The following is a 965,019-nucleotide window of genomic DNA, read 5'->3' as shown; positions in this document are numbered from 1 at the left end:
ACGGCTCCACTCACGTGCCATACCCTACGCCTTAAGCACAGTCACATGCCATCAGTGTTCCATTTCTTCAGCACGACGAAAACTATCAGAAAGTAAAAAAAAAACCTCAATAAATATATTATATATACTGTATGAAAAGGAAATCTAGAGTATTTTATTAATTTACAGTTTTTTTTTTCTTTGTGTCAACTACTATAATTTACCGATTACTAATTTTTTTTTCATATTTTTCCCTAACCGACCTATTTTTTGAATTTCGTAATTTAAAAGTTGACTTTTGATTAAGATTGTGAAATAAATACACTCTAGATAATCGTGTATGACTTTTGCCCATAACTCTATTACACTAGCGACGTAGATCCTAAAATGTCTGAAATCAATAGTACTAAACACTAATTCATCTACACTACTAATTCACTTTTGTACTTTGTAGAATCGATTAATATATTATACTGGTTTACAATTATTCCTTTAAATTATGGACCAAAACTTAAAAACTGAAAATTATGGGCAAGAATGTAAAAGAGTTATTTATTTATTTAATGTAACAACATATTTAGTTGAAATTAAATACAACCACAATAATAGCCTTACTTTTATATATATCACATATCTTTCATGTCCCAAAGTCACCAAGTTATAAATGCTATATATCACACAAGAAAACCAGTTTGAACCGATCTAAACCAACAGGTTTAATAACAGCTTCAAAATCCACAGATTTGGCTCGTTATGAACATTTCAATCGAGTAGATACCGGTTCTACCAATTCGTAGTAGTAGCTGCATTAAATTGATTCCGGTTTTCTAATTAGAGAAAAATCCGGTTAGGATACCGTTTCGGGTTTAATTTCCGGTTATTAAAATCCGGAGAGAGAGAGAGAGGAAAAGGTGGGGAGGGAATTAAATGGGGGGTGGGAGGAGTAAATAATAAATGCTCTCAAGCGCTCTCTTCGCTTTCTCTCTTCTCTCTTTGCTTCTTTCACAACAGACTGTGTTCATTGCTTGTGGGGTCTTCTCTCTCTCTCTCTCTCTCTCTATTTCTCTGTGAAGACGAAGAAGAAAGACAGCTGTTTCTAATTAAGGTTCCCACTTTGTTTTTGTGTTTATCTTCTTCTTCTCTCAACCCAAGTTTTTTTCTTTTTTTTTTTTGGGTGTGTCCAAAAATTGTTCTGTTTCTCGGACTTTCTCAATAGTGGGAAAAAGACAGAATCTCAAAGTAAAGTCTTTCATTTGTCCAAAATCCAAAGCTTTTTGAAAGAGACCATAAGAGACAGTGCCTTGTGATCTCTCTGTCTCTCTCTTTTGGGGGCTCGAGGAAGAAGGGAGTAAATAATGAAGAGAAGGGCTGAGTTTGAGATGGGTTTGTTCGTGGTTCTTCTTCAATCCATGCTTCTCTTCTCTCTATGTGAGTTTTGATTTCTCTTTGCTTTTTATTTCTTTCAATTTGTGGTTTTATGAAAGGGTTTCTTATTATGTTTCTGTTTGATAGATAAAGTTTGAATCTTTACCTGAAAATCAAGCTGATTCGAAAGATGTAGAAATTGATTGAATTTGTGGTGAAAATGTTGAACTTAGCTGGGGTTTAGAAGCTTCACACTTCACAGTGTTTTGGTTAGGTTACTTAGATTAGGGTTTATAGATGCTCTAATTCTTCAGGGGTTTTGATCTAGTTTAGGTTAAACACAAATTTAGTAGAAGAAGTGTGATGATTTGATTACCTTTTTATTGGTTTAGGTTCATCTCAGAAACCTGAGGAGTTTTTACCTGAGATATCGCCAGATACTTCTCCTCAACCGTTTCTTCCTTTCATTGCACCTTCTCCAATGGTTCCATACATAAACAGTACCATGCCAAAACTATCAGGTTTGTTATTGTTTTATAACCTGATCACATTCCTCTATTGAGATTTGCCTTTGGTATCTATGTGTAGAGCTCTTTACTAACCGGTCTGGTTTGGATATTTTTCAGGGCTTTGCTCGCTGAATTTCACTGCTTCCGAGAGTTTGATTCAGACAACTTCACACAACTGTTGGACTGTGTTTGCTCCGTTGTTAGCCAATGTGATGTGTTGTCCTCAGCTTGATGCTACACTCACCATAATCCTTGGTAAAGCGAGCAAAGAAACTGGTCTGCTTGCTCTAAACAGAACCCAGTCTAAGTACTGTATATCTGATTTAGAGCAAATCTTGGTGGGCAAAGGCGGTTCAAGTCAGCTTAATAAGATCTGTTCTGTTCACTCGTCGAATCTCACTTCTTCTTCTTGCCCTGTAATCAGTGTTGATGAGTTTGAAAGCACAGTGGATACAGCAAAGCTTCTTTTGGCTTGTGAAAAAATCGATCCTGTGAAAGAATGTTGTGAAGAGGTTTGCCAAAATGCGATACTCGATGCTGCTACGAATATATCTATTAAAGCATCTGAACCTTTAACCGATAACTCAGATAGGATCAATGATTGCAAGAGCATAGTACACCGCTGGCTTGCTACTAAAATTGACCCTTCTCGGACTAAGGAAACTCTCAGAGGATTAGCAAACTGCAAAATCAATAAAGGTAAAAAAGCAATCTGATTTTACTTTTTTAACTTTTTGATTTTGGGTGAACATTTTTACATTGTTGTGTATTTTTGGTTTCAGTTTGTCCACTTGTGTTTCCTCACATGAGGCATATTGGCGGTAACTGCAGTAACGAATTGAGTAATCAAACGGGTTGTTGTCGTGCAATGGAGAGTTATGTGTCTCACTTGCAAAAGCAAACACTTATGACTAATTTGCAAGCTTTAGATTGTGCAACCAGCCTTGGGACTAAGCTACAGAAGCTTAACATAACTAAAAATATATTCAGCGTTTGTCATATCAGTCTCAAGGACTTCTCTCTTCAAGGTTTTTACTTTATTCCCTCAGCTTCTCTCTTTTTTGTTACATTCCTTAAAGTTCAAGATACATCTTTAACCCGTGTGTTTATCTTAACGTGCTTGATGATGCATTGTGGTTGGATTACAAACAGTTGGAAACCAAGGTGAGAATTGATTTCTTGGATTTTTATTTTCTTGTTCATCATCTCAAAAAACCTGAAAACCATTTTTTTTTAACTTGAATATTTTTGTTCTTTTTTTGGTTTAAAGAATCTGGATGTTTGTTACCAAGCTTACCATCGGATGCAATATATGATCAAGACACTGGGATAAGCTTTACCTGTGATCTTAATGACAACATTCCTGCTCCGTGGCCTTCATCTTCTCAATCCTCAGCCTCTACCTGTAAAAAACGTGCGTAGTTATCATATTTAGCTTCTTGATTTTCCGACATTTCGCTCTCTTTTTCTAAGGTTGCATTCAATGTTGTTTGGTTCTTTTTACAGCTGTTAGAATCCCGGCTCTTCCTGCTGCTGCATCCTCGCAACCCCGTAAGTTTTTTTCCATCTTACATACTGCATAAAGAGAAGAACTTTGTCGGTTCTTTCGAGTAATCTGAGATGTGTATTCTCTTTTTTTTTTATCTCTCTCAGGTCTCTATGAGGAGGGAGTGAAACGTTTGGTGATCTCTGTATTGTGTATGGTTATTGTGATGTTTCTGTCATAGTACCAGAACTAAACCGGATCAAGTCCTATATCAGACCGGTTTACTAGTCAATAGCTGTTCTTTTGTAGATCAAACCGGTACAGTGTCAATGCGGAAGTCGTATGTTGACATGATCGGTTCAAGTGTTTGGGTTGTTGAGGTATAAGTTTCGGAAGTTTTTATCTTTAATTGATTCATGATTCTTGAAAAATCCTTTTTAATGTAAAGAAAAAGGTCGTGTAGGGTTTATCGTAAGCTTTATTATATATTTATTTTCTCTACATTGTAATTTTTATTTATATATTAGACTTGAATAATTTGTTTACTAAATTCATTGTTCTGAGAATTTGTCTATGCAGTAATTTTGTGGAAATAATCTCACTCTTAGGAGTACGACCATTCATGTTTGTTAGCATCTCTTTTAAGACCCACAATTCAAATGTTTTTGTGTAAATTCAAAGGGTACGGTGAATAGTTTAACAAAGATGGGTTGGTGATAGTTTAACAAATATGGACCCAAAAACATTTGTACTCTTTGATTAAACGGTTCAGATCTCACATCGAATTTTTGGTAACCACCAATCACTCATCCTAGTGCCTGGGAAAGCACCATAATTCACAACCGGACAATCCCATCGATGTACATACCGTTAGTTTCGGGACGGTGAGTCGGTGATGAATGTTACATCCATTAGGACACGGTACCAACTCTTGGTGTGAATACTTTATGTTTAAAAGATGAAGCATGCCACGATGCCAGTAATCATACACGGTTTCGACAGGCCCAATTACTTTATACTAGTCATCGACTAGATCGTGTACGAAAAAGCTTTCAGTGACATTGTTTTTGGTTTTTTACTTTGGGTAAATTGTGGACTCACTTGTGCCAGGGATAATTTATATAAGTATGATTTGTTGTCGTCCATACTCCATAGCCAAGACTTTTTAAGTTTTAACTTTTAACCATTGGCTTAATTCTCATTAAATAGAATAGCAAAAATATGTATGTGGTGGCATTGGTCAAAAAGCCCATAATTGGATGCCTTAGTCTAGACTCTAATATGGGGCTATGTTCGGCTATGTGGGCCTCTTTTTGTCTTTGATTTTTTTGGCATGCAAATTATTGGTTTTTTTTTTTATCACAAACAAATTTATTGGTTTAGCCATGTTTTTTTTTTAAGTTTGTTTTTGACAGTGTTTTAGTCGTGTTTTTTAATGGTTAGATCATTAGAGGATAAGTGGGCTCTTCTTTTCCCCTTTAATTAAAGGACTTCACACATTTTGGATGACTTTTACAAGTTTCTTTGTTAAAATGTCATGACATATAACACTACAATTTGTTATGTGGTAAAATAGCATGCATGTGGTTGTTTTTTTTCAATAATATTCCAAATTGGGTGTACAGAAAAAAAAAATGATGTGATATAAGATTATATTATGCAAGTTGTTGCAGAAAATGTCTTAATATATTACATAATACAAAAGTATAAGTTAATTTATTATTTTTTGTTAAAAATCATACAAGTTAATTTTAAAAAATATACTCCCTCCGTTTCAAAATATAAAATATTTTAGAGAAGCTTTTTGTTTCATATAATATAGGATGTTTTCAAGTTTCTATGCAATTTTTAAATTAGTTTAATATTTTATATTATGCAGTATTGTTTTTAATTGGTTGAACTTATTAAAAGTAAAGACTTCTTAATCTGCGTGATTTAGTTAAAACATCCTATATTTTGAAACGGATAGAGTATATATCATATAAAATTAATTAGAAATTCAATGTTTCCTTTAGCATCAGAAATCTATCGCCTTTCTCTATAACATTTTTTAAATAATTTTAAAATGAAATTTACTTTTCATAAATATTATGAATAATCTCATCAAAACAAGTACATATTCTTATCTTTAAGAAATTGTACTAATGGGTTTGTTGTTTTTTTCCTGTGTTTTGGACACTTGGATTATATAATATAAGCCTGGTGAGGTGGCAAAAAGAAAAACCTCAACCACTTCTTACAAAACGATACAAAGTTTCAATTTTCTACTCGAGACTTATCCACAATTGTGCAATAAAACAACTCCATTACTTATTTTATAGACGATAAAAAGTTCCAATTTTCTACTCAAAAAACTTATCCATATTCATTGTTATTCAATACAACGTGGACACAACAACGCCACAAGATTCTCGAGTTCTTGGTCTCACATGAATAGATATGAGTACAGTTTACATAATTCCAAGTCCGCATATGTATGCATTAATTACAACGTAGGCTACTAAATATAGCAACCTACAATCATAATGTTATGGTTTATCTATGGCAAAAGTATAGTATTTGGTAGATGCATTGGCTAGAAAACAGTTCAGCTATATCGATCTGTCAATTCACTATAAATTTATAACGCTGACGGATCCAAGATTCTGATTTAAATCTGATGATTAATAATTGAAATTATGGTTTAATCATTGTTTTACTTGTAGTGACAACTCATTAGCAAATTCTATATCTTTTCCTTTAACTGGACAAAGTTTGACTAGAGTCACTAGACTCTTGGTAAGATATAAAGTTAATCTTATCTAAAATTTATGCTTTCTTAATTTGTTTATACAGTAAAACCACATTTTAAAAATCTTTTATCTAGGCGAGAATCGTATAGTTATAAATCTTCATTGCTAAAAATAATCTAGAATTAAGTAGGACATTGGATAATTCCATCATTCCGTATTGGACTGAAATTATTATTTAATTAGAGACAAAGTGATGTTAAGTTGTTAACTATGTGATATCATCGTGATGTATTTGGATAATATGCAACTTTAGTAGTAATAAGAATTTAATTAGTAAGTATTTGATTAAGAAAGACGTACAGTTAATATAATGTGAGAGTATAAAAGCTCCCCATGTGGCATGTCAGATAGAATTAACTTCTCGTCTTTGATCTTTCATTTTTGCATCAAACACCTGTTCTGTCTCCAAACTCAAGATTGAATTTGAGTGTGCACAATAAAATATCTAGATTCTTATGTAATTGGAGAGTTTCGATGCGTCCAAAGTCCAAAGTTATTTATTCTCTTTTGTTTTAAATTAAGTTTTATAATACTTCTTAAAATTATTTATTTCATATTCAAAACGACTTTGTTTTGGTTCCAAATGGCATCGTATTGAATCAGTCATGTGTATGTCATCCATCTTATGGCAGTTTAGTCATCATAAATTAATGGTTGACTAACACATATAGATCAATGTTAGTTTTCACATAATACATTGTATAAAATTTGATCTTCACAAAAGTTGGGGTTGAAAAATGCATTCGATTGAAATACATGTATAAAAAGTGCATTTGTCTTAATATGAGAGGCTAAATTTTAATTATTAGTTAAAATTTAATAAATAACAAAATATATTAGTGTAATACTCATAAGATACCGTTGGATATGCTTTAACTACATTGAACGTTGATATGATAGAAGAATCTTAACATTGTGGTTGATATGATAGACGAATCTTAGTATTGTGGTCCAGTAAAATTGAGAGAGATCCTGACAAAGAAACACTAATATAGTTCATATAAACGCCGAACTAATGCAACAAAGATAAATACCAAAGTTCCATACATATTAGAAATGGACCATGATGATGATCTTCGCGATAAAGATCTCGGCGACAATGATCATGAAGAATAACCAATGGTTAACGATGGTTAGGCAATAATAAAATCACTATTTTAGTAAATGATGCAGAGAAGAAGAGTGACATTGATCCACAAGAAGCTCAGCAAACTCTTGAAAAAAAAAATATTTTCATTCTAAAAATATATATATATATATATATTTAGATGTACTTATTTAAAATATATTTTATATTTAAAATAACACTGTTTTGAGTCTATATATATAGTCAAAACTGCGTTGTACTGGATTAACCATTTGTCATTTCAACTGTCTTATGACGGTTTAGTCGGCGAAAATTAATATTTAATTGATATGTCAATGTTAATTTTCACAACATTATAGAAATTTTAAATTTTACAAAGATCCGGATTGAAAAATCCATTGTAGTGAAGTATATGTATAAAAGCGTGTATGTCAAAACGTTCGGATTGATATTAGTCGTTTTTCCACGGTCCATTTAAGTTGGAGATACTATGCATGTATTCCCCATGATGGAATTGGCATTAGACTTTCTATTAGCCAAAAGATATATTTATCATTTAGATGAGACATAACAAGAATGCAAAGCTGTCCTGAACAATATTTTTTGAAAATCAAAATTTAAGCTAAAGCGTTGATATATGTATATATTTGAATATATTTGTAAGCATATTATATTATTTCAGATGTATAAAACACGTCTAGATTGACGCTATCAATTAAATACTTTTATCAATTTGTAAGAAATCCTCTAATCTAACAAATAAAAAATACATATGCAAAATGTACGTACCGTACGGTCTCCTAGTGATCAGTAATTAACGAACCAATATCATTGACGCCTTGACGGACACAAAAGTAAGAAGTAATGTTATTTGTCTTTTGAAGAATCTCTCCCAGACCAAAAAGTTGATTGGACGAACACAAACACCAAGTGGGTCTGGGTTAGGTTTGCTTTTGTTTTCCCACAATTGAATCGTTTACCTCCGCTGACTGCTAAATTGGTATATACGAATACGATGTTCTCTAACAAACAAAAGAAAGATATTAGTCAAATTTAATTTATAAATATATCCTTTAATCCGGCCTTGATCTCTAAATCTCTTCTTTACGACTTAACCCATGAAGACGAACGAAGAAAGCAATAGTTCATGTGCCCTAAACTCAATCATGAAAGCTGGAGAAATACACATAAAGTCAATAAAGTAATGCATATACTGTACATAGTAGTAGACTAGTACTTACTAGTAGTCAAAATTGTGGACTTTCGTGAGACTACATTTATTTTGTAGCTTAGGCAATCATTGTGGACGGAAATTAATAATCTGAAATGTCCAAACTCTTAGGGCATCTTTAATGGGAGAACTTTTTTTTGTGTTCTTAGATTAAATATATAGTGAAAATAATCTAAGATCAGTTGTTAAGATCATAGGTAAAAATAATGGGGGAACTAATTTTGATGTTCTTAGAATAAAGATATAGTGAAATTTTTATGAAACAAAACATATATTTCATACATAAAGCTTCAAGAATCTGATTTTATTTCATACATAAATTCAAAATACAATATAACTAGCAACTGTCTAGAAGACTCCAAACTAAAAGACACCTGAGAGTAAGGTTTCTATAACTAGCTGAGGAGTAGAACAACCCACCTCCATGCACAATTGCATTCTGCTCAATGTGCGATCAGTCAAAGACTCTCTGCTGCTTGGATTCTCATGGTGAAAAATCTCACGAGAAGAAGAAGCTTTCCCCATATGACGGAAGAAGAAGTTTCTCATGGTGAAACTTAGTAGACAGTGTTCCAGTATGACGGAAGAGCCATAACTGCTAATTTGTAAGCAAACATTGTAAAGACAGTGAGATTCCATAAACTTAAAAAGAAAAAAAGTTTAAACCTATTCAGAACAGTGGAACTTGCAACAAAACAGATGTTCACGTAGTGAAAGAGTTCTAGTTAAAATGAGAAGGCATTATCTGTATCATACAAATCCAGCTCCCCAAAAGAAGCAAATGCATCCTGAAGCTTTTCATTTGTTGTGAGTCTAGATAGACCTATTCACCAAAGATACAAGAGTACATGTAATGAGAACATTTTTGATCTTCAGGCCTAGAGGAGTCTAATAAAGCAAACAAATACATTTCAAGGTAATCTTCTGAAAATCATAGTTAAGAGATACAAACTGCAGAATCAGTTTATAGCAATCTGCAGGAACAACTAAGTGTAGTACAGAAACTAAAGTTGGCTTGTGGTCATTCCCTTTAAAGCGCATATACCAACCAAGTATAGCTTTAGAAAGGAAACAAGATTGCAATAGCACTATTAGCTAGATCAATTCCCGTCTCTATTCTGCCATTATCAAACTTAAAAGTAACAAACTACGCTAATACTATATAAAAAATGTCTTGATGATTCTGTTCAAGTTTCAAACAAGTTAGTAATAAACCAAAAAAATGCAATTCCAAGCTACAACTACAATCTATATAAATAGTAAAGGAGGATATCTTCTCTTGCAAGATGGCTCAGTGGAGACACAAATCAAATTCGGATCATCACTCACTGCTAATACTATCAATCGACTTCTCATCTTATAAACTCAAATTATCCATTTCCCATTGCAAAGTCAAGGATTGAGACAGAGAGAGACGAACCGTCAAACGAAGAGGGACCTTGAAGGAGCAGGAAATGAAACCCGGGTCGACCCGGTTGACTCGGATTCCTCTGAGACTAAAAACCTCGTAGAAGCTTTTTCCTTCCCGTGAAAACTCTTCTTCCAGCAGCCGCGGTGCCTCGCCGCCATCTTCTTCAACCTCATCGCTCAGTTGCAAAATAGCGTAAGGAGAAATCAGAGATAGCCTAAGAGAGAACAACAGACTCATCACCTAAATGCGATATCGAACAGAAGGAGAAATCGCCGGAATACTAGCTTTCGCCGTTTTGGAGAGAACGAAGAGAAGAAACGATTTCGATCAGAAGAGAAATGAAATTTTTTTTTTCTTTGCAAAAAATCTCGACCAATCACGTGAAGCCACGTCGAACGAGAACTGGGCTTAAATCAGTTCTTATTTAAGATCAAAAAAATTGATCTAAGCCCACTTTTGCTTATTTTTATTAATTTTTTGCTTAAAAACACCAAAAGTGTTGTGCCGTTAATGATGGCCTTAGCGAAAAACAATTTCATGAAGATACTATACAAAATTAATACTAATAAAACTTTTTGATATTTTCTCACACACACACACCATAAATATGATATTTTCTTGAACGAGTATCGAAAACGAAGTTTGTTTTAAACTTGTGATAAAAAAAAAAATACGTACAGACTTCACTACTTAAGGTACTCTACTTGATTGGGTTTTTAATATTGTCACAAACATTGAAAAATCAAGGTGTTCACTTATATTTTACTGCAACAGACAAAATTGATCAATTTATAACTTTTGTCGTCGTTTTCAAAGTTCCAAGTAAGTGGTAAGTGATACTATTGAACTGTGGATTCGAAAGTATCACTTATGATAAATAATTGGCGTTTATGAGATCACCGCGTTTGCGGTTATAAGTAACGGGGTTGACCAAATGTGTCTCTCTACGTGATTTTGATATGAAGCACGAGTTTGGCGTGTTTTTTTTATTTTATTGGCTTATTATTATTGTCCGACGTGGCATTCTCTCGTAAAGTAGTTTTAACTAACTACTGTACACAACTCTCATCTTCTTTACGTTTTTTTCCAAGTAATTCCTCGAAGCTGTCCCCAATTTTTGTTATTGTCGATAATGCCCTTTCTTTCTGTAAAATTTGTAACACATTCTTTCGTAGCTTGTAGTTTTTTTTTTTTTTTGTAAAACTCAATATTTAATGCCGATTTTAAAATTATTCATGCTTTAACCTATACTTCCAAAGGTTAATTTTGATTTTGCTCGATTTAAGCCATGTTTTGTGACCACTTTTTCTAGAAATGTAACTCCCAATTTCATTGATTATTCATAGAATAAAAATTAAATCTATAATTAAACTAACTAAAATAGTAAACTTACGTAATATTTTGTGTATAGGAAATATGGATAGGAAAGAAAAATAATTATCAGCATCTTATAAACTTTTATGAAACGACTAGCTGTTTGGTTTGCAGCAGAATTTTACTCACTTCTCTCTTCTCTGCAAATAATGGAAGCAGATTCCGTGTTGAATCATACTTTTTCATATTTTGGACTAATCTGCAATAATACAAACAAAATTTTTTTCCATATAATACGAAAATTAAAATTCATTTTTTTGCTTTAACATGAAAACTCAGATCTTTCACATCTCTGCTTGGTCTAAGAGCCGGTTCTGGTTACACATATTGAACTTGATATACATTATTAGATACTGCCATACTGGTTAGGTTGGACATATATCGATATTGTCGATCAAGAAGAGTTAGGCACAAGTTCAGTTTATTACTTTATTAGGTGTCATGCACTAGACCATAAACAAGTTTATAATTTGGTTGATTTAGACGATAAGTTCGATAAACTTTTGGCATTTATATGCATAATACGCCAACACTTATATATACAAATACTAAACATGTCTCTGGATACGAAAATCTATATGCAACTCAATGATCAAAGATCCAATGATACTGTGACAGACACGTATCAGTTATTACTACCTCAACTTTTCGTAACAACTAAATTGATAAATTAAAGTTCTTTAGCTTACCAAAATAGTTTGTCATTTTCCCCTTTTCTGGTATTTCCTTTGAGGCATTTGTGGTTGGGGAGATACAAAAATATATATATTAGGAATGTTCATATATGTAAAGGAAGATTTGATTGATACAAATCTCTCCTATGATTTATTCTCATTAACTGTTCAAATATTCTCTTACCATTCATGTGAATATGTCTGTGTATAAAGTGTATCCTTCACGATCAATAACAATTCATTCAGTCTCATATTATCATATGGTATCAGAGCAATTAGCGATACCGCACAACTCAACTCTCAAAATTTTCTTTTTTCTCATTCTCTTCATTTTCGCCATGGCTGCTAAAACCATCGCCGTTCCTGACACTCCCACCCTTCTCAGTGTCAACATGACGAACGTTACTCGTCTTACCGCCACCAACTTCCTTATGTGGAGCCGTCAAGTCCATGCACTGCTTAATGGCTACTCTCTTGCTGGATACCTTGATGGATCCACTGCTGCGCCGTCTCTCACCATCACCACTGACGATGGTGTCGTTAAACCAAACCCCAACTATCTGCTCTGGCAACGCCAAGATCAGCTCATCTACAGTGCGCTGTTGGGAGCCATTTCTGTCTCCATTCAGCCTATTCTCTCCACCACGGTGACCTCTGCCCAGATCTGGTCGAAGCTCTCTCTCACCTACGCAAATCCTAGCCGTGGTCATGTTCAACAGATCCGTCAACAAATTCGTCAATGGAAGAAGGGATCCAAAACAATTGACGAATATGTCCAGGGTTTTATGACCCGCTTTGACCAGCTGGCTCTCCTTGGCAAGCCTATCGACATTGAAGATCAAGTGGACTATCTCATTGATGGTCTCCCTGAAGATTACAAGCAGGTAATTGACCAGATTCAGGCCCGTGATGTGTCTCCCTCTCTCACGGAGGTTCATGAGAAGTTACTAAACTATGAGGTTAAGCTCCTTGCCTTGACCTCCAACTCCGCTGATCTCCCTATCTCTGCCAATATGGTCCGTCATCACGCTCCTAACAACAACGGCAGTCGATCCACCTATCCTCGCGGTCAGTCTCGTCACTACCGTGGCTCATCCCATCACCACGCCTCTCATTCCCGACAAGACGCATCTTCCTCCCGTGGCTACCAAGGAACATGTCAGATCTGTGGCATCTTTGGCCACAGTGCTCGACGATGCCCACAACTTGGCATGACCACTCCCTCCATACCTCGTGCCAACTTTGCTGGTGTCCCATCGTCCGCCAACTCCTGGGTTCTTGATTCTGGCTCCACTCACCACATTGCCTCTGACCTTGCTAACCTCTCCTTACATCAGCCTTACAACAGTGGTGAAGAAGTTGTTGTTGGCAATGGTGCTGGGTTACCGATAACCCATACTGGTTCCACTCTCTTACCCTCCACTATCAAACCCTTGAATATTCGCAATGTCTTATATGTTCCGCAAATCCAGAAAAATCTCATCTCTGTTTATAAACTTTGCAATGGCAACTAAGTAACGGTGCAATTCTTCCCTTCATGTTTTCAGGTGAGGGATCTCAAAACGGGGACCCTGTTATTCCAAGGGAGCGTCAAGAATGAGCTCTATGAGTGGCCTCTCTCGTTGCCTTTCGCTTCTACTTTCACCACTGTCATCTCCAATATCAAAACCACACCCACAGATTGGCATTCAAGATTAGGCCACCCATCCTATCCAATACTCAAAAATATTATGTCATGTTTTTCTTTACCACATTCTGGCTCAGTCTCGCAATTACTCACTTGTAGTGATTGCTCTATTAATAAAAGCCACAAACTATCTTTTTCACAAACATCTATTTCCTCAACTCGCCCTCTAGAATACTTATTTAGTGATGTTTGGACATCTCCAGTCCCTTCCATTGACAATTATAAGTATTACCTTCTCATTGTTGATCACTTCTCTCGCTACACCTGGCTCTATCCCCTCAAACTCAAATCTCAAGTTCGGGAAACCTTCATTCGCTACACTGCTCTTGCTGAAAACAAATTCCAAACAAAAATTGGTACCTTATTTTCTGATAATGGTGGTGAATTCATAGCACCACGCGAATTCTTGGCCTCTAAAGGTATAACTCACCTTACTTCTCCCCCTCACACCCCTGAGCACAATGGCCTTGCTGAACGTCGACATCGACATATTGTCGAAACTGGTCTAACTCTTCTCACCAAAGCTAAACTTCCTCCTTCGTTTTGGACTTACGCCTTCGCCACAGCTGTATACCTTATCAACCGAATGCCTACACCAAACTTATCTCTCAAATCGCCATTCCAGCTCCTTTTCAAATCCGACCCCAACTATACAAAATTAAAAATTTTCGGCTGTCTTTGCTTCCCCTGGCTTCGTCCTTATACCACAAATAAGCTTCAGCCCCGCTCTCTCCCATGTATCTTCCTTGGCTACTCCTTTACACAGAGTGCTTACCTCTGTTTTGATCCCATCGCATCTCGCCTTTATGTCTCTCGTCACGTACACTTTGACGAAACACGGTTTCCCTATGCTCATATGCTCACTCCCTCTTCTACCTCTGAAGTACTATCCACCCCTACACCCATCTCTCCCACTTCCGCTATCCTAATTCCGACAACGACGTCGCCACTTGTACCGGCTCCTTCTGCTCTGTTGGGAACCCCACAGGTATCTTCGAACTCCGATTCCTCTCCTGATGCATCACCTCTGGGTTTGTCACCTCCGCCGTCGCTATCTCCTGCGACATCGTCAGTTCCCGACAACGGTACTCCTTCCTCTCATTCACCCTCGTCGGATCCATCATCGCCTCGCTCTCCGTCTCCACGACTTGATATTTCCCCACCACAAGAGCACAGCCCAACTACGTCAGGCCCAACAACACCAATTAATTCTTCTGAGGCCCAGTCAAGCCCAACAAGCTCCTCCATCGACAACTCGACTTCTTCCTCTACCTCGTCCCTCGTCGCTCCTGTAATTCCACCTCCACTCGAGAATCTCCATCCGATGAAAACGAGTGCCAAGAACAACATCGTCAAACCAAATCGGCGGTTTGGTCTCACTGCTATTGTCTCCACCGACAACATTGAACCTCGGACTGTCACACAGGCTCTTAAAAATCGGTGGTGGCGAGGATCGATGTCGACTGATTTTGATGCTCAGGTGCGAAACCACACTTGGGATCTCGTACCACCTCCCAAGAATGCCAACATTATCGACTGCAAATGGATCTTTCGACTCAAGTATTTCCCTGATGGCTCCCTCGACAAATATAAATCACGACTGGTCGCTAAAGGTTTCACTCAACAACCGGGCATTGATTATTTTGAAACCTTCAGCCCTGTCATCAAAGCCACGACAATTCGCATTGTCCTTGATACAGCTGTGAGCCGTGACTGGAGCATCCGACAAATTGATGTCAACAATGCATTCTTACAAGGCAACCTAGACGAAGAAGTCTATATGCATCAGCCTGAAGGCTTTGTTGATCCTGACAGTCCCAACCACGTTTGCCGACTCCGCAAAGCCCTCTATGGCCTTAAACAGGCGCCGCGAGCTTGGTACTTGGAGGTAAAGCAATATCTTCTCACAGTTGGTTTCACAAACTCACTCTCGGACACGGCTCTGTTTGTTTTACACCAAGGTGATCTTTTTCTCTATCTCTTGGTGTATGTCGATGATATTATTGTTACAGGCAACAACACTGCAGCTGTGGAACACACCATACGCACACTTGCTGATCGCTTCTCACTCAAGGATATGGGCAATCTCTCGTATTTTCTTGGCCTTGAAGCAATTCGTACATCACAAGGGCTGCATCTCAATCAACGCAAGTACACCATTGACCTGCTCCATCGCATGAAGATGCAAGATGCAAAGCCTGTAGCTACTCCAATGGCCTCTTCGCCAAAACTCACGATCAATGGCGAGTTATACAATGACCCGAAAGCTTGCAGAACTCTTGTGGGAAGTCTGCAATATTTGTCTTTCACCCGTCCTGACATTGCGTTTGCTGTCAACAAACTCTCTCAATTCATGCACTCTCCTACCATGGATCATTGGCACGCAGCTAAACGGGTTCTACGTTATCTTACCGGCACAACAACATACGGCATCATGTTTCGCAAATCTAATCCTCTTCGCCTCCATGCCTTCTCCGATGCAGACTGGGCTGGCGATGCTGACAATTATGCTTCCACAAATGGTTATATTCTCTATCTAGGTACACACCCGATATCCTGGTCATCTAAGAAACAGAAAAGCATTGTACGCTCCTCTACAGAAGCTGAATATCGAGCAGTAGCAAACACCGCATCTGAATTTGTTTGGGTCTGTTCTTTGCTTCATGAACTGGGTATTCGTCAATCACAACCACCGGTTATTTACTGTGACAATATTGGTGCTACTTATTTATGTGCCAATCCTGTTTTTCATTCACGGATGAAACATGTGGCTATTGCTTATCATTTTATCCGTGACCTTGTCCAAAAGGGAACTCTACGTGTTGCTCATGTCTCAACCAAAGACCAACTTGCTGACTGTCTCACCAAACCTCTCAGTCGTCCTCAGTTCTTACTTTTGCGCGACAAGATTGGTGTCTCCAAAGGTCCACCATCTTGAGGGAGGATATTAGGAATGTTCATATATGTAAAGGAAGATTTGATTGATACAAATCTCTCCTATGATTTATTCTCATTAACTGTTCAAATATTCTCTTACCATTCATGTGAATATGTCTGTGTATAAAGTGTATCCTTCACGATCAATAACAATTCATTCAGTCTCATATTATCATAATATATTCCAGGGCTAAGAATAAAAGTAAGAGTATTCAATATTTCTATCTAAGTGACCAGATTCAGTATCTTTGTTAATTGTTCCATGCGAATAAAGTAGTTAACGGTACGTTTTCTAGAATCTTGTATAGTATATTCCAAAACCTTGTCATCGATTAGACTCGAATTACAATATGTGGTGGTGGTATTCCAAAAATTATCTTGGAGTCTCTCGTGCAAATAATGTGATTTCATTAGTTTTACATGTGTAGGTGTGAATCAATATCGACCATAAATAATAACAACTTTTAAATATCAAGTAACAGTTCTTGAGTATTGATGGGTTAGTATACAAAACGAATTTTGTGATTTGTTGTAATATTGTAATCACTTTCGAATCTTTTATGTGGGGATCCTATATTTTTATTTCGTACTACAAAAACAAAAAAAAATTGCAAGTTGATTTTTTTTTTCTCTCTTGTGTTATCTAAGTTGAATATTATACTATCTTAAAAGTTAAAACCTGATATACGAATGTTTTAACTTTCATTATTAATCGAAGTGCAATATAATGGAGGACAAGTATTTTTACTTTTAGTTGCAACACCACTAATTAAAATTATAATTTTCCGTCTAGTTTTTTAGAAACTTTATCATAGAAAAAATACTTTCTGATTATACTATAAATTTTACTAAATAAAGAATGATAAGATTATTTACTTTATAATTAGAGTTATTATATTTTACACTGCACTTCTTTTTTTTTTCCGTTACACTCCGATAAAATTGGAACGATACACTATACTCCTTAGAAAAAAACAGAACGAAATATTAGAGTAAAAAATTGATCTATTTTGAAATTACTTAGTAAAAAATTAATGAATGTATTGGAGAGATGGTCTTATATTAATGATAAGAATTTAATACTTATTAAATTGACAAAAGATATATTTTAGTGATGTTATCCTCACTTTGTGTGTTCCCCATAAGTTTCAAAAAAATGGAAAATTAACAAACTATTTTTTTTTTTAAGTATTTGTATCATGCAGTATATTTCATTGTTAGTGAAATTTTTATGTAAAAAAGACTATGATATATTTTGAGACAAAAGGAAGCAAAATAAATTAATGTTTGGCTGGAGATATCACCTTTTCTTTTTGTCTAGTATAATTTTTTGCAGCTCTTTATAAATTCCTAGCCTAAATTTCTAAGCACCATGGTCCATAATAATAATAAGGTCAGAGATACAGTTGGATGGTTTGAACGTTCTATAAATGGTCCCTCGTGTCGTGTGTCTTGTTTACTACTCACTGTCTCACTCACTCACACAATTATATTTTGCTTTTCGGATAATCTGCTTAAAAGGAGTAACACAGCTGCTTGATAATATGAATTCTAAAGAAAATCCAAAATTGTCACTGTTTACGACGATGCGACTTGGATGGTTTGCTTACTTTAATTCAGTACTACTTTAATTGTTGAGAACTCAACACTTAATTAAACTAGTACTAGTAGATCTTATGTAATTAATGGTCATAATAAATATTGAGTGGGATGAGTCAATGATGTATTGTCGCATTGTAGCAATTAGCATAAACGCAACCGGTCTATTATTTCCACGTCTTTACGGATTCTCAAATGCATGCACTATTCATGATACTTTACTGTAATAATATGTTAATTTGAATCTTGTTTAAAAAGAAGTGGATATGTTTTTCCTTTCTATAAATTTATATTATAATTTTTTAAATAGAAGAATAAGAAATGGATATTCATAGATCTTTTATCCAAAACAAAAAAAAATGGATATTCATAGTATGTTTTCATTAAGAGATCAACGCGAGAAATCACGAGGCCAAAATAAATAAGCATACACATCCCCCATGTTATATGTCATTTTCGTATATATTTTGTATTACCTAATTTTCCTTTTTCATAAATACATAATATGAATAGTAGAAATTAAAGTTGCACTCACTGACCATTCAAATTGTTCCAACCATAATTTGTGTCATCTTTAATACTCTTCTTTATCAAAATGATAATAAAAAATATTACACAGATTATTTTAAATTTTACTATCAATCTATCTATAAAAAGTTCAACCAATAATAAACCAAACTGTAGAATAAAAAAAATCTACAACATATAAATATTAATTAATTAGTTTGGTATGAAATATAAAAATTACTCTTTTGCCTAAAACACATCACTTAATAGTTAAGACCATTCCCAATATATATTTTTATTTTTTTACTCTAAAATAAAACATGGTTTTTGTGTAATGTATCATTCTATTTTTTATTCTAATATAGAGATAGTGTGAAAAAGTAGAGTTAAGAATAGAGTTACTCTAAATATCGAATAATTCGATCATTTTGTCTTTTAGAGTAAAATATAGAGTAGGATTAAAACAAATATTACTCTATAATAAAGTTTTGTCTCTAAAATCAAATAGGCTAGGAGATGTCATAATATGATACAATGAAATTTACGTAACTAAATCTACCATTCAATATCTAAAATCCTTATTTTACATGATTATTTCAACCCCACACAATTGTTATCAACACATATATTTAAGTTGTCGTGTACCAATCTCATTTCTTTCAATTACGCACCAATATTATAAGTGTTACTAGTATTACGATCACCACTCACTCACACCCCGATCTAATCTTTCAGTGTTTAGAATATTTTAGATAATTATTTCAATTAATTATTTATGAAAGGTGCCCACTACCTTTCCACATATAGAACTCCGGTCCTGTATGTAGCTAGAGTACAAGGACAATTTTAATGATGTAGTGGCCTCAAAAATAAATAGTCCCTCTCGTTTTTATTACTTGCTAGAGATATTTTTTTCGTTTTATATTACTTGCCATTCTTATTTTTAATGTAACTTTTACAATGAAATTCTAAATATAATCTTATTAAACTAACACAATAAATTATTTGTGAGGTTAAATTTATTAATTTACACAATTTCTTAATCTACGTAAAATTCTTTCAAATGATAATTAAAAAAAAACAGAGGGAGTATATATGAAATAAAGCTCCAAGCCCAAGCAATCTTTACTTGGATTTTGGCCGGCTCTCGTTCCAACCACTTGGTTGTTTGTAAATTATAAGCACATGAAGACAATGTGATTTTTCAATTACTTTCCCAAATTAGTCTTATCTTAAAGTATGACATTGTCATATTCGATTTAACATACAGAGTAGTTAGAGGTTCATATGAGGTCATTAAAAAGTTATCAATGTACTCTCGTTCTTTGTATTAATCATTAGGTTACACATATGGATTTTTTCCCCCTCTGGTTTACACATGAATTAACTTATTTTATTGGAGTTTAGTCGTACGTAATTGGCAAAACCATAAATTTACAATATTTTTTTTTTTGTAATTGATGTAAATGAAACAGATATTCATTTTAATTTTAATCGAAACAAATATATACATTGACAAAATGTAAATCATTTATTAAGTAATACAAATTATTTTTACATTACTTAACAATAATACAAATATATAAAATTAATTATGTAAAACATTTTTTTTTTTGGTAGTGTGTGGGAATGAAACAACGAGGACATCATGAAGTATCCTTGTTAGATCCAAACTTTTCAACTAGGTTGGGCCAAAGAATATGAACTGAAAACCTAAATTAAAACAATCCGATAAAGAAGGATTAAACGAAACTAAGATCCCAGCAAAATAGTTGGTTAGAACTTGAGGCTTATACCTGGAGAACCAAATCGAATCCAAATCCAGTTACCTATATTACAATTATAAACTTGAAGATATTAGTTATTTATAGACCAAAATAACAAAAATACTCAAAATAACTAAATATATGAAGTCCTTAATCATATTTGTTAAAATTTAACCAAGTTTTATTTAGATTTAGTCATTTATATAACTTTCTAATATTTTTAATATGCAGAACTAAATCGACTATGAATAATAATCAGTAGTTTTTTGTATTGAGTTTCCCTTGGACCTTATGTTTGATACAACTGAATAATAATGAGTAGTTGAAGTGTTAATCTAGATTCAAATGGTGTGAGTTACCAAAATCCCAATTCTTGTGAAGTTGTGACCAATCTTCTGTGTGCTCAGTTTTATTTATCATTAAACTTTTTAAAAATTGTCAAAATGTCACATAAAAGTAGTTATATATATATAGTTTGTAACAGAATATTAATAAAATAAAAAGAATCTTAATTTAATTACAGATAACGATTTTTTTACAGCAGTGATTTTGAATATGTTTTTTTTATCATTAAATAAGATATTGATAGAAGGAGTTAATTTATCCTTTCTTTGATTTAAGAAAGTTATTGTCAATATGAATATATGATTAATTTAGAATCATAGAATTAATCATTAAATAAGATATTATTAGGAGGAGTTAATTTTTTCTTCTTTTTTTTTTTGTCAACAAAGTTGTTAATTTATTTTTTATTTGATTTAAGAAAGTTATTGTCAATATGAATATATGATTAATTTTGGAAGTTTACTAATTATATATTAAACTAATGATTTCATTTGATTTGTAATTTAATTAACAGATCTAAAAAGTAATTATAGATTTAATTAAAAATGTCAAAATACAAGTAATAAATATAACAAAAATCTTCATATATCTCTCAATTATATATTCACACAAAGAAAATTTAGTACACATTTTTTTTTTTGTTATTCTTAATTTATCTCTTTCTTTTTTTTTTTTATAAAAAGGTTCTATATACAATAAAATACTTTTACGAAAAAAAAAATTATGGCAAAGTGACAATATAACAACTGTAACCGATGCGACTAGCAATGACAAACCAAAAAAAAAAAAAAAAAATTAATGGTAAATTATACAACACTCCAATAGTTAGATTATTGGGTCGTGACATCAATATCAAGCGTAATTTGGCCTCGTTCAAATACAACATAGTACGATTGTAACAAATAATTCCAAAAGAAAATCTAACAGGGTTAAAACTGGTAAAACTCTCTTTCCTCGTTACTTCATTTCCATATATATTAACATAATAATTGGTGTAGTAAAAAAAAAATAATAATAATTATTATTATTTATTTCCGTCAGCACAACACGGCAAAAGCTCTCACATTATATAACTCTGCCATAGTTGCAGAGACTCTCACACAAACAACACACAGAAACCCAAAAAAAAAAAAAAAAAAAAGTTAAAGAGAGAGAGAAACACTATAATCGATCGTTCTTCAGATTTATTTTCGATACTCCCAATAATAATATTTTTTTCTTTTTTTTTTCTCGAAGGCAAAGATGAATTCAGAATCGTTAGAAAACCTCCACCGTCCACTGATCGAATCGTCTAAATCGTTCATTGATTATCGTCTCGAGACAGTGTTGACGGATCAAGAGTTACCGTATTTTCGAAAGATTTATCTGGCGATGATGATCGAGATGAAGTTTCTCTTTCATTTGGCTGCTCCGGCGATCTTTGTTTACGTTATCAACAACGGTATGTCGATTCTCACACGTATCTTTGCCGGTCACGTTGGTAGCTTCGAACTCGCCGCCGCTTCGCTTGGTAACAGCGGATTCAATATGTTTACGTACGGTCTTTTGGTAATATATCTCTTTATCTCCTTTTTCTTTTTTTGCTCTACATTTATAATTTTAAGCTAAAAATATATACTGCAAAAATAATAATAAATCTAAAAATTAAAAATGATTACAGTTGTATATTATTGAAAAGCCTTCAAAATTTCTTGAAATTTGACTAAATTCTAACAATCATTTTTTTTTTTCTAGGCCTATTGAAAATTTCTTGAAATTTAAATAAAATCTAATCTATTTTTTTTTCTTGAATTGTTTTATTTTATTTTGGGGAGATAGCTTGGAATGGGAAGTGCAGTAGAGACGTTATGTGGTCAAGCACATGGAGCACATAGATACGAAATGCTTGGAGTTTACCTTCAAAGATCAACGCTGGTTCTAATCATAACATGTCTACCAATGTCACTTCTCTTCCTCTTCTCAAATCCAATCCTCACTTCACTTGGAGAGCCGGAACAAGTCGCAACATTAGCTTCAGTGTTCGTCTACGGTATGATCCCAGTGATCTTTGCTTACGCAGTCAACTTCCCGATCCAGAAGTTTCTCCAAGCGCAGAGTATCGTCACTCCGAGCGCTTACATCTCAGCCGCAACGCTCGTGATCCATCTCGTTCTCTCGTGGATAGCTGTGTACCGTCTTGGTTATGGTCTCTTGGCTTTGTCCTTGATTCATAGCTTGTCGTGGTGGATCATTGTGGTGGCACAGATTGTTTATATTAAGATGAGTCCGAGATGTCGTCGGACTTGGGAAGGTTTTAGTTGGAAAGCTTTTGAAGGTCTTTGGGATTTTTTCCGGTTATCGGCAGCTTCTGCGGTCATGCTTTGTCTTGAATCTTGGTACTCACAGATTCTTGTTTTGCTCGCCGGACTTCTCAAGGACCCTGAGCTTGCTTTGGATTCTCTAGCTATCTGGTAAATGTTTCTAACTTTTTTTTTTTTAATTTAGATTTTTGTTTTTTTATCAAGAACTTTATGCTTTTATTAAAAACAATTATATTTCTCACTTTTTTGAGACGTAACCAACGTAGGAAATAAATTGCCAAAAGTAGAAAATTAATTTGAGTAACGTCTAGAATCTATTAAAAGTGTCCACGAATTTTTAGCATTAATATTTGCTGTAATAAAGTTTTAAAGTTGATATTTTGCGATTTCTTTCCACCTTTAGTTCAATTTTTTTTAAAATTCTAATGTTTGCACTTAAAAAAAAAATGTCTTACTTTTTCAGACCTAACAACATGCAGGCATATAACTTGCTTTAGCAAAAAAAATAAAAATAAAAGAGGAAATTATTTTTTGAATAAAGTCGAGAATCTAGTAAAATTGTCCACGAAATTTAGCAATAATTATTGCTGTTAAAGTCGTAAAGTGGATAATTAATTATTCCCAGTTTCATATAATTAACGATAAAGACAAATAATTTGTTGTAGCTTTAACCAAAAAATAATACTATACTATAATTTGTCGTATTAATGTGAAAAATTAATTATTGTAGTGGTTAATTATTTAAAGTATCTCTGTTTAAAATTTAGTATTTTAATTGACTATTTTTAACTAAAATAATTTGATTTCTTTCTTTGTTTGTTTTAACATTTTTATTGTTACCTTCTGATACTTAACAACACGGTTTGGAAGAAGAGAGAATGAATATGTCTAAAATCTAGTAAAATATTTTCCATGAAAATTAGCTGTTAATTTATTTATTTCCATGTTTGATATACTGTGAACATGGGACATATATAACTTGTCGCGTTATGGTCTGACATTAAACTGTAATAATTGTAGTGGTTAAATAATTAAAGTTCTTTATGATTTCTTTCTTTCTGAAGAGTTGAAAATGACGACTCCTACCTAAGTCCTATTCCTCAACCTCGTCATGTCTCTTTCTTATTCAGTAGAAGATCACTAAATTTTTTTGTTTTGTTTTGTTTTGTTTTGTCTTCATTGTGTCGTTTTCAATTAGCAAAAACGGCACACATTTGCAGATACCAAAGATCAAACACTTATATTTTTCTTACTTGTTCTGTTTTTGCAGCATGTCAATTTCTGCAATATCGTTCATGGTATCCGTTGGATTCAATGCAGCTGCAAGGTTGGTACCAACATTAATTTTATTTAGAATTCCAAGATAAAACGATACTTTATTTGTTTTTGTATCCGTTACTAATTATAATTGCCTCAATTTATGTATAGTGTGAGAGTAAGCAATGAATTAGGAGCCGGAAACCCGAGAGCAGCTGCGTTTTCCACAGTCGTGACGACGGGAGTATCTTTCTTACTAGCGATATTCGAAGCCATCGTGGTCTTATCGTGGCGAAATGTCATCAGCTATGCGTTTACTGATAGTCCCGCGGTGGCCGAGGCCGTTGCGGATTTATCTCCCTTTCTAGCCATCACAATTGTCCTCAACGGGATTCAGCCTGTTTTGTCAGGTAAAAAAAAGAAACCTCACATTTCACATCAAATCTTCATTCATAATAAAGATTTGGAGTAGTACTCTTAATTATCAAAATTCAATTTAATGTTTTTTTGTACAAATAATTAGGTGTTGCGGTTGGATGTGGATGGCAAGCATTTGTGGCGTACGTTAACATTGGATGTTACTACGTTGTGGGGATACCAATAGGCTTCGTTCTTGGATTCACTTATGATATGGGAGCTAAGGTGAATTAATAAATACTGTATTAAATTTGGTTTACAATAATGGTTACATGCTGTATTTAATGATAAAGATTTGTAATATTTAATATGTATGTATGATATGATGCAGGGTATATGGACAGGGATGATTGGTGGTACATTAATGCAGACGATAATCTTAGTTATTGTCACTTTCCGAACTGACTGGGACAAAGAGGTAAACACTTTATGTTTTATAATGAAAAGCGTCAAGCACAAATTAATGGAAGGATTCATTGAATAGTTAGTATTAATAATTTGATTAATTTTATATGTTTAGGTTGCGAAAGCTTCGAGCAGATTGGACCAGTGGGAAGAGAGCCGTGAGCCGCTTTTGAAGCAATAAATTAAAAATATGATTTTATTTGTTGTATTTTGTTTTGGGAGTTTTGAGGTCAAAATGAAATCAAAATTTTTGTTCTCCCCCAAAATTTGGCGATAGAGGAACACATGAAAGATGCAGACTCAATTGTTAAACTCTCGTTTTTCAATCGAAAAATGTATGTCGCTTTGTTCATTATATATATGATTTGGAAAATTGAGTTTTTGCGAGTGTTGTGATTGTGTGGAGTTTCAAAAGTGAAAAGAATTTGGGTTGGTTTTTGTTTGGAACGGTGGATATAGATAAGAAAGCAAAGTTGTGTAATTCAGTGTAAGAGTGAATATATTTTATATCAAAGAGAATTGAGTTCTTAATTTTTCTTTACAAGCAAAATAGAGTCGACAAATATGTCTCGTGGACATATAGAGTCACAAGCATTATTTGTCTCGACGACAATTAATATGTAACTATCAGCAGTTAGGACCAACAGTGGTCCAGTCAATCTACAAACCGATAATTTGATTAAAAATTAAACTTCAAACTTTTATGAAAACTAAGAATTATATTCAAACAAGAAGGAAATACAAAATAACAAAAAAAATTGATGTCAACATATCCACCAAATGTAGGTTCAATTAGTGATAAATTGAAGATATAATTCAACAAAAGAAACAAAAACAAATAAAATAAAAACATGATTTCGGAAACTTTTTTGAGTGACCGCATCTAGCACATATTAGCCGGGCCGGAGATCTTTTTGCAAAACCGACGACACTTGATCATTCAAAAGTTCCAAACCACTTCATCACAAGAATTTTTTTTTTTGACAAAAACCTGGCAGCCAATGCCTAGGACGAGACTCAGGTCTAAACAAACTTTGTGCTTTCCACACAACATCTAAAAAACTATAGATACTAATTCTAATAATCATGATTAAGCCCTTAGCAACAAAAGCTTGGAACTTGTGAACAAAGATCTCAATACAAGGTAAGCTGAAATCACCAAATTCAAACACCCATCCAAAACAAAAGGCAAATTAAATGGCAAGTTATCTGATAAACTTTAATTGTGAAACATTTATAAAGCAATTTTTTTTTCCAATTTGGTGATGATATATACCTTTGATTATGCAAAAAATTGTTTGGTGATGAATGTCTTTGATTGCTTTTTATAGAGATTTTCATTGCGAATATAAACAGGTTTTAGTGAGTATTGTTCACCGGATCCGTGGCGCAATGGTAGCGCGTCTGACTCCAGATCAGAAGGTTGCGTGTTCGATTCACGTCGGGTTCAATCCCCCGGTTTAGTCGGATCCTACATTTTTTAATTTTTATTTCCATCACCAACTCATCTCAACCGTCCATTACGACGACTTTTCTAAAAAAAAAATCAACGACTACGATTAGATTAACACATACCAAAAACCCTAAATCTTCAATCTCTCCGTCTTCGTCTTCTCCATTTCACTCACTCTTCTTCTTCTTCAACATCTGAAAACCCTAAAACAACAACAACAATGGCGTTACTCTCTCGAATCCGTTCATCAACTTCTCTCTTCCGTCACCTCAACGCATCTCCTCAAATCCGATCACTCTCCTCCTCGGCCTCCGCTTCATCAATCCTCTCACCAGATTCGAAAACTCCTCTCACAAGCAGAGAAAAAAGCAAAGCAGCTCTCTCCCTTCTCAAATCCGAGAAAGATCCAGATCGTATCCTCGAGATCTGCCGTGCTGCTTCCTTGACACCAGATTGCCACATTGATCGTATCGCTTTCTCCGCCGCCGTCGAGAATCTCGCCGAGAAGAAACACTTCACCGCCGTTTCGAATCTTCTCGACGGGTTCATCGAGAACAGACCCGATCTCAAATCGGAGCGTTTCGCTGCTCACGCCATTGTTTTGTATGCTCAAGCTAACATGCTTGATCACTCTTTAAGGGTCTTTAGCGATCTTGAGAAACTTGGAATCTCTCGTACGGTTAAGTCTTTGAACGCTCTTCTCTTTGCTTGTTTAGTAGCTAAGGATTACAAAGAAGCGAAACGTGTTTATATTGAGATGCCTAAGATGTATGGGATTGAGCCTGATCTTGAGACTTATAACCGTATGATCAAAGTGTTCTGTGAATCCGGTTCAGCTAGTTCTGCTTACTCCATTGTTGCCGAGATGGAGAGGAAAGGGATAAAGCCGAACAGTTCTAGCTTTGGTTTGATGATTTCAGGGTTTTATGCAGAGGATAAGAATGATGAAGTTGGGAAAGTGTTGGCCATGATGAAAGATCGTGGTGTTAACACTGGTGTTTCGACTTACAACGTTAGGATTCAGAGTTTGTGTAAGAGGAAGAAAGCTAAAGAAGCAAAGGCTTTGCTTGATGGGATGTTGTCTGCAGGGATGAAGCCTAATACGGTTACTTATAGCCATTTGATTCGTGGGTTTTGTAACGAAGATGATTTGGAAGAGGCCAAGAAGTTGTTTAAGGTTATGGTGAACAGAGGATGTAAGCCTGATAGTGAGTGTTACTTTACTCTGATATATTACTTGTGCAAAGGAGGTGACTTTGAGACGGCTTTGAGTCTTTGTAAAGAGAGTATGGAGAAGAATTGGGTTCCTAGTTTCAGTATCATGAAGTCGCTTGTTAACGGACTTGCTAAAGATTCTAAAGTCGATGAAGCTAAGGAGCTCATTGGGCAAGTTAAAGAGAAGTTCACTAGAAATGTTGAGTTGTGGAATGAAGTCGAAGCTGCATTGCCTCAATGAATCGTTCTGAAATTGGTACTTTCGATGTTTTATTAATTTTCTCTTATCTTTATCTGTCAGCAATGAAATAAAGGTCATAGCTTCTTAGACGATAGTAATCTGTGTTGATCATCTTGGTAGCTATTAGATAAATTCTGTTTTCTTATTTTTGTTGACCCCTGTTTGATTATCAGACATAATCAAGTCAAGAACTTGGTCAATTAGGTTTATCCTGTAAGTTTTGGTGTTGGAATCAGAGAGATCTTAAACATTTTTATCTGTAAGATTGGTCAATGCATTGAAGTTATTGTAGTCTGTGTTAAATGGTCAAAACTCAAACCGTATATCTCTATTTATGTATATTTTTAGTGTCGTCCTATGTTTATTTATACTATATAGTATGATGACTATGTATAATTGTATACAAAGTTTAATTATCTCTACATGCTTACCACGAACTAGTAAAGATATGATTGGAAGTTTGTTAAAAAAGTAAGAGAAGAGACAGACGCGTTGGCTTATTCCAAATAAACGAACAGAGAAGAAAGAAACCCTCTAAAAATAAGAGAGAAGAAGAATAATCCTTTTTATCCAAATTTTGAGAGACATCCAAATTAACATGGGAAACATTTATATATAACAACAACAAGAGACAGCAAAACTTTGTGAACCTCCTGTCATGCGACATCATTTTCCTAGGAAAGATCTGATCTTTCTTTCAGATTCTTATTGCCCTGACAGGGTTTGGATCTGAAAGGATCGGTATAGAGAGACAAGATCGAATCTTTCCTTGGGGGGATTTCATTTCAAAGGATTTGTTTTTGTCTGAAGAGATCAAGAACACAAAAGAAAAGAAAAAAAAGAAAGAAAAGGAGAAAATGATGAAGCTTTGTCCTTGTTTCATCAATCCACAACATCTTGGACCTAATTCACCTAGAGATTCATTTGATGAAGGTCTTACAGCTTATAGAGGCCACAACCGAAAACTTTTCGCCCTCTTCACATTTCGTTCACGCCGAAAAGGTACTCATCATAAACGTTTGTCTCTTCTCAATCTTCTCAAAATTTGATAGTTTCTGAAAATGGAAACGTTGATAAATGCAGGAAGCTGCAGGCAGAAGTATATAACGGACGAGATAAAGAAGTATGGGAACGTCAAGAACTGTGGTCGAATCTTCAAGTTCAAGGAACTAATAGCTGCAACGGATAATTTCAGTATGGATTGTATGATTGGAGAAGGCGGGTTCGGAAGAGTTTACAAAGGATTCCTTAGCAGCCTCAATCAGGTCATTTCTCTATCTATCAAATTATCTTACGTATGTATGCTGATTTGGCGAAAACGTTTCCTAATTTTTGTTTAATTTGGATGATGAGAAGTTTAGGTGGTGGCTGTAAAGAGGCTTGACAGGAATGGTTTGCAAGGAACAAGGGAGTTCTTTGCCGAGGTGATGGTATTGAGTCTGGCTCAACATCCAAACCTTGTCAATCTCATTGGCTATTGTGTAGAAGACGAGCAACGAGTCCTCGTTTATGAATTCATGCCCAACGGATCTTTGGAAGATCATTTGTTTGGTATATACGCTGTGACCTTTTCATTGTTATATCATCAAGCTATTTGCATTGTAATCCTAATGTTTTAAATCTTTCTTCACTATAAAGACTTACCAGAAGGAGCACCAAGTCTAGACTGGTTCACGAGAATGCGGATAGTGCACGGTGCAGCTAAAGGGCTAGAGTATTTGCACGACTACGCAGATCCTCCTGTGATCTACCGCGATTTCAAAGCTTCAAACATATTGTTACAATCTGATTTTAACTCAAAGCTATCGGATTTTGGGTTAGCTAGGCTTGGACCAACTGAAGGCAAAGATCATGTGTCCACTAGAGTCATGGGAACATACGGATACTGTGCTCCTGAATATGCAATGACGGGTCAACTCACGGCTAAATCCGATGTCTACAGCTTCGGCGTTGTCCTCCTTGAGATCATTTCCGGAAGACGAGCTATTGATGGCGATAGACCAACCGAGGAACAAAACTTGATCTCTTGGGTACTTCATCAAACGAGAGTCTTGTTACCATGTTTAAGTTGTTGCTTGAGAAGGAAGGAACTGATTTAAGTCCTTTTTTTTTTTGTTGCAGGCGGAACCGTTGTTGAAAGATAGAAGGATGTTTGCACATATTGTGGATCCAAATCTAGAAGGGAATTACCCAGTAAAAGGGTTGCATCAAGCTTTAGCGATTGCAGCAATGTGTTTGCAAGAAGAAGCAGAGACTAGGCCATTGATGGGAGATGTGGTCACAGCACTTGAGTTCTTAGCTAAGCCTATAGAGGTCATTGATAACACTAATACTGATCCTGCTCCTGCCTCTGCTACTCAGACATCATCATCTGATTCATAAAAAATACATTTTCCAATCCTTGAAACCATTAATTTTTCTTTTCATTTTTTCTTTTCTTTTAACGTAAAACCCAAGAAAGTAATTAGGGTTAGAGTTCGAAGTCAATCAGATGCAAACAATTCTTTGTAATGTGGTGTAATTTGGCATTGTGGGGAGATCGCATCATCTGTGAATCACAGTGTTAATCTCATACTAAACTTTTTTTGTTTGTATGTTTGATTAATGTGAAATCGTTATCTTTTTGATTTACATTCCAAAAAGACAACCTACAAAAATAAGTTTGGAGTAACAAAGTTACTACCAGAATCTATGTCCCAAGTGCAATTCCGTGGTGTTCATTCACTTATGGAGCTTCTGTCTGATTTGGTAGAGGAGATACTGTCATGGGTTCCAGCTAGATCTCTTTTACGATTAAGACACTTGCAAGCAGTGGGAAACCATAATCCCAGAGCCTAGATTCGTCTTTAAGCACTTGTCTCACATGCGTTGCCGTGATCAACAATCCACCGTCTTCAGCATAGATTCCACAGTTTCTGTTATGATACATGATTTTTTTTTTTTAATCTAAGGTTTCTCAATTTTTGTAATTGGGATGTTTATTTTGTCTGACTTTCAAATTCTAGAAACAGAGTAGTATAATAACACTAAATAAGTTTGAATCTATATTTCCTTGAAAAAGTAGTAACAGTATCTTTCTCATACCTCTTAAATGCTTCAAAAGCAATAAACTTATTTGATACTCTTATTTGCAGAAGAAACGAACAAAACTTTGATACTGTTGTTTTTTTTCTCTCTCAAGTTTTCTTTTCCCCCCGGGTCAAAAAAGGTATATAGTTAATAGAAATTTGTACTTTTTTTCTATACATTAGGAAGATGACAAGTGTACCTGAGCTTTCGATGAGAGGCAAGAGCTTTTTGAAGAGCAACATCAACTCTTGAATTCTCTCTGAACAATTGATCATATAACTGGCAAACAAACTCAGACACTTCCTCTTCATCATCTTCCCAAAGACCACAACACTTATCGTCTCTGTTCGTTTTATCGTGGTCGCTATCTTCCCAGTCACTTGTTGGTGTTGGTGGTCCGATCTCTTCCCTTTCTGTTACTGCGTTTTCTTCTTCTTCTTCGTCTTCTTCTTCTCCAATCTCAAATTTTCCGTTTTGGTCTCCAATGTTGTACTCAGATGAGCCTTGGGATGTGATTAGTGGCGTCTCTTGTGGCTCGTTCGATGGACCAATCACAGCTTTGGCACCAGAGTCCAAAAAGGCTTTAACTACAGCTTGTGTTGGTCCAAATGTTCCTGAGAAGACTATTATCCTATCTCTCCACGCTCCTACCTGTTTCAGATAACATGTTCAAAACATAAGACAAAATTTGGCTTACAAGCTAGCTTAACGTGAAAAGAGAACATGTGGCCATCTTCTTATCAGCCTTGTGCTTATCACTAGCTTTTACAGTTTGAGTTTTGTACCCGTCAACCAAACTGAGCATAAGCATATGGACAATAATATTCGCATAAACCTTTTCAGATATGCAAAAAATGAAAATATGTGAACATGAAACTAGCAGGAGATAATGAATGTACAAAAGTCAAGTGACATTACCATCCAACGAATATCATCAGGAGTCAAGTGTGCCGAAGGGACAGTTCTGCGGAACATAAATGATGCGATTTCTTGATCATCTTCCATCACCTTTACAATAAGAAGTAACATCAAAAACTTATAAACCTTCCAAAGCTATAAGACTAACACCACAAAGAGTCAATATGAAAACATATCCTTACTTGAGTTTGACGTCCAATATAACGATGGATTATATTTCCAACCTGGAAGCATTTCTTGATACGCACCAAATCCGAGATTGAACAGATGTTGGAAAGAACCGATGCAGCCTTTCGGCGATTACTTTGCATGACTGACAATATACTGACTTTGACGCTTTGGAGAAACTTATCAGCGAGATCTCCAGGTTCAGCAACCACAAATACATCATTTTGCCAACTACATTAAACCAGAAAGCAAATGTCATCAATTAACTAGAATCACTTTATTTAGACTTGAGTGTGATGTGATGGAAATGGAAAAGTTTGGACTGACCTCAGTATCGAACCATTAGAATCATTTTGAAGTGAGAGATGTATGATTCCCACTTGGGGTAAATTCTGTAACTTTTCATGCATCTGTCGTAATGGAAGATAGAGTTGTCTTTGTCTTGGAGGAGATGATGGAGGCGACATAACCGTCTTTCCAGCATGACCTCCGTCCAAGCTAAGTGGTGGAACCATATCAATCAACCTATTGAACTTTTGTGGGCCATGATCAGGAGTGAATAGAAGGGGACTCGGAGGCAAGCTTCCAGTTATAAGAGGAGAGGAAAATGGTGTGGGAAAAGCAGTTCCTGGAGATGGTTTCTGGCATCCAGGAGTAGCAGTAGCATGTAATGATGATAACTTTATTCCATTATTCGAACAAAATGACTCAAGCGCACGAGCATGATACTTTACTCTCCCTGAGTCAGGACTATGCTGAGCCTCCACAAGCAAAACATTGCGTCTCCATCCTAGAGAAGGACTGCTCTCTACTGTTTAGGAATGAAAGAAAAATGTTACTAAGTTACAACGCAAACAGTTAGAGAAGGTTTTTCTAAAAAGCAAATAAATTTTGAATTAGATACCTCTGCTATTTGGTAGCTTTCCATTCATAAACCGTGGTTTCAAATTCTCACACCACTTCTCGTCGTTTAGGAAGGGGAGTGTTAATCTCTCGCAGACGTTTTTAAGTACTTGGGAATTGCTTTGTATGTATTCTTCAATCGCAGCTTCCAATTTTAGCCAGATCGCTGGATCAGTCTCATCCAACTCCATTCCACAGCGATCATCAACTGCATAGACCAGATATGTAAAGACTTAACTATATTCGACATCAAACACTTATGCATTATGATAATTGACATAGATTATAAAACTGAGATTTCTTAGGTGTTCAAGAGGATAGCGTGTTCTTGTATGTTGTAAAATGCTGTGTGTTACCTGGGTTGAACCGAAAATATTGTATTTCTGGCAAAAAAGGAAGCAATGTGCTTAGAGCTTCTTCGACTCGTTCCACAGAGCATGCACTCTCAATCAGTACTTGCCCAGTATCTAAATAACGCCATCCACCTTTCCGTACCTACAAGGAGTTAGATCAACATTGAAAAATAATTACTTAAACATTACAAACAAAGCTTTTATTCGCACTATGTATTTCAGCGGTTTTTCTCATACAAACAAAGTTTATTTCCACAATTTGACCATGTATAATTGTCATTTGGGGCCACAATTTCATCAATTAAGTTCCACAGATAAGAGAAAGAACGGGAATTACCCTTGTTGGTACAGAGCCAGAGCCAATCGAAACCAAGCAGTCAATTTTTGTGTCAGGCCATAGAAGCTGTGCTTCTCTGATGGCAAAGATTGTAGGATTGTTTGCCACTATTGCACCATCTTGCCAGCGGTACGAGTCTTCAGTGATTTGGAAAAGAAGAAAAAATATTTTTTTACAATATCAGTGTAAAAAACTTACTATAAAGTATCGAGGATAAGGATTGACAAGGGAGATAGTTGACTTGTACCGACTGAAAAATCATCAAGATAATATGGGGCAGCTGATGATGCTCGTATCGCTTGCCAAACCTGATGCTTACAACTTCCCATAAAAGCGCTTTGCCTGTAGTAACCAGCTTGATCACTGGCAGTTGATGAAGTTAATGTACTGCCGCCTGAGTGATCTGAAAATGCATATGACATTTCCGGTGTTCCAACAGAATACTGCAAATAGAAAAGAGAGCTAAATGGGCCAAAATAGAGGGAGATCATGATAGGCGAATGTGAAATGGTTAACACTTCGTAGCCAGTTAACAGAGAATCAAGAATAAACCAAAAGAAAAAGGGTGAAGTTTTGTACCTGGTAGTTTCGAAATATAAATGGCTGCGCAGGCATCACACTAACAAGAGTAGATACCACAAAGACTTTTGGAACATTCTTCACAGCTGACTCTATTAGTAGATCTCCATCCTCATCAGCACACATTTCCTTTAACAGTCTCTCGAACTCGTTTGCACTGTGCTGCAAGACAGTATATTTAAAAACCACATTCCAAGTTATGTCGGAACCAAGAAGATTCGGTTTTATCAAGCATATCTATTTACAACCTTAGTGGACATAATTTGTTTAGTCTCTATGCGGCTTCAGCAGCACCGGTTAAGAATTACATTAAATCCAAGACGATAAATAAAATCAAAAATGATAATTCCTTAAAACCATAATCAGAAAGTTTAGCTCTTTGATTTTATGTCGCTAGAGAAGAACCAACAGAGTTGTATATACCTTAGATCCATGGATAACAACTCTGAAACTTTGTGATGAACTTTTATATAGCTGATCCAACTTTTCCCGCCAACTTGCAGCTTCATTGTCCTTTGGGACAGATTCAGCAAAAACAAGCTTTCCTAAAGAAAAATCATTCAAAGTAAAGTCCAGAACCAATAAATCAACGAAGCTGTAGAGCTCAAAGGGAATTCTACACACCTAGATTCTTGTAAATTTCTTCACATTGTTCCAGTGTCATAAGCTTGACACCAAGGGCAATAGCTAGCATTCCTCCTGTCGATGTGCCACATATTAGGTCGAATAGTTCATGTATAGGCTTGCCACTTCCCTTCTCAATCTCCTTAAGAATCTGCACCGTTGCAAGACCTTTCATTCCACCTCCATCCATGGTGAGTATGCGCAGTCCCTGTTTTGGTACTTGCCTGCCTTTTATGGAACGTCGTAGAATTTCATTTTCTCCTGTCATCAGAAGAAAAACGTTTTATGTAATGCCCAATTAGAGTATCTAGCAAAAATGACGATTTGATACACAAAAAACACACCAAGAATTGCCAAAGCTCGAGCCGCAGCTTTGTTGACTCGTGGTTCAGGTGTAACAGTTAACCGCATCAATAACTCCCTCAAACTCTCTGAAGTAATCAGAATTCGACGATTTTCCAAACAGAAGGCCAAGTTCCCAACTGCTAATAAGGCTTGTCTTTGAACCTAAGAGAAAGGAAACTCAGTCGAAGAAACCATATAATTTTCTTATTAGGAAGGCAAAATTGCAGCTATCTTACTTCAGGATTCTTATGGGCACACAAGGACTTTAAGGCTTTCAGCATATCCTTGGTGAGCATCTTCTGAGAAACGGAATCAGATACAAAAGCTAAGGTGACCACCACTTGTAAAACGGATATAACTTCATCTGGGGTCGAAGATTTCAGAACAGTTTCAGTTGGCTTCATGATATCACACTTCATCAGCTGCATTGCTACGCCAACATCTCGAGCAAGAGATGATAGAGCAACACAAGCTTGCTCAACCTATCAAACCAGTAGTTACAGTGATTGTTCCCATAAAAAAGTAGACTTTTTCTCAACCCATAGCATAGAAGAGAAAAACCAACATACCACGTGGCGATTGTCACTTGTTATCATACTTATAAGCTGCCTCACCGCATTTTCATCTTTACCAATGACAGAACGATTTCCTTCATCTTGCATTATCTTCACCAATGTAGATGCTAGAAGAGGATGGTGACAAGACGAGGAACGGAATATAAGGGGAGAGAAGGCACTTAGCTTGTGCCTAGATGCTCCAAAATAGGAAGTGTTTTCAGTCTGGCATCATGGAAAGTCACCCTTAGCTTGAAACTTAATGATCTAGAGAATGAACGTATTGTGTGATGAGTTTTCTTTTTACCTCAATCTGTACATTTACTGATCTTAGATTCTCATCAGACACAATTCTGATATTTACAAGAGACAAGTGACGAAGCTGATGCAAGGGTAAAATTTCTGGAAGGAATTCAAGGGGATTACCAAAAAGCCGTAGTATTCGTAGCCCAGACATTGCTCTGCATTCCAATAGAATAAGTAATCAGTCTACTAAAAAATTCAAGAAATAAACAAAACAGTAATACCAGCTCTCTGCCACAATAACCTGAAATCAAGAAGAGGCCGGATGAGTTTATTGTGCTCCAACGACAGTTCAACAAGACCCACACATTGCCTTAGCTCCACTGCACAAGAGTTTCAACCAACATCAGCTGACAAATCTAAGTTAATAGTATAAATGTTCCACCAACATGTATTTCTGTTACCATTATAATGCGAATAACAAGTATAAGGAATTGACAGGTGACACTCACCTGGAACCGATATAAGCATGTTATTGTCGACTCTAAGAATCTTAAGGTTTTTCAGCTTCCCTATCTCAGGTGGCAAAACTGACAGTTTATTGTACTCAAGGCATAGCTTCTCAAGGAGAGGTAACTCAGTCACTTCAACTGGCATTACCTGCCCAACATTGCAACACATTTTAAAACCGATCAGCATAATCCAATTTGAAAAGCATCTATCCATATAAGCAGAGAATCCAGAATTCTAAAAAATTTAAGAAACGTACCAATAAACCACAACCAGATAGACTCAACGAGGTAACAGTCTTCCAATGCACCCCACAAGAAGAAGCAACGTCGATAGACGGTGCAGGAATAGCTGCAGGCATCATATCAGAACGCATCAGCCTAGTCAAGATACCTACACCGTCGTATTGCTGACCCGAACCAGCAGCTTTCATCAATGTAACTGCTCGCAAAGGCTCTCTACGTTTCTCAACTCTCATCTCTAATCCAACATTCCCTATAATACCATCATCGCCGTCTCCGTATCCTTTCAATTCAACCACAACTGTATCATGCGGCGCAGGCAAAGCCACCATTAACTGCGATTCCAATCTCAACGCTACCTGATCCTCCGAATCGCCCGCGGTCCAATCTAAATCAATCCGGAACCCTAATTCAGGATCCTCCACCGCGGATGGAGAAGAACATGACGAAGTTGGAGATCCGAACGGAGACCCCGACGGTGATTGAATCGGATCGTCGTTTAGATCATCGGCGCCGTAGCTGAGACTCAGACGGAAACTCTCCGATGATCGCTTCCATCCTAATCCCCACGACATGGCTAAATTCTCCGATCACCGCTGGGAGGGTGAAATCAAAATCGGAGAAACTCGAATCAGAATCGGTAAACGTGGATTTGAAAATTCGATTGTGAGAAGAGAAACAAAATGTGATCAGATCAATGAGTGATGACGATGAAGTGATGATCAGAGGAGAATACTCATTCATCACTTTCTCTGATCTCTCTCTCGCCTAAGTTTGGTTAACTTCTTGATGATACAAAATAATCTATGAGACGCTACGAAACGTCGTCGTTCCTTGGAAAGGTGAATTTAAGATTATGGAAATTAAAATGATTTTTTTTTTTTTTGACAGAAAAACTGGTTTGAAAAAAAAAAAAATACATTACAGATTTCATAATTTACATTAACATGTACTTCCGAAATATTTCAATTTTCTTAAAGTAATTTTAAATAATACAAATATATTTATTGTGTTGATGCTTTCAACTTCTGAACTTTTGGATTGCAAATTTTGACAGACTAGACTCCCAACGATGGCATAGCTTACAAGTCTCGGAAATCTGCTGTCTTTGCTCTGTAGTTGTAGAGACACAAGACCATATCTTCTTACATTGCCCCTTCACTCAAGTTATTTGGGCTAAGGGCTTACAAAGACTAAGACAGCAGAGATCAGCTTTCACAAGTTGGTCTTCTTTGTTATCATGGGTAAAGCGTAAAGGGAAGTAATGCTACCTCTTCATCTACTCTTCGGCTTTTATTAACTCAGACACTAGTTTATAGTAGTATTTTGAGATAGAGAAACAACCTCATACACAACCATGTCATCATTCGGCGGCTCAAATATCTTCAAAGCCGGGAGGGGGAGGAAGAAATTCAGGAACCTCTTCACAGTTTGGTTCAGTTAAGTTGGATATATGAATGAAAGTAGAAACAAATTACATCTTTAATAACCGAAAAAAAAAAAAAAATTACATTAATAACAGAGATAGAACTATATAATTAACTTACTGGATTCTTCAGTGAAAATATAACGAACACATTTCATAGAACACGCTTTGTTGTTGTCTGTCGTAATAAGCACTCTGCCCTGGCAAGGATACTTGCAAAAATCACAAAGTGGTCGAGAAAGATTTCTCTTGGCAAGAACCTTGATCTCCTCATTCCCTTCTATTATCAAAATTTGACCAGGTTTCGCATATAGGTCGTCATCAAATAAGCAAGCAATGTGAAGAGTAGTGCAGCAGTCGTTGCACCAATAGAATAACTTAGTGCTTGTATCTTTTAGATTCCGTTCGCATACCTCGCACCAATCTTTTTCACACACCTCTTTCCCCCATAATAATGTAAGAAAGTGTTTGTCGTGTTTATACCTTGCTTTGTATGGTAAGGTAGCACACTTGATACAAACAATAAAATCTCATTCGATGCAATTAAATTGTTTATAACATTCTAATTTGCAGACCTCACATACAGGCTTGACGTCGGGGTGTAACGCCAGAAATAAAGAATGTTCGTGACCTTCGAAATCAAACGGCTCCGAAATTGATGCACATCGTATATCTAGATCGAATTCGCATTCTCCTATGCGACACTCATAGACAAATCCAGCACAAACACGAACACACGCATCGCAACGAAAGTAATTCATATCATATCTACATCCAATCTTCAATATAAGTGGATGAGGATGTAATGGATGTTGCATCCTGCGGGGAGAATTTGCGCATGATTTATGGAGGATGAACTCACACACCATACAAGAATAGAAGTTACCTTCAGAGATAGGCATAACACATGCTTCACAAAGCTTTTCTTCGTTGTAAAGTATGTCGACCTCGAGTCGGAGATGATGGTCATGAAGAAAATGGAGTATCACTCCTTCCGATATCATCTTGTAAGGCTTAGCATCTTGTGTTATATCATCTTCTTCTGGTACACCTTCGAGTTCAACTCCATCCCACACATCTTTCCGTAGAGCACATCTTACGTGAACAACATAGTCATCACATTTTTCACAAGTATATGCACCGTAATCATTGTCGATGCTTTTACGACAAACTCCACAAGAGTATTCTTCAGATTCGAGAGAAGAAATGTAGGAGGTGCGATGGTGGTGACGTGAAATCTTGATGATGGATGGAGAATACATACAATCGTTATGAGCAACAAATCTGCATCTTAGACAAACGTAGGTGGGATAGTTTTTTCTGATTAGACCACAAATGTTGCAAGTTAAGGAAGCCTGTTCAGGAAAAAAAGTGAGGGGATGATCATGACGTTTTGGTTGGTCTACAACGAAGGGTATCGACTTCATCGCACAAATTGTGTGCATTACAGCATCACATATGGTACACTGATATACCATATCTTCTGCTATTCTTCCACAACAAAAACACTCTATATTGGCAGCAGTTGGATGACGAAAGTAAAGCCGGAGATAATGCTCGGGATGATAAGGGTGTTTGATTTGAAGTGGACACTCGACGCATTCTTTGTGGAAAATTTTATCACATATGACACAAAAATAAGATTTGAGCCGCTGCATATGTCGCACCCACCATCAGCATCAAATTCTTTATTGTTACACCAAAACAAAGGGATTATTGAATGATCTACATACGGATCATCACTGCTTATTGTAGAGCCGACGTATTCTGAAGAACGACTAACCGGACTAGTGAGAGGATCAGAGGATTTTATTAAATTCCGTGGAATAGGACACAAGAAACGTTGTTGAAAAGGGAGGTCCTGGCTAGCTGCTTCACCAGAGGAAGAGTTTGGGCTTTGTGTTTGTGGTAAGGAGTGGTATTTCGGGTGATGATATACTAGCTGAGATAGTTTACCATCGTTTTCCACCTCATGAAATCCACCAATGGGCATCGACTTCATCGCACATATTGTATGCATTACAACATCACACATGGTACAATAATATACCAGATCTGTTGCTATTCTTCGACAACATAAACACTTCATAAGCGAAGCACTAACCCGACGATAGGAAAGTTTGAGAGAATGCTCCGAATGGTAAGGGTGTATGATTGCAACCGGAGATTGGACGCATTCACTGTGGAATATTCTGTTACAGAGTTCACAAAAATAATAGTCTGTGCCAAAATTTGAGCCTCTGCATATCTGGCACCCATCATTGGAATCGAATTCTTTATTCTTGCACCAAAACAAAGGAAGTACTGAATGATCTTCATCGCTTCTTGTTGTAGAACCGACGTATTCGGGGTAACTACTGATGGGAAAAGTGAGAGAATCAGATACTTCTTCTTTTATAATTCGTGGAAGAGGACACAAAAAAAGGTGTTGAAAAGAGTGGTCGTGGCTGGAGGCTGCTTTATCGGAGGAGGTTGGTTTTCGTGTTTTTGGTTTGGGTTGGTATTTTGGGTGATGATATATCAGCTGAGATTCCAACTCATAAAATCTACCGATGGAATCCATCGTTGCGTTTTTGTGTGATTTTGATAGTTTTTTTTTTTGTTCTCTCTTCTCTCTCTTTTCTTTTGGGTGGAATATTTATTTTTGGTGTTATGATGTTCGTTTCCTGCTTCTCCCACATATACACACACAAAGTTCAACTTGTCTTGCACATGTTTTTTCTTTCGTTTCTAAACTTAAGGGTCTTCTTCAGAAAAATTAAAAATTAAAAATTAATATGAAATGAATTCTACTCGCGGTTTATTACATCTCGATGGAGTCTTTTGTTTATTTATTTTCTTATAACTAATGTTCACTGATGAGTTACGCTTCTGGTCTCTCTTTATTACATTTCTGTCAAGATCTGTTAAATTATGTGTTCTCCACAATTTATTAAGATCAATAACTACTTCGACTTGGTCGGGGTTTCAACGTCAATTTTGCTCCGTATTCCCAATTGTTTGGCAGCTACTCCAAATTTGACCTGTTACAAGCTAATCTTTTGTACCACTTCATGAAATCCACCGATGGAATCCATCGTTTTGGGTACTATTTTTGATAGTTTTTCTGTCTCTTTTTTTCTTTCTTTCTTTCTTTTGTTTTTGTTTTCGGTGAAAGAGTTGCTGGTTCTAAATGTCATTGGAATTTGGTTTTGTAATATTAATATAGTTGATTTCCATCCACCACTTACTGTAATTTGTTTCTTTTTCACATTTAACAAACTTTGATGTAAAATACACTTACCACAACTGTATGTATATTATCTTGCATAGTCTTCAGGTTACTAAACATATTTGAGATATTCTTTTTCAAAAATGGTTCAGTATTTTTTTTCCATATGATTCAGTTTTATCCACTTTTTTTCCATATGATCCAATTTTTTTCATATTTTTCCCATGGAATCCATCGTTTTGGGTAATTTTGATAGTTTTTTTCTTTCTCTTTTCTTTTTCATTGAAAGATTAGTAGGTTGTGATGATATGCTCGGTTTCTGCAATTCTGCTTCGACCACATGGTTTTCGTCAAACTAGTCTTTGCACATGGTTTTCTCGCTTCCCAAAAATTATCTTATCGATTAGGTTATTTAATTATTTATTTATTTTGTGATTAACAATTGAGTCGGTGGAGATTATTTTCCTTTTTATTTCTATCAGCTTTGTTAAAAAATGGTTTCAGTCGCTGTTCACACAATTCGATGCAGTCTTTCTTTATTACTTCGATCGGAGTGGTCTTTTAAGATAGTTTCGTGTGAGCATGAAATACGCTGAATCCATCCTTTTTGTTGGGACATGTATGGGGGAGGAGAAACAAAATGTGATTCTCATCGTATCTAGGGTATGCATGTTTGCCTTCGCACATGTTTGTTTGTCCTTTATAAAGTTAACGGTCGTCTTTCAAATTAAACCATTGAGCAAGTTGCAACATAAATTCTTGATATAGTCTTGATCACGTGTATAGATAGCGTGGTTTAGAGTGTGATTTGGTGATTTTTGTTTTTTTGTTTTTTTTTAACAAGTACGATTATTATGTCTATATATTATTAAACTTTAGGGATATAGTTATCAAAAATTGATTATTTATAAGATGATGAATTAATTACGAAGGTTACATTTAAAACATAAATACATTAAGGGAATTACAATTTTTGTAGAATTAGTAGGGAAACTACGTAAATTATAAATTATAGTCAATATGATTTCAGTTAAATAGTAAAAATATTTTTGTGGGGATGCGTGATACTTTTCTAATTATTTAGTAAGAGTTTCTAACTTTGGTTTTAAGTTTATAGGAGCTCGACATAAATTAAAGTGTATGTTAATTATAGATACATATTATGTTATAGAACTATTAATTAAAAATACTAAGAAGAGACTCAAACTTAGAAATACTTTTTTTTTGGTAGATACCTTTTTTTAAAAAATAGCATTTTTGGGCATTTTCATTTTGATTATCTTTTACTCATGAATTACAATATATTAAATTAATTTTAAAAATTTCTTTCAGCTTTCGTCACCTCAATTCCCCTCAATTCGACAACAACTGTCTCATGCGGCGCAGGCAAAGCCACCATTAACTGCGATTCCAATCTCAACGCTACCTGATCCTCCGAGTTACCAGCGGTCCAATCTAAATCAATCTGGAACCCTAATTCAGGATCCTCCACATCGGATGGAGAAGAACATGACGAAGTCGGAGATCCGAGCGGAGACGCCGACGGTGATTGAATCGGATCGTCGTTTAGATAATCGGCGATCCGATGATCTCTTCCATCCTAATCCCCATCGCTGGGGTGGTGATTGAAAAATATGGTTGAGAGAAGAGAAACAAAATGTGATCAAGGGAGAGTACTCATTCATCACTTTTTCTGATCTCTCCTCCCTATGTCAATAGAGATTAATCAAAAATAAAAAATAAAATCGCATTGTTGAAAATTAAAAAACAACAAAGTCTAAAATTTGAATTACAGAAGATACGAATTACATCTTTAATAACAAAAGAAAACAAAAATACAAAATAACATTGATATATCGATTGAAAGATAAATTTATATAATATCACGAGCACATTTCATAGAACATGTTGTGAGGTTGTCTATCGTAAATAGTCTGCCTTGGCAAGGGTACTTACAAGAATCACAAAGTGGTCGAGAAAGATTTCTTCTGGCAACAACTTTGACCTGTTTTAACTCCTTCCCATATACATTCCAGATTTGACCAGGTTTCAGATAAAGTTCATCATCAAACAAGCAGGCAGTGTGAAGAGTAGTGCAGCAAACGTTGCACCAATAGAAGGATTTTGTGTTTGTGTCTCTCAAATTACGCTCGCAGACTTCACACCAATCTTTTTCACACACCTCTTTCCCCCATAAAAGTTTAAGAAAGTGTTCGTCGTGCTTATACCTTGCTTTGTATGGTAAGGTAGCACACTTGATACAAACAATAAAATCGCATTTGATGCAATTAAATTGTTTATAACATTCTGATTTACAAACCTCACATATTGGCTTGACGTCTGGGTGTAAAGCTAGGAACAAGGGATGTTCATGACCTTGAAAATCAAATGGCTCAGATATTGCAGCACACCGTACATCTACACCAAACTCGCATTCCACTATGGGACAACAATACATAAAGTCGCCACAATAACGATAACAAGCATCGCACAAGAAGTTCTCCTTATCATATATACTACTACTCATTCGGATCAATTTAAGTGGATGAGGATGTAACACATGTTGTATTCTGCGGGGAGATTTTGCGCATGTTTCATGGAGGATGAATTCACACTCCATACAAGAATAGAAGTTAACTTCAAAGATAGGCATAACACACACTTGGCAAAACTTGTTCTCATCACAAATTATGCTAACCTCGAGCTGAAGATAGTGGTCATGAAGAAAATGAAGTATCACTCCTTCAGATATAATTTCAAACGGCCCAACATCTTGTGTTATATCATCTTCTTCCGATAAACCTTCGAGTTCAACTCCATCCCACACATCTTTTCGTAGAGAACATCTTACGTGAACAGCATAATCATCACATTTGTCACAAGTATATGCACCATAATCACCGTCAATACTTTTACGACAAACTCCACAAGACCATTCTTCGGATTGGAGAGAAGAAGTGTAGGAGATGCGATGGTGGTGACGTGAAATCTTGATGATGGATGGAGAATACATACAATCGTTATGAGCAACAAATCTGCATCTGAGACAAACGTATGTGGGATAGTTTTTTCTGATTATACCACAAATGTTGCAAGTTAAGAGCGCCTGTTCGGGAAAAAGAGTGAGGGGATGGTCATGACGTTTCGGTTGGTCTACAACGAAGGGTATCGACTTCATCACACAGATTGTATGCATTACAACATCACATATGATACAATAATATACCAAATCTTTTGCTATTCTTCCACAACAAAAACACTCTATAATGGCAGCATTGGGATGACGATAGTAAAGCCGAAGATAATGCTCGGGATGATAAGGGTGTTTGATATGGAGTGGAGACTTTACGCATTCTTTGTGGAAAGATTTATCACATATGACACATAAATAATATTCTGTACCAAGATTTGAGCCGCTGCATATGTCACACCCACCATCAGCATCAAATTCTTTATTGTTGCACCCAAACAAAGGCATTATTGAATGGTCTTCATACGGATCATCACTGCTTATTGTAGAGCCGACATATTCGGGAGAATAACAAATCGGATAAGTGAGAGGATCAGAGGGTTTTCTTAAAGTTCGTGGAAGAGGACACAAGAAACGTTGTTGAAAAGGGAAGTCGTGGCTAGTTGGTTCACCGGAGGAAGAGGTTTGGCTTTGTGTTTGTAGTATGGGTTGGTATTTCGGGTGATGGTATACCAACTGGGATAGTTTACCATTGTTTTCCACTTCATAAAATCCTCCCAAAGGTATCAACTTCATGGCACAGACTGTATGCATAACAACATCACATATGATACAATAATATACCAGGTATGTTGCTATTCTTCGACAACATAAACACTTTATATCAGGAGCACTTGGAAGACGGCAGAAAAGTTGGAGAAAATGCTCAGAATGGTAAGTGTGCTTGATTTTAAATGGAGATTGGACACATTCTTTGTGGAAAACTTTATCACATTTGACACAGAAATAATAGTCTGTGCCAAACTTTGAGCCGCTGCATATGTCACACCCACCATCGACATCAAATTCTTTATTGTTGCACCAAAACAGAGGGAGTAGTGGATCTTCATAAGACTTATCACTTCTTGTTGTAGAGCCAACGTATTCCGGGGAATAACTAACTTTATAAGTGTGAGAATCGGAGTTATCTTTTGATATTCGTAGAAGAGGACATAAGAAAAGGGGTTGATGAGAAGGGTGGTCGCAGCTTGCTGCTTTATTGAACAAGGTTGGTTTTTTTGTTTTTGGTATGGGTTGGTATTTTGGGTGATAATATACCAGCTGAAATAGCCTATCATCGTTTTGCACCTCGTGAAATCCACCGATGGAATCCATGGCTTTTTCCTAGTAATTTTGATAGCTTTTTCCTCTTTTTTCTTTTAGGTACGGTGAAAGACTTTTTTGGTTGTGATGATGTTCGTCTCCTGCTTCTAGCTCCCACATATACACAAACAAATAAAAGTCAACTTGTCTTGCACATGGTTTCTTTTCTAAAATTGCTTTCGATCAGGATTTAATTGTTAATTTATCGTGATAAATATCATTGTCTTAATTTCTAGTTGCCAACTTGCCATACATACGTATATACAATTTTAGTGAAATAATTGAGCTATTTGAGATTTAAATATCATTGGCATTTTGGTTAATTTTAGCTAATTTTTATATCAATCTGACTTTGAACCAGAGAAAATTATTATTTTATAGTGTTTATTAATTTATAAAGTATTAATTTACAGAGGTTTTTTACTTTACTTATAATTTCTATATATACAATCAAATTAAATTTAATTAATTAAATCATACTCCAACCTAATCAATTTTTAGCAAAATAATAAAGAAGTCTCTTACTTTGAAAGCTTGACTTGAAAGTAGTGCTGAATCACGGCATTAAGTTTGTCCACAATGAAAAACCACGGTATTAAGTTAATTTCTAACTTGTTAAGTTTTCTAACGTGTGAGAGGAGGTGTGAGTGACTGTGTTAATTATAAGATTTGAAGAAATGTTTTTAGTCAATTGGTTACAGCATCACTTCTGCGACTGATCTTATCGGAATTCGATTCCATTTAATCGCGTTATTCCGTATTATACGAATTGGTTATGAATCATGATAAAAAAAAAAGTATATAAGATTCTACAATATATTTTTTTTAACGTCGTGCAAAATTATAATATATCCAAATATTTTAACAAAAGATGCGATGATAAAGAATGCATTTTAGATTTGTTCGCTGTCTAGTAACGCTGTATCAATTGATTAATTAATTATAGTAAAGAAGTGCGCAGGTCAATGATTAACTGAGAATAATAAGCTGCATCACGCAAGTTACAGCTGGAAGATTAGAACCAATCAACCTATTGGTCTCTACTCTAGGGATTAAATATTTACAAGATAATTGACTTTAGCTTAAAAGGACGTTCATGATTTATGACTAACAAACTACATTTGAATTTTATAAAGAAGACGATCGATCCACTCTAACAGTAATTTATGTTATTGTACTAAGCTTCGATATCTCAAACTGGTAAAGACTTTCTAGCTCTATAAGTCGTCAGTTCGAAGGATGCTGCTTGAAAGAAGACCATATATCTTAACTAATTATTTCAAGGTGGTAAGGAGATAGTAAGGAGATTATTATCTGCTCTATATTTATCACAAGAGATGGTAAGGAGATAATGTTATATAGACAAATATAGTCATATGTTTATATCTAATCATATCTTCTTCTAATGTTCTCTCCAATGTAGTTTCTGTACCATGAAGCTGAACGTTTCGGTGTCCTTTTGAGAGTTACAGGATCCACGTGATATAGGCCAAATCGAAGCTTGTATCCATACAACCACTCAAAATTATCTAATAGCGACCATGCGAAATAGCCCTTCACATTTGCTCCATCCCTACACGAAAAAGTCACAAAATATTTACTCTACTAATAGATTATGCAAAATATATCGATGGAAATATCACTGTGATATATATAAATTTGTTCGAGGGTTAAATGTATGCAATTAAAATCCCCAAGTTGGCTCACTGCACAATTCACAGTCTCTTTACCTCATTGCTGACTGCAAAGCATCCAAGTATCCACTCATGTATTGTATCCTTTTTGCATCATTTAAAAGTTCTTTTACGGTTGTCTCGGGTTTTTGCAGGTCTCCGAAACCTGTAAACACCAATTTGCATCGGTCAAATGTACATTCCAAATACATAAAAATCATGACTTGATCATTAATTGAGAACGTGAGGTCTTGTACCGTTTTCAGTTATGAACATTGGTATGTTATGGTATCTATCTTTTAGGTAATTCAACATTTTCCGGAATCCTTCAGGATGAATGTGCTGCCAATTTACATCGGTCTATCATAAAAAGAAAAATACATTTCAAGTGTAATGTTAAAGTGGTAATACTATTATCGCGTGTGTGAAAAGAATTTAGAAAAAGATAATGGAAATGTACTTACAAGTTCTCCAATGGTAAGATTGCCCTTTCGGTCTAACTTGAGTGCATATCCTTCCACTTTCGAAGCTCCGAATCCAATATTACAAGATGATAGCAAACAATCTTGAATGAAGTAACTTGTATAGTGATTAATGCCCACAAAATCTGATTGCGACTCCTTTAAGTACTCGACTTCCTTTTTTGAAAATCTCGGCAAGGCCGACCCAAGTATATTCACCATTTCTTTTGGATACTTTCCATATATAACCGGATCTAGAATCCTGGTATACAAACAATTATATATTTAGTATGTGATTGTTAAATCTTAGTAATCATTATGGAACATACCAGTTCGAATAAAAAGCTTGAGCTCTCTCAGCAGCTGCTTTATCTGCAGTGGAATCACTGATGGGTTCAAACCATGATGTTTGCACTACAATGCCGATTATTCCCTTTTGTTCTTCCTAAAACACATCATATTTCAGTCAATATTTAGACCGAAATAACTAATAAGTTTATAGACATATTATATCGACTGGTTTCTTAGTTTACCTTATATTTAGTTCGATATAATTGAACTGCCTTTGCGTGAGCGAGGATTGCATTATGCGCGGCTATGAAAGGCTCGGTTTCAGAGTTCCCTTGACTACAGTTTCCATACGGTAAGGAGCATCGAGATGGTGGAAATGTGCCTTTTAGATGGCTCAAAATTATTTGGTTGTTTGGTTCATTTAACGTGGTCCAGAGTTTAACTCGGTCACCAAAATGTTTAAAACATATATTAGTCAAGTACAGGAAATCTTTCCTTCAAAAGTCGAAAAATGAAATTAGAGATTAATTAGTTAATTTTGATATATTGGTCTTAATTTTTTTTGTCGACTTCAAATGAAGGATTGATTGACTGATATAAGAGTTTTTATTTGCACTCACTGCATCTCGGGGCTTAGCCAACTTTGAAACCGGTATTCCAGTTCTTGAGGATAGTCCAAATGGTTCAACGTCACAAATGGTTTGATGCCTGGATACATTTACTAGTTAGTTAAGCTTCAGAATATATTTGCTAGGTTTATTGGTTCAAAACTTCAAATAGAAATTACGAGTAAGAATAGCTAAAAATACAAAAACAATTTACCTCTACTAATGAGAGCGTCGATTAATCTGTTGTAATACGTTATTCCCGAATAATTAATACTTCCAAATCTTCCTCCTGTCACCCAAATAATTATTTTTTTAATTGAATAACCGATTCGGTATTTTAAACATATAAAAATCTTAGATAAATTGGTTCATATATCGTGTTTGTATCTAATAAATATCAAGCTATTTATATGATATCACATTATATTTTTAATCACTAGAAGAAAAAATAGTAATAATCCTGTTCTCATGATATTAAAAAAAAGAAATAGTAATAATAACTTCGTACTTGGTAAAACTCTAGACCAAGAAATCGAGAATCTATAACTGTTGACCCCAAGCGAAGTCATTAATTGGATGTCCTCCTGTAAACCATATAGACAATTAAATTAAGGGAAAATTATAAATAAAGGATCTTTTTCCAAAAATTTGGCCATCTACATTTTTTTTTCAAAAGTTTGGTTAAATAGGTTTTATGATATAAAATTAGCCAATTATGCCCTTAATTGTTTTTTCAGATAAATTTTGTTGATTTTTTGTCCCCTGAAATTAAGAAAACATCAATTAATCGGTTTTTGGGGCTTCATCGAGTGGGCCTAAATTGTTGTTTTGGGTTTTGACAAAGTAAGGGAAATTGATCGATTGGAAACCAATTAAGGTTAAATTTTTTTCCCAAAAGGGCTAATCGATCACGTTAAGGTATAATGTCGATTTTTCTTAATTTGTTTATCTTCTAAATAATTTAGAATACGCATTCTAAAATGTATTAGAACAAATCTAAACAATAATTACGAAATCTTAACCATAAATTAAGAATATTTAAAAAATATTTAAAATTATTCATTTTCCTTATTTAATTTATTTTCTTTCTATTTTAGGGTATTCTAAGGTTTACAGATTACAAATTCTAAAAATTTCTATGATATATCTTCTACTTCTTTTAGTATATAGGGTAAAACGTAGAAAACGAATTCTGAATTGATGTAGAATGAAGAAAAATGTAGAATACATATTCTTAATTTTGTAGAACATACAAAATTCAAGTTCTGAAATTTTAGAACAAATTTTCCGTCTAAACTTCTTAGAACATGTACAAACTGTAGAATGAACAATCTAAATGTTTCAGAAAGAGAAAAAATCGTAGAAAGTCTATTCTAAACAATTTAGACTAGAAATCAGCAATTTACAAACTGATTTTTGACACCCAAAATATTTTTTTTTCAAATTTTTTTTTTAACAGTTGTATACTAACATGGGTTTTCTGTTTGTTTATTGGTTCAAATTTTTCAAAACTTCACTATTTCTATTAGTAGGGGCATTTTCGTCACAATTGACAATCTTGAAAAAAAAGTGTAGATGGCCAAATTTTTGGAAAAACTTCTTTATTTATAATTTTCCCTTAAATTAAAACAAATTAATTACGTTTTCTAAGTAGAAAACTAAAAATAAACATTTATTATTTATAAAATTGTTTGACCATAAATCGATGATATTGATCCACAGCCATGTCTCCGTTGTTCTCGTCACGTATTTTACCTAAAATATAAATTTCGTCAACAGAATTTAACGAAAATTTTAATTAAGTACCTAATTGCTATAATATTCACACATCTATACATATATGAGTAGCTAGCTACTTTAGTACTTTTTTCAACAAGATACATGAACACTAGTTGTGCTGAGGACCTGATCTAATATGAACAACTTTGTATACACATATATATTAGATACTATAGCCAAACAAACCAAATTCGAATACAAAACATAATAAACATTAACTTCTTGTTAGGAAATGGATAATAACATTGATAAAGCTAATCCAAGTACCACTATGCCAGACCAATTTAATTTAGATTTGTTGTATTTTTGCATTTGCTCATGATTTTCTTCAAACTCAACCATCTTAATTAAACCAGAAATCAATACATACCAGGATATTCATGCGTAAATATGTCCCAATTGTTCAATCCTTTTCCTTCAGTCAGGAATGCACCTTCATACTATTTACGTCAAATGTACCCAAATTCAAAAAAGCAAAACAAATCATGAAGTTTTGTAATAAGATGAACAAACGAACACAAACATACGAAAAGAGATAAAAGGAAGTACCTGATAAGCAGAAGAAGCCGTGCCAAAGAGGAAATCAGAAGGAAATGAAAAAGAATCTTCTAAAATGTTCTCTGAAAGACTTTGATTAAGACATGAACAATATACATTACACATTAAGCTTTGTAATAAGATGATCAATACGAAGATTGCTAAATTCCCCATTTTGTCTGGCTCTCTCGTGTTTTTGTTTGCCTTCTGACTTTCGGTGTTGTCTTTTTCTGTGTACATGCACTATATATATTAGCAAAATATTAATCAAAACTAGATATATTTTGATAGGTTATATCTTCTTCTAGTGGAGATTTACATATTTTTGACTTGTTATTGCTTTGGGTTATAAATTTTTGTAGGTTCTTCTTTCATTAATAAAGATATTACTTTAAATTTGATTATTTTGGCTTTAAAATATTTTTCTTATTTTGTGACCATAAAAAATAGGTTCGACCCCAATATTAAGATAACGTGGCTATGTAAACTATGAATATACAATATATATAAATAACTCACGCCACAAAGAGAAATAATCAAAGGATGCATGCCATCAACTGTAAATGCATAACATAGGAAATGCTCAACCACTAAGCTTCGTTATTCTGGAAAAACATATTGATATTCTCGATCGATTTGAATGAGTTCTGTCTATTGATGAATAATCTAAAAAAAATGAATTGAATACTATCACCTTTATAAAAAACGAAAAAAAAACAAGTTTTAATGCTTTATTTTTTATAATGCTCATTTTATTCAGTAACAGTCGATATCGATATGATTAGCGACAACGATAGTGACAGCAACAACGATAAGCTATAAGCGGCACAGTTTACTTCTACAGCCATCGATCAACGACTAGTGGTTATTAACGTTATATTAAAAAAAAAAATAAGGCGTTTTAAATTTTGAAAGTTAGAGGTAACATACAAAAACATGTCGATGTTGCTAGCGACTACAAATCAAACATGATTTAATCGCTGCATCTTATTTTCGAAATTTGCAAAACAAACATAATTCAGTAGATGTACTTTACATGTTTTTAGTTTTTTCCTCACCTTTTCATAATAAATTGCACTAATTTTTTCTTCTCTACAATATGTATATAAGAGGTAAGCCATGATAAAAATTTATTGGCTAAAAAAAAAAGTTAATCGGCCTCAGAATGAGAAACTAAAAGTATTCCTTTCATATTTCATTTGTTAAAACAATTCATCAGCTAAACAATAGTGATCAATAGACCTTTGTATTTTTTATTCTTGATGGCGACCTATTCCACTATATACAATATTTATATGTTTGTGTTTAATTCCTTTTGCTTAGTTTAGATTAAATCGATGATGGTGTTGCCTCGTCTATAATTTACTAACTAGCTCATTGTTTGTGCAATATCTAAATGGCATTGCTTCTTTTAATTTATCCACTCGTGTCTTTCATTTTGGTTTTTCAGTATCAGTTCGCTATGAAACTTCTTGATGATCATGATGTCTATAGCTATGTAGATATAGACAAAGTGACCACTAATAAGAGATGAATATTGTTTTGAATTCATGGCCATATGTGGCCTAACATTTTTTGACCACCAAGTTGATGACTATTTCGTTTCCATTAAGTCTCTACTATAGTACCTAATTATTATTACCATAAAATATCTTAATAGATGTCTACCCCAAATTTTTCATAAACAGGAATTTGTATAAAAATTCTTGTTCAAGATTAGCGGAATAGATATGTATAAGATACACAATATACACATTCAAAATAAAACAACAATACGAAGATTATTAATGATGGCTTCCTAGTTCTGACTTCTTTTGTTCATCAAGAACACTAATTAAGTCTTAATTAATTTTCATTTTATTTTTTTATATCGATGTGATTTTCTATATTCACGTGTTGTTCAATGAAGTTCTTGTACCATGAAGCGGATTGCTTTGGCGTTCTTTTCAGAGTTGCATAATCAACGTGGAATAGCCCAAATCGAACCTTGTATCCGTACAACCATTCGAAATTATCTAATAATGACCACGCAAAATATCCCTTCACATTTGCTCCATCCCTACATAAGAATTTACAATTAACTTATAAGGAACTAGTAATTGCCTAATTGGTTATATCCTACACTCAACATCTCTATCCGTATGAGATCCATTGTATGTGTGTATTGGTTTTATAATCTAACTAAATATACAATTCACGTACCTCATTGCTGCTTTCAAAGCATCCAAATATTCACTCAAGTATTGTATCCTTTTTGTATCATGCATAAGTTCTTTAACTGTCGTCTCGGGTTTCTGCAATTGTCCGAAACCTGCAAAAACCATCGTCAATAATTTTGTTCAAATCCATTTTAACAAAAAACTGGAGATAACCCAAAAACATGAGGTAACTGTACCATTTTCGGTGATGTACATTGGTATGTTGTGGTACCTATTTTTTAGGTAATTCAACATCTTTTTGAATCCGTCAGGGTCAATATGTTGCCAATCTACGTCGGTCTATAATGTGCAAAAGAAAAACAAGCAATGCAAAAATTTATGTTAGAAACACTATAAATACACAAGGAATCCAATAGAAGCTTATATATACAAATATACTTACTAGTTCTCCGATTGAGACATTGCCTTTCCGATCTAATTTTAGGGCGAAGCCTTCGCTTTTAGAAGCTCCATCACCAGAATTACAAGCAGTGATCAAACAATCTTGGATGAAGTAACTTGTATAATGATTAATACCCAAAAAATCTGATTTATAGTTCTTGAGGTTATTCATTTCATTGCTCGAAAATTCCGGTAATGCTGATCCAAGTATTTTCACCATTTCTTCCGGATATTTCCCAAATACAACGGGATCTAGAATCCTGACATATTTTAGAACAGATCATATCATAAAAAATTGAGTATGTTAACTAGACGTATAACTCATATATGAATTTTTCATGTTCTGCATAAATGTAACATAACATACCAGTTCGAATAAAAGGATTGAGCTCTCTCTGCCGCTTTTTTATCCGCAATGGAATCACTTACTGGTTCGAACCATGAAGTTTGTACCACAATGCCTATACTCCCTCTTTGTTCTTTCTACAAACCAGCGTATATATGAACAAAATGGTTCAAATTACGTCATATGGATATTATATTGGTTTGTTACCTGATATTTGGTTCGGTATATTTGAACCGCCTTAGAGTGTGCAAGGATCATGTTATGTGCGGCTATAAATGGCTCAGTTTCCGAGTTCCCTTCACTACAATTTCCGTATGGCATAGAGCACCGGGCTGGTGGAAATAAACCCTTTCGATAGGCTAAGGTGATTTGTTGGTTTGGTTCGTTTAATGTCATCCAGTGTTTAACACGGTCTCCAAAATGTTTAAAACATATATCAGCTAAGTACCCGAAATCTTTCCTGATAAAAAAAAATAACTAAGTACATTAGTTTTAGACTTTTAGTTAGTTATGGTTAATTTAGTTAGAGGCAATTTAACAACTCACACCATCTCGGAGCTTAACCAACTTTTGAACCGGTTTTCGAGTTCTTGAGGATAGTCGAAGTGATTCAACGTCACAAATGGTGTAATCCCTGGAAACATTTACATGAAATAATTTAATATCTCGAAGTTAAATTTCTTTATATGCATTAAACCAAGAATTAAAAAGTAAAAAAAAAAAAAAAAAAGTAAAAATTTACCTTTTCCAATGAGAGCTTTAATCAAATTGTCGTAATACCTTATTCCCTTATAATTAATACCTCCAAATCTCCCTTCTGTTTTCCCCAAATACAAAAGGTACATACATTTGTATTTTGTAAGATAAGATAAACAATTTGTTTTAACTTTCAACCAAGCAAAGAGATCGGTTTAGAACTTTAGATAATCGATCGATTTGATGGTAGAATATTAAGTTTAAACTGAAATTAATTATTATAATCATGACTAAGAAACTTAAGACTTACTAGGTAAGACTCGAGACCAAGAAATTGATAATCTGTAACTGTTGACTCCAAGAAAGGACATTGATTGGATATCTTCCTGATCATATAAAGTAGCTAGGTGTCAAAACGTATAAAGTAGATGATCTAAAATAATAATAAAAATGAACAACGGTTTTTTAGTATATATATTTAAGATAAAGGCACAAAAATATTATAATGAAATTCTTTTTAACCATATATCGATGATATTGATCCGCAGCTATGTCTCCATTGCTCCCATCAACTATTTTCTCTGCATATTTCAATATAATAGTGTCAATAAAATCAACATGCATGATAGCATTTACAAGATTAATTAAAACTTTGCCGACAAAATATAAAACAAAAGCAAAAACTATAACTAAATGAAAATATGCATGAATACATAAATAATTACAAATTAACATAGAAACACACAAGCTTACTTCGAACCCAGAACTAAACAACAAGATTCATTCAAAACATAAATATCATATTGGATGAAAAGAAAAAGAAAAATATATATCAAAAGAATCCAATACAAAATACATACCAGGGTTTTCATGGGCAAAGACATCCCAATTGTTCAGACCTTTTCCATCGGTTAAGTACGCACCTTCATACTAAATACACCAAATAAGAACCACAAAGATTAGAAAACTAAAAGTATGAACTGACTCCAAAATATGATTACAGAAGAATATAAAAAAAAAAAAAAAAGAGAAAAAAAAAAAGTACTTGGAAAGCAGAAGAAGCTGTGCCAAAGAAGAAATCAGAAGGAAATGGAGATGAATCATCTGAAGTTTGCTGAAGACATGAACTGTAAAAAGGAAACAATAAGCTTTGTAATAAAAATATAATTGCAAAGTTGGCAGAAATTTTCATATTTTTTCTTCTCGTGTTTATTTCTGTGGTTTGGTGCGTAGCTACTCCTATCTATACGTGTCTATATTTATATGAAAATTGCAGAATATCTTTAATGCATTATTGTACATTTGGGGCAGTCTTTGTCTACTTATTTAAAATTCCCCAATTTCTACCTACTGAATATTTTCAAACTATTAAATATCATAAACTATACATCAATTTGGTTACAAATAGTAAAATAAAGATAAAGCATACCGTATTCTACAGTATTTATAATCAAAAGGTATTTTTACATGCATTATCATAAAGTTCCATAGAGGATCATTAAAATTTAAGATAAGAACTCGTGCCTACCAACTCCATCTAGTTTCGTACGTTAATATTTACGGATTTTATTTTCCACAAATATTATTACTTTAGATATACTAATATTTTCCACAAATATTAACACTTCTTCTTTTTTACAAAACGTGTCATTATTAAATACTTCCTCTCTTTCACAAAATTCATATTATAATTTTTTTTTTTAAATTTGATTTTGTGGGATAAAGTAGATTTTAAAATTTGTAACTTTAGAACGTGAAAATATGATTTATAGCTTAGTAGTTTGTAATAAATGCTGACACTGTTCACGGTTTGAGATTAAAAACCCAATATTTCATGTTATATCAATTAATGTTATCCAACTTGTTAACAACAAACGTGTTCATTAAAAAAATCTTATAATATTACTCGCGTGTTAAATATTTTAACATCCGTCGCCATAATTTACGATTCTATGACACGACTAATTCAAAACTTAACCTTTTTCTACAATTAATCAATTCCTTTGCAACATACTAAGAATTGGGAGATCTAAATGCAAGTAAAAAAAAAAAACAAACTTACGGTTTCGAACAAGAAGTGGTGGTGCGGCTGAGAAGGTTGACCAGTTTGGTTGAGGAGTTGGTGGTCCGGCGGCTGTGGATAGGATCAGTTACGTGGCTTCCCTTAGCTTCATAGCTATCATCGGACGTTTCGTATCTCAACTTACTTCTTTTGAAGTTTCCAGTATCTGAAATTTTTTCACAGAACAAGGTACCGTATACTGCAAGAAATACGAAAAATAGGAGAGAAAAAATGATAATCTTGATAGATTTATAAATTGACATTTTCTTCTTCTTATTCAACTCTTTAGCTATGTTTCTGTTGAATTTAGATATATATATATATATATATATATATATCTATAAAATTTGAAGATATCAACCATGGGGACCATACGATTAACTCAACCACGCAAACATTTTAAATTTTTAATTCTCCATTAAAATGTTGCAAATAAACTTATAATTTTTACTAATTTTTATTTTTAAAATTGATTATTAAACCTGATTTGTCATGAATACCTTATAACTGTTATACAGTTTATATGGCAGCTAAGTTGACTTCTATGTACCTAGAAACGATCTTGTCGTAAAAAGACCAGAGGAATACATCAACCACGCAACCATATTAATATATGTTGCTAAATCATTTGTTCGTGTGTCTTTTTCATTAGTTTGTTTAACTAAATCGATAGTCTATCTGTAATTTACTAACTTTTTATCTTTAAGCAATACCTCACAGTTAGACATTACGTCGATGATTTATATTTCAAAATAGAAATGTTCAATAGTTTTCTTTCCAACCAATAAACGCGTATGGGTACTTTTGTAAATTAAAAAAAATTTGAGAGTGAAATGAATTGGAATTAGTGTTGACCCAAAGTAATAGTATATTATTTCCTTAACGTGTTCTTCAATATGTACAAAGAAGAAATTTTCAATTATTAAATTGTATAGTTCTCTTCTATTCACGTGTTCTTCAGTTATCGTACAAGATTAGACAAATAATCATGTAACACATCAAACATTTTACTTTTCGAAGAAAAAAACAAACTTCAATCATTCAGACAATGAATACGAATAAATAAATATTAATGTATTTGTTAAGTATCAACGAGTTCTCTTCTATTCACGTGTTCTTCGATAAAGTTTTTGTACCATGAAGCTGATTCTTTTGGTGTCCTTTTAAGAGTTGTATAATCAACGTGGAATAGACCAAACCGAAGCTTGTATCCGTCCAACCACTCAAAATTATCTAATAGTGACCACACAAAATAACCCTTCACATTTGCTCCATCCCTACCAAAAAAACAAAAATCACAACTTATATAGAATTAGTAGGCATTAGATCGAATGGTTCAAAGACTAACTAAATGCATTGATCAAAATTCAGAACTGGATGAACTTTACGTAAATTATTTACCTCATTGCTGCTTGTAAAGCTTCCAAGTATCCACTGATGTATTGGATCCTTTTTGTATCATGTAGAAGTTCTTTATCCGTTGTTTCAGGTTTTTGCAAGTCTCCAAAACCTTCAAGCCATTAATAATAGTTATTCATGTTGTTTAAAAAAATAAATCATGACTTGATCATTGATTAAATCTTGAGGTCCCGTACCGTTTTCAGTTATGAACATCGGTATGTTTGGGTACCTATCTGTTAAATAATTCAACATCTTGTGGAATCCTTCGGGATCAATATGTTGCCAATCTACATCGGTCTATATAACATACAATAAAAATTGTTACTCAACAATAAAACTTAATTGCTAAAGGAGTTAGAATACAGTCGCGAATATTGAATATAAGAAACTACGAATGAATGTACTTACAAGTTCTCCAATAGAAACGTTGCCTATCCGGTCTAATTTGAGAGCAAATCCTTCGGCCTTAAAAGCTCCATATCCGGCATTACAAGAAGAGGTCAAACAATCTTGAATGAAGTAACTTGTGTAGTGATTAATACCCATGAAATCTACTCTTGAGTTGTTTAAGTTCTTCACTTCATTGCTTGAAAATTGCGGCAAGGCTGTTCCAAGAATATTTACCATTTCTTTTGGATATTTCCCATATATGACGGGATCTAAAATCCTAGTATGTTAGAATACAAATAGATAAGACAATATATATGAGTGAACTATACTTAATATCTAGAAATAAGATCTCATATTTAGTAATATTAACATACCAATTCGAGTAAAATGACTGAGCTCTCTCAGCAGCTTCTTTATCCGCAATGGAATCACTAATGGGTTCAAACCATGATGTTTGTACCACAATGCCAATGCTTCCCTTTTGTTCTTTCTACAAAAAAAACATTCTATTTATATCGATAACTCACGAAAGTCAAGTTTTATGTCTATATATATACATAAGTGTCTTACCTGATATTTGGTCTTGTATATGTTAACCGCTTTTGCGTGTGCGAGGATCATGTTATGCGCGGCTATGAAAGGTTCGGTTTCTGAATTCCCCCGGCTACAGTTTCCGTACGGTGAGGAGCAACGAGACGGTGGAAATCTACCCGTTATATAGCCTAAGATTACTTGTTGATTTGGTTCATTTAACGTGGTCCAGTATTTAACTCGGTTCCCAAAATGCTTGAAACATATATCAGCTAAATAACCAAATTCATTCCTATTAAAATCACAGGCAAAAGATAAAAAATTTGTTCATAGTCCATTGCAGTTTTAAGTAATTAGAGTTAATAATTAGTTAGTAATTCTATTTAGCCACTCACTGCATCTTAGGGTTTAACCAACTCTGAAACCGGTTCTCGAGCTCTTGAGGATAGTCCATATGGTTCAACGTCACGAATGGTTTGATCCCTGTATTCATTAGTGGAAACAATAAAAAAAAAAAAAAAAAAAAAAAAAAGTTAAACTATATGTACGGAGAATAATTAATTAATCTCTGAGATCATGTTTTAATTTATTAATTTTCATTAAAAACACACAAAAATACATGTTTTATAAAATAAATATATAATACGGATTCAGTAATTAATTATAAAAAGACAAAAGAGACAAATACTACCTCTACTAATAAGAGAGTCGATCAATACGTTGTAATACTTTATTCCCGAATAGTTGACCCCTCCAAGTTTCCCTCCTGTCTCACAAATAATAAACTTTGGTTACTTTATTCCCGAATAGTTAGATTCAGTTTCGATCTTTAAATCTATCATCTCTTGATACTTCGAATATCTTTATTATTATTACCAAGCAAATGCAATGTAATATTAAGTACTGGTTAAGTCAAATAGGACTTACTAGGTAATACTCTACTCCACGAAATTGAAAACCTGTAACTGTTCACGCCAAGGAAAGTCATCAACTGGATGTCCTCCTAAGCATATTACAGTAGATAATATAAAATAATAACCATCAACGATCATGTCATCATATAAAAAGATAAAAAGAAGTTGACAAGAAGGAAAAAAAAATATATTCATAAGAGAAATAACCATAAATCGATGATATTGATCCACAGCTATATCTCCATTGTTCTCGTCACGTATTTTCCCTGCAATTCCCATATATATAAAAAAAAAAAATCCAAAACTCTTTTAAACGAAAGATAAATCAAATGGAAACCAAAATAAAATACATACTTGTCAATCGAATAAGTGAATAACCAAAGTTCTAAGCTTATGATTTTTGAAACTAAATTGTAAGCTAACGTTTTTTATAAAAAAAAAACGAAATGGATACCAAAATAAAATACGTACCAGGGTTTTCATGGGTAAAGAAATCCCAATTGTTCAAACTTTTTCCATCGGTCGAGAACGCACCTTCATACTATTACATCAAATTACATATAACAAAAATAAATTGAATTTACAAAAATGTTTTAAAAATTAATTAAATTTTTTTTTTTTTTTTGACCAAAGGGGAAGATAAAGAAGTACCTGGTAAGCGGAAGAAGATGTACCAAAGAGAAAATCTGAAGGAAAAATGGAAGATGAATCTTGTAAAATGCCATTTGAAGAAGTTTGATGAAGACCAAAAATATGAAATGATAAGCTTTGTAGGAAGATGATAACTACGAAGCTGGTTAAAGTTTTCATTGTTCTTGGTTCTCGTGTGCGTCTTCAGATATGGTTTACTATTATTATATATACGTACGTACATGTAAGAAACGTGTAATATTTTGGTCTACCGTTTGAGAAATTGTCAAAACTGTCTACTATATCTATCTATATATATAAAGTTAACTTTACTCACTCCTGGTGCTGCCACATCAGCAACTCCCTTAATTGAATAAGCCTATTTTTTTGATACAACCCACTAAGCAATTCATATTCATTTGTTTCATATTTCTTTAAAAGCCCAGTTTTATATATTTCTTTAAAAGTTCAATCCATTAGTAATATTTTATATGCTGTAGAAATAAAACTCTTCCCCAGGAATCTTCACTCCGTCGTCCGCCGGTGTGCGACCTGAAGCGTCTCTCCCCTTCTTAATTCTTTCATCTCAGAACACCTAAAAGATATCTTTCAAATTAATCTTTTAGCTTAAGAAGAAACAGTAAGATTCACCAATGTTATCATCCTCTAAAAATTTTCAAAATTCAAAATAAAAGTATTTGTTTTCCTCATTCATAAACATTACCTACGCTTTCAAAAGAATTTAAACAAGAGAACGAGAGAACATAACTGAAAGTATAGCAAGAATACAAACGATGGGGAAAAAAAAAAGTCCACCACTTATCATGCATGACAACAAAAATAAAACATACAAGATCAACATATATTGAAGAAACTTCCCACAAACAATCTCAAAAATAGGTCTAACAGTATTACGACCACCAGGAGATAGACATATGCAAAGAGGTCTTTAGCTTCAGGCACACCTAGATCATAAAAATTGTCAGCTTCGAAAAACATGACTAATTAAAAATCAAAAGAAAAAACAACTCAAACGAAAAAATAAGATAAGCACTTACAGAGGATCAGGGAAACACAACTAAAATTCAATTAACATTAGTCGCTCAGAAATTGACAAAACTATCACCAAACAGAAGAAAATGTAAGAGATACATACACCGTTAGTTGAGGGAAAAGATGTTGAAATTCGAGTTCCAGATTGTGTTCACATTAGACTTAAATTGAATGACTTACTAAACCGGCCACAAAAATATACACCCCAAAATGTTTTTCTAAAAAGCATCATAGAAGCAAAAATTAAATTTTACAACACACAATTCACATCCAATCGAAAACCACACTCTGGGGCCAACCGCAACAAAACGTAAAACTAAGATCTCAAAAACAATGGATAAATTATATATAAAATGAAAGGAAGAAAATAATTAAAAACAACAGATTTGCACACACCAATTAACACTTAACTGGAACAAAAACATTAGGGGAGAACCAATTACCCCCTACAGATACGAAGCAAAGAGGAAAACACCCAAATACACCCAAAAAAAAATGTGTGCATCGATGAAAGGGATGAATGAAGAAGGATAACAAGCATCAAATAAATAGTTTCAAAACTCTTATTGTCCTGTAGATCGCAAAAATGACTTCTCTACTATCTGTTCATGAGACATCACATTTTCTAAGGGAACAAAGCCATTCCAACCTCAATAACATACCACTAAAGACCCAATAGACCAACACAATTTTAAGGCTTACAGAAAATAAGGCCCAATGGCAGAAGCACAAAAAAAAAATTAATAAAAACAAGGAAAACAAAATTGTAAGTAACTGAGATTTTTAAACATTTTTAATCAAAAGCCACTAACTAATCACTACAAACACAAAAGTATTGACAAAAGAACTACTTGCACAGGTTACTAATTAAATAATAAAATAATTAAAAAATTACCTACAATTACATATAAAATACCAAATAACAATCCAACGACAAAATAACAATTTTTTAATTAAAGTAACGACTAAAGCGGGACAACAACTAATACTATACAAACTTAACTTCTAATTCTATATTTTTTTTTAAACGAAAAAGAGATCATGATGATTTAAATTAATTAAAAATCAAAAAATTGACTACATTATACTAACTGAAAAAACATACAGAAAAAAATAAATTAACAAAAGAGCAAAGAAAAATATACGGACAAACTAACCAGACGAAAAGAGGAAAAATACATACCAAAAAAACAAATTAACAAAATAACCAAAGTACACATTTATCTAACTTCCGCGCGTAGCGCGGGTCAAATGCTAGTATATATATATATATAATATTTAACAAGCAACGGGAAAAGTCGCAAAGTTTAATAGAGAAAACAATAAAGGTACTTTATATAAAAGGAGCAACGTCAAAAGTGGAGCCCATGAGGGTCTTAACTCGATAAATGTGGATTATAAAGTTTGGTCTTAGCAACAAAATTTAATTTGGGATCAAATTAGCTGAGAGAGTGTCCAGAAACCAATTTAAAGTTACATAACGATATAAATGGTGGTCCATGAAAAAAATGAAAGCTTATGGGACCATTTTTGCTTCTTCTTTATTATTTTCCTTCATGGCTTAGGGGGTAGGTGATGACGATGGCCTAGAATGGTATCATGATTAGGTATTTTTATTCGTGATTATCCTACCCATGATTAACCAATGAATGCTAAACCGATTTATCAAAAAATCGTGCTTGGTGAATGACATATTGCTATACCGCGTAAACCGATTAGACAATGATGTGATTCAGTGATTCACCAACTAAGATATAATCAGGTCCCAAAGCCTCTCTTGAGGTTAGTTTTTACTTTCTAGTATCCACCTAATAAAACAAAGACTAAAAGAAGTCATTTCAGTCGATGGTATTAGTAGGTATTGGAAAAGGAGTAAAGACTGAAAGACGACCTCTCGTACGTTGTCTAGTTCAACTAGACTAGTTGGTTGTTTGCCCTTCGTTACCAAACCGAGAAAGAATAAGATTCCGTGAGTTAAGTAAGTTTGTCTTGCTATATATCTGATATATCATGGTTTTTATGGTTTTTAACCATGATATAAGTATGCTTTTTGAGTCTTTTGATTTGTTTCTAGGTTATTTTAGAGTCTTAACAGGTTATTTAGGAATTTGGCACGGATGGGGCAATATGGAACAATCTGGATCATTTTGGAGCACTTTACCGAAGGAAATCAAGTTGGAGTCGGAGCAGAGACCAAGCATCGATCGACACCACTTAAGGAGTATCGATCGACACTCGTGTTTACCCGACGAGAGAACAACAAATTTGGAAGTTTTACAAATCTGCCCAAAGTCTTCTATAATTGCAACATAAGCCCCTGGACGTATTTTAGGATGTATATATATGGTTTTTGGGTTTTAGAAACCCTTAAGTTATTTTCTAGCAGTTTTTGAGAGAAGGATATTGAGAGTTTTTGGGAGAGAGAGATCTGCTTTGTAGAGAAGAATTCTTGAACTCCCTCTTCTACTTTTTAATATCTATTGCATGTTATTCAGAATTATGATTTGTTCTTCATTAAACATGTCTGAGTAATTTGCTTGTTAGGTTTAGGGTTTTTCATAGGGTTTTTATGATTTATTAGATCTGAGATTTTTAGGGTTCTTAATCTTTTATGATCTTCATCCTTGGTTGTTCTTCACAATAATTCTTGATTGATCACCTAGAATTGTTATCTTAGGGAAATAATTTGATATGAGAATATAATTGCTTTCCTGATTAAACCATTGATGAGCAGAATTGTTTATTACAAAGAGATTTGAATTAATAATTCTGTGAACTTATCTAAACCTGTTCTTAAACCTGATTTATTACTTGGAATTTTACAAAGATATTTGGATTTTCTGGTTTTAAATTTAGATTATAATTGCAGTGAGAACTGATTATTTTACCAAAAGTTTAGAGTTCTAGATCTGATTTTTATTGCTTGAACCTTAATTAATTTATCCGATTTAATATTTCATAATTTCCTGAGAAATTCCCTAGGCTTAGCTCTTTTGATTTTCTGAATTCACAACACTTTTATTTAAATATTTGTATTGTTTTATTTTAATTCAATTTAACTTGTTTAGCGTAATTTACAAAACTTTACAATCTATTGTGTTTGATCTTGAATCTCTGTGGATTTGACCCCTAAGTACTGCAGTGATCTCTTGTTTGAGAGAGTAGCTCTAGGGATTAATTTGAGCTTATCAATATCTTCGATAGATAACGAATTAACGATTGTAACGAGGCGAGACGAGACAGGTGTGAGATCTCCCCATCACGTCCAATCAAGTGATCGACATAGCACTCAGCCGGCTTAAACATATTAGTCTGGACAAACTTAAAAAGAACGTCTCTTAACACATCATAAAACTTATACATTTTTTCTTTTGGATCTCTTTGATTAACTTTTTTCCTTTGTGTCTTTTTTAGTTTACAATTATTTTTTGTGTTTTAATTTAAAAATTTTGTTTTTTTTAATCCCTTTATCTTATATTTATGTACCCTTTTAATCTATGTACATGGAGTCGCCACACTGTCTGCCCCTATAGTTAAGCCGACACTTTTAGTACTTGGGCCTTAGGTTTTATAGTGTGTTTGAATATATTTTATGATTATTGTTATTTATCTTCCTTTCTAAAATAGATATTTTATAGTAATTTTAGATGGTTATCTAAAAAATTATAAAGATTATTTGATTTAATTATCCGAAAATTTTGTGAAATTTAAATTACTTTTGTTTTTCATGCAAGATTTTCAATTAGTTTTACATTATTTTCAACAACAAAAAAAAGCCAAAAAAAAAAAACTGAAACTTGTTACATTTTCTGATAAATCGAAAATTTGGTCCAAACTCAAAACCTTAAATAATTTATCTAGAAATTGACCAACAACAGTTTCCAAAACTTCTCGGATATGATATGTATAAATGTCTCCATCTCGTCCGCCGACAAGATTAGCACAAAATAATTGGAATCGCAAGTTGGAATTGAATTACGTTTTTTCTTTCGGTGGGTGTCGTCTCACCAACTTCACAGAAAATCAGATCACAATCTACTAAAATAGTAATTTCATACTATTATTATTCGTCTAATCATTGCTAAATCAAACGCTCACATGACCCCACAAGGTCCACAACAACACATACATCATTTTATTGGAATTGTCTTTAAAACACCCGACGAAATACCCGAACCGCAGATGACATATATGTAATGGGCTCTCCCGTCATAACAATCAGAACATTCATAACAAGTCCAAAATTATCAGTTTATGTCATTGGAAAAATCCAATAGAAGCCCATCTAATTTGGTTATCTAAGCAAAATAGTATATAGTCACGTAATGAGACGAATGAGACTACCCTTGTTTACACTCCATTAGAGGAGGATGATACATATAAAAGAGCCGGAACTGAGAACTCAACGACGACTACAACAACGACATTAAGAGGAAAAAAACTAAAGAGATAGGAGATAAGGTCAAAGGAAAACTTGACCTTCCAACAACGCTATCTACAACACAATAGTCGCCAAAGCTTAAAAAATGGGACCAAGCCCTTACCCATAGAAAAAGTTAGAACAAGTCTAACAAAACCCTCAGTACAAGGGAAAACGGAAAGACCATCAAATTGATCCGAGAGATAATATGATCCATACAATCTCACACGCCAAGCCAGGCAAAATAAACTCCGAAAATGCATTCCGTTAAGAGTCATATAGTCATTCTAGCAAAGCTAAGCAGATGTTGACATTGAAACCACCATCTTACTAACTCTCTCTGGAGCCGCAGACCCCTGATGAACGGAATATAAATACAACAAGAAATCCAAAAGACAATTTATGCAAATGTACCTCAAAAGGATTTTTCACATATTCGGTGTCAAATGCACTTAGAAGTGTTGGTTTGATAAGAAACTCTAAAAAAATTTCGTATACCCGTTATAATTACAATTACGAAAATATCCTTAGATTTCAAATTGTACAACTTATTACCCGTTTACCGGACAGAAAGAAACATAACGTAAACATTTTTTAATTTAACGTATACGTAGATTGAATTTTTGGATAGAAAAAAAAGATATAGAAAAATAGTAATCTACCGAGTGTAGAGAACAAACATATACATTTGAGCAATGGCGTCATAGTATCTTACTATCTTACAGAAAAAAAGAATTTTTTTTTTTTTTAACTCAGGGTAATCCCAAGCCCATATAGGCTCAGACTAATCCCCTGGGGAAAAGGCAACCTATGGATAGGCCCCCTTCCGAGTTTTCAAATGGATCGTAAGCAAGGATTCATACTCATGTGGGTGTCCGAAAATTCGTGAGATAGTTCCCTCCAGCAGAGTTCGAACCCATATTGTGTTTGCAACCAGAGCCCATCCTTACCATTAGGCCACGAAGACCCAGACAAAAAAAGAAAATTTTCGTTACCTTCTAATTTGATCCCTTCCTTTTTTATTTGTTTTCTCAAGTCTTAGATCAATTTCTATTATTTGTATAGTAATATGAAAATAATATTTAACATTTTTATTTGATTTACATTATGAGATGAAGACTTTTTTACTTCGACCAAAAAGCTAAATTTGTATAGGATAAATTCTTCAAAATACTATACTTCTTGTCAAAAATAAACATGTTCCAAAAAACCTATGAAAAGTATAGATTTTTAAGGATTTTAAAATTTAATTTTAAAGGTTTTGGTTAACTAATTTAAATTTAGAATATATTTTTTAAAAGTAAGGTTTAATGATTTTTTTTGTTTTGGACAAAAAGTTAAAATTTAGTGATTAATTATCTTTTTTTTTTTCCTTTTTATTGAAAAGAAAAAATAAACATGCTGAAACTGGAAGGTGGAAGCCACAATGAACAAAAAGACTCGTGTTGACTCGGCAACACGAAAAACAGTGGCAGTGCAGCCGCCAAAGATCAGTCAAAACTCAAAAGCTTCGTCAATCGAAGATTTTGGTTCAGTTCTCTTATCGTTTCGGTTTATTCTAAATATCGATTTGATCCGGTTTATTTCCAATTAATTTCCGGTTTAATTCCCCACAATTCATGGGATTTTGTTTTTTTTTTCAAAAATAAAAAGAAACGTTCAAACGAAGCGAAACGAGCAAAATTCAAAATTAGAAAATACACCAAATTACACATATCGTGGTTAAACAGCAACCTAATTACACCATTACACGTGTCATATGGGATACGTTGGGCTTATAAATATAGACAAACACCTTTGGAGAAAACCTAGAAATCAAAAAAACAAATTCAGATCTAGAAAAAAAGAAGAGCGTCTTCATAAACGCCCTTCTTCTTCCTTCCTTCTTCGTCTTCTTCTCTGTAAAAAAATCTCAAAAGTTTCTAAATCTTACCCTTCCCCGAAACGAAGATGAGAGAGTGCATCTCGATCCACATTGGTCAAGCTGGTATCCAGGTCGGAAATGCTTGCTGGGAGCTTTACTGCCTTGAACATGGCATTCAGGTTCGTCTCTTCCTCTTCCCTCTAATCTACATTTAGATCTGTAGATTTGTAGATCAGATCTGAGATATTTGTCCCTGAGTTCTTCGGATTCATCATTTAAAATGGCAGATCTATAGTACCTAACTGTTTAGATTGATGAACGAGACCTCTTGTAGATGTTAGATCTGTGTTTGATTGCGACGCCTTCGTTGATTCGTAGATTCGAGATCCGATTCTTTTGTTTTTCAAAATGTAGGTTCGATTTGATTCTATGTCTAAGATCTTTGGATACTCTTATTGATTGTGGTGTTTTTGTTTTTGTATGGTGGATTGTACACAGCCTGATGGCCAGATGCCGAGTGACAAGACCGTTGGCGGAGGTGACGATGCTTTCAACACCTTCTTCAGTGAAACCGGTGCAGGGAAACACGTTCCACGTGCTGTTTTCGTTGATCTTGAGCCAACTGTGATCGATGAGGTCAGAACCGGTACTTACCGTCAGCTTTTCCACCCTGAGCAACTCATCAGCGGTAAAGAAGACGCAGCTAACAACTTCGCCCGTGGTCATTACACCAGTATGATACTCACTCACTCAATCCCTTCTTTATATATATCTCCGTGATATGATTGTGTATTATTAAAACTGATTTGATTTTTGTAATCTTATTATCTCAGTTGGGAAAGAGATTGTTGATCTGTGCTTGGACCGTATCAGAAAGCTCGCTGATAACTGTACTGGTCTCCAAGGATTCCTTGTTTTCAACGCTGTTGGTGGAGGGACTGGATCTGGTCTTGGATCTCTCCTTCTTGAGAGACTCTCTGTTGACTATGGTAAAAAGTCCAAGTTGGGTTTCACAGTTTACCCATCTCCACAGGTCTCTACCTCTGTTGTTGAGCCTTACAACAGTGTCCTCTCCACTCACTCACTCTTGGAACACACCGATGTCTCTATTCTCCTCGACAATGAAGCTATCTATGACATCTGCAGACGTTCCCTAAGCATTGAGAGACCAACCTACACTAACCTTAACCGTCTTGTCTCTCAGGTATAGAACCAGCCTGCAACAATTATAAACACTAACGTTTCTGCTGCTTTGTTTCTTGTGTTTACTCTCTTTGTTTATTTGGTTTCAGGTTATCTCTTCGTTGACTGCTTCTCTGAGGTTTGATGGTGCTTTGAACGTTGATGTCACTGAATTCCAAACCAACTTGGTCCCATACCCAAGAATCCATTTCATGCTTTCCTCCTACGCACCAGTCATCTCTGCAGAGAAGGCCTTCCACGAGCAACTCTCAGTTGCTGAGATCACAAACAGTGCTTTTGAGCCTTCTTCCATGATGGCCAAGTGTGACCCACGTCACGGGAAATACATGGCTTGCTGTTTGATGTACCGTGGTGATGTTGTTCCCAAGGACGTGAATGCAGCAGTTGGTACCATCAAGACCAAGCGCACAATCCAGTTTGTTGACTGGTGTCCTACTGGTTTCAAGTGTGGTATCAACTACCAGCCACCAACTGTTGTTCCAGGAGGTGATCTTGCTAAGGTGCAGAGAGCTGTTTGTATGATCTCCAACTCCACAAGTGTTGCTGAGGTGTTCTCCCGTATTGATCACAAGTTTGATCTTATGTACGCAAAACGTGCTTTCGTTCACTGGTATGTGGGTGAGGGTATGGAAGAAGGAGAATTCTCTGAGGCTCGTGAGGATCTTGCTGCATTGGAAAAGGATTATGAAGAGGTCGGTGCTGAAGGTGGTGACGATGAGGATGATGAAGGAGAGGAATACTAAGAAACATACATGTTTCTAAAAACTCTTGGATTTTGTGTGGGTTACTGTTATCTCGTGTTGTGTGAATGGGCTCGAAACTCTTACGAGTCTTAGTTGTGTGTGTTTTCCAAAACTTACATTTCTATCTCTATGATCATTGTCTACCTCTGTGTGTTGTTGTTGACTCGTCTCTTGCTCTTTGGTAATACACTTGTCTCTATGATCAAGTCAACCTTAACATATGCTGGGAATTTGGTAAAGGAAAAAAACAAAATCGAAATGATATTGTTTGATTCCAGCATTTTTTTCCAAATCCACCTTTAATATAATATTAGAACTCTGATATGAAAATAATCTGAGTTTCTGTTACAATTGAAATTATTTTCAAGAGCTTATTATATAGATGGTGTAGTGTACTGATTGACAGAAATTAGTAGTAAGCAACTAATTCGATTAAATATGGAAAAAAACTAACAAAACTAATTCTTCGTTATGTGAATTTTACACAAGCAATCAATGATGTTAAATTATATATTGCCTGGCAGTAGCTCAATGTAACTAATTGAGTTCAAAATTTAAAACTGATAATAATGTTGGGTCGATCCGAAGACCGATCCCTCCAAAAATAGGCGTATGCCACTTAGCGTGGAGAACACACGGTATTCTTTAGTAAAAGGCGAAAGAATAGTTCGCTTTGTGCTCACCACATGGCTGCGTGATTTTCAGCGAAAGACCAAGACCCTTATTTTATATGCAGCTTTCACTACTAACAAACCCTCAGCTACCCGATGTGGGACTTTCTCCCAAACTACTTCCTTTTATTCTTACGCCGTCGTTTCACAGTATGCGGGACTCTCTCCCAAACTGTACTTCTTTTTACTCGTACGCTGTCGTTTCACTATTGTTTTATTATAATTTTTACATGTTTTACTAAACTTCTAAAATGATGTAAACCCTTATAGAAACTTATAAAACACCAATTTTTATGAAATAAAAAACTAAAAGCCGAAACACATTTTCTTAGAAAATTATAAGAAATAGATTGAAGAGACAAAAATGAATTTCTGCAATATATTATAATTAGTCTAATATGAGATACATACAATGTAAAATAAAATAAAACAAAAACTAAAAGCAAACACTCATAACATGGTCATGAACTTCAAGCTCCACTTTCTTCACATTCATTGACGAGAAAAGCACTTTCCGATGTTGATCTCACCGGAATATTCTTTCCTCTCTGGCTATTCTCTTGTTAGTATTTTTTTTTATTTTTTCTTTTCAAGATCAACCAAAGAAATTGCCTCCTAAACCATCCTCACTGCTTCGCCTGCTCAAGGAAGGAACAGGGGAATAACGTTAATGAAAAGTTCATTAGAACTATAAATTCGTCACTCAAAAACCAATTTGAGTAACCGAAAAAGAAAAACTTTGGCTATTTGATTATTTCATTAAAGAACTATTCCATCAAGTGATTCGGCGGCTATTGTTTGTTTACCTGTGAGTAGAGGAAAGTTCCAAGAATCGCAATGGCAGCACCAAGTGCATTAACCAGTTGAATCGGGGTATGGAAAATGATGATCGATGCAACAATGACGGAGATACGTTTCATCGTATTACCGATACTGAAAGTCAACGGCGAAATCTGGTCTAAGGACATGTATGAGACCTGATTGTACAAATGGTAGAACACACTTTGTGCCACTACCCACCTGTTGATTTCAAACATGAAACACAAAACATTAAGTTTCTTGCCAAAAAAAAAAAAAAGTTTCTTGCAATTTATAATACCCCAATTTGATATCAAAACATGTTAGAATCTTAATAGAGACATTGACCAATCAACTGAAGTCTATAAATTCTAACAAAATACAAAAGAAAAGAGTATTCGTTTGGTTTTAGTTCTTACCAGACAAAGTTTGGTCCGACTTGAGAAACAGCATTTTGCCAACCAGCAGCCCACATTTGAGGACCTTCGACGGCAATAGCAAATGGAGTGAGGATCAAAAGAGACATCATCGATAAGCAAGCGTAGTAGTTCATTCCGCTCACTGAATTCCCTTTCATCCCTTTCTTCGAAAATATATTCCGAAACACAAATGCCAAATTCGATATCATTGCCCCCATAAACCCTGCCAAAGTTTTTTACATAAGACCATAATATATCAAACAACTGTCACAATGTGAAATTCCTTTTGGTTACAAAAAAAAAACCAATCTTATAGGATTGTGAGTATTTACCAGTGATGTTGAAGTTAAGCTCTGTAACAGCAGCGAGTGCACAGCCTCCAATGATTGGTAAAAGAGAGAGATAGACAGGAAGAGGGAAAGTCTCGCCCATGAATAATCTTGAGACCAATACAGTGAACGCTGGTTCACCACTTTTAATGATGTGTGTGAAAGAAACTGCTACTTTTGACATACTCACTGTTGCCGCCACATGTCCTATCGTATGTGCTACAGCGACCTTGAAGAAAAAAAAAGAAGCAAAACATAAATCAAAAACATTCACTATCAGACAATAAACAAGTTGAAGTTCCACCATGTTCTAGTGTTTTAGTTTACAACTAGCTCGAGCTCTGAATTATAATAAAACAAATAATAAATCCCTTCTAGCAACAACATCATGACAAAATCTAAACTATCACCGGAAAACAAAGCTCAAAATCAGTTTCATGCCGGAAAATTAGCAACAAAACCCTAAAATTTAAACCGGAAAACAGAGTAAATCTTAAATTCTTACCGGGAACAGAGTTTTCCAGAAATCAAGATCAGTTTTAGGAGCATCTGCGATTCTAGTAGCCCAAGAGACAAGCATCATCAGAGAGCCACAAGCGAGAGACAAAGTCGAAGTAAGCCACGGGTAAGGAAAAGCATTGAGGACTTTCTTGTTGTAGATGTTGAAAACAACGTTAAGTGCCCACCAAGTCGCGAAGTAGATTCCGATTTTAAGCTTCTGCGCCGACTGTTCGTTGGGAAGCTCGATGTTGATGTCGAGTGGACGAGATCGATCCGCCTCGTAAGCTTGAACTCTGACCTCACGCTTGAAATTGGAAGCTGATGAAATGTGTAGAGGCTTTTGATGTGAGATAGCATTGGAGCTGAAGCTTTGGTTATGGCAGTTTTTGATTATGTTTAAAGGAGAAAACTGAAGCTTCGTTGGAATTGACCGCCTAACCCCGCCGGAGAAGACGGTGGAGAAGGAAGATGAAGTAGGTTTAACTGAAGAGATCATTGTGTGTTTCTTTCTTCTTGAGTGGGTTATTGAAGAAGACGATGGTCTCGAGGTAGGTTTAAGATTATATCAGAGAGGGAGAAGGAGAGAGAGAGAAGAGACGTTTGTTTATTTGTTAAAGTGGAAGAGGGAGAAGAAGAGAATTTATAGGAAGAGATTGAGAACAGAGGAGGGAAATTAAGGTTTCGTTTTGGACTGTAACGACAAGTTAGGGTTATTCAGACTTTTTTGGAATATACGAAAATACCCTTTGTAGTTAGGTTTTGTGGTTTAAATTGTATGGGTACATTCGTCAAACTAAGGGAGAGGCGGTGCATTAGATCCGGTTTAAGAATTTGATAAATTATTTCTTCTCAGAATTTGATATTTATGACCATGAAGAAACCAAGTGTTTAGAAATAGTCTACACGTTACAATTACTTTAAAGAAGCAAAGATCAATTTTGGAAATAGTCTACACGTACTCAACTATTTTCGTGATATTTATCAAATTTTTAAGACTAAACTGAATATATAAATATCTGAAACCTTCATGTTTTGATATATATATATATATATATATATATATATTTGCTTATAATTAAATTTTCTATATTACAGAAAAGAATTTTCAATATTCAAGATTTGTATTTTCTCCTCCTTTGTGGACTTAAATAATTCCAATTTTGGTTTTATATTCTTGCCGTCAATAGTTATCAAGAGTCAATGAGTAATTTACATGTGACAAAGTTTAGTTTGTAAGTTAAGCTATAATTCAATGAGAATTATGTCGTTGGATTACCAATATCATCATTGAAATAGATAGTTGTAAAATGTAAACCAACGGCAGTATAATTAACTTATATACATCATCGTTTTGGCAACAATGACACGAACAACGCGATGTATCATTTGTCATTTTCATTCGTCATCGATGCTAACGACAATAAAAAGGTACAGGATCTAGAGTATTAGATTTATTATATATATGTGTAACGTTAATGTAATATTATTTTGGACCGTTGAAATCAAAGAAGGTCTAGTCACATGTTGGCCGTACAAAGGGCGCTTGGCCAATGATGCGACCTCGCAAATGGAATTCTCACCGTAGAAAATATCCCAAAAGGAAAATTACAAAACATAACAAAGTTGTTGAACACATGCAACTCTCATTACACGACAAGCTCTCTCTTCACCAAACACTGATTCATACAACACATGTGTCCATTTGCTCTGTGTGTTTATAGGTTGGGTAATCAATTGGTTCATGTTCGACGGCTAGGAAAATTTTGCAGGAAAGTTCGTAAGACTGGGGAAATCAACGAATCATCAGAAACATCGCTGTCCAAATTGTTCAGTTGATGGATTTTTCTGCATGCGCGATTTGCTCCGTGAAATATGAGTCGTTGATTCATTTAACTATTAGATATTGAAATGACCATGAATTGGTAATACACAATAGAGTTGTTATGATGTTCATGGTTTAGACGTTCAATTAAAATTGTAAAAACAACACAATGGGGTTTTGAAAATAATAATAATACACTTTCAAGAAACAAAGCATTCTAAAACAATCCCATTTGCAGAGGTTTTCTCTTACTTACAAGTAACAGTAACTTTTACTGTTAAAATTGTGTATAAATTTTTTTAAAAAGTTTTAAGTTCTCAAAATTTATTACCGCATTGACATTGAGCAATTGGACAGCACCAACGAATGATATCGATTCTCAAGTCGTTTTCATCAGGCCCGGCTCATACCTAGGGTGAGAGGGGCGGTGACCATGGGACAAATTTTCTTTTTTCAAAAAACCTTAAGCAAATGAGGTAAAAAAATGGAAAAAGAAATTATGTTGGAAAGGGTCTAAAAAAAATTATATGCCTAGGGACCAAAAAATTGTATGCTCTGTTATCATTTTTTTTTGGGTTAAAACTTAAAATGCATGTCTTGCTACTATTCTCTTTTTATTCAACAGTGAAATATAAATAATTAAAAAAGGTATGGGCTAGATATAAGACTTTTCTTACATAAGTTTTTGCATTTTATGGTCACTGAACAATATCGTTTCAGTTCCTTCTTTGCCACTACTTTATCTACAAATCGATTCTTCCTATAGAAATATATAGACATATATGGGCTGGATCATATCTGCCAGAAAAAATGTTTGGTCCAGACTTTAAAGTGTGTCCATTACTATATCCGCTTAAGCCAATGATCCTACGAATACATGTATGACTTTATTGACCATTTCGTTTATTTTTTTGGGTTTCTGTAACGAATGGTGATTCGGACTTTGATAACCGACTAAATCTCTATAGAATGGTATAACGGTGGAGTAGCTTATTTCTCGAATTTTTAATGAGCGTGTAAACATAATAGTATAAATTTGACTGGTCACTGAACGAAATGTCATTTATAGCTATCCACGAGCCCATCAATAACAAGTAGTATATAATGACCATATTCATATGCAATCTCCAATGAGTTGGAATGATGAATTACTCCATCGTTTAGAACCTACACCTGAGCATTTGGATGTAAGGAGATGACAAGTGAAAAACGTAACGCTTGTTACTTGGAGGACTTTTCTCAAGATGAAGAGTTTAGCGCTGATGTATTCGAGGATCCCTTCAAAATTGCGTAAAAATCACCAAGGCGGATTCCCATGTGTTATAGTTATAATATGTTACCAGCCTTCAATGACATTAATGTAACTCGAACCAAAATAAACCTAAAACGAAAGAGATTTGACTGATATGACTCGAAGTTGGTCACTTGGTCTAGTTGAGCTGACATGAATTCGATCATGTGACGTACTTGTGTTTCCAAGGTGAGTAAATATGAGTGTTATTTTTATTTGTGGGAGTGTTAAATTTTCTATACTCGAAATGATATATTGTATTTTGTTTAAGGGAGGTTAGTGCAATTGCAAAAAGTTATACTCATGTACATATAAAATGTTTAAAACTATTTGTGTTTGGTCTATTTTGTTAGATTTTCTCAAGTTTTTATGCATAAGCTTATAAGTTATGAGTATTTGAATTCTGCAATATTTTTCTTCTTCTATTAGTTAAGTTCTTATTAATGACAATATATATATTGTTTCTTAATATTTGTGTTTTAGCCAAAAAAAAAAAACTATTAAAACGTGAAAGAGGGAGTAAATTTTTAGTGGTTGTAAACTTATAGAGATAAGTCATCTATATTGTTGAAAAATAAGATGGAAAAGAAATTCAGAAGCTTCTAAATTTTACGAAAATCACTTTATGAAAAATGAGCAGACAAAAACAACAAAGGATATAGACTTGTGAAGTCACATAAATAGTTTTTAACAAACAAAAAAAAAGTCACATAAATAGTAAATAAACAGAGGTAGTGAAACTGTGAAATAAGTAGATTTTCTTCCAAACTTACTTTTTTTTTCTTTCCCATCACATTCACATCACAACCATATTAATAGTAAAACCATTCCAATATCATTGCAAAGACAATATGAGTATTAATTTGTACACACTTGATATATCTTGAACGGAAGCATTAAGATTGATATCTCACCTATATTCTCTATATATATATTATTATATAAACAATGACATGGGAAATTAGAAACGAAAAATAATTAAGCAAGGACCTTGCTTGATCTTGAGAATCTTGGTGACCATGAATTACACAATAGAGAAGCTTTTGAAGAGAGTTTCTTCTTCAGGTTTTGTTTTGTTGTTTCTCTTTCCATCTCTTTGCTGCTTTGAACTTCTCCAAATGCCTCCATCGCTGATTTCAAATCTATATTTTTTTAAAAAATACATTTCATTAGAATCTATGTTGTCAAACATATATATATATATTAGTGTTTTATGTATTCATCAATTAAGTAATGATACATTAGCTTATTTATTGACAGAACGTTAAACAATAATAGAAAGAACTTGCCTTGAAATGGCCATGATGAGTTTGGCTCTAAAACATTGTTGCTCGTCTTGAATTCATGTAGCTGCAAAATTCGATTAACCGGTTAAACTAAACCGAAAATCGATCAACATTGTAATTTTTTCTTTTTTCCATTTGCTATTACTAAAACAAATAATGAAATCCACATAAAAAAACAGAGACATCATCAACGTTGGAAAAAAAAAAAAACATGATTTCTAAAAATTGTTGCAAGAAAATGTCTTACCCAACTAGGTGCACTACTCGATGAACTATCCCAACCAATATGTGACACGTGTCGAACATCTGTTGGATATCCAATTTCCATCTCTTCCTCCTTCTCATCTACAAAACAATATCCACATTTAATCCATATTCTTGTTATCATTCTAATGATCATTCGTTACCATTCCATAAAACTAAACAAGATTAGATTTCTAGTCCATTTACCAAAAATGTCGGAGAAACACTTGAAGCTCTTGTGATAAAGCCCTTTGAATCTTGTAGTCATGCTCGAATCCAACACAACAATAAATGTTATAGCCTACTACTTATAAAGATCCCAAACACTTCTTACATTAATGATTATGGTATAGAAAAGCAATGAATCGAACAGAGAAAAAAAGAACAGAAATGAGAGGATGATGAAGATGAAGAAGAAAGAGAAAAGAGAAAAGAGACAAAACAACCTTTCGTTTGAGATTGGAATAGTTTATAAAGACAAATAAGAAATGGAAGGAGACATGAAAGAGTAGTGGTAATAATTATATATCCCTATAAATTAAATACAAAGTATATTCTTGATCAATTATTGGAGAATATAAAATTTGTATAGTTTTTTTTTTTTTTTTTTTGTATAACGGAAAACAGAAAAACGAATATGTTACCCGATAAAGACAAGGAGAATAGTGTTTTCGGTTTTTGTATACCAATGATGTTATGTAGTAAGACAATAAGCAAAATTAGTTAAAGGGTTTAGGTGATCCATTCCATGAGTTTTAGTTCAACTACCAATTCCATCCGTTTACTCTTTCATTATCCACTCCGATACAAACAGTTCAAAAAGTGGGTTACGCTGCGTTTAACGCATATTAAGACTGAAATCTACAATGGTCCATTTCTTGTCTTTCCAATCTGACGTTTATATGAACGCTTTGGTTGATTAGCGGATCATTGTCTAAATGGCATGTAAGTGGTCTAAGGACTATAAACTTTTTATATATATATAAGTGTTGCGTACGCCTAATTCTTCAAAGTTTAAATTACCTATTATAATACTGGATTTTGACAGCATAACAACTAGAATTTGGAGTTGAAAAAGTATGATGTAATATATACTAATAAGCATAACAACTAGAATTTGGAGTAAACTGAGGTAAATATGTAATATACGACTTATATATTTACCTCAGTTAACTAAACAATTTTTCTTTATAAAATGCAACTATTCATTGTTTTTCTTAGAACTTAAAAATATAATTTAGTGATTATATTATCTATAAATTATGTTATTTCATATATTTTATATCCATAGTATATACAACATTTAAACTATTCATATAAATTGTTTTGGTTCCTATTAAACGCTTAGTGTGTGAATTACAATGAGTGTGAATTTTTGATGTGTTTGCTAGATTATTTCATATATATAATGAAGAAGGCTCTAATAATTTGACTCAATACATTGATAACCTCTATTATATTTTGTATCTGTTATGTTTTTCAAAAAGTGGTTTGATTTAGGCTCACAAAGAGGGGTCATATACATATAGTAAACGAAAAAAAATAGGACGGTCTATATCCTCATATGGTATAATTAATCCCATGAAAAAGATAGGATCGAATCTTAGCCCTTCGAGGAAATTAACCACCATAGTATTATTAGTGGTCAACAACTAGTGTAAAGGTCTGTAGTTTTTCTTATAAGAGTTGGTTCAGCTATATCATATGCTAGCGTTTAAATTATTTGTTTCATCCATCAACTAAACCAATATGGCAAGTGTAATCAAAGATTTGGTCCAACAACTTGAAAAACTAGTATAATCTGAAAAAGTTGTTAAATTATGAACTGATTTTAATATTTATATTATCAAAGTATTCGAAAGGAACTTAATCTACAGTAGTAACTGCATATTAGATGATCATATAAAAATAAAACTATTACCGAGTAAGGTAAATTAATATATAAGTCGTACTGTATAATACTTTATAACATGGTTATTGATATTTTGTGGATTTTTTCATATGATTTGTTAACATCATAAGAAAATAAGATCTACAGATCTAAAACAGACAAATAAAGTTTGGAAGTTCACGGGTAAAGCAGTCGAAGCATTAAAAATATATAGATTGCACCATATCATATAGTTTTTGTATTATACACTCGATCCAACAATTTTCATATACATGCCTCTCAAGTTTCAAACACAATTTCATTTCTAAACATACTTTATTTTTGCTAATTACCAAACGACTTTTGCTTTAATAATCAATAAGAAAGCTGTCGTTTATTTTTATACTAATTAATGACTAATATATACAAGGCGCAACAAAAAAAAATTATATTGCTGTCATATCAAATGATTAGCCTTAATCTTTTATTTATAGATTTGGAAAGCTACACATTTTTGAGATATATGAGTTGAGGCCTTCACGTTTTCTGGTTCTCTATAAATGCATAACGACATACGATTATATATGTGTATATACATTTGTAAGTATGTATATGCAATCGTCATTGTCTTAAATTGTAATAACATACAATGTGACTGTATGAGACAGGCTGTGTGTGTGGTTTTGTATAATAGGTTGAAATATGTGCTTAGTCACTAGTCACTTTCAAAACACCTCGTGCCTTTGGGTTATAAAATCCATTATCCCCGTCGAAAAATGATTTTGATTTTTAAGTTTTATTTACCCAATTTTTATTAATCAAGTATCTTCCAAAAATTATGGTAAACTAGTGTATATTAATATGGGTCAATCTATGTAATTCCATTTTAACTTGATGTCAAAACCCCTACATGCGTCAATCCAACTCAAATCAAAATCAATTTGATTGTGATGAATGGCTAAAACTAAAAGGTTCTCGTCTCAAACGAGAGAGACCAAAAGTAATATATAAGAAACGTTTAGGGGTGGTCAACTAAAACTCAAAGGCCCAATATTTTGTGTGGGCTTGAAATGGATCGAATAAGCTAAGTCAAGATTATACAAGCAAATCCAAAGAAGAAAGAAGATATTCATCAACCATTTGATTCGACAAAAACCAAATCAAAGGTCATTTTGATCTCATCTCGTATGGGATGGTTGTGCTTCATAGTTGAGGAAGTTCCCTTGCTGGACATTTTTTTTGCTAACTGCTCTATGTATCACCGCTGCAGTAGGTGTTCTCTCGAAGACTACACTGGATGGATGCTATGAAAATAAAGGTTTCAAGAAGTCCTACTTTGGACATGTGCTCGGTCGGGCTCATAAGGCTTCCATCACTTGAATGTCTTGTCTGGCTGGACTCATAAGGCTTCCATCATTTGAAGGTCAAGCTAATCACGACTCTGTTTCGCGAGCTTTTGTGCACTCAACTCTTATTGGTGAGACTTTTGATTTGTGTTTAAAGGCCAAGGAAGATGCTTTAAATGTTTTATTGCTATAAATGTTTTGTTGCTGATGATCAATTCCTTCGTTGGTGGAGGCTAACTTGTTTTCAGTTTATAAAATATAGTTTGCCCAAACAAAAAAAAAAGGTTATTTTGATCATACAACATAAACCCTCAACTGGTTTCAAACTTCAGTTTCTACGTGTATTTTAAAAGCAAACAAATAATCAACGTCAAGATGATGTATCTGAGAGGCGTGATTCACAATTATCAAGTTTAAATGATCTCAGAAAAGTTTGAACAGCTGATGATATGCCAATGCAATGCCTAACAAGAGGAAACATGGTTCCCACCCTGGCAAGCCTGTGTCATGTCAAGTGGCTAAAACCTAACAACGGTGTGTAAACCAAAAACTCCCATCTCTATCATATTATAGATGGTAATTAAAAAACTCATACTTGCAAACCAATCTTTTCTGACTCGGTTCTCAAACAGAGAGTAACATGAGATGGTAATACTCACACAATAAGTAAAAGGTTCCATAATGCTTACACAGTTACTATACTCTACTCTCTAAGACAACATCCTTTTTCGGAGTAGATGATGTAAGCAAGACTAAAGGGAAGATATAAACTCGTGGTACAGTATCTGAATTTCCAAATATTGTTCCTACACAGAGATCAAACAGAACAGTATGATAGATTTCATTAACTAAAAGACCTTGGTTCTATATGTTACTCATTCAGATAAATAACTTAACAAGATACTAATGTAGCAGTAAAGAGTTTAAACCATCTGAAATTATAGTACTACACCGATTCAAAAGTATATCAAACCGAAACACAAAACGTCCGAAAACATCATTACTCAATTCTCAGAAATGTTTTACAAAATCTAAAGCCATTACCTTGTTGTAACCACACCACACTCCTCAAGAATGTGATGAAATCAACGCCAGCTCGATGGCCAATACGGATGAATACCGTATCCAGTCTTCCAATTATCCAAGTAAACAACTTTCTTCACAGCCCAGAACGATATGAACAAAGCCAAAAGCATAACCAATCTCTGTGCATTAAGATTCTTCACTCGAACAAGCACATTAGTAACAAAAGCCAAAAGCAATCCAACAACAGTATACAAGAATCCAACAGCGAATCCTTCAGCTCCAAGCTGCATACCAGATCCTTGGTAAAAGAAGACAAGCTTATTCGGATCGTTACGATCTTGAAGAAACATAGGCATTTTCCTGATAATGTTGTGCATTGTACCAGCAACGCTAAAGAAGTAAACAAAGATAGCACCAGCTAACCAAAGTCTATGATCATGAAGAAGAGTTTCTCCTCTCAGGATCCGTTTGATAACGAACGGAGTAGCGATAACGATCAAGGCAACGATAACTCCGATCTGAGACTTGGAAAGAAACGGCGGACGTTGAATAGGACCGACCTTGAGTTTAGTTCGTTGTTCGACGAACTCAGCCATTGATTCAGCTAACCTAGAGTAATCAGATTGATCCATCTGACCAGATTCATCGCGGAGGTTCGATATAAAAGGACTTACGAGACGAATGTGAGGTAAAGCGTTAACGCCGAAGAGCTGAAACGAAGACTGAGATTTCGAGAACTCGATCTCGCAGAAGAAGAGCTTGGTTCCTTCAGATCCGTTGTTGTTAGTGAGGTAGGAAGCGGAGACGACGCCGAACTCGCGACGGAGCTCTTGTAAACGAAGCTCGGTTTTGCTGTGGAGTTGAGTAGCGTCGAAGAAGACGAGTAACGAGTAAGGACGAGGAGTGGAAGCAGAGGTGAGGAATTTAGAGATCCCGTGGTCGTCGAGATGGATTACGCCTGATTCCGTGGCTGATCTGAGTGAAACAAGTTCGTTGACGAGATCTGAATCGGAATCCGAATCGGAAAACGAAGCTGCGAAGGCTGATGAGAGTGTTGCTACGAGGAATAGAAGAGAGACGAGTTTTGATTTGACCGCCATTGTTGATTTTGATCTCATCTCTCTCTCTCTCTCTCTTTTCAGATTCGAGAAGAAGACGAGGAAAAGTGAAAGAAAAAGGGTATTTTGCCGTTTACCAGAAAGCCTCTAGTTGAAGAAGAAGGTCTTTTGAAGTTTTTTGATTATCTCGCTGGTTGTCCCATGTGGGAGGTTTTGATTGGTTGATATATCCACGTGGATAGTTTCGATTCGAGGAATAAAATTACATAAGGCCTATGGAGGGAGGGGCCTCAATTCGTCTTAACTCTTTAAGGATCTAAAGCAGAATCTAACCTAAGAGAATTTTGAAATCACATAACTCTTGTTGGAACAAGAATCGTCGGCTTGTTGAAATAAGTTTGGGGATTGCTTGGTTGGTTTATGCTGTCTTGGCTTGTGGAGTAAATATCAAAAAATAACTTGCATTTTTTTGATGACATGTGTGAATAATATATTCTTGTTATATTATTCATTTTATTTAGATGACGATAATTTCTTTTTATATATCTAAGCTTAATTCTAGAGTGACATATATCTTAGATGTATGAGTCTATCAAATGTGTGCTGTTAGGGTTAGCCGGAAATAGAAAAAGACTAACGAATTGCTTTTTGTGGTTTTGTAGGTAAGTAGAGTACTCGAGTTGTGAACTTCTTACGATCAGTTGGCACAAGAGGAAGAGCTGAAGAGATAAAACTTAAAAGTAATTGAAAAGTTGTAACAAAACTGTATAAGAGTGTGTTTTCTTATTAAAAGTAGAGTTTAGTTAATTAAACATTAAAGGATAATTTAGTTTATATATTAGTTTGAAACATTACACAAGTATTAAATTAAAGGACTAAATTATCCAGAAATTTATTGGAAGGAAAAATATATTTTTTTTTTCTCCAGAAATCATATCATACAAATTCAATTAAAATATTATCTGCAAAATCTTAAACTAAAATATTAAAGAAGACAAAACAATTTATTATTTATAAAACCTTATAAGTTTATAACATGAATATAAAAGTTTTTTTGAAAAATTAAGAAAAAAGTGTGGTCCACAAAAAAAAAGAGTTAAATTTAAGTTATTTATAAAACCTTAAACAAAAATATTAAAGAAGACAAAATAATTTATTATTTATCCTTAAAAACTTAAAAAGTTCAAATAACATGAATATAAAAGTCTTTTGAAAAATTAAGAAAATAGCGTGGTTCACACAAAAAAAAGTTATGTATAAAACCTTAAACAAAAATATTAAAGAAGACAATACAATTTATTATCTATAAAACCTTAAAAACTTAAAACCTTAAAAATTTTTTAAAAAATATGAATATAAAAGTTTTTTAAAAAATTAAGAAAAAGTGTACTTCACAAAAAATAAGTGTTAAATTTAAGTTATGTGTAAGGCATGTTGGACCTAGAACACCTCTTACAGACCACAAAGAATATGGACTGGATGTTGTATCCCGTTTGCTTACCCAAATTTAAAATTCAACACTTAAAAACTAAAACAAAATAAAAAGAAAGTAAAAAAATCCGTACAAAAAAGAAAAGTTTAAAAAGTCGAAGAAAAATATTGGTACTTTCCAACAGTCGGGCCTTCAAGAAAGCCCACTACTGAGTGGATGATTTGTAAGCAAAAGTGGATTAGCTTTTATTTATAGGGGTTATGGGTTAGTATCCGTTTATTATATATCCGATGTGGGACTTGGTTAATTTTTAAAACGTATTGGGCTTTTATTCGATCAAAGAGGCTTATGGCGGCGATAAAGATATGGCGGCAGACTGTGTGGAATACGGTGGATAATTTGTAGCCGAAATGCATTAGTTTGATGTGAGAGACAACGACTACGGAAGAGCATTGAAATTAAAGTTGGTGTCACTTGAAGAACTTACAAAAATTACAGAACACAGAGAAAGACACTCTGCATCATATGCTCTGTGTTAACACAACACATATAAAACCCATTTTGATCAATTTTTAACACAGCCATCATCAATTGGCGAACAAGTCAGTGCAGATCTCTCCATAGAATCTAGTAACAAGATCAAGGAAGATAGGGTTATTCAGATTATTCCAATAATAGAGAAGCTCTTCCATGTCCATCAAGTCATCAATTTTCCCATCTTCAACGATCATATAGTTCTCGAAGCTTCTACAAGCCTCTTTCACACCATCTTCCTTTGACATGTTACATCGAGTCTAGTAAACTAATTGATACTTTAAAATGTGCGATTTTTGAAAGATATAGTACTACGAAGAAACAAGATTATTTGGAAAAAAAAACTTGCAACTGTTGGGATCATTAATAATTTTAAACCCTTATATGTGATAATAGAAGTAATCTCATCCGTTGGATTAAAGTTAACACAAAAAAGTGGGTTTGCTATTATATATAGATTCATAGTTTTTTATCCAAAAAAAAGTTTGTTTTTGATATAGTTTTATTTACCTTTCCTATTTTATTACATAATTTCATTTTAATGTTAGTTTAAAATATATACTTTCAAACTATTTCATAATATATAATGTAACATTATTCTAAATGTTATTATTTTCTTAAATTTTAAATTATTTAAAAGGTTTTGGAATATTTTCTACCCAAAAATTCTTGTTATCCAAGTAACACAAAATTTTAACAGCTAAATAAAATATAAATATTAACTATATAGAAAGTGATCCACAATAATTGACTTATATAGTGTCAGTAAAGAATAATTTCACACGAAAATATATCTTCCACTACAAAACATAAACAATCTTAACTTTGCCACCCCAAAGACAAAGATTTCTCGTATGTATGTGCAGTAGTTTGTGGTCTAGCCAGTGACTCATGAGCTTGAAAGAGAGGGTGGTCCAGCCAATGACTCATGAGCTTGAAAGAGAGGGTGGTCCTCACAGCATGAGATAAATGTGTAGAATGAAGTTTGTGGTGCCGAACAATTCGTATTTATCAGTATTTATTTTGTTAGCAACCTATATTATTATTCTTAGTGTTAAAGACTGATGATAATATGTAATCTCCAATTCTGGTTAATGAAGATAATGTATGTTAAACTGTTCCGGCTGCTGCCGATGGGTGGCTACGAAGTCAGAGACTATATTAATCAAGTTCATCAGCACGACGTAATTGAAACATACACGTTCTCAATTATACTTTATAGTGTATATATATAATATAAAGTATATACACTATAAAGTATAATTGAGAACTATACACTATAAAGTATAAACTATAAAATGTACTTACTCAATATATATTCATGTATGTTTTGGAGTAGCTTTTCTTGTTTCTTTAACGGATTGTTCTACTTCAAAGTATCATGTTCTCGGAATAGCTATGTATCATGTTGATGTCCTTTTTTTGCTTTGATTATGAAACGATAAAAGTATCTTACTATTACAAAAATTTCGATATACAACATGTCCCCCAGTTACATACAAAATAATTTTGCACAACAGAATCTAATCGACAATTTTTTTTTTGTAAATCCATCTAAATATGAATATAAATAATAATGAGAAGATTTGTACAGTAATTACCAAAAGCTTGTAAATCTATACACTATCTTTAAAAAAAAAATTAAATAAATAAAAGTAAGGCATGCAGTATACGGACATGTGAGATAATACATACCCACTTCATTTTTCCTCGGTATTACCTTCCCGATTCTCCCGAACCTTACTTCGTCTTGAGGAGGCGTGCATGTTAGGATACTATGCATTGTCTGTATCTCCCTTCTTTTCTTTTTACCTTTTAGATATATTACGTTACCTGTAGATTATATTTTAACTTTCCAAAATTTAAATTAAAATTAGTAAAAACAAACATAATTAAGAAGTAAGTTTTGTTAGCTATTGCGATAGGGTGGTCCAACCAGTGTGTGGATTCTATTGAGCATGATAGAAAGGTGTGGAATACATTTTGTGGTGAAAACTGTAGCAAAACTAGTATATAAGAATGTCTAGTTTCATCACCATTTTATCAACACAAGCATTAAATACAAAAGGTTTCTCTAGATTAAATATATACTGTGTGATCAAACAAGTTATCAGTCGAAAGATGGAAGGCAAAACTCTGATTCTAAGTGTGCTCATGATGAGTCTGTTCATGGCACAAATTCAAGTTGAAGCAAGGAGCTGCTGCCCTTCTTTGGATGCTAGAGATTTCTACAAATATTGTCGTTCTGAAGGAGGCTCCCGAATAGAATGTGCAACAACCAGTAAATGCATACTCTTTGACGGACAACATTTGGGGCCATGCCCGAATGGATTTCCCTATGACTCACGTAATTTATTTCTGCTATTATAAGCTTTATCATGTCAGTTTTTACCAGTTCCATCAAGATTAATTTTTTTTTTTTTTTGAAATTTGACTCTAGTTGATGATGGTGTGAATGAGTATTGCAAGTTAGGGTGTGTATCATATCTGTGCGGTGCCATTAAATCTCTCACAAACTCTGGTAAAAAGGACCATCTAAACTCATTATACTATTATTATTGAATATTTTGGAATGATCAATAAGATAATATTTTAATCCATTCTACTATATTGTTCGGTGAGTAGATGCAAGTGAAATTGGGAATGGATCGGTAGATAATTGCGCAAAGCGATGTTCTACTCTATGCACCAAAGGCTCTACGACTGGAGTTGAAACTGCCTAGACTAAACTGCATATCCACGAAGATACCATATCCAAGTTTGAGTGTTGTTTTTCCTTGCTTTCAATAATTGTCGTGTGTGTGACAAAAATGAAAATACTAGACTTTGATGCTAGTTTTGACCAAAAAAAAAAAAAAAAAAGACTTTGATGCTAGTAAATGAATAAGTTGTTTTATGTTTGTGCATGTGTCGTAGAAGGATGTCAATCCTAGATTGTACATGACTTCTACTTGCTATTATCTAAATAAAAGAATTATGTAACCTTCTCTTCCATTTAAATTTATCGTTCCATTGTTCCATATACACACAACATAATTCTTGCATTGAACGTAACATCTTATAAGCAATCATATCATTAAAAGTTTGAAAAGATGTTAAAGTTTGTTTTGATACGAAGTGATTATAGGAAGCTATATTATCATAACATTTGATATATTTATTTTTCCAACACTTTCTTTACAAATCAATTGTCACATTAAATCTTCAAATGTTTTTTTTTTAATAACTCATCCATATCAAATTAGTTGTCTTTTAAGATTTTTCACACATATTAAAAAATGTTTAGTTTTTCTGTTTTACCATTAGTTAATATATTGTTTTATTTGATAACATCAATTAATAAGCTAAAAATAATTAAGTGAAAATTAGATAATTTGTCAAAAAAAATTATATTAAAAAACATAAAACGACAATTAATTTGAAACAAAAATTAACTTTTAAAACGACAATTAAATTAAAATGGAGAGAATATGATATATGAATATAAGAAGATGCAAGGAGATAAGTCTTTTTGAACCAAAAAAATAAGAAGATCAATTATTTAAAATAGAAAAATAAGAAGATCAATCATATAAAATAGGAAACCTATTCTGTCCCTTCCGCTGCAATCTCCTTGCAATGTTAATCCAGTGGATCAAGCCAAAGACAAAAATCTTACTATCAATTTTTAATGAAGCCAACCACAAGAATCTTATCAATATTCAATGAATCTGTAAAATTTTTAACCCATTTTTCACCGTACGAGCAAAACTCACACAATTAAACCGGTAAACAAAGAGAGAGTTCAAGAAAGTAGTTTTCTTATTGAATGTTAGAATAGAACTAGGGGATTTTAAAATAATATCGAGCCTAGAGTTTCTCAGAGTAAACCTATATAGAATAGAACTATTTATATATTTGATGCTATCTTGTTTTTTTTTTAATTCTCACAGGTCGATGCCGACCTAGTTGGGCTCATGTCATTGGGTCGAGCTCTCGGGAATTTTAGGGTATTCTCTGTTCAACTAGGATAACTAAAAAGTAACCCACTCTCGTACAATTACGATAATTGTTTTAAAGTATATGCGTTGTTTTTTATATAAGGTTTTCTGCAAATAAAAACCTTCCAAATGGATTTTTTTTCGCAAGAAAACTTTCCACCTCATATAAATGCAGGTCAATTCTATCATCTCAAAAGCTTATTTTTTCTGTATTGATAACGTGACAATTTAAAATTTTTGCTGTTTTATATACTATCTTTTATTTTACTACATAATTTCAATTTTATTTTTAGTTTATATTCTATACTTCAAAATTTTACAAATTATATAATATAACATTACTCTGAAACTTGTTATTTCTTCTAGAATTCTTAATTAATTATTTAAAAAATTTTGAAATTTTTTTTCCGCCAATAATTCCTTTCATCCAAGTAACACTAAATTTTACCATACAGAAAGGGATCCACAATAATTGACAAATACAGTAAAGAATCTTTTCACAAGAATAAAATATCTTCACTACAAACAAAGAAAAAATCAATCTTGACGACCCCAAAGACAAAATAACATTAAAAAAATAATTTTAATCTTATCTAATAATTTCATAGCATCATCTTTGCGCTTTGAGTCACAATATTTATCTCACATACACCAAAAAGTGGAGAATGTTTAGATCGGACTAAGCCGGAAAAATAATTCGTATGAAGACAGAAATATAACTTAAAGCTTAGAGGAGAACTTTAATTTTAGGCAAAAAAATTTTTAATTAGTTTACAAATGATTTTTAGTTTAACGTTTAAGGTGTTTGATTCTTTTATATATTATTCGTAACTCAGTGAAATCAATATTATGAAATTTCCTTTTTATCCGGTTAAACAAATAATTTATATCGCTAATTTTAGTAAAATAACCATTAAGCAACTTAAGGGCTTCTTGGACATGTTGTTTACAACTATTAATATCAATTAAGTTCGTTTTGCTTTGGTGGTCGAGCCAGTGACTTATGAGTTGAGAGAGGGTGGTCCAGCCAGTGTGGACAGACTCTAGTGAGATAAATGTGGTGAATGAATTTAGTGGTGCCGACAGTTCATATTTACGAACATTTCAATTTTGTTGGCAACCGATAATACTACGTAGTACTAATTAATATGTGTAGGTCCCCGTAATTCAAGTGAGATTGTGCGGAATGCTGCCAATGGGTGGCTACGAAGCCAGAGACTATATTAATCTAGTTCATCAGCACAACGTACCTGAAACATATATATATATATATATATACACCAAAAAGTATAATTGAGACGTCGTTTAACCAATATTAGTAGCGGAAGCTAAGGTCATCTCCATTGAAGTATCTTAACACAAATTTCTTAGAGTAGAGAGAAAAAATTATTAATAAAAAATTGTTTGAGTTTCTTAAATATGCTTTAAAGTTTCTTAAATAAGAGGTTTTAGAAACTTTGGAGCTAGAGAATTATTACACTATCTAAGAAACTCATCAAATTAAATAATAATATTTGTATGATTTTCATTTGTAAGAAGCTTATATTAAGATACACTATCTAAGAATGTCTAGTTTCATCACCAATAAGATCTTTGTATTATCTTAGCTATTAATAGAAAACACAACTTGTCAAAGAAAAAAAAAAAAAAAACACAACGACAATTTGTATTATCTTAGCTATTAATGGCTTGTAATAGAAAATGCGACGACAATTTGGTCCCAACAAAACATTCAAAATTGAACCTCAAAGCTATTACCTACCACAAGAGTAATTAGTGAAAATTAAAGAGGACACGTAAAACACGTTGTATTAAACCTATTTTGGTCCCCAAACACAAAAATCTTTTATGAATCCATAAACGAATTTAATTGTTTTATCAATTTTTTTTAATAGCTAGTTTTATTATTACTTATTTTATTACATAATTTCATTTCTATTGTTAGTTTATGGTCTATACTTCAAACTATTTCATAACATATTGGGAATTTCTCTAACCTCATTGTGAAATTTTGTTATTATTCTAAGGTTTTTAATTATTTAAAAGATTTTGGAATATGTTCCCCCAAAAATTCTTGTCATCTAAGTAACACAAAATTTTAACAGCTAAATAGTACTCCCTCTGATTTTTTAACTTGTCGTTTATGTTTTTTTCACACAAATTAAGAAAACTATTAAATTTTATGTTTTATCATTTATATAATAGGATTTTATAATTTTTTCATTGGCCAAAAAATTAAAACAATAGAGATAAAACTGGAATATTCACGAAACATCTACATTGAAAATATAAAACAATAACTCTTATGAAACAAAATTTAAGCCCTAAAACGATAACTAACTTAAAACGGAATAAATTTTGATTTTCCTGAACAGAAATTATAATGTAAAACTAATTTAGATCAGGTTTCCCCAAAGGTGGAGTATTTTGTGGTAGACATATTGCCACAGTGTAGACTCTATTGAGCATGTGGGAAAGCTGTGAAACGAAGTTTGTGGTGGAAAATTGTAGACCAACTAGTATATAAGCAAGTCTGGTTTCATCACCATTTCATCAACACAAGCATATATAGTCTGATATTCAAACAAGTAATAATAAAACAAAACAGTGATTTTGACTGTACTCATGATGACTCTGGTCATGGCCCAAACTCAAGTCGAATCAAAGATCTGCTGCCCCTCTACGATTGCTTGAAATATTTATAATACTGGCTGCTAGACATTCTTCCCGGTGTCCAAAAAGACAAAGTGTTATAAATATTTCTAGCAATCGTAGATGGTACTGTCTTCTACACATTCTTCCCGGTGTACACCCCTAGGTAGGAGAGGTTTTGTAAGAAACTGGCAGAGTGATTTTGTAGGAAAGTGGTAGGAGAGGTATGGTAGGAAGATGGTAAGAAATATTTTGGTAAAAATATAATCAAAGTATCAAACACTCCCTTGCACTTTCCTACAAGGTGATTTCATAGAAAAACTATAGAAAATGTCTCGTTTTCCTACGATTTTCCTACACCTCTAACCGTATGATTATTAGGTTTTTCTTGTAGTATATTTTACAAATAGTTTATTCTTGTTATAAATAAATAAAGTATTATTGATAATTAATTGTTCGTTTAATTTACTAAGTGGCTGAATTTAGTTATTAGAATCGTAATTGGTGAAAAATATATAAGCAAAAATATAATCATAATTAATTATATAAATATGTCTCCAACATTTCTTATACAATTATCATTTGCGAGATATAACGAGAACAAGCGCTACCACACCAACGATCAAGTCTAGATGAAATGACAAAAATTTATTTGAAAAAAAAAAATTTAATCCAGAGTTAATTAATTTTATTTTAACAATTTGTGACAATTTTACATTACAAATGAATTGAGATGTATTCTTATTAGAGATGAATATAATTCATATATTGTTCTGTTTTTTTTTGTCTCAATTTATCCTTTACACGTTCTCAAATTCTAGTTCCATACAGAATTGCATTGGATAAATTTTGAATTCCAATTGAAAACATGAATAAATGGAATCACAAATTCCTAGAATTTTTTTGAGACAAATACAAATATCTATATAAATTTTATAAACATATATATATACATGTATATATTTGACATCATATAATATGAAAAAATAAATGACTTCTTTATTCAGATTACTTTTGGTTTATCTAAGTTGAATTATTTTCTTTATTAATTAAATTTTAAATATTATAAAACATTATTTAACATTCTTTTATGCTAGAGAAAACATCTTAAAAATACATAATCGCAAGTCTTGTTTTTATTTCATTTGTAAAATGTTTTCAGATTCACGTTCGTGCAGGATTGTACAGTAAAACTTCTATAAATTAATACTCTATAAATTAATAAACACTATAAATTAATAAATTTTGCTGGTCCCGAGTCGGGACAGTGTAAGAAATAACAAAATTCGATAAGATAATAAGATAATAATTTTTTTGAAATCTCCATGTAAAATATAGTCCCAATAAAATCATAAATTAATAATCATGTAAATTTATAATATATATATATATATATATATAATAATAATAATAATGTATATTTTTCCTAAAGCTCATATCTGTAAAATAATTGTTATGTTGTATTTTCAAACTATAATGATATAAAATATATAGCATGTCATAAAATAGCTAAGTTTTTAAGAAATATTCAACTTCTATATATACAACATTTACATTTTGATAGTTTGATAGACTATTAAAATACGATAATTGATATTATTCATAAATTTGAATTTATGTATGTGTATAAGTGAATTTGTCTATGATATTTATAATTTATTGTCAATAATAGTTTCTAAATATTACAAATTTAATTCCAAAACTATAAAATTTACAACATTCGAAAGTCTAATCTTATTTCGTTTAAATTATTTTAATTCATAATATTAAAATAATTTAAAAAAATAAAAATATATGTGTAAATTAATAATTATTAATTTACACTATAAAATAAAAATTATTAATTTATAGATAAATTAATATCACTATAAATTAATAAAATGTAATGGTCCCAACATTATTAATTTATGAGAATTTGTTAAAAATGCCCTTTTTGATTTACCCCTTTTCAAAAATACCCTCTTTTCTGGCCATTTTTATTTATGCCCTCTTTTAATTTTTAGTGACCAATTTTACCCTTAGATGAAAATTATTTTATTCAATAAAAAGAAAAACAAAATTTTCCCGCCAAAAAATTTCCGACATATTTTCCCGCCAAAAATTTTTCGAAAAAATTTTGTCAAAACAATTTTGATAAAAAATTTCGAAAAAAAAATTTCCCGCCAAAAAAAATTTACAAGGTGTTTATAAGGCTTTTATAAGGTAGAAAACCTTATAAAAGCCTTATAAACACCTTGTAAAGGCTTTACAAGATTTTTTAAAGAGTTTTAAAATGTTTTTTAAACAACTTGTAAACGCTTTTACAAGATTTTTAAAAAGTTTTTAAAAGGTTTTAAAAGGTTTTTAAAAGGTTTTCAAATGGTTTTTAAAAGGATTTTTAAAAGGTTTTTAAACACCTTCTAAACGCTTTTACAATGTTTTTAAAAACCTTGTAAAAGTTTTTATAAGATTTTTAAAAGGGTTTTAAAAGGTTTTTAAACACCTTGTAAATGCTTTTAAAAAGTTTTTAAAAGCGTTTACAAGGTGTTTAAAAACCTTTTAAAGTATTTACAAGGTTTTTAAAAGCGTTTACAAGGTTTTTAAAAGGTTTTTAAAAACCTTGTAAACGCTTTTAAAAGTTTTTTAAAAGCATTTACAAGATTTTTAAAAGGTATAAATTTCAATATTTTTGGCGGGAAAATTTTTCGATTTTGGTGGGAAAATTTTTTTTTGGCGGGAAAAAATAATTTTTTCGGGAAAATTTTTCGATTTTGGCGGGAGAAAAATTTTGGCGGGAATTTTTTTTGGCGGGAAAATATTTTCGATTTTGATGACTGTACATTCTTGTTGTCACTCAAAAAAAGATAATTTAGTCATTTTGTATATAAAAAGGGATAGTTTTAAAAATGGTCAACATGAAAGTGTATTTTTAAAAAGAGATATGGAAAAAGGGGCATTTTTGAGAATGCCCCTTAATTTATAGAGGTTTTACTGTATTATGTTTGTAAACGTATTTATTTGGTAATTTAATATAGACAAACAAATTTAGTAGAATTATCTGTTGTAATCTTTAACATGGACAAATATACAGACAATTATACCATAAACGACATGAATATAAAAAGTCTAACATAAAAGCAAATCATTACAAAGCTGGAGATGAAATAGTTTTGGTAAAGATTTTTGATACTTCTCTCTACTATCAGATAACATCGATGGACATGACATTATCATACCTTTTCTTTTATTTTAGTCAAACTTTTAAACATAACAAAACATCCAATAAAATAAAATAATATTTTTTTTTAATTTGAAATAAGTTTAGAGATTACAAAACCTTGGCTTGTAGGAGAAAAAAATTAAGTTTTGTGTATTCGTTGTTAATTTTTGGAATATTTGACGAAAATGGCAACTACTGTAATTAGTTAATAATTTTGCGGTTTTGGTGAACCGCTTAACCTAAACGCGGTTCCATCTCTAGTCGCGCGTTTTAACCTAAACGCGTTCACCGACTTTCCAAATCCACTTTGAAGAAAAGGAAAAAGAAAAAACAAAATTATTTAATAAAACTCATTCGAATCGATTTAGGGTTTCTTCATCTATCTCTCAAGGAAGAAGACGATGGTGTGCGATAAGTGTAAGCCTTATTATCAATAAATTTCATCCTTTTTTCTCAATTCAGATCTCTGATTTCGCCAATTCGTAGTGATTTTCGTGTTATAATTGAATCAATCTATGCTTTAATCGGTTTCAGTTTGCTCGATATCATTGTGTTGGGTTGTGAATTCATCGCCCTAATGATTTTATGATTCAATTTTGGATTCTTAGATCAAAACCACCCTAATATGAGTTTTTGGATCTGTGATTTAAGTTCAAAGTAAGAACCTTTTTGACTCAATTTTGATGTTTACTTGTGTTTTTAGGTGAGAAGAAGTTATCTAAAGTGATTGTTCCAGATAAGTGGAAGGATGGTGCTCGTAATGTAACTGAAGGTGGTGGTCGTAAGGTCAATGAGAACAAGCTTCTCTCCAAGAAGAATAGGTAATGGTGTTTCTCTTTTGGTTTTATTAACATCTCACAATTTTACTCTTGTTCTTCAATCGAATGCAAAACATGTGGAAGTAGCAATAAATTTGTATATTTGCCTATTTGGTGATGTTTGTGTTGTTAGGTACGTATTGGTTTGGTTCCTGTAGTCTCATGGAAACAGTGATAAATTTGTAAGTTTTTGGGATGTTTGTATTGTCTTTTTTTGAGTTGAGTATTGGTTTTTGTTTCGTCTAGGTTCTTCTAAGAATCATTAGTAATTCTAGAACTTCTCATGGAAATAGATTTGTAAGTTTTGGGGTGTTTATATTTTCTTTTTTGAGTTGGTGTTGGTTTGTTCCTGTAGGTTCTTGTAAGAATCATTAGTAAATGACTAAATGTAGAACTTCTCATGGAAATAGCGATTTTTGTCACTTTGGGATGTTTGTGTTGTCTTTTCTGAGTCAGAGTATTGGTTTGTTTACTCTAGGTTTTTGTAAGAATCATTAGTGAATGTAGAACAGTAGAAGTTCTTATGAGCTTAGCGATGAATTTATAAGTTGTGGGATGTTTATACGGTCTTTTTGAGTTGTGTATTGGTTTGTTTTCCTCTAGGGTCTTCTAAGAATCATTAGTAATTGTAGAACTTCTCATGGAGATAGTGATATTTAATTTGGGATGTTTGTAGTGTCTCTTTTTAGTCGAGTTATTGGTTTGTTTCCTTTAGGCTCTTCTAAGAATCATCAGTAAAATGTTCAGTAGTATTTGTTGTCAAAGAACTTGTTAGAATAAACCGTTTAAGACTTGGTGCTCTTGTTGTTATCTTTTCTTTGCTGCTTCTGATTTTGCCTTGTGATGTTTGTTTGATGTGTAGATGGACACCTTATGGTACCTGTACCACGAAGTGCATGATCTGCAAGCAGCAAGTGCATCAAGATGGTAAATACTGTCACACATGTGCTTATAGCAAAGGTAAATTAGTGAATACATATCTTTAGCTGAACCAAATTCTTACCTCTGATTAGATAGTGATATTATAATAGAGTAACTCAATAAGTGATGGAATTGGCTCTTCATTGTGGTGCAGGAGTGTGCGCAATGTGCGGGAAGCAAGTGCTGGACACCAAGATGTATAAGCAAAGCAATGTATAAACAACTCCACAAGCGTTCACATTTTGGTTTCAATCCCTTTGATGTCAACTTTGTATAACTGGGACAAATTATCTTTGTGTTATCATCACACTTACGTAAACTTTGTAACGATTTTCTTCGTTTTTAATATAACAAAACAAAATCTTGTTTCTTTCACTGTGTTTCACTGATCAGAAAGTCGTAATGCTTTCGCTTTAGAACTCAAATTCAAGTATCAAAGATAGATTTGTACTGAGCAAAATTGGTTTAAACAAAATTGAGAGTCAAAACCGAACCATGTCCATTGTCAGACATGATTCAACTTGTATATGCCAAATTGAGATTTGGTTCCTGGTACAATTATACTACTGTCTCTTCTCGTAACTAGTTCGTTGATCAGATCTCTTATAACATTATAGTAGAGTGATAATGGTAACAAAAGTGTCTATGAAACTTGAATTTGTGTCCTGTGTATCCTTCCATGGTTAAAGTGATAATGATCTATCTTCTCCGCTTGGATTCTTTACGCATTTCCGCAAAGTAATTCTCAAGATTCTGCTTTTCCCACAGCCTTTTCTCCACCAGATCTTCCTTCCTATATTCATCTGAAAATTATCGCATTTGCACAACTCCTTTTAGACATGTTGTATTACACACAAAACAATCTTAATCCATATGGAGGTTCAGGTTTGGGAAGTAGAGAACAGAGAGGATACCGAGATTAGTCCATGCGTCGGCAGACACACTGAGTGATCTTCGGGTTAGGTATGATGCATCTTCCCATGAATAAGGAGCTTTCTTTACCTTATATCTCCATACCCAGCTGCTGTACCATACTAGCAGCTACAAGGAGAACATACAAATGTAAATCAGTGATCTCGAGAAAGAGAATACGGGAATATGTGAAATGTAGCAATTTTAAAAAACATGAAACCTTGATGATAGTGTACGGTAGGAGAATGAATCTAACACCGAGAAGATCCCAGACCGACGGCTTTTCAGCTCCTTTAATTTGTAGGTCGAGTTCGTTGCTTAGCTCTTCCTGTAGTTTTCTGCCAAACCAAAAAATTTGCATATGATATAGTCAGCGATATGGCACATTCTCAGCTAAGTAAGAAGGCAATTTAAATAAATAGAACAGCATACTTGTCAATCTGCTTTGAACCCTTCTTCCTGTTAGTTACTCCACCTGTGCGTTCGAGTTCTAAAGCCTTGAGCTTATTTTTGTAAGCAGGAGTTCGCTTAACCGTCGCTATAGCCTGCATCATAACAAAGACGGAGGGCCTCATCAAGAAAACAAGCCCAAAGTTTGTAAAAGTACAATACAGTATCTTGTATGGTTTTCTAATGATACGCTTTAAGAGTTTAAGCTATATTTACAAGCACAAAAGTGTATGAATCACATTCAAAGAGTTCATATGTCCAAAAAATTCTACGATTCATGAGATGCTATAATACATGTAATGAGTTACGCATACCCCCAATAATTCTTGATTGTTTAGTCAGGGTTATGTAGATGATTACTTCTGCTCCTTAGTGAGGCTTAAAATATAACGAGATACGTTTCGCATGCATAAGAAGAAAAAAACTGCTACAGAGCAGAGACTTAGACGACTGAACAAGGTGAGAGAGAATCACTGTCTCTAATACATACCTCATTATACCTTGCCACGTTGTTCAGATATTGAAATGCAGATAAAACCACCAATAGACCAACAAGAACAGCACGAGGATCCTATACACACATCAGGCAGTTGTATCAGTCAAAAAAAGATCCAACGTCAGAAAAAGTCAACAGAATCATCCCAATACAAAAATCTTACCGACTTATGTCCATACTTTGCCCGGTAGTACTGAGCCGTGTTGTAAAACACCTAAACACAAAAAATCAAAGATCTTTGATCTAAGCAAATCACACAAAACAAGAAATGACATGTTGACATATTTATATAGTCAGATAAATTTCTTCAACTGACCTCCTCTGGATGTTCAATCGCATAATCATATTGCGCCCGAGTCTCATTATCTTTCAAAATCTACAAAGAAAGATAAACAAAACAAACAAATTTGAGAACTTTCATGTTCCATCATTCTCAGCTTTCAGCTATATACAAAAACCATACTCCAGCAAATCTCTATCCCCCATTCGCTAAAAACTAGATCATCTCTAACCCTAAGAACTATACAAGCAGATGTATTATAATGTGATGGGGACTAAGTAAGTAAGTAACCTCGTAAGCAGTGGCGATTTTGACAAAGAGCTTCTTGGATTCAGGATCTGGATTCTTATCTGGATGACTAAAACCAATTCATCAAAATCAGCAAATTACAACAATCAAAGATCCAAGATCACAAATCAAATACAACAATGTCTAAACACAAAAAAAAATCCTTACTGTTGAAGAGAGAGCTTATAATAGGATCTCTTGATATCAGATGCGTTCGCATCTTGAGCGACACTGAAATCGAGAGGAATGCGAAAGGGTTAAGATAATAATGAAATCGAAATCTGAATTTGGGAAACGGAGATCGGGAAGATGAATTAAAAAAAAAAAACAAACCCGAGGAGAGCATAGCAATCTTCAGCACCGCAGTAAATAGCCGTCGAAGATTGGACGAACAAGGAGAGAAAGAGAAGAATCAAAGCCCAGCACCACCGCTTCGTCACCGGCGGCGCCATTCCTGGATTAGTCGTCGTCGTCGGCGAATTGGGAGGAGGAGAAAGTTACTCTTTGGGCCTTTTGTTTTTGTATTTTGTTGTTTTATAAGAAAACAGAAATTGAGATTTTTTTTTTTTTTTTTTTTTTTTTTTGTGAATGGTCCAAACAATACAAGTAGTGTAATGTAAGGTTACGTTAATATATTATTATGGTTCTTAAATAATTGAGTATTATCGTGCGAAAGAATAGGATTAAAATAATAAAACTTGTATTTGTTTTTGTACAGATTTAATAAGTTTTTTGGTCCATAAACGTTTTAATATGTAACTAGGCAATATTAATTTTTAGTCTAACAATATATATGTAGTTCCTCAAATGAAGAAAAATATGTACTTGATTGAGACTTGAAGATGATTTTTGAAAGAAAAAAGAAATATTAGAAGATGATTCAATTTTGGGCTTATGGGTAAAAATTTCAAATAGGGTAGGCCCATATATGTATCTAATTTGACCTCTTTACACATTGTTCTTGATTTATTTATTTTGTTGGTCGCAATGCTCCTCTCCAACACTTCCTTCACATCACATGTTGTTAGCAAAGGAGAACAAGAACAAGAACAACATATCTATAACTATTAATTATAACCTCTTATATAACTCATAATATAAAAAAAAAACTAAACAAAATAAGTTGAAAATACAAAAAAAAAAAGGAAAATACCATAAGATTTCAACTTTTGTTTGGTGGGAAATATGACATCCGAAGAATCTGATTTCAAGAGTCAAAAATTAAATGAGAGAAGAAAAAGAAAAAGAGTGAAAAAAGTAGTAACATTAGTACTATGAGAGGAGGAGGGGAGCTACTATTTGATTTTTTCTAGCCAATCACAAGGCTTTATTTCTTACCTACACGCACAAAACGCGCGCGAGTGCAGCAAATTCCTGTGGGTTCTAACCTCCCAAATCATGCCTATTTTATTCGACGTTCTTCTTCTTAAAATTGACGTCGCGTGGCGTTGCGTGACGGAGCCAAAATTAATTGTAATTTCAAAACCAATAAAATCAAACCAAAGTCAATTGTAATGGTTTCACATAACAAGACATCCATGTCTATAACTCTTAGTACCATATATGTACTTTTTGCAGGAGATCATGTCCCTCCAACAAGAAACCTCAAATCCTCCAAAACCAAAATAAATTACTCGATTTTTTAGAGAATCAAATTACTTGTAAACATTCCAAGTTAAAATAAAGATATATAGTACTAAGGAATGTCTATTCAAACAATTATGGGTACCGCCTGCATCAGACATGTTTATAGCAAAACATATAATAAAAAAACAAAATACGCAGTTACTTAGATACTTTAGTTGTCCTTTAACTTTTTTTAGTAGTACACATTCTTGGTAGATACTTAGTTTTCCTTTATAAATTTTGTTAAAGATTTAGATACATAGTTGTCAAATTCTTTTCTTCACAAAGTGTAATACCTATAGTATTTTCCAAGGTATCTTTTGCTTTCTTCTTAGCTATCACTGTCTTAAAATATATATAACTATATAACCCATCCATTTCATTTCATTTCACTTCCCATGACCCACCAACATTAAATCTATAAAAAGATGCACAACAAGGTCGACTCCTTACCGGTCAGAAGATCAAACCCACCAACCCCACCCGTATCCCGTCACCACTCGGCCAGCGACATCGTTCATCGTGTCAAAGAAAGCCTCACAACAAGAGTCTCTAAACTCATATGTGGCATTTTCTTATCTCTTTTACTATGTTTAGGCATTGTCACTTTCATCTTGTGGATCAGTCTACGACCACACCGACCACGCGTTCATATCAGCGGGTTCTCGATCTCTGGTTTGAGTCAATCCAACGGGTACGAGACGTCACATATAAGCTTCAAGATAACAGCTCGTAACCCGAACCAAAACGTCCGCGTTTACTACGACTCCATGAATGGATCCGTTTACTACAAAGAGAAACGGGTCGGCTCGACTAAACTCACTAACCCGTTTTACCAAGACCCGAAGAACACAAGCTTGATCGAAGGAGCCTTACGTGGACCTACAATGGCTGTAAATAAGGACCGTTGGTTGGAGATGGAACGAGACAGGAATCAAGGGAAGATAGTGTTCCGTTTGGAGGTAAGGTCCGTGATACGGTTTAAGGTGTACACATGGCACAGTAAAAGCCATAAGATGATCGCAAACTGTTATGTTGAGGTCGGTTGGGATGGAATGTTGTTGAGTGGGACTAAAGACAAAAAATGTCCGGTATATTTCACTTGAACAAAGAGTGTATATGTTTCTTCCACAATAATATGAATCTTTGTTTAACATATTAATAACATTTTTGTTTGAATGATTAGAAAATTATTCAAAGAATATTTGTTTTCATGTGTATTTCTGGCTGTAACATTCGCCCCATGATGACCTGTATGATTCTTTTTAGTTAACCAAGAGACCTAATCATTTACATAATTTACGCTTAATTTATACTTTTGCAAAAAACAATTATGCTTATGTTGTCACGTATTAGAACTTGACATTTTGGATTATTGTGTTTAATTTGAGAGATTGAACTAGGTAATATGAAAAGAACTGGTAAATTTATATTGAACCTTAATTAATACGCAACCTGTAAAAGCAACTTGCAATTTAATATATAATCATAATTCTTTGTATAATCATATAATTGCAACATACATAATTATTTTCATCCTCATAGTATTTATATACTCATAGCTAAATATGAGTAAGTTCCCACATTAAATAGCGAAGCTCTCTTCTCTTATACTCAAATTATATTGGATCTTTCATTATAACTCTAAAAATATATATCCCCTCCTCTAAAGAGAAAACATAAGGTTGTACTTCACTATTTCAGATATTTAAAGAGTATATGTGAATGGAAGCCTTACTTGATCTGAGTGGTTGTCGAAATTTTTAAAATGAATTCGATTTCTGAAGAATATACAATTTATGCTGATTAATGGAAATAATAGTATCGAAAATATCCAGTTTGGTATGATAACATGCATTACACTTACGATAAATTTGTTTCTCTGACGATGAATGGTACAATATAATATATATCAGTAATTGAAATTATCATTTCATATATTAAACATTCTATAGAGTAATTCATTAAATGAAACAAATCACTCATGTTGTTAATTCATCACGTAAACCAAACGTAACGATCTATCAATGATCTGATCTTGAAAACTATCCTATGTTTGATCATGAGAATGTAATATTGATGACTTTAAGAGCCGGCACGTATACTAATCATTGTTTATATATCGTATATGTAGCTTGTAAGCTGAATGTTTATATAAAGTTGGATCATAGTACAAGCATGACTATGAGGACTTTCCAAAAGCCAAAAAGTATATCAAAACAAATCGATTACGACTTTAACCATAAAGTACACAACACTTTTGGTTAACATAATAAATTGCATGGAAAAATATTATGCACTAGGTTGTTCTAGATAATGTAAAGAACATACCTGATCATGATTGTTTAAAAATAGGAAGATAACACATACAGTTTTTAAGTCTCCTTTCAGGTTTTAACGAAATATCTATTTCTCCATATTGGCCTGGTATAATAAATTTGTACAAATACAACATGTATATAATTTTTTTGTTCAAAAGTTAACTTGTGTAGTTGTACAAACAATAATTGGAATATTCATGTTCCTAGATTCAGTATCAGACCCGTATATGTTAATGTATATGTGGAATGCGTGTATAGTTTTATATTCTCCAGTTTAATTGATATCAATCTCGTATTTAAACAATATACTAGATATCCATCAGCTAACTATACTAATAACTTAAAAAAAATTATATAAAATGTTATCTTTTTGGATAGTTAAGAATTTATAGCACGATTAAAGGATATCTTTTTGGTAGGTATAAAGCTTTAAGATCAACATAGTGTTATAACATAAGTATCAGATACTATACAGATAATAAGATTGTGGATCACGTATATACGAATGATTTCTTTTTAATTGTGTAGCGTAATATCGCCTGCTTTATTATAAACTTTCGTCCAAGAAACCTATAACACCACAGAATTGAGTTATCATCATTTTACATACAAATTAACATCTTTTTATAAAAAAAAGTTCAGAGCAAGAAACGTATAGATCACAGAACAAATAATTCCATTCCATCAGAAAAGGTGTTTAAAACTTTGGAAACATTTATGATAAATTTTAGAACGGTTATTAGCTAGATCAAATTAGACGGCGTATAAGTGAGGGGTCGACAGACATATATACATAGACAATCATAGATATTCTATATTATTATTAGAGATATTTGGTCGTATATGTGAGCTGCAAGTTGATCGACATATACGAAACATTATAATATCTTTTTTTTTTCAGCCAACTCATGACTTTAAGGATAAGTATTCCATTAAATAAATAAAACTTTCACATAAATTATTGTACACTGATTTGACAATTACCTGTTTACTTGAATTAGATTAAATATTTAGGGGGAAAAAAAAGCATGGGAATGTCTCAATATCGTTCGACTAAACATTATTTACACATTTATTCATTATAAAAATAAAATAAAAACTCCTATTTTTTTTTGGTTAAAGTCAACAAGATTACCATGCATGTGGATTTTATTCTGGTATAATATTTTGCTAGTTGGTACTTTGACATATTAAAAACAAACTGTTTCCATGTGGTCGGACGGAACATGGGGGTTTCAAAACTATAGAAAATTTTAAATTTGGCTTGTGGGTATATCTATATTATATGGGTTTCAGTAGATCAAAATTAAAACATTGTAATATTTCAAAATTTTATATTATCTCTTAGAAAGGTGTTTTATGTCTGGATTTGTAAAACAACAAATTATGGTTACCCTTTTTGTTTATTTTGGTTTTCCAAGTTAAAAGGTGACTTTTTAATTAGTATTGGGCAGTTCGTGATTTCAGGTATATATCATACAGAGAATTCGGAATCATCTATTCGTCATTGCTAGCTAAAATGAAGAAGGTTAATTAATACTATTTCAAATAAATAAAAGTTTAACAATAAAAAATACTTGGTGGAGTAAAATATTGATTTTATTCGTAATTTAATATCATCAATCATAAAAGTGATACAAACTATATTATTCTTTTTCTTTTGCACTAAAAAAAACAAATTATTAGACTAATATTATTACAAAAAATCAGCCTAATTAATTACTCAAATTAAATTGAACCAAATGAAATCTAGTGTTACTTGTTAAACTAACAAAATTATTTGTTGAAAAAAATGTAATTATTTTGACAAACTTTGAAAATTTGATATATCTCTCACTTTTTTGAATTAGTGGATCCTATGAATAACAAAGTCCCCCTCCATAATTTGTATGGTTTAGATACATTACTTTTACATTTGAACGAAAATAAAAAAATGGTGGGAACAAAGTAACATAATGCCCACAAGATCTAATAATGTGTGTATATTTTAATTTCTCACCACTTGCCAAAGAGTTGATTTGTCCCTTTTATCTTTCTATTTCTATTTTTATTTTTCTTCCACTTTCTACTTAACAAATGAAAACATCACTCTCTCTCGTCTCTCCAATTCTTCTATATATAAAGTTATAAAGAGAAATCAAACACACACACAAAAATCCCAAAATCTCCTTAGAAACCCCAAAACTTTCAGAAACTTAACCAAAACTCCCCATTTATAAAAATGAGAAACAATTTCGTCCCTGTGATTCTCTCTTTCACCACCTTCTTCATCTTCTTAACTCCATCACTCGCAGAACAAGAACCTTCAATTCTCACCCCTGTCGATCAATTCCTCAACCAAACAAGTTCATACCTAAATTTCACAGAAAAATTCAACCAACCAAGAATCGAGTTCACAACATCAACAATCATCGCAGCTTTACTCTCTTTCCTCGCTTCATCGATCTCAAGCGCCGGTGGAATAGGCGGTGGAGGTTTATACGTTCCGATAATGACAATAGTCGCAGGTCTTGATCTAAAAACAGCTTCAAGCTTCTCAGCTTTTATGGTCACGGGTGGATCTATAGCTAACGTGGGATGCAATCTATTCGTTAGAAACCCTAAATCTGGTGGCAAAACCCTAATCGATTTCGATTTGGCTCTTTTGTTGGAACCATGTATGCTTCTTGGTGTTAGTATTGGAGTGATCTGTAATCTTGTGTTTCCGAACTGGTTGATTACGATTCTCTTTGCCGTGTTTCTTGCGTGGTCCACGTTGAAGACTTTTGGAAATGGGATTTATTATTGGAGATTGGAATCAGCGATGGTGAAGATTAGAGAATCATCAAGTCAAGAGGATGATGGTGAAGATGATGATGAGGAGGAGAAGATTGAGAGTTTGAAATTGCCACTTTTGGATTATGAGAGACCAAAGAGGTTTCCATGGATTAAGCTTGGAGTTTTGGTGATTATTTGGTTATCTTACTTTGCGGTTTATCTTCTTCGTGGAAACAAATATGGCGAGGTAATTAAAAGTTTTCATTTATTTCAATTATTAGTTTTGGTTTTGCCTTTAATGAACCGTATTTAATGACTTGTTAGATCTGCTTAAAAGTTCAAAATTTGGAATTGACAAAATAGACTAGAGACAGACAACAAAACACAGTATTTTTAAGGAAAGAAAAAGCCAAAAAAAAGGTTTGAAACTTTATCAAGAAATAACAATAAATTTGGTTCTCATGATTATCTCAATATACATGAAATTTCATTTTTTCTCTCTCGTTGTGTTGAATTTTTTACAAGTTACCATCACTTTCTTTGTTTACAATTTTTTTGTTGATTGGATAATTTGTAGATTTCATTTCACTGATATGTACCTCTTCCAACCAAAACTTCTAAAACTGTTTCTTGAAAAGAATTTTCTTACCATTAAAGGAAAAAAATAATACAGTATGTCATAATGATTCTGTAAGATAATCGTGTATATTAATAAGTAATTTTTTTTGCTTAAACTAGGATATATCAAAAACACGTTAATGGAGTAATTAGGTGAACTTTACGATTAAGATTGAGGAGTAAATGAAACACGTTTGAATTGTTCTCATCTACCTCCATGACATATATCTTTAAGATGCGTTTGGAAATTGATAGTAGGGTACTTCTTTTTTTATATATATAAAAGCGATAGCGAACTTGTTCACGTGAAAGACAGACAGGCCATCATCAATAATGTTCGGTTTTGAGATCGGTCGTAAGTGAAACAACAAATACTTACGTGTCTTTTTCTTCCTACGATCTTTTTATAGGAGTTGCACTTTTTTAGATTCCTTACCCTTTCAAAGATGCTTTGGGCTACTGTTTTATTTTATTTTCCCTAGTGACATTTATATGTGGCTAGATAATATATATATGAAAAGCAAATTCTAGGTTACAAAATAGATATCTACGTTATTTTTAGAATTTTGTAAAAGTTTATGTTCATTTCTATTTTATTATTATTATTATGGGTAGGGTAGATTCTCTTTTTGAAAATCTAGATACAAACAATCTCTTTTGAACCGTCCAGATTTCTTTTTGTCACTTTCGTTTGGATTCGACTTCATTTTTTTGTCTCATAAACCAATTTTGGGTAATAGAAAACCATAACCAAAAAAAACTAAACCGGATCAAACTATGCTGTTTAAACCAAACTCAAACCGCCATGATTATAAATAAACCGACTGATTACATTAGAACCAAAACCATATCAAACATGTTTTAGTGTAACCCATAAACCAAAATAAGATTAACTAGAGTTCTTTTTTTTTTTGACAAAGATTAACTAGAGTTATTATGTTAGTGTATTAACAGTTCATACTTTGCAAATTCAGGGAATCATATCGATCGAGCCATGTGGAATCACTTACTGGCTCCTCTCATCGACTCAAATACCACTCACTCTCTTCTTTACTCTTTGGATTTGCTTCAGTGACAATGTTCAAAGCCAACAATCATCCGATTACCAAGTCTCAATAAAGGTTCGATTGCACACAACTCCAACAAACACTTGATTAATTTCCAAAAAGACAGAGAATTGATGAATGTCCAAAAACAATTTTGTGATTGCAGGATGTAGAAGATATGAGATCAAATGATGGAGCAAGATCAAACAAGTGTATGTTTCCTATAATGGCTCTTTTAGCTGGAGTTTTGGGTGGTGTTTTTGGTATTGGAGGTGGAATGCTCATTAGTCCTCTTCTTCTTCAAGTCGGTATCGCTCCCGAGGTAATTCAAGTTCTTGGCTCGATCCAAAAATACTTTGCTTGTTTTCTTAGGCTTCAAGTTAAAATCACTCTGTTCTTTTTGTTGTTGTTTGGTATATAGGTAACTGCAGCGACATGTTCTTTCATGGTTCTGTTTTCATCAACAATGTCTGCGATTCAATACTTGTTACTAGGCATGGAACATACTGGAACCGCGAGTATATTCGCGGTTATATGTTTTGTGGCGTCACTCGTGGGACTAAAGGTGGTTCAAAAAGTTATAACCGAGTACGGAAGGGCTTCGATCATTGTGTTCTCGGTTGGTATCGTCATGGCATTGAGCATTGTGTTGATGACAAGCTACGGAGCTCTTGATGTTTGGAATGATTATGTCTCTGGTCGTTACATGGGTTTCAAGTTACCATGTTGAGACCAAAGTTTTGGTTTCTTTGGTTAACTATTATTTCACAATAGATGTGTATATCATCATATCATCCTGTTTTTGCTCTTTCATTCATATTGTCATTTAGAAGTTAAGAAAGCTCTCTATTTCTTTCTTTTGTATGATTTTAAATTCATTATTCAGAATGCACATCTCGTGCATTCGAATATATTTGATCAAAATAAGTTATGTTGTGGACCTAAACTCAGATTTTAATATCAAATTATATAAGTTATAATTGTCATAATGCTATCCACAATTGCCGCTTTTGTAATCTGGCAACTACATTTTCACCAGAAGGAGATTTGGACTACAGTTTTGAGTTACTCATAAATAAACAAGTTCTTGAATTAAAAGTTTTAAAACACTTGAGGACACTCTTCTCAACAAAGATCAACTCTCACAATCGGTTCCTTTTGACCCAAGAATCACAACAACATAAGCTAAACTGGTTTCTTGGATCTAAAGCGAATTATAAACATAAGATGAAAAGAGACCTGTAATAAGTACTATATATAGCTCATCAGATGTTTACGCCAGAAACACTACCAAAGAGAAGACAAACACCGGCCTAATGTTGCTTTCGGAGAAGATGTTGGAGTGTACTTGGACTATTGGAGTATCTCCAACAACAACAATCCGGATGAGTTTCAGTTGACGAGGTTTAGGATTTTTAGGGTTCTGGTGGAAGTGGAGACTTTGAGGTGGGTTTGAAGAAACTAAGCTCGAGAAGAAAAAAAATGGTTTTGGTGCCACTCGGAAACAGAAACACAAACATAACCAAAAACAGAGCAAAAACAGAGGAACAAGTCGATGCTAACGCGTTCGAGCTCAGAGAGTGTAATGAACATCTAAGGTAGCCTTGGAGTGTCAGTTTTGTAGGCAAACAAAGACTCAGGTTAAAGCCATAACCATCAACAGAACCCTAAAATCCTGGAAAATCCTAGACGATGATCTTGTCTAGGTCATCGTCTAGGTCATCCCATGATTTTAAGACTCTGGTGAGGTCGTGTCTATAATCCCAACTAAATTTCATCTCCGGGAGTTGAAAGTCATAACTCTAACACAAGAATCCAAATATCTCCAACAACAACAACTCAGTTGGATTTTTGGTGAACAAGGTTTGTGTTGGAGATGTTTAGGGTTGGTTCCGATTGAATTGTATAAGAGGTGGTCTCTGTACTGTATGAATCGTAGAACGAAAACACAAGAGAAACCAAAACCAAAAGCAACAGAAAAGAAGAAGAGAGGTATTAGCTAGAATGATGGTAATGCGGTAAATTCAAACACACTCTATGGCTCTTGTTTGTTTTTTGGTTTACAATATTGTTGAACAATTTTGGTATCATATATTGAATGTACTTGAGAGCACCAGAGTATGGCGTTTTGTGGGACAAGACAAGGATCATGCATTGAACCATATTTCTTCAACTTCACATGTTATGTGTTGGCCCTGTGAAAAAATCAATCACACGAGTAGATTTGTTACTAAAGTTATTGACCCATAACAAAGTGATAAAAATTTGTTGAAATGACAGTGATAAAAAAATTAAACCAACATTGATCGTATGGTTCCAAATTGTTTTCTATTTACTTTATTCAAAACAATCAAAACCATGGACGCATTTAATATAAAACTATTTTTTTGGTATAGAAATTCTTACCAAAAACACAAAAACAACCAACAGTCACGGACCATGGTGTTCCTACCAAAAAAAAAAAAATCATGGACACGATTCACGAGTCTCATGTTTTTTGTTGTTGTGAGCAGATTGTGTCTGGGAAAAAATGGGCTCTAGGCCTGTTAGTAATTCATGTGCATTCTACACAACTTGGACTTACTTTAGATAAAAGAAGAATAGAAGTTAGGCATGTACAAAGCTAATGCCCAAATATTTTTACACACACCTTAATCTGCTACAAAAGAGTAATATTAACTAATGTTTAATCTTTATCGCCGGTGTAAACGATTATGTTAATCTTTCTTAATGATTTGGAGGTAATAACTAAATTCCAAAAAATCATATTCCATTGAAACAAAATATATTTTCCGAAGCGACGAAACTATTTAATTTCCTAGTTTCTTTCACCCAAAAATAAAAAGTAAAGTACCCAATAAATAATTATATAAAAACCCTAAAATAAAAAATAAAAGATGTATTGGAAGACAGCAAACACTTGTTGTCAAAAAAAAAAAAAAAAAGACAGCAAACACTTAAAACTTAAAACTTAAAGCTCACACCTTTTTATATTCCTCCTTCACCCTTCTCTTGCCGTCTGTCTCCTCCTCACGCTCTCACAAACCCTAAAAAACTTCTCTTTCTCTCGATTTCGATATTTTCACATCTCCAATGACGAAAAAGCTCAATCCTTTGGAAGACCCACCATCCGCTTCTTCAAGCGACGACGACGACATCGAGACTTCAGAAGCTGGTGACCCTTCAGACGACTCTTCTTCATCTGAAGACGACGAATCCTCCAAAACTCCAATCAAATCCCTCGCCTCCGTCGCCGCCGCCGCTGCCGCAGCCGCTTCATCTAAATCCACCGTCGTCGCAGAATCGGATTCTGGATCGGAGACTGAAACAGATTCGGACTCTGAATCAACGAACCCTCCCAATTCTGGATCTGGCAAAACAATCTCAGTGAATCTCAAGAAGAAAGAGGATCCGACTTCGTCTACTGCTTTAGCTTTACCAGCTGCTAAATCAGGAGGAACCAAACGGCCAGCGAGTGAAGCTGCTGCGGCGGTGACAGCTTCAGCTAATAAGCGAGTCAAGAAGGGAGGAGGAGAAGAAGAGAGTGTAAAGAAACCAGGAGGTTTTCACAGACTATGGACTGAAGAGGATGAGATTGCTGTGTTACAGGGGATGATAGATTTCAAAGCTGATACTGGTAAGTCTCCTTATGAAGACTCAAATGGGTATTACGATTTCATCAAGAAAGATATAAGCTTTGAGGTAAGTAAGAATCAATTCATGGATAAGCTTAGGAGTTTGAGGAAGAAGTATATGGGTAAAGAAGTTAAGAATGGTGTTGAACCTAGTTTTGCTAAACCTCATGATCAGAAAGCTTATGAATTGGCAAAGACTATTTGGGGTCCTGATGGGATTGCTGCTACTGAGTCTAATGTTAAGTCTAACGGTGTGTCTAAAAGGAGTAAAGCTAAGAAGAAGCTTGATTCTGTTAAGCAAGAGTTGGTGTATGCTGGTGATGATGATGGTGATGATGATGATGATGATGATATGGATGTGGTTGTTCATGGAAGGAAATCTGATTTGTTTGTGAGTTCGTCTCTTGTTCGAATGATTGCTGGTTGCGGTGTTGATGAGTATTATGTGAAGCGACAATGGAGTTTATTGCCTGTTGAGACGAAGAAGGTTGTTGAAGAGAAGTTGAAGTTGTTGCAAGCTAAGGAGTTGGAGTTTGTGGTGGAGAAGTCTGAGTTTTTGCATGAGGTTTCCTCTATGATTGTTGAAGCTTCTAAGAACAAGAAGAGCCATTAGAGATATATAGATTTAATCGGTTTTTTTTTGAACTAAAATTGAATTGCAATGTCTTCCTTTTGGTTTCGAATTTTAGGATTTACTCAACTTCTTCTTCTTCTTCTTCCCTTTGAGATATTTTCTATGTAACTTTTCTGGTTTTTTTTTCCATGTGGTTTCATCTTTTGTTAATCTCTCTATTTTGGATTTGTAGCTTAAATATTATAAATACCATGGAAGTTAATTCTGCCAAAGCTTGAGGCGTCTTAATGTGATACTTGAACAAGAAGATAGCAGACGGACAAGTTTGGTAGGATTGAGTAAAATACATTATGTGTTCTCTTGTTAAGTAAATATAATTGCAAAGATGTTGAAAGCTACACTTCAACACAAAGATTAAACTGGTGATGGAGACTTTTAACTCTTTTTTTTTTTTTTTTTATAACTTAGCACAGAGTAAAACTTAAGAATCACAACCTTTCTTTAAAGCATTCTTTTCTTAAGAACTTTGTAACACTGCTTTGTGACAATCGTCAAAATTCAAAATCGTGAGAATTGGTCGATGATAACGAAGTAGCAAGTTAATAAAGTTTTTGAGTCTGTTTTGAATCTTAGGTGTAGAAGTTGTTATCACAAAGCACACCTTGTACAACATAAGATGAAGTGATCTCCCGCATTCCATTTCAACAGTACGTCTCCGTTCGTTAGTCGATTCCGCGTCGCAAGCCATGTGATGAACGTACGAGAGTACGTATTCTGGCTTGTGAGAACAAGATTCCCTTGTACAACTCTATCTGTGGACCTGATACACGCGTAGCTTCCCACGTCTCCTTCGTGTTTCAGCTTCCGCCAGAGATGTGTGTTTTTACTTGCTTTTAACCAGATTGCAGCAGAGCTTAATTAATTTTCTTCTTTTGACTCTTCAGAGGTAAGTGATCTCCAAATTGATAATGTTGAGATATGGTCTGATTGTGCAGCTGATGTTGAGGCAGTTAAATTGGCCTCGTTACCACACATATCCAGAGAAAACCCATCGGCTTTTTATCTTGTTTTGAAAGACTTAAAGCTTTCACCTTGCTGTACCAAAAGCTAAAATTCTGTGGCTAGAGATATGTTCATGTGTGTAACTCATGATGGCCGCTTCAATTCTTATCTCTCAATGGGTGGACCATCTTAGTTAAGGATTGAAGATGAACGATGTACTGTCAGAGAACGACGTGGTTTGAGTCGTTGTTATATTTGTTGGTTCTTTATTAGATTTGGTTCTTGTTCTTTATTACGTTTTCGCATTTGAATTATTTTAATAGACGGAAGAAATAACCCTGCCGACAAAATAGTAAATCTTTTACTTCTTATATAGAAGTCTCAAGACTCTAAAACTCATAACAACCAAATCTCAATCTCCCTGTTTTATAAACATTAAAAAAATCAGAATACAGTCGACATGGCACAGACTCTTACACCCACCGGAACGAAGAAGGCTTGTGTTATCGGTGGCACAGGAAACTTGGCCTCAATTCTCATCAAACATTTGCTTCAAAAAGTGGCTACAAAGTTAACACCACAGTTAGAGATCCAGGTTCTTCACTTTCTTCTTTCTTCTTCTCTTTGCGTACTTTGAATGTTTAGTGACTCTTTAATGATACATAACGTTGCAGAAAATGAGAAGAAAATGGCTCACCTTAGGCTACTTCAAGAACTTGGAGACCTCAAGATCTTCAAGGCGGATTTGACCCATGAAGAGAGTTTCGACTCCTCATTCTCGGGCTGTGAATACATCTTCCATGTCGCAACGCCGATCAACTTTAAATCCGATGATCCTGAGGTCTATCTTTAACAGAATGTGCATGCTTTTTTTTTTTTACTCTAAATAGAAACATCTTCAAGCTATTCTTTTTTTTTTGTTTCAATGTACAGAAAGACATGATTAATCCCGCGATACAAGGAGTGATCAATGTGTTGAAATCTTGCGTAAAATCAAAATCAATCAAGCGTGTGATCTACACTTCTTCAGCTGCTGTGGTTAGCATCAACAATCTTTCTGGACCTGGACTTGTGATTAACGAGAATAACTGGAGTGACATTGATTTTCTCACAAAGGAGAAGCCATTTAGCTGGGTAAGGGTAACTACAATTTCTTGTGACACAAGCTAGGAGTTTTCCTATTGTAAACCAGCTTAACTTACTTCTCTGATTTTTTTTTTAGGGTTACACAATCTCTAAGATGTTAGCAGAGAAGACAGCTTGGAAATTTGCGGAAGAGAATAACATCGATCTCGTTACCGTGATTCCGCCACTTATAGCCGGGCACACTCTCCTCTCCGATCCTCCAAGCTGTTTATCTCTCTCTATGTCTTTAATCACAGGTAAACAAGAAATTTACCGTTTTATGTCTTATTCACGACAAGAAATTGATTAAGATGGTCTGGTGTTGTTGTTAGGGGAAAAAATGCATCTGACCGGTCTCAAGGAAATGCAGAAGCTATCTGGCTTAATCTCACTCATTCACGTAGACGATTTAGCTCGTGCTCATTTGTTTCTTGCGGAGAAAGAAAGTGCTTCTGGTCGTTACATTTGCTGTGCTTACAACACAAGTGTTCCAGAGACTGCGGCTTTTCTCAGACAGAGATATCCTAAGTACAATGTGTTGTCAGAGTAAGCATCTCTTTCAATAGAAATTACATTTTTTCTCAATAGAAATTACAAATTTTTGATGGAAAATTTAGTTTTTCTTTCTTTCTTTCAAATTTCTCATCAATTTTTGTTGTGAAATCTGGCAGATTCGAAGAGTGCTTGTCGATTCCGAAATTGATGCTTTCTTCGGAAAAAATCATCAATGAAGGCTTTCGATTCGAATATGGGATCAGTGAGATGTATGATCAGATGATAGAATACTTCGAGTCAAAAGGATTGATCAAAGCTGAAGACTCTTGATTCTCATTTTATAATGGCTTTAAATAATATGCTGGTAGACTTTATATGTCTTCTGATACATAAAAACTACATACCTTTAAAATGAACTTTAAACAAGATTGTTCAAGCACGGTTGAGATACATATTAAATTCTATTACTCTAAGAAAGCTGGTTTGTAAATTTACTCTGCAAGCTAAAACACTTGAAAGACAACTTAAATACAATACCATATTCAAGGAAGATCATAATCTATTATAAAAATAACGTGTAGAAATTATTATTTTGTTTGTCCATTAACCACCGAACCATATACGTATCCTAGTAAAATAATTAAATTTTACTAATCAGTATGACAGTGGAAGATCTTTACTAATCAAAACAATTAATATGACAGACTTGAAAATATTTTGGAAATATGTCGTACTTTGAACTAATTGTGACAAACAAATATGTCGTACATATCTAATGGTGAATCGAGGAAATCTGATTGGTTCGATAACTCTCTAGTTCGAATGATTGCTGGTTTCGGTGTTTACGAGTATTATGTGAAGCAACAGTGGAGTTTGGTTCCTCGTGACACCAAGAAGATGAAGTTGTTGCAAGCTAAGGAGTTGGAGTTTGTGTTGAAGAAGACTGAGTTTTTGCATGAGGTGACATCTATGAATATGATTGTTGAAGCTCTTAAGAACAAGAGCCATTATATATATAGATTTAATCAGTTTTTTTTTTTTCTAAAATCGAATTGGCAATGCCAATGCCTTATTCTTTTCATGTGTTTTTTTTTTTTTTTGTTGAACAAATTTTCATCAGGTTTTATCTTTTGTTAATCTCTCTATTTTGGGTTTGTAGCTTATACATTATTAAATACCATGGAAGTTAATTCTGCCAAAGCTTGAGGCCTTAATGTGACACTTGAACAAGAACATAGGAAATTATGTTAAATCAAACGTTCAACTTTGGTAGTATTGAGTCAGAAACATTCGGTGTTCTCTTAGTAACTGCAAAAATGTTGAAAGCTACATTTCAACACAAAGATCAAACTGGTGAAATTTTTTTTCACTCTTTTTATATAACTCATTTTAAGATCGGCAAGGTAAAACCCGAAGAAAAACAACCTTTTTATAAAGCATACTTTACTTTTAATCTCCGTTACTTATTGCTTTGTGACAATCGTCAAAACTCAAAGTATTGAGACAACTTGGTAGATGATAACAAAGCAGCAAGTCAATAAAGTTATTGAGTTTTTTTTAAATTATTAGGTGTAAGAGAAGTTGTTATCTAAAAGCACACGTGCTTACCTTCTAAAATAGCCTTATTGATCAATGGTTGTACCAAATGATTGTATTTGCAATTTCTTTTACTGCTTATATAGAAGTGTCAAGACCCTGAAACTCATAACAACCAAGTCTCAATCTCTCTGTTTTAAACAGTAAAAATCAAAATATAATCATGGAACAGAATTCAACACCCACTGGAACGAAGAAGGCTTGTGTTATTGGTGGCACAGGAAACTTGGCTTCAATTCTCATCAAGCATTTGCTTCAAAGTGGCTACAAAGTTAACACCACAGTTAGAGATCCAGGTTCTTCACTTTCTTCTTTCTTCTTCTCTTTGAGTATTTTGAATGTTTAGTGACTCTTTCATCATACATTGCAGAAAATGAGAAGAAAATGGCTCCCCTTAGGCTACTTCAAGAACTTGGCGACCTCAAGATCTTCAAGGCGGATTTGACCGATGAAGGGAGTTTCGATTCCGCATTCTCGGGCTGTGAATACATCTTCCATGTCGCAACGCCGATCAACTTTAAATCTGAAGATCCTGAGGTCTATCTTAAACAGAATGTGCATGCTTTTTTTTTTTTTACTCTAATAGAAATATTTTCAAGCTATTCTTTGTTTCAATGTACAGAAAGACATGATCAAGCCGGCGATAGAAGGAGTGATCAATGTGTTGAAATCTTGCGTTAAATCGAAATCCGTCAAACGTGTGATCTACACTTCTTCAGCTGCTGCGGTTTCCATCAACAATCTTTCTGGATCTGGACTTGTGATGAACGAGAAAAACTGGACTGACATTGATTTCCTCAGAAAGGAAAAACCGTTTAACTGGGTAATTACACTTTCTTGTGACACACGCTAGGTTCTTCTTTAATAAACTTGCTTCTCTGTTTTTTTTTCTAGGGTTACCCGGTCTCTAAGATGTTAGCAGAGAAGACAGCTTGGGAATTTGCGAAAGAGAATAACATCGATCTCGTTACTGTGATTCCAGCACTGATAGCCGGAAACTCTCTACTCTCCGATCCTCCGAGCAGTTTATCTCTCTCCATGTCTTTAATCACCGGTAAGCACGAATTTTACTATTTTATCATCTTCTGTTTCACGACAAGAAATGAACATGATCTGGTGTTGTTATTAGGGAAAGAAATGCATCTGACCGCTCTCAAGGAGATGCAAAAGCTATCAGGCTCGATCTCGTTTATTCACGTAGACGACTTAGCTCGTGCCCATTTGTTTCTTGCGGAGAAAGAAACTGCTTCTGGTCGCTACATTTGCTGTGGTTACAACACAAGTGTTCCAGCGACTGCGGGTTTTCTCAGACAGAGATACCCTAAGTACAAGGTGGTTTCAGAGTAAGCATCTCTTCCAACATAAACTACAAATCTTAACGGAAATTTTCGTTTTTGTTTCTCATCAATGTTTTGTTGTGAAATTTGGCAGATTTGAAGAGTGCTTGTCGATTCCAAAAGTGATGCTTTCTTCGGTAAAACTCATCATGAAGGAAGGCTTTCAGTTCGAGTATGGGATCAAGGATATGTATGATCAGATGATAGAATACTTCGAGTCAAAAGGATTGATCAAAGCTGAAGACTCTTGAATTTTATAATGTAACAATGGAATTGATGAGGATATGAGATCTGTGATCTCATTCTCATTCTATAATAATGGCTTTTAAATAATTATGTTGGTTGACTTTATATATCTTTTGATACATAAAAAACTACATACCTTTTAAAATGAACTTTAACAACAAGATGGTTTGAGCACGGCTGACATAGGAATGGTAGGTACATGTTAAAATTTCATTACTCTTAAGAATTGGTTTGTAAGGTAGATCCTAATCTATTATAAAAATAACGTGTAGAAATTATTATTTTGTTTGTCCATTAACCTGAATTTGAAAAGATGTTTACTGGTATGAAAGTGGAAGGGGAAAACGTGAATTTTGTATATCTTTGCGATTCCAAGCTTTCGCAAGTTAAAGAAGATTAAGAGAATGGGATCTGACTGAGTTATATTTGGAATTCGAGCAAGATTAGTAGGAATCGGGGTTCGACTAAGAAGTGATATCAAAGCCTCTTGGTAGTAAAGCAGAGGCTTCTTTGCGCATATAGAGTTATTGGAACTCAATGATGTAGTAGATAAGAAAAGTCATTGAGAATTATGGGAAAATGGATTGATGTGTATAAAATAAAACATCAGTGAAACGACAGCGTTTAGATAAAAAAGAAGTAGGTTGGTAGAGAGTCCCACATCGGAGAGCTGAGAGTTTGATAGTAGTGAAAGATGCATATAAAAGAAGGGTCTTGGTCTTTGGTTAAAAATCACGCAGCCATGTGGTGAGCACAAAGCGAACTATTCTTTCGCCTTTTACTAAAGAATACCGTGTGCTCTCCACGCTTAAGTGGCATACGCCTATTTTTGGAGGGATCGATCTTCGGGTCGACCCAACATTTTATTCAGTTTTAAGATTTTGTACTCAATTTAATTACATTTTGTTCCTGCCTTCGTCGGATATATTTAACCATCCTCTGTTTCTTGTGTGTTTTTTACTTAACAACAAATTTGTTGTATTATAGCTTTTTCCATACTTTAATCGAACTCTAGATTAAATAAAACATGCTTACTACTAATTTCTGTAAATCACTACACCATCAATATAATAAACTCTTGAAGATAAGATCAGCTCTTTCACTAACCAATGATATTACAGTAATCTGTTCCAGGTGCATGAACTCCTCGAAGTTCATATATCTACAGGCACAACATTCAGTTGAAATTTTCTTTTCAGTTATTCTAAAATTAGAGAAAAAAAACAACAACAAAACATTTTTTTTCCTTATCCCAAGAAGAGCATTACAGAACTCCAGCCTGGTGCATGTACGCCTCTAAGTTCATCTAATCTAAGTGAGGGATCAAACTTGTCCTTCCTCAAGTACCAATCAAACAATAATACTGGAATTCCACAAACTGATTTTGTATTGTTTATTTTTTGGTAAGAAAATTTATAAGTACTTTGGTCACCACCACCGTACAGTGATCTTGTGTAAATTAGCAGCAACAAAATTGTTCTTTGTGCTCTATATTAATTTAAAGAATCTTTGACATGGATGACGAATGAGTCCTTCAAAAAATGAAAAAAAAAAAACCGAAAAACTCACTAAAAATACTTACCTTTCAAGGTTTTATTATTCTCTGCAAAATTTGATCCTATTGTTACTTCTAAAACCTTGAGACAGTCACAAAAATTCAATAGATGACAGAGAATCTAGTATAGCTTTGAGCTTTATTTGTGGCTCAAAAGGTTGTTTACATTTCTAAAACCCCACAAGAACATGAGAAAACTCAACAAAATTTTGAAACATTGAGGTTTATTATTGAGAGAGAGAGAGAGAGAGAGAGTCAAGATAAGGCTTTTCATATGGATGAGCATGAGACCGATGCATCACTCCTTCACTTTTGTAGTGCATCTTTTTTAGTTGTGGTCAGACTTTTCCATAGCTGCAAGGAAAACAGAATTTAAAATAAATTAAGCAACCTTACATAAAAACAAAGACAGAGAGGGAGAGAGGATAACTTAGAGCGTGCAAGGCAAAAGAACTAGGTGTAGAGAGAATATAGATATTACTGTTGTAGTTTAGAAGCTTCTCGATTAGATCGACGTGAGTCATAAGCATACGCCTGCAACAGTAACGGACTAACCCAAGCGCATCTAGAGCATCCCTACATATTCCAAAACCGAAAATCAAATTTACAGTTAAAAAAAGAACTCAATTTGAGAAGACAAACTATGCATGCCAAATCATGGATGGCTAAAGATTACACTAGAGATAAAAAAAAAAAAAATAAGAGTTTGAAAAATCTCAGTGACATGATTTCATGCTTTTAGTAACAGAGATAACATCTATGATTTCATGCCTAGCTAACACCTAAAACAAAAACTAGAGAGGAAAACAAGAGAATCAAATACTTTCAGTGACCAATCTTCATGCTTCAAAACAAGATGATCATACAAAACAAGATTCAATCTATTCGACTATACAAGAACATGCTTTTAGATATATAAAACCATCAAATCATTCCCACCATCATATTCCTCTATTCTTCATCTTTTAGAGGACTATACGAACACGAGTTTCATACTCTCGTTTTTTAACATAATCCTCAGAAACATGAACATTAATAAATATAAAACTATCACTATTCGTCTATACAAAGACAAGATGATAACTCTTCGAGTATATGAACAATCAGAATCTCATGTTCATCCAAACAATTTCTCACAAATTATGACAAAATTTAATAAGCATAATTAAAAGATCGGTATATACATACCCTTCGGCGTAATCAGCCTGGAGAAGCTCAAGGTATGTATCCCATTTATTCCCAATCACCTAAAACACCATAGACAAACAGAAAAGCTTCGTAATTGAAAATCTCAATTCTAAAAACCCTAGATATATAGATTTGTCACACATATAACCCCAATCGAGATCGTAAGAACAAAAGAGAAGAAACAATCAAAACCTTTCCACAAGTAAAGCAACGAACTGGGACAATCATCGTGAACAAATCGAGTTTTTAAAGACTTTTTTTATCGTCTCTAAGCGATTCTTCTTAGGGTTTTATGGTCGGTCTCTCTCTCACTTTCGTATCGTCGTCTCAGAAGCAAATTTAGTTTTCGTGTCTAGTATTTGCTTAATTTTACCTTAAATAAAAGTCTTCTTACCTAAACGACACCGTATTTGATTTAAGTACATTTAACTAAACGTCATCGTATTAGGTTTTTAGTTAGAAGAAAAAACATTTATTATTATTTTATTCCTGGGAAAAATAAAGAGAAAAAGTTGTCTTCTTCTTCTTCGTCTGCTCGATCTTTTTGCTTTTTCCGGTGAATACAAAATCAAAATCAAATTCGTCTCGCGGCGGAGGTGAGTGAATTAATCAGACGAGAAAATGTTGGAGAAGATCGGATTACCTCCGAAGCCATCTCTAAGAGGAAACAGTTGGGTCGTTGATGCTTCTCATTGTCAAGGATGTTCTTCTCAATTCACTTTCATCAATCGCAAGGTTTTTTTTTCATCTCTTACTCTTTCGTCTTTGTCAATTGATACTTGCTTATCGTTTAGAGTTTCTTCGTCGAGTAGTCTTCTGGATCTAATTTTTGAATCCCCCGTTTATCGGAATACTTCATTTAAATCTGTTTCTGGCAATAGTCTCATTCGATTGATGCGATTTAATGATAGAGATAAGGTTTATGAGTGACTTTTATGTAATTTTATGTGTTTTGGTTTGGTAGCATCATTGCCGGAGATGTGGGGGATTGTTCTGTGGAAGCTGCACTCAGCAAAGGATGTCACTACGTGGACAAGGTGACTCACCTGTGCGTATATGTGAACCATGTAAAAAACTTGAAGAAGCTGCACGGTTTGAGTTGCGTCATGGTTACAAAAACAGAGCTGCTAAAGGTATAAAACATACTCTATGTTTTAGGTTTTCACTACTGATCTTATCGATGAGACTACTAGTTTTTGGGATTTATAGAGGTTGTCGATTTGTTCAGCAGGTAGTTCTAAGAAGAATTTAAAGAATGAGGATGATGTTCTAAGTGAGATTTTAGGATCTGATGTTGATGTATCTTCTTCTTCGGAATCAATGTCTAGTAAAGAAATGGGAAGTAGTAGTAGTAACAAAGATATGGAGTTGGATGTTGACTCAGCTAGTCCTGAAGATTTGCGTAAACAAGCAGTAGAAGAGAAGAATAAGTACAGAGTTCTTAAAGGAGAAGGGAAATCTGATGAAGCTTTGAAAGCTTTTAAGAGAGGGAGGGAACTTGAGAGACAGGCTGATGCATTAGAGATATCTTTAAGAAGGAACCGGAAAAGGGCACTCTCTATGCAAAATTTTTCCGAGACGAAGAACAAGGCTGCGACGAAAGAGTCTAGCAAATCGCAAAAGCCTCCACGTCAAGGGGGTAAAGGAAACGATGATTTGGCAGCTGAGCTGAAGGAGCTCGGGTGGTCTGACGATGAAGAAAAAAAACCAGCAGCTGTAAGTTTGGAGGGAGAATTTTCGTCTCTTCTCCGTGAAATTCCACTAAGGACTAACCCTCAGAAGAGTGGTGGAATTGACAAGAGTCAGGTTATTGCCCTTAAGAAAAATGCCCTTGCGCTGAAACGTGAAGGGAAGCTTACGGAAGCTAAAGAGGAACTGAAAAGGGCTAAAATTTTGGAAAGGGAACTTGAAGAGCAGGAACTTTTGGGTGGGGATGATGAATCAGACGATGAGCTATCTGCTCTTATTAATAGTATGGATGACGACAAAGAAGATGATCTGTTAGCTCAATATGAGGGGAGCCATGATTTCGACATTAGTAATCTTGTGGGAAATGTAGATGATATTGGAGTTCATGGTGAATATGATGTCACAGACGAAGATATGGACGACCCAGCAATCGCCGCTGCATTGAAATCTTTGGGTTGGTCGGAGGATCCTGGACACCGTGAGAATGTCCACACTCCAAAAAACAGAGATGAAAGTTTAGCTGAAATTCAGACATTGAAAAGAGAGGCCCTTAATCTAAAACGAGCTGGAAATGTCGCAGAGGCCATGGCTTCACTAAAGAAGGCAAAATTACTTGAGAAGGAACTAGAGGCTGCTGATACGTCTTCACGTACTGTTGAAACAACTGGGACTGAGAGGGACACGAGTCCAAAACTTCCTCCCAGAAGCAGGCTAGCGATTCAGAAAGAACTTCTTGCAGTGAAAAAGAAAGCGCTTACTCTGAGAAGGGAAGGAAAGTTTAACGAAGCAGAAGAAGAATTGAAGAATGGAGCAGTTCTCCAAAATCAGCTTGATGAACTGGACAATTCGTCAAAGTTAGCTGCCGCGGGGAAGGCCACTCGTGAAAAAGTAAATCTTGGAAATGATCTGCCTGATATTAATTCTCTGGATGATGATGGAGAGGTGGATGTAAAAGATGAGGAGTTAAATGATCCGAGTTACTTGTCGATGCTAAAGAGCTTAGGTTGGAAGGAGGAAGATAATAATCTTGAAAAACCTGATCCAGTTAGTTCTCGACCAGGGAAAACAACAGAAACTCAAGTTGCATATGAAGTTCGTGTTACTAAACCAAGAAGAAGTAAAGCTGAAATACAACGAGAACTCTTAGGGCTGAAAAGAAAGGCTTTAACTTTGCGAAGACAGGGTAACGTTGATGAAGCCGAGGAAGTTCTGAACCAGACAAAAATATTGGAAGCTCAGATAATGGAGATTGATTCAGGCAATGATCAGCTGAAAAAACAATCTAATGATATTGCTGCCGCTAGTGGGATCAATGAAGGAGATGATAGTGTTACAGAAAATGATATGAAGGACCCAGCATTATTGTCGACTCTTAAGAATTTGGGATGGGAGGATGAAGAACCCCAAAAAAATGAAGCTGCCTCAAGTTCTATGCAATCAACGGGTCCACGGGTAGCAGCCAAAAGCAAGGGACAAATACAAAGAGAACTTCTAGACTTGAAAAGGAAAGCACTTGCCTTCAAGCGTCAAGGGAAAACTGGAGAGGCTGATGAATTATACAGTAAGGCCAGTGTTTTGCAGGCACAACTAGCAGAGTTAGAAACCCCCATAATGGAGACGAAAGACTCAGCTTCTGCAAAAAAACCTGAGAACTGTATGGACGTTGATTTATTAGTTGGATTGCAAATGGAAGACAAAGCAGTAAACTCTGCTAATGTTTCTCATACTGCTCAAGATAGCTATGACTTGTTAGGAGACTTTATCTCCCCTGCTAAATCCGGTTCCTCTAGCGTTTCTTCTCAACCAGGCCAGCAGCAGTCAAGTATGATGGATTTGCTGACTGGTGAGCACTCTGAGAGGTCTCAAATTCATGCAGAAAAAGGAAATGCTGAGACTAAGTCAGACTTTGGCTCAGGAAACAATAAAGGTACTGTACAAAAAGTGGCACGTGAAGAATCAGAGCCCAGTAATATTCAATCAGCTGCGGTTCAAAATACATCTCCTCAGAGCAACCTTAAACAAGAAATTCTGGCTCATAAGATAAAGGCACTTGCGTTTAAGAGAGAAGGAAACATGAGTGAAGCCAAAAAGGAATTGCAACAAGCAAAATTGTTGGAGAGGAGACTACAAGAAGGAGAAGATCCCTCTCCTGAAAAAATGGGACGAGATAATATGGTTTCTACAACGCAGGATCCTCCTCCTGCTCGAGAGAAAGAGAATAGTCCTTCAAGTTCAGCTCCAAAGGCATTGTCTAGTCGTGACCGTTTTAAGCTGCAGCAAGAATCACTAAGCCACAAACGTCAGGCCATGAAGCTTCGGAGGGAAGGTAAAATGCAAGAAGCTGAAGCTGAGTTTGAAATTGCCAAAACTCTTGAAGCTCAATTGGAAGATTCAACATCCTCTAAACCAGAACCAGTGGACGATGTAGCAGTGGAAGATTTTCTCGATCCTCAACTCTTATCTGCCCTTAAAGCTATCGGATTAGACAATCCTATAAATCCCCCATCGGTGAGCAAATCAGGCACAACACAAGCTGCTGTGAAACCAAACCCAGTGAAGGAGAGTAATAATAATAGTAATAATAATCAAGAGAGAAGTCAATTGGTGGAACGCATCAAAGCGGAGAAGGTAAAAGCTGTGACACTGAAACGTGAAGGGAAACAAGCTGAGGCATTAGATGCTCTTCGACGGGCAAAACTTTATGAAAAGAAACTAAACGCTCTTGCTTGATTTGATTCTTTCTTTAATTAGGAATTTGTAACATAACCGTAAAATCTTGCTGTGAGTGTTTTTCAGATTGGTATACTGGTCAGAAACAAGTTACATTTCAAGAACCGTATTTGTTGATGGAAACTACAGAGAAGACTCTTATTCCTATACATTTGAAATCAGACTCTTATTACTTCCATTTCCATCCATAGAAGCTTATCTCTCCCTAGGGTAAGATCCCATCATTTCATCATTTATGATTCTCGATTCATTTTCATAATGGTCTATCTCTAAACTTGGTCATCATCATGGTGACTATTTGAAAGCTGCAACATAGCTCTTGTTTTGATTTTGTAAGACTTGTTACTAATTGTAAATTAAAATTGGCAAATAGTGTGACCGTCCATTGATTTTGTATCAGGTCTTCGATTTCAACTATTTATTTACCAATAGTGTGACCTTGGAAAATCAACGGTCTTGTTTTGTAACTATGACCGTCCATAGTTAGACCTTCGTTCGATTTTTTCTCGAATAAAATAATTGAAGACTTGTTACTAATGGTAAATAAAAATTGGCAAATACCAAATAATTAGTTGCTTTTTTAAAAAGATTTTAGGCAAGTGACATTTTTAAAAAGATATCTCAAGATATTGGCATTTCTGAATTTCCCAACTTTAATATTAAATTTAAAACAACATATAAAATAACTAACATATATATATATAGGTATATATATACGTTATACAACTATAAATATCATATTACCCCTGGTCAAGCTTAACAAGATGAAAAACAAAAATATTTAATGTATTTTCTTTTCAATTTAATTCTATTAAAGAAATAAGGAATTTTCTTTTGACTATAAAAATCTATAGAATATAAATAGAAAGGTTATATTATTTTCCAACTTTGACAAAGAAAAATACCCTCTACGTATATTTGTGTTATTATATATTAATCAATCTATGTAAAGAAGAGCTCACTAACAAACACAAAAAAGAATATAAAAAAATGGCTATCACCATAAAAACTTTAATCGCAATTGTGTTCAGTATCATTTTCATCATATTTTATGTGCATTGTCAAAAAATAACAGCTAGTGCTCCAGATAGCAGTGGACGCGCAATAGGTAAACTATACCAACCATTTAGTAATCTTGAGCTAGACTTCATAAATGCGTATATCAATGTTTTTATTTGCATCGTCTTTCACTTTCACTTTCATTTCACTTGAAGATTAAAAAAAAAACAAAATTTGTTTCTTTTCTTATATATCTTTATTAAAAAATTTAATATTTAATATAAAACGAGCAAATAAATTCTATTTTTATTTGGCTCCTGACAATTGGCTCACTTTTTTCATCTTTTCTAAGACTTCAAAACTCGTCGAATTGTTTTCCCTCACTTCTTTTTGTCCAAAATTTCATGCTCATCGAATTTCAAAGCGGATTGTTTTGCTCAGTATTCTAAAACTTTAATTTCAACAATTTCATTTGTACAATTTGGACTAACAATTTTGGAGTTAGTTCTAATTAGTGTTTGGTTGACAAATTTTTTTTTTTTCATTTTTATATATTTTATATTTTTTAGATGAATTGGTCATTGGTATATCTTTATAACCCATTTTTTAGTTATGAACATGATTTTTTCCTATCGAAAATAAATACTCATATGTTGGTGTACTCTTTTGTATTAATAAATAGGTTACGAACCTCCGAAGGATGATTATTGCTTCGATTCAGTGGCGTGTAAGTCCTCACAGCAAATAGGTTGCCTTGTGTTTTGTAGTGAAGCAAAATATGATCATGGCGAGTGTTTATCGAGCGGAGTATGTTGTTGTTACGATAATGGTAGCATAATATGACTAAATGTTATTTTATCTGCCTGAGAAATAACAATTTTCATATGTTTTTAATTAATATATACATATATATATATATATATTTATGTTGGAATTCTCATTTATAATCTCCAAAAACATATTTATCGGAAATTTCTTAGCTGAAGACCGTTTATTAAAAAACAACAAACAAAAGAAAAAACAAAAGAGAGACTTCGCTAGAAAGAGAGACGTTTCAAGCTTTCTTGGTTGTCGTGACTATTTCTATTTGAAAGCTGCTAAGGTCTTTTGTGTCTACTAGATTTGGCCATTTCCACGGAACTTGAGTTATTGTTATCAATTGGATTCCTAGAAACCAAGGGAAACTGAGAAAGATTGGTAACTAAAGCGCTAATAAAAAGTGGCCCAAATCCAATTATCCTTTGTCTCCTTCCTCTAATATGATTTCTTCTTCTTTCCTTGTGACGATCTCTTTATTAAAGGCTCAACTCTCCACTTTGTTCTCTCAAACACAGATTCCTATTTCCAAATTCTAACACATATATCCTCCAATTTAATTTATAGCTCTATCTAGGCAAATTGAAGTTTCACTCCATTCGCGTGAAAAGCTTAATTAAATGAGATAAATTAAATGAGAATTTTATGTTTTTTTAGTATATATGTAAAAAAACTTTAAACATCACTTAAAATGAAGCATAGAGATCATATAATCATTAAAAAATTATAAAACAAAAGTTTAAATAATGATAGAGCAAAATTTTTGTTTAAAAAAACATATATAACTATGTATAAAATAATAGATATCATATTCAGTGTTCAAACCTAATTAGGTAAAAAATAATTGAAAGATTTTTTTCATTTACAACTTTGACTACAATTCTATAAAGATATACTTTTGGATATAAATCTATAAGAAATAAATTGAAAGATTGTTTTTCATTTACAACTCTGACTAGGAAAAAATACCAGTTACGTATATTTGTATTATTATTTATAATCAATCTAAGTAAAAGAAAAACTCATTGAGAAAAACATAAGAATAAAAAAAAAATGGCTATCACCACAAAAACTCTAATCACGTTGGTTTGCAGTGTCATTTTCATTGTATCTTATGTTCATTGTCATACCACAACTGCTAGTGCCCCAGGCAGGAGCATAACGGGATACGCAATAGGTAAACTATATATATCGGCATATGGGTTTTTTGCATCCTCTTTTATTCTATGTTCCATTTTTATGTATTTAATTTTGTATGTATTGGTCTATTCTTATTTCTTATACCCTATTTAATGACTAGATCATGTAATCGAGAAGAAGCCTGAGTATTGCATCAGATTAAGAGCGTGTGCATCGAAAGGGACAGGCGATTATTCCTTAGGTTGCATTGTGTATTGTAATAACAACCAGTATGCTTATGCTGTTTGCATAGCAGGAGAGCGATGTTGTTGTTATCATCCCAATGAAGTATCTGCTTAAAAAATACCGTCGACACTTTTTTGTTTTTTTTATGACATCATATCAACGTGCACTTTTCATATGTTCTCAATAAAACTAAAGCAAAGTAACGGTTTATTTAAAGGTATTTGATTCTATTTTTTGTTTTGCAATTGAACAAATTCTAAAATGAAATCGAAATACAACATAATGAATATTAGACCGTCCAATACGGTTTCACATGTTGTAGATCTTGGAGCAAAAATTAATGCAAAACTAATAAGAACGTAAATTTTGAAGAGACAGACATGAACCTTGAGGAATAAGATGGATCAAAGTTAACAGAAAAATAAAGAATATAGAAAAAAAAATCTTTGATGCCTTTGAGGGGAAGGAAGCCAAGCTTTTGCTCCCTATTAGCATTCCTTGATTCCACCCAGCAGATGAATAGGGTATAATAGTAATGATATTGTTGAGTGGCTTATAAAGTGACTCCGGACCAAAAGCTAAAGAGTAGAATTGGAAGGCACCACAACAAAGCCAAGCGTTTTTTATATCATCGTCCTTTCTCCTTTTCTTCAATCCTTTCCAACCGTTCATTTGATCCCGAAGCATTCGTGTCTTGAGAGTATCTTCGTCCATAGATGATAGACCTTCGTTCGAGTTTTCTCAAATAGAAAAATTGAAGAGTTGTTACTATTGGTAAAACTGGCAAATACCAAATAATTAGGTGCAAAAGCATATTTATCGAAGCATTCGTGTCTCCAGACTTGAGAGTATCTTCGTCCATAGACCTTCGTTCGAGTTCCCTCAAATAGAAAAATTGAAGACTTGTTAGTAATGGTAAAATTGGAAAATACCAAATAATTAGGTGCATTAAAAAAAAAAGATTTTAGGCTAGTGACATTTTTGAAAAGATATCTCAATGTTATTTCTTATTCCCAACTTAATATTTAATTATAAATAAATATAAAATTAATTACACAATATATAACTATGTATAAAACTATTAATATGGTATTATTACCCGTGTGTTCAAACATAATTTAGGTGAAAATCAAAAACATTCAATGTATTTTCTCTTTAATATAATTATATAAAGAAATAATCTATTTTCTTTAGATATTCTGAATCTATAGAAAATATAAATAGAAAGATTATGATATTTTCACACTTTGACCAGGAAAATTACCATTTATGTATGTTTGTGTTATTATATATAATCAAACCTATGTAAAGAGGAGCTCATTAACAAACACAAAAAAAAAACAATATAAAACAAATGGCTATCACCATAAAAACTCTAATTGCATTTGTTTTCACAATCATTTTCATCGTATCTAATGTTCATGGTCAAATAATTACTGCTACTGCCCCAAATAGCGGTGGATACGCAATAGGTAAACTATACCAACCATTTAGTAATTTTGAGCTAGACTTAATAAATTACATATTTCAATTTTTTTTATTTACATCTTCTTTCTGAGCAAACAAATTCCAGGTTTATATATTTATCTTTTGTATGAATTTCTCATTGGTGTAGTTTTATAACCCATTTTCTAGTTATGAACATGATTTTGTCCTTCCGAAAATGAATATTCATATTGGTGTACTCTTTTGTACTAATAAATAGGTAAGGAAATTACGGAGAATAGGTTTTGCATCCAATTAATGGCGTGTCATTCCTCCGGGCAAGTAGGTTGCCTTGTGTATTGTAATGAAATTCATTATAGTCATGGCACGTGTTACTTCGGAAAATCTTGTTGTTGTTATAATGATGATAAGAATGTGTCCAGTCCAGAGTAACATAATATAACCAAATGTAATTTTATCTGCCTGAGAAATAAGATCAACAGTTTTCATATGTTTTTTAAATATCTATATATACATTTTTGGAGACAATTATGAAATAAATCCTCAAGTTCAGTACTATTTACAGGGAATGCCACTGACATTAAATATTTACTTAAATTTATTTTTTTAATAAAAGCTAATTGTTATACATAGTAATTGTTAGAGAAGCATATGCCATCAATTTTGGTTTAATTGTTATAAATAAATTCGAAATGTATTTATAGAAACTAATTAGTTCTACCTAAATTATTAAATAAAATAAATATACCTTTTATATTTTAACACCATTTAAAAAAATGATTATTTCTATGTTAAACTTAATAAAAATTAAAATATTATGAATCTTTAGATTTATAAATATTAAAAATCTCATAAAACAAGGTTTATTTCAAATCGGGTTATAGCAACATTAGCATAAATTTTAAATTTTATTAATCAAATGCTAGAACATAGGTTAAATTTTAATTAATGTATAAATATAAGGGATAAAGATTTAAAATATACAAAACATTAGTCATATACTCATATATATATATAGTTAGTCTATTAATTAAATTATATTTTTCTTTTCTAAAATAAAATATAGCTCCGCGGTGTACTGCGGGATAAAATCTAGTATATACTATAATGCTTGCTACCTGAAATTTACTCACGTTTGCCCTCTTCGACTTTAAGTTTGAGTATATATGAAAGGATCAAACGATGAGGAACCTGCCTCCAAGGCTCCAACGTACCAAAATTTGCAAGAATCGTGGTTTGTTTTTGTACTTGCAGTAGAGCTTGCTTTTACTAATGGCAATAGATATTTTATCTCTATCTCTGTTTGCAGCTGAGAATATATAATCAACAAGACATGTTCGTTTGTTTAAATTTTCTGCTATTTTTATTTGTATTTCCAAATTTGTGGATTAATCAATGATTGAATTCCAACTTTAATTTATCTGAGCTCTATATAGGCAAATTGAAGTTTAACTCCATTCGCGTGAAGAGCTTAATTTCATACATATCATGGCTTAACCCACAATAACGTTAACTTTTTTGTTTTGCTTAGTAAAAATAAAAATATTCCTCGCTTGCTCCAACGTTTCTAATCTCGAAATTTCTCAATACCGTTGCTTCTTCGTATGCAAACACCGCTAAAAGAACTCTCTTGACCAGCTGTCTACTTTCCCTTTTCTAGCCAATTTAAGCAATTTGATCACAAGACATCCATAGTATCTAGGGCATATATATGTTCTGCACTTCTGCTTCGCACTTGTTTTGTAAATTTCACACTATTTTCCAAGAGAAGTGTTTTTGTTCTTGCTTGTAGACAAAATTACACATATTGAACATACTATAGTTTTAAAAAAAAAGACCTAATGCAGTTAAACGTCAATTCTCCCTTTGATGTGTCACTTTGTACGTCCAAGCTCTCAAATTTGGCCATTTCCAGGGAACTTGAGTTATTGTTGTCAATTGGATTCCCAGAAACCAAGAGAAACTGAGAAAGATTGGTAACTAAAGCGCTCATATTTGTTTCAACATGATTGTGACCACTAATGGGCTAATAAAAACTGGCCCAAATCCAATTACCCTTTGTCTCCTTCCTCTAATCTGATTTCTTCTTCTTTCCTTGTGACGATTTCTTTCTTAAGGGCTCAACTCTCCACTTTATTCTCTCAAACACAGATTCATATTTCCAAATTTGAGAATTAATCAATGATTGAATTCCAACACATATATCCTCCAATTTAATTTATAGTTCTATCTAGGCAAATTGTAGTTGAACTCCATTCGCGTGAAAAGCTTAACTAAATGAGAAATTTATGTTTTTTTAGTATGTATGTAAAAAAACTTTAAACATCACTTAAAATGAAGCATAGAGATCATATAATCATTAAAAATTTGCAAATTCTAAAACCAAAGTTTAAATACTGATAGAGCAATTTAAAAAAAAAAACATATATAACTATGTGTAAAATAATAAATATCATATTCAGTGTTCAAACCTAATTAGGTAAAAAAATAATTCCTTGTATTTTCTTTTGACTACAATTCTATAAAGATATACATTTGGATATAAATCTATAAGAAATAAATTGAAAGATTTTTTTCATTTACAACTTTGACTAGGAAAAATTACCAGTTACGTATATTTGTATTATTATATATAATCAATCTAAGTAAAGAAGAACTCATTGAGAAAAGCATAAGAACAAAAAAAATGGCTATCACCACAAAAACTCTAATCACGTTAGTTTTCAGTGTCATTTTCTTTGTATCTTATGTTCATTGTCATACCACAACTGCTAGTGCCCCAGGCAAGAGCATACCAGAATACACAATAGGTAAATACCGGCATATGCGTTTTTTGCATCTTCTTTTATTCTATGTTCCATTTTTATGTATTTAATTTTGTATGTATTGGTCTATTCTTATTTCTTATACCCCATTTCATATGGGTTTACTAATTTTTATTAATAACTAGATCATGTACTCGCGAAGAAGCCTGAGACTGATTGAATCTTAGAGATTAAATCCAGAAAGATGTGAAAAAGGGTTTAGTGGATTAAGGTTGATGTATTAGTATAAAAGAGTTGTAATATGTTGTAAAAGAATATTATCCAAGATTAACAATGTCGAAGATTAAGGAAAACGCCTCTTGTTGTCTCTCTATCTAGACTTAATAAACAAAATCTGAGTGAGAGATAGTGAGGAAGACATCTAACCTAAAAGAGGTTAGAAGTGAAGATTCCAACACATAACAGTAAAATTTCTAGTTTCCGCAAAGATTCATTAGCAAATAAAAACATATATGGGAAGTAGATAAGTAACCTGCATTTAGGGATGTTAGTAATGGGTCACTCTGTGTTACACGAGTTTGAAAAGACAGTGAGAAAGTGAACGAGACATGTAACATGACGAGCTTCTTGGTTTTCTTTCTTTGCCATTATTGGTTACAAATCGCAGCGATAGAGTTATTTTATAACTAGTGTTTGGTTGCAAAACAACAAAGCCTAGCGTCTTTCATGATCGTCCTTTTTCCTTCTCTTTAGTAGTTTTCAACCGTTCATTCGATTCCCAAGCATTTTTGTTATGAGAGCGTCTCCTTCCATAGGCTGACCTTCGTTCAAGTTTCCCCAAATTGAAATCAAAGACTACATAGTTAATGGCATTTTTGAAACGATTTTAGGGCAATGATATTTTTGAAATTAAGTTATATGCCATTTCTCAAAATTTCCTAATTATAATACAAAATTGTAAATAAATATAAAAACAAATATATAACTATGTACAAATAATAAATATCATATTACCAATGTTCAACATAATTAAGTAGAGAAACAAATTAAAATGCATTTTTTGAATATATTTCTGGAAAGAAATACATTAATGTCTTTTGACTAGATCTTTAAAAATAAATAAATTGAAAGATATATTTTTTGCCAACTTTGACCAGTAAAATACCATTTACAGTATTTGTGTTATTATATATAATCAACATATAAGTAACGAAGACCTCGTTAAGAAAAGAAAATAAAAATACAAAATAAATGACTATCACCATAAAAACTCTAGTTGTATTTATTTTCATCATATCTTTTGTTCAGTGTCATAGAATAACTAGTAGCTTCACTGGTAGTGGCGGTCCTGCATACCCAATAGGTAAACTAATATCACTATAAATTGATAACTTTATTTGAGTTCTAAGTTGGGTCAATGTAATAATTTATATAATTCGATAAAAATGATAAAATAAGTATTTCTACAAAAAGATAGGTGTAAATATATGATTTCATCAGTACTAGAAATTAGTAGTTGTATAAACTTATATATATATATTATGTGTAAGAAATTGTTTAGAAATATGACTCAACTGTTGTTTGTGTTTTCTTAAATTTGCATTACTTTTTAATAAAAGTCATTTCTAGTATTTTTAGTGCATCAATATTTTTTGTGTTATATTGCGCTCTTACTTTTAATTATTTATAGATATTGATTGTAATGGAAAACTTATTTTTAAAAGAATACAAAATTAGGCAAGTCTATCTATAAACTAATAAATGATGAAGTAATAAAATATTATAGATCTATAGAGGTTTTACTATAGTAATTTTGACCCAAAACCTTTTTGAATGACCTATGTTAATTTTGCTGTTTACATCCTCGTTCCCTCTAGTTTCACTTACAGACACAACTTTCACTCTTTGGTTGCTTTCTTATTTATCTTTATTTACAATTATAAAATTTAATAAATGAGCAAATAAATCAGACCGAAGAATCACAATACCATTTTTATATATTAATTTTGTATGAATTGGTGTATTCTTATAACCCATATTTTATTAATAAATAGGTCACGGAACTCCAAAGAATGGGTATTGCTTCGAAACACAAGCATGCCTTACCTCATGGAGTACCCCTAGGTTGCACTGTGTTTTGTCAAGAAGCCCGTTATTCTAATGGCTTATGCATCATCAATGAATTATGTTGTTGTTATAATTAATAAAATTAATAATGCGTCCAAAATGAAATAATCCAACTAAATGTATCTACCTGAGAGATTTTGTTTTTTTGTTTTGCATTTCAACAAAATCAATATAAAAAAATCGAAATTCAACATACTGAAAATATTAGATGGTCTAATACGTGTACACATGCTCTATGCGGTCTATTTGGTAAATCTACTGTGTTTCAGAATATACTCATATACTTATAACTTTTTCTATTATTATCTCTTACCGCTACTTTGTATCATTTTTAACTATTTTGTTATGTATTAGTATTACCAATTAAATCGTTTATCTAAAAATAATTTGGGCGGCTGAATTAACACAATAATGAATTAATATTTTACTTATGTAACAAAAACTATTGTTTACTAATATTTATATAACACATACACACTCAGCATATTTTTGTCACAGTATACACCCGCGTTTACATATTAGAAAATACATAATGGTGTTTTATACTTGTATAATTAGTTTAAAGTAAATATATGTAATTTATATAGCTTGTACTAGTAATAAAATACATGTAAATTTAGATTTGTTTTTGACATATCTGAATTTATTATTTACTAGTATTCCAACCCGTACTACGTATGGGCAAAATCCAGTTCATTGTTGTATATGAACATAGAAAAGCCATCCCAAGTCTTATGAAACCTAGCTTTAACACAAAACCTCAAAAAAACAAAAAACAAAAAACCCAAAAATGCAAAAAGCTAACTATTAAAATTTGTTGCTTTAAAATAGTCAAAAAAAAAAAAAAAAAGAGAATCAATATAGAGAGGAAGAAATAATGAATACCAGTCGTTTAATCTAGGAAGAGATCAAGTTTTTTGAACCGAGCCGTTGTGACGTTGTGTTGTCCTTATCGTCAAACTTAATTACTTTGATATGCTCGCTAGTTGATTTGCACACCAATTCAACCATATTTAGTATGAACTCATTCCAAAAACAGAATTTATCTATGGAACATAGAAATTTTTAAAAATAATGAAATAATACCATGAACTGGAGTGAAAGAAACCTCGTGACACCAAATAGACAAATGTGATATTTCCAAATAAACCAAACCTCGTGTTTGTAGAATCGATGAAAACCAGAGACGAATAGAGAGCGAGAGGTTGAAAACAAATAGAGATAAACTGAGTTAATAATGGTTGTGGCAAAAAAAAAAACTGAGTTAATAATGGTTAGTTAAAATAGAAGATATATATAGTTTGTGAAATGGTTTTATTGTGAACGTGGGTTCACAAATCGTGTGAACAAATTTTGAAAAATCAGAACTGCCTTATTTCGAGGAGGTTGCTATTAATTTTGAAAAATCAAACTGTTTTACCGAATGCATTTTTCATTATATATATATATATATATATATATTTAAAAAAAAAATATAAAACAAAAGCTATGTGGCATAATATGATTGGTCAGGTAACTTGTGAATTATAAAATAAAGGATTACAAATTATGAGAACTGTTATAAAGACGATTTTACCATGGATAATTTCTTCCCATTCTATTAAACTCATGACAAACATCTTCTTTCCTAAATGATCTACGACTGATGACACTTGCTTTTGTACGTAGAATCACGGTGAACTGGTAATTGCGCATTACTAGAAATCTCTTGTAAACTTGATTCTCTATTAATCTGCAAAACTACTAATAAATCATATTATTGATACTTGAACTTGAGACATCTTAATCTGAAAACATTAATTAATCATTGGTCAACCATTAGGTCAAAGGAGCTTCAACCATAAATAGTTTATATTTGTGATGAAGTTTTAAAAACACAAAATATATAAAACAAAATAATTAAAAACTCTGTTCCTCCCAAGTTTTATTTTAATGAATGTATGGTTGACAAAAAACAAAAAAAAAAATTGTCAACAGCTTAAATAGATTAGATATATTGTACATACATAGTTTGATTGAAAAAAAAACATTCTATGTGTTTTGTTTTGACTACAATTCTATAAAGAAATAAATTGAAAGAATCAATTATTTTCGTTGACTATAATTTTGTTAGAAAATAAATTGAAAGATCATGGGTATCATAAGTTATTTACAACTTTGACCAGGAAAGTTACCATTTGCGTATATATTTGGACTATTATATAAAGTTAATCTAAGTAAAAAGAACTCATTGACTAGAAAAAATGGCTATTACTACGAAAACGCTAACCGCATTTGTTTTCAGTATCATTTGTATTATATCTTATGTTGATTGTCATACAACAATTGCTAGTGCCCCAGCCCCAGGCATGTACGGAACGGAATCTTCACCAGGTAAATTCTATCTATATAAAACGTTTATTTTTGTATACTTCATTTTGTATGGTCTTATACCCCATTTTTCAATTATTAATATGATTTTGTCCTTTTGAAAATGAACATCCATATTAATGTACTGATTTTTATTAATAAATAGGTAATGATCCTGTCAAGTATGGAGGTTGCTTTATAACACCAGCGTGTTTTGCCCCAGGCCAATATACCATTGGTTGCATTGTGTATTGTAAAACATCTCATTATGCTATTGGCAAGTGTGAGGGACCAAAATGTTGTTGTTATCAACATATTGATAATGCGTCTGAGGTGAAACAATCCAACCAAATGTAATTGTATCACTTGAAACATAACATCAACACTTTTATTATGTTCTCAATATTTATACAAAAGGACTAAAGCAAAATAAATAAAATTTCCACCTGTTTTTTTTTTTAATACATTTTTCATATGTTCTCAACACTTTTGAGCGAATAATTTTTTTTTTGCAACAAAATCTAAAATGAAATTGAAAATACAACACAATGAATATTAGACTGTCCAATATGTTCTACACATTTTATACGTGGTCCAAAGATTTGGTAGAGGAAGATAAAAGAAATGAATACTTTTCTAAGTAAATAAATTTAAAAGATTAAACTTCAATTAATATAAAGTACATGTGTCACAAAAATAGAACACCTAATGTCGCAATCGATAGGCAAAGTTAAAAAAAAACTTGTCATATTATATAATTGCTATGAAATAATACTAAATAATACATACCCAAAATAATTATAGATTTGGTAGAAAATGATAAAAGAAATGAATATTTTCTAAGTAAATAAATTTAAAAGATCAAACTTTAATTAATGTAAATTACACGTGTTGTTAAAGTAGAACGCCAAATGTCGCATCGATATGCAAAGTTAAAAAAAAACTTGTCATATTATATAATTGCTATGAAATAATACTAAATAATACATACCCAAAATAATTAGAGATTTGGTAGAGGAAGATAAAAGAGATGAATACTTTTCTAAGTAAATAAATTTAAAAATTCAGACTTCAAAAATGTAAAGTACATGTGTCACAAAAATAGAGCACCAAATGTTGTATTGATAAACAAAGTTAAAAAAAAAAATCTTATCATATATTATATAAGATATCATTATATATAGAAACAAATTAGTTTCTTTTGACTATAAATCTATATAAAAAAAATACCATTTACGTATATTTGTGTTATTATATATAATCATAAGTAACTAAGAGCTCATTACCAGAAAATAAAAATTATGGCTATCACCATAAAATATAGAGTGGCATTTGTTTTCACTATCATTTTCGTCGTATCTTATGTTCGTTGTCAAACAAAAACTGCTAGCGCCGAAGCCCCTACTTGGAGCGGACATGCAGACCCAATAGGTAAGCTATACCAGTCTGTTCACAAAAAAAAAAAAAAAAGGTAAGCTATACCAACTATTTACATTAAGTTTTTTCATAAATTAATACTTGATTAAAGTAATATTCACTAGGAATTAGTTTTAAAAAAAACTTGTCCCAACTTGGATTAGTGTAGTATTTGATACAATTCGGTAAAAATAATAAAATAATGTTTTTGAATATACAATGAAATATGATTTTTGCGTTATTTTTTTTTTCTTAAATTTTTATTATTTCTTGCTAGAACTCATTTTAAATATTATAACTGCATTTGTGTTTTAAGACATGATAAAAAATTCCTTGTAATTTCTAATGGAATATTGATTGTAACAAAAATATCTTATTTTTTAAATAGATTTTTCCCAGAAAAATATGAAATTAGGCAAATCTCGCTATGAAATAATAAATATTAATTTATTTGCTAAATCAGTACCTCTAAAAATTAATAAAAGATCTTAGTTCCGAATTATAAAGTTTATAGAGGTTTTACTATAGTAATTTTGACCCAAACTTTTTAAATAACCTATGTTTATTTTTCTGTTTGCATCCTCTTAATCTCTTTTACTCTACTTTCACCTTCGATACAACTTTCATTCTTTTTTTCCTTTCTTATTTTTCTTTATTTAAAAAAAATAACATTTAATACAAAACGAGCAGACAAATCAGACCAAAGAATCATATTTCCATTTTTTATATTTAATTTTGTACTTGGCGTCTCTCTTAACTCATTTTTTAATTATGAACGTGACTTTGTCTTTTGAAAATGAATATTCATATATTGGTGTACTGATTTTTATTAATAATTAGGTCATGAAATTCCAAAGAAGGGGGATTGCTTCAAAGCACCAGCGTGTTCTTCGCCATGGAGCGTAGGTTGCATTGTGTATTGTAAAGAAGCTCGTTATTCTGATGGCATGTGCGTCAAAGAAGCATGTTGTTGTTATAATAGATATTAGAATGTATCCAAGATGAAATGATCCAACCACATGTAATTGTATCTGTCTGAGAAATAACATCAGCAATTTTCGTATGTTCTCAATTTAACAAGGTACAAAAAAATCGGCCTAGGCGGCCAGGGTCTAGGCACTCACGAGCTTTTAAGTGCCCGATTTTTAGAAAAATCGGTGAATTAAATTGGTTAAATGGTTCAGGTGTTCATAAAATCAGTATTAATTGGTCAAATCGTTGAGCGATTGGTTTTAACAAAAAAAAAAAAACACACACACACACATTGTTTTAGATCGTTTAGTCGGAACCTAGACGTTATAAAATGTTTGAATAGGAAGTGACAGTTTCGATCTTTAACACCTGAACGAGTACAAGGGGGATTAACTTTTGATGAAGCAAAAACACATATTTTCCTCAAGATATTTAAAGCATGGAAATGTTTGACCGGAAAGTGTCTGAATCCAAGTCCATTCTCACGATCATTCTCAAAAGCTTTTCTCAACATTGTAAGAACAGTTCCTTTTTTCTGTACAGGTACGATAGTGATCAACAAATTCCTGGTCTAGGCGAATATATCAAGTCTCTAATGTAATAAAAGATCCTTTGACGCTCTTGAAATGGGCAATTTGTAACTCTCTAAGATCCTCAATGGAACTTTTAATAACCGTAAACAAATAAGACTACAAGAACTTTGATCGGAGTAAATAAGTCCTTAAAAAGATCAGAAAACAACCTACTCAGGTACGTACAAAGGATAGATTTACATAAAAGTTTACATACCGTGAATGCAAGACATACACTAAAAACTACTCAGCGAGGTATAGACTATCTAATGCTTGCTACCTGGAGCTTACTCGCGTTTGCCCTCTTCAACATCATCTGGAAGCCCAAATAGAAGTTCATTCCTTTCAACATCTTCTGTACTCTTTACTCCACTACCCGTCAATGAGACACCTTCCTCTTCAAACTCGTCCCCTGCTTCCGCTAAGTATGAGTACCTGCAAGGATGAAATCAATGAGACATAAGCTGAGTGCAAAATGTAGTCTCTCGGTGAAGACGAAATAAGAGCCATTGGGACCATCGAACTCGAAGACATTTGAGTATATATTAATGGAAAGTCTTAAAACCTTGTAGGATTATTGGATGGAGCCCAAAGGATGCATATGACAACTAACAGACCATAAGAGAGTAGGTTCCAAAAAGCTGGAATGATCCACGCCATTCGCCAGAGTTCGATTAGAGGGTCAGTTCCATTAAAGTATAGCTGATACAGAGACAAAGAAGAGTGAGATTTCAGTTACACTCCTCTGACTGGGGGGTTTCAAGTAGAGACAGGAGAAACAGTCACTAGATTAGCGGTTTGTTACCTCGAAACCAATCCAAGCAATAGAGAGCAGAACAGCGATTGCAAGTGCATTGGTGAAGTTCCTATAAAGCTCAAGCTTAGCCATGTTTCTCTTAATCTGCATTAAAAATTAGACAGATCAGCAGCTTAAAAAACAGTAAAAAGAACTGGATCGTCGTAGATGGCTTAAGCAGCTACTGTATCTTATTTGCCCTAGAATGGGCTGCATAATGAGCAGCCACAGATTGCAATCTGAATAAGCTAACATGGTTAAAACTATAAACCCTTGAAAGTCTATGTTTTATATGCATCCTTCAGATATATTCAATATTCGTACCTGCTAATGATGATTAAAGAAATCAATTCGATATAAGTGTTGTATCTTACCTGAAGTTTCTCAAGTGTTCTTGCCAGTGATGAGAAAATCCACAGAATAAAGCAAGCATCCAGTAGTGCCACAGGAATCACCAAAAATATCATAGTCTTTCCCGAAAAGTCATTGATGTTTCCCAAATGCTCAACCAACTCAAGAGCCTCTGTTGCGACAAAATATATGACACCAAGAAGAAGTACCCTCGAGGTTATGCCACCAAGGGTAGGCTTTACCACCCCATAACCCATAGAGACAACAAGAAGCAGAAGCCTAGAAAGCGTTTTTTTGATGGACGAAAAGGTCACAGCCCACAGAGTAACATCCATAGGCCTCATCCCAGTCGAATTGAAATTAGCATATTCAAAGTATCGAACAGCCATTTCACACATGCCAAGAGCAATAACCAAAGTGATATGATAATGCAACTGAATTATATCTTTCCAAAACTGAACAAACCTCACAAACCAAACTAGGCCAAGCAAAAGATAAGCTAACGACATGAAGCCAGAAACTTTCATCAAAGGAGCTACCTTTCCAGGTAAATAACCATCAGGGTTCTTCCAAACTGTTCTTCCTCTGATTTTAGTGCCATCCAACTCCGGATCACATATCATGAAATAAAGATAGTACATCCCAGTCTTATTGATAAACACAGTTTCAGGGGACATATTAACTTCAGTCTTATTCCCTTTAAAAAAGGTCTTGATCTGTCTTGGCCACTCAAGATCATTAGAACTTCTGTTAATAATAACTTCCCCTAGACTACAAGATCCAGTATCAGCAAGATCTGGCGTGCAACAAATCGCATCGGATTTGAGAAAAGCTCCACCAATCCTATCACGGTCTTTCACCTCAAGTATTATAGCTTCCACCAATCCTGCTGTTGACTGCATTGCGTTCTGTTTGCTAGCTGATTCCTTTGTCCTCACAAAGGTTACATCATCAAACCTATACACAAAGTCACAAACCAATCAAAACCAAGAAAAGCTCAAAACTTTGAATTATATCAAAGAAGTGAAACTGACCTAATAAAGGACTTGCCTTTAAAAGGCTTATCATCATTATCAGGAGAAGAAGCATTTAGATCTTGAAATTGAGAAGCGTAGAGACCTTCGCTACCGCCATGGAAGAAGCGGGCATTGAATTTTACAATGAATTTTTCGTTCTTGTACTCATGAATCGAGCTATTCGCAGCTCCGATCAAGCTTCCGAGGAGCAAAACCCAAATCGCCCATAACCCTAACGGACGATCGCACATCGTAATCTCCGATCAGATCCTTCCAAAACTCAATAAAATTGATCCGATTTGAGGATCACGCAGCTATAAAATTGATCATTCAGAGATGAAACAAACGAGAGAGAAGGTGTTGGCCTTGGGTTAACACTGTGTCACAGAGACACCATTACTTAAAATCGAGCCTAGATCATTAATTTGTTTTTAATTATACAGTATAATTAATTAAAAAATATTTATTTTTAATTATTAATAAATAATAAACAATTATTGTTTATAAATATATATTAAACTAAATTTGTTTTCCAAAATACCACATTTTCAAGTTTTGTTGTCAAAATATCATATGTTTCAAAAATACCACCAACTTTAATTAACATTATATATAATTATTGATTTTTTGGTAATAATATCATTTGATAATTCAACTTTAAGATATATATAAAATAATAATCTAAATTGAAAAATCTACTATAAAAATTTACTAAAAGTTTGAGACATATGTATGCTACGTAACTGTATTTAATGTAAGGCCATCCGCAATGGGGGAACACTTGGTGTTTTCTTAACCCATTAAAATTATAAATATAATGAATAGTGGCATAAGAACATGTTGTCCAGTTCTTGATGTAGAACTGATCTAGGTTCAGTTCTAAGCTGATGTGGCAAGGTGTGATTGAATACAATTTTTTGCAAACAATTTTTCACAAATTAAAAGAGGATTTGATTTAAACTATGTATTAATTAAATAAAATATTTGTTTGTTTTAATTAAGTAATATGTTTGTTTGTTTTTTTTTAATTTTTAATGTTTTTTTGTTTCATAAAAATTTGGTATTGTATTTTGAATTTTAGTACAAGTTTTATAAGTTTGCAATTTAAATGTTATTTTTACAGTTTTTATAAATGTAATATGTTTAAGAATATTATATTATTAAATCTTATGATCTTAAACATGTTCTCCCAATAATTAACTTTTTAACAAAAGATCTTAACTACTGATCTTAGATTATTTTCATAATATTTTTACTCTAAGAACATTCTAAAGTGTTCCCCCATTGCGGATGCCCTAAGAGATATTTCTACTCTAACACATTTTTTTAAAAAAGGGTTATCATGTTAACACACTTTTTATATGTGTATTTTCTATATTATCTTTAGTTTTCTTTTGTTTATTTTTCATCAATCGTTTTTTCTTTTTCTCCTAGCTCCTCTGTTTTTTTTTTTTTTGAATCGCATGTAAAATTTATTTAAACCCAAAGAAAAAAATATTGTCATAAATGTGATCTTTAATCTATATTTGTTTATAGGGAGATCAATTTAGGGTGTTCTTAGAGTATAAATATTGTGAGAATAATGTAAGATCAGTAGTTAAGAACTTTTGTTAAAAAGTTAGTTATTGGGAGAACATGTTTAAGATCTTAATATTTAATAATATAATATTCTTATAAAAATTTAAGAATGTTTAATAAATACATAGATTAATGTTTAATAAAAAATTTAAGAATGTTTAATACTATTTAATAATATAATGTTTATTAATATTCTTAAACATATTACAATTATAAAAATTTATAAAATAACATTTTAATTGCAAACTTATAAAATTTTTACCAAAATTCAAAATACAATGCCATATTTTTATGAAACAAAAAAAAACATTGTAAATAAATTTTTTTTGAAAAACAAACAAACATATTACTTAATTAATTAAACAAGACAAACATTTTATTTAATTAATACATGGATTAATGTCCAAATTTATTCCATATATTCTCAACTAATCCGAGAGAGACACGTCATGCAAAATCAGACCCAAGAACAGTTATAGAATAAGATCAATGAGCCTGATCTTAAGTCCACTATTTAATTATTTTCATTTTTAAATGGCCTAAGAACACCCCATATGATCTCCCTATAAACATGGTTTTACTGAGTTTAGAGAGCAAGAAAAAAAAAAAAAAAAAAGCTATAGGATTTTTGGAACATGAGTGCCAAACCATAGGTCGAGGCCATCATCATAGGAGTGATCAGCTTGGTTGTTGATGGAGCTAAACCGCTTTAGAAAGAAAACAAATATTAGGTTGTCTAATTTCAACTACCATTTTATTATTTAAGAAGTTTAAAGTTATATAATATCTAGAATCAATTAGTGAAATAACCATAGAGTCAAATAAAACTGGTGAAATCATGTTGACTTAGAAATTTATTCTACCCAAATTATCTACTCGATATAAAGTTAATGAAAGTTTTGAACAGTTACTGTAATATCTAGAATTTTGTCATAAGTCTGTTGTCTTTTAGGTTAACAGCTGTGTTCGCCTGTTTGGTATAAAATGCAGCTTCCATTCAAAGCGTAATTCTATGTCAATGATTATGCTAGACGATAATGATTAAAATGCAAAACATCATTTTCCAGAATTAAAGCAAAAGTATAATAAACAACTAAAGTACTCTATATTCCCTCCATATAAAGAAAAAAAATACTATAAAGGACAAGTGACAAAATTGATTACTTTATAGACCCCATAGTTTATACAAAGTTCCAAAATTTTCCTCCTTTCTTTCCAGATTTTACACATATTTCCCAACACTTTCCACATTTCCACAAACAACCCCAAAGGAAAAGGTAAAAGAAATTTTAAAAAAAAACACATTTTTTTGTTCAAGTTTCAAAGAGACAAGTTTGAGTTTTGAATCTTACACACCCCAAAAAAAAAAAAACTCATTCATCTCTTTAGCTGAATATCCATCTTGCTTTTCTCTAACTTCTCCATTATAGATCCTACAAACAAAAATATGATTTAATGGAGTTTATTTAGTATGAGCTTCGTTACCAATAAATAAATAAAGCACTTAGCATAAAACATGACAACGTTTTGAGAAAACCAATTTAACTCACCAGGAGGATAACAAACAGGAGGATCTTCAAAAAGAGAACGAGAGATTTGTTTATGAGCAACACCGATATCGAACAGAACAAGTCCAGAAGAAGGATCATTCACTGCAATGCCTTTTACTGGTAACCAAAGAAAAAGCTCTTCTTGTTTTAAACCTTTAAGTCCAACAAGCCCACCATAGCTTAGGTTTGCTTTAATCACACTATCAAAGAAAACCCTGTTTTCGAACCGAGCGAAACAAGGATTCTGTAGCTGAACTTCGAGCTCCCCTGTCTTCTCATCTAGACTATAACTCTCCACGTTGTCTGGAAACAAACCACCTGGTAAACCACGAGCTTCGAGGAGGTTTCGGATCGAAGACTGTGAAGATGGAGTAATGAATCGGACAAGAAGAAGAAGAATAAGAAGCACAGACATCTTTTTTTTTTTTTTTGGTTGGATGGTGAGATTTGTGTGTTATGAAGGGTTTAATGTTTGGTGTTCTGTTTTTGTCAAAAGAGTGGAGATGTGAGTTGTCTTTTTTAGCTTATGAGCTGGTTAGCAATGAGTTGTGATTTGTGAAAATTTGTGATTATTTCGTATATTTAAATATATATATATTTTGGTACCATGTTATGATTTTAAACCAATCCACTTAATTTTGAATAATATTATTATCTGTATAGTCTCACTATTTGAAATTATAGTCTTTTGCCTTAAGTAAAGCCATGTTGAACTAATTGACGTTGTAACCTCCGCAAATCACGGTTTGTTTCCGGGAAACACTATAATGGAACACTATCATTTTCTTAAAACATAAATTAATAGATTTTTAAGTACCAATCATGGTTAAGTGTATCACACACATTAGTCTTTTTTTTTCCTCTTTTTTTTTTTCCCTACGTTGTTTTATATCAGTAGTTATTTTGCAATTAAAATTTCTAAAAGAAAACCAAAATTGGTTCTTTTCTTTTAGAAAGGTTTCGTTAAGTCAGTCTTCAATAAGACATTATTCTTTGTCTTGTCTGAATAATGGTACAAGAAACGTGGGCTGTGGGACCAAAAAAGAAATCCAAACGGAACCGAAAATGAAACGGTTTCTATCAAATTGCAATATGAATTAACTACAAAAATTACATTAAAAATATTTAATATCAATTTAAAATTTGAACTTTTAGTATATAAGTAGCTAGGCAGATGAAATGATCTGACACTACATATAGACGTATGTATATGTGAATTTCACTAGCGGAATTCTTATTTTCCGTAACGCCAACACTAATAAACGAGTAAACAAAACAGAATTAAATCAGGAGGTATAAAACGTCAAAGGCTCCAATAAAACGACGTCGCAAATCACCTATACTGATTACCGAGTAAATAATACTTAAGAGCTCAATTAAACGACGAAGTCAAATATTTTTGGGCTTCTTGTTTTATAATGGGCCGAAAGTTTTAAAAAGAAGTGAAAATTGTTTATACATACTTTATAGACCAGTCCACTCGAGGTATGAGGTTTTTTTTTTTTTTTTTTTTTTTTTTTTTTTTTTTTTTTTTTTTTTTGTAAACCTGAGTTTTCTTACCATAGAATCTGAACTAAACCTGAATTTGAAGTGTAATAAAAATAAATTGAACACAATTAAGATGAAAATGGTATGATAATTGTTAGCGTCAGTTGCAGATAGTAATAGAAAGAAGTCAGTGAATTGCTCACTGACATAATAGCTAAAAATTGGAAATAGAAAGAAGTATACAAAGTAATAGCTATAATGAGATGCTTCTATTGAGAATATTAAAACATCTCAGTATCTCACGAACAATATTATAAATGTTTGAATATATGGAGAAACTTGAAAGAATTGTTTTGTTTCATCCAAGTACATGAATTCCGTAAGTCCCTTATGGCCCTCATAATTTCAAGATATGAATATATTTCCCATTGATGGGAGAGTAATATTAATCTTATTTATAAAATCTAATTAGACCAAATATATATATATATATATATATATTTGACAGTTTCATAGTTAAATGTGATTAATTAATAATAGTTTCAACTTTCAAGCTAGTTTATATATTGTACAGTTATTTGTATGGACAAGTAATATTATTTCAAACTTATAAAAGTATAAACCAGCCGTTAATAGTCCACAAATAGATAACCAATAGAGACATGAAAACCGGCAAACAAAAATGATATAAGCAATATAATTGTGAGAGGAAATATATTTGTTAGCGTGATATACAAACCTTTTTCCGTTGAATAAATCCAACTAATTCAGCGGTCAATCACTTGCAAATAACTAGTTAAAATTTTTAATTATAGCAGAACCAGAAAAAACTTAAGGGTCTGAATGGTAATTGCAGTACATGCGGTGAAATCTATTTATGGTTAATTTGGACCGTTTTATTTTTAAGGCGGACAATAGATCGCTGCGAACCAACTATATTTGTATATAAAAGTGGTATGCAGTTGGTCCACTGCAATTTTATTTCTGTTTTCTTTATATCGCACTATAACGAACTACGTCTGATAAATAGATAATAAAGAGCGATCTAATCCGCAGACAGATTTATCTGCTCCAACCGCTGTAACCATTCACGTCCTTATAATGAAAAAGTCTTTTAAGGGTTCTCAGTTATCAAATTACATAGATCCGAACAGTTAGTCTCAAACAAAGCACACTTTTAACGTAAACGTCCACATGCATATATTGTCCAAATCAGGTTCTTATAGAAGCACCGAGAGACTCCAGAGATGGTAGCCCTTCACTGGTTCGCGAATCCAGGTCATTCCTGATGTCATTTCACACAATGTAACGTATGTCTTCAACGTAATATACAAACTTAAACATCATAATTAATATGTTAAATCATACTATATATTATTTGTAAAAACAAAATCAAAAATAGACCGAGTCAAATTTTATTATGTTTTGGCAACTTATACCGGAATTGAGTTTGGGACCAATAGAGACGAGTCGATCACATCACATCTCAAGGACTCTAAAAAATTAATTGATGTTTTTTATTAATTTCTTCTCTCGAACCCTTCTTAGAAGTCTGCGAAAATAATGATGATTGCTTTGTCTATTTAAAACGAAAATTACGGAGAAAAATCTATAACAAAACTAAAAGTAATTTAGAATCTTAAGTGTACAGTACCGAATTCTGGGTGAAACGTACTTTTCACATTTTTATCTTTTTATGTCCTTCACATCTCATTAAAGAATGTATTTGTTTTTAGTTCTAGACTTCAAGTGATTATGTAAAGGAGATAAAAATGTTAAAAGGAGTAAAAACAAATACAATTTTCAGGAAAAAGGTATATTTGATATTTGACTTTAGTTAAAAAAAACACAATTTTCAGGAAAAAGTTATTATGTAAAGAATTATTTGATATTGTGTTTTTTTAACTAACGTAAATTTAACTATTTTGTTAACATTTTCATTTAATGTATGTAATTTAATTTCAATAACATGCTCTATTATAAAACAACAATATTTATAATTAAACGAAGTTGAAATGTTATTGTTTTTTAGTTGCAAATGTTTTATCCAAAAATAGCAAGAGAGACTTTTCTCTAGCTTTATCTCAACTAGCTACTACTACTACTAGAGCCGGCCCAAGCCACAAGCTGATGAAGCATGTGCTTGCGACCTGGTTTTATTTATAATTTTTTCGACCCTATTTTTCAAAATTCTCTTGCAATTCTACCAATAAAGTATTGGCTATAGGAACAATAGGTAACAGGTTCGAATCCCCCAACATAACAAAGTGTTAAATACTGTACTTTTTCGATTTGGGCTTGTGGCCCTATTAATGTCAGCGACGGCTCTGACAACTACTACAAAGGTTATATATGGGCATAATCTTACATTTGAAATTAATCATGTTGATCTTTCAAAGATTCTTTTTCTCATTGTAATTTACTATAAACTTTGAGTTTTATTTCTGTTTATTAAATAATCTCGAAAACAACTGAATAGGACAAAACTAGAGTCGAAGCGTGGGGCGGCTCTTGTCGTGTTCTTGGCACGATATCTAGAAGAGTCGTACTGATCTTGAGTTCTGCGTTGACCTTCAATTGTAATTAAGAAAATAAATAAAAAGAGATAAATTAGGAGTCAACTTTACCTAAACCTTATAATTAAGAAAATAGAAAAAAAAAGATAAATTAGGAGTCAACTTACCTAAAAAAAGGTGAAACTTATAAGAAGAGTAGAAGACCAATACTAGTCAACCACTAATCGGCAGCCACATAACCAAAGAGATGTTTTGATTGCGCTTTGTGCATTATAGCGTGCCAAATGGTTACAAGTACTTTTTAAAAAACTTGTTACCAGTTTCACACCTTTTAGCCAAATAAAACATGATTACAAGTTTATAAGTTCTTGAATCATTAACGATACTGTTATATAATATATACTATACAAATAATGGTTGCTAAAAGATGTTGTGGGAAGAAACCCTTGCACTGAAATATCTTATTATATATGTATAATTCCATATTTTCTCCATCTTCTAAAATTTCAGATTTTCTCCAAGAGTACGAGTATATAGTTCTGTTGGTGTAATATGAGTTTTTTTCAAAAGTAGCGCGCTTCAAATTCACATATTCACATATTGATATAGAAAAAATGATTAATTTACATATTTTGTTTTTCTGGTTTTTTTTTGTTAATTAACATTACATATTTATGTTTTTTACACATATAAAGTTATAAACTTTTGAATACTTATACTCATGAGTTTTTAGTGTAAGGGATTCTTAGTGTAATACATTTCGATCCCGAAAATATAAACTACTATCATGTTTGGAGACTTTCTGGGTGATCAAATATATAGAAATGTGTTAACGCGTTACAGTAGTTCGATTTGTTCAGTTTTTCGTTTTTTTAATAATATGAAATTTAAGAAGTTGCAAATCCTATACAATCCTTTTTACTAAAATATTTGAATTTGAGGTTTATGGCCATAAAGAAAAATGCAAATTACACATGTACACACCTTATAACTATGTCATTGTCATGTCATTAAACACTATACAAATGGTGCGTGATATTGCATCTGCGACATCTATTGTGAGAATGAATGGCACGTAATAACTTTGATAAATAATTACCCAAGGAAACGTTAGAAACATGGTATTCATGTTTTGTCATACAGACACTGTAATTAATTAAGAAAATAAATGAACTGTCCGTAATTAATCCTAATCAAAGTATAAAATAAGGAGTATATAGGACTAATCAAAGTGCTATTCTTTTGACCGTCATTGCTAAATATTTATTTGTCTAGAAGACTTAAATTATTTCTTTTCTTTACTCATGGAGCATTGGAGCTCACTACCCCACGTGTCTGTCACAGCCATGATGGTTTTTCCGATCGTGCAAAAAATAAACTTTCGTTTTTGTAGTCTTCTGCATTTCATCCTAACGTCATCATGACATCATGCATAGGAGATATATAATATTACAATACAAAAATAAAATTTTGTTTGATAAATAAATGAAAATATCAATACAACAGATATCGGATGCAGAACATGACATGTCATGAGAGAATTATGCGTTATTCTCAGTGGCTTTCATTTTATCTCGAAAAATAAAACAAATATTATCTGTGTTGTAAAAAGACTCATAGATAAATATTATTTATTTTATGTATGAGATTAACAAATGAACTATGATATCGACAATTGTTGGAAGTTTTTATCCGCACAATCAATGAATTCTTACGTAATTATATAAGTTTTTGCACATTATATATACATTCTGCCATTTCGATACAGTATCAAATATATTGTTTTTCTGAGTATTCCATTGGGGTTTTGGCTTATAAAATCTACTCACTCTACCTAATTAACTCGAATATTTGAATATTTTTAATGGTTATTTCGTATTTTGAGTGTTACAAATCAAAATTAATATGCGGTATTCCTAAAATTAGTTACGTTTATTTTGTTCTACAGTGAAGTTTTTGCATGTTTGCGAAGAGATTATTATATATCTTGTATACATTTTGTTATGTGGAACATTTAGATCATTTTGATTCATATTATAGTAGCTAGGGTCTAGGGACTCTTTTTAGATTAGTATACATGTTCACAAAGGAGATTGTTATGTGAATTTGTACATGGAAATAAAAATTATACTTATAGCTCTCGTGAGTCCCAAAAACAGCGTTACATTACTTACGTGTAAAAAGAATGTTATCATGTACTAAGAAACAAAGAAACAAAGAAACATTTGCTTTTCCAAAACATATACAAAAACAAGAAAAACAATTCTTTTGCAAACGTATGATGATGATGATTTGGGGTTTTGAAGAAAAGAATGAGTCGCTGACACTTATCCGACTATCTGCGCCAAACAAAGTCTCCACTCATATTTGCCGCGTGGGTCCTTTTTTTTGACTACTTGTCGTTGTCCTTCACCTACTTTAAAATTTCATTCATGTTTCTCAAATTGCTTCTATACATATATACGTATCTATATCATTTGTATATACGTATATAGCAATATCACATAAGTATTTTGGAGCAATTCATCGTCAACTAGGAACTTCTTAAAACGAGTGCATGAATCTCATTGTTCGTGATCAAGTTTTACTCCTACATCCGGAAAGTGTACACACGCATTATCGCATTATTATGAAAGATATTAAAGTGCGGTACATTTTAAAACTAGTAGTTTTGATTCAACCCTGATTCTTTTTCTTTTAGTTTTTTTTTTGTATTAATCTGATTACCACCAAGAGGTTTAGGCTTTTGGCCTATAATCCATGTAGAATGGGGATCCGAACATGTACATTGTTATTTCTCTTTCCAATATCGAAACTCTTGAGGTGGACTAAAAGAAATATGGACATCATGTATATGCTTAATAAACATTTTGCTTAAATCTGAGCATGATTTTTATTTGATTGCATACAAATTTTTGATGTTTTTGCAAGAAAAACAAATATTCGAAAACAAAAAAATTGGTGATGATTATTATAAAAAAATGTGATATTGATAAGCAAACTATGTCCGCCTTAAATATCTAAAAATGTGTTTGCATTTGACAGCGAAAAAAAGATGATAATGATATCTTTTGACATAATGAAAAAAAAAAGAAAAGGAAGAAGAAAGTTTCATAAAAATGGAAGCTATTTTGCATATGTTCGATGATGAAAAGAAAATCCAAACGTCGACCGACAAAGAGTTTAGAGGAGTGTCGGTCTACATATCGATGGGATCTATAGACCAGACCGTTAGAGAAAATAACCGATGGGCTGACAAAGATTCTTCGGATCTAGTTTATGTTGTCATACGATGGCTGTGACACATTCTTTTTAACGTTTCATTCAATAAATTTTATTTTATCCAATATCAACCTAAACTAGACAAGTGTGTTCATAGAAAATTTAAAATTAAGTTAGTCACGTTGCTTTGACAAAAAAAAAAAAAAAAGTTAGTCACGTCGCGTCTAGCTACTTTTTGGATTAACTATTAACCTATCAGTTAACGAGAGATTTTTTTTTTTTGTTGGACTGATGGGCTTAAGCAAGTTGATCAAATTGCTTTTGACACTTTCTTAGGTTATATAAAATTAATTTTAATTGCACGACGAAAACTTACCAGTCGCATGGATCTGACCTAACTGTCTCTGTATTTCAGCGCTTCAAAACTCTTTAAGTCAATGCATTGTGTCGCACAGAGAGACCCATTAAGCAATTTTGAATTAATTCTTTTAGAAATGATTAGATTATTTGGGTCCTTTAAGTTTTAATTTTTCCACAATAGCCAATAATTATCCAATAAAAATGTATTACCATTTACTAGTACGTTAGTCTTATTTTTTCCACAATAGCTATATTATCCAATAATGTATTACCAGTTTCGTTTGATTTTTCTTTTTATATGACTAATCATTAGAGTTTTTAAAGTGTCAAATCTATTTTTGTCTATCAAAGATATCCATTCTGACTAAACGTAAGATAATTTTTTCATCCATTGGACCATAAATTGATTACTTTCATTTTTTTTTTCATCAGTTTTATTTTTTATTATAAAATAAAATAACAACGAATATAATAACTTAAAACGATTGTAAAATGTATATATAGATTAGATTTTTTTTCCTTTTTTCACATCTAATATTGTTGAAATACCATACTTAAAATATTTTGTGTGTGTTAATAATATGCATTATATCATATTAAAATTTAGATAGTGATACATCGACCGTACCACACCACAAAATCACCACCACTAGAACTTACATTTCATAGTCCTCTATGCTAAAAACATTCATAACAAAAATATATATTAGTTCTAATTGGTAACACAAAATAATATAAGCTTTATGAAGGATAAAGAAAAACGTTAGCGACACTAAAATAATTAAAAGAAGTGATTAGTAACCAAAACTTTTTTTTTCGAAAAATCTCTTCGTTTTTAAAACGATGACGTAGGGTACAGCGTACATGATTACCCGTTAAACCTATTTTGTCAATGACATATACGAGTTTGATTGAATTTAGGTGGTTATGTAATAAGAGTACTAAAATGTATTTGAAGATAAATGATTGGGAATTACTATACTTTACTTGTCTGGAAGATCGGGTGGGACTCAAATTTTCTACGAAATTGTGTTTATATGGCTATGTCTTTCCATATATATAAAACGTGATTACTTTCTGGACGGTGACACAGCCCGGTTCACTGTGATTCGAGCGGGTAAAATGCCCATAAAGATCAGATAGGGTTACACTATTATAAGGTAAGTTTAACAAGTCCAATTTTAAATTTGTGTGGCTGTCGCATAAAATGGAAATTAAAAAACTAAGAAAAAGGAGAAAAAAACAAAACAATGACTTGTAATTAGTAAAGTGCAATAATTGATTGACTTATCAAATTTATTTGAAGAATAAAATATTTACGGAATTTAGAAAAAGCTAGTTGAAAAGAATAAGGACCGTTTGGTATAAAGAGATTGTGAGAAAAAAGTCACAAACACAATAGGTCCAGAAACGGTGACGTGACACACAGATCGAAACTCAGCATCGATCGACGATCGTCATCATATACCATTTATCCCTTTAGTCTCAAGCCACAAGAACAAATCTTATTTTATACTACTATTTCTAACCAAAAGAATCTGATCGACAATGAAATAAATATAGTAAGTGTCGTAGTGATCGATCAATATGTGTGCAATGTAAGAAAAAATCATTGAATAGTGCAAATTAAAAATCGTATTATTTCCTGGATATTTTATTTGTGATTATATTCGTAGGTGTTTAAAATTACACTCCCTCTGTTTCACTATACATATAACTAAAATATTATGTTATATACTTTGCCTAAACTAAATAATTAGCCGTATTTTATCTTTTGAAGCAATTACTAAACTGGTCTGATTTTAAAAATCGCGTATGGAAGCATGAAATAATTTATAAGAAATATCATTGTAAAAAAAAAGAAAAAAAAAAGAAATATCATTGTTCAAAATCTTAGTCTTTATATTTAACTACAGTTTTTTATAATGTATGTTATATATATACGCATGCGTAGACTATAATCAGTCGTAAAAAGTTTTCTATTTCTGACCACTTAATAAACGATCGATTTTCAGAATTTTTTTGTGTCAACCAATCATATAGGTTACCGTTAGATAAAATGTCTAAATATAAATATTATCCCTCTTTTGGCATCTTGCATAATACCAAACACCTATCTAATCTCAAATTAAATATTTCATTAATTAAAATAAGAAGATAATTATCGTTTCTTGAAAAAGCTAAGCAGCAAAGAAACAAATCTCACTTACAGTTGTTCTTAGAATAATAGAAGAAAATTTAGGGATTAGGAACACTATTATTACAACATGTTTTCTTTCAAATAAAATATTTAGCCTAAGGAATAAATAAAAAATCAAGATTAGTTTATATAAATAAATAAAAATTCACTCGGGAATGTTAGCTGATATATTTTTTGTCTTCAAATGTCAACTAATTCCGGTAATTTCCACACACTTGTCCGTACTTGCCTATATAAACATACACACCCTCATAAACATATACCAAAATTTCACCTTAACGCTCTTCATATCACATACCACACACTCATACATATAAGCTTTGACCTTCCTATAGAAACGATCTAGAAGAAAACATATATCAAAACTTTTTGATCAGTTCTCTTTATATGGCGGAGGAGTTTCAAGCTACAGCGGCGATTTGTGGTGGCGGTGGCGGCGCGTGGTGGAACTCGCCAAGGAGCGTTATGTCTCCTTCGGATCATTTCTTGTCACCTTGTTTCGGAGCTGCTATCACTTCCGATGATTTTGGCTCCCAAGAGAATATCAAATCTAGGATGACTTGTACCGACAACAATATCGTTTTTGGGCAGCGAGAGGCGGATTCCGATAGTGGAGGAAGCACCGTGACGATTGACTCGACGTTGCAGATGATGGGTCTAGGGTTTTCCTCAAACTCTTCTACAGATTGGAACCAAACCATTTTGTAAATTCCTATAAGAAACCCTATTTTTTTTTTTTTTTTTTTTTTTCACTTTCTTGGTAAACAAGATCTATAATATTCATGAGATATGTTTTGTTCTTGTTTTGTGTTTTTCAGACAAGAAGACTTAAACTCAAACTTCATAAGGAGCTCACAAGATCAAGATCATGGCCAAGGATTCTTATCCACAACTACTTCACCTTATATACTTAATCCAGCTTGTTCTTCATCTCCATCAACTTCTTCGTCCTCAAGCTTGTTACGAACCTTTTACGAACCCGAACCAAGTCCATACAACTTTATTTCCACCTCAAGTGGTTTAATCAACGATCCTCAACTCTCTTGGGCTAATAAGACAAATCCTCATCATCAAACTGCTTATGGACTAATTAACAACTTCTCTAACAACCCAAACTCTCGACCCTTTTGGAGTTCTTCATCAACAACTAACGTAAACAACACGACGCCGACCAATTTTGTAACTACTCCGCAGATAATCTCTACTCGTATCGATGACAAAACCAAGGTAAATAATCTCATACATGTCTGAAATAATTTTGCTGATATATATAAGTTTTGTAGCTAAATTATTATTATTATTATTTTGGTTGAGAAGAATCTGAAGACAAGAGCTCAGAGTGAGTCTTTGAAGAAAGCAAAGGATAATGAATCTGCGGCGAAGAAACCAAGAGTCACCACGCCTTCACCGTTGCCAACTTTTAAGGTACATGATCATATTTCAAGTTTTGTTTCTAACCTTTTACTTTAATTCAATTTCTTGGTGGATAAAATGGATTGTAAATGTAACAGGTGAGAAAAGAGAATCTAAGGGACCAGATTACTTCATTACAACAACTAGTGTCACCTTTCGGAAAGGTAAATGATTTGTGTTTATTTTATTAAAAACCAAATATATACAACCAAAAATATATATTTTTTCCTTGGTTTGATTTATGTATTGAGCTAGGTTCTTAATGTTCTTATTTTTTAATATCTTTGTGTTAAACTTCAGACAGATACTGCATCTGTTCTCCAAGAAGCTATAGAGTACATCAAGTTTCTTCACGACCAAGTCACTGTACGTTTCTTGTGATTTCTCTACTAAATCATTGTATTCAAGAAACCCTATAAATTAGCAAATCTCAAGCATAGTAATGTTTTAAAATACAGGTTCTAAGCACTCCATACATGAAACAAGGTGCCTCGACCCAACAACAACAACAACAACAGGTTTATTACTCGATCTAGTGCTATATTTTTGTTTATCTTGGACTCTATAGTCATGGAAATATAAGTAATTACTAATTGATATGGATTCGTGTAGATATCTGGTAAATCGAAGAATCAAGATAATAATGAGAATCACGAGCTAAGAGCACACGGTCTATGTCTCGTCCCGATATCAAGTACGTTTCCGGTGGCTAACGAAACAACAGCAGATTTTTGGACACCAACGTTTGGGGGCAACAATTTCAGGTAGAGAAGATAAACGTATACCATACGGTTCTTAATTAGCATCAAGATATTTTTAAATATTTTTAGCATAAAAATAAAAGAAAATCAAAATTTACAAGTCATGATCAAAGATTGAATCATTACTTGGAGAAAAAGTAGAGATGGGAGAAGGAGAAGTGACTCTTCAAAGGTGGGCAGAGGCAACAATGGTGTTGGAGGGGACCAACTACAAAAGCAAGAATGATTTAGGGCTTAGAAAATATGGGATAATCTATTATAAACTAATAGGGTTTATTAAAATAACTAAAAAGAAACATATATACTAATCATGTTATATACGTAATAATTAAGCTAATTTCTTTTTTTTATTATATATATAGGTGATTAAAGAGATAGCGTTGTGGTTGTCAAGACGGATGGGAACATATGCTAAATTCAGCTTGGAGACTCTAAAGCATGGCAATAATTTTAATGTATTTTCGTCTTCTTTTTAAAAATATTTTATGGGGGTTTCATTGCTGAATTTAGCAGATATGGGTTGTTTTTTATGTTGAAGAACCTTTTGTTCCTGTCATTGTTCTTGAATTTATATATACCTACTTTTGCCGTTGGTGCCGTCATTAATTGTGGTTTCTCGTATGAAGTTCTTTAAAAACAAAATGTATCTATTGTATAACGTTCCATAAACTAGTTTCTATGGCGAAAAATAACAAGAGTTTATAGGGGAAAATCTATTTAAAAAATCCATAAACTAGTTTATCGTTATATATAATTTTTTTTGTAGCAATATATATGCCCTGAGAGTAAAAAAATACATGTTAGTATGTTACCGAAGTACTACGAAAAAATAAGTTAAAAAAAAAAAGATTTAAGTTCTTTTCAACATTTTGTTTTTGTATTTATTTCATAATTATTTATAAATTATGCATACGTATATATATATTTATATCATTTTTTCATCAGATATTAAATATATTATTATACAGAAAATCAAAATATATTATTTCCTATTAAATTTACATTTTAAAAATACTCTAAAACCATTAAAAATTTCAAACAAATTATAATAAACCAGATTTTGTGGGATACAAATCAGATCGATTTTTAATCTTCAAAGCCTGGTTCAAAAGTATTTATGTTCGTTCATATCCATGTTTTTTTTTGGGCAAATCCATGTATAAATTGTATTCCCATGGATTGAACTTTTTGTTCCTTCGATTAGAAATATATATCATGAAAATTTGGTAGTGGAAGCCAGTAGAGAGAAGCGGTCCACCGCTCCCTACTTTATGATTTGAATATACATATATGGTTTAGTACAGATACTGATAAATATATACCAATTTGACATTCAACATCATTCATGTTTACACAGAAGACAAAGATTATTCATATCTTAATATAAAAACATGTATGTGTGTATAATCCCATCTGTCAATTATGTCACTTAAAATATATGCAGAATTTCATTCTTACTAAGATCTCAGTCTTGATAAAATACTCAAGAAGCCCCATGCATAATAAGCCGATTTTTTAAACTTAGATAAAATTTTGCATGTGTAAATCTTTTGTAGTATGTTTTCACTATGGTTTTTTTTCTTTGTTTTCTCGGATTGTGCCCTATTGAAAAATGTTATTTTTCTCCCAAGTCCAAACCAAAGAACATAGCTTGGAGAGCCAGCCAGTATTCTAGATTCTAAGAAGTAAATACGGTGAAAACATACTACAAAAGATGTTGTCATGCTGTGGGCACAGTAGTATGTTTTTACTGTAATTGCATGCAAACAATTCGTGCTCGACTAGATCCTTTGTCTCGAGCTTAAAAAAACGGTCTGCGTTCATCTGTAGATTTCTGTGGTTATATATAGGAATAAACTCACATAGTCTTGGGATAATCTGTGGTTTTGGAATTTCAATAAAAACTAAAACGTAACTTAATTAGATTTATATATGTAGGTTAAGTCGCTAAGTTTGTGAATCTAGTGACATTCGATCCCTCTTCTTAACCAATAAAGAGACAATAGTACTCGACTACAAATAGATAGCTAGTTGGTGGCTCATTATTGTACCAAACAATTAAAAATCATTGAGCATAAACTACAGAACTAGTTCGGAATTTTGGATATTAATTAGATGTGAAAGATAGCATCAACTCGAATATGTTTCAAATCTAATTATATCCTAGTCCTATCTGAAAACAAAAAAAAATGACATTTAACCGTAGATCGTTTAGAATCAATATTGTAATAGAGTTTGACAATATATGCCATACGCCAAAAGAAATGAGGATCATACATAATGTAAAATGAATATAAAAGGCAAAAGAAAACATTATGGGCATAATATGAGTCTTTTAGATGTACAATAAAGGACGAACAAGTTTCATCCTTTATTGCTTTATGTGATAACAAGTTCTTATTATCTTCAGCTATAAGCTTTTGTTTGATTGAAGCTTAAAAGCCTTATTCCTTTTATCTGTAAAAAGATGATAAATAAAAATCTTTGATTCTAATATATTGTTAAGCTTTCGAGGAGAATCACAAAGACACACGGCTTATTTTCCTCCAAAGGGTTTATTTATTTATTCGTCTACTTTCATGAATCAAAATATATCCATTTTATATTCATATCCTTTGTATATTATTAGAAAATCAATAGAAAGATATTTATTTGGTTGAAAATATCATTGGAATGAAAATATACTCATGTAGTTTGTAGAGAAGTAACCTTACGATCATCAACCTTACCTATTGGAATAAAGATGAATATGTGAGGACATGCAACATACATAACCAAGAAGAACGTACAAAGCATTAATTATGGGATGCTTTACTCACTCACTAAATCTGATCGTATATTATATGAAACACAGGCCATTTGGTCGTTTGTGGTGGGATGAGATTGTTAACACGGTCGTGACAAGAGCACAACCTCACAAGTCACAACCAGATTATGTTTTGTCTTCTTCTATATGCACATTTTTAATCTATTCTTGGTTTCTCTCTACCTCGGTGTATTAATTAAAAACCGGTTATCTACAGCGTGTACTTCACTCGAACCAAACCGAGTTCTCTCGGTCCGCGAAATTGCAAGACTACAAGGATTTCCTGGTTGCTATAGGCTACATGGCCCTGTTAAACAAAAGTAAGTCCTCAAGATTTTTTTTTTTTTTTGCCTCCATAAGTTGTTCATTCTAACAATGAACATTATTATAATGTTGTAACAGGCACATTCAGGTTGGGAATGCGGTTGCTGTTCCAATCGGGGTTGCCTTAGGATATGCGTATGGAATTGAGAGTCAAACGCTGTGTGATGATAAGCCTGTCATAGACTACCCTTTCATTTATCCTGAATGACTCAAAAGAAAGAAAGATTCTGATAGGTTGAGGATGCCAGTTCTATTCATGAGGAAGAAATGAGGACAAAAGGAAGAAGAGCCAGAATCTGGGAGAAGAAGAAGGAAGAAAAAAGTGGCTAAAGTGTCGATTTGGGGAAGAAGGAACAAGTCTCTGCTTGAGAAAGAGAGTCCTAGCTCTCCGCTAAGTTTTTTTATTTTATCAAACTCTCTCCGCTAAGTTATGTCGTTTTATTTCATTAGTAATTTAATATATTTTAATTACAAAAATAAAAGAACTCAAATATTTTGAGAATTTTTAAAAATGTGTGAAATGTGGGACTAATAATGTGTTAAATGACACGATAATAAACTAAAGGTAATTATTTTTTTCCATTCATTTAGGACATTTATAAAGAAAATTATATTCTCAAAATATTTTTTTCAATTAGTACAATAATTATATTAAAAACGAATTTGAAATTACACCACAAACATTACAGTAAAAGGACAAAACCTCATCAAATTTTAGAAAAAAATAGAAAATATATTTTTCAAAGAAGATTTTTTCTTTTTCTTTTTGGAACACCAAAAGAAGATTTTTTTTTTTAATTATAAATTAGGAAATTAGAAATTTACAATTCTTATTTTAGTATAAAAATAAAATAAGCCGACAAATAAAAAATTTAGCGTGAAGCCCACGAGGGTTTTTTTTTGTGGGGCCCACTCTTCTCCGCCCCAAAATCAGTGACTTTCTCAACTCTCTCAATCTTTTCTTCAGCTTCTAAAACCCAGAACCTTCTTTTTCCGGCGAGGCGAAGGAAGACCTTGCTCTGCCCTAAATCCCAACTCAAAAAAATCGATGATATAATGCTCCCAACGTTCAACGGTTTTAAAATCATACGAAAAAACCAACCTTTCCCTTGTCTTCTCTCGCCATGACCTTATTCTCAAGGTTCGTCTCTATTCTCATATTCAGAGTCTTCTTCGTGGTTTCTAAATCCGACTACCCTTTTAGCCGGAGATTGCTTAGATTGATTCATAGGTTTTAAAAATCGAGTCTTTGTACATAAAGTTGTGAACTTTTCTCTATTAAAGTCTTCGTTTGATTAGATCCTTCTTTGGGTGGGTTTTGGTTTTATTTTGCAGATTTGTGATCACTAGAGTTGTGAAGAGAACTCTATTCTCGAATCAGAGTAATAGAACAGCTATTAGGGTTTCTGTAAGGTTGCCACAGTTCAGAATTCAGAGTCATGGACATCACAGTCACACATTGGGTCTTCTTCATAATGTTAAAGGAAGCTTTTTAGGTAATCATCATAATCTCGCAAGGAGGAGCTATTCGGTTTTATCTGCGAGCAATGTAGTTAAGCTCAAGCCTCTTGGGAAAGGTTTCTTTATAGAGTAGCTATGAATCGTTCTTGGAACTTGTCTCGGATAACTCAGATTGCTCAAGCCCGTTCTCACTTTTTGTTACCTGGTGTCTTGGCTCTTACTTTGAGACAAGTGGCATATTATGCTCAAAGGGTGACTCCAAGTCCTGTGGTTTATTCTCCTTCAAGCATTTCTCCTTATAGGAGTTTGTTAAACTTCCCTATCGTTATCTCGTCTATATTGATTTCTGCGGTCGAAGGTGTTGTTCGGTTTTGGAGAGCTCTCTTTTTAGCTGTTTGGTTTTCTCCAAATGTTACAATGGCGTTGTTAGATTTTGCGTGTGGTCCTCGTTTTAGAAGCGAGAGTATGAGTTTATCAAACTCAAATTCATTATTATTTATCTTTTAGATAATTAATTATATATTTTATATCAAAAATGTATATGATTGATACTATTCCAAAATTAGAAGAGAAACGCGAAATGAAATGCTTGCTTCTTTTCTCTCTTCTCTTCCTTGTGTGTCAAAGGTTTGAATCATATTAGATATATCAATATTTAATCAAGTTCTCTCGGTCCGTGAAAATGCAAGAGTACAAGGATTTTCCGATTTCTATAGGCTACATCAGGTCCGGCTCAATTTACTAATGGACCATAAGTTGGAAACCTTTTTGGGGTTTTTTCACCGTGTAAAAAAAAAATTGGACCCTAATGATAATGGACAAAAATGCAAAATTCAATTGGACTCTGTGCATATGCACACCCAGCGCATGCACTATTGAGGTTTTCCAATCCCGTGAGCCTTAACCCACAAACTCTAGCAGAGAAATGCCTTTTTAATTTTGAGTTTGGTACAAGCTTTCTGATTGATGAGAGTTTTATTTCATTAATAATTTAGTATTTTTTGAAAATAAACAGTTTAGTTACAAAAATAAAAGACTATAATATTTTGAGAATCCATTTTTTTATAAAAATGTGGGACTAATGTGTTAAATGACACGACAATAGTTAAAAGATTAATATACTAATAAGAACCTCATCAAATTTTACAAAAATTTGTAGAAAATAAATTTGTCAGCATATTTATTTTTTCGAAGAAATATTTTTTTGTTCCAAAAACAAAGAAATTATTTAAATATAATTTCTTTTAGAAATTTACAAAAAGTTTTCTATCAACCAACTCGATCTTTTTATTACAAATCTAGTCAATCGAGAGTCGTTCAACAACTATTGGAGTTTTCCAGCCCCATGAGCATTAATCCTCATACTTTAGCAAAGAGCAATGCATCTGAATTTTGAGTTCGGTACAAGCTTTCCGATTGATGAGAGTATTATTTCATTAATAATTTAGTATCTTTTGAAAATAAACATTTTAGTTACAAAAATAAAAGGACTATAATATTTTGAAAATCCAATTTTTTATAAAAATGTGTGAAATGTGGGACTAATGTGTTAAATGACATGACAATAGTTAAAAGGATTAATATACTAAATGGAAAAATATTTTGAGAAATGAATTTGAAATTACACCGTAAACATTATAGTAGAAGGACTAACAAGAACCTCATCAAATTTTACAAAAAACTGTAGAAAATAAATTTGTTAGTATATCCATTTTCTCTAAAAAATTTTATTTCTAAAAAACAAGAATTTTTTTAATAAAAATTATGTAAAAATTTACAAAATAGTTTTCTAACAACTACCTTGGTCTTTTCGTTACAAATCAAGTCAATGGAGAGTTGTTCAGCAACACTATTAGGGTTTTTCAACTCCATGAGCGTTAACCCTCAAACTCCATTAGAGAGCAACACCTTCTGAATTTTGAATTTGGTACAAGCTTTCCAATTGATGAGAGTTTTATTTCATTAATTAGTTTATATCTTTTGAAAATAAATATTTTAGTTATAAAAATAAAAGGACTATAATATTTGTAAATCCAATTTTTTAAAAAAATCTGTGAAATATGGGACTAATGTGTTAAATGACATGACAATAGTTAAAAGGATTAATATACTAAATGGAAAAATATTTTACGAAATTACACCATAAACACTACAGTAAAAGGACTAATAAGAACCTCATCAAATTTTACAAAATATTTGTAGAAAATAACTTTGTCGACATATTTTTTTCTTAGAAGAATTTTTTTTTTTTCTAAAAAGAAGAAGTTTTTTAAATATAAAATTTTGTTGGTACTCCCTTTGTCCCATTATTTAAGAGCTTTTAGACTTTTTTTCTTGTTTGATTTTTTTTTTTTTCATATTTCTATGCTCAATTTATAATGATTTCATAATATATGATTATTTAAATTCTGTAAATTTTCTGTTGGTTGAAATTTACTAAATAAGAAAATATTTATTGTTTCTTAATGTTTAATCAGTTAAAAATTGGACAACAGAATAAAAATAAAATAAGCCGACAAATAAAAAATTTAGCGTGAAGCCCACGAGGGATTTTTTGTGGGGCCCACTCTTCTCCGCCCCAAATCACGAGATCTCTCATCTCTCCGAATCTTTTCTTCAGCTTCTAAAACCCAGAACCTTCTTTTGCCGGCGAGGCGAAGGAAGAGTTTGCTCTGCCCTAAATCCAACTCAGAAATCGATGATATAATGCTCCCAACGTTCAACGGTTCAAAAATCATACGAAAAACCCAACCTTTCCCTTGTCTTCTCTCGCAATGACCTTATTCTCAAGGTTCGTCTCTATTCTCATATTCAGAGTCCTCTTCGTGGTTTCTTAATCCGATTAGTTTTCGACTATTAGCCGGAGATTGCATAGATTGATTCGTAGGTTTTAAAAATCGAGTCTTTGTACATAAAGTTGTGAACTTTTCTCTATAAAAGTCTTCGTTTGATTAGATCCTTCTTTGGGTGGGTTTTGGTTTTGGTCTTTTTGCAGATTTTTGATCACTGGAGTGGTGAAGAGAACTCTGTTCTCGAATCAGAATAATAGAACAGCTATTAGGGTTTCTGTAAGGTTGCCACAGTTCAGAATTCAGAGTCATGGACATCATTCATTGGGTCTTCTTCATAATGTTAAAGGAAGCTGTTTAGGTAATTATCATAATCTCGCAAGGAGGAGCTATTCGGTTTTATCTGCGAGCAATGTAGTTAAGCAACATGCTCAAGCCTCTTGGGAAAGGTTTCTTTATAGAGTAGCTATGAATCGTACTTGGAACTTGTCTCGGATAACTCAGATTGCTCAAGTGGTTAGCTTGTCTTTAGCCCGTTCTCACTTTTTGTTACCTGGTTTCTTGGCTCTTACTTTGAGAAAAGTGGCGTATGCGCAAAGGGTGGCTCCAAGTCCTGTGGTGTATTCTCCTTCAGCAAGCATTTCTCCTTTTAGGAGTTCGTTAAACTTCCCTATCGTTATCTCGTCTTTAATGATTTCTGCGGTCAAAGGTGTTGTTCTGTTTGGGAGAGCTCTCTATTTAGCTGTTTTTTTCTCTCCAAATGTTATAATGGCGTTGTTAGAATTTGCGTGTGGTCCTCGTTTTAGAAAGCTACAGTATGAGATCCTCCATCGAACTCTGGAAAGAGCAGGTCCTGCTTTTATCAAATTTGGTCAATGGATTGCCACACGACCTGATCGGTTTAACAAGGATCTTTGTTTGCAGCTTTCAAAGCTTCACAGTAATGCTCCTGAGCACAGTTTCGCGTTCACCAAAAAATCTATTGAAAATGCATTTGGCCGTAAACTCTCTGAGATATTTGAGGAATTTGATGAGGCGCCTGTGGCGTCTGGGAGTATAGCTCAAGTACACCGAGCTTCCTTGAAGTTTCAGTATCCAGGACAAAAGGTGAAGTCCTCAGAAGTTGCTGTTAAAGTTAGACATCCTAGTGTTGAGCAAACGATGAAGCGAGATTTTGTGATCATCAATTTTGTGGCAAAGCTAACTACTTTTATTCCGGGGTTGAATTGGCTTAGATTGGACGAGTGTGTGCAACAGTTTAGTGTCTACATGTTGTCCCAAGTTGATCTCTCAAGGGAAGCTTCTCATTTGAGTCGGTTTATATATAACTTCCGTGGATGGAAAGATGTCTCTTTCCCTAAGCCCATCTATCCACTTGTACATCCCGCTGTGTTGGTTGAGACATATGAGCACGGAGAGAGTGTGGCTCGTTATGTAGATGGCTCAGAAGGACATGCACGGCTCAAGGCTAAAGTAGCTCATATCGGAACTCATGCTCTCTTGAAGATGCTCCTGGTTCTACCTCTTTCTTCACTTGTATCTTTTTCTTCATTTCGGCCACTTACAACTTAAAAGTTGCTTTGATTCTTGTTTTTCAGGTTGACAACTTCATTCACGCTGATATGCATTCAGGGAATATTCTTGTCCGGCCAAACAATACTCCAAGAGGTCTTTTCAGATCGAGGAAGCCACACATCATTTTCCTAGATGTAGGCATGACTGCAGAACTCTCAAAAGTTGACCGAGATAACCTACTAGGTTTTTTCAAGGCAGTTGCACGTAGAGACGGAAAGACTGCTGCTGAACGAACACTAAAATTATCTAAACAACAGAACTGTCCTGATCCACAGGCCTTTATCCAGGTGAGATCTCTTGCTCTGTGTGTCTTCTCTTACATCATTCAAAGTTTCTTCATATTTCGTAGTGTTTATATACAATACACATTTTGACAGGAAGTAGAAGAAGCATTTACATTTTGGGGAACAGAGGAAGGAGATTTAGTCCATCCAGCTGATTGTATGCACGAACTATTCGAGAAAATGAGGCGTCATAGAGTTAATATCGACGGCAATGTGTCCACTGTGATGTTTACAACATTAGTTCTCGAGGTGATTACATCAGCGCTTTACAGTCTCTTAGATGTTTTCAAGTTTGCTTCAAATCTAACAACACTGAGGTTTCGGCTTAATTCTCTTTCGTTTTTTTTTCAGGGTTGGCAACGAAAACTCGATCCAGGATACGATGTGATGCGTACGCTACAAAAAATGCTGCTGAAAAGCGATTGGATGAAATCACTTTCTTACACAATCGATGGACTGATGGCTCCTTAGTCTGAAAAAAGGTTTCAATCTTTATTCTTTTTACACCATTTTAACATTGAGTGCCAGATTTTGTTTTCTTTGTCTTAGGATGTGAAGAACTGAAACATATATTTAAAGAGTAATACAAAAGAACATTGAGTTCCTTTTTTTTTTTGGTGTTTTTTTCTTCTTCATTTCTTTTGCTTATTCTTTCATGTTCTTCATCATTCTAAAAACAGAGAATTTGTTGTATTTTGTGCGGTACATATCGGCTAAAAATCTGATTGATTTCAGAATGATGCTCGACACTTTGCAGTTATTACGCAATAAACAACACTTTGAATGCTCAGTGCCACATATTAGTTGAAATGAATCCAACAGAACATAACTTGTTACACCCACTAGTTACATTTGAAATAAATAAAAAAATGTAAAATTTTAAACAAAAGCTGAGAAATCAATTTCTTGAAAACACACTAGTAACAAAATGAGATGAATTGAATAATTTTGTGCGCTTTGGCACAGAAAAATAAAATACAAATAGTACTACAAAATACTACATTCGGCCTTAGTTATATCCCTAAAACGAATCGTTGCCAATGAGCCAAAGCCAACCCAAACAAACACCAGCAAAGATCCCTCCCAATAGAAACACGCACATCAAATTCCCTAACGCATTTGCTTCAGGTCCCTATACAAAATTTGATCGAACCAATTTAACATAACCGGTATTAAACCAAATCAAACCGAGATTGATTTATTTTGTAAGGGGGAGAGAAGTGAGCCAAGTGACTTACATTGTAACCCTTTGGTGCAGTGCTGAAGATACAAACGGTTAAATAACCGTTAGTCAACCCCAAGAAAGAGGTGAGGAAAAGCATCCATCCTTGATCAGCGTATTTAGCCGTAAAGTAAAAGGCCGGGACGAGCAAGAAACGTGCCACAACGCAAACAGTGATCCATTTCCTCGACTCTATTGTTAACCCTTTGATCGAGGGAATGAACCTAGCGATTGCATCCCATCCATTGTACATGGCTACTAGAACTGGTGCATACCTTTTTCAACACATCAAAACATATAAATGGTTTTTTTTTTTTTAATTTATGTAACCACACTATCAGCATGGAATAATTTGTTTTTATGTTAATGATGCATACCAATCGCCTAATCGATGTTCTCCTGTGTTCTCGTATAGAAATCCCGGGAAAATCGATAGTGTCACGACGTAAATCAAGAATAGATTGATTTCAAGATCTATGTTTTCCCGTAATAACTGCTTCTTGGTTAGTTTTTGGATCTTGGACTCGTCCATTTGTTGAACCTTTTACAAGAGAGCTAGCTAAATCAGCCGAATAAAGAGCATAGTATATCAGATTAAAATAAAACCGAAAGATAACCTGTTGAGCTTGGTCTTGGAGGCCAGCTGCGGCCAGATCCGCAGAAACGGTTTTGGCCCCTTCTTTACCAGCCTTGGCACGGTAGTATTTCACGATAGGGAGCTTAGCAAAGACTAATGTATATAGAAAAACACAGGCTAACTGGATCAATGTCGCGATTCCTATGAACAGCACTGTGGAATAAAACACATGATATGAGTATAATTAATATTAGCTTAATTTGTATAATATGTGACAAACTAAATTTTGAAATAAAAAAGATTTGTAGGAGAAAACATTACAAGGTCCTTTTCGAAGACCATCATGAGACTTGTCGAAGATTGCTTTTGTAATAAGCCTTAATCCGGAAGTTAGAACTCCAGCTATGCCTAAACCGCCCATGAAGGCCTGGATGAACTCGGGGCACATGTAGGACAAATCTCCAACCATTGCACCTTGTACAACAGCATCAGCGAGCCCAAAAACAGCAACAATCAAACACAAGACAACATATGCTGCTACGCTTCCACTGCCATGCGAAGCAAGATCCAACTTCACCAAACCGAATCAAATCAAAATCACTTTATATTTTTATAAAACCCGACATTGCAAAAGAAAGAATCAAATACTAGACAAATGAGAGTGTACTTACAATGATGAGACAAAAGGTACCAGCGGTATAAAGGCTGTACCCGAGAATGTTACGAAAGCGAGTATTGAGCTTAGCTTCTTTATAGGCAAGTGTTATTATAAACACATTCGCAAACAATTGGTAAACTATTGTTAACACCCTCGAAGGATGGTATTTCTGTTGTTAACCAAGAAATCAAACAAAACCAAAACATACAGAATCAAACGACTGAATCGTAATGTCTTGATACCGAAAAAGTGCTTAGATTCATACCGGAAAAATTTGATAATAGTAATCAGTGATGGTCAGCATTGCATTCCATGCCACGAGAGACCCTATACCTAGGATACAACACACAAGTCGTGCTACATTCTTACCCTGTTCATCAACAAATTTATTTCAGAAGTTGCACAAACACTATACATGATATTTAATATGTAATATATATTATATATATGAATGAATGATTGATTAATATGAAAGTGTTCACACTAACCTCGAGCCTGCTAGGGATATCCTCTGGATTACTCATCGGTGGCAATCACAAATCCTGTAAATTTTCAGAATCTTTAAAACAATACTTCATATATAAATTTTATTAGCAAATAAATGTAATAGAGAGGAGACAATTGAACGTCTTCTTAGGGTTTGTAATTCATATACAATCCCTAATACACATATGAAGCATTAGTTCAAAAGATAAGACGATGTTCTCTAAGAGACATAAGTACGTACTCGAATCGAGTGGGTTAATTAATTGTTGATTACGGCACTGTAACAAATGATACTTAAAACAAGACCTTGAAGTTTAATTGTTGATTTACGAAAGAAAAGGCAAAGAATATCAGAAAAAAATGGCACTGACCTGAAGGAAAACTTATTCAAAGTTGGCAGCAAACGATGATGTACCCAAACCCAAAAGATTCGTAACAATTTTTATCCGGAGAAGATTCGTTGACAGGTAAAAGCAGAAGTAAAATGTCTGTAATTTGAGAAATCTCGGCTAAAGTATAAAATAGATCTGATAAAAAAGGGAATATATATTTTACTTTAATAATAGAAGATTCTGTGTTATTCACTTATTCCACTGAATGCGTGTTAAAAGATATTAGAAGTTAATATTGTTTTATGGTTGAGATTGCTCTTATTTTAGGATTTGACCAAAATCATCCTTTACAGTTAATTGTTCCCTTCTCATAGAACATGTGTTTTTTTTTTTGTTTTTTTGTATTTTGTGTAGCAATATATATAAATAAGTGGATTCTCGAGTCAGATTCAGATCACATCCTAATTTTTTTAGTCTTCTTGAGGTAAAAAAATCAAAGAGATCCATGCATATTTTGATCAACAAGTAAAAATGAAAAAAAAAAAAAAAAAAAAGAGAATATATATTTTACTTTAATAATAGAAGATTCTGTGTTATTCACTTATTCCACTGAATGCGTGTTAAAAGATATTAGAAGTTAATATTGTTTTATGGTTGAGATTGCTCTTATTTTAGGATTTGACCAAAATCATCCTTTACAGTTAATTGTTCCCTTCTCATAGAACATGTGTTTTTTTTTTTGTTTTTTTGTATTTTGTGTAGCAATATATATAAATAAGTGGATTCTCGAGTCAGATTCAGATCACATCCTAATTTTTTTAGTCTTCTTGAGGTAAAAAAATCAAAGAGATCCATGCATATTTTGATCAACAAGTAAAAATGAAAAAAAAAAAAAAAAGAGAAGTCTTACAGATTGACGAAGGTTGTTAGGGAGATAACTATCCAAACACTTTAATACAAGAATGTTCAATTTCTGAAAAAGTTGTAAAACAAAATATTCGATGATGAATTCAAACGCAAATTTCAAATTTAAAATCTTATTATTTTAGTTATTGAGAAAAAGCATACTATAAGTTTAAGCAGAGCAGAAATTTTTTTCTTTTTAAGTGTATATATATAATCCTAGAAATTAGAACGGAACGACAACAAGATATTATTAGAACGGATCAACTAATAGTTTAACACAAACCCAAACCCTAAAAAATAGTAATCGTAATGAGAACAAAGTAACAAACAATAATCGCCGCACCATCCGACCATCGGGACAAAACAATTAAAACAGATTAACCTAAATCAATTTTTTACTAGAATATTTGTCGCATAGCTTGATTCGTGAGTAGGGTTCGTAACAAATGTAAATCTTCTTCTTTTTTGTTCAACAAATCTTCTTCTATTTTGTTCAACAAAGAAAATAACGATAACAGTTAAGAGAATCATCAAAATTAAAATTAATAATTAAGATATATATATATATATATATATATATATTGGTAATGATCAAGATTTAAAAGTAAATTGAAAGAAATCAACCCCAAAAAATATACCTTAATCAAAAAAAAAAAAAAAAAAAAAGCGAAACCTAAAAAAAAAGAGAAATCATCATGATGAGAAGTTGAGAACAAACAACAGTCGCCGCATCACCACGAAAATAACCGAAGCAAATAGAAGAAATGAAGCTAAAAATCAATACACTAATTTATTTATTTAGATAAATATCGTTTATGTAACATGAGAATCGTTAGAAGTCGACGCTGCTGCCTAAGAGCTTCCCTCTTCGTCACACGACTCTTTTTATCACACTTACGTTTCACAGAGGATAATGCTTTCGACATCGATGTTAGATCGAATGATGTATCTTTCTTCTTACTAGTCGGAACAACAATCTTGGTTGGCTTCTCGCTTGCATTGTTGATAGCCTCTTTAAGCAAACTTAGATCAAACCGAGAATCACAATCATCGTTGATCTCAATATTTTTTTTTCTCTAAAGTTTTCTTTGATTGTGGCTTCATCTTTTTTTTTTTTTTTTTGGTAGAGAATCAAAAGTAAATGATGGTATAGATTACGAGAGAGCTAATGTGTGTTACATTATTTATATAAAACATGTAAAATGGGCCATATTGGACCTTACAAGTGTTTTTATTAACAAAGGCTTAACTAATAACTAGGCACGAAAATGCATGAATTCTATTTTCATTTTATTTTTCAATTTATAGCTTTGGATGATTTTGGTTTATTATAAAAGAATATCATCAATAGTTCTACCAAAAAAAAAAAGAAGATCATCAATAAAATAGTATTTGGATACCCTACTTCAAAAAAAATGGGAAAAAGATAAACTGGATTCTCTAGATTTTAGGAAAACGAATTATTTATCATTTTACATTAATATTATTCTCATATAAACATAATGCGTCAATATTGAAAGTTAGGTATTGATATTTCGTCGTCGTTGAGAATGTTTTCTCGTTCAAAGATATTGTTTATTACATAAACATATTATTTTGTAAATACTGAATCTCTCTAAAAGGAACTATTGGTTCCTAGTAGCCAAAGCCAACCGAGGCAAACACCTGCAAAAATCCCTCCTAACATAAAACCTACCAGCAAATTTCCCAAAGCATTCGTCTCCAAAACCTGTCAATAGTATAAAGTATAATGTCAATAAGAAATTTTTTTGTTGTCAATAAGAAATTGAATTCACCTAAATAAATTGGATTGCAACTTAGTAGATTATAATCATAAATCAATATTACTAGACTCATGCACTTGTGCGAAGTAGAATCTTTAAAACAAAAAACAGGAATATCTTGATAGAGCTAACTTACATTGTAGTTGCTTTTAGGTGTAACTGCCATAACGCACACGGTTAGATAGCCGTTAGTAAATCCCAAAAAAGATGTTAGCGATATCATCCAACCTTGATCCGCATTTTTTGCAGTGAAGTAAAAAGCCGGGACAAACAAGAACCGCATAAGCACTCACGCAGTGATCCATTGTTCCGATTTGAGTTTTAGGTGTTCAATAAGAGGAATATATCTTGAGAAAGCATCCCACCCATTATACGAAGCAACAAGTACAAGAGGGTACCTATATGTTAAGAAACAGAAAGAACATAACCAAATATGAATTCATGGATAATGAAACCAACTGATGAGAAAAATATAGGAAGTATATACTACTACGAATCAATTATGAGAAAATGATTTTTTTAGTGACATTTGTAGAATTTGCGAATTTTTTTAACTCTTTCAAATTTGCCATTTTATTATATCTAAAACACAATTTTACACATATATTTTGGTTAATTTGGTTATATCTTCTTGTAGGGTATATAGCATTTCTTATTAAGTGTATTTTATGGAAAAAAAATCCCAAATGATTAGTTTTTTAAGTAAAAAAATGGTTAATTTCAAATTTTTTTTTGGGAAAATGGCAAATTTTAAAAATGGTGTGCCAAAATGGTATATTGGACAAAAATCCCTACTACTATTAATGTTTTACTTTTTTCATACCACCTAAAAATCGAACAAAAAAATCTAATAATAATATTTGTCAAAAAAAAAAAAATTTGCCAAAAACATACCATGAACCGAGCTTATGTTCTCCAGTATTCTCATACAAAAATCCAGGAAATATCGACAATGTTAAGGTGTAGATGAGGAAAAGATTGATTGCAAGGTTCCTGTTTTGATAGAGCAACTCTTTGTTGCTTAGCCGACTGGTTTGTTTTTCTTCCGCTTCTCGATGGATTGATTCAGCCTTCGCATAGTAATACTTTACTAGTGATAGCTTTGGAAAAATGTGTACGTAGAGAACAATGCAAATGAACTCGATCAAGGTCGAAAATGCCAAAAACAACACTGCAAATCATGATCTGAAATTAGTTTATATAAAATTATTAATTTTAAAAAGTTTTTATGTGAACATGTACTTAGCATTGACAAAGAAATAAGTCAAGTACATAGAGTTACATACAAGCGCCTTTTCGAAGACCGTTGGGAGATCTATCGAATACTGCTTTGGTAAGAAGCCTCAAAGCAGATGTTATAGCCCCTGCTATGCCAAGACCCGCGATGAATGACTAAAGAGAACATTATAAATCTTAGTTTTAAAAATTATAAATGAAATTTTGTGGCTTTATCAAAATTTATTATAACAACAGAAAAACACCTGAATAAATTCGGGGCACATGAAAGATAGCTCTCCGACCATGGCACCTTCAACATGAGCATTAGCTATTCCAAAACATGCAACAATCGAACACAAAACTATGTACACAAATAAATCTCCTGCTCCTTTGGTTACCAAGTCCAACTACACAAATTATAGGTGAAAATTAAAAAGAGTGATGTTGCTGTATAAAAAATTATCTAAGAAAGGTCTTTCGAACGAATTGCATACATGTAGAAAATTACTCACAATAATCAAAAGAAGAGTGCCGATAAAGAAAATAGTATAGCCGATTGTAATCCTCTTTTGATTTTTGTTCGTTTTTCCCATGAAAACCAAGATGCATATAGTTCCAAGGACAAATGGCTGGTAAACCAAAGTAAGAACCCTCGAAGGATGATACTCCTTTAATCAATTAAATCATGACGAAAAGAAAAGAACATAAAAAGAAAATGTTAGATCACTAAACAATGGCAGATGTAGAACATCAAATAAAAGATTAATAATATAATTAGTAATATAATGAAAGTTTAATAGCTTCGTAATGTTATCTACATATTGTACGATGACATGATTAAAACTAAAGATATATATATATATATATATATATATATATTTTTTTTAATATAAACTTTAGTTTTCAAAGTTAGTAATTCATATAATTGCGACATGTGTCAAGTATATCGATAATATTTTGACATGCGTGAAAATAATTTTTATTTAATAATTATAGGAAAATTAAAAAATCCTTAAAAAAATAATTACAATTAATATTTTTGAAAAGTATATAAAACCAAAAGTAATCTATTATATCACTAAATCTAATAGGAAAATTATCTATTAAATTACAAATTTCAATAGGAAAATATGTGCAATTAATAAGGAAAATATTTGCAATTAATAAGGAAAATATTTGCAATTTAGTTGCAACTATTATTTATTATTTATTGTAATCATATAGTAAAAAGAAATCTATACAGAAAGTGATTAAAGTATAAAAAGGTTTAATGTGTTAAAATTATTGATTAACATAATATAAAAAAAAAATCAAAATAAGAAATTAATGACAGAAAAAAAGAAATTAATGTATTTTCTTAAGTTTTTCAATCAGTGAATGATTTGATAGCGTATTCAATCTTATGTTATTATATAAACATTGGTTTTCAAAGTTAGTAACTCATGTGATCGCGACAAGTGTCAATTTTAACAATCAAAGTTTTTGTCATGTGTTATACAAAAACTTTGTTTTAACATATTTGTAAATTATAAGAAATTAAAAATTGAAACAATTTAATAATTATAAAAGATAGTTCATATATGTATATAAAAATAATACTAATTCTAATTTTAAATTACTAATTCTCTAAGAAAAAGAATTAAGAAATTATACAATTAATTACTATAATACCACAATTAACTAAAGAGATTATACTGTCAATTATTAATCATAAAAGAAAAAGGATTGTAGATACTCACCTTTAAATAAAGAGATTATACTGTCATTTAAAATTTCACATATTTTCGAATGTATGAATTTTAATTTGGTTAAGTTATGTATGTAAGAAATCCTAAATCATCAAGAAGACATACTTACCGGGAAGACTTGGTAGTAATAATCGGAAATGGTGAGGATCGTGTTCCATGCCACAAGTTGTCCAACTCCTAGGATACAACATACTGCCATTGCTTCAAACTTAGCCTAGTCCATATATTCATCCATCATAATCCAAAACAATTTTGAAACATACCTTGATGAAAACTAAGCACATAATGTAAATTTAATAACCTCAAGCTTCCTTGGGATGTTCTCAGCTTCAATGTCCATGTTTTGTTTACTTTCTTTTAATTACAAGACAAATTGAAAGAAAAACAAAAAATGTGAGCAAAGAAATTAAAAAGAACAAAGGAAGAGAAAAGAATTAAGAGTGATGAATTGATGATGATGATGATGATGATGATGTGAAAACTCGAAGAATATGTAATGAGAGATATTAAACCAATTGACTTGTTAAAAATGCTTCATACGTGCATAAAAATAATTTATAAATTACAATATGTACATGTTTTTCGCAATTCTTTCACTAAATACCATAAAAGAAAGAAGAAAAAAAAGATAACCATAAGTCCATAAACTGTGATATCGTGTTAGACGTCTCAGCCACGTACCACTTAAATAAAAACAAGTACTAACACATGAATACACGCTGACATTATAAAATGAGATCGTTATAAGCTGTCTAGTGTTTGAGATAATTCATTGGCCAACATTTTGGACAGCTCACAGAGTATGTATTTGTATCTTTCCCACAACTTAGCATTTAAATTCATGGAAGACCACGAACTAATTCAAAAGATTTAGGAGAAAGTTTCATCTAACAAAACCGAGAAACCGACTCTCATCTAACAAAAGAGAGAGGTTCATAGCCTAAAAAAGAATATTTAAATTGATAGATCAATTAGAACTTAAAAGCACTTAACCTTAATGTTACATTTCCATTTGATCTGCCTATGGAAGAAACCCAAATTGGATCAACTCAAATGGACGAAAGCAAGGGCCAAAATAGAAAAAGTAGTGTCTCTTAGTTGTAGCAAAGGGTACATGCCATAAGAATTGTAATGTACTCCCTCATGTTTTAGTAATTTTTACCAGGATTAAGAAAACAATTAATGGTGAATTGTTGTTAACTCATCCTAATAAATGATGTACTCTTCGTATATGTGTTTTTTTTTTTATGCCATTTGACTTTTTCCAATAATTGTAACCACTAATATATTAAATGATTCATAATTATGTTTAGGGTCTTTTAACATTTCTTCTACACAATACTATTCTTCAAAAACATTTAAATTAAACTTATGCTTATTCTATAGTTTTAATCTAAATTTACCACCTCAAAATAATGAAAGAGAATTTTATTTGATTTGAATCAAAGTTCAGCCATAGAACACGAACAAGAAAATGATCATCATATGAATTCTGGTAATTTTATTACTTATTAATTTTTGTATATTATTTTATTCTGTAATGTTTGTTTATATACGTGTTTGATAGAACATGTATTTGAAATATTTTAGAACATGCAAGTGTAAAAGCAAAATCATTAAATAGTTATTTGATTTTGTATGTATACATTTAATAAATTATGTATTGTAAAAGCAAAATCATTAAATAGTTATTTGATTTTCAAAATAAAAATGCATTAAATACTCTCAGAAAATCATACAAAATAAAATCCTAAAACATCAGTATTTTGATACAGAATCAAGGATATTTTCTGCAATTGAAAATTTGAAACTCAACATCCGATACGGTTTCATCATGTCTTAACCGGCCTCACAAGCCCCAAACCAGAGCCGCTACCCAAATGCTTGTACTCCTTAGCCTCAAGATGATCATCGTGCTCAGCAAAGCCAGTGCCTCCTTTCTTTAGCCCAACCAAGTTCCTGTCCTTGCAAGGTTTGTCACACACAAGACATACTTTGTCCACAGGCATGAACTTTTCACCACACTTTTTGCAGAAAACATGCCCGCATGAGCTGAGTGCCACAAGAGACATTGTGTTGGTGAGAGTGACTTTGCAGCTGGGGCAAATGTAGGCTTTGTCATAAGAGCTTGAGGATGCTGATTTCGTCTTGTTCTCTTCCTCTTCGCTGTTGTCTTCTGTGAAACGAATTGCAAAGAGGTTCTTAAGCTTGAGTTTCTCTTTGCCCTCTGGACAGACCGTGTGAGTTTCTGGAGCATCTACTCTGACTGAAGCTGCTGGTGTAGCTGATGGGAGCCAGAAGGCTTTCATCGTCCTAAGCGCTTCTTCTTCAAAGGAAGTTGTCTTCACACTGTTTGCCCCATGAAAACCACTCTTGTCTTGGTTGTGGTTCTTTTCACTGTTTCGAGGCATTGCACTATGGTTCTGCTGATCAAAATCGTCAAGCTCTCTCGCCTTTTGTAACATTAGCCTCTCTTCTTCTTCGTCCTTGTCTTGCTTCTTTTGAGAAGTATGTGCAGCAACCCTCCTACAGACATATTAGTACCACAGATCAGTATCTTAACATACAGAGCGAAGCTAAATCAGACACAACAATATTCAAAAAAAGCTCTCTTCAAAGTCCCAACAGGTCGTAACAAGTTAGGAAAGTCGGCTCCAACAGTTTCTACTCCAATCTCTATTTATATACAAGCTCAAACAAATACAACCGTAGGCTAACCCTGAGACCCGTACTTACTTAACCCAAAATGAAAGCATCAAAATCAAACCTCACATTACATTAGATATCACTCCATAGGGTTTTTAAAAATATCAGCTTCTCCTTCTCAATAACAGTGGGGCTAGTAGTAACAAAACCAGTACTCCTTACGGTACACTCAAAAGTCTAACTCTTACTATACAAACCCTACTTACGCATTAACTTAAAAAGCAAATCTTTGAAGGACGACAACATGTTATCAGGGTAATGCTTCAGACGTCCTTTCAAACAATGACTAAACTGGTATCAATCAAATCGAAAAATAACCAAGTAGAGACTTGATCTAATCCATGTCTTAATCTAAACACCAGAATGTCCCAATTCACACCAGATACGTGAGGAATTCAACAACCCTATCTATATATCCTAAAGCTAGAAACTTCAATCAAGCTCAATCACAACACATATAATCAAAAAAGGAACTTAAAGTTCGAAACTTTGAAAAGAGAACTCCAAAAAGTTTATACCTTTGGATATCTTTCTTCTGAGCAAGGAAGCATTCGAGGATACACTCTTTGCAAAAGACATGACCTTTATGACAACACATCGGATCGATGAAAGGCTTCAAGCAGAGAGAACAAGCATCGAAAGGCTTAATCGAGTCTTTACCCAATCTCTCTCTCTGAGTTCCATACCCTAACTTCTTCTTCTCGTCGTAAGTGAAATAAGCAAGATCATTGTTGTTCTTCGAGTGTCTTTGCGGCATATTGGCGAGGAAGATTGAATTGGGTTGAAGAGAAGAGGATCGGAATCTGAAGAAACCCTAGAGAGATCTATTGGTAAAGGATTTGTCTTTTTTCTAATTTCAGATTGGAGAAATTGGGAAATTGAGTTTTCCAGTGTTTCGCTCTCATGTTAGTCGGTTCTTTTACCACAGCATATACCGTCCGATATGAATCTAATCTAACGATTCCTAATTATTACCACTTTTTGTTAAATATAAAAGAAAATAAAATATTTGTAATTATAAATAATATATCTATATATGTAGCGATCCAACTAAGAGATTTATGTGAGTTTTAGGGACATTATCCAAGTTTTGAAGTTTTCCTTAAAGTTTTTTTTTTTACACCAATACTTGAGAATTATATTTGTTACGAAAATATGAGGTTTGAAGTTTCATTTAAATCATACAACAATTCTAATATTAGTGAGGTGGGCAAAAACCAAAATCTTAGAATTATAAATAAATAGATGAGATCAGTCCTAAGAATCTTAGAAAATTAAACTCTCTCTATATCATAAAAAATGGTTTTTAAATAATTTTCACATAAATTAAGAAAAACATTTAATATTTAACTATAAATGCATAAACTTACACGGCAATTTCGAGATGTGTCTCAGAACCTGGAAAATGTCAAGTTAGAGGTTAAGTCGGTGATTAAGGAGAATGAGAAGACTCTGCACTCAGATCCAGATCCAGAGACAAAAGAGCCACCATTGGACTGGTCAGCCATTACTCTATGCATTAGTTGGTCATAATGAAGTAAAAAATTCCCCAATGACCATTTAGCCAACAACCATCTCAAATAGTGTAATCAACTTATAAATCTTCAAGGATTATTGTGGTTTAACTGTCTTGTTTCACTCACTGCTTGTCTAATGAACAACATTTTGGGGAGAGATGAAGAAGCAATTCATCAGTGTAACGATCCAACTAAGAGATTTATCTGGTGAGTTTTAGGGGTATTATCCAAGTTTTGAAGATTTCCTTAGAGTTTTTTTTTAAGAAAAAATGAGATTGAAGCTTCAGCTAAATCAAAAACAATTCTAATATTAGTGAGGTGGGAAAAAACCAAAATCTTGCGTGATTTATAATTTTATAAAATTATAAATAAATAGATGAGATCAGTCATAAGAATATTAGAAAATTAAACTCTCTCTATATCACAAAGAATCGTTTTTTAAGAATTTTCACATAAATTAAGAAAAATATTTAGTGTTTAATTATAAATGCATCATTTATTTATTATAACATTTTTTCATAACTATTAACCAATAGTAATTCATCAAACTTTAAAATTCTCATTTAATGATTATTACATTTACAATTTCCTAGTTTACTATAATGTTCATAGAATAATACAATACAAGCGGTCAAGCGCTTTAGGGTAAAAACTAAAGAGCTTCAAATCGTCGTTAAAAAAAAACTAAAGAGCTTCAATGATTAGACAATTTAAAAAAAAATTATAATTGACTAAGATACATATTCTAAGCAATCAAAATATCAAATACATATTACTTATAAGAAAAAAATCATTAAAAAAAAAACAAACAACTACTAGAACATTCACAATAATGGTTAGCTACAAAAGTAAACCATAGAACAAACTTCTATTACATGCATCATAAAAACCCAAGATAATATGTCATGAGAAGTCCATTAGATCATATAACTAAAGGTTAGTAGCAAGTTGGTGATTCATATTAGAACATTAATGTAAAAGTAATTTGAAGGTAAAATAACTTCATTACCATGGATACTCTCAAATAACTTCATACATATAACAAAAAGACTTGCACTAGTCTTTCCATTACTTGGATACTCTCAAATCTTCAACGACCAAGTCCTCCTTTTAGATGTTAATCCAACATCTCCAATTTATGTTCGAACAACAACGCTTTTTCTTTCACTAATCAGTATGTAGTTGACCCAAACAAAAAGAACAACAAGTGTTACAAATCCGAGTTGTTGTTTTTTTTTTTAAAAAATATTTCTCCTCAATGTACATATCCAATTACATTGAGGAGATCCAATTACATTAAAAATGACTATTTTTAACAAACAAACATTTTTAATTATGTACAAAAGTTGAAATCTATGGGGAAAACACGACGAATAGTCAAAGGTGCGTAGGGGAAGACTAATATATGGTCAATGAGAGTCATCTACCAACAATTGTGGTGAAAGTAACATCGTTGACCGTGGCAACATCTTGACCATCCAAGTTTAGTTCATCAATCTCACCGGAGTACAAGAACGAATGGAAGGTAGGCTGTCTCGGACGTGGAAGTTGACCTGTTCGACTCTCCAACATCAACAATACCGAACCCATGTTTGGTCTGTGGATGACTGAGTCTTGTGTACACAACATCCCCACGTGAATGCATCTCATCGCTTCCGCTACGTCTCGACTGTCCTCCACAGTTGGATCTATCATCTCTCTTGTCTTTCCTTGGCTCCATAAATACCACGCCTGATTTTGTTTTCCGTTTAGAACATTTAGTAACCAAAAAAAATTTCTAAGCGAACCAAACCGAACTATAAACTAAACCTGAAAAGAATAGAAACTTACATAACCGATGAGACTTCCATGTTCAGATCCTCGAAAGCTAATGTTTTTTCTTCCACTCACAATCTCCAATATCAACACTCCAAAGCTATACACATCAGATTTCTCTGAAAAGATCCCCTCCATTGCATACTCCGGAGCCATATAACCACTTCACATTTTGAACATTAAAAAAAAAATATTAGAAATTAATACAGTTTTATGTTGATTAACGAAGATAAAGATGTTTGTTTAGTTACTATGTGCCGACGACTCGGATCGTGTTGGCATGGTCTTGTCGGTAGTTAAAGATCCTAGCCATACCGAAATCCGAAATCTTTGGATTCATTTCCGTGTCTAGCAAGATATTGCTAGCTTTTAGGTCACGGTGAATGATCTTTAGTCTTGAGTCTCTATGCAAGTAAAGCAATCCTCTAGCAATTCCTCCAATGATCTCCCATCGTTTTCTCCAGTCCAAACTTCCTCGTTTACTCTCATCTGTCCAGAGACATCGATATCATATACTCAAATCCACAAAAGTTTCATAACATTTTTATTGACATTGTTTAGCAAAAAAAAAAAAAAAACATACCAAAAAGGAAGCGATCTAAACTCTTGTTTGGCATGTATTCATAGAGAAGCATCTTCTCGTTGTCTTCAATGCAACATCCTAGTAATCTAACAAGATTCCGATGCTGGAGTTTCGCGATTAGTAAGATCTCGTTCTTGAATTCCTCTAGTCCTTGCTTAGATTTCCCTGATAGTCTCTTCACCGCAATCTCTCTTCCTTCTGAAAAGTTCCCCTGTACAAACATATATACAACACAGAAGTTCTTTTTTACATAGCAAAATTTTATTATTCAACATTATTTTCAGGACATTTTCGTTTGTTTCACCTTATATACAGTACCGAATCCGCCCTGTCCAAGTTTGTTTTCTTCAGCAAAATCTCTTGTTGCTGAGGCTACGCTGTCGAAACTGAATATTGGCAAATCCGGTGTGTCAACTTGATCCCCTACTAGAACACTGATCGGTGAGCTTTTGAAGTTAACCGAGTTATCTCTGGTATCGGAAACTGGAAGATCTTTCTTCTTCCACAAGAAAGCTACAGATCATAAAATATTTGACCGTCTTAGCAGTTAATTTTTTTAAAACAAGACTATGTGCGAGTAGAGGTGTTACCTTTAAACCTTTTCCATAAGATCCAAATGCATAATCCTAGCAAGAATGCACCTATAACACTGACAATCATTATCCAAATTTTCGATTTCTCCGTTCCACCTCCTGTATACACAACAAAAGAAACCAAAAAAATAATTCAGGAAGTCATGTTTAAATCTTTCAAAATGTTATCTGAGAGTTTAGACATTTTTACAAACCTAGTTCAGAAGCTGCCAGCCGGATATTGATATAGTTTCCACCAAGCTTAAAACTCTCTATATCGATCAACTCACGGTTCCAAATCATACATCCGATCCCTCCTACAACCGCATAAGCATTACACGAGCAGTCCCTCACGCATACATCTTTACAAGTTACTAAGCTGTTAAGTGGAACAACTGATCCAAAATCAGGCAACTTCATTCCCTTCAGTACCTTAAAACCATCTCTTTTATCCGCAACCAAACTCTGACTACAGTTCAATGCAACTCTTCTCTTGCAGCCACCGGAAAAATTCATGTTGTTCCATTGATCCCAATAAACCGGCTCAAACCCATCAATGCAGCTGCAATTACCAGAATCAAACTCTTTGCTGTCATCACATACACTGTAATTACCGCAACGGTTATAGTTCTCGCATTCCGTGTCCGGTTTCTTTTGAAGCAAAGTCCAGTTCTTGGCATCCTTATTCCATCTAAACTGCTCTTGTACGCCATCAAACCTAATCCGAAACCTCAAGAAATCAGAACTGTTTATGGTAACATAAGTGAAATACACGATACCATCTCGATCAGGAGGAGAGAGCTTAAACCCTCTAATATAGTTTGTGACTCGGTGCATATCCGGTATACCGGTAAATATAGCCGAGTTCCACGGTCCGCTACGCCATTTCCTCTTCTCCCCTTCCCAAATCACAATCTCTGGTGCTCCATTAGGATCAATCCCCATCGAATACCTTCCTGGTGAAGGATCATTTTCGGATTTCCATGGGACAAAACCGCGGTTTTCTCCCAGTGAAGGATCCACCCGAACCCTCATACTCGGCAAGAAAGTATCTGTTGGATTGTCAAAACTCTCCCAATATCATTTGTTTCTGTCTGAATCTGAAGACAGAACCAAATCCCCTGTTCTCAACAGAGCAGCAACGGTGTTGTTTGACTCGGGCTTAGCACTTGTGGACCAAACTGCTGCGTTTTGACCATTCACGACCACCAAGTTCCCGTCATCTGCGATCTTCAAAGCTCCGTTGTGATCCAACAATGGCTTCTCACGATTCGCGACCCAGACAACTGTTTGAGGCTCGATGTTCTTGTACCATATTCCAACGTACCTTACGGTTGAATTTTTGGGACTAAAGAATCCAGCCTCGAAGCTTCCATCATTGCTGACTAGTGAGTCTCCGTCTCGTATCGTCTGGTTTCTGGTGATTGAGTTGCTTGTGGAGCAAGATACGATGCTACATAGTTGAAAGTAAACAACATCAAAAGGTTCATCACCAAAGTAAGGATTCTGTAGTAAAATCCTGCCATACTTTTGAGATCTTTAAACCACGATTTAAAAAAAAAAAATAGAAAAAAAAAATGACTATGTGCGACCGATTTAAACGTCGGTATACGGCTATAAATTTCCTACCAATTAACGACCACTTTATTTTTTTCTTCTTTAAAAAGAAAGATACACTTATAATCGTCATAATTATGCTCTTCCTCCTTAGAACAAAACCTAATTTTTCTCATTTTTCTTGGCCACACCTAATTTCGATCTCTTCCTCCTCTACAAAATCTTTCATGAGAACTATCTGTCGCCTACTCTTCCTCAGTCTCCTCCTCTACCTGATGTTCCCAGACCCTAAATGGTGTTGATGGTTTTGATCTAGAGATGAAGCTTCGGATTCGACAAAAAAAACAAAAAAAAAAAACCAATGGTGGCTGTCGGGTGAGGAAAGAAACGAAGAAGAAGATTGAGAGAGCAAGGGCATAACTATCATCTCTTTCAAAAAAAAAAAAAAAAAAAAAGGGCATAACTATCATTCTCCTATCACCCAAAAGCACCTAAAATCGAGAATCTGGACAATAGTTCCTATTTCCTAATCTGAAAGATTTGGGCCAGTAAAGTCCTATTTCAATAAATATCCCATATATATTTTCATATGCAAAACTTCCATATAAGAAAATAAGATAGATACTAGTCTCTCCTAACGTCATCACCAAAAAGGCAAAAAATCTTCGTGTTGGTATATATATAAGTTAAAAGAAAGGGTCAAATAATAAGAATATAGAAAGGGAAATATTAGAAAGAAAACAAAAAAGGAAAAAAGAATTAAGTAAAATATGTTACAAAGAGAGAAGGAAAAGTAAAATTTGTTTTTACTTCAACAGGAACGAGGTCTATAAAACCGTAATTCAACTACAACAGAATAGAAAAAGAGAGCTGAAGCGATGGATCCGCATCAAAGGGAAGTTTCACTTGAAGAGAAAAAGAGAGCTGAATCGATGAATCCGCAGCAAAGGGAAGTTTCAACTCTTCAGGCAGCTGCTCAGGAGTTGACAATTGCAAGTAAGTTTTCTGATTTCTAGGAATTCTTGTAAATAGAAGTTTCACTGATTTGTTCTGTGTTCTTTAGTTAGTTTTGTCTGTCTAACCGCTTCTATTTACTTACAACTATAGCTGAAGCATCTCAGCCTTGTGATGAAGAGAAAAAGAGAGCTGAAAAAGCGATGGATCCACAACAAAGGGAAGTTTCACCGCCTGTCACCATAAAGGAAGATTTGGAAACATTTTTGCGGCTGCAATTTGAGCTTTTAAGACTCCACACTACATTAATGGAGGCCGTTCGGGGTGAAGAAAAAGTTGCATATATGGCTGGCTTGCAAAAAATGAGAGTGACTGTGAATGATTTCGTAAAAAGGGCTTCAGAAGATTTTAAAGAAGATGAGAAGAAACTTGAGACTGTGGCAATAATCAAGACTCGGATAAGCACTGTCAGGACAGAAATCAGGAAACTCAAGAATCAACACGGTGAATGAAATTGAAGAGGCTAAGATAAGCTCTTGTTACCGTCAGTTGCTCTAAGTCTTTGTTCGGTTCGAAAACTATCTATCTTTTTGGGATTCTGTTTGTTTAATTATAAGACTTGCTCTATTTTGAGATTATCTGTTTCCAACTATCTTTTAGGGATTTTGTTCTGTTTTGAGATTTTTGGTGTTACGTTTAGTTCGGATGTTTACAAGCTTATTTCTATTATCAATCAAATATAACTAAGAGAGAGAGAGAGAGAGAGATCTTAGTTCGCATGCATGATGGCTCCATCTTAAATTAAGATGAGAAATACATTGCAAGCGCTGGTGAAGACTGTGTTGTCCGAGTTTGGAGTATATCCGAGCAACATATATAGAACAGACAACAAGTATCAAGTAGCCGAGAGGTTGATTCTGGTGTTTACTTTGCCATGAACCAACACTCTGTGATTGAGCCCTTGAAGATCAATACTGACATAACTGGAAAGAAGACAACAACAAGTTTTTTGAGGACTCAACTTGCGTTGCGTTGTGTTACCTCCTGATATCTTCACTAATATCGTTGACGCCTCTGCATTATATATCTTTTCAAACTCTTTCCTTGCATTTATATATGTAGTCTTTTAATTTGTTTGTGCACATCCTCTTACGTTTACTACTCTTTGCTGCCTGCAGTATCTCTCTTTCCCACTTTCTTGTTGAGTCGTGAGAGGCCATAAGTCTCCCCAAAAGGACTTCTTGGCTTGCAAATGAAGGCCCGGGTTCTTGCTTTTATTTGTTGTTACTTGGAAGTAAAATATGTATACACATTACACAATAGAAAACGTTATTGGCAATTAGAAGGACGGTGTGATTATGTGTTCTTGTGCCCTAGGCCAGAAAGTGTTATTACTGTTTCTCCAAAATCATTATAATTGTAACTACAGATCTTCAGTGTCTCTCCATGGAAAATTATTTTACCACTTGCCCAACTCAGAATTGTACATGGATGATGATGAATCCTAAACACTTACGCTAAGGCTATATATAGCTAAGGCCAGGCTCCCCATTTCTGGTCTTGATCTGGGCGACACCACTCAGCATCTACTTGCTTTCTCTTTCCCACTTTCTTGTTGAGTCGTGAGAGGCCATAAGTCTCCCCAAAAGGACTTCTTGGCTTGCAAATGAAGGTCCGGGTTCTTGCTTTTTGTTACCACTCTCCTTTCAAACGCCCCCTCTGAACCGTCCTCTTTGGTTGGCACACACATATCCAACGTCACTTGTTTCCCTTTGCGCGAAAATGATTCTTCCCCATCCGCCTCCCACACTCGCTCTCTCACTCCCCTCTTCCTCTTCAATTGTCTCTTCCACATCCTCATCAGTACCGTCTTCTTGTTCTTCCTCCTCATCCATGTGGTGTCAGAGTCATATGCTCTTGGGTCAATGTAAGGCACTTCAACCACCTGTTATTTGATAAAGTCCTCTGCACACAATATCGAATGGGCATAAAACTTAGAAGAGTCAGATCAAAAGCTAGATGTGCGCATGGTTTTCATAGGTTAGCCAACACACTTACCATAGTCAATCTCTAGATCCTCAGGTTTCTTATTTGCGCGTCTCTCCTTTAATGTCTCCAACTTCATACCATCAAGAGGCCACAACTCCCTAAATAGAGGTCATAACCAAAAAAACTCTATTCTTAACAACATTCCTCTAAAAGTCACAAAAAGTCACAACTCTCAAACATCACAAAAAGTACCAACCGTGGGGGCTGACTTCTCCTGAAAACTTCTCATCCTCGAACCCGCGTAGGGGGACACCTTTTGTACGCTGCAAAGGTAAATGTAAGGATCTGGAGTCATCTGCAAGCATAGAGCTGACTAAAATCTATATATTTGCTGAAGACAAGATTAAGCATTGGAACCTTGTAGGAACGCTGAGATGAATTTCTCTGCAACCGCTGAACAAAATGGCAGTACTTTCCAATGTTTTCCAGCGGGCACTTTCCATCATGAGGGCACTGCATTTGCAACCCCCTCCTTTTGTGTTACAATACATTCATGTAATCGTTTTCATAAAAACTGTAACATCAAGTTCTTGACTTAGCGTTTGACAGATGGAGGAGAGTTTTTCAGGAGGGATATTGACACTTACTGAGCAACAATATGCGCACCAGATTTGAGATCGAGCACTGCCTTCTCAGCTCCAGCTTTCTTCATTTTATTTTCCAGTTTACGCAGTTTCTAAGAAAAAATGAATACATTGAAAATAAGCAGAAGAGGGATAAGTAACTTTTGACAACAGAGACAGCTCATTATAAATGTGTATGCAAATGAAATTACCCTCTTCTCCATCCACAGTATATGTGACGTTCCTGGTTCAACCACAATTTACGAGAAGAGTTAGTAACAAATCAAAATGCAAGAGCACACGAAGTACATGTTCTAGTACAAACAAAGTTACTGAGGAGACTGAAGGATGAATAAACTCAAAAACCGTACCAAGAGATCATCTGTAAGGTCCCAGAGCTGGCGAACCACAGTAATCCTGTCTTTGAGAGATGGTATCTCCCCTCCTAACACATAGGACTTAACCACCCACAGGAAAACATAAGGAAATTTACTCAGTAAGAAAAACAAATTTGTAAAGAAGAATCACAGCTGATGCGACTGAATAAAGGAAATAACCCACAGCAATAACAAGATCGTGTTTCCTCTGGGACTTTTCGTTGATCTCTTTACACAGTTTGTTGATCTCTTTACTAAGCGCTAGTAGGCTAGTATACCCATGGATCAGAGGCAAATCCTTGAGGCCGTTCATATTCACAATAATGGTAAGATCAGAACCCAAACAATGCAGTTACTGTTAGTACAAATAGCTCTGTAAGACGCTAACAAAGTGAATTACCCTGAATCAAGTTCCGTCCTGCACGCTGCATTGACTGAGATGGTTCCACTATGTTTACTCTCTCCACAGACATTGGCCAAACCTCTTGAACCGCCCTACAAGATGTTAAAACGAATCAAGAACGGAATAAAAAGTATCATAACTAATAGGGAAGTATCTATCTCCTCACCAGAGACCTGAACCAGTGCCAGCACCAAAATCCAGCACTTTTGTAGGCCTAAAATCCGGTATTCTTCGACGAATCTATATAAGAAGGTTAAAAAAAACCGGTCACTATATGATCAGAAGATGGAAGGTTAACGGGAGGTAAATCAGGGGCTAGTCTCACAACACTTCTGTTGCATAGTTGTCAATGCTCCTGAGGCGCCGGGTACTGTACCAGATGTGTGGTGGTACAGAGGAACGAAAGAAGGTGCAAGCCTCTGCGTACATGTCAGAATTTGGGCGCCACAAAGATCAGGTTTTGTAGATCCTTCAACGGTACATGTTTGTATTGACTCATGTCGATCAACGGGAACATCCTTTGCCTTGTCAAAGGAGTGCATAGGTGCCTAATAAAAGATAGTTGGCATGCCAGGCCTCCAATCTGCTAAAAGACCTTCATGTAGGGTATGCCAATGAGTTTTTGTAGTCAGATTTCTTTTATGTGCATGATAGAACTCATAAATATGTAGAGGTTTCACAGTGCTTATTTGTTAACAAACAAGTTCAGGCTACTGAATTTATGGAGCCGATAGGCAGACAGATAAGTATACAAATAAAAAGGTGAGAAACAAAATCAAGCATATAACAGACCTTAATTGGATTCTCTGGGGCTTTAGATGATCTCCGGTTTTTTTGCCTGACATAAATCTGAAACAAATACAAGTCGAACGTATTAAAAGAGACAAAAAGCCTTTTATTTCTTGATCACCAGCCAGGCTGATAAACACATGGACATGAAAGTAGAAGAATGACAGAACTAGATCATTTGCAACCGGAATTGTGTCGAGGTGAAGTTTTTGTATCTTCATATGTTTATCTAAATACTTTAAAGGTTGTGGTCAGAATAGCACTTATGAGAACTAAGCTAATGAGAGCGACCTAATGAAAATACCAACAGATAACTTCGTAACCCAAAAACCAATCCTAATTCTGCAAAAGTTCAGTGATGATTACCTGATGCTCGCCTTTACATGAAAGAAAGCGCTGCTTTTTGTTGTCTTCCAGTCTGAGTTATATTCCATTATTCCAAAAGCCAGTAATCTGCGTTCAAACAGCACACGGAATAAATTTTTGACTACACTAGCAGACTGGACAAAGAAAAAAAAGGAAAGTAACTTACTTTGAAAAACGGCAAAAAATCTTTTAGCTAACTTGGCGAGGACCAAGGCAACACAGATTGCTTCTGGGCTGACTCAACAAGAGTAGCAGCTAACGTCTTCTTAGATTGCTGCCGACCTGACGGCGGCTTACTTGAACTAGGGAATGAAAGAGGACTGTTTACAACTTCTTGGTGAGGAAGTGTAAATAATGGCACTCTTTGAGATGAAGCATCCAAACCGGATTCCACTTGAGACCGTCGATAGTCTTGAACAGCTACAATGGTTCAATAATCAAAAGAATTATATTGCGTAAACAGATAAGAATACATAGAGATTATAGCACCCGAATTTTTAACCAAAATAACATACCTATCAGAAACTATCAACTAGATATCTTCCAGCTAGATCGCAGTGACAAGAGGATGACTTGGGCGCGAAATATATCCTTGGTGTTGTTTGAGCATCTCAGATAGAAGTCTTTGGACTAGGGTTCCAATGTGCTGGCGTGAATGATCAAGTGCACAAAGAGAGAGTACACTTGGATAAGAAGTTGAAGATGATCATGAATCAAACAATGCAGTTCTCCCATTTGGGCGTGACTGAAGCCATTCGTCGCTTAGTGCTTTTCTTGTTGTCAACTGCGGTGACCTTTTCCGGTAAAATATCCTCGTCATCAGTCTCCAGAGCTTCCTCAAGTTCAATCTCGAAGTCTAAATCGTGTATCCTCATCATCATCATCATTAGTTAGTTCCACCCTGTGCCAAGGGAACCTCAGTAATATCGCCACTATGTAAAACAGCAGAGCGAGAAACTTGCGGTATTCTTCCTCATCATCGACATTAGGAATATCATCCTCATCATCGGTCTCCTGGAGAAAAGCCTCAAGATCATCAAGGGTGAAACTGGCAAGCGAATAGCGAGCTCTAGTACGCTTGCAGATGGCACATCCTCCTCCTCCTCCTCCTCAGTTGATGTAAAACCTTGCTTCTTCTGAGTTTGGATCATGTCACACAAATGATCTCCTCCGGTTTTCATTCGCATCTACAGTCCTGTCATCAGCCGAACTAGCCTCTTCTCTAACAAAGCTACCCAATATCAGAGTATCCTACTGCAGCAATTTTATCCAATATCAGAGTATAGCATGATTCCTAATTTCAACTGAAAGTGATTTAGTATATATATAAGATGGGTTCCTTACTCAGAATCATTAATAACTTGATCCACATGAGCCAATCGGTCCAATGCCTGAATCATGGACACAATAATATTAGAGCACCGCTGATGGCCCAAAAATTTAATCACATAAATAGTTGTCACTGTTGACACCTGTTTGCATTGTAACGGACTTTATCAAGGAACGCCTGTAGCAGAAAACAAGATATCAAGCATCAAACTGAAATCCCCATGTTGGAATACTGTTAAACAAACTAGAAACGAGTTGAAAACAGAAATTCATGACTTCATTTTTCAGAAATAGAAAAGAAACCTGCATATGAGACCGTGATCGTTCACTTGATTCAAAAGCTTTTTGCTGATTTTTCACTTGTTCTTCCCGTGTTCTTTCGAAAATATCATACTTTCCCTTATAGGTACTTAGTTTTTGGTTCTGCAAATGGATGATGTCCGTGACCACCTGTAGCCAAAAACAAGTATTAAGCATGTCCAGAGATATTGGAGAAATAATAACAGTATGGAGATCAATAGAGAAAAAGTACCGTGTTCAAGAATTCCCTAGCATGGGAAACGACTATAAATGTTTTTGGCCACTTGGTTAGATATGTTTCTAACCATAAGACAGCATGGAGATCAAGATGGTTCTACCAAGAGAGAGGAAAATTATCTCAGAACCCTTCAAATATGAAGGATAGATTGATCCAAGAAGGGAAGGAAACTTTATAAAGAAAACACACCGTAGGTTCATCAAGCAACAACAAATCAGGCTCTATGAATAGAGCACGAGCAAGTGCAATTCGCATTCTCCATCCTCCTGAAAAAGTATTCGTAGCTTTCTTCTGCATTTCTGGAGTGAAACTTAGACCCTGAAAATGACGTGGAGAGCAACATCTGCAAGTTAGCTAACAGTACTCAGAAGTTGAAGGCAACAAAAGCACAAGCAAAGATGTCAACAGAAGATGGCACAAAAATCTAGCAATTTATATGCATTATGAGGTGATGGGTCACGACTTGCATCCAGATATGCATACCCTCTTGTTTCTATCTATGCTACCAAACGAAAAACTCTAAAGGAATTGCATCCAGATATGCATACCATCTTGTTTCTATCTATGCTGCCAAACGAAAAACTCTAAAGGACTTGCATCCAGATATGCATACCCTCTTGTTTCTATCAATGCTGCCAAACGAAAAACTCTAAAGGACTTGCATCCAGATATGCATACCCTCTTGTTTCTATCTATGCTACCAAACGAAAAACTCTAAAGGGCTGCAGAAAATTTATAATGGTAAAGAGCAACTTACAGCAAGGAGACTAGCTGCCCGAGCCTCAGCAGTATAAGCATAAATTGCATCAAGTCTTTTTGTATATTTCTTCAAGCCTTTGAGACATAGATGTCCTTCAATTGTGTCTTTAGGCATTCCATCCTTAGCTGTGGGTTCTTCCATTTCTCTCTTCAGATAACAAAAACAAGAGTCAACATTACCAGCAAAGACGGATGATAGGAAAAGAGAAAACACCTGAATGAGGAAATGGTAATACTAATTAGTAAACAAGCTTGATCTAACCTGCTTTGCGAGTATATGAATCTCTTCTTCCTAACAGCTTGGTTCTTTCAACATCAGTGTTAAGAAGGCATTGTAAAGCTGTCGTCTTGTCACCAACCACTTCTTGTTCGACATGCTACAAGGCCTGTAGAGTAATACAAAAAGAGAACAAGTTCCCCTATGTAAGCTAGATTTATCTTCCCGTCTATTCCTTGGATTAAAAAGAGAGCTAGAATAAATAATAAAACCCACCGTAATGGCGTCCAAAAGAGAGGGTGATAGATCCATCGACAATGAGATCACGGCCTCCAACAGAAACATTAAAGTTATCCATATGAATGTCTCTGATAGGACCAGTGTCATGATTGACACTGACAGTAGGCATCCCTGCTTTAGCGGCTTCCATTTCAGCAACATGCTGTTGATATTGTAGCTGCGAAAACAAAGAAACAAGTAAATCTCACAGTAGAAACAAAATCGAACAGAAGGTCAACTACTAGAATATGTCATTATTATTGAATACCTCTCTCTTTGGCGATCATCCTTTTTCTTTCTCCTCTCAATCTTAGCTAAGTCACGTTCCGTGAGCAAAGGCCCATCCACAGGCTCTGGCTTCCTTCTTCTTAACCGGACCATCATCCATTCCATCGTTCATCCGCACAGGCATAGTAAGACTCCGTACAGTTGGTGTAGGCTTCACCAATCCATGCTTTCCAAACTTATCCGACAATTTGCTACAAAACCTACACACCACAACCAGTTACAAAACTAAGCATTTCTTTTATATGACAATCTCAAAAAGCGAAACCTACTCTTGAAACCATTTCAACACAGATTTAATTAAATTCCCACTCACATAACATTAGTTAACACTCCATAGGGTTTGCATTGTAGCTTCCGCGTTACAACTCAAGTTAAAAAAAAACTGCTTCTCCTTCTCAATAACAGTGGGGCTACTAGTAACAAAACCAGTACCCACTTCACACCAGATACATGAGGAATTCAACAATCCTATCTATAGATCCTAAGGCTAGAAACTTCAATCAAGCTCATTCACAATCCAAAGTGGAAAACATATTTTGTTCACAAATACACAACATATAATCAAAAAAGGAACTCAAAGTTCGAAACTTTGAAAGAAAAAAACTCCAAAAGTTTATACCTTTAAGGTATACACAATAGTCTAAAGTCTAAAACTCTTACTATACAAACCCTACTTACAGGTTAGAGGTACGTGTAAGTAAACAAATACAACCGTAGGCTAACCCTGAGACCCGTACTTACTTAACCCAAAATGAAAGCATCGAAATCAATTCTCACATTATTACACTAGATATCACTCCATAGGGTTTTTATTGTCGCTTCCGCATTACAACTCAAGTTAAAAATATCAGCTTCTCCTTCTCAACAACAGTGGGACTAGTAGTTACAAAACCAATACTACTTACGCCATTAACTAAAAAAACAGATCTTTAAAGGACGAAAACATGTTATCAGGGTAATGCTTAAGACGTCCTTTCAAAGGATGACTAAATTGATATCTAAACACCTGAATGACCCACTTCACACCAGATACATGAGGAAGTCAACAATCCTATCTATAGATCCTAAAGCTAGAAACTTCAATCAAGCTCATTCACAATCCAAAGTGAAAAACATATTTCTTTTTCACAAATACACAACATATAATCAAAAAAGGAACTAAAATCCAAAGTTTATACCTTTAAGGTATACACAATAGTCTAAAGTCTAAACTCTTACTATACAAACCCTACTTACGCATTAACTTAAAAAGCAAATATTTGAAGGACGACAACATGTTATCAGGGTAATGCTTAAGACGTCCTTTCAAACAATGACTAATCGAAAAATAACCAAGTAGAGACTTGATCTAATCCATGTCTAAATCTAAACACCAGAATGTCCCAATTCACACCAGATACATGAGGAATTCAACAACCCTATCTATAGATCCTAAATCTAGAAACTTCAATCAAGCTCAATCACAACACATATAATCAAAACAGGAACTTAAAGTCCGAAACTTTGAAAAGAGAACTCCAAAAAGTTTATACCTTTGGATATCTTTCTTCTGAGCAAGGAAGCATTCGAGGATACACTCTTTGCAAAAGACATGACCTTTATGACAACACATCGGATCGATGAAAGGCTTCAAGCAGAGAGAACAAGCATCGAAAGGCTTAATCGAGTCTTTCCCCAATCTCTCTCTCTGAGTTCCATAACCTAACTTCTTCTTCTCGTCGTAAGTGAAATACGCAAGATCATTGTTGTTCTTCGAGTGTCTTTGAGGCATATTGGCGAGGAAGATTGAATTGGATTGAAGAGAAGAGGATCGGATTAGTTTTTCAATTTCAGACTGGAGAAATTGGGAAATTGAGTTTTCCAGTGTTTTGCTTTCATGTTAGTCGGTTCTATTACCACAGCATTTACCGTTCGATATGAATCTAATCTAACGGTTCCTAATTTTTACCACTTTTTGTTAAATATAAAAGAAAAGGAAAAATATCTGTAATTATAAATAATATATCTTATTATATATATGTAACTATCCAACTAAGAGATTTATGTGAGTTTTAGGGGCATTATCCAAGTTTTGAAGTTTTTCTTAAAGTTTTTTTTTTACATTAATATTGGTTGAAGTTTTTGCTAAATTAGACAACAATTCTAATATTAGTGAGGTGGGCAAAAACCAAAATCTTGAGTGATTTATAATTATAAATAAATAGATGAGATCAGTCATAAGAATTTTAGAAAATTAAACTCTCTCTATATCACTAACAATTCTCATCACAACACAAGCTTAATATCAAGGTATAATCAAAAGCAAAGAAAAAAGATAGACTCTGAATTGTTGGAGAAGATAAAGAAAGCTGAGTTAGACAAACAAAACAGACTTACAGCTATGAAGTCAGGAAAGTAGAAGCACCTAAGATTAAAGCTAGAACAACTATGAATAAGCAATTTCCAACTAAGAGATTTATCTAGTGAGTTTTATGAGCATTAATTATCCAAGTTCCTTATCGTTTTTTTTTTTTTTTTACATTTATACTTGAGAATTATATTTGTTAAGAAAATATGAGGTTGAAGATAACAATTCTAATATTAGTGAGGTGGGCAAAAACTAAAATCTTGTGTGATTTATAATTTTACAAAATTATAAATAGATAGATGAGATCAGAGTCACAAGAATCTTAGAAAATCAAACTCTCTATATATCAGAAAGAATGGTTTTTTAAAAAATTTCACATAAATTAAGAAAAATATTTAGTTTTTAATTATAAATGCATCATTTATATTCATAATTATTAACCAATAGTAATTCTTCAAACTTTAAAATTCTCATTTAATGATTCTTACATTTACAATTCCCTAGTTTACTATAATGTTCATAAAATAATATAATACAAGCAGTCAAGCGCTTTAGGGTAAAAACTAAAGAGCTTTAATAATGATTAGACAATTTTTTAAAAAAAAAACATAATTGACTAAGATATATATTCTAAGCAATCAAAATATCAAATACATATTTACTTATAAGGAAAAAAATCATTTAAAAAAAAAAAAAAAAAAAACAAACAAACAACTACTACAACATTCACAATAATGGTTAGCTACAAAAGTAAACCATAGAACAAACTTCTATCTCATGAGAAGTCCATTAGACCATATAACTAAAGGTTAGTAGCAAGTTGGTGATTCATATTAGAACATTAATATAAAAATAATTTGAAGGTAAAATAACTTCATTACCAATGGATACTCTCAAATAACTTCATACATATAACAAAAAGACTTGCACTAGTCTTTACATTACTTGAATACTCTCAAATCTTCAACGACCAAGTCCTCCTTTTAGATGTTAATCCAACATCTCCAATTTATGTTTGAACAACAACGCTTTTTCTTTCACAAATCAGTATGTAGTTGACCCAAACAAAAAGAACAACAAGTGTTACAAAATCCGATCGAGTTGTTGTTTTTTAAAAAAATATATATATATTTCTCCTCAATGTACAGATCCAATTACGTATGCTCTCACCAAAAAAAAAAAAGATCCAATTACGTATGCTATTTTTAACAAACAAACATTTTAATTATGTACAAAAGTTTAAATCTATGGGGAAAACATGACGAATAAGAAAAAGTCGAGCGAGTGAGAGTCACGCGCGGCGATTTTTTCTCTCCTCTAGATCCTTCTTCTTCTGACCACAAGCTCGTGCTCCGATCTGGGTCCTCCGTTAATTCCGGTGACAGCGAGGACCCCTCGGCCCATGGTTTTTCATTCGTGACTCTTTGCATGTTACCGGCGAGGCTGATGGACGAAATCAAGGGAGCAGTGGAGAGGAGAAGAATCCGCGAGACGCCGCCGGTAAGAGCTCTACCGGAGGAGTTGCTACGCGGAGCGGAAGAGGGAGATTCACGGCGACGAACGAGAGAAGAAGTTAGATAGATCGGAGGACTGGAGATTCTGGAGGCTTCACGGGATCGGTTATGATAGGGGAGGTAGTCTCCGATTCGGCGGAGCTAAGCCACCGTCGAAGGTCCGCTCATCTACTCCCTGCTGCCTCTTTTCTCTCACGACTGAGCGTGAAAACCTCCTCGACAAAGGGCAGATCGGATCTCTTCCTCCTTCCCAAAACGGCTCTACGGTGGCAGGATGCAAACGGATCTTGGATCACCATCTCTGTTCGGCTACCGTCGTCCAGGCTCACCGGAGGTCCTGTTCCGGCTGAGTATCCGCAAGTATGGGCGGCGGCTGCAAACGAGTTTTTCGTTTTGCAAATTAGGGTTTCACGGTCCATGGTTAAGTTCGGTTTGTGAACCCGGCCGGTTTTGTTCCATCGGTTTAGTTTTTGTTAACTGTAAATGAGTTGGACCCTTGGGATAATTGCAAATGGGCCTACTCCGGAAATAGCCCATTGGGCATTATATTTTATAAATTGAATACTCTTTAACAAAAAAAAAAAAAAAACACGACGAATAGTCAAAGGAGCGTAGGGGAAGACTAATTTATGGTCAATGAGAGTCATCTACCAACAATTGTGGTGAAAGTAACATCGTTGACCGTGGCAACATCTTGACCATCCAAGTTTAGTTCATCAATCTCACCGGAGTACAAGAACGAATGGAAGGTAGGCTGTCTCGGACGTGGAAGTTGACCCGTTCGACTCTCCAACATCAACAATACCGAACCCATGTTTGGTCTGTGGATGACTGAATCTTGTGTACACAACATCCCCACGTGAATGCATCTCATCGCTTCCGCTACGTCTCGACTGTCCAACGTTGGATCTATCATCTCTTTTGTCTTTCCTTGGCTCCATAAATACCACGCCTGATTTTGTTTTTCCGTTTAGAACATTTTAGTAACCAAAAAAAATATCTAAGCGAACCAAACCGAACTATAAACTAAACCTGAAAAGAATAGAAATTTACATAACCGATGAGACTTCCATGTTCAGATCCTCGAAAGCTAATGTTTTTTCTTCCACTCACAATCTCCAATATCAACACTCCAAAGCTATACACATCAGATTTCTCTGAAAAGATCCCCTCCATTGCATACTCCGGCGCCATATAACCACTTCACATCAAAACTATATCAAAAGTTATATCACATCAAAAGCATAACATATACGGAGGATGAAAGAACACATGGAAATCATAGTTCAATTTTAAGTAAGTTTACGACATTACCAAAGTGTGATTGTTGAAATGTGTGGTGGTGTAAAAATTCATATGGGAATCTAAGCATCAAATATGAGATCAGTCATAAGAATTTTAGAAAATTAAACTCTCCCTATATCACTAACAATTCTCATCACAACACAAGCTTAATATCAAGGTATAATCAAAAGCAAAGAAAAAAGATAGACTCTGAATTGTTGGAGAAGATAAAAAAAGCTGAGTTAGACAAACAAAACAGACTTACAGCTATGAAGTCAGGAAAGTAGAAGCACCTAAGATTAAAGCTAGAACAACTATGAATAAGCAATTTCCAACTAAGAGATTTATCTAGTGAGTTTTATGAGCATTAATTATCCAAGTTCCTTATCGTTTTTTTTTTTTTTTACATTTATACTTGAGAATTATATTTGTTAAGAAAATATGAGGTTGAAGATAACAATTCTAATATTAGTGAGGTGGGCCAAAACTAAAATCTTGTGTGATTTATAATTTTACAAAATTATAAATAAATAGATGAGATCAGAGTCACAAGAATCTTAGAAAATCAAACTCTCTATATATCAGAAAGAATGGTTTTTTAAAAAATTTCACATAAATTAAGAAAAATATTTAGTTTTTAATTATAAATGCATCATTTATATTCATAATTATTAACCAATAGTAATTCTTCAAACTTTAAAATTCTCATTTAATGATTCTTACATTTACAATTCTCTAGTTTACTATAATGTTCATAAAATAATATAATACAAGCAGTCAAGCGCTTTAGGGTAAAAACTAAAGAGCTTTAATAATGATTAGACAATTTTTTTTTAAAAAAAACATAATTGACTAAGATATATATTCTAAGCAATCAAAATATCAAATACATATTTACTTATAAGGAAAAAAATCATTTAAAAAAAAAAAAAAAAAAAAAAAACAAACAACTACTACAACATTCACAATAATGGTAAGCTACAAAAGTAAACCATAGAACAAACTTCTATCTCATGAGAAGTCCATTAGACCATATAACTAAAGGTTAGTAGCAAGTTGGTGATTCATATTAGAACATTAATATAAAAATAATTTGAAGGTAAAATAACTTCATTACCAATGGATACTCTCAAATAACTTCATACATATAACAAAAAGACTTGCACTAGTCTTTACATTACTTGAATACTCTCAAATCTTCAACGACCAAGTCCTCCTTTTAGATGTTAATCCAACATCTCCAATTTATGTTTGAACAACAACGCTTTTTCTTTCACAAATCAGTATGTAGTTGACCCAAACAAAAAGAATAACAAGTGTTACAAAATCCGATCGAGTTGTTGTTTTTAAAAAAAAAATATATATATATATATTTCTCCTCAATGTACAGATCCAATTACGTATGCTCTCACCAAAAAAAAAAAAGATCCAATTACGTATGCTATTTTTAACAAACAAACATTTTAATTATGTACAAAAGTTTAAATCTATGGGGAAAACACGACGAATAGTCAAAGGAGCGTAGGGGAAGACTAATTTATGGTCAATGAGAGTCATCTACCAACAATTGTGGTGAAAGTAACATCGTTGACCGTGGCAACATCTTGACCATCCAAGTTTAGTTCATCAATCTCACCGGAGTACAAGAACGAATGGAAGGTAGGCTGTCTCGGACGTGGAAGTTGACCTGTTCGACTCTCCAACATCAACAATACCGAACCCATGTTTGGTCTGTGGATGACTGAGTCTTGTGTACACAACATCCCCACGTGAATGCATCTCATCGCTTCCGCTACGTCTCGACTGTCCTCCACAGTTGGATCTATCATCTCTCTTGTCTTTCCTTGGCTCCATAAATACCACGCCTGATTTTGTTTTCCGTTTAGAACATTTAGTAACCAAAAAAAATTTCTAAGCGAACCAAACCGAACTATAAACTAAACCTGAAAAGAATAGAAACTTACATAACCGATGAGACTTCCATGTTCAGATCCTCGAAAGCTAATGTTTTTTCTTCCACTCACAATCTCCAATATCAACACTCCAAAGCTATACACATCAGATTTCTCTGAAAAGATCCCCTCCATTGCATACTCCGGAGCCATATAACCACTTCACATTTTGAACATTAAAAAAAAAATATTAGAAATTAATACAGTTTTATGTTGATTAACGAAGATAAAGATGTTTGTTTAGTTACTATGTGCCGACGACTCGGATCGTGTTGGCATGGTCTTGTCGGTAGTTAAAGATCCTAGCCATACCGAAATCCGAAATCTTTGGATTCATTTCCGTGTCTAGCAAGATATTGCTAGCTTTTAGGTCACGGTGAATGATCTTTAGTCTTGAGTCTCTATGCAAGTAAAGCAATCCTCTAGCAATTCCTCCAATGATCTCCCATCGTTTTCTCCAGTCCAAACTTCCTCGTTTACTCTCATCTGTCCAGAGACATCGATATCATATACTCAAATCCACAAAAGCTTCTGAACCTTATTATTGACATTGTTTAGAAAAAAGAAAACATACCAAAAAGGAAGCGATCTAAACTCTTGTTTGGCATGTATTCATAAAGAAGCATCTTCTCGTTATCTTCAATGCAACATCCTAGTAATCTAACAAGATTCCGATGTTGGAGTTTCGCAATTAGTAAGATCTCGTTCTTGAATTCCTCTAGTCCTTGCTTAGACTTCCCTGATAGTCTCTTCACCGCGATCTCTCTTCCTTCTGAAAAGTTTCCCTGTACAAACATATATAACACATAAGTTCTTTTTTACATAGCAAAATTTTATTATCCAACATTATTTTCAGGACATTTTCGATTGTTTCACCTTATATACAGTACCGAATCCGCCCTGTCCAAGTTTGTTTTCTTCAGCGAAATCTCCTGTTGCTGAGGCTACGCTGTCGAAACTGAAAACTGGCAAATCAGGTGTGTCAACTTGATCCCCAACTAGAACATTGATCGGTGAGCTTTTGAAGTTAACCGAGTTATCTCTTGTATCAGAAACTGGAAGATCTTTCTTCTTCCACAAGAAAGCTGCAGATCATGAAATATTTGACAGTCTTAGGCTTAGCAGTTAAATTTTTTTAAACAAGACTATGTGCGAGTAGAGGCTTTACCTTTAAGCCTTTTACATGAGATCCAAATGCATAATCCTAGCAAGAATGCACCTATAACACTGACAATAATTATCCAAATTTTCGGTTTCTCCTTTCCACCTGTATACACAACCAAAGAAACCAACTTACTTCAGGATACAGATTTCAGTTAGTCATGGTTAAATCTTTTAAAATCTTTTTTTATATTCACCTTAAACCCAAAAAAAAAAAAAAAAAATCTTTTAAAATGTTATCTGAGAGCTTAAACATTTTTACAAACCTAGTTCAGAACCTGCCAGCCGGATGTTGATATAGTTTCCACCAAGCTTAAAACGCTCTATATCGATCAACTCACGGGTCCAAATCATACATCCGATCCCTCCTACAACCGCATAAGCATTACACGAGCAGTCCCTCACGCATACATCTTTACAAGTTACTAAGCTGTTAAGTGGAACAACTGATCCAAAATCAGGCAACTTCATTCGCTTTAGCACCTTAAACCCATCTCTTTTATCCGCAACCAGATTCTGACTACAATTCAATGCAACTCTTCTCTTGCACCCACCCGAAAAATTCATGTTGTTCCATTGATCCTGATAAACCGGCTCAAACCCATCAATGCAGCTGCATTTACCGGAACCAAACTCTTTGCTATCATCACATACACTGTAATTACCGCAACGGTTATAGTTCTCGCATTCCGTGTCCGGTTTCTTTTGAAGCAAAGTCCAGTTCTTGGCATCCTTATTCCATCTAAACTGCTCTTGTACGCCATCAAACCTAATCCGAAACCTCAAGAAATCAGAACTGTTTATGGTAACATAAGTGAAATACACGATACCATCTCGATCAGGAGGAGAGAGCTTAAACCCTCTAATATAGTTTGTGACTCGGTGCATATCCGGTATACCGGTAAATATAGCCGAGTTCCACGGTCCGCTACGCCATTTCCTCTTCTCCCCTTCCCAAATCACAATCTCTGGTGCTCCATTAGGATCAATCCCCATTGAATACCTTCCTGGTGAAGGATCATTTTCGGATTTCCACGGAACAAAACCGTGATTTTCTCCCAGTGAAGGATCCACCCGAACCCTCATACTCGGCAAGAAAGTATCTGTTGGATTGTCAAAACTCTCCCAATACCATTTGTTTCTGTCTGAATCTGAAGACAGAACCAAATCCCCTGTTCTCAACAGAGCAGCAACGGTGTTGTTTGACTCGGGCTTAGCACTTGTGGACCAAACTGTTACGTTTTGACCATTAACGACCACCAAGTTCCCGTCATCTGCGATCTTCAAAGCTCCGTTGTGATCCAACAATGGCTTCTCTCGATTCGCTACCCAGACAACTGTTTGAGGCTCGATGTTCTTGTACCATATTCCAACATACCTTAAGGTTGAATTTTTGGGACTAAAGAATCCAACCTCGAAGCTTCCATCATTGCTGACCAGTGAGTCTCCGTCTCGTATCGTCTGGTTTCTGGTGATTGAGTTGCTTGTGGAGCAAGATACGATGCTACATAGTTGGAACAACATCAAAAGGTTCATCACCAAAGTAAGGATTCTGTAAAATCCTGCCATACTTTTGAGATCTTTAAACCACGATTTAAAAAAAAAATAGAACAAAAATAATGACTCTTGATATTTCGTAGTTGGTCTTTCTCCACTTAATGACTTGTATATACCTTTTTTTTTAACATAAAAGGAGAAAAGTCATCAATATATTCATTTTAGTTGAGGAAACTAGTGGAAATAATAATTCCAAAAGAAATTCAAACGACTGAAAAGGACAACAGGTGAATCGTGTTGACCAAATATGACAAGAATATGAATATTTCACGTTTTATATAGACTTTGAAATATATAATGCAAAAAATATAGACTTTGAAATATATAATGCAAAACTGTGACTTTAAAGGCCAGAAATTTGTATATCAGTCCGTTTTTCATCGTTATTGAAATGCGACCTTTCCTTATTTGGGCGGTTGAGACTTGAGATTGAGAACATCCAAGATTTTGTTTTTTCTATCTTTTTATATTTTTTTGGAAGTCTTAATAGTAACATGATACAATTGGGATAGACACTTATCGACACCTCAAAAGTTCATTGTATTTGGATTAGTATAGTGACTGATAAATGCACGAATGCATATCCTGGATCTGTCCACAGATGATATATTCGAAGGTTTTTGATGCGTGTATCCGGATCTGTCCAAGTATGTTTTTGACCGGATGTTGAAGTATAAAGCTCAATAATATGTATGATGTCGAAAAAAAAAATTTTAATTTATTAATTTTATATGAAAACTAAATGGCGTTTTACAAACCCCCACTATGGCATTATGCATAATTCAAAATTTTATGTTGAATCTCACTTTCATTACAAAGCACAATTTCCATTTACGCAGATCACACGCGTGAAAGCAAACAACATTTTTCTGACAGCTACATGATCACATTGGCAAACGCATGCATGATGACTTCCGGAGAATCTCCCCACCACTACTGACTCTTCTTTCAGCCTAGTTTGGTACAAACCCTTTAAAACATGGCATAATTTGCTTAGATATTTTTTTTAGTTTTTAGTTTTACAGATTACAAATTTAATATACTTACTTCTTTTCTTCTGGGATGTAAAATAAAAACAAGATAATGATTTTTTTTTAGCAAATCGGTAAAAACAAAATTATGTAGGGGTTAACAGTAATTATATGATGAGTTTTAAATCAATTCTTGGAATGTGAAAGACTTCATATCGAAACTTCTTGCTCAAATAGAGGTGCTAACCTCATCGCTCAAAGCCTCACGAATGATCTAAAGACTACTTCCTATATAGCCTCAACTCATCCGATGGTTTAATAGAATTTTTCATGATGACTGATGAGAGAGTGTCTTTGCCTCTGTTTGTTGAATAGTGTGGGGTGTCCTTGTATTGTATGGCTCCTTGTGTTGAGTAATTTGAGTTCATTCTTATGCCCTTTAAAATGTTCAAAGTGGCTAGAGATTGGGGTTGTGGTAGAGGACTTCTTCTTTCTCCGGCAGGTTTAGTAATGGTTTGCTTTTTGTAACCTCTGTAACCATCCTTGCCTGTTTAGAGTCTTCTTTATAATTATAAAGTAAAGATATAAATTGTTGGCCGAGTTTATTTTTTGTTGCCATTATCAAACTTTATATATACTGTATATATCGTACTTGTATACAAAACAGTACATAAACAGATTTAGGAAACCTGCGGTACTAATATTTTTCATAAAACATAACCATAAGCATGCAGGTCCAATGCTTAGGGATTTTGGTAATACTGTATAAGTATAATTTATTGCATGCATAAAGGAAGAGTTACTCCCACTTACATCTCAATCTATTAGTATGTCTAAATACACATTTAACCAACAAAACCCCATCTGCTCTTCTCAGCCCAAAACTCTCCACCAACACATAACACCCAAATCTCCTCCAATCTCTATCGTTGTTACCATTCAGATTCCTACAATCTCTTCTAGAAACCTTAATTGGTTCATCCCTCTCCACTCTCACCACTTTCCTTCCTCCTCCCACCCACCCTCCTTCCTCCATTACCCTTCTCATCCTTTCTACTACCACAAAACTCAGCCCCACCGGAGACCCTGTACCCGTCTTCCTCCTCCTCTCCCCCGGTCCTCGTGAACCTTGAACCTGCCTATACCAATAAAACCCTCCATGCGCTTCTTTCTCCCCCTTAACTGCCTCCATACCCTTCACATAGTTGGCTTCTCTCACGACGTTTGCCTCTACTCTCACCACTTCTTCTTCGTTTTCATCACTGTTCTCGTCAAGATCGTTGCTTGCTTCATTGTTTTCACAATGGTAGATACGTTCCCAGTATTGGGAAAGTGTGATCCTATAAAACATTGACTTCCTCATTTGGTGACTTACGCTACAATTCTCCCTTACGAACATAAACGGGCAATACCATTCTCCTACTATCACGCTCCCTGACCTAATCGTAGAGACTGGAAATCCGAATGCAGGAAGACGAGCTCGTAGCTCATCGTCTAAGCCTAGAGCTTCTCTAGGTCTCCTCGGATGTAGGCTCCTCGAGGTTCGTAGCTCCCATCCTTTCTTCTTGAGAAATGAAGGAGGTGTACCGTCTGGTGCCACAGATTTGGCAAAGAACGTCCGATCGTGATGCCGATTGATCTTAACCGTCTGATATATATTTCTTGGATCCAAAGGTTTAGGTTTCTTGTCATGCAAGACATCTGGAAAACAACATAACCCTCTCTCTATCTCTCTAGAACACACAGAAACTTTCCTGAAATAAAAAACGAGAAGAGTTCACAAGACTAGTTTTTTCCTTTTTAATCACCGAAAGACTAAACACAGCACTAAAATCTGAAATTAAGCCTTAGAACATTGATATTCTCGTGTGTTTTTTTGGATCTTACCCTTTGTGTCTGCCTCTAGCGTGAACAACGTAATACCGATTCGAAGACAAGGGTTGATCGAGAGCCGGTATGAACAAGACCTTCTTAACGGAAGTCTCTCTGTTACCAGAACTGTCTAAGTGAACAACTGATAAGATCTTGTCTTGAGGTAACGGGAGCTTCTCGATTTTTGTCCTCGTACACATCCCGAAACAGAACGTGTCCTCTGTTTCGGCTTCTTCGTCTGTAATAACCAGAACCCCAGAGAACGGACCTTCCGGTGACTCCTCCGAGAGCGTCTTGTGATATTTTCTGTACTGCGATAATGTCCTCGTCACATACATTTTTGTTCTTGAAGCTTTAAGGGAATTTAGTGAGTTATGATTGTCAGGTTTTAATATTAATCTGAGGGGTTTAATTTATATTTTGATAACAATTTTGGGGGTGAAAACGACGATTTTATAGAGTAGTGGGGTGGCTCGATATAACTTTTGATAGTGGAGGGTAAAGTTGTGTAATCAAGTAATTTCTGATTGGCAAGTCTTTTAACTTTGTTTTCATAAAGAAGACATAAAAAGATAAAGCTAATTTATAAGAGTCACATTCCACTCTTAAGTTATCAGCTCTCAGTAAATTAATTTTATTATTAAAATTTCAAAATTAGAGATTTTCTTTTCCTTTCAAAAAATTTAGATTTTTGTCTCTAAATTTGTATGGTTTATATTTCGTAAATTTGGTTAAATTATCGGTTAAAGTAAATTATTTGAGTAAAACTATACTAAAGAAATGAAAATCATAGAGATACCTGTAGCCTGGAGCCACTCATATGAATAGCTTTTTGACTTAGTGGATGACTAAAGAGATGCTAAAAAGAGGGAAAAAAAAAGGAATAAAGATAAATCTAGAAAAGAAAATTGTGTTAATAAATCTAAAGTTCTTATGAAAGCATATAAGATTGTAGATTTAAAATATTTTGAATAAGACAAACCAATTTCCCTATGATATCCTTAGCGTAAAGTTAAAGTACACAGATGGAAATTTTGATGGTTAGTACTTAGTAGTATGAACGTCTAATTTGGTCGAACCTCATTGAATTCCGATCCTATTTAAGAACTAGTTTAATAATCAAAACCGTGCTCATTCACATATTAAATTCTCCCAAGCTAGCCAAGAGATGAGAAGGGGACAATTACAAGACTTAGTGGACGTTCCGGGTTCATCCATGTCCAAATTAAACTCCAAAAATAACGGTTTACTGAACGTTTTATCTCATGTGTTTTCTTGTTACCTCTCGGCGGCCGGCACTCAAGGAACCACAAGGCACTCCATACAGAGCAAGCAAATCCTATCGATGTAAGGACCTCAAGTCTCATCAGGAGGGCTAACCAAAGACCCATGTCAACCAAAGACCGATCAATATCCGTTTGCTTTGTTACTTTGTTATACTTCACTTTCTTACCAGATAACCATACTATATCCATGCATGAACCATAACCAAGTCCATAGAGACATTGTCATGAACTATAACCATATATGAAAATATGGAGATATATATGTTAAGGAACTTTTAGAATATTAGCTTTTCGATAAATTTATACATTTATAGTGTTTTATACCAACATTATAATATAGACTTTTAGCTAGTGCAGATCAGTCAGAAATTATTTATCCAATATCTGATTTGTTTTTTTTAATAGGATGGAATTGAATAAGCCAATAATTTTGAAACAGTGGAGCAGGAAGAAACGTAATAGAAATGCTTTTTTATTATTATTATAATTTAGTAGACATTATCCATTTTTTCATACATCATCCATTATCTCATTTTAACTGCTCCTATGATTTTTCACAAGAAAGAATTATCAGAAATCAATTAATAAGTAAATAAAACTGAAAAACAAAAAGTATCCGTTGAGGAAATTTCTTGTTCAGATTATAAACCCACAACCATAACCATAACTCCATAATAAATACTTTACTACGAATTTTTTTGGTAAAAGGTTAAGTTAACTAGTACGAATTATATCGACATGTATGCTTGTATTTTTGTGTTAATCAGGTCGATGACCAAACTCTGGATCTTACTTAATGAATCTACCCCAATGTCTTTAGTAAATATATAATTCAAATGAGTTAATTGAAAGATTTTGTGAGTTATTTAATTTATTTCATCTATTAGCGTTTTGGCGTGCTATACTTATAAAAGTTAAGGTTAAACAACATCTTTAATTACGAATTTACGATTGTATACTTTCTTGTAATCGCTCTTTCTCTTTTAATTTAACTGGATCTTCAGAGCAAAAACTTAGTTTAGCTTTTAATTTAACCATTAGGTGAATTATGTAGTGACGAAAGCTTACAATAAAATCGATCGCCGACTTGTTGACTAATATAACAAATCCATTACACTTATTTATTATGCTATAACTCCAGACTCGTCCGTGATTTTAAATAGGTTATTCTAACAATATCAATTCTTAAATGTGACACACACATCTACATATCTTTACAATGAGTTAAAAGAGAAGACATCATGACGCAAAACCCCAAGTTTGAGTAGAGTGGTTAGGGCAGTTGAAGAAAGAACGTCTCTACTCTTGCCTCTTCATCTTTTTTTTATAAGCTTATCCTTAATGGAAAGCTACAAAACAAAACCGCTATATTCACATTTTCTTTCATATCATTATACTTTTCAAATAATATATTTGTGTGAGTGTACAAGATAGCTAGCAAACCGGTTGAAATTACATTTTCCTTGTTTTTAGGGAAATGAAATTAATTAAATACATGTAAAGCAAAAGTTGAATCTTTGATGATTATTGGACGTCTTAGGTTTAATGAGCATTCTATATACTTGTAATGTTCTATAACCAAGAAAATATCATTAGATCAGAGTATCCAAATTCAAATATACGGATTGATCCTGTAATATGCATTTTTAAATGTCATAAAACTAACCAATAAACCTATACATACAATGATTTATATTATATTTACACTTCTTTGTTATATTTCTCATATGTATAAATAAGACCCAACCCATCCATCATCGTTTTGACTCCTACTTCAAAACGTACAACACAAAAAAAAACATTGAGTTAAACCCTCTTTTCCGATGAGAGACTCGTCAACAACAGCATCCACCAAATCATCACCGTTATGGAAACCCTTTGCCTCAAACTGCTGCTCGGTCGATGACCAAACCGTCTTCGGCAATCTCAGCCGTTGCCGACCTTCGAGATCAGAGTTCTCTAAGAACCATCTCGGACCACTTCCTTCCTTCCGGCGACTCTCTTTCGCTGATCTAAGCCGTTCTTCATCGGCTAGGATCAACGAAGATCTTGCACAGACTCTCGGAGCCGATTTAGTGGATTTTCAAATGTGTGAACTCAAGATGATCACTCAGAGTTTCTCCGCGAACTATCTTCTTGGAGAAGGTGGGTTCGGTAAAGTGTATAAAGGTTATATGGATGAAAATCTCCGACAAAGCCTAAAGGCTCAGCCGGTTGCTGTCAAGTTATTGGACATTGAAGGACTTCAAGGACATCGTGAATGGCTTGTAAGAACGTTTACCAATAATTGCATGCCTGATTGATTATTGAGTTTTTTTTTTTCACTTGTTACTATTTTATAGTTTTTAATTATGGCATATTTGATTAGTGATTACGCATATATAGTTTAAACTATGGGGCATCCAAAAAATAGAATTCTTATAGAACAAAACCACTCCTCATGATTTATATATATCGAAGTCAAAGATCCTTTGGACTCATGTCTTTATCTTTAAATACTTAAGGGTATAAAACTATACTGAAAAATGTATTTGGTTATAATAATATGGATTAAGTACGTATATGATAATCTTGTCGTTTCTTTTTTGGTGTCACGTACATCGTAACAGAATATTTTTCTTGTTGGTATGATATAATAGTTGGTGAGACCACTTTGTTATACACTTATACACGTATCTTCTTAGTTTAGTCTCTAAGAATATAATTAATTTAGATTTGTTTATGGTTCATTTGCAGTCTGAAGTCATACTTCTTGGACAATTAAAGCACCCGAATTTAGTCAAACTCATAGGATACTGCTGCGAGGAGGAGGAACGAGTCCTCATCTACGAGTTCATGCCACGTGGTAGCCTAGAAAATCACCTCTTCAAACGTATGAACATTTTTAATAATTATATATATATAGTATGCGGTCGCATTCGCATATATATTTATTTAAGTGATCAGTATTTCATTTAGTTTTCTAATTGTGTAAATGAGTCCTCATCTATCGTACAGGGATTTCACTATCACTACCGTGGGCGACGAGGCTGAAGATCGCTGTCGCAGCCGCTAAGGGTTTGGCGTTTTTGCATGATTTGGAGAGTCCAATCATTTATCGCGATTTCAAGACTTCTAATATCCTACTTGATTCGGTAATTTTAATTATTTTTCAGCTTGAAAATTAATAACTAGTAGTATATAATTAAATTTTTAATTAGGAAAATTATTTATTAATTTGATGTGCTTTTTTTAAAAAAAAAATCAAGGATTTTACGGCGAAGTTATCAGATTTTGGTTTGGCGAAAATGGGACCAGAAGGATCCAAATCTCATGTCACAACTCGAGTCATGGGCACTTATGGTTATGCTGCTCCTGAATATGTTTCAACAGGTACACAACACTTGTCTTTTCCTTGCATGGTTATCAATAAATTTCCTTCGATCAATTTTATCTAACGCATGGGAGCGCAATATTTTCAGGGCATTTAACGACAAAGAGTGATGTGTACAGTTACGGTGTAGTTTTACTCGAGCTCCTAACAGGAAGAAGAGCCACCGAAAAGTCAAGACCAAAAAACCAACAGAACATCATCGACTGGTCAAAGCCTTACCTAACGAGCAGCCGCCGTCTCCGATGCGTTATGGACCCGAGGCTCGCGGGACAATACTCAGTCAAGGCGGCTAAAGATACGGCTCTTCTTGCATTACAATGTGTGAGCCCTAACCCTAAAGACAGGCCCAAGATGCTTGCCGTTGTGGAAACTCTAGAGAGTCTCATACATCACAAGGACATGGCGGTTTCTTCTGGTCATTGGCCTTTGTCTCCTAAATCTCATGGAGGGAAGGTTTCGCCGAAGGTTCGAGGGGATAGGGATAACCGGAGTGGTAGGAAATCAGCTCCGGGTTCGTTAAGATCTTGAACTTAGGGTTTAATGACCCTAAAGAAACAAATAACATGTCGTGTGTGTGTGTTGTGTGCATATTATATATGGTCATACGTATATCAAAGTGTGACATAATCAATGAGAGTACTATGACTTCCATTAAGAACGATGCAATTAAATATAAATGTAATCGATTTGTGATCCCACAGGTTTTATATAAAAATATTGAATCAAATTAGCTATGAGATTTACCTCCAAAATGTTTAGATCATAATTATTTTGGTATGGTTGTACTATGTAGATCAAACTGGAACATCTAGTACTAATTAATATCATATCATTTAATGGGCCGGGCTATTTGAACGAACTTAACCACAATCCAAGCCCATAATTATTTCGGATTCGAGCCCATCACAATTCAGAAACCCTAGGTTAAGCCAAGAGAGTATAAAAACCCTAGTCCGTTGTACATTTTAAACAGTAAACCTAAATTTCTCTCTTCATAACGCCGCCTAGTTAAGTTTTTAAGGTACACAAAGCTTCTCTTTCGATCTAAGCTTCGTGAACTTGGTTTGTCTCGTACCCATGATTTGTATACGTTGATCTCTTTGTTTCTCATTTCTCTAGCTGCTTAAGTCTTGGTGTATGATGTAAATATGTTTGTTTTGGTTATGTTCTCAAGTTGTTCTGGTTTATGAACGGAATGATAACCCTCGGAAACCATTATAAAATCAAGGCCGGAGTCTCTGATCTGCTCTTTTGATAGAAACCATTTTTTTTGGTTTCTGGTTAGAAACACTCTAATGAGCTTGAGATTTGGCTATCTTAATGATGCCATAGGCCTTTGATCGAGGGAACATTTCGTTTCATATTTCCAGATTTCTTGAGAGTGTATCTTCTGTTGTTGTTCTAGCTATCTATAAAGTTCTGTTTTTTTATTTGGTACGTTAGCTGATTTGATTGCTGTTATGTAGTTTTGTATCCAACTTTTAAATCTGGTGGTACTTAATTGTCATTGCTGTTATGTTGTTATTGTTTCTCCGATCTTGTTGTTTATTTCTTAATCTGTTTTGCGCATCACTGTTTAGCTTGCTATAGAGTTTTTGTCTATTGGTACAACGCTGTAATTTCGTAATACGTTGTGTTCATTGTTATGAGTTTTTTTTGCTTTATGTATATTGGACTCATTGCATCTTTCTTGTTACTCTTATGTTGAGATTGCTATGATTATATCATAGGATTGGGTTTGTTGTTATCTCTGTGTGTTTATAATTCATCTTATTTTCTAGTGTTTGTTTTGTTTCTGGTTTAAAGAATGTCTCACAGAAAGTTTGAGCATCCAAGACATGGTTCTTTGGGTTTCCTTCCTAGGAAAAGGGCTTCCCGACATCGTGGAAAAGGTAACTTATAAAAGCCTATTTGCATCTGTTAACCAATTTCTTGCAGCTTCTGTTTACTTAGTGTATGACATTTAATGTTTTTGAGTATCTAGAGTTATGTGTAAGCTTCTGTTTTATGTCCTGAGCTTTGTTTTGAGAGTTATCTTAATTTAGCAATATCTTGTGGTTCTGATCTGGTATTTCTTGATTATGTTTTTCAGTGAAGGCCTTCCCTAAGGATGACCCAAGAAAGCCTTGTAGGCTCACCTCCTTCTTGGGTTACAAAGCTGGGATGACTCACATTGTCAGAGAGGTCGAGAAGCCTGGATCAAGTGCGTTCTCACTCTCTTTTCTTTAATGAGTCACAGCACTACATAAATTATTTCATCTGGTTTTGTGCTTATCTTTTTTAATGTTCTTCTTGCCAGAGCTACACAAGAAGGAAACATGTGAAGCTGTGACTATCGTTGAGACACCTCCAATGGTGGTTGTTGGTGTGGTAGGGTATGTGAAGACACCCCGTGGTCTGCGTTCTCTATGCACTGTGTGGGCTCAGCATTTGAGCGAAGAAGTGAGGAGGAGGTTCTACAAGAACTGGGCCAAGTCAAAGAAGAAGGCTTTCACCAGATACTCAAAGAAACATGAAACTGAAGAAGGCAAAAAAGACATTCAAAGTCAGTTGGAGAAGATGAAGAAGTACTGCACTGTCATCAGAGTTCTTGCTCACACCCAGGTGCTTCATCTTTCTCATTTGCTATATTATGGTGGATCATAACATCTCTAAATTTATGGTTAATTCGTATTCTGATTAAATTTTGATATGCTTCAGATAAGGAAAATGAAAGGGCTGAAGCAGAAGAAGGCACATCTGAGTGAGATTCAGATTAATGGTGGGGATATAGCGAAGAAGGTTGACTATGCCTGCAGCTTATTCGAGAAGCAAGTCCCTGTTGATGCTATCTTTCAGAAAGATGAGATGATTGACATAATCGGTGTTACAAAAGGAAAAGGTTACGAAGGTGTGGTTACAAGATGGGGTGTGACCCGTCTTCCAAGGAAGACTCATCGTGGGCTTCGTAAGGTGGCTTGTATTGGAGCTTGGCATCCAGCTAGAGTCTCCTACACTGTGGCTAGAGCTGGTCAGAATGGGTACCACCACCGTACTGAGATGAACAAGAAAATTTATCGTGTTGGCAAGGTTGGCCAAGAGACTCACTTAGCCATGACTGAGTTCGACAGGTAATTAAACACACAATCTTGGTATGTTTCGGTCATATGTGTAGTAGTGAACTGGACTTGTGCTCATGTGCTGTTTTCCTTTTGACAGAACCGTGAAGGGTATCACACCGATGGGAGGATTTCCACACTATGGCATAGTGAAGGAAGATTATTTGATGATCAAGGGAGGTTGCGTTGGGCCTAAGAAACGTGTGGTGACATTGAGACAAACTATGTTGAAGCAGACGTCTAGGGTTGCTACAGAGGTGATCAGTCTTAAGTTCATTGACGGGTCTTCCAATCAAGGACACGGTCGCTTCCAGACTTCTGAAGAGAAAGCCAAGTTTTATGGAAGAGCCATTAAAGCTTAGATTTTTTAATTTCAAAAAATTTGTTTTGTTTTCAAATATTATCTGGCTTTTCGAGTTTTGACGGTTGGATTGTTCCCTTATTTTGGATATTATTAAAGTTTTTTTTATCTAATACTATCTCTCTTTTCTTACGGTTTATAACAAAGGGTTATATTCAAGATTAGAACTTAGAAGAATAGGAAAATTTTATTGGTTTAGTAGTTGAAGATTTGCAACTATCATCTTGAAACATGTTTAAATGACTTGGGGGTCTTGTTGTGTATCTTTGACATTTGAGGTCTGAGGCATGAACTTAGTGGAAGCGTCATCATAATCTTGGCTCTATGAACAGTATGATCCTTTCATGATCCTTAAGTCTATTTGGTTTGTGTCTACAAGCATTTTGCGACAATGTACAAAACCCTAACCTGACTAGATATTGTTTGCTCATCTTATTTTTTGATATCTTGTTTTGGCACACGGCCATGGTCTTTTTCGAGAATGGTTACTCCGTTGATTCGGTCTTATCTCAGTATTCTGGTAACAACATCATAATACTGAGATAATGAAATGAACAAATAGGTCAGGATACGAATGAAGGAAGGCCCATTAATGAATTGAACAAAAAGGGCTTTAAGGCCCAATATACCAAAACCTAGTCCGATGATGATGTTCTTTAAGCTATTTTTGTAGCTGGAGCCTTAAGGGGTTTTAGTTTTAGGGTTTCTCATTCATCAATCGAAGCTTGTGAGACTTCAGAGAGACAAAAGAAAAAAGAAAAAGATGGATTCGTACTCTGCGCCGCCGATGGGAGGTGTTTCGCCATCGCCTGAAGCAATGATGGAACAAGTCAAGACACAACTCGCTCAAGCTTACGCCGAAGAGTTCATCGAGGTCAGTCTCCTTTTTCTTCTAATCTTCGAAATCGTCAATCAAATTTGAGGGCTTTTGTTTTTTAGTACACAAAAGTTGAAATTTTTTTCCGACCAAACTGATCTGATCTTTTATTTATCCGACAAAAGTAGACACTTGTTGTTGTAATTAAAAGTTTTGAGTTTTTGTTTTTGTTGGTTGTGGTTGTGTTGCAGACTCTGAGGGGAAAATGTTTCGAAAAGTGTATAACGAAGCCAGGATCAAGCCTAGGAGGGAGTGAGAGTAGCTGTGTTTCTAGATGCGTTGATCGTTACATTGAAGCTACTGGAATCATAAGTCGATCTCTTTTCTCCAAACAACACTGATGATCAAATAGTTTACTATCTCTTCTTTTCTTATGATTTTATTTATATCAAAAAACAAAATGTTTTATTCAAGATTAGAAGAAGACAGCAAAATTTACATTGGTTTAATAGTTGAGAGAGATTTGCAACTATCAACTTGTTTTTATTCGAGAATGGTTTCTGTGTTGTTGTCGTTAAGTGGTTAATTTAAAAACATGTTTCAGTGACTTGGGGTCATGTTGTGTCTCTGCTCTGTGTATGCTTCTAGGAGTAGTAGCATCGGAATCTATACTCTTTTGGAATGTTGTTGGGTTGGTGTATACTTAGTTTGATGTTATTGTCCAATTTTGCTTAGAGGTCAGTTCCAAGTTTAGAATCCACTGTGTTAATTTTTCTTTGGCGTTTGAAGTTTGTGGCAATAACCTTAGTGAAAACGTTTCTATGAATAGTATGATCCTTACGTCTCTTGCTTTGTGTCTCTACAAACATTCTGCAACAATGTACAAAATCATAACCTCACACGAGACATTGATGCTGATCCTGTTTTTGACTTTGTTGTTTTGGCACACATGTATGAGTTATTGATTAGTATCCATCCAATCACCATCTATAGATCTCTCTCTTTGGACTTATTGAACATGATGATCACAAGTAGCATGATTAGCTTAGCTGTGGGTTGGTTTACATCACAACTGATTCAATAAAACTTCATTACCACAATCCAAGTCAAGACTGTATTATTACAATTTTAGCTTCTACTAAAAAGAGATAATATTCGAGTTCCGGAATGGTAAATTTGACCACGGGTTTTTAGCCTTAATTAAAACCTTCATTCTTCGAGGGTAAGAAGCTAATTATAGAGTCACTGCCAGAGATAACATTTTGGATTATTTTACCGAGTCTTAATTTTAAGGAAAAATGACTAAAAACTATGTGGTAACAAATCATCATCCAAATATAGCAACATTTGAAATCCATCTCTTCTCTACTATAAAAACCACCAATAAGCGTTTCTTCATAATCCATCAGAGCCAACTCCAAATACAATTAAATAGATAAATAAAATAAACTGAGCTCCTAATCGGGGTTTCTTTAAAAAATTATTTATTTATTTAATATATTTGGAAAATAACAAAATAATACTAAAAAATAAAATGGGGATGTCTAAAAGTGTCAAGGTTATTCTATCTCTCGCCCTTGTAGTGTTCTTAGCTCTTGCAGCAACCACGACTGAGGCAAAATACATAGATTATGGCGACATGAATCGTGGAGATCATGCTAGAAACTGTGACAGAGCGCGCCCTGAATCCTGCAAGAAGGTAGAAGCTAATCCTTATAAGAGAGGATGCGAAATGGGCACACGTTGCCGTCGCGCTCCAGGTGGTGCAAAAAACTGAATCAACCAACCAATCCAAGAGCATACAGTATACTAGTTTCCTATCAATTAAGAATATGTTGACAGGCTTCTGAGTTGGAGTACCACTTTTGGCTATCTGTAAAACACATATTACATCCTCATATTCATTTGTTAATGAGATTCTTTTATTGCCTATTTTTTGGCTTTGTGATAGATTGTAACCAGATAATGTTATGATCAATCATATATAATATATATTTCAGTTATTATTCGATATATAAACAATCTTTCGAGCTATTTTCACTTTCTTATGTTTTTGATTCAGTTTGATATATGCTTTTTGACACAATAACATGTCAAGAATTGTGGGAAAATATGCAACAGTACTATTATTCATCCCTAGGTTTTATAGATTTCAACAAAGAAAAGCGAAAACTAAAACACAATCTAAATATGTTTTAGGCTCACTTAGAAACATAGATTCTCATACAAATTAAATACGAACTCTGAAGTAGAACATATTGAAAACTAGTGGCATTGAAAATAAACGGCTGCCTAGACGTTAGACTTAGACATCATCAACTCTGTTTTCTTAGACCGTTACATTACGCAAAATAATCAATTATGCAGACAGTGTAGGTAGATTAGATAGTATATTAGACGATTAGTTGTATTCAGCTTAGTCGACTTTTTCAAAACTATTTTATACATATATTACTTATGATGACATATTTAATTTGAAGTATAAGATTAAACTGTAAAAGCAACATAAAGTAAGTGTATAATTAACTATATATCCTTTTTAAAAAGATGAAAAGGCTTGCCATCTTTAAATACTCCTTAATATAAAAAATAAAATAAAAACTCCCTATTGTTTAATATATAGGTAAATGTTAATATAAATTTTTAATTTGAATTCTAGAAAACTATTTTTTGTTTTTCAGTTTTTAAATAGACGGTATTAACTAACGTCAAGATAAATATTGTATGGAACACATTCATTTACTAAAATCTTTGTGGTTACTAACCATCATCTAAATATAACCAACTTGGAAATCCATCTGATTACTACTATATAAACACCAATTACCGCTTGTTCATAACCACAGAGCCAATTTCCGAAACAAACAAATATATAATTAAATAACATAAAAGTGAACTCCTAATCGGAGTTTACTTTTGTTATTTATTTATATATTTGTTTGTGAGGAAATAAAATAAAACAAAGGTAATATGGGGATGTCTAAAAGTGTCATGGTCATTGTATCTCTCGTTCTGGTAGTGTTCTTGGCTCTTGCAGCCACGAAGACTGAGGCATCAGTAAAAAAATACATAGATTACGGTGCTTTTACAAATGATGAAATAAATTGTGACAAAGCGCACAAAGCTAACTGCAAGAAGAAGGAAGTAAAAAATCCTTACACGAGAGGATGCTACAAGACCCATCGTTGCCGCCCCGAGAGCATATATATATAATATAACATCAAATTTGTTTCCCTAATCATAAAGAATGTTTTGACAGCCTTCTGATTGGTTAGTGGTTATCTATCTTTATATATGTACACATGACATCCTCATATTACCCTTGTTAACTGCAATTATTTGCAGTCTATTTTCTTGGTTCTGTAATTAATTGTAACTCAGATGATGTTATAATTAATCACTTATTTTACAATATCTAACAAAATATATTTTTCCGCTCACTTACGTACATGCATCTGAGCGAGTTCTAATTATTTTTATTCAGCTTAATTATTATTTATTCAGTTTGTTTGAAACATGTCAATAAGTTTCTATTTGAAAAATGGAGTTATTCATTCTTAAGATGAAAACTATATGTTTGCCAAAAAAAAAAAAAAATGAAAACTATTCTATTAGCACGCATCCGATTAGATAGGTGTAGTGATATTCTCAGTACCTTCTCGGTTGGAAGTGAATCAGAATATGATGCATACCATCATATATATATATATATACATGGTGCCGTGTGCTCGTTCGTTCTGTATGTACTCGATGAATTTCAAAATTTGATTGATATGTTTGCTTTCTTTTGAGCTTCAGAACATATTGTATGCATCAACCACCAACCTCTTTGTACTAAAGTTCCCACGAAAAGCTTTAGCAGTACGTCATCTGTTACGAAACAAACAAAAAAGGTAAGTTGGTTCATTATTTCGACAAAGATAACAAGCACATGTTTTAGTTACAATTGAGCATGTTTACACCTTTCAAGGAAGAAATATTGTATGCAGCAAATTTCTTCCAAGCACGTTTAATTTGCGATAGTTCTGTTCATATATGATATATCATACAACTACTCTTGTAATTTGTAAGAATGACAATGAGATCACAGGGACTAGTGAGATTAAAACCTGTTAGATTTGTGTACGTAAGGTAAGTAATTAAGACCGGGTAATACACATATTGAATTATTGCTATTCGTCACTAATAAATGTTATATATTAGTATCATTTATAATAGACATGTACATTGTCGTTTGTATAACGATATTCTTGACTAGATTAGTATTCATAATAAACGTTAATACATGAAATTATAGATGTGCCAACATATAGTACCATGTGCATTGTTATATCAATATTGGTTTTGGTATGCTATACAATGCAAACTATTTGTTGTACAGAGTCCACATTGCATTGAAAAAACTGCAATGCTATAACATAGATTTACATGACATGTTATGACTAGGGTTTGCCAAAATGTATAAGATACTTGGTTTGATTAGTTATATGTCCAAAACCATATTGAATTTTGCTACCTAAAAAGAAAACTCCATATTTAATTTTAGTTTTTTTTTTATAGCAAAAAGTTCTGTATTTGAATATATGAAAATGGTTGATATATAGATGTGAATGCGGATACTAGTACGGCAAATATATAATTTGGGTTTGGATTATGTGCACTCGATCGATTTGATAAATTTTCATGATTTCTCATATTATATATATATTAGTATTTTGTGTTTCTGTTTTGCTATATGTGAAAATAAATCACAACATTAATCAAATTCAATATTTTTTTGTTTAAATTGAAATTGTGAAATAGCGTTTGAGTTGGGTAAAGATCCCTTGTAGTCTTGTACACAAAATGGGTTGTTCTCATCATCTTTATTCTGAGAACCTTCGCATTAGCACAAAGATTCGTTTCAATCAAAATATTCCAAAAATTTGTCAAAATACATGTTCAATTGTTCATATTTTACTAATTTTTTATACGTGTTATGATATTAAAATAACATAAAGTAGCGATTCAAGTAGAGCCGGTATCTTATTTTTTTTTTTTTAGAAGTTATATGATACACCAATTACAAAATGTTTACCATTATTTACAAACTTCACTACTAATTTACCATATTTATAATAAATCCAAAAACTTAGCTAAATCGTCCCACAGTTTTCTCATAGATATTTTACCTCTTTTTATATTAAAGTTCTTGAAATGTAGTAATAAAAAATGCTGGTTTCTTGATCATGTGAAGAGTGATGACTTTTTCATAGCTTTAGAAGTAGTTAACTACCTCATATAACTCCTGTAAATAAACTAATTAATTTCCCAAATGATATTTGTAAGCTAAACCTTCACCGGATGCATTACCAAAATAGTCAAATAACAATATGTAATCCAACTCGATGTAGCTATCGATCTCTTTAAGACACCCAACCAATATTCAACAATTTTGTTTTTATTTTCATATGTTTATTTAATCACCTCGACTTTTTTGGCATCGATCACATCTGCATATAACTGTGTAGAATTATGACATTATGTAGAATTATTAATCTGAATATATATATATATATATATATATATATATATATATATATATATTTTGATATCCTTTGCAAATATGTTTTAAAATATTTATTGTGTGGAGCTTGCGGCTCAGTCAAATATAAAAACAAAGGGGGTGATTGACAAAACGACTTTAAAACATATGTTAGGCTTTTAGCCAATCATATAAATTTGCGGGATGCAAAAATATTTCTACAAAATAATTAGTCGCTAGGCTAAACGAATTTTGTATTGAACTGACAACATAATTACTATTAATTTTTGCAAACATTATAAACGTTATTAAAATTGCTTTTTACCTATGATATTAATTGATAAGACTTGTATTGTATCTTCTTGGACTTAATATCGTTGACGTACGATCGATCTTGACAAAGCTGGCAGTTCATTGCTTTTCGTATTTATAACAAGAAAAGATATGTGGGATCCGAAACTGGATATATATGTAGGATTCGCTTTACTGTAACTATATCAACCAATATTTTAAAATAATTATTTTTTAAAAAAATATAAGTAGGATTCGCTTTACTGTAATTTTCAGATTCTCAGAGAATAATTTCTGTAAATTATAATGTGAATGCAAAGAGATTTTCACGTTTAGAAATAATAGACGTTCTTTGAATGTAACAGTATTCATCATTTTCAGATTTTAAAAAAAAAATTCTGTAAATTATAATGTGAATGTAAAGAGCTTTTTTTTGCGTTTAGAATAATAGACTTTCTTTGATTTTGGAAACCTAGTCTCAAGTCTCAAACTATCTTCCGACAGTCATTTTTGTTTTTTACCATTAAAAATCTCACTAAAACAACAGGAAACGTCCCATGGTTGTTCACTGGTCCCCAAAAAATAGCTTTTTAAGTTTAAACGACTCAGATTCGAACGTGTCTATCCAATTGGCCTTTGGAGCTCATGCATCCATAAAAAAATGGAATGTAAAACTTTGCTGGTTTTGTAGGTTATTATTAGTTGTTGTGTGTTTTTGTAAAAATTTCGTATTTTCTGTAACTGTCTGTCAAAAATTCGAGAATATGGCATATAACAACTTAGCGTCCATAGAAGAAAACTTTTATACGTAAACACTAATTAAAACGTTGATGTAACAAAGAAAGAACATTAAATATGCTTTTTCAAAAAAAAAAATATATAAATAAATAAATCAAAAGAAAATCACAAAAATACATAACAGTACACACAGCATGTTTTGTAGAAGAAAAAAAAATCATCATTATATAATAATAGTTTCAAAGTTCTTGACTTTGAAGATTGAACTTTTCAAGCTATGCCTACTCTCCGGTCGGCTTCTTTCATCTTCGTCTCCGTGTGTTTATATAAAGACACGCATACGTGTTTTGATGATTGCAAAAATCAACTTCTTTTATCTTTTTCATATTCTTTTTTTTTTTCCATTATTATTATTTAAAAAAGCTCTTTGCTTGGAATTATTCTGTGAGCTTTTAATGGCGGATGATCAAGTAAAAGAAAAAACATTAGAGGAAACTTCTACATGGGCGGTCGCCGTGGTTTGCTTCGTCTTGCTTCTGATTTCGATCGTAATCGAGAAACTTATTCATAAAATTGGATCCGTACGCCTCTTGACTTCTTCTCCTTGGTTCTCCTTGATTCTCTGTTTCTTGCTCTGTTTCTGTGTTTGTTTAGTTCTTCTAAAGACTGCTAAAACCCAAAAGGGTTTATTACAAGTTTTTGTATTTGTGTCGGTTTCATAGTTTGCTCTGTTTCTGATAACTAAAAACATATATGCTCTGTTTTGAAACTTCTTCCGACAGTGGTTTAAGAACAAGAACAAAAAAGCTTTATATGAAGCTCTTGAAAAGGTGAAAGCAGGTAAATTTATTAGTATTAATTTTAAACTTTAAAAAAAAAAAAAATTAAACTATATTATAAAAAAAAATTTAAAAATAAAGATTCATTTAATATTCTTTAATTTCGGTTAATTAAATGTTGTTTTTTGTAGAGCTTATGTTGATGGGATTCATATCACTACTGCTTACAATTGGACAAGGCTACATCTCAAATATTTGCATCCCTAAGAACATCGCAGCGTCCATGCACCCTTGTAGTGCATCCGAAGAGGCGAGAAAGTACGGTAATAAAGATGTCCCAAAAGAGGAAGACGGAGATAACGACGATGAAAACTCGCGTCGAAAGCTTCTCCAATTAGTCGACTCTTTCATTCCTCGAAGGAGTTTAGCTACTAAAGGTTATGATAAGTGTGCAGAGAAGGTAACAACTCTTAAATTCTTTTTAGAAATCTTTCTTTGCAAGTAAAAGCCACTAATGTAGACTGCTTTTTCGTTTTTGATAGTCTTGAGTTTTCTAATGTTTCTTTTTTTCTTTCCAGGGAAAAGTCGCTTTTGTATCGGCTTATGGCATGCATCAGCTTCATATATTCATCTTTGTACTTGCGGTTTGTCATGTGATCTACTGCATTGTTACTTATGCTTTGGGCAAGACCAAGGTAAATTTTTTCTTACATCAATCCTGACGTTTGAGATATATTGTTTGGTTTCGCTAAAAGATTGAATCGTTTATTGTAGATGAGAAGGTGGAAGAGGTGGGAAGAGGAGACGAAGACAATCGAGTATCAGTATTCGCACGGTAAACTTACATAAACTTGGAATGACAAAATCGATAAATTTGAGATTGAGTGTGAAGTTTGAACGAGGAACTTTTCGAATAATGTAGATCCCGAGAGGTTTAGGTTCGCGAGGGATACATCTTTCGGGCGTAGACATCTAAGTTTCTGGAGCAGAACAACTATTACTCTATGGATTGTATGTTTCTTCAGACAGTTCTTTAGATCTGTAACCAAAGTTGATTACTTAACACTTAGACATGGTTTCATCATGGTAAGTATCAATCTTTTGATCTTAAAACGTTTCCATCGGGTTTAAAAACTAACCTCTCAAGACAAAGATCATAATGCTTCTTCTTCTTTCATCTATTTCAGGCTCATTTGGCTCCTGGGAGTGATGCAAGATTCGATTTCCGGAAGTACATTCAGAGATCATTAGAGGAAGACTTCAAAACCATTGTCGAGATAAAGTATGGAACTAACAACGATTAATACAAACTCCATCAGTTCCACTAACTAATTACGACTAATCTGATGTTTCAACTGCTTTATATCTTCAGTCCTGTGATCTGGTTCGTCGCCGTGCTATTCCTCTTGACCAACACAAACGGTACACTCATTTTTCAAAACCTCACTCCATCAATATCTCTCTAAAGGCCTTCAACAATCCAAAACTAATATATTTCCTCTGCTTTTTCATACGAACAGGATTGAATTCTTACCTCTGGTTACCATTCATTCCCTTCGTCGTAAGCAACAAACAAAAACCTTTGAAAGAAACCTATTTCTTTTGTTTCTGTTGTAACAAGAATGAAACGTATGAACAAACTGCAGGTGATTCTTGTTGTTGGGACAAAACTTCAAGTGATAATAACAAAACTGGGACTTAGAATCCAAGAGAAAGGTGACGTAGTGAAAGGCACACCGCTAGTTCAGCCTGGTGATCATTTCTTCTGGTTCGGTCGTCCACGTTTCATTCTCTTCCTCATTCACTTAGTTCTCTTCACGGTAAAATACTTTCTGATTCTTCTCCTAATTACAACAAAAAAATGTCTGAAAATAACCATACCTTATCAACGCCATTTGCAGAACGCGTTTCAACTAGCTTTCTTTGTCTGGAGTACGGTAAGCAAGCAGAACTGCATTCTCCACAAACTTAACAAGTAATATACCAATTCAATCAATCAATCATTTCATCCAAAAAAAAACTATTTTGCTTATCTATTCAGTATGAATTCAAACTCAAGAACTGTTTCCATGAAAGCAGTGTAGATGTCATCATCAGAATCTCAATCGGGTAAGTAAAAAAAACATAAAGCTTTATAGAGAAACCATCCCTTCAAAAGGTATCAAAGTCCCCAACCTTAATCTTGATCTTGCAGACTTATTGTCCAGATTCTTTGCAGCTACGTTACTCTTCCTCTTTACGCCCTAGTCACTCAGGTAAAAAACACACACCTACACATAAAAGATTCTAACTTTCAATTTCAAAGATGACACACACATACATACATAAAAATTGTTACTTTGGTGAAGATGGGTTCAAAGATGACATACACACACACACATAAAGATACTAACTTTCAATTTCAAAATCTAATATTTTTTGAATTTGAGGAATCTTTGGTGAAGATGGGTTCAAAGATGACACACACACACACATAAAAATTGTAACTTTGCAATTTCAAAATCTGATTTTTATATGATTATTTGGGTGAAGATGGGATCAAAGATGAAACCAACAGTGTTCAACGAGAGAGTAGCAACAGCGTTAAAGAGTTGGCACCACACAGCAAAGAAACAGATGAAACACGGAAGGAGTTCAGAATCAACCACACCTTTCTCTAGCAGACCAACAACACCAACGCATGGCTCTTCTCCGATTCATCTCCTTCGCAACGTCCCTCATAAAAGAAGCAGAAGCTTCGACGACGGCTTCGCGAACTCCATGTCTCCGAGGAGAAACTCAGATTTCGATTCGTGGGATCCTGAGTCTCAATCTCCACACCACGAAACTGCTGAGGCTTCGATGAATTCGATTTCGAATCATCGTTCTAGGTTTGGAGAAGAAGATTCTGAGAAAAAGCTTGTAATTGCTTCTTCATCTATTGAACTACCTCCTGGACCTGGTCACATACGGACACAGCAGCATGAGATTAGTAATATAAGTTTGAGGGATTTTTCGTTTAAGCGATGAAATTAAAAATTGAATTATTATTGTTATTATTAGTGATTGGCTAATTACATGTTTAAATGTAAACAGTTACTTGTAGATCTTCATCATTTATACAACTTTATATATTTTGGGATTATGGAGATTCATGGGAAGTTGGTGAAAAGTGGATTCTTAGCTAATCTTATGAGTAGCCCATTTAATCAAACAACAACAGAAACAACATCGGCAAATAGCAAGGAACCAGACGAGTGGACACTAAGCACATGATCAAACCATTCAACCTTCCCCCAAATCTCATCTCCATCGCGTGTTTCAAGGCTAATCTCAGCACACCAAATCCTATTAATCTTCTTACCGGTCACACACTCGTCCCACAAAACAGCAATCTTTCCACCAAGATCCACCATTTTACAATACTCACGGTCGCGTAAATCATCAGGCAACTTCCCTTCTAAACCGTTCAACTCCTTCCATAGTTTTACCTTAAAGTCAAACCATTTGAACAACCCCTTCTCCCAAATGAACAAGACCTTGTCTACCACGCAAGAGCTACAGGTAAAGCGAGTCCAATTGTCTATTGCACGTTTCAGACCCCTATCCACTCCTATACCGTACCATCTATCTTCCTCCAAATTGTAAACCACAGACACAGACGGATGCCCAAACATGTATAATTTTCCATCAAGGCCTAAGATTTTGACTACACGTCCAGGTCCAACAACTTCAAAAAATCGATACTCGATGCGTTGCGTGGGTTCATTAAAGTGCCCCAAGTTTGCGTCTTTGGATCAAACACTTCGATCCAGTCCGACCAGTTTTCGTCTTCACAGCCTCCTGCTACATAAATCTTCCCATCACCTAAGCATACGGTGGACGAAGAGATACGGTTCCCTCGCATTCCTGGAGCCTGACGCCACCTGTGACTCCTACAATCAAGGACAGCGACAGAAGAAGAATAGCGTGTCTTCTTCCGGAATTTGTCTTTATGAAAATTAGCGCCGCCGATTTTGTAGATATTAGAACCAACGGCTATGATACTCGAGAATGACGCAGGAAGCAAACCAATATTGGGAGATGGAACTTTGACAAGTTCATAGCCACTTGACTTGTCGGCTACGTTTTTATTAGGTTTCCGGCAGAGAGTGAACCAATGAGTGATAGGGTCGGAAGGAAAGTTTATGCAAAGATAGAGACACTTCTCGGTAAGGTTTAAGCGTGATCTGATCTCGTAAAGCTCCGATGAAGCAACAATGGATCGGAAAGTTTTGCAAACGAGGGAGAGCGTTGGATAGTACGATCTAGAGACGCGTGCGAAGCAGTTGAACAGCAAGTCATTAGGAAGTGACAGGATCGAGGTCTGTTCTTCTGTCACCGGAGACGGAGACGGAGACGGAGACGGCATCTTCTTCTTTCTTTTACGGAGTGGTTTCTCGCCCTTCTGAAGTTTTAGGGTTTCCCTTAATTCCAAAATTGTCGGACACGTGAGCTCTACGTTGTCAGAAAAACCAACCACTACTTAGGCCTTTTGGCCCAAACGTAGAGTGTTAACAATGGGCCCAATGGATTTAATTTGAATTATAGTGTACAATATATTATCTGGGGCTGAAACAAAAAAGAAAACGTGTGGGGTTAATATCGAATATTAAAATTCCTTTGGGGGGTTAATATGAAAAACTATCTACCAGAGTATCACCGGAGTTACTTGTGTCGCTCTGAGAGACAGTGAAAAAACCGGATCACCGCAAACACTCTGTTCTAGACCAAACATTCTCTAAATGCCAAATGGTTGAATCACTCAATCTACAGTCCTAAAACAATTGAATTTTCGGTTATTGATTGATACTTACATCGAGATATGTATAGAACTTATCAAACCAAAATACTTAATACTACAAAATTCTAAATTACTTAAGAATAAAGTAATACGAATATGTCACATATATAGTTAATAAAATATGTGTGTTTGACGTCGATTCTTTTTTAGAACCCTAAAAATTAATTCAAACAACATCAAATCAAGATCTTGCGACATTGATTTTTTTTATTCATATCCAAAAATAAAATTGTACCGATGGCTCGAAATACAAATAAAAAAATTATGATCGGGACTTTAGGTTGTTTTATATTTTTGTTAAATTTCTTTTTTGTTGGAAAATAAGAAGATTAACAACTTAAAAATGAAAACGTCAGTTTCATATATTCCATATATTGTTTTCAAAAATTTACATTTTTCTTTTTTTTATATGTTGATTTTCCTTTTTATTAATATATCTGTATAGAAAATAATATAATTTTAAAATATTAATTAATAAAATTGTAAAAAAATGTTAACAAATAAAATGTCGAATCTCTATTGATTGTTTAAAATCCTATGTGGACAGATTTAGGAGATTTTACTTCTTTTTTTAGTATAATTTACAATTACTTAAGAATTGACCGGTACATCAACTTAAAAATATATTTCCTTTTCTTTCTTGGTTTATACAACGGTCGAAGCGTAGAAAAAAGGTAAATCTTTACTACTTGGCAAAAAAGAAAGGAAAAATTTCGTCGAAGAAAAATGGAAAATTCTTTCGTATATATAACACACGATCGATGACCATTTCTATATTCATTCTTCTTTATTCATTTTAAAAGTGTGAAACTCTCTTACTCTGCTCTAAAACTTTGTTTGTTTTTTGCTTTACTAAAGAGTAAAGAATGAATGATTAGATTTCGCAAATCATTCCTCTCACGTATTCTCAGGCGTCGTCAACCTATGTCTTTTCTATCACCACCACCACCTACTGCTACTTCCACCATTGGCAACACTACAACTAGGGGAATGCTTCGATCTCGATCAGAAGATAACATGAAGAAACTTGGGGACTGTATGGACAACATGGACGAAGACGTGTCCACATTATTCATAGAATGTCAAGAGACCGATCTACGTGAAGATCCGGAGTTGTTCCATCTTCTCAACAAATACTTTAGCACTAGCAAATCTGTGTCTCATCTCTGCGAGTCTCTCAAGACATGCTTAGAGAGAGCAGAGAAGAAGGATTATAACTTGATTGATGAAGCTCTAAGTGATTTTCATGAAGAACAATTGAGTTATGGAGGATAATTAATGGAAGCTAGCTTCAGAAAAACATTCAGGGATCTGAGGAACTTCAACGACTTTGATAATGACCACGATTTGGAATATTGTGAGTTTCTCAGCAAATTACAGAGCTGTCACGAAGAACTAGCGAAGATGATTGTGGAACTAGAGAAGACGATGAAAGGAATTGATAAAAAGTTGAGACGTGTTAGAGGTCGAAGAGCTATAGGAGCTATTGTTACTGCCGCTTTATTAGCTCCTGTAATCGTTGCTATATTCATTAGCAAGATGGTGGTGGGGAGTTTTGGATTGGTTCCATTGGAGGAGTTGAGTTCGTTTGTAGCTTCGAGGTGGAAGAGATCAACCGAAGCTTTGAAACGACAAAAGACCGCGATGAGCTCGATGGAAAGAGGAACAACGGTTGCTCTTAAACAAGTAGAGAAGATTACCAAATTGGTGAGTCGACTTGAAAGTGTTGAGAAATCGATTCGAGTAGCGACCGAGTTTGCTGTTAAGAAACGGTATTTGATGGCTGTCGCTATGAGAGAGGTGGAGGAGGAGCGGAAGAGTTTGAAGTTAACTTTCTTGGAGCTTGACAAAGAGACCGGACAGTGCGACGGTTTTGCCCAGTTTGGACGCACGGTGGCTTTGGAGAAGATTACTGAGTTTTTGTCTCGTGGCTAGAAGAGCTTTTGACCAAATAGTTTATTGTTTTGTTTCTTACTTTTTCTTAATTTGTAGTTACTAGTTAGTACTGATACTGTATGTTGAGTCTGTTGTTTACCTCGTCTACAAGTAACCAATAAAGATTTACAACTTAAAACAATGAAAATTTGCATTCTGCTAAAAACATGAAACAATCGTTCATCAGTCATATAATAGAAAGGAAACACCAAAACAAAAAAAACGCAAATATTCAAAACAAAATGAAACCAACCGCACAAAGCCTTTCAAACGTAATCTCATGAGTAGTCAATTCATCAAACAACAGCAGAAACAGCATCGGCATAGAGCAAGGAACCAGAAAAGTCGACACTAAGCACATGATCAAACCACTCAACCTTCCCCCAAATCTCATCTCCATCACACCTTGCAAGACTAATCTCAGCACACCAAATCCTATTAATCTGCTGATAGGGCAGACACTCTTCCCACAAAACCGCTATCTTTCCACCAAGATCAACCATTTTGCAATATTCACGGTCACGTAAACCAGGCAACGTCCCTTCTAAACCGTTCAACTCCTTCCATAATTTTACCTTAGAGTCAAACCATTTGAACACTGCCCTATCCCAAATGAACAAGACGTTGTCTACCACACAAGAACTAGAGGTTATGCAAGACCTAGAGTCTATTGCACGAGACATGAGCCTATCCTCTCCCATATCGTTCCATGTACCTTCCTTAGGATTGTAAACCCTATACTGTTCCCCAAACATGTATAGTTTTCCTTCAAGACCTAAGCTTTTGACTACACGTCTAATTTGATGTTCATCGAATATGTCCATGATGCGAGGGTTCTTCACAGATCCCCAAGTTTTGGTCACTGGATCATACACTTCAATCCAGTTCGAGGAATTGGAGTCTTCGAAGCCTCCTGCTACATATATCTTACCATCAACTACGCTCACGGTGGAGGAAGAGCTCCGGGCCACTTGCATTAGTGAAGTGGAACGCCACCTGTGACTCCGACAATCCAGGACAGAGACAAAAGAAGAATGGCGTGTCTTGCCGATTTTGAATTTATAAGATTTAGTGCCGCCGATTTTGTAGATATTAGGACCAACGGCTATGACACTCGACGATCCCCCAGGAAGCAAACCATTGGGATATGGAACTTGGACAAAATGATAGCCACTTGACTTGTCGGCTACGTTTTTATTAGGTTTCCGGTAGAGAGTGAGCCATTGTGTGGTAAGGCCGTAAGTGAAGTTTATGCCAAGATAGAGACACTTCTCAGTGCGGTTTAAGCGTGATCGGTCTCGTAAAGCTCCGTTGAAGCAACAATGGATCGGAAAGTTTTGCAAACTACGGAGAGGATTGGATAGTACAACCTAGAGATGCGTGCAAAGCAGTTGAACAACAAGTCATTTGGAAGTGACATGATCGAGGTCTGTTCTTTTGTCACCGGAGACGGAGACGGAGACGGCATCTTCTTCTTTCTTTTACGGAGTGGTTTTTCGCCCTTCATGGCGGCTGAAGATCTGGCTTTGGACGACATTAGGGCAAAACTTCGTGAGAACAACAAATTCACAGGAGAAGACTAAAATGAAATTTTAGGGTTTCCATTGATTCCAAAGTTATCGGACACGTGAGCTTTACGTTCTCAGAAAAACCAACCACTACTTAGGCCTTTAAGCCCAAACGTAGAGTTAAAAGTGGCCCAATGGGCGTTATTTTGAATTGAAGTTTAGGTTTTTCCTTTAGAGTCCTACTTTTTATATCGATCTAAAAAGCACGTCCCTTTTTAAAATCTGTGGCTGAAAAATCAAAGGTTTGGGGTTAATATCGAATACTAAAATTTATTTAGGGGTTAATATGAAAAACTATCTACCAGAGTATCACCGGAGTTACTTGTGTCGCTCTGAGAGATAGTGACAAAACCCGATCACCGGAAACACTCTGTTCTAGACCGAACGTTCCCGTTGAAAAGTTCCGTCAGCTTCCTCTAAATGCCGAATGGGTTGAATCACTCAATCTACAGTCCTGAAACAGTAAAATTTTGTACTCTTATCGCTTGTGGTTTATGCACTGGAGATGTTCGATGAAATGCCTGAATGAGAGTTACGGTTCCAAAGAGTTGGGGTGATGTTCTGTTAGGTGTTTGGCTCTTGTTAATGCCTCCAGGGAGTTGATAGAAGGGCTTCAGGAATTGAGCTTTGAGGCTCCAGTGAACTCATGTGCTTGTTATGATGTATGTGCCTATGTGGACCTATTGGGTTGTGTGTGACGCAAGTTCCTCCAAAATGTAAATAATTTGAAGGGTTATATACAATAGTATACTGAGAGATTGACAAAAGGAAATTGGACTGGTGGTTATGTAAGGCGTACCACAACTACATTGTCATTTGTCAGAGAAACTCTACTCGAAAAGATGCAAAAACGTCTTCCATGCTGTGGAACCAGGATCTAATGGACGCAGTGAAATTTTCTGCAGGAGAAGAACTTCTTTTCAGTCGTCTTGCACAATCTGCACTAGGACTAGGTACAGCTTAAATAACTCCAAAGAGCTTCTTTGTCATTTACAAATCTTCAACTCCATTGGTACTATTATTTTCTGTAGCGGACTAGCGGTATGATAATGTTGTAAAGTTTGTAGGTTCATAAATTTCAGGTGTAATAAGTTCAAGAAAACCATTGCTGCTGGTATTGTGAGCCTTTCTCTATCTGTTCTACTGGGTTCTGCTGTGTTTGGTTTCATGAGATTCTGAATGAAACATAATGGTAACACACTGATGACCTTATTATTCATTTCTTTGCTATAACGTAACAAGTACTAGATGTTAAGCACTAAGTTTTGATTTCTTTGAGATGAGACCAATTTTAAGCATCAGAAGTAAACAATTCCATAACAGTGTTTAAATATCCTAACCAGTTTGCTTAATTCTTGCAAATACCAACCATTAATCCTAAAAAGTTTTTCTTTTGGCCATTGACACTGTCATTTCTTACAAAACACGAATATGTTTACATAGGGTGTTACAATACGAAGAAGCCAATGGTAACAAGAGACAGGAAGATTTTAAGATACAAGAGACATACAACACATAGGATGATGATCACCTCAGTGGAACTTGAGGCTGGTCAAGACGTTGTTGTTGACGGGATCCGCCAAGTGATCAAGCAGGTTCTGGTAAGGCCCCACTCCGGTCACTAGTCCTTGGATAAAGTAACCGAGGATAGCGAGCATAGCTAGTCTACCGTTCTTGACCTCCTTGAGTTTCAACTCCTTCATTGACTTCTCATCTTTCCCAAACCCAAGAGGGTTGAAGAAAGGTCCACCGGGGTAAGATGGGTCACCTGAACCGGCCAAACCCTTCTCTAACCCCAAGAAGTACTGTTTCCCCATAGATCCTGGGTTGTACCAGTCCTGTAGCCTCCGGTGCTCAGCAAAGCCCATCAAAGCCATCTCGAGAACAAAGAGTGTGTAATTGTCTGCCCAGTAGTTGTATGTCCCTGCAGGTGGAATCACACCGGTTTGGAACCAGGGAAGAGCAGTCTCTGCTGGAATCAGACCGGCCTTTCCTAGAATCTCAGGAGCAATAGCTCCAGCTGCACCCAACATGGCGAACCGTCCGTTGATGATCTCTCCGTACGCTAGCCATCTCGGCTCAATGAATCCTCCGGTACCCTCTGGGTCTGAAAGACCAAGTGGGTCGAATCCATAGTCACCAGGTAAGCTGCAAGAATCACAACATCCCCAATTTTAAACATCGATCCTGAAGTTCGTAAACAAATGAAATACAACAGTTTCTTTAAGAATTACCTGCCATCCAAGTAAGTGAGACTCTGCGATGATGCAAACCACAATGGTCTGTTTGCTCCTTGCTGAGAAACCAAGAACACACAGAATCAGGATCAGATTATTCAATGCATAGAGAGAGATCTGTGAAAGAGTAGAGACTGTCATGTACCTTGACAGGTGGAGTTGAAGCAGCCTTAACAACAAAGGAGCTCTTCTTCTGTGAGGCAGATGCAGCTGGTTTGGAGCCAAAGATCTGTCTAGCAGTCTGAACAGAGGAGGTAAGTGAAGAAGACACAAGTGCTTGTGCTGCCATTTTTTTCTCTGTTCCTCAACACTTCTCTTCTGTCACCAAGAGATGATAATGATGATGATGGTTCAGTTATGGTCTGAGGCAGGAGCTATTGTTAGGGTAGAAGAAACAAAGGTTTGAGTACTTGTGGCTTTGAAATAGCACAACTGGTTTTGCTCAGATTAGATTAGTATCTGCTTCACCAACTATATCTGTCCACGTGGCAATCTAAGTTGGATAAGAGATTATGTTGTTGTGTTTTTTTGCTTATCCGCCACACGAACCAAAAAATCTTTACATGGAATCCTATTGGATACGAAAAATGCACATATCATATGTTTTATTGACTGGAAATTGCAATGGATATGTATTTACTGTATGTGGTAAAAATATCAAATTACCTCACGTTGGATTTGTCGAATAAATAACCAAGTGATCCTTGGGCATTAAGAAACTTTTTTTTTTTTTTTCACGAAGAAACTATTTATTATTATAATTGTAGAATTGAAAGATTGGTCTACTCTGTGTTCAACACCAACCTGCCGATACATGGCCCCAGTAACAACCCACAACATCAGATCTTCCATTACCAAAACAACCCACATTTGCATTGCACACAAGAGATGAAGAAACACCGGCGGGGGATTTGATCACCGTCAATGAGATGACACAATCTGTGATCCTTGGGCGTTAAGAAACCTGAGTGATGGAAATTATACAATTGAAGTGTGTTAAATTATTCCCTCATTTTTCGGTGCAAATAATTCTTTTTAATTAATTATATAAACGTAATTTTTATTTCATGATAGATCACAAAACTTTTATTTCATGTTTATGTTCTTACATTATAATTTTTGTTTTTGGACTCTTTAAAAGTATTAATATTGAATCTTTAGGGATAAAGCGTTTTCACACAAATGCAAAATCATGAAACTTATATAAGTTTGTGTTTGCGTTTATATAGAGTACGTGAATCTTTAAAACGTTGTGGTCTTAAGTGGTGGCATTGTCCATTGGAGATTGTTCGTGTTGAGTCTGTCCCGAGACTCTCTTCAACATCTCTCCCTGAGAGATTGATTCCTCTCTACGTCTCAGCCTCTCTCTCATCACATTGCCCCAACCTCTCGTTCAGAAGTTGGACTCTCTCGATTTCGCTCTTCACATGCTCAATGTTTTGCTCATCCTCTTGTCTTTCTCCAGAGCTAGAGCTGATCCGGAGCTCTCTGGCCTGCTTCCTCAAGTTTGTTCTTCTAGCCAATAAAGCGAATTCACCATCAAATATCTTCTCGTCGCCCCATACTATCCCCGTATAGTCTGGATCTGCTTCCTCTTTGGCTATCAACTCAAGCTCCGCCTTACCCGTTTGGTGTTCCACGGTGACCATGGCCTACGCCAACTGTCTTTCAAGGGACCACAGCTCCGGGTAACTCAGACCATCGAAACACTCACCGTTCAATCTCTCGTTCAAAAGCTGTAGACTCTCGAGCTCGCCCTTCAGAGTCTCAGCGGTTGGTGGCGGCAGGCAGTGCTTTACGATCTTGTTCTTGTACAGAGCTGGAGGAATTGGACAACATCTTCGTCGTTCGCTTTTAACCTTAGATTCTCTCTCTCTCTCTTTCACTTGTTCTTTTCTCTTTTTTTATTTACTCATAATTAAAAACCCAAACACAAAGCAATATTTATAGGTATGATTCTAACACACAAATAGTAAATTTGCTAAACTTCCATAACTTTGCTGAAGAACAAAAGATATATAACAGCAATCACAAGGGGCAAGAGAATACAGACACCAACAATCCAAAGCAATAACATGCCACCAGAGATGCTACATCTATGTCTAAAAGAAACTGAGGAAGAGCAATGCCCATTTGAAATCCCTGCATCACATGGCTTACTTGTCTGCCATCAGGATGACCATACTTCTCAAAGTTTTCACGGGATACAGGATCAGTCAAAGCCTGGTACGCTTTAGATGTGAACTCCACAAAATATTTATTGGCCTCTGTAGATTTCATCATCAATACACAGAACAATCAACAATATGCACATAGAAGGAAACACTATCAGGAGTAAGAGCTGCAACCATAATGCCGTAATGAAGAAAAGAAAAATTGACCTGGATCGGGATTTTTGTCAGGATGGTATTGAATGGAGAGCCTTCGATATGCTTTCTTAATTTCAGAATCGGTAAATTAAAAAAAAAAAAAGAAAACAAAAGAAGATCGAGAAGAGAAGCTCACCTGATCGAAATCGGCAGAGCTTAGAAGAAGAGATCGGGCAAATTAAGAGCAACAAACACAAACGGCGTTGCGGTTTTTTGCTTCTCTTATTCCTTTTTGTGATTTGGATTTTTGAGCTGCTCTTCTTTTACTTTATTCTTATTGTTATATATATACCTTCTCGATTCTTTATATATAATTCTTTGTTTGCCTTTTGATTTTCCTTTTGTCACTTGATTTTCTTGAGTTTCCTTTTTTTTATAAACGTAATTTTCGCGTTATAATTTTTGTTTAAATTATATATTTTTGAAATTAAAGTAGTAGTATTATGCTTTTTTAAGCCCATGATAAGTAAAGCCCATCTTGCTTGGATATCTTAACCAATAGCAACCTCTTTTTTAAGCCCATGATTTGTCTTTTTTTTTAAGTTTTTTCAAACCTAGTATTTAAATACAATTTAAATACAATTAACAATTAACAAACCTAGTATTTAAATACAATTTACACTAGGTATCAGTTAACACACAACAATTAACACATCCACAATTAACTTATAGCTAGTATTTAAATACAATTGTTGTGTGTTAAATGATGAGTGATGGACACTTTTCAATGTTAATAAACTTCAACATTGTTTAAAGAGTCTATGGGTTCTTCAACCTATATGTTACCTATTTCATTGGTTCTCATCTATCGACTCTTCTGAGTTTTTCTTCCACCGGTTCCAATGTGTGTCTCACAGTTTATGACCTCGCTGGTGGTGACACTGACTCACCAAGTGTTAAATTTGGGGGAGAAGCACTGAAGCCCAAGAGTTGGAATCGGCTCGATTTGGGGCATCAGGTGCCAACGTCATTAGCGAAGGTCTGAATGTTTCAATTCTGCACTGCAACTGTTCGGTAAAATGCGTGAACGAGATTTATCATAGTCTACAATTCAAGAATTTGTTACGGTAAACATTTTAAACTTTTTTGTAAGATTCAAAATTAACCTGAGTATGGATGTTTATCTTTTACAGGTTCTGGACTCAAAGAGCTGGCAAGGACATGGAAACTACACAATGTTTCAATCTGAGGTCAATGACATGAAAATGTTGCTATGTGAGGTCACATGTTGATTGGGTGAAAAGGTTTGGATTTCTTCGTGGAAATTACACAATGGTTGAAATGTATTTGGTATTATTAGATAAGGTTTAACAAAGTTTCATGGAAATAACTCAAAACGCCTAGTGAGGAACCTATCTAGACCAGCCTTTCAGGTTCCTTAGAGAATCTTATCGGTTCTTATGCAACTGTTCAATGGTTTGTTTCTAAATTTCCATGAAAGACTGGTCTATATTGGTATTTTGAGTTAGTTCCATGAATCCACAGTTTTGCAAAGCAATTGCAGCTTTGAATCAGTCAACATGTAAAGACTCTATATTGCTGACCTTATGCCCATACCTTGTGCCTTGTGGTCAACATTGCTTATAGGTCTCAGAAAACAATTCCCACAAGTCCCTGAGGTTTGCTTTTCCTGGCTTACTTTCTCACTTCGCTTCTTAAATTAACGTTGAAAAATCTGATTGATTCATATTCTCACCGCAGAGTGTAGATGTCTATCTTTAATTGGTTGTAAGGTCAACTTAAATGGTTGACTGGTTAAAAGGTTAGACTTCTCCGTTGAAAACTGGCAATTAATATTATTATTAGAAAAGGTATAAGTTAATTGTGGATGAAGTAGTGGAGAATTTTGCAACATAACTGTGGTGTCGTCAGCGTTATTTCTAGGTGCTTGAGTATAGTTCTCACAAGCCCCTGACTTTGTTTTCGTGACTTACTTTCTTGTTAACCAAAGAGTATTTTGTTTGTTAAATTATCTGAAGAAGATAGTTCTTGGAGACACATGGGGAAGAAGAGGACCGTGTTCTTTGCTTGTTTACTCTTCTTTACCATCCTTTTAAGTCTTACCAATGCAGGAATAACGACAGAAAGTCCTTTGTCAGTAGGACAAACTCTCAGCTCCTCTAATGGAGTTTATGAATTGGGGTTCTTCAGTCCTAATAACTCTGTGAATCAGTATGTCGGAATCTGGTTCAAAGGTATCATTCCGCAGGTGGTTGTGTGGGTGGCAAATAGAGAAAAGCCTGTTACAGACTCCACTGCAAATCTCGCTATCAGCAGCAATGGAAGCCTTCTGTTATCTAATGGCAAACATGGCGTTGTGTGGTCAACGGGAGAAGTTTTTGCATCGAACGGCTGTCGTGCAGAGCTTACAGACAACGGAAATCTAGTTGTCATAGAAAATGTTTCAGGAAAAACTGTATGGGAAAGCTTTGAGCATCTTGGTGATACTATGCTCCCTTTCTCAGCCCTCATGTATAATCTCGCCAGCGGTGAGAAGCGGGTGTTGAGTTCTTGGAAAAGTTCCACCAATCCATCGCCTGGTGAATTTGTAGGTCAGATTACACCACAAGTGCCATCACAGTTGCTTATTACGAGAGGCTTGACACCTTACTATAGAACCGGTCCATGGGCTAAAACAAGGTTCACAGGGATACCGCTAATGGATGACACATATACAAGTCCATTCAACCTTCAGCATGATGCAAATGGGTCAGGATCCTTTACTTATGTTGATAGAAACTTCAAACTTTCACGTATAGTCTTAACATCAGAGGGATCAATGAAGAGGTTTCGGCATAACGGAACAGATTGGGAATTAAGTTACAAGGCTCCAGCCAATTCATGCGATATTTACGGTGTATGTGGACCATTTGGGTTGTGTGTTATGTCAGTACCTTTAAAGTGTGAATGCTTTAAAGGGTTTGTTCCTCATTCCATTGAGGAGTGGGAAAGAGGAAACTGGACTGGTGGTTGTGTGAGGCGTACTGAACTATATTGTCGAGAAAGCTTTACTGGAAAAGATGTAAACATTTTCCATCCTGTTGCCAACATAAAGCTTCCAGACTTTTACGAATACGCAAGTTCTGTAGATGCAGAAGAATGCTACCAAAGTTGCCTGCACAATTGTTCTTGCTTGGCCTTTGCTTATATCCATGGAATAGGGTGCTTATTGTGGAACCAGGATCTTATGGACGCAGTGAAATTTTCTGCAGGAGGTGAAATTCTTTCCATTCGCCTTGCACGTTCAGAACTAGGTATGGCTTAAAAGATACTACTTAATCAATTTTACAACTTTATTTTCAACTCCATTGATAGTGTTCTATTTGGTAGCAGCATGGCTTATTCTTTAATTTGTTTTTGTTATTTTGTATCAGGTGTAAATAAGTTCAAGAAAACCATTGTTGCTAGTGTTTTGAGCTTTTTTCTTTTTGTGATATTGGCTTCTACTGCGTTTGGTTTCTGGAGATGTAGAATGAAACATAATGGTACACGTTGATGATCCCTCTATCCCTCCATCGGTTTGTTGTTTTTGTTTCCTTATTCATTTGCTTGCCAACAAAACGATTGTAGGGTCTAATGTTACAAATTATCGACACCTAAAATAGAAAAACAGAGTTTTTCCACAATGAAAACGTACACTAAACCGAGTTTAAATTCAGCATGTGTTCTTTGGCTTGTTTCAAAATATCTGAATATGCTTCAAAAGATGTTCAGCACTAACACACGAATTCTTGCTCATATTTCAGCTCATATATCAAAGCATGCATGGAGGAATGATCTGACACTACAGGATGTCTCAGGTCTAGTGTTCTTTGACATGAATACCATTCAAAATGCCACCAATAATTTCAGTCTATCAAACAAACTTGGACAAGGTGGATTTGGTTCCGTTTACAAGGTCAGAAACCTTTAAATCGACTTTTTTTCTTCTACTCAATTCTCTATTTTCTTAAGATGACATTTGCAACATGTTTCAGGGAAAAATGCAAGATGGGAAAGAAATCGCAGTAAAACGGCTTTCAAGCAGCTCTGGACAGGGCAAGGAGGAATTCATGAATGAAATAGTACTCATCTCAAAACTCCAACATAGAAACTTAGTCCGGATTTTGGGATGCTGCATCGAAGGAGAAGAGAAGCTATTGATTTATGAGTTTATGTTGAATAAAAGCCTTGATACTTTTGTCTTTGGTGGGTCACTTCTGCACGACTTTCTCTTTCAATTAGCAGCTTCTTCTCCCATTGTGGAAATTCTTAACTGAGTTGTTTTATTCTGTATTGTTGCTTAGATACAAGAAAAAGGCTCGAGCTTGATTGGCCAAAGAGATTTGAAATCATTCAAGGTATTGCTCGTGGACTTCTCTATCTCCATCGTGACTCACGCCTTAAGGTAATTCACCGAGATCTGAAGGTCAGCAACATTCTTCTGGACGAGAGAATGAACCCAAAAATATCAGATTTTGGATTGGCTCGGGTGTATCAGGGAACCCAATATCAGGACAATACTCGCAGGGTTGTAGGAACTCTGTAAGAACCTGTCTTTAATAACATGCTTGACAAGATTCATTGTCATGTTAGTCAAATATTAATGTGGGTGATATGATACTATTTTGATTTTTAAACAGAGGATACATGTCTCCTGAGTATGCATGGAGTGGAGTATTCTCTGAGAAATCAGACATCTATAGCTTTGGAGTTCTACTGTTAGAAATCATCAGCGGGGAGAAGATCTCACGGTTCAGCTATGGCGAAGAAGGAAAAACACTTCTTGCATATGTAAGTTAATTCTTAAGGTTTTGGTACAATTGCAGAGGATTTTCAAAATAGGTTCTTGCTCTGATACTCTTAAGATATGAAACTAAACAACAGGCATGGGAATCTTGGTGTCAAACCAAAGGAGTTGATCTTTTGGACCAAGCTCTTGCTGATTCTTGTCAACCATCTGAAGTTGGAAGGTGTGCCCAGATTGGGCTGCTCTGTGTTCAACACCAACCTTCAGAGAGACCCAACACACTTGAGTTGCTGACTATGCTCACCACAACATCAGTTCTTCCATCACCAAAACAACCCACATTTGCATTGCACCCCAGAGATAATGAATCCATGTCTAAGGATTTGACCACTGTCAATGACATGACCCAATCTGTGATTCTTGGGCGTTAAGAAACGATGCAATAATCATTTATTTGTTGAAGTGATCAACTTTTTATTTATTCATTATTCAATACATGTTATTAAATTAGTCTTATCTGTATTGATGAGAGTTTAGGTGCTACTCTTTAGAGTTTGGGGACTCCCATAGTATTGGGTTTGCAAACATTCGTCTTCTCTCTGGTGACAGTGAGACACGCCAATGTTGTTTGAGTTGGATTTGGGGACATTAGGGTCGAACAGCATAAGCGAACCTCTGAACGTTTTGGGTATGCATTGGAATTGTTCGGTGAAATGTCTGAACGAGATTTAAAATGAGACTATTCATAGTCTGCAGTTTAAGAAATTTAAAGCGTGTTGACATATGATCTAAGTTGTTTATCTTTCGCAGGTTCTGGACTGAAAGAGCTGGGCAAAGACATGGAAACTACACAATCTGAGGTCAACTGACATGTGATTAATTGGGTAACGTATTGGATTCTTTAACAGTCTGAATTAAATTCTCATCTTCTTGATTGATGTTGAGTATTATAGGTGCTTATCTTTGACTTGTTCTGGGCCAAAAGATAACAGGAACATGAAAATTACAATGTTACTATGTGAGATTAAATGTTGATTGGACATCTTCGTTGAAAATACACAAAGTATTGAGCTTTTTTTTTTTTATTGGCTTACTTTCTATTGTTTGTTTTCTTAAAAGTCATGTTGAAAATTCTGATTGATTCATATTCTCATCATTTGACTGATCGCAGAGTGTAGATTTGTTTTTGTGACTTAGGTTCTTGTTAACTTAAGAATAGTTTTTTCTTCTTAGATTAGTCCAAAGAAGATATAGTTCTTGGAGAGACAAAAAAAAACACTTGGGGAGAAGAGGATCATGTTCTTCTTTGCTTGTTTGTTCTTGTTCACCAGACTTTTAAATTTTAGCTATGCAGGGATTACGAACGAGAGTCCTTTGTCAATAGGACAAACTCTCAGCTCCTCTAATGGAGTTTATGTACGTTTATGTACCTTTTCACAGGTTCTGGAGCTGGGCAAGGACACGTTAACAACACATCATTTTAAGCACAGGTCAAGCTGAAAAAATCTCATCTTTTGTATTGATGCAGAATATAGATGCCTACCTTTGACTGGTTCTTGGTGAAAATGACAATTCTTTTAAGTGTTAAATATTCAACGTTGGTATGTGAGGCCAAGAAAAAAGTTTGGACTTTTATTTTTCATTATTGTCAACAAGAAGGTTTGACTTCTACGTGATAATTACACAAGTATCGAAATTTGTTATGTATTACTAAGTTTTCTGGAACATCAATGCAGTCTGGTCAACATTGTCTATAGGTTGCTTGAGAATAGTTTAACAAGTCTCGTGTTCACATGTTCGTTCCTTAAATTGATTGCAAGAAAATATTTCTTGTGGATACAAACACATATGGGGGCTAAGAAGATCATGTTCTTTGTTTCTATGCTCTTGTTTACAATCTTTTTAAGTTTTAGCTATGCAGAGATAACCAAAGAGAGTCCTTTGTCAATAGGACAAACTCTCAGCTCCCCTAATGGAGTCTATGAATTGGGGTTCTTCAGTCCTAATGACTCTCAGAATCAGTTTGTTGGCATCTGGTTCAAGGGCATCACTCCCCAAGTGGTTGTGTGGGTGGCTAATAGAGAAAAGCCTGTTACAGACTCCACTGCAAATCTCTCTGTCAGCAGCAATGGAAGTCTTCTCTTACTTAGCGGCAAACATGGCGTTGTGTGGTCCATGGGAGAAATTTCTGCAACTAATGGGTCTCGTGCCGAGCTTACAGACAACGGAAACCTAGTTGTCATAGACAATGTTTCTGGAAGAACTCTATGGGGAAGCTTTGAGCATCTTGGTGATACTATGCTCCCTTTCTCAACCTTGATGTATAATCTCACCACAGGTGAGAAACGGGTATTAACTTCTTGGAAAAGTGACAACGATCCTTCGCCTGGTGAATTTATGGTTCAGATTACAACGCAAGTACCATCACAAGTGTTTATTATGAGAGGCTCAAATCCTTATTGGAGAAGCGGTCCATGGGCTAAAACAAGGTTCACCGGGATACCGCTAATGGATAATTCATATACAAGTCCATTCGCCGTTCAGCAGGATACAAACGGGTCTGCATCCTTCACTTATTTAGAAACAAACTCCAGACGTTCACGAATAATGATAACAACAGAGGGCGTACTGAAGATTTATCAGCAGAGTGAGACTAACTGGGAGTTAGATTTTGAGGCTCCAGACGATCATTGTGAAAGGTACGGTGTGTGTGGACCTTTTGGTTTTTGTGTTGAGTCAGTACCTCCGAAGTGTAAATGCTTCAAAGGGTTTGTACCAAAATCCTCTGAGGAGTGGAAAAGAGGAAATTGGACTAATGGTTGTAAGAGGCGTACGGAACTACATTGTCAAGGAAACTCTACCGGCAAAGATTCAAACGGTTTCCATACTGTTCCCAACATAAAGCTTCCAGACTTATATGAATTTGAAACTTTTTTGGACGCTGAAGAATGCCACCAAAGTTGCCTCCAGAATTGTTCTTGCTTGGCTTTTGCTTATATCAATGGAATAGGGTGCTTAATGTGGAACCAAGACCTAATAGACACTGTGCAGTTATCTCCAGGAGGAGAAATTCTTTCCATTCGTCTTGCACGTTCTGAACTAGGTATGGCTTAAATGATAACAGGAAAGAGCTATTCCATCACTTACAGCTCTATCTTCCACTCCAATGATAGTGTTCTCTTAAGTAACAGCATGGCGTACTGATTATTTTTCTTTCTTCTTATTAATCTCAGATGGGAATGAGCGTAACAAGATCATTACTGCTAGTATTGTGAGCCTTTCTCTTTTTGTGATAATGACTTCTGCTGCGTTTGGTTTCTGGAGATACAGAGTGAAACATAATGGTAACATACTGATGACTTCGCTATCTCTATATTGATCTCTTGTTGTTTATTTACAGTATTCATTCTCTTGATACTCTTGTTTCAGTTAATATAACAAAGGATTCTGCTTCCCAAGATACATGGAGGAATGATCTGAAACCACAAGATGTCCCAGGTTTAAATTTCTTTGAGATAAATACCATTCAAACTGCCACCAATGATTTCAGTCTCACAAATAAACTCGGACAAGGTGGATTCGGCCCAGTTTATAAGGTCAGAGAATTTTTAACCTCTGTGCTCTTTTCTATTTTTTTATTTATATTCTCTCCATATGACCTTCTGCAATCTGTTGTTTCAGGGAAAGCTGCAAGATGGGAAAGAAATTGCTGTAAAACGGCTTTCTAGCAGCTCGGGGCAGGGGAAAGAAGAGTTCATGAATGAAATAGTACTCATCTCAAAACTTCAACATAAAAACTTAGCTCGGATTTTGGGATGTTGCATTGAAGGAGAAGAGAAGCTATTAATTTATGAGTTTATGTTGAACAAAAGCCTTGATACTTTTCTCTTTGGTGAGTCCTTTCTTGCCTTATTCCTTACTGTCAGCAGCTTTTTTATCTACATGGAACTGTCTTATCTGATTGTTTTTAACGCTGTATTGTTTGCTTAGATTCAAGAAAAAAGCTTGAGATTGACTGGCCAAAGAGATTTGATATCATTCAAGGCATTGCGCGTGGAATTCACTATCTCCATCGTGACTCACACCTCAAGGTAATTCACCGAGATCTGAAGGTTAGCAATATTCTTCTTGACGAGAAGATGAATCCAAAGATATCAGATTTTGGATTGGCTCGGATGTATCAGGGAACTGAATATCAGGACAATACTCGCAGGGTTGTAGGAACTCTGTAAGACTCTATTTTCAAAAACATGCTTAACAAGATTCATAGTCGTAATCTTGTATTAATCTTGGTTGAAACTATTTGATGTTTGCACAGAGGATATATGGCTCCAGAGTATGCATGGACTGGGATGTTCTCTGAGAAGTCTGACATCTACAGCTTCGGAGTTTTGCTATTAGAAATCATCAGCGGAGAGAAGATCTCAAGGTTCAGCTATGGTGAAGAAGGAAAAAATCTTATTGCATATGTAAGTTAGACTTGAGGTTTTCATTTTTCACACACTTGCGGTTTCTTGCTTTTATATTCTTAAGATCTGAAACTGAACAACAGGCGTGGGAATCTTGGTATGAAACTGGAGGAGTGGATCTTCTTGATCAAGCACTTGCTCATTCATGTCACCCCGTAGAAGTTGAGAGATGTGTTCAGATAGGATTACTCTGTGTCCAACACCAAACTGCAGACAGACCAAACACACTTGAGTTGCTGTCTATGCTCACCACAACATCAGATCTTCCACCACCAAAACAACCCACATTTGTAGTGAACACAATGGATGAAGAATCACCATCTAAGAGGTTGATCACTGTCAATGAGATGACACAGTCTGTAATCCTAGGGCGATGAGAAATCACCTTTCAGGCTTTTTTGTAAAAGACTATTTCATTAAGTAAATAGAGAAAATTACTATGGCTAACACTTTCATCATTCTAGAAGCACTAATCAGATAATAGATTTCTCATTTCATCTTCCATGTAAGCCAAAATCGAGTTTTTCACATCCATGTTCTTCTCCTCCAACATCCGAACTTCGTTTTCTAGAAACTCCTTCTCTGACACTAAACTCTTGAATTCACTGTCTTCAATATCACTCTGGAATCCAAAACACATCTTCACAAACTCTTCCCTGTTGTACAAAAACTCCCATATCAATGCTTCTCTTAATCTTAAGATTATAAAATATCAGGAAACAATGCAGTCAATGTTCACCGCTTCTCTGTTAGCCTTGTAATCAGCTCACTGTGCTCAGTTCTCAGGCGACAAATCTCATCCTCCAATAGCTTCACATGGTTTCTTGAATCAGCTATTAAGGAAACAAAACATAGTCATTCGAATTGAGAATTAAAAAAAAAAAAAAAAAAAAAAAAAAAAACACGAAATCATAGGAACAAATTCAGAAACCTGTAACGGAGATTAAACCGCTGATTTCGAACTGAGAAGCGAGGAAAGATCTAGTAAGCTCAGCTTCCTTGAGAGAAAGATTCGATTCTATCTCAGAACAAGCTCCGATCTGCGATTCGATCTCTCTCGTCACCTGAATGTTTGCTTCGATTTCACGATTGACCTGTTTCATTAGGTCACAGCTCAAACTAAGCTAAAAGGCGAGAAAACAAACCAGTGAAGAAGAAGATAAAGGAGAAGAGTGAAACCTGATCAAGCATGTCCTTGAAAATAGAGATCTGACATAGAATCGCACCTGAATCCTCCATCTCAGCTCTCAGCTCTCAGCTCTGTATCGCTTCCGCTTCTTTTCAAATTTCAAAATCAAAGTCAGTTAGAGAGTTAGGGGAAGATAATATCTTACTGGGTTTTTGGGCTTTTAATTAAAATCGGCCCAGTGAGACCCAAGATATAGTCAGAGTTGGATTTTACTGGATCTTTCGCATTAATACGAACCGATTCAGATTCAGTTTGGTTCGGTTTGTACTTTCCGGTTCAGATTCTAGTCTTGTAGAAGAATTTGACTGTTGAAGTAGTCTTCTCTTCTCTCTACTGGCACACAGTCACACGCCAATGTTGACTGTTGAATTTTTCGGTTATTTTGTAACAATCAAAAACAGTTGAACTCAGATGTTTGGAGTTGCAAATTGGCCAATTATGTAGATCGGGGCATCAAGATCCAGCGGCGTTACGGGAGCTCTGAACGTTTTGATTATGCACTACAACTGTTCGATGAAATGCCTCAGTGAACTTTATAATAGTATCCTCCAGTTCAAGAAAGCTGTTCCGATGAATATACCAGTAACATTTAATGTGTTTTAAGGGTTAAAAAACAATTCTTTAAGAAGCCAACAAGAACATATATCATATCCTCGTCATCTGATGCAAGGGTGTTGATGTTTATCATTTGCAGATTCTGGATACTACGAGCTAGCAAGCAAGAACATGGGGAAAACAGGAAATTTTCAGTCTGTAGTCAGTCAATCAGTGAAAATTTTTCCTTTTTCGAAATTGGTGCATACTGTGTAAGTGCCAATCTTTCACTGGTTCTCTGCCCAATGTGCTAATAAGGACATAAAAATGAGTAAATGACTATGTTTGCGTATTTGAATGGGTAAAAAGTTAGACTTTGTTTGTTTAAATTACGTAATCATTTGAACAAATTAGTATTGTAGAATTTTGGAACATAAGTGCGGTTGATTTGAGTCATCATTGTTTATTGTTGCGGTTGATTTGAATCATCATTGATAATAGTTTCCACAAGTCCCTGAGTTTTTTTTCTATGTTTTTTCTTTTTCTTGACTTTCTTGCTCGTGTTATATGTTTGCTTCTTAATCTTACCTGAAGAAGATAGTTATTGTCTTATTGGAGAGAAAGAAACATATGGGGAAGAAGAGGATCATGTTCTTTGCTTATTTGCTCTTATTTGCCATCTTTATAAGTTTTAGCTTTGCAGGGATAACGGAAGAGAGTCCTTTGTCAATAGGAAAAACTCTTAGCTCCTCTAATGGTGTTTATGAGTTGGGGTTCTTCAGTTTTAATAACTCCCAAAATCAGTATGTTGGAATTTGGTTCAAGGGTATCATTCCTCAGGTGGTTGTGTGGGTGGCAAATAGAGAGAAGCCTGTTACAGACCCCACTGCAAATCTCGGTATCAGCAGCAACGGAAGTCTTCTGTTATCTAATGGAAACAATGGTGTTGTGTGGTGGTCTACCGGAGTTATTTTTGCATCCAAAGGGTCTCGTGCAGAGCTTACAGACAGTGGGAATTTTGTTTTCATAGATAAAGTTTCGGGAATCACTCTATGGCAAAGCTTTGAGCATCTTGGTAATACTCTGCTCCCTACATCAACTATGATGTATAATCTCGTCACCGGTGAGAAGAGAGGGTTGACTTCTTGGAAAAGTTCCACTGATCCATCGCCTGGTGACTTTATGGTTAAGATTACACCGCAAGTTCCATCACAGGGGTTTGTTATGAGAGGCTCTGCCCCTTATTATAGAACCGGTCCATGGGCTAAAACAAGGTTCACCGGGTTACCGCTAATGGATGATTCATACACAAGTCCATTCAGCATACACCAGGATGTAAATGGATCAGGGTACTTTTTATATTTTGATAGATACTACAAACTTTCACGTATACTGTTAACATCAGAGGGATCAATGAAGGTGTTACAGCATAATGGAATGGACTGGGAATCAAGCTACGAGGGTCCAGTTAATTCTTGTGATATTTACGGTGCGTGTGGACCTTTTGGGTTATGTATTGTATCAGTACCTCCAAAGTGTAAATGCTTCAAAGGTTTCGTTCCTAAATCCATTGAGGAGTGGAAAAGAGGAAACTGGACTAGTGGCTGTGTGAGGCGTACCGAACTACATTGTCACGGAAACTCTACTGGAAAAGATGCAAACGTCTTCCATACAGTTCTCAACGTAAAGCCTCCAGACTTTTACGAATATGCAAATTCTGTGGATGCTGAAGAATGTTACCAAAACTGCCTCCACAATTGTTCTTGTGTGGCCTTCGCGAACATTCCTGGAATAGGGTGCTTAATGTGGAGCAAGGACTTAATGGACACAGTGCAATTTTCTGCAGGAGGAGAAGTTCTTTCCATTCGTCTTGCACATTCTGAGCTAGGTATGGCTTATAAGATAATTCAAAGACCTTCTTCTTTTGCAATTATATCCTTCTACTTCACTGATATTGATATTTTCGATAGAAGTATGACTTATTGTTTAATTCTTGTCCTAAATTCCGCAGATGTAAATAACGACAAGAAGTCCATTGTTGCTATTACAGTGAGCCTTTCCCTTTTTGTGATCTTGGGCGTTGCTGCATTTGGTATTTGGAGATTGAGAGCAGGTAACACACTGATGGCTTTACTATGAACAATCTCATATTTTTGTCATCTATTCATTTGGTTGTCAAGAAAAGGATTCTAGGCTCTTTTACATTTGTTACGAATTATCGTTATATAAAAAGGTGTAGTTTCCACTACATCAAACCTACACTAAATTGACAGACTCATATATGCACTTTTTGTTACATTGGTTTCGTCTTGTTTTAAAAAATCTGAATATGCTCAGTTGGTAACGACACAAATTCTTAACCAAATTTCAGCTCATATATCAAAGGATGCATGGAGAAATGATCTGAAAACACAAGACGTCCCAGGTTTAGAATTTTTTGAGATGAATACCATACAAACTGCTACAGATAGTTTCAGTCTATCAAACAAACTTGGATATGGTGGATTTGGTTCCGTTTACAAGGTGAGAAATGTTTTATACTCTTTGCTCTTTTTCTATTCTGTCTTTTCTTGAGATGACATTTGCAACTTATCTCAGGGAAAACTGCAAGATGGAAGAGAAATTGCGGTAAAACGCCTTTCTAGCAGCTCTGAGCAAGGCAAACAGGAGTTCATGAATGAAATAGTACTGATATCAAAACTCCAACACAGGAACTTAGTCCGGGTTTTGGGATGCTGCGTCGAAGGAAAAGAGAAGCTATTGATTTATGAGTTTATGAAAAACAAAAGCCTTGATACTTTTGTCTTTGGTCAGTCACATCATACCTCTTTCCTCTAGCTTTACTCTCTCTATGTTGAACTGCTTATCTTACAGTTTTTACATGGTATTATCGCTTAGATTCAAGAAAAAGGCTCGAGATAGATTGGCCAAAGAGATTTGATATCATTCAAGGTATTGCGCGTGGACTTCTCTATCTCCACCGTGACTCACGCCTCAGAGTTATTCACCGAGACCTGAAGGTCAGTAACATTCTTCTGGACGAGAAAATGAACCCGAAGATATCAGATTTTGGATTGGCTCGGATGTTTCAGGGAACCCAATATCAGGACAAAACTCGCAGGGTTGTCGGAACTCTGTAAGTACCATTCTTTGGTTACATATTAAACTAGATAACCATATATTAAAGTGGGTGAAACTACTTGGTTTTTAAACAGAGGATATATGGCTCCTGAGTATGCATGGACTGGAGTTTTCTCTGAGAAATCAGACATCTACAGCTTCGGAGTTCTACTGTTAGAAATCATCAGCGGAGAGAAGATCTCGAGGTTCAGCTATGGCCAGGAAGGAAAAGCACTTCTTGCATATGTAAGTCAGAGACTTCATATTTTCATGAACTTGTAGAGGTTGCGAAAGGTTTGTTTCTCTTGTATGCTTAAGATCTTATAATTGTAACTAACACAGGTATGGGAATCTTGGTGTGAAACCCGTGGAGTTAATCTTTTGGACCAAGCTCTTGCTGATTCTTGTCACCCATCTGAAATTGGAAGGTGTGTACAGATTGGTTTGCTTTGTGTTCAACACAAACCTGCAGACAGACCAAACACACTTGAGTTGCTGTCTATGCTCACCACAACCTCAGATCTTCCTCTGCCTAAACAACCCACATTTGCAGTGCACACTAGAGATGAAGAATCACCGTCTAATGATTCGATGATCACTGTCAATGAGGTGACAGAGTCTGTGATCCAAGGACGTTGAGCTACAATATGTGATGGAAACTGTACAATTGTGACTAATTCTCTAATGTTGTTGATAACTTCAACTTATTACACTATTTTCTTATTTTATTTCATCATGTAAAAAGTGAAAATTACATTCAAAAATTATATATACATTATATGCAAAAAGGCATGTTCAAAGAGTTGGTAATTTCCTAACCGAACTGTTCGGTGAAATATCTAACTGAACAGTAAGTCTTCGAAGCTGGCCACAAGGAGTTGTGGCTGACGCATGCTTAAACCCGTGCAGTGTTTCAGGTAAGCTTCTTCTATGTTTTTAGACTTCACTATTGCAACCAGTTTGCAATTTCCTCAATGAATCTAGTTAGGCCGTATTGGTGGTTTTGTTTCAGTTAAAGCTTTTAAAGTCGGCATTCTCTGGGATACCTGGAATTGATGCATCATATGTAAGTCCATTCACTGTTGCCCAAGATGTAGCAAAGGGCACAGCATCTTTTTCTTATTCCATGTTACGAAACTATAAATTATCGTATGTAACGCTTACATCAGAGGGAAAAATGAAGATCCTTTGGAATGATGGGAAACATTGGATGCTTCACTTTGAGGCTCCAACAAGCTCATGTGATCTGTATGGAGCTTGCGGGCCTTTTGGTTTGTGTGTGAGATCTAGAAACCCAAAGTGCATATGCTTGAAAGGGTTTGTACCAAAGTCAGATGAGGAGTGGAGAAAAGGGAATTGGACAAGTGGGTGTGTGAGACATACGCACTTAACTTGCCATACGAATTCTTCTTCAAAAACACATGGCAAAAAGACAGATGGCTTCTACCATATGACCAATGTAAAGACTCCAGATCTGTACCAATTGGCGGGCTTTCTCAGTGCAGAACAGTGCTACCAAGATTGTCTTGGCAACTGTTCCTGCACAGCCTTTGCTTATATTAGTGGAATTGGATGCTTGGTATGGAACCGAGAGCTGGTAGACACAGTTCAATTTTTGTCTGATGGGGAATCTCTCTCCCTTCGTCTTGCAAGTTCGGAATTGGGTAGGAATGAAAGGCATTTTTTTATAGTGACTATTGTTCACTTACTATATTTGACGTTTAACTTTCTCTATCTCTCTCGAGCAGCATGGTTTAATGTTTTTGGTTTTTGGTGATTATATCAGCTGGAAGTAGTCGAACGAAGATTATTGTAGGTACTACTGCGAGCCTTTCCGTTTTCGTGATCTTGGTCTTTGCCGCAAATAAGTTCTGGAGATACAGAATAAAACAAAATGGTGAGACACTCTCTTTGCTTGTCATTTTTTTTTCATTTTAACTCTGTAACCAAATCCGAAGGAAATGAATATCTTCCTCTTCATCCATATACACTAATTTCTAGAATTCTAAAGTTGTGTCCCAAGGGACAGTCTCAGGTAGACAGTTACTTTTGGGAAGTTAATGTATGTTCTGTTAAAGCTAGATGTCCTAAGAGTTAATATGTTCAATTCTATTGAAAGTCAATACTTGGATGCTAAACTGCTACAAGTTAAGCACTAACAGATGAACACTTCTTACTCATAGAAACAAATCCTATGTTCATCAACACTTCACAAGATGCTTGGAAGAAGGATATGGAACCACAAGATGTCACAGGTGTAAATTTCTTTCCGATGCATACCATACGTACTGCCACCAATGACTTCAATTCCTCAAATAAACTTGGTCAAGGTGGATTTGGTCCAGTATATAAGGTATCTATCATTCTGTTCTTCTATTTACTTTCTTTTTTTTTGTTCTTGTTCTGTATTTTCCTTTACTGTGTGCAATTATTCTTCCAGGGAAATTTAGAAGACGGAAAAGAAATAGCCGTTAAACGTCTTTCTAGCAGCTCTGGACAGGGTGCAGACGAGTTCATGAATGAAATAAGATTAATCTCCAAACTGCAACATAAAAACTTGGTTCGGCTTTTGGGATGCAGCATCGAAGGAGAAGAGAAACTATTGGTTTATGAGTTTTTGGTGAACAAAAGCCTCGACGTTTTCCTCTTTGGTCAGTCCTCTATTCCATTAACTTCTTGGTTCTTCCATCATATGAGAATTATAAAATATGTCATTGTCACTACTATCACTAATATGTTCTATCTCATTGGCTAGATTCAACTCTAAAGCTTGTGATTGATTGGCCAAAGAGGTTCAACATCATTCAAGGTATTGCGCGTGGACTTCTCTATCTCCACCGTGATTCACGCCTCAGGGTAATTCACCGAGACCTGAAGGTCAGCAACATTCTTCTGGACGAGAAAATGATCCCAAAAATATCAGATTTCGGATTGGCTCGGATGTACCAGGGAACCCAATGTCAGGAAAACACTCGCAGGGTTGTAGGAACTCTGTAAGAACCATTCTTCTCGAAAACATTCTTCACAAGATTCTTCATACTCATAATTAATAACCAATCTTGATGTTTGCACAGAGGATACATGGCTCCTGAGTATGCATGGACTGGAGTGTTCTCTGAGAAATCAGACATCTATAGTTTCGGAGTTCTACTATTAGAGATCATCACTGGAGAGAAGATCTCAAGATTCAACGAAGAAGGGAAAACTCTACTTGTATATGTAAGTTAACACTTTTACATTTACAGAGGATTTTCAAAACAGGTTCTTGCTCTGATACTTTGAAGATATCAAACTAAACAACAGGCATGGGAATCTTGGTGTGAGACCAAAGGAGTTGATCTTCTTGATCAAGATCTTGCTGATTCTTCTCGTCCAGCCGAAGTTGGGAGATCTGTTCAGATTGGTCTGCTCTGTATCCAACACCAACCTTCAGAAAGACCCAACACACTCGAGTTGCTGTCTATGCTCACCACAACATCAGATCTTCCATTACCAAAACAACCCATGTTTACAGTGAACAATGAAGCATTATCTCCGTCTAATGATTTGATCACCGTCAACGAGATGACACAATCTGTGATCCAAGGGCGTTAAAGAAACTACGAGTGGATTCAAAAAGTGTGGTTTGTTTGTTTCTCTTGTAAAATAAAGTAACCAACTTTTTTTATATTTGTTTCCTTCCTTCGTTTCTTCAAATTAAAGGTTTTTAAAAATACTTCCTTTTTTTTTTTTCTTTTGGGTTTGAACCCTAAAAAAATATATTCTACGGTTGAAGTCGACGATGACGTCGTCATCATGACGATATGTTTCGATCAGGACTATATTTATATCATATATATCGCCGGCGACACTAACGAAGCTATGGAGCGGCGTGTTTCCGAACGTTTTGGATTATGCACAGCAACTGTTCGGTGAAATGCCTGAACGAGATTAAGTAAAGTTTCGTTGACTCAAAAAACAAACAGGTCATGATATTCCCTTAATTAGTTTTTTTAGATCTGTTTAACTCATCAACTTGCACGTTATCTCTGTTATTTGTATTTCTCGAAGAATGCAAAATAACAAGTTCTAAACTTGTTTACTTTGTAGAAAGGTTGACTTAAAGACTTATGAGTAGTTTATGTGTAATAAACACGGTATTTAGATTTATGTGGACAGTATAAGATGGGAGATTTCTTTGTCCATTAATTCTTCTTTTTTTGTTTCCATTCTCGTACATTGAGTCAACGGTCTATTTTAGAGCTTGTTTATATTCAAAGAAGCAGTCTGAACATCTTAAGAGGTTTTAGTTTATTTTTTTCTCTTAGTCTCTCTCAATGCTGAGTTCATCCACATGAAGTTTTGAAGAGATCTTTGTAGGAGGAAGAGGAATATACAAGAAAAAGATGGGTATGGTTTTATTTGCTTGCTTTCTCTTACTAATCATATTCCCAACTTGTGGTTATGCAGCTATAAACACAACAAGTCCTTTGTCAATAGGACAAACTCTGATTTCCCCTAGTGGGTTTTATGAGCTAGGCTTCTTCAGTCCTAATAATACTCGGAATCAGTATATTGGGATCTGGTTTAAGAAGATTGTTCCTCGGGTTGTCGTGTGGGTGGCTAACAGAGATACGCCAGTTACAAGCTCTGCAGCAAGTCTCACTATCAGCATCAATGGGAGCCTGATCTTGCGTGAGGGGAAACGAGATGTTATTTGGTCAACAGGAGAAGGTTTCACTTCCAACAAATGTCATGCGGAGCTGTTAGATACTGGAAATCTTGTTGTGATTGACGATGTTTCAGGGGAAAAACTATGGCAAAGTTTTGAGAATCTTGGTAATACTATGCTGCCTCAGTCATCGTTGATGTATGATATTCCTAATGGCAAGAAGCGTGTGTTGACTACATGGAAAAGTAACAGCGATCCGTCTCCTGGGGAGTTCTCACTGGAGATTACACCACAAATCCCAACACAGGGACTTATAAGAAGAGGCTCAGTACCTTACTGGAGATGTGGTCCGTGGGCGAAAACAAGATTCTCTGGGATATCTGGAATTGATGCATCATATGTAAGTCCATTCAGCGTTGTCCAGGATATAGGAGCTGGCACAGGAACTTTCTCTTATTCCACGTTAAGAAACTATAATCTTTCATATGTTAAATTAACACCAGACGGGCATATGAAGATCCTCTGGGATGATGGAAAAACTTGGATGCTTCACTTGTCTCTCCCAGACAACCCATGTGATCTATATGGTAGATGCGGGCCTAATGGTTTGTGTGTGAGATCTAATCCCCCAAAGTGTGAGTGCGTGAAAGGGTTTGTACCAAAGTCTGATGAGGAGTGGCGAAAAGGAAACTGGACAAGTGGGTGTGTTAGACGTACTCTACTGTCTTGCCAGGCAGACTCTTCTTTGAAAACAAAAGGAAAGGACACAGATATCTTCTATCGTATGACCGATGTAAAGACTCCGGATCTGCATCAATTTGCAAGCTTTCTCAATGCAGAACAGTGCTACCAGGGTTGTCTAGGCAACTGTTCTTGCACAGCCTTTGCCTATATTAGTGGAATTGGATGCTTGGTTTGGAATGGGGAGCTTGTAGACACAGTACAGTTTTTGACTAGTGGAGAGACTCTCTTCATTCGTCTTGCAAGTTCAGAATTGGGTAAGGATGAAACACATTTCTTCTGATTCGTACATTTAAAATTCAACTTTTGTTTATAATGTTCTGTAGCAGCATGGTTTATTGTTTTATTTTTTTGGTTAATATCTCAGCTGGAAGCAGTCGAAGGAAAGTTATTGTAGGTACTACTGTCAGCCTTTCCATTTTCGTGATCTTGGTCGTTGCCGCATTTCTGTTGTGGAGATACAGAGCGAAACAAAATGGTGAGACACTGATAAACTTAGCAGCTTTATCTCTCTCTATGTCATTCACTTTTCTTGTCCCTGTTTTTCATCTATCTTAGTAATCCAACCGTAGCAAAAGTGCTATTCTATATATTTTCCTCTGAATCAGTTTTAGGTTCATTAGTATATATTGTGTCAAACTTCACGTCTTCCTAATGTCTAATCTGCTCACTTCTATTGGAAGTTAAGCCTTTGCTACAAATCAACCACTAATACATGCACATATCTTACTCGTAGTCGTAGAACTAACTTCTGTTTTTCGTTGATACTTTACAAGATGCACGGAGGAAAGGTTTTGAACCACAAGATGTCTCAGGCGTCAATTTTTTTGAGATGCATACAATACGAACTGCCACCAATAACTTCAGTTCCTCAAATAAACTTGGTCAAGGTGGATTTGGTCCAGTTTACAAGGTATGTGAAATTCTGTTTTCGTACCTCAAATAATTATTTTCTTTGTTCTGTAGTTAACTATCAGCAACTTTTCTTCCAGGGAAAGTTGGTAGATGGGAAGGAAATAGCTGTTAAACGTCTTGCTAGTAGCTCTGGTCAGGGTACAGAGGAGTTCATGAATGAAATAACACTGATCTCAAAATTACAACATAGAAACTTGGTTCGGCTTTTGGGATACTGCATCGAAGGAGAAGAGAAGCTATTGATTTATGAGTTCATGGTTAACAAAAGTCTCGATATTTTTATATTTGGTTTGTCTCTTTCCATATACCTTTTCCTTTTTTCCTTCCATCTTATGAGATTCTTTTAATGTTTCACTGTAACTAATCTATCGTGTCTTTTTGGCTAGATTCATCTCTAAAGTTCGAGCTTGATTGGCCAAAGAGATTCAATATCATTCAAGGTATTGCTCGTGGACTCCTCTATCTCCACCGTGACTCACGCCTCAGAGTTATTCACCGTGACCTGAAGGTCAGCAATATTCTTCTTGACGACAAAATGAACCCAAAAATATCGGATTTTGGACTGGCTCGGATGTTTCAGGGAACTCAATATCAAGACAACACTCGCAGAGTTGTAGGAACTCTGTAAGAATCTTGTCTTCATTAACATGCTTAACACAGATTCATAGTTATACTCATATTCATATATTAACTTTGCACAATCTATTTTTGATATTTGAACAGAGGATATATGTCTCCTGAGTATGCATGGGCAGGGTTGTTCTCTGAGAAGTCCGACATCTATAGTTTCGGAGTTCTGTTGTTAGAAATCATCAGCGGGAAGAAAATTTCACGGTTCATATATGGTGATGAGAGCAAAGGCCTTCTTGCATATGTAAGTGACACATTTTATTGATCCCATTCAAACTTTGACATTTTGCTATCACCTTTTCGAAACACTAACTTTTCTTAAAATTCAGACATGGGATGCTTGGCTTGAAACCGGGGGATCAAATCTTCTGGACAGAGATCTTACTGACACATGCCAAGCATATGAAGTAGCGAGATGTGTTCAGATTGGTCTGCTCTGTGTTCAACACGAAGCCGTTGACAGACCAAACACCCTTCAAGTACTATCCATGTTTACTTCTACAACAGATCTTCCGATACCAAAGCAGCCAATATTTGCAGTGCATACTCTTAACGATTTGCCAATGTTAGAGGCTCAGTCTCATGAGTTCTTCTCTGCAAATGAGATAACACAATCTATGATCCAAGGACGATAAGCCTAAGATCTTGTTTTCTCACTAGCTACATAAGTAGTATATACTTGTAAATTTCATGAGCATTTCGTTGACCTAAGACAGGTCATAGTATCGTTAAAATATTGTTATTCACCATCGTAATGATAAAAAAATGTATTTTTGAGGCATTGTGACTTGAGAGTGTCGTCCTCTTCTCTTGCATTTTTATACTTATTTCGATGAAAGTCTTCGACTTTGGTTACAAGCGTCGATACCCAGCTGGATTAATCCAATATACTTATCTGGGTAGTAGCTGACTCTTTCTGTAAAGTTACTGTTTTGTACTTTTGGAACTTGTGGGTTATGCACTGAATGTGTTCGATGAAATGCGTGAACGAGATTTTGTGACCTTTTCAGCTGGAAGCAAGCGAGTCAAGATTATCACTATTAGCACTCTCAGCTTCTCTGTTTGCTTGGTTTTGGTGCTTGTTGCATATGGTTGTTGGAGATACAGAGTAAAACTATACGGTAAGATCCCAAACAGCTGATCTTTCTACATATTATCCTTTTATGGTTCAATGTTTACTTGTGAATTGGCTTGTTTCTGTTTAGCTTTTGGACATCTATTTGAGCTTAAGCTCAATGCATCAACTTTTAGAAATTCTGTACTAACACATAAATACTTGTAACTCGTAGGTTCAATTGTTGTATCTTAAAAATGTAAGTGTTTAAGATATGTTCTTACATATGAAAGAAGGTTTTTGCTATCTTTGCCATAGCTGAAGCTTGAAATCTCCTTGCCGATGATGATTTCGAGCATCAAAACTCTGAAGCTGTAAATGTCAGACTTGCATGGGTCTATAGATTGATTCTTAACTCTTACATTTTTGCACGGGTTGTTAACTTGTTGTAACAGGCATGGGACTCTTGGAGCGAAACCGGGGGAGTGAACCTACTGGATGAAGATCTTGCTGATTCTGATTCAGTTAATTCAGTTGAAGCAGGAAGATGTGTTCATATTGTTCTGCTCTGTATTCAGCATCAAGCTATTGATAGACCAAACATCAAACAAGTTATGTCAATGCTGACTTCAACAACGGATCTACCTAAGCCAACACAACCAATGTTAAAAAAAAAAAACCTTCTAGGGAGCTAAATGCTTCCTCGTGAATGTTCATATTTTAATCTGATTCTTCCACATGGACTGGCATGTGTTATTTAACATATTGGAACATATCAAGGATGTAAATTAGATTTAACCTGTGAATTTTACATTTACCCACCTGTTACTTTTTAAAAATGTTAGTTTGACAAATGAAAGATGAAAAATTGCCATATTGCCAACAAAACTCCAAAACAGAAGAGAAGGTTTTGACCAAACACAAACACACAAGAAGACACTGGTCCATGGATTTGTCTTCTTCTTCTAACAGATTTGACGTTATTTGATGAAGAAGGATAAGTTCTAAATATGACTGGTTGCACAAAAGCAGACGAAATCCTTTTCAAACTCGTACGTACACCAAAAGAGCTTTTCCAATTGTCTATTGTCGTCTATGTAACAGAGCTTCAGATGGTGAAAAGTTTTTAACTTTTTTAAGATAAAAGTTATATTTCAAGTTCTATGTTTAATCCAATTAGTAGCGTTTTAATGTTTCATACAACTTTTTTTAATTAAATTTCTTGGTTCTAAATTTGCCTGGGTTTAAATAATAAATCAATACGATAATAAACCAAATATTTTTAAAAAAAAATGTAAGTAAACGGCTTTTCTTTTGCAACTTGAGGATTTTTTTTTTTGTTGAGTCATACTAATAAATTATTTTAAGTTATTGTTGCAATAAAACCTAAAAAAAATTGTTAATAGGATGATAGAAAATCATGAGGTGGCTGAAAAGTTTATCTAAATGGAACTACACCAAATCTGACCAACATTGAAAACTGAACTAGTTGACAATAAATAAATCAAACCCATTAAAAATTAACCAAACAAACTAAAGCCAACATAACCAGATATTGAGCAACAAATTATAAGAGAAAAGAAAATGATATATACCAGTTTGGTTGTATCAAAGTAATTAATTTCTCAAACCAAACTGAAGAACTTTCCCACTTTCTCCAAATTAAATAGACTACACTATAAAGTATAAACAGAACCGGCCACCTCTGTTTTGGACGATCGTTTCTAGGAGTTACGAAGCTGTCCTTAGCAAAACTAGAGTTAGCACAAGCATATTTGTTTGTCACCAAACGCACATGGCCCCCAAAATCTTACTCACAACACTAAAAGTTCTGAGTAACAAAAAGACACAATTTTTAATTCTCATTTGATCCATCACTCTCACTTATCTCTCTCCATATAATTAAATTGTGGTAGATGGAAGATATCACTCTATCTCTATACAACCTCACATGCTTCTTTATCACTTGATTCCATGTGCCTCCCCATTCTCCCATATACTTCCAAGAATACATGCATTTATACAAAACTATTTCCCATACTTAGTTTCCATTTATCTAATCAAATCCTTAAACTTTGGATCTTAATGTATGTCTTATAATCTAATTTAGAAGTTTTGCCATTGAAGATTGACTTCAATCTAATATTTATTCTGCAAACAAAAAGAAGCTGTAAAAGGCACAATGTTTGATTTAATCATCGAACTCCATTAAATTATGTTTATAGCAATTTGATTATATATTCTAAAAGTTCAAAACATTGCAGCTTCTAAGAAGAATCTCTTTAGTTAAAAAGAACTTATAAAGAAAACTTTTTTTTTAAGATACCCACTCAAGAAAAAAAACCTCTTTTTGTTTGCATTTCACTAAATTAAAAGAGAGAACAATATAAAGAAAAGAACCAAGAAAAAGAAAGGTTCTAAAGCTATATTAATATTCGTGTAGTCGAATTTGGGGGGTCACATGGGATTGGAGTTGTGATTAGTGGAAAGAAAACTAACAAAAACACTTTGTAAAACATATACACTCAAGAAAAATTCACAAAAACTATAAAGAAGAAAAAAAAGATTAGGTATGCCAAATACCACTGAGTATGCTGCGGAATCTGTTCATAGATAGCTTCTTCACAAGTTTCTTAGCATCTGAACCTTCAGTTTCTGCTAACTTCTCAATGCTTTTCAAATACCCTGAAGTCGCAATCTTTCTTCTCGCGCTATTACAGCTCGTTAAAGACATCAATATCGATATCAAAAACTTCGTGTTACCTGAATCACTGCTCACATTGCTCCCATCTTCATGGTCTAGTAACTGTAAAATGTGGCTAATGTTAAAGTCATCTTGTGCAAACTTCTTCCTGTTCCTTGGAACCGAGATCAAACAATAGAGCGCAACACTCGCCATTTCTCTTACATCTAAAGATTTGGCGTCAAGAAACTTAACTAGCTCGGGCATGAAACCAGCGTCTCCCATTATTCTCTTAACCTCTTCTTGCAAACTACATAGCCTAGATGTGACCTTCAATGCTGATTCTTGAACAGAGATCTCCCCATTTCGTAACAGATTCAGCAAATGATCCAAGAATTTGCAACTCATCAATGCATTCAAACAACCAACAGATCCAAAACATAAGTTATCAATTGCCCTTAATGCCACCTCCTTAGATTTCGAAGAAGACGACGAATTTGGATCTGACAACACACTCACTAGCTCCTGAATTCCTCCTTCTCTAACCAAGATCTCTCTAGTTTGTTCGTCTTTACAACACATACTTAACAAAAGATCAATAGAATTTACCTGAACGATTTCTTCCTTAGATCCAATAAGCTTGATGAAAGTGGCAACAGTATCATCTTCTTCAGTCATATACCTCTTGATCTCTTCAACACCAACGAGATTCCTCAACACACCACACGAAGCACCAATCAATTCACCACCAAACTCACTGCAAGAACATATCTTTAACAACGCTGAAACACCTCCATGAGCAGAGACAGACCAAGCATTCTCAGAATTCTCCGTTAATCTCATCAAACACCTTGCAGACGCTTCTTTAGCAACACCATTCCCATTCTCAAGAACCCTAACCAAAGGACCAATCACACCCGATCTAATCAAAACATCCCTATAAGAACCAAACCCAGAAATAAAAAACACAGCTTTAGCAGACTCTTCTTGAACCCCAAACTCAGAATCAAGAAACCCAACAAGGGTAATAACCATATCACTAATCTCAATCACAATCTTAACATATCTATCATCTTCTTCCATAGCTTCATTAAGCTTAACCAAAGCTTGTTTCTTCATCTCCAGATCCCCAATCTTCATCCTCGTCAACAAATCCCTAATGTAAAACCTCATATCATCTTTACAAGCGTTACCACCATTAGGCTTAGACACAACGATCGCGAAGCCATGACTTAGAATCCCAGCTGAGTAAATCCGAGAAAGGTTCCTCGTGTGTCGATCGAACTTACCAGCCATGACATCTAAATCACTCTGCATCAGAAGCTTACCACTGTAGGAAACGTTGACGCAACGAGTAGCGAGATCGTAAGTGTCTTTGAGAGAGATTAGAATAGCTGAGATTAAGATAGAGAGAGATGGGTCGAATCCGGAATTGAGATTTGATAAAGAAGCGAGACCAGAGTAAAGCTCTTCGAGCTTTGTTCTTATGAGTTGCCATTTGATGTTGAAAGATTTGATTGAGTGAGAGAGTGAAATTAATGAAGAGATTGCTTCGATTGCTTTCTCTATGCTTGCTTTTGATTCTTCACTTGTTTCTTCTCCCATTTTGGTTGATAAAGTCTTCTCCTTTTCTTCTTCTTCTTCTTCTTCTTCTTCTTCTTCTTCTCGGAGTTGTTTTAAGCCATGGTGATAAAGATGAAGACTTTCACAGGTAATCTCGTTGGGTTATGAGTAATGGTTAATGGGTTTTTGAGGAGAGAGAGAGAGAGAGAGAGAGAGAGAGAGTTTGGTAAAATATTTGACGGAGCTGGCGTTCTCGGTGGGGTTGGAGGCAGTAGTGACATGTCGAGGGAGGAAGATGAAGTTGAGGGGTATTATGGTCATTTTGTTGTTTTTTTTGGGAGGGGGTTAGACGAAAAAGCGTATTTGGGAAAGGTAAGTTCTCTTCTTTAAAATGGTTTTGGTGACTAGCACGAGACGAGACGAGAGGACCTCCAGAATTCGATTCTTTTTTTTGTTTTCTCTTTCATTTTTCCAATTTCACATTTGTCGTTTCTTCTTTTCCTATTTTTATTCTTTCCACAAAAAAAAGAAAGGTTCTGTTTATTTCAAACAAAATTATAGTGCGGATAGTTGCAACTGAAAAGAGTTTATAAATAATAAATTATAACAACACTTGAGAAAATAGTGGTAGTATAATTTTATGACATTTTATAATGCTTTGTGTGTTGTGTTATGTGTATTCTTCTTTTTTGGATAGTTCGATTACAAATGTTATGAACTTTCTGCAGAGTTTTTGGGTTTTAACTATTATATTTGTTTTACGTGATAAGATTACAAGAAGAGAACTTAAGTATCACTCATCACTCATATTACAATCATCATTATTTTATAGTCTTTTTATTGTCATAATATTAGTCAGAAGCTTAACTCTAAAGGACCAACCCAATATCTGCACGAACACGAGAAACCCGGAATTAGAAATAGTTATGGACGGTGAAGCTGGTGGTACACGTATTAATAGAAATATAATTTCATTATAATACACATAAAAATACAAGTTCTTGTTGTAAGAAAAAATTGATGTAGTTATTGTCAATTAAGAATTACTTTACTAGAGAAAAGAAAAAAAATCACAAGGAGTTGGGATATTTATGGAATATAATTACTGTTTAAAAATGTCATAATTACTTATTTTAATAATTGTTTTATAAATATTTTTCCATTCTTGTTTTCTTTCTTCTGGAAAAAATCAAACTAAAAGTAATTCAAATTGTATTGTTTTACGTACCTGGCTCAAATACGTAACTGTATATATGGCTATATTCTCCTTAAACACGGGATAAATACTCATTAAATTGAATAAGATGTACAAGCTTTTTCATTCATCTACTTTGGTATTAAATTACGGGATATACGTATTATGATATGGGTAAAAAGACTATAAATGTCAAACAGTTGAACTTTATAATATACATGTATAACAACAGGTCATCATCGACTCAACGTATGTGTATATTAAAGGAAAACAAAAGATGGTCCGTGACGAAACATGAAGAGCCAAAAAAAAAATGGCAAAATTGAATGTAAAGCAAAAGGATTGGCTACCTATCACATGATTCCAATTTTATATCGTATTTGATATATACGAACTTCTTCTCCATGTAAATTGAAACTTTCAAATTTGGTTTTATTTTTTTGTTCAACCTTTTCTTTTACAAAAAGCACACACATATCTTAGGTTATACTACTTTGTTTGGTACCATCCATGTGTGTATGTGTCAGTGTGTGCGTTCTCTGTATTAACTGACTTCGATCCGATATGTACCATCCACCGAAGACGAAATAGTTTTTGACTATTGATACTAATAGATATCTTCATTAATGCCATCACATGAAATTTTATTGACTTCATGAGTTTTTAAATTTAATGCGACTCGTAGATTGAAACAACACCTACACTGCTACACACATACGACATTGGAATTTTTAGCATTTTCATAGTTGTTTTAAATTTGATATATATGTTCGAAGATAGACGTTTCAGCTACCTACACTACATAAAAATATGTGAAATTATTTGGATCAAGAAACTACAAATTTATATAGTAAATTAGTATATATTAAGAGAGAATTTTGTATTTTGAGCAAGAAGATGCGAAATTAATAATAATTACATTTTTTAATAGATACTAACAAGAGGCCCTAATTAGTGTAGTTTTATATACACGGTAGATTATGCAATTAAAGAGCCGTAATTAGAAACATGTGGTGTAATGCCAAAAAACCAAAAGTTAGGTGTGGAAAGACAAAAAACAAGCAAAGAAAGTGAACCATGATATCGACGTTTGAGTAGTTGAGAAGGGAGATATATTCATTCATATATATATGTGCAAACGCATTACAACATATTCCTTAGTTTCCACGAAAAATATAATAATCAGAATATCTAATTATTATTCAATAACAAAAAGCTAATATATTTTGTTTTTGTCAATCGGAAAATATAATATTTAAAAAACCTAACCTTTGTTACTTTATATCATCAAGTGATAATAGTTAGATCGAAACTAATAAACAAAATTTTATTATTAGTTTCAAGACCCAAGCATATATATATATATATAATTAGATTGAATTTTGTTCGAATCTACTTTTCATTTCAAATATGTTTTGTGGGAGTAAATTTGACTTTTTTGGTGGTTATATATTTTTCGTTTTTTTCTGTAAACATATTAATTTGTTTGTTTAAAGCTTTTTTTTTTTTTTTAAACACACTCTACGTAACATTTACATTTATAATCTGCAAAGAAGTTGTAACTGACAAGAAAATTGAAATATTATATTTTCTGCATTTTTGTTCCTTAACAAAAAGAAAAATGTTATTTTACTAACTAGAGAAACACAAGCATGAAGACAATCAAATCGTAAATATTCTTACGACGATATTATCGAGGAAACAGAGATCCCGTGAAGACATATATTGTTCTGTGCAATAGAGATTAGAGAATTCACTTGATGAAGCATATTAGACTATATATTACTGTAGTATTTAGTCATAATTATCTTTTACTGACTTTTTCGGACTGTTACACAAACTTCTTCTGGATTTTATACCCGGATCGAATCATTGTTCCCAATATCACCGAAAAAACTAAAATAGTTCTAGATTATATGCGTCAGAAAAAGGAGATAGTAATTATTTATAAACTCGTGAACCAAAAGTGATTATAACTTGAGATCGCTTGACGAAGACATGTTGTGTAATTTAGTGGCACGACATAAAAAGGTCCACATGGGAGTCATCTTTGGTCCAAGCTAGGCTAATAGGGCTTGATAACAACCAAAGGAGAAGCGTTGTCTTAATCTTCAACACATATAAACTTCAACGTTATTTGTATTGATCTATTTATGCATTCTGATCCACTTTTTTAATATTCAAACAATTGATTTGGTAAATAGATTGACTGATTGAGTTGAAGATGATGCAATGTTGTTTATATGAAAACAATATTTTGTTATAAATCAGTACTATGTTTAACTCAATATTATATAGTTAATAGTGAATGGATGATCTCAATCTCGTCTTAGTTAGGGTTAGGATTCCTAAGACTTTGAAACAATTTTGTAAATGAGAAAAATAAATCTTATAGTAATAATACCTAAACAGTAAGTTTGATTTTTTTTTTAAAGCCAAAACTATAGATGAACATAAATTATAATGTGAGAGCTAAGTTGTAAAAATTATTTATTCGAGAACAAGTCGTAAACTATACTAGTTTTGATAAACTTTTTTTTTCAAATTTGTGATAACATCTGGTTACAGAGTCGTTTTAGTAGCTAGCTAAAAATATCTTTTGACATGTGGTTTTGCTCCCACCAAGGACAAACATTTTTTTTTTTTTTGGAATTATCTTGCTGCACTGAACATACTATATAATGAATTATAGTTTTTGTTGGATAGTTTACAATCACACATATAGGTTAGTACATCATCTAAACTAATCAATATCTATTAAGTAAATCTCGCCTTTAACATATGTTTTATGTTGGCGAAAAGAGAAAATTAACTCTAAATATCCAGACTCCACTTCCATAGTCTAAGATCACACCAGAAATGAAATACTCTCTTTAAGCACATGGTTGTAGCACCACTACAATATATGTTCTTATAATGTGTGAAATTTTAACCCAATTTGTCTTGGGTTTTAGTTATGGTTTAAATGCGATACAGGCTAGTCAACACATACAAAATTGAAAATTGACGAGTTCCTCCTTGAATTGGAGGGTACATCTCGTGCAACATCTAACAAAATAGATCAAATAACAGGTTCCTAGACCCCCCTTAGTTACATTATTGTATTTGTTATCAAAGGAAAAAAAAAATATGAAGCAGGGCTTCGGCCCAATACATCCAAGCCCATTTATACCCAAATGGTATGATTCTTCTGCCTCTTAGAATGATGGCATTTGCTGGTTTAAGGGGTGTAATGTGTGATTCTTCTGCCTCTTAGAATGATGGCATTTGCTGGTTTCAGGGGTGTAATGTGTAATCAATAGAATAAACACTTTGAAATGTAACCAAGAGACTAAAAATATAAATGAAACAAACATTCATTTCTTATTATAAATTCACTTTGTAAAGACCAAATAAACTCTATATTCACACTGCACAAACACATACAAAAAGATTTAGAACCCTCCCAAAGAGTTTCTTGTGACCTTTCTAAACAACTAGCTAAGCCTTTCCAAAACCCTATCTCTCTCTTTGTATCTAGACAACAATTTACAGAGACCTATCCAAACCAAAAAGAACAAAAAAAAAAAAAAAAAACATAACTTAAAACCCTCTTCTTCAATTAAGGATCTTGAAGAAACAAAGTTGATAGTATAAATAAGCCTCAAACAAAGTTGTTTGACTCAGTTGAACAGAGCCACCGAGACTCCAGAATCGTCCTCGTTACGGTTTATCCTCGAAAGGCGGTACCTTTTCTGCAGTGGAGCTCCTGGAGCTTCAATCTCTTCATCATCATTCTCTGCATCAAACCGTTTGTCCCAACCGAATCCACCAAGGTTGAAAGACGAGGCTTTTCGAGGTGTACTATACGCGAAATGTAACTCCTTTGCGATTGATGTCTGCAAACACACAAATAATGAACTGTCAGATCCAATATCAACTAACAACGGAGAATCAAAATCAAACAATGATGGCTATATTATTACTTACAGCTTCTTTGATTGTCTTGGAAACCTGAAACAGTTGTTTCAAGTCTTCATGCTCAACCCCACAGATAATCCTCACCTGTAAACAACAACCCATATGGTCTATCAATGAAAATGTCTTTCCGAATCTCTAAGAACAAAAATGTTTCAACTTTGAGCTCAATCTGATTAATTAACATGAAATGTCAACTGAATGAACAAACCCAGAAAACAGAGAAGGACAAACAGAGAGAAAAAACAGAGAAGGATAAATATGAGTTTACGATTTCAAATCTCAAATCAGGAAAAGAAATGAAATTTCAGCTAAATCTGTTTAGTAATCCATAAAATTAACATTGAATCTCAACTAATTAACAAAACCCAGAAATCAAAAGCGGATAAAATCAATATCGAAAACTTTATCATTTCAAATAAGATTTTGAATCTCAGAGAACAAACAAAAAAAGGTTTTAACTTTTAGCTCAAATCTGATTCAAACTTGACAAATTAACAAGAAACCTCAACTAATGAACAAAACCCAGAACCCAGAAAGAGATTTCAAAAAAGGGTTAAGTGAAGAAACGAACCAGAATATCTTGTGGAAGATCTTCAAGTTCTCGAATTTGACAATCTCCAACAGAAGAAGCTTTATCACAGAGCTTCTTAAACGAGCTTCTCCCAACAGGTGAAGTAAAAACCGAATCGCCAACAATCTCATCATCATCACCCGACGATATCAGAATCCTCTTTCTCCCAAATCCTCTCTTGTACTGTACGAACTCTAACTCTAACCCTAACCCTCCTCCATCACCAACATCTCGACGGTGCTTCAAATTCGACTTCTGGGTGACGATTCTCTTCTTCCCCAATGCCATTTTCGTCGATCTGTATCACCAGAAAGCCCAAAAAAAATCAGATCTTTACAAAAATTTCAGAGACTCTGTAAACGAAACAGAGGATTTGATGAAGCAGGAGACAAACCTATAAGTTAATAAGATTATCCCCAAAAGATTTGTTTGATATGTAAGTTTTGCGCGAAATGAACAAAAAAGCTGAGAGAAAAATGAGTAATTTTTCCTTTTTGTTTGTTTTGGTTTTAAATTTATGACTAAAGAAGATGAACTTACTATACTTTCTCTCTACTTATAGTAGATAAATTATTAATTTTGATTTTTCTTTTAAAGTCAAGTTAATTATTTTTTTATTATAAAAACGAGTAAAGTAGAAAACACTGGAAATTTCCTCACGGCACAAAAAAAAATATCTTAAAATTTTTAAAATTTTGTTATTCTCCCTCCCTGGTAAGCAAAAGACGGCTTAAAGGAAAAAAAAAAAAAAAAAAAAAAAAAAACTAGCCGTTGGGGAAGGACACGTGGCGAACTATGAGCCGGAGAAGGAACCAACGTGGGTGGTTCAAGGGATGAGGTGGCGGCAAGTTGTTCGTTTGACGGTTTTTTACTTAGTCGTCGTCTCGTCTCACACGGTTTTGTTTTTCTTAGGATTCCCAAAAAGCATAGACAAGAAAAAATCTTTGGAGTCTCTGACACAAGACAACACAACAACAGTACTGTCTTTTAAGTTATCACCGACCAAAAGATTAGATTTTTATTGATTATTCTTTGTTCTAATCTCAAAGATCATTTTATTTATATATTTCTGGGGATCCTTTTATTTATGCAATTTAGTTATTGCATTATCAATATCCAAAGATATGATATTGCATTATTGTTATATTTTTCTATTGTTGTGTTCCAAAATCTTATTGAAAAATATGATATGCATGCCATTTGTTATATGAATTTATCTAACATATTAATTAGTTCTATGTACATCTCTTTCAGTATATGAAGTTTTTAACATTTCAAAAAAAAAAGAAAACTTTTTTTGGAACTATTGAAAAATCTTAATTGGCAAAGAACTGATTGGACAATTTAATGTCAATGCTTTATTTCTGCTAAAATAGTATACTATATAGATATAGATTGTGTCTAGTTTGGGTATATATATGCAATCTGGTCTGTTATATATATATAATAGTATAAAATCAATATTAAAATCTCTACCTTATCCCTCAATCTTATTCAACAGGCAAAAAGTATGCATGCCATTAGTTGAGTTAACTAATTATTATCAGTACATCTCTTTAATTAAGGATTTTTTCGTGGGCTTTAAAATGGAGTTTTCGTGGGCTTTAATGGGCCTAAACGACATTATCGGTCCATGAGCTCCCTATGAGTGTTTGCCAGAAAATTTACTCGATGGTGGTGAGATATTTGATTTTGGTGGCTTGCCGCCGAGTGATGAGAACGGCGAAGCGTTTAGGGATCGAGACCGACCGTTGCTGTTTACAGAAGATGCTGATAGAGATTTGCCCGCCCTCGGCTCGACTCGGCTCAGCCACCTTAGTGGTGCGGCTATCAAGGAGGCAGAAGGTGTGAGATTCTGGTTAGTCTATTGTTTAGTTTCTGGTCATTGGTACTATATGAGCATAGTTAAGCGGATTAGGTTAGGATCAACACAAATGAGCATAATCAATTGGTTAATTTAGTGACTAAGATTATAATTAGCTTGGAGTATACTTGTATATATAGTTAACACTATTACATTGAGATCATTAATGAGAAAATAACAAACTTTTCTTATCTCTTGATGACTCACTCTCTCTCTCTCTCTCTCTCTCTCTCTCTAAGCTCAACTTCTTCTTCTCTGATTAGCTCAGTCTTGATACAATCAATGAACAAATGATATATGGTCTCGATAGAGACAGAGCAAAGGTTGCAACTTGTAGAAACTTGAAGACCCCAAGAAGATAGACATGACACATATTGAATGCACGTCCCTTAAACTAGACCAAAGGTGTCCATTGTCCAATCTTTTGTTGTGTCCCTTGGCCTAAGTTTCTCCCATGTTTTGTAAGAGGAGTATCCCTTGTAAGATTTTCCATCAATAACCCACTCAAAAGATACTGCATCTGCTGAATTTGAATAGTGGACAAAAGAACTTGGGGGGGGGGGGGGGGGGGGGGGGGGGGGGGGCAGAGCTTGTCCTGACTTAGGGGAGGCAATGATCTAGACAGATGCCTTGCACGTCCATTTCTCACGCCAAAAGCTGGTCTTTGCACCATTCCTTACTTTGCATTTGATGAAGACTTGCATAATTTCTCAGCTTTCAGCAAACACTTTCAAAGCCAAGAATCCTTAATTTTTGCTTTTATCTCCCAGAAACGTGTTTTTAAGAGTATAATGCAAAAATTGCTCACATTAATAAAAGTTATGATACATAAATATGTTAATATAGAGAACAGCTCTCACAGTAATCGTATCGATCCAGTTTCAAAGATACATAAATGAGATAATCTATAAAATATTGTGCAAGTGTATTCTTAATCAGGCAGAGTAAGAGCAGACGTCAGCAACTTTTTTTTAAACTTCATTAAATCGGAAGTATAAACTTTAATAATAGATAGATCAACTGTTTTTCCGACATTTCATATATGATGGATATGGCCACTTTTTAGTGCATGAGTATAAAAATATGTTAGCATAATATTAGTCTAAAAGCAATGATACCAATATATATAATCCCAAATAAATTCAAATCTTAAATAAAAGAAAGAGAAACAAGAATTCATAATAGAAGATAAACAATAAAGAAACAAAGCCAGTTCAAATCAGAGAGAAGACCATAAGAAAAGAAAAACAAATTGTATCTGAGAACTGTGATGTTTCAAACACATCAAAAGAGCTACGATAGTTTGTTCCGGAACAACCTGAGTTCAAGCTTCAGTAACTCTGATCCCAGGAAATATGCTATTGATAAAATTTAATCTTGCATAATCTGGTACGCAAGCATTGATCTTCTCTTTTTTAGCTATCACCAACTTGAACTTCACTAGAGATGGTGCGTTCTTGGCAAAGAACTCCATGATATCAAGCTCATGCGGGTAGCCTTTATATCCGAAAATCTTGACTTTCTTGAGAAACCCCAAACGGTACTTGTTGTTCAAGTTACTCTGGATTTCATCCTTATGATCCATCTCCCAGAAAGGCAAATGAGGTGCGAAGGTGAAATTGTGAATCTGCATATATTAAACACAGCTCATTGGTGAGAGAGAGATATATATATATATATAGAGAGAGAGAGAAAAAAAGAGAGACGTACATCGATCACAACTCCTTCGAGTCTAGGGCATTCTTTGAGGAATTCAGCAATGTCGAAAAGAGTGCAAAACGTAGGAGCTTTAAAGGTTATCTTTAATTTTGTTAAGTTCTCAAACCTGAAAGGCAGCTTTTTCAGTTTTCCTCCTCCTACGTGTTTATAGGTGAGAGCCTACATACAATAGGTGAAAAAACACCATCAAAACTCGCTCTAAACAAAAAATAAAAATAATGATTATGTTCTGTTAGTATAAAACTATGACTCATTTTAAGTATATCTTATGTAGTGAAGGAAATCTCATTATACAAAAACAATATATCAAAAACTAATTATGAATCTAATAAATGTGCGAATATAAAAAACTTGAAAGGAAAAAGATATATACGTATTAGATTGAGAAAGAATATTAATTTACCTCAAGAAAGATTGTTGTTGCTGCGAGGACAGAAACGTTTATAAAGAACCTCATGTTAATAACCACAAAGAAACTTCTATCGTAATAACTCGGACTAAAGTTCCGATTGTAATGGAGGTTTACGTCTTTAAGTGCATATGTTCTCTCAAAGTTAAATGGAATGACATATCCATTGTATTTGTAGATTTCTAAAGAGGGTGCATCCAAATGGATGTTCCAAAGCCCTCGCATAGAAGACAAAACAAGCGACTTGAATTTCTTGTGATCCTTAGCCTGGATGCTCAACATACCATCCATCCGGCATTCGGTTAGTTCCAACGACTCGAGGTGGAAGCAGTTGCTGAAAATTGCAACTATCGTCTCTTTCTTCACCTCACACCGCATAAGTGAGAGCATCCTCAAGAGCCTTAAACCTTTTGGAGTGTTGTCAGGTATCTCAAATTTACATGAGCGCAGCTTCAAATCTTGTAGACTCTCCAAATCCGAGAAGTTGATCGGGATCTCCATAACTTTTTTGGATTTGGAGAAATCTAGGGCGATATCTTTGATGTTTTTATCAAGACATGTATTGATCCACGAGATGACTTTATCTTCTACACCAAGATGATTGATAACCAAAACTAACCTGTCAATCTCCGATCCTTTGTATTCATTGAATACTTTCTCGATGATGCTCACAACCTCTGACTGACTACGACGACGTCTTCTAGAATATATTCCACTGAAGTCGAAGTCACGAGATTGTATAGCTGTATTCACAAATCTTTTGGACAGAGTACGATTTCGTAAAAGAGATTGCACTGGAAGATACATGGAGATGATGTGCTCCACCAGATCGTCAGGAATTGTCTGAGTAAGTTTTGTGATCTTATTTGAGGATCCTTCCATTTCTCTTATCTTTTGGAAGTAGAAGCTATGGATTTGAGATTTCACTAGTAATAAGATATGATATATATAGATTATATTATGGGAAAGAAATATTGATTATCATTTGCTTTTGTTTTAGTCAATTCTAGATTTCTTTCCTTTTGTCATTTAAGAAATATAATAATTGACAATATATTTATTTCTATATATTAATTAATTAATGTTTACAAAAAACTTTAGAGCTATTTATTGCCAATAAAATTAATATTTTCTATAGAAATTGTCTACATGTTAGCTGTATGAAACTTTTTTCCATATTTTGTTAGTTTTATTGCTAACTTGATTCCAATATGTGTCAAATGAAATTATGATTTTGACAGATAAGAATTTGTTACTTTGTATTTTGAGCTAATTAATTAGAAATTTAACTTTTTATAAAAAAGACTGGATTATCTTTAGAACAAACTTAACAGTGTGTGTTTATGTTAATTAATAAATATATACAGATATATTTTAGAGCTATTTCTTACCAATAAAATTAATATTGTTCTATAAAAATTGTCTACATTTAGCTATATAAAATGTTTTCCATATATTAAAGGTTTTATTACTAAGTTGATTCAAATATGTGTCAAAAAAGAAATTATGATTTTGACAGATTATAATTGGAACTAATACATTGTAAATTTGACTTTTTTTGAAAAAAAAAAGACTGGTTTATATTTAGAAGATACTTAACAACACGCTTACTTATGATAATTAATAAATACAGAAATATTTTAGAGCTATTTCCTACCAATAAATATTTGGGGGGGGGGGGGCAGAGCTTGTCCTGACTTAGGGGAGGCAATGATCTAGACAGATGCCTTGCACGTCCATTTCTCACGCCAAAAGCTGGTCTTTGCACCATTCCTTACTTTGCATTTGATGAAGACTTGCATAATTTCTCAGCTTTCAGCAAACACTTTCAAAGCCAAGAATCCTTAATTTTTGCTTTTATCTCCCAGAAACGTGTTTTTAAGAGTATAATGCAAAAATTGCTCACATTAATAAAAGTTATGATACATAAATATGTTAATATAGAGAACAGCTCTCACAGTAATCGTATCGATCCAGTTTCAAAGATACATAAATGAGATAATCTATAAAATATTGTGCAAGTGTATTCTTAATCAGGCAGAGTAAGAGCAGACGTCAGCAACTTTTTTTTAAACTTCATTAAATCGGAAGTATAAACTTTAATAATAGATAGATCAACTGTTTTTCCGACATTTCATATATGATGGATATGGCCACTTTTTAGTGCATGAGTATAAAAATATGTTAGCATAATATTAGTCTAAAAGCAATGATACCAATATATATAATCCCAAATAAATTCAAATCTTAAATAAAAGAAAGAGAAACAAGAATTCATAATAGAAGATAAACAATAAAGAAACAAAGCCAGTTCAAATCAGAGAGAAGACCATAAGAAAAGAAAAACAAATTGTATCTGAGAACTGTGATGTTTCAAACACATCAAAAGAGCTACGATAGTTTGTTCCGGAACAATCTGAGTTCAAGCTTCAGTAACTCTGATCCCAGGAAATATGCTATTGATAAAATTTAATCTTGCATAATCTGGTACGCAAGCATTGATCTTCTCTTTTTTAGCTATCACCAACTTGAACTTCACTAGAGATGGTGCGTTCTTGGCAAAGAACTCCATGATATCAAGCTCATGCGGGTAGCCTTTATATCCGAAAATCTTGACTTTCTTGAGAAACCCCAAACGGTACTTGTTGTTCAAGTTACTCTGGATTTCATCCTTATGATCCATCTCCCAGAAAGGCAAATGAGGTGCGAAGGTGAAATTGTGAATCTGCATATATTAAACACAGCTCATTGGTGAGAGAGAGATATATATATATATATAGAGAGAGAGAGAAAAAAAGAGAGACGTACATCGATCACAACTCCTTCGAGTCTAGGGCATTCTTTGAGGAATTCAGCAATGTCGAAAAGAGTGCAAAACGTAGGAGCTTTAAAGGTTATCTTTAATTTTGTTAAGTTCTCAAACCTGAAAGGCAGCTTTTTCAGTTTTCCTCCTCCTACGTGTTTATAGGTGAGAGCCTACATACAATAGGTGAAAAAACACCATCAAAACTCGCTCTAAACAAAAAATAAAAATAATGATTATGTTCTGTTAGTATAAAACTATGACTCATTTTAAGTATATCTTATGTAGTGAAGGAAATCTCATTATACAAAAACAATATATCAAAAACTAATTATGAATCTAATAAATGTGCGAATATAAAAAACTTGAAAGGAAAAAGATATATACGTATTAGATTGAGAAAGAATATTAATTTACCTCAAGAAAGATTGTTGTTGCTGCGAGGACAGAAACGTTTATAAAGAACCTCATGTTAATAACCACAAAGAAACTTCTATCGTAATAACTCGGACTAAAGTTCCGATTGTAATGGAGGTTTACGTCTTTAAGTGCATATGTTCTCTCAAAGTTAAATGGAATGACATATCCATTGTATTTGTAGATTTCTAAAGAGGGTGCATCCAAATGGATGTTCCAAAGCCCTCGCATAGAAGACAAAACAAGCGACTTGAATTTCTTGTGATCCTTAGCCTGGATGCTCAACATACCATCCATCCGGCATTCGGTTAGTTCCAACGACTCGAGGTGGAAGCAGTTGCTGAAAATTGCAACTATCGTCTCTTTCTTCACCTCACACCGCATAAGTGAGAGCATCCTCAAGAGCCTTAAACCTTTTGGAGTGTTGTCAGGTATCTCAAATTTACATGAGCGCAGCTTCAAATCTTGTAGACTCTCCAAATCCGAGAAGTTGATCGGGATCTCCATAACTTTTTTGGATTTGGAGAAATCTAGGGCGATATCTTTGATGTTTTTATCAAGACATGTATTGATCCACGAGATGACTTTATCTTCTACACCAAGATGATTGATAACCAAAACTAACCTGTCAATCTCCGATCCTTTGTATTCATTGAATACTTTCTCGATGATGCTCACAACCTCTGACTGACTACGACGACGTCTTCTAGAATATATTCCACTGAAGTCGAAGTCACGAGATTGTATAGCTGTATTCACAAATCTTTTGGACAGAGTACGATTTCGTAAAAGAGATTGCACTGGAAGATACATGGAGATGATGTGCTCCACCAGATCGTCAGGAATTGTCTGAGTAAGTTTTGTGATCTTATTTGAGGATCCTTCCATTTCTCTTATCTTTTGGAAGTAGAAGCTATGGATTTGAGATTTCACTAGTAATAAGATATGATATATATAGATTATATTATGGGAAAGAAATATTGATTATCATTTGCTTTTGTTTTAGTCAATTCTAGATTTCTTTCCTTTTGTCATTTAAGAAATATAATAATTGACAATATATTTATTTCTATATATTAATTAATTAATGTTTACAAAAAACTTTAGAGCTATTTATTGCCAATAAAATTAATATTTTCTATAGAAATTGTCTACATGTTAGCTGTATGAAACTTTTTTCCATATTTTGTTAGTTTTATTGCTAACTTGATTCCAATATGTGTCAAATGAAATTATGATTTTGACAGATAAGAATTTGTTACTTTGTATTTTGAGCTAATTAATTAGAAATTTAACTTTTTATAAAAAAGACTGGATTATCTTTAGAACAAACTTAACAGTGTGTGTTTATGTTAATTAATAAATATATACAGATATATTTTAGAGCTATTTCTTACCAATAAAATTAATATTGTTCTATAAAAATTGTCTACATTTAGCTATATAAAATGTTTTCCATATATTAAAGGTTTTATTACTAAGTTGATTCAAATATGTGTCAAAAAAGAAATTATGATTTTGACAGATTATAATTGGAACTAATACATTGTAAATTTGACTTTTTTTGAAAAAAAAAAGACTGGTTTATATTTAGAAGATACTTAACAACACGCTTACTTATGATAATTAATAAATACAGAAATATTTTAGAGCTATTTCCTACCAATAAATATTTGGGGGGGGGGGGGGGGGGGGGGGGGGGGGGGGGGGGGCAGAGCTTGTCCTGACTTAGGGGAGGCAATGATCTAGACAGATGCCTTGCACGTCCATTTCTCACGCCAAAAGCTGGTCTTTGCACCATTCCTTACTTTGCATTTGATGAAGACTTGCATAATTTCTCAGCTTTCAGCAAACACTTTCAAAGCCAAGAATCCTTAATTTTTGCTTTTATCTCCCAGAAACGTGTTTTTAAGAGTATAATGCAAAAATTGCTCACATTAATAAAAGTTATGATACATAAATATGTTAATATAGAGAACAGCTCTCACAGTAATCGTATCGATCCAGTTTCAAAGATACATAAATGAGATAATCTATAAAATATTGTGCAAGTGTATTCTTAATCAGGCAGAGTAAGAGCAGACGTCAGCAACTTTTTTTTAAACTTCATTAAATCGGAAGTATAAACTTTAATAATAGATAGATCAACTGTTTTTCCGACATTTCATATATGATGGATATGGCCACTTTTTAGTGCATGAGTATAAAAATATGTTAGCATAATATTAGTCTAAAAGCAATGATACCAATATATATAATCCCAAATAAATTCAAATCTTAAATAAAAGAAAGAGAAACAAGAATTCATAATAGAAGATAAACAATAAAGAAACAAAGCCAGTTCAAATCAGAGAGAAGACCATAAGAAAAGAAAAACAAATTGTATCTGAGAACTGTGATGTTTCAAACACATCAAAAGAGCTACGATAGTTTGTTCCGGAACAACCTGAGTTCAAGCTTCAGTAACTCTGATCCCAGGAAATATGCTATTGATAAAATTTAATCTTGCATAATCTGGTACGCAAGCATTGATCTTCTCTTTTTTAGCTATCACCAACTTGAACTTCACTAGAGATGGTGCGTTCTTGGCAAAGAACTCCATGATATCAAGCTCATGCGGGTAGCCTTTATATCCGAAAATCTTGACTTTCTTGAGAAACCCCAAACGGTACTTGTTGTTCAAGTTACTCTGGATTTCATCCTTATGATCCATCTCCCAGAAAGGCAAATGAGGTGCGAAGGTGAAATTGTGAATCTGCATATATTAAACACAGCTCATTGGTGAGAGAGAGATATATATATATATATATAGAGAGAGAGAGAAAAAAAGAGAGACGTACATCGATCACAACTCCTTCGAGTCTAGGGCATTCTTTGAGGAATTCAGCAATGTCGAAAAGAGTGCAAAACGTAGGAGCTTTAAAGGTTATCTTTAATTTTGTTAAGTTCTCAAACCTGAAAGGCAGCTTTTTCAGTTTTCCTCCTCCTACGTGTTTATAGGTGAGAGCCTACATACAATAGGTGAAAAAACACCATCAAAACTCGCTCTAAACAAAAAATAAAAATAATGATTATGTTCTGTTAGTATAAAACTATGACTCATTTTAAGTATATCTTATGTAGTGAAGGAAATCTCATTATACAAAAACAATATATCAAAAACTAATTATGAATCTAATAAATGTGCGAATATAAAAAACTTGAAAGGAAAAAGATATATACGTATTAGATTGAGAAAGAATATTAATTTACCTCAAGAAAGATTGTTGTTGCTGCGAGGACAGAAACGTTTATAAAGAACCTCATGTTAATAACCACAAAGAAACTTCTATCGTAATAACTCGGACTAAAGTTCCGATTGTAATGGAGGTTTACGTCTTTAAGTGCATATGTTCTCTCAAAGTTAAATGGAATGACATATCCATTGTATTTGTAGATTTCTAAAGAGGGTGCATCCAAATGGATGTTCCAAAGCCCTCGCATAGAAGACAAAACAAGCGACTTGAATTTCTTGTGATCCTTAGCCTGGATGCTCAACATACCATCCATCCGGCATTCGGTTAGTTCCAACGACTCGAGGTGGAAGCAGTTGCTGAAAATTGCAACTATCGTCTCTTTCTTCACCTCACACCGCATAAGTGAGAGCATCCTCAAGAGCCTTAAACCTTTTGGAGTGTTGTCAGGTATCTCAAATTTACATGAGCGCAGCTTCAAATCTTGTAGACTCTCCAAATCCGAGAAGTTGATCGGGATCTCCATAACTTTTTTGGATTTGGAGAAATCTAGGGCGATATCTTTGATGTTTTTATCAAGACATGTATTGATCCACGAGATGACTTTATCTTCTACACCAAGATGATTGATAACCAAAACTAACCTGTCAATCTCCGATCCTTTGTATTCATTGAATACTTTCTCGATGATGCTCACAACCTCTGACTGACTACGACGACGTCTTCTAGAATATATTCCACTGAAGTCGAAGTCACGAGATTGTATAGCTGTATTCACAAATCTTTTGGACAGAGTACGATTTCGTAAAAGAGATTGCACTGGAAGATACATGGAGATGATGTGCTCCACCAGATCGTCAGGAATTGTCTGAGTAAGTTTTGTGATCTTATTTGAGGATCCTTCCATTTCTCTTATCTTTTGGAAGTAGAAGCTATGGATTTGAGATTTCACTAGTAATAAGATATGATATATATAGATTATATTATGGGAAAGAAATATTGATTATCATTTGCTTTTGTTTTAGTCAATTCTAGATTTCTTTCCTTTTGTCATTTAAGAAATATAATAATTGACAATATATTTATTTCTATATATTAATTAATTAATGTTTACAAAAAACTTTAGAGCTATTTATTGCCAATAAAATTAATATTTTCTATAGAAATTGTCTACATGTTAGCTGTATGAAACTTTTTTCCATATTTTGTTAGTTTTATTGCTAACTTGATTCCAATATGTGTCAAATGAAATTATGATTTTGACAGATAAGAATTTGTTACTTTGTATTTTGAGCTAATTAATTAGAAATTTAACTTTTTATAAAAAAGACTGGATTATCTTTAGAACAAACTTAACAGTGTGTGTTTATGTTAATTAATAAATATATACAGATATATTTTAGAGCTATTTCTTACCAATAAAATTAATATTGTTCTATAAAAATTGTCTACATTTAGCTATATAAAATGTTTTCCATATATTAAAGGTTTTATTACTAAGTTGATTCAAATATGTGTCAAAAAAGAAATTATGATTTTGACAGATTATAATTGGAACTAATACATTGTAAATTTGACTTTTTTGAAAAAAAAAAGACTGGTTTATATTTAGAAGATACTTAACAACACGCTTACTTATGATAATTAATAAATACAGAAATATTTTAGAGCTATTTCCTACCAATAATGTTAATATTTTCTATAGAAATTGTTTGCATGTTAGCTATATAAAAGTTTTTCCATATATTGTAGGTTTTGTTACTAACTAACTTTCAATATGTGTCAAAAAAAAATTTATGATTTTGACAGATCTGTAACTACTTAGTCATTTGAACTAATAAATTATATAAATTTGACATTCAATTTCCTCTAATGACATTATTTAGAAAAATAGCATAAAATTTCTATCGCAAAGTTAGATTTGACTTCGTGGATTTGATAAGCATTTTTTCCAAGTTTACTACGAAATTCAAAACCCATCTTATCGCTTCAAATTCACAAATCACTACAAAAATTTGCTTATTTTCAAATAATACTTATGAAGATTTATTTCTTCTTTTTTTTTTTGTTCAGATTAATGAAGATTTTAGAATAAATAGCCCACTCTCAAAAAGGTACAAAAAAAAAACTAAAAATTACCATTGAAATTAAGATGAGACAAATAATTATAGACAAGATTCTCTATCCAAAAAAATCACTTCAGCATGAGCATAATATGAGGTAAGAATGGTATGAGAAGCAAAGCGAAAACAACGATGAAAAGAATAATGGCATAACAAGTCCATTTCCTCGAGCTCTTTTGGTACTCTCTTGCATCTTGAAGCTGGTCTGTCCCTCTTCTCACAAACGAGCTAGCCTTCGACACGTGGCTTTCAATGTCATTTAGTTGCTGACCTTGTGCTTCAACCAAAGCCGCCATGTCTAAAAACACTTGGTGAAGCTCTAAAAGATTCTTCTCTATCTCTTTCACCGCGTCATGTCTCTCTTGAATCTCTGATATGGTGTCTAATATTTGGCCTCTCCCTTGTTCTTGTATCGCTTTCTGGAGAAAATTCTCGCTTTCACCGCTCGAAATCAAGTTCTCAATCGTTTGTTCGTCTGCCTTTTCTCCGGTTATTGTGAAATATCTGCAACAATTCCAATGTTTTTGTACGTCAACACATCAAACTTCTATTTTAAGTACAAGAAGCTTTTTACCTGCGTTCTACGGTTTCTTTATACTCAGCGTTCATCCGTGCGCGCAGACCTTGAAAACTATCCATCAAGTCCTTAAGCTTTTTCCCTAGTCCACTAACAACAGACGTCCTGGTCCTATCGGTGGAAGAGCCAGGGCCACAACCAGGGACATTACGGCTATTAGCATTTGCCTTTTCAAGCGCCTCCAGCTTTTGTTTGATGATCTTGACTCTCTTGAGGACCTGAGCAACATCTCCATCCATCTTTGCTCGAAGTTCCTTAACTTTGTTGGCATTGTGTACCGTTTTGCACTCTTCGTTCGAATCTTGAAGCTTCTTGTAAAGAGTCTCTATGCCTTTCATGTCATCTTTGACATTTTCGACATCCTCGAAGAACTTATCGAGGTTCATCGTCTCTTTACCTGCTTCGATATCGTCCATTTGGGCCTGTTGCTTCAGGTCCGTGTACTTCTTAAACGAACTGGAGAATAAATCATTCATTTTTTTTCTATTTGATTTAAGAAAATTTCACCAAGTGTATGCAAATTATATACAAGAAACAAGTTCTATTTGATATATTATTTTGGGTTCAAGGGACAATGATCTTGATGAAGATCATCATCCCTCTGCTTGGGTACGAGGAAGAAGATGGGGAAGATTTGTTTTCCTATTTTGGAAGAGGTTCGCAACTAGTTTTGTTAGAGATGGTTTGTTTTGTTTTGTTTGGAGAAGAGACGCACGACCAGTTTTGGAAACTATCCAAAAATAGCCAATGACAGAGCTTCCTGTTAAACCAAATTAGCCCGATGAAAACCTCCAAAAGCTCTCTTCTTTTGGATGAGTCTCACAAACGAGCTCTCATCCCTATTTATGGAAACAAAGCACTCTATTTAGTATATTCAGTGACTAGGCATGGTTTAATTTAGGGGATTTGAGTATTTGACATAAGAGAATCTTCATGATTTTGCAAAATAAAATATTTTTGGATCCAATTGAACAACACAGACACATTGCAGAAATGTTTAAAATAGGAAAATGTAAAGCGTACGTATATTCAAAGTGAACAACACAGCACACTCGAGAAAGATCTGAATGCAGATCAAAGGAAATTATACAATCAAAATGAACCACACATAAGATGATAAGAATCTCAATCCATGAATGAAGGATCTTTGGACCTAAACGAACAGCTGCTAAAGAAGAAAAACAAATACTCTGATTGAGAGAGCCACTTGGAATTTAGATAAGACTTAACAAAAATAACCATAGCCAAACCAAATGAATAAACACAAACACGCTGCAAGATGAAATAGAAATGCAAAAGATAGAAGCTTGGCATTTTGATCTAAATAAAGCAAAACCCAAACGTTAAATCCAATAAGAAACACAAAAAGACAATGAATAACATTAAATCCAAATGAACAACACAAACACACACATACTAGAGGAAGAAGAAAGAGAAAGCAATAGTAAGACGAAGCGATGATTCTGATTTCCAACTTGAAGAATCCCAATCCTGAGTAATGGATCTTTAGACAGTGAACCGATTTGGCTAAGGAAGAAGAAAAAAAATTAAAGAATGTGTTAGTAACACTTTTTTGTGGAAAGCATTGAAATTGAGAGGCACAACAAATTCTCTCTATTATGCGATCCAATTTTACATAAATTTTTTTGCAGAGGATCATATATCTCTCTCGTGTAAGAAATAAAAATAACTCAGTTTAATTAAAAGAAATGGTTACCCGATCAAATGAACCAAACTTCACTAGTAACAAAGAACGTTATATAACTCAAGCATAAGAGAATGAGAGTAAAGATTACCCGATTTATTGAAGGCAAGAATCGATTTTTGGTATCTTCGTCCTCCCACTCAAGGTCAGTTTCCACGGTAAATATTGCAAATTCATCAAGTCGTGGGATACTTGTAGCATTTAAGGGAAGCTTTCTCAGCTTTGGACACTTCGATACATATATGCGCATCAAAAATGGAAAGGGGAGAGGACTCCAGTAGATACTCTCCAGCTTCGGCAAATTCTCCAACCATAAGAATTCTAGTTTCAGAAATGGGGTAATAGTAATACCTGTAAGATCGGTTGCTTTCTCTTTCTTTATTATTTCTTCCACTTCTCTTGAATCTTTAATATGTAGGTAGACAAGATTTGGTGCGAACAATATCCAAGAGAGATCCTTCATGCTATGGCACTCACTTATTGACACTGTTGAGATGTTGGTAAAGCATGATTGAATTGTCGGATTATTAATATCCGAGACATGGCTACTTGTCACCCATAGCCTACAAAGATTCTCAATACTATCCAAGGATGATAAATCGAGTGGCTTTTCTTGATCAAAATCGATAATCTCCAGATAAGTTATGCAGTTTGCCAACCTTTGATTCCCTAATATATGCTCCAAACTTAACTCAGCCGATACCGTTATCATTAGAACTTGTAGTTCCTCCAAGAGCTGCAGCTCCTTTAATACACTAACATCTCCATGAACATTAGATCTAAACAGACTCAACACTCTTAAACTCACCAACCTTGATATCCCACTGATACTACTAAGTCTCTCTGTAGAATATAAAATCAGGTGAGTTAGCTTTTTCAACTCTTGGAGACCAACTGGCAGTTGCTCTATACTTGTCACCGACAAGTCAAGATACTGCAAGGAGACCAGCTCTGATATCTGCTCTGGAAGTTTACTCAAGTTGTAATTCTTCGACAAATCCAAAACAACTAGCTTTTTCATAGACTGAAGGAATTCACCCGAGAGATTCTCCAATTGATTTTTTTGGAGGAAGAGAGTTGTAAGTTCACAACACTTGGAACTGCTGCATGGTATCTCTACAATCTTATTCTTCATTAATGACATCCTTCTCACAGCTCCCCAATCCTTGACTTGTGGTATTTCAACTAATCCGACGTTTGCTTGCACAACAAAATTCTCTTTTTGTTTTCCAAAATCGGATGCAATCCACAGAGCCATTTCCCGAACCACGTCATGCATCCCAACAAATTCTGTGCCCATCTCTGTCAGCAAATTTGCACGTATAAGGGTACGAAGCATAGCATAGCCCTTATTATACACTTCTTTTATAACTTGGTATGCCCCCAGGAATCCCTCGCATATCCATAAGTGTATCAAATCCTCAACAGGTACCGTTTCATCTTCTGGAAACAGAGCACAATACAAGAAACAAGACTGGATTTGTTCATCCCCCAAGCTATCATAGCTGAACTTCAGAACGGGAAGAATTTCATTTTTTATGTCATAAAACTCTGCAGCAGATCTAGTTAGAACATCGACGGCATGCTCCCATTCTCGTACCATTGTTTTAGATGACATTGCCTTACCAATGACTTTAAGCGCTAGTGGCAGACCACGACACTTATCAGCAACCCTTCTTGCTAGCTTGACAATGCCTGGATCTCTTCTTAATGTATTGTCTCCGACTTTGCTTTTAAACAATTCCCATGCTTCATCTCGTTCCAAACATTTGATTTCCATTGCGTCATGATCCCCCATCCGCCCACATACTTCCTGAGAACGAGTGGTGAATGCTACTTTGCATCCACTTTCTCTGGGAACACCAATGGCATCTAAATCCACCTCCTCCCATATGTCATCCAGCATCAAAACAAATCTCTTCCTCTTTAAATCGTCGTATATATCAGCGGCCTTATCACTTTCATCTTTTTTCTTCCACTCGTCGTTACAAAGTTGTAGGTTTGTTGCAATGCCTTCTTGAAGCTTTGAAATCGTTGCGCCTTGAGACACTACGAGCCAAATCACTACGTCAAACCTACCAGCTATTTCAGCAAACTTATTGTAGATTTTCTTGAAAAGGGTAGTTTTGCCTACACCACCCATACCGTGCAGACCCATGATTCCGACTTGGTCTTCCATAAGGCGTTTCCATGCCTTCTCCAGCATTCTATCTTGACCAATCGTAGGCTGAGTAGGCATCTCCTCTACTACAGCTCTCGGAGTAGGCTCAACAACCTCTTCAAAATTACCCGCTAATTTAAGTTCCTTAATGTCTTCCAGCAACAAGAATACGCTTTTCCCATAATTGTAGCTCGAAAATACATTTTTTGAACATAAACCACAGAAACACAACTTTTGAAGCTGAACGGGACTATCACTAAACACATTATTAAATTCTGTGTCGATGTTATCCACACGGGTAAGCCATACCTGGACAGCTTTACGCTTTTGTTTATGGCGTGTCTCCTCTCTCACTACCTTGTTCTGCACCTCATCTTTTTTTGCTCTGAGATCTTCCATTTCCCTCTCCAGATCCCTGAGATTCTCCTTGAGGGTTCGAATATAACCTTTATCACATAAACATCCAATGATTCGATCCAGTACTTCAACACTAGAACATTGGAAAGACACAATATTCCCCATGGTGAGAGAAATTTTCAGTAAGCAAACAACGAAGCTAAAAGCTGAAGCTCATCAAGAAGTGTTTCAGGTGAAAAATATTGGAGATAGAAAAAGACCACTGGAGGACTTTGATTATTCTTATCTTTTTTGGTCAGCTAGAGTCCACACAAATAAAATAGATTCTGGCAATAATATTAGTATCGAATGACTTTTCAAAATGACAACTGTATGTCATTTTAGTATAGACTATTATAGAGTAAAAAAAATTAATTGAATCTTTCTTTCTGAACCCACAGTAGAGTGATGATTCAATGTATTAACACTTTTTGAACGCATTTGAATTGAAAGGCACAGCATTATTCTATTATGTGACCCATTATTGAAGAAAGATCAATATCAGTTTTGGAAAAAATGGTGCATATCTCATGTTAAACTAGGGTAAACTTTGGGAAAAATCAAATTATAACTCAAAGCAGAAGAGAATGAGAGTGATGATAAATCGAATGGCTTTTGAAGAAAGGCATATGGTTTTTTTACTTACCTCAATGAAATTTGAACAAAGGCCAATCACTTGGCATGACTTGAATCATCAGAGATTTGAACAATTGGCATGTCTTCTCTTTCTGTCATCAGATGAACAAAATCTCCATCTTCTCTGCTGTACTCATCTGTCATAACCAGCAAAAACAAAAAAAAATAGCCAAAGAATGTCATCACCACCACAACCAACCTCCGAAGATTTAAAACATTGCTAGCTTAGCTATTACAATTTCAAGAATTATATTGCAGTAGACATGAAGTTGAGAGACCTAAATAAAACCGCAAAATTAACGACAGAGTCGCTATCAAATACAACGGCATCGCCAAAGGCCCTGTTTGGCTAGTAACCAATGCCTATGGACTCGTAAGAACATATCTGGTGCATACATACCCCAAAATCAACAAGATCACAGTGGCAACAACAATCCAAATGGATCCTACAAAAACCATAAACCTTACAATGTTTACTAATCTCTGAATCCTGCAATTTTTTTTTTATGAGAAATCACAGCAAAATCGTCGAGGGTCAGAAGCAAAACACAAAAAAAATAGTGAGGCGGATTTTCCAATAAATTACAGTACCAATTCCAAATTGCAAATACTCGGGGAACAGATCCAAGACCCGAGAAAACTCTAGAAGAATCCACTATATGCTTAATCAAAATTAACCTTTTCGCTTTAATTGGCTTTATATTTTCCCAAAAAAAAAATTTTAACTTGTCGACAATATTAAGCATCGTCATCACAAATCACAAATCGAGTCAAGATTTGGGAACTAAAAGATTAGGGGATGGGTGTAGGGAGGCCCGCACGAGGTGAGTTCTGCAAAAGTAAGCAGCGTCAACACATCGGCCAGCCTATAACCCCTCCATAAATTCTTGCGCAACTTTTATGTTTTACGTTAGCGCTGCGACCGGTTCTCACCGACCGCTTTGTTTTCCTTACTCATTAGTTTAAGGCAAGTTTTAACAGTTGTTCTCCATCACTATCTTATAGTAGCTTAGCTAGGTCTTTAATAGCTTATGGTTCCGATGTGGGACAAAAAATTACTCTTAATAGCCTGCTATGAACAAATAGGCCCAATGTTAAAAGAGAAGCCCACTTTTTGTTGAAGCAAAGGAGCCTTAAAAATATCAAACTATAAATAAAAACGTTTGTCGAGCTTTTATGGGCTTTTGTGATTCGACTGGACACTGTTATGGTACGGACGCTTGTGTGGTTCAACTTTGCATTAGGTTAGCTATACGCTTGTGTGGTTTCCCTTCAAACGTTTGTGACTTTAGACCATTTCGATCAAACGGTTGTAGTACATCCGATGAAATTTTTGTGACCTCACTAATTAGTCTACAGGGCTTTTGTGGTAAACACTTGAAAAAAACTCACCTAGACTATAACAATCGTAGATCTTGCATCTATTTACATATTGAAATCAAATGAATTCAATAACACAAAAGCCATACTTTTGAGCAAAGTACTAAAGTACTGATTAAACTACCTCGTACGCGTATTTGACTATACCAAACACACGTTTAGGATATTTAGTTGGTAAGTCATTCTATCTACCGAATATATTGTCGTATACTTTGCTTAATTTATTTATCATTTCCTTCAATATTTTTTAAATAATATAAACAGTCAAAGATTAGTATGTATCAAACATTTATTATATTTTGTCTCCTTACATACCTATTTTATCCATTCACATTATCTCCTCAGTTGAACCAAAAAAAAAACCTAAAAGAAGAACCGAGAAGATCATATCTACAACGTCCATATTATTCAACGTCTTCTGAAACGACACGTTTCGTATCTTGTAAGCTCTGGCCGGTGCACAAGTAACTTATCTTCATATAGATTCTCCTTAAAACCGTTGTGATACTCGAGAAATTACCGGAACTAGATGGCACCATCCATATCCGCAGACTATAGCGCGTGACGCCTAGGCAGAGGCCTGTTGAACGACACATGAAGTTTTGTTCTCCTGGATAACCCAACTCGCGAATGGTTGGCGCGTTAATGTGAGTGAAACCCGGGGGTTGAAGAAACGCACAGTCTAACTCTATACCGTTGGACGAAAATGACGGTTACCCATCACTAGAAAACAGTTGATAAACGTTGTCGTTTTCTTCTTTCGCAGTTTCTACGAAAATCCTAGGCGAAGACTCTGATTCAATGATGTCTGAGCTTTGTGGAGCAACCATTTGCAGCTTTTTCAGACTAAAACCAACCCAAGTTTTATGCTGTGGTTTTACGATCAATTGGGTCTATAATATTTTATTTTATAAGGTTGCGCGTTATGCATGCACGTACATATACGGATATACAAGGTAAACCAGGTTTTAGTTTGTGGTTTACTAGATGAGTGCTAACAAAGATCGTTTCATTTTTGTCGTCGTTGTGACACATTAGAGAACATGAGTGGAAGTATTGTATTAAACCAAAATAAGAAATTTCGCCTCATACTCTATTAGATTATCATACAAGCGAGTTAACACTAGCTAAGCTTGGTAAGACGTACCCTTTTTAATTATATTACGAAAGAAAATAAAACATATATATGGAAAAAAGCCCTGTCTCAAGCTGATTTGGTTGACCGACCAACAATTTTATCTTTTTAACCAAACAAATAAAAAACTTTATGGTGACAGAATCACAGAAAATAGGATATATAGTAAAAGCAACAAAATCTAAAAAAACAAATAGAAAAAGAGCGTTACAGTCGAGTTTTTCACGCGTTTGCACTTTCTAATTTTCATGTCACTTAAAAAAACACAAGAACTCCAAAACATTGATAACATGAAGAAAAAAATGGATCTACAAAAAAAAAAATTGTGGATGGAGAATCAAGTTAGCTTAGATTAAATCATTTTTCTTTTCATCATTAAAGAAAATACTCACAAAAATAATTATGTATACTTTTACATAAATAGCCTATATATATTGTCAAAAAAAACCTATATATAAATTTATAAATCAGGACTTTCCACGTTTTTCTATTGTTGATTAAAAAAGTAATGGTTAATAAAGTACCTGTTGAATGATTTAGAAAGAAAAAATGGTATGTCAACAATAAGATTATAAATAAATATTTCAATTATTAAATTAATTTTTATTTGTTGAGAAAGCTTAAACTAATCACCAAAGTACAAATATAATATGGTTTCTCCCTTTTTCTAATTTAGTATTATTTAAATGGAGAATCTTTAAAAGTAAGAAATTCTCCATGAAACCGCTTAAGCCACTTTCAAGGACACTTGACTGAATTAAAAATACTTATATTTAAACTGCGTGCATAATGTTATACATATATTCTCAACATGCATAATGCATATTATTTGTTTTTCGTTGCATAATGTATTCTAATTTGTAGAAAATTGGTGAATATTGGTAATAGATATCAATCAGAAAGAAAAGAAAAAAACTGAAAGCAGTGGTGCCACTTGCGAAGTTAACTTTGGAGATGGAGCACTGAGGACTACAGCTGGACACGAGCACGAGCAGTGGGGCTGCAGCTGCTAAGTGCTGGCTGGCCCAAATGGGTCAAAACCTTTCCTCATATAACGGTCCAATATATGACCGTTACATGTAATATAGTAATTATTTATTTTTTCATCTAAAAAATATACTTTTCGAAAGCTCCTTTTGATTTACCAAATATTCGAACTTTTGTGGTTTGCACATACACGAAATTCGATTTTGAGAACCTTCAATATTCGTAATAGAACTCTAGAACGTTGTTACGACGCTCCATGAGTTTTTTTTTTTTTTTTTTGCAATTACATTAATTTTGTATAGTATATGAACAATTTATTGGGCTATTCCGCAATTCAATAAAAAAATTTGGATAGATTTGGATGTAATCATCAGTTAAATAATAAAGTAAAAAAAAAAAAAAAAAAGTCGTTATATGGTCAAAATAATTTAATTGGAAAACAAAAAAATGATGTAAGCAAACTTAGTCCATAAGCTACATTTGCACTTTACCTCGACAATACTTTAGTCCCTTGAATCAAGTGTGTTGGTTAATTTTATACTGTATTGAATAAGTGAATACTGAATACTATATCCTTTGCCCCCACACTCATGTCACTAATACACACCACTTTATTGGTCTTTAGTCTCTAGACTAATCTGGTTATATGTGCCCATCAATTATTCTAATTCAATAACTTACGTAAGAAATATCACCCTACAAATCAACATTAATATCTGAAATTTGTATAAGTGTATAAGTAACTATTGCTAAAACCATTCCTTTGCTATATAGGAAATAAGAACAAAAAACAATTTTTTAAGACAAAAAACAATTTCGCTTAAAATATCAATGGCTCTGATCTGACCTCTGACTCTGAGTATAGATGCTTTGGTATTGTTTTTTTTTTTCTGGTAAATCAAGTGGCCATTACTCGAGTCCAGAATCTACGTTCCTATGATGGTCAGTCAAGTGGCCGCTACTTGAATTCAGGATCTACGTTCCTATAATGGTTAAAGATATCGTAATGGATATCGTACTTTCTTATATTACATAAAGTATTTTGATATGATTGATTAGGTTTGGAGATTTTTTTTTAATTTTCTATTTAGTATCTACAGCCATATTGAAAATAATTATCAAACTAGAATTTAAGTTTTAAGAGGTACGTAGCCTTGCAAGTAGATTGTCGAAAACTCAAATTGGTTCACAATCATATTTTACATGTCGGAAACAAATATTATAAATAAATAAAAAACATAATTCGACAACCTTATATAGAAAACTCAAAACTACAAAGAAAGGTTTTGTAAATCACATCACTAAGAAATTTTCATGACATTTTTTTTAACGTCATTCATACAAAAAAACAAGGACGACAAATTACAATTTTTATTAGTGATGTGAATTACAAAAACGTAAGCGAAAACACGTCACATGAAATAACTAAAAATATCTACATATTATATATGGTATGTGATTGTAAATGATATGTGTAAGATTATCGGGACAAGTTCGTGGAAAGTACTGTAAACAATTAGATATGTCATTAACAAAATGTAATCTAGAATTCTTCATTGACTTTCGTAGCTTAAAACAATCATTCCTTACTAATTTGATATTTATATTCTCATACTTAAAATTAGACCAGTAACTTTCAAAACTTATCAAACATTAAAAAAACCCTAAAAAAAAAAAAGAGTAATAAAACATGATACATCAAGTATTTATTACACACATATTTTTACACGTAACAGATAATTTAGTTCCATGGTCATCGTTAAATTATGTGACGATAATGTAAATTAAAAAAAATCGAGTGGATTAAACCGGACCCATATCGCCATCACTCTCCATAAATCCTTACCGTCCATCTAAGTTAGCGTAAATCTAACGGTGGATATCGAATCATACGCTACTTCCCTCCCTATATAAATTGAGAACAATGATGGTGAAGCGTGTACCGTACACACATACCCATACGAACCACTCACAATCCTTTAAAAGAGAGAAGAGAGAGTAATTAAAAAAGCTTTTAGTTCGGATCGGAAAAAAATGGTTTCGTGGATGATGACGATCAAGGCGGTGCTACTCTCTAGCGGCGTCGCCTCCGTTGTTACGTTACTTAAAGTCTCTGTACCTGTAGCTGTTGATTTCTCCGTCTCACAAGCTCCGATCTTATGGAGCTCTTTGTTGTCGTGGCTGAAACCGCCGTATCTCTACGTTGTAACCAACGGAATCATCATCACTATCGTTGCTTCTTCAAAGTATTACCGAAGCCACCATGACCGTCATGAAGAAGAAGAAGATGAGATTGTTGTATACGGTGGAGGTGGTGGTGGTGGTTATAAGATCCAGACGGAGGAGGAGCTGAGTGTGACTCAACATCAAGCTCCTCCGCGGATGTTGGAGGTTAAGGATTTGGATACCGGTGCGCATTTCGGTTTCGTTGTGACGAATCCGGAGGTGGAGGAGCTGGAATTGAAGGCGGTTACGGCGGTTGAGGAGGAGAAGGAGGAGATTACAGATGCGGCGGAGACGGCGACGGCGGAGGAAGATGAAATTAAAGAGGAGCTTAAGAATGTGATTATGGTGGAGAATTCAGATCTCGTTGAGTCCGATTTCGTTCCGCCGCCGAATGTTAATCAGAATCGTCTTCCGCCGAGGATGATCGAATCGGAGAATCTTCCTCCGACAATTGAGAAGCCTCTGGTTGCTTCAAGGATCGGTCATCGGAAATTGATGAAAGCAAGCCAAGAAGGTATACTGATTTGATTCTTTCACTTTAAATTTTTTTTTTTAAAAAAAAACAGAGGAAGAAGATGATGACGTCATGTTAAAAAAACGGTTAGGTAGATTGAAAATTCAAAACTGGCGTCGAGAACACGCGTCGGTGGACCAAAGGGTAAATTCGTAATTTAAACCTTTTTTTTTGTTGTTGGTTTAATTCAGGTGGGAGAGCTTTGAGAGTGACGAAGCCGAAGAAGGGGAACGAGACGTTGGAGAACACGTGGAAGATGATAACGGAAGAGAAGAGAAAGTTATACCGGAGATCTGATACGTTTGGCCGTGGAGATTCCGGCGGTGGAGGTGGTGTTGACGGCGAGGCGAAACCGGTTTATAAGAAATCGGAGACGTTTAGGGACAGGACTAATTATTACCAGTCGTTAGAGACGGCGAAGATGAGGAAAGAGCCGTCGTTGAGTCAGGACGAGTTGAATCGGCGAGTGGAAGCGTTTATAAAGAAGATTAATGAGGAGATGAAGTTGCAGAGAATGGAGTCGCTCAGACAGTACAAAGAGATAACTAGCCGTGGGGTTTAAGCTTCTTCTTCTTCTTCTTTTTTTTACTGCTTTTTTTTTTCTTTAACTTCGTTTGAATTTTTTTATTGGCTCTTTTTTATACACAGTAAAATTAGGACAAAAAATAGAAAAAGAAGATTAGTTAGGTGTCAAAAAAAAAAAATTACAGTGAAAGAAAAAAATCTGTTGATTAAATTTGTGAAGCTTGAGGTTTTTTATAGTCAATGCTTTGAAGGGTTTTTTTTTTTTCTTTTTTTGGGGGTGCATGTGTGTATAATTTTACTAAGCTGTAAATTTGGTTTGTAAATATTAATGTGTTGGTTGGTTTTACAAGGAAAAAAAAATATACTAATTGAATATATACACTTGGTTGTTATAGTATTGCTAATTTGCTATGATTGTTCTACAGAATTTGTCCATATGAACGGGAACATTAGTCATTTCTCTTAATTATTTATAGACATGAGAACATTTTCAATTTATATTTAACGTGGAAATATAAATCTTTGGACAAACTTAAAAGTTCAATTTGGATTTAATTAATTGGTTGTATTGCAGTACCGCGCACGTAAATTGTGGTAAGGTTTCTTGTAAATTAGTAGTTTTTGAAGAAGAGTTTGTTAAAGTGTAAACACTTTAATTCATTAACTTCAAACTATATATGTTGTCACGATCGCGCATATCTAAACTAATAAACCGACTAACTTCCGTCTCTAACTAACTTTCATGATTACTTACTCAGTTACTTGATCTATACTACTATATCTATATCTATATGTATGCACACTCGATCGTATAGAGATTTTAGTTAAGATGTAAGCAATTTGTAACTGTTGTGACATGAAAGAGTTTCAAAGAACCATTTACAAGTTTTTTGGACAATTTATTTTTCAGGCAATGTGATCATCCATCTATTTTAAAAAAAATATTTACGTAAAAGATGTGTAGATCTGATGAAAGATTGTGTAACCACATTGTCGTCTCACGTATTAGCCATATTTGAATATATATATATATGAATTTTGGGCTTACAAGAAACAATGGAAGAACCAATAATATAACTTTCCATCGTCTTATGTTTGATTGACAAATGGATTGTCCAATTATTGGATTTGTAGGAAACAATGAAAGTACCCATAAACATTAGCATGTAAGCCATCGACTTGCGGTTAATCTAAGAGATGATTACTTTTTACTCTCCTTGTTATCCATTTATTGTTTTCTATCTTTTTTCATTTGAATATCCAATAATTCACCATATTTTTCTTTAATATGATAAAAACTAATTGTGTAAGCAATGCTATTGATCAATCCTAATAATACTTTGCAAAGCATAAAGATAAGTCTAACAAATACATATATCCGGCAATATAATGAACCCCCATACACATTGATTTTAGTTAGGTAGATCTCGTATACTCATGTATTTGAATATATGAATTCTTTTCCATTATATTATAGCATCATAACTATCATTTGAATTGATGTATTTGTTCAGTGAATCTCCTCTAGCATTATGATAGAGAACATCTTTCTAACAATTAACTATGATATAAATATGTATAGGATAATGTTATTTTTGTTGTCACAACCATTCGACATTTTTCTAAACAAATATACAATGAATTTTCAAAGATTTGAACTTGTTTATAATTTGGACAGTCTTCTTAGAAAAAAATACAGAAATATACAAGCATTTAAACAACCAAAAATTAAAGAAAAATACTAGAGGTGCATACGAAAAATCATTTTCATGGAATACGGTGGGTGAACCAAATACACTTTGTAGACAAGTGGGGTTTGTTTGTGAATGAATTTTCTTTCTCAATTAGACTTTTCATAGAATAAAAACACAAAACAAAGGTCCCAAAGAAGTTTTTATATCGTTGAAAACAAAATTCAACTCACATCAACTATAATTTCGAAAACAATATGATAAAAGATAATACGACAATTAGTGGTGTATCATGCATGTACAAGAACACCAACCACTAAACTACTCAAATATGGAAAATTAGTTGGAATGATTCTAACATAAGTTAAATGGTTTTAATTATATATAATATAAAATTTGGAAAATTAGTTGGATTGAAAATTCAAATACTTATAAATAGAAAACAAAGTTTGTTTAAGAAAAACTAAAAGTAAGTAGATGATAGTTGAGGAACTTAATGGCACTTTCTGTTATGTCTACGTGAAGTGGGAAAATTATCTATCGACACACACATCTGTTGTCTGCAATAAAGTCATTTTTGGGTTTGTATTTGCCAAATTGCAGTAAGACCATCATGAGAATGGACCGACCAGATTCGGGTTATTTCTAAGAGAGTATGACTTTGAGATAGAGACATGAGTCATTTATTCCTTTTCCCTGTTTAATATTTTTTATTTTAAAATTATTCTATCTTTTTTTTTCCAACAAATTTTTTTTTTTCAAGTATATGTTTATTTTTCCTTATTGGTTACTTTAAATTCTGAAATGGTATCATGAATTCATGTATCTCCATATTCTCTCTCACATACATTTCTTGTTCTTGTAATTTTAGAGCAGAATATCTAGCTTGTTCATCGAGATTGTTGTTTTCTATTTTGTTTTTTTTTGTAAATTCTATTCCCGTTGCTAGGGCTACCAATCATAAATTAATGTCCACTGAACCAATAAAACCATAAACCTATACCAAACTAATAAAAAAAAATTATACAAAACCAATTAAAAACCGAACCATTACCAAACCATAAACCCGAGTGTCCACCGCTAATCAAAACTCAAAACAATAGTATTTTCTAGTGCAAAAAGTCAAGTTCGTCTATACATATAATGTGACTTTATTTCAACTATCACCCAACTCCTCCTCGAAACCAATTAATGCTTTGTAGCTATTAGGCTATATAATTAATTCCCTTATAAACAAACAACTACAAAATCCTTTACATATAACAAAACATATAAAACATTTTTCTCTATAAATAAACATTTCTCTTTACTTCACGAACCACTGAATCAAGAAAACCAAATCCAACTCCTACACAAAAGAATGATTACAAAACTCAGTCTCCTCTTCATGATTTTGCTTCTCACACTTACACTCTCCCACTCACGCCCCACTCGACCCGAATCATCAACAGGATCCTACTCGGATCAGCTCAAGAAAAACTCCAAAGGTAATAATAACAAGAATGACAAGGGCTATGGATCATCTGGGGGATACTTTGGACCTGGAACCGAACCAGGAACCGGTTTTGGTTTACCGGGTTTCAGTGGCAAAGATTGGGGAAACATTGGTGGAGGATACGGCGGTGGTTACGGGGGACCTAGTGGCGGATATAACAAAGGAGGTGTGGTGAGACCAACGGTGATTTGTAAAGAGAAAGGTCACTGTCACATGAAGAAGCTGACTTGTCCCGCGAAGTGTTTCAAGTCTTTTAGCCGTTCCGGAAAAGGATACGGTGGTGGTGGGGGAGGCGGTGGTTGCACCATTGATTGTAAGAAGTGTGTGGCTTATTGTTAAAAATGTGAATGTCGTGGTAAAATGTTTATTTATTTAAATATATTATGTTATATAGTCTTTTCAATCTTTCTCGATTTGGTAAGTTTTCATTTATCTTACAATAAATGATACTATATCATATGGTTGGTTACTTTAACCAAAAATGTTCCTCAAAGGCCTCAGAAAGACAGAAACTACTACTAGTACTACATATAGCTTTCTTTTTTTACCCGTAGTAAAACATCAGTGGATACAAAACGTTATTTTCAGACTAATCTCTATGACATGTTTAAAAACTAATTCAAGATTATATGTGTTAAATAGCCACTGATGTTATATAGAAAGACAAACGCAACACAAAACTTAAGTGTGGATGTAAGATGGGTTCTCATAAATTCCAACTAATAATCCCAAAATGGTATGAATCTGAACTCTCACTTTTGAACAAACAAATTTACATGAGATAAAGGTACAAGGAAAAATTGAATCTTTTTTTTTGGTTTACAAGCAGAGAGAGGGATAACGAGAGAGAAAGGCAGAATCTGAAAATTGAAAGTAACAGTGAAGATTAGGTACACAAACCAAGAATTTTACAAGGAGAGCTCTCAAACAGCGGCTCTTAAAGCTCCTCTTGCCGCTTCCCTTCTCATTTGATCTTGTTTCCCGCTGCCTCGGAAGTACATATACACTTGCTGCTCAAACAATACAAATCCATCCCAAAATCAAAATGTTAAGAAAACGATTACAGATGTATAAAACCATGTTCAAAGACTGATATATTAGTGATGGGAGGTGAAGAGAGACCTGAATAACCCATATGCTAACCACTGATTCGAGGCAGAAAAATCCAAATCCAATGAAGTAGAAAATCTGTAAACAGAACACATATCAGATAATTGATCCATATGATCAGCTCATGCTTCACGCTTTTTTAATATCTTAGAACTCTTTTTAAGATCCTCGAAGACCAGTAAAGGGTGAGAGAGCTTACCCCAACAATTGCTTGACCGCTTAAGACATCTATTGCAGGTAAGATCCCACTGATACAAGAAAGAAAAGTCGATTACAAAAAAAAGGTTAGAGAATTTTCCAAGAACAATGGATAACAACTACTTGTACAGCTATTATTTAGTGGAGTATGCTAGTTACAGGTACCAGAATGGTTATCAAGATTCGAACAAATTTTTTTTTGTTGTTTGCTTTGGTAAATGAGGTTTCTCCACTCTCAGATTACCAAACACAGTGACAAGATCAATCTTGAATCGTTTAGAGAGTTCTGTAAAAAAAGGAACTTACGCAAGAGATTTTCCTTTGAAGACGACAGGTGGGGCAACAGCAGCAAAGACGCAGAAAGCAATGTGGAGCTGCACCAAGAACAAGGTGTCAGAAGTAATTTTTTATATCAAGCATAAATGTAAGAAAAACCATAGAAGTTATAATCGTTGCGCACCATGTAGAACAAGAAAAACCATCCAAAGCTCAATGCACTATCGGTTCTGCAAACATTCAACAGAAACGTGATAAACTCAGTAACATAATATTCTGAACAACAAATCCAGACTTTGAAAGTAGAAGAATCCAAGTAAGAACCTGAAGGCACGGTAGAGTGGCCGATACCATAACACATAGCCTCCTGGGACACCCGCTATGAAGTAAATAACAGCAAGAAGCCATATCGTCACTCCTGCAAGACATAAAACCAAACTCTTGTTAAAACCAAGACATATCAGTTAAGAAATCCTAGAGGAGAACGAGCAAACTTTGAAATAGACTAAAAAACAAACCTTCTCCTTTGATCCAAGCTGTAGTAACGGCAATGATATTCCAGAAAAGACAAAGAACCAAACCTGCCAAACATGAATTACATGTGTGTCAAATAAATGAATAAAGAAGCAACGAGTATAGAAGGAAAAAAATGTAATCCTTTAGATTTGAATATAAATGCAGGAAAGATGAAGTATTTGCATCAAATGGAAATTGTTAACTTGGGACAACAAAATATGTACCCAAATACGTCGCAAAAGTAACATATTGTAGTCTTTGGAGATGAACCGGAATTTCATTTGCAATGTCATGGTGTATAATAGGGAAGAAAGGCGGCCAGTTTTTCACTTCGATAACAATTCCAGCTGCATAGAGAGAACCGCAAAATTCATAACTTTGATAGCAGAAAAAACATATCTAAGTTAAAACAGTTAACAACAAGTTCAAATCTCAAGGACACAGCTAGGAAACAAAGAAAGGCTTGAAAAGAGTATATTGTAGTACCTCGTGCAGCAGCATCTTCTTTCCGTTTGAGGTCCTACATAGAACCACAAAATAAAACATTCAAATGAATAACAACAACACCGTTGCTAGGTAATGCGAATTTCAAAAGGTTTGAAAATGTATACAAGGAAACAATCATGTCTGCACACATAGAACCATTGCAAAGAGCTATCTAAAGATTACAATTCTTTAAAACAAGAGTCAAAGTCTCCAGTACACTTAACTCATAGATCTTTAAAAAGAACAAAAACTGAGAAAAAGATCAAATGAAGGAGAAGGCTCATAGTGGATAAGTCAAAGCTTTTATCTTTTAACTAATTATAGCAGTCAATATACCTGCTCCCGTCTTCTTAGCTCAGCTTCTTTGGCTTGAAGTTCCTTCTCTTTCTTCTTCAAATCCTAGATTCCCAAACAAGACACAAAACGTTAATCACTACTAACTCCAAGATCCACCACCTAATCACCCAAAAAAAACACATATAATATAATTAAAATCTCTAATCTCTAACCAACCTGTGTACCACCAGGTCTGTCAAGAGGAATGTCTACTGTACGACCATAATCGAAACCAACAGGCTCCGGAGGCAAAGGCGAAAGTCTCGAATTCGATGCAGGTGGAACACCTTTAGGATTCTAAAACAACATAATTGGATTCACAAGCATCACACAAATCAGTTCAGAGAAAAGCATAACAAACCTCAAGAACAACACTTGATCAATCAATCAACCAAAAAGTATAGATTTCGATACAAAGGTAGAAACTTTATCAAATCTTTCATTACAAAATCTCTTAAAAACCTCAATTTCATTGAACCCAGTTCCAGATTTTATCAAATCAACAGCAGAAACTTAAACCCTAAGTAAAAAAACCCGATAAATTTTTACAAGATTCAAATCCGAAAACCCCATAGATTGAAGAGCCATTAAAAGTTGTAGTTTTTACGAGTTAAAATCCCAAAAGTCAAAAAAAGCTTACAGCGAAAGGATTGACTTCTTCTTCCTCAGCGAAAGGATTTGGATCATAACGATTAGCCATGGCTATGGAAGATTAAAGCTTCAGACGATTCAACGTGCTTGATAGATAGATAACTGAAGAAGAAGGAGAAGAAGACTTTAGAAATCGATCTAAGATCTTGAGCACGGACCGAGGAATAGCCCGAACGTTGAAGTCAAGCTCTATATCTAATATGCAGACATATACTTAATTACACAAAAGCGTGTCTTATTAAATTAGTAAATAATATATTTTGGGTTTATTCTTGTTAAATGTTAATCATCTCTAATCTGATCTGATTTTATTTTTTAATCTTCCTTAGTACTTTTTTTTTTTGACAGCAATCTTCCTTAGTACTTTACACTTAATATTTCAATATTTTATTAGTTGTAAAATTAATTTATTTTATTAATTAATGTCAATCAGAAACGTAAGGAAAAATTAAGTATTAGCCTCTTATATATATATATATAAATAAATTATTCAACGACTCAAGTAGTTTCAAATAATTTGAATTTTCTAATGAGTACATAGGAAGAATTGAAATTGTCCTTCTTTTGGTCAAATGATCTTGTCTGCTTCTAAGAACGTTTGAAAAGTCCATCACAAAATGTTTTTAAAAAACGATATTAGTTGTCCTTTTAATTAATAGAGAAAATATAGCTCAAGTTTTAATAAGAAATTTGGAATTATATTACAAAACCATTAAATTTTGCTGCCTTTGCCTTATATTTGTTTTTTTCCAACATGAAAATGATGGAGGAAAACCTTTAACGTGATATTATCTTTACTTTTTATATCTACAAAGAAAAAGAGAGTTTATTGAGAAAAAAAAAAAATTAACTTTATCCCTAAATTTATTAGTATTTTTTAAAAAACCGATTTTAATATGAACCTTTTTTTTAAAGAAAAACATACTAAAATAATTGGAATTAAGCAAAGATGGAGAGAGACCAAACCACATCTAAAGAAGAAGACCATGAAAACTACACTAATCAAAGAGAGTAAAATGATCAAACTATTGACTTATATATATAACAATGAGAACCCCAAAGAACAAAAACTTTTCTATATTTGATCTGAGTAAAAACTGTATGTGTTTTCTTTTTTTTTATGTTGTAGTCTCTTCAGCTTTCCTCTGCACTAAACTTGGAATCACACTACTTCTTTTTAATCTCCGGTTGTTACCATTTCGATTCCGAGTCGATGAAGACCGGTCGACCCAATTCTTGTCTTCTGCAACCGCTTGGTTCCACCTTTCTTTAAAAGTTCGAAGCTCCCATGTTGATTGTCTCCGTATCTGTTCATGAAAACACATACAGAAATTACACTCCTCACTCCTGGCTCTACGGATAAAATCAGTTTCGTCATGGGGAAATAAACTCACCTCTGTCCTTGAATCAAAAGTCGGAGAACCTCGTTTCTGTTTACAAAAAAAAAAGGTGACAAAAGTTGTGAAATTGTCTGTTTATTTTACAGGCAAGGAAATGAGGAACTGGATGTTAAAGATAGTGCTTACCCGAGTCACTCCGCTGCGAGCTGAGTTCTGTAATAATTAGGAAGAGAGATTATTCAGTATTTAGTATTTAACAAGGAGAATATGGAGGGGGGAAGTAGAGTGAGTAACTGACCTTCTTATCAGGATCACCACTTCCACCTAGTGTTTGAATACCTTGATGGAAGATATATTCGCTATCGACAATGCCTACTTTCTTGCTACGGTCACCCTATAACAACGTTTAAAACCGATTCATCTAGAGAATGCAATCAGGCCACAATGCTAATAATGAATGCTAGCGCTGTTGTGGACTTTACCTGAGCACAGTACCCAAGTTTCATATCCATTCCCCAACCATGAACCAGATCATTCTGCAAACCGCAAAAAATCAATAATAGTTGGATGCAATTGCATTAAAAAAGTAAACAGATTATCTTGTTATAAATGTTCATCTTGTAAAATTTACTTGTATTAGATTCCAAGTGCAAAACCAGGCAGATCTTGAAAACACTGGAGCCATTCCTTCAACAAATCTGGAAATAGAGAAACAATGACATTAATGTCTGTGTCTTGGTATATAAAGAAGTATTATATTGTTATGTTACTTGAGAAATTTTACCCGGTGCAGGGAGGCCCTTCGCTAGCATTTGAGCACTTCATATTGCCCCTACTGTCGTAAACTCGTCTGCAGTTTTGTAACCATTTGATATAAGTACCTAAAACACACAAATAATCAAGAGAAGTCCTTAAACAAATGGTTCATAGGAACTCACCTATGAAATGTTTTCGTTCTAGACCGGACTGTAAGTCTATGGTGAACTTCAGTTGAATTTGGGTGCAAGGCTGGTTGAGATATCTCCAGTCCTGCTGATTTAACTATCCTCAGGTACCTGCAGAGAGACTTGTTTAGGAAAGGCCCTCCAAGATTATACCTTTATGGGTTGTCTATATACAAGTGAAGGGGAAATTGAAAATAAACCTTTGTGGGTTGAAATTCTCCACTCCAAGATCTTCGTCCCAAAGAAAAACATAATCATATGTGGAGACGATATCAGGATGGAGAAATCGTTTTGCGAACCACCTGAGTAAAATCAAAGTTTTTGAACAAAACCATTGTTACAAAGCTATACAAAGTACAAACTATGGCTATAGTTGATCTTAATAGATTTTATATCAAATACATGTTAATACCAGTTTGTATTTTATATCAAATACATGTTAATACCATTTTGTCTGGTTATGTGCAACTATGTGTATGGCTTTTGAGCTCCACTCTAGATCCCACCATTGATCCATGTTTCCATCATAATGAAATAGAATTACAGTGAAATTTGCCGGAAGGAACTGAATACAACAAACAAACTAACTAACATTAGAACAGAAACTAATCACATACCAGCCTCGTTTATTTCACTGACATATATAGACAAAGCATGATTATTACCTTCTTTACAACAGCGTCAACATTATCCTTTTGCTTAAGTCCTACTGGCATTGCCAACAAGTTACGGTTGGTCAATTCGCCACTCTATTTGTAAGATAACAACAGAGATCAGAGAATTCCTCCACATAACTGATTCCTCTATCTTATTTAACCTTACATAAAAAAATCTAACCTTTGACCTCAAACTACTACTTGACCAAAGTGGCTTTAACTCCAAATCTGATCTAGGTTGCATGATACCAAAAGGCAAACCTTTCAACTTTTCACTGACCGGTTCAGATTCCTGAACAAGATCGCATACCCACACATCAACTTTAGACCAGCAACATGCATCAAACATTAGAAAACAAAGAGATTCAAAATGTTACCTTAGCCATCTCAAATGGATAATCTGTTTCTTCTATCTAAGTAAAGCATATACCAAACAAAAGAGTTATACATCAAAACATTCAAAAGTCTCTGAAAGAAATCAAAACGAGCTGTTCCACAATACCTCTGTCTGTTCATATTGGATATTAGTAGTCTTATACCAAAAGATCAAAAGTACTGTACACATGACTGCCATAACCGGCTTCATCTTCCACGACGATTTACCCTGCAAATTTCCACCATTCCCACATCAAAATCAAAAGCCTCACTAACCGGGATATCACAATGTGAAGTAACCGAGATCTATAGAGCAAAAAAAAGAAAAGCTTTTACCCCATCTTGAGCATTGTTTCTTCTCTTAACAAGTGACTTCCATGATTTAATAGACGGTAAATCATGTTCCATAATCTATTTACCGAGCTACATGAACATCAAAATTCATCAAATTCCATACAAAAACAAAAAGACAATTTTAAAATCTTTAAGCAATCAGAAAAAAACTCACCAAAGCCACCGTCTTTTGTGTTCTTCCCTTCACAAGAACAGAGAATCAAAGAAACCAATTCAAACCTTCACCCAAAATCTCAGTTTCTCTATATAAACCTGATCTACGCGCATGCAACAAGAATGTGTCTTTCTGAGAAATCTAAACGAGAAACACAAGAATCAGACGTCCATATTGCAAAATAAAAATTGAAACTTTATAATCTAATACCAAAAAAAAATGATAGATTAGAAGAAGATAATAAAAAAGCTTGAAAGAAACACACAAAGATGGCTCCTTTCAGAGTATACATACTCACACTCCCAGATACAGACGAACACAATCTGGGCCACTGTGAAAGCGAAACGGCTAAGGAAGGATTCGTATTAATAAAAAGACAAAGCGTTTTTAAAACTGGAATTATAAATTTTCTTGGATTTTTTTTTTTGTTTTGCTTCTCCAGATCTAGGGAAAGTAAATACAACTCTAAATACTAGTTAATGATATGAAATTAAAAAAAGTTAGATTTGGTTACACATTAATTACCAAATTAATAAGGTTATATTTAGGAAGCAATCTGGTCACACGAACTGTTCAACAATTTTAAATGGCGGTGTAATAACTTTCAAAGATGGGATCTTTTAATTAAGCCATGAGACAACACAACAAAGAAACAGAGTAAAGAAGAAAGAAAACACAAACCTTTAAAAGCTTAAAGAGAAGTAATCTGAAACTTGAAGTCACTGTAATGAAGCAAAACCCAGTTGGTAAATGGAAACCAAGAAGATACGTTTATAGAGAGAGAGAGAGAGAGTAAAGTGTGTTCACTTTAAAAGCTGAGATTTTTTTACCAAAACCAGTTTCTAGAAATCGATCGAAACCAAACCCAACAACAATGTTTTCTCTCTACTACTACGCGGAATCGAAAGAGAACAAAAAAAAAGCTATGGTGGAGTGATTCGTGTCATCTGCTGAATCTCTCTCTCTCTCTCTCTTCCTAAAAAAATAATAATTTATTTTAATTTTTTTATTAAGTTGGATTCTGCGACCAAATACGAGAATTAGAGGAATAATATTTTTATTATTTATAACGAAAAAAATGTATTTTTCCATGTTTTGCGATTTATCCTCAATTATTAGTTTACAACAACTTTCAATAAGAAAACAGAACACAAGTGTGTGAGTGTGTGTGTCTGTGGTTTGCGACTAAAGCAACTCCAAATCCAAAGCAAACCAATAAAGTTTTCTACTTCCTCGGGTTGTTCAACTAGAACATGACTTATTATTACTTATAGACTAGCTCCATTCCGATTGGCTTTTGTTTTTTCACGTTCGACTATTTTGGGTTTGGTAGCTAATTCTCCATTAGAATTCTTTATTATTTTACAAATATACTCTTAACCTAAAGCTACATTCGTAGATAGACATGTCAGTCTTCGCCTATATAGTGTTTTCACGCACATGGTTTGGAGATATGGTTCTGCGACTCCACCAAGATCAAAGACGATAAAATAAAAGCGGTTGCCAAGTTGTATTCACTCGATCCGTCTCCGCCGGATATCGATTTCCATTATCCGTATCCGGAACCGTTAGTAACCTATACTTAGGAAATTTAAAAACATGAAATACAAAACCAAATTTCAAAATAAACACAACTAATTACTAACAAATTTGTAAAACTTCTCACTATAATCTACTTAATGCACAAAAACACCAAATAAAAAAACAAAACCACATTATTAAAAGGGGAATTGGGTTGTATGACCAAAAAAAATTCTATAATTTAATAACTAACTATACTAACTATGTATTGATTATATACTCTATATTATATGTATAATACCAATTTTTACCCCTTCACTATCTTTCATCACCACCACCATCTTCTGACCACCTGCCATCGCCACCACCTCCGGCGTCACCACCTCCGGCGTCACCACCTCCGGCGGTTCTTCGGCGGCCACCACCTCTTTACCATTATTACCACTAGGGTTCTCAATTTACTATCCCTTAGGGTTTAGATTTCCTCCAACCACTACCGCCGGGCCACCGCCGGAGACCGCCGGAGAACCGCCAAAAAACCGTCGGAGAACCGCCGGACCACGGCCGGACCACCGCCGGAGAACCGCCGGGCCACCGCCGGACCGCCAACAAACGACGTTGCCTCAACGCTTGATTCTTCAATTTAGGGTTTTAGGGTTTAAGGTTTTGGTTTTAGAGTAGGGTTTTAGGGTTTAAGGATTAAGGTTTAGGGTTTAGGGTTTGAGTTTAGGGTTTAGGGTTGTGGTTTTTAAATTTAGGGTTTAGAGTTGTGGTTTTTGAGTTTAGGGGTTAGGGTTTAGGGTTTAGTGTTTAGGGTTTAGGGTTTAGGGTTTATCGTTTAGGGTTTATGGTTTAGGGTTTAGGGTTAGGGTTGTAGTTTTTGGGTATAGGGTTTATGGTTGTGGGTTTTGGGTTTAGGGTTTAGGGTTTATGGTTTAGGGTTTAGGGTTGTAGTTTTTGGGTTTAGGGTTTAAGGGTTTAGGGTTGTGGTGTTTGGGTTTAGGGTTATGGTTTTTGGGTTGAGGGTTGTGTTTTTTGAGTTTAGGGTTTTGAGTTTAGGGGTTAGGGTTTAGGGTTTAGGGTTGTGGTATTTGAGTTTAGGTGTTAGGGTTTAGGGTTGTGGTTTTTGAGTTTAGGGTTTAGGGGTTTAGGGATTTAGGGTTTAGGGTATTTGAGTTTAGGGTTTAGGGTTATGGTTTTTGAGTTTAGGGTTTAGGGGTTAGGTTTTAGGGTTGTGGTTTTTGAGTTTAGGGTTTAGGGTTATGGTATTATATTTTAGGGTTTTGGTTTGTGGTTGTGGTTTTAGGGTTTAGGGTTGTGGTATTTGAGTTTAGGGTTTAGGTTTGGGTTGTGGTTTTTGAGTTTTGGGGTTCGGGTTTAAATTTTTTTATAAGGTAGAAATTTTAAAAATTTTGGTAGGAAAATCCAATTTCGTAATTTTGGCGGGAAATTTTTTCAATTTTGGCGGGAAATTTAGGGTTTAGGGTTTTCGGTTAGGGTTGTGGTTTTTAAGTTTAGGGGTTAGGGATTAGGGTAGGGGTTTAGGGTTTAGAGGTTAGGGGTTAGGGTTTAGGGTTTTTAAAATTAAAAGGTTGGAAACCTTTTTACAATAATAAGGCTTTTTTTTGCGGGAAAATTTTAATTTTTTACATTAAGAAATAGTTTTTAAAATAGGTGGAGTAAAAAAGGGACATGGAAAAAGGGTCTTTTTGAAGTAATTTGTTAAGAGTAAAATGGTAAGAATTTGTTAAAAATTTGTTAAGAGTAAAATGGTTTTGAATCGGAGAATTGTTAAGAATTTGTTAAGAATTCGTTAAGAATTTGTTAACAAATTTGTTAAGAGTTTTAATAGAGTTTTATAAGGTTTTCATAATTTTTAAAGGTTTTTATAAGGTTTTTAAAAGGTTTACAAATAATTTTTAAAAGCGTTTACATGATTTACAAGGTTTTTAAAAGCGTTTACAATGTTTTTCTAAGGTATAAATTTCAAAAAATTTGGCGGGAAAATTTTCTGATTTTGGCTGGAAATTTTTTTGATTTTCGCGAGAAATTTTTCATTTTTTGGCGGAAAATGTTTTTCGATTTTGATGACTGTACATTCTTGCCATCACTCAAAGAAAGGGTAATATGGTCATTTCGTACATTAAAGTTTTTAAAATGGTATTAATAGATATTTTTAAAAGGAGGTATGAATGGACAATTTTGAAAATGCCCCTTTTTGAAAATGTGGAATAGTCTCCAAAGATAAAGTGCGGTTCTACCATTTTTGGCCTCCAAAGCGTCTACATTTTTTGCCTCCAAAGAGTCTCCATTTTTGGCCTCCAAAACGTCTCTATTTTTAGCTTCCAAAAAACATAATAGTTGCTTACATTTTTTTCTCTCTAAAAGTCTTCATTTTTGGCCTCCAAAACGTCTCTATTGTTTTCCTTCAATGCGTCTCCATGGCCTCCAAATCATCTCCATTTTTGGTCCCCAAATCGTCTCCATTTTTTGCCTCCAAAGCGTCTACATTTTTAGCCTCCAAAGCATCACCATTTTTAACCTCAACAAGTCTTCATTTTTTGCCTCCAAAATTTATCATAGTTGGCCTCGAAAGCGTCTCTATTTTTGGCCTCCGAGAGTCTCCATTTTTGCCCTCCAAAAGTCTTCATATTTGGCCTCCAAAGCGTCTCCATTTTGCCTCCAAAAGTCATCATATTTGGCCTCCAAAGCGACTTTACTTTTGACCTCCAAAGCGTCTCCATTTTTGGCCTCCAAGGGTCTCCATTTTTGGCCTCCAAAAGTCTTCATTTTTGGCCTCCAAAAGTCATCATATTTGGCCTCCAAAGCGACTCCACTTTTGGCCTCCAAAGCGTCTCCATTTTTGGCCTCCAAGGGTCTCCATTTTTGGCCTCCAAAAGTCTTTATTATTGGCGTCCAAAAGTCTTCATTTTTGGCCTCCAAAAGTTTTCATTTTTGGCCTCCAAAAGTCATCATATTTGGCCTCCAAAGGATCTCCACTTTTGGCCTCCAAAGCGTCTCCATTATTTGCCTCCAAGAGTCTCCATTTTTAGCCTCAAAAAGTCTTTATTTTTGGTCTCCAAAGCGTCTTCATTTTTGGCCTCCAAGAGTCTCCATTTTTGGCCTCCAAAAGTCATCATATTTGACCTCCACAGCGTCTCCACTTTTGGCCTCCAAAGCGTCTCCACTTTTGGCCTCCAAAGCGTCTCCATTTTTCGCCTCCAAGAGTCTCCATTTTTGGCTTTCGAAAGTCTTCATTTTTAGCCTCCAAAAGTCATCATATTTGGCCTCCAAAGCGTCTTCACTTTTGGCCTCCAAAGCGTCCATTTTTTGCCTCCAAGAGTCTCCATTTTTGGCCTCAAAGAATCTTTATTTTTGGCCTCCAAAAGTCATCCGTTTTGGCCTCCAAGAATCTTCATTTTTGGCCTCCAAGAGTCTCCATTATTGGCCTCCAAAAGTCTTCATTTTTGGCCTCCAAAAGTCTTCATTTTCGGCCTCCAAGAGTCTCATTTTTGGCCTCCAAAAGTCATCATATTTGGCCTCCAAAGCGTCTCCACTTTTGGCCTCCAAGAGTCTCCATTTTTGGCCTCCAAAAGTCATCATATTTGGCCTCCAAAAGTCATTATATTTGGCCTCCAAAGCGTCTCCACTTTTGGCCTCCAAAGCGTCTCTATTTTTGGCCTCCAAGAGTCTCCATTTTTAGCTTCCAAAATTCTTCATTTTTTTCCTCCAAAATTCATCATAGTTGGCATCCAAAAATCTTCATTTTTGGCCTCCAAGAGTCTCCATTTTTGGCCTCCAAGAGTCTCTATTTTTGGCCTCCAAAATTCTTCATTTTTGGCCTCCAAAAGTCTTCATTTTTTGGCCTCCAAAATTCTTCACTTTTGGCCTCTAAAGCGTCTCCATTTTTTGCCTTCAAAGGTCTCCATTTTTGGCCTCCAAAAGTCATCATATTTGGCCTCCAAAAGTCATCATATTTGGCCTCCAAAAGCGTCTCCACTTTTGGCCTCCAAAAGCGTCTCCATTTTTGGTCTCCAAAGCGTTTCCATTTTTTGCCTCCAAAAATTTTCATTTTTGGCCTCAAAAAGTCATTATTTTTGGCCTCCAAAACTCATCCTTTTTAGCCTCCAAAATTCATCCTTTTTTGCCTCCAAATATTCTCCATTTTTGGCCTCCAAGAGTCTCCATTTTTTGCCTCCAAGAGTCTCCATTTTTTGCCTCCAAAGCGTTTCCATTTTTGGCCTCCAAGAGTCTCCATTTTTGACGGACAAAAGTCTTCATTTTTGGCCTCCAAAAGTTTTCATATTTGGCCTCCAAAAGTCATGAGTTTTTTACCTCCAAAGCGTCTCTATTTTTGGTCTCCAAGAGTCTTCATTTTTGGCCTCCAAGAGTCTCCATTTTTTGCCTCCAAAAGTCTTCATTTTTTTCCTCCAAAAGTCATCATATTTGGCCTCCAAAGCGTCTCCATTTTTGGTCTCCAAGAGTCTCCATTATTTAGCCTCCAAAGCATCTCTACTTTTGGCCTCCAAAGCGTCTCCACTTTTGGACTCCAAAGCGTCTCCATTTTTGGCCTCCAAAAGTCATCATATTTGGCCTCCAAAGGATCTCCACTTTTGGCCTCCAAAGCGTCTCCATTATTTGCCTCCAAGAGTCTCCATTTTTAGCCTCCAAAAGTCTTTATTTTTGGTCTCCAAAGCGTCTTCATTTTTGGCCTCCAAGAGTCTCCATTTTTGGCCTCCAAAAGTCATCATATTTGACCTCCACAGCGTCTCCACTTTTGGCCTCCAAAGCGTCTCCACTTTTGGCCTCCAAAGCGTCTCCACTTTTGGCCTCCAAAGCGTCTCCATTTTTGGCCTCCAAGATTCTCCATTTTTGGCCTTCGAAAGTCTTCATTTTTAGCCTCCAAAAGTCATCATATTTGGCCTCCAAAGCGTCTTCACTTTTGGCCTCCAAAGCGTCCATTTTTTGCCTCCAAGAGTCTCCATTTTTGGCCTCAAAGAATCTTTATTTTTGGCCTCCAAAAGTCATCCGTTTTGGCCTCCAAGAATCTTCATTTTTGGCCTCCAAGAGTCTCCATTTTTGGCCTCCAAAAGTCTTCATTTTTGGCCTCCAAAAGTCTTCATTTTCGGCCTCCAAGAGTCTCATTTTTGGCCTCTAAAAGTCATCATATTTGGCCTCCAAAGCGTCTCCACTTTTGGCCTCCAAGAGTCTCCATTTTTGGCCTCCAAAAGTCATCATATTTGGCCTCCAAAAGTCATTATATTTGGCCTCCAAAGCGTCTCCACTTTTGGCCTCCAAAGCGTCTCTATTTTTGGCCTCCAAGAGTCTCCATTTTTAGCTTCCAAAATTCTTCATTTTTTTCCTCCAAAATTCATCATAGTTGGCCTCCAAAAATCTTCATTTTTGGCCTCCAAGAGTCTCCATTTTTGGCCTCCAAGAGTCTCTATTTTTGGCCTCCAAAATTCTTCATTTTTGGCCTCCAAAATTCTTCATTTTTGGCCTCCAAAATTCTTCACTTTTGGCCTCTAAAGCGTCTCCATTTTTGGCCTTCAAAGGTCTCCATTTTTGGCCTCCAAAAGTCATCATATTTGGCCTCCAAAAGTCATCATATTTGGCCTCCAAAGCGTCTCCACTTTTGGCCTCCAAAAGCGTCTCCATTTTTGGCCTCCAAAGCGTTTCCATTTTTTGCCTCCAAAAATTTTCATTTTTGGCCTCCAAAACTCATCCTTTTTAGCCTCCAAAATTCATCCTTTTTTGCCTCCAAATATTCTCCATTTTTGGCCTCCAAGAGTCTCCATTTTTTGCCTCCAAGAGTCTCCATTTTTTGCCTCCAAAGCGTTTCCATTTTTGGCCTCCAAGAGTCTCCATTTTTGACGGACAAAAGTCTTCATTTTTGGCCTCCAAAAGTTTTCATATTTGGCCTCCAAAAGTCATGAGTTTTTTACCTTCAAAGCGTCTCTATTTTTGGTCTCCAAGAGTCTTCATTTTTGGCCTCCAAGAGTCTCCATTTTTTGCCTCCAAAAGTCTTCATTTTTTTCCTCCAAAAGTCATCATATTTGGCCTCCAAAGCGTCTCCATTTTTGGTCTCCAAGAGTCTCCATTATTTAGCCTCCAAAGCATCTCTACTTTTGGCCTCCAAAGCGTCTCCACTTTTGGACTCCAAAGCGTCTCCACTTTTGGACTCCAAAGCGTCTCCATTTTTGGCCTCCAAAAGTCATCATATTTGGCCTCCAAAAGTCATCATATTTGGCTTCCAAAACGTCATCATTTTTGGCCTCCAAAGCTTCTCCATTTTTGGCCTCCACACTTTTTGGAGGCCACAAATATGATGACTTTTGGAGGCAAAAAATAAGACTTTTGGAGGCCAAAAATGGAGACTCTTGGAGGCTAAAAATGGAGACGCTTTGGAGGCAAAAAATGATGAATTTTGGAGGCCAAATATGATGACTTTTGGAAGCCAAAAATGAAGATTCTTGGAGGCCAAAAATGGAGACTCTTGGAGGCAAAAAATGTAGACTCTTGGAGGCAAAAAATGTAGACGCTTTGGAGGGCAAAAATGGTAGAACCGCACTTTATCTTTGGAGACTATTCTGCATTTTCAAAAAGGGGCATTTTCAAAAATGTCCATCCATACCTCTTTTTAAAACTTTTACGTACAAAATGACCATATTACCCTTTCTTTGAATGATGGCAAGAATGTACAGTCATCAAAATCGAAAAACATTTCCCGCCAAAAAATGAAAAATTTTCCCGCCAAAATCAAAAAAAATTCCCGCCAAAAAAAAAAATTCCGCCAAAAAAAATTTCCCGCCAATATCAAAAAAATTTCCCGCCAATATCAAAAAAATTTCCCGCCAAAATCAAATAAATTTCCTGCCAAAATTACGAAATTGGATTTTCCTACCAAATTTTTTTAAATTTCTACCTTATAAAAAACATTTTATTTAAAAAGTTTACAAGGTTTTTAAATGGTTGGAAACCTTTTAATTTTAAAAACCCTAAATCCTAACCCCTAAACTTTTTCGGTTGTTTTGTTAATTTGTTTTTTTTGTTATGTATTTTCTTCTTTTCGTCAGGTTACGTTGTTAGTATGTTTTCTTTTCCTCTTTTGTTAATTTATTTTGCTCTTTTGTTCGTTTATTTTTTCGACTATGTTTTTTCAGCTAATTTAGTCTAATTTTTTTCTCTTGTAGTTAGATTATGGTTTGTGTTTTTTAACAATTTTTTGGTATTTTAAATTTTCGTCTGTATCTGGTACTCACTTTCTTTTCTTTGTTTATGTTGTTTTTAATAAGGGTGAATTAGCTGAGTAGCCAAAAAAACAAAACTATAGAATAATATAACCATTTATTCAAAAAAATTAGAAAAGTAGGATCAAGGGTAGGGTAAATTACTATTTTGGGTTTTTTGGTTTAAGGGTAGGGGTTAAGGTGATGGCCGGCAGTGGTGGTTGACGGTGATCCGGTTGAACACTAAAAATACTGACGATATGGATTCTTGTGTGTTACAACGGATAAAAGAAAGAGAGAAAATTATTGAAAGGGTTACCGAGAGCTCCAACCATCGATTCAGATTCAAAAAATTGGAAGATTCTGCGAATCGTTCGATCTGTACTTGGAAGCGCAACCTTCTTCTTCTTCTTCAAGACTCAATTTTTTTAGGTTTTTTGGGAAGATGATGAACGAAAAGAGAGAGAGAGAAGAGAAGTTGCAGAAGATATTTCCAAGGAGAAGATATCCAAAGGAAAACATGGTTTTTGGGTCAAATTTTGGGTTCTATAAGTTTTTTTTTTCTTTTGTGGGTTATTTTCTTCCTTTTTTTTAGTTTTCCAATGATTGTTTTTTTTTCTTTTGTGGGTTATTTTCTTCCTTTTTTTAGTTTTCCAATGATTGTGCTTGTATTCTGAACACGATGTAAAACATTTGCTCTCTCCATTTTTTGCCTCCAAAAGTCTTCATAAGTCATTTTCGGAATTTCTTTTTAATTTTGTTTTGTAATAGGTTCAATTTAAGGTTCAATTTTGTTTTGTCATAAATATAATCTATTGCGCTGGATAATTTGTGGATCATCATTGGGCTGAATGCCAAGCTTAGTGATCTTTCAAATGTAGACAAACCAAAGGACAACTTATGACAGCTAGCGGAAAAAAATAATCAAAATATTGAAGTCTTGTTTTGTCTTGCTTTGTCAAGATCTGGAGTAGATGCAACAGCATGGTGAAATCGTGGGTTTTAAATGTTGTGAGTCCAAGGAGATCTATCTGGAGTAGATGCAACAGCATGGTGAAATCGTGGATTTTAAATGTTGTGATTTCACATGTCAGAATTCTGTCTTGATGGCACAAGGAAACTTTCAAAAGCCTAAGTGTTCTCACTGCTCGCTTGTTGGACATATTGCGGATAAATGCTACAAACTACATGGATCTATCCTCCACGACATCCAAGGGCAAAGAAGAATAACTATGTTGGAAGTACTAACTTTGCTAGCACACCAGTCATGTTGAAGATATTAAGGATAACACCTAAGGAGAACTTCAATGAGGACATGTCTAATGAACAACTCCAACAGATGATATCTTATCTTAGCACTAAGCTTCAATCTTCGAGTAACACTTCATGCTCTGATAAAACCATAGCTTCGACTTCAAATTTTGTACTAACTATCTGGTACATTTCTTACAGATCTGAACTGGTCTGGTCTAACTAAAGAGAAAAACCACCACCTACAATATTCTGTTATCTTTAAAATATTATTTGCGATTGTTGTACCTCAGCATATCTTTCTGTTTAAGAGGCCTAATTTCAAAAGTCATCCAAGTTAATTTTTCTTCTATTTTTGGGCCTAATCTTTTAAAGGCTCATTTTTTGTTTCCCCTGAAAGTCTAACCCCTCGCTATCCTCCATTCCGCTGTTCTCTGAATTGCGACCTCAACCGTCTCTCTCCTTCTAGATTAAGTTTATCATCAAGTAAGAATCTTCTGTGTAACTTTTCAATTTTCAGTGGAATAGTATTGTTAGAGGCTCATTGGAGGTAAACTATCTCTTCCGCAGGGTTTGAAAGAGCTGAGAGAATCAACAATCCAAGCAACGACATTCACAGGAAATCTCGATGCTCCAGTTGATGAAACTCTGTTTGATATTGAGAAAGAGATCGATGATTTATTGCCAATTAAAGTCAAAGAACAGAGAGTGAGCAACTTGCTTCAAGCAATAATGGTTGGAGGATGTGTTGCAGCTATGGCTCTCCTTAAAATGATCCCTACATCAGTCCTTTGGGGATACTTCGCCTTCATGGCAATTGAAAACCTACCCGGAAACCAGTTCTGGGAAAGAATCTTGCTTCTCTTCACAGCCCCAAGCCGTAGATTCAAGTAAAAATCTCAATCTTTTTTTTTTTATCGCCTTTTACTTTTCAAGAATGGTTTACTGAACTATTTACCAAAATTGCAGGGTTCTTGAAGATAACAACGCAACATTTGTGGAAACTGTTCCATTCAAAACGATTGCAATGTTCACTATTTTCCAAACAACTTATCTTTTAACCTGCTTTGGTCTCACGTGGATCCCAATAGCTGGAGTTATGTTCCCTCTAATGATCATGTTTATAATACCCGTAAGGCAATATATCCTCCCAAGATTCTTCAAAAGTGCTCATCTTCAGGACTTAGACGCAGCAGAGTATGAAGAAGCACCCGCTTTGCCATTCAATCTTGCAGTATCGGTAAAGGACACCATCATCCCAGTAACGGCCACCAATACCACCGTGCAAGACTGATTTACTAACAGAAACAACGGCGAAATATGCTCCAAGAGAAATGAGGTTCTTCTCAACATGTCCATGAAACCCAATGATTTTCTTTCCCTTGTTTGCAAGAGTGAAAACTTCTTACCCTTATTATTATAGCCTAGCAGCTCAGAAGTTTTTGTGTTAGTTTTAAATTGAAGTGCTTGAATGACATTAGATTTGTCGTCGTAGTAACCCTCAACAGATTCAAGATATTCATTGTTAAGACTGTCAATCTCGATCTGCATTCAAATGAAATTAGAAACAAATATTACTTAAAGTTAGTCAATTATTATTGTTCACATAAAATGATTAGGCTGTATAAAAGCGGATCGGAGGAAACCTAAAAACCAAACATTCCAATTCCAAATATGCATTGTTAAACCGTCACCATTAATATATTGTAAGACATACCGTATGTGTGAAACCTCTATCCCAAACACCAAAGAGTTTTCCCCTTTTCAGTTGTCCACTCTTCACATATTCCAAATGGATGGTCTGAATGCCCTCTGAACCAACTCGTACATATATCTTGGAAACACCATCATGGTCCGATCCATCATCCCACTTATTGCCTCCGGGTCTGCCTATCGCTTCCATCATTTCGGCCATTTCCAATACGTTTAGAGTTGAAGGAAAATCAACTACCTCTTAAATAAATTTTTGCAGACAGAGGTGAACAAAAGGTGGTTACTTCAGTAATACTTGGGAGTTTTTGTTACACAAGCTAGTATTAAAGTGTATGATCATTAATTACATTTACATATCACAGAACTAGTTAAGATTTTATAAGTATATCAATAAATCAAGTATGCATTGGGAGGGGGAGAGAGAAAGAGAGAGATGACCTCTGGTGGCTGAGGAGAGAAGAAGACTTGTGATGAGCGAGCGGAGGACTTATCACCCATAAACGAGACATGGTCTTGTCTTAACAAATTTTATATACATGTATTATGTATGTCTTCTTCTACATAGGAATCTTTCTTATAATATGAAAATGGTGAAAATAAAGAAATCATTTAGAAGAGTGCCGGCCAAGAAGAGAGAGCCGTTGACAAAGCGAATGAAGAAGACCAAGGGAGAGAGAGAGAGAGAGAGAGAGAGAGAGAGAGAGAGACTCAAATCATATTTGTAATTAGAAATTAACGAAAAAAATCTCTTACTATTTCTTCCATCCATACGGAAGCCAAGTAGCCAACTAGAGCAGAACCTTTGCTCCATTTGATTACTACCTTTCTATCTGGTGTCCTTCAAGGAATTCAATTCAAAACTAACATCAAGAATTTCGACCTGATGGGATATGATAAAATTAAGAAGTTTTCACTTGCAGACCACTATCCCCTCTGCTTGACTCCATGAAACCGGATATATGCAGCATCATCGTGACGTGATCATCAACCTCGTTGAGATTCAAGATGTTTGTTGTTGATCCCAAGATCGATCGAAGAAACCCTAAGGTCTCACTGTTGTGTGTGTCGACGAAGAAAGGATCTGCATCGGGAACGTCGCGAGTCCAATAAAGGAAAACAAGCAGTGCTTTCGTCTGTGTCATTAAAAACGACGTAGTTGCCTTATACATATTATGGGCTGGATTGGGCTTTGTGAAGATGTTTCTAGAACGAAACTGGAATTTTGGAGACGAAGGAAGATGGGAAAAGAAAAACGGTGGCGTTTTCTTAAAAATTAAATAAATTATCAAAAATAATGGAATATGAAGCCCAGTAGCCCATATAATGCGGGATTTGTCCATTAAAACTCAGCCCAGAAAAGGAAAAATAAATAAAGTAAGTTAGAAAAGGAAAAAGGAAACCTATTTGTGAGATCGTAACCGACATAATAAAACATTTAGGGATCTATAAATAAATGCCTCTACTGTTTCTTTCTTACTTGGACTCTCCACTCTTTCTTCGTATCTGTTTCTTCGGCGAGTCTCGCTCTCTCTCTCTCTCTCTCTGAATTTGCGATGATTATCTAGGGTTTCGTTCCTACGCGGTTTGTAATTTAGTGTTCTAGGGTTTGGTCTGTAGGTTTCTTTTTTCTAATCTCTTCGCTTTGTTAACTAACGCGTCTCTGATCTGATTTATTTGTTTCTTCGTCTCTTGCAGGTTTGTTTTGAAAGCAAGTTTATAATCTGATCATCGCTCCCCCCGGTATCTCTCTTCTCTCTCTCGATCCAATTGCATCGAAGCTTTTAGGGTTTGGTATATCTCTCTCTCTCTCTCTCTATTCAATTGCATCGTTATTCGCTTTTAGGGTTTTATTCTCTTGGCTCTGTTATTCTTCTTCTTAACGCTTTCGCTGATTTTTGTTTATTCGTCTTGCAGGTTGTAATAGAAGCGAGTTTATAATCTGCATTCCTCCCTACTTGTGGAATTCTCTCCTTCTTCTTCTAGGGTTTGTTCTCTCCCTCTCTCTCTCTCTCTCTCAATTCATGCCTCCTACTTGTGGAATTCTCCTTCTAGGGTTTGATAAGTGAAACTTTTACTCTTCGCTCTGTTTATTTTTATTGTTCGCCCCACGCTTGTGATTTTTCACTCCCAAGTCCTACGCTTTGATTTCTCAATCTTCTTTTTTTAAAAATCCTGTCTCTTCTGTCTGTTGTTAGTAGCTATGTGGTGGATGGTGCTATCGTTTTCAAGTTTTGAATTGATGGTTTATATCTTCTCTGTGTGTGTGTGTGTGTGTTTTCAGGTGGAATTGGATCATTGTCTCTTGTTGCTAAAGATGGAATTAAATTGTCTATTATGGTAACGTCATATAATTTGATAAAGATGCAGCAGAGGACCGATAGAGAGAGAGAGAGATTCATGTAAGTCTTTTATTTATAAATTAAAAAAAGAAAAACTATATTACAATGTAGTATAATACTTCATTCTACATGTACTGTGTAGTATAGTATTCTTTATACGACTCTAGAAGGTTCCATTAGTTTCTGAATTTGTTGGGATAGTTTTACATGTTTACTTGCTAATTTTCACTTTTGGTTCCGTGGTTTTTTTGCTTCTTCTAATTACATGTTGATATTTACTTGTCCTTTTTCTTATTTTCAGGTTTTGGACGATGCTTTTATATCATCCTCACTCCTCAGGTGTTCTCATGGGTTCTTTTCTCTTAACACATCTCTTTTATTTGTTTCTGAATTTTCAATTTGGTTATGTGTTTTTTTTTCTTCTTCTAATTACGTGTATTCTGATGATGATTTCATTTGCAGCTTGCTTATGGAGCGACGTGGTTCTGGAGAAAGGTACATTTGATCATTAACATGATGACAAAGTAATGTCTTCTCTCTTATCTTCGAACAATTCTACTTACTTACGATATTTTTGTTTGTAACATAGCTCTGCTTTGATTTGTCTTTGCATGTCTCAGTCTGATTTTGGAAACGAACGATTTGTTTTAAGGTGCAGAGCATACTTCAGATCTTTGGTTGAAACTTTATCTTAAGATATGTCTTGTGAATAATGTTTTTAAGTATTCTGATGATTTCAATTTGCAGCTTGCTTATGGAGCGACGTGGTTCTGGGGAAAGGTACATTTGATCATTACAACATGATGACAAAGTATAATTTCTTCTCTCTTATCTTCGAAGGAATTTACTTACTTTCGGTATTTTTGTTTGTAACATAACCCTGCTTTGTTTTGTCTTTGCAGGTCTCCATCTCATATTGGAAACCAATTAAGGTGCCGAGCATACAACAGATCTTTGATTTCAAACTTTTTCTTAAGGTATGTAGTATTCTTTATACAACTCTAGAAGGTTTATTTAGCTGTGAAATTGTTGGAAACAAACTTACATGTTCACTTCTGAGATTCCACTTTCAGGTTAAAATATGGCTTGGAGACGAGGCAGGAGATCGCTACTACTATGTTCTCTCTCGGTTCCAAGTTTGCCGAATGCTAACTGTTACTAAGGTTTGTTCAATTTTGACACCCACAACATTTTGTACTTGAATGATTCTCACATTGGTTACAAAGATTTTGATCATTTTTTATTCAGATCCTAAATCATAAGAGGCTATAAAGATTTCTCTTAACCTCCACAAGCTTCTTATCGACAACAGTCTTCCCGATGTGTATGCCACAACTCATCTTATGTCTTATCATCGATTCAATTTTACTTACTCTCGATATGTTTAATTTGTTTGTAACATAACTCTGCTTTGTTTTGTCTTTGCAGGTCTCAAGTCTGATTTTGGAAACCAATTATTTGTTAAAGGTGCATCATACTTCAGATCATTGATATAAACTTTACCCTAAGGTCTTCCGAATAATGTTTTTAAGTCTTCTGATGATGATTTCAGTTTGCAGCTTGCTTATGGACCGACGTGGTTATGTGGAAGAGTACATTAAATCATTACAACTGTTGATGCAAATGATGCTGGTAAAGTAAAATGTCGTGGTGGACCAGAACGTGATTGTTTTTATCTTTGATACATGATTGTGTTCCACTTTATCTTTGTTTTATCTTTGATTCTCTCCCTCTCTCAATTCATGCCTCCTACTTGTGGAATTCTCCTTCTAGGGTTTGATAATTAATGATGTGAAACTTTTACTCTTCGCTCTGTTTGTTTTTTATTTTTTGCTTTGGTTCCCTAAGTTTCTTCTTCGTCTTGCAGGTGTGTTTTTGGTAGCAAATTTATGATTCCAATCATTATCGCTCGCCCACGCTTCTGAATTTTCACTCCTAAGTCCTACGGTTTGATTTATCACTTTGGGTTTCTATAATTGAATTACGTGTCATTTATTTAATTGTCGTGTTTGTTTTGTTGATTTAAATTTGTGGACTATATGCTATGATTGATCTCTGATTTGCTTTGATTGATCGTTTTCAAGCTTTGAATTGATGGTTTTTAGGGTTTATATCTTCTGTTTGTGTGTGTGTATTCTTTATACGACTCTAGAAGGTTTCATTAGTTTGTGAAATTGTTAGAACAGTGTTGCATGTTCACTTCCTAATTTTCACTTTTGGTTCTGTGGTTTTTTCCTTCTTCTAATTTACATGTTGATATTTACTTGTCCTTTTTTTATTTCAGCTTTTGGACGATGCTTTTATATCATCCTCACTCCTCAGGCGTTCTCATGGGTTCCTTTCTCTTAACACATCTCTTTTATCTGTTTCTGAATTTTCACTTTGGTTATGTGGTTTTTTTTTCTTCTGATTGCATGTTGATATATTTCAGGTTAAAATATGGCTTGGAGACAACGCAGCATCTCTTTTATCTGTTTCTCGGATCCTAGTTTTAAGAATGCTAACTGTTACTAAGGTTTGTTCAATTTTGACACCCAAAACCTTTTGTACTTGAATGAATATGTTTGTTTGTAACATAACTCTGCTGTTTTGTATTTGCAGGGTCTCAGTCTGATTTTGGAAACCAATTATTTGTTTTAAGGTGCAGAGCATACTTCAGATCTTTGATTGAAACTTTATCTTAAGATATGTCTTGTGAATAATGTTTTCAAGTATTCTGATGATGATTTCATTTGCAGCTTGCTTATGGAGCGACGTGCTTCTGGAGAAAGGTACATTTGATCATTACAACATGATGACAAAGTATAATGTCTTCTCTCTTATCTTCGAAGGAATTTACTTACTTTCGGTATTTTTGTTTGTAACATAACTCTGCTTTATTTTGTCTTTGCAGGTCTCCATCTCATTTTGGAACCAAATTATTTGTTTTAAGGTGCAGAGCATACTTCAGATCTTTGATTTGAAACTTTATCTTAAGGTATGTCTCGTGAATACTTCATTCGACATGTACTCTAGGGTAGTATTCTTTATACAACTCTAGAAGACAAACTTACATGTTCACTTTTGAATTTCCACTTTCAGGTTAAAATATGGCTTGGAGACGAGGCCGGAGATCACTACTACTATGTTCTCTCTCGGTTCCAAGTTTGCAGAATGCTAACTGTTACTAAGGTTTGTTCAATTTTGACACCCACAACCTTTGTACTTGAATGATTCTCACATTGGTTACAAAGATTTTGATCATTTTTTATTCAGATCCTAAATCATAAGAGGCTATAAAGATTTCTCTTAACCTCCACAAGCTTCTTATCGACAACAGTCTTCCCGATGTGTATGCCACAACTCATCTTATGTCTTATCATCGATTCAATTTTACTTACTTTCGATTGTTTAATTTGTTTGTAACATAACTCTGCTTTGTTTTGTCTTTGCAGGTCTCAAGTCTGATTTTGGAAACCAATTATTTGTTAAAGGTGCATCATACTTCAGATCTTTGATATAAACTTTATGCTAAGGTCTTCTGAGTAATGTTTTTAAGTTTTTTGATGATGATTTCAGTTTGCAGCTTGCTTGCTTATGGACCGACGTGGTTATGGGGGAGAGTACATTAAATCATTACAACTGTTGATGCTGGTAAAGTAAAATGTCTTGGTGGACCAGAACGTAATGGAAGTGTTACAGTTGTTGACGTTCACCTGCAGGAGGAGACTTTTCAGATCCTGTTACTTCTGCACCCTTATTATTTTGCAGGTAATTATGTCGTTCTTGGCTGCTTCCCTATCTTCCATTGTACATGTACTCGATTGATTGCGTGTGGTTTTAGAACTGTCGCAGACTCCTATTTTAGCACCGTTTATGTTTTCTTTTTCTTCTGCAGGTCTTCTGGGTTTTGGACAAAAAGCGAGAAAACATTTTCCCTCTGTGAATTGGTTGATTTCCTACTAAAAAGTATTCAACGGTATGCTTACATATTCTCAGTTTAAACCTGTCTTGGTTTACTATCTCCAATTCTTGTATATAAGAAGTTGCTTTTTTTTCTTCTTCAGGCATTGGGATCTTTCTATGAGAAGTTAGGTCCAGATATCATCAACATCAGGAAAAAAGGCCAGAGAGGTGTTGCAGAGGGAAGACGATCTTAATGAAATTGGCCAGGTACGTGTCACTTATCCTTGTATTGGTATCAATGTCGTGACTAATGACCTCTTGTCTCAGCTATATACAGGTTTTGAACAATAGTCTTGGCATCTAAACTTGTCTTGAGTTATAGAAGATAATCAGTCTTAGCACATATTTCTTTCTTAAAGGAATTTGTTTGACCTGCACATTGAGTTTTGTATGCACCTTGTAGGAAAAGATGCGCAAGCAGAAGGTGACAAAATCATCTTGGAAACAGGTTACTAATTGGTCTCTTTCCCCTTTTTCCTATGTATCTATCATGCTGCACCTATTTCTAGTGTTTGATCATATTCTTATGTTCATTTGATTTTTACCTCTTGGATCTGTTATATTAGATTGTGGAGGATGCTTTGCTCGGTCAGTGATGGTTCTGATGGATCGTTGTCTTCTTCTCTGCGCTATATTTAGGTAGTGTTCTTCCTCTTAACCGATTTATTTCTTTCTTTCTATATAAGTGAAATTAAATACCTCTGTCTCTTTGATGCAGACCGTCCAGGCACTGGGATTAATGTGTGGGAGGGTTCGAAATGAGAAACATCAGGTTACTAACTGGTCTCTTGCCCTATATCTCTGTTGGTTTCTCATGTTACATCATGCTAGTGATGGTGCATTTTTGCCATGTTTTTGGAATTTTGCAGGTTAACAGTAATGTCCCTGATCTTCCTAGTGAGCTAGCATCTACGTTTCAAGCCTAATATCTTGTTGTTTCTTTTAGTCGAGGTTCTAAAAGAGAGAAGTGTAAGGTAACTATCTGGTCTCTTGCCCTATATCTCTGTTGGTTTCTCATGTTACATCAGGCTTGTGATGGTGGTTTTTTTTCTTCTGTGAAGTGCTCCCTTCTTTACCTCTGTTCTATTTTTCAAATGACTTCCATGTTACAACCACAATTACCTATGTTCTCTGTCTTATTGTGTTTTTCAGATTCTCTTGATGTGTTTTATTATGTGTTTCCAGATTCTCTTGCTTGGACAATTATTTTTCCGCCCAAGAGGAGGGTAACCAAGCCATGGCTGCCTGTCTCGTTTCTGCTAGGCTATTGCCAGGGTAATCATGTTACTCTTGTTTTCTTTAAAACGAGCGACTGTAAATCTGTAACCTTCTAGTGGTTTGATTCATCCTTTTCACTCGTTTCCTCTGTTGGATTTTTAAAATTTATTGGTCTTCCCAATCAGTGATATCCTCTCTCTCTCTCTCTCTTTGATGCAGGTCTTCTTTTGGAATTACTCCTCAACAGCTTCTCAAAGGATCTCAACAAGCAGCAATATGGATGGGGTAAGTTTGCACTCATGTGACATGCTTATCTCTGGTTATTTCTATCACTTGTCTCTAGTTTATTGGTAATTTTCCCCCACTTCTTATTTACTAACACAAATTTTTATTTTTGGTCTTCTTTGCTTTTCTCTCAGGAGGTGGTGCAAAAACCAACAGCTTGTCATAATGTGAATGGATCACAACAATTGTTCTCAGCAGCAATATGGAGTGGGTAAGTTTTGCAGTTATACGAGGCGGGTTTATTATATATGTATGCTTATTTCGTTATCTCTTGTCTCTAGTTAACTTTGGTATGCTTGTTTTCTTGTTGCACCAGCCTCAAGGATTGTCAAATACGCTCTAGACTAGCTTGTCATAATGTCACAACTCACAACAATGGCTCCCTGCAGCAATATGGAGGGGTAAGTTTGCCTGAACTTAGTATTCGCTTCTGAATTTTTCAATTTTATTCTCCATGTTATTCACTTCTCCTTCTTTTATTGTTTCAGATTGTGGAGGATAATGCTATGATGATTGATTGGTGATTGAGGAGGATGCTTCTAATATATGTCGGTGATGGTTGATTCATCCTTGTCACTCTCGTTATCTCTGTTTGATTTTTGTCCTTTTTCCCCGTCTTCTTATTTACTAACACGAATTTTTGTTTTTGGTCTTCTTTGTTTTTCTCTCAGGAGGTGGTGCAAAAACCAACAGCTTGTCATGATGTGAATGGATCACAACCATTGTTCCCTGCAGCAATATGGAGAAATATGGAGGGGTAAGTTTGCAGTTATATGAGACGTTCTTGTTATATATGTCTACTTATTTCTTGATCTCTTGTCTCTAGTTAACTTTGGTATGCATGATTATTTGTTGCATCAGCCTCAAGGATTTTCAAATACGCTCTAGACTAGCTTGTCATAATGTCCCAACAATGGGTTCCCTGCTGCAAGATGGAGGGGTAAGTTTGCCTGAACTTACTATTCGATTGATTTTTGGTTTACATAATTTTTTGTTGTTGCATCAGCCTCAAGGATTTTCATATTTTCTCAGGAATACTAGGAAAGGCATCAGTGGAGATGATGATGATGACTTGCTATAGCGCAAGACCTTTTTGGTTTCTGGTATGAAGATTTGTTATTTGTTCAGTGTTGCTTAGGTTTTCCCTGCTCACTTTCTCATATGGTGTGTTCGTTTTTCTTTGTTTTTCATCAAGGTTGCTTGCCATGATCTCACTTTGATGGTTGCTGCAGTAGCACTTGGGATCAAAACAAACAGAGTTGTCACAGGTATTTTTGCACTTAATATGAGATATGTTTTGGTAATGACTCTTTAGTGTTATTCTGTTGTTGTGACTTGTTGTCACCGGAGATGGGACAAATGATGCATCACACGAGGTATAGAAATACTCAAAATGTGGGAAATTTTTATTGAATTAACTGTTTATGTTGGAATCGAAAAGTATCTCTTTCCCAAGTATTTCATCAGACAGCCGATCCTTTTCTCATTGGTGTAAAACTTTTTGAGTGGATTTGCATGCAGGGATTGGTCTAGCTATGGGAATAGCAGGAACAGAAGTGGCTAAGGAGAGTTCGGACATCATCATCTTGGATGAAAACTTTGCTTCAGTTTTCAAGGTTTGCTCAAATTCACCTTTTTCCTCATTATAGTTTCCTTCCTTGTCTCACATAAATCACATAATACAGAATGTATTACTAAAATTAATTAATCTACAGAATAAACATAATCACATAAATACAGAATCACATAATCACATAAGACAGAATCACATAATCTACTTCATTACCAAAATTACTGGTTCCATGTAGATATTGGGCATAAATACAGAAAATGTTTCTTGCAATTAAATTTGGGTGGATTTTTATATGTAGATTGTTCGCTGGGGACGCTTAGTCTATGCCAACAATCTGAAATTCATCCAATTTCAGTTCACAGTCAATGCTATTTCAAGTGGTTCCACTTACAGCTGTGCAGGTTTGAATTTCTGTTGCATGTAACTCTATTTTACTCTCTCGTTCTCTATATATCTAGTTTTATTCATACATTTGGGGTTTTCTTTTATTTAAAGCTTCTTTGGGTTAATCTGATAATGAACATTTTTGGAGCATTGGTTTTTGCCACTGAACCACCCACTGATCACCTGATGAGTAAGCCTCTGGTTGGCAGAAAGTACTGTTTTTGCAGCTTTTAGTTTCTCGAATTCAAACTTGATAAGACATTTGGTTTTGTATCCCCAGATAAGACATTTTTAGTTTTTGCAGCCTTTCTCTGCTAAAGCAAATATGACAGTGGTGTCAATCATATTTACCTTTGTTCTATTTCTCAAATGACTTCCATGTGTGTAATTATTTTGGATAGGTTTTGGTAATTATTTTGCCGCCCAAGAGGAGAGGGTGACGCTGCGGGGTAATCATGTTACTCTTGTTTTCTTTAAAACTAGTGACTGTAAATCTGTAACCTTGTGTCCTAAATGATACATTCTTAGCCCTAAAACATTGTAGAAGTCATCTGATAAAGTTGACAAAATGTGTTTTTGCAGGTTGAATCTTGATATTATCTTGTTCCAGGTGTCAGTTGCCAACTCTGTACGTTGGAATGGAGTATATGCAAATTCATGTTTCAGATATACCCTTAGAACTCTTAGAACCAGCCCCCAGGAATTGAACTATTGATCGTAACAAATTACAATACATACCCGAAATATTAAACCATGCTTAATCAGACGTAAATTATGGAAGCATGAGGGATCATTTCTGCAAAATTGCAAATTAAACCTATGCTAGTTGATTGGGGTCATACACGAACAACAAAATTGTGACTAAAATCTACATTGAGTTATATATGTTGTGAGTCTTTTAAGCTGTTTCGTTACTCAGATGTTCCGTTAAACAATGTTGGTTTACAATTTAGAAAAAAACAAAAAAAATGAATCAGATGCAAACTCTCGTTTTTAGTTATGTTTTAGATATTTTCGATTTCAGATTTCTACAGCACTGAAATCCAAACAAGAAAAAAGTAAAGTTTAATACCAACAAAAAAAAATTAATCATGCGATTGTTAGTATTACTAGATTGCATAATTATAACAACAATGGAGATTAGAAGATTATTATCACTCGGTGAAGGGCACAACATGGACACCAAGTTGATTAATCATGTCACTTGCTTTTCCATGGAATCCAACAATTTTGTATCCTACTTTGTAGAGGAGAAAGCTTGAGCTCGATTCAAATCCAACCGATATAGATGTTCGTTTGTTCGTCCTAAACCTAAGCATAGTTATAACTTCGACTTCACTTCCAATTACTTTGTCATAACAACCATCCACCGCCGTAATGTACTCACTTGGATATTCTACGTCAAACTGCCAAAAAAAATAAAAAAAATCTTCATGTAAAATGTAAACTGCCAAAAAATAATAAAAATATGTGAAGCAGTAATAGTTAATCACCTCTTTGATATCAAGTGGTGTTTTGTTTCCATGATCGTCTCCAATAACCATCCGAGTGTCCTTATCGTACACAAACTTGAGGAATGCGATACCATTTTCGCATTTTCCGACATATATCTTTCTTACATTATCGTAAACACCATCGTCCCATGAACCTCCTCGACAACCACCTTGTGGTCTTAGTTTCTCTGCTGTAGGAGGAGGTATCTGACTATAGTACGCTCCAATAGCAACGAGATCACGATCACTATGTCGTCCATGGAACCCAACGATAACACATCCTTTGTTCTCCAACACAAATTTGGTACCAGACACGGTTCCAAATGTTGGAGAGGTTCTCCCTTCGGATGATTTGAAAATCAATGACGTGACCCTAATCTCGCCATCCCCAAAGATTTTTAAAGTCCCCTCCACATATGTGAGCAGTTCATTTGGATAGTCGAGCTCAAACTGCAATAAAATCATGCTTACAATAAGAGACTACTCAAGGTTTTATAGTCAATGAATAATATATTTTGTGTTTTTTTAGAATCAATAACCTCTTCTTCTTCTCCTTCGTCTTGTATACTCTGCCAACCATGTTGACGCTCTACAACTGTACGGTTGTGGTAGTGAAATGTGATACATTTTATGTTAGTGGTATTATAACTAACATACACCGTTCTAATGCTTTCAAAGACACCATCATCCCAAGGTAGGCCTCCAATACCACCGTGGCATTCTGATTTGGTAATGGGAACCGTTGTGAAGTATGCTCCAAGAGAGTTGAGATTCTTGTTAGCATATCCATGGAAGCCAACGATTCTTTTACCTTTCTCTCCAAGTAAAAACTTCTTACCCTTTTCATACCCAAACATCTCTGAAGCCCTGAAGTTGGTTGTAAATCGAAGTGACTGAATAACACCAGATGTGTAATCATAGTAACCCTCTACATAGACTAAATGTTCATTGTAAAGATAGTTGATCTCAAACTGCAAGAAAAAAAAATAAAAAAAATTGGTGAACACAAAAGGGTATTAGAAATTTAGTCAAATAACAAAAGTTGGAACATCTTTTTGTGTATACCGTTTGCGTGAAACCGCTACCCGAGTAACCGTGGGTTGTTCCTTCTTCAGGTTTTCCACTATTGACGTAATCGAATTTGATGTACTGAATGCCTTCAAAACCACCTCCTACGTAAATTTTTGCTATACCGTCGTGGTCAGCTCCATCATCCCACTTATAGCCTCCCTTGCTACCTTTTGCTTTCAATTTATTCGGATAATTCCAAGTGAAATATGCTCCAAGGGAGATGATGTTTCTGTTCCTCATATGTCCATGAAAACCAGTTATATTTTTTCCCTCGACTTCAAGTGTAAACTTGTTACCCTTGTCATATCCGATCAGTTCCGAAATCCTGAAATTGGTTTTGAATTGAAGTCCTTGAATGTAACCAGATTCGTGGTCGTAGTAACCCTCTACTGATTCGAGGTATTCATTATTAAGATGGTTAATCTCAAACTAAACAAACAAAAAAGATTATGAGAAAAGGATGAAAAAATTGATTAGTACTATTCACATATATAAAACCGAGTAATATATGTTTAGTTTAGTATAACACCAAAGACATACCGTCTCAATGAAGCCTCTATGTCGACGACCAACGAGTGTACCAAATTTTAGCAGTCCATTCTTTACATATTCAAACTCCATGTAGTTAATGCCTTGACGACCACCTCCAACAAAAATCTTGGCGATACCGTCATGGTCAGATCCATCATCGAATGTAAAGCCTTTTGTGCTACCTACCGCTTCCAATCTTTGTGCCATCGCCAAACAGATTGGAATCTAATTCATAAATGGAGGAATTACATTATTTCCCACATATGTATCTTTTACTTATATTTGAGTTTTTAATACTCTTTCAGGACGACAAGGATCTAACAAGTTCAAAATTGTAGGACGGAGATCACATATGAAAGAGAGCTTCAATTCATGTTGTATAAGTTCTTGAAAATATGGTCATGATGTTTACGTAAAAACAATTTGAACCAGATATTCAGAATATATAAGATTTTAAGAGCTAAATTAATATACAAAGATCTCTGCATTGGGGAAGGATAGAGAAATTAATATAACCTTGGGTGGCTGATCAGGAGAAGAAGACTTGATAGTCGGAGATTACTTTGGTGAACAATCGATCGAACATGGTTATCCATAAAAGGGGTGTATTTATAAATAATGGGAGAATTATTCTTGATTAATTCTATACAGTTGGATCACAACTCTATATTATACCAACAACGACCAAGTAGCGATTCCTAGGGGAAATATTATACAGACACACTTTCAAAACATGAATTAATTCTTATGACTGGTTTGAGAAGTCATATTTTGTTCGATCAAAAGGTCCAAAACAATAGAATCCCATACGAATTAAAAAAATATAAAACATTTAAATACATTATAAGAAATGTATTGTAATGAATTCATCATAAATCCGTTGGAAACACTTGATATTTCATCAACTGAAAAGAGGCATGAAGGCGTCGTTGTCTTCAAAAGGATTTGACTAGTGTATTTTTTTTTTTTTTTCGGACGGCTGGAGTGGACCTGGTTCCTCAAACACTATTATATAACAAACAATGTCAAAAAAAAAATATATATATATTTATATACAATCAAATTGCATGTCGTGGACCTCTTCGTAGTCTTTTTGTTTTATAGCTAAAGTTAGATTTGGAGCAAGACTTTTCATCAACGTTTATGTATTACATTAATCGTAAGATTTGAATTATACATTGAAAGCTATAAACCGTACGGGTTAGACTTGATTGAACAAAAATACCTGAGCCATATAAAAAGAGGATTGTTGTGGTCAATGTGATGATATAGTTCTGTCTCGAGATGGTTATCGAACTCGTTGTTTTTGTGTCGATTTTGATATTCAAGAAAGAAGCACACAACCAAACTCATTAGCTCTCTGTTTTTTATATTGGTTTGATCGATGATCGATTTTCTATATGATTAGTAAATAAATCAAAAGGTGACAATAAGATTAATATACATTTTTTTATAACAATTAGTTTTACCAATGATCATGATTCATCACTGTCTACGCCTGCAGATCAGATTGACCAAAACATGAACTTCTAACATCAAATAAGCCTTCTCTACCTAACTACAAACAACATATCAATCAAACAAACCCTTCACTACAATCATCTAACCCTGTTCCGCTTTCTCCCCATCAATGCAGGAGAATCGACTCCTTGATTTCCTTGTCTACCGTCTTTTCTTCTCTCTACCGTTGTTCCCTTCTTACCAGCTGCTGATGATTTCACAGAAACTGGTATATCCGTAACAGACCTTTTCTTACCCCTGCTTGAAGTCTTTGCCATATCTTTCACAACAGTCTTAAGAGGGTGCGGCCCGGTTCTTGGTTTTTTAGCTGCTTGGCTCATTCTGACAGTAGGAGATGTAGATTTCTGAGGAAGAACCGGAACCTTTGTTGTGCTTGTTGTAGTAATGCTGCTACGATGAGGAAGATGATCTTCTGTCAAATAGTGTCTCAGAGACTTGGTAACAATGTCTCTAAGGGACACCGCTGATTTGTATTCACGAGTGTTCTTAGAATAAAATATAGCTGCGTTATTCGCCACCAAAAGAAAGTCCCTAAAGAGCTCTTTCGCTGAAGATATCGAACAACCGTTGATCCTTGATTGTATTGTGTCTAAATCCATATGCCTCTGTACCAGTTTCTTGTATCTTCCCCTTTTCTGTTCAGTACCAAAAAGAAAAACATAGAGGAAATAAGCGAAAAAGGCAGTTTCAAGGTAAGACTAAAAAGCTCACCATATTATTAAGATCATCACCTGGCTATCAAGCCGTCTACGGAAGACAAGTGCACATTCGTTCTGTGAAATAGTGTTGTATATCTTCATAAGATCCTTTGGTAAAGCCAAACCATGACCTCGGCTTTGACTGTTGTTGCTAGTAGAAGCAGCTTCTTTACACCTAGAAACGCTAGCAATATCCGCAGAAGTATCAACCAAATCGCTTTCTTCTACAGCGCTAACTTCTGTCACTTCTTTACCAACGCTGCAATCTTTACGTTTTCTTTTCCCTCGTTTCTTCCTCATACTCGGAAGCACTTGTCCTCCTCCGTACACTGATTCGAAAATGTCACTGTGTAATATGTTTTTCGTCTTCTCTTGCTCTACTACTAGTACTACTGGTGGTTCTGACTTGGCTTCCGGCGACCAGTTTGTTGTGATCAGTTCTTGCTGTGTGAAACTACCGACTGATGACAAGTCTTTGGATGTATCTTTGCTCGTGCATTCTCCTCCACCCTCGGATTTCGGGGAGGGTTCGAGTGATAACGTTCGGCTAGAATCATAATTGTTTTGTTGACATTCATCGTTACTTTCTGACTTCAAACTCTGAAGCTTTGATTCCAAAGACCTAAAAACACAATATCACAGAACATTCAAAATCTGTTTTTTCCTTTGAATCCAAGACAAGAAAACGTTTTAAGTCATTAGAAAGAAATATAAAAACAAATGCTAACCCAATGGAGTCTTCAGATTTTAGTAGAGCTGCCTTAAGCTCAGCTACTCGTTTCTTCTTAAGCTCTTCAAACCAAGCTCTACAAGAACATAAACATATGAAAACTATGGTTAATCGTAGGCCATACATGTCCAGTATCGACAAGAAGAAACAAATCTTTACTTGCATCCCAAATAACGTTTCCGCAAGTCCTTGTACTTAGCCTTGCATATCTGCAAATAAAAGAATAGGAATTAGTAGATTCAAAGGAAAAGACAATATCAAGAATTGACCAAACTCAGCCTGCAATATCACAACAACCACAAAGACATTTTTCTAATTTCTTGCATTATTCAATGTGGTTAAGTTTCCAATTCAAGAAGATACACATAATTGTAGTCTAAACAAGAACAAAATCTTTATTTTACTTTGACCCTAAAAGCTTTCTTGACACACAAGTGATGAATCTATGCTTCTTAATCCACCGACAACAACACTGTTGTTCTGTATCTTTTTTTTTTTTTTTTTATTATCTTTCAATTATTAAAATTAATTTCACAATACATAAAATTTTGATTAAATAACCTAACCTAATTATGTTTTTTGGATTCGGACATTAATCTTATCGAAAACTTCAGAAATTATATTAGAAATTTTAGGGAAATGAGGAGATTGAGAGAGACCCCCAAACCTCAGGTGTGAAAATCTCAGGAAGAGAATGAGAACGGAGCTCATCGGCGACAACGGTCCAATCACCGGTTCCGTGACGTAGAACAGCACCGCCGAGAAGAAGCTCCTCCCATGTTCCCCAATCACTCTCCATCATCGTCGTCGTCATCATCATCATCATCACCATAAAGAAAAAAAAAAATCAATCACGCGTGTCCCTTACGCGCTTCTCGGTTTTAAAAATAAAAAACCCAAAATTAGACTACGCACCCCTAGCGCACGTTAGCGTATTCCACCTAATCTATTTTCTCTCTCCGACCACTCAATTCTCAAAACAGAGAGACAGAGACAACAAACCAAAAAAAAAAAAGTTTAATTTTTATTTTTGGTAATCTGGTATGATAAGACAAGAAGCTAGGTAAAAGCCGTTTGGAGTGGGTTTGTGTCGGAGGTTATTACACGAAAAGCTGTATTCCGACAAGAAATGGGGGATGGAAAATTAAATTTTAAAAATTCAAAATTAGTAAGAAAGGAAAAAAAAAAAAAAATCTGAGGTGGGAGAGAAAGGGTTGACGAAGGGTCTACCTTAAGCTCGACGGTTTGTGAGAAATGGAAGAAAATTGAAATTGATGGTTGTGGTTTGTTTTATTTTTCTTGTTTTGTTCAAAAGCCAAATAAGAAGAAGGAAGATTGGTTTGTTTTTGAACGAAAGACTTATGACTAGATTTGTGTGCCTTTGTTTTTTTGTCCCTAAATAAAGTAAATTTATTTCAACAGAATTTTTCTATCTTTTTCTTTTTATTTATTATTCGTCATTACCACAACTTGTTAGAATATTTATCTCCAATACTGGGGAGCTAATTTGTTTTTATTTTTAGACATTAGTGTTTTGTTATACAGTATCAAAATCCAAAACTGATTTTAGAATTGATTGTTTCACGGAGAATAATATAATTAATGATGTTGACAAAAACAAATTATATAATATGACGAGTAATAAACAAGACATATCAATACATCATTCCATTTAATTCTGTGTTGAATAACACTAATTTAAGATTTAAAAAGTTAAATATATACCCTTTATTAAAAATGTTAACTTAAATATATACTATAATAAATCTCTAATTGTGAAGTGACTTTAGTGCAATGGCCAAAGTTAAATACCCTTTATATGATGTATTTATTTTCTTAAACCATTTTTAGAAGTACTAATTGGAATGAATCCAAATCAACAAACGAGAAGTTTCTTCGTTAATCTATTTCCTGATTTTGGGATAGATGAACAACATATATTCAATAACAAATACTCTAATCATGAAGACTAACCAGTGATTAGTAACCACTATCGGAAATGTATGTCATTATCACATTTGGTAGATGAAAAAACAATCTTTGACAAGTCTATTTTCTTAACCTCCAAACGACACATGACCAATTCCAAATATTAGATATAAGTCAGGGGACAAAAGTACTAGATTGCCAAATGATATTCATATACTGATGGTGTCTTCTCATTAAGATTGCATATTACATTCACATGAAGAGAGAGACGTTTGTAATTGCCATTTTCGCTAAACATTTGAGATTCACTGAATCACGAATCTAAAGAAGGACAACAACTTTAAACCCACACATAGATTGATTTACAGCATATACCGATTTTTCGCAGTGTTCTTCCCAGGCGCAAAATCCGCCACAAGAAACTGTGACTGTTCGGCGAGTCTTCAACGCAACAGATGCAAAATCGCCTGAAGGAACATGAAGACAGTTTCTTCATAATGTACAAAATGGAGAAGTCACAGAGAGGCCTGAATCTGAGAATCTGAATCTGGAGCTAAGGTGTTTGAAGAACTAGGTTTAGTTCTTGAGCCTTTCTTGCTATGAGACCACCTCGCCTATTTTCAGATGAAAGAGAGCGAAAAAAGATAATTAGACGACCTAAAGCAAATACTGATCAACAAGAGTTGGAATGGTTCAGAACTTGACATTGATGATTCAGAACTAATGTTTTACAACTATTCTTTTACCTTGTGAGTAGTGGAAGAATCTTGTGAACCTTTTGCAATTCCGCAGAACAACTTTGGCAGATTTGTAACCTGCATTTTTCCCGAATTTATCTTTACTAATAGTGTAGCAAAAGGTGTGTGGCATGAATATACAAGAGAAGCAGAAATTACAAGTACCTTTCTTCGGCATGAAGATCAACGCCAACGACTCGTCGTGCTGAAACAGTTGATTGTATAACTGTACCAAACACTGCCACAAGCTTCAAGAGCATTTCCAAGGAGACATTTACAGGCCTATACAAATTTGAAATCACATGTTAAGTTTGCTGATAAGACATCCTCCGTTTCATCAAAAGCTCATCATTTTCTTTCCATGCCCTTATTCTCAAGCCAAATCATGGAGATGACTTTATATCTTAAACTCAAATCAAACAAAAATCTAAGGTTGAGGAAATGTATAATAAGATAATTTACCTCTCAGTCCTGCTGCCCAACAAACCTGTGAGGACGGGTGCTAACTGAGAAAACAGATCCAATGTTAAAATCTCTGTTTTGTCAGTTAGTATACTGATCACATCTGCTTGAACCTGTTCCAGTTTAAGCGAGTCAGCTTTTTCCATACATCTAAGCATATAAAAAACATAGGCAAAAGTATATCAGCTGGGATACTTACAGAGTGATCTGACAGCTTTCTCAAGGCCATGATCGCACCTTTAATATCACTTCGTTCCCAAAAATGTCTTACAATCTGCATGTTTATGATAAATCAACCATTTTCATTTATCCTCAAAACCAAAAAAAAAAAAAAAAAACGAACAGAAAAAGGACAAGAGAACAAGAGAAAACGATGAAAAAAGAATAGCAGAGACAAAATTTACCTGCAATTTTGTTAACCTTGATTGAAGAGTGTTTAAAACTTCATTATGAGTTTCCATTAAAGTCTCCCAAATGTCACCATCATTTTCCCTCCCAGATATCTGAGGCTCTTCCTCCTGCATAAGCCAAACAAATCAAATACTTATTTATGTATTCAGAGCTGTTCCAACTTTGTATTCCTTGCAATTTCATTTTTTTCCTCTATCATCGGCGACGACCAGAATCAATTATAGAACGAGCTACATTTCAAAGATGGAGAAAGTATGATGTCTATTAGTTTCTCAAACTTATGACTAGAAGATTACCTGGCTTAAAATATCACAAGCTGGTTGAGTTTCCGTTAAATATGCCTCATCCAGTGTCATATCAGTCACCTGATCAAGTACTGCAGGTGTTGCCAGCGTTTGAGTTGGGCTATATCGCTGCCTTGATCTTATATGAGATGCATTAGATGCCAAGTTACTTGCTTGGTTGTTTCTCCCAGGAATTACACGGGCATGGTTCCTAGCTGATCGTGTTAATGCAACTTGGGGCTCATAAGACGTCATATTTTCTGCTTGATTGAGTTTCATAGGCATTACACGGGCTGGAGAATTTCTAGCTGATCGTGAAGCTGATACAGGACGCTCATCATACGAGTTAGATGCTTGATTGAGTATCACAGGCATTACTCGCGCTGAAGAGGTCCTAAGTGGTCTTCTTGATATTACAGGAGGCTCATCAGATTTCATGTTAGTTTTTTGACGCTGACTGAGTATCACAGGCGTAACTAGGGCTGGAGAAGTCTTAGCTTGTCGTGTTGATGTTACAGGAGACTCATCAGATATCAAATCAGTAGATGCAGGCCTATCAGGTCGAGTTGATGTTACAGGAGGCTCATCAGATTTTATTTTTGATGTCTCATTGGGTATCATAGGCATGACTGGAGCTGGAGAAGTCCTAGCTTGTCGTGTTGATGTTACAACAGACTCATCAGATGCCAAACTAGTAGACGAAGGCCTATCAGGTCGTGTTGATATTACAGCAGGCTCATCAGATTTCATTTTTGATGTCTGATTGAGTATCATAGGCATGACTGGAGCTGGAGAAGTCCTATCTTGTCGTGTTGATGTTACACCAGGCTCATCAGATGTCAAATTAGTAGAGGAAGGCCTATCAGGTCGTGTCGATGTTACACGAGGCTCGTCAGATTTCAATTTTGATGTCTGATTGAGTATCATAGGCATGACTGGAGCTGGAGAAGTCATAGCTTGTCGTGTTGATGTTACACAAGACACATCAGATATCAAATTAGTAGAAGAAGTCCTATCAGGTCGTGTTGTTGTTACAGGAGGCGCATCAGTTGCCATATTAGTGTCTCGACCGAGTACCACAGGCATTACTCTGACTGGAGTACTTCTAGTTCGTCGTGTTGATAACACAGGAGCTTCAACTGGCGTTGAGTTAGTTGCCTGATCAAGTTTAACTGGCATTACCTGGGTGGGCGTCGTGCTAACTGCCTGTACAGATGCTGTCTGGGACTCTTCCTCTACAGCATCAGAGCTCTGAACTATTGTTGCACTGGCTGCTTTGTCTTCAGAGTGAGTAGTTTTTTCCCCTCTTTCAAACCTCTCAACCAATGACCGCGTCCTTCCCGAAACAACTTTTACTGTAAACACATCAGTTTTTAAAAAATCAATAACCAGATGACGTATATGCTACCAAAGAAAAACTTTGAATGGCTAACCTCCTCTAACAACCTTCACAGAGTTTGATCCTTTGCTACCTCCTGGGTATTCAAGGCCTACATGACACAATATTAACAACCAATTGTAAACTGATTGTTGCCTGAAGACCTAGTAACTTGACCACAAGCGACATGAAAACTGTAAAAGAAAATCCTAAAAGCAGAAATAGGAGCTAAATATTTAGATGTAGGAACCTAAAAGCTAATGCTACTAAATTTCTGCCGGATCATTCTTCTAGATTGATTTTTGTTGTCGACTGTCGTTTATACAATAAACGACTCCTTAAGCCAAACACATAAACGCTGCACTAGTTTTACTGTTTAAGCATTGACTTTAGAAGCAAAAAATCCCCATTAACTACTCCGCGATAATTTTAAATCAAAACTTACTTTTTAGTTCACCACCAGCTTTCTCTGGTGATAGAACTCTTTCTGGCCTGCTTGAAATGCTCTTGTTATCGATATCGTCCTCACACGGATTACTACCTCTGTCATCCTTAAGCCCTGTTGGCAAGTCTATGTCTTTTGGGGACTCTAACCCACTCAATTTACTGTCTAAAGCTCCAGAATCAACGGATGCCGCACATCTTGCCTCATTGAATTTAGTACTTGGTGATCTCTGTAGACGAGGTGGTTTGAGCAGCATACCTGAGTGAAAGATGGAAAGAGATATCAAAAGGATAGGATTAGATGATCTAAAAGCTAAAATCTGATGAAACTAAAGTATGAACTGCGAGAACCTACCAGTTGGTGATTCTGGTAATAAAGCTTGTTCAAACTTGTTGGTTATACTCTTGATGATAGAATCGTCAACATCAAATGGTTTCCTGACACTTCTTTCTGAATCAAATGCTGTCTCAGTATCTAGCTTCTTCTCATCGTCCGATGCACTCTTCTTTGGAATCTCAGATTGAACGGCCACTGACTGCTTGGTCTCATCATACTTTGTTGGCGTCTTTCTTACATGAGCCGGTCTCAGTAGCATGCCTGGTTTTGTTTTTGCGAAAGTGATAGATTCCTTTCCTGAATCAGAAGAGTCTTTCCCAATATCACAATCCCATGGTACAACACTTTGCAATATGAGAGATTTATTGTCCACTTCTTGTCCAGTAGAAGTTGCCTTGACTTTCGGAGTAATTAGAGATACTGACTTATGTGCAACAGCTGAATTTCCACCTGCAGCTTTGAAGAGGAGAGAATATTAGATTAGATATAAACAATAGGCATACAAAAGTGAGAGACAAACGAAAATTACATTTTTACAGAGAAACTGACATTAAAGACTCAAAATCACAGTCCAGGTCACAATGGTTATGGTTTAATTCATTCAGAAAAGAAGACCACCATTTCAGACTCAATTCATTATCAATATCTACAAAATTTCGGAATAAACACAAACACATGTACAAAATATGTTTAGAGCAGACCCAAAACAAAAGTTAGCTTTCCTACCACTAGCACAAGCACACCAAAGTTGGTGATCTCCGTTAATAGTCTATAGCAACCAATCATATTGTGTTGACTCAATTACTATATATAGTTGGCATGACAGTAACTAATAAGCTACCGTCCAGAGACTTCATAAAACCTAACCAAAACCCGCCATACCCCACTTGATTGCCCGCCGTCAATGAGTACACGGTAGAGAATGAATCCACAAACATCGAAACAAAATTAACATTTACTCACAGTCGATGTATATATTTTTTATCTCTTTTGTCTCGTAATCTGGGGATGAGCTGCGCCTTGGGCTACTCCTTATTCTATCAGAGGACTGATCGTCCAGAGCACTGAGTATTTTCTCCACGCATTCTTTTTTATCCGCAGATCCAATGCCATATGGCTCGATTTGCTGTTTTAATAAAGGATTAAAGAAAAACAATGAACTCTCGAAAAAAAAGGATTAAATTGACATACCGATATATCTGACACCCAAATCCCTACGGAATTTTGGTAGTATGAACAACCCAAGAGCTTCCCTTCGCTGATGCATAAGTCACCAAGCGTTGACCATCCCATATCAACACCATCATGGCTAACTATTGGTTCCCATGAATAAACCTAATTATGAGTATCAAATTATGATATCAATGTTTCTGTCACTGAGAATCCTCAATATTGTAAAGCTCATCACAAAGACAAATCAAAACCTTTAAGCTATCATCCAAACCACAAAAAAGGGTTCGCCCATCCGGATGAAATTTGATTGAACGAACTCCAGTAGCCTGTGAAACAAGGAAATACACATGCCGTGGAAAGTATGTGACTAAGAAGTTTTAAGACAATACTACAAAGACAGCTCAAGAAAAACTTATCTCATGATTCTCATCAGATGCTACTTTTTGGAAAAATAATTATATTTACACCTTTTTAAGAATAACTAAATTGTCACTTGGCATTTGTCTAACACGCTCTTCAGAGCAAGACCGAGAATAAGCATATTTCTGATATTGGTATTATGTGATGTTTCCCTCAAGGTGATTACGCTAAAAGGAATTATTGGTAAAAACACTTGTGATAGATTCTCCTGGAAAATCAGTATCTAGTGACACAACAGGCTAGTACCTCTGGTCGGGTAGATCCAATTAATTCAAACGTTTCCAAATCCCAGAACTTTACAGTCCTGTCTGCAGAACCTGAACAATGAATAGAGAGAGTGTGAAATCAGAAGATCTTATAAAACGTGTGACTAAAGAGAGGATAATTAATCTACCTATTGAAAAATTGCCATCAAATTACCCCTAAAACGCCTGAAAAACAAAGAATCACAGACTAACCTGTGGCTAGGAGGAACTCGAGTGGGTGGAAGTCTAGCGAACTGATAGGTCCTTCATGAAACTTAAATTCATGCAAAAGCTTTCCAGCAGTCAAATCCCATACCTATTGGAAATTATATGCAGTACATTGTTCTAAGATCATAAGTTGAAAAACAAAAATGATGCACAAGTTTCATTTGTTGAAAAATGCTGTTCTTACCTTTACAACATTGTCAAGTCCTCCCGACACTACCCAACGACCATCAGGAGTAAATCTGATAGTGTTGATGCCACGAGTATGACCCTTGTACGTCTGTATACATCCCTTCTTTCTGATGTCCCAAATCTTTAGATTGGCATCACTTGACCCCGATGCCAAAAATTCACCAAAGGGATGAAATTCAACAGCAGAACAATTGGATCTATGTCCAGTAAAAGCTCGAACCACTACACTTCAAGAGAAAGAGTGAAAATGTTAGACCTCATAATTCTTAACTGAACGATAGATATATTCTGATAAACTGCTCAAATAAATGGACCCAAATGGTATATAATCTGTTCCCCATTAGATGAGACTAGCTCTGCATACAAGGGAGCAACAAATATTCTAAAGGAAAGCAAAAAAAAAATTCAATCAACTAACTCTTTGCTTCTTCTACATCCCAGAGCTTGATCACACCCGAAGAAGCTCCAGCAAGCACCAAAACTTCTGCGGAGTCAAAAGCTACTGAATCCACTGCACTAGTATGTCCACATAGACTCTGCCAGCAATACAGGAAAAGAATTTAACACCATTCTTGTAAAAAAACATACTGAAGAGAGGAAATGTGAAACAAACCATTAAAGAAGTAGGCTTGCCGATAGCCCAAAGGTTGACTTTATAATCATCACCACCAGTTATAAAGAGCCGTGACGTCTTCTTTCCGATACTTAAACAATTCACATTTGCAGAATGTGCTAAAAACTCCTCTAAGTTCCCAAAATCAAGTTAAGTTATAAAACAATCATCCACAAGACAAAGAACATATCAACGAAAAAAATGATAAACACACAGAGAGAAAAAAAACATATTAATTGCAGTGTCTTTTTCTACCATTTTTGCTTCTCAGTTTGATTAATAAGGAGACAATAATAGAAACATTTTGATCCCAAAATTTAATTATCTGCTTAAGAAAATGCAGATTAAAAACTGAACCTAATCAATATAGCTAAAGAAGCTAATAAACCAAAGTTATGTTCACAAGATTAAAAAAAAACCCTAACGAGTCAGTGACGAAGAAACTGCTGAAAGCTAAGAATCAAACAAAATCGCCAGAAAAATTGTAAGGATACGGAGTTTATATCCACGCTTCGCCATTTTCTACTCGAATTCGTTGAAAAAATCCAGAATCGAATCTGCTGAATCGATCGGGAAAAAAAAAATCGGTGAATCGGAGCTGAAGAAAATCCCCAATTGTCACTAAACGACAGAGCTCGAGATTTTTGGGAGATTCAAATTGAGAAACATGAAGAAATAGAGGTTGCTTCCCGTTGAGATTTGAAATCCAAAAAAAAAAGAATCGGATTCGGGGAAGAAGATAGAGAAAGAAACGAGGAGACAAAAATCAGATTCAAATAGTGACGACGACGACGACGACACGAAAGCAGAAACCAAGAAAAAGAAGAAACACAGAAGAAGAAGAAGAAGAAAAAAAGTTTTTATTTCTCTGAGAATTTTATTTATTTAATTTGATTTAATAATCCGGTCGGTCGGTTTTTATTTTTATTTTTTATTAAAGCATTTTTCTTGGACAGTGAACCTCTCTCTCTCTATAGTTTCTGCCTTTGTCTCGGGACTGACGAAAATACCCTTTTGTCCGGGCATTGAATTGGAGTTGGGGAAATATTACGAAAACAACCTTGCTTCAAATTGACTTGACTTGTCTATTGGTTCAGATTTTATTTTCTCCAACTCCCATCATCATACATTTTTTGTTTAACTATTTTTATTTGATAGGTGAGTCAATCCAAATTATTATTATTTGATTGGTGAAGCAACACGTCATCCTCTCTTGGTTTTTTGTTTGTTTCTTGAAGATACTATCAACCTTATAAATAATATTTAAAGTAATTTTGGAAAATATATTTTTGAAGTACTTTTGCAAGACAAATCCATAGATTGATAGATGTATGGACAATATAATGTCTTTTTAACTTTTTAAGATAATCATGAAGTTTTTGTTGTTGTCTCATGTTAGATTTTACGACAGATATTTCGTTTCATAAGTAAACTATGTCAATGTGTAAGTAATTAGGAGAATCCACGAAAGAGATTAGTTAACACGTCTAAATAAATGACTCAAACGTTTCGACAACTAGTACTCTTTTTTTTTTTTTCCTTACACGTATTTTATCTCCGTAAGACTCTCTCTCTCTCTCTCTCTCTAGATTATTTTCTCCATTGGTAATTGGTTTGGGGCTGAGATAATTATGTTTCTTGAAATCACTTTCAAAAGAAATAGCAATGAGACAATCCAAATGAACAACACAAACACACTACAAGAAGAAAGAAACATAAAGCAAAAGAAAAAATCACGTGTAGATTCTGATGATAGACAGTGACGAATCCCAATCCACAGCAAAGAATTGAATGTTTAGATCTAAGTTAGTGACACTTGTAGAACACACTGAAATTGAGAGGCACATGATGTATTGGTAGTTACGTTGGCTATTGATCTTAAGAACCTTGGTTTCTGTTACATTTTCAAAGAGATAGAGAAAATGACACAAAGAAGCCAAAAAACAACAAACAACAACACAAGTTTCAAAGGTTACAAGTTCTAACCTTGGCTTGCAAACGCAAAGCTTGTATAAATGAGCTCCCATTTTCCATTGGTTAAATCAGACTTCAGAGGCTCCTTTGTTGGGTTTACTGCTTCCACCTTACGTGCTAACTGTCACAATTAATCAGATTAGTCTCTCAGTCACATTCTGTAGACTCTAAATGTACCAAAAGTATATTCAGTTCAACAAGACTGCACGCTAATGGTTCCTACAGGAAGAGAGAGAAATCAAGAACCTGATCAATCCGAAGCTGAACATCAGGCGTGGCAGTGGCACCACGTTCAAGAGGCTCATCGACGGAGATCCCATACCCACCACCGGGTTGATTCAAAGGCTATGCCGCGAACATGATTCTGTCCTCACCGGGTTAGTCAAGTAGATTTAGGTTTAGTTAAACAAACCATTACAACTGATTTCGGTTTGGTTTTATTGGTTTTGAAATTACAATTGATTTTGGTTCGGTTTACAATTGGTTTAGAAAAGAAGAAAGAAACCAAATAAAAAAGTCACGTGACGCGTCGAATTCACATATTTTGGCATGATTTGGGAGGTCATATATATGATGGAGATTGAGTTGAGTTGAGATCGGTTCAATTAATTTAAACCGAGAAATAACTGGTTCAATTACAAATGATTCAAATAGAGTTGTTGAAATTTGCAGGTGTTTAAGATTTTGTTAGAACCAATAATGGTACAAGAAAATAGTAAACGTTTCTGTTTTCAAGGATTTTGCCTAGGGTGGTTGATTTACGGTAAGAGTCAATTTATATTAATAACCTTTTCTATCGTTTTGAATGTTGAGAGAGCTTTTAAACTGGGTCTTGAATGGTTTCGTGAGACTGCGCATAGATATTCCTAGACTTATCCGAGAACAAGGAGATACATTTTCAAATCATCGATTTGAGGACTTGAGGAATAGCGAAGAAAACGAACCGAGTCTTAAATCTAGTTGAACTGTTTAAGATAAAAAAAGACAGAGGAATCCTTTAGGGGATTGACATTAGAGACTCTGAGTACAAGATCTAAAGCACATATATGTGGCTAGATCTATAAGTTAAAGTACGAGAACGTTTGAGTACGTGTATGTACGAGCATAAAAGTAAACAAGACACAAGCTTTGTTAACGGGGTTCGGATAACCTACATCCCCGGGACCAAGTCCAGAATTCATTAACTAGAAATAGAACTTTCAACAATACCATCAGCAGAGGGCGACGCCACACACCTTGTGTGCATCTCTCAAGAATACCCTAAGACGCGCACCTCTTCATGAAACATCTCTTGGTATTTATAACAATTGTTCAACCCTAGAGTTGACAACTTTTCTATTCTAAACGGGTAAACTAACATATTTAGATAACTCCTAAATATAATTAATCCTAATTCCATAACTCGGTAGGATTGGTATAACTTGTACCTAAAGCTATCTTCAAGCTTATGCCAACATTCTCCCTCTTAAACTTGAACTCATTTTCTTCCAAATCTCTCGTACCAATGAGATCCCTATGATCCAACGACACAATAATATATATGTGTACATGAGCTCTTCTCTTAATGTCAATTTTTGTCTAGCCCAACAATGCCCAGTAAGTGTGATTTTGCCAAACCCAACAACAAACAACACGAAGAGAAAAATCACACAATGACGTGAGCACATTGACATCATCTCTTTCTCCCTTTCCGTGAAGCAGAACACCACCGGTTCGCCACCATCTCCGGCGATCCCCTGCAACAACGTCGGTGTCTTTCTCCATCATTTCCGACGAAACGTCTTTACCGAAGAATTTGAGACATCAACTTCGTCTCCTCCAATGGATCAAACGCAGCTCCTTCGTCTTCTCCGACGAAATGTCTTCGGTGAAACACGACCACTGTTGTCATCGTTTATCTCAGGTACCTTCTAATCTCTTCCTTTCTCATGTTGTTGCAACAATTAGAGATTAGATTCTTCTAATTTCCCAGAGAATTGGAAACACAAATTTTCAACTTTGAAGCCAATTCAGGTGACAATCTCCATCATTTTTCCGACGTGATTCCCAGCTTCTACGGCCACATACTCCTATGTAAATCCCATTTACATCTAATCTCACTCTCTCTCTTTTGTCTCTTCTTGAATCTTAGAGATTAGGATAGTCTTAGATTTTCCAGAACTTTTGAAGCTTATTAAATTTCCAATTCTGAAACTAATTCAGGTGATCAACTCTGTTAACTTCTCCGACAATCCCCACTGCTTCTCCGGTTAACTCCGCAACTTCTCTGTCAAGATCCATGCAATCTCTTCTCACTGAATCTCCTTTTGTCGTTGTCAAACCTTTTGTAATTCAGTTTTTAACCGAGAGATTTAACTCATCTACTCTGTTAACAATTGAATCTCCACTCTCAACGACCACATATGCTGCTCAGACATGAACACCTTCTGGTAACACGTCAATTGCTTACCTCTTTCTCTTGACTTGTTGAGATTTAGGATATGTTAACCATGAATTCTAAACATGTCTGTCAATTGCGACTCCACCTGAAACCTTGTTTCAGAAACCTTCACGACGGATCACGACCTTGAATCACTTCTGCTTGACCAATTACTACAATATCAAGGTCTTTCGTGATTCTCTGCCAAGTTCTCTTTGGAACATTCATAAGCTGCTCCACCTGGAACCAGTCACCCTTATCATGGCTCCACAACCTTCCAGGTAAATTCTTCACAACCCTTTGTGACAACTCATCCAATGACTTATGATCTTCAATCTTTTACAGAGACTAACCACCCTTTGTCTTTGTCAAATCTATCCTGAAATGTCACAAACACTATGACTGCTTCTGTAACAAGCACTGCAGCCTTCACCTGTTAAGACGATTTCTGGTAAGCCTTCTCTCCCTAGATCATCTTCTTTTAATTTTTAGGGACTCCATGAAACTCTAACTTCAGTTTTATGTCTACTACCATAGCAACTCCATTGTTGAACAACTTGTGTTCTTCTTTCTCCTTGATGACTTCAGGTTCCCTCCTGACCATGAATCATCCTCCACTATTTAGCTTCTGGAGTTTTCTCCCTTTTGAGCCACCAAAAATCCTAACTTGGATTTCCTGAATTTTCATCACAAAACCTCCACCTGGAATCAGAATCAACACCTCACTAAACTGATTCTCCACAGGTTACCATCTTCTCTTATCTTGAGTCACCCTATCATGACTCATTCATCCAAGAAAAATAACTGTCTTTTTCTTGAATTCTCCCAACATCTCCACCTGGAATTTAATTCTCTTCACATTAATTCCAGGTGCCTACAACTACAGGGAACTCCCTAAATCTCCTCACTTAACTCTATCGACATACTATTTTTTTTTTCAACGCTGACTTGTTTCCTTTTTTTTTTCTTCCTGCCAGCCTACAATGTCGATAGTGGAAATACGGAGCTGTCCTCCTTCAGACGATGTTGAGTTGATCATAGCAGACCTGAAGATCCTGTCCAGGTACTGCTTGAGTCATAACATCTGTTGGATTTATAATTGTGAGTATATTGTGTAGGACCACCTCTCCTTTAGATACCAAATCTGTGATGAACTGAAATCTTGTGTCCATAACTTTGGTTCCCGATGCCTTCTCTGGAGTTAAGCTGCTTCTTTGAAATGAGATGTAATTGTCGTTACCACTGCTTTAGCTTCTAATTTTTCGAAAGTCTCAACTTCCTTTTCATGTGAGAGAGCTAGACCTTCCTTTGCTCCATCTCTTTTGATCTCCATTCCCTGAATCCTTGAAGCTTTTCCCAAATCTTTCATTTCAACTTTGTCGCTTAAACTCTCCTGAACCAAACTAATTTCTGAGAGCTCTGCTTCTCCATTGACACTTTCTGGTTTATCCTCCAAAACCCTTTCATCATTCATGTCACTATCACAGTGTGTCCACTCTTTACTGTGATTTCTCAATGGTGGCTGGTCATCAGATCTTTAGTCATTCTCTTCAGACTTAACCTCATCTGAAGTTTCTGATTCTTTTGTTGAGGATGAATCATTACCTTGAGCTGATGATTCTCTTCTCTCAAAACCATATGGAGTAGGCCCTTGAAATAAATTCACACTGAAAGTCATCTTCTTTGACTTCTTCTTTCTCACTCCATCTTCAGCCTTAGTAATACCTTTTCCATCGATTTCAGCATGTGACAAAATTTCTTAAACACATGTGGGATATTAACACGCCTCCTCGAGATGATAACTCCATCTCGAACCGATCCCACTTAGACCGACAATAAATCCCTTCTTGGGCCCCCATTACTCGGGTTAACAAGAGGCATGTTCGTATCCACTTTTCTAGGTCCACCAGAATTTTAACCTTGGGCTCTTAAACACATGTTTCTATTTTTTTCTTACTCATTGTGAATCACCATTGATGCTGGAGATGAAGACTCAAATCTTTAATTTTGCAATAATATCCCAAACGTTGTTGTGGAGTAGAGGATCGACTTTGTCAACACCAATTTCACCATCGTTGATTTAACATCTTGATAGCCATTGAAACCCAAAAATCCAAGCCCATGCTATCTTCTTCTCTTAATAAACATAGCTCTTGGTTCAGTAAGCCAGCCATAACAAACCATTCTCTTGTATCTTCTAAGTCTTAGAGCAGACAAACTAACAACAACAACAAAACCCCACGAACACAAATGATTTCTATTGTTTCAAATTACACAATCCATGAGTCTTTGTTCCTATCTGTCACGTTCACAATTTCATTCTCCTCTTACACACGTTCATGAACACAGTAATTCTCATCCAGTTAACCTTTCTTTTCAAGCCCATGTCAGTAAAACTCTTTTCTTCTCAATCGTGTCCTGACGTCGGTAATAGAAACAATCAAATTAGTTGCGCTCTTCATACAACTCTGATAGAACAAACCCTTTATGAGAGTTTGTGATTTATTCTGCCCCTTCATAAATACTCTCTACCTTAATCTTGCTAAACTTCTTTCTTCATCAATGACTTCTTTTCAGCGAAGAGGAACAAGGCTAAAAACTTCTGACAAACTCAACATCTATTCCGTCTTAACGATAGTCTGAGATATTCATTAAACCATAACTCTGCAGCGACTTCTCTTCTCTCCAACAAGTTCTTTGTGTCTTTCTTCGTGATTGTAATATCTCACGGCTCTCGTCACCAACCTTAACGCTTCACAGCCACAAATCCAGGATCACACCCGAACAATAAATCAAGAACATATTTATATTGAACCTTGATTAGTCAAGCTCTGATACCAAATAAAGCACATATATGTGGCTAGATCTATAAGTTAAAGTACGAGAACGTTTGAGTACGTGTATGTAAGAGTATAAAAGTAAACAAGACACAAGCTTTGTTAACGGGGTTCGGATAACCTACATCCTCGGGACCAAGTCCAGAATTCGTTAACTAGAAATAGAACTTTCAACAATACCATCAACAGAGGGCGACGCCACACACCTTGTGTGCATCTCTCAAGAATACCCTAAGACGCGCACCTCTTCATGAAACGTCTCTTGGTATTTATAACACCTCAATTCTAGAGTTGACAACTTTCCTATTCTAAACGGGTAAACTAGCATATTTAAATAACTCCTAAATATAACTAATCATAATTCCATAACTCGGTAGAATTAGTATAACTTGTACCTCAAGCTATCTTTAAGCTTATGCCAACAAGATCTTCATGCATTTAGCAATATCAAAACTTTTTCATCTGTTAGTATTTATTATCACCTAATCGAACACACTGCAAGATGAAAGAGAAACCAACAGATTGAAGCTTGGATATTTTACCTAATAGCATAAACTGTACGTTGATTGTGTAAAAAATAATAGTCTGAAACAATTGGAAAATGAAAACCGTAATCCAAGTGAACAACCACAGGTCCACTACACACTCCACAAATATAATCCAAATGCAAAGAAAAATCAATTATACAATCCAAATGCACAACACACACTACAAGAAAAAAGAGAAAGTACTAAGAAGAAGAAGAGCGTGGATTCTGATTTCAGAAAGTGAGGAATCCCAATCCTGAGTAATGTGGTTTTTACCCGACGTACTGGAAAGAAAAAATAGTACTGTAATGAGAAAAAAAAAATTGTAACTCTAGCAGAAGAGAATGACGAGTAATGATTTACCCGACGGATTGTAGGCAAGAAACGATTTTTTGTATCTTCGTCCTCCCATTCTAGGTCATATCCCTGTTCATCCGGAGGATCCATAAGTATGTCAAATCCCTCAAGTAGTGGGACACTTGTACCATTTAAGGGAAGCTTTCTCAGGTTTGGACACCCGAATACAACTATGCCCTCCAAAAATGGAAAGGGGAGAGGACTCCGGTAGATACTCTCCAGCTTCGGCAAATGATCCAATTGTAAGACTTTTAGTTTCAGAAATGGGGTAAGATCCGTTGCTTTCTCTTTATTTATAATTTCTTCCACTCCTCTTGAAGCTGAAATCATTAGGTGGGAAAGATTTGGAGCAAACAATAGCCAAGTGAGATCCTTAATGCTATGGCACTCACTTATAAACACTGTTGAGATGTTGGTAAAGCATGAAATTTTCGGATTGCGTAAGTGAGACGAGTCTGTCTCGCTTTCTCTGCATTTTATATCTGTATTACTCTCCACGACATGACTACTGCCCACAAAGAGAAAATTAAGATTCTCCATACTCGGCAAGGATGATATATCGAATGGCTTTTCTAGAACCCCTTCAATACACAAATCAGTGATGCAGTTAGCCAACCTTTGATCGCCTAATATTAGCTCCAAAGCCATTGCCGTAGATACCGTCATGGTTAGAACTTGTAGATGCTCCAAGAGCTGCAGCTCCTTCACTAAGCTTACATCTCCATGAACTTTAGAATCTAAGAGTTTCAAAACTCTTAGGTTCAACAACTTTGATATCCCACTGAAACTGCAAAGTCGCTCTGTAGAAGTCAAATCCAGATGATTTAGCTTTTTCAACTCTTGGAGACCAACCGGCAGTTGCTCTATACTTGTATATGACAAGTCAAGATACTGCAAGGAGGCCAGCTTTGATATCTGCTCTGGAAGTTTATTGAAGTTTCGATTGCCTGATAGATCCAAAACAACTAGCTTTTGCATACACTGAATGAATTCAGCTGATAGATTCTTCAGATTTCTATTATGCTGGAGGAACAGAGTTGTAAGTTGACAACACTTAGAACTGCTGCATGTTATCTCTTTAATCTTATTCTTCATTAATGACATCCTTCTCACAGCTCCCCAATCCTTGACTTTTGGTATTTCAACTAATCCGACGTTTGCTTGCACAACAAAATTCTCTTTTTGTTTCCCAAAATCGGATGCAATCCACAGAGCCATTTCCCGAACCACGTCATGCATCACAACAGATTCTGTGCCACTCTCTGCGAGCAAATTTGCACGGATAAGGGTACGAAGCATTGCATAACCCTTATTATACACTTCTTTTATAACTTGGTATTCCCCCAGGAATCCCTCACATATCCAGTAGTGTATCAACTTCTCAACCTCTATCAATTCATCTTCTGGAAACAGAGCACAATACAAGAAACAAGACTGGATTTGTTCATCCCCCAAGCTATCATAGCTGAACTTCAGAACTGGAAGAATTTCATTTTTTATGTCATAAAACTCTGCAGCAGATCTAGTTAGAACATCGACGGCATGCTCCCATTCTCGTACTGTAGTTTTAGATGACATTGCCTTACCAATGACTTTAAGCGCTAGTGGCAGACCACGACACTTATCAGCAACCCTTCTTGCTAGCTTGACAATGCCTGGATCTCTTCTTAATGTATTGTCTCCGACTTTGCTTTTAAACAATTCCCATGCTTCATCTCGTTCCAAACATTTGATTTCCATTGCGTCATGATCCCCCATCCGCCCACATACTTCCTGAGAACGAGTGGTGAATGATACTTTGCATTTATTCTCTTCTGTCGGAAAGGGAACACCAATGGCATCTAAATCCACCTCCTCCCATATATCATCTAGCATTAAAACATATCTCTTTCCCTTTAAAACTCTGCGTATATCAGAAGCCTTGTCACTTTCATTTTTGTTCTTCCACTCGTCGCTATAAAGGTGTAGTTTATCAGCAATATCTTCTTGCAGCTTCGAAATCGTTGCACCTTGAGACACCACGATCCAGATCACAACATCAAACGTACCAGCTATTTCAGCAAACTTATTGTGTATTTTCTTGAAAAGGGTAGTTTTCCCAACACCTCCCATACCGTGCAGACCCATGATTCCAACTCCATCTTCCATAAAACGATTCCATGCCTTTTGCAGCATTTCTTCATGACCAACCATAGGCGGAGTAGGCATCTCCTCTACTACAGCTCTCGGAGTAGGTTCAGCAACCACTTCAAAATTACCCTCCAATCTAAGTTTCTTAACCTCTTCGAGCAACAAGAATACGGTTTTCCCATAATTGTAGCTCGAACATACATTTTTAGAACATAAACCACAGAAACACAACTTTTGAAGCTGAACGGGACTATCACTAAGCACATTATTAAATTCTGTGTCGATGCTCTCAACACGGGTAAGCCATACCTGGACAGCTTTACGCTTTTGTTGATGGCGTGCCTCTTCTCTCGCTACTTTGTTCTGCACCTCATCTTTTATTGCTCTGAGATCTTCCATTTCCCTCTCTAGAGCCCTGAGATTCTCCTTGAGGCTTCGAATATAACCTTTATCACATAACCATCTAATGATACGATCCAACACAGCATCACCAGAACATTGGCAAGACACAATATTCCCCATGGTGAGAGAAATTTTCAGTGAGCAAACAACGAAGCTAAAAGCTGAAGCTCATCAAGAAGTGTTTCAGCAGAAAAATATTGGAGATAACAGCTTGAGACATTGATTGTTCACATTAATACGAATTGGTTAAAAGATAGAAAAAGACATTGATTTCCACGTGGAGGACATTGATTATTCTTTATATTTTTTGGTCAGCTAGAGCCCACACGAATAAATTAGATTCTGGCAATAATATTGACATCCAATGACTTTTCAAAAACGACAACTGTATGTCATTTTAGTATAGACTATAGAGTAAAAAAAAATTAATTGAATCTTTCTTTCTGGACCCACAGTAGAGTGATGGTTTGTCAACTGTATGTGACCCATACAGTATGTGACCCATTTTTGCAGATAGATCAATATCAGTTTTTGGAAAAAATGGTGCATATCTCATGTTAAACTAGAGCAAACTTGAGAAAAATAAAATTATAACTCAAAACAGAAGAGAATGAGAGTGATGCTAAATCGAATGGCTTTTGAAGAAAGGCATGGTTTTTTTACTTACCTCAATGAAATTTGAACAAAGGCCATCACTTGGCATGACTTGAATCGAACATAACAAAAACGTTTAACTCTTGTAATATCAGAGATTTGATCAATTGGCTTTGTCTATCATCAGATGAACAAAATCTCCATCTTCTCTGCCGTAGTCATCTGTCAAAACCAGGGAAAAAAAAAAAATAGCCAAAGAATGTCAATGTCATCACCACCACAACCAACCTCCGAAGATTTAAATCATTGCTAGCTTAGCTATTACAATTTCAAGAAACATATTGAAGTAGACATGAAGTTGAAAGACCTAAATAAAACCCCAAAACTAACGACAGAGTCACTATCAAATACAAACGGCATCGCCAAGGCCCAGTACTTGTTTGGGTATATAGACTCTTAAGAACATATCTGGTGCATGCATACCCCCAAATCAACAAGATCACAGTGGAAACAACAATCGAAATGGATCCTACAAAACCATAAACCTCGTAAGGTTTACTAATCTCTGAATCCTGCAATTTTTTTTTTATGAGAAATCACAGCAAAATCAATTCCAATCAAAATAGTGAGGCGGATTCTCCAATAAATTACCAATTCGGAGGACGAAAACTGCAAATATTCGGGGAACAGATCCAAGAACTGAGAAAACTCTAGAAGAATCCACAATAAGCTTAATCAAAATTAACCTTATCGCTTTAATTGGCTTAAATTTGCAAAAAATTGAAACTTGCCGACAAATATTAAGCATCGTCATCATAATCACAAATCGAGTCAAAATTTGGAAACTAAATCTAAAGATCATCAACAGAGGGAACACTGGGGAAGAAAAGAAGATTGAGTTTTACGATAACACTTTAACAAGTTTGGAATTATACACAGCCAATTAGTATTATTAGGAAGAGGATTCACATCAGACCATCATAATTTAGCAAAATCATAACTTTTAAAATGTATGTAAAAGGATCATATCAGTCTAATAATAACGGTGCATACCTCATGCTACCTAGAGCTAACAAGAAACTCAGTGAGAAGAGAAAATAAAAAATGATTACCTGATGATGGAATGAAGGCAAGAAACGATTTTTGGTATCTTGGTACTCCCATTCGATGTCCTCAACGTTCCATTGTTACCGAAAACTCAGCCAACTCAGAGGGACACCTGCAGCATTTAAGAGAAGCTTTCTCAGTTTGGAATGAAACAAGAAGAACATGGGAACTAGAAGAAAAAGAAACCAAGTTAAAGAAGGACGTGGAACTAGAACAAAAGTCAAAGTGTGGCAAAGACAGCAAGAGAACTCATCTTATCTTATTGACTGTAACAGAGAGTCATATCTTTTGGTAAGTTATTCTTCCTCTCCCAAGTTGTAAGTTGAGAAAACTTTGGAACCACAAGTTATCTCTCTTCAATGCTATTAACTCAGTAATGACAACCTATGAGATGGGTCTGGATTCTAAAGAGTATAAAACAGGAAAAAGAGTGGTTGAGTAAGTAACTGGACGAGCTTTGAAAAGACTTAATAAAAGGCAAAAACAATCGTATGAGAGAGTTTTTAAATCACCTTGTGATTCTGAATCAAAGATGTTACAAACTTTGTTGCGTTCCATGGATTGTTTGCTCCTGAACAAACAAAAAAAAAATGTTCATGGAGCGTAAATAAGATGACTATGGAAAATCTGAAACTTTGCAAAAGAGAAACAATGCAGCTAATTGTGTATGTCAATGTTACAATGGTGAAGAAGAAGACTCTGTCTGTCTTGCATCTCTTTCTTCCTGAAGAAGGCTCGATTGAGCCACTTCGATTTAGACATGGTGGTCTGTATGTGATTTTCACTTGGTAGATTCATGCCTGTTTCTTTTTAAGCACTCTGCTGGGTTTTGAGGATTTATGATCTTCTTTCTATTTGGGGACAAATCTATGTTTTGAGTTTCTTCAATTCAATTGTTTCATTCTAATACAGTTAAACCACAAATCTATCGATTAAGAACAGAATCAAACAATATATTTGAATTGGCGTTCATAAAACGCAGATTCAACTTCTCATGTTAGAATCCATAGAAGGATCTCAATCTAACAATGAGGAACACACACCAGCAAAACTAGAAAGAAGAAGAATTACAATTCTTAGATTTTCACATATTCTTCACAAACGAACTCTTCCTACTCTTTATTCTTCAGTTTCGTCAATTGCCAACGAACACCACGTCATTTACTCTTTTTCCTCCAATCAAATCTTCTTAAATCTCCACGTCAGCTTCACTCTCCTTTTCCTATATCAAATCTCCCCCTTTCAAACAACCATGCCCACATGGTTGAGAGAATGGATATCCCTCCAGGATCCCAAACTCGGTTGTCAAGACTCAATCTCAAGGCTCTGCTTTTGAAGTCTCCAAACAGAGAGCTTATGGTCCTTATTGTCTTGAATTTAAACCTCCAATCTTTGCCTAATTTGGTTCTTCCCAAAGTTGAATCACAACTGTCGCTACCCAACAAATGCATATATGAGTGCATCTTCATCGGCAAGCTCTGAAATATTCTGCTATTTTTTGTAACATGGCTCCTATGATCGATTTTTGCCATTATCATGATCCGAGATATTGAGTGTTTCAACACTTCCTGTTGCAGCAGATCAATGAGACGACTCAAGCACATTCCAAACTTCATTCTCCAACACCGATGGGACCACTCTCTCCATACTTCCCAGCCTTTGCACTTAAATTTCCACTTGTGCTTAATTTGGAACTGCTCATCACCAAATGTAAACTGTTGCAGGTCTTGTAGAGTTTGCTTCTGCAGTTCATATCTCCCTTGTACAATAGATCCTTGTTTTGGCCAGCCCCACTTATTTGCTTCTGGTTCCCATACATGCTCAGCCTGATGTGAATGAGTGAAGTATTTCTCTTCACTTATCTCGTCCCTCACTGATATATCTAGTTCTGGCTGCAGTTTGTTTACAAACTCTTCTCTAACAAACCATTCAACTTGACAAACAGTAAGTTCACTACCATATCCAGCCATGACACTAAGATCAGATGATAAATCATCAACAACAACCATTTCTGCCTTGTGACAGCTACTGCTTGGTTCCAAGATTGAATAAGTGAAATGATTCTCAGCTTGTTCTTGAACCAATGGATTCTGTTGAATCAATAAATCCATTTCACACTCTGCTACGTTGAATCCAGAAACTTTCTCAACATCAGAAAATCGATCATCATCACTCGACCTCACAAAATCACTGTCTACCAAATCTTCCTTATCATCATTCTCCACCAATTCATTAAGTTCACTATCGCTCCCAAAACCAAGGCTAGGTTCCGAGTTTGGAATTGATACCTGAAATTGTGGAGTTGATTCTTCCTCCATGATTGCTCCTTGTACCAAACTGTCTTCTAAGCCAATCGATCCTATTGCAACCTCACACACTTCTTCTTCTTTATCCTCCTTAGCTTTTAGCTCACTATCAATCTTAAGAGGACTCTTATCAATGTTGCTTCTAGGGTGCGCATACTCATATAACCTTCCAATTGAGAAACATTGTTGAATCGTTTGAGGCTGAAACATTCGAACGTTTTCTTGAGTATCCGTTTGTAGACCATCCAAATATACTCTAACCAAGCAATCTTCGGTCAAATCCACTCTCGTTCTAAGCAACTCAAACTCCTTATGATACTCAACAATATCGTTCGTCTCTTTCAACTCCTTTAAATCAGCAATTGGATCATCAACAACTCTCTCAAACCTGTTTAATCGAATCATCTTGAGCATCGCAGCAAAATACATCTCCATCTCCGAATATTGTTTCACGAGTGTATCTTCCAGCTTGTCTAAGCGCCACTTCAACGCCGTTTCACGATCCACAGCTTCGGTCACCTTCATCGCAGCTCTCGTTTCCTCCATAGATTCCGAGAATCGTAGAGCTCTGATACCTTTAATACAGTTAAACCACAAATCTATCGATTAAGAACAGAATCAAACAATATATTTGAATTGGCGTTCATAAAACGCAGATTCAACTTCTCATGTTAGAATCCATAGAAGGATCTCAATCTAACAATGAGGAACACACACCAGCAAAACTAGAAAGAAGAAGAATTACAATTCTTAGATTTTCACATATTCTTCACAAACGAACTCTTCCTACTCTTTATTCTTCAGTTTCGTCAATTGCCAACGAACACCACGTCATTTACTCTTTTTCCTCCAATCAAATCTTCTTAAATCTCCACGTCAGCTTCACTCTCCTTTTCCTATATCAAATCTCCCCCTTTCAAACAACCATGCCCACATGGTTGAGAGAATGGATATCCCTCCAGGATCCCAAACTCGGTTGTCAAGACTCAATCTCAAGGCTCTGCTTTTGAAGTCTCCAAACAGAGAGCTTATGGTCCTTATTGTCTTGAATTTAAACCTCCAATCTTTGCCTAATTTGGTTCTTCCCAAAGTTGAATCACAACTGTCGCTACCCAACAAATGCATATATGAGTGCATCTTCATCGGCAAGCTCTGAAATATTCTGCTATTTTTTGTAACATGGCTCCTATGATCGATTTTTGCCATTATCATGATCCGAGATATTGAGTGTTTCAACACTTCCTGTTGCAGCAGATCAATGAGACGACTCAAGCACATTCCAAACTTCATTCTCCAACACCGATGGGACCACTCTCTCCATACTTCCCAGCCTTTGCACTTAAATTTCCACTTGTGCTTAATTTGGAACTGCTCATCACCAAATGTAAACTGTTGCAGGTCTTGTAGAGTTTGCTTCTGCAGTTCATATCTCCCTTGTACAATAGATCCTTGTTTTGGCCAGCCCCACTTATTTGCTTCTGGTTCCCATACATGCTCAGCCTGATGTGAATGAGTGAAGTATTTCTCTTCACTTATCTCGTCCCTCACTGATATATCTAGTTCTGGCTGCAGTTTGTTTACAAACTCTTCTCTAACAAACCATTCAACTTGACAAACAGTAAGTTCACTACCATATCCAGCCATGACACTAAGATCAGATGATAAATCATCAACAACAACCATTTCTGCCTTGTGACAGCTACTGCTTGGTTCCAAGATTGAATAAGTGAAATGATTCTCAGCTTGTTCTTGAACCAATGGATTCTGTTGAATCAATAAATCCATTTCACACTCTGCTACGTTGAATCCAGAAACTTTCTCAACATCAGAAAATCGATCATCATCACTCGACCTCACAAAATCACTGTCTACCAAATCTTCCTTATCATCATTCTCCACCAATTCATTAAGTTCACTATCGCTCCCAAAACCAAGGCTAGGTTCCGAGTTTGGAATTGATACCTGAAATTGTGGAGTTGATTCTTCCTCCATGATTGCTCCTTGTACCAAACTGTCTTCTAAGCCAATCGATCCTATTGCAACCTCACACACTTCTTCTTCTTTATCCTCCTTAGCTTTTAGCTCACTATCAATCTTAAGAGGACTCTTATCAATGTTGCTTCTAGGGTGCGCATACTCATATAACCTTCCAATTGAGAAACATTGTTGAATCGTTTGAGGCTGAAACATTCGAACGTTTTCTTGAGTATCCGTTTGTAGACCATCCAAATATACTCTAACCAAGCAATCTTCGGTCAAATCCACTCTCGTTCTAAGCAACTCAAACTCCTTATGATACTCAACAATATCGTTCGTCTCTTTCAACTCCTTTAAATCAGCAATTGGATCATCAACAACTCTCTCAAACCTGTTTAATCGAATCATCTTGAGCATCGCAGCAAAATACATCTCCATCTCCGAATATTGTTTCACGAGTGTATCTTCCAGCTTGTCTAAGCGCCACTTCAACGCCGTTTCACGATCCACAGCTTCGGTCACCTTCATCGCAGCTCTCGTTTCCTCCATAGATTCCGAGAATCGTAGAGCTCTGATACCTTTAATACAGTTAAACCACAAATCTATCGATTAAGAACAGAATCAAACAATATATTTGAATTGGCGTTCATAAAACGCAGATTCAACTTCTCATGTTAGAATCCATAGAAGGATCTCAATCTAACAATGAGGAACACACACCAGCAAAACTAGAAAGAAGAAGAATTACAATTCTTAGATTTTCACATATTCTTCACAAACGAACTCTTCCTACTCTTTATTCTTCAGTTTCGTCAATTGCCAACGAACACCACGTCATTTACTCTTTTTTCTCCAATCAAATCTTCTTAAATCTCCACGTCAGCTTCACTCTCCTTTTCCTATATCAAATCTCCCCCTTTCAAACAACCATGCCCACATGGTTGAGAGAATGGATATCCCTCCAGGATCCCAAAGATAACCGGTTCACTTAATTTAGTCTGGTTCACTTAATTTAGACCGTAAGATAACCGGTTTGATTGCAAAGTAACCCATCTACCTTTGTTCATTTTGTATGTTCGAAAAGATCAAAACCAAATGGCAAAAACATTTAAAAGCTCACTATTGTATGAAATACCATTTTGCTTGTAATTGTGGCTTGCATCTCTTTCTGAAGAAGACTCTGATTGAGTCACTTGGTGGGATTTAGACGTTGTCTGGTTGTGATTATCACATGGAGGATGGACTCATGTTTCTTTTTTTTAGCACTCTTGCTGGGTTTTGAGTTCTTCAATTGCTCGTACATGGATGGAGTGTTGGGCGAATTTTAGGGATTTCGTGTTCTTTTTAGCACTCTTGCTGGGTTGTACAAGATCTTCATGCATTTAGCAAAATCAAAACTTTTTCATCTGGATCTTCATGCATTTAGTATTTATCATCACCTAATCGAACACACTGCAAGATGAAAGAGAAACCAACAGATTGAAGCTTTGGATTTTACCTAATAGCATAAACTGTACGTTGATTGTGTAAAAAATATAGTCTGAAAACAATTGGAAAATGAAAACCGTAATCCAAGTGAACAACCCACAGGTCTACAACTCACTCCACAAATATAATCCAAATGCAAAGCAAAATTCAATTATACAATCCAAATGCACAACACACACACCACAAGAAAAGAGAAAGTACTAAGAAGAAGAAGAAGAGGAAGAACGTGGATTCTGATTTCAGAAAGTGAGGAATCCCCAATCCTGAGTAATGTGGTTTTTAGTCCCTCCGCGGCTAAAGAAGAAAAATAAAATGAAACAATGAGCCACGAAAAAAGAAATAGGGGAAAAAAAAAATTGTAACTCTCGCAGAAGAGAATGACGAGTAATGATTACCCCACGGATTGAAGGCAAGAAACGATTTTTTGTATCTTCGTCCTCCCATTCAAAGTCATGTTTTATATACATCAATATTTCAAATCGCTCAAGTCGTGGGGCACTTGTAGCATTTAAGGGAAACTTTCTCAGCTTTGGACAGTAACTTATAGCTATGTCAATCAAAACCGGAAAGGGGAGAGAACTCCAGTAGATACTCTCCAGCTTCGGCAATTTCAACAAATCTAAGCGTTCTAGCTTCAGAAATGGGGTAATAGTAATACCTGTAAGATCCGTTGCTTTCTCTTTATTTATAATTTCTTCCACTCCTCTTGAATCTGAAATCTTTAGGTAGACAAGATTTGGAGCAAACAATAGCCAAGTCAGATCCTTAATGCTATGGCACTTACTTATAATCAGTTTCGAGATGTTGGTAAAGCATGGAGGAATTTTCGGATTGCGTAAGTGAGACGAGTCTGTCTCGCTTTCTCTGCATTTTATATCGGTATTACTCTCCACGACATGACTTCTGTCCACAGAGAGCACATTAAGATTCTCCATACTCGGCAAGGATGATAAATCGAATGGCTTTTCTAGAAACCCGTCAATACCCAAATCAGTGATGCAGTTGGCCCACCTTTGATCATCTGATATTTGCTCCAAAGCCATTTCCGATATCACTATAGTTAAAACTTGTAGATGCTCCAATAGCTGCAGCTCCTTCACTAGGCTTACATCTCCATGAACTTTAGAACCTAGTAGTTTCAAAATTCTTAAACTCAGCAACCTTGATATCCCACTGATACTACAAAGTTTCTTTGTAGAATATAAATCCAGGTGAGTTAGCTTTCTTAACTCTTGGAGACCAACCGGCAGTTTCTCTATACTCGTATAAGACAAGTCAAGATACTGCAAGGAGACCAGCTCTGATATCTGCTCTGGAAGTTCACTCAAGTTGGAATTCTTCGATAAATCCAAAACAACTAGCTTTTGCATAGACTGAAGGAATTCACCCGAGAGATTCTCCAATTGATTTTTTTGGAGGAAGAGAGTTGTAAGTTCACAACACTTGGAACTGCTGCATGTTATCTCTACAATCTTATTCTTCATTAATGACATCCTTCTCACAGCTCCCCAATCCTTGACTTGTGGTACTTCATGTAATCCGACTCCTGCTCGCACAACAAAATTCTCTTTCTGTTTCCCAAAATCGGATGCTATCCATAGAGCCATTTCACGAACCACGTCATGCATCGTAACGTATCTTGTACCAACAGTGTCTGTACCAACCTCCGTTAGTAAGTTTGCACGGATAAGGGTGCCGAGCGTCGTGTAACCCTTATTCGTAGCTCTTTTTACAACATGGTAGTCTCCAATGAATCTTTCGCATATCCAGTAGTCTATCAACTTTTCTTTATCTATCTCATCATCTTCTGGAAACAGAGCACAATATAGGAAACATGATTTGACATTTTCATCCACCAAGCTATCGTAGCTGTACTTGAGAATTGGAAGAATTTTATTTTCCATGTCATCAAACTCTGCAGCGGATCTAGTCAAAACATCAAGTGCATACTCCCATTCTTGTACCATAGTTTGAGATGCCATTGTCTCGCCAATGATACTGAGCGCCAGTGGCAGACCACGGCATTCTTCAGCTATTTTTTTAGCTAGCTCGACAATTCTGGGATCTCTTCTTAATGTGAAGTCTCCGACCTTGTTTTTGAACAATTCCCATGCTTCCCCTGGTTTCAAACATTTGATTTCCATTGGCTCATGATCCCCCATCCGCCCACATACTTCTCTGGAACGAGTGGTGAACGCTACTTTGCGTCCAATATCTCTGGTTGGATCAGGAACTCCGATAGCCTCTAAATCCACTTTCTCCCATATGTCATCTAGCATTAAAACAAATCTCTTCCTTTTTAAAACTTTGTGAATATCAGCAGCCTTATCATTTGTATTTTTGTTCTTCCACTCGTCGCTACAAAGGTGTAGCTTTTGAGCAATATCTTCTTGAAGCTTCGAAATCGTTGCACCTTGAGACACCACGATCCAGATCACTACATCAAACGTACCAGCTATTTCAGTGAACTTATTGTGGATTTTCTTGAAAAAGGTAGTTTTCCCAACACCTCCCATACCGTGCAAACCCATGATTCTAACTCCATCTTCCATAATGCGATTCCATGCCTTTTGCAGCATTTCTTCATGACCAATCGTAGGCTGAGTAGGCATCTCCTCTAGTAAAGATCTCGGAATTGGCTCAGAAACCACTTCAAAATCACCCTCCAATCTAAGTTTCTTAACCTCTTCGAGCAACAAGAATACGCTTTTCCCATAATTGTAGCTCGAACATACATTTTTTGAACATAAACCACAGAAACACAACTTTTGAAGCTGAACGGGACTATCACTAAGCACATTATTAAACCGTGTATCGATGCTCTCGACACGGGTAAGCCATACCTGGACAACTTCTAGCCTTTGTTGATGGCGTGCCTCTTCTCTCGCTACCTTGTTCTGTACTTCATCTTTTATTGCTCTGAGATCTTCCATTTCCCTCTCCAAAGCCCTGAGATTCTCCTTAAGGGTTTGAATATAACCTTTATCACATAAAGTTCTAATGATACGATCCAACACTGCATCACCAGAACATTGGCAAGACACAATATTCCCCATGGTGAGAGAGAAAAGAGAGAAATTTTCAGTAAGCAACAACGAAGCTAAATCTGAAGCTCAACAAGTGTTTTGGGTGAACAATATTTGGAGATAACATCATACGGACGGGTGGTTGGAGATTATCAAAGAAAGATAGAAGAAGATTTAAAAAAAAGTCATTGGCGTCGTTGGTTTTCAGACCGCATACGAACGACTTTGACTATTCTAATTTCAGACTGATGAATGTTATTTACAATCTGTCTATTTCTTGAAAAAATATCTATGACAAAATTGTATATAACATTTAATTACCGTCATATTTTTTTAGTAAGAACATAAATTTCACATGTTGAGCTATACAGTTTATTTGCAAGATGTTCAGATGTGATTATTTCGAATAAGTTCAAGCACAAATGCGGGCAACAAAACCTTTGAGATCAAAATCATGCTGTATCAAAAATTAAAAAAGGAGTCATAAAATTAGAGAAAAAAAGTTATACTATAAATGAAGCAACGTTCTTATGCATTAGGAAAAGCAAAAACTTTTGAATCTATTTATAATTTTCTCTTGAAAACAAAAAAAAAAAAAGCTTTGAAATTCCAATACGATCGATCGTTAAAGTGATTCCACTTTCGTGCAACAGAAAAAAGTATTCCACTTTCACTGCTGGTGACCTAAATGAAGATCTTAAATAAAATGAGGAAATTCAACTTTATAACGTTTAACTAATTATTTAAATGATACCGTTTGAGAGGATTAATCATTCGAATTTAAGCAAAAACAAAAAAAAAAAAATTACTCAATAGCAACGGTTATATATCCATTAAAGATTTATAACAAACATTACTAACATCTAACATCTTAAAAACTCTCATACCCTAAGATATAACGAAAAAAAAAAAAGGATAGAACAAAAAAAAACATATAACCATATTCATCATTCAACCGAAATTACAATTTTTTTTTTAATCAGCAGAAAAAGAAAGTAGAACACACAAATGAAGAATTACAGAGGTAACGTAATTTTAGTAGCTTTTACCAATTTTACAAATCCAAAATGTCAAAATGAGAATAAATTATTCCCCGGAATATTCGTTTTTCGTTTTTTCAGAGAAATATGAAACACTCTAACGAAACAAGCGGGTTCTCTAACAATTCCTCAGTGGTATAACCGTAATTTTGGTGCTGCTCTTGGTCCAACCCGTTTTTATTCGGATCTTGTCTAACCCGACCCGGAGACTGATTGTTCTTCCTAGTCCTCGCCCCACCCACCCGACTATTCAGATTCGGATCCATCACCGATCTATTCGTCGCCGGCGATCTCGACCTTCTTCCGGATCTCTCACCCGGGTCTCTTACACCCGACCCGTATCTCGCTCCATTACACGTACCGTTGTTTCTCTTACGTGGAGATTGATCGGTTCTCCGGGTCGGGTAATTATTATTATCCGTGACCCGAGTCCGAGTCTTCGCCGGAGATCTCTGAGACTTCCTCTGTTTCATCATCACGTCCTCCTCATCGTAACCATTCGTCACAACCGTCGAAGACACACTCTCACTCAAGCTCAAGCTACAAATCTCCGAAACCTCCGAGCCTTCTTCATGATCAATCGAACCGGGTCGGATCATAACCGGGTCTGAACCAGTTTTCAAGAACCCGGGTTTTTTCTTCTCATCATCTTCTCGGATCTTGGTCTTCACCGGATCTTTGATCGTCGAAGCGTGGAAACTAGAGGAAGGAGTTAACAAAGTTGTCTCAGACAAGACTTCTTTGACTACTGTCTCTTCTTCGACAATGGTTGTGTTCTTGTCGGCAACATTCTCGTTTTCCTCATCGGTGGTGCCGGAGCTGACGCAGCAATTACCCATTAGTGACAAAGAGAAGAGACGACGTGGTTTGATCGGAGATTAGAGAAAGTAGTAGTAACTCTTTTGGCTGTGTTGTTGTGTTGTGTGGTGACAGCAGATGATGATTGTGATGAAGTGAGAGTATTTATTGTTAATAATTTTGGTACAGTTGATAATAATGGGTAAAAAGATAATAATACAACTACCCTTTAAAAGTGGCTTTAATTTATAATGATTTCGAATAGTAATTGTGTTTGTTAATAAACTTAAACCCTCCATGCAAATTTCAATTTTCTTGATATAATGACGTTAGTAAAGTTATAACAACTTTTTAGACAAGAAAATTAAAAAAACAAAACTTTACACAAGATGATGTGTTATGTACTTACGACAAATAAATAAGTAATGTAGTTTTTTTTTTTACCTCAAATAAGTAATGTAGTTAACCTTTTCCATAGATCAATTACTTATTTTTAGCTGAGATTCCTTTACAGTTTACTACATCCTTTTAAATATGATATTGGATCCAAAATCTATAGAAAAATATTATAGATGTCGTTTTAAAACGGTCTAAATTTATTTTCTTGTCACATGACTCACATGCATAAAAAAATGGCCTATAGATCTAAAACAAGCCCCTCTCAAAGAGTTCATTTCCTTTACAAAAATCATTGCACTTAATATTTTGTTTTGTCAACATCCTTGAGCTACCAGACAATAAATTTATTAGTTATTGATGAATGATGATGATGATACGTATGGTCTCTAAAACACATTGATCACAAAAATAAAGCTCTGCAAAAAGGAGATGATAGTTTAGTTCTGCAACAAAATATATAATTCATACAAAACAGCTGACAAACCAATTTGGAGTTTTTGAAGGACCTGATTATAAAAAGAGAATGTTTTGTTTTTTCTTAAGCAATTATAATTAAAAAAGGTTATGTCAGAGATCTGAAATCGTATCACACAGCATAAGACGAATCTTTTGACCAAAATAAAACATGAGACGAATCTAACAACTAGATCTAGTTTTCTTTGGGAACGTCAAAACCCTGCGTATACTGACTATAAATATAAAAAGATGAGTACGTTGCATACACTGACTATAATTATAAAAGACGAGTATCTTACAAGTAATTGAACTTTACGAAAACTATAAAAGACTTTAGTTCTTAAAGCAGAGAACATCATCCGTATAGTTTACAGAGCGTGGTGTAATTCTTCAGTGAACTTTAACTCATGTTACAAGTGACAACCATATTGTACTAATACTTAAATAAACAATTTATTGCATTTTGGGTCGGGCTTAAAGATTAGGCAGTCCGACAGTTGCATATTCATGAGCGCTAACAGTTCCTGACAGCTGAACACATTCTTATCAACTCATTTTCTTGTAATAAGAAATATGAAATTCAATAAAATGAAAATCTGGTAAATCTTGAATACACATATACTTAAGCTAGGGATTGTGCAGTTGAGAAGGGTCAACCGCAGAAGCAGAAAAGCATGGAATTATGCATTCAACTTTTAACATTCTTCAATGGTGGAGTTTGGATTTGAACTTCGACTATTGGAAACACAGAGTACTGGTGCGGGTACCGGGTAGCCGATGAATGTAGGTATATGGTCTCCTGGCATCAACACCGAGACCCCTTTTGAGTACACACCTATCTGCAAATCGATATAATCGCCACAATATCAGTCTCCAAATCCAATCAAAGAAATTGATATCCAAACAGTTTTACTGAGAGAACATATCTAAACCTCTATTTGTGTTGGACAAATGAAATGTGTTTTAAGTTCCCCAAAACAGAATTCGATGTTAGCACAAAGTCGCATGAAGTTGATCTAAACCTTTTAATTTGAAAGAGGACTCATTGTATGGGGTCCTCCCATGGTTGAATGATTCTAGTTATGTTCACATGGTAGGTTCTTAGTGTATATGTCACATGCCAATTAATTTCTAACCCCTAAATGACAATTCCTAACCAAAGACAAAATCATTTCCAATCGATAATCAAGACAATGAGACATCCAACAAAACCTACTTTCAAGATCAAACTGATCAAGTTCATATAATTTACTGAGATTTGACATTCCAATCACCAAATCCTCTCTTAATCATGTTAATCCAGATTCATTCGAATTTCGTGACTGTAACCGATATTATCAAATCCTAATCACCTTATTCAGTTAAAGCTAATGCTCAGAATCAAAACTTGAAGAGAAGAGAGACAAAAGGGAATCTATAATCTCTATGAAAAAGATGAGGACACTCTCTGATCTCAATTAAACAAAGGGACAAAATGTCTATCTCCACACGCATAGGGTTCGTACTACTTACAAATCAATCAATCTCCAATACAAAATCACATTTCTATTATACCCTTTTCCCCCCTCCTCTTTCATCATTTAATGGAAAGAAATAAACAACAGATATGATAGACTAATGTTATCAATGAATGCATCACCACAAGTCTCCCTGTGACAAAGCGTATAAGAAAGTTTTAACAGTGATGATGCAAAAGCATGTGTGTGGGGGTCAGTTTCAATACCAATGAGTACACGAACCCTATGATGTTTTCTTTGTTTTTTGCTTTTAGGACAAAAGGAAAGTGTACAAATCAATTACAAAGAACTATTTGGAACACATCACTACTATCACATAAAGAGATCAAATATGCATCATTCAACACAAAGATTAAAACTTCTGATACCAAAAATGTGATATTTTTGTTAGTTCCACAAAGTTTAATACTTTTGATACCAAATATGGAATCATTCAACACAAAGATCCAAACTTTCAACTAAAATAACTCCAATTTTATATATTTTGCACGAATTAAGGAAGTGAGAATAAAGATACTAACTTAGGGAGATTGGTAACCAAGTTTAGAAGAAGCAGAGAGCCATTGAACCCGAGTTGACTCATTCCCGCCTGCTTAGAAGCTTCGACATCAAATTTGGGTAAGAGTAGAGATATTTAACCAATGATTCATTCACAGCCAAAACCAAACCGGTTCAGAAAGCTTACTCTCATCTCATGTGCTTGTGATTGTGACTCTCTCTCTTGTGGTCTACATCATCTTCACTCGAGAGAGAGAGAGATGGTTCTGGTTGAACCCGACCCGAAAGGACCTGACCCGGAGAAGAATCTGAGTTAGTAACTTAGTACTAGTGTTGGTGGTTCTGGTTCGAATCAGTCTTTCGAAAATGGCCATGGATCAATAATGTCGTTTAGGCCCATTAAAGCCCACGAAAAATCCATTTCATTGTAGATCTCACCGATCATTAAATCGAATACTGGTAACTAAAATAATCAGTTTAAATAAATTCAATGGTTAAGACATTTTCTTGCTTAACCGGGCCGGTTGTTATACGTTGGAATTAATAAAAATGTCGGTTACGAGAAACTAAAAAAAAGCAAAAATAGAAACAGGTGCGTTGAGTCAAAAATGCATGATTTGATTATTTGGTGGGTTATTTGCGTACAGAAAATGCACTCACTCTTTGTTCGAGTGAGAGTGGAATAACATATTGTGATTGGCTGAGAAAATATAAATAGTAGTGATCAACAGATAGTGTATGGTTTGCGGAAGTTTCGAGATATGTATGGTTTACGCAATGGCAGGAATCAGAATCAGAATGGTATGGTTTTCAACATATAATAGTATGGTTTACGCAATGGCAGGAATCAGAATGACATCAACATCTGCTTGTTCCGAGATATGTTCATCGGCTGCTCGGTATTTTGCTATGATACGAGAAGTTCTTGTCAACATGTAGTTTTATATTTCATTTAATATTTTCTTTTAACATAAAATAGAATTATACATATTAGTATTATATATTTTTATTTTATTATTAATTTAATAAAATAACTCTGAAACTAGTTTTTGATTAATTTTTTCATTATTTTATAGCAATTTATAACCTGTATTTTTTTATTTACAAAACTATACAATATTTTTACTAATATCGGTTATTAGGATTTATAAATATGATTTTCTGGTATTTTTGAAATGGACAAAAAAAAAGCCAATGGTGTTTTGAAAATTTAATATCATTATAATGATATCTTTGAAATTCTCCTATCCATAAATGATGAATCCTTCAGGATATCTAATGGTTTACAATTTCTTTTTCACTAATAAATTTATGTATACAAAATATCTATTATTAGTGATTTCTTTTGTTATCTTATCTCCATGTTGAGAAAAAAATATAATTGCAATAGGCCAGTTAAGAACCTACTTTTCTATTATTCAAGACTTTTATATTATTAACTAAATCTAGATGCATTTATGAAAAGAGAATCTGTAAATTGTTAATCGCTAATTAAAATAAATTTATGGAAATGTTTATAGACTTTAAATAGTCAAAAATTGTATTAATTTTGTTATATAACAAAATTTTAAATTTATTTTATTTCCATATTTATTTTTTTATAACTTGTGTCACACGCATAATTTTTGAATTTACGCGCGAAAATCTTATGCAAGTTTATATAAGATACATGAAACAAGTTAACTAAAAAAGAAGAGTATAAAGCAATGGTATCTCATCTTGAGAATTGACCAAAGTCATACATAATTGGTGAGACACAATCTAAGATTTGCAGTCTCATTTTTTCTTATTGGTTCATTCTTCTCTATGGCTGATGGAAGACGTAATCTCAATCTGTAAGTTATTAAAGATTTTCATTTTTCTATTATATATTTTACAGTATCTAATGATGATTTTGAGAAAACAAAATAAGAAATACATACTATTCTCAATAGTTTAGTTTTTAGATTAGTAGTTTAGGATTTACTTTTACTTTGTAAAAGCATGATATTTTGTAGAATATCATGATCAAAATCCATAGATTTGATATTCATATTAACCGGCCGATCACACTTGTAAACCTCATAACCCAAATAATATTTTAGAGCGGCTATGTATTAAAAACCATGAAACCAATCAACATCCTGTTTTATTTATAAAAACAAAAATTCTGTTTTTGTTTATAACAAATAAAATTCAATCAAAAACAATTTTAGACAGATCTTTTTTTTTTTGACTTTACGATTGATTAATGATATTTGTTCCATTTTGAGTCATCCTTATATACATAAGTTTCATTCATGTAATTTATGAGTTCATAAAATTTAGTTTGATTTTTTAGTTGAATTACGATACAAAATTATCAGCTAAAAGCCTAAAACAAATTTGTAATCTGACTAAATTTATATTATTCTATCAAATTTCGATCTCCTCATATTTTAAACTCCATTATATTTTATAAATTCTTTGAATTTTATATTTAAAAAAACTCTTTGAATTAAGGTGTGAATCTGATAGATTTAGTCAATTCGAAGCTACTTAAAATTTAATTAATAAGAGTATTAACTAAAATTGACTCGCAGACAGATAGGATCGACTAAGAACTCTGGTTACCAAGAAAAGTTCCCGCGCCAGAATTGGCCAGTAGGTCTCATAAGGCGCCGAGAGCACGGAGAAGCTTCTCAGAAGGCAGACGTCGACGGGTCTAAGCTGGTGGACGTGAAGCAAGGAACCAAGACAGTGAGTGAGTACCATGAAGAGTTCATTCAGAAGAGCAGGACTCTTGAAGGAGAGTGTCACGAAGAGGAGCTGGCTTGGCTGTTCCAGAAAGGGCTACGCCAGGAGTTGCAGGAAGGGGTTTGTGCAGCGAACTGGGGATGGATCCTCTGTTATGTGTCAGATGTAGCAAATGAAGCTGAGAAGATAGAGGCCAAACTTAATAGCTCCAAGGGAAAGCTGCCTCCCATATTTGAAGAGTCTACAAATGTCGATGGGGGCCAATCCGAGGACGAGGTGGAGAGCAAACTTGCCGAGCCCTATGATTCGGAAGACGATGTCAAGCAAAATCGAAGTGGCTAGAGTCAGCATTAAGTATTGAGTTGCGTGGATTATGATTTGTGTTTTCCTTTTCGTTGGTTTGATTTGATTTTGCTGTTTTCATGTGTTTTGGTGTTTAATAAAACTGGTTATGTTATAATTCTGAAGTTGCTCAAAACGAACACACAAAGATCCAAACAAGAGCAATAACTTCATTAAATAAAATCAAATGCACATATGCAATGAGTCATGGAACATGTTGATGACAATAAGAACATTTGACTAAGAGTAATTCATTGCCTAGAAACAGCTTACGTTCCCCCATTCCACATATCCTAACGATTGCAGGTCCAACAAATCCCGTTGATGCAGAAGAAAAGGGAAACCAGAAAGCATATGAATCTTAGTTATTGAGATTGAAGGGAAGTGACTGGCACCATTCACTGTTCCTTTTCGCATCTGTTTTTCAACTGCTGAAAGGAGTCCAGAATCATACTGACGGGTCTTCGAGCTGACCAGTAGACAAATCATTTATGTGCGGATACACTGCTTTCTCATCCAGTTGATTTTGAGCCCAAATCAGCATCTTCAACAAGCTTGGAAGTTTGGGATCTGTTTGTTCATAAACATTGAGTTGGTATATCAAACCATTGAGGAAGAAACTGGAAAGTACCATTTTAGTGGTTATACAACCACTAAAACATCAAAACTTACCTTTTTCATGGCTCTGGCTAGTAAGAATTGCTGCATTTACTTCACTTGCTGTCTTAAGGCGGTGGGAAATGTCAAGAAGCTCTTTAACAGGGCAAGTAGAGGCGTCTTCAAAAACAAGTAAGGCTACAGTTTTTTCCAATTCCTCCAGAAACGCTTGCTACAGAAAAGAATCAACACATTGTGTATAAACGGTGATTCAGCACCAACCAGAAGACTTAACAAACAGGTAATTTTGTGCAGTCAATGAGCAATATATAGATGTTTCACATGGAAAACACAATCTTCAACGAGAGAAATCCAATTAAAATACCGACACAAAGTGAAGTACAAAGACTTACGTTTTCTTCACCGCGTGGTGCAAGTTCCTCCTGAGCAAACTCCAAGGCCTCTTCTGTCCTCCCTTGTCGAATAAGTTCTATCAACCTTTGCTGCTGAAGATGAAAAAACAGCTCGGGGTTCGTGTCTAGTATCTGCAATCACGGGTTCAAACAAGACTCAGATTTTGACTCTTTAATATATCGGAAAAGTGAATGGCAACTGTTTAGTGTTCACATAGATATGAAGAGAAGCATTGTATGCACCTCAGGATTCAAATCATTAACTTTCTCAATCGCATCCTCGACATTTCCGTTTTGCACAGCCTTTTTAACAGCCATTCGATCTGTGATGGTCGCAAGATCTATCTCTGCTGTTTCCTCCATAAGGAAATTCAAAAGGAGTGAGTAGACAAACCTAAAACATCTAACACACCAATTCCACACAAAAAAAAAAATCAAAACGGAATCAAAAAAAGGATACGTTTGGTTCCAGACTCTCTTTGGAACTTCTCAGCAGCTTCTACATAACCTTCAGTCACAAGAAAATTCATCACAAGAGTGTTCATATCTTCTTTCCTTAGCTTTACAGCATTTAGTTTCTTCTCCCATTCTTCACGTGTGATCACTTTCTTCGAAGTAGCCTGTGACTAACCACAGTTAAATTAAACCCCCCAACATATCACATCAAGATTCAATTTTTCCAAAAACCCATCTTCAAATTAGATCAAACAACACAAGAACAGACTCATAAGGAATCTAAAATTTACCATATCTTCGTCGTCTTCTTCAAGCTGATTAACAAAAATCCGAAACAATGACATTAGCACGCCAGTTTGACTCCCATCTTAAAAATCTAACTCAATACAAAGTATTACCTGCTCCAAGTGAACAAAAAAAAAAGAACACTCTCGGATCAAAGTTATTTCAAAAGGAATCGACTTTGCGGTCAGATTATTTAAGGGTTTATTAAAAGTTTGGAGCTTTGATCCCAAAAACAGCACAGGAACCGTAGTTGTAAGAAAGATAGAGAGAGTATGCGGCGGCTATTTTTCCTTGGGAAAATCTAATAGAATTATCCGGGAAAGATGTACCTGGAGAAGTGGAGAATCTGGTGAAGATGATTCTGGCAAAGAAGACGGAGATTTGAAGATCGAGTTTGCTGCTTCTAGATTGCTTGCGAAAGTCTCTTCCCTAATTTCTACAATCTCTCATCAAAAGCTAAAATAAAAATAAAAATCGAGGTTTTTGATAGAGAGGAGATCGGGTTTACAAACTGTCGATGAACCGATCCGGTTTACAATATTATGGAACGCGGTTTGTTTATTTGGATTTGGTTATTTCTTAACCGGATAATATGGTTCGGTAGTAGGTAAATTGTACTCATGGAATTAATTTCCAAATGATTTAATAATACACACAGAGTTTTAGAACTATTTTAAACTTTGTATAGAACAACGGTTTCTTAAAATCTTAATTAAATAAAACTGAAGTTAAATATTCTTTAAAGCATGATTAGATCCAATAACATAGAATTTAATGCTAATTTAATACTTGGATTTATAATTTTATTGAAATCATTTGTTAAGTTACACTTCTTAAACGATTTTGTTATATGTGCATTGTGCAATATATATCTTCCGATCTTACAGTGTGTTTAGTTTAATCAATTGCATCTGAAAACTATGTCATAATTCCTAAAACATGTTTTTTTCTTGGCACATGCCTTGTGTGTGTGGAACCGCAATACGACAAATGATCGATTGGACAATTTGAGATCTTCTAGTTGACCAACAAAGCATCAACGGACCACTTTATCTTTTAAATACTTTTATTTTCTCAGTTGATTTGGAAGAACTTAGTGCAGAAGCTAGACAAGAATTCTTGGGTCTCAATCTTTATTTGGTTTCTTTAGGTGACTCCAAATTTTGCATAATCAAAAGCATTATTTTATTATAAGGTTTTTTATATCACATGACAAGGTACCATTTTGAGACATGACAAGATTGGAATTGTGGATCATATCATCAAACTATCTACAAATCGTAGACTTATGTGTGCTCGCCCAGCAGTCATCAAAGATATATCTCTACAAAGCAAGGGATCAAAGACAAGCCATATTTTAGGGCAAACAAATGTTTGGAGAATACAAGTGGCATTGCTCTTACCTCCCACATAAATTAATTTTAACTTGGGGTTTATTATCTTTTATTGGTTCATATTTAGTTTTTTTCAGTTACATTTTTTTTTCAACCTTTGTGGGAAAATGGAGTCGAACTCTAGTGCTCGAAGATAACAACGCACCCTATGTTATTAGATCCGAGATAAGTAAATTTAAGTGTAAATTTAGAAAATATATCGTTTAAGAAACTATTAATATTTGATATAAAAATATGACCATAAAGATGGTAAAGCGGACAAGCTGACACGTCGTGCTCGTGTAGTTTTGCATATAATTACCTATGTAAATGATTTTTCTTCCAATTAGCTCGTTTGAGCTGATATTGTACTTTGTTGAAAAAAAAAACCTTAATAATTATGTATATCTAACCTCCTCATAGTGTATGACTTAGGATAAAAATCACATATTATTTTTCATTGATGAGATGAATTATATGATAAGTCATCCATATATCACATTTCGATTTGCTCATTTATAACTTGGATTCGTTTAAGAGATGATCAACTTTCTTCTTAAAAAAGTCAACAAATTCTTATTTTCTTAGTTAGAATTTTGAATTTTTTTGGGTCAGAAGTATCCTCCTATTTTCCTCTTTTTATCATATCTATAAACTTTAACAACACATATTTCATACTTTATTTATTTCACACAAATAATTAATAAAAACCACATAACTTAATATATTTCCACTATAAAATACATTGGATTATGATTAACAAACACATCCAAAAAAACAAAAGGAATCTCCATTACTTGGAAACTCTGAATTTTTCTTCAAATTTCAAAGTGGTTACCTTTTGGTTTAATTGTGATTTGCTTTTAATAAAGATGACGGCGCATATAATATGCATTATTAAAATAATAATAAACAATGAAAAACGTTTAAAAAACAAAAAAAAGGAAAAAATGACAAAAATTTCTTCGACCGTTCCTTATTTAAGCCCGAAGTCTCTTCCCCTATTGTGTGTGTTTTGTTTACCTTTTCCAATTCGGAGAAAGCCAAAAGAGAAAGAAAGAGAGAGAGAGAGAGAAGGGAGACGAAGAAGAAGGCAATCAAAAGAAGCCACCGTCGCTCCAAAAAGTCGCGTTTTTTTTTTTTAATTAGCGATACCCCAACTGCTCTCTCTACTTTTCCTGGAAAATTCCGTGATCTCAAAACCCAATTTCCCAATCCCAATTTCAAACCCAAATCCCTGGATCTACGCTAGCTTCCGTGATTTCTCCAACTACTCAATTCGATTGATTTGGGTTTTTTTTTTCTTCCGTCAAGCAAATTTTGCGACTTTTTGGGTTTTCCGATTTAGGGTTTGTTTTTCCCCTTCGATCGTCTTTCTTCGGGTTAGGGTTCTGTTTTTTGTGTGGATTCGTCGTGATGGGTGAGGAAGGTTCATTATTTGGCGTTGGAGATGAATTACCTGGTGATGATTGTGACGGTGCTTTTGAGTTTGAAGATGATGACGAGACTATTGATATCGAAACGATTTATCGGATTCTAGATGAGAAGCCTGATTTTGCTGAGGTAGCTTTCCGATTTCACACGCTTCGTATAACTTGATTTGGCTTCAGTTTTGTTTACAATTGTTAGAACATTGATTTGAATCCTCCTGCTAATGATATTTAGATTTGTTTCTTTTGTGTGTGTGATTCACAATTCTGTTGCTATACTAACCTTGAGAGTTACCACTTTTAGGCTAGCCAAGATAATTCATCACCAGCTGGTTCATCTGCTGACGAGCTCAAGAATTCACATTTGCAAAATGGTTAGTAGTTTTTGTAGTATAATCATTTAGCTGTTTGAGGTATATCGTATTAACAGTCGCTTACTTGAATTTATATGGTTATGTATGTTTCTTGATTAGGTTCTCAGATGGTTGATTGGATGCCTTCTGGGGACTCATATAGCTTGGGAGCCTCGCAACCAGGAGGTTCATTTGATGACCACATGAAAATGGAACCTGTGCTAAGTCCTTCACCTGCTCATACTTGTTCTGCAAGTCTTAAAGATTGGTTTTCGTTAAGCCAGGGTGAGCAGCCTGTGGAAACATGTGGAGTATCTCAATCTGAGATGACTAGTTGTATATCGTCTAGTTTCTCTGATCATGATGGTAATGTGGCCTTCAATCCAGTGAATTGTGACGTTGACACTGTCTCTAAGCTGGATGACAAGATAATTGATTCCAAATGTATGCACCTTATCTACTAAATGTCAGGTTATTATTATTTTTTTTTGTAAAGTTTGACACTACTCATCTGTCTGTTGCTAATTTCCATATTCCTCATTTTTTGTTACATCAAATTGCAGGCAGCCCCACAATGGTGACCCCATATTTCGATGATGTGCCTGGATATGGAGCGGGTTTGGGAGCCGATCATACTTCTTCCGTCATGTCTGGATTTATCAATAACTCCAATTCTCTCAGTGATAGTGCGGATAACTATGTCTCTTCTGCACAAAACTGCTACAATACAAATGGTGCACCTTTATTAGAACATACCCCCAATTTTGTCCAGAATTTTTCGTTTCAGTTCTTTCCTAATAAAGAAGAAGCTGTAAATGATGTTGAGAGTGGAGTAAGTGAGTCTCAGTCGGATGGTGTCAGCCGGATGATTTTTGATAGACACGGGAGAGTAGACAATGGATCTTTAGAAAGGAAACCTGCTATTGATTCTTCTAGTGCAAGAGGGATCAGTTTCAAGTGTGAAAGTTATCCTTCAGTTTCTCCTGCCTGTGGCAGACTGTACAACAGTTTCAACAGTCATTTATCTGATAATGATCTTGACCGGCCTGATAATTGTTCAAGCAGTTTTCAGGAAAACAAAGCTGTTCATGTGACTGCTAAACCAGAGGCTGAGTCAGAGAAAGTGGTATACAGTTCATTTCCAGGGGAATACAGTGTCAGGGACGATTCATATGCACCTGGAGAAACCAATCATTGGTGGTCTGGTGCATCAAGCTGTGCAGTCTCCTATCAAACAGATATTGAGAAGGGATACTCATTTATGGCACCACAAACTGCTTTTCCTGGCCAAGACAGTGGCAACAGAAGCTCCAGTAATTTTTATGATCCTAATGCATGTATGCAATATGTGGCAGAAGATCTCAGCCCAGTGACACAAAGCAATGAGCATTTAGATTTTCAAATACATCAAGGAGACGGTGAACATATTCAACCAAGGAGCATTGATTCTAATTTCTCAAATTCTAGCTTCGAATCAGTTCAAAGCCATTCTTCAGAATGTATATCCGATAGTGATGATGATTCTGACGTATGCATAATAGAAACTAATGGTCCATCTGCAATCCCACCTCAACCTGTAGCTATGAAAAAGCCAGTTGTTACGTCAGAATATTCTACAATTGGTCATAATTTTAATCAACCTGGAGGCCTGAAGCTTCATACAAATAAAGAAAATATGATCTTCCAAGCTGCATTGCAGGTTAGTAGCTCTTAGCTTTATAAAGGAGTAGGCGTTTTCCCAATTTCCATTGTATCCCCCCAGGCACCATTACCAACAGTGCAACATCTTAGCTTTTGCTGATATGCGGATATATATTTGTCTGTATCGAATATCTGATTTGTAACCCTATGCATGATTAAGTTGAGAATGTTGCATGGGGCTTTAATGGGACTTAAAGGTTCCTGACGGTCCCTGTTATCAGATGTGTCATGAGTTAGTGCAGTTGATGATAGTTCCGTAGTAACCTTTATTATTGGTTTTATTTCAGACTCTTTAGGTCTAATTTTGTCTGATTTGACAGGATCTCTCTCAGCCTAATTCTGAAGCAAGTCCGCCTGATGGTGTCTTGACAGTCCCACTTCTCAGACATCAGGTATGTATGTAATAATTAAAATTAAAATAAAATAAAAAACATTCCCTGTTGACCTTCAAAACAATAGGTGTAGAAATTACACGGGCGGTGTACTTTATTGAGGTATTATATGCCTAACAAAGATGATTTGGCCCCGAAATGAGAAATGGAATTCTTTCAGTTGATATGATTTTCCAACTTGAGAGTTAAACGTTTTTGGCTAATGTGAATAGATATAATTATCATTGTTTCAACTTGACTGTATCTTACTCATGAACAGCGAATTGCATTGTCATGGATGGCCCAGAAGGAAACAAGTGGCTTCCCCTGTTCGGGAGGAATTCTTGCGGATGATCAGGTTAATTTTGTATTCTGCTGTAATCTTTTGTCAATAATTAAGAAACATCTACGCTTAAATAGTCGAAAATTTCCTGATAATTATCTTTTGCAGGGACTTGGGAAGACGGTTTCCACTATAGCTCTTATATTGAAGGAACGGTCTAAACCTGCCCAAGCATGTGAAGAAAGTACGAAGAAAGAATTTTTTGACCTTGAAAGCGAGAGTGGAGAATGTGCGCCTTTAAAACCCAGTGGAAAAAGCGAGCATTTTGAACACTCTCAATTGCTTTCCAATGAAAACAAAGTTGGTGGAGATAGTGTGGGTAAAGTGAGGGGAAGGCCAGCTGCTGGAACTCTTGTTGTCTGTCCCACTAGTGTTATGCGGCAGTGGGCTGATGAATTACATAAGAAGGTGACTAGTGAAGCGAATCTCTCTGTTCTGGTGTACCATGGGTCTAGCAGGACAAAGGATCCTCATGAGCTGGCTAAATATGATGTTGTTGTTACCACATTTTCTATCGTAAGTATGGAAGTGCCGAAGCAGCCTCTTGTAGACAATGATGACGAAGAGAAGGGTGGGGTACATGATGGTGAATCTGCAACTAATGGCTTTTGCTCAAACAAGAAAAGAAAATATCCTCCTGATTCTAAGAAGAAAGGCTCAAAGAAGAAGAAACAAGTTGAATTTGTGTCTGGTCCTCTTGCGAAAGTTTCATGGTTTAGAGTTGTTCTTGATGAAGCACAGAGCATTAAGAATTACAAAACCCAAGTTGCAAGAGCATGTTGGGGCCTTCGTGCTAAACGGAGGTGGTGTTTGTCTGGCACTCCAATCCAGAATTCAATCGATGACCTCTACAGCTACTTTCGGTTCCTCAAATATGATCCTTATTCTTCTTACGTATTGTTCTGTAGCACGATTAAGAACCCTATTTCTAGGAACCCAGTGAAAGGATATCAGAAGCTGCAGGCTATCCTTAAAACAGTGATGCTTCGCCGAACTAAAGGTGAGTCTACTGATAATGAATATAAATTTCTTGGAATGTTTATTTGATGATTTCATGGTTTCTAACTGGTAAAACACATTAGGTTCATTTCTTGATGGGAAACCCATCATCTCTTTACCTCCGAAGTCCATTGAATTGAGAAAAGTGGATTTCACTATGGAGGAACGTGATTTCTACTCCAAATTAGAGGCCGAATCTCGTAGTCAATTCAGGGTATGAATAAATTGGTTGTAGGTATGCTTTTGGTTTTGTATGTATTTACAAAAAAATATATCTTTTTCTTTTATATCAGGAATATGAAGAAGCCGGAACAGTGAAGCAAAATTATGTCAATATCTTGTTGATGCTGTTGCGCCTTCGCCAAGCTTGTGATCACCCTCTTCTCGTGAATGGTGATTACAGTTTTACCTGGGAATCCTCCGTTGGATTATCTAAGAAGCAGATTTTCTCAGAAGCTTCACTGGCAATTTGTGGTATCTGCAATGTAAGATTCATTTCTCTTAAATTATTGATCACATGTTTTCTTTTTCTTTTTCTTTTTGGTCGTGACAAACGTAAAGAGGAGTTCTGAAACATTAGCATTGTGTGGATGTTGAATATCATATTATTATGCATATCTTTGAGTTATCTTTTTTCATATTGCCTTTTGTTTTCAAACCATCATATAGTTTTCTTGACTAGTAGTTCTTAATCTATATCACTTCTATTTCCACAGGATGCACCTGAAGATGCTGTTGTTTCAGTCTGTGGTCATGTTTTCTGTAAACAGTGCATTTATGAGCGCCTTACAGGTGATAATAATCACTGCCCCTTTGCAAACTGCAATGTCAGACTCACCATCTCATCATTGTCTTCCAAAACAAGATTGGACGATCCTAAGTCTGGTATACAGGATCTTGCCACTTCGAATCACGTTGAGAGCCTTGACCCTTGCAATGATGAAGATCTTCCATATGGTTCATCTAAAATCAAGGCTGCTCTAGAGATCTTACAATCACTGCCTAAACCGCAGGATTTGACAGATACGAATCAGATCTCTCAAAACAGAGAGGACTCCTGTCTTCCTGTAATTAAGAGTGAGGGCATGAGGATTGATAATCCGATTAAAGTAGCTGGAGAAAAAGCGATTGTGTTTTCCCAATGGACAAAGATGCTGGACCTACTTGAAGCTTCTCTTGTTAGTTCGCGTATTCAGTATAGAAGGCTTGATGGAACAATGTCAGTTGCTGCTCGAGATAAAGCAGTGCAGGATTTTAATACTCTTCCTGAGGTACATATATGGCCACTAATTAAATTTTAAGGACTTGGGTTGACTTGCCGTCTGTGATAACAAAATGATGGTATCCTTTTTTGGCAATTTTTTTTACCTTTTAGGTTACTGTAATGATTATGTCTCTCAAGGCTGCTAGTCTCGGACTAAACATGGTGGCTGCTTGTCATGTTCTGATGCTGGACTTATGGTGGAACCCAACAACCGAGGATCAAGCAATTGATAGAGCACATCGTATAGGACAGACACGACCAGTAACAGTGGTTCGCTTCACAGTAAAGGATACAGTCGAAGATCGGATATTGGCCCTTCAGGTATGTGAATTGGTTGACTTGATTCTCATTTGCTTCTCTCTACAAGCTTCAAGCAATTTCAAAATTTTAATCTCTTAACACGTTTGTGGAAGCAGCAAAAGAAGAGAATGATGGTAGCCTCTGCGTTTGGAGAAGATGAAAAAGGAAGCCGACAGTCTCACCTCACTGTAGAGGACTTGAGCTATCTGTTTATGGCAGATTCATGAGAAGCGAGCTTCAAGCTCTCTTTTTTGCCAATGCAGACGGGTATATATGATAGGATTTTCTTCGGTTTTTGTGCAGTTTTAGGAGGAAGAGACTCTTCGTTTAAACTGACTACAGGGTTTGTGCAAAAGAAAGAATAGAAAAGACTTTTGGGGGTTTGGGATATAAAAATAGAAAGCTGATCGTATTTGACTATTGGTTCCATTTAGACTTTAGGTATTTACAATTAATGGAAGAAGACAATATAGGAGCATCTGCTATTGAATTTCTCCTATTAAGATCACAATGTGATTGGTCCGGCGAGTTATAATAGCTTACTTCTTCAAGATCCTATCTCTTCTGTAAGTGATATGAAATGGTAAGAACGAGCCGTCGAACAACTCTCAAGTCATCTTGCCTTTTTTTTTGCTTCATATTAGTAAAAATAGCCCACAAAAATGGCAAATTACGCTACCACAACTCACAACGTTCACACAAAATAAATTCAATCTTCCCAAATATTTATCGATGACGCAACTATGATTTCTATGTTTTGGAACGGAATATTTTTACTCACAAGTCTTATCAACACCTTGAATTTGATATGTCATTGAAAATATTCTATCTATCGGCTTCGAGTCTCTCGCTTGTGGACACTTATAACGTCAATTTTTTCCAGACATAGCGATACGTCACATGTGAAATGTGAACTTGTACTACATAGAATAATAGAACATATGTCAGATAGAGAATCCGAGTTATGTCACATCTATGGGTTATATAACGCAAACACAATACCGAATAAATTCTAAACCGGTCAAATCGATTGATGGGAACGAAACCTTCGTAGAACAATTTTAGATATTCTCGGTCAAACAGCTTCCACCTCTGTAACATTTAAAATTAACATTATTTGTGATACGGAGAGAATAATATATTTGCGTTTAGTTATGCCAATAAGATGATTACAAATACAAATGCACAAATTTTAATATGTTAGTACAAAACTGAGTCTTGTATAGAAACAATAGGTGGGCCTCCATGCAAAAATAGAACCATGACTAACAGAAGAGGTCCCTATCATTTGCTATTTTTCTCAATATATTCAATTCGCGTTAAAGTAATGCTAATGACAATAAAGTCTTTAGCATTATAACCAACCATATGAAGATTATTAAAAATGTTCTTGGAGAAAAACAAGATTAAAAAGGTATCCACGCGTGTGTTCTCAGATGTTAGGAGAATTATTATATTCACGCATTCTAAATATAGACCAAATATAACCTATAAGTTACAATCTAGTGGCAATTCACTAACTAAAGAGTTCTATGAAAAGGTTAGTATATAAGACTGCATAAGTCTTTTTCTATTATAAACCAAATGATGTCATCGAACTGTTTAAACCATTTTTCTATTACAAAAAAGAGCAATTATACATCTAACTTTTCCATAAAATATAAAAATATATTAGTAACAGAGAAAATTCCGAATGTCACACGGAAGATTTAGTGCGAATAAATTTCCCCTCTAATTCCTTAATATGGTAAGTTGAATTCCATGTCATAATTCATAACCATTCAAATAAACACCATATATAAATATATATATATATAATATTTGAAAAAGAAAACAGTACTATTTATAGTTTGTTCTCTTTTTTATATATTTTAGCATATACCACATAATTTATTATTTTTATCTGATTAGAAGATTGAACAAAATAAAATAAAAAATACAAAAAAATACGCACTAGCTAAACCAATTTTTTTAAAGTGAAAGCAGCATCAATTTTAATTTAGAATCTATACCTCAAATTCCTTTCGCAAAGACCATACGTTCAAATACATTTCAACATGCCATGTTTTTTTCTTTTCTCAGAAATTTTCCGAGCTCATTGGTTATGTAAAATTTTACTACCAAAATTATATTTTACTTCTATCAGTCGTTGTGTTTCATTTATCTAAATTATGTATGTTGACTCTCGTTTACCACATCGTAACTGCAATTTGTTGTTACTTACTATATATACAATTTGTTGATACTTTACTAGCTTGAATGGTCAAGCTAACATACTAACTATTCATACTGCTGTGTTATATTTTTTTAATACTGGTATTACCGCTTAAGCAAGACGGTTAAATTCTTTTAGTTGTCGCAAAAAAAAGTGATTAAATAAAAGATGGTCAGAAAAGATATAACAAAATTTTGATTGAATTAAAATTAGCGTTTAAAAAATAGTCATAATTGGTAACAAGCAGTTGAATAATAAAAATATTATTGTATAAAAACAATAAAAATAAGTTAAATTTTAAATATTTTTTTTTTAAATTAAGTTTTATTTTTAAAACTCTTTTAGTAAATAATATAAATATACAACATTTTTCAAAAAATAAAAATATTAGATAATTAAAAAATTTCAACTGCCTGTTTTGTAAACAAGGCGGTTGCATACATACCTATTTTTAGGCAGTTACCAACTACCTCGTTTAAGCTTCTAATTACCTCTTAACCACTTATTCCAACCACTCGTTTTATCTACTTATTATAATCGCTCATCTGATTGGTAATCAAACGAACTGTTGAATTTCCAATCAACCTTAATGTGTTATATGCTCTTATGCTATTGTGGGAACCGGGTCTCGTATTTTCACATGTTTGATACGACAATAAAGTTGCATCACTTTTTGCAATTTCATAGATTAAAGATTTAAAACCCATCAAAGAGAAAGTGCTTCATCCGCTCCATAAAGTCATGCCATTATATTCAAAGAGATTCGTAATTATATTAGAAAAATAGTTAGAATAATTTGACCTAAGAATTATCTGTTATGTGGTAATGGATCACAATAGAATAAACATAGTATTATTAAATTAAATATTAGTATGAACTATCTTAAGGTTAAAAGTACATCATAATTTCTTATTACTGAAATATTACGTTGCTTGTAGTTGTAGAATTTTACGATGACTTTCTGATGAAATACCTGTAATATAATATTTATGGTTATTAGTTGTTAATTTTGGGAAGAGTTTGGGAAAAAGTAGATAAACTCTTTTTTCTGAAATTATTTGTAAACTTTTGGAATCAAGTAGTCGACATAAATCCATATTATATCATGTTAAACTTCAATGTGCGCACTATGAAAATCATAAGATACTACAAATACAATGCCACATTAACTAAATAAAGGTAGTTGTTGATAAAATTAATGGGCTGATACATTAATGTAATGTTGGTTTAGGTCCCAATCACCTAATTACAGCTAATTACCAGCTTCTCATTAACTGTGTGAGGATATTTCCTTATAAATAGTGGATACATTAAAGCCTCTATGTCTCATACATTCTCATATCTTAAAACAATCCCTTGTAGTTCATTATTCATCCTTGTTTTATCTCTTAGAGAGACACCATTTCACACCTCGTTACTTCTCACTATCTCCACTAAAAATCTGAATCATCGAACTATGAACATTTTCAGTGTATCCATTGCTTTGTGTCTTTGCACTTTTTTCGCTTTTGTTTCATCTGATACTTCAGAAGCAATGAGAGATCTCGTGACAAATTTTCCTGGCCAACCAAAAGTTAGCTTCAGACATTACGCCGGTTATGTCACTGTCGATGAACCCAGTGGGAGGGCTTTGTTTTATTGGTTCTTCGAAGCTATGACTTATCCCAACGTAAAGCCTTTATTACTATGGCTTAATGGAGGTAATCAAACTCAATTTTGACTTGCATGGAAAACACATTATATTTATGCTATTTCACATATTTTCAGTTATAAATATGTTTGGATTGGACGTATGGGGGGACACATTTGGATTTGTCATTGTTTATAATTAATAATAGGTCCTGGCTGTTCTTCTGTGGGATACGGAGCAACACAAGAGATTGGTCCATTTCTCGTGGATAACAAAGGAAACAGTGTTAAGTCTAACCCCTACGCATGGAATAAAGGTATGCTATTGTATTTTATTTTATTTTATATTATGTCCATCGTATCATTATCATCATTATCAATTTATCATCATCATCATTCATCATAAACAACACAGACACTAATTGAGTTAAATTTGGTATACTGGGGCAGAGGCCAACGTATTGTTTCTTGAATCTCCGGCTGGTGTTGGGTTTTCGTATTCAAACACAAGTAGTGATTATAGAAAACTCGGCGATGACTTTACAGGTAATTTTTTTTAAAAATATTTATTTATATGAAATTATATTTTATGTACGTATAAAGTTATATATATATATTTGTTGTTACTTGTTAGAAGTCTCAATTGATTGTTTTTATGCACAATCAACAGCGAGAGACACATACGCTTTTCTCCAAAAGTGGTTCGTGAGATTCCCAGCTTACAAAGAAAACTTGTTCTATATCGCAGGAGAGAGCTATGCAGGTTTTAAATTTCATAGAAAAATCGAAATTATATAATACATCATCTAAGATTGTTTTATATATCCATGGTTTTTAGTTATATAAAGAATTTACGTATATGGACAGGGAAATACGTACCCGAGCTTGCAGAGGTTATTTACGACAAGAACAAGGAACACAACGACAACTTATCACTTCACATTAATTTAAAGGGCATTTTGGTAATTTACCTCATTTGGTTCTCATAGGACACAAAAGAAAAAAAAAACATCGTACAATTCCGTATGTTTGATTCGCATGCATGACACTAAACAATTTGATGAAATTGATTTATTATAGACCTCATAATTGAACTTTAAGGACATTTAAGTATATTTTTAAATTTTCCTAAACCACTAAACAAGTGTACATATTCGTACATTGTTTAAAATATGACCAATCTTTGTATATATTCTAGAGTTGATGATTGAAGGTTGAGGACATTTTAATAATACGTCTAATTCTGATAAACGCTAAAACAAACACATCGTACATTGTCCAATGTTCCATTCAAGACATGATATTTGTTTTTTACTTACTTATTATTGACGCACAGCTTGGAAATCCGTTGACATCATACGTGGAAGATTGGACAGGATGGGTGGATTATGCGTGGAGCCACGCAGTGATATCAGACGAGACATATAGAGTCATAAAAAGAAGTTGCAATTTTAATAGTAACACTACTTGGGACGTTAAAGATTGCAAAGAAGGCGTAGACGAAATACTCAAACAATACAAAGAGATTGATCAATTCAGCCTCTACACTCCTACCTGCATTCACCATTCATCAAAGCTTTATTCCTACGCCAATTCCAAGACGGTAAACTAATTAAGTTTACAATACATTCATTAAATATGTGTGCTATATAGTTTGCTACAAGAACTTAGCTGAAACTCTTAAACAGATACCGAGGCTGTTCGATGGCTTTGACCCGTGTTTGGATGATTACGCAAAAGTATTCTACAACCGAGCTGATGTTCAGAAAGCTCTTCACGCCACTGATGGTGTACATCCCAAGAACTGGACCATTTGCAAGTATGTATTACTCCTATTATATTTTTTCTTTCTTTCTGCGAATGATATCTTATAGAGAATATGAATATCTAAATGAATCTCTTTTTCTTATGTTTTTTGGTCGAGAAACAGTGCTGATATTCTAAATAATTGGAACTGGACTGATTCAAAGCCTTCGGTTTTGCCTATATATAAGAAACTCATCGCTGGAGGATTTAGAGTTTGGGTTTACAGGTAAATTTTAGGTTATATTTTTGGAAAAAAAAACAATTAAAAGAAACAATTATATTTAAGTTTTCTACATTGATACTTCGAAACCCAATAAGAACATATGTGCAATGGAGTGAAACACATGTTGTCAACTTAGTTTCTTGCCACCCAAGCAAAATGAATTTTCATCTAGTTTCCATTATCTTATTGGTTCCAAAGAAAAATAAATTATATTGTACTATGATAACTGGCTGAACTATTAAATTTTTTGTGATGATTCAGCGGTGATACTGACGGAAGAGTTCCGGTACTCTCAACAAGGTACTGCATAAATAAACTGGAATTACCAATCAAGACAGCTTGGAGGCCATGGTACCATGAGAAACAGGTAACATGCAGTTAATAATCACAACCATATTATTACTAGTCAATGTTATTTTATACCGCGATTTGTTTCTGAAGCGTGATTTTTTTTTTTTAATGATTTATAGGTAAGTGGATGGTTTCAAGAATACGAAGGTCTAACGTTTGCAACGTTCAGAGGAGCAGGGCATGATGTGCCTTCCTTTAAACCCTGTGAATCCCTCGCGTTTTTCTCTGCCTTCCTCAACGGAGTTCCTCCTCCTTCATCGCGATAGAGTTACAAAGAAATTTAAAATTGTGGCTAATTTAAAATAGAAAAAGAGATAAATTTTCTCAGAAAGTGATCATTTAGACACTATTCAAGTTTATGTTTACCTTTTCGTGTTCACGGTAGAGTAAGTTATAAACGAATGAATGTAATGCTAGTATACCTTAGCTTACTTGTGCCAGACTCATTGCAACCACGTTTATAACTGTAATAAACATAACTCTTTATTTTATACAATTTGACTTTATGAAATACAAAAAGATAGTATGAAATAGTGGTTAAATTTTGATAAACATACAATATATCGATAAAATCAGTAATTCATGCTTGAGCAGTGAAGTAGACGATAAGATGAATTCAACAACTTTTTTTGTTAGTTTCACCACTTAGATTTGTCCGCGGTATGTTAGTAAACGTTTTTTTTTCCTTGTCAACAGCTTTCAATCTTGATTCACAAATCAACAACACTTTCACAAATTATTAACTACACATATTAATTCATATTAATTATTATCTTGATTTATATTAATGAAAAGTTCGTTCAGAAATTTTTTGTTTCTTAATAATCAAGATAGTTGACTAACATTATGACATTAAATCTATTCATTGCCCAAAAGGACTATTCTTTCATATCTACCTAATTTGTTTATTTCCTTCTTAAAAATAAAAGGCAAAAGAAAAATTCAATTCACACAATCTTTCCGTATAAATTAGATGAAATCCATATAAATTATATGAAAATCCAAGCCTTATCTGTCAACCACCTCATTACTTCTTGTTCATCAAAAACATGAACATTTACAGTTTCTTGAGTGCGCTATGTCTTTGCACTCTTTCCATGTTTGTTTCATCTGATAACCAAGAAGCGATGCGAGATCTCGTTACGGATTTGCCTGGTCAATCTGGTGTGAGCTTCAAACATTATGCAGGTTATGTCCCAGTTGATAAAAAGAATGGCAGGGCTATGTTTTATTGGTTTTTCGAGGCTATGAGACTCCCAAACACTACAAGAAAACATACTTTTTCCGACTACAAATGGCGACGACATATGTAGTCGCCATTTTTAACCACTATTTAGCGACTATTTGGCGACAATTTTACGACTACAAAAATTTAGTCGTATAATAGTCACTATTTTGCTACTACTTACCGTAGTCGGTAATTTAGTCGTAATTTAATGACTATTTTATGACTATATTGTATAACAGAACATATAGTTGTTAAATAGTCGCTAATTTAGCGACTAAGATGCAACTCATGGTATAGGTCGCCAATAAGTCGTATATCAGTCACTATTTAAGAAAATATAAATTTTCAAAATTTAACTGCAAAACCTTAACCAAACTCCAAAACCTAAATTATAAACTTAAAGTTTAAATCCTGAATATTTAATTCTTAATATTAGAAATTATTTCTTAAACCATAAAACTAAAACATAGCCATTCTTATATATACATAAAACCAAGCTTTAATGCTTAAAAGAAAATCTAATTTTTCAAAACTTAACCCCAAATCTTAAATCTTAACCCTAAACCCTATACCCCCAAACCCTTAACCAAACTTCAAAACCTAGATCATCAAATCTAAATTTTGAAGTTTAAATTCTTAATCTTATAAATTAATTCAAAAACCATAAAACCAAACCATAACCATTATATATATGTATATAACTAATTTTTCCAAACTTAACCCCAAAAAACTATAGTTTTCCAAATCCTATATTTTTATCAACACACTTAACCATAAACCCAAAACTTATGCTCAAAAACCCTTAACCTTAAATTTAAAACCTTTATAATTCATGTATAGAAATTAAATCATAGATAATTCACCCAAAATATAGCCATTGAATATCTATAAAACCAAGATGTAAAACTATTTAGTATTTACATATAAATCAGTCTTTCCAAAAACTATATACTTACAAAATTTATTAAACTTAGTCATTTTAAAACCTAAAAAAAAATATTTTTAAATCTAAATCAAGTCTAATATTCTTCTAAATTTCAAAACCCCAAGTCCCAAATCATAAATTTCAAATGTCATTTCCTGAATTATGAACCCAGAATTGCAAAGTATATATGTTTTGATCCAACAAATTACTCTTTAAATAATGAAAGCTTTTTATTGGATGATATGTAAACACATGGATTACACTATCAACCGTTGATTAATTTAATCCAACGGACAAGGTTTTTTCCAGCTCTTGTTTCTCTTTCGTCTCCTTCACGAGGGATTGATTAACTTTCTCCCCTTCTCTTCTTTAGCCGATTAACTTTCTCTCCTCCGCCCGCTGTTTCATTCTATTCGATCTTCATCTTGTCGTTGTTTTCATCCTCTCAAGTTTTTAGATCTGGTACCAGAGCATTTTTGCGGATCTCAGATCTCGTAATTACTCACGCTCTGGAGTAGCCTTCATTCACTGTCGAATCCCTGAACATGAGGAACCTACCCGTAAAGACTACTTCCGAGAACGAACCAAATTACTTGATGCTGACCGCTCTGAATACAACACACCGTCGAAGGTAAGTGTGTGTGTGGTTGCTTTCGTATTGAAATTGATAAAACTCAGAATTTTTTTTCCACTTAGTTGCTCTATACACTTCCTTTGTACCGAGTATGAAGCCAGTCCGGCTTAATTTTGATCGAATTCGTGTGCTTTAAGCGTTTTCGATTCTCTGTGGTGTTTACTTTTGGAGAAGAAGAGTTTGTTTCATTTTCAAATTTGTGTGTTCTTAGTGACTCAGGGTTTGGTGGGGCTTCATCATACGGAAGCTCATGTAGTCATACATCAAGCATGAAAAAGGATAGTGATGGCAATGACTCTCCAAGGAAGCTAGATTTGGATGGTTTGACTCCTTTCGAGAAGAATTTCTATGTCGAATCGCAGGCTGTGGCGGCTATGACTGAGGCAGAAGTTGAAGAGTATCGTAAGCTGAGGGAAATTACTGTTGTTGAGATATTACCAAACCTGTCAAGAGTTTTCGTGATGTTGGCTTTCCTGGTAAGCTGATTTCATATCCAAAAGAACTACTACTGGATTTGACTTCTGTTTCATTTGATTTAGACTGTGATCAGTTTCACTTACATGTCTATGTAAGTTCTTTTGTATATATCTACTGATAAGAGTTTTTTGATTGGCCTAGATTATGTTTTGGAAGAGATTAAGAAGGCTGGTTTAACTGAACCTACTACGCCTATACAATCTCAGGGCTAGCCAATGGCAATGAAGGGACGTGATCTTATTAGCATTGCTGAAACTGGCTCTGGAAAGACTCTTTCCTACTTATTACCTTCAATCGTCCATGTCAATGCCCAACCAATTATAGGTAACGCTTGAGTTCTGCTCGTGAAGTTCTTGTTCCTGGTTCTTGTTCGCTGTTAAGTTCTTTTTCCTGGTTCTTGTTCGATGTTACAGATTAAAATGGACACTATTGAAGTCAGTAACCTGAATAGGCAATATCTATTTCGTCCTTCTCATGTTGGGCGCTCCAGGGCTAAGGTATATTTGCTTGAGCTAAGTCCAAGGGAATCCAGTTCATAAGAGAATTCATGTGACCATATAGACTCACAGTTGTTAACCAAAGTTGTTTGGGTTTATTAAATCGAGTTTAGGAGGTATATGTGAGCAACCTGAGCTCATTCTCCCTCGCTTCAAGGTATGTAAGCAGCCTGAGCTCATTCTCCCTCGTTTGTGTTTGTTAAATCCAGTTTATGTATATTTAAGCAAACTTATTTCTTCTCCAGCTCAGCTAATTTCTCTCTGATGGTGTCATTAGGCAATCTGAGCTCATTCTCCCTCGCCTTAAGTTCCTTAAGAAATGCTTCCATCAGCTCAGCTTCCTTTCTCCTTGTCCCGGTCTTTGCAGTTTGCTTCAGGTCAAAATCTTCAACATTCATCTCAAAAGCAAAAGACTTCTTGGGAAAGCAAAGCAACCTCCTTCTCCGTCGCTTCAAACATTAACCCTTGATGTTTGTGCATTTCCAATATTTACTTTCTTTTTTTAGTAGTATGATGTATTCTTTGTATTCTTATTTTTAACTATGTTTTTAGTTTTATTTTGTAATACAGTTTTTTTTTATATTATGGTTTCATAATAATAAATATAGTATTTTTTATTTTTAATATCAATTCATTCCAATAACTTATATATATTTAAAAATAATTAATAAAATATATATATTATCAAAATAGTATATATATATAATGCTGTATAAATACAATATTGTTTAAATACATAATCATAAATTAGTCCTCAATTAGTCACTAAATTTGGTGACTACATTATGACTATTTAGAATAGTCGTAAAATAGTCGTAGTGTAGTCGTTAAATTTAGTGACTATATTACGACTACATTTACGACTACGCAAAATAGTCGTAATGTAGTCGCTATTTGGCGACTAATTTTACGACTATTTATTTTAGCGACTCTCGATTTACGACTACTGGTTTTAGTCGCTATTTAGTCGTAACACACTGTTTAGCGACTAAATAGTGACTAATAGTGCAGTCGCTATTTGCTTGTTTTCTTGTAGTGAAAACAGAAGCCTTTAGTACTGTGGCTTAATGGAGGTAATCAACATTTGACTTCTAAGGAAACATTGTTAATTTGCACATATATGTTTTTATTTATTTATTTAGTGGGAGACTTATATTTCCTTTTTCTGATATTATATATCTACACTCTTATAAGTATAGGCCCTGGATGTTCTTCCGTGGGATACGGAGCAATACAAGAAATTGGTCCATTTCTTGTGGATAACAAAGGAAACAGTCTTAAATTTAATCCCTACGCATGGAATCATGGTATACACAATTTTTTTTTGTTACATTAACAATATATATATATATATATAACTTGTACTACATATATACCAAAGTTTATGGACTTTTCATCTCAAATGGCAGTGAATATAATGATTTTTGTTTATAGTCATGTTCTTTTACAGTTAGGGATTTTTAATTATATATAAAGGTTAATGGTTGTGTTTAAATTTGCTGATGCAGAGGCCAACATATTGTTTCTAGAATCTCCCGTTGGTGTTGGGTTTTCGTATTCGAACACAACTACTGACTACAAAAAAATTGGCGATGATTTTACAGGTAAGTATGTACATATATTTTTGTTAAGTGTATATATTAGATTATGTGTGACCATGTAATGGATATCCGAATTTTTATGACATTTGTGATCCATTAAAAGAGCATAGCTTATACTCATGTTTACACATTTTTGCTAACGGTTGAATTATTTATTTCTTAGTTGACATTTTCAGTCAATAGATAAATTTCTTCATGTTATTAATAAAATTTGACTTGTTTGAATTGTTGACCTACATTCTGTGTTGGTCAACTGAAAATTTAATTAAAGTTCATGTTTTGAAACAAATGTTTTTATATTCTAAATTCTAATTGATTGATTTTTTAAAACCGACGACTTATTTACACTGTCAACTTATATTTCATGTTCCTCGACTCACATTTTTATTTTCCTCGATTTATTTATCCCCATTAGATTTTTATTGTTTTGAATTGATAAATATCTTCAAAGCAAATTATTTTGTCGGTCGGCTTATATTTTATTTTGGTTGAATTGTATATTGGCAACACAATAGACTCGTTTTTATTGCCTTAATAATAAGTATACTTAAATACGTTGTCGATTTATATTTTAAGATGGTTGGTTTATTATCTACTAAGACAATAAACTTATTTAACATATAGTCGAAAGTCAACTATAATGTTTATTTTGATTATCACATTTCTATCTCTGGATTAATGAAGAAGCACGTTTCATGATGATGATAACAATGTTATCCGTGTTATTTTTTTTTTCATTATAAGTGTTGAGGGGTACTTTTCATCAAAACAAAATAGAATTTTCAAGTTAACAAAGTGTATGTTTCAATTTTTGCTTAATTTTTCGGGTATTCAAATACAATATTAGTCACATATTATTATGGCATGTACTTTACGAACGTGACGACTGACGACTTTGTGTAACATGATCAACAGCAAGAGACACATACGCCTTTATCCAAAAGTGGTTAGAGAGATTCCCAGCTTACAGAGAAAACGGTTTCTATATAGCAGGAGAGAGCTATGCAGGTTTGGACTAATTTGTACTAAAACATTATATGTATTATCGTCTATGGTTTTGATTTATATAAACAAACGCATGCAGGAAAGTACATACCCGAGCTTGCAGAGGTCGTTTATGACAAGAACATTGATAACTCATCACGTCACATTAAGCTTAAGGGCATTTTGGTATGTTTATTTTATTTCTTACACTACATACATAAACATCGATTCAAGTTTCACTGATGTTTATGGACATTTGACATTTCAATACGTTTCACTTTTAATAAAACTAAAAGAAGCTACACTTTATATAATTCAGTTTATTAACAAAATAAATCAGAACTCAAGAGTTCAGTATTTTGATACTTTTAATTCTCATAAAAAAAAAACAACATAAAATGTTCGAAACACGTCTATTTATTGACATGTTATCTTCCTACAAATGTGAGATTCTTATTAATAATATTCAATATTTATGTGTTTATTAATTGATAAAATTCTCTAAAGTTTGATGATATTTCCTTATTTTGACTTCGCTCATTGGTTAGCTTGGAAATCCTGAAACATCGGAAGCTGAAGATTGGAAAGGATATGTGGATTACGCATGGAGTCATGCCGTGATATCAGACGAGACATATGGAGTCATAAGCAGGACTTGCGATTTCAGTAGTAACACTACTTGGGATGTTAAAGAATGCAAAGAAGGCGTAGACGAAATACTAAAACAATATCACCAAATTGATCAGTACAGTCTCTATACTCCTACATGCATTAAAAATTCTACGCTTAATTCTTCCGTTTATTCGACCCGGTTCAAGACTAATCTCGCCAACTCCAAAATGGTAATTAATTAAGACTTGTCTCTGCGTTTGAATATATGTCACAATACTGTGTGTTACGAAGAAAGCTTACTTGAAACTCTCAATAGATGCCAAGGCTGATGGGTGGATACGACCCGTGTTTGGATGATTACTCAAGAGTATTCTTCAACAGAGCAGATGTTCAGAAAGCTCTTCATGCAAGTGATGGTGTTCATCTTAAGAATTGGAGCATTTGCAAGTACTACTTCTCAAATTTATTTAAATTACTTTCACATTATATAAGTCACTCAAAATAATCTCCGTTCGTTTCATGAAACAGCGATGATATTTTTAATAATTGGGTTGATTCAAAGCCCTCGGTTTTGCCCATATATAAGAAACTAATCGCTGGAGGAATGAGAATATGGGTTTACAGGTAAACTTGCTTCTAAAATTTCCCATTTTCAAGTTTAAGAGTTAACCAAGAAAATAGAAAAGATGAGTGCATGGGACCAAACCGTATATTCTAAACTTTATTGGATCTCCGATATTGTGTTTTTTTTTTTTTTTTTTTTTTGTATTTTCTGATAAAGATAGGATCATTCTCTTATGTTTTTATATCTTCTCCTTGGTGTTGGCTCAGTGGAGATACCGACGGTAGAGTTCCCGTACTTGGGACAAGGTACTGCATAAATAAATTAGAATTACCCATCAAGACGACTTGGAGGCCGTGGTATCACGAGAAACAGGTGAAAATTAAATGATCGCATTCAAAAATGTTATTAATTGATATCTCATCATATAGTACGAGTTAATGGAAGTGTGATCAGATATGTTTTGTTTTATGATTGTTAGGTAAGTGGATGGTTTCAAGAATATGAAGGTCTAACGTTTGCAACGTTCAAAGGAGCAGGACATGATGTACCTTCGTTCAAACCCAGCGAATCCCTTGCGTTTTTCTCGGCCTTTCTCAACGGAGTTAATCCTCCTTCATCGCGATAGAGATCGAGAAAACTTATTAGACGGAAAATTATATTGATAATAATAAAAAAGGAAATATTCCACCTGATCATCCAAGATTTTTTACTATTTTAGGAGTCATACTTCCAAATCTAAACTAACTGGAAATGAGAAGAAACATCAATGCCATTTTATATATTAAAATATATCGTATAACAAATTACATTTTTCTAATATATATAGATCCATTTCACTTTGAATATGAGATACTTACATTTTTTTAAAAATCCATATAGCTATCATAAATAAATTTGAAAACAACATAGTTTTAAATCTTTCACACTCACATCTATCTTAACAATTTGCACAAACACATACAAATACACACTCTTTAACATGTAACAGAGTAAAGATTATTTACCAATCTATAAAAAATAGTATAATGATAAGAGATTAGTTAGTAGAAGCATGGTGAGAATATTGGTTGGATCATTGGTGCCGGATTCCGCTGCGAGGCGACAATCTTGAGAGGCTTACGATGATCATCAAGCTGTGAGACCATAAAGCGTTTTTGAACACGATAACTTCTTCTCAAGCACATAGATGTTTTCATGGCTCCGTATTCGTCCTTCTTATATTCAAGAATATTTGGCATGCTGTTCAAAAGCAAAGGAAGAATCATAAAGTCATCACCATGTGACATCAGTGGCAAAGGCTCGATCTCTGATTGTTCATAAACATTCACAGGATCGTAGAGAGCCTTTTTGATATCTTGAAGCATCTCCGTGTCCGAATCATAACGGTTCTTCTTGTTAAAAAACATCTCGAAGACTTTACAACAAGACAGGTGAATCTCTTTGCATGGTTTTGGTAAATCACTTAGTCCATCTACTAGTACATGCTCCAGTAACTCTTTCCTTTTCGAATCGATTATCTTTTCGATATGAGCGATCGATTCCTCAATCTCGAGGTCTGGATGATTCTTCAAGTGGAGCAGCACGGAATTGATCTTCCCTTGTTCTCGTTCCTTCTGCAAATTAACGTTGCATGACAAGTTTGATCTTTTAAGTACAAGAGTGAGAATGAAAAATTAGAAATTTATTCTTTTAACCTTACACTATCCAAGTCACAGGATTAACCCCCCTTAATTTAATTTCAATTGACTAGACCCCAAAAAAAAAAAAAACGTTGAATCACCTGATAACTTTGTAGATCATTTAAGAGTCGAGGTATGATCATGAGCAATGTTGTCATATAATCGTAATTTCCGGGTTTGAGTTTATCTTGGGGAAAAGAAGGTTCTATGAGATATGACATGGAAAGAGCAACGGTGTGTGCTGCGATTGAGATCATTCCGTTTCGAATATATTCTTCCATGGGCGGTGTGTGTCCCTTCTTACTCCATTCAGCTTCACGTAGCCATGACTCAAATGTTTCACCCCACTACATATATAATTATAACAGAGACCATTATATTAATCCTTAGTTGACTCTTAATAAATTGAGTTTTTCTTTTTCTCTTTTTAATACGTGAACCTAACTTTTTCGAAATATGTCATTTTCTTCAAAAATGTTTTTTTTTATAATGGTCGAGTAAAGAGACATACGATGTTGCGAAGATAGACGATTATGTCGGTCCCGTGATGCTTACGACAAGTATCTGCAGTTTCACTTACAATGTCATCAAGTGCTTTAAAAATGATCTTGCCGTAACCTTTAAGCTGCTCTCCTTCCCATCTATCATATATACGTAAACAGTAATTGAATCAATTAGAATCAACAAAATAATAAAATGCTTATGCAACGTAAAATTATGATAATTATCCATTGTTTATACTACATTATTACCCTTTATTTTACTATTAGTTATCCCATCCCATGTACGGTTTTCTAGAGTTTTTTCATCAAAATAAATAAATATATAGCCAATATGGTTTTTAATTTGATCAAGTTACTGTTTTGATGACTAATAGAATAGCTTAAAAGATAGTATTTTTCTATCATTCTTTTTTGTTTTTAGAATGAATTTCTCTATCATTCTTTTCTCAACCAGTTCAAGCTAGAAATTTGGTTTCTTATTATTATTTTTTTATAAATTAATTAAATAGTAAATTGGGATTATTGTAGTGTACTACTTAATATTCTCAGAATCAACGGATCAATAGCTTATCTTCAAGTACATATGTTTTTTTTTTTTTTTTTTTTTCAGGTACATATGTTCTAAAACTTCTAATCACACCAGCTAGCATAACCGAATTTTAAATAAATTTACCTTAAGACTGCTTTCGTTAGAGCTTCCAAATCATTTAAAGAACCTTCTTCATCAAAGAAATCATCGGCAACTGTGATGAGGATGGCACTCTTTGCTGCAAGCTTACTAAGTTTGATGGCATATTCATAGGGCAACGAAGTGACAGTTGCAAAGTAACAATATGTTGTCTTCTCTCTACCGAAACCAATATCACTAAGTCCCCATTTCTTTACCCACCTGTCTCAAATCGCTATTGTTAGGCTATATATATTCACTTCATGGAATGTAGTTTGTATAAGGCTAGTTTCCTATACTGAAATGTTTTTTGTTATTTCAATTACTATGCAGTGTAAACTAATTAAAGTCTACTTACATTGTCAATTCCTCCAGCTCGCCTCGATATTTGGCTTGTTGAAACTCGAAATTTCTTGCAGCAAGATAAATTACTTTGTTGCTATATGAACTATGTAGTCTGTTGCCAACAACACAAAAAAAAATCCCCCATAAATTATTTTATTTTCATGGGATCTAAATTATAGATAGATTGTGGGGTGACGTGTTATTTATCCCCAGAACTATCATATCAAGCTAGATAAAACTCAAAATTTGATCATGATCTATATGTCCCCGAGAAAAAAGTTCGAAACCTATTCCCCCTCCCCAAATCAAAAATTCAAAACCTATATCTTCCCATGTCCGGACCTTGATAGATTACATATAATATACCTTAGAAAGGAAGCTTTTCCGCTTGAGAGAAGATTTGAGTTCTTGTCCTCAATCCACATTCTATGATCAAGGTGTCTGAGTCGAGCTATCCATGGAGTACTTAATTCATGCATAATCTAGAGATCAATCATTATTTAGTATAATTATTAAGAAATGTGTTTTTAATCATTAAAATTAAAAATACTTCATATTATTAAGAAATATTAGTCCTGCACCATTCTTTCGTCGATAGACCGACGTTTCTCGAGTAAACTCCGAGTATACTCTCTTGCTTCTTCAAGCTCATACTCTCCCGGAAACATGAGATCCGTAGCTCTGTAAACACTTAGGATTACTGGCAAGAAAGAATCTATGTTTCTTTCTAAATTACATCGGATTTCTTGATCCTTCATGAACCAGCAAAACCTTCCTGCAATGTATATATACTAAGGCTTTTAAACTCCAAAAAAAAAAAAACAGAAAAACAAAAAACTTAGTATCGGAAAGGATAAAGAATTATTTTTGATCAACTTGGACAGGACAATTTAGAGAATGGTTTTTTTTTTTTTTGGTAAAACATTTCAATAATAAAAAAAAAAAAAACAGAACACAATGTTTATGTAGAAAACTAGAAGGCCTTTACCAACGAATAAGAAACTTTTAGAACTATAAACGTAGTGTTTTTGCCACGAAAGGACTACCGTTTGATATTTGCCATCGATTTACAAAAATAAGTGAGAAACTGATATGCATGGAGTTGTAACGAGAATGCAATCAATTAATGAAGACATACAAATGGAAAATTCTTACTAGGTGAGATGTGTCGACCATGCATCCTTAGCATCCGAAATGCAAGAGAGTCTTTGTGCAATTGATCTGCTACGTAACTCATGGGCTTGGTCTTGACATCTTCTTCCTCGTCGTGGCGCCTTAAAATCACATGGAAAAGATAAGCTTTTCTTACATATTATATAGTTATAGAAAAGTGAAAAAGTTGACTATAATTGTTTCCTCACCTGTAAACTTGTTGAATAACATGTTCAATCTCTCTACCGAAGAACTCTCCTAAACCAGTACTCTCGATTAGATTAACCATGGAGAGTTTTATGAGATCTTCATTGAGAGGGTACTTTTGTGGCACTGAGACAAAAAAAAAATTACACATAGCTTGTTACTTAACTATTAAATATGCAATTAAATATTAATAATATACAAATTATCGATAGCTTTGGGATAACTAGAATTTAATTATATTTAACCTCCATTAGGGCATCTTTGAACGAGATTTTGAAGATAAGCTAAACATTTTGCGTTGCGAGTGATCATAAACGCTGATGCAGTTGCTGAAGGCGACTGAAACAAAGAGCCGTCGATATTGTCGAGGCTCTTAACAATGGTGTCTTCATGATTTTCAACATATAATTTCAATGCCAATGCCTCTAGATAGGCTAGTAGAGGTTTATGGTTACAATCACCCACCAATTTTTCTCTGGAAAACAGAAACAAAAATAAAAAATAAAAATATATATGTTTATGGTGAAATTTTTGGAGGAGTTGTGTAAATTTACCTTTTGAGAATCTCTTGGCGTTGATAAAACATTTGTTTGATCATTTTGACGCAGCGACTAGAGAAGACAAAGTGTAAGCCAAGTTGTTGAGCAAGCTCTAGGATTCCAGTGAATTTGATAACGAACCAACGAGGATAAGATCCATTTTCGTGGATCTGTTTCCCAATTATCATCTCCGTACTTCGTTCGATAAATCTTCTCCCTAGTAAAAAAATTAAAATATTTTTTTTTTGTAAAGTACTTAGTAAAAAATTGTTTCATTTACAAGATGACGATGCAACATGCAAGTGAACTGAAATAAGTAAGATTCTATTTAGTTATGACCCACATGTATAAGTATAAGATAACCTTAACCACTTTTAATCATAAAGTCGTTAATTAACACTGTAAAATTAATGTTGATGTAAACACCATGCATACGGCTGAAAAGAAATGACAGTTCGTTAGCGTGTGTTTACAACTCTTTCTATAAATGGAGGGCTAAGATGAGTACTCGTGTATGTTCACTATCAGGTTCACAAAAGGACACGAAACAAAAAAAAGAAACACGTGATAAACCACAAGTATGTGCTTTTCGCTAGAACAAAAAACCAAAGACGTATTTTGTAATTGACAAAAAAGAAAAAAGACGTATTTTGTATATATTAGCACGTGAATAACGCATGGGCCATGCATGCGATGCTTACGTAATGAGATTTTTTCATATATGCTTACGCAGTAGACCAACCTTGTCGGAGTCTGCTTACGTAGTGAGCTACGTTTTACATGTACAAACGTTTGTCAAAGAGCCACAAAAATACAAAGTCAAAAAGCTAATTACGCACCTTTGTGGAGATGAAAATACCCAATATTCCATTTGTGAAGTGCTACAACACAAGCAAGAGTAGAGGTGAGAATGTACATGTCCTCTTCGCCGTCTTCGGCTTCGGCATCAGCCATTTGAGTATAACCACCGGAGTTTCCCCAGAAACCTTCTCTTGCGTTTTGATTGCACATAATCCAGTCTAGACAATTTTGGAACATCGGTTTAAGCTCATCATCACCTACGTTGTTGTCTTCTTCGATCATGGATAACCAAGCCGTGTCGTAGGCGGAAGGAGAGACAAATGAGTAAGGATCAAGATTAATGTTGGACAACTGTATTTCTCTCTTGATCTCACTGACCAAAGCGTGGAGATCATCAGAGGAAGAACCGTAAGAGGACTTCATTGTTTTTGTACCTTTTTTTTTTTTTTTTTTTGTCTAGGAGGATAGCCTTTTAGATTGTGTGTGTTATAATGTATGGGTCACTAATGTGGTTTTGTTTATATAGAGGAAGCGAGTATGCCTATTGAGTTTAAATGTAAGAATGTGAAAAGTGTGGTAGAACAGTTTGAATATTTTAATGATCTACTCCTCTATCATACGAAGGGTCCACTCCTCGCCTGGTCTTCCAATTAATAAATGAATACAAGGAATTATACTACATCCCCATGTGATCACAGATATCACGTAAAAATGTGTCGTTATGCGTATATCTCTTTCTCACCTCACAAAAATTGTAAAAAAACAAATCAGAAAACAATACTGAAACTTAAAATATATATATATATATATATTGAGATAGATATGTGTCGTCAAAAAATTGTCCAGTATCTTTACCGATATCTTTGTTTTAATTTCCATATATATATTATTAGTTAATTGTAAAACATTAAAAAATAAATTCGTAGTGTAGTAATCTACAGTATCCGAACAAAAAAAAATATCAACGAATAAAATTTGATTAGGTTTTTTTACGTTGAATTGAGTTTTGTATATACAGTATGTTTTAATTTCCAAATTTTATTTGTTGATATTTTTTGTTGTTCCAGAAATATTTAGGTCTCCTCCATACATTTTCTTCAATTGTGTCTCATCCTCCGCCGCTTCTGGTTAGAACGACCGGCCCTCTCATCTCTACGAGGAAGTCATTTTCAAAGCCATCCTCAAAAGCGCTTCATTGGGATGCTCTCTGAAGTGACCTATATATTGGAATCGGTCATTTCTAAAACACCCTGACCCGGCGGTTCCGGGTCGTTACAACTTGCACCTTTGTACTTCTCAGAAGAATCATTTTTCTCCCATAATATTTTGGTTTGATCTGGAGATTAATGATGATGTAATTATTTTTTGTTTCATGCAAATTGTAGTTGAAACAAGATTTACTGTATAATTTAGCATAAAATTGCCATGTTTTAGTTGTTACAATAAATGGTGGGTGGATCACAAAACAAAACCTTCGTGTTCGTCCATCTTTGGAAAATCTAATAACTATATAACTGCTTAGAAAGTGATATAGTCTGTTTGGTTGTTTTCGGATCTCTTTTCTGTTTCAAATGGCAGAAAAGAAGAGATACTAAAAAAAAAAAGCAACAAATAAAATATAAAAAAGACACTAGATTAGTTGGTCGTGACTGTGAGGTAGGAGGATTGATCTGTAAGTAGAAGTAAATAAATCGTTATCGAGAAACATAGAAAACTGTTGGAAAAATTTTGTTTATTCAAACTTTTTATTTTGATAACAGGTTTTGGACATATGACCCAACATCTCTTCGGATCCGAGACCATAGCAAGTTATATGGTGTGGTGTTAAGAACAATTCAAACCAATGACGTCTAGATTTTCGCCTGAAATCTTTACTAGTTAAGTTATTGACTCTTGGTAATTTTTCGTTTTTAATCAACGAATAAAGAGAGTAGTTTTAAGTTTTAAAAGTGTTATTGCTTCATTCACTTTCATAACTGCAAGTTTAAGTGATTCTTATATAATTGGCGAACAAATTAAAAAGAATTATATTTAATTTTTAAATGAGAAAGTATGATAATCTAGTGATAAAATACATGTAAGCAAAAATTGTTAGAGATAGTATCAAAAGTATTCCCAACTCAACTGAATCGCCATAAATTGTATCATGTGAGATATAATTTTAAAACTTAACAATATAATTTTCTTGATTTAATCGTATCCCTTATATATTAAAAGAGAAACATTCTCGCACAAAATGCTGACGTGTCGTACTCACAGAGCTCAAGACACTATTTCCTTTATTTGTCATTAACTTTTAATAATATTTATATCAGTTTTCCAAAAATATAATTAACATCTAAATTTAAATTCTTATATTCTTTTTTTAACTTAATTATACAGTATCCTTTAATTATATTTTCATAAAATCTTTTAAATAAATTTTAAGAACTTTTTGTTCATATGATATGATAATATAATTGATATTGTAATAATTCTCACAGGTTAAATTTTATTTATTAAACAGAAAATTTTATATATTTTTTTAAATATATATATATATATATATATATATATATATACTACACAATCGAATTTTAGATTCCAATTACCGATAAATATTATAGATTTTGTAAATAAAAATTACATTAAAAACATTTAATAATTATTTTATACCGCACATAGTGCGGCTTGTTACATTTAATCGTATTTGATTTAAATGAAGAAGATATTGTTAAACAGTTTTCTTGATTAATTTAAAGCTAAATAATATTAACGGAAAGAGTCTTGCTCTCTATGCTCACCTTCAGTTGTGTATAGAATCATGGCGAACGGCGATAATTGCGCATCATTGGAGATTGTCTGTAAATTTGCCTCTATTAATCTGCACAATTAATAAATCGTATTATCCAGAACTTGAATCCCAGACCTCATGTTGTAGAAGTATTAGTGAACCCTAGGCCAATCACTGGCCAAGGGGCTTCCACGATTCATATTGTTTTAATATATTAATTTTTAAAAATAGTTTGATATACCTTTAAATTCGAAAAAAGATTGAACATATGGAAGGATCCGAAGGAATTATGCTTTCATTTCTCCCGTATAGAGCAAAGACTGTTAACTTTAACTGTCAAATAGTTTCCAAAATAAACACCTTATCTATCAAAATCTTCAAGATTAGCAATACGTTCGTCCGACCATCGAGTTATCGTGTTCATATTGCATGTCTTTTAAGGATGCATTAACCGAAAATCCAATAGCGTTCTAGTTGCGGGATAGTCAAAAGTCAAATCAAAGGACGAAAAAAAGAATAGGGAATTGGCGTTATATGCGTGAGACACAGAATACAAGTTCAAAAGAAGATCTATAACATTGAAAGAGGAAATATCTATTGACTTTTCTATAAAATTAAATATGTATCGACTCTTTAAATGCCAAATCCCAGAAGATTTTTAACATTATACGTTCTTTAATTTGCGTATAGCACCAATGAATAGACTGATCAAGCTCGAATAAGATGTGTCTCTATGGTGTGGACCGTAGAAAACGTGAAACATGCAAAATTCATCATGAAATACGTACTAGTACGACTGAAAATATTTAGTTTGTCTTGCCTTTAATTCTAGCGGTATGGGATAGACAAAAAGGGTGGCCATATATATACACTAGTACTATAAGTTGACCGTGTAACCTCGGGAGAATACTTGTCCACACTGTAGCGTACAATTTTAATTAGCATAGTTGACCGTGTAACCTCGGAAAAATATTTAAAACATGTTAATTAATTAGCATAGTTTTACCGAACTATACATTCTAAAACCCCCGTAGAAGTATATCATACCTTTTTTTTTTTATCATGATTTCGGTTTCTAAATGGAAAAAAAAAGATAGAAGAGGATAGTCAAACCATACAATTGTCTTCGGATCTAGTAGGATTTTTCCTTTTTTTTGTTGTTGTTGTTGTGCAGATGATTGTTTTCATTTATCAGAAAAAATAATTACAAGATTTGGGAGTTTCGGTAAACTCAAAAGTTTAATACAAATTGCTAAATCTATTGGAAAAGTTAACATAAGGATAGATAGGATAATTCGACGGAAGCACCACGAGATGTCGGAGACAAGAGTTGTATGACAACTTGCCACATGGGAGCCAAAGGTAAATCGGAGCTACATCCACGAGCACATAGCGAAATGAGAGAATAGTCATTGTCGATAGACGTTTTGACATTGTAGACGGGTCCATAACCTCTAGTCTAGCCGGCTTATGACAACCTACACAAAGTAGTAAGACAGTTGTGCAGTAGGGGACAAAAGTTTTCTTCAAATAAGAGGAGGGTTGCACCAAGCATCTCTTTATGAAGCCAGATGGGAGTCTGCACAAATCGATGATGTGAATACTGAGTTAAGTTTTTTTCCACAGCGCTAGTTCTGTATTATTCTTGAAAAAAACAAAAAGAGATCGAGTGGATCGGATGATAGCAACAAATTCATTCATTTACTTAAACACAATTTTTTATCGCACACTTATGTGTCATGTTTTTACCGATACTAGTTTGTTTCTAGTATTACGGTAATTGCGAATACAGAAACATTGCTTTCAGGAATCATTTTAATTAAATAAACAAAGCAAAATAGAAGATAATACTTGAAACATATTAAACTTAAAACAAAAATGCTATGGTTCTCAATAAGTTGAGGACGATTGTCTCCCGGAGTTAGTAATACGACAATTATTGTTTTGTACTACGTACCTTCCTTTAACAGAGAAAGAAAAAAAGAAAAAAATCTAATCGAAAATAGTTGTGTGGGTACTAATTTTTTATCTTCTGAAAATATTATATTTTACGTGATTGTGAAGGAGTGATAGATCATAGATAGATGATTAAAGCGATAATATATATTATATAATAGTGATAGATCCAAAAATGATCTAATTAATTTACTGTAGACGAATTAATAACTCGTTGAACACTATACAGTATTTATGGAAGAATGACCAGTCATGCAAAAATGCCAGTAAGCATAATACATGCTAGTTATTCATATTCAAATTGGAAAAATCAAACACGCTAATTTCATTTTCACGTGGAACCAGTCAAAGTGGGATTTGATTTGGCCACTGTGACCAGCATCAGAGGCTATTAATCAAATTCAAATCTGTATACTATCGAAAGAAAGAAAAAAGAAGACAATGATCCAACAAAAAATAAGAGAACCTCCAATTGTTTTATGGGAGACAATACATAACCAATATGAAATCATTCTGTTCAGATGATATTAACTAAGCCTTTTCCTTTCCAAGTTGTCCAGATCATGAAGAATATATAACTCCACTCATGTACCGACGATTAGCATTGCGCAACTGAAAGAAATTAGTTTTCAGTTCAATATCTAACATTTTGTTACTTATTGTTTTTCATATAATTTTATTCCATATAATTTTTCTAATTGTTTTTACTTATTTTACGTATGTAATTTGGGGTTACGTACGCAGTTTTACCAAAACCCTACTGAAAACTCGATATGAGTGTTTAGTCTGGCCAAAATGGTTTTAATATTTTTAAATCACCACCAATTATGTGAGATTCAATATCTTCTGAATGTTAACGTACATTTGTTGATTAAGACTGGAACGTACGGATACCAAAAATTTTCACACCAAATTTAGAATATATTTTCTTTTAGGTTACTCTATTTATATGTTTTTTTTTAAATAGAAAAACCATACACCAGTGACAGATATACTATACTGTATAGAGGAAATAAATTACATGATGCATATATCACATAGCGATTCATAAAATTTAGATTAATTAAGAAATTCGCTTAAACGTTGGATAAATCTCGGAGAGTACTAATTAATTATTTCCAAGTTTATGGGATCGTAAAGAGCCTTCTTAATGTCTTCAAGCATCTCCGTGTCCGAATCATAGCGATTCTTTTTGTTGAAGAACATCTCAAAAACTTTGCATAAAGACATGTGAATATCTTTGCATGGTTTAGACAAATCACTGAATTTATCCCTTAGGACATGCTCCATAAATTCTTTCCTCTTCGAATCAATTATCTTTTCAATATAAGCAATCGAATCCTCTATCTTCAAACCGCAGTGACTTTTCATGTGGAGCAGAACAGAGTTGATCTTGCGTTGTTCTTGTTCCTTCTGCAAATTTTAATATTACAAGAAGTCAAGTACAAGACGAGCACCTCATATGCCTTAGATAAAGATCACATAGCTTTCAATTTTCGTCCAAAATTTGATAACAGCTAACTAGAAAAGAACTAGTATAATAACCCTATACTATTTTTGAATTCGATAGATATACCCAATTACATTTATAATATCTTCTCACCTTATAAAGTAGATATAGACTTAAACTTCAAACTGGTAAACTCAGCCTGGTTAGATTTTTCTGGCTGTCCCGCAAGCTGGTTGACATTATCCATTTTTTTTTTGATCAACCAGTTGACATGCCTCATAAGCTATATAACATGGTATTCTAATTGGAATGTCTAATAAACAATAATACATGGTAACCCTATGTAAAATGTATCCATGTATGATAGATTACTTCAGGTATTATAGAAATTGACATTACCTGGTAACTCTGTAGATCGTTAAGGAGTCGGGTAATGGTCATGAGCAATGCTGTTATGTCATCATAATTTCCGGGTTTGAGTTTGTGCTGGGGAAAACAAGATTCAATGAGACACAAAGTAGGAAGAACAATGGTGTGTACTGCAATTGAGATCATTCCATTTTGAAGATATTCTTCTATCGACGGTATGTGTCCCTTCTTACTCCAATTGGCTTCACGTAGCCACGACTCAAATGTTTCACTCCACTGCATAGTCATTATTTAGTTCACTAATTCATCTATTTTGAAAATTTAGTTATTAGTATATAAATTGGTCTTGGCGCACACAAAAAAAAAGTATATAATTTGGTCTTGCTTTTATTTAGTTAGTATTTTGGATCAAAGTTAAGAATCTTTTCCATAAAACTAGCGGTGTAAATACCCCTATAATAATTTCAAAGTAAGAAGCCGGTAAAATTTTGAATTATTTAGATTTGTTATATTGACGAAAACATTTAGTACGTACGAGAACGGTAAATATAATTTAGTACGAGAACGGTAAGTATGTAGTTGTTTGAACAAGAAATTACATATCGATTATTTGGCTATATAGTTACTTCAAGAATCAAGGTTAATCCACACATATAAAACATGATTAAAACTAACAATATCTTGAATTAGAAAGACTTACAATGTTGCGTAGATGGTCTGTTATGTCAGTTCCGTGACCTTTAAGGCAAGTTTCTGCAGTCTCTTTTACGAGATCATCAAGTGCTTTGAATATGATCTTGCCGTAACCTTTAAGCTCTTCTCCTTCCCATCTATATCATTTAGTAGTAGACAATATTTCAGTTTACAAGTAATTGATTCCCAGACGGATAGATAATTTATAATAACCACACGTGCATGACATTTTTTTTTTTAACCAATGTACCTTATAACAGCTTTAGTAAGTGCTCCCAATTCATCAAAAGATCCTTCTTCGTCAAAGAAATCATCAGCAACTGTAATAAGGATCCCACTCTTTGCCATTAGCTTACGAATATTAGTTGCGGTTTCAATAGGTAATGAAGTGCTTGATGAAGCTGCAAAATAGCAATATGTTGTCTTCTCTCTTCCGAATCCGATATCGTTAAGTCCTGATTTCTTTACCCACCTGGCTCAAATCAAAAGATCAACTTTAAGTTCCATGATTATTATATAGCTTGTATAGAGAGTTTTATCTCAATACTTACGTAATCAGGTCCTCCATCTCATGTCTATATACAGCTTGTCGAAGTTCAAAATTTCTCAGAGCAAGATGAGTAAGTTTGTCGCTATATATACTGTGTAATAAGGTTCCAGTGATAAGAAAGAAAAAAACCCTAGTATGAGTAAGTTTGTCGCTAGACATACAAAGTAATATTCAATTGCAAGCATATTTATCATATTGCTTAAATACCGGATTAGAGAGGCTTTTCCAACTGAGAACGCATTTGAGTCCTTGTCCTCAATCCACATCCTATGATCAAGATGTTTGAGTCGAGCCCTCCATGGAGAACTTATTTCATGTTTAATGTGACAAGTAGGCACAATTTGTTCATCAATAAATTGACTTTTGTTGAGTAATTTCCGAGAAAATTCTCTTGATTCTTCCAGTTCACACTCTCCTGGAAACATGAGATCAGTTGCTCTGTAAACACTTAACATCACAAAGAATAAACATTCAGTGTTCGTCTCTAGATGATCTCGGATTTCTTCATCACTCAGGAACCAACAAAAGCTCCCTAAAACAAGTTTGTGTGAACAAAAATAAAAAAATAAAAAAATATATCAAATTTGGAATTGATGGAATACATATATAAGCTATATATATATATATATAATATTGAGAATTAGTTATTTTACTAGGCAAAACATAGTATCCGTTCATTCTCAGCATTCGAAACTCCAGAGAGGCTTTGTGCAACTGATCTACTTTTGAACTTATGGGCATTGTCTCGACATTCTCCTTCTCGTAGTTCCTAAGGAGAAAAAAAAAAGATAATTTAAATTTGTGTGTATATATATATATAAAGGTAATTACTTAATTATAAAGTATCGATGATCGTAAGAGTGTTTGTAATTATCCCTCACTTGTAAATTTGAAGAAGAAAACGATCAATCTCTTCACCAAAGTACTCTGCTAAACCAAAGTTATCCATTATATTGACCATAGTGAGCTTGATGAGTTCTTCACTCAGGGGGTAAACTTGTGGCACTGTATTTAATAAATAACCATAAAGAATACCAAAAACGATTATCAAGCTGTTAAAGATTTGAAAAAAAAAACTTAAATTAATTAACCTCCATGGGGGCATCTTTGTACGAGAGATTTCAGATAAGCCAGACACTTGGTATTTTTTGAGAGCATATACGCTGCTGCAGTTGCTGAGGGTGATTGAAACAAAGAGCCATCTGAATCACCAAGTTTCTGAATGATGTATTTTTTCTTTTTGGCGTATAACGTAGATGGCAATACTTCTAAATATGCGAGCAGGGACTGCTGACTGTGACGATCATCCACAAGTTTTTCTCTAAACAAATGTTGGTTAGTAATTAAGTGTTAGGAATCTCATATCCAAAAAGGTACAAGAATAATCAATTGATTTTTATGCTGGAAATTTATTTGCAATTATTTGAGTTAGAAGCCAAATGATTGCATATAAGACATCTTCTTGATATATAGGGAATCATGATTCCTCACATTAGTTTCATTCATGTATATATCATTTACTTTTAGGCATGACTAGATAATTTTATGCCGTTAAGATTGTTAATTTGTAAGTTTGTATTTCTTCTGTTTCATTTTAAATGATGTTTTAGCCAAAAAAAAAATTATTATTAATGATGTTTTCAATTTTCTATGGAAAAAAATAAATGTATTTATTTTTTTTACCAATCATATTTTACAAAATATATTTTTTATCGGTTTAATATGTTTTGCTTAATGATGTTTTTATTAAAATTTATGTGTAAAAGTCTTAAACATCACTTAAGTTAAACAGAAGGAGTATTAGATTTTGGCACGTACCGTTGGAGAATATCTTTGCGCTGGAGTAACAAGTTATTTATCATTCGTTTCGCTCGAGTAGAGAAAAGAAATCGTAGGCCAAGTTGTTCAGCAATCTCGAGGAGTCCAGTGAACATGAGAACCAGCCAACGAGGACAAGATCCCTTCATGTTAGGGTTGGTATATTTCCCAATAATACTCCCCAAACGTCTTTCTATGTATCTCTTCCCTATTTAATTTATGATGTATAAAATATATACCCCAAATTAATCTCTAAAATTATTACTATAAAATTTATTTGGGGATTTGATAAATATATTTAATATTTTCTCTATACTCAAATCAACCACGTGCAAACCAAAAAGATAACTAAGAGTCTAAGACCATGGCGAGACAAGTCAGCGTGACGATTACCTTTGTGGACATGAAGCATTCCAATGTTCCATTTGCGAAGTGCTACAACACATGCAAGTGTAGAAGTGAGTGTTTCGTCTCCATTGTCATCTCCGGGCCTCCCCCATAATCCTTCTACAACGTTCTGATTGTTCAGAATCCAATCTACATAACCTTGAAACATTGGCTGTAGAGTACCGTCATCTTCAATCATGGCTAGCCAAGCTGTGTCATAAGCTGAGGGCGAGACAAACGAGTAAGGATTCATATTAAAGTTATCCAATTCAAATGTACCTCTCTTGATCTCCTCAGCTATAAAGTAGAGATCAGAAGTAAAAGGATTCTTGAATTTCATTGTTTCTATCAAAAACAAAAATAGATTCTTTCTTTCTTGAAATGTTTTAGCTTTTATCAAAAACAAATCTTTTTAGCTTCGTATATTATTGTTCACAAAATTTTGGGTATTTATAGTGAGTCTAGAGGGCTTCGATGGGCTTTCATAAAAACCATAATTAATAATGTGAAAATGATATTAAAAAGCCTCACGAAAAAATAAAATAGAAACCCCCATATATTGACAAAAACATATGTCCTTCTCGATAGTGTTTCCTCCCAATGTTTATGTCATATCTTAGTACGAGTACTAATTAAGAAAAAAGTTTGTTCAGATTTTGAGAACCACATACATTTTAATGATATAAACGTACGGATGATTCGATGATTGCAAGATTATTCGTTAAGCTCGAAAATCTCCGAATAAACAAAGTTTTCTTATTCATTGAAATATCTTTAGTTAGACCTACCAAAACCAAGAAAAAACACAAAAGCTTCTTGACCAAAAAAAGTAAGAACAACACACACAACACAAAGCCTGAAGTTTGTTAAGCGCTAAAATATAAATATAGAAAGAAAAATAAATTAAAGAGAAATTATCTGAAATTTAAGATGTATCAGGTGTCCTAATCCTTGGTCAGAAAATTCGTCTTTAAACCTTTGATGGATTGACGTTCAGAATTTTCCACATCAATGCATTATTTCTCACAAACTGTAGTTCTTAATAATTTCAGAACTCTTATTTTGGATATATATGATGAAAATATGTTTATGTTCATTTTGCTTATCTTGAAGAATCATTGGTGAAATGAAATTCTACTCAATTCACCATTATTAATTAATTATCAATAAACCATATATATCTCTGTCGATACCATGGTCACTCTTTTCTCTCCACAAATAGACCTTTCACTATGAAAGGGCAGATCTTGCCATAATCATGACATTCATAATCGGTTTTTAGTAGGAAAATAAACTCCAAAATAGAATAAGCATTAGACAAAAATATAAATAAACGATAAATAACAAATAATTATCCTAGATATGCTGCATCAATTTGCAAGCTCTAGCTAAATTACATAACAATTTACACATTGTTACCAACTTACCATAATGACATAAAATCAATCATGTGAAAAACGCGAAAGATATAGAGAACTCATAAACTACAAATATAGACAAACACATGTCCTTCTGAGACTCTGGCCTGAATATCTTTACGCCTCATGTTTTTCTTTCATGTCTTAATGTTCAATCTATATCACTGATGATATACAAAATATCAAAGTTCGTACAACTTGCGAAGAAGCAGAACCATACATACATTAGGAGTTTACGGCCTTTCCTAAAATTTTTGAGGACCATGTAATTTAATGCATGGGTTTAATTTGTGATTGGTACAGATGTCCCGAAACTAAGAACATCTCCACATGGAATGAAAGTAATAGTACAAATAGATTCTTCCTTTTTTCTATTGGTTTTCGGGGAATATATACAAATCTCATACCTTAATGATCATTGAGAACACGTGATTAGTTTTTCTTTCATGCTAAGCTGTGTTTTGATCCACGTACGTACGCAAAAAACAAAAAAAAAAGACTGATAATAAAATCTATACTAGTATTTTTGCAGCCAATTTTTACTTAAAAATACTAATAAGGAAATTTTTTACAATTAATGCTACTAAGGCAATTAATTCTGTCGACTTCTAGCAATTTTATATGGACCTCTTAGTATTTTATGGGCCTCTTGATAATTCATAATTTAAGAGTCTCCATTTTTTAGGTTGTAGATAAAACGATGCCCAAAATTTCATAGGACCCGTGAAAATATACTCTTTTGCTAATAATCTAGACAAAATTTTCGGAAAATGAATTTGTAGACAAAATTTCCGGAAAATTATATTGCAATAACTACGACACTAATGATATTCTCAATTTTCAAAATGATTCTTAATATAAATGAGTAGACCCTTGATTTATCAGACATTCAAACTTTAAAAACTTTTATTTGGTTTATTATGGTTCTTTATTTTAAAGATTTTTAAAAGATTAAATATGAAAAATATTTAAAACTTTTAAAAAGTTAAATACGATAAATATTATACCGTAGATACACAACAAATATTAAATGTTAAGATGATATAGTGTGAGTTAAAATATTCCGGGACGGGATTATATAGCAGAACGAGTTTTATCGATATTTATATAAATTGAAAAATATCAGTAATTCGGTGTTACACGGATAAAACATCATTTCATTATTTTATTAATACTGTTAGTATTAGAGAATAGACATATCTAATTAAATTTAAACAAATATTATATTAAAAAATAAATTATATTGTGGCATTATATGGTTTATTTAACAATTATTATATAATTATAACATATTTAACCAATAAATACAAGAGAACAATTTATAATTTTAATATTTTAATTATAAATAATTTTGTCCCGCGGTGTACCGCGGGTCCTAATCTAGTAGATAGTATAATACTAGTTTTTTTTTGGTAATTAAGAACACGTGATTGGTTTTTAATTCATGCTAAGCTGTATTTAATTAATTTGTTATTTGATCCACTCAAAAATAATTGGTTGACAAAAAAAAAATGAACTGATAATATTAGATAAATATAGTTTTTGTAATTAAAAAGTTATGAACCTAAAATATATTGTCATTGGGGCAGAGTGCCAAAGCAGATTAATGAGTTCTCCTCCAACAACTGGTCCTCAAAATCAAGACCTGGTCTGAGTTAGTAAATTAAGGAAATTTAGTTAGTATTTATTTTTGTAATAAAATTGAAAATTCTAAAAATAAATAATTATTAAAAAACAGTTTAAAGTCACACCTTCTCTTATAATTTTTGTTATAAAACTATAATTTTAATTAAACAAATAATTTTTGTTATAAAATTGAAAAACGTAACCTTCTCTTAGGTTTCAGTTAAAAGGTAATTGTTCTTCGTTTTTTGACAAGTGAATTTGGATTATATCTTGTGTCTATGCTAAGCCAATTAAGCTGATTTGCAACAAATGCAACATGCATTGCTTTCCTCCTGCACTTGTCATTATTAGTTGACACTTCTTAACAAATTCTGTCAAAATTGGTTTGAAATTCTTCAGGAAGTTTGATTTTCTAATATTAAACAATTAACAACCAACAGTTTTGAAAAAAAAAAATCATAAATAATAAACGGGCCTAAAAGGGCCACCATAAAATCGAAGACTCATATGGACAGTGTTTAAACGGATCGATAAATAAATGAGCCTAAATGGATTAGTCTATTAGTATTTGATAGACAGGGCTTGGAAGGACCAGGGATAAAATATATATAATTATTTGGGTCTTTGAAATATCAACTTTGTTCTCTTCTCTCTTGGGGAAATTAAACTGTTACATGCTGTAGAATTTTTTTTTTTTTTTTTCATCAAACATTTTCTTCATTCCATCTTTCCTAATTTTTTTGACGTGATAGATATATTGCGTAAAATAAAAAGAGAATATTTTGAACCAAGTTGCATTAAAGGAAGAACAGATTGATGTACCTCCGTACATAAACGTGTAGCATATTTAATTTAGGTAACTTAGCTATAGGGAAAAGTATACTATCAGTATTAGCTTCTGTTATTAGTATACATCTTGCAACTATGGAGTTAAAAGAAACGTATACACCTTTCTTACGTAAACTGTAAACAGATACGTATACATATGTGATATGTGAGATCGTGTGTGTGTGTATGTGTGTATATATATATTCCCAGAGATGATATATATCTATGTAAACTATATTATGTGTGCATTAATACATACATACATACATATCTATATAGATTACGAGTGCCAATTCATGTTAGGAAGCTGAAACGCCTGTCTTAAAACCCCATGATCACCTAGTGACGACGTCGTATCCATAACTCCATTTGCATGAAACCCCGAACTCTGAGGAATCTCACTAAGCATTGAAACAAAAGAGACATTGTAGTTGTCATTGTTGAGATCACCTGTGTGATGAAACCTCTTGCTCGACAGGAAAGATCCGAATGAAGATGATCCCGAGGCCTCGTGACCCATCCGGTACTGACCACACAGCGAACGTTTGTCTGAAGAGACGACCATGCCGTCGAAAAAGTGTTCCTCGTTGTTGTTGTTATTATTGTTATTGTTGTTGTCGTTGTTGTCTAGGACTGATGTGGAAGAAGAATTAGCAGATGATTTTGAGAGCATTCCTTCCATTAGATCTTCTCTTAGTAATACTCTCTCCATAGTTGGTCGTTGTGAACTATTCTTCTTATAGATCCTACATAGAACCCAATCGTCTAGCTGCAAAGTTTCGATTTGTGGTACATTAATCAACACACCAAACTATGTATATTGTATGTATAAGAATAACGTCAGCTGGCATTGATTTAACCAGTAAAGTATATATCCTAGTTTTCCCAAAATAGATTTCGATATAAATTTCCCACGTGAAACAATATTGTAGACTAAAATTCAATTAAAATTGTGGAAAATATCACATATTTTAACTGATGAACTACACATATTTTAGGCTACTGAAACAATGTGCTAATATATTTAGGGTTATTTTAGATTTTTTTTTTTTTTTTTGTTATTTTAGATTCCTTATGAGGTTTTTTGCATAGTAGCTAAACATTTCATTACTCAGAACAATATACATTTTTCATGTGGTGAATGGTATCTTAGAATCTATATACGGAGAGTCAAATTTGATAACCCAAAATTTTTTAGTGGATGTTAAGATCGTTGTGCATACCCGTAGTGAGTTTTTTCTCGTCGTGGCTATGTCAGGTGGCTTAGCCGTGGTGCTAAGGTTACCATCGGTGAGGCGATATTCATGCATGATCCAATCTGTTTTTATCCCTTTAGGAGGTTTTCCACCGTAAAAAACAAGCGCTTTCTTGACGCCAACCTTGTGACTATTGCACGTAAATATCGGTTTATCTGTTCCAGTGGCTTTCCAATAACCGGAAGTTGCTGCTCGATTCGGCCTAACCCCATTCGGATACTTCCGGTCCCGAGGACTAAAGAAGTACCACTCGTGCTCTCCAAAACTCGCCTTGCCTAGAATCAATCATTCGCAAGTTAAATACTATTTGCCAAGTGGACATAGTTATTTATATCAAATTCAAATAATAGTAGTAAGATATTTTTAGTGGTAATAGTAAAATTAGTTAGTACATTTTAATCAAAACAATCAAGCATAATTAAATTAGGAAATATATAATAGCATATATATACTTGGAAGCTCCCAAGGATCGAACTTGTAAAGATCAATCTCAGCGATGATTGAGACCGGAAGTGGAACAGAAGTAGCTTTCTTCTTAAGGTAATGAACCACTAGTTCCTCATCAGTCGGGTGAAACCGAAACCCAGGAGGGAGATGCGGATGGCCCGGCCCTATGCTCGAATCCCCCATGTTTTCCATCAACTCAATTCACGAAATCAGTCTATCATGATCCGCGAGAGATTAATAAGTTGGAAGAGATCAGTATAAATCTATCGTAAGAAGAGGCGAGAAGAAATATTATAGTAGGTGTTAGGTTTGTGTGAGCGCATATGAGTACCAAACTGGGGTGGGTCCCTTGACGAGAAAATGACACGTGGCTAATCGTGGGGCCCATAATCAGCGGCCAATGGGCATTAAATTTTGGAGAAAAGGCAGGTTTTTTTCGAACTGCCTCATGTCATGCCTTTCTTATGCTACACATCACGCACATACCTCATTTTGGTATTTTCTTGTGTAAGGTTTTATAAAAATTTATAAATTGCAGAATTATTTCTTATATATATTTTTAGTCCAATTGATCATATATATGATCTATTTAGGCAATTATGATTATATATATATAGCATAAGTTTCAAAACGTTTTTAATATATAACTACAGTAATCCAAAACTTACAAACTATTTCTCGTTCCAAAGATAATGGCGAGTTGCCCTAAGCTATACAAGTCTAAATTGTCTAAGCTGTTTAACAAATGGATTCGCCATGTGTACAAATAATTTTAAAACATTTATCAGCATGTGAGTTCTAATGCAGGACAGCGAATGAGTGGTATTTTGATGATATAGGGTTAAGTTGTCGTCGGGAGGTACGGACTACGGTGGCCACTGGAATCGGCTCGTTGCATGCAGCCATTACACGAGGTTTATGTACTAATATTCTTCGTCGAAGAAGAAGGACGTTAATTGTTCAGGAGATTATTGTCCTGGGTTTGCTAGGATGTTTTCTTACATTTCGGTGGACGTCACTAGGACGTGGTAATATAAAAAGATCACATGAGTTCACATTGAGGTATGCCTATAATCTTAACTAATGGGCGTCATGCTGAAGTGGTAGGGTAGGCCATTTGGCATGCCCAAAACCAAAAAATGCTAGGACCTCAAATGAATTTTAATGAAAGGATCATGGGCCTGCCTTTTGAGTCAACGGTGCTATATACGTATACCAGCCTACCTAAGAGTTTGGGTTGATTGAATTGAGGTTTTGCTTCTGAGATATGGGTAACATTAGGCTAGGGTTTTTGGCCTAGGGTTTCGAACAACTTCTGGCTGAGAACGGGAGCGGTGAGTTCCATGGTAAAGATGGTGGTGGATGAGGTGATGACTAATACTTCTAAGGATGAAGAAACCGAGCTGCCTCACGTTTTCACACGAGAGACGGAATATCAATGATCAATCTATATATAGTTTTTTTTTTTTTTTTTTTTGTTATGGTTTCACTGTTTTCGCCAGTAACCAATTGTTTAAATATTATTTAGTACGGACGATCACAAATCTGATGTGTGGAAAGCAACGACGTGAACGATGCATAAAAGTTTGTATCATGTCAACAAATGATTTTCTATCTTTTATTTACCAATTTTCTGCTTTTGCTATAAATGTATGATTTATTTTAGGAATCCAATATTGTCCTCTAATTCGAGTATTAGATTCTAGATACAGTTGATCATTTCTCTTAGTACATTACTATCTATTTCTTTGGGAGATGATGACCGTCTCATAGGATGTTTTACACTTTTACTTCCTTCTTCAACGGGTTTAGTATTAAAAAGAACCGAAGGAAAGGTATAAACTAGCTACTAAATAGTTTTTTCATATAATTAAAGTATATGTGCGTCTTTGAAGGGTTTTCTCTAATCTTTCCTTCAACCTACACGACAAAAGACGAAAAAATGCTAGCAAGTCAAAGATAAGAATAGATATTACTCGTTTCTTGAGGTATATTTTCTTGAAGTCCATATGTTAGAAAAAGAACGTTGAATTCTTCCTTCAGTATTAGCGTGACAAGAATCACAATTTGACGATTTTTAAAATTAGCGTGATTCAGAGTATACCTGTTTTTATCCACGATTCAAAGAAAAATGTATATATAATAAATAGAAGAAATGAGATTTTTTTTAAAGATAGCCTTTATATGTTTGTTTTAATTGAAGAAGTATGGTATATTTATGAAAATCAAATTAATTTTAGACCTTTTTACATACGAAATTCAAAATTTAAACAATTTGTTTTATAAACTATCTTAGTTTTATAAAAAAAATAAAATAACCACAAATAAGTTTTAGAGCGACGCGTATTTAAATGGTTTCTCTTTGGTTCAATTCACAAACCACAGCTAAAAAAGCCTATAACCATCATATATATAGCAAGACACATATCTATTTATTACCAATCTAAAACCAGTTCTTCTTACACAATTATCAAAAAGATATTAAAACCAGTCTTTATCTCTAACTCACTCTTTCACTTGGCACAATCATTTTGTTTCTTCTTTGTCAATTCAAAACTGTTCGATGCAACGTTTGTTAGCACCATCCTCAAAACTCGCACACACAACAAGATGTATAGCAAATCCAACCCTACTTTTCCCAAACCCATGTGATATTTTCATCAATCATCGTGGGATCGATACCAAGAAGAGTATTTCAGGCCTACTATATGATCATTTCACTAGCCTACGTTTGAATACTTTCTTGGATAGTAAGAGCTTAAAGCCTGGGGACAAGATTTTCGTGGAGATCGATGCGGCGATCAAAACTTGCGAGGTTGGTATTGCGGTTTTCTCTCCTCGTTACTGCGATTCGTACTTCTGTCTCCATGAACTTACATTGCTCATGGAGAACAAGAAAAGAGTCATCCCTATATTTTGGGATGTCAAGCCATCGGAACTCTGCGTTAAAGACGACGGGACACGTCCAGCTTCTGAGATCCGGAGGTTTCAATTGGCTCTTAAGGAAGCAAGATATACCGTAGGGCTCACGTTTGATACATCTACTGGGTATGCTCTTGTTAATATTTATTTATGATTTCTCAAATAAATACAGTTCATTTTACTTACATATTAATATATGTTTTTAGCTTAAAAGAAAACATAGGAACTTCTTATATGAAAAATTCGAATATGCATATTGGTTTATCTTTGATCACAAGTTTTTTTAAGCATTCGTTAGAAATCGTAAACGCAATAAAAAATATATATGAATGAAAAATTACGTTGACATTTCGTATCTGCATATAATATTTGCAATCCTTTTCTATAAAAGCACTTGAAAGATGCTCTCATTGAAACGTTAAGTAGACCAATACAAAAACACTTGAAACAGTCAAACACAGATTTTAACTGAGTAAATTAACTAACTAACAAGAAAAGGAATTTGTAACTCATAAAATAACATTTTTTTCTTTGCAATCAAAGAGTGGATTTTTATTCGATTTTACACATGACACGTTTTCTTTACTTGAATAAACCCATTCGCAGCGGAAATCTCATAGATTTTTATTTGGTAAAAATGTAAATGTGATTAATTGTTTTTACTATTTTTTTTTTTTAATTCTATTGAGTAGAGACTGGTCAAAGCTCTTGGCGATGGCATCGGATGCAGTCATGAAGAACCTCTTAGAAGTTGAAGAGAAGAAACTAATGAGCATTAACCCCACGTACAAGCACATAATTAGTTAGGTCAATTCAATTGCTCAATAACATATAAAGCGTGTTATTTTCTCCTTCATTCTAATTTTAATTTAATTTGATATATATAGTAAATAAACTAAAAAGCACTTTGTATATTTTTACATACTCGTTTTTTCCCAGTTAACTTCATTCTTGTAAGAAGTTAATTAAATGTGTTGATTTTTTTTTTCCATAAACTGGAATTTTTTTTTGTAACTTATGATCGATCATACATAAATAAGAAAGAATTTATTGAATCCTTCCAATATTCAAATGTCCTTGGTTCTTTATGAAATGTTTGTTTCATAACAACCAAAACAAAACAAAACAAAAAATATCTCTTTGTATAAAAGTGCACAATGCTTGAATACTAATTCAAAAGTAGAAATTATTCAACTAATTAAACACTCACATATGTCCAACTAAAAGTGAACAATTTGTGTAGGGCATCCAAACTCGTGTATGAATCATTATGAATTAATGTCTCGCCCAAAAGTACCCTTATTGCATGCAGCAAGTACCCTGTTTGGCAGAAGATCAATAAGGCGATCACTAAACTAGTTCAAATTTGAGCCTCAGAACAACAACCCATAGGTTTATCAAAATCTTCGTATTTTTTCATAACGAAACGATCCTCCAATCCGAATCGGTAATTTCCTAATCGCCTTCGTCGCCGTCGCCATCGCCATTCTAGTTTTTTTTGTTTTTGTAAATCGGACCTACTTTTAACCCCAATAAGGAAAAAAAACTTGTATAGTGAAACTCCTAACCTGTTGAAGTGGGGCTTTTAATTAAAGTATTAAACACCACTTGCCTTTACTATGTTTGCTTAACAGCTGCAAATGCATGCTTTTTTACATGTTGACTCTCTTTTTTTTTTTTGGGTTGTCTATGAATTATCTTTAGCCGACAAGGAAAAAGAAACAAGATAAATCAATTAACAATTAATTATGAGAAGATGGATTAATTAGGAAAAAGAAAAAAAAATGGAGGAAGACGAGGAGGAGCATAAAATAAACAAGATAATTGAAAGGGACCACAAAACAAATAATGTAATTGGTCAGTCACTACTCTCCTCTCCTCCACTAATGACAAGGAAGGAAGGAACCATGTGCCCCACAAAACTCTTAACTCATCCTTTGCTGTCACCGAAAGCTTCGAATCCCCCAAATCCAAACTATATAAACTCTCTCTCTCTCTCAAGTCAACATGTCTCCTTCACGTCTCTCCCCTTTTTGTCTTCTTCGTCGAAGAAGAAGGAGAAGAACAAGAAGACTTCACTGTTGTTCTCTCTTTCTCTCTCCGTAGCCAGCTACCACCGCCATGGATTCTCGAGCTATCCTCGATTCCGCTTTGTTTCAACTCACTCCTACTCGCACCAGGTCTCTCTCTCTCTCTCTCTCTCTCTCATTCGATTTGCTTCGTTTGATTGATCTTCCTTAGTTGAATTGTGGTTTGAATTTTGTGTTTGGATTTTTGGTTTTGGAAGATTCGATCTGGTGCTCTTCTGTGGGAGTAAGAAGGAGAAGCTAGCTTCTGGAATCTTCGAACCTTTCATCTCTCATCTCAAATTCGCTAGAGATCAGATCTCTAAAGGCGGTTACTCCATCTCCCTTTCTCCTCCTTCTTCTCACTCTCCTTGGTTCACCAAATCCACTTTTGATCGGTACTATTTTCAATTCCCCTGAAATCCCGATTCTTCGATTTTTTCTTTTGTTAGACAATTTCCAAATTCAGATTTGATTTATGATTAATCGAATTATGTCAATTTTGTTTTCCTTAATGGTCTGTGTGTGTGTGTGTGGAAGAAGATAACAATTTTGAGCTTGTTGCTGATTTTGTAGGTTTGTGAGATTTGTAAACACGCCTGCGATCATCGAGAGATTTGCTACTCTGGAGAAAGAGATCTTGCAGATTGAACATTCTATTCAAGCTAACGAAATCGCCAATGCTGCTGCTGATGCTGAGCAGTTACAAACTCAAGATGGTAAAGCTAATTCCATAAGGAAGTCGAACGATTCATCCAAGGTAAACTAATGGTTTCACTGTGTTATTCAGTTACTGGTTTTGGTAAATTGAGGTGTTTATTTTTATTACTACAGAAGGGATCTGAGAATGGCAATGAGGTTGCAGGAGAGGAAACCTCAAAGTAACTTTCCTAACTATTGAACTTAATACAATTTCTTTTTGACGCATTCTGTCACAATTGGATAAGTTTTGGTTTACTAATCTGTGTTTTTTGTTTGTGTCATTTATCAGGATTCAGCTTCAACGTCTTCTTGAAACACGAAGAACATTGCTTCGGAGAGAGCAAGCGATGGCTTATGCACGAGGGGTTGTTGCTGGTTATGAAATTGATAGTATTGATGATCTTATTTTATTTGCTGATGCTTTTGGGGCATCAAGGTTAAGGTATGTAGATACTACTTCAACCAATGGCATCGTTTCTTAACCTCCTTCATTTTGATTTCCTGTGAGATCAGTTTGAAATATTTTTGTACTTTTTCATCATTATGCAGGGAAGCTTGTGTAAAGTACAAGGAACTATGGAAGAAGAAGCATGGTGATGGGCTTTGGATGGCGGAATTAGCAGCTGTAAAAGCGTGTACTCCTGTGGATATGTCACTGTTGGGTTCCTCAGGGATCATACTCGCCAATGAAGGTTCTGCGCTATCACTAAATGGGACAGACTCTGAAAATAAAGGTACCTTGTCTTAGTTGATCAGACATCCTAATTACTGTTAGATGGCTAAAAATGTCCATATCTAATATGAAGAAGTGCTGATTTGTAGATGACAAGTCAGTTAGTTTAGAGCAACATCCTTCCGGTGTTCCAAACTTTCAAGCACCAATGGGATGGCCGAGCCATATGCCTCAGTACTTCTACCCTCCTCCATACCAAGGCTATCCATACCCTCCTATGCAACCTATGCCAAATCAACACCAAGGAAACATGCCATGGCCTTCAAGGGGTAAAACTTCTAAGAAAAAAGGGAAAGGGGATTCTGATGAAGATGGGTCTAGTGGATCAAGTGAATCTAGTGACTCTGACTCGGCCAGCGATGATTCTGCTTCATCTTTGGAAGATCAAGGTAAAAGACACTCTCGTACGAGTAAAAACTCTCGTCGATCAAAGAAAAACCGGAAGAAGTCATCTAAAACTGTTATCATCCGTAATATTAACTACATAACCCCCGAGGGACGAAACGGAGAAATAGAGGGAAATGAGTTTACGGACAATGGTTCCATCAAAGAGACTGTAGATGCTGCTGTTGGACTGCTTAAGGAAAAAATAGCTCATGAGGGAGATGTCTCTGGTGAAGAAAAACGAAGCAATGAGAATTGGGATTCTTTCCAGAATATCCTGATGAGGCACGACGATGGCTCAGATGTGCATTCGATGGATGTCCTCAGTGAGGATCATTTTACCCATAGAGGCGCTAGTCTGGGTGCAAATTCTAATGGCTTGCAAACAAAGAACACTGCCTCTGGTGATTCCATCATCACAACTCAGAAATACATAGAAAATGGAGGAGGAGGGACCTTTGATCATTTTGAAAGTGAGGATAGTGCTCGTAGGCTTCCAAGAACGAGGGACTCGACTGAAGAATGTATGTTAATGTTAAAGAGATCAGACATGTTTGGAGATGAAAGCAAAGACATGTATAATGCTAGGGGTGAATCGTTGGTGAAGAAGTCAGGGAGTGGAGAGGATTGGTTTACTTCTTCCAATAGGAAACCAGAAAGCAACCACGGGAGAATGTCATTTGATGACAGCATTTTGACATCTCAAGTTTCTGAGAAAAGCAAGAACCAAGAATTCGTTGACGATTCTTTCATGGTCCATTCATCATCGCTAGCTGCTGATGATCTATATGACTCTCGGTGGAGACCAGACATGGCTGCAGATATTGCTTTAGCCTCGGACATTGACAACGGTCATACAAATGAAAAGCGTGATTCATGGGAACCAAGTGATCTTTGTATGATTCCTGAACGCAATTCAGGAGACTCGTTGGCTAATGATTACTCGATCGACTTCTCTGCTGAAGCGAATGCAAGGCTATCCAGTAACGGAACAGCTCAGGAGAAAGAAGATAAGATCGTCTCAAGCGGTGAGAAGAAACCAAATGTGAAGAACCCAGAAGCTCGTAAGTCTAGAACTCCAAGTAGAACCAGAGCTGAAACCATGTCCAAGACTGCAAAGAAACCGACATTAGTTAGCAGAACAATGGCTCAAAAGAACAAGTTTGAAAAGGTAAGAAAACATTCTAACATTGCATTTTTTTTATCCGATCCGATCGAATTATGCTAGTTTCTTACCTAGATTTTTGCCGGCGGTTAAATTTTGGGATTGTAGGAAGAAGAGATGCGGATGAGAATAGAGAACCTTGTTATGGAAAGGCAGAAAAGAATCGCTGAGAGATCAGCCATGACTGCATCTCGAAAAGGTTCGATCCGGACTCCTTCGCCTCGTGAAAGGGCAACATAAGTGAGTAAAGAAAAACGGTTAATTCAGTTAAAAGTTAAAACCATTGGAAACAGAATGCATTGTTTTGGTCGCTTCAAAAATTCTTTTGATACATTCATAAATAAGTCAGGTGGTGGTGATACGATTATTTTATTTATTATTTTCTCAAACTGTTTCTGAATAGTGATTTGTAATTTATTTGGGTAAAACAATGAGATTTATATATTTGTAATTTTTTTGATTATATAAACCAAAGATAAGTGTACTCAATCTCTTATTGCACATTGACAAAACCTAATAACCTATAGTATTTTGAGCATTTTTTTGATTGTTTCGTGTCTTTATCTCATAGTCCAAATGCAATCAACCAAATCAATAGAGTGGTTTATTATTATTAATGGCTTTTAATGTTTGAAATAATCATATTAACACATAATAACTAGTCAAAATAGATGTATCTTGCGGATTAGCTAGTGAGATGGATGCGTGATAATTCTGTAAAAGCATTAAAATAATTCTGATGGACAGATTAATGGGTTTTTTGTTGGGCCTATGATAAAAGATAAAATGTACTCAATATATTAGTGCACATTAAAATCGGGTTGTAAAGATTACCCACAAGTCCACAACGCGTTTAACTATATTTATTAGTTGACAAAGCTAATGTTTGATGCATGAATATTTAGATAAGTTGGATGCATGAATATAATTCCGTTTGTATTTGTAAACTTTGACTAGTATGAAGCAAAACAGCTCCCACCAAAAAAAAGTATGAAGCAAAACAGCTTATAATATTTTTCCATGTAAAATCATATTAAAAAAATTGTTAACTTGTAAAGTTGACATATGATTTGCTTTTTCACAATATATAATATAAATATACCCGGAAATTTGGATTTACGCAAACCACATGTTATAAAGATGCAACCAACAAAAATAACATAGACTATGTCTTAACACGTGCATTTTACAAAAAAGAGAATGGTATACAACAGAGGGTTGAACAAAAGTAAAAGTATTAAGAATACAGATTTTTATAATTAAAAATTGCAAAACCGTAGTTGAACAATTGCGTCATTTTATAATCAGTAGGAACTATATATATATATATATATATATATATATATATATATATATATTTTTTAAACTTAAATGTCGTTTTTGGTGGAAACAATAACATTCTACAAGAATGTACAACAAATTAATATTCCCTGGTTAAAATTTATTTTGCATTCAAGTTTGTTTCACTACAATCTTTTTTTAGGCATTGTGTAGTATAGTACCCGCAGATTTGTGTAGGTTCTAAAACTATAAAGCTTGGTTTGTTTTTTTTGTCTGTGTTTATCATTGAACAAGATAAGATGTTTTATTTTTCTGTTACCAAATTAATCAAAATAGAAAAAGGTTTGATCCTTCAAGTAAAACAGAATGGGTGTAACAATAAACCAAGATGAGATAATTAGTAACTTACACAGGTAATTAACTAAAAAAAGGAAAGATAGGTTTTAGGAAAGGGGTTACAGAGATTTGCCCATAAAAAAGAGAGATTCAACATTTTTTTTCCTTTGGCTCTCTCTCTTGAGAAAGTTCCATAAGTCTCATCAGCACAAAAAGGCCTCAAACCCTAACTAATTAGATTTGCTCTGCACGATTCTGAAATTTTTATGATTGTGATGTTTATTCTTTATTAATATCTTCTGCTGTAAGGCTTTGAACACGTCTGTAAATATTCATTTTTTATTTTGAATTTTTCAACAGAAACACCAAAAAAAAAATTAGTATTATATTTTTTTTGACATTATAAAGCCGGAGTCGCCGGCAACCCATGACAGCCGGAGGTTGTTTTGGTATCCAAACGACAATGTTGTTCGGTCGTAAATCATCAAGCAAGTTGCAGGTAAAACTTCTTCTTATTTCTTGATTGATTATATTGATTATTCACATATATCCTTGATTATATGCTATAATTTTCTTGATTGATTTTGATTATTCACATGTATATATATCCACAAAATCATTTCACATATTTGGAAAATTATTCATATGACCATATAAACTCTATTACTTTCTTGTTCTAGGAGTTATGATTATCTGAACAAGTTCCAAAAACCCACATACCAAATTCTCATGTAGTCTTATATTTGTTCATGTTAGATCTTTCTTGCTCATATATACCATCATAAAAGCTGCATCTTATCTAATGGTTTCTTGTTTGTTATGATGGTTCTTGAAACTTGAGTTAACTCTAATATATAACTCTAACACTCTACATATATGAAACATAAAAGAACTAACAAAGTTTTCATTATAACGTTTCCAAATTGCAAAATATTTGATTCTAAATTTCTTTCTTTATTTTGTTTTTAGCAGCCTGTAAAAGGGCAAGCATCGCCTAAAGTTAGCAAGAATAGCAAGCAGGATGTTAAAACTTCTTCTTCTTCACCTAAACCTTCCTCTTCTTCACCCATATCGATTAGATCATCTAAGTCAATATTATCCTCAAGCAGCCTAACATCATCAAGACGTGTTTCTTCGCCTATAGGCATGCTCAAGAATGTTTCCAACAAAGAAGCTAAGAGCCCCAAGGCAAGCAGCTCACCTAAATGGACTGGTAACTTCATCCTTATGGTGGAGCTTCGCAGGAAGATTTTTACCTTTAGAGACATCATTGATCTTTCTACTCTTGACGGTTCACCTTCCATAACCGATGTGCGTAAACCACAAAGTCTTTCTCCTTATTAATTGCATCAAGATGCTTTATATGTTATGACTCACTTGCTTGTTATATGTTTTGGGTAGATGGTGATGCATACAATGAAAGATCTCCAGAAACTTTGTCCTGAGATCATCCACAGCTCACATATCTCGGAAATTAGACGTGCAAATGTCGATAAGGTATTCAAAACATGATCCAAAATATATATTTTCCTCTGTCCTGATGTTTCACATTCCTTTGAACCTAATCAAATGTGTCTCCCACAGGTTCTTGACCATTTCTTCAAAGCTTTGAAATCCATTGGAGATTCCTGGATTGATAACCCTGAATGGATAGCTAAATCTAAGTATTGGAGTAGCAGCGTCGGAAAGAACCAGTCTGATCGACTAGGTAACAAGAAAAAATGTTTAAAAATGTTTGAATTGCAAAACTCTTTAAATGTTCTGTTTCCTCTGCAGTGGAAAAGGTGTTAGCTGCATTAGATGGACTGATCAAGATGTCGAAAGAAAGGTTTGATATGATGGAGATTGATGAAGAAGAAGAGAAGAAAGAAGCCACTAGTCCACGGACAGCTAAATCCTCGAGCAGTCGAGTTTTATCGCCATCTGATTCATTCTCCGATAGCAAATCATCTTTCGATAGTAGAAACTCGTTTTGTGGGTCACCAATCACGCCAAGATCAGTTCTACCAGAACCAATGATGGGTTCACCGGGAAGAGTTGGAGACTTTGCAAACTCTGCATCACATCTTCTGTGGAATATGAGAGTTCAAGCACTTGAGAAGCTTAGTCCTATTGATGTTAAGCGACTTGCTATACACATTTTGTCACAGAAAGAAGCTCAAGAACCAAACCAAAGCAATGAAGAAGCTGAGATTAGTGTTGTTGAAGAGATCAAGCAAAAAACAGATGAAATAGAGAGCATTGATGTGAAGATGGAGACAGAAGAATCTGTTGTTCTTGATGAAGAAAAAGATATTGTCATGAAGATAGCTTCACTGGATTCAACATCTGAAACCAAACTCAATCAATCAGAAGAATCTGTAGTTGCTCCGGAACCTTTGCCACTATTGCCTCCTCCTCCACTATCTATTATTAAAACTGCATCTTTACCTTCACAGCCACCACCTCCTCCCCCTCCCCCTCCGTCACCACCGCGTATTTCTGACACGGCAATACCAACGCCACCTCCTCCGCCACCAGCAGTTATGCCTTTAAAAGGCGCTGCTCCACCCCCTCCCCCTCCACCGCCTCAACCTCCAAGAACTGCAGTAGCCCCACCGCCTCCAGGAACTGCAGCGGCACCAACACCGCCTCCTCCTCCACCAATGCAGAACAGAGCACCACCGCCACCACCAATGCCTATGACAAACAATGGAAGATGTGGAGAACCGCCGCCACCACCTCCTATGCCTCTAGCTAATGGAGCAGGACCCCCACCGCCACCACCTCCTATGGCTAAGTCAACTGGACCAGCAGGGCCGCCTCCGCCACCCCCTCGAATGGGTATGACGAACGGAGCAGCCGGTCCACCGCCCCCACCAGGAGCAGCAGGTCCACCGCTCCCTCCAGGAGCAGCAAGAAGCTTGCGTCCCAAGAAAGCAGCTACAAAACTGAAAAGGTCAACCCAATTAGGAAACCTTTACAGAATCCTTAAAGGGAAAGTAGAAGGGCGTGATCCTGCAGCGAAAACCGGTGGCGGAGGCGGGAGAAAAGCTGGAGCTGGAAGCGCTCCAGCTGGTGGAAAACAAGGAATGGCTGATGCACTTGCTGAGATCACAAAGAAATCTGCATATTTCCTGCAAATACAAGATGATATTGCAAAGTACATGAAGTCAATCAATGAGCTGAAGATTGAGATCACTAAGTTTCAGACTAAAGACATGACTGAGCTTCTTAGCTTCCACAGTCGCGTAGAATCAGTTCTTGAAAACCTAACTGATGAGTCACAGGTCAGCAACATTCATACATTTTATTATCTTCACTTCTATATCCTCTGTTTTTGTGATTCTTGATTAGTAAAAATGTTTTTAAAAATTTTAGGTTCTTGCACGATGTGAAGGGTTTCCTCAGAAGAAACTCGAAGCAATGAGAATGGCAGCTGCATTGTACAAGAAGCTGCATGGTATGATCACCGAGCTACAGAACTGGAAGATAGAAGCTCCTTTAAATCAGCTTCTAGATAAAGTTGAACGTTACTTCACAAAGGTAAATACCTAATTTTGAACCATTTGAATATCACTATGTAACATAAAGATCCAAAACTGATTTATTGATTAATTAAATAGATCAAAGGAGACATTGACACTCTTGATCGAACCAAAGATGAAGAAGCCAAGAAGTTTCAGAGCCACAACATCCATTTCGACTTCAATATACTTATTCAGATCAAGGAGACGATGGTTGATATCTCATCAAGTTGTATGGAACTTGCATTGAAGGTAACTAAAAGCTAGCAATATTAAAACACATTCTTCATTTGTAGCCCTGCCCTTTTCTTACCGTAGTCATAAATTCAAATTTACAGGAAAAGAGAGAAGAAAAGCTTGTGTCGCCTGATGCGAAACCAAGCTTGAAGAAGACAGTAGGTAGTGCTAAAATGCTTTGGAGGGCATTTCAGTTTGCATTCAAAGTCTATACATTCGCTGGAGGACACGACGATCGCGCTGATTCCTTAACCAGAGAGTTGGCTCATGAGATCCAAACTGATCCTGAGAACCCATGATGATTCCATCGTTCATATCATCATCTGCACTACCAACTACTATACTCCTTTTTGCCATTTTCAAAAACATAAAATATATCCAATACATTCGATACCAAATGATAAAGAGTTTATGTATATGTATAAAACTTTAACTGTTGTTTTGACTTTTGAGTTTGTAATTCCGAAGCCCCCTAAAAAAACTTAGGATTTAGAAGTTTCATGGGAGCTTGGAGATGCAGAGTCTTTTGATAGAAAGGCTCTCTATAAACCTTTGTGTTTGCCACAATATGTAATATTGTTTTTTTGCTGTTATAAACATTTTCTTTCTTAACTTCTTTTTTTGTAAACTAAATGTCTCAGTCTATTTAGATGACGGCACTAGCACTTGAAGGCTTAACTCTGTTTTTTCCAGACTAGACATAACATCATTAGCTATTTCAAAAATTAATTATATGTATATAAGTTTTACATCTTTACTTAGTTAACTTGTGGACAGGTCAAATTTTGTTTCATTTAATTACCAAATTTGATATTTCTGTTCACAACCAAACCAAAGAAACGTGATGAAAGCATGATCCAAAGAAACGGCAATATCGTGGTTAAACAACCACTCTCTATCTTAGAACAAGACGTCCGAGATGATGAATTAATATATAATGTATTCAAAATACATATATAGCCCTATCTTATTCATCTTTAGTCCCATTCCCATATATATAAGTTTCCATCTTGTTGCCTATTAGCTCTACAAAACATAATTCTCAATCTCTTCCTCTCTCTCTTAAATAATGAAGGTCTCACCTCGTTTGATCTCAGCCGTTCTCCTTTTGTTTATGCTCCTTGCCACAGGTTCATAAATCATATCATAATGATACATGTACATAAAAACTCATGTCAACGTGACATATTTGAGTAATCAACATATTCGATGTCACATAATATATGCTTGTAAATGTGGATATGCCCATTTGTTATTTATGTATACATATTACTTGTTCGAATAATCTATAACGTTAACACATGTCTTGTAGGGATGATCAGTCCAGTCACGGTGGAGGCACGGACGTGTGAAACGAGTAGCCAGTTGTTCAATGGACTGTGTCTGAGCGCAAGCAATTGCGCCAATGTTTGCCACACTGAAGGTTTTTCAGATGGTGACTGCCGTGGTCTCCGTCGTCGTTGTATGTGCAACATACCCTGCTGAGTGTTGATTGATGATCTATTTAGATATGATCATGAATTATTCTCAAAAAATAATCAATACTAATCTTTTCTATCTCTTCCATCATCTTTTTTAAAACAAAAAAAATTAAATCTCCCTGTTGTTGTTTGATTAATAGTGGCATTGTTATTCCGTAAAGAAAACCTTAGTAAAGTTGTAAAAAGAAAAAAAAAAAATAATAATTAGTGAAAGAAACAAGAACAAACTAAACATTGCTTAAAAATCGAAGCATGCTGGGTGTTTCCCAAACATAGTAGCCTTCATCTCGGATTCAGGTTGGAACCGCAAGGTGGCTTCTTCATGGCACCTAAAGCCCATAAATTCTGCTCCATACTTTCTGCAATCCGTAAGAAAAACCCGCAACCCGAAACGCACTTCCTTCTTCTCTTTGACATCTTCCGTTAAGTCTTTCCCAATCAATCCACTGATATCTTTTTCAGAAACAACCGCTGAAACCCTAAGAAGCTGAGCCGATCGATATCGGAGACCGCTGTATCTGATTTTACGGAGGTAACAGTTAGTTCTAAAACATGAATACATTGGTTATACTAAAAGAAAAAAAAAAATCGTAGAATGAAAAAAGGAAAAAAGGGTAGTTTGCTTACTTTTGTCGGGATGACGTAGCAATAGTAAAACTCTTGTAAAACAAGGAAGCTTCAACATCTCCATTAAGACATATATATCTATCAGGAAGATTGTAAGGGATCCTTATCGACAAGTCCCAATTTGCACTAAGACGTGTTTGTGTAATATTAAGCACCGTGAAATCCATAGAAGCTAATTCTATTTCGGGTCGCACCGGCGGCGACGGCGGCGACGGCGGCAATGGGTCAAAAAGTCCGGGACCGGGGGGATGTTTTTTTAGATAAACTATAAGACCAGCAAGTCCACCGGAGAGCAAGGCTACTAACACAAAAAGACAGCAATAATCCTTAGCTGTTAAAGTGCGCAGTTCTTTGTCGTGTTCCATTGTATGCTCGATCATTCGAAGAAAAATGAGGATATATGTTTTGGAGTGCACGAAAAATATGAGAGAGCTTGGTAATGTTAAAGATCCTAACTAATGACTTCTATACACGCAATACTAATACATCTCCCGAGTATATATGATTAGGAAATATCTAAAGAAAAAAAAAAAGGGATTAATCATAAGATTTTGTTTTGGTCAAAGGATTAATTTAACTAATTGTAAGACCTATCCATCTCTAGTATCAAATATTTGTTAAAGATACATTTGAAGTATTAAATATTTAATGAATATTTGTTTATTCGAAGAATTCAGTTTAAAATATGGGATAAATGGTGGATCCCTATCTTATTATATAAAGCTTTAGTTTTCAAAAGAAAAAAAATTAGTAACTCATACGAAAGAAATTATATTAATTTAAATATATAAGAACTATTTATAAGATATTTCATACATATAAATATAGTTTGTATATGCTTTTATAAAATTACACACTTATATCCTTATCTCAAATTTTTTTTAAGGGGCATTTTTTAAAGGCAATTTAGATTTAAAAAGATCATTTTTGAAATTCCATCTTATTTTTACCACTAAAGTATAAAAAACTTGGTCCACAAAAAAAAAATATATATATATTTGTTCAAAAAAAAAAACAATTAAAATAAGTAACACGTGTCCCCTACGTTCACAAGTTTCCTCTTTCCTTAGCACAGTGTGTTTCTGACTTCTTCGCCTCGGCGTTAGTATCCAGAAAGAGTCTTGACTGGAGGAAGAAGAAAGAAGAGATTTTGAGTTTAGGGTTTTGTTAGTGTTGATTGATTCGACTTAAGCTGGTATCAATGGCTTCCGTGTTGCTACTGCTTCTGGTGTTCGTGTTTGATCTCTTAGCTTTTGGTCTTGCTGTTGCTGCAGAGCAGCGTAGAACCACCGTCAGTTTCTCTCTCTCTCTCTACTTCTTCGAACATTGATTTGCTTTTGGGTTTTGTTAAATTCAATTAGTTTCATAGAAAGCTCAAAACTTTGGGAGGGATTTGACGAGATTAGAGATCAAATCAATCGAAACCATTTCTTGATTTTGTCCTGTTTTGTGTTCATTGTGTTGATTTTTGTTTTTGCTGCAGTGGCAAGTTTCTAGAGAGTCAAGAGATTTAAGCTACTGTGTGTATGACAAGGATATAGCAACAAGTCTAGGAGTTGGTTCTTTCTTGATCTTATTGGGGAGTCAGCTCTTAATCATGGTGGCTAGCAGATGTTTATGCTGTGGAAGAGCCTTAACACCAAGTAGGTCTAGATCTTGGGCAGTGTTTCTCTTCATCACCACCTGGTAAATATGCTCTTCGATCTCTTCCCTGCTGAATCTTTCTTGTGTTGTTGTCATAATATGAATGTCATGGATTGGGATGATATGGTTGTTGCAGGGTTTTCTTCTTCATAGCAGAAGTGTGTTTACTTGCTGGCTCTGTAAGAAACGCTTACCATACAAAGTACCGTGTCTACTTTGGGAACACTTCTCCTTCTTGTCGATCACTTAGGAAAGGTGTGTTTGGGGCTGGAGCAGCATTTATAGTGCTCACGGGGATTGTCTCTGAGCTTTACTATGTGACTCTTTCGAGGGCCAAAGACTTTCAGCCTAGTAGAGATCCTGGTATCCGAATGAGTAGCCTGTAGAACTTACCACCTGCTTTAGAATTAGAATGCTTTTTAGTTATGATCATTGTTGTTAGACCATTGTTTTGTTATGATTGTAGAATTAGAAATTTGGTTGATTTAGAATTAGGCTATTGCTGTTGTGATGTTATTGTTTGAATCAGTGTGTTCTTGTTTTGTATATGAGAAATAGATTCAAGTTCTACGCTAATGTAATTTATGTCTCTTTAGTCTTTATTTGTTAGCCTCTGGTCACAAATCACAATGACTCAATTCTAGTGCCTGCAAATTAGCCTGGTCAATTACGCTTTTACTATTGGTCTTTGTGACAAAAAAAAACTAAAAAACCAAACTTTTCATCCGCATGATGCAAAACTGAACACATAATAAAAGAAGAAAAATATAAATATATATGTATGCTACAATGGCTTTGCTGCGTGTCTAGTAAACAACAACAAAAAAAAACCAGACTTTTGATCAGCTACGTGTCTAGTAAACAACTTACACAGTACACATTGCCTATTTGTACGTCTCCTAAGAGTGGCAGATAGATCAGCAAATCTGTATGTCCTTTTTTCTCTCTCTCTCTCTCTCTCTCTCTCTCTCTCTCTGTTTGTGAAAAATTTACTTTACATGTTTTTTAACTTGAATGTAAAGAAGAAGAGTTACAAAAGATGCAAGAATGAGACATGAGTTGATGAATAATACTTCCTTCTTCAATCCTAAGTTTCTTACTCTCTCTGTTCCAAAGATGAACAGCAAAGGTATTTTTACGTAAATGCGTAAGCCTCTTCCGCAACCAATCAGCCTCGGTCTCATTCGTGGGCGCTCTGTAGAATCCTTTGATTCTAGTCCAATCCACCGGATAAAAAGCAGATGGTGGAAGAACAGAGAATCCCAAATCTAAAGATGGAGAAGTGTTGATTCTTGCAATGACTCTCGAGACTAAGTATGGACCGTTGTGACCCCATTTGTTACCGTTGAAGGTTCTTGAGAACTCGTCGATGAATCTCTTAAGCAAAGGATGGTTTTTGTCAAAGATGAGTACCGCGTTGTTGAGTCTGCTCCACTTTCTCGTGACTGCATCGACTGCTTGTGCTCCGATTACGTTGTGGAGATCGGTAAGAGGTTTGAGGATTATAACATCTGTGTCTAAGTAGATTCCGCCGTATTTGTAGAGCAAGACTAATCTTAGGAGGTTGGAGAGGTTTTGCTCTAATGGAATTACTCCTGGACTCAATCTTCCTTTCTTCAATCTTTCAAACCATTTCTCTGCTGATGTATCTTTGAAGATGTAAGCAAAGTCAGGTTTAATTGGAAGCATTTTAAACCCTTCATCTATAAAGGGTTTCAAGATTAGGGTTCCTCTGTCACAGTCAAATGAGTTTGAGACCAAGATCAAACAGCTGTTTGGATGAAATTTGAAGAGGCTCTCTATGGTGAATCGCTCTCGATCACCGAAAGAATCGATGGAGGAGATCCAGGTCATGAAGAAGAGTGACTCGCAAGAAGATTTGGACAAGAAAGACTTGACCCTCGTCTTGAATCTCTGTCTTGGTTTGACTTGTAAACGCTGTGTTATCGCAGAAGTTGAATCGATTCTTCTCTTAACTCTCTTCGTCCTTCTCTCTGTCCTCGTCGACGAATCATTCTGTTTCGGTACGAACCCTAAAGAGTTTTCTTTCACCACAAGCAACAATGAAGAGTCTGACTCAGATAATGATGTTGATGCATGATGATGAAGAATCTGGTATTGAGTTGGTGAGAGAGTTGATTGAACAGGTGGGATTGTATCAATATGAAAAGAGAAGACAGAGAAGCTGTTGTAGAGTAAGAGAAGCATGAGAAGGAGACCGAGAAGAGACATGGGAAGACAACAAACAAAGGAGACGATGAATCTTTTTAATCTCTGCGATAACACAACTTGTTCTGTTCTTTTGCTGTGTTCCATCTTTTGATTTCTTCAGACAATGTTTGCAAAAGACAGACTTGTTCTGTAAGAGATAGTTTTTTTTTGTTGGGCAAGAGGGTGTGTGAATAAATGTGATGATGTGTTTGTTTAGTAAGAAAATTTATTAAATTTATATTGTTTTTGGCATACAGATACATACATGTATCAATATTTTGAATTTATGAATGTAATTGTTTATTCAAAAATGGCGAAAGAGAAAGATCACCAATACAAAATAATATATAATAAGTGCAAAGACTTACTAAACTATCATTTAAAGAGTGTGGTTAGAGTTTTAGTTTTGATTGATGATCAAAGTTCTTGAAATAAAATAGAAGTTTTGTGTTATGTTTTTTAGATAATATAATAAGATAACTAGCTAACAATTTAATACTTTAGTACAAGTAAAATTGTAAATTAGGACTACCTACAAAAAATAAATAGATTTACATAAACATTGCTATTATTAATCTGATTCCAAGACTTTGAGGGCCAAATATCACCAAATTTTATTCAATTCGTTTATATAACTAGTTATTGGCTTATTATTTTTCCCTTTTAAGATTTTACTAACGAACCATACATAAGGTGACTACTATTTTAGAAAAATGTCTGATTGTTTCTTATGAGCTATGACATATGCAAGATAGTTTCCAAGCATAACCATGACTTTAATCGGTTTCTTGAGCAATTGAAACACTAATTATTGACTGACCATATGCAATAATAAGTTTGGTGCTTGAAATGCATTTTAAAACTTGACGAATATTTTATATTATATATATATGCATTAAAATGACAGATATTGGATACATTGATATAAGTCAACACTTCTCGATTTGTGTTTGAGTAATTTGTTTTAATCGTCCACGATCCATACACGTACATTATCCAATATGAGCGTCAATTAGGATATTGCATAATCAATCACTTACAAAAATTAATGTTACATATTCTAAATATTTGTTACATTTTATTAAAATTGTACAAAGCAGAACTATAAATTTATAGTTCCATGCAGTCATACACTAATCTGGGGAGTTCACACAAAGGACGAGTACAAAAATATTTCAAGGAAATTAAAAAAAAAAACAAATTGATCTAAACATGTAGAAGAGAGTACAAAAGAAAAAAAAAAAGTATGCATTCAAGAAACAGTCTCCAGAAGGTAATGAAACACTGAGACTTGAAAAAAAATCCATAAATCAGAGAAGACCTCTCCTTCTCTTGTAATCACTAACAGTTAAAGTAAGGCCATGTCTCTTGCCATCATTCTCAGCAACTCTGCATCCCACAGTTGCTTCAGTCAACTGTTTCCTCGCCATGAACGCTTTCTGTACTCCTTGAGGTCCTCCGTACTTCTGTAACGCCGTTAGGGATACAGACAATTCAAAGTTATGAAGCTGATTGTGTTCTGTTCCTTGACCGATTGGAGCTCTTGTGTCTATTAGCTTTCCTGCCTCTGCAGCCGCTTCTAAAGCTGCTTCTATCGCTTCAGCACCTGCTCCTGCATCTGCTCCATTGGTCTCAACAGCTGTTGCAACCGCTGCCTCGTTCTCTGCTCCGTCTTTTCCCTTGTTTTTCCCGTTGTAGTAGTTCGATGATCGGGTCCATCTCCTTGAAAAAGGATCATATCCAGCTTCACCGGCTTTGAGACTAGCTGTTATTGATTTTACCTCGGATGCATTCTTGAAATTCTCGGCTCTGTTCTTCTTGTTCATCTCGGCAAGTTTGAGTGCTTTTTTATCTACCTCTTTCTTATTCCGTGATGCGTCAAGCTGTTTGATTTTCGTTTTGATCCTCTCTACACCTGCTTCATCATTTTTGCTCTCTGCAATATCCAACTCTTTTCTAAGCCGATCTTTCTCGGCCGCAACATTCATTGGCCTGATCGAGGCGGATTTTTTCTCCTGCAACATCTGTTTGACGGTTTCTGCAGAGTAAACGAAACTGTTTATTCTTTGGATCGCCTCTTTCTTCTCCGCTATATCTTGCTTTGTGGGCATGCGACCATTTGTTCGCTCGACCTCTCTAATCCACTGCCTGTACTCTTCCTCCAGCGGATGGCCATCTGAGACCATTGCCATCTGCCATCGAGCTGCCGAGGTTTCATTTCCCCAAATGACGTTAAGGTACTTATGCGTACTTTTGTTCTCTAGCTTGTAAGTCTTGTCTGGATCAGTTGCATCTACATTCCTCACCATGCACAGTCTGTAGATTGGACCACTTTTTGACCTTCCGATCCCAACTCTAACAAAGCAGCCAACGATAACCTCTTCAAAGAAAGGCTCCATCAGCCATTTGGCAAGCTTAGACCGTCTGATGGTAATATCCCTAATATCCTCAAACGTAGGCATATCTGACCTGTCATCGTCACTATCCATTCCAGCATTCGAGCCTTCATCATCACTCTGCGACCTACTATCACTGTCACTTTGGCTGGAGTTACTCAAGTTGGAGGAAGCTAATGGTTTCCTCTTCAGTGATGAGAAATCTCGACTACCTGAACCACCTTTTGATGCATCTCTCAGATTCCTGAGAGCTGCAGGGTCCTGCTGCTTCTTACGCTTAGCTCTCAATTCGTTCAGGGCATCATCCTTTGCAGCCGCTCTGTCTGCAGATCTAGCAGATGAACGCACACCACGAGAGGCAGGAAGAGGCTGAGTCTCCTTTTTTGAAACAGGGGTCTTTTCGTTCTCCCTCTTCGATCGAAGTTTCTCAGTGAAGTTCTTATCACCTTTTTTATCAGCACGTTCAGCCAAAATCATCTCTCTCTGAAACTCTGTCATTCCAGCAAGCTTCTGCCGGTCTTCCTCGTTCTTGTAAAGGTCATCCCCAAAATCAGATTCCTCGCTACTGTCACCTTCGTGATCAGATGGTCCATCACCATAACCACCTTCATTTCGAGCAGCTCGATCTTCTCTCTCTGCCTCTAATCTCTTCTTTAAAGGAACTTGAGACCCAGACGGTTTCCTACTCGCAAAGCCACGATCTTCTTCATCAGAATCATCCCTCGAATCACTACTACCATCTGAATAAGAACCCTCACGTCTCCTTGATGAAGGAGGATGAGAATGACGGCTCCTCCCAGCTGAATTCGTTCTCCCAGCAGCTTCCAAAAGCAAGTTCTCTAAATCACCCATAGCTTCTTAAAGAGGCTTCACTATCACCTGAAAATTATTAGAAGTTGACAGTTAGAGCAGCAAAAAGACCTCACCACAAGGAGAAAGTGAGAAAGTGTGTTGAGTAACCATCCCTTATATGGACTAACTTAAACTCTTTTTCTTGAAAAAAACCATACTTTAGGTTATAACCCTAGAGAAGCCATTAAAAGGGTTAAGCTTCGTTGTATAAAACTTCAATAGATAAAAGCTGCAGATAGGATTCATGTTCTACTTGCTCATGTCGCAATTAGAGAGGATTTGGAGTAATGAACAAAAGATCTTGAATCAGGTTAACGGTAAGGTCAAACGCCAAATCAATGATTTTGCGAAACCTAGTCCGAGTTTCTGAGCTCAAATCTATCGAATTCAGAGCCTGAGAATGATTAAATCATTCGTATGGATCTCAAATTCGATTGGTTATGACCTAACCCGAGAAACTAGAAGCCGTCACTCTTGATTTCGCGACGGAGAAAAGAAAAGGGAAAAAAAAGGGGGAAAAGAGAGAAATCAAAGAAGGAAGAGGGAAAAGTTGAAGGAGGACTCACTTTTGGGATGAGACGGAGAAATCGCCGGAAAAGTGTTGCAGAGATCGACGACGGGGGCGGCGAAAGCAGACGGGGAAGGGTTAAAAAAAGAAAACAAAAAGGGACGAGTTTTTATTATTATTTATCAGATTGTCGAAGAAGCATATGAAATCTAGAAGAAGAGAGAGAGAGCTTAACAAGAAAAAAAGGAAACAATATTATAGTATAACTTCTACATATATTTTTATTGAATAAGTTAATTTTTTTCTTAAGACTTTTTTTAGCTAATTTAAAATGAAAAATTTAAATGAAAGAATCTAACTTTTAAATATTTTTATTGATTCTTTTCCGATATTTTCTTCAATTTAATCAATCTAATTCACTATTATTAAACTAAAAATGATGTAACTTAGATTTATAAGACGAAATCTAGAAGAAGAGAGCTTAACAAAAAAAAAGAAACAATACTCCCTCCATTTCAAAATATAGGATGTTTTGGAGAAGTTTTTTGTTTCATAATATAAGATGCTTTCAAATTTCAATGCAACTTTTAGATTACTTTAGTATTTTATATTATGCAGTATTGTATCTGATTGGTTGAACTTGTTAAAAGTAAAAACTTCTTAATCTGCGTGTTTTGCTTAAAACATACTATATTTTGAAACGGAGGAAGTATTATTTTTATTTTTATTTTTATTGGTATAACTTCTACATATATTTTTATTTTTATTGAATAAGTTAATTTTTTTTGTCTTAAGACTTCTTTAGCTAATTTAAAAATCATCTATATAAAAGTAGAGTTCTGATTTCTCCTTATTGGTCAATTTGATATTTAATGTTTTAAAATATAATATTTATTTTTAATCATATATGATTAAAAATAAATATTATATTTTAAAACATTAAATATCAAAGACCAATAAAGATAAATCAGAACTCTACTTTTATATATATGATTGTGAGGGAATCAATCTAAAGAAATCATCTTCATACATGTATATATATTTTATTTTTAAAAGTATACAATGTATGAAGAGAATATAACTTTTAAATATTTTTATTGGTTCTTGTCCGATATTTTCTTCAATTTAATCACTATTAATAAAATAGTGAAAACGAAATCAAAAATCAAAAGCAAGTTCTCTAAATCAGTATTTTCTAAAACTATATATTTTAAAGCAAGTCATGTAACAGTAATATTCTAAAACAGTATTTTTCTTATATTTTCAAGAGAGGGGAAAAGACCTAAATATTACATGTACTATGAAATTAGTCTTGTACAAGTTACATCAAACCACTTATTGACGAAACTGATTTGATGATTTGATTAATAAAATTAGATGATGAAAAAAAAGTAAAAGTAAACTAATAAAAAAAGTCACATGCCAATCTCTTTGGTTGTTCTTCAAAACATCTCACACACTATTTCAATATTTCCTCTTTCTTGAGACCCGTTTGAAATTGCAAGTACCAGATTGATTAGTTTCCCTTCTGTCGGAAAAGCAAGAACTGGTGAGGTCGGCTGGGCTTCCAAATTTCATGTACAACAGTTCTATAAGCTTCTACCTCTAAAGTTTTATGAGCTATATGCATACATATCAATTCGACCTAGATAAGAAGCCTCTTGTTCCAATATTTGATTATCTTGATTTTTGAATATCAAAGAAATGTGATGAGATAAAACTCTCATGAAGCATATTACTTTTATATATCTTTTTCTTCTTTCTTTGTATGACAAAAAAGTACAAAAGAATGGGACGTGCATTACAAATCTAAGCCGAACCAGAAGAAGCTAAAACCTCTAAAGAAATCTCTAAGATACTCTATTTGTACTATCTATATTATACATGGAACACTATCATTTGTGTGATCACTAACTATAAGTGTGGAGCAAAACCAATGTGTTGCACAAGCTGTACAGTGAAAGGAACACGAAGATATCGCCTGTTTTTTTTTTTCTTTTCTTTTTGTTCGTCCTATGGCAATTTGCACAACTCGATAACTTCCATAACTGCATTATGCGTTTCCGGAGGAATCATGTCCAGTGTTGTATGAAACGCCTAACATGGACAAGTACGTGGTCGCATCAAAAGGTTTTAGTCTGCATACCACATCGATTTCTAAGACTGATAAAGAAAGGGTTTAGAGACACGTACCACAAATCTATCCAACACCGGTACCAGAATTGCCAGGTTGCGCTTTGGGAGATAATCTCTGATTGCATTGCGTATACTTCTACTGCTAACAATAAGAGATTATGTTACAACTTTTTCTGAGAACTAGATTACTTGAAAGGCAAAAAAAAAGATATAAATTAATAACCTTGCTGTGGATAGAAATGCGAGTAAAAGGGCAGAATAAGCCTCCACGATCATCTTTTCCGCTTCCTTTTCGCTTTCTAAGACAGCTTCTTCATCGTCCTGATATATTACGACTGTTTAACACATACTTTCTTTTAAGGGCCTTTCAAAATCGATAAGCATACAATGATTAGATACTAACCAAAGTGAAAGTAGTTGTTTCTTCTATGGTGTCGGCGGATCCTTGATTGGTGAGAAAGATTGAGCATAAAAGAGGAATCATGTCTTGTTCACTCTCTTGCAACCCTTCTGGATTGGTGATCGGAACACTAGCTGCCGCAAGTCTAGACCTACAAAACAAGTAATAAATGGTTAGCCAAGAATTTTGAAGACTTAAGGTATGAGTCAGATCATATATAGAATGATGAAATCAAGAGTTTTCCACTGTGCATAGAACTATAAAAGACAACCAGTGACTATGTTTTCCCCTTCTAAGGATTTTAATGTCAATACTGACTGTACACACTTTATGTTCCCAAAAGAGAAGAGAGTTTGGTACCTGTTTATTCCGTCTTTCTCCACCAAGTTGACCAGTAACCCCAAGATGGCAACAAGGAAATCTAACTCCTGGTCTGTGAGATGCGTATCTTTCTGGTGGCATGACCCTGGTATTTCCAACTGACTCAAAAGGGGAGATCTGGTGAAGGAAGGAAAATGTCCAGCAATTAATTCAGCCATACTCTCCAATCCTCTGCAGGCAGCAACTTGCCGACAACCAACGGAGTTATCATTTGTTAAGTTCATTAACACCTGCGAATATGATTATAGTATCAGAAAGTAGCAAGGGATCTCATATATAAACAGATTAGCATAAAAGGTGAGATTTTTCATTATGTTCCATTATTCCAGCTGCAGAACTTTGTTACAGAACAGAAATTTTTTGTTAAGAAGACTCTACATTACCTTCACGGCTGTTAAAAGGCAATCAGATAAAAGACAGAGACATCCTTTATCAATGTCATATGTTGAAGAAGGTTGTTCTGTTACATGGCGATCTCTATCACTTGATTCTTCCTGAGAATTGAACCCATGGTTTGATTCCTCCTGGCTCGAGAAAAGCTGATGAGAGCGTTCATCCTTCTTATCTCTATAGCGTCCTTTCCTCTTCTGAGCTTTAGATTTCTTTTGTTTTTCGGAAGGTCCTGAATCTTCCAAATCAAATGAAAAAGGATCTTGACTATCCTCCAAGGATGTAAAGTTTTCAACTTTTTTACAATTGGGTACTCCAATTTGACAATTCCTCGCATTGCTTCTGGAAATGCCACTACCCAATGAGGCTAATCTGCTTGAGAACGACCCAGCGTTGGAACCAGTTCTTGTCGTTAGCCTGCAGGGATCATTTATTGATATTACACTTAATTGAGACCCCGACTTTGGTGTCGCTGAGCAACCTAACAGGAATGCAGAGTGAGGTCTCTCAGATACGCTTGCACTTCTTATGGAACTACAGCTAGTGGCAGAGCAAGTATCTGAACTAATTCTGGTAACCTCCATGTTAACTGCAGAAAAAGATGTGGTTGGACAGAGAATAATATACAAAGAAACATAGAATAGATAGAGAGACAAAAGTAACAAGAGGTGGAGATGCGTTTGTGGCCATCAGAATGGGATACCTTTACAATCTGCTCTTGAAATAGACTCACGATTAACACCATTTAAACCGTGAGGGCGAGGATGGTTTTTGTTCCTAAGAGCACGTAACTGAAGATCTGGTGTAAACAGTTGAACCAGCCATCAGAAATAAATTGTATAATAGATGATAACATGGGAGGAAGTCATGGTATGTTGTAACAATATAACATATCCAAAACAAAGCATTGCGTACCTGAAAGTATCTTGATGACACTTATCATTAGCTCCGTGAAAGACAGTCGGAGTCCATGAGAACCCATATTTTTATTATATCCGAGTAAATGATTCTGACAGAAATAATATATACAGTTACTTTTCCAGGTGCAGAGCTAATCAATACAAGCTAACTTGAGGCTAGGAATCCAAAATACATTAAAGCTACCTGGTTCCCTGTGCTGAGGAACGTAGCATTTTCCATGATTTTTAGACATTTTAGCAGCAACATCAGACTCTGCTTATTCAAGTCATCTTTTATATCCTCGACAGAGAGTATATCCTGTTCTAACCAGCTCTGCAAACAAAATATGCATTAGAAACTCTTATTAAATACAGTTACAAAGGTCCAGTAACCATTGACAACTTAAGTACACAGTCTTTGCCACCACTAAGGATCTTTCTTGTCCCCCAACAAAAGTATTCTGAGTAGTGACAGTAACATTAAACTGTTTTGCAACAAATACGAATTTTCTTTAGATATATTTAGCAGGGTACATGTAAAGAACCTTGACTAGCAACGATTTTCAGCAAAAAATTGGATTTAAATAAAATATCCTGAAGATAACCTACGACACTTTATAGAAGTTATTGACGTCCTAGCCAAACAAAGATAGTCGTTCTTATCGTATAAAAAGATACTAATGATAAAAATGAAACAAACAGGTACGCACCTCCATTACAGCGTGACAATCCATAACAACATCAAAGACTGCATCAAGCCCTCCAAGTTCTCGCAGTTTCTCTTTGAACATTCCTCCAGGCTTTTTCACAGTACCAGAGGTATCTGGATGGGGAAGAACAGTATAAATTATTAGCAAGAAAAAAATAGATCAAATATAATCTTGTCGTAGGATCTACAACTGGCTACACATCTGTTAAACTGAATCACTGGAAGCAAATAAATCACAGCAGAAAACATGGCTTTTCAATTTCTATAACCCTATATAATACACCAGATGCCTTTAAAAAGTCAGTCAATGTTTACAAAACAGACAAGACGTTCAAGTACCTTCAAAAGACATTTTGGACAAGCACGCCTTCTCCATCATCGACAAAGCTAGACATTTTGTACTTAGCTCAGGCCTCATTCTTTCAATTTTATAGCTATCAATCAATCTCAACTCCTTGCAATTAACAAGAATGTCCTGGGCACTAGACAGTACATCACAGGAGCTTGAATCATGCATATTGGCTGCATCACACACTGCATCAACATCCTTGACTATTGATAAGATCCTAGATCCTATATTTCGAGGCTTCCCATTAGTACTGACGGGAACCACAGGTCTCAACAGCTTTATCAAGAACTTGATGGATTCAGGTGACTCCATAGAGTGGCCATCTTGACCCTAGAAACATGAAAGTAAAACGGTAAACAAGCTAAAAATTGCACTGCCGAAAGAGAAAAGAACATCACACAATGCAAGTAATGTGCAAGTCACTTACATCAGCAGTTAGCACAAAGAAAAGGGTAGCTGCAGCAAGATTGCTTGGTACGTCATCAAGGCTGAGACCCAAAATCGCATCAATTATGGATTTTGAGATCCTGAAACAACCAACTCCCAGGTTAAGGAGCTTTCTCATCTAATGTGCCAAAACAAATCGACTAGCCAATGATAAATTCTAGTCCTTTTGACAAATTTTACAGGTTCCAAAATCAGCTTCTACCTATTCATACCCTAATAACCTTCATCAATCTAGACGATCATTACTACCCAAAACGCAGAAAGCTCAACCAAATCTCTAAACACGAAACCCACAACCAAATTCAGAAACTTTCAAAGAAACAAACCCTACAAAAGTAAATAGATAAAGCTTACGTACCCTAAAGCTCTCAAAGACCGTCGCTGATGTTTAAATTCACAAATCGAGAGAAGAGACGACAGAGCAGCTCTTCTGGTCCTAACTTGATGTGCTTTCTTTAACCCATCAAGGGCGAACTTAACCTCGTCTTCATTCTCCATTAACTCGCCAAACTCTTGCGCTGGCTCCATCAGACTCGAAGTCAAACCAAACCCACCACCACCACCGTTCCTCCTGGGTCTCTTGACTATCTTCTGAGTAAAATCATCGTCCGAAAAATTGGATCTTGAAGAATAATTCCAGAGACAGGACGACTCTTGAGTTGGGAATTCAAGTGGCTCCGTATCTGGAGACGAAGACGAAGAAAGATACTCCGCCTGCGACGTTACGGCGTCGTTTAAAGAGTCGGAGTAGGTCCTTAACATCCCCGGTTTGCGTCGTCTGTACGTTCGCTCCGTCATCGCCGAGAAAGTTTCGAACTTTTCTCTCCTTGGCGCAGACTTTAGGTGACAAAACCAACACGAGGGTATTTTCGGTATTAACCACTACTTGTATATAAATGTAAAAATTCTAAGTTGTTACGTACTGACCGCATAGCGCAGTGGATTAGCGCGTCTGACTTCGGATCAGAAGGTCGTGGGTTCGACTCCCACTGTGGTCGTTTTCTAATTTCCTTTTTTTTTTAGGGTTTGAGAGAAGATAATAAAAATTGAAACTTTTTTGTTTTTGGGTTTCTTCTTCTTCTTCTTCTCTTTCGAGAAGGAATCGAGAAAACGAGAGACATGGCTTCTTCTTCTACTTCACTGAAAAGAAGAGAGCAACCAACTACGCGAGATGGAGATCAGCTTATCGTTACTCCTTTGGGAGCTGGAAGCGAAGTGGGTCGTTCCTGTGTTTACATGTCCTTCAGAGGCAAAAACATTCTGGTGTGTGTTTCGTTTCTTTCTCTCTCTCCGTTTTGTCTTCTGATGTGTGTTTGATTTTGGTGTTGAGGGCAGGGCAGGGGCATGTCTTATTGTTGTATTGTTGTTTTCTTGGTTGTGTTTTTGTGCAGTTTGATTGTGGGATTCATCCTGCCTACTCGGGCATGGCTGCGTTGCCTTACTTTGATGAGATTGATCCTTCCACCATTGATGTCCTCTTGATTACTCAGTATGTTTACTTCTTCCTCTTCTTGCTCTTTTGGGTAATAACCATTTAATCAATTGAAAAGTTTAGTTTCTTGGTTTGAGTAGATTGAGAAATTGATGTAGATTTGGGACTGTTTATATGATTGTTTCCCATCTAAAGAGATAAAATTGGGAGGCTACTAGAGCAAATCTTCAAACTTTTAAGGTTTTTAAGGCAAAAAACAGAAGCTTTGATGTGTAGTCGAAACCTTTCTTGGATTAGTTTAAAGCTTTTAGAATGTGTTTTTTTGTCTACTTGAACAAATTTGTAATTCTTTTCTTGTGTTGATGCTTTTGGTTGCAGCTTTCATATAGATCATGCAGCATCGCTACCTTATTTTCTGGAGAAGGTTTGTTTCTCTGTCCGAATGATTTTGTTGTGTTGATGTGTTAAAACATAGCTGGGAACTAATATAGGTTATTGATGTTTGATTAGACGACATTCAATGGGAGGGTTTTCATGACACATGCAACAAAGGCCATCTACAAGCTGTTGCTTACAGATTATGTGAAAGTGAGCAAAGTGTCAGTTGAAGATATGTTGTTCGATGAACAAGACATCAACAAGTCCATGGACAAAATTGAGGTTAGTCCTGCATTGTATCATATGACTATGCTTATACTTTAATCACTCCATTGGGTTTGGGATCATTCATTGTTGAGTTAAATTTTATGTTTGATTCCTCTCTAGGTAATTGATTTCCATCAAACGGTTGAAGTAAATGGCATAAAGTTCTGGTGTTACACGGCAGGCCATGTTTTGGGTGCAGCCATGTTTATGGTGGATATAGCTGGTGTCCGGATCCTCTACACAGGTGATTATTCACGTGAGGAAGACCGTCATCTGAGAGCAGCTGAGCTTCCTCAGTTCTCCCCTGACATATGCATCATTGAATCCACATCTGGTGTCCAGCTTCATCAATCTCGTCATATTCGTGAGAAACGATTCACTGATGTAATCCATTCAACGGTGGCTCAGGGAGGACGTGTACTGATCCCGGCTTTTGCACTGGGCCGTGCTCAGGAACTTCTCTTGATTTTAGATGAATACTGGGCGAACCACCCAGATCTAGAGAATATCCCAATCTACTATGCATCACCACTCGCCAAAAAGTGTATGGCAGTTTACCAAACCTACATATTATCTATGAACGACAGGATCCGCAACCAGTTTGCAAATTCTAATCCGTTTGTGTTCAAGCATATCTCTCCATTAAACAGCATCGATGAGTTTAGCGATGTCGGTCCATGTGTGGTTATGGCTACTCCTGGAGGTCTTCAAAGTGGTCTCTCAAGGCAACTCTTTGACCGCTGGTGTTCAGATAAGAAAAATGCTTGTATTATACCTGGTTATATGGTGGAAGGTACACTGGCGAAGACGATAATTAATGAACCGAAGGAGGTGACTCTTATGAATGGTCTTACTGCTCCTCTCAACATGCAAGTGCACTATATCTCATTCTCTGCTCACGCAGATTACGCGCAGACGAGCACGTTCTTGAAAGAGCTCATGCCTCCTAACATCATCCTTGTTCACGGTGAAGCTAATGAGATGATGAGGCTGAAACAGAAGCTCTTCACGGAGTTTCCTGATGGAAACACAAGGATCATGACCCCGAAGAACTGTGAGTCTGTTGAAATGTACTTTAACTCTGACAAACTGGCGAAAACCATTGGGATGTTGGCTGAAAAGACACCTGATGTTGGCGATTCAGTAAGTGGAATTCTGGTGAAGAAAGGGTTCACTTATCAGATAATGGCACCTGATGAACTCCATGTTTTCTCACAGCTATCAACAGCAACTGTGACTCAGCGGATAACAATCCCGTTTGCAGGAGCTTTTGGTGTTATAAAACATCGCCTCGAGAAGATTTTCGAGAGCGTGGAATCTTCAACGGATGAGGAGTCGGGGCTTCCGGCGCTTAAAGTACATGAAAGAGTAACGGTTAAGCAAGAGTCAGAGAAGCACATATCGCTTCAGTGGTCATCAGATCCGATAAGTGACATGGTTTCAGACTCCATTGTAGCACTGGTTCTCAACATCAGCCGCGAAGTCCCCAAGATCGTTGTGGAAGAAGAAGATGCTGTGAAATCCGAGGAAGAGAATGGGAAGAAAGTTGAGAAAGTGATATACGCGCTTCTCGTGTCGCTCTTCGGGGATGTGAAACTAGGAGAGAACGGGAAACTGGTGATCAGGGTCGATGGCAATGTGGCGCAGCTAGATAAAGAGAGTGGAGAGGTAGAGAGTGAGCATTCAGGTCTTAAGGAAAGAGTTAGGGTAGCTTTTGAGCGGATTCGGAGCGCTGTGAAACCAATCCCTCTCTCAGCTTCTTAGTTGTTTTTTTTTATATAAAGTCATCGTTGAGGTTTCTTTAATCATCTAATGATGTTTATGTTTTAAAGTTTACTAATGATGATGATTAAGTGTAATGGATGTTGTTAAGAATGTGTTTTATAAAACTTTTCTGCTTCTCTGAGTTTAATGTGATGATGATTTAACTCTAAATGGATGTTATCAAGTAAGGAGTTTTTATGAAACTTTGTTGCTTCTAAATAGGATAAACATCTCTGAAATCTTGTATTAAGAGTGGTGGACTGGTGTCTCCATAAGATTTAAATAACTATAAAATTTTATAGAATCTCATAGAATCACATTTCATTTTCTAAAAAAATAAATAAAAAAAATCTAAAACACAATCAAATCTCTAAAACCTCTCATAAATCTTCCAAAATCCTAAAATGTTAAAATACTACCAAATCCTTTAAAATATAAGTTGAATACCCCCTCTAAAATAAACAAACAACAAAATGATACCAAAAAAAATCCAAAAACAATAGGATCAATTGTCGTCTCTACTCTCTAGGCGGAAAAAAAAAATCTTAATTTAGTTTCTGTTTAAATCCATTACAAAACACAGCCGAAATAAATATTCCTTGCTATTTATTCATTACATCTAGATTTTTGTATTTTATTCTGTATATTTTTTATTTGTTTAGATGATTAGGTATAAGAAAATAATTTGATTAGAGATTTGTTAAGATATGATGTGTATATATTTATAATATTACAAATAATAACTTTAAGTTGTGGTATTTATTAAAATGGTAAGAATTTATTATGTGAATTTTACAACAATTAGTATTATATTAGGAAATGTGTTTTAATAAAAGGGGATATTGGATAGCATCTATATCACATTCGATTCAATTAACAGATATCTAAGAATATGATAAAGTGTATGATAAAAGATTAGGAAACAAATCCACAAACCACAATACTTTGAACTGGCAACGCGTATGGAATCCAATGCCATAGCAATCCGTAAAACCATAGTAAAATCTCGGCATAATCCACTCCAACTGCTTCATAATGGGATTCCACAAACACAGCCTCAAACTCATAACTTGCTTGTCGTTGGGTTGACATAAGAAAATGTCGTCGCAGTGAACAACACAACTTACCATAATTCCATGTTGAAACGGTTCTGGAACTTGCCAGGATCTAACCACACCGCTCTTGGGGTTGATAACCCTAACCTTCCCATCAATTCCTAGAAATCGCTTTCTTGACTTATCCAAGTGTTTGAAGATGAAATTAGGTTCAGTCAAGTGTTTGTTCCATTCCTTGCAACCAGTTTTGAATGCCATCAAAGATTCCAGCGGAAGTCTCATAAGGATCTCGTCCGTTATCACTGTCGAAGGTAGAAATGCGCGATCCATCTCTAAAAGCGAGTGAAGCCATTTATTCTTTTATGTCATTTGCCTCTCGACATTTTGATTGTGTATTTTTTTCATTTGTACAAATTAAATAACTTTCCAAAATGTGGAGTATTTCTGGTACACAATTTTCAACTAACTAACATAAAATCTATATATACATTTTTGGAGATATTTAGCAAATAAATTTTAGACTTGCTACTTATTTACATTGAGTGCCATTATCATTAAATTTTAAAAATCAATATTTTGGACTAAACAAAAATTCCTAAAATATCTCCTTAATCAATCAGTGACTAATTATAATATCTAATTAAATTAATTACAATATCTTCAATTAATTATTTACTATCCTTATAACCAAACACAATTAAAAGATTTTGTTTGAAATATAAAATGATAATTTTTAATTAAAATTATGATTTTCCTATCATCTTTGTTTGATTTATTTAGTTTACTTGCTTTAAAACATCATAAAATATATAAAATTAATGTAACTATATTTTTTGCATTTTTCGTTATTTAGATTTTGAAAAACATGCATGTTTTACTGAAGCAAGGAAGAAAAATTGTGTTTGGTTATGTAGTGGGATGAGTTTACGTATTAATAAAAATTGAAAATTATATCATTAATTGTAAGTAAATCATCAGTTTATTATCTAATTGAGTGTATTAAATTACGATTATATAAAATAAACAAGCAGTACCATGTTATATCACATGTTATATTCTGAATTTAACAATTTAAACGGGTAAACCTAAATTTTTAAACCGATAAACTTAAATAATATATATATAGATATAAGGGATATACATTTAAAATTTATAAAACATTAGTCATATATTTATATATTTAACAATTAGACCACAATTTATTCACTGTCGGTTTTTCCCCTTTCTCTTACGCTCCCTTCGTCAGTCACTGCGACCTTCCTTTGTAGCTCTTTTCACTTTCATTCGAAATAATCGAATCCATCCATTATTACACACAACAACAACAAAATAAAAGAAGAAGAAGAAGAAGAAGCAGAAATCGAAACTGCATTATGTCAGTGTACGAGTATCCGAGGTTATCTGTTCCCGAAATCATCACTGCCCTCAAGGAAGCTCAGATCGCTAGCATTACGGACGCCGATTTCAAAAACCCTACTCTCGACTTTGTCTCTGAGCTTTACACTAAACTTCTTGTCTATCTCGACGACATGAAAGAGTAAGCCACCTCCAAACCCCTTTTTTTAGTTCCTCTTTACAAATCCCTAATTTTTTTTTTAATAATTTGGGAATTTTCTAGATGAATTTTTTCAAAATATCCGTGTTGTAGAGAAGAGAAAGGGCAAGTCGATTTTGAGGCATTGCAGCAATTGGAGAATCCAGATCATCATCTCTTCTCACTGCAATATTCGGATCTCTATTGCAGAGTGAAAGACATACTAGATAGTGTTGCTTGTCCATTACAAATGAATTACAAGGATCTGATTCGCCCCGAACCATCCCGTACCGAGTTTTTCATCAGTTCACTTATGAACTTTGCTCTTCACAAGTATGTCAGTTCACTTATACCTCTACAAAGTTGAAGTTAGAGCTGAGTTCTCTCTCTAGTTTTCTACTAGTGATTCAAAAATTGATGCTCTCATGATTATTTTTATGTACCAGAGATTCAAAGATGAGTAAAATAAAAGAAATGGCTGAGGAGTTGACTCTCCTTGATGAGCAGCGGAAGCAGTCGGATGCAGAGATTGCTCAGGTAATGCAACGAAAAAAAACTATATCTATCACATTAAATATCCATTTTTCTCTTCTTTCTGATGGCTCTCTCAATGCAGTTGAATGCAGAGATTGGAGAATTTGATGAAGCCGCTGAAAGGGATTTACCTTTTGTCCAAGAGCTAGAAGCGAAGATTGATGAACTCAATCAGACTATATTAGGACTGAATAATCAGCAGATGTCACTGCGGGCTACCTTCCAACAAATGAGAGAGAAGAGTACACAGATGGATAACGAGGTAAGAAACATCATGATGTACAGTTGAGAGCTCCTTTATTGTGTTATTCTGAAATGTGTATTTCTCTCTACAGATTTCCAAAGCAGAGTTTGACCTTGTGCAAACAGTCCAAGAAAATGCAAACCTCCGCTCACAAATTGTTCAATCTCCAGACAAATTGCAGGTGTGTATTTTTGTTCCTACGAGCACTTGTCCTAAGATAAAAGATAAAACTTAAGTGTACACTGGCTTTAATGATTGATATTGAGACAGGGGGCTTTAGAAGAGAAGAAGCTAATACTTGGGGAAACAAAGAAAGCTGAGCAATCGGCAATGGAAACTTTCCAGGAAAAGGCTGCCATTCTTGAGGTTTATGAAAAGGTATCTAATGAAAACTCTAGACTATTACTAACTCTAATTGATCAGCACGTAGCTAAATTCATTTAGGACATCTCCTATGCAACTTTATGGTTAACTAATGGAAACTACCATTTGGTTTGAGCAAGAGGATTCAAGTCTCTATCACTTTTGTTCATACTTCACAAACTTCTGTCCAGGAGCTTTTGGAAGAACTTCATTTATTTATATTGAGACCTTATTCTAAATGTTGTTACTTTGGAGCGTAATACGTTTACCATCAAAGTTTTCTTTAATAATGAGGTAACAAAGTACATTTAACTATGGGTGCCTTTTGCAGGCATTCAAGAAAATTTCAAAGTCATCTTCGCAACTGCAGTTAATTAACGAACAGGTGACCAGGCAAAAAAAACTCCTTTCCTCTTTCATTTCTTGTAGATTGTGAATCATGTATTGTATATGTGGAAACACTTAGACCCTTCCAATTCTTGGAATACAATGTATTGTGTCTTTGGATATATCTTTCATTTTTACGTGTGTTTAATGATGTTACAGGTAACCAATGCGAAAGCTGTTGAGAAAGAATTCAAAGCACTTAAATCTAAGCTGAGCGAGGATGGAGTAGCGTACAAATCACTTGAGGCGAAAGTGGCTGAGCGGGAAAGAATAGGCGAGTCATTGTTTATTTCTTTCCTCTTAAGATATTGTTTCATAATGTAATTCTCTATTTCTCTCAACAGTGGAACAGTTGAACAAATCATTGAAACAACTAGAGAAGGAAAAAGCTGTCATGTCTGATGATTGGACAAATCAACTGAATAACCTAAAAGTGGAGGTTGAATCCAGAAGACGTGAACTTGAAGCTAGGCAAACTGATGTGGAATCAGTAGTAGCTGTGGTAATGCTCCCTTTCTTTTAAACATCTAACAATATGAATCTGTTGTTGTGCACGATGCTTTATCATCGCCTTATAAGTTTTTCTTTGTTCATATATATCAACAGGTTGATGACAATAATGCCAAGATTAAGCAGGTGAGACAGTCAGGAGAAGCTAAAGTGAAACAGTTAGCCGCTAAATATGAAGAGATCGTGAAGCAGGTTTCTTTCGTTACCAAACCATTATTATTGTTATTTCAGTGAATTTCGTCAAGATAAGACAGATCTATTATATACTGAAGATCATGAAACTTAGGCGGTTAAAATATGTCGATTCCCTGATCTGAACTTTGGAGTAAACAGTTTAAATATTTAACCATGAATACAAAAAAGCTTTATGTTGCAGCGTATTAAGAGATTTCCAAAAGTTAAAAACCCGTACTAAGAGAAGCTTCTTCGTAAGACTTATACTGAGCCTTGTTTTTGATCTTTTGCAGTTTCGTGAATACAAGGTGTCCTTTGATGCGGTTCTACTAAGCCTCCAAAAAGGTCACGGCAGTTCTGACTGAAGCTAAATGAAGCATAATGAGAGAGGGATTCTCCTCTTCGTGTCTTAAGACTTCTTTGATCTGCTGATTATTTTTACCTTCCAACCGTCACAGGCTTTACGGTCCTAAGTGGTCCTCGATCAAAAGTGATTGAGATAAATTAAGGTAGAGAGCGATAGAGAGCTTGTAAATGACCACATTTCCTCTTCGAATGGTTAAAAGAGTCGATTAGGCATTATTTGCTAAAAGACGAAAAGACATTACTAATGTGATTACTGATTGTATTAAACTTGGAAAATGTTGTAATTTTTTATGTTGACGAGGGAGAATCGAACTCATGACCTCAAACACAAACAATAACATAAAAGCACCACTGGACTATCGAACTTCTTAGGAATTAAAGTACAAAGATGTAACAAAACACACAAAAAAATGTGGATAAAATATCATTCGCGGTGCTTTTTGCAATCTTCTTCTTTATAATATCTGTGGATTTCTTCGGGTATTGATGATGTCTCTGTAAAAATTCCCAGAAGAAGGAGAAGAAATCGCACAAATTCGAAATCGATGTCGACGCAATCTTTCAGTATAATAATAATAAGGAGGTAGATAGTTTCGTACGAAAGAAAGTGCATCGGAGAGGAGATCAGAAAAATCATGGATCCGGAGCAGACGTTCATTAGGGTTCAGGAGAGGTTTTCGCAGATCTTAACGCCTAGGATTAGAGGTTTCTTAGAGTATACTTATCTCTTCGTCGCGATCACTTTGTTCTGTATCCTCGTTGTTATGCACGCCAATTATGTTCAACAGGTGAAATTTTGACTCTCTGTCGATTATGTATGTGCAGAACGATTCAAATATCTAGCCGATCTGGGTCTTAAATATCTTGATTTAGGTTAAATGTGGTTTTACCGAAGAGGTTTAGGTCCTGTATACTGTTGAAAAAGATGATGTATCAGTTTTACATTGGATTTTCTGTGTTTATGTTATGTTACTCCATTAATGTGAAAAATCTGGAGCTGAGGCTATAGAAGATGTTGGAATCATCCTTAGTTATCATTCTACTGTTTATATCTGTTGAAATCAAATATGAGTAGCCCTAAATCCTAATGATATATCCATGAAGATTTTATGTTGGTTTAGTTGTTTTTGATTTCAAGATTTTCGTGTAGCTTTCCTAAGATTTTTTTCATGCTAGTCTCTCCTAAGGTTCTCTTATCTGACCTTTATTGTTTCTCTCTAACTTATTTTGTTAATCTTTTTTTCCTTTGGAAGCCGGGTTGTTCAAGCGAGCTGACTGGAGTTGAGTTAACTGAAGCAGAGCTTATGCAAATTAAGGTATGTAGCTTATCCCTTTTGAAGCTAGCTTGTGTAACTAGTGAAAATATCTAGATTTTCCAGGCCCATAAGCTTGTTTCTCCCTCATTGCAAGTTTTAGGCTACTCATGTTTTGAAAGTCTCTTTCTTGAATTCAGTGGACCATGAATAAAGAAATTTCATCCTTGATTGTCTAATTTACTGATTTCTGTGGTATAGATAACAAGTGCAGGGTTGTGGTCACGTAATGATGAAAGTACTGCTGCCGTTGTTCCTCAAGTTGTGGCTACAACTGATAGTTTAGAAGTCTCAAAGACTGATCAAGGTGATTTGTTTATGTTTAGGAGTAGGCTGTGGTTGAATTTTGATTTGGATAGACTGCATGTAGGAGCGCAATAACTTTGAAGTTTGCAGGGACTGATACTGCCGTTTTTGCAATCATGCAGAAAGCTCTACCAATGAAGAGAACGCTGATGAGATATTTGTAAAACTTGATAAGGAAGAGCCCCGCAGTAGTTTCACAGTGTCTGCAAAAGAGACTGTCAAAGCAGTTATTCTTCGCTTTCTCAAAAAGTGTTATAGGCGCATTTCTTTTGTTTTACAGCATACAGCACGGATCCTCAGAGGTTTTCGAAAAATATGGGTGAGGTGTCTTTTAAATGACTTAGAATATGTTACAATGCCTCTTTGTTTCATTTCATCCCGTTTCTCAAATTCTGACTTAGATAGTGCTTATGGCTGTCATATATATATAGATGTTGTACCTCCTACGCGAGATTTCTATTGGATGTTTTTGGTATATCCCTTAGAAAGCATGGTTCTTAAGCTGCATTCTTTTGATCGGAAATATATGTTACTGAAAAATTGAAGTGGCATGTGTGACTCAATCGTTAGGGTGTGTAAATTTTTCAGTAGTTTCTCACTTTATTTTGTGAGGAAAATGGACTTAGGTCTAGCTACTAATTTAGCTTTTAATAATATAAATATATTGGTGCCACAGTACTTAGATCATCTGATGGGTTACAATCCTGATTATTTGTATTTTTACTAAAACAAATTATTTTGCTCTTCAAATTTAAATGCAGAACATCATCGCCGTACCGTTGAATCTTGATGTACCCAAATTGTTGCATATACTGTATATGGATAGATTCAACTACTATGCAGGTAAAAGCCACTCTAATTTGTATTTACTTTGGTAGTGTTCTTCATCATCTGAATGAACCTATCATTATCAGGCTATGTTGACCGTTTACACAGATGTAAAATTGAATCTGAATACATACCTTTCCTTGTGAAAAGCATTTCTTGTTTTAGATACGCAAGCTACTATGTAAAAACTCTGTCATGGGCCCCTTCTTAATAAGCTTTCTACAATTTTTCATTTAAGAAGGTTTAGTTATTAGATGAGTAAAATCACACAGGTCTAGCTTTTCGCTCTGTTTTGAGTAGGGAGATGTCTGCATGAACTTCTATGTTTCAATTTGTTTGTTGATTTTTTTTCCAGTTCAATGGCTTGAGGAAAGAACCCAAGAGTTTGAGCCAACATATCTATATACCATGGAAAAGGTAAACATTATGCTCTCTCAAGAATTTAAAGATGACTAATGGAAAATGCTTGAGCATCTTAATAATGATGATGTGAAAAATGAGGAATTCGTCAGTTGAATTTCTGGTTCGGTCTTAGAATTGTTTTGGTCTATTTCCATATAGGGTTACTTTTTGCTGCCTGATGAAGCAAAGTCACGGCATAACATTCGCACTGCAAATGTCAGCATATCGGCACGCCATCCTTGCTTTGGCAACAGGTAATATTCATGTTATTGGCCCTCAGTTTTGAAACAATTAATTGAATTGTAGGGCTGTATCCTAATGATAAGGTTCTTAAAATTGGATTACTTTTGCAGGTGGCAGCAACTTCTTATAAATAGAGTTGTAGGATATGATACTATTATAATGAATAGCTTACAGAACTCTGCTGGTCAAGGTAGGTATTAGCTGTTTTTCCTGTTAATAATGTCCACGCAAGTTTCACTATTTGTGGGTCTTTTCCTTCGAGGCCTTTGATTCCGCAACTATATGTTTGTCTTTGCTTTTGTATCACTAAACAGAGGTTGTCTATCTATCTCTTATTGTTACTTCAATGTAAAGTTATCTTCTAATAATTCTTATCGGAGATTAGTGTGCTGCTATCAATTGGTTCATCCATGACTATGCACAATGTAAAATAACCAGTTTTGTTGTTGGTAGCTATGATGTGTCCCTTTAATTGTTTATATCTATGTGCTGTTGTGAAAGCTGCGGTTTGTTCTTTATATGACTGCCAACTTCCTCCATGACAGGTTATCTATACAACTACCAGACAAGAGAATTTTACAATCTTAGTTACTCCCAAGAACTTCCTGAAGGTTCTGCGCAATTCGGAGGTTTGTCATGTTCTGTCTCGTGAATACCATATGTTAAAATAAAGTTCCCTTGCATCTCGCATCTATTGAGTATGAGGTGCTATATAAGACTAGAAGATCTCACTAAGGCTGCTTTACTAGCTCTTGCAAATTTCTTTATATGTAGTTCAGTGTAGCCGTAGGCATTTGCTTTAAATTTTTGAGTAATATTATTATTCCGGGTGTATGCAGATTACTTGGTGACGAAATGTGGTGTGCTTATGATGTCACTTTTTGTGTTTTTCACAACCACAATGTCTGTGTCATTCACACTGCGAGAGACACAAACTCGCATGTTGAAGTTCACAGGTTTGTCTTTCTTCTATTCCTATAGCTGATGGTTTCTCATAGTTGCTTCTCAACAATCATCTTTGTTTCGATATCAATTTGTTGCAGTGCAGCTTCAACACCATGCCCAGCATCGGTTACCAACATTTCAATTGATCTTCGTTCACGTGATTGAATCGCTTGTCTTTGTCCCGGTATGCATACACATACCTCGTTCGAATATTTCAGAGGATTCCTTGCCCGACATAATATAACTATTTGAAATATTGCAGATTATGATTGGGATTCTGTTCTTCCTGTTTGAGTTTTACGACGATCAGCTATTGGCTTTCATGGTTCTAGTTCTCGTCTGGCTATGCGAATTATTCACCCTGATAAGGTATTGGTCTCCTCTTTTGCCTCAGTCACCTGTATTTCCACTATCAAGCTCTCCTGTTCGTGATGATCTCGCTGCCAATTTTGAAGTTTATTTTTACCTGTTCGATGGAATAGTAACAAATTCTTTTCCTTGCAGTGTCAGGACACCAATATCGATGAAGTTCTTCCCGCGTTTCTTCTTACTATACTTCTTGGTGTTCCACATATATTTCTTCTCATATGCATATGGTAAGAACTTGGGTTTAACCTTATATTTGTCTCATTTAAGCACTGAAAGTTCAGACGTGTTCACTTACTGCGCAACTCTCAACAGGCTTTTCTTATCTCGCCCTTATGACAACCGCTGCATTCATGCAACATTTGATTCTATACTTTTGGAACCGTTTTGAGGTAAGCATTTGATTCCAACAACTCGAATATTGGCCAGATCCAGAGAATGGCAAGTTTCAATTAAAAGTTTATATCTCACAAAATCACAGGTACCAGCTCTTCAGAGATTCCTCCAAAGCCGACAGTCACACCTTCAGCAACACCCAGACTTCCACATCACTTCCTCAACAATCCTAGCGTCAACTCTTCACATCACAAGGCTGAACAGAACAACAAGAAACCGAGCTCCAACTGGTCAAAACAACACAACCACCACAAACCAAAACACTGAAGCAAGATCTCCAACAGGGGACGGAGGAGTCGAGAATCCAACGCAACATCAAGGGCATCAAGAAGAGAATGCAGCAAACACCAACCCCGCAGCAGAGCCTAACCCACAACAAGCAGGCGCGATGAGCTCGTTCAGCTCAATGCTACTCTGGATATTAGGCGGTGCTTCGTCAGAAGGACTAAACTCGTTTCTGTCGATGTTTAGAGATGTGAGAGATGAAGATGAAGCTCAAGTGTTTGCAGATACTACTAATACTTCGACTCAAAACCCTCATCATGATCCTCTTTTAGTTGACTAAAGTGTATTCCTTTTGTTTGCTGTATATTTGTTTTTTTCTTCTTCTTATTTGCTTGTACAGTCCACTGGCCAGAGAGAGAGAGAAACTTTTGGGAATATTAAACAAGGTAAACAAAAATTGGTAAAAGACAGGAAAAGAAAAAACAAAGTTAGGTAAAGCAAATGTATATGACATTGCTTCTTGAATATGGTTATACAGTAGTAGTTCTTAAAATATACACTTCAGTACTTCACTTTTGCCTTTGGCTTTATAAATTTGTTTAATTGAAAAATATAATTTTACAACGTAAAAGTAGTTATTATTAGCAAATAAATAATATTCGCAAGAGTTTTTTTTTTTGATATGAACCTTGTCAAGAGTTGTACGGACATGGCGATGATGAGGATGGATTGCGTTAGCCACATCACCAATACTGCTCTGCTTCCATGCTGTCTCTACGACGCAACGGTTCTTCGCCGCCGCTCGTTTAGTCTCCGAACCAGTGGTTTCCGAGAACGGAAGTTTCAGCTCCGATGCGTCTCTGCTTCTTCCGATTCGTTGCAGTTCGATTTCTCACCGCCTCCGATTGATCACGATCTCCATGTAAGCAGCTTCGAATTACAATTGCTTTGAGTAGAAAAGTGTGAAGAGTCGTAGCTCTATTTGGAATGTATAGTTAGAAGAGCTTTCGAGAAATTAGCGAACAATTTTTGGGTTTTTGCTTGTGTTATGTTTCTTGTGAATTGGATGTTTCTACTAGTAATCATATGCTAATGCATTGTTAAATGGACTTTGTGAAGGATACAATTAGTGTTGCTGGAGGGAAAGTTTCAGAAGATGGTGTTGTTGAGAGTTTTGATAACGACGATGAGGCTTTAGATGCATTTGATAATGGAGTTGTGGTATGTAACTTAGCTTTGGAGCTCTTTGGCTTTTTGCATTATGATTTCTTGTTTAATAAAAACTTGATTTATAGGTTGTGGACCTCTCACATTTTGGGAGAATACGAGGTATAACCCTAATTATTTATCTCTTGTCTTATTGCACTTTTTTCAAAATGGAGCTAGTTCGCTTTGATTCTGCCTAATGTTTCTTGATTTAACTATTTGCTACATCTTTTGCGATCAAGTGAGTGGAGATGACCGTGCTCATTTCCTTCACAACCAAACTACTGCGGATTTTGAAAGCCTTAATGAAGGACAGGTTAATTGTTTTTTGGGGATATTTGCATTTGAGTGTAAATTGTTGTCTCTGTGGTTGCTAACCATTTGTGGATCTATTTGGCGTTTTTGAAGGGATGTGACACTGTATTCGTTACCCCAACAGCTCGAACTATAGATATTGCACATGCCTGGGTCATGGTAATCATACACATTCCTTGTGTTCACTTTAAGTGGCTCATATAATATTTCATATGCAACTTCTCTGTTTAACCGACGCTTTGTTTCTTTTCAGAAAAATGCAATACTGCTCACGGTTTCTCCAACGACATGCCAAAGCATAATTGAGATGCTGAACAAGTATGTCAAAACGTTTCATCCTTGCTCACATACAATATTTTGCTGGTTTCTTTGAAAATCAGGCTTTGTTGGAGAACCTTGACATCATTTATTTCTCATTTTCCTCTTCTCAGGTACATTTTTTTTGCTGACAAGGTAGAGATCAAGGACATTACCAAGCAAACTTGCTTATTTGCTTTAGCAGGACCCAAAAGCAACCAAGTAAGATAATTCTTCAATCAGACTGACAAATCCTTTTAAAATGTTCTCTGTTAGCCTTTATTGTAGTTCGAATACATTGTTTTTTATGCTGCTGTAAAATATTGAAACAGATCATGTCTAAACTGAACCTGGGAGATCTTATTGGGCAGCCATATGGGCAGCATCAGCATTATAGTGTAAGCCTTCTTTTGTAATATCGAAACAGATCTTGTGAAGCGACATGAAGTAACAAGCTCCTTTCTTTGTCAGTTTGATGGAATGCCAATAACAGTTGCGGTTGGAAGTCTTATTTCAGATGAAGGCTTTACTATGTTAATGTCACCAGGGGGTGCTGTTTCTGTCTGGAAGACCCTTTTAGCTGAAGGTGCCATTCCGATGGGCTCTGTAGCCTGGGAGAAACTTAGAATCACTCAAGGTTAGTAAAAACTTCTCGATTTGGTTTTGCACCGATAATCACCTATATCACCCGATAACCTACAAAATCTAATGTCATCAGTCTGTGGCCTCTAGTCCTACTAAAGGCATGATTGTTCGATATTTATCTTATATAGGCAAGAAGCTCATAAGTATGCTCTCATATCTTTGCCTTCGCATTAGCGAAATCAGAATTGTGAAATATTGATTTAGTGAATAAGCGGAGAAACTAATATGTTTCTCAGGCCAATAGCATTGATGTTTTGCAGGAAGACCAGCACCTGAGAGAGAACTTAGCAAGGAATTTAATGTTTTGGAGGCGGGTCTATGGAACTCGATATCTCTGAACAAAGGTATTTGAGAAGCTTTTGTTCAGTGAACTAAAAACGATACAAGTTACGCCTTGACTAAACAATCTTCAAACATCTCAGGATGTTATAAGGGGCAGGAGACTATAGCAAGACTCATAACATATGATGGAATCAAACAAAGGTTATGTGGACTTAATCTCTCTGCACAAGCGGAACCCGGCAGCACCATCACAGTCAATGGGAAAAAGGTTTTGAGCGTTTGTATGCATACCTTAATAGCTCAAAAAACAAAGAAGAAAAGCCAACTTTTGTTTTGCTATTCCTTAACTAGCTTATAAACGTTATTTTCAGGTCGGGAAACTAACAAGCTACACTACGGGAAGAAACGGGTCTGGGCATTTTGGGTTAGGCTACATCAAGAAACAAGCAGCTTCAGTTGGAAACACAGTGACTATCGGTGAAGATATTTCTGGGATAGTATCTGAAGTTCCTTATCTAGCGCGGCAACAACCTCCATCAGCCAACTCGAGTTCTTGAGTAGAAGAAGATACGCTATGATGCAAGGAAATTACACAAGGACAACACACTGGTACCGAAAACAAAACTTGTTTCCGCATTTATTTTAAGATAGAGTATATTATATTCGGAAAGTAGAAAATGATACATATGATACATAGGAAGATAGAGGTAGAGTTTGGGGGTCTTAAATAGACCTTATTTTTAGAGGCAAATCATACTAGGACAATCGCAGAGACGCTTGTTGTGACGTTTAGGAGTGCAATCACAGTAGACAGGGCTGAGCCTTACACTTGGATTCCATGTCCATAATAAGTCATTTAGACATTTTTGTCCTCCATCATCTGAGCATGAACCTCTGAACACTTGTTGTTTTGTCGGGCACCACTCCCTTTTCTCCCCAGCAGCTTCACCTAATTCATCAAGCGAAACGAAGAATTAAGACGACGCTGTTGTGAGTTAACTGAACAAAACTGTAATCGCAGTAGAATGATATATAGAAGACCTTGTGAAAGGTGGATTGGAAGAAGGGAGAATAAGACAGAGGAAGCCAAGAAGATTGCAGCCAACTTCTTCATATGTTTTTCTGTAAGTTTCTTTTCTCTCTTTCTTCTCTTTGTTTTCTATATATTGTCAATGTTATGATTATGTGATTGTCCCCAAACAAGCACTAACATTTAAAATATTGACAATATACATTGGACTGTGCATAATTTGTATATCCTGGAGTTTTTTTCCGTTTTGGGTAGTCCTAAACCTATGAAGACTAAAAAACGGAATCCGTAGCTATAAATAATAAATATATGTTGTTTTTTTTTAACTTGTAGAATTAAGATATTATTATCTTATTATTGAAATCACAGTGAGAAAATTCGAAACTTGATCTCTCTAAAACAAGTTTTTCAGCATTTGGTCCACCACCAATTATAATTTTATTCTTTGCATGTATTATTGTTTAATGTTTCAATGATTACAGTGGCTCATTTTTTCTACACATGTAAGTCAAGTTAACTACATCTACCCCCTTTTTTGTTCAATTTCTTACTTTTGTCTACATACTCTCTTACATGATTAATCAACAAACATAATTATGGAACTATAAGTGGAAATGTAAGTCTCATTGGACCACGTTCTGAATAATACAAAAGCGGAATGCACTGAGCTATAAAAGTGGTCTTGGCAGAGGCTCTAGGTCGCTTTCAACTGCGTGTTGTTTTTGTCTCGACCCAATAAAAAAAGGTTGTCGGGCTTAATATGATGAAGTCGGTAAGAATCTTTTTTGGTGGATGCATTCGTCATTCGATTCTATACGTTATTTCATTTAACACGTTTGCATTGTTACCAATCAGTGATTTAAGCCTTCGAACCTTTGAGAAGTCTGAGGTGCAAGTATACATCTTTGGGGTTTTCAATGGAAAGTGAAACATTATTATTACGGATACATCATACATAAAAAAAAATGATTCAGAACAACAGTTTGGGGTCTTGAATAGACGTTTTCTAGGGGCATATCATATTAGGACAACTACAAAGAATTTTGTTGTTAGGTTGAGGAGTGCAATTGCAGGAGACTGGGCTGAGCCTTACACTTGGATACCATGTACTTAATAAGTTATTTAGACATTGTTGTGCTCCATCGTTTCCGCACGAACCACCGAACACTTGTTTCTTTGACGGACACCACGGCCTTATCTGTGCACCTAATTCATCAACAGCAACAACAAAACAAAAATAATTGAAACCAAACTGGTTTAGGTTCAATGAGAAAAATAGTAAATCTCAGTAGAATTATAAGGAACCTTGCGCAAGGTGGCTTGAGAGAAGGGATAATAAGACACAAGTAGCCAAGAAGATTGCAGCTAACTTCATTTTTTTTTTTTTTTTCGTTCTTCCTTTGCTTCTATGTTTTTATGACTTGTGTGATTTTCTTCAAGAAAGAAATTATTTCTTATATATATACACAGGGAAGATCCAACATCATAGAGGCCTAATGGAAATTCATTTAAATGTGCTCTTTTAATTAATATATCGATATTCTATTCTACAATTGATTTCCTATTTATTAAGAAAAATATCAAAATTAAGCCATGTAAATAGAACAAAATGGAGAAAAATTGAATCTGCTACTAAATAAAGAATGATTTTCAAAATGATATTTTTTTCTTTACATGTAAATTCCTTAAATATCATGGGGCATTTGATAGAAATATAAATAAGAGTAAGTTATTGATAGAGATTGTTTTCACATATACTCATTCAAATATTATGTTCTACCAATTGATTTTCATTTAAAAATTCATTTATTTGGTCAAACGTACAAATTTTTCATATCTTCACATTATAATGAAAACATATTATTTTCATTTAATAAAATATTTAACCAAAATATAATTAAACAATACCAAAAAAATAAATGTGATAATGTAGATGAAAAGCTATAATAATAAATATTACTAGTCCTTATTATTTATTGGATTTTAAAATTAACATTTGTAAAATCTAAATCTGTTTTCTATTAAACTAAATAAATATTACTAATTTTCGTAAAATCTAAATCTAAATACATTTACTAGTACTTGTTCTTAGTAAATGAAAAAATATGTATAGAAAGACTCTTTAATTTTTTTTCAACGAAACATATAAAAACAAAACACAAAAAGAACCCAACATAGAAAAAATTTGATCATAACCGAGAAATAAAATTTAGTGATTTGAGCTAATGTTGTAAGTATATAATTACTCAGGTTCAAACTCATACAATACAAGTTGGGTGGGTGCATGAGAGAAGAAGAAAAAATAATTATTTCTAAATTATGCCAATAAGTTAAACCGAACCGGTATACATTGTTGGTTGACAGTTGACAAACACATAAGTCGACGTTTTTTTACTACAACATATAGTATAATGGTTTGTGATAATATTGTATCACCACTCAAACTATAAAACATACAATATATGCTGACAAAAATCATATAATTTTTATTTTATTGTTTGAAAATAAGATGTGAATACATTGTTCTTATGAAATATTTAGACCATCATTATTATTATTATTATTAAAATATATTGGAATTATGAAAACAAACAATTTTAAAAATCTCTAAACATACTAGAAGATTTAACTAGGGACATGGCAAAAAACGACAATAACAGAGACGTTTATTCTGGGGCTGAGAAGTGCAAGTGCAATCGGTTGGACCAAGATCTCCAATATTGTCCCATGTGTTTCTCAAGTCGTTGAAGCATTGTGTGTAATCAGTTCTATTGCATGAACCATCAAATACTTGTTTTCTGGTTGGACACCACGGCCTCTTCTCGGCAACAGTTGGACTAGGGAGAAGAGAGAATAAGACACAAGAAACCAAGAAAATTGCAGCTAACTTCATTTTCTCGTTGCAAGTGTTTCTTTGTGACTTGTGACTTGTGAGTATATGCAAATAAGCACTGATATTATATATATATATATATATAGTGGCTACACATATATGATATAAACAATGCATGTTTGATCTTACATTAAATATTGAGACTAACTTTTGTTGAATATTCATTTTCAACAATAATTATTATCCATAAACAATTGCCCACAAATTGACTAACAATTTTTGAAAGTAATAGATATATACTAAATATAATGCATTTATAAACAGAGGCGTATGCTTGGGCTGACATAATTTTAGCTGTTTGGGCCGGGCCTAGTAAGAATTTAAGTTTCTCGGTCTGGAAGCGATACATGACTGATTGAGGTACCGGTTTAGAGAAAACCAGACAGATTGACGTCTGGAAGACTGGAACTCTGGATTCTTCGGGTCCAGTATCAATTTGACTCATGTCACAACAATTAAGCAAAATCAAGTTCACCTAAATAAATGTACCAAGTTGACCAGAAGAAGCAAACAAACAAAAAAAAAAGTTGTAACGTTTCAGAGCTCTTGTCTTGTAAATTTCTAGGGCATTCTCTTGCAGATTTCTTCTCCTTCCGGCCTTAAGCGATGGTATAATTCTATTTTCCTGAGTTTTCTTGATCTTGTACTGATTCGATTCCTATGGTTTTATCTCCGAGTTTGAGATAATTAAGTTACATGCATGCGATAATAAGTTACAAATTTCGTAAATACCATCATCTAACATCTTTAGAAAACTTGTCATAATAAAAATCTTGACTTGATTAATTAGGAATTAGGATGATCGTAATGAGAACTTTTGTTTTTGGCTTTTAATTTGAAGGCAGCTGAGGAGATAGTTTGAGTTGGTTTGACTGATTAGTTATATGGTTAATGGTTTAGAATTGTAATGGTGCTTTCATCAATTTCTGTTTCTGTGACATGAGTTTGGAATAGAGAAACAAGCCGCCTGGAGAATGTGTTGTTTATACAGAAAGAGATAGGTTGTTACTCTGTTTAGTGTTAACTGACTCATGTTCAATTACTTTGAGCTCTCAAGTGTGCTATCTTTAAGACTTTTCACTCCATTCTTGTGTCCTAAGGACATGTTTAAAATTGTTGATTTGCAATGTAGGAATTACCCCCAAAAGTGAAAAACATATTGCTTTTAGATTCTGAAGGAAAGCGTGTAGCGGTTAAGTACTACTCAGATGACTGGCCAACAAATACAGCAAAGGAAACCTTCGAGAAAGCCGTGTTCACAAAGACTCACAAAACAAGTGCCCGGACTGAAGGTAGATTTCGCAATGTATCGAATCATCAAATCTTTTCAAGTCTACCTTGTCAATCATTACAGTTTACTAGTTTTTTGATATGCAGTGGAAGTAACGGAACTAGAAAACAACATTATTGTGTACAAGTTTGCGCAAGATCTCCATTTCTTTGTTACGGGCGGTAACGAGGAAAATGAGCTTATCTTAGCTAGTGTGCTTCAGGGACTCTTCGATGCTGTGACCCTTCTCCTTAGGTTTGTCTAATCATATATAGCTTCAGATTTTGTTATATTATAATTCTAGATTTCCGACCTTAGCCTTCCTCTCTTCTGAACCCAAATTACAGAGGCAATGTTGATAAGAGAGAGGCACTGGACAACCTAGATCTCATCTTTCTATGCTTTGATGAAATTATCGACGGCGGGTATAAAAATTTCTTAGTTTCCACATTTCCGTTTCATAAATGAACTGTTTCATAGGTTGTACATAGTCTAATAGTACTACCTTATGTATCTCAGTATTGTTCTAGAGACAGAGGCAACTGTGATCGCTGGAAAAGTAGGGATTGACAACACTGACCCTAACGCACCTCTATCCGAGCAGGTACCGTGTTTTGAAAACATGATCATCTTTTTCTTGATACAAAACGTTGAAAAAGTTACATTATAAGTCCGACCTTGTCAAGTAACACCATAACTAATGAACTTGTTACATTTCTCTGCGGTTTCTCTTTCAGACGATAAGTCAGGCAATCGCGACAGCAAGGGAGCATTTTACAAGGTCACTTCTAAAATGATATGTGTGTTGCTGTTCGATCTGTTATTGTTGTTGTCGTCGTCGTCGTCTCAAAATATATAATGAAACTATGAATTTGCGTTTTGTCTTTTGTGGTTTGCGTGATTAGACTCGGAAAATAGAAGTTACAATTTGGACTTTGGACTTTTTTAATTAAGATAGTTACAGCTCTCAAGGCCAAAACCATTCTCTGGTGGTTTCTTCATTCTTTTTCACAAAGAGTTTGACTAAATGTATCTTTCGTTCTATATTTCTCATGTTTCATACACAATCATTTGAGTAGTTCTACACATGATCTAAGAAATTAATAATTTGACTTGGTTAGACAATTCAATATGGTAATAAAAATGAGGTAGCTAGTTAAAGTTTATGGACTCAATAAAATTATGTTTTTTTCCATAGATGTTGTCAAGATCCAATGGATGGATACTCATAATAAGAATATCCAAAACAATATGGTGTGATAAACAAATTCAACATATACCTGTTAGAGATGCTCATAAGTTGAAAAGTAGAATGCATTATTGCAATCTGCCAAATTGGTTAGGGCATTTTTAAAGGGGCAACTATTTTTGATTTTCTTAAATTAAATATATTATGAAAATAATGTAAGATCAGTAGTTAAGATCTTTTGTTAAAAAGTTAGTTATTGGGAGAACATGTTTAAGATCATAAGATTTAATAATATAATATTCTTAAACATATTACAATTTTAAAAACTTATAAAAGAACATTTAAATTTGAAACTTATAAAACTTTTACTAAAATTCAAAATACAATACCAAATTTTTATGAAACAAAAACATTAAAAATATATAAAAAAAAAGAAACAAACATATTACTTAATTAATGCACACAAACATTTTATTTAATTAATATATAGTTTAATGTCCAAATTTATTTCATATATTCTCAATCAAATTCTCTTTTAATTTGTGAAAAATTGTTTGCAAAAAATTGTATCCATTCACATCTTGTCACATCAGCTTAGAACTGGACCAAGATCAGTTCTACATCAAAAACTGATCTTGATGTTCTTATGCCACTATTCATAAGGTAAACTGAGATGTTGCTATTGGTTTTTCAAATCTAAATTAAATGTCATTTAATGTTTTCTTATTCCCAGTCCAAAAAATTAGTTAGGGGCAACATTGTACTTTTAAGAAAATAGAGAAAAAAAAAATAGTAAAATTACATGAAAATGTCGACATTAGTTTGGCGTGTGGCTACAATATTCTGAGAAATGTATGCTTCAATGGCAAGACTCTTAAAGTCTAAAACCTTGTTGGCCAACTGCAAACTCCCCTCACGATGTCGTCATTACTTGTATCTTTCTCCAACTTGGAGTTTTGTCTGAACACACCATCCCAATCGTGCTTTCATTTTCTCATATTTAATCACAATTTATGTTTTTTTGGGGTTTGCGAGATAACTCTACGCAATTCTCATCGCTTTCATGATCCCAAGACAATCATCTTAGACATCCAATGTTCTTCATCGATGTTCGTATTCAATCCAGTCCACCCTTTTGTGTGATTTTTGTATTCAACTGACAATTTTGTGACGAGACTGATGATGGGTTTTTGTAAATTTAGGCTCTTTGGGAATTGTTTCCTCTATACTTGTTCGGATCAGATAAAGATTCTCTCTCAGACCTTATCAACTGTTTTTTTGTTCTTCATCTGTATTCAAAGATTCATACTTTATGTTCAAAGTCTCTGCCTTTTGATTTGATTTGAGTATGGCTTCTCTGGGTTCAGTCGCTAATGTGATTTTTAATCAACCCGTTTTGGATTTGCTCTGTAAAAACAGCAGCAACAGAGTCCATTTTGCAGATAGTTCCTGAAACAATGGCTACTAACGTACTTTGCAATGCTAGCGAGTCAGACCTTTGTCGTGATGATTCGGCTGCGTTTCTACTTAAACTAGTAGCCATTGCTTCGATTCTTTTAGCTGGAGCTGCAGGTGTAGCTACTCCACTCGTTGGCAGGAACCGTCGCTTCCTTCAAACTGATGGTAACCTCTTTGTGACTGCTAAAGCCTTTGCTGCTGGTGTGATCCTTGCCACGGGTTTTGTTCATATGTTGGCTGGTGGTACAGAAGCGTTGAGCAACCCTTGCTTACCGGAGTTCCCTTGGTCTAAGTTTCCTTTCCCGGGGTTTTTTGCTATGGTTGCTGCTTTGATCACTCTGTTTGTGGATTTTATGGGGACACAGTACTATGAACGGAAGCAAGAGAGGGAAGCTAGTGAGTCCTCTGTTGAACAGCCGGGGCGTGAACAGTCACCTGGTATTGTTGTTCCTGTGGTTGAGGAAAGGATGGATGATGAGAAAGTGTTTGGAGAAGAAGATAGTGGCGGGATTCACATTGTTGGTATTCATGCTCATGCTGCTCACCATACTCATAGTCACACTCAGGGTCATGGCTCATGTGATGGACACCGTAAAATCGACATTGGTCATGGCCACGGGCACGGACATGGATATGGACACGGACATGGACACGTACATGGAGGTTTGGAGCTTGGAAGTGGAGCAAGGCATGTTGTTGTTTCTCAGGTACAACTATCATTGGCTTATCTGTCTTATTTGGGTTCTTAGTTCTTACTAACTTAAAAAGCTCCAAAATTTGTGTTTATTAATCTCACCTTACTAATACTGTTAGGTTCTGGAGCTTGGTATAGTGTCACACTCGATCATCATCGGTCTATCCCTTGGAGTATCTCAGTCACCTTGCACAATCCGGCCTCTAATCGCAGCACTATCCTTCCACCAATTCTTTGAAGGGTTTGCACTCGGTGGATGCATCTCCCAAGCACAATTCAGGAACAAGTCAGCAACCATAATGGCTTGCTTTTTCGCCCTCACAACACCGATAGGTATCGGTATTGGAACCGCAGTGGCGTCCTCGTTCAATTCTCACAGCGTTGGAGCATTGCTGACTGAAGGTATTTTGGACTCGCTCTCTGCTGGGATTCTTGTGTACATGGCATTAGTGGATCTCATAGCTGCTGATTTCTTGAGTACAAAAATGAGCTGCAACTTTAGGCTTCAAATTGTATCTTATATGATGTTGTTCCTTGGAGCTGGACTCATGTCTGCTCTTGCAATTTGGGCTTGATTAGACTGTAAGACTCCATAGTTTCTATACTATAGCAATAAACAATATGTATAGTTCTTTCTAGAGTATATCAATCTAAGATTTCACAATTGTTCACACACAACTCTGGTTTTTACTTGATTCTTTGATGATTGTTGATGCCAAAACAAGAACCACAAACCCATAGGTTACATAGACTTCAAGCAATTGTATACAGCAAATAAAGTTTAGGTCTTTACTAAGATTCATAGCTGAATACTCTTCATGAACAAATCCATATTTCCAATGGTTAAAGATGATTCATCAAATGTGTTAAAGAATTTGCAGTTGCATAGTTTAAAATGTCATCCATTGATGTGTTTCCAAAAGGTGGGCGAAACCAGGAACAATTACAAACAGATAACAATAGGTTTTTAGTGACAACAAACTCAACCCAAAATGTAAAATTTTATAAAGACAGGGAGATCTTTAAACCATCAAAAGCAGCTAAGCTTAAACCATGTCGTCTTCTTTGTGGGTTTCAATGGTAACATCAGAAGTAGGGTAAGCCACACAAGTGAGAACAAACCCTTCATTCATCTGGTCATCATCAAGGAAACTCTGGTCAGACTGGTCAACAGATCCAGACACAACTTTACCAGCGCAGCTCGAACAAGAACCAGCACGGCAAGAGTAAGGCAAGTCGATTCCAGCTTCCTCAGCGGCATCAAGAACGTAGATGTCGTCGTCACACTCAACAACTTGCTCACCTTCAGGGGTTATGAACTTGACCTTGTATGTAGCCATGGCTGTGACACGTCCACCACGGGCAGTGCCTGATTTGAGACCAAAGAGGGATTGTGTGTTGGCTAATGGAAGGGAACGAAGGCTGATGGGAGCTGTTGAACGACGGATGAATGAAGTTCCGACGATGGCGCTTGAGAGAGCAGTAGAAGCCATTTTTGGTGTTTTGGGAAGATAAAGTTGAGATCTTTTTGAGGTTATGGTGGCTTGTGGAAATGGCGTGGAGAGTTGTGAAGGAAGAAGAGAAAGCTTAAAAGGTGAGGTTTTTCCAGTGAGAATCCTATCTGCCACGTGGCGTTCATTGTGTGGATTGTTGGATTATCATCTTCTTTTGTGGGTGATTTTGTTTCTGCTTTTGGGGGTGTGTGATTGTGTTTGACACACTTTGAAAACACTATCTTGTTTAGGTGCGTATTACGTGGTCTTACTTGGAACAGCTCACGCACTGTTCCGACCTTGTTTGTATCGCTAAAATAATTCTTCATTTGTTCCATTAAAAAATATCAATCGTAAAAGATGTGGACTAGTTGTTGTTGCACACAAAAAAAAAAAAAAAGTGTGGACTAGTTAGTTTGTAACATCATATCTAGAGCGGTTTCGAAACCGAGTTAACCTAACCGAATCTTCGAACCATTTTTATAATGTCGTTTAGAAAATCATATATTTTAACGTCTAAAATTCTATAGTCAAATTAAGATCTCATTTTTTTTGAAATAGAAAGCTAATTACTAAAATGTTTGCTCCACGCATAATGTAGATTGAACGTAGTTTAGATGGAATATACACCAAACCAACGAGCCAATATGACATTGGTTGGGAATTGGGATGCATTGCACAAAAGACTTATAGTCCACTTAAATCATGCTTCTAAAGGCATTGTAGTACATTAGGTGAGATTCACATAAGTAATTTCTGAGAAAAAGATGACAAATTCAAACTTTTGAATTTTGATACCAACAAAAAAAAAAAAACTGAAAATTTTATTTAGGTGAAAAAAGTAGATTGAGATCTCCGAAGAAAGATATATCAAATAACTAGATATCCTACTATATTAATTGAGAAGTACAAATATAAAACTAACCTTAAAATGTGTAAAAAATTACATTCAATTGCCATTAGAAAAAAATAATTAAGTTTCATTAACTAATTTAAATAAATATAATTAATTAAAAATAAAAAACACTTACGGATCAAATATTAAAAAATCTAAAAAATAATTTTCTCTCTCTAATAAATTATGGACGAAATTACTAATTATTTTTTAAAAAAAATATATAAACCAATCAGAATTTTAAAAACTAAGAATTTATATCTAAGTATACAATACAATTATTTTTAATAACTAAATTCGAATATTTTATTAAGTTTTCAAATTATGATTCTCCTATCATCTTTATTTTATTTTATTTACAAATTGTGTGGAATTTTCATATAATAATTATAATTTAAAATGCATATTTTTCTGCATATATTGTGATTTGATTTTTTTTAAACGAAGATATATTATTTATTGTATGAAATGTGTGTTTTAATTTCCACATTGGCAGGCTGGTAAAACTAAATTTATATAAATAATAAATTAATAATTTTTATTTACTCACAATTATAATATTAAAATTACTATTTTATATTTCACATAATAATGATGCAAATATAACAACAAACAATATAAAACTGTAATAATACATCAAAAATAAAATACTATAATATTCTAAAATAATTAGTATTCAAATAGACTAATAGATTTACATAAAAATTTTAAATAAATATTATCTCAAACAAAATAACTTAAAAAAAACAATACTTTTAATTATTATATTATAATTTTTTTTTAAAAATGTTGATCCGTGCTTTAAGCACGGGATATATCCTAGTAACAAATAATTGCAAGAGCATATGACAGTTCCATTCCTCTCTACTACATGTAGCAAATTAACTAACAAACAAGTAATCACACCATCATTCATTGCCAACTCATCGTTATCAAAACCAAACCCATGACATATACTTATATAAGTTTGTAACGATGTAAGTGCTCTTGCACATTAAACATATTGACACAAGCAAGATCTGGACTTGGCCACTCAAATTAACGACAATTAGAAACCATATTAAAACCTAATCTGTATAGTGCCATCATCAACTCAAGAGACCTACAAACAATTAGCATATCGCCGTTTCATAGATTAGATCATTAGACTACTTGTGCATTCACTTTACCTTTACTCCATCAATTGGGCCTTTAACATCAGAAAGCCCATTACTAGAATCTTCTTAGGCCAACGTTAGCAAATTTGTTGCTTTTTTGGTAACATTGTGAAGATGCAAATTTGTTGCTTCTCGAGCTAATAATATGTTCAAGTAGTTTGCACCTCATTTTTAACAAAACTAACAACTTTTTTACAAACTTAAGATTTACGTCTCTAGCTATAAAATATTTATCCCAGCGACATTGGGAAAGTATGAACCAACCATTTTATAGCTCAGTACCACCAACAAGTCAATGTTTAGCTACGTTTTTATCTTATCTTACTTTCAGACAGACGTTGTTGTTCCAAATTCGACATCTTTCCAGAAAAGGCAAAACAGTCATATTCAGATTCGTTTATTAAAAGTGATGTAGTTTTCTTACTTTTGACCGTTTGTTTAGTTGCAATTAGTTTATTCTTAAATATAAAATCTTGTTTTTCGGTAACTGAATAATCTCAGGTAAAAAACACCCCCAAATACTGTAATATCGTTTGTTCGGATATATCGAATTTGAGAATAATAAACAGATAGGAAACACAATTCTTTAAGATTTGGTACAAAGTAGTTTTCGTATTCTTTTTGGTTCGTTAGCAATTAAAAATAAGAGAGGAAAAAGAAGTATAAAACGCAATTCTAACTAAAATAAATCCTTTTCACATATAGCGACGTCTCATTCTCATAGTCAGCAAAGGAAACATTGAAAGTTAATTTAGTAATAATATTTAAATTATTAATATGCCTCTTTAATTATTAAACAAAATTAAAAAAAAAAAAAAAAAAAAAAAAAAAAGCCATCGTGGTGACTTCGTGAGAGGAAGCCAGCAAGTCACGATGGATTCATCATCATCATCATCATCACCATCATCATCATCAATCATGCATCATCATTGTAAATCGTAATCATATCATATCTTCTCTTCCAAAAATCAAAAATCTTCTTCACGGATAAGAAGAAAAAAAGAACACTGCACCTTACTATTATTATTTCGCTTTTGCTTTTTTCGCATCTCTCTATCATTCTCTTTCACATTCTCTGCCTTTTTTTTTTTTTTTTTTGTTTCTTTATCTGAAATCGCATCTTTGGGTCTGGGTTTGTTGTGTTGTGGAGTAAATTAGGGTTTTTTTTTGTGTGTGTGTGTGTGTGTGTTTGATTTCTTTGTAAAAAAAAAATGGACAAGTACGAGCTAGTTAAAGACATCGGTGCTGGTAATTTCGGAGTCGCTAGGCTCATGAAAGTCAAAAACTCCAAAGACCTCGTTGCTATGAAGTACATCGAGCGTGGCCCTAAGGTAAATATTCCCCATATACTTGTTGTTGTCTTCTTAGATCAAAGCTTTTGAGTAATTTTTATTTTGTGTTGTTTTTGGGTGAAATTGATATATAGATTGATGAGAACGTGGCGAGAGAGATTATAAATCATAGATCACTTCGTCATCCTAATATCATCCGCTTTAAGGAGGTTAGTAACTGTGTACTATAGCCTATAGCTGCTCTCTTCATGGTATGCGGCGGATGGTTGTGTGATAAAGTTGATTTTTTTTTTTTTCAGGTAGTTTTGACACCAACGCATATCGCTATTGCTATGGAATATGCTGCTGGTGGTGAGCTATTTGAGCGTATATGTACCGCTGGAAGGTTTAGTGAAGATGAGGTGAACGCTCTTGCTTCTCTTTGTCATTTTTTTAAAGTCATAGTGGTTGGTGTACTCAATTGATCAATCTGAGATTGATTGATTGAGAGTAAAGGAAAATAGGATAACATGTATAATAGGAAACAAAAATTTTTTTTGTTGGAATCAGATTATGATAGCTTTTTGTTTTGTGCATCTTTGTTTTTACAGGCAAGATACTTTTTTCAGCAGCTTATATCGGGAGTTAGCTATTGCCACGCTATGGTAACGGGAATGGAAATGGCTTATGCTTACGCAGTTTTTTATCTTTTAACTTCAGAGATATACAGAATCTTCTGCGGTATCTTCGTGCTGTACTCATATTGTTTCCTTTATTGGCACAGCAAATATGCCACAGAGATTTGAAGCTTGAAAATACCCTCTTGGATGGAAGTCCTGCTCCACGTCTTAAGATCTGTGATTTTGGTTACTCCAAGGTCTGTGGCATCACGCACTTGGTTTCTTTATTTCTTTTGTCGTAACAAGATCCTTTTTGTTTGTTCTCTTTCCCTCTATTTGCGAGGAACCTTGTTACTTTCGTGTGATCTGTTCTCTTCTTCTTTTGTAGTCCTCGCTGTTGCACTCTAGGCCCAAATCAACTGTTGGAACTCCTGCATATATTGCTCCTGAGGTTCTTTCTCGCAGAGAGTATGATGGCAAGGTAATCTTTTTGGTTTTCAAGTATTGATATATCAAGAAGCCACAGATAAGCCCCAACTTAGCAGGGCCTTGGTTGATTTGAGCAGTCATTTACTAAGCGATTTAGAAAGATCTGTCTTTTTTTTTAATTATCCATGACCATATGTGTTTATCATCTATAATCTGTTTACCATCCCTTGCTTGCATTTTCTGACTCTTTGTGTGTATTTGGTTAATGATAATTGTAAGCTTTGTAACCCTGACCCATTCATATAAAAGAACTGCACGGCTTATTTTGAAATGGAAAGTATCCCAAATGTTACAGAAGCAAAGACTATTAAATTGTTATAATCTTAATTGATTGGATTTGGAACATCTTCATGGAAATTATCAATGGTTTGTACTTATATGTTCTCTATCACTCAGATGGCTGATGTATGGTCTTGTGGTGTGACTCTTTATGTGATGCTGGTGGGAGCATACCCATTTGAAGACCAGCAGGATCCCAAAAACTTCAAAAAAACGATACAAGTAAGTTTCTTTGTTTTTGCACTCTTTGCTTTTTTGAAATGACACGACCTACTAATTGTTGAGCCACATTGTTACAGAGAATAATGGCTGTCCAGTACAAGATCCCGGACTATGTCCATATCTCACAAGATTGCAAGCATCTCCTCTCCCGAATATTTGTCGCCAACTCAATCAAGGTATGTATATATCACTCTCTCAAAAAGCTTAATTCATCCTGTGTGAGATCATTTCTTGTATAGTAACTTATCGTTTTTTCTGCAGAGGATTACTATAGCTGAAATCAAGAAACATCCATGGTTCCTAAAGAACCTGCCAAGGGAACTTACAGAGACAGCACAAGCTGCATACTTTAGGAAAGAAAACCCGACATTCTCTCTCCAGAGTGTCGAAGAGATTATGAAGATTGTTGAAGAGGCGAAAACTCCTGCTCCAGTTTCTCGATCCATAGGAGCATTTGGGTGGGGAGGAGTAGATCATGCTGAGAGCAAGGAGGAAGATGCAGAGGAAGAAGTTGAGGAAGTAGAAGAAGAAGACGTAGACGAAGAAGATGAGTATGATAAGACGGTGAAGCAAGTGCATGCTAGCATGGGAGAAGTCCGAGTCAGTTAAACACAACAACAACAAAAAAAGATTGGTAGATTGGTTTTCTTGTCAAGAAAAGTTTCTAAAACCCAAAAAGAAACGGTGTTCGTTGGTCTGTCGAATCTGTCTCTTGCAAAGTTATCTATTATATTTCAGATTTCTCATAAACCTGAATCCCTCTGTTTAAGTGCCAACCTTGTCAGGACTCAGGATTTGTATACAGATTAACAACACAAACACAATAACACTAACAAATAATAATAACCAAACTAATCATTGACCTGAGAATCCATTATAACCCAAAGGTTCAGACATGACCATACAACCAAAGACAACACGCAAGTCCTAAAGACACATCCTATTTAGCTTAATGAGACCAACCATGATCATACAACCAAAAACGACAACAATAATCATCTTATTCATCGTGGATTTGAAATCTGCCTTTGCTTCCAACAAACATGTTCCACCCTTAATATATAACATTAAGCTATAGATAATTGATCAGTTTCAGAAGAAACACGTTCCAACAAACATGTTCCACCTTGAACACTAATTTTGCTCTTCAGCCCATTGTAAGCTCACATGATCTTGAACCCCTGGTTCCATTTTCCAATTCCTCAAAGACATGTTGGCTCACAGTTGCGGTAACTAATTGCCTTGCGTTCTTCAAAATATAAATAGCAACTTCTTTCTGTCTTGGTGTTCCTTCAATGTCTTTACAGTCAAAGGTTTTGAGATGGTAAAACAAACATTCAGGAGCAGAACTCGGTGGAATCCAGCAACCCTCGTCAGGATCCCAGCAACCCTGCGATCAAATGATACAGTGCGCATTACATCAAACCTCTATACAGGAAACCAAACATGAACTAAGCCTCTACATAACATAGGAATGAAAGTACCGGATGGTCGTCTTCAAACTTGAGAATCTGTAGTATAGGGGAATGTTGGAGCATACACACAAGCAAATTCACCCAGTTCTCACTAAAACGGTGGAACTCCAAACATACAAGCTGAAAGAAAATGGTACGAATAGGATACTGAGCCTGCAAATGAGACACATATAGTGACGGTTTGCAAGTGTGATTAAAGAAAACCAAAAAAATAAAATAATAATCAAAGTGAGTAGAGAGAATTACCCCATAATATAAAGACAGAGAAAGACGTTTGACATAGGTAAGAGATTCCAGAATATTCCCTTGGCTATCAATCTCAAGCCTTGCCTCCACAACCTTGGGAAAACCACCGATGATATTATAGTTACCACACTCTTGACACTCTTCTAAAATATCCAAGTGGTTCAAAGAATGAGAATGTATCACAAACACATTATCATTCGTATCAGCGTCTTCCATCATATCAAAAACGGTTAAACTCCGAAGGGAAGGCACATCAATGGTGAAAGTCTTCCCATTATTGTCCTTACTAGAATTCTTTACATCCAAATCTTCAAGAACAGGGGAACTAGATACAAGCCTGACAAAAGATTCCTCGTCTTCGTACTTCAGAAATATAAGACGCAACGTCTTGAGAGATGGAAGGCTAACCCGAGAAGGAACTTCCGAAAGAATCACCCTCTTGAGTTCCAAAGTCTCTAATGTTTCACATCTAAACAGTGCACTTGGTAACCTTATACGGCAATGGTCAGTGGCATACGCACAAAACGATCAACAGCGAATCTAACCCATGATTCGATTTGTAAAGCGCTACATTGAGAACGTCGTCTGGTGAGATGAAAAGTTTCTACAACTGGTGACTTGTGTAATAGCAAAAACCCAAAGATGAAATCCGAAGACAATATGCAATCCTCAACAAATCTATCTTCAAAGTTAAGCCTTGTCAATAGTGTCCAAAGAAACAGCCATCGTTTTGACAAAATGCTAGTAGCTACGGCATCTTTGATTGGGGCAAATGATAATATTCTGATGAGCATATCATCAGTTAACTGACTAAAGCTGTCTTCCATAATATACGTTCTCACAAACAACTCCAAAGCTTTGTTTTTTATTATTATTACCAGAATCTACAAATCAAAGAAGAAGAAGAAGAAGAAGAAGAAGAATAGCGTAATTAAAGAAGGAAGGGAAGGAGAAATAGCTATAGGATGCAAAAACGAAGAATCGAGAGAGGAACCCTAACCTTAGCTGAGAAATCGCTCACTTCTTCTTCTTCTTCGCTCTCCACTCTGCAGTGTTTTTTTTGGTAAGAGGAGGAACCAGGGAGACCTTAAGTTCTCTATGACTTGGGCTTTGGGCTTAGGCCCATTAACAATTTTGCATTAAACCGATATGGAAATTAATTTTTTTTTTGAAATTCAAAATATATTTGTTTTTGATGTCTGTGAGAGACTCTCTGACTGGTGACTGTGAGGGGGAGAGAGAGAGAGAGAGTGAAGCCTTTTTAACAATCCCGCCATACCGAAATCGAAGAAAGCTGTAAATTGAAGAGACGCGCTCTTCCTTCTCTTCTCTCTCTAGCTTCGAGATCTTACCGGGAAAAAGTTTCGCCGCTCGATTTCATCGACGCCGGAGTTGAGTTTCGCTATTCCGCCGCAGAAGCAAGAGAGTTTTCCATCGATTTGAAATTGTAAGCTCGATCTTCCCAATTTCCCAGTTATTTTTAGGGTTTAGTTTGTTCGCTTTTTTTTTTCCTCACACCGATGCGTTTTTTGCCACCTGATGCGATTATGATTACTGCTGCTAAGTTTTTGTGTGTTTTGTTCGGTGTTCTGTGATTGTGTGTTAAGAGATGAATCTTCGTTATTCATAGTAAAATCGCTTCATCTCCGAGTTGGATAACTTCTTAGCTTCTCGATTTGGTTAGATTTCTTCGTTTTTCTATGCAGTTTTTGAAATTTTAATTTTCAAATTTCGTTGTAATTTTCATAGATTACACAGCTCAATTTCGGTACTATTGTATCTTCCAGTTGGTGATAGTATGCAATTTCATCAGATTCAACTAATCACAATGTGCGACTTCTTTTGTTTTTTTCAGTTCAAGTACAGTAAAATGGTGGTGACAAGAGGAGATAAATTTGCTGGAAGCTCTCTGGCATGTAAATCTATGATCGGTGCTAATAAAATGAGGCAAAATTGATCTTATCCCTGTCCAATGTTGGTTTTTATCACGGATCTTTTGTTTTAATCTTCCTGATTGATAATTCTGCTTTCTGATTGTTTTTAAATGCAGTGGGAGTCATCATCTCCCTCAAGTTAAAACAAATTGGTCGAAACATGCCAAGGCTTTTGAGTGTATACCATCCTTGAATAAGTTTATGAGCTCCAATTTCCTTTACTCTATAGAATGTCAAAAGCCAGGAAGAGATAGAGATATAGCTGCAACAAGGTATTGCAATATGTTCTTTTGAGGAACCATCAGCTCTTCTATCTTTTTGATGTTGTTCCTGTCTTTTCGTATCCCTGGGTCCAGTTCTGCTGTTATTTTGTTACTACTGAAGATTATATCACTTATAACTAACTCCCCTGACTTTAAGGATAGTGTTCCACCACGCTGTATCATCTAGCTTTTCTAGCATCGTTTGATTCTGTGTCACTGCTTGTTATGATTCTGGATATTGAGGTAGGATTGAGCTAGAATATGTGAAAATCCCCTAGTCAAATGTATGGATTCATTCTTTGGCTGCTTCCAACACCTCCAATTAAAAGAGAGCTAGTTGCTCATGATATCATCCTTTTACCTTTCTAGTAATGTCAATGTTTGAAACTCTTTTGAGGTTTTCTCAGTTGCCTTTAGGTATCAATTTATTGGCTGAAGTGGTCTACGTTATCTGAAAACTTGTTTCCCTCTATGTCTAGGTCAATTGAAAACATCTGTCCTCTAACTGTGCAAACTTTGGCACGGCCACAAATTGAAAAGGTATAATTGAAGGAAAAACTCTGATGGTAACTAAAATTTTGAATTATCCAATCCTATCGGCATGTTTGTTGTGGAAGAAATATTTCCATAGTCTACTTTCTTCCATTTCCTGTCTCTGAGTAAATAATTTAGGTGTCTGAATTCTGTTTTTTTTTTACGGATTGAACTTCCCCTGCCAGATAACCTTATTTGAGTTATTGTACATATATATAACTTGAGTTGTTATCCACTATTTTCAGGCTTGGTGTACTCTTATAAATCTCTCAATAAGTAAGACCTACCTGAGACCTGGCATTACTCCTGCAATTGATGATGGCAGCACTGATTGTTCATCTTCGACGAAAGGATCCATTATTAAAGTTACATCCACTGCTGATGGATCTTTCTACGCACACAATCATCCAGAGCATAGTCAACGGCGTGTAAGAGGCACTGCAAAATCGTTTGACAGTTTCTCCTCCTCTTCCGTAGGTGATGATAAAATAACTATTGGCAAGGCTCTACAGGTAAAGGATGAGATTAGAGATTCAGTAACCGGTTATAAATATACCAGTGGTATGGAGATGCCAACAATCAAAAATTCCACACACCCAGCTAGTCTTGATGAGATTGATTATGATGACATAATTGAGGTAATGTTCTCGATACAACTAGGGAACTGAACTTCTTTGAAATCTAAGTACTTTTCCATGTGAGCAAGAAACTTTATCTCAATTTATATTTGTGGTAACTCTCCGCCCTAGCCGAAAATGTAACATTATTACAAAGTTAGTTGGATACTCTAGACAGCTAACTTTGGAGTTGCACCATTTATCAGTGGATCTAGAAGGACATCTTTTCATATTTACTTCTGCGGAATGATAGAATAGATCACCTTTAATGTGTGCTAACTTTGGAGTGCAGATTATTGACGTAGACCAAATTGTGATGGAACACTACCATTCAACGTGTACCGCCCAACCATCAGTATCTAGTTTTACACCAATAGCTCCATCTGTGGATATATTTGCTTCCAGAAGAGAAGAGAAATGCTTGCCTCCTGAATTATGTTCCAACTGTAGTCATGGAATAAAGGTATGCCTACCAATTCTCTCACTTTCTCCAATTATTTCATAAACCAATTAGGTGTCTCATTTTGTTTGCTTTAATATCCACGCAGCTAGGGCTTTGTCCTGAAGCTTCCACCCATGTGGAACAAATGAAGGACACGCTGCTTGCAATATCTAATGAAATCCTGGACAATACTACTGGCCTGGGCCCTGATCATTTTGAACAGCTTCGTCAAAAGAGGTACGCATTCCCATCACCCATCAATTATGTTCCCTTTTTCTTTGATTTGTCCTTTTCAGAAAATAATTTAGCTTCTTTCAGAGGTTGTGACACATTCATTCACACAAAACTTGGAAATTATCCAGCTAGAAAGAATTAGGCCTAAAGAAACATCTGATAACATGTCTTCTTTTTTAATTTTATTTCGTTAATTGCATCACAACTAAGAGTATGCTGTGAGTTCTGACGTAGTTTCTAAGCTGTTGAGACTTGTATTGTTGGTAGGTTACTGTTGAAAAAGCAAATTCAGCAACTCGAAATCCTCATCCAGAATAAAGAAAGGCAAATATCTCAGTGTTCGGTGTTGACAGCTACTCAGACTCTGCAGTATGAAACATCTCAAACAACAAATCATCAGATGGTTTATGCGCAGACAGATTCTCGAGCTCACGTAAAAGAAGACTATTTATTTTCTGAAGATAGGAAGGGTATTTCATCCTGTCCTGTAGAGAGGGAACAAATTCCCGAGATTATAGATGTCACTTATACCGAGAGTTCAAATGAAAAAAAGTGGAGCAGTCGTGATTTTTCTTGGACGAAAAATCTTGAGGTGATTGTTTATCTGTCTTCCGCAGTTATTTTATTTACATCTCTCCTGTGTACTCATGTGCTACATTAAAATGATTAGGTCTATAACAAAATAGTGTTTGGAAACCACTCATTTCGACCCAACCAAAGAGAGATTATCAATGCTACAATGAGTGGTTGTGATGTTTTTGTTTTAATGCCAACTGGAGGGGGGAAAAGCTTGACATACCAGGTAACGACATCTTAACTGTTACTTTGAAATGCCATTGAAAATTTGTATTTCTGGTTTTTATTCTAACACAGATTTTCGCTTACATCCTGTAAAAAAAAAGATGACAGTGTCGAATTGTGTCCTAGGATAAAACTATTAGCTAGTATCTGTCCTGGTGGAAGTTATACTTCAGATAAGTTTCTCTGTATTAAGAACCTGAAAACGCCTTCGTAACACCTGTTTCTCTGCAGCTCCCTGCTCTGATCTGCGCAGGAATAACGTTAGTAATATCTCCACTTGTTTCACTCATTCAAGACCAGATAATGAACTTATTGCAGGTGAAGGCTTCAGCAACCCCAGATATGTTGTTTCTGTCGTCTATTTTATTTAACAGTTTTACACTTGTACTCAGAAATTTTGTCTTAATTTACACTTTGGTTTCTAAAATTCATGGCTATAGACCAATATACCTGCTGCTTCCTTAAGTGCTGGAATGGAGTGGGCTGAACAACTAGAGATCCTTCAGGAGCTGAGCTCTGAGAATTCTAAATACAAGTTACTGTATGTCACACCCGAAAAAGTGGCAAAGTGAGTCATTATTTTCTTTAGTTGTTGATTCTCAAAAAAATGTGGGTATTGAAAAATCCCACACCGGATAGGAGTGGAACAAGTCAAAGCCGTAGAAGGCCTAAGAACATCCAAACCCTTGAGATAGCTTTTGTGGTGACTGGTGAATGTTGCTCAAGAGTCTGTGGGCTTGATTTTGGCTCAATTCCCATCAGATTCTCTCCTGATATTAGATTTTTCTTGGATTAAATTATACTAGCTGGTGCTGTAATTTATTATCGCATTAGATACTGGCAGTAGTTTTTTGATAGAAGTCGTACATCTTATAATTCTAGGATTGGTTATTAGCAGAGATGTGGGAAAGTATTGCTAATAAGAAGCTTCTCTTTCTTGACTACAGAAGCGATTCCCTTTTAAGGCACCTTGAAAGCTTAAACTCCCGTAGTTTGCTTGCTCGATTTGTTATTGATGAAGCTCATTGCGTGAGTCAGTGGGGGCATGACTTTCGACCAGACTACCAGGTTAAGTCTATTTAAAGCTTAAAACAGACACTCCTTTACATTTCTCATTACTAGTTTGAAGAAACGTAACCTTCCTCTTTGTACTCCAAAAACAATGCTGCAACATGCAGGCTCTTGGTGTTCTGAAACAGAAGTTTCCTAATATTCCCGTCTTAGCTTTGACAGCTACTGCAACAGCCAGCGTAAAAGAAGATGTTGTGCAAGCTCTTGGTCTGGTTACTGTGTTGTGTTCCGGCAAAGTTTTAATCGCCCAAATCTATGGTTATGTACTGAAAATAGCTTAATACGAATTCTTCGTGTTGCTTACTAAAACACATTGCAGGTATTCTGTTGTGCCCAAGACAAATAAGTGTCTGGAAGATATTGACAGGTTTATCAAGGAAAACCATTTTGATGAATGTGGCATCATTTATTGTCTTTCAAGAATGGACTGTGAAAAAGTCACAGAAACATTGCGGGTAGGTCGTTTATTTGCCTTTCTCGTATCTTGTTAATATGGAAATGTTTACATATTGTGTTTCAAATTCAGGCGTTTGGCCATAAAGCGGCTTTCTACCATAGCAATATGGATCCTGGTAAACGTGCCTTTGTACAGAAAAAATGGAGCAAGGATGAAATCAATATAATATGTGCTACAGTGGCATTTGGAATGGGTAATGAATGGTCTCGGTCACTTTGATTGATTAAAGTTTGCTGCATGCTAACATTGATTTTTCAGGAATAAATAAGCCCGATGTTCGATTTGTCATTCATCACTCTCTACCAAAGTCCATAGAAGGCTATCATCAGGTGTGTTTTACTGAACATTTAATTATGAATATTCTTGTAAAGTGAGTTACATCAATCAAGTACAACGTTATAACAGCTAAAAACTCAGATAGGCTTACTTTGTTCTCATGCAAGGAATGTGGTCGTGCTGGTAGAGACGGCCAGAGGTCATCATGTGTTTTGTATTACAGTTATACTGATTATGTAAGTTGCATAAATCTGACACTATAATAAGTTACTACTCCGGAGGAATACCTACACGGCTACACTCATGGTCATGTTTGTGGTTATTTGTTCAGATTCGAGTGAAGTCTATGATTAGCCAAGGAGGACTTGGCCAAGGCCATATGACAACGGGATATAATCGTAAAGCAAGTTCAGGGAGGATGCTCGAATCGAACACTGAAAACCTTCTCCGCATGGTATTTTATTGGCAAGATTCCTTGTGTTTGGTTTCCAGGTTCTAACTCGGCTTGCTGAGATATATTTCCAAATTTTGCTGCTTCAGGTTAGTTACTGTGAAAATGAGGTGGATTGCCGACGTTTCTTACAGCTAGTTCATTTGGGAGAAAAATTTGATTCGACAAACTGCAAAAACACATGTGATAATTGTTCCAGCAGCAAAAATTTGATTGAAAAAGATGTAACTTTGATTGCAAGGCAACTGGTATAGAAATCATTTGAGTTCATCATGTATTGTACCTGCTGGATGTTGTATGGGGTAATGTACCACAATCTTTTGTGGCTATAGGTTGAACTGGTGAAGTTAACAGGAGAAAGGTTTTCGTCAGCTCATATTGTAGAACTCTACAGGGGATCCTTGAACCAGATGGTATGTGTGCTAACGACGCATTTATTTTTTTTTCTATTTCCATAACCTGTTAATTAGAACCATTGCTGTCTCATAAACAATGTGTACTTTAGTTCGCTGATGTCCTCAAGCCCATGAATCCTATCAGTTCACTGAACCACTTGTAATTGGCCTTCGGCTTTTAGGTCAAGAAACACAGACATGATACTTTGCACCTGCACGGAGCAGGAAAGCATTTGGCAAAAAGTGAAGCCTCTCGTATCTTGCACTATCTTGTGACAGAGGATATTCTTGCAGAGGGTGTAAGAAAAAGTGATCTGTATGGATCTGTATCGTCGTTGCTGAAGGTACATATCGAATTTCGCTTTTAAATATGTTTGTTTTTGTAAATAGAGATCTGTGTGGATATCTATCGCTGTTGCTGGATGGTTTTTTTTTTTTGGTGTAAAATATTGGTCTGTGTGCTTTCCGCTCTGGTTAATTTTGCTTAAGAATGAACGTGATGGTGTACAAATATATCTGTGTACAATGGTAACATCCATTTATCTATCTTTTTATATAGGTGAATAGATCAAAGGCTGCCTCACTTCTTTCTGGAGGCCAGACTATAACAATGAGGTTTGATTTTACACTCGAGATTTCTTTAGTATTTACATGAACTACTTGCAACCAAATCGGTGTCATCAATAGGTCAAACGTAAGGAAATGGTACTGGGGCACCAGAGCCTTAGGATTTCTGCCTGAAAATCGATCTGCTCTCATTGCAATGCCACTGCTGCTACTAATTGTTTTGATAAAGGTTAAGTTTAATGAGATTGACATATCTTTTACAGATTTCCTTCGACCGTGAAAGTGTTAAAGCCGAGCAAATCTGCAGCAAACCCAGCCAAAGTTATATTAAAGCAAACTACTCTTCCAATGGCAAATGCTGCCCCAAAAGATTCGGTATATCTTCTTGAATACTTGTTTTCCTTTTCTAGCTCAAAGATTAAACCACCACTCTTAATGGCTAAAGTCTGCTTCATTTTTCTCAATGTCGGGATAGAATCTCTCCGACAATTTGTTGACAGCCTTAAAAAAGCTTCGTACTGATATTGTCAAAGAATCCTCAGATGGAGTCATGGCGCCGTACCATATATTTGGGTAAGTTCATTATCTGTTTCATGACAATTTTTTGTTTCTTTCTCTGGTCGCAAGTAATATAAAAACCCCTGTGTTTGTAGCAATGCAACGCTTCAGCAGATAAGTAAACGTCTTCCTAAAACTAAAGAGGAACTCCTCGATATCAATGGTCTAGGAAAGTAAGTATCGTTAAGCTTTCTAAACTCTACTCTCTCTCTAACCAAAGCAATGAAACAAAACTTAGGGATTTGGTGATGTTTATCTTTCAAACTCTCAACAGAGCAAAGGTGAGCAAGTACGGAGATCGGTTATTGGAAACCATACAATCAACCATCAATGACCATAATAGAACAGGTCCTGGTTCCGGGAAGAGGAGAAGAGACGAGAACATTTGTCCGAATGTAGCAGACGATGATGATCCCGATTGGAGTGCGAGTAAGTCCCACAAAAAGGCATTGAAAAACAAAAAGTAACACGGTTAATAAGCTTTACTACAGGTTACCCAAAGAAAATAAGCTATAGAAAATATCTACCTTTACAAAAATTGTGATTATATAATTTTGTTGTATATGGCACGCTGCTAATTCCCATTTGTCCACGAGGTATGCACCTAGACCACCTGGCAAGCAACAGATTTGCCTATAGTTCCTTAGCCAGAGAGAGATTATGGACCGGGTTGTGATCCAGGGTTAGGTTAAGCAAATCTTTATACTTAAGCCACCATGTCCCATGAGCTGCGTTAACATATAAGATTCTTCCAAACAAATTAGAGTATTTCTTGGCTTGCAAGAATCCGTCTCTAAGGTAAGAGTTGGTTTTGTTTTTTACTCTTTTTTTCCGAGGTAAAGTAAGAAAGGAAAAAAATAAATAGAAAATAGTACTCTTGTGTATTTACGAAATTAGTAAAAAAGGTATTAAATTAGGAAACAGTCGATTATGGAAATTTTCCGAATAGAGAATCAAATCAGTAAATATGGGAGATGAAAAGAGTGCACTCGTATAAAGAGGACGATGCAAACAATCTCTGTCTGTGTGTGTAATTGTGTTTCTTTTCTTAGAATAGCAAATATGGGAGGCACAAAACGTAAGATCGAGATTGAGAACATCGAAAGGAAAGATAGGAAAACGGTTGCTTTCACAAAACGCAAAGAAGGTCTCTTCCGTAAAGCTTCAAAGCTCTGTCTTCTCTCTCCAGCCACTCGAATCGCAATCTTAGCGACTCCTCTTACTGCCAACTCTCACGCTTCATTCTACTCGTTAGGCCATCCCTCTGTTGATCACGTTGTCTCTACGCTGCTCAACGGCCAGCCTCCGGCAAACCAATTAGAGAACAACAGTTCATCAGGGTTAGGGTTTTGGTGGGAAGACAGAGGTTTTGACGTATCAGAGAACGTGGACGAGTTGAAAGAGGCGGTCGATGCTGTTTCTAGTATGTTGAATTATGCGAGGCTCCGGTTAGATGATGCCGTGAAGAGCAATCAAAGAGGTATGAATTTAGTGATTCATCAAGAGAAGGGGAAGGAGATTCTTCGGCTTGGCAACGAAGACACAAATCAGATTCACAAATTCGAACAAGGTGAAACTTCTGCTTCTGCGAGTTTGTTAAAGAACGAGGAGGATACTCTACACATCGATGATTATTTTACTGATTTCCACATTGATCCATTCTGATTCGATCAATCTACACAAATCATTTTGTTTTAGGATTTCTTTTTTATATAATTTTGTTGGTTCGGAATGAAGCTACGTACTAAACTAAAACAAGAATCTTGTTCAGTTTGATTGAAACTGATATACATAAAATAACAAAAAGAAAAAAAAAATTACGGTTTCTTTGTCGAACAACTTTAGTTATCAGTTATTTCTTGAGGTGTTGTCAGTAATAATTTAAGGAACTGTATAAAGGACCATCTATAATTAAAATTTAAAAACATGTAAAATATTTAATATTATTTATTTATAACAAGAGAAAGATACTAGTATTTTGCAAAGAATCAAGACTTTGCAAACACATCAATTTATCAAAGATGAATAATGGATACAAAACCAACATAGTTTGTTTATAAAAGCAGTACATTTTGGACAAAGCAGAAACGAGATTTCTTATTCTTGCCAATTTATAACTTAACCCATATATAATTAAAACTGAGAAAACGAAGGCACAGAAGGATGATGAGTCATTGCCCTGAACACAGACCCGATCATTTATCATGTTCAAGCAAACCAGAGCCCTTAAATTTCTCATGCATCAGTGCATCGATTCTTGCTGCCATATCCTGAGTCAGGTAGTTCTGCCAATCTCCGACCTTCCCCTTCCTGAAAAACGCGCTGTTCGGGAAATGAACACGAGGAATGTCCTCTCTGATTTTCTCCCCTTCGTTCACTTGAAGATTCTTCAACGTCTCGAAACTGGACATATTCACAACTTTCTCAACAACACCCTTCTTCTCTTCCTCTTCTGTGAATTCATACCCCATAAACTGAGCCAATCTCTTTACATACGGCAATGGATCAGCTCTCATTGTCTCGTACTTGAGGAACAAAACATGGTCTGGATTCTCTTGGTAAGCTTTCCAATACCCCAAAACATGGTCTAGATAAGGACCATACATAGAAACACCTTGACAGAACATATCAAAAGACTCCTCAAGAGTAGTGAGAGGGCCAAAGTCTAACCTCTGCTTTTGGAAGAAAGTCCACATGGAGATGAAAGTGTCCTTTGGGTCTCTCCATATGTAAACCATCTTACAACCCGATTTGGCTACAGATTTTGGTAGTAACCCGTGCGGGATATGAGTCGAAAACAGAGTGTTTCCTTTGTCTTTGATAACATCAACTTGAGGGAAGAAAGCAAATTCGCTCTCAATGTAAGGAACAAGCTCATGAGGGTTACGTTTTAGGAGAGGGTTAGAAGAATCCTCGAAGCGAGATCGAGTGACGATGGCGAAAGTTAGAGCCTTGAGCCAAGTGGTACCTGTCTTGATGGAGCTACAAATGAGGAAGTCAATGGATCGCGCTTGGAAGAACTCTTGCCCGTAAAGGCAACCTTCTAGATGAGGCTGTGCGAACCAGTAACCACCATACTCGATCATCGGAGCATTTGCTTTCCAACCTTTCGTGTGAGGAAAGGTGGCAATTAGGTCTTGGTACCGTTTCTGATTCTTCTCGAACTCTGTTGGCTCTCTCTCGACCTCGTGGTGGCTCGGTACGGTAGTGTATGATTCCATTGGAGATAGAGAAAGAGGATATGAAGGGGTGGTATTGATTTGAGATTTATATAGATTTTTGAAGAGTTCAACAAAATCATTAAAATTGAATAAGTGAAAAAATTGTTAAAGGTTGCTAGAGAGTTTTGTTAATTAGTTTTCTAAAATATTCTTGTATTTTTATGATATTTTCCATGACTTTATTTTGTAAAGAAAATATCTAAAATCATGAACCAATAACATAATAATTTAATTCATTAACAAATCCTAGATTCTTTTGTTTTAATTGAATAACACAAAACTTTTAATGATTTTATAAAAGTCTGAATCCAATAATCCAGATTTGTTAAGAATTTAAATAATTTTTTACAAATCACAAACTAATAACACTAAACTTTAACAGAGTTTAATAAAATCTTGATCTAATAACAACAAATTCTACATAACATTTAAAATTTTTGAAACTCTATTCAAATCTTAAACTAATAATGTTGTGTTATATGTTGAAGATGAATGCTACAAAAGATTTGGTTTGGGTTTAGTCTTGAAACTGCTTTACCAGTTATATTAAGGACAGTAATCTCTAATACCCCTATTCATCAAAACAATTTCTCAAAAACCCCTCAATGGTAAAAAGACAATATTACCCTTAATGAAGATTGTTAAAGATTAAATATAACTAAATCGGTAAATGTTCAACGAAAAACACAATAGCTCAGTGGTTGCGAGTTCCATGCGCACCCGCGCGCCCAGAGTTCGAATCCCACTATGCGAGGTACAACTAGGGTGCAACTGGTACAACTAGGGTGCGACGGGTACAACTAGGGTGTGATGGGTACAACTGGAGGTACAACTAAGGGATATCCAGTTGTAGTTGTACGTTCAGTTTTCTTTTCAAAATTGTTAGAGGGTAGTTTCGTCATTTCATTAAAGAAGGGGGTAGTGAGAATAAGTGGAGGTGATGCAGAAAAGAATTTCTGGTATAAGAGCACCAGAGAATTAAATCCGTTATATTAATGAATAAATATTGTAACGTAAGTAAGCCATCGAAAATGCCGCCTATCCTTTAATCTCAGCAATTAGATATCAGGAAATCTTGAATTCAGGACATTTATTGGGTAAAACTTTTCTCTAAGAGATAGGGTAACGTATCTTCATACATGTAACATGTGTTAACACTCTATTGAGATAGTACATATATTATAAAGAATCAGATTACTAAGCTAACCAACGTTATAAAGCAGGGGCTTGCTCATAAAAACCACCGGAACACCCCTGGACCATCTATCGAGAGAGATAGACTTGCCCCATGCCACAAGTCCAACAAGCTGTTTAATTATATACTGATGTCTTGAGAAGCAAGTTTCTAGTTAAGTAAACGCATCCATCCAAGCCACGTAAAAGAAAAAAAAAGAAAAGAAAAAAAGAACAGCTCAGACAAGGCCATATCTCATCTGATAAATCAGAAGAATGCGAAGGACCCAACCAACGCTGAAGCCATTTTCTTCACAGCTCTGCACCAGCCACGATTCGAACCCTGGCCTTTAACTGTGGCAGATTACTAACCTACCACTAGACCACTAGTGCTACTTGTCTATCTTTCTTTTCTGTTTATTTATTATAAGACTACAATATTCCAAATTAAGTTAGTGCTGGGCACGGAACGGGTACCCTTTAATTTTCTTCGACCCTTTACTCGTCCCGACTCTAACGGGTAACAGAAAAAATTTACTCATACTCGACCCTTAAATAATGGGTACCCGGAGAAACGGGTACCCGGTAAAAAATAGTTAACCCTTTACTCGTCCCGACCCTTTATTATTACCCGGAAAACAAGTACCCGATAAAAAAATGTTAATAATCGCAATAACAATTTTATCTTTTGAAATCCAAAAAATGAAAAATTCATAAATTTATGCAATATATAGTTCCAAAATTATAAAATTACGAATTTTGAAAATAAAAATAATATATTAATTCAGTTAGGCTAAGTTGAACTTAGGTTTTAACTCTAACTCTATAAATTAATAATAAATAATAATAATAATAATAATACAAAATATTAACGGGTATTTACGGGTCGGGTAGCAAAACGGGTAAAGGGCCGAGTAACGGGACGGGTATTGAAAACTAAACTAATACCCTATACTCGTCCCTTACACACGGGTAATATAAATATAATACCCTTTACTTGACCCTAAAGCTGCGGGTACCCTTTCTTTTGGGACGGGTATGAGCCGAGTAACGGGTCGAGTACGGGTAACGGGTATTAGTGCCCAGGCCTACTCACAGTGGAAGTAAAGGAAACCAAATATAATAAGCTTTTAGATACTAGTGTATATACATTTTGTATAGAATAGAATCAAGACGTTGCACACGCATTCAAAGATAACCAAAGTCCTTTGTTTATAGAAACAGTACATTTGGTGAAAACAGAAACAACATATATTCATGACGATAAATAACTTAACACGCATGTAGAATCAACCTCACAAAGAAAGAAACAAAAACATATAATGATTATTAGTCATCGCCGAGAACACGACCCGGTCATTTATCATGTTCAAGCAAACCAGAGCCCATAAATTTCTCATACATCAGTCCATCGATTCGAGCTGCCATCTCCGGAGTCAGGTAGTTGTGCCAATCTCCGACCTTCTCCTTCCTGAAATAAGCACTGTTCGAGAAATGAACCTAAGGAATGTCTTCTCTGATTTTCTCCCCTTCATTAACTTCAAGACTCTTTAACGTTTCAAAACTGCAAAGATTCACAACTTTTTCAACAACTCCTTTCTTCTCTTCCTCAGCTGTGAATCCATAACCCATAAACTGAGCCAATCTCTTCACATACGGCAATGGATCAGCTCTCATTGTCTCGTACTTGAGGAACAGAATCTGATCTGGATTCTCTTGGTAAGTTTTCCAATACCCCATGACATGATCTAGATAAGGACCGAACACAGAAACACCACGACAAATAACATATCAAAAGACTCCTCAAGAGTAATGAGAGGGCCTAAGTGTGACCTTTGCTTTTGGAAGAAAGTCCACATGGATATGAAAGTGTCCTTCGGGTCCCTCCAGATGTAAACCATCTTACAACCAGATTTCGCAACAGAGTCCGGTAATAACCCGTGTTGTACATGAGTGGAAAACAGAGTGTTTCCTTTGTCTTTGATAACATCAACTTGAGGGAAGAAAGCAAATTCGTTCTCAATGAAAGGAACAAGCTCATGAGGGTTACATTTTAGGAGAGGGTTGAAGGGATCGTCCAAGCGAGATCGATTGATGATGGCGAAAGTTAGAGCCTTGAGCCAAGTGGTACCTGTCTTTGCGGAGCTACAAATGAGGAAGTCAATGGACCGCGCTTGGAAGAACTCTTGCGCGTAAAGGCAACCTTCCAGAAGAGGTTGTACGAACCAGCAGCCACGGTACTCAATCAACGGAGCTTTAGGTCTCCAGCCTTTCATGTGAGGAAAGGTGGCAATTAGGTCTTGGTACCGTTTCTGATTCTTCTTGAACTTTGTTGGCTCTGTCTCAGCCTCGTCGTGGTGGCTAGGTACTGTTTTGTGTGATTCCATTGGAGAGAGCGAAAGATGATTTGAGGAACTCATGTTGTCTTCTCTTGGATATGAATTTTGGTTTGTGTCCTGATAATACATATATATATATATGTAACTATAACATCCAAAGTGTCACCTATCCTTAATCTCAGCCATAAGTCTCAGGGAATCTTCAGTTAAATCCTCTATCATTTATAAAATTCAACCAATAGAAAAAATACTCACTTATTCAAATAGTTATAAACTATTAAATTAATAGAAACTCTATAAACTATGAGTAGAAAATCTAATAAATTAAAACAAACAAAGAAACCTAAAAACGTTCTATATTTGGGACCAAAGGAGACCATATGTGTCAAGATAGATAGAGTTGGCCCTAAGACCCTTTGCTAGGATTACCAGGATAGTAACAGTTAAGTAAACTTCCCAAAAGCCACCACGTCTCACAAGCTGTTACTATTAGCATAAACAACTCAATATATACTACTGATGTCTTGCATAGCAAGAATCGGATATTGAATTACTAGGTCTGCAACTATAAAACTCATGCATTAGAAAAGAAAAAAAGAGAGCTCAGAGTCGAGGCTATCAATCTGAAAAGTCAGAAGAATGCGAAGGACCCAACCTACGCTTGCCAATTTCTTCACAGCTCAATGCACCAGCCGGGAATCGAACCCGGGTCTGTACCGTGGCAGGGTACTATTCTACCACTAGACCACTGGTGCTACTTGCTTAACTGATCCTTCTTTATTTATTTATTACATATTTCAAAGTACAAGTTGAACAAAAGGAGTAAGTAAACTTATTAACCTTTTTTGATGGTCTCTGCTATGCATTTTGTATGTAAATTGTTGTTGTTAGATCTTTTAACTTGTTAGACAAAAACATTAAACTTTAGTAATGAAACCAAAAACACACGATTGATTGGTGCCTGGATAAGTACACATTCATTCATACTCTTGCAGTCATTTTCTAGACAAACAAAATATCTCTCTTTAGTAGAGAGACCTTAACATGTAAAAAAAAAAAACATTCAAACTTGTTTGTTGCTAAGAGATCCAAACTAAAGCTTAAGAAGAAGACGTTAATTAGATAGCTCAATCTTCGTAGTCGCCTTGCGCATACTTGTTTTCAGGGTAATACACAGCCACCACTTGGTTTCCTCCAAATTTTCTTCCATTCATCCCTGATCTGGCCTTTGATGAGCCATCCACATCCGCATACTCCAAGAATACCTGCATTAATATATATTATCATTAGAGTATGCATTTATATATGAATTTACTAGACGTTGCCTTGTCTCTGGGAATTGAAACCTAACCTTTCCAACTCCTGGTGTTGGATCATGATCTGGATTAGGCCTTGGAATCACAACGTTCACCAAGTTACCTGCACACACACAACAAAAAATTATCAAAGTTGATTTGGACCATGTAAAAAAAAGCCTGAGTATGTGCTATGGTAAAATGTCGTCGAATTGCTTACCGAATTTTCCACCTTCTGTTCTCATGTCCTCCATTATGTCTGCATATTCTTCATCGTCTCTAAGATCATCAGCTGTAACCACTTGAGTCAAACAGACAATCTTGGTGGGAGTACCTCCAGGTTGTAACATAAGCCTCTGCTACAATAAGATTTAATTAGTCATCTTCTAGATAGAATGAATGCAAAACGATTTACAGAAACGATCTATAACGAAAACAGACAATCAAGCAAATGAATTTGAATCCTTCACCTGAAAAGCAATCTGTTGTTGGGCATGTAGTAAGATTTCTTCTTGCTCGGGTTTAGGTTGAACTGCTCCCTGGATTGCACGCCTAACTGTAAGTGTCTTATCACCCATCTTAATTCCGTTTAGAGCAGCACATGCAATATCTGTTACTGAAGGATCTTGGTATACACAGAACGCATATCCCTTCGAATTTCCAGTTTCCCTGTCTTTGACCAAGTTGAAACCTCTTAGGGGCCCAAAAGACTCTAAAAGCTCCCTGATCTGTGTCTCTGTGAAGTAATAAGGAAGCCCGCCCACGAAAATGCGGTCAGGACCCTCAAGCCCACCAGTAGACCCCGAAGACAATCCAACAGCCGCCAAGTTGAGGCTGGGATTAGGCTGGCTCGGACCAAGAGATGCAGCAAGGGACGGGTTATAGTCAGTTGGCCTCCTCACCTTTACAGGAACTCCCTGGAGATGCTCAAAGCTATGATTTCAGTACACAATACAGACTGTAACTAATAAAAGCCAAATTGTACAAGAGATAATGAATCACCTCTAATATAATGCCATCTAATGCCATTGCGTTACTAGCCTCCTCAACAGATCTCATCTCCACAAAAGCGAATTTCTTTTCATGGTTTATATAAACATTGACCACCGCATCACCTATGTATAAGAAATCCCAAAAGGATGAGCACTCTAGACATGGCAGTAACCTTGAACAAAAAAAATAATGAACTTTTCAGTACCTGGCCCAGCGGTATTTCCCCCAATGGCCGACATCACTTGGCTAAAGAACGTTGCCACCGACTAGAACATGGAAACCCATTCTTAGTAATTCATATAATGGACATTGCCAATGGCTTAGCTAGACCATAATAAACAAAAAGTCACAAAGCCTTAAAACAAGACATAATAACAAACCTGTTCATTTGCAGTTGGTGGAAGGCCACCAACATAGACTCGCCGAGCATGCCTAGTTGCCTACGATCATAATACATTTTAGGAGGAATATTATGACAAATGGTGACGAACCTAAGAATAAGATAGACTGATAGTGATAGATTTTACCTGCTGAGTCATTGCCTGAACCGGCATCACAGGAAGAGCGCCAAGTTGCTAGATGAAATGAAAATATGAGAAGTTATGAGCATGTTCGCATCAAACAGAAGAATAGAGGAACATCTAGATAACAAAGAAGCAAAGAGTACGGATTTATACCTGACCAGGGACCATGGGGAACATGTTGGAGAACATCCCTGAAATAGTAGCAGCAGTTGGGAGTGGGACACTAGGAACCTGGCCTGCTAGGTAATATGGTAAGTGTCATTTAATGTTCTTTAGACCATTATTATGTTTCCCAGAGGAGTAGACCTACCAATAAGTACAAAGCTACAAATAACAACTTCCTACCAGCAAAACCGAACCGTAAATATATCCCAACAACTTATGAATATTAAGGATTATTCGTTTTGCGTTGTCAAAATTTGTAAGGCTAGAAAACAGGCATATAGTTGCCAGTTGAAGATGAAAAATACCCATGACAACCGTTGCACTGATTCCTCCTTGTACAATTAAAGCTAGAGAGGCCGGCTCAATGTCAGCATAATGGGGCAACTAACCCAACATAGCCTTCTTACTACAAAAAGACAAGACACAGAAACAAACAAACACCACCAAAAAAAGACAAAACAAAAAACTTCTCAGTTCCAAAACCACTTCACCAGGCAACAAAAATAACACGACATCCTACAAAGAAAGTAAGACTTTAAAGTCCTCTGTTCACGAGTAAAACAATAAACGCAGCTTACCAAAATCACAGCGTGTAATTGATTATGATCTTTCCAAACTACGTAAAACCAAAAACAACAAGCAGTTAAGAAATATAATAATGTTGAGTAGATGATGAAGCATATACCTGCAGCAGCAACAGCAGTAGCAGCTAACATTGCAGAAGCAGGGGGCGCCATATCAAATCCACTAACCCTCTTGCTGAAAGAGCAAAAAATAAGCGGTCAGATATCAGTCGAAGCAACTACGAAAAAATAATGCCTCAACTAAACCTAAGAAACACACATAAACATCAACAACCCAGATCACACTAAGTTTTCCCTTCGTACATAAGTGCATTCCCAAATATGATAATACAACTGCAAATAAACCTCAAGAACAAAGATTTTCTACATACCAATACAGCTTATACAGTTTATTTGATATGATATCTATGACATTGCAATGTCGCCACAAAAATAAATTTGTTATAACAAATAAAAATAACAGAGAACACAGGTACCTCTTTGATCTTGACCGTGATCGTGAGCGAGAACGTGATCTATGTTCAGACCTATGCCTATGTTCTGACCTTGACCTACGTTCAGAGCGGCTCCTTGACCGAGAGCGTGAGCGTCGCCTGTGCCTCTCCTCTCTGTCTCGATCGCGAGACCTCCTATAAATAAATGGTGACATCTTCAACTTAAATTTAAAACAATCTAAAGACATTGCAACACACAGTCAGTACCTGTCACGGTCTCGACTTCTGCGATGAAGATGATGATCATCATCCAAATCATCTCTCTCACGTTCCCTTTTCTCACTACGTTCTCTGCTACGGTCCCTATGACGATCTCTATGATGGCGGTCTCGTTCCCTATCCTTACTCTTCTCCCTATCTCTGTCTCTATCTCTGCTCTTCTCCCTACCTCTGTCTCTGCTCTTCTCCCTTTCACGATCCTTATCTTTGTCTCTGTCTTTGTCACGTCCTTTTTCCTTGTCTTTCTCCTTGCTTCTTGAAGAATCCTTTTCAAGATCATCAGATTCCTCCTGGAAACAAATTTCAAATTGTATATAATATCACTCTAAAGAGCATATATGATCACTTGACATGATACTATGGTATCTATAAAGCAAGAGGCTCAAACCAATGCATATATACTCAAATTCAACTCTTTACAAAGCTAAATCATCTCCTAAATTCAGAAAAATAACTTAAATCACAGTATCAAATCCAGATTTCAACAAAACAAAAGAGGCAGAACATGAAATTTGTACCAAATTACAACTATTATGACTACCCGTCCAAACATAACAAGAAGCCTGGAAGCTACAGAATCGAAGAGAAGGATATGTAAAGGATCAAGTGTACATACTCGAGACTTGGAGTCCTCGTGACCATCCTCGCCACCAAGGGACTGAAAAGGCGAACTCTTCAGAGCTATGTAGTCCTCGTTGTTGTTGCTGTTATTGATTGCGGTGGAGACAGCGACGCCATCTCCGTTACCTTCGTAACTCATCATCCACTCTCGTAGAAGTCTCTTCGTCGATTCGCTGAGTCTGATTGTATGAAGAAAACCCTAAGGGATTCTAATGGAGGATGAATTAAATTATGAAGAAGATTCTAGCACGAGGAAGAAATTAAGGGTATTACTGTAAATTGAACATAGTATTTATCGTAAACGGGCTTATAATACTTAATGGGCTTATCAGATGTAGTTGGGCCATTTGATATTGTTGTTCGCTACTCCAAATACAAAAGCGAATAATGACGCAAAAATAATCTTTTGCAAGATGTTTTATATTGTTTTCAAATTTCAAAAGGTTAAAGACTGAGTTAGTTTTCATATGTTGATTTGAAGTTAAATTAAGGGACCGACGGAGTGGAAGATATTCCGTTTTCTAGTGAAAACAAGTCAACCTAACAGTACTTGCCGGTCCATACACTATCCCTATCTTACTTGACCATATCATTCATGGCCACTCAATATGAGTCCACAACATGTGTTCATTGTCCTTGACACATACAATTCTAAAAAAAAAAAACAAAAACAAATAAAGAGCTCAAGATTCTGTTGGGCCATTTCATAGGACACTTGTCTTACTCGGTGCTTCTTGAAGAATCCTTTTCAAGATCATGAGACTTACTGCTCTGAAACAGAGATGTCCAAGGCTTTCTTCATAAGTACACCAAACAAAAACGTAAAATGCAAATAATATCTTCGTCGAGAGCATATGATTAGTGGAGTAGTAGGTAATACAGAATGATTTATTTATGAAGATATTCGAAGCCCATTAATCTTTAGAAACCATAGCGTCATTATGATTAATGGGTTTAATAGTTTAGTTTTTATTTTCTTGTGTCCGAAACTATACATTTTGACACAACCAAGCTTTACCGGTAGAAGATTAGAAGAAGCATCCCAAATATTACTAGTCTAACCCCAATTCTAATCTTTTGCCACATGATATTGTAGAATAACTCATAGCTATAAAGATTATTTATGCAAATACTCGAAACTATAAATCAAATGCATGAATCATCAAACCAATTAAACTTTCTACTATAACTGACATAGTTTTATCTGTCTTGCCAGTTTTTTTTTTTTGGTTTGGGTTAGTCTATCTTCTAAAACTTTATTAGTCTTAATACCAAATTAGTTTACAAAACCAGGTGTTTTGAATTATATATATGTAAAAATTATGAATTGATTTAAACATTATTTTCGGTGTATTGAAATATTGAAATCTATAAGCATATATTCAAAAATGGGAGGCTATGACCATATTGACCTACTGTTTTAGTTCAATTAATTTTTTTGTCAAACAATCGACAATGATTATTTTACTTTTTATTTTGCAAAATATGATTTTATATAGGGATCTATTATATATTCTTTAGAAAAAAAAAAACATAAGAAGCCCGTCGTGCTGGTTTTGGCCCCGATTAAAAAAACAAAATTTTACATCGTTTTCAATTTGATTTCTCTTTTGGTTTCCTTAAGGCAATTTTTGGTTGACTAGAGAGAGAGATATATAGAAGAAAATAGAGAATGAGGGCAGAGATGCATGAATAAATGATGAAAGTGATGAATTAAAAAAAAAGGACGAGAGGTAGAAAAAGAGAGATAGTTTGATGGATGATAGGTGATGTGACATTGACAAATGATAGAAAATATTTTAAAAAGGAGAAAAAAAAATCTAATAAGTTTCTTTTTGGTGAATTTGAAGAGGTAATAATGGCTAGGGCCCTAGTAAAGGCAAACTTAAAAGTATTATTCTCTTAAACAGTTCTATGTTTCCTGTTATTATTTTTTAAATTTATTCTAAGTGCAACCTCCCTGTTATTTAAATATCTACTTTCTGCATTTAATTATACAAAGTGCTTGTTATATAACTCAATTTTAGAAATATTGTACTATCATTAACTCGAGAAATTGAAACCCTCATAGCATAACTAGCATTAAAAGCTTAATAAATGTCGACAGCTTTGTAGATTCGCGTCTAATCATAAGCTCAACTTTTGTGCTGACAAAGATCCACTATGCAGTCTTGAATTGCGAATCCATAAGCTCAAAGATTGAAAACCACTATGATAAAAAGGAAAAATACATGTGTTGATTTTTTAGAGATGGGTCATCGTGGATAGGATCGATTCTTCGTGTGGTGTATGGGGAACGAATCAGATCCATGCAGAGAGTTAACTAGTAAAAAAGAAAACTAGGTTAATGATAGCTTAAAAAGATAATTAAAGAAGGTAATTAGATCTTTGATACTTAGCAATGAGGAGTACGGCAAGGAGAGGGACAAATAAAAAAGGTAGAACAGAACAAAAGAAGGGCCACACACCACTTTTTTTTTTGGCTTGTCTCGATGTGCGTTACGTGACAACCACATCATCTCCTATTTTTATTACTTTCCTCTTTAAAAAATCACATGCAATTCTTCTGTTTTCAATTCATTATTTCGTCCTTTTTGTTTCAACAACTATTAGTATTACTGTTCTGATTTAACCTGTTTAGACTTTTAAAGCAAAATTCTCTCAAGTTGTTACGATAATTGTTTTCACAAAAGGAATATTGATATTTGTTTACTGTACATACCGTTTACTTTTTAGAGTTTCGTCTTGTTCGTAGATATATAATTAATGTCTACTAATAAAACACAATGTAAAGAATTTCATTTTGTACAAACTGCAAATTTTGAAAGAAAAAAAAGCACATAGAGATTTTATGGACGAGTTGACATAAAGGAAGTAATACATTATTTATGATGATCGTGATATTATTTTGTATGTCTCTTCGATGATATCCAAAAGAGAAGTGTTTTTTTAGAGAAATTTCCGTAAAACATCACTTTTATGGTTTGGTTATTTTTGTGATATACCAAATTTTAAAAATATATTTGAAAAATCATAAAAATATTTTAGAAAGGTTTCTAACTTTTGATTTGAAAATTCTTCTACAAATGAATTAGGATCCATTCTAAAATATTTAAAAGTTTATATTTCTACAAAGTCAAAATCTTCTCCACAAATCTTTTACATTTTTGCCATAGAATGACCTCAAAACCAACAAAAATTGGTCTTTGTTTTGCGATATTTTCAGTACAATATTTTTTGATAGAAGAAAATTATAAGACGATTTGATATAAGAGAAGAGTGTAATTTTATTTCGCTGTGGCATTTCATGTATATTTCTGAAGACAGCTACTGCCTCATATAATTTTAGACATTTCAAAGTTTTTTATAATGATCAATTCTTGTTTGGTTTCTAGCTATTTCTCATAGACGATGATGAGCAACCACAACGCTGGATTTCGTTTTCTTTTGTACTGTAGTTACGTATAGTTTTCTCGCATGCGATGATGAGCGACTCTCATGAGTTTACAAATTTTATAATTATAGCTTTTTTAGAAAGTTCATTGGATGCTTCGAACGTTGAACAAAACAAATCGTGATAAAGAAACTAAAATATTCGTAAGCGTCGATGCTTGTCTTCTTGTGTTTGGCCATGTTAGGTTGAGTCCAGATTTTTCATATCTGTATTCATACCAATTACACCATCCACCTCTATATTTTAGATTATATGTTCCTATCAAAATATCTCGCGGCGACAGATTTAAAATTCAGGTTCATGTTTCGGGTCAATCGCATTAATTTCAAACGAGTTTTGTCTTAACACGTATACTTACGGTTAATTATTACATTTTTTTAGTCAACTAATTGCCAAAAAATATTTTTGGACCTACTCTAGTAATCAACCTCGCCACGATATCATCGAATGACAAACAAATATGTACGTATGCTAATCCAAAAACCTATAGTAAAACGTTGCTAAAATATTTTATGATATAAGCATTAATTTTTGTTAACCTAGATCTGGATTACATTATTGTGCAAGAAGCAACATGAATAAGTTCAACTCATATATATAGCACATTCAACTTCTAAGAGATTCTAAAAAAAAAAAAAAAACGTACATCATATGCAACATGTATCATTAAAAATATATATACGTCATTTGTTTTAGGTTTAGGATAAGCATGACATGTTCATAAATTTGGCTAATATATATGACAACCATCCACTGATCCACTGTTGGATAAACATGTCTTTGTGCAAGTCCCCGTAATGCGATTCGTGATCTAAATCTCATATCCGACTTTACGTCATAAATTTTTTATAATTTATCTTTCATGGTAAATTAAAAATAATAAATCCTTATATCATTTTAATCTGATTTCCATATATAGCATTTATATATATACAACATATTTTTCATCAGGGCAAAAAATCGCATTGATCATATTTTAAGAAATTATATGACGATGAATGATATCTTATTTCTTTTATATTATTTTCTTCTTTGTCTTTTAACTCATTTTTCTCCCACTAAATCTCATAATCAAAATACTGATTTAATTTGAAAGTCAGAAAATCATTAAAAATAAATATATATTGACATTTATAACATATTTGTTGATTGTATAAAAAATTGCTTTTTATGTTTTCAACTTGCTATGTCGATCTAGATTATTCATTTGTTCTCTACCACATTTAACCAAATGCAAATAATATATATATATATATATATAGCTTTATCTAATAATTGCAACAAAAAGAAAGAAAGAATACTTATTACCTAAAATGACCTGATAAGTACCTAACATCTAACATATGCATGCACCATGCTATATGTATATAGTCCACAATATCATATACTCCTATGATCATATTCAAATCGTGAAAATCGTATTATAATTATTATTTCGTAATAATAGGCCGACTCTTATATATAAAGTCAAAGGAAAATACATATATATATATATATATATATGTATATAGATACGTCATTACGATACTGATTGGAATTGTATTCTGCATATAGATCATAGATGTGACTCCCCTGGGTGTGTGGAACTGTGGATTGTGGAACAAGGTCGTAATGAATTAAAATACAAAAATACAAATAGATATGCTTACCCTAAAGTCTTAGAATTGATAGCGTCTGTTTTGATCAAAGGGAAAAAAAGAATTTATTGATTTATGTGAGTTAATTAAAACCATCTAATTTGACTGTAGTACGTATATATCTTTTTATTAATGGAGAAACTACAGGAAGATGCCAGAAGTCCAAAACTAATCTCAAAATTGGCTATAAATTCTATAATAAAGCCGACCATAATGATATAGCTTACCACCTTGTTTGTTTATTGTTTCACACTTATTTTTTGATACACTTATAAATTTTTTTTTCTAAATTGTTTTACAATTCGTTTCTTATAATCCTAGTTTTCCAATTTGTATGAATGTATACATTTTTTCTTAATTCTTCACAATCAAAAAAAAAAAAAAAAATGAGAGGACTCTAATCCTAGTTTCCCAAATTTAGCATGAATGTATACATTTGTAGAGGTTATATTTTCTTTTGCTATTCAAAACGTAAACATGCAATTACTAGTCAAAATAAAAATGTGTGGACTCTATCTATATTTTCCCAAACTTAGTATGAACTACTTAACTGCTGAATCAAGCTAAGGGGAATATGTTTTTTTTTTTTTTTTCAAAACTATATACCAATATGTAAGATAAAACAAACTCATAGAAAAATAGAAATCAAATTCAAACCATCAAGTACATATTTTAAATATAATTTCATAATTTGAAATATAGTGGTTTGTGTTAATGTCATTGATATGTGTCACCGTCTTATATTGCACATGTTATTGAGTAAAACAAAAATAGAAACAGAGAGCAATACAAACGTAAATGTGGTTTTAAACATACAAATTATCACTGACAAAAAACTAATGATTGACCAAGAAACTATCATAAATTAGAATATGAAGATACATTTTCTTTAAATTAAATAGCATAAACATTGTACCAGCTATAGACTGCTTAAAAAAATAAATTCTATGGTGTTAAATTATTGAAAAGACAAGAGATTGTTCGCAAATAATACTAAAAAATATTTAATTTTGATGAAGAGTAATACAGTATATATATAATAATAATTTATTAACTTAAGAGAAAAAAATAGTGATATTTATAATGTTTAAAGAAAAAGAAGAAATATGAATTTTTATCTTTATCAGGCCTTTTCAGTCTGAACCGTACAATCCCCAAAAAAGAAAATGAAAACTGCAATAAAGAAAAGAAAAAAATACTTTTTTTCGAAATTTTACAAAATAAAAAGAAAAAAATTAGAAAAACAGATCGGAAAAAAAAAAAAAAAAAAGTAGACTCAGAAGAAGACTGAAGAGAGAAGGGGGGACTTAGCGTGCATGGGAACTACATTTATTATACAAAGAAGAAGACGAAGAAGAAGAAGCTATTCTCCGAATTGAACCAGAAGCTTCGAGGTCTCTCTATCAACAACATAGGAACAAGACGACGAAGACTAATCATCCTTTTACAGCTCAATTTAGGGTTTCTTCCTCCATCATCTTCTTCTTCTTCTTCCTTTTGCTTCTTCTTCTCCAGCTTTCAGGGAGAGATTCTAAAGCTTCATCCCGGTGAGTTATTCTTCGATTATCTGATTTCGATTTCTTTTTTCTATTTGGTTCTCTGTTTCTTCTCCAAATCTTTTGTATTGTTGTTGTTGTTGTAGCTCGTTTTAGTATTTTTTTTTCTTCTTCTGGGAATTGAACTCGAGATTTCTGAGTTTTACTCTACTTCAGTGATTTGTTCTCTTTGTCTAATTACTTGTATAATTAATCGGATTAAGGCTAATACATGAGCTATTTTACTAGCTCTTGTTGGGTTGAGTTGCATTGTGCTCATAATTTTGTGGTCAATGTTTGGCAAAATTGGAATTATATGGTTATATCTTGATTTTGAGCTTTTTAAAAAAAAATTATTTTTAGTGAAAAGGGATGCTTTGAGAAGGAGGAATGAATCTTTGGTGAATGCTAGCTCCAGGAGGAATCTGTCATTTTCAGCACATTTTGTGTGGAAGCATCTGAAATAAGGGATCTGAGTGGCAGAGAAGTGGACTGTTGTTCCATCAAGTCCTAGTTGGATTGGTTTATATCTCTATTGTGATTTGAAAACTCAGAGTTTCTGAAGTGATCTCAACTCTGTTAACTAACGTGCTCTGAGATTGATGGATTTGAACCTGGTAAGGCATCACATGTAAGGTTGGAGGATACTATGTTCTGAAAATCACCAGATCCTTGTCAAGATGGAAACAAGGTGTGTGTCTGTGTTATTATTCTTCCCTTTGTCAACAGTACATTTCACCATGTGACTTCTCTAGTTGTTTAAAAAAAAAAAAAAATCAATTTCTTAGATCTGGGGGTGTAATTTTATCTTTCCTCAGGGCTGGAGAGAGAGAATTCTCAAATGGTGATGTTTATTCTGGTCAACTCAAAGGAACACTTCCTTATGGGAAAGGAAAGTATGCGTGGCCTGATGGAATCATCTACGAGGGTGATTGGGAAGAAGGGAAAATATCCGGGAGAGGTAAACTCATGTGGTCGTCTGGAGCTAAATATGAAGGGGATTTCTCTGGGGGATACCTTCATGGCTTTGGCACATTGACTTCTCCTGATGGATCTGTCTATGCTGGAGCATGGAGAATGAATGTTAGGCACGGTCTAGGTAGGAAAGAGTATTGTAACTCGGATGTATATGATGGCTCATGGAGAGAAGGATTACATGATGGCAGTGGTAGTTATTCTTGGTACAATGGAAACAGGTTCATTGGGAACTGGAAAAAGGGTAAAATGGCTGGCAGAGGAATTATGAGCTGGGCTAATGGTGATCTCTTTAATGGGTTTTGGTTGAATGGTCTTAGACATGGCTCTGGTGTTTACAAGTATGCTGATGGCGGTTTTTATTTTGGAACCTGGTCACGTGGTCTTAAAGATGGGAGTGGAGTCTTTTATCCTGCTGGAAGTAAACACCCGTCTCTGAAAAAGTGGCATCGGCATTTTGGTTATGATGACACTGGTAATTTCCTCCTATCTCATAATTCAACAGTAAATATTGATGATTTACGGAATTCGAAAGCTGTGTCACGAAGTCTTTCTGAGATAACCACAACAAGTGGACTGGCGAGAACTTCTGAGAGGTATCCTGATGATTATTGGAGCACCAGTGATCCTCCACGAGACTTTATGCATCACGGGCCCGCATCCAAGTCTGCACGGTCTGTTGATTCTGGTCAAAGTGAGGCACGGGATAAGAACCCTATTGTTTTCGAAAGGGAATACATGCAAGGAGTTTTGATCAAAGAAAGAATTATGAGTTCTATCGACATGTCACACAGAGCTAGGCCTTTGAATCTTACTAAAGAAGTGACAGTTAGCGCTTGTGTGAGCTTTCTAGGGGGAAGGTGGAACCATTATCTAATGCTTAATCTCCAACTTGGTATCAGGTAAACAACCAATTTTAATAGATGTTAGTTATCAAAATGACAAGAGAGCTTTATTGAAGTCACTTCTGAACATTTTCTTCATTTTCTCATATGATCTTCTCAGTAGCCTAACCACAGTAATTTCTGCACACTGTGACTTGATTAATGAGTCAGACCAGAATACAAACAGTCAGACCATGCTTGTAGTAGTTTTTCTCTTACCCAACAAATCTTTTCAAGTTCACAGGTATACTGTTGGGAAAATTACACCAGTGCCTCCGCGGGAAGTTCGTGCCTCTGACTTTAGTGAAAGAGCCAGAATCATGATGTTCTTCCCTAGAAACGGTTCCCAATATACACCTCCGCACAAGTCCATTGATTTCGATTGGAAAGATTATTGCCCTATGGTTTTCAGGTAAAACTTGTTTTTTATTCCGCTTATTCCAGAAATGCTTTTAATCAGCAAATATAATAGCATACTAGGCCTCTCTCAGCATATGTATCAATAGCATAACAGATCTGTATCAATACGTCGATGAATTTGGAAACTGAACATCAATGTGAAATACTTTTGTTAAAGATTTAAATGTTGAAGTGTCTGCTAGGTCTCCAAACTACTGATCTTTATTAGATAATATCTTTTGCTTAAGGATCTTATCATGGTCAGGGATTTTGATATTTGTTAACCAAAACAAGTGGGTAATAAGTCTAAAAGTAATAATCTTAGCCAAATAGAAATCAATTAGATAAGGTTTAACAACAATGTCTGTGGAATGATGCTTTTTTCAACACAAGATGATTCTTTTACTCATTATCAACGCTGTTCTTAGTGTATTCAAGATTACTTGTTCTTTCTAGTTATTTACTATGCATGGTTTGCAATGGCATAGGAATTTAAGGGAAATGTTCAAGTTAGATGCTGCAGACTACATGATGTCTATCTGTGGCGATGATGGCTTGAGGGAAATTTCGTCCGCTGGAAAAAGTGGCAGTATCTTCTACCTTTCTCATGACGACAGATTTGTGATAAAGACACTAAAAAGATCTGAGTTAAAGGTTTGATAGAACTAAACCAAGCTTTCTTCTTTTCTTGCTTGTTGTAAGCATAGTAGTGGTTTGGGTATATTACAAACCCTTCTTGATATTTGGTTAGGTTAGCTGATTCATGCTCCTTTTCTTTTTCTTTTGTTGCATTTTTAGGATGCATGTGACCTACCTATAGATAGTCTAGCCTCCTTGTATGTATTTTTCTTAGTATATCACATAATCTTATGTATATGTATGACTGAGAGCATCTCTTTTTCTAATAGGTTCTACTCAGGATGTTGCCTAGGTACTATGAACATGTAGGGGACTATGAAAATACGCTCATAACAAAGTTTTTTGGAGTTCACAGAATAAAACTCAAGTGGGGTAAAAAGGTGATAACTAGTCTGATCTCTTTTATATATTAGTTAATTCCATTATATTTCATTTCTCTTTACCATGAGCTTTGTGCTTCTCTGACAGGTACGATTTGTGGTCATGGGGAATATGTTTTGCACAGAATTGAAGATTCATCGCCGTTATGACCTAAAGGGCTCAACTCAAGGGAGATTTACAGAAAAGAATAAAATTGGAGAAAAAACTACCATGAAAGATCTTGACCTGGCTTATGAACTTCATATGGACAAGCTGCTGCGAGAGGCTCTCTTCAAGTGAGTTCTCTACTCATTTTTTTAATAACCCTTTCGTCAGTTGAATGATATTTTAGTTATACATTTGCTACGGAACCTCTAGGTTTTATGTGCCATTTGTATCTATTTTCCAAAGTCTGCATGCTGCAACCACTTACTGTTTCTGAAATCATCTAATGATCACATCTCGCCTGTCGCAATTTTCCAGCACTTATTCTGTTGAATATGTGAGGGATGTGTCATGTGGAAATTCAAGTTTTTTTTTTTTTTTTGGGAAATCTCATCTATAGAAATTGTGTATATATTTTTTAGGGGAGCAAGTTCTCATTGGTGTTTAAACTTATTAAATCCATTTCTGCAAGACCTGACTGATAGCCTAGTGAACCAACTAGGATTTAGAGAGTTATACAAAATGTCTTACTGCCACTGCTGTCTCCACGCATACCATTATAAATGAGATGTTGCTCTGCTTTTCATGGTTTCAAGTCTAGTCTGCTAGTGAATTTTTTTGTATGATACTTCTCCTGTTTTTCATTAGCTTTAACTTGGATTCTTCATTATTTTTACATTCTTATGTTATCCTGATTGCAATCGTAAGGACATTAAATTGCTGTAATTTTCACAATTGTGTTTGTCTAATTGTTTATGGAACCTCGTTGTTTCCCACATGGCAGGCAAATTATTTTAGACTGTTCCTTCTTGGAATCTCTTCAAATCCTTGACTACAGTCTTCTCTTGGGATTACATTTTAGAGCTCCCGATCCACGTGCTGATATCCTGGATCCTCCCATTGAAATGTCAGATCAAGAAAGTGATAGTGATGCTTCTGTTGACGGTAAGCCTCAATTCTCTAAGAGACTATATATCTTCTTAGTTTAGGGAGAATAGTCATTCACTCGCTTAGATAAATCAGGTGATCAGTTTCTTACTACACAGTAGTTCTAGTGCTCACACATGGAGTCATTGTAAACTAGACTACATGTCATGGATTTGTGTCTCTTACAGTTTTTTGTTTTGTGTTTCATCAGTCAGCTTGCCACGTGAACCTTCCAATCCTCCAAAAGGACTATTAATGGTTACTCACGAGCCCAATTCCGTTAATACCGCCCCGGGTCCTCACATTAGAGGTAGCACACTACGAGCATTCTCTGTTGGCGAGCAAGAAGTTGATCTTATTCTACCTGGAACTGCAAGGTTAGTCACTTCCTGCCAAAACCTAACTTCACTCCACAAGATCACAGTCCAATATCCTTATTTCCAGTTTATGAAAATTTTCCTCAACCATACCTTTTGGAATCAAATTCAGGCTCCGGGTGCAGTTAGGAGTGAACATGCCGGCTCAAGCCCACCACAAACTCGGTCAAGACAAGGAGGAGCCGGGAACAGTCGAGCTATTTGAAGTGTTCGATGTGGTTGTATACATGGGCATCATTGACATCCTCCAAGAGTACAACATGAAGAAGAAAGTGGAACATAAATGCAAATCGATGAAATATGATCCGATGACAATTTCAGCCATCGAGCCTACACTTTACTCTAAGCGATTCATCGATTTCCTCCTTAAGGTATTCCCAGAAAAAGCATAGAGAGATAAACAGATGATGATGGTTCATGATCTGGCTCGGTTGATTGATAATATTCTTTCCTGTTCATAAGCCATAAAATACTCCAGAGGGATCTGGCTCGTAACGTTCTTATTCATATGTACACTAACATTTAGGATCTTATGCTTTAAAACAGTTTTCGTGTATTATTGTCATGAGTTCACTCTCTCACTGTGCCTCACCATTTAGCTACTGCTAAGGTGGGTTGAGGATAGATATGTATAATGTACTAATCACCATTTTTGAAATAAGATTGAATTTACAAACAAAAAAAGATATAGAATAGGCCAGTTTAATGGACTAATTAATGGACTAATGTATAAGAAGTATAGATAAATTTCAAGCTTATTGATCCTCTTTTCTTCAGGTTACCTTTACAAGTTTCTAATCTAACTTACTGGTTGAGCAGATACAAATCGGTAACATTCTAACCATTAGGGATAGATTAAAAAGGCAGGAAAAAAACTTCCAAGACGATTTGTGTGTTTTTATTTTATTTTATTGTAAACATGCATAATCGTTCGTTCTTCAATTGTATTTGGTAGCATGACTCCCCAATCAAGGAACCAAAAATATATATTAAAAATAATGCACCGCTATAGCTACGTTAGATATTATTAAGCTAAGCCGGACATGTTGCATAAAGAAAGATGATCACATCAAAGGATCAATGTTGAAATCAGTAAAAAAATCATCGAAGTGTAGATTATCTTCCTCGTTCACCAACAAAGTACTTGCAGAGCCAGAAGACTCTCCTTCCAATATGTGATTCTGATTCGTTGTCGTCTTCGTCTCGTCGTTACAAATCATTAAACGTCCATCTATTTGATTGCTCTTCACGGCATCATCTAACCGGACTCTCGCATTGTTCAACATCCTAGAAACCGCATCGACGGCCTCTCTCAACTCGTCCACGTTCTCCGACATGTCAAAACCTTTGTCTTCCCACCAATTAAACCCTAACCCTGACCTGTTCTGTAATTGGTTTGCTGAAAGTGGATGCTGGTCTTGGAGCACAGAGGAGACAACTTGATCGACAGAGGAGTGACCGAAAGAGTAGAAAGAAGCGTGAGAGTTGGAAGAGAGAGGAGTCGCCAAGATTGCGATTTGACTGTTGGGAGAGAGGCGGCAGAGCTCCGAAGCTTTACGGAAGAGACCGTTCCTGCGTTTGGTGAAAGCAACCGTTTTTGCGGATTTGTTTTGGATTTCAACAATGTCAATCTTATGCTTTTTGCCTCCCATATTGAAACAATGTTACAAGAAAGAAAGCGAATTACACAGACAAAGATCACAAGATTTGTTTGCAAGCTAGCTTCCTCTCTTTATATTATTATACTAATAACTCTCTCTTCTCATCTTCCTTTTTTACATTTAGTGTGTGTTACCATTATGGATGATTCCCTTATTCAAATTTTCCATAATCGACTGATTCCGAATATTACCTTTTTTTTTTGTACACAAAGAAAACTCTATTTGAATTTATAAACTATGGGTTTGATTGGTAACCAAAACAAAGCTTTATAAGTGATACCGCTTTCAATTTTTACCAATCATAACAACTTTACCAAAAATATTATTAAAATCTTTACTCTCAACTTTTTTATACAGCTTTTATGTACACATCTTTCTTACAGTTTTGCACTATTCTTTAACAGATTACACTTTCAGCTTACAGCTTTTCTGTACAGCTTTGACTACGTTACTAATCAGACCCAATATTTATTCTCGTGCGGGATGTTTCACATTCCCTCACCAAAACCCTTAAATCCTAGACTGTTGTTTCTTGCGCACCAACAAACAAAATGTCTTCTTTCTTTCTCGTGTTTTTCTTTTGGTAACTTCGGTTTAAAGGTTTGTTTACTTAATCAAAACCCTAATAAATTTTTAATTCCTGTTCCATTGCATTTTTGTTAAAACTTTGATCATTTGATGTTAATGTGTGATCTTTTCGTAAGTATATTAATTACATGCCCAGCCATTCAAAAATTAAAAAAGAAATTGATTTTTTTTTTTTTTATCTTGTTCTATACAAGTAAAGAACAAGTGACTGCTATCTTCAATTGGTTCATGACAGAGGACACAAGAAGAGTCGATACCAATTACTTCTCACCCCTACCACATTTTTTTTAGGACTTCCTATAATCACATAAACATATATATATTGATTACAAATTACAAGGACATAAACTACATCTATTATTCATAATTCTTTAGCAAAATTAAACAACCTTAAAGATATGTTTATCAAAGGAAATAATTATTTATTTAAAATGTTTTTCTCCTCCTAATAAATAACATGGGACCAATGCTTTCATGTGATATCGCGTCATCTTATCATATTCATCATCAAGATGGATGAACCTTATTCCCAGCTGCAGTCTTCCAAGCAGATCTCATCGACGCAGCCGCTGATCCCATCGCCGCCGCAATATGCCGTTTTGCGGCGATCGTCGCAGCTTTCTCCATTAGGTTCCCAGTTCTCCTAGCAGTCTCTGCTTTCTCCTCAAGCTCTTTAAGCTCAGCCGCTTCCATCATCTCCATCTCCTCCAACGTTCTCCGATACTCCTCCATCCCCCACTCCATATCCCTACAAAAAGAAACAAAACACCATTGAAAAAGAATCAGATCTCTCTCTCCAGATCTATGAAGATTAAAATTATTATTATTACCGATCGAGTTCGAGTTCGGCTTGAAGGAGAGATTCTTCAGCTTGTTCGAGTTCTTGTTGCTGTTCGGATTCCAAAGCTGCCCAAGCTTTGTAGGAATCGACTTCGAAGAGACGCATGAGGTCTTCGATTCTTGAAGGGTCGAATGTTTTGTCGACAAGGGCTTGATCGGAGAGGAGAGTGAAGTGGTGAATTAGAGCTTCCATGTTTTTTTTGGTGAATTGAAGATCGGAGATGAAAGTGAGAGAATCGAATGATTCTTGTAATTTGTGGAATATTTATTGCAACAAGTGGGATATGACAATAATGTAAGGCAAATAGAGAGAGAGAGACAGAGAGAGTAAAGTTTTAAACGTTGGGGATATTTGACGAATTGTCAAAAGTTGAAATGATTGGTGAGTGGTAAAAACATGTAAAAGTGGTAAGGTTACCATTAGTATTGTGAAGACCGTTACGTTAGCCAACCTAAAGTATTAAGTCACTAATTAATCCAAAATAAAATAAAAAATATATGATCATATTATTCTTTTTTTTTTTTTTTTTTTTTTGGTTTAGCAAATCATATTTTTTAAACAAGATAAGCCACCACCACTGCTTTAGCCAACAAGATAATAAGTTTTCTTAGGATTTTTATTTTACAATATTTATGTCATTTGTTTAGTACTTGTTGAAATTTGGGGTATCCAATCAAATATTTTAAGTGATTTGTGTTAAAATAACAAATCATATGTTATTCAAACATGATTTTTAAATAAAATCTAATGAATTCTAAAATGATTGAACTAGTGATTTGAATATCAACTTCAAAACCTATTGTTATTGAAAAATTAATCTCATCGGTTTTGGAAAAAATACGTGAGGAAGATATATAACGATTTTGAATATAAGATGAGACTAGTGTAAAATTTAGTTAATTGCCCTCTAGTTTAATTATTAGTTGCACTAGTGTCCCACACTAAATATATGTCTGCATCCGCCCCTGAGTCCTGGGGTGATTGCTCACATCCAAAAATAAAAAATTCATGAGTTCGATCCATATTTATTTGGGGGCTGTGTGGGTGCACAAGTCAAAAACCGTTATTAAAGAAAAATCGAGAGACGACAATTGCAACTATGAAGATGAAATCATCTTTAAGACAGAAATTAGAGAGCATATATACGAGATTAAAGACAAACGAAAAGAGTTATTCAAAAAAAAAAAAAAAAAAAAAAAAAAATGCGTTAGACAACACCAATAGGCAATAAGCCTACGACATTGCAACCTCCGATCGATAGCCAACAATAGCATTACGGTTTAAGAGAAGGAATGGGTAATTTTAACCGTAGGATGCGATTGTTTTTAATATAAACCGTTGAAGTGTTTTTCTTAACACGCTGATGACGTCGACCGACCCTAAACGTCGGTTTGATATTTATTTATATATGATTTATAAGTATACCATATTAGTCGAATGCAATAATTTTTACTCTATATACATTTATTTTTCTTCTCCTTTTACAAAGAAAAACCCTAATGGTTCGTACCAAGAAAAAGAAAACCCTAATGGTTCGTACCAAGACAAAGAAAACCGTAGTGGTGCCGAGAAAGCTTCCATTAGATCTGGAAGAAGAGATACTCGTTCGACTTCCACCTCTATCTCTTGTTCGCTTCAGGTCCGTTTGCAGAGAATGGAAAGCTCTATTCAACAGTAAGAAATTCGCCAACAAAAACTTTGCTTGCGGTCGCCCAGAAATCATGTTACATACACATTCCGATATTTACTTGATTAACGTCGATCTCAACGACGACGATCCAACTATTAAAGTGACTGATTTATGCATTAATTTACGCCATGGCGGTTATCATGTATGTGGGATCTGCGATGGTCACGTCTTCATGTATTCTGATCATGAAGGAGGCTTGGTTTGGAATCCGTTGGTGAGACAGGCTAAAAGGATTGCCAAGGATGATCATGAATGTGGCAGAGATATGGGTTACGATGGTAGAGACACCGAAAAGAGTTACAAGATTATTGGAGAGTGCGGTACTAATTTGGACCGTAGAGTTGCAGTCTTGGAATTTGGAACCAATGAGTAATGGAAGGTTACTGATGGTACTCTTTCTAGCGAAGAGTTAAGCTCAGTCTCAGACTACTCGTCTAGGGTCTCCCTGAATGGAAATTTGTACTGGACAGCTCATAAGTATCCCGAAACTGGTGAGTATTTCATCGAAATGCTCGATTTTTCTAAAGAGATAAGAAAGATCTTTTGTAAACTACCGTGTGAGGGGAAAAGAAGTGGTGACCATACTCGTGACCTATCGATTTACAAGAGAGATCGGTTTTCAGTGTTACAACAATCCAAAAGAACAAGAGAGACTAAGATTTGGGTTACAGAGAAGAAAATTGGTAATGGGGATGATGGAGGCGATGTGGTGTGGATTAAGTTCATGACTGTGTCAAGACCTGACTTCCCCGAGGTAATTTATCACATGTCTACAAGTTACTTCGTGGATTATAATAACATCTATGGAAAGAGCTTCGTTCTGTGTTGTCATAGCAAGAAACCTAAAGAAGCTTGGGTCTATATTGTGAGGGGAGATCTATGCAAAAAGATTAAGATCGATGGAGTGCATTGTAGGTTTGGATCCTCTGTCTATGTTCCCAGTTTGATCACTATTTCTTGAGAGACATTCGCTGAAGCTAGTGAACAAGAGAAGACGTTTTACTAGTTTAATTTCCATTGTTGTGGTGTGTTTATTTATTTATATGATTTTTAAGTCTAAATTCATTATTATACAAATTCAAACTGAACCAAACTCTGTATATATGTAGACATCTAAACAAAACCCCATATCCACTCAACATCACTTTTATTTTATTTAAACAATATACGAACCTATATAGTACGATGCCAATCCGACGCGTGGTGCCAGAGCGAGGATCAGCTCTAGAGGGCGTGGCATCGCACATGTTTGGTTTAAAAGGCATCCTTCGACTCATGTCTCTGTTTCATGCTGATTTTGAAGCTCTCTTACGGGCGATGGAAACTGCCCTTTGTCTTTTGTCTAGGCTATACTTCTATCCGTTTTGAAACAGATTGTTCGGAAATCTTGAAAGTGATAGTTGCGAAGGACGATTGACCCGCTTACGCCACGTAATTAGAATTCTTTCATGTTCTTAGATATTTCTCTGATTTTTCGATTCATGTTATCCCTCGAACTAATAATGTATATACCTTAGCGAATTTATTTTTCGATTCATTGTCTATCCCGCTCGCGTGTGTAGAATTTATTTGATGGGGAAATCAGCTGGTGCACATATCTCTTCTTGTGCTCTCTTCGAACTAGCTATTAAAGAATCAAGAGGGCAGAGCATCTCATGGAGTGTTTTTTTTTTTTTTCAGGTTTGAACTCTCTGGTCTCTACTTAACAATATGTCTCTCTGTTCTCTGTCAAACCTTCGTTGTGCTTATACTCAATGCTTTATGTTCTTCAATGTGATCAAGCCATCATGGTTTCTTTCGTTTCAAAGTCATAACATTGTGTATTTGTTTTACTGTGATCAATGCTTGATCAGTTTTGAATCGGTTTTTGATGAAGCTTGGCTGCCCTTCTGTTATTGCTGTGATTAATGTGTACAATGAGTTTGCGTTGAGTCTGATCTTGAATGAGTTGAATGAGTTTTTTGTGTTAAAAATTCTTAACCCCAAGTTTAGAATCAACCATTGGACTCATAAAATTTCAAAGTCTCTTAATAAAGTTCTTAACTGAACATTTTTCAAAATTTATAATAAAAATATTTTTAAGCAATTTTGTTAAACGTCGGTTTGATATTGTTAATATATAGATGATTTGTATAATAAGTAAATAAAATATATAGAGAGAGTCGTATCGTAACCCTAGTATTTACTCCATACAAGTATACTTTTCTTCCCCTGCTTCCTTTACACCAGAATCCCTAATGACGCCTCCGAGAAAGCTTCCATTAGATCTGGAAGAAGAGATACTCGTTCGACTTCCACCTCTATCTCTTGTTCGCTTCAGATCCGTTTGCAAAGAATGGAACGCTCTTTTCAACAGTAAGAGATTCGTCAACCAAAACTTTGCATGTGCTCGCGCAGAATTCATTGTAAAGACACATTCTCATATCTCTTCGGTAAGCGTCGATCTCAACGACGATCCAACTATAAAAGTAACTGATTTATGCTTTGATTTACGCGGTCGCCATTATTATCTCTATGGGATATGCGATGGTTACTTCTTCTTGGAAGACACTAGAAGAGAACGCATGGTAATTTGGAACCCGTTGCTGAGACACACTAAAAGGATTGCCCAAGATGATCGGGGACGTGATATGGGTTACGATGGTAGAAACCCCGAAAAGAGTTACAAGATTATCGGACAGTGCAGTTCTACTTTGATCCGTAGAGTTGCAGTCTTGGAAGTTGCAACCAATACGTGGAAGGTCACTCATCGTCCCACTTCTCCCGGAGAGTCATACTCACGCGACTCGTCTAGGGTTTACCTGAATGGAAATTTATACTGGACAGGTTATAAGGAGCCCGAAACTGCTGGCGAGTATTTCATTGAAATGCTTGATTTTTCGAATGAGATGATAAAGATCTTTTGTAAACTACCGTGCGAGGGGAGAAGAGCTTCTTCCCGTATTCGTGTCCTCTCGGTTTACAAGGGAGATCGGTTTTCAGTGTTACAACAGCGCATAAGGACAAAAGAGATTAAGATTTGGGTGACAGAGAAGAAAATTGGTAATGCCGACGATGGAGGCGATGTGGTGTGGATCAAGTTCATGAATGTCTCAAGACCTGACTTCCCCATTGTACTTGATTATCACAAGTCTATAAGTTACTTCGTGGATGATAACATCTATGGAAAGAGCTTTGTTCTGTGTTGTTACAGCAAGAAACGTAAGAAACCTAGAAAAGCTTGGGTCTATATTGTAAGGGGAGATATGTGCAAAAAGATTAAGATAGATGGAGTGAACTGTAGGTTTGAATCCTCTGTCTATATTCCCAGTTTGATCACTATTACTTGAGAAACTTCCGCTGAAGCTAGTTAACAAAGAAGAAGTACTTTTACAAGCTCTATTTCGATTGTTGCCTTCTTTTAAAAAAAATATATATTTATTTGTTAAATTCATTATCTATAAAGGTTCTATGAAAATTGGAAAAATATAAGGATTGTAATCAGTTGGGGATTGTCTAAAGATCGAACTTTGAAAAGCTAACATTTGTTGATCATGGTGCATATCCTGATTATTAAGAATGTACATGTAATGAATACAGCGCAAACGTCTTCTTGTTTATCTTTACTGATGGAGTTTTGTAGATTTTGTTTATTTTGGTGCAACCATATATAAAACTTCTAGACTAAGAATGCATTAGGATGATTTTGCAATATGCATTAGGTTTCTACAATCCCCTTTTAATAAAAGGGAAGTACACAACTTAAGTTTTGTAGACTTTATAAAAAATATAAATGGTTACAAATGCATACTAATAGGTTATATATAGGATATACTTAATCCTATACACTTCATAAGATAACTTTTTGTATATAGATAATAAATAATAAATCCATAAATCATGGAGTATATAAATAATAAATAATAAATTCATAAATCGTGGAGCAAATATATCACGGAAATCACAACATAGTTATTTGAAATGATCACTTTTTTAATAAAAGAAAAGTACACAACATAGTTTATATTATTTATATTGTAATATAAAATAAAGAGAAGTACACAACATAGTTTATATTATAGTGATTAAATTATATTATTTAATTTAAAATTATAATCGCGGAGTTATTTCAAATGATCTTTTTTTTAATAAAAAAGAAGTACACAACATAGTTTTTGTAGACTTTACATTTTTAATAAATTATAAATGGTTACAAATAGGTTATAGATAGGTTATAGATTAATTCATATATTAATGGTTACACCTAAATATTGGGTGCAACCTTAATTGGAGATATTCCAAATTGATAATTGATATATTAATGGTAACAAATAAAATCATGGATCTTCCAAACTGTATTTTCAGAAGATTTTAGTCATATATCAAGTTGTTTCCAAAGATCTTTAAACACAATATTACAAATTTACTTTCCACAGATTTTATTGATAAACCATAACGTTCAATAAAAATTAGGACCGTGCTAGAGCACAGATTGAATTTTGTTTTTATATTATAATTTTAAGACTTACATACTCAAGCACGCGTTAAATTTTTATATACTCTAGCACGAAAGCTGTTGGACACACTCTAGCACAGATTAATAATTTTATATACTCTAACACGAGTTAAAATTAACAATATAAGACTTACATAATATATTTACATTCCATGAATAATATTTACAATAAAAATTGTTTGCATGAGTTGCATCCAAATAATATTATAAACAATTACATATATAATATTTTAAAAATAATAAAATGTATTTCAACCCGTGTTGTAGCACGGGTCCAAATCTAGTTACTGGAATAAAGTACTCAAAATAATCAGATTTTGCACCAGGTGCATATGACATGGATGCTGACAGATATTTTCAACTGAGAGACAACAAAAAGACTCACAAACTTCAATAAGAGTCTAAGACACAAACTAGGGAAAGAAAACCAAATATTCAAAATGGATAAAGAATACACCACATCTAAACAAAGATTCTCATCCCACGGAGAAGTTGTGAGCTCTGTCCGGTTTAAAGGTTCAAAGGCACCCCTATGGCTAGGATGTTAACAATTCCAAAACCAATTTGAACTCATTTTTTCGCCAAAACAGTTTCCTCTTCCAATCCCTTATATATTAATAGGGAAGTATTTTGAGAAAAATGCTTAGGTGTCGTCGCTAGAGAGCTCCTACACTTTTTAGCAATTTACCCTATTTGGTAATACTATTTACAATATATGTCATTATATGTTTAACCAAAAAATAATAATAAAAGATGTAGTTAAATCTCTCTTTTTTATGTGTACTATATTTTGTTAACGTGTACTTTTAAAAACTTTTAAAATTTAATATCTAATTTTATTCATAAAATAGTTATTCATCAAATAATATACAATTTTTTTTTCCCAAACACTAAAAAAAGAAATGAAGGTAACAATAAATCAGCAATTTAAAAAAAATTTGGACTTAATAGTACTCATATATTTATGTTTTATGTAAATGCATATTACACTTCTTAGAAATTCTAAAATTTTTAATATATCATTTTATCTAATCATTTGCCCTGTTTCAATAAATTAGTTTTTAAACCACACAAAGGACACCTTGCCATTAATAATAACATTTTATCAGAATTTTCTCGACTACGTTAAAACTTTTTCGCGTTCAAAGATTTTAGCGGGTGAGACGTATTTTAAATGAAAAGGAAAATTTGAATTAAAAATACTTTAATTACATATTACATTTGTGGATATTAATTCAATAGTTATAATTTTAATCATAATAATTTTATTTAAATTGATTTATTCCGCACATAGTGCGTATTGTTACCTAGTTAGTTTTAAATTAGAATCCCTTACTTTTTTTTTTTTTTTACAGCTATCGTGTTTGTTGTTGTTGCTGTCTTTTTTTCATAGATTTTTCTCGTCTTATTTTTGGGAATTTAATGAAAAAAACCCTCAACAATTTGGGTCAACATTAATAAGTGATGAGCCCATTCACAAATGGTTCAACTACAGGTAATAAGCCCATTAATAAGTGATGAGCCCATTCACAATAAGTTCAATTAACGTCGGCAGATCCTAAACGTCGGTTTGATATTATTAATATATAGATGATTTGTTTAAGTAAAAATATATAGAGAGAGTCGTATCGTAACCCTAGTATTTTACTCCATACACATTATACTTTTCTTCCCTGCTTCCTTTACACAGAAAACCCTAAAACCCTACTGATGCCTAGAAAGCTTCCATTAGATCTGGAAAAAGAGATACTCGTTCGGGTTCCACCTCTATCTCTTGTTCGCTTCAGATCCGTTTGCAAAGATTGGAACACTCTTTTCAGCAGTAAGATATTCGTCAACAAAAACTTTGCTTGCGCTCGCGCAGAATTCATGATAAAGACACATTCTCATATCTCTTCGGTAAGCGTCGATCTCAACGACGATCCAACGATAACAGTGAATGATTTATGCTTTGATTTACGCCTTCCCCATTATTATTATCTCAATGGGATATGCGATGGTTACTTCTTCATGGAAGACAGAAGAGAACGCATGGTAATTTGGAACCCGTTGCTGAGACACACTAAAAGGATTGCCAATGATGATGAGATATGTGGCAGAGATATGGGTTACGATGGTAGAAACCCCGAAAAGAGTTACAAGATTATTGGACGGTGCAGTGTTAATTCGACCGATAGAGTTGCAGTCTTGGAATGTGCAACCAATACGTGGAAGGTCACTCATCGTCCCACTTCTCCTGAAGAGTTATTCTCACGCGACTCGTCTAGGGTCTACCTGAATGGAAATTTATACTGGACAGGTTATGAGGAGCCCGAAACTGGCGAGTATTTCATTGAAATGCTTGATTTTTCGAATGAGATGATAAAGATCTTTTGTAAACTACCGTGCGAGGGGAGAAGAGCTTCTTCCCGTATTCGTGTCCTCTCGGTTTACAAGGGAGATCGGTTTTCAGTGTTACAACAGCGCATAAGGACAAGAGAGATTAAGATTTGGGTGACAGAGAAGAAAATTGGTAATACCGACGATGGAGGCGATGTGGTGTGGATCAAGTTCATGAATATCTCAAGACCTGGCTTCCCCTTAGTACTTGATTATCACAAGTCTATAAGTTACTTCGTGGATGATAACATCTATGGAAAGAGCTTTGTTCTGTGTTGTTACAGCAAGAAACGTAAGAAGCCTAGAAAAGCTTGGGTCTATATTGTAAGGGGAGATATGTGCAAAAAGATTAAGATAGATGGAGTGAACTGTAGGTTTGAGTCCTCTGTCTATATTCCCAGTTTGATCACTATTGCTTGAGAAACTTCCGCTGAAGCTAGTACTTTTACAAAGTTTAATTTGATTTCTATTGTTGCCTGCTTTTTTTTTTTATATATATTTATTTGTTAAATTCATTATCTATATATAAAGGTTCTGTGAAAATTGGAAAAATATAAAGACTGTGATTCAGTTGGGGATTGTCTAAAGATCGAACTTTGAAAAGCTAACCTTTGTTGATCATGGCGCATATATCCTGATTATTAAGAATGTACATGTAATGAATACAGCGCAAACGTCTTCTTGTTTATCTTTACTGATGGAGTTTTGTAGTTTTTGTTTATTTTGGTGCAACCATATATAAAACTTCTAGACTAAGAATGCATTAGGATGATTTTGCAATATGCATTAGGTTTCTACGATTACTGGAATAAAGTGATCAAAGACATAATTGGTTTTGCAATATACATGAGGATGATTTTGGCATCTGATATTATTTTGTCCCGTTTCTATAATGAATAAGAAAATGAGGGGTCTATTTGTAAATTAAAAACAAAATTAGTTCTACAGATTTTTCTGTCTCTTCCGAAAGCAGCAAAATCAAAAACAACATCAATAAACACAGCTGGGGAAACAACGCCTATGAATCTCTCTAGAGTCTCGATCCAATTCGAATCGAAGAAGATAGCAGCAATCAAGGGTTCACTTTTCTTGTCTTGTTGACTCTCGATTCTTACACTTTGATCTGAAGCTTTCTTTGCGTTTTCTTGTCTTTACAATGGCGGGTTTTATCAATCTTGAGGATTCCCCAATGTTTCAAAAACAGGTTCTCTTTTTGTTGTCCCATTTGGGAGATGTATTCTAGTTTTTTTTTTTTTTTGGAAATAAAGTTTTGAGATTTGATCTTTCTTTTTCTATGTGTGTTCTGTTCTTTGGTGGTTATATAATATGGATTATTACTATTAGGTTTACTCCTTGGAAGGGACAACTGATGAGCTTAAAGATCGTTGTCAGAAGTTGTACAAAGGTGTTAAGAAGTTCATGTAAGATTTAACTCTACCTACCTCTTTCTTTCTTTTTTTGGTTGTTTCCGTTTTTGTCGTAATGTCTTTTATCATCTTTCTCTGCTATATAAAAGCTTTGTCTTTTTTTTATTTAGTCTATCTCTTTGAACTGTTTGACCATTCACGGGTTAATCATTTTTACACCTTCGTACCATTTTCTGGAAAATGTAAGTGTTATGTGTTCAGTAACTTTTACTATATGGGACTCATCAGTGACCAGCATTCTTGTTCCCACCCTGTCTCCTTGTCGTTTCCTTATCTTCAATTGTCTTTTCTTGATTTACTCTATGTTTCATACTGGTTTACATTAAAGTTTGATGTGTACTTTTTGTTTTGTTACAATTCCACTTTGGCTGATGAATCTATGTTCCTAGGAAGAGTATTGGAACTTGATAAGAATTACATTTTTTTTTTTGTGTGTGTGTCATAGGGGAGCGTTGGGAGAGGCATCTACTGGAGTCAGTGCCTTTGCAGATTCTCTGGAAGAGTTTGGTGCAGGACATGATGATCCTGTCAGTGTTTCAATTGGAGGTTGTGGATTCGCCTTCAATTTATTTGGTCCCTCGTGTTAGTTTGATTACTTAGTGTAGGTACTATGAGCTATGATACATTCTCTGCCGAGGAGATTGTGGGCTGTTTGGTTGATATAAAAAACTATGATGCATTCCTTTAGCTTACCATTTATAAAGGACTAATCTATGCTACTAGTGGTGGTTTTGAGGTTTCTCCTTTTGGGCTTCTCATCCATTAATATGCTGAATTTTTGAATTGACCCGTGGTTTTTACTATTTAGTTAAGTAGGCTTTGTTAGATGTCTGGGTTACAATTGATATAGACAGTAGTAGTGGAATGCATAATTAAGATGCATACATAGCTTTTATAGAGTCCCATAACTCAAAGGCTTAAAGCCGTTAGTTAAAGTTAATTGTAACAAAGGTATGTATTAGAAATAAGATCTCTCTTCTTGCCTTGAATCATTATATCATTACTCATTACCATGTTCTCCTTGTCCCTTTGATTTCGTTTAGCTTTTTGGATAATATCATGTACGATCTCTAAGTCAATGAGTTCTACTTTTACACTTTTTTCTTATGATATGGTTTGGCTAAACATGGAAGATCCAAGAAAAGTTCTTGTTTCTGATTCTGTTTCGTTTGTTATACTTTTGGATGGAACCAGGTCCAGTCATATCTAAATTCATAAATACACTTCGGGAGATCTCCTCTTATAAGGAGTTTCTTCGCTCACAGGTAACTCTCATCGCATCTTGTAAATATACATATCAGTCAGAACCGAATGATCTCTCATTATTGGAAGCTATATCTTTGTTTGGTCGCTAAAAAATTTGTAGGGCATAATAGTCTTGTGACATTCAAATGTTTGGTAGAGACTTATTTTATAGTCTAAAATACATGTATCAAGAAAGATGAGAGATGTAAAATCTTATAGAGCAGATTGATAAAATGTTTAAATCCACAAATTAGTTAATTGCTTCAAAGCTGTTTCCCTTCACTGCATCATTTGTAGAAATCTTGTGTGTTTTGTAGGTGGAGCATGTATTACTTGAGAGGCTGACAGATTTTATGACTGTTGATATACAAGAAGCAAAGGTAACCTTTTCTGTGCCTCAATTTTTTATTGTTTTCTACTTTTTATGTACTGTGAAGTGTAAAATGTGATTGTCAAGTATTATAGACTCGATATTGATCAATAAACTGATCTTCTGAATCCATCTGTTGACAAGTTTTATTAAATTAACGTTTTCTTATTTTCCCTTTCTTGATGTGAATGAATCATTTTAGAAGAAAAGTATATTCCTCCCTCTATTGATCTATGATATCTGTTATCAAAAACTCAAGCTATAGTTTGCCAATGATTTACTTTATTCTCTACCTTTTCAGGAGTCTCGACGTCGTTTCGATAAATCTGTCCATTCTTATGATCAGGTAAACAAGGAGCGTAGTTATGCTTAACCTATTAAAGATATAATGTTGTGCATGTTTTTTTTATCTAAAGCTATGAAATGAATTTTCTTATTCATTTGAAGGCACGTGAAAAGTTTGTGTCGCTAAAGAAGAATACCAGAGGAGACATTGTTGCTGAGTTGGAAGAGGTATTGGCACTGTAATTCATATATATAATATTCAAGAAAAATCTCACATTGTAATGTGTATACATGTCCTTGTCTGTATTTATGCATGCGTAAACTGTATATATACTATATATTTGGGATTCTAATGAACTTGTTGTGTCATATCTACAGGATCTGGAGAACTCGAAGTCAGCATTTGAGAAAAGCCGTTTCAATCTAGTATGCTAAGTCTAAGAACAGAAGCCACTACTACCACTATTGTATTTTGACCTTTCTGCGTCTAAATGGTGTTCTCTTTGGTTTAAGGAATGCAGGTAAACTCATTGATGACGATTGAAGCGAAAAAGAAGTACGAGTTCTTGGAATCTATAAGTGCAATTATGGATTCCCATTTGAGATATTTTAAGCTTGTAGGTTTCTTCTTATTTTTGCATTTAGAGATGTCACCAAGTGTGACCAAGTAAGGGCAACATCTGTGTCACGATGTATTCCTTATGTGGTCTCTTTGTGCTCCAGGGGTATGATCTCTTGAGTCAATTGGAGCCTTATATCCATCAGGTACAACCTTTATGTCAACTTGCTTCCAATAGTGACAATAACGAGAAAGTGTTTGATCATTAAAGAGCTACTTGCTATTTTTCTTCTTACAGGTATTGACATATGCACAACAATCAAAAGAACAGTCTAAGATTGAACAAGATCGATTTGCAAGACGCATTCAAGAATTCAGGACTCAATCTGAATTGGACAGCCAACAGGCCTCTGCTAAAGCAGATCCCTCCGACGTTGATGGAAACCATGTTTATAGAGCTGTCCCGCGTAAAAACGTAGAAGCAAATCCAATTTCAACAGCGGACAAGGAAGTAAGGGTCTCTAACTCCCTCATGTAGTAGTCAAGTGCAAGCTATAGTTTGTCCAAAGACGTAACGTTCCCTGTTTGGGGATTTGGCCAAATTTGTTGACAGGATCTTGCTTGCTCTACTGCTGTTTTCTAACTGACACAATGAATCCAGCTCTGATACGGATACTTAATTATAAAGTTAAAGCAATAGTGTCAGTTTCTGAGTTGGGCATTCTGTTAGAACTTATAAGATTTTATTCTGTAATGCAACTATGCAGACATTGAGATATATGATGACTTAATTGGTGATGATTCATGCTCATCACTGCTTCAGTTCTCATACAGGCTAATGTGTTGTGTGTTTTCTCTTCTGTACTAATGCAGGTAATTAAGCAGGGGTATCTATTAAAGCGATCAGCTAGTTTGAGAGCTGATTGGAAAAGAAGGTTCTTTGTACTTGACAATCATGGATCCCTATACTATTACAGAAACACCGGTAATAAATCAGCGGTATGTGTGCCAAGCTGCTTTATACTGCCTCGTTTCCATGAGAGAGATCTATAAGTTCTTTCTCATGATTTGACCATGTTTATTATATTTGTGTCTGTTAAACAAGTCTGTCTCACCTGTGTTTCTCCATTTTAAGTTACACTTACTCAGTTTTTATCTTTCTTATCATCCTCTTCTCTTTATAGGGATCTCAGCATTACTACAGTGGTTTAGGTGAGCATAACAGCGGTGTCTTTGGGAGATTTCGTTCTAGACACAACCGATCAGCTTCACAGGGAAGCCTAGATTGCAATATGATTGATCTCCGCACATCACTGATAAAATTGGACGCAGAGGACACAGATCTTCGACTCTGCTTTAGAATTATTTCTCCTCAAAAGACTTACACATTACAGGTACTGAATGTATTAAGATATATAGATACTTGACGGCTCGCAACATATACAGCTTCAGGAGGCTAACACAACTTGTTTCTCTATGCTATCAGGCTGAAAATGGAGCTGATAGGATGGAGTGGGTCAATAAGATCACAGCAGCTATAGCAACACGTCTGAATTCTCATTTTCTGCAACAGGTTTACACAATATGAGTTTCAGACTCTCTTTTAATTTTAAATCTAAAATAAGATTTCGTGCTAATACTTATTCTATTATCTGCAGACACCAGGAAGATACTTGGACAAAAACTATACTAGTTCTGGTCCTGCTAATGACGAACTCACCCTGGATCAAAAACAACATTATGATCAAAGACTAAATATGGGGGATGACGTTTTTACAATACTTAGAGGAATCCCTGGAAATAACAAATGTGCAGAATGCAATGCACCTGACCCCGATTGGGCATCATTGAATCTTGGAGTTTTGATGTGCATTGAATGCTCTGGTGTTCACAGGAATCTTGGCGTTCATATATCCAAGGTAATTTGCTTCTTTTGGTACGATGTTATGTCGCTTCTTTTCATTGTCTTTGAGATCGTATGAGCTAAGTTAAGTTTGTATAGCAAACTATGTGCTAGCTATCTTTGCATCAACCAGAATTTGCAGTGCTCAATATGATAGTCTGAAGTGTTGATATTTCTTGCTGAAGTAAACATTTGTGTATGAGTCATCAGCTTTTTTTTCCTGGGTGCTTATATGTTTAAGCTAATGTGAAAGAATGTATGCAGGTGAGATCGCTGACATTGGATGTGAAAGTATGGGAACCTACAATCTTGGACTTATTTCGGAAGTTAGGCAATGCATACTGTAATTCGGTATGGGAGGAGCTACTTCACCTTGACGGTGACAGGTACTAAATCTCAAGGAAAACTAGATTGTTTGTAAATTTGAAGTAAAGAAGACATTTCTTGAATCAAAATCATTTGTTCCTCTTTTACAAGCGTGTCAAAACATATGCTTGTTTACTTTTCTATCTTCTGTTGTATATTTACAGTGAAAAGGGATCAACAGATACACTTGCATCGATTCCGAAACCATCTGTAGAAGATTCTTTTACTCTGAAGGAGAAATACATTCACAGAAAGGTATGAGATTTAGCTCAAAGTTTCCACATACATAGACCTCAGATTCATATTACTTGGTGCAACATCCAAATAAGCACTTTTAAATATAACAGGCTTATTATACTAAACCTGATTATGTTTATGTCTAACTAGTACCTGGAGAAAGCGATGGTTGTCAAAGATGAAAAGGAAGCAAACTCTACTGCCTCAAGTAGAATATGGGAAGCGGTTCAAAGCAAGAACATAAGAGACATCTACCGACTCATTGTTACAGCAGATGCGAATATCATCAATACCAAGTTCGATGATATAACTGACATTGATGCGTATCACCACCACCATGTTGATGCACCAGATGAAGTAAAGAAAAGGCACGATCCAAATGCATGTCAGAGAATCAAGGATTCGAACGAAGCAAGAAACTGTCTTCAAGGCTGCTCGTTATTGCATGTGGCATGTCAAAGCGGTGACCCGATCTTGCTTGAACTGTTGTTGCAGTTCGGGGCTGACATAAACATGAGAGATTATCACGGAAGAACTCCGTTACACCATTGCATCGCATCAGGGAACAATACATTTGCAAAAGTTTTACTGAGAAGGTAACACACTAACCAAATACCTGTTTTCTCACCTCATTAGGAACATTTTTACTTTAATAATACCTGTCTCTCTTCTTTTAATTTGACAGAGGTGCTCGTCCATCAATAGAGGATGGTGGAGGGTTAAGTGTGTTGGAAAGAGCAATGGAAATGGGAGCCATAACCGATGAAGAGCTATTCCTTCTATTAGCAGAATGTCAGTAATATTACTAATTATCTTTGTTCAAACAAGAAAGCTGATTGATGCAAAGCAAAGATTATGAGACGGATGCTCTTCGGTCATGTTACTGTAACTGTTGTAGTTAGTATTTGGTTGTGAGTCATTGATGCTATGATATTAAAGTTACCTTTAATTAAAGAAGCTTGACTAAATTTACACTTTAACGCTATCAAATTCAACAAATTGATAGGTGTTTTTTTCTTTGCTAAAAAAGGGAAATGTATTGAATCTAGTACTCTGTTCCAAAATATAGAATTTTTATGGACAATTTTTTTTTTTAATTTAATAGTTTCTGATTTTTAAAATTATGCAGAATTTTTTTGTATTGGTTAAACTTTTATAAAAGATAAAGTATTTATTATTTCTTAATATTTGTGCTTTTAGTCAAAAAAAAAATCTTATAAAATGGGACAGAGTGTGTATTTTATATTATTTGAATTTTAACGAATTTTTATATAATTTTGATGATTATAGAGAAATTGATATGATTTATTGAAAAATATTTTAAAATTATAATCTAAAACCATGAAATTTGAATTTCTAACTAAGGAAATGCTCTCAAATCCTTTAAAAAAATTAAAAGTTAATACATCTAAAATGTTTTCGATAACTGTGGTTTTTAAAGTATATTTTAAAATCATTAGTTCGATACACTAAAATTCATTTGACTTTTTAAAATCCATGATTGAATAATGTAAGATTTAAAAATTTACACAAATCAGTTAAAATGCTAGATTTAATACACTCCCTAATTATGCCTCTTAAAAAATTCTCTTACCCAAAAAGACAAATTTAGAAGAGGTCATGACAAAAATTTTAAAAATTAATACATGTATTTTTTTTTTTAATTTGGTGAAAATAGTTAAATAATGGGATTGGTGTGTTTTAATGAATTTTTTTTCTAAAATTAAATTGTTTGGTATGAGTTTTTCCAACATCCGAACCAAACCAAAGAAGGGGATTGTAATAAAAACGGCGGCTTTTTCAAAACCCTTCGCCGTTTGTTGTCATCTCCTCGCCGCCGCCTACTCTCTCTCTCTCTCTCTCTCCCATAATCGCTCAATCTCTCAGCCACAGGTAATGAAAAGCTTCTTCCTTCAACTTCCCTCTTTTAACCCAAAAACTACAGCTTTTCTCATTCCCTGTAGTCTCCTTTGTTAAACCCTTAAACTTCTCTGTCTCAATTCGAAAGCTGATAAACCCTAGTTCTTCTGCTGTAGACCTAAACACGGAACAAGGATGGTGACTAAAGAAGAAAAGCGATTCGCCAAGAATTTTAACATTAACAATCTCCCCGACGTCCCTAACGGACTTCCTCCCCATCTGCAACAAACTCGCGTCGTCTCTAATAGCAATCCTCTTGTAAGAACGAACTCTTCTCTGGATCAAAATTAACAAGTCTCTTATGCTCTTTAACGTTGGTTGTGAGCTCTTCTAGTTATATAAAGTTTGTAGCTTTTCTCAATGGTCATATCTGGTTTACAGTAAATTTTCATCTTTTTCCTCTTAAAAGCCGTGACTTTGTGAGTTTGGTCTTAAGAGTTTTATCGCTTCATTGTAAAAATTTCATCTTTTCCTGTGAAAAGCTGTGAATTTGTGAGTTTGGTCTTACGAGTATTACAAGATTACTGCGTGGCTTTGAAATTTCAAGTCCTTTATCTTGTGTCTTTGTGTTTTCTGTAGACTGCGAATGCCAGCTATGTTCCTTGTATGGGAGACAGTGTCAAACTAGGAAACTTCTATGAGAATTTCAAAGTTGATGTGATTAGTCTCACAGAGAGAGATATGGAGTTTGATATGATTGGTATCGATGCAGCTTTTGCCAATGCATTCCGAAGGATCCTTATAGCTGAGGTCTGTACACTCTTCACTCACACAACCTCTGACCAATCCCTGATTGTTGTAATTTTTTGTGGCTTGAAGTGTTTCTTTCTTTACTGCAGCTTCCTACAATGGCTATTGAAAAAGTACTAATAGCAAACAACACATCGGTTATTATAGATGAGGTTCTTGCTCACAGGATGGGTCTTATTCCAATTGCTGCTGATCCAAGGCTCTTTGAATATTTATCCGGTAAGAATATATTCAAAGGCGTGTGATCCATCTCCATGAGCAAATATTTTTTCTCGTTAGCTTGATTCTTTATCTCTGTTCGATAGTAAACGATGAGCCGAATGAAAAGAACACCATTGTGTTCAAACTCCATGTGAAATGTCCGAAAAATAAACCACGTGAGAAAGGTACTATCTGTTCTTTAGTTTAGCATCAGAAGATTCATTCCTTGTTTTATTATCTGCTCAATCTCTCTTGAAAGATGTCATTCTATATTTCTTGTAGTTTTAACCAGCGATTTGAAATGGTTACCACATGGAAGTGAGCTATTGAGAGAATCTGGAGGTTCAACCTCAAAGCCAAAAACTTACACTTCATTTAGTTGCAGCCAAGATTCCTTACCGGAATTTGCTAATAATCCTATCACTCCGAGCGACCTTGATATCTTAATAGCAAAGCTTGCCCCTGGTCAGGTAGTGTTTCTATACCTTCTCTTTCTATAACACCTAAGCAGACTATACTTGCAATGAGAGATGAAACCACATGTATCTCTTTTGTCTAGGAAATCGAGCTCGAAGCTCATGCGGTTAAGGGCATTGGTAAAACACATGCAAAGTGGTCCCCTGTAGCGACAGCTTGGTATAGAATGCATCCGAAGGTGAGAAGTTTATACCTAAATCTATCATACTTTGTGGGGAAATATAGCTCTTTCCTTTATTTTTGCCTCATCCTAATCTTTTTTTTATGTAAAATGCTTATATTTATACTATCTTAGGTGTGTCTACTTGGGGAAGTTGAGGATGAGCTTGCTGAACGACTTGTAAAAATCTGCCCAAATGTTTTCGACATTGAAGACATGGGCAAAGGTGAAGTTTAATAAACCTTCCCAAGTTCCCTTCAATTCTTCTCACTTGTTAACACCAAAATCTGATGAAACCTATTATAGAACTTGGAATTTGTAAATTTTTTATGATTTCATACTGACTTGTTGAATACAGGTAAGAAAAGGGCAATTGTAGCACAGCCACGTAAGTGCACGATGGGTAAGGGATTCATAAGAGACGATGATTTGATAGAACTTGTGGATCTAGGCAGTGTCGAGAATCATTTTATATGTAAGAAGAGAAAGAAAAAAAACCATTCCTTTAGCTGTCCGATTCATGATATGAAAGAAACGGTAACTGAGTTCTTATTATCTTTGTTTCTTTCTCTCAGTTAACATTGAGTCCACCGGATCACTTCCTCCAGACGTTCTCTTCACTGAAGCTGTGAAGATATTGGAAGCTAAATGTGAAACTGTACTCAAAGAACTTTGAGTTTCCGGGTGGTTTTATAATTCAATTTTTGAGTTGTCTGTCTATCTCATGTTTCTCCTTCCTTATTAGTATTAATATTACCAAAAAATACAACTCATGACATTATTTATTTATTATATAGTTTGTGGTTCAATTTGGATATCAATAGCCTTCCTAAGCTGAACGAATTTGGAAATCTTTTTCGGTTAAGTTTGGTTTACAACCGGTTACTGAACTTATAATAATCCCACTTTAAATCCTACGTCGGTTTGATGTTTTCGTTCTTTCTCGGCTCGTTTGCGTATAAATATAAGACATTAGAGTTTGGCGTATAATCCAGGGAGAAGTTCAACCTAAACCGGAGCATCATGCCCAACAACAGCTTGCTTTTCGGTTTCAGGTGAGGGATTCAAATTCGTTTGCTTTTGATTGTCTGTTTTCGTTATAGTTCGATTTTATAAATCGTTTTGGCATTCAATTCTATCAAGAAGATGACTAAATACAATCTTTTTTTTTTTGTAGCAGAGGCTTATGTTATAACCAGGAGGCACTCCCAAGAACAAGTATGCGCAAGGCAACTACGAAGACTGAACATTTATTTTGTTTACATGTTAAGGTCTCTCTATTAAAATAGAGATATTTGTTTGTCTAGAACAGGACTGCAATAGTATGAATGAATGTAGTACTTAACCAGGCACCAATCAAACGTGTGTTGGTATTTCTACGTACCTTTTGGTTTCATCAAACACTAAAGTTTATTGATTTTTTTGTCTTTACAGGTTACGAGTTAAAAGACCACAACCACAACAGATTGTATACAAAATGCATAGCTGAAACTGAAAACATCAAAAAACGCTTAATAAATCCACACCGTTTTATTCACTCTCCATTTGTTAAACTTATATATAAAGTCTGGAATATTAAATTTCGGGTAATAAATAAAGAAAACATGATCAACTAATCACGCAACACTAGTGGTCAAGTGGTAGCATATCTCTCTGCTACTGTACAAACCCGCGGGTTCGAAACCCAGCTGATGCAATTGAGCTGTGAAGAAATTGGCTTCACGAAGGTTGGGTCCTTCGCATTCTTCTGATTTATCAGATTAGATATGGCCTTCTGTCTGAGCTCTTCTTTTTTATATATTCGCTTTTCCCAGCTGTAACCTCGCAGATGCTATGAACATGAGGCTGAATCATTCTCATTCAAAAAGAAAAAGTAAGAAATTGGGGACTGACCAATTATGTTCCATGCAAAGTAATATTAAGAATACAAATGAAGACACAGTCAATTCTAGAGGGACATCTTAGAAATTAATACCAAGGACACAAATGAAGAATATTACTTGCATGGCACATGGTCAATCTACAATTTTTTTTTTTTCACTTAATCGATCGCATGGGAAAGATATTTCTGACTACTGCTGTTGTTTTAATACAGACTTAGACACAAAAGAAGCCAACACAGTCAAAACCTGAAGGCCTGAAACCCAATGCCAACCGTGCAATTCATCATCTTCACAATGGTAATAATGTGTGTGCTACTTTACAAATGGCCAAAAAGGGATAGTTTCACGAAGCTCCCCTCAGTCGTTTTAATTTTGAACCTCTCTGGAATCATTAGGTGACATTAACAATGATAAGATGGCCAGCTGTAGAGTGATGATTGTGTTAGTTACTAGGTCAATCTATATATAAACCATATATATATATCTCTGTCGATACCATGGTCACTCTTTTCTCTCCACAAATAGACCTTTCACTATGAAAGGGCAGATCTTGCCATAATCATGACATTCATAATCGGTTTTTAGTAGGAAAATAAACTCCAAAATAGAATAAGCATTAGACAAAAATATAAATAAACGATAAATAACAAATAATTATCCTAGATATGCTGCATCAATTTGCAAGCTCTAGCTAAATTACATAACAATTCACACATTGTTACCATAATGACATAAAATCAATCATGTGAAAAACGCGAAAGATATAGAGAACTCATAAACTACAAATATAGACAAACACATGTCCTTCTGAGACTCTGGCCTGAATATCTCTACGCCTCATGTTTTTCTTTCATGTCTTACTTAATGTTCAATCTATTATCATATACAAAATATCAATATAAGTTCGTACAACTTGTGAAGAAGCAGAACCACACATATATTAGGAGTTTACGGCCTTTCCTAGCCCATTAAATAAATAAAAATTTTGGGTACCATACCATGTAATGAATGCATGGGTTTTTGGTACAGAGGTCCCGAAACTAAGAACATCTCCACATGGAATGAAAGTAATAGTACGAATAGATCATTGAGAACACATGATTAGTTTTTATTTCATGCGAAGCTGTGTTTTGATCCACGTACGTAGGCAAAAAAAAAAAAACTGATAATGAAATAGATAGTATAATACTAGTATTAATAATAGAAATCTATGTCATTGACTCATTGTTTTGTAATCATCTATAGTTCTCTTTTCTTACCAATAGAACAACTCCATATTCCAGATAACACAACACCAGTTCCTCAAATCCTGTTTCTCTATCTCCAATGGAATCAGGGATGAACCTAGCGAGCAACCACGACGAGACGAAGACAGAGTCAACAGAGTTCGACAAGAATCAGAAACGTTACCAAGACCTAATCGCTACGTTTCCTCACGCGAAAGGCTGGTTTCCGAAAGCTCCACTGATCGAGTACGGTGGCCACTGGATCATACAACCTCTCCTAGCAGGTTGCCTTCACGCGCAAGAGTTCTTCCAAGCGCGACCCATTGACATCCTCGTCTGTAGCTACCCAAAGACAGGTTCCACTTGGCTCAAAGCTCTAACCTTCGCCATCGCCAACCGATCTCGCTTCGACGATTCCTCGAACCCTCTCCTAAAATGTAACCCTCATGAGCTTGTTCCTTTCATTGAGATCGAATTCGCTTTTTTCCCTCAAGTTAATGCTCTCAAAGACAAAGGAAACACTCTGTTTTCAACTCATATGCCGCACGGGTCATTACCCGACTCTGTTGCGAAATCGGGATGTAAAATGGTTTACATCAGGAGAGACCCAAAGGACACGTTCATCTCCATGTGGACATTTTTCCAAAAGAAAAAGTCAGACAGAGGCCCTCTACATAGTCTCGAGGAGTGTTTTGATATGTTCTGTCGAGGTTTCTCTGGGTACGGTCCTTATCTAGATCATGTCTTGATGTATTGGAAAGCTTACCAAGAGAATCCAGATCATATTTTGTTCCTCAAGTATGAGACGATGAGAGCTGATCCATTGCCGTATGTGAAGAGATTGGCTCAGTTTATGGGCTATGGATTCACAGCTGAGGAAGAGAAGAAAGGTGTTGTTGAGAAAGTTGTGAATGTTTGCAGTTTCGAGACGTTGAAGAATCTTGAAGTCAATGAAGGGGAGAAGATCAGAGACGACATCCCTCGGGTTGTATATCCGAATAGCGCGTATTTTAGAAAGGGAAAGGTCGGAGATTGGCAAAACTACCTGACTCAAGAGATGGCAGCTCGAATCGATGGGTTGATGCAAGAGAAGTTCAAATGTTCTGGTTTGCTTGAACATGATATATGACCTGTTGGTTAATCGATCTGGCCATGACTCATCCGGATATGCTTAGTGTCACAGCACACGCTTGTATTGAGTTCTAAATTGGAAGAATAAATCTAGCTTTATTTACTAATGAAATGTTTCTAATAAGAAGGAATTGGCTTTGTAACCTTTGCATGATGTGAGCAAAGTCTTGTGATCTTCTACAAGTTGTGTGTCATACTCGTTTCTATTCATACTTAAAGATCAAGTTGCCCTTCTCTGTGATTGTACAAACATTTTTTTTGGATAGATATTAAAGGATCATAAGAATAGATATTAGGCCATGTTTATAGGTATATCAGATGGGGTGTTCTTAGGCCCTTTAAAAATGAAAATAATTGAATAGTGGACTTAAGATCAGGCTCATTGATCTTATTCTAGAACTGTTCTTAGGCCTGATCTTGTGTGACGTGTCTCTCTTGGATTGGTTGAGAATATATGGAATAAATTTGGACATTAATCTATGTATTAATTAAATAAAATGTTTGTCTTGTTTAATTAATTAAGTAATATGTTTGATTGTTTTTATTTTATTTTATTTACAATGTTTTTTTTTGTTTCATAAAAATATGGCATTGTATTTTGAATTTTAGTAAAAGTTTTATAAGTTTGCAATTAAAATGTTATTTTATAAATTTTTATAATTGTAATATGTTTAAGAATATTAATTTACATTATATTATTAAATAGTATTAAACATTCTTAAAATTTTTATTAAACATTAATCTATGTATTTATTAAACATTCTTAAATTTCTATAAGAATATTATATTATTAAATATTAAGATCTTAAACATGTTCTCCCAATAACTAACTTTTTAACAAAAGTTCTTAACTACTGATCTTACATTATTTTCACAATATTTATACTCTAAGAAAACCCTAAACTGATCTCCCTATAAACATGCCCTTAGCATTGTTATAAATAAAATGGTAAGAATAATATAACTTTACAGAACAAAAGAGCAACGAGAAAGGAAAAACGTCCAAAATAATTATAAAGTTTTTTTGATTATCGAGACTTCTTTTATTCTAATCATCTCGTTATGTTAATTTTTTTTATTTATCTATGATTTCTTTTTCTTAGAGGTTTTTTAATTATTATTCAAAGGCATGATTTTCATTTAAAAGAGGATTATTTTTTCTTTTAATTATATTTAAGATTAATGGCATTAAAAAATTTAGATTTTTTTATTAATTTTTAGAGTGGAAGTATATAATAAATGATGCGTTAAAATAATAATTTATAGAATGAATTACATTGAGATAATATATATTCCCAATCGATAATATTAGGCAAAAGGAAAATTGTGTCAAAAAAAATGAAATAATTATCTAATTAGGAAAATTACCGATATTGATTTTGATTAGTCTATTTCTCTATATATATATCACCGTGTCACATATCTATTTCTCTCTCAACTTCTCTGTGTGTGTTTTCGTTATTCGATTTTAGGTTTTTGAGATTTTGCGATAATGGTGTTCTCTTCTTCTGACGAAGACCTCTTACACGAGGAAACTATACTACGAAACCCCAAAACCCTAAAACCATGGTGGAGATATCTGATTTCCAAATCCGAGTCCCCTTTCAAAGAACGAGTCGTGATCTACGAGAGAGCTCTTAAATCTCTTCCCGGTAGCTACAAGCTTTGGTACGCGTATCTCCGCCAACGTCTCAATCTCGTTAGCGATAAGTGTGTTACTCATCCACAGTACGAAATCTTGAACAATACTTTCGAAAGAGCTTTTGGTTACGATGCATAACATGCCTAAGATCTGGCTCTTGTATCTTCAAACCCTAATCTCTCAAAGATTGATTACTAAGACGCGTAAAACTTTCGATCGGGCTCTCTCTGCTCTTCCCGTTACACAACATGGTAGAATCTGGGAATCTTATCTCGGATTTGCGAGTCTGGAAGGTGTTCCTGTGGAGACTTCGGTTAGGGTTTATAGAAGGTATCTTAGGTATGATCCTAGTTACATTGAGGATTTTATTGACTTTCTCATCAAGTTTGGTCGATGGCAAGAGTCTGCAGAGTGTTTAGCCTCTGTGTTGAACGGCGAGTTTCAATTTCAGTCTAGTAAAGGCAAGAGCGTTTACAGTCTTTGGAAGGATCTGCTTGAGGTTGTTGTTAACCATGCTAATGACGTTTCTGGTCTTGACGTGGAGGCTATCATCAGGGGAGGCATTGCAAAGTTCACTGATGAAGTAGGGATGCTCTGGACTTACCTTGCGGAGTACTACATTAGAAAGAATCTGTTTGAGAAGGCTCGGGATATATACGAGGAAGGGATGATGAAAGTGGTCACAGTGAGGGACTTTAGTGTTATATTTGACGCTTACTCGAAGTTTGAGGAGAGCTGTGTTGCCAATAGGATGGAAGAAGAAGATGAAACCGAGGTAGAGGAGGAGGAGGAGGAGGAAGATGTCCGTGTTAATACTTCTCTGTCTTTAGAAGAGATGCAGAGGAAACTCTTGCGTGGGTATTGGTTGAACGATGGTAATGATGTTGATCTGAGATTAGCTCGTTTGGAGGAACTGATGAACAGAAGACCGGCACTTGCAAATAGTGTTCTCTTGAGGCAGAACCCACACAACGTTAAACAATGGCATCGTAGAGTCAAGTTGTTTGAGGGAGACGTAGAGAAGCAGATAATGACTTACACGGAAGCTGTGAGCACTGTGGATCCTATGAAAGTAATTGGCAAGTCTCCTCACACGTTGTGGGTTGATTTTGCGAAGTTGTATGAATCCCACAAAGATTTGGTTAATGCAAGAGTGGTTTTTGACAAGGCAGTCCAAGTTAACTACAAAACCGTGGATCATTTGGCATGTGTGTGGTGTGAGTGGGCAGAGATGGAGCTGAGGCATAAGAATTTCAAAGGAGCTTTAGAGCTGATGAGGCGTGCTACAGCTGTACCATCGGTAGAAGTCAGAAGCAAAGTGGCTGCCAGTGGGAACGAACCAGAACCAGTCCAGCTAAAGCTACATAAGTCCCTGAGGCTGTGGTCACTTTACGTTGATTTAGAAGAAAGTGTAGGGACACTGGAATCCACGAGATCAGTGTACGAGAGGATACTGGAATTAAAAATAGCCACACCTCAGATTATATTGAACTATGCTCAGCTTCTTGAAGGAAAAAACTACTTTGAAGAGGCGTTCAAGGTGTATGAAAGAGGTGTGAAGATGTTTAAGTATCCTCATGTGAAAGACATATGGGTAACGTATCTCAAAAAGTTTGTAAAGCGACATGGTAAGACAAAGGTGGAGCGGGTGAGAGAGTTGTTTGAGAATGCTGTTACAATGGTAAGTTCATCTGATGCTGCTCAACTGTACCTAGAGTATGCAAAATTTGAAGAAGATTATGGTCTGGCGAAGAGGGCCATGGGAGTTTACAAAGAAGCTACAAGAAAAGTTGCGGATGAGAAGAAGCTTGATTTGTATGAGATATACATAGCTAGTGCAGCAGAGAGGTTTGGTATTCCAAAAACTAGGGAGATATTTCAAGAAGCCATAGAATCATCATCCGGGCTTCCAGAGAATGATGTGAAGATGATGTGCATCAGATTTGCAGAGCTGGAGAAAAGCATGGGAGAAATCGATCGAGCTCGTGCAGTCTACAGGTATGCATCACAGTTTGCAGACCCTCAAGTGTGGCAGAAGTGGCATGACTTGGAAAGTGAGCATGGAAACGAAGATAGCTACAGAGAAATGCTTCGCATTAAGCGAGCTGTTTCTTGCTGCGCTCTGTCTCCTCCAGCTCTGGTTAACAAATCACAGTCTCTGTCAGACACTCTTCTATCCCAATTCATCCCTCCGGTTAAGAAGGCCAGGTCTCTGTCTGATACTCTTTCCCCATTATTCAGCTCTCCAGTTAAGAAAGCACGGCTCATTTACTAATTTGTGTAAGAGATGCTTACTGTTTATTATTTGTCCTATGATGTTTTGAGACTTGTTGATAAAAATTGTTTTAAAAAATGTTTTACTGACATCTTTCCTTTATTGCCGCTTCCTTTAGTTTCTTAAAATAAATGCCTACTGAAAAAAGTGTTTATAGTAAACAAACACATTTGTTATTAAAGATGAAATTCTTTCTCATTGGATGGGTCTTATTCCCCTAGCCAAAGATCCGAGGCTCTAATATTCATCCGGTAAGAGACTTGTCAGTGGTATGTGTTTCATCTCCATCAGCAAATATATCTTTCTGTCGTTTAATTTGTCTTAAAATTTTGATGAAGGAATTGAAATGGTACCAAATGGAATTGAGTTGTTCAAAGAATCTAGAAGTTCAACCTCAAGGCCAATAACCTACACTTCATTCAGCCACTGATTTTGCTAATAATCATACGAGGCACCTCGATATTTTCATAGCAAAACTCAGCCCACCAGCCAGGCACTGCTTGTATGTTGTATTCGTGTCGGTATTTTGTTTTGGGAGATAATCTAACAAGTATATTACTATAGGAGAAAAACATGGGAGAAATGGATCTAGCTCGTGCAGTCTACAGGTATGCATCACAGTTTTCAGACCCTCATCAACTGTTGCAGAAGTGTCATGACTTGGAAACTGAGCATGGAAACAAAGATAGCTACAGAGAAATGATTCGCGTTAAGCGAACTGTTTCTTGCTGCGCTATGTCTCCTCCTGCTCTGGTTAACAAATCACAGTCTTTGTCAGACACTCTTCTATCTACCAACATACAAGAGTACGAACGATAGCCAATGTTCGTTCATAAGATTTATTATCGACTTTGAAAGAAACAACAGGACACAAACTAGGGAAACAGTGCTTACAACACAAATTTTTAAATGCTGACAAACAAAACAAACAAAAAGAAACGAAAAATCTCATGAAAAGAGGAAGGTGAAAGAATAGGAGAGGACAGAAATAGCTATTAGAGTCATTGTGAGAAATGGCAACTGACAGATCTTCAGCGGTAGCTTCGATATGAAGGGCTGTACATGCTACTCTCAGCACACTGCTCCAGCTCCTTGGGCTGAGGCAACCTCGTCGCCAATCCTGTATATTTGTATATAAGGAAATGTAATGAAGTAATTCACATTACATTGCATTAATAGTGCGATTCACACATTACATCTAGCAACACAACCACTTACCCAGTTCATAGGCCTTGGCAGCCACCTTAGCTGCAATACGAGCTGATATTTTTCTGATATTCCTGAAGGGAGGGTATATCATCCCCTTCTCATAGTGCTCCTCCGTCAATTGCTCAGCCAAAGCTTCTGATGCAGCCAAAAGCATGTCATCATGGACGCGGATAGTCCCTGACATTATTAGCCCCAGTCCAAACCCAGGGAAAATATATGCATTGTTCGCCTGTCCACATAAACGTCAGAATCAACTCTCTTAAATCAGTTTTCGAAATCCTATTCTATAGCTCTGGTCACAACCTGTCCAGGCACAAACGTCTTTCCCTCATACTCTACTGGCGCAAATGGGCTTCCACTTGCAAAGATCGCCCGTCCCTGTAAAATCAAAAATTGACTTTGTAACCCACCGGCAATACTTCACTTCTATCTGATCATCAGAAATCAACAATCGTAACTTGTTTACCTGACTCCACGTATAGGCCTCTTCCGCCGTACATTCTGACTGAGAAGTTGGGTTTGAAAGAGAAAGAATGATGGGTTTCTGTATGCACCAAAATTTTGACTTTTATGGTCAGGACCATGCACTCCTAAACAAAAATGCTTCTTTATTTTTCATGCACGTTTATGCGGAAAAAGTATACCTCATTTAGCTCTGCCATGGTTTCCACCACTTCTTGAGTGAATGTTTGACCTACTCCCGATGTTCCAATCAGAACTGTCGGCTTGATTGCCTGGATATAATAGAAAAGGGTTCAGGTTTAACACTGAGACTTAAAGGCCTCTTCTGCAGCAGAACAACAACCAACACACCTTGACGGCATCAACAAGGTGCCTTATCGGCTCATGGTCATGAGCCCAGGGCTTTTTGAAATGTTGAATGGATTCTTTCCGGGAACTGACAATCAATCCCTACGTAAATATAAAAATGTGTACTTAGAATTGTACATGCAAAAGAAAGACAATCCACATCTCATAAATTACCTTCGAATCAACGAGCCAAATATTCTTCCGAGCCTCTTCTAATGGAATATGGGACTACAGCCACAAACAAATACTTCATATAAGTAGTAATAGCTTCATATAAGAAATAGCTTAATATAACAAATGAAAACAAGCGTACAGCTTACCTTCTTTGATATCTCAAGAGCAATTAGTTCAGCAATTCCAGTGCCAGCCTGCATCACAAAAAATGGGGAAGTAAAACCATGTAACAACCCTGCAGATTATCTCATCCCCATCAAGGAAATAAATAAAAATATTGACGGAATGGATTTCACTGAGAGAACCCTTACCTCTCCAGCACCTAGGAAGAGGAATCTATGGTTTGACAAGGATCCACCCACAAATCTAAGAGCAGCAATAAGTCCCGCAAGCACAACTGATGCCGTGCCCTATATGTGAAATTACAGTTTCACTGCTTGGTAAATATGTACTTCAAGCCGAAACTACCTCCTGTATTACAACTAAATCAGGACAAACCTGAATATCGTCATTGAAAACAAGATGTGTTGTACCATACTTAGCTAACAGGTCAAAAGCATTATGGTTCGCAAAGTCTTCAAACTGCAAAATATCAAAAGAAAACCGTCTAATTACAAAATATATAGATAGGAAACTTCTCAGATCTAAACAGCAGATTCATATTGGTGGAGTACACTTATCCATGTGTCAAGCTAACCTGAATAACGACTTTCTCCCCATAGTTCTGCTTGACTGCTGTCATGAATTCATCCATAAGTTCAGAGTATTCCTATACAAAGAAGAGGGTTAAGGGTTCAGGTTCATCATAACTTCCACAGGAGTGTTTTACTGAAAGGTGCAAGGTGCCAATTACCTCTCCTGTAGCTCTCCTTTGGCGGAGCCCTATGTAGAATTCATCGTTCAGTAGCTTTTCATTGTTTGTCCCAACATCGATTGTTACGGGAAGACACTGGCAACCAATATATATATATATATAGAGAAAGGGAGAGATGAGCGAATGTGGTCTAATGCAATAAAGCTGCATAAAACTATACTTACGGCAGATGGCCGAACACCTCCAAGGGCTGTATATAGAGAAAGTTTGCCAACTGGTATTCCCATTCCCTGAAGACATTAATGATGGCATGTAATGTGCAAAATTAGTAAGAGGATATACCCAGACTCACCGCTGTCATGAGAGCAGAAAAGTTTCAAACAACTTGCCTGACATCCAAGATCTCCTAACCCTAAAATGCGCTCCCCATCAGTGACAACAATGACCTGGATGTTCTTCTCAGGCCAGTTCCTCAGCACTTCATGAATCTTACCTCTAAAATTATAGGAAATGGAATCCTCAGTTATATAGTAAAGAGCACAAGAATGATGAAAGTGGTCGTTGATTTCCCTATGGAGAGACTCACTTTTCTTTCAAGCTGATAAAAAGGCCCTGTGGACGCAGGAAAATGCTACCATACTTCTGGCAGGCTTCCCCAACCGTTGGAGTATAGACAACAGGTAGCAACTCCTCGACGTGATCAATGAGAAGCTTGTAAAACAGCCTCTCGTTGGTCTCCTGAAAGAAAGAAAGAAAGAAAGAAAGAATGCATTGTGAAAGAAAGTTGTGTAACGAAGGCATATTTGGTGTTGTTCAGATAGCTAAAAACTTCCATCCAAGTTGGTTAAGTTTACCTGGAGATCCATCATACACATATACCTCTGCAAGGGAACTTGATACTGACGAATAGTATGCATCATTTTTTTAACCTGTTAACAAGCATTGCAGTAAAAAGGATTCAAAAATCCAGCTATATGTATGTATGTGAAACCCTGACTCTAACAAGAAGGGAAGGGAAACCTGAAGATCTTGGGAGATAACAGTGGGGGGGAGGAGACCGCGTAGATAGTGAGCGTCACGCTCCCTGTGGCTAAAGGCAAGGCCCTTGTTGTGATGGGGATCACGCAACAACGTATACCCACTGCACCAGAATCACATCCATATATATATATTTAGTGACCAGCCTAGCTAATATAAAGGACTAGAAGAAAGGAACAATTAAAGAAGGGTACCTGGCGACAGAGAGAGACCAAGGAGTGATGGGCATGTCCTCGGTGGCAGCATCCTCGCCGTAGACATCCTGAACTCCACCAGAGACGGTGGATTTGGGAACAACGTCAGCGGCGGAGGTATCGAGAGGAGTGGCAGAGGTCTCAATCAAAACGCTGCCGTGGGGATCCCGGTTAGATCCGAGAGAGGAAAACACTCTGAAGGAAGAAGAAGAAGCAGGAGCGGTTACAAGTCTAGGCTGGCGCAGAGAGAGGTGGGTTGAACATCCAGGAACACCCGTACTCTTGTTCTGAGAAACCAAAGCATACATTTTTACAGAAGGAGGAGACATGGGATGGAGAAAGAAAGAAAGATGTAAAATAATAATAAGAATACCAGAAACGAGGAGGAGGGACTGAGAGAGATCATGGCGCCTAAGGATGCCATGTTTCTTAGACGGAGGAGGACGGAGACGGAGAGACTCTTCTTCTTCAGCGTGGCAGTGATCGATTTGCTCTTTCTCTCTTCTTCTTGGAACTAGAAAGAACAACAGAGCCGCGTCTCACTCTCTCTCTCTCTCTCTCTCTCTCTCTCTCTCTCTATCTCACTTCCTTCTCTTCTCGCACGGATCGCTCTAAATCTGAGAGCTTCGCAAATGGCACGGAACCTCCATAGGACACATTTGTTGACGTGTCTTCCTTTCCTATCTCTTCCCAAATTGCGTCTCCACTCCTTCTCTCTTTTTATTCACCCCCAGCGGTCCCTATATTGGTACACTTTTCTTAGTTTTCACCCCACAAAATTCTAAATTACAACTTTTCTTAGACTCTGACCTCTCTCATTCCTTCTCATTTCTTTCCAATTGGAAAATTTGTTTGGATAATACATAAGGGATGCTACAGACAATAATTAATATAGATATGCCCAAATGTTTCTAGCAAAAATGCAACTACCATATTTACCCATCAATTCAATGTGTAGGTACGTAGTAGATTTAGTTGGTTTAGAAATGGAATGAGAGAGAGACCCACACCACCACTTGCCCCTCTCTCTCTCTCTCTCTCTCTCTACTTGACATTTTATTTTTATTTTATTTTTGTGACCGAAAAAAAAAGTCTCCTCCAACTTTTTGGATGAATTTATTGTGTCACACTCGATGACACGATGCCCATCCTATGAGGATCCACGTCAGTTGGGTTTACAAAAGGCCGCTTATTTATGGCCCAAATTGGGTCCGTGGATAATACGATGAAAATATAATATATGCTCAACCCCGCGTTCGTTATCTATCTATATTTTAATTATTACTCAGTAAAAAAGAGCCATTGAGGCTCCTCAAGCTATCTTGCCACATCAGCAAAAAATCTACTATTGTAAAATCTTGCCACATCAACAATATCAATTGATTAGTTTTTCACACAAAAAAAACGTGTGATATAGCAATTTCAATTAATTACTGGGAAATATACATAACCAAACTTAATTCCCCCATATAATAGTGTTAATGTACCACGTTCATATATGCCTAATGCCTCTATGAGTTTGTAGAATAGTTTTACTCATCTTAAGTGTGACAATTTTTTAATGAAACCATTGTTCAGTTAAACACTTTATCAAACCGTATAACTAATAATATCATGTGTTATCCTTTCGTTATGAAACAATATATACAACATGTTTGTTTGCATAGTAAGAATTTAGAGTAACGTGTTAGTTCATTTGCATATGTTTGTTCAGTAATAAATACAAATTTTTAGTTTTGAATATCTATAAAATACAGGCTGATAAAATACTAAAGGGTTTGATTTGTTTTAAAATATTTTTTCGTAATGTTTATAGTTGTGGTGCATGTGTTGAATTCCAGGTCAATTCTGAACAATTCCAAGAGAAGAGTTTCCTAATGGTGAATCTTGCACTTTGAATAACAAAATGGTGAAAGGCCTGGTTTGTTTTTAAATAATTATCCCCTTACGTTTGCAGTGGTGGTGCGTGTGTTGAACTCCATTTTGTTTATGATCAATTCCACTAAAAGAGTATGTATGGTGAGTGCTGCTCTTGAAGAAGAAATGTAAAAGATTCAATCTCTCTTTGTAAACAAAATTCAGCCGCTAAAATCAATGGGATGTTTACCGAACAGGTCGGAACTTCAGGTTTGTTTCCTAGGATCTAAAATTGTTTTGTGGCATTTCAGTTATGCTAATGCCAGAGAACGATAGTATTTTACACGGCTATCGGAACATCAATGACACTTATCATATATATATTTTGCAACCCTCGATTAACCTATTAATTGTATTTTATCTCATATTGAACTCTTTGGTTACTTTTTAAACGATTGAATATTATACAGAAACCAATATGCATTAGTTGTGGTCCAAAGAGTTGTTTGGACCACAACTTGTGGATATTATACACAACTTGTGGATATTAAAGAGATAGTTCAAGCACAATCTTTTTTGTTACCTAGGCCAAGAATATTAATATTAACAAAGTTTTAATATTAATTGCAAATGAAAAAAAATATACACAAATACAGAGTACCACATACTGTATTTTTTTGTTAGAATGATATAGCACATGATCAAGAAAAAAATGAAAATTAACTAATTCTCAAAAATGAAATGTTAGAGTCATACCGGGCGTAGCCCAGAGTATCCTCTAGTGATATCATAAAACTAACTCTAGCAATGAGTACCTTTTTTAACAAATCTATATTATCATTAAAATGTATTATTAATGATACATAGATATCATAATGATTAATGATTTTATCTTTAACAAAAAAAAAAAGAAGTTAATGATTCTACAGATGTAAATTTCCTTCCAATTTCTTTATTAGATATCAGGTATGAAAGAAAAAAATACTGCTAATACCTAATTATAGACAAAAAAAATCAACATTGATGAATTATGAAATAAAAATTTAATATTCAACTAAGATGCTGATTTATCATAATGATAATGTATCCAACAAATTGTCTTTAACCATATATATTCACAAGTGTTAGATGCTTTTTAAAATTTTAAGTTCTCATTTATGATCATTAACTGTTAATGTTTACATATTCATAGATTTCTATAACTTTTTTCCTAAAAAAAAAAATCAGACAAAAAGATGGAAAATCAATTAAAAGAAAATAAAGACAAAACTTTATATAAATAGAGTCAATCTCTAAGATCCGAAAAAAAAACAAAAACATTTGAATACCTCAATAGAGTTTACAGAAGAAAATGGATAGTACAAAAATTTTGGTGACTTGTTTCCTTGTAATAATACTTGAAGTTTCGTTGTCTAGCCACAATGTTTTAGCTTCAGGTATATTAAAGTTTGATTTAGTTATTTTGAAAATTAGTAGTTATCACTTCATAAATTGTATATATATATATATATATATTATAATGACCATGTTTTGTTATGACATCTATTTAAAAATTTCTATTATAACTATCTTTTTATTGAAATGTTATATAAGATTACTACATATTTATCTCGATTATGTTTGATATACATGTGGACTTGTATAGATGCACGGATCAATGATTTCTTTGACCTTTGTGATACTCAGGATATGTTGAATGTAAGGACTATTGTATTAAAGCTGGATTTAAAACTGGAAAGTGTGGTTCTAGTAATAAAACTGGATGTAAGACCTATTGTATTAAAGCTGGATTTAAAATTTTTGCATGTCCTGGGAAATGTTGTTGCCAAAAGTGTTAGAAACTTATATATCCCTTCTTTCTCAAAATTGACATCCTAGCGTTGCATTTATTTTCTCTAAGTTATTGGACTTGTATCTTATTTTCAAAAATAAATGCAATGAAATAAGAAAACAATTTATTATAATATATATTTTCTCTTCAAATCCGTATATCATAAATGTATTCTTAATCATACTTACTAAGTAGCATTATAATGATGTACTTCATCAAAACTAACTTCTTCTTTTTTTCCGTCGAAATACAGTTATATTCAATTTCTCAAATCATATACATAAATTAATAATGTATGTTATTACTTTTTTAAGCAGAATTTCAAAAATACATATTTTAAGAAGAATTTCAAAATATAATTTTTTCAATACTATTATTCAGAAATACCATTTTAAAAAACTTTATTAAAAAAATATTCTTAGAAAATTCTCATAGTTTTATAATTATTACATAAACTAAAATAAATTAACATAACTAATACAATAACTCGCGCATATGCGTGAGATATTACCTAGTTTGTTAAAAGGGAAAAGTTGGAATGTGATCATAAAAAAAAAAAAAAAGCAAACACAGACAATTGCATCTCATGATTATGCTCTTGCTTTGTTTAACAAAACTAACTTTTCTTTTTCTTTCTCCAATGAATGATCCTTCCTTCAATCTACTGCTTCTACATTTAAAGCATAATGTAAGTAATTTAATTAAGACCAAAAAAAAAAAACCCGGAAATGGGAGCTTCATCTCCTGACTTCCGAGCTCCTCCTCCATCCCCCGTAGCATCCAGCCGCAGGGCCTCCTTCACGGCTAACGAAGACGTCCTCTCGAAGTTCCTGGACAAGTGTGGGCGAGTCCCAAATCTTGTATTGCCCGATAAAGTCTTCCCCAAGCACACATTCCTTGTGAACCCTCCCACCTTCGATTTCCTCCGGTTGGGCTCCCTCTCCACCCTCCTCGCCGATGCCATCGCCACCTTCGGTTGTTTTCAGCTCATTAACCACGGCGTTCCTGAGGCTATGGTGAAAGCCGCCATGGACAAATTCATTTCCCACGATGAGACAGAGGAGTTCCTTTTTTATAAAGACGATCATTCAGATTTTTTGAGGTAATTAAAATTAATTGCTAGTATTTCTTTAAGTTTTTGAACCACTTCAAAAGAATAAATTACTATATTAATATTGCAGGGACTTGATGGGTGAGGCAGAGAGGATAGGGAAAGCGGTGAGAGAAAAGCTAGGAGGAAGAAGCCAAGACGAAGAAGAGGAAGAAGAAGAAGGGGTAGGTGTTTGCTACGTGAAGAAGCATGATATTAAGAGTAGCAAACACGAATCAAAGGAAGAAGCCATAAGGATGCTGATAAGAGGGTATGACGAAAGACATTCTCTATGTCTCAACTTCTGCCATGCAGAGTTCCACCTCTATTCCAAGAGAGGTTGGGTCTCCTTCTCCCCTCGTCCCGATGCGGTGGTTGTAACGCTCGGAGATGAAGGCTGGACCGGCAAATTCAAAGGTGTTGTTGGGAGGCCCCTTCTTTACAAATCATCGGATCTTCATCATCATGATCATCACTTTCTCATTTCTCTATCCTTTCTCTACACTAGTAACACTCTCCACCGCAGCATCAACAGCACAGGAATTGCCAATAAGAAGAAGAAGATGACCATTTCCTTCGCCCAACAGCTCCTCTTTGCTCTCTTTCTCACACTCCTCTTCCCTTTCTTACTTTCTTGATCATATATATATCGTACTTGTCGTTGCTTTTTTTATTTTTATTTTTCTTTGGAAACTAAAAACAAGTGCCCAGCTCCTCTTGGCCTTTTACCCTGTAATGCATGGCCTACTCATTCAATTTAAAAGCCCACTATCTATATCCAGATAATGATATTGGACCCTTCACCCTTCTCCACCCTGTTTTGTAACATTTTTTTTCCGTGGTATCAATGTTATGTAACTTTGTTATTCATTCGGTTACTAATTCCTGCCCCAGTCCACTTCACTACTTTAATCAATAGTATTACTTTAGGTGACCCGAGATTAGGTGGTGCGAGCACATTACCACCTTCAAAGTATTCTACCTTCAAGCCTAACTATGCACGGGCGGATTATTATTTTCCCATATAGGGATGTATATCATTTAAAATGGAATGTTTAGATTTTACCAAAAAAGTTCAACCTAGATCATGTAAACTTAACAAAAACCAAATAAAATCAAGATTTTTAAACGATTTCTCGAGTGTCACTCAAGTGTTTATCCCTATTTATATCCCAAAGAAAAGAAGAAAAAAAAACAGCAAATCCTTATTTAAATCATTCAAAGTGTTTTTGGGTCTTTTTGGCTGAGATGGTGTTTTGCAATTCCTTATCGATATCTCGATGATCGAAGGCCAGGGTGAGACCTGGTTGTATGTATGTTAGTATAATTGATAACGCATGCAATGTAAACAACAATAATAGAAAATATAGACTTCTTTGGAATTAACTACGTATAATATACAAGATATGTATGCACGTGAGCATCCTCCCACTTTCCAAGGTATCGCAAAAAGTGAGTTGAAAACAACCCGTATCTTTTTTCTTTTCTTTCTATTTTTGTTGTTGGGATTGATAATATTTACAAGTTTCAACTGTTAACTTCATTATGAGTGGTCTCCCTCAAGTCCATGTCGTTCTTCTCTTTTATGTGTGGTTAAACAAAACTCACACACACGTGACCTATCATTGTCTTGGGGATCCATATAGTTCCTTTTACCTACCTCCACACAATTCTTGAGCGCTTGCTTCTGGTACTTAATTGTTTGCAACTTTGTATCTTCACTTTTGGCTCAAATACAACATATGTGTATAAATTAATAATGTGTTTATCCCTATTTAGATCCCATATATGAACTCAATATAGAGAGCTATATGCATATATGCATAGTATACTTTAACTAGAAAAGGCTAGTTGCCAGTTGCACTGTAGCACGTGAATTGGTGGCTTCATTAATTAGTGTTGTTGAGAAAAAGTAAATAAAGAGGTCGCTATTGCATGAGCACGTACGTGTGATGGCAATGCTGACCACACAAATGAATATATTAACCTGACCGCACCGCTTATAAATACCAAAACTTAGAGCAGATGCTCTAGATAACAGAAATATTAGAAGATTGGATGGCACCAAACGGGAGAAGGAAGAGCGTGAGCGGAAGCTTAGAGAAGCCGCCGCCGCCGCCACCAAAGCTAGCGAAAGGGTCAGTACATAGGACCCTGTCAGACATATCGTTGAATTTCCACAGAGAAGAAGAGAAAGGACTCGGGACGATAGTGGAGGTGGAGAAGGCAAAGTGCGAGTGCTGCGGGATGAGGGAGGAGTGCACGATGGAGTACATAGAGAGGGTGAGGGAGAAGTTCTTTGGGAAGTGGATATGCGGTCTCTGCTCAGAGGCGGTGAAGGAGGAGAGGGAGAAAAGGGATGAGAATGGGCTTGAAGGGGCCTTGAAGGAGCACATGAGCGCCTGCCTCAGGTTCAACAAGCTCGGAAGGGAATATCCTGCCCTCTACCAAGCTGATGCCATGAAAGACATGCTCCGGAGAAGCACGAGGGGTCAGTCTATTAGCCATAAACCCACTCTTCAGAAAAAGCCCGCCATTTCCCGTACTTCAAGCTGTATTCCTGCGATCACCAGGGACCTTAATTAATTTGTCTAAATATCTCAATGTATAATTTAGCCCCTATAGCAAGCTGATATCTAAAGACTCATATATACTACCCTAATTAATAAAGCTGATTTTGTCCTGATCCTGGTCAAGTGTAACTTATAATTAATTCATTCATATATATATATATATATATATATATATATATGTATGTGTGTGTTTTTTTCGTTTTTTTCAAACACAAAGGCCACGGGACCAAATACATTTTCTGTATAGTTTATTTGAAATTAAGTTTAATTTGCGATTGCTCAAATTTCTCTTCTCTCAGTTGTTGTGGCACCCTACGTTATAAAAAACACTAACCATCTCAAAAATCTCATAAGCAATTAAGTGCTAACCTATCGTCCACATACACACGTATCTATCGATGTCGTCGTGTCGAAGTCAAAAAATATATGAGAAGTAAATACATAGCGCATTCAAATTTGGTTGCGTCTTAATAATTAGTTGAGAACGTGAGGCACGCTAATTGTACCTGACTCATGTAAGATGTACAAATCCCAAATAAATAGAGTAGATCAGTTGAATGAGAGAGAAGAAGCATTGCAACACGGAAATGGTGGATGAGAAAAAGGAGTACTACTTGTTTGTTGTGGTAGAAAGAATGAAGGAGTCAGTTTGTGTGTGAGTTTTATAAAAATTCAAATAAAATAAAGGCAGAAAACAAAACAAAACAAAACAAAAAGTAGAAAAGGGTCCGAATGAGTAGAAATGGAGATGGGGAAGAGGTGGTGGCAAAGAAGAGGACGAGGAGAATTAAGGAGGTAGTACAGGTGGCTCTCAGGGGAGGCTGCTTGGCTGCCTCAGCCACGGCCATGGCGGTGATGCTGACCGCAAATGAGGAGGGAGTGGCAGACATCTACGGGTTCAAGCTCACTCTTTCATCCAACTGGTCTTTCTCTCCCTCCTACCAGTCAGTCTTCTTCTTCTTCTTCCTCTTCTTTTTACGAACATTATTTAGGGATAGACTGCATGCGAATAAGATTCTTCTTTACCTTGACTTCCCAAATCGAAAGCAGAAAGCAGCAAAAGAACAAAACGTGCGTGTTCAGATAACAGAAATTCCGGTGAACAAAAAAACACATACATTCGTGAACCAAACAACAACAAGAACAATACAACATGACATTATTGTGTGCCCGTCTTTTCAAATTTGAGATGATATATTATTATAGCTAGGTAGTGCTAATTCATTCATCTCGTTTGGTGTGAAGGTATGTGGTTGGGGCATGCACAGCGACCATTCTCTACTCCCTGTTCCAGCTCTGTTTCGGTGTTTACAGGCTCCTCACCGGATCTCCCATCATACCCTCCCGCTTCCAAGCTTGGCTTTGCTTCACCTTCGATCAGGTCCCTCGTCTTCCCTTCCCCACTAGCTTTTCTTCTGATTGTGTGTAAAGTATAACCCATAGATTTTACCGTGTGTGTGTGTGTGTGCAGCTCTTTGGTTATTTGATGATGAGCGCTGCATCAGCCGGTTCTGGAGTTACCAACCTCAACAAAACCGGAATCAGGCACACCCCTCTCCCTGACTTCTGCAAGACCCTTTCTTCTTTCTGCAATCACGTCGCCCTCTCCATCCTCTTAGTCTTCCTCTCCTTCATCTTCCTCGCATCTGCTTCCTTTTTTACTGTCATACTGCTCTCCGCTACTACTTAGTCTCATGGGACTCACTCTCTCTATTCTTGTTGCTTTATATAAATCCAACAAAGACTCTCTCTCTTAACTTGCATCCCAAAACAATGTATTTTTTTTTTCTTTTGAGTTTATAATTCTCTGAAGTCATATAAAAGATTATGCAATAAAAGATTACAATTTACATGGAATCATACTCTGGGTACAGAGACGTTGATCCCTAGATGTGTGAGATCCTTAGCGAGCGAAACTGCATTCTCAAAACATAATCCACCCATCCCTATCTCAATTGCACACTTGACGTTGGCTGGCCTGCGTATCAGACACTCCCTCGGATCAAAAAAAGGGTTTCTCTAGATATAACCAACCACAGACGACGACAGAGGTTACAACATACAAACAATATCAAGCTAACCTGTCATCGATGAATATACAGTGGGAAGGTTCAACTCCGAGATGTCGCACAACCTCGAGATAAAACTCTGGATCAGGCTTTCTCTTACCTGGAAGAAGTAGGGAGTTGTATTTTGATGTGAACAACAAACAGTAAGTAGTAAAAGGCAAAGAGAAAACAAGTGTGTTGTTGTACCAGCATTACAGGAACAAAAGGTCCATGATAAGTAGGCTGAAAGCTTTAACTTGTCTTCGATCATGTTGTACCAGATGGGATAGTTGGTGAAAGCATGAATCTCGAAGTTGTGAGCTGACAAATTCTGAAGAAGCTCTTGCATACCATCTAAGTAAGAGTATCCTGACCTCATACAATCCTTAAGCCCTGAAAAAACGGATGGCAAGAAGAATCTAATCTAATACCAACCAAAGCAGTAAAGGAAACCCAATCTTTATCCTAAAATCAAAACATCAATCTCACTCATCACCTTCCATATCAAAGTGTCTCCCATCTATAAAGAAGTTTCTTGCAAGCTCCTCCTAAACCAAACCAAACCAGAAAAAAAAAAAAGTCAACAGAGTGGAACCTCATCAATCAAACCCTTTTCAAAAAAAAAAAAAAGTCAAAAGATATGATGATGAATCAGAGTGGGAGATGAATGGAACCTCATCAATCAAACCCTTTTCAAAATCGATCCAAGCCATTGGGTGCTTGCACTCGAGTAGTTCCTTCATCGGCATTCTGAATATAAAAAGACAGTTTTTTTTTTGGGATCAGGAATTAGAAATCGAATGGGAATTAGAAAGAAAAAGAGGAATTGAGAGATTCACCCGAAGAAGGGAGGAACGTCGTGGTAAAAGGGGTCACGGACGATGGTGTCCATGACGTCGAAGAGGAGAATCGGAAGCTTCCTTTTCCGATCACCAGAGCTGCCCAGAGAGCAAGAAACCGAACCCCGATCAGGCTGCTTCTTCTTCTTCCAGATGTTGGGTTTCAGATTGAACAAGTCCGTCGATGTATGCTTCGCCGCCGCCATTACTATAGTATCACTCAATTCAATTCAATTCGTCAACGCGAATCGCGATAGGAACCGAAGATAGGCACAGCACAGCACAGCCTGAGCCACAGGGCAGGGGGAGAGTCGAAACGCAGCGTTTTGAGAGAATATCGCTAAGAAGAAGCTGATTGGTCCACGTCATTAATGAGGGGGGACCACCATGACCTGCACGAAGGAAATAAAGAAACCGTTACACTTCACATCCACGACTCGCGCGACTCTGTGAGTGGGGGAGACCTCAACCGCCACTTCGCTCCTTCGTTTATATAAATAAAGCAGACCCTCATCAAACACTTAAAGCAAAGCAGCTAAAGAGTTCATTCCTCGCAAACATACTATTTACTATTGTTTTTGCTTTTTGATAAAAGATATATGATGATGATGATGAGATCTCCACGGTCGACGACTTATACTAATCTAATAATGCTGTGCATTTGTGCCGTGGTGTTGTCGGTGGGCATGGCGGCGGATGGTCCTAGGGTTTTCAAGGTTGGAGACGATTTCGGTTGGAGAGTCCCACTCCCAAATGATACAGCGGTTTACAGCCACTGGGCGAGCAGCAACCGCTTCCACATCGGTGATTCACTCTGTAAGATGATAGCTACCTATTTCCACCTTCTTGTCATTTAATTATTCTGATCTCTCAAATTCCAATCGTTTTGTTTCTAATGCACGACTCCTCTCTATTTATGCATATGCAGCGTTTGTGTACGACAAGGACTCGGTGATGGAGGTGGACAAATGGGGTTTCTACCACTGCAACAGCAGTGATCCTATTACTGCCTTTGACAATGGGAACAGCACACTCGACCTTGATCGTCCTGGTCTCTTCTACTTCATCAGCGGCTCCAACGAGCACTGCACCAGCGGCCAGCGTCTCATCGTCGAAGTCATGCATATCCACCACCATCATGATCACGCCGGCACTGCTTCCATGCCTCCATCCATGCCGCCTCTCTCTGCCTTTCCCTCTCCCTCGGCCTCCGCGCTGCCTTCCTTTCATGCTTTCCTTTTTCTGCTGCCCATCATAGCTACTTCTTGTTTTATTTCGCTTTAGTCAAATTGTGGTCTATGTCTATCTATCATCTTCTCCTAATTTGATTTTGATTCATGTTTACTTTTTTTTTTTTGGTATTTTGTATTTTCATTCATCGAACCTTCACGATATATTATATAGTTCCTATTTATTATTATTATCTATGTTCTCTTTAGATTTTTACTCTCGCTCTTTCAGACAAAACAATCAAATTAGCAGCATTATTATTAGTACATCTGTCGTTTTAATTATTGATATGGGCCGTTTAAATTGATACGGACTTTTGTAAATTGATAAGGGTTATTGTACATGTTATGGGCCTTTAGTAAAAATATTAATATTAGTATGGGCCTCATGTAAATTTATATGGGCTTGCCCAGTGAAAGAGAGGATCACTCATCGCTCGCTAAGGGGAGGAGTAGATTGGAAAGGAGTGAGTGGATGGCGCTTTCTCTCAGCCTGTCTCGACCACCGAGTCTTAGCCTAAGCCTTAGCACTAGCAGCGTCGTTCCTAGGAGTGGAGTGGCTTGGATCAGATGCGGCCCCCGAGACAACCGCGGACCTCTTCTCAAAGGTCGGATCCTGAGCTCCGAAGCCATCCAATCGATACAGTCACTAAAGCGAGCCCACCGCAACGGCTCCCTCTCCCTTAGCCTCCCTCCTCTCCGGCGTCTCCTAAAATCTGACCTCCTCTCCGTCCTCCGTGAGCTTCTCCGCCAGGACCACTGCACACTCGCTGTCCACGTTCTCTCCACACTCCGTTCTGAGTACCCTCCCGTCGACCTCGTTCTCTACGCAGACGTCGTCAACGCTCTCTCGAGGAACAGGGAGTTGGAAGAGATAGACCGTATCATCGGAGAAATTGAGGGAATTGAAGGCGGTTACCAAAGCGACAAGGCACTAGCCAAGCTGATTAGGGCGGTCGTGGGAGCGGAGAGGAAGGAATCGGCGGTGAGGATATACGCGATGATGAGAGAGAGCGGGTGGGGGTCTGGATCGTGGGAGGCGGACGAGTACGTAGCGGAGGTTCTGAGCAAGGGACTCCGGAGGTTAGGGGAGCTTGACTTGGCAGCTCAGGTGGCCGCCACTCAGATGTTGAATTCTAAAGGTTTAGGAAATGGAACAGAGAGTAAGAATATAGAGAGAATATAGAGAATGCGATGTGATGTATGGCTCTCTCTGCACAATTCTCCTCCGTGAGATACTTTGGTTTCGGATTTAAGTTTTGATTAGAAGAATTAAAGTTGATAGTCTTTGGGGTAACTAATCCATGGGGTATTCGTATCCTCTTCGAATTCCTTATTTCTTTGCGGATTTGTTTTTTTGCAAACTTGCCACTTTATTCTGTTTTTACGGTTACCAAGTCACTACATCACTTCATCAGTACATTTGTTACTGATCCGAACGAAGGTCAAGAAGGCTTGCTTGCGTAAAACATAGATGAGCTAATCTTAACCCACTACGACACCATTAGACTCGAAAGCATAAGCGTGCTTGACAAACGGACGGACTTTGGCGTAAACGGTTTAGAATTAGAAGACAAAGACACAATAATACCCAAAAAGTATATGATTCATAATCATACATGCCCCCCTTATCAAATTATATGATTCATAATTTAGTTCTTTATTATAAAAAAAAAAAAAAAAAACACAGCTTAGATATGAAAAGACGGTAACACCCTCGTCGGGGCATTCGATAAAGGGAACTTTGGCTGTGTCCCGGAATTACAATCCACCCTTAGCCTCAGCAACACCGCGGCGATGACGCCGCCTCGAGACGATGATTGGATCCGGTCTTATCAACGATTGCTTCCCCAATCGCAGTCTCTTCACGCTTCCCACCGGGTAATGCTCTTCTTGGGTTTGGATTCTGTGTCTCGTCTCGGTAGATTTTGCTTCATTCTTTTCTGTGGTGGTTTATTTTTCTTTCTTTTTTGTTTGTTTTAATGGCGGCAGTCAGTTATACCGGTAGCAATCTCTAGAGTGAATCAGTTTGACGCTGCACGACTAGATGTTGAAATGTCAGCCATGTTGAAGGAACAGTTGGTTAAGGTTTTCACTTTGATGAAGGTATTATTTATTTTAATTCCACACACAGACAGACACAGCTCTTCCTTCTTCTTCTTCTTTTTTATTAGCTTTTTCTTTGGCATTAGCCAGGAATGCTCTTTCAATACGAACCAGAACTTGATGCTTTCCTTGAGTTTCTCATTTGGAGATTCTCTATTTGGGTTGACAAACCCACTCCCGGTAATGCTCTCATGAACCTTCGATACAGAGATGAACGTGTAGCTGCCCAACAATTCGGTTTAGTCAGAACAGGACTTGAAGGACCCGGCCTTACTGCTCCTCAAAAGATTTTGTATTGTGTTGCCTCTGTTGGTGGTCAGTATCTCTTCTCCCGTTTGCAGTCCTTTTCTGCTTTCCGTAGATGGGGTGATTCTGAGCAGGTACGTGTCTTCCTCGTCCTCACGCCATCAAGTTACTCTCGCTCCTCATAAAGATGGTTTATTCTTTCTCTCTTGTAGAGACCATTGGCAAGGCGACTTTGGACCGTCATACAACATATCGAAGGCATCTACAAAGCTGCTTCTTTTCTTAACCTATTGTCTTTTCTTTATACCGGAAGGTACAACTACTTGGTACATGGACTCGTTCACTTTTTCTACATACATCCTGATAGATAGAAAAAAAAAAAAAAAGCACACAACAACAATGCATTTAGCTTGAATATATGACCTATTGATATCTGACACTTTTCCTTACTTAGATGCACCAAGAATCAGCTAATGTGTTACTAACTGCTAGGACAAACAATTGTATTGCATTTACTAGAAATTTCTGGACAACACATTTTTATTCACTTCTAACTTCACATTGAAAGATTGAAACCAGAACCAAAGATCAGACAGGGAAACATCTTGATGATTCTTCTTACATCTGTTACACTTCTTTTTTCATTTTTGATCCCCAGGTATAGGAACCTCATTGAAAAAGCTTTAAAAGCTAGGCTTGTCTATAGGAGTCCTCATATGAATCGATCTGTCAGCTTCGAGTACATGAACCGCCAACTTGTGTGGAATGAATTTTCGGTAAGGTCTTCTTCTGTGTGTTGCGTACATATGCCTAAATCAATTTAGAAGTTTGGTAACCTTATCAGTTCTGAGTATCATCCTTGGCCTTTTGTTGATTCTCACTGGTCCCTAACATATTTTTTTGACTGATAGTATCTGTCCGCTTAGATTTATGTTGCTTTTCCAAGAAATCCTTTTGCTGCTCAAACTGAAGCTGTTAAAGCTGACAACATTTTGTGTCCATATTTGGAATCTAAACTAGGTAGATCCTGTGAACCGTTTCTTGGGAGTCCAAATATCTTGTCTATGTTTAAAACAATGTATTTGTTGCGTCTTTCTCGTTCAGGTCTTTCAATATGTCAAAACGTTCTTTTTAGACTTATTGGCTCAGTTGATGAGTATTTGTCTTGCCTGCTATCAAAAATGTTTTCTTGGATGTGATATCCTGGTTCTGTTTGGCCTTCAGCTTAAAATTATTTTGGTTTTATTCAGGAAATGCTTTTGTTACTTCTTCCGCTGCTCAACTCTTCAGCTGTTAAGAATATTCTTAGTCCATTTGCCAAGGACAAGTCCTCAAGCAGTAAAGAGGATACAGTGAATTGCCCTATTTGCCAAGTGGATCCTGCAATTCCGTTTATTGCTCTGCCTTGCCAGCACAGGTATGATATTTTTGTTTGTACCTCTACATACGTCTTCCCGAGTTACAATCCATATAAAGGTAGACAAGACAGAAGTGATGTTATTGTAGATGGGTGAAGAATTCAGAGTATATGCTATAATTGTTACTTAGGCCTAAAAGAATGACTTGTCGCAGGTACTGTTACTACTGCATAAGGACCCGCTGCGCTTCAGCAGCATCGTTCCGGTGTCTTAGATGTAACGAGCCTGTGGTTGCCATACAACGGGAAGGTGTTTCAAGTGGCAAATGAATGGAAGTGAGTAATTGTTGAGTCATGCCACCAAGTGTAGAAGAGCAAGCAGATGCAAGTTACTAGAAGTGTAAAAAAGCCGAGGCATTCAGCCGCAAGCAGAGAAGAATCTGATAGGTGTTTACAGACTATACAATAAGGGAACATCATGCATGTGATGCAAGAAAGAAGTTTAGATAGGTGCATTTCTGTACATGGATTCAAACCTAGCATTATTGAACTTGGGTCTTTTCTTATTACAAAATCTGTTGAAACGTTGGCTATACTTGAATAATATCCATTTCTTACATGTTGTTGTGCCTACTTACCACTAACTCCTACTTCCATATTAGTAGTACATGTTTTACTTGTGTAAGTAACTCCAGGAAAAATAAGAGTGCCAGAAATAATAAAAGTCCCGGTATAAAGAGATCACTGGGTGGAAGATAGCAGACTGATTTCTATCTCTTGGAGGCTCTTTCCTTTAGTCTCAATCACGTTCTTCTGCACAAAGATAACCGCCACCACACAGAAGAAACCAAAGATTGCATTAAGAAGCACCGAACCTAGTTGCTCCAGCATTCTCAGAAACAGCAGCCCCACAAAGAAGTTTATAACCTGTTGTTTCGTGTCATCCTCCAAGGTTATTATTTCAACATTATCAATTTCCTTAATAAGTCCACAAAGGAAAAAGCCATACCCAGTGAACAGCAAGACAAATAGCCAACGCTGTTGCCCGAAGACGACCAGGGCATATCTCAGACAGGAGAAGACTTGGAACAGGACCCGCTCCAGTTGCAAATGACAACACAAACCTGCATTTACGTCATCACACCCCAAATTTATCAGAAAACAGTCCCCCCCCCTTTCCACTACCGTAGTTGTTATAGGAAGCTTACAATAGCATTCCTCCAACCGAGAGAAACAAGGTTCCAAAGGGTGATGAAAGCGAAGTATATGCCATTGCTTGGAGACCCAGCGATACTGCCTGTTAAAGATAATACACATTTATATCTACATACATGGTATCAGCTACGTAAAGTTTGATTCATATAGCGCTTTTCTCTCTCAAAAATTACCATGCCCGCAAAACTCCCAATAAGCAACACTTTTCTCCCCAGTTTATCCATCAAAACCACTGCCACAGTTGAACCTGTAAAAGAGCATAAATGATGCCCACATTCGTTTTAGATACAGATCATCATTTCACTTGACAAATTTCAATATGCTGAAAGAAAAGTTTTCGGCACTTTTCTTAATAATCATGTTTGCATTAAGAAGGTTGTTCACTTGAAAAACATGATCAGTTTACTGTTCCTAATGTCGCGTTTGTATTCAGACCTCATATACTGAGAAAATAATGGAGGAAGACTGCATTTCGTCATAGTAGAATGTACAAACAAAATTTGCATTTCATTACCTAAGAGGTTGCAGACTCCTACACATATGTTTGCAGAGGCTGAAGGTACACCAGCTTTCTTGAAGACAGTTGATGAGAAATAGAACACAGCGTTTATCCCAGACAACTGTTGTAAAGCAAAAAGGGTAGATCCAATGAAAACCACTGCAAACGGAGAAAATTAAAACGTAAAAATGAATGAAATTAAGAAGCTACCATATGTTTTTGGCAAAATGACATTTACTTTTTTTTTTGGGCTACGAATCCGGTTTAGTGGGCTAACATACCTTCCGCGCAGATGATTCAACTCTTTGGCGGTCAAGTTTAACCCCAATCTCATTTCATCACCCGTTTAGGCTCAATGGGAATCAAAATCTAAATCTAATATTTCCGGGATATTTGACGTCAAACTAATGCCACACGTTGTCACAAATCTTGTTGGTTAAAGATCACACATACCTCTAAAACTGCGCCCAAAAAGCAACTCCGACAATTTGGCTGAATCTGCGTCATCTCCCCTATCCGACTTCATCAACTCTGCCATAGCAGCTTTGACGTATGCCCCTCCCAATAGCTTCTCAAACACAGCTTCAGCTTCAGCTGCCCTTCCTCTCTGCGGTTAAGTAAAGAGAAAGAGAATCAACAGACGAAATGGTTTATGAAAACGTCTTTAAGAGCTATGCGGGTTAAAATGAGAAAGTAACCTTAAAAAGCCACTGAGGACTTTCCACGCAGAGTTCCATGAACACAGCAAGCACTGCAGCTGGGACTATGGATATCCAAAAACATATACGCCACCTAAAACAATCAAGAAAGAGAAACCTATTTAGCTGGTAATTTAGCCAAGTTGACCATCGACCAAGTAGACCAAAGCATGAGATCTGCTAGTAGCTTAGAAACTTCAGGATTCCTTTCCCTGCAAAGCATATCCACTAATGAATATGCAGCAAAAGATGAGGGGATTCCTATAGAGTTGCAGCATTTCAAGTAGATACTAAAGATTCATATTGCAGATAGGTGGGTTTGGAATAACTTCTGCGATCAAACATGCCATAAATTTCTCTCACACAAACCAGTTTTAGGTACAAGTTTAAAGCATTGGTTGTAACAGGCCATATAGGTTATTTAAGGTTATCTTACCAGCCCAAGTTATCTTTTGCCGGGATTCCAGCATACAGCGAACCTAGAAGTCCAATACATGTCGCAATTTGGGTAGAACTCCCATATGTACCTCTCACATAAGCAGGTGACACCTGCAAAGAGAAATTGTGAGTCTTGCTCTAAGTAAGAATGTAAAATGTATGAATAAAGCGAGTTAGTGATACTTATGTTCCTAGAACCTTCTTTTTCAAATTAGCTTAATCAAGTAATGCAAATAAAGCTTTGAAGAATGAATCCCTTAATCCTTTATAACAATGAATGTTATGTGCGTCAATGAACTTCTGCATGTTAATGGTCCAAGTTCATGTCTTTTTACGTCTGAAACATACATCTATCTACATTGACCCTAAACATCTTTTGACAAAAAAAAAAAGATCTGATATGAATCGCATCAGTAGAAAAGGATGAACACATAGTACGTCAAGTCATATTCACATCAAGAGTGAGGAAGAGAGTTCATGTAGCAATCTTATCAAAACAAGTGCAGAAAAGGAAGACTTCAAAGTATATGTCAAGTACCTCAGTGACATAGAGAGCCGTAACAGAAGGACCTATGCCCATCCCAATTCCGACCAAAAACCTGCCCAGGAGCATGCCCTCAAGACTCTCAGTTGATGCGCTGCAAAAATACACTTGTAAGCACACATATCTCCTGATTTTGTACGTGGACTATGACTAAAAGAGAAACAGGATGGATATACTAAACCTAACTAGTGCGTACACCTTTGGGATAAGTGAAAAATCACCACGGCAATGACTTGAAACCAAAAATATTCAAATGAGTAGCCAATAGTCGGGCTATAAACATCCAAGCAGGAAATCACTATGAGATCAATCAAAGTGCATAATGACTAGCCTAGACCACAATAATATACCAGCAGGCGATGATTCGAGTCTGAGATGTTCAAGTGACCACATGGACATTGAACAAAAAAAATTACCATAGAATAAGAATCGTACACTAAACACACTTAAAGAGTATCTAGTTCTGCATATTGAACAACCTAAAGGCCCTAAACCAAAACTTAACTTGAAGAAAGAAAAAAAATACCTCACGGAAGCTCCAACAATCATAGGTAAAGCGCTCAACTGGAAAGCTCTTCGGCGGCCAACACCATCGGTGACCAACCCACTGAACAGAGATCCAATAAAGGCGCCGCCTAAACACGTGCTAACCACAAGACCTTCATCCATCAGAAAAAAAAAAAGGTTTTTGGAATGATCAGGATAGACAGGATAAAAATTTGTCTTGTTGAGTAGGTAAGTACCTTCAGCGATGGTGTTCCCACTAAAGCCAAGGTCAATTGATATGCTTTCGAGAGTTTCATTAACAACCCTGCGTCCAGAAAAGAAAGCAAAATTTTGAGATAAAATGATATTGAATGTTTGAATAAGAACAATGCATAAGCCTGTTAACTAAGCTTAAAATAGAAAGAAAAAAAAAACGATAACAGCCTAGCAGCACAGAAGGGAAATTTCCATGTTTGTTCTGTTTTATGCACAAAATGATAAAAAAAAAGGAGAAGAGAGGTAACAAGGAGGAGACCCGAGATGATAGCCGAATAAAAGCGAAGTGAGTGATGCAACGAGCACGTGAGGCAGAGATCGCTTCCAGGAAGGATTGCCATTGTCTTTTCCCGTGCCAGTAGGCAGACGTACTGGAGTGGAAATATATAAAAAAAACATGGATCTTAAATAGAAAGCTCTACAAACATGGATCTATGTAAAAAAAAAAAGAACAATAAGAGCAGAGGCAACAAAAGATGAGAGTAAAACAGATTTAAAAAAAGAAACCTGCAGCAGTTTCAGCTTTATCCAAAGAAGAGAGAAAATCTTTAGAAGGAACGCGCTTGTCAATGTGACGACCACGCATAATGGTGTAAGTGCGTCGAACAGAATCCATCCCCACGCTATATACTGCGCACATCAAAGTTCAGTGTCACAACATGCAGCAACGCCATAGAAGGCTTATTATAGAAGGAAATAAAAAAAAACTCACTCATGGGATACTGTTCAAATTAAATTGGATGCTCAATGTGAAATGAAAGCAAAGCAGAGTCGCAAATTATTATTACTAATAATAAACTTAAGGAAACCTTCTTCCTTAATTAAAGTGCAGTGTAAAGTATGAAATCCAACGATACTTGCACATAAATCCCTAGCTAAGCTTAGATAGAGTCAAATTTAATTGAAATTCAAAGCGCACACATCACGGTGACGTGAGCTAGTAGGAGGAATCTAAAGAAGAAGAAGAAAAAAAAAGGTGACGACGTAAACAGATGATGAGAAAGTGAGAGATCGTCGGATCTGATCGAAGCTTTTCCAAACAAACATGGCAATGTAAAATCGGGAAACATGATATTATTGTTGGATTCAAATAAAAAGGCAATGGCAGATCTAGCAGGAAAGGATGAAGATGATGGATGACCTTATTACCTACCACCTGGAGAAGAGAAATGATACGCGGCGAGAGCTGGAATCGTCGAGATGAAGAAAAAAAAGAGAGGAAAGAAGAGAAGAGCGACAAATTTGGAGGGTAACGGAGGAGTAATGATATTTATGGCACCACACACACTCCCCAGATGCTGCTTTTTGCTTTGCTTCACTCTTCCCCCGAGACACGAATCACGATGATGGGTTTTAATCACCTGCTTCTCCCTCTACCCTACCGATGATCGAGCCCGATACTTCCTTTTTTTATTATTGTAACTATATGTAAGTATGTATAGTGGTATATTAGTGGGAACTCAACGAACTGGAATGAAATAATGACACTCCCACACGTGGATAAGTACAGAAAACGACAAGTTATCTCATCAATTCAACAATAACAGCCAAATAACATCATCAAATCAGAGCGCTCTTGTTGGGCCTTTATTATATTATACACGGAGGGCCTCTTTCTTGGGCCTTTTTAAAAAAAATATAACTATCTCATCATTCATTTCTGTGCTATTCATTCTGTCTGTTATTCAATTCATCCACATCTTTCACTCATCACTCCATAGCTAGTTGCGGGTCCAGTCCCACAATTTTTCGCTGATACGACACAGGAAAACTCACACAAGCTCACTCTATTATTATTCTTTTCTCCAATATAATTTACGAATTAACCCGTAAGCAAAAAAAAAAAAACATTTTCTTCCGAGCAGCAAAATTTGTTTTGAAAAGCCTCGGGTTCAATACCTGAGATACATAGGATAGGACAAATGGAGGAAATACTGGACTTTAGTTGTTAGCTTATAGCTATACAATAGTGGGTTACAGGGATTAGCCTGAGCCTACTCATGAGCCTGAGCCTGAGCCTGCCAACACTTTGATCGCCATCTTCCCCTTGCTTCCCTCATTGGATCTGCAAAACCCCCCAACGATGCAATGAGCATGATGACCCTTGCGTTTGTCAACACTTTTCACTATACTTGTCTATGTTTTCTCTTACCTTGTTCACCAGCATATTCACTTGCTCCCTGTACATCTCCTTCAAGTCCACTATATCCGCTCGAAGTTCCTCCAACTGCCACCCAAAACACCTTTTTTGTTGAACCCACCACTGTTAATGCTGTATATACTACTATTTTATTCACATATATCTTACCTCCTCATCTCTTTCACCCATCAACTCCAGAGCAGCTGCATGCCTTTGCCTTAGTGCTTCCAGCTCTGCCTTTATGCCCGGGACCCTATCTGCCTCCCCCCGTAATTTCTCACACTACATCCACAATCACCAGATATAGACGCCATATCATTTACAACACTCACCATAATATATCAACTCTACATCACAGCATAAGACGCCATATCCCGCCTTCTCAGCGCTATACATACCTCTGCTGTCATTTTGACTAGTTCTTCAGCCAGGGAATCTCGGATAGACTCCATTGATGCCTGTCCCAAGGCAAATAGAATTTTACAGTTAAATCCAACATCAGTGATGATACTAACAACCAGCCTATACTACCTCGATGTGTAGAGCTAAATCTTCTAAACCAGCTTACAAAATAAAGCTAAGTACAGTCTGCAACTAACCCATAATTTGTCAACATGATCCCTACCCATAGTGGCCCAACTAAAACCTATATCCAAGGTGAGCCGTTGTAAGGGACTCTGAGATAACAAAATGATGTGAACCTCAATCTTATTACCAAGCCAATTGCCAAAAGCCTACTAATAGAGTTACACAAAAATGACCCAGTTGGATACTTTCTACACCTACCAAGCGGGACATATATGAAGCAAGTTCGCCCTCTTTCTGTCGAAGTGTGGCTTCATAAGCACTAGGTGTGATGCTCTTCATGTAGTACGGACTCATAGTTGCCTCAGGCGTGCTTCTCTTCTCAGAATACTTATCTGAAGAATCAAGAGAAGCTTGCAGAAAATAGCTCTCCTCCATGCTTCCAAGGCTGCCTGCGCTTGAGAGCTTTCTTGACAAGCCTCCTGATGACATAGTTAATAAATTACAGATATGCAAAGCTTGTGTTATTATGAAGTAATCTAGATCAAGATGCATCACCATTCTCAAAGGCAGAATTTTGCCTTGCTATCGGAAGCTGTTCGGAGGCTGAGGAATTGATACGGGTTGTTCTTTCAAGATCCAAACGTGAAGCCTTCTCCCTCTCTAGGTCCTGAAAGAAAATTCAGCCATTTCAAGAAACAACATGGACAATAAAGTAGAATAATAAACTGAACAGTTTGCATGCTAGTAGAAACTACTAGAGATAAACAACTTTGGGAAAGCACTACTTTGATTGATTTAAGACACGCTAGGTACTCCAGTCCATAAATTCAGTAACTGATGGGGCATTTATCATGGGACGGATTCTTATTAGGTAAACTTATGTACTTAAAACTATGTAGCACCTTTTGAATAAGCTCGTTGTGGAGCAGAACTTCTTGTAACTCTTGCTTATGTTTTCTCCGAAGTTCCCTTAATTCCACCTCAAGTTGGTTTGCTCGACCTTCTAGAGTATCTACTTCCTCCTTAGCTGCCAGATACTCCTGTCTATTTTCTGCTGCTCTCTGCCTCTCTTTCTCAAGCGACTTGCTTAACTGGCCCTGTTCTGCCCTGAGGCATGAAAGCTGGATGGGAGAACTGGGTAAGCTAGAAATTAGAGAAAGCACGTGAAACTTGATGAAGAAAAGTGTGAAGAAGCATAGAAACCTGGGCCTCTAGAACATTGATCCTTGATAAAGTTTGTGAGAGACGTTCATTCACAGAGCGTTCTCGTTCTTCAGCTGTTGCAGCTTTAGTTTCTGCTTCCTGAATATTTGTAGAAAGTGAACAAAAAGATAGAAAACAAAAATAATTCGCTGAATATAGCGTGTAGCAGTGTTGTTCATAATACCTGCAATCGAGCATTCAGAGTTCTTTCTACAGCAGCCCAAGCTTCTGCTCTTCTGGTTGTAGTTTCCTATCGTCAATCATATAAGAAGCATGCAATATTACAATTATTTTTAAGATTCAAATCTGAAAAAATAAAACAATAAGGGTCAATTTTCTACCTGCATAGCCTCAATCTGTCTTAGGAGAGGCCTTGTCGACTCAGGAACCTGAGTGATCAATTCCTCACATCTTCGCTCACTAGCCTACAAGAAGGTTAGTTTAGCAAACAGAACAAACTATTAGTAACTAGGATTATTGTTCAAATGTCATGGCTACTAATAGTTTAAAGACCAGAAGACCATAACCAAACAAAGAAATATGCATAGAGACAACAAAACATCTCTCTTTACCTGATAACGTCTTTGAAGGTCCTCAAATTCTCCACGGAACATGTCTTCCTTAAACACTGCCTGCAAAAATTAGAGACCACCGACTAGATAAGTAACTAAAATGATCAGATGAGAACCCAGTAGTATCCCAAATTTAATCGAGTAAGACAAACCTGTTGCTCCTTTTTGCTTAAGGTTTGCCTCAATTCTTCCAGCGCCTGGACTAGCATAGATTCCCTCTCGCCGGCCTCCTTTAGACGATTCTCTAACTCTATTCTCGCTTCATTGTTGGTACGCTCCTCAGCTAATGCTTGAGCTTCCTTCGCTGCAGCTAATGCATTTGAGTAATAGTCTTTCTGAGAAGTAAGTTCGGCTTGATGTTTTTCAATGGTCTCTTGCAGCAACTTTTCTGTAGCTGTCTTATCCCTTTTAATGCTTTCAACCTTATTTTCTTCAGACTGGCAATTGAAAGGAAAAAATAATGAAGCTTAACAAACTTGACCAATGCTTTAGTCATTTAGATATTGATCCAGCCTTTCATAAAACTTCTGGAAAATCAAGACAACCCCCTCATGCAGTTTCATTCATTAACGATGTGGTTAGTGAAACAACAAAGACATAGCTCGCCACATCAATTACCTGAAGCTTTGTGATCAGTCCTTTCTTCTCTTCTTCGCCCTCTCTAATCTAACCCTCAAACAAAGGTAAGAGACGAACCATGAGATTGATGGTATTAATGAAAGATTGAAACACGTAGACATTGAATATATACCTGAGCCCTTAGCTTTCTGATCTGAGCTTCTTGAGCAGCCTGTTTCTTTGAAAGCTCTTCGCCTGAAATGATGGGTATTAATATCAAGGGCTCAAGCTGAACAAGAAATGATGTCCTTTCATTTTTCAGGCATGTTAAAAAAATTACAGTTCGCTCTCGGGAAGCATAAACACAGTTTTCTTAACCCGAGAAAGTATGATGATCCATAATTCAAGCATTCCAAATGGTGGCCTTACCTTCAGCCATAACTTGATTTATAATTTCATCTTTTTCCTTCAAAAGGGCCGCAGCATCACTTTTCTTGTTCTGTTCTCTTCTAAGTGTATCCCGCTCTTTGGTGAGAGCATAAACCTACAATGATAAGCACCATGAAGGCATATTTATAATGGAAGAGGAGAATGAAAAGAGAAGAACGCCAAAAGAAAACATACCTTCCTCTCAAGAGTTGCAACTCTCTGATGGTATTCTTCTCGCAAAGACTCAACTTCAGCTTCATTAGATTTCCTCTGTTGAACAGAGGTATTAGAATTTTAGAATCAAAATCAACCCAAAGGAAAGGAAGATGGTTTAAAGACAGGGGAAACAATTAATACTTCATCTAATAAAATATCAACATCCGGCATACTCATTAGTACCTTCAAATCCTCAGTGACAGATTTTAGCTGCTCATTTTCATGCATCAACTTCGCAATCTCATCAGCCTTTGCCTGTAAACAAATCACCATAAAATTGGTACTGAAGCCCCATATCTGTAACACAACCTTTCACGGGAATCTAAATATGTACCTGAGCTTGCCTTGCAGCACCTTGCAGGGCATTTTCCAACATTTTCATTTCCTTTTTGGTCTTCTCTAATTCCAGAACAACATCAGGGGAGTCGGAAACATTTGTAGCAGAGCTTGAACGCTGGCTTTCATAGAATTCACTAGCATCCAGTCTTGAATCTAGTCCAGAAGAAACAAAATCTACGATTCTCTCTGAAATTTCATCTGAAGAAGATCTCTTTGGTACAGAAGACTCATGAGGAGGACTATCGGACTCAGAAATTGACGGATGAGCATCAGGAGACTCTGTACTATGTACATTATTTATATCAGGTGAAACTTCATCATTTCTAATCGAGGTTCTCTCTTCCAGAGTTTCCTGTTGAGTTGTTGTCTCATCCGTATCAGTAGACTTATGCAGTCCATCTAACACAGGGGGGTAAATTGCGTCTTTGTTATCTAGAGTAACTTGTCTTGTTACAGCGTCTTCTGGCTGTGATTCCTCAACCTCTGATTCAGCATCTCCTCCTGACTCGGGATGTGAATCTTGAGAAGCTGTCATTTGGGGCTTTTCATTAGGTTCAGGACTAGTCATGTAACCTGATGATGCAGGATTCTGAAGAGAAGAGTCTTCGAGAACCATCTGTGATTCAGGATCATCATCATCATCTTTGAGATCTAAAACAACAGTAGTCTCTGTTACCTCGGGAATTTCTGCTTGATCAGCTTCTCTTATCACATTAGTTTCTTTCTTTGCTTCAACAGATACTGCTTCTTCAGTAGCAAGATTAACAGATCCTTCTTCTTCTTCTTCTTCTTCTTTTTCTTCTGTTCCTTCAATAAGAGACGGATTATCTGTACTGACGGAGTCTTCTAAAGTATCTGGCTTATCATCGGAGGTGTTACCCATGAAGGACATAACAGGATCGAAGAGACTTTTGGTATCAACAGCAGGTGGCCACATACTTGAAGCTGCATTAGAAAGACAAGGAAATGTGAAGAGAAACCAAGCAAAAAAGAAACTCATGACACATAAAAGAAGATAGTGATTTTTCTAGTAATGTTAAGAAAACCTAGCCAGTAGAAGCTGTGGGTAAGCTAAAGGGGACAGATCCAAAAGATGTGAATAAAAATGGAATATCTGAAGCACAGTAAATCCCATAACTGTATCATTGCAACAGCAGATGGATGGATCGTATTAATTTTCTATGCAACCTTGACGAAACCTCTTATATAGATGATTCCTATGTAGATGATGATGATAAAGAGAAGAGAACCTTCAGCGGGGGCAGATTCTTCGGACTTGTCATCAAAGCCAAGGGCGTTGTCGAAATTCTTCTCGATGTTTTTAACGCTCTCCTGGAATTTATTGACAGCCCCGGTGAGATCTGGGAATCCTCCCAGAGAAACTTTTCCACTGAACCAAGCCATTCTATCTATTTAAATCTCGCTCGTAAAGAAACAAAATCACCGGACCAGATCCATCTCCCAAGCAGACCTGCGCCTTACAAGGAAAACAAATAACCCGAGTTTCAAATGGTGCTCGTGCGTGGCGATCACAGAGAAAAACAAAAAAAAACAAAAGAGAAATTGGGATCTTCATCAGTTCACGGGGGAAAAAAAAAAAAAAACTTACGAGATGGAGATGCGTCGTCCTTGCCGTGATTGATGAATGAGAGCCGTCGTGATCGAATTGCCGAGGAGGAGACAGCAGAGAGACCGACCCCCCGATTAATCCTGCTTTTCTGGTAGATCCCAAAATCGCAAAATTCCAAATCCCTTTTTTTTCTTTTTTTTTTTTCCACCGGCAGCACAAACGGCGTCGTTCTACTCACTAATCAAAAACGTTCTGTCTTAATAATCCTCCCTAATCTTTAATTTGTATCATTTTATGTTTTGTTTTGGTCTGAATTTACTTACTAGTTACTTTGTTTGTACCTACTAGTATTTATAATCCAAGTAATATACGCTGCTAATCAAAAACCATACTTTCTTTTGTATGCATAACATAACATAACGTACATGGCCCGTGTCCAACTGTTTATACTTGTAAGGGAAAACAATTGCGTGATCCAGCCTAATTAACCAAATTGGGCCAATAATAGCCCACCAATTCTGGGGCCAATAAACCCGGCTTTAGGTTCCGCACGCTCACGAACATGACCTGCATCATGCATATAATTAGTTTTTACCTTTTTTTAGTTTAGTTTAGAAACTCCCTCCTCTACATAATTTGATTACTTCGTCCGCTTTGTTTCTTGACAACTCATGTAAATTTCATACTCTCCCTCTACGTAATTCAACTATCATCCTCTTTAATTTAAATCACAATTATATATATACGTTTAGCATTTTCATTTAATTAATATATTAATTAAAATACTACAACAAACGTAACTGGAATGAAAAAATTATGGATCATACCAAAAAATGTTGTCGTAAGATTCAAAGTATATCCCAATACGGGGTACTCACTAACTAGCTCTCGCACAATTGTCTACCTTTTAGCTTTCATCTGATTCTCTCCAACTAACTATCCATCTTTTGTTTTGTGGTTGGAGGTACCAAGAATATTAGGAACGTACGACTCATATGATGAATCAAATGCATTGTATTAATTGTATACGTTTTTTTTTTCTAAGTATATGGAGCAAGTTGTGTCCTCACTGTCTTTATCTGGCACAATCTCCTATGCCACCATTCCCTCTTCACACGTGTGCACACTCAATGTCACAATTTGCATATACAGGTTTGCTTTCGCTTTCAGCGCGAGATCACACCATATTCCATTTTGGTGGGTCAATTCTCTATATAGCTAGATAGTCGTAATTATTTGTAAGAATGTAAATTAGTTTGAGACCAAACAGCAACAAGAAAGAAAAAGAAAAAAAAAGGATAGTCGGTTGCATCTTGGAATCAGCTTAAGAAGTTGTCTTAATTAATTTGATAGACCCCACTAATTCCAAAGTTGATTATTTAGTTGCTTTCAATTAATATCCGCCTAAAATAAGCCAAAAGAGGACTCGTTTTGGAGGTTGCCAACATGGGTAAAAATATAAATCGTAAGAAAAGGAAAGGTTTTATTACGCAAAACCCTAAGTATGTAATTGAGAGAGGAGAGCAGCCAAAAGGAATGAAAGGATGAAAAAAGGAATCTGTAGGCAGTATTTAAGTAGTAATTAATATAGATAGAGCTAGCGGAGGAGAGGTTAGGAGGCATTAATTTAATTAAAGAGCATGTGGTGAACCGTAAATGTTATGGTTGCTTCTCTCTCTCTCTACACATTATGTATCTACCTTTCCTAACTAACAATTCCATCGACCGTACGACTAACAAAGAAAAAAGAAACTGACGAAGCTAGCTAGCTTTTTGAATTGCAGATATACGTATATTTTATTTATTCCACTAGCTACGTAGTTATACTATTATATATTACTCAGTACTACGTACGTGTTCTCCATCAAATGTACGTATGTATAGGTTTTAATCAACCTACGAACTAGCTCTCTATACTTTTTTTTTTTGGTATCAGACTAGCTCTCTAGATATACTGTTAATTTGTAAGTGACTGAACTACAAACCATGTAGTTGCATGCATGTGTCTTGTGAATATGTAATATGTTATGGAGTTTGCGTACACATATAAATGATAGTATCGAGATCAATGTATGAAACTGTAAAAATCTTTAAGTCTCGATATAATTATAAGAGAAACAAAATTTGATTTTGTTAAATATGTATATACACATGTGCATATATATATATATAAGTGGCCTTCTTATACATATAATATATATATATATATAGAGAGAGAGAGAGGTAGGGTAAGTAAGTAATAAAGAGAGGGTGGAGAAAATGGAAAGGGGTTGGAGGCAAACCCATAAAGAGCATTCATTTCCTTTTAAGGTCGCTGAAATTAATGAGTAACGATCGGTCAAATCCCCTTCTCTCGCTGACCGACGTCTCTTTCCGCTTCCCCCCCCCCCCCCCCCCCCCCCCCTCACGTCATCCTTTTTAGCTTCTTCTTAATTCTATCCATATTTTTAACTTTCTAACAACAACTCTTCCTTCCCCTCGTGCCTTTACCGTTAGTCTTCTTAATACTATTGTTTATTTACACTGCTACTAGCTAGTGTATTAGATTCGATTTGGATTCCAGGAATATATATATATATATACTATTATTAATATGGCCTGGAGCACAAGCTCTATATATATATATATTAGTATAGCTAGCCATTTAATCAACTAATTAAGGTTACCATCCATGTAGCAGCTGTAATATTCTGTAGTCATCAATCTCTCTTACCAATGCTTTTCAAGTTTCCTATGCCGAATAATGCAATTACTTGCGTACTATATATACACCCGAGTTTACAATACAGTATATGTATATGGTAGATATATAGATTGTCTAAAACCAAAGATGTGATGATGATAGCGTTTTGCATAATTAAGTTACCAATTGTTTCAAAGAAGTGATCTGATCAACAATAATAGATAAACTATAGTACGTACATACACTATATTAAATTATAACTAATTGTATATAGTAGTAAGTAATTAATAAACAAATACAAGTCATGAAAATAAGAGTAATGATGATGATAGATGCATGATGATAATTAAGGAGGGAAGAAGAAAGCAGAAAATGCGGTTGGAAAATTAGGTGCTTAAAAGTTAGTTGAGTCCATCCCCAGTATCTAACGGTCAACTCTCTCTTTTTCTAGACTTAGATAGATTAAATTAAACCAATTAATAATTAAGAAATCATAATCTGACAAAATATGTCTTTCTCTTTCTCTCTCTACACACTTAAAGAAGAGACAGGGGAGAAGTTCGTATTTTGTTTTTATACCCTTAAAAATCAATCATGCAACCCGCCGCGCCGGCCCCCTTATTCTCATTCCTTCTCCCCCACTGTCTACAGTAATCTACTGTATTTAGCAACGTCATTATATATATTTGTAGTTGTACGTAGTTTTAACGGATAACAATTCATGATTAATGGCATGGCATGCATAGCCAGCTACTTATATATACACGTATGTTCAAGTTCAACTCTATCCTCGCATGATTTTCAATCCATCAGTTCTTGTGCGGACACGAACGATTATAAGTAGCTGATTTTCCATATTCAAATTTAAATTTTGCTGGATACATATATAGGATAATCGAATTATTTTTATAGAGCAAAAAAAAAAAAAAAAGAATTGTCGATCGTTGGCTGCAATTTCTGTAGCTGGCCATGTTTTAAACTAATCAATTGTCGGATTGAAGAAGCTAGTAGTCAATATTATAAATAATACTATACTCCTACTTAATAAAACAGTAAAAGAACTAATTAAAGAGATGGGTATATTAATTATTTTTTAAAAACTAATTATAATAAAATTAAAGATGCACCTAAAAGTCAAGCGGCACGTAGAGAAATGGAAGAAAATATCTGAAGAACGACCGGTTATATAATTGGAATTGAAGAGGCTACTACTGTATATCATCATCATCCATCGATCGATCATATATAGCTTATAATTAATACTATAAAAAGGTACATTTATTGTTGGTAGTATATTTTAAAAAGAAAAGAGAGAGAGAGAGATATATATATATATATAAAAGGAAGAGGAAGTGCGACGAGAAAGAGGGGAAGATAAGCAAATTAAGAAGGGATTGGATTTTGTATGTCAATGGCCGTCGAGATGTCTTCGAAACAACCCACCAAAGATTTTTTCTCATCTCCAGCCCTCTCCCTCTCTCTCGTACATAGCTCTCTCTAATTCTTTCTGTATAATACATACATACATACACTCACATAAACATAATATAATACTATAATTTTGTTTATATTGATTTTAATGGAGACATATCTGTCTACACGTACAGGCTGGGATATTCCGAAATGCATCTTCCGGCAACACCGACCCTGCCGAGGAGGACTTTCTGAGCAGAAGGGTAGTTGACGATGAGGATCGTACAGTGGAGATGAGCAGCGAGAACTCAGGACCCACGAGATCCAGATCAGAGGAGGACTTGGAGGGTGAGGATCACGAGGAGGACTTGGAGGACGACGACGGCAACAAAGGCAATAAGAGGAAGAGGAAGAAGTATCATCGCCACACCACCGATCAGATCAGACACATGGAAGCGTACGTTCTTTCTCTTAACCCTCTTTTAATATTTCCTCTCTATACCATTTTTATGCTTCAGTACCCCTCATCCCACACTTCTCCTAATTATAGTTTCACTAGGGGATGATCCGATATTACTTCATTAAATCCTTTCTCTTAACCCTGTTTTAAGATACTTTCTTTAAATCCTTTGATGGCAATGCCCTTAGGGTTTCAAACAAAGGAACTTCATTATTTTTTAATTAGTTGTTTTTTTTTTCCTTCTGTGCCTGTTCATTTCTAGATCTCCACCCCTCCCTCCCCTCTTTTTATTTCCTCCCAAATATATATACATATATATGTGTGTGTTTTATTTCATGTAACACCTCATCTCCTTATACTCTTACTTATATATATATAAGTAGTACTTAGTGGAAGGATGATGGTGTCTTGCGCTGAAGAGTAGCATAATATTTCACACGTTAATTTACGCCTCTCAATTAGTTTCACACCTATACTTAAAAGCTAAAAATGTATTCATATATTGCCGATGATGATTATCCAGCATTGATCATTTCCATGCCCTTAGTTGCATAGTTTGCCTACGCTTTCTCTTAATTATAAATTCTCGCCCTCTTGTCCAGACATGATGACTTTAGTTGTAATTATACTACACTATGTAGGCTCAAACGATAAAGTGTTAATTTGTTTCGTTCGATCATAATTAAAGCCTAATGGTAAGTATAGTTAGGGTTCAGTTGCTTGCATATGTAAGACGTCTTAATTTAGAAAACAACAAACACATGTAAATAATAATTAATATGTCTCTGAATTATTTGATGAGGTTGCAGGCTATTCAAAGAGACACCACATCCGGACGAGAAGCAACGACAGCAGTTAAGCAAGCAATTAGGACTGGCTCCTCGCCAGGTCAAGTTCTGGTTTCAAAATCGCCGCACCCAGATCAAGGTATGTATATCTACGTGACATTTATTGATTTGTGAGAATATATTTTAAAAGACCATGCATGCAGTAATTAGTAGCTATAAAATAAAAACACTGAACAGGCTATTCAAGAACGGCACGAGAACTCGCTGCTCAAGGCTGAGCTAGAGAAGCTGCGAGAGGAAAACAAAGCCATGAGAGAGTCGTTTTCCAAGGCGGCTAATTCCTCCTGCCCCAACTGCGGAGGAGGCCCCGATGATCTCCACCTCGAAAACTCCAAACTGAAAGCCGAGCTTGATAAGCTTCGTGCAGCTCTCGGTCGTACTCCCTATCCCCTGCAGGCTTCATGCTCCGAAGATCAAGAACAACGTCTCGGATCTCTCGATTTCTACACTGGCGTGTTTGCCCTGGAGAAGTCCCGCATCGCCGAGATTGCCAACCGAGCCACCCTTGAACTCCAGAAGATGGCCACCTCCGGCGAACCTCTGTGGCTCCGCAGCGTTGAGACTGGCCGTGAGATTCTTAACTACGATGAGTACCTCAAGGAGTTTCCTCAAGCTCAAGCCTCTTCGTTTCCTGGAAGGAAAACCATCGAAGCATCCAGAGATGTGGGGATTGTGTTTATGGACGCCCATAAACTTGCCCAGAGTTTCATGGACGTGGTACTTAATTTTTTAATTTTTATTTTTATCACTAAAGGATGACTCAAGGATATATGCAATAAATTAATTGATGTGCGTGCAGGGGCAATGGAAAGAGATGTTTGCGTGCTTGGTCTCAAAGGCGGCGACTGTTGATGTAATCCGTCAAGGTGAAGGGCCTTCACGGATTGACGGTGCCATTCAGTTGGTGAGTTACGTTGTCAACTTTCTATATTTCATACTTAAAGTGACACTTAATGACGACTACTGAGCTGATACATGGGAATGGACTGGCAGATGTTTGGGGAGATGCAGCTGCTCACTCCGGTCGTTCCCACTAGAGAAGTGTACTTCGTGAGAAGCTGCCGGCAGCTGACCCCTGAGAAATGGGCTATTGTGGACGTCTCGGTGTCCGTGGAGGACAGCAACACGGAGAAGGAGGCTTCTCTTCTTAAATGTCGGAAACTACCCTCAGGGTGCATCATCGAGGACACCTCCAACGGCCACTCCAAGGTCACCTGGGTGGAGCACCTCGACGTGTCTGCCTCCACAGTTCACCCTCTCTTCCGCTCCTTAGTCAACACCGGTTTGGCCTTTGGGGCTCGACACTGGGTAGCCACACTTCAGCTCCACTGCGAACGCCTCGTCTTCTTCATGGCTACCAACGTCCCCACCAAGGACTCTCTCGGTCTGTCTATATCCCTGGATCCTCCATTTACTATCTCTGTCTTTTGATACATATAATCTTTTCATTACTTCTAAACTCTCTCTCGGTCTGTTGATGATCAGGAGTTACAACGCTGGCCGGGAGAAAGAGCGTGCTGAAGATGGCGCAAAGGATGACACAAAGCTTCTACCGCGCCATTGCTGCATCAAGCTACCATCAATGGACAAAAATCACCACAAAAACTGGTCAAGACATGCGGGTTTCTTCCAGGAAGAACCTCCATGATCCTGGGGAACCCACGGGAGTCATTGTCTGCGCTTCTTCTTCCCTCTGGTTACCTGTTTCTCCAACTCTTCTCTTTGATTTCTTTAGAGATGAAGCTCGTCGCCATGAGGTACATTCTCAAACCCATACGCGTACATTTTATGCAAACGATAAAACGGGATTCAACTCATATATCTAACTATACATCATCATCATCATCAGTGGGATGCTTTGTCGAACGGAGCACATGTTCAGTCTATTGCAAGCTTATCCAAGGGACAAGACAGAGGCAACTCAGTGGCTATCCAGGTACGTAGGTTTATTTTGTCTGCACAATTCTTTCAATTTGTCTCGGCTTCCCTATAATCTGGATATCAATTTCCAGACAGTGAAATCGAGGGAAAAGAGCATATGGGTGCTGCAAGACAGCAGCACTAACTCGTATGAGTCGGTGGTGGTATACGCTCCTGTAGATATAAACACGACGCAACTGGTGCTCGCGGGACATGATCCAAGCAACATCCAAATCCTGCCCTGTGGATTCTCAATCATACCCGATGGAGTAGAGTCACGGCCACTGGTAATCACGACAACACAAGACGACAGAAATAGCCAAGGAGGGTCTCTCCTCACACTGGCCCTCCAAACCCTCATCAACCCTTCTCCTGCAGCAAAACTGAACATGGAGTCTGTGGATTCCGTCACAAACCTCGTCTCTGTTACGCTACACAACATTAGGAGAAGCCTACAAATCGAAGATTGTTGATGACAACAGGTGCCCACTCTCTTATATGTGAAGAAGAAGATGTTACTATCTATATATAAGTATATGATAATGTATAGCATTGCATTAAGTATTGTACAAAAACGAGGACGAGCTCTCTCTTCTGCAATCATATTATTATTATCCAACACTAAATATATATTTGGTCCACAAAGCTCTCAGATTCCATTCTCAAATATGAACCAAAACAAAAGTGGAATCACTTAGACCAGAATCCACGAAAAGGCATATTTATATTTTGCTACAGACTAAAGAACAGATAACAGTAGTTGGAATCGAAGACATTGCCAACACAAACATCATTCACATTCTAAATGTAACTGAGGAGGCAAGGCAGGTCAGGCAAAACAAATTGGTACTACTAGGAAACAAATCAGATTGAAATAACAAAAGCATTCCATAGAGATTACAGAGAGTTGGGGATACACAAACAAACAAACAGAAGAAGGAAAAAGAAAGAAAGAAAGACAGCTTTTACCGACAGAGAGAAAGAAAGACAATAGTAATGCTCTAAGCAGCAGCAGGCTGCTGAGACTCCAAGGGAATGCCAAGGAGGCCATCTCCTCCGGATTTCCTGGCGACGACAGGAAGAGCCACAAATGATTTAGTCTTACTGATGGGTCTGCTCTTTTCCAGCAGCACCACGTCGCCCACCTTGAACTGATTATCAGGGTCATGAGCTTGGTACTTCTTCTTCATCCTCACTCGCCTCTTGTACTTTGGGTGGGGAGCCAGCCTCGTCACCTCCACCGCCACAGTCTTGTCGTTGGTTGCGCACACCACGCGCCCCTGCATCGTTTTCATCGCTCTGATGACCGGAACTAAAGCCGGCATTTTAGGGTTCGGGAATGAATTGGGCTTTGAGAGGGAAGAGAGAGGAGTTGAGCCATGGGCGAAGGGAGACGAAAGCTTCAGAGCTTGCAGAGATGAGGTTATTAGTGACGTCATCGTTCTCCCCAGAGAGGATTGGGTTTTGGAAGAAGAAGAAGAAGATAAGGCTACTTTACATTCATATATACAGATGAAATTGGTTTAAAATGGGTTTTACAGTAAAATGGGCCTAATCTTAAAGCCCAATTGGGGTTTTTTTTATAAACAAAGAATTACAAAGCCCATTGAAAAGTTTTGAATCCTAAAAAGAATAATTAATTTAATTTATCTGTCTTCCTTGCTCTGTTTTTTTGTTTGCCCCTCCTCCTATATCTCCCCCACCACCACATTTAATGCCGGGCCGTTGGACTCTTGACGCCGCCTAGGGTTTCTAGGTATGAGGTCTTCTTTGTGGTCACTGCGGGCAGCTTCTCCTTCACCAACTGATCATCCGATACATCTTTCTTGGACTCCAAGTCACCGTTCCCCTGACCAGCCTGATCGAAGTCCCATCCCATGAAATCCGACAGCGTCATGCTCCCGACCAGCGTCTCTTCCTCTGATTCAATCGGCGGGCTCCTCTTGTTCACGGCTCTGTCTGCCTCCAAAACATCGTCTATTCTCGACAGTACCGTGTACGCCAAGCTCTCCAATATTCTCGAGTAGCTCTCGAGCACCGCTTGACCCACGTCCTTGTTGAACTGGATCTTGCTGATGTCGAGTGAAGACTGAGAAATCCCTGGGTATCTATGCTTGAGTATGAGCAAAATGGTCTCAGCCCGCTCTTCGAACACCTCTCGCTTCTCCAGGCTCACTCCGGACGCCCATGGTGCCGATGACTTGCTGTCTTTGTAAACCATTTTGCGTTTCCATATAACGATTGATGCCTCGATTCTGTTTTTGAGGTCGACGATCTTGTGCTCTGAGGACATGTCCATGCTGTTCAGGAACTGGTCCGGGTCAAAGAAGTCCACCGTTATATGCTTGTACATCTGATCCCCGAGACTCGCCCTCCCGTTCTGTACAAACCAAACCAAATAAAAAAAACAATTCTGAGTAAGTATTATTCTCTCATACTCAATAACAAACTGGATTGTGTGGTTGGTTGGTTACCTTTGGGAGAGAGTCGATGTAGCTCTCAGGTATTTCCATCTCGAACAAAACCTGTGCGTTTATGGCCATGGCTGCCTTTAGAACCTGGTTTACACAGTCCTTCTGGTACTGCAAGAACCTTCTAGCTGCATCTGATAGACCATCTGGCGGAACTTTGACTGTCGGAATCCACCATTTTTCGTCGTTTCTCTTGTCTGCGTCGGAGGAGTCTTTTGAAACATAGCTGAACTCGCTTTGGTCCTTGAAATTTTCTAGACAATCCTAGGTAGAGAAATTAAGAGGAGCTGGATGATGATGATTCTAATTGGAATTATTTAAAGCACTGACATTTGTTTCTTCACAATGTACTTAGGTCAACCCATATATATCAATTAGGAGATGAGAGGTAGAGAGGTCCTTACGATGAGCATGGCGTCCAGTTTCTTCAATGCGGGGATGTTCATGTGTAGGTCAGTACGTTGGCGTGTGGTCATTATCTGTTAAATCATCAAAGACCAATAACATTAAGGAATCATGTATGGGATGTTTTACCAAATGAAGGATAGATAGATAGGTAAGCAAGTAACATGCCTCCATATTGGTCCCATCTTTATTTTTTTGCTGAGATGGAGCAAACTCCACAACGTAGTCGGTCACCGAGAGAAGCCAATCAATCTCTTTTCTCCATCTTGCTCTCCTCTCTGCAGGCATTGGCTCCAAACGTCGTTGCTCTCCGAACACGGAAGCTACGTACCAACCACACATATATAAACGTCGACGTCAGAGATGGTTGGTTAATAAAAAAAGAAAAGAAAAAAGAGGGTCCATGATGATCCAGCTACCTGCAATGTTTGTGATTGCGTTTGAGAGGGCGAGAGCAGAGGATACTCCTTTGCCTCCACCGGAATTATCCTCTCCCAGCAACAGCTTGGAGAAGCGTTCTTTCATCTGCTCCACATCTGCCATTAATTATCGCAAAGCCATACGTTAGCTAGATAAGAAAGGAGGGGGAAGTCACGAGAAGAGAGAGAGAGAGAGAGAGAGTACATGCCTGCCAAAAGCTGCTTTTCTCTAGCCAGTGCGGCGGTGAGCGCTGCTTCATCCGCAGCCGATCTTAAAAGTGGCGGGGCCTTACCAGGATGAATAATGGTCAACGGTTCGGCCTCGTTGGACCCCGTGGCAGCCTCATCTAGACCTGTCTCGACGCTGAGACTTTTGGCGTGTCTCGTTGCATTGTTGTTTTCGTTGTTCCTCCATTTGAAATTAAAGAGCCTGCTCCTATAGCTTTCCTGTTCTTCTTCTGATGCACGAACCATTCCTGGTTCCTTTGATCGCAGCACGAGAGAGAGAGAATTAGAGAGGATCGAAAGGGGCCTCTCTTGAGATAGGGAGAATCAAAATGTAGTGGGAGGGGGAGAGGAGAAGCTAATCGAGCGGCAAAACAATAAAGAGGATTTGCCTCCCTTGTTACAGTGACTTTGGCTTTGAGAAAATTGTGGAGCTTCTTCTTTCTTTTTTTGGGAGGAGGGGACGTGGGGCGCATGTTTTTAGACCACACCTCTTAATTTTAACTAATCATTATTTAGGATTTGGATAATTTGAGATAGAGAGAGAGAGAGGTGTGTTTGAATCAAAATTGTTATATTATAATATATAAGAATAAAGTATGTGAATTGTGATTAACCAACCATTTCACTGGATTCTGCATTGTCAACGGCTACGTTGCTCACACACTGATACACACATACAATGTATTAGCAACGTATATGTTCATGAATCTCAAATATGCATGAATGAATATCAAACGTGCAATGCTGTCGTCCGTTATGAAAAGATTCGGCCGACACAGCTTACTTAGCGGCCCATTAATAGTAGGTATTTTAAGTTATGGGCTGAAATAGAGGCCCATTATATATTATATCTCTGTTAAAGACGCATCGTCCTCGTCGTCAGTCGATAACTCAATCCATCATCACTGGGGAGACGCCAGAGAGAGAGAGAGAAGAGTGTCTGGAATTTCGAAAGAAAAAGATGGAATCAATCGGAGTACTGATGATGTGCCCCATGAATTCGTACCTAGAGAACGAGCTTGAGAAGCGCTTCAACCTTCTTCGCTTCTGGACTTCTCCTGAGAAATCCGTCCTCCTAGAAACACATCGGAACTCCATCCGCGCCGTCGTTGGAAATGCTTTTGTCGGCGCTGATGCTCAACTCATCAACGATCTTCCCAAGCTTGAGATTGTCTCCAGCTTCAGCGTCGGCCTAGACAAGATTGATTTAGGAGTATGCAAAGATAAAGGGATCCACGTCACCAACACTCCCGACGTTCTCACCGAAGACGTCGCAGATCTCGCGATTGGGCTTATCCTCGCTCTCCTCCGACGCCTATGTGAGTGCGATCGCTATGTCCGCAGCGGAAAATGGAAGCAAGGTGACTTCAAACTCACCACTAAGGTTCTCTCTCTCTCCCTCTTTCAAAGTATTGATCGAAGCCTGCATACATAAAATCGAATTTCTCATGTCAAAGAAATCAAAGTTAGTGGTGATCGCTCCTGGTTGGAAATGAATTTGATGTTTAGATTAGAAAAGAGCTTTGCTTATCTTGGTCTTCGACTTGTATCTCTGCTTTAACATTCTTGCTTGTTTGACTCAGTTTAGTGGAAAATCCGTGGGCATCATTGGACTAGGTAGAATTGGGACTGCCATTGCAAAGAGGGCTGAAGCTTTCAGCTGCCCAATCAATTACTACTCCAGAACAGTGAAGCCTGATGTATCCTACAAGTATTATCCAACGGTGGTTGACCTCGCTCAAAACTCTGACATCCTCGTGGTGGCATGCCCGCTGTCAGACGAGACCAGACACATTGTCAACCGTCAGGTGATGGATGCCTTAGGACCAAAGGGTGTGTTGATAAACATAGGCCGTGGACCACATGTTGACGAGCAAGAGCTTGTAAAAGCTCTAACAGAAGGCCGCCTGGGTGGGGCTGCCCTGGACGTGTTTGAGAAAGAGCCGCACGTGCCCGAAGAGCTCTTTGGCCTTGAAAATGTCGTTCTTCTCCCTCACGTGGGAAGTGGCACTGTGGAGACTCGGAATGCCATGGCCGATCTTGTGGTGGGTAACTTGGAAGCACACTTTTCTGGCAAGTCACTTCTCACTCCGGTGGTCTGAATGATGATTCATTTGGGATTTGGTTTCTTTTGAAAGACTGATACACTGTCGTATACAAAGAATGGATTTTGAAATCTAAACGAAACCTCTGTTTTATGTCTCTTACTTATCTTTCTTAGTGTAGGAGTGGCGCATAAGTTAGGACTGAAGTTGACCAAAACAGATAAAATACCCTTTACCAAACTACTCACAGACGACATTATAATCGTGAAGTAAAATATCTATTTTGTTGAGAATTAGTTGAACCTAAAAAAAGTAGAGAAGAGTATGGCATAACAAAAAAACCAACACTACAACTAGTGCTCCTTTCGAGCCTTCTTGATTGGTTGTGCGGATTCGAAACACACATCTTTGCCTCTTTCCTTGATGTCACCTTCTTTCCTGATACAAATGAACAAAGAATCTTGGAGTTAAGTTGGAGCACTCAATGAAGAACAAGAGACAAATGAGTGCTGGTACAAGCCAAGTCCCAAGTATATGCCCTGCAATGAATAGACAAGGTTTGGTTTGATGTCATACCCTTCTCCTTCCGGCTCAGCTGATGATAGTCTTTTCCACAACTCTCTCTCGATCTCCCCTGAAAGCATTAGTATACATACCAGTCATTTCCAGCGTTTCTATGGTTAACTTCATTTTTTGGCACGACTAACTCAAGGGAGTTGCCACCTTACCATTCACTGCTTCAAAGGTTATTGAGAAGTTATTCTTCACAACTAAACCTCCAACAAACTCCGCAGCTGCACGGGCTTTCGTTGCTGTTTCTGAATCTATGAAGCAAACGTAACCCGAATCCAATCCACGAGAGTATTCTATGTGCTGCAATAAGCACAGGAAAAGATGATTGTTCAACATTCAACAATCAATTTTTTGTCCAAGGGATTGGTGGTTGTGGTTAGGCAAAAGGTTGCAACTTACCTTAACGCTGCCAAATCTTTGAAAAACATCCTTGAGAACCTCAGAGTCAAGAGAATCACTGTTGTTCCATGGGGGAACCGCAAGTTGATCAGCAGTGTTAACTCTCTCCTTGCCACCTTCCTTCTTTCTATCAGTTTCTTCCAACCTCTCTGCAATGCCTGTCTCCTTATCTTCCATCTCTCTGATGTTAATATTCAGAGTCTTGGGTTTTTCTGCAACCGAGAGCAGTTGCTTAGAGAGCAGTTCACATGTTTTTTTTAATAGAGATCAACAAGAATCTTGAGAAGCGAGAAAGTACCTTTGTTCGTTATATTTTCTCCACTGGCTATCCATTTCAAAGTGAATTTGACAAGCTGACCTATGCGGAATCTGTAGCAATATATAGAAACAAATGAGCCAACTTGCACTTGATAAATTAAGAAGCGTTTTGGTGATAAAAAAAACAAACTGACTCATTGTGGGAGGTATCTATAGGACTTGAGCCTGATTTTCCGAGTAGCTTGATTAGATTCTCTCTTTGACAGTCAAAATCACTCCTGCATAGCAAACAGGAATGGTCAGGTAAATGCCAATATCTATCTACATAGGAAAACCATCCTGAACTTACTTTGGTATGAGTACTAAGTCGGCGCCTGCATAAACCAAACTCTGCCTCAAAATAAATTCAGTGTCTTGTTCAGAGGAGAATTCAACCAAAGCAGTGCCACAAAAGTGTCGCTTATCTGCGATGTGGTGAGGTAGCCTCACACTGTTCACCTGAACAAGTAAAAAACTCTCATAGTTAGGAGAAGGAGATTGATTATTAGACGCATGTGAAGAAGAAGAAGAAGAACCTTGGCGTATTGAGAGAAGAAAGAAGCTACATCGTCCATCTTAATGCTGTACTCAAAAGGTGAAGCCGCAAGGGTTCTTCTGTGGACTTGTTCAAGCACTTCTTCCGGTTTGGAGAGTTTCGTTCCTCTACCGATCCTTAGTCCTTGGGAGCAACAAAGGGTAAGGTAGGCAGATGTGGAAGAAAAGAATTATGATTCATCATAATATATATATAATTGACAGACCAAAGAGAAAGAGTTATACCATTGTTGGAAACTTTAAGAAAATGAGAGGTGCGCAAGAGAGTAGCTACATCCTCCAAAAGTCTGGGAGGGATGTCTTCTCGTTTGATGTTGTTACCGAGGCCGAGGAGGTTCCTCATACGAGAAAAGGAACAAACCAGACGCAGACTAACCACTAGAGAGAGAGAGAGATTCGGGGCGGGGCGTATCAAGGAAAAATCAAAATTAGAAATGAATAGAATCTGAGTTTACTCTCTAGTGCATGTATATATAGAGAGGATACGGCCATCTTTGCTCTTGGTGACTTCCCTGTTGAGGAAATCATCTCTGGGTAGATTACTGTCACTGAAGTAGAACTCCACCTTCAATTTAACCAGACAGATAACAAAAAATGTTAAACAAGAGAGAGACAGAGAGAGAGAGAAATAAATCAGAGATGAAAATGAAGGAAATCAATCAGCAGACCTGGGTAAGCAACTTTCTGGCGGTTTCTTCGTTGAAGGAAGCCATAGCTGCCTGATTCACTGCAATCGGAGAGAGCCCGGAGAAGAGGAAGAAAGGAGAAACGGTTGGGGATCTGATACATTAATAGGCCCATCCATACATTGGTAGGCCCATCAATTAATTGGGCTATTTAATTTTCCGTTCGAGAGAAGAGATAAGCCCATCAGAAGCTGAATTGGAGTATTCTGAGCCCCGCGTCCAAACAGCCTCGTCTTCTTCGAAATCGGCGGCAAAATGCCAGTTGGGGTTTTGGTTGGAGCCCTGAACTGAAGGAAGGGGGTGGGTGGGTCATCATTCATCAATCAAAAGTCAAAACCCTGCACTGCAGCAACAAATAGAAGGGAAGCTGAGTATTTCTTCTTCTTCTCGATGACGACGGAGAAACGAGATTTCCCGGCGTTTCCGTACAAGCCGTACTCGATCCAAATCGATTTCATGAATGCGCTCTATCAGTTTCTGGACAAGGGAGGCGTTTCCATGCTCGAAAGCCCCACTGGTTCTTCCTACTACTCTCTCTCCCTCTTTCTTTTATTGTGTTTATTGGATCCCTCCTTACTTATCTTAGGGTTTGAATCTCACTCACTCTCACTCACTCAGGTACTGGCAAATCTCTTAGCATTATCTGCAGTGCTCTCCAGTGGTTGATTGACCGCAAGGAGAAGGGTTTGACTCAGGTTTCCGACACGGTTGATGTTGATGATGACGACGACGACGAGCCCGATTGGATGAGAGATTTTACTCCCAACGATAACGATAGAGCCAATCACAAGAGCTTCAAATCCTCATTTTGGCTCACCAAACATGCCAAGGAAAAGGAAAAGCGAGGGGATGTTTCTGTAAGCAAAGACGAAGACGACGAGGCTCTTCTAAACGATCAAGAGTTTTTGTTGGAAGAATACCAAAGCGAAGATGATTCATCATCTCCGGGCGGACGTAAGTCGTCCAAGAGAAAACCCGCCGGTGGTTTTGACAGTTCATCATCAGAGGATGATGATGAAGATGACGATGACTGCTCAGATGACCAACATGGACTCAAGGTTTACTTTTGCAGCCGAACACATTCACAGCTTTCCCAGTTTGTCAAGGAGTTGCGCAAGACTGTGTTTGCCAAAAATATCAATGTTGTCTGTCTCGGCTCCCGAAAGAACTTGTGCATTAATGAAGGTTTCCCATCATTTTCTCCTTCCTCTTTCTTCATTGTTTGCTTCTCTCCACTTACTTACAATAGGGTCATGTACAGATGTTCTTAAGCTTGGTAATGTCACCCGAATCAACGAGAGGTGCTTGGACTTGCAAAAGAAGAAGAAATCTCAAGTGGTCTCTAAAAAGAAGGTACACATTCTCAACTTGTTTAAAGAGTCTTCTATCTTGCATTGCTTGTTTCCTCGTTGTGCATGGTCATTTAGTTTAGTAGAATGAAACGAATATTTTGCTTGCGCTAACTAATTGAAGCTTGAACATTCCAGAATTTAGGTACAAATGTAAGGGTAGGACGAACCAAAGCTTCTTGCAGATGCCCAATGCTTAGAAAACATAAACTACAGCGAGAATTCAAGGCTGAGAGTTTTCAACAAGAAGCCATGGACATTGAAGATCTTGTTCAGCTTGGACGACAAATGAGAACTTGTCCATACTACGGTTCTAGAAGAATGGCCCCGGCAGCTGATCTTGTTATTCTTCCATACCAGTCTCTTCTCTCAAAGTCTTCACGGGAATCTCTTGGTCTAAGCTTGAAAAACAGTGTTGTTATCATAGACGAGGCTCACAATTTGGCTGACACACTTCTCAGTATGCACGATGCAAAAATAACAGTGTCACAGGTAAAATATCATCTGCTTTTTAGAGCACATGTTCTTTGAATAGGATTATTTCGAAGCTGCTTTGCTGATACCTCACACAATGTCGAGTCATGATTTCTATGTTATTGTGTATTGCAGTTGGATGATATACATTGCAGCCTAGAGAGTTATCTGGGAAGATTCCAGAATCTCTTGGGGGCTGGAAACCGGAGATACATCCAAATTCTGTTGATTCTCACCCGAGCCCTCCTCAAACCTTTTACTAGTGAGAAGAATCTAAACAGCGTAAATGTTGGACTTGATACGGGAAACCCTTCTAAAAGCAATCCTTGTGGTGCTTGTTCGATGGCGATATATGACTTTTTGTTTTCGCTGAATATAGACAATATCAATTTGTTCAAGTTACTTGCCTATGTAAAGGAAAGCAATATCATTCATAAGGTAATTGGTTCTTCATATTTGCCCCTTTCGCTTGTCCAACTCTTTTCTCCTGTCCATTGCCCTTTTCTTAACTTTTCTGTTCAACTATGTCCAGGTCAGTGGATATGGGGAGAGAGTTGTTATGTTGCAGAAAGATCCAGTGGCTCATGAGGAAACGAGCAAGTTAACAAGTTTTAGAGCATTTTCTGATATGTTGGTAGCACTCACTAACAACAATGGTGATGGGCGGATAATAATTTCAAGGACGAGTTCGTCTACCTCTGGTCAACAAGAAGGGTACATCAAATATGTCATGCTTACAGGAGCAAAGTTATTTTCGGAGGTTGGCCCTTGCATAAATGAGTCTTTTTTTTTAATTTCTGCTCTGTAGTGGTTTCCGCAATTCAACAATGTAATTGTTAAATGATACATATTTGTAGGTGGTAGATGAAGCGCATGCTGTCATATTGGCAGGTGGGACACTTCAACCTATAGAAGAGACAAGGGAACGACTCTTTCCATGGCTACCATCGAATCAGCTGCAGTTCTTCTCATGTAGTCACATCGTCCCCCCTGAGAGCATAATGCCAATCGCAGTTTCACATGGTCCTTCTGGTCAGTCTTTTGACTTTAGCCACAGTTCAAGAAGCTCAACAGGAATGGTGGGTAATCCAATTGACAGCTAGTTTTCACACATGTTTTATTCCTTTAACATTAATGAGATCCAGAAAGAGTATTGTGTTTTTGACTTTCCGGGTATGGTTGACAGATACAGGAGTTAGGACTCTTAATGAGCAACCTGGTGGCAATGGTTCCTGAAGGAGTTATCGTATTCTTCTCCTCCTTTGAGTATGAAACACAGGTGCACACAGCATGGAGTAACTCAGGGATACTCAGAAGAATAATGAAGAAGAAGCGTGTGTTCAGAGAACCCAGAAGAAACACTGAAGTAGAAGCTGTTCTCAGAGATTACAAGGAAGCTATAGAAAGCGAAAGAGGGGCAATAATGCTAGCTGTGGTTGGCGGGAAGGTGTCAGAAGGAATCAACTTCAGCGACAGCATGTGCCGGTGTGTTGTGATGGTTGGTCTGCCGTATCCCAGCCCGTCTGACATTGAGTTGTTAGAGAGAATAAAGCATATAGAAGGTCTTGGAGATTCAGAATCCGCAAAACCTTCTCTGAGTTTGGTAGATGATTCTTACTACAGTGGAGATGTTCAAGCAGGATTTGGCGTGTTAAAGAGCTGCAAACGGAGAGGAAAAGAATACTATGAAAATCTGTGTATGAAAGCAGTGAACCAATCAATCGGTGAGTTTGTAGTCTCAAAAAAAAAAAAAAGATGTTGCTTGCGTTTTAATTAGTATTGATGGGACTGAGACAAAATGTTCTTCCCTGGTTGCTTTGCAGGTAGGGCCATCAGGCACATAAAGGATTATGCAGCCATTTTACTGGTAGATGCTCGATATTCTTCTAATGATCCATCCAAAAGAACATCTCATCCATCCAACAAGCTCCCAAAGTGGATCAAAGATCGTCTAGTTTATTCGAGCAAAGGCTACGGAGATGTTCATAGACTGTTGCACCAGTTCTTTAAACATAAAAATGTTGAAGACTCATCCGAGACCAATCAGCATTAATTAGTGACCGTGTCTATGAGAGAACATGTTGGAGGACATACATCCTTGGCACTCTCTTATTTTGGGTATCTACTAAAACCATTAGCAAAAAAGTGGTAAGAGATAGCAAAAGAATTTCATCATTTCCATCTGTTTCCTTTTTGGGTTTGTAATAATTTCTGAATGTCACAGTGATTTCTGTCTGATCCTTAAAAGAAGAGTCAGATTTGGTTGACCAAAGCAATCCAAAATCTATTATGTGCTAACTACAACATTCACTTGTTGGCCTATTTGTTAGACTCGCTTTCCTGGGACAACTGAGCGGATGGGAAACACCTCAAGGCAACCTCATAAGCAGCAAAAATAGCACCGTTGACGACAAAGGCCCTGGCAACAGCAGTGCCGAGGCCACGCCAGAGAACGCTATAGCCTTCCTGTTGGACGCTCTTGCGAAAACAATCAGAAATGCCCTGGTAAGCACCGTGGCCTTGTTGGAGTCTGGTCTTGACGACATCAAGAGGATAACAAGCAACCCAGCTGGCAACACCAGCAAGGCCACCAGCGAGCAACATGGTGGTGAGGTTTTCTTCTCCAGTCTTTCTGCAGCCGGGATGAAGCCTTTCCCTGACATACTCATAGGTCCAGAAGTAGAGGCCATGAGCGGGAGCATCTCTGAGGACGGTGATGGTGAGGCCTTTGTAAATACCTCTAAGACCTTGGGTCCTAATGATGGACTTGGCCAAGCTGAGGGGACCACTACTGGTCTGCTGTAGCTGGAGACGAATCTTGAGGAGCTCGACAGGGGTGAGCAAGAGGCTCTGGACAGCACCGGTGCCAACACCACCAAGAGCAACGCCAGTGTAGGAAGGAGGTTCATCAAGAGGAAGAGAGGAATCAAAGGAGCGAGAGAGTATGGCGTATATCTGGAATACCATAGCATTCTGCCGGGAGGGGGCAACACCAAATAAAGAAAAGAAAAGAGAGTATCAATAATGCATCTTTTTGTTCTTTATGATGGGTGGGATTAGGTGGATATTCTGAGCTTTATTATCCGCAATCAATCCAAAAAAAAAAAACAGAAAAAGGTTGAATGAATCTTTTCTTGAAATGGTAGAAAGAGGAAAACACCTGAAAAGTGACGGAGGCCAAGGGGGCAGCCATGCCTCTGTAGAGGGAGGTGGGACCCTCGACGGCGAGCATACGACGGAGAATGGTGAAGGCAGATCCCGATTTGGAGCTATGTTGTTGCCGAATCCTCAGGGTGTCCAAGGGGTATCCGGAGACGATCCCGGCCACGCCTCCAAAACCACCGGCGACGAATTCTCTCCCCCAGCTGCTCGCCAAAAACTCCGGCCAGAAATCCATCTCTCGGAAGGGCTTGTACGTGAGTAGGAACAAGGAGGAGGAGTCACAGACTAGAAATCAAAAATCGGAGTCTTTGTTTTTGTTTTGTTTTTGGGAGAGCTTTTAGTACCAGAAGAAACGCTTAAGATTGATTGAGACTGAAACTGCACCGACCTTTTCACACCATCTAGCTCCAACCCACTCCCGCCACCTACGCACATATCCTGCCAAAAACTTTCTCGCACTGGACTGGGCGCCTTCTTTTTTGTTTTATAAGTAATAATGAAATTCTCCTAATCCTTTGTCCACTAGTCTTAATGAGGATTTTTAACTATGATGAGTCTATTTACGTTATTTTTTTCAAAGCCTACGAAGAAGAAAAACGTGTTATGTTAACTCCCCAATCCATAGTTTTAAAAACGGTATATTGTCAAGGAACAAAAGTAGTGCACGTAATCCCCACATCATCACATAAAGGCAAATTAATTAAACGAGCCACATGAAGAAGAAGAAACGTAGAGTACACTGAACATTTTTTACGTATTTTTCTTCATTATTTGTTATTATTATATATCTCTTGCATAGAAATATAGAGGCCATAGACGTCAAGTTAATGATTAACTTTGTTAATTTTCACCCAAATGAGAAATCTACATTCTTACTTGTTAGTTCTTCTTTTTTGGTTTAATAATTCTTATCACATCACAGCAGATTCTCCTTCTTCTTCTTTTTTAATTAGATCCTTCCTTGTCTGAAACAGTGAAGCACATTTACTAATACACACCTAAGTCTCTAAGTTGGAAGGAGCACAAGTTAAAAGCACAAGTGTAGGAAACTGATCAGTGATCACCTTCTCCTCCTCTTTCTTTCTTGATAAATAATGCAAAGTGCAGACGACGTCAATGGGCTTTGCCTATGTTGCTTTGGCCCAATTGAGATATTATCCAAAAAGAGATCACATTTGTTGTTGATTTGAACTTTGAATCGATGGTTAATATTATAAAACTTTCGGGGAACAGAATCGATGATGATAGAATAGAAGAAGTACAAAAAAAGCATATATTTATGTACTGTATGATGATAAATCGATCAGTGATGAGATCACTCTCACTCACATACGGGAGTTGAATTCCGAAACTAACCCTAGTCAACCACCTTCTCTTGCGGGGAACTCCACCCTGTTTTGTTAAAACTACAGCTCCCCGACCCTATCCGAAGCGCGCGCGCTATAATAATATAGAGATGATGATGCTTCTCTCGTCGATAAAAAATCGGAGGAGACAAAGGTTCCGTGGTTTTCTTAAGTCCGTTTCTTCAGATCTCATGTAAGACCGAGCCAAGCCAAGGTCGTTTCTTTTTCACATTCCCTTCTCTCTCTCTCTCTCTTTCTTTCTTTCTTTCTTTCTTTCTTATAAAGCCAAAGCCCTTCCTTTATAGCGCCATCTTTCCCAAAAAGGACGACACATTTCTTCTCTATCTCTCTCTTTCTCTTGCACGAAAGAGAGAGATATAACAAAAACCACACCCCAAAACAAAACACAAAAAAAAAAAAACCCAAAACACAAAACGAAGAAGAACAAGAAGAAAACATTCGAAAGGCACAATGTTTCATGGGCTGTTTAAACCCAAATTCTATACGAAATGGTAAGGTTCTTCTCTTTTCGTTTCCGTTCCCGTTTCAATATTGGTTTCTTTCATCTTTGTTGATTGCACAAAATCGTTATCAGCAAGTTGTTGGTCAAGATAACCAAGACAAGAGTAGACACCGTGAAGAGGAAGAAAAACTCGGTTTGCAAATATCTCAAGAACGACATTGTCGATCTTCTCAAGAACAACCTCGATTACAATGCTTATGGCAGGGTACGTAATTTCCCTTTTTCTTTTCTTTCTTTGTTTCTTTCTTTATCCCTAGCTTTTAGATTGATTCAACAAGTCCTTTTCTTTTCTTTTCTTTGGAGTTTTATATTATATGTTCATAACTCTTCATGTCCGATCCTCTGTATGTCGCCGTTGTCATTTAAATGGGTCACGGGGATCTGATTGGTTCTCCGAACGTGAAAGCAATTACATTTCCAACAGAAAGAAAGAAAGAAAAAAAAAAGAATAATTTTATTCTCTTTCTAAAAGAGGGTCAACGATGGTTTCGTTAAATCCTTAGTTCGTTCTATATTAGTATTATACGGAAGCAAGAGCGTAAAACAGAAATCTATATAAATTTATTTGTAATGCTGTCACCAGCTGGTTATAACAGAGTCGAGTGACTTGTTGCTTAAGCAACAAATTGTGTGGCTTAATTGTGTTTGTCTTTTGAAGTGAGTACGTAATTAAGGGTTTTGAGATTGCGTGTGTGACAGGCAGAAGGGCTTATTGAGGAGAAAAGAAGGCTGGCTTGTTATGAATTGTTGGAGCAGTTCTGCAACTGTATTGCATCCAATGTCTCTCTCTTACAGAAATCCAAGTAAATTAATTACAACACACCTTTTAAAATTGGCCTCTGGAATTGGATTCATCATCCTCATCTAAATATCTGGTACCTGATTGTGTATGAGCTGCAGTGGGTGCCCTGACGAGTGTGGCGAGGCCATCTCCTCCCTTGTATATGCGGCCGCTAGAGTCTCTGAAGTGCCTAAGTTACGCGACCTCAGGTCTTTATTTTCTGAGAGATACGGGAATACTCTTGAACAGTTTGTGAATCCTGAGGTACGTTACGTACATCATTTTTTGTTTTGGATGACTTTTTTTCAATAACCACCACCACTTGCTTGCTGAGTGATGACTCCATGGGGATGGGAATGTGAAGTTTGTAGAGAGATTCAAAGCAGAGCCGCCGTCAAAGGAAATGAAAGTGGAGCTGCTGCGGGAAATAGCTAGAGAGCACTCCATAAAATGGGATGCCAAGTCTTTAGAGCAGAGGTTGTACACTGCAGCAACACCTCCTCATGTGAGTCTCTCTCTCTCTATTTCTTGTTCTTGTGTATTTTTATTAAATACCATGTCATACAATTTGAGCGAGACACTCTCATTGCAGATGGAAACTGAACAAGCAAACAGAAAGAGCAACGACACAAGAACAAGCACGGAAAACAGAATAAGCCTTTCCTCTTTCGATGACACCAACAAGTCCATGAGTACAAGCGAAGAAGACTCAATGAGTACTACAAGCGGGAGTTGTGTAACTGCCCCTGAGGAGGATCAAGAAACGAAACCATTCTACTACAGATTCATCATGACGCCTGCCCCTTACAAAATAGAAAAACAGGAAAGCCTTCCGGAGAAGATGACCAAATCTGACCTCATGGCCGACGACAATGGTGAGTAGCAACTAGCAAGTACATGATAAAAGAATAGTTTATTGTTTTTATATTTGTTGGTTAAGCGGGCTAAGTAGTGATATGAAACAGATTCACCGAGAGGCGAAAAACCGAAGCCGAGATCAGTGAGACGAAGATTCGCAAACCCGCCCCCAGAAGCAGATGAGGAAGCATTGAAGCAGAGAAAGAACATGAGATCAGAAACGATGGAGAAAGCAAGCGGAGAGGGTACAAGAAGGATGAGTCGTCGAACATCCTCGTGGCAGCTTAAGCACTCCTCCAGTGTCCCAGATTTTGATGAGGTCGCCGCCCGCGTCGATGCTCTTTCACGAAATTGATTTTGATTAGGTCGCACGCAGCCTAAGCACTTTACTTCTTAGTGAATTACATATTAGAAGAAGAAAAAAAGACTTAAAATGTTGTTTTTGTTTGTTTGTTGCGGTCGTCGTCATTCGTCAGTGTGTAAAAAGTAAAGACTTCGTCGAGTTCGTATTCTTTTGTAAACTTATAAGCAACACAAAAAAAAAAAAAAAAAAAAAAAAAAAAAAAACCTAAAATCATTGGAATCGATCGGCCAAGTCCACTTTAATAGAGAAAGAGAGCTAGAATAGAATGGAGGATTCAGATTCAGAGATTGATGAGGTGATGAGCGAGATTCACCTCGGTTGCCCACCGGGAACTAAGAAACCTTTTCTTTCCCGTTTCACCTTCTCCTTCGACAGTCATCATCTTACTGTTGATAAAGACGGAGATCTTCTTATTCCTAGGCGCAACAACAACAACAACAATTTCACTTGTAACTTTTTAATTAGTCATTTGTATAACCCTTAGATTATTAGTATTTTGGATAACCCTTTTACTCTTTTTCTCTTTTTGTGAGCAGTCCGATCCGCTCACTCGTTTACTGTCAATATTCAGCATTCTATCACATCTACGCTCCCTCTTGTTGGTCTGCAGGTATGACTCTCAATCGTCTTTTTCTTTTCCCAAGCTGCATGCTGCTCATCTCTCTGTCTCTCTGTCTCTTCAGGTCTGGAAAGCACAACTTGTCTTATCAGAATTTGTGTTGCATAAGACGTGCACCTCATCTGACTTTCATGGCATTGTGTGTCTCGAACTCGGTGCTGGGACAGGTCCTCTTCATTCATACATGATTTATACTCTTTCCATTCCATCTTTTAATTCTCTTCAGTCTTTTTTTTACTCTTCAGATATGTTTTCTTTCCAGGGCTACTTGGTATTTTGCTTGCACGGGTCGCCAAGGCTGTTTTCCTTACTGGTCCTGCTGCTTCTTCTTCATAATACACCAATATAACATCTCTCTCTCTTTCACATGCTTTACTACTCTTCAACTTGTATCTATCTAGTCTCATCAGGCTTTAATTTTCTCTTTTCAATTCCTCCCCCAACTACAGATCATGGAGACCAAATTCTTGACAACTGTGCTAACAATGTCCATATCAACTCATCCTTGTTTAACCCGCAAACTGTGGTCAATGTTCGTGAGCTCAACTGGATGAGCGAATGGCCTATTGAAGACAGCCATTCCCACTGCACAATTCCGGATATGTAACAAACTTCTTTCTCTTCAACCTTGATATATATTTTATCTTGTGCGACGACCCCGTTCACATATATAGCTCTGTGTGTGTGTCCTTGTTTATATATGTTAAAGGTATTGTTGGAGCTCCCAGGACTTTGATCAAGTAAAAAATGCCAGCTTCATTTTCGCGGCAGATGTGATCTACAACGATGATCTAACCATTGCACTATTTAGCACCTTAAAGAGGCTCATGTCATTTGGGTGTGAGAAGGTAATAAGTTGGATCACTTTGAAAAGGCTTAAGCAACCATGTTTACATACACATATACAGAGCAAGAAACATCTGCACAATGGCAGGTGCTATACTTGGGACTGGAGAAACGATACAACTTCAGCCTAGATGATCTCAACGTAGTTGCCAATGGCTATGCCTGCTTTCGAAGCTACATCAAAGGAGAGGGACTTTGTAAGTTGTGTCCTTTATGCTTTCCAATGTCGAAGGTATGAGATGGTTTAATATAAGTGTTATGGAACAGGTAAGCAAGAGAAGGGGGTTTTCGTTGGCAAGCGCATCGACATTACACAGATCCCTCAGTACATGAAAGATTACGATAGAGGAGAAGACGTTGAGCTCTGGGAGATCAAATATGTATTTTGATTAATGTCTGATTTGCATTTCATTTGCTGTTTTAAAACAGTCCAATGCAGAACAAATTCGCATTACACTCGAAGAGATATAAAGTAACAAGACTTCCGAATTATAAAAACCACAAGGAAACAATAAAAATATACTTCCTAAAAAAGTATTATCCATAAGGAAGGACTAATATAAAATCTTTGGGAGATGATAGCAAACTAGAAATGAGGTTCATTCTATGACTAAAGAAAGTAAGAACAAAATCGATACAAACACAATCTAGCTCTCGTGATTGATTTAGGCACTGCCTTCGGTTGGATTCTCGGTCTCCATTGGTTCGGCGGCAGACGCTGGTGGCTGTGGCTCACTCTTGCCCTCATCTGCCGGCTCACCTCCCTTGGCTTGTGGTGCCTCTGCTTTAGCTGGCTTTGGTTTGGTCATTATAGGCCTGCAAAACCTGCAAAACATCCAAAGCAGGTTCACTTTCTATATCATGTAGTACTTCTCTTCGGATAAACAAATACAAAGAGCCTTGCTTACTTGTCCAATGCCTCCGCCTTGCTTGTAACATCAGCTGACAATAGAGCCGGAGTGGCATACTTGGGAAGCGTATCCTGCTGCTGCTGCTTCTCCCGCAGCCAAGCTTCAGCTTCCACACACTCGTTCAAAACCTTCATTATTGCACAACAACAAAACACACATCAAACCATTTTCTCATGCCTCTAAAATTCACCATTTGTTCTGTGCTTTCGAGATGGGTTGAATTATTACCTTTTGCTTCTCTGCCAATTCAATGTGGTCAAACTTGGAATCAGTAGACACAGCTGCCTCTCTGTAGCTGTTAATACAGTAACCTAGCTGATCAATGACCGACCCTCTTTCCAAAGACTCCTTGTAGCGCACTTCAACAGGGTCACCAACCTGCAAAAGATCAAATCCCCAACTCTGTCAATATATTGTCTCAAATATGTTTTTTTTTTGGCAAACAATAGCCATCCTGTGAAGTACCTTCTTAAGCTCTTCGAGCTTCGCAACATAAACACCTTTAGTCTCATCTTCCCCATCTTCATACAACCAATCCTCCACTTCCTGCAGCTTTGCCAGGAATGCTTCCCTCTCTACATCAGTGATATACTCCTGGTATTTGTCGCTCAGCTGAAAACAAAACACGTCAGTACCCAATACTCTCAACATTATAAATGCATACACTCAATGCAAATGAAGAAGATAAGTATTCTCACTTTGTTTCGCATATCATAAACATAGGATTCAACAGCATTCTTGCGGTCCTTGGTCTCCTCCATAACTCTGTCTTGCAAAGCCATTTCAAATTCCTTCTCGACTGCCTTTTCGACCTCCACAGATTTCAAGGCACCATAGACCACTTCTGATAGAGGTACATTTGTTTTCTTCACCTTCTTCTTAGGAGCCTCAGCCTGTAAATCCATTCATAAATATAAGTTCACAAGTGAATGAGTAGAGAAAGCAGTATCAGTTAAGTAGAGAAACTAGCCTTTGAATCAGTTTCCATTTGCACCGGCTTATCAGTAGATTCTGGAGCACCATTGTCAGTACCAGCTGCATCAACGGATTCCTTGGCGTCCTGCATGTTCACATCAGAGTCCCCAGAAGCAGGAGCTGTCTCAGCAGGTGCAGTCTCCATCTTAGTAGTTTCCTCTGATTGTTCTTTAGAGACCGGAACTTCAACTTCTTCCTCTTCCAAAAGCTGTATTAAGGGGAGAGAGAATAAATTAGCATAAATTAAATGATCCTCAAGTATATACGGGAAGCCACTGCTCTGGGTGATCAATTTGCAACTTATTATTATTAGAGAGAATGAACCTTTAAATAGTTCACTTAAAGAAACTTACAGTTGCCGATTCAACTGAGACAATTCCATGCAGGTTCAATCTCACTTTCACTTTAAGCTTTGCCCTCTCGCCTTTTGATGACTGGAAGGGTCCAATCTACAAAAAAGAAATCAACCGTGAGAAACAAGAGCGCTACAGTCATACGTAGCCATGACAAAGGGGAAAGATCATACTGTGTACGTGCTGATTTTTGGGGGTGCTTGCAACTCGTTTACATCACTGTACTGCACATCAACAGAGAATGTTCCGGAACGATAGAATGTTAAAGCCTTGACACTTGGAATGGGATTTCCTTTGGGAAAAACAATGGTGCTCTGCTGATTCTCAGTTCCTCCATTTTGAGAATCGGAAGCTAGTCCTTTCCAAGCCAACGAAATCGAGAAAGGGAAGCTCTCATGAACCTTCAGAGAACAAAAACATATCATAATACGACTAGTCAGATAACCTGGAGTATAACAGTTCTCGAGTTACTTATAAGTATACCAAAAAAACGACATATACTTAAGCATAGATATGCGCCCATCACCTGGAATTCGCGAACTTTAAAGGTTGGACTGAGAATGGCACACTGCAAGGCACATCCCCTCGACACACACTCACTTGCATTCATTGTACGCCTGGGCTCCTTGCCAAAAAACTCAGTTAGGATCTTGATCATTGCAGGCACGCGAGAACCAGAGCCAACAACCTCGACCATATGTACATCTTCAACTGTGAGGCCCGCATCAGAGAGAGCTTTCTCTAGAGGCCTCTTAACACGCTCCAAAATAGGGATGCTGACCTCTTCAAACTCTTCCCTCTTGATGACACCCCTAACATCTTTCTCATCCATCAAACACTCGATATTCAATGGTGCAACAGGATTAGCGCTTAGAACCTTTTTCAGTTTCTCGCATGCAGCGCGGAGCCTGAGAGAAGCCTTAGCATTCTGGGAGACGTCAATCTTGTACTCCTCCTTGAACTTAGCAGCAAAATGATTGAAAAGAGCCTCATCGAAATCTCTTCCACCGAGGGAGCGGTCAAAACCGTGAGACAAGACTTTGAGCTGTCCTTTTTTGAAGCCTGCAATGCAGACTTGCATACTAGCATGGCCAATGTCAATGAAAGCGACATTGAGGGGTTCGTTCTCAGGCAAATCAGTCTTATAAATTCCATAAGCCAAAGCTGTAGCAGTAGTCTCGTGGATCAAGTGCAGAGGATGCAAGCCAGCGATAGTTGCAGCATCAAGAACAGCCCTTCGCTGGAGGTCGGTGAAGTAAACAGGAATACCAATACAGCAGTCCACCACAGCAGCATTCAAGTTCTTCTCAGCAATACCTTTCAAGTTAGACAACATCATACCCATAACCTGAGTTGGGGTAAAGGCTCTGACCTCCCCCAAATAATTAGCGTGGATCAAAGGATACCCATCAGGCCCTTCGGTGATGGAGAAGGGGAGAGATTTGATATCCCTTTGCAGCTCAGGGTCGGAGAACTGACGACCAATAAGGCGCTTGATTTGGGAGATGGAGTTTTTGGGGTTCATCATGGTAGAAGCAGCTCCAGCAGTGCCGATGAAGCGCTGCTTGTCACCGAAGCAGACAATAGCAGGGGTCTCGCGGTTAGACTCATCGTTAAGAACGACGTCGATACCTCTTTGCCTTGCAACAGCGACGAGGCAGTTCTCGTTTCCAAAATCAAACCCAACTACACTCATTATCAGGCTTTGGTGTTCGTCAATCCTAGGGACTCCCAAGTATTTGATAGCAACCTTACAAATCAATGGAAAAATAAAACTATTGAGATTTAACAACTTCGATATAGCGATTTAGAAAAAAATCAGGTTAGACTTCAGCTCAAACTGAGACCCTAAGACCATCTTAGTGAACCAAAATCAAACCACAAGCTTATCTTCTAATCACCAGAAACATAAGACCAAGGCGAGGGGGTTCGAATACAAAAGAAGCTCGAAATCAGATCAAACCTAAATTTTTTTTAAAAGTGCACATGTACGAAAAAGAGAAGCTACAGATCTAGAAGATGTGCAAACAAGAGCTTCAGAAACAAACCTGGATCGCGAGATGGGGTTCGCGTTCTGGAAGCTTCTAGCCGAAAACTGGGTGAGTTTGAGTAAATTAGCGAGAAATTGAGGAGCAAGAGTTGTTGTGAGAATGAGAGAGGATGAGAGAGAAAGAGAGAGAGGTTTTATTTAGCAGACACCACAGGGTTTGGGGTTCGTCTGGAATGTTCTTCTCCTTTCCTTTTTTTTCTTTTTTTTTTTTTTGCTTTTTTCTTTATGTAATACACTTTCATTATTTTCCTTTTTTTTTTAATTGATATTTTGCCTTATTAATTTTCTTAGTTTTGTTTTTACTTTATCACAAAAACATTTCTTCAATTCCCTTTTCTGAATATATATATATTTTTATTTGAGTCTACCTACATAGATTATTGAGAATTTTACCAAATCTGCAAAATAGATTATTGAGAATTTGTTGTCAAAAAAAAAAAAAAAAAAAAAAAAGATTATTGAGAATTTTGTTCTCTTTACTTTTTCCTTATAACATGGAGACGAAATTCTTGGCAACTAACTGGCTCAGACCGTGGTTCTTGTTTAACCCTCAAACTTAGCTCAATTGGATGGGCAAGTTAAGTGGTCAGGTCTTTTCAAGACAGCCATGGTCACCACATAGATCTCCGGTAAAAAGTATCAATTAACTCTTCGTTTTTCTTCATCTGAGAAAGAGAGAGAGAGAGAGAGAGTAGCTAACTACATCAAGGATGAAGATGGACTTTGTAAGTTGTGTCCTTTGTGCTTCGGATGTGTTAAAGCTCAAAGCTCGGACATGATTTAATAAATGTGGCAAAGAAAAGGCGAACAAGAGGAGTAGGTTTTGTCAGACAACGCACAAAAGGGTCACACAGATTTCTCCTAAGATATAGGAGAAGTCGATGATAAGCTTCTTGAATCAAATATGTACTTTTAATGATACAAATTTCCAATGTGGGATCAAATTGCATTTCATTTGCTGTTATATAAACAGTCCAGTCCAACGTAGGGCGAATCCGCATTACTCTCTCGATAACAATTATAGAGTACGAACAAACAAAAATGAAACAAGACTTTCAAATTAAAAAGATACCACAAGGAACAATTGAAAAAAAAAAAACGATGCTTCCTAAAAATTGTTATCGCAAAGGAAGAATCAAATACAGAATTTTTCGGGGAATAATAGCGAAACCAGAAAAAGAGGTTCCACTAGGTAAATAAAAAAGTAGGAACAAAATCGATACAATACCATCTAGCTCTCGTGATTGATTTAGGCACTACCTTCAGTGGGATTCTCAGTCTCCATTGGTTCGGCAGAAGCTGGTGGCTGTTGCTCACTCTTGCCCTCATCCGCCGGTTCACCTCCCTTGCCTTGTGGTGCCTCTGCTTTAGCCGGCTTTGGTTTCGTCATTATAGGCCTGCAAAACCTGCATAACACCCAAAGCTGGTTCACTCTCTATACCAAACATAACATTTCTATTAGGAGAAACAAATGTAAAGAGCCATGTTTACTTGTCCAATGCCTCCGCCTTGCTTTTAACGTCAGCTGACAAGAGGGCCGGTGTTGCATACTTGGGAAGCGTGTCTTGCTGCTGTTTCTTCTCACGCAGCCATGCTTCTGCTTCCACACACTCGTTCAAAACCTTCATCATTGCACAACAACAGCAGCACATCAAACAATTTTCTCATGCCTGTAAAATTAACAATTTGTTCTGTGTATTCTGAATGGGCTAAATGATTACCTTTTGCTTCTCTGCCAATTCAATGTGGTCAAACTTGGGATCAGTAGACATAGCTGCCTCTCTGTAGCTGCTAATACAGTAACCAAGCTGATCAATAACCGACCCTCTTTCCAACGACTCCTTGTAACGCACTTCAACAGGATCACCCACCTGCAAAAGATTAATCCCCAACCTCAGTTAAAAAATATCTTCAAAAATGCTTGTTACTGCACCATAAAGTGTAACCATATCCAGTACCTTCTTGAGCTCATCGAGCTTTGCAAGATAAACCCCTTTGGTCTCATCTTCCCCATCTTCATACAACCAATCCTCCACTTCCTGTAGCTTCGCCAGGAACGCTTCCCTCTCCGAATCAATGATATACTCCTGGTATTTGTCACTCAGCTGAAACAAAATGTCAGTGGCCAATACTCTAAACCTTATAAATGCATACTACCAATGAAATTATAAAAAGGATTCTCACTTTGTTTCGCATATCATAAACATAGGACTCAACAGCATTCTTCCGGTCCTTGGTCTCCTCCATAACTCTGTCTTGCAAAGCCATCTCAAATTCCTTCTCCACTGCCTTTTCGACCTCCAAAGATTTCAAGGCACCATAGACCACTTCTGACAGAGGTACATTTGTTTTCTTCACCTTCTTCTTTGGAGCCTCAGCCTGCACATCCCATTAATAAATATCAGTTATTTAAAGTTCCCAAGCAAATGAATAGAGCAATCACAATCAGTAAATTAGAGATACTAGCCTTTGAATCAGTTTCCATTTGCACTGGCTTATCAGCAGACTCTGGAACACCATTTTCGGTACTAGCTGCATCCGTGGTTTCCTTGGCGTCTTGCATGTTAACATCAGAGTCACCAGAAGCAGGAGCTGCCTCGGCAGAAGCTTTGTCAGTGTCCATCTTAGCAGTTTCCTGCGATTTTTCTTTCGAGACTGGAACTTCAACTTCTTCCTCTTCCAAAAGCTACATTGAAGGGGGAAGGAAAACAAAAAGAAAAACATCATAAGTTAAAGGAAGGGAAGGCACGGCTCCGAATGATCAAAATCTGTAGTCACTTATAGTTATTGGAGAGTGAGAGCCTTCAAATAGTTCACGTAAAGAACAAATTGCATTGCATGATCTAATATAACAACAAAACTTACAGTTGCTGATTCAACCGAGACAACTCCATGCAGGTTCAATCTCACTTTCACTTTAAGCTTTGCCCTCTCGCCCTTTGATGACTGGAAGGGACCAATCTACAAAAAGGAGATCAACCATGAGAAACAAGACTGCTAGAATCTTACATAGTTATGACAACGGGGAAAGATCATACTGTGTATGTGCTGATTTTTGGAGGTGCATGCAAATCTTTCACATCACTGTATTGCACATCAACAGAGAATGTTCCAGAGCGGTAAAACGTTAGAGCCTTGACACTAGGAATGAGATTTCCTTTGGGGAAAACAATGGTGCTCTGCTGATTCTCAGCTCCTCCATTTTGGGCATCGGAAGCTGCTCCTTTCCACGCCAGCGAAATTGAGAAAGGGAAGCTCTCATGAACCTTAAGAGAACAACAAAAGATCATAAAATGACTTGTCAGATAACATGGAATACAGCAGTTCTAAGGTTGCTTGCTTATAAGTATAAGCACATTTACTTAAGCATAGATATGCACCCATTACCTGGAATTCGCGAACTTTAAAGGTTGGACTGAGAATGGCACACTGCAGGGCACATCCCCTTGACACACACTCACTCGCATTCATTGTACGCCTGGGCTCCTTGCCAAAAAACTCAGTTAGGATCTTGATCATAGCAGGGACGCGAGAGCCAGAGCCAACAACCTCAACCATATGTACATCTTCAACTGTAAGGCCCGCGTCAGAGAGAGCTTTCTCTAGAGGCCTCTTGACACGCTCCAAAATAGGGATGCTGATCTCTTCAAACTCTTCCCTCTTGATGACACCCCTAACATCTTTCTCATCCATCAAACACTCGATATTCAATGGTGCCACAGGATTTGCGCTTAGAACCTTTTTCACTTTCTCGCATGCAGCACGGAGCCTGAGAGAAGCCTTAGCATTCTGGGAGACGTCAATCTTGTACTCATCCTTGAACTTAGTAGCAAAATGATGGAAAAGAGCCTCATCGAAATCCCTTCCACCGAGGGAGCGGTCAAAACCGTGAGACAAGACTTTGAGCTGTCCTTTTTTGAAGCCAGCAATGCAGACTTGCATGCTAGCATGGCCAATGTCAATGAAAGCGACATTGAGGGGTTCATTCTCAGGCAAATCAGTCTTATAAATTCCATAAGCCAAAGCTGTAGCTGTAGTCTCATGGATCAAGTGCAGAGGATGCAAGCCTGCGATAGTTGCAGCATCAAGAACAGCCCGTCGCTGGAGGTCGGTGAAGTAAACAGGAATACCAATACAGCAGTCCACCACAGCAGCATTCAAGTTCTTCTCAGCAATACCTTTCAAGTTAGACAACATCATACCCATGACCTGAGTGGGAGTAAAGGCTCTGACCTCTCCCAAATAATTAGCGTGGATCAAAGGATACCCATCAGGCCCTTCGGTGACGGAGAAGGGGAGAGATTTGATATCCCTTTGCAGCTCAGGGTCGGAGAACTGACGACCAATAAGGCGCTTGATCTGGGATATGGAGTTTTTAGGGTTCATCATGGTAGAAGCAGCTCCAGCAGTGCCGATGAACCGCTGCTTGTCGCCAAAGCAGACAATAGCAGGGGTCTCGCGGTTAGACTCATCGTTAAGAACGACGTCGATACCTCTTTGCCTTGCAACAGCGACGAGGCAGTTCTCGTTTCCAAAATCAAACCCAACTACACTCATTATCAGGCTTTAGGTGTTCTTCCCCGAGTGGTTGATAGCGACCTTAGAAATCAAATCAATGGGGAAAAACAAAAAACAATGAGACTTAACAACTGCGAAATAGCGATCAAAACTTATAACAGAGAAACCTAAATCATCCAAACCACCGCTAGTTTGGAATCCAATCAGCAATACATAGAAGACAGTCTAAACGGGGGGAGACGGAATATAAAAGAAGCAACGAGTGTGTGACTGTGTGTGTAGGAGTTAAACAGAGAAAGCAGATTCAAATCCAAATACGAACCATTGAAACAACGATAGATCAAACCTAAAAAGTGATACGTACGAAAAAAAAGGAGGAGCAGATTCAGATCTAGAAGATCTACACAGAAAGGTACCTGGATCGGGAGAAGGGTTAAGGTATCGTTCCTGAAAGCTTGAACCAAAATCTGGGGTGAGTTGAGTTTAATGAGGAGGAGGACGACGAAGGGGGAGGAAGGGGTTTTTATTAAGGAGAGAGATCCCCCAGGGTTGGAAGGGGCTTCGCTTTTGTTCCTCGATAAATTTCCTTTCCTTACTTTTTTTTCTTTCTTTTTTCTTTTTTTTTTTTTGCCCTTTTTTTAAGTTTCATTTCCTTTTATTTTTTCTGATATTTCTGCCTTTCTTTTACTAATTACTTCGAAGTAGAAAACAAATCTAGACTAATTAATGATGGTTGAGTTGGATATTTTCTAGATAGTAGATACTGTACGTAGAATAATAATGTAAGTTGGATATTTGATTTGTTGGAGAACATCGTTTTTCACTGTGTTTCTAGTGAATTAATATAAACAAAAAAAATAAAGGAAATGAGCATACATTTATAAAGAATGAAGATATTAAAAATAAAATATAAAAGAAATGAGCGATTCGATTGTTGTACAAACACAAAGGAAACAGATACATCTTGGGAGTTGTTGTTTATGTCGTCTGATAATAGTTTTGGACGTGGGGGAGGACAAATTAAAAGGCATGCGAACAAATATTGAGCAGGCGCATCGCTGACGCCTGACAAGGAGGCGAGCGATATCTTAAGACTACTATATATATGATCATGAGATCATCATGGCTTCTCAGAGATCTTTAGATATTAATATATATAGCAGGATCATGCATGATATAGCTAGCTCTTCAAACTAAAAAACCCCCCATATAAGAGAAAGAGACTTGTCAAAGAACTAGAATTGAAAGTCAAGAGAAATATAAATGTGTCTTCTCAAATGCGTGTCAATATATTGATATTCATAATTTCATATATATATATATATATATATATTCTTTAATTTCTGAACAAGTACTCGTCTATGATTTGTCTGATTGAATTGGAGTTTTCGTTGTATAAGGATGGAAGTTTAGAAGGAATTTTTTGTATAGACCCTTTTCTTAATAGTAAGGGGTTAAGATCAGTAATAGTTAAGGTTTCATCCGTTTAGGATTGTAATGTACCAACAATCTTCTTTTAATACAATTCCAGTTCCAGTTGACAAAAAAAAAAAAAAGTACTCGTCTATGACTTATATATGTATGGGATAAGAAAATGTCACTGGTTACTCAAGCGGTTGAGTGCTTTTCTTTGCACACCTTAATAATTTGGTTGTGAATTGGAGGTGTGGCGACAAAAGTCTTGGATCCATTGTCTTGTGTGCATTGATTTTCAGTTTATACGTACTATATATAGCTTTCCGTTTAAAATCACATCGCAAACTTGCAATGACATATAACACGTACCATCCACTGCTAGGTTGACATATATTTTAGCAGTGTCGTCTAATTTATTTATTTTCTGGACAAAATCAGTGACGATCAGTGAAGTTTAAATCAATTTTTTTTTTTTTTTTTTTTGACAACAATCAATATCTCTAGTTAGAGGTTTTAATCTTCTTCTCAATTGATGAAAACTTGGGTTTATTGTTGGTTTCGGCAGTAAAATGTTTGTGTGTATTTTTTTGTTTATGTTAAAAAATTATTTATTCGGGGATAGTTTGGTTTTTCTTTCACCATATATAATACGAACGTAAGTTTCTAGAAGAAGACGAATTTAAGTTACAAAAGAAATATACTAAATTACTCGTAAAAAGAAAAGTAAGAGAGAAATAATGCGAATTAAACATATTATAATGAAGGTATAAACAACAAAGGGGTAAAGAAGAGCAGCTCAAAATCCTATTCCAAATCACAAGGGAAAGAGAAGCAAAACTCCGCAACGCCGTTTGTGTTTGTTGCTCTTGCCCGATCTTTTCTATCTATCTCTACAAGCTCTGCCGATTTCGATCAGGTGCGCTTCTCTTCTCGATCTTATCTGGTTCCGTGGTGGGTTTCTCACTTTTCTCTCTAAGGTTACTAGTTTGTGTCGATCTCATTAGTGCTGCTGTGATTGATATTATAATTCTACTGTTACAACTTGTTTTCGTCGCCTGAGATCTAATCTAATCAATTTTTGTCTCGTCGAGTTGATCGCCTCGATGTACAATCCCTAATTTCATCAGCCCATACCCTCAGATCCACCTTTGATTTTTTTTTTTGTTTAATTTTATTGCACAACATCAGTTAGATTGAATAGTTTGTACTTGTCAGATTGTGAACATACGTAGCTTGTTTCTTTTGATAGAAAATAATCTGTGATGGCGGCCTCTGAAGAGAATAGCGCATTGTTCCCCATATTTATCTTGACGATAATGGCAATCCCATTGGTGCCTTACACCATGGTCAAGTTAAGCCGTGCTGTCTCCAAGAAACAAAGGACCATCCATTGTCAGTGTCTCGAGTGTGACCGTTCTGGCAAATACAAGAGATCCTTATTTCAAAAGGTCTGCTTAGTGCTCACTCTCTACCGCATCTTCCAAAGAAACCTCCCTCTCTTAGTTGTATATAATAACCCCTTTTGACCTTATTCCCTGCAGATCTCTAACTTCTCTACATGGAGCAACTTGACGCTTTTGCTACTCTGGGTCGTCATGATTTTCCTGATTTATTACACTAAGAACATGAGCCGTGAGGTAATGTTTCTTTTCTCCTCACTCTCATTGCCTGTTGCACTCTTGTCCTTTTTTCTCCCTCTGTATCCCCACTTGCTTATTTACCCTTATTTGGCTGCTACAGAGTCAAGTTTTTGACCCATTCAGTATTCTTGGACTGGAACCTGGTGTTACCGATTCTGAAATTAAGAAAGCATATCGAAGGCTCTCCATTCAATACCATCCTGACAAAAATCCCGATCCAGGTCAATTTTTCTTTTCTTCATTACGGCATTATCGTTGCAGCTCTTACTCCTGATAGTGTTTCTTCTATGTGCATATTGTTGATTGTTCTGTGTATTGATGATGAACTTTACAGAGGCCAATAAATATTTTGTGGAGTTCATATCTAAAGCGTACCAGGCTTTGACTGATCCTGTATCCCGTGAAAACTTTGAGAAGTATGGTCATCCTGATGGCAGACAAGTAAGGATACGTCTTATTTACCTTTGCATGGGCTCCCGTCTTCTTGACAAGTCTATTGAGACTAAAATATTGTTATGTGATGCAGGGCTTTCAAATGGGCATTGCTCTTCCTCAATTTCTTTTAGACATAGATGGAGCATCTGGTGGCATATTATTGCTTTGGATTGTTGGTGTCTGTATTCTCTTGCCCCTTATCATTGCTGTTATATATCTCTCCAAGTCATCAAAGTATACCGGGAACTACGTTATGCACCAAACACTCTCCGCATATTATTATCTAATGAAACCCTCTTTGGCCCCTAGGTATATTCTTCACTCATACCCCATATACATCCGCATGATGCCATAGGTGCATGACAAATCAACTTTTTGTTTGTTTGTATGACATGTTTTAAAAATCTTTTGTTCTTCAGCAAAGTTATGGAAGTTTTTACCAAGGCAGCTGAGTACATGGAGATTCCAGTTCGTAGAACTGATGATGAACCTCTGCAGAAGCTCTTTATGTCTGTTAGGAGTGAGCTAAACTTGGACCTGAAGAACATGAAGCAAGAGCAAGCTAAGTTTTGGAAACAGCATCCTGCCATAGTGAAGGTGAATTTTAAAAGTACGCAACCGTAACGCTAGATATTGAATAAACTGAAATACTCACTTCCTCGTTTTCTGTACAGACGGAGCTGTTGATACAGGCCCAGTTAACTCGTGAATCAGGAGTCCTGTCTCCAGCTCTTGAAGGCGATTTCAGGCGTGTGTTAGAGCTTGCACCTCGCCTCCTTGAGGAGTTATTGAAGGTCTAGTCTCTATTTTATTAACACATTTTCTGATACAATAAGCATCAGAAGCGTTGACTGGGAAGTGCTTGCCTGTTATGTAGAAGCGATGAATTTTCGTATATAGAAGGGAAACTCGAAAAACAGACTTTTAAAAGACTTTAAAGTTTAGGTTAAAATGTTAAAGGGATGCCCATATGGGCCTATCTAGCTCATCTAATTGTTATTTTAACTCATGTTAATTTGATGCTTTGGTTACACTATTAAAATTGTGGGTTTTCTTAATGACTCCTCCATTATAGCATTGTGAGTTCCTTGCAGATGGCGGTTATACCACGCACTGCCCAAGGGCATGGATGGCTGAGGCCTGCTGTTGGAGTAGTTGAGCTATCTCAGTGCATTGTTCAGGTATTAAATTACCCTCATCACCTATCTTCGAGTTTTTATCTTGCTTGTGATCTTTCAGGTCTTTATGTCTCTTTTCTCCACAAAATTTACTTCTCCACGAAAGTTTTAGAAGTGCTTAGTGTTATGAACTAAAATTTCATAATCGCAGGCTGTTCCTCTTAGTGCAAGGAAGTCGTCTGGAGTATCTTCAGAAGGCATTTCCCCTTTCTTACAGCTCCCTCATTTCAGTGATGCCGTTGTCAAAAAGATAGCACGGAAGGTATACTTTTTTACTAGTAGATGTGTCAAGTGCAGTACTTGAGATAATATCTAAGTTCGGGTTCTGCTCTCCAACTAAGTAGTAGTGTTGCTTTGGGTTGATTTACTTGAAGGTCTAGTCTAAAGACATATATGAACCAGCATTTTGGGTTAACATGTGATTGTTTCTCCTATTTTCAGAAGGTTAAGTCATTCCAAGATCTTCAAGAAATGAAGTTGGAAGACCGTTCTGAACTGCTCACCCAGGTAGCGGGTTTGTCAGCAACTGATGTTGAGGACATTGAGAAGGTGCTAGAAATGATGCCGTCTGTTACAGTCGACATCACATGTGAAACAGAAGGGGAAGAGGGGATCCAAGAGGGAGACATCGTGACCCTTCAAGCTTGGGTCACCCTGAAACGACCCAATGGGCTCATAGGCGCTCTTCCTCATGCACCCTACTTCCCCTTTCACAAGGAGGAAAACTACTGGGTTCTTCTTGCGGATTCGGTGTCGAATAATGTGTGGTTCTCTCAGAAGGTTAGCTTCATGGATGAAGGTGGAGCCATAACGGCTGCATCGAAAGCCATCAGTGAGTCAATGGAAGGTTCGGGAGCAGGGGTGAAGGAAACAAATGATGCAGTAAGAGAAGCCATTGAAAAGGTTAAAGGCGGGTCAAGACTGGTAATGGGTAAACTCCAAGCACCCGCAGAGGGAACATACAACTTGACTTGCTTCTGCCTGTGTGACACATGGATTGGGTGTGACAAAAAGTCATCGCTAAAGGTCAAAGTCCTGAAAAGAACGAGGGCAGGGACCCGTGGGTTGGTTTCAGATGAGGGTGCGATTGCAGAAGAAGGTATGGAGGAGGAAGATGAGATTGAAGAGGAGGACTATGATGATGATTACGAAAGTGAGTACAGTGAAGATGAGGATGACAAGAAAGATATGGAAGAGAAGAGAGGGTCAAAGAAGGCCAATGGGACTGTGAAGAAGAAGGAGTCGAGTTCTGAAGAGTCGGGATCGGAAGAAGAGTGAAGATTTTACATTGATCAAAAATACAATACTACTATGTCCTGAAATCTTGATGGAACTCGGCAAAGCAGCTACGCAGTGATAGTTTAAAAGAGAGAAAAAAAAAAAGTCTTTGCCGAGTTACCTACTAGTCTTTTCACAGTTTTGACATTACTCTTCTCTTTTCTTTGTCTTTCTGTATCCTTTCTTCAAAGAGATAGATACAATTAGAAACCAACGCGACTAGGGAGGGGAGTAAAACGTAACTTGGTTAACTCGGACCTGGTTTTTGAAGTACATAACATTCATTACAAAAGAAACTAATTTGCTTCCTGGATATGTGTAAATTCATAAACGTAATTTGGAAGGCAGTGCAAGTGATTCAGTTTATGGGCCTGTATAAGAAATTAATGGGCTTTTTACGGATGTTTCGAAAAGTGAAAAGCCCTAAAAGGCGGGAAAATCAGAAGAGGCGCGTCTTCTCTTCGGGTCTTCTTCTTCTTCTTCTCTTCGCTGCGGCTTCTCTCTGTGCCAAGAAGGTCCGTTGCCGTTGTGTTGTGTGTGTCCGACCAAAATGCCAATTTACAGCATCAGAGGAATCAATGTTGATTTCCCATTCGAAGCGTACCAGTCTCAGATCATTTACATGGACAGAGTCATCGAGTCTCTTCAAAACGTACGTGTGTGTCTTTCCCTCTTTCTTTACACCACAACTCTCTTCAACTCTTTAGGAATTAGATGATGATCTTCTCTCTCTATCTCTCTCTCGCATATTATCTCTCGCACTCTATTTGTTGCTTCTTTTGTTTATCGCTTTCCCCACTCTTTAGGGTTCCGATTGAACTTTGCTTTGTATTGATTCGACCTTATTCATCGATCTGATTCTAAATTAAAGCTGAACCCATGATTACTATTTGGAAATAACAAGGAAATAGTCTTTCAATAATGTGGTTTGTACTTGTGATGCTTAGAAATGTCATGCGCTCTTGGAGAGTCCTACTGGAACTGGGAAAACTCTTTGTCTTCTCTGTGCCACCTTAGCCTGGAGAAGGAGTCTGGGCTGTTTCTCTACCCGTAAGGATCGAAAGAACACTGAGATTCCTTGGAAAGATTCAGACGACCTAATGTCACAATCTGGAAGAGGAGGAGGAGGAGGTTTTCCTACCATTGTTTATGCGTCCCGGACTCATAGTCAGCTCCGCCAAGTGATCAAAGAATTAAAAAGAAGTAGCTACAGGTCAGACCTCATTCTGTTTGTAGCTTACTTATCAGCATTTTACTTTGCTAATCATCTGTTCTAATCTCTCTGTTTCTCAAAGGCCTAAGATGGTGGTGCTAGGATCACGGGAGCAACTATGCGTGAATGAGGAAGTGAACTCCCTCCGTGGAAAGGCACTCACAAATGCTTGCCAGTACCTTTGCAAAAAGCGCGGAAAACGCCAATGCAACCATTTTAATCGGATCCCAGGTACATTGTGTGTTGTATGTAGCATGACATGTATCTAAAAATCTGGTCTTTATTGCCACTTCCACCAATATAAAAAGCCTTGATGTTCACCATTACTATTCTGCCTTGTCATAAATCTCTTGCAGATTTTATAAAGAATAACCCTCATATTGGCGATGAACCAGTTGACATAGAGGATTTGGTCAATATTGGAAAAGATTCTGGACCGTATGTTCCTCTACTTTTGCTCCTTCAACATATTTGTTTCTTCTTTTTTCAGATGGTATCTGACGTTGCTGGCTTGTTCCATCTGTGTACCATATTTGTATTTTGCAGATGTCCGTATTATATCACTAGAGAGGTTCACAAGGACGTGGACATCATATTTGCACCTTACAACTACTTGATCAGCAATGGGTATCGAAAGTTTTTGAAAGTCAACTGGAATGATAGTGTCCTGATTTTTGATGAAGCTCACAATCTGGTATGGGGAATAAAGATGTTCCACATATATTTTCTTCTTGGGGGTTTTGTTCTATTCATCCAAGTTATCCTATCTCAGAACGATTATACTGCTTCCAACTTCTCGAGACACTCAGTTTATTATTAAACATGCGCAGGAAAGTTTATGCGCAGACTCAGCTTCATTTGACCTTCCTTCTGTGCTTTTATCGGCTTGCATTTCTGAAGCACAAGAATGCGTAGAACTTGCAGCAGCTAGAAGGAATTCATTAAATGATGTGTCCGTGAACCCTGAGACTTTTGCCATACTTAAAGGTCAAACTTGGGGACTTGATTGAGAATATAATGTTCAGCTATAAGTGAAAGAAAACGACATGTCTGTTCTCATCTATGCCTTGTTTTCCTCTTGCAGGACTGCTTCTAAAGCTGCAGGAATTAATTTCTAAAGTGCCAATTCCAAAAAAGGATGAGGGATTTACCAAGCCTGGGCCTTACATATATGAAATGCTTAATAGTCTTAACATTACTCACGAAACTGCTCCTAAACTCATTGGTACTGTTGAGGAGGCTGCAGTGTTACTGGAGGAGGAGAAACAACGAACAGCGACCAATAGTGGAAGCAAACTAGAAATCATTGCTGACATACTTAAGCTCATCTTCAGAGAAAATGGAAGTAACCACGCAGATGTTTACCGTGTAAGTTTTAATATTATACTGAAAAGAAATTTATCTATCACTCTTGTGCTATCTCATTTGCAGAAACTCACTTTCTACTCCTATCTTGCACTTACATTCTCAATGTTCGCCCTTTGTTAGGTTCATGTACAGGAGCTTGAGCAAAGTCCTACTGATGTGATAAAAGGTAAATAAGAGTGGGATTGTCTACAGCCCTTAAGCATTAACATAAGCACCATTTTACTAATATGATAATATAAATAATTATTCTTAATCTGCTTTTCCTGTGGAAACTGTTTTTTTATTACAGAATAAATTATCTTGTAGGTAAGGTGTCAAGAACGCTGAGCTGGTGGTGTTTCAGTCCTGGGATTACTATGCTGGACATAGCGAAAAAAGGTGTTGGGTCTATTATTTTAACATCGGGGACCTTGTCTCCCATGGATTCATTGGCTCAAGAACTAAAACTGTGAGTCATATTGCTAATGTTTTCCCTCACTATGCTTGTCTATCTGCCTTTTCCCCCAGCTTTTAATGGAGACATCTTTTTGTGGACAATGCAGAGACTTTCCTGTTCGGTTGGAGAATCCCCACGTTATATCCTCAAATCAGCTATGGGCTGGAGTTGTAAGTACTGGTCCATCAGGGTACGTTCTTAATTCTAGCTACCACAATCGTGATGTACCAGAGTACAAACAAGAACTTGGGAATGCCATTGGTAAGTAATTTGCTATTTGGAAGTTCATTTGGATGCCCTGAATGTATCACTCTGACTTTCTGATGTCTGAACCGACTTCTTGAATCTGGGGAGCTCTCAAAATAGAAGCTGCTATCCTTATAGTGATCACTGATGAAATTATTTATTATGTGATTCTGCTCTGCAGTTAACTTTTCCCGAGTCGTGCCTGAAGCACTGCTGATATTTTTCCCTTCCTATTACCTTATGGACTCTTGCATTTCATTTTGGAAAAATGGGGTATGGACTATGGCCGTTATTAATTTTCTCTTTGAGTATGAAAAAATTGTTACTCTTTAGCTTGAAAACCTACCGTTTCTTCATGTTCAGTGTCAAAGAAACTCAATGACAATATGGGAAAGAATCTGCAAACTCAAGAAACCTGTCATTGAGCCTAAGGATTCATCTCTCTTTCCTGCAGCAATGCAGGTCAGCAACAGAGGCCTCTGATCTATGTTCTTTTGCTTCCAAAAGATAATTTAATCCTGTCTTGTATTTTTTTTCCATGGTAGGACTTTTCAGAAAAATTGCAAGACAAATCAAGTTGGGGTGTGGTATTTTTTGCCGTTTGTCGTGGTAAGGTATGTTTTCTTCAACCTGTATGAAATCTGTTTCTTTGTAATAAAAGATATCCTGTGTAGTATGAGGATGCTGGTACAATAAATAGGAGGTGAATAAGTATCTGTAGTGTAGTGTCTTCAGTATGGCTGGTCTCTGTTGTGTTGTCAGGTCAGTGAAGGACTGGATTTTGCTGACGGTGCTGGCAGAGCTGTCGTCATTACTGGGTTGCCTTATGCCAGGGTGACAGATCCTAGGGTTTGTTTGCTCATCCTTTATTGGTTTCCTCTTTTTGAGGGTTTCTTTCTCATTTGTTTTCACTTTTATTTACACTGGCACTGAGAGCACTTTTCTTTGAATTTTATGCTGCTACTTGCATTCCAGCATATTTATGTTAAGCCATGTGTAAAACAGGTTAAATTGAAACGAGAGTTTCTAGATGACCAATCACAACGTGCAGATGTTAAGGTGAGTTCAATATTTATTTGACTCTTAACACATCAAGGTTATAATATTTCTTGCATTTTTTAGGTATCAAGATCAAACCTTCTATCTGGAAGCATGTGGTATAGTCAAGAAGCCGCACGGGCTGTGAATCAGGCAATTGGACGTGTAATCCGCCATCGCCATGATTATGGAGCTATCATCTTTTGTGATGACAGGTTTTGTTCATACTTTCTATTCTGATCTATGTTCTTTGGACGAAGATTTAGTGCTATGAAATATGTTAGTTAAAGAACTGTCAGTTTTAGCCTTGAGATTTCTTCTGGTTGATATTATGTCTGACAATTCTCGTCGTAAACTTTACTCGCTATAGTTTTCAACTATCATCCAAATTGACAAGAATCGATCTTGGGTAAAAATATATTCATACTCATTTTTGTCTGATTATATCGTACATTGGCAATTGTTGACAGATTTGAACAGCCGTCCCAACAATCCAAGATATCACTTTGGATACGACCTAACGTCAAGGTATAAGTTCTGCTCTGTCTTGCTCTTGCCTCTACCTTTTTACTTTTTACAGAGAGTAAGTTTGTTTCTGGATACACCGGTTTTGCAGTGCTACTCTAGATATGGAGAGGTTATTTCTGACCTTGCTCGATTTTTCCGGATTGAACGATCAAATTTTCCTACAGGGCTTGGAACAGAACAAGAGAACAATATAGGTAATGCATCTTGCAGCCTTAAGATAACTTTCATTGGGTATTACCATATATTAGTCTGCGAGCCCTATTATCTCCTGTCCTGTTTCTTTCTCTATGATCTCAATTATGGTTGTGTTGGGGCATGATATTATTACTTATATTTTTTCCACAAGAACCATGTGACCCTTCAGTTAATAGGTTGGAAAAAAAAAAAAAAAAAAAAGAGTACAGTCAATAGTAGTAGCATATGTGCAAATAGTTTTTCATAGTAAAATGCTCTTAGTCTTCAAGCCATATTTTTAAAGTATATGTTGGACATTCATTGTAAGCCAATTTTTTTTTGATACAGTTTCAACATTGTTACCGATGGAAACAAGCAAGGATAATCCTACACCAGCCTCTGGTCAGTGATTCATTTTCCTTCATTCTCATGGCTGAGGAAAGATGTTTTCCCTTTTGCAGATGGTATAATGTATATCTAACTTCAACTCTCTATGTTGCATTTTCGCTTTTGGGTATTGATCTTTTGCAGGTAATAGTAATTTGAAAAACGTTGGGATTTCGAAAAATGAGTTGAGTAGACTGGATGCATTTCCTCCTGCAAATCGGGTATCACCCTTGGAGCGTGATGGAAATAATATAAAATGGAAAGGCCTGACCATTCTTAAACATACGGGCAAGATACCTCGCATTGTTAAGGCAGATGTTATGCAGGGTTGTTCTTCACGGAAGGCTAAATTAGTGGAACTAAGTGATGATGAGGAGACTCCGGTAGAGAGGAGATGTGAAGTAGTCGATCTAGAATGCGACAACTGTGATAAGCAGACTCGTGAAACAGAAGTGCTTGCATCGAGCTCATGTTTCAACACTATGGGACTAATAAAAAAGCGAAAGGTTCCAGAGAGTCAGGGAAGTGCATCGTCATCAGTGTTGACAGCGAAAGGAAATGGAGGTGGTGATAAAAAGGAAGCAAGTGCATCTGCATTTTTGAGTCAAGTGAGATCCCACCCACTCTTTCCATGTTTCTCTTTTGTATATCAAGTTATTTGTTTACATTGGAAATCATGTGCGGATGATCTTACTAGGTCAAGGAAAAGCTCAACACAGAAGAATATAAGAAATTTATTGGATACATGCAAGCACTGAAGAAAAAGGAGATTAAGTTAGCAAACGTGATGCAGTCCATTGTGCAACTGTTCTGTGGAAGAGAGAGGGATCATCTTCTCATAGGATTCAAGGACTTTGTGCCAGTAAAGTATCGTCCTGCATATGAGGAATGCATTAAAACGAGAAAAAGAGAAGGCTGATCATCTTTGCAAACTCAAATTAACATTGTTACTCTGCTCTTCATTCTTTTTGTAAGTAACACTAAAGAAGAAAGCAATTTCTTTCTGTTTTGTTTTTGAACTGTAACAAAAGAGAATGAAAATTACATATTGCATAAGAGTTAGTTGTCTCTCATGATCATCCTCTTCTTCAGCCTCTCCCTGGCGGCGCGAGTACTGAGCGACCTCACAAGGCCTTTCCTGGTGATCCTCTTCTCCTTCTCACGGAGGGCGATGATGAGATCCACGAATGCGCTAAGTATGAACTTGTGTGACTTCTTGTCGTTGAGATCTAGATAGCAGAAGAGTAGCTCTTCCATCAAGTCCCAATCCACTTCCCTCTCCCGCATCCCTAACTTGGACTCCAACATCTCCACCATCGACAGCCTGAAATCATCTTGCGGCTCATCCGAGTATTTGAGGACCGCGATGCAGTTCTCTGGCAGCACCAAGGTGGATCTCGATTGTCTCTCCTCTGAAGTTGAGGTTGTTTCCAAGCTAGGCCTGCCCTCGGATGATGATCCAGGCGGTGGAGATAGTTTCTCTAATCTCCGTGGTGGCTGTTTCGGGGAGTCGTACACGGCAGGTCCCCATGTCCTCTCGAATCTGTGGCGATAGACGTCGTCGTCATCATCATCATCATCATCATCATCATCATCATCATCAGTGTCTTGTGGGGACTCCCTTTTCTCCTTGTTTTTTGTCAACCGGTGGTCTTCATGCTCAACCTCCTGGTCGTCTCGGATGCAGAGGGATTTGAAGTTCTCCTCAAGAAAGCGGTCAATGTCGGACAAGGTGGCGGCGTGAGCGGAGTCCTGGTAAACGGGTTCGTCTTTGTTGAACCTGGTCTTGCTGTTGCGTCGTCTGTGCTTGAAGGAGAAGGAGAGCTTCTTGGGATGCTTACCAAGCACCCAATTCTTCGAGGATGAGAAAGAATGGGAAGACGAGAGTTGCAGCTTCCCTGTCTCTCGTTTGATCTTTGACAGGTAACCATGCAGCGATGTCTGCAACTGGTTTGGCATATCTATCCTCGGATTGGTTTGCTCTACAAACAACTACGCATGATGAAAACAATCTCTCAGATTCTATTCTTTTTTTCTTCTTAAAAATCAATGTTGATTTGATGATTGATATACGCAGGAAGGGAGGAATGGTAGCGGGGTTACTTAGTCAAAATCTGAAACTGTTGTTCAACGCTTTTACGTTGTTGGTAATCTCATTAATTAATAGCAAGTTATTTTCTTCATTCTTTGTGGTTAAATCTGTTCCCATAAGTTCCAGATTCTGCATTGAATGCATCGTTGAATACATTTTTTTTTGTATTGGAAGTGAAACCTCACGCGGTTAATTATACCTGTCTGATAGCCGGCGTAGTAGAAGATAAAGTAAGTGTCAGTAATTAAGTGCTTTGGGTTTGGATTGTCGTAAGGCCCAACTTTTGAGGCCCAAGAGTGCCTAAGTTGTAATTGATGTGTACCTACTCTTTTATCCCACATCGGTTGTGAGAGTTTGGAAGGACAAGAGACTTGCGATATAAAAGAGAAGTAACTTGCCTTGAGAAAAAGCATCTTTGCGCTTGGGGCAATGACGCAGCTAGTGAGGTACTAACCGAGGCGCGTCTATTGCTGGTTGAAAACTATTTCCAAACCCCCTCATTGGCCTAGGCTCGACCTACGGCCTTTGAGAATTTCTGGAAGGGTTCCCTTCGGGGTAAAACCCTACAATTCTTTAGTTCAATTTTTTTTTTTTTTCACTTTTTACATTATATTTCGTATGATGATGATGCATTAAAATTAAAATATATGAGCACACAGCTATTTGGAAAATAAATTTTGACAAAAAAAAAAATTTGAAAAGGGATAATTGGAGAAGAAGAAGAAGATGAATGATTTTAAACAGATTGAATAGAGTTTTAAAGATTTTAAATGCTATGTAGATATTGTTATTATTAGATTAAGATTTAAGGAGGTGTATTGAAACTATGATTTTGGAGAATTTTTATGGGATTTAGGAAATTTGGAATTTTGATAGATTTTAGGGAAGTTGATATGATTTATAGTAAAATTCTTTCAAATACCACCTAAAACAATTGGATTTGGATTTATGTATTTTTAACTAAATAAATCCTCTCAAATTCTCCAGAATCCTTAAAACTTATTAAAATCTAAATCCACAAATTGTTTTGAATTACATTGGATTTTAAAGTAGATTTTTAAATCATCAGTTCAATAACAGTAGATTTTAATGGATTTTTTAAAATTCAAGATTGAATAACATAGGATTTGTAAATTTTACACAAATAACTAAAAATGTCAAGTTGAATACACCTCCCCCTAAAATTTGGTTAAACTCTGTTAAAATTTAATGTTATTAGTTTGTGATTTGTACAAATCATTTAAAATCTTAAAAAATTTGGGTTATTGGATTCAAATTTTTATAAAGTCATTAAAAGTTTTGTGTTATTCAATTAAAACAAAAGATTTTAGGATTGTTAATGAATTCAATTATTATGTTATTGGTTCAAAAGAATCTAGGATTGTTAATGAATTCAATTATTATGTTATTGGTTCAAAAGAATCTAGGATTATTAATAAATTCAATTATTATGTTATTGGTTCATGATTTTAAACACTTTCTTTACAAAGTAATCAACAAAATTCTCTAGCAATTTTTAACAATCTTTTACTTATTCAGTTTTAATGATTTTGTTGAAAGTTTCAAAATTTTTATAAATTAGAATTCAATAACAACCTCTTAATTGATTGATGGACACATTTGTACTTTTTGTATGTATATCTCTACGTTTCAATTGTTTACCGACTTGTAGACTAGGCGTGTTTTAATCCATGTTTATGGATGATGGGGTGGACACAATCAGAATCAATATTGGGCAACGCTGCAAAAATAAAAACGTAAAAAAGATCGACCACAGTGGGAGTCGAACCCACGACCTTTTGATCCGAAGTCAAACGCGCTAATCCACTGCGCTATGCGGTCATTCTTGCTAAACGTATCATCGACAGTTCTCTAAACCAAAACGAATTATTCTTTCTTTCTGTTTTTGCTTTGCTGGTCGCTTTGAAGCGAGAGAAAGAGAGAAGCGCTCTACCAACACCAACAGCAAAGTTTCTTCTCTCTGCACAAAATCGCCTTTGCTTGCTTCGAGGGAAGGAACAATCGATCGATCTGGTACGATTAGGTGCATCCCTAGCGCTCTGCCGATTCACCGGATCCGGTTTGATCTTCTTCTTCTTTACAATATTAACATCATCCCGATTCCCGAATCTAGAATTCTTTTCCTTCCGTCATCTTTGTTAGAGGTGCGTTTTCGAACATCTGCTAGCTGCTTGTATATTGATTTTACTTTAGCATTAGTGTTTTTTTTTAGGATATATAATAGAGATGAGGGATTTGATTTGATTTGATCTGATCTTAGGGTGAATTTTTGATTGGCAGAGAGCCATGTTCTATGGCACAGCTGTATGGGACCCTTGGCTTATTGTTGGCCAGATTATATGCCTGCAGTGCTCGTACTACCTCACTCTAGGACTCTTCACTATGGTCTTTCTTGGCCTTCGTGTTCCTCGCCTTAGTCTTGTCTACTTCTTCGATTATGCCACACTCACTACTTCTACCTTCACTGGTTGGTGTGTTATTGCCTCATTCCTCTTCTCTTCACTCGCTGGGTTAGATTCCTTTCTCTCCCCCTTTGCTTTTATTTTTCTTTCGTTTTATATCTCAATTTTGTTCATATTACTACTACTTGTCTTCATACGCAGGGCTGTTTACATGATATTTTTGGTGGAACGAGCACGCAAATGCTTAGATTTCTCAGCAACTCTCTACATCGTACATCTCTTCTTTTGCATCATGTATGGAGGATGGCCTTCCTCTATGGCATGGTGGGTCGTCAATGGTACGGGTCTCGCTGTTATGGCTTTGCTAGCTGAGTACCTGTGCATCAAACGCGAACAGCGAGAGATTCCTATGGATCGATTCAACTCAAGTAAGATTGATCATTTCTTTCTTTCTTTCTTTCTTTCACCTGGGGAACTTTTTGCCATGAGTAGAGAGAAACTTGAGATCTCACTGCCACAACATATTACTTTCTTTGTGCAGGGGTTTGAATTTGGTGGGTGTGAAACAAGTGATGAAGATTCTTGTGGTTGTTGAGTTGTCAGGGCGACTCGTAGAGCCTACTACTCTTTAACAATTGGGATGTACAGAGAATTCGAATGGGCATAAAAACAAGTTGAGAGCGCCAGCCAAAGTAACCAAACCATGTTGGACGGTGTGTGAAAAGGAGTTGCAGTTTGAAGTGACTTCAAAATTTTAGACATTTCAATTTTTGTATGAAAAGAAACCAGTAGACTCGGAATAGGTTTATTATGATTGCTTCCTGCGGTTAGTGCTTTCAATGTTACGTGACACATCCCACTCCCAGCCCTTATTTTGATAGCTTTGTGATCAGTGTTTCATTCATAATAATACTCAACAAGTCCCAAAAATTGGTACTGTAGGTAGGTTCAAACTTGTGCAACAACAACTAACAAGCAAGAAAGGATCGTCGAAACGTAACACATTATCGCACGCATACAGCATCGAAAAGAAAAAAGAAAAAACGCGTGATAAAAACGACGCCGCATTGGTGGTACGGTACGCATCACCCAGATTCAGATCCAAAATCGCCAACGCGCACTGCAAAGTGGAAAGTGGGATCACCACCACTGCCCCTTCTAGCATTACTCATCTTCTTCGGCATCTCTCTGATCCTCGCTGCCGACGATAAGCCGATCATCTGTCCAGACACTCGTTTGGACTTGCAAAGATGGTGAGTGATATGATGATCTCTTAGATCTACCTCTGAATCTCTTTCTATCGCCCTTGTTTTGTTCCTCATTGCATGAAAATTTGTATTCCTTGATTCATTCCCTTAACCGAACGCGCGTACATGCTTCTCCCTGTTGAGATGCGTTTGTTTTTCTCTACTATTATGGTTTCTCGCTACGTATTTTGTGTGTTTTCTCTTCAGCACTAACTTAAAAGTTTATGGTTTCTTTTGAATTGTTGACAGCCTCTCAGACTTGATATCAAGGTACAATGCAGTCTCCTTGATTTATTCTATGCTCCCTTTTTTATCTCCTGCGGATTGGATTTTGTTGGAGTGACACTCTTTTATCTGTTTTCATCAGCGCAAATTTGCTCAAAGATCAGAAAGAGTCAAATCTGTAGATCTCCATCCAACAGAGCCATGGTAATTTTTGATCGCATTCTTCATTCTTATTCTTTAGTTTATACTATTGCTTTAAGGCAACATTAATCCCATATATATTGGTATAGGATCCTGGCAAGTTTGTATTCCGGAACTGTGTGCATATGGAATTATCAGACACAGGTTTGTATCATCTCTTGCTTTTATCTTACTTGCTAGATAGCAAGTCTTCCTGATTCTTTACTCTGTGCTTCTTCTCTATTTTATTGTTAACTCAAAATCATCATATGACTTTGCAGACAATGGTTAAATCTTTCGACGTGACTGAATTGCCTGGTATGATATGATATGATTATACACCATCTCCTTGTTTCTGGTTCGTCTTATGCTTGTCCACAGCATTCTGCTTATCTTGAGTCTATGTCATTGTTGTGCAGTTCGCTCAGCTAAGTTCATTGCACGGAAGCAGTGGGTTGTAGCTGGAGCTGATGACATGTTTATTCGTGTCTACAACTACAACACTATGGATAAGATCAAAGTATTTGAGGCTCATGCTGATTACATTAGGTGTGTTGCTGTTCATCCCACCCTTCCCTATGTCTTATCATCATCTGATGATATGCTCATCAAGCTTTGGGACTGGGAAAAGGGTTGGCTTTGCACTCAGATTTTTGAAGGCCATTCCCATTATGTTATGCAAGTCACTTTCAATCCGAAAGATACCAATACTTTTGCTAGTGCATCCCTTGACCGTACCATTAAAGTAAGATTAGTCTCTTGGACTTTTAAAGACACATTTTGTTTGTTTCATGTCATGTTCATGAGAAGCTACACATTTTTCCTGTATTTACCTACACCTTTTCTTATCTAGATATGGAATCTTGGTTCTCCGGATCCAAATTTTACTCTGGATGCACATATGAAAGGCGTTAACTGTGTAGACTACTTTACTGGTGGGGATAAACCATACCTAATCACTGGATCTGATGATCATACTGCTAAGGTCTGTAATGAGCGCTCTTTGTTTGCTACATATGTGTGCTTGCATGTATCTCCATTTGTATTGTTTGTATCTAGGTTCGTTCAGGGTTTTCTATTGTTCATAAATGTCTTCTGCAAGCAGGTGTGGGATTACCAAACGAAGAGTTGCGTTCAGACACTTGAAGGTCATACACACAATGTTTCTGCGGTATCTTTCCATCCAGAGCTCCCAATAATTATTACAGGATCTGAGGATGGAACTGTTCGCATATGGCATGCCACCACTTACAGGTAGCTGTATGATGTCTCTATTGAAGCTACTATTGATTTGGTCTTTTACAAATTTCCTTAAAATTTTCAAAAATCTTCCTCCAACAATTTTACTTAATACTTGACATCTAGGCTTGAGAATACGTTGAACTATGGCCTTGAGAGGGTTTGGGCTATAGGACACATTAAAGGTTCACGCCGGTAAGTTTCTCAACTTTTACTCTGACAATATTGATTTCCTACTAAAGGTATATTTATCTTCACATAATTATTATTTTTGTGTGAATTTATTTTTCCTACATAATTTACGAAATGACAATACCTTATCTTTTTTCAGGGTTGTAATCGGTTATGATGAAGGATCCATAATGGTGAAACTTGGCCGTGAAATACCAGTGGCTAGTATGGATAACAGCGGAAAAATTATTTGGGCTAAACACAATGAGATACATACTGTAAACATCAAGAGCGTTGGCACAGATGAGGTATGGGGATTAAATGATGAACAGTTTCATTTTTGCTTTTTTCTTTTAAAATAAGCTCATGTTTGGCAATGTTTATTCTTTGATTCTGAACCTACTTAGGTCACTGATGGTGAGAGACTGCCTTTGGCTGTTAAAGAGCTAGGGACCTGCGATCTTTATCCTCAAGTAAGTGCATCCTTCTTGTTGTATATATTGACACTCCCTTTAGATAATGAAGGAATTATGGTTTCGTTTCTCTAGCTTGTCATTTCTACATTTGTTGAGTATATAGTGGATATGTAGTGCTAACAGTTTTCTTTAATTTCTGCTGCTAGTTATTTTTATTTTGGGGCAGTTTGATAGATTACTGGTTTTAGTAAGAAATTTTACCTTAAATCATTTATTAATTTTGTGACTACCCACCTTCACTTATGTTTTTGTTATTTAACTGTTTTGCTTTTCAGAGCTTGAAGCACAACCCTAATGGTAGGTTTGTGGTTGTTTGTGGAGATGGTGAGTATATCATCTACACTGCCTTGGCGTGGCGAAATAGGTCATTTGGCTCTGCGCTGGAATTTGTTTGGTCATCTGATGGGGAGCATGCTGTCAGGGAAAGCTCGACAAAGATCAAGATCTTCAGCAAGAATTTCCAGGTTTGTAATTCCTTTTGGCACATTTCTTTCCCCACTGATTAACTTTAAAGCTTTTGCTATATGTGTCTGGTTCTGTTATCTGAATTACACTAACCTGTACTGACAGCGCATTAATAATATGCAGGAAAAGAAGACTGTGAGACCTACTTTCTCAGCAGAGCACATTTTTGGTGGGACATTATTGGCAATGTGCTCAAGTGATTTTATCTGCTTCTATGATTGGGCTGAATGTCGGTTGATTAGGCGAATAGATGTTACTGTCAAAGTAAGTGCTTAGTTACTTTCTACAAGAGAATGATTCATAGGATACGGTTTCAGTAATATTTTTATTGGAGATATACAAAAGAGTTCCTTATCTGGACTTTAAAGCTTAAACGTAAAAGCAGAAAGATACCGCTCCTTTCTTGCGACACAATTTCTTATTCACTTCTAACGTTATTGTTTATTGGATGTTTCAGAATCTTTATTGGGCAGACAGTGGTGATCTCGTTGCCATTGCCAGTGAATCATCATTCTACATCCTTAAGTTCAATGTGAGGTTATTTAAAAAACCTTGGTAGTGAACCAGGACTCTAAAAGAGTTTGCTTAGTTTATTTCCTTGTACTGTTGTTGTTAGATACATGGTTTTATTCTGTTCTTTTTACTGTCTTTTTGTAGCGCGACATTGTTACCTCTTATTTTGATGGCGGTAAACAAATTGATGAGGAAGGCATTGAGGACGCATTTGAGCTTCTCAATGAAACCAATGAACGTGTTCGGACTGGCTTATGGGTTGGAGATTGTTTTATCTATACCAATTCGTCTTGGAGGCTTAACTACTGTGTTGGTGGTGAGGTAGGCTCATTTCTAGGTTTATGGGAAAAAATGTGTTCTTTCTTTTCTTTTCTTTCTTTGTAAATGAGATTCAGTATTCCTCTTATATTACAGGTAACAACAATGTATCATCTGGACCGTCCTATGTACTTGTTGGGTTATCTCGCTAATCAAAGCCGGGTTTATTTGATTGACAAAGAGTTCAAGTAAGCAGATGTTTTACTGTTATTATTCCCAACAATGTGTTGTAACTTTCTGACATCGGTGTCCTCTCTATTGTTTACAGCATTATTGGTTACACTTTACTTTTAAGTTTGATCGAGTACAAGACTCTTGTGATGCGTGGAGATTTGGAACAGGCTAATGAAGTCTTACCTTCAATTCCTAAGGAGCATCATAATAGGTATGAGAGTGTGTTTTCCCTCGCAATATGGTTATAGCTGCATTATGATGTTAGTGAATGCATCCAAAGGTCAATAATGGTTATTATGTTTTCCTGAATTCACGCATTCCTAATTTTCTGATTTTCAACTTCAAAAACCTGCTCCTGTTGTCAGCGTGGCACACTTTCTGGAATCACGTGGTATGATAGAAGATGCTCTAGAAGTAGCTACTGACCCTGATTACAAATTTGAGTTGGCGATACAGCTCGGTAGATTGTCAGTCGCCAAGGTTATTTTTTACCATTTGAGAGGCTTTATCTCCATGACTTACTATATGTTGTTACTCAATTCTTATAATTTGGCAGGACATTGCTGTAGAGGCACAAAATGAGTCTAAATGGAAGCAACTTGGAGAATTAGCTATGTCCACTGGGAAGGTGACTGTTTTTACACTGTAATTAGTGTTCTAGGATCCTTACAAAGGTAGAAGCTAATATGTATTTCTCTTTTCGTTTCCTATGCTTGGATTACTTAGTTGGATATGGCTGAGGAATGCATGAGGCAAGCTATGGATTTGAGTGGCCTGTTGTTGCTTTATTCTTCATTGGGAGATGCAGATGGATTGGTGAAACTGGCAGCACTTGCTAAAGAGCAAGGAAAGAACAACGTCGCTTTTCTTTGCTTGTTCATGTTGGGTCAAATAGAAGATTGCCTGCATCTGTTGGTGGAAAGGTACATTGTTACTGTTTTCTACATTGGGATTTACCGCTTTACATTGGTCACATATATTCCTGCAATTTGTTATATCTATGCTGATATTTATCTGGCTACAGTAATCGGATACCTGAAGCCGCTCTGATGGCACGATCGTACCTTCCGAGCAAGGTCTCTGAAATAGTGGCATTGTGGAGAAACGATTTAACCAAGGTTAGTGGTAGACACTTTCGATGCACCTTCTGACTGAATTTCAAACCTTGCCTTTTTGATCCTCTGTCAATCTGGCTACAGATAAGTCCAAAGGCTGCTGAATCTCTGGCTGATCCTGAAGAGTATCCCAATCTCTTTGAAGACTGGCAAGTCGCCCTGTCCCTTGAAAATAGAGCTGCAGAGACAAGGTATCTTCCAGACGTTGTTGCCGACGACAATAGCTTGTTCTTAAAAACAGTGCTTATGAGAAAGCCTTTTATTTAGAGTCATGTGTTTTTACTTATAATTTGAATTGATACCCCATATAAACATAACTCTAAAGTTTATTTCATTACCACGCCAATTTGAATTTTTCCAGGATCCTCTAAAACAAATTTATTTGTCTTGACTTGTCATCTTTTAGGGGCGTCCATCCTCCTGCTGGGCAGTACTGTAGTCATGCAGACAGAGATCGTACAACTTTGGTGGAAGCTTTTAGAATAATGCAAATAGAGGAAGAGGGGCGACTAGAGCAAGGGGATGTTCTCAACGAGGTACATTACATGCCATTGAAGGGGATTGTCTTTTACCCAATATGTCCAATCCAATTGCTAGATTTCGAGGTTTCTTGGCCATAATCGACAATGGTAGGATCATTAGATTTTACAGTTGCGGCTTCATATGTTTTCGACTGCCATTTTTTTGAATAGGTTGGGGAAGAGGGGGAAGAGGGAGAGGGAGAAGAAGAGGAGGAGGAGGAGGATCATCAGGAAGAAAGTAGTGATGGGAGGCAACAGAGTGTGGAAGAAGAGGCTGTTGTGGTGGACGCTGACTCTACGGATGGGGCTGTGCTAGTAAATGGGAACGAGTCTGAAGAACAGTGGGGTAAGATTAGTGAAGGAACCCCATCAGCCTTACTATAGCATTTGTGGTTTATTAAGTGACTGTAAGATTCTGTTGCACCAAAGCATCTCGCTAATTCTATTCTTAGGCCGTTTGGTTCCCATGCAAACATGAAATATATATCATAGGGCTCCGGTTTGCATATGTCCGTCACGTTTCCTCATCTGTCTGTCTCCCGTCTTCTTTTTACTGATCATCTTGTTTTTGATGTTGAATGTGTTACATTAGTGCTATTCAGTTCCAATTACTTTTATCAAGGATTGATAAAAAAAACTTTGTTTGTTTTACAGTTCTAACACCGCCACAGGAGTAGGGTTGGCGAAGACATACATATATTCATGGCTTTGAAACTTGGTACATTCAACAGAGAAGTGAGGCAGCAGAGAGAGAGATAGTGAGATTAGTTACCATTGTCAAAAAAAGGATCTATTATCTGCTTCCGCATTGTGCTCTTTTAATACAGATAAAACATTGGTAATATGGGTTTTGGGACTCTTATTATATATATAGCCTTAACTGAGAGATTTCAGCAGTAGAAGAATATTTTTGCCAACTGAAATGATCCCATGATTCCAAAAAAACTTATTGTCAGGTCAAAAGTTGGTATCTTTATATTGCAAAGCTCAGGAACATATCATGGCGGGAACAAAAAATGGAAAACATATAACGTGAAAAACTTTTAGAAGAAACCAATGAATCCAACAGTTAACTGATTAGAAAAAATTGAGTGTTAGATAGTAAAACATGATAAGCGAAAAATAGTCCAGTTTGTTGACCACTGATAAGTTTCAGCTAATTTCTATGTATATAAAACTTATCCATTACCATTATTATGAGATTTGAGAAGGAAACAAAACCAAATCCGTAAGGTTGTCATACCCTTATTTGACTGAAAAATTGAAAGAGAAGGCATACATTATACTTGGATACATAACAGATTAACAAAGTTCAAAAAGCAAAAAAAACCCTGGGAAGCGGAAAAAGTCTACAAGCTTGTTGTGGTAAGTAGTTGTAATCAACACAACACACACAAACATAAAAAAAAAAAAAAAAATTAGAAAAAGATATATATATATATATATATATATATATATATATATATATATATATATATCTCTATCAGTCTCTCTGCAGATCTCATGAAACCCTGATTGATTTATTTGATTTTGATTATTAGACTCTCCTCGCTCTTTGATAGATATCTGGCTTTGTGGACCTAGTTAGTGGTGCGTGCGTGCGTGATTTCGTCAATTCTTAGGGTGACTGGCTCCTCTATCTCTATTCTCCACCTTCCCTAATTCGTTCATTTTGTGTGTATCGCCGATTTTATCACTGATTTTATCTCTTCATTATCTTCCTCTAGGGTTTTTTTTCGGTTTGCTTCTCCGATTCAGGTCTCTTCTCTTATGGCCCCTGAAGATCCCGAGTATGAGAGTGATCCCGAGGAATTGAACCGCTCCTTGGCTACACGTAGGAGAGTAGCTAGCGACGATGAGGATGATGGTGCCCTCAATCACAACCTGGTCGCTAATCCTATTGATTCCGATCTTTCCGATGATGAAGATCAACAGAGTGCTTTTCTCGACTCTGATCATGACCTCGTCGATGATAGTTCTGAGGCTGATTTTGAATTCGTTCCCGATCATGACAATGCACTTGCGGCCGCCGATGGGACCGAGGACTCCGCAGTCTCCGCCACTGATCTTGTTGATGATGGACTGGAACAAAAGAAGAAGGAGCCTTTCGCAGTGCCTACTGCTGGTGCCTTTTATATGCATGATGACAGATTTCAGGAATTTGATGCCGCCTCTAATAGGTATGCTTCCTCACTCCTTTTCTTTTTTGGCTCCAAGGTTTGAGGTAGGGTTTTTGTCTAGTGTTCAACTTCTATCATGCTAATGTATCTATTGATAGGTGAAGCCACAAATATTATTCCTTGTAATTCAAATTGATTGAAACAAACTCCTGTTGGTTTGATAGGCGAATGCGTGGTGGCAGGAGGCTCTGGCAATCTAGAGATGAAAGTAAGTGGGGACATGACAAATACGAGGAACTCAATACACAGGAAAAGCAATTTGATGTACTTTTCTTTAGTTCCTCTCCCTCTCTTTCCTATCTGCATTAATACATTTGCCACCTCTCTTGTTTTTCCTTTTGATATTAAAAGCTGATTGATTGAATTTTGTGAACATAGCGGAGGACTTCCAGAGGCCGAGTCAGAGGTCGTGGTCAGGGTAGGGGTCAGGAGCGTGGATATTCTCGAGGGACCAATTCTAAACCATTTACTGGCACTGGCAATGGACACCAGAACCAGTTTCCTAAGGCTGTCACTAGGGGGAGAGGGCCCAGAAGATATGAGGTTGCATTGAAAAATGGCAATCAAGCACCTTCTGTGCAAACCAAACAGTGAGTCCTTTTTTTTTTTTCTGTTTCCTCTCTAGCCAAACACATGGACGCCCTTTCTCTAACTATAGTGTCTCGTCTACTGAATCTTTAGGTCCCAAAATTCTTTTGTGAAAGTTTCACATGCCAATTCAGGGCGTCCACCAACAGAAACAGCTAGCTTAGAGACTGAAGCCATCCAAGCCAAAAAGAATGTATTAGCTTCAAGTTTAAATTCAGATTCTCCTCCATTTTATCCTTCAGGATCCTCCAATAACTTGGCACAAAAAGATTTACAAACTGGCATTGGTGGACTGCGCATTAATCAAAACCCTACTCCATCTGGAAAGAAGTTTGGGAATACAAAATCCAGCTCTTCATGGGTACGCACTGCTCAACCTTCCCAGACTACAAGTCATGGTAGAGATGCACCTCCTCCTGGGCAAATGCTTTACCAGCAATCTCCTAATCAAGGTGACAAAGTTTCTTCGCTGATGCACTTCCAGGGAATGCCAAAAGGCACTGACCAAAGCTGTACTCAACCTCCTGGTCAGGCTTTTGATCAACATTCTGCTGTTAACAGTTTGCTGCCTTCTTCTCCACCGAAAACCGGCTCATCAAAAAACCAGTATATTTCTGGTGGAATAGAGTCAGCCGCAGAAACAGGTGCTTTGGTTGCCAAGGGAAAAGGGTCACTCCAGCCTAGTGGAAGAGGATCTTTTATGTATGGTGGGACACAGTTTATGGGGACTGTCGGTAGCATGGCAGCTGGTCATGGCAATTCAAATTTTCCTGCATTTCTGCCTGGTATGTTATTCTTGAATATCTCTGTTCATTTTACATTATAATGGTTGAAAGACATCTTTCGGAATCAATTCATGCATGCTAATGAAATAGAAAGCTATATATGCTGAGCTGTTTGGCCTGGTTGCCCAGGTCTAGGGCTGCTTGAGATCATCGCCTTCTGTATGTACTGGTGCCAATATCCATGCCTGACTAGTTTAAACTTTTATGTTTATGTGTTGTCTTGTTCATTTTCATGTTCAGTTATGCAATTTGGTGGTCAGCACGGTGGGGTTCCTACTTTTGGAATGGCTCTTCCAGGATATGTCCAACCAGAACATGGTACCGGAAATCCTGAGATGACATGGTATGCACTGCAGTCCTTCCTTTTTGCTTTACATATATATGGATGTTAGTCTTGAGTTTCCACAGCTTTACTTGTTTTGGAGTTGTATATTCGGTTTCCACAGCTTTTCTTGTTTTGGAGTTGTATATTCGGCGCGTTCTATCTTAGTTGACTTGCTGTATGCTTTTATGATTTGAGAGGGCTTACATCTAAGTAGTCTTTTGCTGGCCCAAACAGAACCAGAACTATTGCTTTGACTCGTCTGCTGTTTGTTGTTTGTTTGATTTCCATAGCACTCTATCTATAGTAGTTCCTGATTACTGCTGTCATTTGCTTATATTATTGACAGGCTGCCAATTTTGCCTGGCCCCGGAGCACTAGGAGGTTCGTATTGTCCACCTTATGCTGCCACTAATGGTTCTTACCAAGCACACAAACCGATGATACCTTCCTCTGCGGGATCCTCCAGGTTTATAAAATAGTTCTCTTCATTATCTCAGTATGGTCTTATGTGTGGACTCTTAGCGTTACCCGGCATGAAGAGTAGTATGGGAATGTAACTTTAACTAAAGCAACCGTATGTGATTGATTTCTGTGATTCTATTCCCACCGAAAAATGCTTGTTACCCATTAGATTTACATGTCTGAATTGTTTTGCTAAGTAGCGTATCTTCTATGTACACCCAGAAACATGTAGCATTCATTAACTTCTTGGTTGGGCACTCCTGAAACCATGTCAATTTACAATGATTATGACTTTCCAGTAAAGCATTTGATTTGTGGCTAACTTACCCAAGTACCATATTTTTTGGCAGCCAAGAGAACAGTTCTAATAACCCTAATGATGAAGAACCCATGGAGAGACCTGGTAAGTTGTTTCCTTGCCAATTTGGGCTGAGACCAGTGCTTTGACAGCAAATGTTTGCGGTATATTGTATAGTAGGGGGAAGCTACTATAGTTAGTTTTATGAGGAAATATGGAAGATTGGTTTCTCTGATGTGATTGGTAACTAGAGAAAAGAATATGTTGGATATGGTTTCTCAAAGTACTGTTTATCCAAGTAATAACTCTTGCCAATCAAATGGGGTCGTTATCGTGGATTGAAAATGTGTTGTGTTTTGGGGAATTAGAAATTCGAACTGCTACATTTTGACCAATGGGAATTCACAACGATCGAATGGCAACCCAAACAAGCAGCCTCGTAGGTGAGTTTTGAAGCTAGCTCTCATATGAATTAACTTTCAGTTGACCTTTAAACATGGAACCACCTGGAATTAGAATGGGGAAAGTATTTAGATGGAGTAGTTTGGGTAGCCTATATATTGTGAAAAAGAAATGTGAATCCCCATATGCCATATATAAGTATTGGGGCATAGTAACATGCACATGTTGACGAGGGATGCAGATACTCGGAGATGAGCTTTAGCAAGTGTGAAGAGTGGAAAGAAAGGTCCTCTTGCTTGAATAAGTGGAAAAAGGAGGTGAAAGAGAAGCTCCTTTGTTGCAGGCCCCTGGTGCTTCTCCAAGCTGCTTTACGGAGCACTTTGGGCTGCTATTGTTGCCTTATTTTATTTTATTTTGAAAATTAGGTACGCAATTTATAAGTTACGGCCACCACTACTAATTCAAGAGAGTTGAAGTAATTATAAGTTACTGATTTGGACTTTGTTTGATGCTTTCAGGAGGGTTGTTGTGCAAATTATAAAGAGTTTCTGTGAGAGCTTGAGCTGTGGGCTTCTTTCCATCTGTAATTTATTCTTTTTTGTCCTCCGTTGGTTCCTTTTTCTCCTTTTTTCTTATAAAAGATATTTGTAATGTTGTTGATATGTGTTATGTTTTTTGTTTGGTATTTTCAACTTTATCAAGCAAGAAGATATGGTGCCCTATCCCTATTTTTGAGTTTGGTTGATGATGATATTTATAGTTTGGTCGTGTGTTATATTCTGACTTGGGAGGGACACTAGAAAAAGTATTTATAGATTTGTTATCACCTATAATAAACAAGAAAATGCGATGGGGGTTGGTTGCACACAATTACTGAAAAGTGAGTATTGATTGACTGTTAACATAGTTAAAAAAAAAAAAACTCAAATTTGCAAGAGTGAGGTGGTGCGCCTCGTCTGCCTGCAGCTCAGCTCAACTCGAATAACAAATAAAACTAAGTCTGTACTGTAGAGAATTTACATTTGTCCACATTTAATTATGGGTTGAATTTATATAACCCTAAAATGAAAGAAATCGATTGTTTGTCGTTGATTTAGAGGTGAAGAAGACAAGGAGAGGAAGGAGGATGATCGGTGATAGCGTCTACTCACCGTCCGATCAGTCTCTCTCGTCGCCCAACCCTAATCTCTGCATCACGGTCGGTTCGGTGGTTACTTTCTCTTCTCTTCTCTACTCCCGAGTATTTTTATTTGGCGTTTTCAATTTTTGGGGTTTCCGATTCTGTTGTAAAATTATGAGTTTTCAGATGGAAGAGGAGCAGATGGTTGTCGAACAAGAAGAAGAAGAAGAAGAGCTTCCGCTTCCTGATCTGGGTATTGACCTTGATGAAGACGACTGTGATGGATTGCTTCAGATTGAAACTGGAATCGATGATGATGGTCCCATTGCTCACAGTGCTCCTGCTCCTGCTCCTGGTATGGAATTCGATTCGTACGATGATGCTTACAGCTACTACAACTCGTACGCTCGGGAGCTCGGTTTTGCTATCCGTATCAAATCTTCCTGGACTAAGCGTAACAGCAAGGAGAAACGTGGTGCTGTCTTGTGCTGCAACTGCGAAGGTTTCAAGATGGTTAAAGAAGCCAACACCACCTCCACCCGTCGTAAGGAGACCAGAACTGGTTGCCAGGCTATGATTCGCCTCAGATTGATTGAATTTGATCGCTGGAAAATTGATCAGGTCAAACTCGACCATAACCACTCCTTTGATCCTGAAAGAGCCCACAATTCCAAGTCTCACAAGACGACCAAGTCCTCCTCTGCTTCTGCCAACACTAAACAACCACAACAACCTCCTCTCCATGTCCAAGTCCGGACTATCAATCTCTATCGAGCCCTTGCCGTTCCTCATGGGACTTCTTCTTCTTCAACCTCCTCCCCCGGTGGTGATCATTCCCTCTCTTCTTCAAGGCCATTGCTTCCCCCTGGAGGTTTTAGCTTCTTGCAGGATTTCTTCTTACGGATTCAGCTTACCAGCCCCAACTTTCTTTACCTCATGGATCTTTCCGATGACGGCTCTCTTAGGAATGTCTTCTGGATTGACCCTCGTGCTAGGGCTGCTTACTCTCACTTTGGCGACGTTGTTTTGTTTGACACCACTTGTCTATCAAACTCCTACCAGCTTCCCCTTGTGTCTTTCGTTGGAATCGACCACCATGGAGATTCCATCTTGCTCGGCTGTGCTTTGCTTGCTCACCAGACCTTTGAGACCTACCTCTGGCTCTTCAGAGCTTGGCTTACTTGCATGCTAGGTCGTCCCCCACAGACCTTCATCACTCAACAGTGCAAGGCAATGCGTGCTGCTGTCTCTGAAGTTTTCCCAAGGGCTCATCATCGTCTTAGCTTGACCCACGTCTTGCACAACATCTTTCAGAGCGTTGTCCAGCTACAAGACTCTGACTTGTTCCGTATGGCACTGAACAGAGTGGTCTACGGTTGTCTCAAGGTCGAAGAATTTGAAACAGCTTGGGAAGAGATGATCATTCGGTTTGGGCTGACTAATCACGAGACCATCAACCACCTGTTTCAAGATCGAGAACTATGGGCTCCAGTTTACCTCAAGGATACATTTTTGGCCGGGGCGCTGACTTTTCGATTGGGAGATGTGGCTGCACCATTCATCTTCAGTGGCTACGTTCATGAGCACACATCCCTGAGAGAATTCCTTGAAGGGTACCAATCTTTTCTGGATAAAAAGTACACAAGACAAGCCTTGTGCGATTCAGAGTCCTCCAAGTTTATCCCCGAGCTCAAGACAACGCACCCCTACGAGTCTCAGATGGCAAAGGTCTTCACAGTGGAGATATTTAGAAGGTTCCAAGACGAGGTCTCGGCAATGACTTCATGTTTTGGAATAACGCAAGTCCACTCAAACGGCTCGGCCTCCTCGTACGTGGTGAAAGAGAGGGAAGGAGAGAAAGTGAGAGACTTTGAGGTCATCTACGAGACTAGTGCAGAAGCACAAGTACGTTGCTTCTGTGTCTGTGGTGGTTTCAGCTTCAATGGGTACCAATGCAGACACGTCCTCCTCCTACTCAGCCACAACGGGTTGCAGGAAGTCCCGCCTCAGTATATACTGCAACGGTGGCGCAAGGACGTGAAGCGTCTCTATGTGGCGGATTTTGGGTCAGGTTGTGTGGACATAATGAATCAGGATCAATGGTATGAGCATTTGCACAGAAGAGCGATGCAGGTTGTTGAACAAGGAATGAGATCGAAAGAGCATTGCAGAGTTGCCTGGGAAGCATTTAGAGAGTGTGCGAATAGGGTTCAATTTGTGACTGAGAAGCCTTCGTAGATACTTACCACTGTCTTGGTTCGAGCTGATTAGAATCTATAATCATATTGATCTAGTAATTAGAGTTAGAGAAAATCTTCTTGTAATAGAGAGACCCCAATGATATCAAATTGCAGCGGTTATTTCACAGGTCCTTGACATTTTATTAAACTCTGTGACTCCCTAGTTGGACCAGCAACGGAGTATTCCCTCATCTCCTCTTTGTGTCTGTAACGTCAGTTTGTAACACCTTTAGTTGTGTCCCCTGGTGACACTTCCCTTACTGCAGTTTGCAGGTTCTATTCTGGTCATGTACCGGCTCCCATTTCGACCAGGTTTAATCTCATCCCTTCAATCTATATGATTTGTCGGTTGGATAATAGAATCATTAGCCTCATTCGATGGACTTGTGTTCCCATTCTGGTCAATTTGCCTTTATGAACGCAATGGTAGTTTTCAAGGCTTCCCTGGTTAGTTTACCTTGGTTGTGTTTTGGCATATTATGTCATGGTTACTCCTTTGTGGCTCTGAAGTTCCCCTATCCGACGGCTTTGTCCGTCACTGTTATGTCACATTCGCATCGCTAGCGGAAGTACGTGGCTTGAAGACCCCCTTGGGAGCAATGGTGCCAAAATCGTTTCTCTTAACAGTTATCTTGGTTTGGCTGCTTTTTGGGTTGAGCATGTTAGCTCCCCTCTATCCTTATGTCTCCTCTTGAGTTATGGGTTTTGCTTTTGTATCCTCTCCATGTCGAGGCGGAACTTAATTAAGGTGAATGAAAATTCACAGTTCGTCCAAAATAAACAAGTAAACTCTGTACGGTCAAATGCAATAATTAGCTGATTTCAAGAGATAAAGAGTTAAAAGGTCTTTTCAATTTATGTGGGCCGATATTTATATGAAAACTAAACTCCTTGTGGCCCAATGGGCAGTATAAAAATGTCAGCCCAAACGTGGTTTCTCGAACCGTGAAATTTAAGTCTCTTATCTACTCGCACAATGAGCGCGTCGACGCCACCTCCCCAAAATCCGTGGACTAAAACATACGGAAATTGCTGTTTTTTGTTAAATTTAAAAACTAGGCGCGTGAGAGTCATATTTCGTTTTAGGGGGAAAAAATGGTAGCAGGCTTTTAGACTAAAAATATCAGATATATTTGGGCCTTTTGGGCTTATTTTCAGGGAGCTCACGTCCATTACGATGTTTGCGAATATGGACCCGGTTTATTGCATTCTCTCTTTATACTGTACATTCCTCAAATTTGATCATGTTCCCTTGCGAATCTCTGACACTTCTTTACTGTCTCCTTGGAAACAAGTCCGCCCTTCTTTATCACTTCTTACTCAGCTTTGATCAGAGCTTGGAACTCACTTTATTTGTGGTTAAAATGTAAGTAAAACCTAATAAATAGCCGAGTAAATCATGTTGCTCAAACGAAACTGAACAAACACGCAAACAGATTCCAGTTTACCAAGTCAGAATCAGGTAAATATAAAACCCCAGGGCAGAAACAACAAATGCGAAGATTGATACAAAGTGAAATAGTTTCTATGATGCCAAACTGTAACATCAAATCATAACAGCATCAATCACAACATACATAAACAACCACGAAAAGGGTCATGGTAAGAAGAAAAGAATAAGAAAAAAGAAAGCATAAGCGAGCACAAGGCTAAAAAGATCCATATTAGCCTAAAGTGACCAAAGCGAAATATATAGTAAGCTAAAACTACATCTAAGGATAAGGAATGATGAAAAGGAATCCTCAAGATTCCCTCTTCAGATTGTTTTCTGAGGTGGAACTGGAGGAGCCGTGCTTGAACCAGTCCTTGGCACAGAAAAGAGCTTCTAAGGTTACATGTCGAAGGGAGCTCCTGTAGTTGTCCATCTTTTTCACCTCCGTGTCAAACACAGAATCTGGAGAGACGGTGCAAAAGGGTAGGGACAAAATGTCAGCCGCCATCTTGGAGAGGGTAGGGTATTTGGTTCGGTTCAGGCTCCACCAGCGAAGAACCTCAAAGTCCTGTGATCGCGGCATCAGAGATTCCTCCAGGTATTGGTCGAGCTCCGATTTCATCTGTTGGTGACTACCTACCTCGGAGATGTAAAGCTCAAAGTCTGAGAACCCATCTCCAATGGTGATGAGGGGAAACTCCTGTGAAGATGCTTCAAGGTGGTGGCCTTCCTGGAGAAGGACGTCAACGTGGTGACCTTCTTGAGAGATTGTAAATGTGGCTTCTTCCTGTGGCACTGCATGTGATTGAGAATCATGTTGTGCCTCTTCTTCCTGTGGCATTGCATGTGATTGAGGATGTTGGTCTGAGGCTATAACTTCATCTGATTGCTGCTCTTTTTGTGGAGCTTCCTCGCCCTCTCGAGAATACCCTTGGCAAAGTATACCATCCGCGTTTTCTGGGTTTTGGCTGGGTTCGGGAATCGGCTCCACTGGCTGCACCTCCTGTGCTACTTCCTCCACTGGCTGAGTGTCCTCTAGTATTCCCTCGACTGCCTGTGTCTCCTGTCCTGCACCCTCGACTGGCTGAACATCATTATGCTTTTCCTCCACCAGTTGTTCCTCCTGAGCCATTTCATCAACTGGTTGAGTGTCCTCCACCGGCTGTATCTCATGTCCTTCTTCCTCAACAGACTGAATTTCATCATTCTTCTCCATCTCTTGTGCTTCCTGAGCCACATCCTCAACTGGTTGAGTGTCCTCGAGCATTTCCTCCATCGGCTGCATGTCATGAGTTATATCATTCTCGTCCACTTGCTGGTTTTCCAGCAGCATTTCCTCAATGTGATGACTCTCAGGCGGTATATCCTCCACTGTCCGGCTCACCTGTGATGTTTCTTCCTGCGTCACTTCTTCAACAGGCTGAGTGTCTTCGATGATTTCCTCCACTGACTCTGTCTCTGGTACATTTTCTTCCCCCAGCTGGCTGTCTTGAGTCATATCTGTATCCTCCACTGCCTGACTCTTCAGGGGTATGTCCGCAGAAGGCTGGCTCTCGCACGGAATTTCCTCAATCAGCTGGGTCTCATGGGCCATCTCCTCAGCTGACTGAGTCGCATAATGTGTTTCCTCCATTGCTTGGCTCTCATGGGATGTCTCATCTGTTAGCTGGCTCTCTTGGGCCGGAGTTCGCTCCCCATTGGATTGCAGATTTTCTGTCAGAAGCGAACCTTGTGTCAGTCCCTCAATTGGTTTGCTCTCTTCAGACAGCCCTTCCATGATAAGGTTATTCTGTGTACCTGCATCTCCCAACTGGCCTTCTTCTTCTTCTCCCTGTGTGGTATTGCCTCCCACCGACACTGTCCCCGTTTGCTGACCTTCTCCAGATAATCCCTCAATAGGCTGATTCTCCTGTTGTCCCACACCACCTGACTGATCTTCCTGGAGAAGAGGCTCTGCAACTTTCTCTTCTTGGGCATGGGGCGAGGACTCGGCTGTCAACTGGTTTACCTGAGTCTGAGCAACTTCTTGAGAGTCGTGACCGTCTAAAACATGGTCTCTTGGTTTTTCATCCAGCTGATTGCCATCTTCAGGCTGTTCATATACTTGATCATGTGAAAGCCCGTTTGAGTGGTGGTATTCATGAGGCATGTCATGATGGAAGTGAACTTGAGAGATATCTGTTTCAGAAAAGCCATCATTCCCGTGGCCTACATAAGCATCCAGCAGGGAGTGACCCTGTTCAGTATAGTCAAGGTACAGCTCATGTACTGCATCATCAACACTCCTGATCCATTTATCTGCATCTTCCCCGTAAGCCTTAGAGAAACTAAACTCAATAAGCTTCATTTTGAAGCGCGGATCCATCACCACAGCAACAGCCAGAAGCAGGAAACATTCTCTCCAGTACTCGTCAAACTTCTCTTTCATTGGGTTCACCAGGTTTCTAACATCTGCATCTTCACTCATGGCTGTGTGACTTAGCTCTAGCTGAAGCTTTGTCATTTCATGGTACAAATCGTTTGCTGTCAATCGAGTTGAGCCAGTCAAAACATTGGCTGCGTCAAAAAGAATCTTCAAGCACGAGCAAAGAATCTCAATCTTTCTCCATTCTTCAGGAGATGTTGACAGTTTATAATCAAGATCGCAGTTTCCCAGACAAGAAAACACTTCTTTGTGTTCACAGGCAGCCAATAACATGTTGTAACTTGTGTCCCATTTCGTTTGGTTGTCAATTAGTAGATCTTTGGTAGAAGGTGTTTGAAGTTGTCTCTTCAGTTCATCAAACCTCTCTCCGCAACTGTCTTTGGTTTTCACATACTTCACGCTCTCACGGACTTTCTTTATGGGTGTTTCATAATCCGCAGCTCCAAGCAGATCTTGTGCCATACTGCTTAGGAGGCGAGCATAGCAACTACCCAACAACAACTGACCATTCAATACATGCTGGTTCCTGGCAGACAAACAGCACCTGAGGTTTTCAATAGAGGCTTTATTTACTACTGACTGCCCAACAGTGAGACTGGAAAGCCTTCTTTCAAGATTCCAGTCGGATAAACAAGCTGCAATAGGCTGATTTAAGGCAAAATCAGAATCAGGAGAAGGAACGACAGCAACATTTAGAAGCCTATGAGTTAGTTTCCAATCCCTATCAATGAAGTGTCCTGTCACAAACGCATAACCCACAGATTGATTTGATGTCCACAAATCTACAGCAAGGTTAACTCGCCCAGGAATCTCACTGATGAAGTTTGAAAGCTTTTGCTTCTCAGACAAGTACATATTGACACAATCACCATGAATGGTATTGAAGCTTGCCATACTGAACTGGGGACGAAGGGCCTGCACGAAACCAGCAAATCCAGAATGCTCGACCATGTGAAGGGGATAATCATGCATGATAATCATCTTGGCCATCTCGTTGTAGCAGCGATCTTGATCCAGAGGGAAGTTCATATGTGTAGCAGAAGCCCTCTGGCGTTTCTTGGGAGGACCAGTGCTAGGATCTTTGGAATCAACGACTTGTGCTAGCTGAGTGTTGTCTCGGCTCATTGGACAAATACCCAATTGAATGTGACGCTTAAGGTGGCTAGTTCCTGCCAACTTTTGGCCAGTAATGTAGGCGAAAGATTTCCTGCAGTGCTTGCAGCAGGCTTTGGTAGATCCAGGGCTAGAAGTTTCAATGGTGAAATGCTCCCAGACCATAGACTTCTTCCTCCTGCGCTTGGCTGGTAGTGTGCCAGGTTCAGGGAGCAAGCCATCATCAGTATCGGCAGTAGGGGCGTCATCGTTGGTGCGTGTCGGGGTGAACAAAGCCATGGAAGGGTTATTATGGGAGGTATCGACATCCATATGGGATTGGTCATCAATCTCAAAAGAGCCATTGTTATCGATCAGCATCAAAGAATTATTATCCATACCCTTCAAGTCCTGCAGATACAATCAATGAGTGAGTATACATAAAATACATAGTGGATCACTTGCTAGCACCATCATATCAGCACAGGAGAGAATTAGGATAATAGAGCAAACAAACTGAGCCTAATGTATGTATAATTGTATAATTCAACAGGATGGATTTAAAAAAAGAATAAGATCGTAAACAGCATAGAGTTATTATTGCAGATATAGAGAGATTTGAACATAAAGATTTGAAAAGAACAAAAAAAAAAAAAAAAAAAGGGGACGAGATCTGTGGAAACCGACCTCGGAACCAGACAGCGGGAGGAGATAGTGGAGAATTCAGGCGACAGAGATCCGGAATTAGCCTAAACCTAAACCACTGGAAAACCACAGTAAATCGAGTTAGAAGAGAAGCGAGATCTAAGATTGGAGCAATTAAGAGAGAGAGAGAGATAGAGAGAGAGAGAGAGGAATAGATTAAGATTACCCTTAGATTGTAGCGGCGGGAACGATAAGCGCGAATCGAGACGAAAGAGAGAAACTTTGAAAAATCAAAAAAGATAGAGAAAGAGAGGAGGGAGACGACGATACGAGACTCAGACGAGGGGCTAATGGGCTTTAGGACGAGCTCAGTTCGGCTCTGCTCTTTCTTTTTGATCGAAACCCTAAGAAAAAAAAAAAAAAAAATTAGAGACTCGAGAGAACACAACTCATAACTTAATCTGTGTTTGGACCTTATTACGGCCGCTAGGGTTTTGAGCTTTTTTTTTTCTTTTTCTTTCGGCCTTTTCTCTCATCTGCTTCTATTATATACGAATACGATGAAAGAGGGCATAAACGGTATTTACCATTTTAGATCTCTTTATCCGCCGTAGATCTATGGTGGACTTTGCGTCCTGCTTTTATTTTTCAATTTTCGGTCGTACGTACTGTACGTACCTGTCATATTTAACTAGTTAAGTTAGACATTGTCCAAAATTAAGCTTTTCCTACCATACGAGAAAGGAAATATGGAATTCCGATGCAAACACACACCAAAATAAAATAAAGAAAGAGAGCGTTTAGGAATGGTAAGGGTTGGAGAATAGATGCTGCGGTAGACTAGCCATTATTAATAAATCTCATTGGTCTCGCTAGAAAGATAAGATAGAGAGAAAAGTCTAACTCAGGAATGGTTGTAATAAATCATCACACAAGTACATCTAAAAAAAAAAAATAAGCATTCTTGGGAGACTTTTTGATCATGATCGTGTTTTATCCACATGTTCCATCAATTTCACTGATTTTTTTTCTTTTCTATCAAAACCAACTCGGAAAACCGGTTGTCTCTGTACTACAGTCTACAGTATATATTGAAAGGAGTATTATAGGGGTAGGTAGAGCGAACCGCCCTCTCTTCTCACAATATGTGCATCAAACTATAACTGAAAAAGGCAACAAAAAAAAAATTGTATTTGTTTTTCCGCAAAAGACCCTCAGATTAACAAATGAAACAATGAACATTACCACATTCCTTCCTACCATGAATGCAGCTTATAAATCCTTTAAACCACGTCCTTTTTTAGTTGAAGATGAATCTCTTATAGGTTATCTCTCAGCCATTTCAGAACTCCATTTGCCGCAGACCTACGTGCAAAAAAAGTTGCAGGATTACGTTTTTAGAAGAAGACTTTTATGTGCTTCAGATTTAAGAACACAACCATAGCTGGACTATTCCCTATATCATTTCAAGGGCACAATCTTTTTTTAATTGACTTACCCTGCTAAGTCTTTGATGCTCTTCCACAAGTCGTTTTCTTGCTCTGCTTCTTGATTTTCCTCCTTAACTTCATCTATCCTGTTCTCTGACCTACTGGGTGCGGTGCTCAGAGCTACAAAACCATAGGTGGCATACACATGAGGGGATCCATCAACGTATACGTTATCATCAAATAGTCTCACATCAATGCAGATACATACAAAGATTCAAGAGGTTTATTATTGGTACATAAAATAAAACACAGTCCTCTGCATTAGAGATTTGACAACTTACTACTGGGTTGCTGAGGCTTAGCACGAGTTCGCAACCGGTTGCTGGACGTGTCCTTCAGAGATGCAAGTTCCTCCAGTAACTCCCGTTCTCCAGCACTGTTCGCAGGATCCAGAAAACCCATTAAGGAATCGACAGAAGCACAAACCTTTGTTTGGTTTAGTTAAATTGACCACAAGACAAGTTAAACGGTGATACCTTATTTGATTTGGTATAGATACTTTGACTGTAAACAAGTGGTCACCACGGATAGATGGTCTATTCAGTTTTGGTACTCCTTTCTTTGCCAGGACCAGCACATCACCAGGTTGTGTACCCGGAGGTATCTGCAGTTCAGTGTCTCCTTCAACTGTTTTCACCTACAAAGATGTTTTAGATTTATAATAAGATGAATGGTCAATTCTGAGGATATCTACACGTACCTAGAATGTACTTATTTGGATATCTGATACAAAGAACTAAATCACCTTAACAACCGCACCCAATATAGCATCAAGGTAACTGATCGAGAGGGTAGATAAAAGGTTTATGCCATCTCTTTGAATTCCCTGGACATCTTCAACATCAAGATATACATACAAATCTCCTGGAAGGCCACTAACGGAAGAAGAAAGCCAATTACCAAAAACCCGAACCATTAAGAATGCTATAACAGAAAGAATGGTTTTCTAACTGGTAATTTTGTCAACATACCCTCTGGGACCAGAATCACCTTCTCCAGCAACTCTAAGGATGCTACCTGCACTAACTCCAGGAGGAATTTTCACTTTGATGCTTTTTTTAATACGCACACGTCCTTCTCCGGAGCATTTCCGGCAATTTTCAGAAATTACCTCACCATCTCCACCACAGTTAGGACATATAGAAACCTAAGATGAAAGAGACCACATATAGGAAACTGTTAATAAGTTCAGCTATAGAAGGAAGGTAGTGTTACACAGTTACCAGCAAAATCAAACTCTCACAATCAATGAAAAACCACAAACTGGATTCAACCAAATGCCTAGCGAATTCTCACTTCTGCGCTTTCTACTAAACGAAACAGATTATTTTGAGTGAACTCAATATTGACAATAATTCTGATGCCTCGATGTCATTTCTGACGTCAAACTTCAATAACTGCAACAGAGAGAAAACAAACAAAAAGGAAAGAAATCAACTGCAAGGACCTGTGAAAACATGCCAAATGGTGTTTGCTCAGTTCTCATAACTTGACCCCTCCCACCACAAGTGGAGCATATTCTCATCTTGGATCCTGCTTTTGCCCCGGTGCCAGCACAAGCTTCGCATGTCTCCAAATGCGTAAGATCAAATTCTTTCTCAGATCCAAAAATAGCCTCCGACAGTTCTAAGGTGATGTCATACCTGAAATGCAACAGCAGCAAAAATGTAATTTAATTTCTTTTGATGATTGTCAAAGCTTATGCAGGTTATGAAGAGCACGGAAAAACTCCAACAGAAAGAGCAAGGGAATGGACAAACAGGCACTACCCTCCTCTGCTTACTCATTAAATCCCATGCTAGTAGAAATTTTCAGGATACAGGGGGAAGTTAGGAGACACTAACAATATAGTTTTACGTTCAAATTAAATATTATCTTATTAGCAAACAGCGAAATGCTGTTATTCAACCAGAGAATGCGGTTGGTCAATAAATGCAATGTTTTCTAATTTTTTTAAAGAAACTCACCGTAAATCTTCCCCTTTGGTAACCCTACTGCGGCGGGTTCTCCCAAAATCAGCTTGGTCCATCCCGGGAAATCCACCCATACTCGAACCAAAGAATGTCTCGAAAAGGTCAAAGGGGTTTGACTGGTTGGAAATGTAAGAGAAAGTAAATGTCAAGGAAAAATATGCTACAAGCACAGGAGCTGATGGCAACAAATTAAGCATAGACAGAAATAGATAATGAGTTACCGTGTAAGTACCAGAAGCTCCTCCTACAGGACTCTTGACTCCAGCTTCACCATATTGATCATATAATGCTCTCTTTTGCTCATCTGATAGCACCTGACAATGTAGTAGTTCAGTAACCACAATGCAAAAAGAGCTGAGAACTCACATGTATTACTTTAACTCTATTGTAGCAGAAAATCTTGAAAACAAGGCTATGTAATCATGGATTTTGATGCAAGCTAACAAGGTAACAAGAAAAGTAAACCCAAATAGCCGAGATATAGCCGTAGGGTGAGGAAGACATGAGCTATGAAGGAGAATCAATCTGGGAACCTTAGCTTTTGGTGCATACCTCATAGGCAGCACTGATTTCCTTGAACTTTTCAGTTGCTCCAGGTTCCTTGTTCACATCGGGATGGTACTACATATATAAATCAGTAGAGAAGTTATAGGATCTTAGCTCAATAATGTGAAGCAGAAGATCAAAGTAAATAGAAAATTCAAAATAACAATTATCATATCCATGTACAAGGCACAATGCGGAAACCATTAGAGAGGATCAAGCTAACATAAATATTAATAACGGTATGCAGCATAATTAACTTGAATATGATCGATCAGGGTTCCAGATTACTACTCCACCTAAAGAAACAGTGTAATGTAATATACCTGACGAGCGAGACGTCGATACGCAGCTTTAATCTCCTTGTTATTAGCAGATTTAGGCACACCAAGAGTAGCGTAGTAGTCTCCGGAAGCAGCAAACACGACGAGGGAACGGCGAGAGGATCCCCGTCGATTTCGATTAGGCGAAGAAACGGATAAGAAGCTCTTTTGAAACCTGAGACTAGTGCCGCCGTCGGAAAAGGCCGAGAAATTATTACAAGAAAGGGAACGGGGGCCATCGGCGGCGGCGGCGGAAGCGAAGAAGCAGAGAGAAGAGTGGATGAGGGAAGGAGAAGCGAGGGCAGCCATTAGAGAGACCAAGAAGGTGAGGGGAGCGAAAAAAGAAAAAGAATAAAAGAGAGAGATTGGGTCAGTCGATTAAACGAGCCCTCCGTCTCAGTCCTCAGCGGGGAAGCTTCGCAACGGACATTGTTGAGATGATTCAACTTCTCTTTTAGCGAGAGAGTGAAAAAATAAAACTCGACATTCGCGATTTGTGGTGCCAACCTCGCTCACGTGGATCTCTTTTTTCTTTTTCTTTTTTTAACTTATCTCTCTTCATTGTTCCAGATACGATAGCTTCATTGTTCATAAAAAAAAAAAAACAACACTCATGGAGAGTGGTGAAGCCAAGTTTCAGGAAATCGATACCATGGGGAGATCACAAGTTTATTAGTCTCCGACAGACTCTCCCCCTAATATTCAGAACAATGTTCAGTTATACAACCCTATACCAAAAACACATCCTTGATTTCCCAACTAATACGACTGAGGAACAGACACAAACAGCAGCAAAGAAATATATCAAAAAGCAAAGGAAACTCATGTTTGTCCCGGACTACACAGTAATACCAATGCAAAAGCACTTTTTGTTTTCGTATCTCTCTCTCTCTCTCTCTCACTTGCGTTTATTGCCGCCTTCTCCTCCTGCAAGTAAGTGTCCTCGTTTCCTGGAGAGCTTTTTAGAAGACGTCCGGATTGAATCTTCCTGGCATTGAGTTGCCATGTTCCACTTGCTGCAGCTGCATTTTCAGCGCGTAGTTGTTCACCTGCGTTTTGATCATTCACACTTTTCTGTGAGCCATCAACATAATTTTTAAAACAACAAACACAGACAATTCAACGCAATAGAGCTAGAAAAAGCTCTCCACGGTTTTTAAGGCTTTACCTCCAGAGTTCTGAGCTTTTCCTGGTACTGAGGAATCAGGTGTTTCAAGAGTTCTAACTGCTGGTTCGCATCTTCAAATGCTTTCTGCCGCTCATGCTGGATAGCAACTGCACGTTTGAGGACTGTGTTGTCCTTGATCAAGGCCTCCACTTGTTGCTGGACTACCACGTTCTCCTGTGACATCAGAAAAAGGCTGTTCATTTCATACACGAGATACCAAAAAATCCTAGGAATAATTTGCTGCGTCATCATTCTGTTTCGTAATTATCATAGTTTTGACAAAATCAAACGAGAATCATTCCTTCCCAACTGTTTCCTAGGTATACTGTGTTTATATAGCCAACAGTTTTGTAGTCGGTGACAACATTGAAGCTACCCTACATAAGAATAAGCTGATGGTTCAACCTATGTCCGACTACAGCAACCCTGAACTTGATATTGTAAATCCATACCTAGGACTCAAAGAACAACCTATGATCGCTCTGATAGCCAGCATGTATGCAGAAGGGTGCATATGTAAGTTTATTATATTCAGGATGGAACACATCAAAAAGGATAGATTTTTGAAAATGCTTTATTACCTCTTGGAATTTTTTCCCAGCTTCTTCACGAGCACGTGCACTTAACATCTTCTCCAAGGCCTCAAGGACTCTAGAGGCACGTAGTTTAGCATCATCGGTACCAGTAGATTGAGTAACCTCCCTGACTAACAATTCAACCCAGTCATCACCACTAACCGGGGGATTGTCTGTAGCCGTATAAGTAGATGCACCAGAAACGGCATCAGATTCCTCATTAGCAGCACATCCTGCGGCTAATTCTTGAGCTTTCTTCTCCTCCTCAGCGGAGACGAAAGAGTATAAGCTTTTCATAGAAGCATTTAAATCACTTCCATGTTCTTCTAGAGCCTTCACAAGAACCTGAGAACCAAAAAAAAATTCCAAATCTAATCAAATTTCTAAGCTACAAAAAAAACCTAGGTCAGAATGAAATTGAACAAAGAACACACACAGCCGATAGATAACTACATACGAAATTGGCGTCTAACAGAGACTAAGCAAGTCGGAGAGCAAGTAGCAGATGCGGGAAAAAGGTAAAGCTAGATCTGTGTGTGGCTCCCAGAACAAAAACAAAACAAAAAAAGGGAGAATAAGAAGACGTACCGTGAGTTCAAGGTGAGGGAAGGCAGAGCGAAGCTGATCGAGAGAAGAGGAAGGAGAGGACCAGACTGGAGAATTGGACGGAGAAAAGCATCGGAACCTCTTAGAAGAGGGAGGAGAAGGAATATCATCGAAGTAAGATCTCTTGGTTCCGCAATAAACGGCAGACATGGCTCAGGTGGAGAAATCCAAAATTGACAAGATGATGATGATGATGATGATGATGATGATGATTCGATCCAAATAAGCAATAAGTTAGGGTTTGGATGAAGAAGATGAAGAAGATCTCCGACGAATCGAATCGAAATACGAGGAGGAGCGTAAGAGAAGAAGGATCTTTTTTATCTTTCGTATATCAAATCTAATCGGGTTTTTTAGGTTTTCTTTGACTACAGGGCAGGCCAGGCCAGGGGAGGTGGAACCCAAATTTGTCTCTAATTTACCCTTTTTATACACTACGACAACAACTTGCACATTATGCAAGCACCAGGGGCTCTTTCGTACTTTCCTATACCAACATGGGCGCGTCGCGCGTGACACGTCCCAGACACCGTTTTCTAATTCTTTATTTAATCTTCTCAAAATATTTGTTTGCTTTTTTAATCCCCTTGTGCTTTGTGATATCGTATACTATAAACAATGCACTAATACTAATACAGTGAAGATTGATTATCAAGAAACCAAATCTACCTTTGTTTAGTTATCAAAATCACTATGAAACTTACTTCAATTTCAACTAAGAAAGGTGGTGACTGCTATAAGTTTCTCCCCAAATTATACTTAAAACCATTTTTATTTGGGAAAAATGTCATTAAAATCATGAACTTTCAAATTTTGGCTATTTAAAACATGAACTTTGTTGTAGGCCATTTAAAACATCAACTTTCGTTGACTAGCTTTTTTAAACATGAAGTTTCGTTGACCAGGCCAAAAAAGACATGACGTTAAATCCGATAATTGACCTACTAACAGACGTTATTATGCCGTTAATCACTCCGTTACTAACAAAACGACATCGTTTTAATAGAAGTTTTAATTCGAAAAGTGTTATTTAAACCATGAACTTTTAAATATAGACCATTTAAACCATGAACTTGTAAATGTATGTCATTTAAACCATGAACTTGTAAATGTATGTCAATTAAACCATGAACTATCAAATTTATGTTATGTAAACCATAATACATAAAAATGGTGATCAATCTTTCAAACTCTAGTGCAGTATCCTAAAACAAGATGATCAATCCTTCAGACTCTAATGTAGTGTCCTAATAAATGAAAAAGATTCAAGACAAAAACAAAAAGACACAAAATACATGACAAAGATCTACAAAGAATGATGAACTGATGTTCTTCTCTCTCTTTCTCATAATCGCATCATGAGGCGGAGTCAAAGAAAGAAGAGATAAACTAAACTAGGGTTAAACGGGTTAGCCGATTAGGCTTATATATTTCTACAATTTCTAATAAACCAATCGATTCGATTACCGAACCGAACCAAAACCGGTTATTCAAAGCAATTGCACCGAACGATTAAGCTTTCTCTCTTCGATTTGCTCCGATAACCAAAATTTTTAGGTTGTCTAATTTTTACCGAACGCCCAGGGCGAGTTCATGGTTTAAATGACATAAATCAAAAGTTCATAGTTTAAATGACATACATTTACAAGTTCATGATTTAAATGGCCTATATTTAAAAGTTCATGGTTTAAATGATATTATTTCAAACTAAAACTTCAATTAAAACGATATCGGTTTGTCAGTAACGGAGTAATTAACGGCATAGTAACATCTGTTAGTAGGTCAATTATCGGATTTAACGTCATGTCTTTTTTGGCCTGGTCAACGAAACTTCATGATTAAAAAAGCTAATCAACGAAAGTTGATGTTTTAAATGGCCTACAACAAAATCCATGTTTTAAATGGCCAAAATTTGAAAGTTCATGATTTTAACGACATTTTTCCCATTTTTATTTTGATCATCTTCCAATACTTTTTTTTTTTGTTTGTTTGGCTACATCCTTCAATATACAACATAAAAAGTACCAAAACTAAAAAGGATCGATCTCGAAATGAAGAGTACCAAAACTAAAAGCTTTTAACTAAGGCGAGCTTAGCTACATACAACATAAAGGGTAGCTTGTGTGACTACTAGCATGAATCATTCCACATTGAATCCTAATAGAATACAATCATTATTTTCATTGCAAGATATCGATTATATATTATTGACATAACCGTTGATATTACAATTTATCTAGTTCGCGAATTTGGAAATATAAATGAAGATGACGACCATATATATATAGCTCGCCAATAGATTTAAAAAGGCTTTAATTGTATAAGGTTAATTCATCGTACTCTCTTGGCTCCACCAAAACGTACAACGGCTTTCCCTTCAGCTTACACTGCCCCTGCATGCCATCATATCGTCGAAACAACTTGTTGTTGTTAATTTATCTTCTTCACATCTAGTAGTATTCGTTAATGGGCCTATATATATGTATAAGATCCAACAATATTATTGGTTCGAAATTTTAAAAGACCACTTTATACCTTAAACTTAGGCAAACCAACAACGCAGGCACATTCTACAACTTCAGCCCCAGCGCGCTCTAAAGTGCGTCCATAGAGAGAGAGAGAGATAGAGAGATAGGCTCATTAGTTTACTACTCAATCGATATAGTATTATCGTGTTACCATTTCAAAAGGCGTATGTAATGTATTATTCAAATCATGATCTTGTTTAACATTAGTATTCAACAAAAAAGTAGAAGAATATTATTTACCCAAGAGGTTAATGGAAGCGGAGAGTGTCCCACCGGTGGCAACTAAATCATCGATGATGAGAGCTCGTTCATCTGATTTGACAGCCTCCACACTCATCTCTAGACGATCACTTCCATACTCTAGCTCGTACTCTTCGCTTATCACTCTCCCTTTTATTTTATTTTAACACCACAACCAAATATTGGATCATGTATATCCTTCAACCACACTTCTCTTATTATAATTATAACTAATTCCAACAGTACGTATATATAAGTAATCGTACCGGGTAGTTTTCCCGGTTTGCGTAGTGGGACGAACTTAGCACCTATGGCTAATGCGATGGGAGGTCCAAATATGAATCCCCTCGCCTCAACTCCTGCATTATGCATTATATTAATCGACCGGTGGTTTATATTATCCTCGAATCGAGTTTAGATAAGCATTTCTTACTTGTTTGTTTCTAATTGAATTTCACAAAAGGATCACTAAATGACAAAAAGAAGAGAAAATATATATAGAGGCAGACTAACGACAAATTAAAAGGGATGCATGACTAATTAGTCACCAACCACACTAGACAAGTTAGTATGTGGGTGTGTAAAATCATTAATCCATAAAAAAGTTGTCTATTTTGTTTATTCAGTCTTTTCATATTGGGAAATCCTCGCCGCTTTGGATTCTATCATATGTCATAATATTAGGATAGGAATAATAACTATATATTTACTATATATTATAAAATCTATATATATATATATATATTATACGTGCGTTGCCTATTAAGCTGAATGAATTGATAATTTAAGCTTAATTAAGCGACTTGAAGAAAGAGTAGATTAATTATGAGCTAGAGAGAGGGTTTATAATTAAAGAAGGGAAAGTGAAAGGAACCAGCAACGAGAGAGATGTTCATGTGCTTGTAACGATCAACGAAGATATCAACAACATGTTTGAAGGCAACTGGATCCAGCAGCAAAGTTGTTATGTCCTGAAACATGATCCCTGCGACACAAACACACACACACTCATAGAAATTAGTTGATTTCTCTCAACGAGAAGCGAACAAGAAAAACGAATATAAGTATGCACATAAAAGAAAGAAAGAAAATATAAAATGGACCAGTCTTGGGGAAGTGAGGGATGACGCGAATAGCGTCGGAGATGGCCTTTAATCTTGGGTCTCCCTGCAACCCATTCTCCACGGCAAACATATCTCTCACTCGTGCGTGCGTGCGTGCGTGCGTGCGTGCGTGTGTGTGTGTGTCCAAGGAGAAGAAAGAAATGGGTTGGCTGTATTTATAGCATTTATTTATCATTCTCTCTTTCATAATTCCTTCTACCCACTCACTCATCGTACGTCTCCATCCGAAGTTACTATTTTAAAAATACAGTATGTTTTTAAATTTTGAAAATACAAAACATAATAGTATCAAATTAAAGCTCATTTGTAACAACTCAAATATCATAGTGGTTGGATTTACTTTGTAAATTAAGAACTACTAATGTACAAATTAATATATCTCTCATTGCAATTTAATAATGGATGATTATATTACAGATAATTGTCTAAAATGGCAAAAATATCCTGATTATTTCGCTAGCATCGAGAGGATTAGTATCTATGAGCTTCAGCTGAGGATCACAATTTTATCAAACAAGAAGAAATAACTCAATCAAAACAATATTAATTTGACATGGTCTAAAATATTTGAAGATAATCGAGTGTATGCATTACGTAACCCAAGCTTATTTTATAAATTTGTCATTTTTAATATAAAAACATAGATTTAGCATGTCTTTATAGCGGATATATAAAACAAATGTCATGTAACTTTTATCAAATCACACGTCATTTTATGATATTAACTTATTTGATCACACAAAATTATTTATGGTTCGTTTCCCAATATATATGTAATATATATCTATTTCGCTACCACTTACAGTACATATTCGTTTTGTCACAAGATGGTTATTACACCCACAGAAACAGGTAGCATAAACATGGTAACAAACTTGTTAACAAGCCTCTCCACGGATGAAGAACAGTATGCACATCAAGGTGAATAATAAACAAACTAAGAAGTGTAAATGGACTATTTTCCCAACAAGAGAGCATAAGAATAAGAGTGACAAGTTTTGAATCACGTAATAAAAAAATTAAAAATAAAAAAAGGTAAGCCTTACCTTAACTTTCACATATAAATATGACCATTTGTTATTTCATAACAAACAAACAATCCCGAAATAAAAAATCCAGATTCATGAGATTATTAAACAAAAACCGTAAAACAAACAAGACCCATTATTATTACGCCGCTTTCTAGGGGCTGAGAGAGTAGGCTTCTTTGGGTTGGGTTGATCCGCATCATCGTTGCCCATCTCTCTCGGACCTCTTCCTACCAGCAGAAGAGTCTGATGGTGTACATGTTCACTTAGTTATTTTAGTTATGTTTTAAAAGTTTTTATTATGAACTTAGTTATTATTTATGGTTGTTTTTCTATTATTTTTAATTTATGATTTTTGAATATTTCAGTATTTGATTACTTAATAAATTTATTTTTTCCACTGTTTTTTATCATACTATATGTTTATCAGAAGAAAGTATAAAATAAACCATTATAATTTAATAAATCATGTACCGCAAGACTATAAATCGTTGTAATAATGCACTGATATGGTTGATATGACTAGTTTTTTTTATGGCTTCTCTAGATCCAGGCTTTTGTTTTGTGTGATGGATATTTATAACATAAATGTTAAATGTGTTGTGGTTTTACTCGTATTAAATCGATATTGTGTGACAGCATGACATGCATGATGCATGCACACTTGAAAAACATTAAATAAATAGATTAAAGTGGTTTAAATTTGTTGTTGTCGTTGTTGTTTTTTTTGCTAGATTCTTGAGTTGTGAGTTGTGACAATCCTCATCGAGAGCGCAACTGGTAAAAAAAACGAATCTTTCTCTGCTAGAAAATAAGCGAATCCTTCTCGAAAGGTATGAAATTGTGAACTTTAGCATTTATAGTAAGAATGGTTATGAGAGAAATTAAAAGAAAAGGTGCGAATCCCATATTATCCAATTTGTATTCAATATCTCTCTGTGATTTCCCTAAAAAAAATCAAATATCAAACAACATATTTTGTTCGATGGTAAAATTGGTAGATCAATTTTTTTTTTTCTTAAAAGAAAAATCATTGGGGGAAAAAATTGTACCCTACCAGATGAGATCGCTACATGTGTCATATACAAAAACAAATAAGCAAAGGCCAAAGGTAAAAAAAGTGAAGAGAGTAGGGAGATAGATTTAAAAAAAAAAACGTACGAGAGTAGTGCCTTTGTTTCGACTGTTGAAGCGCACGCCTGCTCGCTCTTCTCTCTCTCCCACTTATTTTTATATATTTTTTTTCTTCTAATCATTACTTTATTATAGTAAAAAGGAAGTAAGGAAAATGTTTTTATGCCCCCCCACACCACCCATGTTAAGCCGTTTTCCAACCAAATTTGATTCAACTAATTAATATTCATCCGAAAAAATAGGATTTGGTTTGGATTCAGATTTCGTGTAGATATCTCCCCACTACTACTAGTACTACCACTTCTTACATCAAAAAGGAAAATAGATTTGATTGGATTCAAATTTCAAAATAAGCAAAAAGGAAATGTTTTAGAAAATCTTGAAGAAGCCTTTTGAAAATAGAAGTTTATTAAAGGCAAAATCAAAAATCAATCAGATGAGATGAGATAATATAATCCTTTCCAGTCCACTAGTCGGATCTGAACCAAATTTTGTATGCTTTTCATGATTTCATCTACACACTATCTCTCTATAAAACGACAACAACAGTCAACTCAATTATTTAAGGATTTACATATGGTCTCACAAATCCAACTTCAAACCAGAGATACTTCAATCAGGTAAGTGGCCGAGTTTAGTAATTGGTAGGTTCTCTTTTTACTCAAATATCTTATCTTATTGGTCAGTTTATTTTGAACATCTTGAAAGAAAGATTCAAAAGAAATCAAAGTAATTTTGTTTTTACATACACGAATTGTTATAATAAAAACTCCCAAAAAGTAGTTGTAATAGATGATGAAGTTTGAAAACGAAACACAAAGGAATGCGTACCTCACAAATATCTTTCGTGCAGTTAATTTCAAAAGAGACAGCGAAGGACACCAAATCTTGGGAGGACAATCACTACCCAAGATCTCCCTCCTCTGCCTTTCTTTCATTTACTTCGAATCATATTTTCTTTTTCTTTTTTTCTTTTAAGTTGAAAGAAGAGAGGGACTTGACCATGTGACTATGTGCTCTCCTCTAACAGTGACATCAACTCTAATCAGAATGGGAATCTAAGATCCCACTTCTTTGCGTTTTTTTTTTTTTTTACTGTTGGCAGATAGTGTAAGTTACTGTATGCACAATGCTCTCACCTTTTGATGTTACAGTCCAGTGCATGCAGGACAATGAGACCATCACACATCCAATACTAGATTAGACCCACATGCAGATATCCATCAGTCATTACTCATTCCATTCCCTTTAGAAAGTAGAATCCAATCCTGACCTGTAACAACCTTAGTGGCTGTGCCTTGGAGACTACTTTATTGAGTGGTATACTCTTCGCTCATGACAACATGCGGAAAAGATCGAGAATGAAAGTCTTTGAGCCTTGCTATGGTTTGACACTCGCTGCCGACTTCTGCACTTGCTTCCACGGTTTCTGAGTTTATGCACTTTACCAGCCAATAAACCAAATATGTACATACAAACAAACAAAAGATAAAGAAAAAAAAGAGAAAACAGAATTCTATATTATTAAGACAAGAGCAAACACCTTTACACTCGGCCAACCGATCATTAAGGGTCAAAATTCTCCGAGTGTTTATAATATTAAAAAGACAATGCTCTACTAGCGGAGTGTATGTTCTTCACCTTCTCAAGATGTACAAGTAAACAATATTCTCAAGCTCCTAGCACATGTGAAAGTACAATACTAGCTTCCATATAACAGTAATTCAATGAGATTATGGTCCACTGGTGGAACGAACTTGAAAAATAAAAATACTAGGAATGTTATAATTGTTTAGAATCAGATACAGTCATATGTAGATTGTCAATAAGTTAACTTCAGAGATATAGAAATATGTAAATATGACAACGAGTTTTTCATAGAACAAAGGCAAAAGAAGATAATCTTACGCTAGTGGCAGGGCAGGTCATTCTTAGATTCTCGGGTGGTGAGGCCAATTAATTGGGTTCAGTAGGTTAGTATGTGTTAAACCATTTTCAGCATGTATAAGGTTTACCTTGCCATTTCACTTCTGAATTAACACATACTCAACCTATTCTTGTTTTATTACAAATCAGCTGATCTTATACTACTGTGTTCTAGGCTGATAAAATGCGAATAAAAAACGCACCTTCTTTCAGCTTTCGTAATGCATAAAGACAAACTATAGATACGTCATTTGTAAAACTAGGGATCCTTTGAATCAATCCTGGACAACAAATCCATAAACCAATAATCACTGAAAGAAAGGAAGAAATGAAGTAGGGAAGATAAGAAGAGGAAGTGACTTACGGTTTTACATCTTGGGCCTGCCACCGAAATGCTTCAAAGAAAATCTGGAAGGACCACTGCGACTCTCAGGTCCTGTTCTGGACACTCCCCAACGTCCAGCATAAGGCAACCATCCTTTAATTAGGTTCACTAGTCTGAATTCTGCTGCCGGTAACTCGTCTTGTGCTCCTGGATAACACTTCTCAGCTACATCATCCATACTGTTCTGGATTTTGTTGGCTTCGGATTCCATTTCCAACCTACCATAAAAAGAAGCTTCTTTAGAAGAGCATTGGAATGCAGAGACAATAAAAGGCAGATAGTGGCAAAGTACTTACTGAAGGTAGCGCTTGCAACTGGGGCTCTTGGATCTTTTGTTCATAGGAGAGTGGTCTATAGACAAATGCCTTACGAAATGTAACTGAAATAGAGTGTGAAAGGGATTACAATGCAAATGAAAATGCGTTCTCTTAAGTAGAAGGGAGATGGAGTAAGACACGAACTTGATCCCCATCATTGAGACCGAGATAACGGATGCTAGTCTTGTCATTGAGTAATCTCTGGTCACGATAACACAAGCAAAAATGACCCCAGACGTGGGACCTGTAGGCGTAGATCAAGACTGTATCAGATAGCTTAAACAAGTGTAGAATCTCAAACTTTTCATATGCACAGTCACAGATGATGTACCATGAAATCCTGCCGTGACCTTCTAGAGGAGAAATAGTGAAAACTTGTTCCACAGCTCTTTTGAGCTCTGCCACCGAGCAATCCTTTGCGACTTCCACATCTGCTGAATCGTTGGAAACCATTTTTAACTTGTTGACGACAAGTTATATCAGAATTTTGATTTCAAACCGCAACACAACCAATTCCGGACGCACCAACCAATAATAGAAACCATTAGAGTTCGATTAGCTCAAAGGCTAATCTAAAGAGTTCCGAGAGATTTATTATGTAAGGCAAAGCAGGAAAACAAAAATCACATAGAGAAGAATTTAGTTGACACTTCAAATTGAGAATTTCGGAAACTGGATAAGCAAAAATCGTACCGAAAAGGGAACCGTTGAGCTTAGCGACGGAAAGCTTGATACGACCTTGAGGAGGAAGTTTCAGGTAGGAAGATCTCCGTCCAGAAATCGAACCACCGTCGTTTAAAGCAAACGATGACAAGAAGCGAGGCTCTATCAACGACCTCAGTCCTCCACTTCGACGACCGTCCCTACCTGGACTTTGTTCCTCTCGCATTGCCGCCGCGACTGACTACGACACGATTCTGCTCTTCACGTGTTTGAGACGACGGACTTGTGACTTGTCAGTCTGAGAGAGAGAGTCGCCAGAATCGGGAGAGTTTGTTTGTTATACGGGGAAACGCAATTACAACTGCATCCTAGAAAAAGAAAAAAACAATTTGTAGTTCGCCTATGGGCACATGGACCACGGCCCAACTATAATAATCAAAGGCCCATTAGCTTGATTCGATTAGCAGTGACTCTAGTCCAATAAGCGGGTTTGGATAACCGCCTAAGCATTTGCTCGACACCGCCTGATTTACTTACACACCTCCTCCTCTCCAATATTAAAAGGCCGAACGAGGAAAAAAACAAAAAAAAGCGACTCACCCGAAAATGTTTTAGGGTTTTTCTTGTACTCGATTAAGCTCACTAGTTCTTCGCAAAGTAGATAGATAGATCGACACGGACGCGGTGGATTTAGGGTTTATTCCTCCGCGACTACAGCTCGGCCTTTCGATTTGGAACCCTAAGCCATGTGGAACAACAACGATGGGATGCCCTTAGCTCCTCCTGGTACCGGCGGCTCGATGATGCCGCCACCTCCCGCTGCGCATCCTTCTTACACGGCGCTTCCGCCGCCTTCTAATCCGACTCCTCCGGTGGAACCTACTCCTGAGGAGGCCGAGGCGAAGCTTGAGGAGAAGGCCAGAAAATGGATGCAGCTTAACTCGAAGCGCTACGGCGACAAGAGGAAGTTTGGATTCGTGGAAACTCAGAAGGAGGACATGCCACCTGAGCACGTCAGGAAGATCATCAGGCGAGTTTTTCTTTCTCTTCGATTTCGGAATCTAGTTTACTTAGGGCTCCAAGATTTCTCTGATTTGGTTATAGGATTTTTCTTGGATTTGATTGTGAGACTGAAACTGCGATTTCTTTTTCTTTCTTCAGGGATCATGGTGATATGTCATCCAAGAAGTTCCGTCACGACAAACGTGTATACCTTGGAGCCCTTAAGTTCGTTCCTCACGCTGTTTTCAAGCTCTTGGAGAATATGCCTATGCCCTGGGAGCAGGTTATTAATTTTTTGTTAGCTTTATGTGGTTTCTGCTTAGCTTCGGCTATTTTCGCCGTTTGTTCATTTATCTAACTCCCCATTTTCTTCCAGGTTCGAGACGTGAAGGTTTTGTACCACATCACTGGAGCTATTACTTTTGTGAACGAGATACCATGGGTCGTGGAACCTATTTACATGGCTCAGGTGAGTGATTAGTCTCTCTCCCTCTCTCTCTATTTTCATGTCTCTGTACCTTGATTAAATTTTACTTGATGTTTTATTTGAGTGATGCTTATTCCATTCTATTCTTGCAGTGGGGTACTATGTGGATTATGATGCGAAGGGAAAAGAGGGATCGTCGTCATTTCAAGAGAATGCGGTTTCCACCATTTGATGATGAGGAGCCTCCACTAGACTATGCAGACAACTTGTTGGACGTTGATCCTCTTGAACCAATTCAGTTGGAGCTTGATGAGGAAGAAGATTCTGCTGTACACACTTGGTTTTACGACCACAAGCCACTCGTTAAAACAAAACTGATTAATGGTCCCAGTTACCGGAGGTGGAACCTCTCACTTCCAATTATGGCTACCCTTCACAGGCTTGCAGGCCAGTTGCTTTCTGATCTGATTGATCGCAACTACTTCTACTTGTTTGACATGCCATCTTTCTTCACAGCAAAGGCTTTGAACATGTGCATACCTGGTACGCTATCTTCCTTCTGTGCTCCATTTTTTTCTTTCACTTGCAGGTCCCTTTCTTTTATTCTTTTCTAATGCATTCTGGTACTCTTTTCCAGGTGGACCTAAGTTTGAACCTTTGTACCGTGATATGGAGAAAGGAGATGAGGACTGGAATGAATTTAATGACATCAACAAGCTTATCATTCGTTCCCCTCTGCGAACTGAGTACAGAATAGCGTTTCCCCATCTCTACAATAATCGGCCAAGGAAAGTAAAACTCTGTGTGTATCACAGTCCTATGGTTATGTATATAAAGACCGAGGATCCTGATCTTCCTGCATTTTATTATGATCCGTTAATTCACCCGATAAGCAACACTAACAAGGAAAAGCGTGAAAGGAAGGTGTATGAAGACGATGATGAGGATGACTTCCCTTTACCAGAAGGTGTGGAACCTTTGCTGAAAGATACCCAACTCTACACTGACACTACAGCTGCTGGCATATCATTGTTGTTTGCCCCACGACCTTTCAATATGAGGTCTGGGAGGACGCGACGGGCAGAAGATATTCCCTTGGTGTCAGAGTGGTTCAAGGAGCATTGGTAAGCTTTTCTTTTTTATCTACTTTCGGTCTCTTTGACTTTGAAATTTACTAGTGAGTGTCCTAATACATTATTTGATCTCATTAACTGCAGTCCTCCAGCCTATCCGGTTAAAGTTCGGGTTAGTTACCAAAAGCTATTGAAATGCTATGTGCTGAATGAGTTGCACCATAGACCACCTAAAGCTCAGAAGAAGAAGCACTTGTTTCGATCTCTTGCAGCTACAAAGTTTTTCCAAAGTACCGAACTGGATTGGGTTGAAGTGGGTCTGCAAGTGTGTCGTCAGGGTTATAATATGCTGAATCTGTTGATTCATAGGAAGAATCTAAACTACCTGCATCTTGACTACAACTTCAACCTTAAGCCTGTGAAAACTTTGACCACCAAAGAGCGTAAGAAGTCACGTTTTGGGAACGCTTTTCATCTCTGCCGTGAGATTCTCCGGCTGACAAAACTTGTTGTTGATGCGAATGTCCAATTCCGACTTGGTAATGTTGATGCCTTCCAGTTGGCTGACGGTCTGCAATATATTTTCTCTCACGTTGGCCAGTTGACGGGTATGTATCGTTATAAATACAGACTGATGAGGCAGATTAGGATGTGCAAGGATTTGAAGCACTTGATATATTACCGTTTCAATACTGGTCCTGTGGGTAAGGGTCCAGGGTGTGGATTTTGGGCTCCAATGTGGAGGGTATGGTTGTTCTTCCTTCGGGGAATAGTTCCTCTTCTTGAACGATGGTTAGGGAATCTTCTTGCACGTCAATTTGAGGGGCGTCATTCAAAAGGAGTGGCCAAAACAGTCACAAAACAGAGAGTTGAAAGCCATTTTGATTTGGAACTTCGAGCTGCTGTCATGCATGACGTCCTTGATGCTATGCCAGGTTTCTATTCTTATAAATTTGTTTTTCCTTGTGTTATGGAATGGCTTTGCTTTATTCTTTGGTTAATATTTTCCGCTAATGTGCAGAGGGTATCAAGCAAAATAAAGCCCGGACCATATTGCAGCACCTTAGTGAGGCATGGCGGTGCTGGAAAGCTAATATTCCATGGAAGGTCCCTGGGTTACCTGTTCCAATTGAGAATATGATCCTCCGTTATGTCAAGTCTAAGGCTGATTGGTGGACGAATGTTGCTCACTACAATCGTGAGCGTATCCGAAGGGGGGCTACTGTTGATAAGACAGTTTGTAGAAAGAATCTCGGGAGGTTGACTCGTCTGTGGCTTAAGGCAGAACAGGTCTGTTTCATAATTGTCTTTATTACTATCGTTTTTGCTTGAGCAACATTTTAGGAGATGGCTTTATATATATTGATGTGTTATCCTTGTAAAACTGTTACAGGAACGACAGCACAATTACCTGAAAGATGGTCCGTATGTCACTCCGGAAGAAGCACTTGCAATCTATACAACAACTGTTCATTGGCTGGAATCAAGGAAGTTTTCTCCAATTCCATTTCCTCCATTGTCATACAAACATGACACAAAGTTGCTCATCCTTGCCCTTGAGAGACTGAAGGAATCATATAGTGTAGCTGTGAGGTTGAACCAGCAGCAGCGAGAAGAGCTTGGTCTAATTGAACAAGCTTATGACAATCCTCATGAAGCTTTGTCACGAATAAAACGTCATCTTCTCACCCAACGTGGCTTTAAAGAGGTAATTTAATATTTCACTCTATATTGGAGCAATGGATTGACATAGATCTTCAAGGTTGCCGTAGTGAAGTGATGGTGTATACGTTTTGTCTGCAGGTTGGCATAGAGTTTATGGATCTGTATAGCTACTTGATTCCAGTTTATGAAATAGAGCCTCTAGAGAAAATTACCGATGCCTATCTTGATCAATACTTGTGGTACGAAGGTGACAAGCGCCACTTGTTTCCAAACTGGATTAAGCCTGCAGACTCAGAGCCGCCCCCACTTCTGGTTTATAAGTGGTGCCAAGGTATCAACAACTTGCAAGGCATATGGGACACAGGTGATGGGCAGTGTGTGGTGATGCTCCAAACTAAGTTCGAAAAGTTTTTTGAGAAGATCGATTTGACAATGTTGAACAGGTACCTGTCTCATTAATAATTTATTAATAATGTTGAGCCACATTTCTCTGGAGTAATAAGTATTTTGTGTTGTTTGTTTCAGGCTTCTTCGTTTGGTTCTTGACCACAATATTGCAGACTATGTGTCTGCCAAGAATAACGTGGTCCTGTCTTACAAGGATATGAGTCATACTAACTTGTATGGTCTCATTAGAGGACTCCAGTTTGCATCATTTGTTGTTCAGTTCTATGGTCTATTACTTGATCTTTTGCTTCTTGGTTTGACTCGAGCGAGTGAAATTGCTGGGCCACCACAGATGCCTAACGAGTTTATGACGTTTTGGGATACAAAAGTGGAGACACGCCATCCCATAAGACTCTATTCTCGGTATATAGACAAAGTTCATATCATGTTTAAATTTACCCATGAAGAGGCTCGGGATCTTATTCAGCGATATCTTACGGAGCACCCGGATCCCAACAATGAAAACATGGTGGGATACAACAATAAGAAGTGCTGGCCAAGAGATGCAAGGATGAGGTTGATGAAACATGATGGTATGTTCTTTTTTTATATATAATTCGATTGACTATATTTATGCATTAGATGTGTGTCTCATTTATTATTCATCTTTCAGTCAATCTTGGTAGAAGTGTCTTCTGGGACATGAAGAACCGTCTTCCTCGGAGCATCACAACTTTGGAGTGGGAGAATGGCTTTGTCTCTGTCTATAGCAAGGATAATCCTAACCTGCTCTTTAGCATGTAAGTCCTTTATTTGCGCATTCTAGTGCTTCTGTTGTTACTTGTTAGTGCTATGCTTTCGTTTATACTGTTACTTGGTACTGCCATTGACATCTGTGACTCTTTCTCATCTTGCCTTCAGGTGTGGATTTGAAGTCCGCATACTTCCAAAAATCAGGATGACCCAAGAAGCTTTCAGCAACACAAAAGATGGTGTCTGGAATCTGCAAAATGAACAGACCAAGGAGAGGACTGCAGTAGCTTTTCTGCGGGTTGACGATGAACATATGAAGGTGTTTGAGAATCGTGTGAGGCAGATCCTTATGTCATCAGGATCAACCACCTTTACCAAGATCGTCAACAAATGGAATACAGCTCTTATTGGTACAATAATCCTCTGAGCCCGTTTTGGCATCATTGTTTACTTTTTATGATTTGTTGTTTATCATGAAACTGATCACTTTTTCTTTATAAACAGGTCTCATGACTTACTTCCGTGAAGCCACTGTACACACGCAAGAGCTCTTGGATCTACTGGTCAAGTGTGAGAATAAAATCCAAACAAGAATTAAGATCGGGTTGAACTCAAAGATGCCTAGTCGGTAAGTAAAAGCTATCTTATTGAGCTTATGGTCGACATAGCAGAGCTGTGTGTTTATATTTCTGTAACCTGATTTTTCTACTTCCTCCTTGGCAGATTTCCTCCTGTTATCTTCTACACTCCAAAGGAAATTGGAGGGCTGGGAATGTTGTCAATGGGTCATATTTTGATCCCACAAAGTGACCTTCGGTACAGCAAGCAAACAGATGTTGGTGTAACCCACTTTAGGAGTGGAATGAGCCACGAGGAAGATCAGCTTATACCAAATCTTTACCGTTATATACAGCCGTGGGAAAGTGAGTTTATTGATTCACAGCGTGTATGGGCAGAATATGCTTTAAAAAGGCAGGAAGCGCAGGCCCAAAATAGGCGTCTTACACTGGAAGATCTGGAAGTAAGTATCATACTTGTGTAACCTCTGTACTTGATGTTGAATTTTGAACGGGATATTAGCATGCTAGCTTGCTTTCTTTGGGTATTCTTGGCTTTGATTTTCAGAGGGTTTTGGGAGTATATCGCTGTGTTGCCTTCTCCTCTTTTGGGGTTGAAGTGCAAATATTATTTTGAATTTTTATTTGCTTCTAAATATCCGATCATTGAGGAGAATAATAACTGGTGTTTTTAAAATATGACAGGATTCTTGGGATAGAGGAATTCCTCGTATAAATACACTGTTTCAGAAGGATAGGCACACATTGGCATATGATAAAGGTTGGAGAGTTAGGACCGACTTTAAGCAGTACCAAGTCCTTAAACAAAATCCTTTCTGGTGGACACACCAGAGGCATGATGGAAAGTTGTGGAACTTGAACAATTACCGCACTGATGTCATTCAAGCACTTGGAGGTGTTGAGGGTATTCTTGAGCACACCCTATTCAAGGGGACATAGTAAGTCTGCTTTTCATTTCTCCTCAACTAGTTATGATCTTTGTTTCATAATAGCATATGATGTTCAGTTACATCACATTAGATTTGCTAACTTTTTCATGCTTTACATGAACTCAGCTTCCCGACATGGGAGGGTCTTTTCTGGGAGAAGGCATCTGGTTTTGAGGAGTCGATGAAATATAAGAAGTTGACTAATGCGCAGAGGTCTGGTCTAAACCAGATTCCAAATAGAAGATTCACGCTATGGTGGTCGCCAACAATTAATCGAGCGAATGTGTATGTGGGTTTCCAAGTGCAGTTGGATCTGACAGGAATATTTATGCATGGAAAGATTCCTACACTTAAGATATCTTTGATTCAGATTTTCCGAGCCCATTTGTGGCAGAAAATCCATGAGAGTGTTGTTATGGATCTTTGCCAAGTATTGGACCAAGAGTTGGACGCTTTGGAGATAGAAACGGTGCAGAAGGAGACAATCCATCCAAGAAAGAGTTATAAGATGAACAGCTCTTGTGCTGATGTTCTTCTGTTTGCTGCTCATAAATGGCCTATGTCTAAGCCTAGCCTGGTTGCAGAGTCAAAGGATATGTTCGACCAGAAAGCTAGTAACAAGTATTGGATAGATGTGCAACTTCGATGGGGAGACTATGACTCCCATGATATTGAACGTTATACTAGGGCAAAGTTCATGGACTATACAACTGACAACATGTCTATCTATCCATCTCCAACAGGTATGTATTACTTTTAGATTTTGCTTTGTTTTGTTAGCTTTCGCTTTTCTGAAGTATGTATCATTTTTTTTTCCAAAATCCGTGCAGGTGTAATGATTGGGCTTGATCTGGCATACAACTTGCATTCTGCCTTTGGTAATTGGTTTCCTGGTTCAAAACCTCTTCTTGCTCAAGCAATGAACAAGATCATGAAGGTACTAGAACTTTTTCTTGGGGTGTGTTTTGCAGGACCCATTTTATTTAGATTTGTGACTTATCGTTTAAACTTTAAATTGCAGTCAAATCCAGCTCTATATGTGTTGAGAGAGAGGATAAGGAAGGGTTTACAGTTGTACTCGTCTGAGCCTACAGAGCCTTATTTGTCATCTCAAAACTATGGTGAAATATTCAGCAATCAAATTATATGGTTTGTTGATGATACCAATGTATATCGTGTCACGATTCACAAGACATTTGAAGGGAATTTAACGACTAAGCCAATCAATGGTGCGATTTTCATCTTCAATCCAAGAACTGGGCAGCTGTTCCTGAAGGTATTTCTCCCTCTCCAGCGCTTTACATTAAGAGCGGGCATACATATTGTTCCACTTCCACAAGACTACTGTTTCTGATGAAGTCTATTAATAACATGTTGTGGGATCTTAAGTAACTGTTTTCTTTTTGTCGTCTAGGTTATCCATACAAGCGTCTGGGCTGGTCAGAAGCGTCTTGGTCAGCTAGCAAAATGGAAAACTGCTGAAGAGGTTGCTGCACTTGTGCGATCACTACCTGTTGAAGAACAGCCAAAACAGATTATTGTCACGCGAAAAGGAATGTTGGATCCCCTTGAGGTTCACTTGCTAGATTTCCCCAACATCGTTATCAAGGGAAGTGAGCTGCAGCTTCCGTTCCAGGCTTGCCTAAAGATAGAGAAATTTGGTGACCTGATTTTGAAGGCGACAGAACCGCAGATGGTTTTGTTTAATATATATGATGATTGGTTGAAGAGTATTTCTTCGTATACTGCCTTTTCAAGACTTATTTTGATCCTTCGTGCGCTTCATGTTAATAATGAGAAGGCTAAGATGTTGTTGAAGCCTGACAAGTCTGTTGTCACTGAGCCACATCACATCTGGCCCTCTCTCACTGATGATCAATGGATGAAGGTAACTCTTCTGCCACTTTTCGAACTTCTTCATTTAGTTTGTTTCTTGCTATAATATTTTATCTGATAGTGTCCCTCTTTATCTGCTGTTTTTTTATTTACTAGTCTTATATTACATAATGCTTGTACTTTCTTTTCTTTGTTTGAATAGTCTTTCCTTATTCACGATCATGTTAAATTCAGGTGGAGGTAGCACTTAGAGATCTGATCCTTTCTGACTACGCAAAGAAGAACAATGTTAATACCTCAGCTCTGACACAATCAGAGATCAGAGACATTATTCTTGGAGCTGAGATTACTCCACCCTCTCAACAGAGGCAACAAATTGCTGAGATTGAGAAACAGGTACTCGTAACTGTTACTTTTATAAGTTTTCAGACAAACAATGAGAATGTAGTTCTGTTGTTCACCTTAAATCTGTATCTTATTGCAGGCAAAGGAAGCCAGCCAGCTTACTGCAGTCACAACAAGAACTACAAATGTTCATGGTGATGAGCTCATTACTACCACCACGAGCCCTTACGAGCAATCTGCATTCGGTTCCAAAACAGATTGGCGTGTACGTGCTATATCAGCCACTAACCTTTACCTCAGAGTCAATCACATATATGTGAATTCAGATGACATAAAGGTTAGAGTCCATGTCACTCTCATTCACTTTGTCAATAAAGTAAAAGCCTTTCGGGTGTCACCCTTAACCGTTGTTTCTTGTTGTTCACAGGAAACCGGATACACATACATCATGCCAAAGAATATTTTGAAGAAGTTCATATGCGTAGCTGATCTTCGTACTCAAATTGCTGGGTACTTATATGGTATTAGTCCCCCAGATAATCCCCAAGTGAAAGAAATCCGTTGCGTTGTGATGGTGCCACAGTTGGGATCTCATCAGCATGTTCAACTGCCGTCTTCTCTTCCTGAGCATGACTTCCTAAATGATCTTGAGCCCTTGGGATGGTTGCACACACAGCCTAACGAGCTGCCTCAGCTGTCGCCACAGGTGATATATACATTATCTATACCTTAAGATCAGCCTGTTAACCCCATTGCTAACTGATTCTTTGCTTTTATAGGATGTAACCTTTCATTCGCGTATTCTGGAGAACAACAAGCAATGGGATGGAGAAAAATGCATCATCCTGACCTGCAGTTTCACTCCGGGCTCCTGCTCTTTGACGTCATATAAGTTGACCCAAACCGGATATGAATGGGGGCGGCTTAATAAGGACACAGGCAACAATCCTCACGGTTACCTTCCCACCCATTATGAAAAGGTTCAGATGTTGTTGAGTGACCGGTTCCTCGGGTTTTACATGGTAAGAAACACATTTCCCAGTTGTGCTTTTGTCCTTGAATGGTATGAAACCATTGAGAAATGATTTTTGTAACTTGTTGTTGTGATAGGTTCCTGAGAATGGACCGTGGAACTACAACTTCATGGGAGTGAAGCACACGGTGAGCATGAAATACAATGTCAAACTCGGGTCCCCAAAGGAGTTCTATCACGAGGAGCATCGACCCACTCATTTCTTGGAGTTTAGTAACATGGAGGAGGCTGACATTTTGGAGGGAGATCGTGAGGACACATTTACTTGAAATGTAGTAACTTTTCTTACCAATAGAGACTTGTAAGCTTTTGTACGCAAATCAGGGACGTAGTCTTTGCTGTCTTGTGCGTTACTCTTGAGGTAGATAGTAACGTCCCTAAATCTTAAAACAATGTTTTGCCACTAGAATCAAACTATTGAATGTATTGCATGGGCACATCTGATGCAATTCAGTAGTATGTGTGTTCATAGGTATTCCTTTCCCATATTGAAGAAATCCAAATGTTCCAAACATGTAAGTTAAAACAGAGCATAAAAAACAAGAGGAACAAATCAGTAACAGAGTACACAACGATAGAATAAATTTTATGTGATTATGAAGGCTAAGATCATTTTCAATTTTTTTTGAACAAAAAGAGAGAAAGCATCTAACAATAAACTCGGAAATATTTACAGCAGTTTTATAATCCCTCAGATTAGCAGATGAAATTGAACAGAAGAAAGAATGCAGGAAGATAGGAGAACCCCAAAGACTTGAAACCGCTTGACACGCCCGTAACTCCGTCCGGCATATCACCGTCATCTCTAGATAGATGCTGGACCGTAAGAAGGGCCTGGTCTCGGTGTTTCTCCATCACACGTACTGAGACTTGAACCAGATGTTGAACCGAATGCATCATCCAAGTCACTGTCCCGGTTGACACACAAACCAGCATTGTTATACAGCCTCAGCTTTCTCCTCATCCTCCACACTGTGTCTCTCTCGAACGGTACTGGACCTGTCAGACTGTTATCGTTGAGCCTGAGCTCGCTTAGATGCTTAGCGTCCCGAAACTCAAAAGGAATCTCTCCGGTTAGATTGTTGCCCTCCAGGTGAAGGACCCGGAGACTGTTTAAGCGAGTCAACGATTTCGGAATGGAGCCCTGAAGGTTCATATTGGAGAGAACAAGAATCATCAAGTTCTTGAGCCCTTTGAACGCGTTTTCCGGAATAGTTGCTGAGAATTTTGTGTTGCCTTTGAGCATTAAAGCCTGAAGAGAGCTTAGCCCTTGGAGAGAAGGCGGGAACGGGCCTGACAACCGGTTATAGCTCAAATCCAGAAGCACTAATTGGTTAAGCCGGTTAATCGAGTCCGGGATGGGACCAGTGACTCTGTTTCGGCTAAGATCGATTTTGATCAACGATCCACAGGACTCGAGTGTGGATGGAACCGGTCCGGTTAATAGATTATGGTTCAAGTCGAGAACGTTCAGCTGCGGAAGAAGAAAACCGGGAATCGAACCAGTCAACCGGTTGCCACTCAAATCAAGTGATGTTAAACCGGAGAAGCGGTTAAACGAGGAGGGGATGGAGCCGTTGAGATTGTTTCTGTGGAGATCAAGAACTTTCAAATTGGTAAGGTTGCCCAATTCGTGAGGGATAGGGCCCAAAAAGCCATTCTCCCTCAAAACCAGCGTCTGAAGACTCGAGCCAAGGCGGCCAAGAAAAGCCGGTATCCGCTGCGGGGCGCGGCCTAAACAGCGGTAGAAGAACAAGGCTTTAAGGTGCTTAAGCCTCGTGAGGGACTCAGAGACGTAAGAGCGTTCAGGGTCACAGGTCGGGAACGCCGTGTCGTCTGAGAGTGCTCCGAACGACAGAGAGACAACGTGGTAGACGTTATCCTGGTCGGGCATACACTCGATACCGTGCCACCGGCCTCGACACACGTCAGGAATCGCGGCAGCCCAATCGTTGCCTGTCGCTCGCATAATGTCGTAGACGGCGTCTTGCTCGTCGGGCTCCGTGCGAGCGCCGTCGTTGGTCATTGTGAATCCAGTTTGTGGGCCGTCGATCAGAGCCGACGGCGCAGTCGAGTCGGATGTGATCACGGTGAAAGATGTGACTAACGGATATATGATAGACAAGACAATGAATATTTGGCGGAATTGTGCCATTTTTTTCTTTTCAACTTGGTTTGGTTGGTTGTTGTGTGATTACGTTTTAGGTTTCTTCAAATTTGTATAGTAGGGCGTGTATATAATCATAGAAACGTTCACACACTACAGAAAGAAAAATATGGTGGGTCCAAAAAAAAAACGTTCATGAATGTCATAATGGCTTTCACGGGATATATAACTCGGAAGAGTAGCGAAATAAACCAAAATTTTCTGATTCTCTCGATTCCTGCATTTATTGCTTTCACGAGATATTCGCCTTGTGTTGGGGCTCTGAATCCGACCCGTTTAATTAACGGGACCCGATACCAGCTCCTTTCATTCTTTTTCTATATACTTTGGTGGGCCGGGCCCCCATTAAGAGGAGGAAATAAAAATCAGTCACTACATTTCGTTTTTTCTAACAACTACAGTTAATGTTTAATATAAATAAAAACGGACGCGTGGTCTGAGTATTCGAAAAAGCACATGCCATGGAGCAACACATGTAATACGTGCCATCTTCCTAGTAACCATACATGTCTTATTGAAGTAACTATGAAGTATGAAGCATCAGAACAAAAAACTAAAGAATGATATCAGCATTGTCCCATTTTCTTCGACTATCTGTTCACTCAACTCACCCAAAACACATCACCACCACCTTCATGCAGTCGTCCAGCCGTCTGATGGAGTTCAAGGTCAAAGATCTTATGGTTGACAAGCGGCGGCTTGTCCAAGTTCCCGATAACGCCACTCTGGCAGATGCCTTGAACACCATGGTAAACCATCATGCATATATATTTCTTTCTGTTGGAGTACTTGACCGTTTAATTCATATAAAACATTGTTACTAAAAACTAAAACGACCGTTCTTCTTGGTATGATCATGAAACCGGTGGCAAACCGAGTTATAGCTGTGCCGGTGGCTGCCAAACCAGGCCAGTGGCTGGGGGCCGGCGGGTCAATGATAGTAGAGTCGGATAAACAGACCGGCAGTGCAAGGAAACAGTACATAGGAATGGTGACGATGCTCGATGTTGTGGCTCACATCGCCGGTGAAGGAGACGACAGCGAGAGTGGGCTCGATAAGAAAATGGCTGCTCCTGTCTCTTCTATCATTGGTCATTCCCCTGAGGGTCTCAGCCTTTGGTCTCTCAATCCTAATACCGGGTTAGTATTGAAGATTAATTATTGCTATATATATGTCTACTATTTTTTCGTTTATTAATGTTTTACACTTTCTCAACATTGTAACTAGTGATAAGTAAGATTTTTTTTTTACTATGACCAAGTATATATACGGCTATTTTCTATCATCAACTATTAGTTGTTTCGATTAATATTGTAGTTCTTACTAACCGACATTAATCAGAAAATGTTATGCAAAAATTTTGCATATAAAGTAAAAAATCTCTAATATTGTGAAAGCAGCATAATGGATTGCATGGAGATGTTGAGTAAAGGAATCCACAGAGTATTGGTTCCAATGAACAGCAACATAGAAAATATCTCAGGACCTGAGTTGGTGGAGTCGGCTTCTTCTTACGCAATGCTGACTCAGATGGATCTCATCTCTTTCTTCCTCGACCGATCCTCTCATCTCCAAGGTATCCTCTCCCACACCGTCACTGATCTCTCCGCCATACACGACACCGTTTTAGCCCTCACCAGCCAGGTAAATTAAATAATCAAGTTTAAAAAAAAAAAAAAAAAAAAAAGAAGTGAGAATTTCCATCAGATTATTAATTAAAGAGAAATGTCTCTGTTATATACAGGCCAGAGTAAAGGATGCGATTAAATGCATGAGTAAGGCAATGCTTAATGCCGTTCCTATCGTTGAAGCCTCCAGCGAGGAAGAGGATCATAAACAGCTCGTTGACGTACGTGACTTTGCTTACACTAATTACACTTACATATCTACCTATATATATCTTTCTATAGACTATATAGATGAAGCTAGATGCTCTGATTAATTATATTGGTGTTTGTTCTGGTGCATGCAGGGTAGAAACCGGAGAGTAGTGGGAACGTTCTCGGCGAGTGATCTAAAGGGATGTCATTTAGCCACGTTGCGTTCTTGGTTACCGCTAAACGCGCTAGAGTTTGTTGAGAAAATCCCAATAACTCCCTTGTTCACCGCTGCTTCGTCAACACCAAGGAGGGAGCTCGTGACGTGTCACGTGACATCAACCTTAGCTCAAGTAATCCGTATGGTCACCACGAAACGTGTACACAGAGTTTGGGTCGTGGACCAGAACGATGGGCTACAAGGCCTCATTTCTCTAACTGACATTATCGCTGCGGTTCGATCCGCTTTGCTCTAAAGAGCTCAAGATCTCTAACTCGCAACAACTTTTAGTCTTCTCCTCTACCAAAATTTTACATATTTTATAGTGCCTTCCGGGGAAAATAATGTTTGTTTGGTAACAGAGAACTTATCAAAACAAGGAATGACGAGATGGAACATATCAATCCAATTTCTTCTGTAATATATATATTTATAAAGGCAAATTTATATGATAGCAAAATTATTTATATGGATCGAACAAATAAAAAAAAAAACAAAACAATGATAGGAGTTATGATATATTGAGAGGGTAGTGATTAGTTTAGTGAATAGGGTACTCAGGCACGGGCCGCAAACAAGCATGGCGTACGAATGAGACAATTTCAGTGCTCTTGTACTAGTACAGTATAATTCTATAATCATAATTTCATCACTAGTTTTAATCGGTAATATAACCTTAAAAAGCATCTACTCATTATATATGCGCTCCACTTTACTACTTACTCTAATAACTTGGAACAAAAAGTATACTCATGTTTATAGTATTTGTTTGTTCTGTTTCCAAGCACGCTCTTTCTTCTTTTCAGTAATTTTTATAGCATTCACAATACTATATAATATAGCTATTCTCATATAAATTCTAGAGTAGCTCTCAATAATTACGTATGAGCACGCTTTTTGTGCTCTTATCAAATTCTTCGTTAATTACCGCTACATAATTATCTACTTTTCGGTTCCACGGAAACTAATTAAGAAGATGATTAGTGGCCTTATTGTACGTGACAGAAATATATGTATTATTTATATACTCCCTCCGTTTCAAAATATAGGATGTTTTAGAGAAGTTTGTTGTTTCATAATATAGGATGTTTTCAAATTTCAATGCAACTTTTAGATTAGCTTAGTATTTTATATTATGCAGTATTGTTTCTGATTGGTTGAACTTATTAAAAGTAAAGTCTTCTTAATCTGCGTGCTTTGCTTAAAACATCCTATATTTTGAAACGGAGGGAGTATTATATGTCATGAACTCAATTCATATATATGTAGCGATGTAATACCAATGTTATGAGAAATCACGTAACCAGACGTGTTGGAATTTAGCTATAAACTTGTACTAGTTCATATACACGATAATGAAATATATACTGTTAACATATTTTTTGTGACCAAAAATATTGGTCGGGATTCAACTATTATGTCCTTCTTTGAGGTTTAAAATACTTACTAAACCATCTCTATTAGTCTATAGTCTATACATATACGGCAGCAGGTTGTTGTTTACTAAGTGTATGTTACAAATATTTCCGGTCAAAAATAATTACAAAGTACTGACATTAGGATTAAAAACTAGTTAAAGGACTTGTAATCTTTGGTGTTTAAGTATTGATGAATATTTTACGTTCTTTGGGGAAACAGTTCACGCATGTTTCTGTGTTGTGCTTGTGTTTTCTTGTATTCTAGTTTGGTTTCATTTTAAAATATATGATTGTATTGATTACATCGAGAAAGAGAAAAACCTTTTTAGATGGTAGAAGAAATAGAGAAGGGATGGATTGAATTTGAAGCATGGAAAATAGCGAACAACACTCACTGCAAAGTTAGTGGGAAAGGTCGCGCGTCATACGAGGGAGCAACAAAGTGTGGGCCTTTCTTTCGTTTACAGTCTCAGAAACTAATGCATGCCCACATTTTTTTAACTTTCATCTAGGTATATATAACTACTAGTCTAGTATTATATCTTGTGCCAGTAGTGGATTAATTTGTGATACTAATCTAATGTACATTTCTGTTATACAACTTGATAGAATATAATCAATAATTCGTTCTATGTGCTTTCATTCTCCGAGAAATGAAACTATATTTGATTATACTTTGTTATTCTGAGTGATTAATATCAATTGTGAGAAGAAAAAAATAATAATAGTACATAGTATTTAATTTTGCTGTAAAGTTGTTGATTTAAGAAGGCAGATGAGATATATATTTAACTCTTAGAAATATAAACATGTACAGGCTGCGGGTGGCGTAACCTGATCTGACAGGATAAGCCGGTCGCAGGGGGTTGTCGGGAGGGAAGAACGCCGCTATTGGCAGAGTCACGCGGGGTAACCGGCAGGCGGCTGTAGCCGGTCACTGAGTCTTAATTTGTCGGTAGCAAGTACACTTTGTACAGTGTTTATGAGTTGTGCTTTTTTCTGTGACGGTCCGGTTTATTCCCCACACTCTCCTCGATTGTTACCCATTTCCTCCACTAAACCCCTTATTTTACACGCGCGTGAAACAACTTCATATTTCATTCTCACGGATAAATAAATAAAAAAATGTACTAATAGTCTAATAGAAAGAAAGAAAGAAAGAGTAAAAAGTGGGGGAAAAAGGTAAACCTGACTCTTTGAAATTTGAATAGAAGAAGTGGGTCACATCACCTCAGTCATGCATATAATCTATAAATACCTCTCAACGAACCCAAAAGCGAGGTATAGGAGTTGAGGGAAGACTGGTTCAATAGTTAAAAAAAAAAAGCAAAAGAAAGAAAGAGGAAAGATTGAAGAGAGGAAAGACGGGTGTGCCATTGTGGATGTTGGGGTTGGGTGTGGACCGGCTTCAAGCCGACATCAACCGGCTCCTAGCCTCCCTATTCCACCAGGGAGTGCTTGACGAGCATTTCTTGCAACTTCAGCAGCTTCAAGATGAGACTTCACCAAACTTTGTGTATGATGTCATTAATATCTACTTTGATGAATCCGAGAAGCTACTCCGCAACCTCAGATTATTGCTGTGAGTTTCATTTTCTTATTTTTACTTATATATGTATTGTGTTTCCGTCCATCTTAATTTGTTCGAAAATTAATATGTACATGAATGATATGATTGTAAATAAATAAATGAACGTAACTTGCAGGGTGGATAGAGAATTCTCGGACTACAAGAAAATAGGATTGCACCTGAATCAGCTGGTGGGAAGCAGTTCCAGCATTGGTGCTCGTAGGGTTCGTAACGTATGTGTTGCCTTCCGCTCTGCCTCCGAGCTTAGCAACCGCCCAGGGTACTACTAATTTAAACGCTAGCTAGCTATTTTTGTGGTAAATAGGGGAATATCTAATTCAAATGCTCTCTTGTACTTGTAAATGATAATGCTTCTATCAGGTGCATGAGAGGACTTGAAGTAGTAGAGCATGAGTATCATTACCTCAAGAACATGATGCATGAACTCTTCCAGGTACTTTAATTTGTTAATAGTAATTTATGCACATACTGTATATATATATATATCGGGATGATAATGATTGATGTGAATAAGTTTGGGGCACTTTTACTTAAATATGGTTGCAGCTGGAGCAGCAGAGGCTATTAGCTGCTGGAGTCAGATATCCGGTTTAGAATGATCATAATGTTATTTTTTTTGGGTCATAAAATTCTCGATAATTAGAAAGCTAATAAGTGCGTGATGATGATAGTGTGTTGTGTTGTAAGCTAACGAATCCAACCAAAACCCTTTTCTTCTAATGCTTTTTGTTTTACTCTCTTCATAAATTTAAATTTTATAAATCCCTTTGTATTTTCCAGATCCTCCTACTACATATGAAAATTAATTAATTACTCATCATCGATCGTCTCAGCGAAAAGGAATTGTCCAAAATACTATACATCATCTGAAAAGGGACATAAACATTTTTCACCAGAAAAAAAATAAAAACAAAAAAGAAAAGAAACTGGGTTATGGGTGAAAATAAAAGAAGAATATGGCCCACTGTATGGCCCGTTAATCTTTGATTTTTCTGATCATCACAAGTGCCTCGAATATAACGATTAGTTGATGACCTGGATATAGCAGATAAGAGTAAATCACATACAGTATAATTAAGTAGTTGCGATTTGGGAAGCAAAGAAAGGTGGACACGTGGATGGTTTGCTTACTCTAGTCATGCAAAATCTGGAAACCGAGTACGAAAAAGACAGGTGTGCTTCATCATCTCCAAGTTAACACTTTGAATAGTGTATCCATCTTAACTCTTAAGTTAAATGCACGACTTCCACGTCTTCCTTCTTAAATCATTAAAATCTCTGTGGGAGACTATTCTATACATATAAACACTGACGATGCTCATATCGTAGTCTAGTACAAACATATTAACCGAGAAAAGGAAAAAGATTGGTAACAATAATACAAAGATAAATCTGTGTGAGCTAGGAGCAAGCAAATGAATACGCTGCCAGAGGACTGCATCGCCAAGATCCTTTCCTTGACAACGATTGCTGACGTTTGCCGATCATCGACGGTCTCCAGGATCTTCAGATCCGCCGCAGAATCCGACAATGTCTGGAATCATTTCTTGCCGTCTGATTTCCCCGCTGGCTTTGTGGCACCAGCTGGTCTTACCACCAGGAAACAACTATTCTTCTCCCTCGTCCATAACCCTCTTCTTCTCAACGACGCCCATCTGGTAACTTTCTTTTTTTTCGATCTGATCTGATCCGATTTCTATCTTATTTTATCAATATATGGTCGAATGGATTTGTTTCATCTTCATCTTCATAATTAATAAGTAGATGATTCTGCAAAAGTTAAAAGCTCTGTTCATGCAAATCTCCCTATGTAACATTGTAGTCGAAGATCCATAACCTGTGTAAATAGTGTAATCAATCTATTGGGCTTGAATATATATCTTCAAGATGATCATTGGAATGCCTTTTTTGTTTTGCCCTGTGATATCATATTTTGACTGCATTATTAATGTAACCAAAGCAGAGCTTTTCTCTAGAGAGAAAGAGTGGTAAAAAGTGCTACATGATGGCAGCGAGGTCCTTGAGTATTGTTTGGGGGCATGACCAAAGATACTGGCAGTGGATCACTTTACCTAATACCAGGTCTATTTCTTTCCATACAAGCTACCTTCCTATCCTTGTCTAGACGTTGACCTCCTCGTCTGCGTTATTCCTTCTTAACAGATTCGTAGAAGTGGCTGCGCTGATCTTGGTATGGTGGCTTGAGATCACTGGAAAGATTAACATGAGCCTTCTCTCCGATGACACCCTCTACGCCTCTTACCTTGTCTTTAAGTGGAACGATGCTCCATACGGTTTTCGCCAGCCTGTAGAGGCATCCCTTGTCTTGCCTGACACTGATGATCATGTTCAGCCTTCCCTGGTGAGTCTCATGCAAAATCCAGGCACTGAAGAAGAAGCTCAGTGCGCTGCTATGAGACGAGACGGTTGGTACGAGGTGGAGTTGGGACACTTCTTCAAAAGGAGAGGAGATATGGGTGAGATAGAGATGAGCCTCAAGGAGACTAAGAAGCCTTTTGAGAAGAGAGGCCTTATTCTTTATGGTATCGAGATTAGGCCTATGCCCCAGTTATATCCTACTGGCTAATTCTAACCACCTTTGCAGTTTCGAGTGTGCTCTTTGATTCTCAATCTTGTGTTGTTTTCTTCTTCTTCTTTCTTATTTTCTTCATGCAGAACAATAATTTTTTTTTTTAATAAAAATATTTCTATGTGAGCTGGTGTTTTGATTGTCGAGATTATGACAATTACTTTATGTTTGAATTTTTTGTCCTAGTTTGCAATAATCTAGAAAATTGTGTCTGACCAACAAAAAATACACGTAATTTTTTGAGGGAAGTTAGATTAATCATTGTTTAGACGATGCTGACTGGGTTTTTTACCTAACTGAGACTACTTAGTATATAGTTTGGTGTTAATATTGTGTAAAATCACCCCGCAAATTAACAATTGCATGATACATGTTATGTTGTTTGAAGAAGGAAAAAGAAATGACACAGGCACGGATCTAAATATTGTTGAGAAAACTAAGTGCACATGCGTTAAATATCGTTATCATAGTGCTGGTCCTTCTGGAGGTTAGAGACCGACCTTACCATTATGATTCCTACCCGTTTTCTTCTTTTTACTCAATCGGGTCAGATCGAACGTTGGACTTATATTATACATCCAAAATTAGCTAAAATTAGATATATATTTATTGAAACAATCTTCAATCCCTAATTCAGGTGTACTTTTGACCTAATTAGATATATCAGCAAAATATCCCTTAAACAAACAAAATAAAATATCTATAAAATATCCCGTTCTCTTTTGTTTAACAGTTTATTTATTTTCTCAAAATAAATTTAATTTAAACCCAAACGGAAATTACTTTATGGAATTTACCTCCTTTGATCTGTTAAATGAATTTCGTAATGGTCATGACATATGTTGAAAGAGAACAATAAAAAAAAATATTGGAATTCATCAAATTTTTTTCCTTGCACTGAGAAGGAGATCTAGGCTTCTTGATCGTTGGTTGAGCCAACTAATCTCTCACTGCATCCATGCGCTCTATAACGTACGCATGGAACCATTCGTACACATCTATATATAATCTTATAATCTTGTCAAAAGTTATAGATGTGAGAAGCTTTCTCCCATCAGAAAAGATCAAATTTATACAAGTAATATATAAATTCAAAAACGTCTTTACGATTAAATGATAGTTATATAAGTTATTCACAATCCATGACAGTGATTATATATAAGTTTCACTAGCTAGACTCCTAGCTATCATCCAAAATTACAATATTGAGAAAAAAAAAAATTATATGCTACTTCTATATATAATATTTAATTTTAATGGGACCGTTAGGATTATTATCTTCAATTATGGGAGTGAGAATCTTTATTTCCGATACATGACCACTTGATGGGTCTATTTGAAAACTGAAATAATGCAAATAGATATATATACACACACAACAAATATGTGTATTATTATATGGGGTCGCTCGAGATATAACACACATTTTCCACAGTTTTAATTCGTTTCGATTTGAGAACCAAAATTTAAAACAAGTTTGGTACTATTCTATTGACTAGCTTAGCTGATCATGGACCTAGAGATGGTAACATGGAAGGTTCATATTTTATATAGCAACAAAACAATAGAGGGGGGGGGGGGGGGGGGGAATCTATAGATGCTTTGTTTTAAACAAATACTAAAGATAGAAAGATAAAAAGTAAGCTTTTGATCTGTAGTGATTGTATAAGACCATCCACAATGGCGTGGATTTGGCCCGTCCCCAATATTTATTGGATTTAAATTTAAATGAAAAAAGCCCAATATCTGAAAAACGGTTCTTATTTGGGGACGTTTTTTTACCGTCCTCTTCGCCACGTGTAGCCGTGTGATTTGTTCTCGAATAAGCTAGGTCTAAAAAAAATGTATTCGGGAGACAAAATCATCCCGAGTTCTTTCTTCTCCCTCTTGACGGCGACCACGAAGGCGATTCGATCCTCCACGACGTTCTGTTCTTTTCACCGGAAAATCTTGCCAGATTAACGAAGCCGATCTTCTGTCGCATCCGAAGCCGGTCCGATCTTCAATACCTAAGACGTCCAGCGGTTCGATCTTCTCTCCCGAAGCGATCTGTCCCTGTCACCCGAAGCTTGTCCGGCGGTTCGAGCTTCTCTCCCGATGATATCCGTCTAAATAAGGTTAGTCTTCTTCCCACTACATGAGATTTAACCTTGATTGGCGCCGATTATCGAATTAGGGTTAGGGATTTGGGATTATCGAATTAGGGTTAGATAATTAGGGTTTGCGAATTAGGGTAATTGAATTAGGGTTATTCAATTAGGGTTAATTAATTGGGGTTATTGAATTAGGGTTATTGATTTAGGGATATTGAATTAGGGTAAATGATTTAGGTTATGTTTCTTTGGTGTTTTTTTTGTTTTTTTCATTTGTTCGATGGATCGTTATGTCTCTGTGTGAAGATCGAGTTGTGTCTGTGTCGTTTGTCCTTTGCTGTAGTTGTTGATCTTATAAACATGTTTGTGTCTTGGTCAAAATTTTTTTAAAACATTGAGTATCGTTAAACTTTGGTTTTTTTTTCTTAAATGTTAAAGGATCATCATCTTTGTGTCTCGGTCTATTTTTTTAACATTGAGATAGGTTAAATTTTTTTTTATCAAGGTTTTCAATTTGGTGATTGTTGTGTCATTGGTATGGTTGGTAAAATGTTTTTGACATTGATTTTGATACAACTTTTGGTTGATTAAGATAGTCATTGTCATTCGTATGATTTTTGGATAAATTTTTTTAACAATGTCATTCGTATGATGTCTCGCATTGATTCGTATGGTTGTGTTTTTTTTTAGGTTTCTCATTTGGTAGTTGTAATGTTTACTTGTAATAAATTGGTAGCATTGTTGTGTAGTTGGTTGTATTTAATTTTAGTGTTGTTTGTTCATAGTTTCTTGTTTAATTTGGTAGTTGTAATGTGTACTTGTCATAAATTGTGATTAGACATTTGTTGTTTGGTCTTTAAGTTTTGGTAGTTATTGCAAGTAAGGTTTTAAACCATAAACCCAAATACACACCAATGCTCCTACTAAAAATAAGAAACCCTCAAAATATTAGTATTAAATGTGGGGGACCAAAAAAAGTCCCACACCATTGTGGATGGTCTAATCGTTGTATAATATATGTGGAATATTGTAAGAATAGGAAAAAGGAGTGAAGGAGAAACAGTGATCGGAAAGAAAGAAGTAATGGAAGGTTACAGGTTTGCCGAAGACAGTCAAACAAGAATCTTCAAAAGTACACGAATAATAATACATGTAATAGTTAGTAAGTACATTAATTAAATGAAAACAGTTAAATATATACTACATATTTTTTTTAATAAATGTTTCTCAACTCGTGCGATTCTGAAACAGAAGGGTGATACATTGAGGGTAATAACACAAACCACAATATGTGTTGGTCAAATGTTTGAGATATATCTATGAATACCTGAAAGATATATACTTAAGATCACATAGAGGTTGGAATTTTATGAAATATTATACTATGTCATATGTGTATTTTAGATATAACTTTATGTACGTACGTATAACGGTATAAAGAAACACTGAAAAAACAAATTGTACATGAAATACGCGATGGTACATTAAATACGTTTAACGTGACGTAAAAAAAAGAAAATAAAAGGTGGAGTGAAGCGCATCTATGTACTTAAATTGACAACATAATGAAAAAAAGATCAGGCGAGGAGTCAGCCCCACGTGTCAAGTACGTATTAGCTTAAACAGTAAAATTCGTGGGTAAAAAAGATTCTTATTATTGGGTAAAAGGAGGACCGTGTCGTGGTCTTTCACTCTTATAAATCTTGCACTCGTTGTCTTTCCTTTTTCCCCCAACCTTCACTTTCCTCCTCCCTCTCCCAATAATAATAATTAAGAGCTAGTAGCAAGCACAAGTCTTCTCTAGAGCTAACAAGCAATCATAAACTCGAAAAAAAAATGAAGAATGGTTTGCTCGTCGACGATGAATTTATACACGGGGAAGAAAGAAGCCTCACTGTTCGCAAAACTTCTCTGTTTTTCACCGGCGATGGTTTCGAGGTTTACGACTGCAAGGGCAGATTGGTCTTTCGTGTGGACTCTTACGGTGGCCCCAACACCCGCGACACCGACGAGGTTGTCCTCATGGACGCTCACGGCCGTTGTCTCCTCACCCTCCGACGAAAGGTGCTTGCTTAAATGCTTGGCTTCTCTTTTCTTTTTTTCTTTATTGGGTTCAAAAAGCGTTTCTTTTATATATATATATGATATTGAAACTTACTTACTCTGTTTTTGTATTCCTTTTTTAAAAAAACAGAGGCCGAGTTTGCGACGAAGATGGGAAGGTTATCTCGGGGAGAGATCGGACGGTCAGAAACCCATCTTTGGGGTCAGGAGATCGTCGATAATCGGGAGGAACAGCGTGACGGTGGAGGTGTACGGGGACTACATGTGCGGCGAGTACCTGATCGAAGGTAGTTTCGGGCAAAGGAGCTGCACTGTTGTGGAGGCCGAGACGAGGCGGAAGGTGGCGGAGATACGGCGCAAAGTGGATGCCTCAACGAACGTGATGCTTGGGAAAGACGTTTTCTCATTGAACGTGAAGCCCGGTTTTGATGGAGCCTTTGCCATGGGTTTGGTTCTTGTGCTTGATCAAATCTACGGTGACGATCTCCTTGAGCTTGGTAAGAACAGGTGCACCCTTCCGCAGAAGATCACTGATTTGATTTCTCTCCTTTTTTTCTTTTGTTTTCTTCTTTTATTTTGTTTTGGTGGGACGCAAAACCGAGTGAGGATAATTATCTGTCGGCTTGAAAGTAACGATTTGGACAAATCTCGTAATTTCGTCTTTTCTTTCACTTGATGTTGTTGTAATCAGTTGTTTGGTTTGAATTACTCAATTACAGCTGTTTCATTTGAAGAAAAAAAAAAGGTTTACCAATGGAGTTAGTTGTAGATAACAATATCTTTTTGTCTAATTAATTTCGCTTTTGTAGGTGAGTTAGGCAAAAAGTTACAAGTTGTACAGCTCGAACTATTGATTTGTAAAAATTTACATTAGTCAAAGCGACCAATACCCTTAAAGGTGTTCCATCTACAGTACTATATTTCTCTCTCCATTGACATAATAGCCTTTTGTAGGACGGTTCAACCATATATAATACTCCAAATCTATGGGAGATAGGGATAGCATAGAATATTGTGTCAAATAGTCCCCTATATTTTATTTTATGGTACAAAACTATAAGTATGTGAACTACTCACGACTTTGACTTGGTTACATGGACGAAAAGTTTCATCTCCAAAGAAAAAAAAAATCTGAAACCCTTACGGTGTCGGTGTATATGACCAAACAATAATAACAAGTTTGTGATTCATGCAAGGCAGTACTATATTTCTCTCTCCATTGACATAATAGCCAAAAAAAAAAAAAATTCCTCTTTTAGCTGGACTAAGATCAACTATTTAGAGAGAGAGAGAGTAAATGAATATGAATCTTTCACACCTCTTCGGCTATTTCCTAGAATCGTTATGTAGTTTCCGTGATATGGTCCGCATTAAATTAAAATTATGGCCCATTAATAGCCCACTAAAATCTGCGGGTTTCTTAATCGCTTGCTAACGAGAAATCAAAACGTCTAGGCCCAAGTACGAACCAGATATTTTTGGTTTTTTTTCTTTTTTTCCTTTTTCTCAACAGATATTTTGGTTGTCAACAAAATATCTGTGGATTGGCTAAAGTTGGTTGATGTCAAGTTGTCAACAAAATCGATTTGTACCAATTCTATCATACTTTTGACAAACAAATGCCTAATGTTTTCTCTATTTCATACTTTATAACACAACATAGAGACACATAGAAAACCATATTCATATTACACAATATTATGAACATGTATTATACACGCATATTGCATTTGCATATGAGTATTAAACATGCATCTATATGTTATAATTATTTTAATACGAACATACGGGATGGTGTCTTATTAGTTACGATGATGCGGTAAGAGAGAAGTGTGATGGGGAAAATCACGGAACATGGTTGTTGGAGGATGCACATAGCTAATATCATCACTCTTTTGCTCTTCTTCTTTTTCTTCTTCTCCTTCATCTTCGTCCTCTTCCACATCCCATAGAAACCTTGCGTATGAAGCTTGCACATAGCTGCACCATTAATTATAACAATATTGTTAGCATAGCATCCCGAGTGTTTGTCCTTGGCTTGTGAAATGGTTTGATCATAGATTGTCAACTTACCAATCTTCGGGGGACATTTTGACGGCTTGTTGATAGTACGAGTGGGCGCTTTCACGATCTCGGTGGTTGTGCAAAATGAGATCAGCATATAGGGAAAGAACGTTTCCATCGTTGGTGTTCCCCAAAATCGCTCTTTCACAATACTCTTCTGCTTTTTTCATGTCTCTTTTCACCTGTCATATACTCATATATATATGCATGCATTAGATTTTTTTCGATGAGAACGTTTCTTTCTTCTCTTCTACGACTACGCTTTTTCCTGAAACTAAACGGGATATGCAGTACAATCTTTACACGTGTATATATGGAATCTTCTACTAAATAAATATCTTGTAGTATAAAATATCCTATATAGTATATTAGTATATACGAATAAAGATATTTTTATTACTATATATTATTTTCCTTGATACAATCCTACTTGCCTCTTTTAAGAACTTAGAGTAGTTTCCAGTCAAAAGCGAGTTTCCTGGATTCAAGTCGATCATCTCCTTGTAATACGAATCGGTAGCGTCCTCACTTCCGCCGCCGTCAACACCACTTCCACCGACACCACCGCCGTTGCAAATCTTGCCGCCGCTGCTGCCCATCCCACCACCACCACCACTCACAAGAGTCTCCAGACGATCGTCATCATAACTGGCCTTTTCTCCCAGTCCTGAGCTCGAGAACAGCCTATCCACTAAGAAAGTTGACGACGGATTCAAAGTCGTCTTTTTCGTGTAACGTGTTTCATCTAAAGATGACCTGCGTTGCCTGCGTGGTATTGTATTTTCGGTGTGGTTCTCGTTGCTTGTTGTTGATTTAATAACATTACCCTTGTGCTCGGAGAGAGCTTGTTGGTGCAACTGCTCACCAGTGTGTCCATCTATGGACTTTGATGAGAAAAGAGACAACGATCTTGACCGGCGCTGGAGCTGTGACTCCTGGTCCGGAGACGATTCTCTCGAGCAGTGTTGTGGAAGCCACGACTTCAGTATCGGAGCAGATGTGCTTCTCAATAACATGATGAACCTACTCGGGTGCCAACTACTTTAGATTAATAACTCCATTAAACTAACACCACTTATATAAATGAGTACGTAGTCAGTCGTCTACTAGAGTCTTTATATAATGAATGGTAAGCCGCATAATTTAATTTTAGACTGCAAAAGATAAGTGTTCATATTATTGGTTGACACCTGCAGCCAAGTGAAAAAAATAGTGAAGTTATTCTACGGACGAGACCATTCCATAGATTGATAGCAAAATTATATCGTAGTAAACGTAGAGCCTCTAGTACTTTGACACGTTGACCATAATCACATGGGCGAAAGTGGGACTCACCTTTCGCCTTTTTTTGTCCCCATCATTACATAGTTTCTTAGAGAAAAATTGACGGTGCTGGGGTTGCGTAGCGTAGGAGATGGAGACAAACTTAAACGTAACTGTCAGCTACAGTGCAATCTCGGACCGATACAACAGTTGACACGTTTATAGACTTAAGCTGACGAACACAGACAAAGACGTACGGCAAGCGGTGAGAGATCTCTCAATGCTTCACATTCGTCGTCATCACTCTCATGCTTTTATCAACTATACGGCCTCTGTTCTCTTGTCACGCTATTGATTATTAAATGTATTCAGCAGATAATAACGTTTATTTAAGGGTTTCTTTCGAAGCTTTGAGAAGAAAATGTTACGTGTGAGATTCTTCACACTATACATAAGATTGTGATCATGTTACGGAGGTGATAAATAAATCATCATAAATTTGGTTTATGGATATCGGTCACAAACATTAAAATTATGAATCTGATTGGTATATATAGCCCATAAGTACATGAACATAAGGGAATCATTAGGATGTGATGCCTGAAGCAGAAATATTCGATAATTAATTTCTTATTCTACGGAGGCGCTGTCGAGTTAAAAATAAGATGCGATATATTGAGACGGTCATTATCTCAAACACAAACACAGGTAAACAAAAACGTACGGTGAAGAATCGTGGTTTGACCTTAAAGAAAAAAGTCTTCGGTACTGGAGTCTGAAGCTTTTACGCTTAATTAGTCGGCCCATGTCCTCACTTTATCTGTTAAGGCTCCCCTCTGTAGGCCCATTAAAAGCCAAGACCAATTTTGTTACGCATGTGGATGGTGCGTAAATGAGACACACATATACTACCCCCACAAACACATCATCAGTTTTTTTTTTTTTTTTTAAAAAACATGAAAACCATCAAACATGAATCCATGAGAAGCAACACGCTTACATAATGTTTTAATTCTTGAAACTATTCTCACGGTTCAAATACTTTGTCGCTACATCTACACACCCACCTTACGGGATAATATGTTTCACTATAATCATCATCATCATGATGAGCACCATGATCATGAATGTCAAATAGATAAGGAAGACAAGGCTTGCAGTTCAGGCACTTGTTCACACACTTGGGAGGCTCTGAACCCCGAACCGGTTCCTTCTCTTTTTGTTGATGATCATGACCTGCTACATATATATAAACCAGAAAGAGATTAATAAAACAGATTTAATTATATTTTACTCAAAATGGGCAATAATTTTAAGGATTTGGATCTATACCAGATACGTAGTGTAAAGACATGAGAGAGAAGAAGAAGATATAGGCAATGAACAATGCAGCTCCCAAACCACATCGTTTATATTTTCTTGACGAGATCATGTCTTCACTTTTTATCAAACCCCAAAGCGCGCAAGAGTTATATAGAGCAATAGTGTACACTACACAGTACACATGCTTAGGTCTACCCCACACATATGTATTGCTTTTGGGAAAAGAGCATGTATAAATGTAAATTATAATTTAAAAATAAATGTAAATATTCATCAATTTATTGTGAAAAGATCACCATGTATGTATTACTCCTTCTTGTCGGTTTGTAGCTTTTTGGCTGAAAAATGTAGTCATGGAGTTTAGTTGGTGAAGATATCAATTTATTGTTCTTTCCATAATTGAATTAATGAAAAGGGAAAACCAAAGTCAAAAGAAAATTTTAGTTATGTTGCCCTGTGTGATGATCTCGAGACGATGTGAGTTGGGGATAGAAGACAATAGACATGCCGAAGGATGCCCATTGGATCAAAAATAACGACCAATAGAAGATGGCTTAAGTTTGTCGGAGGAAACTCCCACCAAGTCTCTTGACAATTTTATTCAACTTTGGGGAAGCGTTGCTGCTGACTGTGTGATACCGCGATGGCACTCAATCAATATAAGAGGAAACTTGAACTGTACGTATTGTGTTATAATGAACATACAGAGAATCCTTAATTCAAGTAAAATTCATCACATCGTTTAAGTAAGAGATCACATTTAATTGTTAATTAAATATTTTCTAAATTCGAGATATTAATTTTTAACTAAAAAGAAGTTGTCCAGTTTATAGCTAGAAAATTCAGTGAACTTTTTTTTTTGTATGGAGAAGACTGTTCGATGGCACTTGATATTAGAGGAAACTTAATTAAGGCTACAAATGTAACAAAAATCTCTATAAATTAATACTCTACAAATTAATAAACAATATAAATTAATAAATTTTGCTAGTTTCAAATCAGACCAGTATAAAAAATAACATATTTCGATAAAATAATAAAATAATAATTTTTTTAAATCTTTATGTAAAATATGGTCTCAATAAATCATAAATTAATAATCATGTAGATTTACACATATATATATATATATATGCTGATATAATAAAGTATGCTTCCCCTAAACCTCATATTTAAAATATAATTGTATCTTCAAACTATAATGATATAAATATTCTATAACATTTCATAAAAATAACTAAAACGTTTTTAAGTTTTCAATTTCTAAATATGCATTATTTACATATTGATATTTTGATAGGCTATTAACATACGACAATTGTATGTCATGTGTATAAGTGAATTTATCTATAGTATTTGTAATTTATTTTCAATAATGTTTTCTAAATATTTTAAATTCAATTCCAATACCAAAAAATTTACAACATCCAAAATTCTAATTTTATTTTGCTAAAACTATCTCAATTTATAATTTTAAAAAATTTAAACAATTAAAAATAGATCTATAAATTAATAATAATTATCTATAAATATATCTATAAATTATTAATTTACACTATAAAAGAATAATTATTAATTTATAGATAAATTAATAAAATATTTTGATCCCAGCATTATTAATTTTTAGAGATTTTACTGTACATAGAATAATCTTGGAAAAAATTAAAAATAAAGAATAAATAAATCAATTATTGAACTTATCAATTATTGAAAATAAAGGATAAATAAATCAATTAAGATCAAATTTTATCCATCGAAAACGTTAACTAAAACAACAGATTTTTGAACTTTTATGTATCTTCATGATTTCAACATCATTTTTCTACAGATTGTTTTTTTTTTTTTTTGGAAAATTGCTTATATTCAAGATAAATGGTAATTTATGAATAAATTATATATGTTCATAGAATGCATAGATGGACAATAATTGATTTATTTTATCTTTTATTTCCAATTTTTCCTAGAATCTTTGGATGATGCTCGTACCTATATCCATATTAGATACCTAAAAATTTTTAGAAAACCAAACAGAGATGCATGCATGCTTTTATGTTATTAATGCGAGGCTTGAATCAAACCCTTATGTTCTTTGCTTATTTATGTCTTAAAAAAAACTGAAACTATTTCAGTATTCAACTCTGCTTAGATCAATCCATCTCCCTTCAAAATGGTGAAGACTCTTTAATTTGTCTCTATCTAGTATCTACTAACAGACCCTGATTTCAAAAAATCAATCCTAATTTTTTGTATGAATGTGTAGGACCGTGGTTTGTTAGTACTCGTTGCAATTTTAGGACTTCTCTGGTTAAGCAATGGTGAATCAGTGATGAAATATGGAGCGGTCGGGGATGGAATTGCCGATGATACATCTGTAAGTTTTTTGGTCATGATACAAAGTTTTAACTTTTGGTAAACATCGTTGGACAATATTTGATTGGTGGAAAACAAAAAAAAAAACTAGGCTTTCCAAAAGGCATGGGAGAATGCTTGTAAGGGAAGCTCCAAAACGGGAAGTGTACATGTACCAGCAGGGAAGGTGTTCCTCCTCAACTCCCTTCACTTCACGGGACCTTGCATACCGAAACCTCTCCTTTTCACTGTAAATCCCTCCAGCGGTTACTTGATAGAGATATTATTACATGAATATATATAAACCAAATATGAAACTCCAAATTAATTATTTTGTAATATATAGATTGATGGAGAGATGATAGCGCAGAGTGATCCAAACAAGTGGGAAAATGGTGAGAACGGAGTAATACCATGGCTCATATTCGATCAAGTGGATGGACTTGCAATTGTAGGGCGCGGCATGTTGAACGGCCAAGGCAAAGCATGGTGGGATATTCATTGTAGAGACCATCCCGGACCCGTACGTAATTATATCTTCTTTATTCATCTCCTTTTTTTTAAACCTTTTGATTTTTTTTTTCTTTGGTTATAGTAAATGTATCATAACTAACCATATATACTCTGTGTCTCAGAATTGCATCTGGCTTGCACCAACGGTAAGTTTACTTTTTTTAACAAAAGAAAATAGTAGTACATAACAAACTGGTACGACTCAATAACGATATATAAATTTTAACCGCAGATGATGACATTTAGTAACTGCGGAAATGTAACATTAAAGAGTTTGAGATTCAGAGATAGTGCACAAACCCATGTTCTTGTGATGGGAAGCCAAAATGTGTATATCAGTGATATCAAAATAACCTCACCGGAGGCTAGCCCTAACACCGACGGTATTCACATCACATCTTCCACCGCCGTTTCTATTAGTCATTCTGACATCGCCGCTGGTAAATTTTTCTTACTAAACCAAAACAATAATTAATTAATCTTGATACATGGACACGATAAAATATATGGTATTTTAAAGGTTTAGCTGGCTAGTTAGTTTCTTTTTTTTTTCTTACAATTTCCTTAATCATATAGGTGACGATTGTGTGTCTATCGGAGATCAAGTGAATAGTGTGACTGTTTCCTTTGTGAACTGCGGACCTGGTCACGGTGTAAGGTGGCTAATACTTTTTCCCTAGCAATCCCGCAATCTTATATACTTCCAAAATGTATTTGTTAAATTATAAGAGGAAAAAAAAAAAAAAAACTAACAAAGAAATGTGAAACAGCATTGGGAGTTTAGGTAGAGGAGGAACAGAGGTAGCAGTGGAAAACATACGTGTGTCGCACGTTAACTTCACAGGAACAACAAACGGAGCTCGAATAAAGACGTGGCCTGGAGGAACTGGTTACGTCCGAGGAATCGAGTTCTTCGACATTCGTTTCTCGTCTGTACAAAACCCCATCATCATTGATCAGTTCTACGGTTGCTCCCCTAACTGCCCTCAAACTGTAAGAATCTTTTTTAAAAAAAAAAATTCTATCTTATGTAGATGGAAAAATGAGCTAATGGTAAAAAGTGTAATGTTGTAAATCAGAGTAAGGGAGTTCACATAGATAAAGTGAGATACATGAAGATGAGTGGAACATCGGCTACAAAGGTGGCTATGAAGCTTGATTGTTCAGGGTTGACTGTTCCATGTTCCAACCTTTTCATGAGAGACATTGACTTATCTCCGGCCGATGGAATTGATTCTGTCTCCTCTCTCTGCTCTTTTGTTCAGGGCTCCGCAAAAGGCATCATCCGACCTTCCTCCTGTCTTTAATTAGCTTTATTTTAATATGTTGGGGTGTAAATTGAAATACTGTGTAAATATACGGGTCATATTGGAACAAATAAGAAATTCAAAGGGGTTGTTAATACAAAGGCCTGATATAAAAATGAAAAGCCCAAATAAAGCCCAAAAAGAGTCGTTTTGGCAAACCCAAAAAACCTAAAACCTTAAACCTCCGTCGTATGTCTCCGTCGTTAGCCTCCTGTTACTCTCCTCCATCTCAGATCAAAATTTCTCCCTTTTCCGGTCATAGCGATCTGAGCTAAAGTTGGGCTGTGTTCTTAAATTCTCCGTGGGAAGGATTTTACATTTACAGATATGGCTGTTTTGTTAAATCGCATCGGGTTTTAGGTTTTTTTTTGTTGTTGTTGCGATTGAGGTAGTAGATATGGATGTCGAGGGTTTGCTCAACTCTTCGGTCTCGTATTTTTGGAATAGATTGGGTTGGTAGATCGATCTTACAAACTAATTTCAAATTTCTTGGAAGATTTTGATGTTAACCGGGTATGTTTAGGCTCGAGGGATCATGCTATCTCTGCGAACCATTCGCAGATTCTGCCATTCTTCAATAGCAGCCACAACCTCTCGTGTTTCGAATCAGATCCAAAGTGGTGTTGTTGAGGAGCCAGCACTCGTCAAGCTTAAATCTGAGCGAGACCCTGAGAAGCTATTCAATCTCTTCAAAGCTAACGCCACAAACCGTTTGGTTATCGAAAACCGGTTTGCTTTTGAAGATACGGTTTCTAGGTTAGCTGGTGCACGTCGGTTTGATTTCGTCGAGGATCTACTTGAGCATCAGAAGACACTTCCACAAGGTAGGCGTGAAGGTTTCGTCGTTAGGATTATTATGTTGTATGGCAAAGCTGGAATGACTAAGCAAGCACTTGACACTTTCTACAATATGGATTCACACGGTTGCAAAAGAACCGTTAAGTCCTTCAATGCCGCGCTTCAAGTCTTGTCTTTTAAACCTGATCTACACACCATCAGGGAGTTTCTTCACGACGCTCCATCAATGTATGGCATTGATATTGATGCTGTCTCTTTTAACATTGCTATTAAATCTTTCTGTGAACTGGGTATACTTGACGGCGCTTATATGGCTATGCGGCAGATGGAGAAATCAAGGTTAAAACCTGATGTTGTTACTTATACTACACTTATATCTGCGTTTTACAAGCATGAGAGGTGTGTGATTGGGAATGGGTTGTGGAACCTTATGGTCCTCAAGGGCTGCAGGCCTAATCTCACCACTTTTAATATTAGGATCCAGTTCTTAGTGAATAGGGGACGAGCTTGGGATGCAAATGATCTGTTGCTGTTGATGCCAAGACTCCAGGTGGAACCGGACAACATAACGTATAACATGGTTATCAAAGGGTTTTTCATTGCGAGGTTTCCTGAGATGGCCGAAAGGGTTTATACAGCAATGCACGGTAAAGGGTACAAACCAAACCTGAAGATTTACCAGACGATGATTCACTATCTGTGCAAAGCAGGAAACTTTGATCTGGCTTATACCATGTGTAAGGATTGTATGAGAAAGAAGTGGTACCCGAACTTGGATACAGTTGATATGCTGCTCAAAGGGCTTGTGAAAAAGGGCCAGCTTGATCAGGCTAAGTCGATCATGGCGTTAGTTCAAAAACGAGTGCCTCCTTTCAGCTCAAAACAGTTGGTCTCCCTTAAGTCCATTTTGTAATATTTTACATTGAAAATGGAACAAAATTTGCTACATCTACACGACAAGGCGGCCACAGGATTCTTTCTTTATTTCTTTCTCCTGAGTTTGTTTTGTATAGCTTTGGGGCGGGGGAACTGGAAATTGGATGTAGCCCCATATCAGGAGGTACATTTATCTTCTTATCGGATTCAACTATTAGTTGCTCCGTGATAATAAAAGGCCAGGGTGATTTGGAAACTCCAATGGATACCCAGTAAGTAAATAATAGTGTCTCTCTACTAAATGAAGTTTTGATTGTAAAGATCTGGTTTACATTTTTGTTTATGCTAACTACAAACATCTTATTTCTTCTTTTGAATTCAGCTCGAGAGCAAAATGGCATATGCAAAGTAGTTGTGACCGTGTGCAGAAGAAACTGATAGGATCTTTGTCTGATGATGCAAACGCTTCGCTAAAGCAACGAGCCCTGGGTAAATTAGTTATGTTCTTAGCTTCGTCCAGCCAAAGTAAAAGGCGTTAAACCTAAAACATAGGCGTTGATAGCTTTTCCTGCTATATAGCACACGAATGTAAACAACAGAAAAAGAGAACAGAGACAACCCAGCAATGCATAATTTTTTATTGTTTATTTATTTGTTTGTGGAAACTTTGAACCCACAAATGACAAAGCAAACTTAATTAGTAACATATTATTGTCTGTCTACTCAAAACGTCTGGTGTCTAACATATATATAGGTGATGCTTCAACACCTGGTGTCTGACTTGTGATGGTAGATTTTATGGCGGTAAACTTTTTAAGCATTTTAATTTTGGAATTATCTTTTACGTAAGAAACACAATTCCAAAATTGTTTGTTTTACAAAAAGACGTTATGGGAACGTGAGTCTAGTTGATTGAGGGTGTTTTATATGATTGAAATTTCTGAATTTGAAGATCCAAGATATAAGACGTATCCTCAATTCCAAAACGATCAATGATACATTGGGTGGAGGGTGGTAATGATTATACAACATAAGTATATAAATAAAAAAAATGATGCATAAAGTGTATAGAGACATACATAGGCATCATCGCCATCCTAAGGTAAGTTCCGTAGTTTACTCGATCACGACACACACATATTTGTATATACAACACGTGTACATTTAGACAATTCTAATAAAATCATCTTCCTCCTGAATCGATCTATCCTTAAATTCATTATAGGTAACGTCGTAGATTTCGGATTCGAAGCTTTGTTGGTACGATCGAGGCGAAGTTCTGCTCTGTTCTGTTCTGTTCTGTTCTGTTCTGTTCTGTTCTGTTCTGTTCTGTTCTGTTCTGTTCTGTTCTGTTCTGTTTTGTTCTGTTTTGTTCTGTTTTGTTCTGTTCTGCTTTGGATTTTGTTTCTCCGGGGAAAATGAAGGAAAACATGGGAAACCCTCTGCATATCAAGTCGTTGAATCACATATCTCTTCTATGTCGATCCGTGGAGGAATCCATGAGCTTTTACCATAACGTTTTAGGGTTCCTACCGATTCGTAGACCTGGCTCTTTTGATTTCGATGGCGCTTGGTACATACCATTACCATTATACAACGTAAAAACATATATATGGATATTATATATTTTTAAATGTTAATAACGAAATTGTGTGTTTTTTTTTGTGTGTGAGTAGGTTGTTTGGACATGGAATGGGTATCCATCTTCTTCAATCTTCTGAACCTGAGAAATTACTGAAGAAATCTGAGATTAATCCCAAAGATAATCACATTTCTTTCCAGGTAGATACCTTCTTATTTTCATTTTTTGACCCTCCAATATACTTTTAACATGCGTGTACTCACTTACCCCTTCTGCACAGATTACGTATCCACGATACAAACTCTATTAGTGTTCTGATCTATCTTCAATTTCATTTAGAATATACACTTTCAGAAAATGTAACAAGATGCATGATTTTATTTGAACTGGAGCTCTTTTAATTTTTTTTTATTATTACAGTATGCTGTATGCAGATGGATTTTAGCATAAATCCACATAATTTGACACAATATGACAGTAAAAGAGATTTGTGTGTTGAATGAATGCAGTGCGAAAGCATGGAAACGGTGGAGAAGAAGCTCAAGGAAATGGAGATAAAGTACGTCAGAGCAGTGGTGGAAGAAGGAGGAATACAAGTGGACCAACTCTTCTTCCACGACCCTGATGGCTTCATGATTGAGATATGCAACTGCGATAGCCTCCCCGTTGTCCCTCTTGCCGGAGAGATGGTCCAGCCATCGCACCCAACTCAAATCCACCCCTAGTTCTCGTGTCTGCTCATCTCCCTAAAGTCTGTTTTGGTAGATAACTGTGATGTGTTTTGTCTCTTTGATTGCGTGTGTGTATAATTAAATATTGCGTCTAATAAGAATCGTAATAAGTAAGACAGAAGTTGATGTGATTCCGATTCCTCAAGCTGGAAAATGACCATTTGCTTCGCTCTTAGTCTATGCACCAGTAGTTGAGAAACAAAAATTTGTTTCCTTCTAAAGCTTGTGGTAGAATTATGATTATATAAGAAATGTCATAAAATACATTTGAAATCGCCTAAGCTTAGAAAGATAAGTCAAATAAGACATGTTATCTCTGACATGCTACATCTATTTTATGTAATAGTAATATACATATCAAAGACCTCCTCTAGGGCCGGAGGATGTTATCACACTGAAGAAGAAGCTGACGGCGGAAGTTTTGGATGAAAGCTTCGGCGCATTTGTCGACATCATGAATCGTTGGCTTGCTCTCTAGCTTATTGCTCCCATTCGAAGGGATTGTGACCGATCTTCTCTTCTCTGTAATGACCTTGGAGTTGGTACTATGCACAGAAAGTTGTTTTAAGGAACTCATTTTCCTAATCTTGATGTGTATTTTGTGTGTGTTTTGTGGTGACTTTGATAGTTGGATGGTGGTGAGAGTTTTGTGTGTGTAATTTATAGGATTGTTTGGTATATATTTATATATGCCTAAGTCTTTTTAATCCCTACGGAAGGAAGCAACTTTGAATTATTGATAGGAATTAGGAATAATTAACTACTAAAAGAAGAAGAGATCGAATGTAGAATTTGACGTTTAGATAGAAGGGAATAGGGCTAATATTAGTAAAACCATATCCTCTCTCATCACTTATCCACATAAAAATCTAAACCAAAATATCAGCAATTAAATTAGTTAAATCTTGCAACTTCAGCTTTTGTGATATTCTCTAGAACAAAAGATACATATAATACGTTTCTATTTAAAATAACGAATTAATTAAGCATCAAATCTAAGGTTCTCTTTGAAAAAGGAAAGGCATACATGAAATCTAACCTAACAAGTGGAATTGATTACTCCACATGTCTATTACTTATGTAGAACCTAACGGCTTATAAGATAACGCCACCGAAAGTCATCATCCACTCCACCGCGGTCGTTTTCGTATCATAGCTCCGATGATGTCGGCCCATTATGAGTTTAATATTTGTATGAAAAGAAACGGCCCATTATGTGTTTATTATTTTATCTATTCCCTCTACAGCAATGTTCCTTAAATTTTTGCTTATTCGAATGTAGCCCCTCTGTTATTGTTTATTACAAACTTAGTTATTGCATGTGCTCTAAGTGTGAATTTGCTAAAACGTGAAATCATTTAGTATAACCACGTGTATGCATTGACACGTGGCAATCTGAAAACATGAGGTTCAAAGGTAAGCAGATGTGATCCCGCCGGACTGAACCGACAGTTCCAAGACGTTTGTCTCATCCTCTGACTCTGAGAGGCAAGAAGGAGGGTACACTTGACCCGAACTCGCACCATAAGCTTTCCAACAGAAAGACTCTGTCAAACCATCACCGTCTAACGGTTCAAGATCAATGTCTTGTAGAAGTATGTTGCGACATGGTGAACTATCGCTGCAAGATATCTTGATTGCTTGTTTTGATGCTGAAGTGCCTCTCACGCGAACAAATGAGATGTTCTCAATGGTAACAGCTGATGTCTACAGTTTTTTTTTTAGTTTAGAAAAAATTCGTCAGGTTGGATCGATATTTGAGACATTGTATTGTATAAAGAAACGGCACAAGTTCGGGTGTTCTTTACCTGATTCGCACACGGCTTCCGGGAATCGCAGTAATACTGATCGATGATGATGGGGTTCGACACATTGTTCATCTTGATATTCCTAAATATGATTTTTGAGACCAAACCACTTCCTCCCTGGTTAAAAACTTAAAAGGAGTGAGCAAGCGCAAGCAAGTTAATCTCATAAGGTGAAGTGAAGCTTTTGATAAGATGAAATCACCCGCCATGTTTTGATTCGAACACCATTCTCAGTGTCAGAGATAGAGGCCGTATCAACCAATATGTCTTTAACTTCTTCCCAAGATTTTGATTTCCCTATGCTTCCAATGCTACAGAATTAGAAAAAAAAATATTACGCTTTTGTCTGTTTGTTACATCTGTCTGGATAAAGATAGGTTACCTTATGCCATGGCCAGGACCACACACGAGGTTACTGATGGAGATTTGTGACGAGTTTTTAACTATTGAAACACAGTCATCTCCTACTCAAAACATAAGTGTATTAATCAACAATAAAGAGGATATTAATTAGATTAGATTCAAGGTCTGGTTAAGTAAGTAGACTGACCAGTGCTGACAGTGGTGTTGTCAATCACGATACCACGAGAGACGCTAATGTGAATTCCATCAGTATTGGGACTAGTAGCAGGAGCTATGACCTTTAAACGAGAGATGGTCACACGACGACAGCTAGTGAAGGCAATATGCATCTGCTGACTATCAATCACATTGAGGTTTTCAAGTTTCATATTTTTGCACTTGTGGAATGTTAAGGCCTATACGCAAAAAACAGAGTCTTACTTTTGTTTTGTATAAAACAAAGTAACCACGTCAACCAACAGAGAGAAACCAATAGGGAAGCTTACCGTTGGAGCACCTCGACAAGGCTGCAATAAAAGATGGTTGAAACAAGAGTGAGAGAAAACATTACTTAACATATTGAAAGGAAAAGAGTAAAGAAAGCAACAAACGTTGGAATGATTGCGTTTGCAAGATATTCTCCACCATTCTTGACCCATTCCATTAACAGTGCCGCCTCCTTCAACAGTAAAGCGGCTGACGCCATGGAAGTAAAGCCATTTACGGCGGTTTAGGCCTTCCCAAGCATCTGGATCATCCGGAGCAATGACAGTACCAGAGATCTAACGGGGAAAAAGAAAACAGAAGAAAGCAATTAAGAGAATAAATGAAAATTATACTCACTGAGAGATTCTTGTTGGGAAGCATTTTATAAAAACCTGCAGGGTGAGTCTTGATTTACAAGGTCCAGAAAGATCAATGGGGCGGACGAGGGAAGTGTAATTCTCTGGAACCAAGATTCTTGTTTTGGCTTTGGAAGAACAAGCTGCCTTCCAAGCATCTGCAAACGCCTGCTTACCATATATTTATTTTTTTAATTACATTTTTGTATCATTCCGACACAATTACCGGCGATGTCTGCTTTCCTAAATCCGACAAAGTTTCAAGATTTGAATTGAAAAAAATCAAGATTGCTAAAATTGGCACTACTCTAGTGTATGTAAAGCAAAAAGGGTTCTTGAGAGAATCATTTACTTGAGTGTCGTCGGTGAAGCCATTGCCTTTGGCACCGAAATGGCCGACGTGGAGGAGCCGTTCGGATCTGGGTCGGGTTGAACGCTTTTGTCTTCGCGGGAGCTGGAGAAGCGATTCGAATGAATTCGCGTTTGCGGTCAGAGCGACTGAGGAGAATACAATAGCTAGTATTAAGAATATGAAACGATTGACAACAAAACTCATGATTTGATTTGAGCGTTCTGTTTTTAAGTTAAGGACAATGGCTAAATTAAAGATTTTATTGTACAAGAAGAGATCCTATGTATGAGGTGGGCACGTACTTAGAACTTTAATTAACTATAAGTAAAACATATGAGTATAGTATACTATATGCAGAAAGAAACACTCTCTATTTATAAACGAGAATTACAGTAGAGATCGATCCCAGAATAGATTCCATTTTACCTTATAGTATAGTTTTCGTGATTGTAGTGATGGTGAAATGACGTTGTGTTTAGCCACAAAGGAAAATGGCAAAAGAGCTTCAATTTTCAGGATTTTAGTAATGACGCTCTTTGAATTTTGTTTCCCATACATTATTATTGGTTGATAATATTAAGATGTAGGTAATCAATCATAGTTCGTATAATCAAAATTGCAAGCAAAAACAAAGAATTACGGTGTGAGAAATCTTTTATAAAAATTGGGTGCTTGTGGGGGCTAAAATAAAAAGCCCAGACAACCAACCAGCGAGGACTTAGATATTCTGCACTTAAAATATTAAGCCCATACGATTATGACTAAATTTAATCATAAAACGCCATTGGTATACTGCTGTGCTGACAAAAATATTTCCTTTACAAAAAAAAAAAACAAAACAGTCATGCCGAGTGCAGACTAGTAGTTAAGCGTAATAAAGAGTTTGTTACTGGTAGCAGCCAAAGTTAAGTTAGATCAATTAAACTGCACTAATTGATAACAACGATAGTGTAACCGTTACACTGTAACGTAACACATCCTAGACTAACATGTCTAAAATAATAATGAGCTAAATTACAGAAATTAGATAAGAAAATCACATTCGACCTTCGTTTTTTTGTCAGGTTTTGAATCACAGTCGAATCCAAAAAGAGAGATACACCTAACTAATCAAAAATCAAAATCGTTCGATCGAACAATCATAGGAGAGGAAGAAGATAGAGCCTAGTAATTTGATTTCCTCGGGAATCAGAAAGAGATTGTCAGACCATTGGTCGTTCTATTTCGTACATAACATTGGATTTCCTTTTTTTGTCGGAGACCTTTATTTAGGATTCATAAAAGACGCTTTTTAAATTTACATTAATCCCAAGTACAAAATAAAAACATATTATAGGATCAACCGGCAAAACTCGAAACCAAAACAGAGAGACATATAAACATCGTCTGACCAGTTCAAAGTTCAAACTAGTTTTAAGTTGTAAAGTAAAGAACACAAACAAAAACAGAAAATAATTAAAGAGATCCATTAGCAGCAGTAAGTATAATTAAGTAAAGTAGATACTCTATACTCTTTTCTTTGTGTGTTTCTCGTCTTTGTGTGTGTTCTTTACTTTACTTGGTTGGGTTGTTCATGACTTCATGTGTGTGGCCTACCTGGATCTGCGCTTCGTTGGCCTTTTCCTCTGACTAACCTTCTTCCCCGGCGGCGGTTTCTTCCCAAACGCAGAGCAACACCCAAACGCCGACAGCCTCGGAGACGGCGGGTCCACCGCCGGAGACACTCTCCCCGTGTTTCGATGGTGCCTGATGGCTCCTCCGCCGTTGGATCGACTCCTCTCGAGACCCCCTCCTGCGCCTCCGTGATCAGTTCTGATCGGCTTGAGTCCTTCTCCGGCGATCGGTTTAGCTGTCTGCTCTTCACCTCCTCCCGACGTAATCAGCGTAGCCGCGTGTGGTGCGTCCCCTCCCTGTGGTTGCGTTTCGCCTTTCTGGTCGTTGGCTTGTTGGCTAAGCTCGGCGATGAGGCGATCGTCCCAAACAATACCCGAAGAGCCTTGTCGCCTGAAAGAGATGGTGGATCTCTGAAGACCCGCCATGGACGGCGCTAACTGTTCCTCCTCCGTTTTTGTTTTAATATCTCTGTTTCTTCGTCGTCCTCTGTACGTATGTGTGCGTTTGCTAAAAGTGGTTCATCATTGTGTTTCAGAGGACTTTGTTCATTTTCTTCCTATTCTTATCTCTTTATCAGTATATATCTGTGTGTCTTTTACTAATTAACTCCTTTTCTTGTCGTCTTATTACTCTTTTATACATATATTTCCATTTATTAGATTATCTAAGCAAATAGAGTATTATCGCGAGTACCATGTGTTTAGGGGAGATGCGTAATCATTGTAGTATTTATTTAGTTATTTGTTACGTAACGTAGTTTTTAAACGGGAGAGAAAACTGGGTCAAAGGCCAGCAACGGGTAATTATGGGAGTAGAATCTGGTAATAATTTACTTTTTTCTTTTTCATTTAACATTAATTTTGAGCCTCATCTCATCTGCCCAAAATATGATAGTAATATTTTTCCAAGAGACATCGCAAAAGCATATATAATAAAGTTTTTTTCAAACCATTAGTCCAACATGGATTAATTAAGAAAATCCACCGTTGATGGCTCGCTGTTCATGCCTGATTTGATTGGGTTGGTTGATAGTATATAGTTGACATTCTCATTAGATTAGATGAATGATTCGTCCGTAATTAAAAAGAAAAAAAGAATAATCAAACAACAAATTCGAACCTATTATTATCCTTAAATGGATAAAAAGTAGGAAACTTTGAAAGGTGTGCATTATTATTTTGTTGCTTACATGGCTTGCTGGACCATGCAATCCCATTTGTATTGTGGACAGTAACCATTCATTCATGTGCCACTCCTTCATATATATATGGACAACAAAATTTGCGTGGCCATGATCTCGTCATATATATGCTTTCAAATCCCCTTTCTGAAATCTTGCTACAATTATATGGAGGATCTTGAATATTGATTAGTTCAACGGCCAGATAAAATAAAGGCACGTATGCGAGCAAAACGGCTGCAACTTAAATTTCTTTAATGATGGTTAGAAAGAGAAATCATATTGTTTTAAAAAATAAGAGGGCTGTAACTTACAAACATAACTGTGTAGAACACCAAAATATATTGTATCAGTTTCATTGATTTTCTGATGATCAGCGGAGTTTATTGAATATTTTTACCAATTTAACTGAGTTAAAAGATGAAAGTAAAATCCAAAAAAAAAAAAAAGGTGAGTGGACGCGATAAAAGAAAATAAAAGTAAAAAAAAAAAATAAGGAAGGCTCTAGCGCACTGCACACACAGCACATGGATTCGATTCCTCCATGGCTCTCGCGCTAAATCTCGAAAGCATTTTCATTCCCGCCCAAAAAGAAGAAGCCTTAAACTAAAATTTAGTGTTTTGAGTTTTGCCGCCGCCGCCGCCGCGAGAACTTAGTTAGATTATTGGCTGGATTCGATCGCCCCGCCGCGAGAACTGACACTGTTTCCGGTGCAGATCCATCTCCGCAAAGCCTATTTTTAGATCTACGGTTTTGTTGCCTTCTTAAAGATTTCCTGTTGGCTGGATTCGATCGCGCCGCCGCGAGAACTGACACTGTTGTTTCCGGTGCAGATCCAAACCCTATTTTTTTTCTAGTGAGTAATGTTTGATTTAGATCTACGGTTTTGTTCCCTTCATCTATCTGAAACGCTTTTACATCATCCACAAACCCGACTTAGGTTCGATTCACATTTATATAAGCCTTTCTTCTCCAAGAGGCAATAATTTGTATTCGCGTAGATGTCTAATTTCCCAAATTCGAATTTTCGAATTTTAATGATGAATTTGCTCTTATATCTGTAGATGTCTGATTTCACAAATTGAACAAAAACAAAAGTGAAGGAGCCAACCATGTACGGGAGAAAAGGGTATCAACTGTTGAAAGATTTTGCCTCCGGAGAAAAAGGCCAGCTCAAACCTTTTAACGTAAGTCCTCAACCTCTTAACTTTGTGACTGGTTGGTGGGAGAAGCCCTTTTTTTTTTATTGTCTTGACTCGCTATGGTCTGAAAAAGTTCTGCTAAGAATGTACAATGGAATATATACTAGGCTAGACTTGGAACTTGACCTGTTATAGACATGATTCTAAATCTAGACGAATGTTTTCATGTTGCTGCTTCTGTGTGATCATCAGTTTCACTCTTGCCCCTTATTAGATTTGTCCCTGCTTGGTCGCCTTAGTTATGTTATATATATATCACTTATTGTATTTCTCTTCTAACAGAGCAAGCTTTTTGACGAGACTATTGAAGAATGTGACCAGAATCACCATCTTCTCCAGTCCTTGATTAGGTCTTTTTCCTTTCTCTTCACAAATTTTACACACTAGGGTTGCATTTACTTACTCTTTTTCTGATTCATTGAAGTTGGACGTTTCCACTTACAGGAAAATGCAGCAAGAAGATTTGGATGTTCCGAACAATAGAAACGCTGACCACTATGGAGCTCTTATTCATCACCTTTCCTTGATGCGGAACAAGCGCTGCCTCATGGCTTACGTGTGAGATAACCCACCTTCTCTATCAATAACTCCAAATAATTTCAGCACACATTTGTTTAGTTTTTTTTCAAATATATAGCTGCAATTGTAGGTACAACCGAGCTGAAATAGTGCGTGATTTGGCATGGAGAGTAGGCCTTGAACTTCTCGACCTTCCCTCTGAAATCCAAGAGAAGCTCACTTCATTGGAGAAGGAGTACTTTAAGAACCATTCCGTTGCTCTGAAATCATACATGGGAAAAGTAGGAATCGAGTTGAATGTCGTAAGTTCTCTTTTTTTCCACCACCCTGGCTTTGCGGATTATCATAAACATGAGTTCAATTGGATTTGATGGGACTGTTTCTTGAAGGATATGGTGCCTCCAAAAGATCCTTACATTAAGGTCAGGATTCTGGATGATATTGATGAGGGAATCGTGCTGAGTGACAAAACAACAAATTTTGCCCGTCATTCTATGCATTTCCTCAAACGAACTGATGCTGAACCGTACATTGCTCGGGTCAGTCTTTTGTGTTATCCTCCCTAAAACTAGAATGATCTAAGCACATAAACTTCCGTGTTTCATAAATGAGGAATTCAAAAGTTTATGCAAAGCGCCTTGTCCAAATTTGCAGAGATGTAGAATAGAATCTTGATTACAGCCTTCCAGAGTAGGTTTAGTAGAAAGATAAAGATAAATTATAACTGAAAAGCAATACTAAAGAAAATCTGAGTAGTGATGATGCAAGTAGAAAGATAAAGAATACTGCTAAAGATAACTTATAACTGAAAATCTGAGTAGTGATGCAAGTAGAAGCGTGAAAATTACATAACGGGGAACTATTGCATAAACTGTGAAAGTATTGGTTTGTCTGGTCTCTACCATTTGATGTTTTTCATAGAATATATGCCAAAGGTTGTTTTTATTAATCTCAGATGCAGTCTGAATTCATTACCAAATTTGAAAAACGGTTCTTGTGTGTACCAATCGTTTGGATAAAGTGTTTCTAAATGTTGAGATTGTGAATTGGAAAACAGGGCCAAATGGAGGAGCTGACAGATTGATTGATTGATGAAAGAGCAGGCTCGGTCTGGGTCAGTGATAGAGAAGAATGTAAGCTTTTACTTAGCCATGTATAATTTGTAAGACAGGAACATGGAACCTCATACTTAAAACTCATGTAACAATTATATTTGATCTTACAAAGTTACTTTGTCTCTAGTGGATAACATCAGTTTTAGCAATATGGGCAAAATAGACAGGTGAAATTCCAATGAGCAAATCTTTAAAGGCATCAATTCTCTGTAGTTGTTTCTGTAACTTACTGTACTATTCACATTATGCAAGTAAAACCGTGCAACTAAAAAGATAGAAATCGTCCACAAATTCTGCAAAAAAAAAGTGAAATATGTTGCTTGTTACTCATCTTGTTGCAGAAAAGAGTGATATCTTGCCTCTTTAATTGTGAGGATTAGAGTTTCTACTTTGCATTTCAAATTGTGTTCTTGCTCTCTTGGTTTCCTTTTTACCATCACTACTTCTTCAGTATTTTATAATTCAAACCAAAATTTCGTCCTTAGACAAAAAAAGAAAACAAACAATTGAACAAATATTTCCTTTTAATTTTCTTTTACAAAGGGGGAAAAAAAAACATTTATACTTTCGTGTTGACCAAAAAAAAAGGGGAAAACGTGGGTGGGGGATAATAATGCCACACGCAATTCTCTCAAATTTTTTGGTTCCCTCTGCAAACGAAACCTTTTGAAAATTTTGGTGGTGTCATTAGTCATTCATTCTTATCAATTCTTCCGTCGAGGGAAAGAAAATGGCTGAATGGAAGAAATGGGCTTCGATAATCTCCGTTGTCGCGTCTTCTCTGTTCTCGTTCCTCATCGTCTTCCAGATTCCTCTTTTCAGGTTTCTATCCTCGCAATTCTTTTGTTTTTCATATAACGGACGACGCATAAGTAGCAAATGCGCGATTTTGAATCTATCAAACTGCTTCTGGGAATTAGGGTCTCTGAACATGCGTGTGCGAAATTGGATTTTTTATTAGAATTCTCGTATCTATAGCAGCCATTTCATTTTATTAGGGATTTGAATAACTCAATATTAGTCCTCACTACATGTGATTATTGTGTGTGTTGCAGAGTAGCGTGTAGGAACAAGAGGTGCGAAACACCATTAGAGGTTATATCCTCTGAGTTGATTGCAAATGAATTGGTTCCTTCATATGTTGTCAAGACCCTCCTTTTCCCTGGTGCCTTTGCCAAGTCTCTCCTTGCTGCTGGCTCCCCCAACTATCACAACTTGTTCTCCTCTTACGGTTTCGACCACATTTATCCATCTTCCTCCTTTTCACCTGACATTCGTCATCTCGAGGTTTTGCTTCTTCCCCTATTTCACTTTGCTATATGTATATATAACACTCCCAACCATGTCATCATATTCATATCTGCTTGATCAGGTCTTTGCTGGGAGTTGTTTATGTCTACTTGGTGCTTTACTGAACCTCTTCAAACCCACAAGGATTAGCTTCCTCGGAACGCTTTTGATATTCTGGGGTCTTGTCAGAGACATTCTTCTCTTGGACTCTGCTCATGATTGGATTACCGCACAGAGAAACTCTGTTCGTGTCTACCCGACGCTCTTTCTTGCATCCCTTTCTGCGTTTCTCTCCATGCGAAGCGACCTCAGGAAGATCATCAGATGTTGCAGATCTATGCCCTCCTTATCCACCAAAGGAGACTAGGCTTCTCTGCTTCACTAACTTAGAGATTCCAAGACTTAGAACATCAACGCATTTTGTTTTTCTTTTTCTCTTTCTTTTCTGAGAAAAAAGCTTCTGTAACTTTAGGATGTTTACAATCAGTCTTCCTAATGATGAATATGCGATTAAGGTTTCACTAATTCTTTCCCATCTCATCATATTCATGATGAATTTCATATATATATATATATATCAACCTGGAGACATCACAACTAAGCCAATTTAGCAATGAGTACAAACAGCTGAGAAGAAGGAAGAAAGTATTCTTGAAAATATTTCAACTTCCTCCTAATCCACTCGTACCAACCTTGTTAAGTTTGAAGTTAAAATGTTGCTGAAATTTGGAAATGTTGTTGCGTTTATCTTCTTGATGAAATTTCGGTTGATAATCTCACTCTCGGCAGGCTGCAAACGTGTTTGAGAGCCAATTAGCAGAATCTATATTAGAAGGAGATGGACAACTTGCTTTTAAAAAACTTGCAACGGCAAAACTTGAAACCATAATGCCAAGGATAGAAGGAAAAGGAGAGTTTGGTCAGGCGAGATGGAGGTTGGTGTATGCCCCACAGATCCCAAGTTTACTCTCTGTTGATCCAACTGTGGATCCTCTTAAGTCTCTGGCAAGCAACATATCATCATTTGGAACAGAAGTTGAAGTGCAGCTCGGAAAACGTCTTCAGGTCAGGCATAAACATATGAATCTTCTTTCTTCTCCATTTGCAACTTCATTTTAAAACTACCAAAATAAATACCAACCGGTTCTTGCTGTCTTTTATCTCTCTACAGGCCTCTGTGGTAAGACAGATGAAAGATTCTGAAATGGCAATGCAATGGACACTTATCTATCAGCTCACGAGCCGCTTGCGTGTCCTTCTGCTATCTGCACCTTCAAAACGTTTGCTTTTTGAATACTCTGCAACATCACAAGACTATAGCTTTGTTTCTTCCTCTGGATAAACCGTTTGTTGCAAAGGAAGTGCATTTGTGAATTGCTTGGTTTGGTGAGTACCGACAAGAAAAATTATTTTATTATTTTATTTGCTCAGGCTGTCTCTTAGTTCACTTCTTTTGGCCCTTTTTAGTGTTAAAAATGTAAAATTACATTGTAAACTAGGATTGTACACCACATGTCCATTTTTTTAATCTTTTTGTTTGTTATAGAAATTGCATTGAAAAAATTAATTTGAATATTTTATTATAGATTCGAATATGTCATTATGATTTTGAATCAATAAATCAGTTCATCTATTTATAACTATAATATTTGATACTAATAATAGATTTCATTAAAAGTGAATATTTGTTATCGAATAATAGGAAAGTTTTCGACTTTGACTAAGATAATAATGAATAAAGATCAGATTACACCAAAAATATAATCCAAAAATATTAAAATAGATTTTCTTCTTTTTATTCATAACCTAAATGTAAAATAAATCAAATGTAAAATAATTTATATCCGGATATACTTGTTTGGTTACAAAAATCCTAAAACAATTTTTAAAATATATTCTCCGTTTATAAAAATTAAAACCACATCACATGCCAAAAAAATCTAAAATTTTATCTTAAATCTAAAATTTTATCAAAAATCTAAAATCTAAAATCATATGTATAAATCTAATCAGATCATATGTATTAAATATAAAATCTAAAATCTAAAATTTTATCAAATCACATCATATATATTAAATAGTAAATTCAAATAACTAAATATAAGAATAAATAAAATTGAAAGGAGAATTATATTTTAATCTAACATATCGCTTTAAATTAGGTAGATATATTTTAGGAAAATTGAAATTAATATTATCAAGTAAGGAAATGATTGTGTTTAGTTGTAAGGATTGTAGAGAATTTAATTGAGACTTGTTTGGATATAAAGATAAAAAAAAATGGCCCAAAAATGTACTTCAAAAATGTTAAGTTTGAGAACCATAAAAGAGATTTGATAATTATGTTGAAAAGCCCAAAAAGCTTAAACTCAGGCTCATTAATCGTTTCTCCCAACGCTTAAAACTCAAAATATAATTGGGCTATGCCCATTACATCCAAGGGGAGAGATAGCCGCAAAATGGTAATAACACCATGGTGATGACAGTATCAATTCTCGTCTCCCGATCTGATTAGGGCTTTCTAGACAGCCGCAAAATCATGGTCAAGTCTAGCCGCATGATCTCCGAATCTAGACAGAAAAGAATAGGGAAAAAATTCCAACTCTTCAAGAGAAGAAGCTTAATCAAGATGGCAAGCTTCTGGGACGGGGAATCTAACGAGATTCCCTAGAACGCGACCGTTCCGAATGTCTTCCGCAATATTCAGCGTTTTTGCTACCGACGGCGGTGGCTCCTGGGTGACTTAAATGTTTATGCGGCTGACACCTGCGAGAAAATGAAAGACAAGCTCGATGAACTGAAGAATTATGACGGAGTGTTTGTTCATTCGGTTCGACTTATTCAAGATCCAAGTGAGTATTGTAGATGTGATAATTAATTCCGAATTTAACAATTTTTAAAAGTAATGTATTTTTTAAGTTGATTTGTTTTTAAATATAAATTAAATTTTTATTGTTTTTATTTAATTGTTAAAATTGTTTAATAATAAGTGTATTTTTGTCCATTTTCATTTCAAAATGTGTAGTTTTCAAATAACTATAATATTAAGTATAATTTTCAAATTTCTTTTCAAATTTAGTATATTCTTCAAATTGTCCCAAATAAAATCCCAAGTTTGGCAAAGAGCCATGTAAATCTATCGCTATTTTGAAACATAAACGAGCGATTTTTTTTTTGTTTTGGTTGAATTCATTAATATTTTAATAACTGGCATTAAGTTTGATATATCGACTGGTTGTTGTAAGTTATAGTCCTCCTCAACATTGTTTGTTGTCACATGAAACATATAAGTGTATAAGTACATAACAATACGATATTAATTAAAAAGAAAAATAAACCCAAATACACATCGACTTATAAGAAGAATTGGTAATAATAACTGAAGCAAAGAACAACACCGCCTTTTTTTTTTTTTGCTTTTATATATCTCAAGCAAAAATTGTTCCTCTGAGTTGATTGCAAGTGAATTGGTTCCTTCATATGTTGTCAAGACCTTCCTTTTCCCTGGTGCCTTTGCCAAGTCTCTATTTGCTGCTGGCTCCTCCAACTATCACAACTTGTTCACCTCGTACGGTTTCGACCACATTTATCCATTCTCCTTTTCAACTGATATTCATCATCTCGAGGTTTTTGCTTCTTCCCCTATTTCACTTTGCTAGATATAACAAACAACGCCTTTCATTACTCTTAACCATGTCATGTCATATCTGCTTTATCAGGTCTTTGCTGGGAGTTGTTTATGTCTGCTTGGTGCTTTACTGAACCTCTTCAAACCCACAAGGATTAGCTTCCTCGGAACGCTTTTGATATACTGGGGTCTTGTCAGAGACATGCTTCTCTTGGACTCTGCTCATGATTGGATTACCGCACAGAGAAACTCTGTTCGTGTCTACCCGACGCTCTTTCTTGCATCCCTTTCTGCGTTTCTCTCCATGCGAAGCGACCTCAGGAAGATCATCCGATGTTGCAGATCTATGCCCTCCTTATCCACCAAAGGAGACTAGGCTTCTTCTGCTCACTAACTTTATTCAATAGACAGATTCCAGTGACATAGTAGAACAACAACTCATTTTGTTTTTTCCTTTTTTACTTATAACTTGGGATGTTTACAATCAATCTTCATAATGATGAATGATGAATGTGCGATTAAGGTTTCATTAATTCTTTCCCATCTCATCATATTCATGATGAATTTCATATATATATGAATACATATATTACAACATCTCTTGGAAAAAAAAAGAGAGTTAATCTTCCATGAGAGAACAAAAACCAATAATAATGCTACAGATGGGGAAACTACAAACACATGCCTGCATATGATACAGTTGTAAGAAACCAAAATGTATGTCTAAATAGAAAACATACACAAAGAGGATGGCATGTGCCCTTTAGTCGCACATCTTTCTACGATCCTCTTCTGCTTCGGCTGCCAGAACCATGAGCCAGATTATGAGATGGTCCCCCGCTTGTCTCTGCTCCTTTTAGTTTCTGTGCTTCCAGAACCTCAGCTTCCTCCATCAGCATTGCTAACTGCACCACACACTAACAGGTTTTCAAACCGAACATAAACATAAAAAACCATGAGAGAGAGAGAGCTTATTATAAGGAGAAAACATACCCGGATCTTGTTCTCCCTCAGCCTACCTTGAAGTGCACTGATGGCGGGACTCAAACTGCAAAAGCATATTAGAACCACCCATGTAACAAACGAACAAAATCACATATCAAAATGTTATAACACGCTTCACTAACCAGTATTCGATCAGCTTGCACATGGAAGCCTGATATGTCGATGTGTTGTGGATGAAAGCAAGAGGATGAACTCTCCCGTCTCTAGAGAAGAAACACAAGGAGCTTTTGCACTTTAAATCTCTATTATTATTAGGTATGAAATAAGATTTATAAAAAAAAAGAGTGAATCAAAAACCTTATGCTTTGCTGCACGGATTGGTGGTATGCAGCTCGTTCCTCCTCGTAGAGTACTCTTTGCAGATCCTTAAAAGAAGCTAGAGGTGAATTGAGTTCAAGAAGCGATGAAGTCGGCAAAACATGAAGTGGGACTTCTTTTCTAACATTTCCCACACCACTGCACGTGAAAATCCCAAAAGTGCATGTTAAGTAATTACATAAATAAAACGGAGCAGTCAGTGTTCATAAGCCCAAAAAAGTGCAAGTTGAGAAATATATACCTGGTTTCTAAATTAGAACGGAGCATTGCCTCTTGCATACTTTCAGACATGTCCATTGGGTCAATTTCTATAGCTGAACTGCTGAGATTTCCACTTGTCCCATCTCTTCTGGTGATGTTGGCCTCAGCACCATTGTTAACAAAGAAAGCCCCAAAATCTGAAACTCTTCCTCCAGCCTACACACACATACAAAGCTCAAACATCAATGTGTATATATACAACATATCATCCCATGATTGTCTCTCAAAGAATTTGGAAAATGAGTTACTATACTAGGCACAAATTACAATATTGACAAGTTTCCATTAAGCTCTGAGTGAATTTCTACAGATTTAGGCAAAAGAGACCTTGGATCCGGAAGTTGTAGCAGTATCACTTGTGTCTTGCTCAGGAATATCTCCCCGACCAGAAGAGGATCTCGGAAATATAGAGTCTGATGAACTTAATGAAGATTCTAAATCGATGACAGAATCTTTATTAGCAAGAACCAGGCTCATTGATTTAGGAGTAGCATTAGGCTTTCCATCAGAGGATTGGAAAGCGATAACTTGAATTCTACCAACCTGGAGATATCACAACTAAGCCAATTTAGCAATGAGTCCAAACAGCTGAGAAGAAGGAAGGTAAGTATTCTTGAAAACATTTCAAGTTCCTCCTAATCCACGCGTACCAACCTTGTTAGCATCTTCACTAAAACAGGAAAATATGAGGCCAATAAACCCAGAATCTAAAAGCTGATACATAGCTTGTGTCCGAACATCTGCATCGAGAATAAACATGACATATAGATCATGAGGAACAAGATAGAACCATATACTATACTAGTCAACCCTAACCTAGCTCAAAACAAAAATAATAACATAGAGTAGTAGTAAGGTAACAAAAGCTGGAATCATTTGACTAGGTAAAGTAAGAAGTAACAATATAAAACCATATACTATACTAGTCAACCCTAACCTAGCTAAAAACGTAATAATAACAATACAGTAGTAATAAGGTAACAGAAGCTGGAATCATTTGACTAGTAGGTAAAGTAAGATAAAAAAAACATACCGACATGGGAAGGAAGGACGGTAATATGAGGATGGGAGTGGTACCATCCAATCACACGAGTAGTTCTGCCTGTTGATATGGTCATTCTGTGTCCAAGTTAGTTAAGGAAGAAGAATATATGAAAACTTGTTTTTAACCAAACCAATATCTCTACACAATCAGCCCTGAGCAATGTAAGCTTTAGGAAAAAAAGGATATATCAGCCTGAGCTGAAGCAGCAGCCAACTGTTCAGGATTGGTTTCGACTCGATCTTTCTGCCGATCAGACCGTGACTGAGGAGATGCTCCCCAGATCAGAGCTGTGGCACTTCCGTTTTTGGAGTACTAATCAATTGAAGAATCAGAACACATACAAACAAGAAACAAGATTTGATTAACTAATTGTTCAAGCCTTAATCGAGAAAACAGAGGCAAAAATCCAAACTTTGGGAGTGAATTGAGACAATTAAAAACAAGAATCTGAAGCAATTATCGAATCCAAGACAAAATTAAGAGTGTGTGAAGGGAGAAGCTCACCTCGATGTCGCCGAGAAGGAGACCCATGATTTCTTCGGTCTCGGTGGATAATGCGTGAGTGAGGCAAGTCAACCAGACATCCTCCGACATATTTACGCTTGTCAGAGACATTATTAGTTCCCGGAATAGAGATCTTTTTCGTATTTGCTTTCTTCGCCTTCTCTTCAGATTTTGATTTTATCGGACGAAACTGACTTTAATTTGTTCTGGAACTTTGTTAAAATTCCCCTTACAGTAAGTAAGTTCGCAGATGGCGCCTATATGATACACGCCGTTTACGGTGTTCCTCTCACTCCTCAGATCTGGACCGTATATTTTCTAAAATCTTTTACCCTTAATTAATCATTCATTCTCTTGCCTTATATATTGGGAAGTACTAATTTGTTACAGTATTTCCTTTTCTTTCATGAGATAAATCATCATTTATGGATTTATTTCTTTAATTCACATTAAAGTAACTAGAAAGTGATATTTAAAATATTTGTCTAGTTTGTATGAAATGGTTTCTTTAATTTTTTTAGACTATTAACTTTTAATTTTAAGCTCTAGTCACAAAAAGTTGATTTCATTGTATTGTATTTCTTTCTTAAATTTCACTCTCTTTTAGTTTTAAAAAAAAAATAGTTATTTTTACTATGTCACAGCTAGCAAAACCAACGTACATATTACTACACTATTACCCTTAAACCAACGTACATATAACTTTTTACTTTTAAGCTTTTTTACCATGAAATAGTTTTCTTTTTCGCTAACACTATACTTTTAGTATCAATAAACACAAATCGTTAAAGAGCATAAGAAGAAGAAAGAATGAATGTAGTAGTAGCATCTCTCAATTATTTGGCAAAACAAAAAATGGCGACGAGAGCCTGAAGATGGACATCTATTTTTTCGTGTTTAAAAACAATCGCTGAAGCCAAATTAGTAAAAAAAGCAAAGCAGGGAGAGTGAGATTTAAACAAAAACAAAACGAAGCTTCACGTTTTCCAGAAGTCACACTCTTTCTTATTACATTAGATTGTTTCCTTTGGATCAGTGATGATCATCGCCATGCCCGTCAGGAGGTCCTCCAGGGCCGACCACCTCAAGCTATACTCAAAACCATATTGCATTCATCAGTTAATCTAACACCACAGTACTTATGATGGATATAATATAATCTACTACTATGCTTGATGGCTAACCTTAAAATACTGTGTACACACAGGGCATTCAAAATGCTTGCCTTTCTCCAGCCAGAACCAGACAACATCATGCTCATCCTCTGAAGTTACAAAATGAATCACACTATATCCTTTGGTCTAAAAAGTGCACAACATTGAAACCAAAAAAATAAAAGACCCACCTCCTTCACCTCCAGGGCAACCAACTATTCTCATGTCGTAGTAGGATTTGACAACAGCAGGAGCTTCCTGAATAGCAGAAAACATAACAGTCAGACAAGATTCGAGAGCTTTCGCATCAAGAGATTACTATCGATCTTTTTATAATAACACTAACACACCTTTGTTCCAAAAGGCCCTTCGGGAAAGTCTATATCGTCCAGCTTCCTTCCCTGTGAAAGGTAAACTAGTAGCAATCAGAATCAAAATCAATACACCTATCCTATCTTTGATACTGACTACAGAACATATATATGATCTGATGATATAGATCCAAAAGGTAATCACTGAATACACACACTCCTACATATTATATATCATTAACCACAAGCTCTAAAGCAACAGAAAGATGTTGGTTAGCTAATCTCTAACAGTGTGCCTAAGTTCCTCTTTAACTATTTAGTCATGTAATCCGTGTACCTCCAATTCGGCTTCTAGTTCCTCTTTCTCGTGCCCAGTTGCAATAGGCATCACATCTTCAACACGCTTCTTCACAGCACTATCCGCTGTAATCAAACAACACAAATCAACCAGCTCGTCATTTTTTAAAATCTATCTTCCAGAAACCGAAACACAAATTACAGAATCTGGTTTCAACAATCTAAAAAAAGGTCCAATCCGTTATAGATCAAAGAACAAGCACACGATAAATCATCAGATGACAATAGAGATCCATAAATTACCAGCAGCGGAACCGATTTGACGAGATAAAATCGAGGAATATGCGGGAATGGAGGAGGCACGAGTCGAGAGAGTGGACTCGGCCAAGGCGTGTCTGCACGAAGGAGCCGCGCAGGATCCAACGGCGGCGATGGATTTAAGATGCGATGAAAGGATTCTCCTCCACATAATGAAAGCTAGGTATATCGTTTCCGATCTCAGATGATTCTCTCAGTCTCCGACTACCTTCTTCTGCAAACGGAAATGATAGATTTTGATTAAACAAAAGACAAGACACTCCCTTCGACTTTTTCGCTAGGGCCTGCTACTGGGCCTGAATCGTCCTACTTCTTGACCCATTATCAAACGAATCCAATATTTTACTTTCAGTCGATTTTTTAATTAATCTATATATACATTTTTTTTTTTTTTGAAAAAAATCTATATATACATTTTTGAGATATTTATAAAATAAATCCTGAAATTCATACCTATTTATAAGCATGCCATTAGCATTAATTATTAATTTGTTTTTCAATTTCTCATCCTAAATAAATTTCCAAAACTAAAACTATTAGTTTATCTCATATATACTATATATTTGTAATCATAGTTTTGAAAATTAACTTATAAATTATTTAGTATATGTACTACAAAATATTATACATACTATAACACATTATTAATACTAAAAAAAAATTAAATACACAAAAATATACACTAACATATTATATAGGCATATACCTCTATATAATTCTAGAGAACAAAAAAAGTCTAGAATTTTATATTATATCTAATAACAAATTTAATGTAATTAGGTTGTAAACTTTATAAAATGTAAGAACAAGAAAAAAAATTCAAAACCAAATTATAAATTAATTAGACAAAAATTAATTAATTGAGAATTTAAAAATTAAATAAATTTAAAATTATTATTTAAAATACAATAATTTATAATTTAGTCTCGCGGTGTACCGCGGATGAAATCCTAGTAAGTATCATTTTTCTTATGGAATTACCGAATATGTATATTGGGGATCTGATAATATATTTCTTAAATTTTTATTGGTTAATAAAGTTGAGTTAGACGATAAACCATATTTAAACGACGATTAATTTAGTTAATAAAACATGTTGGATTAGATTACTGTATTTGTAAATTTAAGAAGTACATTTTTTAATTATAAAACCAATCGAATATTTTACTTTATGGTTTTGCATCTCAACCAAGGTACCATGATGGAGGTTACATTGGCAACTATCAGCAGGTAAATCAACAACACTAAGTTACAATTTTTGTTCTCAAATTTTTACTTATAAAACTTGATATTATGACCGAAAATCACACCTTATAATCTTTGTGCAGCCTGATCAATACTTTGAAATATATATATTAAGAAAAATTTAAGAAATATAAAATTTTAAACAATACTTTGATAATAACCAATAAAAAATATATCAATACTTTAATAATAACCAATAAAAATTTAAGAAATATATTATCAGATGTATTTGTAAATTTAAGAAGTACATTTTTTAATTATAAAACCAATGGAATATTTTACTTTCAGTCAGACTTTTTCAATTAATAAGTACATTTTTCTTATAGTTCTATTTTTTTTGGCTATTAAAGTTGATTTAGACAACGATGATTAATTTAGATAATAAAATATGTTGGATTAGATCGTAAATTACGTTTTTTATTATGTAAATAAAATCTTTCGAAACATGCATAAATTACAGTTAACCACGAGATTGAGTCAATTGACGACACAAACTTCCACATTTGTCCGGCTTCACCCTCTAAGTTTCCCAACCGCCACCAGCCTAACGCCATCGATCACCGGACCACATAGCGAGCCAGAGTGATCGCTCTTCATATGGTAGAACGTGCTCAAGAAAGTGACACGTGTCCTCGCCGACGCAGCCTTGAACACAAGCCTTCCCCGTTTGAACCCACCTTTCCCTTTAGACGCGTAATCCACCATGGTCTTTCCCCGTCCAGCTAACGCCTCCACAATCATTGGTCCCTCGCAACCGTCTCTGGCGTCTCCAACGTTGAACGTGAGGGCATAGAATTTGTTCACCGACGTTCTCACGATCTGAGAAATGGCGCTCTCTTTGCCTCCAACAAGCTCGATGGCTCGGTGTCCTTCGGGGACAGCGAAATGAGCTTTGTCTACGTACTTTACGGCCTTGAGAGACTCGATGATCCAACCGGGCAATGGGCTGTTATCGTCCTCGATGAACGGTGGGATCAGCACTCCCCATTTTGCCTTGGGAAACACGTAAGGTCCTTCTTCGAAGTTCCCATTCTTTATCAGATTGTCTACAAACAAATTAAACCACACTTAATTTAGTTAACCGGATTCGGTTTACTCTAAAAACAATACCATGATCGGTTCTGGTTCACTTACTGCCGGAGAATCTGGGAGGAAACAAAGCCTTGATAGCAACGGCGTCGATCAACGGTCCACAAGCCGGGTGCTCCTCAACACCCGGGTTATGGAACCGGATCTCGATTTTGGGTCCACCAGCTTTAAAAGCCCAAGAGTATGAGTCCCAACCATCGCTGCCATACATCGTCTGAATAGGGATCACACCTGACTCATGGGTGACAGAGATGTTAAGCCGCTCGTCCTGAGCGCAGGTTCTAGCGGCGCTGAATGTAATTGAGTACAGACGGCCGGGTATAACGGAGATTTTCTGGGAGATTGAGGCTTCGTTGCCTAAGCGAACGGCGGATGAACCTTGCGGTACGACCAAGACCATGTCGTCTTGTTTCTGACCGGATTTGATGTACTCCACAAAACCGGTTATGTCCCAGTCTGGTACGGCGGTTCGTTCCTTAACCAAGGATCCTTTCAATTGGGAGGGTCTAGGACCCAGCTCGAAATTACCGTTTGGTAATAAACCTGAAAGCACCAAACGAGTAATGTTAGTTATATTAGTTAATATATCACATCAGGTTTGAGTTGAATGAGCTTAAAAGATTCAGTACCATCACGGATTGGGACTGATAACACGATGTTCGAAGAGAGGAAGAGGAGAGCTACGAGGAGTGCGGCTTCTTGGTACATTGTATGTTCGTTGGACGAATTGAAAGATGTCGATATTGTGACTTTGTGAGTACTATCTCTAATGGTTGAGGAAGGGCTTGGGTTTTATGAGTTTGAGTTTAGAAGAAGAACACTGGTTTTGAGGAAAACCACGAGAATGCCACTGGAAGCATCCTGGGTTCTGTTTGTCAGGTGCCACGCAGACACATACAGCTAGCTCAGGAAACATTGACTTCATGATTGGAAAATTTCCGTTTCTTCGATGCATTGTTTAATTTGCCTTTATTTTAACAACGATTATAATTTTTTTAAAACAACGATTATATTTAACCATTGGCATATTGGCTTGTAAAATGAATGAAATAATGTATGTTTGAGATGTCTCAACTAGAGGTATTCAAAGTTTAAACGTCATGCAACAAATTACTCAACTCTTAACAAATAGATATTCTCGTATATATGATGCGACAACCCAAAAGTTAACGGGAAAATTATGTGCTGTTTCGAAATAAAGTAAACAAAAAAAATGAAGTCAAAAAGAATCAACGGTATGGTAGATATAAAATATTGATCACATTCTTATGAACACGTGCAGGGGTAGGTTGTTTTCTGGTGCAGGCACGACTGCCGACTTTACCGCATTACAAGTTTCGATCAATATTTCCAATGTCTCAGACATGTATTTATATGTTGTTAACATTATTATAATATTCCCAAACTCATCCGAGTATCTTCAATAAAATTCTTAGCTTTACTAACCAATTTGAACTATGCATGAACAATTTGTGGTGGTTAAATTATGGACTAAAATTTGAATGTTTTACTACGATTTGAATCATATTGGTCACTGACTAATTGTGCATGTCTTAACCCTTTTTCAAAAAGACTATTGTCTTTGTCTTTAAGTAGTAAAAGAAATCCCGCACTCCTCATATTTCGGAGATTTAGTCAGGATCAAGTTGATTTGAACATTTTCGATTATAGTAAAAGAAATTTACGATATATTTTTTAAAATGTACATATCTTTGCAAATGATCGTTTGGACTTTGAAGCATCGTAAATTGAGATTTTGCTATACTGTATGTAAAACAAGTTTACAGTTAGATACTATCTATACTATTAAAAGGGAAGCATTATTTCAAGGCAAAAATGAAACATGAGAATATATGACATAAAATAACCCTGAATAAATTAAAAAGCATACAATAGGAGAGAGATATTAAAGTAAATTTCATGGTAAAAATAAGGGGATTCTATTGTGAGCCGGATTGATTTTGTTTGGATCATGTATTAAGTGTAGGGAGCTGTTTTTCATAGTCCCGTACCCAAACAGAATCGAAACAATCATCTGCAATAAAATTCAAAAAAAATAAGTTTTTTGTTTAATCAATTTAAGGAAATAATAATTCCGATATTTATGTAAACTATTTGATTTGGGAAATTAAATTCGAAATTTTATATATGTTAACATATTTAATTTGATTATATATTTTGAGATATATCCGGAAACAAAAATTTCTGATTTTAATGTTACCTAATATACAAAATCATCTAATTTTATTTATAGAAATAATTTAGAAATGTTTCTATAAAAATCGAGCAATTAAATTCAAAATTGTATATATGTATAAAAAATTAATTTGGTTATATATTTGGAGATATCGTCGTAAACAATATTTATGATTTATATTATGATTTTCCTTTTTCTAAAATCTATAAAATCCAAAACTAAATGTACAAATCTAAAGTAAATACCAAAATCGTGTTTGTTAGTATCATAAAATATATTGTGTTTGGAAAGATATATTAATCTTCATCACTATATAAGATGTGTCGAAGTCGAAGTTTTTAGTTTCTTTCATTCACAAAAAAATTTCCCAGCATCAATATTTTGAGTTTTAAATTTTCTGACTTTTATTTTTTTCATTTTCTTATAGTGTTTTATATTTGAAACTCTTCAATAACATGTGAAACATAAAAATCAAAAATGTACAACTTCTAAAATATGGATGTTGTGAAACAATCAAGTTATAATTGATTTTTTCTTACGATTTTTTTTGAATAGTTATAGTTTTTTATGTTAGTACTTATATATACATTAATTATAATAGTGTACTTTTGCTGCATGATTTTTTGTTTTTTTGTTTTGTTAAAAACAAACTATGATTATATTGTTACACGTAGCCTATTGGTATTAAATCATATTAGTGTGATTGATTTCTTCTTTATATTTTCTCAAATCATAATGAACTTTACAGTGAACTACTCGGTTGTTATTTATCTATGTGGCAAAAATTACATAGAACTGGAAGAGGCGAAACAAATATATATTTTCAGAGCTAACATGGATTTGCATGTCTCGATGATGTTCACAGTGTTGAAGATGACTTCCCCCCTCCCCGATCAAGCTTTCTTCTTTGTATCTTAATGGGCATCATTAATACCTCAAATTACATTGTGTTCGGTTCTATTTTATGGGTGATTTTGCAGTTATTCGACTAAATCCTCATATATCCAATTAGAGTTTTTGTAATTTTTTATACTTTCAAATTTAATTTAGCACACTCAGCAATTCTATTGTTATTTATTTTAGTCAAATTATTTGATTAAAGATCATAAAATTTGGATTACTAAATTGACTTTCAGAACTTCAATGTTATAGGATTTCTGACCCTTTTATACTTATTTTCTTCTTTGAGTTTAATTTTAGTTTTTCTTTTTGGTTGGTGTATATAAAAATATTAACGATATTTTCATAAAACCCGTATAAACATGTTTGACTAATTTTCATACAAATTTTTAATATAAGGATAAAAGAGATAGAAGAGAATAGAACATCGCATGTGTTTAATATTTTTTTAAAATAATTGGGATGATTGCAATCTTTCAACCTCAATCATTTGTATATATGATAACTTAATTAAGATATACATACGTTTGTTTCAAACGTATGTTACTACTTACCTATAACATATACATGCATAAATGTGCGGGTCTAAGAACATGTATAACTAAAATAAAACAACAGTATTTTTAATATGTTCTTTTTCTTCAGCTTAGCTTGCGGAAGCATGTACTAAATCCAGTTAACTGAATGCGATTGTGTGCTAAATTTTGTTTCATTTTGTTTCGAATCAAACAATTACGTGATTGTGTGCTAAATTTTGGGAACATGATTCTGAGGAAATGATAAGAGAATAATGGGATGGAAACGGGATGAAAAGAGACGAACAAGATGAGAATATATTTTTTCAAAAAATAAAGTCCAGGGTCATGTTAGAATTAAAATGAATTAATGCTTCCAATATATTATGTAGCATATTTTCAGTTTACATAACATAAAAATGTTCAATATAAAAAATAAAAAACATTAAACCATGTTCTATAATAGTTAAAAATAAAAATAAAAACAAAGAAATGTAATCCAATATAAATTGACCATATATCAAAGAATAAGAATAAATAGGTCAACTAATCTTCTAATATTTTAATCATATGATATGATATATAAATATATTATGAATTATATTTGTGTTTGTCCCAAACGAGACTTCAAGAACTTATGTTTTCGTTCCGTCCCGTTTCTATTTTAGGAATATAAAATTTTTCCCATATCGGAAATGTATCATATTGCAACAGGCCATTACAAATGGGTATAAGATAAAATGGAACACAAAAGAACAAAACATGAATTACGCTCACTCCTAAATCTTTTTATTTGTTTCTAACAGGTTTTAATCAGATTTTAATCAGGTAAGGAACACATAATCTGGAAAATAAAATTATTAGCTAAACTATTCCTGATAAAATACAGGACAAGAATTATGGGTAATACAAATTTAAGCAGGATATATATGGATCAGACATAATTTTTAGTCATGTGGATTACGTGGAACAGATTTTCCATTAGTCATAATGCTTTTATCCATTGCAAAGCAGGTATAGCGGACCGGTTTGACCTTTTTGACAACTATATATTGGTCATCCGGTTCATGAATATTTTATTTGTTAAACTAAAATATACAATTTAAAATGAAAAATTATTATTAAAATTATAGTTTTGAGATGGAAAAATACGACATATGCGGGATATGACGGAGTTTCTGCCCTATAGACATACTATCTTTCTCTTACTATTTTTTTAAAAAATAATTGTCTTTACTGATAACAAAAACAAATTTGGTCATTCTTTTTATCTAAACCAAATTAAAAAACAAATCAAATATTAATTTAGTACGAGTTTGGATTATGAATGTTAATAAAATTCTTAATAAACGTTTACATACATAACCCACATGTACATACTAAATTATAAATATGTTAGTAAACTTAGTTTTTTTAAATCAATCCCGCACGTACGTGCGGGTCCAGATCTAGTGTAACATAAGTTTATATGTTTTGATTTGGTGATGTTGAATTTAATATTTACAAGTTACAATCTACCAGTTTACATTGGTGTCATTATTGTGTGTTACCATGTTGTTTAAATCCGCTAGACATACGTTATACGTAGCCAAATCTAGTGTAACATAAGTTTATATGTTTTGATTTGGTGATGTTGAATTTAATATTTACAAGTTACAATCTACCAGTTTACATTGGTGTCATTATTGTGTGTTACCATGTTGTTTAAATCCGCTAGACATACGTTATACGTAGCGCTAGACATATAACGACAATTAGTTTAGGGGGGAGGAAGAACACGTGCGAGAAGGCTGGAAAGTTTGACTTGTCGTAATTGCAAAGCGAAGCATCTGTATCGGGCAACTAAAAACAATGAGCTAGTAGTAGTGAACCGTATACAAAAGCCAGGGGGTTAAAATAGGAATTAAAAAAAGAAACAGGATTTAATTCGGGGGATTGAACCCGACGTGAATCGAACACGCAACCTTCTGATCTGGAGTCAGACGCGCTACCATTGCGCCACGGATCCTCGGTGCTTACTTCTCTTGATTAACTAATTATAGCTATTATAGTGATAAAACCCCCTTTCTGATTCTAATTTCCCGACGGAACAAATTAGGGTTTATCTTCGTCGATCTCTCTCTCTTTTTCTCTAGAGTCTTGTTCGTTTCTGACTCCCTCTGCAACTATCTCAGCGTTGTCGCTCTACTTGCCGGAGTCCCCCTTAATTACAAATAGATTGCTTGTGAGGGATAGATAGGCCTATATCTCTCTGCCACTTTCTCCGCCGCCGGACTCTCTTTAATTCGTTACTTTTAAGGTCCGATTTTATACTACAGACAACTATGTATGTATCTATGTAGCTTACCTCCTCCTGTTAGCTAAAGTTTCGAACTTCTCCCATTAATTTAGTATATTAGCCTTAGGATTCTGGGCTTCTCTTCATTAGAAATAACTGGTCTCTTAAGCACCTAGTGAATGCCTTTACACCTGATCTCTGAATCTTGGAATCATGCTCCTTCTTCTCTTAGGCAATGGAGGAATTAAGCCAAATACTCAAGACAAATAGCACCGATGATCTCTCTTGGTTTTGCTCTCTCGCAGAATCTGAGCTGGTATATAATTGTATTGTTGTATTTCTTCAGTCAAGCAGACATATTGATCCGTGTTAGTGATAATGACTATCGATTTCCGCTGAACATTTTGTTTTTGCAGGATTTGCTCATCAGCTTAAAGAAGCTAGCCATTCAACGCGCCAAAATATGTGGTCACCAAGAACTAGCTGACAATTTTGATCTTAAGCTGCTCCGAGCTCTAGGTTCTCTTCTAACTTCTGACACTTTTATCAAATGTTCCAGCACATCAGGATTGTTTTGATCTTATGAAACAAGAATGGTATTTCGCAGGGATTGTGCTAATGGAGTATGTAAGAAAAAGGGTACGAGATGACACTTCTCTTGCCCCAAGTGTTGTTCATCAACTCAGTCTTTTGGATAACTGTAATCTGTTGAAAACGCATGTCAGTGATACTATAGACATTGAGGAGATTCTGACTGGAATCTGCAAAATCAATTCAAAAAGGAAAGCGCGGAAAAGGTTTGTAGGGAAGTCTAAACAGAGTTAGTTAGTGTCTTCCATGCTAAGCTATAAGATATTTATGGCTTTCCTTTTCGTGTTTGAAGGAGGCACTAGGAAAATTGTAGTTGTTGCGATGGGGAAATCTGATTGCTTAAGAGTGAACAGTGAGAGGAAGAAATGGGGAGCAGGGAGCACAAGAAGACGGATTTGGCCAAGAATGCAGAGCATGTTCTTGAATACTATTGATCCTAATCTCTGGTGTTTCGGTTGACGCACGGTGGTTGCAACCGTAAATTTTTAGTAATTGAAGATGGTTTTCTTACTTGTTGTGCTTAGTAGTTGATAATAGCAATTATAGCTTTGCTTTGTGGTCTCTGGACAAATTTTTGAAAAGTTGTATAGTTGTATGTTACAAGACATGCATTTGTTGATTTGATTGAAAACAACAAAGTTCGTTTACCTCTATGTGTTAATTATTTAACTGAAAACAGGTGATGGGATTTTTATTGACGGTCAAGCGAGCAAAATATCTACTTTTATCTATCAAGCACGTAGATGGATGTGGAAGGTCTTTGATATCTCTCAAACTAGTTTCTTTCAGATATCCAAATCCAGCTTGAAACAACCTAATCAGTCTTTTCATTTATACAGATAAAAGAAATTACGATAATCAAAGGTTAAAAGGTCTGATTTTATTACGAAACCCCAATTTGGTTTATCCTAAATCCTAATGGCTAAATGACGCGACAAAACAAAACAAAAAAACCCTTGTTAGAGGGCAAAATGGTCAAAACAAGGAATTCGTAAAACCCTAAAGCTTAAAATCGTCATTTACAGTCTTCAATCATCTTCTCATAAACCCTCAGAGACTATCTCAATCCCATTTCTTGATCGGCTCACGCAGTGCACTGTCTGTCTGTTTGTTTACACACGTAATCGTCTCTTCTTCTAGCTTCTTCTGTTTTTCCTTCTCTATTTCGATTTCTCTTTTTGGGTCTGATCTGATGGTTTCAGTGGAAAGGCGTAACCTTTCTTTCGAATCTGTGATATAATAATAATCTGATCTGATATTTGTTGGGTGTGTTGTGTTTTTTCTTCAAAAAGCAGGTAATTTCCAGAAAGAGAGAGAGGAAGCATGTTCGCTCTTTCCAAGGTTTTGCGGAGGTTAGAATTATCTCTCTGATTTTTTAGAGGTGTCAGCCACTATATGTTGTCTTCCTAGAAATTAGATTTCGAATAAAGTGGAAATATTTTAGCTTTTTGATTTTACCTTGAAAATGCCTTCAATTTGGAAACTAAAAGGCGCAACGATTTTTGTTTTGGCAGAAGTCAGAGACTCCGTTTGGGAGCTTGTTCTTCTTCTGCTGTGTATTCTAAAGATATACTCCAATCCGGAGGAGGAGGAGAAAGGACCTTCTTCACTCTTCAACCCTCTTCTATTGTTGTTTCTTGTAACCGTGAAGCAGCTCTGCCACGATTTGACGAGATCTCCTCTTTCACTCAACGTGCTCTTTCCTCCAGTGCTGGCACTAAAAGTGATCAAGAAGAGGAGTATGACGACGACCTCGAAGACGGTTTCTCTGAACTCGGAAGTCCTATATCAGGCCAAAATACAAGTAGCGATGATGATGATGAGGTGGCCCCTGAGGGAAAGCTCTCCGCTGATGAAGATGACAGTGAAGAAGAAGAACTTGAACTTGACCTCACTGAAACTGAGGATAGTAAAAAGACTGTAGAATATAAACCATCTGAGCTTTTTAAGACCATTGTCTCCGCACCAGGTCTCTCTATTGGTAGTGCACTTGACAAATGGGTTGAAGCTGGTAATGATATCACCCGTGTTGAGGTTGCTAAGGCTATGCTTCAGCTCCGCAAACGTCGCATGTTTGGTAGAGCTTTACAGGTTTTTTTCTTTACTTCTCTTACTTTGTTATTTACAATTTCTATCTCAAATTTTGGTTCAAGTGCTTACGTTGTTCTGTTTCTGTTTTGTATAGATGTCAGAGTGGTTGGAAGCAAATAAGAAAATTGAAATGAACGAGAGAGATTATGCTTCTCGGTTAGATCTCACAGTTAAGATCCGTGGCTTAGAAAACGGAGAAGCTTACTTGCACAAGATCCCTAAATCTTTCCAAGGGGAAGTGATTTACCGTACCCTATTGGCCAATACTGTGGCTGCTTGCAACGTGAAGAAATCTGAACTTGTCTTCAACAAAATGAAGGACTTGGGTTTCCCTCTCTCTTCATTTACTTGTGATCAGATGCTTCTCCTCTACAAGAGGGTCGACAGGAAGAAAATTGCTGATGTTCTATTGCTCATGGAGAAAGAAAACGTCAAGCCCAGTCTTCTCACATACAAAATCCTCATTGACGTCAAAGGTGCAACAAATGACATTAGTGGGATGGAGCAAATCCTGGAGACAATGAAAGATGAAGGTGTTGAAATGGACTTCCATACACAAGCTATCATTGCTAGACACTATTCCGGAGCTGGTCTTAAAGACAAAGCCGAGAAAGTCTTGAAAGAGATGGAAGGTGAAAGCTTAGAGGCAAATCGTCGTGCATTCAAAGATTTGCTCTCCATTTATGCCACTCTTAGGAGAGAAGATGAAGTGGAGAGGATTTGGAAGATCTGTGAATCAAAGCCCCGGTTTGAGGAATCCCTTGCTGCAATCAACGCTTTTGGAAAGCTCAATAAAGTAAAAGAAGCAGAGGCCATTTTTGAGAAGATTGTGAAGATGGACAGGAGAGCTTCTTCTAATACTTACTCCGTTCTCTTGAGGGTTTACGTAGATCACAAGATGCTCTCAGAGGGTAAGGATCTGGTGAAACGAATGGCTGAGAGCGGTTGCAGGATTGAGGCAACGACATGGGATGCACTCATCAAGCTCTATGTGGAAGCTGGGGAAGTTGAAAAGGCTGATTCTTTGCTGATCAAGGCATCGAAACAGAGCCATACAAAACTGATGATGAACTCCTTCATGTATATCATGGACGAGTACTCGAAACGAGGAGATGTTCATAACACAGAGAAGATATTCCAAAGAATGAGGGAAGCTGGGTATACATCTCGGCTTAGGCAGTTCCAAGCCCTCATGCAGGCTTACATAAAAGCCAAAGCCCCTGCATATGGAATGCGAGATAGAATGAAGGCGGATAATATATTTCCAAACAAATCCATGGCAGCACAGTTGGCTCAAGGTGATCCATTTAAGAAGACAGCTATCTCTGATATTCTGGATTGAGTAGTCTCTCTCCCTTTGCTTTTCTTCTTTGTGCTTGCAAGAAGTATCCCATTTGTCCTCCTAACGTTTAGTTTGAGAGAGTAACGTTTAGTTTAAGAAGAGTCTACTTAGTTGCTGTAATTTTTAATGTTTATGTTGGGTTCTTTGGTGATCATCATCACACTTGAGAGACCTTCAAGCCTCATGATGACATTTGGAGTGATACATTTAGACCTTCAAGCCTCATGATCATCATACTTATATACCAACAGCTGGTTTTGGTTTAGGAATACATTTAGAGTGACATTCGAAGCTGCACGTATTCCTATTGGAAAATAATTAGAATACTCCAAAAACCATGATAAAACTCAAATGAGAATAACAGAGAAAGTTACTATAACTCTGCATATATCATGAACACAAATTTATTAAGACCTTTTTTAAATCGCCCCAACTTCTTTCCTTTTAGGGCAGGCAAAAAAAGGCACAAACACTATCAATTGAGAGCTAAGACAACAAGAAGTGATCACTCAGTCACTCACTCCACTAGGTACAAGTCTACTAATGAATGGGGACATGGCTGCAAGAAGCGCCTTGGGACACTCCTCATGTGGTAGATGGCCGCATCCTGAGATTGCTACTAGCCTCTGTTTGTTGGCATGTATATTAGTTGAGGCAACAAGAGAGTTTTGATGTGTTTAATTAAATATAATATTAGTTAGGACTTACGGAGTTTACGAGTTTTGAAGCCATGACTTGGGAGGACTTAAGCGAAACAAGTGCATCTTCTGCTCCAGCAACGACTAATACTGGTAAATTTTCCACTGCCTTGAGAAGTGACAATGCATTATGAGGTGGAAGCACCATCTCGGATGAGAGTCTGCCTATCTCGTGAAGTGCCTCATCCCAGCCTTCCACATGAAGTGGAGCCTTGTATAGCCTTAAGACGTCTGTTGTCATCTTGGATGGGTCATACCAAGCTCGACGATTCACCACCTGAGCTATTTCAGTGCGTAAAAGCGGGCGAACAAGGTGTTTCTTTCCAAGTGATGTATGCAAAAGTATTCTTGCAAAAGCTGGAACTACTTCCCTCGTCAAGCTTACATTAAGCAAAATCACTCCTTTAACTTTGATGGAAACATCTTTTGATTCTACCAATCTCTGTGCAGCCTTGAGAGCAAGCAAACCTCCATCATCATGGCCAACCAAGACTACAGAAGCAAATCCCATTTCCTTGCAAAAAGCAAGAAGCATATCTACCTGGAACCCATCAATGAGTGTTAACATTTCTTTCTAAGTGCAAAGACAAAGCTAGCTCCCATTAGTCTGATATTGAAGTGAAATTTACCTGATTTTCCAGAGTGTAAGGGTTTGGCATCTCTTTAGCTTCCAAATCCTTTTTATGAGTTCTGACTGTTAATCCCCATCCAGGCCTGTCAAATGCAGTGACAACACATCCAAGCTGATTGGAGAGAGAACCCATCACATGTCTCCAAGAAAACACTCCTCCGCCAAATCCATGGACAAACACAACACCAAATTGACCGCTTCCATCCACATTTTGCTGTTTCGTGGCACCAAAACTGGACACATTCATGTCATCCTCTCGACACCCATCTTCCTGAATATCTTTAAAAAGAAGAGAAGAAGGAGGATCTAACAGAGGGTCGTGCAAAGAAGAGGAAATGTTGAACAGACTGCTATAACTCCTATGGTGGTGGTGATGATTGAGCTTGTTTCTTGTGACCATGCTCAATAAACTCCTGTCAAGCTTCAACCGTCCCGCCATTTCCTCTGGTACATTAAGCATAGAATTGGTTTCAAGAGAAAGAGTTGAGGAGATGGAGTGCGGAGGAGGAGAACCAGGTGTGCAAATCTTGTAATGCAGAGTGAGCCCTCTGACATTAATGAATAAGCTTTCAAGATCAGCAAGCAATCTGACAGGGAGCTCTCCTTCCTCATGGGATGTTGAAGAAGGCAACTTTCGTCCTTCCAAGATCGATGCCTTTCCTACCAAAGGAATGGGAGAACGTGGGACTTTATGGTAACCCCCAGATAAGACACTTTTGCATGAAAGAACCTGTAACACAACAGTCAATAAGATGTTAAAAGGTGTTAAAAGAAAGAGTATCATAGAGGATAATTAAGAAACTCACAGATTCAGGGTCAACTCTGTTGTGATACAAGAGTTTTCTCCTAGCTCTGCAACTAGTTCTGTAAGCAACAACCATATGACCAAGAGCAAAAACCAGAGAAGAAAGGAACAAAACAGGCATCCCCCAAGACTTTTTGAGATGGAGTCGTTGTTGCCTTGAGGGAGATGACGACGAGGCTTCCGCAATAAGTTGAGAATTAGCAGTAAAAACGCAAGCTTTAACTGAAAGAAGGATAATTGAAACAACAGAACACATGGATACAGTTCCGAGGTAAGGACCGTGCGACACCGCAGGAGCATCAGAGAGAGAGTAAACACCTGTTGATGATCAAGAGATGAATACATTACATTACATTACATACATCTTCGAGAAAACAGAGCAAGAAACTACAGAGGAGATCCATACATATGAGAAAGAAAGATCTGACGAGGGAGACGAGAGGGATATCAGTCAAAGAGCTCTTGAAAGCGTATCGAGTAAGATGCTCCTTAAAGCCGTAGCAAGTCAAACAGGTGAAACTCGAAAGCAAAAAGGTGGGAACCAAGACGTCGCCGATGGCTACAAGCACAGGCAAGGACGAAACCAAAAGAGAAACCAACATGGCAACCATGAAGAAGAGCGTCCTTAAGCATCTTCTCGCTTTATCTACCATAAACCAACCTTTCCCCATTGCTTTCTCCAAAAAAAAAGAAAAAATATACAAATCCGAGAATCGAAGATCACCTCCGGGATCAGACTCTTTTTTGAATTAAATTATGTGGGGGTTGGAGGAGGAACCCTAACGAGAAGAGACGACCAACAAAAATCCACCAACTTCGAAGGAGGGTTTCGCGACGAAGATGGTGGCGAGTTGGCCATATGCCTTTGGATGCAGACAGAGAGAAAACAAAAACAAAAAAGTGAGCCCCCCTTTTTTGTTATACGCAATGAGTGAGAAAAAAAAAAGAATGAATCAGAAATAAAGAGGGAATGCCATTGCTACGATTCTGAAATCAAAAAAAAAGAAAAATTTAGGAGTTTCAGAATCGCAGAAACGGCTGCGAAACAACAACAGAGAAAGAAGAAGAAAATCAAAAATTAATAAAAAGGGAAAAACTTTTTTGGTGGACGACGATCCGTAATTTTTAAACTTTTAAAAACAAAATAAACAAAAATCTCCGTTTTCTTCTGCTCTTTTTTTTCTACAACGTTTCTTTTTTTAAAACATACATACATTATCTTGTTACTATTATACTCTATAGTACTAAAATCATTTCAACCTAAGCATAGAAAGACACTATACTTAGCAGTGCTATTTTTCTAAGAAAAACCAGTGTTGTAGTTTGTTTATATTTATGGAAATATTGTTTCTGTAAAAAGTAAATTCTTTTTCTAGAACATATATATAAACAGAAATTATACGTTCATGACAGGCTTGTTTTGTTTATTTGGAATACATACTCTATATAAGACTGATATTTTCTATTATTAGGAAAATTCACCTAGATCTCTTATTATTCCAAAGCTTTTGCAAACTAAATTTAAGAAAGAAAGAAAGAATAATTTAAGGAAAAACAGTGTAGATGACTGTTATGCCCCTATTGAGAAGTAGCTAACTGTAACAGTGACAACGGACTGTTTTTTAATTTTTTTTAAATTTTATGACCGTTGTTAACTTTCAAACTTGCTTAATAAAGAAGACAATACGGGGCCGGGCCATCCGTTATTAATTACTTGGCTTTTCACATGTTATGCAACATTAATAAGCTGTCACCAAACTATCTTGTTGTAACAAGATATTTTCTCCAAAACTATTCTAAATAATTAATGTCTTGTTTCGGATTACATAATTCAACACACAATGTTCAATCGTATATATATAATATCATCAAATACTTGCTAAGATAGCGTTAGTTTGACCAGAGAGACAAACCAAATGCATGAAACACCACCAATCCACACAGAGACACCACTAATAGTAAATAGAGAGATTGCATAAAAAAGGCAAACTACCAACTGAAAAGAGCAAAGATCACGTGTATGGGTCCCAAATCCCCACTCCCTGCTCTGCTCATCCTTTCACACTTTTTGAGCAGCAACCTGCTGCCGCATCTAAAGCTGCCCGAGGTACAAAACCCCTCTCCTCTACGAGTACAATAATAGCAAAAAGAAGATGTTGTATTGGGCTTTATTTGATTTGCAAACTCCATTGGGCTTAATTACATTATTATTGGGCTTTATAACTGGCAAACCCAGCTTTGATTACTTTAGGCTTTGACTTTTTGCTCCTCTACTAGTGAATCTGAAGTTCAAATCTCTCCGTCGAGAAATTCCGATGCCGGAACACCGCTTCTGCTTCTTCCCAGGTAATTTTTGATTCCCATCGTTCTGCTCTGTTTTATCGATCACATTGTGATATGGGAGTGAAATCGGTGTGGGTTGCTTTATATATATGGTTCCTCTTCGTCCTAGTCTCTGTTACGGATCTCGTCTTTTGCCGTACGCTATCACTTGATCCAGATCCGTGTGACTCAATGAATCAGAGAGAATTTGAGAAACTCAGATCGGATCAGCTAACCGTTCTAATCAACGGCTACTCTGAATCTCGGATTCCTCTTCTGCAAACCATCGTGGCCTCGTATTCAGCAGCCTCAATCGTATCATCCATCTTAGTCCTATGGGGTAACCCTAACACATCTGACCAGGTTCTTAACCAGTTATACCACAACATGACTCAGTATTCGCCTGGTACTGCTTCCATCTCTCTCATTCAGCAATCTTCGAGCAGCCTCAACGCTAGATTCCTCCCTCGTTCCTCTATAGACACTCGTGCTGTTCTAATATGTGATGATGACGTCGAGGTTGATCGGAGATCGCTGGAATTCGCGTTTTCTGTTTGGAAGTCTAATCCTGACCGTCTTGTTGGAACGTTTGTGAGGTCTCACGGTTTCGATTTGCTAGGGAAAGAGTGGATTTACACTGTTTATCCTGATAAGTACTCGATTTTGCTGACTAAGTTTATGTTGATGAAACAAGATTATCTCTTCGAGTATAGCTGCAGAGGAGGTGTGGAGATGGAGGAGATGAGGATGGTTGTGGACCAAATGCGTAACTGCGAGGATATACTAATGAATTTTGTTGCTGCGGATAGGTTAAGAGCAGGGCCGATCATGGTTGGAGCTGAGAGAGTTAGGGATTGGGGAGATGCGCGTAATGAACGAGAAGAAGAAGAACAAGTGGATGAGGGAGTAAGAGATGTGGGATTGAGCAGTAGGAGAGTGGAACATAGGAAGAGAAGAGGCAATTGCATTAGGGAGTTTCATAGAGTTATGGGGAAGATGCCATTGATGTATAGTTATGGTAAGGTTGTGAACTCTGTTGGGGAACAAGGGCTGTGTCGTAAAGCAGGAAAGCTTGTGTTTTGTGACCGAGATTGAACGCTTTTTCTCAAAGCTTATTACACGCGATGATGGAGTTAGCAGCAACATGGAAACGAAGCGTTCGAAGAAGCATAGTAATAGTGTAAGAAGAAGCTGCTGGGCTCTGAGAATATAGGAAATTTGTAAACGGGCCTTACAACTATAAGGCACAAATATCTCAAATTTTGGACCAAACTCAAAAGACATAAATGTAAAATGTAAAGTTTATGTGTAAAATAACTAGGATGTTATATAGCATTACGTAAACCGTTAAAACTATAAATCATTGTTAAGCTAAAATTGTTACCAAAAACATATGCATATACTAAGTAGAGGGAAAAACAGCTGCGAACAATATATAACGTGCGGGCGTTTACCTGTAACTAATCCTTATCATTACGTACACTAGGTGTTATTATCTTTGAATCTATATGGCTCTCTTTTGATCTTTTTTCTTTGGTAGGGGGGTAAACAACCTGTATCTCGATACCATTTGCATTCATTCTGTGCAATGAACTTTTGAGGAAGACACGGTTTCTGATGAAGGCTACTATAGGTCCTTCCACACCACCTTGATAGCCGGCATTTTTCAACCCTCTTTCAAGATTTACTCTAATCTTTTTTCATCCAGATCAGTGGGAGCAGACCTTGGATCCCAAAACACCTTGAATCATTTTTTTCAAATTTCCTTTTGATGATAACATATTTAGTGCAATTAAATCATTTGTATCTTATATGTCATATGCCATATATTTTTGTAGTTGTAGTCATATTTCAAAATCATTGTGATATATATTTTCATAAAATTTATTTTGTGGTGTTAGTTATGCATATTTTTTATATATTTATGGTGATAGCTTAAAGAGATTTAAAATGTTTCAATTAAGAAAATTTCATAAAAATAAACAGTAGGTTTGCAATATCTCATACATATATAACTAAGTGAGTCTAATCATAGATTATTAGACTAATATATTTTCCATAAAAATAAAATAAGAAAAACAACAACTACTTTATTAGGTTATTATCTTAAAGTCTTTAATTATGTCTGGACTTTGATTTATATGAAATGATAATGTTTCATATAGGAAAAAAAATTAAACTATATATCATATATTACATATATATCATATTCAAATAAACTAAACTTTTATTAAGTTAAGATATCATTGGTTAAATGAAATGAAAAATAATGATATTGTAGAATTAATAAAATTATATAAGATTTGAAATATGAGGCGATGAGAGTTATAATGAGATATGTGACTTTCTTTTAATAGATAATACAGAAATCAATGTATCAAAAGTAAATATTTGAGAGTTACAAAACTGCAATTAATTGCATACTAATATACTTTTAACATGTTCTATTATATTAAATTAAATTTATTGAGAACACTATTATGATATTATTATGGGAGTTACAAATAAACTTTTATATTTTTCTAACTCCTAAAATTAAAACCTATTTAATTTAAAAGTGAGTGTTGGTGAATCCATAATTTGATTCAAAAGTACAATATGTTACACATTGATCGTTAAAAGGAATAGGAACATCTAATTCTCAAAAAAATTTGATTTTTTTTTGTTAAAACCAACATATGTGAAGTTAAATTTAACTATGGAAATTTTAAAAATTAATATGAATAGATTAGAAAGGCAAGAAATACAAAAGAAATATTTTATTTTTATATAAATAAAATAAAAATTGAAAACAATGTTAAATATATATAATCAAACTCTTACAACATATATGAGATATAACAACATTTGATATTGTTGGGAGAGGATGAGAGAATGATTACTTATAGATGATAATACAAATTAGATCATGGAGATGAATCTTTAAAAATAAAAACAATGTAAAAAATATATATATATATAATACTTTATAAATTAAAATATAGAATCAAACTCCTACAACACATATGAGATATAACAACATTTGATATTGGTGGGAGATGAGAGAGTGATTACTTATAAAATGATAATCTAAATTAGATAATGGTGATGAATCTTTAAAAATAAGAACAATGTAAAATATATATCATGCAGTCTCTAAAATCAGTAAAATTTTACAATGATATTTCATTTGGTTTTTTGTAACCCATACAACAAAAATAAGAAATCAAAAAAAAAATGATTTGAGGTATTGTGGAAGAGAATGAGAGAATGTGAAAATGAAAAAGTAAAAGAATGCTAATATGAGAGAATGAGAGAATGCTTATTTATATGATAAGAATTGATGAAAGTTATATTTAAAATTATGGGAGTTACAATTATAATTTATTGTGTTTGAATAAAATTGAGTGGTGAAATATGATTAATGCATAAATTATTTTATTTCTGTTATAATCTTATTTTAATATGTGTTATTGTATTGTGTTAATTAAATCTTAAATATTATTTAAAGTACAAATAAAAATAAAAAATAAAAAAATTAAATTATTAAATGAAAATCAACCTAACCTATAAAGATTAGGCCTGGGCACTAATACCCGTTACCCGTACTCGACCCGTTACTCGGCTCGTACCCGTCCCAAAAAAAGGGTACCCGCAGCTTTAGGGTCGAGTAAAGGGTATTATATTTATATTACCCGTGAGTAAGGGACGAGTATAGGGTATTAGTTTAGTTTTCAATACCCGTCCCGTTACTCGTCCCTTTACCCGTTTTGCTACCCGACCCGTAAATATCCGTTAATATTTTGTATTATTATTATTATTATTTATTATTAATTTATAGAGTTAGAGTTAAAACCTAAGTTCAACTTAGCCTAACTGAATTAATATATTACTTTTATTTTCAAAATTCGTAATTTTATAATTTTGGAACTATATATTGCATAAATTTATGAATTTTTCATTTTTTGGATTTCAAAAGATAAAATTATTATTGCGATTATTAACATTTTTTTATCGGGTACTCGTTTTTTGGATAATAATAAAGGGTCGGGACGAGTAAAGGGTCAACTATTTTTTACCGAGTACCCGTTTCTCCGGGTACCTATTATTTAAGGGTCGAGTATGAGTAAATTTTTTCTGTTACCCGTTAGGGTCGGGACGAGTAAAGGATCGAAGAAAATTCAAGAGTACCCCTCCCGTGCCCAGCACTAATAAAGATAGAGTGAAACTTTACTATATGACTACTACATAGTACATATAAAAAGGAGGTGCTAAAATATTGGCGTGGCAAAGGCGGAGCCGTCAGAAAGATTTTGGTTTTAGGAAAGAAAACAAAAACAAGAAAGAGAGAAATATCTTGGGCAGCTGTCACAGCCGCAGGTAAAGAAAAATTGGTGACGTGTCGCCATAAAACACCGATTCTATTGTTATTGTTGTCGCACTCTTGCGTTTGTGTCTAGGTTAAAGTGCCTCCTTAAGTACATATCTTCTAGAACCGTTAACTTTTAGACAAGTGGAAGATATCAGTACCGTTGGCGTTGGCGTTGGCCTTGTTAAAAAAAGGTTACCTAACTACTACTTCTCGTGAAATGATTTGGACCCACTTTTACAAGTGTTAATGTTTGTCATACCAAAAAAAAAAGAAAATAAAAGAAGGGAGAGGATCTTCTTTTCCTAAACAAACAAGCTCCATTCCATTGCATGCCTTTCCCTTTGGATATTTTCCTTTGGCAACTTAGGAACACTAACAATCCGAGCCATCGCTTTCTTATCCCACGGCTCTCAGTTATCCTCTCTCAATTTGCTTTGTAGATGTACGATTCATGATTTCATATCTTTACTCAAGCAGCACAGTTGTTTTTCTTCTTTTTATATATATCAAATAAATTATTCTAGTATCTTTTGGCCACTTGTGATCCATCCCGAGAGAATCTACGCAATAATTGGATTAGGAGTATCAGAAAACGCAATTTCTGAAAGTCTTATAGTAAAACATTACTAACTCAATACACTCACGATAACATGGATTTTTTTTGTGTGTATGTATATAAGAACATAAGTACATGTACATCGCATGCAATATGATTAATTTATTTGAACATGATTTTAAACATGTGTTTTGTTTTCGCACTATTTTTGGTGGACCTACATATATTTTTACGGGTATTATTCAACTCCAATAAACAAGCTAATGATGCTAGCTGCCCGAGGACCATTCGAATAGAGTTGGTGGTGGCTTATTCCTTCTTTTTCTTATTATTACAAGACTTTTATTTTTCATAATTGAAGCAACGACATACACCTACATGTGCCTCTTGGAAAATATGAAACCACCTTCTCAATTCGCACCTTATATCAACGAATGGATCGCATATATGTTTTTCTAATTGGTCCCTGGAATAGAATTATTCGATACAAAAGTTGGGTGTGCAAGAAAAAGAAAGAAATGCTGAAAAGGACAAAACATTTCACCAAAATTTATAGAGTTTGGTCATCTTATTTTGACGTCCTAATTTTGGGCCGCCGGCGTCAGAAATAAGCGGTCAACTTGGAGGTGGATGCAAATTCTTTTACGTTTTTTAAAGTGGGAAAAATTGACATCAAAACAATTGAGTGTAGATGACTAATTCATTATTCCACCAATTATGGAAATTCATAAACCTCATATATATATTTTTTGACCTTTGACCACATATATATTTTACTGAAAGGTATTTTCTTTTGCATTATTATTACCCAAACACGTTAACAGATTAAAAGTAAAATTAGAGATCATAAATATTGTGGGTAACACTGTTTTAAACTCCATCAGATTTTGAGAAGCCACAGATGAATATTTATAAATGACACGTGATATAATTTAGGTAATAGCCATTAGCAGTTATAGCCACCAACTACAAACAAAAGCTCACAAGGAACAAGTAATTATATACCAAAAAGGCCATTTGCCTTAGGAAAAGGAGGGACAAAACCTTCGTGACTTTTCTATGTTCGCCACCATATGAACAAGCTCACATGGTTCAACCTTCAACACCGCAAATTTATCTTCCTCGAGACAGCTTTGATTTTTACATAATTGCGAAAGATCAGCCTGCGTTACCACAATTACATTTATACGGGATAAAAAAAAGATCCTTCTTTTAAAAGAGAGATATATACATTACCACATTTGTTAAATATTCAATTGGCAAAACTATATTCCTTTCACTGCACTAACCAACCAACCAGTCTCACCTTTTATCATCATCTCTCTATCTCATCCTCCTCCTCCTCCTCCATCTCTCTCCGGTCTTTCTCTGTATTTGCTGGAGAGAGAAACAGAGCGTAAGAAGAGATAGAGAGAAATGGAGGCTGCGATACAAACCAGAGGTCTTCTCTCCTTACCCACCAAACCCATCGGAGTGAGAAGAAGCCTTCTCCAGCCTTCCCATGGGTTAAAGCAGAGACTTTTCGCCGCTAAGCCAAGAAACCTACCTGGGTTGTCTCTATCCTTTCAAGGGCACAAGAAATTTCAAACCTTTGAGCCAACCCTTCACGGGATTTCGATTTCCCACAAAGAGAGAAGCACCGAGTTCATATGCAAGGCGGAGGCCGCGGCCGCCGGAGAAGGCGATTCCGTTGCAGCGTCGCCGAAGATTTTCGGTGTGGAGGTTACAACCTTGAAAAAGATTATACCTTTAGGGTTGATGTTCTTTTGTATTCTGTTCAATTACACAATCCTAAGGGACACAAAGGACGTCTTGGTGGTGACGGCGAAAGGGAGTTCTGCTGAGATTATACCTTTCTTGAAGACGTGGGTGAATCTTCCTATGGCCATTGGGTTTATGCTTCTCTACACCAAACTCTCCAATGTACTCTCCAAGAAGGCTCTGTTTTACACCGTTATTATTCCTTTCATCGTCTACTTTGGGGCCTTTGGTTTCGTGATGTACCCTCTCAGCAACTATATTCACCCGGAAGCTCTCGCAGATAAGCTTCTTGCAACTCTCGGCCCACGATTCATGGGTCCTCTTGCCATCTTGCGGATTTGGAGTTTCTGTTTGTTTTATGTCATGGCTGAGCTTTGGGGTAGTGTGGTGATCTCAGTTCTCTTTTGGGGCTTTGCTAATCAGGTGATTAAACTGGTCCATGAATTGAACTTGTGCTGACTAGTGTGATTTATGATCTTCTTGCGGTTTTTTTTGTGTGCTTCTTCTGTTTAGTATAGTCTGATGTGTTTATGGTTTGATGATAATAGTCTTGATTGCTGCTGAGTTTGATGTGTAATGATGCAGCAAATGTGATTACAATCGGTGATGAGTGAGTCTCATAGCATTGCTTCACTCTTTTTGCAGATCACAACAGTGGATGAAGCCAAGAAGTTTTACCCTTTGTTCGGACTTGGAGCCAATGTTGCGCTGATTTTCTCAGGAAGAACCGTGAAATACTTCTCTAACTTGAGAAAGAATCTTGGTCCTGGAGTTGACGGCTGGGCTGTTTCGTTGAAAGCCATGATGAGCATTGTGGTTGGAATGGGACTCGCCATCTGTTTCCTCTATTGGTGGGTCAATAGATACGTTCCTCTTCCAACCCGTAGCAAGAAGAAGAAGGTATGGTCGTCTGCACAAGCTTTTGTTCTGTTTTGGCAACTTATAAGGACTCTTCTGATTTGCTTTTCTCTGCATATCTTTTACAGGACAAACCAAAGATGGGAACGATGGAAAGCTTGAAGTTCTTGGTCTCATCTCCATACATTAGGGATCTTGCAACTTTAGTGGTGGCATATGGTATTAGTATCAACCTTGTGGAAGTCACATGGAAATCAAAGCTTAAAGCTCAGGTATATAAAGCTCCTCCTCATCCATCTGTCTCTTCATTCTTGATGTTTCCAATTTCTAAGTTCATTCCTATGCTCTGTAGTTCCCTAGCCCGAACGAGTACTCAGCATTTATGGGAGACTTCTCAACCTGCACGGGTATTGCAACATTCACAATGATGCTTCTCAGCCAATACGTATTTGATAAGTATGGTTGGGGAGTAGCTGCAAAGATCACCCCAACTGTTCTGCTATTGACCGGTGTTGCGTTCTTCTCTCTGATATTGTTTGGGGGACCATTCGCACCACTTGTTGCCAAGCTTGGTATGACACCACTACTCGCAGCTGTGTATGTTGGTGCCCTTCAGAATATCTTCAGTAAGAGTGCCAAGTACAGCTTGTTTGATCCTTGCAAAGAGATGGCCTATATCCCGTTGGATGAGGACACCAAGGTTTGCTTTTTCTTCTCTCTTATATAAAGAATCCATGTTGAAGAAAGTTGTGGCCGTTTAGCTTTGGGTTTGAGCCATTTGTGATGTGGTGCAGGTTAAAGGGAAGGCTGCAATTGACGTGGTCTGCAACCCATTAGGAAAATCAGGAGGAGCTTTAATCCAGCAGTTCATGATCTTATCCTTTGGATCACTAGCGAATTCAACGCCATATCTAGGAATGATCTTGTTGGTTATAGTGACTGCATGGTTAGCTGCGGCTAAGTCGCTGGAGGGACAGTTCAACAGCTTGCGGTCAGAAGAAGAGCTTGAGAAGGAAATGGAGAGAGCTTCAACAGTGAAGATCCCTGTTGTGTCTCAAGACGAAAGCGAGAATGGTTCCCTAGGAGAATCTCCAAGCAATTCGCCAGAGGAGTCAGCTCCCACCAACAACATGTAGAAAGGGTTTCTTTTGATATTGGTTTTGTTGGGGGGAAGGTAATTAGGGGAAAGGAAAGAAGGATGAATCAAAAACAAATAAAGATCTTGAGAGTGAGAAAGATCAATCTCTCAAACAATCATGGCCCTTTTTGCACCACTGTCTTTAGTCTTGTTAGCTTATTTGAACATTCTTTTCAGTTCGACGTGGTATTACGTTCACTGATAAACCTGTGTCTGTGTGTATTGATTATAAGTAACATGACTTTAATATGAATTAAGTTTAGATTTAGTTCTTCTACTCACCAAAATATTTTAAGTTGAAGCCATACTTTTGATTTCTCTTGCTACTACAAGGAAAAAAAAAAAGGGGCAGCGTGAATGCGGGAAAAAAACGGCAGGTAGTTGAGAAACCGTTGAAACAATAAATTCTCTGTTCATGAGGGACTACTAATTAAATAAGGATACAAAAGCATATGACACGTCGATATATCAAAAAAAACAAAACAAAACATGGACTCATCGATTGTCTGAAAAGCCGTCTTTTATCCAACTGAGAGGGGTATCCCAATCTTGTTTCTTGTAATAAAACTAGAATTTGTCAACAGATAGAGAGAGAGAGCTCTCATTTCACTGTAGATCCCATCATGGAGACAACTACCACCCCTCTGCTACCCGGCGGTGATCGCAACCGATGCGGGTGGCTCCGCCGTCGTCTCCGTCTCAAAAACCCTCTTTCTTCTGAACTCTCCGGCGCTGTCGGTGATTTGGGTACCTTCATCCCCATCGTCCTAACACTAACTTTAGTCTCCAATCTCGATCTCTCAGCCACTCTCATCTTCACTGGATTCTACAACATCGCCACCGGTCTCCTCTTCGACATCCCTATGCCCGTCCAGCCCATGAAATCCATCGCCGCCGTCGCCGTTTCAGAGTCCCCACATCTCACCCCTTCTCAGATCGCCGCCGCTGGAGCTTCCACTGCTGCCACGCTTCTCCTTCTCGGGGCCACTGGAGCCATGTCTTTCCTCTACAACCTGATCCCTCTCCCAGTCGTACGCGGCGTCCAGCTTTCTCAGGGTCTTCAGTTCGCCTTCACCGCTATCAAATACGTCAGGTTTAATTACGACACTGCCACTCTCAAGCCATCTTCTTCTCCGCGTACTTGGCTCGGCCTCGACGGCCTTATCTTGGCTCTAGCTGCTCTGCTCTTCATCATTTTGTCCACTGGCTCTGGCAGCGATAGAGATGCCGAAGAAGGTGGAGACTTGGCCGCAGAGACTTCTAGCAACGAAAGAAGCCAGTCTCGCCGGAGGAGACTGCGGCTTCTGTCTTCGATTCCATCAGCGCTCGTAGTGTTCATAATCGGGTTGGTGCTCTGTTTCATACGCGATCCGTCCATTTTCAAAGACCTTAGATTCGGTCCGTCCAAGTTCCATATTCTGAGAATTACTTGGGATGATTGGAAGATCGGGTTCGTAAGAGCGGCGATTCCTCAGATTCCACTGTCTGTTCTCAACTCAGTGATTGCCGTTTGCAAATTATCCAGTGACTTGTTTGACAAGGAACTCTCTGCCACTACAGTCTCTGTCAGCGTTGGGGTGATGAATTTAATCGGCTGCTGGTTCGGTGCTATGCCTGTTTGTCACGGTGCTGGCGGGTTAGCAGGGCAGTACCGGTTCGGTGCAAGGAGTGGGTTGTCCGTTGTCTTTCTTGGGATAGGGAAACTGATTGTGGGACTCGTGTTTGGAAACTCGTTTGTAAGGATTCTGAGCCAGTTTCCGATTGGAATTCTTGGGGTTCTGTTGTTATTTGCGGGGATTGAATTGGCAATGGCTTCTAAAGACATGAACACAAAAGAAGAATCCTTCATCATGTTGGTATGCGCCGCTGTGTCTATGACCGGCTCGAGTGCCGCCTTAGGGTTTGGGTGTGGAGTTGTTCTTTACTTGTTACTCAAGCTAAGAACGTTAGACTCTTCTTCGGTTACTCCGTTTTCCCGGTCGACTGATGGATCGCAGGTTGATTCTGAAGCTGCTCCTCGTTCGGTCTAACTGTGAACTGCTTGATCAAGTGCTTTCTTATTTGGAACCGGGTATGTGGTGGCCTCGATTGCATCTTCTGTCTTCGGTTCCATCTGCACTCGACGGGGTTGGTGCTCTGTTTCATGGAGTGTTGTTAATATATGGGAAACACTCATTCAAGTAAAAGAATACTGTATCAATTTTGCGTTGATATGTATTGGGCTGCGTTATGTGATGTGAGACCATTAATCAACTACTGTATGTACTTAATGATTGTATAACAAATAATCTGATACTTAATTTGAAGGATGACGCACAAAAGAGCCAAAACAGGATCTTCTCCAAGTATTGTCCTTTATATAAAAGGATCGTATTTGAACACTACTGTGAATGTGTACAGTTGAAGTTGACGCCTACTGATTACATGAATCTATATATACAAGGCTAGACTAGTCACTAAATTCATCACCTTTTTCGCTTTGGGCACCAATGGACTCACATGAGGAGCAACAATGCTTACCTATCCTCGACTTCTCCCGCGATAAGCTAGTGCCAGGCACGAGTCACTGGATCACGACCAGGGACAAAGTCAGAAGAGCAATGGAGGAGCAAGGTTGGTTTGTGGCAGATTTCAATGGCGTCACATCAGATATAAGGGAGGACTTGCTCACCGGGATGAAGGAGATGTATGATCTTCCGTACGAAATCAAGATCAAGAACGAGAACCACAAGGTCTCACACGGGTACATGTCTATGGTTGTTGAGAATTACCGGATCCACGAAAGCTTGGGGATAGATTATGCAACTGAGCACCAAGCTTGCAAAGACTTCTCTAAACTACTCTGGCCACAAGGAAACGATCCCTTCAGGTAAAAAAAACAAAGACTTGCATAACTAGTGGGTACGTGCTTGTTAACACATCTCTTTTGATTTTGCAGTGAAACAACACATAAGTACGCAACAGCACTAGCCGAGTTAGAGCAGAGGGTGATGAGAATGTTGTACGAGAGCTACGGAATGGACGAGAAGAAGCACTCGGCGAGTCATTCGGAGTCAACTCGATACCTGTTGAGGATGCTGAGTTACCGGAGACAACGAAACGGTGAAGCAAACACTGGTTTTGTATCACATACTGATAAGAGTTTCATGAGTATCCTCCACCAGAACCACGTCGGTGGTCTCCAACTAAAAACCATGACCGATCAATGGGTCCGGTTTAAACCCTCGCCGACAAGATTCGTCGTTCTCTCCGGCATGGGTCTGACGGTGAGTTCTAAATCCGAATACACCGATCAACCCTAACCCTAATTAAAATTTGAAATCGTTGTTGTTTGTGTTTTTTGATCAAAGGCGTGGAGTAACGATAGGATAAAGGCATGTTACCACAAGGTAGTGATGAGCGCTGATGAGATTCGTTACTCTTTAGGGTTTTTCTCCTTCCACAAGGGCACGATTCGTACGCCGGAGGAGCTTGTCGACGACGAACATCCCCTCCGTTACAACCCTTTCGAGCACGACGGCCTCCTCCGCTTCTACGAGTCGTACCTCAACCTCAAGAAATCAAGCGAAGATCTCCTTCAAGTCTACTGCGGCGTCAACCCCTGAACCAACGTATTGCTGTGCTTTAAGTATTCGTAGTCATGTGTGTATTAAAAAATTTCAATATATTATTAATAAAAACTCTGTTTTCGACAAATCATACAATGATGCAACTCTGTTTTCGCATAATTTAATTAACAACCACTACAACTTTGATTTTAATTGGTGGGATTAACGAGTCCTAATTGCGTCGAACGCCTTGTCGAAAACCTTGTATTTTATTTGAAGATATTCCTTCCAAGTAACTGATCGGTATAGAGATTGTCCAACCGGACCGATGATCTTAGGTATAGGTTTGATTTCAACATCATCACCAGCTGGACCACACCATAAATACGCTATTGAAATCCTTGACCGAGTATGGTTAACTTTGGCTCGGTGAACCACGCTTGGGATTTTCCCATTCGATAAGATGTGAAAGAGATCGCCAATGTTCACCACCAGAATACCAGGACTCGGCTCAACGTTAACCCAACCGGACTCTTCCCTGAACACTTGTAGCCCTCCCGTGTTGCTCTGGTGCAGAATGGTTAGGATTGTGGTGTCTGTATGAGCCGCTAGACCCATGGCTCGTTCTGGTTCAGGACACACCGGGTAATGGTTTAGCCGTATGGCGCCTCGCCCCACTTTTGATCCAGAGTTCCCTGGTTTCTGACCCCACTCTATGTCGTCCACGGTCACACCAAGTGAGCCCAATATGCTAGACATAAGTCTATTCGCTAATTTTTCCATTTCGTCCTTGTACTCTTCGATTATTCTGCTGCACGTCACCAGGTCCAATATTGATCAATATTTATATATATTAATGTGTCTAATATAATGGACGGTCGTTACCAGTTGTTGATGTGATCATGAGGCCAAAGAGTAATGAAATGGTTGCGGTAAGAGCCATCGGCAATAGTGAACCCTTCAGACCACATCTTCTTCTCAAAGAAAGAAGAGATTCGAGGTTCTCCGTAGCCACTAACTCCTTTCTCAGAGGAAGCAGTCTCGAGCTTTTTCTCTGACGGCATATCAAAAAGGGTTTTCGAGAGAGACTCAATTTCGTCGAGGAGCTTCTGAGAAATCCCGTGGTTGGCTATCTGAAACGCTCCCCACGTATGGCACGCATTTCCTATCAGATTAGTGGTGACGTGATCAGGATCGGATAGGTCGATAACCGGAATGGACTCTTTCACTGCAGCGGAGGAGGGAGGAATAACAGAGTCCGCGGAGGTGAGCTCCCATGTGAATGAGTCGGGGAGTGTTTGGAGATTGCCTAAATTTCCTATACATATCTCTTTTGCGATCGGCGGCATGACTTGTGAAATAGTGAGAGATTTTTAAAGGGGATGCTCTTTCACTTACTTTTCATAGCTATATATGTATATATATATATATATACACACATATCACATATGTTATGAATATATTATATGTGTGGATCACAATTAACAAGTTTATTACATGCATGCATATATTATATATGATGATAAGGAGATAAGAATAAAATCACTTATAAGTTTCTTAATTCTGTTCTTTTTTGTTGAGCTATAAACCCCTAGTGATTTTATTAGCTTAGTGAGACATATCCACATAGATTATTAGTTTTTGTATATACAGCTCTTAATCAAATTTTAAGTGTTCCTAATCAATTGGATAGAAAATACACGCACGGCACTATCATTAGTAAAGAATACGTGGTAGATTAGCAAATCATTCGGTAATATTCCTTATTCACATTTCACCAATTTGTAATTAAATCTAAGCTAATTTATTTGGATCCACGTACTAATATTACAACTAGAACAAGTGTGTGTACATGCAATGCATGCTAGTTATTTGAATGACACCTTTTTTTTTTATATACTATATTAGTTATAACAAAAAGCTTTTAATAATAATAATTAAAAATCTTAGATAGGTAAAAATAAAATCAAGAAATTTGGACTGAAGACATGTAGTTTCTAATAATGGAAAGAGACTGATTAAAATGAGTAGCTTTGGTAGCAAGGTACTGTTTCCAAGTGAGAGACGGGTAGAGAGGAGATTGGAGAGGATCAACGAGCCTGGATAGTGGAGAGATCATAAGATCGGAGGGTGGACCCCAAAGGTAAGCCATGGAGAAGCGAGATCGGATGTGGTTAACCCTGGCACGGTGAAGCACGCTCGGGAAGATTCCATTGGTCAGAATGTGGAGCAAGTCACCGACATTGACCACTAGCGAGTCGGGGACAGTTGGCACGGTGAACCAGCCCATGCCATCCCGGAAAACTTGAAGACCGGCGGTGTTGTTCTGGTACAAAATGGTCAAGAGGGTTGAGTCGGTATGGGCTGCGAGGCCCATCGATCGGTCTGGTTCTGGGCATATTGGATAATGGTTTAGTTGGATAGCTGCTTGGGTTCCTTGAAAGTCTGAATTAGGCCCGGCCCAATTTATGTCATTTTCTTCCACTCCTAGTGAACCTAAGGCCAACCACATCAACTTGGCTGCCAACTTTTGCATATGTCTTTCGTACTCTTCAATTATTTCACTGTTGAATCCATGCGAACTTATAAGTATGATCTGAACTCTTGTAATGTATAGAATAGAACTTGTCATATATATCACGTTATAAAAAGAAAAGTTGAGAAAATTGCTTTTATATAAACCAAGACTTTCACTGAACAATTTAATATTCTCAATGTAATCTCTAAGCAAAGAAAATGTCTTATATTTTCACACTCACCCAATTTATTTTTATTTAATTGTTGAACAAAAAAAATATTAATGAAGACTTTTACGATGGAAAAACCTCTTTTAATCGTTGAGACAAATAAACATAATACTGTTACTGTTGTACTAATATTTTGGTGGGACTATCAGCTTTTTATTGTGCTTTTTACTAACTGCGACATGGCAAGCATAAAAAAAAAAGAAAAAAAAAAAGAGGTTTCTACTTTTCCTTTTTCAGATTATTTACGAATCCGAAAAAAAAAAGATTATTCACGAATCCATAATTCCATATCAACTGAATATTAGAATATATATAGTCAACTGTACTAACGTCCACAGGTGTTCTTTTTGGTTTGACATATATATACATACATACGTAAGATATATATGTTACGTTACGGTTTACGGATCCTAACGTATATATAAGATAATAAGAACATGATTCATAGAGAAAGCTACCAGTATTCGAGGTGATGGCTTGGCCAGAGTTTTCGGAAATCGTGGAGAGGAGAGCCAACAACGGTGAAACCTTCGGACCACATTTTCTTACTAAAGAAAGAAGCTATACGAGCAACGCCGTAGCCGGAGACGCCATTCTCCGACCGAGCCGCCTTGATCTTCCGGTGAAAGGGAAGCCGGAAAAGACTTCCGGTTAGCAGCTCAATGTCGTCGAGAAGTCGCGAGGGCACTCCGTGGTTGGTGAGCTGAAACGCGCCCCACGTGGTACAAGCATTTCCCACAAGAGTGGTCGCGTGGGGATCGGAGAGGTCAATGAGCGGCAGGGATTCGTGGGAGTCGGAGGAGGCGGAGGCGGAGAAGAGGAGATCATCTTTGGCGGTCCACGTGTAAGAATCAGGGAGAGATTTGAGGTTGGGTAAGCTTGGGAGTGGAATGTGAATGGGATGCAATCTAAACACATCACTCAACGTTGAACTCATGCTAAAGGCTTCTATCTTTCTCTTATTTATACCTTTATTATGTTTTTGGTATGATATGATATGTTTGGTGGAGAAGAGGAGTTGAAATCGGAGGGTATTTATAGATGTAGCGATAGACTCGATACTGAATACTGAAGGGGAGTGTGTACGTTGTATATGTGGAGTGAGTATTTTTGAGACTCGAAGACAAAAGCTCCTTTTCTGGTCGATTCTTTATTGGTTGCCAAAACTTTCTTTTTTAGATTGAAAGATGTAGAATCTGTTGTTATTAAAAACATTTGATTAAATTTTAGTGTTATTAGTTTGTGATTTGTAAAAAGTTATTTAATATCTTAATAAATTTGGCTTATTGGATTCAGACTTTCTAAAGTCAATAAATTTTTTGTGTTATTCAATTAAAACAAAGTCAAAAGATTTTAGAATTGTTAATGAATTTAATTCTTATGTTATTGGTTCATGATTTTATACACTTTCTTCACAAAATAAAGTCATGAAAAATAATATATATGTACAGAGATTGTTTGGAGCACTTTACAAGATTTTAGAAAATTAAACAACAAAACTATAGAACACTCTCTAGAAATCTTTAAAGATCTCTCACTTATTTATTTTTGATGATTTTGTTGAAGTCTTCAAAATTCTTTAAAAGTTAATTAGAATTTAATAACACTTATATAAACTACAATGCAAAAAAAAGAACAACCATGTCACTATTAGAAATAGATGAAAGATTAAGAGAGTGTTATTGGATTCTCATTTATAAAGAATTTTGAAGACTTCAACAAAATCTTTAAAAGTGAATAAGTGAAATATTTTTAAGCATTGTTAGAGATTATAATTCTATAGTTTTGTTGATTAATTTTCTAAAATCTTATAAAATGCTTCAAGCAATCTCTGTATTGTGATACTTTTCATAACTTTATTTTGTGAAGAGAGTGTATAAAATCATGAAAAAATAACATAATAATTGAATTCATTAACAATCATAGATTCTTTTGTTTTAAATGAACAACACAACATGTTTATTGAATTTATAAAGTCTGAATTTAATAATCCAAATTTGTTAAGATTTTAAATGATTTTTTACAAAATCACAACTAATAATACTAAACTCTAACAGAGTTTAACAAAATTTTGATCTAATAACAATAAATTTTACATACTATTTAAAATATTTAAAACTCTATTCAAATATCAAACCAATAATAACGCATAAAAAATTAGTGAATTGTTTTCAGAAATTTGGAAGAAAAAGAAAAAAAAATGCACTTTGATTTTTTTTTAAAAATATGTAAGAAAGAAAAAATCGTCTTTCTCCTCACATTTTCCCATCTTTTTACTGAAGTTATCATTTTCACACTCATTATATGTATTTGATTTTGTCTTTTCACGTCCATCTGGCTCTCACTAGTGACAAACTTCGAAATAGATTTTCCAATCTTGATTCTCGTGGCTCCTTCCCTAGTTGTTATTCGCAACATAAAATGCACTAATAAATGATATGGGTCGCCCTTACAACCGAAAAACAGGTCTAAAAGGAACCAAATTATGATGGTAAGACTAACCATAACCAAATTAAAACGTTCGAGCACCGTAAACATTCCACAAACAAAAACCATATAGTAGTATTATATCATACACATGTATGGAAAACACGTCGATAATACACAGAAGTACATGACATGGATATGCATATATCATCATCACTTGCAATTCATCTGCACGTCACGTGTTCTTCTCATGGTCATGCTTTCCACATCTATTTTCCACATTATATTCACATCAATATCGTATAAATCTTTTACGTATTTTGTTTGTTTGTGTTGGGTCAATTCGATATCGAACATATATAATAACAACACATTGAGGAGTTGAAATGCGTTTTTGACATGGTTGATAATTGTCCACGTTGAATAAACTCCCATCTTACGTACATATTCTTTCGACTTGTTTTTTATATATATTATTTTATACATTATTTCTGAAACACCACTGAAGATATGTCGGACCTCTAACACTCATAATCTTTTCAACGCACATCACTAATTATTAGCCAATCACATACTCACAATGTTAGTAAACTTGACTAATACCCTCTACCCAGTAATTTATCTCTACAGTCGGAGTCCCAGTAATTATATAGTCTTATCGGTTAACTGAATCTGACTTTTCTTTTCAGGCAATTCATGCATATATGTATATCGTCTTTTTTCCTTGTTAGGAAAAGAATATTGTATAAAGCAGGTATAAGGTGTGGTATATATCATACATTCTGAAAATAAGTATCTTTTTCTATTGGTCGGAACAATAATTCACATTTGTAAATATAGATGAGAGCTAGCAGCTTTTAAGATTATTATATCAAAAGAGGTCAAATGACATTTTCCAATGATAACAGATAACTGTATGAGGAAACACGAAAACTTCTGGCAAAATTTTGAAGATCGAGGGCAATGTAGATGGGATTTCGGGTGATAAAATAATGCACCTAACAAGCCAAAATTTGCCAAACCCATCCATGCATCTGATCTAGCTTTCTTTTATTGATTGATTTATTATTGGGAAGTGAGATATTTCGATCTAATATGGAGATACTACAATTTAAGGGTTGTCGGAATCTTTAAAACAAAAAAAAAAAAAACAACTGAACTTTTATGATGTAAAGGTGTGATTGGAGGGCAGAGATATGATCTTCTGAAATCTGCATGCTACCAATTATAATAATAATCCACCTCGATCAACAACTTAAAAACATTATGTTATTAATTATGTATGTATGCATGAGGATCATATTCATATCATAGAATTATAGTATACTTATTTTAATTATTTTGTTTTGTAGGCGATAATGATATGCTATATATATAAAAATATAACCACCGAATCACGTAAACAGAATAGAGGAGGGCACGCCCCAACGATGCAGGAACACTCTCGAAACTTGTCTGTCTGATGATAAACGGTGCTGCCTTGTTCTCTTTACATCTTCATCAATTGCAAACTCAGATATATCCATTTCTATTTATATAATAACATAACAGTGAATGTTTTTGTCAACTATCTATAGGGCTAGGGGATATGATTATTAGTTTCTATCATTCCTATTTATCTTTTAAAACTTAATATTTATACAAAATTTTAACATGATTGTATTGGTGAAGAGTGAAGACATAAATAGTGGAGTAGAAGAAAAAAGAATAAAAGAGATCAGACTTAGAATTCAAATCAGATTTTGATCACCGTTAACGTTGTTGTTTCGATAATAAACTTCATTCTGAGATTGTTTAGAAGACCAAGGTATACTTTTGCTTCTTTCTTTTTTCTTCTACTTTACTATGAACCCAAAAAGTAAAAAACCGACGAAAAACAATATCATACGAATCCCATTCCTCTGGAGGTCTAAAATTTAGAAGAAACACAAGAATATAGAGATAAATGACTGGCAAATAATAATAATAATGATAATGATACAATAAACAAACACAAGTGAAAAGGCACACACACATATTTTGACACTAATGGGTTTAATTAAGCCGATCCAAACTCAGAGAGCCACTTCTCGTGTTTCTCGATATCAGAGGAAGACACACTCGGTTGCACTTTTCTGATGGCCTCTTCGAAATCACACATAGCCACTGGATCATTTGAGATATCGTCCTTTGACATGTTCTTTATCTCATCCCTCGTTTTCCCTGCTATCTTACGCCTCATCCCGTTCATCGACGCGTCCCTACATACGTTAGTCAGATCGTCTCCACTGTACCCTTCCGTTCTCCGAGCCACATCTTCAATGTTTACATCACTCGCCACCTGAAAATGTGACCAACACTCATTACTCTAGATTGCATTGTACCAACCAATAGAATCATTTAACAATGTATTCCCCAACTAACCTCAACTGTTCTCAGATTTATATTGATAAGAGCCTTGCGACTTTCAAAATCTGGAAGTGGAATATATATACGTTTTTCCAGCCTCCTCCTGCAACAACATTAACCTCTCAAGAGTCAGCAGTTTCATTAGACTTGAACAAGTCAGAAAGACAGACAGCATTCACTCAAAAAAATATTTGAAACCTGAGAGCTTCATCTATGTCCCAGGGGAAGTTGGTAGCTGCCAATACCATTACTATTTTGCGACTACCGTCTTCATTTGTCGCTGTATTGCTCACTCCATCTACTTGAACTAGGAGTTCTGACTTCACCCTTCTTGACGATTCATGCTCTCCAGAACCCCTGCATCATAACCCTCTATCAATTACACATACATTCAATTCAGTACTGAGGTCTCAGTGTTGTGAGGAAAATTACCCCCGTGAATTGCAGAGAGAGTCGATCTCATCAATAAAAATTGTACTTGGTGCGTATGCCCTAGCCAGATCAAACAGGCATCTGACCATGCGCTCACTCTCTCCACGCCATTTTGAAGCTAATGTAGCAGAAGAGACGTTGAAGAAGGTGGTACCACACTCGGTTGCAACTGCTTTCGCCAACAGAGTTTTACCTGTCCCAGGAGGACCAAACATGAGAACTCCTTTCCACGGTCTTCGAATACCCTGAAGAGAAACAAAAACAATCAAATTAATTATCCTCCATACCTAGAAGATAAAAATAAGGAGTATGGAATTGATGAAGCGGCAGCTTTATTCTGTATGGTTGCTCCATAGTCTAATAATAGTAAAATACAAAATCCAAAGTTAGCAGCGTAAGAAACAGAAAAAAAAAGTACCTGAAAGTATTCGGGCATCCATAAAGGAAGGACAACTGCCTCCTCAAGCAGCCTCTTGGCTTCAGACAAACCTGCAACATCATCCCAACGGACACCAGGAGTTGAGTCCAACACATCCCTTTCAAGCATAGCAGCCAGGTCCTCATCAGGACCCTCATACAGTCCCCTTTTCGACTTCCCCTCTTCAGCATCGCCATTCTGATATCAATTAGGCCAGAAGTTTTATCAGTTGGGGACAATAGGTGGAAACTACTGACTCAATATCATTACAGGAAAACATAAATATCACTCTAAAATTTCGAACTACGGAGTACAGAATTAGACATTCATAAACCGCAACAGACATGTTTGATCTTTGATACATCAGACCAGACCTACTATTATATACCACCAACTTAGAACTTTCAGGACATTATGTTTATTACTAAAGAAAAGTAATGGAAACGGAAATGCCATAGTCTATACATGACTCATTGAAAAAATTTCAAGCTAACATCACTATTTGCAGTGCCCAAAAAGGCAGAAACATATAACTTACCGCAGAATCTGCTTTGGTAGATTTAGAGGCAGCTCCTTTCTTTCCGGCAGTGGAAGAACGGGCACCTGCAGTGGACTTACTAGTAGCCCCACCTCTTCCACCGCGGGAAGCTGAAGCTGTCCGTGTTGTAGGGCCACGAGCCCAAGCCCCATCTTGAGGTGATTTTCTCATACCACTTTGACCAGACCTGGCAGGTCTTCTACTAGTAACATCACGGGTAGGAGGCCTCCACACATCAGGATCATCCATTGGACCACCGGATGAAGTTGGATACTCATCCAAAGGCTGAAAAACAAAAGAAGATTTGGTATTGATGGGAGGAGAAGCAGCGCGACGCCCAGTAGGAGCATCTTTAAAAGCTCTCCTCTCTGCATCCAACTGCTTAACAACTTCCGTCTCTTCCATGATGGCTTTTTTAACGTTCATCCATTTCGTCCGCGCCAAAGGATCATCAAGGGTGTTTAAATGCCTAATAAACAGATATACCATCGCTTCAGAACCACCTAATGCAGTAGTATATAAGAGTGTTCTATCTTTCACTACGCACACCAATACAGTTTGTAAGTATAGTCACACCAAAAAAATGCTAACTTTGTTCTAAGGGAAAAAGATAATGCGAAGTAGTAGTAAGCCCATTTCAATTCAATAGAAATCAAAGTTAGCTAGGGATTGAAGAAATTGCAAAAGGGGGTGATACAAAAAAAAAAAAGTTAATAGATTTCGAGATTCAAGAGAAGAAAGGAGCTAACTTACTTGTTGATCTGAGCAATGGCGCCATCGAAGAAGATGACAGATGTGTCATAGGATCCTTCTAATGCGTATTCTCTCGCTAATTTCAAGTGATCTTGTAGACCCGCCAACGAATTACTACTACCAACCATTTTCTTCCTCTCACCTCTTTCTACTCACAAATAGCTTCTGGGTTTCTAAATCAAAATCTAGGGTTCCGAAGCAAGAGCTTGGATCTCGGAGCCCTCAAATTTCTCTTCTTTCTCTCTCTCCGTCTCCGGATATCGGAGATGCGACCCGTCGGCGAAGTTGGAACGGTGAAGTAGAAGAAAAGAAGAAAATGGAAGCCACGTCAAGTCGTTATGATCCAATCTCTCTCTTTATTATTCGGGTTCGATTCAAATTCTAGACCCGGGCCCATTTACGGCCCACTTTCAAACCAATAAAGCCTAAAATTATCGATTTAACTTTTTTTATTCTCTGGGGTGCGTTGAGATTTTCAAATTAAAGTCCACATTATCGACTAATGTTATTCGGTTATTACTTACGTAACTCGAATGTTCTTCGTTCTTTTGAATTTGAAAGAAAGCCTTATAATATTAATAACCGAATAAAGAAGATATTCCAAAATTTTCTTTCCGATTTAGTTATTCAAAATCAGAGTAAACTTTGCAATTTTTGTTGATAGAAATATTCAATGGATAAGTTAACAGAGTTATATATACCAAAGGGAACCAGTATCGAACCATTGGTTTCCCCAATACAATTGACTCTGACTCTAGTATTGCAAAGAAGAATCAGCTATTTGATTAAAGAATAAATAATATTACTGTAGATATTCTTTCGGCATAGCATATAAAATGAATAAGAATATCATTAATAATAGGATTTATCGTTGATAATGAAGTAATAGAAGAATAAGAATGAGCTAAAATAATACTGTCACCATCGACTACCAGCTTGGTAGCAATATTAGCTAACCTGAGATCATCCGTAATAAGGAGAAAATGGTTGGTTTTACCGTGCAAGTAGGCGTATTCTATCATCTACTCAGTGATAAAAATATCTGGAAACCATTGTTTAGAACTCCGGACATATCAAACCTCATATACATGTTATGAACCTCGTGAACAATCCCTAAACCCACTCTTGTATTTTAATGTTTTTTCTTCAATGATTAACTATTTTTATTTTGACTAAATATTTACATTTAAAAATTTGTATAACTTCTTACATGTTAAATTTTAGTTATATATTATCTCCATTGTAATAAGTATATAAAAATTTGATATTTGTATAAGTTTTAAAAGTATTTGTCTAATATCTAACAATATATTGACCAGTTTCAGCATCATATTATCCGAATTAAATTTGATTCTTCATTAAGTCATTATTTTAAATAGAATCGTATTTTATGTTTTTCTTTTTTTCTATCTAGAGAATTTCACACAAGCTGAAGTTGCAAGATTTAATTCATTAATTACTGATACTTTTGTTGTTGTTGTTTACTTTGGTTTAGATTTTTATGTGGATAAGTGATGAGAGAGGATATGGTTTTACTCATATTATTTAGCCATATTCTATCTAAAACTTCAAAATTCATCATTATATTTTCTTCTTACTAGTTAGTTATTCCTTTCAATAATTAGAGATTAAAAAGACTTATGCATATATAAATATATATATATATATATACATGTGATTTGCTTTTCGATTTTGTATTCAAAATCAAAGTAAACTTTGCATTTTTGTTGATAGAAATATTCAATGGATAAGTTATAAGAGTATATACATATACAAATACCAAAGGGATCGAACCATTGGTTTCCCCCAATACAATTGACTAAGCATTGTAAAGAAGAATCAGCTATTGATTATTATTATTGAATAAACAAACAAACACACTCTTTGATTGTTCCTTTTAAGAAACAACACTCTGTAGCTTCAATTAAACGCAAAGTGACCACTCCATCTTTTGAGTTAACAACAACAACAACATCTCACTCTCACTCCACCATTCCACTGTGAAGCAGCTCCTCTAATCCTTTCCTCAGCCTCTCCGCAGCAGCTCTCATTTCTTCCTCCTGCAACCCTCCAAAAGAAACCCGGAGATACCCTGGGCTACCACTTGCACACCCCGGGATCACCACCACACCATGGCGGTGAGCCAGCCACCGCACCACCTTGAAACTATCTCTGTGTCCTTCCGGTAGTTTTGCCCACAAGTAAATCGCTCCTTCTCCTCCCTTAATGTTCTCCTTCCCCAGGGGCTCAAGGGCCTCTTTCACAATCTCCCGGTTCTTCACTAGACCCTTTACCCGCTCTGCTATCCACCCACGACCTTCCTCTAATGCGTATAGACCCAGTCGCTGTGAGATTATGGCTGCACAGATTGGGATGTTGTCTTGAATCTTCACAAGCTCTGTTGCAAACCCATTTAATCTCTCTGAGTAAGCTATCTGCAGGTCCACCAAACGACGTTTTCATAAGATGATAAAATCCCAAATCTAACAGTTGAATAGAATTGGATGGAGGCACTTACGTATCCAAGCCTCCAACCCATCATGCCGTAGGTTTTAGAGAAGGAGAAGACATTAACAATGTGGTCTCCCTCAATGCAACAATGTTTTAAACCATCATACAAGAAATACCTGTGATTTTCAAATCAACATTCAAATCTACATTCAATCAGAGGAGGTCAATGGAGGAATATCAAATGAGAAAACTCACTCGTATGTGTTATCTACAATGAGCCAACACCCAGCATCTTTGCAAATTTGTGAAATCCTCTTAAGAAGAGGTTCAGGGACATAGGTGCCACTTGGGTTACCAGGATTCACAACAGTTACAACTTTGGGAGTCGGTTTAGACTCAGAGAGTGTCTTCTCTAACCAGTCTGGAACAACAAAAAAAAGAGACTCTCACACAAGGAGTCACAAAACTAGAAGATGACTGAAAAAGGGATTAAAAAAGCAAGGACGTGCCTGCGTCAGGATAGAGAGTATCTGGCTGGCCAGGACCAACTAAAATGTTGGTGACACCAGTCATCTGAAAGGCCATGTAGGAATTGAAGTAGTATGGCTTAAACATGACAACAGAATCACCAGCATCACAAAGTGCAATAACAAGATTGACAAACGCCTGCACTAGATACAAAAAACAAGAGACTGAGACTAGAAGCAAAGCCTATACTACTTGATAGGAGTAATCAAACAAAAAAAAGATAGGAGTACCTGATTGGCACCAGCAGTAACCATCACAGCTGATTTGGTTAGCTTGTTTTCTTCACGCAGCTTCAGAGTAGTAGTAGGAAATAGATGGCTTAGCATTTTCTTTTCTTTTTTTACAAAATGAAACCACAAAGTAAAACAATTTGACAAAAACGTCGCTCACATACCTTGTTGAGAAGAGCCATTCTTAACTCAGGAAGACCTTCATCGGGTCCATAAGAGCTAATAGTAGGATCCCAGACAAGCTCCTTGACTTTGTCTAAGGCCTTCTGAGGAGGCTGCCAATGCACAACTCCCTGTAATAATCCATCCCCCACATGAAACATGAGAGACTTATTAAGACTAAACAAATCACGAAACCCCAAGTCTTGATTTTTATTTTGTGTGTGTGTGTGTGTGAGTGTGAACAACTAACTCTTTAAGTAGATGTTGTTTCTAGAGAGGAGGACAAACCTGAGCGAGAGACATAGGGTTCGTCAATTCCTTCATTAATTTCCGAATCTGCACGCAAGAAAAAAAAAAACCCAAACCAATTTATTTCAAGTAAAGAAATGAAAGAAGGGAATAAAAATTGAAAATTAGGAAAAGGAGAAGTACGAGGAAGAGACCTCGACCATGACGGGCAACTCCGTAGCCAACGTTCTCCTCGAAAGCATCATCCCAAACGATCCCATTTTCCGATATATATATATATATATATATATATATATATATATATATATATAAATCTCTCAAAAACACCAACAAACTCGACCAGAGATTTTGCAAAATTAGGGTCCAAACTGTTTGAGATATATATGTATGTGTAAACTGAAAGAAAAAAAGAGAGAGAGAGAGAGAGTTACAGAAGTCTATCTAATCTCCACCTATAAGCTAAAGCTAATGCAAAATTAAAGAGAGGAATCAATCGTTGACGAACACCTAAAAAGAGAGAAACGAGCGTTAAGCACGCCTCATCTTTGTCTTCTTCTTCTTTCACCAACCCCTTGGTTCTTTTTTTACTTTCATGTTTTTTTCCTGTCTATTTCTCTCTCTTTTCTTCTGAGTTTTTTTTATTTATTTTTTTATTTAAGTTATACTATACTAATCTAGAAAAAGCCAAAAAGGTATCAAAACTATATAATAATATTAAGAGATATACTCGTATTAATAATTTGTCCCAAAAAAAAAACAAAAAAGAGTAACGCCTTTCTTTTGATATGATGATCTCGTCGACTTAATCCTCCAAAATTATTATGATCGAGCAGCTTTAAAAATCCATTATTACTCAACCAAGCAGCTCCACGGATTCTCTCATATATTTTTCTTTTGGGTGTTGAGATTTCTTGATTTATGAGTTTTCTTTTCAAGAAAATTTCACATATATAGATAGGCCCTTCATGTTCCCTTTTAATAATGTTATTATTCTTTTCACTTTCATCTAAACGGACATACATATTATTCCACGGCCCATTTTTTGCTGTTCTTACAGAAGGAGCAAATTTATGGATCACATTACTCAAACTTACCTATGCATCCTTATTTCTTTCTCGACTTTTGCTTACGGCCATATATGTCTAGAGATGGGTCTAAAAGGCTGAGGTGGGAAAGTTGGGAGTGTGTTCAAATTATACGAATTGAATTATGGACTAAAGCTTATATTAGATCTGTTTCTGTGTGATTTGAATATTTCTTTCATTTATTTTAGAATTTGAAATTGAAATCGTAGATCTCACTTTTTGGGTCTTTGGATAAAACCGTAAAACGTTATTTATTAGGTCCAACGAAGACTTCTCGTTACGTCCTTCTCACACTTACACAGCTTTAACGCATTACTCTTCTTCTTCTATATAAAACAAAAAAAAAATAAACATATAATATTATAGTTGATCCATACAATGCTCTTTATATTTTGAAATCCAAGATGTCTAGTCCCCCCCTCATCGCATGTGGTAAGTGAGACTATTGCTTCTCTCTAGCTCGTCACTGTGGCTTTTAAATTACTCGTGTGTTGTGCACTTGTGCGCTGTGTCTATATTATAAAATATAGAGATCCTACGGATACTTTTTCCTTGTGTTTTTTTTTGTATTCTTTCTTAGGTTATATCATGTAACATCAGAGTTTTCATATGAAAGTTTTGACTTAATAATCTTTTTGACTTTTATTGCCGTTTCACTTCTTAGCAAAAGAATACACTCAACTTTAACTTTTTGAACACATTTTCAAAAACGAAACCACAACTTAAATATTACCTTTATTTCAAATTCAATTTTCATTTCAAATCTGATAGTATTTCGAACAGTTTTTAATATATTTTTTTAAACAAAGCTAATAATAATGAATAATGAATAATGAATTCTATCAAACAACAAATATATTCTGACATAGCTAAGATGTATGTACCTACAAGTAATCGATCATCAAGCCATATATAATTAAAGTCATGAACGTAACAAAGACCTGAAATGGCAGATTCCACCACTTATATTTATTGTTCACTTCCTAAGGAGTATCTTTTCTTTTTCTAAGTGCCTCCTGCGGATCTACGCATCATCACAGTGATATTATAAATTTCTTTTAAACTAATTTATCCTAGGACAATGAGATCTATTACAGTTTTTATTTTTTGTTTTTATAACTCCTATTATTCTAAAAAAAAAGTGGATTTGTAGAACGTTTTAGTAGCGGAAAGATCTCTCCCTAAATGACCAAGTTTTTATTTCATCTAGATTTGGTCAAAGTAACCGCTGAGAAAATTAGATACTTATAAAGTTTTGTTTTGCATGAAATAAGTAAAAAAGTGTGTTAGCACATCAGTCATCACACAGTGTATGTTCTCTTTTACGAGAGCGTCTTTAAGTATATATATATGCTTTTAAAACGGAGCAAATCCAATATAAATAAAACGGATTCTTTAAAGTTCTCTAGTCTCTACACACCAACAAAAAAAAATTAAAAAGATAGTGTAGAATTTATGGATGGATCCTTTTAGCATGTGGTGTCCAAATAAGCTATTAGGGGAATATTAAAAGAAACATATAGAAACGTAAATATAAATCAGAAGACTGATTCTGGGGTAAACGTGCATTTGGTCTTTGTTTTTATTTTTACTAGTTAGTGTGTGTCTGTGTGTTTTTTTTATATATATTTCAAAAGTTTAAAACTTTACCATTAAAAAAATTAACTGGTGGAATCTTTCTTCAAATCTTCAAAATTTGAACAGATGAGTTTTGTATTTTAATCACTCTTTTCTTTTTACCTTTGAACAACATTTGTGTTGTTTATTCACTTTTATTTTACCTTTGGATGAATAGACACGCTGTCTAGAGTTTTTAACATATTTGCATTTGAACGGTGTAAGTAAATAAATGTGCATGTTATGATGGATACAGATCTTGGAAACCGTAACTATATTCATACCTCTATCGTCCTTTTACTTTTTAAATACCAAAAGTAAATAAATAAATAAAACATTCGAACAAAAGAAAAAGATAAAAAAAAAAACATACAGTTTGCATAATAAATCCTCATTAATAACAACAGGTTAATGGAGAAATGAAAATGACACAGAACCCAAAATAGCAACAGATGATTAAGGTGAAAATAAGGTAAATGATTAGTTACCAAAATCTAAAGTAAAAGCTATGTTCAATCACATACCAAAATTGAAAAATTTAACTACAAATTACTTATAAACTAGTAATAGTTATTTCTTGTTTGTCCCTTATTTCATGGTCAAACTCAAAAACAGTCAATGAGTTTGGTTAGAGAGAAGTATAGATAAACATATTCTTTCTCTAAATATATACTAAAAAGGAGTTTCTATTTTAGCAAAAATGAATATTAAATTATTAATATCTTTAAACACACTGTCTATCCCGCTCACTCACTCAGAGAGACAGACACAGACCTTTTGCATAAAAGCAAATTGACTATACCCAAATTTACTCTCTCGATCTGCCCAACCCAACCAAGCTCCCCTTCTTTTTTTTTTTTTTTTCTTTTGTTCCAACAGCTCCTTTCCCAAACAAAACAACAAAAGGACTCCTTTTTTTTCTTCTTCATTCTTCTTCTTCTTGAAGAATTATCTGAAGCGTAAGTTCCCATCTTCTCCGTTTTAGATTATATTTGTTTTTAACGCCGACCCTGCAATTTTTAAGGCGGTTTTCTGGGATGGTTTCTTGAAACTTTCTCTTCGTTCTTAAAAGTTTTTTTTTTCTCTTGGCTTCTTCATGGGTCAATCGGATTTTCTTGGAATAATTAAAGATAATGTGATAGTTGGTTCCCTTTTACGAACGGATCGAAGATGATTTTTGTTTTTGTTTTAAAGAGATCTTGCTTGTAGCTTTAAAATCATGGGTCTGTTCGTTTTCCTGCGTTTATATTAGTTCCTTTTTTTTGTTCCGATTTCTTATGGGGCATATACAACATTTTTACATAAAACCCATGAAATAAAGAACCAAACTTTACTAATTTTTCCCTTTGACGTTTTCTCTTACAAATTTTATTTCTCCAAATTTTGCGCAGAGTCGCTCCGCTCCGTGTTTGTTACTACTATAAAATTGCTGCGACTTTTTCTTTTTCAAGGAGGCTTTGAGGGTTTTTCTGCTTTACAGTTTCTGATTTTTTTGGTCAGTAATATAAGTAAATTCACAATTGCTCTGTAATTTCACCATGAATCTGACTTGACTTTTATAAAAGTTTGAAACTTTGGAACTTGACGAACTAAAATTGTGTGGTGCAATTCTGGCTCCAGTCGTCGTGAATTATCTGATAAACAACCCTCGTTTAGGAGCATAACTCTTGCTTTCTTTAGGCTAAACAATTTCTCCAAGCTTCCTATATGCATTAGATATAAGTTTGCCTCCGTTAGATCTCTCTGTTTTCTTGCATCTACATACCATTGATCTTCGATTTCTCCTGACTTCAATTCCACAGATCGAGAGGTTATGTGGTGCTAAGCCTCAAGCATTAAAAAGGGGGTGGATCGTCTTTTAAGGGTTTACAATCATGGGAAAGGAGAATGCTGTTTCTGGCAACACCATACGGCTCCATGGTCGCCCTGTAACTCGTGCTCTTGCCTCTGCTCTGCGTGCTTCTTCTAAGCTGATTACATCTTCAGAAGTGGCTGCTACATCACATAACCAGGGACGGGTTCTGAGAGTAAAGTCTAAAAGAACAGACTTGGATGAGAAGAAAGCCAATGCACCTAAGAAGCGAGCTGTTCTCAAGGACATTACCAATGTTACCTACGAGAATTCTTACACAAGTTGCTTCAATGTTGCGGTTGTTAACTATGCAATGCTGCTTCTTAAAAATTGCTACTTTTTATGACAACAAGTATGTTTTTGCTGACAAGTGTTGGTTTTTTTTGCCATTTAGGTGGACAATATCAAGCAGATAAAGAAGGGACGAGCGAGTTCTTCCAAGGTGGCATCTTCTTCGGCTACTTCACAAGTTACAGATGAAAAGGTAGAAGTTGTGGCAAATTCAGCAGGAGGAAGCTTGTCGGATTGTACAGGCACGAGCTTGGGTACAAACGAAGCATCTTATAGCTTTATCGCACAGCCGAGTTCAAGATTGCCTCCAAGACCCCTTGGGACAGGTGAAGTTTACAATTGGTCTGTTGCTGAAGCTTGTGTGAGTGATTTATATAACATTTCTGATGCAGTTGTATTATTGCAAAATGGTTAACAGTTGAAAGAAGTTGTGTTGGAGCAAGTTCCAGTGTGGCAAGTATCCCAAAATTCGTTGACATTGATTTAGATGGCAAGGATCCTCTACTCTGTAGCCTATATGCACTTGATATATACTACAACCTGCGTGTTGCTGAGGTAAATAATCCCTCGGATTTCGAAATTTTACGATAATGCATTCGTGGCATCTGATTCCTGACGACTTGTCAACTTAGCAGCTTAAACGCAGACCATTTCCTGATTTTATGGAAAGGACTCAAAGAGATGTGACTCAGACAATGCGGGGAATTCTGGTTGATTGGCTTGTAGAGGTTAGTTTTACTTCCAAACAGTTTGTTTCTTGCTTGGTTTTGAAGTCTTTATGTCTGATTCTGAGACAACTCTAAAAAATTTCAGGTATCAGAGGAATACACACTTGTACCTGACACTCTCTACCTAACAGTGTATCTCATAGACTGGTTTCTCCATGGAAACTACGTGGAAAGACAGAGACTTCAATTGCTTGGCATCACCTGTATGCTCATTGCTTCGTAAGTTCCTCTATCACATACGAATCAAACAATTCTCTGGTCTCAAACAAGAACTAAAAGAGTTTCTTGAAATGTTGTAATGAAGAAAATATGAGGAAATATGTGCGCCACGGATTGAGGAGTTCTGCTTCATCACGAATAACACTTACACAAGAGATCAGGTGCTGGAAATGGAGAGCCAAGTACTCAAGCATTTTAGCTTTCAAATTTACACTCCCACTTCAAAGACATTCCTCAGGTAAATCTTACCAGACAATGCAAAATGCTTACATCATATGTTTTTGTGTGTGTTTTTGGTGATTCAAAAGTATATATTGGTCTTTGCAGGAGATTTCTTCGAGCAGCTCAAGCTTCTTATCCGGTAATGTACCCTTTTATTGAATATATCAGATCAGATGTATCATAAGAATACATTAAGCAGAAAAACTGAAACCTTTTTGTTTTGGAATCTGAAGAGCCCAAGTCTGGAAATGGAATATCTGGCGAATTACCTAACGGAATTGACGTTAAAAGACTATCCTTTCTTGAAGTTCCTTCCATCGGTGATCGCTGCTTCGGCTGTTTTTCTTGCCAAGTGGACATTGAACCAATCAAGCCACCCTTGGGTTGGTGTTCCTTCTTCATTGTTTCATTAAGACACACAGATGGCTTCTGTCCCACGAATCTTGAACCTCACTCACTCGTCTTTATTTGTTTTGTTTTGGGTACAGAATCCAACTCTTGAGCATTACACAACGTACAAAGCATCCGATCTAAAAGAATCAGTGCAAGCCTTGCAAGATCTACAGCTTAACACCAAAGGATGCCCCTTAAACTCTATACGCATGAAGTATAGACAAGACAAGGTAAATAAAAAAAAAAAAAAAAAAAAAAAAAAAAAAAATCAATTTTGGTTTCATCAAACCGAATGAAGAAGTGTGGTTTGGTTTGAGTCGGTTCGTGTTAACACCATTTTTTGGTTTTTGGCATGTTGCAGTACAAATCAGTGGCGGTATTCAGTTCTGCGAAGCTACCTGAGAAGCTATTCATCTCCTAACACAAGATATCTGTAACATTTGTGATGGTCCGGATCATTCATCATCTGTCAAATAAAAAAAATAGTGTCTTTCTTTTCCACGGTCTTATTATGACCAAGTAATAACCGGACTACCTACTAGTTAGAGTTCGGTTATATTCCGGTTTAGTTTTAGACCTGTTTGGTTCTTCCAAACCTGATTTGTACTGATCGGTAACACGAGTTTTTTTAAAAAAAATTGTAAGTGGGATCGATCGATGTACATTGTCTTTTTTCTTTTTTCTATTTTCAGGCAATATTTTCTGGTCGTATTTTTTTATGTTTCTTTATTAAAAAAAAAAAAAAAAAAAAAAAAGAGTGTAAGAAAGAAGAAAAGTCAAAATGGACAGAGAGGACAGAGCATTAATGACACATTATCCCACGGGGAGGAATATGAATGACTCACATATTATGTGGCAAAGGAAGGAGATTGTTTTCTAAAAAAGAAAATAATAATTAAAAAATTATCAATTTGTTCTTCTTCTTCATTTGCTGATGTGTCGCTCTGCTTTGTGATAGAGAGAAGAGAAAAGGGGAGAAGGGGTCGAAAATGGCGGTGGCCATATCATCAAGTAGCTTGATATCATCGGCATGGCAAGCGACTCTTCAGCATTATAATAATCCCAGAGATTATCCACTAATTCCCCCGTGTCATTCTAATCCTATTTCCAATTCTTTTAATTTCAAAAGACAACAACGTCCTTCTTCTTCCAAATTTAACGACCATGTCCTCTCTTCTTCCTCCTCCAAGCTTTCTCCGATTCCTACCCTTTTCTCTTTCTCTGGTAAACCAATTCTTTTAATTTCTCTTTTAATCTTTGATTCCTCTTTATTGTTTTTTGTTTCAAAGTCTCTTCTTTTCGTCCTGTTTCTCTGATGAATTGTGTTTGGTTATTTGGAAATTTTAGTATAGAAAAATTGAATTTTGTATTCATTGGTTTGCGTTTTCGGCAGATTCCTCTCAAGGGTTTTAAAAAAAAAACAGATTTTTTGAGTTCGTGTGTTAAGGTTTATAGATTGTTTCATCTGTGTTGTCAGAGATCGTAATCTTAACTGCAACTTCAGGTTTTAAGATTGTTGTGGATAGAGTGATGATGATGACCTTCTTTTTTGCATTTTTTACGTGTAGGCTGTGGATGCTCGTGGATTCAGGACAATTCAATGGTTCATGATTATGCTACAAGTTATGGAGGGGACTCCAACAAATGCTACTCGTTACCAACAACAAAAACAGTTGATGTCTCTTCAGTTTCTGATCTTTTTGAGTTCATATGCTCCGGTCCTCTAGTTGACAAGATTGGTATTACTCCTGAAAGAGTTGGCCTTTCTATTGACAAATGGTTACTCTACGGCTCACAGCTCTGCAGACTCTTTCAGCTTAATGAGCTTAAGCTCACTATTCCTCAGAAAGCTAGGCTATACCACTACTATATTCCTGTTTTTATGTGGTGCGAAGATCAGATTGCTCTTCATAACTCCAAGTCTCATGATGGAGATGATGTTCCTCCATTAGTGGTACTACTAACTTGTTTTTTTTCTTTTCTCTTAAGTATAACCTCAAATTAAATGATGGGGTGGATCGAGAGATCTGATAGATGATGTGTGTTTGACAATGCAGATTGGATTTAGCGCGCCTCAAGGATGTGGCAAGACTACACTTGTGTTTGCACTTGATTATCTTTTCAAAACAACAAAAAGGTACAACTTGGTCTGCTGCAACTTAATTCTATCTTAGTCTGTGATTCTTATTACTAATACAAAGGCAATATTATGTCAGGAAGTCGGCGACAGTATCAATAGACGATTTTTACTTGACTGCACAAGGTCAGGTAAGATATCATTATATAAGGTTTTACTTGTAACCTCAGTTGTCTGGATGTTCTTTCTTCTCCGTTTCTTAGCTTCCATCCTTTTTTTATTTATTCAGACTGAATTGAGAGAAAATAATCCAGGGAATGCACTTCTAGAGGTAAACTCATCTTGATAATTCTCAGCATGTTTCTTTTTGTCAGTCTTTTCTTTAGTTTGACAATTATCGTCATGGAGTCTTCTTTGTATCCACCAGTATCGTGGAAATTCAGGAAGCCATGATCTGCAACTCTCTGTTGAAACACTAGAAGCCCTGACTAAACTGACCAAAGAAGGTTTGTTTCATCTTCATCTGTAGGGTTTTATTCTTGTTTTCTATTTTCTTTATTTACCGTTTTAAATTTTTTGATCATTAACAGGCATGAAGATGAAGGTACCTAGGTACGATAAGGTGAGTCACAGCTTTACATTATCTTCTCTGTTTCATCACTTTGTATCATGTACACGTAGAACGAAAACAGAGGAACCTGTTCTTAACTCTTTGATTCATTCTTATTTGGCTGCAGTCTGCCTATAGTGGGAGAGGTGACAGAGCTGATTCATCAACGTGGCCTGAAGTTGAAGGACCTCTTACGGTATTTACCATCTTTTCAAGTGTTCTGTTCAAGGTTACAAGGATATATAAGTCCATTAAAAAGATGTTTGATGATCTCCAGGTTATTCTCTTTGAGGGATGGATGCTTGGTTTTAAGCCTCTTCCAGCTGACGTTGTTAAAGCAGTTGATCCGCAGGTTATCTCAACTCCCTTTAAAACCAATAGAGTCGCGCTATGCAACACATGCTATAATGAAAACTCTCTTTCTCTTTCTGCAGCTGGAGATTGTGAATAAGAACCTTGAAGCGTATTATGACGTATGGGACAAGTACATCGATGCTTGGGTCGTCATCAAAATCCAGGACCCAAGTTATGTATACCGGTGGCGTCTTCAGGTTTGTATATCTGACAATAACAAAACCAATGGTGTTTTCGCTGCGTTTGTCTATACAAACCTGGGTTTTGTTTTTTGGTTTGAACAGGCGGAAATCGCCATGAGGCAGGCTGGCAAAGCTGGGATGTCGGATGAAGAGGTAATAAACTGTTTAGACTAATAATAAGTACACTATAGTAGTGGTTACAGAAGAAAACCCATTTGTTGTTGCTTTAAATGTTGAAATATACAATCTGTGTAGGTGAATGACTTTGTGTCGCGGTATTTGCCGGCGTATAAGGCCTATCTTCCAACTCTTTACGCGGAAGGACCAAGCGGCTCGGACCCAGACCGTGTACTTGCGATAGATATCGATGAAGAAAGGAACCCGATACTTGCAAACTGACAGAGATGCTGTCTCCATTGCCTTAAAAATGTATTACTCTTTGTATGTAAGAGAGAGTAAACACTACGCCAAACGTTTGGCATGCTATTTGTTACAGTACTATACTGAACATATATTATATATATTTTTTGATAATTTAATATTTGTTATTTTTTTTTAAGTTGTGGTCAGTAGTTGTATGTGTGAGATTTAGTGAAGCAGGAAAATCTTGTCTGTCTTGTCGATGTTATCATGTTTGGATCGTGCATGGTGGTCGGCACTGATTAAAAAGTGGTTGTGATTATTCACACTTTTGTTTGTACAGTGGTTTTTGAATAACAATTAAAAGTAACTAAAACAATATAGTTCGACGGCCAAAGAAGTTTGAAACATTTTTAGCATATACACTATATCATCAGAAATAAAATATCAAGGTATTATACAAGAGAGCTTTACTTACAGGTATGATCACATTGTTGACAATATTTATGCAATAGTGATCATAATCTTAAAGCTTTTCGAAGATCTGATGTGTATGTTTACGTTCTGTAAAGTAGAGACACTGTTCGCTTCACATCTAATTAAACTTCACACACCAAGTCACCAACCAAATTGAAAGTACCTTTATTAGTCTCACTATAGTGTGGATATGCTAAATCCAGTCTTCGTGAGACTTAAAGTGAATTTTCTAATCGGGTTTGAATTAATCTTCGTTTACTGTGAGAGCAAAGAACAAGTTCAGATAATTATGAATCGAGAAGATGATGTTGTTTCAATTCCATCAGAACGACAATATAATACAGTATTTGGTTTTAGAGTAAATTTCTAAGATGCAGCAATAAACTTTTCCTCAATATAAAAGCTTAATTTGTAACAAACATTGTAGCAAATCAAACATGAAACTGTAAATCCAAAACTAAATGTAGTAAAGTACTATTTAGATATAATAAATCTTCCATTTATGCGTCTCGTTCATATATATCTCCTGTGCATCTCCAACTTGGTAATTCGTATTGTATGTGTTGCTCAACTTTTTCACCTCTTGGTTTGGGATCGTATCATCTTCACAGCCTAGTTGATTAGCTTGAAGGAAGAGAAGAAAATAATGTAGGCATGCAGCAAAGCTTTCGCGTGATTGTCGAATCGCCCAAGAAAATAATTACTATATGAGGAAAATGAGTTGTACGTCTGTTTTCTCTATCTTTTCATCAACCTCATCCGTTTGCACGATTCCACAAACATCCTGCACAGTATCATCAGTCCCAAGGAAATTTAAGTTTCATTCACCAAAAATAGTGCTAATAATATATATATTTTTTTAAAAAAGGGTAATAAATTTGTTACTTTTTGGTTAAAAAGAGGTAAGAGTATTACATACAGTAATTAAGTTGAGAAAAAAAGGGAAAGTGTTAAAAAGCCAACACAAGTGTAATTAGGGGAACTCACATCCACGGCACATCTCCGACTAACATCCAGTCACCGTCCTTATCTTCGTAAGTAGCCACAAACTCGCCTTTCCTCTCCAACTCCGTCGTCACTTTACCTACCACCGTCCAAAAAACCCACTCTCAAAGTCAATTTACCATAATACCCTCCACTTCGTCAGTTCATCCAAACAAATCAAAATCAAAGTATATTTTTCTTTAACCCCTCTCTCTCTCTCGATCACTTACATATTGTTATTATCCCCTGAAACATGTTTTCTAGAGCGGTGAAAAGCTGACCGTAGCAATCGTACATCTCAAGATCAACTTTTCTGAGATACGCCGCTCCGTCCACTGCCACTTTCACGTATTTCCGCCTCACCGTCGTCGTCACTGTTTTCCTCGCCGTCGCTACCGGCGGCCACCCCACCAACTGGTCACTAAAACCAGGATTAAACAAAGATCAATTTAACATGCATATCTCTATATGTATGCATGTTACATATATGTACATGCAACGATAAAAAAAATTTTAAAAAATAGTACGCCGTACTTAGTTATCATGCTTGCGATATTATTATTATTCTCTTGGTCGTCTTTCATGAGTTTTAAATCACCGGTCTCGAGGAATTTACGTTTGTGTCCGTGCTTTTTTGGACCGTCCGATGTATTTGTCGGAGTGCCGGGCAAAGCTAGGGTCAGCTCAGTTCCTCCAAGATCACCACCGGAATCCGGCCTAACCCTGACGTATTCTTCCGGTGACATTAACTGTCGTCTCTCTATATATCTTCTTAATTTATTTATAAAAGTTTAAGGATAAAAGTGCGGAAAGTGATGAGACAATATGGCACTAAATTTTGGCTTGAGTGTGTATGAGACTGTAAAGGTTTCCAACTTTGGATTTTATAGTCGCTCTCTAGTCTCTATACTTAGTAAGCTAAAAACCTAGTGAACCCTACCTATAATGGACACGTTTCCTGTAACTGGCGGTTTTTATATCTCCACGAAAGCAAGTGAATTAGTTGGTGGTGATTAGCTTCTGCTTCGTGTGGTGTGGGCTCATTTATACTTAACTTAGCATGCATCTCCTAAACTGTCATTAGTGGATTAAAAATTGCGCATGTGTCTGTCGGACATCAATTTCAGTTCCATATAGTACAGTATGATATATCTTCTCGAATCTAGAGAGATCTTCAATAGTGTTATTTTTTTGTCTACACTTTCTTGTCACTTTCCAATTTAATTTCTCGATTAAAATTTCACCATTATATAAATAAATACACACACACATATATATATGTACTATCAATGTCAAAATAGTGCACTCCTAAATTATCCATCATCGTACAGCAACACACTATTTTAAGTAACCGTATTTTATTGGATCCAAACAAAAGAAGATTCTCGAAATATGATATTACTTGTGTATGAGATGGGATAGCTTAAATTCTGTTTTAACTTTATTTCCTATATATATTTCATAATGATAGAATGATAAAGATCTGGAAGCAACATATACGCTAATTGTTATATTATCATTATCGTGTTCTAATTATAACCTTGCATGGACTCCTATTTTAAGATCCCAATTTATATATGCGTATGAAAAAAAAAATTTATTAAATAATTAGATGTTGAAACTGCTACATCAGTGTTGGAAAGGAAATAATAAAATGATGAACATAAACCAATGATGAAAATCATTTCTCAACCAAAAAAATTCATGCTCTGTGACAAATTAAGAGGAAGAAGAAGATAATTATCTGTATTTTAGTGAGAAAAGTTTTTAAAACTACTGTATTAAGTTAACAGTTTCTTTCATATCCGATATAAGTTATCTTTGAAACTGTGCGTATATAACAATAACAAGCCAATTTAATTTCAATTCTTATTTCAAATTAAAGTAGTATAGGTGATATCATAACAGTGAATAAAAGACACGAATCATAGAAAAAGGAGAAAAACGTTTTGAGACAAAAAGAAAAGAGCGGAACATAATTAATTACGAGTAGCAGGGGAATCACGTGACTCTGTTTCTTCATTGTGAAACATTAAAAAAAAAACAAAGATGGCTCTGTCTGTGACACTAAATTCTTAAGACCACAAATAAGGAAGCCCAAATGGGTCCTATTGGCGACACGTGGCGAATTTACCGGTTTACATTGACAAATCCGTGACCGGTAATTCCGGTCAGCCGTTCTTTCGTTTTGTTTTGTTTCGTTTCATTTATATATGATGCGATGCAGCGCATGGAATGAAACAGTTCTAACAAACTTACAGAACTTGGAACTCCTGTGAGAACATAATAAATGATGAATTTGAGGCATTGTGAGACTAATTTTTTATTGGACGAGTGTTAATAATAGAGATTTATTTAGACTTTTCTCTTTCGATTTTGATGTTTAAAAGGACATTTGCTCTCTTCTTTTTTTTTTTTTTCCTTTTTTTTAAAAATGAATCAAATGCGTACATGTTATGTAGTTTACCTTGTGACCTTGTGGATAGTTTAACAATAACATGACATGATAGTGGATTAGTGGTGAGTCTGGTGACACATAGAAGAATTGCGAAACTACTTAAAATCCATATCCTGTAGATAGATTAACAAAAAAAAAAAAACTACTAGTAAGAGTTAAGCCCAAACAAAGCCAGATTTCTTGTGATGGGTCAAGAAAACATCATATGGGCTGGGCTCTATATGGACTTCACTCGTTCAATTTATTAGCAGCTTACCCTTTTTTTTTCTTATCTCTTTTTCCAGTTTTTGTATTTTGTCAGGAAGGAGAATTAGCTAAATGAGGTAATTAAGTGAAGAACTCACCTTCTAAACAAGGAGTAAGATATGACCGTCGGATCAGAGAAGATCCAACGGTTTAGAATATTGCAATAACGAAATCTAGTCAAGTAATCTCATGAGAGAGAGAGAGAGAGAGAGAGAGAGAGAGAGAGAGAGAGAGAGAGAGAGAGAGAGAGAGAGAGAGAGTGTTATTACTTATTAGTAAAACAACAAAAATCACACTCTATCTATCTTCTCCCAAATTACTGCCAAAGCAAAAGCTGAAATAATATCAGCTGCCGATTCATAATTTTGTCTTTAGGCTCAGGAATGAAGAAGAAGAAGAGCACAAGCTACAACTACTAGTAAGAAGAATTCAACAACCGCAGCTTTTTCAATTTTGGACCTTTTGGTAATCATTGAAAGACCGCAGCTTCACCAATTCATTCTTTATCTTCGACTCTTCTTCTTCATCATATTTTCGATTCTTTTGCCAAGTCCGGATTTGTGTTTCAGGACCCTAATTTTATGCAAAGTTTGCTTTTTTATTTTTCTTCTTCTTTGGTTTTGGGGTTTTTAATCAAGATCAGAATTTTATGGATTTGAAAGAGTCAAAATTGTTTGGTGGGTCTTACTCCAAGTTGGATTTTCTTTGTTTTTTGTTATTGAGTTAGGGTTTCCTCTGATGATCCTAAAAGCTATTTGCTTTCTCCTCATGGTCTTCTTCTCTGTGCTGTAACCAGGTGAACCGTTTTACCATTTCTTCTTCTGCCTCTTGTTACGACTTTACATTGGGCTTTCGTGAACGAACGAACGAACAGTAATGCTTTGGAGATATATATTTTGCTGAGAATTTGTTAGTTTTCAGTTTTCGACTTGGATTTAGATGGATGTTTCTTCAACTGGACGACCAACTACATCCCAAACTGATCAAGATCCTTTGTTAATGGACCTCAATAACCCTGATCACATCGTTGATATCACTAGCATTGACTCTTCATCAAGATCTTCCATCGATGACTTAACTCCTCACCTTGTTGAACAAGAGACAACATCATCATCATCATCATCATCAAATGGTGGTACACGACACTTGCCCCATCCATCTCCGTTGACTCCTCCTCAGCAGAGATCAACAACAACTTCTTCTAGGAGAGGAGATGATGCCAATGCTCGCCCTAGGAGTCCTTTGAATTCTGGCCTTTGGATCTCTGTTGAGTTAGTTGTCACTGTGGCTCAAATTGTTGCTGCCATAGTTGTTATGGTTCTCGCTAAAGATGAACATCCAGAAGCGCCGTTGTTTACTTGGGTCGTTGGATATACTTCTGGCTGTATTGCCACTCTCCCTATTCTCTATTGGCGTTTTCGCACTTATAACCGAAGTACAGGGCAAGATTCTTCACAACGTGCTACTACCTCTTCTCAAGGCAATAATAATAACCCTTCAGAGTCCACACCTTATACTGCCGTCTCAGTTGCTCAAGCAGCAGATGAAGAAAACGGCACCGAGTTGAGTGCAGCTCCTAGAAACAATCAAGTTAGGGAAAGCTTAAGAACAAGGTACGCATAGCTTTTTTTATTTTATTTTGATTGGTTTGGTTAGCTAAGAAATCGAAATTGATAAGTGTTTGTGACTTGCAGACTCAACGGTCTGGTGGACCACTTCAAGATGGCCATTGATTGTTTCTTTGCGGTGTGGTTTGTTGTGGGGAATGTATGGATATTTGGAGGTCACTCATCTCCTTCTGATTCTCCTAAACTGTACAGGTACACTCCCTCTCCACTTCATCCTCTCGTATGTCTCCGATTGAACTCTTAGCACTCATGTTTTTTTGTTTGGTTGGGCCCTGCAGGTTATGTATAGCGTTCCTTACTTTTAGTTGCATTGGATATGCAATGCCATTCATACTATGTGCAACCATATGCTGTTGTTTGCCTTGCTTAATCTCTGTTCTCGGATTTCGAGAGAACTTCTCACAAACTAGAGGAGCCACTGCAGAGGCCATCAACACACTGCCTGTCTACAGGTTCAAATCAAAAAGTAGAAATGATTTGGAATTTTCAGAGGAAGGTGAAGGTGGGTTTCTTCTGTTGGGATCCCAAAAGAAACGTCTTATATCAGGGGAGGATGCCGTAAGTAATTACCACTCAGATCTCTTTAGTGTCGGCTGTGGTCACATTTGACTTAGTAGTAGTTTAAGTCAATTGTAAATAGGAGTACAATGTGCCTAGTTAGCCCTATGTTCAACTATTAACTATTGTCTGCATTTGGTTTTGCAGAGCTGTTGCATCTGCTTGACTAGATATGGAGATGACGAAGAAGTAAGAGAGCTGCCATGCTCACATGTCTTCCATGTAGATTGTGTAGATAAATGGCTTAAAATCAATGCGACTTGCCCTCTCTGTAAAAATGAGGTCGGAGAAAGCAGCAGTGCTTCCTCATAGACAAAAGCTGAGGCAAAGAGAGAGTGCAGATTGGATTTGGACCCGTCGTCTTCGATGTGTATAGACTTAAAAACTTGTATAGTTGAGTTGCTGTTTATTCATTTTGTTTGTTGATGAGATGTAACTTTCCAAATCAATAAAATTTCAAATAATGTGTTAATGCAAGAACGTAGATAAGAAAAAAGTAACACCAGCAAAAAAAATGTAACACCACGCTCATCAAATCAAAAATTTTCAGATATGTCAAGAAGCTTAAACAGATATTGTAGTGGGGAAAATAAATAATGTGGAGAAACCGAACAAAAAAAAAAGAAGTTAAAAGGGTACAACATTAAAAAAGCTAGAAGCATCCTCTTAAAGGAAGTGTCGAGAGGGAAAGAAAACGAAAAAAGAAGACAAGACTCTCTTTGTGGCATTTGTTCTTCAAACATTGAAACCCAGCCTTGTATAGGAAAACAATTATACACATTTGGCATGTTACAAACTCCACACCTCTGCGAAAGATTCACTAAATCTCAAGTTTGATTCGGGTCTGAAATAATGGATCTCATTCCATCTTTTGTAAATTATCTCCTGGGTTGCTTTTGCTTCTTATTTGATAACTAAGAGGTCCTTCAGGTTGAGATTGAGAGATTCTTCAATGAGAGTTGTCCGTCGCTCAACTCAGTCTGACCCATTGGATGGTTTGGCATGTCACCATTCTCATTGCTCTTACGAGATGAGTTGTACACTGAATCAGGCATCACTGAGCTCCGCTTGCCTTCAAAGTGAGTGGAACAGGGAAAATACTCGGCGCAGCGTGATTTCCATCCTGAAAATTGTACCCAACACCCGGCTTATCACTTCAAAGCAACTTAATACTTCTATACCCTAAGGACTTTACTATCATGAAAGTGTGCTGATGTGTTCATAAAACCAACCAGACGCAATAAATCAAAATGCACTCGCAGATAAGCAATATTGGTGCAGAGAGTACAGTAAAGATGTTTAATGCTTACTGGCGGCAGCTTCCGAGTCGAGGAGAACTGTGTCTAGGAGCTTATGAATGGCTATACAGTCTTTGAGTTTCCATTCTCTTGCTGGTCCTGGAGCTCCATTTCTGAACATGGACAACCGATGTTAAACATACCAAAAAAACAGAGATCAAGGAATCATAAGGTATATGTGTTTGATGGAGCATTACGTTTGAACCACTTTATTGGTTGAGTCTTCAATTATTTTGATAGCCTCGGTTTTCTTGCTTGGATCTAAAAGGTACAGCATTTCTGCGTATGCAGCTCTGTGCACCAAAGAATCTGCGTAGTTAAATGCAAATGTTACCATCTTAGATATCAGACAGTGTAATCTCTCCATGAGAGTAAATGTAATCAATTTGATTTGCACCTTCGTGTCTACCAAGAAACTCTTTGTTTGCCTCCATTAGTGATTTATTCTGCAATTGACTAGAATGCAAACGAATAGATAATTTATCACACATGTGAAATACAAAAGTAACAGTCAGATTGGATAATAGTTCAAGTAGTCACCTGATTGATGGCCGCTCCGCCTCTAGGAAACTCCAACGAAGTTTCTCAGCTGCAGTCGTTGGAGCACTTGCCGATCCTGTCTTGAGAAAGAATTTAACCTGTCATCAAAATTCAAAAGTATAAGCCACAAACATATAACTCTTGAAGGGCAAACATTATAATCCCTTCTGTCCTTTAAATTACTAAACTACTCCTTAAAACATCACATGTTGCACAGATTTCATACCAAGGAACGATGTGAATCAGGGTTCTCCGCATCCAATATAAGCAATTGCTTGACCGCCTGAAGAATGAAAAAATGAGAGGAAAGCCGTTAGAATACTTGGAAAAAGTATACTATAAAAAACATGATAGATCCTTTGCACCAAAAGAAAAACGGAAGAAACATGATAGCTTGAATAAGGAACTAAATCAGTTAATCAGTTACCTGGAATGCACGTATAATCTTCTGTTTTCTCATATTGACCTCAAAGGAAAGTAGATGCGTCTCCAACGAATTAGGTGAATGAGTCTGGAGTAGTCTCAAGTACTTTGAAGCCTCTGCCATTGGCTCTTCAACCTGTAAAGATTAAGTTCTTTAGTTAGCCATATTAAAGTAAAGATTCATGATACAGTTGCGGTGACGATTAAGATATCATACAAATAAAGCAAACAACAACCTGAATTAACTTCTGCCCATGAGGATCTGGATCTACAGGTTTCACATTTCGCTTGCCAGACTTAGAGGCACCACCGGCAGTTGATTCTTCACTCTTACTCTCAGCTTCCTGAAACGAAGAAGAACACTCTTAAGCCATCTTAGTGTCAATTCACTCTTCAAAACACTGAAAAACACCTACTTTCTTAGCTCGGGCTTCTGCCTTTTTCTGCTTCTTGATTTTCTTCTTTTGAGCAGGAGCCAACTTTGACATTTCATCTTCTTCAGCAGTTGACTTGGGAGAGTCATGCAATTTCAGGTAGCACCTGAACATCAGGCCGAGAGGTAAATGAAACTACAGTTAAATGGAACCTATTCATGCATCCACACAGTAGATACTGTCGCTAGATTACATTTATGCAACAAATAGTTCACCTGATTGCTCTGATTGCTGCTTTGTGGAAATATGGGAATGAGTGTAATCGGTCTTGGAATTTAAGCATGTCAACATATGAACGCAACGTCATTTTTCTTAAGCAATATGAGTGGAAATCAAATTGATCTTCAGAAATGTCAGCATAGTGCTTCTCCACAGCCAAAAACTTCTTGAGAGCACGTCCAAGATCACCCTGGCGGAAGTAACTATCCCCAGATGCAAGATCATACCTTTAACAAAATAAGATAAAAAGACAGCCACTAGGAAGATTTATGACTGGTCAATTATACATATGCAAAAATACTCAGGGTTCTATAGAGCCATACCACATGCACTGCATGTCATGAAGATTGTTGAGCTGATCCCCCTCTTTTGTAAATAAAACAGCAGTTTTCTCAGCCAAAGGCACCTTCAACAGGAAAGTTCACAGAATGGAGAATTAGAATTGAGGCTTAACGACAAAAGACATAACCATAACAATATAATACAAAACCGAGATGTAAAACCTGATCAGCTTGCAACATACGCTTAACGCATTCACTGTTTATATAGCGATCTGCTAGGTCCATGCCTCTAGCTTCATCGGCAAGTGCAGCAGCGGCAGTCAAATCTCCTGCATGCTTCATTATTCGGCTCTGTTGAGAGAAACAAGTACAAGCGTTAAGAAGAAACAAGAACATCCTCATACAAAAAGATAACCTGATACACAGTGTGCAGACATCAGACAAATTCTGATAACCCGATCGCAATAACTAAAGAAATAAAAACCCAACCACCCAGTCAAATAAGTTTTGAAAATGTGTCTCTATACATAGTGCAAGCAGCGATAGTGACATACTACAAACTGATGGATTAAAAACTTATGAAAGGATTTTTGGCCATGATAAACAGGGATACCTTAACGGAGTACAGATCAATAACTGTCGGCGTATGAGCAATGGCTTCGTCAATTTTACAGATCGCAACATCATATTGACTACGCTTGTCATAATGCTGAATTTTGAAAAGAAGAAAATGTATTACAATAAACACACACAAAACATCAAACGTAAAATTGTTAATTTATTAAGAGAATTAATAAGAGAATTAAGACAGTAGTAGCAACAGTGAACCTGAGCCAAGAAAAACAATGTCCACAATAGTGTGGAAGGAGGCTCTTTCACATCACTGCATCAATTAAGAATTAAACAAAAGAATGGACTGATCATCACTAACTTTAATAACATTTCAGTTGCTTTTGTATATAATAAATATATTAGATGATGAAAATTCAGTGACTACTTCAGTAATGAATTCAGTTGTATACCTTCCAGGGTAACTTCCGGTAGTCCTAATCGAATGTTCCATCTCAACAACTAATTGCTCCAATATATCAGGCTGGATAACAAAATAAGTATTAGAACATATATAGAAACGTATGGTGAAGCCAGATCAATGAAATTGGAGACAGCATGCTCCAGGACAAAGCAGTGCAACTAACCTTGCGAGGGTGATCATACAGAGAAGACAGATCAGAAAATAATGAAGGAACACCCTGAGACAAGTATCAAGACATATAAAAACCTGTTTATTAGAGAAATGTCAAAACAAAGAGACTCAAGGGCACGAAAAGATACCTTTGTCAATAGAGGTTTAATGTAGTTTGCTACAGCCTCCTTAAAGTTTTCATCTTGCAGAAAATCCAATGGTATCCTCTGAAATGAGGAAATAGAAAATAAGTAAATAACTTATCCCCACTTCTCGAATTTCACGTATCAGCGGCCAAAACTTATCGGACGAGTGTAAACTGGCTAGCCAGTAAGTTCCCTATGAGGTAGAAGAATTTTAGAATATGTATGACCAACAGGCACTCATATGCCTTATCTCACCTTAACAGCGGATGACCTAGTGTACTGCTCACTTAGAGACTGGTACAAGGCATTTAACTTCTCAATCTGGTCGGAAGAATATTGACCACATTCTGAATATAATCCAAGGCATTTTTGGAGGCCTTCATAATATCTGAAAAAATGAGGAATGCACTTTATTTGTTTAGAAAAATTGACAGTGCCCAAAAATATATAGAAGCCTTTGAGAATGTCAAAGGTAAGGACAGTCAATTGTATGCTAAAATTAATGAAGCAGAGCAAATAGATGTGACAATAGAGAAAAACGAAAAATATACAGCTAATCGTTCTAGAATGACTTGAAGTGCAACGTAAAAAACCTGTAATTGTCAGGGTTCATGGAAAGCAAAACCCTGTAGAGTTTAGTGGCTTCTTCTAGATGACCAAGCTTTGACAAAAGAGATACCTCTTGTTCTTTGTAAGACAATTTATCAACCTGGAAACAACCAAACGAGAAATGTTAAATTTACTATGTGTGTATCCTATGAATCCAAATATATTGCACTATAAGTTTGATGAACTTACTATTTTCGGCTGTTTTTTGCGCAACTCCTCAAGAGCTTTGTCAAAAGAACCACTCTCCTCAAGCAAGGAAACCTGGAAGGAAAGAAAAATCCAGCTGTGATTTCCTGCAGCTACAGATATCAAAACTGTGCTACTGCCAAATGTAGGTTGCTCAGACAGAGAAGTGTCAGGAGAAAGAGTGAACAGAGCACCACCATTGCAGGTGGCTTGGAAAGACGTTGCAAGGTTCATATTAAACACTTCTTGTGAGAGGTAGGCTTTTGTCACAAAGGAATACATGTATGATTCAAGCAGTCATACTTTTATCAACCAACTTGAACTTTTGGTATTTTCATTCAGAGATAAATGTATGAAACCAGTTTACGGTAAGCATGATTTTTCAGGGAATAAAAACTAGAAAGACTACAATCAAGGTATGATACTTGTAAAAATTTCTGCTTGATACCTTGTAAAGAATCATTTCAGTATGTTCGATTAGCTCGTTCTCAGGAGGATAATCATCCTCTAAGGTACCTTCATACGCTTCCAAAATTTCAACAGCTTTCGAAGCACTGGTTTCAGAAAAGATAAAACAAGTTAAGAGGGTAGGTTGATATATATGGGAAGCTTTTACGAGTCAAAAGAATAAAGCTCACAGAATTCTACTGAATGTTTATTGGTATATTATTTCCTAAAACTGATGTACGATTCGTGCCAACAAAGGCATACGCCACTTGCTCCTTAAGTGTTCAAGACTACAATTGCAAATCGTATGGATATACCAGCACATTAACCAGCTAGCAAATAGTTCAAAGAAGGAAAACTAGCATTCCATTTAATTGAGTAAAGTGAAGCAACATATTTAGATTTAAGGGGTCAAGGACCATACTTTGCGTTTAAATGCTGGGAGACTGCAAAGCCGATCCAGTTCATTCGGTGATTAGGCTTTAAAGTCAAAAGCTGTTGCCTGGTCTCAACAAAACCGGATAAGTCACGCATTTGTGCCTAGAAATAAGAAAAGAAACAATATGATAAACTGTTAAAGCATCAACAGCGATTAATCAAGGAACAAGCTTACACAAAGTAACAGTAAGAAAATAAGAATTGCCATCAGCTTTGAGAAAAATTTGTACACCTAATAAATTCATCTAAATCGATTTCTTCCCCATAATTACCTGTAAGAGTGAGAGGTCTCTGAGTATTTCAAGGTTATCAGGATCTATTCGAAGAGCATTTCGATAGCATTTGATGGCCTCTCTATACTCTCTGTCTGACCGGTAAAGAAGACCAAGCACGTGCCAGCAAACATGACTTTTGATATCATTCTGCGTGAAAAAGAAAGTATAAAAATCTTATGTTACCCTGAAAGAGCATACCATGTTTGGAAACTAAGGAATGAGGTTGTGATTATTGTAGAGCATATTCGAACCTTCACTCCAAGCCGAACAAGCTCATATGCTTCAGTTTTGCGGTCCATACAGTTTAGAGTCAGTCCTTTCATCGATAAGGTCTCTGGAATTCATAGAAATTAAAAGCGACAAGTCTTAAAAGAAGGAAAAGAACAATTAAAGGGTTGAAAAATAATGCAGTAAAAACAGAACCATTCAGCAGAAGCAAAAACTGTGTTAAACACAAAGCAGAACAGACCTCAACTAAAGAAATAAACAATACCAGAATTTCCGTTTCATCATTACATGATCATACACTACTGCCTAATACTAAGAAATTAATTTATTTGCTTTATTAAGGAACAAATTCATAAATTAGAGACTAGACCAACAAGTCGTTTCATTTTAGGACAATGAGATAATAACACTAAACCACAAAAGATAGAAGGAGAGTTTAAGAATTTTGATAGAATACAAGTCACCTCCATGATCAGGAAACTTTTTTAATATGGCATCAGCTGCCTTCAGTCCTTTCTTGTACTGCTTAGTCTCATATGATTTCTGCATTATGAGATCACTCAGAAATCAGAATAATTATATATTTACTAAAACACCTTAGGAAAATACATTAAAAAAAAAATGTAAACTATTCAGAAGCAGGTTGAACAATATACTAGTAAAAACCAAAACCCTAAGCTAAAGATATCCGAGATTGAGTTATATAATTAACTAGTTTTCCGAGCAAGTGTGAAACAATATATGTATTCTTAAAGCTGGGATTTCATGTTCCACAAAGTAAATTAAGAATCTGTGAGCTTAAAACTCGACCAGGTCTCAATATCAGCATGTGTCAAAGATCCTAGGCGACTAAAGAAGCCCAGAAGCAATCAAGGTCACTAGGGTCTAACAGTAGTCAAAGTAATTGAAGCTAAGAAGTACATCAAATTAACATTAGACGAATTTAAGGAACCCAGTTTACTTCACACATGTCAACTATTGAATTGACCCAACACATTGACGGTTAACTATAAATTTTAGGGTTTAACAGAGCAGATAAAACTCATCGTAATCTAATTTGTGCTGACTAGAAGAATCACAATCGCATGTTTTTAAGACAAGGTAAACAAAATAAAAACTGAGAGATAAACAGCGGGAATCGGAACATACGACGATGAGCTTGAATAGGTTGGCCTCTTTGGTAGGAAGCGAAGCCCCCATTATGTTGCGCTACTGGGAGAAGCTCGAGACGAAGAAGAAGTAGAAAGAAGATGTTCTTCTTCGCGACTTTGATAGGCAGAGAGAGAGAGAGAGAGAGAGAGGTGGCGTACTATCCGCTTCAACCCTACTGCGAAACAAAGAAGGCACAAACTCTCTCTAGACGAAAAACCCAATAAGGTATAACAAATTAGGGTCTTTTCTTCAATCCTTTTCATCTATCCTAACCATATCGGTTACATATTTCCGGTTTAAATTCGTGTCCGATTTTACATAGAACCAAACCGGTTGATAATTGGAGACATCTCAGACTCAGCCTAATTGACCAAATAAATCAAAATTTTATTTAACCGATCAATTCATATATCATCATCGACGATAAATAGTGTAAAATCAAATTTAAACCCACTTAACTGCAACCAATTAAACCGAATCCAAACCAGCATTAACCACGCAGACCGGATAAGTTTCTATCAGTTACATTCTACTCGAACCGAACAAACTGAATAAACCAGACGTCTCGTGCTTTCATATGCAAAAAAATGAAACAAGTCTGAACTAATGAGACTCTAAAGAAACGTTCCTATAAGCAAGTTCGATCTCCTCTTCAGTCATTTCAACAGTCTCGTCGCTGTCATAGCCAGTAGCAGCAACCCGAGAGGTCTCTCTGCTTTTTGTTCCTGATGATTCATCTTCTCCCGGTTTTACTAGCTCAGCCTCGTACATCTTTTTCCAGGACTTTGCTTTTTTGCAAAGTTCTTCCTTTGAAGCTGTGGAGTTTTCTTTTTTAGAAGACGAATCGATCTTTCCAAGCTCCTTCACTACACGAGGGACAAAGCTCCATAGCTCTGTAACTGATCCAATGTCCTAAAATTAAGAACATTCGAGGATAAATTTAGACGCTTTGAACAACAATCTTCTCAAAGAAACTGATAGTTTAACAAATGCAAAGAGGAAGAACATTTTTTAAAGCTAGTACTGTTCAGAGAGATCAACCTGCTTCTGTTCAAGAGAATCTATGGCGTCTTGTAAACAGGTTAAGACTCCTTCAGCAGCTATTCGCTTGATTTCGCCTGGTTCTGGCTGTTACAAAGGTTTTAGCCTAACAGAAACCAAAAAAAAACAAACAATAAAAGACATGTGCTTTGGAAGATCATGAATAATGCCCCTTACTTTCTCCTCCTGACTTTCTAACCATGAGATGGTTTGAGTTAGGTCATCCCTGGCCCATTTCTTCACCTCCGTAGCAGAAAATGGCTCTTTCACAAGATTGCAAGCTGATCTATTCTGCAAAGATACAGAACAAAACAGTCAAAACATCATGACTGGAGCAAACTGAAGTTTCTTTTGGTTAACCAAAATCCCCTTAGGGTCTAACGGGTGAAGATTAGACATACCTTGGATGAGGTAGATGGTGTTCCCATTGTTTCTCGTTTTTTCTCTTCTTGCTTCTCTGGTTTTTTAGAAATTTGTTCGCTCTTTTCTGGAATACAATCAATTAAGCTTCACAAAGTCAACTTGAACATCCAAATGAACCAGGGTAATAAGAAAAGCTAATCTCTTATTCATCATTTAGTCATACACATCAACTTTTAAAACAAGGTGATATATATAATATGAACCTCTGGAGACAGTAAATGGTTATCAAAGATTACATCTAAAAAGCCTTTCCAATATATTTCTGATACCTCGGATAGCATCTTGAGGAACACTACTTTTCCTCCATGGTTTTCCAGCATGCATAAGGTATTGCTCAATACCCACCAACTTCTTCTGCGTATAACTCTCGGTTATCCATTCCTGAAGACGGCTAAAACATAAGAAATAAAGAAAAGGAGAAATTCAACTAGGCACAAAATTGTGAAAGTCAAAGAAGTAACCTTGGAGACTATTGTTCCACAGTTAGTTTCGACTTGACGGAACTTGGGAGTGTTAGGAAAAGCACAAATCAACAAGGTAGAGTCAGAGTTCCAGTCAGGTTGATATGTGGCTCCCATTGCCAAAGCCTGTGATCTAAGTGTGCTCCTCTCAGGGTTAACAAAGCCCGACAGCACAAAAACAACTCCATCCTGCACAGTTTTCATCTTTAGCTCAAATGACAAAAGCATATAACAGCTAAAAGTTATGTAGTTTCAACAACAATACTAATGAGTCACACAGACCATAAGTTTAGAGAATTCCGTAGTATTTGAACTTTTGCCGTGTTGCGAATTGTTGGAAGAGGCATTTCTACTGGTCTGCTCTTTGATAAGCTTATCATCTTCATCCTTGGGTTTCTTACTATGAGACTTACCTGGACTAGTCTCAGGATCACTTGAACTCATCCAAGAAGGAAGATTTCGCTTCTGGGACATCTTCTCTCCTTCACACTAGAGAGAATACGCAAGACAAAGACAAAACAAGACAGCCTTCTTCTCTATGGTTTGTATAAGTAAATACTATCTTGAACTCAAGGCACTATATACTTGAAACCCTCAGGCAGATATTGATATTGGACAACACCAAAACCAGAGACGAAACGTTTCAAATCTGCAAAAGAATGGCTAAAAATATAAAGCATCCCTAGAATAACCAAACTTTATACAAACGAACGGTACAACCTTTTCAATTTCATCATTAAATCCAAGGAAACAATAGTTCCTGAATGTAGTTTCTACAAAAATAATTGGTTTGGGATCACAGAGCCAACAAAAGGAGTCCCCAATTTGAAAGAGTGGGACAAGGGTTTTGGTTTACAATATCAAATAGCGAAGAATCACAGAACTTAGTAGGCACTATATACTCAAATTCGATGTGAAATCGAATTGAGAAAATTGGAATTCATACAAACAAAAGACGAATAGAGGCATTGCATTGGAACAGACATATGGCGAATTAAAACCCTCGAGAGCTAAATCTACACATCTCAATGAACATACAGGTCACGAAGGAGGAGAAGACGACTATAAACTTGATGAGCAGAAAGAGAGGAACCTTAACGCGGCGTGCTTTTGCTTCTTCTTCTCTCTTTTCGATAGTCTGATTGCGAGAGCGAGCGAGAATCATCAAATCCCAGAGTGTCAACGTTTATTCGATAGCCGGAATTCATATCAGAGTGTATAGAGTTTGATAAATCAAACATATTAACCAAAGGTGGACGTGCCGGAGTGGTTATCGGGCATGACTAGAAATCATGTGGCCTTTGCCCGCGCAGGTTCGAATCCTGCCGTTCACGTTTTTCCTCTTTTCATTCCTTTTTTGACTCTGCCGTTCACGTTTTTACTGTTTTACCCTTTTGAGTTTTTTTTAAAAAAATAATTTCTTATATTAGTAATAGAGAGCAAAAGAGTAGTAGAGAGATGAGGTTTACAAAATATAAGAATCAACCAAATTTAGAGGTGAATGTTGACATTCATGTCTACATGCATGCGAATGATAAAGGACCCAAATTGAATGAAGACTCCAACCAACTAATATAAGGGGTAAATGGTTTAAAAAACCAAAGCTTCACTGGTTGGTTGGCAATTACCATATTGAAGAAACTTACTAAGCGTGGGACACATCCTCTTTTCTTTTCTAGCAACTATAGGTAAGACCTACACTACTAAAATAAGATTGAGAGTGATTCTGTATAAAGACTTTTGAAAAGAAGGTGATTTTCTTTTTGTAGAAATCTGATAATGAAATAATTGAAAAACTTATGATGATTATATAAACAATCAAATAAGTTGTTATGAAAAAAAATGAATATGTTGTCCCAAAGAAAACACTCTAAATCTCTAAGAAAAGTCACAATCTTATATCAATTTAATGAATGTCTCTTGCTTTCACTTTGTTTACTTTATTACCTCACTTGATTCGAGTTAGGTTTGTGTTGATTCGTAGAAGTTCTTGTAGAGATTATTGATTTCATATAAAAAATTACTCTACTTTAGATTTTGTATTCTTTGTTGAACAAAAATTATGATGATTTAACAAATTAAATTGACAACTAATTCGGACTATGCCCTACAACTCTTTCAATTACCATATCTTTAGAAAATGTTTTTCATGGCTATAACTTTACTTGAGGTGCCATAAATCTTTTTCCAAAATTTGCATAGGTTATAGACCGCAAAATATAAGTCATTTTACATCTTCTTTGTCATTGTCCACATATTTATTTTTCAAAGCTATGATATTCATCAATTTGATTTCTTTAGCATTGTAAGCAGGTTGAAAAAAACAAAGCCAAATATGGAACTTGTGTTCATAAGAAGAAAGAAACAAATGCAACATATGCATTCATATAAAATATGCTAATCACTAAATTCTGATTTCTTGAACCATGTATTTAAAATCTAAAAATCACTAAACAACAAAATTGTATTTTTACATTTACAAAGATCACCAGACAGTTGATCTTTATGCACAATTGCACATTCTCTAAATACAAACCGACTAGAAACAAATCTATAAAATTAGAATTAAATGATGGAAATATTTCCCAAAAGCTAATAATCATTTTTCAGGCGCCTTTTTCGATTTTGTTTCATTTTAAAAAATTTAGGTTTTAGCGCCGCTTATTGCCGCGCGTCGTTTCGATAGTCTCTCTCTCTCTCCCTTTCTTTATTTACTCTCTCTCTTCCTCTCAAAAACCAAATCAGTGCTTTCTTCAACCTCTCGCTCTCTCTCTCTCTCTCTCTCAGACCGACTAGGGTTTGGCGACTCTCCGGCTGATTTTCGCGTTTCTCCGGCTGATTTCGCTTCTTAACGTAAGTTTATCATGTCGATTTTCTGAGATTTGTGTAGATTTCGAACTATAGTGATTGTTAAAACCCTAGATTCGGAAACTTTTCAGCTGGGTTTTTTTTTATAGCGTCGTTTTAGCAATGCGATGTAGTAAACGCTTTGATTACGTAGATTCGTGTGTGATTTGTAGTCCAATTGCGTTATAATGATGATTTTGGTTTGAAATTAGGGTTTTCGAAAATGGTGGAAAATGGGGCTAAGGCTATGAAGAAGGGAAAGAAGAGAGCACTTCCAGAGATTAGCAAGGTAGAGGATGTCTCGAGGACGAGGAGACCGAGGCGTGCTGCAGCGCCTACGAATTTCAAGGAGAAATCTGTACGACTCGATGAGAAATCTGCTACTGTTGAAGTAAAGAAGCAGCAGACTGTGGACCAGGAGCTTGTCGCGTTAATGTTAACGACTCTGGAGGGTGGTGACATCGAACCTCGTCCAACCAGGAGGCTGAATGATTTCGTTTTGTTTGATTCAGATGGAGCCTCACAGCCTGTGGAGATGTTGGAGATTACTGACATATTCGTTTCTGGTGCTATCTTACCTTCGGATGTATGTCTCGACAAGGAGAAAGAGAAGGGTGTGATGTGTCCATCTTTTGGACGGGTTGAGAATTGGAGTATCTCTGGTTATGAAGATGGTTCCCCTGTGATTTGGATCTCAACGGAGTTGGCGGATTACGATTGTCGTAAACCTGCTGCTAGTTACAAGAAGGTTTATGATTATTTCTTTGAGAAAGCGCGTGCTTCTGTTGCTGTGTATAAGAAACTGTCCAAGTCTTCCGGTGGGGATCCTGATACGAGTCTGGATGAGTTGCTTGCTGCGGTTACTAGGTCAATGATTGGAAGCAAGTACTTTTCTAGTGGTGGGGCAATCCATGACTTTGTTATATCTCAGGGAGAGTTTATATATAACCAACTCGCTGGTTTGGATGAGACTGCCAAGAAACATGAAACAAGCTATGCTGAGATTCCTGTTCTTGTAGCTCTCAGAGATGAGAGTAGTATAGTTGACAAGGCTTTCCAGATGGAAGGAAACCCATCTAATGGGGTTCTGAGGATTGATGGAGTTTCTGAAGTTTCGGAGACCAATGGCTTGTCATCGAAGCAACTGGTTGATGGTGCTGATGAGGACAGAAGATATGCTAAACTATTACAAGATGAAGAGTATAGGAAATCTATGCAGCGGCGGCCCAGAAAAAACAGCAGCTCAGCTTCTGCTTCAAATATGTTCTACATTAAGGTCAATGAAGATGAGATTGCCAATGATTATCCTCTCCCGTCGTACTATAAGACCACCGAAGAAGAAACAGATGAGCTTCTGCTTTATGATGCTTTTTATGAGCTTCACGTTAGTGACCTGCCTCAGAGGATGCTCCACAACTGGGCTCTTTACGACTCTGATTTACGGATGATATCTCTTGAGCTTCTTCCGATGGAAGAATGTGATGATATTGATGTCACCATTTTTGGGTCAGGCGTGGTGACTGACGATATGGGATTATGGTTTCCTCCAGACGATCCCGACAGTGGTTCCCAGTCACACGATCCTGATGGGATGAGCATATTTCTCAGTCAAATCAAGGGATGGATGATTGAGTATGGGCCGGACGGATATATATCCATTTCTATACGAACAGATATGGCCTGGTAATCTTACTATACTACTATTTTGTGCTCCATGTTTCTGCGTTGTTTTTTTTTTTTCTTCTGTTGCTGATCTATAAGGTATATGCAGGTATCGTCTTGGAAAGCCGTCACAGCAGTATGCCCTTTGGTATAAACCTGTTCTGAAAACAGCAACGGTTGGGATACACATTATTACATTGCTCGGCCATGAAAATAGGTTTGCTAAGCTTTCATTTGCAGATGTCACAAAGAGACTGTCTGGGTTTCCGATGAATGATAAAGCTTACATTTCTTCTGATCTCGTGGCTGTTGAGAGATATTTGATTGTCCATGGACAAATTATCATACAGCTTTTTGCAGTATTTCCCAACAAGGATATGAAAAGGTGTGCATTTGTTGTTGGTCTTGCAAATAAATTGAAGGATAGGCACCACTCAAAATGGATCATCAAAACGAAGAAAATTTTGCAGAAGAGAGAGAATCTGAATCCAAGGGCACACATGGGACCTGTGGTATCCAAGAGGAAATCTATGCAAGCAACAACGACACGCCTGGTCAGCAGAATTTGGGGAGAGTTTTACTCTAATTACTCTCCGGAGGATTCATTGCAGGCGATTGGTGCAGCAAATGAGGAGGTAGAGGTGGAAGACGAAGGCGAAATTGGGGAGGAAGAGGTTGAAGAGGAATGTGAAAATGAAGATGTTACGGAGGACACTGTAGCAAAACCTGCTGAAGTTCAAAAGCCTCTTACTCCTAAGAAAATTCGAGCCAGTTCTGGAAAAAGGGAAATACGATGGGATGGCGAGAGTCTAGGAAAAACATCTGCTGGTGAGCCTCTCTATCGACAAGCCCTTGTTGGAGGAGAAACAGTGGTTGTAGGTAGTGCGGTCACCTTGGAAGTTGATGATTCAGGTGAACTTCCGGCCATCTATTTTGTGGAGTACATGTTCGAAAGTACAGATCACTGCAAAATGTTACATGGTAGGTTCTTACAAAGAGGATCTAAGACTGTTCTGGGGAATGCATCCAACGAGAGGGAACTATTTCTGACTAAGGAATGCACGACTTTACAGCTTAAGGACATAAAAGGAATAGTCGGCTTTGAAATTCGATCAAGGCCGTGGGGGCATCAGTATAGGAAAGAGCACATCGCTGCAGATAAGCTTGACCGGGCAAGAGCATTAGAAAGAAAAGCAAAAGATTTGCCAACAGAATACTACTGCAAAAGCTTGTACTCACCTGAGAGAGGGGGATTCTTTAGTCTTCCACTAAGTGATATTGGTCGCGGTTCTGGGTTCTGCAATTCGTGTAAGATAAGGGAGGATGTAAAGGAGAGGTCTGCAATTAAACTAAATGTTTCAAAGACAGGCTTTTTCTCCAATGGGAATGAGTATTCTGCTGAGGATTTCGTCTATGTCAACCCTGACTCAATAGAAAAATTGAAAGATGATAGCAGAACTGTTTTTAAGTCTGGGCGGAACATTGGGTTAAGAGCATATGTTGTTTGCCAATTGTTGGAAATCGTCCCAAAGGAATCTAGAGTGGCTGATGTGGGTTCCTTTGATGTTAAAGTTAGAAGGTTTTATAGGCCTGAGGATGTTTCTGCAGAGAAGGCCTATGCTTCAGACATCCAAGAAGTAAGAACTATTTCTTATATCTGGTAATGTTTTAATTGGGAAGGTTTCTTCTCAAGTTTATCTTACAATATTTTCCTCTTTCTTTTTGCAATTTCTTAAGTTGTACTACAGCCAGGAAACATATGTTCTCCATCCAAAGGATATAGAGGGAAAATGTGAAGTAAGAAAGAAAAATGATATGCCCTTACGCCGTGAATATCCAATATCAGATCATATTTTCTTCTGCGAACTTTTCTTTGATTCCTCCAAAGGTTCTCTCAAGCAGGTATATATCTATTCACTTTAGTTTCTGTCAATAAATTGTCTCTGTAATTAGTTTGTTATGATTATTGTTTCCATACAATGTTGAACTGTTTCTCTTAATTGTATTGTAACAGTTGCCCGCCAATATGAAGCTGAAGTTCTCTACTATTAAGGACGACACACTTCTAAGAAAGAAAAAGGGAAAGGGAGTAGAGAGTGAAACTGAGTCTGTTATTGTCAAGCCTGATGAGCCACCTAAAGAGATGCGTCTGGCTACACTAGATATTTTTGCTGGTTGTGGTGGCCTGTCCCAGGGACTGGAAAAGGCTGGTATGTATTATCTCCAGTCAACTCTTAATCTTCCAAAATACTTGAATAAGTTATATTAATATTCATGCTATATGTACAAGGTGTATCTGATACAAAGTGGGCAATTGAGTATGAAGAGCCAGCTGGGCAGGCTTTTAGACAAAACCATCCTGAGTCAACAGTTTTTGTTGACAACTGCAATGTGATTCTTAGGTAAATAGCCAACAAGTTAAATGCTTACTTTGTTCGTGTGGCTATTTCTTGTATTTTGATCAGTTTGTTGGGATTACTCGCAGGGCTATAATGGAGAAAGCTGGAGATCAAGAGGATTGTGTCTCTACTAAGGAGGCAAATGAACTCGCAGCTAAACTTAATGAGGACCAGAAGAGTACTCTGCCAGTGCCTGGTCAAGTGGACTTCATCAACGGAGGACCTCCGTGTCAGGTATATATTTCAGATTGTTGCAATACTTGTGTAAAATTTTTGTTGAATAAGTGAAAAGCGCTTAACTTGTGCAATTTGGCAGGGATTTTCTGGGATGAACAGATTCAACCAAAGCTCCTGGAGTAAAGTTCAATGTGAAATGATATTAGCATTCTTGTCATTTGCTGATTATTTCCGGCCAAGGTATTTTCTTCTGGAAAACGTGAGGAACTTTGTGTCATTCAATAAAGGGCAGACATTTCAGCTTACTTTGGCTTCCCTTCTCGAAATGGGTTACCAGGTAAAATCTTAACGCTATAAAATTGATTGCTCTTTAGTAGGTGTTAGTATGCTATGTGGGCAATGGTTTGCAAAATAGTGTGATATTTAATTTGACCTGTTTAATATGATGTTGTCCAGGTGAGATTTGGAATCCTGGAAGCAGGTGCATATGGAGTATCCCAATCTCGTAAAAGAGCTTTCATCTGGGCAGCTGCGCCAGAAGAAGTTCTCCCAGAATGGCCTGAACCGATGCATGTCTTTGGTGGTCCGAGTTTGAAAATCTCTTTATCCAAAGATTATGCTGCTGTTCGTAGTACTGCAGTTGGTGCACCTTTCCGCCCAATCACCGTGAGAGACACAATTGGTGATCTTCCACCAGTAGAAAACGGAGAATCCAGGACAAATAAAGAGGTATGACAACACATCAGGAGAAAGTATCTGTACATACATATCTGTTAAACACAACGACGTGAACCCATTTGAATTTTTTTGTCTGGGGAATTCTTGTGTCTTGCAGTATAAAGCTGAAGCAGTCTCGTGGTTCCAAAAGGAGATAAGAGGGAACACGATTGCTCTCACTGATCATATCTGCAAGGAGTTGAATGAATTAAACCTCATTCGATGTAAGAAAATTCCAAAGAAGCCAGGTGCTGATTGGCGTGACCTTCCAAACGAAAAGGTCAGTCCTATACATCCTAGTACGGGAATTCCTTTGTCAGTTAGACTACTGGAAACTAAAAGAATTGCTTTCAAAACTATAGATCAACCAAATTGCTTTGTTTTTACAATTACAGGTGCACTTATCAACTGGGCAGGTGGTAGAGATGATTCCCTGGTGTCTGCCAAACACAGCTAATCGCCACAACCAGTGGAAGGGACTCTACGGGAGACTAGACTGGCAAGGCAATTTTCCAACGTCGATTACCGATCCTCAGCCGATGGGCAAGGTGGGAATGTGCTTCCATCCTGAGCAGGACAGAATCCTCACAGTCCGTGAATGCGCTCGATCTCAGGTAAGAAAAATTCTATGTTCCTAGTTAGTCCTCTAGCATCAGGTAACTTTCATTCTTAGAGAATGCAAAGTGCTTGCCATATGAAATGATTTTTTCGGATATGATGTTCAGCATTTTTTACGGGAAACAGAGTTAGTATTATTAGCTTTATCAATATGGTGAAATATGGTTGTGTATGAAAACTGCAGGGGTTTCCGGATAGCTATGAGTTCTCAGGGAACATTGCACACAAGCATAGGCAGATTGGGAATGCAGTTCCTCCACCATTGGCGTTTGCTCTTGGTCGTAAGCTCAAAGAAGCCCTACATCTCAAGAAGTCTCTTCAACAACAACCCTAAATGAGATTTAGATTTGGCATGTCCTTTTTAATGATAGTAGTCATTATGAATTTATGATCCTTCTCTTGAATGAAACTCAGTTATTGGTGCTGGTACTTTTATATAAAGAAAAAAGCCTAAGAAGAGTTTTTTGTGTATTCTAATTTCTATATTCGAATTGAAAATCTTATTATATATATATATCCTTTGGGTCTCTCGATTATGTTTGTCAATCAAGCAAGCAATGATGTCTATGGAGTCTAAAGAATCCAATAAAGAAAACATTAATTTTTGAAAAATATGGATATGATGTGTATTAAAATTTTAAATGATGTGTTAATTCCTTAAAATCCTGAAATGCTGATGTGTAACATGAAATTATCATTATTGGTCCAAAGATATGAGCGGTATTAATCAGAATATTCTTACTGGATATCAATTTTAACGATGTGTCACTCTCTAAACACTTCAAAAAGCTGAGGTGCATCACTTGGAGAGAAAAACATTGTGTTTTTATTATATTTACGATTATACTTGTCCATATCTCATTTTTGTATATTGTGTCTCAATTTTCAGAAGATAGAAACGCCTCATCATATCCTCTTCTTATCTTTCTCTCGTTGTGGCTTCTTAATTTCTGCTTAAAGGTATAGACTAACACAATTCCAAGACCAAGCAGCTTGGTCCAAGCTTATGAATATTCCCGACTCCCGAGTCAAAACATGTCAATTTTCTATCTTTACTTCTTTTTTTTTTTTAACATTATTAAAACCTTGTTTAACCGCAAGCTGTCTTGGACTTTTGAAGTGGATTCCGAAATTTCAGGGCAATTTTTTCTTATAAGTTACGTACGTACCAATAAGCCATCGTCACGACTCACGTGGTTTAGTAAGTAAGTAAGTAAGTAAGTAAGTAAGTAAGTAAGTAAGTAAGTAAGTAAGTAAGTAAGTAAGTAAGTAAGTAAGTTATGCTTATAAAAAGGGTTCAATGGCTTTGGCACGTTAAGTAAGTAATGCTTATAAAAAGGGTTCAATGGCTTTGGCACGTTCTATTATCCTCGCTTGACTTTGGCAAAGGTTCATTTGACCGTTGTGTTGTCGTTCGTCTCTTCGACGCTAGCTACTAATATAATCAATGGGAGTGTTTTTACTTTTTATTAGTTGAATTTTACCTTAATTTTTGCTTTCCCTCTCACTTTGAATCCTGTAGCTGTAGGGGAAAAACGAAGTATATTGGGGTAATATTTAAGTCATCCTTGTTTTCGTATGTTATTACCATTATCTTAAATCATGTTGTAGATTTCTTTTTTTTTCTCCCAACTTGGCTTCCGTTGTTTTGGTTTTCAACCTCTATAGTATTGATAAGTTGATGTATGTCTGATGATGATGATTGATGAGGATGAAAATAAATAACTGTTGGACGCACTTGAAAAGAAAAAGACAGAAGTACAGTGACTGGGCAGTAGAAGATACAAAGCCCACGTCAGCAGCTACTAGATAACCATCCATCGTAATGCATATGGATAAAAAGGACGTAAAATAAAATACCTAAAATGAGCTTATCCTCCAGTACGTGAGAGCTTTATTTAATTTGATGTCGACCGCATAAATATCCAGTCCAGTTCTATTTCATATTCTGGCAGTTTATATGCAAAATCATGTCTTCTTTAACAATTTGATCTCTATTATAATACACTTGGAAAATAATAATAATGCATATACTTTGAAGTCATCCCTAGTGCCAATAGTAATAAGGCTTCGAGTCAACTATACCTGCATCTTTGAGACGTATACTGTTATATGATGTCCGCTTCTCTATGCTAATTTCGCCAGCATTTTCTGCGGTTCTGGATAAGTTTTTAGTATTTAAATATGTTACTATTTTTAAAATTAAATAATGGTTCTATGCTGCCGGTGCGATTCGATGTTTTGTAGTTGTACTTCTAAATAATTTAATCAAATGTCGACATAAATAAAATAAAAACAAGTCAAACAAAATCCATCCCCCATCGTTCTCAATAATCTCTTTATATAAAAAAAAAATTAAACTATTGAGTTAATTATTTTGTGTGTTTTCTTTTTCAATGGTTCAGCGAGTTGTCTTAACAAAATCATCCCCTATCGTTCTCAATAATCTTTTCTTTATATATATAAAAAAAATCTAAACCATTTGGTTAATTATTTCGTGTGTTTTCTTTTTCAATGACTCGGCGAATTTTCTTAATTATGACAAAATACTTTCATAAAACTATGAATTATTGAATGGGACCAAAAGAAGAGTATTGAGTTTTGAAAATATCGACATGACCATTGATGAAGTGGGTCCAATCCAACACTCGTCAAATGGCTAAGTCTATTCCTATCTGCGAATAAACGGATTGCTTCCGTCGTTTAATGTTTTGATTCATCAAAGAGCCACCCGACGAATCACACGACGACTCTTCCCTTTGGCAAGATGTTGACGTACGCCCTGTCGTTTTGTTCTCGTCTTACACCTTATAGTCATTCCAACGCCGTGCCGTTGTGTTTTCATCAAGTTGATTCAACCTTTTTGCCAGCCCGTTTTTATCCCACGTCTCATTTTCAATTAGTTTATTTGTTGTTATATAGATATACTAGATTGGAGCGTTTCATTGTCCATATGTGGTAATCCATAATAATATTATCTATTTATCTTATATATTAACCAAAACTTCAAGTTACATTCATCTGCAAATACATGAATGGGGTGCCATAGCAGTAATCATAAAACTATATTTTACGAATAAAACAACCAAATACATACGTTAAAGATGTTTAGAGCATGTGGTGGACACTAGAACTAGTCCAACTTGCATGGAACATGCTGCTTCCCCGAATATTGTATTATTCAATTTTGTACAGCTACAAAAAAAATTGGTGTATATGTAAATTAAAAAAAAATGTCTAATACTTTACAGATTAATGTGTACTAAGCATTAGATTTGATTTAAGGGATTGTACTTTGAAGTAGTATAATGCTTTTGAGTAAGGAGACAATCTTTCGATTCTTTATGTCAAACGCGTTTAAGTAGCTTAATCAAGATCCTATATATGCTTGTTGTAGTATATAGATATATATATTGTAAGTTGTAACCACATATATAAAAACATAAATCCTTGTTCATCGGTAATAGTTTGAAGATGTCGAGTATTGTAAATAATAATCCAACAAGCAATTGTTTATGGCCGACCGATGATAGACTCACACATGGAGACAAGACAACAAGCAAAATAAAATAAATTAAAAGCAAGATTTTTATTTTTTTTTCAAAACAAGGAAATTCTAGAAGGGTTAGAGAAAATACATTCTAGAAGGGAATTTGGGAGGAAAGACTCCAAAACATTAGTTTTTAAGCTGGATTTTGGATTTTAGTATTTATTTCTTTCATATCTATCAGTTTAATACTTTAGAAATTAATCTCTAAACGCTGTTATGTGCTTGGATTATGTTCCACATAATGTGAGAAGGAAACATGTTCGTAGTAGTGATCCCCCTTCTTTATATGTATAATAACTGTACTTCTTGCTGTACTATTTTTTTTTTCTCTCACTCACTGTGTTTTGAAAATCATTGTCTATATCTTATATTTATTAACTTATTCATCAAGTATTTGTATACGAATATCATTTTATTTTGCCATCGTATAAATGTGTAGAATACATATATATATATATATATATATATGCATGACCTAGTGTACAATTTTTGTTGTTGTTGTTGGTTTGCCATAAAGTTATGTTGTTTAGAATTAGGACATGTATAAAAAAGCAAAAGAGTGTGGTCCGATTGATATTTTAATATATGAGAAAAGAAAGGGTGTGATCTAAAATATAGATAGTGTCAGAAGGTACATTCAGAAAGTACAATCTTTTAATGTGTAAGTGTTTTTAAGTTTAACTTATACTTACGATAAATGAATTCATTCTTGTTCGTTGTACATTAGTAAGTGTATCGTTGTACATTAGTAAGTGTATACTTAGCTTAGACAGCTGTCTATAGCATGCAGTACATATCCAAAAAAAAATGTCTAAAATCAGTATTAAATCCAAAGGCTTCCTAATTCGCTATATTTGCTACCATTCCAATCAATGGTCCATGTGTATCCTTATCATGTTTGGATTTATATTGCTGTTGGCTGGAATCTGGAAGCTTCATTACTAAATTTGACAGTTAGAATTAGGGAATATCACAAAACAAAATATTATCTACAAAAAAAAAAAGAAAAAAAAAAGATGAAGAGCACATCCCGACATCCGTCAAGTTGGTCCCAATTGATTCGATCGAAGTCTCCATCTTTAAGCTCACAACCATTAACCGTTTTTGAACCAACCTCAAGTTCCGTTATCTTTCATTTAAACATTTAAAAAATACATAACATAAGGTTAACCAAAACTAATATACCAAGTAGTATTTGTCAAACAAAAAAAAGAATCCTGAATTATTTATTATGAGACGCAAACAAAAAATGAAAAATACCCTAATGAATGAATGAATGAATCAAAGAAGAGTTTCTAGAAACAAAGACACTTATCCTCAACTCAAACTATCTATAAAGCGGCACACTCTCCTCTTTCCCATTCTTCATCATCATCATCTTCAACCTTCTCTCTATCCAAAAAAAATCCTCTTTCACTAAAAGTAAACTGTTTCATCTAAATCTTTGACACTTTTCGACACACAAAAAGAAGAAAAAAAAAAAACAGAGACTTCATTAATAATCTTTGACACTTTCGTGATGGAACTCATCCCTAATCTTCCCGACGACGTAGCCAGAGAGTGTCTCCTACGCGCTTCCTACAAGCAGTTCCCTACCATAGCTTCCGTTTGCAGAGGCTGGAACCGTGAAATCTCTCTCTCTGACTTCTTACAGCAGCGGAAAGCTTCAGGCCATAGCCAAGAGCTTCTTATTCTTTCACAGGCTGAGGCTCGTCGTCACGACAAAGACTCCGCTGGATCCTCCTTAAAGATTCACGCTTCCCCTGAATACCGGATCGTCGTTCTCGAATCCGGGTCGGGTCTTTGGACGGAGCTTCCTCCGCTCCCTTGGGGTCAACGTCAATCCAACGGACTTCCTCTGTTCTGCAGTTTGGTTTCTGTCGGATCGGATCTTATTGTCTTGGGTGGGCTTGACCCGGTCACGTGGCAGGCTTCTGATTCGGTCTACGTCTTCAGTTTCCTCACCTCCAAATGGCGCGTGGGGGCGACCATGCCAGGTGTAAGACGATCCTTCTTCGGATGCGCTTCCGATTCTCATCGGACGGTGTTGGTCGCGGGTGGACACGACGAAGAGAAATCTGCGCTGACGTCAGCACTTTTGTACGACGTGGCAGAAGATAAGTGGACGTTATTGCCGGATATGGCGCGGGAACGAGACGAGTGCAAAGCTATTTTCCACGCTGGCAGATTCCACGTCATCGGCGGATATGCCACTGAGGAACAAGGGCAGTTCGGTAATACATCTGAATCGTTCGATGTGTCTACGTGGCAGTGGGGTCTACTTACGGAGGATGGTTTCCTCGAAGACGCCGTTAGCCCGCCGATCTGCGCCGCCGGAGAAAACGGAGATTTGTACGCGTGCTGGCGCGGCGACGTGATGGTGTTTACGAACGACACGTGGAAGAAAGTGGGTCAGATTCCTGCTGATGTGCACAATGTAACTTACGTGGCGGTGAGGCCGGGGAAGCTGGTTGTGATCGGCAGCGGCAAGGCTGGATACGGTGAAGCCACCGTAGGGTATATCTGTGATTTAAGTAGCTCTCGGTGGGTACAGTTGGAAACACATGTTGGTCACGTTCAAGCTGGCTGCTTCTTGCAAGTCTAATGAAAACCTAAAAAAAATCTTCCAGTCTCTTGGAGTTTGGACCTAAACTAAATCCCAACAAATCCATTCTATTTTCTCGTGTGTTAATGTATAAATCTTTTCGTGATAATGAAGAAAGAAGAAGTTTAGTTGTGATATTATTATATTAGTGTTAATAATTAAATATGGTATTTATTCGTTCAGAGTGTGACGTTAACTAATTATTTTTTTTGTATCTCTAATGATATAAAAAATACTAAAAACTATCGAAAAAACCTTTTATGAAATTGAATTTATGGTACTGGTGGTATTGATTGAAGAACTTTAATGATGGGTTTTCCATAGGATAGCCCTATTAAAAAAAAAAGATGGTACGTGAGGCCCAAATATAACCAAATTATCTATAAATGGGCTTCTGATGGGACTTGAGAGAGAGTTATGTAAATGATGAAGGACAAACGGACGGCTATGATATGAGCAGAGGGTTTGAAATATGGATTACACCTGAGGGGCAGAGTTCGAAGATATAGACTGGGGAAAACGTCCTGGTTCCCCATGAGAACTATGATATCGTACCAGATGGAGCCCGATCTTTACCCCCGTCCCAGATGGCTTTCATGAAATTCTTCTCAATCTATATACCCATATATCGGGATGTTATCGGTTTAAAGAGTGAACCGATACGATACCGTTCATACCAAATAGAAAACCAAAAATAAAACCTGACTGATGTTAATAATCCGACCCGAGACGATACATCTATAACACATCTATAACTCCATTAAAATCCCCAAATCCTCAAACCCTAAAAGCATAAAATTCTTAAATCGATCTTTGCAACCATGAGTACCGTTTCTGGAGGTTCGAGTGGTTCATCAAATGTTCGACAAAGAGGATTCGTCGTTGGCGTGCCTAAGAGATGCTGGTGTGGGGAACACATCGTGGCAAAGAATTCCAAATCCGAGCCTAATCCTTCTCGGAGATACTTTCGATGTCGAGAAGCAGCAGCAAAGAAGGTACTATGTTATGCTTTGTTTGATGTAGACATCGACCTAATCCAAATCCGAGCCTAATCCTTCTCATCAATTTTCATTGTATTCTATGATATAATGTTAGCTTGTGAACGATAACCACATCTTTAAGTGGGTCGATGAGGCATTGTTGGACGAGGTAGCAACATTGGGTGTTCAATTTGAGAGAGTAAAAGAAGAGATGAAAGAGCGTACAATAGAGACATTGCAAGAACAGAAGCTGAAATTTGAGAAGATGCAAATGGAGTTCGAAAAAGAGCTTTGTGAGAGGGTTGAAGAAGTTTTGTTGGAAGCAAAAGCTGAATTGCAATGTAGGATGAATAAGAGTATAATTGTATGTGTTTTCGGTTTTATGATCTTGTTTGCTCTGTTTAAGCTTGTATGATGAGCTATTGTAAACTATTGTTCGGTTGTAATCTATTGTTGTTCGGTTGTATGCTCTGCTTTATGCTCTTGTTTGTTTTGGTGTTGAGTGTGAACTCCTGTTGGTGTTGCTATTGCATTTAATAAGATAAGACATTCCACATTTCATAAAAGGCAGAACATGATGAACACATGTTCTGAAAACAAGCAGAATGATAACGTTTTGAAATCATGTTCTCAACATGATCACAGACCAAAAACATAACCCTACTAGTCTATTCGACCAAAATACAGATCCAACTAGTCTCTTAAACCAAAAAACAGACCCCTACTACCATAATCTTCAATATTCAGGCTTGTGAAAGTCCTCCACCACCTTGAGATAGTCCTCCACCACCCTGAACAACTTCTCCTCCATCTTTGCCTTTAAGAAGGCGCCATCAACTCCTATTATTGGCCGGCAAGTCTGTTTCCAAGTTCTTCTAAGGGCATCGAAACAAACATAAAACCGATTGAAGACGTCTTGACCAGCATCATTCTTAATTGTATCAATCTCCACAACAGACCCTGGATTTGCTTCCAAGATCTCAGCTTGGTAATCTCGCAGTCGTGCAAACTGTTGTTCATACTCATACTCTATCCATCCCAAAGCCTTTCTCCGAGCAGCTTGACATTGTGGCCTAGTAGCGGATATCTTCCACCTTTCCATGATAATCTGTTCAATCCTCAAAGGCTTGTAATGATCCGGTTCCTCTCTAATCTTATCGAGAAAAATTCTAGCTATGACTGGGACCTTAAACATCTCACACTCGCCATTGGGGGTACAACAATGCTTATCAATGTATTTCGTAATCTTCCACAAAGATGCGTTTGGAAGAAGTGCAGCAAACACTTTCCACTCACAATTGCCCTTATCCCCAACACATCTAAACCCGAGTTTATCTTTGTCATACCTGTATTGCTTCAAATTGTAACCAGTATGTAGTGCATAGTCCAAGACACTCTCCTTGAATGCGACCCCATTGTAGAAGGATTGGTCTTTCCACAAAGTTCCATCACCACGTCCGATATCCGTAAACACCCTCTCTGGACCCGCACCACGACCACGACCCGCACCACGACCACGACCTTCTTCCTCGTCGTCACTTTCTGGGTACGTATCATGACGAATCGACTCTTCAGCATCGGTAAATTCCTGAGCAAGCATATCGACGTGAAATTCATCTCGATCCTCTCCTTCTTCATCGTACTCTCGTTCTCCAACACCATCTCTTTGCCCAATACCATCTTGTTGCCCAAAACCAGATCGGATTATTAAATCCATCGATTCAATTTGAGAAATCGATGGTGAAATTTGATTTTCTAGGGTTCGTCGCGAGAGAAAACAAAAAAGAGGTTAAAATGTGATTTTAGGGATTTCTCGGTTGAGGGTTATGTTTCTAATCGGGTCAAAATCAGGTTTTAATCGGGTCGAAATCAGGTTTATTTTGGTTTGTAAACTTCGTCACTCGGTTAATCAAATAGTAAACCAATTAAACCTATAGCAATGGTGAAATAGATGATATCTTCTATTCTCATGGAGATACAAAACGTAAATTACAGATATATGGGTATATAGATTGAAAAGAATTTCAGGAGAGCCATCTGGGACGGGGGTAAAAATCGGGCTCCATCTGGTACGATATCATAGTTCTCATGGGAAACCAGGACGTTTTCCCTATAGACTGACAACAGACTTTAAAGATAGATGCAGAGACACCCTCTGTTACAAGTAACATCTATTTAATTTTATCATCTCTTTTCATACACACACACACGTAATAAAAGAAAAAAGAAAAAAAAGGGTGCATTATATGTTTAGCAGGAGAATTGAATCGTAGCCGTTGAATCTGCAGAGGAAATAGGCGCCGCTTCATTCTGCGTCACAGCTTTGTCATTAAATCCAACGGCTGGCAGCTTTATTACACACACACACACACAAAAAAAAAAGAAGATTTATAATTGGAGAGCACTGTTACACTGTACCCTATCACCACAGAGAATTTAGCTTCTTTCTTAACCCAAAAAGTCAACATATTTTTTGTATCTATTATATATGAGTCGGCCTATGTTGTTGTTATGTAGCCTATCTATTCATTATTCATTATTCATTCATCTCATACATCATCAACTTGATCGTATTTGTAAGGAAAATTTAAGATACAAGATTACGTTTGATATACTAGTAGACTTGTCAAATATAACGTTTGAAACTTTAGAACAGTGAATCTTAAAGTATCCTCTTTTTTTTTTGGTATACATAATTTTAAAATTCAAGACTAGTAGTAGTACATAGCGTGTGTTTTTGGATCTCACGTAGTATTAAAAAATCTAAAAGACAATAATACCATTGTCGTGAAATGATGTCTTCCTTGACTTAATATAAATGTAAGTAAAATTGCCGCGTATGAAAATAAGATTTTTATAATCTAAAAGGTAGTGGACTACACGCGCCGAAATAGTTGACCTTCGTAAGAGAGAAAAAAAGAAAGAAAAAAAAAAAAGCCTAAGGTTAAATGAAAACGAGATATTAGCCCTAACAAAAATAGTAAAAAGCAATAGCAGTAATAATAATAATATCACGTGTCACCCACTTAAGATTAATTTAATAGCCTAAAACTCAAAATTACGACGATTAGGGAGAGAGAGAGAGAGAGAGAGAGAGCTCTTCTAATAAGTTAAGAGTCGCGATAGTTATCTTCAATCCGATGATTAGTGCCGTTAGGAGAACGAAGAGGAAACAGTGGCAAAAGCTCTGGTGCTGGCTCGGCGCCGCTTCTCGGGCTCGGAAGGAAGTAGAACCCTTTCTCGGCTATGGCTTTTTGCTCTTCCTTGTCCGGTGGCGCGTGGTGGTGCTCTTCACGCGCTGAATGTGGACTCACGCGCGCCCAGAATGGGTCGAGGTGAGAGACCGGAGACACGAGGAACCCTCGGTGGAAATGGCTGAAAGGGTCGTTCGGGTTTGTGATGTTGTTTACCTTCAGCTCCATTTTCTTCGATGATTGACGTCGTTCGTGAAGCTTGAACGCTGGCTTTTTCGGGGTTAAGGGAAGCTTCTGTTGTGCAGCGGATGAGGAGGAGGGGGAGGAGAGATCTGGTGGTGCTCCCGTGAGTTTCTGGACGATGTTGCGGAAATTGGAGGGATCTGCTTGAACGAACATCGTGTTTGGGTCGGTTGCGTAGCTCGGCGGCTGATGGTGCTGCTGGCTGCTCATGGTGGTTATGAGAGATGATGACACGAAAGAGATGTGTGTACTTGAATGAAACCTTTAAAAGAAGAAGAAGAAGAAGAAGAGAAGAGAAACTTGCTTCGTTTTTTGTTTTTGTCTAAAAGACATTCGTCTGCCTACTAACGCAATTATTTAAAGAAGACCCTCTTGTGTGTGTCTTTTTTTTTTTATTGACATTTTTTGCCAACATATTAAATGTTACTAGAGTCATTAACAAAAGTTGCTAAGATGTTTGACTTTGCACGTCTAGAACTTTTAGTTCATACGTTGACTAAAAAACAAATATTGTTTTAGTTGCTAATAATTCACTAATTTGTTTGTATGATTCGATACACGAATTTAATCTTTATTTGGGATGATTATAACTTTCAAAGTCAACGCTTAGGCTATACATTATTAGAAGTGTTGCCAATTTAGTAGTACCTGGGAACATCACAGAAGAGTATGTGATAAATCAAACATTTTAGTCGGTTCTTTGTTGACTTAGCAAGCAACTTAATTACTATTATTTTGTCAAAGCATTCCACTTGTCTAATATTTCCACGTTATATATTCTTGTACACTAACGTTAAATATATCTTCTTTTCGTAAACTATATATAATACCGAGTCGTGGTTGACGCATTGATATGTAATACAAAAAAAAAAACACACACACACAAGGACAAAAGAATGTTAAATATTGCTAATGTATGTAGGTAATCGCGTAATGATTGATCCAGACCGTGATATGTAAATAAGCATATAATTACCACACGGTCCATGAAATGATAATATTTTCGAATTTTGAATCCCCCTACAGAAATAAATGCAGTGACGAGAAGTGCATCAGAACTTCCCCCTACAAAATTTATGGAGGTTCAAATTTTGAAAAAGTGAAAAAATTAAATGAATTATTTAGAGAGATATATAGCCCCGTACGTACGTCGTTGAGTATACACATACATACAAAGCGATAAAGTTGATGTTGTTGCTGTTTTGTTAGAGATTGTGACTTAAGTTCACTTGTTCATTCTTACCTTCATATTATATTGTTATTGAAACGTAAAAGATGAGATTACACCCTATTACAATATAAGTAGTGGAGGACAAAGAAAATGGGGTATATATGTTATGATCAATACTATTATACAAAAACGATTCGAAAAAAAAAAAGAAAAGAAAGAAAAAAACAACGGCCTTAATTAGAGGTTGCGTGAAGGAAGTAGGGCAAAAAAGCGAAAGATTTTTTTTCTCTCCTTTTTTCTTCGCACATCACGTTTTTTTCTTCGTTCTTTAGCTTTGCTTCCAATTGACTCTTTGAACTTTTTTTGTTGTGTTTCCATTGAAACTTTCTCTATTTTTTTTTTTTTTGTGTGTGTGTGTGGCTTGAATAAAATATTTTCCACACTCTTATCTTAATTCCCATTTGTCCACTTTTTACTTAGATTCTCGTTGTTTCAGTGAGAACTGATAGAAAAGTAAGAAGAAAAAAAAAACTCATAAGAATTGCTTGGAAGTTTTTTAACGAAGAAGGTATCCCCACTAAATTATTTAACACCCTAACTATGATGAAGCTATCAGATGTTAAATTTTTGTACTAGTAACCGAAATAACTTGAAAGAATTTTATCATATAAAAAAAAACTTGTATACGTATAACTTTTTTATTTATTTAAATACACTATAATATCATCATCTAACAAAAGTAATAAGACAAAGTTGATCCCCCCGTTGACAAAAAAAAAATGTCAACAACGTAGAGGCCAATGGAGGACTCGTTAAGAGCCCATATGTTTAATAAGAAGCAAGGCCTAAGGAGGCCCATTATTAGTTCGTTTTTCAATGTTTTTTGAGAGACCTTTATTATTAAATTCAAGAGTTTTGATTAGCAGAGCATAATTGTAGTTTGATTGAATTGAACAGTTCAAAATTGGGATTGTTTTTGAATCCCAGTGTCGTCGGCGAGCGTTTGGTCTCAGTGTAAAGAAATCGAGAAATTCGAAGTGTGGCATCATGGAATTTGTCGTTTTTGATTCCCTGGGAAACGTAGAAAAACCCTAATCCCAGTGTCATGCTTAAACAAAGTTCGATATCTCTTTTTTTTTGTTAGCTATATATACGAACTTAAGTCTCACTTTGGATTTGCTCCACAGATCGTGGCATTGGCTAATTTGTTGCCGGTTGATGATTCGGTCGATGAATTTGGACAGCTATAGCCTATATGTATCAAACTGTAAGATTCTCTGTTTTTCTGAAAGATTGGGCCTTTTTATCTATCCTCATCATTGGTGTGTTTCTGTGAATCTGGTCAATGGTTTCATGATTTTTGTAAATCTGGGTTGTTGTTCTTTAGAAGAATCAGGTTAGATATTTTGAGAGTAAGAATGATTTATATAGGACTTTATGATATTGTTGGAATCCTAAGTGGTGTTTTTGTTTTGCACCTTCTTCAGTGTAGGCCACCAGATAGTTTAGTGGGGCTATGCAGAAAGAATGTATGATTGTTCAGAAGAAGAATCCGTGGGTCTTCAAGGTGAGAAGCGTTAGGCTTTCTGCCCAAGGCTTGATTTAATGAATAATATTCTGACGAGTTTTATTTGCAGGCATCAGAAACTTAGCTACCAAATGAATCCCAGATGATGAAGTGGAAGATATGTTTGTCTTGTTAAGTGAAATTGAAGAGACAGATACCCTTCCATCACTGCTGTATTGTCTGGTGCGATTGCATCAGACTACCAACGGCAACGGCTGCCCGGTGGAGAGTTTTTGTTCAAGGTTAGGCCTTGTTTCTTTTGGCATTTCTGTGGAAACAAGATCAGACATTGCTTCTTCATGAAATGGTAAACTGTTTCAGAAAAGAGAACATTCAAGCCTATTTCAATCTCTTTTTTTTTTTTTTTTTTTTTTTTTTTTTTTTTCCGTTCAGATATGTTTTATTTAACTCGTTTCTTGTTTACTTATCTTAGTCAAGGAAGGTATTAAGGATTGTTGTTATATTTTCCCGCTACTATTAACCTCAACATCTTCTTATAATTATGGTTTGTTTCACGTTAACAGGTCGCGGCAATAGGGTTAGTAGATCCCTCAAAGCATCTGGGGAAAGACTTAGCCTTCATGGAACCATATCTGATGTGGCTTGATCTTATTGGCCATGTGACTTGTACTTTATAGGATAAAGGATAAAAAAATTAATGGTCATTTGATTATCTTTTCTTTTCATTTATATTCTTAATATAATCAATTTAGTATTAAGATATTGATAATTTTGCATTTGTTGCTAATTAATATACTTAATGTATGATGAATTTTATAGTGTGATTTTTTTCTATTTTAACGAAAAGTGATTATAACAAATCTTGATGTCAATTGTTACTAGATTTTCTAATTATTATTAGGGATTTTAAAGTTCAAAATTAATAACGATTAAAGATTGTCGACTCTATTGTAAGAAAACTACATGTATAGATGACAAATGTATAAGCTAGCAAATAAGCAAATTTGAGGTTTTGAGAAGGAGAATTTAATCATATTGATGAAGTTAATCTTTTAATTATATTTTACTAGATATACTTTTATTAAAAAAATGTAAGGACTAAAAGAAGTGTTTGTAAATACAATTTAGCATAATAAAAAGGGAAATATATGATTGGTTTGATATACAAATTAGTAAATTTAGGAAAATACCATATGCATATCCATATAGTTTACTAAGTTTAGGGATTTATTTTGAAGAAAATTAATATTATTAAAAAAGTTTAAAAACTTTATTTTTGGCTATTTTTGGCTAAGACATGTATATAAATATTATGAGCTTTAGTCTTCAACCTCCTCAATAATTTCATTTCCTTAAGAATCATTTTTTAGGATGATACAAATATTAAAAACCCTAAATGATAGCGATGTTTCTGTTATGGGTCATTTGGATTTACCCACTAAAAGTACCAGAAAACTATTAGAAGAAATGAAAACTACAATACTTCGAAATGGTATTGAAGTGGAAATCCTTGATAATAATGACATATCGTATAGGGTTACCCTTCGCGAATACCAAGAAGCTTATCGTATGGTGAATGGATGGAAAAATATCGTAGATAAAAAAAGTCTTAAATCAGGTGATCTCATCGAGTTATATTGGGATGGTACCAAATTTATTTTGGTTGTAGAGTGAGTTTTCTTTTCTAAATTATCTCTCATTAGTTTTTTTTTAATAACTCTATTTAACTATTTTTTTAAGTTGAATATTGGTATTTCTGATGGGTTTCATGTGTTTCATAACTAAAATAGTGGCAAGTCAATTTGCATTATAATGTAAATAATAGATAAGTTAATATCGTTGTACTTTATATTATCTTAAAGGTGTTATACAAAAATATGTTATTGTGGTGTAGTTATACATCATACTCATTGTTTTTTTTTTGTAGAAAAGTAGATATGTTAGTAAATGGTTAGATTTATAACTAAAGTTTTAAATGGTGACTATAGATCATGCACTCCAAAAAAAACAGATGAGAAAGGAGAATGCAGCTCAAGTGCAACAGGAGGAAAGAAAAAATAATATGCAAAAGAAGTGTAGGATGACCGGAACAAAACATAAATATTAAATATAATAAATATGACATAAATATTATAATTTACTAAATTTTATAAATATTCTATGGCTGAAATTTGATTTTTATGAATAAAGTGGTATTGATAATGTATATAATTTCTTTACATATATGAATTAAGAATAATTGTGGATTAAATGGCAAATCGAGTGATGCAAATCAGACGGGTCAAGCCATTCAAGTAGAACAATTGTGGATCAAACATGTCTCACAATCCAAAATGTGTGAAAACTAGAATATTGCAAGAAAACAAGGGTGTAGTGATTACAGAAATTGCCTAGTAAATAAGGTTTTATGGGAATTAAGATGAAGTATAATTCTATGTTAAATAATTATTATAAATTTTTGACATAAATTCTTCGTAAATATTACAATGTAAATAAATTATCTTTTATTTGGTCAGATTTTTTTTGTTGTAAATCAAGTCAATTAGGAATGATCTCTTTGGTGTTTGGTAACGATCACATTTCCTAGATGTTGTGAGATTTTCTCACACATGTTGTTGTTTGTGCTAAGAGAAAGTTACATTGAACGTAATAATCATAAATATATCATGATGTAGATTTCTACAACTAAAGAAAATGTTTCAATCTGTAATAGAGTTTAGTACCAAATGGTCCAAAATATTAGAAACCCATAATGAATAGAATTAGGAAAGAATTTTCTAAGAATCTAAAAAACTTGCCAAAGAGCTCTTTAAAACTAAGACACATCCAACATACTAAATGACATTGGCTCTTTTCTTAATGTCGAAAGGGTAAATACTAGTAAGTAGTAACTAGATAGTTACGTGCGCTATGCAACGAGGAAAAATACTGACGTAAATTTTAGTTTGGTTGTTGACACTATGCTAATACTTGTATTTTAATTTCAGTGATGAGACTATTCTTATTTATAAATGGTTTAAGTTTGAAGAATTGCTCGTTTGGATCAGCAATTGACAAAAACAATTATGACAACAGGGAACAAGACATACCAACAGACCCACACGGCCACACGTATGTGCAGGATTATGTTTGTTGAAAATTTAGATTTATAACTGTTTCTTTTTGAATAATATCGTTTTAAAATGTTTATTTTCCTTTATCCACTATTTTATGTTTTGATATATAAAATGGATTGAGGTAGATAAAATTATTAATCCATATGTTAGTGAATTTATTATAATATGTGAACTATTTTATGAGTAAATATAAATTCAAAAATAGAACATATTAAAAGAAAATTAACATAAATCATAGGCAAATCATTGAATTTGAATGGAAAGGTAATAAACCTTACGAAATTGAAACTAACCAATTTTTTTTTGTAACTTCGGCAAAACAAACTAAGTTATTATACTGAATTTGTAAAAGTAAGTAACATGTATAAGGATTTGATTAACAATTGTCTTAAAAAAATATATGCGATAGTAGGTTTTTACGCCCATTTAAGAGATGTACAGCCCATGGTATCAATTCTCTATACAGTTGTAGTATAAAGAGTTATAAATCCAATTGGTTGTTTTGCTAGCAGTTAAGACGCAACCAGAAACAAGCAAGTCAACCCAAACAACAATGGAGGTTTTGTCTATCAACCTAAGATGAACAGAAATAAGAAAACAGAGATAAAGAACTATACGACCAGGGTACACAATGCAAGCAAAAGAACTACACGAGATAACGCATATGTACTTGATATTTGCTTTATCCTCTTTAAATAGGTCTGAAAGAAGATCTCGAGACTGTTCTTACAGAACTTGAATCCCAGCTTTTAAAAACGAGTTTAACTGGCAGAGTGTATTGTACATTCATCTTTATATCTCTAACTTGAGTGGATTTGCTGTGGTGAATGAGACATATGTGAAATTTATCACACAAGAGAAGTGCCCTTTCGGTGTTACTTCACGTAGTACAATAGAACTTCCTTTGGTAAAAGCGGGTCTTGGAAAAGCTTATGTTGAGGTTTTAGTTGCGAGTGACGAAAGCAAAAGAGTTCTCCATGTCCAAAGTATATCTTGCTGGGCACCTAGCTGCATTGGACCTTACAGTCAGGTGAATAAATTCTTCTCATTGATTTCTAAATAAGCTTCAAATTGATTAGCAAACTCAGTTACTTCAATATCATCTCCTTCAGGCCACTTTGCACAAGAGTGTTGTTCATATGGCTGGACAACTAGGACTTGACCCCTCCCATGATGAATCTTCGAAACGAAGGCGCAATTGCTGAGCTTAACCATAATGTGATTAATCATTGATTTATCAATCATTCAACAGAATTAATCATTGATTTATCAGTCATTCAAAGAGTGGTTTTACCAACATATATTATATAAGACGTTAAACATAATGTGACTGTAGTAAGACGGAGAGATCCCAACTGTGGTAATAAAACAAAGATATCAAATGATTCAAGTTTTAGATAGAGAGATCAGCAAGATCAAATGTTCTTTCCACCGCTTTGCACCAAGACTCCACTTTCTTCTTCCTGATTCCTTCTTCCATAGCCGGTCTGAACACTTTGGAGTTCTTGGCCTTCTCTCCTGACTCGAATATGTCTTCTTCCTTCCAGAATCCCACAGCCAGCCCAGCTGCGTATGCTGCTCCTAGTGCTGTTGTCTCTATGTCCACAGGCCTCACCACCGGGGTTCCCATCAAATCAGCCTACAACCAGTTCGAAAGGAGAGGTAAGAGAATGAGTTTAATCGTCATAATCATCAGATTCATACGAGCAGAACAGAGAAGAGAGATAGACGATGGGTATACCTGAATCTGCATCAGAAGGTTGTTAGCTGTGGCACCACCATCAACTCTGAGCAAGAACTCCCCTTTCTCGTTATCTAAGGAACCCTTTTCACCTGCATCTTTGTTCATGGAGTCGAGAACGTCTTTCACTTGGAAACACATGCTCTCTAGAACAGCCCGAGCAATGTGAGACTTGTTGGTGAACCTCGTGATTCCAATACACACACCACGGGCGTCTTCTCTCCACCAAGGAGCAAACAAGCCGTTGAACGCTGGCACAAAGTACACTCCTCCTGTAGAATCTACCTTTGCTGCCAAATCTTCGATTTCAGAGGCGGTCTTTATTATACCAAGGCTGTCTCTTAGCCACTGAACAGCAGCTCCTGCTATGGCAATCGAACCTTCCAGTGCATAGTTTGTCTGTGCTTGAGGCCCGAGCTTGTAGGCCAGCGTGGTCAGAAGTCCATGACCTGATTTGATAGGCACTTCTCCAGTGTTGAGAAGAATGAAAGCGCCAGTGCCATATGTACTCTTGGCCTCGCCTTTTTTGCAAGCTTGTCCCAGCATTGCAGCGTGCTGATCTCCAAGGCATCCAGCAATCTTGATACCGGGGATAGGCCAGCCTTTGCAGATTTCTCCAATGACTTCCGAATTGCTGACAATCTTAGGCAAGAGATCAGCTGGTATGCCAAGAGTCTTCAAAGTGTCCTGGTCCCAGTTTAAGGTTTTGAGGTTCATGAGCATGGTGCGAGAAGCATTGGTGACATCAGTGACGTGTAGACCGCCATTCACACCGCCAGTCATGTTCCAGATCAACCATGTGTCGATAGTGCCAAAGATGGCATCCCCTTTCTTGATAGCTTCTTTGACATCATCGACATTCTCCATGAGCCAAAGCAGCTTCATTGCAGAGAAGTAAGTGCTTATTGGCAAGCCACAAGACTCGACAAAATGGGATCTTCCTCCCGAGAGTTCTTTCTCTAGTCTCCTGTGAAACCAAATCCATCAATAAAACAGAGCACACGGTTTAGCAAAACCATGTAATAAAGGAAGAGAGGCATGTAAACCTGCAGATGGAACTGGTGCGAGCATCCATCCAGACAATAGCTTTGTGGAGAGGAAGGCCAGTGGATTTGCTCCAAACGATAGTAGTCTCTCTCTGATCTGTAAGGCCAATGGCTTTCAAGCCACCGTCGACGTTGTGTCCATCGGCGGTGGCTTTGTCGAGAGCCTTTGCAATGCAAACTTTCACACTTTCCAGAATCTCCATTGGATCGTGTTCCACCCATCTTCGTTCCCCCACAAAAGCAAAAACAAAAATCACAAGACAATATAAAAAAACAACTATGAGATACCATAAAACAAGAGACTACTGATCCATGAATCTTGGAGATGAGTACAACAAGTCCCAACTGGAATACGGACAGATCAATCAGAGATCCGAGAATGTAATAATTTGGAATACTCACAAAGAAAAGAGATAAAAACAAAACTTTCGAATCAAAGAAGATGAAGATCATCTACCCAATAGAAATAAAGTCTCATTCCATAAGCAATGAATACATGAAGAAGAAGGTAGAGAGAGAGAGAGAGAGAGAGAGAGAGAGAGAGAGATTGGTTTTAATACCCCGCTTCGGGATAGAACTGAGTAAACTCGACTTGATGAGAAGCAACGGGACGAGCATCATGATCGTAAATGATGAATCTGGTGCTGGTGGTTCCTTGATCGATTGATCCAATAAAACCACTTTCTTTTGCCATTGTTTTCTTTGTTCTTGGTAAAGGTGAATGAATAATGCTTTCTTTGTTTTATCTTCTCAAAGGTATTTAAAGAAGAAGAAGAAGATCGTTGAGGATAGAAAAAAAAGGTGGATATAAAGGAAGAATGGGAACGATTTTGATTGATTAATAGAAAAACTGAATCGAGTCAGAGATTTTGTTGGAAACTTCACCCCCAAAGTTTTTGTTATTTTATCCAAATACAGAGTTATTACGCATTTACTACTCCCACGCACCCACCGGATTAGATGATGATGTATTGATTAAGCTTTCCATTGGTGGTTTGGTCAATATTATGAGATCATCCCTCGCTTAAATTCAGCTACCCTTGCCACGTGTCTCTCTCTCATTCGATCCTTTTGTAACCGTTTCTATCCGTTGACTTTGACAAACTCATGAGATCATATGTGATATGTCTCTCTGTCTCCGTCCGTGTTCACAGATCTAGTTAAAAACTCTATGCTCATGATCTAGAGTTGAATTTTATTTGTTTTACATATGAAAAAAAAAAAAAAGAAAAAACAATCGATATATGCCCTGATTGGTAACAGACTTTTAAGACTTTAAAATTATTTAAATCATTGACAGTCATATTTTTGCCAATCAGACTTTTATTGCTTTTAATTTTTTAAAAGTTTTGAAAGTCACTTATATTTTTTCCTTCCTTGTTTTCTCAAAAATTTTAAAGCATCAAAAATCATGCTTTAAAACTAAATAAATTTAAAAACATTCTTTTTTTTCTCCCCCATTATATTTAAAAGCTTTCCAAAAGTTTATGTATATTTTTTACATATTATATTTTTTACAAATTAATTATTCTCATTTTTTTCTCTTTCTTTTAAGATCCATTTCAATAATAACTTTTATTTTCATCATCATCATCATTACTAAATTGCTATATGGATTAAATTCTGACATAATTTATATTTATTATAATTATATTATTAATATCTAATGATAGTAATAAAAATAGGTACAGCTTTAAAAGTTGTTGGTAAACAATCAGATTTTAACAGTTAAAGTTTTTAAAGTTTTTAAAGTCAAAGCATCTACAGCCAAATTCTTTACAGCTAAAATTTTAAAGTCAAAATCTCTACAGCCAAAAGTAATAGCCGTTACCAATCAGGGCCATAGTCAATCCAAAATTTTGAGTCGTATACACTACTTATTTTATACGCCAATTATTGTGTCTGACGCTATTTTATAAATATATATAGCAGCTTTAGTTTTCTTAATTAAAAGATATGGATAATAAACTTTAGATCAAAAGAAAAATTAAAAAAGAAGGTAATCTACTTATATTGATTACTGCTCGTATTTAATTCGTAATATACCAAAAATTGGTGATCTGATTTACCAATAATAATAATATCTTGTAAAGACTAGGATTAGTTGTCGTTTCTTCGACTTATTGATATTGCGACAGCCTTTGTCAAATACTTAGCCACCAAACAAATCACTTTGTCATTACCACTTCACTTACATCAACCAACTTTTTTCGGAACATCATCATCATCGCGATCGTATGCTCAATTACTGTATGTTATTCACTAGTTTAAATTAAATCGATGTGGCTTGGAGATAATATTATAGAGCTCATTAGAATATGGACCAAAAAAGATAATGTCGTTGAAAGAGTTTTGGGTGGAAGTAGATATAGTAAATATTAATTCACATTTTTACTATAGAATAATGGATTTTGTCCATTGATTAAATTTCTTTATCTATTAGTATCATATATAGTATGATGTTAACGTCTATAAATGATAAGCTGATATTACGAAATGCGTCATTTAACAAATATTTTCCATTTCTGGTTTCATTCGTAAAAACATGTTTCCATATGACCAACCATAATAATTCCCAATCTCCCTCTTTCTCTTTCCACTCTGTATGTTAGTCGGTTGCTTCCTTTCGCCGTCTCGCTTGCATCCGGTGGCGCTAGCTGTCTTCATGACTCCAGCGACAGAGGCGGTCTGGTTGTGGAGTCATTAAGACGTACCATTGGTGATCCTACCGCTTCCGTACCGTCTTGATCCGTTCAAGAAACGGCTCTAATTGGGAGCCAGCTTACCTAATCTTCTCGATATACTCAGAATCTGCTTTGTGTGACCCTTATCATCGTATGAATGTAAACGTCGAGCCACGTAAGTTGAAGAAAGATAATGAGTGATGAGTGATGATGACTAGACTTACCACTTTTATGCAGTTCACATTGACTTATTATTATAAAAGGTCCTATAACTTAAATGGAAATAGTTGATTTGTTTCTTTTTTTTCCGTGTTTATCTGACTAAATACTAAACTGAAACATATTTTGATTCCCACGGCTGAACATATAATAAATAGAGATCTCATTGGCAGGATTGAAACCAACATAGACCAAATATTTATATTTATTTTTGTCACACTATGAGAAGAAAAAGGTTTTATTTAAATAAAAAAAAAATATGAGAAGGCCAAACTTTAAATTTATTAAAGCGAGTCTAAGCCACGTGTATATGACGTGGCAATAAAGCCTATCCACCGCGATAAATTCTTCAAGACTAATTAACACGTTACAAGTCGTTGGATTAAAATTGAATGGTTCATATAAGTCGGTGTATAGTAAGAAAGCGTGGACATAAGCGTAGGTAATCCCATTGGGAGCAAAACAAGACAGGACCTTTCTTCTTCTTCTTCTAACTTGTTTATAAAACGACACGATGCCACCGAGTTGCTTCACTTCCTCTCCAACTTCATCTTCTTCATCTCTCTCCCCAAAGCATAACAATCTCTCTCTCTCTGTCTCTCTTTCTCTTTGATTTGCGTACGGATTCAGGAGAGCGATGTTGCCGAAGGCGTTGTTACCGGAGCTTTGGACGGAGATTTTGGTACCGGTCTGCGCCGTAGTGGGTATCGTGTTCTCGCTTTTCCAGTGGTATGTTGTCTCTTGCGTGAAACTTACCGCCGATCGTAGCGATCCTTCTTCTACCGAAGACGGGAAGAATGGACACGGGGATTACTTGATCGAGGAAGAGGAAGGTGTTAACGATCAGAGCGTCGTGGCCAAGTGCGCTGAGATACAGACCGCTATATCCGAAGGTCATACATCCATGTTTAGATCTTTTTTACGGTTCTCTTCTCTCTCTGTTCTTTAGATCTGCTCTGTTTTTTAAGAGATCATATTGTCTTCGTTGGTGGAATAAAAAAAAGTATAAAATTCTTTGGTAAAAAATTATCACTTTCGGAAAGATGAAAAAATCCAAACTTTAGTCTTTTAACTCTTCAAGTTCGGATCTTTCCAGTTCCAGAGATGTAAGTAACTATATCTAGTTTTGGATTTGGTCTGGTAGTGCATTGTGCATACTGCATAGCTTCGAGTGTTGTTACACGTGCCTCCCACGTGTTGTTAATCTAAATTGCTTACTTAGAGAAGGAGGATGGTTTTGAACTTTAGTCTCAAGCTTTGAATTGTTAATCAAACGAGTCATTTGACATTTTGCTTTTCCCAATGTTTTGTGTGTTTTAGGTGCAACCTCTTTTCTGTTCACCGAGTACAAATATGTTGGTGTCTTCATGGTCTTCTTCGCCGCCATTATCTTTCTCTTCCTCGGTTCTGTCGAGGGATTCAGCACCAAGAGCCAGCCTTGTACTTACGACAAGACAAGAACATGCAAGCCTGCTCTTGCAACTGCTGTCTTCAGCACCATCTCTTTCGTCCTCGGCGCAGTGACATCAGTCCTCTCTGGTTTTCTCGGGATGAAGATTGCCACTTATGCCAATGCTAGAACCACTTTGGAGGCAAGGAGAGGTGTAGGAAAGGCCTTCATCGTTGCATTCAGGTCTGGTGCTGTGATGGGTTTCCTTCTCGCTGCAAACGGTCTCTTGGTGCTTTACATTACTATCAATCTCTTTAAGATTTACTACGGTGATGACTGGGAAGGCCTTTTTGAGTCTATCACTGGTTATGGCCTTGGTGGTTCTTCCATGGCCCTCTTTGGTAGAGTTGGTGGTGGAATCTACACTAAGGCTGCTGATGTTGGTGCTGACCTTGTGGGCAAAGTAGAAAGGAATATTCCAGAAGACGATCCTAGAAACCCAGCTGTAAGCCAATTCCCCTTTTATCAAACTTCATGGGGGGACACTCTTTTTTTAGGAGGTTAACTAAGTTGCTATGTTTCACAGGTGATTGCTGATAATGTGGGTGACAATGTTGGTGACATTGCTGGGATGGGCTCTGATCTCTTTGGATCTTACGCTGAATCATCCTGTGCTGCACTTGTTGTTGCTTCTATCTCGTCTTTTGGAAACAACCATGATTTCACTGCCATGTTGTTCCCATTGCTTATCAGTTCAATGGGAATCTTGGTTTGTTTGATCACTACCCTCTTTGCCACTGATATCTCTGAGATTAAGGCAGTCAAGGAGATTGAACCGGCTTTGAAAAACCAGCTTATCATTTCTACGGTTATCATGACTGTTGGGATCGCTCTAGTGTCCTGGATTGGGTTACCATCTTCTTTTACCATCTTCAACTTTGGGACACAGAAAGTTGTGAAAAACTGGTAAGATTCTCACTTAGTTGCATTTGCTTCTATGTGAACGCTTTTCAAAGTTTCAAGTACTTTGATTATGGAATGTTGCAGGGAGCTATTTCTATGTGTTGCTGTTGGTCTTTGGGCTGGACTCATTATCGGCTTTGTTACTGAATACTACACGAGCAATGCATACAGGTAAAGAGACTACTTTGACTCGTTTTGGTTGCCAATTTCTTTCTTGATGACAAGTTAACGTCTGTATGTGCTTTGGCAGCCCTGTGCAAGACGTGGCAGATTCATGCAGAACCGGAGCAGCCACCAACGTGATATTTGGGCTTGCTCTTGGATACAAATCCGTCATAATTCCAATATTTGCGATTGCTGTCAGTATATTTGTTAGCTTCAGCTTTGCTGCAATGTACGGTGTAGCTGTAGCTGCTCTAGGGATGCTCAGTACCATTGCAACTGGTTTGGCAATTGATGCTTATGGTCCAATCAGTGACAACGCTGGTGGTATTGCTGAGATGGCTGGGATGAGCCACCGCATCCGAGAAAGAACTGACGCTCTTGATGCGGCTGGAAACACCACTGCTGCTATCGGAAAGGTATATCATAACAGTACCATCTCCTTCTCAGAGTTATACAAACAGAGGTCAAACTTGTGTGACTTGTTATGACAGGGATTTGCGATCGGTTCAGCTGCTTTAGTGTCATTGGCTCTGTTTGGTGCATTTGTGAGCCGAGCAGGAATACATACAGTGGATGTGTTGACTCCAAAGGTCGTGATGGCTTCTTGTTGGAGCAATGCTTCCTTATTGGTTCTCTGCAATGACGATGAAGAGCGTTGGAAGTGCAGCTCTTAAGATGGTTGAAGAAGTGAGAAGACAGTTCAACACCATCCCGGGGCTCATGGAAGGTACTGCAAAACCTGACTATGCAACCTGCGTCAAGATCTCAACTGATGCTTCCATCAAGGAAATGATTCCTCCCGGTTGCCTCGTCATGCTAACGCCTCTGATTGTCGGTTTCTTTTTTGGCGTTGAGACCCTCTCTGGTGTCCTCGCTGGCTCCCTTATCTCCGGAGTTCAGGTAATGAACCAGTAAACTTGCGAGGTTCCGGTTTTTCTTCTCCTTAGCTTTTACATATCATTATTAAGATTGTTGGGAGTATTTTGAACAGATTGCGATATCTGCATCAAACACTGGTGGAGCCTGGGACAATGCCAAGAAGTACATTGAGGTAAGTAAGCCTTTTGAGAGATGCGTGAATTAAAACCTGAAAAGAAAATATGAAAGAAATTTAATGATTGCTAAAATATAAGCGCAGGCGGGTGCATCAGAGCACGCGAGGAGCTTAGGACCAAAAGGGTCAGAGCCACACAAGGCAGCGGTGATAGGCGACACAATAGGAGACCCGTTGAAGGATACATCAGGACCGTCGCTTAACATATTGATCAAGCTAATGGCTGTTGAGTCTCTCGTCTTTGCTCCCTTCTTCGCCACACATGGTGGTTTCCTCTTCAGGATCTTCTCCTAAATATAATCATGTTGGTTATAGAGGAGGTGCTTTAAATTTTGTTTAATGGGGGCCATTACCAAACGTAAAAAATGATACTCTACTTCTATCTAGATGTCTAGCAAGCTAGCTCACCAACCAAACAAGTGATCCTAAATCTGTCAGAGTCTTCTTATTTAACTTTGAATGTGTCTAAAGAGTTGCTGAATGTTCTTATCTCCGTACTTGAGAGAAGCATCACACAGTTCATAATCATAGATTCCTTTACCAGCAAAAAAAGTCTCTTTAGATGTTTATTGAATAAAAATACTAAATAACAAGAATCCAGTTATTACAAGAAATTATGTACAACTACACGATACTAAAATGAATCAAAAAATCATGGATCGTCTAAAACACGTCTATATAATACAAAAAGTGGATCCAAAATTTTTTTAAAAAACAGGTCAAAAAAAAAAAAAAAAACAAACCAATACAAAACGTTACATCCTTTGTTTCACGCGCCGGGTTATTTAAAAAAACGTAATTAGGCTAAAAAATAGCGTTTTCGGTGGGTTTTAGTCTACGCGTTTTGGATACACGCGCTTTACGCGCAACTGGTGCGCGTGTGTTGGTAATAGTATAGTGTCCACGTTTTGTTGTGGACTTTTGACGGAGCCCAACAATCTCAAGCCCACAATTCTATGATTCACTATTACTATATTTAGCTGATATCGTAGGCCCATAGTTACTAATTAATTATCATTTATTTACTATATATTCAGGGGAGGCCATTTCCAACCTGTACAATATGGAAAGTGCCAATTTCTACTTGTACAAACTATTGGTGCTAATTTATACATGTACTTAAATAAAATTTAAATTTTATACCCAATTTAAAAAATAATGCTGATTTCAAAGTCAGCATTAGCAAATATTAGTCAAACGCTGACTCAGATGACACATGGCTAGTGAGGTGGCATCATATATCAAAACGTCGTCGTTTCAAAATAAAAAGTAAGACGCTAGACTCGAACCCTGGTCCATGAAAGATTTAAAGCAAACCTTTTACCAAATTATCCAACAGCCTTATTCGGAATATTACGTAATTTTTATGTTTATAACTATACCCATTGGGCGAGAATCTTCATCCTCCTCGCTCCTCTTCCTTTTTTTCTTTGGTATCGTCGATGGCTGCTCTTGGTCGTGCTCCGCCATGGTTTCTTCTCCATCCAGATCCGACTTTGTTGTCTCCTCCTCTCCCAGATCAGCCCATGGTGGTCTTTCATGTTATTTTACAAATTTTTTCAGTATAATAATCTCTTTAAGTTGATGATTCGTGGAGGTTAAGCACCTGAAACAAAGCAAACCACCGGAAAAAGCGACGGGAATGGAAGAACGGTGAGCACAATGAATTTCTCTAGTAAGGTTCATAGTTATAAACATTAAAGTTCCCCTTCCTTTCGAATAAGTCTCTGGGATCAAATGGTAAAAGGTTTGTTTATAACCCTTGATTGACCAGGGTTCGATCTGTAATAATACATTTATTTTTAAAATTAAATTATAACACCAAAACGACATCGTTTTGGTATATGATGCCATCTGAGTCAGCGTTTGACTAATATTTGTTGATGTTGACTTTGACATCGGCACTATATTTAAAATTGGGTATGAAATTTGAATTTTATTTGAGTACTAAAATAAATTGGTACCGATAGTTTGTACAAGTAGAAATTGGCACTTTCAATATTATATAGGTCGGAAATGACTCTTTTCCCCTATATTCAGTTGAAATAAATTAATTATATACTTACTTAAAGTTATTAAAGTTTACAAAACGTGTTATGGTTATTTTTTTTATAAATGTATTTTCGAATTTGCCTAATTTTCTAAACATCAAAATGTTTTTTTAATATTGTATAATTATAAGATTAGACTTTGCTCAAACTAATTTACGTAGTATTCAACCATTTTCATTCACATTGTTACTCATATAGTCATATATGCTATGTTTTTCTATATATTATGTAAATTACGAAAAACATAAAATATATCATCTTATTATTAAATGGTTGTATAGAAATACTAAAATGTTTGGACGAACCTACATCCATAAAATCACCATATAATTTATCTATAAATTAAAACAAGTAGTATATTTTATTGATGTTTTTGTTCTTCCGACGCTGTTACGCGGCTCCTGGCTCTCATTGCAACCGGTGGAGATTGGTAGCATTTTTTACGACAAGCCGCACATTCTGATACCGGTGATGTGCGTTTGCAATGATTTCGACAAATCCTACTGCATTCTATCTCTGATTTTGCTTCGCCTTCTAGCACAATTACCGCCAATATCATCATTATCAACACCATGCTAATTACTTTCCCCATATTTCTACTTAATTTTTTTTTTTTATGTTTTATTATGAATGGGTTCTTATGAAAATGTCTCTATTTATAACTTTGAGACCATGATGACTACATTGTTTTCCAATCAATATTGGTCAAAGTTTTTTTATCAGTTTTGACTGAATAAAAAGTTTTTCAGTTTTGGCTGAATAAAGTTTATCAGTTTTGAGTTTTGACTGAATAAAAGTTATAAAAATTGCACTTACAATGGAGGTGTTGAATTATAAATTCAACGGTTGAATTCATATAATGAAGGTGTTGAAAAATGAAAAAAAATCTATGTGGATTAAACCATGTTGAATTCTTTCAATATGTTGAATAAATAAAAATGGGTACCACTAGAACACATGTTGCTAACTATTTGTTGTTAAAATTCTTTATACTTTTAATTTCATCCTAACTATTTGACATCATTTATTTTAAAGTAATCAAATTTTTATTTTATTTTGCTTTACATCAAAATTTATTATTATTTATACTCTATAAATAGAGACTTGTTTCATTTTATTTGAATATATAAAAATAAAATAATAAAATAAATAAAATAAGATGTTAAATTTTACTCCCTCCGTTTCAAAATATAAGATGTTTTGAGTAAAACACGCAGATTAAGAAATAACCACTTTAAAAAAGTTTAACCAATCATAAACAAGTCTACATAATATAAAGTATTAAATTAATCTAAAAGTTACATAGAAACTTGAAAACATCATATATTATGAAACAAAAAAACTTCTCTAAACATTCTATATTATGAAACGGAGGGAGTATTAAATAATACTATTGTAGATGTTAAAAAGTTGAATGGATGTTGAATTATTAAGTGGAGGAAAGAGATGATGATGTGGAGTGTAAAAAGTAGGGTGTTAGAAAAAAAAAACCAATGTAAATAAGCCAAATTAGCCATAGAGCAATTTATATAATAAGTAGAATAATCTTTGAGATTCAAAATCGTGGGTTTATTTTTTACGTAAGTGATACGGAACAACTTCCAAGTTATAGATGGATAAGAGATATCAAAGGTATAGATAGTAGGGAACACCATCAGAGTTTCTAATCAGATGGCGAGAAGACAAGTTTAAAGCTGTAGAAATACAAGATGGAACATAAAACATCACAGTTCGGTAACAGCGAGGATTAGATAACTAGCAAAAGGGACCAAAAACAAAGATGATTGGAAAGAAGGATTATATTTCTCCTCTGTAGCCACCAGAGCCAAAATAGTCTTTTCTAGAATTAGATATGGCCACACTCTTCTGGTGCTCAAGTTTTGGACAGTCTCGAATACGATGTCCAAGACCACCACAATACGCACAACCCTTGACACCACTTGCATTAGCAATGGTCTCTGCTTCTTCCATTGGATCATTCAGCTCAGCAAGGACAGGCGGAATCCTCTGTTTGGCTTCTTGCAACAAGTGTTTCAAATCGAGCAGTGTGGTTTCGCTTTGATTCTTGTTTATAAATGTAGTTGCTATCCCAGTTTTACCACACCGACCTGTTCGTCCTATCCTATGCACATAGTTCTCAATCTCTGCTGGCATGTCATAGTTGATGACATGTTGTATATCAGGGAAATCCAGACCCTTTGAAGCAATATCAGTTGCGACCAAGACATCTTTCTTCCCAGCCTTAAACGAAGAGATTGCGTACTCTCTGTCTTCTTGATCTTTTCCTCCATGGATGGCCACTGCTTCCACTCCTTTCAGTAACAAGTACTCGTGAATATCATCAACATCAGCCTTGTTCTCACAGAATATTAAAACCGGTGGAGAGGTTTTCTGTAGACACTCGAGGAGGTAAACAATCTTTGCTTCTTGTTTGACGTATTCTACCTCCTGGATCACATCAAGATTCGCAGCTCCAGCTCTTCCTACATTAACAGTCACAGGTTTCACCAGCGCACTTCTGGCAAAGATTTGAATTTTTGTGGGCATTGTGGCAGAAAACAAAAGTGTTTGACGTTGAGACTTAAAGTGATCAAAGACTTCCCTGATGTCATCTTCGAAACCCAAATCAACCAACCTATCTGCTTCATCTAGTGTCAGGTACCTATAATAAGGAAAAAAAAGGAAGGTAAACATCATCCTCATCCAACATTATCTAGATTTTAAAGTTAGATGGCACAGCCTTAAGACTCCAAAGACAAGAAAGATGCATTCAGAAAGAAACATGAGTGCTGAAAATTTATTGAAAGCAAAACAAACACTAACGAATCACAAAATAAAGAACATATATGGCAAAGAAGCGCTAAGCTGCTAACAGATCCTAGAGCCAGAAACAGCAAAACACAATAACCACAAACAAACAGAAACCCCCAATAATCTAGCCAACAAGTGCATAACTCAGAAAACGAGAATATAAGATCAAACAACACCGCAGCACAGACAAAAGGAGCAAACATATATACACAATCAGGTTGGTTAATCATATTGAAAAGAACCAAAAAAAAAAAGTCATACCTGCAAGCATCTAAGCTCATCTTTTTCTTGGCGAGCATATCCTTTAACCTCCCAGGGGTAGCAACAACGATGTGGACACCTCCCTTGACAACCTCCAACTGGGATTTCATATCAATACCTCCAATACATAACAAAGACCTCAATGGCGGGTAACCAGCTTTGACTAAAGGAGCCACAAACTGCTCAACGACTTCATAAGTCTGCCTAGCAAGCTCTCTAGAAGGACAAACGATAAGACCAATGGGACCTTCTCCAGGAGCAATAGGCATCATCATCTCTTCTTGGAGAGCAATCATAATCATAGGAAGCACAAAAACCATAGTCTTTCCAGAACCAGTGAAGGCAATCCCAATCATATCTCTCCCAGCCAAGATCACAGGAAGACCCTGAACTTGAATAGGAGTAGGCTGCACAATCCCTTTCTCCTTGAGCGTATCGAGAACAGGTCTAGGAAACTTCATATCCTTGAAGTTCTTAATAGGCGGAGGTATATCATCACCATTAACAATAATATGCCATTGCTTCCTAATCAGATCTCTCTGTTTACTAGACATCCTACGAATATGCAAAGGAGGTTTCCAGCCAGTTAAGAGAGGCTCAGTGTAAGTGATACCTTTGGCGAGTTCACGAACTGACATGAGCGTCTTCTTATCGGATAGATGCTCCATCATCTCTTTCTCTTGTAAGATGATTTGCTCAGTAGCACTGACTTCGGGTACATCTTTCTTGAGCTGTGTTGCTTGAACGAGTAAGCTAGGTTTTGCTTCAGCGAGCTTATCCTTTTCAGCTTCTTCTTCCTCTAATTCAGAAGCTTTTCCTTTCCGCTGAAGAATCTTTTGCTCTTCGATTGCTCTACGCTTCGCTACTGGAACATACTCAATGTAACTATCGTCGTCTTCCATGGTTGGGTTTTCTCAGATATCGAATTCAGCACCCTTTCACACAGAGACCCCAAGGCTAATCGAAACCTCAAAATCAAACAATTTTTGCAAATCTCTCGAATCGCATAACGATTTCTTTCTAGGTTTTTTTTGGCTCCACGGAGCAGGAAGATAAATTTACTCGGGTCACCCACTCAATGCCCCGACCCGGAGTTTTCTTCTTACGGAGCTGACTGGGCTGGTTTTTATATTTATTGGGTTACATAATTTATTAAGCCCATTAAAGGTTTGTAGGCCCATTGTAAACCAGCTACAGTCGCCGCCAGATTTGATTAGCCAGCAAGTTGCGAAGACAAAATAAATATTATAGTAATACTTGGGAGTTGAGAGTTGACACGGAAGAGATAACATCAAAGTCTAAAATACTGTTACGCATTATTTACAAGGAAAACCAAAAGGTTAAGGAATGGTAGCAATCATTATTTTTCTCGGGTGGTCTTTTCAAATTATAGTTATACACTTATACCAATCTTATCACACTATTGATCGATCATTATTGATTTCTTCATTGTTATGTTTATTTATTATTGAAGTTTTTTAATTTATTTTAATGCTTAGATTTTGGTTTATTTATATAAAACCTAGTAAGTTTTTTTAAAATATTTGATCTATTGAAAAGTATCAATTTTGATTATCTTAGCTTGGATTATTAGACCTTTTTTTTCCATTTTTCAATTTTGTATGAAGATTCTAGATTTAGAATCAATGATTTATATAGGAACTTTTAGTAGCAAAGTAATAGATGAACACAAAATATTATAATACTTAGAAAACCCGTACTTGGGAGTTGAGACGGAGGAGATAACATCAAAATCTAAAACACTGTTACTTATTAATGAAACGAAATTTAGAAGGAAAACCAAAAGGTTAAAGAATGGTGGCAAACAGGCAATCATTATTTTCTCGTGTGGTCTTTTCAGATTATACCAATCTTATCACACTATCGAATAGTGTATATTTTTAATTATCAATTTTAATGGTAAGAAAATTAATTACCATTAAAAAAAGTCAATGAAGGTCAGTTATTTATTACTATTTACACTGACCGACCTTGACCATTTTCTTTTTAAGAGAAAGCCTCCGTGTTTTCTTCTTCTTCTTCTACTTGTACTTCTCTCGCCGGCAACGAAAAGACCTAGAGGGCAGAGGCTCAGTTAATAATTGCAGTACCCTTTTAAATAAAAATATTGCTGTTTACTTTTTCTTTCTCTGGGGTCCTTTATACTTTTGGCCAAACAAATTCGGTGGTGAGTATACTTTACTCCGTGATTTATCCCAAACGATTATTTTTCATGCTTATTAAAAAAAAAAAAAAAAAAATATATTTATGTGTTTTTTCTGTAAAAAAAATTAGGGTGTAGGCATGGCTACAACATCTGTAAACCAGAGGCGATCCGATAGGATAAGCGGTTTACCCGATGATCTGCTACGTCGTATCCTTTCTAATCTCTCCACCAAGGATTCTGTTCGCACTAGCGTTTTGTCTAACCGATGGAGATATCTATGGAAACACGTTCCTACGCTGGACCTGGACTCCAGTAACTTCCCTGATTATTGGGGTTTGAAGTACTTCTTTGATACTTTTATGGAGGAGTCTAACCAAAATGTCAAATTGGAGAGATTCAGGTGGGTTTATGACGCGGACGTCGAAGAGCATTGTGAGACTTCTTTCGTGTCTCTCATCGATGATGTCGTTAACCGTGGAGTTTCTCATATGACACTTGTCAGTAAGGTTGATGCCCCGGATTCGGTGAGGATGCCTCTCTCCCTTTACTCATGTGCGACGCTGGTGAGTTTAACCCTCTATGGTGTAGCCTTGGATGCTCCTCCTAAATCAGAATTGGTTTCTTTGCCTTGCCTCAAGACTATGCATCTCGAAGCCGTCAAGTTTGATGGAGCCTTGATATTTGAGACTCTCGTATCAAGATGCTCAGCTATCAATGAGTTAATCATAGTCACGCATCCTCATGATCATCTCGGAGTTGTTTGTGTGCGTTCTCCGTCACTAAGACTCTTCAAACTAGAGTCTATGCGTGAGGAAGGTGGAGATCCTGAGGTTAAAATTTATGCTCCCAAACTCGAGTACATGAGTATCATCAATTACCAATCTGAGAGTTTCATAGTTCAGAGTATTGGTCCTTATGCTAAGGTGAACATCGATCTTCACTTTGATGTAGAGGAGGATGATGATGATGATATGATCCTTGGTTTTCTCACAGCCATATCCACAGTCCGTGAAATGACAATCTCTGCTCGAACACTAGAGGTACGCATCAAGCTTAGTAACAATTCGGATTGTACAAATTTCTTAATTATGACATTTTTCTTTCTCCATACACAGAAGATCGCTGATTGTTACGGATTAGATCCGCTGCCTCAGTTCTTTAACTTGACTAGCTTGCATGCTTTGTTGCCTGAGTCTTCTTGGGAAATGTTTGCAACGTTTCTTGGTTACTGCCCGAATCTGAACTCACTTGACTTGGTACGCAGTGCATCATTTCCATTACTTTTGTAAATTACGTTTTGAGATTCATTTCCAACAATGAAGAACTAAATTTTCCTTGGTGTTGTTGTATCATCAGGAATTCGACGGTCTTCCAGAGACAGAGGAGATTAAAGACTCATTTGTTCCTCAGTGTTTCAAGTCATCTGTCAAGTTTGTTCTATTGAAGATACCTACCATAGTTACAAAGACATCAAGCAAGATGCAGCTAGCAAGATACTTTATAAGGGAGTGTCTAGTTTTGAGTAAACTGATGCTAAATGAAAGTTTCAGAAACGTCATCAATAAAGTCAAAAAGATTCCAAAACGGGTTACAGGGTGTGAAGTTGTCATGCTAAATCCAGCTTACGAGGTTAGTTCTCATGGATCCAGTGTATTGCCAATGATCTACGAAAACATGTTCATTCCAAAAATACTTGATGACTAATCAAGTGTAAGACCTTTTAGACTTTTTGTGGACATGGGTCTGACCAAGACGTTATGCAAGTAGATGAACTTGGTTTTTCTTTTGGTTTAGTCGAATTTCGATGATTTGATCTGACTTTGGTGGAACCTTTTGTAATTCTCATCGAGATCTCCGGTGTAATATGACTACTTGTTATTCAATATATGTTTTTCAATATATGTTTTACAACCGCATCTCTTCCATATATGTTTTACAACCGCATGTCTTTCCTATCTACTTAACCTTATATCCAGGAGCCATCGACATTGAAATAGACAATCACGAAATATTGAAATGAAATTTCTTAAGTCGCCTATGCCACAATAGTGATGCGTTACAACAACTTCAGTGACTATTTTCCTCGGTATACATACACATAGTGTATAAAGATAAAGATTCCAAGAATCAAATCAAGCAAGCTTTAAAACCCTTCTCTAACTCTTCCCTGTTCAAATTCTTTCCAATGAAGACAATCTTGTTCACTCTGGCCTCATCTCTTCCCCATAACCGGTCTGGTGATCCTTGAAATATGTCATGGACTCCTTGAAACACGAATCTCTCCTCCATGGAGTGGACCGAGAGGAGACCTTTCATTCTGTAGATGTCCTCACTACGTTCCATCAGCAACGTCCCGAGCCACATGTTTGCCTGATGGATTGTGACAAAATTTGAAGATTAACATACGGTTTCATCAAAACAGTTGTTTTATATGAGACTTTTGTGTGCCTCTCAAGATGCTAATTATCTATATATTACCTTATCAAGGTCTAAGCTTCCTTCGCAAACTATACTGACTGAAGAAACACCGGGATCATGGGTGTGATCATGAGAATGATGATGATGCTCTGCCGTATTAGAATCAGAGACTGATTAGGTTGTGATGAGAGAGACCAGAATCAAAAATCCATGTTTGTAAAGCTGGAGCATGCAATTCGTATAACTAATCAATGCTTTCCTAAATAACCTTACCATGTTCATCGTGATGATGGTGGTCGTGATCATGGTGATGATCATGGTCGTGATCATGGTGATCTCCTTTGTCATCTTCATTCACAGAGCTTTCGATCCTGATAAAGCAATAAACACCTTAATATTTGCGTTAAGCTACAAGACACCAAACTGAATATTATCATAGGTTGAACAAGAAGCAGACCTCTCTAGATCAAAACCTCCAATCCCAAGAACATAATCCAAGTCAACATTTCCGTACTTTGTACGCGTCATCTGAGCCATGCTATTTATTGTCTGTAACATAGCAAATACGTTAACATGGAACAAAATAACCAAGAACCGTCTGATAGAAAGCTGGGAACAAGTAACATATAATCATCTAGTGAAATACATGAAAAAAGAAGAAGATGCGTGATGTACCTTTATGCGTTGCACCACCGAAGCCAATTCTGCTTCACCAACAAGATCAGTCTGCAACAAAGTACAATCACTTTTCAGAAAGCGGATATGTCGAGGGAAAACAATATATTATGGACAAATGACAACTACCCTACACACTGGGGTAAAACATGGATCCATGACTTCCTGACTACATGTCAATACCATTTGTGCAAATGAAGTTATTTGTAAACTATAAAGTATCTTAGAGAGATTCAACCTCTCAAGATCACGAAAACTATCACATTCTATTTGAAACAGTTGAGTTACAAAGAAATTTGGCTACCTTATTAACTATGATACGATCTGCATACGCAATTTGTTCAACAGCCTCATTGACAACACCTTTGGGTTTGACCTCATCTAGATGCAAACGAGCATGCTTAGCATCAACTAGAGTAACAACGCCGTCCAGTTTGACATCATTGAAAATTTCTTCTTCAGCATAAAAGGTTTGGATAATTGGTGCAGGGTTTGCCAATCCTGAAAAAGAAACATACATCACATACTCATTACTCCTTTCCCCAGATTCTTTAAGCATAGAAAGTAAGTTTTTGAAAAAGGATAAGTAGCTCTAGAGCTAAGAGTGGTACTAAATAAAAAATGTACCCTACCTGTAGTCTCTATCACAATATGGTCGAACCTTCCTTTCTTCTTATTGACTAATTCTCCAATCATCCTCACAAGATCACCCCTAACAGTGCAACACAGGCAGCCATTGTTGAGCATCACAATATCCTCTGCTCCCACAGATTTAGCAGCAACAAGTGAACCATCAATGTCAACTTCACCATACTGAGAATTTCACATCAAACATGAGATATAGACAAGTCAACTTAAAAAAATCAAACAACATTATACTAATTTTAGGCGAGGATTATCAACTTACCTCATTCTCGATCACGGCAATGCGCTTCCCATGGTCTTTGGTCAGTATATGATTCAGCAATGTCGTCTGTTCATCATAAACACAATAACCAAACGCTATAAATTCCATGAACTCTCTCACTATAGATTGAACAGTTCTTACACTTCGCCGGATGAAAATACAGAAACCCTAAAATGATAATGAAATTGAAAATACTCTTGACCTTGCCAGAGCCCAGAAACCCGGTGATTATAGTAGCCGGAATCCGGTTATCTGGCGGAATCTTAGTGGTAACAACATCGGAATCTTCAGTCTGCGGCGGGGCGGAAGCTGAGGCCGAAACAGATGAGAATCTTCGACGGCGATTGGAATTAACCACCGGGGAATAGAACAACGACTGCGTCGCTCTGAAGGAAACGGCCATAGCTCTGCGCCTGGAGAAAACCGGGACGGCTGCAGAAGAAGAGAAGCCATAATTCAAGGCTGTCGAGCAACGAGGAGCCGTGAAAGCGAGGAAGGTCGTGGCAAACTCTAGTTTTGATAGCGTCGCCATTTTAGTATTGAAGCTAAGCTTCGAGGGTCGATGGTTGATTGGCGAGTATGATTGGCGAGTATGATGAACCTTCTGGATTTTGATAATTTTTGTAACTTGAGATTTTTTTTTTTTAACTTCTCAAATTACTATTTTTGAAGATATTATTATTAATTGGGGTTCATTAGATATGTCCGTGGGCCGTGGGCCGCACAGTCTTATTATTTTTCCTTATAAATTTATCCAAACCTAACTCCATTATCGAAGCTGCACGTGGCATTTAATCCTTATTCCCTAGTTCGTGCTTAGGTTCGGACTTCGGACCACGGTTACGTTGCAAGTTTGCAAAATCGTCCTTACCTTTGCGTTAATGTTATTCTTTTGCAACACAGAGATTTCTCAAAGCCAAGAAAAAAGAAGTAAAAAAATCAAAGCAAGCAACATTGAATTTTAACCAATTAGGGAACTGTAACACCTTGCTATAGATAATATGTTACATTAATTCACTCACCTAGTTAGATTGCTTTCTTCCAAACCAAAAAAAAAAAAAAAAATTGAAAAGATCTAAATAACCCAAAAAAAAAAGGAGACAGCAGTAAATAACTGAAGCAGATTGGTTACATATCATCTCTGAGGTTGGTCTGAGGCAGAAGCTCCAACCGAAGGTGTAGCCGTGACAACGCTGGCTGAGCCATTTTCAGGCGGTGGAGCCACTCCCCATTTGCCTTCAGACTCAAGCGGCTCGAATATATGGACTCCCCCGTCTGACAGACCCACAGCAAACATATTGGATTCTTGCGGATGAGCCGCTATCACCAGTGGATGGACATTCGAGTTGCTGCATACACATTATGGAGATTCAAGATTCAATATTGCTCTGTTAATATTCATTTTTATTCACCATTTTTTCACTCACCTGAGAGAAGCTGGCAAATATGCAGAGGGATTAACTCTGCAACGCAATCGAAGGTTTGCTGAGCTGAAGACACAGATTGTAGCGTCCATGAAACTTGTGTATATCAGTTGGCTATCACATGAGAACGTCGCATGTGTGATTGGAGCTGATGATTCACGCACTGGCCACTATAACAAATAAAAACAATAGTTAAGGGTTTGACTTTGAGATGCATGAGAAAGAGAGAAATTAGGAAATATTTAAACCTGTTTCATGCATTCAAGCTTAGTTGTTTCGTATATAGCGAGCTGCGTTTCATGGACAACGAGGAAGTGTACTTGATCTTGATGAAACTGAACACGCGTGTCTGAAAGAGCCGCCGTTGATCTTCCCTGTGGAATTTGCAGAACCTTGCTTTTCTGTTTCTCCCATCCATCCGTGTTCCATACACAAAGCTGAATAGATACAATAACCAAACATTCACAACAAGACTTAAAAAGAAAGATTGAAATTCTTGATTAAAAAGCATGAGATGAATCAGCACCTGCGCGTCTGCTCCAGACGAAACCAGAACATTTAGTACATTGGAGAAAGCGAGGCCGGTTATTCTCTTAGAATGTCCTTTAAGCTTGCTCTTAACCTCATCAACGCGAACATTGTAAATCTGTATTGTACTATCATCCATCCCGATCGCAATGATATTGTTATCTTGAGGGTGAAAGGCAAGAAACGTTGCAGCAGGAGGAGGCGGCATGAAAGTAGCCATTGTCTGCGCTTAGCCAACAACAAAATCAAATGTAACAGACGAAACATTGTTTGCATACACTAGACGGAGCACTATCTTTAGCTGGGAGTTTACCTTAAACGTCATCATATTAAACAAAGAGATCTTTCCTCCGGATGCTGACATCACGTAGGAATCATTCTTGGATAAAGCAAAACATGGTACAGCTTCTTCTGGATTAGTTTCAGCCACATCATTTGTCATTAAGATTCCGCTCGCTGGTTGCCACTGTTGAGGAGGTAAAGAAGCCGTTGCCTACACCAAATCAGATATAGAATTTCATCACGATTTCATTTCTTTTGACAATCTTAAAAGGAAAATATTAGACCACAAGTACCTTTCCAGTTGCATTACGGTCATTTCGCTGCCACTTCCATAACAGATGAATAGCATTTGATGCCAATGCCAAAATTGAACTTCCCGAATTTGTGAAAATCAATCTCGATATCTGCTAGAGTTTCGAGTCATTAGGGTCAAAGCCATTTAAGTATAGTTATGTCAGTCCCTGTGTTAGTACCTTGGTGACTCTCATATTCTCAGGGAGTCTCAATGAACGGCATTGAGAGGGTTCGCCGACTTCAGTAAGCTTCCATACCTTAGACTTATCATTTGCTTCTTCAGTTATCACTGGCTTCACATCCACCATATTCCGTGAATCTCCATTCTGCAGGGAACGTAAGTGACAACGACGATAATTGGACGCAAACAAAAAATAGAAAGAAACTTAAGGGGAAAAAGAATCCATTCCGTACCATTCCAGGGATGGAAACTACAGAGGCAGGTCTCTCTGCTACCGGAATACTGTTAATTGCAGGCTGCACATGTAAATGAGAAATAGAGTGTTGAAAACTTTTCAATATGGGAGTTAGTAATTTGCTTGTTGAAAGATCCAATGAGCAAAATATTTAGTACCTTGGAGGATTCAGAAGATAAGTTTTCAACTGTGTGCAATAGCCTTAGACCATCTGAGTTTGCCACAACCTTAATTATATTGTCATTTGCAGAAACGGCCAAGAGAGAGCCTTCCTTGTTAAACCGGATCCGTGGACTTGCCTACAAAATATAGAGGGTCATGATGGCTCAAATGAAAACATTTGGTTTCCAGGAAGGATCGAGGTATTTACTTATTTACATACCTGGAGACCTCCATCAGCATCAATGGCAGTCAAAAGCTGTGTAGTGTCCATATCCCAGAACTTAATGGAGAAGTCGTCACCTGCAGCGAGATAGCGGTTTTTAGTAGTATCAAACTGAACAACACCAAGAGAACGCTTGTGGAATCCTTGATAAGTTCTCTTAACAGCTCCTTCGCTTTCATTCCACTCAACTATGAACGATTCCCCATCTTTACTCGTCCCACAAGAAAATAGCCTATCATGTACATAAAACAAAAATTAGACCAAAGATTTATTATAACATCATGACGAGACAGAACAGAACCACGACATAGAGATAATGAGAATCATGCTAGAACCTAGTTCCGTCAGCACTGTAGGCCATCGTTGTACACCAGCGACCAGGAGCTTCGTAGTCAACCCGAGATCCCATATTATCATATAACCATGCTTTTATTTTCCCATCGAGCGCAGTTGAAAAGATAAACTTGAGCACAAAAAAAAATAAACAAGTCAGGACCAAAACCAAATTTAAACTTCGTACTTAGCAAATATGAAACGGTTGAAATATTGCTATACCTGAATGTTCTCCTTGTAGTGAGGACAGATAGAGTAAACAGGAGCTTCATGGCCCTCAAAAGTATGCCGTTTTACACCCGTTGCAGCATCCCAGACCTTAATCCAAAGAATTGGTTAGTCCTTTTCTGACTTCCAACCCAAAAAAAGGGGAGTTATGAAAAGGAAATAAAACACTGAACCTTGATGGTTTTGTCATCACCACAAGTAGTAACACATAGTTGCTTGTTTGGAGTGGAGAATGCAATGTCGTTGACACCACCAACATGAGCATCAATCTGGAACCAACAAATGCTTGTAACTACAGGAAAAGAAAAGACATGCTCCTAAAATGACGTTATAAACAATATAACACCTCAAGATGCTGCCTCATATCTTCACCACCGTGATAAGAGTATAGCTGTACAATATGTCTTGAATAAGCAACTCCTGCAGTTGAAACCCAGTTGAAAACGCACATATGAATACCCAGATCAGTTGACAGAGCATTTCAAATCTAAAGTCTTACCGAATAAGGCACCATCCGGGCTCCAAATCACACGGTTGACAGAAACGACAGGTTCTTTCACCAAAGCAGCCTAAAGACCAAAATTTTATGTTACTCAAGTTTCAAATAAATACTAGATAATAAGATTCTGATTGTTTTTTCATAAGAGCACCTGCAAGGGCATCGAACATTTACTCAAGTCCCAAACTTTAAAAGTCTTCTGTACTAGACGTTCTCGAGAACCAACTTCCCAGAGCCCAATATCTCCAACATTCGTACCAACTGGAACAATGCAAATTGACGCGAGAAACTTCTGATGTTACAAAATTTCTGATGACGTTTGTTACATGAAATATATATATATCGAGAGCAAGAAAAAAGACCTAGTAGCAGAGTCTGTTTAATAGGATGGAAATCCATGCTCATGGGAGATGAGCCCTGACTCAAAGTTCGTGCCACTGTCTTGGGCAAGTCATCAGGTGCTTTGAAGGTTTGATTGTGGCCATGAGCCTGCCCTGGGAATGTCATTGGTAACATGTTCACACCTAGACTTACCTACATACGGTGGAGCAAAGAAGAAATACATTTTTAAGTTAAAATATCCATTACCAATCGCATAAAATTAGTATTTATAAGAAAACATATTATCTTTGCTTCAGATTTCTGTCACCTCGTCAGACATTCCCATAGGTCTTGTTCGTTTTGAGACATGGTCTGAATCGCCTGATGGATAGTCTACACCAGAATTAGTTGGAGGAGTTCTCGGGTGCTTCAAGGCTGCTAAGACCCAAAAAGGAGAACATGTTACATAGATCACAGGTGAAACTCAAAGGTTCTGAAAAAAAAAAGAAATGCAAGGATAGAATTTGAAAGGCAACAACATTACAAAGCTTCTACAACAAAACACCAAATTTGATAAGCAAATTACCTTGGATGGATGGAGAGCCGAGAGCAATGGCTCCTCCAGACACAGCTGGATGAGGGACAGAGGAAGGACTAGACATCCAACCAGCAAGAGGTGTTGGAACCGGAGAAGGCGTTGGTTGAAATGGCTGAAGACATAAACGCAAGTCAAGCACGGCATGTAGAGGTAACTATAGAGCTGGGACCAAAACGAGAAGAAGATTGCAACTAATAGAAATACAAAAAAAACAGCTGGAAAATGACCTACCCCGTGTGCGCCTAAAGGAGGAAATCCCCCAGCTTTAGGTAATGATCCAAGCAGCGGATTGTTGACAGGGGATGGGGCTCGTGCATCATTTGGTAGGCGGCAGGAATGATCCACAAAGAGAGTCTTTATATCAGGATTTGGCCTTGGGTTTTTACAAAGCTGGTGTTGCCAATTTAAGCTGCAAGTTATGCAATCATATAGAAACAACGAGTCAAAAAAAAAAGCAGGTGAGGAATGAAAACTTGAAGTGAAACAAGAAAGGGGAGAAATCAAATACCTCTGATTAATGAGAGTCCTGAGCCGTGAATTTCTAAGGGTAGGAAACTGCAATTTATCACGGAATAACGGATTCGCTTCAATCAACTTCTTGAGTTCAACCAACATGATAGCTCTGGCGGACTTTGTGTCCCCATACTTGGATAACTGCTCGTTCTCCCTGAAGTTCAAACAAGTTCATTCTCTGTAGCAATATATCATCATTAAACCTCAAAAGCTTTATTAAAAAAAAACCCCTGAAAATGGCGTACCGGAAGTTTTCTAAGGTCAAGAGCTGAGTGATTTCCTTGAAAAGCTCCTCATTAAAAGTGGAAAACACTTTCAAATCCTTGACCAAAATTTCAACAGCCTTGGGACGATCATGCCTACCAAAAAATTAAAAAGCACCGCACCCAGTGTTAGTTAGTTCACAAAAATGAAAACACAAAAAATCTTCTTTCTTTTGTTAGAGACATGATGAAATGAACATTTACTTATCCAAGGCCTCAAGATACTTCTGCTTCCTAATCTCGAAGAAAATCTTCATGGAGTATCTGTTATCATCAACTTTAGTAAAACCTGAGAGATACTTCTCGACCTCATCCCAGTTACCATTGTGCACCTCATCCTCAAAATACTTCATGTTGAAGAAAAACCCAGACTCTTGTTCAAGCCTAGTTTTTCACAAAAAAAAAAAAAAATCTCAAATTAAATGGGCCATTATTATTACCAACAACAAACCAAAATAAAATCCAAAATGGAAATTTAAAGAAAACGACAAGAGAGAGAGAGAAAGAGAAACCCAGAAAAAGCAAAAATAGATCGGAAGGGAACTTACTTATGAACAGTCTCCTTGAACTTCTCCTCATCTAGAAACTGTAAGATCAAGAATACGAGCTCTCTGCTAAGCGACGACATATCCGCACTGTTTTTTTTTTTTTTTTTAACTTACAAACTCAGATGCACAAAAACCAACCAGATCTGCAAAAAAAAAAAACAACAATAATGGCGACGATAACTCTTAAATGAACATCGTAATCATCTCTCAAAAAAAAACAAAACTGGGTTTCAAAATTAAAATAAAAATGTTGGGAGTTAACTTCAGAAATCCAAAAAGAGCCTCTTAATCAACTACTACTAGATCTTTAAAACTATCTCCGGCGGGTTTAATTATAAAATTGGGGGAAAAAAAGTTAGGTCTTCCTTCCAAAGTATTATTATGGATGGGGTTGTCCATCTAATTAAAAAAAAAAAATGGCCATCTTTTTCACTACATGAAATCAAAAGCGGACAAAGCAAAAAGCAACCAAAAAAAAATTGAAAGAGCTCGATTCCATTAACAACAGAGGTTACACCCAGAAGCGTGAAGCTTTACTCACCATGAAGAAGAAGAAGAGATCGATTTCAGAAAACAAAGGCCAGAGAGAGCTGCTTTGAGTTTTCTCTCTCCTGAAAAAATGTAAAGAGGAGGCCACAAGAGGATTTGGTTTCTTTCTTGGACTCTCTCTTTTTTTCTCTCTCTCTCTCTTTAAACAGGAATTAAAAAAAAAAAAAAACACAAGTTTTCTCTCTCTTGAGAATTATATTTATACGAGAGAGCATTAAAATCTTGCAGAAATGGAGACTTTAATTTTTTTCTTTTTTTTTTAAAGTAATTTTAATATGCGAAGGTGATGGATAACGGAGTGTAATAACAACACTCACTTATTACACTGATAAGGAATCTGGAATACTGATAAGCAGTACTACTTATATATAAGTACAGTAAACAACGACTTAAGCCGGCTACAGTTCTCGACGCTATCTCTCGGCTCGGAATCTTTAGCCTGCTAGCTGTATTCCAAGGTGACATGATCTTCTGTGTCGCGATAAGGGTACACCTTCTGTGAAAACCGTCGATTCTTGTACGATGAACCTTACGAATAATAATCCAACGGCTGCGATGCGTCCCCACCACAGATCCTTCAGAACACGACAAAGCTTTTCCTTCTAAAAGTTCCGTTTGCCCTTGAGAAATGACAAATATTACCTACTATGCCATTTTAAGCGGTCATGGGATTATTATTTCTTTGAGATGCAAAAATATCACGTGATGGAGATATAATGCAACTTTAGATTACACTACACTACGAAACGAAGTGGTTATTTATCACTTAATTCTCGCGATATCTAATTAGTATATGAGTCGGCCTTCTCTCGTGATATTGGAGAACAACATACATGTCAATAATTCTGTGTGACTCGTTTAAATGTTTTTGATTATCTTTATTAATCCAATTTTTATGTGAATTATATATTTCTCTTTTGGTAAAATGGTACTATATATTGGGTTTTTTTTTACACAGAGAATATCAACTTTATTTACTCAATAAATAAAAATTTAAAAATTAATTTATTCACAGCTAGCGTGTCGTTGTTGGTGTGTCATTGATGTTATACATACATGATTTCATATTAAATGAACCAATTAAGATGTTTATCTGGGATCTTCATGTTTTATAATGTCTCTAGTGTAGTAATCTACTAATCTTTTCACTAGAAACATCGAGTTTGACGTCATTACCTTTAAAGTTCTTTTGGCACCAAACGTAGATAAATATATTAGTATATTTGTTTCCATTGCTCACGAATGATAATGGTTTCTTTTGCTAAAGTTATGGGTGCACAAGAAAAGTTTATACTTTTCAAAAGCATATTTTTATTCTTTTAGTTTACACGGTAACACGAGTATCTACTTTTCTACTAATGCTAATACGGAGATTTTATATTTTAATTAGTTGGAAGTATAAGTTCCATTTAGCTTGCCTTTTTTATTCAAATACAACTAATTAACATTAAAACTGTTTCAGTATATATAGTTGAATAGTTGAATATTGTTTTCTTAATATTCAAACTTACAAATAGGTTTGTGAGTTTAACTGAACCCTTTATACTCTTCCATCGATATGTGTTTAATTTAAGTCATATATATTTGCCCGAAATAGATTACATGGTCGTAGGTTAGAAAACAATATCTTAAAACTGAAATAGTTATTTGACCCCAAAAAAAAAACTGAAATAGTTTTATCAAGTTTATAAGAAATGATGAAGTTTCGAAGAAGAAAAAAAACAATATACATAAAAAAGCTTATTTAGAAATAATGATTTCGTTTGATATGTCAACGTCTATATTATCAATCAAAAGTTAGTAAGGAACATTAACAATGAAAAGGAAAGAGTTATAAATTAAGATGTCAATATCAGACAACTACTCGTCAATCCAGTATGATACGTTTCTTTATGAGTCATCAGGTACATGTGCATGATGTAATTATTACTCATTAAACTGATTATAAATTTTCTAACTTGCTTGCTTTAGAAAAGGGTTATGTACTATTTAACTTTAAACAGTTTGATAATCGTTTAGAGTTTTCAACGGTTGTAAATTCAAAAGATAAATTTAGTTAAATTTTTTATCCGAAATCAAATTTTAAAATAATAAGTAACTTAAACTATAAAAATTATCAATCAATGCAATTTTAAACTTAAAATGTTTGTTACTTAGCAATCGATACAATGTCTGACTATTTTAGAATGAACAGATATTTTCGATAGATCTTCTATTTATTCGGGTTAGGATAAAATTTGTAGAAGTCACCATCACATCCGGGATCGAGTTCTGGCTCCTACGAATGTAGGAATTGGCTAATAAGCCGGCCAGTTGTGACCCAATGGTTGACAAAAAAACAAAAAATCTGTAGATCAGAACTCAAATCTTAATAGACTAATGGGCTCAAAGTAGATGAGTACATGTTTGTAAAATATAAAAAGAATCTGACTAACAATAGAACATACTAAAACAAATAGAAATTTTTTTTAATTAAAAAATAATAATGGGCAAACAAATGTGCATTAAAAAGATGGAGAAGTGAATGGTGGTCAGTGTTCAGTGCATCTTTCAATATATATACAGTAATTATTTTTAAAGTCTCCGGCCAAAAAGCAGTGCACGTTGGTCCCATCTGGCGGGTCGTCTGTTGAAAAGTCTATTTAACGGGAGATTCTTACAAGAGAACTTAGAATTAATCATTCACGATGCTATAAAATCAATTCAAATAAAAAACAACGTCAAATAATTGAGGTCACTTAAAAAAAAAAGACTAGATTTTTGTAGTAATTTAAAATTCATGTTTAGTTTAAATATAGAGCACACAAAACAATTTACATAGTGAGCTATATTATCTCAGTTGGTCAAAGAAATTGGTTTGAAAGAACATTATTAACGAATGTGAAGGAAAATAGTGTGAAATAATAGGAGTAGTGACTAGTGAGTATGTATGTTCATAAACCTAGAAAACTCTACCAAGTATAAAAGCGAAACTAGAACAATTATTTATTGGCTAATTCAAACATTGTTGTACTTTGTTTTGTTTTATCATCGAGGGGTTTTTGTTCTTTTGAATTTTGGAAAATCAAAAGTTGATTAATAAACGAAAAAGTAAAAAAAAAAAACGTACATGAGAAGGGAAGGGACATACTTATATAATAGGGGGTGGTCGCTTATTGGTTGCTTTCCACTTATGAGATGTGTATGTTTTGCTTCTCTTTTAAAAAGCTTCATTGCTTTGCTATTTTTATACTCCTTAACAGTACATACATTTTCTTCAATTTCTCTAATGAGCTTCTTTCTAATTAATACTATATCATATCGCGTCGCGGTTAATTAAGTGGCGATATATTGAGATTGCTTTCTGGGAGAAGTTGTCGGTTCTGATTGTGTCCCTCTTTCCTTGCCCCTCCATTTATTATATATATAAATTGTGTTGCTTTTTTTCTGAATTTCCGAAGCCAATAATTATTATTAGGATTTGCAACTGTGTGTATTTTAAATGCCCTATATAATTTATAACGAATATAAAAATATAAATAAAGATAGATGGACTAGTTTCCAATATTGTTTTTGGGAAATTGAATTCGTTTGGTTTTTTCTCTTATCGCTTATGACGACGACGACAACAAACACACCATGCAATATTGTTTCTTTAATTCGTTTTTTTTTTCCTTTAATAATAAAATGTTTCCAACGCCGCTTCGGTTGATAAATTGCCAATTATCAAAGTTCCCCAAACGTTTCTTAAAATATAGTACTTTCTTACTTACTTACTACGTAAAAGGTTTGACCTTTGAATTGTTCGAACAGGAAACATATTTTAGAAAAACATCAATCCGTTTGTAAAAAAATTGGAATTTTCTTTTAATAGAGAACTAAAAGTATAATAATCTCATTTTAGGATGAATGAGTAACAGTATACGGTAATTTTTTTTTTTTTTTTTTTTGTAAAAAGGATTTCTGTAATTCACTTTAGGAAACCACAAAATTCATCTGTATTATTTTGAACTATATGATTAAAGAAAAATTAAATAAAAAATGCAGTCTAATTTTAACACATCAAACCATTCGAATACGGATAGAATGGGCTTTAAAGCCCACTCAATAAGTAACAGAGACGGCCCACAACAAACTCGTTGTTGATCTTCCTTTCTTCCTTTCTTCCTTCCTTCCTTCCTCTCTAACAAGTAAGAAACAACGACACTCTGAATTGTCCAGCTTTGTACTCGGCGGCGATCTTCTGATTTCTGAAGAATTGGTGATTCATCTCATCGCGTTAGAGATCAGTGGAAATTTTTTTCTCCATCTTCTACATTTCGCGTTAGATCTCGTTTGGTTGTATTCCCATCAAGCTTTCTGCATCGCTCCCAGTCCCTTCGTTTCTCTTTTCCCAAGGTTTGTGTCTATTGAAGTAGAGTTACCTATGTTTGTTTTCGATCTCTGTTCAATTCGAACCTTTACCTCTATTTTTTCGGGAATTTAATCCATATCTAGCTATACGACTTTGTTTGATTGTTTGTAAATTTTGACTTGATCGTTGTGACGAGAAGAAGCCCTAATTTCACACTTGTGATTCGTGAGTTGTTGGTTTAAGTGGAAACAACGTTTCTCTTCTTCAATCTCTTATCGAATAACTCTAGTTTCTGGATCAGGAGTGGTTATGCCTTAGGATATGGAATTTTGCAATGTCGTGGATATATATATAATAAGCTTAGGCCTATAAGAGCCTAAATGGTTTTGATTTTGTATATCAGGAGACACGAGAACCAGTTTCTTCCAGTTGGAGACGCGGGGGGATTGAATGGCTAACACTGCCTGTTTTATAATTGTGGGTCGGAATGATATTCCCATCTATGAAGCTGAAGTTGGATCTGCTGCCAAAGTACATTTTCTTACTCCCACTTTCTCTCTTCTTCGTTTTTCTGTAATAGTTTTTGCTCCATTCTTCTCAAGTATTTGCATCCATGTTCCCAATCTTTAACATGATGATAGACACACAAATACTTTCCTGCTCCTTCTTTTGAGACTGTAACAGAAGAGGTGCAATGATCATTTAGAATGGAAAAATATAGGAGAAGTGAATTTGATTGCCACTGTGTTTATTTATCTGGTGATATGAATAAGGTTGCTATTTCCCTTGTTTAAATTATTTTTGGTGAAGGGATGTTTCAACTTGTTGTACTTTTATATAACCAATCGGGCAGGCCTTGTTCTAACTTGATAATTCTTAAAAAACGTAGATCTTTAAAATTGTATGTTGCTGATTACATGACTAATTGGTTTCTGGTCTATCATATGTTGATTACCCTATCTTAACGATGGAAGTTTTTCTGTTTCTATCTTCTCATTTAGCTGGTAGATATATGTTTCAACTATGATAGCAATTGGTTTGTGGTCTAGTTGATAAGTTGCACATCAGTCTCTTACATCATTCTCTTACATCATTCTCTCTATTTGTTAGAGAGAAGATGCTGCTCAGTTGCACCAATTTATATTACATGCAGCATTAGATGTTGTCCAAGACCTAGCATGGACTACAAGTGCCATGTAAGTAAGGTCCCTTCTGAAATTTTTGATTTTTGTTTTGAAGGATTCATTTCATTATCATATGTCCCTTCAGGTTCTTGAAGTCAGTTGACAGGTTTAACGATCTGGTTGTGTCAGTCTATGTTACCGCAGGCCATATCCTTTTTTCTTGTTCTGATTCATTCATCTTAATAGTGTGTCAGATTGGTATATTGACTTCTGTGCTTAACAGATTCAGCTCCAGTTTTAAATTTATGTCTCTTCCTTAACTAATCAACACATACTCGGCTCATGCTCCTTCATGATTCACGCAACGAAGACGGAATCAAGAGCTTCTTCCAGGAGGTGCATGAGCTTTATATAAAGGTAAAATTTTAATTGATTGTTGATGAATCCGCAGTTGTTAGTTCTATCCTGATTCATCGGTTTAGTCACCATAATTATAATCGTATGTTAATGCAGATTCTTCTGAACCCATTGTATCTGCCCGGTTCTCGGATAACATCGACACATTTTGACACCAAAGTACGTGCACTTGCAAGAAAGTATCTGTAGAGAAGACGGAGATTTGGTGGAAGAGGTCCAGTGCCCAATTTTCTTACATATCCATATGTTGTTTCTCTGTTTCTTGTTGAGTGCCTGGATTTCTGTTATTTCTAACTTGCAAGCAACATTATGATAATGGGATTCCTTATTTAGGAGTAATGGATCCATTCAATCCAACCCATAATTACATCTTTGGTTTAGAACTATCAAGTCTCTCTTTACACAGTCTATTGGGGAAAACGAGCTACACATACATGTCTCTTTCTTAACCGAGTAAACAAGACTTTTCTAATGTTTCTTTGTTTGGGAAATTATCAGACGGGTTTTAAATAATTTGACCCTAGAAAAGAAAAATGCGATTGAACGCCTAACCTAAGTTTTGATGTGAAACTTTAATTGCAAATTAGCAATTAAAGAAGTTAAGAAAAAGGATTACGTATAGTACAGTATTAAATTTAATAAAGAGGGGCACGTGTGAAGTCAGAGGACCAATAGTAAGATAGAAACATCTTACCTCCCAAAACAAATCTGAAATCTCTCTCTCTCTGTGTACATCGCCGACGAGGCAGGAACGACGACCAATTGAGACGTTGACCCTTAATCCGATTTTCAGCAGATTTGATTTTTTTTTGAACAATCTCTCTTTCTTTCTTTCTCTCTTTGGTCCAGGATAATAAAAGTCTCTTCTTTCTTCTGTCTTCTTGGATCTCTCGTGTTTGTATATTTTATATAAATCAAATCAAAAGGGGAAGTTTTACATCAGATCTGGCGAATGGATAGCAGTTACTCAGTGATCTCCAAAACTTCTTACGTTGAGTTACAGAAACCACCGACTAATAATAATGGAATCCCTGGGAAACCCAGAAACAAGTTACTCGCTTCTGATGAAGAAAGCTTCGTTAACGATTTCGACGATTCCCTCCGCAACGGTGTCGGCGATGAAGAAGGTGATGATGATCTCGATTTCGATATCTCTGCTTACCCACTCGTTCAAGGCAAGTCATCATCATCATCCAATCAAGGATCTGGTGTCTACGGTGCCGTTTTTAACCTCACCACCTCTATTATCGGCGCCGGGATCATGGCATTGCCCGCCACCATGAAAGTTCTCGGCTTGGTTCTAGGGTTTGTTTTGATTATCCTCATGGCTATTTTGTCTGAGATTAGTGTTGAGCTTCTCGTTAGATTTGCTGTTCTTTACAAGTCCAGATCTTACGGCGAGGTTGTTCAATCCGCGTTGGGCAAAACCGCTAGGGTTTTGTCAGAGATTTGTATCATTGTCAACAACGGTGGCGTTCTCGTTGTTTATCTGATTATTATGGGGGATGTCATGTCTGGCTCTCTTCATCACATTGGGGTTTTGGATCAATGGTTAGGGAATGGTTTCTGGGATCACCGTAAAGTTTTGATTTTGATTGTTATGGTCATCTTCTTGGCTCCTCTTTGTGCTTTGAACAAGATTGATTCCTTGAGTGTTACATCAGCTGCTTCTGTTGCTCTTGCTGTTGTCTTTGTCGTTGTCTGTTTTGCTGTCGCCACCATTAAGCTCATCGAAGGCACTATCAACCCTCCTAGGTTGACTCCTGATTTTGGTTCCAAAAAGGCAATCTTGGATCTTCTTGTTGTCATTCCCATTATGTGCAATGCTTACGTTTGTCACTTCAATGTCCAGCCGATCTATAACGAGCTCGAAGGTCGATCACCTCATAAGATGAACCGAGTTGGGAGAATCACAACAGCTATTTGTGTTGTTGTCTATGCTTCAACTGCTATATCGGGGTATCTCCTCTTCGGCCAGGACACCGAATCAGACATCTTGACCAACTTTGATCAGGATCTCGGTATCCGTTTCAGCTCTGCGGTGAACTACATTGTCAGAATCGGCTACATTCTACATCTAGTACTCGTCTTCCCCGTGATCCATTTCTCCTTGAGAGAAACCGTCAATACCTTACTGTTTGAAGGATCGCCTCCTCTATCCGAAAGCAAAAAGAGATCATTTGGGCTAACTGTGGTCTTGCTGGCTCTTATTTACATTGGCTCAACGATGATCCCAAATATATGGACAGCTTTCAAATTCACAGGCGCAACATCAGCAGTTTCGCTTGGTTTTACATTCCCTGCTCTTATCGCGTTACGGTTAGGGAAACAGAGCAATACATTAAGCCTCGTTGAAAGATCTGTGTCGTGGTTGATGCTAATCTTGGCCATTGTGGTTAGCGTTGTTGGAACCCTTGGCAATATATACAGCCTCGAGAGCAAATCAGATTGATACTATTAGCAAGTTTTTTTTTCAGGATCTTGTAGATTTATTATACAAATCAAAGATTCTCAGTCCAATACCGAACCGGAAATCTTCAGTTTTGCGACAGCTACATGCAGCACCTTTAGGATCTCTCACTCAATGAAGTTTGGTTCAGACTAATGCCTAAAGATTTCCGGTTTGTGAATTCTATGTATACGAACCAGATTCTTATGATATATTATTATATATATACGCATTTTTTTTCTGTTTTTTTTCATTAGCAATCTCCTTTTATCTGGCTAGTTTCTTTTCTTCTTAATATAGTACTATATCCTTGGATCGTTTGGGAATGGTGTTAATCGATTAGATACCTGATATTACCGATGAACTTTGAGGTAGGGTGGTTGTTACTTGTTAGAATGATTTGAAGCATCGAGATTGATGATCTACTATTGAAATGAAAGCAAAGTAAACGAAACTTAACTTGGACTTAAAGGTCATCATTAAAGATCTAAGACCCAACTTAAATGCACCTTTGATTCGGGACCAGAAAAGGTACTACTTAACAACATTGATCACCCGTGTAGTATCTCATAAAATTATGATTATTCAGTACTACTAGTATTTTGCTTCGGTTGTTTGAGCAATAAATCTTCTAATTTACCTTTTTTAAGTCTCAGATTATTCTGTAACATGTAAATATTTCCTCCTACTTAATGTTTAAATCCATGGGGGGCACTAAATCATTAATCAGTAGACTTAAAACTTAAAAGCATAATGTGGCCAAACCGAAGATAGATGTGGAAGCTAGTGGCTGGTAAGTGCATATGAAGCATTTACTTTTAAAAAAATTCCACATGCGCATGACCCGTGATCACACCGATCGTGTCTTCTGTTGATCATGTATACTATATTTATAACGAATAATTCTGATTGTGATTGACGAATATATCCATGATTGCATCCACTACTACTACTACTACTAGCTAGTGTCCCATGTCTTTCTAATCACAGCATTTTCGATAATAATGGCTTGCATAGTCTCTTAAAAGCTCAAAAATAATTTATCTTCCCCCTTGATTCAAAAAGCCAAACTGAGGATAATCATAATTAATGGATTTGTGTTCATTGACTCTTTAAGTAATAAAATAATAATAACTATAATGTATATACGAATTAATACACACAAAAAAAATAGTTGACTAGAGAAGGTGGTTTTTAAATTTCATAGTAGTTTTTTTTTGTTATCATTAGTTGACCTAACAACGAAGATAATACTAACTATTCAGTAAATTAATCCATCTTACATGTAACGAAGAGAAAGCAGATTTGTGTTGGCTTTTTTTTTTTTATATAATTCAAAGAAGCAAATGGAACAATAGAGATAGTGATCCAGAAAAGAAATAAAAAGCAAGAACGCATTATATGCTGATATGCTCCATTTACCCACACCGTGATTAATGGACACACACCCACACACTTAGTCATCTCCATGTGTTAGTGTTACAATTTTTTTGTGGTTCAATGCTAAAAAAAAAAGATGTGTGAACTTCTTTATTTATTTTATTTTTTTTTTCTGATTTGGACCCTTTCTTTTCACTTTGGTCTACTTTAGTCCATCGGTTCACCCACCTTACCAAGTAAGCCCCGTTACCTTTTCCTTTAAAGTCAAAAACAACCCTTTAACCGTCTCTCCTTTATATATACTTAAACGACTTTACCTTGTTCACAAACCATAACAACACACTCTCACCATTCACCTTCTTCAGATTCAAAAAAAAAAGATTTCATAAACACAATGGATTGGTTCTCATGGCTCTCGAGAACAAATCTCGAAGCTTCTCTTATCTACGAGTATGGTCTCTCTTTCTCAAACAACGAGCTCGAGTACGAAGACATCGCTTACTTCAACCACGAGTTTCTCCAGAGCATGGGGATCTCAATCGCTAAGCACCGGCTCGAGATCTTGAAGCTAGCTCGCCGTGATCGTAAACCTTCTCCGCTCACTGCTCGTTCCATCTTCAGAGTCTTGACTGCGATCAAGAAGACAGGGAAATGCTTCTCCCAGTACGTCCGGGCCTGGATCCGACGAGAGGAGTCGTCTCGGGCACTCGTGGTTGTGCCGAGCAGCAGCGGGAACGGGAGATACTGGAAAGGAACGTTGCTGAAGAGGAAGAAGAGATCGGCGGTGATGTCTAGCATTAATGGCGGAAAGGAAGAGAGACTTCTCTTGACGAATGGGACTCCTCCTCCTCTTCTTCCTTGTAGGCTCCATAGTTTCTCAAATCCCAAGGTTTCTGACTTCGACGACGATGATACTTATTGGGGGAATTACAAAGATGTTGAAGATATTAAATGGGATTCTATGTTTCAGAACCTCAAACCCACTTGAGATCTCCAAACTACTCCTTTTGTTTTTCAGTTTCTCTATGATTATGATGATGGTGAGGAATGTGTTTTTTTTATTAGGGTTGTTCTTCCATCACTGATCTGAGTTGGAGTGTGTGATTATGTTTGTTAGGCTGATTAGTTTTGTTGATTGACAATTATATACTTAAAAATGATTCTCTTTTTCCCCCTTTATTTGCCTTTTCATTTAGTATTGGCTTTGTTTTTAAAGTCTTGAGAACAAATTCATATGTTGTAACTTGTAAAGAGATGTGTAAATTTTTCATTGCAATTTAATATCTACACACAAGAGGTTGTTTACTTGTGTCTCTTGTTTCCGTTTTTATCTGTTAAAGTTGGATCAGTGACTGTCGTAACACAAACATCAAACAGTAAGTAGTAGACACAAAACAACATTACAACCACATCAAGAAGACGATACAAATAGGTTCTTCCAACCGGTTTTTGGCCGGTTATAGAAGAATAACACAAATCTTAGAATACAAATCCAAACAAAAAAGATATGCAGGATGATACAATAGGAGCCTATAGTTATGAAAATTAGATAACAGCATCTATGGTTTATATTATATATTCTTTCGTCTAGACAGTCTCTTCTCGTTCTCTGGATATATCAATGACCTGTTGATTGCGGCTGCAACCGGAAAGAGCCAGACGCATACAGAGCTTGATACACCGGACGAATTCTCACCGTCAAAATAACGCTCAGCAGAGTTCCAAGCCCACAAACTCCGGCTAGAACCAAAAACGTTACTCGGAAGCAGTCTGGACCAATGCAGGTCATATTCCCTTGCCTTTCAGCCTCCTTATCATAGATGTGTCCGGCGAGAAAGGCCGAGAATATGGTTGCACCAAGCGGGTTCCCCAGGAGTATGAAGTTGAAGTTGATTCCAAAATGTCTGAGACCAAATAGCTCCGAGATGGTGGCGATAGACAAGAACTGAAACCCCATGGCTACCCCGATTAGAGCAGTCGCAACGTAAATGGTGAGCCCGCTAGCCGTGGCGGCGAAGAGGAGGAATGTGAACACCATAACTAGCTGCGCGGCTCCCATCCATAGTGTTCTTGGAAGCGTTCTTGACCTAAGAGGCAAAAAAAGGAGAATCGTATGAGTCAGGTTCTTTCCCACAAAGAAACAGAGAGATTCATTTAAGACAAATAGATGAGAGAGATGCTTACTTCACGAAGTGCTCAGAAATGGCACCTGAAGTAAGACGGCCTATGAAGTTAAAGAAGCTGAAGAGGCAGAGGAGAATTGTGGTGTCCTTAATACCAAAAGCAAGACCGATCTGTGCCAAGTTGTTGGAGACTGTAACGCCTGAACCCATGCCGAGGAAGTAGACAAACCAAAGGAGCCAGAAATCTGCCTTGACAAAAGCTTGGTCAAGCTTGAAATCCTCACCTCTCCTTGGTTTTCTCTTCTTCTTCACTGCACCTTCTCCTTGAGCGAGAAGTATTTCCATATCCGACTCATCATCTCCCTCAAAGATAGGTCCAAGGTTTGAAGCTGAGGTAGAAGGTGTCAGCAACGGCTCTCCATGGCTACCTTCTTCTTTGGCTAGATTGTCAGACGAACCCAGTGGAGAGCTCTTGGCATTCGAACGGAAAAGTGTCATCTTGATGGGAACCGCAAGAGGTGCCAACAAAAGCAACACCATGATAGCCACAAGAATATATTTGAGTATGCTTGGCAGTATAAACACCTCACTCAATACAGTCGTCACAACAAGATAAGCAGCAAAAACTATACTCATGGCAAGCAGAAAAGCGAAATACATGGGCTCAGAAGGGTCTTCACCAGTAGCCGGAATACAGGGGCGGATGAAATACATGACAGTTAAGCAAATCACGGGAATGCCAATCGTAAGAAACAAAAGCAGATTGGTAGCAGAATGGTGAAGCACCATGCTGAACAAGACAGTGAATGCACAACCACTGATCCCAATATAGCCTTTGAGAAGTCCAGCCACAGGGCCTCGGCTCAAAGGAAAGTTTCTCATATTGGTGACAAGAGATGCAGTACCGAACCATGAGTTGCTATTGGTGGCTATAGCTAGAGCAATAAACAGCTGTCATCAACAACAACAACAACAACAATACTAGTCTTGTGAGTTCAGTGACATATAGTTTATAAATCTGATCCATGAGACTAAAAGATCTAAACTTGATTCAAAGGGCACACACTAATCGACATTTTGATGCAAATCTTAGGGTTTAGGGTGTTAATCTTACCAGCCAGAAAGGCAAACCATGAACGATTTGGCTGACGGAGAGCCAAAGAAGACCGAAGCCAAGGAAACAAGAGGAAGCGCCGATGAGAAGCATCGACCAAGGAGGAAACTTGTTACTGGCGTAGCCTGGAAGTAGCCCCATGTTTTCACCCAGATCACAAGCGACGCCGAGGATGGTAACCTGTTGCTGGGTAAAACCCAAAACCGATTTGAGAGCCGATGAGTAAAGCGGGAACGTCGAACCACTTCCCGCCGACGTCTGAACCCATGCGGCTGCCGCTAATCCTACCCACGGTGGTCGGCTTCCCGATTTTTCCGCCAGCTTCGTCATCTCCTCCGATCTATCAAATCTCACTCTTTCTCTCTCTCTCTCTGGGAAGTGCTTTGCTTTTAAAGCAATGAATGATGGAAACAGAGGAGATGATGAATCACTCCACTCTCTTCTTTTACTTTATTATTTGGTGTGTTTCTATATAAAGCCTTTAAGTATACATCTTTCAATATTATTTCAATTTCGTAAAGTAAGTGTTATCAATTCGAGAACAAAAGCGTGATTCGCAAGAGGTTTTATTAACATTACTTTTCAAATTAACCATGTTTAAACTCTTTTTAAAAAATTCCAATATGACAACCTAATTTTTGTTTTATTCCTAATTGTATTTGTGGCTTAAAATCATTAAATAAAAAACCTTCGAACGTCAGTTATTAAGTGCATTAACCAATCAAATACTATTTGTTGTCTTTTTGGATGTTCTTTTTTTCCAAAAAGACATAGGATTTATTTGGCATAGTTCTAAATTTGTATATTATTGTAGTGTGTATGTAAGCGAAACAGAATAAAATTGTTGTTTTGTTAAGATTTGGTGCTTCGAACACGTGAGGTCATTTGACTATGACTTCGTCCCCGCGTGGACGGCCCGATGCATGACTTTGGGTATTGTGGCATTGTTCTTAACGTTCCCATTTCTCTATTATTTTATACTCCACAACTTTTTTATATACGATGTACACTACTATACAAGTATATCCTTCGTAGGAAAGGATTCACACAGTCACAGAGCATCGAGTCAAAAAAGAACAAATCTAAGTTTTTATTCGGTGACACTGACAATAATATATCAGAATGGGAGCCTAACTTTTTTTGTTTTGTTTTGTTTTGTTTTGACGCTATTATTGACCCTAACTAATACGAAAAAAATATCTTACCTGTTTCGATTTCGAGTGAAAAAATACTAATAATTTGCAAGTTGAACGGCAGGGACATGACTTAGTTCTGCACCGGCGTCGATGCACAAATACAGATCGTACACGTGAGAATATTACATTCATCGTAGTATCGTACAATGGTCCATGATAAGGTATGGTTTCATGCCCAACTAGTCATAATCTTACTTACATTTAATTTGGGGTCCGACTACGACGTTTTTTTTCTCAAAATCATTAAATGGCTTTAAATACTTATTTGAAACCTTCTCTGCTAGCTAGTCATATCGACCACAGAATTGTTCAACATGTTTTTTTTCTCACCTCAATCAATATACGTAGATAAATTGGAAAAAGAAACAGTCAAAAGTTAACATTTTCTAAACCAGTCAAAAAACATCAATAGCTACCTAATAAAGTTATTATCCTAAATCAGTTTGTTGATATGTAAATTCCTCACTGAGTAACATATAAAAAAGAAGGATCAAACAAATTCATTCTATACGATTTTATTTTTAAAAGCATACCATTGACGTTTTCACAAAAAAAAAAAGGGTGACAGTATGGGCTCACTCAATAGTATGTGCTGGCTCCAGTAAGTAAATTAAAATCTATTCATCTGGATCATAGACTTTTTGGTATGAGATCGGTGACGTCTTTCTCTGACGAAAATCAACCAGAAGATAAGTGAGAACATGACTGCACCAGAGAGCGAGGCGAGTCCTGCGTAGATCCACTGGCTGGTGATACTGAGTCCAGGGCAGTTCTTGGTCGTTATGTCTCTGAAGGTGTCTCGGACGAAAGTACAGTCCGCTATACTAGCCAAGAAGGGACCGTAATGGTCCAAAGTGAACCCAACGTTTATCGCACCCATCATCTGGTCGTATGAAGCTGGAGTTAACCTACCCTGCGTTATGCATATTCCTTCTGCGTTCACTTGACACACATAACCTTTGTAAACCTATTTACCAAAACATAAAAATAATTTGAGACAACGTTAACATTTTATCACTCGTGGGAAAATGTGTTTTAGTTTATATATGTATCTACCTGAGAAGCATTGGCTAGGAGGATTTCGTCCGGAGCACAAGGTCGCGGTTTATGATTTTGGTCAAGCGGGTTACAGAGAAGAGGAACGAGTGGACCGGACTGGTTGTGGTAGAAAGGAACATTAGGTGGGAACTCATGGTTACTGACATTGACCGTGTACGCATTGGTCATATCAACGGCCGTAACAGTCATAGTCTTGGTTATATCCAAAGTGTCTCCAATGGTTTTAGCATCTAAACATGGAAGAAGTTGGCTCAATGCTGAATCTGCCGCTGGATCATGCACCCATTGGTCCATAGCCATACACGTGTCCGCAACCACACTGTTTTAACTACCATCATTAGTTCGAATCCGGAAAAAATATATTTGGTTAGATCAAATGATGATGAAAAAGTTTTACATACTTGTGGAAAACGAGGAAGACGGCACTGAGGAGGATTGTTGCTGTGACGAGAATCCAACCCAGAATAACCAATCTGATAATTAAAACATTCATTATAAAACATTACATCTGTATGATAAAATATGACAACGGTAGTGTAAGTGTAACTCACAGGTAGACAAGAACTCGCAGTCCACAGAACGAAAACACTGTTTCAGACGAAAAAATCAGATACAATCAATTATAGTATTAAGATCGAAATAAGTTTAATTTAAAGATGATTGGGTCTTACAGAGGCCGAGGAATGCGACTAAAAGCATAACACCAGCAATAACGTTTAACACATATCTCCTGAAGAAAAGAAATTTGAGTTAAATAATCAATCAAACAGAGTTACTTATATAATTTAGCTTGTGACGCAAGGCGTCTGGCTAGTGAAGAATACTTACACAGGGTTTAGTGCACCCGTGAGATAACGAATAGTCTGGTTAGCGACACGGTCGGGGTAAGTGATGTTAGACATCTTGATCATGTTGTTGAAATGATCGATGTTACCTCTAAATTGGGGAGGAAACAGGTTATGTCCATCGAGCTGAATGTCTTTAGCAGATTGAATCGAGTCCCATAAGCTCGTAAGTTTAGTCAAAACTCCTGTTGCTTGTCTCACAATGTACATAAAAGTATTCTCTACGCTACCGTAGAACTCGTTTTGCCCAGTGTACAGCATCGCAGACCCAATCCTGAACACAAAACAACATCTCTCTTTTGAAATTACTAAAAATTTGATGAGGTAACAACCAGTTAATGGGTTTTAAATTGGAGCTTACACGGCAGCGATGGTGAAAAGCAGGAGGAAGACGAGAGAGAGGGTGTAGCAGACGCGAGAGTAGCCGTAGTTCCGGCGGCCACAGCCGCAGCAGCAACAACAAAGGCATGAGCAGACGAGGAAGAGTCCGAGCAATATGAACCAGACGATGGCTATGACTATAAATGGAACTGCAGAAAATCCAACGGACTGAACAAGAAACATATTACGGTTTAGCCCTCATATTTCCCCTTACTTCTGTTTTTGCCTAAAACTATTTTTTTCTACAAGATTTACCCCAAATCAAATTTAATAGTCTAAACGCCTCTAAAATATTTTTAAGGGTTTTGGAGGCAGTTCATCATATAATCAAAGCATGTATAGTGGCTGCTCCTTAAAACCATTTTTTCTAATTTTACATCAGATGTTCCTCAACATACACTATCGAAGATTTAATTAGACATTTTGAACATTGAAATAGAAATTTTTAAGGGAAATGAATTAAAAGACTTACGGCGATGTAATGAGGATTGGTAACGTTCCAACCATCGGAATAAATATTGAAATGGTTGAGAGGGTCAGGTCGCCGTGTCCTCTCCGCGGCTAACACCAATGTCCCATTTCCTCCTTCCAAAATTTGCCTCCTCACTCCTAAAAACCATTTTCTTTAAATTTGTAAACAAAATATATACGGTACAGTATTGTTTTGTGATCATTATTAAAAAAAAAAAGGGAAGTGAAGAACCTTGTAATGAGGTTGAAGATGGACGACGATGGTGACAAGAAGAGGAAGAAACCAAACTCGACGAGATCAGAAGCACAATGGCGATCAGGAGGAGACGCCGGTGACCATGATACGACGGCGTTTCGCTATAAACCATTATCCTTCCTATAAAAATCTGTTTTGTTTTTTGTTTTTTTTGGTTGGTTGCGTTTCTAATTTCTGAAAATCTAAAAAAAGGGTTTTATCTATCAAAAATCAAACGTATGAATAAGAATCTTTTAATTCTTGAGGAAATCAAGGATTAAGAAGATGAAACGATACTGTTTCCTTATTTAGATTTTTTTCTTCTTTTCAACTTTTTCTCCATCCATTGTTACTTTTAGTGTTTTTTATAGCTATATTAATTACTATTCAAACTCTAATTGGCTGTGAGCTAATTAATATGTCCATTTGTAATCGAAAAGGAAAAGCAAACAAATTAAAACAGTCCACGCGGTTTCTCTTCCCAGTAAAAATGTAGAAATGTGAAATCCATTTTTAAGTCCACAGATTAAAAATCGGACTAAATCATAAATTTTGGAAATGAAAAATTTGTTGAATACTATATACAGTATATAGTAGTATATTGTTCAGCGTCGACTTGGATTCCACAGAAACGGAGAATGGCATTAATTACAATTAAAATGGAGTTGAATACTTGAATCAATGGCATATTTCATTATTTTGTTCAGCGTCGACTATTAATTTTTTTTTAGAAAACTGAAATTTACATTAATCATCGTCTGGTTCTGGTACCGACTTTTTTCTGCCTTGCTTTTGCCGTGGCATTTTTCCTTCTTAAAATTGTAATTAAGGGAATAAATTATTGGGTGATAGAAAACAATTACAGTTCATGTGTCCTGTCCTATTCTTTAGTTCAAAAAATTTCAAATACAATAAAACTGTTTCGCTCAGGTCTGATGGTTTTTTCACTTATCCGCTTGCTCCATCCTGCATTTCCAACTTCCAAGAGAATGAATAGATGATCAAAACAAGTGCAAACTAGAAAATTCACCGTGGAAAGAGTCTTGACTCTTGAGAAGTCACTGGATCTCTCTTCAACTTATATGTAGCCATCACCTCTTCCAAAATCCATTCATCAGATTATGGCTTCCGACACACACACACCACCACCAGATTCCTTAAAAATCCTCTCAATGAACCTCAGTGTTTCCTCCTCAGTTGTGAGGAGAGACGTGTGCAATTTATGGCAAAGATGATATGCCTCTGGGGAGATTTCTTCAATACAGGACGCATATCACCAGAAGCTACCTCTATCGCTTCATGTCTGTTTTTATAACACATAGCCAAAGACCTTCTGTTTCTTCAATAGAGTTAACTATTATCTACAACCAGCGTTTCGTCCAAGGACTTTTCTACCAACTCAGGCCTTCTCCTTGGAGATAGCCCTCTTTCAATCATTTCCTCCTCATATTCCCTAGCCATATCCAACATTCCTTTCTGAATCAAAGCATCAATCACAGCGTTATAAGCAGCTGAATCAGGAGTATCCCCAGACTCTTTCATCGTCTTCCACACATGTAAAACCGGCTGAAGAAATCCCCATCTCTCAAACTTCCTCATCAGCATCACATAAGTATCCATCTTTGGCCTCACTCCACTCCTTATCATCCTCCCAAACAGGCTAAGGATCTCACTCGGTTTCTCCAGACGGGCAAAGAGACACATATAAGTAATCGAATCAGGTTGACATCCTCCTTTCTTAGACATCTCATCAAGCATCCGATACGCATCCCTCAGCCTCCCATCTTCACACAAAAGTTTAATGATCGTGTTATGCGTCGCAACGTTAGGCACGCAGCCTCTTTCCCTCATCTCTCGAAACACCCTGATACCAAACTCAACACCCTGGGAGACACCAATGGCGCGGATCACAGTGTTATACGCAACCACATCGAGCTTTATCCTTCTACTCTTCATCTCCTTAAACAATTTCACAGCTTTCCAAGGTTTACCACTCTTGCACATAATATCCATGTAAATAGAATACGAAAACAAATCCTTAGCAACACCTTCAGAGTCCATCTTCTCCCAATACTCCTTGCATTTACCCCACCATCCCAATTTAGACCAGCCACGAAGAATCAAATTATGAATCTTTGTATTATTACTAACACTAAAACCATTACCAATCATCATCACATTCTTCCCGAAACAAAGCTCCTCAGCTTCAACCACATGTTTATGCTCACAAAGCGCATCAACCAGATTATAAAAAGATGTTTCGTCTCTCAGATTAAAACCATCCAACTTATCATAAGCATCAATAGCCTCCTGAACAAGATGAGCCGTCACATAACGCTTAAAGACTATACGAAACGTAACATGATTCGGCACAGATTCAGGGTTTAAGACCATCCGGTTGATCAATCCCCACGAAGTTTCGAACTCGAAATACTTACCCAAAATGTCAATCATCCGATTGAACGTCTCGGTGGTGTGTCTAAATCCGGATTCTTTCTCGACCCAATTGAAAAACTCCAACGCTTTTTGCCAATCGTTGCTGTAACATGTGAGCGCGTCGCATACTGTTTTCTGATCGTAACTGGACTGGTCCTCTTCCTGACATCGAAGCTTCTCTCCTGAAATGGGGATTCCAGATAGAAGCCGAACGGAGCAAGGGGAAGCAATCCGAACTCGATTGAATCGCCGCAACAATAGCATCATTCTCTTTGTTCCCTCTTTTTTTTTTCCCCCCTCTCCGCTTTCAAAAGACGAAATTAGGGTTCTTCTTGACCCGAATACCCGTTTTAAAACCCGCAATCAAGTTTTTGACCCAATCGATTACAATACATTGGACTTGTGGAGTTTTTAATATTTGGACAGTTGGGTGGGCTTGGGCCGGTATCACTTTTAAAATATGTACGGATCCCTCTTATTGGATAATTGGACTTATTTGATCGCATTGAAAGGTTTGGTGTTTTCTCGCGAAAAATAAAATATACTGGTGAAGTTAATGACGTGTCAGAGTATCATTGGATAATTGGGAGTGCGAGAGATCTCCGTCTCAACGCCGCAGTTAGTAAAATCACGAAACTGTCGACTCGTTTCTTTGGCGGCAAGACTTGATGAAGCCTTCAACTTCAACCATTATCACCGGTGAAGAATCGGTAGTTTCACCGCCGATAGCAAGCGTTTCCGGTGAATCGTCTCTCTCCGATATGACTCAGACAGTTCATTTTTCCTCTGGGAACCCTAGAATCGGCGAGACTCGCGGCGTCATGCATCTATTTTCCGATGATGCCGTTTCGTCGTCTTCTTCTTCTTCCTCCTCCTCCTCGAATCTCCCTGTAAGATCTCCTCTCCTTTTATGATTCTAGTCACTCTTGGATGTATTCATTCTTCCGTTTGATTGTTCCACCGGAATTATATGTTTGAATCTGAAATTGTTTTGTTGTCATATAGATTGGAAGGAACCCTCTCGTTTGCGTTCTTGGGGTGCCCAACCATATGACATATGCAGATTTTTGCCAGTTCTGCGGCTCCTTCATTCAGCACATACTAGAGATGCGAACAGTGAGGTAAAAAAAGGAAAAAAAAATCAAATTCTCTTAATGGCGCTGTAGATCTTTCTTTTGCTATAGATTGTGGTTTCCATCTGGTTGTTTCTGGTAGTATAGGAGTGTAATAAATTTCTCACCATGTGTTCTATTTCGTTCTGATATGTATACCTTTTTTGGATTGGGGAGATGAGGAGTTAGTTTGCTTTTGATCTTCACAGGAATGATGGCATTGAAAATAGGTACAGCATTTTGATAAGGTTTGATAGTCAGGAATCTACCGATACATTCTACCAGCATTTTAGAGGGAAACAATTCAATTCTCTCGAGGTATGCTTTTGTTTCAGACATCTTAATCCTGTGTGAGCAAGATGTATATTTACATTGAATATGAAACCAACTGTATCTTTGTGATTGATAAGCCGCTGCCAAACTCTGTGCAGCAAGATGTATGTCGACTGCTTTTTACTCTAGATGTTCAGTTTACCGGTTATAGTGGATCTATTGACCATACACAGCCTTCTGCTGCTGGCCCGATAGAGCAACCTACTTGCCCAGTTTGTCTTGGTAAATTCTTAACCTTAGTTATTCAAACTTATGCAGAAATATGGCTTAGTCTAGCTCTAGAAAGTGTAAATATAGGTATTGGTACTAAGATTGACAGTATCTCTGGTGTCATGTATTATTGGCTATGTTTGGTTTCAGAGAGACTGGACCAAGACACTGGTGGCATTCTTACGACCATGTGCAATCATTCCTTCCATTGTTCGTGTATTTCTAATTGGCCAGATTCTTCTTGTCCAGTAAGGGTCTTTTAGCATTTTTATGTTGTTTTGATCTTGTGTCAGTTTTCTTCATGTATCTTTATGGGGTGTTGTTTTTGTTTTCAGGTTTGTCGATATTGCCAACAGCAACCTGAAAATTCAGTATGTTGTGTTTGCCAAACAACAGAGAATCTATGGATGTGTGTTATCTGTGGGGTTGTTGGCTGCGGGAGGTATGGATTGCACTTTTTATTGCAATCAGCACGGAGACATGTTTCCGTCTCGTTTGTTCAAAGTTGACCAATTTGCTTTGCTATATATTTATCGTAGGTACAAGGGAGGACATGCCAGAAGGCATTGGGAGGAGACAGAACATTGCTATTCACTTGAGCTTGAAACACAGCGTGTTTGGGATTATGCTGGTGACAATTATGTTCACCGGCTTATTCAATCCAAAACTGATGGCAAGCTAGTTGAGTTGAATTCTCATGGTAGTCTGAGCAAGGATGGTTGTGGAAGCTGTGAATATTCTGACAGTGGAATGACTGATGCTCTCTTGAACAGCAAAGTAGACATGGTAGTCCTTTTGTTTCATGTTTTTATTATCCTCGTGCTCAACTGTATTCTTAACTTAATTTAATGTCTCGTCATTTTATTTTTCCAAAACCACAGATCATTAGTGAGTACAACGAACTTCTCCAGGCACAACTAGAGAATCAAAAACAAGTAAGCACCCATCATCTTTGCCTTTTGGTGTCTCGATAACTACCAGTCTCTTGAACTTTTCATTGTCTGAATTTAGTTCTGTCTACCAAAGGGATTGAGATTTTTTGCTTGGTTTTCTTAATCCTCGTTTCCTCTCCTATTAGTATTTTGAAAAGTTGCTACAAAATGTGAAAGAGGAAACGGAACAGAAAGTCTCAGAAGCTGCGAGCAAGGCAATAAGCCAGAGACTCCAGAAGCTGCAAACCAGGCGTGACAGATGTGTCAAAGAGAAGCAATTTCTTGAAGACGTGAGTATCTAGCTTTTTATTTTGAAAGTTTTTCTTGTTGGCATTTATACAAAGCAACATTTACTTAGATTTTCAGTAGAGGATTGACTTGTTGTTCTCATATGTGTGGTTGAACGAAAATCTCGTCAAAAATAAGGACGTATGGAGAAACAAGATTACAGAAATGGAAGAAAGGTATTCATCTATCCAGCACAATTTCCATGACATTGTGCATATTCTAGCTTGTGAGACCAGGGTCCAGTTGTGACGTACTGTGCAATGAGTGTTATTTTTCATTGGTGGAAACTTCTCTTTGATTTAGGGAGAAGAAGGCAGTTCGGGCAAAGGATGAAAAGATTCAGGCCTTAGAGGAACAGGTAAAGAAACATCAATAGACAATACGACGTGCGTATTGGTTATATAGTAAAACACGTACTAAATATGTTATGTACACTCTCAGCTTGGAAAACTAATGGCCCAAATGGATGGTGAGAGAGAGGTCTCAGAGGTCAAGGACAGTACCGTCTTGCCCATATCCACGAATACATCTTCCTCTGGGTCTGGGGATGCAAGTAAAAAGAAGAGTGACAGAAGAAAGGGTTAGATCAAGATTCAAACTCAAATATCTAGAACCAATCTCTCATTGAGGCTAGTAGACTAAAGTTCAAGCAAACGGCAGCGGGTGACTAGATTTAACTATTCATTCGTGTTATGTGTGCTATGAGAATCTAAGAGAAATGTTGGGGTTTTTGATCAACCTGATGGAACTTTATTCTCCATCTTTGTCTATATACAGTGGCTAATATCATATTTTAGTATCGTGTTTGCACTTTTGCACCTATCATGTTTATCGTTGTATATAGCTTGAGAGATTTATAATGTTTTTGGAGACTATCGAAAATGAGATCATAAACATGAAATGTAAACCAAGTAGCGAAAACTATTTGAGGTTAAAATCTTTTAAACCCAGAAAATTTCATTATCCCCATATATATTTATTTATAGGTTAAAAACCTTAAAACTGACTGACAACATTAAAATTCATAATAATTTTCTTTTGGATGTACATAATATGTATGTATTGACAATATACCGTTTATCAAATTGTAAAGATCTATATGTTAAGTGGTAAAATTGTTACAAAATAAAATCGAAATTTGAGTTAAGTTTGATATAAAAGCTTCGTTGTTTATAGTATAATGCATTTACTATATTTTAAATAAATTATTATATTATTTATTATTCATTTTTAATTGAAAATTTGTTCGCTAATACGTGGATGCCCAACTGCATTATCACTAATGGATACATACTTGTGTTTAGTCATATAAAAAACATATCAAATCCTATCATAAAATTTGTGGTTTGGTAAGTTTATGACTCTCAAACAAATAATTATTCAATGTCAATGGTGAATTGACAAGTTGTTAACATGCTCAAAACAATCTTATATATTATATCTAAGCATACCCACAAATCTGTAACTACATGGATATATATGGTTATAGTATGTAAGTGAAAATAAAAAACATTGGAAAATGCAAATGAAGGGAAGAAAAAAGACATTTTAGATGTAAACAAAACTTAAGTGGAAGTAAATAAACTTCCTTTAAAATTTACTAGAAAATATTCACACCATATCCATCGAATCAAGTCCATATGTTCATAGTAATATTTGACTTGATTATGAATGGTTTGTTCAACAAAAAAAATTAATGGTTTTTTAAACTTACAAATTTGAAGTGATAACTCGCTCAATTAGTGTGTGTGATTGTTTAAACCCTAATTTCCTTTTCCTCCTCTCTGCCTTTTTCTTTCTTTCACTGCTTCTATTTTTTTTTCCCCGTTAAACTAAAAAAAACCCTAACTCTTTCTTTCTCAACCTCGCTCAACATAAATAGAGTTCTGGATGAACGAGGATGATTATTGATTAACAAAAATAGTTTATTGATTAACAATTTGCTCAAAACTCACACATCAAAGTGTTTTAAAACTTATCCAAATAGATAATTACTTATGGATGCAATATTTTATTAATTCATTATGCATCTAACTTAATCTTTAATGTATTTGGATAAACCGTCTATTTTATATTGAAAATTTAGTTAAATAAAATTATTTACTTAATTTAGTTTGGACTTAAAAAATATTGGTTTAAATATGAAAACAAATTTAATTGTATTTGATCTAGATTGGACTCATAAATTATTTTAATTTTTGTGGAAAGAAAAAATATTGAAAGATACAAACAATGTTTATCTTTAAGTTACACTTAAAATATAATAATTAAAATAAAAAACAAATGTTGAAGAATAAGAATATCAAAAGAGTAAGAGAAAAAGAAAATAGAAAAAATAAAATAAATGTTTTTTTTTTGTTAAAAAAATAAAATAAATGTTAGTAGTGCGTAACATCTTTTTACATGTTGAAAGTATTAAAAAAACACAAAGTGAGCGTATGTGTGATTAAAGTGTGACAAAATGGATGTAGGTGCAAATAAATAACTCAAGTTTTAGTGACTACTAACGGTTGATGCGCTCACTGTGAGAGTGGGTAAGATTTACCAGTTCGATAACCACGGGCGTCATGTTTGGATTGACTGTTATACTGTCCATTGGGCTACAAGGAGCCTGTTTTCGTATTATAAGTTAGGCTTACATAAATCAAAAATGCCCAATAGACAATTCACGATGGTTCCCGGTGAAAAACACTACTAGAGCTAGTAGTACAAATTTTACAAAAGTACAAACCAAAGTTGTACGCAAAATCAAATTCAAACAGAAATATAGTCAAATAACAATTGTTTGCATCATGAACTTACTTTTAAATTCAAACATTAATTAGAAGCAATAAGATGAATGAAAGACAGCATCTGAAGAAAGATATAGTTCGACATTATGATGGGATGAAACACTTGAGGTCAAGGGACATATGCTCCGGTACTCCATCAGTTGTTCTCCTTATGATACCTTTGCAGTCTCGACCGCATCGGGTTTTGAAGCTAATGTAGACCACACAACACAAAACCGACAAAAACTTTTGGGCCATATTAAATCTCAAAAGGCCCATTTAGCTACAAAGAATTAGAAAAGAAAAAAAAAGAGATTTTTCTATGTAATCAATCTCCCGTCGTTAAGTCCTTATCCGACGCCGAGTGGGGGGAATGAATTAAATAAAAACTAAATGGATCGTTTGATTCTTCTTCATCTTCGTGATGAGTCAGTTAACCAAACAAAACAAAAAAAAAAGGTCAAACCGTCTCTACTTTTTGATATTCTCCCAGAATTCTTCACCTGATCAAGTTTTCCGGTGAGATCTTTTTCTTTTTCTTTTCTCTGATTATGTGCCTTCAATCGATTAAACCAATGATGTGATTTTGTTTATTTAGTGTTCTTGATTTATCGATTATTCATTATGTTCGGTGGTCAAGTAATCTAATCTTGCTTTTGTAAATTCTAATAATTAACAACAGTTTAGACATCTCTGCTCTGTTTTTCCTCTGTTTTTTTTTATTCCTAATCATCTTACTATTTTTGTTTCTCGACAATTTCTCATCTCTTTTAGAATTAGATGAGATCACACCAACTTTTGAGTTTTCATTCATTTGGGATATTCGTAAGATGAGATCACACCAAACACTTTGCTCTGTTTTGTCTTTTGTTACACTTTCTATAATAATAAGACGAATCTTCTTACTAATTGACATGTTTAACTTTCATCTTCTTTGTTTTGTTTAACAGAAGATAAGACAAAAATGGATGAATTGCCAGACCATTTAGTTTGGGACATCCTCAGTAAGCTTCATACCACCAGTGACAGAAACTCGGTTTCACTCTCATGCAAGCGTTTCTATTCCCTTGACAACGACCAACGATATTCTCTGCGTGTCGGCTGCGGTTTAGTTCCTGCAACTGATGCGTTGCTTTCTCTCTCCAGGAGGTTTCCTAATCTATCCAAAGTAGAGATTACATACTCGGGTTGGATGTCAAAACTAGGCAAACAACTTGACGATCAGGGTCTTCTTGTCCTCACTACTAACTGTCCTTCTCTCACTGATCTCACTCTTAGCTACTGCACCTTCATCACCGATGTTGGCATCCGTCATTTGTCATCGTGTCCAGAGCTTTCTTCTTTAGTGTTAAACTTCGCTCCCAGGATCACTGGTTGTGGTGTATTGTCACTCGCTGTAGGATGCAAGAAACTCAGGAGACTTCACCTCGTTCGTTGCCTAAACGTTGCAAGTGTGGAGTGGTTGGAGTATTTCGGAAAGCTTGAGACTTTAGAAGAACTCTGTATCAAGAACTGCAGAGCCATTGGGGAAGGTGATTTAATCAAGCTGAGGAACAGCTGGAGAAAGCTTAGGAGTCTGCAGTTTGAGGTAGATGCTAATTACAGGTACATGAAGGTTTATGATCAAGTAGCTGTGGAACGTTGGCCTAAACAGTTGGTTCCTTGTGACAATCTGGTGGAGCTCAGCCTTGGTAACTGCATCATAGCTCCAGGTAGAGGGATAGCTTGTGTGTTTCGAAATTGCAAGAACCTGGAGAAGCTTCATCTGGATATGTGTATCGGTGTCAGCGACTCGGACATCGTAGCATTGGTTCAAAAAGCTAAACACCTCAGAAGCATCTCACTTCGCGTACCATCTGATTTCACTCTGCCTCTATTAAACAACATCACCCTAAGATTAACCGATGAGAGCCTCAGTGCCATAGCTCAACACTGCTCTCAGCTCGAACGTTTCAAGATCTCTTTCTCAGACGGGGAATTCCCTTCGCTCTTCTCTTTCACCCTTCAGGGGATAATCACACTGATGGAGAAATGCCCGATTCGAGAGCTTTCTCTTGATCATGTTTGTTCTTTCAACGACACGGGGATGGAGGCTCTGTGTTCAGCTCAGAATCTAGAGATCTTGGAGCTTGTCCACTGCCAGGAAGTGAGCGACGAGGGTTTGATTCTGGCGAGCCAGTTTCCTTCTCTGAGTGTGTTGAAACTATCAAAATGTCTCGGAGTTACAGACGAGGGACTGAGACCACTAGTTGGATCTCAGAAGCTGGAGTTGCTTGTGGTTGAAGATTGTCCTCAGGTTTCTAGAAGAGGTGTTCATGATGCTGCAACGTCTGTATCTTTCAGGCAAGACTTGTCATGGATGTATTGAGAGCGCATTATTAGTTTCGTATGTACATTATCACATTACTTACTATACTATTCATTCGGTCTTATTAGTTTGTGGTCAGAAAGTACTACTAATGGGCCTCGTGGGGATGACGTCGTGTCGATCGAGTTTAAGATGACGTCATGCGGGTGGTGTAGTGTCTGTACTCTGTAGTAGGCTCCTAGGATGACGTAACGTTGTTATTTATCTTTAATTTAATGACGGGTTATATAAATATAGCGTCATACACATTACATAATTAAAGAAAAAATGTTAAAAGTTTTTTTGACTGATATCTTTCTAATCCATGAGCTAATTATCAAAGTCATTCTGAAGATTTTTTGGAAGATTTTTCCATATTTCGCAATTGTTATTGGCCACGTCTAAACGCAAAGTACAACTTTCTTTGTTTTTGATCAGTTAAAGAGATCCTCTGTTCAACTGGACTGACTTCATCTGACACTTTTTAAGATCTTCTGCCGGTAATAAAACTTTCATCATCTCACTCAATCCCAAAACTGTTTTACATCTTCCCGAACGTACTCATCATTTCTAAGGTCAAATTTGTTTTTTAGAAGTTTCGGTTAAATTTATAATTCTCTGGAATAGAAAAAAAAGTTTATGATTGTTTGTTTACTAAAACCATTTTAATCTTCGAAACTGTAATTTATTTTTCTATTATCATTCATTTTTCCACATGCCTTACATTGTGTGTTTAATGAAGTAGATGTTATACAAAATATATATATATATATATATATGCTAAGCCTAAGTGTAAGTTTAAACTTTAAACCCTACTAATTTTTTTTTTTTTTTTTGTGCACAAACCCTACTAATTAAAAGCAAAAAATTGTAATCAAACAATCGTGTCTGTTGACGCCAGCAGCATAAGTCCATGAATTAAGAAGAGATCACGCGCCTTACGCAATCCAACGGATGTCATTTCAACCAAAGTCAAATCGTTTGGACTAATGAACACACGATTTGCCATTGATGCTCTCCTGAGATTTTATGTCTTTGTCAATGCCCAGCTTATCCCTTAATCGACACTCTTTACCGTATGATGCAAGTTGTCAAATAATGAGATACAAAAAGATAAAAAATCTGGTTATACATGGAAAAAGAGATACACAATAATTCACATTAAGATTAAAAATTATTTCACTACTCCCTTGTTCTTCCATGACCAATGTGGTCCATGTCAGTTACTTTATTCCAAGGTTGGAGGTACTATCAAGAAAATGTTTTGAGAAAATGAAAAGTTAAAAGTTTGTCTTCCTCTATCGAAAACAAAAGGTACAAACTTCATCTTGGCACTGTAAAGGACAGGTGCATAAATGTGAAAGATTTTACCGTCTTATCGAAATTGACAGCAGTATCTTTTAATTATCTCACTAAACAAAAGTAACTTTATTACTATATATCTTTTTATAGTTGTATTTTTCCTCCGAACTGTAGTACTAATTAGTAAAAATTAAAAATATTCTAAGAAATAGATTAATTAGGGAAAGAAAAAAAAAAACTAAAAACAGTTAAATTATTTTTGAATAAATCAATTAAATAGATAATTTTTCGCTATAAAGAGGTACCAAAGCACACATCATTTTTTTATACTTACAAACGGAACACAAAAGATTTTGCATAGAAAGCTTCAGTACCAAAAAAAATGGAAAACACCGTTGATTTGTGCTCCATACTTGAAACGGAAACTCTGTTTTCTGATGTGATGATGGCAGCGAAAGAACCCTTTAACGGAGCCACTTCTTTCGACATCTCTTCTCTTTTCTCTCCTAACCCAAACCAAGAACTCGAAAACTCTCGTCGAGTCATGGACGATTCCATCGCCGCCGTGGTTGGCGAAAACGTTCTGTTCGGTGACAACAACAAAGTCCCTGCGACAGAGGTCCAAGACGGTGGCGTGAAGCCGTGGCGGAAGGTACCGCAGAAGAACGGAGGGTTCATGGGAGTGAGAAAACGGCCGTGGGGGAGATGGTCGGCGGAGATAAGAGACAGGATAGGGCGGTGCAGGCACTGGTTAGGAACGTTCGATACGGCGGAGGAAGCGGCGCGTGCGTATGACGCGGCGGCGAGGAGGCTCAGAGGGACGAAAGCCAAGACCAACTTCGTGATTCCTCCGCTTTTTCCGGAGGAGATAGCAGCTCAGACTCAGTCCTCCACGACGGAGGAGAATAGGAGGAGGAAGAAGAAGAAAAGAGTGAATGCGAGGAAGTGTGTTAAAGTCACATCGGTTGCACAACTGTTCGGTGATGCCAATATCATAACTTCTTCTACTAGTCATCCAAATGTGACTAGTTCTTTTAATAATCTTGACAAAATGGGTTTAGAGCTTGATTTGAAGTTGAGTTTAGGGTTGTGTTAAAAAGTGATAAATCACTTGTAGTTTGAGTAGTTCTCTTGTTTCATTAGCACTGCATTGTTCTTGTTGTTGTTTTTTGGCTGTTGGTGAAATGAAACAAGAGGCCATAATCTTTTAGTCTGTTGGACATAAATCGTAACAAGTAGTTGCCTTTATATTATCCGGTTTTACTTTTGAAACATGACTATGCATTGGTCAAAAAATTTTAAATTATATAAAACTGATGAAAGCTTCAGTGTCTATATAAAATATGAACTGTGGAGTCATGTAGAGATAGTTATTATTAACCTATGATATAGACGCTTGGTGCATAGCATGGGATCAGTAACTTTTTGATGAATAGTATCTGCAGAAAGAAACTTGGGAACTGGTTATTAGCTTAGCTTAGCTGAAACTGAACTGTAAGATACAAAAGTTAAGTAATACTGGTACGGAACACAGTCATCTATACATGTGTGTGTGTAATGTATATGTGTGTAATTTTATTAGATAGTGAGATAAGATACTTGGCTGCGACCATACAGAGGATTTAGATTTTTTTTGATCAGAAGAATTTAGATTGAAACGTCAATTATTTTATCAAGTGTGTCAAATTTTATTTCTTTTTAATTGGTGCAGACCATTTAACGATACACTTGAGGCTTATTTAAGACAAGATCGAATATGAAACATTACTTGTTCTTCAATCCCACATCATTTCTCTTACAAGAGTTTCAATCAAGGGCATACAAATTTTGGGACATGATCTCAACAGCACGTTCGATTTCCTCCTCTGATATAACCAACGGAGGAACAATCCTGACGACATTTCCTTTCCCTGCAGTCAAAATCAGAAGACCAGAATCTCGGCAAGCATTGACCAGTGAATTAGCCGGTACATCGAGTTCCACTCCTATGATAAGCCCTTCGCCTCTCACTTCCTTCACGTGTGAGTTTCCTCCAAGTTTCTTCACCAACAAGTCTTTAAAGTATCGACCTTTACTTGAGACACTGGACAAGAAAGAGGGATTCGATACTTTATCAACAACTGCAATGGCTGCATTACACACAAGAGGGTTGCCTGCAAATGTACTTCCATGATCTCCGTAATTTATGGTCTCTGCAACTTTTTCAGTCACGAGCACCGCTCCAATAGGTAAACCACCAGCTAAAGGTTTTGCAACAGTCATTATGTCAGGAGTTACGTTGAATGCTTCATAAGCCCACATGAGACCCGTACGACCCAAACCACACTGAACCTGGGAAATGAACCAGTTGAGTCAGAACCAATTGGCAAAACTAGAAACGTAGAAAATTTGAGATACCTCATCGAAGACGAGAAGAGATCCAGCAGCATCACAAGCAGTGCGCAGAGATTGCAGAAACTCTTTTGTAGCAGAGTAGATCCCTCCTTCTCCTTGAATAGGTTCGACAAACACTGCAGCTATCTTACCTGAGCTGATAAGATCTGTGGCCGCTTGAATGTTACCGTATTCCAAGAATGTTACACCTGGCATGATGGGTTCGAAAGGAGTTCTATATTGTTCTTTGCTTGTCAAGGCAAGAGCTCCTAAGGTTCTACCATGGAAGCTGTTTGTAAAGGCGATGAAGCCTGTCGCGACTTCTTTGTCTTCAGGATGAGTGAACCTCTGAAACTTTCTTGAAAACTTGATGGCTGCTTCGTTGGCTTCTGTTCCAGAGTTACAAAAGAATACACGGTCTGCAAAAGAACTTGCCACCAAGCGTTTCGCGAGCTCTATCTGCAGAGAAGTTAATAATTCAAGCATTGTCAAGATCAGGAACGCCACATAATTTTCTACCCAAAGACTAAATCTTTAATGGTGTGACTACTAACTTGTCCATAATATTAACCATCCAATTTGATGGAAATCTCAAAGTGAAAGAACACATACATATAAGTAGAAGACTAATTCCACATTTCCTAGCATCTTTCAAGTTTCAATAGGTCATTGCTCAATCATACAGAGGACTAAAATCAACGAAAGTTTCAATCTTTGGCCAGAAATGATAAAAATTTCAGTAAATTGCAAATTACTAAAACATGGGATTCTCCAACCATCACAACAGAATGAAATCTATACCTGAGGAATGGTGTAATAGACATTGCTGACATGGGCAAGAACAGCAGCTTGCTCAGTGACAGCTTGAAGCCAATCAGGATCTCCATGGCCAAGAGCATTCACAGCAATCCCAGATGCACAATCAAGATACTCTTTCCCTTCTGGATCAAACAATTTACAACCTTTCCCACTTGAGAGCACCACCGGAGCACGCGCGTAGGTACCCACAAGAACTTTGGCTTCCTCTTCAATCACCTTCTGGCTCACACTTGCTTTTGCCGACACCCCAGCTTGCTCCCCTGCTTTGTTGTTAGTCAATACGCTAGCAATCCGACCATTGAATCCGATCCGGGTTCTGATCATCGGTCGACCAAAACGACGGCGTAAGAGACCAATCTTCGATGACGGCGCGCGTGGCAGGGTGATCTGGCCAAGAGACGACGCCATTATCGTCTGGTGAAAATATCACTTTCGTTGTTTATGCGTCCGGACAAAAACTGAAACAAAGAAGAGTTAATCTTATTAGGGTTTTAAGACCACTAACGATTTATTATTATTAACTTAAATAAAAATTAGAATTTCGTTATTACTCTCACTCAAGAGTAAAGACAAATGTGCTTCAGTGAGTATTACTATAGACTGAAATTAGCAAAGAGTTATGTATATAACGAAGGCTGCGATCCATCGATGAGAGTTACAAAATAGTAAAATGTTTTGTAACATGTTACATTGATTATAAAAGTCGATGTAATCTTGCAATACATCTTACAAGAGAGATAAAAAAGAAAAAAGAAGAACAAGTGTACATCTATTATCTATGTAGATAATTACATCTCATTCTAAGAAAATGGGAGAAAGATAAGAATCATTTAGGAGAATGGCAGAGCAAAAATCTTACTACCAGGCTAAATAAAAGAAGATATGTCAGACAACACGTAACCATAATAAACTCGAACAACTTCACCTTCAGGCGAATCTTCTTCAGCGTCCACGGGGAAATGGGGTGAAGGATGACATATAGGATTAATTTACTTTCTTCATATTCATATAGTTACTACCAGTTAAAAGAAAACAACATGTTTGTGGAAGGAGGTATAGTTTTTGTGCTGGGAAAAACAAAAGAATGATCATCTCGCCCGTTCAGCAGACAACTTCAGGGCTCGGGTCGTTATCTATAGGCATGTTTAGGTCAGGGAGCAAGAAGGAGGAACCTTGTTCGAAAGCAAGTTTGCAGGATAAGGCAGATTGTGATTCAGCCTGCATACATATATATGAATATGATCCAGTTGAGTTACATGTTTTATGTTCTGTATATAATGAATATTGAGTGACTGTCTAGAAGGAGGGAGAGAGATGGGCTCACCTTCATCTTCTTTAGAGCTTTGTTTCTTTCTCTTTGTTGCTCAACCAAATCGCGCATACTTGCCAATTCCTGATTCAAGAAAAGGAATAAACCAAATCAAAGATTAGAACGTGAGGACTTGATATGTAGAGATATAAGAAACAAGGCCAAAGTGGAGGAGGTTATACATTTTTCAGGCCATTACTTTCCTTCAAGAGCATGATCTCTTCTTCTTTAAGCTCAGCCAAAGTCTGTCAACAATCACACAATTTTATTAATTAGAACAAAAAAGAAGGTTCGAATCATCTAAAATGTAAACCATATCCGTCCTAATTTAGAAAGAAAAGAATTAGTAAAGCGGAGCCTTAGACAATATGTGTCGACAGATTAAAACAAGCCATGACCATGAACTTGGTCACAATTGCTCCATGTCTGGGCTAAAACTAGTAACATTATCTTAAAACAGTGACAGACTCTAAAGAAACAAAATCTTTTGTGTTATTTATTACCTTTTTCTTTCTTGATCTCTTGAAAAGGGTGGTTGTTGCTATTGTTGTTATTGCACTCGTTTGAGAAATCTGGACACCAAAACAAAAACAAATCAGATTATGGCTTAAGACACACAACACCACCAGATAAAGCCAACTAAAATAATCAATAATCACAGTCACCAAACTAATACAATAGAAACAATTTTAGTTTTGTATACTATATCATTTCTATAAAGAAACCACAACACCTACCATTACAGACAGACTTTAGAGGCACGATACAGTGGAAATAAAAGGAGAATCATCTCATCAGCATAATGACAAATATTAACAAGTAAAACTTGGAGATCCTAAATTTCAGAAGAATCTTCTTGGTCAACTACTTGTGCCCCTCAAAAGGAAAATAAAATAAAATAGAAGAGCAAAGCTATTTAAAAAAATAATAATAAAATGAAAAACAGAAACACGTGAGTGGAGCGTGACTTGTGAGACTTTAACGCGTGTGTGTTTGGTCGTCACATTCACACGTCATGCTTTTCCCTCTCCTCCAACCCCAAACTAGTGTCACGTATTCTCCACACCGCCAGGTCCGCCACCACTTGTCCTTATTATCATTTTTTTTTTTTATTAAACCCAAAAATTCCTTTTATTTTTTTCCTTTACTCGACGACTTTAACTTTGGTTTTTTCAAATTTATAAACCACCGATCAAAGTCAACTTAAGAATCAGAAAAACAAATCTTAACTAAATTTTACGAAAAAGTAAAAAGGTGCAAAAAAAAACAGACTTAATAAGACTGATGAGACCAATAAAAATCCTACGGACAAATAAGAAGAAGGAGCCAATCCGTTGCAACAACTGAGGACTTTGACCAGTAAGAAACTGAGACTTTACTGTCGACTGCGGTACATCAGATAACTGCCCTCCCCACTAAACCCTACCACACACGTACCTAATCCACTCATTCTCTCTAATCTTTAAATTCAATTCCACGAAAACGCCTCCCAAACCTCCCCTCTCTAATTTGTTGTATAAATAACGCCAGCGATCATCTTTCGCATTGACTTATATACCCTCTATCGTGTGAAAGAGCTCATCCGATGACAAGGGTTAATTTCGGGCATTATCATCGTTTATGATATTGAATGTGTTTATTACTATTTTTTTCTTTCTCTAGAGAGCATTGAAGTCTACAACGCTGATTTGACCCAAAAAATACCTCTCTCCCTTGAGGTGAGGGCTTTCTAGTCTTTCCGTAAAGCAGCCAAGAGAGAGAGATAGATGCACAAAAGTGGGAAAACGTGACTCTTTTTGTTGCAAAAGAGCAAAAAAAAGCAGAGATCACCGAATTGAAAATATATAGAAGTGTTTCCAAGAAGACAACCAAAGAAATAGAAGAGTGATATAGTTAGATTTATTAGTTTCTTGGAAAAGAAAGAAAGAAAAACATGAGATTGCCTAAATTGGAGTTGTGTCCACCACCACGGTGGAAGGGTATTTCGGTCAACAAAAAGTCGGTGTACCTACATGATGATCAGCTTAGGAAGACGATCGTGGATCCTAAATTGACGAAAATACCCACAAGCGAACAACTAAAAAACGTCTCGTCATGTGGGTAAAGGACAAGGGCATAATAGGCAATAGATCAACCAAAACGAACAAAGAAAAAAACTCGACAGAAACTATATCACTTAAGGGAAAAAAAAACATGACAGTGCAAAAACGCCGCATCACGAGGGATACACGCAAAAACAACACATACGAGCGTCGCCGAGGAGCTTTCAAATCGGATAAGGTAAAAAAAAAATCGAGCGAAATGATCGGACAAACCTTAGATCTAACGGCCTCAGAGGGTTTTACGGCGGCACTAGACTCCTCGAGACCTTCCACGGTGGTAGCACCGCCGCCGCTAACAGACGTGGCACCGCTCCAGGAAAGTGGAGTGGTGGGGCTAGCACGCGTCTGGTCTCCTTTCTTCGATCTACGTTGACGCACGCTCCATTTCAGCTTGAGAGGGGATGCCTCGACGATGCTCTTCTTCGGTTCGGAGTGACGGAGACAAAGCAGCGCCTCAGCCACCAAGGAATCGTCGGACATGGCCACTCGAATCCAGTTTTCACCGGACATAGTTGAAAGTTAAGAGAGAGAGAGAGAGAGAGAGAGAGAGAGAGAAAGAGATGGTGGCGAAAAAGTAGAGAAGAAGAAATCTCTGTGGCAAAGGTAATGGGGTGTGGATTTGTATATATATATTTATATATTTTTATTTTCAGAGTTTTTATTTGCACAGTTTAGATTAAATGGGAGATTGCAAAAAAAGAAACTTATATATTTTTTTTTTATATATTTCTTCTCTTTCTTGATAAGTGTAGGACCCTCTTGAGTTTTGATAACATACGTGGCATAGACCATTTGTGGCAAGCTTCTTTTATTTTTTATTAATCGTGTGTTGGAATGAATATAAGATATGTTTTACATGCGCGAGAATCATAACTGTAGTTGTTCAAAGTTTGGAAGTTCCCATAGTGATTTCTTTAGTTAGAAGATGCTGCTATTGTTGTAAAACATGAGTTTGGAAAAAAGAATAGGGATGTCATGTCATGCTAGAAATAAATAACTTATACATTCACACGCACGGGACATATTCTCTATTTCTAGAAACTACACATATTAGTATTTTTTTATATGTTAATTTGTGAAAATATGGTCGAATTTGCTATTTGGATTGCTGAATTTAGTTTTTTTTTTTTGTTACCCTTGCATTCATGACTATTCAATTTCTTTGTCACCTCAACTCCTTCCTAACCTAATGCTCCCCGAGTATGGAAATATCCAAGACTGTCATCACTTTATGCTAAAGGTAATAGGGAAACTCAAATTTGTACAAAACAAATTAAATATTGAATTAATGGAAGGTGTTTTGGAGATATACCGGATTTAATTTGCATAGGCAAATTTAAAATGGGAAAGCACGGTCTAAGGATATCTCCAACCCTATTTTATTTTAGAGTCAAAACTCTATTATATAACAACATTTGTTCTAACTCTAGTCTATATTTTACTATAAAATAGAGAAAATGATAGGATTGATCTATATATAGAATAACTCTATTCTCAGTTCTATTTTTTTACACTAATTATATTTTAGAATTAAAAATAGAGTAATACATTTGAATAAAACAATACTCTATTTTTGAGTTAGTTTATTTTAGAGAAAAAATAGAAATATACAATAGAGATGGTATAAGTTGAAACAAAAATATAACCAAACAAACAAAAATAAGGTTTGATTTTTGAATTTCTTGTATTAGACACGTATCAGTTGAAATTGAGCAGTTTGCAAGTGGTTTTTTTGTTTGAACACCAAAGTGTAAAGAACACGTGTCAATGAAAATGTATTCGTGCAAATACACTGTCTTTGTTAAGAAGGGTCAGTATTCGTATTAGTGGAAACACATACGTCTCTCTCTCGAAAAAGTTTTATTTTATAGTTCTCGATTGTACGAAAAAGCTAGTCAGTGAACTTAACATTCTTACTTTTCGTCGACACGGTAACATGATAACACGGTATCATCTGCTATTTCACCGAAATTATTCGAATTTCATCTGAATCAGATGTAGCATTTAAGAAAAAATTGCTACATACACAGAGTCAAATACCACCACCTTTTTTTTTTTTGTTGTTCCTTAAATACATGTCACACCAGATAATGTAATCTAATGTTTAATCTTAGTTAAAATATTAAAATGCCTAAGAACAAAAAGACCTGCCGAATCGAACCTTCTGACTCAGTTACGTAAGATTTACTCATCTCAAGTCAGTCAGTAATGATGATGATGATGATAGTTAGTAGCAGTTCCCATTTGACTTTCACTTTTACCGAAAGGGCGAAAAGCAAACAAACCGTCGGCCGTCCCTTCTTTCATATCCGGTTTACTTAAACCGTCATATCAATTCCGGTTTAATAGATAAACCGAACTGAGACCATCATTTGCATTTCTCACTTGAAACGGCTCCTCCATGTTCATCATCATCTACGCTACGACGGTACCCATCCAAAACCCTAATAAAAGCTTCAGGAGCCGCCAAGATCAGTTTCAATGGCGCTTCATCTCGCCAGACATAAGCAAAGGTTACATTCTAATCCATCTCTCATTCACCTTTTCTCAACCTCCTCCTCTTCCTCCTCTTTGTCATCTCCTCAAGACGGGAACGAATCTAGCTACCACCGCTCTCAATCACCGTCTTCTACTACATCTTCGCCGCCGTCGGATTTCAAAATCCCATCCTACTTCAGTGGTATCAAAAGCAGCCTGAAACAGAGTCAGCCTCAGGACGGGAAGAGACAGTTCGCCAGATTCGATCCCAAAGCTCAAAATCCATCGCCGTCGCTCTCCGGTAACCAAATCGGCGGCCGAATTCAGGAAATCAGGAGGAATCTGAACGAGTTCCGAAGCAGAGAAGCAGCTCCACCGCCTAGGGATTGGCAAGATGTTTACAAACAGAATGTGTTATCAAAATCTGGAGATTCGTATGGGACTCGTAAAATCGAAGGTACGTCATTTGCAAGAGTAAAGGAGAACTTAAGGCAGATGAGACCACAAGAAGGCAAATGGGCCAGTTTATCTGGGTTACAGAACACTATGAAGACGCAATTCAATACGAATCTCCGTTCAAATGCAATCGGAGGAGGAGGAGAAGGATTGCCACATTCAGTGTTTGCGGAGGAATTATTAGAACAAGGGAACGACGACGCTGAGGAGATGAAATCGGAGTTTTACAAGAGTTATGATCCTTATGAATTGGGAGAGAAGCTAAGATTGTATAGACCAGAAGGAAAGAAAGAACAAGGTTGGTTCTCACTAGAGGAGCTTAATCAGAGGCTTGTTAAGCTTAGGGCGATGGAAGAGGAACATGCACAGAGAACGAGTTCAGCCCATCCCTCCATCGTCAAAGAGTTGAGGTCTGAGATTAAAAAAGCCAAGGCTGAGGAAGCTCAGAAGTCTGTTCCCTGTAGGTTCCGAGCCCCCCCACTCTCATTACTCTTTCTTTGTGTGTATATATTTGAATGTTTTGTTTACAATCTCAAACACTCTGCTGTGATCAAGTTGCTTTACAGTTCGACAGTATAGTTTGAGGTTGTTGCTGAGTTGTTGGTTTTGATTTGTTCTCGCTTGTTGTGATTTTGATTGGAAGGTTAATTTGCTTGCAGTTCAGAAATTGGATATTTTCGGAGTCTTAAATGGCACCCCTAAGTATAAGCTCGAGCCTCCGAAAGAGCAGCTTGTTGAAACTGTAAGTCTTTTTTTCTTCTCGATTCTCAACCATTATAAGAATTTTTGGCATTGATTATGTTAATATGCATGTGTAAATTCAAAAATGCAGTATTTCCACCCGGATAACATGTCTTCTGCGGAGAAGATGAAAATCGAACTTGCAAAGGTCCGGGATGAGTTCAAGATGTCAGAATCAGATTGTGGTTCTGCACGTGTTCAAGGTAACTGAGATGTTTTTGATCAATGGTAGCTTTAGCTATTGAATATCATTTACATTTCTTGAGGCTACATTTAGCAGCTAAACAATAGGTCATTGCCGTTGTTGTTTTTGAGAACCAAATGTCACAAATTGCTGGTTTAGTGATCTTTATTATTTTTCCTTGTAGTGGCACAACTGACCACTAAGATCAAGCATCTGTCCTCTGTTCTACATAAAAAGGTAATCTTTCTATCTGAAGCTACCTGATGTGGTTTTTTTCTACGGTAACCTGATCTTGCATCCTTATAACCTTAGGACAAGCATTCGCGAAAGGGACTTATAGCAATGGTGCAGAGACGGAAGAAACTGTTGAAGTACATGAGACGAACGGACTGGGATTCTTACTGCCTTTCACTGTCAAAACTCGGCCTTCGTGACAACCCAGATTACAAGTGTTAAAATTTTGTGCAAGTGACATCATAGAATTGTGATCTCAGTACTCTCTCTTTGTTCTTTTCATTATGGCAAAAGAGATAATGTGGGCTCTCTTATCAAATCATATTGGGGAGGAAAGTTGTTCTGTTAGAGTTTATTGTTGCAGGCTGTTTTGGCGAGTAGAGAACAAAAAAGTAGTGGGATATTACTTTCTTTGACATTGTCTTTATACTTGGAATGTGGGAATAAAACTTACTTCTCAAACATATCTTTCTCAAAGCTTCTATCTTTACTTCCAGTTTATCTTCTTCGACCTTAAGGTTGATGAATCTTCATCAATGGCGTTTTTACCAAATAAGGATTCAAAGTTCAAAAGTCAGCGGTGGTTTATTAGAGTAGAGAATAAACCGCTACTTTAACCCGGTTATCAACTGTTGAGCAACCAAACTCGGTTCAGAGATAACCGGAATGAAGCAATTGAAACGCCACTATAGGGGTTTATTTATTTCCCGGTTTCACTTCCACTTCATCTTCCGTTATTGAAAACAGAACAGTCATGGCGCTTCATCTCCTCAGACCAAAACAAAGGTTCCACTTGAATCCATTTCTAATCCGTATTTTCTCAACGTCTTCATCAAGACTACCCTCTCAATTACCCTTTACCGAGAAACCTCTCGTCGATCAGCCGAGGAATCCAGACGATGTGTTTGACAGGTTTGCTATTCGTCGATATCTAAGAGAGCAACCTGTAAGTTTACTCCTTTTCAATTCGTGTCTAGCGTTTTAGTTTGTCATAGCGACTAGTCTAAAATTTTCCATAGACTGTTTTGTTGATTTTGATAAAGAATATAAAAACTGGCTTGTTATGTTAGATTTGTTGTTACCATTAAGAAATATGGCATTGGTCTGTTGTTAAGCTGATACTTTGTGCATTATTCTAGGATGAAACACAGAGCAGAGTTGCAATAACAGAGCTTCCAAAGGAAGAAAAACGGAGGAAAGCTGGAAGACCCAAGAAGAAACAACTAGTAGAGCAGAAACCAAAGGATGACGGGAAGCAAAGCAGAGCTGCAAGTATAAGCGGAGCCCGGATGAAAAAGTTAAGTGGTTGAGTAGCTCTTCACGAAACGCACTAAAAAATCATCCAGATTACATATGCAGTGTGACGCATGCAATGGATGTTTTAAATGGTCTTTCTAGAGTGAAGACTTAATCAGCTCAAATAATCAGTCTAGTCAGTGTGTCATCATCTCTTCCATTGGCACGGTATTCTAAAGAAAGCAACTCAGAAGAATCGTGGGAGATTACACATCCATGACGGAGCAAGAAGTTCTGAAGTTTTTCAGTTGGAGAGAAACCACATGGCGGTACGATCTTCCTAAGAGATGGATTAGCAAAAACCATCCAAGTGAAAATTCCATCATCAGCTTCACAATACTTGAGGTTAATCTCTCTTAAACGTATGCATCTCTGCACAACTTCCCTCACCCCTTTCGAACTCACATTCAAGCATCCTTGAAGATCAAGATGCAACAACCCTCTACATCTTTTGCTGATCATATCCAAGGCTTGGTCGTCGATCCAAGTTCCACATGCTCGCAAAGACTCCAACTTTGGAAGCTCAAAGTCTACTACTACACCAAGACTCCTTATCCCAGTGCATCTACTGATATCCAAAGATCTTAGGTCGCCACAGTTCCTCCAAACATGAAGAATCCCATATCTAGTAATGCCAGGACATTGCGCGACGTCAAGACTTTCTATAAAAGGGCAGTAACGTGATATCTTCTCGAGACACTCATCACGCAAGTTGTGGTTTCTAGATAGGTACAAGAACTTGATCCTTGACTTGACATCATCCAGTTCCTTGTCATCATCATAGTCTTCCAATCCAAAATTCGTCCCTTCCATAATCATACACCTCAGGGAAACACATCTTTCAATAACGGTAAAGAATGATAAACCAGTCAACTTAGAACAGAAACTAATGTTCACAAAGGTTAAACGCGGGAAGAACAACGCTAGTTTCATAATCATATCATCAGAGAGGAAATTAGCTCCATTAAGGTTCAAGTGAAGAAGTGTTTGGTACTTGGAAAGCAAGTAACATACCCCATCAAAAGTAAAACCTTGACAATTGGAGAGAAGAAGCTTCTTTAAAGGTAACTTCGCATCAGCAACGAAACAGAGCAACTCATCGAATAAAAACGAATCGGAGAGATCAAGGTCAATCAAACGACGAGCAAATCTGAAAGCATCGCTTGGGAGAGACTCCCTAGGCCTCAACCCGATTCCATTGATAGCAAGAGACTCTAAGTTTTTGGAATTGTGTAAAAGGAACTTGATGGATTCAGACGAAATGAAATCACAGTCACGGAAGATGATTTCTCTCAAGAGAAGACAGTTACGAGAGAGAGCTATCAAAGATTTATCAGTGATGAAACTGTTACCGGAGATATTAATCTTCAACAAACCTTTGAGATTTGAGGAAAGACTGATAACCCCAGAATCAGAGACTTTGCTGGGAATCGAATTTGGGTAGCTTATGTCGAGCTTCTCCAGGAACGGGAAACTCGCTCCGATGGAAACTAGATTGCTATCTTGAAAACCCCCAACTCCGGAACATTTCAATTCCTTCATCATCGTCATCGATTTTGACTCGAAATCTGGGAAACAACGCATCTGCGAGACGTCGACTGATTCGAGATCTAAACCGGAACGGGAAACTTGGAGAAGAGTCGAATTGAGATCGTGATTGAAATCGAAGAATTTGATACGCTTCAAGTTACGGAAACGAAGGAGGTGACGGTCGAGTGAAGGAAGAGTTCGATCGGTGATGACGAAAGTAGAGCGGACGCGATTTGTGATGGAGAGTAACAAGGTTGATACCACTGAAACTGATTCCAGGAATCGATAGTCATCTTCTTCCATAGCTTTACAGATCAATTCCCAACATTCTTCTGGTAAGTGTATATCCATTTTTGATGCTCTCTCTCTCTCGATTTGCTCTCAGCTCATCAGAGAGTCTCTAAACTAATCTTTTCTTCTCCGCTGACTCTTTTTAACCTCACATCCCGATTTTTAAATTTCATAATTGGGCTTGTTCTGGCCCAATCAATCATATATTAATAAACCTCTTTATTCTTTAAAGGCCCAATACGTATATTTGTACTTGACTACGCCATTGAAAATTTCGAAATTGGGCTTGATCTGGCCCAACAATAAGTCTAGTTGTTTTTTTCAACTGTAGAGTCAGTGAGGTGTCGGTAAATTAAAGTTGACTAGGACAGACATAAGAAAGTTCACATGAATAATGCTCATACTTTTTGGAGTTTTGTGGTCTCTGTATAATACTGTATATACTTTATTTTACTTTTTCTAAAAAGAAATATATTTTATTGGATTCACTCTTTAAACCACGACTTGTCGTTTTGTTCACTAAAATCCCGCATGAATTGAATTTGGGCAGTGACCCAATCGAATCATTTGGATTACTGTGCCTCGATGCAAACAACTCTATCGAGAGATTACACAATCCATTCTCTCTATATTCTTCTCCTCTAACATCACATCATTATATTACTATTTTTTCAAGTATGTAAATAGTAATAATAAATAGTAATATAACATGATCCGATTATAAATAAACAAAGAAATTTGTTAATCTAATGATGAATGATCCAATTCTAAATTTTGTATAAAACCTTGCAACTATAACAATTTATTTACTTTAATTTAAATTCTTTATACAGAAGTAAAGGACTAACGCTTTCATAGAAAATATTTTTTAGTACTTTACGTATAAAAAGGTTTAATAAACACAGTATCATTTCATCATCTTGCCTTGGGATGTCAAATTTTGTAATGTAGGACAAAATCAAAAATTAAAAAGATTCTTGTGAATGGGGAAGAAAGAAAGAAACTGTGATTTAGCTGCTACACTAAACAACATCTCTCTCCATAATTCCCACGTCTTATCACCACGTCTGGCCTGGGGGGTTGGGTTTGGGGTAGGGGTTTCTGAGTTTCTCTCTCCTCAGGCGGCACACACTTAAAACTTTTTTCCACCTTTTCATAACTGCCACATGAAGACCAAACACAAAAAACTTTGTCCTTCTCTCTGTTTCCCAACTCCAACAGTGTCTCTTGTCTCCATCTCCCTCCAGACAAAAAGATAATCTCTAGATTTCCTTCCACCATATAGAGTAAGTAAGATAGAACGAAGAACACAAAGCAGCTTCTTCATCTTCTAATCTTCTCTCTATTTTTTCTGTTTTTGTCTTTTCTCTGCATGTTTGTTTGTGTGATAGTACCCAGACAAAGAAAAAAACTTATGTCTCACCTTCTTCGGCATCTGCTGCTACCCATTTGGGTTCTTCTTGGTTTCTCCTTCTTCTCCATTGCTCTTGCTACTAATTCAGAAGAAAAATCTTCTCTTGTCTACGTTTCTGGTACTTCCCACGAAATCCCCATTTCTCAGGCTTCTCCACGAATGGTAGCAGCTCAATCCCCAGGTACTTACTTATTAGCTTCCCTAATTGCCCTAGAAGAACAACTATTACTACTGAATCGAGTGATTGGGTCGTTATGGTTTTGCTGAAAAATTGCTTAAAGGAATTGAATTTAGTTGAATCGATTACTGTTTACCGAATGAAAACTGAAAACTTTCCGATAATGATGACACTGAGAAGAAATAAAGTCTTGACCTTTTTCTAATTTTACTTTTTGCTCAGGACCTCCCATTGTTAAAGTGGTGCTTCGCCAGGACTTGAACAAGAAGATTCTAATTGCTCTTATAGTCTCATCAACTCTCCTCTGTGTCACAGTCATGTTCCTTTTGTATCTCTTGCTTTGGAGGTACAGATATATGAAGAACAGCTTCACCGGGATCAAACACAAATCTGGTATTTTTAAAAGTTTTATCTCTCTCAAACCAATTGTAGTTTCTTGGTTTTGTTACTACTCTTTTATTACACTATTGGCTTATCTTGGTGCTTTTGGGTTATCTGAAGATTCGGTGAAGAGTGTATCCACGAAGCCGATTGTACACAAGATTGAATCTGTGAGAAAAGGAACTATACCTGTGTATGAGTATCAGTTGCTGGAGTCTGCAACAAACAAGTTTAGCGATAGTAATGTGTTGAGCCGAGGTGGTCGTGGATGCCTTTACAGAGCTTGTCTTGATGAAAAGTCCTCTGTCACTGTGAAGAAACTTGATGGTGGTGGGGAGACAGACATTGAAAAACAGTTTGAGGTTTGATTGGCTTTGACCTGTAAGGTTTCTCAGAATCGAACCTGATCTCACTCGATAAAACCATAACTAGTTTTTTTTCTTGTTGATTTATCTGCAGACTGAGGTAGATTGGTTGGCTAAGATCAAGCATCAGAACATAGTTTCCCTATTGGGATTTTGCGTATATCGCCAAAAGAGTTGTATTGTGTATGAGATGATGCAGAATGGATCTTGGGAGACTCAGCTCCATGGTAAAGGGATATATATATGATCCAAATTTAGGCAACTTTGTTTCATTTGTCATTTGATATTGAGATTTATTTTTTGCTTTTGGATGCTTACAGGGCCTAGTCAAGGTTCAGGTTTAACTTGGCAGCTTAGGATGAAAATAGCTGTTGATATAGCAAGGTAAAGTCTAATCATACTTTCAAACATTTAGGGAACAGTTTCGTGTCATCATCAACAAGAAGAATTTGTTATGTGCTTACAAAGTTTTTTTTTCTCTTTTTATAAAGAGGATTGGAGTATCTTCACGAGCATTGCCATCCTCCTGTAGTTCACAGAGATTTGAAATCATCTAGCATCCTTCTAGACTCCGATTTCAATGCAAAGGTAAAAGAGAAAATGATAGTAATGATTTAGAATTCTTCTTAGGAGAGAGATATTTGTATTCTCCATACAATATGAGTTTGTAAGGATCTGTTGCCACCATTTGTTTCTCTTCAGATATCAGATTTTGGGTTTGCCATGGTGTTGACGACGCAGAACAAAAACCTGAACAGAGCTTCCGAGTATCTTCTTGATGGTAAACTAATATTTTTGAGTTCTTGACATATGGCAACCGAGAGATACTCAAATTGTTCTCTTTGATCTATTCATATTTCAGGGAAAGTAACAGACAAGAATGATGTCTACTCATTTGGAGTGATTCTACTCGAACTTCTTCTCGGGAAGAAATCAGTGGAGAAACCGTCTTGTGAACCAGAATCCATCATAACTTGGGTACATACAAATCATAAATTTTCACGAGAGAGAGAGAGTCGCTTTGTTTTCCTGCCTCTGGCTTATTATGAGTTATGAATTTTGTTATCTTTCTTTGATCAGGCTGTACCTAAGCTGAGTGATAGAGCTAATCTTCCAAACATCTTGGATCCTGCAATCAAAGGAACCATGGACTTAAAGCATCTCTATCAGGTCAGCTTCATCAATATTCCCATTTTTCTTCTTCACACAGATGTTACTATTCTATTTGGCCAAATACTGAAAAGATTCGTTTCGTTTTTTAAAACTCTTTTCCTCTCTTGATCGAATGTGAACAGGTTGCTGCGGTAGCAGTGTTGTGTGTACAGCCAGAGCCAAGTTACAGACCACTTATAACTGATGTCTTGCACTCACTCATCCCTCTCTTACCAGTAGAACTCGGCGGATCATTGCGGATTTTGTGAAAAAACTTTCCCTTTTTTTTGTCTTCTAAGCCTTTTCTGACCAATGTGTTTGTGTATGTAACATTTTTTCTTCTTTTGTTGGTTCTTCTGAGAATTTATTATTCTGTGTTTGAACTTTGAGCATTACTAAAAAAAAAAAAAAAAAAACAAATCGGTATAACAAAGTTTGTTTTAATTAGAAAAGAAAAAAAGAACAAAACAGAGAACAAACGTTGACTTTTTTTGGTGTGGGCAAATTAATGAATGAACCTTATCCGTTGTGGTCTCGAGATCATCGTTTTTTTCCAAAGAGATTGAAAACAAGCGATGAAAGAAGATGGAGGATCGGGTTACGAAGCAGAGGATTGGCAAAATAAACACATCAACAAGAAGATCATTTATCAGTCTCAAAGATATTCCTCCTCTCGATCCATCTTCTATCCCCGGCCCCTCCTCTCTGGTAAATATATATACATATTCCTCTCAAAGATTCTTTCTTTCTTTATTTCCTTTGCTACGAAATTGATCATTTGGGTTTTTTGAAAGAGATGAATCGATCTTTCTGTGTTTCTTTCTATTTTAAGATTGTTAATTTTTTCTGTGAGTTTTCATCTTGAATTTGGCTATAATTAAGTGGCGAGAGAGGGTTATTGAAATATCTCAACTTTTGTTAATTTCGACTGTTTTTATTTTGGGTTTGTTAGAAGCCAAGAGCAATGATGATGGTGGTGCAAGATGATAATGCGGGAATGCAGAGTTTCGATGAGAAGAGTGGGTTAAAGCTTAAAGATGTGAATGAGGAGGATGCTAAAGAAGACAATGCCTTTTCTTCCTTCTCTAACATTCAGATTGATCCTAACAGCACAAGAAGTCTCATAAGCATTACACAACAGAAGAACCTTCTTCTTCCTAAACCAGATGAAGAGAACGACACCAAACCGAAATCTAAAGGTGCGGTTTTTTCTTCAGCTCTTTATCAAAGTATAGAGATAAGAGTCATCATCTTCTTGTTTTTACTTAGAATCTCGCAACTCTTTTAAGGTTCAGTAAACTTTTGTACTGATTTATGCTTCATTGTGTACCATATGGTCCAGATGAATCTAAGAGAGGGTCAGCGAAATCGGTACTACACGAAATATGTGCTTCCAAGCGTTGGAGACCTCCGGTTTATGAATGCTGCAAAGTTGATGGGCCTTCCCATATGAGATTGTATGTGAACACCTTAGTCTTACCTGCACTTGCTTCTATTTTTAATCACACCCTTTTTTTTTGCATGAACCTGGTTTTTTGGTTTTTTTTTTTTGGTTTAGATTTTCATACAAAGTTGTGGTTGAGATTAGAGATTCTTCAGGGAATACTGTTTTGGAGTGTTTTGGGGATCCCAAGCGTAATAAGAAAGCTGCAGCTGAGCATGCAGCGGAAGGAGCGCTTTGGTTTCTTCACCATGCAAGGCAAAACCAGAAAAAGCCGGATCAGTAAAATCATCATTTAGTCAGATTTAGTTATTGGAGAGAGTTTGGTATAGTTATATATCTACTTCTAACTAGGGAAGCTTAAACGATACCCTTATCTATGGATTGTAGTAATAGTTTTGATCTGTATCGAATTGTTCAGCAAGTGAATGTTTTAATGATTACAATTTCTCTAGTTTTTATATCAATCCTTGTGCCATTATTATATTTGTCCTTTATGTTGGTTGATTAGTGAATGCCAGGGAATGCAAAACACACAAACTGGATTGAAGAAGGTTGATTTGTATTCTTTCAATTGGGAGTTGATGTCTATAGAGCTGAAGTCTTCGTTGCGAGACTCATCCAAGAATAAGTGAAACCTTTGGACATTTTGTCATATCCTGAAGTCTTCAAAATCTGTTTGTTCTCATTTGCAAAGACAAATCTCCTCTCGTGCTGTTTATAAAGTTTCTTTGGAAATATTAAATCTCTTCTCGTTTATCAGTCAAGGCCAAGAATCATCGCAGATCCAACACAGACACACTGGCTTGTACAGGATTGATTGGTATTGTTCATTCTCATTTGCAATGAAGAATAATGCATTCTTATTTTTGGTTTGATGTGCTTTTTCCTTTTGGCAGCAGGTTTAAAGACCAGAAGAAGAAACTCAATGGTGGAACAAGAAGAAAGAATTCTAAGTAATTGTAAATTCTTATTAGCTTTGTTAAGGCAAAAAAAAAAAAAAACAAGAATATATCAAAACAAATAAAGCAGCCAACAGCCACTGCTTATACAAGAAACCTCTTTTTTTTTTTTCTTTCTCTTTTTGAAGTATTTTCTAATGATGATGAAGGTGGTTTATTATTCAATACTCTTGCGGTTGGCAAAATTCTAAACTAAACTGAGTAACACACACTTGTTTCTGAAATCACAGGGTGTAGTGTTGCTGGATAGCCTCGATGTCAAGTCCCTTCTGCTTCACTACTGATTCCACGTGACCTTTCAATGTATGACGCTCTCTTAACCTGAAATTACAATAAGAGTAAAAGTTGTAAGGCCATATTCTGAGGAACACAATGTTATGGATTAATATCAGTTACTCGAGCGTTGCCTTGCGACTTCTGCCCGTCTCTTGGCCTGATCTGCTATCTCTGAAAGTTCTCTGTAAGTGCTCTTGTCGTTGAACATGTCTGAGCTTTGATGAGCAGGCTGCAATCCATGAAGGGTACGTTGAGCTTGTGCCCATTGTGCTTCCCTCTCTCCTTTTCCGTAGTCTTTCTTTGACGTGAAAGCGGTCTGCACGTAAGGAACTAAGAGTTAGCAACAGTAATGCAAAGACTAGTAGTGTTCTTCTTCTCATTATGTTATCGGTCTCCTCAAAAGCGCACCTTGTTCTCAATGACATTATCCCAAGCTCTACCACTTAGTGAATATCTGATGATGAACTTGAGGATATCCAATGGGATGTATGTAACTATAGTGTAGAGCCAGATAACTCCTGCCCACCCCCACCCAGTACCTCTGATTCTTGCAAAATCCCAGTTTGCGTACACGGCAATGAGAGTAGCAATCTAATTAAGTCAAGAAACAAGAACAGTGCGTCAGGTACATTGAGGCTTCTTCTTCTTCTTCATTATTTATATGTATTTAACAAGACTGGAACTCACCAGCTGAGCTATTAAAAAGGCAAAGATCAACCAGAAGCCAGGACGTTCAACATATGACCAGCTACGTGACCTTGTGACAAAGATAAGCGCCTGGCTAATGATACTAACTTGGAGGTAAATAGCTGATGTAAGCTCGTGCGGATTGCCACTGATAGATCTCACCCCAAACTTTGCCTGTATACCAGCAACAAACTGATGATCAAAGACACTTACTTGAAAGATCTTCATAATAGTAAGGTAGAGTACTCTTACCGAGAAGAAGTCAGTGCTCTCTGCAGCCCAGAAGAAAACCACAGTCATGACTGCTAGGTAAGTGCCAAGAACAACGCCGGTGGCAAATATCTCTTTGAGCTTCCATGAATCAGGAAGTGGAGAAGGCTTTACTCTGTCCTTTGCTATCGTCATGATAGTTCCATCATTCAGGATTGCGATTACCAACACCATGAATGGTGAGAAGTCGAACTTCCATATGAGTGCAAGAAGCAGAAAGCCCATGACTACACGGATTGTGATGGAAACTGCATAGATTGTGTAGTTCTTCATTCTCTGGAAGATGGCTCTGCTCGTTAAGACAGCACTAACTATGACACTGAGACCTGGCTCGGTTAGTACAATGTCAGATGCACTTCTCGCTGCATCAGTCGCGTCAGCGACAGCTATTCCAATGTCAGCTCTCTTGAGAGCCGGGGCATCGTTCACCCCATCACCAGTCATGCCACAAATGTGCTTCATATCCTGGAGCCTCTTAACAATCTCATACTTGTGCTCTAATCAGACAGATGGAAACAGATTCATTGGTGAGAATACATCAAGAGAAAATGTTTTACATTAGGTTTGACTGTTATTACCAGGGAAGACACCGGCGAATCCATCAGCCATCTCGATGAGTTCATCAACAGGAAGGCTAGATATCGATTCATCCTTCTCCTGCCCAAGTAGAGCAGAAGAAGGATACATGTTGGTACCCATACCAAGCCTACGACCAGTTTCCTTACCAATGGCGAGCTGGTCACCAGTGATCATCTTGACATTAACTCCGAGATCAAGGGCACGCCTGATTGTCTCTGCACTGTCATGTCTTGGAGGGTCAAAGAGAGGTAAGAGACCAAGAAACTGCCATGGCTCTCCAGGGCTGCTCTTGTCTTTCTCAGAGACAGTCTGAAAATTCAATATAGGAAAAAGAGCTAGCATTTAAAGGGAAAGAAGCACACATGAATCCAAAATTTATGGGATTGGCACTAAATCTTATTACCTGTCTGCCAACAGCAAGAGAACGAAGTCCTCTGTCAGCAAACTTGTCAATGATGTCATGAGCTCTCTTCTTTGCATCCTCCCGAAGGTTACAGAGCTCAATGATCTAAAAGTTACAAAGAACAAATCAATGGGAAAGAACTTGAGAGAAGAAGGACATAAAGAATATGAATTCATTAATTATTACTTGCTCTGGTGCGCCTTTGCTGACACGGTGCCAGTTTCCATTAGCGTCAATGTAAGTGATAGCAGTGCGCTTATCCACGGGGTTAAACGGAAAGAAATGGACTTCAGTGATGCCCTCTCTTGCTTCTCTGGGATCTCCAAGCATTCCTACAATGCAAGCATCAATAGCATCTTGGTTTTCAACTCTAGAGGCTCTTGCTGCATTCACAAGAAGCTGATCCTTGTCCAAGTCTTTGACAAAAACCTCAACCATGCTCTTGTCAACCGTAAGCTTGTTGAGTGTAAGAGTTCCAGTCTTGTCACTACATAAAACATCCATTCCAGCCATTTCTTCAATTGCTGTCATTCTCTTAGTGATTGCTCCTTGCTGAGAGAGACGGTGAGATCCAATGGCCATGGTGACAGACAAAACAGTCGGCATTGCAATAGGGATTCCTCCAATGAGAAGTACCAAAAGGTTGTCGATTCCATCTCTATACGCACGGTGCTGAATAGGATACATCACAACAATCTCGATGATCATACCTATCCCGATCGAGCAGATGCAGAAGTTACCAATGGCAGTCAACACTTTCTGGAAATGGCCTTCTTGGTTTGTGCTGTCTACAAGATGAGCAGCTTTGCCGAAGAAAGTATGAACACCAGTAGCGATCACAACAGCTTCTATCTCTCCTTGCTTGCAGGTGGAGCCTGAGTAGACTTCTTGGCCCGGATTCTTGGTTACTGGTAAAGACTCACCAGTGAGAGCAGATTGATCAACCTTGAGAGGATCACCGTCCAAGAGACGACCGTCTGCTGGAATAATGTCACCCAATTTGATGCTGATGATGTCTCCGGGAACCAATATAGCTGCCTCTTGCTCGTTCCATTTCCCATCTCGCAGAAGCTTTTACAAGGATTTTAAAATGATTAATGATATATCCCCAAATTTGATATTACGTAGAGCTAATTTAAGAATTGTATATAACTTATACCTTGGTTTTGGGAGCTAGACCGGCCATCAAAGCGGCAGCAGCATTTCCGGCGTTGTTTTCTTCAATGAAACTGATGGTAGAGTTGATGACTAGAAGAACCGTGATACCCACGAAATCTTGCCAATCCGGTGGCCTTCCCTGCACAAGGCAATGAATTTTACAAAGATGGATGATCACAAGTGTGTGCAAAGAAGGAAGGAAAAATAAGAGAGGAAGTAAGGTAAGTTAAGGTGATATACTCCTCCGTTGGCCAAGGCGATGGCCATGATAGCAGCCAACTCCATGACCCATGAGAGAGGGTTCCACATAAAACCTAAGAACTTCAAAACCTTGCTTTCCTGTGTGGATTATAAACAATATTAAAAGTGTTTTAGATGTCGTTTCTTGGGAGTGAAGAAAAAATATGAAATATATGTTTTTCGAAAGTCTATGTATGCCTTTTTCTCTTCGAGCTTGTTAGGACCGAAGATTTCGAGACGAGTTTGGCCTTCCTCACTGGTGAGTCCTTCCCTTGTACATCTGAGCTGCGTAAGGACCTCCTCGATCGGTATTTTCTCCTGTTCAATACCGAAAATTAGCTAGCGAAATCAAAGTAAAAAAGAAAAAGAGTGGGAAAGAAATCATAATTAAGCAAATGTAAGTTACTAACAAGATTGATGCCTTCGTTCTTGATATCGTCCCAGCTAGAATCTTTCCCTGCCGCCATATTGTGTGTTCAGAAACAGGGGTGTTTCGTTTCTTTCTCCTTTTTCTTTTTTCACTCTCTTTCTTTCTTTCTTTCTTGACAAATATATATTATTTTTTTCCAAAAGTTTCTCTCTGTGGCAGTATTTTTCTTTTTCAAACTGAAATTTTCTCTCGATCTTTTTTTCTTTTCTGTTGTTCTTATTTTAAACGAAACAGAAGAACAAAAGGGAGAAAAACAAAAACAAATTATTATTTTTTTATATATAGAAGAATTGAAGGAAATTGGAGTTGAAGATGCAGTGGGTTATATAGGTAAGGGTGAAGAAGAAGAAGAAGAAGAAGTATGAGAGTTTGTAAGCGAAGGAAGAGGCGCGAGTTTTTCTACTTTTGGACAATGTCTTGTGTGTCTCCCAGTTCCTTCGCTCACTCCCCCTCTTTCATCTCCTCTTTCGACTAATCAACTGCCAAGTGTTTTCTTCCTCTCTCTCTCTCTCTCTTCTTCACTAACTAACTTTATAACCATTTTTAGAAGAATTGTAGTTTTCTAATATTAAAACTCTTTTACATAAAAAACTTGTTATTATTTTTATTCGAGTTGCGCAATATTGAACTTTAAAATGATTTGATTATCGAATAAGGGAGCAATAGAAAAGTTCCTAATACGATCTGATGAGATATGATGAGTGAGATAAGAGGGTTCCATATTTGAGCCAAAGTCAAAAACATCGAAAAATTTTACTTTAGAGAAGACTATATGCTAAGTGTCATCAACTAAGTATTAGACAACGACGCCCAACGAATTATAGAAGCTAAACAAAATCACAAATCCGACTAAGCAAAGTCTAAGCGACATCTCATTTTCTGCCAGTTGCAACTCTTGGCTTCGCCTTCACCTCGTTTTCCTGCAATATTCATTCAAAAACAATTCCATCGGTTAAATTACAGCAGACTAATGTTTTGGAAAAACATAATACTGTACTACTATTAGGATAGGATTGACCAACACACCTGTGGCAGGTGCAAGAATATGCTGCTTTTTGCAGTTGCCGGGTTGTGATTCTCTGCACCTTTGCTCCAATCATAGCAAGCCTACAATGGCATGTTTATAAATTTTTCATAATATATATATATATATATATATATATATCTTCTCGAAGTTTTGCAAGCTCATGATGGTTTTCTAGAGTCTTAGTAAAAAGATCATTTCAATTTTGCAGATAAAAAATAAAGTGAAACCAAACAAGATTTATATCATACCGCATATGCATATATCGAGCCATCATGGTTGAACGAACTGCAAGGAATTGGCTGATTGCACCTCGCCATGGCCTGACAATTGTGGAGAACAAGATACACAACTATTAGATGTTACATACACAAAGAAGAAAGCTCAATCAAAAGTACAGATACAACGTGAACATACCTTGAGTCTTTGTTTACTATCCTTGTCCCAGAAATTGAAAGCACCATCAGAGCCAGCAGTAGCAAAAGTTCCATGTACCTTAAATACACAACAACTCAAACAATCAATTTCATCACTCGGACCCTCAACCATTGTGCTCAAGGCTTAAGACTACACAAAGAGTATAACAACAGAGCCATAAAGCTTACCGGGTGGAAGTTCAGAGAGTTCACAGAATATATCTCGTTGTTATCTCTGTGGCATTTGAATGTAAAGTTTTTGCCCTGTTGAGAATCATCCAGATGATGGACACCAACCCGACCCTCAATTGAACCAACCTACAGAGCGCATTGGGTCTGGTTAATTTTCATATTTAACACTTTGTGATCTAGATAGGATTTAAAGATGTGACTTGTAAAACAACAACAAATATCAAACTACTATATATTGTTTACTAGAAAAAACCTATAGAACTTTCACGAGATTAAATAAATGTTAGCATCTAACGAACAAGCTAATTCCTCTGACTTTGAATTAACCAAAACACAATAGAAACTATATAAGAAGACTTACCAAAAATCCTTGCTGATCAGGGAAGGCAGTAACACACCTCGTCTGGTACTTTAGAGGGGATTGAATTCTCTTGAACTCAGTCTACAATTTACATAAGAGAAACTGTTAATCTAAAGGTGAAAGCCTGTTCATGAGTCAGAAGACTGGGAGACCTATTCTTTGTAAGAAAATAGCATATGGACATCTATAACTTTTCCAAAATGTTGATGCTAAATAGATAATGAATTCCCGAAACCATACGAGGCTCACAGTATTCATAGCACTCAGAAACTCACATGCGCAAGTTAGAGTATGGAGCAACAAGGGAAAATTCTTACCTGAGGATTTTGCAAGTTGAAGACTATCAGATTTCTATCGGCAGTTCCGACAACCATCAGAGGATGCTTTACAGACAATGCATAACATTTATCTGGAAGTTGTTGGGTATGCACAGGGTTTTGCTGTCTTGTGTCCCAATATCTGGAAGGCAAACCAATATACATCATTAGAGATATATGGCACAATATAAATTAAAGTCAACATTCTATCATTTGCTACAGTTGGTCATAATATATAATGAACAATCATTCTTACTTCAAAGTTCTATCCCAACTTCCAGTTGCGAGAAGGTTCATTCCGGGGATCCAAGCCATAGCTACGATAGGACCCTCATGCATAGCAACAGTTACAGGTTGACCACCAGACAACAAGGGCCACATTTTAGCTTGCTTATCACATCCACCGCTGAAGACTGTGGTTCCATCATCTTTCCAAGCAGAACACAGAACCTTCATCACAAGAAAAGGAAAAGATAAAGTCATCAGATTCAAAAATCTAAAAGAAAAGAAAGCAAGAGAAGAAGATAGAAAGCAATAACATATTACCGGCTGATCATGCGATATTGATGCTTTCGGAGCACTGGCTATAGAGGTGCCACTACGGGATATCTCCCAACACCTCACCTGCAATAGAAGAAGAAAACTCACATGTTACAACGTATATATACATGTCCAGGTTTCAGTGGGTGGAGATGAAAAAGTGCAGAGAAACTGAACTAAGACATGTGTTCAACAATAGTATTAGGACTAACAAGTACGAATTTAAGCCATGGAGCCAAAGAACTAAGAAAAAACCTGATTGTCCCATGAAGTGGCCACTAGTATATCCGCTCTTGGACTAAAACTCAAGCTCGAAATAGAGTCCCCTGGTGACGGAGTAACCTGCAGGAAAACGAATATATATGTGAACTTTATACTACAAATAGAAAGACGAGCTTTAAAATATATCCCAGAGACACTGCAACCATCACAAGTACACGTTTAACAAGGAAATTTAACCCCTTCCCAGAAGAAGACTTCAATTTTAGCTTTCTAAATCATTGATTGGATACATTATAGACAAATCTCACAACAATTGAAATAAGCCGGAAAAAAAGAAAGTTAAATCAGAAAAACCCTCCCATCGATCTCAGCCGTAAAACCCTAGAACACTAACAGCAAGATTCAGTCAAGATTAAAACGAAGGATCTTAAAACCCTAAAGCGAACACCCCCAAAGCAAAAACGCGTAGGGATTACAAGTGATCTCATGAATCAGACCGACAGAAACCCTAAATACAAAAACCTCGAAAACCAGAAATAATCAACCGCCATAGAAACCGAGAGAAATAGAAAAGAAAATACCTCGTAGGATTTGTTAGGGTTACTGTTTGTGTTAGCGGCCGCACCAAAAGTAGCCATTATCACGAGCCCGAGGTCGGATTAACTGTTAAAAAAGTTCAATTACAGGAGACAAAAATCACATATAAGTAATGCTTCTCTACAAGATTTATCAGAATGGGAAATCGAATCGAACGAGAGAATAAAAGAAACAAACCTAGAGAGAGAGAGGAAGGTCCGTCGGAGAGTTAAGTCTTTTCCGGTGAGCAGAAGAGGAGGGAAAACGAAGTTAGTCGGAAGAGAGAATGGGGCGAGCGACAAGTATTTATAAAAGTCACTGCGTCACATTGACGTCCGGCGAAGCGTTAAGCAGACGCTGGGATTAGAAAAGGAAAACCGCTGAGATTGAAAAAAAGAAAAGAAAAAGGAAAGCCCTTGTTGGGCCTATTCTATTGGGCCTTAGTATGGCCCAATATCTGACTTTTTACTTTTAAGTTCTTATTAACCGGTCGGGTCTTTAAACGGATCCTTAAACCCAACCTGGCAGATCTCTTTCTCTGCGGCGGCTAATTACTCCGACCACTTCAGTTCATTCTGTAGATGAAGAAAATTTAGGAGAATCTAAACGGTTTTAGCCTTTCATCCGATCATCGTCGCCCGCCGTTAGTTAGCGTCGCCTTAGTATTGGATTCGTTACAAAAAGCGGGAAGTTAGCGGTAGTAGGAAACCCTAGACTGTCGCTTTGCTTCGGTGTTTGTATCTGTTTCCGTCAATCATGACGTCTGTTCAACCATTTCGAGGTTTGTGTGAGCTATTGATGTTTTGGATTGATGCATAGCGTTCAGCGACAGAATCATGTTCGTCTTTTCAGTTTTCACAAAAATCTAGGTTAACGATGGTAGAATAGTGATACTGATGCTTACCAGTACAATGAGGTTTATTGATTTTTAACATCTACAGTAAAAGCCTTGTTCGACAGAATCATGTTTGTTTTACTGGATTGATTCACAGAACACTTCACAAACTTGGCCTTTTCTTAGATAAATCGATTCTCATTTGTTCTGTTTAACTGTTGATTCATTGCATTTCAAATATATTTAGTCGTTTTGCTTGATTTAGGTGAATTAGAAATTATTGCTGACTTACACTCTTATCAGATAAATACTGATTGCGGTAGTCTATCCTGTTGATAATTATTCTCTGCTAGGTTTTTAATTGACTTTGACAACTCAAGTTTGAGCATGTCGTGTGCGTTAACTTGTATCATCTGATGTTGAAAATTTTGTACTTCATTCTCTTAAGTTCTTGTATCTTACTTTCCAAAATTCTATGTTGACAGAGACTTCATGGATGGATGGTAATTTGGACTCGCAAAAGAAAAGAAGGATCTCCTTAGGTGGAGTTACTGCCCTAAGTGAAGAGATAACTGATTCATTGCCTATGTTAAATTCACCTGACTACTTCTTGAAGCCATGCATGTTGGAGTTAGTTGAGCGAGAAATTGAAAACCCTGGTTATTGCAGCAGGGTTCCTGATTTCACAATTGGTAGGATTGGTTACGGTTATATCAAGTTTCTTGGGAATACAGATGTTAGAAGGTTAGACCTGGATCAGATAGTTAAGTTTCAAAGGCACGAGGTGATTGTTTATGATGATGAGAGCTCTAAACCAGTTGTTGGCGAGGGACTTAACAAGGCTGCTGAGGTGACTCTTATCGTAAACATACCAAATCTAACAACTTTGGGGAAAGTGCAAGTTGACCATATTGCTTATAAATTAAGACAGAGCGCTGAAAGACAAGGGGCAACTTTCATCTCGTTTGATCCTGATAATGGTTTATGGAAATTTTTGGTTCCTCATTTCAGCAGATTTGGGTTGAGTGATGATGAGGCAGAAGATATTGCTATGGATGATGCCCCAGGTTTGGGAGATCCCGTAGGACTGGTTGGTGACAAGGTAGCTGATATTGTTGAAGAACATCAGATGGAAACTTCCGAGCCAGAGCTTTCTCACTCTCTTCCTGCTCATCTAGGACTTGATCCTAGAAAGATGAAAGAAATGAGAATGCTGATGTTTCCTAATGAAGATCTAAACGAAGCTGATGATTTTAGAGAGCAAACTTCACATCATATGGCATCCTTGACGAAACAAAATGTAAGACCTTCACAGAAAATTTCTCAAAGAAATAGTCATCAAGATACTCCACCAGTTTTGCGGAAAACTCCGCTTGCTTTACTGGAGTATAACCCTGGTAATGATAAAAGCTCCCCTGGTAGTATCCTGATGGTCCAACAAAATAAGAATCTGGCAGTGAAAAAGTCGAAAATGGGAGGTTTCGAGCTAGACATCAGCCATGTAACGCCAGTATCTGATAACTATTCTCGCAATGTTGTGGATGCAGCATTGTTTATGGGAAGGTCTTTCCGAGCAGGTTGGGGACCAAATGGTGTCCTTTTTCACACTGGTAAGCCAATATGTAGCTCCAGTTCTCAGATGGTATTGTCTTCTGTGGTCAATAAAGAAAAGATAGCAATTGACAAAGTGGTTTGGGATAGAAAGGAAAAGGTTCAGAAAGAACTTATTGATTCTGCATTCGAGGCTCCCTTAAGTCTCCACAAGGCATTGAAGCATGACGAAGAAGAAGTTACGTTTGGCTCTTTCAGTCTTAAACTTCAGAGAGTGGTCACTGATCGTGTAGTTCTTTCAGATATCTGCCGACACTATATTGGTGTAATCGAGAAACAGCTAGAGGTTGCTGGGTTGTCAAGATCTGCGAAGCTGTTTTCGATGCACCAAGTCATGGTGTGGGAACTCATAAAAGTTCTCTTTTCTGACAGACAGAGTACTGAAACGTTGAATTATGCAGCTTCTGATAATGAGGAAGACATGATGCAAGATGTGAAGGAAGATTCTGCAGAAGTTAATTCAGAAGCTCTTCCAGTTATCCGAAGAGCAGAATTTAGTTATTGGCTCCAAGAAAGTGTCAGTCACCGTGTACAAGAAGATGTGAGTGATCTAAATGGTTCTGGCTACCTGGAGCACTTATTCTTTCTTCTGACTGGACGAGAGCTTGATTCAGCAGTGGAACTTGCCATATCTAAGGGAGATGTTAGACTTGCTTGTTTGTTGAGCCAGGCTGGTGGATCAACTGTAAACCGCAATGATATCTTGCAGCAGCTTCACCTTTGGAGAAGGAATGGGCTGGATTTTAATTACATCGAGAAGGAGAGAATTAAGCTTTACGAATTGCTTGCTGGTAATATCCATGAGGCATTACAAGATTTTACAATTGACTGGAAGAGATTCCTAGGATTGTTAATGTGGCATCATCTACCTCCGGACAGTTCATTACCTGTCATCTTCAGAAATTATCAACTCCTACTAGATCAGGCAAAAGCCCCGTGTCCCGTCCCGATATATATTGACGAAGGACCTGCAGATGGGTTTGTAAGCAACAAGAAGCGTTCTGACCTTTTGTATTATCTTATGCTTCTACACAGCAAAGAGGAGGAAGAAATTGATTTCCTGAAGACTATGTTCAGTGCATTCTCTTCAACTGACGATCCACTTGACTATCATATGATCTGGCACCATCGAGGAATCCTAGAAGCAGTTGGAGCTTTCACTTCAGATGATCTTCACATTCTCGATATGGGATTTGTTGCACAGCTTCTCTCTCAGGGCCTTTGTCATTGGGCTATCTACGTTGTCCTTCACATACCCTTCCGTGAAGATCAACCATATCTACACGTCATTGTCATTCGGGAAATCCTGTTTCAGTTCTGTGAAATATGGAGTTCTATGGAATCACAACGGCAATTTATCAAGGACTTGGGTATCCCTTCTGAATGGATGCACGAAGCTCTGGTAAGGACAGTATATAAACACTATTCTTCTCTGCTTCTGCTAAAGGTACTTGTGGTTGCTGATTGCTGAATTATTTTATTGTGTTGCAGGCAGTTTACTACAATTACCATGGAGATTTCATAAAGGCTCTTGACCACTTTATTGAATGTGCAAACTGGCAAAGAGCTCATTCCATTTTTATGACGTCAGTTGCCCATTCATTATTTTTGTCAGGTAAGCTCCTTTACTTTCCATATTTTCAGAACCAACTGTTCAAATTAGATCATGATTCCGGTGTAGTGTAGGAAGGATCTATCTGGAGTGATTTGTTTTATCTTAAATAAATGCAGCTAACCATTCAGAAATATGGAGAATTGCTACTTCAATGGATGATCGCAAATCTGAGATTGAAAACTGGGATTTGGGTGCCGGTATATACATGTCATTTTATTTACTTAAGAGTTCACTGCAAGAAGATGCTGATACGATGGTAGAACTGGTATGTGTAACTCCCCTAGCTTTTAAATTGCTTAAACTTTGATTGTGCTGTTGTCGACCATATAGATTGTACAATATATCATTTCTTGCACTGATACTCAACGAGATTGCTTTAAACACTGGAACTTACAATCCTATGATCATGGGCATAAGAGTCTTATTTTCTTGATATGTAAACACGTGTATGAATGATACAAACAAGATAACTCCTTTGCTTCCACAGGAACCCCTTGAGAGCAAAAACGAGTCGTGCAGAAGTTTCGTCGGTCGTTTAAACGAATCATTGGCTGTTTGGGGTGACAGATTACCAGTTGAAGCTAGGTAAGTACCTTATATGACTTGCATGACCCTACTTCGTTCCACTCGTTTGTATAGAATTTAGATCATTCCCTATAGGATACGACCGCTTCTTACATAAATAAGTTATCATAACCTAGAAAATAAGACATAATGGAGAAATTCTGGATGGGTGCCTTCTAAAATTGGTGGGATCCATAGTGATTGCTCCTAAACTAAGTAGTTGGCTTCTGATGACAACACAGCCCAAGTTTGCTGTGTGGACAGATACGGGTCAAACATATGGCACATTATATGTTTTCATGCTTATTAAAACCTTTTGTAGCATTTTGGTTGCAAGTTGTAGAGAGACACTTAAACGCAAAAATGTTGGTTTTTGACTGGTGCAGAGTGGCATATTCAAAGATGGCAGAGGAAATATGCGATATGCTTCTGTCAGATCTAAGCAATGATCCAAGTCGAGAGACACAGCTAAGCTGCTTTGAGACAGCCTTCGATGCCCCATTGCCAGAAGATGTGAGATCAACGCATCTGCAAGATGCTGTGTCACTATTCTCACTATATCTCTCAGAGAGCGGCCAAATCTCAGCTTAGTGGAAAACAGAGATAATTCTCTTGAAGAGGGTCTTTTAACCTGTTTGTGAAACAGATTCAGTGTGCTTTTTTGTCTTGCGTCTGTTCCTCCTACCTTAGATGCGTGAATGATTTTTGATTTGGTCGTGTTGGTTGTTTAAGGCAAATACGCAAATCTGATAAATATTTTGTTAAATAACAAAAAAGATGTTAAATTAGTTTTGTCTTTGTCACTTGTCAAATTGAAAAACGGATTGCATACTCAATTTTGACACTTTTAAAAAAAAAAAATGATGTTTGCTAAAAACTGTTTGTAAATACAGATATTTTTTTAAAAAGTGGAAATATATAAAGTTATTGTAAGAATTAGGAATTACTATCGCATTAAAAAAATGTGTGTGTAATAATAATAAGATAGAGAACATAAAAAAAAAACACGTAAGCTAAGCTAGTTTTGAGAGGTGGACTCGTCTCGTCGTCGTCTTCTCTAATTTTTGCGTCGTCTCCGAATATTTGCTTCAGCTTGAAGGTTCCCTCCTCCGCTTCGCTGGTGGGTACCTTCCTCCTTCTCCTATTCTTTAATTGCCTTTTTTTTTCTAGGATTCATCAAATTTTTTAAAAAAATCTTTTCTTTTTCGTCTGGAAAATTGAAATCTCTCCTCAAGTTGTGTGCTCTCTCTCTATCTCTCTTACTCGCGCCTTGGTTGAAGAAATCGGGTCAACCCAGTTCATTTACATCATCTTCAGCCACGGATCTCTTTCGCTCAGGTACCCTTCTCTCCTTGCTTCTACTTTTTTTTTAATGTACTTATCCTTTGGAATTGCAATTCTCTTTACCAAATCTAAAACTACTATTTGTTGTTATCTGCTGCTGTATAAAAATGTTCACTTTTTGGTCAATATATAAGAATTTGTGGTTTCTTCTACTACTCTAGGAGTAAGTAAGTAACAATATATACATGTGTTGTTGTTGGTTCTCTCAGCTTCGAGTAAGGGGTCCTCCAACTCCAAAGGGATGGATCGCATAGATCACTTGTTTAATCACTATGCCAATCGATCTTCTTCCCATTTAATTGAGTAACTCTTTCTTATTTTTCTTTTGCTGCTTTGCGAAACGAATATTCAATATTGTACCAATCAGTCACATTCTATTATTCTCTGTTGATTTTTCTGCCAACAGTCCTGAAGGAATTGAGGAACTTTGCTCCAATCTGGAAGTACCTCATACTGATGTCAGGATCTTGATGCTTGCTTGGTAACTCATCTATCAACCCCCCCCCCCCCCCCCTATCACTTGATTTAGTGTTTTTACCATTGTTCCGCACACAGCTGCAATTAAACAACCTTTACAATTCCCTTGTTGCAGGAAAATGAAGGCTGAGAAACAGGGTTACTTCACTCTGGTATATTTGGATTGTTCTCCCCTGTACATGAGTCTATCTTATACCAAATAAAATACACAACTTTGTTACTTACTATGATAGATTTTTTTTTGGCTGATCTTAACTCGCTTTGAACCCTATAGGAGGAGTGGAGAAGAGCACTTAAGGCGATGAGGGCTGACACTATCAGTAAACTGAAGAAAGCCCTTCCAGAACTCGAGAAAGAGGTTCACATTTTCATGCTTCATCTTTTGTTTTCACATTAATTGATCTCTTCTTTATTATGTCCTATGATCAAAATTTGTTAACTTTCTTTCTTATTTTTTACCTTTTCTTAGGTCAGGAGGCCGTCAAATTTTGCAGATTTCTATGTTTATGCCTTTCGGTATTGTTTGACAGGTAATCTAATTCTTATTTACTGCAGCATGCCATGATCATATAAATATAAGATGATTTATGTTTTCGCTTAGTGTGCTTGTGTGTGACCTTTGTGATGATTATCATTTATCTATCATCCCATCCAGAGGAAAAACAAAAGAGCATCGACATTGAGACGATTTGTCAACTCTTAGATATCGTCTTAGGGTCAACATTCCGTGCCCAGGTTGACTACTTTATCGACTATCTCAAGGTTTGGATCACTTTTTTATCTTCAAAATAACTCTGATCTTCGTTTTTTAAGTGTTGAGCAACTGTCATCCCAATTGTGAACAGATCCAAAATGATTACAAAGTCATTAACATGGACCAGTGGTTGGGATTTTATCGGTTCTGCAATGAGGTACGTACCTTCCATATTTCTGCAGTTCCTCAAATGACCTTCAACCAACCGTTCTTTGCATCTAAAATCTGCATATTTTTTACATTGCAGATAAGTTTCCCAGACATGTCCAACTACAATCCAGAACTTGCATGGCCATTGATTCTCGACAATTTTTTTGAGTGGATGCGCGAAAAACAAGCCTGAAACATATGCATATGCTTTTAACTTCTCACTTGTCCATCTCTGCTTCATATTGGTTCGCAGGAACAATTGGAGTGTTAGTGCCATTTTCAAGCTGAACGATCTCAAGTACATTTGTATTTTAGCTTCAAAACCAAACTATTACATACTTTAAATATGAATTATTGTTACCAGCCATGAACAGAGAGCAATGCTTGTGATATACTGTATGAGTCAACATTTAAATATTCTACTCTTATCTTAAGCTTTGGTGTTGTAATTGATTTGGCTCATGTTCTAAAAAGCCACCAGTGTCTGCTTTTCATCATTAACTTTTTGTTTGTCGGAAGTGGGAATATATTCTTTACTTTGTTATTTCTGATTGACTGAGATCTGATTTGATATATATAAATGTGTAAAAATAATATCCAAAAACTGAAACGAAAATGTAAATAAGATTTGCATATTAACAAGATTACAAAGCGCACACTCGAAATTAAAGGGGGAATAAAACAGAGTTGTCTCTCTCTCTAGTTGAGAGATCAAAAATGGAATTTCTAATAACACAACAAAAGCCATTTTTTTTTTTTTTATATAGTCAAACGGAGGAAGATCCGAGAATCAATGGCGATGAAGGTTGCAGAGCACGAGGACGCCTTTTCCTACTTCGACCGCGAACTTGAACTGACGGAGACGAAGACGACGACGAAGGAGTAGCGATCGTAGACCCCTCTTCTCTGCTTGATGCACTCGTCAGTTTCTTCTTTTCAGTTTCTGCTTCACATAATTTGTCTTGATTGATTCTGTTGTTTCCAAGCCTGGTCGCGTTTATGGTCGCAGGAAGCACACAGTTGCACATGAACCCTGAATTAACCAACACACAACAATTCAGAAGAACTTCAGAACACAGAAGAAACAGAGTCCTGTCCAAAAATGCTAACTTTAAGCCAAACATAAGTCAGTAGCTGTTCTTATCGATCATAAAACGTACATATCAATAAAATCAGAAGCTGAACTTTGGCACTCAAGCATAAAGATGGAATCATCCAAGCAAAACCCGAGAAGAAATAAGCTAAACCCATTTTACATTATATAGTGATGCTAAGACTCAATGGCACCCACTTCCAAACATAACTAGTTGATTCAGTCTCTCTCTGACTCTAACCTCAACCACTAAAAAAAGAAAACAAAAATGCTAAAGAAAGAGGGGGAGTTACCAGAGATTTTACCGATTCTTGCAAGACGGTTAACCCAACTAGGGATAGGATTGCCAGTCAACTTAATACAAGTCTCGTCGCAGAAATGGTTGCAGTTCTTGGTGATGAGATTGTAAGAACTCCCCTTGTACTTGTCAGCAAGTTGTTCCATTGTAGCTCTAACTTCCAAAGGACCAAGATCCGTTTTACCAATCAGAATCGATTTCCTAAACGTAAAGCCTTCACATTGCTTAGGTTCTCCTTCGAAAATCCCAGTGCTTGGATATTCATGAGCTCCAAATGCATACTCTATACCATGAACTATACACCACAACAACCAACAACAACAAATGAAACTTAAATCTAAACTTGGGAATTATAAATGACTTGAAATCCCCAAGAAAAATCCGATCTAATAGTATGATATATAATCTACGACAACTAGTCCTTATTTAGATCTAAAACATGAACATCCGGAGAAACCAAATTCAAGAAAATTCAAGAAAGTCCAAGAAACCAAAAAAAAAAAGGAAAAAAAGAGACAAACCTTCAACACCGGAATGGTAAACGCCAAGACCGAGCCAGTAAGCATAGCCATTAAAGGGAGTTAGATCGTAAACGTTGAGATAAACCGGAACATTTCCTCTATCCACAAAGCTTGAGTTTTTCCGGCAAAGCATTATCCTTTTTCCTTTCAAATTCTCTTCCCCCTCTCCCCCTCTCTTTTACAACTAAAGATCTTTCTCACTCATTTGACTACCGGAAAGAAGTAAACAGAGAGAGAGAAGAAAAAAAAAAAAAAAAGATAAAAGACAGAGGAGAGAGAGAGTATCGCCGGCGTCAGAAATCAGCCGGACGGAAGCTTTTCCCGGTAGAAGATGACTGACTGGTTCGTCGTTCTTCCTCTATAATAATTATAAATAAAAAAACGGACTGAGTTGAGTTGAGTTGATGACAATTTATTTAAATAGATTTAAAGGAAGATAAATGAGCTATTAGTTACTAGTAGTTCTTTGAATCTTGAATAAACAAATTACCTTACTCTACTTCCCATAAAAACAATTTTCTCTTTTTGATACTAATTGCTTTTATTTTCACTTAACATATTTATTATATGATTTTCTTCATTACCGACGAATAAAATTTAATTATAAAATACGGCTAATATGTCAGTTACAAAGCCAATGAATAATAAATATGCTTAGAATTACTTTTTTAAATTAATATTGGCGGTATAATGCTTTAATAATTTACAGTTTGTTATATGGGGTCCAAAAAATAAAGCTTAATATTCCTTATCTTTGGAACTTTTTTTTGGTCTCAAGACCACCCTTTTTTCTTTTTCAATAGACCTTAAATTTTTTAATTAATATATGTGTGAAAAAGTGGTGCGACTAATTATGGTGCAAAATGTAAAGTGAGATTGTACAATAAACTGATTTTTTCTTTGGGAAAAAATATAATTTGTGGGGGAAAAAATTACACTAATTATGGATCTATGTTTGCTTATTGAATCTAGTGTCGACAACAATATTGTAATCGATCATTTGGCGTATATTCTTTTAGGCAATCAATTATTTAAAAAGCTTATTAAAACTAGATATATATATTATTCTTGAAAACTATATAATAATGTGCAAGATGTTGTAAAGACTATATATAAACTTTAAAAAAAAGAGTTTCGAGTTGTATGAAAAGTTCAACTTTCTATTTTGAAAATATGAAATAATTAGAGGCCTGCCACTAATTTTACATTGGTTAAAATTAAAACTCAAATTAAAATGCTTTCCTAGCATAAAATATACTAATAATTGTAACTAACTAAAAATGGAAAAGAAGAAAAAAATAGAGAGGTCGACATCGTAGCTCTCACAAATAGTCTACAGAGCTGGAAAAAGAAGAGGCAAACTGAAAGAGACCACTGAAAATAAAAGGTAACAAAAATTTCTTGACAAAGATACCACATTTTTTATTGTACTTACTAACTTTATGAAGCCCCCCCCCCCCCCCCCCCCCCCTTTGGTTTGGTTTTGTAATTAAAATCGTATCACAGAAATTGACGGATGACATCTGGAAGTGTTTTAATTAATTCGTTTGTCTGAACCATTAAATTGAAAATTAAATTGATCGAACCAATTAATAAACCCGAGACCGGTCCGGTTTCGGTTAACGCGGAAACCCACCACTAGCCTCCTCGATCAAAAAGACTGCGTTTTGAAACGCTCATGTGTAACCGCCGGGAGAGAGATCCCAGGATGATGATGATTCGCGGCAGGGGAGGCTCGTGGGTCGGACTCTCGACCCGGTTGAAGCTTTACGGGATCAGACGTCTCTGCACAAAAGGAGAGAATGGTGGTGGGAACAAACTCGAGAAGACGACGAGGGAATCTAGTGTTGTTGCTCATCAAAACGAGACTGAAACTAGTGTTGTTTCTCGCTACGATGAGCCGTATAAGAAACTCGATAAGCTCGATTTCGTGACCGCTGCCAAGATCTTGTTCACTGAACAACCCAAGACCAATAAATTTGGGTAATTTTTTTTACAGTTATGCCCGAGATTTTAAGAGGGTTTTTGCTTCATACCCTTCGTTGCTTTTGTCATTGATCTTGTCCCTTTTTGCTATGATGGGGTTTGATTCATGCTTCTATGAGCCTTTAAATCATAGAAAGACCCTCTCTTTTTGTATTGCCACTTACCATATAGATGTTCAAGTAAGTTTTTAGGCAAAGAGTAATGATGAATGTTACAGAACCTCTGAATTGTGGAATGTGAGCTTCTTTAGGCTGAAATCAATTAGGGGAGAGATCACTCAACACTGGTTCTCAATGTCTGCTGCTGTGATCTCTCTTACTTTCTGAAACTATCTCTCTTGTTTTTAGTATAAGTTGAGTTCTTGTAGTAAGTCCTCATTTGGATTTTTTGCTTTTTGTGTTAGGTTTGATTGGCATGTGGTTCAATTCATCATCGTCTGCTTGCCATCTGTAGGTATTGAAGTTTACTCACTTCTCCTTTCTCTCTTAATTCTTCAAATTCAATGCTGTTTCTGTCAAAGATCTCTCAGTGTTGGCTATTGATTCTTGTAACAGCTGTGTATCTGGTTGCTCAATATGCTCGCCGTAAAATGAAGATCATGGATGCTGTGAGTTAAACCCCGTCTTGTTCATTAGTAAACAGATAGATGAGTCTTTCTTTTATAGAGATTTGAGTCATATGTTGTTAGTGTTTGCCCCACCATGTTCATTCTAGCTAAATGCTGCCTATTATATCCTCTGAAGTCTGAACGAACATATGCCCCCATGATATTTTTCTCAGGAACTTGGAGAGAAGAAAAGGAAAGAAGAAGAAAAGAAAGAGAAAGAAGAAGCTGAACAAAAGGCGTTAGCAAAAGAAGCAGCAACCAAGTCTCACGACGAGCTAATGGAGATGAAAGAGAGACTTGGTAAACTCGAAGAGACAATCAAAGATATTGTTTTGGAAGCAAAGAAACCTTCAGGGAATGCTCCAACCAAAACCCAAGAAGATCAATCCACCAAACTCTCCCCAAAACAAGAACCAAAACCAGAAAAAAGATCACAAGGGTAATGTATAGAAGTAACCAGGTGATAAACCTCGTTGAGATGATTAGAAGGGAAACTTAGGTTGTAGATGAACAAGGATGTACCCTTTTGTGGGTTATTATGCTTTTGGAACTAATACAGTAGTTGATGCAATTCTCTGATTTCGCTTCTTACTTATTTATTCGGAAAGATACAAATTTCATTTCAAAATTTTGCCAAAAAGAAAAGCATCATTTTGCAGCAACCAGGTCTCACGAATGGAGCTGAAGGAGAGACGATAAAAAAAGAGATTGTTTTGGAAACAAACAAACCTCCCATCCAAAACCCAAAAAGCTACTACATTTTCAAAAAGAACCTCAATTCTTCTCAAGTCTTTATACATTTTGTAAGACCTTGTGATGATTGAAAATGGTAAAATATTATGCCTAGTTAGTTTGCTGTCCAAACATAGACCTGTCCTCCAGCTGTGGATCCTGCAAGCGTCCCAACATTGAGAGGATGGCAATTAATTCTGCTTGGAATAGCTTTCATCAGAGGGCTTTGCAGTGACATCGCTATTCGCTTTCGTTCTGGAGAGATCACATCAATTCCTTTTGACATATTTCCGATTATTATACATGAATCATCCCACCCCCACACTCCCCTGCAATCATAATTATTACCAGCTTCAAAAATTTTTCTTTTACAGGCAGAAAAAAGCAATGCCTACCTCTTTTCATTTCTCATATAAAGTGGAAAAAGAAGTATTGGTGGTCATAGGAACAGTGAAAGACTTGTAACAATTAGTTGTGTGCAGTTACTATTTTGGTCAGAACACAAGTGCATCAAATAAAAAAGTGTACATGAACTACTTAGAGGTTTATTAAGGTACAAGATACTGGAGCATACCTGAAATTGCAGATGTTCCTTAAAGTGCTATTTTTGTGATATATCATCGAAGCATCCTCGAAATTGCGGCCACTTAGAATACCAACATTGTTGTCACAACTACAAGGAAAATAAAGCTGAGAGACTTTAAGAGAGGCCTAAAGATACAAGTAGGAATAAAATAACCACTAGCATTCCACATGTTACCGATACAGTAAAAGAAAAATACCAGAGAGCTACATTATAAAAAGGAAATCAACTTCACTGACTCTATCCATGTTTACTCTCATCTCAGTAGGTAAAACTTGTACTGTTGTACATACTAAAGCAGAGTGACCATATCTTAACCATCAAGATTGATTTCTTCAGGGCAGTAATGTTTTTCAAAACCATCACGACATCATATCTTTACACATTTATGTTTCAAACAACATCTGAGGTGTTTTCTTGAACCAAAGAGATTACTAGCTAAACTGATATATGTTGTTCTTAATGGGATGTATTATGTATTGAACATAGTGATGAGAAAATTGACGAAGAGATACCTTGTAGTTGCAAGTGAAAGGCCAGAAGGTGAGAAATAAGCAGAGTGCACAGCCTTAGAATGATTTACAGTAGACAATGTTTTCGGTTTTTGGGCTCCCATACTTCTCAAGTCCCAGAGGCAAGCAGTTCCATCTGAGGAGCTTGTAGCCATGATATTGGGATTTTGCGGGTTGAAGTCTACAGAGTTAATCCTGAGTTCATGTAGCTCCCAATGGAAATCTGACTTTCCGGCTCGGAGGTCCCATAGATTGAACATTCCGTTTCCCTCGCTAAAGTATAAGCTTTGCTCATCATTTGGTCTCTGGGAGAGAGAATATATAGATTCATCCCGGGAACAAACAGAATCAAAAACCAATTTCTCAACATCCATCACCCGGATAAGACCATCGTAGCTGCTGGTAATAACCTGCCACAAAATGCACCCACAAAGAAATATGAAAAAAGAGATAACTTTTTCTCGAGCCAACAAATTTCAAACACAAAAGTACAAAAGAAAGACAAGTCCTTTAATTAATGGAAGCCTTACACTTACTTACTTACCCTAGAGAAAGAGTTTTGCTGAAACACAAGAGATGTAACTACGTTAGTGTGAGGGGTGAATAGGTAGATCCCATCATCATCATCATCACCCTGGCAATCCAAATTCCAAAAACCAACGCTCCCATGTGCGTCCCCTGCAGCAATCATCTTAACATCAAGGCAAGGCAAGAACTTTGCAACCAAAACTCTCCCAGGCACAACACGTGCTACATTATGCGGCTCTAAGCTCAAAGATTCCAGACCAAAACCAGTGGGCAAATCTGCCTCATCTCTATTATTGACAACACCACTAGTTCTACTTCTCATCACCATAGGAGGAGACTCGTTATCATCATCCTTAACCGCTACAGTTCCTCTGGAAATAACACCCAAAAGAGTATCAACAAATTGCGTAAGAGAATCATCCTCTCCTTCATAAGCCACATCGAATGGCATAGGAGTTGATGATGCCTTGTGAAGAGGCCTTGTGTTGTGGGTACGTTTGGTATTAGAGGGTAAACCAGCGGTATCTGGAGTCAAGCCTCTGGTGCGTTTAGACTTGCGGATGACTGTGGTGGGTTTGGTACTCTTCTTCACGTCTTCGCGAGTGGGTTTGGTTGCGACGGAGTGAAGAGAAGAAGCTTTGGCATGGACATTAAGAGCAGCCATCATCTCACCGTTCCTTCTTATGTTCTCCAATCTCTTCCGCTCGTACTCCGTCGCCATTGAAGCGTCAGTGAACAAAAAAGAAAGAGGCTTTTTAATGTTGTAATCGGAAAAGAAAAAATGAACTGTAAGACCTTGAAAAGGTAACATCTTTATTAGCCCCGGGGATGGGCGGTAGAATCGAATCACATTTCCCGCCAAAATAAAAAACCTTGAGAGATGGTAGATGAAGGAGCTTTCATTTGTTGACGACTCAGCTTTAGGATTAGAAGAATTTAAATTAACGCTACAGTCAACATAATAAACTCAAGTCTACTAGTCTTTATGCATTTCTGTAAGAGAACCAACCAAAAAAACAACACAAACATGTCATGCTGATTGAAAATGGTCAAAAGTGTGCTACAACTTTGCTGTCCAAACATAGACTTGTCCTCCACCTGTGGCTCCTGCAAGCGTCCCAACATTACGAGGATGACAATGGATTCTGCACGGTATAGCTTTCATCAGAGGGTTTTGCAGTTCCATCACTGTTCGCTTTAGTTTTGGATTTATCACATCAATCTTCCTTGACAAATTGCCGACATAGATGTGTGAATCATCCCACCCCCACACTCCCCTGCAATCAAAGTCATTACCAGCTTCAAAAAATTTGATAGAGACTAGAAAACCAATGCCTACTTCTTTTCATTTCTCATATAAAAAATGGAAAAAGAGTATTGGGAACAGAGAGCCTCTTGTGGTACAAGATGCTGGAACATACTTGAATTTGGAGATCCACCTGCTGGTATTATTATTGTGATATATCATGGAAGTATTCTCAAAATTGATGCCGCTTAGAATACCAATGTTGTCGTCAAGGCTACAAGGAAAACAAAACAAGAGTTTAGCAAACCCCAGAGATGTACGTCGAAATAGAATAGCCATAAGCATTTCACATAGTACGCATGCTAGTGACCTACATTATACATCAGTTTCACTCTACTTCACTCTTGTCTACATTACTAAAAGTTTAAGAGACGTATTAAATTTTCCTGTGTCAAAACTCAAAACCATCAAGGCACCAGGTTTTCTTGTATAAGAAAAGTGATTCCCACAGACTTTATGAACCTCAACAAAACTAGAACATATATTACTTAATCTCTCCACAGTGATGTTTCAAACAAAAGCAAACATCATTTGATGTGAGATCTTAAATCAACGAGATTATCAGTAAACAGATACTTGTAGTTATTAATGAATTATATTGAACAGGCTGAGGAAAAAATGACAAGATACCTTGTAGTTGCAAGTGAAAGGCCAGAAGGTGAGAAATAAGCAGAGTGCACAGCCCTAGAATGATTTAAAGTAGTCAATGTTTTCGGTTTTTGGGATCCCATGCTTCTCAAGTCCCAGAGGCAAGCAGTTCCATCTGAGGAGCTTGTAGCCATGCTATGGGGATTTTGCGGGTTGAAGTCTACAGAGTTAATCCTGTGTTCATGTAACTCCCAATGGAAAACTGATTTTCCTGCTCGGAGGTCCCATATATTGAACATTCCATGATCCTCACCAAAGTATAAGCTTTGCTCATCATTTGGTCTCTGCGAGAGTGAATATATAGGTTCGTCCGTGGAATAAACCAGATCAAAAACCGACTTCTCGACATCCATCAACCGGATGAGACCATTATAGCAGCTGGTAATAACCTGTCATGAATGCACCAACGAACTAATGACTAAATGCAGAGATAACTTTTCTCCAATCAAAGTTTCAAACACAAAAACTAAATAGTAAAAGACAAATGTCGTCCTTAAATTGAAACTTACCCTTGATAAAGAGTTTTGCTGAAACACAATAGATGAAACCGGTGCTGAGTGAGGGGTGAATAGATATATCCCATCACCATCTTCCTCGCTCTCACCATCCAAATTCCAAAAACCAACATTCCCAAGTTTGTCACCAGCAGCGATCATCTTAACATTCTCGCAAGGTAAGAACTCGACAGAAAAAATCCTCCCAGGCACAACACGGGCTACATTACGCGGTTCTAAACTCAACAAATCATGATCAAACTCAATCTTCTCAGACTTAACAGGAAAACCAAATTCATCCTTAACACAATCACTGAAGAAGGAATCATCATTAGGCTCTTCCTTTTTAACAGAAACTTTAGAAGCACGAGAACTACTCCTAGTCCTCACCATAGAAGAGGACTCGTTCTCATCCTTAACACAATCACTGAAGAAGGAATCATCATCTGGCTCTTCCTTTTTAACAGAATCTTTAGAAACACGAGAACTACTCCTAGTCCTAGTCCTCACCGTAGAAGAAGAAGACTCCTTCTCATCCTTAACAGATCCAATTTCTCCCTTAACCAAATTGCCTTTACTACTACTGGCGGCGGCAATACCCAAAAGAGTATCAACCAAATGGGTATAAGAAGCATCACCTTCATAAGCGGAATCAAAGGGCAGAGGAGCCAATAAACGTGGCGATTGCTTACTAGAAGAAGACAGTGTGGTGTGTGTACGATAATCAGAGAAGCCATTGGGTAAGCCACCGGAATCAGGGTTCAATCCTCTGGTGCGTAGTGACTGTCGAACGACGACGGGTGTTTCAGGTTTGGGCTTCTTCTTATATGATTTACTAATAATATCGTCTCGAGAGCGTTTGGATGCGGTTGCGGCGGAGAGAAGAGAAGAAGCTTTGGCACGGACATTGAGAGCAGCCATCATCTCATCGTTCCGTCTTATGTTCTCCAATCTCTTCCGCTCGTACTCCGTCGCCATTGATGCTTCAAAGTATCAGACTTTTTTTCTCTTTTACACACACATTAAAAAAAAATAAGAGAGACTCTTCACAAAACTGTAAGACCTAGAAGACGACGACGACCCAAAAAAAACATCTGATAGGCGGTAGAAATAATCACAACTGCCGCCAAATTAATAAAATTAACTTACAAAATATTTTTATTTTTAATATATAGTTTTGATCAGATAAAAAACAAAAGATTTTAACCTGAAAAATTATATACATTATGTATTTACATAGTCTGAAAATAGAACGATTTTTTTATTGATCTCAATTTGAACGGTGTAGATTAGTTTAGACCCAAAAGAAAAAATTTGAACGCACGGTCAGCCGTACGATGGAACACCTTACATCTTAATGTGTTAAACCCTAAATCTTGGCTCCACGATTCATCTCTGTCTCAAGTGTCAATGGCTCCTCGTTTCGTCAGATGTCTACGAAGAACACTCTTTTCTAATTCGTCTCCTTCAATTTCTTACCGGAGCCCTAGAATTGGTTTGCCCACTAATCAAAATCCAATATTTTTGATCAGCCGCAAATGTCTGAGCTCGGGGAGTTACGTTTCGGAAATGCAGAGATCAGCTTTCGAGGGTAACATTTTGAGACTAATCCGTAATGAGATTGATTACGAACTCGATCACTCACCTCCTCTTCAGGTATTTCTATGATTGAATCCTTTTCTTTCTTGTTCTGGTTTTTGGTCAATACGTTAAAGCTAGATACTTTAAGCCTTCTTGGAATCTGATTTTGGATTAGTGTTATTTATCAATTGAACTTTTCTTGCTTTGGAATCATAGAAATGTTGATCTAACAAACTTAGCTTGATACAATTTGTATGCTATTAGATCAATAATGAAGAAAATGTTCACGTCTCTGAACTTTGGCTCCTCTATTTCTGCTGGCTACATTGGATAATTAGAGCTCTTTGCTTGTACAAAATTTGCAGCCTCCTATCAGTTTTGGACCATTCACTGTGGATGAACGGCCTGGAGAGCAGTGGATTAGCATGAAGAGGAAATTTGGGGAGAAAGAAGACATCAAGATTGAAGCAACCATGTTTGATAGATCAGTTCCGACTTCAAAATCTACTAGCACTGAACCTGAATACATTCTTCACATCACTTTCATTGTCAACATCTCTAAGGGTGGTACTGGTGAAGCTTTAGAGATCATGTGTTCTGCTTGGCCAGATACCATAGAGATATCCAAGCTCTGTATTCGTAAAGCCATCAAGAGTTCACCGTCTTCTTATGGTGGACCAGAGTTTGAGTACGGTGACTTGCTCCTTTTCTTGAATTTGAAAATTGAGATATAAGATTACTGTGAATAAATGTGAAGTTGTTTTCTTTGCCTATTGGTTATTACAGGGAATTGGATGATCAGCTTCAAGACGCTCTTTATCAATTTTTAGAGGAAAGAGGTATAAGCGAGGAGCTTGCTGTTTTCTTGCATCAGTATATGAAGAACAAAGGTAAAGGTGAGTACGTTAGATGGATGGAGAGCGTTAAATCTTATGTTGAGCAAAAATAGACATCAGCCTGCAGCAAGAGTGTTCGATTTTCCACTGTTTGGTTCCAAAGAATGCACTGGCCGTTGTGTATGTCACTATGACTCTCTTTGATTTGGATATGCTTCAATAAATTCATTTGCAAAAAAATTGTTTGTTTGGTTTTGAGCTTGCAGATTGTGTAAAAAGTACCCTAGATTGGTCACATCATTTCAGCAATACATGTCACATGTTTATGGTGTCTCATGTTTGCTATATGTGTCTGTCTTACCAGCAATGGAGATTGCAAGTGCCTTAGTCAAGTTTGTAAAAATGATGACTTCTCGGCTAATTTTTTCTCTCCCCCCCCCCCCCCCCCCCCCCATTAGGAACTTGCTATCTAACACTTTTGTCTGTATTGGTGACTTCCAAATAAATTCTAGTGTTCCTTAACAGAGGAGCAACTTTTTAATTTAAATTCCTTAGTGTGGGAACTGTGGATTTACAGTGTAAAACACCAGAAGTTAAAAGGGACAAGCCAGCTGAATCCACATAATTAATTAGTGAAGACTTTCTATTAAATCTCAGTTCTATGGATTAGACTTCAATATGGACTACTATGATTAGAAGTGTTAATTCCGGTTTTTGTTTTAAAAAAAAGATATTTAGAAAAAAATACAGTGAAGGTTGATTTTAATAGGTTTGTTACTGATTTTGTTTATCTATCTGAAGTAATAATATAAGTTTGGAGTATTTGTTCATTTGATTCTGTATTTTGGTCTATTTTGTCTCTGATGAAAAATAAAATGATGATAAATGGTCAATTAACATCTAATAGACTTCAATGTATGTAAAATAAAAACGTCATTATCTATATGAATTTTGGATCTTTGCCACTGTGAAATATGATTTTGGTATCTCCATAAAAATCTTAATCGATGTGACGCATTAGGATTATGTGGGGGATTAGTGAGGTAATTATGGTGATTGGTGCATAACAACATGATTCCCGCATCGTTAACATCTTGATTTGTGGAAAATATGGATTGTTAACTGCAATGATTAGCATTACATTAATTATTATAACTTTAATGTAAACATCAACTTGATACGGACCTACCCAAAGCAAATGTCACAGAATCTTTGGGTTATAATTCACTAAATCCTAAATAGTAATAATTAAAATCTTCACTAATAGAACCCTCTCAGGGTCTCACCCACATGGTCACATATCATTACAAAAACTATAAATCGTGAAGTGTGCACATGTAATAATTATAAATATAATCAATAGTGGATATGTTTTTCTGAGTTCTATTTCTATTCGAGTAAATTTAACAATATTAAAGTTGTCAAAGAAAAAAATATAGAGTTCTTTTTTTTTTTGTCATCTGGAATTTTATTGATAAACTTGGTTTACAAACCAAGGTGGATTACAACAGAAAAAAAACCAAATACCCAAACAAGGGAAACATATGCTGGCGGACTACATGAATGTCCCCAGAGACTAATAGCCACAAGAGGCAAGAGAGATTACAAACTAATGATAATACAAGGAAAATAAAAGGAACTAAGCTCTATAATGAACAAAGGCATGAGAGAATCCCACCAAGCTTCCTTAGAACCCTGTTTATGTCGAAAGAACTAGAAGACCGGAATACCACACACCGAGGACAACTAGAGAGCAAATCGACAAGGAAGAAAGCAGGAGACAAACACGACCAGAGACTCAAATACAACTACTAGCACACCTCACCAGCCGAATAGAGATAGCTAAAAACACTAGGGAGAAGGCAAAAACCTTAAAAACGACAGGAGACAAGCCACGCAAGATCAGTTATTCTTACACGCGGACACTCGTCGAACCAGCTTCAGCCACCTACAGACTTAAAACTGACGACGTCCTCGCAAGAGAAGAAATAGAGAACTAATCCACTGCTTTGACTAAAACCTAACTCTAAGACTTCCAAAAGGAAACTCGAAGAAAGGCTAGTAGGTGACTCAGCAACAAATTAACATCCAAATGGCTCACACCAAGAACGAACCTAGAGCAACAACTAATCTCAAACCAACAAGAGGACTCTAAGAAGAGGAAGAGAAAAATTCCGGATTCAAACCCCCAAGTATATCAACAACCGCAAATTAAGAGACTTAAAAGCTGACTTAACAAGGACAACCTAAAGCCACCAACAAAACAAACTGGGGATATACCAAACAAGCTTGACTTGATGAGAATGTAGCCAAAGGTAACCTAGACACTTTCTAAACAAAGAGACCCAACGCAGCACTACCAAGGACGGGAGAATACAAAGGTCAGATGTTACCGGAGAGAAGGCAAAACACATCTCGGCCGTAGTAGAAGCCGAACAAACCGTCTATCATCATCAACGACCAAGGCCAAGGAAAAACCAGATCTGAAAATTCATTCAACAGAAACATCGACGAGACAGGACAATCGCGGCTCACCATCACGGACCAAAAGGAGACGAACCTCGGTGAGCTCTCACCGATAACGGAGAGAACAAAACCTTGACGCCATTCCGAAACCTTCGAAACCAGATCCGCCGGAGGGGACTGAGAAAGGCTCAACAACAACTAGACATGAAGGAAGCAAACATAGGACGACCCTCTCACGACTCCGGCGAGAGGCGCCGGTGGCCGGAGAGGTCAGAAACGAGGAGGAAACCTTGGCGGCGGCTAGGGCGAACGAGTCTTCACGAGAGAGAAAAGGGGTCACACTTTTTCCTTGTGAGAGCCATTTATACTGAAAAAAAAAAATAAATAAATAATATAGAGTTTAGCAATGGTGAAAAATTAATGTGAAATAAGAAAAGCGACTTGACAAGATTAAATTAAAAAGGACCATCAAAATTTAACTTTAATAGTGTCACATGGCGAGGAAAACAACAACCTCTGACGAAGAACTCTTTCACTTGTTACTTTGTTAGATTAATGTCTATTTCTTTTAACTACATGTAGGACCTCACTTCGATAATCACATTCTATCCACTCTATATTATTTTTCCCCCTTAAGAAAAATTTAAATCTTGTTTATTTTGTCATTTTATACTGTATAATCATCCACTAGAGTAGTAGACTATAAATGATTTTTAAAACATACTATTTGTTAGGAGAAAAGGACTATACATGATTTACACAGAAAGAAATATCTTGATATTGATTGACTAAAGTCAGTTCACGCCTAATAAATCGGTGATAATCTAGTGCGCAATAATGCGTATAACGTAGGACATATTTTGCTTCTCTTAACGCCTATATCCCACAATAATTATGTACTTCCATCATTTTTGGATATATATATATATTCATCATATTATTTATTATGTGGAATTCATTTCACTTGAACTTAATGGCATTGTTTTCTGTGAATATATAATACTATCATGTTAAGAAATAAGAAGATACAAGTGACGTCCACATTGTGATTACAATAAGTACAGAAGTCTAAAAGCATACGTGGAAGACCTAACATTTTCTCCATAGTCCATTTTTATAGTTTTTAGTATTGTACTACATGGACTTAAAATAGACCTCAAAAATGGAATTGCACCAACAAGGTATTAATAAAACATATAATAAAGTACAACTTAATTAGTGAAACTCTAATACACCCTGCCGTCAATCATTATATCAAACAAAGACGAGAATAATAAAAAGAAAAAGTTATAATATAATGAAGACTAGAAAGAAGATGGACAATTAATTAAGAGCTCTCATAGCTTAAGAGTCAAGTCAATCTTCTTGAACTGATTATGATCTTCTTTAGTGCTCTTGAAATGTTCAATTCTTTCCAACTTAGCAGCAATCACGTTACGGTTATTATCGCCGGCGCCTTCAAGGTGAAATTTGTCCGGCAAAATCGTTCCGATGGTCGGTTTCTGGTGGATGCTCTGTTTAAAAACATGACTCAAACTCGTTGTTTGTCTTCCTAAGAAGGGTTTATGGATCGTTGAATGAGCTTGAATCCCTAAGGTTGACCTGTTATTCGCCGAGCCATGTAGTGGTAACGATGCCATGCTTGCGAATCTGCTGACTGAACCGTGGCCAAACGCAAACGCTGAAGAAGGCGAAGATGAGAGAGTCATCTTGTAGTACTGTCCACGTTTGGCTAAGGTGCGCTCGCGTTTATGAGCGTTTTGGTGGCCGCCTAGTGCTTGTGAGCTATAGAACTTTCTTTGACAATAATTGCACGAAAACACTCTCGGATCTGCCAAATGTTCTTGCTCCTGCTGCTGATGATGATGATGATGATGATGAGAAGTCGATGATGAGCTGGTTTTGAAAGAATCAATGAGATTGAGCTCTGATGAGTTCGTTCCACGTGACAAAAGGGTCAAACCCAACTCAAGATCTTGATGACCTTGTTTTTTCATTTTTAACATTTCTTGCTCTCCTTTGATTGACGAATCCATGTATATTCTGCGTATATAGCCTAGAGAGAATATATAAAGTGAATGAAAGTAAAAAAAAAAAAAAAAAAAACTGATATAGATGTGAACTGATGTGGTCGTGGGAAGTGAAGTGTGAGTTCTATATATGGAATTGGACGGACATGTGACCTTTTTCAAATTGAATGATGTTTAAAGAAAAAAGGACACTTTTGATGTGTGCAATCTGACCTAGAGCTACAGAGCCCACACATGTAACTGTATACTATAGTAGTGGACACTTGAAAAAAAGGAGAAAATTAATGTCGTAATTATATGAATTATTGATTTATCTGGGAACACATATAATGAGTGTTCATCATATCATGTTATACTATTGTAATGAATGCTATAAGTAGCTCTATCTTAATCAAATGAGTTTGTCTTTGTTGTCACCTTTTTTTTTGTTCTCTTCGTTATACTTATATATGATAATATCCTATTTCATTATACAAACGTTTTTTTGGGATTAGGAATATTAATACGTATACGTAGTTCCTTTATATATATAGGGTTTAGGTGAGACGTTTAATTCAGAACCCTATAAATGAAGAAGCTGTCTTTATTTGTTTAAGTGTTAGGTAAGTTAGCAACTTTTGGACAAGGATTATGAAGCCAATCAAATCTCCCCGACAATCCCTTTCGTTTCAAATTTTTTCACTTAATCCATATATATTCTCCCGTTTTCGGTTGAACGTCCAAAACTTAAAAACATACACATCCATCGATCTCACATAAGAATGTCATTAATCATTGTTTATGATTATAAATTCATTCTTGTTAGCTTACAAAACCATACACCATTGATATAAGTCAACTAAACTGTTAAATCAGTTCCCTTTCTAGTTGTATATATATGTGGTCTCTATCCAAAATGAAAAAGCTGTAGTTATAGGAACATTTATGTTATGTTTTCTATGTTATAAAATAAACTAAAACAGATTTATGATTGTATACACACGTTAATATAGTGGCATGACCGTTTTGTTTAAAAGTAAAGTACAATCTTATTTGATACATGACTACAATTTCCAAATAGTATATACTTGATAAATGAAAATGCTACTTTTTTGACAAAAAAAAAAAGAAAAGAAAATGCTACTTTCTTGATCGTACGATATGATACGATTAACTTGTTAGTAATAACATCGCATAATTGCGATCTTACCGTAACACAACAGTTTATACAGTATACGATGTAGTCATACCATCAGTTCAATTTTTAATACATCCAACTGTGATTTTATCACCAACCTATATGATTCCTCAAAAGTTATTATTGTTTTCATTTTAAAAAAAAACAAATGAAAAAAAAAAGAAACACATCCAGCTTTAGTTTCAAAAGTACATTGTTTTTGCTTTCATCGTAGTGACTTATGAGGTGATGCATATTTGTTTTTATTTTGCTTTGTCTAATCAATTTCGACAATATATCTCCTCCTAGATTACCTTGTCGGTCCAACCTCCAGAGCAAAAATATATGGACCACCCCTCTAAATTCTTTAACAACAAAGAGAGGAAATAAGAAATGTTCATGAATAACAATAATATTATAGAACATCTAAAGCTACATACTTATTAGTAATTAATAAAAATAATCATCCAGTTGGTTTGATTAATCAAGTATTTGTTTACTAGTAATGTGATGCAAAAACACTTATGTTTAGAAAAATAAAGGATCATTATGCTTATAATAAATTTGTTTGGTTGTCTAATTAACTCGTACAATTAGGAGACACGAAGAGAATTGGAAACGTGGGATTGTTCCACAAAGATAGGGAACATAAACTCCCACTAAATTTATTTGCAATTACAAAATTATAAGTAAACAAAAAAAAAAACAAAAGACTTATTTAGTTGTTGGTTGCTTTGACTCGTTTATTAGTCACGATCGATCACGAGTATGTTCATCAACGTCGAACATGGCTACATACCACAACTCCTTCCACTATGGCCAGAAACGTGTTCCAGTGAAATCGCCCCATTTAAGGCCCTTGTTAATAGGCCCATTACGATCAGTAGTAGAATGAGGTCAAAAATCGAAATTACAAAAAACAACAGGGAGCTAAAAGTAAATACAAGTAGAGAGATTCTCCCGCTCTTGCAAAAATTTCCAAAATTCTCCCGCTATTATTATTTCCTAAATTCCTTTTTTTATAATTTCGAAAATTGATTTCAATTTCCTAAAATTTTTCATTAAATTTCTCTTCTTCCCCAAAAAAAAAAAAAGGAAAGATATTTTTTTTTCTCCACTACTACTACAGTACTAGAGATATAACCTCTTCGTCTTCAATTCTTCAGTTGTTCAATTTCTTCATCCTCGATTCTTCCCAAATCCTTGTTCCGAAACACACAAAAATCTAGATGGCTGTGAAAAGCAAAACGAAGAAACGGGATGAACCAGAGTCAGATCTGTGCTTTGCGGGGAAACCAATCTCTGTTGTGGAATCTATGATTAGATGGCCTCTTCGCTACCAAGTCAAGAAACCTAAGCTTGATGATACTACTCCCAATAAAACTGCCGCCTTAAACGGGTAAAATTCTAATTTAGGGTTTTTTTTTTTGTTTCCTGGGTCGAAATTTCGTGTTCTTGTTCTGTGATTTTGTTGCTTGTTGTACCCATCTGTGTTGATATCATGATGACGTTTTGTGGGTTGAATAAATTACAGTGCCAAAGAAGAAGAGATCAAACAAGCGAAACGTCACTACGAGCAAGCTTTGGTTGATGGCGTTCTCATCAATCTCAATGACGATGTCTACGTCACGGTACATACATATACCTTCCTTTATTTTTCTTTTGTTGAAATTTTGGTGCCGTGTATTGAGGTTTTGAGGTTTTGGTACAATCTCAATGACGATGTCTACGATGTTGTATTGGTCAATCTCTCTGTAGAATATTTTTTTAATTGTCAATCTCTCTCTGTTGAATTAGGTTCTTGAGATGCCTTGTTTTATCCATGCTTATTGTTTTTTGTTTTTCAATAAATCAAACCTATCTTTATAAACATCAATCTCTTTGATATTATGTTGGATACATCATACATGATATGCGTTGGATTAGGTTCTTGAGATGCCTTGTTTTTTCCATGCTTATTGTCCTTTGTTTTTCAATAAATCAAAACTTATCTTTATAAACATCAATCTCTGTGATATTATGTTGGATACATGATATGCGTTGAATTTTTCAACTGATACTTATGTAATTATGAGCCAGGCTGATCCAGGGAAAGCAAATTTTATTGCAAAAGTTATTGAACTCTTTGAAGCTGCTGATGGGGAGCCATACTTTCGAGCTCGGTGGTTCTACAGACCAGATGATACTGTGAGTTGATTTTTTGCGTTTTTGAGTTTACTTTGATTCTTTAATACATTATGTCTATTGCTCCTACTGATTAATGTTTCTCATTTGTTTTGTTTTAGGTGATCGAAAGATTTAAGCAACTTGTGGAAGAAAAGAGAGTGTTTTTATCAAATGTGGAAGACGACAATCATTTGAGTTGCATTCACTCAAAAATCAATATTGCCAAAGTCCCATTACCGAAGGTATTACTACTCTGATTTCAATTGCACATTGTGTGAAAAACGTTTGATGATATCTGGTTTCTAAATTGATTTACACTTTTTACTACAGATTGATTCACGAGCTTCAGAAAGAATAATTCCTCCATGTGATTTTTTTTATGATATGAAATACGAGCTTCCACATCTGACTTTTGCAAAGGCAGATGACGGTAAATAAATTTCTCTTCTGTTTTGCTGTGTGTCCTAGATATATTACTTTACATGAGCACTATCTTATCTGAGCTGGTTGTTAAGTGCAAATGACTTTACTTGAACATTGGAAACTTTATTCCTTCTGGTTACGGTTTTAATTGGCTTCCTTGTAACTGTTATGTATATGTTTATTAGTTTCTCTAGCACTTTCCTAGACTTATTACTGTTTTTACATGAGAACTATCTTATCTTAGTTGGTCATTTTTTAAAATTCTTAACACAAGCTCTGGTTTTTGCAACTTTATCAATCATATCCTTAATAAATTTCTTCATTGTATTTCAAAAATAGCTGATGATTTCTACCTTGCCAAAAATTCCCAGCAGATAGCGCTTCATCCTCAACCATTTCAAGCGATTCTGACTCCAATTGCATAGTGAATCCTCACAGTGATGAAAAATTCTTACTGGATCTTTACAGTGGCTGTGGAGCAATGTCCACTGGTTTTTGCATGGGGGCCTCCATATCAGGAGTAAAACTGACTACGGTAAATCTTGTTATTTATACCAACTAACCACATTTATATTTTGCTGTATTTGAGCAAGATTCTCTCTGATTTTGCAGAAATGGGCTGTGGATCTAAATCGTTCTGCTTGTGATAGTCTTAGACTTAATCATCCTGAGACAGAGGTAAGTCTGCATTGGTGATTTAATGATTTTTTGTAAATATAATTGCCACTCATTAATTAATTCATTGTGAACCTTGAGCAGGTGAGAAATGAAGCTGCAGAAGACTTTCTAGTTCTTCTCAAAGAATGGAAAAAGCTTTGTGAGAAGTTTTCCCTCATTTCCAGCACTGAACCAACGGAATCAATTTCTGAGTTGGAAGATGAAGAAGGTGACGAAGATGATGACATAGATGAGACAAGTATTGATACTGAACTCTCACCTGGAGAGTTTGAAGTACAAGAGTTCAGGGACATCGCTTTCGGAGATCCTAATGACAAAGGGGAAAAGTCACTTCATCTTAAGGTATTGTTTCATGAACTATATATCAGAATTATCAATTAGCTACAAACAAATTTCGTCGTTTGTAAAGATGTAACTCAAACATTGATTTTCTTATTATTTCATTACTTTCAGGTGAGGTGGAAAGGCTATGGTCCTGATGACGATACATGGGAGCCTTATGCTGGCTTAGGGTAACTTTTCCAAATTATCCTCTGATACAACTTTTGTATTGATTTATTGATATTGAGATGATTCATTTTTTCCTCCAGAAATTGCAAGGATAAACTAAAAGAGTTTGTGACAAATGGCTTTAAGTCTAATCTGTTACCCTTACCTGTAAGTCTTTTGTTTCCTTTGCATAGTATGTTTAGCTATTTATGATAGTTTTTCACCCTGCATACTACATAAGTGATGAATTGTGCAAAGCATAGTATTATCTTGTTGACAAAGTATCGTCTTTTATGATAGTTTTTATTTTTGTTTGTTACTTTTGTTCAGGGCACCGCTTACTCGGTCTGCGGTGGCCCCCCCTGTCAAGGGATCAGTGGTTATAACCGTTTTAGAAACAAACAAGCACCGCTTGAAGATACGAAAAACCAGCAAATTTTGGTGTTTTTGGACATCATTGACTTCCTCAAACCAAAGTACGTGCTTATGGAAAATGTTGTAGACCTTCTCAAGTTTTCGAACGGATATTTGGCACGTCATGCTGTTGCTACCTTTGTTGCGATGAACTATCAAACAAGGTTGGGCATGATGGTAGCGGGATCTTATGGTGTCGCTCAACTTAGAAACCGAGTTTTTCTATGGGCTGCGCAACCAACAGAGGTAAATAACTAAATATATATATGTTACCTATTAGTTATTTTTCTTGAGAGGATATGTTCTTTATGACTCTCTCTTAATGTGTGTTTAACAGAAACTGCCTCCATACCCTCTGCCCACTCATGAGGTTCTGAAAATGTTCCACACCTCTGTAGAATTTGAGGCAAGTGTGGATTTTTTTACTTTAAAAGTTAAATACTCTTATCATTGGGCTGCCTTCTTATTCATTTGTTGTAAATGCAGGATATTCAAGTTGGCCGTATCCAAAAGGAGATTCTCAAATTAGAAGATGCTCTTACACTGGCTGATGCTATTAGTGATCTACCACCGGTGTGTGTCTAAACTTTTAAACTGCCATTGTTGATTAAGGTACATCATATCTTATATAATTCATTGATCAGTACTCTCTTGATGCCGCAGGTGACAAATTATGAAAAAAATGATGTAAGGAATTATAATGTTGCTGGTCCTAAGACAGATTTCCAAAAATATATTGCGTTGAAAAGATCTGGTGAGCTTTTTGAACTCGACAGTTTTGGTATTACCACTTGGTCAAATATTAACGTATGTTCTTGTTTCAGAGACACTACTACCCGTAATTGGTGGAGATTCGTCGCACATGTTATTCGATCACCAGCCATTAAAGCTGAGCACTAACGACTTGGAAAGAATCTCGTATATACCAAAAAAGAAGGTGTGGAAATGTTGAAGTGTTATATTTTGAAGGTGTCTGCTTCAAGCATTCAATGTTTGATAATTTCTTTGTTCATTGTATTCTTATTGCTACAGGGGGCTAATTTCCGGGATATGCCTGGTGTTTTAGTTCATAATAACAAAGTGCAAATTGACGATTCGGTGAAGCGAGCAAAGTTGAAATCTGGAGATAATGTGGTAATAATCTAACTCACTTAAAACCTTGTCACTCTGTTCTACTTTTTTTTTGTTTGCAGCTTTATCTTTTTGACATGGTTGTGGTGTTGACAGGTCCCTACTTATGCAATTAAATACGTAAAAGGAACATCAAAAAAGTGACTTTCTCTTAACTAATATGCTTCTTCTTTGGAACCTCTTTCCATAACCTGAGAGTGTTGAATTCACTAAATAAAGTTAACAAATCTGTTATCTGAATGTCAGGCCGTTTGGTCGCTTGTGGTGGGATGAAATTGTTAACACAGTAGTGACAAGAGCTGAACCTCACAACCAGGTAAGCTCTTTTGCTTTCATTTCCCACTTTGCTTTCTCTGGTGAGTGTTTCTTTCTGAATAAAAACTGATTTATGCAGTGTGTAATCCATCCGAAGCAAGACCGTGTGTTGTCTGTTCGTGAGAACGCCAGACTACAAGGGTTCCCTGATTGTTACAAGCTGTGTGGCACAATTAAGGAAAAGTAAGTCCGTGGTCCTTGCTGCCTTCACTAGAGATCCAAATGTGAAAAAACTTGTTTATGAATCTGAAACTTTGTGCAGGTACATCCAGGTTGGAAATGCGGTGGCTGTTCCTGTAGGGGTTGCGTTAGGATATGCATTTGGCATGGCGAGTCAAGGACTGACCGATGATAATGAGCCTGTAATGAAGCTTCCCTTCAAGTATCCTGAATGCATGCAGGCAAAGGCAGAGGATCAATCTGATTGACAATCTCTCCATCCAAAAAGCCTCAATGATGAAATTATCTCTTATCTTTAAGAGTCGTACTCCAGTTATCTAGACTTGTCTTAGTGTTCTTCTATTAATTTGGTTTTGAGCTAAAATGCTCAAACATTTGCTTTAATTGTTAGCTCTGATCGCTTTCGTTCTTGTTAGTTTATTATTTGATCTTTTGGAAACACAACATTTCAATTTATTTATCGATCTTTGATCTCTAGATTCAAGACAACTATTTTCTTGTTTACCAATTCACAGTATTAAATTGCTCTTCTTCGGTTTTAGAATATTATCCGGTTTACATTTTGATTTGAGATGATTCGACTGATAAAACATGATTGATGACTTTTTAATTGATTGAGAAAAATGTAAAAAAAAGCATTAACTTTCAAATTTGAGATTGTTTAAATCACCTAACATGTCATTTAAATACAAAGTTTTTGTTGACTAACCCATTTTGGGTGAACTGGAATAAGAATAGTAGTGTGATGTAGCTATGACTTTTTAAGTCTTTCCATTTTGATGTGGCTAATACAGTAACATTGAATCAAATTCAAATGCAGTATAGAAACTTGTGATGCGTTCTGCAGAATACATTCAAGAACAAAGGGGCATCATCGATTGTGATTAAAGCAGATGGATTGCAAAAGGAGGAGCCACTCTGTTGCCATGAAACTAGAGGAGGCTTTTGATGTTGATGACGGTCAGAGGTTCTGCAGGAAGCCAGGTGGTCGTGGAAGAGTTTCTTGATGGGGAGAAGCGGCCTTTTTGCACTTGTGGATGGAGAAAACGACATTACTTAAGAATCACAAGGGGGTTGGAGATGAGATACCGGTCCTAACACGGGTGGGAATGGGAATGTATTCTCCTGCACCGGTCTTTACCTAGGGATTTTCAAGCAGAGCTTACCTTGGCATCAACCTCGTTCTGACATTCATCCATGAGAGCCACCACGTTCAACATTTCATTGTAACTTTATTACATTGACAGCACGAGATGCTAGTTGTCCAAAATACCTTAGCTTTCTATATGCATGAGCGAGATTGACCACATTTGGTTCTCAGGTTTCAGATAATACAGATGGTATATGGGTCAATGTTTTCTCAAACCACCGGACAGCTTTACCATACCTGAAATGTAGTTGATGTTGTTGACTCAATTTACTGGATTATAGTGTAGCTTTGTCATTAATACCATTTGGAAATTTCGGAAATAAGCAGACTGTAAAGAGAAGAGGAACGCACTCTTTCATATGATACGCAAAAACTCCGACTTCATTATAAACAAGTAGATCCGAAGGGTATATGGCCTTTGCTTGCATGAAAATCTGGACAAGGACAAGGGATCAACGTAAAGGCAAATTTTATCACAAAGATAAGTCATAAGTCATATAATTTATAGCCATGCCCATCACACAGCATTTAATAACTTGTTACCTGGTCTGCACCCGTAAAACATATAATTGGTTTCCAAAATCAGACTGAGACCTGCAAAGAAAAAACAAAGCAGAGTTATGTTACGAACAAACACCGAAAGTAAGTAAAATGTAGGCTATGTAGCTGTATCATGACCAACAAAAAAAAGGGAGCCAACAAATCTTACGGTACGATGTAAACGCTTAACTGTTTCTTGTTGTTCTATTTTCTTATTGATTTAAAAAATGAAGAAAAAAAAAAGAAGATGGTTTAAGTGTGTGTGATGTTTATTGTTTAACACTGTGAGAGCAATGATAAACTCTCATCATATTTTAAGAATCGTAATTGAATGGGCTGTTTATCTAACCTTATGAAAAATACAAAAGAAAATGTGTGGAGGGTTTTTTTTTTTTTTTGTCAAAATGTGTGGAGGGTTTAATAATAAAATTCCAATGGTGTGTGGTGTTAGGTTAGAAAGTAAAATAAGAACTAATAATAAAAAAAAATGAGCGGAGGTTTATACCTCCGTTGTTTGTTTGAAAACCCATTTGAAGGGCGAATCAAAAAAACTGAATCGGAGAAATATGTTACCGTTCCCAGGATGATTATGCAATTCTCACTGGATCTTAGAATTGCAACTGTGCTCATAGATTTGGAAAATTGTAGATTTCCTAGAGCACCTGATGGTACGTTGTATAACGTTCGCGATTTCTTCCCACGAATCAGAGAGTTTTTACGTGACCATACCTTTCATGGTCGCTATCTCGATGTCCGTATGATATATGAATTGATCAGCAATTTTTTTTTTTAATATGACAAATTTTTGCTTTTTAAAATACATATACAAAAGTCAATTACAAATATCAGAATTGTTAAATAAATTCACCTCAAATTATATAATTCATATATCGAGTTCTAATAATAATAAAAGGGGATATTTTGTACAAGATGATGCATGTAAATTCGCTTGTTACAAAACAATTTCGAATGGTTATAATGTTGTTCAATTCTAAAATTTGTTGGTTTTCATGTGTTTTATTTAATTAAGTTTGACTTATTTTTGCTTTTTGGTTAATGGCTTACCTTGTTTGACGTATCATATTACTATTATCTAATATGACCAAAATTGATATTGAAACCATTGGCTGAAGGTTGCTTGTGAGTCAAGCCCATGCTGTTGTTCTTCTCTCGAGACATTTCGATTTGATGATACCTATGCTTATTTTGGATTAACTAAAATACTTATGCTTATTTAGTATGTCAAAAAAAAAAAAAAAAAACAAGTAAGATAAAAAAATAGTAAGGCCTTACATAAGCCCACATATATTGGGCTTTTTTATAAGTCTGACCCAGACTCTATAATTAGGTCTGGTGGCAAAGTTGTTAATAACACAAAAGAGATTTTAGTTCATAAACCCTAAAAGATTCTCAAATCGTGTGTGTTCTCTCGGCCATTGCTACCAGCTTCGACTTCATTCTTAGCCGCCGTTCAAATTGCTTCGCCGCCACCGGTAATTTTGTTTTTCCTTTCCTAGTTTAGTCTCTGTTTGTTGTTTAGGAATCGATTTTACGGATTTTGTTATCACTTTTTTTTTTTTCGCAAAATACAATCTGACATGTGTAGATTTGTCTTGTAGAAGCCAAAAGAGTAGAGAAAATGGTTGAAGAAGAAGCTAAGGGAGTAGAGATAATGGCCGGAGAAGAAGCTAAGGGTTTGGATTACATACCGGAGATTATACTGAAGAAGAGGAAGACCAGAGATGAGCTTGCCTTTATCAGGAAGAAGCAACTTGAGTTGGGCAATTTCGGCAAGAAGAAGCACAAGAAAGTCTCTGATATCAAACGTCCTGAAGATTTTGTCCTTGAGTTCAGGGCTAAGGTACTTACTCTCTCTCTTCCTTTCCCAGATTTGCCCATTGATTTCAATAAACATTTGCTTTTCAGTCATTGTCCATTGACTTTACTGCCTCAAGCTCTGATCTTTTTACTTCTAGACTTGTCTTCTACTACACCTTAGATCATGGTTTGTCTCTGAATTATATTAAAAGTTTTACTCTTTTAGGTTTTGGTTTCAACTCACTTGGCATTTGACTACGGTCTCTCTGCATAGGAAAGGTCTTTCATTGCTTTATGTAGAGTTGAAGTTGCATGAAATTAGTTTTTTCTTCACAATCTCTTAGACTATATATAACTAAGTCTCTTCTACTGATAAGATCCGTGGTGTATAAGGTTGTGCTGAGGAATTGATGTTAATATACTGCATTGTTCTTTGTAATTTGACAGTTTTCTTTTTTTGTTGTTTATTTTTCCTCAAGGAAATAGATCTTATCAGGATGAAGCAAAGGGTCAAGAGGCCAAAGTCAACTCCTCCACCAGTTAAATCTAATCTGGTTTTCATCATACGTATACAAGGAGGGTAAGTTCTATTCTTCAATTAGCTTTATCTTCTTCCCCTTTGAATCTAGTCTTTCTCTCTCTGCCAGTTTTCTTATCCTTTTTTTTTGTTTTTTTATTTGGTGCTTAGCAAGAGTGATATGCACCCAAAGACCAAGAGGATTCTTAACAATCTACAACTGAGGAGCACCTTTACTGGTGTATTTGCCAGAGCCACTGACAGTTTGTTCCAAAAGCTTCTCAAAGTGCAGCCTTATGTCACTTATGGGTAAGTAAAGAGACGTCCTCTTTCGATTTTTCCTTGTTGCTCGAATTCGTTTTTGTTTCTCGATTCTCTTATGACCTGACCGTTGTTTACGATTCTTGAAGATACCCCAATGATAAGAGCGTCAAGGACCTCATATACAAAAAGGGATACACAATAATAGAGGGCAATCCTGTTCCTCTTACCGACAACAACATTATCGAACAGGTAAAATTTCCAACTGTTAAAAGTATAGTAGTAGAGCTTGTTCGAGATTATAATCATTCCGACTTGTGTTACCCCGTAGGCTCTAGGAGAACACAAAATCTTTGGGATAGAAGACCTTGTGAATGAGATAGCAAGGGTTGGTGATCATTTCAGAGAAGTGATGAGATTTTTGGGACCGTTGAAACTCAACAAGCCCACGGCTGGTGTTTTGAACAGGAAGAAGCAAGTATTCAGCGAAGGAGGTGATACTGGTAACCGCGAAGATAAGATCAATGATCTCATCAACAAATTGAATTAGATGCAGCAATCCGTTGTAATGGCTACCTATATTTTCCTTAAAAAGTTCTGTATGAGACTAAAACCCGACCACTTTGACGAAACGCTATTGCAATTTTGATTTAAAGGGACATTCGCAATTACATAACCATCGTTGACATCAGAGATTATATCATACATGTGATTCAAACAGAGTAACATAAGTGATTGTTTTTGCAAGTTTTGTCATTCATCTTCTGAAGCTCCTCCTCTCTTTGGGTCCTTCATCTTCCTCTGGCAACTTCACGATCGTGTATGTTCCTGCTCCGATCAACGCTCCAAGGATTGGTGCAGTAAGGTAAACCCAAATAGCTCTGTAGTTGTTTGCTGCAATGGCTGGACCTAGTGTTCTTACTGGATTCATCGAAGCAGAAGTTGCAGGTCTGTTGAACACAACATCTTGATCTGTAAAACGTATTATCTAATGTGTACGACAACTGAAATCAAGATATAGTTTGGTTTAGATCTTATATATACCCAGCTATGAGTATGTTAAGCATGACCGTTGCTCCAACCGCAATTCCCGCCAACTCTCCCACCTGTAAATTTGTCATTAGTTTTCAGACACGACCAAATTTTCAAAATTCCTTCTTTATAGTTAATTGTTCTGTAATTTACAGCTCTGGTGTCGGTTGCTACGGCTGTGACCACGAACATGAGGTTGAAGCTGATAATGAACTCCAAAGCGAAGGCTTGGCTGAGACCCACCGTCGGCACCGTTACACCACCGCTCATGGTCGGTTCAAACACTGCTTTCAGTGCAAATGCCGCACAGATGGAGGCCAATACCTGAGCTCCGATATACACTGGCACCTATTTTTGTAACATAGTTAGTTTTAATTAGATATACACCAACAAAAATTTATATTATTAGAGATCGCTTTATACGATCAGATTTTATATACTTTTTTTTATCAAACCATGTTAGAATTTAATTCATAATAAACTGTGTCATGATGCATGTGCATGTCTATAAATTTCATGTGGTTCTACCAGTAACATCCAAAAGTGCGTAACTGTGTTAAATCAATTAAAATGAAAAAGTACTGACGTGTTTCCAGTTGAAGTGTTTGAGAGCAGCAAAGGCAATGGTGACAGCCGGATTGAGATGCGCCCCAGAGATGTGACCAGTCGATAATATAACGATCATGACAGCCAAACCAGCTGTGGCTGCGCAACCAATAAGCGTCACAGCCCCATCTGTCTTCTGATTCACGATCGCCGTCGCTGTTCCGGCGAATATCAGGATCAGCGTCCCAACAAACTCTGCACCCAACTTCACACACACAAATTTGTATCGGTCAATGCTCAGTGAATGATCGGTAACATGAGTGTAAAGTAACTGTAATGAGAAACAGAGAAAGTGTATGTATGTACCTTGCGGTAGAGAGAGACGTTAGGGGGAGGAAGGGAGCAAGAGACCGGAGGGAGTCTTCCATCTTCAAGAGCCCATTCATTGTCAACACTGAAACACTTGCAGCTTTTGAGAAGTGACTTTGGTGTGTATCTACCATTATGCCCATTCCTCTTCCCTTCGAATCCTCCAAAGAGCGGCGCTCCTGGAGTCCCCGGGGTTGTAGCCGGCGTTGAGGGCATTGATGGGATTTCCTCATGATCCATATCGAGGGTAGAGAGAGAGAAAGATGAGATCTTAATTTGGGGATATATGTTTTTGTTCTGATGATTGTTTTATGTGATATATAATTAAGGGATGTGTAGGGTATATATAGGGGAAGACATGAGAGTTGACTTATGAGTGAAGGATCCAAAATAGGTGATTGATTTTTTATTTTTGGTTGGACGAGTGAGGAGTGAGTGGGTTTGGTAATCCTTAGTTTTAATGCATGTGTCATAAGGAAGACTCTTTACATAACATGAAATGTTGCTATCTTTTGGAGAATGGGTTCGTGTATCGTATCTTTTATATTTCTACTTAGATGATACGTATATCGTGTACTAAAAGAAGCTTTTGGCATGGAGCAATAATTGTGGAGCTCTTTCCCTATCGACATACATTATTTTTCCTAATTTGTTCTTCTCCATGAGAGAACTATTGGGTTTGCGTGGTTGTAAGTTGTTTAGCAAAGAGAATGATGATAAAAGCGATGGTTCTTGACCTTTCCTTATCACATACTGTGACTCACAGTCGACTCTCTTTTTTTGTGCACTCTTTTTGTCTTAATACATTATACATGCAAACAAACAAAAAACGGTAAGAAGAACATAGTTTAACCGAAAGAAAATAGTAAGCTTTTAGGATCACTCCTGAGTTATCAAAAAAAAAAAATGATTTGTTTTACATTTTTGAAGTATAACCCTTGCATGCAGAGCCGGCACTCAACTTTCTAGGGCTACAAGCCAAAAAAAAAAAAATTTAATTGCAGCTCATAAGGTTCGAACCTGTGAAATGGAGACAACATTAATACAACTAATCCACTGGCCTAAGGAAAACTTTTTTTTTTTTTTTTTTTTTGTAAAACACGGCCGAATTTTTGTAAAAAACAGCCAAACTTTTCTATTTATTATGAACGGCCGCAAGCCAATGCTTGGCTTGCTTGGTCTCTTGACCGACTCTGCTTGCATGTATATTATTATTAACATCGATTATTTTGTTCGAAACAGCGCAGATGGTTGTGTAATTTGGAAGTATAAAGTATGATTTTGCTTTTCGCGTTGGAACAGGTTCATGCTTTAAGCCTTTCAAAAACGTTCGAAGTGAGGCTTAATAAATAACCTCTATATAAACTTTTGTTTTTTTACTAATAAAAGATGCGTGTGGAAAACAAGATCAAACATGTCAAATAAAAGATATGTATATTTTGAGATGTATACTGATATAATTAGAATCAATTTACAATTCATCATATGACTCTTATTTAAGTATGCTCTTAAAGTTATTCGTTTTCTAATTTCAAAGAGAACCTTTGATGACCCGTTCACAACTCTTAAGAATCTAATGACCTTAAAAATATACTAATTTCTCGCTTTGTCCTCGCCATCGTATGATGTGTCTCCGATTTATTTATAATAATTTCTCTTTAGAAAAAGACTTGGTATAACCTTTGTTAAGTATACATACCCTTTATAACTTATGCTTAAGTATACGAACATACCCTTTTGCTAAGTTTTATAGAATAAGGAAATGAGTGGTCTCGATGTCGACTAAACTTATTATTTGTACAGTGTATGTAGAGGTCCTATGATCTATATATCCGCAGAATATATACCTCTTATCCTAAGACTAAGATAGCCATTTAAATTTCGTCCATTCCCTTGAAGTTATTTCACGTTATGTCACAGAATATAGTCATATACATATGGGAAAATAAAACAACAAATCATGAGAACATATGAATGTGTGTGGTGTGGGAGTGGAGGAGCAAATCATGACCATTTAAAAGATGTGAAGCGACTGTACTGTTTGTTCTAAAGCCCAACGTCACATCGCAGGGTATTTACAGAAATAATTAATAAAACTATGCGATTTCTTCTATTTGGATGAATTTTACTTAACCATTCACTTGTAAAAACAAATTAGGAATAGATATTTTTTTTTTAAGTATAAAATAGATTTACAATGTTGGAAAAAGTTGAAATAAAAAAGTTACGAAAAAGAAATGATAGTATGATTTTGAAGGGGATGTATCAAAGAGTAGTAAAAGTGAAGGGAGTGTAAATAGAAATGTAGTAGGGTCGAATAAAAATATGTCAAAAGTCCGGTCCAAATTATTTTGTCCCTCACTAATCGTGGCTACCATGAATTGGTCAACTTTATTCCATTTTCTTCTTGATTATTATTATAAGTTTTTGCATTATCATAAAAATAAAACATAGCTGGCTCACTTCACTGTACTCGTTGAGTCTTATTTTGTCTTCTTTTCCTTTTTGTTTTTCAAAGTTTACATTCTTTTTGTTCAGTTACCCATATTTTGACATGATGTTTTAAATCAGTGTTGATGAAGGGACTCATAACTCATTTATTTGGTGGTATTCATACAATTTTTTTTTTAATGTGCATCAAGTATAATCTTAGGTGATATGCATGCGCACAAGTACAAACATGTGTGTTGAAAATGAAAATCTTTAGATCGGAGTTTCATTTCTATAAGTCATATTTAAATAATGTATAGCATTCTCTATACTAATTAGTGATGTATACAATCATAATGTGGCCGGTCCAAATTATTTGAAAATGGGTTATCGTGTGCATGCTTAAAATGTAAAAAGTAACTATTTACGAAGCATCTTAAATTGAACAAAACGAAAGAAAAGGCTACTTATACATACAACTCATCAGGAGTTTGATACTCGTCCCAAGATTGCTATTGAACCACACATTTAAAGCAAGCGTGATAATAGCGGTGCCAAACAAAAAAAAAAAAAGGAAAATATTGTGTGTGATGCCATTATTGTTTCAATTGGTGGATTCAAAAATTCATTACTGTTTCCAATTAAGCTTGTTCCTGCATTACTTAATTTGGGAAACCTTATTTATTCGGAACCTTCTTGTTCACACTTGGAAAAATTCGAAGATTGAGGGCGAAGTGACTCGACCTTTAGTTTTGTGCGATATATTATGCATAACCGAAATTGGTGGCAGTGCCGGCCCGATGATTAGGAGTGCCCTAAGCAAAAATTTAAAAATGTGTCCTTTTAGGTTTATATAGAAGGCCATAATTTTATTTTAAGGCCTTTTACATATGAGCCATTATACATATCCAACAAAAAATGGCCTTTTATTTCTAAGTAAAAAAATCCTCAAAATTTGAAGGATTCAGTGGCTTCCCCTATGGGCCGGGCCTGATTGGTGGTATATTGCTAAATAATTAATTTATAAAAGCATATGGTTAAGTGTTAACTCAAAGGAGAACGTTCCATAGGTTCAGATAGCTTTGAGATAAAGATGATTAACACAAACAAGTTTAGATTCCAGAACCCAAAAACTGAAAAGCGATAAATAAAAAGGATATTAATATGAATACACCATAATTTCAAAAGAACCCACCTGAATGGGGGTTTAGATCACATAGTTTTTTTAGACATAACTTCTTAATAAGAATACGTACCAGAGTTAGAAAAGAACCCTCCGGTGGGTTTAGATAGCCAAGTTTCTAGACACAAAACGAGAAGCACCGAGACTAGACAAAAGAGGTGGAGAGTTTAATTAACTAAGATTCCAAAAGCACAAAAACACTTATGCAAGCTTTTTTTTGAGTGTTTTGATCTCATCAGTCAAGTGTGCAATCCCCTCTTTCAGTTTTGCTTGCCTGTCTTGTTCAAAATTCCACAGTATCGGAACTGGGTACCGGCCACTTGGGTTATACTCGTTCAACTCCTCAAGTGCTGTCTTAACCGCTTTCTTCACCTCTTCTCCCCACTCTTCTCCCAGATTTTTAAGTCTGTCATCGTCTTCGTCTACCACTTCCTGGAAAACCATAACCATGAATGAGAATAACTCACCATAATCATCAAGACATGCAAAACAGGACAGTGAGAGACAGAGAACAAAAACAAACCTTCATGTTCTCTCCACTACCCACTCGTTTGAATGGGTTCCACTCCGAATCTTTTACAAGTCTCTGCCATGCAGAGTAGAGCGTCACTTGGTCTTCAACTTTTCCACTCCTCAATCTTCGCTTGCATGATAAATCAAGGAATGGCTTCATATCAATTTCTCCCATTCTCTTAATTCCAATAGTGGATGTTGTTGATTCAACACCATCCGATAAATCACTAAAACCCTGCAGTAACGACTTTGCATGTAAACCCACACAAACGCATATCAACAAACCAAAGATAATAAAATAAAATATATAGACAGATGTATACATACTCTTTTCAGTTCTTTGCGAGCTTCCTGTAGCTCATCATTGGATTGACGTTCTTTAAGAACAAGGGCTCTGTTCACGTTCTCTAAATCTTCAATCTCCAAACGGTAATCCTCCAACTTCTTTCTCATCTCGTCCATCTTTCTATCCATCTCCTCTTTGACTTTATTCATTTCTTCTTCTTTTATGCCCTTGCTTAGTTTGTTAATCCCTTGAGAAACAACCTTCTCAATCTTTACATTCATTTCTTGTAGTACACTTTTCTGCTCTTCGTTCAGATCGTTCCTCTCTTTCATTTTTCTTTTCTGTTGGGTGGTAGTGGTTTCTTTCATCATCGGTTACTAGGAAACTTTTTTACTAGTAAACTGCAATTTTGCATGTAGAAATAACCTTTACCGAGCCGCACAACCGATCAATAAGATTTATCCTACTGCTACACAATTCCACTGACATACTTTTCTAGAGAATGGCGAGAAACCGACACGTTGTGATCAACAAAACGTCCTCGTCACGCTTGGAAGCAGCGTTCATCTCTCTCCAATTTCTTGGGCTTGTTGTTGGTGATTTTACTAACAATACAAGGCCCCAACTGTTTCAAATAAGTCCATAACATGTTTATTGTTTACTCTCTTTTCTTATCTTAAAGCACTGACTAACAAGAGACTGAGAGAGAGGTCGAGAGTTTAATAAAAGATTCCATGAACAACACTAGCTCTTTAGTCTTTACAAAAAAGAAAAGAAACACACTCATGTAAAGGATGCTTCAGGTTAGTTGGCGTTTGAGAGCCTTGACCTCCTTAGTCATCTGAGCAATACCTTCTTTGAGTGTTGCTTTCCTCCCTTGTTCAAAATTCCACAGTAGCGGAACTGTGTAACGGCCACTTGGATTGAACTCATTGAGCTCCTCGAGTGCTGTCTTAACCGCGTTCTTCACATCTTCTCCCCACTCTTCTCTCAGAGTCTTAAGTTTATCATCTTCTTCATCCACCACTTCCTGCAAACCGTAACCATATATATATATATATAACATTCACTTATTCACAAGACATTTTGAAACAGGACAAGTGAAAGAAGAACAAAACGGAACATGATGATGAGACAGAAACAACAAACAAACAAACCTTCATTTTCTCTCCACTGCTAACTCGTTTGAAAGGGTACCATGATGGATCGGTGACGGTACGCTGCCATTTCCAGCAAAGCATGTCGTGTTCCAACTCAATGTTTTCTTCACCAGTGAATCTCTGCTTACATACCTGAATGAAAGGCTTCTTATCAAGTTGTCCCATCCTCTTGACTCCAATCGTGGATCTATCATCACACGACAAATCCCTAAAACCCTGCAGAAACAAGACTTTTACATTATATATATAATCAATACCCTAATCAATTCTTGCAGAAGAAGAATGAAAATAAAAGATACCCTAATCAATTCTTTGCGTGCTTCTTGAATCTCATCGTTGCTCTGACGCTTCTTGAGGAGCAAGGCAGAGTTAGTATACTCGAGCCCTTCCAACTCACAACGCTCTTCTTCCAATTTTTTAATCATCTCCTTGTTTAATCTCTTAATCTCTTGATTCTTCTTCTCGATCGCTTCCATACGAATCTTCTGTAGCTTCTCAGTCTCTAGAGCTATTGCATTATCAATCGCTTTTTCATATATTCCATTCATCACTTCAAAAATCCCCTTGATGGCTTTCACCAATTCTTCAACAAGTGTCTTCTTCAGCTATTCATCATATATGTCATTCCTAATAATGTTCAGCAGCTCTTCAATCACCTCCTCCGAGATTACCCTCTGCCCTTCTTCAATCTCTTCCTCCGATATTATCCTCTGCCCTTCTTCCTTCATCTCCTTTCCACCTTCTTCACACAAGTCCGACACTGTGATCAATTAATCAAATCGTTCGTAGTGTATTCGTATCTCCCAGGTTTTTATTTTCCAAGTCAACTTTTTACTGACGGCGCTTTCATCATCAACCCTTGACCAGACTAGAAGAAGAAACCAAAAAAACTTGAAACGACAGCGTTTTAAGTAAGCCTAGATATGGTTGTCAAAAATAGCCCATTAGTTAACAATGTATAGGCCCAATCAATACAGTGTTTTAATTGTTTTATTATGGACATACACATATACGCATACCAATAGGTTAAATTGATCGAACCATAATCCGATACCCGGTCCGGTCTGATTCTGTTATCACTGTCTCAAAACTTTTTTCCTTCTACAAGACCGAAAAGGCGAAAAAGTCCGAAGCAGATAGAAACGGCAACGTTTAAGTAACACTAGTTTGTGCTTAACTCCACAAGGTTGGGGGTTTCTTTTTCATATATCTTACACATCGATCTTGCTTCTAAAAAGTAGTAACATGCATAAAGATTACCAAACCCAATAATATAAGTATATATAACCCATGAGATGAAAAGAGATAAGCAATCGCATTGCTTTTAGATAGAAATAAACCAGAAATTAAAAAAGAACCCTCCACGTACGGGTTTTAGATAGGTAGCTTAGTTTCAAGATGCAAACAAAACGAGAAGCAATGGACTAACAAGAGGTGGAGAGTTTAAATAAAATAGAGATTCCAAAAGAACCAAACACTCATCATAGGTATGGGTACTTGCGTTTGTGAGTTTTGATCAGTGTCATCAGTTGAGCAATTCCTTCTTTGAGTGTGGCTTTTCTCTTTTGGTTAAAGTTCCAAAGTTCCGGAACTAAGTACCGGCCACTTGGGTTAAACTCATTGATTTCCTCGACTGCTTTTTTGACTGCGTTCTTCACCTCTTCACCCCACTCTTCTTTCAGATTCTTAAGTTTCGCATCGTCTTCATCCACCACTTCCTGCAAACCATCACCAGAGAGAGAGAGAGAGAGAGAGAGAGAGAGAGAGAGAGTTAGTAGTAGCTACTACAGTGGGAAAGAAACTGAACAAAATGGAACATGATCAACAGAACAATATGGACCGTGATATTTTCTCCAGTCCCCACGCGTTTGAATGGGTGCCACGCTGGATCTCTGATGTATTCCTGCCATGTCGAGCAAAGGAAGTACTGCTCCACCTCAGCTTTTTCGTCGGTGAATCTCCCCTTACATGCTTTCACAAACGCCTTTTCGTCTAATTCTCCCATGCGCTTGACTCTGATCGTGGATCTCTTGTCAGATAAATCTGTCAATCCCTACATAAGCAAAAAAAAAAAAAAAACAAAACAAAAAACAAAATAGTTAAATACAAATACACATCATGTGCAATCCCACCAAAACACGAAACAAAAAATATTATAAATAAATAAATATACACTGATCAATTCACGGCGTGCTTCGTGTATCTCATGATTGCTTTGACGATCTTTGAAGAAAAGGGCAGAGATCGTATCCTTTAACCCTTCTACTTCATAACGTTCCTCTTCCAGCTTTTCGTTCATCTCCTTCTTTACCTTCTCCAGCTCTTTATTCTTCTCTGCTATTACTTTCTTCAGCTCTTCGTTTTTCTCCTTAAGCTCTTCGCACATTTCCTTCCATGTTATCTTTTGCTCTTCTTTAATCGAGTCCTTCATCTCTCTCTCTCTCTCTCTTTTTTTTTTTTTTTTATTGAAGATTGTTGTTGGGTTGCATTCAGATCTTCTTCTTCAGCTTTATATTGAATTGAACTTGAACCACACAATTAAATAAATGCGAGAGTGATAGGAAGTCGTATCGTTCTGCATGTAAGATTTGTAGTAATGATTAGTTTTCTGCATTCAAGATTTGGAGTAATAATGATTAGTTTTGATTTCCAATTAAAAATTAAACATTTTAACGCATCGTCTCAAACTTATCTTCGGTTATGATTTGACGTGTGTTAATTACCCCGTAAAGCCTATACGACCGAAATTAAACAATTATTAGAAGCGGAAACGTTTAACTGTTTAAAGACCACAGAGATGGTAATCTAGTGTACCGATAGAAGGCCCAACAATTCTCATATTTCATACGCCCAATAATTTCAAACTAGAAGGCCCCATTAATGCTTAGGCCCAATATTGCTTAATTTGCCAGTTACTGTTTCCGACCGGTTGGTTGAACGTGAACGATCGAACCATAATTCGATGTCTGGTCCGGTAAAACAAACACTAATCTACTAATTTGTTTTGGATATTGTGGGAACGCTCCGGGTCGGATCCTCTCGACCCAATTAAAGCTTTTCCACTTAAAGGAGAGAGCGGTGGTAAAACACAACTCGAGAAGAAATCTCGTCTTACTCACTAGTCACTACAATGATGATTGTTCACTGAAGCATCAGAGAAGAATAGATTTGCGTAACTTTACGCCGGAAGATTCAGGTTTTTAACAGATTAGCTTGACCTAAGTTTTAAAGTTAGGGGCTTTTCTTTACTTACCAAACTATTCAATCGCTAAATGATGACGATGTCGTCAAAGCCCATTATAAAACTCAAACCAGAGTGTTTGGATTAGATCGTTTTTGTTCCAGTCTAAACTCAAAAAGCTTCTTCTTTTTTTTTTTTTGTTGGCTCAGAGACTCATCAGAATGAAATTGGCGTCGAGCTTGGTTCCTCATCAATGGCGTCTCTTAACATCACCACAGGATTGTCTACAAGCTTTCATTTTCTCCACAGGTACCTTTTTTTTCTTATTCTCTTCCTCCAATCCTTGATCTTGTCATCCATGGTTTTCGTTTTTCTCCTTTTTTCTTACCCCTCTCTCTTTCACTCTTCTTCAGCCAACACCACAAAGTCTCGCACTTTCTGGTCTCCAACCTTGCGTCAATGTCGGAATCTTCAGACGGCTGTTTCTCCAATCGTCAGTTCAAGCTACTTGCCCACTTCCTACATTACTCAGAAGCAGATTGAAATCCCTACCTCCCCTGTATATATTATATTCCCCCTTTAGAACCCTTGTTTTTCTCACAAGTTTCGAGCTTTTGGTTTCCAATTTGATTAAAGCCAAAAACGAATTCGGATTTGGTTTTTTAGGAAAAACAAGCGCCACCAGTACAGGAAGGTTTGGGTGCTTTTCAAAAGCTCCCCATGGTGATGCCATCTATTGATTTATATTGTTCTGCACTCAGGAAGTCCAAAAGAGTTCAACCAACCAAAGGTAATTAATTTGTTTCTTTATCTTATCGTTCTCGTTCTCACATTCACTCTTTCAAACTATTTAACAGAGTATTCATCCACTTTTGGTCTCAGGCATTGCTAATATTGCGAAGCGAGAAAGAAATAGAGGTGCTAAGCAGCTTGATGCATTCATGAAGGTAAGTTCATTGCATCCTTCGCTGTGTTTCCCCGGTTGAAATTCTGGTCTGTTAGTTGTCTTACCAAATCAGAAACTGCGCTTTTTATTTAAGGAATTGGCCCTACCTTTAAAAGGATACATGGAAAGTTTCCCGAGGAAGAGACTATTACATCCATATGAAAGGTCTCTTATTGAGTTGACACTTGGTGAAGGCAAGTATGAGGAGGTATCTATTATGCACCCCCTCTAAGTCTGCCATTCAGCTCCCCTGCAACTGATTTTAGCATATGCTTATAAAGTTAAGTTTTTAGGTGTTAGGAAAAGTTGATGTTCTGAGGAAGAAGGTTCTGTCTGTTGGGAAAGAACATGCTTCTCTCTGTGCTAAGGTCAGACTCCTCAATTTCTTTCAAAATATATTGTATTTTCAGTTTAGTGTTTGATACTGTTTCAGTATAGTCCTTATAAGCTTCACAACTGTCCCATTGTTCCATCTTATTCTATCATATATCAGTGTTAAAAAAAGTTAAACATCTTTTATTGTCTTTTGCAGGCTTTGTCAAAGAAAGAAGCAGAGGAACGCTTGAGCGAAGGTGTTGAGAAGCTTGAATTGGTTTTCCAACAACAAGGGAGAGCTGTTGATGATTTGCTAAGTATAGCGAAGGTTCCTTTCTATAATCTTTTGTTTGTCTCTTCCAGTGGTTTGACCAATTTGACTTAGTTATTAGAACTGTATATATAAAAAGAGAGTTACGCGTTTTGCAGGTTTTGAGGGCTATGCCAGTTGTTGACTTGGAAATGCCAACTCTTTGCCTTGTCGGAGCACCAAACGTTGGGAAATCATCGTTAGTCCGCATTCTTTCAACAGGGAAGCCTGAGGTTTGCCTTATGTGCCAATCTTTCTATATTATGTGATAAACCTTGCATTGTGTATACTTATGATGTGGTTGTGTTGTCAGATATGCAATTACCCTTTTACTACCAGAGGAATTCTGATGGGTCACATCGTTTTGAACTACCAACGATTTCAGGTTAAGCTCACATTGTTTTGTGACTTGTGTTCTACTCACATTCCAGATGGTTTAAATTACTAATCATCCAGAAACGCTTTACAGGTGACAGACACCCCTGGGCTTCTTAGGAGATGTGATGGTAAAGTCTAGTTGCTACAAACCCTCTCGTGGATGCATATGATATTATGATATTTATTTAAGTCTCTTGATTGTATTTTTTTTTTTGGTCATTACAGAGGATAGGAATAATCTAGAGAAGTTAACTCTTGCTGTACTCACTCATCTTCCAACTGCGGTTCTATATGTTCATGATCTAACTGGAGAATGTGGGACTTCTCCTTCCGATCAGGTATCTAGTAAAAACACAAATTCTTATGGTCATTGCATCATATGTGCATAGATGTGCATATCTGAAGAAGACAGAACATGTGTGTATGTCAAATAAACGGGTTTGATATTTTCTGATTCAGTTGTGTGTTTGTTTGGAGGACATTGCAGTTTCGAATTTATAAAGAGATGAAAGAGAGGTTTAAAGATTACCTGTGGATTGATGCTGTGTCCAAATGCGATCTGCTGGGAGGCTCGCCGGTGATCTATGCCAAAGAAGATAGAAGCAGCGATGACGAGGAAATCATTAAGTACCGTGAAACAGGACCTGATGAATCAATTCATGTCTCGGTGAAAACAGAACAAGGTCTCAATGAGGTAAGAAACTTACCAGAAATATTTGATGTCGAAAGAAAGCAAGAGTGTGTTTTAAGTGGTCTGTTTCTCTACTACATGGCTTGCAGCTAAAGAGCAAAGTGAAGGAAGTACTGAGCAATGAGATGGAAAAGATCAAAAGTGGAGACAAGGTTGATCAAAGTGGAGAAGAAGTTGATCAAAGTGTTGGTAGTTGATAGATAGAGATTTTTGCCCATTTTTAGCTTTTTCACATTGATGTCTCATTTGTTTTTGATATACTTAAATAGGATTAAAACAAACTTAAATACATTAAATATCAAATCATGAATCATTGATGATTGTGTATATATATAGAAAATAAAATAATAATAGCTACTAAAAGAAATTGAGAAATAAAATAAAATTTTAAATAACTTATCTATGTGCATATGTATTAGCGACAAGTGTTTCTGCTGCATCTTCGGATGCTTCTAAACTCTGAAGTTTATAAATCAAGTCCGACTCTGTCTCCTTGTCAGACTCGAAAGTAGCCTCTCTCTCTCTCGATTCTCTGACGTAAGTTCTAAGGTTTCGTCGATTCTTTGTTTCCTGCCCTTAAGTTAGAACTTGGATTTTGATAGCTTGTTTGCTTCTTTTGTAAATGAATAATTGAATATGATGTAAAAGCTCTGTGTTACAGGCCACTTACTAAGACGGATACCCATAAAATATGGATAGATCATCATCATCATCATCTGTTACAGTCGAAAATGTTGATTGGATCAGTACACTCCCCGATGATTTATTGCTCATGATCTTATCAAGACTGTCCACAGAAGAAGCGGTAAGGACGAGCGTTGTGTCCAAACGATGGGTACATGTGTGGAAGCACATGTCTCATCTAGTTTTTGACATGCGAAAGAAGTTTACCGATTCTAACATTACCCTCGATATTTCGAATCGTGTTGCTACACTGATGACCAAGGTTCCCTTCTCTCAAATTCTCTTCTTCTTCTTCTTCCTTCCTTCTTGTCCATGTGTTTTAAATCATTTTTTTTGTTTGTTTCTCAAGATTATTAACAATCACCGTGGACATCTAGAGAGTTGTGTAATTGTCGATTACAAAAGCGAGATGCTTAATACTTGGATTCAATCGCTCACCGGTATGAGGCAGACCAAGCATCTCACACTTAGACACCGTTTTGGACTAGAGAAGTGGCCAATATGTCCCGGCTTCCCACAAGACTCATTCTCATCTTCAAGCCTCACATCACTCTCGCTATCGTCATACATATTAAGAACCTCGCATTCCTTCAACAACTGCCAAAATCTCATGACCCTCAAACTCTCATGTACGTACGCCCCTGATGTTGGAGTCTTTAACAGAATCCTCGCATCTTGCCCTTCCCTGGAGGTGCTTGTACTAGGCATCGGTTGCACCAAAAAGAGTGGTACTTTGAAGATTGACAACAAAAGATTAAAGCTCTTGAAAGTGTCATCACCTTGCATTGGGATTGATGGCATTAAAGTGTCTTCACCTAATTTGCATATCCTCGTTATCGTTGAAAGTCTCTCATGTGGGAGATATAACTTTGACCTCACGTCTCCTCTACTCCAGTTTAATAGAAACTTGGCAAGGTTAAGCTTGCCTCACGTCAGCTACAACATATCACAGGTACATACATATATATATTATTACATGCATCCCTATGCGTAGTCAATAATGTATTTTAGAAGGAACTAATGGTGTGTGATGTACATGATAAAGGAGGAAAATTGCAAAGGGCATGAAGAATATGTGGTAAACTCATGTGGTGCGTTCTTGAGAGGATGGCTTGCACTCATGTCAGTGAGTGTAGATTTAATGAATCCAAGAGAAGTTGCGAGGTTAAGACAAGTCTTACTTGTATGGACTGTTCCCATTATTGAGCTTGAGCTAATATTTAAGGTATGTTACATTCATTCTTCTGAGTCATTCCTCTAAGACGACAAGTAATCTTTTTTTTTTTTTAATTAAAGATAATAGTATAATTAATATAAGTTGAGTTGGTATATGTGGAGAATAACAATGCTCCGAGGGAAGAAGTTGGTAAGGACAAGTTGTGGAGTGAGAATATCAAAGAGCCGTTCCCAAATGCTAAACTTCTCGTGGATTCTTTGTGGATGTATAACTTCAGCGGTTCAGAGGAAGAGTTTGCGTTGGTGTCGTGTTTGATTAGGCAAAGGACTGTGAAAAGAAATATAATGATCAAGACAACGTCGTTTCCTGATAGAAAGAAATTGGAGATAGAAACGGCTGTCGCTAAGCTACAATCACTCAAAGCGAAAGATCAATGGGCGCTTACCATCAAATGTTTCTGAATGTTAAAACTTTTTTTGGTTCCCCCCATCTTTCCAAAATAATTAATTACAGTATTTAGAAATAAACTAATTCTAAGTTGATATTAATCTCTCCTAGTTGATATTACAGCTATTATTTTATTTTGTCTTAGCAATAAATGATATCTGATTAAAAAATAAAGGAGCAATAATGAAGAAAAAAAAGACAAAAAAGAAAACTACTAAATTGTGACGCACAAAAAAAGGAACGATCCTTCCTAATAATAAATAATAAAGAATTAGAATCTGTACTCAGAAAAACAAGAAAACTTGTGGAGAAGAAAAAAAAATCGGATTCAGAACAGAGAAAGAAATAAAAACAATTAAAAAAAAAAAGAGAGAGAAAAATTAAAAAAATCGATATAATAAATAAATAATAATATTATCTTCTTCTTCCTTCTTCTTTCTTCTTCTCCTTCCATCATTACCCTTAAACGATAAACCACGGCCACATCCTCCTCTGAAACCCTAGCCACGTCAAATCGCCGCCTTCTCTTCCATCTCCTAACCTCGGTTTTGCTAATCAGGTTCGATTCACTGAACATCACCGCCCGTTGTTTATCTCAATTTCTTCGGGTGATTTGTTTTAAAACTGAATATTTGATTTTGGTTTTACCGCAGATTTTGATGAAACCAGATCGGGTCTACCTCTAGATCCGTTCTAGGTTAATCTCATCAATCAATCCTCATCATCATCATCATCATCCTCATCAATCCAGATGCTCCTCAGATTCATAATCATTGATAGACATGTCTCTGTTTCTGAAAGACGATTCTATCCAAATCCGCGAAGTCTGGAACGATAACCTCGAAGAAGAAATGGATCTGATCCGAGACGTCGTCGACGATTTCCCTTACGTCGCCATGGACACTGAGTTCCCAGGTATCGTCGTTCGACCCGTCGGTACTTTCAAATCCAACGCCGATTACCACTACGAGACCTTAAAGACAAACGTCAACATCCTCAAAATGATTCAGCTCGGCCTCACCTTCTCCAACGAGCAAGGTGACCTCCCCACCTGTGGAACCGACAACAAGTACTGCATCTGGCAATTCAATTTCCGAGAATTCGATCTCGATTCCGATATCTTCGCTGTCGATTCAATCGAGCTTCTCAAACAATCAGGCATCGATTTGGCGAAGAACACACAAGACGGGATCGATTCCAAGAGGTTCGCTGAGCTCCTCATGTCCTCTGGTATTGTGTTGAACGAAAACGTGCATTGGGTTACGTTTCACAGCGGATACGATTTCGGATACTTGCTTAAGCTGTTGACTTGCCAGAACCTGCCTGATTCGCAGACGGATTTCTTCAAGCTGATCAACGTTTATTTCCCGACGGTGTACGATATTAAACACTTGATGAAGTTCTGTAACAGCCTTCACGGTGGTTTGAACAAGCTTGCTGAGTTGCTTGAAGTTGAGAGAGTTGGGATATGTCACCAAGCTGGTTCGGATAGTTTGCTCACGTCTTGTACTTTCAGAAAGCTCAAGGAGAATTTCTTCGTTGGTCCTTTGCAGAAATATTCTGGTGTTTTGTATGGATTAGGTGTTGAAAATGGTCAGGTTGCTATCTAAAACAGAAATATATATCAAATCACAATAAAAAAAAAAATTCCTTATAAACTAGTATTTATGTCTCTTCTTCTTCTTGCATGATCACAAAATCGGATCCATAACGCTCAAGATTAGGATTTTAGTTGTTAGTTCGATCACTGTTGTTTGTTATATGTATCGAGAAATTAGCTTTCAGAGTATTGATTTAGCTTTCGAGCGGATGTAATGTTTTCATGGGCTTGATGTAAGGCCCATTATTGTTGTTGGACTGGCCCATTAAACTGCAATAAATTAGTTTAGTAATCACAAGTTTCATTCATCATCTTCGCGCAACTAATCGTTCGTCGTCTGAGGTTAAGTCACTTCACTCTCTTCTCCGACGGTTCTGATTCCTCTGCTCAATTTCGTCTACGTTTAGGGTTTCTATGTGATTGTTGAAGTTTTTTCTTATTCGCCGACTCTTGGGGATTTTTTTCGGTTTAGGTATAGCCGACTGCCATGTGAGAGACTAACATTGTTGCTCGTTTACTTGGCAGATAAAAGAAGGTTTCTTTGATCGTGAACGCATTCTTTGAGAAAAACGTGTCTGGGTAAGTTTTAATGGTGTTTCTGGGTTATTTCTCTTATTTGCTAGCTGCGAATCTGCTGATTTGGTTAAGGATATAGCGTTTCTAGGGTTACCATATTTGTAACTTGTCTGTGATATTTAAAGCATTTAACTAGTTGTTTTTGTTCGTAAGCAGTTGAGATTTGATTACTTACATCCAGTTTTGTTGTCAAAATTTTGCTATGATTGCGATTGGTCTTCATATCTGCTGCATTTGCCTGTTCATCTATCTAATGGTTCTCTTTGGCATATAAAGTCCACTCTTAGTTGTTCTTCCTACAGACTCTGTTTTTGTTTTGTTTCTTAGATCTGTCCTTTATCAACCATTCCCAAATAATCTGGTGAAAACTCTTGAGTTACAGGTCACTTACTAGGATGGATAAGAGCAGTTCCGAAGAGGAGTCAGATATCAGTGAGTCTGAGATAGATGTCTATGCTGAGAAACCTTACGAGCTAATGAAGAATGGGACTTACAAGGTTAAGGTGAAGGACACATTCAGGTGCCCCTTCTGCTCTGGGAAGAAGAAGCAGCATTACAAGTATAAAGAGCTACTTGCTCACGCGTCTGGTGTTGCCAAAGGATCTTCGAGTAGAAGTGCTAAGCAAAAAGCAAATCACTTCGCCTTGGCAAAATACATGCAGAACGAGCTTGCTGGTGATTCTGATCTCCCACGCCCACAAATTCCCTCGTCCTCGTCGAAGCAGTCTCAAGCAGTTGTGGATGACGTTTATGTCTGGCCTTGGATGGGGATTGTCATCTACCCGGTGAGAAGAACTGATAACAACTATTATCTCCTTGATTCAGCCTATTGGTCGAAGAAACTCGCCGAATTCGATCCTTTGGAAGTGAAAACCATTTGGCTTGAGCAGGATTCCGTAGTTGCTGTCATTCCTCAGTTTAACAGTGGTATGAGTGGCTTTAAGAGTGCCACAGAGCTTGAGAAGGAATATGAGAAAAGGGGCTGCGGCAAAAAGGACTGGAGTGATAAAAGAGGAGACTGGAGGTCTAAGGCTTATGGTTGGTGCGCACGTTCAGATGACTACAACTCACAAGGGTCAATAGCAGAATACCTGTCCAAAGTAGGAAAACTGAGAAGTTTCTCTGATATCTGCAAGGAGGAAATTCAGAATAAGAATATTGTGGTGGATGATCTGTCAAATAAAATTGCTATGACAAATGAGAATCTGAACAAGGTCCAGTACAAGTACAATCAGAAAGCGATCTCTTTGCGCGAGGTTCTCAAAGAGAAAGACGCGCTGGACCGAACTTATAAAGAAGGTTTGTACTAAAAACTAATTGCTTATGTTTCGCCCTGGATGCATCCGAGTTTAGGTTTGTAACGCTTCTCTGTACGTTTTTCTCTAGAATCAAAAAAAATGCAGGAGTCTTCACGGGATAATTTAAACAGGATCTTTAGAGAAAAGGAGAGGCTGACCAATGAACTGGAGGCTAAGATGAATAATCTGAAGATTTGGTCCAAAGAATTGGACAAAAAGCAAGCACTAACTGAACTGGAGAGACAACAGCTTGATGAAGACAAGAAGAAGGTAATATTTTGTCATTATAGTATACTTATGCGTTGATGTTTTCCAGGGTACTGAATCTACTGATGATCTTTTTGTTTTCCCTTGTTATGGCAGAGCGATGTCATGAACTCCTCCCTCCAGTTGGCTTCACTGAAGCATAAAAAAACAGATGATCGTGTCTTGACACTTGTGGAAGAACACAAGGTCTGTTCAGTAAATGGTCAAAATAGACCTATCTGTACCATTCAAGTTAGACAAAAACATTTTTTCTGTTTGCGTTTTATGATTCCAACTTTCTTATCTCTGAACTCCAGAGGAAAAAAGAAGAGATTTTGAACAAGATCCTTCAGCTTGAGAAGGAGTCAGACAGCAAGCAGAAACTTCAAATGGAGATTCAGGAGCTGAAAGGAAAGCTGCAAGTCATGAAGCATGACGATGAAGATGACGATGATGTTAAGCAGAAAATGAAGGAGATGAAGGAAGAGCTAGAGGAAAAGCGTTCTGAGTTACAAGATCTAGAGGAAACTAACTCATATCTCATGATTAAAGAACGCCAAAGCAATGATGAGATACAAGAAGCACGTGCAGTATTGACTACGGTATATATTTTAAATGCTTCCATGTTTTTAGGTGAGAGTGAAATGTTGGTGACATAGTCAAACGCTAATATGTTGAAAAATCTGTATGATGAGGATGCACAAGGGTGGATGCTCAGCTGCTTAGGATACTGTCAAACAGCTTCACTGATACTCGCCATGATATATAGTCGAGAATCTGTGAATAGTTCCAACAGCCATGGTGGAACCTGAGATGTGAATGATTAATTGTTTGCATGTTTTGGGTTTTTCAGGAATTGAGAGAATTATTGAGTGAGCGAACCATCATCAGAGTAAAGAGGGTGGGGGAACTTGATGAAAAGCCATTCATGAAAGCATGCAAGCAGAGATTCACCGCCGAAGAAGCTGAGGTGCAGCATGCTATACTTTGCTCGAAATGGCAGGAGAACCTCAAGGATCCAGCGTGGCACCCATTCAAACATGTGGGGACTGGAGACAAAAAGAAGGTTTGTTATGCCTCATGTTACATCAATAATTCTTTCATATTGGCCTTCTGTCCCACTTCACGAGTCTTGTTTATTCTGATGATGCTGTTATGGTGTAGGAAGTGGTGGATGAAGAAGATGAGCAGATGAAGAATCTGAGAGAAGAGTGGGGAGAAGAAGTGAAGAACGCAGTGAAGACAGCACTGGAGGAGCTGAATGAGTTTAATCCTAGTGGGCGCTACTCAGTCCCAGTACTGTGGCATTCCAAGCAAGGAAGAAAAGCTTCACTGAAAGAAGTGATTGATTACATGACGCAGCAGCTCAAAGTTCTCAAAAAACGCAAACGAGTAGCCTAAACAAAAAGGTAATCACTAATTTGTTCCTTAGTTTGTAGTTTTGTAGCATTGTCTTGTCATTGATCACAAAGCTTGACATAGATTTGCTAATCCATTAGTCAAGTCGACAGAGACGTTTTGTGCCATAACTTGCACATAAATGATGAAGGGATTTTGAGCTAGTTTGTGCTATATGGTCATATCTGATTTGAGATTGTAAAGAGTATTACTGAAACCAAGTGGTTGTCTTCTTTTGTTGCAGGAAACAGAGAAAAAAATATGCAGGAGGGAGAAAAAAATAAGAAAAATAGAACCGTTTTAATTATTAGGTAAATTAATAAATTCAGGAAGACCTGTTTTGTAAAGAGTGTTGAGGGGCCGCTAATATATATTTTTAATCCTATCGACGCGAGGTTTCGAGATCCCTCAGCGACTCAAATTAAATATGACATATAATAATATTTCGTTGGACTAATGAAAGGCCCACTGTTGCTATTAAACAGGCCCAATAAGTTGTTATCAGTTAGTTTTTTGTGAAGTTTTTTTTTACTTTGTTTGGCGCAGCCATCTTCTGAGAGAGGTTAGCAGAGTGGCCTCTTTTTCAATACTCTTCTCCGACACTTCAGTCTGATTCTGAAACTCAATTTTGCGAATGCGTTTCGAGTTTCTTCTATGTGATGATTTTTGGCAGATAACATCGAATTTCTCCTGATCCCTAAATATAAACATAGAGGAAACATCATTTCATGCCTGGGTAAAATTTTTGAACTGTTTTTTTTTGGATTGTAGCTCTCAATTTCTAGTCCTAATCTGTTGATTTGGCTATGGATCTTATGAGACTGCATTGGAGCTGACTCCAGCACACTTGTGATTGAATGATTGCTTTTGCTTGTCGTAGGAAGGATTTACGGAGAGGAAACAACTGCCCTGAACATCGTGGAGAAGCATCTAGAGTCTCACTAAAAGCAAGATAAACATTTCAATGTCAATGCAAAAAAAGATATGTTTTGCTCACGTTTTGTTGCCTTGGCCAAACATTTTGACCGTTGTTAAAAATCATATATATAGCTTCTTTCTAATTAATCAAGTTATTATTCGAATCAACTAAGAAAAGTGATCATAAAACTTTCACGATAAGAAGGCGGGAACATGTGTTTTATCAAAAGTAAAAACTTTTTTTTGGTTAATGAATAATACTGTAGTATACAATTAACAGTTGTTATGACTCTGCTTTCCTCTTTTTCTCAAGTTTCTTCAACTTTTTAATATTTTTTTTAATAAAATTTAATTCCTCCGAATCTGTGCAAATGTCTACAACAAAATAAAGAACAAATATGGAAACAAATTTTATGATTCAACACAATCTACAGATGTTCACTGACAAAATCAAAGAAGAATAGAGAAAAGAAAAAAAAAAAACTTAAATTTCTATAATTGGTGTCGCTTATTGAATCGGTACCACTTTGCCTTTTTTTTTGTTTTGGTTTTTAACCAGTATGAGATGATTCTAATTTTGTAAATTAGTAGTAGTAATATATATATAAGTGAATTTTTGCATGTTTAACCACACCGCTTAACCTCAGAATCACCCGAACGCTCTCTTCTTTTCTTGGCTCTGAGTTCTGACCCTTTAGGTTTTTTTTTTCTTTTCTTTTCTGGGGTTTGATTACGTTTTTTTTAGGGTTTCCAAGTTTGAGAATTTTTGGGGAAGAAGAAGAAAGAAGAAGGGAATGACTATTATTGTTGGATTGGACGATCTTTCGAAAGCACTCATCGATGCTGGCAAGAATCTTCTTAGCCCTCCTCCTTCAACTGACGAGCTTCTTACTCTTCTCGATGTACTAATTCTCTCTTCTCTACCAGTTTCTCTTTTGATTCTTCTTCACATACAGAATCGTTGCTTTTGCTTTAGAAAAGATCCCTGCTAGGTTGGATTCACGAAATGCGATTAGGGTTTCTCTTTCTTGCCGATAAGGGAAGCTGTATTGTTGGTTTTAGTTATATGTTTTGTCAAATCTTGTTGCTTTTTGGTGAATTCGTTTCGTTTTCTTTGGGATTCTTAGAACTTGGTTAATTTGGTTAAAGGCGAATCCTTTTTTGTTGGATTTCTAATTCAATTTTTCTCTTGGCGTAGGAAACTGAGTCTCTGCTTAGGAATGTGGACCAGGATCCACCCTTGTCAATGCAAAGTGCCCTTTTGCCATCGAAGAGTGCTTTGGTATCGGTTGACCTTTTAAGCCATCCTGATTCTGATGTTAGGGTTTCAGTTCTGTCCTGCTTAACTGAAATTGTGAGGATTACTGCCCCAGAAGCTCCTTACAGTGATGATCGAATGAAGGTAAATAATAATAAACAAATCAAATTCCTGTTAACACTGTAGTATTCTGTTTCATCTCTCTCTCTCACTCTGTAATGCTCTGTTGGATTCTACTTCTTTGGTATTATTACAGGATATCTTCAGGTTGACAGTTGAAGCTTTTGAGAAACTAGCTGATGCGTCGTCCTCTCGCAGTTATAGGAAAGCAGTGTCTGTTCTTGATAATGTTGCAAAGGTCAGATCATGCTTGGTGATGTTGGACTTGGAATGCTATGACCTCATCCTGCTTATGTTTCAGAAGTTCTTGAAAATCATAAGGTAGATTAGATTAGATATACAAACCCTTATTTACAATACTTGAGGAAGTTTTAGATTATAGACTGAATGTCGTTTTGGTGTGCCATCTAATAGACCTGCTCATCCTCAAGTGGTGTTTTCGTCAATGGAAATGATAATGATTACAATAATTGATGAAATCGAAGAAGTATCCACGAATCTGCTTCATATACTCTTAGCAAGTGTCAAAAAGGAAAATCAGGTAAGGTTTCTTCCTCTTTCAAGTTAAATTATCTTGCAGTCAATTAACTTGGGTTGATTTTGTCTTCTTTTCATGTCTTAGAATGTTTTACCAATGTCTGGGAGTCTTGCGGAGAAGGTTCTTAGTAGATGTGCGCGTAAACTTAAACCATATATCATCGAAGCTTTGAACTCTACAGGGACCAGCTATGATATGTATTCTCCAGTAGTTTCTTCCATATGCCAGAGTGATTTTGACACTACGGAAGTCCACAATATAGTTAACACCAAAGAAAATGAGGTATTCTTGATACCCTGAGCTCTATGTTTTGATGGTGGATTGAGTTCTTTTATGGTTAAATCTTGAAATCTCATATTCTATACGTTACAAGCTATATTTTTCATGGTTCAGGCAGCTGAACCGATGTTGGGGAGACGAGCAACCACAAGTGGTTCACTAGAGGTATTATATTTGACGAGCTTGGTTATTTATTTGTAGAGTTTCAGCATCTTTCAGTAGTGTTGTTTAACCAAATAGCTTGATCTAGGAGAAACTGGGTTTGGGGCATTCTCGCAAGGAAAATCTTTCTAAAAGTAGTTCAAAGAGACCTGCAAGAGATGGAACCAGACGAATCAATGAAAAGGACAAAGTTAGAAATGGAAACAATTCTAGTTTGTTGAAACAGAGTCTGAAGCAAGTGCGGTCTGAAAGTACTGATGCAGAAACAGAGTTAGGAGTTACAGGGAAGAGAGGACGGAAACCCAATTCTTTGATGAATCCTGAGGATTATGACATTTCGTGGCTTTCCGGAAAAAGAGATCCTTTCAAGACGACTTCAAACAGAAAGATCCATAAAAGACGATCTGCGGGAGAATCATCACTTGGAAAGGTGGCTGCTAGGAAAACACCCCTGCTTAAAGAAACTTCCCCAGCCACTAGTAGGTCTCTGACGGGTTCCCTTAAACGAAGCCGGGTGGATGAGAGTGATTATGATTATGATTCTGATTCTCTTTCTTCACCGAGGTTGAAGAAATTGGCAGCCTGCTTCCGGGATGAAGAGCCTCCTAAAAAAGAATCAAACCAAGAGGAAGATGACAGAAAGATTGGAAACTCCAGCAAAAAGATTAGGTCCCAAAATGGTCTAGAGAAAAGTCAGAAAACGGCTCAAAAGAGTCCAATTGTTGAAGCTAAGATTCTAAATCCCAGTGGAAAGAGATTATCAGTTCGCTCGGATGCTAAGAGAAAGAATTTAGAACGTGCATCCCGAGACACTCCTGTTCCACAGTCATCAAAGAGAAAGGTCGAAAACAAGACGATCATAGATTTCTTTTGTCAAAATAAATGACTACCGTTAAATGTTGTGTTGAATTTCTCGTTTGTGTCAACTGTGCAGAAGATGGTTTCTCAAGTTGCAGCTAGAAAATTGTCAGACGAATCTGAAGAAACTCCAAAGAGCCATCCGACAAGGAGGCGAACAGCGAGAAAAGAAGTGGTATAGAATAAGCTTTACCACAGTCTCTCCCCATTATTAGCCATTGATTGCCACCTATCTGTTACAATGTGATGATATATGGATTTCCATCTTTTCAGGAGTCTGATACAAACGGCTTTGGTGAGGATTTGGTCGGTAGGAGAGTTAATATCTGGTGGCCACTCGACAAGACGTAAGTATACTGGAAACTTAAGGTTCTTATTTCCAAGTGTACTGTAATATTTTGCTTTTCCGTTGATGGTATTGCACTGTGCAGTTTTTATGAAGGCGTCATAGATTCTTATTGTACTCGCAAGAAGATGCATCGGGTGAGAGAATCCATCTGATCTACTATTCTATTATGTTCCTCCTCTCAGAATCGTGCCTGCTTCTTAGTTGATTCATATGGAATGGAATGTTTGTTCCCCCACTAATTACAGGTAATATATTCTGATGGAGATTCAGAAGAGCTTAATCTCAGTGAAGAACGCTGGGAGTTACTAGAGGATCACATTATTGACGATGAGGTACAAGTTTATTCTTTTTGTTTCGGAATAAAGCGTGTTTGCCGTGCTTAATGATTTCCACACAATCAATCAGCAGGATAAGGAGGTTGATCTGCCAGAGTCCATTCCTTTATCTGACATGTGAGTAAAATGGTTCATTACTGTGATCTGTGTAAAGTTGCAATATTAATCTCTTACGGTCTTTAAAAGCAACAGTCTTTTCCGGTTCTTAATGATGTTGCAGACTGCAGAGGCAGAGAGTCAAGAAAAGCAAAAACGTGGCAGTGTCTGTGGAACCGACTAGTTCCTCAGGTTTAAGGTTGAGAATTTACTAGAACTCAAGTCATTGTCTATATGAATTTTTTATGATTCCTTGTTCTGAGTGAAATTGGCTTTGTAAATTTATGGTGATAGATCCTCCAGTAGAACACTTCATATGAAGAAGGAAACTGGCAAAAAGTTGAAGAAACAAGTTGAGAAAACAAGAGAAGGAAAGAATGTAAGATCGTTGAGAGAGTTGAATGCTGAAACTGACAGAACAGCAGAAGAGGAAGAGGAAGTGAGTCTAGAAGCTGAATTAGACAGAAGAGAAGAGCAGGAATGCGAAGATGATTGTAGCGAGAAGCAAGAACAATCTGAACACAATGGTGTAGAAGCTGAAGCTGAAGGTAAGGAAGAGGAGAAACAATTCGCAAATTCAGAGATTGAGAGTGAGAGCGAGGACTCGGAGTCAGAAGAAGAGCCGAAGTGGAGAGAAACAGATGATATGGAGGACGAAGTAGAAGCGGAAGAAGAAGAAGAGAGAGGAGAGGTTGATGAGAAAGGGGCAAACACAAGCTTTTCAGAGATTGAGAAAGAAGAAGAAGAGAGAGAAGAGGTTGGCTTTTCAGAGATTGAGAAAGAAGAAGATGAAGAGAAAGAGTCATGAAAGAGAGTTATACAGTTAGGGCATTGTAATCAAAAACCATTTCAGAAAGATTCTTTCTGCTAGACTCTTTGGTTTTTTCTTTCTTTGTAGATTGTTATATTACTTACTATACCACAAACTAGTTTGAGATGCCATCACTTTGTTTGTGTTTGTGTCTAATAAAGTTTCTTGAGAGTTTGACATTGTTGTACTTATTAGAAGTCGCTATCATGGCTTTGTGCCACGTTTCTCCGTCGGTTACAAAATCATTTACCATGTGCGACTTTGAATTCTTAACTGATAGAGAAACCACTTGGAAATTGTCTTTATATTTTGTACAATTACATTCAACCATCTTGGACTGGACCGCGTGAATGAGAGACTACTCTATTCTTGTCCAGATTTTCTGAAAAAAGAATAAAGGTAATACTAATAAATAAGTTAATTAACTCAACAAATTCTTAAGTCAGTTGTCACAATTTTTTTACTTGAATCATAATTGACTTGAAACATAATATGATCATATCCTTCTTATTTCTTGTTAAACTTGAAATATTGTTCAAAGATAGCTTAAAAGAAATACATTGCAAAGAAAATACAACAAACTATATAAAAGTTTAAATGTTTGCATACAAGAGAGTGTTTTGTTCCAAATCAGCAATAACTTATATGATTGGTTTGACTCCTCTCATTTGTTTAGATCTGTTTTGGACCTCTTGGTTTTATACTTATCGGCCAATCTAGTTTTTTTAAAATAATATACATGAATGTATGTTGAACAGAATATAGTTTTTTTATATATATTTTAACAAGACTTTAGAGAATAATTTACTTTTATCTTTCCAATATTTCGAAAGGCATATAAATGTAACGGTCAAGAATGATGTACTTGATGTTGTTGAAAAACAAGATTTATACGAATCTCTTTATCATGATTATACATCAATTTAATCTTGGTTAACAATTTGAAATTATACAGTGGATATATTTAGATAGGTTCAGGGGAACTTTCCTCATTAGCAAATAAAAGTTAGGGCCTAGATTTAAAGTCAAGGTCAATCTTCTCAACTACTCACCTATTGTTGTTTTTTAAAGAGGTTTTGTGGAATATATTATAATACATATTTAAAAATTAAGATAATGATACCAAGGAGAAACAAATTAACAAATTAAAAAGCATTGTTCATAGATTTGCCATTTGTGTAGTAGATCTTAAATGAGCGTACGTACGATTACTACATTTTTTATCAAGGTCTTCTAGAACTCCATATAATTTGAATTATATATAAACTTATGAGTTAGAAATATTTTAAGAGAAACCCTTTTCCGAGTTTTCTCTTTTCTTATTAGTTATTTAGAAAATTTGTTTCTTTTGTTGTTAACATTTATTTAGCAATTTCGTATCAAAGTTTTAAAAAGGTTAAACCATTAATTAAGGTCCCATTTGGCAAGATAAGATAATAATGTGAAAGTCAGATTCACAACACCTTTACTTGACCATTTTGTTTGGATTTTTAATGCATTTACACTTATGATCACCTGAAACTTTGAAACTAATGTACTTCTCTAGTGTTATAAGATAAAATTAAATTAAAATATTGATAAAATTAAATTAAAATATTAATCCCAATAATTCTTCATTTTCACCAAACCCACAGTCTTTGAATAAATCAGAAAACAAAAATATATATTAGTCTAAGTTTTACTGTTTGTTCTTTTTTTTCCTTTCAAATATATATTAATTTATATGTAGACTCACCAACTCTTTACCATGGTTCGGTGAAACACAGTGCAGTAATTAAAGGAAAAAAGCCGGTAACTTCTTAAGTAGTCAGTCTCTCTATAAATACAAATCACAAATCTCTCCTCAAACGACACATCATAACTCATTCTAGCTAATCTCTAAAGCCCTTTCAAGACCATTCAGAGGCTTTGCTCCTTAAAAAAAAAAAGATGCCAATCGACGGGAAACTCGTCTGCGTCACCGGAGCCGGCGGCTACATTGCTTCGTGGATCGTTAAGTTACTCTTAGAGAGAGGCTACACCGTTAGAGGAACCGTAAGGAACCCATCTGATCCCAAGAACAATCATCTCAGAGAGCTTGAAGGAGCCAAAGAAAGACTTACTCTTCACAGTGCAGACCTTCTCGACTACGAGGCTCTATGTGCCACAATCGACGGCTGCGATGGCGTTTTCCACACCGCTTCTCCCATGACCGACGATCCCGTAAGTAACTACTAATTTTGTGAACAGAGGAGTTGTATTGCTCTGTCTTCCTAGTTTTAATTTTTTTTTGATTAATGTTGACCTAATTAGGCGACAATGTTGGAGCCTGCGGTGAACGGAGCTAAGTTTGTGATCGACGCGGCGGCTAAAGCCAAGGTCAAACGCGTGGTGTTCACGTCATCAATTGGTGCGGTTTACATGAACCCTAACCGTGGCCCTGAAGCCATAGTCGATGAAAATTGCTGGAGTGATCTCGATTTCTGCAAAAACACAAAGGTTTATTTCTTTTTTTAGCTATATATAATTTGTCTTTTAGGTTTAGCAATTAGCACAGTATACGCCGCTTAGTTTCAGAGATGAGACCATTGTTCTTCTACCATATGCTGATCGATATAATTCTAAATTTATCTTTTCTTCTCTCCCTTGTAGAATTGGTATTGCTACGGGAAGATGTTGGCGGAACAATCTGCATGGGAGACCGCGAAGGCTAAAGGTGTGGACTTAGTGGTGCTAAACCCGGTTCTAGTTCTTGGACCACCGCTCCAGTCAGCAGTGAACGCTAGTCTAGTCCATATCCTCAAGTACCTCACCGGCTCAGCAAAGACTTACGCTAACTTGACTCAGGTCTATGTGGACGTCCGTGACGTGGCACTAGGCCATGTTATGGTCTACGAAGCACCCTCCGCCTCAGGCCGTTACATCCTTGCCGAGACGGCCCTTCACCGTGGCGAGGTTGTTGAGATTCTGGCTAAATTCTTCCCGGAGTATCCACTTCCAACCAAGTAAGTCAACGTTTGTCTCTTTGAGAACACTTTGGTCAAAATTATATCAAAATCAACACGATTTAGTCGGTCCAATAAATATAAACCTTTGGATTTACAGATACACCACAATTACTTGAACGTATCTATTTATTCAAAACTATATTTAATTAGTTAGGATAAAAGGGACATGAGTGGTGGTATTTGGTATTATTGTGACTGTTGTCCCATTTCCCATATATATATATATAAGCTAGCACTTGTGTGGTTGTGGTGAGATTGGTGTCATGCTGTGTACTAACTCTCACATCACAAAATACATGTCATCTGTCACCTACTGCTGACGTTGAGATCGATCACGTGTTTGGGTATGTGTGTACAAAAAGTCATAAAAAGTGTCGTCTTGCTAAGGGTCAAATTCCATAAGACAAACACGCCGGAGTGTGAATGTTTTTTCTTCACCTACTCCAATGTTTGGTCACTAGATTTATGACTTGTGTCTCCTTTAGGTAGTCTAATAATTAATACGTTACTTTACAGTGATATACAAGAAATCATGTCCACATTTCGTATTCTTATTAACATGTTGTGTGTTTTGATGTGATTAGGTGTTCGGACGAGAAGAATCCGAGGGCAAAGCCATACAAGTTTACTACGCAAAAGATAAAAGACTTAGGCTTGGAATTTAAACCCATTAAGAATTCTCTTTATGAATCTGTCAAGAGCTTGCAAGAGAAAGGTCATCTTCCTCTTCCTCAAGAATCGAACCAAAACGAAGTCATAATCGAATCTTAGAACACGATCACGACCTTAGACTGATCATACCCACAAAAAAAAAGCTTTATTCGAAAGTAATATACATACGTTTGATTTTGACTAAATTATTGCTTAATCTTATATCACTTTATATAGCTGATTGTTCTTTTTTTCTTTGGTTGTAATTGAGAATATGTTAAGCATATGTATGATATGGTAATGGAAGCGATGATGGTTTTATTATCTGATGTATTATATATAACGTGGTTCCTCTGAGATTGATAAAAGAAAAAGAAAATACAAACCGATTCGTGTAAGGTCGAAGAACCTTTCCACTAGTACTATCGAAAAGTCTTAATGAACTTTGGTATGGGTCTAATTATTGTTTAATCTTAAAGCTGATTGTTTTTTAGGTTGTAATTGAGAGTATGTTGCTCATGTGTATCATAACGGTAGCAATGGTTTTATTATCTGATGTGTTATAAGGTTGTTCCTACGAGAATCTGATTAATGCAAAAAAAAAAAAAAAAAAAAAAAAAAGACACAAACCGATTCTTATTATAAGGGTCAAATAACCTTTCCGATTCTTATATATGATTTGCATTTTATATTTATATAGAATTCTATAAGACCAAAAAAAGAATTTAATGTAAATTATCTCCACAATATATGGATTATGTAATTTTAATTGTTTATATATTTTTTATTGATTTAATGTGAAACAAAATTTTACCTTCAGAGAGAATATATTTTTAATACACATGTCAAAAGATTATGAACCACATGGCAGCGTATGAGAGATTGGTTTTTGTAGAAAACTTACTTTATTAGATAAGATCTTATATATATATATATATATATAGCTTTTTTGTTTTGTTTTTTGTAGTTGAGAGTATGTTGCTCATGCGTATGATATGATGATGGAAGCAATGGTTTTATTATCCGATGTGTTATTAGAACTAAGAAGACAAGGTTGTTCCCAGGAAAATCTGATTTAAGAAAAAGAGACACAAACCGATTCTTATAAGGGTCTAATTAATAACCTTTCCACTAATACTATCGAAAGGTATTAGTGAACTCGTTGGTTTGGTTCTAATGTTATTGGAATCAATCAACATCAGACGTAGACACTCTATTAGGTAACTGCATGTTGACAATGTCTTGTCTGGGAAGTGTCTCCACATTTTGTGAGTTTCTTGAAGAAAGAAGAGGAGTGGCTTCTTTGTTTTTCCGGAAGACTAGGTAACCAATGGAGGCTAAATAGATAGCAATGCCTGCGAACCCAAGAATTCCACAGAAGATAACGAGGCCAAGCTTCATATGACTATGGACAAGCAGCTTAATGAAACTGCTTACTAGATAGTATATGTTAATCCCCATGATTAAACCACCAATGACCCAAGTCAAAGCTGTTATCTGCCAAGAAAGAGAACATATATAGACATCAGAGATCAATGAGGGGTTTTCATCTTTTTTTTTTTTTTTTTTGGTTAAATGAAAATGTGTTTGATTGTAACATACCGCCTTTGGGTTGACGTGTGAACCCATCTTGGTTTTGCAGCTAGTAAATTTGAGGAGAGGAACCAGAGCAAACGGGAGCTCAAAAGACAAGATCATCTGTTTTAAGATATATTCAATTAGTGATCTGATTTCATGTAGTAAGAAGTCATATATATACATTATGATTAGAGATGGTACCGAGGCAATGATGATTAACTTTCCGGCTCCAGCTGAACCGCCAATGAGAGCAACAATCAGACTCGGGATAATAGCTAAGCATCTTGTTAGTAAGTTTCTGAGCCATGGCTCGAGTCGTAGATCAAGAAAGCCCTGCATTACGTATTGTCCAGCATAAGTTCCGGTTATCGTCGAGCTCTGACCGGAAGCAAGAAGCGCTATAGCAAATAGCTTTGAGCTCCATTTCCCCACGACGTTCTGTTTGAAAACAGAGGAAGGAAAGTTACTTAAAATGTTCTGAAATATTATAGAAAGAAACAAAATAAGCAGCAAGCCGCAAGCAAGCACTTTACCCGTAGCAGAAACGATGCCTTGTTCAAGTCCAACTCCTCACAGTTAGCTCGATCTTCGGAGCTCAAGTTGGGGGCATTACAAACAGCACCACTTACTGATATCACAGAGACGTTTATGAGAAAGGCCACCATTAGAGCCAAGCCACTTTCTATCAAGTAGAACCTGCAAGCTTCCTTGATTCCAGAAGCAGAACGAGGGATTTTTCTGGAGAGAACCAAGGCCGAGTGGAGGAAAAGATTATGCCTGCGTAAAAACAAACAGTGTCAGAAGATTTATCAAAAAGAAAAATCTGATAATGAATAGGGTGACGAGAGAGTGAGGAGAGCTTACGGCATAACCATGGCTCCTAGCAAAGAGATAGCGAGACCAGTTGCGCCGTTTCCTTTAAGTTGAGGAACGAAGAGACCATGAAGGACTTCTCCAGGGTCTGGCTTTGAGTAATGGAGCTCAACGAAGAAGCATATAGCAATTGTGAAGACAAGAAATGCAATCAAGAACTCCAACTTCCTCACCTGTGTAGATTCCAACCATAAGACTTAACCACACACAGCAAAAAGCACCATGGAATGAAAATGATCTGCCAAAAGAGTCAAAAACTAATACCCCGTATTTTTGAAGTGCGAGAAGAATCAGCGTACTCAAGCCAGTCAGGAGAACTCCAATCCACACCGGTATGCTAAAGAGCATGTTCAGAGCAAAAGCTGTTCCTATCACTGTAAATATAAAATGGAAACCATTTACATGACAATTAGTATAAACAGAGATTAGAGAAAAAAAAGCAGTTAGAATTCAACACTAAAAGAGTAAAGAACCTTCAGGTATGTCACAAGCGACAACTGCAATTTCTGCAACGACCCATAACAGAAAGTTTGGAACTTTGGAGTACTCAGCTCTACATTGCTCAGCTAAATGTTTTCCTATGAGATCATGTAATTAGGTGGAAATTAGAAAACTTGGGTCATCAAAAAAAGAAAAACAAAAGAGCAGACTTATTGTGGTTGAAAGAGTTTAAACCTGTAACAACACCAAGATTAGCAGCCAGAGATTGAATCACCAAAGCCGCACACGAAGCCACCAATATGATCCAAAGTAACTGTTTTTTTTTTGTTTTTAAAAAAGAAATCAAGAATGTTAACAATCGAAAAGTAACTCAAAAGATAAAAGTAATAAACAGAGAGTAGGAACGCACCTCATACTTGTATTGTGCTCCAGATTGAAGATCAGTCTCAACTGCAAACACAAGAAGAAGAACAAAGCATTAACAACCTAAAACTTACCAAAAAAAAAAAGAAAGAAAGGTGAGAACTTACAATTTCCAGGATCAATATATGCGATTGAAACGAGAAAACCAGGGCCTAAGTAAGCAAAAAAATTCTTCCAGCTCTTCTTCTGCATTCACAAATAAACCAATGAAATACCAAAAAAAAAAATCAAGATTCTCTGTTTTAATTTTAATAGTTTGATATGTTGACTCTGACAGCGATTTCTTGACTCAGAAACTGCTACTTAGTTTGATTAGTTACTACTTAATAATGATCAAGCGAGTTTTTTTCCAGGGTAAAACAAAAAAAAAAAGATTTAATCAAGGGTTTTAAGACAAATCCATTAAAATCTTGAGATTATAAATTCATCAACAAGAAAGAAAAAAAAAAACAAACCTCAGAGACGATAATCTGATTGGAATCAGAGTTCTCGATGAGTGGAGAGTTGGAGAAGCTTCTGTTACCGCCGGGACTCGAAATGAATTGAGACCGTCCTGATTCTGTAGCCGCCATAGCCGTCCGTCTCTCTTCCTAATCTCTCTCTTCTCTCTCTTTAGTTAGTATAAATAAACTTCAACAATAACCATATATATATATATATATATATCAGTAAGGGATGCGGTTTTTTGGGGAGAAGATAGCTATAGCATCTATAGGTGGATTTTAATTATACAGCATGTTAATTTAATTGTAACCCGAGAAAAAAAGGGTTTTTTTTAATGTTATTAAAAAAATAAATAAAAAGGATCCTTTGTACGTACCTCGGAATCTCAGAGAAAAACTTATAAAAAATAAAAAACAGAGAGTGAAAGAAGCGTAGTAGCAGGAAAACGAAAAAGTGAGAGAGATCTCAGAAAAAGCAAGTTCAAAGGTTGTGACAAGACGATGAAGAAGTGTGTTCTGTTGGGTCCTCAAAGTACATTTAAAGCCTTCTTTTTTATTTTATTTTTGTCTTAAGTGTTCTTTCTTTCTCGATTTTTTTATTTTATTTTTTTATCAACGATATATGCATATGATCCAATCCGAAAAAAGAAATGTAGGACATTTTTTTTTTTTCGTAGAATATTCCAAGTTTAAAACTCGTGGGAAATTATTTTCCAGTATATAACCAAATCTAACCGGATATTATTGTTGTTGATAGCCAATTAAGCTTTTTAATTAATAGTTTAATAAAAAACGTAAAAAGATTATGATATACTTAAATAAAAAAAAGTAAAGATTATGATACTACATAATAAAACAAAGGAGGATGTTGAAAAGTAGGAAAGGAACAAATTGATGAGTGGTGTGGGTCCAAAGCGTGTGTAAGTGACGATTGGATTGGATCTGAGTAACTCGATCGAGGGGTGGGGTCCTATTCACTTTCAGAGTTTCAGTGTTTTCTTCGTAGATTCTCTGTAAAAGTTTAATTGGGCGGCTTTCTCTTTGGTCCCTAAATCAAAACAACACCATTCTTGTTTCTTTCTATTCTTATTGATACATCAAAGAAAGATTCGGTGTTAAAGCATGGACTTGGTAAAATAGTACAGTTTTCAGTTTTCATACATCTTTCTGCAGTGTTCGTTTAAACTCATTGAGCAAATCAAAATTATAAGGATTTTGTTGCTTTGTTGCCAAAATTTATCTGTTTTCCTTTTTTTTTTTAGAAAAATGATTTTTAAAGATATTATCCCGGAGAGGTAATAAATAACTATCCCTTTTTGGGGGGGGGGGGGGGGACTTTCTTTGATTTTTCATCCTCGTACACCATTTTTCTTAACAAAATATGTATACATTTAGAGGGGGTTATTGGTTCTATAACAAAAAATCATGTATTATTCAATCATTGATTTTAAAATACTTATCAAAATGATGTGTTATTAGTTCCATGATTTACAAATACTTATTAAAATCCCATGTTATTCATTCAATGATTTTTTTTAGATTTCAAAATCCAAATTATGTTTTAAATGGATTTGAATGGATTTGAAAGTGTAAAATAGAAGGATTCAAATCCAAGGATAAAACATGTTATTTCAAAATCCATGTATTTTGATTTCTAGAATTTACAATTCCATATGGATTTATAAATTACCTCTCCAATAACACCCTTTTAGGTATTTGTAAAATTACTTATAAATTTGTTGATTTTAAATACCTTACTATTTTCATTTTTTTTGGCTTTGTTTTAAAAAAATATTAATAAATTAATTAATAATAAAAGAGGAGGAGGCATCATAATTGATATATTGTCGTGGTTCTATGTACGTAGTATGCGGATCAAGAGAAAATATCATAATTTTTTTCCGCTACTTAGATTGTTATTATTTTAACTTACTCAAAACATGTGTAGTATAGGAAAATTTGGTTGTTTGACAAAATAATCACGTTTCATCCACACATGCAAAAAAACTGTCTTTTCTCGGTTTCCCATTCTAAACAAATGTCTACCCAAAACTGTAGATGCCTTAACTAATTTCGAGCTACGGATTTACTTTGTTAAGAAATCTGACTTTTTCACACATGGAAAAATGATTAGGCGAGCTAAGAAATACTATCATAGGTTCTTTCGTCTCGTTGATAAGTGATTAGAGCTGATTAGAGTAGGTTTAAAAAGAAAAAAAAAATTAGAGTAAAAATGATAAAAAGAACCGGAATCTCTATATATATTTTGGAGACGGAAAGAATACTGTTGTTTTGTTTTTCCCACTGTTTCTTTAGTTGTTATTATTAGATTGTTTTTCCCACTGTTTATTTTGAGTAAGTTAAAATACTATGGAAAGAATACTACCATAAGAATATTTTCCCACTGTTTCTTTGATTTTTCATCCTCGTACACCATTTTTCTTAACAAAATATGTATACATTTAGAGGGGGTTATTGGTTCTATAACAAAAAAATCATGTATTATTCAATCATTGATTTTAAAATACTTATCAAAATGATGTGTTATTAGTTCCATGATTTACAAATACTTATTAAAATCCCATGTTATTCATTCAATGATTTTTTTTAGATTTTAAAATCCAAATTATGTTTTAAATGGATTTGAATGGATTTGAAAGTGTAAAATAGAAGGATTCAAATCCAAGGATAAAACATGTTATTTCAAAATCCATGTATTTTGATTTCTAGAATTTACAATTCCATATGGATTTATAAATTACCTCTCCAATAACACCCTTTTAGGTATTTGTAAAATTACTTATAAATTTGTTGATTTTAAATACCTTACTATTTTCATTTTTTTGGCTTTGTTTTAAAAAAATATTAATAAATTAATTAATAATAAAAGAGGAGGAGGCATCATAATTGATATATTGTCGTGGTTCTATGTACGTAGTATGCGGATCAAGAGAAAATTTCATAATTTTTTTCCGCTACTTAGATTGTTATTATTTTAACTTACTCAAAACATGTGTAGTATAGGAAAATTTGGTTGTTTGACAAAATAATCACGTTTCATCCACACATGCAAAAAAACTGCCTTTTCTCGGCTTCCCATTCTAAACAAATGTCTACCCAAAACTGTAGATGCCTTAACTAATTTCGAGCTACGGATTTACTTTGTTAAGAAATCTGACTTTTTCACACATGGAAAAATGATTAGGCGAGCTAAGAAATACTACCATAGGTTCTTTCGTCTCGTTGATAAGTGATTAGAGCTGATTAGAGTAGGTTTAAAAAGAAAAAAAAAATTAGAGTAAAAATGATAAAAAGAACCGGAATCTCTATATATATTTTGGAGACGGAAAGAATACTGTTGTTTTGTTTTTCCCACTGTTTCTTTAGTTGTTATTATTAGATTGTTTTTCCCACTGTTTATTTTGAGTAAGTTAAAATACTATGGAAAGAATACTACCATAAGAATATTTTGGGGGACTTTCTTTGATTTTTCATCCTCGTACACCATTTTTCTTAACAAAATATGTATACATTTAGAGGGGGTTATTGGTTCTATAACAAAAAATCATGTATTATTCAATCATTGATTTTAAAATACTTATCAAAATGATGTGTTATTAGTTCCATGATTTACAAATACTTATTAAAATCCCATGTTATTCATTCAATGATTTTTTTTAGATTTCAAAATCCAAATTATGTTTTAAATGGATTTGAATGGATTTGAAAGTGTAAAATAGAAGGATTCAAATCCAAGGATAAAACATGTTATTTCAAAATCCATGTATTTTGATTTCTAGAATTTACAATTCCATATGGATTTATAAATTACCTCTCCAATAACACCCTTTTAGGTATTTGTAAAATTACTTATAAATTTGTTGATTTTAAATACCTTACTATTTTCATTTCTTTTGGCTTTGTTTTAAAAAAATATTAATAAATTAATTAATAATAAAAGAGGAGGAGGCATCATAATTGATATATTGTCGTGGTTCTATGTACGTAGTATGCGGATCAAGAGAAAAATTCGTAATTTTTTTCCGCTACTTAGATTGTTATTATTTTAACTTACTCAAAACATGTGTAGTATAGGAAAATTTGGTTGTTTGACAAAATAATCACGTTTCATCCACACATGCAAAAAAACTGCCTTTCTCGGCTACCCATTCTAAACATATGTCTACCCAAAACTGTAGATGCCTTAACTAATTTCGAGCTACGGATTTACTTTGTTAAGAAATCTGACTTTTTCACACATGGAAAAATGATTAGGCGAGCTAAGAAATACTCCCATAGGTTCTTTCGTCTCGTTGATAAGTGATTAGAGCTGATTAGAGTAGGTTTAAAAAGAAAAAAAAAATTAGAGTAAAAATGATAAAAAGAACCGGAATCTCTATATATATTTTGGAGACGGAAAGAATACTGTTGTTTTGTTTTTCCCACTGTTTCTTTAGTTGTTATTATTAGATTGTTTTTCCCACTGTTTATTTTGAGTAAGTTAAAATACTATGGAAAGAATACTACCATAAGAATATTTTGGGGGACTTTCTTTGATTTTTCATCCTCGTACACCATTTTTCTTAACAAAATATGTATACATTTAGAGGGGGTTATTGGTTCTATAACAAAAAATCATGTATTATTCAATCATTGATTTTAAAATACTTATCAAAATGATGTGTTATTAGTTCCATGATTTACAAATACTTATTAAAATCCCATGTTATTCATTCAATGATTTTTTTTAGATTTCAAAATCCAAATTATGTTTTAAATGGATTTGAATGGATTTGAAAGTGTAAAATAGAAGGATTCAAATCCAAGGATAAAACATGTTATTTCAAAATCCATGTATTTTGATTTCTAGAATTTACAATTCCATATGGATTTATAAATTACCTCTCCAATAACACCCTTTTAGGTATTTGTAAAATTACTTATAAATTTGTTGATTTTAAATACCTTACTATTTTCATTTTTTTTGGCTTTGTTTTAAAAAAATATTAATAAATTAATTAATAATAAAAGAGGAGGAGGCATCATAATTGATATATTGTCGTGGTTCTATGTACGTAGTATGCGGATCAAGAGAAAATTTCATAATTTTTTTCCGCTACTTAGATTGTTATTATTTTAACTTACTCAAAACATGTGTAGTATAGGAAAATTTGGTTGTTTGACAAAATAATCACGTTTCATCCACACATGCAAAAAAACTGCCTTTTCTCGGCTACCCATTCTAAACATATGTCTACCCAAAACTGTAGATGCCTTAACTAATTTCGAGCTACGGATTTACTTTGTTAAGAAATCTGACTTTTTCACACATGGAAAAATGATTAAGCGAGCTAAGAAATACTACCATAGGTTCTTTCGTCTCGTTGATAAGTGATTAGAGCTGATTAGAGTAGGTTTAAAAAGAAAAAAAAAATTAGAGTAAAAATGATAAAAAGAACCGGAATCTCTATATATATTTTGGAGACGGAAAGAATACTGTTGTTTTGTTTTTCCCACTGTTTCTTTAGTTGTTATTATTAGATTGTTTTTCCCACTGTTTATTTTGAGTAAGTTAAAATACTATGGAAAGAATACTACCATAAGAATATTTTGGGGGACTTTCTTTGATTTTTCATCCTCGTACACCATTTTTCTTAACAAAATATGTATACATTTAGAGGGGGTTATTGGTTCTATAACAAAAAATCATGTATTATTCAATCATTGATTTTAAAATACTTATCAAAATGATGTGTTATTAGTTCGATGATTTACAAATACTTATTAAAATCCCATGTTATTCATTCAATGATTTTTTTTAGATTTCAAAATCCAAATTATGTTTTAAATAGATTTGAATGGATTTGAAAGTGTAAAATAGAAGGATTCAAATCCAAGGATAAAACATGTTATTTCAAAATCCATGTATTTTGATTTCTAGAATTTACAATTCCATATGGATTTATAAATTACCTCTCCAATAACACCCTTTTAGGTATTTGTAAAATTACTTATAAATTTGTTGATTTTAAATACCTTACTATTTTCATTTTTTTTGGCTTTGTTTTAAAAAAATATTAATAAATTAATTAATAATAAAAGAGGAGGAGGCATCATAATTGATATATTGTCGTGGTTCTATGTACGTAGTATGCGGATCAAGAGAAAATTTCATAATTTTTTTCCGCTACTTAGATTGTTATTATTTTAACTTACTCAAAACATGTGTAGTATAGGAAAATTTGGTTGTTTGACAAAATAATCACGTTTCATCCACACATGCAAAAAAACTGCCTTTTCTCGGCTTCCCATTCTAAACAAATGTCTACCCAAAACTGTAGATGCCTTAACTAATTTCGAGTTACGGATTTACTTTGTTAAGAAATCTGACTTTTTCACACATGGAAAAATGATTAGGCGAGCTAAGAAATACTACCATAGGTTCTTTCGTCTCGTTGATAAGTGATTAGAGCTGATTAGAGTAGGTTTAAAAAGAAAAAAAAAATTAGAGTAAAAATGATAAAAAGAACCGGAATCTCTATATATATTTTGGAGACGGAAAGAATACTGTTGTTTTGTTTTTCCCACTGTTTCTTTAGTTGACTAAGATGCTTTTATACCTTTAGCCGTACGATCGAAAAGATATGAGCCATTGATTGCATGCAATTAATATATTTCCCAAAAACGGAAGCATCAGTTTTGGGAGAATATGCCAAATGTTTAGTTAATTTGACCCCCACAATCAACGGCCATCGTTTATCAAGCAGAATAGAAAATCAGCTTCTTTGATTGCATCAAATTAATAAGATTGCACTGCTAAAGTCTTCTACTACAGTTTCGAAATCGAAAGTGAATAAAATAGGGAACTGTTTAGCAGTCAAGATAAAACCAGCTGACACAATTATGTATTTTTCGCTATATTTATGTCAAGTTGACTTAATTTACGTACATAAACAACGTTCTTATCTATATTAATTGTAGTCCATTGAATTCCTATTTAGAGAATCTACCGGTGCAGGGATATATTGATCGCGACATATCAGTAATATAATGTATGTCTAAGAAACCGTTTTTGGAGAATCTACGAGTGCAGGGTTATATGAAATGATTGCGTCCGTTTTGTTATAAATTATTATGCATAGGTTATCCCTACTATTAAAAGAAAAGTCGTTTAACGAACTAATCTTAGTTTTGTAAACAATTACAACTGACTGCCATTAGAATTATGACCAATTTAATCAATTAAAAAAGGGTAAAACCAAAATTTTATCCTTCTCAGAAACGGATAAAGACGCGGATCTAAAATGATCCGGTAATATTGTTTTCAGATCTTATTATTTGATCCTCACAGTTGATTCACTTTGATCATAACCGTTAATTTAAAAACTTAAAAAGGTTTTTCTCTCTTTATGCTCTCTGTCACCGTCTCCAAGAGTTTTTATTTCCTAAGAGCTTACACAACAACTCTTGATCAGCAGAATTAAACACGAATTCTCCGGTGGATTCAGCTTCATTCGGTGCCTTCCGATTATTCTATTCAATTTATGTTGACGATGGCGGGTATACAAGCAGTGCCATGTTCTCGAGGTCACTGCTAAAGTCTTCTACTACAGTTTCGAAAATCGAAAGTGAATAAAATAGGGAACTGTTTAGCAGTTAAGATAAAACTAGCTGACACATTTATGTATTTTTCGCTATTTATTTATGTCAAGTTGACTTACTTTACGTACATAAACAACGTTCTTATCTATATTAATTGTAGTCCATTGAATTTCTATTTAGAGAATCTACCGGTGCAGGGACATATGAAATGATCGCGACATATCAGTAATATAATGTATGTCTAAGAAACCGTTTTTGGAGAATCTACGAGTGCAGGGTTATATGAAATGATTGCGTCAATTTGTTATAAATTATTATGCATAGGTTATTTACTTATATAGGTGTGACAATGTATACCCTACTAATATATATTTCTTGATCATTTATGTTATCTGATAAAAATGAATCAAGTCATCGAGGATTTAATAAGTTTGTTGGTTTCGTTCGGTTATTACTTTAGTCAACGGGAAAATTTGACTGGTCTATGAGAGATATGGAGCTGGGGGGAGTCCATTAAATTAGTCGACCATGTATTGTATCCATTAATATCTCAAGTCCATGAAATCAGTCGACGATGTACATAGAGATATCGTATGTGCTTACTACTCTTTTATGACTTTTTAAATTTGGGCTTAATATGAAATACGAGAGGTTTTATGGGTTTAGTTCAAATAACTAATAAATGAATTATGGGCTTTAGATATTGAGAAGATAACGCCCGTGACCCACACACGCTCTATCCTTATTTTAGTCGCCCAGTACCCAATTTTGAAAAGATTGCTGACTGCTGAGAATTAGAAAGAGAGGGCAATTGTTTTCGTAAACCAAGAGAAAACATACTAATTAGGAAATCTAAATTAGAATTGACTGATATATCGGTAATGTTACACAAATCTATTAAATTTAGGTTTATTATGGGTTCCAACTTAAGTTAAAACTAAGGGACGATGCTATAACAAAGCAATGAATGAAATATCGACCTCTCGCGTCGACTAACAAGACGAAGTTTCACGCATTACACCATAGTTGTCATTTAGATGGGTTCATATAATTTTTATTTTCTTTGATTTGAAGTTCAATCTCCAATTTAAAACACGTGGAATTATATATTCGTCAAAGTTTACACTTTAATTACTGCATCAGTGGAGAAGAAGAAAAAATGTTGATAGGAATAGTAGTATGAAACTACGTATAATAGTAGTTTATTAGATGCAAGTTCGTGCACTGACTTATCTTTTAGACGATTACAATGAATTCATCAGGAGAATAATTTTAGTCACTAGAAACCGAATTGTGCATGCATAGTCCTTTTTTGTTTTTGGTCGGCCATCTACCAAGACTACCATAAAGAAAAAATAGTTCTTTTCAACAAAACAAAACAGACAAGTGACAAACAAAACGTAAAGCCAAATCGAAACCATCGGAAAAAAAAAATATTATTCTACAAAAATACATGTCAAAGAAAACGTGTAATTCACGGGTACGCACTGTTCCTCTGATGGCTAAGAGTATGATAACAGTATGTGGACACATATTATGAGTACAATTTTGACGTATTGAAGAATCTATAATTAGATATTTATGTCACCACCATATGTGATTGAGTTCCACTTTGGTTTTTTACGTAATACGCAATGAAGTTTTTAGAATTCTTTTGTTTTTGCAAAATAAATACTATTTCATTGTTAAGAGTTAATTGAGCCCTTATAATAATAATCACAACTATAAATGGAGCAAAAACGGTGTATTATACTTATGCAGCCTTTTTTAACAACCAATGCTAAAAGACGAAGTACTAAATTAGGAATAGAGAAGATGACGTGGGGGATATAGAAGAAAAGTAAAAGAAAATGAGCAAGAGAAGAATCTAAGATTTTTGGGATTAGCCGTTGATTTTCACACTTTGGTCATACAATTAACTGGACATGGACAAAGAAAACAAAAAGCCAAAAGACCATTTCCAAAAAAGCAAGACGAATTAAGACTTGTAAATATATAAATATTAAACCGACAACACATGTTTTAGACCTTTACAAGTTCACGAACCCTTGAATTAATCGTACGGCCTTTTTTGTTCCTTTAACTAAGTTCAATGCATCTCTAGCACTCTAATGGACCTACTGCTTAACTAACCAAGAATACTAATAAATTTCATTACAATATTCAAAAGTTACATTGTAATTATAATCACACGACATTAATTTTGTAAAAGAAAAAAAATACTTAATGAGAGTTAGCAGTTATTTT

The 965,019-nt window shown here is 36.2% G+C and overlaps 212 protein-coding genes, 11 long non-coding RNA genes, 11 other non-coding genes and 27 pseudogenes across 516 annotated transcripts; 137 read left to right on the top strand and 124 right to left on the bottom strand.

The window, feature by feature from the left end:
* Positions 1-892: 892 nt before the first annotated feature.
* LOC104714522 (putative GPI-anchored protein At1g61900) lies at positions 893-3,889 on the top strand. Its single transcript, XM_010431915.3, has 8 exons — positions 893-1,407; positions 1,737-1,865; positions 1,971-2,552; positions 2,636-2,881; positions 3,006-3,017; positions 3,124-3,267; positions 3,360-3,404; positions 3,507-3,889. The coding sequence occupies exons 1-8, from the start codon at positions 1,335-1,337 to the stop codon at positions 3,578-3,580; spliced, it is 1,305 nt and encodes a 434-aa protein (XP_010430217.1). The 5' UTR covers positions 893-1,334; the 3' UTR covers positions 3,581-3,889.
* Positions 3,890-8,701: 4,812 nt separating this feature from the next.
* LOC104714520 (uncharacterized) lies at positions 8,702-10,548 on the bottom strand. Of its 3 annotated transcripts, none has more exons than XR_015565735.1 (3): positions 9,870-10,548; positions 9,206-9,272; positions 8,702-9,047 (listed from the first exon to the last, which is right to left on the bottom strand). It is a non-coding gene; the product is annotated as an uncharacterized LOC104714520 (long non-coding RNA). The 3 variants fall into 3 exon arrangements; XR_015565734.1 differs by having other exon boundaries at positions 8,702-9,044; positions 9,870-10,253; XR_015565733.1 differs by lacking the exon at positions 8,702-9,047 and having other exon boundaries at positions 9,164-9,272; positions 9,870-10,008.
* Positions 10,549-21,743: 11,195 nt separating this feature from the next.
* On the top strand, positions 21,744-25,508 carry LOC104714519 (protein DETOXIFICATION 37). Of its 2 annotated transcripts, none has more exons than XM_010431913.2 (7): positions 21,744-22,297; positions 22,568-23,199; positions 24,320-24,376; positions 24,478-24,716; positions 24,830-24,948; positions 25,055-25,141; positions 25,244-25,508. In XM_010431913.2, exons 1-7 carry the CDS (start codon positions 21,992-21,994, stop codon positions 25,307-25,309), a joined length of 1,506 nt encoding a protein of 501 aa, XP_010430215.1. In that variant the 5' UTR covers positions 21,744-21,991; the 3' UTR covers positions 25,310-25,508. The 2 variants fall into 2 exon arrangements, with proteins under 2 accessions (XP_010430215.1, XP_087320944.1); XM_087464818.1 differs by having other exon boundaries at positions 21,807-22,297; positions 22,564-23,199.
* Positions 25,509-26,506: 998 nt separating this feature from the next.
* On the top strand, positions 26,507-26,578 carry TRNAW-CCA (transfer RNA tryptophan (anticodon CCA)). The gene has a single exon. It is a non-coding gene; the product is annotated as a tRNA-Trp (tRNA).
* Positions 26,522-28,331, top strand: LOC104714518 (small ribosomal subunit protein mS86 (rPPR1)). The gene has a single exon (XM_010431911.3). The coding sequence runs from the start codon at positions 26,802-26,804 to the stop codon at positions 28,035-28,037; it is 1,236 nt and encodes a 411-aa protein (XP_010430213.1). The 5' UTR covers positions 26,522-26,801; the 3' UTR covers positions 28,038-28,331.
* A 274-nt stretch (positions 28,332-28,605) lies between these two features.
* Positions 28,606-30,668, top strand: LOC104714517 (putative serine/threonine-protein kinase PBL23). Of its 2 annotated transcripts, none has more exons than XM_010431910.3 (5): positions 28,606-29,039; positions 29,121-29,302; positions 29,399-29,588; positions 29,676-30,067; positions 30,159-30,668. In XM_010431910.3, exons 1-5 carry the CDS (start codon positions 28,895-28,897, stop codon positions 30,417-30,419), a joined length of 1,170 nt encoding a protein of 389 aa, XP_010430212.1. In that variant the 5' UTR covers positions 28,606-28,894; the 3' UTR covers positions 30,420-30,668. The 2 variants fall into 2 exon arrangements, with proteins under 2 accessions (XP_010430212.1, XP_087320258.1); XM_087464132.1 differs by having other exon boundaries at positions 28,633-29,039; positions 29,394-29,588.
* On the bottom strand, positions 30,587-37,778 carry LOC104714516 (phospholipase A I). Of its 3 annotated transcripts, none has more exons than XM_087464129.1 (19): positions 36,900-37,708; positions 36,643-36,790; positions 36,435-36,513; positions 36,195-36,348; positions 35,903-36,112; positions 35,570-35,815; positions 35,333-35,495; positions 34,989-35,249; positions 34,788-34,909; positions 34,365-34,526; positions 34,033-34,228; positions 33,786-33,922; positions 33,452-33,590; positions 33,097-33,303; positions 32,520-33,003; positions 32,207-32,423; positions 32,025-32,114; positions 31,306-31,757; positions 30,587-30,952 (listed from the first exon to the last, which is right to left on the bottom strand). In XM_087464129.1, exons 1-19 carry the CDS (start codon positions 37,455-37,457, stop codon positions 30,814-30,816), a joined length of 4,164 nt encoding a protein of 1,387 aa, XP_087320255.1. In that variant the 5' UTR covers positions 37,458-37,708; the 3' UTR covers positions 30,587-30,813. The 3 variants fall into 3 exon arrangements, with proteins under 3 accessions (XP_087320255.1, XP_087320256.1, XP_087320257.1); XM_087464130.1 differs by having other exon boundaries at positions 32,520-33,000; XM_087464131.1 differs by lacking the exon at positions 30,587-30,952 and having other exon boundaries at positions 31,059-31,757; positions 36,900-37,778.
* Positions 37,779-38,957: 1,179 nt separating this feature from the next.
* LOC104714515 (uncharacterized) lies at positions 38,958-40,978 on the bottom strand (annotated as a pseudogene).
* A 1,805-nt stretch (positions 40,979-42,783) lies between these two features.
* Positions 42,784-46,011, bottom strand: LOC104714514 (uncharacterized). Its single transcript, XM_010431904.3, has one exon. It carries the CDS (start codon positions 45,862-45,864, stop codon positions 43,393-43,395), a length of 2,472 nt encoding a protein of 823 aa, XP_010430206.1. The 5' UTR covers positions 45,865-46,011; the 3' UTR covers positions 42,784-43,392.
* Positions 46,012-46,933: 922 nt separating this feature from the next.
* LOC104714512 (beta-glucosidase 45-like) lies at positions 46,934-51,569 on the bottom strand. Its single transcript, XM_010431901.2, has 12 exons — positions 51,214-51,569; positions 51,035-51,104; positions 50,582-50,640; positions 49,394-49,469; positions 49,100-49,174; positions 48,898-48,985; positions 48,520-48,772; positions 48,316-48,431; positions 47,990-48,248; positions 47,783-47,885; positions 47,583-47,691; positions 46,934-47,425 (listed from the first exon to the last, which is right to left on the bottom strand). The coding sequence occupies exons 1-12, from the start codon at positions 51,439-51,441 to the stop codon at positions 47,239-47,241; spliced, it is 1,623 nt and encodes a 540-aa protein (XP_010430203.2). The 5' UTR covers positions 51,442-51,569; the 3' UTR covers positions 46,934-47,238.
* Positions 51,570-52,875: 1,306 nt separating this feature from the next.
* Positions 52,876-56,220, bottom strand: LOC104714513 (beta-glucosidase 46). The gene is made up of 12 exons (XM_010431902.3): positions 55,889-56,220; positions 55,704-55,773; positions 55,366-55,424; positions 55,154-55,229; positions 54,890-54,964; positions 54,694-54,781; positions 54,355-54,607; positions 54,169-54,284; positions 53,803-54,061; positions 53,597-53,699; positions 53,404-53,512; positions 52,876-53,260 (listed from the first exon to the last, which is right to left on the bottom strand). The coding sequence occupies exons 1-12, from the start codon at positions 56,033-56,035 to the stop codon at positions 53,059-53,061; spliced, it is 1,557 nt and encodes a 518-aa protein (XP_010430204.1). The 5' UTR covers positions 56,036-56,220; the 3' UTR covers positions 52,876-53,058.
* Positions 56,221-57,817: 1,597 nt separating this feature from the next.
* Positions 57,818-61,059, bottom strand: LOC104716029 (beta-glucosidase 45-like). Of its 2 annotated transcripts, XM_087465004.1 has the most exons (12): positions 60,793-61,059; positions 60,613-60,682; positions 60,349-60,407; positions 60,155-60,230; positions 59,919-59,993; positions 59,623-59,710; positions 59,267-59,519; positions 59,071-59,186; positions 58,715-58,973; positions 58,501-58,603; positions 58,307-58,415; positions 57,818-58,182 (listed from the first exon to the last, which is right to left on the bottom strand). In XM_087465004.1, exons 1-12 carry the CDS (start codon positions 60,949-60,951, stop codon positions 57,987-57,989), a joined length of 1,563 nt encoding a protein of 520 aa, XP_087321130.1. In that variant the 5' UTR covers positions 60,952-61,059; the 3' UTR covers positions 57,818-57,986. The 2 variants fall into 2 exon arrangements, with proteins under 2 accessions (XP_087321130.1, XP_087321131.1); XM_087465005.1 differs by lacking the exon at positions 57,818-58,182 and having other exon boundaries at positions 58,303-58,415; positions 60,793-61,056.
* Positions 61,060-67,986: 6,927 nt separating this feature from the next.
* On the top strand, positions 67,987-70,260 carry LOC104714511 (tubulin alpha-2 chain). The gene is made up of 4 exons (XM_010431899.2): positions 67,987-68,287; positions 68,607-68,841; positions 68,942-69,312; positions 69,401-70,260. Exons 1-4 carry the CDS (start codon positions 68,195-68,197, stop codon positions 70,052-70,054), a joined length of 1,353 nt encoding a protein of 450 aa, XP_010430201.1. The 5' UTR covers positions 67,987-68,194; the 3' UTR covers positions 70,055-70,260.
* A 372-nt stretch (positions 70,261-70,632) lies between these two features.
* LOC147939372 (U5 spliceosomal RNA) lies at positions 70,633-70,746 on the bottom strand. Its single transcript, XR_015567672.1, has one exon. It is a non-coding gene; the product is annotated as a U5 spliceosomal RNA (small nuclear RNA).
* Positions 70,747-71,075: 329 nt separating this feature from the next.
* On the bottom strand, positions 71,076-73,427 carry LOC104714510 (glucose-6-phosphate/phosphate translocator 2, chloroplastic). Of its 2 annotated transcripts, XM_010431897.3 has the most exons (5): positions 72,777-73,427; positions 72,275-72,500; positions 71,943-72,165; positions 71,532-71,745; positions 71,076-71,363 (listed from the first exon to the last, which is right to left on the bottom strand). In XM_010431897.3, the coding sequence occupies exons 1-5, from the start codon at positions 73,266-73,268 to the stop codon at positions 71,352-71,354; spliced, it is 1,167 nt and encodes a 388-aa protein (XP_010430199.1). In that variant the 5' UTR covers positions 73,269-73,427; the 3' UTR covers positions 71,076-71,351. The 2 variants fall into 2 exon arrangements, with proteins under 2 accessions (XP_010430199.1, XP_019085221.1); XM_019229676.2 differs by lacking the exon at positions 71,076-71,363 and having other exon boundaries at positions 71,502-71,745; positions 72,777-73,398.
* A 3,270-nt stretch (positions 73,428-76,697) lies between these two features.
* LOC104714509 (CRIB domain-containing protein RIC9-like) lies at positions 76,698-77,914 on the bottom strand. The gene is made up of 4 exons (XM_010431896.3): positions 77,622-77,914; positions 77,419-77,516; positions 77,175-77,235; positions 76,698-77,027 (listed from the first exon to the last, which is right to left on the bottom strand). The coding sequence occupies exons 1-4, from the start codon at positions 77,680-77,682 to the stop codon at positions 76,864-76,866; spliced, it is 384 nt and encodes a 127-aa protein (XP_010430198.1). The 5' UTR covers positions 77,683-77,914; the 3' UTR covers positions 76,698-76,863.
* Positions 77,915-81,169: 3,255 nt separating this feature from the next.
* LOC104714508 (putative dolichyl-diphosphooligosaccharide--protein glycosyltransferase subunit 3B) lies at positions 81,170-82,848 on the bottom strand. The gene is made up of 2 exons (XM_010431895.3): positions 81,675-82,848; positions 81,170-81,436 (listed from the first exon to the last, which is right to left on the bottom strand). Exon 1 carries the CDS (start codon positions 82,772-82,774, stop codon positions 81,716-81,718), a length of 1,059 nt encoding a protein of 352 aa, XP_010430197.1. The 5' UTR covers positions 82,775-82,848; the 3' UTR covers positions 81,170-81,436; positions 81,675-81,715.
* A 3,863-nt stretch (positions 82,849-86,711) lies between these two features.
* On the top strand, positions 86,712-87,662 carry LOC104714506 (putative thionin-2.4). The gene is made up of 3 exons (XM_010431894.2): positions 86,712-87,027; positions 87,121-87,201; positions 87,306-87,662. Exons 1-3 carry the CDS (start codon positions 86,802-86,804, stop codon positions 87,401-87,403), a joined length of 405 nt encoding a protein of 134 aa, XP_010430196.1. The 5' UTR covers positions 86,712-86,801; the 3' UTR covers positions 87,404-87,662.
* A 6,224-nt stretch (positions 87,663-93,886) lies between these two features.
* On the top strand, positions 93,887-96,625 carry LOC104714505 (uncharacterized). Its single transcript, XM_010431893.3, has 4 exons — positions 93,887-94,928; positions 95,215-95,332; positions 96,192-96,289; positions 96,405-96,625. The coding sequence occupies exons 1-4, from the start codon at positions 94,913-94,915 to the stop codon at positions 96,467-96,469; spliced, it is 297 nt and encodes a 98-aa protein (XP_010430195.1). The 5' UTR covers positions 93,887-94,912; the 3' UTR covers positions 96,470-96,625.
* Positions 96,626-96,725: 100 nt separating this feature from the next.
* LOC104714504 (chaperone protein dnaJ 50) lies at positions 96,726-99,392 on the bottom strand. The gene is made up of 10 exons (XM_010431892.3): positions 99,010-99,392; positions 98,845-98,907; positions 98,680-98,746; positions 98,425-98,484; positions 98,272-98,322; positions 98,103-98,183; positions 97,595-97,707; positions 97,383-97,500; positions 97,165-97,291; positions 96,726-97,053 (listed from the first exon to the last, which is right to left on the bottom strand). The coding sequence occupies exons 1-10, from the start codon at positions 99,126-99,128 to the stop codon at positions 96,950-96,952; spliced, it is 903 nt and encodes a 300-aa protein (XP_010430194.1). The 5' UTR covers positions 99,129-99,392; the 3' UTR covers positions 96,726-96,949.
* Positions 99,393-100,705: 1,313 nt separating this feature from the next.
* On the top strand, positions 100,706-101,504 carry LOC104714503 (NDR1/HIN1-like protein 26). Its single transcript, XM_010431891.3, has one exon. It carries the CDS (start codon positions 100,731-100,733, stop codon positions 101,406-101,408), a length of 678 nt encoding a protein of 225 aa, XP_010430193.1. The 5' UTR covers positions 100,706-100,730; the 3' UTR covers positions 101,409-101,504.
* Positions 101,505-104,512: 3,008 nt separating this feature from the next.
* On the top strand, positions 104,513-108,030 carry LOC104714502 (sulfite exporter TauE/SafE family protein 2). The gene is made up of 4 exons (XM_010431890.3): positions 104,513-105,627; positions 106,973-107,119; positions 107,211-107,366; positions 107,466-108,030. Exons 1-4 carry the CDS (start codon positions 104,845-104,847, stop codon positions 107,772-107,774), a joined length of 1,395 nt encoding a protein of 464 aa, XP_010430192.1. The 5' UTR covers positions 104,513-104,844; the 3' UTR covers positions 107,775-108,030.
* A 1,919-nt stretch (positions 108,031-109,949) lies between these two features.
* Positions 109,950-111,525, top strand: LOC104714501 (putative transcription factor At1g61730). Its single transcript, XM_010431889.3, has one exon. The coding sequence runs from the start codon at positions 110,138-110,140 to the stop codon at positions 111,290-111,292; it is 1,155 nt and encodes a 384-aa protein (XP_010430191.1). The 5' UTR covers positions 109,950-110,137; the 3' UTR covers positions 111,293-111,525.
* Positions 111,526-111,784: 259 nt separating this feature from the next.
* On the top strand, positions 111,785-114,352 carry LOC104714498 (anthocyanidin reductase-like). Of its 2 annotated transcripts, none has more exons than XM_087465002.1 (6): positions 111,785-112,850; positions 112,930-113,096; positions 113,189-113,389; positions 113,478-113,637; positions 113,713-113,926; positions 114,052-114,352. In XM_087465002.1, the coding sequence occupies exons 2-6, from the start codon at positions 112,944-112,946 to the stop codon at positions 114,203-114,205; spliced, it is 882 nt and encodes a 293-aa protein (XP_087321128.1). In that variant the 5' UTR covers positions 111,785-112,850; positions 112,930-112,943; the 3' UTR covers positions 114,206-114,352. The 2 variants fall into 2 exon arrangements, with proteins under 2 accessions (XP_087321128.1, XP_087321127.1); XM_087465001.1 differs by having other exon boundaries at positions 112,550-112,850; positions 112,941-113,096.
* A 1,090-nt stretch (positions 114,353-115,442) lies between these two features.
* LOC104714500 (anthocyanidin reductase-like) lies at positions 115,443-117,199 on the top strand. The gene is made up of 6 exons (XM_010431888.3): positions 115,443-115,767; positions 115,842-116,008; positions 116,094-116,294; positions 116,366-116,525; positions 116,601-116,814; positions 116,903-117,199. The coding sequence occupies exons 1-6, from the start codon at positions 115,635-115,637 to the stop codon at positions 117,057-117,059; spliced, it is 1,032 nt and encodes a 343-aa protein (XP_010430190.1). The 5' UTR covers positions 115,443-115,634; the 3' UTR covers positions 117,060-117,199.
* A 593-nt stretch (positions 117,200-117,792) lies between these two features.
* On the top strand, positions 117,793-117,909 carry LOC147939371 (U5 spliceosomal RNA). The gene has a single exon (XR_015567694.1). It is a non-coding gene; the product is annotated as a U5 spliceosomal RNA (small nuclear RNA).
* A 710-nt stretch (positions 117,910-118,619) lies between these two features.
* Positions 118,620-120,150, bottom strand: LOC104714497 (DNA-directed RNA polymerase subunit 10-like protein). Its single transcript, XM_010431887.3, has 4 exons — positions 119,990-120,150; positions 119,798-119,856; positions 119,091-119,185; positions 118,620-118,963 (listed from the first exon to the last, which is right to left on the bottom strand). Exons 1-4 carry the CDS (start codon positions 120,023-120,025, stop codon positions 118,938-118,940), a joined length of 216 nt encoding a protein of 71 aa, XP_010430189.1. The 5' UTR covers positions 120,026-120,150; the 3' UTR covers positions 118,620-118,937.
* A 105-nt stretch (positions 120,151-120,255) lies between these two features.
* Positions 120,256-124,339, top strand: LOC104714496 (uncharacterized). Of its 2 annotated transcripts, none has more exons than XM_010431886.3 (3): positions 120,256-120,532; positions 120,762-120,930; positions 121,029-124,339. In XM_010431886.3, the coding sequence occupies exons 1-3, from the start codon at positions 120,419-120,421 to the stop codon at positions 124,214-124,216; spliced, it is 3,471 nt and encodes a 1,156-aa protein (XP_010430188.2). In that variant the 5' UTR covers positions 120,256-120,418; the 3' UTR covers positions 124,217-124,339. The 2 variants fall into 2 exon arrangements, with proteins under 2 accessions (XP_010430188.2, XP_010430187.2); XM_010431885.3 differs by having other exon boundaries at positions 120,278-120,532; positions 121,026-124,339.
* Positions 124,340-127,023: 2,684 nt separating this feature from the next.
* On the top strand, positions 127,024-127,612 carry LOC104714495 (uncharacterized). Its single transcript, XR_015566063.1, has 2 exons — positions 127,024-127,208; positions 127,332-127,612. It is a non-coding gene; the product is annotated as an uncharacterized LOC104714495 (long non-coding RNA).
* Positions 127,613-128,713: 1,101 nt separating this feature from the next.
* Positions 128,714-129,336, top strand: LOC147939370 (uncharacterized). Its single transcript, XR_015566062.1, has 2 exons — positions 128,714-128,868; positions 129,102-129,336. It is a non-coding gene; the product is annotated as an uncharacterized LOC147939370 (long non-coding RNA).
* A 2,165-nt stretch (positions 129,337-131,501) lies between these two features.
* Positions 131,502-131,960, top strand: LOC147939369 (uncharacterized). The gene is made up of 2 exons (XR_015566057.1): positions 131,502-131,652; positions 131,793-131,960. It is a non-coding gene; the product is annotated as an uncharacterized LOC147939369 (long non-coding RNA).
* An 867-nt stretch (positions 131,961-132,827) lies between these two features.
* Positions 132,828-133,951, top strand: LOC147939368 (uncharacterized). Its single transcript, XR_015566059.1, has 2 exons — positions 132,828-132,970; positions 133,662-133,951. It is a non-coding gene; the product is annotated as an uncharacterized LOC147939368 (long non-coding RNA).
* A 2,003-nt stretch (positions 133,952-135,954) lies between these two features.
* On the top strand, positions 135,955-136,545 carry LOC104714494 (uncharacterized). Its single transcript, XR_015566058.1, has 2 exons — positions 135,955-136,107; positions 136,250-136,545. It is a non-coding gene; the product is annotated as an uncharacterized LOC104714494 (long non-coding RNA).
* Positions 136,546-137,367: 822 nt separating this feature from the next.
* Positions 137,368-138,562, top strand: LOC147939367 (uncharacterized). 2 transcript variants are annotated; one of them, XR_015566060.1, is made up of 2 exons: positions 137,368-137,514; positions 138,340-138,562. It is a non-coding gene; the product is annotated as an uncharacterized LOC147939367 (long non-coding RNA). The 2 variants fall into 2 exon arrangements; XR_015566061.1 differs by having other exon boundaries at positions 137,368-137,554.
* Positions 138,563-139,170: 608 nt separating this feature from the next.
* On the bottom strand, positions 139,171-141,643 carry LOC104714493 (uncharacterized). Its single transcript, XM_010431882.3, has 5 exons — positions 141,225-141,643; positions 140,214-141,147; positions 139,849-139,944; positions 139,609-139,745; positions 139,171-139,478 (listed from the first exon to the last, which is right to left on the bottom strand). The coding sequence occupies exons 1-5, from the start codon at positions 141,455-141,457 to the stop codon at positions 139,331-139,333; spliced, it is 1,548 nt and encodes a 515-aa protein (XP_010430184.1). The 5' UTR covers positions 141,458-141,643; the 3' UTR covers positions 139,171-139,330.
* A 2,289-nt stretch (positions 141,644-143,932) lies between these two features.
* LOC104714492 (uncharacterized) lies at positions 143,933-144,899 on the bottom strand. The gene is made up of 2 exons (XM_010431880.3): positions 144,335-144,899; positions 143,933-144,217 (listed from the first exon to the last, which is right to left on the bottom strand). The coding sequence occupies exons 1-2, from the start codon at positions 144,747-144,749 to the stop codon at positions 144,162-144,164; spliced, it is 471 nt and encodes a 156-aa protein (XP_010430182.1). The 5' UTR covers positions 144,750-144,899; the 3' UTR covers positions 143,933-144,161.
* Positions 144,900-154,175: 9,276 nt separating this feature from the next.
* LOC104714491 (transcription factor bHLH112) lies at positions 154,176-156,896 on the top strand. 3 transcript variants are annotated; one of them, XM_010431878.3, is made up of 8 exons: positions 154,176-154,824; positions 154,939-155,347; positions 155,438-155,545; positions 155,632-155,697; positions 155,834-155,899; positions 155,992-156,051; positions 156,146-156,297; positions 156,657-156,896. In XM_010431878.3, exons 1-8 carry the CDS (start codon positions 154,508-154,510, stop codon positions 156,658-156,660), a joined length of 1,182 nt encoding a protein of 393 aa, XP_010430180.1. In that variant the 5' UTR covers positions 154,176-154,507; the 3' UTR covers positions 156,661-156,896. The 3 variants fall into 3 exon arrangements, with proteins under 3 accessions (XP_010430180.1, XP_087321124.1, XP_087321123.1); XM_087464998.1 differs by lacking the exon at positions 156,657-156,896 and adding an exon at positions 156,378-156,566; XM_087464997.1 differs by lacking the exon at positions 156,657-156,896 and having other exon boundaries at positions 156,146-156,381.
* Positions 156,897-160,382: 3,486 nt separating this feature from the next.
* Positions 160,383-161,487, top strand: LOC147939366 (uncharacterized). Its single transcript, XR_015567240.1, has 2 exons — positions 160,383-160,565; positions 160,760-161,487. It is a non-coding gene; the product is annotated as an uncharacterized LOC147939366 (long non-coding RNA).
* A 1,928-nt stretch (positions 161,488-163,415) lies between these two features.
* LOC104714489 (uncharacterized) lies at positions 163,416-167,145 on the top strand. Of its 2 annotated transcripts, XM_087467675.1 has the most exons (6): positions 163,416-163,676; positions 163,881-165,189; positions 165,273-165,536; positions 165,627-165,782; positions 165,885-166,015; positions 166,792-167,145. In XM_087467675.1, the coding sequence occupies exons 1-5, from the start codon at positions 163,660-163,662 to the stop codon at positions 166,002-166,004; spliced, it is 1,866 nt and encodes a 621-aa protein (XP_087323801.1). In that variant the 5' UTR covers positions 163,416-163,659; the 3' UTR covers positions 166,005-166,015; positions 166,792-167,145. The 2 variants fall into 2 exon arrangements, with proteins under 2 accessions (XP_087323801.1, XP_010430178.1); XM_010431876.3 differs by lacking the exon at positions 166,792-167,145 and having other exon boundaries at positions 165,885-166,143.
* LOC104714488 (equilibrative nucleotide transporter 7-like) lies at positions 166,457-168,977 on the bottom strand. The gene is made up of 9 exons (XM_019230252.2): positions 168,848-168,977; positions 168,479-168,532; positions 168,256-168,360; positions 168,004-168,159; positions 167,654-167,903; positions 167,373-167,545; positions 167,133-167,296; positions 166,772-167,030; positions 166,457-166,665 (listed from the first exon to the last, which is right to left on the bottom strand). The coding sequence occupies exons 2-9, from the start codon at positions 168,512-168,514 to the stop codon at positions 166,555-166,557; spliced, it is 1,254 nt and encodes a 417-aa protein (XP_019085797.1). The 5' UTR covers positions 168,515-168,532; positions 168,848-168,977; the 3' UTR covers positions 166,457-166,554.
* Positions 168,978-171,225: 2,248 nt separating this feature from the next.
* LOC104714487 (equilibrative nucleotide transporter 3-like) lies at positions 171,226-175,111 on the bottom strand. Of its 2 annotated transcripts, XM_087464995.1 has the most exons (8): positions 174,766-175,111; positions 174,574-174,678; positions 173,229-173,384; positions 172,980-173,123; positions 172,785-172,890; positions 172,393-172,669; positions 171,635-171,896; positions 171,226-171,443 (listed from the first exon to the last, which is right to left on the bottom strand). In XM_087464995.1, exons 1-7 carry the CDS (start codon positions 174,802-174,804, stop codon positions 171,788-171,790), a joined length of 936 nt encoding a protein of 311 aa, XP_087321121.1. In that variant the 5' UTR covers positions 174,805-175,111; the 3' UTR covers positions 171,226-171,443; positions 171,635-171,787. The 2 variants fall into 2 exon arrangements, with proteins under 2 accessions (XP_087321121.1, XP_087321122.1); XM_087464996.1 differs by lacking the exons at positions 171,226-171,443; positions 171,635-171,896 and having other exon boundaries at positions 172,611-172,669; positions 172,785-172,862.
* A 1,049-nt stretch (positions 175,112-176,160) lies between these two features.
* LOC104714486 (E3 ubiquitin-protein ligase CSU1) lies at positions 176,161-178,129 on the bottom strand. The gene is made up of 2 exons (XM_010431873.3): positions 177,689-178,129; positions 176,161-176,990 (listed from the first exon to the last, which is right to left on the bottom strand). The coding sequence occupies exons 1-2, from the start codon at positions 177,925-177,927 to the stop codon at positions 176,297-176,299; spliced, it is 933 nt and encodes a 310-aa protein (XP_010430175.2). The 5' UTR covers positions 177,928-178,129; the 3' UTR covers positions 176,161-176,296.
* Positions 178,130-179,900: 1,771 nt separating this feature from the next.
* LOC104716028 (putative G-type lectin S-receptor-like serine/threonine-protein kinase At1g61610) lies at positions 179,901-183,669 on the bottom strand. The gene is made up of 7 exons (XM_087464952.1): positions 181,873-183,669; positions 181,676-181,777; positions 181,390-181,598; positions 181,086-181,296; positions 180,754-180,991; positions 180,518-180,665; positions 179,901-180,418 (listed from the first exon to the last, which is right to left on the bottom strand). The coding sequence occupies exons 1-7, from the start codon at positions 182,690-182,692 to the stop codon at positions 180,107-180,109; spliced, it is 2,040 nt and encodes a 679-aa protein (XP_087321078.1). The 5' UTR covers positions 182,693-183,669; the 3' UTR covers positions 179,901-180,106.
* A 409-nt stretch (positions 183,670-184,078) lies between these two features.
* On the top strand, positions 184,079-184,880 carry LOC104714485 (uncharacterized). Its single transcript, XM_010431872.3, has 2 exons — positions 184,079-184,210; positions 184,322-184,880. The coding sequence occupies exons 1-2, from the start codon at positions 184,093-184,095 to the stop codon at positions 184,678-184,680; spliced, it is 477 nt and encodes a 158-aa protein (XP_010430174.2). The 5' UTR covers positions 184,079-184,092; the 3' UTR covers positions 184,681-184,880.
* A 644-nt stretch (positions 184,881-185,524) lies between these two features.
* On the bottom strand, positions 185,525-194,063 carry LOC104716025 (ABC transporter F family member 3-like). 42 transcript variants are annotated; one of them, XM_087464954.1, is made up of 25 exons: positions 193,658-194,063; positions 192,106-192,325; positions 191,835-192,015; positions 191,604-191,727; positions 191,340-191,489; positions 190,772-190,900; positions 190,577-190,678; positions 190,348-190,494; positions 190,188-190,222; positions 190,060-190,106; positions 189,231-189,969; positions 188,882-189,135; positions 188,716-188,802; positions 188,353-188,409; positions 187,886-188,155; positions 187,727-187,800; positions 187,558-187,652; positions 187,342-187,455; positions 187,152-187,238; positions 186,993-187,024; positions 186,805-186,893; positions 186,575-186,731; positions 186,414-186,480; positions 186,227-186,315; positions 185,525-186,133 (listed from the first exon to the last, which is right to left on the bottom strand). In XM_087464954.1, the coding sequence occupies exons 5-11, from the start codon at positions 191,481-191,483 to the stop codon at positions 189,947-189,949; spliced, it is 627 nt and encodes a 208-aa protein (XP_087321080.1). In that variant the 5' UTR covers positions 191,484-191,489; positions 191,604-191,727; positions 191,835-192,015; positions 192,106-192,325; positions 193,658-194,063; the 3' UTR covers positions 185,525-186,133; positions 186,227-186,315; positions 186,414-186,480; positions 186,575-186,731; positions 186,805-186,893; positions 186,993-187,024; positions 187,152-187,238; positions 187,342-187,455; positions 187,558-187,652; positions 187,727-187,800; positions 187,886-188,155; positions 188,353-188,409; positions 188,716-188,802; positions 188,882-189,135; positions 189,231-189,946. The 42 variants fall into 42 exon arrangements, with proteins under 42 accessions (XP_087321080.1, XP_087321079.1, XP_087321082.1 ...); XM_087464953.1 differs by having other exon boundaries at positions 186,575-186,670; XM_087464956.1 differs by having other exon boundaries at positions 187,558-187,641.
* A 2,441-nt stretch (positions 194,064-196,504) lies between these two features.
* LOC104714481 (putative G-type lectin S-receptor-like serine/threonine-protein kinase At1g61610) lies at positions 196,505-202,048 on the bottom strand. Of its 4 annotated transcripts, XM_087464951.1 has the most exons (8): positions 201,049-202,018; positions 200,650-200,965; positions 200,391-200,489; positions 200,099-200,307; positions 199,797-200,007; positions 199,471-199,708; positions 199,235-199,382; positions 198,608-199,135 (listed from the first exon to the last, which is right to left on the bottom strand). In XM_087464951.1, the coding sequence occupies exons 1-8, from the start codon at positions 201,145-201,147 to the stop codon at positions 198,824-198,826; spliced, it is 1,632 nt and encodes a 543-aa protein (XP_087321077.1). In that variant the 5' UTR covers positions 201,148-202,018; the 3' UTR covers positions 198,608-198,823. The 4 variants fall into 4 exon arrangements, with proteins under 4 accessions (XP_087321075.1, XP_087321076.1, XP_087321077.1 ...); XM_087464949.1 differs by lacking the exons at positions 198,608-199,135; positions 199,235-199,382 and adding exons at positions 196,505-196,938; positions 197,040-197,187 and having other exon boundaries at positions 200,650-202,047; XM_087464950.1 differs by lacking the exons at positions 198,608-199,135; positions 199,235-199,382 and adding exons at positions 196,505-196,938; positions 197,045-197,187 and having other exon boundaries at positions 200,650-202,047.
* Positions 202,049-203,670: 1,622 nt separating this feature from the next.
* LOC104714480 (uncharacterized) lies at positions 203,671-205,258 on the bottom strand. The gene is made up of 2 exons (XM_010431865.3): positions 204,799-205,258; positions 203,671-204,665 (listed from the first exon to the last, which is right to left on the bottom strand). Exons 1-2 carry the CDS (start codon positions 205,119-205,121, stop codon positions 203,711-203,713), a joined length of 1,278 nt encoding a protein of 425 aa, XP_010430167.1. The 5' UTR covers positions 205,122-205,258; the 3' UTR covers positions 203,671-203,710.
* Positions 205,259-207,774: 2,516 nt separating this feature from the next.
* Positions 207,775-210,179, top strand: LOC104714479 (putative serine/threonine-protein kinase PBL15). The gene is made up of 5 exons (XM_087464947.1): positions 207,775-208,336; positions 208,806-208,941; positions 209,067-209,203; positions 209,318-209,441; positions 209,531-210,179. Exons 1-5 carry the CDS (start codon positions 207,893-207,895, stop codon positions 209,968-209,970), a joined length of 1,281 nt encoding a protein of 426 aa, XP_087321073.1. The 5' UTR covers positions 207,775-207,892; the 3' UTR covers positions 209,971-210,179.
* Positions 210,180-210,408: 229 nt separating this feature from the next.
* LOC104714478 (large ribosomal subunit protein uL3y) lies at positions 210,409-213,014 on the top strand. The gene is made up of 6 exons (XM_087464946.1): positions 210,409-210,463; positions 211,249-211,334; positions 211,535-211,645; positions 211,742-212,046; positions 212,143-212,552; positions 212,641-213,014. The coding sequence occupies exons 2-6, from the start codon at positions 211,250-211,252 to the stop codon at positions 212,900-212,902; spliced, it is 1,173 nt and encodes a 390-aa protein (XP_087321072.1). The 5' UTR covers positions 210,409-210,463; position 211,249; the 3' UTR covers positions 212,903-213,014.
* Positions 213,015-213,551: 537 nt separating this feature from the next.
* LOC104714477 (mitochondrial import inner membrane translocase subunit TIM13) lies at positions 213,552-214,325 on the top strand. The gene is made up of 2 exons (XM_010431862.3): positions 213,552-213,775; positions 213,970-214,325. Exons 1-2 carry the CDS (start codon positions 213,665-213,667, stop codon positions 214,117-214,119), a joined length of 261 nt encoding a protein of 86 aa, XP_010430164.1. The 5' UTR covers positions 213,552-213,664; the 3' UTR covers positions 214,120-214,325.
* Positions 214,326-216,566: 2,241 nt separating this feature from the next.
* On the top strand, positions 216,567-217,158 carry LOC109126563 (protein RALF-like 9 pseudogene; annotated as a pseudogene).
* A 3,294-nt stretch (positions 217,159-220,452) lies between these two features.
* Positions 220,453-224,174, top strand: LOC104714476 (MLO-like protein 6). 3 transcript variants are annotated; one of them, XM_010431861.3, is made up of 14 exons: positions 220,453-220,852; positions 221,054-221,111; positions 221,242-221,510; positions 221,629-221,745; positions 221,825-221,885; positions 221,973-222,136; positions 222,238-222,332; positions 222,423-222,472; positions 222,571-222,611; positions 222,697-222,870; positions 222,952-223,025; positions 223,130-223,159; positions 223,245-223,305; positions 223,583-224,174. In XM_010431861.3, exons 1-14 carry the CDS (start codon positions 220,466-220,468, stop codon positions 224,057-224,059), a joined length of 2,058 nt encoding a protein of 685 aa, XP_010430163.2. In that variant the 5' UTR covers positions 220,453-220,465; the 3' UTR covers positions 224,060-224,174. The 3 variants fall into 3 exon arrangements, with proteins under 3 accessions (XP_010430163.2, XP_010430162.2, XP_087321071.1); XM_010431860.3 differs by having other exon boundaries at positions 220,456-220,852; positions 222,952-222,987; positions 223,092-223,159; XM_087464945.1 differs by having other exon boundaries at positions 220,456-220,852; positions 222,697-222,987; positions 223,092-223,159.
* Positions 224,175-224,238: 64 nt separating this feature from the next.
* LOC104716024 (putative F-box/kelch-repeat protein At1g61540 pseudogene) lies at positions 224,239-225,488 on the bottom strand (annotated as a pseudogene).
* A 1,254-nt stretch (positions 225,489-226,742) lies between these two features.
* LOC104716023 (UPF0496 protein At3g57100 pseudogene) lies at positions 226,743-234,309 on the top strand (annotated as a pseudogene).
* Positions 227,980-229,364, bottom strand: LOC104716022 (putative F-box/kelch-repeat protein At1g61540 pseudogene; annotated as a pseudogene).
* On the top strand, positions 229,622-230,571 carry LOC147939365 (uncharacterized). The gene is made up of 2 exons (XR_015566047.1): positions 229,622-230,328; positions 230,458-230,571. It is a non-coding gene; the product is annotated as an uncharacterized LOC147939365 (long non-coding RNA).
* LOC109124427 (photosystem I chlorophyll a/b-binding protein 3-1, chloroplastic) lies at positions 230,747-232,188 on the bottom strand. The gene is made up of 3 exons (XM_010431859.2): positions 231,758-232,188; positions 231,610-231,671; positions 230,747-231,523 (listed from the first exon to the last, which is right to left on the bottom strand). The coding sequence occupies exons 1-3, from the start codon at positions 231,899-231,901 to the stop codon at positions 230,908-230,910; spliced, it is 822 nt and encodes a 273-aa protein (XP_010430161.1). The 5' UTR covers positions 231,902-232,188; the 3' UTR covers positions 230,747-230,907.
* Positions 234,310-234,679: 370 nt separating the features above from the next.
* LOC104714470 (G-type lectin S-receptor-like serine/threonine-protein kinase At1g61490) lies at positions 234,680-239,220 on the top strand. 4 transcript variants are annotated; one of them, XM_087464944.1, is made up of 10 exons: positions 234,680-234,960; positions 235,115-235,600; positions 235,683-235,743; positions 236,054-237,235; positions 237,356-237,466; positions 237,728-237,879; positions 237,959-238,169; positions 238,268-238,505; positions 238,604-238,754; positions 238,848-239,220. In XM_087464944.1, the coding sequence occupies exons 3-10, from the start codon at positions 235,725-235,727 to the stop codon at positions 239,139-239,141; spliced, it is 2,358 nt and encodes a 785-aa protein (XP_087321070.1). In that variant the 5' UTR covers positions 234,680-234,960; positions 235,115-235,600; positions 235,683-235,724; the 3' UTR covers positions 239,142-239,220. The 4 variants fall into 4 exon arrangements, with proteins under 4 accessions (XP_087321070.1, XP_087321069.1, XP_087321068.1 ...); XM_087464943.1 differs by having other exon boundaries at positions 235,115-235,743; XM_087464942.1 differs by having other exon boundaries at positions 234,690-234,995; positions 235,115-235,743.
* A 42-nt stretch (positions 239,221-239,262) lies between these two features.
* On the top strand, positions 239,263-243,678 carry LOC104714471 (G-type lectin S-receptor-like serine/threonine-protein kinase At1g61480). Of its 3 annotated transcripts, XM_087464939.1 has the most exons (10): positions 239,263-239,398; positions 239,521-239,594; positions 240,151-240,200; positions 240,632-241,813; positions 241,944-242,054; positions 242,140-242,306; positions 242,392-242,602; positions 242,701-242,938; positions 243,029-243,179; positions 243,263-243,678. In XM_087464939.1, the coding sequence occupies exons 4-10, from the start codon at positions 240,886-240,888 to the stop codon at positions 243,554-243,556; spliced, it is 2,100 nt and encodes a 699-aa protein (XP_087321065.1). In that variant the 5' UTR covers positions 239,263-239,398; positions 239,521-239,594; positions 240,151-240,200; positions 240,632-240,885; the 3' UTR covers positions 243,557-243,678. The 3 variants fall into 3 exon arrangements, with proteins under 3 accessions (XP_087321065.1, XP_087321064.1, XP_087321066.1); XM_087464938.1 differs by having other exon boundaries at positions 240,151-241,813; XM_087464940.1 differs by lacking the exons at positions 239,263-239,398; positions 239,521-239,594 and having other exon boundaries at positions 240,102-240,200.
* On the bottom strand, positions 243,149-244,481 carry LOC104714472 (uncharacterized). The gene is made up of 4 exons (XM_010431856.3): positions 244,359-244,481; positions 244,111-244,273; positions 243,919-244,012; positions 243,149-243,835 (listed from the first exon to the last, which is right to left on the bottom strand). The coding sequence occupies exons 1-4, from the start codon at positions 244,416-244,418 to the stop codon at positions 243,649-243,651; spliced, it is 504 nt and encodes a 167-aa protein (XP_010430158.1). The 5' UTR covers positions 244,419-244,481; the 3' UTR covers positions 243,149-243,648.
* Positions 244,482-244,606: 125 nt separating this feature from the next.
* Positions 244,607-248,822, top strand: LOC104714473 (G-type lectin S-receptor-like serine/threonine-protein kinase At1g61440). 6 transcript variants are annotated; one of them, XM_010431858.3, is made up of 9 exons: positions 244,607-244,950; positions 245,063-245,174; positions 245,598-246,790; positions 246,914-247,015; positions 247,274-247,425; positions 247,501-247,711; positions 247,801-248,038; positions 248,118-248,268; positions 248,365-248,822. In XM_010431858.3, exons 2-9 carry the CDS (start codon positions 245,095-245,097, stop codon positions 248,659-248,661), a joined length of 2,424 nt encoding a protein of 807 aa, XP_010430160.1. In that variant the 5' UTR covers positions 244,607-244,950; positions 245,063-245,094; the 3' UTR covers positions 248,662-248,822. The 6 variants fall into 6 exon arrangements, 5 of the variants coding, with proteins under 5 accessions (XP_010430160.1, XP_087321062.1, XP_087321061.1 ...); XM_087464936.1 differs by having other exon boundaries at positions 244,619-244,973; positions 245,606-246,790; XM_087464935.1 differs by having other exon boundaries at positions 244,623-244,950; positions 245,606-246,790.
* A 130-nt stretch (positions 248,823-248,952) lies between these two features.
* On the top strand, positions 248,953-251,735 carry LOC104716021 (G-type lectin S-receptor-like serine/threonine-protein kinase At1g61390). Its single transcript, XM_019230122.2, has 7 exons — positions 248,953-249,686; positions 249,809-249,919; positions 250,206-250,375; positions 250,463-250,673; positions 250,778-251,015; positions 251,097-251,241; positions 251,326-251,735. Exons 1-7 carry the CDS (start codon positions 249,149-249,151, stop codon positions 251,614-251,616), a joined length of 1,704 nt encoding a protein of 567 aa, XP_019085667.2. The 5' UTR covers positions 248,953-249,148; the 3' UTR covers positions 251,617-251,735.
* Positions 251,290-255,740, top strand: LOC104714469 (G-type lectin S-receptor-like serine/threonine-protein kinase SD1-29). Of its 4 annotated transcripts, none has more exons than XM_087464934.1 (8): positions 251,290-251,987; positions 252,472-253,671; positions 253,782-253,892; positions 254,191-254,327; positions 254,407-254,617; positions 254,716-254,953; positions 255,053-255,203; positions 255,289-255,740. In XM_087464934.1, the coding sequence occupies exons 2-8, from the start codon at positions 252,849-252,851 to the stop codon at positions 255,592-255,594; spliced, it is 1,977 nt and encodes a 658-aa protein (XP_087321060.1). In that variant the 5' UTR covers positions 251,290-251,987; positions 252,472-252,848; the 3' UTR covers positions 255,595-255,740. The 4 variants fall into 4 exon arrangements, with proteins under 4 accessions (XP_087321060.1, XP_010430152.2, XP_087321059.1 ...); XM_010431850.2 differs by having other exon boundaries at positions 251,716-252,411; positions 252,541-253,671; XM_087464933.1 differs by having other exon boundaries at positions 251,716-252,411; positions 252,502-253,671.
* A 2,660-nt stretch (positions 255,741-258,400) lies between these two features.
* On the bottom strand, positions 258,401-260,733 carry LOC104714467 (uncharacterized). The gene has a single exon (XM_010431847.3). It carries the CDS (start codon positions 260,299-260,301, stop codon positions 258,580-258,582), a length of 1,722 nt encoding a protein of 573 aa, XP_010430149.2. The 5' UTR covers positions 260,302-260,733; the 3' UTR covers positions 258,401-258,579.
* A 4,061-nt stretch (positions 260,734-264,794) lies between these two features.
* On the bottom strand, positions 264,795-267,037 carry LOC104714466 (F-box protein At1g61340-like). The gene is made up of 4 exons (XM_010431846.3): positions 266,380-267,037; positions 265,986-266,283; positions 265,424-265,498; positions 264,795-265,332 (listed from the first exon to the last, which is right to left on the bottom strand). Exons 2-4 carry the CDS (start codon positions 266,271-266,273, stop codon positions 265,117-265,119), a joined length of 579 nt encoding a protein of 192 aa, XP_010430148.1. The 5' UTR covers positions 266,274-266,283; positions 266,380-267,037; the 3' UTR covers positions 264,795-265,116.
* Positions 267,038-268,972: 1,935 nt separating this feature from the next.
* On the bottom strand, positions 268,973-271,004 carry LOC147939364 (FBD-associated F-box protein At1g61320-like). Its single transcript, XM_087464548.1, has 3 exons — positions 269,972-271,004; positions 269,560-269,727; positions 268,973-269,476 (listed from the first exon to the last, which is right to left on the bottom strand). The coding sequence occupies exons 1-3, from the start codon at positions 270,857-270,859 to the stop codon at positions 269,174-269,176; spliced, it is 1,359 nt and encodes a 452-aa protein (XP_087320674.1). The 5' UTR covers positions 270,860-271,004; the 3' UTR covers positions 268,973-269,173.
* A 1,168-nt stretch (positions 271,005-272,172) lies between these two features.
* On the bottom strand, positions 272,173-274,135 carry LOC104714465 (FBD-associated F-box protein At1g61320-like). The gene is made up of 3 exons (XM_010431845.3): positions 273,198-274,135; positions 272,786-272,953; positions 272,173-272,702 (listed from the first exon to the last, which is right to left on the bottom strand). Exons 1-3 carry the CDS (start codon positions 274,083-274,085, stop codon positions 272,400-272,402), a joined length of 1,359 nt encoding a protein of 452 aa, XP_010430147.3. The 5' UTR covers positions 274,086-274,135; the 3' UTR covers positions 272,173-272,399.
* Positions 274,136-275,448: 1,313 nt separating this feature from the next.
* On the bottom strand, positions 275,449-277,482 carry LOC147939363 (FBD-associated F-box protein At1g61320-like). The gene is made up of 3 exons (XM_087464125.1): positions 276,450-277,482; positions 276,038-276,205; positions 275,449-275,952 (listed from the first exon to the last, which is right to left on the bottom strand). Exons 1-3 carry the CDS (start codon positions 277,335-277,337, stop codon positions 275,650-275,652), a joined length of 1,359 nt encoding a protein of 452 aa, XP_087320251.1. The 5' UTR covers positions 277,338-277,482; the 3' UTR covers positions 275,449-275,649.
* Positions 277,483-278,543: 1,061 nt separating this feature from the next.
* Positions 278,544-279,946, bottom strand: LOC104714464 (syntaxin-124). 2 transcript variants are annotated; one of them, XM_010431844.3, is made up of 2 exons: positions 279,128-279,946; positions 278,544-279,057 (listed from the first exon to the last, which is right to left on the bottom strand). In XM_010431844.3, the coding sequence occupies exons 1-2, from the start codon at positions 279,604-279,606 to the stop codon at positions 278,625-278,627; spliced, it is 912 nt and encodes a 303-aa protein (XP_010430146.1). In that variant the 5' UTR covers positions 279,607-279,946; the 3' UTR covers positions 278,544-278,624. The 2 variants fall into 2 exon arrangements, with proteins under 2 accessions (XP_010430146.1, XP_087320092.1); XM_087463966.1 differs by having other exon boundaries at positions 279,132-279,796.
* A 482-nt stretch (positions 279,947-280,428) lies between these two features.
* On the bottom strand, positions 280,429-285,027 carry LOC104714463 (putative disease resistance protein At1g61310). 13 transcript variants are annotated; one of them, XM_019229669.2, is made up of 5 exons: positions 284,620-284,997; positions 284,307-284,474; positions 284,039-284,165; positions 280,927-283,486; positions 280,429-280,657 (listed from the first exon to the last, which is right to left on the bottom strand). In XM_019229669.2, the coding sequence occupies exons 4-5, from the start codon at positions 283,393-283,395 to the stop codon at positions 280,637-280,639; spliced, it is 2,490 nt and encodes an 829-aa protein (XP_019085214.1). In that variant the 5' UTR covers positions 283,396-283,486; positions 284,039-284,165; positions 284,307-284,474; positions 284,620-284,997; the 3' UTR covers positions 280,429-280,636. The 13 variants fall into 13 exon arrangements, with proteins under 13 accessions (XP_019085214.1, XP_087320669.1, XP_087320668.1 ...); XM_087464543.1 differs by having other exon boundaries at positions 280,927-283,442; XM_087464542.1 differs by having other exon boundaries at positions 284,429-284,474.
* On the bottom strand, positions 284,837-284,999 carry LOC147939362 (U12 minor spliceosomal RNA). Its single transcript, XR_015567737.1, has one exon. It is a non-coding gene; the product is annotated as a U12 minor spliceosomal RNA (small nuclear RNA).
* Positions 285,028-289,268: 4,241 nt separating the features above from the next.
* On the top strand, positions 289,269-291,059 carry LOC147939361 (uncharacterized). Its single transcript, XM_087467740.1, has 2 exons — positions 289,269-290,270; positions 290,462-291,059. The coding sequence occupies exons 1-2, from the start codon at positions 289,565-289,567 to the stop codon at positions 290,830-290,832; spliced, it is 1,077 nt and encodes a 358-aa protein (XP_087323866.1). The 5' UTR covers positions 289,269-289,564; the 3' UTR covers positions 290,833-291,059.
* Positions 291,060-293,712: 2,653 nt separating this feature from the next.
* LOC104714461 (uncharacterized) lies at positions 293,713-294,463 on the top strand. The gene has a single exon (XM_010431838.3). It carries the CDS (start codon positions 293,847-293,849, stop codon positions 294,318-294,320), a length of 474 nt encoding a protein of 157 aa, XP_010430140.1. The 5' UTR covers positions 293,713-293,846; the 3' UTR covers positions 294,321-294,463.
* Positions 294,464-294,715: 252 nt separating this feature from the next.
* Positions 294,716-297,993, bottom strand: LOC104714460 (secretory carrier-associated membrane protein 3). The gene is made up of 12 exons (XM_010431837.3): positions 297,544-297,993; positions 297,081-297,200; positions 296,904-296,966; positions 296,568-296,601; positions 296,306-296,428; positions 296,084-296,146; positions 295,890-295,983; positions 295,750-295,795; positions 295,596-295,663; positions 295,291-295,339; positions 295,104-295,169; positions 294,716-294,991 (listed from the first exon to the last, which is right to left on the bottom strand). The coding sequence occupies exons 1-12, from the start codon at positions 297,601-297,603 to the stop codon at positions 294,905-294,907; spliced, it is 873 nt and encodes a 290-aa protein (XP_010430139.1). The 5' UTR covers positions 297,604-297,993; the 3' UTR covers positions 294,716-294,904.
* Positions 297,994-298,571: 578 nt separating this feature from the next.
* Positions 298,572-302,415, bottom strand: LOC104714458 (uncharacterized). Of its 10 annotated transcripts, none has more exons than XM_010431827.3 (18): positions 302,208-302,415; positions 302,059-302,099; positions 301,378-301,518; positions 301,206-301,292; positions 300,997-301,098; positions 300,872-300,907; positions 300,676-300,786; positions 300,504-300,587; positions 300,285-300,403; positions 300,039-300,140; positions 299,833-299,949; positions 299,679-299,744; positions 299,526-299,592; positions 299,377-299,430; positions 299,193-299,288; positions 299,081-299,107; positions 298,949-298,984; positions 298,572-298,861 (listed from the first exon to the last, which is right to left on the bottom strand). In XM_010431827.3, the coding sequence occupies exons 4-18, from the start codon at positions 301,275-301,277 to the stop codon at positions 298,673-298,675; spliced, it is 1,278 nt and encodes a 425-aa protein (XP_010430129.1). In that variant the 5' UTR covers positions 301,278-301,292; positions 301,378-301,518; positions 302,059-302,099; positions 302,208-302,415; the 3' UTR covers positions 298,572-298,672. The 10 variants fall into 10 exon arrangements, with proteins under 10 accessions (XP_010430129.1, XP_010430134.1, XP_019085213.1 ...); XM_010431832.3 differs by having other exon boundaries at positions 301,378-301,475; positions 302,185-302,412; XM_019229668.2 differs by having other exon boundaries at positions 301,378-301,480; positions 302,208-302,412.
* Positions 302,416-312,372: 9,957 nt separating this feature from the next.
* On the bottom strand, positions 312,373-314,228 carry LOC104714456 (jacalin-related lectin 14-like). 2 transcript variants are annotated; one of them, XR_015565801.1, is made up of 3 exons: positions 313,530-314,217; positions 313,096-313,274; positions 312,373-312,923 (listed from the first exon to the last, which is right to left on the bottom strand). XR_015565801.1 is itself a non-coding variant. In XM_010431823.3 (2 exons), the coding sequence occupies exons 1-2, from the start codon at positions 313,291-313,293 to the stop codon at positions 312,555-312,557; spliced, it is 567 nt and encodes a 188-aa protein (XP_010430125.1). In that variant the 5' UTR covers positions 313,294-314,228; the 3' UTR covers positions 312,373-312,554. The 2 variants fall into 2 exon arrangements, 1 of the variants encoding a protein (XP_010430125.1); XM_010431823.3 differs by having other exon boundaries at positions 313,096-314,228.
* Positions 314,229-314,485: 257 nt separating this feature from the next.
* LOC104714454 (calcium-transporting ATPase 8, plasma membrane-type) lies at positions 314,486-323,639 on the top strand. Of its 50 annotated transcripts, none has more exons than XR_015565849.1 (43): positions 314,486-314,673; positions 314,787-314,882; positions 315,006-315,075; positions 315,373-315,490; positions 315,732-315,769; positions 315,893-315,925; positions 316,051-316,082; positions 316,178-316,241; positions 316,333-316,407; positions 316,504-316,593; positions 316,679-316,754; positions 316,859-316,897; positions 316,983-317,062; positions 317,298-317,377; positions 317,715-317,764; positions 317,862-317,945; positions 318,032-318,071; positions 318,169-318,201; positions 318,324-318,407; positions 318,512-318,601; positions 318,686-318,761; positions 318,865-318,903; positions 318,989-319,063; positions 319,132-319,180; positions 319,308-319,388; positions 319,477-319,582; positions 319,779-319,823; positions 319,942-320,014; positions 320,094-320,147; positions 320,245-320,349; positions 320,561-320,650; positions 320,813-320,878; positions 321,013-321,089; positions 321,195-321,279; positions 321,367-321,436; positions 321,550-321,635; positions 321,740-321,818; positions 321,911-321,981; positions 322,074-322,146; positions 322,400-322,494; positions 322,750-322,852; positions 322,947-323,284; positions 323,418-323,639. XR_015565849.1 is itself a non-coding variant. In XM_087464527.1 (43 exons), the coding sequence occupies exons 38-43, from the start codon at positions 321,937-321,939 to the stop codon at positions 323,420-323,422; spliced, it is 369 nt and encodes a 122-aa protein (XP_087320653.1). In that variant the 5' UTR covers positions 314,529-314,673; positions 314,787-314,882; positions 315,006-315,075; positions 315,373-315,490; positions 315,732-315,769; positions 315,893-315,925; positions 316,051-316,082; positions 316,178-316,241; positions 316,333-316,407; positions 316,504-316,593; positions 316,679-316,754; positions 316,859-316,897; positions 316,990-317,062; positions 317,298-317,377; positions 317,715-317,764; positions 317,862-317,945; positions 318,032-318,071; positions 318,169-318,201; positions 318,324-318,407; positions 318,512-318,601; positions 318,686-318,761; positions 318,865-318,903; positions 318,989-319,063; positions 319,132-319,180; positions 319,308-319,388; positions 319,477-319,582; positions 319,779-319,823; positions 319,942-320,014; positions 320,094-320,147; positions 320,245-320,349; positions 320,561-320,650; positions 320,813-320,878; positions 321,013-321,089; positions 321,195-321,279; positions 321,367-321,436; positions 321,550-321,635; positions 321,740-321,818; positions 321,911-321,936; the 3' UTR covers positions 323,423-323,639. The 50 variants fall into 50 exon arrangements, 46 of the variants coding, with proteins under 46 accessions (XP_087320653.1, XP_087320656.1, XP_087320661.1 ...); XR_015565850.1 differs by having other exon boundaries at positions 314,529-314,673; positions 315,893-315,954; positions 316,990-317,062; ... (1 more) ...; positions 318,996-319,063; positions 321,367-321,430; XR_015565848.1 differs by having other exon boundaries at positions 314,529-314,673; positions 315,893-315,954; positions 316,990-317,062; positions 318,169-318,232; positions 321,367-321,426.
* Positions 323,640-323,989: 350 nt separating this feature from the next.
* LOC104716018 (jacalin-related lectin 14) lies at positions 323,990-326,137 on the bottom strand. The gene is made up of 5 exons (XM_010433369.3): positions 325,940-326,137; positions 325,394-325,828; positions 324,868-325,299; positions 324,329-324,778; positions 323,990-324,241 (listed from the first exon to the last, which is right to left on the bottom strand). Exons 1-5 carry the CDS (start codon positions 326,135-326,137, stop codon positions 323,990-323,992), a joined length of 1,767 nt encoding a protein of 588 aa, XP_010431671.2.
* Positions 326,138-327,342: 1,205 nt separating this feature from the next.
* LOC104714453 (uncharacterized) lies at positions 327,343-330,299 on the bottom strand. Of its 2 annotated transcripts, none has more exons than XM_010431818.3 (5): positions 329,547-330,299; positions 329,039-329,088; positions 328,878-328,955; positions 328,183-328,771; positions 327,343-328,086 (listed from the first exon to the last, which is right to left on the bottom strand). In XM_010431818.3, the coding sequence occupies exons 1-5, from the start codon at positions 329,709-329,711 to the stop codon at positions 327,529-327,531; spliced, it is 1,440 nt and encodes a 479-aa protein (XP_010430120.2). In that variant the 5' UTR covers positions 329,712-330,299; the 3' UTR covers positions 327,343-327,528. The 2 variants fall into 2 exon arrangements, with proteins under 2 accessions (XP_010430120.2, XP_087323690.1); XM_087467564.1 differs by having other exon boundaries at positions 329,539-330,262.
* Positions 330,300-331,001: 702 nt separating this feature from the next.
* LOC147939360 (katanin p80 WD40 repeat-containing subunit B1 homolog KTN80.2-like) lies at positions 331,002-338,713 on the bottom strand. Of its 4 annotated transcripts, none has more exons than XM_087464491.1 (19): positions 338,224-338,713; positions 337,730-337,860; positions 337,535-337,652; positions 337,112-337,343; positions 336,913-337,015; positions 336,701-336,771; positions 336,286-336,360; positions 336,053-336,196; positions 335,825-335,987; positions 334,880-335,311; positions 334,526-334,783; positions 334,136-334,192; positions 332,715-334,057; positions 332,412-332,525; positions 332,207-332,281; positions 332,008-332,120; positions 331,711-331,827; positions 331,555-331,623; positions 331,002-331,422 (listed from the first exon to the last, which is right to left on the bottom strand). In XM_087464491.1, the coding sequence occupies exons 8-19, from the start codon at positions 336,152-336,154 to the stop codon at positions 331,362-331,364; spliced, it is 2,904 nt and encodes a 967-aa protein (XP_087320617.1). In that variant the 5' UTR covers positions 336,155-336,196; positions 336,286-336,360; positions 336,701-336,771; positions 336,913-337,015; positions 337,112-337,343; positions 337,535-337,652; positions 337,730-337,860; positions 338,224-338,713; the 3' UTR covers positions 331,002-331,361. The 4 variants fall into 4 exon arrangements, with proteins under 4 accessions (XP_087320617.1, XP_087320615.1, XP_087320614.1 ...); XM_087464489.1 differs by having other exon boundaries at positions 337,112-337,338; positions 338,224-338,686; XM_087464488.1 differs by having other exon boundaries at positions 334,880-335,317; positions 337,112-337,338; positions 338,224-338,670.
* A 4,016-nt stretch (positions 338,714-342,729) lies between these two features.
* On the bottom strand, positions 342,730-343,491 carry LOC147939359 (uncharacterized; annotated as a pseudogene).
* Positions 343,492-345,495: 2,004 nt separating this feature from the next.
* Positions 345,496-350,647, bottom strand: LOC147939358 (disease resistance protein UNI-like). Of its 2 annotated transcripts, XM_087464486.1 has the most exons (5): positions 350,589-350,647; positions 350,082-350,480; positions 349,043-349,191; positions 345,850-348,436; positions 345,496-345,770 (listed from the first exon to the last, which is right to left on the bottom strand). In XM_087464486.1, the coding sequence occupies exons 3-5, from the start codon at positions 349,066-349,068 to the stop codon at positions 345,759-345,761; spliced, it is 2,625 nt and encodes an 874-aa protein (XP_087320612.1). In that variant the 5' UTR covers positions 349,069-349,191; positions 350,082-350,480; positions 350,589-350,647; the 3' UTR covers positions 345,496-345,758. The 2 variants fall into 2 exon arrangements, with proteins under 2 accessions (XP_087320612.1, XP_087320611.1); XM_087464485.1 differs by lacking the exons at positions 349,043-349,191; positions 350,082-350,480; positions 350,589-350,647 and having other exon boundaries at positions 345,850-348,993.
* Positions 350,648-350,988: 341 nt separating this feature from the next.
* LOC147939357 (uncharacterized) lies at positions 350,989-355,327 on the bottom strand. Its single transcript, XM_087464487.1, has one exon. The coding sequence runs from the start codon at positions 354,906-354,908 to the stop codon at positions 353,265-353,267; it is 1,644 nt and encodes a 547-aa protein (XP_087320613.1). The 5' UTR covers positions 354,909-355,327; the 3' UTR covers positions 350,989-353,264.
* Positions 355,328-355,851: 524 nt separating this feature from the next.
* Positions 355,852-359,152, bottom strand: LOC147939356 (putative disease resistance protein At1g61310). 2 transcript variants are annotated; one of them, XM_087464484.1, is made up of 3 exons: positions 358,366-359,150; positions 356,243-358,284; positions 355,852-356,141 (listed from the first exon to the last, which is right to left on the bottom strand). In XM_087464484.1, the coding sequence occupies exons 1-3, from the start codon at positions 358,901-358,903 to the stop codon at positions 356,127-356,129; spliced, it is 2,595 nt and encodes an 864-aa protein (XP_087320610.1). In that variant the 5' UTR covers positions 358,904-359,150; the 3' UTR covers positions 355,852-356,126. The 2 variants fall into 2 exon arrangements, with proteins under 2 accessions (XP_087320610.1, XP_087320609.1); XM_087464483.1 differs by having other exon boundaries at positions 356,243-359,152.
* Positions 359,153-359,789: 637 nt separating this feature from the next.
* On the bottom strand, positions 359,790-360,891 carry LOC104703707 (uncharacterized). Its single transcript, XM_010419771.2, has one exon. The coding sequence runs from the start codon at positions 360,750-360,752 to the stop codon at positions 359,991-359,993; it is 762 nt and encodes a 253-aa protein (XP_010418073.2). The 5' UTR covers positions 360,753-360,891; the 3' UTR covers positions 359,790-359,990.
* Positions 360,892-362,109: 1,218 nt separating this feature from the next.
* Positions 362,110-362,402, bottom strand: LOC104714445 (uncharacterized). Its single transcript, XM_019230121.2, has one exon. The coding sequence runs from the start codon at positions 362,370-362,372 to the stop codon at positions 362,262-362,264; it is 111 nt and encodes a 36-aa protein (XP_019085666.2). The 5' UTR covers positions 362,373-362,402; the 3' UTR covers positions 362,110-362,261.
* A 2,733-nt stretch (positions 362,403-365,135) lies between these two features.
* Positions 365,136-366,756, top strand: LOC104714444 (retrotransposon gag). Its single transcript, XM_087464482.1, has 2 exons — positions 365,136-365,416; positions 366,143-366,756. The coding sequence occupies exons 1-2, from the start codon at positions 365,388-365,390 to the stop codon at positions 366,636-366,638; spliced, it is 525 nt and encodes a 174-aa protein (XP_087320608.1). The 5' UTR covers positions 365,136-365,387; the 3' UTR covers positions 366,639-366,756.
* Positions 366,757-366,786: 30 nt separating this feature from the next.
* Positions 366,787-369,045, bottom strand: LOC104714443 (protein GID8 homolog). 4 transcript variants are annotated; one of them, XM_010431805.3, is made up of 7 exons: positions 368,719-369,045; positions 368,395-368,502; positions 368,109-368,268; positions 367,892-367,998; positions 367,649-367,780; positions 367,311-367,467; positions 366,787-367,208 (listed from the first exon to the last, which is right to left on the bottom strand). In XM_010431805.3, exons 2-7 carry the CDS (start codon positions 368,446-368,448, stop codon positions 367,087-367,089), a joined length of 732 nt encoding a protein of 243 aa, XP_010430107.1. In that variant the 5' UTR covers positions 368,449-368,502; positions 368,719-369,045; the 3' UTR covers positions 366,787-367,086. The 4 variants fall into 4 exon arrangements, with proteins under 4 accessions (XP_010430107.1, XP_010430110.1, XP_010430106.1 ...); XM_010431808.3 differs by having other exon boundaries at positions 368,395-368,418; positions 368,719-368,895; XM_010431804.3 differs by having other exon boundaries at positions 368,109-368,274; positions 368,719-368,877.
* Positions 369,046-370,764: 1,719 nt separating this feature from the next.
* Positions 370,765-377,074, top strand: LOC104714441 (helicase-like transcription factor CHR28). Of its 2 annotated transcripts, none has more exons than XM_087464480.1 (12): positions 370,765-371,325; positions 371,497-371,566; positions 371,666-371,989; positions 372,109-373,244; positions 373,567-373,638; positions 373,898-373,975; positions 374,069-374,960; positions 375,043-375,173; positions 375,253-375,444; positions 375,676-376,230; positions 376,335-376,544; positions 376,640-377,074. In XM_087464480.1, the coding sequence occupies exons 1-12, from the start codon at positions 371,179-371,181 to the stop codon at positions 376,748-376,750; spliced, it is 3,918 nt and encodes a 1,305-aa protein (XP_087320606.1). In that variant the 5' UTR covers positions 370,765-371,178; the 3' UTR covers positions 376,751-377,074. The 2 variants fall into 2 exon arrangements, with proteins under 2 accessions (XP_087320606.1, XP_087320607.1); XM_087464481.1 differs by having other exon boundaries at positions 370,768-371,325; positions 371,666-372,016.
* Positions 377,075-380,044: 2,970 nt separating this feature from the next.
* LOC104716017 (serine carboxypeptidase-like 32) lies at positions 380,045-383,238 on the top strand. Its single transcript, XM_087464185.1, has 10 exons — positions 380,045-380,438; positions 380,577-380,684; positions 380,818-380,913; positions 381,038-381,130; positions 381,235-381,329; positions 381,704-381,970; positions 382,056-382,186; positions 382,298-382,399; positions 382,658-382,763; positions 382,867-383,238. Exons 1-10 carry the CDS (start codon positions 380,060-380,062, stop codon positions 383,011-383,013), a joined length of 1,524 nt encoding a protein of 507 aa, XP_087320311.1. The 5' UTR covers positions 380,045-380,059; the 3' UTR covers positions 383,014-383,238.
* A 2,006-nt stretch (positions 383,239-385,244) lies between these two features.
* LOC104703486 (DEAD-box ATP-dependent RNA helicase 20-like) lies at positions 385,245-387,132 on the top strand. Of its 6 annotated transcripts, none has more exons than XM_087464478.1 (6): positions 385,252-385,531; positions 385,746-386,010; positions 386,153-386,335; positions 386,425-386,508; positions 386,622-386,665; positions 386,786-387,132. In XM_087464478.1, the coding sequence occupies exons 1-3, from the start codon at positions 385,446-385,448 to the stop codon at positions 386,186-386,188; spliced, it is 387 nt and encodes a 128-aa protein (XP_087320604.1). In that variant the 5' UTR covers positions 385,252-385,445; the 3' UTR covers positions 386,189-386,335; positions 386,425-386,508; positions 386,622-386,665; positions 386,786-387,132. The 6 variants fall into 6 exon arrangements, 5 of the variants coding, with proteins under 5 accessions (XP_087320603.1, XP_087320601.1, XP_087320602.1 ...); XM_087464479.1 differs by having other exon boundaries at positions 386,876-387,111; XM_087464477.1 differs by having other exon boundaries at positions 385,245-385,531; positions 386,425-386,665; positions 386,876-387,132.
* A 418-nt stretch (positions 387,133-387,550) lies between these two features.
* Positions 387,551-391,087, top strand: LOC147939355 (serine carboxypeptidase-like 32; the record flags this gene model as incomplete). Its single annotated transcript, XM_087465935.1, has 10 exons — positions 387,551-387,581; positions 387,708-387,815; positions 388,017-388,112; positions 389,025-389,117; positions 389,194-389,279; positions 389,642-389,935; positions 390,022-390,152; positions 390,234-390,329; positions 390,537-390,642; positions 390,749-391,087. Coding segments are annotated over 10 exons (1,188 nt in total), but the record flags the coding sequence as incomplete, so codon positions are not given.
* Positions 391,088-391,176: 89 nt separating this feature from the next.
* On the bottom strand, positions 391,177-396,729 carry LOC104716016 ((E,E)-geranyllinalool synthase-like). The gene is made up of 12 exons (XM_087464474.1): positions 396,202-396,729; positions 395,378-395,579; positions 395,069-395,298; positions 394,826-394,949; positions 394,620-394,738; positions 394,046-394,239; positions 393,831-393,946; positions 393,478-393,576; positions 393,126-393,341; positions 392,461-392,590; positions 392,051-392,296; positions 391,177-391,883 (listed from the first exon to the last, which is right to left on the bottom strand). The coding sequence occupies exons 1-12, from the start codon at positions 396,584-396,586 to the stop codon at positions 391,311-391,313; spliced, it is 2,634 nt and encodes an 877-aa protein (XP_087320600.1). The 5' UTR covers positions 396,587-396,729; the 3' UTR covers positions 391,177-391,310.
* A 5,146-nt stretch (positions 396,730-401,875) lies between these two features.
* Positions 401,876-406,585, bottom strand: LOC104716013 ((E,E)-geranyllinalool synthase-like). 5 transcript variants are annotated; one of them, XM_087464470.1, is made up of 12 exons: positions 406,439-406,583; positions 406,166-406,309; positions 405,773-405,980; positions 405,046-405,275; positions 404,836-404,959; positions 404,608-404,723; positions 404,162-404,486; positions 403,956-404,045; positions 403,655-403,876; positions 403,412-403,541; positions 402,742-402,987; positions 401,876-402,305 (listed from the first exon to the last, which is right to left on the bottom strand). In XM_087464470.1, the coding sequence occupies exons 1-12, from the start codon at positions 406,497-406,499 to the stop codon at positions 401,997-401,999; spliced, it is 2,205 nt and encodes a 734-aa protein (XP_087320596.1). In that variant the 5' UTR covers positions 406,500-406,583; the 3' UTR covers positions 401,876-401,996. The 5 variants fall into 5 exon arrangements, with proteins under 5 accessions (XP_087320596.1, XP_087320595.1, XP_087320597.1 ...); XM_087464469.1 differs by having other exon boundaries at positions 406,166-406,585; XM_087464471.1 differs by having other exon boundaries at positions 402,742-402,828; positions 406,166-406,585.
* A 3,486-nt stretch (positions 406,586-410,071) lies between these two features.
* On the bottom strand, positions 410,072-412,055 carry LOC104714440 (NAC transcription factor 25). Its single transcript, XM_010431800.3, has 3 exons — positions 411,740-412,055; positions 411,255-411,562; positions 410,072-410,800 (listed from the first exon to the last, which is right to left on the bottom strand). The coding sequence occupies exons 1-3, from the start codon at positions 411,924-411,926 to the stop codon at positions 410,312-410,314; spliced, it is 984 nt and encodes a 327-aa protein (XP_010430102.2). The 5' UTR covers positions 411,927-412,055; the 3' UTR covers positions 410,072-410,311.
* A 2,242-nt stretch (positions 412,056-414,297) lies between these two features.
* On the top strand, positions 414,298-415,463 carry LOC104716012 (putative 2' cyclic ADP-D-ribose synthase BdTIR). Its single transcript, XM_087465934.1, has 2 exons — positions 414,298-414,782; positions 415,349-415,463. The coding sequence occupies exons 1-2, from the start codon at positions 414,298-414,300 to the stop codon at positions 415,461-415,463; spliced, it is 600 nt and encodes a 199-aa protein (XP_087322060.1).
* Positions 415,464-416,478: 1,015 nt separating this feature from the next.
* Positions 416,479-420,195, top strand: LOC147939354 (COP1-interacting protein 7-like). 2 transcript variants are annotated; one of them, XM_087464467.1, is made up of 8 exons: positions 416,479-416,836; positions 416,944-417,120; positions 417,299-417,482; positions 417,557-417,603; positions 417,714-417,866; positions 417,974-418,158; positions 418,247-419,712; positions 419,815-420,195. In XM_087464467.1, exons 1-8 carry the CDS (start codon positions 416,778-416,780, stop codon positions 419,944-419,946), a joined length of 2,403 nt encoding a protein of 800 aa, XP_087320593.1. In that variant the 5' UTR covers positions 416,479-416,777; the 3' UTR covers positions 419,947-420,195. The 2 variants fall into 2 exon arrangements, with proteins under 2 accessions (XP_087320593.1, XP_087320594.1); XM_087464468.1 differs by having other exon boundaries at positions 416,621-416,836; positions 417,560-417,603.
* Positions 420,196-421,398: 1,203 nt separating this feature from the next.
* Positions 421,399-425,678, top strand: LOC104714438 (uncharacterized protein At4g04980-like). Of its 2 annotated transcripts, none has more exons than XM_010431796.2 (8): positions 421,399-421,822; positions 422,296-422,634; positions 422,725-422,820; positions 422,908-423,031; positions 423,100-424,592; positions 424,684-424,848; positions 424,929-425,081; positions 425,168-425,678. In XM_010431796.2, exons 1-8 carry the CDS (start codon positions 421,751-421,753, stop codon positions 425,363-425,365), a joined length of 2,640 nt encoding a protein of 879 aa, XP_010430098.2. In that variant the 5' UTR covers positions 421,399-421,750; the 3' UTR covers positions 425,366-425,678. The 2 variants fall into 2 exon arrangements, with proteins under 2 accessions (XP_010430098.2, XP_010430099.3); XM_010431797.3 differs by having other exon boundaries at positions 421,493-421,822; positions 422,293-422,634.
* Positions 425,679-426,032: 354 nt separating this feature from the next.
* On the top strand, positions 426,033-426,627 carry LOC109126557 (defensin-like protein 5). The gene is made up of 2 exons (XM_019230231.2): positions 426,033-426,196; positions 426,379-426,627. The coding sequence occupies exons 1-2, from the start codon at positions 426,136-426,138 to the stop codon at positions 426,549-426,551; spliced, it is 234 nt and encodes a 77-aa protein (XP_019085776.1). The 5' UTR covers positions 426,033-426,135; the 3' UTR covers positions 426,552-426,627.
* A 26-nt stretch (positions 426,628-426,653) lies between these two features.
* Positions 426,654-427,564, bottom strand: LOC147939353 (uncharacterized). The gene is made up of 2 exons (XM_087464466.1): positions 427,175-427,564; positions 426,654-427,065 (listed from the first exon to the last, which is right to left on the bottom strand). The coding sequence occupies exons 1-2, from the start codon at positions 427,552-427,554 to the stop codon at positions 426,786-426,788; spliced, it is 660 nt and encodes a 219-aa protein (XP_087320592.1). The 5' UTR covers positions 427,555-427,564; the 3' UTR covers positions 426,654-426,785.
* A 635-nt stretch (positions 427,565-428,199) lies between these two features.
* On the top strand, positions 428,200-429,420 carry LOC104714435 (uncharacterized). The gene is made up of 3 exons (XM_010431794.2): positions 428,200-428,465; positions 428,658-428,860; positions 428,955-429,420. The coding sequence occupies exons 1-3, from the start codon at positions 428,376-428,378 to the stop codon at positions 429,202-429,204; spliced, it is 543 nt and encodes a 180-aa protein (XP_010430096.1). The 5' UTR covers positions 428,200-428,375; the 3' UTR covers positions 429,205-429,420.
* A 147-nt stretch (positions 429,421-429,567) lies between these two features.
* Positions 429,568-431,243, bottom strand: LOC104714434 (uncharacterized). The gene has a single exon (XM_010431793.2). It carries the CDS (start codon positions 431,132-431,134, stop codon positions 429,824-429,826), a length of 1,311 nt encoding a protein of 436 aa, XP_010430095.2. The 5' UTR covers positions 431,135-431,243; the 3' UTR covers positions 429,568-429,823.
* An 835-nt stretch (positions 431,244-432,078) lies between these two features.
* LOC104714433 (protein RTF1 homolog) lies at positions 432,079-435,049 on the bottom strand. Its single transcript, XM_010431792.3, has 2 exons — positions 434,844-435,049; positions 432,079-434,304 (listed from the first exon to the last, which is right to left on the bottom strand). Exon 2 carries the CDS (start codon positions 434,275-434,277, stop codon positions 432,340-432,342), a length of 1,938 nt encoding a protein of 645 aa, XP_010430094.2. The 5' UTR covers positions 434,278-434,304; positions 434,844-435,049; the 3' UTR covers positions 432,079-432,339.
* A 1,441-nt stretch (positions 435,050-436,490) lies between these two features.
* Positions 436,491-441,355, bottom strand: LOC104716011 (wings apart-like protein 2). Its single transcript, XM_019229657.2, has 13 exons — positions 440,855-441,355; positions 440,477-440,576; positions 440,040-440,379; positions 439,702-439,814; positions 439,197-439,325; positions 439,008-439,101; positions 438,796-438,891; positions 438,086-438,681; positions 437,682-437,932; positions 437,325-437,472; positions 437,145-437,242; positions 436,979-437,060; positions 436,491-436,882 (listed from the first exon to the last, which is right to left on the bottom strand). The coding sequence occupies exons 1-13, from the start codon at positions 441,292-441,294 to the stop codon at positions 436,799-436,801; spliced, it is 2,571 nt and encodes an 856-aa protein (XP_019085202.2). The 5' UTR covers positions 441,295-441,355; the 3' UTR covers positions 436,491-436,798.
* A 65-nt stretch (positions 441,356-441,420) lies between these two features.
* Positions 441,421-441,494, top strand: TRNAR-UCG (transfer RNA arginine (anticodon UCG)). The gene has a single exon. It is a non-coding gene; the product is annotated as a tRNA-Arg (tRNA).
* On the top strand, positions 441,425-444,508 carry LOC104714432 (cleavage and polyadenylation specificity factor subunit 3-I). Its single transcript, XM_010431791.3, has 5 exons — positions 441,425-441,759; positions 441,888-441,985; positions 442,307-442,352; positions 442,439-442,588; positions 442,694-444,508. The coding sequence occupies exons 1-5, from the start codon at positions 441,616-441,618 to the stop codon at positions 444,335-444,337; spliced, it is 2,082 nt and encodes a 693-aa protein (XP_010430093.2). The 5' UTR covers positions 441,425-441,615; the 3' UTR covers positions 444,338-444,508.
* Positions 444,509-446,593: 2,085 nt separating this feature from the next.
* LOC104714430 (kinetochore protein NUF2 homolog) lies at positions 446,594-449,771 on the top strand. Of its 2 annotated transcripts, none has more exons than XM_010431789.3 (11): positions 446,594-446,929; positions 447,041-447,259; positions 447,373-447,463; positions 447,543-447,722; positions 447,796-447,885; positions 447,975-448,082; positions 448,399-448,452; positions 448,614-448,728; positions 448,799-448,956; positions 449,061-449,156; positions 449,432-449,771. In XM_010431789.3, the coding sequence occupies exons 1-11, from the start codon at positions 446,766-446,768 to the stop codon at positions 449,501-449,503; spliced, it is 1,347 nt and encodes a 448-aa protein (XP_010430091.2). In that variant the 5' UTR covers positions 446,594-446,765; the 3' UTR covers positions 449,504-449,771. The 2 variants fall into 2 exon arrangements, with proteins under 2 accessions (XP_010430091.2, XP_087320590.1); XM_087464464.1 differs by having other exon boundaries at positions 446,601-446,929; positions 447,011-447,259.
* On the top strand, positions 449,769-455,081 carry LOC104714431 (membralin-like protein At1g60995). 2 transcript variants are annotated; one of them, XR_015565845.1, is made up of 15 exons: positions 449,769-450,292; positions 450,758-450,820; positions 451,019-451,124; positions 451,246-451,442; positions 451,885-451,966; positions 452,307-452,368; positions 452,513-452,607; positions 452,707-452,786; positions 453,142-453,225; positions 453,436-453,552; positions 453,645-453,725; positions 453,804-453,910; positions 454,046-454,137; positions 454,223-454,299; positions 454,389-455,081. XR_015565845.1 is itself a non-coding variant. In XM_010431790.3 (15 exons), exons 1-15 carry the CDS (start codon positions 450,140-450,142, stop codon positions 454,866-454,868), a joined length of 1,881 nt encoding a protein of 626 aa, XP_010430092.2. In that variant the 5' UTR covers positions 449,769-450,139; the 3' UTR covers positions 454,869-455,081. The 2 variants fall into 2 exon arrangements, 1 of the variants encoding a protein (XP_010430092.2); XM_010431790.3 differs by having other exon boundaries at positions 453,640-453,725.
* LOC104714428 (putative transferase At1g60990, chloroplastic) lies at positions 455,071-458,687 on the top strand. 3 transcript variants are annotated; one of them, XM_010431787.3, is made up of 13 exons: positions 455,071-455,450; positions 455,648-455,749; positions 455,824-455,857; positions 455,977-456,050; positions 456,143-456,208; positions 456,303-456,367; positions 456,481-456,568; positions 456,679-456,744; positions 456,818-456,983; positions 457,252-457,335; positions 457,414-457,541; positions 457,645-457,882; positions 458,214-458,687. In XM_010431787.3, exons 1-12 carry the CDS (start codon positions 455,211-455,213, stop codon positions 457,828-457,830), a joined length of 1,299 nt encoding a protein of 432 aa, XP_010430089.2. In that variant the 5' UTR covers positions 455,071-455,210; the 3' UTR covers positions 457,831-457,882; positions 458,214-458,687. The 3 variants fall into 3 exon arrangements, with proteins under 3 accessions (XP_010430089.2, XP_010430088.2, XP_087320591.1); XM_010431786.3 differs by having other exon boundaries at positions 455,085-455,450; positions 458,217-458,687; XM_087464465.1 differs by having other exon boundaries at positions 455,115-455,450; positions 458,295-458,687.
* Positions 457,881-458,453, bottom strand: LOC104714429 (defensin-like protein 249). Its single transcript, XM_019229656.2, has 2 exons — positions 458,315-458,453; positions 457,881-458,222 (listed from the first exon to the last, which is right to left on the bottom strand). Exons 1-2 carry the CDS (start codon positions 458,385-458,387, stop codon positions 458,014-458,016), a joined length of 282 nt encoding a protein of 93 aa, XP_019085201.1. The 5' UTR covers positions 458,388-458,453; the 3' UTR covers positions 457,881-458,013.
* A 527-nt stretch (positions 458,688-459,214) lies between the features above and the next one.
* LOC104714427 (defensin-like protein 245) lies at positions 459,215-459,765 on the bottom strand. Its single transcript, XM_010431785.3, has 2 exons — positions 459,609-459,765; positions 459,215-459,509 (listed from the first exon to the last, which is right to left on the bottom strand). Exons 1-2 carry the CDS (start codon positions 459,676-459,678, stop codon positions 459,310-459,312), a joined length of 270 nt encoding a protein of 89 aa, XP_010430087.1. The 5' UTR covers positions 459,679-459,765; the 3' UTR covers positions 459,215-459,309.
* A 1,004-nt stretch (positions 459,766-460,769) lies between these two features.
* Positions 460,770-461,249, bottom strand: LOC109126598 (defensin-like protein 250). Its single transcript, XM_019230291.2, has one exon. It carries the CDS (start codon positions 461,194-461,196, stop codon positions 460,933-460,935), a length of 264 nt encoding a protein of 87 aa, XP_019085836.1. The 5' UTR covers positions 461,197-461,249; the 3' UTR covers positions 460,770-460,932.
* Positions 461,250-461,641: 392 nt separating this feature from the next.
* On the top strand, positions 461,642-463,401 carry LOC104714426 (coatomer subunit zeta-1). The gene is made up of 6 exons (XM_010431784.3): positions 461,642-461,805; positions 462,329-462,488; positions 462,574-462,721; positions 462,814-462,891; positions 462,986-463,070; positions 463,204-463,401. Exons 1-6 carry the CDS (start codon positions 461,803-461,805, stop codon positions 463,261-463,263), a joined length of 534 nt encoding a protein of 177 aa, XP_010430086.2. The 5' UTR covers positions 461,642-461,802; the 3' UTR covers positions 463,264-463,401.
* Positions 463,402-464,497: 1,096 nt separating this feature from the next.
* LOC104714424 (fe(2+) transport protein 3, chloroplastic) lies at positions 464,498-466,485 on the top strand. The gene is made up of 4 exons (XM_087464463.1): positions 464,498-464,764; positions 464,858-464,927; positions 465,075-465,820; positions 465,927-466,485. The coding sequence occupies exons 1-4, from the start codon at positions 464,750-464,752 to the stop codon at positions 466,380-466,382; spliced, it is 1,287 nt and encodes a 428-aa protein (XP_087320589.1). The 5' UTR covers positions 464,498-464,749; the 3' UTR covers positions 466,383-466,485.
* A 208-nt stretch (positions 466,486-466,693) lies between these two features.
* On the bottom strand, positions 466,694-467,694 carry LOC104714423 (ferredoxin-2, chloroplastic). The gene has a single exon (XM_010431782.2). The coding sequence runs from the start codon at positions 467,298-467,300 to the stop codon at positions 466,854-466,856; it is 447 nt and encodes a 148-aa protein (XP_010430084.1). The 5' UTR covers positions 467,301-467,694; the 3' UTR covers positions 466,694-466,853.
* Positions 467,695-470,053: 2,359 nt separating this feature from the next.
* On the top strand, positions 470,054-472,983 carry LOC104714421 (serine/threonine-protein kinase SRK2B). Of its 2 annotated transcripts, none has more exons than XM_010431780.3 (9): positions 470,054-470,683; positions 470,779-470,853; positions 470,944-471,045; positions 471,235-471,288; positions 471,408-471,500; positions 471,632-471,724; positions 472,129-472,233; positions 472,311-472,409; positions 472,495-472,983. In XM_010431780.3, exons 1-9 carry the CDS (start codon positions 470,564-470,566, stop codon positions 472,840-472,842), a joined length of 1,089 nt encoding a protein of 362 aa, XP_010430082.2. In that variant the 5' UTR covers positions 470,054-470,563; the 3' UTR covers positions 472,843-472,983. The 2 variants fall into 2 exon arrangements, with proteins under 2 accessions (XP_010430082.2, XP_087322792.1); XM_087466666.1 differs by having other exon boundaries at positions 470,144-470,683; positions 470,779-470,857; positions 470,948-471,045.
* An 87-nt stretch (positions 472,984-473,070) lies between these two features.
* LOC147939352 (F-box/FBD/LRR-repeat protein At5g56420-like) lies at positions 473,071-475,018 on the bottom strand (annotated as a pseudogene). The gene is made up of 4 exons (XR_015566611.1): positions 474,955-475,018; positions 473,955-474,838; positions 473,718-473,861; positions 473,071-473,623 (listed from the first exon to the last, which is right to left on the bottom strand). The product of XR_015566611.1 is annotated as an F-box/FBD/LRR-repeat protein At5g56420-like (transcript).
* Positions 475,019-475,124: 106 nt separating this feature from the next.
* On the top strand, positions 475,125-483,137 carry LOC147939351 (ATP-dependent DNA helicase Q-like 4B; annotated as a pseudogene). The gene is made up of 26 exons (XR_015567323.1): positions 475,125-475,401; positions 475,810-475,901; positions 476,005-476,160; positions 476,631-476,691; positions 476,931-477,323; positions 477,595-477,765; positions 477,851-477,981; positions 478,246-478,570; positions 478,649-478,780; positions 479,011-479,097; positions 479,220-479,347; positions 479,727-479,847; positions 479,958-480,108; positions 480,170-480,305; positions 480,377-480,500; positions 480,566-480,636; positions 480,751-480,819; positions 480,915-481,037; positions 481,124-481,282; positions 481,367-481,447; positions 481,612-481,773; positions 481,989-482,044; positions 482,260-482,371; positions 482,472-482,569; positions 482,650-482,727; positions 482,829-483,137. The product of XR_015567323.1 is annotated as an ATP-dependent DNA helicase Q-like 4B (transcript).
* A 294-nt stretch (positions 483,138-483,431) lies between these two features.
* Positions 483,432-484,303, top strand: LOC147939350 (agamous-like MADS-box protein AGL97). Its single transcript, XM_087467774.1, has one exon. It carries the CDS (start codon positions 483,560-483,562, stop codon positions 484,217-484,219), a length of 660 nt encoding a protein of 219 aa, XP_087323900.1. The 5' UTR covers positions 483,432-483,559; the 3' UTR covers positions 484,220-484,303.
* A 178-nt stretch (positions 484,304-484,481) lies between these two features.
* LOC104716010 (cytosolic sulfotransferase 18 pseudogene) lies at positions 484,482-485,900 on the bottom strand (annotated as a pseudogene). The gene has a single exon (XR_015565539.1). The product of XR_015565539.1 is annotated as a cytosolic sulfotransferase 18 pseudogene (transcript).
* Positions 485,901-487,183: 1,283 nt separating this feature from the next.
* LOC147939349 (small nucleolar RNA snoR114) lies at positions 487,184-487,269 on the bottom strand. The gene has a single exon (XR_015567716.1). It is a non-coding gene; the product is annotated as a small nucleolar RNA snoR114 (small nucleolar RNA).
* Positions 487,270-488,304: 1,035 nt separating this feature from the next.
* LOC147939348 (cytosolic sulfotransferase 18 pseudogene) lies at positions 488,305-489,368 on the bottom strand (annotated as a pseudogene).
* A 603-nt stretch (positions 489,369-489,971) lies between these two features.
* TRNAG-GCC (transfer RNA glycine (anticodon GCC)) lies at positions 489,972-490,042 on the bottom strand. Its single transcript has one exon. It is a non-coding gene; the product is annotated as a tRNA-Gly (tRNA).
* Positions 490,043-490,218: 176 nt separating this feature from the next.
* LOC104714418 (splicing factor U2af large subunit B) lies at positions 490,219-494,630 on the bottom strand. Of its 6 annotated transcripts, none has more exons than XM_087464462.1 (14): positions 494,178-494,383; positions 493,550-493,851; positions 493,325-493,477; positions 492,950-493,023; positions 492,843-492,880; positions 492,253-492,338; positions 492,103-492,150; positions 491,956-492,015; positions 491,781-491,841; positions 491,585-491,697; positions 491,053-491,499; positions 490,803-490,938; positions 490,639-490,706; positions 490,219-490,552 (listed from the first exon to the last, which is right to left on the bottom strand). In XM_087464462.1, the coding sequence occupies exons 6-14, from the start codon at positions 492,286-492,288 to the stop codon at positions 490,415-490,417; spliced, it is 1,107 nt and encodes a 368-aa protein (XP_087320588.1). In that variant the 5' UTR covers positions 492,289-492,338; positions 492,843-492,880; positions 492,950-493,023; positions 493,325-493,477; positions 493,550-493,851; positions 494,178-494,383; the 3' UTR covers positions 490,219-490,414. The 6 variants fall into 6 exon arrangements, with proteins under 6 accessions (XP_087320588.1, XP_087320587.1, XP_087320583.1 ...); XM_087464461.1 differs by having other exon boundaries at positions 492,253-492,335; XM_087464457.1 differs by lacking the exon at positions 492,843-492,880 and having other exon boundaries at positions 494,178-494,630.
* A 5,805-nt stretch (positions 494,631-500,435) lies between these two features.
* LOC104714417 (phosphatidylinositol 4-phosphate 5-kinase 8) lies at positions 500,436-506,093 on the top strand. Of its 2 annotated transcripts, none has more exons than XM_010431772.3 (10): positions 500,436-500,820; positions 501,172-501,499; positions 501,627-502,685; positions 502,912-503,079; positions 503,555-503,720; positions 503,975-504,085; positions 504,174-504,361; positions 505,015-505,175; positions 505,369-505,534; positions 505,647-506,093. In XM_010431772.3, the coding sequence occupies exons 2-10, from the start codon at positions 501,489-501,491 to the stop codon at positions 505,924-505,926; spliced, it is 2,310 nt and encodes a 769-aa protein (XP_010430074.2). In that variant the 5' UTR covers positions 500,436-500,820; positions 501,172-501,488; the 3' UTR covers positions 505,927-506,093. The 2 variants fall into 2 exon arrangements, with proteins under 2 accessions (XP_010430074.2, XP_010430075.2); XM_010431773.3 differs by having other exon boundaries at positions 500,474-500,820; positions 501,179-501,499.
* Positions 506,094-506,598: 505 nt separating this feature from the next.
* LOC104716008 (agamous-like MADS-box protein AGL97 pseudogene) lies at positions 506,599-507,221 on the bottom strand (annotated as a pseudogene).
* Positions 507,222-508,258: 1,037 nt separating this feature from the next.
* LOC104714416 (uncharacterized) lies at positions 508,259-509,033 on the bottom strand. The gene is made up of 2 exons (XM_010431771.3): positions 508,614-509,033; positions 508,259-508,531 (listed from the first exon to the last, which is right to left on the bottom strand). Exons 1-2 carry the CDS (start codon positions 508,814-508,816, stop codon positions 508,291-508,293), a joined length of 444 nt encoding a protein of 147 aa, XP_010430073.1. The 5' UTR covers positions 508,817-509,033; the 3' UTR covers positions 508,259-508,290.
* A 1,090-nt stretch (positions 509,034-510,123) lies between these two features.
* Positions 510,124-510,687, top strand: LOC104716007 (putative F-box protein At1g58090 pseudogene; annotated as a pseudogene).
* A 120-nt stretch (positions 510,688-510,807) lies between these two features.
* On the top strand, positions 510,808-511,275 carry LOC147939347 (putative F-box protein At1g58090 pseudogene; annotated as a pseudogene).
* Positions 511,276-512,551: 1,276 nt separating this feature from the next.
* Positions 512,552-513,147, top strand: LOC104716006 (putative F-box protein At1g58090 pseudogene; annotated as a pseudogene).
* On the top strand, positions 513,141-513,643 carry LOC147939346 (putative F-box protein At1g58090 pseudogene; annotated as a pseudogene).
* A 2,835-nt stretch (positions 513,644-516,478) lies between these two features.
* On the top strand, positions 516,479-517,703 carry LOC104716005 (putative F-box protein At1g58090 pseudogene; annotated as a pseudogene).
* Positions 517,704-518,134: 431 nt separating this feature from the next.
* LOC104714415 (ADP-ribosylation factor GTPase-activating protein AGD2) lies at positions 518,135-524,548 on the top strand. Of its 2 annotated transcripts, none has more exons than XM_010431770.3 (19): positions 518,135-518,392; positions 518,533-518,609; positions 519,061-519,161; positions 519,810-519,880; positions 520,178-520,240; positions 520,532-520,576; positions 520,678-520,743; positions 520,894-520,941; positions 521,037-521,132; positions 521,239-521,280; positions 521,373-521,585; positions 521,948-522,073; positions 522,259-522,468; positions 522,561-522,647; positions 522,733-522,993; positions 523,242-523,363; positions 523,508-523,598; positions 523,731-524,176; positions 524,266-524,548. In XM_010431770.3, the coding sequence occupies exons 1-19, from the start codon at positions 518,345-518,347 to the stop codon at positions 524,378-524,380; spliced, it is 2,328 nt and encodes a 775-aa protein (XP_010430072.1). In that variant the 5' UTR covers positions 518,135-518,344; the 3' UTR covers positions 524,381-524,548. The 2 variants fall into 2 exon arrangements, with proteins under 2 accessions (XP_010430072.1, XP_019085196.1); XM_019229651.2 differs by having other exon boundaries at positions 518,145-518,392; positions 521,029-521,132.
* Positions 524,549-525,299: 751 nt separating this feature from the next.
* On the top strand, positions 525,300-527,909 carry LOC104714414 (uncharacterized). Its single transcript, XM_010431769.3, has 10 exons — positions 525,300-525,473; positions 525,617-525,758; positions 526,080-526,250; positions 526,340-526,469; positions 526,556-526,636; positions 526,734-526,921; positions 527,011-527,106; positions 527,224-527,314; positions 527,447-527,563; positions 527,664-527,909. Exons 2-10 carry the CDS (start codon positions 525,636-525,638, stop codon positions 527,762-527,764), a joined length of 1,098 nt encoding a protein of 365 aa, XP_010430071.1. The 5' UTR covers positions 525,300-525,473; positions 525,617-525,635; the 3' UTR covers positions 527,765-527,909.
* A 2,115-nt stretch (positions 527,910-530,024) lies between these two features.
* Positions 530,025-531,561, top strand: LOC109126540 (cytosolic sulfotransferase 18 pseudogene; annotated as a pseudogene). The gene has a single exon (XR_015565082.1). The product of XR_015565082.1 is annotated as a cytosolic sulfotransferase 18 pseudogene (transcript).
* A 1,229-nt stretch (positions 531,562-532,790) lies between these two features.
* LOC104716004 (uncharacterized) lies at positions 532,791-535,328 on the top strand (annotated as a pseudogene). The gene has a single exon (XR_015565844.1). The product of XR_015565844.1 is annotated as an uncharacterized LOC104716004 (transcript).
* A 731-nt stretch (positions 535,329-536,059) lies between these two features.
* On the bottom strand, positions 536,060-540,565 carry LOC104714412 (NADP-dependent malic enzyme 4, chloroplastic). The gene is made up of 19 exons (XM_010431766.3): positions 539,858-540,565; positions 539,485-539,771; positions 539,273-539,393; positions 539,107-539,181; positions 538,839-538,990; positions 538,642-538,747; positions 538,477-538,542; positions 538,292-538,387; positions 538,136-538,207; positions 537,937-538,020; positions 537,750-537,848; positions 537,585-537,632; positions 537,439-537,492; positions 537,268-537,366; positions 537,099-537,188; positions 536,921-536,998; positions 536,758-536,832; positions 536,464-536,683; positions 536,060-536,365 (listed from the first exon to the last, which is right to left on the bottom strand). The coding sequence occupies exons 1-19, from the start codon at positions 539,906-539,908 to the stop codon at positions 536,277-536,279; spliced, it is 1,962 nt and encodes a 653-aa protein (XP_010430068.1). The 5' UTR covers positions 539,909-540,565; the 3' UTR covers positions 536,060-536,276.
* Positions 540,566-543,795: 3,230 nt separating this feature from the next.
* LOC104714409 (uncharacterized) lies at positions 543,796-545,075 on the top strand. Its single transcript, XM_010431765.2, has 2 exons — positions 543,796-544,274; positions 544,354-545,075. The coding sequence occupies exons 1-2, from the start codon at positions 543,901-543,903 to the stop codon at positions 544,898-544,900; spliced, it is 921 nt and encodes a 306-aa protein (XP_010430067.2). The 5' UTR covers positions 543,796-543,900; the 3' UTR covers positions 544,901-545,075.
* A 1,185-nt stretch (positions 545,076-546,260) lies between these two features.
* Positions 546,261-546,950, top strand: LOC104714408 (uncharacterized). The gene has a single exon (XM_010431764.3). The coding sequence runs from the start codon at positions 546,321-546,323 to the stop codon at positions 546,846-546,848; it is 528 nt and encodes a 175-aa protein (XP_010430066.1). The 5' UTR covers positions 546,261-546,320; the 3' UTR covers positions 546,849-546,950.
* Positions 546,951-547,390: 440 nt separating this feature from the next.
* Positions 547,391-548,692, top strand: LOC104714406 (CASP-like protein ARALYDRAFT_316979). Its single transcript, XM_010431761.3, has 3 exons — positions 547,391-547,779; positions 548,081-548,216; positions 548,307-548,692. The coding sequence occupies exons 1-3, from the start codon at positions 547,568-547,570 to the stop codon at positions 548,523-548,525; spliced, it is 567 nt and encodes a 188-aa protein (XP_010430063.1). The 5' UTR covers positions 547,391-547,567; the 3' UTR covers positions 548,526-548,692.
* Positions 547,898-550,217, bottom strand: LOC104714407 (flavin mononucleotide hydrolase 1, chloroplatic-like). Of its 3 annotated transcripts, XM_010431762.3 has the most exons (7): positions 549,723-550,217; positions 549,558-549,633; positions 549,380-549,431; positions 549,091-549,276; positions 548,917-549,004; positions 548,699-548,813; positions 547,898-548,592 (listed from the first exon to the last, which is right to left on the bottom strand). In XM_010431762.3, exons 1-7 carry the CDS (start codon positions 549,926-549,928, stop codon positions 548,560-548,562), a joined length of 756 nt encoding a protein of 251 aa, XP_010430064.1. In that variant the 5' UTR covers positions 549,929-550,217; the 3' UTR covers positions 547,898-548,559. The 3 variants fall into 3 exon arrangements, with proteins under 3 accessions (XP_010430064.1, XP_010430065.1, XP_087320582.1); XM_010431763.3 differs by lacking the exon at positions 547,898-548,592 and having other exon boundaries at positions 548,646-548,813; XM_087464456.1 differs by lacking the exons at positions 547,898-548,592; positions 549,558-549,633; positions 549,723-550,217 and adding an exon at positions 549,479-549,498 and having other exon boundaries at positions 548,646-548,813.
* Positions 550,192-551,142, top strand: LOC104716002 (early nodulin-like protein 7). Its single transcript, XM_010433361.3, has 2 exons — positions 550,192-550,538; positions 550,651-551,142. Exons 1-2 carry the CDS (start codon positions 550,322-550,324, stop codon positions 551,004-551,006), a joined length of 573 nt encoding a protein of 190 aa, XP_010431663.1. The 5' UTR covers positions 550,192-550,321; the 3' UTR covers positions 551,007-551,142.
* Positions 551,074-552,252, top strand: LOC104714405 (protein THYLAKOID ASSEMBLY 8, chloroplastic-like). Of its 2 annotated transcripts, XM_087464455.1 has the most exons (2): positions 551,074-551,936; positions 551,991-552,252. In XM_087464455.1, exons 1-2 carry the CDS (start codon positions 551,352-551,354, stop codon positions 552,135-552,137), a joined length of 732 nt encoding a protein of 243 aa, XP_087320581.1. In that variant the 5' UTR covers positions 551,074-551,351; the 3' UTR covers positions 552,138-552,252. The 2 variants fall into 2 exon arrangements, with proteins under 2 accessions (XP_087320581.1, XP_010430062.1); XM_010431760.3 differs by having other exon boundaries at positions 551,074-552,252.
* A 175-nt stretch (positions 552,253-552,427) lies between these two features.
* LOC104714403 (peroxisome biogenesis protein 2) lies at positions 552,428-555,279 on the top strand. 2 transcript variants are annotated; one of them, XM_010431754.3, is made up of 7 exons: positions 552,428-552,832; positions 552,944-553,057; positions 553,144-553,437; positions 553,516-553,616; positions 553,962-554,079; positions 554,554-554,720; positions 554,876-555,279. In XM_010431754.3, the coding sequence occupies exons 1-7, from the start codon at positions 552,749-552,751 to the stop codon at positions 554,988-554,990; spliced, it is 993 nt and encodes a 330-aa protein (XP_010430056.1). In that variant the 5' UTR covers positions 552,428-552,748; the 3' UTR covers positions 554,991-555,279. The 2 variants fall into 2 exon arrangements, with proteins under 2 accessions (XP_010430056.1, XP_087320580.1); XM_087464454.1 differs by having other exon boundaries at positions 552,590-552,832; positions 553,148-553,437.
* Positions 555,203-560,309, bottom strand: LOC104714404 (putative plastidic glucose transporter 3). 16 transcript variants are annotated; one of them, XR_015565839.1, is made up of 15 exons: positions 559,966-560,264; positions 559,324-559,446; positions 559,076-559,187; positions 558,798-558,865; positions 558,581-558,713; positions 558,049-558,148; positions 557,509-557,621; positions 557,073-557,166; positions 556,828-556,981; positions 556,656-556,749; positions 556,390-556,533; positions 556,049-556,122; positions 555,869-555,957; positions 555,670-555,784; positions 555,203-555,587 (listed from the first exon to the last, which is right to left on the bottom strand). XR_015565839.1 is itself a non-coding variant. In XM_010431755.3 (14 exons), exons 2-14 carry the CDS (start codon positions 559,430-559,432, stop codon positions 555,402-555,404), a joined length of 1,491 nt encoding a protein of 496 aa, XP_010430057.2. In that variant the 5' UTR covers positions 559,433-559,446; positions 559,966-560,309; the 3' UTR covers positions 555,203-555,401. The 16 variants fall into 16 exon arrangements, 5 of the variants coding, with proteins under 5 accessions (XP_010430057.2, XP_010430060.2, XP_010430061.2 ...); XR_015565841.1 differs by having other exon boundaries at positions 556,390-556,495; positions 559,966-560,262; XR_015565842.1 differs by having other exon boundaries at positions 559,970-560,234.
* Positions 560,310-560,588: 279 nt separating this feature from the next.
* On the bottom strand, positions 560,589-566,740 carry LOC104714402 (golgin candidate 5). 2 transcript variants are annotated; one of them, XM_087464452.1, is made up of 20 exons: positions 566,411-566,740; positions 566,052-566,278; positions 564,797-565,746; positions 564,646-564,717; positions 564,442-564,516; positions 564,247-564,361; positions 564,011-564,072; positions 563,878-563,925; positions 563,412-563,696; positions 563,260-563,319; positions 563,029-563,112; positions 562,872-562,937; positions 562,688-562,786; positions 562,387-562,605; positions 562,040-562,151; positions 561,743-561,963; positions 561,355-561,414; positions 561,125-561,238; positions 560,969-561,043; positions 560,589-560,881 (listed from the first exon to the last, which is right to left on the bottom strand). In XM_087464452.1, the coding sequence occupies exons 2-20, from the start codon at positions 566,203-566,205 to the stop codon at positions 560,873-560,875; spliced, it is 2,880 nt and encodes a 959-aa protein (XP_087320578.1). In that variant the 5' UTR covers positions 566,206-566,278; positions 566,411-566,740; the 3' UTR covers positions 560,589-560,872. The 2 variants fall into 2 exon arrangements, with proteins under 2 accessions (XP_087320578.1, XP_087320577.1); XM_087464451.1 differs by having other exon boundaries at positions 566,052-566,272; positions 566,411-566,710.
* A 3,434-nt stretch (positions 566,741-570,174) lies between these two features.
* On the top strand, positions 570,175-574,340 carry LOC104714401 (homeobox-leucine zipper protein GLABRA 2). Its single transcript, XM_010431749.3, has 9 exons — positions 570,175-570,537; positions 570,662-570,924; positions 571,737-571,854; positions 571,953-572,492; positions 572,575-572,679; positions 572,769-573,159; positions 573,261-573,532; positions 573,625-573,711; positions 573,788-574,340. Exons 1-9 carry the CDS (start codon positions 570,460-570,462, stop codon positions 574,166-574,168), a joined length of 2,235 nt encoding a protein of 744 aa, XP_010430051.1. The 5' UTR covers positions 570,175-570,459; the 3' UTR covers positions 574,169-574,340.
* A 205-nt stretch (positions 574,341-574,545) lies between these two features.
* LOC104716001 (small ribosomal subunit protein uS17c pseudogene) lies at positions 574,546-575,134 on the bottom strand (annotated as a pseudogene). Its single transcript, XR_015565832.1, has one exon. The product of XR_015565832.1 is annotated as a small ribosomal subunit protein uS17c pseudogene (transcript).
* LOC104714400 (rop guanine nucleotide exchange factor 12-like) lies at positions 574,546-577,710 on the bottom strand. The gene is made up of 6 exons (XM_010431748.3): positions 577,200-577,710; positions 576,991-577,107; positions 576,740-576,894; positions 576,571-576,645; positions 576,170-576,430; positions 574,546-576,075 (listed from the first exon to the last, which is right to left on the bottom strand). Exons 1-6 carry the CDS (start codon positions 577,462-577,464, stop codon positions 575,407-575,409), a joined length of 1,542 nt encoding a protein of 513 aa, XP_010430050.1. The 5' UTR covers positions 577,465-577,710; the 3' UTR covers positions 574,546-575,406.
* A 113-nt stretch (positions 577,711-577,823) lies between these two features.
* Positions 577,824-579,421, top strand: LOC104714395 (glyoxylate/hydroxypyruvate reductase A HPR2). Its single transcript, XM_010431743.3, has 2 exons — positions 577,824-578,602; positions 578,802-579,421. Exons 1-2 carry the CDS (start codon positions 578,180-578,182, stop codon positions 579,318-579,320), a joined length of 942 nt encoding a protein of 313 aa, XP_010430045.2. The 5' UTR covers positions 577,824-578,179; the 3' UTR covers positions 579,321-579,421.
* A 49-nt stretch (positions 579,422-579,470) lies between these two features.
* LOC104714397 (la protein 2) lies at positions 579,471-581,893 on the bottom strand. Its single transcript, XM_010431744.3, has 11 exons — positions 581,756-581,893; positions 581,574-581,652; positions 581,313-581,465; positions 581,069-581,211; positions 580,843-580,991; positions 580,688-580,771; positions 580,534-580,604; positions 580,236-580,447; positions 579,992-580,136; positions 579,840-579,897; positions 579,471-579,701 (listed from the first exon to the last, which is right to left on the bottom strand). Exons 1-11 carry the CDS (start codon positions 581,798-581,800, stop codon positions 579,617-579,619), a joined length of 1,224 nt encoding a protein of 407 aa, XP_010430046.2. The 5' UTR covers positions 581,801-581,893; the 3' UTR covers positions 579,471-579,616.
* Positions 581,894-582,004: 111 nt separating this feature from the next.
* LOC104714398 (uncharacterized) lies at positions 582,005-587,337 on the top strand. 2 transcript variants are annotated; one of them, XR_015565831.1, is made up of 10 exons: positions 582,005-582,290; positions 582,392-582,958; positions 583,035-583,126; positions 583,261-583,614; positions 583,732-584,034; positions 584,129-584,356; positions 584,454-584,675; positions 584,783-585,320; positions 585,420-585,744; positions 585,927-587,337. XR_015565831.1 is itself a non-coding variant. In XM_087464450.1 (9 exons), exons 1-9 carry the CDS (start codon positions 582,164-582,166, stop codon positions 585,647-585,649), a joined length of 2,661 nt encoding a protein of 886 aa, XP_087320576.1. In that variant the 5' UTR covers positions 582,005-582,163; the 3' UTR covers positions 585,650-585,894. The 2 variants fall into 2 exon arrangements, 1 of the variants encoding a protein (XP_087320576.1); XM_087464450.1 differs by lacking the exon at positions 585,927-587,337 and having other exon boundaries at positions 585,420-585,894.
* Positions 585,753-586,993, bottom strand: LOC104714399 (mitochondrial arginine transporter BAC2). Its single transcript, XM_010431746.3, has 2 exons — positions 586,757-586,993; positions 585,753-586,569 (listed from the first exon to the last, which is right to left on the bottom strand). Exons 1-2 carry the CDS (start codon positions 586,991-586,993, stop codon positions 585,916-585,918), a joined length of 891 nt encoding a protein of 296 aa, XP_010430048.1. The 3' UTR covers positions 585,753-585,915.
* A 667-nt stretch (positions 587,338-588,004) lies between the features above and the next one.
* LOC104714391 (uncharacterized) lies at positions 588,005-590,849 on the top strand. The gene is made up of 7 exons (XM_010431739.3): positions 588,005-588,616; positions 588,700-588,832; positions 589,327-589,430; positions 589,528-589,672; positions 589,773-589,913; positions 590,001-590,283; positions 590,374-590,849. Exons 1-7 carry the CDS (start codon positions 588,576-588,578, stop codon positions 590,619-590,621), a joined length of 1,095 nt encoding a protein of 364 aa, XP_010430041.2. The 5' UTR covers positions 588,005-588,575; the 3' UTR covers positions 590,622-590,849.
* Positions 590,850-590,870: 21 nt separating this feature from the next.
* Positions 590,871-592,593, top strand: LOC104714392 (uncharacterized). Its single transcript, XM_010431740.3, has 8 exons — positions 590,871-591,079; positions 591,167-591,240; positions 591,314-591,416; positions 591,512-591,562; positions 591,699-591,852; positions 591,959-592,097; positions 592,184-592,292; positions 592,363-592,593. The coding sequence occupies exons 1-8, from the start codon at positions 590,896-590,898 to the stop codon at positions 592,482-592,484; spliced, it is 936 nt and encodes a 311-aa protein (XP_010430042.1). The 5' UTR covers positions 590,871-590,895; the 3' UTR covers positions 592,485-592,593.
* Positions 592,479-596,635, bottom strand: LOC104714393 (heat shock 70 kDa protein 15). The gene is made up of 10 exons (XM_010431741.3): positions 596,383-596,635; positions 594,861-596,084; positions 594,508-594,735; positions 594,335-594,430; positions 593,977-594,189; positions 593,705-593,899; positions 593,472-593,618; positions 593,235-593,384; positions 593,004-593,134; positions 592,479-592,920 (listed from the first exon to the last, which is right to left on the bottom strand). The coding sequence occupies exons 2-10, from the start codon at positions 596,028-596,030 to the stop codon at positions 592,761-592,763; spliced, it is 2,490 nt and encodes an 829-aa protein (XP_010430043.2). The 5' UTR covers positions 596,031-596,084; positions 596,383-596,635; the 3' UTR covers positions 592,479-592,760.
* Positions 596,636-597,424: 789 nt separating this feature from the next.
* Positions 597,425-601,600, bottom strand: LOC104714394 (heat shock 70 kDa protein 15). Its single transcript, XM_087464449.1, has 10 exons — positions 601,319-601,600; positions 599,772-600,983; positions 599,423-599,650; positions 599,250-599,345; positions 598,852-599,070; positions 598,569-598,763; positions 598,343-598,489; positions 598,106-598,255; positions 597,876-598,006; positions 597,425-597,790 (listed from the first exon to the last, which is right to left on the bottom strand). The coding sequence occupies exons 2-10, from the start codon at positions 600,939-600,941 to the stop codon at positions 597,634-597,636; spliced, it is 2,493 nt and encodes an 830-aa protein (XP_087320575.1). The 5' UTR covers positions 600,942-600,983; positions 601,319-601,600; the 3' UTR covers positions 597,425-597,633.
* A 1,390-nt stretch (positions 601,601-602,990) lies between these two features.
* LOC104714390 (dnaJ protein ERDJ2A) lies at positions 602,991-607,063 on the top strand. 2 transcript variants are annotated; one of them, XM_087464447.1, is made up of 11 exons: positions 602,991-603,234; positions 603,568-603,766; positions 603,860-603,955; positions 604,059-604,179; positions 604,293-604,399; positions 604,485-604,702; positions 604,813-604,990; positions 605,068-605,187; positions 605,488-605,574; positions 605,723-605,833; positions 606,013-607,063. In XM_087464447.1, exons 2-11 carry the CDS (start codon positions 603,581-603,583, stop codon positions 606,847-606,849), a joined length of 2,061 nt encoding a protein of 686 aa, XP_087320573.1. In that variant the 5' UTR covers positions 602,991-603,234; positions 603,568-603,580; the 3' UTR covers positions 606,850-607,063. The 2 variants fall into 2 exon arrangements, with proteins under 2 accessions (XP_087320573.1, XP_087320574.1); XM_087464448.1 differs by having other exon boundaries at positions 603,079-603,269.
* A 147-nt stretch (positions 607,064-607,210) lies between these two features.
* Positions 607,211-614,422, top strand: LOC104714388 (regulator of telomere elongation helicase 1 homolog). Of its 5 annotated transcripts, XR_755831.3 has the most exons (23): positions 607,211-607,501; positions 607,797-608,062; positions 608,145-608,293; positions 608,419-608,500; positions 608,609-608,756; positions 608,893-609,049; positions 609,147-609,430; positions 609,551-609,596; positions 609,737-609,878; positions 609,973-610,127; positions 610,294-610,385; positions 610,476-610,574; positions 610,658-610,726; positions 610,875-610,961; positions 611,118-611,171; positions 611,235-611,365; positions 611,621-611,678; positions 611,767-611,872; positions 612,201-612,254; positions 612,384-612,847; positions 612,937-613,209; positions 613,332-614,162; positions 614,317-614,422. XR_755831.3 is itself a non-coding variant. In XM_010431733.3 (21 exons), exons 1-21 carry the CDS (start codon positions 607,400-607,402, stop codon positions 613,156-613,158), a joined length of 2,967 nt encoding a protein of 988 aa, XP_010430035.2. In that variant the 5' UTR covers positions 607,211-607,399; the 3' UTR covers positions 613,159-613,295. The 5 variants fall into 5 exon arrangements, 1 of the variants encoding a protein (XP_010430035.2); XR_015565828.1 differs by having other exon boundaries at positions 611,088-611,171; positions 613,332-614,422; XR_015565829.1 differs by lacking the exons at positions 613,332-614,162; positions 614,317-614,422 and having other exon boundaries at positions 610,658-610,721; positions 612,937-613,295.
* On the bottom strand, positions 613,164-614,198 carry LOC104714389 (transcription repressor OFP14-like). The gene has a single exon (XM_010431735.2). It carries the CDS (start codon positions 614,196-614,198, stop codon positions 613,299-613,301), a length of 900 nt encoding a protein of 299 aa, XP_010430037.1. The 3' UTR covers positions 613,164-613,298.
* Positions 614,423-614,742: 320 nt separating the features above from the next.
* On the top strand, positions 614,743-614,894 carry LOC147939345 (U4 spliceosomal RNA). Its single transcript, XR_015567748.1, has one exon. It is a non-coding gene; the product is annotated as a U4 spliceosomal RNA (small nuclear RNA).
* Positions 614,895-615,829: 935 nt separating this feature from the next.
* On the top strand, positions 615,830-617,684 carry LOC104714386 (uncharacterized). Of its 2 annotated transcripts, none has more exons than XM_010431731.3 (4): positions 615,830-616,496; positions 616,633-616,862; positions 616,956-617,182; positions 617,296-617,684. In XM_010431731.3, the coding sequence occupies exons 2-4, from the start codon at positions 616,639-616,641 to the stop codon at positions 617,301-617,303; spliced, it is 459 nt and encodes a 152-aa protein (XP_010430033.1). In that variant the 5' UTR covers positions 615,830-616,496; positions 616,633-616,638; the 3' UTR covers positions 617,304-617,684. The 2 variants fall into 2 exon arrangements, with proteins under 2 accessions (XP_010430033.1, XP_087320572.1); XM_087464446.1 differs by having other exon boundaries at positions 616,240-616,496; positions 616,613-616,862.
* On the bottom strand, positions 616,100-616,173 carry TRNAR-UCG (transfer RNA arginine (anticodon UCG)). Its single transcript has one exon. It is a non-coding gene; the product is annotated as a tRNA-Arg (tRNA).
* Positions 617,685-617,791: 107 nt separating the features above from the next.
* Positions 617,792-624,315, top strand: LOC104714385 (coatomer subunit beta'-1). Its single transcript, XM_010431730.3, has 25 exons — positions 617,792-618,007; positions 618,251-618,271; positions 618,369-618,430; positions 618,517-618,571; positions 618,688-618,724; positions 618,826-619,151; positions 619,260-619,391; positions 619,512-619,660; positions 619,772-619,840; positions 619,977-620,124; positions 620,224-620,289; positions 620,568-620,756; positions 620,881-621,021; positions 621,215-621,289; positions 621,415-621,591; positions 621,685-621,776; positions 621,857-621,973; positions 622,128-622,242; positions 622,319-622,390; positions 622,489-622,685; positions 622,787-622,880; positions 622,962-623,068; positions 623,284-623,413; positions 623,570-623,744; positions 624,053-624,315. Exons 1-25 carry the CDS (start codon positions 618,005-618,007, stop codon positions 624,073-624,075), a joined length of 2,772 nt encoding a protein of 923 aa, XP_010430032.2. The 5' UTR covers positions 617,792-618,004; the 3' UTR covers positions 624,076-624,315.
* Positions 624,316-624,598: 283 nt separating this feature from the next.
* Positions 624,599-629,197, top strand: LOC104714384 (protein MLN51 homolog). 7 transcript variants are annotated; one of them, XM_087464444.1, is made up of 11 exons: positions 624,599-624,763; positions 624,940-625,021; positions 625,126-625,578; positions 625,743-625,842; positions 625,957-626,168; positions 626,260-626,951; positions 627,192-627,294; positions 627,623-627,742; positions 628,089-628,141; positions 628,680-628,863; positions 628,957-629,197. In XM_087464444.1, exons 3-10 carry the CDS (start codon positions 625,169-625,171, stop codon positions 628,691-628,693), a joined length of 1,704 nt encoding a protein of 567 aa, XP_087320570.1. In that variant the 5' UTR covers positions 624,599-624,763; positions 624,940-625,021; positions 625,126-625,168; the 3' UTR covers positions 628,694-628,863; positions 628,957-629,197. The 7 variants fall into 7 exon arrangements, with proteins under 7 accessions (XP_087320570.1, XP_087320567.1, XP_087320569.1 ...); XM_087464442.1 differs by lacking the exon at positions 624,599-624,763 and adding an exon at positions 628,405-628,479 and having other exon boundaries at positions 624,875-625,021; XM_087464443.1 differs by lacking the exon at positions 624,599-624,763 and having other exon boundaries at positions 624,780-625,021.
* LOC104714383 (protein FAR1-RELATED SEQUENCE 8-like) lies at positions 629,141-631,929 on the top strand. 8 transcript variants are annotated; one of them, XM_010431725.3, is made up of 3 exons: positions 629,141-629,318; positions 629,536-629,636; positions 629,745-631,929. In XM_010431725.3, the coding sequence occupies exons 1-3, from the start codon at positions 629,288-629,290 to the stop codon at positions 631,794-631,796; spliced, it is 2,184 nt and encodes a 727-aa protein (XP_010430027.2). In that variant the 5' UTR covers positions 629,141-629,287; the 3' UTR covers positions 631,797-631,929. The 8 variants fall into 8 exon arrangements, with proteins under 8 accessions (XP_010430027.2, XP_087320562.1, XP_087320565.1 ...); XM_087464436.1 differs by having other exon boundaries at positions 629,536-629,648; XM_087464439.1 differs by having other exon boundaries at positions 629,178-629,436.
* A 1,372-nt stretch (positions 631,930-633,301) lies between these two features.
* Positions 633,302-637,683, bottom strand: LOC104703445 (uncharacterized). The gene is made up of 3 exons (XM_087464430.1): positions 637,619-637,683; positions 637,435-637,510; positions 633,302-637,158 (listed from the first exon to the last, which is right to left on the bottom strand). Exon 3 carries the CDS (start codon positions 637,144-637,146, stop codon positions 633,541-633,543), a length of 3,606 nt encoding a protein of 1,201 aa, XP_087320556.1. The 5' UTR covers positions 637,147-637,158; positions 637,435-637,510; positions 637,619-637,683; the 3' UTR covers positions 633,302-633,540.
* Positions 637,684-638,396: 713 nt separating this feature from the next.
* Positions 638,397-642,313, bottom strand: LOC104714381 (uncharacterized). Of its 8 annotated transcripts, none has more exons than XR_755827.2 (12): positions 641,725-642,313; positions 641,408-641,476; positions 641,077-641,169; positions 640,850-640,971; positions 640,330-640,525; positions 639,854-640,029; positions 639,628-639,757; positions 639,359-639,519; positions 639,164-639,258; positions 638,891-639,002; positions 638,653-638,757; positions 638,397-638,555 (listed from the first exon to the last, which is right to left on the bottom strand). XR_755827.2 is itself a non-coding variant. In XM_010431719.3 (11 exons), the coding sequence occupies exons 1-11, from the start codon at positions 642,028-642,030 to the stop codon at positions 638,712-638,714; spliced, it is 1,506 nt and encodes a 501-aa protein (XP_010430021.2). In that variant the 5' UTR covers positions 642,031-642,289; the 3' UTR covers positions 638,397-638,711. The 8 variants fall into 8 exon arrangements, 4 of the variants coding, with proteins under 4 accessions (XP_010430021.2, XP_087320557.1, XP_087320559.1 ...); XR_015565825.1 differs by having other exon boundaries at positions 641,389-641,476; positions 641,725-642,239; XR_015565826.1 differs by having other exon boundaries at positions 641,077-641,159; positions 641,725-642,239.
* A 42-nt stretch (positions 642,314-642,355) lies between these two features.
* On the bottom strand, positions 642,356-644,499 carry LOC104714380 (uncharacterized). Its single transcript, XM_010431718.2, has 4 exons — positions 644,053-644,499; positions 643,471-643,809; positions 642,890-643,063; positions 642,356-642,770 (listed from the first exon to the last, which is right to left on the bottom strand). Exons 1-4 carry the CDS (start codon positions 644,218-644,220, stop codon positions 642,684-642,686), a joined length of 768 nt encoding a protein of 255 aa, XP_010430020.1. The 5' UTR covers positions 644,221-644,499; the 3' UTR covers positions 642,356-642,683.
* A 1,748-nt stretch (positions 644,500-646,247) lies between these two features.
* On the bottom strand, positions 646,248-648,189 carry LOC104714378 (adenine phosphoribosyltransferase 2). The gene is made up of 6 exons (XM_010431717.3): positions 647,942-648,189; positions 647,713-647,823; positions 647,105-647,197; positions 646,839-646,988; positions 646,606-646,664; positions 646,248-646,463 (listed from the first exon to the last, which is right to left on the bottom strand). The coding sequence occupies exons 1-6, from the start codon at positions 648,171-648,173 to the stop codon at positions 646,383-646,385; spliced, it is 726 nt and encodes a 241-aa protein (XP_010430019.2). The 5' UTR covers positions 648,174-648,189; the 3' UTR covers positions 646,248-646,382.
* A 2,692-nt stretch (positions 648,190-650,881) lies between these two features.
* LOC104714377 (uncharacterized) lies at positions 650,882-653,783 on the bottom strand. Of its 3 annotated transcripts, XR_015567414.1 has the most exons (7): positions 653,446-653,778; positions 653,084-653,183; positions 652,897-652,996; positions 652,732-652,814; positions 652,415-652,653; positions 652,254-652,331; positions 650,882-651,566 (listed from the first exon to the last, which is right to left on the bottom strand). XR_015567414.1 is itself a non-coding variant. In XM_010431715.3 (6 exons), the coding sequence occupies exons 1-5, from the start codon at positions 653,639-653,641 to the stop codon at positions 652,419-652,421; spliced, it is 714 nt and encodes a 237-aa protein (XP_010430017.1). In that variant the 5' UTR covers positions 653,642-653,783; the 3' UTR covers positions 651,627-652,331; positions 652,415-652,418. The 3 variants fall into 3 exon arrangements, 2 of the variants coding, with proteins under 2 accessions (XP_010430017.1, XP_010430016.1); XM_010431715.3 differs by lacking the exon at positions 650,882-651,566 and having other exon boundaries at positions 651,627-652,331; positions 653,446-653,783; XM_010431714.3 differs by lacking the exon at positions 650,882-651,566 and having other exon boundaries at positions 651,627-652,331; positions 653,084-653,186.
* A 144-nt stretch (positions 653,784-653,927) lies between these two features.
* On the top strand, positions 653,928-663,899 carry LOC104714373 (pre-mRNA-processing-splicing factor 8A). Its single transcript, XM_087467841.1, has 24 exons — positions 653,928-654,445; positions 654,577-654,700; positions 654,794-654,886; positions 654,997-655,387; positions 655,482-655,968; positions 656,062-656,852; positions 656,939-657,207; positions 657,311-657,625; positions 657,721-658,025; positions 658,108-658,562; positions 658,643-658,769; positions 658,891-659,132; positions 659,227-659,350; positions 659,446-659,743; positions 659,985-660,238; positions 660,356-660,972; positions 661,060-661,166; positions 661,251-661,505; positions 661,644-662,117; positions 662,300-662,461; positions 662,550-662,747; positions 662,838-663,116; positions 663,190-663,432; positions 663,521-663,899. The coding sequence occupies exons 1-24, from the start codon at positions 654,162-654,164 to the stop codon at positions 663,710-663,712; spliced, it is 7,086 nt and encodes a 2,361-aa protein (XP_087323967.1). The 5' UTR covers positions 653,928-654,161; the 3' UTR covers positions 663,713-663,899.
* A 119-nt stretch (positions 663,900-664,018) lies between these two features.
* LOC104714375 (protein TOO MANY MOUTHS-like) lies at positions 664,019-665,718 on the bottom strand (annotated as a pseudogene).
* A 346-nt stretch (positions 665,719-666,064) lies between these two features.
* On the top strand, positions 666,065-668,100 carry LOC104714372 (SNF1-related protein kinase regulatory subunit gamma-like PV42b). Of its 2 annotated transcripts, XM_087464290.1 has the most exons (5): positions 666,101-666,363; positions 666,480-666,750; positions 667,012-667,255; positions 667,356-667,460; positions 667,584-668,100. In XM_087464290.1, the coding sequence occupies exons 1-5, from the start codon at positions 666,171-666,173 to the stop codon at positions 667,902-667,904; spliced, it is 1,134 nt and encodes a 377-aa protein (XP_087320416.1). In that variant the 5' UTR covers positions 666,101-666,170; the 3' UTR covers positions 667,905-668,100. The 2 variants fall into 2 exon arrangements, with proteins under 2 accessions (XP_087320415.1, XP_087320416.1); XM_087464289.1 differs by having other exon boundaries at positions 666,065-666,750; positions 667,009-667,255.
* Positions 668,101-670,322: 2,222 nt separating this feature from the next.
* Positions 670,323-671,436, top strand: LOC104714371 (pseudo histidine-containing phosphotransfer protein 6-like). The gene is made up of 4 exons (XM_010431706.3): positions 670,323-670,648; positions 670,773-670,916; positions 671,018-671,090; positions 671,204-671,436. Exons 1-4 carry the CDS (start codon positions 670,449-670,451, stop codon positions 671,249-671,251), a joined length of 465 nt encoding a protein of 154 aa, XP_010430008.1. The 5' UTR covers positions 670,323-670,448; the 3' UTR covers positions 671,252-671,436.
* A 412-nt stretch (positions 671,437-671,848) lies between these two features.
* LOC104714370 (F-box protein PP2-B11-like) lies at positions 671,849-673,373 on the top strand. Of its 2 annotated transcripts, none has more exons than XM_010431704.3 (3): positions 671,849-672,315; positions 672,621-672,739; positions 672,821-673,373. In XM_010431704.3, the coding sequence occupies exons 1-3, from the start codon at positions 672,073-672,075 to the stop codon at positions 673,242-673,244; spliced, it is 786 nt and encodes a 261-aa protein (XP_010430006.1). In that variant the 5' UTR covers positions 671,849-672,072; the 3' UTR covers positions 673,245-673,373. The 2 variants fall into 2 exon arrangements, with proteins under 2 accessions (XP_010430006.1, XP_087323966.1); XM_087467840.1 differs by having other exon boundaries at positions 671,923-672,315; positions 672,618-672,739.
* A 3,681-nt stretch (positions 673,374-677,054) lies between these two features.
* Positions 677,055-678,000, top strand: LOC147939344 (protein LURP-one-related 5-like; annotated as a pseudogene). The gene is made up of 2 exons (XR_015565085.1): positions 677,055-677,404; positions 677,535-678,000. The product of XR_015565085.1 is annotated as a protein LURP-one-related 5-like (transcript).
* A 1,024-nt stretch (positions 678,001-679,024) lies between these two features.
* LOC104703433 (uncharacterized) lies at positions 679,025-681,088 on the bottom strand. Of its 2 annotated transcripts, XM_087467491.1 has the most exons (4): positions 680,804-681,088; positions 679,903-680,658; positions 679,478-679,650; positions 679,025-679,384 (listed from the first exon to the last, which is right to left on the bottom strand). In XM_087467491.1, exons 2-4 carry the CDS (start codon positions 680,482-680,484, stop codon positions 679,207-679,209), a joined length of 933 nt encoding a protein of 310 aa, XP_087323617.1. In that variant the 5' UTR covers positions 680,485-680,658; positions 680,804-681,088; the 3' UTR covers positions 679,025-679,206. The 2 variants fall into 2 exon arrangements, with proteins under 2 accessions (XP_087323617.1, XP_010417746.2); XM_010419444.3 differs by lacking the exon at positions 680,804-681,088 and having other exon boundaries at positions 679,903-680,690.
* Positions 681,089-681,692: 604 nt separating this feature from the next.
* Positions 681,693-682,163, bottom strand: LOC104714366 (EPIDERMAL PATTERNING FACTOR-like protein 8). Its single transcript, XM_010431702.2, has 2 exons — positions 682,064-682,163; positions 681,693-681,970 (listed from the first exon to the last, which is right to left on the bottom strand). The coding sequence occupies exons 1-2, from the start codon at positions 682,161-682,163 to the stop codon at positions 681,759-681,761; spliced, it is 312 nt and encodes a 103-aa protein (XP_010430004.1). The 3' UTR covers positions 681,693-681,758.
* A 1,600-nt stretch (positions 682,164-683,763) lies between these two features.
* Positions 683,764-686,376, top strand: LOC104715998 (putative polygalacturonase At3g15720). Its single transcript, XM_087464563.1, has 9 exons — positions 683,764-684,224; positions 684,315-684,425; positions 684,516-684,653; positions 684,750-684,926; positions 685,039-685,062; positions 685,149-685,356; positions 685,493-685,574; positions 685,687-685,909; positions 685,996-686,376. The coding sequence occupies exons 1-9, from the start codon at positions 684,222-684,224 to the stop codon at positions 686,221-686,223; spliced, it is 1,194 nt and encodes a 397-aa protein (XP_087320689.1). The 5' UTR covers positions 683,764-684,221; the 3' UTR covers positions 686,224-686,376.
* Positions 686,366-688,544, top strand: LOC104714364 (pentatricopeptide repeat-containing protein At1g80150, mitochondrial). Its single transcript, XM_010431701.2, has 2 exons — positions 686,366-688,169; positions 688,280-688,544. The coding sequence occupies exon 1, from the start codon at positions 686,759-686,761 to the stop codon at positions 687,932-687,934; it is 1,176 nt and encodes a 391-aa protein (XP_010430003.1). The 5' UTR covers positions 686,366-686,758; the 3' UTR covers positions 687,935-688,169; positions 688,280-688,544.
* A 198-nt stretch (positions 688,545-688,742) lies between these two features.
* Positions 688,743-690,341, top strand: LOC104714363 (glyoxylase I 4). Of its 2 annotated transcripts, XM_087464564.1 has the most exons (4): positions 688,743-688,999; positions 689,123-689,470; positions 689,574-689,679; positions 689,989-690,341. In XM_087464564.1, exons 2-4 carry the CDS (start codon positions 689,316-689,318, stop codon positions 690,202-690,204), a joined length of 477 nt encoding a protein of 158 aa, XP_087320690.1. In that variant the 5' UTR covers positions 688,743-688,999; positions 689,123-689,315; the 3' UTR covers positions 690,205-690,341. The 2 variants fall into 2 exon arrangements, with proteins under 2 accessions (XP_087320690.1, XP_010430000.2); XM_010431698.3 differs by lacking the exon at positions 688,743-688,999 and having other exon boundaries at positions 689,009-689,470.
* A 74-nt stretch (positions 690,342-690,415) lies between these two features.
* On the bottom strand, positions 690,416-690,787 carry LOC109126287 (uncharacterized). The gene has a single exon (XM_019229642.2). The coding sequence runs from the start codon at positions 690,785-690,787 to the stop codon at positions 690,581-690,583; it is 207 nt and encodes a 68-aa protein (XP_019085187.1). The 3' UTR covers positions 690,416-690,580.
* Positions 690,788-691,462: 675 nt separating this feature from the next.
* LOC104714362 (putative polygalacturonase At1g80170) lies at positions 691,463-693,967 on the bottom strand. The gene is made up of 9 exons (XM_010431697.3): positions 693,555-693,967; positions 693,239-693,370; positions 692,972-693,142; positions 692,867-692,887; positions 692,569-692,776; positions 692,401-692,482; positions 692,221-692,329; positions 692,019-692,135; positions 691,463-691,917 (listed from the first exon to the last, which is right to left on the bottom strand). Exons 1-9 carry the CDS (start codon positions 693,756-693,758, stop codon positions 691,621-691,623), a joined length of 1,341 nt encoding a protein of 446 aa, XP_010429999.2. The 5' UTR covers positions 693,759-693,967; the 3' UTR covers positions 691,463-691,620.
* Positions 693,968-694,817: 850 nt separating this feature from the next.
* Positions 694,818-695,816, bottom strand: LOC104714361 (MAPK kinase substrate protein At1g80180 pseudogene; annotated as a pseudogene). The gene has a single exon (XR_015565218.1). The product of XR_015565218.1 is annotated as an MAPK kinase substrate protein At1g80180 pseudogene (transcript).
* Positions 695,817-696,693: 877 nt separating this feature from the next.
* Positions 696,694-699,311, top strand: LOC104714360 (uncharacterized). Of its 4 annotated transcripts, none has more exons than XM_010431694.3 (7): positions 696,694-697,205; positions 697,414-697,536; positions 697,834-697,901; positions 697,996-698,109; positions 698,201-698,372; positions 698,460-698,609; positions 699,128-699,311. In XM_010431694.3, the coding sequence occupies exons 2-7, from the start codon at positions 697,462-697,464 to the stop codon at positions 699,152-699,154; spliced, it is 606 nt and encodes a 201-aa protein (XP_010429996.1). In that variant the 5' UTR covers positions 696,694-697,205; positions 697,414-697,461; the 3' UTR covers positions 699,155-699,311. The 4 variants fall into 4 exon arrangements, with proteins under 4 accessions (XP_010429996.1, XP_087323420.1, XP_010429994.1 ...); XM_087467294.1 differs by having other exon boundaries at positions 696,801-697,176; XM_010431692.3 differs by having other exon boundaries at positions 696,809-697,205; positions 698,189-698,372.
* Positions 699,312-699,746: 435 nt separating this feature from the next.
* On the top strand, positions 699,747-701,000 carry LOC104714358 (uncharacterized). Its single transcript, XM_010431691.3, has 3 exons — positions 699,747-700,007; positions 700,241-700,472; positions 700,558-701,000. The coding sequence occupies exons 1-3, from the start codon at positions 699,916-699,918 to the stop codon at positions 700,840-700,842; spliced, it is 609 nt and encodes a 202-aa protein (XP_010429993.1). The 5' UTR covers positions 699,747-699,915; the 3' UTR covers positions 700,843-701,000.
* A 2,251-nt stretch (positions 701,001-703,251) lies between these two features.
* On the top strand, positions 703,252-704,631 carry LOC104715997 (uncharacterized). Its single transcript, XM_087465933.1, has 3 exons — positions 703,252-703,327; positions 703,866-704,101; positions 704,195-704,631. Exons 1-3 carry the CDS (start codon positions 703,252-703,254, stop codon positions 704,477-704,479), a joined length of 597 nt encoding a protein of 198 aa, XP_087322059.1. The 3' UTR covers positions 704,480-704,631.
* On the bottom strand, positions 704,628-707,452 carry LOC104715996 (uncharacterized). The gene is made up of 10 exons (XM_087463702.1): positions 707,237-707,452; positions 706,919-707,044; positions 706,721-706,808; positions 706,342-706,427; positions 706,015-706,230; positions 705,668-705,843; positions 705,406-705,564; positions 705,231-705,311; positions 705,097-705,151; positions 704,628-705,008 (listed from the first exon to the last, which is right to left on the bottom strand). The coding sequence occupies exons 1-10, from the start codon at positions 707,345-707,347 to the stop codon at positions 704,883-704,885; spliced, it is 1,224 nt and encodes a 407-aa protein (XP_087319828.1). The 5' UTR covers positions 707,348-707,452; the 3' UTR covers positions 704,628-704,882.
* A 592-nt stretch (positions 707,453-708,044) lies between these two features.
* LOC104714357 (cytochrome c oxidase subunit 5b-2, mitochondrial) lies at positions 708,045-709,608 on the bottom strand. The gene is made up of 6 exons (XM_010431690.3): positions 709,302-709,608; positions 709,039-709,124; positions 708,741-708,791; positions 708,582-708,648; positions 708,421-708,500; positions 708,045-708,325 (listed from the first exon to the last, which is right to left on the bottom strand). Exons 1-6 carry the CDS (start codon positions 709,465-709,467, stop codon positions 708,269-708,271), a joined length of 507 nt encoding a protein of 168 aa, XP_010429992.1. The 5' UTR covers positions 709,468-709,608; the 3' UTR covers positions 708,045-708,268.
* Positions 709,609-710,957: 1,349 nt separating this feature from the next.
* On the bottom strand, positions 710,958-712,412 carry LOC104714356 (protein DUF642 L-GALACTONO-1,4-LACTONE-RESPONSIVE GENE 1-like). Its single transcript, XM_010431689.3, has 3 exons — positions 712,280-712,412; positions 711,696-712,193; positions 710,958-711,607 (listed from the first exon to the last, which is right to left on the bottom strand). The coding sequence occupies exons 1-3, from the start codon at positions 712,356-712,358 to the stop codon at positions 711,075-711,077; spliced, it is 1,110 nt and encodes a 369-aa protein (XP_010429991.1). The 5' UTR covers positions 712,359-712,412; the 3' UTR covers positions 710,958-711,074.
* Positions 712,413-717,198: 4,786 nt separating this feature from the next.
* On the bottom strand, positions 717,199-717,270 carry TRNAW-CCA (transfer RNA tryptophan (anticodon CCA)). The gene has a single exon. It is a non-coding gene; the product is annotated as a tRNA-Trp (tRNA).
* Positions 717,271-717,345: 75 nt separating this feature from the next.
* Positions 717,346-718,778, top strand: LOC104714355 (uncharacterized). Its single transcript, XM_010431687.3, has 5 exons — positions 717,346-717,561; positions 717,773-717,856; positions 717,957-718,059; positions 718,148-718,337; positions 718,424-718,778. Exons 2-5 carry the CDS (start codon positions 717,776-717,778, stop codon positions 718,431-718,433), a joined length of 384 nt encoding a protein of 127 aa, XP_010429989.1. The 5' UTR covers positions 717,346-717,561; positions 717,773-717,775; the 3' UTR covers positions 718,434-718,778.
* A 330-nt stretch (positions 718,779-719,108) lies between these two features.
* On the top strand, positions 719,109-721,783 carry LOC104714354 (pentatricopeptide repeat-containing protein At1g80270, mitochondrial). Of its 2 annotated transcripts, none has more exons than XM_010431685.3 (4): positions 719,109-719,251; positions 719,427-719,483; positions 719,646-720,222; positions 720,317-721,783. In XM_010431685.3, the coding sequence occupies exons 2-4, from the start codon at positions 719,455-719,457 to the stop codon at positions 721,562-721,564; spliced, it is 1,854 nt and encodes a 617-aa protein (XP_010429987.1). In that variant the 5' UTR covers positions 719,109-719,251; positions 719,427-719,454; the 3' UTR covers positions 721,565-721,783. The 2 variants fall into 2 exon arrangements, with proteins under 2 accessions (XP_010429987.1, XP_010429988.1); XM_010431686.3 differs by having other exon boundaries at positions 719,140-719,251; positions 719,424-719,483.
* Positions 721,784-721,916: 133 nt separating this feature from the next.
* LOC104714353 (uncharacterized) lies at positions 721,917-725,257 on the bottom strand. The gene is made up of 5 exons (XM_010431684.3): positions 724,105-725,257; positions 723,700-724,016; positions 722,892-723,623; positions 722,273-722,803; positions 721,917-722,190 (listed from the first exon to the last, which is right to left on the bottom strand). Exons 1-5 carry the CDS (start codon positions 724,367-724,369, stop codon positions 722,074-722,076), a joined length of 1,962 nt encoding a protein of 653 aa, XP_010429986.2. The 5' UTR covers positions 724,370-725,257; the 3' UTR covers positions 721,917-722,073.
* Positions 725,258-725,797: 540 nt separating this feature from the next.
* Positions 725,798-727,397, top strand: LOC104714352 (glycosyltransferase family protein 64 C3 pseudogene; annotated as a pseudogene). The gene has a single exon (XR_015565000.1). The product of XR_015565000.1 is annotated as a glycosyltransferase family protein 64 C3 pseudogene (transcript).
* A 4,427-nt stretch (positions 727,398-731,824) lies between these two features.
* Positions 731,825-734,952, top strand: LOC104714351 (ADP,ATP carrier protein 1, chloroplastic). Its single transcript, XM_010431681.3, has 5 exons — positions 731,825-733,111; positions 733,334-733,588; positions 733,675-733,818; positions 733,899-734,246; positions 734,341-734,952. The coding sequence occupies exons 1-5, from the start codon at positions 732,344-732,346 to the stop codon at positions 734,680-734,682; spliced, it is 1,857 nt and encodes a 618-aa protein (XP_010429983.1). The 5' UTR covers positions 731,825-732,343; the 3' UTR covers positions 734,683-734,952.
* Positions 734,953-735,307: 355 nt separating this feature from the next.
* LOC104714349 (molybdate transporter 2) lies at positions 735,308-736,993 on the top strand. The gene has a single exon (XM_010431679.3). It carries the CDS (start codon positions 735,308-735,310, stop codon positions 736,712-736,714), a length of 1,407 nt encoding a protein of 468 aa, XP_010429981.2. The 3' UTR covers positions 736,715-736,993.
* A 130-nt stretch (positions 736,994-737,123) lies between these two features.
* LOC104714347 (putative 2-oxoglutarate-dependent dioxygenase AOP1) lies at positions 737,124-738,380 on the top strand. The gene is made up of 3 exons (XM_010431677.2): positions 737,124-737,553; positions 737,623-737,950; positions 738,035-738,380. The coding sequence occupies exons 1-3, from the start codon at positions 737,174-737,176 to the stop codon at positions 738,287-738,289; spliced, it is 963 nt and encodes a 320-aa protein (XP_010429979.1). The 5' UTR covers positions 737,124-737,173; the 3' UTR covers positions 738,290-738,380.
* Positions 738,374-739,619, bottom strand: LOC104714348 (gibberellin 3-beta-dioxygenase 4). The gene is given in 3 exon segments (XM_010431678.3): positions 738,374-738,465; positions 738,467-739,043; positions 739,118-739,619. Coding segments are annotated over 3 exon segments (1,065 nt in total). The 5' UTR covers positions 739,582-739,619; the 3' UTR covers positions 738,374-738,441.
* A 481-nt stretch (positions 739,620-740,100) lies between these two features.
* Positions 740,101-742,061, bottom strand: LOC104714346 (gibberellin 3-beta-dioxygenase 2-like). Its single transcript, XM_010431676.3, has 2 exons — positions 741,438-742,061; positions 740,101-740,796 (listed from the first exon to the last, which is right to left on the bottom strand). Exons 1-2 carry the CDS (start codon positions 741,914-741,916, stop codon positions 740,199-740,201), a joined length of 1,077 nt encoding a protein of 358 aa, XP_010429978.1. The 5' UTR covers positions 741,917-742,061; the 3' UTR covers positions 740,101-740,198.
* Positions 742,062-745,265: 3,204 nt separating this feature from the next.
* Positions 745,266-748,288, bottom strand: LOC104703409 (katanin p60 ATPase-containing subunit A1). Its single transcript, XM_087464562.1, has 7 exons — positions 747,936-748,288; positions 747,183-747,651; positions 746,645-746,842; positions 746,227-746,471; positions 745,993-746,151; positions 745,810-745,897; positions 745,266-745,726 (listed from the first exon to the last, which is right to left on the bottom strand). The coding sequence occupies exons 1-7, from the start codon at positions 748,061-748,063 to the stop codon at positions 745,445-745,447; spliced, it is 1,569 nt and encodes a 522-aa protein (XP_087320688.1). The 5' UTR covers positions 748,064-748,288; the 3' UTR covers positions 745,266-745,444.
* Positions 748,289-749,656: 1,368 nt separating this feature from the next.
* On the bottom strand, positions 749,657-752,475 carry LOC104714344 (aromatic aminotransferase ISS1). 2 transcript variants are annotated; one of them, XM_087464561.1, is made up of 9 exons: positions 752,063-752,170; positions 751,750-751,951; positions 751,595-751,642; positions 751,309-751,437; positions 751,145-751,204; positions 750,896-751,052; positions 750,642-750,807; positions 750,454-750,562; positions 749,657-750,370 (listed from the first exon to the last, which is right to left on the bottom strand). In XM_087464561.1, the coding sequence occupies exons 2-9, from the start codon at positions 751,813-751,815 to the stop codon at positions 749,918-749,920; spliced, it is 1,188 nt and encodes a 395-aa protein (XP_087320687.1). In that variant the 5' UTR covers positions 751,816-751,951; positions 752,063-752,170; the 3' UTR covers positions 749,657-749,917. The 2 variants fall into 2 exon arrangements, with proteins under 2 accessions (XP_087320687.1, XP_010429976.1); XM_010431674.3 differs by having other exon boundaries at positions 751,750-752,475.
* A 2,521-nt stretch (positions 752,476-754,996) lies between these two features.
* LOC104715995 (cyclin-A2-4-like) lies at positions 754,997-758,673 on the top strand. Its single transcript, XM_087464560.1, has 11 exons — positions 754,997-755,216; positions 756,060-756,407; positions 756,504-756,726; positions 756,819-756,955; positions 757,036-757,128; positions 757,214-757,347; positions 757,433-757,585; positions 757,675-757,708; positions 757,803-757,952; positions 758,058-758,192; positions 758,324-758,673. The coding sequence occupies exons 2-11, from the start codon at positions 756,132-756,134 to the stop codon at positions 758,381-758,383; spliced, it is 1,395 nt and encodes a 464-aa protein (XP_087320686.1). The 5' UTR covers positions 754,997-755,216; positions 756,060-756,131; the 3' UTR covers positions 758,384-758,673.
* Positions 758,674-758,752: 79 nt separating this feature from the next.
* Positions 758,753-761,724, top strand: LOC104714343 (D-glycerate 3-kinase, chloroplastic). Its single transcript, XM_010431673.2, has 12 exons — positions 758,753-759,186; positions 759,531-759,916; positions 760,020-760,099; positions 760,179-760,230; positions 760,329-760,370; positions 760,467-760,545; positions 760,630-760,661; positions 760,777-760,845; positions 760,927-761,001; positions 761,084-761,200; positions 761,288-761,338; positions 761,441-761,724. Exons 1-12 carry the CDS (start codon positions 758,952-758,954, stop codon positions 761,582-761,584), a joined length of 1,362 nt encoding a protein of 453 aa, XP_010429975.1. The 5' UTR covers positions 758,753-758,951; the 3' UTR covers positions 761,585-761,724.
* A 582-nt stretch (positions 761,725-762,306) lies between these two features.
* LOC104714342 (auxin-responsive protein IAA15-like) lies at positions 762,307-764,017 on the bottom strand. Its single transcript, XM_010431670.3, has 4 exons — positions 763,541-764,017; positions 763,237-763,427; positions 763,010-763,106; positions 762,307-762,806 (listed from the first exon to the last, which is right to left on the bottom strand). The coding sequence occupies exons 1-4, from the start codon at positions 763,750-763,752 to the stop codon at positions 762,761-762,763; spliced, it is 546 nt and encodes a 181-aa protein (XP_010429972.1). The 5' UTR covers positions 763,753-764,017; the 3' UTR covers positions 762,307-762,760.
* A 1,807-nt stretch (positions 764,018-765,824) lies between these two features.
* LOC104714338 (E3 ubiquitin-protein ligase At1g63170) lies at positions 765,825-768,368 on the top strand. 5 transcript variants are annotated; one of them, XM_087464556.1, is made up of 6 exons: positions 765,908-766,175; positions 766,438-766,506; positions 766,632-767,323; positions 767,405-767,530; positions 767,617-767,896; positions 768,044-768,368. In XM_087464556.1, exons 3-6 carry the CDS (start codon positions 766,650-766,652, stop codon positions 768,206-768,208), a joined length of 1,245 nt encoding a protein of 414 aa, XP_087320682.1. In that variant the 5' UTR covers positions 765,908-766,175; positions 766,438-766,506; positions 766,632-766,649; the 3' UTR covers positions 768,209-768,368. The 5 variants fall into 5 exon arrangements, with proteins under 5 accessions (XP_010429961.1, XP_010429963.1, XP_087320682.1 ...); XM_087464557.1 differs by having other exon boundaries at positions 765,910-766,128; XM_010431659.3 differs by lacking the exon at positions 766,438-766,506 and having other exon boundaries at positions 765,825-766,175; positions 766,507-767,323.
* A 38-nt stretch (positions 768,369-768,406) lies between these two features.
* LOC104714340 (N-terminal acetyltransferase A complex auxiliary subunit NAA15) lies at positions 768,407-776,025 on the bottom strand. The gene is made up of 26 exons (XM_010431669.3): positions 775,753-776,025; positions 775,068-775,146; positions 774,627-774,709; positions 774,373-774,522; positions 774,087-774,202; positions 773,664-773,769; positions 773,219-773,290; positions 773,014-773,129; positions 772,676-772,808; positions 772,424-772,501; positions 772,288-772,341; positions 772,114-772,184; positions 771,920-771,974; positions 771,705-771,800; positions 771,314-771,442; positions 771,134-771,216; positions 770,807-771,037; positions 770,574-770,697; positions 770,394-770,501; positions 770,162-770,293; positions 769,961-770,017; positions 769,735-769,832; positions 769,592-769,650; positions 769,392-769,503; positions 769,207-769,307; positions 768,407-769,019 (listed from the first exon to the last, which is right to left on the bottom strand). Exons 1-26 carry the CDS (start codon positions 775,801-775,803, stop codon positions 768,823-768,825), a joined length of 2,691 nt encoding a protein of 896 aa, XP_010429971.1. The 5' UTR covers positions 775,804-776,025; the 3' UTR covers positions 768,407-768,822.
* Positions 776,026-776,223: 198 nt separating this feature from the next.
* On the bottom strand, positions 776,224-778,991 carry LOC104714337 (DNA-repair protein XRCC1). 4 transcript variants are annotated; one of them, XR_015565857.1, is made up of 8 exons: positions 778,719-778,840; positions 777,963-778,329; positions 777,681-777,869; positions 777,489-777,600; positions 777,198-777,283; positions 776,974-777,082; positions 776,797-776,883; positions 776,224-776,667 (listed from the first exon to the last, which is right to left on the bottom strand). XR_015565857.1 is itself a non-coding variant. In XM_010431656.3 (8 exons), the coding sequence occupies exons 2-8, from the start codon at positions 778,152-778,154 to the stop codon at positions 776,359-776,361; spliced, it is 1,089 nt and encodes a 362-aa protein (XP_010429958.2). In that variant the 5' UTR covers positions 778,155-778,329; positions 778,774-778,991; the 3' UTR covers positions 776,224-776,358. The 4 variants fall into 4 exon arrangements, 3 of the variants coding, with proteins under 3 accessions (XP_010429958.2, XP_087320684.1, XP_010429959.2); XM_010431656.3 differs by having other exon boundaries at positions 776,974-777,087; positions 778,774-778,991; XM_087464558.1 differs by having other exon boundaries at positions 778,774-778,907.
* Positions 778,933-779,014, top strand: TRNAS-AGA (transfer RNA serine (anticodon AGA)). The gene has a single exon. It is a non-coding gene; the product is annotated as a tRNA-Ser (tRNA).
* Positions 779,015-780,101: 1,087 nt separating this feature from the next.
* LOC104714336 (DNA (cytosine-5)-methyltransferase 1-like) lies at positions 780,102-786,627 on the top strand. Its single transcript, XM_010431655.3, has 12 exons — positions 780,102-780,533; positions 780,740-782,210; positions 782,299-783,826; positions 783,927-784,091; positions 784,204-784,399; positions 784,480-784,591; positions 784,675-784,822; positions 784,905-785,102; positions 785,222-785,494; positions 785,601-785,762; positions 785,878-786,096; positions 786,285-786,627. Exons 2-12 carry the CDS (start codon positions 780,751-780,753, stop codon positions 786,432-786,434), a joined length of 4,611 nt encoding a protein of 1,536 aa, XP_010429957.2. The 5' UTR covers positions 780,102-780,533; positions 780,740-780,750; the 3' UTR covers positions 786,435-786,627.
* A 4,130-nt stretch (positions 786,628-790,757) lies between these two features.
* Positions 790,758-792,395, top strand: LOC104714335 (F-box/kelch-repeat protein At1g80440 pseudogene; annotated as a pseudogene). The gene has a single exon (XR_015565858.1). The product of XR_015565858.1 is annotated as an F-box/kelch-repeat protein At1g80440 pseudogene (transcript).
* A 540-nt stretch (positions 792,396-792,935) lies between these two features.
* Positions 792,936-793,699, top strand: LOC104762531 (uncharacterized protein At4g04775-like). The gene is made up of 2 exons (XM_010485845.3): positions 792,936-793,250; positions 793,351-793,699. The coding sequence occupies exons 1-2, from the start codon at positions 793,077-793,079 to the stop codon at positions 793,648-793,650; spliced, it is 474 nt and encodes a 157-aa protein (XP_010484147.1). The 5' UTR covers positions 792,936-793,076; the 3' UTR covers positions 793,651-793,699.
* Positions 793,700-796,211: 2,512 nt separating this feature from the next.
* LOC147939343 (VQ motif-containing protein 11 pseudogene) lies at positions 796,212-797,010 on the bottom strand (annotated as a pseudogene).
* A 1,762-nt stretch (positions 797,011-798,772) lies between these two features.
* LOC104714333 (uncharacterized) lies at positions 798,773-800,189 on the top strand. 2 transcript variants are annotated; one of them, XR_015565856.1, is made up of 5 exons: positions 798,773-798,923; positions 799,031-799,110; positions 799,331-799,410; positions 799,481-799,652; positions 799,935-800,189. It is a non-coding gene; the product is annotated as an uncharacterized LOC104714333 (long non-coding RNA). The 2 variants fall into 2 exon arrangements; XR_015565855.1 differs by having other exon boundaries at positions 798,785-798,923; positions 799,481-799,717; positions 799,935-800,099.
* A 505-nt stretch (positions 800,190-800,694) lies between these two features.
* Positions 800,695-801,577, top strand: LOC147939342 (uncharacterized). Its single transcript, XR_015565854.1, has 2 exons — positions 800,695-801,041; positions 801,360-801,577. It is a non-coding gene; the product is annotated as an uncharacterized LOC147939342 (long non-coding RNA).
* A 2,143-nt stretch (positions 801,578-803,720) lies between these two features.
* Positions 803,721-806,435, bottom strand: LOC104714332 (glycerol kinase). Its single transcript, XM_010431651.3, has 4 exons — positions 805,835-806,435; positions 805,275-805,496; positions 804,229-805,195; positions 803,721-804,126 (listed from the first exon to the last, which is right to left on the bottom strand). The coding sequence occupies exons 1-4, from the start codon at positions 805,966-805,968 to the stop codon at positions 803,881-803,883; spliced, it is 1,569 nt and encodes a 522-aa protein (XP_010429953.1). The 5' UTR covers positions 805,969-806,435; the 3' UTR covers positions 803,721-803,880.
* A 2,170-nt stretch (positions 806,436-808,605) lies between these two features.
* On the top strand, positions 808,606-812,238 carry LOC104714331 (pyrophosphate-energized vacuolar membrane proton pump 1). Its single transcript, XM_010431650.3, is given in 10 exon segments — positions 808,606-809,070; positions 809,498-810,072; positions 810,154-810,533; positions 810,615-810,701; positions 810,781-811,111; positions 811,187-811,293; positions 811,295-811,595; positions 811,687-811,746; positions 811,834-811,991; positions 811,993-812,238. Coding segments are annotated over 10 exon segments (2,352 nt in total). The 5' UTR covers positions 808,606-808,814; the 3' UTR covers positions 812,090-812,238.
* A 1,803-nt stretch (positions 812,239-814,041) lies between these two features.
* On the bottom strand, positions 814,042-814,426 carry LOC109126606 (uncharacterized). Its single transcript, XM_019230304.2, has one exon. The coding sequence runs from the start codon at positions 814,390-814,392 to the stop codon at positions 814,162-814,164; it is 231 nt and encodes a 76-aa protein (XP_019085849.1). The 5' UTR covers positions 814,393-814,426; the 3' UTR covers positions 814,042-814,161.
* A 921-nt stretch (positions 814,427-815,347) lies between these two features.
* LOC104714329 (DEAD-box ATP-dependent RNA helicase 35) lies at positions 815,348-817,993 on the bottom strand. Its single transcript, XM_087464554.1, has 2 exons — positions 816,873-817,993; positions 815,348-816,462 (listed from the first exon to the last, which is right to left on the bottom strand). Exons 1-2 carry the CDS (start codon positions 817,772-817,774, stop codon positions 815,598-815,600), a joined length of 1,767 nt encoding a protein of 588 aa, XP_087320680.1. The 5' UTR covers positions 817,775-817,993; the 3' UTR covers positions 815,348-815,597.
* Positions 817,994-818,148: 155 nt separating this feature from the next.
* Positions 818,149-820,950, top strand: LOC104714328 (F-box/FBD/LRR-repeat protein At1g80470). Of its 2 annotated transcripts, none has more exons than XM_010431645.3 (4): positions 818,149-819,060; positions 819,168-820,079; positions 820,155-820,295; positions 820,396-820,950. In XM_010431645.3, the coding sequence occupies exons 2-4, from the start codon at positions 819,177-819,179 to the stop codon at positions 820,741-820,743; spliced, it is 1,392 nt and encodes a 463-aa protein (XP_010429947.2). In that variant the 5' UTR covers positions 818,149-819,060; positions 819,168-819,176; the 3' UTR covers positions 820,744-820,950. The 2 variants fall into 2 exon arrangements, with proteins under 2 accessions (XP_010429947.2, XP_010429949.2); XM_010431647.3 differs by having other exon boundaries at positions 818,871-819,060; positions 820,158-820,295.
* A 98-nt stretch (positions 820,951-821,048) lies between these two features.
* Positions 821,049-823,755, bottom strand: LOC104714327 (uncharacterized). 2 transcript variants are annotated; one of them, XM_010431644.3, is made up of 9 exons: positions 823,242-823,755; positions 823,040-823,105; positions 822,765-822,945; positions 822,437-822,633; positions 822,133-822,183; positions 821,915-822,006; positions 821,731-821,828; positions 821,518-821,606; positions 821,049-821,409 (listed from the first exon to the last, which is right to left on the bottom strand). In XM_010431644.3, the coding sequence occupies exons 1-9, from the start codon at positions 823,569-823,571 to the stop codon at positions 821,167-821,169; spliced, it is 1,347 nt and encodes a 448-aa protein (XP_010429946.1). In that variant the 5' UTR covers positions 823,572-823,755; the 3' UTR covers positions 821,049-821,166. The 2 variants fall into 2 exon arrangements, with proteins under 2 accessions (XP_010429946.1, XP_019085185.1); XM_019229640.2 differs by having other exon boundaries at positions 821,518-821,627; positions 823,242-823,688.
* Positions 823,756-823,970: 215 nt separating this feature from the next.
* LOC104774388 (topless-related protein 1-like) lies at positions 823,971-830,635 on the bottom strand. Of its 2 annotated transcripts, none has more exons than XM_087464553.1 (25): positions 830,213-830,635; positions 829,672-829,814; positions 829,328-829,507; positions 829,106-829,219; positions 828,856-829,014; positions 828,579-828,756; positions 828,336-828,459; positions 828,078-828,184; positions 827,791-827,962; positions 827,580-827,689; positions 827,429-827,498; positions 827,276-827,349; positions 827,103-827,198; positions 826,924-827,019; positions 826,704-826,831; positions 826,366-826,600; positions 826,142-826,282; positions 825,982-826,044; positions 825,747-825,893; positions 825,567-825,677; positions 825,305-825,484; positions 824,990-825,214; positions 824,712-824,900; positions 824,467-824,633; positions 823,971-824,388 (listed from the first exon to the last, which is right to left on the bottom strand). In XM_087464553.1, exons 2-25 carry the CDS (start codon positions 829,749-829,751, stop codon positions 824,175-824,177), a joined length of 3,360 nt encoding a protein of 1,119 aa, XP_087320679.1. In that variant the 5' UTR covers positions 829,752-829,814; positions 830,213-830,635; the 3' UTR covers positions 823,971-824,174. The 2 variants fall into 2 exon arrangements, with proteins under 2 accessions (XP_087320679.1, XP_087320678.1); XM_087464552.1 differs by having other exon boundaries at positions 828,078-828,187; positions 830,213-830,497.
* A 3,691-nt stretch (positions 830,636-834,326) lies between these two features.
* On the top strand, positions 834,327-836,480 carry LOC104714326 (uncharacterized). 4 transcript variants are annotated; one of them, XM_087467593.1, is made up of 6 exons: positions 834,327-834,597; positions 834,957-835,084; positions 835,664-835,749; positions 835,823-835,884; positions 836,009-836,094; positions 836,191-836,480. In XM_087467593.1, exons 2-6 carry the CDS (start codon positions 835,004-835,006, stop codon positions 836,281-836,283), a joined length of 408 nt encoding a protein of 135 aa, XP_087323719.1. In that variant the 5' UTR covers positions 834,327-834,597; positions 834,957-835,003; the 3' UTR covers positions 836,284-836,480. The 4 variants fall into 4 exon arrangements, with proteins under 4 accessions (XP_087323719.1, XP_087323718.1, XP_087323721.1 ...); XM_087467592.1 differs by having other exon boundaries at positions 834,341-834,597; positions 835,823-835,887; positions 836,012-836,094; XM_087467595.1 differs by lacking the exon at positions 835,664-835,749 and having other exon boundaries at positions 834,363-834,597.
* A 273-nt stretch (positions 836,481-836,753) lies between these two features.
* Positions 836,754-838,789, top strand: LOC104714325 (amino acid transporter AVT6E pseudogene; annotated as a pseudogene). Its single transcript, XR_015567248.1, has one exon. The product of XR_015567248.1 is annotated as an amino acid transporter AVT6E pseudogene (transcript).
* Positions 838,790-840,084: 1,295 nt separating this feature from the next.
* Positions 840,085-841,228, top strand: LOC104714324 (uncharacterized). Its single transcript, XM_010431641.3, has one exon. It carries the CDS (start codon positions 840,318-840,320, stop codon positions 840,909-840,911), a length of 594 nt encoding a protein of 197 aa, XP_010429943.1. The 5' UTR covers positions 840,085-840,317; the 3' UTR covers positions 840,912-841,228.
* Positions 841,229-841,307: 79 nt separating this feature from the next.
* On the bottom strand, positions 841,308-843,811 carry LOC104714323 (protein NUCLEAR FUSION DEFECTIVE 4-like). Its single transcript, XM_010431638.3, has 3 exons — positions 843,161-843,811; positions 842,108-842,997; positions 841,308-842,010 (listed from the first exon to the last, which is right to left on the bottom strand). The coding sequence occupies exons 1-3, from the start codon at positions 843,488-843,490 to the stop codon at positions 841,542-841,544; spliced, it is 1,689 nt and encodes a 562-aa protein (XP_010429940.2). The 5' UTR covers positions 843,491-843,811; the 3' UTR covers positions 841,308-841,541.
* A 1,033-nt stretch (positions 843,812-844,844) lies between these two features.
* On the bottom strand, positions 844,845-847,736 carry LOC104714322 (uncharacterized). The gene is made up of 9 exons (XM_010431637.3): positions 847,345-847,736; positions 847,114-847,250; positions 846,622-846,809; positions 846,244-846,534; positions 846,087-846,145; positions 845,967-846,003; positions 845,817-845,888; positions 845,413-845,734; positions 844,845-845,323 (listed from the first exon to the last, which is right to left on the bottom strand). The coding sequence occupies exons 1-9, from the start codon at positions 847,478-847,480 to the stop codon at positions 844,967-844,969; spliced, it is 1,599 nt and encodes a 532-aa protein (XP_010429939.2). The 5' UTR covers positions 847,481-847,736; the 3' UTR covers positions 844,845-844,966.
* Positions 847,737-848,150: 414 nt separating this feature from the next.
* LOC104714321 (pentatricopeptide repeat-containing protein At1g80550, mitochondrial) lies at positions 848,151-850,162 on the bottom strand. 2 transcript variants are annotated; one of them, XM_087464551.1, is made up of 2 exons: positions 849,786-850,148; positions 848,151-849,657 (listed from the first exon to the last, which is right to left on the bottom strand). In XM_087464551.1, the coding sequence occupies exon 2, from the start codon at positions 849,520-849,522 to the stop codon at positions 848,698-848,700; it is 825 nt and encodes a 274-aa protein (XP_087320677.1). In that variant the 5' UTR covers positions 849,523-849,657; positions 849,786-850,148; the 3' UTR covers positions 848,151-848,697. The 2 variants fall into 2 exon arrangements, with proteins under 2 accessions (XP_087320677.1, XP_010429938.1); XM_010431636.3 differs by having other exon boundaries at positions 848,151-850,162.
* A 109-nt stretch (positions 850,163-850,271) lies between these two features.
* LOC104714319 (BRAP2 RING ZnF UBP domain-containing protein 2) lies at positions 850,272-853,478 on the top strand. 2 transcript variants are annotated; one of them, XM_010431635.3, is made up of 12 exons: positions 850,272-850,673; positions 850,789-850,904; positions 851,105-851,213; positions 851,327-851,450; positions 851,589-851,686; positions 851,774-851,880; positions 851,978-852,224; positions 852,320-852,373; positions 852,517-852,660; positions 852,797-852,834; positions 852,962-853,016; positions 853,100-853,478. In XM_010431635.3, exons 1-12 carry the CDS (start codon positions 850,452-850,454, stop codon positions 853,241-853,243), a joined length of 1,458 nt encoding a protein of 485 aa, XP_010429937.1. In that variant the 5' UTR covers positions 850,272-850,451; the 3' UTR covers positions 853,244-853,478. The 2 variants fall into 2 exon arrangements, with proteins under 2 accessions (XP_010429937.1, XP_010429936.1); XM_010431634.2 differs by having other exon boundaries at positions 850,311-850,673; positions 852,770-852,834.
* A 2,246-nt stretch (positions 853,479-855,724) lies between these two features.
* Positions 855,725-858,029, top strand: LOC104714318 (F-box/LRR-repeat protein 14 pseudogene; annotated as a pseudogene). Its single transcript, XR_015565002.1, has 2 exons — positions 855,725-855,948; positions 856,380-858,029. The product of XR_015565002.1 is annotated as an F-box/LRR-repeat protein 14 pseudogene (transcript).
* A 1,420-nt stretch (positions 858,030-859,449) lies between these two features.
* LOC104715993 (ethylene-responsive transcription factor ERF084-like) lies at positions 859,450-860,174 on the top strand. The gene has a single exon (XM_010433352.2). The coding sequence runs from the start codon at positions 859,461-859,463 to the stop codon at positions 860,172-860,174; it is 714 nt and encodes a 237-aa protein (XP_010431654.1). The 5' UTR covers positions 859,450-859,460.
* Positions 860,175-860,816: 642 nt separating this feature from the next.
* Positions 860,817-862,862, bottom strand: LOC104714317 (acetylornithine aminotransferase, chloroplastic/mitochondrial). Its single transcript, XM_010431632.3, has 4 exons — positions 862,822-862,862; positions 862,253-862,728; positions 861,476-861,910; positions 860,817-861,409 (listed from the first exon to the last, which is right to left on the bottom strand). The coding sequence occupies exons 2-4, from the start codon at positions 862,676-862,678 to the stop codon at positions 860,885-860,887; spliced, it is 1,386 nt and encodes a 461-aa protein (XP_010429934.1). The 5' UTR covers positions 862,679-862,728; positions 862,822-862,862; the 3' UTR covers positions 860,817-860,884.
* Positions 862,863-862,933: 71 nt separating this feature from the next.
* On the bottom strand, positions 862,934-866,359 carry LOC104714316 (uncharacterized). The gene is made up of 5 exons (XM_010431631.2): positions 865,895-866,359; positions 864,083-864,151; positions 863,762-863,824; positions 863,595-863,663; positions 862,934-863,488 (listed from the first exon to the last, which is right to left on the bottom strand). Exons 1-5 carry the CDS (start codon positions 866,189-866,191, stop codon positions 863,372-863,374), a joined length of 615 nt encoding a protein of 204 aa, XP_010429933.1. The 5' UTR covers positions 866,192-866,359; the 3' UTR covers positions 862,934-863,371.
* A 1,488-nt stretch (positions 866,360-867,847) lies between these two features.
* LOC104714315 (uncharacterized) lies at positions 867,848-870,236 on the top strand. Its single transcript, XM_010431630.3, has 5 exons — positions 867,848-869,075; positions 869,275-869,357; positions 869,448-869,559; positions 869,725-869,777; positions 869,853-870,236. The coding sequence occupies exons 1-5, from the start codon at positions 868,163-868,165 to the stop codon at positions 869,994-869,996; spliced, it is 1,305 nt and encodes a 434-aa protein (XP_010429932.1). The 5' UTR covers positions 867,848-868,162; the 3' UTR covers positions 869,997-870,236.
* Positions 870,237-870,879: 643 nt separating this feature from the next.
* Positions 870,880-873,058, bottom strand: LOC104714314 (F-box/LRR-repeat protein 16-like). The gene has a single exon (XM_010431629.2). The coding sequence runs from the start codon at positions 872,949-872,951 to the stop codon at positions 871,191-871,193; it is 1,761 nt and encodes a 586-aa protein (XP_010429931.2). The 5' UTR covers positions 872,952-873,058; the 3' UTR covers positions 870,880-871,190.
* Positions 873,059-873,813: 755 nt separating this feature from the next.
* LOC104714313 (putative receptor-like protein kinase At1g80640) lies at positions 873,814-876,814 on the top strand. Its single transcript, XM_010431627.3, has 10 exons — positions 873,814-874,486; positions 874,706-874,876; positions 874,985-875,226; positions 875,324-875,456; positions 875,550-875,613; positions 875,721-875,817; positions 875,932-876,010; positions 876,092-876,207; positions 876,310-876,399; positions 876,525-876,814. Exons 1-10 carry the CDS (start codon positions 874,264-874,266, stop codon positions 876,648-876,650), a joined length of 1,341 nt encoding a protein of 446 aa, XP_010429929.2. The 5' UTR covers positions 873,814-874,263; the 3' UTR covers positions 876,651-876,814.
* Positions 876,815-876,850: 36 nt separating this feature from the next.
* LOC104714310 (ribonuclease 3-like protein 1) lies at positions 876,851-878,289 on the top strand. 2 transcript variants are annotated; one of them, XM_010431625.3, is made up of 4 exons: positions 876,851-877,089; positions 877,337-877,580; positions 877,724-877,838; positions 877,940-878,289. In XM_010431625.3, the coding sequence occupies exons 1-4, from the start codon at positions 876,967-876,969 to the stop codon at positions 878,106-878,108; spliced, it is 651 nt and encodes a 216-aa protein (XP_010429927.1). In that variant the 5' UTR covers positions 876,851-876,966; the 3' UTR covers positions 878,109-878,289. The 2 variants fall into 2 exon arrangements, with proteins under 2 accessions (XP_010429927.1, XP_010429926.1); XM_010431624.3 differs by having other exon boundaries at positions 876,920-877,089; positions 877,334-877,580.
* A 483-nt stretch (positions 878,290-878,772) lies between these two features.
* Positions 878,773-883,327, bottom strand: LOC104715991 (ATPase 9, plasma membrane-type). 2 transcript variants are annotated; one of them, XM_087466265.1, is made up of 12 exons: positions 882,808-883,327; positions 882,596-882,715; positions 882,398-882,496; positions 882,159-882,296; positions 881,186-882,070; positions 881,000-881,104; positions 880,596-880,905; positions 880,000-880,514; positions 879,748-879,921; positions 879,469-879,651; positions 879,192-879,376; positions 878,773-879,105 (listed from the first exon to the last, which is right to left on the bottom strand). In XM_087466265.1, the coding sequence occupies exons 1-12, from the start codon at positions 882,862-882,864 to the stop codon at positions 879,009-879,011; spliced, it is 2,868 nt and encodes a 955-aa protein (XP_087322391.1). In that variant the 5' UTR covers positions 882,865-883,327; the 3' UTR covers positions 878,773-879,008. The 2 variants fall into 2 exon arrangements, with proteins under 2 accessions (XP_087322391.1, XP_087322390.1); XM_087466264.1 differs by having other exon boundaries at positions 879,748-880,514; positions 882,808-883,119.
* Positions 883,328-883,529: 202 nt separating this feature from the next.
* LOC104714309 (protein RAE1) lies at positions 883,530-887,014 on the bottom strand. Its single transcript, XM_019229638.2, has 12 exons — positions 886,674-887,014; positions 886,481-886,562; positions 885,933-886,019; positions 885,684-885,761; positions 885,394-885,587; positions 885,138-885,279; positions 884,821-884,901; positions 884,457-884,585; positions 884,269-884,346; positions 884,103-884,174; positions 883,854-883,934; positions 883,530-883,747 (listed from the first exon to the last, which is right to left on the bottom strand). The coding sequence occupies exons 2-12, from the start codon at positions 886,535-886,537 to the stop codon at positions 883,700-883,702; spliced, it is 1,047 nt and encodes a 348-aa protein (XP_019085183.1). The 5' UTR covers positions 886,538-886,562; positions 886,674-887,014; the 3' UTR covers positions 883,530-883,699.
* LOC104714308 (nuclear pore complex protein NUP96) lies at positions 886,976-891,888 on the top strand. The gene is made up of 6 exons (XM_010431622.3): positions 886,976-887,256; positions 887,796-890,323; positions 890,413-890,536; positions 890,653-890,801; positions 891,024-891,121; positions 891,487-891,888. Exons 1-6 carry the CDS (start codon positions 887,232-887,234, stop codon positions 891,689-891,691), a joined length of 3,129 nt encoding a protein of 1,042 aa, XP_010429924.2. The 5' UTR covers positions 886,976-887,231; the 3' UTR covers positions 891,692-891,888.
* Positions 891,889-892,014: 126 nt separating this feature from the next.
* On the top strand, positions 892,015-894,298 carry LOC104715990 (uncharacterized). Of its 2 annotated transcripts, XM_019229637.2 has the most exons (10): positions 892,015-892,220; positions 892,336-892,438; positions 892,654-892,747; positions 892,851-892,925; positions 893,037-893,073; positions 893,196-893,279; positions 893,391-893,451; positions 893,577-893,683; positions 893,767-893,832; positions 893,923-894,298. In XM_019229637.2, exons 3-10 carry the CDS (start codon positions 892,686-892,688, stop codon positions 894,016-894,018), a joined length of 588 nt encoding a protein of 195 aa, XP_019085182.1. In that variant the 5' UTR covers positions 892,015-892,220; positions 892,336-892,438; positions 892,654-892,685; the 3' UTR covers positions 894,019-894,298. The 2 variants fall into 2 exon arrangements, with proteins under 2 accessions (XP_019085182.1, XP_087322394.1); XM_087466268.1 differs by lacking the exon at positions 892,654-892,747 and having other exon boundaries at positions 892,078-892,220.
* A 132-nt stretch (positions 894,299-894,430) lies between these two features.
* Positions 894,431-896,358, bottom strand: LOC104754046 (deSI-like protein At4g17486). 2 transcript variants are annotated; one of them, XM_087466267.1, is made up of 3 exons: positions 895,738-896,358; positions 895,224-895,511; positions 894,431-894,858 (listed from the first exon to the last, which is right to left on the bottom strand). In XM_087466267.1, exons 1-3 carry the CDS (start codon positions 895,868-895,870, stop codon positions 894,593-894,595), a joined length of 687 nt encoding a protein of 228 aa, XP_087322393.1. In that variant the 5' UTR covers positions 895,871-896,358; the 3' UTR covers positions 894,431-894,592. The 2 variants fall into 2 exon arrangements, with proteins under 2 accessions (XP_087322393.1, XP_010474509.2); XM_010476207.3 differs by having other exon boundaries at positions 895,212-895,511; positions 895,738-896,270.
* A 970-nt stretch (positions 896,359-897,328) lies between these two features.
* On the top strand, positions 897,329-898,958 carry LOC104714306 (uncharacterized). The gene is made up of 4 exons (XM_010431619.3): positions 897,329-897,720; positions 898,127-898,176; positions 898,278-898,330; positions 898,504-898,958. Exons 1-4 carry the CDS (start codon positions 897,416-897,418, stop codon positions 898,771-898,773), a joined length of 678 nt encoding a protein of 225 aa, XP_010429921.2. The 5' UTR covers positions 897,329-897,415; the 3' UTR covers positions 898,774-898,958.
* On the bottom strand, positions 898,893-901,601 carry LOC104714305 (uncharacterized). The gene is made up of 4 exons (XM_010431618.3): positions 900,702-901,601; positions 900,161-900,567; positions 899,637-899,735; positions 898,893-899,391 (listed from the first exon to the last, which is right to left on the bottom strand). Exons 1-4 carry the CDS (start codon positions 901,494-901,496, stop codon positions 899,178-899,180), a joined length of 1,515 nt encoding a protein of 504 aa, XP_010429920.1. The 5' UTR covers positions 901,497-901,601; the 3' UTR covers positions 898,893-899,177.
* Positions 901,602-901,604: 3 nt separating this feature from the next.
* On the bottom strand, positions 901,605-904,327 carry LOC104714304 (DNA damage-binding protein CMR1). Its single transcript, XM_010431617.3, has 4 exons — positions 903,149-904,327; positions 902,622-903,028; positions 902,107-902,205; positions 901,605-901,962 (listed from the first exon to the last, which is right to left on the bottom strand). The coding sequence occupies exons 1-4, from the start codon at positions 904,109-904,111 to the stop codon at positions 901,746-901,748; spliced, it is 1,686 nt and encodes a 561-aa protein (XP_010429919.2). The 5' UTR covers positions 904,112-904,327; the 3' UTR covers positions 901,605-901,745.
* Positions 904,328-904,337: 10 nt separating this feature from the next.
* On the top strand, positions 904,338-905,895 carry LOC104714303 (uncharacterized protein At2g39795, mitochondrial). Its single transcript, XM_010431615.3, has 3 exons — positions 904,338-904,789; positions 905,080-905,402; positions 905,501-905,895. The coding sequence occupies exons 1-3, from the start codon at positions 904,544-904,546 to the stop codon at positions 905,661-905,663; spliced, it is 732 nt and encodes a 243-aa protein (XP_010429917.1). The 5' UTR covers positions 904,338-904,543; the 3' UTR covers positions 905,664-905,895.
* Positions 905,896-909,184: 3,289 nt separating this feature from the next.
* Positions 909,185-910,144, bottom strand: LOC104714302 (zinc finger protein 1). The gene has a single exon (XM_010431614.2). The coding sequence runs from the start codon at positions 910,050-910,052 to the stop codon at positions 909,354-909,356; it is 699 nt and encodes a 232-aa protein (XP_010429916.2). The 5' UTR covers positions 910,053-910,144; the 3' UTR covers positions 909,185-909,353.
* A 2,081-nt stretch (positions 910,145-912,225) lies between these two features.
* LOC104714300 (putative DNA (cytosine-5)-methyltransferase CMT1) lies at positions 912,226-917,487 on the top strand. Of its 2 annotated transcripts, none has more exons than XM_010431612.3 (20): positions 912,226-912,601; positions 912,737-912,833; positions 913,282-913,389; positions 913,488-913,610; positions 913,699-913,798; positions 914,163-914,326; positions 914,404-914,469; positions 914,551-914,811; positions 914,923-914,981; positions 915,060-915,126; positions 915,289-915,618; positions 915,710-915,778; positions 915,859-915,945; positions 916,036-916,126; positions 916,197-916,309; positions 916,405-916,506; positions 916,600-916,643; positions 916,750-916,819; positions 916,898-917,001; positions 917,081-917,487. In XM_010431612.3, the coding sequence occupies exons 1-20, from the start codon at positions 912,432-912,434 to the stop codon at positions 917,244-917,246; spliced, it is 2,391 nt and encodes a 796-aa protein (XP_010429914.2). In that variant the 5' UTR covers positions 912,226-912,431; the 3' UTR covers positions 917,247-917,487. The 2 variants fall into 2 exon arrangements, with proteins under 2 accessions (XP_010429914.2, XP_010429915.2); XM_010431613.3 differs by having other exon boundaries at positions 912,232-912,601; positions 914,166-914,326.
* A 2,529-nt stretch (positions 917,488-920,016) lies between these two features.
* LOC104714298 (large ribosomal subunit protein uL30z) lies at positions 920,017-921,955 on the top strand. 2 transcript variants are annotated; one of them, XM_010431608.3, is made up of 6 exons: positions 920,017-920,181; positions 920,308-920,549; positions 920,986-921,086; positions 921,195-921,332; positions 921,434-921,536; positions 921,616-921,955. In XM_010431608.3, the coding sequence occupies exons 2-6, from the start codon at positions 920,328-920,330 to the stop codon at positions 921,832-921,834; spliced, it is 783 nt and encodes a 260-aa protein (XP_010429910.2). In that variant the 5' UTR covers positions 920,017-920,181; positions 920,308-920,327; the 3' UTR covers positions 921,835-921,955. The 2 variants fall into 2 exon arrangements, with proteins under 2 accessions (XP_010429910.2, XP_010429911.2); XM_010431609.3 differs by having other exon boundaries at positions 920,039-920,181; positions 920,311-920,549.
* LOC104714299 (aquaporin NIP6-1) lies at positions 921,907-923,767 on the bottom strand. 2 transcript variants are annotated; one of them, XM_010431611.3, is made up of 5 exons: positions 923,229-923,767; positions 922,903-923,127; positions 922,470-922,664; positions 922,329-922,390; positions 921,907-922,256 (listed from the first exon to the last, which is right to left on the bottom strand). In XM_010431611.3, the coding sequence occupies exons 1-5, from the start codon at positions 923,469-923,471 to the stop codon at positions 922,076-922,078; spliced, it is 906 nt and encodes a 301-aa protein (XP_010429913.1). In that variant the 5' UTR covers positions 923,472-923,767; the 3' UTR covers positions 921,907-922,075. The 2 variants fall into 2 exon arrangements, with proteins under 2 accessions (XP_010429913.1, XP_010429912.1); XM_010431610.3 differs by having other exon boundaries at positions 921,907-922,234; positions 923,229-923,749.
* Positions 923,768-926,758: 2,991 nt separating this feature from the next.
* On the bottom strand, positions 926,759-928,096 carry LOC104714297 (factor of DNA methylation 5-like). 2 transcript variants are annotated; one of them, XM_087464307.1, is made up of 3 exons: positions 927,685-928,096; positions 927,368-927,604; positions 926,759-927,276 (listed from the first exon to the last, which is right to left on the bottom strand). In XM_087464307.1, the coding sequence occupies exons 1-3, from the start codon at positions 928,012-928,014 to the stop codon at positions 927,046-927,048; spliced, it is 798 nt and encodes a 265-aa protein (XP_087320433.1). In that variant the 5' UTR covers positions 928,015-928,096; the 3' UTR covers positions 926,759-927,045. The 2 variants fall into 2 exon arrangements, with proteins under 2 accessions (XP_087320433.1, XP_010429909.2); XM_010431607.3 differs by having other exon boundaries at positions 927,368-927,592; positions 927,685-928,093.
* A 157-nt stretch (positions 928,097-928,253) lies between these two features.
* LOC104714296 (factor of DNA methylation 5-like) lies at positions 928,254-929,663 on the bottom strand. Its single transcript, XM_010431606.3, has 3 exons — positions 929,103-929,663; positions 928,801-929,019; positions 928,254-928,673 (listed from the first exon to the last, which is right to left on the bottom strand). Exons 1-3 carry the CDS (start codon positions 929,349-929,351, stop codon positions 928,443-928,445), a joined length of 699 nt encoding a protein of 232 aa, XP_010429908.1. The 5' UTR covers positions 929,352-929,663; the 3' UTR covers positions 928,254-928,442.
* Positions 929,664-930,099: 436 nt separating this feature from the next.
* On the bottom strand, positions 930,100-931,520 carry LOC104714295 (factor of DNA methylation 5-like). The gene is made up of 3 exons (XM_010431605.3): positions 930,977-931,520; positions 930,644-930,856; positions 930,100-930,521 (listed from the first exon to the last, which is right to left on the bottom strand). The coding sequence occupies exons 1-3, from the start codon at positions 931,232-931,234 to the stop codon at positions 930,285-930,287; spliced, it is 708 nt and encodes a 235-aa protein (XP_010429907.2). The 5' UTR covers positions 931,235-931,520; the 3' UTR covers positions 930,100-930,284.
* Positions 931,521-931,767: 247 nt separating this feature from the next.
* On the top strand, positions 931,768-934,937 carry LOC104714294 (uncharacterized). 3 transcript variants are annotated; one of them, XM_010431603.3, is made up of 14 exons: positions 931,768-931,999; positions 932,194-932,293; positions 932,398-932,543; positions 932,651-932,774; positions 932,867-932,931; positions 933,025-933,138; positions 933,224-933,298; positions 933,463-933,573; positions 933,675-933,788; positions 933,869-933,940; positions 934,025-934,061; positions 934,159-934,271; positions 934,421-934,627; positions 934,714-934,937. In XM_010431603.3, the coding sequence occupies exons 2-14, from the start codon at positions 932,206-932,208 to the stop codon at positions 934,819-934,821; spliced, it is 1,374 nt and encodes a 457-aa protein (XP_010429905.2). In that variant the 5' UTR covers positions 931,768-931,999; positions 932,194-932,205; the 3' UTR covers positions 934,822-934,937. The 3 variants fall into 3 exon arrangements, with proteins under 3 accessions (XP_010429905.2, XP_087322388.1, XP_087322387.1); XM_087466262.1 differs by having other exon boundaries at positions 931,830-932,033; XM_087466261.1 differs by lacking the exon at positions 931,768-931,999 and having other exon boundaries at positions 932,037-932,293.
* A 43-nt stretch (positions 934,938-934,980) lies between these two features.
* Positions 934,981-937,066, top strand: LOC104714293 (F-box protein At1g80960-like). The gene is made up of 5 exons (XM_010431602.3): positions 934,981-935,161; positions 935,286-935,570; positions 935,658-936,260; positions 936,354-936,533; positions 936,647-937,066. The coding sequence occupies exons 2-5, from the start codon at positions 935,316-935,318 to the stop codon at positions 936,944-936,946; spliced, it is 1,338 nt and encodes a 445-aa protein (XP_010429904.2). The 5' UTR covers positions 934,981-935,161; positions 935,286-935,315; the 3' UTR covers positions 936,947-937,066.
* A 648-nt stretch (positions 937,067-937,714) lies between these two features.
* On the top strand, positions 937,715-938,590 carry LOC104714290 (putative CCR4-associated factor 1 homolog 6). Its single transcript, XM_087466263.1, has one exon. The coding sequence runs from the start codon at positions 937,715-937,717 to the stop codon at positions 938,540-938,542; it is 828 nt and encodes a 275-aa protein (XP_087322389.1). The 3' UTR covers positions 938,543-938,590.
* Positions 938,591-938,735: 145 nt separating this feature from the next.
* LOC104714291 (factor of DNA methylation 5) lies at positions 938,736-942,532 on the top strand. 4 transcript variants are annotated; one of them, XM_010431600.3, is made up of 9 exons: positions 938,736-938,874; positions 939,058-939,111; positions 939,491-940,407; positions 940,495-940,676; positions 940,770-940,859; positions 940,970-941,254; positions 941,506-941,718; positions 941,817-942,061; positions 942,295-942,532. In XM_010431600.3, exons 3-8 carry the CDS (start codon positions 939,504-939,506, stop codon positions 942,051-942,053), a joined length of 1,911 nt encoding a protein of 636 aa, XP_010429902.1. In that variant the 5' UTR covers positions 938,736-938,874; positions 939,058-939,111; positions 939,491-939,503; the 3' UTR covers positions 942,054-942,061; positions 942,295-942,532. The 4 variants fall into 4 exon arrangements, with proteins under 4 accessions (XP_010429902.1, XP_010429903.1, XP_087322385.1 ...); XM_010431601.3 differs by having other exon boundaries at positions 938,843-938,948; XM_087466259.1 differs by having other exon boundaries at positions 938,866-938,903.
* Positions 942,533-943,492: 960 nt separating this feature from the next.
* On the top strand, positions 943,493-947,953 carry LOC104714288 (sister chromatid cohesion protein PDS5 homolog D). 3 transcript variants are annotated; one of them, XM_010431596.3, is made up of 14 exons: positions 943,493-943,870; positions 944,167-944,370; positions 944,483-944,667; positions 944,761-944,887; positions 944,969-945,166; positions 945,278-945,328; positions 945,414-946,166; positions 946,260-946,358; positions 946,457-946,530; positions 946,615-946,666; positions 946,778-946,864; positions 946,938-946,984; positions 947,088-947,162; positions 947,258-947,953. In XM_010431596.3, the coding sequence occupies exons 1-14, from the start codon at positions 943,763-943,765 to the stop codon at positions 947,769-947,771; spliced, it is 2,574 nt and encodes an 857-aa protein (XP_010429898.1). In that variant the 5' UTR covers positions 943,493-943,762; the 3' UTR covers positions 947,772-947,953. The 3 variants fall into 3 exon arrangements, with proteins under 3 accessions (XP_010429898.1, XP_010429899.1, XP_087322384.1); XM_010431597.3 differs by having other exon boundaries at positions 943,498-943,870; positions 946,941-946,984; XM_087466258.1 differs by lacking the exon at positions 947,258-947,953 and having other exon boundaries at positions 943,599-943,870; positions 946,941-946,984; positions 947,088-947,178.
* A 1,626-nt stretch (positions 947,954-949,579) lies between these two features.
* Positions 949,580-951,736, top strand: LOC104714287 (cinnamoyl-CoA reductase 2). The gene is made up of 4 exons (XM_010431595.3): positions 949,580-949,976; positions 950,067-950,252; positions 950,406-950,758; positions 951,346-951,736. Exons 1-4 carry the CDS (start codon positions 949,704-949,706, stop codon positions 951,530-951,532), a joined length of 999 nt encoding a protein of 332 aa, XP_010429897.1. The 5' UTR covers positions 949,580-949,703; the 3' UTR covers positions 951,533-951,736.
* Positions 951,737-952,408: 672 nt separating this feature from the next.
* Positions 952,409-955,759, bottom strand: LOC147939341 (metal transporter Nramp1-like). 3 transcript variants are annotated; one of them, XM_087466257.1, is made up of 12 exons: positions 955,548-955,759; positions 955,183-955,317; positions 954,835-954,913; positions 954,714-954,754; positions 954,539-954,617; positions 954,337-954,441; positions 954,128-954,237; positions 953,855-954,036; positions 953,524-953,767; positions 953,192-953,428; positions 953,015-953,110; positions 952,409-952,909 (listed from the first exon to the last, which is right to left on the bottom strand). In XM_087466257.1, the coding sequence occupies exons 2-12, from the start codon at positions 955,297-955,299 to the stop codon at positions 952,601-952,603; spliced, it is 1,599 nt and encodes a 532-aa protein (XP_087322383.1). In that variant the 5' UTR covers positions 955,300-955,317; positions 955,548-955,759; the 3' UTR covers positions 952,409-952,600. The 3 variants fall into 3 exon arrangements, with proteins under 3 accessions (XP_087322383.1, XP_087322382.1, XP_087322381.1); XM_087466256.1 differs by having other exon boundaries at positions 955,183-955,328; positions 955,548-955,741; XM_087466255.1 differs by having other exon boundaries at positions 955,183-955,357; positions 955,548-955,706.
* Positions 955,760-965,019: the final 9,260 nt, after the last annotated feature.

This window comes from Camelina sativa, chromosome 9, assembly GCF_030686135.1.
Source record: "Camelina sativa cultivar CO46 ecotype springtype chromosome 9, ASM3068613v1".
NCBI classification, from domain to species: Eukaryota; Viridiplantae; Streptophyta; class Magnoliopsida; order Brassicales; family Brassicaceae; genus Camelina; species Camelina sativa.
The sequence above is the reverse complement of the archived record's forward strand: the minus strand, read 5'-3'. Positions and strand labels throughout refer to the sequence as shown.

Bases quoted from the DNA above. Each gene is read 5' to 3' on its own strand.
- LOC147939354 (XM_087464467.1), top strand. From the start codon at position 416,778: ATGGATTCTCGAGCTATCCTCGATTCCGCTTTGTTTCAACTCACTCCT. The intron at 416,837-416,943 runs GTCTCTCTCTCT...TGGTTTTGGAAG, and splicing joins CTCACTCCTACTCGCACCAG to ATTCGATCTGGTGCTCTTCT. The intron at 419,713-419,814 runs GTAAGAAAACAT...TTGGGATTGTAG, and splicing joins AAAAGAACAAGTTTGAAAAG to GAAGAAGAGATGCGGATGAG.
- LOC104714344 (XM_010431674.3), bottom strand. From the start codon at position 751,815: ATGGGATCGTTTGGGATGATGCTTTCGAGGAGAACGTTGGCTACGGAG. The intron at 751,053-751,144 runs GTACTCCTATCT...TATCTAGTGCAG, and splicing joins TTACTGCTGGTGCCAATCAG to GCGTTTGTCAATCTTGTTAT. The intron at 750,563-750,641 runs GTGAGTTTTCTC...TGAAAATCACAG, and splicing joins ATTGTAGATAACACATACGA to GTATTTCTTGTATGATGGTT.
- LOC104715990 (XM_019229637.2), top strand. From the start codon at position 892,686: ATGGATCGCATAGATCACTTGTTTAATCACTATGCCAATCGATCTTCT. The intron at 893,074-893,195 runs GTATATTTGGAT...TGAACCCTATAG, and splicing joins AACAGGGTTACTTCACTCTG to GAGGAGTGGAGAAGAGCACT. The intron at 893,833-893,922 runs GTACGTACCTTC...TTTACATTGCAG, and splicing joins TTTATCGGTTCTGCAATGAG to ATAAGTTTCCCAGACATGTC.
- LOC104714287 (XM_010431595.3), top strand. From the start codon at position 949,704: ATGCCAATCGACGGGAAACTCGTCTGCGTCACCGGAGCCGGCGGCTAC. The intron at 949,977-950,066 runs GTAAGTAACTAC...TGACCTAATTAG, and splicing joins CTCCCATGACCGACGATCCC to GCGACAATGTTGGAGCCTGC. The intron at 950,759-951,345 runs GTAAGTCAACGT...TGATGTGATTAG, and splicing joins GAGTATCCACTTCCAACCAA to GTGTTCGGACGAGAAGAATC.
- LOC104714302 (XM_010431614.2), bottom strand. From the start codon at position 910,052: ATGGATTCGTCAATCAAAGGAGAGCAAGAAATGTTAAAAATGAAAAAA.
- LOC104714504 (XM_010431892.3), bottom strand. From the start codon at position 99,128: ATGGCGCCGCCGGTGACGAAGCGGTGGTGCTGGGCTTTGATTCTTCTC. The intron at 98,747-98,844 runs GTAAGGATTTTT...AATTGGTTTTAG, and splicing joins TATAAGCTCTCTCTTCAACA to TCATCCAGATAAGAATCCAG. The intron at 97,292-97,382 runs GTTTCATGTTTT...TTCTCCTTGTAG, and splicing joins TACCGTACACTATCATCAAG to CTGCTAGTATGGTACAGCAG.
- LOC104714363 (XM_087464564.1), top strand. From the start codon at position 689,316: ATGAAGGAAAACATGGGAAACCCTCTGCATATCAAGTCGTTGAATCAC. The intron at 689,471-689,573 runs GTACATACCATT...GTGTGTGAGTAG, and splicing joins TTTGATTTCGATGGCGCTTG to GTTGTTTGGACATGGAATGG. The intron at 689,680-689,988 runs GTAGATACCTTC...GAATGAATGCAG, and splicing joins ATAATCACATTTCTTTCCAG to TGCGAAAGCATGGAAACGGT.
- LOC104716012 (XM_087465934.1), top strand. From the start codon at position 414,298: ATGCAACGTTTGTTAGCACCATCCTCAAAACTCGCACACACAACAAGA. The intron at 414,783-415,348 runs GTATGCTCTTGT...TCTATTGAGTAG, and splicing joins ACGTTTGATACATCTACTGG to AGACTGGTCAAAGCTCTTGG.
- LOC104714353 (XM_010431684.3), bottom strand. From the start codon at position 724,369: ATGGGGAAAGGTTGGTTTATGGTAGATAAAGCGAGAAGATGCTTAAGG. The intron at 724,017-724,104 runs GTATGGATCTCC...GATCATCAACAG, and splicing joins CAGATCTTTCTTTCTCATAT to GTGTTTACTCTCTCTCTGAT. The intron at 722,804-722,891 runs GTAAATTTCACT...GATGGGTTCCAG, and splicing joins CTTACACTCTGGAAAATCAG to GTAGATATGCTTCTTGCTTT.
- LOC104714338 (XM_010431659.3), top strand. From the start codon at position 766,650: ATGGATGTTTCTTCAACTGGACGACCAACTACATCCCAAACTGATCAA. The intron at 767,324-767,404 runs GTACGCATAGCT...TGTGACTTGCAG, and splicing joins AGGGAAAGCTTAAGAACAAG to ACTCAACGGTCTGGTGGACC. The intron at 767,897-768,043 runs GTAAGTAATTAC...TTGGTTTTGCAG, and splicing joins TTATATCAGGGGAGGATGCC to AGCTGTTGCATCTGCTTGAC.
- LOC104714300 (XM_010431612.3), top strand. From the start codon at position 912,432: ATGGCTGTGAAAAGCAAAACGAAGAAACGGGATGAACCAGAGTCAGAT. The intron at 914,327-914,403 runs GTAAATCTTGTT...CTGATTTTGCAG, and splicing joins CAGGAGTAAAACTGACTACG to AAATGGGCTGTGGATCTAAA. The intron at 916,310-916,404 runs GTGTGGAAATGT...TTATTGCTACAG, and splicing joins CGTATATACCAAAAAAGAAG to GGGGCTAATTTCCGGGATAT.
- LOC104714298 (XM_010431608.3), top strand. From the start codon at position 920,328: ATGGTTGAAGAAGAAGCTAAGGGAGTAGAGATAATGGCCGGAGAAGAA. The intron at 921,087-921,194 runs GTAAGTTCTATT...TTTGGTGCTTAG, and splicing joins ATCATACGTATACAAGGAGG to CAAGAGTGATATGCACCCAA. The intron at 921,333-921,433 runs GTAAGTAAAGAG...CGATTCTTGAAG, and splicing joins CAGCCTTATGTCACTTATGG to ATACCCCAATGATAAGAGCG.
- LOC104714357 (XM_010431690.3), bottom strand. From the start codon at position 709,467: ATGTGGAGGAGAATCCTTTCATCGCATCTTAAATCCATCGCCGCCGTT. The intron at 708,649-708,740 runs GTGTGTTAGTGT...TCTGCTATTCAG, and splicing joins AAGGGCCTTTTGGAACAAAG to GAAGCTCCTGCTGTTGTCAA. The intron at 708,501-708,581 runs GTGGGTCTTTTA...TTGTAACTTCAG, and splicing joins TTGCCCTGGAGGTGAAGGAG to AGGATGAGCATGATGTTGTC.
- LOC104703433 (XM_087467491.1), bottom strand. From the start codon at position 680,484: ATGTTATTGAGAAGCACATCTGCTCCGATACTGAAGTCGTGGCTTCCA. The intron at 679,651-679,902 runs GCAAGTAGGATT...AGTATATGACAG, and splicing joins ACTCTAAGTTCTTAAAAGAG to GTGAAAAGAGACATGAAAAA. The intron at 679,385-679,477 runs GTAAGTTGACAA...TTAATGGTGCAG, and splicing joins AAAATGTCCCCCGAAGATTG to CTATGTGCAAGCTTCATACG.
- LOC104774388 (XM_087464552.1), bottom strand. From the start codon at position 829,751: ATGTCGTCGCTTAGCAGAGAGCTCGTATTCTTGATCTTACAGTTTCTA. The intron at 829,220-829,327 runs GTAAATGTTCAT...ATTTTTTGGTAG, and splicing joins TATCTTGAGGCCTTGGATAA to GCATGATCGTCCCAAGGCTG. The intron at 828,460-828,578 runs GTAGGTCATTTT...TTATGTCTTCAG, and splicing joins CTCCTTTAGGCGCACACGGG to CCATTTCAACCAACGCCTTC.
- LOC104714470 (XM_087464941.1), top strand. From the start codon at position 235,981: ATGGGGAAGAAGAGGACCGTGTTCTTTGCTTGTTTACTCTTCTTTACC. The intron at 238,506-238,603 runs GTAAGAACCTGT...ATTTTTAAACAG, and splicing joins CGCAGGGTTGTAGGAACTCT to AGGATACATGTCTCCTGAGT. The intron at 238,755-238,847 runs GTAAGTTAATTC...ACTAAACAACAG, and splicing joins GAAAAACACTTCTTGCATAT to GCATGGGAATCTTGGTGTCA.
- LOC104716021 (XM_019230122.2), top strand. From the start codon at position 249,149: ATGTTACGAAACTATAAATTATCGTATGTAACGCTTACATCAGAGGGA. The intron at 249,920-250,205 runs GTGAGACACTCT...TCTTACTCATAG, and splicing joins ATACAGAATAAAACAAAATG to AAACAAATCCTATGTTCATC. The intron at 250,674-250,777 runs GTCAGTCCTCTA...CTCATTGGCTAG, and splicing joins CCTCGACGTTTTCCTCTTTG to ATTCAACTCTAAAGCTTGTG.
- LOC104714519 (XM_010431913.2), top strand. From the start codon at position 21,992: ATGAATTCAGAATCGTTAGAAAACCTCCACCGTCCACTGATCGAATCG. The intron at 24,717-24,829 runs GTAAAAAAAAGA...ACAAATAATTAG, and splicing joins GATTCAGCCTGTTTTGTCAG to GTGTTGCGGTTGGATGTGGA. The intron at 24,949-25,054 runs GTGAATTAATAA...GATATGATGCAG, and splicing joins CTTATGATATGGGAGCTAAG to GGTATATGGACAGGGATGAT.
- LOC104714497 (XM_010431887.3), bottom strand. From the start codon at position 120,025: ATGATTGTCCCAGTTCGTTGCTTTACTTGTGGAAAG. The intron at 119,857-119,989 runs GTTTTGATTGTT...ATGGTGTTTTAG, and splicing joins GTTGCTTTACTTGTGGAAAG to GTGATTGGGAATAAATGGGA. The intron at 119,186-119,797 runs GTATGTATATAC...TGGAATATGTAG, and splicing joins CAGGCTGATTACGCCGAAGG to GGATGCTCTAGATGCGCTTG.
- LOC104714473 (XM_010431857.3), top strand. The intron at 247,426-247,500 runs GTGAGAAATGTT...AACTTATCTCAG, and splicing joins GATTTGGTTCCGTTTACAAG to GGAAAACTGCAAGATGGAAG. The intron at 248,039-248,117 runs GTAAGTACCATT...GTTTTTAAACAG, and splicing joins CGCAGGGTTGTCGGAACTCT to AGGATATATGGCTCCTGAGT.
- LOC104714512 (XM_010431901.2), bottom strand. From the start codon at position 51,441: ATGTACACAGAAAAAGACAACACCGAAAGTCAGAAGGCAAACAAAAAC. The intron at 48,432-48,519 runs GTAAACTAAGAA...GATGTGTTTTAG, and splicing joins TATATCGAACTAAATATAAG to GAAGAACAAAAGGGAATAAT. The intron at 47,426-47,582 runs GTAAAGAGACTG...TTTTTCGTGTAG, and splicing joins GCTTTGCAGTCAGCAATGAG to GGATGGAGCAAATGTGAAGG.
- LOC104714340 (XM_010431669.3), bottom strand. From the start codon at position 775,803: ATGGGGGCTTCGCTTCCTACCAAAGAGGCCAACCTATTCAAGCTCATC. The intron at 770,698-770,806 runs GTGAACTATTTG...CCTGATGTTCAG, and splicing joins GCAGCAATCAGAGCAATCAG to GTGCTACCTGAAATTGCATG. The intron at 769,020-769,206 runs GTAAGCATTAAA...TACAATTTTCAG, and splicing joins CGACTCGGAAGCTGCCGCCA to GATGGAAATCACGCTGCGCC.
- LOC104714343 (XM_010431673.2), top strand. From the start codon at position 758,952: ATGGCGGTGGCCATATCATCAAGTAGCTTGATATCATCGGCATGGCAA. The intron at 759,187-759,530 runs GTAAACCAATTC...TTTTACGTGTAG, and splicing joins TACCCTTTTCTCTTTCTCTG to GCTGTGGATGCTCGTGGATT. The intron at 761,002-761,083 runs GTTATCTCAACT...CTCTTTCTGCAG, and splicing joins TTAAAGCAGTTGATCCGCAG to CTGGAGATTGTGAATAAGAA.
- LOC104714394 (XM_087464449.1), bottom strand. From the start codon at position 600,941: ATGAGTGTAGTTGGGTTTGATTTTGGAAACGAGAACTGCCTCGTCGCT. The intron at 599,071-599,249 runs GTAAGTTTTGTT...CCTTCAATGTAG, and splicing joins TCTCGGTTGAATCAGCAACT to CTTTTGGAAGAGGAAGAAGT. The intron at 598,490-598,568 runs GTGAGAATCCTT...ATTTTGTTTCAG, and splicing joins TTTATGATATGCGAAACAAA to CTGAGTGACAAATACCAGGA.
- LOC104714412 (XM_010431766.3), bottom strand. From the start codon at position 539,908: ATGGCATCCTTAGGCGCCATGATCTCTCTCAGTCCCTCCTCCTCGTTT. The intron at 538,543-538,641 runs GCAAGTTGTTTG...TAATGTCTTCAG, and splicing joins TAGGAGATCTTGGATGTCAG to GGAATGGGAATACCAGTTGG. The intron at 538,021-538,135 runs GTTAGCTTGACA...GATATTTTGCAG, and splicing joins GGGAGAAAGTCGTTATTCAG to TTTGAAGACTTTGCGAACCA.
- LOC104714329 (XM_087464554.1), bottom strand. From the start codon at position 817,774: ATGGAAGACGACGATAGTTACATTGAGTATGTTCCAGTAGCGAAGCGT. The intron at 816,463-816,872 runs GTATGACTTTTT...TCCTTATTATAG, and splicing joins ATGAGCTTAGATGCTTGCAG to GTACCTGACACTAGATGAAG.
- LOC104754046 (XM_010476207.3), bottom strand. From the start codon at position 895,870: ATGCTTTGCCGGAAAAACTCAAGCTTTGTGGATAGAGGAAATGTTCCG. The intron at 895,512-895,737 runs GTTTGTCTCTTT...TGTGGTGTATAG, and splicing joins TTACCATTCCGGTGTTGAAG to TTCATGGTATAGAGTATGCA. The intron at 894,859-895,211 runs GTAACTCCCCCT...TGGTTAATTCAG, and splicing joins AAGAATCGGTAAAATCTCTG to GGTTCATGTGCAACTGTGTG.
- LOC104714294 (XM_010431603.3), top strand. From the start codon at position 932,206: ATGAAATTGGCGTCGAGCTTGGTTCCTCATCAATGGCGTCTCTTAACA. The intron at 932,544-932,650 runs GTATATATTATA...TTGGTTTTTTAG, and splicing joins TTGAAATCCCTACCTCCCCT to GAAAAACAAGCGCCACCAGT. The intron at 934,628-934,713 runs GTAAGAAACTTA...CATGGCTTGCAG, and splicing joins CAGAACAAGGTCTCAATGAG to CTAAAGAGCAAAGTGAAGGA.
- LOC104714416 (XM_010431771.3), bottom strand. From the start codon at position 508,816: ATGGAAGCTCTAATTCACCACTTCACTCTCCTCTCCGATCAAGCCCTT. The intron at 508,532-508,613 runs GTAATAATAATA...TTCTTTTTGTAG, and splicing joins GCCGAACTCGAACTCGATCG to GGATATGGAGTGGGGGATGG.
- LOC104714464 (XM_010431844.3), bottom strand. From the start codon at position 279,606: ATGAATGATTTATTCTCCAGTTCGTTTAAGAAGTACACGGACCTGAAG. The intron at 279,058-279,127 runs GTAAAAAGCTTC...GAATTGTTGCAG, and splicing joins AAAGAAACCGTAGAACGCAG to ATATTTCACAATAACCGGAG.
- LOC104714429 (XM_019229656.2), bottom strand. From the start codon at position 458,387: ATGAAGAAGTTGGCTGCAATCTTCTTGGCTTCCTCTGTCTTATTCTCC. The intron at 458,223-458,314 runs GTCTTCTATATA...TTGATGAATTAG, and splicing joins TCCAATCCACCTTTCACAAG to GTGAAGCTGCTGGGGAGAAA.
- LOC104714392 (XM_010431740.3), top strand. From the start codon at position 590,896: ATGGAGGATTCAGATTCAGAGATTGATGAGGTGATGAGCGAGATTCAC. The intron at 591,241-591,313 runs GTATGACTCTCA...CTGTCTCTTCAG, and splicing joins TCCCTCTTGTTGGTCTGCAG to GTCTGGAAAGCACAACTTGT. The intron at 591,417-591,511 runs GTCCTCTTCATT...TTTTCTTTCCAG, and splicing joins CGAACTCGGTGCTGGGACAG to GGCTACTTGGTATTTTGCTT.
- LOC104714398 (XM_087464450.1), top strand. From the start codon at position 582,164: ATGACGACGGAGAAACGAGATTTCCCGGCGTTTCCGTACAAGCCGTAC. The intron at 582,959-583,034 runs GTTTCCCATCAT...GGTCATGTACAG, and splicing joins GAACTTGTGCATTAATGAAG to ATGTTCTTAAGCTTGGTAAT. The intron at 584,357-584,453 runs GTTGGCCCTTGC...ACATATTTGTAG, and splicing joins GAGCAAAGTTATTTTCGGAG to GTGGTAGATGAAGCGCATGC.
- LOC104714326 (XM_087467593.1), top strand. From the start codon at position 835,004: ATGGCTAACACTGCCTGTTTTATAATTGTGGGTCGGAATGATATTCCC. The intron at 835,750-835,822 runs GTAAGTAAGGTC...ATGTCCCTTCAG, and splicing joins GCATGGACTACAAGTGCCAT to GTTCTTGAAGTCAGTTGACA. The intron at 835,885-836,008 runs ATATCCTTTTTT...ACTAATCAACAC, and splicing joins AGTCTATGTTACCGCAGGCC to ATACTCGGCTCATGCTCCTT.
- LOC104714513 (XM_010431902.3), bottom strand. From the start codon at position 56,035: ATGAAAATTTCTGCCAACTTTGCAATTATATTTTTATTACAAAGCTTA. The intron at 55,774-55,888 runs GTACTTTTTTTT...TGGTGTATTTAG, and splicing joins CAGCTTCTTCTGCTTTCCAA to TATGAAGGTGCGTACTTAAC. The intron at 54,062-54,168 runs GTATGTTATGTT...AAAATATGTCAG, and splicing joins CAATCCTTTTATTCGAACTG to GATTCTAGATCCCGTTGTAT.
- LOC104714388 (XM_010431733.3), top strand. From the start codon at position 607,400: ATGCCAATTTACAGCATCAGAGGAATCAATGTTGATTTCCCATTCGAA. The intron at 610,386-610,475 runs GTATGGACTATG...CTTCATGTTCAG, and splicing joins TTTCATTTTGGAAAAATGGG to TGTCAAAGAAACTCAATGAC. The intron at 611,873-612,200 runs GTAATGCATCTT...TTTTTGATACAG, and splicing joins AGAACAAGAGAACAATATAG to TTTCAACATTGTTACCGATG.
- LOC104714317 (XM_010431632.3), bottom strand. From the start codon at position 862,678: ATGGCGTCGTCTCTTGGCCAGATCACCCTGCCACGCGCGCCGTCATCG. The intron at 861,911-862,252 runs GTATAGATTTCA...ACTTCTCTGCAG, and splicing joins TCTATTACACCATTCCTCAG to ATAGAGCTCGCGAAACGCTT. The intron at 861,410-861,475 runs GTATCTCAAATT...TTCATTTCCCAG, and splicing joins CTCTTCTCGTCTTCGATGAG to GTTCAGTGTGGTTTGGGTCG.
- LOC109126598 (XM_019230291.2), bottom strand. From the start codon at position 461,196: ATGAAGTTAGCTGCAATTTTCTTGGTTTCTTGTGTCTTATTCTCTCTT.
- LOC104714478 (XM_087464946.1), top strand. From the start codon at position 211,250: ATGTCTCACAGAAAGTTTGAGCATCCAAGACATGGTTCTTTGGGTTTC. The intron at 211,335-211,534 runs GTAACTTATAAA...TATGTTTTTCAG, and splicing joins TTCCCGACATCGTGGAAAAG to TGAAGGCCTTCCCTAAGGAT. The intron at 211,646-211,741 runs GTGCGTTCTCAC...TCTTCTTGCCAG, and splicing joins GGTCGAGAAGCCTGGATCAA to AGCTACACAAGAAGGAAACA.
- LOC104714463 (XM_010431840.3), bottom strand. From the start codon at position 283,518: ATGGGGAATATTGTGTCTTTCCAATGTTCTAGTGTTGAAGTACTGGAT. The intron at 280,658-280,926 runs GTAATCTTTACT...CTTCTTCCTTAG, and splicing joins TCTTGCCTTCAATAAATCGG to CCAAATCGGTTCACTGTCTA.
- LOC104714336 (XM_010431655.3), top strand. From the start codon at position 780,751: ATGGTGGAAAATGGGGCTAAGGCTATGAAGAAGGGAAAGAAGAGAGCA. The intron at 784,092-784,203 runs GTATATATCTAT...GTATTGTAACAG, and splicing joins CCAAAGGTTCTCTCAAGCAG to TTGCCCGCCAATATGAAGCT. The intron at 785,103-785,221 runs GTAAAATCTTAA...GATGTTGTCCAG, and splicing joins TTCTCGAAATGGGTTACCAG to GTGAGATTTGGAATCCTGGA.
- LOC104714509 (XM_010431896.3), bottom strand. From the start codon at position 77,682: ATGACTACAAGATTCAAAGGGCTTTATCACAAGAGCTTCAAGTGTTTC. The intron at 77,517-77,621 runs GTAAATGGACTA...ATTGTTTTGTAG, and splicing joins GTGTTTCTCCGACATTTTTG to ATGAGAAGGAGGAAGAGATG. The intron at 77,028-77,174 runs GCAAGTTCTTTC...AAAAAAATATAG, and splicing joins CTCATCATGGCCATTTCAAG to ATTTGAAATCAGCGATGGAG.
- LOC104714349 (XM_010431679.3), top strand. From the start codon at position 735,308: ATGGAGACAACTACCACCCCTCTGCTACCCGGCGGTGATCGCAACCGA.
- LOC147939341 (XM_087466257.1), bottom strand. From the start codon at position 955,299: ATGGCGGCTACAGAATCAGGACGGTCTCAATTCATTTCGAGTCCCGGC. The intron at 954,442-954,538 runs GTTTAAACTCTT...ATGATCTCATAG, and splicing joins TAATCTTGGTGTTGTTACAG to GAAAACATTTAGCTGAGCAA. The intron at 952,910-953,014 runs GTATGTTACAAT...CTTTCTTGGCAG, and splicing joins CACACGTCAACCCAAAGGCG to ATAACAGCTTTGACTTGGGT.
- LOC104714434 (XM_010431793.2), bottom strand. From the start codon at position 431,134: ATGGAACACAGCAAAAGAACAGAACAAGTTGTGTTATCGCAGAGATTA.
- LOC104714290 (XM_087466263.1), top strand. From the start codon at position 937,715: ATGTCTCTGTTTCTGAAAGACGATTCTATCCAAATCCGCGAAGTCTGG.
- LOC104714487 (XM_087464995.1), bottom strand. From the start codon at position 174,804: ATGGACATTGAAGCTGAGAACATCCCAAGGAAGCTTGAG. The intron at 174,679-174,765 runs GTTATTAAATTT...TATATGGACTAG, and splicing joins ACATCCCAAGGAAGCTTGAG to GCTAAGTTTGAAGCAATGGC. The intron at 172,670-172,784 runs GTATGTAACTCT...CATGATTTGCAG, and splicing joins CGGTCTTCGAAAAGGCGCTT to TGTTGTTTTTGGCATTTTCG.
- LOC147939356 (XM_087464483.1), bottom strand. From the start codon at position 358,903: ATGGGGAATATTGTGTCTTGCCAATGTTCTGGTGATGCAGTGTTGGAT.
- LOC104714469 (XM_010431848.2), top strand. From the start codon at position 252,408: ATGGGTATGGTTTTATTTGCTTGCTTTCTCTTACTAATCATATTCCCA. The intron at 253,893-254,190 runs GTGAGACACTGA...ATACTTTACAAG, and splicing joins ATACAGAGCGAAACAAAATG to ATGCACGGAGGAAAGGTTTT. The intron at 254,328-254,406 runs GTATGTGAAATT...CTTTTCTTCCAG, and splicing joins GATTTGGTCCAGTTTACAAG to GGAAAGTTGGTAGATGGGAA.
- LOC104714384 (XM_087464441.1), top strand. From the start codon at position 625,169: ATGGCCCCTGAAGATCCCGAGTATGAGAGTGATCCCGAGGAATTGAAC. The intron at 626,952-627,191 runs GTATGTTATTCT...TTTCATGTTCAG, and splicing joins TTTTCCTGCATTTCTGCCTG to TTATGCAATTTGGTGGTCAG. The intron at 627,743-628,088 runs GTTTATAAAATA...ATTTTTTGGCAG, and splicing joins TCCTCTGCGGGATCCTCCAG to CCAAGAGAACAGTTCTAATA.
- LOC104714476 (XM_087464945.1), top strand. From the start codon at position 220,466: ATGTTTTGTAGAAGAAAAAAAAATCATCATTATATAATAATAGTTTCA. The intron at 221,886-221,972 runs GTAAACTTACAT...CGAATAATGTAG, and splicing joins CGAGTATCAGTATTCGCACG to ATCCCGAGAGGTTTAGGTTC. The intron at 222,473-222,570 runs GTACACTCATTT...TCATACGAACAG, and splicing joins CCTCTTGACCAACACAAACG to GATTGAATTCTTACCTCTGG.
- LOC104714403 (XM_010431754.3), top strand. From the start codon at position 552,749: ATGACGCCGCCTCGAGACGATGATTGGATCCGGTCTTATCAACGATTG. The intron at 554,080-554,553 runs GTAAGGTCTTCT...GGTTTTATTCAG, and splicing joins TTGTGTGGAATGAATTTTCG to GAAATGCTTTTGTTACTTCT. The intron at 554,721-554,875 runs GTATGATATTTT...GACTTGTCGCAG, and splicing joins GCTCTGCCTTGCCAGCACAG to GTACTGTTACTACTGCATAA.
- LOC104714430 (XM_010431789.3), top strand. From the start codon at position 446,766: ATGTCAGTGTACGAGTATCCGAGGTTATCTGTTCCCGAAATCATCACT. The intron at 447,464-447,542 runs GTAATGCAACGA...CTCTCAATGCAG, and splicing joins CGGATGCAGAGATTGCTCAG to TTGAATGCAGAGATTGGAGA. The intron at 448,453-448,613 runs GTGACCAGGCAA...ATGATGTTACAG, and splicing joins TGCAGTTAATTAACGAACAG to GTAACCAATGCGAAAGCTGT.
- LOC104714415 (XM_010431770.3), top strand. From the start codon at position 518,345: ATGGCGGGTTTTATCAATCTTGAGGATTCCCCAATGTTTCAAAAACAG. The intron at 522,469-522,560 runs GTACTGAATGTA...CTATGCTATCAG, and splicing joins AAAAGACTTACACATTACAG to GCTGAAAATGGAGCTGATAG. The intron at 523,364-523,507 runs GTACTAAATCTC...GTATATTTACAG, and splicing joins CTTCACCTTGACGGTGACAG to TGAAAAGGGATCAACAGATA.
- LOC104716013 (XM_087464469.1), bottom strand. From the start codon at position 406,499: ATGAAATTCAAGAATCCTTTTACTTCTGATCTCTACTTTATAGCTGAG. The intron at 403,542-403,654 runs GTACATTGGTTA...TAAATGATATAG, and splicing joins CTTACTAAAGCTGTTATAAG to ATGGGAAGGAGAAGAGCTTA. The intron at 402,988-403,411 runs GTAAGTCTTTCT...ATGACTATGCAG, and splicing joins CAGACCATCTACGCAACATT to TGGAGTGAAACATTTGAGTC.
- LOC104714305 (XM_010431618.3), bottom strand. From the start codon at position 901,496: ATGTTACCTTTTCAAGGTCTTACAGTTCATTTTTTCTTTTCCGATTAC. The intron at 900,568-900,701 runs GTAAGTAAGTAA...ATTTTGTGGCAG, and splicing joins AGCAAAACTCTTTCTCTAGG to GTTATTACCAGCAGCTACGA. The intron at 899,392-899,636 runs GTATGCTCCAGT...TTATGATTGCAG, and splicing joins AGGAACATCTGCAATTTCAG to GGGAGTGTGGGGGTGGGATG.
- LOC104714405 (XM_010431760.3), top strand. From the start codon at position 551,352: ATGGGCTTGCCCAGTGAAAGAGAGGATCACTCATCGCTCGCTAAGGGG.
- LOC104715995 (XM_087464560.1), top strand. From the start codon at position 756,132: ATGGGAAAGGAGAATGCTGTTTCTGGCAACACCATACGGCTCCATGGT. The intron at 757,586-757,674 runs GTAAATCTTACC...TGGTCTTTGCAG, and splicing joins ACTTCAAAGACATTCCTCAG to GAGATTTCTTCGAGCAGCTC. The intron at 757,953-758,057 runs GTTGGTGTTCCT...TTTTGGGTACAG, and splicing joins ACCAATCAAGCCACCCTTGG to AATCCAACTCTTGAGCATTA.
- LOC104714486 (XM_010431873.3), bottom strand. From the start codon at position 177,927: ATGCCGCAAAGACACTCGAAGAACAACAATGATCTTGCTTATTTCACT. The intron at 176,991-177,688 runs GTATAAACTTTT...ATATGTCTGTAG, and splicing joins CAGAAGAAAGATATCCAAAG to GAGGGTTGCTGCACATACTT.
- LOC104714418 (XM_087464457.1), bottom strand. From the start codon at position 494,324: ATGATGAGTTACGAAGGTAACGGAGATGGCGTCGCTGTCTCCACCGCA. The intron at 491,842-491,955 runs GTTTGTTATTAT...TCCATGTTCTAG, and splicing joins CACCAACTGCAAATGAACAG to TCGGTGGCAACGTTCTTTAG. The intron at 490,939-491,052 runs GTGAAGGATTCA...TTATTGTAGCAG, and splicing joins AACAACAGATTGCTTTTCAG to AGGCTTATGTTACAACCTGG.
- LOC104714489 (XM_087467675.1), top strand. The intron at 165,190-165,272 runs GTTCTACCTCTT...CTTGTTTTTCAG, and splicing joins CTCTCTTGAAGATGCTCCTG to GTTGACAACTTCATTCACGC. The intron at 165,537-165,626 runs GTGAGATCTCTT...ACATTTTGACAG, and splicing joins ATCCACAGGCCTTTATCCAG to GAAGTAGAAGAAGCATTTAC.
- LOC104714417 (XM_010431772.3), top strand. The intron at 505,176-505,368 runs GTAAGCCTCAAT...GTGTTTCATCAG, and splicing joins TAGTGATGCTTCTGTTGACG to TCAGCTTGCCACGTGAACCT. The intron at 505,535-505,646 runs GTTAGTCACTTC...AATCAAATTCAG, and splicing joins ATTCTACCTGGAACTGCAAG to GCTCCGGGTGCAGTTAGGAG.
- LOC109126287 (XM_019229642.2), bottom strand. From the start codon at position 690,787: ATGAGTTCCTTAAAACAACTTTCTGTGCATAGTACCAACTCCAAGGTC.
- LOC104714296 (XM_010431606.3), bottom strand. From the start codon at position 929,351: ATGAATGGAATATATGAAAAAGCGATTGATAATGCAATAGCTCTAGAG. The intron at 929,020-929,102 runs GTATCTTTTATT...TTGTTTCTGCAG, and splicing joins CACGCAAAGAATTGATTAGG to GGTTTTAGGGATTTGTCGTG. The intron at 928,674-928,800 runs GTTTGTTTGTTT...TACGGTTTGCAG, and splicing joins GCAGTGGAGAGAAAATGAAG to GAAGTGGTGGATGAAGAAGA.
- LOC104714378 (XM_010431717.3), bottom strand. From the start codon at position 648,173: ATGAGTGAGTGGGTAGAAGGAATTATGAAAGAGAGAATGATAAATAAA. The intron at 647,824-647,941 runs GTCCATTTTATA...TTTGTGTCGCAG, and splicing joins CCCTCACTTCCCCAAGACTG to GGATCATGTTTCAGGACATA. The intron at 646,464-646,605 runs GTATAAAGTGGT...GATGGCATGCAG, and splicing joins TTGGTTTGCCTAAGTTTAAG to GGGCAGTGTAAGCTGAAGGG.
- LOC104714441 (XM_087464480.1), top strand. From the start codon at position 371,179: ATGGGTGAGGAAGGTTCATTATTTGGCGTTGGAGATGAATTACCTGGT. The intron at 373,245-373,566 runs GTTAGTAGCTCT...CTGATTTGACAG, and splicing joins TCTTCCAAGCTGCATTGCAG to GATCTCTCTCAGCCTAATTC. The intron at 375,445-375,675 runs GTAAGATTCATT...CTATTTCCACAG, and splicing joins CAATTTGTGGTATCTGCAAT to GATGCACCTGAAGATGCTGT.
- LOC104714435 (XM_010431794.2), top strand. From the start codon at position 428,376: ATGGCTTCCGTGTTGCTACTGCTTCTGGTGTTCGTGTTTGATCTCTTA. The intron at 428,466-428,657 runs GTCAGTTTCTCT...TTTTTGCTGCAG, and splicing joins CAGAGCAGCGTAGAACCACC to TGGCAAGTTTCTAGAGAGTC. The intron at 428,861-428,954 runs GTAAATATGCTC...TGGTTGTTGCAG, and splicing joins TTTCTCTTCATCACCACCTG to GGTTTTCTTCTTCATAGCAG.
- LOC104714354 (XM_010431685.3), top strand. From the start codon at position 719,455: ATGTTCGCTCTTTCCAAGGTTTTGCGGAG. The intron at 719,484-719,645 runs GTTAGAATTATC...TTGTTTTGGCAG, and splicing joins CTTTCCAAGGTTTTGCGGAG to AAGTCAGAGACTCCGTTTGG. The intron at 720,223-720,316 runs GTTTTTTTCTTT...TGTTTTGTATAG, and splicing joins TGTTTGGTAGAGCTTTACAG to ATGTCAGAGTGGTTGGAAGC.
- LOC104714481 (XM_087464948.1), bottom strand. From the start codon at position 201,952: ATGGCAGGATTTTACAGAATCCTTACTTTGGTGATGAACCTTTTGATG. The intron at 200,308-200,390 runs GTAAAGCCTCTA...CATGATCTGCAG, and splicing joins CTCATGTAAAAGGCTTAAAG to CTTTCTTGTGGAAGAAGAAA. The intron at 200,008-200,098 runs GTGAAACAATCG...ATGTTTGTACAG, and splicing joins GATTCGGTACTGTATATAAG to GGAAACTTTTCAGAAGGAAG.
- LOC104714393 (XM_010431741.3), bottom strand. From the start codon at position 596,030: ATGAGTGTAGTTGGGTTTGATTTTGGAAACGAGAACTGCCTCGTCGCT. The intron at 593,900-593,976 runs GCTAGTTTCTCT...ATGGATTTACAG, and splicing joins AAATGGAAACTGATTCAAAG to GCTGAGGCTCCTAAGAAGAA. The intron at 593,619-593,704 runs GTGAGAATACTT...TTTTGTTTTCAG, and splicing joins TTTATGATATGCGAAACAAA to CTGAGCGACAAATACCAGGA.
- LOC104714510 (XM_019229676.2), bottom strand. From the start codon at position 73,268: ATGATCTCTTCAGTTAAACCTACTTCATCTTCCTTCTCCACCGTCTTC. The intron at 72,501-72,776 runs GTAAGAATTTAA...TTTTTCTTCAAG, and splicing joins TCTGGAAAACTCTGTTCCCG to GTCGCTGTAGCACATACGAT. The intron at 72,166-72,274 runs GTAAATACTCAC...AAACTTTGGCAG, and splicing joins GCTTAACTTCAACATCACTG to GGTTTATGGGGGCAATGATA.
- LOC104714505 (XM_010431893.3), top strand. The intron at 95,333-96,191 runs GTAATGGTGTTT...TTTGATGTGTAG, and splicing joins CTTCTCTCCAAGAAGAATAG to ATGGACACCTTATGGTACCT. The intron at 96,290-96,404 runs GTAAATTAGTGA...ATTGTGGTGCAG, and splicing joins CACATGTGCTTATAGCAAAG to GAGTGTGCGCAATGTGCGGG.
- LOC147939361 (XM_087467740.1), top strand. From the start codon at position 289,565: ATGGTTTCGTGGATGATGACGATCAAGGCGGTGCTACTCTCTAGCGGC. The intron at 290,271-290,461 runs GTATACTGATTT...GGTTTAATTCAG, and splicing joins GATGAAAGCAAGCCAAGAAG to GTGGGAGAGCTTTGAGAGTG.
- LOC109126557 (XM_019230231.2), top strand. From the start codon at position 426,136: ATGAAGGTCTCACCTCGTTTGATCTCAGCCGTTCTCCTTTTGTTTATG. The intron at 426,197-426,378 runs GTTCATAAATCA...CATGTCTTGTAG, and splicing joins GTTTATGCTCCTTGCCACAG to GGATGATCAGTCCAGTCACG.
- LOC109126606 (XM_019230304.2), bottom strand. From the start codon at position 814,392: ATGGGGAAAGTAATTAGCATGGTGTTGATAATGATGATATTGGCGGTA.
- LOC104714356 (XM_010431689.3), bottom strand. From the start codon at position 712,358: ATGTACCAAGAAGCCGCACTCCTCGTAGCTCTCCTCTTCCTCTCTTCG. The intron at 712,194-712,279 runs GTACTGAATCTT...TGGTGCTTTCAG, and splicing joins ATCAGTCCCAATCCGTGATG to GTTTATTACCAAACGGTAAT. The intron at 711,608-711,695 runs GTAAGTGAACCA...ATTTGTTTGTAG, and splicing joins TCCTCCCAGATTCTCCGGCA to ACAATCTGATAAAGAATGGG.
- LOC104715997 (XM_087465933.1), top strand. From the start codon at position 703,252: ATGAAAGACAAGCTCGATGAACTGAAGAATTATGACGGAGTGTTTGTT. The intron at 703,328-703,865 runs GTGAGTATTGTA...ACTGAAGCAAAG, and splicing joins TCGACTTATTCAAGATCCAA to AACAACACCGCCTTTTTTTT. The intron at 704,102-704,194 runs GTTTTTGCTTCT...CTGCTTTATCAG, and splicing joins CTGATATTCATCATCTCGAG to GTCTTTGCTGGGAGTTGTTT.
- LOC147939358 (XM_087464485.1), bottom strand. From the start codon at position 348,495: ATGGGGAATATTGTGTCTTGCCAATGTTCTGGTGATGCTGTGTTGGAT.
- LOC104714498 (XM_087465001.1), top strand. From the start codon at position 112,716: ATGGCACAGACTCTTACACCCACCGGAACGAAGAAGGCTTGTGTTATC. The intron at 113,097-113,188 runs GTCTATCTTTAA...TTCAATGTACAG, and splicing joins TTAAATCCGATGATCCTGAG to AAAGACATGATTAATCCCGC. The intron at 113,638-113,712 runs GTAAACAAGAAA...TGTTGTTGTTAG, and splicing joins CTCTATGTCTTTAATCACAG to GGGAAAAAATGCATCTGACC.
- LOC104703707 (XM_010419771.2), bottom strand. From the start codon at position 360,752: ATGGGTAATTGCTGCGTCAGCTCCGGCACCACCGATGAGGAAAACGAG.
- LOC104714364 (XM_010431701.2), top strand. From the start codon at position 686,759: ATGCTATCTCTGCGAACCATTCGCAGATTCTGCCATTCTTCAATAGCA.
- LOC104716018 (XM_010433369.3), bottom strand. From the start codon at position 326,137: ATGGCACAAAGATTGGAAGCGGTAGGTAGCACAAAAGGCTTTACATTC. The intron at 325,300-325,393 runs GTATACACAAAA...TTTTTCTTGCAG, and splicing joins GTAGCGGTTTCACGCAAACG to TTTGAGATCAACTATCTTTA. The intron at 324,242-324,328 runs GTGATTAACTAT...TTTTTTTGGCAG, and splicing joins CACCACTTGATATCAAAGAG to TTTGACGTAGAATATCCAAG.
- LOC104714400 (XM_010431748.3), bottom strand. From the start codon at position 577,464: ATGGTTCGTGCATCAGAAGAAGAACAGGAAAGCTATAGGAGCAGGCTC. The intron at 576,895-576,990 runs GTAGCTGGATCA...GTTGGTACGTAG, and splicing joins CGCAATCACAAACATTGCAG to CTTCCGTGTTCGGAGAGCAA. The intron at 576,076-576,169 runs GTAACCAACCAA...TGGTTTGTACAG, and splicing joins ACATCGACTCTCTCCCAAAG to AACGGGAGGGCGAGTCTCGG.
- LOC104714496 (XM_010431885.3), top strand. From the start codon at position 120,419: ATGTTGGAGAAGATCGGATTACCTCCGAAGCCATCTCTAAGAGGAAAC. The intron at 120,533-120,761 runs GTTTTTTTTTCA...TTGGTTTGGTAG, and splicing joins TCACTTTCATCAATCGCAAG to CATCATTGCCGGAGATGTGG. The intron at 120,931-121,025 runs GTATAAAACATA...CGATTTGTTCAG, and splicing joins CAAAAACAGAGCTGCTAAAG to CAGGTAGTTCTAAGAAGAAT.
- LOC147939353 (XM_087464466.1), bottom strand. From the start codon at position 427,554: ATGATCGAGCATACAATGGAACACGACAAAGAACTGCGCACTTTAACA. The intron at 427,066-427,174 runs GTAAGCAAACTA...CCGTAAAATCAG, and splicing joins GCTACGTCATCCCGACAAAA to ATACAGCGGTCTCCGATATC.
- LOC104715998 (XM_087464563.1), top strand. The intron at 684,654-684,749 runs GTAAATCCCTCC...TGTAATATATAG, and splicing joins CGAAACCTCTCCTTTTCACT to ATTGATGGAGAGATGATAGC. The intron at 684,927-685,038 runs GTACGTAATTAT...TCTGTGTCTCAG, and splicing joins GTAGAGACCATCCCGGACCC to AATTGCATCTGGCTTGCACC.
- LOC104714332 (XM_010431651.3), bottom strand. From the start codon at position 805,968: ATGGCAAAAGAAAGTGGTTTTATTGGATCAATCGATCAAGGAACCACC. The intron at 805,196-805,274 runs GTTTACATGCCT...TTGGTTTCACAG, and splicing joins CGCACCAGTTCCATCTGCAG to GAGACTAGAGAAAGAACTCT. The intron at 804,127-804,228 runs GTATACCCATCG...AACTGGTTGTAG, and splicing joins ACCTTCTGATGCAGATTCAG to GCTGATTTGATGGGAACCCC.
- LOC104703409 (XM_087464562.1), bottom strand. From the start codon at position 748,063: ATGGTTGGTAGTAGTAATTCGTTGGCGGGTCTACAAGATCACTTGAAA. The intron at 747,652-747,935 runs GTAAGTTAGCTC...TCTGTTTATTAG, and splicing joins GCCATTGCTCAGATCAACAA to GCATTTAAACACCCTTGATG. The intron at 746,472-746,644 runs GTACTTTTTTTT...GTTTCTCTTCAG, and splicing joins GGATGCCCGAATACTTTCAG to GGTATTCGAAGACCGTGGAA.
- LOC104714431 (XM_010431790.3), top strand. From the start codon at position 450,140: ATGGATCCGGAGCAGACGTTCATTAGGGTTCAGGAGAGGTTTTCGCAG. The intron at 451,125-451,245 runs GTGATTTGTTTA...GCAATCATGCAG, and splicing joins AGTCTCAAAGACTGATCAAG to AAAGCTCTACCAATGAAGAG. The intron at 452,787-453,141 runs GTAGGTATTAGC...CCTCCATGACAG, and splicing joins ACAGAACTCTGCTGGTCAAG to GTTATCTATACAACTACCAG.
- LOC104714433 (XM_010431792.3), bottom strand. From the start codon at position 434,277: ATGGGTGATTTAGAGAACTTGCTTTTGGAAGCTGCTGGGAGAACGAAT.
- LOC147939357 (XM_087464487.1), bottom strand. From the start codon at position 354,908: ATGGAGGAAACGAGAGCTGCGATGAAGGTGACCGAAGCTGTGGATCGT.
- LOC104714389 (XM_010431735.2), bottom strand. From the start codon at position 614,198: ATGCCAAACCAGTTGCAGACATCGCTGCATGGTTACCTGTCAAAGATC.
- LOC104714360 (XM_010431692.3), top strand. From the start codon at position 697,462: ATGTACGGGAGAAAAGGGTATCAACTGTTGAAAGATTTTGCCTCCGGA. The intron at 698,110-698,188 runs GTGAGATAACCC...TCAAATATATAG, and splicing joins CGCTGCCTCATGGCTTACGT to CTGCAATTGTAGGTACAACC. The intron at 698,373-698,459 runs GTAAGTTCTCTT...TGTTTCTTGAAG, and splicing joins TAGGAATCGAGTTGAATGTC to GATATGGTGCCTCCAAAAGA.
- LOC104714399 (XM_010431746.3), bottom strand. From the start codon at position 586,993: ATGGATTTCTGGCCGGAGTTTTTGGCGAGCAGCTGGGGGAGAGAATTC. The intron at 586,570-586,756 runs GTGTTTTCCTCT...CCCTCCCGGCAG, and splicing joins TGGCCTCCGTCACTTTTCAG to AATGCTATGGTATTCCAGAT.
- LOC104714491 (XM_087464998.1), top strand. From the start codon at position 154,508: ATGGCGGAGGAGTTTCAAGCTACAGCGGCGATTTGTGGTGGCGGTGGC. The intron at 154,825-154,938 runs GTAAATTCCTAT...TGTGTTTTTCAG, and splicing joins GATTGGAACCAAACCATTTT to ACAAGAAGACTTAAACTCAA. The intron at 155,698-155,833 runs GTAAATGATTTG...GTTAAACTTCAG, and splicing joins TAGTGTCACCTTTCGGAAAG to ACAGATACTGCATCTGTTCT.
- LOC104714397 (XM_010431744.3), bottom strand. From the start codon at position 581,800: ATGGCTTCCTTCAACGAAGAAACCGCCAGAAAGTTGCTTACCCAG. The intron at 581,653-581,755 runs GTCTGCTGATTG...GTTAAATTGAAG, and splicing joins CCAGAAAGTTGCTTACCCAG to GTGGAGTTCTACTTCAGTGA. The intron at 580,605-580,687 runs GTCAGTTTGTTT...ATATTGCTACAG, and splicing joins ATAGATACCTCCCACAATGA to ATTCCGCATAGGTCAGCTTG.
- LOC104714346 (XM_010431676.3), bottom strand. From the start codon at position 741,916: ATGAGTTCAACGTTGAGTGATGTGTTTAGATTGCATCCCATTCACATT. The intron at 740,797-741,437 runs GTAGCTTTCTCT...TGGATTCAACAG, and splicing joins AGCCATCACCTCGAATACTG to TGAAATAATTGAAGAGTACG.
- LOC104762531 (XM_010485845.3), top strand. From the start codon at position 793,077: ATGAGTACCGTTTCTGGAGGTTCGAGTGGTTCATCAAATGTTCGACAA. The intron at 793,251-793,350 runs GTACTATGTTAT...ATATAATGTTAG, and splicing joins GAGAAGCAGCAGCAAAGAAG to CTTGTGAACGATAACCACAT.
- LOC104714342 (XM_010431670.3), bottom strand. From the start codon at position 763,752: ATGTCACCGGAAGAATACGTCAGGGTTAGGCCGGATTCCGGTGGTGAT. The intron at 763,428-763,540 runs GTACGGCGTACT...TCCTGGTTTTAG, and splicing joins ATCGCAAGCATGATAACTAA to TGACCAGTTGGTGGGGTGGC. The intron at 763,107-763,236 runs GTAAGTGATCGA...GGACGGTGGTAG, and splicing joins TCAGGGGATAATAACAATAT to GTAAAGTGACGACGGAGTTG.
- LOC104716025 (XM_087464954.1), bottom strand. From the start codon at position 191,483: ATGGAAGAACCCACAGCTAAGGATGGAATGCCTAAAGACACAATTGAA. The intron at 190,901-191,339 runs GTAAGTTGCTCT...CGTCATTTTCAG, and splicing joins GGGCAGCTAGTCTCCTTGCT to GGTCTAAGTTTCACTCCAGA. The intron at 190,495-190,576 runs GTACTTTTTCTC...TTTTGGCTACAG, and splicing joins CTAGGGAATTCTTGAACACG to GTGGTCACGGACATCATCCA.
- LOC104714381 (XM_010431719.3), bottom strand. From the start codon at position 642,030: ATGGCTGCCCTCGCTTCTCCTTCCCTCATCCACTCTTCTCTCTGCTTC. The intron at 640,972-641,076 runs GTAACTCATTAT...ATTTCCAACCAG, and splicing joins GAGCTTCTGGTACTTACACG to TCAAACCCCTTTGACCTTTT. The intron at 639,758-639,853 runs GTATGTTGACAA...TTCTTCCGTTAG, and splicing joins GGTGATTCTGGTCCCAGAGG to TGGCCTTCCAGGAGATTTGT.
- LOC104714471 (XM_087464938.1), top strand. From the start codon at position 240,559: ATGGGGGCTAAGAAGATCATGTTCTTTGTTTCTATGCTCTTGTTTACA. The intron at 242,307-242,391 runs GTCAGAGAATTT...CTGTTGTTTCAG, and splicing joins GATTCGGCCCAGTTTATAAG to GGAAAGCTGCAAGATGGGAA. The intron at 243,180-243,262 runs GTAAGTTAGACT...ACTGAACAACAG, and splicing joins GAAAAAATCTTATTGCATAT to GCGTGGGAATCTTGGTATGA.
- LOC104714304 (XM_010431617.3), bottom strand. From the start codon at position 904,111: ATGGCGACGGAGTACGAGCGGAAGAGATTGGAGAACATAAGACGGAAC. The intron at 903,029-903,148 runs GTAAGTTTCAAT...CATTCATGACAG, and splicing joins AGCAAAACTCTTTATCAAGG to GTTATTACCAGCTGCTATAA. The intron at 901,963-902,106 runs GTATGTTCCAGC...CTTTGATTGCAG, and splicing joins AGGTGGATCTCCAAATTCAA to GGGAGTGTGGGGGTGGGATG.
- LOC104714297 (XM_087464307.1), bottom strand. From the start codon at position 928,014: ATGATGAAAGAAACCACTACCACCCAACAGAAAAGAAAAATGAAAGAG. The intron at 927,605-927,684 runs GTATGTATACAT...TTACATGCAAAG, and splicing joins CTCGCAAAGAACTGAAAAGA to TCGTTACTGCAGGGTTTTAG. The intron at 927,277-927,367 runs GTTTGTTTTTGT...ATGGTTTTCCAG, and splicing joins GTAGTGGAGAGAACATGAAG to GAAGTGGTAGACGAAGACGA.
- LOC104714293 (XM_010431602.3), top strand. From the start codon at position 935,316: ATGGATAGATCATCATCATCATCATCTGTTACAGTCGAAAATGTTGAT. The intron at 935,571-935,657 runs GTTCCCTTCTCT...TTGTTTCTCAAG, and splicing joins TTGCTACACTGATGACCAAG to ATTATTAACAATCACCGTGG. The intron at 936,261-936,353 runs GTACATACATAT...TACATGATAAAG, and splicing joins TCAGCTACAACATATCACAG to GAGGAAAATTGCAAAGGGCA.
- LOC104714295 (XM_010431605.3), bottom strand. From the start codon at position 931,234: ATGAAGGACTCGATTAAAGAAGAGCAAAAGATAACATGGAAGGAAATG. The intron at 930,857-930,976 runs GTATATTTATTT...TTGCTTATGTAG, and splicing joins CACGCCGTGAATTGATCAGT to GGATTGACAGATTTATCTGA. The intron at 930,522-930,643 runs GTCCATATTGTT...GATGGTTTGCAG, and splicing joins GGACTGGAGAAAATATCACG to GAAGTGGTGGATGAAGACGA.
- LOC104714347 (XM_010431677.2), top strand. From the start codon at position 737,174: ATGGACTCACATGAGGAGCAACAATGCTTACCTATCCTCGACTTCTCC. The intron at 737,554-737,622 runs GTAAAAAAAACA...TTGATTTTGCAG, and splicing joins CAAGGAAACGATCCCTTCAG to TGAAACAACACATAAGTACG. The intron at 737,951-738,034 runs GTGAGTTCTAAA...TTTTGATCAAAG, and splicing joins TCTCCGGCATGGGTCTGACG to GCGTGGAGTAACGATAGGAT.
- LOC104714445 (XM_019230121.2), bottom strand. From the start codon at position 362,372: ATGCCAGGAGACCATATACCTACATTCATCGGCTACCCGGTACCCGCA.
- LOC104714423 (XM_010431782.2), bottom strand. From the start codon at position 467,300: ATGGCTTCTACTGCTCTCTCAAGCGCCATCGTCGGAACTTCATTCATC.
- LOC104714355 (XM_010431687.3), top strand. From the start codon at position 717,776: ATGGAGGAATTAAGCCAAATACTCAAGACAAATAGCACCGATGATCTC. The intron at 717,857-717,956 runs GTATATAATTGT...TTGTTTTTGCAG, and splicing joins CTCTCGCAGAATCTGAGCTG to GATTTGCTCATCAGCTTAAA. The intron at 718,060-718,147 runs GTTCTCTTCTAA...GGTATTTCGCAG, and splicing joins TAAGCTGCTCCGAGCTCTAG to GGATTGTGCTAATGGAGTAT.
- LOC104714508 (XM_010431895.3), bottom strand. From the start codon at position 82,774: ATGAGATCAAAATCAACAATGGCGGTCAAATCAAAACTCGTCTCTCTT.
- LOC104714409 (XM_010431765.2), top strand. From the start codon at position 543,901: ATGGGAGCTTCATCTCCTGACTTCCGAGCTCCTCCTCCATCCCCCGTA. The intron at 544,275-544,353 runs GTAATTAAAATT...TTAATATTGCAG, and splicing joins GATCATTCAGATTTTTTGAG to GGACTTGATGGGTGAGGCAG.
- LOC104714310 (XM_010431624.3), top strand. From the start codon at position 876,967: ATGGAGGATCGGGTTACGAAGCAGAGGATTGGCAAAATAAACACATCA. The intron at 877,090-877,333 runs GTAAATATATAT...TGGGTTTGTTAG, and splicing joins TCCCCGGCCCCTCCTCTCTG to AAGCCAAGAGCAATGATGAT. The intron at 877,581-877,723 runs GTGCGGTTTTTT...CATATGGTCCAG, and splicing joins CACCAAACCGAAATCTAAAG to ATGAATCTAAGAGAGGGTCA.
- LOC104716016 (XM_087464474.1), bottom strand. From the start codon at position 396,586: ATGAAGTCCTCTTACGGTTCTTCCTCTGATGATCTCCACGCTTTGGTC. The intron at 392,297-392,460 runs GTATGTCTCTTT...TTATATATGTAG, and splicing joins TCGTCTATCTTCGCAACATC to TGGGGTGAAACATTTGAGTC. The intron at 391,884-392,050 runs GTGATTCAACGT...GTTAATTTGCAG, and splicing joins ATGATCTACAAAGTTATCAG to AAGGAACGAGAACAAGGGAA.
- LOC104714467 (XM_010431847.3), bottom strand. From the start codon at position 260,301: ATGGGAGAAGAAACAAGTGAAGAATCAAAAGCAAGCATAGAGAAAGCA.
- LOC104714500 (XM_010431888.3), top strand. From the start codon at position 115,635: ATGGAACAGAATTCAACACCCACTGGAACGAAGAAGGCTTGTGTTATT. The intron at 115,768-115,841 runs GTTCTTCACTTT...CATACATTGCAG, and splicing joins CACCACAGTTAGAGATCCAG to AAAATGAGAAGAAAATGGCT. The intron at 116,295-116,365 runs GTAATTACACTT...TTTTTTTTCTAG, and splicing joins AGGAAAAACCGTTTAACTGG to GGTTACCCGGTCTCTAAGAT.
- LOC104714407 (XM_010431762.3), bottom strand. From the start codon at position 549,928: ATGGCGGCGGCGAAGCATACATCGACGGACTTGTTCAATCTGAAACCC. The intron at 549,634-549,722 runs GTGAATCTCTCA...TTTTATATTCAG, and splicing joins GACGTTCCTCCCTTCTTCGG to AATGCCGATGAAGGAACTAC. The intron at 549,277-549,379 runs GTGATGAGTGAG...CCGTTTTTTCAG, and splicing joins GAGACACTTTGATATGGAAG to GGCTTAAGGATTGTATGAGG.
- LOC104714321 (XM_010431636.3), bottom strand. From the start codon at position 850,050: ATGATGCTATTGTTGCGGCGATTCAATCGAGTTCGGATTGCTTCCCCT.
- LOC104714406 (XM_010431761.3), top strand. From the start codon at position 547,568: ATGAGTAGAAATGGAGATGGGGAAGAGGTGGTGGCAAAGAAGAGGACG. The intron at 547,780-548,080 runs GTCAGTCTTCTT...TTTGGTGTGAAG, and splicing joins TCTTTCTCTCCCTCCTACCA to GTATGTGGTTGGGGCATGCA. The intron at 548,217-548,306 runs GTCCCTCGTCTT...GTGTGTGTGCAG, and splicing joins TTTGCTTCACCTTCGATCAG to CTCTTTGGTTATTTGATGAT.
- LOC104714516 (XM_087464129.1), bottom strand. From the start codon at position 37,457: ATGTCGTGGGGATTAGGATGGAAGCGATCATCGGAGAGTTTCCGTCTG. The intron at 36,791-36,899 runs GTACGTTTCTTA...AATGTTGGGCAG, and splicing joins TATCTGGTTGTGGTTTATTG to GTAATGCCAGTTGAAGTGAC. The intron at 36,113-36,194 runs GTAAAAAGAAAA...CCATGATGCCAG, and splicing joins CAGTAAATGTACAGATTGAG to ACTGAAAACACTTCCTATTT.
- LOC104714315 (XM_010431630.3), top strand. From the start codon at position 868,163: ATGGCGCTTCATCTCGCCAGACATAAGCAAAGGTTACATTCTAATCCA. The intron at 869,560-869,724 runs GTAACTGAGATG...TTTTCCTTGTAG, and splicing joins TGGTTCTGCACGTGTTCAAG to TGGCACAACTGACCACTAAG. The intron at 869,778-869,852 runs GTAATCTTTCTA...TTATAACCTTAG, and splicing joins CCTCTGTTCTACATAAAAAG to GACAAGCATTCGCGAAAGGG.
- LOC104714517 (XM_010431910.3), top strand. From the start codon at position 28,895: ATGATGAAGCTTTGTCCTTGTTTCATCAATCCACAACATCTTGGACCT. The intron at 29,040-29,120 runs GTACTCATCATA...TGATAAATGCAG, and splicing joins ATTTCGTTCACGCCGAAAAG to GAAGCTGCAGGCAGAAGTAT. The intron at 30,068-30,158 runs GTACTTCATCAA...TTTTTGTTGCAG, and splicing joins AACAAAACTTGATCTCTTGG to GCGGAACCGTTGTTGAAAGA.
- LOC104716002 (XM_010433361.3), top strand. From the start codon at position 550,322: ATGATGATGATGATGAGATCTCCACGGTCGACGACTTATACTAATCTA. The intron at 550,539-550,650 runs GTAAGATGATAG...ATGCATATGCAG, and splicing joins CCACATCGGTGATTCACTCT to CGTTTGTGTACGACAAGGAC.
- LOC147939350 (XM_087467774.1), top strand. From the start codon at position 483,560: ATGCAAACAATCTCTGTCTGTGTGTGTAATTGTGTTTCTTTTCTTAGA.
- LOC104714501 (XM_010431889.3), top strand. From the start codon at position 110,138: ATGACGAAAAAGCTCAATCCTTTGGAAGACCCACCATCCGCTTCTTCA.
- LOC104714511 (XM_010431899.2), top strand. From the start codon at position 68,195: ATGAGAGAGTGCATCTCGATCCACATTGGTCAAGCTGGTATCCAGGTC. The intron at 68,288-68,606 runs GTTCGTCTCTTC...GATTGTACACAG, and splicing joins GCCTTGAACATGGCATTCAG to CCTGATGGCCAGATGCCGAG. The intron at 68,842-68,941 runs GTATGATACTCA...TTATTATCTCAG, and splicing joins CGCCCGTGGTCATTACACCA to TTGGGAAAGAGATTGTTGAT.
- LOC104714323 (XM_010431638.3), bottom strand. From the start codon at position 843,490: ATGACGAAGCTGGCGGAAAAATCGGGAAGCCGACCACCGTGGGTAGGA. The intron at 842,998-843,160 runs GTAAGATTAACA...TGTTGATGACAG, and splicing joins ATGGTTTGCCTTTCTGGCTG to CTGTTTATTGCTCTAGCTAT. The intron at 842,011-842,107 runs GTAAGCATCTCT...TTTGCCTCTTAG, and splicing joins ATTTCTGAGCACTTCGTGAA to GTCAAGAACGCTTCCAAGAA.
- LOC147939364 (XM_087464548.1), bottom strand. From the start codon at position 270,859: ATGGAAGGATCCTCAAATAAGATCACAAAACTTACTCAGACAATTCCT. The intron at 269,728-269,971 runs GTAAATTAATAT...TATTGTATGTAG, and splicing joins CAACAACAATCTTTCTTGAG to GCTCTCACCTATAAACACGT. The intron at 269,477-269,559 runs GTACGTCTCTCT...TAATATATGCAG, and splicing joins TCGAAGGAGTTGTGATCGAT to ATTCACAATTTCACCTTCGC.
- LOC104714438 (XM_010431797.3), top strand. From the start codon at position 421,751: ATGACAGCCGGAGGTTGTTTTGGTATCCAAACGACAATGTTGTTCGGT. The intron at 424,593-424,683 runs GTCAGCAACATT...TAAAAATTTTAG, and splicing joins ACCTAACTGATGAGTCACAG to GTTCTTGCACGATGTGAAGG. The intron at 425,082-425,167 runs GTAACTAAAAGC...TCAAATTTACAG, and splicing joins GTATGGAACTTGCATTGAAG to GAAAAGAGAGAAGAAAAGCT.
- LOC104714503 (XM_010431891.3), top strand. From the start codon at position 100,731: ATGCACAACAAGGTCGACTCCTTACCGGTCAGAAGATCAAACCCACCA.
- LOC104714395 (XM_010431743.3), top strand. From the start codon at position 578,180: ATGGAATCAATCGGAGTACTGATGATGTGCCCCATGAATTCGTACCTA. The intron at 578,603-578,801 runs GTTCTCTCTCTC...TGTTTGACTCAG, and splicing joins ACTTCAAACTCACCACTAAG to TTTAGTGGAAAATCCGTGGG.
- LOC104714458 (XM_010431826.3), bottom strand. From the start codon at position 301,277: ATGGAACATGATTTACCGTCTATTAAATCATGGAAGTCACTTGTTAAG. The intron at 300,908-300,996 runs GTATTGTGGAAC...TGCTTTACTTAG, and splicing joins TCCAATATGAACAGACAGAG to ATAGAAGAAACAGATTATCC. The intron at 300,588-300,675 runs GTTAGATTTTTT...TCTTACAAATAG, and splicing joins GTAGTAGTTTGAGGTCAAAG to AGTGGCGAATTGACCAACCG.
- LOC104714337 (XM_010431656.3), bottom strand. From the start codon at position 778,154: ATGTCCCAGAAGCGAAATCTTCCTTCTTGGATGAGTTCAAGTGATCCT. The intron at 777,601-777,680 runs GTTACTTCTTTG...AGCCGTCTTCAG, and splicing joins GTGGAACAATAGTCTCCAAG to GAATGGATAACCGAGAGTTA. The intron at 776,668-776,796 runs GTTGATCTCTCT...TCTTAATTTTAG, and splicing joins ATTCTCTTGAACAGAAGCAG to GACATTGGATCAGTTACAGA.
- LOC104714456 (XM_010431823.3), bottom strand. From the start codon at position 313,293: ATGGCCGAAATGATGGAAGCGATAGGCAGACCCGGAGGCAATAAGTGG. The intron at 312,924-313,095 runs GTATGTCTTACA...ATTTGAATGCAG, and splicing joins ATAGAGGTTTCACACATACG to ATCGAGATTGACAGTCTTAA.
- LOC147939360 (XM_087464488.1), bottom strand. From the start codon at position 338,248: ATGGCGAAGCGTGGATATAAACTCC. The intron at 334,784-334,879 runs GTAGGTTCTCGC...TCTTTCACTCAG, and splicing joins ATTACCAGAATCACCAACTG to GTATGCTGCTCAAACCACCT. The intron at 332,282-332,411 runs GTAAATTTTGTC...ATAAACATGCAG, and splicing joins CAAGGTTAACAAAATTGCAG to ATTGTAAGACATTTTTGGGA.
- LOC104714288 (XM_010431596.3), top strand. From the start codon at position 943,763: ATGACTATTATTGTTGGATTGGACGATCTTTCGAAAGCACTCATCGAT. The intron at 945,167-945,277 runs GTATTCTTGATA...TTCATGGTTCAG, and splicing joins TTAACACCAAAGAAAATGAG to GCAGCTGAACCGATGTTGGG. The intron at 946,667-946,777 runs GTGAGAGAATCC...CACTAATTACAG, and splicing joins CTCGCAAGAAGATGCATCGG to GTAATATATTCTGATGGAGA.
- LOC104714402 (XM_087464452.1), bottom strand. From the start codon at position 566,205: ATGGCTTGGTTCAGTGGAAAAGTTTCTCTGGGAGGATTCCCAGATCTC. The intron at 564,517-564,645 runs GTACTAATGAGT...TCTGTTCAACAG, and splicing joins CTGTCACTGAGGATTTGAAG to AGGAAATCTAATGAAGCTGA. The intron at 563,926-564,010 runs GTATATATTCAA...TTTGAGGGTTAG, and splicing joins TCAGAAAGCTAAGGGCTCAG to ATTAGAGAGGGCGAAGAAGA.
- LOC104714514 (XM_010431904.3), bottom strand. From the start codon at position 45,864: ATGGATTCCATCGGTGGATTTCACGAGGTGCAAAACGATGATAGGCTA.
- LOC104714443 (XM_010431804.3), bottom strand. From the start codon at position 368,448: ATGTCATTGTTTCGGATTTTTGTTAATCAGCTTGAAGAAGACGACGAA. The intron at 368,275-368,394 runs GTAAATTTTAGA...AACTGTGGTTAG, and splicing joins AAGAAGACGACGAAGATATG to TCACAGGCTACTTCGAAGAA. The intron at 367,468-367,648 runs GTAAGTCTTTGT...TCTTTTCTGTAG, and splicing joins CACCACGCGGTGAAGAAAAC to CAAGCGTTTCTGGAGGAATT.
- LOC104714480 (XM_010431865.3), bottom strand. From the start codon at position 205,121: ATGTATGTGACGAGGACATTATCGCAGTACAGAAAATATCACAAGACG. The intron at 204,666-204,798 runs GTAAGATCCAAA...TTTTTATTTCAG, and splicing joins GCTAGAGGCAGACACAAAGG to GAAAGTTTCTGTGTGTTCTA.
- LOC104714428 (XM_010431787.3), top strand. From the start codon at position 455,211: ATGAACCTTGTCAAGAGTTGTACGGACATGGCGATGATGAGGATGGAT. The intron at 456,051-456,142 runs GTTAATTGTTTT...GCGTTTTTGAAG, and splicing joins AAAGCCTTAATGAAGGACAG to GGATGTGACACTGTATTCGT. The intron at 457,542-457,644 runs GTTTTGAGCGTT...CGTTATTTTCAG, and splicing joins TCACAGTCAATGGGAAAAAG to GTCGGGAAACTAACAAGCTA.
- LOC104714453 (XM_010431818.3), bottom strand. From the start codon at position 329,711: ATGGTGATGATGATGATGATGACGACGACGATGATGGAGAGTGATTGG. The intron at 329,089-329,546 runs GTTTGGGGGTCT...TTTTATTTGCAG, and splicing joins CTGAGATTTTCACACCTGAG to ATATGCAAGGCTAAGTACAA. The intron at 328,772-328,877 runs GTTAGCATTTGT...TTGTGTTTTTAG, and splicing joins AAATCTGAAGACTCCATTGG to GTCTTTGGAATCAAAGCTTC.
- LOC104714465 (XM_010431845.3), bottom strand. From the start codon at position 274,085: ATGGAAGGATCCTCAAATAAGATCACAAAACTTACTCAGACAATTCCT. The intron at 272,954-273,197 runs GTAAATTAATAT...TATTGTATGTAG, and splicing joins CAACAACAATCTTTCTTGAG to GCTCTCACCTATAAACACGT. The intron at 272,703-272,785 runs GTACGTCTCTCT...TAATATATGCAG, and splicing joins TCGAAGGAGTTGTGATCGAT to ATTCACAATTTCACCTTCGC.
- LOC104714314 (XM_010431629.2), bottom strand. From the start codon at position 872,951: ATGGATATACACTTACCAGAAGAATGTTGGGAATTGATCTGTAAAGCT.
- LOC104714372 (XM_087464290.1), top strand. From the start codon at position 666,171: ATGATATCAGCATTGTCCCATTTTCTTCGACTATCTGTTCACTCAACT. The intron at 666,751-667,011 runs GTTAGTATTGAA...TTGTGAAAGCAG, and splicing joins TCTCTCAATCCTAATACCGG to CATAATGGATTGCATGGAGA. The intron at 667,461-667,583 runs GTACGTGACTTT...TGGTGCATGCAG, and splicing joins ATCATAAACAGCTCGTTGAC to GGTAGAAACCGGAGAGTAGT.
- LOC104715996 (XM_087463702.1), bottom strand. From the start codon at position 707,347: ATGTCTCTGACAAGCGTAAATATGTCGGAGGATGTCTGGTTGACTTGC. The intron at 705,844-706,014 runs GTCTCTTTTGCC...ATGTGTGTGTAG, and splicing joins CTACAACTTCCGGATCCAAG to GCTGGAGGAAGAGTTTCAGA. The intron at 705,009-705,096 runs GTATGTTTTCTC...TGTGTGGTGCAG, and splicing joins TGAGGGAGAACAAGATCCGG to TTAGCAATGCTGATGGAGGA.
- LOC104716011 (XM_019229657.2), bottom strand. From the start codon at position 441,294: ATGACGGAGCGAACGTACAGACGACGCAAACCGGGGATGTTAAGGACC. The intron at 440,380-440,476 runs GTAAGTGACTTG...TCATGTTTCTAG, and splicing joins TCTTTGTGCTAACTGCTGAT to GGTCAAGATGGCCACTCTAT. The intron at 437,473-437,681 runs GTACCAAACTCT...CTTGTTTTGTAG, and splicing joins GAGAAAGACGGAATAAACAG to GTCTAGACTTGCGGCAGCTA.
- LOC104714427 (XM_010431785.3), bottom strand. From the start codon at position 459,678: ATGAAGTTAGCTGCAATCTTCTTGGCTACTTGTGTCTTATTATCCCTT. The intron at 459,510-459,608 runs GTTCCTTATAAT...TTGATGAATTAG, and splicing joins CTCAAGCCACCTTGCGCAAG to GTGCACAGATAAGGCCGTGG.
- LOC104714492 (XM_010431880.3), bottom strand. From the start codon at position 144,749: ATGTCTGTGCTTCTTATTCTTCTTCTTCTTGTCCGATTCATTACTCCA. The intron at 144,218-144,334 runs GTGAGTTAAATT...TTTTGTTTGTAG, and splicing joins TCCTGTTTGTTATCCTCCTG to GATCTATAATGGAGAAGTTA.
- LOC147939363 (XM_087464125.1), bottom strand. From the start codon at position 277,337: ATGGAAGGATCCTCAAATAAGATCACAAAACTTACTCAGACAATTCCT. The intron at 276,206-276,449 runs GTAAATTAATAT...TATTGTATGTAG, and splicing joins CAACAACAATCTTTCTTGAG to GCTCTCACCTATAAACACGT. The intron at 275,953-276,037 runs GTACGTCTCTCT...TAATATATGCAG, and splicing joins TCGAAGGAGTTGTGATCGAT to ATTCACAATTTCACCTTCGC.
- LOC104714522 (XM_010431915.3), top strand. From the start codon at position 1,335: ATGAAGAGAAGGGCTGAGTTTGAGATGGGTTTGTTCGTGGTTCTTCTT. The intron at 3,268-3,359 runs GTGCGTAGTTAT...TTCTTTTTACAG, and splicing joins AGCCTCTACCTGTAAAAAAC to CTGTTAGAATCCCGGCTCTT. The intron at 3,405-3,506 runs GTAAGTTTTTTT...TATCTCTCTCAG, and splicing joins TGCTGCATCCTCGCAACCCC to GTCTCTATGAGGAGGGAGTG.
- LOC104714460 (XM_010431837.3), bottom strand. From the start codon at position 297,603: ATGGCTAATCGTTATGATCCAAATCCTTTCGCTGAGGAAGAAGAAGTC. The intron at 296,602-296,903 runs GTATATTGACTG...GGTTCTATGTAG, and splicing joins AGCTAAGAAGACGGGAGCAG to GACCTCAAACGGAAAGAAGA. The intron at 296,429-296,567 runs GTACTACAATAT...CTCTCTATGCAG, and splicing joins AGAAGATGCTGCTGCACGAG to CTGGAATTGTTATCGAAGTG.
- LOC104714309 (XM_019229638.2), bottom strand. From the start codon at position 886,537: ATGGCTACTTTTGGTGCGGCCGCTAACACAAACAGTAACCCTAACAAA. The intron at 886,020-886,480 runs GTATTTTCTTTT...GTTTTCCTGCAG, and splicing joins ACCCTAACAAATCCTACGAG to GTTACTCCGTCACCAGGGGA. The intron at 884,902-885,137 runs GTAAGAATTTTC...TGTAAATTGTAG, and splicing joins TCAACTTGCAAAATCCTCAG to ACTGAGTTCAAGAGAATTCA.
- LOC104714306 (XM_010431619.3), top strand. From the start codon at position 897,416: ATGTGTAACCGCCGGGAGAGAGATCCCAGGATGATGATGATTCGCGGC. The intron at 897,721-898,126 runs GTAATTTTTTTT...TTTTTGTGTTAG, and splicing joins CCCAAGACCAATAAATTTGG to GTTTGATTGGCATGTGGTTC. The intron at 898,331-898,503 runs GTGAGTTAAACC...TATTTTTCTCAG, and splicing joins AAATGAAGATCATGGATGCT to GAACTTGGAGAGAAGAAAAG.
- LOC104715993 (XM_010433352.2), top strand. From the start codon at position 859,461: ATGGAAAACACCGTTGATTTGTGCTCCATACTTGAAACGGAAACTCTG.
- LOC104714485 (XM_010431872.3), top strand. From the start codon at position 184,093: ATGGATCCGCATCAAAGGGAAGTTTCACTTGAAGAGAAAAAGAGAGCT. The intron at 184,211-184,321 runs GTAAGTTTTCTG...TTACAACTATAG, and splicing joins TCAGGAGTTGACAATTGCAA to CTGAAGCATCTCAGCCTTGT.
- LOC104714454 (XM_087464527.1), top strand. From the start codon at position 321,937: ATGATGATGATGACTTGCTATAGCGCAAGACCTTTTTGGTTTCTG. The intron at 321,982-322,073 runs GTATGAAGATTT...TTTTTCATCAAG, and splicing joins CAAGACCTTTTTGGTTTCTG to GTTGCTTGCCATGATCTCAC. The intron at 322,495-322,749 runs GTTTGCTCAAAT...TTTTATATGTAG, and splicing joins ACTTTGCTTCAGTTTTCAAG to ATTGTTCGCTGGGGACGCTT.
- LOC104714291 (XM_010431600.3), top strand. From the start codon at position 939,504: ATGGATAAGAGCAGTTCCGAAGAGGAGTCAGATATCAGTGAGTCTGAG. The intron at 940,677-940,769 runs GTAATATTTTGT...TTGTTATGGCAG, and splicing joins TTGATGAAGACAAGAAGAAG to AGCGATGTCATGAACTCCTC. The intron at 940,860-940,969 runs GTCTGTTCAGTA...TCTGAACTCCAG, and splicing joins CACTTGTGGAAGAACACAAG to AGGAAAAAAGAAGAGATTTT.
- LOC104714370 (XM_087467840.1), top strand. From the start codon at position 672,073: ATGAATACGCTGCCAGAGGACTGCATCGCCAAGATCCTTTCCTTGACA. The intron at 672,316-672,617 runs GTAACTTTCTTT...ATGTAACCAAAG, and splicing joins TTCTCAACGACGCCCATCTG to CAGAGCTTTTCTCTAGAGAG. The intron at 672,740-672,820 runs GTCTATTTCTTT...CCTTCTTAACAG, and splicing joins ATCACTTTACCTAATACCAG to ATTCGTAGAAGTGGCTGCGC.
- LOC104714322 (XM_010431637.3), bottom strand. From the start codon at position 847,480: ATGGTTTATAGCGAAACGCCGTCGTATCATGGTCACCGGCGTCTCCTC. The intron at 846,004-846,086 runs GTAAGACCCAAT...CGTCTGAAACAG, and splicing joins AGTCGCATTCCTCGGCCTCT to TGTTTTCGTTCTGTGGACTG. The intron at 845,735-845,816 runs GTATGTAAAACT...TAGTTAAAACAG, and splicing joins GTCTTCCTCGTTTTCCACAA to TGTGGTTGCGGACACGTGTA.
- LOC104714386 (XM_010431731.3), top strand. From the start codon at position 616,639: ATGTTCTATGGCACAGCTGTATGGGACCCTTGGCTTATTGTTGGCCAG. The intron at 616,863-616,955 runs GTTAGATTCCTT...CTTCATACGCAG, and splicing joins CTCTTCTCTTCACTCGCTGG to GGCTGTTTACATGATATTTT.
- LOC104714319 (XM_010431634.2), top strand. From the start codon at position 850,452: ATGAAGCCTTCAACTTCAACCATTATCACCGGTGAAGAATCGGTAGTT. The intron at 850,905-851,104 runs GTAAAAAAAGGA...TGATCTTCACAG, and splicing joins CTAGAGATGCGAACAGTGAG to GAATGATGGCATTGAAAATA. The intron at 851,214-851,326 runs GTATGCTTTTGT...AACTCTGTGCAG, and splicing joins AACAATTCAATTCTCTCGAG to CAAGATGTATGTCGACTGCT.
- LOC104714440 (XM_010431800.3), bottom strand. From the start codon at position 411,926: ATGGAAAACATGGGGGATTCGAGCATAGGGCCGGGCCATCCGCATCTC. The intron at 411,563-411,739 runs GTATATATATGC...GATTGATTCTAG, and splicing joins CGATCCTTGGGAGCTTCCAA to GCAAGGCGAGTTTTGGAGAG. The intron at 410,801-411,254 runs GTATGCACAACG...GAAACTTTGCAG, and splicing joins CGAGAAAAAACTCACTACGG to CTAGACGATTGGGTTCTATG.
- LOC104714371 (XM_010431706.3), top strand. From the start codon at position 670,449: ATGTTGGGGTTGGGTGTGGACCGGCTTCAAGCCGACATCAACCGGCTC. The intron at 670,649-670,772 runs GTGAGTTTCATT...CGTAACTTGCAG, and splicing joins CGCAACCTCAGATTATTGCT to GGTGGATAGAGAATTCTCGG. The intron at 671,091-671,203 runs GTACTTTAATTT...ATATGGTTGCAG, and splicing joins TGATGCATGAACTCTTCCAG to CTGGAGCAGCAGAGGCTATT.
- LOC104714351 (XM_010431681.3), top strand. From the start codon at position 732,344: ATGGAGGCTGCGATACAAACCAGAGGTCTTCTCTCCTTACCCACCAAA. The intron at 733,112-733,333 runs GTGATTAAACTG...CTCTTTTTGCAG, and splicing joins TTTGGGGCTTTGCTAATCAG to ATCACAACAGTGGATGAAGC. The intron at 734,247-734,340 runs GTTTGCTTTTTC...GATGTGGTGCAG, and splicing joins CGTTGGATGAGGACACCAAG to GTTAAAGGGAAGGCTGCAAT.
- LOC104714362 (XM_010431697.3), bottom strand. From the start codon at position 693,758: ATGAGTTTTGTTGTCAATCGTTTCATATTCTTAATACTAGCTATTGTA. The intron at 692,777-692,866 runs GTAAGCTTCCCT...TTTTGCGTATAG, and splicing joins CTTGTCGAGGTGCTCCAACG to GCCTTAACATTCCACAAGTG. The intron at 692,330-692,400 runs GTAACCTATCTT...CTAATTCTGTAG, and splicing joins GGTCCTGGCCATGGCATAAG to CATTGGAAGCATAGGGAAAT.
- LOC104714408 (XM_010431764.3), top strand. From the start codon at position 546,321: ATGGCACCAAACGGGAGAAGGAAGAGCGTGAGCGGAAGCTTAGAGAAG.
- LOC104714477 (XM_010431862.3), top strand. From the start codon at position 213,665: ATGGATTCGTACTCTGCGCCGCCGATGGGAGGTGTTTCGCCATCGCCT. The intron at 213,776-213,969 runs GTCAGTCTCCTT...GTTGTGTTGCAG, and splicing joins ACGCCGAAGAGTTCATCGAG to ACTCTGAGGGGAAAATGTTT.
- LOC104714479 (XM_087464947.1), top strand. From the start codon at position 207,893: ATGAGAGACTCGTCAACAACAGCATCCACCAAATCATCACCGTTATGG. The intron at 209,204-209,317 runs GTAATTTTAATT...AAAAAAATCAAG, and splicing joins CTAATATCCTACTTGATTCG to GATTTTACGGCGAAGTTATC. The intron at 209,442-209,530 runs GTACACAACACT...CAATATTTTCAG, and splicing joins TCCTGAATATGTTTCAACAG to GGCATTTAACGACAAAGAGT.
- LOC104714506 (XM_010431894.2), top strand. From the start codon at position 86,802: ATGGAAGGCAAAACTCTGATTCTAAGTGTGCTCATGATGAGTCTGTTC. The intron at 87,028-87,120 runs GTAATTTATTTC...ATTTGACTCTAG, and splicing joins TGGATTTCCCTATGACTCAC to TTGATGATGGTGTGAATGAG. The intron at 87,202-87,305 runs GTAAAAAGGACC...TTCGGTGAGTAG, and splicing joins TAAATCTCTCACAAACTCTG to ATGCAAGTGAAATTGGGAAT.
- LOC104714421 (XM_010431780.3), top strand. From the start codon at position 470,564: ATGGACAAGTACGAGCTAGTTAAAGACATCGGTGCTGGTAATTTCGGA. The intron at 471,725-472,128 runs GTAATCTTTTTG...TCTATCACTCAG, and splicing joins GCAGAGAGTATGATGGCAAG to ATGGCTGATGTATGGTCTTG. The intron at 472,234-472,310 runs GTAAGTTTCTTT...ACATTGTTACAG, and splicing joins ACTTCAAAAAAACGATACAA to AGAATAATGGCTGTCCAGTA.
- LOC104714380 (XM_010431718.2), bottom strand. From the start codon at position 644,220: ATGTCTGCCGTTTATTGCGGAACCAAGAGATCTTACTTCGATGATATT. The intron at 643,064-643,470 runs GTAATAAAGCAT...CTGATGTCACAG, and splicing joins CTGGGAAAAAATTCCAAGAG to GAGAACGTGGTAGTCCAGCA. The intron at 642,771-642,889 runs GTAAAGCCTTAA...ATCAAAACGCAG, and splicing joins AAAAGCTCAGAACTCTGGAG to GTGAACAACTACGCGCTGAA.
- LOC104714518 (XM_010431911.3), top strand. From the start codon at position 26,802: ATGGCGTTACTCTCTCGAATCCGTTCATCAACTTCTCTCTTCCGTCAC.
- LOC104714383 (XM_087464434.1), top strand. From the start codon at position 629,288: ATGGGGGTTGGTTGCACACAATTACTGAAAA. The intron at 629,319-629,535 runs GTGAGTATTGAT...TCGTTGATTTAG, and splicing joins TTGCACACAATTACTGAAAA to AGGTGAAGAAGACAAGGAGA.
- LOC104715991 (XM_087466264.1), bottom strand. From the start codon at position 882,864: ATGGCGGCAGGGAAAGATTCTAGCTGGGACGATATCAAGAACGAAGGC. The intron at 882,716-882,807 runs GTTAGTAACTTA...GGTATTGAACAG, and splicing joins AGAACGAAGGCATCAATCTT to GAGAAAATACCGATCGAGGA. The intron at 882,497-882,595 runs GCATACATAGAC...TAATCCACACAG, and splicing joins ACAAGCTCGAAGAGAAAAAG to GAAAGCAAGGTTTTGAAGTT.
- LOC104714466 (XM_010431846.3), bottom strand. From the start codon at position 266,273: ATGGCATTGGGGAAGAAGAGAATCGTCACCCAGAAGTCGAATTTGAAG. The intron at 265,499-265,985 runs GTTCGTTTCTTC...TGTTGTTTACAG, and splicing joins ATCTTCCACAAGATATTCTG to GTGAGGATTATCTGTGGGGT. The intron at 265,333-265,423 runs GTAAGTAATAAT...GTGTGTTTGCAG, and splicing joins CCAAGACAATCAAAGAAGCT to ACATCAATCGCAAAGGAGTT.
- LOC104714373 (XM_087467841.1), top strand. From the start codon at position 654,162: ATGTGGAACAACAACGATGGGATGCCCTTAGCTCCTCCTGGTACCGGC. The intron at 654,701-654,793 runs GTTATTAATTTT...ATTTTCTTCCAG, and splicing joins TGCCTATGCCCTGGGAGCAG to GTTCGAGACGTGAAGGTTTT. The intron at 658,770-658,890 runs GTAAGTCCTTTA...TCTTGCCTTCAG, and splicing joins CCTAACCTGCTCTTTAGCAT to GTGTGGATTTGAAGTCCGCA.
- LOC104714426 (XM_010431784.3), top strand. The intron at 462,489-462,573 runs GTAGATTTCGCA...TTTGATATGCAG, and splicing joins AACAAGTGCCCGGACTGAAG to TGGAAGTAACGGAACTAGAA. The intron at 463,071-463,203 runs GTACCGTGTTTT...TTTCTCTTTCAG, and splicing joins ACGCACCTCTATCCGAGCAG to ACGATAAGTCAGGCAATCGC.
- LOC104714328 (XM_010431645.3), top strand. From the start codon at position 819,177: ATGGCTACAACATCTGTAAACCAGAGGCGATCCGATAGGATAAGCGGT. The intron at 820,080-820,154 runs GTACGCATCAAG...CTCCATACACAG, and splicing joins TCTCTGCTCGAACACTAGAG to AAGATCGCTGATTGTTACGG. The intron at 820,296-820,395 runs GTACGCAGTGCA...TTGTATCATCAG, and splicing joins ATCTGAACTCACTTGACTTG to GAATTCGACGGTCTTCCAGA.
- LOC104714390 (XM_087464447.1), top strand. From the start codon at position 603,581: ATGGCGGCCTCTGAAGAGAATAGCGCATTGTTCCCCATATTTATCTTG. The intron at 604,400-604,484 runs GTAAGGATACGT...TATGTGATGCAG, and splicing joins GTCATCCTGATGGCAGACAA to GGCTTTCAAATGGGCATTGC. The intron at 605,834-606,012 runs GTATACTTTTTT...TCCTATTTTCAG, and splicing joins TCAAAAAGATAGCACGGAAG to AAGGTTAAGTCATTCCAAGA.
- LOC104714401 (XM_010431749.3), top strand. From the start codon at position 570,460: ATGTCAATGGCCGTCGAGATGTCTTCGAAACAACCCACCAAAGATTTT. The intron at 571,855-571,952 runs GTATGTATATCT...AACACTGAACAG, and splicing joins ATCGCCGCACCCAGATCAAG to GCTATTCAAGAACGGCACGA. The intron at 573,160-573,260 runs GTCTGTCTATAT...GTTGATGATCAG, and splicing joins CCCCACCAAGGACTCTCTCG to GAGTTACAACGCTGGCCGGG.
- LOC104714366 (XM_010431702.2), bottom strand. From the start codon at position 682,163: ATGATCTCGTCAAGAAAATATAAACGATGTGGTTTGGGAGCTGCATTG. The intron at 681,971-682,063 runs GTATAGATCCAA...ATATATATGTAG, and splicing joins GTCTTTACACTACGTATCTG to CAGGTCATGATCATCAACAA.
- LOC104703486 (XM_087464477.1), top strand. From the start codon at position 385,446: ATGAGGAACCTACCCGTAAAGACTACTTCCGAGAACGAACCAAATTAC. The intron at 385,532-385,745 runs GTAAGTGTGTGT...GTGTGTTCTTAG, and splicing joins AATACAACACACCGTCGAAG to TGACTCAGGGTTTGGTGGGG. The intron at 386,011-386,152 runs GTAAGCTGATTT...TGATTGGCCTAG, and splicing joins TCGTGATGTTGGCTTTCCTG to ATTATGTTTTGGAAGAGATT.
- LOC104714385 (XM_010431730.3), top strand. The intron at 621,022-621,214 runs GTAAGTGCTTAG...TGGATGTTTCAG, and splicing joins GAATAGATGTTACTGTCAAA to AATCTTTATTGGGCAGACAG. The intron at 622,243-622,318 runs GTTATTTTTTAC...ATAATTTGGCAG, and splicing joins GTAGATTGTCAGTCGCCAAG to GACATTGCTGTAGAGGCACA.
- LOC104716029 (XM_087465004.1), bottom strand. From the start codon at position 60,951: ATGAAAACTTTAACCAGCTTCGTAGTTATCATCTTCCTACAAAGCTTA. The intron at 59,711-59,918 runs GTAGTATTTGTC...TAATGAATACAG, and splicing joins CGACTCTCTTATTAGTAGAG to GGATCAAACCATTCGTGACG. The intron at 58,604-58,714 runs GTAAGTACATTC...TATGTTATATAG, and splicing joins ACGTTTCTATTGGAGAACTT to ACCGATGTAGATTGGCAACA.
- LOC104714324 (XM_010431641.3), top strand. From the start codon at position 840,318: ATGGATTGGTTCTCATGGCTCTCGAGAACAAATCTCGAAGCTTCTCTT.
- LOC104714316 (XM_010431631.2), bottom strand. From the start codon at position 866,191: ATGTCCGGTGAAAACTGGATTCGAGTGGCCATGTCCGACGATTCCTTG. The intron at 864,152-865,894 runs GTTTGTCCGATC...TTTGGTGTCCAG, and splicing joins CTGAGGCCGTTAGATCTAAG to ATTTCTCAAACGAGTGCAAT. The intron at 863,489-863,594 runs GTGAGCCCATCT...ATATGTATGCAG, and splicing joins AAGCTCTAAAGAAGATGAAG to GCTGAATCACAATCTGCCTT.
- LOC104714461 (XM_010431838.3), top strand. From the start codon at position 293,847: ATGATTACAAAACTCAGTCTCCTCTTCATGATTTTGCTTCTCACACTT.
- LOC104714391 (XM_010431739.3), top strand. From the start codon at position 588,576: ATGTTTCATGGGCTGTTTAAACCCAAATTCTATACGAAATG. The intron at 588,617-588,699 runs GTAAGGTTCTTC...AATCGTTATCAG, and splicing joins CCCAAATTCTATACGAAATG to CAAGTTGTTGGTCAAGATAA. The intron at 589,673-589,772 runs GTACGTTACGTA...GGGAATGTGAAG, and splicing joins AACAGTTTGTGAATCCTGAG to TTTGTAGAGAGATTCAAAGC.
- LOC104714303 (XM_010431615.3), top strand. From the start codon at position 904,544: ATGGCTCCTCGTTTCGTCAGATGTCTACGAAGAACACTCTTTTCTAAT. The intron at 904,790-905,079 runs GTATTTCTATGA...CAAAATTTGCAG, and splicing joins ATCACTCACCTCCTCTTCAG to CCTCCTATCAGTTTTGGACC. The intron at 905,403-905,500 runs GTACGGTGACTT...TGGTTATTACAG, and splicing joins TATGGTGGACCAGAGTTTGA to GGAATTGGATGATCAGCTTC.
- LOC109124427 (XM_010431859.2), bottom strand. From the start codon at position 231,901: ATGGCAGCACAAGCACTTGTGTCTTCTTCACTTACCTCCTCTGTTCAG. The intron at 231,672-231,757 runs GTACATGACAGT...TTGGTTTCTCAG, and splicing joins CTTCAACTCCACCTGTCAAG to CAAGGAGCAAACAGACCATT. The intron at 231,524-231,609 runs GTAATTCTTAAA...TGATTCTTGCAG, and splicing joins CTCACTTACTTGGATGGCAG to CTTACCTGGTGACTATGGAT.
- LOC104714327 (XM_019229640.2), bottom strand. From the start codon at position 823,571: ATGGCGACGCTATCAAAACTAGAGTTTGCCACGACCTTCCTCGCTTTC. The intron at 821,628-821,730 runs GTAAGGTTATTT...CAACCTAATCAG, and splicing joins CCATCATCACGATGAACATG to TCTCTGATTCTAATACGGCA. The intron at 821,410-821,517 runs GTAATATATAGA...ACAATCCATCAG, and splicing joins GAAGCTTAGACCTTGATAAG to GCAAACATGTGGCTCGGGAC.
- LOC104716028 (XM_087464952.1), bottom strand. From the start codon at position 182,692: ATGAGGGTTCGGGTGGATCCTTCACTGGGAGAAAACCGCGGTTTTGTC. The intron at 181,778-181,872 runs GTTTGTAAAAAT...TTGTGTATACAG, and splicing joins GCTGGCAGCTTCTGAACTAG to GAGGTGGAACGGAGAAATCG. The intron at 180,992-181,085 runs GTATGTTTTTTT...GTCTCTGGACAG, and splicing joins TTTAGATCGCTTCCTTTTTG to ATGAGAGTAAACGAGGAAGT.
- LOC104714404 (XM_087464453.1), bottom strand. From the start codon at position 559,456: ATGTGCGCAGTATATAGCGTGGGGATGGATTCTGTTCGACGCACTTAC. The intron at 558,714-558,797 runs GTACTTACCTAC...TGATGGATGAAG, and splicing joins TGGGAACACCATCGCTGAAG to GTCTTGTGGTTAGCACGTGT. The intron at 557,167-557,508 runs GTAAGATAACCT...TGATTGTTTTAG, and splicing joins GCAAAAGATAACTTGGGCTG to GTGGCGTATATGTTTTTGGA.
- LOC104714358 (XM_010431691.3), top strand. From the start codon at position 699,916: ATGGCTGAATGGAAGAAATGGGCTTCGATAATCTCCGTTGTCGCGTCT. The intron at 700,008-700,240 runs GTTTCTATCCTC...TGTGTGTTGCAG, and splicing joins TTCCAGATTCCTCTTTTCAG to AGTAGCGTGTAGGAACAAGA. The intron at 700,473-700,557 runs GTTTTGCTTCTT...CTGCTTGATCAG, and splicing joins CTGACATTCGTCATCTCGAG to GTCTTTGCTGGGAGTTGTTT.
- LOC104703445 (XM_087464430.1), bottom strand. From the start codon at position 637,146: ATGGATAATAATTCTTTGATGCTGATCGATAACAATGGCTCTTTTGAG.
- LOC104714414 (XM_010431769.3), top strand. From the start codon at position 525,636: ATGGTGACTAAAGAAGAAAAGCGATTCGCCAAGAATTTTAACATTAAC. The intron at 526,637-526,733 runs GTACTATCTGTT...TATTTCTTGTAG, and splicing joins AAATAAACCACGTGAGAAAG to TTTTAACCAGCGATTTGAAA. The intron at 527,107-527,223 runs GTGAGAAGTTTA...ATACTATCTTAG, and splicing joins GGTATAGAATGCATCCGAAG to GTGTGTCTACTTGGGGAAGT.
- LOC104714313 (XM_010431627.3), top strand. From the start codon at position 874,264: ATGTTTGTTTGTGTGATAGTACCCAGACAAAGAAAAAAACTTATGTCT. The intron at 874,877-874,984 runs GTATTTTTAAAA...GGTTATCTGAAG, and splicing joins CGGGATCAAACACAAATCTG to ATTCGGTGAAGAGTGTATCC. The intron at 875,457-875,549 runs GTAAAGGGATAT...GGATGCTTACAG, and splicing joins TTGGGAGACTCAGCTCCATG to GGCCTAGTCAAGGTTCAGGT.
- LOC104714308 (XM_010431622.3), top strand. From the start codon at position 887,232: ATGACGTCTGTTCAACCATTTCGAG. The intron at 890,537-890,652 runs GTAAGCTCCTTT...AAATAAATGCAG, and splicing joins CCATTCATTATTTTTGTCAG to CTAACCATTCAGAAATATGG. The intron at 890,802-891,023 runs GTATGTGTAACT...TTGCTTCCACAG, and splicing joins CTGATACGATGGTAGAACTG to GAACCCCTTGAGAGCAAAAA.
- LOC104714377 (XM_010431714.3), bottom strand. From the start codon at position 653,641: ATGCGAGAGGAACAAAGTCCAGGTAGGGACGGTCGTCGAAGTGGAGGA. The intron at 652,997-653,083 runs GTACATCATCTG...CTACGCCTACAG, and splicing joins GGTCACGGCAGGATTTCATG to GTCCCACGTCTGGGGTCATT. The intron at 652,815-652,896 runs GTTCGTGTCTTA...ACTCTATTTCAG, and splicing joins GTCTCAATGATGGGGATCAA to TTACATTTCGTAAGGCATTT.
- LOC104714432 (XM_010431791.3), top strand. From the start codon at position 441,616: ATGGCTTCTTCTTCTACTTCACTGAAAAGAAGAGAGCAACCAACTACG. The intron at 441,986-442,306 runs GTATGTTTACTT...TTTTGGTTGCAG, and splicing joins GATGTCCTCTTGATTACTCA to CTTTCATATAGATCATGCAG. The intron at 442,589-442,693 runs GTTAGTCCTGCA...ATTCCTCTCTAG, and splicing joins AGTCCATGGACAAAATTGAG to GTAATTGATTTCCATCAAAC.
- LOC104714472 (XM_010431856.3), bottom strand. From the start codon at position 244,418: ATGGAGGATTCAGGTGCGATTCTATGTCAGATCTCTATTTTCAAGGAC. The intron at 244,013-244,110 runs GTTTCTGAATTT...TTTCCTTAATAG, and splicing joins CGGTTTAATCTCCGTTACAG to CTGATTCAAGAAACCATGTG. The intron at 243,836-243,918 runs GTGAACATTGAC...TTTGTACAACAG, and splicing joins ACAAGGCTAACAGAGAAGCG to GGAAGAGTTTGTGAAGATGT.
- LOC104714488 (XM_019230252.2), bottom strand. From the start codon at position 168,514: ATGAGTAATCCAGAGGATATCCCTAGCAGGCTCGAG. The intron at 168,160-168,255 runs GTATGAATCTAA...GGTTAACAACAG, and splicing joins ACTATTATCAAATTTTTCCG to AAATACCATCCTTCGAGGGT. The intron at 167,904-168,003 runs GTAAGTACACTC...GGTTTGGTGAAG, and splicing joins GTACCTTTTGTCTCATCATT to TTGGATCTTGCTTCGCATGG.
- LOC104714299 (XM_010431610.3), bottom strand. From the start codon at position 923,471: ATGGATCATGAGGAAATCCCATCAATGCCCTCAACGCCGGCTACAACC. The intron at 923,128-923,228 runs GTACATACATAC...GTGTGTGTGAAG, and splicing joins ACGTCTCTCTCTACCGCAAG to TTGGGTGCAGAGTTTGTTGG. The intron at 922,391-922,469 runs GTAAATTACAGA...ACAAATTTACAG, and splicing joins TAGCAACCGACACCAGAGCT to GTGGGAGAGTTGGCGGGAAT.
- LOC104714493 (XM_010431882.3), bottom strand. From the start codon at position 141,457: ATGTGCGATCGTCCGTTAGGGTTATGGGCGATTTGGGTTTTGCTCCTC. The intron at 139,945-140,213 runs GTAAGATACAAC...TTTTTAATGCAG, and splicing joins GAACACTTGAGAAACTTCAG to ATTAAGAGAAACATGGCTAA. The intron at 139,479-139,608 runs GTTTTAAGACTT...TCATCCTTGCAG, and splicing joins CCATCCAATAATCCTACAAG to GTACTCATACTTAGCGGAAG.
- LOC104716017 (XM_087464185.1), top strand. From the start codon at position 380,060: ATGTCTCATACATTCTCATATCTTAAAACAATCCCTTGTAGTTCATTA. The intron at 380,439-380,576 runs GTAATCAAACTC...AATTAATAATAG, and splicing joins ATTACTATGGCTTAATGGAG to GTCCTGGCTGTTCTTCTGTG. The intron at 381,131-381,234 runs GTTTTAAATTTC...GTATATGGACAG, and splicing joins CGCAGGAGAGAGCTATGCAG to GGAAATACGTACCCGAGCTT.
- LOC104714502 (XM_010431890.3), top strand. From the start codon at position 104,845: ATGAGAAACAATTTCGTCCCTGTGATTCTCTCTTTCACCACCTTCTTC. The intron at 107,120-107,210 runs GTTCGATTGCAC...TTGTGATTGCAG, and splicing joins ATTACCAAGTCTCAATAAAG to GATGTAGAAGATATGAGATC. The intron at 107,367-107,465 runs GTAATTCAAGTT...TTTGGTATATAG, and splicing joins AAGTCGGTATCGCTCCCGAG to GTAACTGCAGCGACATGTTC.
- LOC104714424 (XM_087464463.1), top strand. The intron at 464,928-465,074 runs GTTTTTTTGTTC...CTGTAAAAACAG, and splicing joins TCTCTCAGACCTTATCAACT to CAGCAACAGAGTCCATTTTG. The intron at 465,821-465,926 runs GTACAACTATCA...TAATACTGTTAG, and splicing joins GGCATGTTGTTGTTTCTCAG to GTTCTGGAGCTTGGTATAGT.
- LOC104714444 (XM_087464482.1), top strand. From the start codon at position 365,388: ATGGCTGATGGAAGACGTAATCTCAATCT. The intron at 365,417-366,142 runs GTAAGTTATTAA...ATTGACTCGCAG, and splicing joins GGAAGACGTAATCTCAATCT to ACAGATAGGATCGACTAAGA.